The sequence below is a fragment of the Aedes aegypti genome, chromosome 2 (genome assembly GCF_002204515.2).
Source record: "Aedes aegypti strain LVP_AGWG chromosome 2, AaegL5.0 Primary Assembly, whole genome shotgun sequence".
NCBI classification, from domain to species: Eukaryota; Metazoa; Arthropoda; class Insecta; order Diptera; family Culicidae; genus Aedes; species Aedes aegypti.
In genome coordinates, this window is record NC_035108.1 from 94622937 (window position 1) to 95570859 (window position 947923).

At 37.5% G+C, this 947923-nt stretch overlaps 8 protein-coding genes and 2 long non-coding RNA genes across 17 annotated transcripts in view; 5 read left to right on the forward strand and 5 right to left on the reverse strand.

Moving 5' to 3' along the window:
• LOC5577573 overlaps positions 1-31232 on the forward strand; it is a 1170395-nt gene extending 1139163 nt beyond the window's left edge. Inside the window, exons 11-18 of one of the 2 annotated variants that reach the window (XM_021841556.1) lie at positions 838-1045; positions 1108-1502; positions 2591-3381; positions 3444-3606; positions 3660-3766; positions 3837-4084; positions 9331-10293; positions 26954-31232. In XM_021841556.1, coding sequence (XP_021697248.1) covers positions 838-1045; positions 1108-1502; positions 2591-3381; positions 3444-3606; positions 3660-3766; positions 3837-4084; positions 9331-10293; positions 26954-26988 — 2910 coding nt within the window. In that variant the 3' untranslated portion in view covers positions 26989-31232. Of the gene's footprint in view, positions 1-837; positions 1046-1107; positions 1503-2590; positions 3382-3443; positions 3607-3659; positions 3767-3836; positions 4085-9330; positions 11130-26953 lie in introns of those variants that run through there. The other variant, XM_021841555.1, reaches the window with a different exon arrangement.
• Positions 31233-32563: 1331 nt separating this feature from the next.
• Positions 32564-69439, forward strand: LOC5577574 (GA-binding protein subunit beta-2). Of its 4 annotated transcripts, none has more exons than XM_021841563.1 (7): positions 32564-32698; positions 47162-47657; positions 58235-58375; positions 58442-58639; positions 58706-58906; positions 58965-59704; positions 67311-69439. In XM_021841563.1, the coding sequence occupies exons 2-7, from the start codon at positions 47556-47558 to the stop codon at positions 67957-67959; spliced, it is 2031 nt and encodes a 676-aa protein (XP_021697255.1). In that variant the 5' UTR covers positions 32564-32698; positions 47162-47555; the 3' UTR covers positions 67960-69439. The 4 variants fall into 4 exon arrangements, with proteins under 4 accessions (XP_021697255.1, XP_001663445.2, XP_021697257.1 ...); XM_001663395.2 differs by having other exon boundaries at positions 47165-47657; XM_021841565.1 differs by lacking the exon at positions 32564-32698 and adding an exon at positions 32709-32879 and having other exon boundaries at positions 47165-47657.
• Positions 69440-75379: 5940 nt separating this feature from the next.
• On the reverse strand, positions 75380-77501 carry LOC5577572 (collagenase). The gene has a single exon (XM_001663394.2). The coding sequence runs from the start codon at positions 77016-77018 to the stop codon at positions 76206-76208; it is 813 nt and encodes a 270-aa protein (XP_001663444.2). The 5' UTR covers positions 77019-77501; the 3' UTR covers positions 75380-76205.
• An 8566-nt stretch (positions 77502-86067) lies between these two features.
• Positions 86068-87121, forward strand: LOC5577570 (collagenase). Its single transcript, XM_001663393.2, has one exon. The coding sequence runs from the start codon at positions 86197-86199 to the stop codon at positions 86968-86970; it is 774 nt and encodes a 257-aa protein (XP_001663443.1). The 5' UTR covers positions 86068-86196; the 3' UTR covers positions 86971-87121.
• Positions 87122-94774: 7653 nt separating this feature from the next.
• Positions 94775-106845, forward strand: LOC5577568 (peptidyl-prolyl cis-trans isomerase 5). Its single transcript, XM_001663392.2, has 3 exons — positions 94775-95036; positions 95734-95858; positions 106282-106845. The coding sequence occupies exons 1-3, from the start codon at positions 94962-94964 to the stop codon at positions 106676-106678; spliced, it is 597 nt and encodes a 198-aa protein (XP_001663442.1). The 5' UTR covers positions 94775-94961; the 3' UTR covers positions 106679-106845.
• Positions 106846-138165: 31320 nt separating this feature from the next.
• On the reverse strand, positions 138166-936624 carry LOC5575962 (sodium channel protein 60E). 4 transcript variants are annotated; one of them, XM_021841570.1, is made up of 35 exons: positions 935527-936624; positions 926109-926864; positions 827691-829540; positions 585046-585260; positions 253766-253974; positions 250405-250625; positions 240565-240671; positions 240374-240453; positions 239184-239275; positions 228550-228677; positions 209489-209623; positions 209223-209423; positions 208971-209139; positions 208472-208641; positions 183302-183443; positions 183112-183200; positions 182883-183008; positions 174280-174450; positions 174019-174212; positions 173673-173775; positions 173475-173603; positions 163654-163665; positions 162853-163119; positions 154990-157111; positions 154637-154811; positions 143323-143638; positions 142870-143145; positions 142398-142502; positions 141990-142336; positions 141599-141926; positions 141334-141536; positions 140649-141281; positions 139982-140583; positions 139751-139921; positions 138166-139544 (listed from the first exon to the last, which is right to left on the reverse strand). In XM_021841570.1, the coding sequence occupies exons 3-35, from the start codon at positions 827722-827724 to the stop codon at positions 139018-139020; spliced, it is 8799 nt and encodes a 2932-aa protein (XP_021697262.1). In that variant the 5' UTR covers positions 827725-829540; positions 926109-926864; positions 935527-936624; the 3' UTR covers positions 138166-139017. The 4 variants fall into 4 exon arrangements, with proteins under 4 accessions (XP_021697262.1, XP_021697260.1, XP_021697261.1 ...); XM_021841568.1 differs by having other exon boundaries at positions 142870-143638; positions 935964-936624; XM_021841569.1 differs by having other exon boundaries at positions 138166-139454; positions 142870-143638.
• LOC5577569 (collagenase) lies at positions 184164-185037 on the reverse strand. The gene has a single exon (XM_001663389.2). It carries the CDS (start codon positions 185002-185004, stop codon positions 184231-184233), a length of 774 nt encoding a protein of 257 aa, XP_001663439.2. The 5' UTR covers positions 185005-185037; the 3' UTR covers positions 184164-184230.
• Positions 262863-263978, forward strand: LOC5565553. Its single transcript, XR_002499796.1, has 3 exons — positions 262863-263029; positions 263499-263572; positions 263666-263978. It is a non-coding gene; the product is annotated as an uncharacterized LOC5565553 (long non-coding RNA).
• On the reverse strand, positions 270421-277574 carry LOC110675786. The gene is made up of 2 exons (XM_021841571.1): positions 276773-277574; positions 270421-270478 (listed from the first exon to the last, which is right to left on the reverse strand). Exons 1-2 carry the CDS (start codon positions 277152-277154, stop codon positions 270441-270443), a joined length of 420 nt encoding a protein of 139 aa, XP_021697263.1. The 5' UTR covers positions 277155-277574; the 3' UTR covers positions 270421-270440.
• On the reverse strand, positions 694832-695757 carry LOC110675787. The gene is made up of 2 exons (XR_002499797.1): positions 695604-695757; positions 694832-695444 (listed from the first exon to the last, which is right to left on the reverse strand). It is a non-coding gene; the product is annotated as an uncharacterized LOC110675787 (long non-coding RNA).
• Positions 936625-947923: the final 11299 nt, after the last annotated feature.

Sequence of the window (947923 nt, forward strand, 5' to 3'; positions counted from 1 at the left end):
TTCACACCTAAAAATTCTTGTTATTTTGTCCGTACCTGTACTCGAAGAAATTTGGCAAATCATTTCCATAAATAGCACCATAATGGCATTTTACGATCCTGGATTATTGTCGATGGAGACGCGACTACCCATAAATCAATACCTCGCGCCCGTACATACGCCGTTTTTATTGTTATTCGCTCCCCTAAAATCCTCCATTTCTCATGTACACAGTGGTGTCATTCCTGCACGAGAAACATATTTATCGCGCTCGCAATAAAACTCCAATCAATCTATCAAACTGATATAACCATTACAAAGACATCGTGGGGGACAGAGGGAGCACGAGTATGCGTCCCTCCACCCACGAATCTTCCAAGATTATAAATATAACAAGGTGTCTAACACCGTAAAACGCATTCTAGAATCCGCATATGTAAGCAAATTTCCGTTTTGCAACACAAAGCGGAAGCAGACGACGGACTATTTGCCAGAAACCCTAGATCCGTCTCAGAATGTGCGATACCGCTTTATCACTTGCGTTAAATGCGACGCCTGTATTGAATTTCGGCTCCGCCTCCTCACAGTCACCCAGGTGCAATTCTTACTTCCTCGGCTGATTCATCAATCACATGCACACACGTTCCGGACGTGACCCATCAGGAATTGTGCTTTTTGCTGCTTGCGATCAGATCTCAATCTCGCTGTATTTCTACTGGGAGCATGGGCGTAGTCAGGATTTCCATCAGGGTGGGGGACACGGTGTTCTGAAACTTTTGTTCTTCTTGCTACATCCATGGCTATGAGCGTGTGTAATCGATATACTCATGTGCGTTCTTTCGCCTTCTTTCGTTACAGCCTCTGCAGCTGCGAGCCGTTTCTAGTCCATCACTCACAGAGCCAACGCCACCGGCGACGGTTCTCAGAGACCAGCCGGACGACAGCCATGTGACCAAAACCGCAGATTCTCGAAATGTGGCCAACCACATCCACCATCATAATCAACCACAGACCAAGACTGCATTGCTGAGCGCCAACCAGAAGAATCTGCACCACTCGCAGCAAGGTTCGTCTGTGTGTCTTTGATCGTTGCGAAATGTTCTCTAACGTTTGATCTCTCTTCCACAGCTTCCGAGAGCGTGCTGCAAAAGTTCAAGAAAACCTTTTCCCAGTTCAAACCGGCCAAAGGAGTGCCACCAGTGCTGGCGTCCGCCAACAGTAATAGCCTAAGCAGTAGCACCAGTAGTAGCAATAGCAATCACCCGCATCATCTGATAGTGAACAGCGGAATGAGCCTGGACGGAAGAAGTCAGGAACGGCCAGTTTTGCCTCCACCCCCGCCGGTACAGTCTCAGCAAACGAGCCACCATCATCGGTTCGGTCCGTTGATATGGCGATCGAGCAAAGAGCGGCGGAAAACCAAATCGCACCGGAGGGATAAGTGCAACAGCGGGGACTCGGGCATTCAGGTCGAACTGGAGGCCGATGAGCAGCTGCTGCCTGATGCGGGAATCGATGGAACGGTGAGTTATGGCCAGCAGAACTCTCTGACAGATTATTGTTTTTCAAATTTATTTATTAGTAACATTTAAACATTACATTTATTTCGTATATCTGGATGTTCTATCATCCTAATTTAGTAAAACTAATATTACGTTTGGAATTTCATTAACAACTAAATATATAAAGCATTTATTGTGACAATACAATATTGCAACGATTATTGTCTAAAATTATTAATAAGCCTTGCTTTTTGAAGATTCAATATTATTTAGATCACTTTTTTTTAATGTGAACTAGGGTAAGTGTTCCCTTAGTTGTGGGTGTTCCTATAGTTGCGGTAGTGCCGTTTTCACTGATTTTATTACATTAGCCACAGAACCGACACTGCCAATCGACGTACTGGCTTGTCGATACACGGAATAGTTGAAAAGAACGTTCAAATTGCTTCAAACTTTTGAAATATCACTAAAATTGCTAAAACTTTTTTTGCTTGTACCAATAGTTGCGGTAAAGTGTTCCTATAGTGGAGGATCTCATAAGAAAACAACGGATACCGCAACTATAGGAACACAAATTAAGAATATACCGCAACTAAAGAAACAGTGTACCATTAGTGAAGGTATTATTTTTCACTGACATACCGTAGATTACTGCGATGAAATCATTTTTCTCATTAAGTCAATGGTCATTACTTCCCATTACAACATTAACATGTACATTAATTGCGCTTCTTGAATTTTGGTGGTTAAATGAAGTTCAATCGTGCTTAGTACCTCCACTATTGGTACATCTACCCTAAATAATATTCTTGAGAAAGCTCTTTCCGACGAATACGAATCCTTATCATATTTAATGATAACTTGGACTGGTAAAAATCCAAGTAAATCATTTTCTCCTTTATGACTTATAGTCACCTGAGAGACATTTCAAGACGACCCCTAATGGAGTTCAAGCCATTAGGGGTCGTCTTGAAATGTCTCTCAGCCGAAATCCACCAAATTCGGAAATACTGACCACGATTGGTGGCACCCCTTGCTTCCTCACTCGATTCGAATAAATAGCACCAAACTGATTGCTCAATTCTAACATGGTATCCTTTACTCCGCAGGATCCCATTTCGCCCAACTCCGTGACGGTTCGGCGGGCCAACTCCGCCAAAGTGTCCACCTCCGGAGGTCCATCACTGCTCAAGCACAAACTATCGCTCAAAGGAAGCAACAAGGAAAACGTGGCCAACATATCACGCCTAAGTGGCAAATCGCGCAGTCAGCCCTCCGGACTGGACCGACTGGCCGGCGATGACCACGACACGCGCCTCAGCGAAACCGACAGTGACGACGAAAACGACGACGGAGTGGATCAACGACGACACGACCCCCGTCGAGGAATCCGCGAGTCGGAACCGGTCTTTGCGGAAGTCCTGTTCTCGTTCCGGCCCGTGGGACCTCAGGAACTAGCCCTAGAGAAGGGAGCACTGGTGGAAGTGCTAAGGCGGGAAGCTGGTCCCTGGTGGTGGGGCCGAATCAAATCCGATGCCATTCTGTCCGACGAGCGGGAGGAACAGGACCGCACCGTGGACAACTCCGACTGCGGGTGGTTCCCGATGGATTTCGTTAAACTGTTACCTACGTACAATAAGCCAAAACAGATCATCATCATCAACAACAGTAGCAATAGTGGGCTCGAAGAAGCTGGTATTCAGAACGGGGACATGGGAAAGAACTGTGATATGCTGCAAGATGGCGCTGCGACCATGCTGCCAACGGAACTCGACGGAGCTTCGGCGCCGAACGAGCCGATGGGAGGTGCTAGTCAGGAGCAAACGAAGGAGAACGTGATCAAGGAACTGCTCGAGACGGAAATCAACTTCGTCAAGCTGCTTAATTCGCTTTGCTTAGGGTGAGTTTCTCTGAGGGTTGTATGAGGATGAACCGTATTCTGAATGGTCTTTTTTCGAACAGATATATCAAACCTCTGAGGGAACGCGAGGATGTTTTCCCGGCGGAGAGTGTGAACATTATCTTCTCGAATCTGGAGAAAATTTGGAGGTTTCAGCAGACGTTTCTGGATGCGCTTCGGATAGCGGTGCCCGCCAATAGGATTGGCGAAGTGTTCCTTGAATATGTAAGTTGAATCAGAAGCATGATCCTTGAAGTATCTAACTGATGTACTTACAGCAATCGGCATTTATGATCTACTCGGCGTATTGTAACTCCTATCCACGTGCTCTGATGGAACTGGAAAACTACACCAACAACAAGGAGGCGTGCACCATCCTGGAGAGGTGAGTTCATCGTTACACCCTGCCAATCCCAAGAAATCTTAATAACCATTTCTTACTCCATCCCATCCAGCTGTCGCGTGTCGCAGAATCTCCCGGAGCTGCCCCTGTCGGCGCACCTGTTGGCGCCGATCCAGCGCATCTGTCGCTACCCGTTGCACCTGAGCGAACTAGTCAAGCATACGCCGACGCGGAAGGAGCTGCTGCCGCTGCTGAACCTGCGCAAGTGCACCAAGTCCGACCTGGAAACCATGGACTGCCGGGAGGTGTTCGAGCTGGCCCTGACCGCGATGAAGCGCGTGACCGAGATGGTCAATGAAGGTGAGTGATTTGAACGGGGGAATGCTGTTCTGGTTTCGACTAGAACTGTATACAGAGGCCTTAGCAATTTTTTTTTTAATTTTGTAAAATTCGTCCAAGTAACCATGATGCTCAAGCTGCAGTTAAGGCATATAAACAAAGTGTATAAAGCAAGCATTACTGTATATGTACAATTAAAGTAGATTTAAAGTGGTAACGGGCCCCACTAGAGCCATATGGGACACTTTCCTACTTTAAATCAACTTCAATTAGCAACGCTAGCTTTGAAGGGCGAACACGAAATTATTGCGACACCGAAAATGTCATACCATTTTTTTATAATGTTAAGAATCAAAGCAGAATTTTAGGATAATTTTATACATATATTTACTTCAAAAATCAAAAGAAAAGTTAATCGATGGAGCCTTGAGTGTAAAATTGAAGGCATTTTCGCTTGATGCCCTCCATCAAAATCTTTACAGTGTCATCCGGTACCAGTTTCTCAGTTTTTTTTTTTTTTCATTTTCTTAACATGTCCTTCTCGTTTTTGACTGTCTTCTTGCTCTTCCGAAGTTCCCGCTTGATTATTGCCTAGTACTGCTCCACCGGGCGCAGCTCCGGACAGTTTGGCGGATTCATGTCTTTTGGAACAAAATGGACAGAATTGGCTTCATACCACTCCAGGACACTTTTAGAATAGTGGCATGATGCCAAATCTGGCCAAAATATCGGAGCTTCGTCGTGCTGCTGGCTCGAGGCACTCAGATTTGTAGATCTCGCCATTTACTGTGCCTTTTGTCTTTCGTGACACTCACTCCTCAGTTCGCAAGAGCAGATGGCCTGCCAAATGAGATATTAGGAGGCGAACTTCGACATTTTCTTCTTCTTAAATTTGTCATCCACATCGAACTTGCTCTTGCCGGTGGAAAACTCCAACCCCAGAATTTGTATCGACTTTTATATACGTTTCGTCGTCCATCACACAGCAGCCATATTTTGTCAGCATCTTCTCGTAGAGCTTCCGTGCCCAAGTTTTAGCCGTCGATTGTTGCCGCTTGGGAAGTTCTGTACCTTGTATGTATGTATTCCAGCTCTCTTCTTTGCATTCTGGACGTAGCTCTGCGACAGCCAAATCACGGCTTGAGACGTTGGGATTTGCTTTAATCATTCGCTTCACCTTTCCCTCCGTCTTTTTGTTCTCCGGTCCCGGTTTTCTTCCAGCTCCTTTGCCGTGGTCCAACGCTCCTGGAACCGCTTCAACACTCTGGAGACGATTGAATGGTGAATGTTCAACATTTTTCCCAACTGCCGGTGTGACAGGTCAGGAAATTCCAGGTGTTTGGAAAGAATTTGTTCTCTCGACTCGCGTTGGTTCACCTCCATTTTCGTTGAATCGAAAAACACGACTTCGAATTTGACAGCATGTAAACAATACACATCAATGAGGAAGTGTGCAACATTTGGTTGATTTTTACCCAATGGTAGAAACGCTATGCGCTGTTGAATGTGTCGCAATAATTTCGTGTTCGCCCTTTATTCATTTTGTATCATTTTTATGAACACATTTTTATAGCCAAGTCGCTACTTGTATGCCTTTCTGAGCTTTTTGACGGTAGTGAGTCCATTTATTTTCTGATCCTTTTACGTCAATTTTGGTATGCGTTTAAATTTAGTTTGGTCCAAGTTTGTTCGAGCTTTTGCAAGTTTAATTCAAACTTACACATGTCAATTTTATTCATTGCATTTTGAACTTTTCAGGTCTATTTTATTCTAGGCACGTGAATTCTGGCTTTTGCAAAACCATGATTGTTCCTTCTAAGTCCTAGTGAACTTTTATATGTGTATTTCCATTTTTGCGATTCCATTTTGACCTTCTCAACTCAATTTGCTTGTCCAGTTTTTCATTCACAGTTCTGGCTAATCATTCACAGTTCTGGCTAATGGCATTTTGCTTTTATATTTTGTAAACTCTGTTCACCTTTTAGGTCTATTTTGAGTTTGGCAAACCAATTTACATCTCTCCCTGTTCAATTGGACTTTGGAAAGTCCAGTTTGCTATTTTTTTTCACATGACTAAATGGGATGACGTTTACAACTCCATGTTGTTCCCTTTCAGTTCTTCATTACGATATTTTAGCTCCATTTTGCTTAATAAGATGGAACGATTTGCAAAACGAACGCTTAATGTTTCGTTTGAACATCACTTCATATCAAGACTTGGTATACGCATGGGCTTATCGATCGAAAGATTCCTGGTACGATTTAAGGTAACCACTAAAATTTTTGTTTTCAAATGTTGGCTTCATAAGGCAAATTTATTATTTTCAACTTGATTTCTTGTGACGAATTTTCAAGTCCATCTTGGTCTTCAGATGTCTGTAAATGCTTTTCAAAAACAATTTTGAATTAAAAATCCACTTAGGCCTTTCAAGATTTACGGGAGAGTCTAAGACTATTGGGAAAGTCCTTCTGCGGGAAAATCCTTTTACTATTTTGGGAAAATCGTCTTACAATTTTTGGAAATGTTCTCCTAGATTTTCGGGCACATTTCTCTCAGAATTTTTGGAAACATCTCCCAGGATTGAAGGGAAAATTCTTCCAGGATTTTCGGAAGAAATCGGCTCAGGAGTTTCCCGAAGATCTTCTCAGGACTTTGGAAAAATCTTCTAACTACCCCTGTCTATGTAAATGTGGTTTTTGCGATTTGCTGGGCAGTGCACTTCGGAAAGATAAAGTAAGCTTCACCGCCGGAGTGATTATTTTATTTCGGTTTTCGCGATTCGCTGGGCAGAGCTTTAAATTTTCAGGTACATTTTACTCATAGCATGTCAGTTTTTGCCTATGTGAATCCATTTAACCAAAGATACATTAAAGACCTCCATGTCCCTTGCAGTTGCCCAATTTTTTATGGCTTATAAGGTAATCTAGAATGCCGTGAAAAGGGTACTGCGATCTGTCAAACTTGGGTATGCAGTACTAGAAGTGGTACCCAATCTGAGCCCGAGTGGGACGGACCTGATTTAACTCTTTCTAGGTTTTCTAAGTCCATTACGATCTTCCTAATTTCATTATAGTGGTTTAAGAGTTTGTTTAGATCTTGGATTTTGGCAAAGCAAATTAGCAATTTAGCATTTGTTGGTCTATTTGAATCCTTTCAAGTTCTTTTTGCATATTTATTAAAGCTTTCCCAAGATCTCTTTAACTTCATCAAGTAATTTGACCTTGCAACCTCATTTCACTAATACTAATGGCTAGTTCATTTTGACTCCAAGTATTCAGACTTCACATGTTCATTATGCTATTTTCAAATTCTAACCACTCTTCAGAGCTTTTGTGAGTTATTATGGACCTTTTTAAGTCCTTATAGAATTTCTCAAGTCCGTTTCATCCTTTGCGAAACCATTTTATCCTTTGCAGCTCTATTATGGCCATTCTAGTTCAATTTCAAGTTAATGTTAGCATATTTTAGCCTATTCTGAACATTGCAGGTCTATTTTATACTGTTCAACTTTATATTGCTGTTGACATGTCCCTTTACAAATTTATTGTTCTTTACCTCCCTGTTAAATCCCTGTTAATATGCCTGTTAAATCCAAAACTTCCAAGTCCTTTTGGATCATGTATGTCTATTTTAGACTTTGCTAGTCTATGTTGCTCTTATCAGGTCCACTTTCACTTTTGCAAATCCATTTGAGCCTTCACTAATAGATTATGGCCTAACAAGTTCATTTCGAAACTAGTAATTGTATTTTGACCACTACTAAATCTTTCGAGCCTTTGTAAATCGCTTTTGGTGCTTGCAACTCATTTCGACTTTCGTTAAATCATTTTGATCTTCACAAGGTTCTTTTGGCCTCTACCCTTTTTAAGTTCTTCAGGAAAATTTTCTTCGTATTTTTGTAAGAATCTTTTGTGGACTTTCGAGTTTATTTATTCCAAATTTTCGACAAAACCCTCTGATTACATTCGGAAACCCTACACAAGAGAAAAAACTTCTTTGAATTTTCAGAAAATCCTTTCAAAATTTCCGAGAATATGCTCTCTAGATCGGGATAACCCTTTCGATTTCGGATAAATCTGTTCCGAATATTTGAGAAAATCGTGTCCGATTCTGGCGATTTTTGGGAAAATATTCTTCGATTTTTCGGGAAGATACTCTTCAGATTTTTGCAAAAATGCTCTTATGATTATCACGAAAATCGTTCCCGAGTTTTCGGAAAAATCATCTCCAGATTTTAGGAAAACACGTCACCGGGATATCAGAAAAACTTATATTTTTGAAAAAATCCTCTCAGGATTGTTGAGAAAATTCTTTTGAGATTGTCAAGAACACCATCTTAATATTTCCAGGATTTCCTCGAAAATCTTCTCTGGATTTCCTGAAAAATGTTCTCGGGATTTCTTGGAAAACTCTCACAAGATTTTCTGGAAATTCATCCCAGAATTGCCTGCAAATTTTTTCTAGGATTCCTTGGAAAATCATCCCAAGATATCGTGCAAATCACTCAGCATTTCTTCCAAAATTCTCTCAGGATTTTCTACAAAAATCCTCTCAGAATTTCCTGTCATATCTTCTCAGAATTTCTTGAAAAATCTTACCAAGATTTTCTGAAAAAAATTCTCATGATTTCCTAGAAAATGTTCTCTGGATTTCTTGGTAAGTCTTCTTTAGATTTCCTGGAAAATCATACCAGAATTTCCTGCGAAATCCTCTCAAGATTTCCTTTAAAACCCTTTCGGGATTTTCTGCGAATTCCTCTCGGGATTTCCTGCAAAATCTTCTCAGCATTTCCCAAAACTTTCAGGATTTTCGGGAAAATCCTTTCTGGGTATTCGGGAAAACCTTTCCAGATTTTCGGGAAAATCGCAAGGATTTCGGAGCAAAAATTGAAGATTTTGTGGAAAATCTGAAGAATTTCGTTAACAATCCTGAGAATTTAAAAAAAAATTCGCCTTCACCAATTATAGACAAATTCTCTCCGAATTTTGGGGAAATCATTTCTGGATTTTATGGAACATTCTCCTTTCTTAAACTCAGTTTGCTCTAAGTTTTGCAATTACATTTTGCTATTAGAATTTTTAGTTTTAGCCTTAACCTTTGCAATAAGCCCTTTTCGATCTTTAGAAGTCCATTTACTAACTGGTGCAGTAATGCCTCAGGAAGTCCATTCTGAGTTCAGTTCGGACAACGATTCTTTCTCCCGTTCCTGTCTTTGCATCTGCTCAGTACAACTAAAACATGAATCCTTTCTTCCCATCTCTTCCAGGCAAACGCCACAGCGAGTACCTATCGCGGATGCAGTCCCGCTTCGAGAACTTCCAGGGCCCATCGATCAACGTGCACAGCACCCGGCTGTTCCTGCAAACCGACGCCATCCGGATGACGCCGAACCTGTGGAACAACACCTACACGCTGTTCCTGTTCGACCGTCAGCTCATCTACTGCAAGAAGGATCTCCTCAAGCGGACCAACTACATCTACAAGGGCCGGATCTTCCTGGACAACTGCCGGATATTGAACCTCCCGGACGGGAAGATGTTCGGCGTAACGCTGAAGAATGCGTTGCGGTTGTACTGTGACACCCGGAACAAGTGGTTCGATTTCTGCTTCCGGAGCAGCAGCAGTAAGCTGCGCTTCCTGAACACCCTCTCGGCGGAACGGCAGTTCTGCGGCGAAAGTCTGTTCGTGTCCGAGCTGGATGGGGCGTGCGTAGACGACGATAACCTGTCAGATCGTGAGTATTTCCCCTTCAATGACGAAAAGGAAGGATGCAGCAATACGGATACGGAAACCAGCAATGGCACAGATTTGACGGACAGTATGCAGTTCCTTCTGGGGAATATGTCCCAAAGTGCCAGGACCAGCAATTGCAGTGTGCTCAAAGAATCTCCCACGAATATAGGCGGTAAGCAGTCGGGAAATACCCTACCGAAGAAGTCTCGAAAATCATCCAAAGAACAACAGCAACAGCAGCAACCAGTAGAATACAATTCGCACTCCCTCGGACGACGAAAACTGGGCAATTGGTTCCGCAAGGCCAAGAGTACGAATAGCACCCCGTCGCAGAGTCCAACTCATCATCCGATGGCGCTTTCGCTAGCCGCCGTCAACCACGTGGGTGCGTCGGATAGCTCTTCGGCCAGCAGTCCAGGTCTGGGATACCATCACCAGCGAACTCTGTCGGCTTTGTCCACCGGTAATGGATCCAACCCCTCCTCCTTGGCCAAAGGTAAATCTAAAGATAACCTCATGACTCAGTCGTCCATCATATCGTCCTGAGGGTACGAGAGCACGCTGCTCTAGTTCTAAGTTATTCATCCTTCAGTCGCAAGGAACCAAACACACACACACACACACACACCCAAACACTCGAGCATTGTCCACATCCTCAGAACCATAAGTGTTGCCAAATAAAGGAAGGATTTTCACCCAGTTTAGTCAAGTCAATGATCTAGTTCTCTCTCTTTCTGTTGTCGCACGATTTACATGAGAAAGATGATTCAATCATTGTACAACTCTCATTCGCGCAAACCAAACTTCGTAATCTCCCGGCACAACCCGCAAAACCTGTGGGTTTTGACCGATTTAGGTTTTTTTCTGTAGGAAAAGAAATTGTAACCGATCTAGTTATTATAGCGTATAGTTGCGGTGGTAGGTTTTTTGATTGGGAAATCCTGATGGACGCTTTCAAGGGACCAGGGTTCGTAACCAAGCTTGCATTCTTCTTCAGAAATTAACTTTCATTCTAACAGCGAGAAATGAACTGCGTATCCCTGCATCGAACAAGAATCGATTTAATGTTGAGTTTATCTTTTCAAATTCTTGGAAATAAATGCGCGTAAAACAGTTGAAACGTAGACCTAAGCTTTTCTTATTAATTATTATTATTAATTAATTTACCATTGTCTAATTTATGTTATACTGTGTATACCTTTTCTCAGTTCACACCAACGCATTCTTTGAAAACCTAAGTTATTTCCCAAATATTTAGCTACCAATTATTATTATTAGACAACTGAAGCTAATTGAATTTGAAAATAATAAACATTTTATTATAAACAAGTATCTGTATGGTTTTATTTTATTTTTTTATATTTCTTATCCGAACTTATCTTAACTGTATTCTCTCTTCATAAATAAATAAAAACGATTAAGACCCAGTACGTTTAATGAATCACTGTAATAATTTGACCGTAGATTGGATATTATTCAATAATCCTCTTATATTGAACTCCTACTTCAGACGGAATGCCCTTTCGAATTTTGTGTAGTGTTTCCTAGCCCGGATAAACTATAGCACCCCCATCAGGGAAGTTTTTTGTGACTTGAACTACTTGAACTACAGTATCGGAGCCCAAAGCCTTTTTCTCACAGTCCTTATCATTCAGCAAACAAATGCGCTAAATACACCAAGATGGTTCGACGCGTAGTTTTTTTTTTTTTTTTTTGCTACATCACTTTGCCAAAATTTAACTTATCTGTATCTTTTGAATCAATAGTTTTCACACAACTAGAGACGCGTCCACGTTTGCAACCATGGATAGGACAAACGTTGGCAGCTATTTGTGCACAGTGAAACAAACAAAATTTTTAACCTTGAACTGGAGATTGAGAAATTCTACTGTTTACAAGCGTTCTAACGATATTTTCAGGTGACTCAACAGAAAAAGCAACATAACTCTTGGAAGACTGGCTTGTTTTTTTTTGACTCTCATACAATTTGTATAGAATAAAAAAAATTACTGAAAAAACAAAGTAGATTTTCGAAAAAACTAGGCTTTTGTCACTTACACCCCTTTATTTCAAACCTCCTCCTTTTCATGCCAGTCGCACAAGACTAAGAAAGTTTTTCGTCGAGTTTGATTCTTCATTGATTCAGAGCAGACATTTGTCTAATTTTAGCGTTCCTCGTGACATTACAAGTATTACTGTATGTGATTTTTCATGAAATTTCTCCACAAATTTTCCTAGGGAATTTCTCCAATAATTTTATTTAGGATACCTCAAGAATACAACATCCCAAGGAGAACCACCGGAATTGAAATTCTTCAAAGATTATTTCAAAAATCATCTGAATTTCTTAAAAAATTCTCAAGGAAGTCCTGAAACCTCCAGGATTTTCTCCAGTGATACATCCATCGATTTCCCTGAGACATCCTCCAATATTCCCCGTCAAAGCGTCTTCTAAAATTTAATCAATAATTTCAAAAGAAATTTCTAGGAATTCCCTTCAAAGTAGTTTTTAGAGATTTTTATTAGATTTCAACTATAAATATTTCTCTAAAGATACCCGAAAAAAAATACAATACAAAAACAATATAACGTATTGTAACAGTACCATTCAATATATAGGAAATACAATACAGTATATGTAAAATGACAATACAATTACAGTACAATATATTGTTTTGAACAGTTCACTGTATGGTATATGAGATTTTCGCAATATAATCTATGGGTGATTAAGTATCGTAACAATACAAATATAGATATTTTCTCATACAAACATTTTGAAAATACAATACTGATATGTTCACACCAGGGAAATTCTTAACTTTTAGATAATAAAAAATCACGTCTGCTTCATTTGGAATTCAAAGTACAAGAGACCGAATCTCTAGTAAGTTTATTAGGGTAAGTTTCCTCTCTCATACAAATAGATTATCGTTCTCGTAACGACTCTCTCAAAGGGTTCTGTCTATTTACCCGAACACTACAATTCTTCCTCCTTTAGATCTGACATTATAATTTTTTTTTTTTTGTTTTTAACATCGGTGTAATCTTCGAACTCATTATTCACTTGAATTATGATAATAGAACGTTTTCTATCTAACAATCACATATGCATTATACTTATTCAAACATGTCTTACAATAATCAAATTCTCAATAGTTTCGTTTAGTATTCATTTGCTTCTTACTTCTATAATTGAATTCTTCGAAATTATTAGAATTTTAAACTTAACATTTTTCTTTTTTTTTGTTTCCCCCAGGACTCAATGGCGATTCATCGTTCTTAACTTTGCTACTGGGAGTTTTTTTGAAAACGATTTTCTTGATATCCATCTCTTTTCGATCGCGAATAACTTCGCGTTGCTATCGGGCTAGTTCTTGTACATTTAACTCGTTTCTTCTCGATGTTCTGCTCAGTTTCGGTGGCCTCGTACGGAAATCCGAGCAGTTCTTCTTCAGAGTCTAAGGAGTCTCTTCGTCGCTTCTCTCGTTGTATAGACACTTGAGTCTTCGAGTTGGATTGTCGAGGACCTGCAATCTTCAGTTGACTCCTGTGAGCGTTGCAATTATGCCTGCCAAAAGAGATTTCAAAAACATTAGTCGATACTCTTTTGACATATTTCGCCTCCACCCATTTCTCAATTGCATATTTATCATTATTTTTATACCATATACGATCCCCTAGTGTTAGATTGAGAAATGGATCTTGGGATGATGTGTAATCCGCTTGAATTTTTGTTGTTTGCTCTACAGGTATACTTGAGGAAGAAAATCCATCTTGTATTAAATAATTCTTGTAACCTCGTCTAGGATGTATAAATCTACTAGACTCTTTGGTTTGAAACTCAATAACTTCTCAGATGGAAAACTGTCGTCAGATGCGGAACATGTATTTCTATAATTTGCTAAGAAATAAGTAATTCGATCCTCTTCATCGAGTGATCTCGTCAAGGGGTCCAAAAGAAATTTCTTTAATACGTCTTTTACTAGCCTAACCATCCTCTCAGCTTGACCGTTACTGCTAGGGTTATAAGGAGGACTTTTCATTACTTTTATTCCCTGACGTTCCATAAAAGCAACAAAATATCCAGAGTTAAACTGTGGACCGCCATCCGTTACAAGAACGCCAGGAAGTCCAAATCTTGCAAAAATGGCTGTGAATTTCCTTATAACCTTATTGGCGTCCGTCCCATATTTCATAATTTCTACTTCCAGCCATTTAGTGTAACTATCTACAACTAGTAAATAAGTCTTTGACTCTAGGAAGAAAAAATCGGCGTGAATGCGACTAAAAGGACGATTAGTTGGAATCCATGACGTATGGCAATCCTGCTTGGGAACCACTGATATTTTTATACATGGCTCGCAGTTTTTAACAAATTGCTCTATATCCTTGTTCAAATCAAACCAAAATAATGATCGGCGGGCCGTTTGCTTCATCTTAACAGTACCGTTGTGGTTCGTGTGGAGCAATTTTAAAATATTATGTCTAAGAGAAACAGGGATAAAAACGCGATCCTGAAATAAAATACATCCTTTCACAACTTCTAAATCAAAACGTAATGAAAATACTTGACGCCAAGAATTTTCCACTTTAGCAGGCCAACCATTAATTATGAAATCTGTAACTTTTGCTAAGAAAAGATCAGTTTTACTTTCTTTAGCAATCAATGCATAGTCCAATGGAAAATCGGCAGTAAAATTTATACTCTTAATACACCCACTATCAAGCTTTTCGGGAACACCTTGATCAAGAGGAAATCTTGAGCAGAAATCTGCGTTTCCCATCCTAGATGATGGCCTATATTGAATTTCAAATTCGTATATAGACATTTCCATGACATACCTTTGTAATCTTGTCACACATAGCTGATGCTTACCGTCTTTGCCAAAAATTCCCAAAAGTGGTTTATGGTGTGAAAATTGTAAATTTCTGGCCAAAAAGAAATTTATGAAATTTTTTCACAGTGCACACTAGTGCTAATGCCTCCAAATGTAGGATAGGGTAGGTTTTTTGTGCGGCATTTAATGAGAAAGATGCAAAAGTAATAGGTTTTTCCCTTCCATCGACCATATGGGCTATGACTCCTCCCAGCCCATAGTTGCGGAAAATTCTAGTTCGTAAAATTCTAGAAAATCTGCATCTAACAAGGCTTGTTTACTTTCTTCGAATGTGTTCTGGCATTGCTCACTCCAAACAAATTTTGTGTCTTTACGCAACAAAGCATATAAACAGCTAAGTTTTGCTGATAAATGAGGAACAAATTTTCCATAAAAATTAATTAACCCTAAAAATGCCTTGAGTTCAGTAGTATTGGAGGGGACCTTGGCTTTTTCGATTGTTAATAATTTTTCTGGAGATGGAAGAAGTCCTTTCTCTGTGACTAGGTGTCCGAGATAAATTAGTGAATTGACAAAAAATTTGCATTTTTTATAATTTACTTTCAGGTTTGCTTCTTGTAATCTTCCAAGAACTAAACATAAATTAGATAAGCACTCTTCCTTAGTTTCTCCAGCGATCAATACATCGTCTAAATAACAACGAACGTGTTTTAAACCTATTAAAATCTGGTCCATAACCTTTTGAAATATAGCGGCACTAGACGACGCACCCTGAGGAAGTCGATTATAAGTATAGAGCCCCTTAATTGTGTTTATAACAACAATTTTCCTTGATCGCTTCGATAGTTTTAGTTGAGTGTAAGCCCCCGCTAAATCAAGACAACACAACCATTTACAACCTGCTAGTGACGCAAAAATATCTTGCGCTAGAGGTAGTGGATATGTATTGGGAATAATTTGCTTGTTAATCGATGCTTTACAATCTATTACCATTCTTATATCGTTATCTTTCTTTGGCACTATGACTACTGGGGAGGCCCATTCACTAACCTGTATTGGGGAAATAACATTCTGTTTCTCAAGCGAATCGAGATGCTCTACAACCTTCTCTCTCAATTTAAACGGCACGTCGTAGGCTTTTTTAAATATCGGTTTGTCCTCTCGAAGAACAAGGTCAGCTTCAAACCCCATGTCAATATTAGAGCCTAGTCTGCTATCAACATCTCCGTTTACTGCGTTGATCCCTAACGAATTTCCAAACTTATTTCTCCAGTTTGAATAGAAAATGTCCAGCCAATTTCTACCAAATAACGGCACAAATCGTCTTGTACAGTCAAGAATGATTAGTGGCACTCGTTGCTCAACATGATTTGCCACAACTTTCACCAATATTTGACCAAATATAGACAATTGTTGACCATCAACGACAACCAACCGACTAGTACATTTAGAAACCTCGATATGATTAAAGTATGTTCTATAGCTTTCCAAACTTATAACCGTAACCGCCGCACCGCAATCTATTTCCATACTCAGCATAATACCTTCAACGAAGACCTCCACAATGCATGGCTTACTGAATTGTTTACTAGCTATCATCATGCAGGGATAGTCATCATCCTCATCCATGGAATCCCTTATTTGCATCCTTTTGAAATCGTAGCTGTTAATTTCAATCGGTGCATCCTCCACAAAATTTACATTTTTACGATTTTTTAATTTATAACAGTTGCGTTTTACGTGACCTCTCAGTTTACAAAAGTTACAAATCACATTTTGATGAGGATTGCTTTCTCCGTATCCACGACGATCTGCATAACTAGTACTCGGTTGGCTATCATAATGGTTACGATCCCGTCTATGGTTATCATATCGATTATTATTGTAATGTGCTCGCTCACGTTCTCCACTTAAACTTCTGCTTCTACTACGATATCGTCTAGTTTAACCTCTCGAATATTGTCTACCGTATCTATTCGTATTATTCCACGGATCTTGATTTCCTAAACGATATTAGCTCTATTTCATCAAATATAACGGAACCACTGAGTGCTATAAACAGATTTTTCTTGTTGTTCTCCGGTATATTATTTAGCTGATACAAAATGTTCATTCGCTCTAAATAGCTGGCAAAGCTGGACCCACGTACATAATGGTCAACACTTCCGATAATAGTAGACATGCTGATGATTGGATGTAACAAAATTAACCCTCAAATGACACACAATTAGAGTGAATAGACTTACGTGCTGTGCTATTTCTTACTCTCCAGGCGTTACTCCAATTGATCCGTGATCGGCGGTTCGTCAAAATTCACCTCAGCAGCTATCACCTCACAAAAACTTGACTCGCTAACGTTTTTCTCACCAATGTTCGTCTCACCGACGTTCAATCTCACTTATGTTGGCCTTGCCAACTTTGTCTCATTGACGCTTCTTCTCATACAATGCTCACTCTCACCGATGAGTCTCCAAGCAGTACTAGATTCACTCTCTACAAACAACTATTGCTATTGATTTTCTCTTTCAGTACTTCTCGTTCTCTCTTTAAAATCTTCACCACCAAATCGGCTCAGCTAATTACACCGATCCAACAGCTTTTCTTACTTCTTTTCACAATGTCACAATAGGAATTCTCTTTTGCTCACCAGCTCGAAATTCTCTTCAATACTCAACAGTTTCACTTCTACACCAATAAAATGGCGGACCAAGCGGCTTCAGAAAAATTACAATGGCTACCTTACTTTTTACAAGCTATGTGAACAAACTCACCAAGAATACCATACAATTTCTGGAATTTATGACCACTTCGTTACTATTTCGTTTGTTAGATTTAGTATTCTATTTTGTTCTAGTCAGATGCCTCACTTTCTCTTCTTACAGCCCACTGACCACAAACTACTGTGATGCTCTGATAAGTTCACTAAAGAAAAAAAAATCCACGCTGCACAGCCTTAATGCACGCTACCACTAGCCGCTGCGAAAAAAACACTTTCTTTCCTTGACTAAGTCGCTAAGTTCAACTTAAAATGCTTCTCAACTCGTCGACACTTGATATGTTCACACCAGGGAAATTCTTAACTTTTAGATAATAAAAAATCACGTCTGCTTCGTTTGGAATTCAAAGTACAAGAGACCGAATCTCTAGTAAGTTTATTAGGGTAAGTTTCCTCTCTCATACAAATAGATTATCGTTCTCGTAACGACTCTCTCAAAGGGTTCTGTCTATTTACCCGAACATTACAAATACGATATAATGTTCATGTATTGTCTTGATTAGCAATTCGTGTATTGTTGTACAATACAAAAACAATTCCACGAACTGTATCATGGTTGCATTCGTCGTTACAGCTAATGTCAAGTGACTTCTAAAAAACTACTTATTTTAACTTTTTGAATATTTTTCACCCAACATTTCTTGCTCTCTGAACTTGTTTTGTTTATTTCTTTCAGCAAAGCTACATAGAAAAAAGCAACAGTTGTTTTACGCAAAAATAGGAATTTGACCAAAATTGAAAAAAAAATCCAATGTTCTTTTACAATATATTATATTGTTTTTGAATTGTATATCCAAACAAGAATAATATTGCTTCGACATTCAATTACAATACGCTGTATTGTATCCAATACGTTATATTGTACATTAATGGTTTATTCCATTCACTGAATGATACCACAGACAAACAGACGTAACACTTAGAACAAATCTCGATCAAAATCATAGTCACGAGGACATGTACGCCCAATGCTAAAATCATCGTGTTTGGCCGACGGGCCAACAGATGGCGGTAGTGTGTAAACGTCAAACACGAACAAAAACGAAGCAAGCGCTGCGGGTGGCGGATTGGCCACCTAACATATTTTTGAATCGACCGTTAAAAAGGTGGTCGATGGACAATGATGAGAGTGTGACGTCTGTTTGTCTGTGATGATACGTTTTTATCCGGGGTATCCCACGCATCGAGACAGGCGATTACTTTTCTTGTCAGCAGCAAATCAGCGTTAGGTCTTGAAAGTCTTTTTTCAGGAATTCTTTCAGGAATGTCTCCAGGGAAATTCCTGGGAAAGTTTTTCTGAAAAATAAATTCGATAAAACTTGGGTATGTTTTGAAGTCATCCTTAATCAACAAGGTTATCTGAAATAGCTCCTGGGCTCTTGATGAAGTTTTAGAAGATACTTTGCCAAGTTAAATGGAAAAATAATAACTGAATTTTGGGATAGTAATCCACATGATTTTCTAAAAAATTTCTCGAAAAGCATTGGACAGAAACTCTATACAAATTTGAAATATTCGAAAAATTGTTGTAACAGGTGAGAAAACTTAAATCGAAGATTACATGGGAAGTTCTCAAAAACTTTTTAATAAATGCTTGGTAAAACTGGTTGTTTAAAGAACGCCTCAAGGAATTTTCGATTTCTAAGAGAAAACGTGGCTGAATTCTTGAAGAAATCCACATTAACAGGCGAAGGAATTCTTGCAGGGTTTCTTGTAAAAATCCCTTGAAATATTATTTTCAAACACTCTCCATCAATTTCCTCGAAAGAAATTTTGTGAAGATCTCCTAGAAATAACAACTGGATAAAGAATAAGTTGATAAATATCTGTAAGAAATTCTAGGATTTTTGGGAAAAAAATACCTGAGGAATTTAGTTGAAGTAATAATACTTGTGTATGGATCAATTTAAAGAGAAATCCTCCTAGACATCCTTCACAAAATAGCTGGAAGATTTTCTGGAAGAATCGGTAGACAAATTTGCAAAAGTATTTCTGGAACGTTCCCTATAGAAGACCTTGAAAGTATACAAAACAAAATCCCTATGATAATTCATGAAGCTTTTCTTCGGGCAACCTGAGACGGAATCTGAACACTCCTGTTGAACACGTTGTAGTCTCCAAAGGCTTCTGGTACCTGTACAATTGCATCAGTATTCAATGCAAGCAGAATAAGGAAGAAAAGACTTTAGGACCATTTTGTTTAAAATAGATACTTTAGAGACCTTCCATTAAAAATTAGAGACTTTTTAGAGACCTGAATTAAAATAAAACAAAGTCTCCTTAAAGAAACCTAATACCAGTCCGCCTTTGGGGTTCTCATTGGGTCAACTTTTGTTATCATTCATTTTAAGAAACAAATATGAATATCCTTTAAACTTATATCTTTTTAAATCGCTTTCATCAATCAAATTTGACAAAAAATAGGCTATACTGCTTGCCTTTACAACCGGTGCGATTTTTTTTTAATTTTCTCATCTATTTCTAGATAACAAATGAATGAACAGCAAAAATTCCGTGAATTAGTGTAGTTTTTTTTCCTTTCATCGAAAGTGACCCGGCTAATCGCAAAAGTTTTCAGCAGAAACTGTTGATGCTTCAAAAATGTTTCATCGCGCTAAAACTCCATGAAATACTTTATCATGTCTTACGACGTTGATCGAGTTTTTATGTATATTGAACAGTATCTGTGCGTGTGCTGGAATAAGGGCGTTCATAACGCTAAGCAGCGATGCAATCTTACGTCCTGAGGTGAAAAAAATGCTGACAAGTTCGCATCTTGTCACCTTTATTCACAGAAGAGAGGATCGATGAAGAGAAATTGATCATGCGACTTACGCCGTTATTCTAGCACACGCTTGAGATGATAAAAACTTCAATTTATTTTTCAAGCTTTCTACTGATCTCTTTTTTTTTATGTTAAACTAGTGGTCCCAGGCAAACTTCGTCTTTCCATCAAGTAGGCTGTTGAAAAACGCTATTGACCGTCCCATACAAAATGACAGTTTCGTTCATGCTCGTTTTTCCATCTTTCCCGGTGAATATCCTGGGATTGTTATACCACAAACACGTCGGAACCCTTGACGAATAAAACGGAGGAAGAATCATTCCAATCCGTTGACCCGTTCGTAAGCCATTGCGTGACATACAAACACCATTCAATTTTTATTTATACACGCCACTGCACACAACATATATTATCGAACATCGAGGTAATTTGTAGTTTCTCACAGAACAATGAAAAGAATCGGTTGAGAAACAGCGGAAATGTTCCACTTAATATTTGGCCGCAAAAAATGAGTAATTTCTCTAAGATGAAACAACGTACAAAAAATCTTAGTGCATCATTTTGTAGCGTTTTTATTAAGCTTTAAGGTAAAAATAAAGAAAAAAATGTGTCGCAGCTTTTCAGTTGAGTTTTCTAACTTTTTGATGCAATCCACCCGTAAGTTGTTGCACAGTACAATTGTCTACCTATACAGGTCGGACTCGATTATCCGGAGACTCGATTATCCGGGGACTCGATTATCCGGGATTCGATTATCCGGAATTTTAGACTCGATTATTCGGAATTTGTTTTTTGATGTTCTTGTTTTTCAACTTGTATGCATAAATTTGAAATAATTTGGTATGGTATACAATATGAATGGTTTTGCAGTTTTGAACGTATTAAAGAATTTTTTTCTTTGAATGGCCCCTACTGTTCCTAGGTATAATTTCTGGCTACGCCACTGCATCATATAGATAAAACAACGAAAAAAGATAATATTTAAGTTCTTTTATCGAAGATGTCATTTTTTTTCTTAGTGATTCGATTATCCGGAGGATTCGATTGTCCGGAGTGAAAAAAAAAATCGATACTCCGGATAATCGAGTCTGACCTGTACTTCATAATCGCAGATACTTGAACTTAGCTGGTGTCCACCCTACGTTTCACATTTTTTTGGTTTTTTTTTTCATCTTCCGCAACCTTTACAAATATGTATGAATCTTCATGGAATTTTTACCAATGAATAAACATTTTTTTTTTTCAGATCATACAGCTGTAATAAGTTTCTCGCTATGACAACTAGAGGCCCCACAATAATTAAAAAAGCGGCAAACTCTATGGGGAGCAGACTTTAGCTTCCTAAAGATGCCCATTTTTTTTTGGGAAAACGGCTTTGGTGCAATTTATATGTACGATGCTGATTTATTTTAAAAAAATTAAAAATGTTTGAAACCTTGCATTCATTTATAACCCTCAAATGCCAGGGTCTCATGTAATAAGTAAAGCAAAATTGTGTATTTTTATATTTTTCCACATTCCACCTATAGCAGAAGAATATTTTTTCGTGTCAAAAACCAAAACACCACTATTAACTTAATTTAAGGTTGCTTTATTCATTGCCGATTTCAAAAATATTATAGCACGTCTAGTTTTTGAGATATTGGTTGTTGAAAATGCAAAATATGATAATTTCAGTGAACTTGCATGCAAGTTGGGGGCCTTCCTTAGCCGAGTGGTTCGAGTCCGCGGCAAAGCCATGCTGAAGGTGTCTGGGTTCGGTTCCCGGTCGGTCCAGGATCTTTTCGTAATTCCTTGACTTCCCTGGGCATAGAGCATCATCGTATCTGCCACACGATATACGAATGCGAAAATGGCAACTTAGGCAAAGAAAGCTCTCAGTTAATAACTGTGGAAGTGCTCATAAGAACACTTAGCTAAGAAGCAAGCTCTGTCCCAGTGAGGACGTAATGCCAAGAAGAAGAAGGAACATACAAGTTTACTAACTTGTATAGTCATTTATTTGCTTAATTTTCCATAAAATTTGAACTTTGTGTGTTAAACAATATCAACAAAGTTCATAATGACATTGTTTTCGATGCTTGAAAGCTATTTTTCCAGGGTTTAGAAAACAATACACATTGGGCCAGACCGCAAAATTAGGAGGAAAAAAATATTTTAACTGTGAATATGATTTCTTAGAACAAAAGTGTCTTCGGCAAAATTGTTACAAATGATGAGGACTACATTTTGACATTAAGTAACATTAGGGTAGTCCAATAAAATACGGAAATATATTTCTCGAAAACTTATTCATACAGACTCAAGTCAAAAAAGTATACAAACTTACTTTATCGATCCTACGTGTTAAGTAGGCGGAATTCTACACGTACCGCTCTGTACCAACTCAACTTTTCACTTTTAGAACGTTCAAATTCCGGATTTACAAAACGACGGAAGTAACATTTTCAACTTTCGCAACCTAACCACTACTTTCGCCGCCCGCTGTATGGAGAGACAAAGTGACTTAACCACGAATCAAAACAAAACACTACTTGAGCCGATTTTACACTGGTAGAAAAACGTCGAACGTAACTGAATGAAACGGCTTATCATTTTCTTATAATTATTTTTGTGGGAAATAATAGAAACTACCTAGTTTTTGAACGTGAGCTGAGTGTATGCAAAATTTGAGCGAAGTACACGGCAAAAAAATGTTAAAAAGGTGATTCATTTTAAAACAGTTTTAGAAGATAGATTGTGATTTTTCCTAATTAATTTTCTCAAAACCGTATAAATGTTACTTACGTCGATTTGAAAAAGTAATCGAGATTTGCCGAACAACTTCGCCGAAGACGCCAACCTTGTAAGTCTACTGTAGCCCTTGCTATGGCGTTTTCAATTATGCAGAGTAGGGTGGTCCATGAAAAATTGATATTTTGCCCATCACTTTTGTATTTCAAATTCTTCATTCGTTCATGAGATATGACCATTTTTATTCAAAAAAAATCATATTATTCAAACGTCAATAACTCAAAAAGGGGGAAAAACGGGGATACAATATGCGCAGGATCCGAAAGGTATAACTTAGAGGTTCAAATGGTATAATATATCTCTGGAGGATATAAGAGGATTTACTGTATCTTTTTGATGTGAAAAATGAGCATTTTTTAATGAAAATTCATGTTTTTAGCTGAAATATTGATGTGTGCTGTTAAAACAAAGTCAAAACCATCGGAAATCTTCTCAATCGAATATTTCTTTTTATATTGTTCTAAAATAAATACAAACCTTTTGTAATAGAGATCGATGGCAACTTTATATTCACAACAACAGCATCAGTAATAATATGTATGAAATGTATTAAATAGAATAAGCGAGATTATCAAAGTATATATCAATGGCGTCGTTATGCCACTATGAAATGGCTTCTACAAGCATTTACACATGCTGTTCAATGAAGCTGGTTTTTTTTGTAATGTAAACTGATCCATGCTTATCAATGTTCAAAGTAAATGTTATACAAATCCAAAAAGCATTGCCAATTGCATAGTGTATTTTTTTTTAATTAAATTTAATCACTTTCAACCCTACACAGCCTGTTTATTGAAAATGTACATCGAATCAAAACATTTTCTCGTTAATGATTTGAAACATAAAACAATCATACACAAATTCCGAACACGTGGATTCTGTATGGCGTGGTGTGAATTGCAATTCAAATTTACCCTGAGAGTAGTAATGACTTTCTAGCTCGATGTCAGATAAACCAGCTAAGATTTATTTATTTGCAAAATTATTTATATGAATAGGATTTATTAGTGCTGTTCGGAATTTGAATCACACTGATCGGAATATGTGGCGGAATAATCACAGCGTTCGGCAATGGAACAAAATCTTGTTTCATACTTTTGCGAAAAACTTACAATTTAAGCAGATATATTAATATTTTTATTATCAATTCAGGAGAAACTTCACGGTTCATCGGCTGATTTTTGCCTCCTGTTAGTTGCATTTCAAGTCAGTGTAAGCCGCAAGTGTTCGGAATATAAATCTAAACATTATATAAATGAGAATATTATGCAGAAAAATATTCAGTTGAACAGTTTTTAAACAAATTTTGTATAGAATTTTACCGTAATGTTCAATATTTCAACTAAAATCATGAATCTTCAGCAAAAAAAAAATGCTCGTTTTCACATCAGAATTATACTGCAAATCCTCTAATATCTTCCAGAGATATAATATATCACCTCTAAGTAATACCTTTCAGATCCTGCGCAAATTGTATCCCCGTTTTTCCCCCTTTTTGAGATATTGACATTTGGAAAAATATGATTTTTTTGAATAAAAATGGTCATATCTCATGAACAAATGAATAAAATCACTTAATTTTTACACCAAAATGCGCGTTTTAACTAGTTCTAAAACTGTGTAGAAGAGGTAATTTTGATAGAATTTGAAATACAAAAGTGATGGGCAAAATATCAATTTTTCATGGACCACCCTACTCTGCATAATTGAAAACGTCATATAAAGGGCTACAGTAGGCTTACAAGGTTGGCGTCTTCGGCAAAGTTGTTCAAAATTAAACAAAGAACAACTTCCTAGAACACATCAAAGCGAAAAGCATAAAAGTTGGCAAAAATATTTCCGTATTTTATTGGACCATCCTAATGCCACTAGTATAGTAGGCAAGCGGTCAGCGGAGCCAGTGAAACCCACGCGTGTCGCTGCTGTAGGCAAAATGCCTTGAAAATAGCAAAACACCCGTTGCTAATGGCAACTCGAAACTACTGTAGAAAAATGTTCTATTTCCCGCTGCATTTCCCGCATTTACAGCCTTCAATGACACTACTGATTTAGAAAATTCATGTACCCAACATAGGCTACTTGATGAGATTCACAATTTTGAACTACTGTAATTGAAGAGCCACGTGATTTTCGCAAAAACTCAAGCCTACTACTATTACCATTCCCAGCACTGCTCATCATATGTAACAATTTTGCCGAAGACACTTGTTCTAAAAAATCATCACCACAGTTAACATATTTTTTTTCCTCCTATGCTTGCGGTCTGGCCCAATGTGCAATAGTTTTGCCATATGATAGAAACGAAGGATTTTGCATGGAGATTGCAAGCATGTTGAAAAAGTTGATTTGAGCTAAGGTCTGAAATTTGCGTAAAACTTATAACAAACGATAGTTCCAGCAAAAAAAAACTAAAAAAACTGTGGCTTTTTCAAAATTAAGCAAATGAAAAGGACTTAACTAGGATGATTTAATTCGAAAGTTTCTAAATTTTAGAGATGTATTTTTTATTTCTGTTCCAATTGATCGCTTATAAATCTGAATAATTTTTAGTGAGACCTATTTTTTTCCTTTAATCCAAGAGTGAATAGAAATCTATTGAATAATAGTCTATGAATTCTTCCATTGAAATATATTTTTACTCTTACTTATATTTGAGCTCACTAAGGTGAACAACTGCGACACAATTTCAAATTCAAAAATTAAGTTCCTTGGACACTGCAGTATTAGAAGAAATTTTACCAGCACGATTTGTGAAGAGACATTGTAGCAAACTATGTTTGTGGGCAAAGTTGTTAGATGGATTCTAATGTACATTTGATTTTGTTTTGAGGTGAGGGTTTGGAAAAATAGAGCGTCTAAATGTATGAATACAAAAATGCTAGTATTGCCATATAAATTCCCAAATATTCAAATTTAAATCACGATGCGCATACTCTACACAATAACAATAATGCCTAAATATTTCACAATTGTTTTGGTCCAAATGGAACCGAAAAAACATTGATGATGTTGTTTATACAATGGATTACCTGCCCTACTAAGCACGGTCTTGCTAAATAACTGTGTGTTTGTCGCAAACCCATAACTCTACGGAACACGTTTTTGTCCCAAGCACCCAAATACCGCTATTAACTTAATGAAGGATTGCTGAACGCATTGACTTTTTCATAAAATATCATAGCACGTATGATTTTTAAGATATTAACTGTTGAAAATTCAAAATTTTACTATTGCAGTCAACTTGCATGCAAGTTTGCCAGCTAGTACGGCAATTTATTTGCTTAATTTTCCACATAATTCATATTAAAATATGCATGACAATGCTTATCAACGAAGTTCTTCATACTTTCGATGGTTAACATTTTTTTAGTGGTTCAGAAAAGTATTGTATTTTGCCATACAAGAGAAATGAAGAATTTTGTATGGAGACTGCAAGCATGTAGAAAAGATCGATTTATTGTAAATTTTGTCTTGGAATTTCAACTAAATTATATCTCAATTGAAAGATCAAGTTCTATTTTGCATGCTTGGTGGGTAAGATCATAAAAAAGTTAAAAAAACGTACTTTAAATTTCAAGTAAACATTAATGAAACCAGTGTTTTATACAACTTGGGCGACCTGTAGCTAAAAATTGTGACGTGGTGGAACAAATTTCTGAAAACGTCATTAGATTCAGCGATCCCAAACCTAGAGACCCATAATTTGATCCTTGAGACACGCAAAATTGTTATGTTTGAAAATCCGATCTCCCTTATCTTCTATACTATCACATTTTTGAAATTTGAATCGCCCTACAGCTACATCTTACAAACGTTGCATTCATTCAAGATCACCAATCATGGGAACCCTACCAACCGCTAGATCATATACATAAACCTATCAGATCATTAAAAGAGCTCCATCAATCTCACAATTTCCAAAAACAGCCAAAAACAAAACATTCTGTGTGTTATCTTGCAGACGAGGACGACGACCAGCACCAGTTGTTGTTTTAGTGAGGTAGCCCTCCAGTAGAATCTAGAGTACAATCTACAACCCAAGCACAACCACAAAACTAAAAAAAGAGCTGTGTTACAAAATTAGGTAACCCCCACGTTTTAGCAAACCAGGCACACACTTGACGCACAACCTCCCAAAATGCTATCTGCAGTTCCTACGAGCAGATCACAAACCCCGCAATCGATCAAGCACAAAACCTGTATTAGGTGTAGAAAGCATGGTTTTAAAAATGTAGAGAGCGAGTAGGTATGTGGAGTGAAATAACTGACTGAAATAGGAAAAACAAACGTCAAAATGGTCTCAAAGAAACGAAAAAGGCTAAAACGAAAGAAACACGTGTTCATATTGAAAAACGAACAAAAACAAACAGCTAAACATAAATCTTTGGAATTGTGCCGGTCACAATTGAGTAGAGACATAAAAAAACTCTATTTGAGAGTAATGCGTTTTGTCTAAAACTGTCGAACGTTATCCTAAAAAAACACAATTTAACCGTAAGCGTTTTAAACCCTAAAACCACTTAGTTGTTAGAATGTACCTATCGGAGCAAATGAACCCCTAAATTTTGGCGCGTCAATATCCATGACCGAAAATTGTAAACCTCCAACCGTTTGGAGTGCCACTGTTTTGCACTTTGACTGATTAAAAATCACAAACTCAAAAGAAGCACTTCTGAATCGAATCAACGGCGATCACAAAGTTGCTGACGCAACATTGATTTGATTCAGGCGTGTTCCAAACTGTGAATTAGATTTGATTCAAAGTTCACAATAGACTCCATTTTTAGCGCTCATAGCTGCCGTAGTTTATAACATAGCACATCTTACACCATCATGATTCATACCGATTCGCACATTTTCGTTTTGTAGTAAATTTAAGTTCTTGTTTCTCGATTCCAACATTTAGGTCAAAATTACACTTTTTAAAATAAAAAATAAATCACTATCACTGTCCAATAATATTTTCAATGAGGATTTTTGAAGCTTTTTGCTAAGGCTTGGGGTATAGAGCGTGTAAGCATATTTCGTTGCCTTTCGCAGGCTGTTGTAATGTTAATCAACTCTACTTTTCATGAACCTCATAATAAGCCAATACAGACAGTAATTTATTGAAAAAAAAAAAACTTTCTTCCTAACACTATCTTTTTGATAGCCAGAAGAATTCGCAGCTAACTCATTCCAGCACAAAAATAATCTGACATGATCGCACTCATAAACCACAGGATTGAATGGTTGATTGGTTGCTGTACACAAAATACAAATGCAATAATTATTTAAATGCCTTGAAACCATTTTTGGCTCAGATTGGGCAACAGTTCGAATCAGGGCACATTGGGGAAATTGAATCTAAAGGTGGAAAAAATTAAACATTTTCACAATAGGTCGTTGGAATAGAAATTTTCTCAGAAATCAATAGGTGATGATTTCATGAAGGTGGTATTTGATTCTTTTCAACTGTTATATTTTTTCTGGAAATATTAATTATTCCACTAAGTTCGCAGTTTTGCCCAATCTTATTTTATCCAACAAGGCGACACCAAACCTAATGAATCCACTCTGGCAGTATCTTCATCAGAGTTACAGATATTTACAAAGTTTTGTACCTCACCACATAATTTGTAACACTTTTTAGGATATACTCACGTAGATATATGTCTGAACGAAATACAATTGCATATTGAAAAGTTATTGGAATCGAGAAACAAGTGTCATATAAAAGCACCAATTAAATGAATTGTTGTATTCTTTTGTTAAAAAAAATACAGTATCGGACGTATACAATACTCCAAAGCCATTTTCCCTATTCCTATACAAATAGACTGTTCTTTTTTTTTAAATGCACTAAAACCAAACGTGATCGCCGATAAAGGCTATACGTCGAATTATCTTGATATCTTCAGCGCATTTGTTCCTTATCACAATGAACAAATGTGCTGAAGACACCAAGTATTTCGTAGAACACTTTTTGTCTTGGTGCATTTTTTGTTCAAGATCAACCATTTAGTAACTTTTGAATCATTAGTTCTCACACAACTTTTTCAATAGTTTTCAAATATTGAAGTACTGTTTGATTCATCGCAGACAAAAATGAAAAGAGTCGGCAGATTTATAGCTATCTGAATTGCACAGTTAATTAATGATCAAGTTGTAGGCAATTCCCGCTTCAGGAATCTTGCTGTTATAAGGTTTTGACGTTTTGAAGTTTACATGTACACGACGAAACACGTGTCAAATGTACAAATTGAAATTGAAACTGTGAAAAGAAACCAGGTGCTCCGGTGGGGATCGTACCTACGACATATTCGCTAGATGGGCGCTTCAACCCACATGCTGCGGAGCCCCTTGAGAGACCCATGATCCCATGTGCTTTGTGGTAATCGAGTTCAGTTCTCCCTCGAGCGTGGGGGTCTCTCAAGGGGCTCTGCAGCTTGTAGATTGAAGCGCCCATCTAGCGAATAGGGAGTCGTGGGTTCGATCCCCACCGGAGCACGTGGTTTCTTTTCGCAGTTTCAATTTCAATTTGTACATTTGACACGTGTTGCGTCGTGTACATGTAAACTTCAAAACGTCAAAACCTTATAACAGCTATCTGAAGTTGATTATTTTGTTCATGAAAACGGCTGTGTTGCATTTTGTATGTCCGATACCATGCTGTATCTCCAATATAGTTTATGAATGATTTCTAATATTATTGTCAAGCTGTATAAAAATATTTCGTAACAATAAGTTCATAAAAAAAACAAATAATTTTAAAGAAATCATCTTATTATCATTATCCTCATTATTCATTGTGTTAAGTAACGAGCTCTCCATAATATCCTTTCACTGCATTATTTGGTAACAGAAACCAGGACAAGTCAAACGTAATCTCGCAGAATCTTTTTGTGGTTGAATCACTTCATCACCTGCCAAGTGTTTCATTTGAAGAGCAGCCGTAGCACGAAAAAGTAGATGACCCGAACTGAGACGAAAACTGTTTGACTCAAATGAAAAAAAAAAAAACTAGAATTTTAAAATTGTTGTAAGAGACCACGAACAACGGTTATTTTGTTAGAAGACAATGAATTGTTCACTTGTTCACTAAAACACACACACACGTGGGATGTCGCACAACCACTCAAAGAAACTACAGGGCTATTCTAGATACCAGTCTCCATTATGATGGACTTTTAGAATTGGATCACGGAAAACATTTGAATGAAACTGTTTCGTTGTTTTGAAGAGTACGCTATACACACAATACGAATTAACATGACATTACTGTAGGCGCTTAATGATATTGCATTGGAAAAATCGTATGTTAAAACTATTATAAAATGAAGGAATCAAAAACTATTTGTAATATTTACACTAATATTTGAATATGAAGAACACGAAGAAGCATTACTGGAATCAATTAAAAAACACACTGCTGGCTAAACATCGTAAAATTCTGTACTATTTGCGGAAGGACAACCCGGAAGTGAAACGAACAAAGGTGTTTCTGCAAAGACCAACTGAAGATTCTAAACGCAAACCTATCCTACTGTAACCCGTCGTCGTCGTATCGATTTTTAGCAGGAACAAATAAGTATACAGGGGACTGCATTCGAATCCTAAGCATTATACCTACATAGTTGTGTACTTACTTCGTGATGCTTCCTAGAATCTGATTTCGACCGTTACTTCCAATGTGTGTTGTATAAAAATGCAAGAATAGGTTAATATAAAATATGACTTGACAGACAGGTAGTTTTTTATTTGAACAATTATACGACTCATATCACGTGACGTTGAATGCAGAAGCTGCAGTTCAAGCCTGTTAAATTGAGCTGCACAATTTCATTAAGTTAAGTTTTCGTTTCCAACTGAATGTGGTTAAAATGAATTTCTCATAAACGATCAAACGCTTTGCGGTGATCAACTCTCGCGATGAGTAGCAATTATTATCATTACTATTAACATACACTCTAGATACATATAGAACAGATGATAGTTTTAAGCAGTACCACTTTAGATATTAATTAGGCATATATTCATTGAAGATAGTCTTTTTGTTTGTTGATTCAACGTTAGCAATATGTTACGAACTATAAGAATATATCGAAAGTGAATGAGAGGAGTTAGGCAGAAAGATAGGCCAAGTGGTATGCTAGTGGCCAGTGAAACCTTGAGGATCAGAAGTTAGTGATTACTTCCGCAATGAAAATAGTTGTAACTTGGTTTAAGCGGTTAATAAAAGTGAGTAAATTCTGAAATAATTAATTGTTTACTTAAAATATCACATGCCTTTCATATCGACAACAGTAAAACAATAGTAATGTGTTAATTTTGTAGATTTTCTCGTGGTTCTTGGGACCGATTTGCAAGATCTCTATTTTGGGCGCTGCGATCGTTCACTGAAAAATGAGATTTTTTGGAGATTCTGCATGGGGAATTCCGGGAACAAAAAACGCTACCGTTCATCTGCCTGGTACGAGCCTCGACTATTCGTTTGCGAGAAGGGCAATCCCAAAAATCAGACCAATGGTTGTCCCCGCAATTAGCGCATACAAACTTTTTGGTATCTTCCAAGACAGATGTCCTTAGCGTGAGAAGAACCGCCGCAAATCATGCATTTAGCATCCATGCGGCAATGTTTTGCTCCATGGGGTTCTTAAAGTTTCCTCTAGGCTTCTGAAATTTTTCCCATGTTACACGGACATCGAACAAGTCTTGCTTTTTCTGAAGCTTTAATATTATTTATATCACTTTTGTTAAAGTGAACTGAATAATATTCTTGAAAAAGCCCCTTCCGAAAAATGCCAGATTGAGTTCTCTTTTTCATAATGATTACTTGGACTGGAGAAAATCCAAGTAAATCATTTTTTCCCTTTTTTATCTCTTCGAATGACGTATAGTCACTTGAGAGACCTTTCAAGACGACCTTGAACAAACGTTCAGTTTTGTCATCATAAGTTAAAAAATATGTGCTTCTTCTCTTCAAGATATTTGAGAAGAAGTCAGCGAGTTGTAGAGAGTCATTTATGTCAGTGGATTGTCCTCGTTGTTACTAAAAACTTGGCCGAAGACACCAAATGCCGGAAATAATTCATTTCCGAGTCATCAATTTTGTCCCGCCTGATTACGTCCCTGGCCCATAGTGGCAGTGCCTGAGTGCGAGTTAGCTTTGTCATTCAAGTGATTCGGTTTTTTCGTGTGGCTTGCATATGCTTTTTCGGAACTTTCGAAACATTCTGAGCTTTTTTATTGCAGTGAGAAGCGACACACACTAGCAAATTTCTGCTCAGAGTTTCACTTTGCCCGCAGAGACAAAATACTTTTTAAATTTGAAACTTCACTTTCACTGAAAGTGAGTACCTAACATAATACCTGGTTTGTATCTGTTTTAGTGAAATGTTCTTTCAACAAACTTTTTTAAGAACGAAGGATTAAGGTTTTATGATGAGCACTATCTCAAACTCCAAGTAGAACTTTATCAGAGTATCGTCTTGCAGTTTGCAGCCCACCTCGCCGATTTCGATCAACCTTGCACAAAAGCCACGACCGCGACGACACGCACACCACCACCACAATCTCATCGGACACGAAGTCGCGTTGCGGAGCTGTCAAAACAGTTCCCACGACTGACTACTAGTGGCTCCGAACGAAATCCAAAATAAAGAGAAGTAGAGGTCTTCAATGTACGCCAAAATCGGACAGCCCGCAGTAAATCGCTTTCTTATTGGTAAATATCGGCCAGAACCGGGTCAAACAATAACATTCGCGTCCGTCACGAGTCGGTGCATCGGTTTCGGGTGGTGACCGGAGTGGACCTCCGGCGGAAGTGGCCAAATTCGCGCTCGAAGGCACTTCCGTTTCGGGCTGCGAACGGAAACGGAATGTCCCGCTGCTGAGTATTCTAGTGTGTATGCAAGCTCGTCGTCAAGATGGAGAAATTGAATCCCATTTTCCAAAGGAATTCGGACTGTGGTGGTGTGGAATGATCGGAGAAATCTGGAAGGGATGAAGTGACTGGTTCCAAAGTTGGGAGTGAAGACTGTTAAGTGAGAAGAACCCGGAGAACTAGTCCGGAAGTGGAGCATCCTTGAAGTACAATCTAGGTTATAAATCGGTGGCGTACGGGGAGCTTCTTGGTGGGATTCGTGAGTCAGCGAGTGCGGATTGCGTATAAGTGGTGTTGGGGCTCAACGAGTAACGGGATCATTGTCCTGTGTGATTGTTTCTTTTGTGCAGAGGTTCTCAAATGTTTAATTCTAGTACCTAGATGTTAAAAACTGGTTATTCCTTGGCTACAACTGAAATGGGGTTTGTATTCATATAAGTAATCGTTGGTTTAATGAACTTAAAATTTAGTATCTTATGTATAGCCGTAGCGGTAAACGCGCAGCTATTCAGCAAGATCATGCTGAGGGTCGTGGGTTCGAATCCCACCAGTCGAGGATCGTTTCGAGTTGGAAATTTTCTCGACTTCCCAGGGCATAGAGTATCTTCGTACCTGCCACACGATATACTCATGCAAAAATGGTCATTGGTATAGTAAGCTCTCAGTTAATAACTGTGGAAGTGCTCATAAGAACACTAAGCTGAGAAGCAGGCTCGGTCCCAATAGGGACGTAACGCCAGAAAGAAGAAGATTTTTTTTTATTTGAAATGTATTTATCGCTTTGACCATTCTATCCTAATTGAGATTTCAAATTATATATAGCTCAAAAGTTTTAAGCAATGGAAGTATTGTTGCCCAAATGACAGTGTACCCAACTAACATTCACTCATTTAATAACAAACACCATTATGGCAGTTTTATCCAGCATCATGTTTTATAACATTTTAATAATTTCCATGGCCAACCTTTGTTAAAGCATTGTTCACACAAATTTGGAGAAACTTTAAAGCATGTACCAACTTTATTTTTCAGCTTTAAAAACGTTTTGCAAGCATTTAGTTCAGCTTTTATACGGCTGGTCTAAAAATAATTAAAGACTAATAAAAACAAAAAAAAATTCTAGGCACTTTATAAATGTAGTGTACACTATTATTATGATAGTATAACAATCTTATCTAAAAATCGCCTGTATACTGGATTCGAACTCGAGACCTTCCAATCGTCAGCGGTATGCCTTCCCATCTGCGCCATCCTAGAATTTATGATTAAACCGTCCAGTGCAAATATAAACTTCTCATAGCTGAATATTGACCATGTTCGAGCTTCTATTCGACAACGTCTAATCAACACATGGTACGCTAATTAACAACTGAACAAGCATATTATTCAGCTGCTGTTTAGTGCTGATCAAGCTGAGTTCAGTCGGCTATTTTTAGCGCACAGTGAGAAAATTTATGTCGATGTTGGTCAAAATAATGTTTATTTACACAAAGTAAAAACAGTCTGAAATGATTGATCTAATTTCATAATAAGTTTTAGTTTGTTCAAAAATGATTAATTAACTTAAATAATTTTATAAATTATAATTTGATTATTTTTTTATTTGTATTTTTCATAAACCTATTACATATGCATTGAAGTAAAAGTTCTCTGTATGAATATATTTGAATCATTTGAAGGGTTAGTCCTCAGAACCCACCTGAATAGAAAAATATTCGAATATATATGCGATTTTTATTTTCGGAAATGGCCAAGTAAATCATTTTTCTTAGAGCGCAGTATTTTTTCAGTTGTGAAGAAAAGTCATTTCAAATGTAGCTGGCTATAGAAATTTATTTAATCAATTCTGTCAAAAAAATTTCCATTTTTCTTGTACGGAAAAACATCCCGAGCAGGCGAAAAAAGCTTAGCAATAGAAAATATAATGTGGATAGCTTAAAGTGATATTAACTTGATAGATATATGATATAAAATATCTGGAAATGATATCTAAAATAAACTACTAGAACAAAATTGGCATGTCATATTTAGATTCTGCAAGATTTTACCAATAGCTGCGAGCTATTCATTAGATCTGCGTACAACAAATTTTTCATAGGTTTAGAAGTTCCAGGAACAAAATTTTGATATTGTCTTCAGATATTTTATCTCTTATGTCAATCAAGTCAATATCACGCTTTGTTTGCAAGTACTTTGCTCCTACTCGGAATACGTAGCTTAAATGTTTATTTTTGTTTTTCACAATAATTCTGCATTTCTGGAGACTGACCATGTTTATTTTCTGAACAGCTATTTCAAAAGTTTTAAGAAAACATAATTTATGAGCTTTGAAATGCATTCGGAACTCAACACGAATTTCGGATATTTTGTCCATTTTATGAAATTTAGCTATAGTGTGATTGCTTTTACAAGGCTTATTTATTGCTGAACAATGTGTTTGTTAATCGTCATTTTGGCCTCTATTGGATCAACTGTTCTTATAATATACTGAAGCTGAATTAGAATTTTATAAGATACTTATTTAGCTCTTATTCATGCTTATGTTAAACATGTGGGAATAGCTGAAGTGCGACGCAAGTAAAACGTTAGTTCGTCTTCTGAATATCCTTTTATACATGTACATTTGTTAAGTGGAATATTGGCTTTTTAATTGGGAGAAACATGTTTTGTTCAGCTCATTTGTAGAACAATCTTGACTAGTCGAATGAGAATCTTTGGAAACGTTTAATAAGTGGCGATTCAACTTTTGTTCATTCTAATGCATAACGTTGAACATTGATCTAAGTTTGTGTTAAAAAAGCACCTTCTCAGCTCTTTATAGAGCAAATTTTTTATTCGGCTGCCATTACCATTATTGAACAATAGTTAAACATGCATGCTTGTTTGTGGCTCTGAATTGTTAGTTGGGTAGGTTCAATTAATTATTGCAATTTAGGCTTAAAAATAAGCCATAAGAACAATAAGAAAGAACTATATTGAGTAACTCTAGTGGAATTAAATGGTATAGGGAAATTGTACCAGTTATGGCTATAGTGGTTCCCTATTTGGCCATATGTGAATTCCCGAAAAATTTACACATTTGAATATTTTTGAATATTTCAACACAAAGATATATTTGATGGCTAACTACTTAAGCCTGATTTGCTGCTGAACAGGAATCGCTAAAGAATTTTCTCGCCGATTCCTTGCAGAAACTTTCTACAGCGACTCCCGTTTGAACTGACAGTTCTTTTCAACTGCGTACTGCGATCAGAAAAAAAGCGCTTCCTTGATCAATTCCTTGCAGGAATTTCCCATGCATCAAGCAAGGCCAAAAAATAACTTATCAGCAGCGAATCAGGCTTTAACCACAAAAAAAATGATTAAAAATTTGAAAATAATTGAATTATCACGTAATGGCGAAATAGGGAACCATTATGTCTATAACTGGTACACCTACCCTAGTACTAAATTCGGTTTTTCATTTACTTACAGGTACTCCACTTAACAGCTTGAAGATTTATTACTACCTATATTGAAATGTCTCAAAAAGTTCCCTAAGAAGATTAAATATTCAAAGTTTATAACGAGTAATATTTGTATTTCATATTAAATTTACTCATGGAACCATACTGAAGTAGTAGTTTTTGCAATTTCTCATCGTAATAGGCTGTTTTCCATCACGTCAATCTGTCATGAAACGGCCTACTTTGCTGCACTGAATTATGCAGTATGGTAACAGTCATTACGCAACTGAAACCAGTGCTGTAATGATTCAGTACGCAACGCTTTCTCATTACGCAACTGTTTTGAGTTGCTTAATGAATTATTACACAACAATTTTTCAGAAATTGTAAAACAATGGTAAATGCATTCCGATATGATTTGTGATACTCTCAAGTGGTCTTCGGCGAAATTGCAAAAAATGCTGTACGCAATTCGTTGCAGAACTAGATTTTTACAGCACTTGTCGTAATTATCCAACTCAGCAAGCCTCGTTGGATAAATATACAACTCTTGCAGTAAAACATCATTCTGCAACTTGTTGCGTAATCTACTATTACGCAACAAGTAGCAGAATGATGTTTTACTGCAAGAGTTGTATATTTATCCAACGAGGCTTACCGAATTGATTAATTACGCCAAGTGCTGTAAAAATCGAGTTCTGCAACGAGCTGCGTGCACCATATGTTTTTGCAATTTCGTAAAAGAGAACTGGTATCAAAAATCATAGTAAGATGCGTTCACCATTACTTTGCAATTTCTTAAAATTTGTTTACGATGATTCATTATACATTATACAAAACAGTTACGTAAACAAAAAGCGTCGGATAGTGTTCATTATAGAACTGAAATCAGCTGCGTAATTACTAACAATACTGAAACATTCAGTGCAGGAAAGTAGACCGTTACATGACGGATTGGCGAAATGAAAAACAGCCTATGGGGCTCTGCATTGTTTTGATTTTGTATTGGATTTTGACGTTTACTGGCCTTGTTGTTTACAAATTTCATGGAGGAGTGAAAGAGATGGCATGGTTTTTGTGCAGAGCCCTATTACGATGAGAAGTTGCAAGAACAAATTTTCATGGTTACTATGATGGTCCCCTCAAAAATATGGACCCGAAAATGTAGCTACAGAGCGCTTTTGTCGCTTTTTTCTCTCCAACAGTTGTAAAAGATTTGACGCACCCTTCTTCTAACAAACCATCCCGTGGAAAGCTTGACAAGTACTGCAAATTTCAATATTGAATCAGTTGGATCATACTGTTGGAAGGAGATTCTCTTATTCCCGCGGGTTTCGCGTAAGTGTCTCTGCTTACGGGTTCGCCACCCCCCTTTTGGCCCTTCATACAATGGTATGTTGAATTCAGATCGGTAATGAAATTGGACCTTACTGTTGAGTGGAGCCGCAAGCAGAGCAAGACTCAAGCAAGGATGATGGCTATCTACATACATACATACATATACTATGATGGTCCCCTCAAAAATCGGGTTGCAAAGCAGTTCTGTTCCGTTACAAGATATTTCCAAGAGTCGATGGTCTCAGATATCGACTCATGAAGGTTTGACTGTATTGCGTTATTTTTTCTCTACATACATACATATGACATAGTTTCATATTTAATTCATTTTTGTGATTAATTCTCCTTTTTTTAAATCGACTTTCATACGGTTTTGACAAAATCAATGAATTACCTCACTCATGTTCACAGCTGATCAGCAGAAGTTACATCCTTTTATTTTGTATGGGGAAAAGCATCTCACTTCAAACTTCTCCTAAACTTTAATCAAAAAAATAGTTGTACAAACGGTACCTAGTACCGAAAAAATCGAAAATATTTTCCGATTTCGAAACATAGGGAGCCGGATCCAATTCTTGGCACTATTGAATCACTTCGGCAGTGGGTTTTTTTTTAAGCTGCAGGGATCATATTTGGTCTTATTGCAAAGTTTCAGACAATTTGGCCGAGAAAAACCCCCCATGCCAAAGTGAATCATGGAAGTGCCTAAGTGGTTCTGCACCTTAAGTATAAGCATTTCGTCATACAAATATTATTCGGTATGCGTTTAAGCGATTTGTTTTTGTCCATAGATACTAGCGATGTGCGGTTATCATGTGGAAAGTAGTGAATCCAGCGATGCGTAAAATCCATTGATTATGACCAACACCAAATTTTCCATACTCCATAAACTTTTCAAATAAAGCACCTCTATATGATATTTCTCATTCTTTATTTTTGTTGTTCATCGTTACTACTCTTACTGTTATCAATATTAATATTAATAGTAAATAGGCTTTTTATGTGAAGTATACGGATTTCGATCACGCTCAGGAGCAATTTCTGCAGAGAATTTTGTTCCCTAAATTTTGAGTTCACTTCATTTATAGAGCACAAAACCAGTGCAACTGCAATCCAAGGGACCATCGAGGTAGCCATGAAAACCAACTTTAACAATGGGTCTCTAACTCGATATCGAGATAAGAAATATCGAGTAAGGGAGAATTCACTGTGTATACAAAATTATTCTTTCAATTTAAAATCTCTCGGAATTCTCTCTTCCTCACGAATATTGTCAAAAATAAAGATCCAAAAAGCCAAATTTCAAATAATTTGAAATTCATTTAGACAGCCATGATGGCTTAGCTGCTTGCAATTTCAAGGTAGTAAAACTCAGTCCCCATAGTTATTATTGGTTCACAACATATTTAAATTACGGCCTACTTCGAGTAGAATCTGAATCAAAGGCAAACTACCTTAATGATGACTTTTGAAATTTAGCCAAAACTTTGTAATTGGGCTCAACAAGTTATCCTTAGGAAAAAATCCGGTTAAAGCTCAATTATCGAAAAAGCAGTTCGTTGAAGAATAAACAAATCGCAAAAAATAATGAGATACAGCTGTTTTGTTTTGCATGTGTGTTTATATTTGTCGATTTTTTATAACTTAAAAACCGAATTTCGAACTGTGCTGTTCTATTATGTCAGTAGGCTATGGTAACATATCAAGAATTATAAATCAGATTATTGTATGCATTCAAAGAATACAGAAGTATTTACTACAAGGTGTCACACAGAACATGTGGGGTTATCTAGGAGAATCAATTATAAAAAACGTTTGAGGGACCGAGCTTGGTAACCAGCAATAAATCGTGCAGCCAGAGATTTTGTAGCAAAGTGTGAAGGATGCCAACTGATAGGATTACTATGTAAGCCTTTTAGCCTTTTCGTCATGGTAGCCATGGATTGATATGGCTATAGATTTTATGAGACCATTGCCTTCTGGAGAATATTTGTTGGTAATAGTTGATTATTTTAGTAGATATAACGAGGTGGAAGTTATGTCAAAAATCGGTTCGCGTGAGCAAGCATGGGAAATATTCACTCGAATATTGCATTTCTCTCGCTCACATCCACAAGCGGACAAGAGCGAGATTGCCGTTTCTCCGACCAAGCTGAGTGCTTCAATTTCCGATGCGCTTTCTTCTTGTTCGCCGAGCGACAAGTTAGACAAAAACGGCAACAGAATGATTCACTACCGACTCCTTGTGCCGAAGGCATCCGATTGCTGTAGCGAATGATTCTTTACATACCGATTCCGCACGAGTGGCATTCGTATTTGAGACCTGAAGAGCGTTCACTGACTGCTAATACACAAGGCGAAATGTTTCAGTGAACGCAAAATCTGTACATTTCGCAGGATGCTTTCAGTGATCGAATGGCGAACGCGATCTTTCGTGTCTCCAATTTAAGAGAGGATAGGTGCTCTCTCCGCTCCGTATATCTTTTCATTTTCGGTTTATCTCAATCGTTTACGATTCGTCGGGATTGCGCTCACCCTAGTAGCGTTCGGCAGTCATTGAACATTCGGTGGCAGCAGAAACTTTGCAGATATTTTATCGGTAGCGTTCGGGTGAATGAATGAATTTTCCCATGCTTGCGCGTGAGATGGTCAACAGACTTGATAAAATGTTTACTCGATTAGGATATCCAAGAACGGTTACCCTGCATGATGCAAAACAATTTATTGGATACGATTTTGAGGAATATACATGACATTCATCTTAACCATTCAGCGCCTTACTTTCCGCAAGGAAATGAATTAGTTGAAAGACAGAAGCGGTCACTTCTGAAAAGGCTGCCGATTAGCAATACATTGAAGAGAGACTGGAAGAAAAATTTGAACGATTACCTCCTAATATATTATACGGCTTCGCATTCAACTAACGGAAAAAGCTACCCTTCATTGACGGCATGGAAACTATTCCGGAATCGTCGGATTATCGCGATCAAGATAAACTACAGTTAACTCTCCCTTACTCGATATTCCGTATCTAGATATCGAGTTAGAGAGCCATACCCAAGTAACAAGTTTAGTTTTTTCATTTACTACAAGCTGTTGTTACCACCATATCGTTAAAACTCATTTTATAACTTATTAGTCTTAATAACCTTAATAAACCTTTGATAAAACTACGTTAAGTCCGAAAAGGCCCACACTACAGGAGGTTGTTAAGACTATACCTTAAAACCGTTTCTAAACTTATTAGTTTTGTATCGTATGAATACATCTACCCTTGTAGTATACTATAAAACATTCATAAGAGCTATTGTATAGACTTATTGAGCTCATCTAGTCGTATTGAATCTTTTACGATATCCTAATACACGGAATGAAACCAATGTTAAGAGCTTATGATTGAACAAACATCAACCAAAAAGTTGTTTATAAACTATAACCTTTTTCAGTATTGAAACCGTCATGATGTCTGCCGACTCATTATAATCAATTAAAATAATCATTTTTTGCATGGCAGAAAACTTCCTTACGATCGCGTGAAATTCCTGCCAATAAAAATTTACTGGTGGAATGACATAAAATTTTTCGATTTACAGCAACGCGCCACAAATACGACATCGTAATTGGCTATCTAATATTTGACTTCATTCTATTTTGAGAATGATTTCATGCTCATCTCAATCTTAAATTGAAATTTCCCATGCATATTGTAATTATCAACCCGAAACGGCGACAATAAAAATGGATTCCATCCAGTTAAATCTTGCTGGTTTTGTCTGGGATGGTTTAAGATCAATTGGTGTTTATTCCGAATAATATAATCATCCATAAACGCTTTTGATCTTAAGGACCTGGGCGCAAAATCCTTCACTGGCTAAAATATTCCTAAATCAGAATATTTGTTCTGCACTAAGACAAATAGTTTTTTGGGAGCCTTGACATAAACTTAATGCACTCAAGAAAGCTTGAAACGTAAACAAATCGGAAGATTCAATTTTGTGATGCGATTCATTTTATTAAATTCGAGCCGTTATGTATCTAACTGTTTTTATTGGAATGAATTGTTATAATAAAGCACATCGTGCTTGATCGGTTGTACTGATGCAGAAAACGGTTAGTGATAAGTGCCTGAAAAGTGAAATCTTTTTTCGTGTAGCTCAGCTGTTTTGTGCAGTATAGTTGTCCCACTAGAACGGGAAAAATATGCTTTATACGATAGTCTGATAATTCTACGAAAGGAATATTTTCCATTTCTATGTGTGCGTTCTGATTAACTCATAATTTACTACGTGATTATCATTATCAACATAGTGATATTGATACGCTGACTGCATTCCAATAACATGCATCAGACAGTTGAGATTTAAGAAGGTTTTAACATGACTTGGTGCAGTCTTAGAAGTTTTACCAATGCCTTTATAAGACAAGCAAGATGAGGTTTTAAGTATAGGTTTTAATAGGCACTACACAGCTCCTTCGAAATACAATTTATCATCAACAAATGTGGCCAGCAAATTAGTTTTGACAGGAGCTCTTATAGATATCTTCAAAGCATTTTAAACTGGGGTTTACCGAAAAGAACGTTCAGCACTTTGCAATGTTTTATTAAATCTGTTAGGAATGAATACATCTCTAATAAAACCTTCATAAATAACATCTAAGCTCAAAAAGCAATGAAATTGTTACTTGGGAATGCTCTTGAAACTTTAACAAATTCCATTGTTGAAGCCAGGAGCATTGCAATTCCAAAATGTTAAGTAAAATTTGAATCCGTGATTATAGACGATGATCTTAAACTCCTGATCCGCCTTAAAAACGTGAGGAGAAGGCAATTTCACGCACTCGCGATCCTGCTATGAAAATTATATGGCAGGATTTGCAGAAAGAAATCAAGAAACGTTTTGCTCAATAAGGAAACAAAAAATTTGAAAATAAGATTTCTCAATTGGACCCTGGCTCTAAGCCCTTTTGGAAATTATCTAAAATCTTGAAAAAACCTCAGAAGCCAATACCGGCATTGAAAGAGGAAATCAAATTATTACTAATCAATTGTTAAAAAGCTCAAAAACTTGCTTTGCTGTTTGAAAGCGCGCACAATTTTAATTTAGGACTTTCTAGCCCAACTGAAAATCAAGTTACTCAGGACTTCGAAAATATTCTCAATCAAGAGAACGTTTTCGAAAATGCCTGGGAGACTGATTTGGAACAAGTGTGAACTATTATTAAAAAAAATCAAAAATATGAAAGCTCCTGGCGATTATGGAATTTTCTACATCCTCATCAAGAAACTTCCAGAAAGTAGCTTATCATTTTTAGTTGATATATTCAACAAATGTTTTCAATTAGCATATTTTCCTGACAAATGGAAAAATGCTAAGGTTGTTCCAATTTTAAAACCAGACATAAATCCTGTAGAAGCTTCTAGCTATCGTCCAATAAGTTTGCTTCCCTCCATCAGTAAACTTTTTGAAAAGGTTATTTTGAACAGAATGATGGACCACAACAACGAAAATTCAATTGTTGCCAATGAACAGTTCCGATTCCGCCATGGACATTCGACCACTCATGCAACTTTTACGTGTAACAAATTTGATCCGTTCCAACAAATCTGAAGGCTATTCTACTGGTCTTGCTTTTCTAGACATAGAAAAAGCATTCGACAGTGTTTGGCATGAAGGCTTGATTGTAAAATTAAAAACTTAAATTTTCCAACATACATTGTTAGAATAATTCAAAGTTATCTGTCAAATCGTACACTTCAGGTTATTTATCAGAACTCCAGATCTGAAAAACTTCCTGTAAGAGCTGGTGTTCCCCATGGCAGCATTTTGGGACCAATATTATACAATAGTTTTAATAGGATGTCAAAAATCTTTGTTTGCGGATGACACAGGCCTCTCCACCAAAGAACGAAGCCTGCGTGTCATCTGTAGTTGATTGCAAAAAAGTTTGGATATTTTTTCTTCATACTTGCAGAAATGGAAGATTTCTCCTAATGCTTCCAAAACTCAATTAATAATATTCCCACATAAACCAAAAGCTCTTTATTTGAAACCTTCAAGTAGACATGTTGTCACGATGAGAGGGGTTCAAATAAATTGGTCATATGAAGGTTAGTAGTTAAGTTAATCTAGGGCTCATGCTAGATAAGAATTTAACTTTCAAAAATCACATTGAGGGCATTCAAGCCAAATGTAACAAATATGTAAAATGCCTCTATCCCTTTATTAATAGAAAATCAAAACTTTGTCTTAAGAACAAGCTTTTGATATTCAAATAAATTTTCAGGCCAGCCATGTTGTATGCTGTACCAATATGGACTAGCTGTTGTAATACCAGGAAGAAAGCTCTGCAGAGAATTCAAAATAAAATTTTGAAAATGATTCTGAGGTTTTCTCCCTAGTATAGTACCAATGAGTTACACAGAATATCCAATGTTGAAACATTGGAACAAATGTCAAATAAAATAATTAATAATTCCAGGCAAAAATCGTTACAATCTTCTATTGCCACGAATAATGCGTTATACATTTAGGTTAAGTTAGGTTAAGTATATTGAAAACATGTTTTTTTTACTCTTATAAGCAGGTGAAATCAAGTCATCTGTAAAAATCTGAACTGCTACGGCAAATGAAATGTAATATGTTGTTAACAAAATGTTAATCAAATCTTAAATTTGTTTTACCAAATTAGGATGATAGTGTTGTCTAATAACACAGAACACCTAGATATAAAAAATGAATGTAATGTTTGGAATAATACTAATAGAAACAAAAGTTTTTTTCTGACGAAATTCATGATGGCCGCCAATTTTTTTAGCTTCAAATGAAAGCTACATCCTTCCTTTGTACGTTAACACTAATGTGTTCCAAGGGAAATATGAGACGTAATATTTATAAAAATGGGCTTTTTCGCAAACTATTTAGCTAGCTGGCGTACCTGGGTCCACCAATTTGAGAGAACCGGATGGATTACCCTCCAGTTTTAGCAAATACCAGCGATCAGTGACATAAAATGGGATTTCAAACTATGTGTACAGATGGCGGCCTAGTTTCAGCATGAATTGATCATTTTTCACTGTAAATTTTATTAATGATTTGATGTTTGCAATTGTACTTATGTCAATAATGATCATAGAAATGATAGACATATATTTAAAACTGCGTTAGAACTTTCGGCGTCACTTACGTACCGAATACTAACAAAATAAATTAAATTGTAATAAAATTGTAGTTCACACGAAGGAAAATTAATAAAAAATCAAATAATTCATACATTGAATTTTCCTTTTTGTAAAGTACATGGAAGGAATTTGATGTTTTAGAAATTCATACTTATTAAGGCCAATCAATTTAGTGACGATCTCGAAAAGGGTGAAAAGGCACTAAAGATAAATTAACTAACTAAAGCCCATCAATTTTCATACATTTGATGTTTTCACGGCAGCTACTGATTACGTTCTTCCTATATTATACGAGTCAGTAGTCTGCGGTCTAATTGCTTCAATGTCTATGAAGTACTTCTAGATGTCGGATGAGGAATCAAGCGATGCATTAATCCAATAAAAAATATGTGCGTGCCATCAATAGGATACAGCACTCTAACTTCAGAAATACAAATCCTCAGAACTTACTATTTTTGTAATTTGTTCAAATGCTTTCAAATGATCAAGAAGACGATCATTGATGTACATTAATACTTCGTTCAATTCTTTACCTTAGAAGCTTTCCCCATTAAAAAAATAGCTTTTTTCTTTTAATCCAGGATTTAAAACATGTTTTTTTTTAGAAATTGGACGAACAAACGAGAGTTATTCGGCTGAATATTCGTTTAGCCGAACAATAATTTTCGCTACATCTCTAATACTTACTAGAAACAAATCAGAACTTTTGGATACCCATAAAAGTACACTTTGTTGATACTTAAAGCATCAAATCAACACAAAATCTTTCTTTACACTTTCAACAACAACAACAACAACAACAATAATGTAACCTGGTTATACTGGTTTACGGGATACTATTAGATACTATAATTATAATGTAATCACTCAAGATTTTTCATAATGTTATATGATGTAATCTGAATCTTAGATATGATAAGGTCAAAATAATAATCATCAACTTAAGGTGAAGATGAATCGAAGCCAAACCTCAAATTTTCAAGAGCACGGATCTGGAAAACCAAACATCCGTTTAAGCAGAAAACTTAATCGATTGGTCATCACCAGCGAGTGACCAATCGATTAAGTTTTCTGCTTAAACGGATGCTTGGTTCTCCAGATCCGTGCTCTTGAAAATTTGAGGTTTGGCTTCGATTCATCTTCACCTTAATATATGGATTTGGCGTGTTCGAAACAGAAGTGATTAAATTTGATTTAAAAAACGTTATATGAACGTATCAATAGCTAGTGAGCCGGATCCTATTCTTGATTCACTTCGGCATTGTTTTATTTTTAAAGCTACAGATTTCATATTTGCCCACAATCTGCGTCGTATTGGAGTGCTTTCTCTAAAGACAATTCGGCCGAGAAAAAAACCCATGCCAAAGTGAATTATGGAAGTGTCAAGTTATTAGCTCTGCACCCTACTTTTAACGTTGTTTAGATATTTCACTTCAGACAAATCAGGGGTTGCGCTACCCCTTTAAAGTGATGGGTTCATATTTAAGGCCTTTTTTTATAAATTAATATATAATAATGATATTCCACTGCGATGACGCATTATTCACATTTCTATCAAAGCATAAACATTTCTTTCTTGATTTTTTTACATTTGATCACAATAAATGTTTCGGAATGACGAAATTTTTGCACTTAAGTGCTGTACTAGACAAATTTTCAAGAAAAAAAAACATTTTCATGTAAAAAAAGTGGTGGTTCGTTTTACCCCGTCTTCCCTTACAGGAATACATATTTCAATCATACGGAAAAACAAAATATTTGCTGGACTATTGAAACTTATTCATTTGATAAGACATTTGTATCAATTCCTTCACTTATAAATATAACTAACAACCTATAAATTTATTCACTTATAAAATATCATGTAGCCCGGTCTTTCTAAAAACTGACCAGATAGCAAAAAAGTTTGAGAACCTCTTGCACTTTTTAAATAATAAATTAATTAATTTCGTCTATAGCTTTGATTCGAAAACAAAGTTAATAAAATTTTAACTTGCTAGAAAGATATTCAAAGGATGCTCCACAATAACCACCACAGTTCGTCAACCGCCCGAACCGCCAAACCGAGATTCAGAAGAACATATTCGCAATGCAACGCGACAGTGTACCTCCATAGATATAATACAAGTTTCAATATTTTCCAGTTCCCTCACTGTGATTTCCCTTTTTCTCATCTTTCCGATTTATTTCCTTTCCTCTTCTCAAACGAAACACCAACCGTTCCGCGGCGCGCGATCATTTCTCGCGATGGTTGTTCTCCTCCGCAACAACGTGACGACGACGACGACATCGACATCGAACGACCAAAACCAAAATGCCTCTGTGCGGCATCTCCTCCAGCAGATCAGTTGTTGAGTTGTTTTGTTTCGCAAATTCCTTCTCCACTGCCAACGGTGAAAGCAACGGAGGCGCGAAGGCGTGAGGAAAAGGCAACGGCAGAGGCGAAACAACGAACCGAACCAACGTACAAGAAGAACCACAACGGTGGTGGACGGAAGTTGGCAGTGGCCCAGGGTGAGGAGGGCGAGGAGGTGGAGGAGGTTGCGGGGCTTTGGTGGTCCAACTGGTACGAAGTCGTGCAACGAGAGCGTCGGCAAGAAGTCAACCTTGAAAGAAGAAACATTCAGCCAAAGGAGCGGCGGCGGAGACGTCGGCGAAGACAGCGGAAGGAAGCTGAGCATAACGAACTGCATCGGCATCAGCTAGGGCATCGAGTTTCGGAGCGAGGGGAAAGATGTTTGCGGAGAAACTGCTCGCCAACGTCGTCAAGGCGGAAATGCTAGCGAATAGCAGCGATACGGAGGAACTGCTGGAGAAGTTCGTTCCGGTTGGGATGGTGAGTATCTATCTCGAGCAGCTTTTCTTTTATGATTTTGTTTTTGGCTTGCCTACCTATATGGTTTCGCCCCTACGGGTGAATGTATGAGAGAATGGGAGATGATGGGTTCGTTTCCGTTCATGGTAGAGATTGCTTTACTCTGGGGGCTGGAAGTAACGATATTTTTGCAAACTGGTTTCTAAGTTCATATTGTTCGCTGAACATTTTCATTTATGTGGTGCAATATTATTCGATTTATTGAAGATGCTATAGGTATAAATAAAATTCAATTGATGTGCGTTCTTACAATTTGAAATGGAAGCTGCAGTAAGTGCACTGGTACAGTAATGTTCAAGATCACAAGGTGGAGCAGAAAACTTTTACTTGGATGTCATAAGTAGCATATCTTAACTGTTGGACCAATTGTTGCGCCATAATGTAATAATCAGCATGGCGCCGGGGTTTATAATGTCTTAAAAGTGCTTCATTGAAATATTTTTCTTGGCAAACGATTTTATTAATCATCATTCCTTAAATGATTACCCGACAATAGAATGAACGATCGCTAGAAGTTTATTCACACACCTTTGCTTATCGGAAGGACTTCAACGTTCAGCTACCGCGATGCAGCTATATTTCGCGCACGCTCTGAATATCACTCACTGAAATTTTATCCATATTTGTCAATACATATCGATGTTTTTTTTCAAATTCTTTATGAATATAAATTTAAACATTGCATTCATTTCTTATATCTAGGTGTTTTGTGTTAGATAACACTATCATTCTAAGTTGGTAAAACTAAATTGAGCATTTATACATTATGTTAACAACATATTACATTTAATTTGCCGTAGCAGTTCAGAATTTGTTTTACAGGTGAGTTGATTGCACCTGCTTAAAAGAGAAAAAAACGGCTTTCAACTAACTCAACCTAACATAACCTAGATATATAACGCATTTATCGTGGCAATAGAAGATTGCACGATTTTTGTATAAAATTATTAACAATTTTATTGGACATGTGTTCCAATGTTTCAACATTGCATATTCTATGTAACTCATTAATACTATACCAGAGAGGGAGCTTCATAATCATTTTCAAAATTTTATTTCGAATCGTCTATAAAGCTTTCATCCTAGTATTACAACAGTATACAACAAATATTTGGTACAGCAAATAGCATATGGCTGGCCTTATTGAAGATCAAAAGTCTTAAGACAAAGTGTGATACATACTTTTCTCGCGTTGAGTATCATACAGGCGTATCTGAATTTTTTATCTAGCATGAACACTAGATACTTAACTTCATCTGACCAATTTATTGCAACCCCTCTTATCGTGACAACATGCCTATTTGAAGGTATACAATGAAGAGCTTTTGATTTATGTGCAAATATTATAAGTTGAGTTTTGGAAACATTAGGAAAAATCTTCAATTCTTGCAAGTATGAAGAAAACATATACGAACTTTTTTGGCTTTGCACTCTGGTGGAGAAGCCTATGTCATCCGTAAACAAAGATTTTTGACATCCTTGAGGTAACTCAGAGTAAGCCATATGTGAAAATATTGTTTGATATTGGTCCCAGCCTTGAGGAACAACAGCTCCTAGACTTCTGGTAATAAACCTGACGTGTACGATTTGACAGATAACTGGATTATTTAAACAATGTATGTTGGATAATTGATGTTTTCAATTTTATAATCATGCCTTCATGCCTAACATTGTCGAATGCTTTGTCTATGTCTGAAAGAGCAAGACCAGTAGAATAGCCTTCAGATTTGTTGGAACGGATCAAATTTGTTACACGTAAATGTTGATGAGTGGTCGAATGTCCATGTCGGAATCCGAACTGTTCATTAGCAAAAATTGAATTTTCGTTGATGTGGAGCATCATTCTGAAAAACTGACCTTTTCAAAAAGTTTACTGATAGAGGAAAGCAAACTGATTGGACGATAGCTAGAAGCTTCTGCAGGATTTTTGTCTGGTTTTAAAATTGGTACGATCTTAGCATTTTTCCATTTGTCAGGAAAATATGCTAATTGAAAACATTTGTTAAACATATCAACTAAGAATGATAAGCTACTTTCTGGAAGTTTCTTGATGAGGATGTAGAAAATTCCATCATCGCCAGGAGCTTTCATATTTTTATATATTTTTTTTAATAATAGTTCTCACTTCTTCCAAATCAGTCTCCCAGGACTCGAAAACGTTCTCTTGATTGAGAATATTTTCGAAGTCCTGAGTAACTTGATTTTCATTGGACTAGTAAGTCCTAAATTATAATTGTGCGCGTTTTCAAACTGCATGGCAAGTTCTTGAGCTTTTTCGCAATTTGTTTCCCTCTTTCAATGCCGGTATTGGCTTCTGAGGTTTTTTTTTTTCTTAATTTTAGATAATTTCCAAAAGGGCTTAGAGCCAGGGTCCAATTGAAAAATTTTATTTTCAAAATTTTTGTTTCTTAATTATGCAAAAAGTTTCTTGATTTCTTTCTGCAAATCCTGCCATTTAATTTTCATAGCAGGATCGCGAGTGCGTTGAAATTGCCTTCTCCTCACGTTTTTAAGACCGATCAAGAGTTTAAGATCATCGTCTATAATCACGGATTCAAATTCACATTTTGGAATTGCAATGCTCCTGGCTTCAACAATGGAATTTGTTAAAGTTTCAAAAGCATTGTCAATATCAAGTTTTGTTTGTAAAGAAATGTTAACATCAAGATTAGAGTCAATATATGTTTCATATATATTCCAGTCGGTTCGAAAATAATTGAAAGTGGTGCTGATAGGATTGAGAATAGCTTCATGGGATATTTGAAATGTAACAGGGACATGATTTATAGAAGAGGAAAAACATGTAGGGCCATCAGGGCATTGAATTGAGAAATATCCTGAAGAGCACTCATCAAATAAAATTCTGCCGTTGGAATTACTTTGACAATTATTCTATGACCTAAGTTTGGCATTAAAGTCACCAATGACAAACAAATTTGACTTATTGCTAGTTAATTTTCTCAAGTCAGATTGGAGCAAATGAACTTGCTGTCCAGAGCATTGAAAAGGCAAATAGGCAGCTATGAAAGTATATTTAGCAAGCTGTGTTTCAAGTGGAACACCTAAAGTTTCAAAAACTTTAGTTTCAAATGACAAAAACAGATGATGTTTTATACGCCTATGAATGATGATTGCAACTCCACCAAATGCCCCATCAAGTCGATCATTACGATAAACAAAAAAGTTAGGATCTCTTTTGAGTTTTGATCCAGGTTTCAAATACGTTTCAGTAATAACTGCTATATGCACGTTATTTGCTGTAAGAAAATTAAACAGCTCGTCCTCTTTACCATTCAAAGAACGAGCATACCAATGCAAAATATTTAAATTATTATTTGGATCCATTAGAAAAACGTAATCCAATAACAATTTGATTAGTAAATTTTACACCAACTTTAACTGCTTCAGTCATAGTGGTGGCTTTGAACATTGCATCAATCATTAGATTTAATTGATCTGTAAGAAAATTAAAATCAGAGGCAGACTTATCACTTGAAGTGGGTACATCTGATGATTTTCCGTTAGAATTTTCTGTAGACGAAGAGGCGGAGTAGGAGTTACCTGTGGCGGCAGGGTTTTTTCCGGGTCTACCCCGTTTGGCATAATGCCATTTGGCATACAGTCGTTTGGCATAAAGTCGTTTGGCATAATGGTCGTTAGGCATAATTTAAGAAAAAGAAGATACTACAATGGTACAGTAATATCTGGGACTATAATGTGCGTCAGAAAATATCATGTTCCTTCTTTATTTCAAATAACATGGCAAATTTTAGGCATTGGACACATTTTTGTTATTTTTTGAATAATAATAGCGCTATAATACCCCGGACATAATGGCCTCGGGAACCATGTATGATGTGTTGGAGGAAGCACAATTTTGTGCAACATCAACGTATCAGTTCCACTGTGTTGCGAAGAGCAATATGGCTGCATAAACGTTGACGGCAACAGCCACGAGCCATAGTCGAGGCGTTGCCATGGGAAACGATCGCAGCAATCTGTTTTTTCTTATGCTATGGAATTTTAAATAAAATTCGTTCTCTTGGCGTGTAGCCTTTCAGTAGTAAAGACGTGTTTTCATTTTCGCTCCCGAACCTGGTTCTGACTCTGCTAGTTCTCGAACAGGTTATCGGCCCAGCAAACGTGACCCGCGGAATTGAGAAGCAGAAGCCGTTCCAGAAAATATAGCTCAGGTGAGAAGTTCCCTGTTTTCCGGAAGCTGTCTGAAGATGGAGTGGGCACGAATCGTGAAGCTGACCAACACGAACTACGAGGCGTGGTGTTTCTCGATGCAAGCACTGCTACGACGCGAGCAAATGTGGAAGTATGTTGACCCCGGTACTCCACCCGACCCGGTGACGGATGCGTGGCGCGAAGGAGATGAAAAAGCGTTGGCCACGATTCAGCTGACGGTGGATGAGAGCCAGTACGGGCTTATTCGAGGGAAAGCGACGGCAAGGGACACGTGGTTGGCATTGAAGGACCACCATCAGAAGGCGTCGTTGGGACAGAAGGTAACGTTGCTGAAGCAAATTACGAACCAGAATTACCAGTGCGGTGACGACATGGAGGCATATCTGGCTGACATCGAAAAGTTGTACGTTCGACTCGAAAACTCTGGCTTCGAAATGAGAGAGTGTCTCAAAGTGGCGTTAATTTTGCGTGGCTTGCCGGATTCGTTCAATCCGCTGACTACTGCTCTGGAGGCCCGGAACGAGGAGGAGCTGACTCTCGATTTGGTCAAGGTGAAGCTGATAGATGAAGCGGATAAGCAAGGGAATCGAAGGAGTAGTTTGGACGAGCAGGTGTTGCGGACCAGTGGAACCACGCGTCGGAAGGATGTAGTTTGCTACTTTTGTGGGCAGGAAGGTCACATGAAGCGAAACTGCAAAGCGTTCCTGGAAGAAAGAGGTGAGAAAAAGGAAAAGAAGACAGATGAAGCTAAGATAGTGCGCGAAAGCGAAAACTATTCGTTCACCTTTATGGTTAGCAGTGGTGCGCGTGACGCGAACACGTGGGTGGTAGACTCTGGCGCGACGTCGCACATGGCTAACAACCGTAAAGCGTTTTCGAAGTTAGATACGAGTGTTTGCCCGGTTATTTCGACTGCGAGTGGGAGAAAGATACGCACCGGTGGAATAGGGGACTGTACGATTGACTGCGTTGTTCGAAATCAAATAGTTTCGGTTACGTTGACGGACGTTTTGTATGCCCCTGCGCTGAAGGAGAACTTGGTTTCCGTTTCAAAACTAGCGGCGAAGAAGGTAAAAGCTGAATTCGACGAGAAGCAATGCCAGCTAGTGTTCGGAGGTGAAACTATTGCGATTGCTGATAATGTTGGAGGATTGTATACTTTGAACGTTTTCAAAGAGAGTGCCATGATGGTCGGTGTTGTTGGCTCAGAGGTGATTCAAAAACGGAAGTATCGAGGAAGCAAGATTAAAAAGGAAGGATCTACTACCGTGAAGAAAAAGCCTGCGAGCGATGATGACGAATACGATTCGATCTCTGATGGTCAGTACGATGACGCATCGGAAGACGTATTTTATGATTGCGAGAATACGGAGACAGTTGATGTTGAGGAGGAGTGTTGGAGGAAGCACAATTTTGTGCAACATCAACGTATCAGTTCCACTGTGTTGCGAAGAGCAATATGGCTGCATAAACGTTGACGGCAACAGCCACGAGCCATAGTCGAGGCGTTGCCATGGGAAACGATCGCAGCAATCTGTTTTTTCTTATGCTATGGAATTTTAAATAAAATTCGTTCTCTTGGCGTGTAGCCTTTCAGTAGTAAAGACGTGTTTTCATTTTCGCTCCCGAACCTGGTTCTGACTCTGCTAGTTCTCGAACATGATGCAATTGCAAAAGAGTTTTATTAGATGTTGGTGTCTTTTAAAAATGAAGATCTACAGTAGGGTCAGGCGGGGCAAGATGAGCACCCTAAGGATAAGCGCGATTTAAGCCTACTTTAACGTTCTTATTTTGGTAAAATTAGTAACCATCCTTATCTTTTACATTATTACTTTGACCTCCAACCATTAAAAGTTTTAAAAAGTGATAAATAGTTTTCCAAAAACCACGTTAAAAAATAGCTTTTTTATCTTCGGTCAAAAAAACTGCGGGGCAAGATGGGCACCCCCATAAAAAGATGCAGTTTACTAAAGAAAACTATTATTTTTCAATGCTTGCAATATCCCAAGATATTATCTTTAGTATCTGATAGTATTTATCTTCAACTAGCTTAGTTTTTAGAACTTTTATCAAAAATATAAATAACTTTCCAAAAATTGCTTAAATTTTACTTAAAAAACGATTAAATTTGTTGTTTGTTTATATATTTTTAGAAAAATTGTATTGTGCAAAGAAGATACCGTAAGTCTAGCCCACAGCTAAATGTGGTTCTATAACTTTACACTTTTACTTAATTTTGAATATAGTGCTCATCTTGCCCCAAGGGTGTAAATTTATTAATATAATCAAAACAATTGAAATGTTTTTTTTAAATTTGATAAAAGTTTTGCTCCTGCTTATCTACAGAAGATTATTCTATAACTATACGGCCAAAAACGTATGAATTAATTTGTTTACGCAACAAAAATATCATATTTAAATGAACAAATCTTATATGAAAAGGTAAATTTTTGGACTTCTATGTATTTTTGACAATATTTACGTTGTGCTGTTGATATTTTTGCTGAAATTTATGGCCATCATATTAATTTAATGATATTTATCAGAACCCCAAATAATTTATTGAAAAAAAATCGGTAGGAACGACACAAACTAGGGGTGCCCATCTTGCACCGGGTGCTCATCTTGCCCCACATTCCCCTATGTCCTACTAATAATTAACAGCAGAATGTACGATCGCGAGCAGTTTATCAACTTCATTTTTCACCGTCAAAAAATATTCAAATCGCGATAACTTTTTAGTTTCTCGATATTTTTGCACCATTTTTTCACCAGTTCTCAAAAAACATTTCTAGTATTAGAATCTGTGATGATTGGTCATGTGGATCCGGAAATATTCCAAAATTCCTTGGGGGACCCAAGCGTTAACCATAACCCACGTTCATTTCCCAGGCTACAGAATTTTTCTCGGCTATTCACTCCTCGGAATGATACATTAATGCGAGTATGTTGGGAAAAAATGAAGCAATTTGGTGAAGCCGTATTTGAGTAATGAGCATTTATGTTTCTGGTACCACGCTGGACAAATAAAGATCTTGAAAACTCTAAAAATCCTCATATCGTAATTTTCCTATTTCTCCAAGAATACTGAACCGATTTGTATGATTTTTTCAGAGTAGCTCCTTATTACTTGGCATTGTATAGTACAATTTTTATTTTTTTGATTAATTGACCAAAAACAATGGCCGCCAAAGACATTTTATATGGAGAATGTCACCAATGATTAACCCTCTAATACCCAACCCCGCCTTTAGACGGGGTACACTTTGGAATGTTGTGTATTTTTTCGTAGCTCGGAAATTAAAATGATTTTATTTTTGGCTTAAATCTTGACTCATAACATGCATATAAGAAAAGTTTTTTATGATTTTTGAAATTTGTTTGTATTATTGAAAATTGTTTGAAAAATTGTATTCTTATATAACCTTCAAATGCCTGGGATTCATTTAACGTGTATTATAAAAAATCGTACCTTCTATATTTTGCTACGATCAACCTATCACAGAAGAAGAGCCTGATGGTATTGAAATGATTTCAAATCTGTTTTTCCGTTAGTTACACGGAAAATAAAAAATGTTCCAGAAAAAATTGAAAAAATCATATTTTCAAAAGTATAGTAAAATCTCTAATTTTTATTATTGCTAAAAATCATTAACCAGAAAAGGCTTCAAGAAAAAATTGAAAAGGATAGGGATGTTCAAAAATAAAAATAATAAAAATCAAAAACCAAAATTTATAAATTTGAAAGAAAAATAAATCATTGCCCAAACCGTGTTTAGAATGATTTTAGATAACGAAAAATTATATTTAGATCGAAAACAAAAATTTGGGTATTAGAGGGTTAATATTGACACGGATCCTTAAGCTGTAAGAGTTTTTTGGGATCTTTAGAAAAAATGGTGTATCAATATCGAAAAACAAAAAAGTTTTCGCAATTTGAATATTTTTTTAACGGTGAAAAATGAAGCTGCCGGTAGAGGGGTTAATGGAAGGAATTTGATCAAATTCAACGTTTTTACAATTATTTCAAACGGCTGTTATGCCAAATGACGATTATGCTAAACGACCGTTGTGACAAACGGCTATTATGCCATATGGCAGTATGCCAAACGGGGTAGACCCGTTTTTTTCCATTTGATTTGAAACAAGTAGAATGGATACTAATAGTATGAAAATGGGAAGAGTTCAAATTACCTGCAACGATATCGGCAAAGGATTTTCCGTGGGTAGATACATTCGAAATTAAAAGATTCGAACGGCTACCCGACGGATTAAAATTAGTTTGTGATTGAGCATGATTATGATATTCCTGATGGGTATGATTCCTAATCAAGCGTTCGTTAACTGAAAAATGAGCATTGTTCGATACTCTACCAGGCAAATTTCGGAAACGACCGTTATGGTAACGGATATTATCTTTCATCTTCCTGGCACGAGCCTCGACGACTCTCCTTCGCGATGGGCAAGCCCAAAAATAGGACTTATGATTACCCCCGCAATTCGAGCATATAACCTTGGTGGTATCTTCCTTCACTGAGCAGGCGTCCTTAGCGTGAGAAGAACCTCCGCAAATCATGCATTTAGCATCCATGCAGCAATTTTTTGTATCATGACCCCACTTTTGGCACCGACGGCACTGAGTGGGGTTCTGGTAGTTTCCTCCAGGTTTCTGGAAATGGTCTCAAGTCACACGGATTTAAGAGTTTTGTCACACGATCTTTAAGAGTTTTGTTTTTTCTAAAGCTTCAATATTATTCAGTTCTTTTTTGTTAAAGTGAACTAAATAATATTCTTAGAGGAAGCCCTTTCTGAACAATGCCATATTGCGTTCTCTTTTTCATAATGATTACTTGGACTGGGGAAAATCCAAGTAAATCATTTATTCCATTTTTGATCTCTTCAGGTGACTTATAGACGACTTTGAACAAACGTTCAGTTTTGTCGTCATAAGTAAAAAAATTGTGCTTCTTCTCTTCAAGATGTCTGAGAAGAAGTTCACGATCTTTAAGAGTTTCCGGCAAAACGCGACAGAAGGAAACCTTGATTTGGAAGGAAACCTTGATTTGGAAGGAAACCTTGATTCCCCTAATGAAGTTCAAGATTGCCTGCCTAAATCCTCCAAATTCGGAACAGCTGACCACGATAGGTGGCACTTTTTGTTTCCTCACTTGACTCAAAGAGCCTGGGCTAGAGACTGCGTCGATTTGATGTTTGGAAAATTTGTGTAGAGCATCGAACCGATTGCTCATTTCGATGCAATTATCAGCATTAACCATTTCACCCTTGGAAGAAAGTGCGCATTCCAGAGAAACGTTCTTTCTTCCATTATTTCCAAGTTAAATAAACAGTTTTCAGTCCCGCTTTTTAAGAAGGAAGTTGTGAATTCAGAGATTTAGTGTCCAAGAAGGATTACCAGCAGAAGGTCCAACGAAAAATCGAAGGCACGGGACCTAACAAGGATCGTAAAGGGATCAATAGTAGAAAAATAGTACTGAAAAGTATTAATTTTGAAGCACTGTTTTATTGCTTTAGGTAGTTTTAAAAAACTTCCAAGAGCAGAGAGAATGTATGTACGCACATCACGAAGGTACGATGCGCATTGTATTCTCTTGTTGATTTTCTGTTACGACTGGCTTGCAAGACCTTACTCCAACCGCCTAGATTTCCGGAGGAACATTGTCTCTAAATTTCCGGAGGACGAAGTTGAGTTTTGATTCCCTCGATGGCATTTGGACGATGATCAGTCGCCCCTGACATAGAAAACAGACGCCCATTTCTTGTCTGTCAACATACGACCAAAGTTTACATCAGGATTGGTTGCCCCGTATTCCCTAATGTAGGTACCTCAAGGAGGGATAGGAGTTGCTGGGCTAGAGTTTACATACCACATAATGCACCCCATGTTTCTGTCTGGTCTGTTTTATTTCTTCAGGTACAAGAAGTATCCATGCCTAGCATTTACAAATCTACTAAATATATTGATAGGAATGCACCAAGTTAGCTCTTGATGATATCTGGAAGAATCTTACTAGGATTTAACATGATTTTTGCCAGATTTCAAAGATCTATTTAGCAACCCAACACTTTGTTTAACGTAGAAGCTAAAGGGTTTCTATGTTTTGTTAAATCGATTTGTTCTGGTCTTCTGTGCCTGCGTCATTCATATGTTTAACGTAATGCTACATCCATTGTTCCATTTCCTCGCGACAGTCCTCAAGATACTCCCGTCCTAAAACACTACAAACGGACAGTAAATCTATCAATCTCCATATAGGTATTCAAGCCCAGGACAATCGAATGCGACCGAAATTCTGGCATATTACTAATGCAATCAATTATTCCAGATGAACGGCACCATTGGGATGCAGAAACCGCAGACCGTCATCACAGATCTCGGAAAGGCACTTCTCCAGGCAGCAAAAACAGGCAATACAGAAAAGGTTCACGAACTGATGAGCCGCGGTGCCCCATTCACGGCGGATTGGGTAAGTTGACTGACTAATCACATTCAGATGTCTGCCTATGCTATAATCGATTAATTTTCGTTCTAGTTGGGGACGTCCCCTCTGCATTTAGCCGCCCGTTACAACCATGTGGAAACGTGCAAGGTTCTGCTGCGGGCCGGTATCAGTAAGGACAGTAAAACGAAGGTCGACCGAACTCCGTTGCATTTTGCCGTCTACCAGGGAAACGTGGAAATCGTCGAGTTGCTTCTGAACAGTAAATGCGAAGTCGACGCAAAGGATATGGTGCGTTTTCTGTAGTATTTAGATACCTTGCAGCAGGAAGTAAGGTTATTTTGGATTTGTTTGTAGCTTAAAATGACCGCGCTTCATTGGGCAGTTGAGAAGCGACACGAAAAGATAGTCGAGATGTTGCTGCAGCATGGTGCCGATCCGAATGCCGTGTCCAAGTTCGGTAAGAGTCCACTCAGTATTGCGTCCGAAGGTGGGCAGGTGGATTTGGTGCGGATATTGATGCTGGCGAATCAGATGCGGGCTGCCAGTCGGGAACAGGTAAATGCCGTGTTTCAGCTTTGAAGTTGTTCTACTAGCCTTTACGATTTTATCTCAGGTTCAGGAAGCAACTGATAATTTGATGTTTGAGCTCCAGCAGCACAAGGAGCGTAACAGTGCAGCTGTAATAGATGACGGAGAAGATAACATTACAATGGATCTTAGCAACGATGGCAGTATCTCAAACATGTCTTCCACTCCGCGGGAAGGTTTGGATCATCTGGATTCGAACACCAACGACACTGACAAATTTATCGAGAAAGAGGACAGTATCAGCGATGCCATCATCAATCTGGAACAGAACACCGAACAGGATCCCAAAAACCTGGACTCAAACACACTGCAAATGCTGAAGGAGCATGGAATAGCGATGATTCCTTCGGATGACTCCGGCAGCAGTCTGATCACGTCAGCCATCCAGAGCGGGCGAAAGATTGTCCTCTCCGAGGCTGGCAAGTTCGCTCTCAACGAGACAAGGGTGCAATCTAATAGTGCAAGTGGAACGATGTCTTCTGCGGTCACATCGACAATGCCCACAACGACGAAGAAAACGATTAAGATCATCAAGAAGACTTCGCCCTATATGGTATCTCAACAGCAACAGCAGCATCACGTTCAGCAAAGACAAACTCTAGGGCATAGCCATGCGGGAGGTGGAGGGACAATTAAGACTAATAAGGTTATTAAGATACTTTCGGCGGAAGAGTTCAAGCAAATTTGTGGGGGCGAGGTTAGCGGGATTAAGAAAATTTCTTCACAGGACTATCGGAAAACGGTACATCCTTCCGGAGCGATCAGGTAAGAAGCGTGATGCTACGGTGCGGTCCAGACCGTTATTATTAGAAAAAAAAAACTCCTTCAAATCTGTGCTTACCAGTCCATTTCTATAGGGCAAATCTGTGAAATATTTTGAAGTTAGACCTTTTAATGGTATAATCAACCATATTTGAAAAAAAAAACAATGAAATTTACACGGGTTTTCATGTATCGTTATCAGAAAAGGGCATCCCAATATTCTCGTTTATCTGAAACAAAATTGATTGCATTCGTAATAAATAAAACAGTTGCTAAGAATGGTATCAAAATGTTCGACGCGTAAAGTTCTGTAAAGACCTGTGTCGGGTTAAAAAGATTCATGTATTCCTGACAAAATCTATGACAAATCCTGGTAAGATTCCTTCAGGGATCATCAGATGATAACTTACGAACTCCTTGGAGAATTGCAATGCATTAGATATAGGCTTCTGAACGGATTTTCGAAGCGTAACCGTCAAAACTAACTTTAAGTAAGTTAACGCGGCATTCGAATACCGTAAATCGTCTTTAAATGTTTTCAACGACAGGTTGTCTACTACCTGAAAAAAAACTGGAAAACCTGGATTTATCAGGGAATTTTATTAAACCTGGAAAAACCTTGGAATTCTCAGGGAATTTCTTTACAAATCAGGGATACTTCTACTAGGCGGAGGATATGTCCATAACAAAGGATTTTCGATTCAAAACTCAAAAAAAAAAAAAAAATCCGCCATCCAAGCGCTTCTCGAGCTTTTCAGTGATGATATTTTCGGGTATGACATTTTATCGACTAACCAAGACATGATTGAATTAACTTCCCATTTGGTCCAAACGAAACGAGTAGTATTGGATCCGTTGAATCTGTTGCATGCTCCTTGTGGGCGAGCGACGGAATACGGATCCATTGTGTCCAGAAAAAACGAAATGCGCCGGTGAAAAACAGAAAACAAACGCGTCAGTAGAGTTTGATACGTTGAACCTGTTGTATGCTCCTGTCGAGCGAACAACGAAATCAGTATCGTATCCGGTTTGCGTAGTAACCGCACTATCAGTGTCGGTCATTCGTGTATATGCTCACGTATTCATTTCGAATTATATATTTATCGTTTACCAAAACGAATCCTTTCCCATGTCCAAACTCCCAGTGTTTTCTTGTGGAAGTGCAGAGGACTCCTCGGCTTCTGTAAAGCAAGTAACACGTCAACATTTCCCTCCCATTCCCAAATTGACCTGCATTCGGACGCAGCCGGCGCCGTTATTGTTTATTATAATAATGAGAGCACCAGTACTTACACATTGAGGATGCTACTGATCCCGAGTACATAGTGTCTGTTGGTTCCCTGTGTAAGTACAGCTGTTCTTGCAATAACGGAGTAGCAACTGCGGGCGGTCAATCATGCTCATGCTCAACCAAGACATGATTGAATTTTTTGAATATTAAGACGAACGAAAACGGCCTGCGACTGATTAATTTCACCGCCTCCAAGAATATGGCCATTCGTAGTACTTACTTCAGTACAGCCTTCCGTACCGATACACTTTTTTCGACCACGTTCTGATTGATGGACGGCACTTCTCCGACATTATCGACGTCAGGATCTAACGTGGCGCTAACATAATTTCTGACCACTATCTGGTGAAGGGACGAATGACCTCCGCGGAGCTCCGGATTAAAGTCCCTCTCAAACAACAACTATCTGGTGATGGTTGAACTGCGCCGGTATGACCTAGAGCGGTCTAAGCAACCGGATGTCGTTACTGCTTACGCGCAGCACCTCGAGGCTGCATTACCGGAAGAGGGTGAGCTGTATGAAGCCCCTGTTGAGGACTGCTGGAGAACAATGCAGCTGAGAGCAACGTCGGGTACGTGGGACGGAGTCGACGGAACGATTGGTTCGACGAGGAATGTAGGCAGATTCTGGAGGAGAAGAATGCAGCGCGGGCGGTCATGATGCAGCAAGGGACCCAAGGGACAGAACGTGGAACGTTATAGACGGAAACGGCAACAGCAGACCCTTTTCTTCCGGGAGAAAAAACGCCTGGAGGAGACGGAATGCGAGGAAATGGAACAGCTATGCCGATCTCAAGAAACACGTAAGCTCTTTCAGAAGCTCAACGCATCCCGCAATGGCTTCGTGTCACGAGCCGAGATGTGCAGGGATAAGGATGGGAGCATTTTGATGTACCGTGCATGCTAATTTGAACGGTACCTCATGCAAACCATCGGGGTTCATTTTTAATTTGAACATCTAGTCACCCTAGAAACGTGTTTCTGGTTACCTTTTTCACTGTTTTGTTTTGATTCTGCGTTCCGTTCCACAGCGTTTCATCTCACTTCACTCCGTTCCATGAGCTAAATGACGTTTGAACCATTTTTAATCTGAACGATGTGCAAATTAGCGGGGTACAGATTAAAAAGTGTTCAGATTAAATGTGGTCAAACTAACGGGGGTACCCGGTACGAGCGTGAGGCTATCGAAAGGTGGAAGCAGCACTTCGACGAACACCTGAATGACGCTGAGAGCACAGGCAATGAAGGACGGGACAACGAAGGAGATGCCTTCGTCAGTACTGCGGGCGATGGAAACCAACCAGCCCCCACTTTGAGGGAGGTTAAGGATACCATTCACCATCTCAAGAACAGTAAAGCTGCTGGTATGGATGATATCTGAGTTGAACTCATAAATATGGGCCCGAAGAGGCTGGCCATTTATCTGCATCGGCTGATAAGCCCAGAAACAGAACAGCTACCGGAGGAGTGGAAGGAAGGGGTAATATTCCATATTTACAAGAAAGGCGACAAGTTACATTGTAAGAACTTTCTACCAAACACGTTTCTATATGCGGCCTACAAAGTATTATTCCCGATCATCTTCCGTCGTCTGTCACCTGTACTAAACGACTTCGTGGGAAGTTATCAAGCCAGCTTCGTTGACGGCCGATCGACAACGGATCAGATCTTTACTGTACGGTAAATCCTCCAAAAATGTCGTGAATATCAGGTCCCAACGCATCACCTTTTTATCGATTGCAAGGCGGCATACGATAGTATCGACCGCGTAGAGCTATGGAAAATCATGGACGAGAACAGCTTTCCCGGGAAGCTCACGATACTGATATGAGCAACGATGGAAGATGTGCAAAATTGTGTGAAGGTTTCAAGCGAACATTCCAGTTCGTTTGGAATTTCGTACCTGTTTCGTAGGTGTTATGCGGAGAGCCGGGTTTAACAGCCGGGGTACGATTTTTATGAGATCCAGTCAATTTGTTTGCTTCGCTGATGATATGGACATCGTCGGCCGAACATTTGAAAAGGTGGCAGACCTGTACACTCGCTTGAAATGCGAGGCAGCAAAAGTTGGACTGGTGGTGAGGACAGCAACCCTGCAAAGATGGTGTTCGCTTCGGATCCGGTTGGTACAAGAAGGCGTGGAGCGCAGCGAGCTAGGTGGGCGGATCAAGTGCGTATCGATTTAAGCGTGGGGCAGAAGATGGATAGATGCGACCAAGAACCGAGTATTGTGGCGTGAAATTGTTGATTCAGTGTTATCTGTCTAGATGTTAACTAAATAAATGAATGAATTAGCCAGAGTGGTCATTCATCTATAATTGATTTATAAGAGTTACAGATATTGAAAATCATGAAGATTGAGCCGTCACATGCCTAGGTTTAGTACAAAACTGTCTAAACTGTCAGAAGAACCAACGTGGTCATTCATCTATAATTGAGCTAGCAGCGTCACAGGGATTCAAAATCATGAAGATTGAGCCGTCGCATGCCTACTTTTGGTGCTATAATTTAGTGGTCCCATATTACGGGTTTCCCGGTGGCCAATCCGGTGCTCCAAAAGTATTCTGGTCCTTCCATTCATCCTTTTGGCAAAATACATCAAAACATAAAATCGTTAAGAATTGGACACAATTCATTTGGTTTTGGGGCATAAATCCGAGTAATTTCATCGAACTGGCCAGATAGGCCACCTTTCGGGACTCCAGGTATAAGTTCCGCATGGACCATACTGGACCGAATTTTTCAGGGGATGTGCGTCGGTAATTGGTTCCTTATTACAGAAAAAATGTATGCCAAAATATCCATCAACCGAATAGCATTGATGTGAATCACATATACAAAACTGTGATGAAAACTTACTTTTCGGATGTTCCGAGTTTCCGAACCGGTTATGAATAGCTAAAGGATTTGAGAATCTATATGCATAGTCCACGTGAATACCTATTCAACAATATGAGGACGGTCAAGATTACTTGTTTAGGTATGTAACTACAGGTTGTCCAAGTAACGGTCTCTAAAGGGACTTTTTGACGTTGGATAACGTCTTACGGCAACATACTGGGGTACAATTTCGAAAAACGAAAAATCGCTCGCGTCACGAAAAGTGGTTAGATTTTAACTGTTAATAACTTACTAACGCCCGGATAGATTTTCAAGATTCTTGCACCAATCGATTGGAAATGTTTCTACGAATCTACTCCAATATTGAAAACTATTGATTTTCATGACTAAACTATTGAAAAATTAGGAAATATCGAGGTATGTCTTATTTTGCATAGAAAAGCACAATTTTTCTTGCTGTTATAAGGTTTTGACGTTTTGAAATTTACGTACACGCCGACACACGTGTCAAATATGCAAATTGAAATTGAAACTACGAAAAGAAACCACGTGCTCCGATGGGGATCGAACATTTCTTCTTTTTCTTCTTCTTGGCATGACGTCCTCACTGGGACAGAGCCTGCTTTTTAGCTGACGAAGAGCACTTCCAAAGTTATTAACTGAGAGCTTTCTATGCCTAAATTACCATTTTTCGCATTCGTGTGTCGTGTGGCAGGTACAGTGATACTCTATGCCCAGGTAAGTCAAGGAAGTTTCCATTACGAAAAGATCCTGGACCGACCGGGAATCGAACCCAGACACCTTCAGCATGACTTTGCTTTGTAACCGCGGATTCTAACCACTCGGCTAAGGAAAGCCCAACGAACCCACGACTATCTTCCTGTCATGAGAATTTTATACAAATATTTGAATGAAATTTCTTATCGTGTATAATACTGCTCGTTTGTTTTTTTTTCTTTGATTTTATTTTCAGAGACATCAAGTTTGGTACTCATCCATCTAATCAATTGGCTTCTGAATGCGTGCTAGAGAATATTCGTGATGACTGAACTTGGAAAACTTTGGCTCCGCTATGGATCGATTCCGGGAGAGCCTTTATTTAATAAATATTATTTTATAACGTTATTCGAAAAGATAAAGAGGTTTTGTGCCTTTTTGAGAAAGATTTCATTAGAATATCACTCAAAGGGGCTTTTTCCTCTTTCAAAATTCATAAGTTAAAAATAAATAAATAAATAACCCACGACTAGATGGGCACAGATATCATTGAGCGATATTTTATACACTTTCGTCAGCCAGCCTAACTTCAATCAGCCACGTGCGCACCAGCAACCGGAGATAGACCCTATCGGAATAAATTTTACATGTTCGTCGCTGCTGCTGTTTATTCCCAAGCTAAACGCTGCGGATTCCGTGAAATCGCTCATCATGGCCATGGGCATCCTTCTAGCCCATCGAATTCGTGAAGAACGCGTCCAGAAACCTTGATAATTGCCGTCGGAGTGGGCAAACCAACGAAAACAAGGATGGGCACGGAAACTAGGAAGCACAAAATTACCGATGGCATTTTAATTTAATCGTCTTCGGTAATCTTTTGGTGTGTTTCTGTCTAACAATGAAATGAAAACACAGTTCGATCGACGGTGACGACCTCCAACTGTCCTTTTCAGGACGATAATTTCATGTTGAAAGAGTTATGAGAATTATCCACTGCGAAGAGCGACACTACTGATGATTGGATGTGATTGATTCAAATTTCGGTCAGTCATTTGCATGCAATCACTAATCATGGCTAAATAATGCTTTTCGAGAATCACTGTGCCAAGAAATAAAATTCTCATTGTGCTTACCGTTGGCACCCGAGTGACAGGAACCTTCTTCTTCTTTTCTGGCATTACATCCCCACTGGAACAGAGCCTGCTTCTCAGCTTAGTGTTCTTATGAGCACTTCCACAGTTATTAACTGAGAGCTTTCTATGCCAATGACCATTTTTGCATGTGTATATCGTGTGGCAGGTACGAATATACTCTATGCCCTAGGAAGTCGAGAAAATTTCCAACCCGAAAAGATCCTCGACCGGTGGGATTCGAACCCACGACCCTCAGCTTGGTCTTGCTGAATAGCTGCGCGTTTACCGCTACGGCTATCTGGGTCCCTTACTACGAACCTATGACCCTGAAAAGGGCCGTTTTATTTGAAATTGTGCTGCAATTCAATTTAAGCGCGTTCTCCACGGATACGACGAGCCAGCTGGATGCCCTTCGGTATGATGCTGACATATTCTCAAACAAACCGACCAGTTAGGCTTCTCGCTTCCTGCAGGACCATGACGTCGGAGCTCTGGAATCGCAGATTTGCCACGACGAAGCAGAAGAAGTTCTTCATGGTGCGGAACTTCTTCGAGTATCAAAAGGAGATCATGCCAATCATCGTGACTGGCAACTTTAACATCGATTTGAGCAAAAAGGAGAACATGGAGTTCGCGAACTTCATGGAGAAGTACCTCAACCTAAAACTGGCCTCGGAATCCACTAAAGCAACCAATCTTAGAAGATCATGCGTGGAGCAAGGGTTACCGCTCATGGTTCTTCTTCCATCGACCGATTCTATCGGTGTTGAAGTGTTAACCGAACCAACCAAATAACACACAATGTCCATAATAGGTCAGAATTGACATGCAACAAATAGTATGAAAATTGAGGTTTTTATCAGTAGAAATCTTTCATGAGTTCGTGACTGTCTCAAGCCAGGAAATAGAAGATGCTAACGTTATCCAACGCCAATTTGGCGGTTGTATCTGGGAAACAACCTCTTACTTTTTCAGATGTGCAGGTTCCCGGTGGCCACAGTGACCAAATCCGGATCTCCGGGAGGGTTACTGAAATTAGACATATGTGCCTTTTATTTAAGCCCAACAGAACTATGTTGACCACATTGATTTTTGCGAGCTGTTTGAATTTTCGGGTCGAAAACGACCCTAAGTCACAATTTGTAATTTTTTTTATGGAAGCTCCCCTAGGAGTCATTCTAAACTTTTGTTTCCGCAAAAATAAAATTTTCCACAAAAAGAAATGTCAGAAAATTTGCTAGGTTGTTTCAATCAGAATTTGAATTTCGAAATGGGTCGAAAAAGCCCCAAGGTCCTTACTACAGATACTCTTCAAAATAGTGTAGCTCAGAATATTGTCCATCTATTATTTTACAAATCCTCTCAGAAGAAAATAATATTAAAAAACAACTTTGAACTAAACTTTGATGTATGTCTTCTAATAATCACGGCACAGTTTTTTCTTAGATTATGGCGACGTATATCGTAAAAGTGGCGTAACTTCATTTGTTTTTTATTTTGCCTAGATGTACAGATAAGAAATGGACTAAAGAGCACATATTTGAAGATTTTTTCTTTCAATCACGGTTTAGGAAGCACCGTGAAAACTCAAATCAAGTCATCTCCTAATATTTCCCGCCTATTTCAGAACGCCACACATGCTGCACAGGCCCTCCGGGACGTTTGCCTCTTCCGGTTCGAAGCAAATCAAAAAGATCGTCATGACGAAGAATCGATTACCCGGAAGTGTTCCCGGCCATGGAGAGAACGTCATCTCAAAGTTTAGTTCTGTAAATAGCTACGGTAGTAATAGCAGCATTATCAACAGCAATCAGAATAGGCACATCATCACCTCGGCTGACGGCGTGAAACGGCTCCGGACGGCAACCGGAATGGAAATAATCTCAAAGCTGCCCAACAAGATACCGCAGGACACGGTGGTATCGGTGGAGGGCAGCGGTGGTGGTGTGATCGGATCCCGACAAAGCACCGGCATAGTTCCTATCTCGTCGGTGAACCAGCAGCAGCGGGTGGTAAGTAGCAATGCAAACGTTTCTTCCAACAATTCCGCTTTGAGTGGTAGCAGTAATAGTACCGGAACGTCGATGAGCCTCGGCGAACTGGAGCGGCACTTCCTCGAGCTTAAGAAGCAGACCGACGATCTGCGGAAGCAGTTCGAACTGTCCCAGAAGCAGAACGAAGAGTACCGGGCTCGGGTGGACAAACTCGAAAAGGAGGTGCAAACGCTTAAACAGAGCAGTAGTAATAATCCTAACAATTTCATAGAAATACTTTAAGGGAACTAAAGTGAGGTGACTTTAGAGATTATTTATTGTTTAGTGCACTCTGCCCGTTTATACAAAAAAAAAGTTGAAAAATTTATTGGTTATACATGTATTTTTACATTAAAGAAACAATCCGACTTAGATTATGCGATTTCAATACCTGAACTGCTCTCGACGAAAAAGAAAATATATCATAGACACAGTAATACGCTCGTTTATTCCTATTAGCTAGTTTCTGTTGGTCATACAGAATGACATTATCTGTCCCAATTCCACTATTTTTTGTTGCGAGTTTTTGATGGTTTTATAGTAAGTGCCTTTCGGACCCTTAATAAATGATTGAAAATAAAAAGCTGCAATAGTCAACCAGACATAATTTTTTGGTGAATGTTTTGCTGTCGAATGGTCGGTAAATACAAAAAAAATCAAACACATCTCTTTTCTGTCCAAATAATTATCATCTGCAATGCATATTATATGTATCGAGGTCTTTTGTTTCGGAAGCATAGGTTTTGGCCAGAAAATGACCTTAAAACTATATTGATAGCTTTATATGAGCAACATTTACTTCAAATGTGAGAAAAATATCATAATTGGCGAATAATCACTTTTTTGCATTTAAAATCGCGTTGGCCAATATGGACTAGCATAACTACAGTCGACTCTCCACATCTCGATGTTCTACATCTTGATATCTCTCCCAAAGTCGATGATTGCTTCGGTCCCTTCATTCTGCATACGATTTCTCTTTCCATATCTCGATATCCTCCTTATCTCGATATCTCCATATCTCGATGTGCTCCTGTTGATTTTTTGTTCCCAATTTTCTCTCCATATGTCTATATGAACATTATCAAAGGTTACTAGACCAGTTTTAAGTGATCCAGAACAATTTGGAAACTCGAAACGAAGTTTGTTTTTTTTATCATTTTCCTAGTAACGGAGTGATTTTCAATCTAGTGTTCATCAAATTAATGTTCTATGTCTCGATCTCTCTCTATCTCAATGGTCACTTCGATATCGAGATGTGGAGAGGCGACTGTAGAATAGACCACAATTTTTATTTCGGCTCCTTAATTGACAAATCTCATTAATTTTTTTTAATGAGAGTGGCAAATTTGGGAACACTCTGGCCAAAATAGATACATAGGGAGCCGGAACCTATTCTTGGCACTTTTAATTCTCTTGGGCAGTGGTTTTTTTTAAAGCTACTTAGCTCATATTAAGCCAGAATATGCGTCGTGTTGATGTGCTTCTTATAGCAACGCTTAAGACAATTCGGCCGAGAAGATTTTTTTTTCTAAGCTGTTTCGACTATTCAATAAACTATGTGTCCATCCATCCGGGAAAAGCGGAAACTCGGGAATTACAAATGCCCTGGAAAAATACAGCAAATACCCGAGGTACTGGGAATCACATCGAGAAAATGTATATTTCAAGCATAAAAATATCGGTTTGTTTCAATTGAAAATTCAATTCAAAAAAAAAAAAATGCCAAGAGGTGCCTGACAACTCGTATTTCGAATCTTGATAAACTTTTCATTAGTTGTTAAAGAAAAGTTAGTTAACGATTTCTAGTATATTTTATTTAGCAAAATGCTGTAGAAATCATTGGTTTTCCAGAATTAGTTAACCCATTTTTTTTTAATTTTCATCAATTTCTTGTGATATGGTTTGTAGATTTCTAGCGAGAGAGATCTTATTGAACATCATTAAGATCCTCGAAAAATAACCTAGGGATTCCTGGAAAGGTTTTTGGCGATATACTTTATGAAATCTTATTAGGATTCTTGGTAAATTTTTAACGAGATCTTTGCAGAAATCTTAAAGGGAAACGAGGCGATACTGGACCAGTTTCTTGAAAGATCGCCACTGAAAAGGTTATTACTGGATTCTATAAAAGATCCATGCCTGATTTTTATAGAAATTCTTAGTAAATTCATAGAGGTTGGCGAAAAATATTTGACTAGGAGGTCTAAATGGTTTTCCATTGGAATCCGGAACAGATTTATTGGGAATGCTGTTTGATCGACTCATGGAGTTACTTATGATGCATACTAATTCTTGGTGAAACATTGTCTGGATTACTAATTTGGCAAGTCCTTGATCTATGACAAAGCTTTCATGAGGCCGTTGAAGCTATTTTAGGGACTACCGGCTAACTTTCTGAAAGAATTCAGATGAATATTCCGTAACAGAACAAGAAAATGTAAAAATTGTCTGGGAAAAATTTTGTAGAAGTTTCTGGCAAAACTTAAAAAGTGAACTCGGTAAGAATTTTTCGACCGAAATATTTTAATAAATTTTGATGAAAATCAGGACCAATATCTGACCAATCTGCTAAATAAATTACTAGCGAACTTTTTGCAATAATCTACGGCTCTAGAAGAAATTCTTAACCTGTCTTCTGCAAGAACATAATCGAAACTCCTCCGAAAAATAAGTATTAGGAATAACAATTAAAAAAATTCTAATTCTAAAAGGACAAACATTCATTAATGTAAGCTTTGTCGGAAACTCATTCCGGACGTCCAGCAACTAGTACTAATTTTGCTAGAAATAATTTCATTAGAAATTTAAACTTGACACTGTTTATTTACACGACGTTGGTCAACTATTTCTATACAAAACACGTTTCTATAATGAATGTTTGAACCTCGTTTGACGATAATAATTAAATTCATCAATAGTGATATCATTGGCTATTCTCTGATGTCAAATCCACCTGTTCATGAATTTAAACAACAAATATGCGATTTCGTTTACTGTCTGCTTCATAGTCTAAGTAGGTATGCGAACTTAGTGTAATTTTCAGGGTTGTTTGTCAGATAAAACCTGAAATTAGGAGCAGCCACTGAGTGATATTGTTTTCAATAATTCATTTATTGAAACGGTCAGTTGAAATATATCAATGTCACAGTAGCCCAATCAGGATTGGGTTCTGGGAGGTGTTTTGTACACTTCCCAAGCAACCTATAATTTGGAATCACTTTTAGTAGAAATCTAGTTTCAGTGAAACTTTTTCGCTTATTACTTTCTTGAAGATTTGAAGGCAACTTAAACGAACTTTATGTAAACTGTAGAGTTCGTTTAATTACTTAAAAAGGGAGCTGCGTAAGCCCTGTTATTGGAACAGTTGGTTGCTTGGATTGCCTCTTGAAATCAAGAATATTTTTTGACCAAATACCTATGTGTTAAGGGGGCAGGATCCGTCATTGATTTCAGGATTTTCAAAAGCAGTTTTTTCGTTCAAAATCAAGAAAATTTACAGGAAAATGTGTTCACTGTATTCTATTCTCCAACCGAAACACAGTGAACACATTTTCATCGAGTAATTTTTAGTTTTGAACAGAAAAACTGCTTTTGAAGATTCGATGATGACGATGATTACGATGACGGAGCGTTGATCGTTAATGTTTAAAAATTTTCAATATGACCATAACACATTGTTTCTCTTATCCATTCTTTTAATGAGACCAGTCAGAGTCACATTTTCCCAACAATTTTCAAAATGAATAACTAAACTAAACTTTAACAGAATTCTAGTTTTTCTCCGAAATTTTTGAACACCAAAGTAGAGTAAAATTTGGCTAAATGCTAAGACAACTGAAAGATTTGTTATGCTTCGGATTAACGTTCATTAATCAAATGTTTGAATGGTCCCAACATATCTGAATGTGTGACAAACTTGTCACAAATTCAAGCACATTTCGTTCCCTTAGCATATTTTTATTGTAGCAATTCGCAGAAAATTTTTAATTCGTTTAGTTTGTATCTCTACTTCAAAATCTCCAAAGATTTTTTGCCAGTAAGCTCCTCATGAAAAGTTTCGCATAAAATACGACAAGTACTAATGTATTTGTTTTTATGATTTTCTCTAGGAATTTCATCAGAAATTTCTTCAGGTATTTGCCCAAATGTTCAGATATGACTCCGGAAATTTCTTAGGGAGTCCATTAGGGGTTATTTCCCAATTTCTTCACGAATTTTCCTGGAGAATTTCTCCAAGCAGTTTGTTTAGGATACTTAAAAAATTCAACCTACATTTTTTAACAGAAAAGGAATTTCTCAAAAGATTATATCAGAAATCATCTGAATTCACGCAAACATTCCTCGAGATGTTTTCCAAGAAAGTCGTAACTCCTCCAAGATTTTAATACATCGATTTCCCTGGGACCACCCTCCTCTCATGAATGACCACGTGGTATTTGGACGACCCCATGGATTCTAGTCGAAAAAAAACGGAATTAGGACCAAAAACACCGTGAAAATGTCCAGTGTCCGGCTTTCGAAACGTCCGACAATTCGATGCAGCACGGAAGTACTAAGATGCATTGTTGTTTGTTTTTTCTTTTTTTTTAATTGTTAGTTACTCCGTGCACTTGGTCACTAATATGCTGATTATCATATACAGAATCTATTATTTATATCCTAGTTCTTATTGTTATTTCTCTCATACCGAGCAGGTGAGGAGAGTGCTGCCGTTGGTCCAATCCATATCCATATCGAAGTCCATTGGCGTGCGGTGGTTCATTTTGCCATGTTTATGTGTCGTGTGAGGCAACAGCCTGCAAAGAGGGTCAGTGTGTCTCAGTCACTATCCGATACTGACCAAGGATGGATGTGTTCCCCAATACGCAGTCCTTCGTGCGGCGTTTTCTGGTGGCTGGACGGAGTTTTTTGTGTGGGGGGATTGAGAATCGAACCCATGACCTTCCGCTTACGAAGCGAAAGCGTAACCTCGAGACTACGGGACCCCCTATGTTAGTTCTTTATATTGAACGCAACATGTTCCAAGACTTGGGTAGAAATGATATTAGGCAGCAATCCTTCATTAGCAATATATTCCATCTATTTGTAAAATCACAATATCAATGAAAAATTCATAAATTAACAATGTCGACGAAATCACTAGAACTTTTCATTTGAACCACTAGGGCCATCATTTGAATTGAGCTCTCGCCGAGCGGTGTCACGAACACGTGCGCAAATTTGCTGGTTGAAAATATTGCCGTTTGATTTTGCTGGGAACAGCTGGTATTTGTTTATATTTTCGTCCAGCACTCTTTAAGTAGTGTTGGTGACATGTAACGTGTATGTACACAAGCGCAGAAACCACTATTGCATCTGACATTCTTGAAAATATTAACAATGAATCCCCTTTATCGTAACGACATTCTATAAACCCAAAACATCCATCATAGGGAAAAGGGATTTGCTGATTTCTGGGTAAATGTGAGTAACTCATAGCCTGCTCAGAGCAAAGCTGTCTTCTCTTTGGATAAAACCGACACTGTCCAAGTATGTAGGGGAAGGGGTGGTAAAAAGAACACCGTGTTTTTTATCGAGAAAAAAAAAACAAATTTCGATGAATTTTTATCACGCACGGACGATTTAGAGCATAAATCGGAGTGTTCGGGTTGATACGGAGGAATTGAAAATATCAACGAAAACTAAGATTTTAGAAAACCACATTTGAAAATTAGAACTGACGTAACTTTTAGCTATTTTAGTCTGAATACGTGTCGCTGCTATAGATAATATCCCTAATGTTGATGATGTGCGATAGAATTTTACAAATTCCTCGTTTTTCTATCAGAAACAAGATAATATCCCAAGTAACAATTTTAGTTTTACGAATTACTTCCAGGGTGCTATAAATAAACGCTCATAAAACCACGATCAAGGCACTGTTGCCTTCATCGCATCCCCCAAAACCTCTTGTAAATTAGAACGTGACTAATTGGCCCACACTGAAAGAGGCTATAAAGAGTATAATTATGTCACACGAATAAAGCAAAATAGCATTTATGGTAGCTATTTTAAGGTCATCTTTTCTCGATCAATGTCGGTTCATCTTGAAAATGATTTTATCATAACGTCGATCTTGCCGAATTTATTCCAACGTAAACAAAACAAAATAAGATTGAAAATACGTCTGCGATAATTTATTTCTCAGTGCTTTTTATTTGAAGTGATTTTTTTGGATATAGTGCTCGAATCTTTAGTGCCGAGTGAGATTTATTGTGAAATGTGATGAGAAAGAAGTGAATTTGCCTGAGCCCCCCCTGAAAGTGGCATATTTCTAGTTATTTAGCATTTGCTAAAATTAACCTCCAGGTGAAAATTCAACAATTCTTCGATTGGGCAGTGATTGTGCTCTAAATTATGTTCAATCAGTTAAATCATCACACCATAGCGTCTTATGAGCGAATTCATGGAGATGGTATGATTTTAAAAAGTGAAATTGTCGCAACCGGAGTGAAATTAATATGGCTAAACCATGATTGATGGATTACCATCGACAAATGATGTTTTGTTATCATAAATACATAAATAAGGGCACACTGTTATGATTCGGCATTTGTGGATGTAAAATTGCCTTAATAAATGCTGATTGAAGATTATTCAGCTTTTTTTCGCTTTTTATGGTAACTAAGCAGCATTTACCATAGTTTGACAGTTCGGGCGTGCTATTTTGAAGAAAATACACAAAAAAATGAAAACGCATATCAGTTTTGTGGAAGTGGAAGTCATACAGCTTAAAAGCAGCTTTTATGACAACAAGCTGTATTATATGAGTCTTTTATCATAGCCGTAACAAATAAGAGTCGTTCAGCCACGGCAAGCAGTTGAAATAGGGTTTTGTATGCTGCAATAAATCAGGTTTTATAGCCACAAAATTTGACCTTTATGTTTTGGCTAAGGTTTTGAAAACAGCCAAGAGCCGAATTACAAAATATCATCTTTTGGCAACTTTAAATGTCGCCTCTAAGTATTATAGCAATCACTTAACTGTCATAAAACATTAATAAATTCTCACGAAAGCCAAGTTGCTGTGGAATTGTTACTTGGGATCCTTAAGGTGTTCATTTTACCACCCCTTCTCCTATAGGGATTACTATTACAAAACCAAACAATCATTAAATAGAGTTTTTTTTTCCATGTGCCCTTAAGGATACTTCACTTACTACTACTGAGGCGGCCCATTTACAAACCATTTCCAAAAAAGTTGAAGCTAATAAAGTTGTTTAACAGTATCAGCATAATAATAACCCTCAAAAGCACATGGACAAAAACTACAACCGATTGATTGAATTAAGCTTGTGGTTTCTATCCTGATACCCATACAGACTTTGTAGGGCTTGTGCAATGAGCACAAATTTTGGGAGGACACTCAGAACCTTACGAACCTTACCTAGGATCGAATAAGCGTTACGGAACATGTACGAAGATTCTCTATGCCCTAGACAGTCGAGAAAATTTCCAGCCCGGAAAGATCCCTCCCGAGATTTCTAATTCCGAAATCCTCAGCATGGTCTTGCTGAATATCCACCGCTGCGGCTCTGTTGGTTTAGGCACCTTTCTTACAGTTAACAAAACAAACACCATTATACAACTTTTTTCACTAAACGCATTTATTACTTAATCATTTTTTTTTTCGACTACCACCATTCGACCAAAACATCGTCGTTTTCCTGAAAGACATTATCGCACCCGTTTTTTCGCTCAAACCAATACGCCATTTAGAAATTACATCAACATTTTGCCCGTTTATGTTCTTATCGTTTTTCGGGTAAACTGTTCCAAAATGCGATACTTCCACACTGCTAATCGTTTTTGACCAGATTTGATTGTGTGTGATTCTTAAATGTGTTCGGTTTTTACTCTTCGTTTCTCGTTTTTTTTTTTTCGGATTTATGCTTTTATTAGGTAAAAAGTAGGTTCAAAAATAACGGAAAATGTACACTACCTCGAGATCTACACATACGTCTAAATTGTTGAAGTTTGTTGACCAATCATTGACTTTTATATATCGGTTGCGATAAAAATAATAAGAAACGGAAACAAATCGAAATCGGGAACTATTTCCGACAAAAAAATAAACGCTTTCATCAGAATGACAAATTTAAGGGAATCACATCATCAAATCGTTCACTCTTCATGGTCATAGTTTCCTTCCTAGGGGGTTGTAAATACTAGACAATAGGAGCAAAAAATGTGTATAGCACCTCTAAGATGATGATGATATATTATTATATACTTCTAAAGAGAAATCCGCTAAAATGACTATTAAACAGATAAAAAACACTACTAATAGAAACGAGCTGAACATTGACTTTTAAGAAGATATGAGAAATTATCCTTCACCTGGTGCTTCTATTCTAATTAAGACAGAGAAACTTTGTCCCACTTTAAGATCAAACTCTTCTTCAATCATAAAGTTTCTTCATCGTGCTTTTCAACACATCGCCTAGTCATCTTGACTGTCCGTCGCCATCGCTTCCGCTTTGTGCCGTCATTCCCGTTTTCTCCCGAATCCAATCGGCAAACTCGGTAACACGTGCAAACGCAACTGGGAGTTTCTTCTCACAACCGACCACGTGCCCAAAACTGACCACTCCAATCAATGTTTTGTCGTCCTCGAGAACCAACGGACCTCCTGAATCCCCATTACAGGTCGACTGTTGGTCACCTCGGCAGCACAGCGTGGTCGTCTCGATAGAACCCGGGTAGACAAGTCTGCACTCATTGTTACGGATCACTTGAATTGTAGCATACTGCAATCGCTTGGCAACACCACCCATGTCGCTGGTTTTTCCCCACCCACTGACCGTTGCCATTCGACGATTGTAGTCGTCGTGTCCCGTGGGAAGCTGAACCGCTTGGATTCGATTGCTGAACTGAACTTTTTGCGGTAGCTTTATAACGGCGATGTCATTAGACGCACTTTGTCCATTGTAGTCTTCATGCTGGATATACTCGGTAGCATTCATCACCACGCGTCCATCGTCTTCCGTACTCCTCAGAAATATGGCGCCCATAGTGACTTCAAACGAAGAAGCATCCTGCACGCAATGGCCCGCCGTTAGAATCCACTCTTCACTCAAAACGCTTCCACCGCACAGTGCGCGACCCCTGGGGGTCTCAATTTTCAGCAAGGCCTGGTACGGAAACTGTCCAAGTTCAGCGTCCTTCCCGTTGATGATCCTTCCGTCTTCCGATGGGGCTGATCTCGTCGTACCAACACCCAACACCACCACTACCACGAATACTATCCAACGGGTCATGACTGTTCGCTCGAGGATTCACCGCAAAACTGAGCCTTTGCAACCGTGAGTGCTGACTAAATAACGCCTGGCAATTAGTCCAAGTTCTGCGAAACAGCAGTGATTTGCATATGACATGAGTTATGCTACATAAAACGACGTTCAGTGTCATAATTGAATCGCTATCGGACACCATGCACCACGCACTAGACCCGTTTTGGCGGAATGCTATCGCGGTTCCAGCCCAGCGGGGGAGGGTACCTACTAAATTGATAACAGCATGTGTGTCAATTTTTTTTCTGACATTCATTTCCTTTCGATCCATTGAAGTGCGTCGATGATGATCTAGAATGAAACAGTAAGGCTATCGACTTTTACTAACATATGCACGGCAATAAATCGAGGTTAATTTGAACAGTAGTGACGGCGTGTCTTTTAATTTTGTGGCCTTCCGTGAAACGAACGTAAATAATAGCGAATTTTAAGGGCCTTCAAAGTATTTCACACACACACTTGAGGAAAAGTTGGGATGGGCCTTTAAAAAACAGGTATGGCGCGATGCTGACGACAACTATGTCACAAATTAAAGGATCTTCGAGTGCGGTGCGAACGTTTAGAGGTAATCTTATCATCTACTAGAGCTGCGGCAACACACGTGAGCTGGGAACAGCTTTTATAGTGATGGGTGATATGCAAAGGCGCGTGATCGGGTGGTGGCCTATCAGTAAACGAATGTGCAAGTTGAGAATCAAAGGCCGATTCTTTAACTTCAGCATAATCAACGTGCATAGCCCACACTCCGGAAGCACTGATGATGACATGGGCATTTTACGCGCAGCTCGACCGCGAGTACGACCGCTGCCAAAGCCACAACGTCAAGATCATCATAGGAGATTGGAACGCTCAGGTTTGCCAGGAGGAGGAGTTCAGACCGACGGTTGGAAAGCTCAGCGTCCACCGGCTGACGAACGAAATCGGCCTACGACTGATAGATTTCGCCACCTCCAAGAATATGGTCATCCGTAACACCTATTTCCAGCACAGCCACCCGTATCGGTACACCTGGAGATCACCTCAGCAGACAGAATCGCAAATCGACCTCGTTCTGATCGATGGACGGCACTCCGACATAACCGACGTCAGCACCTATCGTGGCGCCAACATTGACTCCGACCGCTCCGTCATCAATGATGTACGGTACCGACGCCCGCCCCGGTACAATCTCGAGCGGCTCAAACAACCGGATGTCGCCAATGCGTACGCGCAGCATCTTGAGGCAGCGTTGCCGGATGAGGGCGAGCTCGATAGGGCCCCTCTTAAGGACTGCTGGAGGACAGTCAAAGCAGCCATTAACAACGCTGAGTGCACCGCGGGCTGCAATGCTGCAGCATGGTACGCGGCAGAACGTGGAACGATTCAGACTGAAGTGGAAACAGCAAACCCGCCTATTCCAGGACAAAAAGCGCCAGCTGTAAGAGGGGGAATGCAAAGAGATGGAGTTACCGTTCTTAAGAAACGTAAAGTTCTATCAGAAGCTCAACACGTCCCGCAAAGACTTCGTGTCACGAGCTGAAATGTGCCGGGATTAGGATGGGAGCATCTTGACGGATGGACGCGAGGTGATCGAAAGGTGGAAACAGCACTACGATGAACACCTGAATGGTGCAAAGAACACAGGCACAGAAGGTCAGGACAGCAAAGGCGATGGCTTCGTCAGCACAGCGGACAGTGGAAACCAACCAGCTCCCTTGATGGGGGAAGTTAAGGATGCCATTCAACAGCTCAAAAACAATAAGGCCGGTATCGGAGCCGAACTCATCAAGATGGGCCAGTACAGGTTGGCCGCTTGTCTGCATAGGCTGATAGTCAGAATCAGGGAAACGGAACAGCCACTGATAATTTCTGAAATTAGAATGACAGTAAAGAAATTTGCGGAGAAGCATTTAGCAAAATAACTGTGAAGGGGTAAGGGATTTATTTAGATATTCACAAAGAAGATTGTAAGGATCTTCCTTAACATATTTCTCTAGAAATAACTTTATATAGGATTCTGAGAAATCCAAAAGCCAGGAATGGAATTTTGCTAGATTTCAAGGATAATCCCCAGAGAAGATTCTGATGGAACTTCTTAAGGCTAAGTAGCCTGTCATTCGTTTTGACAGCCATGTTGCTATGTCAGCTCGCAATTTCAAAGTGATAACATCTCAGTCCTCATAGATGAATTTGATCCGGAAAAGTATCACTATATACGCTTACATGCAGAAAGTTTGCTGATACTTTTTCAGATGCATCAGTACAATACCAACTGATTTTCTTTAATTCAAAATTGTGACATAATTTAGCGACAATCATCAACGACACGTACAATGTTCAATGACGGCCTACTTCGCCTAAAGCAATTTGTTTTTTTTTTTTTTTGTATTCATTAGAGAGCTTTAAATAATCCTGCAATAATTCACTTCTGCAGAAAAGATTTATAAATAAGTACTTATTTTTTGCTAGCTATCTGTTTCAACATTTTGTTGTTTTTTCCCTCTTTCAAAATTTTAGTTAAAATAAATAAATAAATAAATAACATTTTGTTGTTTCTCAATCATGCGTATGACGCTTTCTTGAGGAACTTCGTACATTTTTTTCATACTCCTAATACCAATAGTTTATAGAATCTAAAGAAAAGGCAAATTCTAGGAGTTTTGAAAAAATGCAAAATCTTATTTGTATCGTTCCCGATTTCTGAAAGACCATCGGATTAAGTAAAATCTTACATAAGGCAATGTTCTTGCACCAATAATTTCGATAAACTTCTACAGCTCGAAAACAATATTTATAAATAGTCCCTCAAAAAGTTTGCATGGAATGTCTGAAATAGTTGAAAATTGTTTCTACATCATTTCTGTTCGCCATAGTATTGCTGTTTGACGTTCAAATCCAGCCCAACTGAGCTTCAAACGCGGTAACACAAAGTAGCCAAAGGATACTTAGCAACCATGATCCATATCACCGCCAACCCAGAAAAGAAAATCAAGCTTTGACATCGCCTTCCTTGTTAAAAATCTTACCGCATTTGGTGTTCCCGCATTTGATATTTGCATTTCATACGCACACAGCAATATCATGAAACTTAGGAGCTCATGCAAAGCATACAAATATTTTCAGTAAAAATTCCATCCATTTAACGCTAATCATTGCACATAATAGAGGACGAAGAAAAAGAACAATATTTGTGTAGTAAATTGCACAAAAACCTCCTAAGCTTTTCTAAGGGATATATCGAAAGGAGTTTCATTACAAAGTTTCAGAAATAAATTCTTGAACTTCCCGAATTGAGTGAATTTTTCGAAATCAATTCAGGCTGAAATTATCCAACACATTTGGAAGAAAGAAGTTTTAGAAGCTTTAGCTTTAGTTCTTCCAAAACTTTTTTTCTTGTAGGGTAAATTGCCAATTATTGCACGATTAAGAAGTGCTGCTATGCAGAATCTCTTAAACTCAAACTGAATTTCGCTGAAATCCAGAAAATATATTCGGCAATCAGATTTCCCTTTGATTTTTGTGTTTTTAAATTGATTTGATGAATGTGGTCATTCATTAACCCTTGCCAAAATCCAATTGTTGCACACTTCGAAAACTTCCGCGTCCTATCATTGCACACTTTGAGCCCAATTATTGCACACATCTTTAAATTTGCTTTTTGCGAGGAGTTGACTCGCTAGTGTAATTGAAGACGGCGTGATGCTACATTCCAAACAATAAATTTAACGAATTACGGTGAGTTTGCATGATAATTCTATGAAATAATGATTTTATCAAACAAAAAGCCAGTAGGAGTGCAAACCTCCATTTTGTTCTGTCAATTTTGTTTATATTCTGTAACAATGGGCATTACATACTCCGCGGCATTCCCTCCATAGCCAATAAATTAGGCTATAGCTGCTATCAGTACGCCAATTATTGAACGCTTTGACATTTACTTAGAAAAACCATGAAAAGATTTATTATTCATGTTTTTTTTTTCTAAAAAGTTATCCTCACATCATGTAACCAGCAACATAAATCTACATTTTCGTTGAAAAAATAAATTGAAATCCATTTAGATTTGACAATTGCAAGAAATATTTGAGTCATGGCGTAACAATGATAAAGCTAGCACACGATAGTTTAATTTCGCTTTAACAGCATGGTTTTGAACTTTTCAATGAGAAACAAATTGCTGGAATGAAGTGTTCATTAGTGCTTAGCATTAGGGTTTCAATTCATTGTCATCAGTATAATATTGCTGTGTGCGTTTGAAATGCAAATATCAAATGCGGGAACACCAAATGCGGTAAGATTTTTCACAAGATATGCGATGTCAAAGATAGATTTTTCTTGCTAGGGCGGCGGTGATTTTCGCAATCGTTGCTAGGTGTCCTTTGATTATTTTTTGTTACCGCATTTGGAGGTCGATTAGTCAATATTTGCATCTCAAATGCAAACAGCAATATTTCCAGAATATTGGAAAGTGTGCAATAATTGTGTGGTGTGCAATAATTGGCAATCTACCCTATATGTACTCGTGAAATCTGATATAAATTGTACATGGAATGGTTCGTAGATTTATATGAAAAACATATTGTGGTATTCCGTGAGTAGTGAACCAGCAATTATATATGGAAGAATCCTGGAATTAGCATTTAAACAAATATTATGTTATTTCTTAAACCTTAAACAATAGCTGGTGGAATTTCTGGATAAATTTTTCGTGAAGTTCAAGAATGAATGCGAAATCCTTTAGTAAAAATGTTAAAACATTTCTTGAAAAAAAAAACAAAACCCCGGAACAGCTACTAGTGTTGTTTAATGAAAACAATCTCGGGATCATACTATTTTTGAGACACCCCAGGAAATCCCAAGCAGTGATGCCACATACACAGATTTATCTGTAATTACACAGAGTTTTTCCTGTTCTTGCCAACAGATATCTGATTTTTGAGTTGAAAAATAGTTTAAAGATTTTAGGATATTTAACGAATTTAGGCCACAGTTTTAGAAGATATTAAGCAGAAATGCAATTACTCTGTTTAGATTTTCTCATAAATTTAAGTGTTTTATAGTTTTAGAAACAATTATGCATCTTTAACTTAGTTTCAGTATTATTTTTGCACAACACAGATTTTTATCTAGATTTTTGGAGGTTGACCTAAGATTAAAAAAATTTTTTTGGCCGAAAACACAGATGAGATTCGGAAAAAATGTGGCAACACTGATCCCAAGAGAAACAATAATACATATAATCCTCTGAAGAAATTCCTGAACAAATTGCTTTCAAAGTATTGTTTTCGAGAGAGTTTTGATTTATAGAGCAAACTTAGCCTTTAGAGAATTTTCTGTGAGAAAATGCAGATAGATCTGCGAAAAACTTCTCTGAGAAATCGTTAAGCACATTTTCCTAATTGAAACCTGTTTTATCACTTGTGAAAACTTTAGAAAAACTGCGAATAACACCTGGAAGAATCATTTAATTTTGTTTATAGGAAGTCCTGCATATTTTTTATTGCGTTTTCTTTAAGCTTTCTCCTTGAAGAACTTCTGAGAGATCTTCTGAAAGATTTCTCAAAGGAATCTCAAAAAAACTTTAGAAAGAATCTCATATGCAGAGTTAGAAAAACTGTTGGTGAGCTCTCTGAAGAATTTGTGGATAATATCCTTGCTTGGTGATCCTGAAGACAAATTTGGTGAGACTCCTAAAATTTCTCGTACTCTTTGTTTAGTTATCAAATAATGAGGCGAATCGTACGCAGCCCGTGGTTTTATCAACTGTGGTCAAGGGTCGGATTTATAATGAGCCAAAGCGGGCATCGATATACCACTACTAACATGGGTTTTCTGTGGGATATACATAGAGCCATCACATAAATTCGGAGAGGAACACTTGGGGATTTGAGAGGACTAGTCACCAACTGAACGTTGACCTGGACGGTCGTGAATCCAATAAGTGTTAACCATACACAGTTGAAAATATGTTGTAATTTTAGGTTTATTTTCATGCACATATTTGGAGCATTCAAGTATCTTTAGTTGAAAATTTAAACGTGATGCTGTAACAATAGATGAATTTGATTTACTTTTACTATACGCTACATTGAAATTTAGATATTTTTATCTGTGTACGTTAAGACAAATTGTTCCTAGTTTTCAAGAAGAATAAATATGTAGCCATAAGAAGCATAAATGTCTTGTATTGTGTATTTCTTTCACTACTGGACTGCGAAGTGCGGCTTCATAAGTGCGAAGATGCGAATAAAAGTGCGAGATTGCATCGAATCATGTTGGTGTCTCCAGAGCACTTATCTTTGGACTGCGATGAATAACCCCGCTGAAGACACCGACTCGATTTGATGCAATCGCGCATTTTTAGTAGCGTTCCCGCACTTGTAAAAACTTCTGCGATAGTCCAGTGGTGAAAAAAAGCGCAATATAACAAATAAAGACTATTTTATGTAGTAAGCAAGTGTCGCGTATTGAATTATGATAAGGAAGTGGACTATTGTGGATAAATTACCCTAACCTAGAAAGAATTTGGCACTCCTTTTGGAACCCAAGGAAGCAAGGCTACCGTCACACTGTGTATTATTTTCTCGATTTCATGCGCTTTTTGAATAGCGCCCAAACCGTTGATTTTAGCGATATTGTTTGTTCGGAGAAGTTTCTTGGTATATTAAAGCGCAACTTTTGACGAAAAAAGTTTTGTGATCAATCCACCAAGCAGTGAGATAGAAAAACTATTTTTCCAAAACATTTAGATAGACATATGGTATCTTCGGCAAAGTTGTAGAATTGGCAATTTGAAACAACTTTGTCGAAGACACAATTTTTCTATCTCTTATACTTTTTGAGATATATGCCGTTGTATGTGAATGACCCCTAAAAATCAAATTTTTTATCATAACTTTTTTCCAAGATTTTTAACATTTTTTGTGTTTTCTACAAAGTTGTTTGTCATAGAAAAACCCGTGTTTTTGCTGAACATACCATCACCCTATCTTTTGTAGTAACAAAGTTATTGATGAATTACTCTTTTTTCAAGGGGTAGTTAAGACCTCTATAACTGGCTTCGGCGCAAAATGGCGCAGACAACTCTTACAAATGATGAAAGTACCAATCTTCCCTTTCGGCATTTGATAAAAACATTTGTCTTTAAGCGTCTTTGCATGGGTTTTTGCTATCAAACTAATAAGCTTTATTAAAACGAATTCGACTGACAAACCTTTTACTTTAAGAGATAAAGAGGTGCGATGTTCAGCAAAACACGCGTTTTAAGATGTTTAACAACTTTGTAGAGGACATGAAAAATGTTAAAAATGTTGTAGAATAGTTACGAATTTATTCATTATTCATGTCTTCTACAAAGTTGTTAAACATCTTAAAACGCGTGTTTTTGCTGAACATCGCATCTCTCTATCTCTTTTTGTATTTTTGAGAGATTGTATTCCTTTGGTCACGATTTGTACACTGAGGCAAAAAAACTTAATAATTTCTTAAGGAATAATTATGATTTGGCGCCACAACGATTATTGTTGAAATTTTTAAGGTTCACTTATGATTTTGGTAAAGAATTTCATTACTAAATTTCATAAGTCGATCAATGAAAATCGACAATAGACGCAATGATAATTGGTTAAGTAAAATAATCAATTGTTTATAATGTTTGCCTTTAATTTCAGGCATGCTCAAAAATTGATATGTTTTGATAACATGAGATCTGCTTACGATTAACTTGTACCCAACATCGAAAGCGGAGCAGTTCTTTTAACGATTGTTATGAAAATTATTTCAAGTAGTGGTTCTTAAATTATTCAAAGCTCTCACTTATGAAACTTATGATCCCAATATCGAAATGGTTAAGCGTTCAATGAAACCATAATTTGGCTGGTTCATAAGTTATGATTTATGGAAAACCTAAGTATTTTTGCCTCAGTGTATTAGTTCGAGTTCAAAATTTAATAATAATAATAATAATAATAATAATGAAAAAAGTACATGATAGCAAGGCTAGAGAGTCAGAGTCCAAGTGATGTTGAAACTCGGATATAACTAGGCATTGAAATTGTTGTAGACTTTGTAAATCTTAGAATACTTCCGACATGATGACAATGATGTTCCCCGAGTGGTCAAAACCATGTTGTGGATGAGAATACAGAATACGTTAATTTTAACGTAAAGTTCATGGACAATACTCGGTGTAAAACTTAACGTATACATCAAGAGTAGTACAAGACGTACAAAGAAGCAAATAATATTAACAGTTCAGTCGTCGCGCAGTTGTATTTTGTACAACACTGGTGAAAAAAGCTCGCTTTTCGCTCACAACATCAGCGTGGTGGTTTTGACGGTGGCGAACCGCGCGACGACTGGAAGGTTAAGAAAAATAAATACGGCAGACTTCAGTGGGCTGGTTACTTAGTGTGAAAGTCGAAAAAGGAGCTGTGAATAAATAATATTAACCATTACTTTTTTCGAACAGAGCATCACCAGTAAATTGAAATTTAGTTTTTTAGATTTCATTCCATTGAACTGGTTTAAACTATATAAAAACATACTCAAACCACTCTGGTTAGTTAAGTCAGTTGAAAATATTTATAAATATAACATCTATAACAATTATATACTAGATAAGAACAGTTTGGACGTCTTTTTGGGCGATTTTTTAGGTTTCCCCAGCGCTATTGTGTAATTTGTAAATAAATTATATTGAAATTTTAAGTCAAAAACTTCAAATCAGGATTTCTCGAGATTTCGCCTAGGGATTTTTTTAAAAATTGGCCCAGAGGTGCAGAATGACCTCAGGAATCGAGCCCTGCACTCAGATTTGATGGACAATTTTTTACATAATAACGGTCTGTCGGGGCACCGTGCAAAATAGATATTTCACCTTATTTCATCTAATGGTCAGATGTTAAGCCAATTCTAAAACCAGCTCAGTAATATGAACTGCATCAGTGAGATAAGTCAGCATACCCACTCGTCTTGGCACTCGACAAGTCGTTGCAACGATGACACCTTATCACCTTACAAGTGGACTCCGTTGACCCGGTGCCCGATAGATCGATATCTATGTATCGCGGAAGCAATACTTGGAATTATGTGAGCTTAAGTAAGCTTATCGGCCTATAAAAGCAAATCACTGCTCGCATCGGGATAACAGTATCACCCTTACATAATGTTCGCAACAACGATCGTAATCGTTGCCCTGGTGTGTTTGGCCACTGCATTTCCTTCCGATGAGAGAACCCGGATTGTAAACGGAGAAACGGCCGCTCCTGGTCAGTTTCCGTATCAGGCCATCCTGAAAATTCAGCTTCCTCAGGGACGTGCGCTTTGCGGTGGAAGCTTGCTGAATGAACGGTGGGTCCTGACGGCTGGACATTGTACACAGGGAGCGACTTCGTTCGAGGTCACCCTTGGAGCAGTGGATTTGGATAATGTATCGGGAGATGGTCGAATTGTTCTGAACGCTACAGAGTACTACCGACACGAAAAGTACAACCCTTTGTTCGCTTCGAATGATGTCGCGGTGATTAGACTTCCTGAACCAGTGCAGTTTAACGATAGAGTACAACCCGTGAGCTTGCCTAGTGGAAGTGACAGCTACGCAGATCGTAAGGTCATCGTCAGCGGATGGGGACTTCAGCAGAATGGAGGAACCGTTGCCCAGAAGCTTCAATTTGCACCGCTGAAGGTGATCACGAACCTCAAATGCATGAAGACCTACAGTCCGTTGGTGATCAAGAAGACAACTGTTTGTGCTCAGGGTGGTGAAAAACAGTCGCCATGCAATGGTGATTCCGGTGGCCCATTGGTCTTGGAAGGTGGCTTCGTCCAGGTAGGAGTGGTCAGCTTTGGACATGGAACTGGATGTGAACGAGGCTTGCCGGGTGCTTTTGCGAGAGTTACTTCCTTCGTCGATTGGATCAAACAGAAAACTGGATTGTAATGGTGGAATTGTGACTAACTGATGGGTATTTTGTGGAAAATATGGCGAATAAATATTTTATGTTGCAAAATTAATGTGTTTTTGCTTCACACCGTTCATTCGATCCTAAGTAAGATTCTGAGTGTGGTCCAAAATTTAAGCTGCTTGGGAATAAAATAGGGCGATATGTGCAAAAGGGTAACGACTGTTTATTTCGTTCTTAAACGCTAACATTTGGCGCCAGCGGCAAAAAGTATTTATTGCTATATATCCTAAAACGTAGTATCTGCACATGAATATTTACATTATTTTTGGGCTTTACTGAATAAATTGAATATTTTTGGTTCATCCTTGTTACCGTTTGAGATAACAAAAAAAGAAAAGAGAATTGGAAATGTAAAGTTGACGCATTTGTATGTCTCATATAACTAAAATATACTAAAACTAAAATATATGAACGTTCTTTGTGAGACTTCGCATGCAGTAGCCGAAGGGTGAGAATATCCAAATAATTTTTCAATTATTTGGGTATTCTCGCCTTAACCATGTAAAGCCACTAACGCTACCCACTGAGCTGCACCCACCGAGCGAATTTCACGCTGGGACCACTGTATCCGGGAATCGAGGCGAAGAGAGAAGGAGATGGAAAATGGGAAAGAGCTGGAGGACTAGGAAAAGAGAATCGGGAGTTAGTTGGGTAGAGTCTATCGTAGTGTGCAGTTCGTTCGTATACCAGACCGACTGTGAGAAACCCCTAGGAAACGCCGAAGATTCAAGTGGTATTCCGATCAGCAAAGTGCTTTGCACACGTGGTTCGAAGGGTCGCCACAAATACTGGCGAGAAGTTTTCCACCCCGCCGTTGTCCACGCCGCAACAACCGATCCGGTTCATATAAGAAGTTCGAAGGGTCAGACAGTAGCCCCGGCTCGTGTGCAGAATACGGCCGGAAGCACTGGTCGGTCATTTCACCAACGGAGTACCAGGCTGGGCCAGCTAATAGCCCCGCAACATCGTCAAGTCGTTGGAACCCACCAGAAACCCCGCCAAGCCACCTGATCGGACCGCCTGAAAGCCCCGCAACCACTTCACGTCGTCGGAACCTACCCAGAACCCCGCCAAGCCATCTGGTCGGTCAAGCTAAAAGCCCCGCAACTTAGGAAAGCCGTCAGAACCTATCCAGAACCCCGCCAAGCCACGTGGTCGAGCCAGCTGAAAGCCCCACCACTTTGGCCAGTCGTCGGAAGCCACCCAGAACATCATTAAGCCACCGGAGTTAGTCGCTTCCAAGCAGATTCCGCCAGCACCAACCACCTGTTTCAAAATGGGACCCAGGTATGTTTTGTACGTCGCATGTCAACGATGGGCCCCACCATCACCAAACGGCCGCAACGTTTACTAACCCTCATATTAACCCTAACTTCAAAATGGATTTAAAAAAATAAACTGGTAAAATGTATCCTACGTCCTTTTCAATTCTCCATGAACAGAAAGTGTGCATGGAATTGCGTCATCTCTTCTTTGTCCAGTCTACATCTCTTCGTGAGCCGTGAGCCTTCAGAGCAAGTTGAGCCGACCCTGAGTTAATATTAAAATTCTGAGCTAGTCGATTCTCGCATCCTCTGAATTGGTATACCGGCTGCAATTTGTGTATCACTAATAGGCATAAAACAATGATATTTTTGGGTACCAGGGACAGTTTTAACCTTATCAAAAAATTCCACCAATTCCTCTGACATTTTAACATATTGTTCATTAGATATATAACAGAAATTTAATTTGGTGATACATGTATCAGTTTGTTTCACTGCCCAGTCGAATAGTTCTCGCGGAGTTGCGATTGTGTTTCCATAGTATTTTGCAAGACTTGCTCTTTTTGCCATTCGCTTGAGAGTGCCACCAATAGCGTCACAGGGGCCTTTGCCGTGGGATGTGGCAAAAAAGTGCCACTCTGCTTCCAATCCATGTATTTTCTTGAAATTACAAAAGCTGACAATTTTTTTTTATTTTTATAATGAGCTGCAGCTCCATCTGACTTAAAAATAACTTTTGATTTGTTTAACAAAATTTATCAATTTAGAAATAAATAGCTGAACTGCTACTGTGTCATGGGTCTGATATTAAAATAAAACTAACATTTTCCAATTTATTATCTTTTTTATGGTAAATGTAGAATTGGTGTATCGTTGCTTGGGAGTTATTCCAGTGATATCCTTGAGCAGTTTTATAATTTTCTGAAAAGTCGCTAATTACCAGTATTTAACCTTGTTTTAGGGAGTATTTTTTGTTTCGTAGAAAAGCAAACTGTTATTTGCAAATAAAATCATGAGTTATGAGCTTATCAACTTTTTTTTAAGGTAGATAACAATACAAACATATTCATTATTTCTTATTCATCTGGCGTTTAACGCAAGTACGTTTAATATGTTTTTTTTTCACAAAACTTTTTCTAGAAGAGAATTTAATGAGGTATGGATAAAGTTGTTAATTTTCAATGTTTGCAATACTGTTGTGATACCTTTCAAACCATAAAAATCCGTCGGATTGTTAGACGGAGTTGATTTTCTCATAGGCAGAGGCGTTGTCCATTGATTGCCTGCATTTAAAAAACATAATCACTGTATAATTCCGTTTTTTAACTGTTCTCAATTAAAAATACAATCTATTCTCTGATTCAAACTCATTTATCACTTGAAAACACAATCATATTTAACGGTTTAAAACAATCATATATATTATGTTCGTGCCGTTGAAGGTGTTATATAATTTAATCTATGCCTCTGATTGATCAAATGTATTCACAAAATACACAATCTCAGCAAATATTAGGCTATAATTCACGCTTAACATAAATCCAGCAACATCTTCAAATCAAATGAGTGTTTTTTTTTCCAAAATATTTCTCAAAGAGACACTAAACCTCTTTATCTTTTCACCAAACATTATAAAACACACTTAATAGAGGCTCACGCGGTAACGAACCGTAAAAGAGCCATTGTTTTGGAAGGGACATCACTTAGGTATGGAAAAGGGCATCATTTCATTCATAAATTTGGCGAATAAAAACGCATCCCGCAAAGGCTCGTGCCGCGAGCTGAAATGTGCAGGGATGGGAGCCAGGGATTGAATCCTGAGAAAATTGAGAGAATCTCTCACGTATTGCTCTCTGTTACTATTATATCATGCATTGCTCCACATTATGAGAGACTGTTTATCGTATACTGCTACAACTTTGATCAGATTGGGGGGACAGTAGTGCATGATAAAACCCCTCTGAACATGCTCCAAGCCTGGGGGACACTATTGCTATTGGAAGTTCGTGGATTGTTTATCGTGCCAGTAAAGAAAAACACCTATCCCCAACGGTAAACGATAAAATGGATTTTATCATCGCTCTTTTTTGAGGTTCTCGCTCGCTGCTTCCATTTATCAGACTTGTTACAATTTGCGATACATTGACGATCGTGGACCGCTACAGATGGGATGTTTTTTTTGCTTGCTTTGACCGTGCTTCATACTCAAATGAGAGCGAATTCTGCAATGCCTGATGGGAGCATCTCGACGGACGAACGCAAGGTGATCGAAAGGTGGAAGCAGCACTATGATGAACACCTGAATGGTACAGAGAACACAGGCACAGAAGTTCAAGGGTAGCGAAGGCGATGGCTACTTCAGCACAGCAAACAGTGGAAACCAATAAGCTCCCACGATGGGGGAAGATAAGATACTTTTTTTATAAACCCGTATAACTTAAAAACGGTAAGACCTACAAAAAAGTGTTGTATGGGGGACTGTCGTGAAATTTCCTGACGCTTTAGAAAAAAAATTGAAAAAATTAAAAACATTTTCAACACTGAAAAAATATGATTTAAAACTTTAAAGTCGAATTAAAAAAACGGCCACTTCAGATTTTGATCATCCTTAAGCAAAAAGTTTCGTAACTAAATTTACTAAAAGTCGTCCATACATTGCCAATTGGGCATATTGTAGAAAAAAAAGTTTTTCTAACATCGATTTTTTTAAGTCCAAAATGAATTTTCTATTTCGCTTTAAATAGTCTAGTATGATCATATTTTCAAGTGATAAATGAGTTTTAATCACAAAATAGATCATATTTGTTTTATTGGGAGTAGTTAAATTAAAATAAATAAAACGGAATTATACAGAGTTTTTTTTAATTAAATTCAATTGATCTCGCACCAAACCGCTATGAGATATCTAATCAACTCCGTCTAACAATCCGATGGGTTTTTTATGGGTGGAAAGCTATCAAAATAATATTTCATTTCTTATTTGGTAAAAGCCAATCTTAACAGGTGTCTGGAAAGGGTCAATATTATGCTTATGAAAAAAGTCGTAATTTGTTTTTATTTTTATTATTGCTATATATCCTAAAACGTAGTATCTGCACATGAATATTTACATTATTTTTGGGCTCTACTGAATAAATTGAATATTTTTGGTTCATCCTCTGAATTGATATACCGTTTGGCTGCAATTTGTGTATCACTAATAGGCATAAAACAATGGTATTTTTGGGTACCAGGGACAGTTTTAACCTTATCAAAAAATTCCACCAATTCCTCTGACATTTTAACATATTGTTCATTAGATATATAACAGAAATTTAATTTGGTGATACATGTATCAGTTTGTTTCACTGCCCAGTCGAATAGTTCTCGCGGAGTTGCGATTGTGTTTCCATAGTATTTTGCAAGACTTGCTCTTTTTGCCATTCGCTTGAGAGTGCCACCAATAGCGTCACAGGGGCCTTTGCCGTGGGATGTGGCAAAAAAGTGCCACTCTGCTTCCAATCCATGTATTTTTTTGAAATTACATAAGCTGACATTTATTTTTATTTTTATAATGAGCTGCAGCTCCATCTGACTTAAAAATAACTTTTGATTTGTTTAACAAAATTTATCAATTTAGAAATAAATAGCTGAACTGCTACTGTAACCTTGTTTTAAGGAGTCTTTTTTGTTTCGTAGAAAAGCAAACTGTTATTTGCAAATAAAATCATGAGTTATGAGCTTATCAACTTTTTTTTAAGGTATTTCTTATTCATCTGTCGTTTAACGCAGGTACGTTCAATAGGTTTTTTTTCACAAAACTTTTTCTAGAAGAGAATTTAATGGGGTATGGATAAGGTTGTTAATTTTCAATGTTTGCAATACTGTTGTGATACCTTTCAAACCATAAAAATCCGTCGGATTGTTAGACGGAGTTGATTTTCTCATAGGCAGAGGCGAAGTTCATTGATTGCCTGCATTTAAAAAACATAATCACTGTATAATTCCGTTTTTTAACTGTTCTCAATTGAAAATACAATCTATTCTCTGATTCAAACTCATTTATCACTTGAAAACACAATCATATTTAACGGTTTAAAACAAAATCTTTGAAAAAATAAATTTCAGTTTGGGACTTGAAAAATTTGAAGTTAGAAAAACTTTTTTGCCTAAAATATGCCCAATTTGCAATGTATGGACGACCTTTAGTAAATTTAATTACGAAACTTTTTGCTTAAGGATGATCAAAATCTGAAATGGCCGTTTTTTTAAATCGACTTTAAAGTTTTAATTTTTTTTCAGTGTAGAAAATGTGTTTTTAATTTTTTCAATATTTTTCTCTAAAACGTCAGGAAATTTCACGACAGTCCCCAATACAACACTTTTTTGTAGGTCTTACCGTTATCAAGTTATACGGGTTTTTAAAAAAAAGTAAAAAAAACTTTGGGACTTAAAAAATTCGATGTTAGAAAAACTTTTTTCCCTAAAATATGCCCAATTTGCAATGCATGGACGACTTTAGTAAATTTAATTACGAAACTTTTTGCTTAAGGATGATCAAAATCTGAAATGGCCGTTTTTTAAATCGACTTCAAAGTTTTGAATATTTTTTTTTCAGTGTAGAAAATGTGTTTTAATTTTTTCAATTTTTTTGAACATATTCTCAAACGTCAATAACACTTGAAGAGTGACCAATTTTTCAAATTTTGAATTAAGGTACCGCGGGGCAAGTGGGAACGAAAAAAACGATAGTTCAAACAAATTGATCAATAAAATTTTCAAATGTCAATATTTTTCAAATCCAACAACACAATCACGTTTTGGCAACATATTTGCTGGTGTGTGCATATTAGTTTCGAATAATTTCGAAATTGTGAAAACCTTGGAAGAAAGTTTTAGAATGAGTCAATGGACGCAGTTACCTCGCTAGGCGGGGCAAGTGGGACACATCCAGTTTCATGCGTCAATCCACATCAGTAAGTCAACCATTACAATAATAGGATTGATAAGTCATAGATTTTTAATTTTAAGTACATATTTGATGTACAAAAGGGATCAACCATAAAATACGTAACGTTTTAGGAAGAAACCCTTTATTTAATAGTATATCACCTCACATTTAATCTGAACTGAAAATTCCTCAATAAAAGCGTAAAGAGGAATTAAACATGTTCAAAATATATCATTTATAAGTTGCTTATTAAAATGTAGCACATAAACAATCAATAATTGACGAAATTATAAATATGTTTTGTTATTATTTATATGCATGGCAGAAAACCACCTTATGGGATGGAATTGTTTTCCATCACTACTTAATTTGGTAGAAATAGCAAATAAAGTTCAAATAACATAGAAAAGTAATCGTTCACATGGTGCATTTCAAATTTCAGCTGTGTGTTTGTTCAATTTTGAAGTCGTATTTCAAAAATAAAAAAATAATTAAAAAAAAAAGAATAATAACACTTTTCTTCTCCCTCTTATGCAATTACGTAATTTGAGGTTGATTTTTTGATAAAAATCATTTGTTTGAACGTTTTAGTGCTAATCTCTAGCAAAATGTATGAAACGTGTACGAAAAGTTTTGATTCTGGTTTTTGTTTTGACCCCAGGTACAAATATATTTTGGGGTAAGATAGACCATCGAAAATTTCATATGAAATGAAAACATAATACTGGTTTATCGTTAGCAGCTTGTAATAATACTAAAAATTATAGCTTACTGATGGAAATTTGATTTAAAATAAATTTATTTTTTTGCGAGTCAATGCAAGCCGTGATACGTGTCACAATTTGTCCTGCAAGTTGAAAATGGCGCTGAACTGACAACTGTTACATGAACCACATGGTAATAAAAATAACAATATGTTTAGTACTAAATACATTCCTTGTCATTGTATCTTCAACTTTCTAGAAGAATACCCCCATGAAAAACTTTTCCTAGTTGAGCTATGACGAAACACCCCACTTACCCCGGATTCTCACTTGCCCCGGGGTACCTTATGAATGAAAAACTATAAAATTTCTTGAATGATTCCTTTTTAACAGAAAATCTGTCCTTATTGACCAAAATATTTGAACAACAAATTAATATACCATATATCAAAAAGAATTAAACTGTTCAATCAAACCTTTGTCACCACAGATCTAGAGCAGTCAATCACAGGCACCTTACCATCTTTTTGCAATCCAGTACCGCCCCTGCAGGCAACAAACATGAACTACTATGCCGGTTGTCGTCTCTCTTTCTGTTCTGCGTCAGAGGGTGATTACACGTATACAGTACAGACATTGTTCGATTTAATGAAAGCAATGAAAATTGGTTGATCGAGTTCAATCACTATTTATGAATGTTCGGTTTTAGATTTATACCAAATCAAAAATATCCGTTTGAAGGGTAATTTTGATCTTAGAATAACATTGCGCGTTCTCTTGCTCGATTACCCGTGGAATCTAAGGCACAATCCATGAAATCATTTGCGGACTGTACCCCAGTGAGGTCAACTGATGCTTTTTGCTTTAAACCCATTCGCATTGGCATCAGCGCAATCAATCCAGTGCCAGCCATCGTCGGGAACGGTTCTATAGTACTGCGCGTGGCTTCCCGGTTTCCATTTCGTTTTTCCTTTATTAAGTTTAGTTGTATAGTAGGCATCGGCTTTTAAGGCATATATCTAATCAATCAGCATACCAGGCTGATTTAGTGCTGCTATTGTTTCATAATGAAGCTATTTGTTGTGCTTAGTGTGCTTCTGGTCGGGGCCCTCGCCCAAGATGGACCCAAAGTCACTGATAAGGTAAGTGTAACTTCCGTCAATTTTAGATCGTAGCTTGTTATCTTTTTATGCTTTCCCTTCTTCGCAGTTTTAAATTGGTTCAGTGTGTTCTTCTATCTGCGATCTCTGCTTGTCTAGAGTTATGCATATTCCTCTTACCCAGACGTCTCGTACTCTTCTTTTACTTGATCAAAGTCAATTTGCGGGGGTTCACTGGGCTTATGAACCGGTTTATCCCGTTGCAAATCATTCGATGGATCTTTCAATTGCCAACAAAGAGGTGTTGTTCATAATTTATTTGACCTCTTCTTATTCTTATGCTAGTGGCCCGTTAGCTGTATGCGTAGTCGATTTTTATCTCGTCAATTTTCATTCCTTTTTATGGACTGATTACGTGTCTCTTTGTGAGAGGTTATTTTACTCTGGCTCTGAATTAGTATACATATGTACATAACAAAAACTACATATTTCTATTTCGTTCCTGTTAAATGAATTAAAAGCCAATTGAACTAGAAATGATCGCTTCAGAACCCATTCAATGCCTTTGTTCCAAAGGTTTAATGACTGCGACAGTAGAATGGCCCGGAAGCCGGCATTGAAACCCCCAAATTAATGGCAAAAGAGAGTACGAGATTTGACCCCTTTCTTTTATTGTTGAAACAACTGTATTCGCATTCTGAACGCATCATTCATTGTTTGCTTTCCCGGATCATTATAGGTCTTCTTTGATATCACCATCGGTGGAAAGCCGGAAGGTCGCATTGTGATTGGTCTGTTCGGTGGAACCGTTCCGAAGACTGCCAAGAACTTCAAAACTCTCGCCGAGAATGCGGAGGGCGAAGGGTAAGTGTTTACAACGGTACAGATTCCGTGATTTTGTGTATAGACGCGTGGCAATTAGTCGCAATTTAATTGATGGTTTGATACCGATGATGATGATGAGCAACAATTGAAGCTTACATCGTTCTTATGCTTCCGGTCGGCCGTTCCAAGTGCGTGGGATAGTTATTAGAGCCGCGTCAGTTTCAATGACCGTAATGAATTTAATTAGCACTGAGACGACGAAGGGTGATCGCTACTTTCGCGTGCAAAGCGGAGAAGCGATAATTCTGATAGCAGACTAGCTAACTTTATTAATTGTTGTAGCACAAACATGTGTAACGATTACCCGAAGCGGTACATTTAACTAGTTTTTGTACTTGACATTGAACTTTATATCATCAGATCTTGAATTGAAGTTTTAAATTACATTTATTTATATATATATTTGAGGCTAACAGCCTTTGAAATTCTTATTATTGGAACACTTTGTAACATGTCATGCTTTTAAATAACGGATACAATAAGCATAATTCAAAATTTTTCTAATAAACTCTTTTATCTTTTGTACAAAAATTTCAAAATAAAATTTATGAATAATAAAAACTTGCAAGCAAAACTTTATCGGGATATGCAAATAATGTTCATCAGGAATAAGTTTTGTATTCAGTTTAAAAAAAACTTCATTTCACAAAATTGTAGCTATACTTATTATCTAAATTTAATTTAGAAACAGTCATCATTTAATGGTTGGGACTTTAATACTTGCATAGCCTTTTAGTAGGTGTTAAACCTTCATGAGTCGATGTTCCATGACACGATATCAAATCATGGAACCATACTAAAATCAAAATTTCATGGTTACTTTGATGGTCCCCTGGAACAGCTTTCCTAAGCATTTCTGTTCCATGTCTCGATATTTGCATGAGTCGATGGTCTCTTCAATATCGACTTATAGAGGTTTGACTGTAGCCGAGAATCCAATAGTCGCATTTCCCCCCTTGGCACCCCCCAAATCCAGGCCTGCGTTCGAGGCTACAAAGCTAAGCTTTCAAGAAGATGTCTGGGTTCAATTTCCCTGTCGGCCCATGATCTTTTTTAATGGAAATTTCCTGGACTTCCATGGGCATAGAGTATCATCATACCGTCGACACGGTATACAACCGCGAAAATGGTAACTTTGGCAAAGAAAGTTCTCAGTTAAAAACTGTGGAGAATCCATGACATTTAGTTGAATGGCATTTATTCGAATGACGTTTGGTCGAATGTTCATTTCGTCGAATGAACGTTTGGTCGGAAAGCATTTCATTGTTTTAAAAAGCATATGACATTTAGTCAAAAAGACATTTTTTGAATAGAGCTTTTCCAGATTGTCTTACAGAATCAAAATTTGTCACTAATATACATGAAAAAGCGGTATGCGTATATGGTACATGCAGTGCCGTAGCGTGCGGTTGGCCAGGTTGGCATCCGCCAAGGGCGCAAGCGATCAGGGAGGCGCCAAAATGCGTGGTGCTTTGGTCAATGTTTTGTAAATACACATAAAAGGGCATCTTTAAATTCAATGTTTGAAAACATAAACATTATAAGTTCTGAAAGAAATTTCAAATTATAACAATCGATTATAAAAAAATATATTGTAAGCATCCTACAAGATGTTGAAGGATACTTTAATTTAAATGAATTTTCAGATAAATCATTTCAAATTTATTAAAGATTTTTGTGGGCTTCGTGGCCTTGCGGTTAGCGGCGTCAGTCGTCTAGGCGTATTGTGCCACGGGGTATGGGTTCGATTCCCGCTCCAGTCGGAGAAAACTTTTCGTCAAACGAAAAATTGATCGCTGGGCTACTGGGTGTTTCGTGTTGTCCGTTGCCTAAGTTAGTGCAGCCTATGTGCTGAAGACGGCGTAAATTGTCTTTTTTTTAATAGTTCTTCATGACAATTATTTGTAAATCAGTTTACGCATTATGCCTGTGTGTAGAAAACGGGCAAATCGAAGCTAATACAGCGGACGTCACAGAAATCTTGCCGTGAATTTCACACAATCCTCAAGACGCAATTCACATTGAAAGTCATGTTAAATAATCCATAACCCTGATAAAAAATAATAAATTTAAACAGGATGCTTTAGTATTGCTGGACGGTGTTCTCATGCAACTTGTACAAAATTCTCATAGAGTCTTATTCAAAATTTAGATGAAATACTGAGCACAATTATAAATGAATCGTAAATAAAAGTCGCAGAGAATTGTTTACCATTGAAAGAACATAAAGTTGGTTATTATTCGTAACAATAATCATTTCTTCAAACAAATGCTTCAAACTGACTGATAACAGCTCGAATTTATAAAAATGTTTTAATAAGAATTTTCTAGAAATCAGAGCAAAATTCTCTAATATTTTAAAAAGGTTTAACTGACTAGTTTCAAAACTTCAATTCCATGCTTCTATTTTTAATAAAATATTTAGATGATAATTTTGTGAAATTTCCTTATAGTAGAATTTTCCTATTCGCTTTGAGTATTTCATAAAATATAAAACTTAATCTATTTTATACACAAATTCTTTGAACAACTTTCATAAAAATCAAAATCTTGGAATTTATTTCGAATTAATTTATTTATTGTTCATTCTTCAAAAAGTTGAAATTCATTGAAAATTTTCTGGCTGTTTTTTTTCATGTTATCAAAATGTCGATAATAAACTACATTAAGAGATTTATTGAACATTTAAATTGGAATATTGACTATATGAATTATACTTATGCAAAATAAATGGTTTGGCAATGTCTACAATAATTTATTTAAGAAAAAGAGTTTTACCAAAATTTTTACGATGATAAAAATACCAATAGTTGTTACGAATTCACTTCTGACCATATAAACGGTAATTTTATTAGCTATTTATTGAAGATTAAACTTAATTAACTCATTACGCGTGGTAAAGATGGACAAATTATGGGTGAAATTATAAAAAAAATTCAAGTGCTCGACTGAGATTTGAACCCAGGACTCTTGTATGCTAGACGAGCGCTTTACCGACTAAGCTACCAACACGTTGATAGCCTTCCCACATCTTTACTCTTCCACAATACAGTGATGTAGGTACGATGGGCAAACAGTTTCAACACTAAATAAATCGCACTCGCTCTTTCCGCGTGTGTAGTGATATGAGATGGATGGATTTGGGTTATGAAAGGGGTCCGCGTGGTCTGTAGGGATTCTAAACTTGTAACCAACTCAGTTATTGGGTCACCAAGTGGCTCGGTAGCTTAGTTGGTAAAACGCTCGTCTAGCATATAAGAGTCCTGGGTTCAAATCCCAGCCGAGCACGTGGATTTTTTTCATAATTTCACACATAATTTGTCCATCTTTACCACGCGTAATGAGTTAATTAATTTGATAATCATGCGGATTGGATTACCGAACAGCTCAATATAAGTATAAGGTTAAGATGTTTTAAAGCTATACTTCAAAACTTTAGCGTTTCGAAACTTGATGGATTGGTCATCACTAGCTTAAACGGTTGTCTGGTTCTCTAGATTATCTAATTCTCGAAAACTTATTCAAATAGTCTCAAGTCAGAATAGTGAACAAACTTACTTTATCGATCCTACGTGTTTCTCAGACGAAATTCCACACGTTCCGTTCATACTCAAATTGATTTTTCACTTTTAGAACGTTTAATTTCCGGATTTACAAAACGACGAAAGTAAGATTCTCCACTTTCGCAACCTAACCACTACTTTCGCCGCTCCGTTGTATGGGGAGACAAAGTGACTTAACCACGAATCAAAACAAAACACTACTTGAGCCGATTTTACACTGGTACAAAAACGTCGAAAGTAACTGAATGAAACGGCTTAACATTTTGTTATAACTTTTTTTGTGGTAAATAATGGAAACTACCTAGTTTTTGAACGCGAACTGATTGTATGCAAAATTGAGGCGATGTACACGGTAAAAAAATGTTAAAAAAGTGATTCATTTTAAAACAGTTTTAAAAGACAGGTTGTGATTCTTCTTAATTAATTTTCTCAAAACCGTATAAAAGTTACTTACGTCGATTTGAAAAAGTAATCGAGAATTCTTAGTTAATGCTTAAGCCATCATAGACATTCAAATTTTTTTGTTTTTCTGAAATTTTTAACACTAACTTGTACAATGTTTTGCTGAGATGAACATGCCTTCGACAGAGAATCCGTTAAAAAAGAGATAAAGAAAAACATTGTAAACTTGGCTTTTAATCAGGGGCGCTCAAATGATTGTTCGCCAAGGGCGCCATGAGACCACGCTACGGCTCTGGGTACATGCTATCACCGGAGGTTACATATGCTAGAACAACATGATAGAGTACAATAAATCTGCTTTAATGTACTGGTGAAAGTTTTAGAATGCATTTCAAGCCTTCAATGTGCGATAATATGGACCCAACCCATCATATTACATAAACAACGTCAAGGAATCGAATGGTAACAGTTTCATTTACCGGAATAGGGTCCTTAAGCCATGTCTTTATTTTAGGCTAAAAACACATGTTTACTCAATTTTTTTTCGTTTGTTTAAGTTCAAAAAACATTGTTTTATGTTTATTTAGATTTTGTCACACCCCTTGGCTTAAACTCAAATTTTGGGTGTATTTTGTTTTCCGTGTCCCTTTCGAAATGTCAGATAGGAACAACCCCAGTGTTAAAACTACAACCCCTGTGGTGTTTTTGTCGATTAAGCGAACGTCAAACATGATCAAAATTGTCAAGGTTCATTTATGGACCTAAATTTTAAATAAAAGTTTAAATATGATATAGAAGTTATTTGAGCGGGAAAAATTGCTAAAGTAGTTGCAGTAACATGCTCTTCTATGTTATTAAATAAAAACAAGATTTGATTAAACATTTTAGGACTCTATTGTGCAGAATTTCCCGTTTTATAATATATAATTTATAATAATATAATGGAACACTTCTGAGGTGCGTCCACATTAGACCTGTTCATATTTGGAAAAATGTCTGGAAATCTACCAGTCAAGCAGTATTCGGAATTCTCATGCCAAGAACAATGTCTGGTCAAATTTTCAGCTCATTTGAAAAAGATTTCAGTATGCTTCAAGTTGAAAATGTGTTTTTGGGCTTATTTCAAGGTTTGAAAAATCATAACTAGCATGTTGAAAATCAAAACCACTAGCTATTACCACTATTTGACAGCTAATTTTATTCTGTTGAAGTTTGTAAAACTCACTAATAAGATTAAATTGAATTTTAACATTGTTTGATCCAAATTTGTTCTCCACAGTACCCAGAAATTACAGTTTTCTCAATATACATGGTATATAAAACACCCATTGACATTATTTTTTCTGACCATACTCAACGGGAATCAAACATAATACAATTATGAATTCATTGACCATCAACAGCTTATATGTTGCTTAAGGCAATAAATTACAATAAATGCCCAAAGATCGAACACCGCGTCGCAACCTGATGATAGTTAAATCATGCATGACACATGCACCGAAAACGAATGAATTGAACAAGTCAAGCATGTGCTAGAATAAGGGCGTAAGTCGCATGATCGATTTCTCTTCAACGACCCTCTCTTCTGTGAATAAAGGTGACAAGATTCAAATTTATCGTCAATTTTTAACCTTAGGATGCAAGATTGCATCGCTGCCAAGCGGTCTGAGGTGAAAAAATGCTAACAAACTTGCATCGTGTCACCTTTATTCACAGAAGAGAGGATCGATGAAGAGAAATCGATCATGCGACTTACGCCCTTATTCTAGCACACGCTTGAAGTTAGCATTGCTTTTTCTTTCCGAGTGATGATTGTTTTGATCGCATTCCACTGATCATTTAGAGCGATTTGAAAACAATCATTATCATCGACTGAGAAAAGGCAGTGCTAACCTAAGACAAGACCGGACAGGTCAAAGTACAAAAATGAAACCAATTGCCTGTCAAAAAAGACCACTTTTCATTGGTCGTTTTGGCAAAGGCCTACTTTCACATCGTTGAGTTTGATTGCAACAGGGCACTTTGTTGCTAGCCCGGCCGTGTTGCTAGTTCGTTTGTTAGAGTTTTCATCAAAAATTTGAAAATTTCAAATGAAATCTTTTTGTTTCAAATCTATTCATATTCGATGTTAGTTTCAAAGCATGTGCTCCTTCAATGTTAAAATACATAAAAATGCCTAATTGAGACCAATATAATGGAAATTGTGTCAATTCTCTCTAAAACATCGTCGGTCTTGAATTAAAATCTGATTTGTTTTATATTATAGCATCCTTAATGCACTAAATGAATGAATCGCACAAGAAACAAACAAATGATGAGCCTTTATATTTGAATTTGTTCACAAGATTTGCTTCAAAAAGATACTGGTAACACTGGCTTTTGTATCGTCAAGGTTAACGACTGAAACACAACGGGGCAGTCTTAGTTGTGCTGTCACGTCCTGTCCTAGGTGCTAACGTGTTCATTTTTTGTGTTCTTCGAAGCCCACGGTGGTGCTCTTGGCTCACCCACAGTGGATTTACAAATGTGCTTCGTAATTACCTATTTTTTACAATTTATTTTCGTAAAATAAATGGTAACTTTGAACGGGATTGACTTTAAGATATGCATAGTCATCATGTCTGGAAATGAAAAATCAGAAATTTTCGTGCAGGCATGCTTTTCAGTAAAAATACTTCGCGAAAAAAGAGATTTTCAAGAACCTCGAGATACAAACCTCAACCAAACTATGTCAAAACTTGCTCCAATCTCAAAATCGTGTTCAGCAAAAGTTCGTAGAATTGGATGAACTAATATGTAGAGGTATTTCCGATAAATTTTGATTTTTCGTTCGGTAGTTATGATTTTATAAAGCTGAAAAATAGCCCAAAAACACATAAATGATTTGAAGCACACCTAAATTTACTCTAAATTAAGTGAAATTTTGGCCAGAAGTTCATTTTGCAATGAAAAATCAAAATATTGGTTGACTGGGGAGTGTCCAGAAGTTTTTTAAAACATGAATAGGTCTAGTCCACATCCATAACCATGGGTAGGAGAAATGTTGGCAAAATCTTCATGTCCAGGGAAGTCCAGAGAAAAAAACATTAAAATTTATGGAATACTAGACAGCAAACTGACTGTTTCCATGCTGGTCATTAACGGAAGACAAATAAAGCTTTAAGATCATTTGTTACATCCAAAGGCGCGTCCACGTCCACGTTCTAATCCATGGGTAGGACAAACGTTGGCAAATATTTCGTGCACAGTGTAGCAAAGAAAAATGTTATCCCTATGATATTCTAGCTGTAAATTAAAACAAACAACCATTTGTTACCACAAGAGTAAGAAAGTCTTTACAGGGCTGGTAGCTATTGAGGACCTTAAAAATTGGGAATTAGAGGCCTCTTGCCTGGAAAAAGAAACCTAAAAGGAATCAAAAGAGGCCGAGAAAAGACCGAACAGGAACCAAGAAAACAGAATAGGAGCCAAGAGATTGATTCTCCATATCATCAGAGCAGATATTTATCTAAGATCTAAGTTTTTTTAGAAATCCTCGTGACATTACGACAAGTTTTGTGTATATTTTTTTCCTGATTTTCTCTAGAAATTTCATTAGAAATTATTTTAGGTGTGTTCAGATATTACTCCGGACATATATAAAGGAGTACATTTAGTAATTATTTCTCAAGTATTTTCTCCGCGAAGAGTCCTAGTGAATTTTTTTAAAGAATTTCGTTTAGGATACCTAAAGAATTCAACCTAGGGTTTTCCAAGGAATACCACCGAAAAGGAATTTCTCTTAAGATTATTTCAGAAATTATTGGCATTGCTCCAACAATTCTTTAAGATATGTTTTAAGATAGTCCTAACTCTTTCAAGATTTTATCCAGTGATACATCCATCGACTCCCTGGGACATCCTTCAAGATTCCTGGACAAAACAATTTCTAAAATTCAATCTATAACTTTCCCAGAAATTCCTACTAAATATTTCTCTGAAGATACCTTCCATAATTGCTCCGGAGATTTTTTCTAAGATTTCTACAGAAATTCCTCCTTTAATAGGGTCCTAAAATGTTTAATGAAAACTTGTTTTTATTTAATAACACTAAAGAACATGTTACTGCAACTACTTTAGTAATTTTTCCCGCTCAAATAACGGATATATCATATTAAAACTTCAATTTAAAAATTGGATCCATAAATTAACCTTGACACTTGAGATCATGTTTGACGTTCGCTTAGTCGACAAAAATACCACAGGTGTTTTAGTTTTAACACTGGGGTTGTTCCTATCTGACATTTCGGAAGGGACACGGAAAACAAAATACACCCAAAATTTGAGTTTAAACCAAGGGGTGTGACAAAATCTATAGAAACATAAAAAAATATTTTTTTTGTACTTAAACAAATGAAAAACATTGAAAAATTGAGTAAACATGTGTTTTTGGCCTAAACGTAAGCGTTTGGCACTAAAATTAGGACAGGGCTTTAGGACCCTATTTTACGTGATTTTCCAAGATAAGTTTTGAAAGTTTTTTCTCAGGAATTCTCCCAGGAATGTCTCCAGGCAAATGCCAAGATTTTTTTCAGAAAAATAAAATCGTAGGGTATTTCTAAAGAAAATCCTGAAGTATCCTCTAATGAAACCTGTGCAAGTTGCAAAGTCATCCTTAATGAACAAGGATCTCTGAAAGAACTCCTGGACTTTCGCAGAAGGTTCAGAAGATTTCATGGATTAAATCCACCAATCTTTATATGTAAAATCATTCAAATCTTGGAATAGTATTACGCAGGATTTTCTTAAATTTTGTTTCGAAAAACATTGGATAGAAGAAATTTGTGCAGGATTGATCGGAGAAATTATTGGAAAAAATCCGTAGTATTAACTGGTGTAAAAACTTTAATAACCTGTTGAAGGTTGCACGGGATTTTTGAGAAACTTTTGTAGATGAAATGCTGTAGAAATTCTTAGAAACAAATAGTTTTGTTCGAAGAATCCCTGAAGAAATTTTTAATTTCAAGGAAGAAACATGGATGAATTTTTGAAGAAATCCACATGAACAGACGGAGGTATTCTTGCAGGGTTTCTTGAAAAAAAAACTCTTAACTTTCCAAAAACTCTGGAGCAAACCTTTCTGGGCTTACTCGGGAGAAATTTTGCTTTGGGAAAAAATCATTATAATTTCTGAGGAAATTACTGGAGGTAGTACTAGTAGCTTTGGAGTTCTAATGGATATTCTGCGGCAAATTCTAGAGAAAATTTTCTAAGCATCCTTTGAAAACCCGTCTCTAGGAGACCCTGAAAGTATACTAAACAAAATCAAACTGAAAATTCTCTTTGGGGAATCTGAGACTAAATTCTTGAAGAGCCTGTTGAACCCGCCAAAGTCTCTGGATCTTGTACAATGTTGCAGCAGGATTCAATGCAAGTATTATAAGGAACAAATAGATTAAAAAAGAGTATCCTTTATATTTAAACTTTTTCCAATCAATTTATTATACAAATTTGACGAAAATAGAACAAACTGCTTACTTACCTTTACAACCAGTTGAGTTGTTAACAAATGGATGAGCAGAAAAAAATCTGTTAATTTGTGTAGTTTTTTTTCTTTGCATCGAAGAGACCTGACTTATCGCAAAGATTTGCAGGAGAAACTGAAGATTATTAAAAAATGTTTCGAAACAACATCTTTCAGAATATTTTTTTTAAACCGCTCTAAATATTTTCATTAATTAATAGAGGAAGATCTTCTCTTCATCGTAGCATTGTTAAACAACTTGTTCGTTTGTTCAGTAACAACTTGGTTAAGATTAGATTTTAGGGCGAGATCATTAATTAAACGAGAGTTGTGAATACTCCTAAATTAAAAAAAAAAAAAAAAACAAATCTTTGGACGAGATGGCGTAAAACGAGCCAGATTAATCTACACCAGGAAAATTATATTAAGTTTGCCGCAATCAGTTGCAATAGTTTATTCCAGAAAAATAACGAATTTTTAGGGAAAATCGGGCAAATCGGGAAGTTTTTTTTTAAGAGAAATCGATACGTGTGATCAGGGTTGGGAAAAATCTTGAAATTCACTCTACAGTAGCCAAGCAAAGCCAATCACAGTCAGCGAAGCCAATGAAACTCACGCCCATCGCTGCTGTAGGCAAAAAGCCTTGAAAATAGCAAAACACCCGTTGCTAAGGGCAACCCAGAATTACTGTAGAAAAATGTTCTATTTCCCACTGCATTTCCCACATTTAGAGCCTTCAATGACACTCATGATTTAGAAAATTCGTGCACCCAACATAGGCTACTTGATGAAATTCACGTTTTTGAACTACTGTACTGGAGAGCCACGTGATTTTCGCGAAAATTCAAGCCTACTACTATTACCATTCCCAGCACTGCGTGTGATAATCAAAACATTAATCCAAAAATTTACCCTTTTCACACATTTCCAGCTACAAGGGCAGCAAGTTCCACCGCGTCATCCAGGACTTCATGATCCAGGGCGGTGACTTCACCCGTGGCGATGGAACCGGTGGCCGCTCGATCTACGGTGAGCGCTTCGCCGACGAGAACTTCAAGCTGAAGCACTACGGCGCTGGATGGCTGTCGATGGCCAACGCCGGCAAGGACACCAACGGATCGCAGTTCTTCATCACCGTTAAGCAGACCAGCTGGCTGGACGGACGCCACGTTGTGTTCGGCAAGATCCTGGAGGGAATGGACGTCGTTCGCAAGATCGAGAAGACCAAAACCGACGGACGTGACCGCCCGGTTAACGATGTGGTGATCGCCGACAGTGGTTCCCTGCCGGTGGACGCTCCGTTCTCCGTGGAGAAGGCTGATGCCTAGATTAATAAGAAAGGTGGAGTACAGGGGAAAGATTGGTTATCTTATAGAAGAATTTGCGAACAAAAAGTCCCCCAGGAGTGCATTTATTGTGATTTAACACAAATGATGATGATGGAGAAGTTGATAAAGGTGAAGAATAAATTGATGAACAGTGATTTTTAATACAATCAGTGTTGTTTTTATTGATCCGATGACCGAACCGCATTTAAGGTGCAAGAAAAAATGAGGCTAATGTCGAAAATGAAAAAGCAGTTTTCGCCCTTGAAATCAACAAATCGGAAAAAATAAAAACACACAGCCTTTTTATTTTGCAAATAAAACAGCTGTGTGTTTTTATTATTTTCGTTTTGTCGATTTTAACGCCGAAAACTGCTTTTTCATTTTTGACATTTGCTCCATTTTTACTTGGGCCTTAACACGATGGAAGCTAGATTCTCTTAGAAGTCGTTGAAAGTTAATTAGCACCCTTGTCCATGTGGGAAAACAGACTAACTGGAATAACAAATATTATGTTCGTGCCGTTGAAGGTGTTATATAATTTAATCTATGCCTCTGATTGATCAAATGTATTCACAAAATACACAATCTCAGCAAATATTAGGCTATAATTCACGCTTAACATAAATCCAGCAACATCTTCCAATCATTATTATTATTTACTTTTTAATCACAAATTTTTAAAGAGGAAAAACCCCTTTGAGTGTTTTTTTTTCCAAAATCTTTCTCAAAGATACACTAAATCTCTTTATCTTTTCACCAAACATTATAAACACACGAACCATAAAAGAACCATTGTCTTGAAAGGGACATCACTTAGGTTATGGAAAAAGGGCATTATTTCATTCATCAATTTGGCGAATAAAAACGCATCCCGCGAAGGCTTCGTGCCACGAGCTGAAATGTGCAGGGATGGGAGCATCTCGACGGACGGACGCAAGGTGATCGAAAGGTGGAAGCAGCACTATGGTGAACACCTGAATGGTACAGAGAACACAGGCACAGAAGTTCAAGGGCAGCGAAGGCGATGGCTACTTCAGCACAGCGAACAGTGGAAACCAATAAGCTCCCACGATGGGGGAAGATAAGGATGCCATTCAACAGATCAAGAACAACAAGGCCGCTGGCAAGGATGCTATTGGAGCCGAACTCATTAAGATGGGTCCGGAGAGGTTGGGTACGACAGATCGATGGACTTTCGAGGCTGCTGTTCAATACCTGCGCTTCGCCGACGACATGAATATTATTGGGAGAAAAGTGTCTTCGATAATGTTGAACAACTAAATGAGACCTGTTCGTATTGAAACTTATTAGCGAAAATCACATAGATGGGACAAACATTTTATTTGCTTATAACTCAGCCAAGTGGTTGAATCGAAATTTGATGTCTTTTACAAAGTTAATCAAATGAAATTGATCTATTCACATTTGTTTTTTTGTTCGCCTAAAACCTTTTTAGGTCAGAAGTCACTTTCATGATGGCGTTCCAATATTTGACTGTCATTGGGCTGAAAGACAAACTTTTGTTTGGTTCTATCGAAATGCTGACATTGTCAAATTCGTACTTGATTCGCTGTCAGATCCCAGCCACACATTCTTATAATTTGACTCAGAATAAAATATTTAGATGAGTTTTTTTTTTCACTCTTACCTGGCAAGTTTTATAGCATCTTTTTGAAGGCTTGTCTAAAACGGCTATAGTTTATTTTTATAATCAAAATTTTTGACGTAAGATTTTGATTAATTTTCGGTTTGTGTGTAAGTGTGTATGATAGTGAATGCATGGTTATGCATGTTTGCATATTTACGTTGTGGAACAGAAACTTGAATTGAAGCCATTGAATGATTTTTGCGCTGGTTATGCATCTCTCGACTCTGAAATTTTCATTCTTTATGTTTCAGCTTCCACGAATTGCGCCTCGCAAAGTTTTGCCATATTCATGCTTCTCGCCTCTCCTCCCTCTATTTTACACTTTCTGTATGGATTTCTTTTTTCCTCCTTAGTACCCCTCATTTGCATTTTTTTTCACTTATTTACATTGAAATGGGTTGAATAGCAAGGAAATATACATGTCAAATCTCAAAAATAATATTAAAGAAGAACAAGATATAGGAGACACAGTTTCAAGCATTTTCTGGATTCCGACCACAGACAAGTTTTATTTTTGTGAAATAAGGTTTAATTTATATGAATACAACTACGAATAACAAGTACGAAGTTGAATTCCAATTGTGACATACCTTGTTAACACCATTAATGGAGGGGTCTTTAAAAAAATCATTATAAAATCCATTCAAAATTCTTGAAAGAAATCGTGTGTGGAGGAATCCCTTTACGTAGGAACATATTGAAGAAATTATTAAAAGGAATTCCTGGGCAATTGGTGAAATTTTTGTAGGAACCGTATGTTTCAAATCGTTTTCATTTATTTATCATAACTTAAACCATTTTTCATAGACCCCTTTGAAAGAAATCTTAGAGTAACCACTGGAGAAATATTTTATAATATTCTTCGATGAATCTTGGGAAATCCGCAGGAGAATCACTGAAGCAATATCTGTAAGAATACTTGAAGAAATCACTAGAAAAGACTGGAGAAATCTTCGGAGATTATCTAGCAAGCTTTGAAATGCGGCGTATAGTTTATTACGGCGCATGTCCTAGGTAAAAAAAAAAACTTCAGGCAATGCTCAAAACGTTTTTTTTTTTGCAGGATTCTTATTCTTGAGATTCCTGTGATCATTCATGCACAAATTATTCTCTTTTGGAACTGAGCCAATAGCGTTAAAATTCACAGAAAAAAAAACACAAAAAAATCATGTGACTTTCATTGAGAATTCTCCAGTTAATTTGTTTTTTACAAAGGTAGGAAATTCTTTATAGTTATTTTAATATTTTTAATAAACTACTCAAAGAAATTTCAAACAAGTTCTTTGAAGTGTTCGTCAATGAATGACGCTCATGAAATTTCATGATTTTTGTATACATTCACTAATTCAGAATTCACACCCAAGATTTCTTTAGAGATAATTTCAAGAATTCTTCCAAAGATGTTGTATGATTGTAAATTCTTCCGAAATAATATTAATTCTTGTTTGAATGTTTCTAGTATTTCTTCATGAAATAGCTCATAAATTATGAAATAATTTACCAAGTACATCATTCGTTATGAATTTATCGAGGTATTATTGATGCAATGCATTCAAAGATTCCTGTAGGAAACCGTCCATTGATATCGCAGTGCAAACGTTCAATAGTTCTTTTTAAAATTTCTTTAGAAATGTTATTCGGGCAATTTCATGTGAATATTCCTGGCAAAAATCTTGATGATTTCCAGAAAATACTAATATTATTCCTAGAGTTTTGGTTATAAACCCCTAGAGGAATTTTCGATTAATTAAATCTAAAGGAAAGGTTATGAATGAATTCCTGAGGAGTTAAATAATGACATGAAAGCTGAGTTTTTCAAGATGTCATTAGAAGAATTCCTGCCAGTACAAAGTACAAACACCGCTAGCGCATGACGGCTCACCATAGTAGCATGTCCGAAAGAACTTGAAACTATTGAGAACCAGAGCTACAGGTCCAAAGCCCTGTAAAGAACAAACGGACATTGCTGTATCGTGTCAGCACCGAGGAGGCAGCCCCTCTAGCACGATGTAGGTAGCACAACCCTGGTTAGGTGGCCTATCGAAGACTCTTCACCAACCAAGAAAGGCAAAAGTAGAGCAAACGGGTTAATTTTACGGCAACAGACCCGGCAACGAATAAAGGACAACGATTGGAAAGTTGGATCTTTGAACGTGAGAACTTTGAATGAACCCGCGCGTGTTGGGCTCCTGGCTCGTGAACTGCGGAATGTCGGCGTGAACGTGGCAGCTATCCAGGAAATACGCTGGCAGAGAATCGGAGAACGCGAGTTCCGAGCGGTGGACCCCATCGCCAACACTTCATTCACTACAGCGTTGCGACAGAGCAGAACGTGGACTTGGCTTCATAGTGATTGAGAAGCAGATGAAGCGAATTATTCGGTGGAAACCGGTAAGCGACCGAATCTGTGTGTTGAGAATGAAGGGCAAGTTTTTCAACTACAGCCTGATCAGCATATATGCGCCAACGAACGATAAGCCCGATGACATGAAGGATGAGTTCTATGAGAGCCTGGATAAGGCCTACGGAGAGTGCCCAAAACAAGACGTCAAGATAGTCATCGGTGACGCAAAAATCGCAGATCGGGAAAGAAGATTTCTTTCGACCCGTCATTGGAACGGAAAGCCTTCATTCCGTTACCAATGATAATGGCCTGCGGCTAGTAACCTTCGCTGCTGCTAGAGGGATGGCAATCAGCAGTACCTACTTCGCACGAAAGAATATCCGCAAACACACCTGGCGACACCCGAGTGGCGATGCCTGCTCCCAAATAGACCACGTGCTGGTTGATGGGCGACATTTCTCAGATGTCATGGATGTCAGGACCTTCCGAGGCCCTAATATCGATTCGGATCATTATATCGTTGTAGATAAAATTCGGGCGCGGTTATCCAGCGTCACGATTCCACAACAAACAGAACGCTGCGCTTCAATATACAATGCTTGTCAACTGATGGGGTAGCTGCGCAATACCGTCAGCAACTAGACGAGCAGTTGGGAAGAATCAACGTTGCTGGAGACGTCGACAGCCTGTGGGACCCTATCCACGAAGCTGTGACAACAACGGCGCGGGAAGTGATCGGCACTGGTCAACGACGAAGACGAAACGACTGGTTCGATGAAGAGTGCCAGAGAGTGACAGACATGAAGAATATCGCCAGAAGCCGTATGCTTGTGGCCGGTACCCGACAGAACAGAGCAGCGAGAGCCGACGAAAAGCGAATCCACCGCAGAAAAAAAAGGCAGCACGGAGAAAGTGTGGTAGCTGACGCTCAAGAAAGCATGAACCGGAATGATATGCGGAGATTCTATGCAACGGTCAATGGCGCGTACCAGTGCCCGCCATGTGCAATGATCGAGAAGGGAATTTGCTGACCGTTAAAACGGCGGTGGCTGCCAGGTGGGAGAAGCACTTTCAGTAATTGTTGAACGGTGGAAATGGAAATGTAGCGAGGAACAGGATGATTATTGATGACGACGATCAAGCTGTGGACCCACCGACCATAGGAGAGGTTAAAAAGCCTATCAGCGAGCTGAAGAACTGTAAGGCTGCTGGGAAGGACGAGATCCCGGTCGAGCACGGAAGCGAGCAGCTTTACCAGTCAATCCACCGAGTACTTGTGAAGGTATGGGAGGACGAAGAATTGCCCGTCGGCTGGTTGGATGGCCTCATTCGCCCTATCTACAAGAAAGGGCACAGACTGGAGTGTGCCAATTACAGAGGAATTACCCTGCTGAATTCGGCGTACAAAATTCTGTCGCGCATCCTGTTCAACAAACTGCGACCGCTCGAGGAGTCCTTCGTCGGCGAATACCAAGCTGATTTTCGTGAGGGCCGTTCGACAACGGACCAGATGTTTAGCCTGCGAATGATCCTAGACAAATTCCGGGAGTATAAATTGCAGACCCACCATCTGTTTATTGATTTCAAGGCGGCGTACGACTCAGTGAAAAGAAATGAGCTTTGGCAGATAATGTCTGAAAATGATTTTCCGGCGAAATTAATTAGGCTGATACGTGCTACGCTGGATGGTTCGAAATCAAGTGTTCGGATCGCAGACGAAGTGTCAACCTCGTTCGTGACGTTAGACGGATTGAAGCAGGGAGACGCACTTTCGAATTTACTGTTCAACATTGCACTTGAGGGTGCTATTAGGAGATCTGGCGTGCAGAGAAATGGCACTATTATCACAAGGTCGCACATGCTCCTTGGCTTTGCGGACGATATAGACCTAATTGGAATTGATCGCAGATCAGTGGAAGAGGCCTTCGTGCCTCTGAAGAGGGAGACAGCGAGGATAGGCCTGACTATTAATTCTACCAAAACGAAGTACATGGTTGCAGGTAGAGATAGAGTCAGGCATGGTGGTGTAGGTGCTGAGGTAGTGTTTGATGGGAATGTGTTTGAAGTTGTTGAAGAATTTGTTTATCTTGGAACACTTGTGACATGTAACAACGACGTTTCCCGCGAAGTGAAAAGACGTGTTGCGGCTGCGAATAGGGCCTTTTACGGACTACGTAACCAGCTTAGGTCCCGCAGCTTGCAAACCGAAACAAAATTCGCCCTGTATAAAACATTGATTCTTCCGGTGGCTCTCTACGGGCACGAAGCGTGGACGTTGAAAGAGTCAGACCGGAAAGCTCTCGGTGTTTTCGAGCGTAAAGTGCTGTGGACAATACTCGGTGGGAAACTCGAAAATGGTGTGTGGCGCAGACGCATGAATCACGAGTTGTATCAAGTGTACAAAGATGCGAATCGTGTAAAATACGGCAGACTTCAGTGGGCTGGTCACTTAGTGCGAATGTCGGAAGAAAGAATTGCGAAAATAATATTCAGCAGAGAACCAGGTAGAGGTCGGCGGCTTCGGGGAAGACCATGAATACGCTGGCTGTACGCAGTGGAAGAGGACCTGGCGACCCTAAACGTTCGGGGAAACTGGGGAAGTTTTGCCCAAGACCGACGAAGATGGAGATCTACAATACGCCCGGCAATGGCGTGACGCTACGCTGTAGCCATCAAGGTATCCATCAAGGTATCAAGGTAGGTATCTCTTAAAATACAATAGATAGAACTAAAGTGTGTTCAGAAAATTTTCATGTAGTGAAACTATTTACAACTTTGCCAAAGACATCACTGGTTTGTCTTCACTTTTTTTAAAAAGTGAAATTCTATCTCACTGCTATGTGGATTGATCACAAAAAATATTTCTTTCTTTAGAAAAGCTTCTACATTCCGAACAACTTCTCTGAAGACACCCAGTAGCGTAGCGGGGCGGGGCTCGCACCGGGCCCCGGGTTCATAGGGGCCCCGAAATTATAGTGATTATAGCAGTAGAAATTCAGTTTTTAACAAAATATGTATACAGGAAGGGGAAATCAGGTTTTGAGGAAAACTGACTTGGCAATGTGCAGGGGCCCCTGTAGCATCCAGTTATATTGATGTATGTAGCGCTCATTTTAACCTTATGAAACTGTAATTTTTAACAGGACATCGTGTCATCAAATATCCGGGAGCACTCTATAACTTGAGCCTGAGTAACGCAGGAACTGCTTTGGAAACATGTCTATTATGAGCCATATCCTAAACCAAGCCGGGGTCAATCATTTTAGAAAGATTGTTCGTACTCCAAAGATTAATACGCGACTATTCCAAAGGTTTACAGATTCATACACTTAAGGAATTCTAGAGCCTTCTTCATGATTACATAAAAAGACTCGTCCAGAGATCTTTCCAGATATTATTGTAAAGATTCCTCTCGTGATTGTCTCAGGAATAAAGTCTTAGAATCTTAGGCCCTGTTAGTTTTTAGAATTACTTTATGTAATTTTAGAACTAGTCCTACAAGAATTACCCTACAGATTGTCACAGGGTTTGTTCCCTAAAATCTTCCAAGGACACAAAACCGGATAGGAAAATTTAACTATAAATTCAACCGGGGATGGATGGCTCATCTCTTCAAAAATTTTGAGTTCTTTCAAACATTTCTTGGAACATTTTTGCAGTTAATACTCAATAAATTCTTCAATTTAATAATTTACTTAGGGGTTAACATCACAAACTGCTACAGCAGTGCTTCCTGCAATTATTTCAGGAATTCCACTCGACATTTTCCAGGGATTCTGTTAAGAAAATCCTGCAGGAAATTATGGATTTGGTTGGGTCAGGTTTTTCGGGACACTTATCCAAAACTTTCTCAAGAGTCTAGAAGAAATCCAAAAATCTTTGAACCCTCTTGTAGGAATTTATCATCCATTTTACCAGAATCAGTGATTTTTGGATCTCCTTGGATAAGTTCCTAGGGTAATCCTGGATGAATTATTTGAGAACTTCTTTGGACAATTTTAGGAAGAGTTCCTAAATAAAACATGGGAAAAATCAATTTAGTAATTTCTAAGATTACTTCTGAGGATATCTTTGGGAAAAAAGCCTAAATGAATTATTCAAGGTTTAAGCAAATACTTGAATGTCGCTCTCAGGATATCATTAAATTCAATTAAATGTTTGTCGTAACCTCACGAGAAATCCTCACAGACATTTTTAGAAAGTCCCTTTGAAGATTATTGGTTGGATTATCTGAGGAATCTTTATTCAAAACGTAGTTCCTTGTCAGTCTTTTTTATCAAGTTTTTCAGACTTGGTGTATATTTTAAGATACTTAGCCGCTATCAACCCTGTTAAATACTTGTTTTAATTAATAATGTTTCGTGGTTTACAGCTAACCAGCCGAGTGGAAGTTTGACAACTATCGAAAAACTGTTAAATAGTTGCATATCAATCGTATTTTAAAGGGCCCCCGAATTTGACTCCGCACCCGGTCCCGAAAGCCCTAGCTACGCCACTGAAGACACCATACCTTTAAAACCAACTTTTCAGGTGCAAAATAATTTCGATCACGAATATAGGCTCCTAGAAGCACTGTGCAGTATTTATCACTAAAGCATATCAGATAAGATTCCTAGTAGAAAGAGTCTGGAAAAAAATATATCTAGAAATTTAATCTAGAACATCAATACTTGAAAACTTGGTGTTTGTTTTTGGAAATTTTCCTATCAATTCTTCAAAGAAAGATTTTTTAATAGGTAGGACCATTTCAATGCTTGTCCACAGTTATTGAAAACTAAAACTCAGAGAATTATCTCAAATGCATCTTGGAAAAACTACATAGTATTATTGCTGATAATCCTTGGCCGGAACCTGAGGATTACATATTTTTGGAAGGTTCTTTGCATGATCCATGGTGTGTTTGACAAAACATGTATGGAGTTTTTGCCACAGGCCTCAAATTTTGCTGCACTAAAGCATTATCGATTAACTTTTCTAATAGCACAATGATAATATAAAATTTTAGAAAAATCTTTTTAACCTAGCATTTTTTTTTCATCGGCCAGGAGAAGATTGGGGACGACTCCTCTCTGCACCTTTTAGCTACTACGCCCATGAAGTCAACGCGTATCCCATTGTCCCACCTTTGTTGACAGTGGTCAAGAATAATTTCTTTGTAAAACCCATATTGCAAATACATTGTCAAGGAAAATTTCCACTTCCGATATTATCGTTCTACGTGCTAAAAATATGAAGCACGCACGTCACACTCCTTGCTTGCCCCATTAAGTTGATTCGCAGTGTGTAGGCCATCGTCCACCATACCGTAAGAAGAAAGGGTCGCAAAAATAGAATCAAACAATCGGAGAAAATAAAAACACCACAGGCCTCAAATCTCTCATAGTAATCTTTATTTACACATCTTCTCTGTTGTTGTTTTGGTTTGTTTCTTCGTGTATCAAGTTCAAATAATTACACAACCTTTATAATCGTTATCTATCAAATTCTCTCATTGAATAAGAACTTTTCGTAATATTTTAACAAAATTCTAACTAACTTTCTACATGGTATTATTTCTTTTTCTTTAAATATGAATGAACTTATTACCCACTATTTAATTATTTGTAAAAATATATTTCTAATTCTGAACTACACCTGCCAGCTATCAATCAGCCATCCTTTGCTTCGTTTCTATCAATCGAATATGTATCGTTCCCGCCTTATCGTTTTCCCAATAAACCGTTCTAACCAAAATGATCCAGCAACGGAATTTAATATTTGGTTCAATCAAAAACTGTATTTAACATTTGCTACGGATTTACTCTTTACACACATTCGTTTCGAATCTTCCTACATTCATCCTTGGAGTATAATTAAAAAACTGCCGCAATATATTATAATGTATACACTACAGGTATGTCCTGCCCAACTTCATTCTAATATCTAGTAATGTTTATAATTCTTTATTTTTTGTTCTATTGCCGCTGCATTGATTTAGTTTTTTCTCTTGTTTTGTAAAAATTTAAAACTACATAACAAGCATTAAACAAAACAGAATCATTTCCAACCGCTTCCGATCTCGCTATTATTAAATATCTATATAATCTGATTTTCACTTACATTACTTCTTCTACGCTTCACGCTCGAATTGTAAATTTAGATATTGTTATTCTCTTCTTATTGGTTTTGCTATTTGTTTCAGACATATGCGATTATTGTGTGGCGTTGGATAAAGTTTTTTGAATCTATTCATACATATTTACAAAATTTTACCTTATGTTGAAATTTTACAGATCTCCTAACTCCGGCATGGGAATTACTATTAGTAGACTGTTTGCTTCATTTACAGTTTGAACAAAAATCATTGGAAGTTGTTTATTCGCTCACACCTTGTAGTTAACGCTTTTTTCTTCTATTCCACATAGCTCGTAGATTCTGCGAGAGAAGTTCGGTAAACTAATTAATTCGATTGCTCATACCGCCACCCATTCCTCTTTGTTAGTTCTATTATAAAAATATATAATTTAATTGACGTTACTTGTAATGCTTATATGCTTACCATTTCCCTCCGGGAGATTCTATCGGTATTATTAATGAAATTTCAAAAATTTGTTTTTTCTCTTTCACCCGATGTCGAGTTCACTCAAAAGTGGTCCAATTGATGAGATGACTTTTCAATCCATCGGCCCTAGGCTATGACGTCCGTTTCGGAATCACGAACCTAATAGCTGAACAATGATGGCCTCAGGTATCGATGATTTGCCCTCTTTCTATGCATTTTAAACAGTTTTCTGCTTCTGATCTGAGTAACATTCCCTTTTAAGGAAACCGATTTTCGTTATTGTGTGATTCGAATGTCTACTAAGCGTATTTTTGTCCAAACATTTTCGTACAATTTTCAGCTCGAGCATAAGAATGTAAGATACTTTTGAAATGTAGTCTACGGCTGTTTGTCAAACTACAACACGCTTACATAGCAGAAAGTGACAATTTAGAGGTAATGAGACTATTTACGATCCAGAAATGAATCCAGAGATGGTTTCAGTTTAGATATCATGTAATGAACTACAACTCTTTGAGTATGCGTATAGTACCAACCGTCTTGGCCCATTTGCATAACAAAACAAAACAAGATCAAACTCAATGCGTTGAAAGTTGGACGGACAAGCGATAGATTCAATTGACGGTGATTGTCCATTAGCTTATATTTGAATTTGCATAAATCTGCATCAAGATGGGTACGGTAACTTACGAAAAGAGCTGGTTTTTGCTTCTATTACCAGTGAATTGGTACCAGATCCGGCTGAAACCCACTTATGCGAAACAATTGAATAATTTTATGTTTAGGGGCCCAGATAGCCGTAGCGGTAAACGCGCAGCTATTCAGCATGACCAAGCTGAGGGTCGTGGGTTCGAATCCTACCGGTCGAGGATCTTCTCGGTTGGAAATTTTCTCGACATCCCAGGGTATAGAGTATCTTCGTACTTGCCAGACGATATACCCAAGTAACCATATGCACTAATAATAAGCCTTTAATCAGCATAATAGATGCGTACATGCATTATAATAGCACCACAAATACTTACACTCCTTATAACAGCACTTCCGCTGCGTAGAAACCCTATTACAGCATTATTAATGCTTCTAAGCCTGATGCATGCAGGCATTAAATAAGCACTATATTGGCTTTATATTCTAATACAGGGCATGTTTAAATGCCATCCAGTTTTTTGACAGATATACCACGTGCTTTGTGTTTGCATATAGTGGTAAGATGAAGTCAAACATAAATCTTCTCACTACTACAATTGCATAATAGGCATTTGGACAACAGTTTTCCAAATGTAGTTTTTGCTGAAAAAATCAAATGATTTTGTATGTTTCATAGGCGTACTATGAAGTAAAGACATTGAACTTGTTGATAGACTCCACAAACCGTATATCCGTCTGAGATATCATTGCGGAAAAGCGTAGAGAATGATTTTCAGTTACTAATGGGTCAATTACTAGCATTGAAACCCTATTTTTAAAGGAATTTCAGCCTGGCTAAGTTTTCATCAGATGGATGGCAGAAATTTAAACTGATGTGAAAAAGTTTAACAAAATCAACCACAGATTTCTATTCCAGTAATAAACTCTTTCATTTTGTTTGAATTCTTTACAAAAATTCATAACGTTTTAAATTTTTAAGAAATTCTAAAAAATATTTTACTAAAGAAATGTGTAGCCACCATTTGATATTCAATGGACAATTTTAGAATAATCAAATTCCTCAAGGAGTATCGAAGGGTGGCTTCAGATCTTGTTAGAGTGCAATCGTATACCCCTTGACCAACACTACACACAACAGAGATAAACCATGAACTGTATCCGCAAAGAGGCGGCCCTGCATTAAAACGTCAAAAGGTTGCTTTCAATAGAGCTTAGTGACATTTGAACACACGAAGACTAGCATACGCTCGTCATACACAGTTTGTTTTTGTTTTCCTCAAAGAAACTTGCACACGCTTTCCAGACTCATCAAAATGCATATGGAAAAATTACCCAATTTGGAAAATTTTTACCCGAATTCTAGGTGGTTTTCGAGACAGAGTGCATATTGTTTTCCTCTAAGGTTCACAACTACATCTACACTAGGGTACCCATACCATTGGGCGTGATAACCACTATAAATTCATTATAAAGTGCGTTTTCTACAAACAACAAGTGTTTCATTTTTCTCTCTCTGAGTCCTTCGGTCGTCGAGTCTTTAGTCGGTCTGCGCGTTCGCTTTTAGGTTATGGCCCCAGACATGGAAGAAAAGGCGAAAATCACACCGTTTGATGGTTCCGGATTCCATAATTGGCGCTTCCGGATGGAAACGGTTCTTGATACCTTCGATTTGTTGGATTGCCTCGAACGCGAGGTGGAAGAAATTGAAGAGTTGCAAGAGGAGGATGATGATGCGGCACAAGTGAAGGCAGAGAAGAAAGTGTTGGAGAGAAAATCGCAGGAGAAAAAGTGCAAATCACTCATCGTGCAGGCCTGCCACCGCCTGTCAATTGGAATTGATTAAAGATTGTACAACGCCGAAAGTGATTTGGAACACACTGAGGAACATCTTCGAAAAGCGTGGTGTTGCAGGTCAGCTGTACATCCGAAAACAGTTGCTTACGCTCAAGTACACCGAAGGAACCGGTTCGACGATGTCGGAACATTTGATGCGCTTTGATCGACTGATTCGGGAGCTCAAAGGGAGCGGTGCCAACGTGGATGACTCGGACGCAATCTGTCACTTATTGCTGACGTTGCCGTCGTCTTTCGATTCCGTCGTTACGGCAATTGAAACACTCCCTGGGGGCGTTGAAATGGATTTCGTCAAAAAGCGCCTAATGGATGTGGACATGAAGCGTCGAAATTTCGACTCAGCTGCTCAAGAGGGCGGCAGTGATGGTGTGGCGATGGCGAGCAAGCATAAGATGAAGATGAAGTGTTATCGGTGTGGAAAAGTGGGCCACAAAAAGGCCGAATGCCGCGTGCCGTCGAAAGAAAAAGTGAATGAGAAGAAACCGAAAAACGATGCGGGCAGTACGCAGAAAGCAAACATTGGTGTGCGAGAAGAAAAACCAGAAGTGGCTTTCGTGGCAACCGATATGGAAGATTTTGTGAAGATTGGTTGGTATCTCGACTCGGGCGCGACAGACCATATGGTCAATGACTCTCGGTTCTTCGTGTCCATGCGTCGTTTAGTGAATCCGATCGAGATTTTGGTGGCAAATGGACAGAAACTTGCAGTCGAATACAGTGGCCATGTTATGATTTACGTGCGTGTCAACGGGAAAACCACGAAGTGTGAAGCCAAAGACGTGTTATATTTGCCTGGCTTAAGCTGCAACCTGTTTTTCGTTAAACGAATCACACGACTGGGATTCAAAGTGAGTTTTGATAAGGAAAAAGCAGAAGTGTCGAAGGATGGTGTAACTTGGGCAGTAGGTTGGCTCAAGGACAAACTATACGAGCTGGATGTGTACTGCAAAGAAAGTGAAATGGGATGTGCCTTAGTTTCCGGGAAAGTGTCGCGGAATGCGTTGCAGTGGCATCAGCGTTTTGGACATGTTGGTAACGATGGTCTCAAGCAGCTCGTCCGGCATAAAATGGTGAAAGGCTTCAATCTTACGGAGTTCGACGATGATACCGTCGTGTGTGAGCCGTGCTTATCAGGTAAGATTGTTAGATTACCATTTGAACCCACCGAAGAGAGGCGATCGACGCGAACCTTGGAGCTTGTTCATAGCGACGTCTGTGGCCCAATGACCCCGCACACATGGGATGGGAAAAGGTTTTACGTCTCTTTCATTGATGACTATTCCCACTTCACGATAATCTATCTCATGGCGTCCAAGGACGAAGTAGTTCATTGTTTTCGCGAATATGAAGCTCTTGTAACCGCTCGCTTCGGATCGAGAATCTCCCGGCTTCGCACCGACAATGGAGGAGAGTACGTCGGTGGTGAAATGCGTCGTTTTTGTCGGAGCAAAGGAATAGCGTTGGAAACTACCATCCCTTACACGCCACAACAGAATGGCGTGTCTGAGAGGATGAACAGAACACTGATGGAACGTGCCAGAGCCATTCTAGCGGACAGCGGTTTCGGTAAGGAAATGTGGGGCGAAGCCGTGTACACGGCCACATACGTTACGAATCGATGTCCGACTGCAGCTGTTGATGTCAACAAAACACCATACGAGCTGTGGGTGGGGCGAAAGCCGGATGTCAGCAAACTGCGTACTTTCGGTTGCGCCGCGTACACCCACATTCCAAAGGAGTTGAGAACCAAACTTGATCCCAAAGGAAGGAAGCTGTACATGGTGGGATATACAGTTAACGGCTATCGTTTGTGGGATGCGGAGAAAGGTAAGGTTGTCGTGGCAAGAGATATCGTGTTCGATGAGAGTTCGTTGTTCGGTTCAAAGCTGACGGTTCCCGAAGTATCAACGAAGCAGATTGAGTTGTCCTGTGAGAAGCAAGTTGCCGAAGTACAAGAAGAGGAGGCTCCGGAAGATGCTCCAGGTCCTCCAGAAAACGAAGTGGAAGAAGCAGTGGTTCGGAGAAGTGGACGATCTAGGAAAGAACCAGTGTGGTTTGATAATTATGAGATGTCATGTGGCTTGGCGATGAGCGCAGAGAACTTCGTTGAGGATTTGCCAAGCACCGTGGCGGAACTCAAGAAGCGAAGTGACTGGCAATGCTGGAAGCAGGCGATAGCGGAAGAGATCGATTCATTGGAAAAGAACAAGACCTGGGTACTTACTTCGTTGCCGACTGGGCGGACCGTGATCGACAGCAAATGGGTTTTTAAAATCAAGCGCAACGAAGTTGGTGCCATCGACCGCTACAAAGCACGGCTCGTAGCCAGAGGATTTACTCAGCGGAGAGGCTTCGACTACGAGGACACGTACTCTCCGGTAGCAAAGCTAACTACCCTGCGTGCCGTATTAGCTGTTGCGAACTTCGAGGGCATGCACCTGCACCGACTCGACGTCAAAACCGCTTTTCTAAATGGAACGTTGAAACAGGATATCTACATGAGACTTCCAAGTGAGTTTGGCGCAGGAGATTTGGTGGCTAAACTGCAGAAATCGCTATATGGCCTCAAACAAGCCTCACGTGAATGGAACAGGCGATTCCATGATTTCATAGTGAACCTCGGGTTTGGGCAAAGTGAAGCGGATAGCTGCCTCTACATCGCATGTGATGATGGAGAAGCGGTGTTTCTGATTATTTATGTCGACGACATCATAATAGCCAGCCGTTCGTTAACCGTTATTACCGCTTTGAAGAAGAAGTTGAGCTTAGAGTTTGAAATGACCGACTTGTGCGAAGTGAAAATGTTTCTTGGTTTGGCCATCGAGCGTGATAGAGAGAAGGGTGTTCTACAGATCCACCAGAGACAGTATTTGCTGAGCCTATTGAATCGTTTTGGTATGGGAGAATGCAAAGCGGCTCATACTCCAATGGAAGCTGGACTAAAACTGGACACGTCTTCTGATCCGTCGGAGTACACTACTCATCCGTATCGAGAACTCGTCGGCTGCCTTATGTATGTCACTGTGACATCGCGTCCTGACATAAACGCTGCCGTGAATTATTTCAGCGGTTATCAGAGCTGCGCCACAGATTTACATTGGAGTCATCTTAAGCGTGTCTTGCGTTACATACGGGGCACGTTGGATCTGAAGCTAGTGTTTCGTCGGCAAAAGGAGGATGATGTTATGAACGGATATGTTGACTCAGATTGGGCAGGAAACATAACGGATAGGAAATCAGTCTCCGGTTTCGTTTTCACGGTCTATTCGTCGACAGTATCCTGGACCACGCGGAAACAGCCATCGGTAGCGCTCTCTTCAGCTGAAGCTGAGTATATGGCGCTCAGTGTTGCAGTTACAGAAGCTATTTGGCTACGTCGTCTATTAATGGATTTGAGTGTTAAGATCGATGAACCAACCGTAATATATGAAGACAATCAAGCTTGTATTCAAGTGGCTGAAGATGACAAGATGATGAAGAGACTGAAACATGTAGATGTGAGATACCATTTTGTAAGGGACGAAATCCAAAAGGGAGTGTTTCGTTTAGTGTACGTGCCAACGGGCAATCAAATTGCTGATATGATGACTAAGGGACTGGGCAGACTTCAGTTTGTTAAGCTACGTGAATTGCTCGGGCTATCAGCTTGACGGGGGGTGCAATCGTATACCCCTTGACCAACACTACACACAACAGAGATATACCATGAACTGTATCCGCAAAGAGGCGGCCCTGCATTAAAACGTCAAAAGGTTGCTTTCAATAAATTCATTCTAAAGTGCGTTTTCTACAAACAACAAGTGTTTCATTTTTCTCTCTCTGAGTCCTTCGGTCGTCGAGTCTTTAGTCGGTCTGCGCGTTCGCTTTTAGATCTTTCGTTACAAATCTATTAACAATCAGACAAATATTATTGTGTGATTTGTTCACACCTCCATCGTGCATTCCTCTTGGAGGACAACCACTTCATCTATATCTTTTTCTACCTTAAAAATGATTCTGAAATTTATTTTTGGATAAAAATATTTGATTTTTCAAAAAATAATAGTTTTTCCTCATCATTCCTTACAAAGTTTTTGAACAGTCCTTCAAATATTTTCAATATATATCACTAATAGGCTCCTAAATCTTTTGACAAAATCTTGTTTTAATTAATAACACGATTGAGCGTGTTATTGGTACTGCTTTAGCAAATTTTCCCGCTCAAATAATGGCTATATCATGTTTGACGTTCGCTTAGTCGACAAAAATACCACAGGGGTTGTTCCTAACTGACATACATCGGATCGGACACGGAAAACAGAATACATCCAATTTGAGTTTGAACCAAATGTTGTTACAAAATCACAAAAATCGGAAAAAAAGTTTTTGGCCTCAAACAAACGAAAACATTTAAAAATTGAGTTAACACGTGTTTCCGGTACAAACTTAAGCGTTTGATACTAAAATTGGGACAGGGCTTTGGGACCTTATTGCTTCAGAAATTATGCTAAGGTTTTTCCCTTGAAATGCTACTTCAAATTCCCAAATTATTTATTAATAATCTACGAAAAGTGTTTTTGAAATGTCTTTTGTTTTCGTATCTTTAAAGGAATTTTATTAAAATTCTCAATGATACTTTTGCTTCCAATATTAGTATAGCGTGAAAGGAATCTGTGGAAAAACATTTTACAAAACAACTGAGAAGGAGGAGGAGATTTATTTAAGGAAATGTATAAGTAAGACAAACAGACGTAACCAATGCTAAGATCATAAAAGATTTTTTTTATTAATTCAGAAACTCTACGATGGATTTTTTAATTTTCAGGAACGAATTTAGTAAATAAATGAAAACTGAATTTTGTACTCTACCATTCAATTCAATTTTACATTTATTTATAGGCATTCCAACCAAACAGCTAGAAGATTTATTATCATCATGAATTTAGTATATTTTTTAAATGAGTTTGAACTGAAGAATATTGCCGAAGACCGCGAAACAATCCGACACCTGTGAAAAAAGTTTTTCAAGGCGGCAAGGCGACGTTGATTAACACGTAAAGGAATAACAATAATAACAAAATCGGGCAAAATTTCCGAATAGTCTATGCTTAATAACTTTTTTCACAAGCATCGGATTGCTTTGCGGTCTTCGGCAATGTTGTTCATCGTAGAAATACCTATCGAGATCTTCAGATGTTCAGAATTTTTATAAAGGTCAATGGGCGACCTCTGGCGATTTTTCTTTGCAAAAGTAAGTTTTCCCATAGTAAATCCCATACAAACTTTGAACGGCTGGCGCTAAAATATAGTTTCTTCGATTGAGCTGAAATTTTGCACAGTTGTTATGGGACCTAAATGCAACCCAAAAAGTGGACTGGAACGAGAATCTAAATTTTTAATATAATCGTGTCCCAGGCTAATGGATATAGAGTGATTCGTAGAGTAATTTGTAAGGAAATCCCTAAAACATATTGAGGTATGCGTGCAGTAGTTTTTTAACCAAAAATGGATAGATTTCTTGATGTTATTAATGGAAGAATCCCGAGAATAACATTCGGGATTATTATGTTACAGCCTGAAAGAATACCTGCTGGACTTTGTGTAAACATGTTTTGAATTACGAAATTCTTTAGTGAATCTATTGAAAAATGTATTTAAAAAATCCCCAGAAGAATAGAAAGTGCTGCCTTTGGAAAATGCTTTGATGAATCTCTGGTAATTTTGTTAAAAGAATCCAAAGACGACTTCGATCTCAGGGGAAACAATAACATTATTCTCTGAAGAAATGTTGTTCAGGGATTTGCTTGGGAATTTTTCAGTATTTTCACGGAAGAGTTTTTCAAAGAAACTTTATAGATATGCTTGATGTTTTTAAATTTTCTTATGTTGGCATTTTTGTGCTTGAATTCCTGGATAATTTTTGATGCAAATTTTTCTTGAAATCTTTTGAATAATTTTCCAGAAGATTTGTTGAAGGAATCTGAAAAAAAACTTAAGGAAAAACTTCAAAGGCAAAGCTGGTAAAACTGTTGGTAAACTCTCTGAAGAATTTATGAAAAGAATCATTGCTTGGTGATCTAGAAGACAATTTTGTATGACTGCAAGAATTTATTGGAGAGTTCTTAAGTAATTCCAGAAAATCCTTAACAAATTAATAATGAACAACTACATGGTGTTTGAAACTAACAATTGGAATTTTGATGTAATAAGTACGTAGAGAAATGTTTAGAAGAACTTTTAAAGCATTTTCCGGTGGAATTCATTTTTTAATCAAATTGATTGAGATTCTTCGAGAAATTTTCTAGTAAAATCAGAAATCCTAAGCAAATTTCAGGAAAAATCTGTTGAATAATAACTTTCAACCTTGGAAATGATTTTCCATGGAAATTTCAGGAGTAACTCAGTAAATCTGATAAAAGAGTTTTTTGTTGAAGCACTGAAAAGTACGGAAATAATTCATGAAGAAATCCCCGTAGGAATGCCTGAATGCCTGAAAAATTGCCCAACCTTAATTTTTCGTTTTTTTTCAACAAACACTAGGTAACTGAATTTTATCAATTCGAATAGTGCTACATTCACCAATGGTGCTGCAAGTACACTTATCCCAAGTAACCACTAGCCCGCTATTTTGCCTTTTCGGCTTTATCTTTTCGTAATGGAAATTTCTTTTACTTCCCTGGGCATAGAGTATCATCGTACCTGCCACACATTAAGGTACACCGGGGCAAGATGAAATGCAACGTTCTGAATATGATACCAACAGATGTCATCCGTTTTTCTTCCCCAAAAGTTTGTCCCAACTTAATATTGATGTATTGAGGAATTCAACTCAATAAAATAAAATTTCACTATGAACTGTGGAAGTGCTCATTGAACGCTAAGCTGAGAAGTAGGATCTGTCTTAGTGGGGCCGTAATGCCAAGAAGAAGAATACGGCTGAAAAAAGGACATGTCAGCTGTATAATAGCATTATATTAGCACGCAGGGCGATGATATTTGGTTATATTCAACAACGTTAATTACCAAAAATGTACCAACGTTAGGAAACATGACTGCTTCTGATATTGTTTTTTTTTTATCTGATATTACAATAAATAATTGATGCAATGTTCAAAATCCAAATTATGGCTGAATCAGTTCAACTTGGGGTGAAATTTGCAAAATAAATTGTAATTGGATTATGTTCTGGTAAAGGATTCAAATATTGTATTGGATATTTTGAATTGAAATTTTAGTTTTCTGAATTGTACAGTATGGCCCATAAAAAAATGCGAAAATTGTTTGAACGTGAATATAGCATCCACAAGCGTTATTTTTATTGTTTTTGATAGTGAATGTAATTTCTGATTATTGTAGTATATTCTGACACAATTTTGCTATTCAGGACAATTTTTGTCATATTTTTCTTACTGTCCTAAAAAATGTAATAAAGCAAATAAGTTCTAAGGTTTTGTCCGCCCAAAGCTAGAAACAGCGACTGATTGTCATATACTCTGGTGGTAAACTTTCCACCTTAAAAATTACACTTTATTGTTGAAAATTTTAGTTTGTTTGGTATCAGAGGATGGAGGAGTTATTAGAGAACGTGTTTTTCATGATCACAATAAAATATTTTGCCAAGGTCATAGTTTTGAGGGCATTTGCGTCTTATAGATTTGATATGCCTTTAATTTTTGTTAAGGTTGAATAAAAAATAAATACGGAGGCCTATAACAGATTTTCGAGGATGAAATTTGTTCCATCGGTTAGAGACAACTTATATCAATACTAGCTCATAGGTTTTGAGCAAAACGGAGCCGCTTATCACACTTATATAAAGGTTCAATCAAAGCTCTCCAAAATAAGCCGTTTTTTCGAAAATATGTTTACGTCTCTAATTACCCAGGTATGAATCAATTCTATCATTTGATATGGGCGAATGCTGGAGACAAGACCTGTGAAGAATCCCACGTCATCGTTGATATTTTAGAAGCTTTCATCACACAGATATTGAACTCGACGTCCGTATGATAAAATTTGAAGGTATGCTTCCAATTCCTCTCTGGTATGGTGAAAGTAACAGATAAAAATCATATCCAAAGCTAAAAACTGACTCTAAATAGATCAAACAATACAAGTAATGAATAATATTTATGTTTCATTCACATTTTCTATTTAAAAACTACCATTAAACATGATATGACCATTTTCGCATTTTTTTATGGGCCATACTGTACATGAGTATGCTCTTCTGCTTCAAAGTGGCTAGCACAGTTGATTGCAATGAGTATAAGTCACTTCTAGTAGAGTCTGCTTCTCAGCCTAGCTATTGTTCTATGAGCATTTCAACTTTTACACACTAAGAGTTTGCCATTTTTGCATTCGTATTTCGAGTGACGATGCTACTGTATGAATAATTATTGCAGTAAAGTTAAATTACGACCGACCTGGAATTGAATCCAGATCAGATACCTTAACGTGGCTTTGTTTGCAACTGTCTTAGCATATCTCGAAAAATTATTCAAAAAGACGTATATCATAACCACTAATTTCACTGCTCTGCTATATGCAGAGGCAAAGAGACTTAACTACGAATCAAAACAAAACACTACTTGAGTCACTCTTACATTGGTACAAAATCGTCGTAAGTAATTGATCAATTGTTGTACCATTTTGTCAAAAAGTTTTTGTGGGAAAATGATAGAAAATCAGATATTGGAAACCATGCTACTCGTATGTATAGTTTCGAGCATATACGTGAAGAAAAAACGGCATAATGTCGGTTAATAAAGTTTTCTTCTCAATTTTTTGCTTTAAGCCTTGTGAAAGTTACTTACGTCGATTTGAAAAAGTAATAGAGAAATACACTTTTTCCCTATAATTGTTACTCTTGTTCACCGTACGCGACTAATAGTTTGACAAACACTAAATTTAAAAAAAAATGGATGATCATGACAATATGTCGCATTTTTTACATAATTCAAAACGAAAATGTTTGCTTACTCTCTAATAATATCCGAAAGTGAATTTAAAAATGTTATTGTTCATTTTTTCCCACCCGAGTGTCCATCGAATCTTCGCCTAGTTTTTTGTCGCTTATATCTGTGTATGTATAATTGGAAAATATGGCTCCATTACTCGCGCATGGTTGTCCCTAATCCTATTTACACATTACTTGGTGTATAACTCTTAACGATTTTCGCGCTCGGACTCCGAACGCGATTTGTTTCGACACGATAAAAACTGAAGATAATCATACATACGATTCGGTTTGAACCCTACACTAGAGAGAGAGAGAGAGGGTTACGAAACTTAGAATTAAATATCTCTTACATTGTTTTATTGTACTTCGCTGAATGTTTATTTCTTTTCTTTAAATCTCAACAATTTATCTTGCGGAGATGTCTGCTCTGATTTTTTTTCATTTTAAATCTTACAAGATGAAAAGTTTAAGCGTGTCACTCTGTCTGTGTCCTGTTATGGTCTGCAATTTCCTGCTTTGCTATGATTTAGTGGTGGAAGCCGTTTGTTTTCAAAAATGGTTTCGTCTGTTTTGTTCTTCCTCTCTCATAATTATTGCAATTTGTACTGCCGATGCTGGGATTGACTTTTTGTCGCAGTGATTTTTGGTTACTTTTTTTTTTTTGGTTTCGGTAGTTCCTGTGCAATGTGATGGATTTTACTAAGGTGGCGCAGATGATTGATGCGTGCCACTAGTCCTCTCTTTCATTCTCCCGCTGTTCTTATGCAGCGCAAATAGTGACGTCACTATTTGCGCTGCATAAGAACAGCGGGAGAATGAAAGAGAGGACTAGTGGCACGCATCAATCATCTGCGCCACCTTAGTAAAATCCATCACATTGGTTCCTGTGTTGTGCAATGTGGCTTGAAGTGCTGCCATCTTGCACTGGGGTGTAACGTGATCGCAAAGAAATATTAAGCTATTTGGAACAATTTAGTGATGCGGCACCGAAAGGAAGCGGAGATCTCTTGTTATTTACAGGAATCTTACCAAACACAAATTATTTGTTCGAGTCTCGAAGGTTAATTCGAAAAAAATCTTTTACTAAAAAGTTTTTATTCGGGATGCCTTAAACCGGGTAAGTTACTTTTTTAGGATTCTTTTTACAAACAATTAGAATGTTCACTTTACCATATGTTAGCTTATACCTTTTAAAGTTTTATCATAATTCTGTGTTTTCTTTTTGTTGCTTTTCTTCTTTTTGTTTTTTTTTATTTGAGCATTTTTCTTTTTCGTTTATTTAGCAGTAGTTGAGTTTATACTAAGAGTAATAGTTCATGTAAGGGTAGAAGAACGTCGAAGGATTAAATAGTTAGCTACAATAAATTCGATTGAAGATTCTCATGTTTTGAACATTTTTAGTTTTGCATTACGTTGTTGTTTGGTTTTGATTTGCTTCGGACAGACAATAGTGGCTATAAAATATACTCATCTTCTGATCGTCCCATGTTTCGATTTCACTACGTGAGAATTTCCAGTATTAAAATATATGATTTTGAAATTCGAAATCCATACGACAGTACTGAAAAACTATACAATGTTGATGGGTTGGAAAACGAGCTCGATGATTTCGAGTGACCTTAACGCAGATAGGAGCTAATCACACAAAGATATGTAATGGTTTGAACTCTACATCAAATATCGATGATTTCTAGGGCGTTTCAAACGCATGTTTTAAATCAGGAAACTGATTTTTCACTACACTGGACATCGTCGATGGTTATTCTTGTTTGACAAGATGCGGAAACTGTTTCAATCTATAACTGAATGCATTTGCCTACAGTTTGGCCACACGGTTTTATGATTTCGTACTGATTGTGTTATGATTCAAATAATTACGGTAAACATTTTATTCATCTTTAGTTATCTGTCGAGATTCGTAAATCATTGGGATAATATCAAATAATTTACAAGCATTGCATCGTGAATACGTAATTTTAGCTTAATAAGCCTATGTTTTAATGTATCATTTTATCTCACTGGACAACAATATATAACAACTAATACAACCAAAGATTTCGTTAAATGAACTTTTTTACTAGATTAGACCAGCCAGGCACATATTATGATGCATTCGTAGATTTGATATTTTGAAAGTAAAAAAAAATAGAATATCTTCTTGGTTGCAATCACGAATAAAAAGAAGGGTGAATCTCTGAATTTGCACTTTTTCAAACAAAAAACGGGACAAAATATGGAAGAAAGGAAGTTTCTCCGGAATGCGCACATCACAGAAAAAATGCAGTGTAAACTGAAGACTACTGTAAAAATAAACCAAATTCGCTTATTGTAAACTTGAATGAAGATAAATTCAACTCCCAATTAGAAATGGTTGAATGTTACATGATCGTGTAAATTTAAAGTTATTTTGATTGTAAAATAAGAGATTGGTCGTTGAAATTTAAGCTTAATTTGATGCACCAAATATGCGCATGAACATAAACTTAAATTTACAACATGTTCTTAGCTTTTTAGAGTGAAATGATTAATGTTGATAATTGCATCGAAATGAGCTATCAACTCGATGCTTTAGACAAATTTTCCGAACATCAAATCGAAGCAGGCTCTAACACAGGCTCATTGATTCAGGTGAGGAAACAAACAGTGCAGTGTCACCAATCGGGGTCAGTTGTTCCGACTTTGAAGGATTTATGCAGGTCATCTTGAACTCCATTAGCGGAATCAAGATTCCCTTCCAAATCGCAAAGAAGGTAGACTTCTTCTCAAACATCTTGAAGAGTGCTTCTTCTCTTCATTTTTTACTGACGACGACGAAACTCAAAGTTTGTTCAAGGTCTTCTCTCAAGTATACACTGAGAAAAACCTACACGTCAATTTCGTGTGTTTTACTTATAAGTTTGCGCAATGAGGAAAACCACATGACTTGAGTGTGGATTTCGTCATTGCCTTCACGGTATAATAACATGTGTATCAACATTATGTTGTCATGTGAAGCTAACAAGAATGTCTGAATGCTTTTTTTTTTTCAAACAAGTGAGTCAGCAACAAGCGAGGCGCCATAATTTCCATAATTTAGGAAGCCCGAGTTTAGCATCTTCCATTTTTTTCAAAACCAGGAAAATCTGTTAGAGGAATCCAATTTTTCTTCTAAACCATACATTATATTCAATGTTTTTATAAAAAAGTTGAATCTTCTTCACAATTCTTCAATTTCACAAATTTTCAATAACACTTTCAGCTTCAAAATTTGCTTCTTCTCTTTCGAAAGCATGATGATGACTGTCGTTCGACACGAGGTTCAACCGCAATTGATTTCGCTAGGGGTTGATCACAAATAGTTCAGAAGTTTTGAACATGGAAATCGATAGCAAAGCCCATCGATTTCATCAACAAACTCATAGTGCAAATCGATGAATTGACCAACTTGAACAAGATGATCGATATCAGGTTGGACTTGAACGAAAATCAATATCCGGTTTGGAAAAATCGTTAAAAACCCATGCAATATAGGGTAATTCGCTAATTGTTGAACGGTACCAAAATGTTGAACGATCTGTGAAAACCATATTAAAACAGGAAATTGAACCATTTTCAAACAGTTTCTATAAATTATACATATTATTTTGTAAGTTAGCTGTACTATTGGACACAATAAATTTAATTAGCACATTAATTTATTAAACGAAATATTGATTGAATTTTTTTATCGGTAGGTGAAACGAAAATTGTAATTGACTGTTTAACGATAAACTTGCGACGATCGACGCGCCACCATGTTTCATACAACGGAGGGTATTAGAACTAACTTGGAGGTGATGATTTGGAGGTTATTTGGCAATTTGGAGGTTAAAATCCCCTCCAAACACTAGCGATTTTGCGGTGGGATGTTGACGTTTGATGACGAATTCTCTTAGAAAAAACCAAGCTGGGGCTGCTATGAAATAAGCTGTGTAGTAAAACATACTACGTTTATTGGGTTAAGCACCTATTCACGATATCAGTAAAAGTCTACTTTGATTATTTTCTAAACATCCGTACAATTTACTCGTACCTATTAATTACATAAAAACATTTTCAATCGCACTTTCGTTTCACGTACATTTTCCATTTGTTGAACACTATAGCATAACATGACCGTCTTGGTTTCATCAACAGTATTGCCAGATTTTTAATTTTCGTAGCAAACACCTATATAGAAATGGAATGTTGCATTACACAATATAGTATTGTTTATTGCTTTAAATATCTGTTGAATAATTATTATAAAAAATCCTATAATGGTGTCTGTTTCAATTCAGTAAAGTATAATTAATTGCATCCCTGGCTATATCCTGAATCTTTTTTGAATTTCACTATCTTCACTATGGCATCAATGCCATCACCGTTTGTTTGTTTACATCAGTGATTCCCAAAGTGGGCAAATTCGCCCCCCGGGGGGCGATTTTCAGATGCAAGGGGGCGAAAATGTAGAAAACTGAATTTGGGGGGCGAAAATGTTAGAAAGGGGGCGAAAATTATGGTATGACAGCAATTGAAAAACAATAATTTATTCAAAGTTTGTAAGAGACACTCATATTTCAATGAAAGCATCTACATCTGAAAAAAAATGTTTAACTCCTAACTATTTCATCTGTTCTTGTGTGTACCTCTAAACGCGCTTGATTTTTAATTATGATAGACAAATTTGACGGTTTAATGGTTAAATTATCTCGAGATCTGAATGGTTTTTGACTAATATAACATTTAATGTATTTTGAAAGAAGAAAATATGTGAGAACTTCTAGCGATATTTTAAATTTATTTCCAAGTTTAATGTTTGGTAGCTTTTTGGCGATCTTTGGAATAGGGCAGATTAAGTTTTTATTGCTTCTCACGCATTTGCTTCACTACTCATTTTGATATTTTGTTTTTAAAAATAGGCCTTGGTGTCATAAAAGTGCATGGATCAAAGCCTGAAAAATAAAATTTGCGCTGAACGATATATTTCGGTAAATGGAAAGTTGAAGAATAATCTGAGTTTACTTATATTTTTTATACATTGTATTATTTTTATATTTACGATAATTTTTGCAAATTTGTACATATCTTTTCGAAATTTATTAATTTTAAATCAGAACAGACTTTGGATTGGGCTGTTTCCAGAACTGCCGAAAATGTATTAAAAAAATTCTTAAATGTATTTCCATAACTTAATAAACTTTTAAAAGAAGACAAAAAAAGCAGAGTGAACGACAATTTCGTTGATCGAACAGTAGCCAAAATAATAGATTTCTTGATATGAAAACAATTGATGCATAATATAGATATTGCACAACTCTTTTATGGATATACAAGTAGAAGACATTCTCTTTGGGGTATTTTAAATGAAGTATTATGATTGACTACTCACCCTTTAAATTTGAACAATTTTCGGTATTGATTTTGATGAATACTCCAACGTAAGTTTACTACTTAATACAAATGATTAAATTTCGTATCAGGGGGGCGATTCCAAAAAATATTGGTCTCAAGGGGGCGAAAGTCAAAAAAGTTTGGGAAACACTGGTTTACATCATGATTGAAATTACGCATCGGCTGCCGATTTATCCGGAGTATAACCTCAATCTCGCGATTGATGCTGTAATGTCGAAGGTAATGTACATTAGGAGAAGCCGCTAAAGTCTATGGAGTGCCGAAGGGGAAACCGTCAAATTTGTCTATCATAATTAAAAATCAAGCGCGTTTAGAGGTACACACAAGAACAGATGAAATAGTTAGGAGTAAAACATTTTTTTTCAGATGTAGATGCTTTCATTGAAATATGAGTGTCTCTTACAAACTTTGAATAAATTATTGTTTTTCAATTGCTGTCATACCATAATTTTCGCCCCCTTTCTAACATTTTCGCCCCCCAAATTCAGTTTTATACATTTTCGCCCCCTTGCACCTAAAAATCGCCCCCCGGGGGGCGAATTTGCCCACTTTGGGAATCACTGCTCTAAATCGTTCGTGTGTGATAAAAATTCAATCAAATTTGTTTTTTTTTTCTCGGTAAAAGGCACGGTGTTCATTTTACCACCCCTGTTCATTTTGCCACCACTTCCTCTATGCCAATTTTTGACTTTTTTGGACATGATCATTCTGTTTTATCAATGGACCAATGCACGAGTTCACTATTTGACGATTTTGCACCGGTACAAAATCGTCAAAAGTAACTGAATGAAACGTCATTTCGTCTTTATTTTTTTGTGGGAATTGATAGAAACTACCTAGTTTTCAAACGTGAGCTGATTGTATGCAAAATTTAAGCGATGTAAACGGGGAAAAATGTTAAAAAGCTGATTCATTTTGATACAGTTTTAGAAGACTGGTTGTGATTCTTCTTAATAAATTTTTCCAAAACCGTATGAAAGTTACTTACGTCGATTTAATAAAGTAATCGAGAATTCTCAAAAACTTATTCGTACAAACACAAGTCAGAGAAGTTAACAAACTTAATTTTTCAATCCTACGTGTTTCGCAGAAGAAATTCTACACACTCCGGTCTAAACCAACTCGATTATTCACTTTTAGAACGTATAATTTTAGGATTTACAAAACGGCGCAAGTAAAATTTTAATCTTTTGCAACCTAACGATTACTTTCGCCGCTCATTTGTATGGAGAGACAAAGTGAGTTAACCACGAATCAAAACAAAACACTACTTGAATCAATTTTACACTGGTACAAAAACGGCGTAAGTACCTGAATCGAACGGTTTATCATTTTGTCATACAATTTTTGTGGGAAACGATAGGAACTACTTAGTGTTTCAACGCGAGCTGCATGCAAAATTTAAGCGATGTACACGGTAAAAAAATGTAAAATGGGAATCAATTTTAAAACAGTTTTAGAAGACAAGTTGTGATTCTTCTTGATTGACTTTCTCAAAATCAAAACCGTATGAAAGTTACTTAAATCGATTTAAAAAAGTAATCGATAATTGATGGAAATATAATCTAAATCATTATAAATTGAGAGATGTAGTACTGATAGTATCATCATCAGAAGTTTTTGGGATAGAGATACTATCTCTCTATCGTCTATCACTGATAGAAACCATTCTCTCACTGATACTATCAGTGATAGACTAGAAGTGATAGTATCAGTTGGTTGAACTGATAGTAATTTATTTCTCAAATACTTTTCGAATAATATTCGGATAAATCGACTTCTTCTTTTTATCGCATCAACTCAAATATCGAAAAATTCTAAACATCAGAGAACGATGACAATCTAATAGTGCATTCTACCGCAATATTTTAATGCGTCTTACCCCAGTATTCTGATTCGTCCTATTTGGCATTTTGAACAAGTACTGTTTTTGAATGCATCCTAAAAATCAATACTTCCGTCAAATAAACAGTTTATTCTGGAATAATATTTGATTCAGCAATAGAACTTGCATTTTCCCCAGTCCAAGTAATCATTATGAACAAAAGAACCCAATCTGACACGTGTTGGAAAGAGCTTTCTCAAGAACATTATTAGGTTCACTTTACCAAAGGTGATTTAAATAATATTAAAGCTTTAGAAAATGCAAGACTTATGTACGATGCCCATGTGACATGGGAACGATCCCAGAACATTGGAGAAAATTTCCAGATCCCCACTCAGTACCAACGGTGCCAAAAGTGGGGTCATGATACCAAACATTGCAGCAAGGATGCTAAATGTATGATTTGTGGTGGTTCTTCTCACTCCTAAGAACGTATATGTCATGTGAAAGAAAATACCAAAAAGTTTGTTTGTGCAAATTGCGGGGGCAAACATAAGTCTAACTTCTTGGCGATGTCAAAGCCGATCAACACGTACAATCGTCAAAATTGGAAGGATTCAGAATTTCCCGTCCTCAGCCAGACGTGTCTGGGCTTCAATCCGTACGTTCTTTAGAATGATCAAGGAGATCAAGGAGCGCTATCGTAAGGAATGCAAAATCTGCACCCGTCCGTTCACAATCTTCCGGTGGTGTCCGGGAGCGCGGATACGCTTTAAAAAACGGAGTCTGCCAAACTTGTCTGTTGGATCTTCCGACACAGGTTCGCATGCTGCGCTCAAGATCCATGACAAGATTCCCGAGAGCAATGTGAACAAGGAGTACTACATTCAGATGAATGAGGTCCAGCTGAAGGCCAGAGGAGATAATACGGTTGCGGCCGGGATTGTGGGGAAATTGCTGGCCAAGTTGGCGAGAAAATGTGAATAGGTTGGAAATCAGTTATTTGGGTCTCATCTCCTTCAGCCACTTATCGTCTTTTCGGTCGAAATCCGGTCCGTTGAATTAAAATTAAAATTCGCGAAATCCATGAAAAAATAAACAATATATAGTTTTAATTTAAATGAATAATCCAAAAATCTTACATTTTTAAATTCTCACGAACAACACTGATACGTCCGATCGCCACCGATGCAGAAAATTTCTTTCTAACTGACAAAACTGACAGATGCGCGTAACGACCAGCAGAAATAAGGACAAACATATTTTTTAATTTATGTTCTCTCAATATCCAAGCGTCGCGACTAAAGACACCGACACGTTAATACTTCCAGTGGACGATTTGCCCTTTGAAGGATGCATCACACTAGACAACGGACTAGCATGCAACGCCCACTGGCACAGTCGATTTCTGGTGAAAAGTTTTCCGGACTGGAGCGGGAATCGATCCCACACCTCTTGACTCAATGCGGCTTAATGCTTGGTAACACTAACCGCACGGCCACGAAGCCCACAAACTTCGACTAATATTTGAATAGTGCGCTGTGTTCATAATCATCGTAAAAATGGAGCTCCACACTTAAAAACTGATTTCAGAATGCGGCGAGTTGAGGCGCGTTGCGAGTCTCATTGGCGCGATCCGATTTGGTGGCGGCGCGACAATATGATTATTATGCATGGAAACGATTGATTTTATTCATGATATTTTGTGTTTTCGTCATTGTAGTGATAATGACGCATGTGGAAAATTATTTATGATTTAATTGAAACATTTTGTGGATGAAAATATTTGAGAGTGTATTATCGCTAGCTTGCCTCTACACGCAAAAAAATTGTGCGGTAAAAACTACCATTTTAGGGGGTTAACTTAAGCGCTCGCACCGGCAATTTTCAGCAGACCAGAAAAGCGCTCGATTTTACCATGTCTGTAGTTGGAATCAGATTGTTGTAAATTATTTCTGTCAAATGTACCAGTAATGCGGTGGGGTGTACCGTAAACATAGTAAATTGGTCTGAATTTCCATAGTAGTTTTAAGAATGGGCGTAGTCAGCTAAAATAGTTATTTTTACCACAGATTTTTTTTCCCGTGTAGCCAAAAATGAAAGCTCATTGTAACCTAAGCTTAACGGCGAATCATTCTAGCGATAATACACTCTCAAATATTTTCATCCACAAAATGTTTCAATTAAATCATAAATAATTTTCCATATGCGTCATTATCACTACAGTCATGAATGGTTTCGATTCAAATGGAAATAGCCATGTTCATGTCGCCACAGGTGATATCTGTTCCGTCTCTTCATCAACAGAAAGTCAGCAGCTCCACTTTCCGAATTTAGGCCATTTTGGGGATGGTAGGGAAATGTTGACGTGTTATTTACTTTTTGGAAGCCAAGAAGTCCTCTGCATCGCAAGAAAACTCTGGGAGTGTGGATATTAGCAAACACTACTACAAAACTAAAAATTATCAGATGTAAAAGAACATGTTTTCATGTAAAATTTCTTGCTTTTGAACAAAAAAACTGCTTCTGAAAATTCTCAAGTCAATAACGGATCATGCCTTGAGAGTGATTGATATTGTCCCAATGATTCACACGCTGCAGTACTATGTTTCAAGCTCTTTTTGAAATTCTAAAGGTATCAACCTGATATCAAAATTTACGTTTCCTGTTTTATAGCCACCTATACACTACTTTTAAACTTGACTATATTTACAACATATACATAAAACATGAACTATTTTACAGCTTAACTTTACAACTTCAGCTCATCCAATCTAGAAAACTATCTACACAACTCCGTAGATTTGTAGCCTACTCGGAAAAGAACAACAACTGAACCAAGAAGGGCCACTGTCCGTACCCGGCTACCTTCCCATTCCTCAGCATGGGAAGTATACAAGCGTCGTAAAATGAGGTATAAAATGTCGTTGATAGCGATCGTTTCCGCAGTTTGGGGTAGCTGCACCGGTGGCCAAGGGCTGTACCCGAAGACCGCCCTGCCAGGTATAAGGATACTCAAAAAGAATAAGAAGATTGTCAACTAGTGGTGTCCGGTTGGTTGCGGTCAGCGGTCTCGCCATTGCTTTTGCCGTCGTCGTCGTCTGTTGACGTTTCCGTTGATGGTCAGCTGGATCGCTGAAGGGTGTCTTCGGATGACGGAGGACATTGACACTGATCTTCGACGACATCTGCAGCGGCAGCACTGCTGCTACTGCTCGCACTTGTCGCACTACTGGTACTGCTGCTCATCTGTTGAATGGCATCATACTCGATTCTATCCAGGTCTTGCAGAGGGTGTTGATGAGCTCGCGGAGGAATCTCTGGAGGTTTGGCGTCCTCCTTGGGCTCTTCATAGTCGTAGAATATGTTGGAGGTATCACGTGGAAGGTTGACGTCAATTGGTTCCGGATCGACCATATCGATGACGGTGTCCGGTGGAAGTGGCGGTGGTGGATGCTGCGGTGGTTGAGATCCTGGACGATCCTGAGGAGAATCGGGCGATTCTTGAGGACTTTCAACGCAGATAGTCACCACAGGGCGAGGTCCATCCGTGCTGCCACCTAGAATTTGATAGTCAACATTCGTGCCAGGGGAGATTTTAATATCACTAGCTTTGGAAGGATCACGAGGCTCTTTCACTTTGGTCTCGTCTAGAAGAGAGGTGAAAGAGATACAGAAAACGGAAAAAAGAAGAACAAGATACGTTTGAAGAAGAAAGAGAAACACACGGGTGATGAGGGTGCAGGCAAAACACACTAAGATACTTGAACTTGTATCCTGTGTTGGTAACACACTTGCCGACTGAGTGCTGACAGTTGAGAACACCAGATGCCGTTGAATATCCGACGGCTCTTACCTTTGTCGTCTACGTCCGATTGGTACTCTTCGCTCTCGCGGTGAACCAGAACGTGCACTAGCGTAGCCTCTCCAGGCACTTTGGCCATATTAGGCCCGGTAGGCACGTCCGGGGATGGTTCAGTCACGAGGATGCTGACATCGGCCGATGAGGCTGACAGATTGTCGTCAACTAGAACACAGTGCGTTGGTGAAGTCGTGACTAGAGCTAAGGGATTCAGGGCAAACTTACGGACTGCAGCGTTTCGATTTAGCCGCAACGCACTTTGCGCCGAGAAACCCCGTTCCAGCGGTGGCTTCTTTTTGACGAAGCTCGTTGCACGTTTATGTTTCATTACGGGAGTGGTTGGTGCTACTGGAGGAACTGCTTTGTCCAGCGAAGCAGTTAACGAAAGATCTGTCTCGCTAGATTTGAGCGGTCGCTTCTGAAGTTGTGGCGAATTCGCTGGATCTTCTACAGCGTCCTGATGCCGAAGAAAGAACGGGAAGTTGTAGAAACTTCTACGGCGACCACCTTTCGCTTCAGGAGCATCCTTCAGCTCCAAACCATTGGCATGTTGCTGTTTGACCTCCTTGACCATGTCACTGGTTCCGGAGACAAGCATCAGCGGAAGATTCAACCAGGGCCCAGCAAGTTCGCTTAGATCGGAAGCATCGGAAGCACGAGATGATTTACGAGACGATGCACGACTGGACGTTGCCGTCCCTCGACGGTGCACCTGCAGGTGAAGGAAGTTCAATGCTGAGAGCTTACTCTGCCAACCGCCGGGACTTGACGTTTGGGTGTTATCGTCCTCCAAGGACATAGGGGAACGCTCTCGTTCTCGTTTGCGTCTGTTGGTATAAGAATTATTGTCATTTAAACGTTTCCTGAGCACCAAAATCTGAATTACACTCACCTCAGATAATCCTTCCAGGCAGCCTGGATTGTCTTTGCCGCCTTCTCCTGCCTCTTCCAGATTCGAGTCGAGGAAACAATTTCCAACTCTTTACGAGTTGGGAATTGTTTCTTGAACTTCTGATCCATCTGATCTTGCAACTGTTTAAAGTTTTCAGTCTCTTCTACATGCCCTAGGACATGTTTGACCAGTGCGTGGAGAATATCCAAGCAATGGATCTTGTTTCCCTTAGAAATTGGAAGGTTAAACGACACCAACGCTACCGTATTGGGCTTCGGTATGCCCAACGGCGGATCTAGCGAAGCGATAAAGTCCGACAGCTGGTTGAAGTGTATGAACTGTCCAGCGTGCGGGTCGTATTTTGACCATCGGATGTAGAACATCTCCAAGTCGTCTTCGACGATGCCGACCTCCTCCTCCTGGTGAGCCTGGTTGAAGTTTTCCAAGATGATAGCTATGTACATGTTGATTACAATCATATAACTGATTATAATGAAGCTGGTGAAGTAGGTGATCGCCAACAGTGGATGGCCGCAGTCTCCGTTGCCCTGTGTGTCCTGAGCTAGTTCGCAATCCGGTGGTTGGATCATGAGTGATTCCAGCACATCATTCCAACCGGCCGAAGTCATAAGCCTGCATGGAATATAGTTGTGAGATGAGTTCTAACACGATTAATTGATCTTACCTAAATAGAAGTTGCATACTCCTCCCAAACGTTTCGAAGTTCACCATGTCATCCAATGCACCCTGTTGCCGCACATGGCCGAACAGTGACATTCCTATGATGGCGTAGATGAAGGTGATTAGCGCCAGAAGTGCCCCAATGTTGAACAGTGCAGGTAGCGACACAACTAAGGCAAACAGCAGCTTTCGTATACCTTTTGCAGCCTAAAAAGAAAACCATATATTCGTAGTTATCCATGTAAGTCAAACGGTTATCAAAAGCTCACCTTAATCAACCGAAGTATTCGACCAATGCGAAACACTCGCACCACTCGAAGCAACGTCGGAGATATCGGAAGATCGATCATGATATCCTCCATCAAGATGCCAAATATGGACGCTAGCACTAGTAAAAAATCGAACACATTCCACGGCACCGTGAAGTAGTGATAGCGCAGACCGATGATCTTGACGATGGCCTCCAAACCGAAAACGGTCGTGAAGAAGGCATTGCTGACCTCCAGGATGAAGAAAACCGCATGCGGTTGATTGTAGTGTTCGATACCCATCGTGAGCATGTTCAGAAATATCAACACAAAGATGGCGATTTCAAATCTAAAAAGTTGTAAAACATGATTAAATAACACTCCTTGATGAAATCATAAACTTAAAACTAACCGCCTAGAGTTGGAAAGATCGTAGAACATCGCCAAGATCTGGTTGATCGGTCGCTTGATCACCTTCTGCGGTTTCTTTCGGCCTAGCTTCTTCATTGCCGTGTAGTAATGCTTCTGCGACTCCGTAAGAAACATCTCCAGCACACCTCCCTCGTACTTTTTCTTAAGCATGTTGAAATTATCGATGATAACTCCGATGAACAGATTGAGCGTAAAGAACGATCCGCATACGATGAAGATCACAAAGTAGAAGTAGGCGTACAGATTAGCTTCCCGCTGCGGTTGCAGGTCAACTCCTCGAGCATCGACGGCGTCGGCCATAACTTCCATCCACCCTTCGAATGTGGCCTTGAAATAATGCAGATATTCAATTAGACATTGGCATAAACTTAAGTTGTCCACTGCTTACCACTTGAAATAACGCCAGGTAGCCCATTCCGACGTGGTCGAAAGTAATCTTGGAGTTGATCCACGTATAGTTCTGCGCGAAACACTGCCACTTGTCGTTGACGATCTACAGCAGGATAGAAGAGCAAGGAGAGAAACGCGTGGAACGGCACAAAGCAAGAGAAGTGAAATGCGGAGCGAGCGGAAGTGCAATGGGAATTGTTCAAGATTCGATTAGTCGACGGTTGGAACGGACAATAATTCTGAAGTTTAAAGATGGATTGGGGACGGTGTCTACAGTTACTCGGACGTTTCAAAGCTTAAAGTGAAACACAATCTTGGATTCGCGAACTTTAAGCAACGCACGGCCGTGGCAGCAACGTACTATAGTGGACTGTGATTTGGAGAGTTGGGATTCAATTTGAAAGTATCGGACAACATGTGGACGCCATGGAAGAATACGGAGTTTTCTCCGATTCTTGGCGTATACTTACGTGGATCGGTAGCAGTTCGCCATCCTCGTCAACACACTTGAAGAACTTCCCGCCAAAAAACTGTACGCCCATGATCGAGAAGATCAGCCAGAAGACGAGACATACTAGGAGTACATTGAAGATCGACGGAATCGCATACATCAATGCATTCACTACTATTCTCATGCCCTGCCATCGTGATATTGCTCGCAGCGGCCGAAGAGCGCGCAACGTTCTTAGCGAGCGTAGTACTTTCAAGTTTTCGTTCTCCTCGATCAGCAATGAGAAAACCGACACCTGTGGGCGAGAAGCCGAGACAAAGAAGAGAGAAAAAACCGGGTGCGAAGAGAAAAAGAGAGAGCGTGTGCCGTACAGAATACGGTTGAATATTAGCCAATTGTGTTGTCTCGATCGAGTGCGAAATAAATGATCATAATTGCAGGCCATTGTGTTTCGGTGGCTGCCGATACGTACAAATACGATGATAAAGTCCAGTATGGTCCAAAAACTGGAGAAATACTTGGTAAACCCCAAGGCGATCCACTTAAGCAACATCTCGATGACGAAAATAAGGCAGAAAACGAAATTGGTCCAGTAGAGGATTCGCTTCAGTTGCTTGTTTTTGTCGAGGTGAATGTCTTCGAAGCACAGCGTGATGCTGGAGGCGAATATCAACACCAGCACGAACCATTCGAAGGCCGGAGTGTCTACGTACTGGAGAATGTTCTGACGAAATCGATACCACCGTTGACCGGCGTCGGTTTTCAGACAAGCATCCCAGCATTTGCACCTGAATGGAGATAAAATGTATTGGGAATAGTAATTTGACTGTGTACACTGTTGGGTTATAGTCCTTGATTGAAATGTTTTTTTTTTACGGTTGTCAAATTTACAATTGGTTTAGTTATTGAACAATTAAGATCTAGTCTACTTACAAACTTTTATTTTCTCTAAAAATATGGAATATGGATACGGATAAGTGATATTGCATGCGATGGATAGGAATACATGATAGAAATATACAGTAAAAGTTAGATTCACTCAAAGGGTTTATTAGAAAGTATTTAGAAAGGAATTCATAAAAAGCGTAACACGAAAAGGTAATAGAATATAATTAACAATGTACATAAATTTAAGCATTTTGTAAACATTTTGATCATAATTGTGCGTAAATTTAATTAAATTTAGCCAAGCAATAACTACATAAAAGCAGTTGATCTTGTTAGAACCAACTACAGATTAGACTCGGCAAGGTTTTTATTAGATGAGTGAATCTGTAAAGCTTGCTCAGTGAAAATAACTCAGAGTAATAAAAAGTTACACTGAACAAATTTATTATAAACGATTTTGGCTGCTCTGATCTCTCACCACGTGAGTGACGTCGGGAAATAGCCCGGAACCAAATGGGCCTGGAAGAAATGATCAAATGTAATATTGAACAGATAGCCGTAGCGGTAAACGCACAGCTATTCAGCATGACCATGCTGAGGGTCGTGGGTTCAAATCCCGCTGGTCGAGGATCTTTTCGTGAAGGAAATTTTCTCGATTCCCAGGGCATAGAGTATCTTCGTACCTGCCACACGATATACACATGCAAAAATTGTCAATCGGCAGAGAAAGCTCTCAGTTAATAACTGTGGAAGTGCTCATAAGAACACTAATCTGAGAAGCAGGCTTTGTCCCAGTTGGGACGTAATGCCAGAAAGAAGAAGAAGAATATTGAACAAAACAACTCTGGGATCGACGTACTGGCTAGCTCGTTTTCGTCGCCACACAGCATTCTCCTGCACACCGTCAAAGATGGCTATAAGCACTCTTCATTCAAAGACTTCAAGCGTCCTCTTCCAACATGGTCTCTAATGTCCATACAGGGTCAGGTGTAACTAGCGTTGTGTATGGTACATTTGTGAATCTTTCTACGTTATTATCAGTCACTGAAGGATTTCTCGACTTTATAGTTATTAAAAAGAATTAAACGATTATGACTTAGCTTCCAACGTTTCGGTGCTTATTACAGCTGCTTCAGGAAGTTCAATCTGTGGTCAGGTATGAGGTGAATAATTTCATCCATCTCCTCGAAAGTATCCCTGTCTCTCGGTAATATTCACTAAGCACTAGGCGCTTCCTTTCTGTTTGACACGTTCAACACTAGGTCGACTTTTCTATTGTTTCGCGTTTCAGGCGGATGAACGAATTCTAATATTCTATCGATAATACCAATGACGTTCGCGAAACAAACCAACTGATCAGATCACGTGAAAATCAGACCTAGTCTGCTGGCCCCGGTTTTGCGGATGACAACTACATGCGCAATACTGAACAGCAAGTCTATTTAACACACTGTCCATCATTGTTCTGGTCAATCTTGTGAATTTCCCTTGAAAACTGTTCTCGTTCATGATCTTTCAAGCTCTACAAAGTCAATACTGACGTATGTCGCCTTAAAGTCGATGAACAGGTGATGCGAAGGCGTTGGGGGGACCTGTTACTCATCGTATTTCTGGAGAATTTCCCTTACGGGAAAAGTATACAGGGACTGTCGAGGATGATAACTTCCCATGGAATCGTTCGTTTTAAGTGATAGACGACGGAAGATAATCTGGGATAGCACTATGTAGGGGGGTTTTCGGATAGTGATTACACAATAAGTCTAACGCTCTAGTTTGTCCTCTCATGAGTCCATTTCTCCTGTAGCTGTTTCGTTTTCAAGATTCTGACTATCAGTCAATACACGTAAGCGGCAAATCCTCTGAGCTTGTCTCTATGAGTTCAGCTCCAATACTATCCTTCCTTGGCCAGCGATCTTGTTGTTCTTCAGCGTTTCAACTTTCCTCATCGTGGGAGCTAGTTGGTTTCCATCGCCCGCTGTGCTGATGGACACATCTCCTTCACTGCACCTCTGTGCTCATCATAGCGCTGCTTCAATGTTTTAATCACCTTCCATAAGTCCGTCAAAATGCACCCGTTTTTATCCCTGCACATTCCGGCTCATGTCTGCGAAGCATTTGCGGGATGCGTTGAGCTTCTGGTAGAATTTCCGCGTACAGTACAGCAACTTGGGTGGTAAATGACTGGACAATGCGTACCATTGGAACGTCACGTACCTGCTGGTATAAAATAGACCCCATTTGCGGTCCTTAGCCTCTTGTCCAATAACTCCTATTCCTACCTCACCGTGGTGCCGCCTGGGATACGAGTAACCGTATGAAAGATCGGGTAACCAACCCCGGTGGGACCTTGGTCGTATGCTGACAGGAAAAGGGAGCTCTTGTTTTCTGAGAGTGTAGCTTATCAGAGCATCTGTTTTCCATGTTAGGGGTGGCTCAAAACAGCGTCTGTTCTCCATATTAGGAGCGGCTGATCATCGTCCTAGTACCAGCGTGGGACTCTAAACAGTGCTGTGCACGATGGTCCTCCGGCGAGAGTAAATTCGTTGATCGACATAGACCCAGGCATCGAAAACGGACTAACGATTGGAATCTCGGATCATGGAACTGTAAGTCTCTCAATTTCTTGGGAAGCTCTCGCATTCTTTCCAAATTGTTGAACGTCCACAAGTTCGACATCGTAGCGCTGCAGGAGGTTTGCTGGAAAGGGTCGACGGTACATACGTATAGGGTTGGTTATACCAGCTACCAGAGCTGCGGCAACAGACATGACACAGCTGCGGCACAGCTTGATGTGCCGAAATGCAGAGGCGCGTGATTGGGTGGTGGCCAACCGACAACAGAATGTGCAAGTTGAGGATCAAAGGCCGTTTCTTCAATATCAGCATAATCAACGTGCACAGCCCTCACCTAGCAAGTGACGATAGCGATAAAGACACTTTCTACGCGCAGCTGGAACGTGAATACGAAAGCTGCCCAAACCATGATGTCAAAATCGTTATCAGAGATCTCAAAGCTCAGGTTGGCCAGGAGAAATTTAGACCGATTAGAGGGAAGTTTAGCACTCATCAGCTTACGAACGAAAACGGCCTTAGACTGATTGATTTCGCCGCCTCCAAGAACATGACCATACTAGTACCTACTTCCAGCACAGCCTCCCGTATCGGTACACCTGAAGATCACCCCAACAGACTAAATCGCAAATCGACCACGTTTTGATTGATAGAAGACACTTCTCGGACATTATCGACGTCACAACCTATCGCGGCGCAAACCTCGATTCAGACCACTACCTAGTGACGGTTTAAGTACGCCAACGGCTGTTGTTGTGAACAACATTCGGTACCGACGCCCGCCACGGTACAATCTGGAACGGCTCAAGCTACCCGAAGTCGCAACTGATTATGCGCAAAGCCTTGAAGCAGCGTTGCCGGAAGAGGGAGAGCTCGCCGAAGCCCCTCCTGAGGACTGTTGGAGTAGTGTCAAAGCAGCCATTAACAACGCAGCGGAAGGTGCCATTGGGTTCGTGGAAGGAAATCGACGGAACCGTTGGTTCGACGAGGAGTGTCAGACGGATTTGGAAGATTAGAATGCAGCGCGGGCGATTATGCTGCAGCAAGGCATCCGTCAAAACGTGGAACGATACAAACGGAAGCGAAGACAGCAAACGCATCTATTCCGGGATAAAAAGCGGCGCCTGGAAGAGTTGGAGTGCGAAGAGATGGAGCAGCTGTATCGTTCTCAAAAACGCGTAAATTCTACAAGAAACTCAATCTTGACGGACAAACGTGAGGTGATTTTAAGGTGGAATCAGCACTACGATGAACACCTAAATGGCGCAGAGGAGGAAGACTGAGGCAGCAGGAGGAATGGCTTCATCAGTACGGCGGATGAGGGAGACGTACTAACTCCCACAATAGGTGATGTTAAGGATGCTATTAAACAGCTCAAGAACAACAAAGCAGCTAGAAAGGATGGTATTAGAGCGAAACTTATTAAAATGGGCCCGGACAGGTTGGCCACTTGTTTGCACCGATTGATAGCTAGTATCCCAGATACAGAACAGCTACCGGAGGAGTGCAAGGAGGGAGTAATATACCCAATATACAAAAAGAGTGACAAGTTAGAATGTAAGAACTATCAAGCGATCACCATTCTTAACGCAGCATATAAAGTTCATCATCTTCCGACGTCTATCGCCAAGCAGATTTGTGAGAAGCTATCAAGCTGGTCTTCTATTACGATGATTTATTACCACCACCGAGAGGCAGTGCTCCTGCTCGGTGGGGAAACTGTACAGAACGATTACAACTTAATTTTGGCCAAAAAACATGTTTTCACTACCAAATGAGATAAATTGTAATTTTGTGCTTTTATGAAGTTTTTGATGAATTCATATCGACAATAATATCTTTGTATGAAACGTGCGCAACTGCCTGCATAATTCTATGGGTGGAGGTATACATGGAATATGATGATTTATTTTTGGCCGACGCACATAACCTTGTGCCTTGTTGGGTGGCTCGAGTGGGTGGCAACACTATGTTTACGTGCTCAACGAACTTTCACCTTAAATGTTCAAATCTTTCGGTATGATTCAGAAAGTTGGTCCCATTTCATTGGTTTCTTATATTTCGTATATGATTAATAATAACTGTTTTAGTCGTATTTTGTGGGGCCGCAAAGCTTTGGTGGTTTTTTTTTCTGTTCGGACTGTAAACCCCTGCGACCAATATTTGATCTATTGTAGTATATCCCGTGTCCTTTGTTTAGTACATGTCGTGTTACCTTATCACTATTTGGAAGTGATGAAGTACTCGGTTTTCTTTCTCGGGTCAGTTGTAATTCCTAGCTTGATCGCAGGAAAGGATTCTAATTGAAAGGTTCCGCTATTTATACCCTTCAAAGAATGTGATAAACACTCTCCACAGGCGCGCCCCTTTATAAATCAAAATGGGATCCCTTGATAAAGCCAAGAAATTACACCGATATTGTCCATGCATCAGAATCCTAGTCCTTACTTCTTCAAACTAGAGAACTAGATAAATAAAAGATTAGAAAACAAATTGTTGTATCCGACTCATTGTTTTTTCTTGTCTCAAGATCATTCTCGGCAACTAGGAAAACCGAAACTTGTCACTTTCAACAAGGTTTAAAAATGTAACAAGGACTAAATAATGTTCCTTTGATTACTATGATACCCTGTTCTCTTCGTTTGAAGCAGTCAGGACTAGGGTTCACTGGTAGATCTTTACCCCATAATGCACCACGAAAAGGTGATCTACCCGCGTTATGGGTAATATCCGATAGATACATACAATCCAACAATGTATTTTTTTCCTTGGGGGTCATCCAAAAATGACGCCCATCATTTGGGGGAGAGGGGGGGTCTATGAAAGTGTGACAGTGCATGTACATATTAGGTATTGGAAAAAGCGTGACAGAGCCCGACCAGACGGAAGAAACAAGATTATAACATAATGTGTTCCCCTGATATGATTTTTTTTATATCACCAGTTGTTATAAAACATGTACCGTTAGTAGTTAAAATAACAAAAATTCTAACAAAATTTATACCAAATTGAACTAAAATTTAACAAACCCTGTTACAATTATATCAAAATTATTACCGAATGTGTTGCAAGAATGTTACAAAATAACAAAATTATTGCAAACTATGTTGAGCTGTTTATGACATCTGATGTTATTTGCAACAAACTTATAAATGCGATGTCGAAAATATAACAAATGTTGTTATAAATGTGTTACTAAAAATATAACAAGTTGAAAACAAAGCCATCTTGATAACAACATTTAATCAACTTCTGTTATTTATAACTGCTGATGATAGGAATGTGTTATAATTTTGTTATGTGGTTCTGGTTGGGAGGGGGGAGGGGGTCTAGAAATCCCAAAAAATGATGGACGTGTTATTGGAATTATCCCTAGGGGAATTTTAAATGTTGCCTGTGAAAATTTTGTTTGAATAAATAAACTTTTACATTGAAATTTTTGCTTTTAGAAAATCATTTCTTATCTATCCAGCACAAACCCTACTTTTGTGTTTTGTTGAAACTTAATTAGGAATAAATATTTTTATCAAAAACCTTCGCTATGGTGAGTTTAAGTACATTGTATTTAAGGTGTTCCACAAGAATTTTTGTTTAAAATTGTATTTGGCTTTGCTAGAAAACATTTGACAATATGTTAAAATTTTAAAAAATCGCACCACATACGATAACTCCATGGAATCATATTGCTTTGCAAGTAGTTTAAATAAAATTATTTCATTTCAAATTTCCTTATGTCAAATATCTATACTTTTGGATAGGCAACACAAATTTTAGTTTTTTACATGTTTTATTGGATATACATGGACTTGGTTTTGACCCTTTCAAAAATCAACCACAGCTGAATTCGGATTTTAAGTTTCTATTCACATTTCATATACTTAAGTTTATAATTTTCAATAAAATAAGTGATAGTCTGATCATTAATCGTATAGACAATGATAAATATATTTTCAGATTTTTTTGTACGTACTTTATGACCCAGCACAAATTTCGTACAACAAAGTCACTCAGATGCATTATTTCTGCAAAACTGATAAGAAGAGCTTCCAGAAATGTAACACCATAAACAAACAGGTGGCGAAAAAATCGTTAAAATTTTAATATCTACTGTTGATAAGTAAAAGAATAAAATGTGAGGAAATCAGATTTTTATCTGCATTAGTCTCGAAATGACTGTATGGTGAAGTCGTTCCCATACTTTCTGGGACACCCTATAGAATAATCCACAAAATTATGAAATATTCACTGAAAGCTAAATTTTGTAACTTGAAAATTCACCTTCAAGTCGCTTGCGGCACCTGTAAATCCCTTTCTTCTTCTTCTTGACATTTACGTCCTCACTGGGACAAAGCCTGCTTCTCAGCTTTGTGTTCTTATGAGCACTTCCACAGTTATTAACTGAGAGCTTTCTTTGCCAAAGTTGCCATTGTCACTTTCGTATACTCCCGTGCAAAAGTTTGGGTTCACCCCCTAAAAAACATACAAAAGTGTTCTGTCCATATATCTGTGATAACACGTCCAATTAATACTCTCTAAGCCGCATTCGAAAGGCGAAGAGTTATTCTTACTTCGTATGTATTTTTCCAAAAATATTTTTTGAATTTTGTATACTAAATTTTGCCTTAAAATTGTCAAATTTTTCAAAAAACACACTGAAAAATCATATATAATTTCCTCAGCATTGGATCGACCAAAATTTTAAATTAAAGGGTCATTAGAATGGTAATCTTATATTCATTGAAGAGACCCCACGAAATTTTGGCGAAAAAATCTGGAAAGTATTCAAAATCAATGAAACAGTCAGTGAAGTCATCATGCAAAAGTTTGGGTTCACCCCTCAGTATGATGCGAATCGTGCAGAAGTTTGGGTTCACCTGAGCCGCACGAACATCATTTTTGTCAATATCTCTGCCATTTTTCAACCGATTTTAATAGTTCAAAGCTTTTATGAGCGAAAATAATGGCGCGTACATGATTGGTATGAGATTTCAAAGATTTAAGTAAGTTCAGGTGTACCCAAAATTTTGCACGATACACCATACTGAGTGGTGAACCCAAACTTTTGCACTACGACTTGACTGACTGTTTCATTGATTTTGAATACTTTCCAGATTTTTCCACCAAAATTTCGTGGGATCTCTTCAAAGAATATAAGATTACCATTCTAATGACACTATGATATAAAATTTTTGTCGATCCAATGCTGAGGAAATTAGATATGATTTTTAAGTGTGTTTTTTGAAGAATGTCACAACTTTAAGTAAAAATTTAGTATACAAAGTTCAAAGAATGTTTTTGGAAAAATACATACGAAGTAAGAATAACTCTTTGCCTTTCGAATGCGGCCTGGAGAGTTTTAATTGGACGTGTAATCACAGAGATATGGACAGAACACTTTTGCCCATTTTTAAGGGGGTGAACCCAAACTTTTACACGGGAGTGTATATCGTGTGGCAGGTACGATGATACTCTCCCGCATAGAAATTTACCGCATCTGAAATGCTTCAAACCGTAATGCAACCAATGCTTGTTCTGTTACCATTTTACTGTACATTTCATGTTCGACATCGAATCGGCAGTGTTTGTTTACGAAACTAGATTTTCGCACATTTCTTTTCTCGCTTTCTAATTATCGCTTTTTGCCTGGCTTTTTGTTCTGTAGCTTAAAACTCGGCATAAAATGTGAGAATTCTGTTTAAATTGTTCATAAGGAATATTACAATCATGAAGGTAAGTAGTTTAGCTTCTTTTTATTGAGTACAAACAAAAATCAAAGTCTAGACTTTCTTTACAGATCATTCCGGATCATCGTAATTATTCTGCAAGAATGTGTTTCGACCCACTCGCAATCACCTACGACCTACGACAAATGTGTTTCGACCCATGGCAATCATGTACGGATTTTATGCAGTCAATTTAGCTACAGAGGAGGCTATGAAGGCATCCGGAATCAATCAAGCGAATCCGGAACATAATTCTGAAACAAATGTGTTGATCTACCGGCTCCAGCATGATGTTTTGGGTCTTCGTGGAACATTCCTCGGAAATAGTTTTCATCCAAATTCATTATGTAATATGCACTGACAAAATAAATCGTTGTTTTTTAGTACATTATTGCAGTTGATTGTGTTTCCATTTTTTTGATTGCAAAATATCAAATAAAAATTGATCCAATACCCCCGAAGACTGCAAATTCGTTACGGTTAAAATATTTGGTAACTATTGTTAATACATTCCCTTGATCAACTCGTTAACCGTAACAAGTATATTCTCAATACAGTTGGTAGACAAAATTAGTATGAGAGAATGGTGAATTGGAAACGGTAAACATTCTTAACAACTCGCGTCTCGTATGGTCAAGTCTTAAAAAACTGTATTCATTAAGGTTAAAACATTACCTCAGTAATGTCATATTATGGTTCACAATACCATATCCCTTACGAAGAAATATACACCGTTGTTGTTGTGGTTCTTTTATGGTTTTGGTTTATGCGGGCTATGCCCAGGGAAGTCGAGGAAATTTCCATCACTAAAAAATCTTGGACCGACCGGGATTCAAACCCAGACACCTTTATCATGGATTTGCTTTGTAGCCGCGGACTCTAACCACTCGGTTAGGGAAGGCCCCCTGTAAATCCTGTTATGTGATTTGAATTCAGAAGAGCACACGAATGATAAGTTTATAGAACTTTCAGAAAATAAGCTACATTTCAATAAACAGTCGGTCCAACGATTGAACGACGAAGAACAAATAACCTGTAGTTTTGTCTGTAGTCAATTTATCAAATTGCAATCATTTTACAAAGAGTTTCAAAGGGTTGTTCAAAGACAAAAGTAAGTAATCGAGAGATTTTTTTGTTTTTAGCCAGAAACAATAAGCTGAAGGTGGTTGGTGTGTTCTGCAATTTTGCATAACATCTGTTAGTGAATGGTGGCGTAAGCATGAATGTTTTATTTCACAGGCATCTCAAGATCCACACTACTTTAAAAAATGACGTTTTGGATGAAGTTGTTCAGCAGGTCAAGAATTGTCATTATTTGATGTAGTAGATTTGTGGTTTTAGCACCAGGTGGCACCAGCATGCATGTCTATTTCATAGACCTTATTCCAAAAAGCCGAACATTTGAAGGTAGAATTACCCAAAGGCAGCGTCTTATGAGGCGGAAAAGACTAAAAGAAAGAATTAGCTAATGGCAGAGTGAATAAAGCTCGAGATCCAGGATCATGGTCGATGTTTTTCAGGGCAGATATGCAGGAAGAGATGTAAGTGGGGAAGAGGTTGATAACACAATGTTTTGTAACCACCTTATTATATTCAAAGTCCCTCTAAAACTGTCAAAAAATCCGACATGCCCCCTAGGCTTCATTATTAACCCCCTCCACACCAGCTTATGAAGCTTAGGGGAGGTGTAAGGTTGTCGCGTTTTTATAAAAAGTGTTTGAACAAACACCAGGAAAGAAAGGGTTAGAGAGCATTGTGATATATTCAGAATGTTTCCATTATTGTGAAGATCAACAAGCTATTACTAAAATGATGTATTCACTACGATATGTTGTAAGATTTTTGATGTAATTTACATGTGTTATGATGGATACGAAAAATGTGTTTCAAGCTAAGAAAACCTGGAATCTAATCACTCAATGTATATACGAATAAATCGAACTCTACAGTAGCAGAAAACTTCGAAGCAAAGGTTAAATTTACAATAAAATTCTGTCACTGCTGACACTTTTGCCACTTGGCCCATGAAAAACCCGCTTCATTTTCAACTTTCAACGCATTAGAGTGATAATTCTCGAAATCTCGGTTTCTCGTATTGACGTCCACGTGTTTATTGATAGATCGGAGATAATGACGGAGAAATCGATGTCTTTCGGAGGAAGAACCATTCTAGAAACGGAACTTCCCGGATCGACATCGGTCTCCGAAAAGCAGAGTTTATATACACAGCGAGTGATTGCAAATGATAAATTCACATAGAACAGGTGATGACTTTGGTGAGCGAACATAAAATGTGACTTTGTTGGACTACATATAAAGCGAACGGGGGGTCAATTTCCACACAACAACATATCTGCCACGCTACGTTCGGGGAATGTAGGGGTAGGTGAGATTTGGAGGATTTTCAACGGGCTTGTGGTGCCAAATGAGTCGAATTTTTCGTGGTTCGTGTAGGGATGGATGCTTGTTTTATTTTTATTGAATCTTGGTGTTTATTGGGTGCTTTTTATCTCACCGGTTCGTGGCCGATGAATTTAAGACACATTTACACAAACACATAAAATGCGCGCAAACATCCATCGGAAGCATTGTGACCGGTACTTACTTTTCGTAGCATTTTTGCGGGAAGCAGTCCTGCGGGATTTTTGGGGCTTTCCGACGACCAAAGCTGGGAAAGGCCATGGGATCGTCGTAGACGCCTTGCGAATTGCGACGACCACCAACGGTGATGTCGTCTACGTAAGACACCAGACAGTGCCACGGCTTTCCAGCAAGGTTCACTGTTGAATAAATAAGGAAAATGGAAGAGGTTTGATCAGATTTTGCGATTAACCCGTAAATACCCAGGACGTTTTTAATTTGCTAAAAGTACTAAACCAACAAATTGTAATTGTAATTGTAATTAAAATAAAACCGTCCTGTGTTCTGTTACGGGTTGAGGTATGAAAAAAATCTTACATGGTGCGTCGGACTCGTAGGTCTTGAAAGGGGTCCGTTTTGGTGTCGCTTGTTGCGAACTGTTCTGTCGTGACGTTTCACTGTAGGTAACTGTCTTCTTCGGTGGTTGCCTGATCGCAGGTGGTTCGGAACTGCTCTCCTGGGCGATGTTCCGTTGGAATTCCTCCAGGCTTATACCGATTTTCTTACTACTATCGTCCAGGGGTTTGTCGCCGTTTTCTACGCTGTAGCTACTCTTCAGAGACAGTGTCTCCAGGCAGTCTTTAGATAGTTGCTTCCGTGGAAGTATTTCGCTGGATGCCTTCGGTGGCTGAGCGATGGCTTTTTCGTCTTCGTTGCATTCTTCGACTCGTTCGATCAAGCTGAGCCGTTTGATTCGATCGAAACTACTGTGGAAGTCATTTTTCCGTCGGAACACGATAGGGATTGAACTCATGTTGTTGCCTCCACCTGCAGACAGGCCCGTAAAGGGTGTTAACGTGGAGAGCCCATTTGCACTACTGCTCTTGGGTTGTTCCTGTACAACGGTGGGGGCGGCGAACGGTGCCTGTAATTGATCACAGAGTTTCTTTATCTCTACACCCATGTTAAACTCCTCATCGGTGATGTTGCGCTGCTTCTCCAAACTGCGCCGTTTGGACGTCTCGCTGCGCTGGGTATTGCTATCGGTGTTACTGCTATTACTATCGTTTCCGGTACTTATCCTAGGGTTATTGTTACACGTATTACTGTTGTTATTATCATTATCACTAGTTTTATTGCCATTTGTATTATTGTTATCAGCACTACTACTTCTATAATTACAGGCGATACTTGACTTGGGCCTTCGCAGGCGAACCACTTCTTCGACCGCAGGCATTGTGGGGCATGAGTTCGAGTTCCTTCGTTCACGCTCTGGTGACACGGGAGCATCTGCCTGTGAATGGCTTCGTCCTAGCGAAAGAGACTTTAAGCTCTTCAACTCCGTATCAAAACTATGAATAATATCGTCAAACTCGGAAGCCTTGACCAGTGGTTCTTTATCGTCGCTATTTCGGCGCGATCGCAAACTACCATTATCTACAGCGATCGTTGGCCGTGGTTTGTCCATTGAACCCGATATACTACCTCCTCGACGGTTCTCCAACGCTTGAAAGATCGAATTTGATATACTACTTAAATTAGACTTTAGGCTACCGTTGGAGACTTTTCGATCTGGAGAATAGATAAGGTCGTCCTTCTTGGAACTCAACAGCAGACTTTCCGTGTCTGCGTCCACTACCGCACTACCGTAACCTACCGTATCACTAAAATAATTGTTACTATTGTCAACCTCGTCGTTGAGGAACTGGAACAACTCCTTCTGCTCGCAGTTGAGCAGTTCGTCTTTCAGATTCATCTGATTGATCAGCTCGTCGTGGTCGATCGAGAGCGTATTGAGCGATTGGTCAGAGAAACGGTTGGCGGCCAGCACCGCCTTGCGCATGCTACTGCTGGTACTTGGCGAACGTTGTTGGCTGATCGGTTGCGGCGGGGACGCCGTGATCGATTTGTCTAAACTACTTTTCCTATCGGCTACTAAAAAATGATTATCTTCACGTCTAGGTACCGGCGTTGGCGTTTGAATGAGCGAGATATTGCTGTTGCGTAGGTAAGTGGATCCGGCATTGAGGACTTCCTGCACCAGCGGCGAATGGCACTTGGCCAGCGAGGTGGCCAACGAGTGAGCACTGGAAGTACGTGACGAAGTCCTGTCCAGCGATTTCCGATAGCTTGGCGATCGGTTCAACAGGGACTTTTGGTACTGCAAATACGCTTCGTCGTACGGTTGCGAGTCCGATATGTGGATCGATTGTTCGTTAGGGTCGATTTCGGAAGAATTGATAGGATTGAGGGAACGCATTTCAAGTGATTCGGTTACCGTGGGCTCGTCTTTGCTCTGCTGGGTACCGAAGCCGGAAGACATTTGCTGGAGAATCTTTCGCTCTACTTCGGTCATCTGCGGCTGGCCATCGTCCGGCAGTTGGCGGTCGTCCATTTGGGATACGGTTTCCTGACTGCCGGAAATGGTTCGCAGGGGTCGATCTTTCAGGGGAATGTCGTAGCACAGCTGCTCCGGTGGAACCCGTTGCGTTAGAGATTCCTAGGGATTGAAAATGAAAGTTAAAGAGAAGTTTCAACCGAATCGATCTGATCAGCATATGACCTGCCATAAATTTTCTTTTGGAAGCAGAATAGACTAGTAAAAATAATGAATAGGATATTTGTTTCATAGTAGGTGATTTCAAAACCTTCTACGGTTTTTACAACGAGATAGTAGTTAATGAGCACAGACAAAGATTTCTTGTTTCCGAGATGCAAGTTGCGGTGAAGAAAGTTGCAGACAGATGTTGTTAGTGCAAAGTCGAAAAATGCTCGCCGAAAGCACCCCCAGTGGCACCGCATACTGCCGCCCGTCTTAACCCGTATGGTTCCGGTTCTGGATTATTTTTGGCCTTTGAATGTACGCTTCGGCCGTGGCTGTATCAAGTGATGTGTGGCGCTCTTCACGTGCTTAAGAACGCGTGCAGTCCTTCTAGAGTTCGCATATTCTTTGCCCACTGAATCATGCGAAACAGCGATTCGTCGGTTCGTAGCTTGTCGCGGAGCACCGAAAGAGATCTACACCGACAGGGGACCAATTTTCAAGAAACTAGTGCTGAATTGAGAGGAGTGTGGGAGAGATTAATAAACTCTGTTAAACAAGGAATAGAGCAGATACCACTGCCGAAGAATCGCGATGAGGAGACACTTGTCACCGCTCTAACAGAAGTAGAATCGATTGTTAACTCCGAACCACTATCCGCTGCTCAGTTCAAGTGGAGTGGTTCAACCAACAGTTCAGCCTATGAATGCAGGTTCGGCTTTGCGGTCGAACTGGTGCCATATAAATGCAATGTTATGCTAGACCGATTTTGGCAACGCTGGATTCGCGAGTATCTTGGTTTTAACCGGCAGTCAAATTGGTTTGGGGAAGTAATTACTCTGTTAAAGATCGGTGATACACTGGAAGAGATGGACGAGTACACAGTGCAGACCTCGATGGGTATCATGCGACGCCCTGTGACGAAGCTCGCGGTGCAGAATGTTGCCAAGGAACTGGAGTACTCTTGAAGCACAACAGGCCGGGGCGTGTTTGACAACACAACTTGACTCGTATTCAACGAGCGATGTGCGCAAAGTCTGTAGTTCGATATTGCATGTTTTGGATCTAAGGCAAAGGAATAGCGAGAAGCAAACTACAATCCACATATATTAACCCTACAGCGCCCAAAAGTGAACTGTTATAGATAAAAAAAAATAATTCCAACGGGAGGTGAAACGTTATGCTTAATCTTGTTTTTTGATGAACCGGTTCAATTTACCGGTTCACTTTCGAACCGGTAAATTCCATTTTTTTATTTCAGGAGATAACCGCTGAAGTTTGCTGCTATAATTTGGTAGCAGTTTAATCGTAAGCTCAAATTTGTAACTATTTGAACCGTTTCATTCTACAGATTCACTTTTGAACCGGTTGAAAAATTTATTTTTATTTCAAAAAACATTCCGTGACAGTTAACTAACATTTTATTGAAGATTAATCCTACAAATGTAATGTGTAACTTATTGCACCGGTTCATTTTACCGATTCATTTTTGAACCGGTAAAATATTTTATACAAGATAATTAGAAAAAAATGCTGTTTGATTTTGATGGATGAAAAGTTGTTCGACTGGAATTTGTCATATTTTGAACCGGTTCATTTTACCGTTTCATTTTTGAGCCATCATATAAGGAAATTTATGCAGTCTTCTTCAGTTGGACGTATTTTTGAAATAATGAGAATAACCGTGTTTTATATCTTGTTATTTGATGAGCCTGTTCATTATATATATTGATTTAATCAAAATTTAATTCCGATGTTTTGTGAAATAATAAATCTTGTTTTTTTGATAAACCGCTTCGGTTTACCGGTTCACTTTCGAAACGATAAAATCCATAATTTTTATTCCAGAAGATTACCGCTAAAGTTTGCTGCTCTTATTTGTAACTCTTCGAACCGATTCATTTCATAGATGCACTTGGGAACCGGTAAAATCATTTATCTTCATTTATGAAAATAACTCATGAAGTTTACTGTTATCAATTGATAGCAGATTATTCTAACAACTGAAAAGTGTTGTTTTTAGACCGGTTCATTGTACCGATTCACTTTTAAGCTGGCATATAAGAAAACTTGTGCAATTAGTAATTCTTCAGTTAGACGATAATGATGAAATATGTTTGATGAAAATCGAAGTATAATGTTAAATCTTGTGATTAGATGAAGCGTTTCAGGAGCTGAAATGTTGAGAAAAATCTTTCTTTTTGAATCGGTTTACTTTTAAAGCGGAGTTGGTAGGTTTAGCGAATTAGCCAACTCATCCATGATGTTTTACGTTTTGGCTTTTGAGTTGCGTTGTACTCTTTGCATTGATTCATCACTTTTATCCATTTTTCATTTTTAGTTTTGAAGATTCTTAATAAAGTTTGCTGTTTTATGTGATGGAAGTTTGTAACTTTTATGTAACTGTAACGTTTCGCTTTTGAACCGGTAAAACCATTCATTTCTTATCCCAGAAGATTTCTTTCAGAATATAAGCGGTAAAGTTTACTGGCATTATTTGATGGATATTTAGTCGTACAACTGAAACGTGCAACCATTTTGATCGGTTCATTTTACCGATTCCCTTTAGATCCAGTAAAATCATTTTTATTTCAGAAGACGACAACTGAAGTTTGCTGTTATAATTTGAAAGCAATTTAGTGGTACAACTGTAAAGTGTAACTTTTTGAACCGGTTCGTTTTACCATTTCACTTTTGAACCAGTAAAATAACAATATCGGCATTTAAGGGAAGTTGTGCAGTTTGCTAATAGAAATTTGATTATACAACTGGAATGCCTACTGAAATGCGTCACTGATCTGTTTATGAAACGGTTTGAACAAATATGCCATTATAAAATCAAACAAATCATGTTTATGATTCCACAGTCAACTCACAATATTGAACGGACCATCGAGCTAGGGAGATATAGTTACAGTTCAGAGCAACTGCGATTGAAGTGACTAGCAAGGTAGCGATGTAAACTTACTTCTACTTTTGTTTTTACTTCGAAATCAAGCTACGGAACATAGAGTTAGGCAAAGTTGATTGTATTTCGATTGGAGGTATAACTAGAAGATTCAAAAGATTTTATTGAGTAGAAGCGTAACGTTGATATTGTTGATACACTTTTGAACCTTCAAACAATATTGAACCATAACGAAACCATTCATAATTTACAATAAATATATGTAAATTATTGAACCGGTCCATTTGTAATAAAAAAAGATTGTATTATTAACTTTTTGTTTTTTTTTTGTATATTGATAATAAGAATTTAATAACGTACATTGTTCTATGAAGAAGTTGTAGTAAACTGTTTGCCCTACAAGAAAAAAAGCACACTGAAAAAATATTTGATGTTTTTTCATGAAAAATTCATTTTAGCCGATTTTCAAAACGTTGTGTTTTTGTCAAAATAAATACGTTCTGATAGTGTAATAAAAATCTTGAAATGATTCTAAATCATAATGATTATAACGATATTTTCTCTAGAAGTAGCCATTTTCCAATTATATCGAGTTTAATGCAAAAAATAATTATTAAAATACTAGTGGTCCCGGCAAACTTCGTCTTGCCATCAAGTAGGCTGTTGGAAAACGATTTGAATCACCCCATACAAAATGACAGTTCCGTTCATTCTCGTTTTTCCGACTGTCTCGGTGAATATCCTTGGATTTTTATACACACAAACACGTCAGAACCCTTGTCAAACGAAGCGGAGAAAGAATCATCTAAATCCGTAAACCCGTTCATAAGTTATTTCGTGACATACAAACACCATTCCATTTTTATTTATATAGATTAAAATAGGTAATTTTCATTAGTTATTCGCGATTCTCCATCATTAATAATACATTCTCAAAAGTAAAGACCATATATCTTTTCATTTACTTATTTTCCTAAAACTAATGAAAATGGCCAATTTTAATATTTAAACAATTTTTTTTGCAATAAACTCGATGTAATTCGAAAATTGTTACTTCTAGAGAAATTGGCCATATGCTCATTATGGTTCAGAATAATTTCAAGATTCTTTTTGTATCATCAGAGCGTATGTATTTTTATTTTTTTTTTCGACTCATTCTGGATGGAAGTCGTCTTTTGGGACTCTGAGGTGCTTCCCAAAACAGGTTCTGGGTACCATAATTAAGACCGCGGTAGCCATTTCTGATTTTTTTCGACATCTAACGACTATTATTCATTGCTTCTTATCGTTACTTTCTGAATATTATTGTAATCCATTGCCATGTTAAATGCACAGACGAAAATTTGACAGAGAGGAATAAATCGGAATAAAAAAAAACATACTGTGTCCAAAAATTTAATACCTCAAATGTATACGAAGCACAGTTGAAAACAATGCAAACCACGTTTGTTTTGAAATTAAATGTCGTTTTGATTTCCTGTTATAATAGAAAACAGAAAATGGACTTTTTCTGCTCGATTCCCGGTGGCCACTCCGGATTGATGTGGACCACTTTAAGCAAAAATCAAACTAGATAAGTATAGCTTTCAATTACAACTAATTTCACGGAAATCAAAGAAGAACTAGATTAGAAGCAAAACAAAGCAGGTGTCACCTAGAGGTGACACTGGGCGTTGGGGGGTTAAGGCTAAGTAGTCCGTCATTCGTTATGGCAGTCACGTTGATTTTGCAGCTTGCAATTTCAAAATGATAAAACTCAGTCATCTTAAGTAATATCGATTCAGAAAAGTATCACTACTTGCGCTTACATGCAACAAGTATGCCGATTTTCTTCAATTCGCAATGGCAATGGTGAGACGAATTAGCCACTATCATCGATGCCCAGTATAAATTTCAATGACGGCCTACTTCGCCTTAACGCGTTAATAGCTAAATTTGTTCCAAAAATAACTAAATTTGTTTCTAAATTATAAAAATCGTAAATATCTACCGAAATCAAAAATAAATAAGTTATGAACTAAACATGTTATCATGCAGGGGCAGAAACTAACAGATACTGTATCACAGATCGGCGGGTAATCATATGTATGACATTGGTATGAATTGTTAAAATAATATTCAGCAGGGAATCAGACCTGGAAAATTAAGACTTTCAAGGCAGAAATTTCACCTAATTTCACCAACGAGATGGGGCTCTACAACATATGATGAGTTTAGTAAAACTTTTAAATCTGACTACAGGGAAATTTAGTAAACTTCAATATTTGCATCATATCTAAGAACATAAAAATCATCTTAAGAGTTAATACGACGTCATTATCGAAATGATGTTAGAAACTCACGATGTATAAATATTTAACAATTTCGCCCGAATCAATAAGAAGAAAAATCCTGGTAAATTTCAGCGTAAAATAATGCACATGAAGGGAGATGTTGCAAATTTACACGTCCCATCATGTAAAACTACAATAGCAAAATGTAAGTTTCCGCTATACATCGTGTGAACTCGTGACCCTAACCGATTACGCGACAATTTGCATAAATTTACATGATGTTGATGTAATTTTATATGACGTGTCATGATTTTACGCTGAAATTTACATGGAATTTTCTTTCTGCAATTTCAAAGCTTCATACTTGTTGAATAAAATTTGTGTCGAAGAGCGATCTATACGATTTCTACTTCTCGTAATCGCATATCACCTTCATATGGAAAGAAAATCCAGCAAAGACGGTACTCAAAAGTGATTACAGGCAGTCCAGACCTAACTCATAAAGCAACTCAACCCACCTGATAACTTGGGCTGTAAATCGGCCCACCCTGAATGGGTCGGAACTCCGTCGGCGGCAGCACAATGGTTTGATCCTTGGAGGCCACCAGCGCAGCCGTGTACTTCTTCTTCTCTTCCCGCTGCTTGATCACGATCTCGTTCACCAGCTTCTCCAGCCGGGTGTTGGTGTCGTTCTCGTTCTTCTCCTTGCTGGCGTTTCGTTTCTTCCGTACGATCGATCGTATCCGCTCGAAACTTCGAGCCAGCTTGGAATCTTCGCCGACTTCCTGCAATTCGTTGGGGGTGGTGGAGAATGTGAGCATTAGATTCAAGCTAAATGATTTTATGCGGGTTGGCTTTAGTGTTTTATCAAGAAAAAGTATACGTTCAGTGTTGCCAGTCTTCTCGGCGATTACTGGGAAGTTTATCTGACACCACTGAACATAATTTAAATTGAAAGCAATAGCATTAGAAAGCAAATATCATTTATCTATTCAATTCTATCAGGTTACTATAAGTTCTGCAAGCAGCACATCTAAAACATCTCTGACATATAATTAAAAATCAGCATGCAACATTTTTTTCATTCCTTAGAAGCGTTCTACACCATTGATTCGTTCTAATTAACTCTAACACTTTATTCGGTCTATTCTACGGTGCATAGAGTGACTGAAAGGGCCTAAGCAGGTGGGCTCGGTTAGTTTATACAGTAACAGATTAGGTGAAATTGAAGATTAATCTCGAACTCGAGAGAGCAAAGTAGAACTCTGTTGTATAAGAGGAAAGGCTTTTAAATCGGTGTGACTTTGTCGGTGGTTTACCTGCTCGAAGCTCTGTAGGGGGCACGATTAGACACAAATTTTCGCAGATTGGGCCGTGATTCAGTGGTTGGTTGGGTGGTGATGGTGTCGCAGAAGAGACCGTCGGTTGCGTTATCCGTGTCGGGCCAGACGAGACGTGCGAAGTTTTCCGAAATTCACGTGGTGAACAGTGTACGTGTGAAGTGTTGGTTTGTTTTTTGAAAGGTTCAGATTTTTGATAGACGGTGCGCGAAGGTAGAAGTAGTGCCGACGTTGGGATAGGTCGGGTTTTGTTTGAATTTTGGTGATGGTTTCGGAGGCCAATCGGATAGAAAGGAGAAATATACACACATTCATTGTATTAATTTAGATTATCTACAATTCAATTTCGACTACTCTACAAACGTTTCGATGGTGCTGTCGAATATTTGTGCATCGCGATGAATGTTTCAACACTTTTCCATGTGTTGACGGATTCTTCATTATTGATTACACAAAACTCTTTTTGTGTATGAACATTATGAAAAATGAAGAACCATGTAGAATAATATCGGAGAATGCAGTATGAGTCAGAGAAAATGATGATGAATGAGAAAATGCAGCAAAGTACATATGTTCAGTTGAGATAAATGTACCCACGATAACACTTGAAACATTCGTAAATGCCATAAGCTAGCACTTACAAAAATGACTTTCCCTTGTTTTAAACCCTTTTAGCTACAAAGTGCCGTAAACACTTGTTTGCTCTTTTTCTTCAACAATAATTTTAGATGTTATGGTTTCAGAAGAAGTTACATCAGAGGAGAAAAACCCTTGAGGGGTTTAAAAGAAACCCTTGTGGAATTGTTCAAATCCTTTTGTAGAGGTTCCTACAGGAATCACTTGGTAACTTCCTGGTTTAGTTGAATTATAAGGAAATCGTAAAGAAAAAAAAAATCCTGCAATATTATCTGGGTGACACCTAAGATAAGATCGGACACCTGGCTTCTTTTTGGTGTTCTTCTTATCATCCATAGGCCTTTTCATGTGACAGATCCGTCTATGCATTTGTTTACATCGGTGGAGGACCGGTGCTAACACGGGCCTGTCATTTTCATAGAAGAATTGTCAAAGTGCTTCCCGATCAGCTGATTTGAGACGTCATGTGAATAGGCCTATAGGCCTTTTTATGTGACAGATCCGTCTATGCATTTGTTTACATCGGTGGAGGACCGGTGCTAACACGGGCCTGTCATTTTCATAGAAGAACTGTCAAAGTGCTTCCTGATCAGCTGATTTGAGACGTCATGTGAATAGGCCTATAAGCCCAGTTGTGAATTTTCCAAACTTGCGTGTTACGTAAAAACAGTGTTGCCATTCGTATGGAAGACGGTACACTATTTCACAAAAAATATTCCTAATTATTATTTATTTTTTAATTGTATTGATTAGGTGAATTATAGTGTATTCTTCTTCTTGGCATTACGTCCTCACTGGGACAGAGCCTGCTTCTCAGCTTAGTGTTCAATGAGCACTTCCACAGTTATTAACTGAGAGCTTTTATTGCCAAAGTGGCCATACGAATGCGAAAATGGCAACTTTGGCATAGAAAGCTCATAATTAATAACTGTGGAAGTGTTCAGTGAACACTAAGCTGAGAAGTAGGCTCTGTCCTAGTGAGGACGTAATGCCAAAAAGAAGATGAAAAAAGGGCATATCTATCAAAGGCAAAAGTTCTGTCACTTCGCCTTGTGCCGTCTTCTCCTGGAAATGTTACTATTACTTGTAGTTTTGCAACATACAGTTTCAATTTTTTTTATTCATTCCGATCTGATTTCGTTTCACTTTTTTGTTAGGTTTACATCAGTCGGCTACGAACTTTTATGCATAACCGCAAAAAAATAACGACCAAATATAGTAATCCGGCAACACGGGAAAAACCACAACAAAATCATCCGATGGTAACTTTCCACACGCAGCTACACACTCGCATACATCAAATTCAACCAATCAGCGACTGGATCACAAATCGGATTCAATTTTATTCCCAGTTGTCCTATCTTTATCTTAGGGTGACACGTTAGGAGTTATGCCTAAGAATAAATGGTTAAGGCCGAGATTGTCTAATGAAAACCAAACAGGTTATGAGCCTCTGTACGTGCCATAAATTCTTTTGTTCTCATGACTTTTACTGTGCACCGTGTGTTGGTGCTGTCTCGATCTCTCTCACGAGCAACTTGAAAACAGAGCGCACAGTAAAAGTCAAACGTTTTATAGCATGCACAGGCTCATAGAGTGCTAGGGCGCCCTCAACTGTATAAGGCAATCCATGAGACAGCAGTGATCAGCTGGTTTTTTGTTGACCATGAGATTTTGACGTTTCGCGGTCGGAGTGACCGATCGATCACAAAGGAAAATGTAAAGCTCCGATTACACTTACATGCTTTTATTACTCTAGTGTTTCGGTTGCATGCACACTTTTAGCTATCAGTCATCGCGGAAAGTTCTCATTGAGCTCTCGCCGAGCGGTGTCACGAACACGTGCGCAATTTTGCTGGTTGAAAATAGTGCCGTTTGATTTTGCTGGGAACAGCTGATCTTTGTTTATATTTTCAACCAGCACTCTTTATGTTATGTTGGTGACATGTAACGTGTATGTACACGAGCGCAGAAACCACTATGGATAGCCTTATTGTGCCATTCATGTACAACCTGGAATAATGGTGTAGATGACCTTGTGCTTTTTCGATATAATCAGCTGCCTTTCTTCAGCCTCAAGCCCGAAGCTATTATATTAACTTTTGTGTTGGAATTACCCAGAATTTTCTAATAATTATTATTTTTGTGGGAAATTTCCAGATTCGTCTCACAACTTATGGCTCACTGTGATATAATGAGTGGTCAAAACACAATATATCAATGCTTTAATAAAATGTTTTACTAGAATTAATAGATCTACGGGCATCTCCGTCCATTCATTCAGCATGATAGAATATACTAATTTCCTTAAAAAAATCATTGTTCGTCATCAAAATACAGCAGAAACATATAAACACAATTCCTTTCGACCGTACAATTATGGCATTTGCTCACAGTGCAGCGAAAACAACACAATCAAAAGAACCATATTGTGTTTACGTCGAGCATCGCGCACACATTGATCTCAGATGCGCACAAGCTTTTTTTTCTCAATAGACGAATTGGGCTGCTTGGGCACGTCAGGAGTAAATCATCAATATTAACCTCCTTTTCCAGAGCAGCCTAGATAGCCGCGTAGTGTCGGTAGCGATTGTTTCAACTGGCCAAAAATTAACACTATGGACTGCCTGTTCCGGTGGTAAAAACCCACCTAACAGGTGCCCCCAATTCATGGTGTGATACGTACCGTGCCTAGGAATGAATGGTTAGGGGGGTCTAAATAAAACCTAACCGCAAACGGAGCCTGTGGGGTACCAGGGCGCCCTCCACAGTATTGAGTCCTTCCTGTGCTACCCGGAGCAATGGTGCAGGTGACCTTGTGTTTCTCCGAGATAATCGGCTGCCCTTCTTCAGTCTCTATCTTGAGGCTTAATAAGGGTGGGATTATGAATATGTTGACATTTAATTTAAAATATCACCTATATGGATTCGCATTATGCGTTTCACACAGTGTATTCTGTGCTCTTTCGCCTTTGGCGACTTTAAATAGATACCGATCTGGTTTTTTCGTTGCTGGTCTTTTTCGTGTTGAGATTGCAAAAAGCTTAATCCTGCCTAGTTTGGGTAGTGGCTACGGTTAGGTTAGCTCAGATCAATCTTCAGCATAAAAGAACAGCAACGATCAATCTTTGCAGACTCATGCAAAATGGTGCAGACCAAGTGGCGCTAGTTTAAGAACCCTTCTTTCGTAGAAAGAACTTCTATCGAGGTAATCTTGTGGACCTAGTTTTTGCTACTTTCAGCAAACTTGAAATGGCAAACTCGCGCTTCATGCCCCGCGCATGCGTGCTCGTTTATAAAGCAATCATTGCTACACTCATTTCTGAGTTAACTATCAGAGGTGTATGTGCTGTCACAATCGATGTTTCTGTTGGTGACCTCAACAGGAAATACGTCTATTGTTCGGTATATTTTCCACATGATGAACCATCCCCAACGGATGACTTCAAACGAGTTGTCGTACACTGCGTAACAAAAGGCCTTCCGCTGATTGTGGGCAGTCATGCCAATGCTCATCACATCATCTGGGGCAGCTTAGATATCAATTTGAGAGGCTCCAGTCTAATGGAATACTTAAGTAGTACAGACCTTGGATTACTTAACATAGGCAATCGCCCAACCTTCATGGTTTCTAATAGAGAAGAAGTGTTAGACATAACGCTCTGCTCGAATAGAATCAGTCACGCGTTGACGAATTGGCATGTATCAGATGATGAATCATTATCTGATCATCGCTACATCTTCTTTCAACATTGAAATGTAACAGCGCAGACTTTGCGTTTTAGGAATCCCCGCTCAACAAACTGGGAACTCTATGAACCGATGCACGAGTTCACTATCTGACGTTTGAGCGGTGCTGTGTTATTTACGTGACCATGGCAACGAGTGAATTCAGCACCGCTCAAACGTCAAATTAGTGAACTCGTGCGTTGGTCCATATTGAATTGGTTGCGACCAAATTTCACCAAATTTCGTCCATTGAAAATCCAAGTCATCTGGATGATGCCGTTGATACTACAACAGCTTTTGAAGAAGCATGTCCTCTGCGGTCTGTAAAGACTACAAGATGGACCCCATGGTGGAATTCCGATCTGACTAGACTCAGGAAAAAATGTAGAAGGAGTTGGAACAGACGCCGTTCTGCTGGATCAGAGTCGTTCAAGTCGGCTCGCAAGGCTTACAAGAAGGCTCTTCGTTCTGCTGAACGATTCGGCTGGAAAAACCTTTGTACAAATGTTTCCAGTTTGAGTGAAGTCAGTCGGCTGAACAAAATCCTTGCATAATCTAAGGATTTCCAAGTGAACGAAATTCGCTTACCTAATGGTGACTTTACTTCTTCCGATGAAGAAGTTTTAGAATGTTTATTCAATACACACTTCCCCGGATGTGTGGACATAGCATCTACGGATGAACCAAATATCTTTTCATGTAGTTACGAGTCTCTGGCCTGGGCTCACAGTATCGTAACTACTGAATCGTTTCAATGGGCACTCAATAGTTTTGCTCCTTTCAAATCTCCAGGAGCGGATGGGATTTATCCTGTTCTGCTCCAAAAGGGATTTGAGTTTATCAAACATGTTTTGTAAAAGCTACTTGTAAGCAGTTTTGCTACCGGGTACATTCCCATATCCTGGCGTGATATTACTGTAAAGTTTATCCCGAAAGGAGGACGTGCGTCGTATGAAGAAGCGAAGAGTTTTAGACCACTCAGTCTGACCTCTTTTCTTCTGAAATGTCTGGCACGCATTATCGATCATCACATCCGTGATGTTTATTTGGCAAACATGCCTCTTCATGTGAATCAACATGCTTACCAATCTGGAAAGTCCACTGTGACTCTTTTACACAAAGTTGTATACGATATCGAGAAAGTTTTCTTGGATATTGAGGGTGCCTTTGATAACGTGTCTTTCGATGCCATATTGGAAGCCGCACGAAACCATGGGCTACCTACAATGATTACCAATTGGATTCATCAAATGCTCAAAAACCGACATTGCGTCAAGCAGCGATTCGAAAATTGAGTGTTTGCGGATGCCCCCAAGGGGGAGTCTTGCACCACTTTTGTGGAATCTCGCTATTGAGGCAACTCAATAATTGCGGTTTTCCTACTTATGGATTTGCCGACGACTATCTAGCTCTGATAGTTGGTATATGCATAAGCACCCTATTCGACCTGATGCAAAGTGCTCTTCAGGTAGTCGAGAGTTGGTGTCGCCAATATGACCTTTCGGTTAACCCGAAAAACATCTATTGTTCTTTTTACGGAAAGACGAAACCGCGATGGAATTCGACCTTTACGTCTTTTTGGCACTGAGATTAATGTGACTGATCAAGTAAAATATGTCGGAGTCATTTTAGATTCCAAACTTTCATGGACACCTCACATTGATTTCAGAGTCAAAAAGCTTGCATGGCCTTCGGTCAATGCCGGCGAAACTTTGGTAAAACTTGTGGCCTCAAACCCAAGTATATTAAATGGATTTACACAACAGTTGTTCGACCAATATTGGCATATGGATGTCTCGTGTGGTGGCAAAAGGGCGAAGTGAGAACAATCCAATCAAAATTGGGCCATCTCCAAAGGATGTGCTTGATGGCGATGTCTGGTGCGTTCTCTACAACTCCCACAGCAGCGCTCGAGGCCCTTTTCGACGTTGCGCCACTACACATACATCTTAAATAAGCAGCGCTTTCTTGCTCTTACCGTTTATGGGTACTGGATCTACTGGAGAAAAATTCAGTGAATCGTAGATCTACACACACTTCGTTGTTTCCACTTTTGGTAAATTGGGACAAAATTCTCGCATAACTTATGATCTCACCCTAAAAGCCATTGGTAACCACGTGTGTAGCTCGGTTTTTTCGAGCATTTGAATGGATTTTCACATTATTTAACAAAGTTATACTGAAGAAAGGATCATTCTCGATCTGCTAGTGGTGTTGGTTTGGTTGCTTATTCATTCATTTGTCCAGAAACAAAGAGCTACACACGTAGTTACCAATGGCTTTTAGGGCGTTATCCCATATTCTGCGAGAATTGTCCTTGCTCCAAGTGATCTCACAATTGCTTGTCACTTTCCTTACAGGACATTTACCACACAATTCCCTTCACGGGAAGAGTGGACGTCTGGCTATTTGGAAAGAAGTATATCAAACAATATAGTATGTTACACTGATGGCTCCCTTCTTGAAGGTAGAGCTGGTGCAGGAGTATATTCTCGTGAGCTAAGGCTGAATCAGATTTACTCACTTGGTAGAAACTGCACCGTTTTCAGGCGGAAATATTTGCTCTTATGTGTGGAGTGCAATCAGCACTTCAACAGCGCGTAATGGGTAAAGTCATATACTTCTGTTCAGATAATCAGGCTGCTATAAAAGCTTTCGCTTCGGCCAACTCAAGGTCGAAGCTTGTTATCGCATGTCAAACTCAGATTGAGGAACTGAATTCAGTCAACTCTGTATACCTTGTATGGGCACCTTGCCATTCTTCCATCGCTGGAAATGAATTGGCTGATGAGCTAGCTTGCGATGGAGCATCGCATGACTTCATTGGCCCTGAGCCTGCTATTCCAAGTGCTGGGTGAAGCTTCAGATAAACTCTTGTGCTCTCTCAGCACAAGCAATATTGAAATAGTTTGGAGTCATGTCGTCAAACAAAATTGTACATTACTGAGCCATCTCCAACGGTGGCGAAGTATTTAACAAATCTGTCAAAGCAGAATTGCAGTCTCTTGTTCAGAGCGTTGACAGGCCACTGCCGACTCAACTATCACATGGCAAATATTCAGCTTGCTGACTCATTTGTGTGTGATAGTTGTGACTCCGATTATGGAACTTCGTATCACCTGATATGTAACTGTCCAGTTTTTGCGCAAATGCGATTCCAATTACTTGGAAAACACTTATTAAGTGAAACTGAATTCAGAAGCCTGAATCTTCAGGACATTCTGTTATTCTTAACCCGCTGTGGTAATGAGCTATAGGCTCTCTTTACGCTTATGCGTTTTGCAGTGCCCTTTTTAGGGCGCTGTTCGAACCCATTGTGGTATGGAGCTACATGCACGCAAACAAATTTTATTGTATAATCTACCGATTCCATGGTAGAATTAAGAACTGCACCAACGATTTTCAACCGACTACAAAAATCTGTTAAGTTTACTATAATCTGGTACAAATCACTAAGCAGTGCAGTAAATGTGACCACGTCCATAGTAGCATCCACTACAAAGCATTGTATTTCAATCCGTGACACCCACCGTACAACACAGTGTGGTCAAAAGTACAATGCGAAACTTGTCAAATCAAGCATGTTTCTAGTCATAAATACTGCAACTGTGGTTAAATAAACCGAATATATTTTCTTGTGTAGTTATGTTGACTATGTTTTGGTAGAGTTGACAGAATAATGTAGTCGGTTGAAAATCGTTGGTGCAGTTCTTAATTTTACCATGAATTCAGTAATTTCAACAATAAAATTCGTTTCAGTGTGCTCTCATTTCGCTTATGCGATCTTCCCTCTTCAAGGGATCCCACTCCTATTTCGCCCCATCTTTCCCTTCCCTTTCCTCTCCCATCAGGTAGATGACGAAATAGGCTCAAATATGGCGATGGCACAAATCTCCCAACTGGTGGGAAACGTGCCTTTGGAGCCGGCCTTCTGATACCTGATCGTTTTAATTTCTATCGCAATCAGTTTCCAGATTTGTCTCACTACTTATGGCTCACTGTGATATAATGAGTGGTCAAAACACAATATATCAATGCTATAATAAAATGTTTTACTAGAATTAATAGATCTACGGGCATCTCCGTCCATTCATTCATCATGATGGAATATACCAATTTCCTTAAAAATTCATTGTTCATCATCAAAATACAGCCCAAACATATGCACACAATTCGTTTTGACCTTTTAACGAAATACAGTAGTTGTATTGCATTTCTGATGTACAAGTGTGCAAACCATGACAGCTTTCACAAAAATACACAATTTGAAAATGATTCTATGTTGCTGGTAAGTTGGAATATCCGTCGTAGTGGAACATTTTAAACTTGACACGACGAATAATAGCGCTTACGACAAAGTAGAACGAAACCCTAATCCACTAGAAATGTTCATGGAAGCTCTACATAAATGTTGCTTGAAAGAACGCATCTGGGTATTTCTTAAATAATGTCTACAAGTAAGGGTTTTTCTATATTTATTTTTATGATCATGTTTGTTATTGAAAAAATTTCATCATGAGTGAACATTGCAATGCCTGATCGTATTTCAGAAGTCACGATTTTCGTAGATACGATTTTGATTTTGAAAAGCTCGACAAGGTGTAATACTCAATGTGTAAAATAAATGATAAATACCTAAATGACACCTATTTGACAAATGTATCGTCCATATAGCTTTGAAATGGTCAAAACGAGACAAACTATAATTGAAAACTTCTGGCGTTTTGTTCATCTCCAGTGAAAAAATGTACCGATATACCGGGTTCAATTTGTAGGTATAAGGAAAACAAAGAATAAATATATTATTATGTAATATTTTATTTGAAACAATTTTATGTTAATCTACAGGAAACTATAACTTTTTATGGCAATTTTGTTTATCTTTCTTGTTTAATTTCATTCATTTTATCCTAAGTTTCAAATTGTCCGTTTCCATGCATTTTATGCATTATCAACATCGACGAAAAAATCACACACACTTAAAACTAAAACAAAAATACAGTTAAAAATCGAAGTTTTACCTAACATCAGTATTTGCTTTTGCTACACCGTGCAAATGCAGTTAATTCATAAAAACTGTTCCAGGGACACACAGATATCCGACAAATCTACTTTGACATTCATGGGCAGAGTTGATTGAGTTGGATGTTTTTTTGTTGTTGTGAATTTCCATTAAAACATCTATCCACGAAAATGATGAATGTATGTTTAGGATTCAAGTGTAATGTTTGCTCCGTTTGCTCTGAGGGTGATTGAATTTTGGCGTTTTTTGTTTGTTTGTCGTTTGGTGAGGACACATACACACAATCAAAGAAATTTACACATCTAACAGTGAAATGATGCAATGCGATGATGGATGGTGATGAGAAGAACGAAAATGGTGATGATTTATTTCGAGGTTTGAGTATTGAACTCAAACGGAAAGCCGAACGTACCTCCTTTTTCGATTTCAACTCCTCCGAATTAAAACTGTTGAGCAACAAGGCCAAGAACAAGTTCAGTACCATAAAGTTGCCCATCACTAGTGCCGGAAGGAAAATGGCAAAGCACGAGGAGGCTCCTTCCTGTGAAGGGTCAAGAAAATAAATTAAAATTGGGTTGTACTTCATAAAATCTATCGGTATATAGCTTACCTCCTCTTCAGCCCGCATACAGTCCCACAGAGGTTCGATCCACTCTCCGCATAAGATTCGAAAAATCATCATGAACGAGTGAAAAAAGTCGTTAAAGTTCCACCTGTATCGAGTAACTCAATTAGTCGAAAAGCCACGAAACGATAATTCAAAAGTTCGAGCGCACAAATCTAGAGAACCAGACAGCCATTGAAGCTGAAAACTTAATCGATTGGTCGCCAACTGATGGTGACCAATCGATCAAGTTTTCAGCTTAAACCAATGTGTGATTCTCTGGATTTGTGCTCTTGTTTCAATGCTGTGGTTTCAATTTATCTTCATCTTAATATGCGTGACAGTGACGTACCTCGGCACCGGATCCGGTGCAAACTTGTCCGGCGTGTAATCTTTGGAAAACAACTGCATTCCGATAACAGCAAAAATATAGATAACAATCACCAACACGAACGTCAGATTACCTAAAGCACCTATTGTCGATATGATAATACTTAGCAGGACCTTCATCGTGGTCCATGATTGTGCTAGTTTCAGTACCCGTAACTGTTGAGGCGAAATGTTAAACGAACATCTAGTAGAATGGATCAAGATCGAGCACTACGCTACTTACCAATCTCAACCCCCGCAACACGGTCAGGCCCTCCATCAGTTCGAAGATTAGGTCGAGCAAACTGGCTGAAACGATAATCAGGTCGAATATGTTCCAGCCACACAGGAAAAAATCCTTCGACAGGGCCATCACCTTCAATAAGCACTCGAATGAAAAAACCGCTGTAAAAACCTGTGGAAAGGCGAAAGGCAACATTTTGCTTTTAATACATGTTTTATTTTCTGAAAATCAGTCATTTTTAGGAAGCATTGCTAGGAACATTCAATTAGATTTTTTTTTTTTAATTTCATTACTTAAACTTCAATGAATTCCATCACACGTTTAGCAGAAATTGCTTCTAAAATGCTTCTGGACACTACTACTAGCATTGTAAAGGAAGTTTCATTAGTTTTGGCTCCAGGACATATAATAAACTAACTATATTTATAAATTGGTGATATCTAATAGATACCTTCAGGTACCCGAGGAGGAAAGAATAACTCGGCAATAACTTATGCATACCATATTTTGTTATCATACCCCAATTAGGTATTAAACAGTTATCAATACCTCATTTTGGTATTATAATGATATTTGAAAAAAATAATTAAAACAATTAAAAATACTTCATTTTGGTATTCGATAGGTATTGAGGATTGCTGGAGGTATTGAACTATTATTGAAAAATTTCACTTTTATATGAAAATCCATCAAGTATTATTTAGGTATTGCAATACCTGATCTAATTATCAGCTTGGTATTTGTAGAATATGCAGAAGGTATTATTTGAGGTATTTTACCTCTTATGCAGGGCTCATTCATACCTCATTCAGGTTGTAAGTATTGGAAATTATCTGGTATGGAATACCTCAATTTGGTATTCAGTAGTTATTTTCTTCTGCTCGGGTATCTAAAAGCATCCGTTTATCCTTCTTAGGTTCGCAGTGAACCCTGGTGCTAAATACTAAAGGCCTCCATAAAATCCTCAAAAACTCTAACGCGAATAGTCAATGGGGTTTTCCAGAAGTTGTTTTCAGAGTCCTCAAAGAAAACCATAAAGAATGGTCATTTCTCCAGAAATTTCTTATGAACTATGTACTTTCTGGGAATTTTCCATGGTTCTCATAAGAAATTTATCTATAGATTTCTGAGAAATATTTGACCTTAGAGGAATTCGCTCTTGCAAATCCAAGAGCAGCGCAACAACTTCCAGTAATTTCCACAGGGGTTACTCGACATTTTTTTCTAAGGGATGTTTCCGGATTTCTTCCAGCGATTTTTTTCTTTAATTCTTCCACCAACTTCTTCATTGGTTTCTCTAGGACGTCATCCAATGATTTCTACATGAGTTCCGAGAGTTGAACTCCACAAATTTTGAATTCACAAAGGTTTGTTCTAGAGTTTTTAAAGAAATTCGTTAGGGTTTAAGATTCGTTTCAGAAAATCCCACAAGAATTCCTCCAGTGTATCTACGTCGATATTTTTGATTATCTATTCATATGGATTACTTTAAGAACTTATCCACAGTTTATACCAGAAATTGTTTCAAAAATTTCTCCAGATTATTCTAAGAAATCCAAAACTCTTGTTTGAACTCCTCAATAAATTCTTGCAGGGAAGTTTCTTCAGAAATTTCGCTCTCTCTTTTTGTGACACAACCAGGAATTACTCGTGCAGTTCTTCCAAACATTTTGAGAGTAATTTCTAAAATAAAATCTGCATGGATTCTTCAAAGATACATTTAAGGTTACACATCAGCAAATACTACAGCAATTACTCATATTACTTCTATCTTTTCCACGCAAGTTTCTTGGAGGAAATCGTTAGTAATCATTGGAGGCATCTCCGATGAAATTTTTGGACGAGTTCTTAAGGATGTCTCAAACAAAAATCTTGGAGAAAACCTTGAGAAATTTCGGAAAGAATCTTTTGATAAATATCTTTAATATTTTTTGTGCTTATTTTAGAAAAAATCAGGTTTAATTCTTAGAGGTATGTTGAACGAAAATATAATTTCTCAAGAAAGTTCTTAAATGAATCACTATACATTAATTGTATCCTCGGAAAAATATCTGAAGACAAATTTGGGCACCACCTGATGAAATTTCTGGGGATCATGAAGAAATACATACAATAACTCGAGCGTGTGGTTTATACATGTATGTATGTATGTATGTATGTATGTATGCATTTTCTTCAGACGAATTCCATCTAGAATGAGTCGAAAATAATAAAAATCGTGCTCGATAGTCTTCGATTTGGATTAAATTTCAAGCTGATCAAGCTACCTCGCTCGCTGTGCTCCCCGCCTTCTTGTGCCATCCGGATTCGATGCGAACACCACTTGTTGTCCGGTAGTCTTGCAACATGCCCTGCCCAGCGCACCCTTCCGGTTTTCGCAACCTTCTGTATACTGGGTTCGCCGTAGAGCCTAACGAGCACGTGATTCATTCTCCGCCGCCACCCACCGTTCTACTGCACTCCGCCAAAGATCGTCCTAAACATCTTTCGTTCGAACACTCCAAGTGCTTGTAGGTCCTCTTCCATGCTTCATGTCCATTGAGGACCACCGGTCTTACAAGCGTTTTGTACATGGTACATTTGGTGCGAGGGTGAATCTTTCTCGACCGCAGCTTCTTCTGGAGCCCATAGTAGGCGCGACTTCCACTGATGATGCGTCTCCGTATTTCACGACTAACGTTGTTATCAGCCGTAAACAAGGATCCGAGGTAGACGAACTCATCAACCACCTCAAAAGTATCCCCGTCTATCGTAGGGGAATTAGGGGCATAATGGACACGTTAAGCAAATGTTTGTTTTAAGACCATAAAATGGCAATGTTTTTAATTTACTCCCGGCTAGTATTCAAGTTAGATGTTAGTACGACGTGCTACATTCATTCATGATGATAAATATCATCATATCTGAGAAAAGCGAGATAGAAAATTGGGTCGAAAACAAGGCTGGTAAAAAGGTATCGGGGTGAAATGAACACTTATTATAAAATTAAGTGATTCTAATATATTATATAACTGTCAAACATTCCAATACGTGAAAAGGCTCTCCCTCAATCATAATAGTTAAAAAGAACCTCTTTGGGTTCGTTACTTTGCTCAAAAATTAGATTCTTCCACGGCCTTGCTTATGTGCCAATTTGAAACTGAGAAAAACTTTAAGTCAAATTTTGAAGGACAATTGAAGCAAAAAATAAATTTTTATACCGTCAAACATTTCAAATGCATTACAGATTTAATGCATGCAACTTTTGATGAAGTATGCATATTCTTAGATATTGACACCCCCATTTCGCCCCGTTATGCCCCTAATCCCCCTACCACTGCTTCCCAGGCGGGCTCCGCCTATCAGCATGTGCTTTGTTTTTGACGCATTCACCACCAGGCCTTTTGTCGCTTCACGTTTCAGACGGGTGTACAGGTCCGCCACCGTTCCAAATGTTCTGCCGACAATATCCATTAGAGTGGTTCAAAAAATCGTTTTTGCTCCACACCGCTCATTCGATTCTAGATCAAATTCTGAGCGTCCTCCCAAAATTTGAGCTCATTTGGATGAAAACTGAGATTGCACAAGCCCTTCAAAGTTTATATGGGATTTACTATGGGAAAAGTAAGCAATTCATTCAATCGGTCATAGTGTTTGCCCATGTGCTCTTGGGGATTAGAGCTACGTTGATACTGTGAGATACAATTATCAATTACAACTTTGTCGAAGACCGTTTGCAAATCGGACGCCTCAGTAATTAGTAATTGATTAATATCCAGTCACAAATTCTTCAGCAGTGCTCATTTAACTTCTGAACAGGCAACATTGCTGCATCTGGCGCGAAAGATAGCACGCACAAATCATGGCTACTATGTTTTCCTGCATATATCCAGTGATGCCTGCAGAACAGCCCAATAATTATAGCCAAAGTTTTACAACTCATACAAAAATCAATAACTAATTAGTGGGGCGTCCGATTTAAAAACGGTCTTCGGCAAAGTTGTGGCTGATAATTGTATCTCACAGTATCAACGTAGCTCTAATCCCCAAGAGCACATGGGCAAACACTATGACCGATTGAATGAATTGCTTACTTTTCCCCTGAGAGAGAGGAGACAGCTGGCTTAGATTGCAAGCCCTCAAAAGTCAAGGGAACCTGTCATCAACTGTCACTGGAAAACCGCACATTCGAAGGGCAAAGCGTGAAAAACCGTCAAAATTTGGCCAAACTAAAACTGGATATGATTGAAAATTCAGGTTGTTTAACGGTGCTCTCGCATATAAAATCGTTGATTATTCAAATATTGTCGATTGGACTCAAATTGCTATGGAATTTTTTTAAATTTTATGATCGTTTTGATAACGAATGAAATGTGAAAATGGTTTTGACCCACTTTGGGCTCTCCGAACCATTGTGCATAACCCAAACATGAGAAGAAGAAATCAAAGAAGCCAAGAAAACAAGCCAGTTGTCAGTGAGCTGTCTCCTCTCTCAGCTTTTCCCATAGTAATTCCCATATAAACTTTGAAGGGCTTGTGCAATCTCAGTTTTCATCCAAATGAGCTCAAATTTTGGGAGGACGCTCAGAATTTGATTTAGAATCGAATGAGCGGTGTGGAGCAAAAACGATTTTTTGAACCACTCTAATATCCATATCATCCGCGAAGCAAACAAATTGGCTGGATCTTGTGAAAATCGTACCTCGGTTATTGAATCCGGCTCTCCGCATGACACCTTCTAGCGCGATGTTGAACAGCAGGCACGAAAGTCCATCACCCTGTCGAAGTCCCCGGCGGGATCCGAACGAACTGGAATGTTCGCCCGAAATCTTCATGCTATTCTGCACACCGTCCATTGTTGCTCTTATTAGTCTTATGAGCTTCCCGGGCAAGCTGTACTCGTCCATGATTTTCCATAGCTCTTCGCGGTCTATGCTATCATAAGCCGCTACAGTGAAGATTTGGTCCGTCGTCGAGCGGCCGTTGATGAAACCAGCTTGATAACTTCCCACAAACTCATTTCCTATTGGTGATAGACGACGGAAAATAATCTGGGATAGCACTTTGTAGGCGGAATTCAGGATAGTAGTCGCACGATAGTTTTCACATTCCAGTTTGTCGCCTTTCTTTTAGATGGGGCATATGACCCCTTTGCTTCCACTCCTCCGGCAGCTGTTATGTTTCCCAGATTCTAACAATCAGCCGGTGCAGACAGGCAGCCAACCTCTCTGGGCCCATTTTGATGAGTTCAGCTCCAATACCATCCTTTCCAGCGACTTTGTTATCCTTGAGGTGGTTGATGGCATCCTTAACTTCCCTCAATGTGGGGGCAGGTTGGTTTCCTTCAACCGCCGTGCTGACGTAGTCACTTCCTTGGCTGTCGTGACCTTCTGCGCCTGTGTTCTCCATTCAGTTGGTTATCGTAGTGCTGCTTCCACCTTTTAATCACCTAACGACCATCCGTCAAGATGCTTCCGTCCTTATCCCTACACATTTCGGCTCGCGGCACGAAGCCTTTTCGGGATGCGTTAAGCTTCTCGTAGAACTTTCGCGTTTCTTGTGAACGATGCAGCTGTTCCATTTCTTCACATTCCGCTTATTCCAGGTGGCGCTTTTTGTTCCGAAATAGGCGGGTTTGCTGCTTTTGTTTCCTTTTATATCGCTCCACGTTTTGTCGCGTTCCTTGCTGCAGCATTGCAGCCCGCGCTGCATCCTTCTCCTCCAAAACCTGCCTGCATTCTTCGTCGAACCAATCGTTACATGTCCTCCTTTCCACGTACCCGACGATGCTTTTAGCTGCGTTGTTGATGGCTGCTTTTATGTTGCTCCACCAGTCCTCAAGAGGGGCTTCGTCAAGCTCGCTGCTTCCGGCAACGCTACCTCGAGATGCTGCGCGTATGCGGCAGCGACGTTCGGTTGGGCCAGTCGCGCTAGGTTATACCGAGGCGGGCGTCGATACCGTACATTGTTGATGACGGATAGTTTTGGGCGTAGTTTCACCATCACTAGATAGTGATCAGAGTCAATGCTAGCGCCACGATAGGTTCTGACGTCGGTTATATCGGAGAAGTGTCGTCCATCTATCAAAACGTGGTCGTAATGCTGAAGTTGAAGAACCGGCCTTTGAGCCTCAACCTGCACATTCTTTCGTTGATCGGCCAACACCCGATCACGCGCCTTTGCATATCACCCATCACTATAAAAGCTGTTCACAGCTCACGTGTGTTGCCGCAGCTCGCACCATCTAACCTGTCCAGCACACCTCCTGCAGCGCTACGATGTCGAAACCGCGGATCTTCAGTACATCGGAGAGTATGCGTGTGCTCCCGATGAAGTTGAGAGATTTACAGTTCCATGTACCGAGCTTCCAATCGCTAGTTCCTTTACGTCGCTGTGGTCTTCACCGAATGTCCCGGTTCGTATTCTCTCGTTGATTATTCGTTGCTTGATGTTTTTACGGCTGGCTTGCATTGCCTGACACCAATCCCCTAAATGTTCGGAGGACCATAGTGCACAGTTTAGCTTAGAGTCCTTCTCTGGCACTCGGACGATGATTAGCCGCCCCTGACATGGGGAACAGACACTGTTGTGAGCCGCTCCTAACATGGAGTACAGACGCTCAAGGTTTGCAGAAGCAAAAGCAAAAGCAAACCCCCCCTTCCCTGTCAGCATACGATCAGAGTTCCAAACCGGGGTTGGCTACCCGATCTTCCCTAAGGTTATTCGTACCCCGGCCAGTACCGCAAGGAGGTAGAGATAGGAGTTGCTGGGCAAGAGGCTAAGGACTGCACAGAGGGGTCTATTTTACTCCTTTAGGTACGCGAGGTAGCAATGGTAAGCCATGCCCAGCCATTTACCACACGATATACGACTGCAAAAATGGCAACTTTGGCAAAGAAAGCTCTCAGTTAATAAATGTGGAAGTCCTCATAAGAACACTAAGCTGAGAAGCAGGCTCTGTCCCAATGAGGACGTAATGCCCAGAAGAAGAGGAAGAATCTCGATTTGGTAACGTCTTTCACTCGGCGATTCCAGAATACCTGAGTGGGACCAAGTCCTTAATTCGAAAGACATTCTGTTTTTTTTTCTCAACACAATATGAAAAATCATGAATGTAGAATCATCATAATACTCTGGTATCCGTACTAAGAGCTCCATTTTAAGCATACCGGAACCGATGTCATAACATTCAGATCTGGCCATGTGACTTTATTGGTCTATGGCTTTATGTCTTTTTTCTTTGAAAGCTATCAATATGTGAAATTCTTTAGGCGTGCATTTAGGATTCATATCACATCGGAACTCATATGACCGCAATGGTCCCATACACTCCCGTGCAAAAGTTTGGGTTCACCCCCTAAAAAGCATACAAAAGTGGTTCGTCCATATATCTGTGATTACATGTCCAATTGGAACCCTCTATGACGCATTCGGAAGCCCATGAGTTATTTTTACTTCGTAGGTATTTTCCCAAATCCAGTTTATGAATTTTGTATACTAAATTTTTACTTAAATTCATGACATTTAAAAAACCACTCAAAACACATGGCCGATTTCCTCAGCATTGGATTGACCAAAATTTTAAATCAATGTGTCATTAGATTTGTAATCTTATATTCTTTGAAGGGCGCTCACAAAATTTTGCCGAAAAAATCTGAAAACTACTCAAAATCAATGAAACAGTCATTCAAGTCATCGTGCGAAAGTTTGGGTTCACCTGAACTTACTGAAAACACGAAAATTCTGTGGAATCTCAAACCAATCATGTACGCGCCATTATTTTCATTTGAAAAAGCTATGAACTATTGAAATCGGCTAAAAAATGGCTGAGATATTGACACAAATGATTTGCGTGCGGCTCAGTTGATCCCAAACTTTTGCACGATACACCATACTGAGGGGTGAACCCAAACTTTTGCACGATGATTTGATTGTCCAATTCTAATTCATTTATTTTGAGCAGTTTTCAGATTTTTCCGCCAAAATTTCGTTAGCGATCTTCAAAGAATTTAAGATTGAGAATCTAATGACACATTGATTTAAAATTTTGGTCAATCCAATGCTGAGGAAATCGGCCATGTTTTTTCAGTGTGTTTTTTGAAAAATGTCACTACTTTAAGTAAAAATTTAGTATACACAATTCATAAACTGGTTTTGAAAAAATACCTACGAAGTAAGAATATTAAGAATTCATTGGCTTTCGAATGCACCATAGAGGGTTTCAATTGGACGTGTAGTCACAGATATATGGACGAACCACTTTTGTATGCTTTTTAGGGGGTGAACCCAAACTTTTGCACGGGAGTGTATATTCTAAAACAGCTCAGGATAGTATCTTATTATTATATCACGTGTTAAACCTAATCATCCATCATTAGAAGAATAAAATATATCAATTGTTTTGGCTACCTTAGGTACCCGACGGTATTTTTGGAAACCACGGATTTGTGATTTAACCTTGGTAAAATCATCAAAGTTGGATGAACATTGATAAAGTTATTGCTATATTGAGAAAAAGTAATGATCTATTTTTTATTTTACTGCTAACATTAGGAAGGTTCCAAACTCTTTAAGATTTTGATCAAAACTAACAGATCAATGAGAAGATATAATAAATAACTTACCCTATTTCCATACTCTAACGCGTCTCGCACGTTCTCGTTCATCCCGTGATGTTCTAACGCTAAAAACAATGTATTTAAAACAATACATAGTGTGATCCCTAATTCGAACAATGGATCCTTAACAATCTGTTGAATGGAAACATAAAGTCATTACAATTTTAATTCAGTACCCAATATTATTTATTTATTTATTTATTTATAGTACCCAATATAATCGTACAGCACTCACCTTGTATAAACAATTTTGAAACTGCAGCCACTTTTCGTAGCTGATGCAACATTGAACACATCTATCACAATTTCTATCAGGAAGATCGTCTGCATGGGTGGAATAGAAAGAAACGAAAATTAGATTAGTTTCATCGCTGCCATCACTGCCACCAGTTGATTTCCCCATTGCAGCGAGGAGAACCACTTACCTAGTACAACAATTTGCGACAAGTATTCCGGATGGAGGGCATAAACGTTGTGCTTTTTGACTTTCGCTAAATTACCGTTACATTTTATTATCCTAACCTCCCGCGGTGATAACGCCAATGTAACCGGTGTTACCTCCCGCTGCTGTGCGGTTGTCCAAGTTGTAGGAGCGGGTTGAGGTCGGATCACGCCCACGTCGGTCCCGGTTGGATTGTAAATGAGAATGAGAAAACAGCACAACCCATCAGGATAATGAGCATCGTGGTGTCGTTGTCGTCGCGTTGTTCACGTTGTCGGTATCCCCATTTTAATGAAAAGGGATTCCACAGAGAGATAGGACGAGCAACAGGATGGCGATAACGGAGACAACTACAAATGGTTTAGGGTGCGAGTGACGACGGCAATGGCAATGGCGACACAAACACAAATGGAACCGCTAGAATGCGCGGGCTGCAGCAATTAAAGCTGGGATAAATTATGTATGCAGATTACGGTGGTGACGTGGCAATCATTGCTCCCTGTTGGTGAACGATGCTACTTATGGAAAATTGTAGTTGAGGAGTAAACTTTCCCAAACTTTCAACCGAGATTGCCATGCCAAGCGCGGGAATCTCTTCGGAATCCTAGATACTCCTCCGAACCTCTTGCATACTCTTCAAAACATCTGAGAAACTTTGAAACCTCGAAACTTCTCTTGATGTTTCTTTTTTATGAATGAGGACAGGACAAAAGCTCGTGTTGTATGGAGAGTTTTGCGTTGAAGCGGTTTTCATTTTCACCGATGTATCCCCGCGTAAAAAAACCCTGACTGTACTAAGGATAATGAACTCCAATTCGAATTTTAGACCAGACAGTAGACCAAAATTGTATGCAAAAAAAATATTTATTTCATAAAAAAACTTCGTTTCAAACCGCTTTTTCATTACCCTGCTCACAGTCCAGTCTTCTGCTTGATCCAATCGACGAAGGACGTCAGCCGAGCGAATGCTCCCGGGTATCCCTGCTCGCATCCGACAGCATGGCCGAAGCTGACCACTCCCACCTGAACGTTCTCGCCTTCCAAAACCAATGGGCCACCGGAATCTCCTTGGCACGGCGATTCCTTGTTTTCACCCTTGGCGCACAGAGTGGTCTTCTTGATCACCAACGGGCTGTAGGCCTTCGAGCATTCGTTGTTACTGATCACCGTCAGGGGAGCGTACTGCAACTTGTCCGCTACGTTTCCTCCGTTCTTCTGCAGTCCCCAGCCACTGACGACAACCTCGCGGTCGGTAAAGGTATCACTTCCGGTGGGCAGTTTTACCGGTTGGACTCGGTCGTTGAATGCTACCGGAGTTGGTAGTTTGACAACGGCCACATCATTCGTAGCGAACAGTGGGTTGTACTTCTCGTGGCGGTGGTACTCCGTTGCGGTCAGTACAACACGTCCATCATTAGTTGTGTCCTCGAAATCAACAGCCCCGAGAGTGACTTCGAATGATTTGGCTCCATCTGTGCAGTGTCCAGCCGTGAGGACCCATTGGTCACTCAGCAAGCTTCCGCCACACAAGGCACGTCCCTGAGAGAGTTCAACTTTCAAGAGAACTTGGAATGGGAACTGACCGAGGGTAGCCGTTTGTCCGTTTACTACCCGACCGTTGTCCAACGATGGGAAGGCCGAAGCCAAAGCCATCAGAGATGCGAAAACCACCGTTGAAGTGAACATTTTGCCGAATACTGGTACTGTATCAACTGAATGAACTACTGGTTGCTTTTATAGTAGATGGTTTCGAGTAAAGGTAAATCCGTTAATCCCAAGCTCTTCCCGGAAAGACGAATCACTTGAATTAAGTCATATGATAACGTACAAAGATAATGATCGACGACCTACCATAGGAAACACAGTCTCTACCAGTCAGTAATCCTCTGTTTTATGGGGACAAATCTCAAATGAGTTGACATCTAATATCGATTAGCTTCTAGAGTAATAATTTTCAAAATTTTCTATTTTTAAATGGTGTTTAAATCAGTGAAGTATTTGAATATGAAGTGTTCCATACAGTATTTCTTGGTACGACTTTGTTGATATCGAGTATAATAGTATTTTTTGAGCAAACAAATATTTCTATATTTCTGTATTTTTCATTAAACCATTTCAAATGCTACCTGTGACAATTTTATAACGCAAGCATTGCCCATAACTGCATATTTGTAACATTCCACAAAAGTGGTCGTTGAGTAAATGGAATACCAAGTGTGCATTTTATGGCAGTATGAGAGGAAACTAAAACTTCTAAAAATTCCCAAGAACTCAAAAGTGCTTATTTGAGGCTGAAATTTTCTACAACTCATAACGCATACTGGGTGAATAATCAGAAAATAATTCTGACAGAAATTCCATCACGACTACATTACGTGGATCATGTACAATCAAGAACAATCTTACAGATTTCAGTAAGTTGGTCGAAAATATTTATCATTTCATGACTCTCCCCGGTATTAACTCGAAATTTTGTAACCGTCGCTTCCAAATTTTATACTTTATAGGCTTTTTCTCAAACATCTCACCACATTAAACCCGCCTGCCAGTGGATTCCCAATTGGATCCTAAAATGTTTAATGAAATCTTGTTTTTATTCAATGACACGAAAGAGCATGTTACTGCAACTATTTTAGCAATTTTTCCCGCTCAAATAACGGCTACATCATATTTAAACTTTAATCTAAAAATTTGGTCCATAAATAAACCTTGACACTTTTGATCATGTTTGACGTTCGCTTAATCGACAAAAACACTACAGGGCTTTTAGTTTTAACACCGGGGTTGTTCCTATCTGACATTTTGGAAGGGACACGGAAAGTAAAATACACCCAAAATTTAAGTTTAAGCCAATGAATGTGACAAAATCTAAAAAAATATTTTTTGGACCTAAACAAAAGAAAAACATGAAAAAATTGAGTAAACATGTGTTTTTAGCCTAAACTTAAGCGTTTGGCATTGAAATCCGGACAGGCCTTTAGGATCCTATTTCCATTCCAAATCATAAATTCAAAAATTGAAATGGCAGCCTCACTGGCGGGACCTTTTGCTGTCATTGCAGAGCCAAAAGTGTTATTATAGTAATACACGTTACGTTTTCTCACTTGCGTCATTTATTTGCAGCGGTTTGAGTTACCTAAATGTAGTCGGCCAATCTAGATCCCTGCGCGGAAATGTTATCAACCTAAATCTGAGTGGCCTCAATTCGGGTGAGTTGCCAAACTTCGGGTCTTTTCTGATGACTACACACTCAATCACGATTTACTTGTTCGGTAATTTTTAATACTGGGTACGCATTGCAAATAATAAAAAATACTGAACTTTTTGAAAACTTCTGACATTCAGTAATATTTTTTACTTTTTACTGAACCACGGTAGCTGTCAGACCCAATTTTGCAGCATTACCGAATAGGCCGAAAAATCAGTAAAAACAATTACCGACTATTCAGTAGTTGATGTTTTTTACTGACTTGTCGTCAATATCAAATCAAAACAAACTGATGCGCATGCGGGAAATTGTCCAATGAGAATCTCCTGCTGTAGAATCGTCCGGCGCCGGGAGACACAGCTATTCGCTCTAACGAAGGTACGGTGCTGCCATCTGGAAAAAGTTTACTCTATGCGTGAAGCGTCGAAAGTTTTACCCGGTAAGGTAAAGGAAGTGAAATTTCAAATACCAATATAATATTAATTACAATAGCTATTTCAATTCTTTTCAGTACATGTTGATAGACTTTTGATGGACTACATTATAGACACATTATTTTGATTTTTGTAATTTTTCCTCAATATTCTGCGGATTCTATAGCTTATCATAAATCTAACCCCGTACACTTGACAGCATTTAATTACATTATGTTTTGAATTTTGAAAATTTACTTCCTATGCTTTGCCATGTAAAGAAATCGGAGCTTCACGCTTAGGGTCAACTGGGGTAATTACCTTCGTCATCGCGAATTTCAACCAAACTTTTCATGCACCTATTTTGCGTTTTCTCGTGGTAAGTAGTCGGAATTCAGTGAGAAACTCAACCAGTTTAAGCGACCAAAAAGGCTCAGCACGATTTAACTGCTTACGTTGGTAAATTCGGTTGGTTTCCATACAAGAGTTTGCCTCTTGTATGGAAACCAATCAAATAATGATTTTTTCATACATTTTTCGATTACTTCCACTGAGATATGAGCATACCGTAGATGTTTATTCTCACGAAAAATGCATGTCGATGTCCATGTCCGTGTCGATTGGGTTTTAATTTGTATTGATTTCTGCAAAAAACAGTATCCCGAGAAACAAAGCATGAAGCATGCGAAACTGGAAAGCCAGTGAAAACGCTCTGCAATTTTACTGACTAAGTCAGTAATTCCCATCAATCAAAACATATTTTGGTTTACTGTTTTTTTTTTTCGGTAATCGTATAAATTACCGAAAAAATCGTAGTTCCAAACCCAGTAAAATTTTACTGGGGTTGGCAATCTAAATTGGATATTCAAGCATAGAATTCCAGGGATAATTCATTTCATTCTTTTCGTGTCTATTACGGATAATAGCAGTGCGCGCCGTGTATTATTAAAAAGTAAAAAAAAACGTAATGTGTCAAACTATGGTGTATATAATTAATTTGTGGTTTTTCTTTAAGACCTAAGGACTGTTCATTTAAGAAAGTGGACACCTAAATATTAGCATTTTGGTGTAAAAATTCCATAAAAAGAAATAACATTTTGTTTCAGTGTGATCTCAAGTGTTTATTTTGACAGCAGACAAAAGTTGACATAAAAAAAATATAAATTCTAAACGATGGGTCGAATTGACATGGCGACTCTCAATTTTTTTCTGTACAAATGGTGTACAGAAAAACTGCCGTTCCGAGATTTGGCTTAAATCGCGAAGTGTCCAAATTGAATTTTTTCAACGCTGTGGCCAAAACAGATATTCCTGACGACGTACGATACATCCCAACAGAAAAAATTGGGAAAAATGATTTGGTATGGCAAGCAATTTGCTCCTGCGGTATGAAAGTACTACATATTTCACGACGGGTTCAATCAACGGCGAAAATTACAGAACTGAATGCATTAAAAAATGGCTTCTGTCCATCTTCTGAAAGCATACCATGCCTCCATTGTTTTTGCCAGACCTAGCATCGGCTCACTATGCTTCAGCTACTTTGGAGATGCTCAAGAAGGAATAAGTCGAATTTGTAGAAAAATGATCGAATCCATCAAATTGCTCAGAACTACGCCTCATTGAAACATATTGGGCAATAATCAAACGGCATTTTAAGAAGGCTGGAAGAGAAGCAAGCTCCATCGATTTTTTCAAGAAAATGTGGTCAGCAGTTCGAAAAGTTCCGAAAAAAGTTGTGCAGAATTTTATGGGAGGTATCAAAAGAAAAGTGAGAGCATTCTCCAGCAATGCTCAATAAAAGTTCAAATTTATGTGAATTTGATCGAAATTACGTTGATTTCCATGTATTTTAGGTAAACTCATGAATTTGTTCGAAAATAAACAGTTTACTGCAAAAAAACACGTGTCCACTTTCTTAAATGAACAGTCCTTAAAAAGTTAGTTAAAATCGTAAAAGCTAGTTAAATCTTAAAGCTAATAGTGCGGCAAGTGTTAAATAAGGACTGTTCATTTTATAAAGTGGACACCTTATGCATGCTGTATCTTTCTTATTAATCAATGAAATTTCAATCGGTTTTTTGCACATCGTTCGACTAGCATTGTACAATGTTGTGATAATAAAAATTCCCCAAAATAATTAAATTTCACACGAATATGGAACAACGATTAGATCGGTCGATTTTTTGAGGTTATCAAAATCAATGATCGTAAGAAATTGGCTGGAAAATTCGATAATTTATATTTTCTATTTTCAAAAAAGGCTTGTTCTTCGAAAGCATCATCAATCAGAAGCCTGATGGAAAAAATCAAGTTATTTTTGGAGCAACAATTTTACAGATATAATAAAATCAATTTTCCCGTATATTTTTAAAGAAATTTTTTTTTAATTTGATGGGAATTGATATGAGTAGAATTTTTTGTGTAAAAGTACGTTCTGACGGAAGTCCTAGTATAGTATTAATATGAAAAATAACTTACGCCTTCATAGAGTTACTTAGTAAGTCCCCACGTCACATTCAAAGCACAACAGAAACACAATTGCTCTATTCTTAGAAGACCTATCAAAGTACATTGACAATCATCAAAATTGGCAACACTGCTGTAATAAAATCGATTTTATTTTCCACATATTATTTTCATAATATGTTATTCTGAGATTACCAATTGAAAAATTCGGAGAAAACTGTTTACAATTTGCTGTAGATCGATAAATATGCGTACATGATTTTAAAAGTATGAGACTTTTTAGTAAAACTACCATAAACAGTAAAATTTATACTTAAGACTGTGGTTTAATCTCACGATTTAGCTTTCGTTTATACTAATATAGTTTCTTTAGTAATCCAAACTAGTTTTGAACACGCTTTTTACTGTTCTCTTTTGCTGGGAGTGAAAGGATGGTGTATCAGCAAATTTGGCCATAAATGGGTAAATCACTAAAGTTACCTAATGTCATAGAATGGTGGAATATAATTGATATTTTTAAAGCTTTCCCGACTAAAGATACATAACAAAATTATATCAGCACATGTTATTATGTTATAAGGTTTTTTCGAACATAGGTTGTTACAAACTTGATGCAGGATGTTGTTAAAATAACTAAAATTATAACAAAAAGTGTATGAATAGTAACATAAACATAACAAAATGTGTTTTGATTCTATCAAAAACATATCAAATCAAGTTATAATGTTTGATACAAAGTATCAAAATTATAATACTGTTCGATATACGATAATATTGTATAGTATTGAAATGCATAACTATCAATTTATTTTGTTATAAAGTTGTAAAAAATGAACAAAAAAATATCTTAAAGGGAAATAAAACACATTATGTTATATTTTTGTTTTATTATGTTCTGTGGATAACGGGGCGTAATAAAATTATATCATAATATGATATGCATATCATATTCTGATAAAATTTTATTATATTTTTGTTACATGCCTCTAGTCGGGTTACCTTTAATAGAATAGTAAAGGATACAAACATACAATTTGTTCATTAAAATAAGGATTTTTGTTTTGCGAAAAACTTTGACGGACAGCTTTTTTTAAGAGTTTTTGGAAAAACTATTTAGCTCTTCAACCAAAAGCATTTTTAAAGATTTTATATTTTTATAGCATTTTAGAATAATAGGTCAACGATACACAGAAAATCGATTACGATTTTATCAATAAATAAAAAAGTTATAGCATAAACAAAGTGTCCACTTTATAAAATGAACAGTCCTTAGTACGATAAACAGTTAAAAGTACGGATAGTTACAAAAATGTAAAATGTGATTAAAATTATAATGTGTCTTTGTTATACAGCTAAAACAATAGAACCATCGAGCAAAAGGTTCAATCCCTATTGTTGAATAGGATTTCAAAATAAAAGGTAAGTCTTTTGTTTCTATGTAACTAAATATTAAGGTGAAGATGAATCGAAGCCAAACCTCAAATTTTCAAGAGGTCCCTAGTTGGTGGTGACCAATCGATTAAGTTTTCAGCTCAAAGGGGTGTTTGGTTCTCCAGATTTGTGCTCTTGAAAATTTAAAGTTTGGCTTCAATTCATCTTCACCTTAATTTTGTGAAGGAAGAGAGAGATAAAAAGTGTGCTAATTTCCTGGAATAGGTCCACTTCTGGGCCTTTTCTTTTTAACCTTCGGAATCCCAAACCGGAGGACTTTTTTGTGCATTCACATAAATTCCCTTTTGGACCGGTCTAAACCGGGCAATATTCCAATACCCGGAACCAAGCCACCGTTATCTGTAGGATTCTGGAATTGCGGACGGATGATTTCCATTAAAGACCGTTCCCCATCATTAGAGGTGTGCGTCGAATCAGAACTGATCGGTGTCACGCTGAATTCATTTTCAGCGGCGGCGTGAATCGGCGTGGCTTAATTTCAATCTCTCTTTTCCAGATAAAATATATTATTCGTTCAGGAATATTATTTTTTTGTTGATCATTTTTTCAATTCGGATCAAAAGCATTAAAAAACAATACGTTTCCCATGTATAAGAACAGAATCAAACTACTTGAAAGCTTAATACCAAATTAAAACTATTATTACACAGAAGCTCATAACTATGTCAATTAGGCCAAATTTTGGTTTCTACCGAAGACGTCATCATTTAGATAGAGGGTGCCACAAAGTATGTTGGACTTAATAAATTAGTACTATTAACATCCAAATGGAACTCATACAATGTCCATAGCATGTCCAGACAATAAACTTAAGAAGGGAGTGAATGACTGTGAAAAATAGCGTTATGAAATATTAGAGTGAGTCCTAATAAAAAACTTCGAACGAAATTGATCATTTATTTCAATATCAATTTATTTTTCCTTATAAATCCTAGTTAATTCTAAGCAACAAGTTTTAAGACGTGATTATGAAAAAAAAACACAAACATTTGGTTTTTAAATCTGAAAGTGTCTGAAGTTTCATACCACACGATCTCCCCTCAATTTCGGGATTGATGATTCTTTAAACATTGATAGTTGAAAATCCGGTGATTTTTTTACCAGACCGATCTCCAGAAAAAAATACCGAGTTGTGTTTGCTGGCCATACAAAACAAAGGGCAATTTTTTGATAGTTGAAAATCCGGTGATTTTTTTACCAGACCGATCTCCAGAAAAAAATACCGAGTTGTGTTTGCTGGCCATACAAAACAAAGGGCAATTTTTTTACTGACGACACATTTTAAGAAATGCATATATTCATAAATTGTTTGATGGAAACCAAAATCGTGGGAGTTGAAATTTAAATTTACGAAACGTGATTAAAAAATGTAAGGTGTAATACATTTTATAGAACCCCGAATTCACGACAAGATAGACATACCCATATGTACATGTATGTACATGTATAAATGCTCAACTAGCAATGAAAGCTCTCAGTTGATAGCTATAAAAGTGCTTGTATGAACACTTAAGCCAGGAGGAGTTTCGGGAGGAAATCCTCGAAGGGGCTTATTGAGGAAATACATATTTGTGGATTTGTGAATCTGTTAAAAGATTGTCTTCAGCATCAAGATGTCGTGAGGGCAGATATTTAATATATTTGAAAAACAAATCTCCACAACAGCACTTTTTGTAATTTGAAACATTCAAAGCTTCTAGATTCTTTTTCCATTTTGGAAGATTTAAATGAAGAACTTTCATCATCATAAACATCAGCTTTCTCGCTGTGTGTTTTAGAATATTTGCTTGAAGAATTCCTAGCGAATTTTGAAAAAAAAATCTTTGACGTTTTTTTTTTCAAATGAGCACATTTAAAGTAAATAATTATCAAGAAAAAACACTAAATCAAGGGCTAGCAAAGGTTCCAGGAGATCAATAGGACCCTAAAGCCCCGTCCCAATTTCAGTTCAAAACGCTTAAGTTAAGGCCAGAAACACATATATACTCAATTTTTAAATGTTTTTTAGTTAGTTCAAGTCCAACTAACATTTTTTTACGGTTTTTGAAATTTTGTCACACCCCTTTGATTTAGACTGAAGTTTTGGGTGTATTTTGGTTTCCTTGTGTCTTCCGAAATGCCAGATAGGAACAACCTTAAAACTGAAAGCCCTGTGGCATTTTTGTCGACTTAGTAAACTTCAAACATGGTCAAAAGTGTCACTGATACGCGTATTTCTACATTAACGGCAGTCTTGAGCAATGTATACAAGACTCAACTTCTTCTAAACAAGAAACAACATCGAATGTGAATGATGTGATATTGAATAAGCTTTGCATTTATTGAACGGTCGCCTTGCATACCGAAAAACTAAACGGCGTGATAATTTTGAGATAGATGGCGTGACAATTTTTGAGTAACCGAAAAAAGTTCGGTGGCGACGGCGTGAAGAAAAAACGGCGACGTCGGCGTGGCGCGGCAGCGCAAACCTCTACACTGAGAACAGCGTTGCGGTTGAAAATACTATATTAGAGGGTTAAATTAAATACACAACGCCACTTGATTTGTGCAGACTAAATTCGCATTTATTTAGAATATTTTGTGCATTCCATTTTACACCATGGCACCATTTGTATAGTAAAAATTACTATATCATGGTTAAAAACTTGCAGCAGACCAGAATCGAACCGAGGATCTGGCGATTGCCAAGCGCGAACGCTAGCCGCTCTGCTATCGACGCGGTTGGATTGAGAGGGAACAAGACGCAAATAAAAAGCGTTCATGATAGCTCAATCGTGGTTGGAATTGTAAATTTAAAAACACGTTCATGATTCTCATTACTGCAACGCTTGTTTCAGTGTAGTCTAGTAACCTTTGATAAGGAGCATATCGACATACTGAGAGAAAATTGGGAATGAAAATCACATCAAGATTGGGAGACATCGAGGTAAGGAGGATATCGAGATATGGAGAGGAATGTACTACGTTTGGCAGAAAGTCGTTTGGCATAAGGACGTTAGCGTTAGCGTTAGCGTAGTTACGGTATACTTCGTAGATTGGATACTAGCAACATTCATGTTTCTTTTTAATAATCTCATCCTGACTACTTTCAAGAACAAGGCAGGGGAGTATACCTTGTTCAAATCATAAACAAGAAAACTAAAAGCATGAATATCGCTATTCCCGGCCACGCCCATCTTTACCGTAACTTGGGATAGGGGAAGGAAATGTTGATGTAGCACTTACTTAATGAGAGGCCACCGACTCAGCGACACCCTCATAAGTGCTACGGAGTTGGAGGTTGAGGAAGGTATATTGTCAGGATTCGCCTAGAAAGCTGACGATAGACCATAAATATTTGTTGTTTAAGCGTTTTCAAATTAATCTTTTGAATGCCGGCAATCAAAAGAGAAACAATAGCTTATATATAGTATAAATAGTATTTCGCGAAATGCTTGTAGATTGTGCAGTAATATTTTTGCTCAATAACCAGTCAAAAGCAAAACCGATCCCTCCAGGGTCATCGGATTGTATAAAATAACGATACGTGTAAAAAAAAAAAAACCCGGCGACAAAAACACGCGCGAAACCGTGAGCCAAATCTATCGGACGACGCTGTCCTGCTTGGGCTTCACGAAGCACTCAAAGTCGTTTGGCATAAGGACGTTTGGCATAAAGTCGTTTAGCATAATGGTCGTTTGGCATAATGGCCGTTTGACATAATGACCGTTTGGCATAATGAGTGAGTTAGAATGATTATGGGATTTTTTTTAGCTTTTACCGAGATCAACACCAACGAGCCCATAGCAAAAATTTATGGTAGTTCCTTAACAAGCGTGGTGTTCGCTTCAAAAACAATCTAAAGAGGGAAATTTTGTGATTGAAGCATATCTCGGAATCATCGTGTGTTTGCTTTCATAATATGTTAAAATATTAGCAGGTTCTAAAGTAATAATCATTCTAACAGCACGGCTTGCGAAAATTTATTGATAAAACATAATGATAAAACAGCAATATATAAAAAATGGTTAACATTTAGCTTTACTAAAATTTATCTTATAATAGTACAAATGTAGAGAGCCGCCTATATTTAACAGAAGGCAACGTTTATGAATAAAACAATAGAAGATTGGTTGTCAACAATTATTACTGCATAATAAAACAAAGAATCGACTGCAGTAATCGATTTCTCTTTTCGCTGATAACTGGAGTTGGAAACTCTGGACTGAAAATCTTCAGTGCAAAAATTTATTCCAATAGCGAAACTCAAAACAAGAGTTAATATTTGAACGAAGGGGTTTTTCTAGATTAATAATAAAATTCTGCTCAGAGGATTCAAATATATTAAAAAGAATAAAATACAATTGGCAATAAATTCCCTAATATGCTTAAGTTCAATCAAGAGCGTATGATTGTTGAATAAAGTGTCATTTTGTATCAATTGACTCCAAAATAAGCCTGATGTCGTCAGAGGGATTCAATAGAAACGTGAAAACGGATGTCATCTTAAGATATCCTTGCTTTCAGACTCATTATGCCAAACAACTATTATACCAAACGGCCGTATTCCAAACGGTTTTATGCCAAACGACTTTATGTCAAATGACCTACCACCAAGGAGAGTGAAAATGTATGCAGAATCATCGACATAGGGAGATATATCGAGAAGTTGAACATCGACATGTGGAGAGTCGACTGTAGTTATCCATTCAACTTTACGGTTCACTAGAACTATCAACCATTTTCGGTCTAATGACCCTTTCGACCGAACGACCCTTTCAGCCTTACGGCATACGGTCTAACGGTATAGAACCGAACATTATTATTAGAAACATGATTAAGCTACCCTTCATCAGCTTTAAAGAATGTAGATAAAATAAAATCATGGCATTAAAGATATGAATAGAATAACTATCTTAAAAACTTCAAATTGACAACTATTTGATTGAGTTTTATTTTTACCACAGTGCAATCGTTTGTGCTTAAGTCAGATAAGCAATAAACATTTAATATTTTCTATCAATGAGTACTCGACTAGTCGCGAGCACATCTTCAAAAACCCAAACACTTCAGAGTTTTCTTGCGTCGGATCACAAAATCTCAACTGAAGTGCACGTTACGTCAAGTTACCTTTGTTTTCTGTATATAAGTTCATAATATATTCGTCAAACATCCGTCGTTCCTCGAGAGTGAAACGTTGAAGTCTAGACTTTTTTAACTACAGTCAACTCTCCCTTACTCGATATTGAAGGGACCATCGAGTTAGGGAGGTATCGAGTTACAGAACACACAACTAGTGCAACTGCGATTACAACTGGTCCCTTACATCGAGTTAGCCATGGAAACAAATTTTTACTATGGTTCTCTAACTCGATATCGAGATACGGAATATCGAGTAAGTGAGAGTTAACTGTAGTTCCTTTATTCGAGGCTCAATCCCGTTGGACTCTTTACGGAGCCGATTTCGAATGCTTGTACTTTTATACACCAAGACAGTTTATTTACCAAGACAGTCGTGGTAATTCGAGGTCAGTGGTGACAAATATAGATAAAAATAGAAGAGGTAGGAATTGATTATCAGGATTTTCTGCCGCTTATTCTGGAATTTATGTGATTGCTAGAGGCTCTAGATTTATTTAAAAATACATCATCACTTTTAAGGATAGGGTAGAAGTACCAATTATGGCTATAGCACCAATTATGGCAATAGTGGGAACAAAAAGAGATTTTTCTTATTGTTTCACTAGAATATAAAGGCTAATACTCACAGGAATGATAAACCTATTTGTATTTGATGGTAACTAAACCTTGATGAGATCATTCGTGCAATAGGCTTCGAGAAATGAACATTTGAAAATTTTGCCTCACACATATGTCACCTTCTTAGCAGTTTGTTAAAGAACATCCTTTACGAAATTTATGTTTTCATCCGGAAAAACTGCTTCAGCCGATAAACGTATATTGCCTAGTGAAAACAAATGAATAGATTTAGCTGGTGAGCAATCAAATCTACTGTTTTAAGTTGGAAATCGTGTTATTTCCACTATGTCGATAACTGGTACAAAGCGTGTATGAGAGCCCAATTATGGCTATACTCTGGAGGCAGTTTGTTTACATTTTTTGATCAGTGAAATATAAGAAGTAAAGCTATTTTACGGGTGACTTCCACGACGGGACGGTTCGGTAAGGCATTATCTTCATGTTTTGTAGTCAATTACTAAGATTTTTCAATCACACGTTCGAAAACGTTCGCAAGCGGAAGATGCTAATTTCATGGTAGAGAGGGGTTTTCAGCGACACTCGATTTTTGAATTTTCCCTACTTTTTCGTTAAAATTAGGCACTGGAAAGGTAAAATGAGTTCATTAATGCTGTTTTGTATAATAATTTGCATTTTCACTACATTTAGACTCATTTTCAAAAAATAATTTGCTCACATGAACCCATTCAAATAAATTGATTTTACATCTATTTAACACATTTTTTTTTTGAAAATTTTATGTGAAATTACTTTATTACATATTAGCGTTGCATTATCATTCGCTCTGGATGGCATTTGAATTCATTTCGTGCAATTATTCGGTAGTCCATAATTGGTACACTTTTATGTCGAATGCTAGGAACACTATTGCCATAATTGGTACAAAGACAACGTTTTTTAAAACCAATTGTTTGAAGCTAAAAGTAAATTTAGTACTAAAACTGTTTATTTCAACTGTTTCGCAAGGCTTCAAACTAGTAATTAACACCAACAAGACATGCTTACGTTCTAGAAAGGCGGTTAAAACTTGATTTTTATCCATCCAGTTGACATATTGCATCCATAATTGGTACACCTACCCTATGTCCCTAATTATGCTATTGCCCTAGAATTACTTCCAACATCTAAACGAGATCTGTATATACTCGACAAGGATCTCTATAAATTCACCATAAATCGTACCAAAAACTTACTAAGGATTTCGGAAAATTTGCTAAGGATTGGTCAAGAGTTTATCTCTAGGAATCTGCCAAAAACACGTTGCGGTAAAGGTGCAGATATTCAAAAAGACCAAGCTGAGGATGGTAAGTGAAAATCCCACTGGTCTAGAATCTATTTGTAAACGAAGATTTTCTCGGCTTTCCAAGGCAAAGAGTGTCATCGTGCATGCCAAACGATTACGAATGCAGAAATTATTGATTGGCAAAGACAGTTCTCAGTTAATAGAAGAGATGGTCAAGTGGGTTTTTCAAAACCCAGACCCGACCCAACCCTAGCGCTGCAGGCTACTCCTATTCTGTCTCTTTGTTAACGGCTAACTAGAATAAAAATCATCAGAAAATGCCCCTGCTTCTATTAAAATGTCTGCCTCTAATTTTGATTTTTTAACTAAACAACTCAATCAAATGATTGATGGAATCTTCAAAACTACCACAATGGCTGAAGCACTCCAATTTGTTTAAGAATTTACTGATGAAATTGTTATCAGATTACGTTTCTCTAATGAATCCAAACAGTGTTTTAAATATTTTAAATTGGAATTCTCCTTCGTTAAATGGTGAAGAGGACGAGCTGTTTGATTTTCTAACAGCTAACAACATACATATAGCAATTTTTACTGAAACTCATTTGAAATCTGGATGCAAACTCAAAAGAAGTCCAAACTTTTTTGTTTATCGAAATGATCGACTTGATGTGGGGGAATTGCAATAATCAGTCATAGGCGTATAAAACATTAACTTTTTCGTCATTTGAAACCAAAGTTTTTGAAATTTTGGGTGTTTCTGTTGAAATACAGCTTGATAAATACACTTTTGAAGCTGCCGATTTGCCTTTTCAATTCACTGCGCAGCAAATTAATTTGCTTCAAAATGACTTGCGGAGATTGACTCGCAATAAGTCATTTTTTTGTCATTGGTGACTTTAATGCCAAACATCGCTCATTGAATAATTTGCAAAGTAATTTCAACAGCAGAATTTAATTTGACTAGTGCTCTTCAGGATATTTCTCAGTTCAATACCCTGATAGCCCTACATGTTTTTCCTCTTCTAGAAACCCGATTGATTGGTCTTAGCCACCTTTGTAGAAAAATGGTTGATCATGTCCCTGTTACATTTCAAATATCCCATGAAGCGATTCTCAATCCTATCAGCTCCACTTTAAATTATTTTCGAGCCGACTGGGATATATATTAAAAATTAATCGATAATCATCATGATTTTAACATTCCTTGGTACTTATGAGATGCATAGAATATTCAATGTTGAAGCATTGAAACGAATGTCGGATAAATTATCAATAATTTCAGACAAAAATCGGTACAATCTTCTATTGCCACGATTGATGCGTTATATATTTAGGTTAAGTTAATGATTGTCTCTTTAAGCAGGAAATCAACTCACCTGTGAAAAGTCTGAACTGCTACGGCAAATGAAATGTAATATGCTGTGAACAAATTGTTAATGAAAGCTTAAAGTCGGATGATAGTGTTGCCTAACACAGATTACCCAGATAAAAGAAATGAATATATTGTTTAAAGGTATACTAATAAAATGAAAAAAAGTAGTAAGTAGTAGTAGAAAAAAAGCAGTTCAGTATTCCCTTTTTCTTCATTAGAATATCAGCCAACAAGAGTTTTAAATTTTTTGGATGTTCCAATAAAAATTACTTGAAATTATTGATATTACCTATGAAAAATAGTGTAGTTTTTTGCAAATTGCACAACTACAAAATTACTTCTAGGTGGTCTGGACTTTTTACGAGCCATTTCGACACATTCATTACAGTTTCTATCACAAAGAAAGACCGTATAATTATGCTGAGCGTAAACTTTCCCCGGAAATACTCCAGGAATATATAACGTGTTATCTCTGCTCGCACATCTGAAGAACAATTTCATCAAACGTGCAAAAATACACAGAAGCTGCAAAACTACACAGTCACAATCCGCCCACCATTATTTCACAGGTTGGCAAACAATCGGGAGTTTGGAGTGCGTACTTTTTGCCACTTGGACTTGTTCCAGCAGCAACCAACCAACCAACGAACACGTACAGAACAGTCGCTTTTATGCACTTTGAGCATAGACTGGCTCAAAGTATGTTGTAGTAGATGGTTGGTTAGCTGCATCCACTGCATTGTGGATGGATAGATGGCATGCGAACACGAATGTGCACTGTTTATTTTCATTTGTCCTCTGCTGGGTTAAACATTGCACCCTTCCTTGGCAGGTGTTGTAAGGTAGGTCGGGTCCCGGGACGTGCAGAGTCTTGAATAACGATGCATCCAACCAGAAAACTGTACCTTTTCGTGGGTATGTATGCCCTCCTTCCAGCTCCTATGTTGAAATCCTCGGCATGGGCGCAGCTAGGATTTCCATCTGGAGGAGATTCCCAACGAGCTTAAAAAAAATCCGGAAAGAATCCCTGAAGTAAGTATTGCAGGAATTCAAGAAACATGCTCGGAAAATATCACATGCCAAAAGGACGCAAGTTGGTCGGATCCAAATGGGTGTTCAAGCTTAAACGCAACGAAGTCGACGAAGTAGTGAAGTTCAAAGCGAGAGTGGTGGCGCAGGGATACACTCAACAATTCGGGGTCGATTATGACCAGGTGTTCGCACTGGTTACTCGTCAAGCGACACTGCGAGCATTTTTGACAGTAGCTGCGAATCGGACACTAGCGGTCCGCCATCTAGACGTTAAGACCGCATACCTTAACGGGACGTTAGATGAGGAGATTTTTATGCGCCAACCACCTGGCTTCAAAGCAACCGGACAGGAGGAGCTCGTTTGCTGACTCAAACGCAGCATTTATGGGTTGCGCCAATCGGCACGTTGTTGAAACAAACAGCTCAACGATGTTCTGGTCAAGTTGGGATTCAAGGTATCGTCAGCGGACCAGTGCCTATACGTGAAGACAGATGGTGATGTGAAGGTATTCCTGTTAGTTTATGTCGACGATATGCTGCTTGCATCGAGCGAAGAAGCGGAGGTGAAGCGTGTTTACGAAGGACTTGCCAAGGAATTCGAAATCACCAGTCTTGGCGAGATCCGGCACTTCCTTGGACTGGAGGTGCGTCACGTGGACGGAGCGTACCAGGTCCGGCTGAAGCAATACATTGAGAAGTTGTTGGACAAACACGGCATGGGTCAAGCCAAGACAGCAAAGTGTCCCATGGATCCGGGGTACTTAAAGTCGCAGGAAACCAGCAAGTTGCTCGAAGATGTCACCATGTACATAAGTTTGGTTGGAGGATTACTGTACCTGTCGGTCATAGCTAGGCCGGATATCGCGGCTGCAACGGCGATTCTCGGCAGGAAGTTTTCAACATCCGGTTCCGTGTTTTACTTCGGTGGCGGAGCAATATCCTGGGCTAGCCGCCGACAGTCGTGCGTAACGCTCTCATCAATGGAGGCGGAATATGTTGCGCTTTCCGAAGCCTGCCAAGAAATTATCTGGTTGCGGCAGCTTCTGCGAGATTTAGGAGAAATCCAGAACTAGCCAACGGTCATAAATGAGGATAGCCAGGGATGTCTCGCGTTCGTGAAGACAGAGAGAGCGAATCGTCGGTCAAAACACATCAACACCAAAGAGAAGTTCATTCACGAGTTGAGCGAGAAGAAGGAGATCAAGTTGGTGTACTGTTCAACGGAAGTTATGGTGGCCGACGTCTTAACAAAACCTCTGGGCCCTCAGAAGCACAAGCAGTTCTTCGAGATGCTCGGGATGGTGGACGACGTGTGAAGCGGATACCCGATGAGGAGGAGTGTGGAAATGTACATCGTCTACCACTACACACATCCCATTCAACAGTGCGCACCTTCGTGTGCACCCCTACCTTGAGCCGACTGCAAGACGAGTGAAAGGCGAAAGTCAATTTGTTTCATTCCAAAAGTAGCGCTTCCCGCAATCAGTTGTGTTTTTTCATTATCGCTTATTAAACGATTCTAAACGTAGTTCTCGCGTGTGCTTTATTGCTGCTGCTGTTCACTCCGAATCCCATTACGCTGTCTTCCACTGCTGTGTCCCTGACTTTGCCGTCAAAAAATAGGATATTAGAGACCTCTTGCCAGAAAAAAAACGATAAAGAACAACCGCGATGCATCGTGGATTTTGTTATGATCCCTAGATTTCCATCCTTATCCAAGATCCCGGGAGTATAACTTACAGGCTCATCATCTGTTAATGAATTTCAAGGCGACGTACGATTCAGTGAAAGGAAATAAGTTGTGGCTGGCAATGCCTGAATATGGTTTTCCGGCGAAACTAATTAGGCTGATACGTGCTACGCTAGATAGCTCGAAATGAACTGTTCGGATTGCAGACGAGGTGTCGACCTCGTTAGCGACATTAGACGGACTTAAGCAGGGAAACGCACTTTCAAATTTACTGTTCAATATTGCACTCGAGGGTGCTATTAGGAGATCTGGCGTGCAGAGAAACGGCACTATCATCACACGGTCGCACATGCACTAGTACGATATTGACCTTATTAGAATCGATCGCAGGTCATTGGAGGAAGCTTCCGTGCCTCTGAAGACGGAGACAGTGAGGATAGACACTTTTTTTTTTAGTATCATTCCAAACATTACATTCATTATTTCTTATCATTTCAAAATTTTATTTTGAATTCTCTGCAGAGCTTTCTTCCTGGTATTACAACAGCTAGTCCATATTGGTACAGCATACAACATGGCTGGCCTGAAAATTTATTTGAATATCAAAAGCTTGTTCTTAAGACAAAGTTTTGATTTTCTATTAATAAGGGGATAGAGACATTTTACATATTTGTTACATTTGGCTTGAATGCCCTCAATGTGATTTTTGAAAGTTAAATTCTTATCTAGCATGAGCCCTAGATACTTAACTTCATCTGACCAATTTATTGGAACCCCTCTCATCGTGACAACATGTCTACTTGAAGGTTACAAATAAAGAGCTTTTGGTTTATGTGGGAATATTATTAGTTGAGTTTTGGAAGCATTAGGAGAAATCTTCCATTTTTGCAAGTATGAAAAAATATCCAAACTTTTTTGCAATCGACTACAGATGACACGCAGGCTTCGTCCTTTGGCGGAGAGGCCTGTGTCATCCGCAAACAAAGATTTTTGACATCCCTGAGGTAGCTCAGGTAAGTCAGATGTGAAAATATTGTACAATATTGATCCCAAAATGCTGCCTTGGGGAACACTAGCTCTTACAGGAAGTCTTTCAGATCTGGAGTTCTGATAATTAACCTGAAGTGTACGATTTGACAGATAACTTTGAATTATTCTAACAATGAATGTTGGAAAATTAAGGTTTTTCAATTTTACAATCAAACCTTCATGCCAAACACTGTCGAATGCTTTTTCTATGTCTAGAAGAGCAAGACCAGTAGAATAGCCTTCAGATTTGTTGGAACGGATCAAATTTGTAACACGTAAAAGTTGATGAGTGGTCGAATGTCCATGGCAGAATCCGAACTGTTCATTGGCAAAAATTGAATTTTCGTTGATGTGGGCCATCATTCTGTTCAAAATAACCTTTTCAAAAAGTTTACTGATGGAGGAAAGCAAACTGATTGGACGATACCTAGAAGCTTCTGCAGGATTTTTGTCTGGTTTTAAAATTGGAACAACCTTAGCATTTTTCCATTTGTCAGGAAAATATGTTAATTGAAAACATTTGTTAAATATATCAACTAAAAATGATAAGCTACTTTCTGGAAGTTTCTTGATGAGGATGTAGAAAATTCCATCATCGCCAGGAGCTTTCATATTTTTGAATTTTTTAATAATAGTTCTCACTTCTTCCAAATCAGTCTTCCAGGCATTTTCGAAAACGTTCTCTTGATTGAGAATATTTTCCAACTCCTGAGTAACTTCATTTTCAATTGGACTAGTAAGTCCTAAATTAAAATTGTGCGCACTTTCAAACTGCATAGCAAGTTTTTGAGCTTTTTCGCAATTAGTTAGTAATAATTTGTTTTCCTCTTTCAATGCCGGTATTGGCTTCTGAGGTTTTTTCAAGATTTTAGATAATTTCCAAAAAGGGCTTAGAGCCGGGGTCCAATTGAGAAATTTTATTTTCAAAATTTTTGTTTCTTAAATCTGCAAAACGTTTCATGATTTCTTTCTGCAAATCCTGCCATATAATTTTCATAGCAGGATCACGAGTGCGTTGAAATTGCCTTCTCCTCACGTTTTTAAGACGGATCAAGAGTTTAAGATCATCGTCTATAATCACGGATTCAAATTTTACTTCACATTTTGGAATTGCAATGCTTCTGGCTTCAACAATGGAATTTGTTAAAGTTTCAAGAGCATTGTCAATATCAAGTTTAGTTTCTAAAGAAATGTTAACATCAAGATTAGAGTCAACATACGTTTTATATATATTCCAGTCGGCTCGTAAATAATTGAAAGTGGAGCTGATAGGATTGAGAAACGCTTCATGCGATATTTGAAATGTAACAGGGACATGATCAGAGTCAAAATCAGCATGAGTAACTAATTGGCTACAAAGATGACTAGAGTCGGTTAAGACCAAGTCAATCGTAGATGGATTTCTAGAAGAGGAAAAACATGTAGGGCTATCAGGGTATTGAATTGAGAAATATCCTGAAGAGCACTCATCAAATAAAATTCTGCCGTTGGAATTACTTTGAGAATTATTCCATGACCGATGTTTGGCATTAAAGTCACCAATGACAAAAAATTTTGACTTATTGCGAGTCAATTTACGCAAGTCAGTTTGGAGCTACTTGCTGTCCAGAGCATTGAAAAGGCAAATAGGCAGCTATGAAAGTATATTTACCAAACTGTGTTTCAACAGAAACACCTAAAGTTTCAAAAACTTTAGTTTCAAATGACGAAAACAGTTGATGTTTTATACGCCTATGAATGATGATTGCAACTCCCCCACATGCCCCATCAAGTCGATCATTACGATAAACAAAAAAGTTAGGATCTTTTTTTAGTTTGGATCCAGGTTTTAAATAAGTTTCGGTAATAACTGCTATATGCACGTTATTAGCTGTAAGAAAATTAAACAGCTCGTCCTCTTTACCATTCAGAGAACGAGCATTCCAATTTAAAATATTTAAATTATTATTTGGATCCATTAGAAAAACGTAATCCAATAACAATTTGATTTGTAAATTTTACACCTACTTGGACTGCTTCAGTCATAGTGGTGGTTTTGAACATTGCATCAATCATTAGATTCAATTGTTCAGTTAGAAAATTAAAATCTGAGGCAGATATATCATCTGATGATTTCCCATTGAAATTTTCGGTACACGAAGAAGCTGAGTAAGAGTTACCTGTGGCGGTAGGGTTTTTTCCATTTGATTTGAAACAAGTGGAATGGGTACTCATGGAACGAACAGGGGAGGAGTTCAAATTTCCTGCTACGATATCGGCAAAGGATTTACCGTGGGTAGATACATTCGAAATTGAAAGATTCGAACGGCTACCCGACGGATTAAACTTAGTTTGTGAATTAGCATGATTATGATCTTCCTGGTGGGTATGATTCCTAATCAAGCGATCGTTAACTGAAAAATGAGCATTGTTCGATACTCTACCAGGCAAATTCCGGAAACGACCGTTATCGTAACGGATATTATCCTTCATCTGCCTGGCACGAGCCTCAACGACTCTTTTGCGTGAAATGCATTCCCAAAAGTTAGCTTTGTGAGGGCCCTTGCAATTGGCGCATTCAAACTTTCTGGTATCTTCTTTCACAGGACAGTCGTCCTTAGCGTGAGAAGAACCTCCGCAAATCATGCATTTAGCATCCATGCGACAATTTTTTGTACCATGACCCCACTTTTGGCACCGACGGCACTGAGTGGGGTTCTGGTAATTTCCTCCAGGTTTCTGGAAATGTTCCCATGTCACACGGACATCAAACAAAAGTTTTGCTTTTTCTAAAGCTTTAATATTATTTAGTTCTTTTTTGTTAAAGTGAACTAAATAATATTCTTGAGAAAGCCCTTTCCGAACAATGCCAGATTGGGTTCTCTTTTTCATAATGATTACTTGGACTGGGGAAAATCCAAGTAAATCATTTATTCCATTTTTGATCTCTTCAGGTGACTTATAGTCACTTGAGAGACCTTTCAAGACGACTTTGAACAAACGTTCAGTTTTGTCGTCATAAGTAAAACAATTGTGCTTCTTCTCTTTAAGATGTCTGAGAAGAAGTTCACGATCTTTAAGAGTTTCCGGCAAAACGCGACAGTCTCCTTTCTTTGCGATTTGGAAGGAAACCTTGATTCCCCTAATGGAGTTCAAGATCTCCTGCCTAAATCCCCCAAATTCGGAACAACTGATAACGATTGGCGGCACTCTTTGCTTCCTCACTTGAATCAAAGAGCCTGGGCTAGAGGCTGCTTCGATTTGGTGTTCGGAAAATTTGTCTAGAGCATCGAACTGATTGCTCATTTCGATACAATTATTCATTTCACCCTTGGAAGAAACTTCGCATTCCGGGGAAGCGTCCTTTCTTCCATTCTTGCCACGTGTAGTGACAGTTTTAAAACCCACTTTTTTGGAAGGAAGTAGTGAATTCAGAGATTCACCCTTCCTTTTGTTGGTTGTTGATACCATGTTTAGTTAATAAACGAGAAAGACGTAACCTTCGAGAGGTTTTTTCCCTAGACTGTGTCCAAGAACGATTACCACCGCTAGCTTTCGCCAACGGGTCCAACGAAAAATCGAAGGCACGGGTCCAAACAAGGATCGTAAAGGGATCAATAGTAGAAAAAATAGTACTGAAAAGCACTGTTTAAGTAGCACTGAAAAGTACCGTTTTTAATTTTAGCACTGAAAAGTACTGTTTTATTGCTTAAGGTAGTTTTTAAGAAAACTTCCAAGAGCAGAGAGAATTCGTGTACGCACAGCACGAAGATACGATGCGCACTGAGGATAGACAATTAATTTTACAAAAACGAAGAACATGGTTGCAGGTAACGATAGAAGTATGCCTGGTGGCACATGTGCTGAGGTAGTGTTCGATGAGGATGTGTTTGAAGTTGTTGAAGAATTTGTTTACCTTGGAATACTTGTGACATGTGACAATGACGTTTCCCGCGAAGTGGAAAGACGTGTTGCGGCTGCGAATATTTTACGGACTACGTATCCAGCTTAATTTTCGTATTTTGCAAACGGAAACAAAATTCGCCCTGTATAGAACATTGACTTTTCCGGAGGCTCTCTTCGTGCACGAAGCGTAGACGTTAAAAGAGGTCGACCGGAAAGCCTTCGGTGTTTCCGAGCGTAAAGTGCAGCGGATAATACTCGGTGGGAAAGTAGAAAATGGTATGTGGCCAGACGCATGAATCACGAGTTACATCAAATGTTTAAAAACGCGAATATTATTAAGCGTGTGAAATATGGCAGACTTCAGTAAGCTGGTCACTTAGTGCAAATGTTGGGAAGAAGAAATGCGAAAATAATATTTAACAGGGGAACCAGGTAGGTGACTGTGATGTCCACGTAAGGGTTATATTATAGATACAGTCGAGCGAGAGCGAGATCTGAATGAAGAAGAACTGAAATGAGAATGAGAGAGGTAGAGTAGGAAAAAGAGAAGTTCGAAGCTGGATGGTATTTGGGGATTGATGGAATAAAGCAGATTGGTCTGGACTAGCGAGAAGATAAGATGTGTTCTTTATTACGCTGACTGAAAGTAGTCTGATTCCCCATAAGCTAAACGTTACAGTGACTTCGTGGAATACCACGAATACGCTGGCTGTACGCAGTGCAAGAGGACTTGGCGACCTTAAACGTTCGGGGCAACTGGAGAAGTTTCGCCCAAGACCGATGAAGGTGGAGGTCTACAATACGCCTGACAATAGCGTGACACTACTCTGTAGCCATCTAGATAGGTACCAGGTAAGGTAGCATAATCAATTGGACTAGTGAGTCCTAAATTTTGCACGCTTTCAAACTACGTAGCAAGTTTTTAACCTTTTTCGCAATAAGTTGATAATACTTTGATATCTTTGAACTCCAGAATCGGCTTTTTTTTTCCAAAAGATTAGATAATTTCCAAAAAAGGCTTAGAGCCAGAGTTAAACTTTGAGATTTTATAGTTCAATTTGAATCCATTGTATCTGGCTACATCCATGATCCATAGTCTCCAGGTTGGAATGTGCAGCTGAGCTACAAAGGAGTGGCAGCAGCAACAGCATCAAGCCAAGGACACTGCCAAGGCAGCCACATGGTGAACTTTGAAAAAAAGGCTGAGATTCAAGAGTTGGCAGGGTGCATGATGCAGTAGGGAATGTGTGCTAACGAACGCGTTCTGGCAAAAAAGTGTAAGTGCACATAGCTTTTGGTTCATTTCCCGAGGCGCGTAAAACGTGTGCCTGGGCACAGCTGTGTTTATTTTAAAATTTTAATAAATTTTTAATGCTACTTTACACCTCCATTGTCGTCAGTTGCCTTCTCGTTTGTAGCCATTGTCATCGCCACCCTGTTGCATTTTGTCTTCGGAGCCCGGTTTCATATTCTTCTGGATGCTACAATTCTATGAGCGCCTTTACACCTGCCAGGCGTGAAAAGTCCTATTATTCACACCAGGCTTAAGGGGAGCAAGATTGCGATAGTGCAACTAACTATGTGTGCTGAACGTTTTTCCCCGAGAACCGTCACTTACCTCTACTAAGGAAGAATGCACCAACTCGGTGCCCGTTACAACATCCTGCTCCTCGTGGTCATCCACCACTCCGGAGTCGTCCAGGGAAGACTCTCGATTGACGCCACCCTCGCTGGCATTGGAACTCGCCTGTCGGCTGGAAGGCAGCAGCTGGCCCCGATAGTGAAGACCTGCGTGTGACAGAGAATAGTTTATTGAAAATTTCAATTTGTCCAATCACTGAAGTGCAAGACAATTGCAGTGGTTCTCAATCACTGCAGTCAACACGTGTAATAAATCATCTTACATTTCGACCAAAAGCCAAATTTTTATTTCTTGCTAATAGAGCACTAATATAAACACTATTTACAGATTTATCATAAAAATGGGATTTTTGGCATTTATCAAATAAATGACCATTTGAGCAAAATTTGGTCGGTACACGTTTGTACAATTCGACCTATGAATATTTAATCTTCCGGTTGTGAAACACTGCCCAAGTAGACAATTTGGTTCTTACCTAAAGGGTGCAACGTGTTCGGATTCTGTTGTTGGTGTTGCGTGGGTGGCATAGCTGGAGGCGCCGACGTCAGCATTCCTTTCGTTCGTTGCAATGCCAAAGCCTGCGGTCTCACTATGCTGTGCCTCGGACTTGGACTGGGACTTGGCGTCACCGATCTGCTCTTCGTCTGGGTCGGGAAGAAACAAATGGCAGAAAAATCAATGCACTTTTTGTCGTCATCATTATCTGCTTGAGTTGGCAAAGACTTACAACATTGTTTCCGTTATCGCCACCCTCCTTGCCCTTTTTTCTCCGGCGGGTCTTTTTCCGGGAGTAAGACGCCAGCAGAACTCCCTTCCGGGCGTCCAGCTTCTTGCGCTGTTGTTTGCTTAACTGCTTAACATTCAAACTGGCCGGATCGAAGCTGAACGTCGAATCGTCCCGATGGTCGATCAGGTCCTTTCGCCGCTCCTGATTATAGATGAATAGAAATGTTTAAATGATTCTTTGATACTTTGAGCGCGGGCTTCACTTGCCTCTTGGGTGATTTCAGCTTCCTCCTCGTAACTCAAAGCAACGACGGCTAACATCAAGTTGATCAAATAAAATGAACCGAAAAATACCACTACGGTGAAAAACGACACACTCATGGGACCGCACGTCGCCAGCACCTTTAAGAATAGAACAAAAGATCAGAGTGTTTTATTAAAATAATCAGTGCGTATTGTACTCTCGTGCTTTGCGTACAAAAATTCTTTATGCTCTCGGAAGTTTTTAAAACAATCTAAAAAAAAACAGTATTTCTCAGTGCTACAAAAACAATACTTTTCATTGCTATTTTTTTCTACCTATTGCTCCCTTTTCGGCCCTTGGTTGGAACCGTGCCTTCGATTTTTCGTTGGAAGATACCAAGAATCTTGTATGCGCAAATTGCGGGGGCAACTACAAGTCTATTTTTTTTGGATTGTTCTTCACGTAAACGAATCGTTGAGACTCGAACCAGGCAGATGAACGGCAAGAAAACTTCGGGTAACCATTCGAATCTTTCAATTTCGAATGTATGTACCCAAGGAAACTTCTATGCTGAATTTGTTTCAGCTCCTCCTCTTTAAGTTGTCTTCCTCAGGGTAACCGTTTGCGTTGTTTCAAATCAAATGGCAATATCTCTGCCGCCGCCGGCAATGCCCAGGTAACTATTAGGCCGTAAAAATTGGCACAACATCGGTTCTATAGTGTTATAAAGAACTTCTCTCATAGAGCCTATAAACACTATATTCCTCTAAAGTGCTGCATAACAGCCACTTTTGGCGAATTATTTGGCCCCCACTTTCAAACCACGCCCGTGCAATAGACGTCAAAACATTTTTCAGTGGGTAGCACCCACCACAGATAAAAAAAAACATCTATTTGTTTTGTTTTTTATCCTACTTCAACCGCTATGAGTCAAAAGAGTGTTATTTTGTTTCCTTCTTTCTCGCACCAATTGCTTCATTACGATAGGCCATTACATTTTTCTGTAGTTTCTAGTTGTTTTCGGTAAGCTCAAACGGTCGGTTCCAGGCTCGAACTCAGTACTGTTAGTTGTAGAATATTATGTTGCAGAGCTTTTCCAACTGATCCATCCTCTGGTCTGATTAAATCATCGTCTAAAAGCGTTCTTAAAGCAGAAAAGTGGACGGAAAAGTAAGTAAACTTGAAATCAATTTAATTTGCTAATGATTTTCTAATGCTTTTGTTTTTCACAGTAGTGTCTGCCAAAAGAACAATCCAGAAAAAAATAAGTGCAGCTGCATTGGGGCCCAGATAGCCGTAGCGATAAACGCGCAGCTATTCAGCAAGACCAAGCTGAGGGTCGTGGGTTCGAATCCCGCCGGTCGAGGATCTTTCCGGGTTGGAAATTTTCTCGACTTCCCAGGGCATAGAGTATCTTCGTACCTGCCACACGATATACGCATGCAAAAATGGTCATTGGCACAGTAAGCTCTCAGTTAATAACTGTGGAAGTGCTCATAAGAACACTAAGCTGAGAAGCAGGCTTTGTCCCAGTGGGGACGTAATGCCAGAAAGAAGAAGAAGAGCTGCATTGATGCGAGCCATTCAATCGCAAAATGCTTCGGACGTGGCTACGGATAACTTGCCGGTAGCACCAGAGAAGAAAGATGCATCATCGCAGACGGAGTCGAATGAATCCGCGGAAGGGAATGATAGCCTGGCTATCAAAATAAACAAATGCCTTTTGCTGTTGTCTCACATGAATACAAAAGTGGATGCGTTGGGTGCGAATCATTATCAGCAGCCTAGAAGATCTTCAAATGAGCAGATCAATCTGTCGAAGATAACTTTCCAACCCGTTAAAAGTTTGGCCGATTTTGAAAGCTTGGAGGATCGCTGCCGAGATGAATGGTTTGTGAAGGGACTTGTTGCCTCCATTGGAAATATTCACGGTCGTCACAGATATACAAGTCAAGGAGCAACGGTGAGTCTTCGAATAATCAACTACTTCTTCACTCGCGATTTCCTGCTACAGTGCTCGTGGACAGGTGCTACTCGTTCGTTCGGCAACGAGGAAGCAAAAAGACAAAAAGTACCGTTCATGAAGTTTGATAGAACGATTGATTTGTTTTATCAAACGGTGCTTTATTCCGACCCATCCTATACGCAAGATGAATGCAAAACTTTTCTGCACCGCTGCTTGAAGAACGCATATCAACGGTTCGCGGAGGTGACCGGAAAAAGAAAACCAGTCTCGAGAAAACGGAAGCAATTGACGAACGAAGTCGTTCTACCTGAAGACCGTATGACCGGAGGACAGAGTAAGGATTTCGACAACATTGCAGAGGCAGATACAAGTTGCGACGAAGGATCACTGGTAGAAACCAACGGAAATGCATCGTGGCAAGTAGTTTCTGGAAGATCATGAGGAAGAGGAGAATTTGCCGCCAAATTGGTTAAAAATTGAAAATTAGCACCGTGGAATGGAACATTGATTGATTTTTTGTTAAACTTTTATTTCAGTGATGAACTTCTAAAAAATAAAACCGAAACGTGAAATCGACGAGAATAAATTGTGGTTTTTATTCAAACATGACAGTTTTCTTATTTGACTTTGCTCATTTCTCAGGAAGAGTATGATGCAACGGTACAAAAATAGTTTCTTTCGTGAATTTCTATCGCAACCAATTTACAAAAAATGCTGCTGAATGGATAAACCTTACAAGAACTGGAATCGTTGTTTGTAATTGTTCTATAGATATAAAAAACATCAGAGGGAAATGGTTTTTCAACGTGTGCTTCGAATTGTTTCAGTTCTGAACCAACTAAACCATCTTCATTCGCGAAGTTCATAGTTACAATTGACTTATCATTTGTAAGGAACCATTTATCTTCGAACTTGTTCGTTGGCCTTCGTATATTGTGCAGTACAGAAAGTTATCACCATTAATTCGAGAAGGCTGTTTTAAACTAGGATATGATTGAATTACTGGGATGTTGTTGTGGGGCTGAGTTTTCTCGGAGATTTTGTTAATTATTTGGTTCAATGGTAACCGTCCAGATCGCACCATATTTTTAATTTGAAATAATAGGCAATGATCCACATTTTTTGACCTCGTCCACATTATGAACAAGGTTGTGAGTGTTACTCGAAATAACGTGAAAATGTTTGTGGTAATTTTTAATGAATGTTTTGAAAAGGTTCTCAGCCACGGGTAAATATTTCCTATAGTGTTCACTTGAACAAATCGTGACGGCGTAGAACAAACTGATGAAGTTCTCAAACTGAGTTTTATCAACAACATGTTTGAGAAGTGCTATCCCAATATAATTTAGAAAAGATGCGCATTCCGAGGCCTTCCAATGGCAAAGAAATCGCAATCCTCGCACTTTACGATGTATTTCTGACGGAAGCCTTACGTTAGCTAGAATATTGTCAATACTATCGGTTGTAGATTTTGACCATTTTGCATAATGCATTTGGCCTTCTTTGTAAATTGTGAGCAGTTTTTTGGTAATACCCAAATGTAACAGATGTAATGAATCAGATACTATTATATCCTCAACCATGTCAATTGGTAAGCGAAGCAGGGGCGATTCAACGCAAATTTTTTTTAAGTTTCCCATTGTCTCGAATTTTGTAAGTTTGATGATGATCTCCGTACAAACGCTTACGAAATCCTTCATCTGTTCTCTTGAGAGCGTCTGTTACAGGATACACATTTACGTATTGCTCCTTTGAACGTGTTCCAACGACTGAACACTTCAAACACCCATGGAATGAATTGAAGTTTACCGTTCCTGTAATTGTACATGGATATGAATTCATGGCAATAAAGTATCGACTTCAGTTACCTTTAATGAAGGCTCTTGCGGGTGAGTCACAAATAAAGGCTCTAACTTTAACCGTCAATAGATTGCTGTTGATTAGGATTCCGGATTTTAAAATTGTTTCCGCTTCATCTGCAAACGGCTTCAAAAACTCTTCGACAGAATTAGGTTTGCTTTTGCCATGAAAAATGCCAATAATCATTGGCTTCATGGCTGGTTCTTCGAAAACGTTGAACAAAATTGGCCATACTTGATCAGTACCATTTTTGTAAAGCGGTAATCCGTCAATGTTTATATTAAGAGAAATTTTTCTAGGCTGCAATCACCTATAACGAATAGAAAACACACCCTTTAAATTTTCTTTCAACTTATTTCAATACAAAAACAATATACCCAATCCTCGATGCCAATACTGGCCACCTCCAATTTGGATCATGTTGGGTTCCTTACGAGGGGTTCTAAGGAGTCTTCGTGGATCGGTGGGAAGGCACCGATCCACACTGTAGCCATCGCTGAAAAAACGTGATCGAAATTGTTTTGACCTTGAAAACATGATTTTAGTACTATAGTGTCTTCGGGAAAGGTTTTCCATAAAATAATCGCTATTTTATGAAAGTGTCAATTTGGTGATTAATCCACCTAAAAGTGAGAACGAAATTTTATTTTTCGTATTTATGAATTTAAAAATAAACTTTATTCGGGAAAGTTGTAGGTAATATTAGAAGAAACAACTTCGCTGAAGACACCGTATGCATATTTTTTGATTTTCATGTACATTTGTGGAGTTTTTTGTGGAACACCCCTAAAAATCACTTTTTTCATCATAACTTGGTTGGATGATTTTGTACAATTTTCAATTGTTCTAGTGTTAATTGTTACTTGCAAAAACGCATAACTTTCTGCAAAAGAGTATATTTTTATCTCTCATACTTTTCGAATTATTGAAGGTTTTATATAAAATTTTGCACCTTTTTGACACTAAAAAACATTAGGTCGCGCACATTTCCGCAGTCTGAAACATGCTCATCCAATGGTTTGAAACTAATACTATGAAATGCAGAGAAAGCCGCTTTTAGCCTGCTTTAGCCTGACGGTCAAAAGAAAGTCTGAAAAAATGTTTACTTACATGCAGATATAATTTACACTTATTCACTACCCCCTATATTGGCTTAACTTGAATATCTGGCATCACTGTATCGAATTTTATGCAATCAAATCAACAATGACATCAATCAACAACAGATCGGAATAATCTGTTCAGACAGGTTTACCACAGACAAACAGACTAAATATCCAACACCCTTTTCATCGTTCACTTTTCTAACATTAGTTCCATACAGTGGATCCACAATTAAGAATCGCCCACAATTTATGAATCAGCTGACTTTAAATGACAAAATAACAACAAAAATCAACACAAAACATCACATAAAAAATTTTACTCAAAATAAATTATAAGTGAAAATGTTTCCGTGATGTTTTGTGCTATTTTTTACTGTTATTTTGGCAGCTGATTCATAAATTGTGGGTGATTCTTAATTGTGGATTCACTGTATATGAAGTAGGTGGTCAATTAGGGATTCCGGCTCCGACTACTTTTGCTGAATACCGATTCAACGGTACTACATCGATCAGTATCGGTAGGGTTTATGGACAAAAGGTCGAAAGACAAAACGTCGAAAGGACAAAAGGTCGAAAATGATTTGCTTGGTGGGAAATTTTTTCTTTGAAAAAAGATTTTCGACCTTTTGTCCCTTCTTTTTTGTTCTTCGACCTTTTGTCCTTTCGACCTTTTGTCTTTCGACCTTCTGTCCTTTCAGCCTTTTGTCTTTCGACCTTTGTTATAGATTCATCGGTAGTACTAGTAAAATACCGATAATGAATTCTTTTCCCACTAAACCAATGAACAATGTTATAGTTTTTGTATGTTCATAAGAAATCCCTATATTTTAGTTTCATTCACAATTATAACATTTATGCATTTTACAATAAATAGTTGATAATTTGTGGAGAATGAAGAAAAAAATACATTTGTTGAAATATTTTAGAATATTAGTAATAGTTATCGGAAATATTTACCCTCGTGTCATGTGATTTGCCATCACCAGAACCGCTTGATTGATGATACCATTGGCGAAGGTTATTTATCAGCATCAAACAAAATCAAACAGCGGAATTACTGAAATCTTAAGATGATCATATTGAAGATCATGTAACAAAATTTGTTCGTACATTTTTCTATGATAACATTTTGTTGAATTTGTTCATTTGTGGTGATCGAACCCATGTATAAGCAGGTTGTAATTTATTAATGGTCCCTAATAAATTACAACATGCTTACACTGCTCATCTACACTTACTTGTCCCATTTTCTATGTAGACCTTATGAGCTGCGAGCCAAATATGCGTAGAACGGCAGTACACGAAGGCGATTGTGGATTGTTTCTTCATAATTGTGTAAATATGTTTTAATGCGAGAAAATCGGTAAGTATGCATTTCAAACTGTTTAATTGCTTTTTGGTTTATATGAGTGGCACCCAATATCAGCATCCGTACTAGCTTTGGCTGAGTTTAAATTGATGTTTCGAATATTTAAGTTGTCATTACGATTAATCGATATTTTGAATCGATGTTTGGAGCATCTAGAATCGAATGAATTTATTTTCTTAATTCGAGTTGTTGATTCGATTCATTTTGTAGAAATCGATAAATATTTCTTAATGCATTGATGGGAGAGAAACCAAATTTTTAATTAGTGAATTTGTTGTATCGAATATGAAAACTGATTTTATTGAAAGATGTTGGTGTCGACTGCTAATTCATTTGATCCCATCCCAAACTTCATAAATTTCAATTCAAATATATAGATGTAAAGGATTAGATTAAATCAATAAATAGATTCGACAGTTCAAATGTAAATCGATTCAGTAACATCGATGCTATGGAGAAATTTGCTCAATGCTTTGTACACTGAATCCTTATACGAGGAAGTGAGGTAATTTCTTTCTTGGTCTCTATTGGACAGTTTACCGAAGAGGCTCAATAGGATGCAACAAGGATATTAAGAATTGCAGGGAGGATCTCCAGAATTGATACTGACTAAGAATTATTACACTGTTTGTTGGCGACATCAAATCCTGTGATTACATCTATTAGAGCATTCCCGAGAAAAAAGTGTTTCCTTATCAGGATGGGAAAATCTTTTGGTTAAAAAAGATAACGAACAAACCAGTGATAGCGAAGCTAAAAATAATGATGATAATCTTAAACATTAATATTTACTGATTTGAATTTTAAAGGAAAAAATAAATGTTTCATAGTTATATTATAATTTTAGTTTTTTTTGCGAGCTCCGAAAAATTCTCAAGAAAGGACTGAGACTTCCTGCAGAAAAAATAGCAATAAGTGTTTTTCTGCAAAAAATAAACAGCTAACATTGGAAAGGTGAACGATGAAAAGTGTGTTGGATATGTTGTCTGTTTGTCTGTGATAAACTTGTCTGAACAGATTATTCCGACCTTTTGTTGATTGATTATATTGTTGACTTTATTGCATAAAATTCGATACAGTGATGCCAGATATTCAAGTTAAGCCAATATAGGGTGTAGTGAATAAGTGTAAATTATATCTGCATGTAAGTAAACATTTTTTCAGACTTTCTTTTGACCGTCAGGCTAAAGCAGGCTAAAAGCGGCTTTCTCTGCATTTCATAGTATTAGTTTCAAACCATTGGATGAGCATGTTTCAGACTGCGGAAATGTGCGCGACCTAATGTTTTTTAGTGTCAAAAAGGTGCAAAATTTTATATAAAACCTTCAATAATTCGAAAAGTATGAGAGATAAAAATATACTCTTTTGCAGAAAGTTATGCGTTTTTGCAAGTAACAAATAACACTAGAACAATTGAAAATTGTACAAAATCATCCAACCAAGTTATGATGAAAAAAGTGATTTTTAGGGGCGTTCCACAAAAAACTCCACAAGTGTACATGAAAATCAAAAAATATGCATACGGTGTCTTCAGCGAAGTTGTTTCTTCTAATATTACCTACAACTTTCCCGAATAAAGTTTATTTTTAAATTCATAAATACGAAAAATAAAATTTCGTTCACACTTTTAGGTGGATTAATCACCAAATTGACACTTTCATAAAATAGCGATTATTTTATGGAAAATCTCTCCCGAAGACACTATAGTACTAAAATCATGTTTTCAAGTTCAAAACAATTTCGATCACGTTTTTTCAGCGACGGCTACAGTGTGCGATCTATGGTGGAGAACCGATTAAGCAGTGGTTTCAAGGCTGAATGAGAAACATTGTATTCCAGGCTCCATTTTTGGATGAAAGTGGTTAAAGTTTCATTATCGTCAGTGCAATCCTGCTCAAAGTCTGAGGATCCAGCAGGACTATAGTCAAATGACTCTTCAAGGGCACCATGAACTTCCAACACGTCGGAATCATCGAAACCAAGATCTGGAGCTACTGTTCCCGAGGCTGCCTCGTAATCGTTTGCAGAACTATCGATGGTTCCATCGTTCTCTCCGTTATTTTTGGATACTGTGTAACTAGTCGATCGTAGATTACCATCGTCCAACAATAGTTGCTCATACTTAGCTAATTTTCTCCTGTAACTACCACTTTTGAGAAATTTTTGCCAAATCTGACTTCCATCCATTGTGGCTATTTTTCTTCTAATGTTTATTTTGTTTGTTGATTTTTCAAAATGTCATTCACAACAAAGCTTCATATTGGCAGTAGTGAACATCAAATACGGCTTACATTGACTAGGCTTATAAGCACTGTTACATAGCGTTATTTACCAATATAGAACCTACATTACTGCTTCAATAACACAAAGCCCATAGTTTGTAAGCATAAAAATCTGGTATACGGTTATTATCCAGCTTATCACAGTGCTTAATGGTTACCTGGATGTATATTCCGTCTCTTCATCAACAGAAAATCATCAAAAAACGCACCTACTTCTAGTGAAATGTCTACCTCTGATTTTGATGTTTTAACTAAACAACTGAATCAAATGATTGATGCAATGTCTGAAACCACCTCAATAGCTGAAACAGTCCAAGTTGGATTTGGAGGTGGAGAGTTGATTTGCTTCAAACTGATTTATACTATTTTTATAATACATTCAAGTTGGATTGATAGTAAATATGAACTTGTTCCCTTGAATTAGATAACATTTGAACATTCAATCATATAGTCATATCACAATAGAAATAAATTACCTACTACAAGTTAAATAACAATTTCATGTAACAACTCAAACATGACCTCTGAATCAATTATTTACAAATCCTTCAAATAATGCCAATGTAGGTAAACGCCCGATGGATTGCCTCCACTTCAAAAGCAATTTAAATTAAGCCCAGATCAAGTGCACACAACAATCGAATGTAATATTGTTAATTGTGCACTCACTCATCATAACCTCCCATGGGGGGTACACATGAACCCTATTTATTATTTCATAACAGTTGCGAATGTGATTTATTCCGCACCGAAAGTTACAATCAATTAAATCTAAACTTGCACCATTTTAGCAGTCAAAATTATTAATGGGCTCTTGTTGTAGCCCCGCAATCGTAGGTGGGCAGATGCACATTTTAAGCACCGGCAATGAATTTTCAATTACATTACATAAACTAACGTTGGTTTTCTGGTGGGGGCTACGAGGGGATCACACTAAATAATATTCAGTTCATTAATTCTGGTATACGTGCTTCCACTTGGGGCCTATATTGTCGGTACGGTTTACAGGCTTTTAGGATTTAGGAATCTGATGATGATTCCAGCTTGTGTGAAAAGTATTTCCCCACAGGTGCAAATCACAGCAGGGAGTCCACATAAGTGTAAGTGCCACAAGGGCAAATGCATGAACTGCGTTCGTTTGACTTGGTTATTAGTTATTCTGCATACATTCTTGTCTGGTACTAAATATTCATAAACGCATGGAAAATTACCCTCTCGAAGCTAGAAAGCTTCTGTCATACTGTCGTTTACTACGTGCAATGCAGTCAACGTTTTGTAATTTGGTATTTAAATTCTAGTTCTGGCTGCGGTGCAAAGGGTGAACATTTTAACTAAAAAATGTGTATTACAGCAGTCCTCTACCTGTTGCAAATCTTTACTGACGAATGTCTTAATTTAAATGGTATTGCTACTGAGATATGTTGGTCTTTTCCAGAAACTCCTCCCTTTTTTAATTTTCTTATATTTTTTTATCAAAAATACTTCATTTCCTTTTCCAACCAAATCTGTCTGTCCAAATTTTGCGTTTTTAATCTATACGACCCAGAGCCCTGGAATATAGTATCATCGTACCTGCCACATGATATACGAATGAGAAAATGGCAACTTTGGTAAAGAAAGCTCTCAGTTAATAGTGGAAGTGATACTTTTCAGCACCGTTAACAGTACAGAACAGTAAATTTTTCAGCATTGTTCCAACTGATAGGAAAAGTAGGCCATTATATTGTTCATCTTCTAGATGATAAATAGGCTTATCTTCTTTTTCTTGGCATTTACGTCCTCACTGGGACAGAGCCTGCTCCTCAGCTTAGTGTTCTAACTCAGAGCTTTCCTTGCCAAAGCTGCCATTTTGGCGTTCGTATATCGTATGGCAGGTACGATGATACTCTATACCCATGGAAGTCAATGAAATTTCCATTACGAAAAAATCCCGGACCGCCCGGGAATCGAACCCAGATACCTTCAGCATAGCCTTGCTTTGTAGCCGCGGACTCTAACCACTCGGCTAAGGACGGAGCCTTGTGGCTTGTAAAATAGTTATTTATGCAACGTTGCGTTTTTTAGCACGAGTTGTACTGGTTGCCGAGCTGGATAATTACGAACATTGCTGAAAAAATCTAGTTTTGCAACAAGTTGCATACAATATTTTTTTGAAATTACGAAAAGTGCTGTTTAAGTTGAATTTTCTCTAGGTGCATAAACATATTTCAAGAGAATCCACATGGACATCCATTCGTAGTAACAATTTCACATTTTCCAATCAGGTAGGCTGTGATACAGTTGAATCACTGTTACAAATGTTTACACCTTCATCGCTGGTCCATATTTTACACACATTGGACATGGCCTGCAACTGCAGCGATTGACAGTAGACTGGCTGTCCCGGGCCCGATTCATCTGACAAGTCATTCTGTAAGTTATGGCATATATTATTTATATTTTTATATTGAAATAGTTGTACATACGAAATAACTCTCTTGTTCTGAACTGGCTTGTATTTCCACAACTTTTTCACGCAAGGCACTTTTTTTGTTTTTTTTTTCGGATGCCCTTCTGATTTAAACAATAACATTGAGTTTTGGCAGATTTCCGATGAGTTTTATGACATTACTAACATGTTTTTTGTAGCTCCTAAATTAAAGTGACCAGACGTCCCGGATTGTGCGGGACAGTCCCGGATTTAAGCCCCTTGTCCCGCATTACGAAGCGTCCCGGAAAACGTCCCGGATTCGATCAGTTGACCAAAAATAGTTGTAATCCTATCATCTGTATTATATGCTGATTGCTATCATGATTTTAAAACAAACATTCCATTTCTTATGCAATTTATTCTTATGGTAGATAATAAGAACATACAATGTATGAAACTTTAATGCTAGTATTTAGTCAGACATTGAGAAAAATATTTTCTACAGTAATACTCATCGTGCTTAATTTTTAATTTTATTCTACATTAAATTGTACTAAATTCTAGTTCATTCCTCAAGTTCTAGAAAATCTTTACACAATTTCTACGAAAACAACATCTGGTTTTTGGAATTGGAATATGAAAAGCAACGGAAATAGTACAAAAACGTCGCAAGTAACTGAATAAAGCGGCTTACCATTTTGTAATAACATTTTTGTGGAAAATTATAGGAATTCCATAGTTTTTGAACGCGAGCCAATTGTATGCAAATTTGAGCAATGCACACGGCGAAAAAATGTTTAAAAGGTGATTCTTCTGATTTGATTTTCTCAAAACCGTATGGAAGTTACTTATGTCGGTTTGAAAAAGTAATCGAGAGTTCAATACAATCATTGAAGGTTTAACCAGCTTGATGGAATTCTTAGGTAAAATCTATAAGTTACGAAATTTCGCTTATTCAAAAAAAAAAGCTCAATATCCAGGCGAATTATGCAGAATACTTATTTAAAGTGTATTTTTGCAATTCAATTGTTTAATTTTATACTGTACACCCCTGCTAATTTGAAAGCTATCTCATGCAAAACATCGGGGTTCATTGTTAATTTGAACAGCTGGTTACCCTATGAGCATGAGAAAATCGTACTTCTGGACACCTCTTTCGCTGTTTTGTTATGATTCTGCGTTTCGTTTCACAATGTCTCATTTCACTTCACCCCTTCAGAATCAATTCTGAAAGAAGGAATTAAAACTTTTTCAGTTTCAAAGGATTTTACTTATTATCTCCACTTAAAAATGGATTTTCCTTTAAAATGTGTTTCAATATGGTGACAGGTTCACCCAGAGTATTATTTTCAATTTTTATTTTATCTAAGGTTGTTTAACATTTGTTGAATATTTCATAAAAAAAACAATTCAGTACACTTACTTAAATCAATTTTCTCTGAATTAATTTAACAATATCTAAGTGCATAATATTATAACCAAAATTTGTAAAAAAGTAATCCAATTGCACCCGGTTTGCGACAGCAATAGAATAGACGAAGTGGTTACACATAATTATATAACAAATATTTTTTCTAATAAATTCCTTCGCAAAACATCAATCAATTAAGACTCAATTTCTGATGATAGTATTAAAAGGTAAACACGAACTGTGTGATGATACAGCATACATTTTAAATATTAATATTTTTGTCCCGGATTGGAGCACAATATATCTGGTCACTTTATCCTAAATTGACCTATTCAGACCGTTTTCAATTCTAAGGGCAACTTCACAGGTGGTCCATTTTTTGGTCCAAATTTTATCCAAAAATGGACCTGTCAAAATTAAATAGACCAGTAGGTAAATATAGACCAAACCGCACACGCATGCACCGGTTGTTGCATTTTATTTTTCTATCCATTTCAAAAGTGATCAACGAAAACAAACAAATAGTGAATTGAGCCAGCAGAATTCCAATGCAGAACTGATTGAACCATCAGAATCCCGAAGGAGTACCTGGATGACCTTCAAAAGAATATTTTTTGTTTGTTTTTTTTTTTTGTTTAGAAAGACTTTACCCAGAAGGGGAATTCGTCTCTACTTCAATGCAATTCCCGGAGGAATTCCAATGGAATTCGCGGCGGAGCTCCGAGGGAATTCCCGGCAGAGCTCCGAACAAAATCTCGGTGGTGCTCTGGAGACATTTCTGGAAGAACTGCAGAGAAATCCCCGGTGGAGCTTCGGAGGAACTTCGGAGGAATTGCTAGAGAAACTCCAGAGAAATATATAGAGGAATTTCTGGATGAAGTGCGGAGTATTTCCCGGAGGAAGTCTGAAGAAAATCTCAGAGAAACTCCAAGGGAATTCCTGGAGGAACCCCGTAAGAATTTCTGGAGAAACTCCAAAGGAATTCCTAGAGGAACTCCGAAGGAATTACTGGAGGAACTCCCGAAGTATGGCTGGAGGAACCATGAAGAAATCTCTGGAGGAATCAGTAGAGGAACTCTAGAGGCGTTCCTGTAAGAATTCCAAAGAACTCCGGTGAAACTCCTTGAGAAACTATGGAGGAAATCCGAAGGGATTTCCAGTAGATATCCAAAGGAACTACCATGGAATTGCTGGATCAAATCCAAAGGAAGTACGTGAGGTATTCCGGAAGAATTGATGGAAGAACTTTGGAGCAATTCCCGGTGGTACTTCCGGGGAATTGCTGGTGGAATTCCGAAGGAATTTATGGAAGAAAGAAGCTCGTGGAGGAATTCCGAAGGAATTCTAGGAGAAACTCTTGAGAAATTCCCGGAGAAACTCTGGAGAATTCCTCAGAGAAAATCTAGAGGAACTCCTGGAGTAACTCTAGAAGAATTCCTAGTGGAACTCCAAAATTACTGAGGAAACTCTGAAGAATTCCTGGAGTAGCTCCGAACTTTGGCGGAAATCCGAAGGAATTTCCGGTAAAACTCCAAAGGCAATTCCAGAAGAAACTATGAAGCAAATCCCGAAGGTGCTTACTGAAAATTTTTGGAGAATCTCCAAAGGAACTCATGGTAGAACTCCGAGGTATATATTTGGAGGAATTCCGAGTGAATTCCTGGAGGGACCATAAAGAAATTTTTACCAACGAATTTGAAAGAGTTCTTGGAAAAAATTCTAGAGAAACTACTAAGGAATTCCTTGACCAACTCCGAAAGAATTCATGGAGAAATTCCGAAAGAATTCCTGGAGATACTCTGGAGCACATCCTGGAGGTACTCTGTAGAAATTCTGGAGGAATGCATGGAGTAATGAAATTACTCTGAAGGGAATCTCGGCGGAGCTCTGGAGAATTTCCAGGAGGAAGTCTGGAGTAACTTCTGGAGGAATGCCCGAAGCAATACTAGAGGAATTTCTGGAGGAAATCTGAAGGAATTCCTGGAGGAATTCTTAAATAACTCCTAGAGGAACTCCGGATAAATTTCTAGAGAAACTCCAGAAAATTTGCTGATCCTCCAGCTGAGGAATTTATGAGGGATATCCGGAAAAAAATCCTGGAAGAACTCCTGACAGAACAACGGAATAATTCCAAAAGCAGCTATGGAGGAAATCAAAAGGAATTCCCTGTGGAGCTCTGGAGGAACTCTTGAATAATTCCAAAAGGAGCTATGAAGAAAATCAAAAGGAATTCCCTGTGGAGCTCTGGAGGAACTCCGGAGGATATGCTGGATAAAATCCAAAAGAACTACTGAAAGAACTCCGGAGGAATTTCTGGAGTAACTCAGGAGGAATTACCGGTGAAGCTACGAAGGAATTCTAGGAGAAACTCTGCAGGAATTCCTGGATGAACTCTGGACAAATTCGTAGAGAACCTCCAAAAGAAATTTTGAAAGAACTCCGGAGGCGTTCCTGGAGAAACTCCAGATGTGTTTCTGGAGGAAGCTCGGAGGCGTTTCTAGAGGACCTCCGGGGTAATTGCTTGACGAAATCCGGAGAAACTCTTGGAGAAACTATGGAGGAAACTCGAAGGAATTCCCGATGTCGCTCCGGAGGAACTTTCCAGGAATTACTGGGTGGAATCCAGAGGAATCACTAGAGGAACTCCAAGGGATTTTCTGAAAGAACTCTGGAAGAATTTCCGGTAGAAATCCAGAGGAAGTTCCGAGGAATTGCTGGTTGACATCCAGAGAAATTGGCTGAGGCAATCCAAAAGAACTCTGGAAGAATTTCACGAGGAACTCTGGAGGAATTCCCGGAGAAAGTCTAGAGGAATTCCCGGAGAAACTCTTGAGACATTTCCTGAGGAACTTTGGAGAGATTCTCAGAGGGAATATAGGGATTTTTTTCTAAGTAACTTCAGAAGAATTACTAGTGGAATTATTTGAGGAACTGTGAAGAATTCCTTGAGGAATTCCGAAAAACGGGTGAAAATATGGAGAAAGTGCGAAGGAATTCATAGTGGAGCCCCAAAAGAATTCCTGAAGGAATTCTTGGAAGAAAAGAGGATTTTTTCCGGAGGCATTGCAGGAGAAAATTCGCCAAGAAAATCCTCGGCTCCGGAAGAAATCCTAGTGATAACCTTAAGAGGAGTTCTTGAGATAAATCCCCATATTAATTCACCGAGAAAATTCCCGAAGGAATTTCTGGAGGAAATCCCCAGAGCATTTCCTGCAGTAAAGTCCCGGTTGAATGCCTGGAGCAAATCGTCGGAGATATTATATGAGGAAATCCCGGATGAGTTTGTGGAGCAAATCTCCGGAGCATTTCCTTGAGGTATTCCCGGAGAAATTTCTGGAAGAAATCAACGCAGAAATTTATGGACAAATCCCCGGAGAAATCCCTAGAGGAAATCTCCGGATCAATTCGTGGAGGAATTTCTCGGAAAAGTTCTTAGAAATCTCCGGAAGAATTCCTGGAGGAAATACTCGGAGGAGTTGCTATTGGGAATTCCCTGAGGAATTCGTTGAGATAATCCTGAAATAGTTTTTGGTGGATATCCCCAAAGGAACCCTCGAAATCCCTGAAAATCGCCGATAAAATTTTTGGAGAAAATTCCCGGAGGAATTCTTGAAAAAAAATTGCCGGAGAAATTTCTGGAGGAAAACTCCGCAACAATTTCTGGAGGAAATCCCCGGAGGTGCTACTTGAGAAAATCCCCGGAGCAATTCCTGGAAGTAATCCCTGTAAGAATATCTGGAGGAAATCCCTCGAGGAAATCCTGAAATAAATCGCCGGATGGATTCCTGGAGAAAATCCCCGGAGGAATTCTTGGCAAATACCCGGATGAATTACTGGAGCAAATCGCCAGAGCAGTTTCAGGAGGAACTCCTGGACGAAATTTTTCGGAAGAATTTCTGGGAAAAATCGCCGGAGGCGTTTCTATGACAAAACTCCTGGGGAATTTCTGGAGAAAATCTCTGAATTAGTTCTTCAGGGATATCCCCGAAAGAATCCTTGAAATTTCCGGAGAAATTCCTGGAGGAAATTCTTGGAAAAATTCCTGGTGGAAATCTCCTGATAAATTTTCCGAAAAAATCCCTGGAGGAACTTCCTAATGAAATCCCCGGACAAATTGCTATTGGAAATTCTTTGAGAAATTCCTGGAGAAAATCCCCAGAGGAATACTTAAAAAAAACTCCGGAAGAATCCTTTGGGAAAAAAATCTCCTGAAGAATTTCTGGAGAAAATCCCCATAGAAATTCCTGAAGGAAATCCATGGAGGAGTTCTAGGCAAAAATCTCCGGAGGAATTCCTGAACGATACCCCTCAAGGAATTTCTAAACGAAATCCCCGGAAAAATACCTGGAGCAAATCGTTGGAGTTTTTGAAGGAAATCCTCGGATGAAACCCTGGAGCAAATCTCCGTAAGAATTTCTGGAGGAAATCTCCAGAGCAATTTGCTGGGAAGAATTCCTAAAGAAAATCTCCGGAGGAGTTCTTGAGGGATATAGCTGAAGGAATCCTTGAAATCTCCGGGAGAATCTCCAGTGGAATTCCTGGAGAAATTCTCGAATAAATTCTTGGAGGAAATTCTCTTGAGAAATCCCGGTAGAATTTCTAGAGAACATCTTCGGAAGAATTTCGTACGGAATTTCTGAACAAAATTCCTAGGAGAACTCCAGGACAAAACCTTCGTAGGAAGTGCTATTGTAAATCTCCTGAGGAATTCAATATCCGGAGGAATCTTGGAAAAAATCTCTGGTGCAGTTCCCCAGCGAAATTCCTAAATAGACGATCCCCGGATAAATTGACAGAAAATATCCCTGAAGGAATTCCTGTCGGAAATCCCCTAATGAATTCCTGGAGAAAATCCCCGAAGAAATTCCTGGAACATATTTTTAAAATTCTTCTCTTTCCTTTGGAATTCCAAACTGCTTTCCTTGTTTCTAGAATGCTAGAAAGCTTTGCTTTCCCTCCTTCCTTCTTAAATCACTTCATCTTTTTCACATCCATCTGCTTCAAAGAGAAAAATTCGAACTGGTAAACAAACATGTGCCAAACCAGATTTGGAACAGCTGAAATCCAGGCAGTTTGCCTGTTTAAAAAAATAAACCAGAAAACAGGTATAAAATAAAATAAGAACATTATTTGCAACACCGTTGCAAGCTCCAATTCTTAACACGGTCCAAAAATGTGGACCAAAGCTGTGAGTTGCCCTAATATCTCATCCAAGTAGTCTATGACTTTGAAAAATGCGTAATTTGGTGCAAGGCATTTTGAAGGAAGGTAATTCAATCTGTCAGATTTTTCCTTGCGCCATTTTTGAACACCTAGTGATAGCTGGTTACTTTGTTTTGCTCTTGGTTGAAAGGGCACCGTCACTTATGCATTAATTCTCTGCTACATGATTCGCTTACCAGGTAAAAATATTAACTAGTTTTAATTGCATTTCACCAATTCCGTCCATGATTCTCAAGTTTTGAAAGTCGTTCATAGACTACTATGAACATCTCTTATATTTCTAAATATATGAATAAGTATACGAAAAAAAACTTTTGAAGCTGATTACTAATGGTAAAAAGTCTGAGAAATGGATCTGTGTCAATCCCCTTGAGTGCAGAGTTTTACTACAGCCACTATTCCCTTTGTATTATCAATATTTGCATGTATTTGTCTACAACAACAGAATCAATCAAAACTTTCTAGAAAATGAGAAAAACTATAATCAACTCTACTCAGATCTGCAAGTGTATTTTTAAGATTCAAAAATAGAGTCAGGAAAAAACTCGTATATCATTCTGAATTTCGGTAAGAATTTGGAACAGGGTGTTCCTGAACATTATTTCATAGTAAATACTTCTATTCAGATATTCCAGGAATATGAGAGCAAAATCAGAAAATAATTATTTAAATTATAAGATAAAATGAATACCTTTAATTCGGTTGGGTAAATTTGCAAAACATATTAAAATCTTTTTACCTTACTTCAAAACAATTAACATACAAATTGCAGCCTCCTTGTTTCTACATTGTCTAGGGAAAAGTTGACCAAATGTGACAGTCTTAGAGCTGTTGTACAGTCAACTCTCCACATCTCGATGTTCTACATCTCGATATCTCTCCCTATGTCGATGTTTTCATAAGTCCCTTCAGTCTGCATACATTTTCACTCTCCATATTTCGATATCCTCCTTAGCTCGATATCTCCATATCTCGATGTGTTTCTGTTGATTTTTCGTTCTCAATTTTCTCTCCGTATGTCGATATGACCAATATCGAAGGTTACTAGACCAAAGTTTTGGGATTCAAAACAAATTAGGAGCGCAAAATGACGTCTGTTTGTGTATTATTTTCTTGACAACGGAGTGTTTTCAATCTAGTATTCATCAAAAATGTGTTCTTTGTCTCGATCTCTCCCTATCTCGATGGTCCCATCGATATCGAGATGTGGAGAGGCAACTGTAGTTTTTATAGTGGGTAATCATCAATCGATTTCCCAGGCACTACGATGAATAATTTTTGCATGAGATAACATGTTTTTCATTAGCCGATCAATCGCGGCAGAATTGCGTCCGTTTTTTTCCAAAACATTACTCTGTCCCTAGTATAAAAAAAATCATAAAAAAAAGTTACAACACTTCAAAGTACCCTGGAATCATGTTGAACCCAGAACGCAGGGAAACTTTTATCATACTTACCATATTATACACATTCTCCCAATAATCTAATGTAATGAGCTGGAAGGTTGTTAACATTGACCACATAAAGTTGTCAAAATTGGTGTAACCGTGATTGGGGTTCTCTCCGACGCAAAGACATGTGTACTCTGAAAGTAGAAATTACATCATCGAACATTAGCATCATACTTTGTAGAGGTAGTACCCAACTGACCGAAGTGTGGACCATAAACACATGTGATGGTGGTCAATTCCATCGGATAGTTCGAAATTGACAATGTGTAGATACCCATTAGCCGTTGCGTTTCGCTGGTTGGACGTGGAAGCAGATGGCGATATGCTGACAAAATAACGTTCAAGGACTATCGAATGCACTCACTTCCCAGCATATAAACTCGACATCGTGCATCCCAATTCCCGCTGGAATGGTTTTGATGCGGCTAAATTGGACAGCACACGACGACGGTGGAGACGCCAGTTCCCGTTTGCTGCACAGACAGGAAGCTAATCTTGCTTAATATTCGATGTCATTTTGCATATTACATAACTTTCGATTGTCCGGGATGAAGTGTGTTTTACTGTCCCCCGGGGAAACATATCGTGATGCCATCCCGGTTGTTCGGAAATGGAGCACACAACATCTATTGCTATCACGGGTGAGGAAACTATCGAAAATGTGCATGGTAGAGAGAGGGGTTGTGAATTATACATATGGCGGGATCCCGTCCATTCCGGAAGCTATTTTTGGTTTACCAAAATACGATCGAAGAAATGATGTGAAAAAGGATGCATATATTGATCGAATGATGATGCTGGTGATGGGTTTACAGTTGCTTCGTGTTTCACTCCTTTAATTTTATGAATGATTCCACCACGACCAGTTGTATTCGGTTAGAATAACGTGTAGGAATGTGTCACGTTTTCAGTTACCATCAAATTGTAGACAGTTCAACCTTAACTCACCCAGGGTGACAATTGATAAACAACCGACTCATTTATACTGGTGAAATTCCTGTTGAACCCGAGGGTGATACATCAATTCAACCGTTTCCGACAATGAAAATTTTAATTGACATCGACCAATCAGAGTTTACATCTATCTGCTGAATAATGTAACGCTGATTGATATGTTCTATTGAGGTGAAGCCCCATCATTGATTGCACTCGAACGAGACGAGCCCACAAACCGACAAATAAGGGGGCATGTCATGAGCAAACGAAGCAATTGGAACTCAAACATTCACCAACCGATCAGCCAACGCGCTCTCCGTATGTCATTGCTGACGGTCTATGCAACTATTGATGCACCTTTCGTTCTATGGTAAATGCCGATTCACCTACATCTCTAAGTCAGAACCCCCAATCCAAGCGAATCTATTTTCAATAGGACACATCCCTCAATCGTCTACGACACCAATCGACCGCCTGGAAATAGTGAGCGCAAACATGGCATGGAAGCACGGAATCACAGCTTCCGGTGAATAGAACGGTGCGTGCGTTGAGACGAGGTTCAGAGTTTTACAGAATCTCGCCTTTTTGCACAAACAAGTGAACTTCGCTCTTTCGAACCGTTGGAAAACGATATGGAAATCTACCTTATAGCATAGACATGGCACCACCGGGTGGGGTGATACAGCTTCCGACATGTTTCCTATTTATTTGTCATTTCGGTTAGTGCAATAATGGTGCTTTGCTATGCAAATTCGAGCAAGTCCCGGCATCGCACGTTGAGGAAACCGTGGGAAACAGCATTCGTCGTTAGATTTTGTTGAGACTACTAGGTTTCCCATCTAGTTCCTGCCGAGGTATTTCCCATTAGCCGAACGTGCTGTTGCCGTAGCTGTGAATGCACATCTGAATGGATGCAATTTAAATTAGTGAATACTTTGGGAATCTGTACGACAACTATTTTGGTATAGCTTATTGTGCGTTGTCCCAAATAGAGATTTCGTTTTTAAGATAACATTTTGATTGAAATCGAAGTAATTTGAACAAGATTTCGGGAAACATGAAGCAGTTTTTCTAGAACGAAAAGGCTTGCTTTTGGACCCATTAGGCTAGAAACCGTGCCATCGATTTTTAGTTAAACCTTTTGGCGAAAGGAAAGTTTCGTTAGCGCTGATAATCCTTCTCAAACACCGTCTTGTAAAAACCCTCTTAGAAAGTCTTCTTAAATTTATTAGATATTAGAACGGTAAACCAACTAAGACAGAATAACATTGAATTTAGAGTAGTAGAGTTAGAGTCCAGCCCGATATCGCATTATTTTTTAGGTATTAAATGCCACACAGGACCACGTGATTATTGAGCTAAAATCGAATTCAGGTTAACTTCTGCGTCCATGAGTCCTCTCATAGCGTAGGAGTAACGCGCCCTAACTAGAGTTCAATTCTCACTGAGAAGACGTGTAACTTTTTTTTCAAAACTTCACATCAATTTGTCCATTTTACCCAATTGCAATGTATATGTAATGTTTAGCTTTTCGGTAGTTGTTTTCACAACTTGCTTTCCACTACGATATCTTTCCGAGAGAAATATAAATATAATCAAAACATTTTTGTGTTTCACGGTGCGAAAGTCTGTAGTGGGACTGATATGTGGTTACTTTTCGTTATGGGACAATTTGACTTGCTGTTTTTTCGTAATTTTTCCGAGTAAATCGTATTGATTCATTAGTGCAGCTGAAAAAGCATCGAAAGAGATGTTGAAAACTGAACTCAACTCAATTTTGACAAAAATGCATATGGGACTGACTTGCGATTCCCGGCAGTAAATGTTAAGCCCTCAGTACACTCATTGCCAAGTGTGCAAATTTTTCCACACGCATAATAGTAGTTTACGGAACAAGTTGCAGAATGATGATTTTTACAGCACGAGTTGTAAATTTATCCTACGAGGCTTTCCGAGTAGGATAATTACGACGAGTGTTGTAAAAATCGAGTTCTGCAACAAGTTACGTACAACATTTTTTGCAATTTCGTAGAAGACCACTAGAGGGTATCAAAAATTATATCAGAATGCATTCACCATTATTTTATAATTTCTGAAAAATTGTTGTGTAATGATTCATTACGCTACTCAAAACAGTTGCGTAATGAGAAAGCGTTGCGTAATGAATCATTACAGCACTGGTTTCAGTTGCGTAATGACTATTCCCGCACTGCATACTTCAGTGCAGGAAAGTAGGCCGTTTCATGACAGATTGGCATGAGTAAAAACAGCCTATTACGATGAGAAATTGCAAAAACTAACACTTCAATATCCACTCGACACTTCAGATGTTATGTCATTGTTGAGACCGAGGTTTGCATGTTGGTTTATGCGTGCGGAAAAATTTGCACACTTTACAAACAGTGTACTGAGGGCTTTACGCTCGAAATCAAACGTCAATGAAATCAAAATAAAACAAATGTGAATTGATTCAATTGATCGCGCTGATCCCGCCGTCCTAATCGAATTAAATATTTATGGAGGAGATTGTGAGGAAATCAGAAAGTAACTATTACAAATTCATTGTTTTTTTTTTGTGAATGGTCTGATTTTTATCTTCATTGCCGTATGGAGAATTCGCCGAAAAACCAAGTGGCTACGTGTGACACAGCATTGGAGGTAGACTTCCGAGAAGTAGTGTTCCTGGAGTCGGAAAACGACCGCGAGACCTTCCCCGATCCGGCTACCGAAACGGAACAACTTTCTTCGAACTTTTTGAATGTTTCTCTGCCATCTGATTTTGAAAAGGACAACCGGAGCACTGGAAGCAGTCTTTTGCACCAATCGCGTTCAGGAGATACAATATCTACGGATGGAGCTGGGTCGCATGTGCTTACTTATGTGCTTTACTTAGCAACTAATATGCTTCAAGATTAATATTTCGGTAGGAGACTTTATAAAATACCAATTTCATTTTTTTGGTGTTTTCTTTGCTCGCTGCTTTTGCACTCAACATTTGACGGACCCAGTGTATAAGCGAGATGTATTTGGTCGTTCAATTTCGAAACTACAACACTGTATTTGGGATCATAGTAATGCCTTAATATCCCGCGAAGTTCTTGTCGACCACATCGAGGCTGAAGAGTGTCAACTGGGCATCTAAACGGGCACCAGATTTGTCCGACATGGTGAAATTTGTCTTTTTTAAACACGGCAAAACTAAGAAACTATACACGTTTAGCGATTTGAAAGAAAACACCAAGTTGTTATCCAAATGGATTCACATTATTCAAGTATTCCATCGCTGTTGCAAGTCATACTCTGTGGGAAACGATTAACAAGAAACTGTTACATCCGGAATTGAAAGTTAAAACTGGTGCACCGGCTAACCAAGAAATATTTGGCTGTATCAATCAACCCATTCGCATTTTTATGCTTTGTATGCATCTTGGGAGAAATGGGTAAACTGCATTTATGCTCAACCAGTTCATGCTAAATTCATGAAAGAGGCCCCTCCAGATGAATATCTGCACCTGTTTTGCACAGTTCTTCTTTCGGAAGGGGTTGCAGGTGGCATACAATATAACGCTCTGATCAAGAGACTGCAATTTTGCTTTGACAGATTTGATAAATACTTCGCCACCCTTGGAGATGGCTCAGTAATGTACAATTTTGTTTGACGACACGACTCCAAACTATTCCAATATTGCTTGTGCTGAGTTGCCGCCCAAGAATTAATCTGAAACTTCACACAGCACTTCGAAATTGGAATATCTGGCTCAGGGCCAATGAAATCATGCGATGCTCCTTCGAGAGCTAGCTCATCAGCCAATTTATTTCCAGCTATGGAAGAATGTCCAGGTCAGGGATAGAAAATGTACTGTAGCAAACATTTACCACCTCGACATTCACATTTTTCTACACGACCATCAAAATCCAAAGCAAACCATGACCGTTCAAAACAAAAAAAAATGTCACGGCTCTTCAAAACTGTAATCTTCTTCTTCGCAACGTTGTTTTTTCGAACCCGAAATGGATTTTTCTCCAGTAGATCCAGTACCCATAAACGGTAAGAGCAAGAAAGTGCTTCCTGTTCAAGATGTATGTGTAGTGGCGCAACGTCGAAAATGGCCTCAAGCGCTGCTGTGGGAGTTGTAGAGAACGCACCAGACATCGCCATCAAGCACATCCTTTGGAGATGGCCCAATTTTGATTGGATTGTTCTCACTTCGCCCTTTTGCCACCACACAAGACATCCATATGCCAATATTGGTCGAACAACTGTTGTGTAAACCCATTTGATATACTTGTGTTTGAGGCCCCAAATTTTACCAAAGGTTCACCGGCGTTGACCGAAGGCCATGTAAGCTTTTTTGACTCTGAACTCAATGTGAGGTGTCCATGAAAGTTCTCTCTCCGTAAAAAGAACAATAGATGTTTTATTAGGATTAACCGAAAGGCCATATTGGCGACACCAACTCTCGACTACCTGAAGAGCACTTTGCATCAGGTCGAATAGGGTGCTTATGCACATACCAACTATCAAAGCTAGATAGTCGTCGGCAAATCCATAAGTTGGAAAACCGCTATTATTGAGTTGCCTCAATAGCGTATCTGCTACGAGATTCCACAAAAGTGGTGACAATGCTCCGCCTTGGGGGCATCCGCAAACACTCAATTTTCGAATCGCTGCTTGACGCAATGTCGAGAAGAGATGTCGGTTTTTGAGCATTTGATGAATCCAATTGGTAATCATTGTAGGTAGCCCATGGTTTCGTGCAGCTTCCAATATGACATCGAATGGCACCCTCAATATCCAAGAAAACACCCAAGCAGCATTCTGAGCGAATGCTTTCTCGATATCGTAAACAACTTTGTATAAAAAAGTCACTGTGGACTTTCTAGATTGGTAAGCATGTTGATTCACATGAAGAGGCATGTTTGCCAAATAAACATCATGGATGTGATGATCAATAATGCGTTCCAAACATTTCAGAAGGAAAGAGGTCAGACTGTTTGGTCTAAAACTCTTCGCTTCCTCATACGACGCACGTCCTTCTTTTGGGATAAACTTTACAGTAATATCACGCCAGGATCTGGGAATATACCCGGTAGCAAAACTGCTTACAAGTAGCTTTTTCAAAACATGTTTGATAAACTCAAATCCCTTCTGGAGCAGAACAGGATAAATCCCATCTGCTCCTGGAGATTTGCAAGGAGCAGAACTATTGAGTGCCCATTGAATCGATTCAGTACTTACGATACTGCGAGCCGAAGCCAGAGACTCATAACTACATGAAAAGACATTTGGTTCATTCGTAGATGCTAAGTCCACACATCCGGGAAAGTGTGTATTGAATAAACATTCTACAATTTCTTCGTCAGAAGAAGTGAAGTCACCATTAGGTAAGCGAATTTCGTTCACTTGGAAATCCTTAGATTTTGCAAGGATTTTGTTCAGCCGACTAACTTCACTCAAACTGGATACATTTGTACAAAGGTTTTTCCAGCCGGATCGTTCAGCAGAACGAAGAGCCTTCTTGTAAGCCTTGCGAGCCAACTTGAACGACTCTGTCCAGCTGAACGGCGTCTGTTCCAACTCCTTCTACACTGTTTCCTGAGCCTAGTCAGATCGAAATTCCACCATGGGGTCCCTCGTGTAGTCTTTACAGACCGCAGAGGACATGCTTCTTCAAAAGCTTCCATAATGTAGGATGTTGTAGTATCAAAGGCATCATCCAAATCACTTGGATTTTCAATGGACGTAGAATATCCATGAAATTTGGTCGCAACCAATTCAATATAGAGTTCCCAATTTGTTGACCGGGGATTCCTAAAACGCAAAGTCTGCGCAGTTACATTTGAATGTTCAAAGAAGATGTAGCAGTGATCAGATAATGATTCCTCATCTGATACATGCCAATTCGTCAACTCGTGACTGATTCTATTCGAGCAGAGCGTTATTTCTAACACTTCTTCTCTATTAGATACCATGAAGGTTGGGCGATTGCCTATGTAAGTAATCCAAGATCTATACTACCTAAGTATTCCATCAGACTGGAGCCTCTCAAATTAATATCTGAGCTCCCTTGTGGCACTCCTATGTTTATTCCTAACGTTTTGCTAATTTTGCTCTCAACTGCTACGAATGGATTACCTGCTTTGCTTTTGTCCACAATTGATCAGCAGAAGATTTCTCGTTTCATTTTGTATGGGTGCCAACTAGAATATGAAACATACATCGATAGTAATTTTGATGTTAGCATTTCTTTCCAAACAAAACTTAATATTGACAATGCTCTCGAAACCTTACAATGTTGTGTGATGCAAATTTTGAAATTTAGGCTCCCCTATGCTTAAACGATTTTTATTATGGTAAATAGCATCCTCCCAAAGTTTAAAGTGATTCGGTAGAAATTTGACTATGCACACGCCATTTGAAGTTTATATGGAGATTACTATGGAAAACGCCAACCTTTTGTGTTCAGCCCTCTACCTCGTTGTCATAATATTTCATGGAAAAGTGAACAAACTCTACTCATGTGAAATCTTTCCAGCTACAACTTTGCCGAAGACCACATTTTGATTGGACGTCAGGATAAATTGCTATTCATAGGTAATCATAAAGTGGACTTGCATTTTACATGCTCGACCAACTGCTCGGCAGGCAACAGTGGTGCTCCACCCAAGTAATCACTGGCTAATTCGCCTTTTTGGCCTTATAGGGCTATTATACGGCCAATATGCGGCATGTCAGCTGTATTATAGCACTATATTGGCACGCAGAGCGAATTAAAGTGCTATATGGTTACTTGGGCAGGCGGGTAGAATCAGTCTTCCCACGAACGGAATCGATGTGCAACTTTGGTTTGAATCTTGCAACTTGTGTTGAACCGCAAACGCGCTTCCTCTGTACCAGCGTACCAAACCGAACCTGGATCATGTGTACTTCGGTTCAAACTTTAGTTCAAACTTGGGTTCAAATAATGGCACAAAGCAGGCAGACGGAGAACGGTTGAAATCCACGCGGATAAAATTCTACGATCATATATGGAACTTCTTGGTTCAAATTGCAAGACCCTTGAGGCTTCAATAAATGTTTCATTTAAGCAGATCAATTGAGATCAATACTTTGAATAACATTTAGCGGTAACTTTATTTAAAAAAAACAAGGATTTTACTATATCAAACAACAAGACACGATAAGTAGGAATTGATACGCGTGGATATCAACAATTTTCTGTCTGTCCAATAAGCCATTTTATGAGACGTTTCGGATCATATGGTTTCCGTTTGTTTACCAGCTTTGAAAGTTTCTGGCGGGCCGATTTATTTACGTTTCTTCTAGCGCTACATTTGGAAGGAGCATATTCAATAATGGCGCTGGTGGCAATGCAACACAGTTTTTAATGTTCGCATGTAAAATTTAAATCAGTAGGCAGGGAAGATATTTTTCATCTACGTTACCTGTAATACATGTAAACCGGGCAGAAACATGCGCTGAAAGAGACGGGGAAGTCATCGGCAACAAAAATGTGACTAGCGCCATTCAGATATCATGCTAGTTTTTTGAACAACAACAATGAGCGGCCCGCCAGAAAACGTCATTCGAACGTCTCGTAAAATGGCTTATTGTATCATCGTTCTGAACCTCGGATGCAACCGAAGATTTGCACCAAAATTTGAACCGCGGTTGCAAGATTTTTTTTCGTTTTTTCTTTTTTCTGTTTCTGTTCGGGCAGAACCACTGCGACCATATTTCTTTAATCTTTTGTTGTATACCCGTGTCCTTTGTTTAGTGCATGTCGTTCTACTCCATTACTATTGAGAAATAATGAAGTAGTCATTTTATTTACAAATATCATCTTTACCATTTTGCATAGAGCCTCTTTAGAAAAAGATACCGCTATTTATACCTTTCGGAGAAAATAGTTTGTCACCATTAAACACTCAAAAGCGCGCCCCTTAATCAGGTTCGGCCACTATGCTGGTTGAATGATACTGATTTTTACCATGCATCGTTACTCTAGCTTATCAAATTATTGCTTCTACTTATAAGGTTCAAAGTCGTTTTTTTGAAACTGAACAGGTTTCATCGCATGAGACATTTAGATTCCTTGCAACAAGAAGTTTATTTTAGAAGTTAGGATTTTTGCTACTCCACCGATTCGGAATCGTGTCCCTCCTAGATACCGAAAGATAAACTCTTAATCTCGGAAAGAACTTGTCGCATGAGTTGAAACCAACCTCAGATGCTGATTGAGCCATTTTTCCACTTAGACCTCCTCATCATCTAGGACAAATAGGTGAGTCTTAGTGGCTTGTTACTCTCTTATACTCTTCCGACCGTACCTTATAAGTATTAACAAGAACAGATACAACAAGAGTACAATATGGTAGATCTTACCCCGTAACACACCTCGAAAAGGTGATCACCCGCGTTACGGGTTAAATTTTAAATTTTGATTTGTGCTATACTCAATTTCTAATGCAATGAGAAATTTTCACCATGATCTCGGGGCCATTTTTGATTTCAAATGAAAGCTATAGCCTTTTTCTATACGATGCCACTAAGTTTGCTATGTGTTCCTTGCGAAATATGAGACATATCACGTGACGAAATACCCAAGATTTATCAAAAAATGGGCTTTTTCGCAAACTGTTCAGCTAGCTGGCGTACGAGGGGTCCACCAATTTGAGAAAACAGAAAGGACCATCCTTAAGTTTTATCGAAAACTAGCGATCAGTGACAAAAAATTGGAATTCTAACGATGGGTGCCGATGGCGGCCTGGTTTCAGCGAGAATTGCTCACTAGTCCAATAGAAAATCAAATTATTTAGGACTTCGACAACATTCTCAATCAAGAGAACGTTTTCGAAAATGCCTGGGAGACTGATTTGGAAAAAGTGAGAACTATTATTTAAAAAATTCAAAAATATGAAAGCTCCTGGCGATGATGGAATTTTCTACTTCCCCATAAAGAAACTTACAGAGAGCAGCTTATCATTCTTGGTTGATATATTGAATAAATGTTTTTAGTTGGCATATTTTCCTGACCAATGGAAAAATGTCAAGGATGTACCAATTTTAAAACCGCACAAAATCCTGCAGAAGCATCCAGCTATCGTTCAATCAGTTTGCTTATTTCCACCAGTAAACTCTTTGGAAAGGTCATTTTAGACAGAATGATGGTCCACATCAACAAAAATTCATTTTTTTGCCAATGAACAGTTTGGATTCCGACATGGACATTCGACCGTTCATCAACTTTTACGTGTAAATAATTTGAATCGTTCCAACAAATCTGAAGGCTATTCAACTGGTCTTGCTTTTCTGGACATAGAAAACGCATTCAACAGTGTTTGGCATGATGTATATGTGGGTAATGTACGTAATACAAATAAAACAAATCAAAAATAGTCTTTTGGAGAATCACTATCATCGATTTAATCACCTTTATCAACGGTGATAAATCTTACTCATGAGTTTAATTCTATTAAATCCGAACACCTTTCGACCCAAACCCGTGCCACAATAAAGTGTCGCTCTGTCATCATAACAGGATTGATTGATTTAAACCCATCTGTGTCGCCATCTGCTTCCAAACATCCGGTGACTGTGTTGTTATTCGATTAACACATTTTTTTCCATTTCAGTCGGCGCTTATCGGGATTTTAATTGAATTTCGAACCTTAATTTTCCGCTTTCCGCCATCGGTACTTACCGGGAGGACAGTGACGCGCTCCGGTCAGATTCCCGCACAGCAAAGGCATATCCTCGTCGTCTATGAGCCAGTTTTCGGTATCGTTCACCCACCTGCAGTTGAAAACAAGGGGAAAAAAATAAATAACCAAACGGTGTTCTTTTTTTTATCGAGTAGGAATTGAATTTATTTTTCGAAACATCCGACAGACGATCGAAAGTACCGTCATTCGGGAGCAAATCGATTACTGAGTCAATTCCTCTCAAGGAGTCTAAATACCTCGAAAGCATCACAGACATTCAATGTTTTCTAGTTTTTTTTTGGATATCTAATGATGATTTCAAACTATTTTGTTTTCCAAAAAGGTTAGCTGGCATCAAATTATTCAAATTTTCAAAGGTGTAACTATCATTGTGACAAAGTCAATACAACAAAACGTTGATGCTAAGCCTCGATGCAAGTTGCCAGTATTTGTAATTGTATATCCCATTTTACCCAAACATACACAAATCTTTGCTTTCGAAATTTTTGTTTGATTTATCAAAAATCATTTACGTGGGCTGGAAGAAATCGAGGAAATTTTTCAAACAATATCTGAAATCTTAAGAATAACATTACGAAAAATTCTGAAATACCGTTTTGATTCATATTACAGACACTTAAGGCCTGAGGGAAGTATAGCACAGCATAGAGTATTCAAAATAAATCATTCTGTATGATTCATCAGCGTTATCGAGCGTCGGAAACCCTTAACTTTCGATTCGTGGGTAAAGAATACGCTTCCGCAACTTGAGTAATTTTAAATAAATCGAAATGTATAGCCTTTTGATGATTCTTATTTCGGACGAGTCCTCACTTTTACCTCATATTCCGGACACTTTGATTCGAATTCCGGACATCTCATGAAAGTCATTAATAGAAAAGTCAAATAATCAAATGAAATTGTTAAACCACTATAGAGACGTCTAAGGCAGTTGTGCATTATAAATTTTCATAGAAATTTATCAAAATAGCTTATTAAAACGAGCCTAGAAATTGTGAACTTTCGAACGGCAAAAATTGAAACATTTCGTGTGAAATGTTTCCCATACAAAGTAGAGTATCCGGAATTAAAAGCTGTCCGTAATATGAATCAAAACGGTACTGATCAATTTGCCACCAATTTACGGTATCGACAAGATTTAATCGAAAGCATATTCGTGCATACGTACATTCTCCATTCCTCGTGGGTAACGTTCCATCCTTCGGGAGGATTTTTGACACATTTGTTACGTAGTTCACCCATGTAGACCTGAGAAATGAAACAAATATTCATCGAGCAAAAAAAAAAAGAGAAAAGGGAAATTTGTTTTGAGATAAATATTTAGGATATCGAATACCAATGATCTCGCTTCCAGGTTACCTGTAGGGCAAAAAGAGCGAACACCATTAGGCAGAATATCGTCAACGTCATGACCTCTGCCAGTTGTTTAAAAGAGTGCAGCAGTGCATTGATGATGGTTTTGAGACCTGGCGGAGAGAGAAACCGCAATGATTATTTAATTACTTAACAATCGATTCAATTTGGCATTTTCCACTGCATTGGTTGGAATCAATACGTTTATGTCTGAATGGATGCTTCTGAATTGATTTCGTTTCCGATTGATGTGAACGTGTGTATTTTTCGGGGAAGTCAATTGCTAAATTTAAGATTTTTCAATTATATAAGAAAAGTGAAAATTCAACCATAACAGAGTGGGCTTCTTCTATCTTCTATCTTCAATCTTCTATCTTCTATCTTCTATCTTCTATCTTCTATCTTCTATCTTCTATCTTCTATCTTCTATCTTCTATCTTCTATCTTCTATCTTCTATCTTCTATCTTCTATCTTCTATCTTCTATCTTCTATCTTCTATCTTCTATCTTCTATCTTCTATCTTCTATCTTCTATCTTCTATCTTCTATCTTCTATCTTCTATCTTCTATCTTCTATCTTCTATCTTCTATCTTCTATCTTCTATCTTCTATCTTCTATCTTCTATCTTCTATCTTCTATCTTCTATCTTCTATCTTCTATCTTCTATCTTCTATCTTCTATCTTCTATCTTCTATCTTCTATCTTCTATCTTCTATCTTCTATCTTCTATCTTCTATCTTATCTTCTATCTTCTATCTTCTATCTTATCTTCTATCTTCTATTCTATCTTCTATCTTCTATCTTCTATCTTCTATCTTCTATCTTCTATCTTCTATCTGTTACATTTCTAATGTACCATAAAATTACAAAACAAAAATTATATACAATCCAATAAAAACTAAATTTATTTTGAAAAACTCGCCTATCAACACGCCGTCGGAAAAACGTCTCAAGCTCAGTATCCCCCGCTGTTCTAAAACCCCACTCGCGATACGAATGGGCGAATATGGGAAGGTCAAAAAGTTTAGACCATGCGACGCTGTTTCCGACTCGATCGGAGACATAGAAGATGGCTCTCTTGGTACTTGTGGCTCGTGGAATACGGACGTGTTTGGCGAGATTAAAGGATACCCGATATTCAGTGTGCGTAGCCGAAAGTGAATACCAAAATATCATTTAAAACCCTAATAGCCTAATTTGGCCGCGAAGAAGATTAGTGGAACGGAGTGGAGTGAATAGTTACCCGGGAGTGCCCAGCGCAGTCGAGAAGTGTCAGGGACCAGGTGAAAAGGCCCTGAGGTGTGACCGCGTGTTTCTGGCGTGCCCCGAAAGTAGCCAGTGTGGTGTACCGGTGGAGGAAGAAACGAAACCTCTAAACGAGATCCCAAACCCGAAATTAGTGTGGGAATAGTGCGGTGAGGCAATTTTGCTGGCCCGCTGAATTGAAGTGTCCGCGGTGAAGTGGTGTGAGCGAAAGGCGTCCAGCATCCGGCGGCATAGGCCGTCGTACCGTTAGAGAACGTAGGCTAGGCAGCCCCTGGGGATAAAAAGGTAAGTCTGCATGCTCTCTTTGGCCTTTGGCAAACCCGTAACTTATATTTGACGATCCAACGGAAAATTGGCCTACAGTTTTCTGAAAGTTGATTTTTTTCATTTGACGTTGAGGGAAGTTCCTTTGGTGTTTGACTAGAGAAAAAAATCAACTCTCAAATTGCGAAATTTTATAATTTGGTTCACACTGCTTCATTCGTTGGTGGTATCGCATTTCACTACCCACTATCCGTTGATTCATTGGGCAGCGTAGAGTATACTCGTGCGCGCGCATATAGCTAGGTTATAACAAATTTCTATAGAGTGGAAGATAAAAGGCACACCAGCAGTAGCCAAAAAAGTTGTTTGTCGGCCGAGCTGAGTCAGTGTCAAGGCAATAGTTGTTTTTCAAATTTCTACCGTTCCTTTTTTGCATGATCGTTCCTGCAACAATATCCAATAGAATATTCAATTTGATTCAGGGTTGTAGTTTAGAGGTTTGAGAAGAGCACTGATTTTGGAAAAATGAGCTACGATTTCGAGAAAGCGTACCAAAATGAAATGTCGGTTACATTTCTAACCGATGATGAATTGAAATTCGAGTTAGAGATTAGAAATATGCATTTCGATAGACAGAGTGCTATCACAGTTCAGCGTAGGAAACTGCGAAATGCGATACGGGAAGAGGTAGAAGGGCTCCAGCGTGTATTCGTGTACCATCGGAGAGCGCGCGAAGAGCTGAGTATTTGTCAGCGTAGGTTGGAGAGAGCGTGGGTAGAGCTCCAGTTGGAAGATGTTGTAAAGGAGATGTCGAAAACGGGATTATTACACCTGTACAACCGTTTAAAGTTGTTGAAGAGAACATATGCCACTCGAGATTGCGTTAATGAAGCAAATTGGATCTTTTCCAATGTGGTCCAAACTTATGTAACGAATTTCGTGGAAGATGTTCGTTTACCAACTCTCCCCGACTCGCCGAATTTAGTTGATTTGGAAGGTGCAGCCAGCCTAGGAGCTCGGGCAGCATTAGAAAGTGATTTAATAAATTTAGCGCCACCTGTAGGGGCAGAAGCGAATTTAGCAACACCGGTTAGCTCGATGCAGAGCCGATCGGAGCAAAACGTTTTAGGATATGTCAATTTACGTTCGAATTCAATTGGTGCGGTTGAAACGGATTCGCGAGTGTACGATCAAGTCGAAGTGGTGCCGGTTGTGACCAATGCCGGAGCGATTCCGCGAAGCACACGTTCTGATGTTCCGTCGACAGTAGTAGTTTCGTCATCGTTGCCTACGATGGTGACTACGTCATCGACAAGTGTTTCTTACGTGAGTGTTACTTCATTAGGACAGATGCCTCCCATCTGGTCCACTCCGCGGTATCAAGTGTCGTGCAGTGTTCAACAATCGCGGCATGTTCGGTTTGATTCAGTGCGTTCTTTGGAAGAGGATCCAAACACTTTGATTTCATCAGCACCTGAAATCCGCGTGTCCAGACCAGCTGTGTCTGATACTCCCAGAGTCAGTGAGATATATCGTAGTGAACCGTTCGTGTTTTCACGCTGGGACGAATTTCGTGAGAACCTTCCCACCGGTTCAATACGAAACATCGATCGTCCTGAACCAAGGATGAGTCACCCAAGTGAATATTCTCAAGCTCGACCTCAGTGGTCCGATCCTTGTGAATTTTCGCATATTCCACACCAACCCTCACAGAGCAATGCGAATTTTTCGCAAACAAATCAATATGACATTCGTCATCATGGTGCTCGGAATTATGACAATTTTGGAGGTAACTCCCAGTTTAACCCTTTTATTTCACAAAGGAACTATGTGCCATTACCTTCACAGCCAGCACCGTATTCTATCTCACAGCCAATGCGGAGCGCGGCCTATTCAGTGCCCCATGCTCCCCAACAGGGATTTTACAGTAGTGATCTTCCCGCTGTTGGCCTGTCGGGAACAAGCTGGAGAACACCCCCTCCTCCAGTGCACACTCTCGCTCCTAGCATAAATCCTTTCGAAGAGTTGGATTTCAATCCAACGGCCAACCGAGTGAAAACAATTCCGGTTGTGAAATGGCCTATGAGATATGCAGGTGAAGACCGTGGAATGGGTTTAAACGACTTTTTGTGGGAGGTGAGTGATTGGACGAAGTCAGAACAAATATCTGAATATGAGCTTCTGCGCTCATTTGGGAATTTACTGACAGGTCGTGCCAGTGGTTCACTAGTAATAAGCACCGATTCAATACGTATTCGGAGCTCATTGCTAATTTGAAGCTGACCTTTAGGCATCCAGACCTGGATCATTTTATTTTACTGGACATTTACCAGAAGAGGCAGCAGAAAACGGAGACATTTTTGGAATTTTTCCTAGACATTGAAAAGAAATTCAAAAGTCTCACAGCCCCTGTGTCGGAGATCGAGATTGTACAAGCTGTGCGACGCAATCTCCGTCCAGAATACAAACGTGCATTAATTGGTAGAGAGCTGTATGACCTGTATTCATTACAGATGGCAGGACAGGAAATAGACGCTACCAATACATATTTGTTTGTAAAACCACAAAATTCCTCACAGACTAATGCGGTTCAGGTTGCTGAAAAACGTTCCGGGGGGAATAATAACCAGTCAGGAAAAGGTCCGAATCCGAACCATTTTCAAAATAAGGGTCCGAATAATAACCCAAATTACACGCCACGCCAGGGTTATGGGCCTAATCAAGGAAGCGGAGGTGGAAAGCAGTGGACGCGAAAGGAACCCGGCACAGGAAATCCTAATGCCAAGGTTCCGAATAAAATTGCCACTGACGAGAAGAAGACATCCGCTAACAACGTTAAAGGTGATTCGAAAACACCAATGAACATGGAGTCTAAAACACAAGACTTCACTCCACTCAATGACCAATTTGTGTGTTTCAATTGTCGTAGTCAAGAGCATCTGACACACCAGTGTACGAAGCCGTACAAGGTACATTGTCAGGTGTGTGGGTTCAGTGGTTTTCCAACCCATCGTTGTCCCTTCTGTGCAAAAAACTCTGCGCGCCGGAGGGAGACCGGCCCAGCGAAAGAGCACTGAATACAATCGATGAAATTCTATTTGCGCTTGGGTACGAGCCGATGCTCAACGGCGACGCTCTGTCCAAACCAGACTTGAACCCGAACTCCATTTTCTCTGTGTTAACTGACAACCGACCATTCATAAATATATCTGTTTTCGGTCGTTCTGTTAAGGCGCTTCTAGATAGTGGCAGCCAAAAGACCTTACTTTCCGATAAAACATCGCCCATCTGGAGGTTGTCAAACACTAAAATCTTCCCTTCAAATTTGACTCTAACAAGTGCTTCTGGCGACCCCTTGCAAGTTACTGGTCGAGTTTACCTCCCATTCACAGTAGGGGATAAAACCAGAGTCATGGAAACCACTATTGTAGAAGATCTACCTGTCGATTGTATCGCAGGGATAGACTTCTTTGATGCATTCGACATTCACATTTCAATGGACAATATGTTTTTGTTCCAGATAAATGCTGAAGAATGCCTCACATCCTCTCCTGATCTCGTCGAGTTTAGCTCCGAGCAGGATCGAGAGATAGAACATGTCAAGAGACTCTTCAAGCCCGCTATGTCAGACCAGTTAGAGATAACCTCGCTGGTCCAACACACTATAGAACTGAAAGACGAATTTAAGAGCGCCGCTCCAATTCGTGTAACACCCTTCCCATACTCTCCATCCATTCATAAAGCACTTAACGAAGAGATCGGTCGGCTTCTCGCTCTCGGTATCATCGAAGAGTCAAACTCTGATTGGGCTCTTAATGCGGTACCGATAAAAAAGCCGAACGGATCTATTCGGTTATGCCTCGATGCGCGTAAGCTTAACGCGCGAACAAAACGTGATGCGTATCCTCTCGCACACGTGGGGAGAATACTGGGACGATTGGGAAAAACTCGTTATTTGAGCACAATCGACCTTAAAGACGCTTTTCTCCAAATACCTTTAAGTCCAGAATCGAAACCTCTGACAGCGTTTTGTATTCAAGGCAGAGGTATGTTTCAATATACTCGCCTCCCCTTTGGTCTTACCAATAGTCCGGCCACACTTTCCAGGCTTATGGATAAGATACTCGGGGCGGGTGCATTAGAACCCCAGATTTTCGTGTACCTCGACGATATTATCGTCGCCAGCGAAACCTTCGAGGAGCACATCAAGCTTCTCGAGGAAGTAGCTAGGAGGCTGCGAGAGGCGAATCTATCGATAAACCTACAAAAATCGCAATTTTGCCGTTCAGAGGTTCCGTTTTTAGGGTACCTCCTTTCTCGCGATGGTCTCAAACCCGATCCCTCGAAGGTACAAGCAATTTTAGATTTCGAAGCTCCAAAAACCGTCCGCCAAATTCGCCGTTTCTTGGGAATGGTAAATTATTACCGGAGGTTTATTGGTGACTTTAGTGAAATCACCGCTCCGATTTCAGACCTTTTGGCTGGAAAACCTAAGATTGTTCGATGGACGAAGGAAGCCGAACGGGCCTTCAAAACAATAAAGGAACGACTTATCACTGCTCCAATCCTTTCCAATCCCGACTTCGATATGGAGTTCACTGTACAAACAGACGCCAGTGACCGTGCAGTCGCCGGAGTGTTGACGCAGCTTCAAGAGGGTTCAGAGAGAGTGATAAGCTTTTTCTCGCAAAAGCTAAATTCCGCCCAGCAGAACTACTCCGCCACGGAGAAGGAAGCTTTAGCGGCGCTTCTTGCGATTGACAAATTCCGTGGTTACATCGAAGGATCACACTTCACCCTAGTCACGGACGCGTCGGCCCTTCAATACATCCGCAACAACAAATGGCGCCCTGCTTCACGATTGAGTCGTTGGAGTCTAGATCTTCAACACCTAGACATGACAATAGTGCACCGTAAGGGTTCAGAAAACATAGTCCCCGATGCACTATCCCGTAGCATTTGCTCCGCTAGCTCGTCAGAATCCCGAGTATCCTTTGATGAGTTGATACGAAAGGTTCAGGATGACCCCGAGCAATATTCAGACTTTCGATTCGAGGAAGACCAATTGTGGAAATACGTCGGCGTTGATGATGAACCCTTCGACGTAAGGTTCGAGTGGAAGTTGGTCCCTCCTCCTGCGAACCGAAACCAAATCATCGAGAAAGAACATGTGGAAAGTTTTCACCTTGGGGTGGAGAAAACCCTGTCTCGACTAAAACTCCGATTCTACTGGCCGCATATGGCGTCGGATACTAGAAAATTCGTCCAGAAATGCCAAACCTGCAAAGAAAGTAAGCCAGCATACGTACCCACAATACCGACTATGGGAAAGCAGAAAGTGGCAGACCATCCCTGGCAAATAGTCGCCATGGACTATGTGGGTCCACTGCCTAAAAGTAAATCAGGATACATGCATATCCTGGTTATACAAGACTTGTTTAGCAAGTGGTGCCAACTGCATCCGATGCGACGAATAGAGTCAGGAAGTCTGTGCAAGACTTTAAGAGAAGGTTGGTTTCTTCGGAATTCCATCCCGGAAATATTACTAACAGATAATGCCAGCACATTCCTATCCAAGGAGTTCAAGGCTTTGTTAGATAGGTTTGATATCAAGCATTGGACCACCGCTAGGCACCACAGCCAAGGAAACCCAGTGGAGAGGCTGAACAGGTCAATAAACGCCGCAATTCGGACCTACTGCAAGCAAAATCAACGTTGCTGGGATCTGAACATACCAGACATTGAACATGTGTTTAACAACACCGTTCATTCTGCGACGGGATTTACCCCCTTTTTTATAACCCACAACCACGAGATCGCTGTGACTGGCACAGATCACCAACGAATACGTCGAAAGGAAGACTATTCATCCGGGTTATGTGCTGATGAGCAAAAGCAAATCAGTGGTGAAATTTACGACCTCGTAAAGAAAAGCTTGTTAAAGGCGTACGAAACAAGTGCGAACCGATACAATCTCCGAAAAAGAGCTCGCCCTGAAGAGTTCAAACCAGGACAATTGATCTACCGTCGTAATTTTAAAGCCTCTAATGCGGGAGAGTACTACAACGCGAAGCTTGCCCCAATGTACCTTCCTTGTCGTGTCGTCACTAAGCATGGAAGCAGTTCCTACGAGCTGGAAGACGAAAATGGTAAGAGTATAGGAGTATGGCCAGCTGAGCATCTCAAACCCTGAACTCTCTCGAATCATGTTTATCTCTCATAGTTTGTTGTTATTTCATCCATGTTATTAATTGGTTCATTAAGCTAGCCTCCGATGAGAGGACAAGCTTTTACTTCCTCATCGATCCACTGGTGAATTTTCTCTCTCATGAGCTCTGAGAGAGATTAATTGCATGCTGTGGATTTGTTGTTTCTACTCTGTGATGTCCAGTGTCTCTCTCAGCAGGAGTAGGGTGTTAAGGATAAAGCATAGGAGAAACAACCGTTCAAAAAGAAGCAAAAAGGCTTCTCATTAAAAATCTCGCGCGAGTATTACTGAATGATCTCAGGATCGAATGTTGATCACATCTATATGGCCGGCCAACCATTAGGTGTATTTTACAATGAATAGATCGTTAGAATCCAGGTGTGTCTTTCGGCAGGGAAGTTAGTTAACTAGGGATTCCTAATGCATCATAAGAAGTGACCAGGGGGATGTTTGTATCATCTTCCGATTGCAAGCAGCGTGAACCAAAAGTGTTTGATAATTGTATGTCCACCTTTGTGAACTTCATTTGTTCGGTGTTTGTTTAGGTTTTAAGAAGGTATGAGGACCTACTAGCTTAGGGTTAATTCGTTGACCAGCGCAGCTCTCTTTGAGTGCAGAGCATTACGAGTGTTCGGGGAGTCCGACCAGAAAAAATTGGACCCACCGTGATGGCGTGCCAGATCACGGGAGTCCCCCAAATGCGCGAACCCCAACTCGAGCACTTTATAAATAAACAATTTGTTCGATTTGTAATAATAATTATTTTGTTACCATTAGTTGTTTTCGTTAATTCGTTATTATTTATTATATTTGTTCATTGGTTTTTTCGTTGCTTATTCAAAAAAATATATTTCATACATTTTTTTTTATTGTGCCCCGGGGGAAATGTTACATTTCTAATGTACCATAAAATTACAAAACAAAAATTATATACAATCCAATAAAAACTAAATTTATTTTGAAAAACTCGCCTATCAACACGCCGTCGGAAAAACGTCTCAAGCTCAGTATCCCCCGCTGTTCTAAAACCCCACTCGCGATACGAATGGGCGAATATGGGAAGGTCAAAAAGTTTAGACCATGCGACGCTGTTTCCGACTCGATCGGAGACATAGAAGATGGCTCTCTTGGTACTTGTGGCTCGTGGAATACGGACGTGTTTGGCGAGATTAAAGGATACCCGATATTCAGTGTGCGTAGCCGAAAGTGAATACCAAAATATCATTTAAAACCCTAATAGCCTAATTTGGCCGCGAAGAAGATTAGTGGAACGGAGTGGAGTGAATAGTTACCCGGGAGTGCCCAGCGCAGTCGAGAAGTGTCAGGGACCAGGTGAAAAGGCCCTGAGGTGTGACCGCGTGTTTCTGGCGTGCCCCGAAAGTAGCCAGTGTGGTGTACCGGTGGAGGAAGAAACGAAACCTCTAAACGAGATCCCAAACCCGAAATTAGTGTGGGAATAGTGCGGTGAGGCAATTTTGCTGGCCCGCTGAATTGAAGTGTCCGCGGTGAAGTGGTGTGAGCGAAAGGCGTCCAGCATCCGGCGGCATAGGCCGTCGTACCGTTAGAGAACGTAGGCTAGGCAGCCCCTGGGGATAAAAAGGTAAGTCTGCATGCTCTCTTTGGCCTTTGGCAAACCCGTAACTTATATATCTTCTATCTTCTATCTTCTATCTTCTATCTTCTATCTTCTATCTTCTATCTTCTATCTTCTATCTTCTATCTTCTATCTTCTATCTTCTATCTTCTATCTTCTATCTTCTATCTTCTATCTTCTATCTTCTATCTTCTATCTTCTATCTTCTATCTTCTATCTTCTATCTTCTATCTTCTATCTTCTATCTTCTATCTTCTATCTTCTATCTTCTATCTTCTATCTTCTATCTTCTATCTTCTATCTTATATCTTATATCTTATATCTTATATCTTATATCTTATATCTTCTATCTTCTGTCTTCTATCTTCTGTCTTCTATCTTCTATCTTCTATCTTCTATATTTAATCTTTTTTCTTTTATCTTCCATCTTCTATCTTCTAAAGAAAACGAGAAATTTAAAAAGAACGAAAATGATACCACTACACTTATAGAAATACACTAGACAAAACTCACCCGGCATGATCGACACCGTTTTGAGAGCCCGCAGCACCCGAAACGTCCGCAGCCCAGCCAGATTGCCCACGTCCAGGGCAATGGTCGCGTACCCGCTGGTGATGACCACGAAGTCCAGCCAATTCCACGGATTCCGCAAGTACGTATACTTGTTCAGTATAAAACCCTTAGCTATCATTTTGATTATCATCTCGCATGTGTAAATTGCTAAAAATATATACCTGAAATGAAACATGCATGGCAGAGAGAAATAGAGAGGAAAAAAGAAAACGGTATCAGTGTCTCTTTCGAGGGAAAATTAAACGATTGTTAGCGTGGCTTTGGTACAACACATTGCCACTAAAATGTGGGATTTTATTGATTAAAGTTTCTTAATTTTCGGTTGAAATGGTTAAGGCACTCCTTTGTCGGTTGAACGTGATAGCAGTAGCACAGACAAAGAGACATACTAGCTAGAACAATTACCAATTGAAAATATAGTAACGCTGTTACGCAAAAATGCCAAAAATAATGTTTTTGACCAACCGACAACTAGGTGGCAGTAGTGCGCAAATGTCAAACTCGGACATAAGCGATACGAGCGCCACGAGTGGGCCGTCGGCTAACTAGCAAAAATTAGAAGCGATCGCTATTTTGCTTTAAGCCTGATTTGCTACTGAAAAGGAATCGCTAAAATTTGCTCGAAATTTTCTACAGCGACTCCCATTTGAACTGACAGTTCTTTTCAACTGCGTACTGCGATAAAAAAGGGCATTTTTGATCGATTCCTTGCCGAAATTTCTCATGCATCAAGATAGGCCGAGAAATTACTTGTCAGCAGCGAATCAGGCTTTACCTGGGAGGGAGACACAGATACTACACACAAAATATGAAACAAAACATTTCCAAACTGCAAGATAACTTCAGTTCACTAGTTTTCTTTTGTTGTGCACCTTCGATCTTCCTGGACAAACATGGGAAAAGGGCCATAGTATTATGTGCATTTTATTTTCATTTTTATTTGGAAAGAGTGAAAAGATGCGTGTTTTAATACTTATATTCAAAAAATAAAAAGGTGCTATCGTGACATTGCTATTTGGTGGACGTACAGGAATTGATTTTCAACCGATTGTTGACAACTTGGACAAAATGCAAAAATATGTTTTGATCAATTACTCGTGTTTTCCATGTTTGTCCATTCTTTAGATCCGGGCTCACAATGACAGTTCGTGACAGGAGAAAACTCGGCTCACCGTGACGTACGGAAATTTTGTATCGGTTTCTCCCTCCCAGGGCTTTACCATGAAAATAATTCCAGTGTTATTTCTATTTGTCTGTGGCAGTAATAACCATTTCGAGGGATTAACTATCGAAAACCACTTAATTGCATTGCAATGACCCGTCGTTGCTCGTTTTTGGCGTGCGAATTTCGGAGGATAATCCCAAACTGGCTCGTGGCGCCCCAAGTAATTGGAGGGCAATTTCGTAATCCACCAAACGATATGGGAAATCCATTACATTAACCCTGAAGCTCGGTCAATGTCAGTGTTGAAGTGCCGTGTTTTACACGTGGTTGAATTCATTACTGGAATGAATGGATCTTTTTCAGAATTTCAATGTTATTGGGACAATGAGTCCCGGCCAACCTGCGATAGGTAAATGTACGGCATGAGTTACAAATATGATTATTACTCCTGTTGATAAATTATTTAAAAAAATGTACTCATTCTCTATTAATAAAAAGATTAAAGTACTATCAATGTTAAGTTTGTTTGTCTGTATGATTCCTTCCGAGGGACGAATGACCTTCGGGTTAAAGTCCCTCTCAAACAACAACAACAATGTATGATTCCTATTCCTAGATCGAATTTGACAGAACCAACTCTCAAGCATTCTCCTAAATTTAATGCAACAATAATTTAATTATTTTTTTCAACGATTCGTTTCACAACCAGTTTTGAAGACCGAAATTCAAATTAACGATTGTGTGAATAAATAAATAATATCTTCACAAGTTACAAGTTATCAAATTGGACGGTCATGATCAAGGTATTTATAAGGGAGGTAATGCAATCTGTAATTTAGAGTATTCCGCCATATTGGAAAAATATTTGACAGGTGGCAAGTTTGTGTTGCTCCATCAGATCAGTAAGCCTTGAAAGCCTAGCAACTTTTCCCCTCAATTTTTATTTTGTTTCGTGAACGTCAATCACAAGTGGAAAACTTTTTATTTTCAATTCGTTTAAAACATATCCTTAGAACCACCAAGATGGTTTCAAATTCCTGCGGTGGCGGATCTTATGCATTGAATATTTCCTTCACGAGCCACATGTAAAAGAATGGTAAATTGACAAGGAAAGCTCTCAGTCAATAAAAGGCTTTTTTTTTATTAAAAGCCCATTCACAAATTTCATAACGCTGAAGGTGACAAAAAAAGTTGTGGGTGGTTGTCCTCAAAATGTTACAGCCCATACACAATATGTAGAATTTCTACACAAAAAATGGTACGAGGGTAGGTGTCAAAAATGGCAATTTTTGGCGCTATTAAATTTTCTAAATGAACCCTTGAACTGATAAAGTGCCCACTGAGGTGATAAACAGGTACTGTCTCAGAAGGAATAAGAAGAAGGTAGTTGCCAACAAGATATTTCGAAAGAATAGCTGAAGGGGCCCAGATAGCCGTGGCGGTAAACGCGCAGCTATTCAGCATGACCATGCTGAGGGTCGTGGGTTCAAATCCCGCTGATCGAGGATCTTTTCGTAAAGGAAATTTTCTCGATTCCCAGGGCATAGAGTATCATCGCACCTGTCACACGATATACATATGCAAAAATGGTCAATCGGCAAAGAAAGCTCTCAGTTAATAACTGTGGAAGTGCTCATAAGAACACTAATCTGAAAAGCAGGCTTTGTCCCAGTTGGGACGTAACGCCAGAAAGAAGAAGCTGACATATAAAAGAACGGAAAATATATGATGAACATCTTACCGACGAATTTTACGCGCCATTAATTACAAGTTTTCATTAGAGACGCATTTTAGCCCGCAAAACAAGATACTGCACTGTATCTCATACTATTCGGGGTAATGGCTCATTCGGGGTAGTGGCGTTCGGGGTAATGACCCATTCGGGGTAATGGCGTTCGGGTTAGTGGCGTTCGGGGTAATGGGATGGAGCCATTTTTGGCATTAGATGGAAACACTTAATAGAACAGTGATGCCATCTGCCGAATGAAAATTCAATAAAATTATTAAAATCAATTTTAATAGATTTTACATGCATATTTGTACATCGGTACTGGACTGCATGGCATGCAACTCCGATTTCATCTTTGATGTACATAAAAACAGGTCGAAGTGTTTAAATCTACCGGTGATACTTACTCTGCTTCCTCGATCGTCTCGGACATGGCTAGGAAGATGCAGTTGAACAGAATGGTGGCCATCACAAAGTAGTCGAAGAACTGGTTGGTCGCCAGGTACACGCAGGCACGTCGGGTGGGGCTCCAGGGGGTGAAGCAGAACAGACTTTTCGTTCCGGTGAACCGATGTATGTAGTTTTTGCGAAATCGCTTCGACACCACGCAGAAAGTCTGCAAAATAAGATGAGAAGTGGATAGGAGTGGAAGATTAGAATTCGTTGTACATTTTGGATTCGTTTCGTTGCTGGGATTTTCAATTACACATTCGAGCTGTGTAACATGTGCATAAATCTTGCTTGGCGCATTCAGAATCGAGGAAACCCAGGCAGACGTGACTTCTGGATCTGTTCAGAAGGCCTTTATCAGACGGCCTAAATGTTTGCACATATACATCACCCATCTCAATGAATGATTGCGGCATTAGCGCCCACAAGGCCTCAAAGCGGAAGAGAATTTCAACGTGTGCATTGATCCTGAATGTAGGCAATATGCTAGGCGTGCACGTTTTCAGACGTTTCGTGCAGCGAGTGTGCGAGCAGCAATTGGATGTAAGACGAATAGATGTGTACTGTAGGGTAAATCATGTATTTTGGGCAAGCTAAGGGTAAAGCCTGATTTGCTACTGAAAAAGAATCGCTAAAGAAATTTCTCGCCGATTCCTTGCAGAAATTTTCTACAGCGACTCCCATTTGAACTGACATCTCTATTCAACTGCATACTGCGATAAGAAAAAAGCGCATTCTTGATCGATTCCTTGCAGAAATTTCCCATGCATCAAAATAGGCCGAGAAATTACTTGTCAGCAGCGAATCAGGCTTAAAGCTAAGTACCGTTTTGACTCATATTCCGAACACTTAAGGCCAATAGTGACTTCAAATGCATCTGATTGGCATTAATTGGCAGATATTTGTGTAAATTTCAATTTCCTCGCAAAGCCTAACTGTTAGCTGTTGGCTGTACCGATAATAATGTTGATTCAATTAGTTTTAGTATTGTTTTTACTTCAAAGTGTGGAACAACATTATGATTCAAATGCCGAACACTGTGTTTATTCTGTCTCATATTCCGAACACCTTGATTCAAATTCCGAACAGCACGAATAAATCGTATTCAAATGAATAATTTCGCAAATAAATTTATTTGAGCTTGTTCTTCTGGTCTGAAACTAGAGAATCATCACTCCTCCTGCGGTATAAATTATATTGGAGACGTTAAAATTGAATTGCAATTGACTGCCGTTTCCTTGTTATTTGGTGACATATTTCAGCGAAACATTTCAACCAAATCGCCATACAAAAACCGAGTGTTCGGAATATGAGTCTGTTCGGAATTTGAGACAAAACGGTATGCTGTTTCGCTCAAGAAAAGTAAAGAAATTCCTTGACTGAATGGGTTAAGAAATTTCCTACAGAGAGCCCCCTTTGAAGTGACATTTCTTCTCATCTGCGTACTGCGATCAAAAAAATATGATTTTCTTGACCATTTCTTGGAAGAAATTTTCCACGCATCGAGATAGGCGATTCCTTTTCTTGTCAGTAGCTAACCAGCCTTTACCCATTCAGTCAGGGAATTTCTTTACTTTTCTTGAGCGAAACAGCATACTTAGATTAAGTCTGGAAACGGCGATCGATTTACAGCATAGGATGCTTGTACAGTATTACGTAATGTTACTTTAGTATCAATGTCTTACTGTATTTTGAGTTTCTAGCAGATAAACTTATAGAATGCCGCATTACCTTTCAAAATAACGTTTTTAGCGCCCTGTCATACATTTCGGATAATATATATACATTTTGTACGCCCTCCATAAGGGGTCTTACACAAATTATGTCACGCTCCAAGGGGTCAAGCATACCATGACAAGCCTTACAATAATTCTAGAAGACTCATACAAAAAGCGTGACAAGCGGGGGGGAGGGGGTCGAAAAAGCCGAAACTTAGCGTGACATAATTTGTGTAACACTTCTAAATTAAGATTCACTCGTTTAACAAACACCATTATGTAAGTTTTATTCAACATCATGTTTAATAACATTCTAATGACCAACCTTTGTTCAGGCGTTTATTTTTTATTTTATTTTTTTAAGGCACTCTGTGCTCGTGGCCAAAACTGTGCCGGAATCAGTTGATCTGTAGCTTCTTTACCGAACGATCTATTTTCAACTTATCTATATTTACTTCTTCTTTCCTCTCTCCTACTCTTTCTCTCACACCGAGCAGGTAGGAGAGAGCTCTGTTGTTAGTGAGGCTAGCTGCCTGCGAAGAGGGTCAGTTTGTCTCAGTCACCATCTGATACTGACGGAGGATGGATGTGCTCCCCAAAGCACGGTCCTCCGTGAGGCGTCTTCTGGTGGCTGGACGGGTTTTTTGTGGAGGAGCTGGGAATCGAACCCATAACCTTCCGCGTATGAAGCGAAAGCGTAACCTCAAGGCTACAGACCCCCCTCAATTTGTTCAGGCGTTGTTCGATAAAATATGGAGAAACTTTGAAGCATGTCGTTGAATACCAACATTTATTTTTTTTCAACTTTAAACACGGTTTACAAGCATTTAGTTTAGCTTTCATACGGCCAGTATAAAAATAATTAAAAACAAATAAAGAACAAAAATTTATTTGTCTAGGCACTTTAAATGTACACTGAAATGAATTTTATTGTGGAAACTACTGAATCCATGGTAAAACTAAGAACTGCACCAACGATTTTCAACCGACTACATTAATCTGTTAACTCTACCAAAACATAGTCAAAATCACTACACAAGAAATTATATTCGGTCTATTTAACCAGAGTTGCAGTATTTATTACTGGAAACATTCTTGATTTGACAAGTTTGGCATTATACTTTTAATCGCACTTTCTTGTTCGGTGGGTGTCACAGGTTGAAATATAATGCTTTGTAGTGCATGCTACTATGGACATGGTCGCATTTACTGCATTGCTCAGTGATTTTAACCAGATTATGGTAAACTTAACAGATTTTTGTACTCGGTTGAAAATCGTTGGTGCAGTTCTTAATTCTACCATAGATTCGGATTTGTTTGCGTGTAGTGTACACAACTATCATAACATAGGGTAAAGAGCTACTTGGGCACTTCCATGATTTACTTCGGCATGGGGGTTTTTCTCGGCTGAATTATCTGAAACTTTGCAACAAGAAGCGCTTTAGTACGACGCATATTGTGGCCAAACATGATGAGCTCTATCGCTTGAAAAAAAAACACTACCGAAGTGGATCAAAAGTGCCAAGAATAGGATCCGGCTCCCTAACAAATACATTTTTAAAAATCACCTGAATACAGCGGGTATTCGCTGGTTGGAACACGACTGCCTTCCATCTAGCGAATCCGTCCGTTTTGCCAACGCATGTTTTGCCGTTTTGTCGTTCTTGCCTAATGCCGTTCCATTGTGCTTGACCCTTTAGTCTGGAGCATTTTCACCAGCTGCAAGTCGTTCGAACTAACGGGTCGGATTCGCTAGATGGAAGGCATTCGTGTTCCAACCAGCGAATCCCCACTGTAGTACTCAAACAGTATACTCGTTAGAAGTTCTTAACTGATTGAGAATTGCCAAAGAAATTTCTGGAAGTAGTTCATAGCTTATTCCTAAAAAATGATTTGATCAAATTCCTACTGATATTTTGTGGATCAACAATAAAAAATCTTTAATGTAGATTATGACGATTTTTTTTTTGCAAAGTTCTGAAAATTTAACTTTTACTGTCAATTTTTCAGCGATTTTTTTTTAGTTTTTGATATACAGGTCGGACTCGATTATCCGGGGACTCGATTATCCGGGATTCGATTACAGTGGGGATTCGCTCGTTGGAGGTCCGCTAAAAAGCACTCGAATGTCAGGAGAAGATGTCAAACTATCTTTGACGTCTGACTACCGTCACATTGAAGTCTCCATATATAGAACAAATGAGTATGTATATGTGCGTTTCGTGACGATTTGCGCTCCAGATGCGTTAGTCTGGAGCATTTTCACCAGCTGTCAGTCGTTCCAACTAACGGGTCGGATTCGCTAGACGGAAGGCAGTAGTCTTCCAACCAGCAAATCCACGCTGTACGCAGTTGAAAAGAACTGTCAGTTCAAATGGGAGTCGCTGTAGAAAATTTCTGCAAGGAATCGACGAGAAATTTCTTTAGCGATTCCTTTTCAGTAGCAAATCAGGCTTAAATCTGAGATAATTTGGTATTGCAATATACAATATGCATGGTTTTGCAGTTTAGAACGTATTTGAGAAAAGGGTGGTTTGAAAAAGTGATTTTTTGTGTATGCTGGTCAAAAAAAATTGTTTTCTTGTAAAGATCTCTACTGTCCCTAGAAAAAATTTCTGGCTACGCCACCGCATAATATAAATAACATAAAGAAAAGAGATAACATTTAAGTTCTTTTATCAAAGATTCCAATTTTTTTTCTTGATGATTCGATTTTTTGGAGGATACGATTATCCGGAGTGAAAAAAAATCGATACTCCGGATAATCGAGTCCGACCTGTATATATTTTTGAAAATAAAAAATCAGTCATTTTATATCGGCACACACTGTAGGTCTCAGCACATTACACTCAAGAAATCAGCTCCCTGGAATACAGGTGCAGTTGCACATACCTGGTTCGATTTAGCTATTTCATTATTTCCATTTGTATCATATAAGCAGTATATCATTAACGAATACCTTATATTAGTGTGGCTCTTATATATCATTTGAGTCACATTTAACGTATGTGCAAGCTTTATACCGTTCCAAAGCACATCGTGTAAACAAAAATGGCAGCTAGGGAAAGTTTTTCGCAGTTTCGCTCTGGAGTTGTGATTACCTGGAGGGTCCTTAGATGCAATAGAATGTATATGAGGTAAAATGGAGAACTTAGAGGATCAGAATCGAAGAAAGTATTGTGGTACCGGAAAAGGTAGCCAGCAACAACGCTACATGAAACGATACAACCAGGTAGACAATCATCACCTGATTACGATTGTCTACCTGATTGTATCGGTTGTACAGCTATCTTTCCCAGTACCATAACATTTAATATATTATTTCATCGGAATCACTAACAACTTCCAACTTTTTAAAAGTTTGGAAGTTATTTGTGATTTTTTTTTTCAGAATATGCATGGAGAAAATCATCCCTTCAAATAATGTGTATCTTAAATGTATTCGATAAAAGTGAAACATGAAATGTATGTGTTAGGTCCATTGATTACATTTGAGTTAAACATGCTATCAATGAAAAGAAACTTTGACGATAGTGTATTGACTTCGCACATACTCTCCATGTGCAAACCCCCATTGCAAAAATCCATGTAGGTTGGCACATGAATCAAATGAGATCTTTATCTTGAGTGTAGATTTTTTATTTAAAAAATCATAACTTTTGAACAGCTCAACCGATTTCCAATCTTATTTTTATGGAATGAATGCTTAAGAATTCAACTTTTAAGAAAAGCAAAGGGGGCAAATTTCAAGTTCTTTAGTGAATTTTTATACTTTTTCCGTGTACAGTTTTTCATAGTTTTATATTGTTTCTAAAAAGTTCAAACCTTAAGCTTTCATTCCTGAAAAAAGATTGTAAAGCGGTTGAGCTGTTCAAAAGTTATGATATTTTTTTAGAAATAAAAAATCTAATGCGCTGTGTCCTACAGTGTGTGCCGATAAAAATGACTGATTTTTTATTTTCAATATATTGTGAATTTTCTTGGAAGATGGATTTGAAGGGACATTGCTTGAGCTGGTTCGAAATCAGCAGTAAATTTCAAGGGGCACTCCAATACATTCAGGGGGTATGAATATCCTCTAACTCAATAGGATTGTGGCTTGCAGTTGCTCACGATAAACATAGAACATCTGTGAAGTGACGATTCTAGATATAACCACTACATTGAAGTCCAGTTTCGAACACATTTCTAAATATTTGATTGACATCGAAGTAATAGAAAAATTTACCGAAAACAAATTTTCCATATGCATCAAAACGCCCCTACCAATATGCTTCCCTCCAGCTCGTAGCATAAGTAACATAAAAAAAATGTCAAAAGGAATCAAAACAAATCACACAAAAATCGTGGTGGTGAAAGGCAATCTCACGTACGTGTTGCACCAACGGCGACGGTGTATAAAAAAACATCAAAGTTTCAGTCGATTTCGAATACATCTCTCTCTTTCATCGACCGACGATTTGGACGGCGATTTGAGGAACGGCGGTTTAGAACCGCCGTGTCCAATCTGGAAATCTCCGTACAATATATATCTCAAAAACTAAAAAACATTTTGGAAATTTTGACCTCCAATACTCACACCTAAAAATTTTGTCCAACCAAAATATTCTCCCACCATGTTTGCTGTATATTACGTACACGTAACGCACATGTAACGTATACTATTGGATTGTGTATTGCATGCAAGGTGCATGCTTCTGCTAAATTGCCATATAAACAGACGTGTGAATATTTAGGGCTTATTCACAAATTTCATAACGCTTAAGGGGGTGGGTATCTGTTGGTTGTTACAGATCATACAAAATTTGGAGAGCGTTCATATAAAAAGCGTTACGAGGGGGTGGGTGGGTGTCAAAAATGGTCATTTTTGGCGTTATGAAATTTGTGAATAAACCCTTATTTCCTCCGTTGAAAATTTTGATTTATTTTTCAATACTTACTCGAGAAAAACTCAAAGTATTGCTACAGACAAACAGACGTCACACTGTCATCATTGTCCATCATTAACAATCGGTTCAAAAATATGATAGGTGGCCAATCCACCACCCGCAGCGCTCGCATCGTTTTTGTTTGCGTTTGACGTTTACACACTACCGCCATCTGTTGGCCTGTCGGCCAAACACACACTGAAATGAATTTTATTGTAGAAACTGCTGAATCCATGGTAAAATTAAGAACTGCACCAACGATTTTCAACCGACTACATTAATCTGTTAATTCTACCAAAACATAGTCAACATCACTACACAAGAAAATTTCTTCTGTTGATTTAACCAGAGTTGTAGTATTTTTGACTAGAAACATTCATGATTGGAGAAGTTTAGCATCATACTTTTGACCACACTGTGTTGTACGGTGGGTGTCACGGATTGGAATACAATGCTTTGTACAATGCTTGCTACACTCAGAAATAAAAATAGTCACAGAATTACTAAAGTTTATGCATTAATGACTATTTTCTATCTGCCTCTCTTTCATTCTGCTGTGAATTTTCACACTAACTGTCATTTCGACAGGTGAATTGACAAATAGGAATAAAATTCCTTGCAGGATGAAAGAGAGGCAGATAGAAAATAGTCATAAATTACTAAAATTTAGTCATTCTGTGACTACCCGTGTTTCTGAGTGTACTATGGACATAGTCAAATTTACCGCACTCCTCAGTGATTTTCACCAGATTATAGCAAATTTAACAGATTTTTGTAGTCGGTTGAAAATTGTTGGTACAGTTCTTAATTCTACCATGGATTCGGTAGATTATACAACAAAATTTGTTTGCGTGCACTAATTTTAGCATTGGGCGCACATGTCCTCGTGACTATGATTTTGATCGAGATTTGTTCGAAGTGTTACGTCTGCTTGTCTGTGTTTTAAGTATAAAGCTAAGTATGCACTCAAGATAAAGATCTCATTTGATTCATGTGCCAACCTACATGGATTTTTGCAATGGGGGTTTGCACATGGAGAGTATGTGCGAAGTCAATACACTATCGTCAAAGTTTCTTTTCATTGATAGCATGTTTAACTCAAATGTAATCAATGGACCTAACACATACATTTCATGTTTCACTTTTATCGAATACATTTAAGATACACATTATTTGAAGGGATGATTTTCTCCATGCATATTCTGAAAAAAAAAATCACAAATAACTTCCAAACTTTTAAAAAGTTGGAAGTTGTTAGTGATTCCGATGAAATAATATATTAAATGTTATGGTACTGGGAAAGATAGCTGTACAACCGATACAATCAGGTAGACAATCGTAATCAGGTGATGATTGTCTACCTGGTTGTATCGTTTCATGTAGCGTTGTTGCTGGCTACCTTTTCCGGTACCACAATACTTTCTTCGATTCTGATCCTCTAAGTTCTCCATTTTACCTCATATACATTCTATTGCATCTAAGGACCCTCCAGGTAATCACAACTCCAGAGCGAAACTGCGAAAAACTTTCCCTAGCTGCCATTTTTGTTTACACGATGTGCTTTGGAACGGTATAAAGCTTGCACATACGTTAAATGTGACTCAAATGATATATAAGAGCCACACTAATATAAGGTATTCGTTAATGATATACTGCTTATATGATACAAATGGAAATAATGAAATAGCTAAATCGAACCAGGTATGTGCAACTGCACCTGTATTCCAGGGAGCTGATTTCTTGAGTGTGCTGTTTCGCTCAAGAAAAGTAAAGAAATTTCTTGACTGAATGGGTCAAGAAATTTCCTACAGAGCACCCCATTTGGGGCTCATTCATTTATTTCATAACGCTGAAAATGAACATTTTTGACACCCACCCACCCCTTCGTAACGCATTTTGTATGAATGTTCTACAAATTTTGTATGAGCTGTAACATCGTTAGGACAACCCACCCACCCCTTACCGCGTTATGAAATTTGTGAATAAGCCCTTGAAATGACATTTCTTCTCAACTGCATACTGCGATCAGAAAAATGTGATTTTCTGGACCATTTCTTGGAAGAAATTTCCCACGCATCGAGATAGGCGATTCCTTTTCTTGTCAGTAGCAAACCAACCTTAAGACATTGAAAATGTATGCATTTGTGGCTCTGAATTGTTAGTTGGGACTGCATTATTCATTGCAGGAGAGTAGTACATGACAAATTGGAGTGATGAAAAACAGCTTACGATGGGAAATTGCGAAAAAGCATTCATTGCATAACGAACCACGCGCCTCCACCGACCACGTGCTTTCAAACCAAACACCTTTCAACTTCGTCGCCGAATTCCGCCAGAGGCGCTACTAGTTTGCGTTCCTGGTGCGCATGACAGCTGCGCATGCGTTTTACCCATTTGACGTTTGTATGACGTTCGTCGGCGGCGGCAAAGCAACGAAAAGAAGCAAAACGAAAACCCAGGCGAGCCAACCTTACCAGCTCGAGGTCAGAAAACTTCCTCTTTCATTCAACGTGTGTCCAGTGGTGAAGACGTTCTTTTCGTCTCTTCACTACCCAACCCTAAAATGAGAGCTAAGGTGAGACTTAGGAGATTTTTTTGGTGGAAAAGTGCTTGGAAATTGTTTGAATAGTTGTGAATAAGTGCGAAAATCTGTGGAAATTGATGGAAACCGGCAAAGGATCACTGGATTTGTGTGGATTTTTAGTTAATTTATACAAGAAAATTGCACGTGTTGGAAATGTCGGAACAACTTGGCGTCTAATCTGTTTTAATGCTGTCTAATCATCAATTCCATAGTAATTAGTGCTTAAAACGGATCTTAAAGCGCTTCAATTATGTGAATATTGATTGTTCTATTCTGTATTATTGAGTTCAAATCCAAATTTCAAGGAATTAGTGTAAATCCAGTAAATGACGCATAACCTCAAACGATATCGATTTTTCTCTGCCGGTTTCCAACCTGATGAATAGCCGGATGTTTCCAACGTTGTGATCGAACCTTCAAAACTTGTTTCTAATGGTGGCATTTTTCCTTCTAATTTCAGTGGCGTAAGAAGCGTATGCGAAGGCTGAAGCGTAAGCGCAGGAAGATGCGTGCGAGGTCCAAGTAAATCACTGGGTAAGTTTCTTCCCCTCATTCCTGCCAATTGTATTTTACCAAGGTCAGCTTTCTAACGTTTCGTTTCCGGTTTTCTGATTCTCCCCCTCACAGATTCCAAGCGTCTATCCCTCGGTATTAAACTAAGGATAAGGACCCGTACATGAATACAAAAAGCGCCCACCTTTGCCTTTGGTTGAAGACGCGTGGAGTCGACTGCCACCCGGAGGAATTGGAGTCCTCTTCCGCTGGTGTGGCACCTCTTTTGGAAGCCGGTTCCTGCCGTTTGCATTCAGTGGAGAACTAACTGAAGTGTGTGTTAATATTGGACCATTCGGAGAAAATATAGATACCACGTCACCCCCCGCCGGATGTTCTTTCGGTGAAGCGACTGAAGCTGACGGGCGATGATGGGAGCAAAAATTAAGAAAACGTGTTCCGATTTAGACCTGGCTTTGGTACCGATGACAATTCCCCACCGTATGTGAAGTGGAAGTGAGCTATCCAGTGAATTGGGGAAATCTTTGTGATACGGATGATGTGCAATTTGAAGACGATTCCGGCTTGAAGCAAGCTGCTCAAAAGAATCAATCACCTCACACGCCGCGCAGAATAGGCACGTAAAACGATTGTGCTGCTTGACCGGATAGCAAGCAGTTTAATTCAATTTTAGCTAGTAGCATTGATTTCACGTAAATTTTAGATGCGTTTATGTGAATTGTTTAAGAAGTCCTACGTGAACGCAGCATTAAGCTTTGCTTAAATTAACTGAGATAAAACTAACTCAAGCGTGTGCTAGAATAAGGGCATAAATCGCATGATCGATTTCTCTTCGTCGATCCTCTCTTTTGTGAATAAAGGTGACAGATGCGGGTTTGTTAGCACTTTTTCACTGCAGGACGCTGCGATTGTGTCCTGAGGTAAAAAAGTGCTGAAAAACTCGCACTTAACTAAAACTTATTCACAGAAGAGAGGATCGATGAAGAGAAATTTGGGTTTATTCTACGACTGGCGTGAGGTGACAATTGTCGGTGTCGTATAGCGAGGTGACAATTGTCGACTCGAGTGAAGTGACTCGCCGTGTAAATCAAATGGAGAGTCACTTCACTCGAGTCGACAATTGTCACCTCGCTATACGACACCGACAATTGTCACCTCACGCCAGTCGTAGAATAAACCCAATTGATCATGCGACTTACGCCCTTATTATAGCACACGCTTGAACTTGATGCATCTGAATTTAATTGCGATCTGAAAGTGTGTGTACACAAATCCTCTATGCTCTTGGAAGTTTTCAAAGGCTACCCAAACCAATAAAACAGTACTTTTCAGTGCTTCTAAAACAGTACTCTTCAGTACTATTTTTTCTACTATTGATCCCTTCACGATCCTTGTTTGGATCCGTGCCTTCGATATTTCGTTGGACCCGTTAGCGAAAGCTAGCGGATCCTTGGACATCGTCTTGGGAAAAAACCTCTTAGGAGTTCTCGCCTTCTTTAGTTTTTATTCACTAAACATGGGGCCCTATTCCGGATTTCACTCACGGTGACAAATAGGTGAAGTGATCACTTTCCTATTACGGATATCACCTAAGTGAGAAAATGTGGAGAAGTTCATCGCAAGTGATAGATCGCATGAACACGAGCTATTACGAATGGCACGCTACCCGGCGAAGATCGACAAAAGCAATCACTTGAAGTGGAAACTTTTCACCACCGTTCGGGTAGGTGAAGAGTTGTCACGTAAAAAGGAACAAGCTTAAAACAGCATTTTTTATGCTTTTTGTTTAACTAATCTTATGTTTTTGTTATTCGTGGAAGCAGAACACTATATTTAGTCCCGATTTGCTGTTAAAAAGTAATGTATTGGCCTTTATTTTTTTGTGGGAATGTGAGGCAAGAATCGAACAAATTTTTTTTCCGCTCGCTATACGCAAAGGAAAGAAAGGTCAACTCAAACGGGAGTCGCTGTAGAAAATTTCTGCTTATTGACAGAAATCTCATGAACATTTGTGTAATTGCAAATTAGACAATAGATGTGGGCCTACACATGTAAAAAAAATGTAGGGGAATAATAACTACGTAGTTGGAGCTACTGGAGGAGGCTCAAAAACATAAATTGTTTCATTGTTAACTTCAAATTTCTTAACCGAAAGGATCATGATATTTTCAACAAAGAGCTATATTTCAATTTACATTTCTTCTCAACTGGGTACTGCCATTAAAAAAAATTAAAGCATTGAACAATTCTGAATAGATTTGAATTTCACCCGCATCGAGATAAGCGATTACTTTTCTGTTCAGCAGTAAACCAGCCTTTTTTCAATAAACTCACAGATAAAAAGTTTATTGAAAAAAAGGATTACAACGAATCATTGTATATGATAATCGAAAGATGTCTCTCTGATCTCTTCTATCCAACTCTAAAAAAGTTTCTGATTTAAAATAATAAAATTAGCATAGTTTTAGTTGTTGTTTACAAAGTATTGAGCTAGATCTTCTGCCGATAAGCGCTCTGTACTTTAAAAAGAACATTTAATATTTTAAACGTGATAGACAATTAAAAGCTGATAAATTGATCTATCTCAAATGTATTCAAGATTCCCTATAATTGAAGTCCTGTTTGCGTTCACCACTATTTGAAATACATTGAAGTATTTAGTAGTCGACAAAACCCTTTTTCTAATTCTCTACCAAACCAGTAAATCCTTGTCTATGAAATTCAAAAGGCATCCCACGCTTGTAGGAACACAAATGCAATTCTTGTTAGACTTATCTCATGTTCTACATAATCAATTAAAACTGTTAAGTCATTCGAATTATTGATTATAATTTGGATAATCTGATTGTAATTTAATAGTTCATATCCGCGCGAAAGTTTCAAATCTATTTTCAAAATCGCACCAAACAAACCAGTACTTTAATCTTTATGTAATTATCGATACATTAATTCAAAATTGAACAATTCTAATTAGGCAAATAATAAACGAAGACATTTCTATTACCTTATCATGTTCAAAAACCATTCAACGCAACTGGTGACTATCCGTGGCATCTCACTATAAAAAAAGCTATTATGAATACCACTTCACTTCAGTTGTCACTCCACTGAGTTCATTTTCAATCACTTCACCGTCCGTGACAACGGGAATAGAGCAAAACAAGTGAAGTGACTGGAAGGTGAAGTGTAAGTGAGCGTGAAAGTGATATTCAGAATAGGGCCCATGGTTGCAACTACAAACAAAAAGTCCCTCCCCTTGGTTATGCGACCTTGCCGCGATGGGAGGGCATAATCCATTAGCCCATATGATGGAAACCAAAGGCGTAACCTGTAGTGGTGGTATCACATTTTGGCATTTTTTGCTTATAGCCGCGTCATAATTCATATGGCATAGACGCAATAATATCTCGGATGTGATCCAACGGACATTCTGCGTCATTGATAGAATTGATGCCCATTTCAAATAATTAATCTATTCGAAGTGGACATTAATACTATCCGCGACGTTCAGTTTGCCTTTTGCTAACCAGAATGATCCGTAGCCACTCTTACTATTAGCTAGCTAGAAACATCGTTATCATATACGACGTAGGGAATATTACTCTGAGGATAATGATTAGTAGATTCACTGAGTAGAAATAAGTGGCGTCAATCTTATTTTAATATGGTTTTTACATTGCCATAATAAAAAATACCTCTCTTGTAACAACGGTATAAATAATCTAATTCCAGCTTCATTCTCGCAAAATTTATAAGTAGAAAGTAGGCGTTATGAAGCAATGCATTTGCCACCGAAAAGTGAATCTTGTAGGAGACTGTAATAGAAGTCTAATGTAACTTTACTCGTAAATATTCACTATAATATGACTTGACTAAAAGTGACTTTTTTCTTTAAGGATATATGAACGTAATGACCAATAAATACTTTTAACAATAAAAAAGAAATTAACTAGAACTACTACTAAACAGCCTAATTTTGTTAATACTTGACGACAATTGACATTTAAGACTCTAATCTTACGAAAAGACAGGAGTAATCAGAATAGCACTTAAATAACAAATTATTCAAAACCATTTCGACTAGACAGTATTAGTAATGACACTACTACACTACTATTTCAAACAAATTCTGATGGAGCTGCTGATTTTCACAATGCTTCCTTTTCTCAGAAGCAAGGGAATATGGGTATTTAAAAAAAAACTACCAAGACACAATACTAATAAAAAACAGTGTTCATGTGGGCGCCATTGCCTAGTCCGTCTGAGTATTGGTCCTGGTAGAGGAGAAACTTGGCAAAAAGCCAGACCGAGGGTTCAGCCTTGACAAGTTAAGCTGTCAGGCAGCTCCAACTGAATACCATACAAAAAAAAAAAAAAAAAAAAACTAAACATGGTTGCAACTACAAACAAAAAGTGGGGTTTAAAACTCACTAAACGTGGCAAGAATGGAAGAAAGGACGTTTCTCCGGAATGCGAACTTTCAGGGTGTCAACTACCTGGAAAAACCTGGAAAACCTGGAATTATCAGGGAATTTGATTCAACCTGGAAAAAACCTGGAATTCTCAGGGAATTTCGGCTACACTCAGGGAAATTATTTTGAAGCAGTAGTACATGGTAGCATTCAATCAAAAAAATTTCGGCTGCGCCGCTATCAAAACGTCAGCATAAAACATGTTTAGACAACGAACAGATTGCCAAATCGGTAAAGGCAAGTATAGTTCCAGTTGGGTGTCGTTCATGAGCATATGAAACATAAGTGTAAACATTCTAAATTTTCTTCCAAATTCTTCTGGAAAACTTCCAGGAATAATACCAACGATTTTTAGTGCAATCCAACGCTTCCACAAACGTTTATTTCAGAGTTGAAAAAAAAAATGCAGTAATTTTCACAAAGATTTTCCCAGGATTTCCTCCAGATGCTTTTCCACAGAATTTTTCACCAATATTTCCTGTTTATTCCTTATCCCTGGGCTTGGGATTATATTTTCCAGGGAGCGATGAATTTTGATAATTGATCGCTGTTGTTAGTAGTTTTGATTAGATGTTGGGTAAATTTCAAAGCAATGGCAACCTTTTTATTACAAAATTTAGATTTTATCTTCTGACCTAAAGATTCTGGTTAAACTACTGTACTATGCAGTTGGGCTGCACTACGCTATCACTCATCAAAATTAATTTCACTTCGGGAAAATATAATTTCAAACTGGCGAGAAGATTACAAACTGAGGGTGGGTTAGGAGCACAGTCAGACCCTTGAATGTGCAATGTGGGGTAGTAATTCGGAATGCCATTGACGGTTTGTAATCTTCTGTGAGGTTTTCGAAAACCAACAGGGCGCGTGCACCGGGTTGCGGATAAGAGCAAAGGAAGATCAATGGCATCTACTTAAAATAATAGAGCAAAAAGCCGTTCCATGATTAGGTAATGTTTAGCGATCTTCTATGGTGTTCTGGTACTATAAAATTCATCACTCACTGGGAATTCTGGCCTTGATAATATCAATAGTGATAAAAACATAAAATAATACCTAATACTCAATAAGTACAATGTAGCTTCAATGTAGCAATAAATGAAATAAAATCAATTTTCTATACTTGACAAGGTTTTGAAGACAATCAATGAGTGAAAGAACTACCTATTAGAAAAGCCACAGCAGCTAAGGCTATACATATACAAATGTTGGTCATAGGGTCATGGCGAGCATTCGGTATGTATGTCTATGACTGGTTCTGATCTAATAGGGGCACTAGAAGACCACGCGGACAATTTCGAAACAAATTATTTTTATACATCGGTCTTATGATCCGAAAGGCTCAGCTATGCTGTAATGTCATTTTTTAAGCTATTCATTAGTGCTGTTTAATAGTTTATTATTCTAACAAAACTACATAATTACTCATTACTAATCACTTTTCCTATATTCTCTCTTTCTCACCTTCTTATCTGTTGCATGATTATGATCATTACTAATATAATGCATGAGCATGCACAATAAGAAAAATTTCAGAATTGTAAGCAGTCAATGGATAACTGGATAGAATAGCTTCGAAAAGGATGCTCAAAACAGAATAATTCTGGTCAGGGAAGTATTAACATCATGAGTAAGTAACACATTTCATTTGAATGATAACAAATATTTTTATATAAATCAGCACCGCCAATCAGTGAACTGAATTATAATTTTATATCTGTACATGATAAACACAGATAAAGTTTGTAAAGTTGTCACCATCGATTGAATTGCGTTCTTTATAGTAATGTTCAATAATTGTCAAAAGCTCCTAAAGCGTCACATCGTGCCATCAGCAGTTCTTAGCATCACTTTCATATTGTTATTACTTTGTTGTTTATTAAATTTCTATAAAGCGATCAGCTCATTCTTTCTTGTACAATTGTTTGGAATTTTAATAAATCAAACCAAACTTTAAAACTCAAATTAAATTGCTCTCAGCACATTTACATTTTGCAGCATAAATAGCATTACTGTGTCAAGTCTTCTCCAATTTCCTATACCCTACCCCAACCCTTCCTATCATTTCCGATGGTGTTCAAGTGGTCCGCATAGACTATTACGGCCATTACCTATCCCTGCCCCCGGCTTTGAACTGACTTGCGCTCTTGTTGCCCCACCAAACGCTGCAAAATGAAAATGAAAATTATCACAGAATATTTCGTATTTTTTTCTATATTTTTTTCTGGAGTTTTGCGCAAAAATAATCTCAGCTTATAATTGGAGGCAGTTCGTCTAAAAATATAAACGACCTCATTCATTTATATTTAGAGTCTTTATGAATCAAAGAACCTCAACTACATGATTTTCGTCACCCACGGCTACGGCACCTTACTTTAAAAAAAAATACAAATCATTGTGATTATTTTATTTATTTCTTATTTTTCCAGATCATAACAAATGGTTCCGATATATGTATCGAACACATCGCATTCTCTAGGTCATGGTCCAGCCAGGGGACTGATTCGGCATTTCATTCGTATGAGTATAGAGCATATAAGTTTCATAATTATTGAATATCAAATGTGATACGTTATAATATGTTCAAATAAATTATTAGTGCTGTGTAAAATCACAGGTATTGAGCAGTCGTATAGAACATCATTGAGATCCTTAAAAAATCCTAGAAGGGTTTTTGGATTCCCGCCAAGCTTATAGGTTAGAAGATGTAAGATTCTCATTCAAGTTCATGGTAAATTATTGATGGAACCAAGAATCCTTCCGGTAATCGAAATTGAACCAGTTTTGAAAAACAGCTGACAAGGTACTTAATGGATTGCCAAAAAGATTTTCAGTGGAATCCATAAAAGATACTTGGCTTTTTTCGTAAAGGTCTTACCACATTTCTAGTCGTCGACCTTTGCCACAAATTTCTTGGAAGTCCTTAAGTGTTTTCTAGTCAAGTCCTGGACAGATTCAATAAATATCTTGTTTGGCGTTTTCTCGGAGATATATTGTAGCGGCCATATGGCGGCAAGGAGTCTGCTACCTGATTCCGGACTGGTTTCTTAAACGAGTGACTTATGCGCCACCTCCTAGGAGGACCACCCGTCGTGTTCTATGTTGCCCGGCTAGATACTGACCGAAGAATCAGCTCCCAAATCCTCAACAATACGCGGGAACAAGTAAGCAGACTCGTTATCCTAATTTGCCTCGAAGGAATCTCCTATTTCGACAACTAAAGCCACACGAACATAACCAAAAGATTCCACCAAACAACCGAAGTCCCAAAACTCGACCTAATCCTATGTATCATCACTGGCAGAGATCTCGCACCCACTCAAGCCCATTCCGTTTTAGAAGACGGATTATTCAACAGACAACGGAACTACGAAACGTATAAAGGACTTTGAACTTTCTTAACCATACTAACTAACACGAAATTTCCATTAACACAATGACTTTCTGTAGGACGTATATTTGAACAATAATTTGATAACCTAGGTTTCCATATCGGTCACGCCGACGGCCTTTCTTCTACAATCCCCTTTGAACTTCTGGCCCTAACTTGTGCGAATTTCTAACTCAACTTCTCTGTGTCCGTGCTAACACTCTTGCATGCAAGTTTTCGTGGAACGTACTCACGGTTTGTATCTTACTACGTCGACGATGACGCTAGCCTGATTTAGCGCGCGCACTTTTCTCTCAGAGAGTTTTGTGATACCTCCTACCAGGACATGACTAGACATGTTTGAACAAACTTCTCCAAAAGGTCCGAATTGGACCAATTCTGTTCCATTTCGGACCCCCCGTGTTCTAATTCGGACAACCCTATATATTATCGTTTTTTGCTATGGTAGTTATACAATATAACTCCAATTTATTTGGTATCAAAGCTTGTTGAACTTCTTCTATAATTGCAAGCATAAAAAAGTAATTCAATGCGTGAAAAATTCCCATTTAGTTCGAGTTAGAAATAGCTCAAGTAAAATGTAAATTTCATTAATAAAACATGGGTTAAAACCGAAACTGGTTAAAAATTGAGTACATTGAACTTTCCCTAACTTGATTTGAATCTGACCATTGTGTATGGGAGATACCGAGATAAAGAACACGTTTTTTTTTAATTCTGGAGCTTTTTGTTATTTTAACAAAATACTTTGGAAAAATCCATTTTTGCTTAGAATACAGTAAAATTTCAACATATTGAGTCATGGCATGAAAATATTGGGTTTAAAAGGTGAACTTGTTCGGGAAACTGAAAGAGACTGCATCTGTCTTGGGACATCAAGTTGGAGAAGTATCGACATACATTTCAGGGTCAAAGTACGCTATATTGAAGTGATTATAAAATGAAGCCAAACTTCAAATTTTCAAGTTCAAAACACATTATATCGTGTAAGAGAAAGTTGTTTGTTTTGTTCTCAGCACTCGTAAAAGATTTTTTTTTGTATTGTCAAACAGATTTGGAAAGCTATATCCAAAATTGGATGTTTAATGGAGATGCTTCTCAAGTAGCTGGTTTATTGATTCCTTTTTTTGGTCTGCCATGTTTCTTATATTTTTTCGAAGACATTTTCTTGACCGCAACAGAAACAAAAGCACCATCCATCAATATTACAACTTCTGTAATTTTCTAGCAAGTCGAGAAGATTTTCACGGGGTGGAACTTATAAAATAGACTGACTGCTCGTTAAAAATCAAGAGGTCCGTATTGAACCATATTAAAAGGTCCGGATTAGACCAACACACATTTTGAGATTTTCAAACTAGTTGAGCAAAAACGGTACATGGACATATCAAAACCATATAGTCAGATGAAAGCTCAGACTTGGGGGATTCGATTAAAAAATAACACAGAAATATTTGAGATCTATTGTCAATTACAGAAGCTTGGAAATAATTCTAACCGATAGCACACTAGAGCGCTTCAAAACAACAAACTAATATAAAAATCAAACGAATTAACTGAAAGGCGTCAAATTTATTGTGTTAGATCCAAGCCAGACGGTGAGTAGAAAAACGGTACACATGATCTTTATTGTAGCGCTAGTATTGAGAAATGTTTGATGGTCCGAATTAGAACAGGGTCCGAATTGGACCAGGTTCCCCTTATTCTTCTTCTTTCTGGCGTTACGTCCCAACTGGGACAAAGCCTGCTTCTCAGATTAGTGTTCTTATGAGCACTTCCACAGTTATGAACTGAGAGCTTACTGTGCCAATGACCATTTTTGCATGCGTATATCGTGTGGCAGGTACGAAGATACTCTATGCCCTGGGAATCGAGAAAATTTCCTTTTACGAAAAGATCCTCGACCAGCGGGATTCGAACCCACGACCCTCAGCATGGTCATGCTGAATAGCTGCGCGTTTACCGCTACGGCTATCTGGGCCCACACCAGGTTCCCCTAGTTTTAATCATAAAAAAAAACATTTTTTTTCTTATATAGAATTATTGAAAAATTGTTAACAATTCTTGGAAGAATTGGGTTGTTTAGAGATTAAAAATTTCCGGTTCTTTGTAGCTTGATCGAAAGAGCACATTTTTCTAAGTAAAACACGATTTTATTGCGCTTCAATATCTTTATTTTGATATTATAAATGATTAAAAAAGATTTCAATCCGTCGACTCAATGACATTTCAATTTACATAATGACAGCTCGTCCCGGAGTAAAATTTGCCGAGGGGTGATTCAAAACTGATTTCCATACTAATTTCGAACGTGATTTAAAAATGGTTCCAGGTCACGAAAAATTCTGAAACTTTGGATTCTAGTTCAATTTTTAGCGTAGATTCAGAATATGTAAGAAAGAAGATACCCCTAAACAAGCCAATTACATATAAAATATAAATTTACAAAACAAGCAAAAAAAAAAAAGTCTTGAGAAGATTTTTATAGAAATGTCTGTTCAAATGACGAATCAAACTTTTATGTCGTGGTTCCTGTTTATTTTTGTATTCATAATTCATTCTCTTTTTGGTTAAGGTTTGTTTTTTAAGCAAGTGTTCTCTAAAGTTCTTATTGCCAAGACTATCAGTCGCTACCATCCCTGATTTTCCCAAGATATCATCAAGGAACAAATACAGAACGCCCTCCAGAGAAAGATTCTGGGTACGTCGTTGGATATGCATAAATCTGAATCCCATTTTAAGGGAAAGGGTTTTTTTAAGATCAAATAGAATATTTTTCATATCTGATTTAGATTATTAAAGACACTTTTAGATCATTTTATAAACATTCTTGTTTTTCGTGAGAGTTAAATAAAAATTATTATTTTTTTCTTTTTTTTTTGTACGTTCTTTACACATTTGAGACATATTTTTTATTGAAGTGAAAAATACCTACCTTGAAATTTATCGTTAGTTGTTTTTTTTTTGGTTTAAGTTTTTCTAAGTCAAACTACCTATATTTGATATGGGCGCCCTAAATGTAGCCATTCGTCAATCATTTATGTATTTTGGAGAAGTTTTTAAATCTGGGATTATTTTTTTTTTCAAACCTGTAAAAACCTGGAAATATCAGGGAATTTTATTTCTGTAAATGAGTAGACACCCTGTAACAACATATTACATTTCATTTGCCGTAGCAGTTCAGATTTTTTACATGTGAGTTGATTTCATCTGCGTATAAGAAAAAAAAACACGTTTTCAATTTGCTTAACCTAACTTAACCTAAATATAGAACGCATTCATCGTGGCAATAGAAGATTGTAACGATTTTTGCCTGAAATTATTAATGATTTTATTTGACATTTGTTCCAATGTTTTAACATTGGATATTCTATGTAACTCATTGGTACTATACCAGGAAGGAAGCTTCACAATCATTTTCAAATTTTTATTTTGAATTCTCTGCAGAGCTTTCTTCCTGGTATTACAACAGCTAGTCCATATTGGTACAGCATACAACATGGCTGGCCTGAAAATTTGTTTGAATATCAAAAGCTTGTTCTTAAGACAAAGTTTTGATTGTCTATTAATAAGAGGATAGAGACTTTTTACATATTTGTAACATTTGGCTTGAATGCCCTCAATGTGATTTTTGAAAGTTAAATTCTTATCTAGCATGAGCCCTAGATACTTAACTTCATCTGACCAATGTATTGAAACCCCTCACATCGTGACAACATGTCTACTTGAAGGTTTCAAATGAAGAGCTTTTGGTTTATGTGGGAATATTATTAGTTGAGTTTTGGAAGCATTAGGAGAAATCTTCCATTTTTGCAAATATGAAGAAAAAATATCCAAACTTTTTTGTAATCGACTACAGATGACACGCAGGCTTCGTCATTTGGCGGAGAGGCCTGTGTCATCCGCAAACAAAGATTTTTGACATCCCTGAAGTAACTCAGGTAAGTCAGATGTGAAAATATTGTATAATATTGGTCTCAAAACGCTGCCTTGGGGAACACCAGCTCTTACAGGAAGTCTTTCAGATCTGGAGTTCTGATAATTAACCTGAAGTGTACGATTTGACAGATAACTTTGAATTATTCTAACAATGAATGTTGGAAAATTAAGGTTTTTCAATTTAACAATCAAACCTTCATGCCAAACACTGTCGAATGCTTTTTCTATGTCTAGAAGAGCAAGACCAGTAGAATAGCCTTCAGATTTGTTGGAACGGATCAAATTTGTTACCCGTAAAAGTTGATGTGTGGTCGAATGTTCATGGCGGAATCCGAACTGTTAATTGGCAAAAATTGAATTTTCGTTGATGTGGGCCATCATTCTGTTCAAAATGACCTTTTCAAAAAGTTTACTGATGGAGGAAAGCAAACTGATTGGACAATAGCTAGAAGCTTCTGCAGGATTTTTGTCTAGTTTTAAAATTGGAACAACCTTAGCATTTTTCCATTTGTCAGGAAAATATGCTAATTGAAAACATTTGTAGAATATGTATATCAACTAAAAATGATAAGCTACTTTCTGGAAGTTTCTTGATGATCATCGCCAGGAGCTTTCATATTTTTGAATTTTTTAATAATAGTTCTCACTTCTTCTCCAAATCAGTCTCCCAGGAATTTTCGAAAACGTTCTCTTGATTGAGAATAATTTCGAATTCCTGAGTAACTTGATTTTCAATTGGATTAGTATTTTATTTTATTTTATTGATGTACAAGGGGGTCAGGGGCCAAGTCTCCAGCATAAGTTTGAAAACTCACACCCTCCATAATACACCGAGGGAATTTTGGAGTTTGGGAAGTAGGCAACGCAACATCTTTGACCAGAAGGTTCTTTAAGTTTAAGACCAAGTCAATCGTAGATGGATTTCTAGAAGAGGAAAAACATGTAGGGCTATCAGGGTATTGAATTGAGAAATATCCTGAAGAGCACTCATCAAATAAAATTCTGCCGTTGGAATTATTTTGAGAATTATTCCATGATCGATGTTTGGCATTAAAGTCACCAATGACAAAAAAATGTGACTTATTGCGAGTCGATTTTCGCAAATCAGTTTGGAGCAAATTAACTAGCTGCCATTGAGAAGGCAAATAGAAATCTTTTCGATTCTCCGGAAGAATCATTTTGATTCTTCGAAGGAATTGCTTCCCCGTTTCGCTTCCCCGGATGAACCGTTTTCCTTCCTCGGAGAAATCAATTCAATTCGTTTTTGCTGCATCTGCTTGGTGGGTCCTCTACGCAGGGGAAGAACTGGCTGTTTCGGTTTCGGATCAACGGTCGGACGTTCGTCCATAAGCAACATGTTGGCGTACTTGTCGTTGGGATCCAGTTGGAGGGCATTCGGATGGTACGCCAGGTAGGTTTCGATTTGGTCTAGGATGTCCTGTTCGAGGAAGCGCTGCTTCCGTAGCCTCTGGGGGGCGGGCTTAAACTCGAAAAAGCGTTCACCAAATTGTACCTTGGCCTTATCGGCAGTGCTGGCGAACTCCATGGCACCGGATCTGGTGTCGAACTTGACCGCACAGGTTACTGTACTCTTTTGGATGAACTTGACGTGTTTCTCGAAGAATAGTTCACTGTAGATCCGTTCGTTCTTCATCCTGGTGGCCTGCAGACTTCGACTGGGATCGAAATAGACCGATTCCCGCCCGGGGAACACATTCAACGGGTACCCCTTGTAGATCTCTCGGTGACACTTCCGGATCGCAAAATCCGCATCCCGTTCCGAAACGAAGTATACCAACATGTCGTAGATTCCAGCCTTGGATTGGAAGTCCAGGTGGTACTCGTCGATATTCCGGAACCACAAGCGCACATAAAGTCCCTTCCAGGCAAAGTACTCCCGGACGCTATCGAACTCGTCCGAACGATTCTCGCGATCTTAATTAAATGTATAGAAAAACAAACTGATTCTGAATATAATTATAAACTAACTAATTTTGATGCAAATCAAATTTTCAGCCGCGGACAAGTTTCAGTCTTTGACGAGAAAAAGAAAACAAATTTCGAAGCAAACCGACGACGAACTGTCAAAACAAGAAACGTCAATCTGGAAATTCGATATGCACGGAAAAAAAACTACACGGAAAATGGTTTTACTGGGTACCCGACTGGTCCCCCAAAAATTAAACGCGTTTCTTCGACAGTTCAATGTCTTACTTTTTAAGTCTATGGTGCTACCCACTGAAAAATGTTTTGACGTCTATTGCACGGGCGTGGTTTGAAAGTGGGGGCAGGCAGTATATGGGCCAAATAATTCGCCAAAAGTGGCTGTTATGCTGCACTTTAGAGGAATATAGTGTTTATAGGCTCTGTGAGAGAAGTTCTTTATAACACTATAGAACCGATGTTATGCCAATTTTTACGGCCTAATGGTTACCTGCGTAGAAAATCAAAACTTTGTCTTAAGAACAAGCTTTTGATATTCAAACAAATTTTCAGGCCAACCATGTTGTATGCTGTACCAATATGGACTAGCTGTTGTAATACCAGGAAGAAAGCTCTGCAGAGAATTCAAAATAAAATTTTGAAAATGATTCTGAGGCTTCCTCCCTGGTATAGTACCAATGAGTTACATAGAATATCCAATGTTGAAACATTGGAACAAATGTCAAATAAAATAATTAATAATTTCAGGCAAAAATTGCCTATTGCCTATTGCCACGATTAATGCGTTATATGTTTAGGTTAAGTTAGGTTAAGTATATTCAAAGCGTTTTTTTTCTCTTATAAGCAGGTGAAATCAACTCACCTGTAAAAAATCTGAACTGCTACGGCAAATGAAATATAATATGTTGTTACAAAATGTTAATAAAATCTTAGATTTGTTTGATTGACGTTTCTCCGTGATATTGGAATTCGGGGTAATGTCATTCGGGGTGATGGGTCATTCGGGGTTTTGGAATTCGTGGTAATGACGTTCGGGTCAATGGCATTCGGGGTAATGGGGTAGAATCCTTTCGAAGGTCACGTCTTCTTATTCACTAAACATGGTTGCAACAACAAACAAAAGAAAGGGTGAATCTCTGATTTCACAACTTTCTTCCAAAAAAGTGGGATTTAAAACTGTCACTAAACGTGGCAAGAATGGAAGAAAGGACGTTTCTCCGGAAAGCGAACTTTCTTCCAAGGGTGAAATGAATAATTGTATAGAAATGAGCAATCAGTTCGATGCTCTAGACAAATTTTCCGAACACCAAACCGAAGCAGCCTCTAGCCCAGGCTTTTTGATTCAAGTGAGGAAGCAAAGAGTGCCGCCTATCGTGGTCAGTTGTTCCGAATTTGGGGGATTTAGGCAGGAGATCTTGAACTCCATTAGGGGAATCAAGGTTTCCTTCCAAATCGCAAAAAAGAAGACTCGCGTTTTGCCAGAAACTCTTAAAGATCGCGAACTTCTTTTCAAACATCTTGAACAGAAGAGGCACAAATTTTTACTTATGACGACGAACGCTTGTTCAAAGTCGTCTTGAAAGGTCTTTCAAGTGACTTAAAGTAAGTCGCATGGTCGATTTCTCTTCATCGATCCTCTGTTTTGTGAATAAAAGTGACAAGATGCAAGTCTGTCAGCATTTTTTTCACCTCATGACGCAAGATTGTATCACTGCCAAGCGATTTGAAGTGACAAAATGCTGACAAACTTGCATCTTGTCATCTTTATTCACATAATGCACCCCACAGACGCTCAGACGGTTTGACCAACATTGACTCCGCCCCCCAGGTTGATGCTCATGTTGGTGCTATGTTTGACCGTGTGTGATGCTGTTTGACGAACCAATTTGACAGTTTTTGAAACCAATTTGACGATTGACGAATCGGTCGGCCAAAATCAAACGAGTTTGATTTTGCTCAAACCACCGGTGGGCGGAGCCAAATGTTCGACGAACCGATCGTACCGTCTGTAGGGATGTTGCACGAACATCGACTTCATCATGTCAAATTTCTTTAGCAAATTAACCAAGGATTCTTTAATTATTCCTCAACCAATTTCTCCAGAAATATCTTCAGTGAATCCATCAGCAGTTTCAACTGTGATTCAAAAAATCCATCCATGGATTGTACCTGAATGTGGGATTCCATCAGGGATTTCTCCAGGTAATCCTCTTGTAATATCTTTAGGAATTCTTTCAAAACTGCTTCATGATTCCACCAGGTGTGCTTCCAGAAATTTATTCAACATTTTGTCCAGTGATTTAACAAGAAATTCCTGTAAGAATTCCTTTATAAATTCCTTCCGAAGCTTCACCTGGAATTCCTCATGGGATTCTATCAGGAGTTCCTACAGTGATTCCTCTGAGTTCTTCTTCTTTTTGGCGTTACGTCCTCACTGAGACAGAGCCTGCTTCTCAGCTTAGAGTTCAATGGGCATTTCCACTGAGAGCTTTCTTTGCCAAAGTTGCCATTTTCGCATTCATATATCGTGTGCAAGGTACGATGATACTCTATGCCCAGGTAGGCTTACCAGATGGTATCCTTTGGGAGGACATGTCCTCCTTTTTGATCATATGTCCTCCCACGGGCTGAAAATGTCCTCCTTTTCTCAAGTAATGTAATATTGAAAATCATATCCACTTTTTCTGGGAATACCTTAGATGAGGATGGAGGAGATTTTACTTCAAACGAAATGTAAAGTTTAGTGTTTGTAATATTTTTGAAAACGTTCAAATTGTATATGGATCAGTATTATTAGTTACTTTACACGTAGGTAACATTTGATTGCAGAAAAAAGGATAGTTTTGTTTCCTCGGTTAAGTCATCTTGCTGAGCATTTTCAGTTAACAGTGAACCTTTTGCATGCTGTCTGGGGATCATTGGAGTGCTGAAATGCTTTTGAGTTTTCCAAAATACATTTTTACATTTATGTTTAACCTAAATTTTGACAAATTCATCAAACAAGCAAACACCCTTTATTTAAGTTAAAAAAAATATCATTTTTTGAAATTAGACATTATTTACTCTGAAAAGTACGAATCTATTTATTCAAGCAAAACAAAATCGTTATACAAATTTTCACTTTTCTGACGATCTGAAAACGGCCTAATTTAATGAATGTTCTGTTCGTGCAAAACACCACCAATTAAAACTTTTTGGACTTCTAAGAGCAAGAGCTACACCTTTTGTTCTTAATATTAATACAAAAGACGTCATTGCTCTTATTTTAAATTTTATGTTAAAGAAAGTACAGTGAAACCTCCATGAGTCGATATTGAAGGGACCATCGACTCATGGAAATATCGAGCAATGGAACAGCAATCCTTTGGAAAGCTGCTTCTAGGGACCATCATAGTAACCATGAAATTTTGTTTCTAGTATGGTTCCATGAGTCGATATCGAGTCCTGGAACATCGACTCATGGAGGTATCACTGTAGAAAATTATTTTTGTTGTCTTTTTACAGCAGCTTTTTACCTCAGGCGAGTTCACCCTTATGGCAGAGCTGCCTACACACTTTGAATAAATCGCAGTATACTGTGAAATAAATCACCGAATATGAACTGTAAACAACAAAAATACAGATTTTCCTGTGAAATCTAATATTTTATCGACAAAATCTGTGAAATCTACTATTTTACCGCCGAAATCCGTGAAAACAAACAAATGTACCGTAATTCTGTAAAATAGCAACTAACGGTTCGGTGAAAGCATTATTTTCACCGAACTTCTGTGAAATCATTTGACAGCTCCTTTTGTTCAACTTTTAGCACACCACTTATCAGCAGTGAAAGCTGGTGTAGTGCTAACAAGCCTGCTTCCTGATCGGTAGATCGAGAGTTCAATTCTCGATCGGACCATTTTCGTGTTTTTCTTTATGATTTTGTTCAACGATTTCACAGATTGTTCGGTGAATTTTCACCGAATGTTCAGCTGTTGAGATTTCGGTGAAATTTCACAGGAATCCGTAAAAAAAATCTTAGTGTGTAGGTAATTTTCCACAATTATTGGAAGATTTCAAGCAAAACCCTGGGTAAAGTTATCTAAAATATTAGAAAGATTGCATGACAAATTTTGAGCATGATTCTCACAAAACCATTGACATGAATTTTGTGAAAAACTTGTGCAGGATTTTGAGAAGTTTTGGGCAGGGTTCTTACAAAATATTTAGCAGTATTCACGATAAAATAAACATTGAATTCTCACAATATCAATAAGTGGGACTCTTATAAAATTTTGAGTGTTTTCCTGTTCAGAATTGTATTAGAACCCCACTTAGACAGCGATTCCACAGATTCCTGGACAGAATTACAAAACAAATCTCAAGCAAGATTCTGGCATAATGCTATGCAAAATTTTCACTAAATCCTGCGCAAAATTTTCATTTAAACCTAGGTAAATTCCTTGGAAAGTCTTAGACAGATTTCTCAATCATCACTCTTTTAGAATCATGAACAGAACTTTGAGGGACAAGTTAGATTCTGAAAAAATTCTTTGTTGTTTTCTTATAAAAACTTGGACTTCATTTTCATAAAACTCAGGGTGAAATGCTCAAAAACACTCGAGAAAGGTGCTAAGAAGCAAATATCTTTTTCCGCGATTCAAAAAGGTTGGGTAGGTGTTAAGCGCGGTAACACATTTATTTTTGTTTTATCAGAACTTATCTTAGTAGATAATGTAGTTCTGTCAACAAAAAAGTATTTTTTTCAAAATTATTACTTTCAATTCAATAAAAAAAACTTTTTTGGTTCGCCAAAATCAGAAATGTCCTCCTTTTTCAAACCGAGTAATTCAAAATGTCCTCCTTTCTGAAATATCCTTCTGGTAAGCCTATGTCCAGGGAAGTCAAGGAAATTTTCCTTACGAAAAGATCCTGGACCGACCGGAACTTTAAACCAGAAACCTTCAGCAAGGTTTTGCTTGCTCACGGTTTCGCGCGTGTTTTCGTCGCCGGAGAATTTTTTTTCCTGTTCTGGAGCGTCTTTCTGGGTAGGTATTTGGGAAGGCCCAAGCAAGACGGGTTGTTTTCGGGACGCCAAGAAGTTTTGCTGTCAGTGTCAGTTTTGTGTTCAGTTGAGAATGGATTACCAACTGGTGAGTTCGTTTCATGCTTATGATAACACATTTTTTCTTGAAAGCGTAAAGGGAAATTTATCTCACACGTGACATCGACTAGTGGAGGTATCGAGTTTAGAAATATCGACTTATGGAGAGCATGATGTATGGGAATTTGAAGAGACCGAAAAATCCATCGAGTTATAGAGTATATCGAGTTATATAATATCGAGTTGTGGAGAGTCGACTGTACTCATATATAATTTTCAAACATGTATGTATGGTTTTTTACTACAAGTGTCGGCATTATTCCTGTTTCATATAATTTAAAATATTTACAGGTATTTTCAGTTTTCGTCATTTATAAAAACGTCTTTTGAATTGTTCAACATTATAGATATTGACGTATTTTTTAAAGCTTCTACCAAAAACTTCCCGGGACAAAAATACAAAACTAGCTTTAAATATAAGTCGTATATTTCCCCCTTGTCCATGGATCGCATCACCGACCAGAGGTGACTCCCAGATCTTTTCCTCCCTCACTAATAAACACCCTTCCCGTGGTGATTGTGGAGATGCAGAGGTATTATCGGTCTCTAGAAGCAACAATCATTATACCCTAACATTCCTTCCCCATCCCAACTGACTGTAAGGACTTGGCCGGCGCCGTTATTGATCAATAATATTAGTTCTGCTAAAATTGCACTTCGAGAGTAAGCGGAAACTCCCATTTCTTAATCATTTGGATCGTAGTGCAATTCTTACCAGTTCCAATCAATCACGGAGTAGCAACCATTGACATGTACAGTCAGTCTATGCTATGCTATGCTGCTATGCTGCTATGGACTCTGATCACTCGGCTAAGGAAGGCCTCTAGAATCAGGAGTTATTATAGCAAATTAAACTCGGTTTCATCCAGGTATTCCATCAAGATATCAGAATATCTTTACAAATTCTTCCAAGGATTCCTTCAGGAGTTCCCCCAGGGATTTCATCAGGAGCTCCTGTAGTGATTCTATCGGGAGTACCTTTCGGGCTTCTGGAGATTTCATCAGGAGTGGAAAGTCAAAATGCGTTCTGATCCTCCAGGGATTCCAACAAGAGTTCCTTCTGAAATTTCACTCGGAATTTTTCAAGAGATTAAATCAGATGTTCCTCGAGGAATCCCATCAATGTTTCTTCTAGAAATATCAGGAGTTCCTCTAGGGATTCTATCAGGAGTTCTATCCGGAAACTTATCAGGAATTCTTCCAGAGATTTTATCAGGAGTCCCTTCAATGATTAGGAGTTCCTTCAAGAATATCTCTAGCGTAACATTTGAAAAGGGCCTAACTGCAAAATGTAAACAAACTTGATTATTCATTATTCGTATAATTTTTTACGTAAATTACTCCTACATACTCTTACGGGCATGCAAAATGCATTATTAATGGTAATTTTATTCAAATTTAAAAAGGCCTATCTGAAAATGATACAACTAAGAGGGCCTAACTGGTCATAAAAGGGCCTAACTGAAAATTTCCATCAAAATCAGATTGGCCCTTTTTAATTTTCCTCCATATTTTTGAATATTTAGCCATTGTATAGTGTTTTTCTCACATAATGGAACCTAGTGAAATATTTGAAAAGGGTCTATCAGCATAACGTAAAAATTGAGAAATGCTCGATTGAAGATTCTGTAACATATTGATTGTTACTATTTTAAACTCATTGCTATCTAATAGTTTTAAACTTTTGTTCGACACTCATAGTCTATTACTGTGCCACGTAACGTTTTAAATCTAACATAACATAAAAACTAGTAAAAAATGTTGAATTTTAACATCATCGGCAGATAGGCCCTTTTACGAGTCTTCAAACCAGTTAGGCCCTTTCAATTAGGACCTTTATTTGAACATGGTTTCAGTTAGGCCCCTCCTGTTAGGCCCTTTTATTTAACATAGTTCCAGTTAGGCCCTTTTGGAATTTGTTAATTTTATTGATCATTGAAGTCTCGCATACTCTGAGATAACGCCCTAAAAGCCATTGGTAGCCACGTGTGTAGCTCGTTGTTTCTGAGCAAATGAAAGAATAAGCGTCCAAACCAACATTACGGGCAGGTAGATAATGATCCTTTCTTCCCCATAGCGTTGTTAAATAACACGAAAATCCATTCAAATGCTCAGAAACAACGAGCTACACACGTGGCTACCAATGGCTTTTAGGGCAAGATCAGAAGTTATGCGAGAAGTGATTTTAAAAGTTTTAGATCAAAGTCAATCGATTAGGTATGTGAGAAAATCAACATTGATTAATAAAAATTCTTTATCGAAGATTCAGTACTATATTGATTCCTATTTCAAGCCAATTCTCTTTTTTACTAGTTTTATCATAATCTTAATGCAAAGTTAGTTGAAAAACTGATTTTTTATCCTGAAAAAAAAAATCAATTGCATTAAAAATTTTGAATAATTTTTATTTGTTGCCTCTAGTTGTGGATCGAGTTCCAAAAGTCGCGATTTTCACAAAAACAAATTCGTTTGTTTTTGTAACAGCCCTGCAAGAATTCTTCTTATACTTCTTCTTGGCATTACGTCCTCACTGGGACAGAGCCTGCTTCTAAGCTTTGTTTTCAATGAGTACTTCCACAGTTATAAACTGAGAGCTTTCTTTGACAAGTTGCCATTTTCGCATTCGTATATTGTGTGACAAGTACGAAGGTACTCTATATTCAGGAAAGTAAAGGAAATTTCCATTACGAAAAAACCTGGACCGACCGGGAATGGAACTCAGATACCTTCAGAATGGCTTTGCTTTGTAGCCGCGGACTTAAACTGCTCCGCTAAGGAAGGCCCTCAAGTATAAAACAAGTAAAAAAGTGAATGGGTTTGAAATAGATATAATCAATAAGGTACCAACCGAGAATATTCAACATTTAGCTATTACATTGTTTTTCTCTCGCTTTATTTTATTTAAAAACTATGAAAATCACTTCAATAAGCAATAAAATCAACAAATTCCAAAAGGGCTTAACTGGAACTATGTTTAATAAAAGGGCCTAACTGGAGGGGCCTAACTGAAACCATGTCCAATCGAAGGGCCTAACTGGTTCGAAGATTCATTGAAGGGCCTAACTGCTGATGATGTTTGAATGCAACCATTTTCATGAGTCGTTATGCTATTTGAGATTACTAACGTTCTGGGCCACGTAATAAACCATAATGAGTGTCTAACACAAGTATAAAACTAGTAAAAAAAGTGAATGGGTTTGAAATATCAATAATCAATATGTTGCTGATTTTGTATAGAATAGTTTCCAATATTTAGCTTGTATGATATTGTGTTGTTTTCTCACATAATCATTAAATGTTGTCGAAGAATTATGCAAATCACTTCAATAATCAATAAAATTAGCAAATTCAAAAAGGGCCTAACTGGTTTGAAAATTCGTAAAAGGGCCTATCTGCGGATGATGTTTGAATTGAACTATTTTTACAAGTTGTTGTGCTATTTCAAATTCAAATCGTTGTGAGCCACGTAATAGACCATTATAAGTGTCGAACACAAGGGGTTATCCGAAAATGACGTCCATCAATTGGTGCCTCCTCCAATGGGGGATGTACGAAAATGTGACTGCATGGATTGGGTATTAGAAAAAGCGTGACAGAGGGGGTAGAAGGGTTCTAGAAATCCCGAAAAACGATGGACGTCATTTTTGGATCTTCCCCAAGTATAAAACTAGTAAAAAGCGAATGGGTTTGAAATAGGAATACAGTGCCTTCCCGATTTTGGCAACACCCGTTTTTGTCTACCTCCGATTTTGGCAACATTTTCTTCCCGATTTTGGCAACACATTGAAAAACATTTTCAATTAATTATTAAGTACTGTAACCTAATATTATGAGTTTGAACAAAAAGAAAATAAGTCAAAATGAAGATGTTGATGACCATTGCGAGCTAAGAAAGCTAATGTTGAACGTACTTCTAAGTAGAATGCACATATTTCAAAGTTATTGTTTAACGTATAGAAGAATTCTGTACAAATATAGCAAGCTAGATAAATGATTGCTACATCGTTTAAAAGGCATAATAATTTGGTGGAATAGGATGATGGAAAACATCGAGAAAGTTTATTCATAACACTAGATGACAATTTTGTCAAATTGTTGAGAATGGGTTTTGAAGTAGTCATTGAAAAACTTTTATAGAAGAATTCTAAGAGTGAGTAGAAGAAGAGCCCATGATCAAAATCCTTTGGACGTTGTTAACATTTATATGGTTCTTCTTCCTGTCGAATTTATCAAATATAGACATTTGGAAATCATCTCTAGCAATCTAGTCCAGATTGACGCTTCTTCAACAGTCAAATGTTTTACTGAACACATCCTTGCGATAATTCAACGCATCTAAGCTAGATATTTTTGATCTTCGTTTTCATTTTCACGGATGTTCCAGAATCTTACAGAAAATCAGAAATCGAACCTAATGATACATGTAGCAATTGTATTTCTACTAGAAGCATCAATTGGTGAAATCCTGTTCATATGTAAATTCATATGTGCCAAAGAAATTTTGAAAGCAGTTTCTTAAGGTGAATATGCATCGAAGCCAAACCTCAAAATTTCAAGAGCACAAATCTAGAGAACCAGACATCGGTTCGAGCTGAAATCTTAATCGATTGGTCCCACGCTGGTGGTGACCATGTTTAGTTCTCTAGATTTGTGCTCTTGAAAGTTTGAGGTTTGGCTTCGATGCATATTCACCTTAACGAGTTCGTAAAAAAATCTAATGGTACCATACCCACACAGTTACGGATCACCCACAGTGACGGATCACTTTGGCGTTCAACATCGGATAACTCGCTCAAAACATAAACGTTGACGTAAAACATATTTTTCCCATGTTAAACCATTTGTCTTCTACCATTTGTAATGTTAAGCACAACATTCGATCGCTAAATAACGGTGTATTTGACAAATGTTTAGTAGGTACCACACAGCTATCATTATATGGTCGTTTTCTGTAAGAAGTGCCGTCAACATTCATAAGCTCCCACAGGTGGTAAAATTCAAATGTTATAACATATTTTATGCTCGTTCGCTTCGATTTAGTATGAATTCATCTTTGGAAAACATTTTTCTTGATTGTTGATTCTAAATATCGAATATTAGCACTTCTAACTAGTGATCCATAATATGGACCAGGAAATGATCGTTTACCACGGTTATGGATCACTTCCAAAGTATGTAGATTTCTGCTATTTTGTACATTGGATTCGACATTTTCAGACAATAGCACTAAGGATAAAACTAATAAAACATCAAGGTTTGTAAATTTCATTTTTTAGCAGACAAAAATGGGTGGTAAACTTGGTGTATAGCGAAAACAGTTCATGTCTCAGTTACTACAATGCAGTATCACAAAAAAAAGGCCATTTTACCCTTGTTTCCAGCTCTAACACTGCTATTTTTTGCAGTAATATATGACACATTGTTAACTTTCGCTATACCATGCAATACAGATGCATTGAGTTGAAAATCTCTTGATTTTGCGCACTGATCCGTAATATGTCACATTTTGATCCATAATATGAAAATTGATCCATAATATGGTTTTCAGGAACCGATACAATTTTTAATTTTTATGCAATCCTATGTAAATATTACACTCAAAACAGTTTACTAACCGAAGTTCCAATTTGAAACGATTCGATTCGTGCTTTTATATTACAATTTTACGTTTTCCATGTCGTTTAATTGAATTTTATAGGTTGGACTCCACACTATTTGATCCATAACTGTGGGGTCATGGTATTCTCTTGAAAAATCAAACGCAATGAAATGAATGAAATTGGAAATTTCGGCAGCATAACTTTCAATAATTTTCAGTTCGAATAAGACTCCTCGCGTTGCTTCAATTCGCCACACATTTCTTCATTAACATGATTTTTTTTTTCAAGAAATATATTCCAATCCTTCTTTTTCTGGGCATTACGTTCTCACTGGGACACAGCCTGCTTCTCAGCTTAGTTTCAATGAGCACTTCCACAGTTATTAACTGAGAAGTTTATATGCCAAAAGTTGCTATTTTCACATGCGTATATCGTGTGGAAAATACGATGATACTCTTTTGCCCAAGGAAGTCAAGAAAATTTCCATTACGAAAAGATTCTGGACCGACCGGGAATCAAACCCATGCCTTCAGCATGGCTTTGCTGTGAAGCTGCGGACTCTAAGGAAGGCCCCAATCCTCTAATCATTAATTTTACAACTCTCAGCTTGATATTTCTCGAATCTCAGCAAATGAACATAATGCTTGAAAAGAACTCGTCATTAATTCTATTTCTGGGTGCCATACTCGAAAAAAAAAGCTGACATTACATCTCAACCGTGCTAACATTGATTGTAATAGCAAGAAGTAATTTAGAAGAACTTCCACTTTTTTCCACTTAGAACCTTGCTCACTATTAAGCCATGTGGTCACCAAAATTGCGCTCTATGTTCAAGAAATCCCTAAAATAATCACACCCAAAAGGATCCTCAACCGAACCTGTATTCACAATCTGCTACTTTCAATATGGTCTGCCTTTAAAGTTGCACATTTGCGCTCAAGAAACGGTCGCAAATGGCCACTGAAAGTACAGTCGCCTCTCCATATCTCGATATCAAATGGACCATCGCGATAGGGAGATATCGAGATATGGAGAGTGAAAATGTATGTATAATGACGGTCCCTTCATCGACATAGGGAGAGATATCGAGATGTGGAAAGTCGACTACCACGCTTGTACTGTGTACAACAAGTGTGCTTTTCAGATGGTGCATATAATCACTACATGATGTATCTACTTTTGAATCAAAAACTGAACTGAGGAAGGCTCCCAGACAGTTTTCACATCATTCGTAGTAATTGCCATGCATGAATTGAATGATGAATGATAAAAACATAAGCATTTCAAAATTCCCGAATTTGGCAACATCCCCATTTTGGCAACATAAAAATCAAGCCTTGTTGCCAAAATCGGTAAGACACTGTAATCAATATGGTACCGAATCTTCAACCGCAAATTTCCAATATTTAGCTATTATATAGTGTTTTTTCACATAATCGCTAAATTTTGTTCAAGATTTATGCAAACCAATTCAAAAATCAATAAAATTCTTCTTCTTCTTCTGCTTCTTCTTCTTCTTCTTCTTCTTCTTCTTCTTTCTGGCATTACGTCCCCACTGGGACAAAACCTGCTTCTCAGCTTAGTGTTCTTATGAGCACTTCCACAGTTATTGACTGAGAGCTTACTATGCCAATGACCATTTTTGCATGCGTATATCGTGTGGCAGGTACGAAGATACTCTATGCCCTCCCAAGTAACAATTTAGATTCTAACTGGCTTTATTTATTTTTATGATAGTTTTATCGTAGATTTGCATATTCTTCTAGGTTTTATAGTGATTTTCACCCAGTAGAAATGATCTTGAACCGTTTTTGGTTTTAAATACTTCTTCAAGAACACTTCGGATGCATCACATAAAACTTCATTTTCGATAAGAACAAGAGACTTTGGCAACAGTTTTATGATACTCTCGTACTTATCTGTAAGAACGCGCTCGAACGAGAGTAAGAACTCTTGACCGAGAAGATCATAAATTTCTCCCCCATCAATCAAAGCACTAATATGTACATTATTGATTGTTGTATTATGAATCCTTGCGTGGATTTTTGATCTGTTCTTCACGGAAGTCGTTGTTGAACTCACGGCGCACAACTTACTAATAACGCAAATAACCAGTTCCATTGGTGTTCCTCCCCTTGGCCATGATATAGGAGCAGAACTGGAACACTGGACACCTCCTTGCAAGGTGGACTTCTGGATGTGGTTAAATGTTTGCTTTCCCTGCCCAACATCTGGGCCTTATTAAGAAGTTATCCACAGCTGGTAATACTTACCTTTAGTCGTTTTGTAGCTTTAAGTTTCATGCCGTAACAAAATCTAGCATGAACGCTTTTCTCCAAAAACGAAAAGTGTAAATAAACAAACGTCAAATTGTGCTCCTCGTGAATAAAACGAACGAATCTTATCACGTTCTTCAAGAAGATTAGTTTGTCTTCATCAAGATCGCCTTAAGCCTAAGAACTCTCAAGTGATATTTGTTGCGCCTGCCCGAGTTCAGCAAAATTTATCATAGTTCTATGATGGTGTTGAGTAAAACTACCGCCATGATTGTAATTATCTATGCTTTGGCAAGGAAGCCATGATGGGAGAATACATGTATGCTGGATTGTTCAACATTTTCGGGCACCAAATTGATGAAATTGTTTTTCTGAAAATGCAATATTGTCGAGGCGCATTGTGCGTTTCGGGTGTTTCATGCATGATATTCACGATGTAATAAGCGTGACAACCGAAACACTGGTTGGTATAAAAAAAAGCGGAAAGTTATCATCACAAATGTTTTAATTTGGATTGTGTTTTATTATTGATTGGTAATTTTATTAAGAAGTATTAATAAATTCGTTAGCCAAACCAACATGATAAACATATTGTGAGTTTAACTTGTCCTGAGAACTACATGTGGAAGGTTTATTGATGTGTTGAAGATTGTCATAAGTAATGATTACAAGTTTTAAGAGATACTTGACAGTTGCTCTCCAACACCGTCTCTAGTGTGGGCCAGTTTAGACTTATGAGAGGTTTATCATTGCGTTAGCGTAGGTTTGTAGAATTACTGGTTTTATTTCTAGTTTTATAGAATTGGTGTAAGAGAATACTTCAAGAATAGCATAAAATTAACTTTGCTACTTGGGCTGGGAAGTCGAGAAAATTTCCAACCCGAAAAGATCTTCGACCGGTGGGATTCGAACCCACGACCCTCAGCTTGGTCTTGCTGAATAGCTGCGCGTTTACCGCTACGGCTATCTGGGCCCCTCAATAAAATTAGCAAATTATAAAAGGGCCTAACTGAAACCATGTTCAATCAAAGGGCCTAACTGGTTTGAAGATTCATAAAAGGGCTTATCTGTCGATGATGTTTGAATTCAACAATTTTTACGAGTTGTTGTGTTAAGGTACCGTGGGGTAAGTGGATACAGAAAAATCTATAGTCAACTTCATTGTTATGTACAGCTAACGTTAATAATGTAATTCAAACTTTTTTCTGTGGATGACAAATAAGGGACTAATGTGCTGCAAATCGTCAATTATTTTGATTTTTCTGATTGTTATGTATTGAGTATGAAGGACTTGAAAATTTACGCCAAAGGATCCACTTGCCCCACCATGGTGGGGTAAGTGGATCACCAATAAAAAAGTCTATCCTCAAAACAAATGAGGTGTAATTATGTATAGTAAGAATGATATTACTCTCGTTCTTGTTATTAGTGCTAGTTATATTACATTTTGATACTTTTGAAATTAAAAAGTATCTTTATTTTATCAAAATGTTATCTTCTATATAAATAAAAATGTTTGTATGTCACGAAATGGCTTACGAACGGCTCAACGGATTTGAACGATTCTTTCTCCGTTTTGTTCGTTAAGCGTTCCGACGTGTTTGTGTGTATAAAAATCCCAGGATATTCACCGAGAAAGTTGAAAAAACGAGAGTGAACGGAACTACCTTTTTTATGAGACGATCAAAAGCGTTTTTCAACAGCCTACTTGATGGCAAGACGAAGTTTGCCTGGGCCACTAGTTAACAATATTTATACATTAGTTCACAGTAAAAGAAATATTGTAACTAGAATAATTTGGAGAAAATCCATCTGTTTTATTCTCATAAGGTATACAGAAGTATTGTAGGATTATTCCTAATGATGTTTTCGAAAAACACTCGTAGTTTAAAAATATTATTTACATTTACTTTTGTTTAACAAACTGAAATCTTTTTATTCCATTCATGAATATAAATGTACCATCTGTCTAGAACAATTTATATCGTCAAATAAGGTACGATAATATGCTTTAAATTGGAAATTTTGTTTATTTTGCTCTTTCACAATTCAGCTCAGATAATCCACGAAAAGTTTTGTTTGAATTTTGCAATATTTATTCTTTTATATTTTTCATACCAGAAAGAAAGATTCAAAATACTTTAAGGTGGATTAATTCAAATTTTCTATGGAACTTTGAAAAATTTAAGCTAGGAATGAAAAAAGTTGAAGGAAAACAACATTTGAGGATAATCAAACTAATTCAAATTCGCATTAGCAGTCTGGTAATATGCGATAACAATGCTTGATCCACTTACCCCATCCCATTAAAAAGTAGGGGGAAGTGTACCATGTCCAATATATCAGTATTTATTTTTAAAAATCACATATTTTTCATTGTGATTCACTCAATAAGAACTGAAATGCTCACCATATGTTGAAAAAACTAATAGTATTCGATTTTAGACAGTGATGCAATGGATTTTTGAATGATAGAAAACAATTTTGAAATTATTTGATTTTTGCAGCTAATAAGTTTGTTTGTGTTAGTGTGCGTGTATTAACAGTTTTGCAATAGTATTAGTGTGGACGTAAGAATATAACCTAAAACGAAGCAATGGTGCGAAAACATTCAACATATTCAAGTATTTATGCTTAATATGGACAAATGATCCACTTACCCCACTGCTACACTTCCCCCACTGTACCTTATTTGAGATTAGACACATAATGGGCCACGCAACAGACTTTAATGGGTGTCGGACACAGGTATGAAATTAGTAAAAATGTGAATGGGTTTAAAATAGGAATTATAAATATGGTACGGAGTCTTCAATTGAGAATTTCTCAATGTTTACGTTTTGCAGATAGGCCCTTTTCAAATGTTACGCTAGATCTATAGATAGGAGTTTTTCCAAGGATTCCATCAGGAGTTCCTATAGGGATACTATCTGGAATACCTTAGGGCTTCCATTAGAGTTGTTCTGGGGATTACATCAGGAGTTCCTCCAGAATTCTTTCAGAGATTCCACCTGAATTGCCTCCAAAGATTCAATCAGGATTTTCTCCAGAGATCATATCAGGAATTTCATCAGGGCTCCTTTTGGGGATATCATAAGGAATTCTTCTAGGGATTCTTACAGGAGTTCCATCAGCAATTCCTCCATTGATTCCATCAGGATCTCCTTCAACAATATATTTAGGATTTCCTCCAAGGATTTCATCAGGAGTTCCTCTAGGGATGCCATAAAGAGTTTCTTCTGAGATTTCACTCGAAATTCCTCAAGAGATTCTATCATGAGTTCCTCTATATATCCTCCAACACTATCTTTATATTCTTCCAAGGATTCCATCAGGAGTTCCTCCAGGGATTCTATCAGGAATTCCAATAGGGATTCTATTAGAAGTACCTTTAGGGCTACCATTAGAGTTCTTCTGAGGATTTCATCAGGAGTTTCTCCAGAAATTCCACCAAGAGTTCCTTCAGAGATTCCAGCTAGCATTTCTTCCGAGATTCTATTAGGACTTACTCCAGAGTTTATATCAGGAGGTCACCTAAGAATTCCATCATGATTTTCTAGGGATATCATTAGCAATTTCTCTAGGCATTCTATCAGGAGTTCCATCAGGAATTTTATCAAGAATTTCATCAGGAGTTCCTACAGTGATTCCATAGGGAATTTTGCAAGGGATTTCATCAGAAGTTCCTCCAATGATTTCATCTGGAGTTCCTGCAAGAATATCTTTAGGAATTCGTACAAGGGTTCCATCAGGAATTCCTCCGGATTCCGTCAGGAAATCCTTCAAGAATCATCATTAAATTCTTCAGAAATTTTAACAGAAGTTCCCTTAGAGATTCCATCAGGAGTTCCCCTGAGTCTTTCAATAGGAGATAAATTCCATCCAGTATGAGTCGAAAAAAATAAAAATCGTGCTCGATAGTCTTCGATTTGGATTAAATTTTGCACAATTTTTTGGTATGATAGAATAAGTGTTTTCCATAGAAAAATTGATCATTTCGACTCAAGAATCACTTTTGAAAATGGCCTATACTGCCCATAGACGCATAATTGTCCCATGTGCATAGGAAACCCAGCAAACATAAGACTGGCATGTATTTATGGGCAGTATAAATGTTTACATGCAACTTATTTGAAAAATTCTAACTCCGAAACTGTTGATTTTAGAGAAAAATGTTCTATGAAGAAGTTGTAGTGAACTGTTTTGACTATGAGAAAAAATATACACTGAAAAAATATTCTATGTTTTTTCATGGAAAATTCAAAAATAAAACTTAAATCACAGACAAACAGACATCACACTCTCATCATTGTTCATCGACCGCCTTTTTAACGGTCGATTTAAAAATATGATAGGTGGCCAATCCGCCGCCCGCAGCGCTCGCATCGTTTTTGTTCGTGTTTGACGTTTATACACTACCGCCATCTGTTGGCCCGTCGGCCAAACACACTGATTTTAGTATTGAGCGTACATGTTCTCTCGACTATGATTTCGATCGCGAAGTGTTACGATAAGTGTTACATCTGTTTGTCTGTGCTTAAATTTTAAATTACACAAAAATCCCATTTTGATTATTTTTAATTTTTTACCGTAGAATCTTGATACAGTACTGACCCGATTTTGTCAGCCCCCGATTTTGTCTGCCCCCGATTTTGTCTACCCCTGATTTTGTCAGCTTTTTGATCCGATTTTGTCAGCCTATTTTAAATTTGTCAAAAAATTGTAATGGTCATGTTTTACCACGTTTACATTGAAGCTAATGATGATGTTTGATGTCATTTTGTCAGCCTAAAATTCATCGCGGGGCTGACAAAATCGGGTCCTTACTGTAGTATACAGATGTTTGGGACAAAATTTCATGATGGAGAAATTTTTAATAAAAAAGTTTTTCTGAAAGCAACTTTTGGCCTATTTTTTTTAAATTTTATGTTTGTCAAAATTAATACGTTCTGATAATACAATAAGAATTTTGAAATGATTCTGAACCATAATGATTATATGGATAATTTGTGGGCTTCGTAGCCGTGCGGTTAGTGTCACCAGGCATTTAGCCGCATCGTGCTAGGGAGTGTGGGTTCGATTCCCGCCTCAGGCTGGTAAACTTTTCGTGAGAAATGTTTGCCGACTGTGCCACTGGGCGTTGCATGCTAGTCCGTTGTCTAGTGGTGCTTCCTTCAAAGGGCATAAATGCCCACTGGAAGCATTAACGTGTCAGTGTCTTTAAAAAAAAATCTCTTGTAAAAAAAAAAAATGTAAAAAATATTATTTAAATATTGAAATAGGCCATTTTCATTAGTTATTCGCGATTTTCCATCAAGGAAAATAAGTAAGTGGAATGAAATAAGGTTTTTAAACCCCCTGAAGAAAGCGCTAGTTCTTGAAGCCTACCACCATCTGTGTGGCGCTAGTGCAGGAGTAAACAAATTTAGGCTTTGCCCTCATCAAACCCCGCGCGGAAGCGACAAATGTCGTATGAGAAAACATTATACTATTGATAATCGTTTATCGTTGTTCCTAATAAAATATGGCTAAATTATCTAGCAATTACAGAAAACTGGATAAAGTAATACGCACTTAACACCAGATTGATAGGTAAAATATAAATGTCGCATTCGAAAACGAGTGTGTCTCGTGCCTAAAACGGGATTTTTGGACGAGCTGTCAAATCAGCACCTTCTCCAGCACCAAATTTGTGGCTTCACTCCAGTTGTTCGTGGATAACAGCCGTTTCAGTCCTGTGGTTTTTTACACAGGAAAACGTATTATTTTGATGGAGAATCACGAATAATTAATGAAAATGACCTATTTTAAAATTTAAATAATATGTTTTGCATCAAACTCGATATAATTTGAATAGGGACGAATGACCTTCGGGTTAAAGTCCCTCTCAAACAACAACAACAGATATAATTTGAAAATGGCTACTTCTAGTGAAATTATTCATGTTATCGTTATGGTTCAGAATAATTTCAAGATTCTTATTGTATCATCAGAACCTATTTATTTTGACAAAAAACCAACATTTTGGAAATCGACCAAAAGTTGTTATTAGAAAAACTTTTTTATTAACAACTTCTCCATCATGAAACTTTGTCCCAAATGTGTGTAAACTATCAAGATTCAATGGTGAAAATTTAAAAAAATATTGAAAATGGGGTTTTTGAGTAATTTAAAATATAAGTGATATTTTTTAATTTTTCATGAAAAAACATAAAATATTTTTTCAGTGTTTATTTTTTCTTGTAGGCCAAACGGTTCATTACAACTTTTTCATAGAACATTTTTCTCTAAAATCAACTGTTTCTGAGTTAGAATTTTCCAAATAAGTTGCAAGCCAAATTGTATAGACCATTTTCAAAAGTTATTCTCGAGTCAAAATGATCGACTTTTCTATGGAAAAAAAATTATTGTATCATACCAAAAACATGTGCAAAATTTACTGCAAATCGAAGATGGTCGAGTTCTGTGACTGACCGATTTGACATGGAATTTGTCAGAAGTTCCCAAGGATTTCCATCAGGAGTTTTTGTAAAGATTTTATCAGGAGATTCAATTAGGAATTCCTACAGGGCAAAACAACAGAAGCATTTCATCACGACTTCCCAAGGGACTCCATAAGGAGTTCTTCTAAGGACTTTATCAGGTGTTCCTCTAGGGTTTCCATTAGGAGTTCCGTCAGAGATTCCACCTGGAATTTCTACAGGAATTCTATCAAGAGTTTCTCTAATGATTCTATCAGGAATTACTCCAAGGATTACATCACTAGCTTTTCCAAGGATTCCATCTGAAGGAGTTCTTCAATAGATTTTATTGGGAATTTCTGCAGGGATTCCATCGGAAGTTCTTTCATAGATTCCATTAGAAAAACTTCTAAGACTTTATTATAAATCCTCCTGGGATTCCTTCAGCAAAATCTCCAACGATTCTCGAAGATTATCAGGATTTCCTCCACGGATTTCATCAGAAATTTCTCATAAGTATTACGTTACCGGCATTACTCAAGAGATTCCTTCCGGATATCTCAAAGGAATCCTAGCGGAATTCATCATGGGGCTCCTCCCGGATTTCCTTAAAGAATCAATCCTGGAAATGCTTAAGCGATTTCTCCGGATTTTTCAAGGAATTTCTCGTGGAATAACTCCAGGGATTCCTGGGGGTTTTCAGGAACCCTCCAGCGATATAACCTGAAATTTATTACAATAGTTTTACCTGTAATTTGGGAATGTACTAGTATATCATCCAGTGACTCCATCAGGAATTCCTCCTGGGATTCAAAACTGAAATTCTTTCAGGGAACCTCCCAGAGGTCCTTCGTGGATGCCACCAAGATGAACTCCAATTATACAATAACGAATTTCCTATGCGATTTGACCACGATTTCCTATAAAGATTCCACTAGTAATTTCTTCAGATACTTCAACAGTATTTTCTCTTATTATATCACCTGTAGAGAAGTTTTTTAAGGAATTTCACAAAGAGTTCTCCTAGCGTTAACACTGGAAATATCACCAGAATTTCGCTAGAATTACCATCAGAAAAATCTACCAGAGTTTCGCCAGAAGTTACTTCAAAAATACTTCAAAGGTGTTACTAGGATTGTGCTTCAGGATTATCATAAATTCCTCCAGGGAGTTAACTGGAATTTACTCAGAGTTTCAAACAACACATTTCTCTAAATGTATCAGGATAAATCCCTAGAGTAGACCTAAAAGATTTTTTGTTTCATTTAAAATAAAAATCCATTGAGATATATCTTTAGAAATTCTTGGAGGTATCACTAAAGAAATCAATAGATTAATTCCTAGAGAGTTTCCTGGAGAGATTCCTTAGTGTATTTCTGGAAGAACTTTTAAAGCAATCCCTGAAGGAGTTTCTGAAAGATTCTCTAAGGTAATTCCTTGTAGATTCCTTGGAAAAAATCCTTCAAGAAATACTGGATGGAATTGATGGATAAATTCTTTTAGGAATCTTTGGAGGAAACACTGGTAGAGTTTATAAAAGAATTTATCAAAGATTCTCTCTAGAGGAATACCGAAGGATAACCTGGGGGATCATCGCACAAAATTACAAGTGGAATCTCTAAAGGAATTCCTGGTGATCAAGTTTTGATGAATTTTTTTGCATTATTTCTCTTGAAATCTTTGAAGGCTTTCTGATGGAATTCTTGGAGGAATTGTTGGTAGAATCGCTGGAGGAACTTGATGAATCCTTGGATAAATTGTGGGTAGTATCTGTATAAAAATGCTTAAGTGTCGCTGGAGGAATTCTTAAATGAATCTTTGGAGGATTTTTTGGTGGAATTCTTGAAGGAAACATTGGATGAACCACTGGAGAAATCCCCTGGGAAGTATTTGTATAGATCCCTGGAGAAATCTGTTGAAAAATTGCTAGAAAGAATCGCTGAAGAAATTCCTGGTGGATTTTCTGATGTAACTCCTTGAGGAATTTTAGGAGGAACAAGCCCTTAAAAAAGTCCTGGTGAAATCCTTGGGGGAATTTCTGGTGATGATTTTTTTAGAAATCCCTTGAGAAGTATCTGAAAGAATTCGTGATGCGATTCCTGGGTAACGCGTGATGGAAACGTTGGAACTAACTTCTAGAGAAATTTCTGAAATCTTTGAAAAAATGTTATAACAATCTGGAGGAATTCTAGAAGGCAGCCTTGGAGTTAGCCCTGAAGAAATTCCTTGGGATTTTTTTGGACAGATCTTTGAAGGAATCAGTGGTTGAAATCCACAATAAATTGTAGAGGAACCTCAAAAGGAATCCTTGGAAAAAAGGTATGCCTGAAGAATGTTCCCCGGACAAATTTCTGGTTGAATCTGTGGATAAATTTCTAAAGGAATTATTGATAAAATTCGTGGTATAATCCCAGGAAGAGCTTTTGGTGGAATCTTTAGTATAGTTTATAGATTCCTGGAAAAACTTCAAAGCAGAATAACTAGAGGAAACGACTAAAAGATTCTGGATAGAATGTTTGAAAAAAAATTCCTTGGCCATTCCCATATCAATGACTGCTCAGAATATTTCCCAAAAGAGACTCGTCATGATTTCTGAGTTTCCCTCCGAAAAAATATATTCCATGTGGATTCTGTGATAAAAAAGCAATATTGTATTCAACTATATGCAGTTGGAACGATTCCACATAATTTAAATTCATATCGAGAACCGCTCCCATCCGATACGCATCACCCATAAGTATTTTCGCCTCGGTATTTTTCATGAGGCCATGGTTATGATCCATAAAGCAAATTGTGGATGAGTGAATGGCCGTAAAACTTCCCACATCACACACACTCATGGAGCGTAACTTTTCAAGAGCATCATCACCAGGATGGACTTCCCTAGGCAGGCAGTCACCATACGTTTCTATAACAATTGAAAGCTTTTTAAAGAGGCAACAATGGAGCGCCCTTTGTCTGGGATCGACCTGGCCAACAATGCTGCTCAAATGCTTCCTGCTTCAGCGGGCCAAGAGGATACTTTTATTAGCGAAACCATGTCGTTTAATGGATTTTTAATAGTTGATAAAACGTATGAGCGCTTCGTCTGATGTGGTTTTGCAAAGCTGGCGGATGCGAAAGGGGAAGTGGGTCTCGGATGATCAAAGCAGATACTGAAGATATGGAAGATATGGTTTGTGTGTTGCGTTAAAGAAATGTGCGCTCTTCATTGTGTGTTCATCAATATTTTCACTTTTAGGCCATTTATTTCTGCCTCTGGTTGTGAGGCATGTAACTTAGAGATTTGAAATAATCATTTCAAGCGACTTTCGTCAGTGTTACGTCTGTTAGTCTGTGTCAATACGGTTCAGCCAGTATTTGTCGAAAATCGGTGGACAAGTTATTTGCGTTATTCGGCAATCGTCAGTATAATATCTGGAAAAAAAGTACACTTCAGTCTGTTTAGCAAAAAGGAATATTATACAAAAATTTAAGGTAAAAGGAGTACAGGTACTCTAAACAGAGTTCATTCTGTAATCCTACTTATATGTGATTACAGGTAGTTCAAATTGTCGACAGTATGGATAAATAATTCAACCTGCTAGTATCTACGCACCATAACGCGACATTCACACGAAATTCAGAATCAACCTTCTGGTTAGGCCCCAACCTTACTGTGAGGGCGTTCCGCTGCGTGACTCCAGGGCGAACGCAAATCATAACAATGGTAATAGTAATAGTTGTAACTACCTTTTCGTAGGTTATGGCATGGCTTGTTGGTTCCGCAAAGCGTAGAGGGAAGTTCATTCCTGAACGTATAGTTTCTCTTGAGAGCTGAAACTATGCATTCTGTTCCCGTTAAAGAACAGAGAACCGTTAGCAGCCACAAAGTTACGAATGGTTTTACTTATTACCCAGCGTGTCCTCCTGCTGACCCGCGGTGGAGCACTAAATTCTCATCACGCCACAGCGGAGAGTCATCACCATTCCGCGCCCATTCCTTCGACTTTACCCGCTCCACGTTCAGTTTTCGTCGGAACTACTGCTTCCTATGCTAATGGGCTCCTCGGCTAATTCCACCTTGGCTTACCATTATTGCAAGAGGCGAGGTATAATGTTTTATTCGAACTTCTGCGTTGGATTTTAATAATTAATTGTCCAGCCGGGTTTCGCATTAAAAGGTAACCAGTCCAAACATATACAGAACAACTTCAAACGGGAAAATTGGCGTCAAGGATTTCAATACATACACAACACATAGGCCATAACAGTTCGTGGCTGGAATTTTGGTCACAATTGGAAATAACGAAGCTGTCTAATAATTGAAAGTCCCTACACATCACCTGTTCATTGATTTTAAAGCAACAGGCGATCCAGGCGATATCATCGACCGCACCATGCCATGGAGGAGCATGGTCGAGAACAGCTTTCTCGGGAAGCTCAAAAGACTGATTAGAGCGACGATGGACGATATGCAGAACTGTGTAAAGATTTCTAGCGAACACCCCACCCAAGGAACAATTGGTAGCTTTTAAGATACTTACGTGCTTAATACAAGCTGCATAGCAGCAACCATTGCTGAACAAATTTTTAGTTGAATCATTAATTGAATAACATTAATTTCCGCTTATAAAAAAGCTGTTATTCCACTTGCAGTTTGTGTTTTGAATAAGAGCTGAATAAACCTCCGAAAATGCAAATATAGTAGCTTTTGTTCTACAACACATAAGAAGTTTAATAATTGACTGATTAAAAGCTTATATAGGTTGTATCCATCATTTTAGTAGAATATTGAACATTTGATTAACAACAAATCGTACAACAGTTTCAGTGTCTAATACTTAAAATGTTGACCAGCATGATTAGTTAAACTTATAAACAATGTGAATAACAGTATATGAGTATGCTCTTATTCAAGCAAAACATATTATGTCTTTTTATGTTATTTTCAAATGTTTCAAATGCTTTTCAAATCAAATCCAAGACGTGTATGCGATGGATGGATTAACGTAATGGCGACGTAATGGATCAACGAGGGTAAAGTTCGAATCACATTGGATTAAAAATATCAAAATTTAAATTTTCCAAATGTAGTGATCATCATCTGACGTTATTGATATCGGAAAAAGTTACTAATCATAACATTTTTAATGATAATCGAAGTATAAATAATAATTTAACAATAGTTACATGAAAGTGGTTACCCAACTTACAGTCCAGTGTTACAAATAAACATAAACATAGTTAATTATTGTTGAATAATGGTGACAGCTGAAAAAATGCCCTACAAAAAGCTGAGAAGATGGTATTTAGATCCAAATTTTAGTCAATGTTCAACATTTTTCATTGGAATGAATAATAGTAGAATCAACACTTATTAAACTTCGCCAAAGAATCTCTGCCGACTTGTCAAGATTGTTTTACTAATGAGTTGAACAAGTCATTTTTCCTTCTATTAAAGAGCCAATATTCCACCAAACAAATATAATTGTGTAAGCAGATGTACAGGAGACGAACTAACGTTTTGGTTGCTTCGCACTTCAGCTGTTTCCATGTTTAACATGAACATGATTAAAAGCTGAATAGGTATTTTATAAAATCCTAATACAACATAGATATATCATCCGAGCAGGTCATCCAAAGAAGTCCAACATAACGATTACTAAACACATTGTTCAGCAACAAAGAAGCCTTACAAAAGAGGCCACACTATAGCCAAATTTTTGAAAAATGGACAAAATATCTAAAAATTGTGTTGTATTCCTAATGTATTGCAATGTTCAACTTCCTAATATTATTATTATATATCTTTATTTGAGTGGCTTTTCGCCCTTGGCGAATTCGTCACTAACTTACTAATATATAAAAACATGTTGGATACAATAATAACTGATGCTTTCTCAATACAATATTCAATTATGTTTATTTTGAATCAGTCTTCTGACATAGGATTATTGATTGAAATATATTTTATATTTGTAAAATGTTTAATAGATGGAAAAAGTACGGCAAATAATTAAAATATTAACCTAGTAGAAATATTATACATTTAATAAATGAACTTTAGTATAGTTAGATGAACAATTCAATTAAAGTTTTAACAAGTTAAAACTTATTATGAAATTCGATTAATCATTTCATACTGTTTTTACTTTGTGAATAAACTTTATTTTTGACCAGCATTGAAATAAATTTTCTTACTGTGCGCTATAAATAGCCGACTGAGTTCAGCTCGCATCAGTACTGAACAGCAGCAGAAGTAATGCGCTTATTCAGTTGTTGATCAGCATAGCACGTGTTGATTAGTTATTGTTGAATAGAAGCTCAAGCATGATCAATAATCAGCTACAAGAGGTTTATATTGGGCACTGGAAGGCTGATATATGAATTCAAGGATGGCGCAGATGGCAAGGTATACCGCTGACGATGGGAAGGTCTCGAGTTTGAATCCAGTATTCAGGTAATTATTAAAAGTGGTTATTAATTCATGGTAAAGGTATACACTGCATTTGATATATACAGTGTTAGCTATTTTTAGTTTTTTATTTGTTTTCAATCAATTTGTGGCAGTTGAATAAAAGCTGAGATGAATGCTTATGAAGCGATTTTGAAGTTGTAGAGTGAAGTCAATATACAGTGACACGCTTTATAACTTCTCCAAATTTGTGTGAACAACGCCTGAACAAAGGCTTCTCTTGGAAATATTTAAAATGTTGTTAAACATGATGCTGAATTAAACTGCAATAATGTAGGTTGTTAAACTAGCGTTGTTAAATCATCAATCCTTATTAAGCTAAGTGAAACCTGAATAAACATCATTACAATATATGATTACAGTCACTAAATGATAAGAAGCTTAATAATTTCGCCAGATTTGCTTGAACAATGTGTGCGTAGCAGCTGCAAAGTAATATAATAAAGCAACTATTCAGTATGTAGTTGTGAAAAATTGCTTAATAAATGATTATAAAATAGGCAAATGTTTCTTGGGCAAGAAACATTTGCCTATTTTATAATCATTTATTAAGCAATTTTTCACAACTACATACTGAATAGTTGCTTTATTATATTACTTTGCAGCTGCTACGCACACATTGTTCAAGCAAATCTGGCGAAATTATTAAGCTTCTTATCATTTAGTGACTGTAATCACATATTGCAATGATGTTTATTCAGGTTTCACTTAGCTTAATAAGGACTGATGATTTAACAACGCTAGTTTAGCAAACTACATTATTGCAGTTTAATTCAGCATCATGTTTAACAACATTTTAATTATTTCCAAGTGAAGCCTTTGTTCAGGCGTTGTTCACACAAATTTGGAGAAGTTATAAAGCGTGTCGTTGTATATTGACTTTATTCTACAACTTCAAAAACGCTTTATAAGCATTCATCTCAGCTTTTATTCAACTGCCACAAAATTGATTGAAAACAAATAAATTACTAAAAATAGCTAACACTGTATACATCAAATGCAGTGTACACCTTTACCATGAATTAATAACCACACTTTCAATAATTACCTGAATACTGGATTCAAACTCGAGACCTTCCCATCGTCAGCGGTATACCTTGCCATCTGCGCCATCCTTGAATTCATATATCAGCCTTCCAGTGCGCAATATAAACCTCTTGTAGCTGATTATTGATCATGCTTGAGCTTCTATTCAACAATAACTAATCAACACGTGCTATGCTGATCAACAACTGAATAAGCGCATTACTTCTGCTGCTGTTCAGTACTGATGCGAGCTGAACACAGAGAGCTATTTATAGCGCACAGTGAGAAAATTTATTACAATGCTGGTCAAAAATAAAGTTTATTCACAAAGTAAAAACAGTCTGAAATGATTAATCGAATTTCATAATAAGTTTTAACTTGTTAAAACTTTAATTGAATCGTTCATCTAACTATACTAAAATTCATTTATTAAATGTATGATATTTCTACTAGGTTAATATTTTAATTAATTGTCGCACTTTTTTCCATCTATTAAACATTATACAAATATAAAATATATTTCAATCAATAATCCTATGTCAGAAGACTGATTCAAAATATTTTCTAAACATATTTGAATATTGTATTGAGAAAGCATCAGTTATTATTGTATCCAACATATTTTTATATATTAGTAAGTTAGTGACGAATTCGCCAAGGGCGAAAAGCCACTCAAATAAAGATAAATAATAATAATATTAGTAAGTTGAACATTGCAATACATTAGATTATTTAGATATTTTGTCCATTTTTCAAAAATTTGGCTATGGTGTGACCTATTTTGTAAGGCTTCTTTGTTGCTGAACAATGTGTTTAGTAATCGTTATTTTGGACTTCTTTGGATGACCTGCTCGGATGATATATCTATGTTGTATTAGGATTTTATAAAATACCTATTCAGCTTTTAATCATGTTCATGTTAAACATGGAAACAGCTGAAGTGCGAAGCAACCAAAACGTTAGTTCGTCTCCTGTACATCTGTTTACACAATTATATTTGCTTGGTGGAATATTGGCTCTTTAATAGAAGGAAAAATGACTTGTTCAACTCATTAGTAAAACAATCTTGACAAGTCGGCAGAGATTCTTTGGAGAAGTTTAATAAGTGTTGATTCTACTATTATTCATTCCAATGAAAAATGTTGAACATTGACTTAAATTTGGATCTAAATACCATCTTCTCAGCTCTTTGTAGGGCATTTTTTCAGCTGTCACCATTATTCAACAATAATTAACGATGTATATGTTTATTTGTGACACTGGACTGTAAGTTGGGTAACCACTTTCATGTAACTATTGTTAAATTATTATGTATAATTTGATTATCATCAAAAAGGTTATGCTTAGTAACTTTTTCCGATATCAATAACGTCGCAGATGATGATCACTACATTTGGAAAAATTAAATTTTGATATTTTTAATCCAATGTGATTCGAACTTTACCCTCGTTGATCCATTACGTCGCCATTACGTCCATTACGTTAATCCATCCATCGCATACACGTCTTGGATTTGATTTGAAAAACATTTGAAACATTTGAAAATAACATAAAAAGACATAATGCGTTTTGCTTGAATAAGAGCATACTAATATACTGTTATTCACATTGTTTATAAGTTTTACTAATCATGCTGGTCAACATTTTAAGTATTAGACACTGAAACTTTTGTACGATTTGTTGTTAATCAAATGTTCAATATTCTACTAAAATGATGGCTACAACCTATAGAAGCTTTTAATCAGTCAATTGTTAAACTTCTTATGTGTTGTAGAACAAAAGCTACTATATTTGCATTTTCGGAGGTTTATTCAGCTCTTATGCAAAACACAAACTGCAAGTGGAATAACAGCTTTTTTATAAGCGGAAATTAATTTTATTCAATTAATGATTCAACTTAAAATTTGTTCAGCAATGGTTGCTGCTATGCAGCTTGTATTAAGCACGTAAGTATCTTAAAAGCTACCAATTGTTCCTTGGGTAGGAATTCCTTCTCATGTTTCTCCGAAAACTCCTTTAGGAGTTATATCGGATGCTACTTTGGGAATTTCTACAGAAGTTTCCCCCCCTCAGATTTCTTCCCAAAGCTTATCTAAAAGTTCTTCTAAAAGTTTTCTTCAGAGTTCCGCTGCAATTTTTCCCAGGATTTACTCTAGAGTTTCTTTAAGAATTCCTACGAAGGTTACCCTAAAAGTTTTTCTTCAAGTTGTGTTAGGAATTTGGAAGTTAGCCAAGATGTTTCTTGGATGCCAAGTTTTCCGCAAGATGTTTCTGGAAAAATCAAATATAGTACTATACCATTTAATGGTATAGTACTAAATGCGTTGCTCCAGATGCAAGGATTAAATCCGGGAGATTCGCTAGGAGTCCCTCCACAAGATTTCCCAGAAGTTCCACTCGAAGTTAACTCATGAGTTTCTTCGGCAATTTCACTAAGAGTAACAATTTCCTCAAGTTGTCCCGCAAGAATTTCTTCAGGAAGTTTCGCTAGGAGTTCCTCCGCAAGATTCCTCCGGAAGTTGACCCATGAGTTTCTTCGGTGATTTCGGTAAGAGTTCCTCCGTTCCTGTGGAAGTTCCTTTAGTTGTTTTTCCGATAATACATCTAGTGGTTCCTACGGAATTCGTTTGGAAATTTTCCTAGAAGTTTCTCGGAAATTGCTTGTGTTTTCCTCTGGGATTTGCATCTGATGAATTCTCAGACGAATTCTTGTACGAAATTCCAAGGGAATTTTCAACGAATTTAGAAGTATGAAAAATGAAAAGAAAATTTCTTAAGGAACTCCCTAAGAAGTTCCCTGAAGAAGTTCATACAAAATATCCCCTACTCTTTCCTGAAAAACCTTCGAAATTCCTAAATGACGTTTGGGAATAATTCCCTGAAGACCTTTTGGAGCAATTCTTTACGAGAATTCCTACTGTATTTTGCCGCACTTTATCTATGGAGATGCTCTTTTATTGATCGGCTCTGCCATAGCTATGGATCGTTCACGTAAAGCTTTAAACTCATGCGTACGATATGTTTTTAAATTTCCAGATTCTTTCCCATTTACAAGCACATCTCTTGGGTTGTCGTTTTCACGACTTTCATAAATTTTCTTCTTCCACGGTTCTGCACGTCTCATTATCAGAGTTGCTCGATGTCACCATCAATGCTTCAAATTTGCTGATTTGTACAGGCCGACTGCGATACAAATCGGATCATTCCATATCACATCAACATCATGCTGTCTACTCCATCACCAGTGCATTGATGGCGATAGACTATGGATATTACTGATGGGTTAAGTTTAGCTTTAAATCGAGCAGATAAAATGGCAATTTATCAGTACTATATTTTCGACAGTGTTGCGGATAGATTGAAACTATGTGTTGGTCACTGAAAAACATCAATAGCATGGATAATGACCACGTGATCACTCATTCTGCAGTGATTTTGATCTAGAGTGCGATGTCGCATCACTGTTGTTGGTTGTCAAATCAAAGTGATATTGATAGCTCGCAAGTGATATTGATAGTTTTAGACCATCAGCCATCAGCTGATATGATTGATATTAAGCAACTCTGAGTCATTATAGGAATACACTATTTCTCCAGGGTATTGTATTTTGAAACCATCTTCCTTCCGTTTTGAAAAACATGATTAGTGTAAGTGGATTTCGGCAGGAGTGTGCCGCATTGTTCAACAGCCAATATCAGCAATAGGTGAAGATTTTTTATTTTTTTTTATATTATATTATTAGTTCATTGCCAGTTTCGGATTTATTATATTAGATTCCATGACTTCAACGTGTATCAAAAAAGGATGTTCCTTACACTACATTATTATGGGAAATAAATAAATAAAAATAAATAATTACCTGAGGAACTTCTGACGTTATGCCTTGAAATGCTCTAATATGATTCACTGAAAAAATCCAAAATGAAACGCTGAAGGAATTCTCATGTGATTTTCAGGAGAGATGCTCCGAAAAAATAGTTAAAAACTAACTAGCTCGAATATTTTTTTCTTGAAAACATTCAATACATAGGGAGAGTTTTAGTGGGCTACTCTTGTAGATGTTATAACCTATTTTCCACAAACTTCGTGTCTGACCTAGACCACCAAGGCAAATTAGCATATATCTGATATAGCTTTGCACCAGATTTGCCAAACAAGTTATATTAGTTTATTTGATATCACTGTATGGAATTTTATGTAAACTGAATGTTTACGTAATGATTACATTTACGCAAAATTCGATGTACGTACACCCGACCCCTTTACATTGAAATAGGTTTCAGCGTAGACGCTTCGGCAAGTTCACCTCTTAAAAAACACTAGAGTTTAGCTACATACTTAAAACATTTAAGCAATCTCTTTACCGACCAGTTCGCGGAAGCCCACGACGAACACGTCTGCAGTATCAATCTTCCTGGCCCTCGGCGAGTTGTCGAGAGGCCAACTAGAACTAGTCACCAAGCACTCAAGCAATGTTCCCACCCGACACCTAAATCGAGATTGATGTAGGTTACGTGCCGGAAACAATTGCAGCTTCTCCATCATCCGCGAGACCGTCTTCTACATTTTCAGCACGGAAAAATGCTCACTTCATGATGATGGAGGAGACTATCCTTATGGCGGCAGCATCAACCACACCGATAATGGTCGTTGCCGTCATGGCCAATGCCCGTTTGGATCATTAATTTTCCACTGCTTTTCCCGGGCAAGCAAACACCTTTCGAAGGTTGAGCAGGTACCTACTTACTGTTTGCTCTCACGCACGGTTCGGTGAACGAGGGCTTAGCAGAGTACTTCCAATTGATTTGGGGACGGTCGCTCGTTCATTGCCCCAAAATGGTACACCTATTGCACTCGAAACCGACGCTCTTAATTTATTGCTCTCCACAGAGATGTCGGACTTTTAGAGTGATTACAATTCAACACTTGGGTAGATAGAGGAATTCTAATGTTGTGGACGTTTGAATCACCATGCGTCTCCATCGTTTCGCTTTAGCTTTAACCATCGTTTAGCTTTGAGCAAATCTCTAATTTTAATCGATGTATTAAGTCGTTCTGTCCTTAAATATCTAATTTGGTTAGAAACTATTTTGTCATTCACATGGCCATATGGGTCTTTCCATAATTGCTAAATGAGAGCTTTCTTTGCCAGAGTCACTCTTTTTGACTATGGCCTTAGCACTACTTTTGACTGTTTCCAAATATTTCTACGATTTTTTGGTTAATAATAGTAGAAAGCAAGCGCCGAACTTTCAAAATTTAAGTACCTGCAGAAATATGTATTGATCTTCCAGAGATTCCTTCAAAGGTTTCTCTCCAAATTATTTAGGATTTCCTCCACTGATTCCTTTAAAGATCAATAAGAAAAATCCTCAAGTGACTTCAATTTCCTTCAGTAGGGGAATTAGAGGCATAATGGACACGTTAAGCAAATGTTCGTTTTAAAACCATAAAATGGCAACGTTTTTCATTTACCTCCGACTAGTTTTCAAGTTTGATGTTAGTACGACGTGCTACATTCATTCATGTTAATAAAAATCATATCATATCATATATCTTTCTGGGTTCGTTACTTTGCTCAAAAATTAGATTCCTTCACGGCCTTGCTTAAATGCCAATTTGAAACTGAGAAAAACTTGTAAGTCAAATTTTGAAGGACTTTTATACCGTGAAATAAACTTTTATACCGTCAAACATTTTAAATGCAACACAGATTTCATCCAGTGTATGAACTTTTGATGAATTATGCATATTCTCAGATATTGAGGGGTGTCCATTTCGCCCCGTATGTTCATTATGCCCCTAATCCCCTTAATTATTCAGGGCTGTCTCCAAGAATCTCTACAGAGATTTGCTGTAACATTTTTTTTAAAGATTACTTCATGAATTTCTCTAGAAGTTAGTTCCAAGCATTACTCAGGAATCACATCACGAATAACTTCAGAAATATATCAAGCAATTCCTAAATAAATTCATCATCAGAAATTCCACCTGAACTTATTTCAGGGCTTCCTTCTAGGACACCTAATATTCCACTAGGAGTTCCATCAGAAATTCCACCAGGATTTATTTTTTCAGCGATTCTTTCTAGTAATTTTACTTCAAATTCCTCCGAGGATTTATCCTAAAACTCTCCAAGGGTTTTTTTTCAGTGATTCATACAATGCTTCTTTCAAGAAATCTACCAAAAAATCATCCAAAGATTAATTTAAGGATTCCTCCAGTGAAACTTAAGAAATTCCTAAACAGATTCTGTCAGGATTCTTTCCCTGCAATTCCACCAGGAGTTCTCCTAGAAATTCTTGAAGAGATTACTCAAGGAATCCCTCCCAAGAAATTACTACAGGAATTTTATGAAAAATTTCACCAGGAATTTCCACCAGAAAATGCTTCTTTCAGAAATCTTCCAATGTTTCTTCTAGTGATTTAACTAGAAATTCCTGCACAGATTCCTCCAGAAAATCCTTAAGCGATTGATACAGAATGGTCGGGATTACTTCAGGGGTTCCTACAGGATTTTCTCAGAAAATCCTTCAAAAAAATTCTACAGAAATACATGCAGAGAATTACTCCATGAATTATTCAAGGAATTCTACCCAGAATCAGGAATTTCTCCAGGGATATCACCAAGAATTCCTCCAAGGATTCTATCAGGAAGATTTCAGATACTCCACAAGAAATACTGCAAAAGAATTCAACAAAACTTCCTACGAGGGATTCCTTTATATATTCCGCTTGCAATCCGGGGATTCTGCTAGGGAATCTTCAAAAAATTCTCATACAAATTCCTTCAATGTTTCCTTCAAAGTTTCTTCCTGGTATCTCTGAAGGACCCTACGAGACATTCGTTCTGGGATTTCTTCAGGAATTACTTCAAGAATATACAAGAAATTCTTCAGAGGATTCCTTAAGGAGTTTAATCATTAATTCCTTCCAGTATTTCTTGTAGGATTTTTTTTTCCAAGAAATTCACCAGGAATTACCAACAATTAGAGAATACTTAGGAATTCCTTCATTGATTGCTTTGAAAGTTCTTCCATAGATATAGTAAGGAATTTGTTCAGTGATTTCGTTGGTGATTCCTCCAATTGCACCAATGATTTTTTTCAGAAAATTTAAAAAAAAATCTGCCCGACTAAAACTTGTAGTGACTCAGGGATTCAACCTGCAGTCATTCAGAAAAATGCTTTGTTTAATCCTCTGAGTAAATATCAGTGGAATCTCTGGAAGTATGATTATTTGGAATTTTGTTGAAGCTTCCTGATTGAATACCTAGAGTAGTAGTAGCTCTTGTTAAATCCTTCGCGGAATTGATTCTCTCGTGGAAATATTGGTTATTTTTCAGAAAAAAAACTGGATTATTCTATGAAGGATAATCCTAGTGGAACCTTCGAAGTATTTTCTGGTAGAACCTCTTGTAAAATTCTAATAGATTTTTGTGGTGGACATTCTGGTGATATTCCCAGTGTTAACCCTGGAAGAATCCCTGGTGAAATTCCTTAAAAACTCCTCTTTTGAAAAATTACAAGTGAAATAATTAGAGAAAATACTGGTGAAGTCTCTGAAGGAATTACTGGTGGAATCTTAGTAGGAAATTGTGGTTAAATAGCTTGAGAAATTTTTTATATGATCCTTTCAGATCATTTTGGCGGGATCCTTGCAGATTTTTTTCAAGAATGTTTTAGAAGAACCTCTAGAGAAATTTTTGAATTTACCAAAGAAAAAATTGGTGAACTTTCTGAAAGAATTTCTAGTGAAATCCCCATGAGAATTTCAGCTGGAATCCCGATGCGAAATCCAGGAGATTTACCTGATGGAATCCTTAGAGAAATCCCGGGAGGACTCAGGAGACTTTTAGTTGGAACCTTAGAGGAAGGCATTCCTGGTGGAGTTACTGAAGGAATTCTTGGAGGAATCCCCAAAGAAATTCCTTTTTAAAATCCCAGGAGGAACTACTGGTAGAGTCACTGGAGGATATACTGGTGGATTCTTGAAAACCCCCAAACATCCCTGAAGATATTCCGCGAGGAATTCCTTGAAAAATTCCGGACAGAATCGCTTAAGGATTTCCGGGATTAATTTCTTAAGGAATTTCGGGAGAAATTTCTTGATGAATACCCCAAGGAATCCTTCGAGAAATTTCGGAAGGAATCTCTTGAGTAATTCCGGTGATATACTGCCCTACTACACCTACTTGTCTTATGTTCTATGTAAAACTTATGGACCGCGGGACAAATACGCGTAGAACGACAGTAAAATCATTGTAAAAATATCTGTATAATTCCTGGAGATATTTCTGATAACTCTCGAGAATCCTTGGAGTTATTTTGGGAGGCATCCCTTGCTTAATTCTGGGAGGAATCTTTTTAGGAATTCCGAGAAGACTCCCCAATCAACCTTTAGGGCTGTTGTAACTTATAGGGCTGTTATTCGGCTAATATAGGACTTGTCAACTCTGTTATAGCCCTATATTAGCACGGAGGGCGAATTAACCCGTATAGACCTGAGTGAAAACAAAAATTCTAAAAACCTAACCGCTCAGCGAATTCTTAATGGATTCAAATGATTTTTTGTCGGTTCACTGGTGCACATATCTAGTTTCTAGAAGATTTTTTTTTGGGACATGCCAAGTTACCGGTATTTATTTGCAATGACAATAATTTTAATTTACATACACTGTTAACACTGATGCAATTTTCTTAAAATTCCGTCATGTAGTGGCCACATTATAGCCGTTTCTGGAAATTATCGTGACTTGAAATATGCCTACCTTCAGGGGCACAAACGCACAGTACTCTTCTCATCCGACCTGACCCAGTGATCCACCGGAATAACTCCTGTCCACTTCTAGAAACTAGATATGTGTGCCAGTATACTGACAAAAAATCATTTGAATCCATTAATAATTTGCTGAACGGTGAGGGCTTTAGAATTTTTGCTTTCACTCAGGCCTAAAGCCGGGTTAAAGTGCTATCTGGTTACTTGGGTCCCTTGAAGGATTCCTGGAGGAATCTCTTGAAGAATTTCTTAGAGAAACACCTGAAAGAAAATTCTGGTAGAATCTCTTAATAAATCCCATTAGGAATCCGTAGCAAATAGCCTGATGGAACTCACAATAACCCTAGAAGAATTCCTGCAGGAACCTTTAAAGAAATCCTGAAAGAATCCTCGATAGAACTTGTGGGCTTCCTGGCCGTGCGGTTAGTGTGACATAGGCATTTAGCCGCATCATGCTAAGAAGTGTGGGTTCGATTCCCGCCTCAGGCCGAAAAACTTTTCGTGAGGAATTGTTTTCCGACTGTGCCACTGGGCGTTGCATGCTAGCCCGTTGTCTAGTGTGATGCTTCCTGCAAAGGGCTAAATAGCCCACTGGAAGCATTGACGCGTAGTGTCTTTTTTTTTAACTTCAAATGGAATCCCAGAAGGTGTTCATAACGAAATCTTAGAAGTATTTCTATTGGAATCCATGGAAGAACTTCTGATAGAATCTCAGCAGAAACTCCTAATGAAATCTAGTTCTAGAACTCTTGATGAAATTCCTAGAAAAACTACTGATGGAATCTTTGAACAAACCTCTGATGTAATCCCTGGAGGAATTCCTGATGAAATCCCTTGAGAAACACTTCATAGAATTCCTATGGGAATTCCAGGTAGAATCTCTGAAGGAATTCCTAATGGAAACCCTGGAGGAACTACTGATAAAACCCCTAGAACTCCTGATGGAATCCCTATATGAACTGCTGCTGTAATCCAAAGAAGAACATCTGATGTAATCCATTAAGGAAGTTCTAATGGAATCTCAGAAGGAGTTCCTGACGGGATCCCTAAAGGAACTCCTGATGAATCCCTGGTGGGATTGCTGATATATGACTGGCGGAACTCCTTATAAAATTCCAAGAAGAAAGCCTGATGGAATTCCTCGAGGAACACCGGTCTCTAGAGAAAGTTCAGGTACAATATCCAATTGAATCCCTATAGGAACCCTGGAGGAACTCCTGATGGAATTCCTAGAGAAAATTTTGATAGAATCCCTGGAGGAATTCCAGGTGGAATTTCTGAAGGAACTGTTAATGAAATCCCTGGATGAACTTCTGATAGGATTTATAGGATTCCCGATATTATAGGATTATAGGATTTCTGATAGGAGGATTCCGGATTATAGGATTATAGGATTTCCGATAGGGGTTCCCTTAAAGAACTCCTGGAGTGATCTCCAGAAGAACTCCTGATGTAGTCCCTAGAAGAATTTCTAATCTCTGAAGAAACTTCTGATGTAATCCTTGTAGGAACTTCTAATGGAATTCCTGGAGAAACTCCTAATTGAATCCATATAGGAACCCTGAAGAAATTCCTGATCAAATGCTTAGAAAAACTTCTGATGTGTTCCCCAGAAAAAAAACTCCTGATGTAATTCTTCTAACTTCTGATGAAATCTATAGAGGAACTTCTGATGGTATCTCAGAAGGAACTCCTGACGGCATCCCTATAGGAACTACAGAAGAAATCCCTTATAATCTGCCTGGCGGAACTCCTTAAATCCCAATAAGAAAAATCCTGACGAAATTTCTTGAGGAACTCTCAATATAGTCTCTAGCGGAATTCCAGGTGCAATCTCCGAAGGAAATCTTGATGGAATCCCTAAAGAAACTTTTGAAAGAACCCTACAGGAATTCCAGGTGGAATCTCTGAAGGAACTCGTGATGCAATTCCTGGAGGAACTCCTGACGTAATCCGTAGAAGAAATTCTTATGTAATCTAATGGAATTCCTGGTGTAACTCCTGATGAAATCTAGGAAGAAATTTCTAATTGAATCCATATAGGAGCCCTGGAGGAATTCCTGATAAAATCCCTATAAGAACACCTGTTAAAGGCTTGGGGAACTCCTGATGAAATCCCAAGAGAAAATTTTGATAGAATCCCTGGTGGAATTCCAGGAATTTCTAAAGGAACTAGTAATGAAATCCTTGGAGGAAGTTGTGATGAAATCCCTAAAAACAACTCCTAGTGTGACCCCCAGAAAAACTTTTGAAAAAGAACTTGTGCTGTAATTTATAGAGAAGTTTCAGGTGGATTCTCTGAAGAAACTTCTGATGGAATCTCTATAGGAGTTTCTAAAGGTATTCCTGAAGAAACCCCTGATGGGATCCCTGGAAGAATTGATGCTAAACTTTTCGGGGGATGCTGCAATATTCGACTGGAGGTTCAACAATACTTGATGATGCGATTCCATACTTATGGTGAATAGTGTATATAATCATTACGAGAATCATTGCCGAAAATTTCAAGATTCATCGTAACGCAGCCTATATGAAACAATTTCACTTACGTCTGGTTGTTTATAATCATCAATCTAGCATTATGTACCTGCAAGAGGAAAAGAGAAACAATTGTTAGATTGTTATTTCACCGAAAGAGCTACTATAATTATATCGTTGTGAAAAAAATCATTATACACTTCACAATCTAGACACTTCTTGGATGTTTGGATATCTTTAAAATATTCTTACACGCGAACCGTGATGCATCAATATTTGGACGCTTAAGCAAAAGCGAATGTTCAAACTCAGTTTAGAATATTTTTTTCTCAAGTAAGATTTGAATTCAGTTGGCTTGCAGACAGTTTTATATTATATCTAGGTAATAGTGATAAATATTACGTTCAAAATCATGATTATAAAATGAAAAACACTAATATAATGAGGCATGTCTTGTTCTTAAATCCGGAACCAGAAGCAAGCCTTGCATTTTAATCCGGACACTTTCGTATCAAAATCCGGACAGCTACACAAAACATGAAAAAAGTGTATTATTTTCCAAAAAACACAGCTATAATTGGTCAAATACTTCATTCTTAAGAACTTTAAGCACGAACGAGCTCCATAATACATGCTTGAATGGAAGAGAATCTTTTTTCAACTTTGATTACTTCACCTGAAGTGAAAGATATCCGATTCTGCGCTGTGGGATCGAATTATTGTGTTGATAATTATTTAACTAGTTTATTTTTTTGGAATTCAAACGGCATTCTGTTCACTAATAACACTTTTTACAGTAACGTTGTCATAATATTGTATTCATATTGTTCAATAAAACGCTCAAACAAGTAAAACATACCACTTTAAAATAATGCCCGGATTTGAAACCACTTTCCTGTAACTCCGGACACTGTTTGTTCATAACTTAATTGCCTATTTATATTATATTTTGAGACCGCGATGTAACCAAATCCTTCAATAATCATCACTTTCACTGTTATGTTGCAAAAACCAATCAATCAATATAATTTAAGTACGTTTTCGCTGACTGAATATTGTGCAACGTTCGTCACAGTTTTGTAAAATTGAACTAGCACGAGCAAAGGAATGACGTCAAACTGGGGGAACATTTATGTTTTTATTTTTAATATTTTTCTGGCAATGGTAACTAGATTAGAAATTATAGTGAAATGATCAGCAGTGTTTACAGTATAAGTTATGTGTCAATACATACATATTAACATTGAATTTTACTCCTGATTGATTAATATTATCAGAGTGTCCGGATATTGGTACCGTCCGGATTTTGATTCACCACGGTAATGATAGCTTGTGTTTTCCGTACCTTCTAAAGTTGGCGTTGAACTAACTTTCCTTCCATTCTCTAGCGATTGTAAGGACGTGGCCGGGTGTGCAATACAGTGGTTTACTTGTTTGTAAGTAGATTGCTCAAAAACTATAGAGCTGGACACTGTATAGCCATCGACGATTTGTACAGTTTAAGTTAACCTTCGGTTACACATTGGATGCAAATCTTAATGCAGTTGTCGAAAATTCTTTTATGTATTTATTTAGGCAATTTTGAGAGCTCTACACATCATCGATGTACAGATCCACTAGAACTCAAAATGGCGTAAAAAGACAAAAGAATTTTCGACATTTCGTCTACAGATCCAATGTGCACGGCTGTTACAACAGGCGCGAATTTCGCGATTCTCGCGAATTTGTAGCGGATTTTCGCTGATTTGTAGCGGATTTGGCCAGCCAAGCGCGAAAATCGCGGGTGGATAAAATTCTGTCGCGAAAATCGCGGATTACCCAAATCATGCGGCAAAAACTGGAGTGATTTCAAAATTGGGATATTGCTATTTAAAACAGAAAATCCAAGTCTTCTCCTTGAGAGCAGTAAAGTTCAGTTAGTATAGTCACTGATATCAAAAATACTGTTCAGGGAAATATAAAAAGCAGTAACATTTCATTAGTTAATCCTTTTCATTTTATTTGGAGTCATTTTTCTCGATGGTCGCTTGTCAATCAAGAGATAGCTCATCCCTAAATTTTTAATGACAATAATCTAAAATTCTATTCTATTGACGGCGATCTATAGGTTCTTGACTTTAAGATAAACTGTAAAGAGAAAATTGTACCGTTCAAATCCTGTGAGTTTGAAGGATATTTATCTTCCGTTAAAAATCGTAGAAAATGGCGCTCATTAAGACCACTCAGCACATTTGGCTTGGCTTTAAAATATTTGAAATCAGAAATGTGTCAAATTTACTGATCTTGGATATAATATGTCAAGACATTAAACCGTGTAGGAATGCTAAATTTGTTCAGCTTGATTACATAAATGCATGCATTCAAAGATTGTTTGTAAAATGAACAGGGGTTGTAAAATGAACAACTTGCCTTTTATTGATAAAAAATAAATTTCGATGAATTTTTATCATGCACGGACGATTTATAGCATAAATCAAAGTGTTCGAGTTGATACGTAGGTCAATTAAAGTAAAAATATCAACGAAAACTAAGATTTTTGAAAACCACGTTTGAAAATCAGAACTGACGTAACTTTTATCTAGGAAGACTTGAGGTTTTTCAGTGAGGTAAATATCGTTATTATATGAGGTCAAATCTGATACCTTTAGAATTCTTTTTGAATGGGTTACACTCATCAATGGATATATTTTCAGTAAGGCAATAAAAATTTTCAGAAATATTTGTTTTGCTCACGATTTTTTGCATGATGTTCATTTTACCACCAAAAGCTGTTCATTTTACCCACATAGTGCAGGTAAAATGAACATTTACATCGTTTTTTGCTAGCGACAAAAATATGTGAAAATTCAGCTATTTTAGTATGAATTCGTGTCACTGCTATGGATAATGTGGTAGATCTTCATGTCACTGAGCAGGCCGTGCTCCTAGTGCTAATTAGAATCACTTGAACTGTCAACGAAGAAGCTGCACATTGGCGACGAGTGAACCCAGTTCGTTTGCGATAGCCCTCAAATTTGGATATCTTGGTTTACACAGCAAGGAAGGAAGGAAGTGAAGAAAACAGCAGCATTCTGAAGCATTTCAAAGTACATTGCAAAAAAGAAATCCTCCATTTAACGACACCAGATTCTAAACAAATGCGCTGTACCTATGTAAGTTCTCAAAAAAAAAACTTCACCTTAGAAGGGAAGTTGCCTAAGCGGCGGATTCGATCCATCGGGTCAGGTTGTTGAAAAATAAGTTTTCCTTAAAAGGAAGCTTAAGGAAATAAATGGCTCACCTTAGAAGGGAGCAGCCGTAGCGGCAGTTACGAACTGTCGGGTCCGGCGGAAAAGGAAACAGAATGCTCGCCTTAGAAGGGGGCAACCGGAGCGGATACGATCCGTTAAGTCCGGTTAATATTGAAATGCTCGCCTTAGAAGGGAGCTGCCGCAGCGACAGTTTCGAACTGTCGGGTCCGGCGGAAATGCTTGCCTTAGAAGGGAGCAGTAGCCATAGCACTGTTTTTTTTTCTCGTTTACATGCGCTTTTTGAATAGCGCCCAAACCGTTGATTTTAGCGATATAGTTTGTTCGGAGAAGTTTCGTGGTATATTAAAGCGCAACTTTTGACGAAAAAAGTTTTGTGACCAATCCACCTAGCGGTGAGATAGAAAAACTATTTTTTCAAAACATTTAGATAGACATATGGTGTCTTCGACAAAGTTGTAGAATTGGCAATTTGAAACAACTTTGTCGAAGACACAATTTTTCTATCTCTTATACTTTTTGAGATATATGCCGTTGTATATGAATGACCCCTAAAAATCATATTTTTTATCATAACTTTTTTCCAAGATTTTTAACATTTTTTGTGTTTTCTACAAAGTTGTTTGTCATAAAAAACCCGTGTTTTTGCTGAACATTTCATCGCCCTATCTTTTGAAGTAACAAAGTTATTCATGAATTACTCTTTTTTCAAGGGGTAGTTTAGGCCTCTATAACTGGCTTCGGCGCAAAATGGCGCAGACAACTCTTACAAATCATGAAATTACCATATCTCCCCTTTCGGTAGTTGATAAAAACTTTTGTCTATAAGCGTCTTTGCATGAGTTTTTACTATCAAACAAATAAGCCTTATTAAAACGAATTCGACTGATAATTCTTTAACTTTAGGAGATAGAAAGGTGCAATGTTCAGCAAAAACACGCGTTTCAAGATGTTTAACAACTTTGTAGAAGACATGAAAAATGTTAAAAATTTAAGTAAAAAGTTATAATCGTAAATGATTTTAAATGATTTTTTTCATACAAATTTGTGTACTTTAACTCTTATACAAGATTTTTAACATTTTTCATGTTTTCTACAAAGTTGTTAAACGTTTTAAAACGCGTGTTTTTGCTGAACATTGCACCTCTCTGTCTCTTAAAGTAAAAGAATTATCAGTCGAATTCGTTTTAATAAGGCTTATTTGTTTGATAGTAAAAACCAATACAAAGACGCTTATAGACAAAAGTTTTTATCAACTGCCGAAAGGGGAGATATGGTACTTTCATGATTTGTAAGAGTTGTCTGCGCCATTTTGCGCCGAAGCCAGTTATAGTGGCCTAAACTACCCCTTGAAAAAAGAGTGATTCATGAATAACTTTGTTACTTCAAAAGATAGGGCGATGAAATGTTCAGCAAAAACACGGGTTTTTTATGACAAACAACTTTGTAGAAAACACAAAAAAATGTTAAAAATCTTGGAAAAAAGTTATGATAAAAAATATGATTTTTAGGGGTCATTCACATACAACGGCATATATCTCAAAAAGTATAAGAGATAGAAAAATTGTGTCTTCGACAAAGTTGTTTCAAATTGCCAATTGTACAATTTTGCCGAAGACACCATATGTCTATCTAAATGTTTTGAAAAAATAGTTTTTCTATCTCACCGCTAGGTGGATTGATCACAAAACTTTTTTCGTCAAAAGTTGCGCTTTAATATACCACGAAACTTCTCCGAACAAACTATATCGCTAAAATCAACGGTTTGGGCGCTATCCAAAAAGCGCATGAAAACGAGAAATTATAACACAGTGCATAGCAACGGATACGATCTGTTTGGCTCGGTGGAATCTGAAATGCTAGGCTTAGAAGGGAGCAGCCGAAGCAACAGTTTCGAACTGTTGGGTCCGGCGGAAACTCTATTGCTCGCCTATAAGGGCGATGGATACAAATCGTAGTGTTCGACGAAAATGTAAGCGCTCGCCTCACGAGTCGTTGCAAAGACATAATAATCAGAACGGTTTGGCCTAGGAAACCCATCCGTAGCAGCGGTGCAATCGATTTGGGTCCAAAAACATAAACATGAAAATGGGGACGGACCTGGTGTAGTGGTTAGAACACTCGCCTCTTACGCCGAGGACCTGGGATCGAATCCCATCCCCGACATAGTCACTTATGACGTAAAAAGTTATAGTGACGACTTCCTTCGGAAGGGAAGTAAAGCCGTTGGTCCCGAGATGAACTAGCCCAGGGCTAAAAATCTCGTTAATAAAGTCAAATCAATCAATAAACATGAAAATTTAAGAAAACGTGTTGGTTCAACAGTTTAGTAAGCTACTTGAATTGCTTATCGATGAAATCGATTCTGTATCTTTTGCATCATATTGAACTCAATTCATCAATATTGTAAACACCGTCCAACAGTAGGTGGAACGTAGTTTTAATAAATATTGTTTGGTAAATAAATTGCTTTAATCCTAACGGAAAAAACACAACTTGTGTTAAACAAAGGAAGATGTGGTAGATCTTCATGCCACTGAGCAGGCCGTGCTCCTAGTGCTAATTAGAATCACTTGAACTGTCAACGAAGAAGCTGCGCAGATAACATCCCTGTTTTTGATGTTGTGGGATAGAACTATACAAATTCCTCGTTTTTCTATCAGAAACAAGATGATTTCCTTAAGGTGTTCATTTTACCACCCCTTCCCCTACGGATAATATGCGGACACTCTGGCTGAGTGTTGGCGCTGCAGTCATAGTTGGTTACGTTTTTAAAATAGATAGGAGGATAGATAGGATAGGATCGATAGAAAAGTTTAAAACAATAGATAGCTCCGTAGTCAAATTAGCAGTTTTGTCAGTGAAGAATAAGTATTGTAAATCTAGAAGATACAAATCACTTGAAGTTAATGGAAAGCAGCACTAAAAATTGTATGTATAATTAATGTAATATTTGGTGTAAATATAACTAAATAAAACCTCTTGGCTGATCACCATAAAACCGTTTTACGATCTGCTTTAAAAACCAGTGCAACGATTGAATCACCACCACAACAAACCGGTTAAAAAGTTAGCACATGGTGAAATCGCTCAAAATAATAGTTTTGCTTGGTAAATTTTTGTTCAGCAACAATTTTGTAATAAAAAATGAATCATTTATAAATTTGTAACTTTGGAGAAAACTGTTGAACACCGACGTGTGAAGAAAAAAATAAAAAAGCATAATGCAGCTGACTACTAATATTTTGAGCGATTTCACCTGGTACTTAACTTTTCAACCAGACACTTAGAAAAAATCTTTGAAATTTACGTCATTTGTTCCCGACATATTGAAGCAAGTAAAATGACGTGAATCTAAGTCACAAATGACGTAATTTTCCGTCACAATGGACTGAATATTATTTGAATCACAAAAATTTTCAGTCACAATGCACGTAATTTTACAAGAATGACGTATTTTTAAGTTTTAATACCATCAAATTTACGTTACGTACGTAATATTAGGGTTTTCTAAGTGTGCAGTACTATGACGAATTTTGGGATAATGAAATTGAAGAGACATTTAGAGTTCTCGTTCATTGAAAATAACTGTTTTGCCCATCTCTAGTTCTCTGTCAAAATTTCATGCGTTTTGCTCATAGGAAAACAAAGTTACAGCATGCCAAAGTTGAGAATTTTGTATGAAAATCGGCTTTCAGTACTATTATTCTGAATACAATTGTATATACAATACATTTTCAATACTTTTGTGTAAAATAGTAAGCTCCGCATAATTAAACTCAGTAGTTTACAAACCCATTTTTATAAAATTTTATTGCGTTTTTTGTTAAAATGTTGCATTTCATTTGTTTTAATATATAAATAAGGTCTTGTTAACATTTCATCAAAACTGATTTATAGGTGGTTCAGATCTGCCCTGTAGAGTTGGACATTTTGTATCAAACGTCGAGAGAGTTTTAAATGTATAGTCTAATGTACTGCCAATGACTAATGAATATTGCTGAAAAAAAAAAAATGTTACAATTTTCATAAAAACAGAAATTTGTTAAAAATATTAAACTATCACAACAATCTCGTATTTTTATCTCAAATTGATTGAGTATTAGGACTTGAAGTTTTTTAAAAATAAAAACAGTTTTCAAACAATAATTGGAATGTATTTCAAACTTATTGTTTAACTGAACTCATCTCATAAAAAAAATTGCAAGATTTTTTTTTTAATAATATGATGGTGTTTGCCTGTCCATGTATTTCATGAAAAATAAAAAATACAGTTGGCGATCTAATCTTATTAATGGCAATCTTTTCACCACTTAAAATATAGTGTAAAGTTAGATGAGACAAAGAATCGAAATTTAAGGTTTTGTATGCTTATGATTGACAATGTAAAACTACTGTGTATGTTTTTCTTTTTAAGTTATCATTAATAATTACATTTTGCATCTCCTATTGTATGCAAAGACATCGAATTGTGATAAGTATAGTTGCAAACTAGGCCTCCTCTCTGCTTGTAGTGACACTACCATTTATTAAATTGCACGATTTTTCATAAAAATATATTTAAATGTTGATAACAAATTAATTTCGAGTGATACTGTTGAACACGATTTTCTCCATGAAAAACTCGAATTATTGGATTTTTTTCGCTTTTTACCTTATTTCCTGCCTAGTGGCGCAACTTAAGTAAATTAAACATGTTTCATAATTTAACTCTACCCTTAGTGTTGATAGAAATCCGTATACCAATTTGTCTTGCTCAATTGTAGATACTTTAAGGCGAAAATAATCACTTAGTACAATTAAAAATTAGTTTTTGATCAAGGACGCTTACGCATTTTTTTTTTTTTTTTTTTTTTTTTTTTTATAATGGGTGGGGATTGCTCATCAAACCTTCCGGTCCGCCTCATAGTTACGTACTATTTGGTGCTTTGTGTAGTTCTTGTTTTTCCAGCTGTATTGAAAAGCATGAGCCATAGTCTTTGGCATACAATCGGATCTATCTTTAGCAGAAAAGAACCAAAATGTCTATCGACGACCGGTGATTGCTAGCAGATATAGTGGAGAGCTTGTCTTGAAACGTTCATCGCTTCAAGCTAGTTGAAAAACTGAATACACTGATTGCCTGTCGATCAGAGCCGAACTAGGCATAGATCGTATACATACATCTGAATCTACATGTCTCCGATGTATTACATCGTTCCAGGTGGGAGTTATCTGATATGTGAATATGGTACCATAACAGAATTTTCCATCTGAACGAAGTGATAAATCATAATATTCCGCAAACTGTATCACACATCTACAGAATGTATTGCGTGAAGTTAAGACACAGCAGAGTATTGGGTACATAGGACCAAGTCCCTGCCGGGTGGCGCGAAACTGATGAGCGATAGACAATAGAATCAACAACACTGCCATAAGGGATAGTAAGCATGTGACTATTGTCGAAACTATGATTAGGAGGCAAATCAACATCCCAAGATCAAATTTTTGTTACAACCCAATGTAGGTATTATTAAATTAGGCTGTAGAAAATGATAAATATCTGATCACTTAGGAACCTTGCAACAGGTAATAAATGCTCGTAGTCTGTTTTCTTCGAATACACATGTATAAATTGTTAAAATTGCCGAATCATACGCGGAATTTATTAAACGGATCATGAAATTAGGACTGAAATCATAATGATGATAGATTATCAACTTTCCTTTCGTCTTGCTATTTGTTACCGTTAGAATCACCAAACTGATTGGTTTCCCACTATTACACCAATACAATAGCACGAAAACTGAAGTATTATAATCGCGCGTTGGAACTTTCAATATCCATATATTACATCAATAGTGAATTCTTGTATGTAGCCAGTATAAATAACAGAATCATCAACTTCTTGAACATTCTTTAACTGAAAACAGGATGCTTGTTTTATCAAACATGCTCAATCTGCACCTAAAATCTCGGATCCAAATAGTTTTCTAAATAAAAATTGTGTCTAAATAAAACGTGTAGGCCAACAAAACATAATTGAGTAGGAGTTTACAAGTTACTTAGCACATGAAAAGCAGTTTAAATTAATCTATTACTAGATCAACACTTATGCTCACATTTTTATATTCTCATTTCATCATGGTCCTCATTGCTCGAGCGGAGACGAACACCCTGGAGATGGAAAAAATCGACAGCGCTACGATAAGGAAACGTAACAGATGAGAAACTATCGATACATTTATCAATTATAAAACCCCGTTTTAATGTTAACACTTTGTTTCTGTTTTTTCTGTTTTTTTCGTTTCAGCAATCAAATAACCGAACCAACTCTACTATCTTTTCATTTCTTCTTCGTTATACTTATAGTCCTTCTGGCACTGAACCGAGTGGTGCGCCTTCCGCTTTCTTACTGGTGCTGTTTTTCCTGTACATTTGGCATAGTGTCGGAGGTGGTGTACTGTATTTGCTATACAACGCGCTACTTTCGATATTGTGCTTGGCGTGTGGGGAAGCAGTACTAGTGGTGAAGCGGAGGGCGCCATTCGGTTTAGTGCCAGAGGGACTATACTGCCCATAAATGCATAACAGTCCCACGTGACTTTTTGTCATTTTTTAGTTAATTACGGGAAACGTCATTAAATTGCATGTACTTTCATTGTATTATAAGAAAATAATACGTTTGTTCTAGAAATGTTAAAAACAATATCGAACTTGGTCTGTCCCACGTTACTAATAAACGCATGTCAGTCTCGCGACTTGTGTGATAAGGACTTGCGGCAAATTGTGTTGATAAGTAAGTCAAGTAATGGAAAATATACTTATCCACAATTGTTGCCGTAACCCAGAGTGGTCAGAAAAAATCTACGACACACTTAAACGGAAGAATCGTTTGATTCAGCCAGATGAAATACAAAGCTATTGGATTTCCTTGGATCGTCTTCCTCGTACTTGTACCGACGCCGTCTATGAACATCCATTCGTTCCCCTCGTTCCACGCACTGGCGTATATAGCTGGTTTGCTCTCGTGAATCCAATGCCTAGAGCAACGTATTAAGACGAATACGGGGTTTCTTCGGTATTTTAAGCCCGTAGTTCATTATACACCCACAAGTGACAAGCTTTACTTGGTGCGATAATCGACGCTTCTTGGCGTTGTGTGTCACTTTCATTTTGTTGTTCTCTTGCGTTTTTGGAAAATTCATCAACGGCTGTTTGACTTCCGTCTGAGTCCATTTCATCAGTTCCCGTCACATATATAGTGTCCTCCAAGGATTTTAAAAAGCTTACCCAATGCTACGTCTTCGGTGGAAACTGAAATATGCCGTCGCCGCCAGCATTGCCGTCCTTATCGTCGAAGCCAGCGAATTTGTCTTCAGAGCCCGCGTCATTGTCCAACGGGACGCCATCGGCCAAATTCCTGCACTCATCCTCGGAACTATCAGAAGTACCATAACTTTTCAAATAATCGAGAGCAGACATTTTCGCGACTTTGAATTCGGACACTGAACTGTCAAAACAACAATAATACACATGTGAAGACCGATGCATCATATGTCGAATTCGTTTTTGTTCAGTTCCAACCTAGGTTCGCACTAGTTCCAACCTAAGTGCTGTCAAAACGTTTTTTTATTCGCACAGGTTGGACCTAGTTTCGCACTAGTTCCAACCCCAAATCCGATGGGTTCGCACTGTGATAAATCACGGTTTCATGACTGGGTTCACCAATACAATTGCAATCGAACTGTCATATTTGTAACAACAAAAACAGTTTTCGATTGCGGTTACGAAACAGGTTTCGCTGCTTCTGCGATTAGAAATCTGAATCAGATTCTGACTCGGATTTCGAAGATTTGTTTTTATCAGTTATTTCGGAAAATAACAATATTTAAACAAAAGCCTGTGGACAAATTTATGAACGACATGAGGGAGAACTAAACGGATGAAGAGGTAGTACCTATATGCATTCATTTATTTATCAAGGGCTGTTCAACGTACGGCCGCGGGCCATATTCAGCCCATTTTATGCGGCCCGCAAAGAGTTTGAAGATTATTTTTCTTGGTCCGTTGAGAATTATAACAAATTGGAGCACATATCAAGGCTAAATATTTCATTTGTAAACTACTCAAATAAACATCAAATTTAAAGTTTTTTTTTTGCAACTAAATTTTAAGCACTTATTTTGAGACTACGAATAATGGCGAAAATTGTACTACACATAGGTCTAACGTGAGCAGTGTTGTGAAAAACTCAATTTCTCACAACTCACGCTTGAGATTTTTCATGCGTGAGTTGTCAATCATGCAACTCAGCAGTCAAAAAATCATGGATGAGTTGGCTCACCTTTTTAACTCATTGTCTCGTATTTCCACAGTTGACTCACACACGGCAATAATTTCTTGTTAGTCTGGTAAAATTATGTTAATCCTTTCTAACGTAAACAACAACATTCGGGTTTCACGAGTTTTTGCCGGGTTTTGCAACTGAATCATTTTTTACGGTTTGAGTTGATTGAGTTGATTTTGCATCAAAATCTCAAGCGTGAGATTTGCGAAGCAGATCTGTAATGAGTTTGCTCTCACGGGAGAGCGTATTGATTGAGATTTTGAGTGTGAGTCTATCAACACTGAACGTGAGAACATCACGTTCATGATTTGAAAAGTTTTTATGTAATAATATTAATCTTACAATATAAGAGCAATTTATTTCGTTTTCTTCTCTATTGGGTAGACAAAACTAAATGCCTTTTGAGGCTGAACAAAAGTTGTTGAGAAATAGTGTAATTTTTGAAAACAATTTCATTGAATCATGGCCAAATGTTCTGGAATGCTTGGAAGGATTATGTCAACAATTTGGCAGATTCTTTATAAAAGCTTGTTCACAATTCTCAAATAGGTTTAACAATGAAATCTAGAAGATATTTTCAAACCTCCTGGGCATAGTTTAAATATAATCCAAGGTGGGATTCTCACATAATCTTAGACAGATTCTTACGGAATCTCTTTAAGAAAATTATGAGAAAAATTCTTTGATGATGGTGGACAACATTATCGAAGATTTCAAGACAGGATTTCAAAATTATGTAGGAGAGGTTTGAAGGATTTCTAGAAACATTATTTATAGGATATGTAGGAATTCTAGGAAAACTTTGAGCAGGATGCCAGAACATGATTCGCACAGTATCCTATGGGAGATTTTCGAATAATCACTCCTAACGTTAACAAGCGTTCGAATGTTCTTTCGATCGAAAACCGTTTTGCATTCCCATAAACTGCAAAATCAAGTGGGCCGTAGATTCGAACGAATAGGATTCGATCGAAAGTTTGATTGGCCGTAAACAAGAATAAGGGTGAATACACGGAATTTGGAATATCTTCAGAATTTCTATTGTTTTTTTTTTCTTTTACATGTATCCATTTGCATGTATTTCATATATTATTTTTTCGAAAACGCATCTACCTAGGATTTCATTATCATAAAGCAAACACTAATCATTTTTAGTGATGGAACTATGATGATATTTGCATTATAATTACGAAATCTTAACTAGATGCTGAACGTTTTCCATATCCATATCCAATATATAACAGTGCGCATCGTACCTTCGTGCTGTGCGTACCCGAATTCTCTCTGCTCTTGGAAGTTTTCTTAAAAACTACCTAAAGCAATAAATCAGTACTTTTCAGTGCTACATAAACAGTACTTTTCAGTGCTAAAATTAAAAACGGTACTTTTCAGTGCTACTTAAACAGTACTTTTCAGTACTATTTTTTCTACTATTGATCCCTTTACGATCCTTGTTTGGACCCGTGCCTTCGATTTTTCGTTGGACCCGTTGGCGAAAGCTAGCGGTGGTAATCCTTCTTGGACACCGTCTAGGGAAAAAACCTCTCGAAGGTCACGTCTTTCTCGTTTATTAACTAAACATGGTATCAACAACTATCAAAAGGAAGGGTGAATCTCTTAATTCACTACTTCCTTCCAAAAAAGTGGGTTTTAAAACTGTCACTACACGTGGCAAGAATGGAAGAAAGGACGCTTCCCCGGAATGCGAACTTTCTTCCAAGGGTGAAATGAATAATTGTATCGAAATGAGCAATCAGTTCGATGCTCTAGAAAAATTTTCCGAACACCAAATCGAAGCAGCCTCTAACCCAGGCTCTTTGATTCAAGTGAGGAAGCAAAGAGTGCCGCCTATCGTGGTCAGTTGTTCCGAATTTGGGGGATTTAGGCAGGAGATCTTGAACTCCATTAGGGGAATCAAGGTTTCCTTCCAAATCGCAAAGAAAGGAGACTGTCGCGTTTTGCCGGAAACTCTTAAAGATCGTGAGCTTCTTCTCAAACATCTTGAAGAGAAGAAGCACACATTTTTTACTCATGACGACAAAACTGAACGTTTGTTCAAAGTTGTCTTGAAAGGTCTCTCAAGTGACTATAAATCACCTGAAGAGATCAAAAATGGAATAAATGATATACTTGGATTTTCCCCAGTCCAAGTAATCATTATGAAAAAGAGAACCCAATCTGGCATTGTTCGGAAAGGGCTTTCTCAAGAATTTTATTTAGTTCACTTTAACAAAAAAGAACTAAATAATATTAAAGCTTTAGAAAAAGCAAAACTTTTGTTTGATGTCCGTGTGACATGGGAACATTTCCAGAAACCTGGAGGAAATTACCAGAACCCCACTCAGTGCCGTCGGTGCCAAAAGTGGGGTCATGGTACAAAAAATTGTCGCATGGATGCTAAATGCATGATTTGCGGAGGTTCTTCTCACACCAAAGACGTCTATCCAGTGAAGGAAGATACCACCAAATTCATATGTAGTAATTGCGGGGCTAACCATAAGTCCAATTTTTGGAATTGTCCTTCACGCAAAAGGGTCATTGAGGTTCGTGCAAGGCAGATGAAAGATAATATCCGTTACGATAACGGTCGTTTCCGGAATTTGCCTGGTAGAGTATCGAACAATGCTCATTTTTCAGTTAACGATCGCTTGATCATGAATCATACCCATCAGGAAGATCATAATCATGCTCATTCACAAACGAATTTTAATCCGTCGGGTAGCCGTTCGAATCTTTCAATTTCGAATGTATCTACCCACGGTAAATCCTTTGCCGATATCGTAGCAGGAAATTTGAACTCCTCCCCTGTTCGATCCATGGGTAACCATTCTACTTGTTTCAAATCAAATGGAAAAAGCCCTACCGCCACAGGTAACTCTTACTCAGCTTCTTCGTCTACCGAAAATTCTAATGGGAAATCATCAAATGAACCCGCTTCAAGTGATATGTCTGCCTCAGATTTTAATTTTCTAACTGAACAATTGAATCTAATGATTGATGCAATGTTCAAAGCCACCACTATGACTGAAGCAGTCCAAGTAGGTGTAAAATTTACAAATCAAATTGTTATTGGATTACGTTTTTCTAATGGATCCAAATAATAATTTAAATATTTTAAATTGGAATGCTCGTTCTCTGAATGGTAAAGAGGACGAGCTGTTTAATTTTCTTACGGTTAATAACGTGCATATAGCAGTTATTACCGAAACGTATTTAAAACCTGGATCTAAACTCAAAAGAGACCCTAACTTTTTTGTTTATCGTAATGATCGACTTGATGGGGCATGTGGGGGAGTTGCAATCATCATTCATAGGCGTATAAAACATCAACTGTTTTCATCATTTGAAACTAAAGTTTTTGAAACTTTAGGTGTTTCTGTTGAAACACAGTTTGGTAAATATACTTTCATAGCTGCCTATTTGCCTTTTCAATGCTCTGGACAGCAAGTTAATTTGCTCCAAACTGACTTGCGAAAATTGACTCGCAATAAGTCAAATTTTTTTGTCATTGGTGACTTTAATGCCAAATATCGGTCATGGAATAATTCTCAAAGTAATTCCAACGGCAGAATTTTATTTGATGAGTGCTCTTCAGGATATTTCTCAATTCAATACCCTGATAGCCCCACATGTTTTTCCTCTTCTAGAAATCCATCTACGATTGATTTGGTCTTAACCGACTCTAGTCATCTTTGTAGCCAATTAATTACTCATGCTGATTTTGATTCTGATCATGTCCCTGTTACATTTCAAATATCGCATGAAGCGATTCTAAATCCTATCAGCTCCACTTTCAATTATTTACGAGCCGACTGGAATATATATAAAACGTATGTTGACTCTAATCTTGATGTTAACATTTCTTTAGAAACTAAACTTGATATTGACAATGCTCTTGATACTTTAACAAATTCCATTGTTGAAGCCCGGAGCATTGCTATTCCAAAATGTGAAGTAAAATTTGAATCCGTGATTATAGACGATGATCTTAAACTCTTGATCCGTCTTAAAAACGTGAGGAGAAGGCAATTTCAACGCACTCGCGATCCTGCTATGAAAATTATATGGCAGGATTTGCAGAAAGAAATCAAAAAGCGTTTTGCTCAATTAAGAAACAAAAATTTTGCAAATAAAATTTCTCAATTGGACCCTGGCTCTAAGCCCTTTTGGAAATTATCTAAAATCTTGAAAAAACCTCAGAAGCCTATACCGGCATTGAAAGAGGAAAACAAATTATTACTAACTAATTGCGAAAAAGCTCAAAAACTTGCTATGCAGTTTGAAAGTGCGCACAACTTTAATTTAGGACTTACTAGTCCAATTGAAAATGAAGTTACTCAGGAGTTCGAAAATATTCTCAATCAAGAGAACGTTTTCGAAAATGCCTGGGAGACTGATTTGGAAGAAGTGAGAACTATTATTAAAAAATTCAAAAATATGAAAGCACCTGGCGATGATAGAATTTTCTACATCCTCATCAAGAAACTTCCAGAAAGTAGCTTATCATTTCTAGTTGATATATTTAACAAATGTTTTCAATTAGCATATTTTCCTGACAAATGGAAAAATGCTAAGGTTGTTCCAATTTTAAAACCAGACAAAAATCCTGCAGAAGCTTCTAGCTATCGTCCAATCAGTTTGCTTTCCTCCATCAGTAAACTTTTTGAAAAGGTTATTTTGAACAGAATGATGGCCCACATCAACGAAAATTCAATTTTTGCCAATGAACAGTTCGGATTCCGCCATGGACATTCGACCACTCATCAACTTTTACGTGTAACAAATTTGATCCGTTCCAACAAATCTGAACGCTATTCTACTGGTCTTGCTCTTCAGAACATAGAAAAAGCATTCGACAGTGTTTGGCATGAAAGTTTGATTGTAAAATTAAAAAACTTTAATTTTCCAACATACATTGTTGGAATAATTCTAAGTTATCTGTCAAATCGTACACTTCAGGTTAATTATCAGAACTCCAGATCTGAAAGACTTCCTGTAAGAGCTGGTGTTCCTCAAGGCAGCATTTTGGGACCAATATTATACAATATTTTCACATCTGACTTACCTGAGTTACCTCAGGGATGTCAAAAATCTTTGTTTGCGGATGACACAGGCCTCTCCGCCAAAGGTCGAAGCCTGCGTGTCATCTGTAGTCGATTGCAAAAAAGTTTGGATATTTTTTCTTCATACTTGCAAAAATGGAAGATTTCTCCTAATGCTTCCAAAACTCAACTAATAATATTCCCACATAAACCAAAAGCTCTTTATTTGAAACCTTCAAGTAGACATGTTGTCACGATAAGAGGGGTTCCAATAAATTGGTCAGATGAAGTTAAGTATCTAGGGCTCATGCTAGATAAGAATTTAACTTTCAAAAATCACATTGAGGGCATTCAAGCCAAATGTAACAAATATGTAAAATGTCTCTATCCCTTTATTAATAGAAAATCAAAACTTTGTCTTAAGAACAAGCTTTTGATATTCAAACAAATTTTCAGGCCAGCCATGTTGTATGCTGTACCAATATGGACTAGCTGTTGTAATACCAGGAAGAAAGCTCTGCAGAGAATTCAAAATAAAATTTTGAAAATGATTCTGAGGCTTCCTCCCTGGTATAGTACCAATGAGTTACATAGAATATCCAATGTTGAAACATTGGAACAAATGTCAAATAAAATAATAAATAATTTCAGGCAAAAATCGTTACAATCTTCTATAGTGGTTTCTGCGCTCGTGTACATACACGTTACATGTCACCAAAACTACTTAAAGAGTGCTGGTTGAAAATATAAACAAAGATCAGCTGTTCCCAGCAAAATCAAGCGGCAGTATTTTCAACCAGCAACTTTGCGCACGTGTTCGTGACTCCGCTCGGCGAGAGCTCAATTGCCACGATTAATGCGTTATATGTTTAGGTTAAGTTAGGTTAAGTATATTTAAAGCGTTTTTTTTCTCTTATAAGCAGGTGAAATCAACTCACCTGTAAAAATCTGAACTGCTACGGCAAATGAAATGTTATATGTTGTTAACAAAATGTTAATAAAATCTTAAATTTGTTTTACCAAATTAGGATTATAGTGTTGTCTAATAACACAGAACACCTAGATATAAGAAATGAATGTAATGTTTAAAATAATACTAATAAAAAAAAAAAAAAGAATATCCAATATATAGGATACATGGAAGTTCGATGTCAATACCTGACGACCTTACTATGGAGATATTTTTTATAAGAATTGGGTAAGGATTTTCAAAAAATCCTGGGCAAGGTTATTAACTATGTTGGAAGGCATTCTTACGACATCCAGCAGGATGGTTATCAGCATTTTGTGCGATTTCTAGAAAAAATGCACCATATACTAACTTTTGTTAGATTTTACGCAAATGTCTGTGCATAAAAAATAAATAGGACCGCCGTACAAAACTGTTTCTGTGATTTGGCCCGCGGTTCAAAAGGGTTGAGTGAGCCTGATTTATACAAATTGAGTACAAAATCATTGTAATTCAGTTTCGACGAAACTTCCGCCTGAAATAACCAACAACTGAACAGTGCCGTAGTGTGCGGTTGGCCAGGTTGGCACCCGCCAAGGGGGCGCCAAAATGCGTGAATCACTTGGTAATTGTTTTGTAGATGCACATACAATTTGGGCTTATATTAATAATAATTTTCAAAGAATTATTTGCCATACTAAAGAAAAATATAAAACGATTTCTGAAAGGCTTCTAACAAAATAGGCAAAAGCATTTAAACAGATATTGTTCATTCATTGTATTTTTTAAGTTTTTACTTCAAATAATTACACATAAATTAGGTTTGTTAATGAGAAGGATCAATATATTTTTATTCAGATTTGTATGTACGCTAGAAGCTGTACTATATGTTCCGATCACTCGATTTATTTTTTAAAATTACAAAAAATGCTTTCCCACTTTGAGAAGTTGATACGCAAAATTTAAATTCTACTAAGCCTTGATAAGGGTTGCAGAATAATGACTAAATTCGTAGAACACAATCTCACTGAACCCAAGGCTGGATCCTAAAAAAAACTTTTTATTCAATACTAAACATGAATCTCACGTTATCTTGAGCAGGATACACGAAACTCTGAGCACGATTCCGAAAGAAAATTGAACAAGATTCTCACAAAACAAAGAACATTATTTTGAGCAGAGCTCTCCCTTTATCGTGATCGGTCTTTTACATTATTCTGAAAGAATGTTGTGAGCTCAGACCATTTTATGAACATACATACTTTAAGAATATATAACACATTTCTCATAACTTTTTAACTTTTTCATATTTTTTTAAACATCTAGTAGATTCTGTAGATTTTCTTCAAGCCATATGATTTGTGAATTTCTTTGGAATTTTTCAATCATCTTTCAGATAGCATCTATAGTTTCAGGCAGTTCTCAACACACAACAAAACAAAGAAAAGAATATACATACTTTCATGAAAGAGAAAAAACTGGTTTGATCATTCCTAATGATTGTATGATGGATTTTTGAGCCTTAAGACAATTTTTTAACTATTCATGACAGTTTTGATGATTTCCATGTAGAAATCACTCAACATTTTTCTAAAATTATTTTTAATGTAGTTTGACCTATATGTTTTCATAAGCCTTGACAAAGGGGCGCTGAAATTGAGGTTTGCCAAAGGCACCATTGAGTTCTCGCCGAGCGGTATCACGAACACGTGCGCAAATTTGCTGGTTGAAAATACTGCCGTTTGATTTTGCTGGGAACAGCTGATCTTTGTTTATATTTTCAACCAGCATTCTTGAAGTAGTGTTGGTGACATGTAACGTGTATGTACACGAGCGCAGAAACCACTATAAGGCCACGCTACGGCTCTGCAACTGAAATGATTGTTGAGAGATTTGCTCAATCTGCGATTTGTTTTCGACAAGGATACGTGAAAAAAAAATTCCGTTGTATTGGGTATTTCTTTGACCACTGGACTGCGAAGTGCGGTCTCATAAGTGCGAAAGTGTGAATAAAAGTGCGGGGTGGCTTTAAATCATGTTGTTGTCTTCAGAGCACTTATTCATTGATGTGCGAAGAATAAGTCCCCCGAAGACACCTACCCGATTAGATGCAAATGCGCACTTTTATTAGCGTTTCCGCACTTGTAAAAACTTCTGCGATAGTCCAGTGGTGCAAGAAATGCGCAATATTATTCTGCGGCAAACACACAGGTTGAAAAAAAAATAATAGAGCGAAACAACGTTTGACTGCTCGCAAGACAACACCGCGTGATGGCACGCACACCAACATACCCTTTGACAGATGAACCTGAAAACGTTTTTTTATTCTGGAGTCAGGTTAGCACTAACCCAGGCTCAAAAACGAAAACGACAATAGTAAGCACTGATACTGTTATGCGTTTATTCTCGTACATTCAAGAGCAAATAAACGCATATCAGTCACGCGTGCATCTTTCCGTATATTAACTGAATATTTTAGAAAATTAATAAACAAAATGTATGTAATACTGTAATCAATAGTTCATTGCACCATTTGAGTTCAAATTTGGGTGCGATAACATCGCATTTTCAATATAATTGGAGTAAAGAAAGCGTGCAGGTGTTCACGACTTCTATCGCGTTTTTCTTGGGTGCGCTGTTTTGCTAGTGTGACTGGTATGCATTTATGGGCAGTATATCTATTTAATGTATCTGAAGCTTGTGGGACCGCTTTAATTCCGGCGCCTGCTTGTGGAAGATCCCGGTGTGCTAAACGGTATAGGACATGTTAACGGGGGAGGCTTGGTAGGTCCTCACCCAGCCCGTGTCTAGATGGGCGAATAATTGTCTGCCAGGGTGTGGATTGAGCAATTACAATTACAAGGACGCTTACGCATTTTTATAATGAGTAGTGAATATGTCAATGAAACAGATTTTTTTGAGGCGCGGATTAAAGTTCCTAGGCGCGGATCGAATTTCTGAAGTCGCGATTTTCGCGGATACGATTTTAAGATTTTTGTAACAGCACTGAATGTGTAGACGAAGTTGAGCATCTCGCATATACTTTGTTATATTTTGGACAGAAAATATAATTGGAAATTTAGGTTTGACTTCGCATAGTTACGGATCAAATCCGATGGGGCGTTCAGAGTTTCATCTTTTCGAGATAGATCACAAATCTGGTGGAAGCTTTGTTCAGTCCAGAGGTTTTCAACTAATTACAACTAATTCGAATTTAACATTTTCTTATTGTGTAATATCACCCAATTAGTTCATCTCCTACTACATATCTACACCCCATCTAAAACTCACCCCGCAACTTCAGTCGATAATCTCCGCAAACATTCCATTTATCCTCTTTCATGGAGTGCGCATTGATTTTCGCACCCAGTTTCCCACGGTACTAACCGGTTGCTTCCGCTTCCGCCTTAATCCACGAGCAAAAGCCGTAGAAAAGATAGACGTTGATCAATGTGATAAGAGCTGAGCTTGAGAGAGAGGGTGGTAAGCACACACACATCAAGATTGGGCCACAAATCCAGTGAACTAACCAACAGCAGTTGCCTGAATGGCATGTTGCCACACGATATAAATTAGGGCCAAATTAATGCTGGCAGGGGATAGCACCACACAACCGTTATACTGATGGCCGCACATTCCCAACATTTGTCCGGGTGCTTCGAAATAAAAACGTGAGCAGAACAGCCGAAAAGGTACTAGATTTCCCCTTTCTGGCGGTGTCTGGCAGAGGTATTGGTGGGGATGTTGATAACCAGATATTTCGTATCGCTTTGTCTGTGATGTTTGCACATCTTTTATTTTGTGGTGCGTTTATCACTTGGGTAAATAAATCAGAATGGGTTTTATGGGTATCAGCGGAATCAACGATAGGATGCTTGCTTGTTTCATTGCTCAATAGTAAACAATATACCTATCTTCCACTACTTGGAGAAATGTTTGTCAGAGAAACATGTTTCTAGATTCTGAATGTGAATTTGAACAGAAAAATATATGAAGATTTACGGGAAATATGATCCAGTTACAATTATTCAGGGCACATATCGAAGACTTTATACTGTATCTTGTTATCTGGGCGAGATGATCTTCGATCTGAAAAAGAATTTGTCTCTGAACCTATCGCTGGGCGGTAATCTATTCTTCATAGAAAGAAAACTAACTTTTATTGCTGTCTTGATATTCTTTCGAACATGAAGTCAAATGCACCGTTTTTTAGAATATACACGTTCTTACATTCGACATAGAAGTTCGATTCGATGTGTATTCATTCACCACTCGAATCGAGTGCAAAGTCAACATCCAAGCATGGATCCTAGAGCGCCCCAACTAGGTTAGAAAAGCAACAGCTCTAAGCAAATGAAATCCTTAAAGTCTCGTGTTGGGTAAAATCTCATTAAAGGCTAATATTGACATTGGCACCTTACCATAACCTCAACCGTGGGTCGTGCCGTTGGCAGGCTATTCTCCGGAAACGACGATTAAATCACTTGCAAATTAGAGCAGCAGATTTAAATATTTATCAGTCGGCAGCAGCGCACCAGAGACCGCTCTCATGGAGCTCTTGGAAGAGTGAGGTGGGACTGTAATAAAAATGTAGATTGACAACAAATTTTCGAATTTCTGTTCAGTTGAAAGTCAAAGGAACAAAGCGAAAGGCTGAGATGTTTAAATCTTACTCCACGTGATTTACGAGGCTCCAATTGTTGGTCGACATTATAAACGGTCAGAAATTTTAACTACTTAGGCTTAGAAGAACAAATGGTTGTGCCTTATGTTATGTAAATTAATTACTTGTTTTCACTGGATTTATTGAGCGCTTGGAAAATTGCTAATTTCATGCTTAAACCCGACTAGAGCTACATCTCTTTGTACTATACACTGCTAATAATGCAGATGAATTGAAATAAAAGTTTCTTGTGCCATTATTTTCATGTTCTGCCTTTCAGTATCGCCTGGATTTATTAAGCTATGCTCAGGATATTAGCTTAGACAGTAGAGAAGTAATGCCAAATTTCGTTAAAACAACAATTCTACGTTACTTCTCATCAATAGGCTTAAAATTGAAAATTATCGACAAAACACAAATGGTATAATCATTTAATCTCACCAACATCCCTATCCACAAGTTTAATAGCATTGTTCGTGTGACATCCTACCGAAAATGATATTAAATTAAACCATTAAACCCCTTCCCGATTCAATTAAGCGCTAATCGCATTTTCCCACCCTAGCAACGAGCATTTTCCAACAATAATGGCTACTTGAGGCTACAAGTAAGCCATCTGGTTTTATAGAATTGAACGAAGGGAACACACGATGCTTCGGGCAGCGTTTAAAAACCAATTCTAACTTTTTTTTCTACACAAGAGCTTCTTGTACCCTACCATCACAAAACTCGATTGCTGTTGACCACCTACTAATCTCTCTGCGGGATGTGAGTGTGGAAGGAAATACACCATATTTTGTCCCCGGCACAGATGTCATGTGGGGCCTTTCTTGATCCAGTGGTAAAGTTCGCGATAGTAAATCTATGTACGAGGCTCGATTTTCCGTAAGAAGAACTAACATTTTGACTAAATAATTTTGTCAAAGAAAGAGCTTTCAGTCGATGGTGCTGAGAAACAGGTTCAGTCCCAGTTGATATGTAATGCCAACAAAACACGAAGGAGACGTATTACGTATGAACGCACAGAGAGAGTCTATTGGAAACCACCATCCTGAGTCCGGAGTGCTAATTCCATTTGTAGACAGTGTGTATCCGCCTGCTCATATGTGGCGCTAGATACAGTGCAAAATGTTGGAGCTTCCGTCCAAAGCAGAACAAAACTCTGGTGGTATGCCTACAAATGGGGCAGATGATTTAGGCCTTATTTAAGGCAATAATCCTCTGGCTGCGGGCTTTAAATAGACATATCAAGACAAGCTGCGCTTGTTGGCGTTTTTCTCGCACGGATTTTCGGGTGAAAACGATAATGTTGCCTCTTAGGAGGTCCATCCGGGGGTAAATGAAATAAGCTGTTGAATATGATTGATGGAGACGTCGATGGCGACTGGTTCAGATGGATTGATGCTGAGGAGATAACGTTCTTATATCAACAGAGTATTATGATGAAATTGACTGCCAACCAAAGTTAATCTCTAGATATTTGAGGTAAACAGTGTCTATAGTGACCATAACTAATAGCTTTAACAAGTTAACTACATAATATGTGTTCAATGCACATACTCGTTATGTTCGTCTTCTTCTGCTTCTACTTGGCATTATGTCCTCACTGGGACAGAGCCTGTTCAATGAGCACTTCCACAGTTATTAACTGAGAACTTTCTTTGTCAAAGTTGCTATTTACGCATTCGTATATCGTATGGTAGGTACGATGATTCTCTATGCCGAGCGAAATCAAGGAAATTTTCATTACGGAAAGATCCTGGACCGAAAGGGAATCGAACCCAGACACCTTCAGCGTGGCTTTGCTTTGTAGCCGCGGACTCTAACCACTCGGCTAAGGAAACCCCCTTACACTGATAAAAATCCACACGTTTGATCTGCGTGTTAAAAAATATGGATCGATCCATGAACGACCATATCAATTTGTTGTGATTTTCTTGCAAATCTCGTGTGTTTTACACATTCAATTCATTAATTTCGTTGTATGGACTGATTCAACAACCGACCACAAAGATTCCTTAATTTTTCCACATAAGTTCCAGAAGCTTTCCCGTTCAGATTTATGTACGTCAAGCTATGGGTGCATAGATCATCACCCAACATGGATTCAGTGTGTTTTACTTATGGTTATCTTGTGTCATGATCATCATGTTCAAGTTGGTCGATTCATTGATTTGCGCAATTAGTTTGTTGTGATGTATCAATATGTCTTAGCAGTTTTAATGCCAAGAAGAAAGCTCTATAGTGGATTTGAATTCAATTTTTTAAGGTAATTTTGAAGTTGTCTCCCTGGTATAAAGTTATATATGCTACCTCCAATCTCTTGACTATCACACGAAATTTGTAAGGTAACCTTAAAGCTATCATAAATTAGGTCGCAGATCTTGTTTGCTTTCGGTGTAAACTTCAATAGTTATTAAACCTTACCACAACCAACACCCCAAGCCCGTATATTTGCGGTTCAGATTTTCAATTTCCACTGAATCCCGCATGCGACTAGATTTCCACTAATACCCACCCACACTCACTTCTTTGAACATGAACGCCCCGACTGGAAAGAAAACAGCTTTATTTTGATGGCAAAACCCACATAGTGCCAAACTCTGACTGGCAATTGTAGAAAGTAATTGCGTGTCCCCCGCTTACCGCATATTGTTCCGCCGACCGATGAAGGTAATGGTGGATGCTTGGTCCTATTTTACCGACTTTACGTCTCACTCTTGGGGATTAGTTTTCACGCGAATTCGAAGGAAAATTGAATTCTCAAGTGTGTGACCTTCTCGCGTCTCCCTCGCAACTACCACTGATCCCACAAACAACAGTTTCAGGATCATGGGTGTAGCCAGGGTTTCCATCAGAGGTTTGCGAACCTTGAAGCCAATTTTCAAAATGACAATTTTGACCCTTTTTTCAGCCTTTTTATGTTATTATTCCAAACTTTTGTATGAAATGTAACACTATTAGGAGAAGTGGTGGAAAAATGTCTTTTACCAAGAAAAAACAAAATAAATAGGAGTGTTCGGGTTGATACAGGCTTCAATTGAAGCAAAAAAATCAACGAAAACCACGTATGAAAATTAGAACTGGCGTAACTGTTAGCTCGGAGGTCTTGAATTTTTTCAGTAAGGTAAACATCGTTATGATATAATACAAATCTGATGATACTTTTTTTTCTATCTTTATTAACGAGATTTTAGCCCTGGGCTAGTTCATCTCGGGAACCTGATACTTTTAGATTTCTTTTTTAATGGAATACAATCAATAAAGAAAATTTTTTTTCGGAAATTCAATGAATATTTTCAAAAATATTGATTTTATTCACGGTTTTTTGCATGATGTTCATTTTACCACCAACAGCTTGTTCATTTTACGCACATAGTGCACGTGAAATGAACATTTGCATCGTTTTTTGCTAGCATGAGCATGAGCATGATTGATTGACCGCCCGCAGATGCTACTCCGTTATTGCAAGAACAGCTGTACTTACACAGGGAACCAACAGACACTACTCGGGATCAGTAGCATCCTCAATGTAAGTACTGATGCTCTCATTATTATGACAAACAATAACGGCGCCGGCTGCGTCCGAATGCAGGTTAATTTGAGGATGGGAGGGAAATGTTGACTTGTTACTTGCTTTATGGAAGCCGAGGAGTCCTCTACACTTCCACAAGTAGACACTGGGGGTTTGGATATGGGGTTTGGGCAAAGGATTCGTTTGAAATGAATGCGCCTAACCGGATTCGCGATATTACTCGATAAAAGCATTGAACGCCGAACGCTCGCCCCACAGGAGTAAGCGATAAGATCAAAGGATCAAGCACTACTAACGCGATCCGTGTACTATTCTACCGTGGTACGCGAACGACGCGCAACATGTTTGATCCTGGCCCCGTCACCTGCCCCGCAGGAGCAAGCAATCAGGTCGAAGGATCAAACACTACTCCATTTGCATCGTTTTTTGCTAGCGATAAAAATATGTGAAAATTCAGCTATTTTAGTCTGATTTTGTGTCGCTGCTATACAGTTAACATAGCTATTTTTGATGTTGTGCGATAGAACTATGCAAATTTCTCGTTTTTCTATCAGAAACAAGATGATAAATAAGGTGTTCATTTTACCACCCCTTCCTCTAAGGACGTAAGCCCACCTTATCATATTAACCCATATCCGCCCAGCGTCCTAAAAATAGGACAGAAGCCCCGAACGCCCAGCGTCCTATAAATAGGACAGTACTTGTAGTGCAAATATCTTGAAAATAAAGAGGTTTAGGAGAAAACTGTCTTCTGCAAAGTTGATCACAGGACTGCTGACTTCCACTTGGTAATTATTTAAATTCAGAATTAACTCACCAGGTGGCGCACAGACGCCAACAAATGTCGCAAAGATAAGCAACATATGAAACAACTTTCCAGCGTACAAATTTTTGCTTCGTTTATATCTCAGTCCAGCGATGAGATACAAAATTGGTGTCTTCGACAAAGTTGAATAACTAAATAATACCTATTCGCATAGAACCTTACAAATTCGGAAAACACTCCCAAGATGGCGCTAGTGAGCCAAAACTTTATTTGCTTATATCTTAGTCCAGTTATGAGATACAAAATTGGTGTCTTCGATGAAGTTGATCAACTAAATGAGAAATATTCGCCTAAAACCTTATTTGTTCGGAAAACACTCAAAAGATGGTGTCAATGATCGAACATTTTGATTGTTTATATCTCAGTTCAGTGATGATATACAACGTTGGTGTCTTCGACAAATATGTTTAACTGAATGAGATCTAGTCACCCGAAAACTAATTAGTTCGGAAAACATTCACTAGATTGCTAGTGGGCAAATATTGTATATGCTTGCATCTCAGTTCTGTTATGAGATACAAAATTGTTGTCTTCGACAATGTTGAACAACTAAATGATACTTAGTCACATTAAACCTTATAACACTCACAAGATGGCGCTAGTGGGCAAAGATTTTATTTGCTAATATCTCAGTCAAGTGATTAGATACAAAGTTTGTGTCATGAACAATGTTGAACAACTAAATGAATCCTATTCGCCTAAAACCATATTAGTTCGGAAAAAACTCACAAGGTGGCGCAAGTGATCAAATATTTTATTTTTTTATATCAGTCCAGCGATGAGATAGAAAAAATTGAACTCTCGAAATTGGTATCTTCGACAAAAGTGTTCAACTAAATGGGATCTATTCGCCCAGAAACATAGTAGTTTGGAAAATTCTCTCAAGGTGGCGCTAGTAGACAAACATATTATTTGCTTTTATCTCAATCTAGAGATTGGATACAAAGTTTGTGTTTTTGACAAAGTTGGAGAATTGAATGAGACCTATTCGCCTGGAAACTTATTACTTTGGAAATCACCTAAATGGCACTACTGGGCACACATTTTATTCGCTTATATATCAGTCCACTGATTAAATCCAAAGAAAGCTATTCGCCTAAAACCTTCTTAGTTCGGAAGTCATTCTCATGATTGAAGTCCAGTGATGAAAAATTTGGCATCTTCAAAAACGATGATCAACTAAAGGAGATATTTTCTAAAAAAAAAAAAACATATTAGCTGAGAATTGCTTTTATGTGCGAAACATCAAGGAAACAACCAATAAGAAATTGGTCTGCCTAGATCAAAACAATGGATACTTACTATCGAGTCCAGCAACAATCGCTCATTTCGGATGCAATGCTCCTTTCATTTTTAGATGAACCTTGACACCATTTAGATCTTTTGATTTTTTGAAGGGAGTGAAGAACGAAAAAACCGACAAATTGACTTATCCATCCATGAACTGAACTTCAAGGGTGAAGGGCGGCTGTCAAATGAGAGTAAAATTGAATAGCCGCCAACCTAAGTCCAGAACCAATTTTATGACTGAAACGTGGAAAAGTAAAAATTATTATTCGCAAAATTACAGGTAATAAATGCGCTTGAAAGATATTGTTTGCAAGCAGTTATTTACTATGCGCTACTGCAGTGCGTTGGTGCCAATTTAATCAGAAAATTCTACTTAATTCCCAAAATGAATGTTTTCGAGAGATTTGATTACGCCTTCACCATTGTTTGGTCGTAGTTTTGCATGGCTGTTTACTTTTTAGAACCACCGACGCGTTGAGGTAGCAGTAAAGAGCCTTCCTTGCTGAACTCACTCGGTCCAAGAATTGTGACATTTGAGCGGGCACGCTTCAGTATGCTCCCCAGGTATTCTGGCCAGCTCTAGTGTCAAAAATCTTGGACCGCGTGGATTCGGTTCTATCGGTAAATAAGACTATATGCATCAGTGATGCAGTAACTTCCACGTTATAGCCGAATAATATTGGCTTCAAAAATTCACATCTGTAAAGCATGGAATAGTTGGAGTCCAATATACCACTGTCATTGGACTGAAGGACTAACTTTTGATCAGCACTAACGCAATTCTGATATTACCAAATATATGTTTCGATCACTGTCAGATCCGAGTCACATTGTATACTAATAACTTGACCCAGGAAAAATATTTTGATAGTTATGTTTCCATTATCAGCTGGCAAGTTTTATATAATCTTTTTGAAGACTATTCTGAAACATCTGTAGGTTTTTTTTCTAAATCAAAATATGTGATGTAAGATTTTATTTTGTTTTTGGTATAAATGGTTTAAGTGTGCATAATTGTACATGTACATGTATGGAAATGTATCTTACTTACGTGGTAGAGCAGAAAATTGAATTGAAGTCACTAAATGATTTAGTTCTGGCATGCACCTTTCGCTTCTGAAATTTTAATTCTTTATGTTACAATTTCTTTATCAGGGTACGTCCATGAATTACGTCACGCAAAGTTTTGCCATATTCATCCTCCTCAATTTTCCTCTGTATCACACTTTTTGTTTGGATTCCAATTTTTATATGGGTAGTCACGTTTCATTGTAACCCCCTCTTCTTCCTTTTCTGTACGTGACGTACTTTATGAATTACCCCTCACCAGCAGTTTTTTCAACTTGTTTACATTGTAATGGGTCGAACTGCATGAAAATATATTTGATTAATCTCGAAAATAAACTTATAGAACAGCTAGATATGGACGACACACTTTCAAGGACTTTTTTGGATCCCCACCATAGACTTGAAATTTTTTGGTGAAATAAGGTTTATTTTATGGGAATACGACTATGCATAACAAAAACGGAGCCAATTGTGAGATACCTTGGGCGTTAACGGGTTAAAACAAATCTAAGGAAATTTATCAAAAATTTCCCAGCAATTTATAGCAAGGTCCTTTGGACATTTGTCTTCTCCTTTTTCCTCCAAGAATTAGAGTCTCTTGGATCAAAGTCGTGGTGGTGTTCCATCAAAAGTTATTTTAAAACACAAGAAATTACTCCAGGAAAGAATATACATAAATGATTTCTCCGGTAATTTTCTGAGAATTGAACAAAGCGTTTCTGCTAGAATTTCACTTACTTTGAAATATTTCCTTTTGTATTCCTTCAGAAATTACACTCGGAATACCTTTAGAGACTATTTCAGATATATAGTAAGGAATAATATGGGTCCTTCCATTCACTTTGGCATCGGGAGTTTTTCTCGGCCGAGTAACAACAAGAGTCACTTCAATACAGCGCATATGTTAATCAAATAAGAGCACAGTAGTTTAAAAAAAAAGACAAACTGCGGAAGTGAATCAAAAGTGGCAATAGGATTCGGCTCCTTACGGTCATTTTTTCATATTATTTCGAGTTTTTTAAAAGAATATCGTGATGATTTTTTTTTGGGAGATTCTCATTAGCGTAATTTGACTTCGAACCCAGAGGAGGCTTGACCCATTCGATAAAATAGTACCAAAGCAAGATGCGAACTTAGCATGAGAGTTATCATTTTCAGGGGGGAGGGGGTGGGGCTTGAACTTTTTTATGGGGTGCTTAGACCCCTCCTTGCCCGCCCGTATTTACGTCAATGGAGATTCTTAATATAATGCAGTCAAGAATTGATCCACATTTTGGAGCAGAGCTACCTTAAAAGTTTATTTGGGGATGCCCTCTTGGATTCTTTCAGAACTGACACCGGCAACTACTCCAAATACTTCTAAATACTACTCCCTAAAAATCCTTACAGAAATCCCCCCCCTTAAATACTTACAGAAATCCCATTAAAAAAATCTGAGATTTTACATGCTTTTTTCCAAGAACTTCTTAAACGTTCTACTGTTTTTTTAATAGAAATTTCTCTTAGAATTGCACCAAAATTCCTTAAAGTTATTTCGGATGTTACAACTAATGAGATACAAAAATGATTTGAGGCATTTCTTTCTCTAGATCTGTTTGTAAGATAGATAAAAAGAGAAATTCCCTGTAAACTTCTAAGTGGGATAGGGTGATGTGCTAATATCCATCGTATTAAGCTCTGATCAGTGAGAACCAGCTATTTTCCCAGTATTGCAGTAAATGATGCTCCTAACCAGTGAAGCGTATAATACATTTTTCATGCTAGTGTCGCATCGTTGTTACATTCACATGTAGGAGGTTTCAAAACAATAATTTGCGACATTCGGGTTGCTACTGATACAGGGGATAGGCAAAATGATTGAGATAGGCAAAATTTTGCCCAAATTCAAATGCTTATAACTTTATGAAAAATGGATGAAATTGGATGCATCTGGAAGCAGTCGACGGCAAATTTGGTCCAGTTTTAGGAACTTTCTTGGCCATGCATATTGGCCACTGGACACCGGAGATGTTCCGGATTTTCTGAGGTCATGTCCAAATGTCATTTTTTCTGTCGCTTGTATTTTTGTGCGGTGTAAAGTTAGATAGATGTTTGCAATTTTCCTAGAAACTAGAACTAATAGGAAGTTGAATGCCACCGGACGCATTAAGATTGGTTGGAAATCTTCAGAAATATGACCATTTCCGTAAAACTGGTTCCGGAAAGCATGGTTAGTCATGTTTGTATTTCCAATCATGTAAATATTATCCGGAGCTATATCCAAGTGGACATCAATCTTAAAAATGATGTTTCCTGCAGCGTATTCAGAACCATTAGATGCACAGACCACTCTATAGAAGGTTCCAGGTGCCCTGGGGGAAGTGGTCAATTAGGAACATATCCGAAACCATATCAATATGGGCATCAAACTTCATTATTTTCAAAGGTTATGCTTTCCGAAGCATTTCCAGCATCACCGGCTGCCATAACCACTTTATAGTAGGTTGCAGGTGCCCCGGGGGATGTGGCCAATTCGGAACATGTCCGTTCATCTGTTTAGAATCACATTCTACCATAAACAGTAAGATCCATGTGACTTGGAAAATGGCGAGCATTTTCAGAACCACAAGATATAATAATCACTCTATAGTATATTCCAGGGGCTCCTAAAGATGCATGGCCAAGGAAGTTCCTAAAACTGGACCAAATTTGCCGTCGACTGCTTCCAGATGCATCCAATTTCATTCATTTTTCATAAAGTTATAAGCATTTGAATTTGGGCAAAATTTTGCCTATCTCAATCATTTTGCCTATCCCCTGTACATTCTTATAGCGACCATGAATGTATTACCTGACGTGGATAAGAATAGCGTGACATTCTTTTCAGCCTACCATGAACGTTATGCTGTCGTGGATGACGGGAGTGCAAAATGAATGTAAAAATAATCACGAAGCAGCTGCAATCGCAGCAAGCACTCTTCTCTCGTTTGATCCTGATCCAAATTGCCGCTTTATCACAGCGTTGTAGTGTGTTTTCACTGCTGTGATGTTAGTATTATCCAGCGCGTTCATTGGAAGCAACAAAAAACACAGATAAGAAGCAACTGAATTGTTTTTTGCTTCTAATCTTTTTTTTCATAGGTTTCTGCTTCGCGCCGAGCTCGCACAAGGTGCTGCCTATAAACTACGTGGTCATCTATGAAGAGAAACAGAGAATGGGTATTTATTTGGCCAAACATTAGGGTAGACAAATATTGGACATGGACTTAAGACGAGGAAAAAAAAAAACAAAATGAACCAGTAATTCATTACTACCACGATACATTTATTAGGCATTTCACGGCGAAATTCTCTCTCTTACGCTCTTCAACAAAACTTGAAAACAATGGTGCCAGTACCTGTCAACTTTGACAGGTATTGGCACCGTTGTTTTCAGATTTCCCGAAGGAGGGAAAGAGAGTGATTTTGCGATGACGTCACCGTGCAATGGGCAATAGCTGAGTAAAAAAAAGTCACAGTCGCGCGTGACTTTTATTTTCAGTATCGTATGAATGTTTTCGATGCATGAAAGTAGTGGTAGGCAATGCGTGATTGTCACGCTCACTACAGTTATTGACGGTACATTTTCGATCACTGCCTAACTAACGGCTAACTGTGATAAAGTGATTGGTCTAAATATATTTAACTTTAACTTTGTAATAACTAGATTGTTGAGATCTTCGGGTGTCCTTCTGCATCCCCACAGTCGGATGAAACATATTAATTTTCCTTAAAATTCATCTTTTCCTACGCCGAACATCACGCACACATTGATGCGCACAATTTTTTTTTCTCAGTCCGGTCGGATGAAAACCTTTGTTTACGTTCTCAATTACACTCTCGTGCAAAAGTTTGGGTTCACCCCCTAAAAACATGCAAAAGTGTTTATGTGTTTATATTTATATCTCTGTGATTGCAGTCTAATTGAAACTTTTTATGGCGCATCCGATAGGCAGTAAGTTATTCTTAATAATAAATCTTCGAACTGTTAGTGGGGTACCTATAAGTAGATGAAAACCCGAATTTAGTACTATACCATTTAATTCCACTTGAGCTTGTTTCTTTCGGCAGATACGCGTATTTCGACCTCAACTGTAAGGCCGTCTTCAGTGTCGTGTACTAGACTCGACTTAGTAAACTTTTCAGACTTTTCCGACAAGATTTCGTGAGTACTCTTCAAAGAATATAAGATTACGAGTCTAATGACACACTGATTTATTATGCATCCGGTAGAAATCAAGACCAACATTTATTTGAAATTATTATTTTCTCGGGCCCTGAGCGTCGCAGCTAATATGTGAATAGTGCGCTGTGTTTATGGAAATCGTTAGAATGCAGCGCCACACTAAAAAACTGATTTCAAAATGTCGCGAGTTGAGGCGCGTCGCGAGTCACACTGGCGCGATCCGGTTTGGTGGCGGTGCGACAATAAAATTTTGGTCGACTAAACAAATTAGCTATGTATTTTCAGCGCATTTTTCGAAAAATGTCACAACTTTAAGTAAAAATTTAGTATAAAAAATTCAAAATTTGTGTATGGAAAAATACCTATAAAGTTAGATTAAATCACTGCCTTTCCAATGCGCCATTGAGAGTTTCAATTGGACGTGTAATCGCAGAGATATGGACATACAACTTTTGCATGTTTTTAAGCTTCGGGCTGTCGCGCTGTTGTACTTTGTACAACAGTTGTGATTTATATGCTATGATTTTGTAATAAATATATCTATTGACACCAAACCAAAATGTAGTCCTCAAGAATCTTCTTAAGAACAATACTCAACAGTTTTTGTTTGCAGTATGGCTCTTTTTAATGTTTATTTGTGAAATAAACAAATGTGCATAGAAGTCGCATAATAATGAGTAGACCACATTTTTAAATCGGTATTATCTCAAAATCCAGATACCGTGACATGCTCTATTACCATGAGGTTAAAAAATCAAGTTTCAATCGATCAGATAAAAACAACGTATGATTATTTTCAAGTCTTTTATGTTTTATATAATAGACCGTTTTATATACTTTGCATAAAAAATATGATTTGAACCATTTTGAAAATTTTAGCCATAGTTACAGTTGATGTTGTTAAACATACCAGTGTTCCAAATACCGTGCATCTGACCCCGACTGCCGGGTCACATTCTGAAACATCTCTCAATTGAACGAACGAAGCGCATCAAAAATAGAACTTTTGTATCGAAGAACGTATTGAGGTTTGCATGATTGATTCGGGAAATAAAATATATATTTCACTTCGCCATTTTGGAATTATAACTGAAACACGGTATTTGGAACACATTAGCAACCGTGCGCTAATACCGTGTATTGGCACCAGGCGATTACATTCTAACATTATTTTTGCTTGTTTGTGTGTGCAACTTTAGTTCAAGTTTGTCATGGCTTTCTAAATACTACTTAATGTGCTAACGTTTGTGACAATCATTTAGAAAAATAAATAATATAATATGCTAGAAATCCACATAATTCCCAAATACACGGTATTAGGCAACACACGGAATTAGAGCAGGTAACGGTAATTTCGAAACATGGGGTCTTCAGTAAAGTTGTTCTGGAGATGGAGCACTATCTGATGGTACCTAATTTATTTCGGAATAAGACCGCTAGGTGGCACTAGTGGGCATGGTACTTTTACTTTTGTTCTGCAGATTTTAGAATGATGGCATCTTCGGCAAAGTTGTTCAGTAAGTTATTGACAATTCGAGTGACAATTAGAAGTTCGGCAGTCAAAACTTCGGTGAAGTTCGGCGTCGATCAATTATAGCCCTTGAGCCACTGAACAACTTTACCGAAGACGTCATCTTTCTAAGTAGTCAGGCTCCTAGGATATTCGCAAAACCAAACGTGCTGTACGAAGTACAACGCGCGACTACTCGCGTTAAAAAATTTCGCGCAACAATCGAAAGGTAATGGGGTGAACCCAAACTTTTGCACAGGAGTGTATATGCGGTCGTTGAGTGAATTCCGTGATTTATAGAAGTTCTACGGCATATGATTAGAATGAAATCCGTCAGTGATGATGTACGAAATTTCTCCTTAGTGTAAATAAGTGCCCGGTGAAGTAAGTCACAAAGGAAGCGGACAAAAAGAAATTTGAATCGTTATGTGGTGTGGCTCAGTCGATCACTCGGTACGTCTTCGTCCATGCGATTTCAGCGAGAAGTGCAAAGTGGATAATTGAACTAAAGTTGTTCTTTGAAATGCAGTAGTTTTATATCATTGTTGGTGTACAATTGGACAAACCTTAACAGATTCCATAAAATTACACTTGGAAAATAAATCTTTATTGTACACAAGTTCGAATATTAGCCGTGGTGGAACATTTCAAGTTTGATACGACGAATAATAGCGCTTGCGACGAAGTAGATCGAAACCCTGTTAAAAATATAACATAATTTATTAAGGAAATCACAAGGTAAAAGTGGTAAAAAATCAAGACACAATACTTGAAGCTCAAAGAAATTAACCATGTCGTAATTTTCAATTACTATGAATTGATATGAGACAATCGTCAATAAATTTATACCAAATCTCACTTCTCTGGTTACGCTCATGGGCAGGGTTGAACCAAACCCGAGGTGTTGCGAAAGCATAACAACCCAAATACCGAGAATTGCCGCCACTTATTGAGCGGTTTCCGTGCCTCGGCCGTCACAATTTGAGAATGATGGTGGGATTGAGCCTGTACAGCATAAATTGCCCCTTATTACGATGGTGGCAATGTTCGGCGGAGTAATGTAAACTTTCCATCGCCGTTCCATGGCGAATTTAGAAGCAGCATGGCAATCGACTTCCAAGATGGAAGGTCCGTGGGTCTGAAACCCAGGTAATCCGCTTTAAGCTTCTTAAGAGTACAGTTTGTTTGGCGTTAGTTGAGGAAAATTCTTAAGAAGAAAGTGCTACTTTGTGGAAATGTTTCGACAGTTTGAAATTCAATAAATTTATCAAGTGTTCTCACTATAACAACGTAAAACCACCACTTCATAGTGATTTCTCCAAAAACTGAGTTAGGAACCGAAACAATTTTGAACTGCATTTAAACTTCACATCGCTGACTCAATGCGGAAACCTGTGAGAACCAGTGAGCAAAATATTCCATCATGCAACACATGCTGGCTGTAGCCATGCTTGCATTATTCAACGCATCCAAAAATGTTATTCATGAAAATTATGGCACCGGGGAAAATGAAACTTTCTTTCGCTCGGTTTGAAATTGATTACTTTGGAATGCTTGAAGGAACCGATGAAATGGGCGAAGAAGCGAACCACTTCTTCGTTACTTGAACCAAGTTCGAGAAAGGAAAATTCTACTCCCAATGTTAGAAACGAAAAAAAAAAAATCTCATGGCTAAATGCTATCAGCTCCCTTGTAGGGGAAAATTATTTGAAATGCTACATTATTCCATAATAAATTTTCCGCGCTTTTTTTCTAGGACGAATCAAATGTTAAGATCCTTATCTACAGTATATCTGTAAATGATTTCATGTCTTGGCCTACATATTTAACCCCAGTGGTGCATTTTGATCCAACTTTCCTGCACCGATCGTCGTTGAATCGTAGCGGAAGAAGTAAAAATGGAAGAACATCGAAAGTCGATGACACTGTTTAATGGTCTTTCGGCACAACATGCAATCAGCTGAGAGCAATGTGTCGAACATGACATTTACGATGCGATTGGTTCGACCTCAAAAGTAAGTGATAAATTTTAATTTCGCCAACATACACTCCCGTGCAAAAGTTTGGGTTCACCACCTCAAAAACATACAAAAGTGTTCTGTCCATATCTCTGTGATTACACGTCCAATTAAAACTCTTTAAGCCGCATTCGAAAGGCAAAGAGTTATTTTTTCTTCGTATGTATTTTTCCAAAAGCATTTTTTGAATTTTTTATACTAAATTTTTACTTAAAGTTGTGACATTTTTCAAAAAACACACTGAAAAATCATATTTAATTTCCTCAGCAATGGGTCGACCAAAATTTTTAATCAAAGTGTCATTAGAATCGTAATCTTATATTCTTTGAAGAGACCCCACGAAATTTTGGCGGAATAATATGGTAAGTATTCAAAATCAATGAAACAGTGAGTCAAGTCATCGTGCAAAAGTTTGGGTTCACCCCTCAGTATGATGCAAATCGTGCAAAAATTTGAGTTCACCTGAGCCGCACGCGCATCATTTTTGTCAATATCTCAGCCATTTTCCAACCGATTTTAATAGTTTAAAGCTTTTTTGAGTGCACATAATTGCACGTACATGAATGGTTTGAGATTTCATAGATTTAAGTAAGTTCAGGTGAACCCAAACTTTTGCACGATATACCATACTGAGGGGTGAACCCAAACTTTTGCACGATGACTTGACTGAATGTTTCATTAATTTTGAATACTTTTCAGATTTTTCCGCAAAAAAATCATGAGTGCTCTTCAAAGAATATAGGATTACGATTCTAATGACATCTTGTTTTAAAATTTTGGTCGATCCAATGCTGAGGAAATTAGATATGACTTTTCAGTGTGTTTTTTGAAAAATGTCACAACTTTAAGTAAAAATTTAGTATACAAAGTTCAAAAAATATTTTTGGAAAAATACATACGAAGTAAGAATAACTCTTTGCCTTTCGAATGCGGCTTAAAGAGTTTCAATTGGACGTGTAATCACAGAGATATGGACAGAACACTTTTGCATATTTTTTAGGGGGTGAACCCAAACTTATGCACGGGAGTGTATGTATATAGGGTAGATTGTGAACAACCGTTATAAAGGCCTTTCCAACAAACAACATTCTTTTTTCTCTTCTTAGATGTTTGAAAACGTTCCATTAAAAAAAGTAGTCCAATAGAGTCTTATCTATCTATCTATATAAATAAAAATGGAATGGTGTTTGTATGTCACGAAAAGGCTTCAGAACGGGTCAACGGATTTTAATGATTCTTCCTTCGTTTTGTTCGTCAAGGATTCCGACGTGTTTGTGTGTATAAAAATCCCAGGATATTTACCGGGAAAGTCGAAAAAACGAGCGTGAACGGAACTGTCATTTTGTATGGGATGATCCATGTCGTTTTTCAACAGCCTACTTGATAGCAAGACGAAGTTTGCCGGGACCACTAGTAATAAATAAATACAAACAATCTCGTAAAAACTTGCTTCTCCATGGATGAAACTTAAGTTTTTTTTAATACTTTTATAATATCCCACTAACAATTTTGAAATTTCAAAAAAAATTGCTTGCCGCTAAATATTGTTCCTTTAGCCTACGACTCAAAAAAATTAGGCAGGCCTGGTTCAGATGAAAGCAGTTTTGAATATTTGCACCACAGAAATTCTTCAAATCAGGATTCCCCGCATTTAAACACTTCTTACGATATTCCCGTCAGACACGCAGATGACATGTCTGGGACCGAAATAAGGCATGCAATGTGTGACTGACATAGACATACAGCCGCAAAGTCACTGCGGAAAGAATCTCAGGCCGAAAAGATGGATAAATAAATGTCTTGCTTGTAAATCCGCAGCAAGGGGCCACCATCATCATTGCCGAAAGCTAGAGACTAGACGAAAACCATCGTTATCACCGCCAATGGCGCTGTCGGCAAGCCACCCTTCATCCAGTGCGGAATGTGACTTGTGAATGCGATGATGGCACTGGCTGATGGATGGTGGAAATGTTAGAAAGGATGAGAAGCATGTTCTCCGATGTGGATTTTCGGGCTCCTGAAGGGATTACAGGTGTGAGATATAGGTGAAGAAAGAGATAGTAGTCGGTAATGTATGTCTACTTAATGTTTCAGCAAGAGAACTAGGTAATACATATGTGAAATCTTGAAATTTTCTAAAAGAAATATGTGATGTTTGATGCAATAGGGCAAAAACCATTGAATTCATTGAAAATATTGTACCACTTTCTTGATCAAGCCTGAAACTGCAGAATGTTGTCTCCACATCAACATGCTTAATCAGTTTACCTTCGATGATATTTACTGCCGTGAATCGCAAGTCAGTCCCATCTGCATTTTCATCAAAATTGAGTTGAGTTCAGTTTTCAACATATCTTCCAATGCTCTTTCAGCTGCCCTAATGAGATAATAAGGTTTGTTCGGAAAAAGTAGGAAAAAAAACAGCAAGTCAAATTGTCCCATAATGAAAAGTAACCGCATATCAGTCCCACTACAGATTTCCGCACTGTGTAACACAAAAATGAATCATGTTTTGATCATATTTATATTTTTCCCAGAAAGATATCGTCATGAAAAGCAAATTGTGAAAGTTGCATTAAGATTTGAACACGGAACAATGCTCTGGATTTTTTTGAATATTCGTATGAAAAACGAGTTTGGAAACTTTACAACCCATTTTCTCGATGCCTAATTTTTACAGATGGGACTGACTTGCGATTCACGGCAGTTTAGGTATGCCAAAAAATTAAAGGAAATAAGTTGCTTAGAATGTTCTAAGCTATCACCATATCAGCTATTGCCAGGATATGTTGTATAGAGTGTAACACTACAGCACCGTGTGTTACACTCTAAGCAACGTTTTGTTTTGAATTAGCAAATATATCGAAAGATTTCAAAGATCCACAGTTTTTGCTTGTATATCTAGAGACTATATTTCATAGGGTAATGTCTAAGCACTCTGTACACCACTTGAGAAATTCAGCGAGAATTGCTCATGTACAGTGCATGGGCTGGTTTTAGTGGGTCGTCGTTGGTGCGGTATCCTCGCACTCCCTGAATTAACCTTCTCAGGGGGTCTATTTGCAGATTTCCCTCTTATAAAAAAAAAAAACAGATAAGAATTAAACAAAACTAATATACGATATCAAAGTACCTGAAAGAGTCTCTGATGCAAATCACTTCGAACTAAGCTACACTCAACAAGCTCAATATCCTTGCACTTGTTTCTGCAGTTGATACTAAACGACGACTGTAAACTGCACAGCTTCGATACCTCTAACCCAGAAACACATGGTTGCAGAAAATTTGAAACCATTCATCATGCTTGTTGCTTCATTTTGAAAATATGTGCGGCATGGGACAGGTTTTCCAGCACTTTATTGTTTTCGGGAAAAATTATGACGCCAAAGTTTGAATAATGGTTCCAATGCCAAAGTTACTGCAGTTCTGCACTCGTTGCGTGCTGCTGTTGCACTGCAAGTAGGTACCACCAAGAGAAAGCCATTACAAACTCTACTCTAAACATACCGAATCGGATATCAAACCAACCGCTAATGCTGTTGGTTCTATAGACAAATGGACAAAATTGCAGTTTCCGGTTCAACTTTTATCCCTGGTGAGGGAAAAGAGATATACGTTCGCTTCCTCCGTTCCGTTTGGGGCTGAGAAAATACACGATAGGCGAATGGTAGAGTTTTCGTGTTTACGTTCAATAAAAATATGTGGGATTCATCTACTTACAATGTTAGAGCATCTTTCTTCTTCTTCTTCTTGGCATTAACGTCCTCACTAAGACAGATCCTGCTTCTCAGCTTAGTGTTCTTATGAGCACTTCTACACTTATTAACTGAGAGCTTTCTTTGCCTAAGTTGCCATTTTCGCATTAGTATATCGTGTGGCAGGTACAATGATACTCTATGCCCAGGAAAGTCAAGGAAATTTCTATTATGAAAAGATCCTGGACCGACCGGAAATCGAACCCAGATACCTTCAGCATGGCTTTGTAGTCGCGGACACTAACCGCTCGGTTAAGGAAGGCATCTTTCTTATAATATGATATTTAAATTTTTCATGGATTATTTCTATACTTCTCGTAGTAATTGCAGTACAAATACTTGCATTAGTTTTTTATTTTATTCAATGGATCATGTTTTTGGAAATGCTTTGGTTGGTTTTCTCGCTTGAAATTCCAACTATTTCACATTAGCGATGGTACACAAATTAATTAATTTAACTTGAGATTTCTCTATCTACAGGGGCACGAAAGCACAGAACTTTTTTCACTCGGCCTGACCCTGTGACGCATTGGAATAACTTCGGCCACAGGAACATTCCCGAGTTTCTCTGGCAAATTTTAGAAACTAGATATGTGTACCAGTATACTGACAAAAGATTTTTGGAAACCGTTAAGTATTCACTAAGTGGATACATTTTTGGTATTTTACGACTTAAATTTGACTTAGGAGCAAAATTGGTGGTAGTTGGTCCCTAGTGATTTATCCTACCTCCGTTCTGGTCACGATCTTCAGATTATCGTGATTCGTCAACATTCGTATTGATAAAGTGGAGGGACATGGTTGAAATGGAGTTTAAAAGAAACGAATGTCAGAACAGGTATCCACCGGCGACGCCAAACGGACCAACGTAATGTGGTGTAATTTGGGATTTGTAGATTGAATACTGATATTTTTTGCCAAGCATCAATATGGGTGACTTTCGAGGATAGCGAAACGTAAGAGGGGTTAGGACAAGGTTGTGGATTTACTGGGTAAATCCATCACATTGGGGTTATGACTCTGTGTCTTGTCAGGAATATGGTCTGATTGGTATGGTAGTATGCAATAGAGTTCGGAATTGATAGACAGACTTTGAGGAAAGAAGGTTTGAACGTAAGGCAGCAGCACCTTGGATCTTGGAGAGCGCAGGTCTGGAGAGTTGGGCAGCTGTTCATACTAGGTTACATTACGTAGAAAGTGGAATCTGTTTTGCCGTGCACAAATTATGGGAAGTATTTGAAAATGTTTTCTTGTTCAGATTGGGTAACGCAAGAGAGGATTTTTAGCTCTGCGTTATATTAGGAGGATATTATAGTGCATGGTCTACTGATGACTGTGTATTTTAAGTAAAGTTGAGTAAAGTTACCGTTGAATTTTTGCAGTTCGTAATTGTTTTGAAATGTTTGTCGGACAATAAGAAAATTTTCTAGGGTATTTGTTTGGATGCTAATGCATTATATTGATAAATTCAATTGTTCGTATCACACGCGAAGCATAGCATAACCCAATGTATAATGAAATTAGGTTCGAAGAAAGGATTAATATTTGATCACTTAAACTTTACGCTGCAAGATATTCTTAATCGTTTTTCTTTGCTTCTGATGTACAGGAATAACTGGTATATTTAGCTAAAATAATGAACAATCATACGCATAGAGCCATGCAGTTAGGATTGAAATTAAAATAATATTGCGCATTTCTTTCACACCACAGGTTTATCGCAGAAGTTTTTACATGTGCGGAGGCGTTGGTAGAGGTGCGCGATTGCGTCGAGTCGGGTCGGTGTTTTCAGCGGACTCATTTTTCGCAAATCGAAGAATGAGTGCTCTGAGGGCATCAACATGATTCGATGAGGTCCCACACTTTTATTTGCGCTTTTGCACTTGTAAATGTCTTACTAAATAGGAATACTTTGTGTTAGGGAAAGTGCAGGAGAATAAAATATAATTCATTAGAATTTTCTGATAGAGGCAGAGTTCACATGTTACTTAGGTATTTAAAAGCAAATGAGAACCACATTAAATAATAGATAAACACTAATGGTCATATTTTTATATTTTCATTTCATCGCGGTCCTCATTGCTCGAGCGGAGACGACAAAACTCGAGGTGGATAGAATCGACGCAACTACGACACGGAAAAGAAACAGATGAGAAACTATCGATACATTTATTCAACTATAAAAACCACGTTTTAACGTAATGACTTTATTTCTTCTCGTTTCAGCAATCCAACAACCAAACCATCTCTACTATCTTTTCATTTCCTCTAAATGTAACGTTATGATCCCTCTGGCACTGAATCGAATGACGCATTCCGCTTTTTATTAGCGGTGTCTTTGCTGTACGTTGAGCATGGTGTCGGAGGTGATGTGCTGTGTAGAACATCGGATGTTCTACACGGCACGATACTTCCGGCATTTTGTTTGGCGTGCGGGATAGGCAGTGCTAGTGATGATATGGAGGCCGCTATTCGGTTTAGTGCCAGAGGGACTATATCTATTTAATGTATCTGAAGCTTGTGGGACCGCTTTAATTCCGGCGCCTGCTTGTGGAAGATCCCGGTGTGCTAAACGGTATAGGACATGTTAACGGGGGAGGCTTGGTAGGTCCTCACCCAGCCCGTGTCTAGATGGGCAGATAATTGTCTGCCAGGGTGTGGATTGAGCAATTACAATTACAATTAAATTTGACTTAGGAGCAAAATTGGATGAGCTTTTATCACGATTGTAAAATTTCATAACCCCTGAAAACACATGCAACAAAATCTGCAACTGCTCATATGAGTAAGAAAAGTAGAAATTTAGGCCCAACTATGAGGATACACAAACAAAAAATCATTCTGCAACGAACTCTCTGCAGCAGTTTGATTACTCTTGCATCTAGATCAAGCGAGTGCGTAAATAAGATCTCAGCCGACGCACAGTGAGCAATATCGAACCCTTAATCGGACTTATTTAGAAGCCGCTGAGTTGGAGTTCTGGGATGACGCATTTACGTAGAAAATATGCTCAATAATCTGATTGGTGTAAGTTTCATCTTGTGACAACCTCAGAAAGTGATCAATTTCTTTAGCATTTTCCCACAAATATATTAAGCTAATTTGTGCATTAGACCTTACAAACATTATACCCTACTTCTGACATTTTTATGTTTTATTTTCGTTCTATGGTCAATTAACCTAGAATGTTTATAGAGTCCTTTAACTAAATCTTTGTACCAAACGTTTGATCTTATGCCATAAATATACGTTTATACAATTTTAAAATGTTTTGTGTTGGTTTAAGTCCAAAATATAAACTCCACTAGAGCACGTGTACCAATAGTGGCTTAAGCGGTTCCATACACAAAAATAACAACCACTCTTTTCTCTTTTAGAAGAGATTTGAATGTTTCGATTGTTTGAAAAGCATATTTATAGGACTAATCATTTTTGTGCTATGAATTTTTATGTTTAGGTAATGCACTATTGGTACCGGTACCCTATATAGCACTCTGGGTTATTCATTGTACGCTCAATTACTCAGCGTAACAAAAATAACGTTTACATTTTTGCGTGTCTTAAGTATGGCTCTTTGTAATGCGGTAAAATCAACAAAAGTATATAAAAGTCGCATAATAATGAACGCACTCGAGTAGACCACAATTTGTAATAGGCATATCTCAAAATCCAGATAATATCAAAACATGGGGTCTTCAGTAAAGTTGTTCTGGATGTGAAGCGCTATTTGATGGTACCTCATTTAATTCGGGATTTGACCACTAGGTGTCACTAGTGGGCATGGAACTTTTACTTATGTTTTGCAGATATTTCAGGATCCTGACCATTTAGAAGGATGGCATCTTCGAGTTGTTCCTTTAGTTGTGTTTTTTTTTTATTTGTGTTCTTATAAATAGTTGCGGTATCTGTTGTTTTCTTATGGGATCCTCCACTATAGGAACACTTTACCGCAACTATTGGTACAGGTAATAAAAGGTTTAACCATTTTAGTGATATTTCATCAGTTTTGAAGCAATTTGAACGCTTTTTTAAACTATTCCGTGTATCAACAAGCCAATACGTCGATTGGCAGTGTCAGTTCTTTGACTAATATAGTAAAATCAGTGAAGACGGTACTACCGCAACTATAGGAACACCCACAACTAAGGGAACACTTACCCTACATGTTTAGTGGTAAATTTAAAAAATGGACCATTTTGTAATATATGCACAAGATTAAATCTGCACCAATCGATAAAATAACTCCGATTTCGCCCATTGTGCGACGCTGCATAGAACGCACCTTACTGCCCTCTCGCAAACGGTCAGTATGGCTCACAGCTACGGATCTGCAATATCAGGACAGTCAGGAAAAGTTTTCGGCTGGCATATTTGATCGATTGATTAAGCTCGCCATATCGCGTCCTCGTGGATGTGTGAACAGGACTGGCAGCTTAAGGTTTTTTTTTTCTATTGGCTGCCGTATCTTCGAGGTTCCATTTCCGGAAAGGACGACCGGAACCCATCTGCATCGATAGCTGAATGTTTCAACGTTTGGGAATGGGAAAAATATTATCATGCCCTAGGAAAAAAAAAACTAGTTTATCCAAAAACAAACAATAACATATTTTGCAACAAGCAATAGTTGGATATAAATAAGCGATTAAGAATTACTAAATAGCATTTAGCAATGTTTTTCACCTAATAAATTATAAAAATGCAATAAAAATCGAATATCTGCTGGAGGAATTGAATACTTTTCAAGAAAATACTGAGATTGAATGATTGATTTTAATGTCTATGTTCCAATTTATCACTGTTAATGTTGACAATGTTAACTTACCGGTATTTTTTGTTTGTGTTTTTTAATTGATAAAAATGTTCAAATCTCGCATAATCTGCGATAACGCCCTAAAAGCCATTGGTAACCACGTGTGTAGCTTGATGTTTCTGAGCAAATAAATGTATGAGCATCCTAACCAATACCACTGGCAGGTAGAGAATGATCCTTTCTTCACCATAGTGTTGTTAAATGACGTGTTCATCCATTTAAATGCTCAGAAACAACAAGCTACACACATGGTTACCAATGGCTTTTAGGGCGAGATCATAAGTTATGCGAGAAATTAGTATTTATGTCTAATTATTTTGTTGGATAATTTTTGATTGAAATCCAGAATTTTACCTCCTTTAAATGCTTGTTAATTTGTCTGCCGCTTCGGAGCGGTTCCGGCTGCGATGAGAGGGAGGAAAACGGAACCTGGGTCGAGCGATGGTTTGTCATCATTCTTGTCGAATCGAGCCGAACCCTGTCAACGCAGGTCAACCAAGTTTTTGAATGTTTGATGTTTGTTGAGGACGGCAAAATTAGATTGGTCAGAATTCGATTTTGTGCCTCATGGGTTCCCTATAGAGTGCGTTTGATTAGTTTGGCGTCTGACTTTGAGATGGGATGAGGGTGAATGTTATCGAAAGTAGCAAGTGTTCTGAAAGTTTTTCATTGTGTAAGTTTCAACAGAATGGTTATAATGTGAGATTCAATGGATTCCATCTCTAAGTTGAGTAGCAAAACCTCTCCAATGTCTACATGAAACAGTCGACTCACTTCATCAGTTCATTGTCCCGGTTTTACGGTTTTCCACAGTGACGAATGTGAGTTATTAAGTTTATATACGAGAGAATAGCTCTTTTTACAACTCCGCCATACACTGACGCAGTATCACTTTCATTCCACAGTTTATTTTCAAACAAAGGATTCACTATCAAGAACTGCTTACATTTGAAAGTTTCGACATTTAGGACGCTAAATATATTATCGACAGCGCTTTTCACTTCGGAGAAGAACAACCGTCCAACATTTACATCAGCAAAGTTTCCTCCATAGCACGACCATAGATAGTCGATGGGAGTGGCTGTAAAATAATTTTCACTCCATTGGCACAATCATCACTGTCGTTGTCGTTGTCACAATCTAGAGGAGGTCCAACAACTGTTCCCACCGTCGTAAAGTTGTGAGGGAAATGTGTGTCAATCGATTTTATGTATTTCCTATGCCACGATCAAGTGGGATGCTGACAGCTGAGACGAAAACTTTATTTCGATGGCTATTTTACCCTTTGAAATTTGTACACATTTGTATATAGGAAGGGCATTCACTTCCAAATGGTACTAAAGGATATTAGTAACAAACTTTTGCATGGGTGAAAAGACGTTTAAATGTTTTCCCGTTAACATTTTTGGTAAGAGTCATATATTTGTTATTCCTACAAAAAAGTAGCTCTGTAAAATTTCGTGACACTCTATTTTTTTTCGAGTTATATAGGGAATGTTGACTTTTTACTAATTTTATGAATCTTCTGACAAAAAGCTCCTGATGATTTTCGGAAAAGTTCTTCCGGCTCACTGCTTCATTATTGTGGGCCAAATTATAAATGTGCGTAATATTCCAAGAAGTGCAATTTTTAAAACTGCCGAACAAATCCATAAGGGATTTTTTTTAATAAAATAGGATCTCGTAGGAACAAGAACAAATATGACAGGATTCGAGACCATTTGGAATACCTTTAGTATTTGCGAACAAGATCTAGATGAATACTTGCGTATCTGTTACATTCTCGTGTTGAACAGTCTATCAGTACCACACAAGGCTTCAATTAAAGTACCTGCAACGAGAAATTATAGAAAAAAATCATTACATACGGAAAGGCTTTATATTTCAAATAAATAGCAATTACTTGCAAGTCTATGCCTACAACGTGATACACATTTATCAAATTATCTAACATGGCGTGATTTCTGGTGTCACATGAATAGATTTTCTCATTTCCATATTTGGCCATTTCCTCCGGGGCACCCGAAGCCGGCACCGAATCGCTATCCGTTGAGGGAGTTATAAACAAAGGGGTGTACATTTTTGCCTTATACAATATGTATGGAAGCCAAAAAAAACTTGTCATTTTTATACGACTAATTTTATTGTGATTTTAAATTTCTTTCGTTGTTGACAACTGAAGAAATGTCGCACACAATCAATTAGAATGTACCTTTCAATTGTGAGTATTATAATACAGCATTACCTGAGGGAAACTTTAGTGAAAACCAAAGAAAACTCCGAAGTATATCCTGAAAAATTAAATGCCTAAGGGAGTGTGTGTATGTGTGAATAAATATCTGGAAAGAATTTCAGCATCAAACTGTTCAATTGCCTTGGCAGAACTGTTAAGTTAAGGAATTGATTCATAGAATCTTGTAAGATGCAATGAAAGAATTGCTGTATAAAATTTCTCAAGAAGTTGGCATAGGATGGATTCATATACGGGGTTCGAAGAGAATTTTCAAACTGAATAGCTGCGCGTTTACCGCTACGGCTATCTGGGCCCCACTAAAAGACAAATCAAATCAAGTAGAGTAAATGTGAAGCTATGTGAAGCTGGGCCCAGATAGCCGTAGCGGTAAACGCGCAGCTATTCAGCATGACCAAGCTGAGGGTCGTGGGTTCGAATCCCACCGGTCGAGGATCTTTTCGGATTGGAAATTTTATCGACTTCCCAGGGCATAGAGTATCTTCGTATTTGCCACACGATATACACATGCAAAAATGGTCATTGGCATAGTAAGCTCTCAGTTAATAACTGTGGAAGTGCTCATAAGAACACTCAGCTGAGAAGCAGGCTCTGTCCCAGTGGGGACGTAACGCAAGAAAGGAGAAGAAATGTGAAGCTAGAAAAAATAGCGATGATTGCAATACAAGATCAGTTGATTATTCCTGAAATCGTTTGTCCTCATATCCCTATATCCCTAGGGCTAGAGTAAATTCAACTCTTACTCTTACGGGATCGAAGAACGATGAGCCGAAGTTCGTTAGACTGAAGTTTGTTAGGTCGAGACTTTTAAAACTAAATGGAAACATTTTTTCTTACGAAATGCCGAAATTTCGGTTTATTATACAAATTGTAAAATTACTTACTTTTTATTAAAAAGGTTTTTTTCATACTGGCGATCCTTTGTAATATAAATAAATAGGAATGGGGAGTATTTGGCATTTTTTGGTAGGTGCTCTTGGCTTATGGAGGAGTTTTCCCTTCTTTTTGATTGAAGGCTTTTCTTTCGAGTTTTGCTGCAATAGTGACTAATTTGAATTATAACTACAACCATGGATTTCTCCTTCTTTCGAATATTGGCTATTATTTGGAGTCTTATGTTTATAGTAATTTTTGGAGTAGAGGTTCCATCCATTCCTATGAGAGATTTTCATAAAATAAAGGATGTTCTTTCAAGTAATATTTTTTCATGAATAATGACGTCTAAATTGCTCATACTGTATCAGATCTTTTTTAATTTCAGTAAATATTGTCGCAAATCCTCATTTCTTACAACTTGTGTCAGTTTCTTTATTCAACAAGGCTTGACCAAAATTCTCGCCAGGATTCGAATATTGTTATATGTCGATCGATTGTCGAAGGTAGATTTCTAGCTTCATTCTTTCACTTATCGGCCTAATGATCCGATCGACCTAATGATCCTAATGATCCAGCACCCCTGGAATGGTCTTGAAAAGCCAAGGGAGGAAAAATATCTGGGAGTCACCTCGCGGTGAAAATATGTTAGTAGAAGATTAACCTTTACGTTACCGACCTCCGACAAGGCATTTTCAAATAGCTGCCATTTTGTCAAATTCCATTCGATTTTTTTTAAACCACCTTCAATTGACTTTAAAAAGGTACTAGTTATTTGTCATAAATGGATAATGCTGAATTCGGAATCATACCGGAGATATTCCGGATTTTACTGGGGTCACGAGGGTCCCAAATTTTGGAAATGTTATTTTGTTATTTATTGCGGTTACAACACAAAAGTTTTTATGTAAAACGTAAGATAATGGTCGATTAACATCATTTAAACATAATTTGAGTCAGTGGACCGTTCCGGAATACCGTAGTCGGTTCCGCCAGGGCCCCTTTGGGGATATTTCCGTTTCATGTCCAAAACATACCGTGCGACTTCTTAATCTTCATGAATTCAGGAGAAAATGTCAGTAAAATAAGACAAAACTCGTACGAACGTATGTGGCCATACCAGAGCTCCTGACACAGACTCTATGAGGGCCTCTTAGAGGTTATTTCCGTTTAATGTTAAAAACATATCGTGCGATGTCTCAATCTTCGTAAATTTGAAAGAATATGTTAATAAAGGAGAAACAAACAAAATATGAAAAGATTTGGCCACTCCACCTGAAACAGGTTCCACCAGGGCCTCTTGGCGGACATTTCCGTTTTATGTACAAATCATACCGTGCGATGCCTCAATGAATTCGAGGGAACTCAGTAATAAATGAAGAATCAGTTTATTATTATGATTGGCTACTCCAGTTCCATTCGATAGAACATGGCAATAAACGAAAGATAATTTCGGTTTCAAAGCATCTGGCACAGGTTCCGCCATAGCTTCTCTGGTGAAATGGCCGATTCATGTTCGGAAAACACCGTGATAACTAATCGCTCCCAAAACGACAATTCGTCCGTTGGGGTGTGCTGCTGTCGTCATGATTATGGCACGGTATGATTTGGACATAAAAACGAGATGTCCCCAAAGAGACCCTCGTGGAACCTATGCCAGGAGCTCTGGAATGGCCACACCTGTTCGTAGCCAGTTTTTTCTTCTTTTACTGACATGTTCCCCCGAATTTATGTAGACTGAGACGTCGCACGGTATGTTTTCGACTTGAAACGGAAATGTCCCCAAAGAGGCCCTGGCGGAACCTGTTTCAGGTGCTCCGTAGTGGCCAAATCTGTTGATCCCTCCTTTATTGACATGTCCTTTCGAATCCCCGAAGATTGAGACGTCGCACATCATATTTTGGACATAAAACGGAAATGTCCCCAAAGAGGCCCTGGGGGAACCGACTACGGTGTTCCGGAACGGTCCACTAATTCAAATTATTTTCAAATGATGACAATCGATCATTATCTTACGTTTTACATTAAATTTTTGGTGTTGTAACTGCAATAAATAAAAAAAAATCACATTTACAAAATTTGGTCCCTACAATCCGGAATATCTCAGATATGATTCCGAATTCTACATTGTCCATTTATGACAAATAACTAGAACCTTTTTTAAAGTCAATCGAAGGTGATTCAAAAAAATCGAATGGAAATTGACAAAATGGTAGCTATTTGAAAATGTCATGTTGGAGGTCGGTAACATAAAGGTTGACACACATAATGTCGAACTACTCACAGGTAATTTTTAGTACCGTAATTTCGGGTGAAATTGATCATTTTTCACGGTTTTTCTAGTCTGTTTTCTATAATGTTAACAATGCCAAACAACTAAATGCAGGAAAACAAGTACGAAGGTAAGCCTCATCGACTTACGTACCGAAATTTTCTAACAAATGTCATTTTAGTGTTAACAAATACCTCTAAAATAAAAATTCAGAGGATCTCATTTCGGGGTGAAATTGATCACTTGTCAATGCCATTATTGTTAGTTTCCAAAACAACTCTATATGATAAATTTGAGCTCCCTGAATCCGAATATGCTTGTAAAATTCTTAACAATGCAATATTTATATAAATAACGAATAGTTAAATTTCAAGAATTACGCGGTAATGTATGCAATTTCTTAAGGAATTCAATGATATCTAACAGAAATTCAATTATTTCAACCATATGAGCTAATTGGTATGAGTTTTGGTGATGAAATCTGGTTTGGGGATATATCTCAAGCATCCTCACAAGCTTTCAGGTTTATACCATGTTCAAATCCTTGCTTATAAATAGAAGTTCATAGGTGTTTGTCAATACTGCACCGTGCATGATTTTGAAATTTTACGTTATTTTCATAGAAATAAACATTCTTTAACGCAAAAAACATCACAGCACACAAATCGACAATAGTTACGACAAGCAACGTTCATTTACTGCAGCTTACATTGATATTTGTGCTCCATTACGAATAAATAAAATCGTGTGATACGATGATCAATTTCACCCTTCTGATCAATTACACCCGATTTTACGGTAATGACGAATGGAACGATCTCACAAATTTGTGATTCATCCTAGTATGAACACGCACATTTTTTCGGAGGAGCACGGTTGATCCTGAACACGAGAGTTCGAGGCTTCGTACAGTACCTCTATTGATATTTTAATTTTTTGTTAAATTATTGCAACCTATATTAAAAGCTTAGAATTTACTAAAATTTTGACCTATATCCACAGAATTGAAAAACAATTATTTATATTTTCATCCGATACCTAAATTACTAGCCCAAGTGGAAAGATTATCAAAGTTTTGTTATGATGCTAGCCATATTTCCGCTCGAGGGCTATTTACAGAGGTTATAGCATCATCTGCAAGTTATCTAAACGTACATACAGCCCATAAAAGCATAACTGTTCCATATGGATTTTCGAACTAATGCTTGTTTTCGTCGCAACATTGATTGAAATTTTATTAGGTGGTGAAAATCGAGCAAGCCATTTTAAAGTCAGTAAGCATCGAAGCGTCCTGTATTCTACCTAGCCTTCTACTGGAGAAAAGTTGGCTCTAAGCTTTGAGCTTTGCTAACAGGATTATATTTATTGATGATCAATATCAGCAAAATGAGCAACCTGAGCGGTGGTGATAAATGAATATGGCTTGCAAAAATGTAATAGAAAATTATGAATATTTGAATGAATGGGAAATCTTCAAACTTTGAGCATTGTTTTTTCAATGCCTACTCATTCCATATGGGACAGTTATGCCTTTATGGGCCGCATAGTTCTTTCAAACTCTTTTCAATATCTGGAACATTAATATTATTAAAGAAGGGATTAAAACATGAGCCTGTGGGAGTTGATAGTTGATTAAGAGTGAAGCTCATGTGCTTTTGTGATACCAATTGCTATATTATGAGGTATAAGCAACACAAGAATACCGTTTCTCGCATAACTTATGGTGTCGTCCTGAAAGCCGTTGATAATCGAGTGTGTAGGTCGTTGTTTTATGCAAATGAAGATTAAAGCTACCCCAACTTGGAGATAGAGGAGAAACTTTTCTTCATAGTAGCATTGTTAAACAACATGTAAATCCGTTCATTTGCTCAGTGACAATAAGCTGCACACTTGGTTACAAATTGAGATTTTAAAAGCGCAAGCAATAAAGATAATTAATCAGAAAATTTTTACACAATGATATGAAAGACAATTCACACCGTCTTCAATCGTCACTAACATTGGGCCACGGAGAACACAGAACACTCAGTGGGCGCCAGTGATGATTTTTTCGTTTGACGAAAAGCTTCCACCGAGTGGAGTGGGAGTCGAACCCACACTTCTTGGCATACCAAATACGCCTAAACAACTGATGCCACCAACAGTACGGCCCGCAACCTCGATAAAATAGTTACCGTAAATTCGGGTGTAATTGATCAGTAGGGCGAAATTGATCACCGTGTAATGAGATTTTCAATCTTACTAATAGTGCAACAAAATCAATTTAACCTATTGTAAATGGACGTCGTTTGTCTTAAATATTGTCGAATTGTGTGTAGTGAAGGTTTTTGTGTCAAAGAATGTCTATTTCAACGAAAATAATGTAAAATTCAAGAATTATGTTTGGTGTGGTAATGATAGACATTCACAAACTTCTTGTTCTAAACAAGGATTTTGACATGGTGTCAGCCTGAAAGTTGGTGAGGATGCTTAAAATATATCCCCAAAATAGATTTTATCATCAAAATTAGTACCAATTTGATCGTTCTGTTGAAAAAAATGATTTTCTGCTGAATGTTAGGAAAATTCTTTGGAAATTGCCTACATTTAGGCATTTCCCGTGGCATTCTTGGAATTTCATTAATGATTATTTCCATAAATATTGTCTTGTTGAGAATTTGGCAAACATGTTAGGATTCAGAAGGCCCAAATTAAGTATGTAGAGTTGATTTCAGAACAAACAATAATCATATTGACAAGTGATCAATTTCACCCCGAAATGGTATTACCCGATTTTTTATTTTAAAGATTATTTTTAGTACTAACATCACGTTTGCTAGAAAATTTAAGTAAATAAGGTTATGAAGGTCACCGTCGTACTTGTTTTCCTCCATTTAGTTGTATAGTTTTGATAACTTCAACTTGTTTGATAACGAGTAACTCAATATTTTTCAAATGCCTATAGAGCTGGTAATCTAGTTCGTACTAACTAGATTACTAATGAAATACAGTGAACTCCCCATTATACAATATTTCGTATCTCGATAGAGAACCACAGTAAAATATGGTTTTCATGGCGAACTTGTTGGTTCCTTTTTTATCGACTAATGGAGAGTTGACTGTCTATAGAAAATCTGTTCTAAAACATTGGAGCAAATGTCCAATAAGATTATTAATTTTCTGCAAAAATCGTTGCAAAATACTATTGCATCGTCAAATGACTTTCATATTTGGGTTTAGTAAAGCTCTGTATAATTATAAAGTTAATGAAATGTAATATGCTGTGAACAAAGTGTTTATAATTTATTTAGTTTTACAAAATTAGGATTATTGTTTTGTCTTATACAGAACAACTGGTTATAACGAATGATTATAATATTTTGAATAAAAAAAATGGAACATTCAATGATTTTTTTTCCATATTTCACTCAATATATTTTCTGGTAGAAAATAGGAATTTGAGTAGTTCTATCGCACAACATAAAAAATTGGGATGTTATCTAAAGTAGCGACACGAATTCAGACTTACTTTTACTTACTTTTGCTGGTTCTACGTCCTTCAAGACATGACCTGCGCCACAATGTTACGCCAATATACTCGGTCCATGGCTGCTAACCTCCAGTTTCTCGATCGCCCCACACTTCCAAGATCCTGCTCCACTTGGTCAAACCACCTAGCTCGTTGCGCTCCCCTTCGTCTTGTACCGGCCGGATTTGAGATGAATACCATTTTTGCGGGACTGTTGTCCAGCATTCTCACAACGTGTTCCGCCCATCGTACCCTTCCAGCTTTGGCGACCTTCTGGATACTGGGTTCACCGTAGAGTTGCGCAAGCTCGTGGTTCATCCTTCTCCTCCATACGCCGTTCTCACATATTCCGCCGAAGATCGTCCTGAGCACACGTCGCTCGAAAACTCCTAGCGCTTGCAGGTCCTCTTCGAGCATTGTCCACGTCTCATGCCCGTAGAGGACTACCGGTCTTATCAGCGTCTTGTACATGGTACACTTAGTACGGAAGTGAAGTTTACCAGACCGCAAGGTCTTGTGGTGTCCGTAGTAAGCACGACTTCCGACAATGATACGTCTTAGAATTTCTCTGCTGCAGTTGTTATCCGACATTATCAATGATCCGAGGTAGACAAATTCGTCCACCACCTCGAACTCATCCCCTTCGATCATCACGCATCTGCCAATGCGAACTCTATCGCGCTCGGTTCCTCCAGCCAGCAGATATTTCATCTTCGACTTATTTATCTTCAATCCAACCCGATCTGCTTCACGTTTCAGCTTGGTATACTGTTCAGCAACAACGTTCTGGAACGTTCTTCCGACAATGTCCACGTCGTCAGCGAAACAAATGAACTGGCTGGATGTTGAAAGCCGCCCGTTTCATAAGACCTTCTAGCGCAATATTGAACTGGAGGCAGGAAAGACCATCGCCTTGTCGAAGTCCTTTGCGTGTTTCAAATGGGTCCGATAATGCACCCGATATCTTCACACAGCACTGTACACTTCCATCGTTGCTTTGATCAGTCTTTTCAGAATCCTGGGAAAACCATTCTCGACAATAATCTTCCATAGCTCTTCGCGGTCGTTGATATCATAGGCCGCTTTGAAATCGATGAATAAGTGGTGCGTAGGGACTTGATATTCGCGACATTTTTGGAGGATCTGCCGCAACATAAAGATTTGGTCTGTCGTCGATCGCCCGTCCTCAAAACCGGCTTGATAACTTCCCACAAATCTGCTTGCCAGTGGCGATAGACGGCGGAAGATGATCTCGGAAAGCACTTTATAGGCTGCGTTAAGAATGATGATCGCTCGATAGTTCTCACATTCTAACTTGTCACCCTTTTTGTATATTGGGTATATTATTCCCTCCTTCCACTCCTCCGGTAGTGTTCTGTATCCCAGATCCTGGCTATCAATCGGTGCAGACAAGTGGACAACCTGTCCGGGCCCATTTGAATAAGTCCCGCTCCAATACCATCCTTTCCAGCTGCTTTGTTGTTCTTGAGCTGTTTAATAGCCAATGTGCTTTATTAGAGGTGAGGAGATGATTTTGTGTAATACACAACTGCTTGCATGTGTTAGTGAGTCGCTTAAATTTTCACACAGCAACCCATTGCATTCCACCGCTGCGTGACGTCATACAGTTTGTTATCGATTTATTTCGAGGTATCGTTACTAGCAACCCTATCGTTACCAAGGTTGTCCTGTGTGCTGTTGTTCAAACAACAACATGAAAAATTCGTCGCAGAAAGATGGCATTTCAGGTAATTCATGCGTTGTTTGCTTCATGCTAAGTTTTGCTTTATTTTAGGATGAAATCTATTATAAAACAGAGGAAATATAACAACGGAAGGCAACCCGAACATCATCAAAACTGATAATGCGCAATAGGCTGAAATTGTTCGTTCTTCCAATGGATATTTTGCGTAATTTATCCATGAATCTAGTGCTCAAATTGAATATAATTAGAAAAAGTAAGAAAAGTGCTATCTTTCATCCGCGAATATAGTGAAAAAACATAATTCCTGTAATCTACCCATACGACTCTTTCATCTAGGTGTTAGTTGCAGATTTTTACGGTGTGATCTTGATTTGTTCCACGATATGGAGTGTTTTACATCCACTCACAGCATTTCGTTGAAACGGTATGACGTCACTCAATGTTTGTTTTGATTTTTATTGTACTAATACAATCACACAATGACTTTCTCCTCACCTCTTATATATCACATTGTTTAATAGCATCCTTAACTTCACCTATTGTGGGAGTTGGCACGTCTCCTTCATCCGCCGTACTTATGAAGCCATTCCTCCTGCTATCTTGATCTTCCTCCTCTGCGCCGTTTAGGTGTTCATCGTAGTACTGCTTCCACCTTTCAATCACCTCACGTTCGTCCGTCAAGATCCCTCCATCCTTATCCCGGCATATTTTGGCTCGGCACAAAGCCTTTGCGGGATGCATTGAGTTTCTTGTAGAACTTACGCGTGTCTTAAGGACGATACAGCTGCTCCATCTCTTCGCACTCCAACTCTTCCAGGCGGCGCTTTTTATCCCGGAATAGATAGGTTTGCTGTCTTCGCTTCTGTTTGTATCGTTCCACGTTTTGACGGGTGCCTTGCTGCAGCATCATCACCCGCGCTGCATTCTTATCGTCCAAAACCGTCCGACACTCCTCGTCGAACCAACTGTTCCGTCGATTTCTTTCCACGAACCCAACGGCACCTTCCGCTGCGTTGTTAATGGCTGCTTTGAGACTACTCCAGCAGTCCTCAAGAGGGGCTTCGGTGAGCTCTCCCTCTTCCGACAACGCAGCTTCAAGGCTTTGCGCGTAATCAGTTGCGACTTCGGGTAGCATGAGTCGTTCCAGGTTGTACCGTGGCGGGCGTCGGTTCCGAATGTTGTTCACAACGGAGAGTCGTTGGCCCACTTTAACCGTCTAGGTAGTGGTCCGAATCGATGTTTGCACCGCGATAGGTTCTGACGTCGATAATGTCCGAGAAGTGTCTTCCATCCATCAAAACGTGGTCAATTTGCGATTCAGTCTGTTGGTACTACGTAGGGCCATGTTTTTGGAGGCGGCGAAATCAATCAGTCTAAGGCCGTTGTCGTCCGTAAGCTGGTGAGCGCTGAACTTCCCTATAATCGTTCTAAATTCCTCCTCCTGGCCAACCTGAGCGTTGAGATCTCCGATAACGATTTTGACATCATGGCTTGGGTAGCCGTCGTATTCACGTTCCAGCTGCGCGTAGAAAGCGTCCTTATCGTTATCGTCACTTGCTAGGTGAGGGCTGTGCACGTTGATTATGCTGATATTGAAGAAACGGCCTTTGATCCTCAACTTGCACATTCTGTTGTCGATTGGCCACCACCCAATCACGCACCTCTGCATTTCGCCCATTACGATAAAAGCTGTGCCCAGCTCATGTATGTTGCCGCATCTCTGGTAGATGGTATAACCATCCCACGTATGTACCGTCGACCCTTTCCAGCAAACCTCCTGCAGCGCTACGATGTCGAACTTGCGGACCCTCAATAATTCGGAAAGAATGCGGGTGCTTCCCAAGAAATTGAGAGACTTACAGTTCCATGATCCGAGTTTCTAATCGTTAGCCCGTTTTCGATGCCTGGGTCTATGCTAATTGTTCCGGTACGTATTTACATTGTATGCTTCCTGTACTGATGGTTTTTACGGCTGGCTTGTAAGGCTTGCACCAACCCCCTGTCTCGCCGGAGGATCATCGTGCACAGCACTGTTTAGAGTCCCACGCTGGCACTAGGACGATGATCAGCCGCCCCTAACATGGAGAACAGACGCTCTGATATGCTACACCCTCAGAAGAGAGGAGCCCCCCTTCCCTGTCAGCATACGACCAAGGTCCCATCAGGGTTGGTTACCCGATCTTCCCTACGGTTACTCGTACCCCAGGCGGCACCACGGGGAGGTAAGGATAGGAGTTAAAGTATAAGAGGCTGGGTCTATTTTATACCTGCAGGTACGCGAAGTACCAATGGTACGCATTGTCCAGTCATTTACCACTCCCATTATTTGATGTGATGGACTTCAATCAAATCGTTTGAAGGTCAATGCAGAAAACTTCATCATAGGGGTCGTCCATAAATGACGTAGCTTTTTAGGGGGGAGGGGGGTCTTCACGAATTTGTGACGAAGTGTGACGTGGGGGAGGGAGGGGTCCTAGCTAGTAGACGTAGCATTTTGAATCAAGTCCGTAAAAAGAAAGGCGCTGAAAAAAATTGCATACAATTATTTTTTATGAAACTTCTTTTTTTTACTTATAAACTTGGGTTATGAAACTATGATTGAGCTTCAAAGATTGAAAAAATATCTATGAAACTTTAGATATTCTTGATAAATGCAATCAAACAGATGTTTTGAAGCTTTAAATAATTATGTGAAAATTATATTATATTCGCGTCTAAATTAATAAATTTATAAATAAACAAAATAAGTTTAATGAATTGAATAAAAATCATGGCTCTAACTATTTGAAGTACATATTTTTTGCCATTTGTTAACATGACATAAAGTCAGCCGTTTTAGTTTTATCCATATTTTCATATCCATATTAAAATATGCTCTTTTTGGCAAACATTACATTTAGAGCAAGATATTTATTCCGTGAATTATGCCTTCAATGTTGCAAGAGATCTCCACCCAATCAACTCATCATTTGTTTTGATATATCAATGCTTTTGATGGAATAGCCTTAACATTAATGAGGATAATAGATTAGAGTGTTAACAAAATTGCCCTATCATTAAATTTTGTTAATAACTCGGTAATTTGAAGAATTTATACTATTCAACGGTTTCATTATAGGTTGTGTAAGATTATTTCAGTATGGAAACAATAAAAAAAAATCAACTGAAATATCAATAGTCAATAATCAATAATCAATAATCAATATTATTGTATTTGTGTAATAATCGCTAAAATTTTCTAAACATTCCAAATATTTCAAGTGTAATATTTTATGTATCTGGCCACTGTTTGCTAAAATGATTTGAAATTGGATAATATTAAGGACGATTCATTTCAAATTAATATGTTTTCTTGATCATCTTCATTGAAATCTATTTCCTTACAACGAATAATTTAAAAAACAATCCTCTAATATAACGAAATTTTTGTTCAATATATTATAAAATATATTGGACCCTAAATCGACAGTAACGAGCTTCATCAATCCAATCAATTTTTTTCACATTTTTTATAGTAAACTTGTTTTTTTTATGGTAAGAACAGCAATAGTAATATAATTTAGTCTATAAGAAACTGGAAACCAAAACCAAGGAAAATGTTTATTTAAAACTTTTCCAAATTACTTTTGAGCGCTAGTGTATATCAAACTTTCCTTTCGTTTCAGTCAGTAATTAATGTCAAACTTTGTATTGAACTTCTAAATTCCAATTTTTTGTTTCAATCCAGTCATTAAGGAAAACAAATAAAAAAGAATATAGAGGGGGGGGGGTGCTCGATATGCTACGTATTTTCTAGGGGGGAGTACCAGCATTTGTGACGAAATGCTACGAGGGGGGAGGGGGGTGTAAAAAATCAATGAAAAAATGCTACGTCATTTATGGACGGCCCCATACAGAGTTTCCACCATTCATGTAGCCCAAGCATACGGCATATAAATATTAATTTTTTATCCAAAACTGTGCTTGCATCTTCGTACATAAATTAAAGACTATTTCAATACCTTTGAAGTCACTCTACAAAGATCTGTCACTAACGATCCGAAAACGCACTAAAGCCCAAAGAACAGTAACAAAGCACACAGGGGGAGAATGGCGTCATAAATTATTTCACAATAATTTGATCTGTCGCGTCCAGTCGTGATAATTATCCGTTTGATCAAAGCGAGTCAATTGTGCACTGAATTGGTGCTGACGTGTTGGCGGGTATATCGATGACTTTCCTCTAACCGAGGTGACAAGTTCGGTTGGCTAGAAGCCAACTACTGGTCAACTCTGATGCTGTCACTCACCAAATAGCTTAATTGAGTATGATTCCCGGTTGATATAACTTAATGATATGTACGATGGGGACGATTTAGTCTGTCATAATTATAATGAGAGCGAAAGTATCAGAAGTAGCTGCACATGATTCGTTTTGTCAATTTTCGAGACAGAAAATGTGAACTTTTTTTCCAATTTTGTTGTTATTTTTAATAATAAACGCTTATTGCCTACTTTACTTTAGATTCTTAATTGACATGAATTGTTTCTACAAACCAGAAGTTTCGAATGACTAAAACTACCGGTCTAAACTTGTGTAAATGAGATGTTTCAAGATCAAACAAAAAGACGATCCAGCTTTGCACCGAAAAAGAATGACGCTATTTAATTACCGAAAAAAAAAAAAACACCATGACAGTTAATGTTAATGAGTTTCGTTTGTTGGAAATGTACCCCGGGGGCGGATGTAAAAGTTGTTCCCGGTTGACAATGTTAAGTGAATGGATACGGCCAGATCCTGTTTCTTTAGCCTTTACCACTTAACATTTTCAATTTTTGTGAGACAGAAATGAAAACAGCTACTAAGATAAATAAAAGGACCAGTGGAAATGACTTGAAGATAAATTGAGAAGCTAATTTCGTTATGTGACTCGTTGCGATGCAGTGACACGTGTTGTTTTGAGTGAAAATTTGATCATCCATCATAACAAGTATGTTGACATGGTGGCTGAAAATAGCTATGCAAAGTGCAAACTCAAAAGTCATTGGCAAATCATGTTCTTCGCGTCCCTTTCTGCAAGCTTCCGTAATCAACGAACACCATTTCATCGCTTCGAGAACATCAAAGACAAATGAAGCTAACGTGTAAGAACATCGTCGTTATCGATCTTCTAGTGCAAGAAAATCAAAACCTCTACGCCAACGAGATAGAGACGACACGGAATCGAAAACATAAAACTTCTTTCTGGCGTTACGACCCAACTGGAGCAGAGCCTGCTTCTCTGCTTAGTGTTCTTATCAGCAATTCCACAGTTATTAACGAGAGCTTTTATATTACCAGTTAACCAATTTTACATGCGTATCGTGTGACAGGCATGAATATACTTAAGGCCCTGGAAAGTCAAAATGGACCTGTCAAAATTAAATAGACAAGTAAAAATAGACCAAACCGCACGCGCATGCACCGGCCGTTGAATTTTTTTTCTATCCATTTTGAAAGTGATCAACAAAAACAAACAAATAATGAATTGAACCAGCAGAGTCCCGAAGGAACTCCGAAGGAGTACCTGGATGTAAAGGAATGTATAGGGGTTCTCCTGAATGGAGTGCGGAGTAATTCCCGGAGAAAGTCTGAAGGAATTCTCAGAGAAACTCCAAAGGAATTCCTGGAGGAACCCTGGAAGAATTTCTGGGGAAACTCCAAAGGAGTTCCTAGAGGAGCTCCGAAAGAATTACCGGAGGAACTTTCGAGGAATTACTGGAGGAACCATGAGGAAATCTGAGGGAATTACCGGTGGAGCCCCAAAGGAACTCTGAAGAAATTCCTGGAATATATCTGAAAAAATCCCAGTGGAACTCCGAAGGAATCGGTAGAGGAACTCCGGAGGCGTTCTTGTAAGAACTCCAAGGTAATTGCTTAGGGAACTCCGTTGAAATTCCTGGAGAAATTATGGAGGAAACTCGAAGGAATTTCCGGTAGAGCTCCAAAGGAACTACCGTGGAATTACTGGATCAAATCCAGAGGAATTACGTGAGGAACTTCGGAAGAATTGATGGAAAAACTTTGGAGCAATTCCCAGTGGAACTTCCGGGGAATTGCTGGAGGAAATCCGAAGGAATTTGTGGAAGAAAGGATTTCCTGGAGGAACTTCAGCGAGTTTCCGGAGGAACTCTTAAGGAACTCTTGAGGAATTCTAGGAGAAACTCTTGAGAAATTCGCATACGAACTCTGGAAGATTTCTCGGAGTAAATCTAGAGGAATTATCGGAGTAACTCTAGAATTCCTAGTGGAATTCCGAGGGATTCCCGAGGAATTACTGAAGGAACTCTGAAAAATTCCTGGAGAAACTACGAGCTTTGAAAGTAGATGAAAAACCAAATTTAGTACTATACCATTTATTTCCACTAGAGTTTGTAGCCTTTGACACATACGCGTATTTCGAAGACGGCCTTACAGTTGAGGTCGAAATATGCGTATCTGTCAAAGGATACGAACTCTAGTGGAAATAAATGGTATAGTACTAAATTCGGTTTTTCGTCTACTTATAGGTATTCCACTTAACAGGTTGAAGATTTTTACGAACTTTGTCGGAAATCAGAAGGAATTCCCGGTGGAACTCCAAAGGAATTTCCGTAGGAAAACTGAAGGAATTGCTGGAGGACCTCCGAAAGAAAATTCCATGAGGAACTCTGAAGAAATTCTCGGAGGACCTCCAGAAGAATTACTGGTTTGCCGGCGGAACTGCGGAATAATTTCTAGAGAAACTTTGTAGCACGTAAAATACGGCTAAAGGTTTTCCCTCTCCTGTTTCGTTCCCTGGCTCAAGAAACAGACGGCTTTAGCGCCACCTCCGAAGAGGACCGTCTGTCGAGTTATGTTTGCCCGGCAAGAAACCCAACCTCAGGGCGGGTTTGTTTTATAAGAGTCCAAATAGCAATTTAGGAAACGATACAGAAAACTCAAAGGAATAGTGGATCGAGATTTCTCAGTTATAGAGGTCGCCTTAAGCGATTCTCAAAAAATAGTTGATGTTGACCGTCGTTCTACCGACACAAAAAGACACCACTCACGAGTATCATCACTGGAAGAACTCACTAATTCAAATTTCCCTGTCCGCTTCAGACACGTGAGTGGAGAGACTGATTTCCCAGGCAGTCTATCCTGGCGTACAAAAAACAGAAAAAGAAACAGGTAGAACGACGCGAAACGTGAGAAATCTCGAAGACCAAAAAAACTGTTACAGGGAAAGCACTAACATATTACAAAAATACATAATCTGGTTGAGAACAGCAAAAACATTTAGAAATTTATTCAAATTTGATAACCTAGGTTTTATTCATAATTGTGTGTTCCTTTCCCCTTCTACTTCTTCTTCCTACTTTCCCTAATGTGTGTGCGGATTTGCTAAACTAATTCTATCGACATTTATCGATCATCTTCTTCTTATCTTCGAGCTCGGTTATTGTGTGGAGTTTTAACGCATGCGCATGGTTAGTTTGGTTGGCTTGTACTCACGGACCCTTTTAGATGCTGCGATGAATGCCGCCGGCAAAGCAGAAGCGACGGCCGTTCAATGGGCTGGCAAAGCAGAAGTGCTGGACGAAGAATGAGACGGCAAAGCAGGATTCCGAAATTAGCACATCGACGATGGTGGTATTGCGGCTACTACTTCAAATACGGCAACGAACTGCGACTTTTTGGATTTACTCCTTGATGAAGTGTCGCACGCCGGAAATCACTTGCGTCGGTGACGGATGACGCAGTTGACGACGGTGGGGATCGTCGGGGGCTTCACACGTGGCCTGTCCACGCTATTAGAACTGGTAATGGCCGCTCTGTCGGAACGGTTTGTTCCCTTCCGGCTTTCCCCTCAAACCGGGACTTTTGAACGCTGAAGCGTGGGGTCGAGAGCAGCGTTTAGCGAGTAGATGCGGTGTGCCGAGCTTGGGCCGTTGATCGCTAGATTTAAATTCTGGATAAAAAGCCGTCGAACGGCTGTTCGACGCATTAACTAAAAAATTCTCCACACAACAATTAAAAAACCACAATTACCTTTTCTTATTCACAAACGCACACACGAAACTAAATGACCGCACTTAACCTCTTGACTTAGGTTATTGACTTTTCTACTCTAACGAAAGGAACAAAAAGTAACATTAATTTTAATCTAAAAGACTTCTCACATTTTTAAACTATTACCAAATTAAACACACCGCGACACTAAAAATATTCACGCACTCTCGCCTCTTCCACGGTCCAGGTCAAAATGGACGAGTAGAGATTCTGAAAGTCCTCAGATAAGGTGTGATTTTACATCTTCGTGGACGGAAGTACGTAAAATCACCGAAGTAATTTCACGACCTTTTCAAACGACGATCCTCATCAACTACGAATGAGAACCGATTGAAGCGCTATCTCTTTCGCTACCATTCCATCTGAATGACCTGTATCGTTCCGTCTATTTTTGGACTCCGATCTATTTATAACGATCGTTAACGTTCGGGCTTGAACTTTGAACCTTAGGCTTATTCGTGTTTCGTGGTGTAGTGTGTAAGGCGACAGGGACTTTTATTTGATATAGTATTGGTAGAAGGCGACTTGTATGCAAGTTTTGTATGCGGTTTTGGAAAAGTGCATTTCATTTTGAACTGTGATATTGAATATCGCATATATTTAAGTGAACTATCGAATTTGTTAAATTTGACAATGAAATAATATATGATTAAATGAAAAATAATTTAACACGAATAATAAATTAACATTGAAGAACATGAAAAAACAATATAATTATGTAACAATTTATGTACATCTATATTTATATTGAATAAATCTTAAAATAATATTTACAAAAAAGTGACCATGCTACATTATCCTCTACTAAAGGTACGAAAATTTGATTGAAATTGAGATAATTTCAATCAAATTTTCGTAGGGTTAAACCCTAAAAAATGTTCCAGCTGATTTTTTGAATCTATTGAAGAAAAGTGATTGGGCTATTGAATTGAAAAAATGACAGTTGGCAGGCAACGCATACACACAACACATAAAAAAAAACGTGACAATAAAATACTTGCATCTGGAGTAGGCCTTAACTCCAGAGAAGTAAACATGAACTAGGACCCCTGTCTTCTACTCCAGCCACCATGAGCCGAAAACTAAGACAGTGTCCGTAAAACTCCCGTAACAAGAACCTGTGAATCCTGAACGTCAGTCTACTCCAGAACATGTTCCGAATCCTTGACTGCGTTCACTTTCCACAATAAATGGACTAGTGAATCCTGGCTGCGATCTCTCCAGATATTCTACCCGAAACATATGATCACAGCCGCTTTCCACTTTAAACAGTGTGCTGCGAAAATACTCCAGACATAAGTCCGAATACATTTCACAACACACAAACAACATAAATTTTAAAATCTTCATCATAAATATTTCATTCGAAATATTATGAGAACGTACAATACCACAAACAATGAATCACCCCTCGATCGGTCACTCCGGGAACGAGCCGTCACTCACTCCCTTGTAACTCACCCACTCATGCGCTGCCAACGTAACGGAACAAAACTAAACACGAACGTCAAAACGAGCAAAACAAAATGTGAAAAAAATTGTTAAGTGCCGTTTGGATTTGGAGCTGGCTGGTTCGGAATTTACCGTTTTTACTACGAAATCCCACAAGGATGGTGGAAAACATAACGGAAAGTTTATAATTAATTGTATCGTTGGTTGTTGTGCCTAATAGAACTGTTTTTCGGGGCTCGGGGAGGGTTGATTATCTATTTTTAGGTGAAGCAACGTCTGTGCGAAGCTCAACCGTTCAACAATGGCATGGACGATTATTATAATTGGAAACTGGTTCTTGTGATTGATTGACTAACTAGATGACAAGAATTGCTTCGAAAAGCACAAGGACGGATACAAATAACAAACGATGGACTGGATGACTTTGAATGAAAGACGGACGAACTATTCTGAAACGCCATAGAAGGACGAAAATAAACACTGTCGATAAAGAAGATCTGGACAACCAAAAAAAAAAAAGAAAAGAGAAAATGCAACTAGGACTGGATACTAAATCGAAGGACGAAAACGAAGGGCTAATTCCAATAAGAATCGTGAGTGAATTTACTTTACTAATTAATCTAATTTTAAGGTACTAATAATAGCATTACCGTAGGGCGTTAGGCGCGTACTAACTAACTAATCTAATATTTACATTATGTACATGGGAGGATTACGTTTCGTAGTCAACTCCCTTTATTCTTTGATTCCTTTGCCCTTGAAGGTGTTTTCGTGGAGATTTTCATGGAAATACCTTAGTTGCTTCGAGGGGAAGTTTTCATAGCTTGAGTTTTCATTGTCCATCGAATTTTCCATGTGAGATGACGTCATTACAGGCGATCAATCACAGTGATGGGTGATTTAGAGCCACCGTATGGTCAATTGGGGCCAGAGGTCAAACATGGGCTCCTTCCTTGCTTCATAAGAATCAGTACTAACTTAGTACTGAGTACTAAGGATCGGAAGTCATCACTTAGGCTCTCTGTAGTATTCGTGTTGCCACTACTCCTTACCAGATCATCGCCCAGCTCCTTCTATGCTTGATGATTCTTACTACTTCAGTGAGAAATCATCGCCCAGGGACACTCTTTAATCGACAGTGGTGATCCTAAACCATTTCCTCACCCTAATCAAATCGACTGTGACGTATGACTTTCCCCGAAGGTATTTTTGAAAATAGTCTCTCACGTTACATAGCTTTGAAAAAAGTCGTTGGTCACCTTAGTGACTCGGTGATTTATGAACCCGTAGGCGTGTTTTTCTATAAAAGGTCACTCCGAAGAGGTTCATAGCTTGAAAAAAAATTGTCTAAGACGGTGGGTGCATCCTCTTCAGATGACTCCCATAAAAGACGCCTAGCCTTTTTCCTTGAAGGTCCTCAAGCTCGTAGCAGTGTTTTCCTAAAATTTTCCTGACTACGGCGAGTTCGTACTTCGGGGCTAGCTTCGCGCAGAAGTTCTTTGCCTTGCTCGACTGTTCGAAGGTTCGCTTCAGTACCGTTTCCCCAGCGACGTAAGTAGGACATTCCGCATTCGATCGCAGATTGTACGTTCGCTTGTGGCGTTCGTACGCTTTCGCGAGATGTTGTTTTATCTCCGCATACAGACTTTCCAGCTTATCCTGAGTGTTTCCACTCCTTGTCGTATTATCCGGCGAGCCTTGTCGCAATCTTTGGTACTCTTGACCGTCCGAAACCATCTCACGGCCGAACACTACAAAGTACGGAGTGTACTTGGTAGATTCATGTACAGCGTTTCGAATCGCACACGCAATCGATTGAAGATTTTCCGCCCAGTCTTTGTGCTGTTTTATCGTGGCCCGTATCGCTGTCGTAACCACTCGGTTCACCCTCTCTGTATTGTTCACCTGTGGGTGATACGACGGGGTGAGCCAATGATTGACCCCATATTCTGTCAGGAGATCTCGGAAAGCCTTCGACGTGAATTGCGTCCCGTTGTCCGTCAGAATCACCTCCGGTACCCCGAAGAGTAGAAAAATCATGTTTCGCACAAATTCAATCAGTGAACTAGCTTTCGCTTCACGAAATGGTTGAACCAACACGAATTTGCTAAACACATCCGTCGCAACGAGCAAACAGGTGTGTCTTCCTTTCCCTGATGCCGGCAGAGGACCAACGTAATCAAGCGTTACGAATTGCCAAGGATACTCAACAAATTCTTTCTGTGCTCCCATGGGCGGAGTCGAATTCGTATTTCCCGATTTCGCAGTCTGGCATTTCAGACACTCTCGACAAACTTTCCTTACTTCCTTCGCCATTCCTGGCCAGTAATATCGTCTTCTGAGTCCCTGAACCGTTTTCTCAAAACCAAAATGCGCAACTTCGTGATCCTTTTTTACGATTTCGTTTCGTTCTAATCGTCGAGGTACAATTTTCCATCGGAATCGGCTGTCCTCGGCACGGTTCTTGTTCGTCACGTACCTAAGAATTTGTCCGTCGGATACCCGATATTCCGGATATTTCTTAGGGTTGGCTTGTATGTCCTCGGCGAGTTCTTCGTATTCTTCGTCTTGCGATGACAGATCGAGCACATTTACCGATCGGGAGAGACAGTCTGCTGTTATATTACTAGCTCCTTTCCGATACTCTAGCTGAATGTCGTACGACTGTATTTTAAGGGCCCATCGGAGGAGTTTGGAATTACCGGACTCCACTCCAATTGTAAACAGCCACAAAAGGCTTCGAGCGTCTGTGACCACTTTGAAACGCGACCCCTCGACATAATGTCGGAAATTTTCAATGGCCAATAACACCCCCAAACACTCCTTCTCCACACTCGAATAAGCTCTCTGCGTTCTGCTTAACTTTTTGCTGAAATAAGCAATCACTCGGTTCTCTCCGTCCTGTTCCTGAATCAAGGCTGCTCCTACTGCTGTATCGGATGCGTCACTCTCAATTGTAAACGGTTTGGTAAAGTCTGGATTTGCTAGAATTGGAGCGGAGGTCAGTACCGATTTCAATTCCGTAAACGCATTTTCAGCAGCTTCGGTCCACTCAAACTTCTTCTTCGCCTTCTTCAAGAGATCAGTGATTGGTGTAGTTATCCGGCTGTAGTTCTGTATAAATCGCTGGTAGAATCCCGCTAAACCCAGCAATCTACGCACATCCTTAACCGTTTTTGGTCTTGAATAGTCAAGTATTGGTGATATCCTTGACGCATCAATCGCGACGCCCCGTTCGGTCAAGAGGTATCCCAGGTATTTTACCTGCTTGCGGCAAAACCGTGATTTTTCGAGCGAGATGGTCAGGTTGGCCTTTTTCAATCTCTCAGCTACGATTTTCAACAGTCGAAAATGCTCTTTCATCGTTCTGGAAGCTATTACGATATCGTCCAGATAGACGAATACGTACGGTATCAGATCAAACCCAATGACCTTATCCATCAACCTGCACATGGTAAAAGGTGCGTTGGTTAACCCAAAAGGTAATACCTTGAACCTGAACAACCCTTTACTTGTTCGGAAGGCCGTGTAGTTTCTGCATTCCTGTTTCAGCGGAATTTGGAAGTATGCGTCCTTCAAATCGATAATAGAAAAGTACTTCGCATTCTCCAACCGCTGAAAAATTTCCAACATATTCCTAATTGGGTAACTGTCCTTCGTAGTCATGCTGTTCAATCTCCTAGAGTCCAAACAAACCCTAATTTTGCCGTTCGATTTTCTGACTGGCACCAACGGGTTCGTCCATTCGCTATAACACTCCTCTATGACCCCCATGTCCTTAAAACGCTGGATTTCTGCATCGATCTCTTTTTGAATGGCCGGTGCTGAACGGTACATTACCTGATTCTTTGGTTTCGATCCTTCTTTGAGTACAATTTCATGCTCAATCAAATGCGTTCGGCCTAAGTTGTTGCTACTAGTAAACTCAAAATCCCTAATCACTTGAACTAGTTCCTCTCGCTCCCTATCTGTCAGTTCATGTTCAGTTTCCAAGGTTTCGACCATTGGTTGCTGTACCTCCTCCGGAATGTCCAGCGTAGGAACGTCTAATGTTGTGTCGCTTCCTGTTAGTTGAATTTTCGGCAATTCTCCCAAAGGTTCCAGGGTGAACGCAATCGTCTCTTGTGAAGTTGTGAAACTACCCACCGGCTCTGGTCCATTTCCTAGATCTGCCATTGGAGATATTCCAAAACTTCGCCAGAAATTACAACCAAGAATCGGTTTTGAGATCTGTGGGACCACCACGGTTGGTACCACCCTAGTTATGTTCTTGTACGTATACGGAAGGTTCAGATACCCTAAGCATTGATACTCGGTGTTATCGGCAGTACAGACTCGAAGTCTAGTCGGCTGTAGCTTCAGACCGTACTTCTCCGATAATTCCATCGAGTTTACCACACTGATTTCCGCCCCTGAGTCCAATAATCCTATAATCTCTGTGTCGAATACTTTCACTCGTAAATAAGGACATTTCCGGGTTTGAATTTTAATCGTATGTATCCGGTCAACCGGATCGAAATGATCTTTCTCTGCGGGAACCTTAATTTCCTCTGGAATGTCCGGGCTCCCCTTCGCACATCCCCTTATTGGTTTCCCTGGGTCGGAGCGTTCCATCTGCGGTTTGATTCCGCACAACGCTGGCACGAACGGATTGTTCGCCCCAACTCGCCACATCCGTAGCAAAAGATTGCTCGTGGTTCTCTACAGTCCCGCCAGTTGTGGCCGACTTTCCTACAGTTCCATCACGTATTCTCCGTTGATGGACTTGTCTGCTGTTGATTCGCTCTACTAATGTTCTTGGTAAATGTTGATTGGATTTTCCCACTCGATGTTTGTCCCCGGTGATTCATTCTTGTATCCACCACATCTACTTCCTCCGGTTCGTCGCATTCATCCTGCGAATGATCACAATCTACATGGTGGACGTTCCGCTGATTCCTCTGTTCCGTATTTCTGAACTCGTTGTGAATTTGGAAGCTGCTGTCGGCTGCGTCGATTCTATGGTTGAGTTGAATCAAATGCTCCAAATCTCGGACTCGAACAATGGAGATCTTCGAACGATAGTGTGGGCGCATATTGTCCCACACCACTTCGAACTTTCGACGTTTGGAGAGTGGCCTCGATAGCATCTTGTTTAAACGCTCTATCTCCGATACGAAAGCGCTGAAAAATTCACCCCTGAGTTGCTTCCGATCGTGAATTTTTTGCCGGATTCCTTGGTCTTGATTTGGATTCCCAAACCGAAACCTTATTTTCTCCTCAAAATCTTCCCAATCTTCAAATTCATCTACATACGTGAAGAACCAGTCTGAGGCCTGGCCGTCTAGGACAAGGTGTATATCGCGAAGCAGACCTTGCTGAGATACTCCTTCCCTTGCTGCGATCTTTTTCAGCTTGTACAGGAAGTTTTCCACTGAAACTGTCCTGTTATCTCCTGAGAAAGAGAGCTTCCAGTGTTCGATCCTTCGGATTTGTCGACCGTTTCGGTGATGATAACCGTCCGTTGAATATGATCCACCTGCGCTGAACCGATCATCGCTCGATATCCTATTCCTACGTCGTTCATCCTCACGGTTTGGGTTATGCCTGTATTCCCTGTGTCTGTACGGAATCTGGTCCACGAATTGTCGGTTGGTTCGTCTCACTTCGTCGCCTTCGCTGTCGGATACGTCGGTCCTATACTCTAGAGTTCTCGTTGCTCGCTGTTTACTACTGTTTGCGATGTGTTCCTTGTCGTGTTGTTTCACCATTTCTGGTTCACTGATATCGCTACCCAGGTCATCTCGTCCCGGCTCAGATTGCTTCCAGTTCCGTGATCTCCGTTCATGGCCTTGGCTACCCTGTGATCGCATCTGTTGAATAGCAGATTGGAGCTCACGAATCTTCTCCTGTAGTTCTTCGTATGTCGGTTGAGATGGTTTTGGATCCTTAAGGTCATCGACTGGTTTCGATTGCAACGGCAAGTTCTTGGGATATGCACCCAAATCCCTAGCAGTCTGATTCTCGTGACCTTGCAGTGTACCCGGGTTCGTTTTGCTCTCATCATCGCCTGGGTACTTATCGGTAACGGTGCGAAGAGTCTCTGAAATAGACCTAAGAAGTTCCCTCCTAGTGTTTTCTACTTCTTTGTCTGTAGTTTTCCCCCTTCGAACTCGCAAGTAGTAATGTTTTAATCGCGAGACTAGCCTAGGATCCCCTTCTTTCCCTTGCCATTCCTGTTGAATCAGTAGAACCCTATTGGAGATTATGTCTACCTCCTGTTCAAACCTGTAAGGTGATCTGTAATCCCTTCCCTCTTTTTGATCCGTTTGAAACAGTTTACGCAACAATCGCAATTTCGTTGGAATATCCTTGTCAGTTTCCTCTTTGTAATTTCGCAGAACCAGCTCATAATTTATTTCCTCATTAGTCAAATAATCAGCGTGTGGAAACGACATTTTTATAATTATTAGAGAATGTGCAAGGCTTATGAATAATAAAAAAAATAACTACAAGTTCACTTTAAATGTCTATTTACAAAGAAAATTTTAGAACGGCACAAATTTGTACACAACATACAACTACGAATATTTCTTTCACACAACAAAATGCTTATAATTGTAATGATATAAATATGATAATATATATATATGTGTGTGAATTATGTGTAAAAAAAAATTATGAAAAGGATTATATATGAAAAATACCGCATACGATAATAAATTAATTGATTTGTATTGTGTATATATGTTTTTGTTTTAGTATTATGTGCAAAAAACGAAAGAAATTCTCAAAAATGTGCAATTGTCCAATAAGCGCCAAAAATTCAAAAAATGTGTCTGCCTTCTAAACGTTGGGCGCCAAAATGTAGCACGTAAAATACGGCTAAAGGTTTTCCCTCTCCTGTTTCGTTCCCTGGCTCAAGAAACAGACGGCTTTAGCGCCACCTCCGAAGAGGACCGTCTGTCGAGTTATGTTTGCCCGGCAAGAAACCCAACCTCAGGGCGGGTTTGTTTTATAAGAGTCCAAATAGCAATTTAGGAAACGATACAGAAAACTCAAAGGAATAGTGGATCGAGATTTCTCAGTTATAGAGGTCGCCTTAAGCGATTCTCAAAAAATAGTTGATGTTGACCGTCGTTCTACCGACACAAAAAGACACCACTCACGAGTATCATCACTGGAAGAACTCACTAATTCAAATTTCCCTGTCCGCTTCAGACACGTGAGTGGAGAGACTGATTTCCCAGGCAGTCTATCCTGGCGTACAAAAAACAGAAAAAGAAACAGGTAGAACGACGCGAAACGTGAGAAATCTCGAAGACCAAAAAAACTGTTACAGGGAAAGCACTAACATATTACAAAAATACATAATCTGGTTGAGAACAGCAAAAACATTTAGAAATTTATTCAAATTTGATAACCTAGGTTTTATTCATAATTGTGTGTTCCTTTCCCCTTCTACTTCTTCTTCCTACTTTCCCTAATGTGTGTGCGGATTTGCTAAACTAATTCTATCGACATTTATCGATCATCTTCTTCTTATCTTCGAGCTCGGTTATTGTGTGGAGTTTTAACGCATGCGCATGGTTAGTTTGGTTGGCTTGTACTCACGGACCCTTTTAGATGCTGCGATGAATGCCGCCGGCAAAGCAGAAGCGACGGCCGTTCAATGGGCTGGCAAAGCAGAAGTGCTGGACGAAGAATGAGACGGCAAAGCAGGATTCCGAAATTAGCACATCGACGATGGTGGTATTGCGGCTACTACTCCAAATACGGCAACGAACTGCGACTTTTTGGATTTACTCCTTGATGAAGTGTCGCACGCCGGAAATCACTTGCGTCGGTGACGGATGACGCAGTTGACGACGGTGGGGATCGTCGGGGGCTTCACACGTGGCCTGTCCACGCTATTAGAACTGGTAATGGCCGCTCTGTCGGAACGGTTTGTTCCCTTCCGGCTTTCCCCTCAAACCGGGACTTTTGAACGCTGAAGCGTGGGGTCGAGAGCAGCGTTTAGCGAGTAGATGCGGTGTGCCGAGCTTGGGCCGTTGATCGCTAGATTTAAATTCTGGATAAAAAGCCGTCGAACGGCTGTTCGACGCATTAACTAAAAAATTCTCCACACAACAATTAAAAAACCACAATTACCTTTTCTTATTCACAAACGCACACACGAAACTAAATGACCGCACTTAACCTCTTGACTTAGGTTATTGACTTTTCTACTCTAACGAAAGGAACAAAAAGTAACATTAATTTTAATCTAAAAGACTTCTCACATTTTTAAACTATTACCAAATTAAACACACCGCGACACTAAAAATATTCACGCACTCTCGCCTCTTCCACGGTCCAGGTCAAAATGGACGAGTAGAGATTCTGAAAGTCCTCAGATAAGGTGTGATTTTACATCTTCGTGGACGGAAGTACGTAAAATCACCGAAGTAATTTCACGACCTTTTCAAACGACGATCCTCATCAACTACGAATGAGAACCGATTGAAGCGCTATCTCTTTCGCTACCATTCCATCTGAATGACCTGTATCGTTCCGTCTATTTTTGGACTCCGATCTATTTATAACGATCGTTAACGTTCGGGCTTGAACTTTGAACCTTAGGCTTATTCGTGTTTCGTGGTGTAGTGTGTAAGGCGACAGGGACTTTTATTTGATATAGTATTGGTAGAAGGCGACTTGTATGCAAGTTTTGTATGCGGTTTTGGAAAAGTGCATTTCATTTTGAACTGTGATATTGAATATCGCATATATTTAAGTGAACTATCGAATTTGTTAAATTTGACAATGAAATAATATATGATTAAATGAAAAATAATTTAACACGAATAATAAATTAACATTGAAGAACATGAAAAAACAATATAATTATGTAACAATTTATGTACATCTATATTTATATTGAATAAATCTTAAAATAATATTTACAAAAAAGTGACCATGCTACAACTTCGAAGAAACTATGGAGGAAATCACGGAAGAACTTTCTAAAAATTTCTGAAGGATCTCCAAAGGGATTCCTGGAAGAATTCCGAGGAACTTCTGGAGGAACTCGGAAAGAATTCCTGGAGAATCCATGGAGGAAAATCTTTAAAAGAGTTCTTGAAGAAATTTCTAGAGAAACTACGAAAGAATTCCTTGAGAAACTCCGACAGAATTCCTGGAGGAATTCCGAAAGAATTCCTGGAGAAACTCGTAAGCAAATCCTGGAGGAACGTTGAAGAAAATCTTGAAGGAATGCATGGAGTAACAAAGTTACCTTGAAGGAATTCCTGGCGGAACTCTAGGGAATTTCCAGGACAAAGTCTGGAGAAATTTCTGAACGAATACCCGAAGCAGTTCTGAAGGAATTTCTTGAGGAACTCTTAAGGTTCCTCGAGGAACTCTTATATAATTCCTGGAGGAACCCCAGATGAATTGCTGGAGGAACTCCGGAAAAATTGCTGAAGAAACTCCGAAAGAATTGCAGGAGGATCTGCTGAGGAACTCCTAAGGGAAATCCGGAAAAAATCCTGGAAAAAATTCTGACAGAACTACGAAATAATTCCAAACGGAGATATGAAGGAAATCGTAAACTCTAGAAGAACTCCAGAGGATGTTGGATAAAATCTAGATGAATTTGCGGAAAGAACTCTGGAGGAATTTCTGGAGCAACTCAGGAGGAATTAGAGAATCTTCAAAGAAAATCCTGGAGGAGATCTGGAGGCGTTCCTGAATAAACTCCGGAGGCGTTCCTGGAGAAACTCCGGAGGTGTTTGTGGAGGAAGTTCGGAGGCGTTTCTAGAGGAATTCCGGGCTAATTGCTTGATGAACTCCGGAAAAATTCCTGGAGAAACTTACGAGGAAATTCTACGGAATTCCCGATGGAGCTCCTGTGAAACTTTCTAGGAATTACTGAAAATCCAGAGGAATTGCTTGAGGAACTCCAAAGGATTTTCTGAAAGAAATATGGAAGAATTTTCGGTGGAAATCCGAAGGGGATTTTTTTGAAGTAGCTTCAGAAGAATTCCTAGTGGAATTATTTAGGAAAATTCCTGGAGAAAAACAAATTCGGAAAAAAAACAGGAGAAACTATGAAGGAAATGCGAAGGAATTCCTAGTGGAGCTCCAAAAGAATTTCCGAAGGAATTCTTGGAAAAAAGGAAAAATATCTCCGGAGTCATTTCTTGAGGGAATTCCAGAAGGAAATCCTTGTCATAACCTTAAGAGGAGTACTTGGGAGAAACCTCCAAATTAATTCCTGGAGAAAATTTCCAGAGCAAATCCCCACAGCAATTCCTAGTGTTAATCCCTGGATGAATACCTGGAGCATATCCCCGGAGGAAGTCTAGAGAAAATTCCTACAGCAATTCCTGGGGGAAATCCCCAGAAGAATTCCAGGAACAAATCCTCGGAAGAATTCTATTAGGATATTCTGAAGAAAACCTCCGGAACAATTTCTGGAGGAAATACCATGAGGAATTGATATTGGGAATTCTTTGATAAATTCCTGGAGAAAATCCCAGGAGGAATGCTTTGAGAAAATCTCCGAAGGAATTTCTGCAGAAAATTCCCGTAAGAATTCCTGAAGGCAATCTCCGGAGAAATTTATGGAGGAAATCCATGGAGGAGTTCTTAAAAAAAATCCGGAAAAAATCCTACACGAAACACCTTAAGGAATTTCTGAACGAATTCTGAACGAATTCCGAAAGAATACCTGGTGCAAATTGTTGGAGTTTCTGAAGGAAATCCTCGGATGTATTCCTGGAGCATTTCTCCGTAAGAATTTCTCGAGGAAATCTCCAGTGCACTTTTAGGAAGAATTCCTGAAAAAATCCCCCAGAGGAGTTCATGAAAGATAACGCGGGAGAAACATTGAATTCTCCGGAAGAATTTCCAGTGGAAAGCCTGTAGAAATTCTCGGAGGAATTCCTGGAGATAATTCTATGAAAAAATTACCGAAAAAAGTTCTTGAGAAAATCTTCGTAGGAATTTCTCAATGAATTTCGGAACTAAATTCTAAGAAGAAAGCTAAGACGAAATCTCCGTAGAAAGTGCAACTGGAAATCCCCTGAGGAATCCCTGGAGAAAATCTCTGCTACAAATCTCTAGCGAAATTCTTGGAGGAGATCCCCGGATAAATTCATTGAAAGTAATTCTTGTCTGAAATCCCCTAAGAAGTTCCTGGAGGAAATCCCCGGAGAAATTCCTGGAGCATATTTTTAAAAATTCTCCTCTTTCCTTTGGAATTCCAAACTGCTTTCCTTTGTTTCTCAAGTGTTTCCGAAAAATGAATGATGACGAGGCTACTAAATTAAATGAAGAATGACAATATAAGGAACGTGGATTGCTTGAATTTTAGTTTTTGTGCCAAAACTAGACATTCGTCAGCTTTTCCAAAATTGCCAGAAGACTACAGTTTTGGGTCATATTACAGATATTGAAAGCCTCAGTGAATTATTACTCATCAAAAAGCATATAAAATAAATCATCATGCTAACCTTTCGAATTGTGAGTGGAGATTTTGATTCCGTATCATGAACAACGCACTTGATTCTGCGAAACCCATACTTTCGATTTCAACCCACGCGCGGCCCGGAAAGAAAGTCAACGATCGCACGATTCCTATTTAAATATCGTGAGCAGCAATGCGTAATTGTTGTGCGAAAACTCCTCCCGGGCAAAAGTGCGAAATTGCGTAATGATTATTTATAGATGCGTAACGGCAGCGACATCGACCGCGTATCGTTCCAAGTGAAGAAGAAGAAGCTTGCATCAGTTACGATTTAGTACATCTGCAACGTGTGGCAACGGGAAGGAACTCCCATCCAACGCGCGGGAGAGAGGAAACGAGTTTACTTCCGTGCTCCATTTCCCGGCAGGCAGCCAGAGCGAACATGTGCTTGTGCGAATGTTATGCCCTCAAGTAACAATATGTCACAATAGGCAACATACCAACCTAACTGGAAAGCGGCCTGGTACATGGGCGTGGTCAGGAGAAGGCGTTGCCCCGGAAAATTCATCTTGTGGTTAAATTTCTAGAAAATTGTCTTCAGCATTCCTATTTACCGTTTCTTCTCAAATTCCAAACATGACTCATCAACTAACAGCGATTTCCAAGGTGAGAATTGATATTTTCACAACTTTTAAATGTACATGACTTGAACCATAGAAGAATTCTCGCTCAACGTTTCAGAAGGACCTATCTAACATTGAGAGGCTCTCTTTGTTTACTTTTTCTTTAATCAATAACTGATGCGCATTAACTTCTTCTGATCATCCTGTGCAGATATTTGAGTAGTTTTCTTGAAAATTCGTCATAAGCAGTAGAGTTTTTGGAATATGACTCATGTTCGGAATTTGAGACAAAAGGTTATAAAATAATTGCGTCGTGATTGATTTTTGAAGAATTTTTGGAGTTTACTGAACAATAGTACTTCTCCCGAAGAACTTACTATCAACAAAGCGTAACGAAAATAACATTTTTGCGAGTCTCAAAGATGAAGGATGTGTCTAGTAAATTTTGGGTTACTGAATCCAATGTCGCTTTTAGAAATGTTTTAGCACGTTATAATTTTAAGCTACAGGTCGTCAAAATTTAATGAAATACAGTGGGATTCTGTTTTTGGCAACAGAGCTGAAATTTTCAGCTGCCAAAAACGGAACCGAGCCAAAAACCGGAACTCAGTTTTTTCAATTATTGATTTTAAAAACATCATAAGAACATTATTACAGCATTTTTATGGAACCATATGACATCCATACTTCGGAACGGTCCACGTCGAAGCAGATTCCCGTAGGATTGGTCTTTACTATGAATCTATAATTTCATACTGTTAATTGTGACATACGTTCTACATACTTTAAATCGCTTTCAGGTCTTCAATGATATTTTATTGGTTAAATGTACACTATTTAATAATTGTTCAATAAATGAATATTTCCTTAATACTATGTAAAGATACAAAAAACTCGATAAGTATTACTGTATTCTTAACTTCTTTGTAAAAAAAATGCTCTGGATATTACAAAACTGTATCAGTTTTTGATTTAATGAAAAATCAAATTGAAAACTATAATTAAAAGTCAGTTCATGATTTAGCGTAAAATTTGAAAAAAAAAACATCGATAAGTTAAGAATGGTTCGTATAGTTTATATTTCTGACAAAGTAAAGCATCTCATAACAAATAATTGACTGCAGTCAAAATGGGCAAACAATAACAACAGCATGATCCATAAATGTGGCTCAGTATGTTGTAAAATACGAAAATAAGCTTCTAATCATTTTTATTTAAAATGAGCTTTAGTTGTGTTTTCGAAGTTGAGCTCGATATATGTTGAAATTTCTGCGATGCCCTCTAAAAACCATGAATCCCCTGAAGATTCTCCAGGGTATAATTAGGAAACTCATAGACCCAGCTAGTAAAGAATATTTTGATTATTTTATGGGACTCGTATCTTTGATAACAAATTATTTATAGAATATTAGATCATCTCCAATAAACGAACGTCTGACAGATTCTCTTACAAAGAGGGAACGTAGCTCTGAATAATCGCGCAGGAGACACTAAAACAATTAAAAGTACCTGAAGTTCGTAGACACAAAAGACAATTTGGGCAAATTGAGATGTAAAATTGTGAAAAACCAATGGAATCGTTCAGGTGGGCTTCGATCTTACGACTCACAATATGCTAGACTGGGCGCGTTAACCAACTACGCCACAGAACGGGTAACGATTCGGCAGCGTAATCGGTCCGTTCTGTGGCGTTGATGACGAGCCGTTACCCGTTCTGTGGCGTAGTTGAATAATGCACCCAGTCTAGCATATTGAGAGTCATGAGATCGAAGCCCACCTGAACGATTCCATTATTTTTCACAATTTTACATCTCAATTTGTCCAAGTTGACTTTTGTGTCTACGAATTTCAGTTTTTTTTTTAACTCCGTCGGCTGGTTTAAGCCGTAATAACCCTAGTTGCGTAATTAACAGTAATTATAATTTACAATTTTGATCACAGTAAGCTTAGAACAAATTTTCAGAAAAATGTCACTCTTACATCCATTTCTGGCGAGAAAAGAAGCACCTTAGGAAGTTAATTCAAATTGAAGCCCAAGATATGCAGAACTGATCAAATAAGTCAATCTCTATGTTGGGGAATATAGGTTCGTGGCTTATACATTCCGCAACTTTTACAAGCACTATAACTTCCGTCAATCCTAGTTCTTTTCTTCCGATAATAATGTTCACCGTCACATCCAATTAAACCACATTATTTTAATGAAAACTCGCGCGCGAATATTGCCTACTTTATTGCATGTATATAGATTGATCACTGAATAATCTATTAGTATTGTACAAACAGATCGGTTTCGTCTCTCTTCGTGTTCCGAGAATTTCGTGTGAATGTATATCTAATTTAATGTGATGTGAGCTAATTACTGACAACTAAGATGTGATTTTTGGCAAATAGTGAATTCTTTATTCTTTAACAACTTACTCATTATTTCCTTGAATGATTACACTTAAATCGAATGATTGATTTTCTTTTCAGAAACAGATATTTAAAATCACACATATAGAAATCAGGATCTCTAGCAAGTTTCCAATGTAAACTATAGAATGGAGTACTTAACATCGATTTATTTAATGTGTAGAGAATTTATATAGTTTGATAATTTATACGATCGAAAAAAATTGTACTGAATAATAAAAACTAGTGATCCTTTATAGAGAGATAAGCGGAAGTTAAATGGAATGATTTGGCAACAGACCAGCAGTGCTGATTTTGCTCGGTGTCGAGAATAATATTGTAACACGGACATGACTTCCTCATTGCTATAAAGTGTATTTTGTTTCGTTTTAGATCTTTGACTACATATCAAAACTAATAAACAGCCGAAATAATCAAAAACTAAATATCGCATGACAAAATTGAAAAAAGTAAAATATTTCATTTTTTTTCTTCATGCAAAATTACTTTTACCGAAATAATTTCAAGCGGATTACATTACTCCTCAAGAAAAGTGCAAAACAAACATAACGCATGTTCGTTTGGCTCACACTTTGACAGAAATGTCAGCTTCCGCGAATCTCTCTTATAAAGGATTTCTAATAAAAACGATATAGGTATCGTCGAGAGATAACCGACTTAACTAGGATACCATTTTATTGCAACTAAAGGTAATTGATAGTTTGAGTTCAAAACATGTGTTAGACTACAATAAGCACTTTGATGAAAGTATTTTGAAACCTGAAAAAACAAATATTTTAAACAATTCCAACAAGTTTTAGCAATCTTCAATTTGAGTTTTTTACTACCCTTTCCATGACCAACTAAAAATTACGGTATCAAGAAAATACAAATATATCTAACAATATAGAAAAATATATTCTTCACTGTCTTATCACATTATCTAGTATTTGCATTTCACGTTAAATTTTAATCAATTTTCTTCTTATTTCCTCAATTAAAATCGAATAAATTGAAGTTTTACCACATATTCACATTTTTTTTCTTTTCGACGTTTTGTCCCTTCGACGTTATATCACAGACATTGTCTGTGGTTATATCCTTTCGACGTTTTGGCATTCGACATATTGGTATTCGACATTTTGTCTTTCGACGTTTTGTCACCCAACCTTTCTTTGCACAGTCTATAAATGGATTACATGACTGTGTTTATAATGTCCAAGTATGTCTTATTTGTCTAAACCTACTATTTTTCGGCGGTGTACAGTATTACTACGTGCCTTGAATTAATTGTATGTCCGTTGTATGTCAGTCCTATGGTCTGTAATTGTTTCACTTCTAATCGTTCGGGGCCTACTGGAAGAATTTTGTTTTGTTGGTTCTATGTCTAACTGTTGAATTCAAACTTACGGGTGATTGACACCAATTCCTTTTTAATCCAGCAATCGTCTAACACCTTTCGCTAACAATTTGTCTTCACAAACTACCTTTTCACAAACCAAACTATTTGTACCTTCAACTAACAATTGGGTTGTTTAGTGATGAAAAATTCACAGTTTTTTGTAGCTTTATCGAAAGAGCACATTTTTCTAAGTGTAACACGATTTTGTTGCGCTTCAATATCTTCATTTTGATATAATAAATGAATAAAAAAGATTTCAATCCGTCGACTCAATGACATTTCAATTTACATAATGACAGTTCGTGCCGAAGTAAAATTAGTCGAGGGGTGATTCAAACGCAATTTCCATAATAATTTCAAACGTGTTTTAAAAATAGATCCAGGGCACGGAAAATTATGAAACTTTGGATTCTGGTTTAGTTTTTAAGGTAGAATCAGAATATGTGAAAAACAGGATACCCCTAAACAAGCCAATTTATCGCGAACTTGCAAACTTTCAACTCAATCTTTCTTTCCGTTTCATATTTTTGTTTTTATTTACACCTCTATCTATGACAGTCTACAGATCTGCCATCTCTCCTTCTTCTTCTATCTCACCTCTCGCTGTCATATGTCGCTCACGGTTTACGTCTCACCAGGGCGACAGGGCTGCCAGAACACAGGAACAATATCAGAGATTCATCCAGAAATTCTTTTTATTTTCCTTCTGGATTTTTACTGCATTTGCACTAATTTCAATCGTGTATAATCATTCTGAGCAAATCCTCCTGAAACTGCTAAGACTATCGAAGGGGACACACAGGATTTTTTTTCAAAAATTCGATTAGAAGTTCTACTGATAGTATCTTCAAACATTACCCAAGAAATTTCTCCAGAGATACTTCATAGTGTTTAGCCTTAAAAATTCGCAATTAAAATTTCCCAGAGAAACCTTTCGAGCTTCTTCAGAGAAAAAATAGATCCTATGACGATTCCCGCGGAAAAATAGGATACTCGAACATTATTTTAGGTTTCAGATACTTCCAGTCCAGAGTTCTTTTGGAAAAATGACAAGAATATAACCAGAAGTGCACAAGAGGTATTATTTGATTCCCTGCAGGAGTTCTATTCACTACGTATAGCATTGAAATGTCCAGGTATTAATTTGGTAATTTCTTTAGGTAAAAGTTGAATGATTTTTCTCAGGATTCCTCTAAATGACCAAGTATGTATTCTTCCAAAAATAGTTTAGCTTAAGAGCTTTTTCTAGGATTTCATCTTCATGATTAACTATCATTTTACTACTAAAAACTCTAACAACACCCAAAGTTCATTTGCAGCATTAAAAACACATTGAACAGCATATATGCTGTACCAAAATTGACTTGCTATTGTAACACCAGGAAGAAAGCTTTGCATAGCATTCAAAATAAAATTTTAAAAAATCTGAACAAAGAAACTTAAAAGTAGATGGAGTACCGTGTACCTTTTAATTCCGCTCCTAAATGCTTATCTTTGACAGATACGCGTATTTCGACACCCACTTGCAGTCTTCTTCAGTGTCAGTTACTCGTATCCACTGAAGAAATCGTCGCTTCTCTCTACCTTAAATACTAACACCAGATGAGTACCTACACAATCAATCTACCTAGGAAAATTTTGACAGGAGTATACCTGCCTGGTCAAAAATTGAAAAGGGGATAATAATAACTATACAAATCCCTAACTATCTACCTATGTATTCAAGCTCGTTTATATTTCTTAGGTACAAACTTAAACAGCCTTGACTGTCCGTTTCCTTGATCCCTATTAAGAAGTATTATGAAGGCTTTTGTTTGTAAATTTCTAAACTTTCAGCGACGTCTAGTTTCCAAGATGAAGATACGCTTCGTACGATGTATGTGTTATCGCTTGTCATTTGATGTCCATCCTGGAAAAACTAAATTAGAATAATTGTGTTGTCTAACACAGAATACCTAGATATAAGAAATAAATGTTAAAATGTAAATGTATTTGGAACGATCCTTAAAAAGAATAAAAAAAAATAAAGCACGTTTCTCAACGCATAGTTGCCTCGTTTAAACAAGTTTCTGCAAGGGGTATTCTTTGAATCAATAGTGGACAATTACTTGGAGGAGTTCTTGAAAGAATTTGTGGAGTATTTATAGAAGATATTCCATAGGAAACTACTGGATGAAAAAAAAACCATTGCAATTAAAAAGGAATTCTATCAAATTATTCGTGGGTGTAGTTTATTGTTTCTTTTCTACGGGGAGCTTTTAAAAAACCTGTGATGATATTCTTATATAAATTCCTGTAGCAATTTTGGTGGTCCGGAAAATATCTTAGGTTCTTAAAAACTGAAATTCTTATACTAGTGTAATTGTAAGAGTTACTTCTAGAACAATCCTGCAAGGCTTGCCATGAAGTATTTCTGTAAAAAATACTAAAAAGATCTTTGAACTATTGGTAAAATCTTTGTTTGAATTACATTTCTGAGGAATTATTAGGAAAGATATCGTTGGAGGAATTCATGAAAAAAATAATGATAGAGTTCAAGAAAATCTACCAGAAGTAATGTCTATAGAAATATCTTGAGGATTTCTCAAGAAAAAGTTGATGAAATTTGAAAGAATTCTCTGATAAAATCTTGATTTGATTCCTAAAAATTCATTGACAGTATTCCTGAAGTAATCCTCAGATATATTCTGGGTGAAGTTCGTTTCTCCAGGAACTAAAAGAAATGTTTGTACTTTGATGTATCATTAGTTCAACTCTCAGGCCTACTTAGTAGAATCTTTGAGCTCGTGAACTATTGAATTGTATTTTTTAAGCAATCTGTTTTTGAAAGAATTCTTTGAACAATGCTAATTAGGAATAGGGAAAACTTATAATAAATCCTAGAAAAATCTCTACACTAATCCCTGGACAAATTCTTAGAGAATATTCCATCAGATTCCTTGGAGGAAAACTTGCGAGATGCCTGGAGAAAATCTAGACTTATTTCTAGAAGAAATGTTGGTGGGATTCAACTTAGGGAAGTAACAGTTCACTGTGGAAAAGGATGTGAATGTTGTTCATAGTTTAGAGGTTGTGAATAATTATCGTTTTACGTGAAATTGGTGAATTAACTTTTTATGTCACTTGTCCTCCCTAGATGGCAATCCTGGCTACACTCAGGCCCCTGGGGCCCAGGGATGCGTTAGGAATAAAGTGGTTCTTTTCCTCACGCTTCCAACAATATTGATAGCGGAAAAGACCTAGAGCGGAATATGGAGAACACTGCGCGGGGGAAAACAGACCTTGCGGGAATTTGACATAAATCAGAACCAGGTTGGCAATGCGACGATTAACAGCACCGGCAAAACACGTGTTCATTGTCTAAGGGAGGAGCTTTGGCGCGCGCGAGAATGCGGGTGTTGTCGTCGGCTGTGTTCGCTTAATTACATGTGTGAGCTCTTATTTTGCTTCGGAGAGGATATAGGTCAACGTATCGCTAATAAAGGAACACTTGATTATTTTGGGGAAACGAAATTAATTATCTGAAGGGTTAGATAAGGTTTTAATGGCGAGAACATACAAGGAATAAATTACTGGGATAAATATAATGGCTTTGATTATTACGTAGCTCAATATTGATGTTTCATTTATGACTTACCAACACCCAAAAATTTAGGTCTACATTTGAGGTTTACATCAAATGTTATAATTTTGATTTTTTCTAGCAGTTTTCAGATTTTTTGGAACGAATCAAATTTGTTACACGTAATAGTTGTTGAGTAATCAAATGTCCCTGTCGGAATCTGAACTGTTCAAGAATTCAGAATGTTCAGAATGACCATTTCAAAATGTTTACTGATGGAGGAAAATAAACTGTTGGACGGTAACTAGAAGCTTCTACAGGATTTTTGTACGGTTGTAAAACTGGTACAACTTTGGCATTTTCCATTTGTCATGAAAATGTGCCAACTGCAAACATTTGTTCAATATATCAATCCAAAATATAAGCAACTATCTGGAAAAGATGAGGATGAAAAATATTCCATCATCGCCAGGTACTTTTATGTTTCTTTTAATTTTTTAATAATAGTTCTTCCAAATCAATCTCTCAGGATTGAAAATGATTAAAATTTACCTAATGGGTATAATTATTAACTCACCTAGTGTTATCTGAAAAATGAGAATTGTTCGAGATTCTGCCTGGAGAATTCTGGCACAAAATACGTTGCCGTTCATCGGCTTTGTATGAGCCTCAACAATTCGTTTGCATGAAAGGCAATCCCAAAAGTTAGAGTTATAGTTGCCCCCGAAATTTACACATACATACACACATTTTGGTATCTTCATTTACAGGTAGATGTCCTTAGCGCGTGAAGAAGCTCCAAAAATCATACATTCAGCATCCATGCGGAGATGTTTAGTTCCATGACCCCACTTTTGGCACCGACGGCGCTGAGTGGGGTTCTGGTAATTTCCTCCAGGTTTCTGGAAATGTTCCTAATGTCACACGGACATCGAACATAAGTCTTGCTTTTTCTAAAGCTTCAATACTATTTAGTTCTTTTTTGTTGAAGTGATCTAAATAATATTCTTGAGAAAGCCCTTCCCGGCGAATGTCAGATTGGGTTTTCTTTTTTATAATGATTACTTTGACTGGGGATAATCCAAGTTAATCATTCATTACATTTTTGATCTCTTCAGGTAACTTACAGTTACTTAAGAAACCTTTCAAGACGACCTTGAATAAAGTTCAATTTTGTCGTAATAAGTGTACCTCTTTTCTTCATGATGTTTGTGAAAAAGTTCGCAATCTTCAAAACAGATAATGAGAATTGTTTTACATCATGTCGAGATATACGAAACCACCGTACTTCTCCATTATCGCTGCCATGTAATGCGAAGCACCCGCTCATAATTACAGCATATCATTGAACACATGCACCGTCAATTACTGCTGCAGAAAGCTTATCTTTCCCATCATTTGCTTCGGACTAGAGTCCTCGTAAACCCGACTGAAATGCATTTGATAAACCATATTACCCACGCTCCATCGCCCATTCTTGGCAAATCTGCCCCACGGGGAACCCAGCCATGGATCCATTACACAATACAAGCCCCGCTGGTAACTGCCGTATCTTGGACCATGGCAAACCAGATCTGAAATGTGTTGCCTTTGAGCTGCAGATCACAGACAAAAGCTGCTAAGAGGATTTTCCGGCTTACCAGTCTGCAGTCTTCCATTTTTCCTCTGAATTTCTTGGCTTGGGTAGTCAGCAGGTCAAATCACGTGCAAAGGTGTTTTGCACAAGATAAACCATCCGATGCAATAGGAAGGATTTCTGTGTCAGTGCCTTTGGGGGAAGGGGGGAAGACTGAGAATGACCGGACCGGAATGCCAGTTAACGTTGTCCAATAAAAGTTGTCCCGATATGGGATAATGGATTACTCTAGTCCGGATTATCGTTCGAAATGACTTCTTTTTTTCAACTTCTAGCATAGTGAACCGATTAATTCATGGGCGTAGCCGGAGAGAGGCAGTGGGGAAGGCGTTGCCCTCTCTGGCTGAGAAAAAAAATACTAGTTTGTTAATAATTATGTTAAATTGCAGTATGAAAGTTATTTTGGAATCCATCTAAAAAGCAGACTTCTGTCAAAAACCACGAGTTGTGAAAGGAATCTGGCAAAAGTCATTTTTATGATATTCAGAGTTATGCCAAGGATTTGGAAAGCAGAACTTCCAGTTATTTCAAAATAAATTCTTTTAAGAAGCATGGGTGATGGGATAATGTCAAGAAATATCTCAATTCTAAACTCAACTCTTGACTAATTCATCGAATTATTCCTTCAAATTGGTACTAGTAATTTTTCTGAGATTCTGCCATAAATAATTCAATGATTTTTCTCTTGAATCTTTTCAAAAACCAGTTTGCCAATTTGTTTTAATTATTTGATGCAATGCAACTTGTGACTACATATTAAAAATATCTGCTCTCTGATTTTCTCAAAATTCTTTATATTTTGCTTCTGGAACTCTTTCAGAGCAATTCAGAAATGTTCAGATCCCTGAAAGAAAAACTTCCATGAGCCTAGGGCTCCAAACCACAACATATATTAAAACTAATAATGATAACACAGTAGCTTATTTAGGACGACTCTTGAAATTTTCAAAACATTTAGCAAAACCAAAAGTACCGTAGTTTAAGGTGAAATTGATCATTATCACGGTTTTTCTAGTCTGGTTTATTTAATATTGTGATTTTTAATACAGGGACTTCCCAAAAAATTATAATAACGGATTTCCAAAGTATTATTTCTCAAATTTCTTCAACAATTACTACGTAGAATATTTCGGGAATGTATTTAAACTTTTTAAAGTCTTTTTTTAGTTTTTTTTTTCGGGAATTATTTGTGACATTCTTTGTAGCAAGTAAATTTGAATTTTTAAAGCGTTGTCTTTTGAATATTTTTCCAGTGCTTTTTCGATTTTTTACACGAATTACTAGAGGCATTATGAATCTCTATAATCAGGAGTCAATAAAGAAAAAAACTTTTCTAGCGGATTCTCGATGATTTCACCAGATATAAGATCTTAAATATCTTCTCTCTTACGTTTTTAAACCACCTGAACAGATTTTCAACACAGTGAATCAAAAAGTAGATTTCAGTATTGTTGTAGAATCACATATTGGTTACTCTTTAATTTCGCCCGAAAAAATCATCCCAGAAATTATGTCATATTTTTTTTTTAAATCAATAATTTCAATAAAAATTGACGCTTATATTAAGCTGTTCGGTAATCCAATCCGCATGGTTATTAAATTAATTTACTCATTACACGTGGTAAAGATGGACAAATTATGGGTGAAATTATGAAAAAAATCCACGTGCTCGGCTGGGATTTGAACCCAGGACTCTTGTATGCTAGACGAGCGCTTTACCAACTAAGCTACCGAGCGACTTGGTGACCCAATAACTGAGTTGGTTACAAGTTTTGTCACTTGAGTGAGAACGACACGTTGATAGCCTTCCCACATCTTTACTCTTCCACAATACAGTTGTTGTGGAAGCGATGTAGGTACGATAGACAAACAGTTTCAACTCTAAATAAATCGCACTCGCTCTTCCCGCGTGTGTAGTGAACATGAGATGGATGGATATGGGTTATGAAAGGAGTCCGCGTGGTCTGTAGGGATTTGAATTCTAAAAACTTGTAACCAACTCAGTTATTGGGTCACCAAGTCGCTCGGTAGCTTAGTTGGTAAAGCGGTGGTCTAGCAAACAAGAGTCCTGGGTTCAAATCCCAGCCGAGCACGTGGATTTTTTTTTTCATAATTTCACCCATAATTTGTCCATCCGTCCCTGGTCTCTTAGCAGGTGCTAAGTGGACGCTTGGAAAAGGTAAAAATCCTACTCTGCACCATTCCGAGAGAACATTTCGTAATTTGTCTTCGTCCAATAGGACCTCTTGTCTTGCTATTATTTTCTGTCCAGCACACGGTTCGGCCCGCGAAACCGGGAACGGTTTCCGTGCCTAACCACCAAGGATCTTCGCCGTCCATTATTGGACGAATCCTCAGGCCGTAGGCCTTAACCGCCAAGGAGGATTTCCCCTCTCGGCCGTCCAAGGTGGCCATGCCACGGTCGGCTGATTGCGCTTAAGAGGGAAGATGCCTGCAGCAACGCCTACCGTCCAGCAACGCCCGTGGGCCCGTCAACGGACCAAAGAACCCGTCCGTACATCCGCCCGCTTCGTCATTCCAGCGAGAGTTTCGGCCGCACAGCAGGATTGGTGTCGCTGTGTCAGCCATTCGTCCATCAACAAGCAGAAAGCAGCGGTATGTACCGGTACAGAATTAGAATAGGATACACATAACAAGTTTACACGAAATTGGAAATACAGAACATCACGCACACGCCACAATTAACAACTTTTAATAAATGCATAAATAACGTGAAAGTTCCTTTTTGTTAGTTTTTGTATCGCGAAAATCCCCCTCCCAGTAGCTAGCCGACCCTGGGATTGCCGGAGAGTCTCTTGTGTGCTGAGTTGGCCTGGCACTGTAGCATTTACCGTTTAGTCAGGTCCGTCACACTCGGGCTCAGATTGGGTACCACTTCTAGTACTGCATTTGGTCCCTCGGTAGTACAAAAGGTACCCAGGTTTGACAGATCGCAGTACACTTTTCACGGCATTCTAGATTACCTTATGAGCCATACAATTTTGGGCAACTGCAAGGGACATGGAGGTCTTTAATTTGTCTTTGGTTTAGTTTCATATTATTGTAAGGAATTTAATAGTAATTCTACAACTTGAGAGATTCTTCTAAAAACTTATGTAGAAATCTCTGAATGCACTGAATGATGTAGGTTAAAGGGAATCACAAGAAGAACTTCTGGGGAAATCGCGCATAGATATTATTCATTTGTGTTCATAGAATGTTTACGAAGATAAAGTAGTGACGAATGATTGGATGTGAAAATAAATACAGTTTTATTTTAACAATACATAATGTTCGATTGCTTGGGAGATTAGCGGACTCTTTGAATTCCAGTGGACGGCGACGAAACTGAACAGCACAGATTAGAATTTTGCTACTTGATTTATTGCTTCCCGAACAGGCAGCGCGCCTGCTCGGGGAGATGACTATTGAAATACACTTTTTCTACATGCGAAATTGGCTTGCTTTTATACGCAAGCGAAGTACGGTGACGATATTGCTGTGTATGGAAATGTGCGCAGCGCTCTGCTTGCTTGGATAGCACAAAGCAAAGCAGGCAAGAACGCTGGATTGCTTGGATGACGCTGCCTACTGCAGCACAGATAATTGAAGCTGGCTGTTGAGGATACGATGAGATATAGAGCAGAAACAATTGAATGGGCTGCCTCTGCTAAACGTTGTGCTGTTTGATATTGGCTCCACACAACCAGTGAGAACGCCGTTTGCGGTATTGCTTTTGTAGATTATACGCTTGCTGTTGGCTTAGTTTTAGTCGTCTGAATGAAGAGCGGCAAGTTGAATTGGAACGTTGATGAGATGTGTGAGCAGATGACGATTTCGTAATCGAACACAGAAGAGCGTTATTGTTTTTAGATAATAAAAACTGTCGAACTTCGTGGTTTGTAAATGAACAATAAGATTATTTATTTGTGAAAACATTTAAAATTCTATTAGTTTTTCAATTTTGAATAATAAAAAGTTGTTCAAGGTTGATCAAATAAGTTTGAACATAATAAAACATAAATAATTGTTTTAATACTTTGATAGTTTGTGGCAAATCATATAGTGTCATATTTTACATGTTAACATGTTCGCCATCCGTAAACTTCACTGAAATTCGAAAAAATAAAAACTTACATAGATTACAGAGAAAGTCTACCTATAACAAAAATTTTCTGAAGTTAGATTATAAAGCAAAGAAATGTGTCGATCATACCCCGAGTGGACATGTTTCTTTAATAGCATTTTCAGCGGTCGAACAACCAAAAACTACATTCTCCTGCAAATTGTATCAACAAAATAATAGTAAATTGTTGGGTCCCAGTTGTTATCACGACACCATGGAAACAACCAATCTAAAAATTGTATATTTTAAATCACAGCAATCCTTGTATGACTATGGACCGATGCACGAGTTCACACATTTGACGTTTGAGCGGTGCCGCATTCACTCGTTGCAATGGTCACGTAAATAACACGGCACCACACAAACGTCAAATAGTGAACTCGTACATCGGTCCATATAAGGGCACCGACTGACACCTCAGTCTTCATTAGTTATTAAGGGACGAATGACCTTCGGGTTAAACCCCCTCTCAAACAAACAACAACAACAACATTAGTTATTTGACTTCCAATAAATTAAAAATAAATTGTAGCAGTAAAAGTCAAACAAACCCCGAAGAGCCAAAGCCAGTGTACATCGTGAACCACATCACTGAAAGTTCCAGCAATCTTAAGTACGCACCAACCTTCATCAACCGCGTTGCTACCAAGCTGCAACTGGACACGGCAAGTGACATCACCGTGATCTCAAAGCAAACGTGGAACCAGGTCCGTCCGACTCGGGCTCAGATTGGGTACCACTTCTATTACTGCATTTGGTCCCTCGGTAGTGCAAAAGGTTCCCAAGTTTGACAGATCGCAGTACACTTGTCACGGCATTCTAGATTACCTTATGAGCCATAAATTTTTGGGCAACTGCAAGGGACATGGAGGTCTTTAATGTGTCTTTGGTGGAACTGTTTGGGCAACCCTCCGATGAAAAAAACAACGATCCAAGCAATCAACGCGTCGGGTGAACCGCTTTATCTTATGGGAGAGTTCCAGTACGACGTCAGCATCAACGGCAAAACCGCTCGGGGAAGATATTTCGTTACGATGGCTGCCAACCTCAATCTACTAGGCATCGACTGGATCGAGCTGTTCGAGTCCTTAAGGTGAAGATAAATCAGAGCCTAACCTCAAATTTTCAAGAGCACAAATCTGGAGAACCAAACATCCATTTAATCTGAAAACTTAATCGATTGGTCCGGATAAAGGCGATTGCACGAAGCTTTGTGTACTGGCCCGGCATCGATAGCAAAATTGAAGATTTCGTCAAGCGCTGCAACTCGTGTTCGACTGCAGGTAAGACTCCTACCAAGACGACACTGGAATCCTGGCCCGTTCCTTCCAAACCCTGGTCGAGGATCCATATTGACTATGCCGGTCCAGTAAATGGGGCCTACTTCTTGGTAATAGCGAATCCTTATTCCAAGTGGCCCGAGGTCGACGACAACGAAAGTCACGTCCAAGCTGCTGAATCAAACTTTCGCAACATTCGGCGTTCCAGAGGTAATCGTTTTTGACAACAGCACTCAGTTCTCAAGCCTCGAATTCCAGAGTTTCTGTACCAGTCAAGGTATCCGCCACATTCGTATCGCTCCCTATCATCCACAATCAAATGGCCTAGCCGAAAGATTCGTGGATACCCTGAAGAGAAGCTTCCGGAAAAACCGCTCAGGGGGAGAGACGCTAGAAGAAGCTTTGGTCACCTTCCTGCAGGTTTATCGCTCCACTCCAACCAGTGACCTGGACGACAAATCACCAGCCGAGATGATGTTCGGCAGACCACTACGTACCGTTTCATCATTATTCAAGCCAAGCAGAAGCGAAGGAGAAATCATATCCAGAGACAGGACGAAGCAAAACGACGCTTTCAACCGGAAGCATGGCACAGTCAAGAGAGGTTTCCTGCACGGAGATACCGTGTTCGCCAAGGTTTATCGAGCAAACTCCTGGCAGTGGGAACCAGCAACTGTCATACAGAAGATCGGATCCGTGAACTACAATGTGTTCCTTGAAGATAGACATCACTAGATACGGTCGCATGCCAACTAGCTAAAAACACGTGTTCCGGAAAGCAGTTCAGCGTGTCAGCCTTCTCTACTATCGATATTCTTCGATGGTTTCGGACTCCCAACTCCAGTAGAGACTTCGCCAACCGGCATTCAAGATGTACATTTGTGGGCCTCGTGGCCGTGCGGTTTGTGTCGTTAGGCATTTAAGTGCATCGTGTCATGGAGTGTAGGTTCGATTCAGCCATTGAAACTTTTCGTCGGGAATGTTTCTCGGCTGTGCCACTGGAGCATGCTTGTCTGTTGTCTGTTAAGTTACAGTCTGTGAAGCTAAATGGCTAAAGACGGTGTCCGTGTGTTTTTTTTTCTTCATTTTGCTCCTAAAAATCCTTCCAGAATTCTGACAAAATGATACCCTTGATACTGTGAGAATGCTGCCCAATTCTTTTTTATAATCTTGTCTAGGATTAAATAAAAAGTATGCGCAAGACTTTAAGAATTTTGCATAGGATTTTGTCAGAATTTTGCCTCAAATTTATTTTGTGACCCTATTCTGGAATCTGCGCAGTTGCATCGGATAGATTTTGCTCACGGTTTCGCGCGTGTTTTCGTTGCCGGAGAATTTTTCTTTTTCTTTTTCCTGTTTTGGAGCGTCTTGCTAGGTAGTGCTTCGTGAAGCCCAAGCAGGACGGTTCGATTTCGCGTCGGCAGATAGGTTTTGTATGGTTCGTCGGCATTATGCTTTTTTCTTATACAATTTCAATATACATATATTTTTCTCTTTTTGACATTATTAAAAATTATCTTTTGAATTGTTCAACGTTGTGAATATTGACGTATTTTTTAAAACTTCTACCATATCGAGACAAAATGCACAGTAATACTCATATGTAATTTTCAAACAAACTATGTATGGTTCGTCACTACAAGTGTCGGCATTATTCCTGTTTCATATAATTTAAAATATATGCATGTAATTTTCAGGTTTCGTCATTAATAAAAACGTCTTTTGAATTGTTCGACATTATAGATGTTGACGTATTTTTTAAAGCTTCTACCAAAAACTTCTCGAGACAAAAATACCAAACTAGCTTTAAATACCAGTCGTATATTTCCCCCTTGTCCATGGATCGCATCATTGACCAGAGGTGACTCCCAGATCTTTTCCTCCCTCACTAATAAACACCCTTCCCGTGGTGATTGTGGAGATGCAGAGGTATTCTCGGTCTCTAGAAGCTACAATCATTACACCCTAACATTCCTTCCCCATCCCAACTGACTGTAAGGACTTGGCCGGCGCCGTTATTGATCAATAATATTAGATCTGCTAAAATTGCACTTCGAGAGTAAGCGGAAACTCCCATCCCTTATTCATTTGGATCGTAGTGCAATTCTTACCAGTTTCGATCAATCACGGAGTAGCAACCATTGACATGTACAGTCAGTCTATGCTATGCTATGCTATGCTATGCTATGCTATGCTATTCTAGAATCTGCGCAGTTGACACATTTCAGCGAAACGCGACACCACGAGAAACCGACTTTCATAAACAAATGAGGCCTGTTCTCAGAAATATGTCTTGTGACCATGTCATTAAACAGGTATTATATTATGCATATTAAATGTACTTGATGTTGTGACATTCATTTTGAAACTTAACACTTTATATATGATAGCTAAAAGCAGTTGCATTTCGTAACGCGACACCATCGCTGAAATGCACTTTTTTCAAACATCACTCTGTAATCGCCTATATCTGCTCTGCTATAATTTTTACAATCCGGGTTTGTTCTAGGCAATCCTTCTATGTATTGATAAGAACCAGAGTGTGACTTCAAACTGGAAGGAAATATTGAATAATGGCAGAATCTCATTGATTTCATTTTAAGAGCGCCGCGTTACGTTTATCATCCAACAGGGTTCTGCAAATGGTGTCGCGTTACGCAAAAATCATTTTTTATTTTTATTGACCAAATCGGTCATGTTGCTTTCAGGTTTCGGAAAAATGTATATCTAGTATTGTCTTTTGTTTAATACATTTCACATTTTGCCTCACAGTGGAGTAATTTGATCCGAAACTGGTCAAAATTAATAAACTGTTTCCGTGAAGAGTAAAAGCGTAGATGGCGCTTGAGGTCACCAAAGAAATGTGACTTAATTCTTTGCAATAATATTTAGATGTTTCTGTTAAGTATTTTGAGAATGTTTCCGGTGCAGCACCTTCGGATAGCGGAGCAAATAATCTTCAATTTTGACACATGGTAGAGTGGTTGAATTCGACTGTAAAATAAAATTAGTAAATCTTTCAACAATGTACTTTGAAAAGTATACTTTCGGTCAAGGCAGACGTGTATGGTTATCAGAACTAGCCGAAATTTAATATCACAGTGGAGTTAATGAATCTGATAAATGGGAAAAATTAACCAAAAGTTCCAATAAAGTATTTTAAGAATATTTTTTCTAAAATTTGTGAAAGACCATAATAGTTTCCAAATGGTGGACGAAAAATTTGTAGAGCTGTTGTACAGTGGAGTAATTGCACTTAGTTTTTGGGTTAAATTTGGTAACCGTCCGTTTGATAATTTTTGAAGATGATGTTTCCGACTACATTATACAGGACATTTAGAGTGTAGGTGTTCAGGATTCACTAATGGTGGTCTGAAGGACACGGAATTTTACCGCACAGGGGTGTAACTGAACCTTATATTAGATTATATTAGGCCAATAATATTTCAACGTATCCATATAGTATTTTGATGATCATGTTTATGATTTCAAAATAGTAGACTGAGGGGCCTATTTTGTAATTCGAGCAGATTTATGTGACTCGTCTGTAGTCATTGTCGATCAAAGTAAGCATGCATATTTCAGATGTCACCCATCGACTCCCATAGTAATTCAGTCACTCTATGTGACAACTGTCGAAAAATTCGAGTGACAGAGTCGTGTCGAGCAAATTTTTTGGTCGACAATGACTCCAGTCGAGTCATTTTGATCGACTCAACTTATAAAATAGGGCCCTGAATATCATGGAATTATGTCACACAGAAGAGTTAGTAGACCACATTATTAGGCGAAATTGTTTATATATTTTAACTTATAATATTTCAGGACGAACTTACAGTTTTCAAATCACTCGTTTCCAGCAATTATCGAAACGATTGTTTTCGCATTTATTGCATGAAAATAATTGTACTAGCTTTAAGCATTGGCGCAATTCGTCTGAAACCTTCCACGTTTTTGTGAGATGCAAATATATATTTTCTTTGTTTTTTTTGCACAAAGCTGATCAAATAGTTCTGGTTTTTGGTCTGATTTTTAGAAGTGACCCAAAACTTATCAGAAAGGTGTCGGTTGGTTAATGGATATATCCTGTAGCCTAGAGCTATAGCTATAGCCGCACACATGTTGGGGACTACTTAGCTTCAATGGTAAACAACCTCATTCACTTAAAAATCCGCAATATCCATAAACATTATCAATTCTTCAAAATCATCCTAGACAGCTGCAATTTTTTGCAAAGTAATCAGAGTTCCTTATTATTTAACGTAATTAATGACCGGAACTGGCCATGGACAGAATACACAATATTGGTCGTAAAAATCATCCTAGATCACTGCGAGTATTTAAAAATAAACGTCAAATATCATAATTATAGAACATCAAGACCACCTTGATCACCAAAATTTATTATTATACAACATAAAGGATGGTTTTGACATTCATAGACAAATGTTATGACAAAACTACGTATATCTTGGTTGATTTTTACGAGATGACCATTTGTATGGATGTTCGTGATCTTTCAGATGACGTTATTGTGAATATCTTGGTCCACGCAAAGTTCAAAAAATCTATTGCGTTCTATAATAAGAAATTCTGATGAGTTTGCAAAAAAACGCAGCTCTTTTGGATTATTTTCATGAAATGAACGTTTTTACGGATGTTCCTGATTATCCGCCGGAGAATCACGTTGTTTACCATCGGAGTCAAGTGTTCCCCAACATGTAAGAGAGTATTCCTTCACTGAACGGTACCTGTCTGATAAGATTTGGGTCACTAGCCAACGAGTCCATTCAAAAACCGGAGTTATTTGATCAGCTTTTAGTGAAAAATGAGAAAAATAAACAGACATACTCACATCTCACAAAAACGGGGAGGGTTCCAGCGGGGTGGAACAATGCTATACGCTATTATAACTATTTCCTTCAACTAAAAGCCAAAAACTTCGAAAATCGGTTGAAGCATGGCTGAGAACGAGCATTTCGAAAAATGTAGTTTTGTATTGGAAATTTACGGTTTAAATTAACGTAACGCGACACCAAAACTTTGCACATAGTGTAACTTTTTGAAGAATGGACCGATTTTAGATCTTTTTTTTATGGAAACACGTATCTTGACGAGTAGGAAGAGAATTCAAAATATAAGAGTTCTATAAGAAGTATTTATTTTACAATGTCATAAAATAGGCGATTTTCGTAACGCGACACCATATCAATGCGACTATTTGAAAAAATACGTTCTCAAAGAACCAATAATTTGTTCAAAACATTTAAACCTACACACAACAATGTCATCAAATACCCTCCTAGTTAACGTATAAGAGAATCATATGACACTTGATAAACTGTGATACAGTACTTTTATAAAAATGTTGTTAAATATCTCAATTTCTCACCAATAAGTAATATCATGTTATATAACTTTTCAGGTATGTTTTTTATTATATTTTCAATCGAATTTATATTTTTTATACAATTCAACATATTGCCTTTCAGGTTCTGCATAGCTTTGGAATGATTTCAGAGTTTGAAATTTTGATATCTTGGCGTAGATGTGCGTGGAATGTGTCAGTTACTGTTCAGAATTAAAAATAAATCTTGGTCAGAATTCTTTAAAAATCCTACCTTGGATTGTATGAATTCTCTGCTAGTAATTATGTCCCAAATCCTATCAAAGATTTTATGGGAATCCTGCCCAAGATTTTCATAAAATTCTTGTGAATGATTCTGTGCCTAAGATTTTATGAATTAGTTTACTATTTGTTCAGTTTTTATTAATAAGTAAGTTCAAACTTATTTGAAATATAATACCAAATTCTCTATGTTTTTTTTAACTCCTAGGTCAAATGGTCAACAAAACTCACAAACAATGTGAAAATTGGAGTGTTTATTATGCGTGTTGATTCAAAAATTGAATTCGTTGATGTTCGGTTCGGAACGGATTATGATCTGCAATTATTTTGTCGATTTTTCGGGCGTTGCGTGCAATTTGATGGAAAGTGCTAAGCTACAGCTCACACTATTGTTCATTATTAGAGGAGCGACGGATTTCAGAGGAGTTTCGAAAAAAGAATTTGATGGGTTTGTTTTGATCAGCAGCGCATAATCCCAACGCGTAAATATTGCCCATTTGTCGGCCAGAACGTCTACCGAACGTATCCTATGGCCCCCTTTCCATCAACATTCCACAACATCCCGTAACATCTATGAAGTATCGTAGAGTTCTCTGCATCTTTCTTAAGTGGATGTTCAATCAATTATCCTTTCCCATTTCCCAGCGTTCGCAAGGACGTGGCCAGGACAGCTCTCGATTTTTGGAGGATGCGTCAATCTTGTCTAAGAGTTAGACGTTAGTCCTAAATTTCTGGCTTTGGTAACGGACGGGAAAGAGGCAACCCTCATACAATATGAGGACTGTACCACCTACGAATTTGTGTGCAATGCTAAATACTAATGCTAATGCTAATGCTATTGCTAACTCACAAACAATGTGAAAATTGTCAACTTGTGAAAAATTGATGACAAATCACTTTGAGGACCATTACCCTTCCATGATCGAAATACCTACTGACAACACCCATGGATTAATTGTGTCGTAAATCCGTAAAACTATTCCTGCGTTCTGTTGAAAAATAATTGAAATATTTCTCACATTCCTTTCGGTTACCAGAACTTTTGATGTAATTCTTTGCCACGCGGGAACAATGGATGGTTAGCCGAGTCCCACAATTGCTGCCTCCAGGAACATGTTATTTCATCCTTCCCAAAGCTAGGTACTCAGCCACGTGCTAGTCTGTTTTCCACACTATTTTACGCTCTCAGCCCACCACTGAATGACAATGAAGAATGTCGCTTGAAATCACTATCCTTCCAACACAACTTGTGCTTCTCCTCGTCATGCCACAACAGGTAAAAACACCTTTCGAAGCACCACGGATAAAGTTTTCACACTTTTCTTCTTCCAGCTTTGTTCTTACTGGCCCGGACATTTCCGGCTGAAAACTCAACTCACATCGAACTATAATAAAACTGTAAAGGTCCAAACGCATTGGGAGCGAAATCGAAGCCTGTTCAGCTAAAGCATAAACTATTGTGTCTAGCCTCAGTAGGAAACGACATCGAGTCGATAGGTGTTTTCACGTCGCCAACAACGCTTCCGTTTCCGCAGTCATTGTGAACGGGGCCTCAAATCCTTCGATCGGCTTCCGTGCGGTAGCCAACAAAGCGGAAACCGTTCTCAATAGAGAAACGAAAAGTTCAAGTCATTGGGGTTTCCTCTATCCGTCGTCGATTCCGAAGCCATCATGGCACCCGGATTCGATGGAGAAACTTTTCATTATTCCAATTTTCTATTCGTTTATCTGCGAGGGAAAACTTTGGAACTGCAAGCTGCTGCATGCACCTGCTTTTGTGCACGACAAAGTGGTTTGTGCCTCTTTGGTGTCGTTTAGAACCAATTTCAAAATTGTTGTTCGTATTGTGCAATCATTTGGTTTCTTTTTTGATACATGTTATTTTTCATCGATTTCGATGACATATCTGTTTATGGTTCAAATGAATTGACCATATTAATGTGCTTTTTTAAAATAAGATGTTACCCAACTTCAGAAGTTTTTTCCGAAATGTTTCACCACAATCAGCGCATAATTCTCTTCTGAATTCTGAAGAGAATCCTAAGCGGATTTCGAAGAGAATTTATTCCATCATTTGCGATACTTTAAAAATGGGGAGGGTGCAAAAAAAGGGGGAGGGCTTCCTGCAAATCTTATTACAACTCTTCATATTGGACTTAACGTTTAAAACATTATATGGTACATGAATTCCGCTGTCCTGAATATAAAACACTGTGTCGGTTTATTGATCAGATTAGATTTTTAAATAAAAAAAAGCAAAAAGTTCAAGTATATTTTAAAAATGACCTGGGGCAGACACGAACATTCTGAAAACGCCATTATTTTTGTTTATTTTTATACTGTCAAGGCTGGGTTGTCCGGTCTCTGTGCATTCAGATAGACTTTTTCTGTCGAACAGTGTTATTTTGGAAACTATATCTACTACAAGACCCATTGTTGCGTGCATAAAATGATAGATGGTAGGGTGCAGTGCCACTATTGCACTTCCATGATCCAACTTTTCTTGGACGAATTGTCTGAAACTTTGCAATAAAAAGCGCTTCTATATTGTGGCCAAATATGAGCTTTGTAGTCTTCAAAAAACCCCACTGCCGAAGTGAATCAAAAGTGTCAAGAATAGGATCCGGCTCCCTACGTAAATGTTTTTTGATACTAAACATAGCATAATAAATTCAAAATCATCTTTCCGGATGAATGTACATTATCCCTCAGAACCAATTCTGCGGGATAGAAATCAAAACCACACAACCATGATCTAACAAATCTCAACGACCTCTCGTCTTCCACTCCAACACCAAGTTGCCACATTGGGCCCTAGTATAAAACCTGCGAATCTGTCAATCCCGTTATAAAATTCATTCATCAAACCCTTCTCCGGTACCTTCAATTTACGCCCTTTGTTGTATACCCAGGGATGAAACAGTTGGAACTGACATCGTGGTTATAAAGCCACACACTCCGGACTTTCGGGTTTGCATATCAACACTTCAATGTACCGTACCATGCTTCTGTTGGCCACCTATCAAAGGGAACCATGGCCATTGATTCGGCAGAACCGCAAACACGGTGCTCCCCAAACCGTTATTATCAGAAAGAAAAATCTTCAAAATCCTCTCAGGTTTCTCATCAGATTCTTCTCAGTATTCTCATCAGAATCCTCCCAGAATTCGCTTCAGAATCTTCTCAGGGTTCTCAACAAAATCCTCATCAAAATCCTCTCAGGAATTTCTTCAAAGTCCTCTCAGGATTCTCATCAGAATCCTCTCAGAAATCCCATCTAAGGATTCTTTTCAAATATCTGCAGGAACCATTGACTCATGGAAATATCGAGTATACTTAGAAAGCTGTTTGTAACTTCAAAACGAGACCTACCATTGTTTTTCATTTTTTTTTCAAACATGCAATTTAGCAATTGACTGTCGAGCACAGATTTGAGATATTTTTTTTTTTGTAAAAACGATCTGGGGAGCACCATGGAAAAGCAAACGCACGGCCGTCGTCACCGTCAGCACATTCATCGTTTGACGCCTCACACCCCAAACAGGGTTAACAGATCCAGATCCTGACATCGCGTAGTGAAAGGAATCCGCTTTTTTCGGAGAAAATGTACGGCGAAAAAAAGGCGCCGTTTAGAAACGGGCACGGGTTCCAATAAATCCCACTTTAAGCATTTGGCACGTAAAGGTACTTTATGGATCGTCTGTTGGCAAACCACGGGCCAACGAACGAAATACACATCCAGTAATGTGTTCAACGCTGCCGAGCTGGAAGCAGACAGCTTCTTTCGTTCAATCACAGATGAGATTTCACACCGATGATGGGGGGTAGAAAAGGATGACGGGCTTGGGAAACAAAAAAAATCTACAACAAGCAGAAGCAAAATGGTACACTCGGGGGCTTCACAATAAATCAACGTTCAAAGATAAAGATGTCAGTCAATTTGTCGCCAAATTGCTGGGTGAGTGATAAAGATGTAACATACTTTTTTCCGCACTTGATTATAGTGATTTGTAAGTGATTTTGTTTGTGAATGGAGACAAATTTACTACACAATTATGAGTTACAGATATTGATACTGAAATACAGTTAAGGGATATTGATGATAACTCGAAATTCAGCCCTGTCGTCATAAAATTTGAGCTTCTTAGTCGTCTCAATTTGAGGGGGGCGCTGTTATAGCCCAGAGGGCGCTTCAAATCTCAGACGTTGATGAGGGTGTCTCATAAGAAAAATGATCACAAATACTTAAATATGTATTCGAAACACACAAGAAACAAAATACATTTGCACGTGTTTAGTGTGTGTTCCATTTCAACTAAAATGTTGAACAAAGAGACCAAGTACATGGGCTTAAACATTGTTCTGTTTAAAAAAAGGGTCTGTAAATTTTTACAGATGTTTACTGTCTTTACATGTCAATGTTGTATAGAAGGTGCTCAAAATCGGAATAAATATTTTAGTTTCATCATGAATAGAATTTAGTATATCTGATTATTTCCCTGGTTAGAAGTTTAATAAATAACATTGACCTACAACGCGTTGTGAATTGAACTAAGAGCAGAACAAGCACAAGGTAAATACGTCCCAATATGATACCAAATTGCAAAAAATGTTGTACGCAACTCGTTATAGAATTCTTTAATACAAATATCGTCGAAATTAATCAACTCGGCAAGCCTCGTTGGGTAAATATACGATTCGTTCTGTAAAAATTATTATTCCGCAACTTGTTAAGTTAACTACTATTCTGTACATGAAATGGCTTGAGCTACAATTGGTACGCGTGTTTCAGTAATTTTCCCTCGTAGCAGTCACTGAAATCTCTCAAATGAAGCATGAAGGTCATCTCTAGGACTTTTATTCATTTTTATATATCTATTTTTAAGACTGCTTTTGTCCCGGTTTTTGATTTTGCTAATCATACCTTCAACTCAATTCAAATCTCTCATTTTTTCATGAAATTGAAGGGACCTCTAAGGCAAATAACTTTAAGGTAAAAATGAAAGGAAGCCACACGTTTAGTAGCACCTTATTCATTCAACACTTAGTTGATTTGTTAGAGAATTACTTTAATACTTTAATGAATACGTTTGAGTGACAAAATTTGACCAATACATTTGAGTGCCAAAATCTTCTAAATGAATTTATTTAATTTTTTTTTTTTTTCAGTTGCATTTTAATCGTCAATCAAAGTAGACGTGTTTTTTATTCGCTGAAACCCGCGCGCGACTCGATTTTGTTTTAATTATTCTATTTTTTGCGTACGTCATGAACTGCGAAATTTGTGCTTTGGACGCTTCTGCCGACTCGGTATTGTGGACATGTGCGGGGTGTCCACGTAAATTCCACGCCGCGTGTATCGGTGTTACGGTGCAGCGGAGTTCATTGAGGAGGAAAGATAGAAAATTGATTGACTTCACCTCATATGTTTTGCCTTGCTGTGAGTCTTGCCAAGAACTCGTACAAGCAAAATTGGACATAAAAAAGCTGAATGAAGAGCATAAACTTCTAACAGAGCAGCTCCATGCTAATACAGAAGTGTTGCATCGCTTCAATTTAAATAATGAAAAACCAAGCATAATCAACGAAGCTTTTGAAGGACTTGAGATTCTGATGTCTGCAATAAAAAATGAGCTGGCTATTATTAACAAGTCAAGTAGCTTGGCTGGAAGCGTTGCAACTATAAAAAATCACATAACGACGGTTCTTGACATAGTTGCCCAGAAAAACAATGATTATTTGACAAATACGTTAACATCATTTAAGTCCGATGTATCCACTGAGCTGCGGAACATAAATGACGATCTATGTCAAATAAATCAGCTGCAATTGGACATGGCCGCCACAACGTCTGCAAGTATGAACCCAAATTTATTTGTGGATATTGTCGACGAGCTGAAAGCATGGTCAGCAAACATATTGTCTAAAAAAAGCATTGAACCGTTGACACATGAGGCGTATCCTAGTTTAGAAGTTGAAATGGAAAAGTCCGAAGATACTTCAGGATGGCGTTTATTAGGTGACAAAAAAATATGGAAGGCCGATTGGACTTCATATGATGCGCGCAAAATGCATCGCGAGCGGCAGCAAAAACTGGCTGAAAAGGCCAAGCAAAAACGTAAAAGGCGAAACAGATTGCCACAAAACATACAACAACCCGCAAGGAGTAAATATATGAATAAAAGTCACCCGCGTCCAACCACCGTTAATGGAAGAAACTACAATGAGCCGAGCTACAACAGATGTTCCATCATCCATCAGAGAAATACCAGTAGGAACTGTTACAACCGTAGCAATACTAATGCCGCAGGAGATATTGACTTCAGAACAAATACTCCTCTTCTAGACAGAGAATTACTAGCAGCAGCGAAGGAAAGATTTTCGAGACCACCTCCCACTTCGTATCGTCCAACCATAGCATTCCAGAGAGGAGAAGTGCTGAACCCGTACCCTAGCGACAGACAACCGAATACGCCACACCGAACAAATGCCGCACCAGCACGTTTGAATGGAAGGTGCTCCTGCCAGTGTTTTTGCCAGAATTGACGCACTTCACAGAGGAAGGTAATATTAGTATCTTAACACGCAATGAATGTATTGCTAATAATTTAGGCTATGACGAAGGCTCAAATGACTGCGGCAAGCATTCGAGTTGTGATAGGAATTGTATAAATTTAAATGATGAACACTTAAATGAATCTGATAATGCAAGGCATGATGTAGACCTTCCAAAAGCTTCCGAGGCTCTTGTTTATTGTCAGAATTTCAATCGTATGAGAGGATCTTCAAAAATCAAGCAAATCCATAAAAACATATTAGCGTCATCTTTTTCGATCATATTAGGCACAGAAACAAGTTGGGACGAATCTATAAAAAGCGAAGAAGTTTTCGGATGTGATTATAACGTTTTTAGAGACGATCGCGATTTTCTTATGTCACAAAGAAAATCAGGAGGAGGGGTCCTCATTGCAGTCTCTTCAAAATTTAATTCTGAAATTATTTGTTCTTCGAAATTCAAAGAGTTTGAACATGTTTGGGTGAAAGTAAATATAGAAAACGAAAAACATGTATTTGCATCAGTGTACTTTCCACCTGATCATGCCAACAAACATGCTTACGACTCCTTTTTCAAAAATGCTGAAGATATCATATCTGGTCTTCCCCCTGAGGTGAAAGTACACATATATGGTGACTTCAACCAACGCAATGCTGACTTCATTCCTGATTTTGAAAATGAGGGCATCATGCTTCCAGTGGTCGGGGAAAATGAAACGTTACAATTAATTTTCGACAAAATTGCAATTTTGGGCTTGAACCAAATTAATCATGTAAAAAATCGGCAAAATTGTTACCTTGACTTTCTATTGACAAACATCCAAGAAGATTTCTACGTTACTGAAAGTATTGCACCCTTGTGGAAAAATGAAGCTTTTCATACAGCACTGGAATACTCATTATTTATTCACAATAACTGCAGACCCACAGTGTGCGAATATGAGGATATCTATGAATACGATAATGCAAATTATGAAAACATAAAAAATAGAATAAACTTAATTGACTGGCAATCACTGATCAGAGAAGAAAATAATGTCGAAAAAGCTGTTGATATATTTTACAGTTTACTAATGGAAATTATTCGTGAAGAGGTACCTCTGAAAAGGAAAAAACTTTTTGGTAATTCAAAAAATCCCATCTGGTTCAATAGAAATATCAGGAATTTAAAAAATCGAAAGCAAAAGGCTCACAAAATTTATAAAAAACATGGAAGTGATGATAATATGCAGAAATACCTGGACTTATGTGAAAAGTTGAACATTGCTATAAATTCTGCACTTGAAGAGTATAATAGAAAAATTGAGAGCGATATAAAGTCATGCCCAAGAAGTTTCTTTAATTATACTAAAACAAAATTAAAATCAAACAATCTACCATCAAAAATGCAACTTGACGATAAAGACGCTAACAATCCGGAAGAAATTTGCCACCTCTTTTCAACGTTTTTCCAAGAAATCTATACGACATTTTCAGAAGAGGATCGGGACCAAAATTATTTTTCATTCTTCCCTGCCCCCTCAAATGACATTAGTGTGCACCAGATAAGTGTACAAGACATCTTATCAGGCTTGAAAGGATTGGATGCCACAAAAAGTGCAGGACCTGATGAAATCCCTCCAGTATTTATGAAGAAGCTTGCTGTTGAATTAACATCTCCTTTGTTTTGGCTGTTCAATATGTCACTAAAATCCGGCAAATTTCCTAAAATCTGGAAGAAATCATTCTTAGTACCTATTTACAAATCAGGGAAGAAAACTGATATTCGTAATTATCGTGGAATTGCTATAATTTCCTGTATTCCAAAGCTCTTTGAATCCATTGTTAATAGAAAATTGTTTGGGCAATTAAGGAACAGAATTACAAATGCACAACATGGATTTTTTAAAGGCCGTTCCACTTCTACAAATTTACTAGAATTCACCAATTATACTTTGAATGCTATGGACAATGGTAACTATGTAGAGGCTCTGTATACTGATTTCAGCAAAGCATTTGACCGCATTGATATCTCTATGTTACTCTTCAAGTTAGAAAAAATAGGATTTGATAAACCATCTTTAAACTGGATACAATCATATTTAACAAATCGGCAACAAATAGTGAGATATAATGGTAAAAAATCGAATCCTATCCAAGTTACATCAGGAGTTCCTCAAGGCTCACATCTAGGACCTCTTCTTTTCATATTATATGTAAATGATATTTCCTACATTCTTAAGCATATAAATATTCTTATCTATGCCGACGATATGAAGTTATTCATGGAAATCAAGTATGCTAACGACATTGACATCTATCTGAGTGAAATATCTATTTTTGATGAATGGTGTAGTAAAAGCCTACTTCAGTTAAATGTTAAAAAATGTAATTTAATTACTTTTAGCAGAAAGCGAAACACAGAAGAAACAACTGTAGTTTTAGGAAATCAAATCGTTGAAAAATGCGATAGGGTCAGAGATTTAGGCGTAATTTTAGACTCAAAACTCACTTTTATCGATCATTACAACACCATTATACATAAAGCAACAAATATGCTTGGTTTTATCAAACGCTTTGGTTCTAACTTTAATGATCCATACACTATTAAAACTTTGTACGTCGCTTACGTGAGGTCTATATTAGAGTATTGTAGTATTGTATGGTCTCCTTTTATGAAGACGCATGAAGAACGTCTTGAATCAGTTCAAAAGCAATTTCTGTTATATGCTCTTCGTAAATTGGGCTGGACATCCTTCCCTCTTCCATCTTATGAATCAAGATGCATGCTCATTGATATTCAGACTTTGAAAAAGCGCCGCGAATTCGCTATGGTTTCATTCGTGAACGATATTGTTTCGCATCGTATTGATTCTCCTAACCTATTAAACAGTTTAAATTTTTATACTCCTTCCCGGCAATTGAGGAATCGTAACTTGTTTTTTATTAATCACCGTCGTACTAATTATGCAAAATTTTCTCCTCTAAACCGAATGATGAGTTTATATAATCAACATTGCGAAACAATAGACTTAACAATGTCGCGTAGTAACCTAAGAATATACTTCAACTCTGTAAGATATAGCAGTATATAGATTTAAGTATTAACATGTTGTCTACTTTGATTGACGATAATAAATAAATAAATAAATAACTCAAAACATTGAGTCAAAACAGTTTGGGAAAAGTTAAAAAAAAATCATGATACAGTCGACTCTCCACATCTCGATGTTCTATATCCCTATGTCGATGATTTTTTCAGACCCTTCATTCTGCATCTCGATATCCTCCTTATCTCGATGTCTCCCTATCTCGATCTGATTTTTATTCCCGATTTTCTCTCAGTATGTCGATATGCCCAATATCAATGGTTACTATACTAGATTTTGGGGATACAAAACAACTTGCATAGAGAAAATGACGTCTGTTTGTTTGTAATTTTCCTGGTAACTGAGTGATTTTCAATCTAGTATTCATTAAAAATTTGTTCTACAGTGCTGTTCTGAATAATAGCAGCGCATGTCGATTTTCATACAAAATGCTCAACTTTGACATGCTGTAGTTTTGTTCCCTTTCAAGCAATCGAGCTGAAATTTTCTCCACAGAACTACAAACATGATCAATTTTGTAACTACAAAATTTCAGTTTTTTCTGAGTCCCTGCCGAAAAGTGAGACATTAGGTGAAATTTTTTGAAAAAATAGCAGTTTTTCATTTTAAAATTTTTCTTCTACAAATATTTTAAACATTTTCGGTTTAGGTGTAGGTTTGATAAGTAGGAAGAGATTGTTCGAATGGTAAGTGATATACAATTTAAAACTATAATGTCAAGCCGAAATTCAAATTTTTAAAACTGCTATTTTTTCGAACAATTTCACCTAGTATCTCACTTTCCGGCAGGGGCTTAGAAAATTTTGAAATTTTGTGTTTACAAAATTGGACATATTTGTAGTTCTGTGGAGAAAATTTCAACTCGATTGATTGAAAGGGAACAAAACCACAGCATGTCAAAGTTGAGCATTTTGTATGAAAATCGACATGCGCTGCTATTTTTCAGAACAGCACTGTATATCTCGATCTCTCCCTATCTCGATGGTCCCTTCGATATCGAGATGTGGAGAGATGACTGTAGTAGTGAAAAGATTAAAAAAATATTTCGAAACACGGCTATGTTGTGAGAAAAGTGAAACATTTTTAAAATGCTTAGTGTATTAAAGTAGAAAAGAATCAAAGCATTCCAAGTAACTTGGAATATAAAGCAGACTTGAAGAAATATATGCTTGAACAAAAAATAATCGGGGTTCGCAAAATAAGTTTGAGGTTTCTTAAAGCAAGACATCTAGAAAGTTTGAACGTTTTTTGGGGAGAGGTTTTCAAACTTCAGTCAAATATATGGCCTCATTTCAAAATCAATTGTCGCTCTTGAAAGATATCAAAGTGCAAAACAATTGGCAATTGCTCTGGATTTAAATATATTTCACTTTGATTTTGTATTACAGTTTTGCGTTGGATTTTTTAGTGGATTTTAGATATGACAACTTTTTACAGGTGGATTTCAAACTCATTTCATCAAATAAAAAAATACTGGTTTGGGTGCATGAACTTTCGTCACTGTTATTTACAATTTATTGGCTCAAAATGAATAAGGATATTAACTAACTGTCTTTAGAAAATTTGATCGAAGTAAACGGCACCATGCGCTAAAAACATGGTTTTGAGATATTTAACTTAAAATCATAAAATCCTAAACTGTATACAATATATATTATGTTTTGTAGTTTTTTCACAGCTTCAAACTTTTTTCACCTTCAAACTTGGTCAAATTACTCCAGGGCGTAGATACCGCTTATAATTTGCAACTGATGGCAAACAAAGCGTTGAGATCCATTCCTTGCTTAGCGCTTGTACGAGTCGGTTGACTGATTCCCGGTCTCATCGCACGGCACTCTTGCAAAGTATTTTAGGCCTTTTTCTCCCACCGCCCGCGTGGGTTTTTGGTTCAATTTGTGCTCACAATCAATATTAAATTAGTGCAATTGTGTGCTTAGGCGATCGCGCTTCGCGAAGGAAGCGAGCTAGTGAAACTAGCATCGTTCCTCCATAAGGAAAGTCATCACCAACTGCATCAACGGTGATTGATTTTTTTCTCCCCGCACCAAGAGCATCAACAAGGCAGAAGGCAAATCGGTCGTTCTGCTACCTACGGTGCGTGGACGAGCTGCTGTATACGGATAAGTATCAATTTGGATATCTATTGAATTGCTTTTACTTCTCCGAACAAACAGTGCTGAGTTCAAGGTTGTTTTCGCTTCTCCTCTGTCTCTCTCCCGGTGCGATTCTTTGACCGAATTGGGGAGTTGGGTACAAAATAGCCCACTGATTGGATAAGTTTTTTTTTTTCTTTTTCTTTTTTTTTCTTTGTAATTTTGCTTTGCTCATTTAGGGGAGGTGTGTACAAAATAGTCCACTGATAGGTTAATTTTTTTTCTGCATATTTTTTTTTGTTTTTTTTTTTTTTATTATTATTTTTATTATTTTTTTTTTTATTTGGTTGCGGTTGATTTTTATCCCGCATGGACGATTCGGATGGAGGCAATACGCCTCCAAAAGATCTCGTTGCTCGAACGCGGTTTTACCAACCGTCTTCGGCTGGGCCTTGGGTTGTCTATTTCCGGCGCAAAAATAAGATTTTGAATGTGCTCCCGATCTCTCGAGAGCTGACGCGTAAATATCCAGGGACCGTTATTCACCAAGTGAAGCAATCCAAGCTGCGTGTAACTGCACCTAGTTACAAAGCAGCGAACGAGATTGCTCAGCATGAGGCTTTTGCTGTGGAATACTTTACCTATATTCCGGCACGAGAAGTCGAGGTGGAAGGGAAAATCATCGACGCGAGTCTGACATGTGAAGACATTAAGACTGGCAAAGGTGTTTTTGATAACCGGTCAATTCCTGATGTGGCTATACTGGATTGCAAACAATTGCAATCAGTTTCCATGGAAGGAAATAAGAAAGTTTTTTCGCCGTCAGCCTCGTTTCGAGTGACTTTTCCTGGTTCCGTCCTCCCGAAATTTGTTTGCATTGATAGTGTTTTTTACCCAGTGCGTCTTTACGTGCCGAAGGTATTCAATTGTACCAACTGCAAGCAGCTTGGCCACAGTGCTAGCTTTTGCGACAACAAGCCCCGTTGTGGCAAATGCAACCAAGCTCATTCAGAAGATGCTTGCACACAGGAAGCTGAAAAATGCAGCTACTGTAGCAAGGATCTGCATGACTTGCAGAAATGCCCGGCATACAAAAAGCGCATTCGAAATGAGAGTCGCTCAATTGTGAAGCGCTCCAAGAAGACGTATGCGGAAATGGTGAAAGCTTTGAATCCGCCTGCAAAAGAGTCTTCATCAGCCATCCCAGTTGGTAACTCTTTTCAAGAGTTGTCTTCCGATGAAGCGAACGACGACGAAACCGATGGGGGAGATTCTTCGGAGGTACACGCACCCGGTAAAAGAAAGTCTCCATCTTCTCCGGGACTGCGCCGTAAGGTATTGAAATCTTCCCTCAGAAGTTTGCCTAATTCCAAAGGAGGTGGGGCAAATTTGAAAAACCCGAAGAAACAGGTCTTTGATGCTTCCGTTCCGTGTTGCAGCAAAGATCTGCCGCCCCCGCCTCCACAGATAAAATACACTTCGAAAAGAAGCTCTAGACAAGAAAGCAAAAGAAATGCTACTGAAGTCCCTCGCTCTTCCTCGAAAACTCCCCGGGCTAAGCGAGGACTGATAACTTTTACGGCCCTTGTGGATCGCATATGTAATGCTCTCGGAGTTTCAGACTCATTCAGAGGCATACTCGATCTTTTTCTCCCCGCAATAGAAGGATATCTCAGGGAATTGACTATCTCGTGGCCCCTCCTTGCTTCGATCATATCTTTCGATGGATAATTCATCGAGTGAGGTACAAGATATGATCACTGTGTTACAGTGGAACTGTCATAGTCTAAAACCTAAATTAGACACATTTAAGTTTTTGCTTCACAATTCAGATTGTGATATATTTGCACTTTGTGAAACATGGCTTTCTTCTGAAGATGATCTTAACTTCTACGATTTTAACATTATACGCCAGGATCGAGATGATAATTACGGGGGTGTGCTTTTAGGGATCAAAAAGTGCCATTCATTCTACAGAATCCCCATTCCGACTCATCCAGGCATAGAAATCGTTGCTTGCCAAATAAACGTAAAGGGTAAAGATCTTTGCGTAGCTTCTGTTTATATTCCTCCAAGAGTTTCAATAAACCGCCGTCATCTTTGGAATGCAGTCTCCATGCTGTCATCTCCAGTTTTAATACTGGGTGATATGAACTCACATGGTACTGGATGGGGCGAATCTTATGACGATTATAGAGCGGCTATTTTCTATGACTTATGCGACGATTTCAACTTGAACATTTTGAACACAGGTGAAGTGACACGTATTTCATCCGACGGCAAAGAAAGCCGCCTTGACCTGTCTCTGGGTTCAAGTTCACTATCATTCGATTGCATGTGGAAGGTTATCGATGATCCCCATGGTAGTGATCACTTGCCCATAATAACCTCTATCAAAAATAATTGTGAAAGGTCAGAACAGTCAATTCAGGTTCCTTTTGACCTCACTAGGAATATAGATTGGCAAAAATTTGCATCAGCGGTAACTTTCGGTATCGAATCATTCAACACTCTCCCACCGTTGGATGAGTATCGATTCCTAACAGAATTGATTTATAAAAGTGCATTAGAATCCCAAAAGCAACGAGTTCCAAGTGCATCCTTCAAAAGACGACCAGCCACACCTGGTTGGGATGATGAATGCACTCAGTTGTATCGAGAAAAATCTAATGCCTTTAAAGCTTTTCGTAGATATGGTACCTCAGAACTTTATTTAGAGTACTCGAAGCTCGAAAAAAGACTGAAGAATCTTATTAAAGCGAAGAAGCGTAGCTATTGGCGACGTTTCATCGATGGCCTCTCACGAGAAACTTCAATGACGACGCTTTGGAGAGTGGCTCGCAACATGCGAAACCGCTCATCCTCAAATGAGAGTGACGAATACTCCAATCGTTGGATATTCAACTTCGCAAAAAAGGTCTGTCCAGACTCAGTTCCAGCTCATCCGCCTTTTTGGGAAACCCAGAGAGACGATGCGTTGGACAGACCATTCACTATGCTGGAATTTTCTATGGCTCTTCTTTCATCAAACAACTCCTCTCCGGGACGCGATATGATTAAGTTCAATCTTCTTAAAAATCTCCCTGATATCGCTAAAAGACGGTTGCTTGACCTGTTCAACTCATTCATGAAACACAACATTGTTCCACCTGAATGGAGACAGGTCAAAGTAATAGCTATTCAAAAGCCTGGGAAACCAGCGTCTGATCATAATTCGTACCGCCCGATCGCTATGTTATCATGTTTAAGGAAATTGTTAGAAAAAATGATCCTATCCCGACTCGATCACTGGGTCGAATCAAACAACATGTTTTCCAGTACACAATTTGGCTTTCGCAAGGGCAAAGGAACAAACGATTGTTTAGCGTTGCTTTCATCAGATATTCAACTAGCCTTTGCAGACAAGGAGCAATTGGCTTCGGTTTTCTTGGACATTAAGGGCGCTTTTGATTCAGTTTCCATAGAAATATTGTCAGAAAGCCTGCACAATAGTGGACTACCTGGAATGTTAAATAATTTCTTGTACAATTTGTTGTCAGAAAAACACATGTGCTTCACTCTCGGTCAACTGACAACTTCCAGAATTAGCTATATGGGTCTTCCCCAAGGCTCATGTCTAAGTCCCTTGCTTTATAATTTTTATGTTAAAGATATTGACAACTGTTTGGAAGAACCATGCACGCTTAGACAACTTGCAGATGATGCTGTGGTCTCTATGAAGGGCCCACGAGCGGAAATCTTGCAAAGACCATTGCAAAATTCCCTTGATAATCTATCCACTTGGGCTAGAAATTTAGGGATCGAGTTTGCGCCGCAAAAAACTCAACTGGTTGTATTTTCTAGGAAGCGGAATCCAGCCCAACTAAAGCTTAAGCTATTGGGAACAGACATCGACCAGTCTTTGACTTCAAAATACCTTGGGGTCTGGTTTGATTCAAAAGGCACTTGGCGAACCCATACTAGGTATTTAACGGAAAAATGCCAACAAAGGATCAATTTTCTACGAACAATTACCGGAACATGGTGGGGTGCTCACCCGGAAGACCTCATAAAACTCTATAAAACAACAATTCTCTCTGTTCTAGAGTATGGCTCTTTCTGTTTTCTCTCAGCAGCAAACAGCCACCTTATTAAATTGGAACGAATTCAATATCGTTGTTTGCGTATCGCCTTAGGTTGTATGCATTCGACTCACAATGCGAGCCTGGAGGTGCTGGCAGGGGTTTTACCACTACAGAACCGATTCTGGGAGCTCTCGCTAAGAATACTTATTAAGTGTGGGGTGAGCAACACACTCGTTATCGAAAACTTCGAAGAAATGCTCAAACTGAATACTCGGTCAAAATTCATGAGAGTTTATCTCTACTACATGTCATCTGACATAAGTCTTCCATGTTATAACGCTCCACGTGTACACTTCACCAATGACAGTTCCTCTGTTGAATACGATCTGTCCATGAAACAAGCTATTCATGGAATCCCAGATCAACTTCGATGTATAACGATTCCACGTATTTTTAACGCAAAGTATCAGAATGTCGATTCCTACAGGAGATATTTCACTGACGGGTCCCGCATCAATGGATCCACTGGCTTCGGTGTCTTCAATGAAAACTCTTCCGCCTTCCGAAAACTTCAGGAACCTTGCACGGTTTATGTTGCTGAGCTGGCAGCAATCAACTTCGCTTTGGGGATGATCTCTAACATGCCCGCAGACCACTTCTTCATCTTTTCGGATAGCCTCAGTTCTATTGAGGCACTTCGATCGATGAAACCTGTAAAGCATGCATCTTACTTTCTTACAAAAATAAGAGAGCAGATGTGTGCACTGGTCGAAAGATCATATAAGATTACCTTTGTATGGGTCCCCTCACATTGCTTAATTTATGGCAATGAGAAGGCGGACTCTCTCGCAAAGGTGGGCGCTGAGGAAGGTGAGATTTATGATAGAAGAATTTCACACGATGAATTTTTTCATTTAGTACGTCAAAGTTCTCTTCACGGTTGGCAAAGCGATTGGCTAAATGGCCAACTGGGACGGTGGTTACACTCCATAATTCCTAAAGTTTCCTTGCGAGCGTGGTGGAAAGGTTTGGATGTAAGTCGAGATTTCATTCGCGTGATGTCAAGACTTATGTCCAACCATTACTCGCTAGGTACACATTTGCACAGAATTAACCTCGCGCTGAGCAATATTTGTAATAGGTGTGGTTCAGGTTATGATGACATCGATCATGTAGTTTGGAAATGCCCGGATATGGACGCCTCCAGAGCGCAACTTTTGGATACCCTTGCGGCCCGAGGTAGACAACCCTATGTTCCAGTTAGAGATGTGTTGGGCACCCGCGATCTTATTTATATGGTCGCAATTTACGATTTTCTTCGCTTGTCCAGTATAAAAGTTTAATTCTTCTGTGTTCTCTTCTCCAGTTTTTTTTTCTGTGTTTTGTCCCTTGTATGTTGGATTGAGGATCCTGGCCATCCGGCAGACGAATACCGGCAAGAAATTGGTACCAACGCCACTACACGTTAATCGCGATACCACGATATACCTCCCGGATGTGCTGCAGAAAACCCTAAACCCAATCCTCACCATGTCCTTCCTTCCAAAAAATGTGACCATTAACCTCGAGTTGCCACGAGTACCCTGGCTCCTTCCCATACTAATCTTAGTACAAAAAAGTGAATGATTTGTAAACAATACAAAAAATGAATTTCGGCTCCGTAAAGCGTTAAACGCGATTGAGCCTCAAATAAATGAACTAGAAAAAAAAAAAAAAGCGTTGAGATGCATCTGATCTACATACGGTAAAGTCAAAATACTACATGGCGTTGATACAGCTCGGAAATTACGATAGATTTTCTACAGGGCGTAAGGATACTTCAGAACTCGCAAAAATCTATGTCAGATAAACTCAAATTACTCTAGGGTGTTGATACTGCTGGATCCATTGATGTCATATAGGGCCTCAAGATGCATCTGATCTACGTGAAATAAATTCAAAATACTACAGTGCGTTGTTTAAACTTGGAGTTTTCAATGATGTCCTCCAGGGCGTTGAGATGGACTTCATCTATATAAGATAAGGTCAAAATGCTCTATGGCGTTGGTACAGCTGGTTTTTTTTTTGATTTTCTACAGGGCGTGAAGATGCTCCAGATCTCGCAAAGATCTATGTGAAATAAACTCAATTTAATCTAGGGCGTTGATACAGCTTGATTAATTTATGTTGTGCAAGGCGTTGTAACTGATCTACATGGAATAATGTCAAATTACTCCAGGGCATTGAAAAGCTTGTAATTTTCAATTGATACCATATAGGGTGTTAAGATTAGCGATGGGCGATTTTGAATCGATGTTCCGAAAATCGATGTTTTTGTTCCGATTAATCGATTTTTTGAATCGATGTTAAGGGCACTCAAAATCGAGTGAATCGATTTTCTCTATTCAATTTTTTGTTTCGATTCAATGTGGTGAAAATTTTTAGAATGTTCTAATAAATTGTTGAACCATCAACCTTACTTTGAATTAACCTTGACGTGTTTAATGTGTTATTTTTAATTTCCGAGAGACGATTCAATAATTAGAATCAAAACTCGAATCCATTAGCATCTTGTATTATTTTGAGTACTTGATTGTGTGTGTTTACAAACAAACTTGAATATCGAATCGATTAAAAAACATCGATTCAAAGGATTCGATTAAATCGGTGAATCGATTCGTCATATCGAATTTGAATCGATTCAGTAACATCGATGTTTTGCTCAAATTTGCCCAACGCTAGTTAAGATACACTTGACCTATATAGGATAAAGTCAAATTACTCAATGGTGACAATGCAGTTCGGAAGTGCTCCAGGTCTCGCAAAGATATATGCAAAATAGTATAGTCAAATAACTCCAGGGCGTTTATACAGCTGGATCGGTTGATGTCATACAGGGCGGTAAGATGCATCTAACCTACGTGAAATAATGTCAAAATACTCCAGGGCGTAAAAACGCTCGGATTTTTCAATTGATGTCTCACAAGGCGTTGAGATGCACTTGATATACGTAGGATAAAGTAAAAAAACGCCAGGGCGTTAAGCGTTGATACAGGTCAGAAATTTCGATATATTATCTCCAGAGCTTAAAGATGCTCCAGGTCTCGCAACGATCTATGTGGGATAAACTCAAAATACTCCAGGGCGTTGAAAAATCTTAATAGATTGATGCCTTACACGGCGTATAGATGCATCTAATCTACGTGGAATAAGGTCAAAATATCCCAAGGTGTTGATAAAGCTTGTAATTTGCAATGCGATTGAGCTGGTTAAGCCAATTCCTCTACCGCCAGTTTTACAGGGCGTTAAGGTTAAGGCGTTTATACAGCAAGGAATTATTAAATGATGCTCTATAGTGCGTTTAGATGAAGCTTATCTATGTGAGACAAGGTCCATTAGCGTACCTTGACCTCAAATCTAGAGGGGGCTTGAACCTTTTGATCAAACAAATCTTTTAAGTAAGGTGCATACTTAACATGAGAGTTTAGATTTTCTAGGGGGCGTATTAACGCCACTGACAAGGTCAAATTATGTCAGGGCGTTGATACAGGTCGACAATTTCGATTGATGTTCTACAGGGTGTTAGGTTGCACCTGATCTACCTTAAGCAAAGTCAAATTACTTCTGGTCGATGATACACCTTGAATTTTCGAATAAAGGGCGTTAAGAAAACATCTGAGAAAAGCTTCTTAGTCGTCGACTAAGCAGGACGACAGGGCTGTCGAAATCTGTCTGACTTCCTGGGATCGATATTGTAAAATATTTTCACATGTGGCTTAACTCTACAAAGGATACTGTATAAAATTTGAAAGATAACTTTGACCTCCTGGAATAAAAGTAATGAATAACATATTATATTTAACGTTGAGACATTGCAGCAAACGTTAAATACAGCTATCAATGATTTCAAACATGTAGCGTGGCGATCTTTTTTGTCATGATAAGTGCTTAGTACGATGAGGTTACACCCCATACACCTTCCCGCATGAACTGGCGTAGATGCAGGGGTATATCCGATTTACTGGCGGCCTGTTTTAAATGCATCATCAATTCTTCCTCCTTCTTCTAATTGGTCTGCATTCTGACGTGGTAGGTGCCATTGTTGCCTAAAAATAGAAGATCACCAGCACTTATGCATATATTTAGAGTGTCTGTTAGTCCCAAGCAGTCGTCCGGTACGTTTCTTGTGTAAGTGCAGCTGATCTGGCGACACTGAAGTAGCCACCGCAGCGTTAATGAATAAGTGGTACGAATTAGAAATCCTTTATAAGAGAGATTCGCGGAAGCTGACATTTCTGTCAGAGTGTGAGTCAATCGAGCAGCGAGAGCTGTCAAACTGTGAGCCAAACGAACATGCGTTATGTTTGTTTTGAACTTTTCTTGAGGAGTAATGTAATTCGCTTGGAATTATTTCGGTAAAAGTAATTTTGCATGAAGCAAAAAAATTGATTTTTGAATTTTTGTCAATGCGATTTTTAGTTTTTGATTTTTTCGGCTGTTTATTAGTTTTGATATGTAGCTCAAAGATCTATAACGAAACAAAATACACTTTTTTTAGCAATGAGGAAGTCATGTCCGTGTTACAATATTATTCTCGACGCCGAGCAAAATCAGCATTGCTGGTCTGTTGCCAAATCATTCCATTTTACTTCCGCTTATCTCTCTATAAAGGATCACTAGTACGAATGATTGATTAAGTGAGTAATGAGTATATTTTATGTTATTATTATTAAAGCTCATGATTCATGATTTTTTAAAGCCGTGTGTTGTGACCTACCGTATGTGTTCCAACCGTTTTTTGGTGATTGAATCCAATGCCCACTGCTGGTGACACAGTTTGGCCCCGAAATCTCCTTTCTCCTTTACAGGTACAACGATGACGATAGCAACAACGGGGACGAGGGTTATGGTGTCGACGCTCCAGGTAAGTATGGTCGTATTCCGGTCCGAAAAGGTAAGTAACCACTTTTAAAAATCACTACAACATCACTTTATTATAAACGCCTTTATTCACAGTACTACACTACTTCTACACTAATTTCTTTATTGACTATTTCTTCTATTACATTACGTCTATCTGTTACGAAGGTCGAACTATAAGTAAGCACAAAAAATGAAATCCCTTCTGCTTTTACGTTCGTAAATACATAAAACATAAAGAGAAAAGGACAAATAGTTTCAGTGTCGGGTGGCGGTTTGCATCTCTCTTTCGTAATGACGTTTAAAGCATAAATTTTAGTTGACCTAATTTTCGCCTCTCTTTCTCGTTTCCTAAACCTGTCAACATCATCAACATAAGCCGGCCACCTAAATTTGTTTACAAAATTTACATTCTTCCTTAGCATTATCTAAAACATGGAATTGAAAACTCAAAATTTGATAGAATTCAACAAATAATACTCAACAAAAACACAGATCATTCTACTAAGATTGCTGCTGGTTCATGTCCGCTTTCTAGCGATTCGTCTGCTGTCCGCTGCGTCAAGTTTTCGTCGAAAGGTAATGGATAGATTTTCGATACAGGACGAGTATAAACTCCAGCTGTTGTTTTCACCGTGACGACACGAACGATTTGATCGTCTCCTGGATGCACCGACAGGATTCTTGCGAGTGGCCAGACAGCTGGCGATTTATTGTCATCCTTCACTAAGACTAATTGGCCAACGAAAATATCGACCGGTGCTGAAGATTTTTTAGGCTGACAATTAAGTTCCGTCAGATACTCCTTCCTCCAACGGGTCCAATGCTGCTGGACGAGCTGCTGCAGTTGCTGGTAGTGTTTCAACCTATTTGGTGGTATCTCGGAGTAGTCAGGATCTGGAAGCGTTGCGAGCGATGACCCGGTCAAAAAATGTCCTGGAGTAAGGACGTCAAGTTCATCGGGGTCCTCCGACAGTGGGGTGAGTGGGCGTGTATTCATGTTTGCCTCCACTTGCGTAAGGACAGTCACGTAATCCTCGTATGATAGTCGTGCATTACCGATAGTCTTGGAAAGCGATGTTTTTGCAGTCTTTACGGCGGCCTCCCATAAACCACCAAAGTTTGGAGCTCGAGGAGGAATGAAGCGCCACTTTATACCATTCTTGCTGCATTCATCAATTGTTCTCTGTTGATGGTGAGAGTCATTGAGGAGTTCATACAAATCTGCCAAAGTGTTCTTCGCTCCTTGGAAGTTTGTTCCATTGTCTGAATACATCTCTGTAGGAAGACCACGACGTGCAATGAAACGTCGTAAGGCAGCAATAAAAGCTTCCGTAGAGAGATCACACACAAGCTCTAAATGGACTGCTTTAGTGGCGAAGCAGACAAACACGGCGATAAATGCCTTCTGGGGGGCGGCACGACGGTGGATTGGTTTCATGTACACTGGACCACAATAGTCGACTCCAGTGATTGAAAATGGTCTGCTAGGGGTGGTTCGGGTCTTTGGGAGTTGGCCAGTTGGTTGGGTAATGGGAACAGGGTGGTGCCGAAAACAGTTGTGGCATTTACGACACACATAATTGACGAGCTCTCTACCGCGTATAGGCCAGTACTCTTGTCGCATAGAAGCCAATGTCATTCGCGGGCCAGAATGCAATGATAGGGCATGGTAATGTTCTGCAATCAGTCTTGTGAGATGGTGTTTACTGGGGAGAACCATTGGGTGCTTCGTTTGAAATTCTTCGCCTGATAATTGGAGCCGGCCACCTACACGAAGGATACCTTTCGAGTCTAGAACGATGCGAAGGTTTTTCAAAGGGGACTTCGATGAGATGGGTTGTTTCTTTTTGAGAGCTTTGGTTTCTTCAACGAAAACGTGATGCTGCACAGCTTTTACCAGTGCCTCCTTGGCGGATTGCAGTTCCTGAACAGTAATAAAGAATCCATGTTCGTGATGCCTTCGGCGACAACGGTTTATGAAGCGAAGAACATATGCGGTTACACGAGTGAGCTTCCAAAATGAAGAATACCGCTCGAACAGAGAAGTATCGGTAGGGGCAACATTGATCATTGTAATGAGCGTAGGTTTTCTTTTCTCCAACACTTCATCAGAAACTGAATCCAAAAGCCGTTGTACCGGCCAGTGTTCCTTACTTTTTAGAAGCCAAGATGGACCGCATTGCCAAATAGGATTCTCCACGAAGTCTATCGGTTGCATACCACGAGAAATGTAGTCAGCAGGGTTGTCCACTCCTTTCACGTGATTCCAAGTATGCCCATGTGTGAGGTGTTGTATTTCAGAGGTACGGTTACCAATAAAAGTCTGCCAAGTGTTGGGTGGTGCACGTATCCAATGTAGTGTTACGGTTGAATCCGACCAAAACCAGCAAGGAACTCCCTCCATTCCCAGCGCTGCCGAAACCCGAGCATAGAGCTTTGCTCCCAAAAGAGCAGCACAGAGTTCCAAGCGAGGTAAGCTGATGCGCTTAAGCGGTGCTACGCGAGATTTTGATGAAATGAGCTCAGATTTGATTAGGCCGCCCTTGCCAGTAGATCGAGCATATATACAAGCACCATATCCAACCTCTGAAGCATCGCTAAAGACATGAAACTGGATTTCATCTGGATCAAATGCGAAAACGAACCGGGGTGCCTTAAAAGTACGCAATAAGGGTAACTGTTCGTAAAAATTCTGCCACTTCAGAGAAATGTCTTCCGGAACAGGATCATCCCAATCGACGGAAGCTAACCATAAATGTTGCATTCGTATTTTTGCCCAAGCAACTACCGGGGAGACGAGACCAAGAGGGTCGTAAAGTTGTGCAATTGCCGAGAATATCCTGCGCTTAGTCCATTTTTCGTCGATCTTGAGTTTCTGTACTTCTATCTCAAACTGGTCTGATTCCGTTTCCCAAGATACTCCGAGTGTTTTGACCTTTTGATCTGAATCAAAATGCATTGTTAATGGAATATTATCATCCGGTTTATCGTCTAGGACTTCTGGTCGGTTGGAATTCCATTTCCGCAGTTGTAGTCCGCCTTCTGACATCAACGCTTGAACGTCCTTCCGGAGTTTTCGAGCTTGTTCTACCGAATTCGCTCCAGAGATGAAGTCGTCCATGTAAAAATCTTTCATTACTCTCGGTGCTGCTATTTCATACCGTTTACCAACATCTTCTGCTAGTTTCTGAAGCACTCGAGTAGCCAAAAACGACGAGGGAGACAGTCCGTAGGTTACTGTTTGCAGTTCATAGATCTTGATGGGTTCAGCAGGGTCAAAACGCCAGATAATCCGTTGAAGTGGAGTATCTTTTGGATGAATACGAATCTGACGATACATTTTTTCCACATCGGCTACAAGTGCGACAGGGTATTTCCGAAATCGAAGCATGAGGTCCAGGAGGTCATCTTGTATAACCGGCCCGGTAAGCAGTGCTTCATTTAGAGAACGATTGGTGGAAGTTTTTGCCGACCCATCGAAAACCACACGAAGTTTTGTGGTGGTACTCGATTCTTTAAAAACGGGGTGATGCGGTAGATAGCAGACGGTTTGTCTATCGTCCTCAACAGTCTCGATGGTACCGATAAGATTCATGTGGCCTAGGTCGATATATTCTTGCATAAATTCGTTGTAGCGCTTCCGTACATCAGCATCTCGTCCCAAACGTCTTTCTAATTGTTGGAACCGCCGTATTGCTGAAACTCTCGATTCTCCTATCAGTTCATTGAAGCCTATATGTTTCGGGTATCTAACGATGTATCTTCCTGTCTCGTCTCGTGTGACGGTTTGTACAAAATGATTCTCGCAGTCTTCTTCTTCCTGTGATCTAGGTTTAGCCTCTATTAGTTCCTCGATGGCCCAGAACCGCTCAATACTTTTATCTATCGATTCTGTTACCGCCAAGTTGCAGCTGATTCTAGAGTCTGCCCTTTTCCAATCGCATTCGCCTGCAGCTACCCAGCCAAACACCGTGTTGACGAACACTGGCAGTGCACCGTCGAATTTCCGAATTTGTAGCCGGCCACCATCAAGTAAGTGAAAATCGTAGAAGAACTGGGAACCTAGCACGATGTCCACCGGACCAGAGAGAAAAAAATTGGGGTCAGCGAGCTGCATTTCTGCTGGAGGCGTCCAATTTGCTAATGGAAGGGATGAAGACGGTTGGTCATCGGTGACCTGCCCTAGCACCAAGAAATCCATAGGCATAGAAAAGTTCCGGATGCGAGAACTGATAATAGTGGAGACTTCACAAGAGATTTGTCGTCGTGCGCATCCGATTCCGCTGATCTCCACTTTCTTCTCGCTGCGCGGTAACTTCAGAAGTTGACATAGATGCTCCGTCATTAGGTTGGCTTGTGAGCCGGAGTCCAAAAGAGCCCTCGCGAGATGTGTCCTTCCCCATTTGTCTTTGACCTCCAATACAATCGTTAGTAGAAAAATATGTGAGCATTGAACCCCCGTCGCTACGTTAGTAGACATTGTTGGAATCGGACTAGAATCGAGAGAGATGGAGTTCGGTACATCACCCGTAGCGGATGGGGTTTCCGGAAGCATGACTAAATCCGTAGTAGTAGTGGTAGTAGCAGAGGAACCAGATCCAGGGAAACCCGGATGTAGCAGAGTGTGATGTTTTCTAGAGCAAGTTCTGCAGCGAAACTTGGATGGACAATCTCGTGCCAAGTGGTTCCGACCCAAGCAGTTACTGCACAACCGTTTAGAATTTGTGAGATGCAGCCGCTTGTCTACTGGCAAACCGCTGAACGTTGGACATCGCGAAATAAAATGTTCTTCACTGCACACCACACAGTTCGGAATTGAATTTTCAGTCGCCGAGTTGACCGAAACCTTTGTTGGACGAGATTTGCTTACATTTGAGGAATTCGAAGTTGCTAATTCTTGATCCACTGAAACCGCATCCAAAACACGAGTTTGTTTCTTTAGAAACTCGATAAGAAAAGAAAAAGATGGTTCATCGACTCCTGAAGCGTGCTCCTCCCAACGTTTTTGACTGACGTCATCAAGCTTTGAAACCAACAAATGAGTCAACATCGCTCCCCATTCACTAGTGCGTTCTCCTAACTGATTCAGTATTTTTGTGTTTCGTTCAAAACAATCGATGAGCTCGTGAATTCCAGTCGCTGACTCTTTTCGCATTTTGGGATACTCAAATAATGCGTTCAAGTGTCGCTTCTTCAAAAGATACTTGTTGGAAAATCGTGCTACCAAGCTATCCCAAGCAATCCTGTAATTTGCATCGCTCACAGGAAAGGAATCAACCAACTTCAGAGCATCATCCTTCAATGAGGCTCGTAGGTAGTGAAATTTTTGTATATCACTGAGTTCAGCGGAAGAGTCGATAAGAGCCTTGAACGTGTCATGGAATGCAAGCCATTTTTCAAAGTGGCCGTCAAATTCTGGCAAATTAATTTGCGGCAGTCGCACGTACGCATGCACGTTGTTCGTCTCACCTGCTGTTACAGGAACTGAAACATTCTGGCTCATATTTTGTCCATGCGGCAATTTGGCTACCAACCCTGCCCTTACATCAAAGTATTTCTCCTCAAACTCGGCTCTTACTTGTCGATGTTGCTCAATATTTTCCTCGTGATCGTCTGCCCCCTCAATCTCGGATTGGATTTTCTCGAATTCATCCCACTTCGTTTCGAGCTTTTCCAAACGAAATTTGATTTGAAGTTCGCTCGGTGATCCCGTATTCCACAAGAAGGTTTCTGTGCGATTCAAGAAGTCGACGATACTGTCCCGTACATGGATCATTGGCTTAAGCTTCTTTCCTCCCATGATGCTGCCAGAGTGCCAATCTTGAAACCGACGAGCCTGTGAGCCTGTCAAAGAGGCCTTGTATTTCTTTAATTACTCCGCCGATGACAAATTTCCTTGAGTATTCAATTCAACGTATTACAGTATGTCTCAGTATAAAGACTCCGTATAAATTTGATGGCAGTGATCTCTAGAAGCAATATCCACAAGAGAAGCACCTTCGCACTGTAGAGTAGATTGTTGGACAGGTACTCACCTTGTGGACCTGTTCGATAGGCCTTGAATAATATTATCCAGATTTCCAGGGGAATATGTCACAGTGCGCCCCAATCTCCCGTAAGCAAAACAACTCCTCACCAATAACGTAGCAGTCCAATCGAGAACACAGAAGGCAAGTTTCTGCAAGCAATATGCACAAGAGAAGCACCTTCGCACTGTAGGGTGGATTGTCGGACAGGTACTCACCCTGTGGACCTGTTCGACAGGCCTTGTATAATATAATCCACAATTCCAGGGGAATATGTCACAGTGCACCCCAATCTCTCGTAAGCAAAATTACTCCTCACCAATAACGTAGCAGTCCAATCGAGAACACAGAAGGCAAGTTGCTGCAAGCAATATGCACAAGAGAAGCACCTTCAACACTGTAGATAGATTGTCGGACAGCTACTCACCAGGTGAGCCTGTTCGATAGGCCTTGTATGACAAAATAATCCGAACGTAGTCCCTTTTCTATCCAGAGATTCGTAATATGCCAATGAAGGGGTTCAGTGCAGGGCTCAGGGCAATATAGTTGAAAGTAACGGTTGAGTTCCAAACCTTTTATTCGAAGGATCAAACTTTTTACGGTGATACATGCAGATTCCGATACGTTGATTCAATCCTCCGTGGTACCGACGTTCCGAGTCCTCCTTTCGTCGTCTGGAACCGAACGATCCTCAAGTTCAATCGTAGATGTGTAGTACCGAGAAATGGGATGAAAAACCCACCAGGTAGGGATGAAAATAGTAAATAGTTTGTTGGACAGGTACTCACCTTGTGAGCCTGTCTAACAGGCCTTGAATTATTAATCCCAGCTGGTTCTTCAGCAGTTTCCAATGGCGTCGACCATCCAATACATCAATTGAAGTGAGATGGCTGTTTCCAATTAATCCGTGATCGTGGTAATTATGGCGACACCAATAGTAGTAGTGATCCTTCCAGTATGGCGCAGGTCCCTTTGTGTCTGCGCGGATGATGGCCGTTCCAATGGAGCGTCGTTCCCTTGGAACACAATCCTGGTCACGGCACCAATGTTGTGACCTACCGTATGTGTTCCAACCGTTTTTTGGTGATTGAATCCAATGCCCACTGCTGGTGACACAGTTTGGCCCCGAAATCTCCTTTCTCCTTTACAGGTACAACGATGACGATAGCAACAACGGGGACGAGGGTTATGGTGTCGACGCTCCAGGTAAGTATGGTCGTATTCCGGTCCGAAAAGGTAAGTAACCACTTTTAAAAATCACTACAACATCACTTTATTATAAACGCCTTTATTCACAGTACTACACTACTTCTACACTAATTTCTTTATTGACTATTTCTTCTATTACATTACGTCTATCTGTTACGAAGGTCGAACTATAAGTAAGCACAAAAAATGAAATCCCTTCTGCTTTTACGTTCGTAAATACATAAAACATAAAGAGAAAAGGACAAATAGTTTCAGTGTCGGGTGGCGGTTTGCATCTCTCTTTCGTAATGACGTTTAAAGCATAAATTTTAGTTGACCTAATTTTCGCCTCTCTTTCTCGTTTCCTAAACCTGTCAACATCATCAACACCGTGATTAATGATTATGATTAATGTTTAAACTGAGATGTGATTAATGATTCAACTTTAATTTTAAGTAATAAATGATTATATTTAATGTTTAAACTCAATATGATTAGTGATTATGATTATCCCTTACGTGCCTGATGTTAAATTTGATCAAAATTTTCAATTTCAAAATAATATTTCTCAGTCATCTTTTAAGGGTAATTCCGTCATTTTTTAGGGTCAATCACAAAAAGATTCTAGATTTTAGAACATGAAGATTTAGTATGATTTTCCTTATGATATTTACGTGAAAAAAAATAAACAATGTTTTAAATGAACTTCCGTCCTTTTCTGATTTTGTATCTGATCAAGATTTCAGTAAAAACAAGAAAGTGATTGTTTATCCAAGGGAATCAGATACAGTTATATTTTCATGATTCGATGTTCAAAGAACCATCAAGTTCCGGAAATATCGAGATAGGATCAACAACTAGCAGGACTAACAAAAACGTGCCGTTAAATCATAGACGGGATATACGATTGCCCAGCAATGTGTGAACCAGAGGGTTAATTATTAAATATTAATTAAATCACAATCTGTGATTAACATTTGTAATTTATTTGCTATAAAGAAGTTCAAAAGATTTCTATAGGAGATTTATCGCTAAGGCGAAGTAGGCAGTCAATGAAATTTGTATGCTTCGTTGATGATTGTTGCTAAATCATACCACAAATTCGAATTGAAGGTAATCAGTTGGTATTGCATCTGAAAAAGTATCAGCATATTTTCTGCATGTCAGCGCATATAGTGACACTTTTCCGTATCAATATGATCTATGACGACTTAGATTTATTACTTTGAAATTGCGGGCTGTTATGTCAACATGACTGCCAAAACAAATGACGGGCTACTTAGCCTTAATCAGAAGTAATATTTATCGTTATCTAGAGTATGACCAGTTTGTTGCATAGTTCAAGGCATTTTGTACATACTTTCGGGCTCTTAATTATTAGCCAATGACTGATTTATATCTAATCATTGATTAATTAAAGCAACAATGATTAAATTGCTTCAAGCGCCGTCCTCAAGTTACGTAACGCTTTAGGGGGAGGTTTTAGCTTTACGGTTCATACAATAAGGGTATGCAAAATACCGAATGATTCCGTCAAATTCCGCGGAATTCCACGGAACTCATACAAGCGAAGTTTTATTTTTTATTTTACGATTTCGATTCTTTTCGCCAAATTGTAAAAATATTTCCGCGGAAAATTGAAATCAAACGGAATTTCGCGAAATTTCGAGTTTATTTCGAACAAAAACGGCATAATACACGCTTCTACTCCGATGTACTATATCGCCCACATAATTGTAAAAAAAGCCCTTTCGTAATATTATCGCGGGGCAAGAGTCCTGAGCATAAGCACATATGACCGTACAATTCGTAGTTGCTAATCCATGATTGACCAGAACGAATGGGCTTGGGGTGAGCTTACCATTCTCAATGTTCACATATCGATAGCTTGAATTTTGAAAGTCAATAACGGCGCCGGCCACGTCCTTACAGCCATAGGGGAAGGGATTGATAGTTAGACTACCATTATTGTTACTAGAGACCGAAGAATCCTCTGCATATCCACAGTTGTCATGGAAAGGATATTCGGTTAGTGGGATATGGTAAGAATCTGGGAATTAGGTCCAAATATATTGGGGAACCTAGGGTATTTCGAAATAGAAACACACAACAGCATTTTTTCCAATCTGAACCGAGAAAAATCGATAAATGAAGGGAACATGAAATTTAGCTCATTGAAAGACGGATTGTCGGAACGAACATGAATGAACTTTTTAATCTAGTTTGCAGTTCCTCAATGGCAGTGCTTCGGGAAGCCCAAGCAGGACGGTTTGTTTTTGTGTCGCTGGAGAAGTTTTTTTTTTCCTGTTTTCGCGCATCTAGCTGGGCAGTGTTTCGTGAAGCCCAAGTAAGCTTGCCCGTATGCTTCAAGCTTGTTGGTGACGGAATGTAAGTGATTTGGAGCTCCCTTATCAACGATGGATCATCAATTGGTGAGCTCGTTTCATGCTTCTAATTCCAAAGAGTGGATTAAAAATAAATTTACAACAAATATTTATCTTGAAAATGTTATGGATGTTACATTATTGTGTTTATTAAAAAAAACACTGATTGGTTCGACACTCGGTGTCGGCGTACTATAATTCATAGTTTACCTAATACATTTTAAAGGATACATACCTTTACTTCTTCTTGTAATTACATAAAAACTTTGAATAGTTCGACATAATAAGTGTCGACATAGCTCCATCACATTACCCCGAACGCCACTACCCCGAATGGGTCACTACCCTGAAAGCCATTACCCCAAATGGGTCATTACCCCAAACGCTACTACCCCGAATGAGCCATTACACAGAATAGTATGAGATACAGTGCAGTATCTTGTGTTGCGAGCAAAAAATGTTGACCGTACTGCTATAAAAGATTGACCATGCATGTATGCATCTCTAATGTAAACTTAATGCTTGAATTCGTCGGTGGTCTTTCAAAATATCGTCGTGGCAACTTTCTCCTTCTTCTTTTTTCTGGGATAGTGCCTGTTTCTCAGCTCAGTGAGTACTTACCCAATTCAAGTGTTCAAGGGCGGATTTAATCCAACGGGAATTTCCGAAATTATAATTCTCCGGAACGGAAATAAAAATACTGGATCCGTTGTCAGGGGAAAATATAATTTTCCTATTGAACGATACATGTATTCATACATAAGTTCAAATAATTCATTTTGAATGTGTGCTACGTGGAGCACACATTTTTAGCAAAGATTTCCCTTTCTTATGAGTATAGGTTGTGTCATAGAGTCGTCGACATATTTTTCATAGACTGACAGAAGATTATGTCGGTGCTTATTTCCACGAATCGAATCACTTATCAAACGCAACAAACTCTTTGAATGGTTCGTCACTTGTGGTGTCGACATAATTTTGTATAGAATAATAGAATTGAAGAAGACTATGTAAATTGATAAGTTTTTAAATTGAGGTTACATGAATCGCATCACTTACTAAGGTGAATCCAGATTGTGTAGCTTCTAAATCCTTCCCATTAACAAAAGTTCCTTCCCGTGACAACCATGAAAATCCTCTGCATCTCTTCTTTAGTAACAATGGATGTCACACTAACATTCCTTCCCATCCGCGATGACCGTGAGGACGTGGCCGACACTGTTATTGACTTGATAATACTTGGAATTCTCGAAATTATAAACTGAAAATGGTAAGCTACTCCCAAGCTCCATCTGTTGGTTCCTTTTGCAATTTCGGTTATTCTAGGCAATCACGGAGTAGCAACTACGAATTGTACGGTCATCAATGCTCATGCTAATTTGCAGTTCCTCAATGCTTTGTTGTGCAGGTTCAGAACTTTTTCATAATTTTCAAATAATTTTAAAATACTTTCGAGGCCCATAATTTGTTGATAATTTGATTTTGTAGTCAGTTTAAAACCACGAATCATAGAATGAAATAATCTCAAAAAAATCGTCCAGAAATTTCTTCACAGATTTTTGAACACATTTCTCCTGTATTAGCTCAAGGAATCTACTGATACCTGTACCACCAGTCATTTCTACATAGATTACTCTAAAAGTTTTCTTTCCTCCAGATTTTTCCATTTATTCTCTTAGCCATTTATAGAAAAAATCCTCTCAGAATCAATCCACATTTTCTCCAGTGATTTTTTTCAGGAAATATATTAGGAACTCTTAATTAAACTCGACCAGGGAATCCTTGTTAATCCAATAAAAAAAACATCAATCCATCCCCTTAAGTGTTATAAAATTTGTTAACGGGATTTTATCAAACAATACATAAGACATGTAGGTTTGTCGTTGAAAGTCAGAAAAGTTTTAAACACGAAAAAATCTAAAGCTAGACCGGTATTCAAACCCGACACCCTCATCGTTGTTTGGCTGAATACAGTTTACGTAAGTGATTCTGCGCAGCAATAACCAATGCGCGTTTGGCTGAAGCAGTAAATAGTAACTTTTTCAAGATTTCAAAGAAATACGTACACGGCGATTGAGATAAAAGCGGGATGTTTATTGTAGATAGGGAAACTTGTGTATTTTCGGCAGTCTAGTTCTCTTCGTCATGGAACTTATTTGTCATTCAAATTGACTGAAGTTCAGTAGTAAGATGCATGTAACACAATTAAAGTATTTTGAGCTTGGTTGGCTATAAAAAGGTTACCCTCCCTACCTGACAAATTGAAAGAAGCTATCAAAAATATAAGAAGTAACCCTATTTGTATGTATCTCGAAAATATCATAACGCAAAAAAAAATTTCGCGGAGCATACAGACAAATTTCGTTTCGTTTCGAAGCATATCGTGAGGATTTGAATTTCTTATCGGTTTTATCGGAACATTTCAATTAGTCGTATCGTTTCGCTACGGCTAGTTTTGAAAATTTCGCATATCATTTCGTTTCGTACCGCCACACTAATATCACATGCCCTTACCGTACAAAAATTTAAAATTTTTATACAAATAGCGTTGCGTAGGGTGAGGGAATGGGTCGAAAATTGTCAATTTTAGCGTTACGTAATAAATGAACGCTGCCTCAGAGATTCCCTAAACGCCTTGAAGTACGGAACAAATGTGTCGTAAAGTGGAAAATGATTGGCTTTGCTCAGTTCTACAGAAAAAAAAATCCATATTGAAAAGCTTTCTGCATCAATTATCGTTAAACGATATTTTTTATTAGGGCGATGTTCAAAACTGAAAAGGCAATAGATGACTCTTTTTCAGTGGTAGTAAAAACGAAATCCTGAAGCAAAGAAAGCACCACGGAAGATGAACTGAACACAAAAAGTTATGTATTCACTTTACACTTGATTTCTTATCACTTCTTTTTCGATGCAGGTTCCTTATTGCAAGTAATTTACGTTTTTCATTATTTTCCATACGTTTTGACAGTTCTTCGACTACCATTCTTCCATGCGCTTGTGTTGAAAGTTTGAGAATCCAGCGTAGCGCGATCAGTGAGTGGAATAGAAACAACTTTTTGCCGCTGGCGCCAACTGTTAGAACGAAATTCTCCCGACTGTTCCCTATTCATGTTTAACTAGCGAACAGTGGGTATCTGCAGGTGGTGATTACCACCTACTGTATACATTTTTTAGTTTATAGCTGTGGAAGAACTCCTAGAACGCAAATGAAAGAAGAGGCTGCCAAGAAGTAAAAGTATGCTTATCAGTGATTAGAGTATCGATTGGATCTCTTAGGAACATCAATATTTATATCAAATAAAAAAGAGTATTCGAAGCAGCTTTCAAGTTTCACAAGGTCCTTAATGAACCTTATAGTTGATTTTTTTTTAATGTTCACTGTGTGGTCTTTTAACGGTACCGTAATTCGGGGTATAGTTGATCAGTGGGGAGAAGTTGATCATTTCCGTTACCACCTGTACAATCACACAGCTAAAAATATGTTGTAAATTTAAGTTTATTTTCATGCACATATTTGGAGCATCAAAATAAACCTAAATTTCAACGACCAAACCATTATTTTTCAATCGAATTCACTTTAAATTTACACGATCATGTAATATTCAAGTATTTTTAGTTGAAAACTGAATGTATGTTAATTGGAGCTTACATGATGCTGTATCAACGCACGAATTTGATTTATTTTTACAGTATACTTCAGTTTACACTACATTGAGATTTAAATATTTTTTTCTGTGCAGTCAAGGAAGCTATAATAGGGTAACGACTGTTTATTTTGTTCTCAAACGCTAACAGTTGGCGCCTGCGGCAAAAATTACAGACAACAACCTTTCGAACATGCAGTTTCTCTTACTGGCCGCCGAGCGGCGACACTGAAGTTTGTATTCCTCTCACTGATCGCGCTACGTTGGACCAGACTAAATTTCTCAAACTAGACTAAATTTCTCAAACTTTCAACACAAGCGCATGGAAGAATGGTAGTCGAAGAACTGTCAAAACGTATGGGAAATAATGAAAATCGTAAATTGCTTGCAGTTAGGAAACTGGATCAAAAAAGTAGTGATTAGAAATCAAGTGTAAAGTGAATACATAACTTTTTGTGTTCAGTTCATCTTCCGTGGTGCTTTCTTTGCTTCAGGATTTCGTTTTTACTACCACTGAAAAAGAGCCATCTATTGGCTTTTCAGTTTTGAATATCGCCCTATTCGATTACAATCATCAACATTTCTGGGTTGTTGCATTGTCTAGTTCCAGTTCTTGATTTTCCTTAATTTGGTTTGACATTGAAAATAGTTACACCATGGAAAACATGTTTTTAAGGCCATGAACTTTTGAAGGGTTCTTCTTCAACAACTCGACTATTACTTAGGCCATGTAAAAACACCACTTAAATAAACTGTCGCATTCATTCCAGATATGTTTTCTTAACCCAGTTTCAAATATGAGTTGAGAATAAAAAATCAATAGGGTAACGACTGTTTATTTCGTTCTTAAGGCGATTATAAAACAAAGCCAAACTTTGAATTTTCAAGTGCACAAGACTGGAGAATCTGACATCAGCTCGCGTTGAAAATCAATCAAATTATTTGCTTGCTGGTGATGACCAATGAGATAAATTTTCCACGCGGAGCACTGTTTGGTTCTTCAGTCTTGTGCTCTTGAAAATTTGAGGTGTGGCTTCGTTCTATAATCACCTTAAACGCTAACAGTTGGCGCCAGCGGCAAAAAGTACAGGCAACAACCTTTCGAACATTCAGTTTATTTCACTGGCCGCCGAGCGACGACACTGTTGTTTCTATTCCACCCACTGATCGCGCTACGCTGGATTCTCAAATTTCTCAAACTTTCAACACAAGCGCATGGAAGAATGGTAGTCGAGAACTGTCGAAACGTATGTAAAATAATGAAAAACGTAAATTACTTGCAATTAGGAACCGGGATAAAAAAAGTGGTGATAAGCAATCAAGTGTAAAGTGAATACATAACTTTTTGTGTTTAGTTCATCTTCCATGGTGCTTTCTTTGCTTCAGGATTTTGTTTTTACTGAAAAGAGCCATCTATTGCCTTTTCAGTTTTGAATATCGCCCTATTCCAAGTAAAAAATTGCACTTTTCGTGAACAGGATGCCGATTTCAATGGAAATTGCCTACATTGAGGCGTTTAATGTAGCTTATTCTGTAAATCACTAAAATAAATTCTAAAATTTACCGATTTATCAACAAGTTGTAAGATTTTTGAGACTTGATTCAGATTCAGTGACCCCATATTTAGTGAATAGCATATCTCTTTAGTTTTGGAAACCTATCACAGTCATTGATCAACTTCACCTTATGTTATGAGGTATACATGAAACATGATGATTTATTTTTGGCCAGCGCACATAACATTATTATTGGGTGGCTCGAAAGGGTGCTTTAGTGGGCTGCAACATTATGTTTACGTACTCAATGAACTTTCACCTTAAGCTTTTGGCAATATCAGCACGAAACAAAACAGATCGGTATAATAAACTGACGCTATCAAATGATATGATCATAATCACATTCTAAATAAGTCTCATATTTCATGAAAAACTATGAGAGATGCTTTGGTGCCTAAAACGCTCTGTTTCTTAATATCTTAACAGTATCCAGTATCCAAATTATGCACTTTTTGGCTTCTTGTGACCTTAACAAGAGAAAGAAGAGTAACATAAACTTGGTTGGTATCTAGTCTTTCACGCTACCCAGACAACCAGAAATCGCATGAAAGTTCACGTAACAACTCGTTTATTCATACTAATTACATCAAACCAGCAAAACACTGTGGATAAACTCGTCAGATTGATGAATTTCCTCGCATAAAACACTTTTTTTCTGAGTTCATTTGTACATTTTGTTTCGTCTCGTACACTCGTACAAAGTAAATCGAATCAATCCGCAGCAGCTGTCAAATCAACATTTGTTATCATACGTTAAGTCGCATAAGATCACAGGTTAGTTTGGTAGAATATTTATACAATCGCATTGTATGTTATTATTCATCACATAATATATGCACGCATATCGCCTCCACTTTTGTACGTAGAGGGCCTTTTCGCGACATCTTATAAGTGAAATTTTGCACATACAAAGCCTCCAGGTGATTTCGTTATACGTACATTTTGGTTGTCTGGGTAAAGCGCCCACACTGTGTACAATGCATAGAGCTAAACTATGTAAGTATTTTATTCCGTTTCTTTAAATTATTGGTCTAGAAAACGTTTTCTTTCAACAAAATAAAAACATATACATAAAAATGTTACAATATTTTGCCTGGTAGTAGGAAATCAGTATATTCATTACACCATGGTGCAGTGCTACGCGTTTTATGTCAGGCCGGAAATGAAACTTTCAACCACACTCAACGTCATTAACGCAATTTGACCACGTGCGTACGCGTAGCGGGCTTCATTTTTTACTACTCCTGTTGGTATGCAAAACACCAGCTGGTACCATAATCAACATGGTATACTATAGCTTGTAGCGTACAGCACAGCTGTTTAAATGCTTGTTAATAATTCACGTTGAAGAGGCGGCACGAATGGCGCTGGTGTGAGGCAAACGGAGCCGTGAAACCCAATTCTATAATTTACTCGCTGGTTTAAATTATGTTCCCGGGATTAACGACCACGGACCGGTACGAATATGCAAATATGTATGCTGGTAGCACACATTCGCTGTGGAAGCAATCTGTGGGATATTCAGGCCTCCGTTTTTAACGTAGGGCGTAGGTTTTGGCATGAAGATTAAAAAAATAAATTAATACCTCTAATAATTTGGGGATTTGCCACATTTTTGTTTGAGTTTCGGAGCTAATCAAGCACAAAATTCAAACATTCCCCGGGATGCTCCTGACACAAACACGTCGTTCATAAATAATGTTGCACTACCTAATCTTGTTTTCAGCAGAATCACGGTCACCGGGGCACAGTGGCTCGCCTTCATACAATTCAATTCGATGCAGTTATCAACATTAACCATTTCACCCTTGAAAGAAAGCACGCATTCTGGAGAAACGTCTTTTCTTTCACTTTTGCCACGTTAAGTGACAGTTTCAAAACCCCCTTCTTTGAAGGAAATTGTGAAATCAGAGATTTACCCTTCCTTTGGTTTATAGTAGCTACTCTATTTTCAGTGAATAATCGATGAGACCTTCTAAGAGATTTATTTCCAAGACGGTGTCCAAGAAGGATTACCACCGTTAGCTTTCGCTAACGGGTCTAACGAAAAATCGAAAGCACGGGAACAAAAAAAAAAAAGATCGAAAACGGATTAATAGGTTTAAAAAGTAGCACTGAGAAATACTGTTTTGTTGTATTCTGTAGTTTTAAACTCTTCCAAGAAAAAATGAATGATCACGAGATGATTAAAACCTCTCTAATAAAATTAAAAACAAAAAATAAGAAAAAAAACTAGGAAAAGCTACTAAAAATCAAAAACGAATCGGATTAACTTTATTTTTTTGTGAATTGTCAGTCAAATGTATATTAATTTCCAGGTGATTGTGAGAACTTTTTGAGCTTTTGTCCGACCATGCGCCACTGTGTTCCAGAAAAGAAGAAAAACAATTCCGGAAACACTCGCACCCTGTTCGAATGGAGTCCTTCTCCGTTAACGATGCTTCCGTTGATTCCGACTAGCTATTTGTACTAGAGTTTGAACTTGCATGATTTTCCTCTCTTGGGTTGTCGGGAATTGTTTGCCAGCAATGTGGAATCTATTTTTTTTTTTATTTTCCTCTCGCAAACTCATGTTTTTCTGTATTTCCCACTTCGAAGTGCCGGGGAAGCCAAAGGAAGAAACCCAACAAAAGTTGCTCCGTCGCGCAGCTTGACTGGGAATCAGCTTCCTCCAGATATGCCACGTGCTAAATAATTTAATAGTTTGTTGCCAGACATTTCCATGAATAAATGAAACTTTGTTCGGAGCCGGACAAACTGAACGAGGCACTCTGAAGGCAGCGATCCGTGCGGAATCTTTGGGAGTTCCGGACTGGAGGAAGCTCTGATTATGGCTCGGTTCTAGTTGTGGTGTATGTGCGAGAAGAACGCGGTTCTCTATTGTGGACTTGCTATACTCTTCGATAAGCTGAAATATAGTGAAATTTATGTCTATTTTTAACTTTCTTTGACCAAAGCTAGATTGATTCAAAAACTTTTGTAGATTAAAAACTTATTTTTCCTGCTCATTGTTTTTTTTTACTATTTTAGAAAATTTTGATCAATTCTTATAACAAATCCTTTAAACATTTCTCATAGTATTCCTGCTGGATCGATCAATTTATTGATTCCTGCAGGATTTCCTTCTGAATTACCACAAATAAGTTCAATATAAGTTTTACAATGATTTATCAGAATTTATTTTAAACATATAATCCTGGGTTTGCTGGCGGTTCGGGCTTTTTAAAAAACACTTAACTGATTTTCCTCACTAAATCACTTTATTACTTAAGCCGAAACGCAATGAAACACGGATAAAAATAAACTGAACACCGGTCACGGTCAGTCCGGTGGTTTTGTAGAATTGAACTGCTGACCTAGCAATTCCGGCTGTTGGGCATAAAGGTGTTGACGTTGCATAGCACGTGGCAGTGGTCCGATCCAAAGGTGATGACGGTGCATGTGACGTTGCACCTGTGGTGGCTGGTTCATGTCGTGACTCCTCCGGGGGGTGAAGAAGTGTCGTCCTCGATACTCAGCTCCTGGTTACCATGTCCTGGTGATTTGGTTTCAGGCTTCCTTTGGTGGGTTTTCCTCGATGTCCTTTTGTGGGTAAACCTTAAATGAATGAAGATAAGGTAAAGGGTGAAGAATAGTAGAGTCGACATCAGAGCGGTTCCTCCTAATAGACTCCATTTCCAAATCTGGTCGGTTTCGTGTTGAAGAGATACTTTTTCCAGTTTGCGTCTGTTCAGAAGGGTGGCTTTTTCTATTTTTGCAACGTCATGATTTTGCAAAATCTCGCTGTTTATCTGCAGATTGTGTAATGCTCCTTGAATAGACTCGCTTTCACTTATTTTTTCGGTAGATGTGAAATTTTGGTCCATAAATTCGATTGTACAATTTGAGAACGATACTATAAAATTTCCAGATAAGTATCTGTCGCTAGGACCGCAATTTGAGCGTAATTCTTGGTTTTTTGCATTTGAGATAAGAATTTTGTTATTGGTTATTAGTTTGGTTGTAGTTTCTGCGTTGATTTCCATGAGACATTGTGGCTCAGTTCCCATGATGAGTGGATAAATACACAGATCCTTGAATTCTTTGATAAAACTGTGTCTTTGGACGTAGTCGTCTGGTTTTGCAGTGGTGAAGAGTTGTTTTGCTTGTTTGATAAGGAATTGAGGGTAAGTCTTAATAATCGAATCATTTTGACTCAATGCGTGGATTCGCATGATTGTCGATTCTTCTGTCTCCAATTCTGGAACATGTAATATGTAGAGTAAAGTATTTTCGCTAGTTGCCATTTTTGGTGTAACAAAATTGAGTGCTTCTTCCGGGATGTCTAGCTGGACTCCTTGATTTCTGAGTATATCCTTGATCAGATGAATTTCTTTGCCAGATAACATTCTGCTGTTTGTGACGTGCATTTTAGAAAAGAGTATCGCTTCTTGAACGCTTGTTAGAATTTTGTTGAGTGTATCTATGTTCAGTATGGTGGTGATGACGTCAAGTTCATCGAGAATGATTTGATTGATTTGTTGTTTTTCGATTAGTTCGTTGATGGTGGTTGTAAGTTCCGAAATTCTTTTGCCGATTTGGTGATTAATTTTTACTTGATGATTATTTTCGTTGACAAGTTCATTGAGGCTTCTGTCGATTATCCGTAGGTCTCGAGCATCTGGGCTGCCCGCTATCCACTTCCACGCTGTGCCGATGATGTCCCATCTTTTGGACCGTTTGTGCGATATTGGTTTGATTTGCATAAAATTAGAGTATTTCTCGTATCTTGTATTTACTAATTTCAAATAAAGCGTTATTATTTTGTTTACGATACACCAAATTTGTGAGTTGATTGATAGTAATTTCTATGTCTGTTAGGTTGATCGGGTGTACAACTCGGATATTTCCTGTCTGAATTCTACATAGGCTGTTTTTTTGCATCATTATCAAATCATTATGAAGATTCCTGATAGTTAGGTCTTGACATGAGATGTTTGTGAGAATGAGGGTGAATGTGATAAAGTAGTGAAGCATCTGGAAGCAAAAAGTTATAAAAGTAAATGGTGTTACATTTTTTTCGGTCTTTTGATTTTGTTTTTATGTCTTTTAATGTGACGGTTGTTTTTGAATGTTCTGTCTGTGACTTCATTTGCATTTGTTTTATTGGCTCTGGGTTGAGTCTTTGTGCGAATATTTGGAATAACATAAACTTCTTGCCCATCATTTATAATTGGAGGGTCTTCCTTATTAGAATTTTGAGAAATCATTTGTTTTTGTGCTTTACCCATGTTCAATTTTGCTTTAAGGAATAGCTCTTGGGCGTCTCTTATAATTTCTTCCGGGTTAACAATATTATTCTGGTTGAACAATATTTCATTTGGAGTATATTTAGTTGAAGAGTGTACAGAGTTGTTATATAATGCAACGGATAATTTTACAATTGATTTTGTACCCATTCCTCTGAATTTGTGCTTGTTGGTATTAAAAATTTCTATTATAGTAGAATGTGTACGCTCTATTTGTCCATTCGATTCTGACGAAGCGGCGTAATGAATTTGTGCCCCTAGCTGGCTAAGGAAATTTCTTAGTTGAATTGATTGAAAAGTGGTTTCATGGTCGGTGACAATTTCTCTGGGTACTCCAAAGGAGCTGAAATATTTTCCTAGTGCTTTCTGCACATGTACAAGATTTTTCGATTTCAAAACTATTAACTGTAAATGTTTAGAGAATGAATCTATTAGAGATAAGAAGCTGCATTTATCCATGATGAATATGTCCATGTGGACTCTATCTAATGGTTTTTCTGTTATTGGCCTGGGTGAAATTTTTATGTTAAATGGTCTGCGTTCATATTTGTGAGTATTGCATATTTCACATGAGTTTATAAAGGTTCTGATTTTTGAGTAAATAATTGGGAAAAAATATGATCTTTTTATTTTGGCTTCGACTTCAGTTATACCTCGGTGAGCTCTATTGTGTTCATTTATTATTATTTGATTCTGTCTTTCTTCATTTTGCACGTCTTCGACCATATTGTTAGTAAAAACGAAATGACCTTTTTGATTGAAGTTTTCTTTAAAGGACTCCTGTACCGTCTGGATAAGATTTTCTGGTGCCATAAGGGCTGTTTGTCTACCATTGTGGAAGGTTTTCAAAAGATGTGTGATATTTTCTTTTGTGTAGGTTTTCTGTGATACTATTGTTCTATGGTAGTTTTGGAAAAGGGTTTCTTGGATAATAGTATCTATACGGGAAATACGGAATATTATCTGATTTTTGAAATAATTTAAAGGGCGTTCCGTGAAATGAATATAGTTATTAGCTGAATCATCAGCTGAGTGAACAGTTTGGGAATCAAGGGAATCATGGGATTCAGGGGAGTTATTGGCAATGGAATCTGCATCATCTTCAAGATCTTCGGAACCTGAAAAATAAGGAATTTCATCATTATTGGTTTCATTAATATTTACTTCAACAGGCATTCTGCTTAGTGCATCTGCTACTACATTTGATTTGCCTTCTCTGTACTTGACTTCGTAGTCATAATCTTCCAGATCTAGGCGCCATCGCAAAATTTTTTGATTTTTCTCTGAACTTTTAATAAAAGTCAGAGGTTTATGGTCAGTTACTAAAGTAAATTTAGTCCCGTAAAGATATGGTCTGAATTTATTCACGGCCCATATGATTGCCAGCGCTTCCTTTTCGTTGGTAGCGTATCTGGTTTCTGCATCGTTTAGTGTTCTGGATGCAAAGGCGATTGGGCGTTCTATATTGTCTTGTATCTGAGATAGAACTGCACCTAATGCATATCCTGAAGCATCTGTTGTTACGATGAAAGGCTTATCAAACTGGGGATAGACTAAAACTTGATCTGTGGCAATTATCCCTTTGAGCGTATCAAATGCTGTGTGATACGATGAATCATTTATATTGATTGATGAATCTTTCTTGAGATATTTGGTCATAGGTCTAGTTATTTTTGAAAAATCCTTAATAAATCTTCTGTAATAACCTACTAAACCCAGAAACTGTTTAATCTCTTTCTGCGTTTTTGGTAGAGGCCACTTCAGAATTTTATCTATTTTTTCGGGGTTAGGTTTGACACCTTCATTTGAAATTATATGCCCTAGAAATTCGGTCTCTCGCTTGAGAAATTCACACTTATCGAGTTGGATTTTTAAGTTGAAATCCGATAAGCGTTTCAGGATAAGGCTAAGATTTTCTAAATGGTCTTTTAGATTATATCCGATAATAATTATGTCATCAAGATAGACATAACATTTGGTGCCGATATAATCTCCTAGGATATTGTTCATTGCTCTCTGGAATGTAGCAGGAGCATTCTTTAGGCCAAAGGGCATTCTCGTGAATTCAAAATGTCCTTTGTCCGTTGAAAAAGCTGTTTTTTCTATGTGGGCAGGATCCATCGGGATTTGATGGAAACCAGACTTTAAGTCGATCGTTGTGAAGTACGATGACTTTCCGAGGCTATCCAGAATATCCTCTATTTGAGGCATAGGGTATCTGTCGTCAATAGTGAGCTCGTTCAGCTTCCTATAATCTATTACGACGCGTACCTTTCTTTTGCCTGACGCGTCAAGTTTTTTCGGTACTACCCATATCGGTGAAGAGTATGGGCTTTTCGAAGGCCTAATGATGCCATTGTCTAGCATTTCTTCAATTTGCTGTTGGATATCGCCTTTAAAGTGGTGTGGGTAGCGATAGTTTTTTGTATAAATGGGAGAATCGTTTGTTGTTATAATTTTATGTTTTGTAGCTGACGTACATGAAAGTTTTTCTCCTTTCTTTTGGATCACTTCTTGGTGTTTGAAGAGAGTGCAAAGCAGTTCTTGTTTCTCTAGTTTCGAAAGATGATTTGTTCTAATTATAGACTCTATATCATTTTTGGAAATATGTTGAGAGTCAATCTTTTCTGGGAGAATTGTTTCAAAATTGTTTACTGTCAGTTGAAGTTTTGGAAGATTTTCTATGTTTTTGGTTGCAGAAATAACATGGATGGTCGATTTATTATTATGTGCTTTATATAGTCCTGGTTGAATGAAAACTTTTTTATGAAGTTTTTGGTATGTGGGTACCAACCAGTCTCCGTTGTTCATTGTATCGATAGTTATGAAATGATTGTAAAGTTTTTTTGCAGGGTAGAATTTTGAATATGAAAATTGTTTATCCCTTAACGTAATGGTTTCATTCTCATAGTTGATTTGTGCTTTAAGTTTTGCAAGGGATTCTGACCCCAGAATTCCATCAAAGAAATAATGAAATTTCATTACGTAAAATTGCAAAGGTTTAAACGTATTTCCGAAAAGATCGAGTTCTCCTTTCGAAGTGACGTTGTTGACTCCGCAAACATTACTGATTTGTGTATTCGGTACGGTTTTAACGGATTCTATTATGTTTGGTGAAATAATATTTTTGTTTGCCCCAGTATCGATTAATATTTTTAACTGCTTTTTTGTTTTAGGATGATTCAGTTTCAAATATGGGAGGTAATTTAGGTTGTTTTTTGTGTGGGGTTGACCAAGTGAAAATTTAGATCTAGATATACTTCTTCATCAGATTCAGTTTCTGAATTTAAATGTGATTGAGTTTCCTCTTCTTCCGTTACATGATTATTTATGGTTAAACGACTCCGAGTAGTTTTTGTGTCCATTGATTCAGTTGTATCTTTATGTTCGGTTTTTATAAAAGGTTTCTTATTTTGATTGAAATTTGATGATCCTTGGGATTTATTTTCAAATATTTTGTTTTTGTTGAATTTTTGGTCTTGATTCAGGTTTCGAGCTACAACTTGTTTAGATTTGAATTTGCATAAGAATGCGTATGCATCCTCAATATCCTTTGGTCGTGCAGCTTGTGCATAACCAAAGTACGGTTCTGAGAGTCCAGATATAAAGGCTGCTAGCGCTTCCTTTTCAATGAACTCGTTAATGGCGTCCCAATGATTTTTGTATGTATCTTTTTGTTTTGCTAGAGTCTTAATATTTTGAATTATTTCTTTGGATTTTTTGTAGTAAATATGGATAGACATATCTTCGGTCATTTTACAATGCCATAATTGGCTCTTGTATGTTGACAATTCGTGTCTATCTCCCAACGCGTTCGTCAATATTTCTTTTAAATCTTCAAATTTGTCCGGATTTCCGGCTAAGCAAAGAATGTCTTTTGCTTTGCCTTGGACTTTATTAGATACCGCAGTAAAGTACATTCTAAACTGCTGAGCTGATACATGTGGTTTTAATACATTAAGGGTTTCTTCTGCTGTTTCCAGCCATGAACTTAATTGTTTCCTATTGCCGTCAAATATGGGGATCATTTTGATCGGGTCTGGAATTTTGAATAGCTGGTCGATGTTACTTATAGGTTGATGTGCGATAACGTTTTCTTGAGTTTGATTTGTTTGCGTTTGAATTTGACTGAAATACGTGGCATGTTCTGTTTGTTGTTTTGCCAGTGCCTCCATCATCTGCATCATCGTTTGCAGTTTGGCATTGACTTCTTCCATATTGTTGTTGTCGTTTAGAGAAAGGATTTCTAGTAAAGGGATGTTCTTTATTGGAATATGTGCTAAGTCTCCCGAATCGGTAGACTCAGAGCTGTCTGAATCTGAAGACACGCACGCGCTGTTTCTAATTTTAGATAACAAGTGGTGAGTTTGCTTCAGACTGTTTCTTACTTTATGCTCCTTTGGCATGACATGCACTTAGAAGATAAAAGCAAGCTATAGTTTTGTTTGTTTTGAGCCGTACGATCTCTCGGAACTCGTATGACTCCCGAAATGTAATTCTCTTAGAACTTCACAATTTCGGTTGGAGGGGAAGCTCTCTTAGAACTCTTCTCACTCCAAGGGTTTAGCAAATTTTAATTTCTTAATGAGTTCGAGCCTTTCTCTTAGAACGGGCTTCAAACTCACGGAAAAATAAAACGCCAACCTAGGCGATGTTTTCACTTTCACTCGTATTTCGGTGTGGAATAGAGGATAAAGAAAAAAAACACTCACCTTGCAATCGTTGTGCGTGGGTTCTCTCGACGTCCAACTTCACGCGGTGGAACCTCAACTCCGCTGCACCCTCGATGTTAGCGAATGCTTTCGCGGGTTCACTTCGATTCTGGCTGGTAGACCAGAGTCACTACATTGTTTTTCGCGAAATTGTTTTTCGAGCACTGCACGGCTGCGCCAATCCTGGGTTTGCTGGCGGTTCGGGCTTTTTAAAAAACACTTAACTGATTTTCCTCACTAAATCACTTTATTACTTAAGCCGAAACGCAATGAAACACGGATAAAAATAAACTGAACACCGGTCACGGTCAGTCCGGTGGTTTTGTAGAATTGAACTGCTGACCTAGCAATTCCGGCTGTTGGGCATAAAGGTGTTGACGTTGCATAGCACGTGGCAGTGGTCCGATCCAAAGGTGATGACGGTGCATGTGACGTTGCACCTGTGGTGGCTGGTTCATGTCGTGACTATATATAATGAAACTTTGCCAGAATTTTGTACAAGGTCATTTTTTTAAATTTTGTAGTAATTTCTCGATGAAACCCTTCAAACCATGTATTAAGATTCCTGTTTGTACTTTTTTATTAGGAATTCCTTAAGAGAAACCCTAGTCAATATGTTCCAGGTTACCCTGTTGCTCTAACTCCGATGCAGTGCACATATCATTTAAAACCATAAATTCAGTAATTACCCTAAACGGTCACCCAACATTATCACCATATATCGAAAATCGATGAGTGATTCCAGAGCATCACTCCACCCACCGAAAGTAATCCGCACCATGTTGGGAACGAAAATCCGCCCACGAATGGGTGCGCCATGGAATGTCATAAATGCAACTGCCATTATCGAAACACCGAAATAACGATGATCGTCTGCGTGATAAAATCTTAATTGTAAATCAGCACCCCCGCGTATCATCACATACCAACAGATGGTGGTACGGTGTGGTTTTGCTGGGCGTACGATAACGGAAACTATAGTGGCCAATTTTGTGGACCACGTTTCAAGCATGATTTTATGTTTTTGCTAGTAAATTTTGGGTTCATAATTGACAGTTATTAACTTGATGTCTAGAGTTTTACCTGTGGTTCATTGTTTCTCTACGTTATGTAAACCATTGTTTAAGAATTTACCATACATATAAAATTGAATAAATTGATAAGCCAAATTAAAAAAACAAGAATGTACTGAGTTTTGTATTTGAGCTTCTTAGTCGTCCCTTTTTGAGGGGGCGTTGCTATAGCCCAGAGGGCGCTTCTATTCCGTGGCGTTAATGATGTCGTCTCATAAGAAATATCACAAATATTTTAATATATAGGGATCAACTGTGATGGAGGTTATGTAGCTATAGGTTTTCAACTTTCAGTCTACAGTGATACCTCCATGAGTCGATGTTCCATGACTCGATATCGACTCATGAGTCGATGTTCCATGACTCGATATCGACTCATGGAACCATACTAAAAACAAAATTTCATCGTTACTATGATGGTCCCATGAAGCAGCTTTCCAAAGGAATGCTGTTCCATGACTCGATATTTCCATGAGTCGATGGTCCCTTCAATATCGACTCATGGAGGTTTCACTGTATATAGATCATAAACGGAAATCCGAAAACTCTTAGCAACATTTTGATATATCAAAATTACAAATATCACAAATATTTTAATATACATTCCTAACGAACGAAAACTAATATGCATTTGCACGTATTTAGTCTGTGTTCCATTTCTATTGAAATATGGAACGAAAAGATCAAGTACATGGGCTTCAACATTGTTTAGCTGAAAAATTTGCTGATGTAAAAAGTGAATGTTATTTTGTCCTAGTATCAATTGAATCTACCTTAACAATACCTACTGTATATGCTATGTAACGGTTCGTAGTACTCCCTCAGCAGGTTATAGAGGTTTTGTCGCGGTTAGTGTAGTTTTCGTGTCATTTGAATGTTAATAATTCAGGAAAATGTCTGTGTTGTGTGTTTCACCCGATAACCACACAGCCAGCCAAATATCTTCCATAATTGACAACCAGATGGCGTGTGCGGCATACAATATTGGTAGCATACATTGGTAGCAACTGGAGGTCATGGATTATGAGTGGATCCTCAACAGTCCAAAGACTGAAATCGGGCATTTACCCAAGTATTCCCACCAGAGATAGATGTGGGACAGTGAGTGTGGTGTATAGGGGACACAGAACCCCGTCGTTGTACCATAACCGTGGTTATTCCCAAAATTGGGCAGATTCCGGCCATCGCTACATCAGGCCGACGAGCAGGATTCTACCAGATGATGCAAGCTTTTTGTCCAATACGCTCATCCCGTGGTCCAGGTATGGTGGCAAAAGTCGCAGGAAAGCCATGGATCGAGCAGGAACAGCGAGGACATCGGCAAAGGGGCCTCAGACGAGAAAGAGATAAGGTCAGACCTAGGACAGGACGTGACAGCTCAATTAAGACTGCCCCGTTGTTTTTCAGTCGATAACCTTGACGATGCAAAAGCCAGTGTTACCAGTATCCTGTTTAAGCAAATCTTTTTAACAAAATAAAAAATCAAGGCTCATGATTTGATTGTTTTGTGCACGCTACATATATTTAGTGCAATAGAGGATACTTTATTTATCAAAACTCAGGTTAAAATTCAAAACCGGCGATATTTTTAGAAAGAATTGACACCAATTCCGTCATATTGGTTGTAGTTAGGTATTTTTTATTTATTTTAGTATTGTAGGAGCACATGCTTTAAACTCATCATCGAATTTAAATTGATTTGAAACAAAAAGATTTGGTGAAAAACTTCCAAATTTTTGATAAAAACTCTAATATATGAACTAGCAACACGACCGGACTAGCAACAAAGTGCCCTGTTGCAATCAAACGAAACGATGTGGAAGTAGGCCTTTGCCAAAACGACCAATGAGAAGTGGTCTTTTTTGACAGGCAATTGGTTTCATTTTTGTACTTTGACCTGTCACGTCTTGTCTTAGGGTCAGACTAGCCTTAAGAAAGTGGGTGAAGAAGAGAGAAAGGTAGATAGCGGAGCTAGGAAGCTAGAGAAGAGAACAGTGAGAGAGAGAAGAAGTAGTAGAAGAAGAAGAAGAATAAACAGGAGTGTTAAATGGCAACCCAAGAGTTTTTTCTGAATCCGCGAAACAGCAAAGGATAAGCGTGCCGACCCTAGAGATTAGGGAGGAATACAGAGTCTCGTTAGCCGCTGGGAAGGGTCACCTTCTGTGATCCCTCCCTAAGCTGACTGTAGCTGCCGGTGATGAGCCGTGAGTTACAGCTATGTTACTATTTCCTAGAGTCATACAACTAATACAATTACGATGTGCCCTTTAAATAGAAATCTTAATCCATGAAATAAATTCAATTTTGTAGAACCTATCACTCAGTGTGAAAGGAATCATCTAGTGCCAATCTTAAAACCGTTTTTGTGTCTTGTCGTTTTGTGTCAGACAAGGAAAAATGTAGACTTGACTAGAATGCGAGGAAAAATTTTAATGTTAAACATATGTAAATTATTATCTAAGATTCGATGTTTCAAATGTTTTATTATGTTTGTAAGTAAAGTAATATATGAAGCTTACTTAGAGAAATATATGATATATTTTCTTTAAAAAAAAATGAATCAAAATCATCAGTTTTCCAAAAGCAGAACATCTAGAACGTTTGAACTATTCTTTTACATAAAGAAGAGATGTTCGATTTTCAGTCAAATACATGGCTTAAATTACAAATAAAACATCGCTGTTGAGGTGATAACAATATAGAAAAAATCAACAATTTCTCTGGATTTCAATATATTTCGCATTGGTTTTATCATTTGTAGTTTTACGTTAGATATATTAGTGAATCTTGGAATTGCCAAGTATCAATCACAGATGGTTTTCAAACTTATTTTATCATATTTAAAAACACAAAATGCTGCTCTTGGTGCATACTTGATAATGAAATTTATCACTATCACATGAAAATTATTGGTCCAGAATAAACAATTTATTTAGCAATACTGAATACTAGGGATCAAGCGCATACAGCCCTGTAGGCAAATGCTTTTATATATTATATTATATTATATTATCTATTAAATTAAGGGATTGTGCTACTTTGCCTTAAATATTGATTTCTCAAATGCCGCTTCCTCGAACGCCAGGCCCTTGAATGTCTGTTCTCACATCCTCATCCTCATCCCATTTCACAATTTCCCTCATTTCAGGGTAGTGAACGGACCAGACATCTGGTACGCACCCTAACACTGAGAACTATTCTTGCACCTTCATGAACTGCATCACTTCTCGAAGAAACAAATCATTCGGAAAAATGGCATTCGAAGAAAAGGGTTATTCTGGGAACTGTCATTAGTGGAAATGAAATTCGAGAAAACTAGCACAATCGTTTGATATATAGTAAAGACAAAGTATAGATATTATAAACAACATATAAAACGGAAAGAACCAAATACTACTCTTCACTTGATATACATTAGTTAAGGTCATAAAGCAAACAAAATTAAATTGGTTTCCTACAGGGCGTTAAGTTGCAGCTAATCTACGTGAAACAAGTTATAATAACTTCAGGGCGATGATACAGATTAAAAAAATTGATTGATTTTTACTGGGCGTTACGATTTAACTCATTAATGTGGACTAAGGTTAAATTACCGCGGGATATTAATAGAGCTTGGAATTTTCGATTAATGTCATACAGGGCGCTGAGATGTACCTGAACTTCATAGGATAAGTTAGTTACTCCAGTCAAATTACTCCAGGGCGTTGATACTGCTAAGAAATTTCAATTGATTTTCAATAGGGCGTAAATATGCTCCAGATCTCGCAAAGATCAATATGGAATTAAGTCAAATTACTTCAGACCGTTGAAATAGCTTAATCGATTGATGTTATACAAAGCATTAAGATGTTTCTGATTTATTTGAAAGAAGGCAAAATTACTCCAGGGCGTTCCTAGAGCTAGGAATTTTCAATGTATGTCCCACAGGGTGTTGAGATGTACCTGATCTCCATAGAATGAGGTCGAATAACTCCAGGGCGTTGATACAGCTCGGAATTTTCAATGGAAACAGAGCATTAAGTTGCACCTGATCTACGTAAGACAACAAGGTAAAAACAAGGTCAAAAGACATGGATAATAGATATAGAAATTTGATTTACATGACACAAGTCCAAATTACTCCAGGACGATGATACAGCATGGAATTTTCAATTGATGTCCTACAGGCCGTTAACATGCACCTTATCTAAGATCTACGTGAGACAAGGTCAAATTACTCCAGGACATCAATACAGATTGGAATTTTCAATCGATACAGGGCATTGAGGTGTACCTGATCTACGTAAGACAATGTCAAATTAGTGGAGGGTGTTTATGCATCTTGACATTTGTCCCACAGGGCGTTAAAATGCATCTTATTTACATGGAACAAGGTCAAATCCCTCCAGGGCGTTATTAAATCTTGGAATATTCGATTGATGTCCTACAGGGCGTAAAGATGCACTTGGTCTACGAAAAATGAGGTCACATTACTCTCCGGCGTTGGTAGAGTTTGGAGTTTCTATTGATGTCATACAGGGCGTCAAGATGCACTTGATTTACATGGGATGAAGTCAAATTTATCCAGGGCGTTTATGCAGCTTGAAATTTTTAAATAATGTCCTACAGGGTGCACCAGATCTACGTAAGACAAGGTCAAATTAGTCAAGGGCATTTAAACATCTTGGCATTTGTCCCTCAGGGCGTTAAGATGCAACTGATTTACATGGCATGAGTCCAAATTACTCCAGGGCGTTGATAATGCTTGGAACATTCAAGTGATGTGGGGCGTAAAGATGCACTTGGTCTACATAAGGTGAGGTCAAGTTACTCCAAGGCGTTGATCAAGCCTGAATTTTCAATTGATTGCAGGATAGGATGCTACGGATTTATATGAGACAAATCGAATACTCCAAGATTTTGATCTATGTGGAATAAGGTCAAATTACTCTAGGGCGTTGATGTGGTGAAATCACTCTAGGGTGTTGAAACAGCTCGTAAATTTCGATTGATTTTCTACAGGGCGGTAATATGCCCTTGTTATATATGAAATTCTATGCAAATAGGTTTGAATTACTACAGGGCGCTGTTAGGTACAGGTTGGAAATTTCGATTGATATTTTATGGGACGTTAGATTGTTGTTGATTTCGCACATTTTTTTATGTCTTCGGGTGAAAAATTCTAAAAAAAAAATCTGAGAAAAGCTTCTTAGTCGTCGACTAAGCGCGACTAAGCAGAACGACAGGGCTGGAAGCGCATTTAGGCGTATCATGATCGTTACTCAAAACATATTTTCAAATCGCTGAACTGTTTTAAAATTAGGCTATGCTATCTAGTCTTACATGATTTGTACCAAAGTAACCGCATTTCTGAAGACCACGTTTCTGCATACCTGAAACGATAAAGAAAAAGGAAAATATATAAGATAATAGAATTTGATTTATTAGACCTAGAAATTAGAATTAGAAATCAGAGAAATCCTTGACTTCAAAATAAATATCATAACGCCATTTTTTCATGAAAAGGTATCCATGTAGTGTAGAGGATATTGACATTGGGTAAGATAAGGTAAGAGTTCTTAAGCCACCTTTGATTGTTGATGTGATCCATGATTTGCCTTACCGGATCCGGTATATTGGTTTATAATCGCATTGCGCGCTGGACAAGTGGAATTCCGGAGGTGAGATATTATGAGTGAACTGATCGTCGAAAGCATCTAAAGCGTCCTCGCAATTCGATTACTGTTAATTATAATTGTATTAACGAGTAACAATCATCGATGTCTCTTAGGTAAAAAAAAAATAAAGAAGAAGGCTCCGGCATGAGCTCTGGGGGAGGCTCATGTAGCTATTGCATAACTGTAAAAACGCCACTAGTAAAACTCTTATACATTTCTACATATTTCATAACACTGAAGGGGGTGTGTGGGTGTCTTCAAGATGTTACAGATCATAAAACAATCGGAAAATATTCTTACACAATGCGTTATGAGGGGGTGGATGGGTGTTGAAAATGGCCATTTTTGGCGTTATGAAATTTGTGAATAAACCCCAAAAATATGGTCGAAATGTTTGACAAGCGTGAAGTTTTTCTGAAAGAACATCAGCACATAATGAGTAAGGAGACTATCACCCCTATTCTTGTTCATTTACGAATGCTCTTTCGATCGAAAACCGTTTTGCAATCCCGTTTACGCCAGCGAGATCAAGTCGGCCATGGATTCGAACGAATAGGATTCGATAGAAAGTTGGATACGCCATAAACGAGAACGAGGATGTTGTTGTTGTACAGAGTTTGGGCTATATGATTTCTAATGAAATGCTTTTCTCCGTGCCTATCCGCAAAGCAAAAGTAAGAAAAGTTTCAGTGTAAGGGTGAGCGCCCAGCCCTATACCTGCATGATGAGCTTTTCATTTGACGTTTGGGGAAGCGTAAGCTTCATCTTTCATTTGAATCATATTGAGTGTGATGCGATCACACACAACCTTTGATTGTATTGTTGAAGGCAATAAAGAGATGCGCATTCTATGGAATCACTGCGAATGATGAGCGCGAGAGAAGATGATTTTTCGAATGGGTGCGAAAGAGACAGCGTTAACAACTACTGATCGACAAATGTGTATTGGTTGTAGAAATTGGGCGGTATGAATAAAATGTAGTGATGTTGAGTTTACTGCATTATCGGTAGTAATCGCTATATGTGGAACACGAGTGGAACATGTTTGTGTCATTTCTTTTTCTACACCATTCCAACATACTATAAACAACGCTTCGATATGAATAAAGCTAGCATTTACTACAAATCTACTGGTAGTTGTTGAGAAGGATAGAGATAGGTATATATCTGAGACGAGACTCGCGAAGACGGTCTTCTTTTTCTGTGATTGCTGAGTTTTTTTCTTATTCCACTTTGTGTTTATACCAATTATGCGCATGCTGTTCAAATCCTCACATGAACCTCTCAGCAAAATATGATTGAGTTTGCAACACATCGAATCATAAATAACCGTTTGAGTGAAATTTCATGCCAGCAAACGTAGCAGACATTTGAAATAATTAATCTTCTGCTTAGATTTATCAGCAACTTTGGAAAAAACTGCTCCGCCTTTTCACTTTTTCAGCCATAAAAACGGTGGGCTGCATTTGACGTTTCGTGAGAGGGGAATATAGGCTGCATATGACGTTGATATTTTTCCTCTTCGCGAGTCTCACTCAGGTATATATTATATCGATGATGAACTAAGGAATGAAAATGAGCATATGAGGCTTTGAGAAAGAGAAATGTCACGATGAAGAATAAAACGAGTCAGTCTTTCAACGAACGTAATGAAGCATAGAAGCCAAAAGAAAAGCTTGGGAACCACCGGTCACAACAATGGCGTAGTCAAGTCTCCCACGAGCGGAAGTTATTTGCTTGAAGAATCTATGGAACTATTAAGCATTTTTTATCAAGAAACCATGAAATGTACAGATGTGCAAGCAATGAACTTTGTTAAGTATTCTAAAGCAAATATTATTTATTGAATGAATTCTCCACTGAAGTGAGCAAATTATTATGAATGTAGTTGGATACGAAACGGAAGCAATTTAAAGACATGAGCTGTTAATTCTAGATTCAAAGTCGAAAGTGGAAGTATACATCTGATTGGACTTCCAAAGTTAAGGTTAAGTATCGAAAGTATTCTATAAGGCTCTGATTGAGAAGGCAGAGTACCTTTTACATTGGACTTCGATTGGGAAGGCGAAGTACCAGAAAGATTATGAATGAAGGCTCTGATAGATGAGGCAGAGTTCTTTTTGTTTGGACTCCGATAGAGAAGGCGGAGTACCAATATGATAAGATAGGCTCTGATAGAGAAGGCAGAGGTCCTTATTGACGATTTTAAAGAAAAAAAAACGTTTTTTTTTCTTATGAATGGTCTCTGATAGAGAAGGCAGAGTAACCGAAGAACAGTAAAAAAAGCCAAAAATTTCAACAAGTTTATAATATTAAATGCAATTTATATGTTTTAAATAGAACTGCAGTTTGAAAGGATTGTACTTGTGGAAATGCAAAATTTTGTTCTAGATTTGGAATATTTAAAGATTTGAAATACATCAAGTCTAAGCTATCGGTGTGCTGAAGGAAGAGATAAAAACTATTTTTATAAAAACTTATGCTTTAAAATTAAAATTGGATCTAGTAAAAGAAACTTGAAAGTTATTGAGTAGAAAAAGAAGTATATTGTGCATATTGATTGATTGATTGATTGAAGCTTGACAATACAGTTATTTATTATGAACAGCTTGGTATGTTTTTGTACATAAAATTTATTAGTATTTCAAAAATAATCAATTTCGAAGTCTTTGCTGAAATTCATTAAGTTAGTTAATATTCTTTTAATTATTTGTTCCTGACAGTTGGTCGGTCTGACTTCAATTTAGTTGTTTAGAATGTACGGAGAACTGACTCCTAAGTATGATGATTTGAATGACCTTAATCCTGTTTGGGATGCTTGTTCTGTAGATGGCCGTGATATTTTTAAGATTAAAGATTTAGATCCAATAGAAGATTGAATGGTCAATATTCACAGTTGTCAACGATTGTCTGAGCGAATCAATCGTAACAACAACAAAAAATCAAAACAATAATCGAATAACCTTGTTCCGCAAGACTCAAACCTCGCAATGAAATGACAATGGAAAACTGAAAGTTCATGACAATCTTTGATGGATTGTTATTTTCCGTGTGAAAAGGGAACATACAATTAACATTATTGAATACTTAATATTTGATTAAAAAGACATGCATTGATAATGAATGTTGCGGTATGTTGTAGCGAATGATTCTGCTGAATCGATCAAGCACATTTCTTCTGAAGACATCATTTCGGGAATCGCAGATTCACTGTTTTAATATACTTCTCCGTATGGACCAATGCACGAGTTCACTAATTTGACGTTTGAGCGGTGCCGAATTCACTTGTTGCCATGGTCACGTAAATAACACAGCACCGCTAAAACGTCAAATAGTGAACTCGTGCATCGGTCCATTGTGAATTTGTCCGCAAGATATTTAATATTATGACATCATAAAAGTTTAAATGTACGTCGTATCACAGTCATGGTGATAGAATATAGAAGTCGATATTATTATCAAAATTTCTATCGAAACAATACTCATAAGCATGTTTCATTTTCGTGGCTTAGACGATGACACAAATTTTGGATTAAACGTTAAATCTTTGATCATATATTGAGAATTCAAAAACAATCAAACTAGAGAAAACGTAGAATAAATAACTCTACGAAAGCATTGACACGAGTGAATGTTATACACAACAAAAAAAAATATGCTCATATATTGGATGTCATTGATTGATAATTGATACAATTTTTACATAGCATTGAAGCCGCTTCAGTTGCTGATGTAATTTAGTTAACTCTTCATTAATTTAATGTTAGGTTATAATGTAGTTAATTTACTAATGCATGTTACACGAGTTCAGTGATTTGGGAGATGAAGTAAATATTTTACTTTGAGATTCAACAAAGTTTAATTTTATTATTACTACTGATAGCTGGTCAATGGAATCAAATATTGAACTTTGACTATACAGATAATCAATTCCGAAGTTCAATAGCTTAGATGATCTGAAGAGCAGAAAATGCGGTAATAGGAATAAAAAAAATCCAGTTTTGGAATTTACTGACGATAAATGATAGACATCGAATAGAAGTTTGAATGAGTGTTTCACGGACTCATTTAATATTCAAGAATCCCTAAAAGGCAAACATCTCTAATTATCAAAAAGGAAAATTATTATCACTGATTTTTTCATAAGGAAGTCACAATCGTTCAGTTGAAAGAATATTGAAATATTGGCAAAATAAAAGGATTAAAAAACAGCCAAGCACAGTAATGAAATCAATTGAATAAGCGATGCAAAATTTATTATGTTTAGCACTTAACATTTTTCCAGTGAATATATTGCTTGAGCTGAATAAATAATGAAATTTTCAGTGTGGAATATGTTTTATAACGCTCAATTGCAAGGATCTTAGCTTATATGATAGAAACATAGATATGACCATTACCTGTTTATGTAGAGATAGAGAAATAAATGGAATTGTTAAGCAAATATTTGTTTGAGCAGTTTGAAATACTTGGAAAGAATTTTTTTTTGAATCGAAATGATTAAATGCTTTGAGAAAAGTAAAGACGATAGATCGGAGTTTGTTCAATCAATTTGTGTACCGGAAACACGTTTTGACAAGTTAAATATTTAAATCATTCAAAAATCGTGCGATACTAATTCTGCTATGGTTTATTTGTACACTACCCGTCATAAATACGGACTCACTGAAATAAGTATTGCAACACTCAGCTGAATAATGAATCACCCCCAAAAAGTTTAGCATCACCTCAAAACAGGTTAATTCACATTGCTATATCTCGAGATCCTTACGACTTGCAAAGAAGCGATCTTCAGCAAAGTTGTTTAGGGGATCAAGGACATCCGGAAGGCAAATAGTTTAGTTCGCGATTTTGCCGCTAGGTGGCGGTAGTGAGCATGTAAAATTGAGGATTTAAACTAGTTCTAGCTTGTGATTCATAAGAGATAGAAAGTTCGGGTCTTCGGCAAAGTTGCTCAGGGGCTCAAGGACATCCGGAAAGCGATCAGTTTAGTTCGCAATTTTGCCGCTAGGTAGCGCTAGTGAGCATGTAAAATTGAGCATTTTGAACTAGTTCTAGCTTGTGATCCACAAAAGATAGAAAGTTCGTGTCTTCGTTAAGTAAAGAACAGAAATAAAGTAAAGGACATCCAAATACAGGTCGGACTCGATTATCCGGAGACTCGATTATCCGGGGAATCGATTATCCGGGATTCGATTATCCGGAATTTTGGACTCGATTATCCGGAATTTGTTTTTTGATTTTTATGCATAAACCTGTGATGATTTGGTATCGCAATATACAATATTAATGGTTTTGCAGTTTTGAACGTATTTAAGAACAGGGGGGTTTGAAAAAGTGGTTTTTTGTGTATGCTGGTAAAAAAAAAAAAAATTTCCTTGTAGAGACTCCTACTGTATCTGAAAATTTTTTTTGGCTACGCCACCGCATCATATAAATAAAAGAACGATGGAAGAGAATATTTAAGTTCTTTTATTGAAAATTTCAATTTATTTCTTAGTGATTCGATTATCCGGAGTGAAAAAAAAAATCGATACTCCGGATAATCGAGTCCGACCTGTATCAAATTTTGTGGTTCCTAATTTTGCCACTAGACTGCACTAGTACGCATATTTAATTAAATATATGAAACAAATTCTATCTTTCGAGCCAGATGAAATAGAAAGTTTGGGTCTTCGGCAAAGTTGTTCGGAAAGTCAAGGGCATCCAGGAAACAGTTAACTCTGGAGGGATGGCTATACCTAAACATTATGAATTTGAAAAGATAGAATTTCTAGAATGCTGTTCAGAAATCATTTGACATTTGGAAGTTGAAGTGATTAGGGATGGAATCATATTAAATTAAAGTGATTCAGGTCAGATCAAATGTATATTCAAACTGTTCGTTTTCGGATGTCCTTGAACCCCTGAGCAACTTTGCCGAGGACCCGAACTTTCTTTTTTTTTTTCTATCTTTATTAACGAGATTTTTAGCCCTGGGCTAGTTCATCTCGGGACCAACGGCTTTACTTCCCTTCCGAAGGAAGTCGTCACTGAAATTTTTTTTAGTGACTATCTCGGGGATGGGATTCGATCCCAGGTCCTCGGCGTGAGAGGCGTGTGTTCTAACCACTACACCAGGTCCGTCCCCTCCCGAACTTTCTATTTCTTATGGATCACAAGCTAGAACTAGTTTGAAATGCTCAATTTTGCATGCTCACTAGCGCCAATTAGCGACAAAATCGCGAACTAAACTGTTCGCTTTCGGATGTCCTTGAACCCCTGAGCAACTTTGTCGAGGACCCGAACTTTCTATCTCTTATGGATCACAAGCTAGAACTAGTTTGAAATACTCAATTTTACATGCTCACTAGCGCCACCTAGCGGCAAAAATCGCGAACTAAACTGTTCGCTTTCTGGATGTCCTTGATCCCCTAAACAACTTTGCTGAAGATCGCTTCTTTGCAAGTCGTAAGGATCTCGAGATATAGCAATGTGAATTAACCTGTTTTGAGGTGATGCTAAACTTTTCAGGGTGATTCAATATTCAGCTGAGTGTTGCAATACTTATTTCAGTGAGTCCGTATTTATGACGGGTAGTGTATGTGTGTGTTTCGGTTGTTCAATCAATTTTGTGTTCGATAGTTATGACTAACATCGAACAATCTATGCGTATCGCTTGTATTGCTGGTGGTGTGTCATAATGTGATAAAATCAGTAAGATGTTTATAGAGCATTCTGTGGTGCATTGGGCCATGCAAATCTTTGCAGAAATTTAATGATATTTTAGAATTCAAGATTAATTAGCAGCAGAGCCCTCAAAACAATTTCACCTAAAGAAGAGCTTATTATCTAATGCCAGTAACAGTACAGCTTGTAGCACATTTGCTGGTGCTCTAATGATCATGACGAATTATTGCCATTGAAGCAAATAGGCGAAGTTTGTAACCTGATTTACTGCAAATATAGTTTAATGTAAGATGAAGATCAAAGAAACTAAAAAAAATGTTCCAATATAAAGTAGACCATTATTTAATGGTAATGGACGTTGAACAGAAAAGTCTTTTGGAAATATGATTTTTCCAGATATTTTTAATAAAAAATAGTATGATGTTGAATAATGCTGGTCACGCTTCTATTAAATATCTAATCGCGAGAAAGTCAATATGTTATAATTTATATGCAAAGTTATCTTAATATAAATGGATAACAAAATGTTTGATTACATATTAAGAGTAGAGATGGGAAGTAATGTTGAGAAGGATAGAGATAGGTATATATTATATCGATGATGAACTAAGGAATGAAAATGAGCATAGGAGGCTTTGAGAAAGAGAAATGTCACGATGAAGAATAAAACGAGTCAGTCTTTCAACGAACGTAATGAAGCATAGAAGCCAAAAGAAAAGCTTGGGAACCACCGGTCACAACAGTAGTTAGCTTCAGAGGTTGCTGCTCATGCTTCGAGATTGTTGGAATGAGTGGAATAATTAAAATTTGAGTAAATATCATTGGAAAACGATGTCAGCTTTGATGTTTCGAAAGGTATTTTGAGATTTCTGTAGAAATGTTGATATTTCGAAAAGAATTTCGAGATTCCGGTGAGGAATTTTGAATTTATTTGAGAGATCTAGTATTCTTTCTGGCGTTACGTCCCGATTGGGACAGAGCCTATTTCTCAGCTTAGTGTTCTTATGAGTTTTTACACAGCTATTAACGGAGAGCTTCCAATGCCAATTGACCATTTTGCATGTGAATATCGTGTGGCAGGTACGAATATATTCATTACTAGTAGTAGTACGTACTACATTTTCGAAAGGTTTTTTTATTCATCCCAAAAGTGTAGTAAATTTTAAAGATTTTGGTTTTGAATAAATGCTACATGTAGTAAAGTGCAGCGATTTTTATGCTTTCACTCGTTTAGCAAAAACGAAGCACGGATGGGATATCAACGATTTATAGAGCTTTAGTTTGTTAGCGGATTTGTGAAGAATGCATACCGTCTGCGTTTATCATTAGCTATCGCGAAAGTGATTCGACGAGCTAACACAGATGTATACAAGGCTGGTAGCGAGTTACTTTTTAATAACTTGAAGACGGCCTTACAGTTGAGGTTGAAATACGCGTATCTGTCAGAGGATACAAACTTAAATGGAATTGAATGTTATAGTACTAAATTCGGTTTTTCTTTGAATATGATAAATATACCAAACTTGTGTTGTGTCTGCTTTACCTAAAAATGCTTAATATGTAAAACTAGTGAATTGAAGAAAAAATATTCGTTTAGTAGTTTTTCCAACTTCATATCAAGCAGCTCTGGCGATTGCTATTCAGAAAGCAAGCACCACGTCTTACTGCATCCATCAACCAGCGCTGCCTTCGGTTAAAAGAGAACAACTTTGATGGCGAGTACCACTTTCTTCTCTTTTAAGTTTTAGTGACCTTGACGCACGTAAAAAAATCGTTTGATGATCTCCATTTTTGCTCAAGTGCAGATCGTCCGTGTGTCGCCCCAACCCAAGGCAAACGTATTTCAGCTTCGCAACGGCACGGTCTGAGAAGTGCACTCGTTATCGCTTGAAAGATGGCAGCCTACAGCCTCGAGAACGGGCTAGAAAATAGGAAAAATGCCCTATTTATATTCATCCTTGTGAGACCTTCGTCGCTGGCCATATCTCCATTGCCAGCCAGGCTGCTGCCATCTCGTGATGTGTGAGTCTCTGGCCATAAACAACGGCTCCAATCTGTTCTTTCTCCCGTTGAAAACCGGTGCGATGTTTGAAGAAAATTCTGTAATGAATACATCATTAGCAGAGGGCAAAAAGCCAGTCCGGCGTCGTCGTCCTCGTCGTCGACGCTTATTGTGCCGGTCTTTCATAATGATTCCATTCCTAAAGAAAAGCTTTCCCCTACTAAAGAGCTGGGCCCCGATGGGCCCTACGAGCGGCAAAACTGACTTTCCACTGACGGAGAGGTGAAAACTTTATCCTTCTTTTGTTAAGTGGGTCATTTTCGTGCTTTTATGGTAGGATTCCTTAAACTGTAGAGTGGGGAGTAACTCAAAGTTTTGAGTGGCTCTATCGTACTAGTTTCTGGTAAGTACACACAGTCTTGACTTGTGAGTTTCAGAGCAGTGTTCAGTGGGAAATTCACCGATTTGCTCATCGCTGGCGAAGAAAGTTAATGGACTGAAAGGATATATTCGAGTCAGGATACCAGATGTTTCCGAATTGGTGAGCTAGATGATAAGAATGAATTGTTGAAAGTGTACACGCAAGTTTGAATAATTCTTGTTCTTTTGATTATGGAGACGCATGGTAGCTGTGCTCATAGCCATGAGCATAGCTGACTTTCGCTGAGCAACTGTCAATGTTCGATACCAAAAAGATAATTGAAATTCAAAAACCTTACTTCCTGATATTGAACACCGAAATTGAAACATAAGAAATCGATTAGGTACTGAAGCAGTTGCGTGACCTACATTTTCCACGGAAAGCCACACAAACTCTAAGAATTTATGTGTAACGCATGCTGGAACTTACTTCGCCTTGAATCAACGGTTCCCATCGAATTTCACGACGTGTGACGGAAGTCGACCCGAGCCACGCATGACAAAATAGGTTTCTCTAAATTTGTCCACCTCCTTATTCATCGTCAACAAAGTCACAGTTCCGTTCCCACACGTATTCATTACACATGTAGCACAAAATTGGCGCACCCCGGCGAGGCATTCAACCGTGCCATGGAGGGTGGGTGGCAAAAGTAACGAAACCCACTCGCAGCCAGTAAAACCCTCGCGTTTTCCTCAATGGCTCCCGCGTCAGTCATTTTATGCTAATTAGAGTAACGACGACTTCCTCGACCTTTACCTCGAGCTGAATAGGGGAGGATGGTTCAAAATATCAACAAAATAATAGCATATGACAGAGATATAACAAATTGTTACTAAACACTTGTAACGTAACACAGTTGTTTACAATAAAATGACAAATAATTTCCAGAAACATAGATTTTTTTAAGTACTTTATTGATTATAATGAATCATTCAAAAGCAGTACTGAATCTATGACAAAAGGTCGAAAGACAAAAGATCGAAAGGACAGAAGGTCGAAAGAAAAAAAATAAGGGACAAAAGGTCGAAAACCTTTTTTCAAAGAAGGAAAAATTTCTCACCTATCAAATCATTTTCGACCTTTTGTCTTTCGACCTTTTGTCCTTTCAAAGTTTTGTCTTACGACCTTTTGTCCATATACCGGGTGGAATGTACTGGCATATTGTCATCATGTTGTAGGGGTGCTCTGATGATTCATAGTTGCCGATTTTGAGTTGATGCTATAGAATGAAAATAACTTTAATGACAATTAAAAAAAAAACTTCAAAAGCTCTTCAAATATGTCATACTTGGATGCGTTTTTGGAAAAGTTCACCAACCTAACTACGTTGGATGAATGGAAAAGGAGTGCTCGTGCTTTGAATGACAAAGGTCTAACAGGTAATAACATACATATAGCAGTTATCACTGAAACTTATTTGCACCTGGATCCAAACTTGAAAGAGATCCAAACTTTTTTGTTTATCGTAATGATCGACTTGATGGGACATGTGGGGGAGTTAAAATCATTATTCACAGACGTGCATCTGGAACCGCTTTGCCCTATAATGTGGCAGATCGTTAGCGTCGATGGCACGTCTCTCTACTTTGTCGCGCCCTCCATAACCATATTATTCATTTCGGAGCCCAAGCCCGAGTCGTGACACGTTGAAGAGTTTCAGACCGGGTAACTACCGTGGTAAATACAAATTACCTAATTCTAATTTTTGTGCTTGGGCCACTGACTGACTCGCACTACCGCAAGCCGACAAGAGGATGACTGACAAGCGGAGATATTATAATTTAAGAGCATGGTGCGCCAATTTAACAGTCACTGCCAGTGTGATACGTGGGAGGTTTAAGGCTTTCAGGCATTTTCATTACGACTCCGAGATACGAAGTGTTACTGGAAGTTAATCATAAGTACTGCAGTGCAAACTATTATGTCATTATTCGACGCCTACATTTTGCTGTATCATTCTTAGCGGTGCTCGTTTTGTGACCTTCTCCGAGTTAATAAATGCAAAGCAGTTTCACCACAGAACACGTCAATTTTCATATCATCTTTAATGGGATCACAAGAATGCAAAAGGAAAAAGAAACAGGCAAGTAAAACAGAACATTTTTCATAAACATTCAGTATAACGTTATTTTCTTGATATTTTTTGATGGTCTAATGGCTACTGCTTCTACTTCATGAACAGAAGATCATGGGCTTAATCCCAGGCCCGTTTCTTTCCTCGTACTTTGCAGTTGTATCATTCACTTGCTTCTGCTTTCCACTCCTAATCTATCACACTTAAAAACTATTCGTTCATAGACGGACAAGAAACCGAATGGAAGTCCATCATTAAAGTGCGCCTTTCCTTACGCCTGATACATGGGCTTCTCTGCCATAAAAAAACTTTATAGTTGCATACCCTCCCGCATGAACCTGCGTAGATGCAGGGGTATATCCGGTCTACAGTGGGTCGTTTTTCAATGAAACATCAATTCCTCCCCATTCCCCTCATTGGTCTGCATTTTGACGTGGCATGTGCCATTAGGGCGGTTCAAAATTTAAAAATGTTTGAAAATCCAATCTCCCATATGTTCCTTACCATCCTTACCATCTTTATCATAAAAATAGTTTTCTGTGAAATTTTCAGCTTCCTAGGTGGTTATATATAGGTGGCCCAAAGACAAAGTAGTTTTATATGGACATTACAATGGAGAAATTTTGAGAAATGTTCCAAACAAGCTAGTACTGCAATGAGAACCGGATGTACTTGGAGGTTATGATAGTGTTATTAGGAATCGGCATTCCACGCTGCCTTACAACATGTAGAGCACTAGTTCCACGTTGCATCATTCGTCACTTATGTATGGCTCATGTTTGTTAATTTTTTGATTTGGAGAACTATTGAAGTTCCAGATAAAAGAAAATTACTGATGCTTTCCACATTTCACGAGATTGTTTGTGGAATAAACTACTTAAGACGTAGTTCGAGGGAGCCACAATCCCATATTATATCGATGTTCTTCGATCGGGCTGAAATCTCCAGGGTGTGTTCTCTCATATAAATGAAGCAGGGAGTGAAATTATCGGTCACGGCGATAACCATAAGCCTATCGCTCAAGCCGATTTTCCGGCGAAAAGAGACGTGCGATAATATCCTACCCGTCCAGTCCTGCGAGAGTGTGCTCTCACGAGACCTGCAGCAGCGAATTTATATTATCACCAGCAACGAAAAGTTGTCTTCCTTCATTTCTTCTCTTGTTTCGTCGTTTTGAGTGTCCTTCGCTTCCGCATGTAGCTTTTATATAGCAAATTTCTCTCCCTATTCGTTCAGCTGGCGTGACTGAGTGGTTATGGTGCCCGTGCGTTTTGAAAACGTTTTTGCTCATGGGCATGGGTTCGAACCCCATCGGCGGCAAACATTTTTGTTATTTCCCGTCTGATAATTATCGCGATAAGTTTAGAGCCAATAAAGTTGGATCAGTGCATATGATCGGATCGATCTTGGCTTCTCGTCAGCACAATGATCAACAATTATAGCAGTTCACGAAATCTGTTTCTCGTAGATAAAGGTGGCAACTAATTATCGGGTTGCTTGAAAATGCCTATTTCGTCTCATTTCCGCGATAATTTCATTCACTGAAATGAAGACATTTAACTAATTTTCAGATTTTTATTTTAGGGGGAAGTGGGACAAAATAACCCCTAACGATTTCATGTCACAAAATAAGTAAAATCACAAAAACTGCTACTGGGTACCCTCGTTGGTTTGACCACATTGAACCTGAACACTTTTAATATATACCCAGCTAATTTGCACATCGTTCAGATTAAAAAAGGGTCTAACGTCATTTAGCTCATGGAACGGAGTAAAATGAAGTGGAACGCGGTAGAACTAAACGCAGAATCAAAACAGCCAATGGGGTAACCAGAAGTACGATTTTTTGTTGTTCGTAGCGTGACAAGAAGTTCAAATTAAAAATGAACCCCGATGGTTTGCATGAGCAACCGTTCAAATTAGCGGGGGTGCACGGTATAACTATAGTAAAAATGTGCGGATTAAGTTGAAATGTGGCATGATTACTCTATTTCATATAAATTTTCAACTGATCGTACTATTTTGATTCATATAATTCTTCAAATTGAGAAAAACCTGTTTTTATATGAAACATTAAGTGATTTCTAAATTGACTTTTTTCTTACCAACTAAATATGACGTTTTGTAGGGCCACTCAAGGGCTTTCATTTCAAGTGTAATCTAGGAGCGTCATTTAGCCCTCTAATACCCATTTTTTTATTTTTGACCTAAATATAATTCTTCGCTATCTAAAATCGATCTAAACACGTTCAAACAATAATTTATTTTTATTCGCAAATTTGTAAATTTTGGTTTATGATTTTTCTAATTTTTATTTTTGAACATCCCTTCATTTTATATTTTTACTTTAAGCCTCTACTGGTTACCTATTTTTGACAATACTTTTACAATACTTTCAAATATATCATTTTTTAAATATTTTTCTGAAACATATTTTATTTTCCGTGCAGCTAACGGAAACACAGTTTTGGAGCAAAATTGATACCACCAGGCTCTAATTGATTCAAAAGTCACCATAAACTTTCCTGCCATGTGTGTAATAAGCCAAAGTTTAAATCAAAAATAACATTATTTTGATTTTCGAGCTACGAAAAAATACACAATATTCCAAAGTGTACCCTGTCTCAAGGCGGGGTTGGGTATTAGAGGGTTAATAAACATTTTAGATTTTTTTTCTGGGTGGTTTTTGAACACTGTCAGCCCGCAAGAGCCGCTTTCTCATATTGTATCAATGTTCTCAGAATGGGCTGAAATTCTCAGGGTTTTTTTAAGTTCAAATAAAAGAAGATGTTTAGCGAAATTTTAAATTTTTGTGTTAAGAGAAAGTAAGATAAAATAGTTCCCAAAAACATTGTGTAAAAAAAACATAAAAACAAGATATATGCTATGATTATCGCAAAAAATAATCGAACTTCTGCGCGAATTCTTTCAATTGGTAAAAAAGTAAGAGGTTGTTTCCAAGATAAAACCGCCAAATTGACGTTGGATAACGTTAGCTTCTTCTTTTTCATGGCTTGAGACCGTCACGAACTAATGAAAGATTTCTACTGATAAAAATAAATCAATCTGTTGCATGTCAATTCGGACCTATCATGGACATTGTGTGTTATTATTTGGTTGGTTCGGTTAACACTTCTACACCGATAGAATTGGTCGATGGAAGAAGAAGCATGAGCGGTAAACAAATATTTCGGTTGAACGTTAGGTCCACGCATGATCCACTAAGATTGGTTGCTTCAGTAGGTTGCGAAGCCAGTTTGCGGTTAAGGTACTTCTCCATGATGTCCGCGAACTACATGTTTACCTCTTTGCTCAAATCGATGTTGAAGTTGCCTGTCACGATGATTGGCATGCATTGCTTTAGCCATTCGAAGAAATTCCGCGCCATGAAGAACTTCTTCTATTTCGTCGTGGTATCCGGGGAAATGTAGAGGCAAACCAGTAGTGCCCGACAATTCATTATAGTGATCTCGGCAGCGCAGATATCACCATAATCATTTGACAAACCCAGCTCTACATCATAACAGGTGCAGAGTTTGCGAATCGTGTGTACCATAGCCATCGTGGTTGCGGAGCTGCTGATCCGCAAATTGCCATTCCAGCGCCTGGCCGTGAAATCGCTCAGGACTTCTTGGTCATGACCGATCTGCGATTTCAGAGCTCGGCCGTCATGGCCCTGCAGAAAGCGAGTGCAGCCTAACTGGCCGGTTTGTTTGAGGATACCAATCTGTGCGCCATCCACGCCAAGCGTGTCACCATCATGCCGAAGGACATCCAGCTGGCTCGCCGTATCCGTGGCGAACGTGTCTAAATTGTATTGAAACACAATTTCAAACAACGGCCGTTTTCAGGGCCACATTTGATTAATTTATTTACTTAGGTATCAATTATAATTTCGGATGATTAGTTTTCAACGGAGATAAATGGCAATCAAAGTTCTACCGTCGCTCGAATCGGGTGGCGGTAGCATTTTTGCAGTCTTCTCTGTGTCCATATTTCGAGTCAATCGACAATTTCTTACCAAATCAAAACGTCAAGAAAGCTGTTGCTGATTAGTTTTAGCTCTTTGTTCGACAAATTGATAGTGATCGCACTAGCATGCATGTAAGAAGCGACGACGACAACGGAATTATTCAATCATCTCTAAATGCGAGGCAAACCGGGATGGATTCTTCATTCAAGTGCCGTCCGCAATTTATCGACTCATGCATACACTGTCGACGATTGCTCCGCGCGCACACAACGGGGAAATTTATTTCCCATTTATGGTTTCATGCAAATGACTGACCAGAATCTGAATTAATCACATCCAATCACCAGTAGCGTCGCTCTTCACGGTGGAAAACTCTCACAACTCTTTCAAAATGAAATTGTCGTCCTGAAAAGGACGGTTGAGGCTAGTCACCGTTGATCGAACTGGGTTGTCATTCCATCGTTAGACAGAAATACACCAAAAGATTACCGAAGACGATTCAATTAAAATGCGGTCGGTAATTTTGTGCTTCTTCTTCCATCCTTGTTTTCGGTGGTTTACTCACTCCTCCGACGGCAATTATCAAGGTTTCTGGAAGCGTTATCTACGAATTCAATGGGCTGGATGCCTATGGCCATGATGAGCGATTTCACGTAACCCGCAACTTTTAGCTTGGGAATAAACAGCAGCAGCAGCGACGAAAAATTGTAAAATTTATTCCGATAGGAGTCCTTCTTCGGTAGCTGGTCGACGATTAACTAATGCGCGCGTGGCTGATTTGAGTTTGGCTGGCTTCGATGGAACACGATGGAACAAAGAGTAGTAAAAAGAAGGCCGAAAGGAGCGTTTCCCTTTGAATGACGAAAGTGGCTAAGATATCGCTCAATGATGTCTGTGTTAGAAATACACAAGAAAAATGTGCTTTTCTATGGAAAATAAGACATGCCTCGATATTTACCCATTTTTCAACAGTTTAGTCATGAAAATTAATAGTTTTCATTATTGGAGTCGATTCGTAGAAAGATTTCCAATCGATTGGTGCAAGAATCTTGAAAATCTATCAAGGCGTTAGTAAGTTATTAACACTCAAAATCTAACCACTTTTCGTGACGCAAGCGATTTTCGTTTTTCGAAATTATCCAACGTCAAAATAATTGTTTACATGGAGAAAAACATTTTTTTAGAACGATTTTTTTTCCTTGTCAATCAAACTAAGTCAAAATACTATATACGACGTTTTGCAGCACCACTTGTGGACTTTCATTTGAAAAGTAATCTAGAAACGGTGTTTTTGAAAATGACCGAGAAATCAGGAAATAATAGAGCATTTTTTTCATTTTTTTTCTAGAGAGGCATGCAAGCAAAACTAATTCAACTTTGGTTGGAGCACAGAAAATTATTTGAGAAGTAAAATAAAGACATTTATTAAAAATATATATATACAGCCATTCCATGAAAAACCGATTTAGTGGGTCACCGAATTCCATGAAAATTTTCTATTTTGTTCCTTATCCGAAATAAGGATACACGTGTTTTTGGATTTTTTGATTAGGGTGACCATTTCCGGTCACCCGGAAAAATCGCGATTTTGCAAAATATTTACTTAAAAAAATATAACTTTTGAACGCTCGACCGATTTTTTGACGAAATGAAAGCTAAAGATTTTGTCTTTTCAAGAAAAATATAAAATTTCGCGTAAATTGGTTTTTTACATGAAAAAAACTAAACAAAAATTTCCGTTTTTTCGTGGCTTTTAAGAATCGGGACAAAAGGGGCTATTGCTGTTCTCATTTTTTCTTGTCAAATTTTCAGTGATGTATGTTTTTAGTTTTTGAGATATATTTTTTGAAAATAAAAAATCAATCATTTTTCATCGACACACACTGTAGGTCTCAGCGCATTAGATTTTATATTTAAAAAAAATCATAACTTTTGAACAGCTCAACCGATTTCCAATCTTTTTTTATGGAATGAAAGCTTTAGATTTCAATTTTTCAAAAATAAAAAATATAAAACTCCGAAAAAAAATTTTTTTGCTTGAAAAATATGTAAAAATTTCGACTTTGTTAGGAAATTTTTATGTTTTTTCATGTAAAAAATCTGGCAACGCAGAAATAAGTTCCACAAACGAGAATCATTTCATTCCCTTTTAAACCATTAAATAATTACCCTATCTCACAAATACGCAGGTAGCTAGGTACCCCGATCGATTCCTACTGATCGGTATCATTCGGATCTATTTTCACCACTGACCATCTCATATCGCATCAAATAGGAGAGGCAGTTCAGTTAGTTTCGAACCATAAGTAGATCTGCGTCGCACTCAATTTAGCAAATAAATCGGTCGATCAATAAAAGTGCAGTTTTGTTCACGTTTAATAAACGGTCGTTTAAGTGCAATATCGGTGCCGCGAATGTTTGGCCAATCCGAAGATCTTTCACCAACGGTCCCGGCACAGTGTTCGAACATTTATTTTGATCGGTGGGTACTACGGCGTAGTACTACTACGCCACCCGCAGCGTTTTTTTTTTCGTTGGTGAAAAGTGCTTTTATATAATAAATGTTAGAAAGTTTATTTATGATCATTGTGTTACACGAAGTTTAATAAAATGAACTGTCCGGTTTTTCACATAACATTGCGTGAGCTGCCTCAATGAAGCTAAAGTTTATGCACGGTCGTTCAGTTCTTTTAGGACACGAATCCATAGAATCTTGATTCCACTTTCCTACAAAAGAATTGAAATTACTTGTGGAAGCCGCTGCTTGATTCGAAGATAAGTCTAAATGTCTGAGTTGGTGAGTTGTTCCGATTAAACTACTTGTTTCAATGGTACACGGTGTGCTAAAACACACATATTATCGAACTTGCATGAACCTCCGATCTTTTTTCATTAAAAGTTAGCCTTGGTAGTCAAAAAAAGCTTGCGGCATATTAAAAAATCATTCATCGGCAAAAATTTGAAAAAAGTCGATTTTTGTATTCCTGCACTTCCTCCAATATAAGGGTTCATAGGAAAATAGAAGAGTTAGACTAATTTATTTGAATTTTTAACGTATATTGAACACGAATGAATTATCAAATGTTTTATACTGAGCATCATTTCCTACGCACACTCATACAATATGACCAGCCCATGGTAGTATGCCGTTTTATAACGACTTCACTTATTGACATAACCTTTTATACATATAAAGTAAACACACTACAACTCATCAATCTAATCCAGGCTGGCCTAACCTTTTTGGTTTATTTTAACATAAATGGTTGATCCGTTTGCAATAATAATCCGACCAGAGAAATTATTACCTCTAATGAAAATACTAAAAATCACTAGTAAGACGAGCAACTACCTTTAAACTCTAATATGTTGCTTATCTTGACAGATAGGCTTATTTCGTATGCGACTTACAGACTTCTTCAATGTCGAGTGCTCGACTTTGGGCAGGCCTGATTTAATCCATGTTCCCAATTCTACTGCATAATTGGAATCATTGGAAAATATTAATAAACATGAAGCTTTCTTAAGATAGTTGCAAGCCAATAAAATTAAACAATTACATACAGCCATCAACATAAACAGATATACAAATACATAGGGCACTGCTCTGTTTCGATCTTATACGGCATTTTTACTCCTTCTTGCATTGTTGTTCACAATTATTTCGAAAGAAAGAAAGATAGAGGAAGATTTTTACGCAGAGCTCTATACGGTATGTCTACATTTAAAACTAGAGCTTATACAAATATTGTAAAATATCTTTACATATACAGAATATGTAAGGGTTTTATGCAGAAAAATTAGAATTTCAAAACAAAAAGCCTCTAAATACCTTACATTTATGTAAGCGTAAGAATATAATGCGATGTTTATAAAGTTTTTATTCAGAATTGTGATGAAATCTTGTAGCCGTTATAAAGGTTTATAGAACCTCACACCATTAACGTATCCTTAGTTCCATTCACCTATCTTAAACTAAATACTTAAATTTATGTCTTCATGTTACACTCAATTCTCCAAACTCAATATTAAGAGAGTCATCCATTAAGGGAGGTACCGAGTTACAGAACACAAACTAGTACATATACAATCGAAAGGACTATCGGGGTAGCCATAAAATCTAAATTTCATTATGGATCTCAAAATGTGCCGTCCATGAGTGTGAGATCGTAAATCAAAGTGCGGGATTAAGTTGGATCGATTTGCTATCAACGTCGCATTATTCTTCATTTTATGACAAACGATCCGACGTGATCACGCTCTACTGTGCGCAATGCGAAATGTAAGAGCAGATTATTGAACGCGCAAAACTTCATGATGGACTTGAAACCATATTAAGACTGTATAAGCTATTTACTGTAAATCATGTTAAATTGAACCATCTTTCAAGACTTTTACATGTAGGGTAGAAGCGCCGATTTTGGTCATACGCCAGTTGTAGCCATAATGGATTATACACCGTTTTACACAGCCAATCTGCATTAACCTTTTGTCTATCATGATTAACTCCTTGGGTATGGAAACAATGTAGACACCTGATGGGAACAACTTGCATAAGCTCATAGTCTATGTCCAAGTTGAAACGTTTTTCCAGAATGAAGAATACAAAGTGTTCGTATGAATAGCTAGCTATCCATGGGCTGGTCATATTGTATGAGTGTGCGTAGGAAATGGTGCTCAATTTAAAACATTTGATAATTCACTCGTATTCAATATACGTCAAATTGGTCGTTAGCCGTTAAAAATTCATAAAATTTAGTGTAACTCTAATATTCTCCTATGAACCCTTATATGGAGAAAGGGCAGGAATACAAAAATCGACTTTTTTCAAATTTTTGCCGATGAAAGATTTTTTAATATGCCGCAAGCTTTTTTTGACTACCAAGGCTAATTTTTAGTGAAAAAAGATCGGAGGTTCATGCAAGTTCGATAATATGTGTGTTTTAGCACACCGTGTGGTATCTGGGGTATATTTGCATCACAGGGTAGGGTATTTTCTCTTCTCGTTTCTGAGAGCGAGAAATGGCACTCAAACCAAAGCTCCTTAGTTGGGGCACAAGGTGGAAATATCGGTGCCCCATCTCTGGAAGAATAAACGTGCATGGAGTAACATTAACTTTCCTAGCAACGTCACTCCCAACTATGATCAAAATATTACATCCACACCTACTCCCAATAACAAAAAGTATACTAAACTACACATACACTAAATTGCAATCCGGTCGCATCACTTGCTTATAGTGAATCCTGGACCATTACCCTTCCCTATATCCAACTCCTTGACATCTATGAGGGCGTCCGTGAGTCGCTGGCCAATCTTTAAGGTGAAACATCTCTGCATCCATAGATGACCGTCACAATGGTTGACTTGTAACCCTACTCGCGTTTTCAAAGTCACTAAACTGGAGAAATAGTTGGCAAATGTTTCTGATTTTCTTATTTTAGGCTACTTGCTAGTGCACAAAGCCAAAATAAAAAGTACACTGTTGTTGGATGTTTTCTTCGCGAGATTTGTGCCTTTAAAGTTTAAGTGAAATCCTTAAAGTTGATTCCAAACTGTTTCACCTTAAGTAGATGTCATACCCTCATTATCCTTTCCTTTCCTTTGTTACCTGCTAGCTCCCCGAGACTAGGGAAGGGTGACAATTACAGGGTCGTTTACCTTAGATCTCAACACTATACACCCACAGAAGGTACTCACCTACGGCGGGAGCTACACACATGCACGTGTGTTGCGCGGCACGTGCCCACCGATGTTGCAAGGTGGAAAAACTGACAAACAGTGCCGTACCTAGGAGGGGCTCAAAAGCTACTCGAAGAGAGGAATTCACATTCGATACACAGTAGGCGAGGCCTGGCGACTCCTTTATGAGTCCGAACAAACGAAGCAAAGTTAAGAGTGGTGGAGAAGACAAATGGATAGCCGAATCTTAAATAAAATGTGCTACCTACAAAGCAATTCAATTTACATGCCTGTTTATTCGCCAATTCTGGCATTTTAGAGTGACGTCACAACGTATTAATGGGATACTTGCGGTTCATGCTCATTTTCGATCCATGGTGGTAGCAGCTGGGGGTTGATGATGATGACGGGCGAATTCTGTTGCTGAGGGGAAAGGCGAGGCTTGCGTTGATGGTTGATGGCTTGACTGGTCAATCACCGACGAAACGAGTCCTTATCGGTCGTAGGTAAAGGAGGGGCCCAGGGCCCACCTAAATCCCTTCGGCGGATTATCCTCCCGTGATGGGGCAACTGGACAATGGTGATGATAAGGTCGGCCGACTGATACGGCCAGCAGTCAACGTGGCGGATTTGGCGAGGAGCAATGACGAGGTGGTTGGACCTGGCGTGGCGTGGCAATATGGTCGATGGTGGTGGTTTGACCAGGAATACCGGCCGAACAATGGAACAATAGGCCGACAGGGTCACGCTTCGACGAATTTCCCAATTCTGTCCCAAACTGGCGTGTCGAGGAGTTTTCTGGTGTGCTTGTCCGTGGAAATCGCCGATGCTCGATCCTATTGAGTAGAAGAACGCCCTTGCTCCGCCAAGAGAGGGTAGAAAAAAGAAAAAGGCCCACGAGATGGACAAACCCCATGGTTACTAACGTGTGACGTCACTAAATTTTCACGTTACCAGAACAATAATTTTCATGTAGTCTTAAAATTACCTTTTTCTTGCCAATCTAACACTTGACCTTCTTTTTGTTTTCGACGGGACGTTACAATACGAACAATGGATAGCTATAACTACAATGGTAACAATAGGTTTTCATTTTTCGATTCACACAATTGATTTCTTCTTTTGAACACCACCAACCTTTTATAATTCTTGTTTGCACTACAATCTACTAATTCTGCATGCGGTTTTGAACTTAACTACACATGCTATTCTGAAAAGATTCAACTAATATTAGAAATCTACACCACTAAATGTAACAAAAACTCACTATAAAACATAATAATTATTTTCCGGCGCGCACTACAATTCCGACTAGTGTTTCGGACAGAATAATCTCCTCGAGATGAAAGCTGAGGTATTTAATTATCTAATTGGTACGACCACGCACGAAAATTGCCGAAGTACCTATAATGCTCTTCCAATTTGGCAACCCTTCCATCCTACTCCATCTGTGGGCAAATGATGAACGTACGGCGAGCTTTTATGTTTTACTCGCGCTCAAACCGCTGCAAATGGGTTACTTCTCTGAAGCGTATTGGTGTTGGGATCTAACCGGTACTCACCCTTTATGCCGACAGGTGGGTACCACTTGACTGCATAAAGTGAGTGACAAGCACAGTGGGGTTAACGGGAAGAAAAAATGTCTTGCGGGGAAGCTGCAAGTAGCAATTGGAACCAACGGTTACACCTTGTAACGGAGAAGATGGGCGTGGCCGGTAATGGAAGTTGTCATGTCTTTCCATTTCTGATTTCTGATTGGACAACTATTCCTATCAAATAGTTTTCCATGAGCAATTGAAATAAGAGTGGTAAAGTAACCAACATGACAGCTTTCAGTATGCAATCTCGAATAACTCCGTTACTACGCAGCGCAACGCAACGCTACTACTTCTGCACTACGTCCTAGCTAAAACAAAGCCTTTTTCTCAGCTTAGCGTAGCGTAGCACATCCATAGTTATTAATTGAAAGCTTCATTTGGCATTTTCCCATCCGAAAGTCATGTAGCAAGCCTGAATATACTATATGTCCTGGAAAGTCGTGAAAATTTCCATTACTGAAAGATTCTTGATCGGTGAAATTCTAACCCACGAACCTTATTATTAAAAATTAAATCGTCTCCGTTATGCCTTATAGCACTTGAGCCTGCCCATAATCAGTTGATAATGGTAAGTTATCGTAAAATTTAATGATTTTATATGATTGAAAACATTACAAACCGGCTTCCGGTATTGAAATACATTGTTAACGAATTAAAAATCAACGTTTTGGCAGTTACGCCTTTTAAAAAGGCATTACTCAAAATGTCGTCGAAAGATTTTTTTTTTTCAATCTAGCCTACAGAATAGGTATATACCAATCTGGTCTACCAATATGTCACTTATTAAACACGTAATAATGACCTACACGCTGTGAACTAGACTATCGAAATCCATACATTTTGCCTTATGAAAGGTGGAACGATTATTGCAATACGAACGCTTTATGTACCGATTTAGCATCACCTCATATCAAGGCGTCACGGTGTATGCAAGGGCCTAACGATCGGAAGGTCCTTGGTTATATTCAAGGTTGCCGCGAAAACATTTTTTGTTTTCAAATTTTGGTTTCATAAGGAAAAGCTATGAATTTCAACCCGATTTATTGTGGCGAATTTTCATAAGTGGTTCATATGTACACTAAAACCTCAATTTACGAAGTCTTTTTTACGCTACCTCAATTTAAGTCACTTTTTTTACGCAGTAAACTCAATTTACGTCACTTTTTTTACGCAGTGCGTAAATTGAGTTTTGACAATTCTGTGGGAAATTATTGACCTCCGGTTGGGGGAAACCTTTGGAAACCCATACAATATGGGTATTTTCGGAACGGGCACGACGAGGGGAAGACAAAAATCAATGTCCGACGCCATTATGTAATCAAAGATGGCGACCTCTGGTTCGGGAAAACCGTTGGAAACCCATACAATATGAGTATTTTCGGAATGAGCACAATGAGGGGATGACAAAATCGATGTCCGACGCCATTTTGGAATCCAAGATGGTTACCTCTGGTTGGGGAAAACCGATGGAAACACATGCAATTTGGGTATTTTCGGAACGGGCATGACGAGGGGATGATGAAAATCAATGTCCGACACCATTTAGGAATCCAAAATGGTGACCTCTGGTTGGGGAAAACCGTTGGACACCCATACAATATGGGTATTTTCGGAATGGGCACGATGAGGGGATGACGAAAATCGATGTCCGATGCCAATTTGGAATTGAATCAACAAGGCTACCAAAACGAATGACAGACTACTTAGTCTTAAGAGTTTAGATTTTATGCTATAAACAAGTAGCATCAATGTACAACTACTTAAGTTTGTAGGTACACAGGCCCATATATCGTGGACCTCGGAAGTACAAAAAAATCGACACAACTCAATACAACACTTCGTTTGCAAATTTGGACAGTAAGAGGCCTTTGCAATATTGAAGAACTATCTATTGATAATTGGTTACGCTTGTATATCCTAATGCCCATATTCGATAGAGATCTTAGACGACCAAGGACATCCGCACAAATCCATACAATACACCGTTTACCCACAGGAATGGTAAGGGGCCTTTGGATTATTTGAAAATTATCATCTAATCAGTTATTATGGCCGTAGATCCAATGGCTTCTACTCAATGTAGTCCTTGGAGCACCAAAAATATCCGTATAAATCAATAAAATATTCATTTGACTTGAATACATGGTTAAGAGACTGTACCATATTTAAAAACTACCTATAGACCATTGATCACGTTTGTAGATTCAGAGGCCTATTTTAAATGAAGTCTTGGAGGACCTAGTACGAATTACAACATTACTGCTACATATAGATAAGGGCCTGTGTCATATAAAAAAAGCGTCTATTGATAATTGGTTACGCTTGTAGATTCCAAGGCCTATATTCGATATAGATCTTGGAGGACCTAGGACATCCGCTCCAATTATTACAATACACCGTTTACTCACATGAGTAATTGAAAACTAACCTCTAATCTCTTATTACGGCCGTAGATCCCAAGGCCTACATTCAATGGGGTCCTTGGAGGACCTAGGATATCCACACATATAATTACAATACACCGATAACTCACATGAATGTTTAGGGGCCTGTGGAGTATTTGAAAAGTAACCTCTTATCTTTTATTACGGTCGTAGATCTCAAGGCCTATATTCAATGGAGTCCTTGGAGGACCTAGGACATCCACACATATGATTACAATACACCGTTTACTCACATGAATGATTAGAGGCCTGTGGAGTAATTGAAAACTAACCTCTAATCTCTTATCACGATCGTAGATCCCAAGGCCTATATTCAATAGAGTCCTTGGAGGACCTAGGACATCGGCAAAAATTATAAAAATACTCATTTTACTACTACATTTTACTACAAAGAGTTCTTGGTAGACCTTAACTTGCACACATTCTAGCCCGATTTGGAACCCAATGTTTATGTTAATGGTGCTAAAAGAGCATATTTATTTCTAAATGATATAAATTAATTTCATACAAGTAGACTGCAAACGGCAAAACCTCGTTTTACGAACTGAGCTCCCTCGTTTTACGCACTGATTCAATTTACGCACCCCCGATCTAGTTCGTAAATTGAGGTTATAGTGTATTTCGATAGTCCATTTGCCTGAGTGTACCTGTTCACTAAATGCATGCTTCAACTAGCTTTAGATGCGATGAACTGAACTGAATTCAATTACCAAATTCAAAGCATGGGTTTGATTCCCGCCGGAATACGTGATTTTTTTTTGACATTTTCAGCTTCATTGTGTATATTTGGTATACTGCCCATAAAAGCAGAACTGTCCCGTATGGATTTTCGAACCAACACCTTTTTTCGTCGCAAAATGAGTTATCTGTGCGATTGTGTTAAATGAATATTGCATGTAGAAATGTACTAGAAAATTATGAACATTTGTATGAGAAGCAAAAAAATAAGACTTTGAGCGCTATTTTCTCAATTTATACTACAGTTGACTCTCCATAACTCGATATTCAAGGGACCATCGACTTATAGAATTATCGGGTTATGGAATATATCGACACGAAAAATCACAAAATCGAAGGAACAAATTTCTGTATTTCTAATACATATATGATCACTTCTGTAAGATAGCAATATTATTTTGTTGATAATATTTTACAAACTATTATTTGAAAACTTTTTTAGAAATGCTCGAAAAATCACGTTATTTTTACTGACAAAATTTTGTTTATTTTTCATGTTTTTCAACTTTTCAAAGTTATAGAAATATCGACTTATGGAGAGCACTATGTATGGGAATTTGAAGGGACCGAAAAATCCATCGAGTTATAGAGTATATTATAACTCGATATACTAATATATAATATCGAGTTGTGGAGAGTCGACTGTATTTCAATTTGGGACAGTTATACAGTCAACCCTCCATGAGTTGATATTGAAGGGACCATCGACTCATGGAAATATCGAGTCATGGAACAGCAATGCTATGGAAAGCTGTTTGAAGAGACCATCATAGTAACCATGAAATTTGATTTTCAGTATGGTTCCATGAGTCGATATCGAGTAATGGAACATCGACTCATGGAGGTTTAACTGTACCACAGATAACAGATGTTTATGCTAGAACAAAACTTCTCTGAAGACCTGTGTAAAAATTCAAGTTTAAACTCCTTGCAATCACTAGCGCCGCCACACAGCAAATGGCGTCAATCAGTGGTGAATATCAGTATCTTGAAATATTTCATATTCACCACTGATATCGTCATGGGAACTTAGCGATGGCAGCGCCATCACGATGTTGCTGCTTGTGTTCCCATTCAAAATGACCATTAATTGTATTACACAGTTTTACAATCGGACTTCAACGTCTGTTTTTTGTGATTATGCCTTTAAGGCATGTACTGCATGTTATGTATGTAGATATTAACGTAAAAACATTTAGGACATAATAGTTCCTTAGGCTGGAATAGTGTAGTAAACATACGAACGTCAAAACATTTAAAACATCATGTGAGCATTGGATACATTAAAAAATCATTTGAATTACGAGCTACCAAAGTAAAGGGTTTCGAAAAAGTGCCCTGGAGAGAAACCGTCAACGTTATTATGCCAGAATGACGAATTATTTCTTGCCATCGCAGGTTCTCTAGGAAGCCAATCTCGGCTCAGCTCTCCAATCAACGTGAGGATATAAATAATGAAAAACTCAAATGACAACCTGACAGAAGCAACAACATCATCCCGCGGAAGAGAGTGTAAGAAATTCGTGAGAAACGCCGGAAGGTACTTGGTAATACGGCGCAAAGTGTAGGGGTAGATGGGACAAAATGTATTCTGGACCATTTCGAAGGCACTAATCTACAGAAACAGACAATCATTTGTACTGAAAATTTATCTTACTGTTGATGACCAATCGATTATAGCTCTGATGATTGAAGAGTACTGCACAATATTGAAATGCTTTATTGAATGAGCAACCCGTATGCGTTTGTAACGCTTTCCCCCTATCACGCCGAATCTTTTTGCGGAACTGGCAGGCAGCTACCAAGCCATGAAGCGGAAATGTGAAATAGCCCGATGTGATACTGCGATGAAGCAATGAGGCAACCAAAGTTGAAAAATAAGAAGACGGTGACGATGGGGGATTAAAAGCTTTCTATTTGTCTTCCTTAGGCAAGTTAAATATATTTTGCATTAATCATGAGCTTTTTGTACCGGGAGGAAATTTCGCAAACGATGTTGGTGCGTAAGGATGAAGCGTTTTTTTTTTTTTTTTGAAGAGGTGGCTTCATACCGAACGGAGAAATGATTTGCAAAAGCGATTAACAGCGTTCTGTGGGGTAAAAAACCGGTTGGTTGGCAAGTGCTGCAAATGAGCCGAGTAACTAACTACCAACGACGTTTTTGTGCTATTCGATGGGAATTTTGAATTTATGAATTTAATCAAACTTCTTGTAGTGATTATTTTATGTCAATTTCTAAAACGAAAATCATTTCACGTTTCCTACAAATTTGATATTATTTAGATATGTTAGATTTGTTGAAGTGATATTTACCAAATTTTTGAAAAAGACATTTTCGGTGATTACCAAATTGGGTTTCAACTTTCATTCAGATTACTTGATCTGGGGAAATTTAACGTAAATGAGCAGTTCAATGACGTTCTCCTCAAACAATTTATAGTCACTTGAGAGACGTTTCAACACGATCCTGATCAATCTTTCAGTTTTGTCGTCGTAAGTGAAAAAATTATGCATCTTCTCTTCAAATTACTTCAGACGAAGTTTGCGATTTTTGAGGGTTTTCTGGGAAAACGTGGCAGTCTCTTTTCTCACCGATCTGGAAGGAAATCTTAATTCCCCAAATGAAGTTTAAATTCTCCTTCCAAAATTCAGCAAATTCGGCAATTCTGAGCAGAATTGGCGACACCCTTTACTTTCTCACTTAAATCGAAGAGATTAATGGGAAAAGAGCTAGAGACTGTTTCAATTTCTTGCTTGAAGTGTTTGACTAATTGCCATATTTAAACTCAAAAATGCAAGCCACAGAATTTCGAGTATTCTTCAAGCAGCAATAGTGGTACACTCTACTTCATTCTATGGTAAATTTCAATTCATTCAAGTTTTTCTTCCAATTGCATGGGTACTCATGCAATCGGATTCTTCTTGATTAATCAATCTTCAAACTCCCCCCTCGATGACTACCCACCCAATCTCAATAATTCCTTCCCTTATCAACAGGTTCTTTCAATTCATCGTGGTGTAATTATTCTTCGTTCATTGCCGTCATAAGCGCAAAACTGGGCCAGCAGCAGTAAACCACGCCGAGGAGGATTGCACTTGTCCGTGAAGGATATGAAAATACGAAAACATGCAACAATTTTCAATGAAATGCAAAAAAACCCTCTCCACCCGTTTACCATACTCTTTCCGGTGAATGGAAACAAACAGAAACCCAAATCGGGCCTGGCAGGAAACACAAGAAAGCTTGAGTTGTTGGATGGGCAGCTTTAGGGGAGATTGATCTACGAGGAGACTTGATCCCAAGCCGATTTTTGGTTAGGATCCTGAAACAGTTTTATTCCAAGTAATTTCGTACAATACTTTGTCCATACGAGAGCCAATGTCAGAGCTGATTTATTTTAAAGATTAAAAATAATATTACAGATGTTATATGAAAAATATAGTCTGGGGTCACTTGATCCTTTAACTAACTTCTAGACATTATACCGTTTTGTCTCAAATTCTGAACATGACTCATATTCCGAACACAAGACTTCTCATTATTAAAAAAAAAACTACTTAAATTCCTTGATCATCCTCAACCATAACGGATGTCAAAAATCTTTATTTGCGGATGACACAAGACTCACCGAAGCTGATTTTTTAAACGAAGGTCAAACCCATTTAGTAATGTGTTATCAAATTATAATTCACCTACAGAGCAACAACCACATTACGAAAAAGGGATCAAATAGCCCCAGTCTCACCTACAGACTTTACACAAAAAGAGGCCTCTTTCTGCTGCATCACGAGAACTACTGTTTTGTACGGTGCCGAACGGTCAGATTTGGTATTGCTTCCGACGCTCCCTCCACGGTTTGGTGCACCGAGAGTTTGCAGTGATCCATCAGCCCTCGCTTGCTCGCCGACTTGTTCCGACACATTCACAGAATAGAGATGAGATTTTAATAATAAATTTCAGTCTTTTTCATTCAGCTGTTTTCTGGGCCAGCTGTTGCTTCCTTTCCGGGGAACAGTGTGAAATCTCGACGTTTGTTCACCACTAACCGGTACGGCAGCTCGTTTGGGGAATGCCCTCAACCAGAAGTCTGGGTCTGGGAATGGGTCCAGGGAAACGGGTACTGTCTTTGCAAGAATGCACTGATTGCAGAAAAACTCCTCCCATCGCTGGGAGAACATAAAGTCAGTCAGGCGAATGTGGTGTGGAATTGAAAGGGGATTGTAGCTGGGAGGCCAATTTAGGACAAATGGGGTGCTTCCAGGAATGTGGCGTTTCGTGTTCTGCTGGCAATAGTTAGCGCTTACCAATGGAATTCTATGATTAATGATATCAAGATGTGATACAATGCTAGAAATTGCACTTCCTGGGACATATGCGTTTGATATTTGTTCGATTTTTTTCGAATTGAGTTCGACTTTTCTAAAAATATTAATTACTGTTTTAGTGAAATTCTAATATGATCTAAAATAAGTGTTCCTGTCAAGCAATTTAGGCGGTTAATGTAGAGCAGAAATTGTTTTTTTTTAAATTATGGCAATCAGAGTGGATCTCAAAGAAATATCAAAATTATAACAATTTGGGATATTATTCCAAAAGTTTTTTTTTTTATAACAGAATGTTGAATAAATCATAGTAAGTAAAAATTCTAATAAGAACTTAAAAAGTGAACATTAGTCAAATAATAATTGAAGAAGAAACAAAGAAAAGTTATGTTTATATTTCTAATCCTAATTGCTATTCAAATAGTGCCACTGGTAAAGGAAACTGGAAGTCTCCACTTTGTATAGCAAGACCGAATTGGATTATATGGTGAGTTCGTTACGATATACTCTTTAAAGGTATGTTTTAATCGAGCTGGAGGCGATTATTTTTTCGTTATTTGTTTAAAACTATTGCGTTATGGTTGGGTCTTCGTGCCCTTTGAGCCAGGACACCAGGGAGAAATACGTGTGTCTCATCCGAAGGAAAGGAGGAGCACACACGGTGTGTGCATTAACATTCTTAGCAACACCACTACCAACGATTTTATCTACCTCCTTGAAATCAAACGGTTGGTACGGTTGTCCCCGTTTCTTGCTTCAACAATTCAAATATTTGCTTTTATCACGTCATTTATTCGTGAATAATTTGATAGCCGTATTGGTTTTGAATTATCTTGAAACCAAAGTCTGCACTTTGGGCCTGGCCATCTTCATATTTGTGTCATATCACGGATCTGCTGAAAATATTAATGCTGACAAGAAAATACTGGGAGAAATTCCGGTATTTCCAGGATGCTTTTCAGTATTGGCTGTGCAAGCACTTAGAATAGAATAGAGTAACAGAATGTGATGGAATTGGTAGCTGGTTAGGTATCAAAATAGCAAAAAGTTCTACAAAAGTTCTTTTAAATTTATCCCAATTATTGCAGACCATCCAAGTAACAATTCCACAGAAGTTTGGCATAAGTGTGGATTTATCAATGTTTTATAACAGTTATGTGAACGCTATAATAGCTAGCTTTAACGTTATAATGTTACCTTTAACGTTGCTGGAAGATTATATTTTATAACTCAGGTCTTAGTTCTTTTAGAGACAGAATATAAAGACAAAATGTTGTGGCTACAAAACCAGCTTTAATGCAGCATATAATACCTCATTTAAACTTCTCTTAGTAGCTGGATAACACTTATTTGTTACGGCTATGATAAAATATTGATATAATACACCTTGTTGTTATAAAAGCTGCTTCTGAACTGTTAAACTTGCTCTTCAATCTGGATAACTTAACTCATTATACCTCTTAAATCAGTATTTGGGCTCTTAACATGCGATAACACCATTAGCATTGCAAATTTATAACCCACCATACCATCAATAACATTGCGTTATTTACCAAAAACACTGTTTTAAAAAAAAAAGCAAAACTTATTTCCGTTTTCATTGTTTTTTTTTCGTATTTTCTTCAAAACAGCACCCTCAAACTGTCACACTTGGTTGAATGCTGTTTAGTAAGTTAAAATGTGAAAAAAAGCTGAATCATCTTCGATCAGTATTTATTAAGACAATTTTACATTCAAAAATTCCGAATCATAACTGTGTGCCCTTATTTGTGTATTTATGATGAGAAAACAGCATTTGTCGATGAATCTATCAATTATGGTTCCGCCATATTAATTTCACTCCGGTTGCCACAATTTCACTTTTTCAAATCATATTATCTCCATGAATTCGTTCGTAATATTCTATGGTATGACGATTAAACTGACTTCGCATAGTGGTTTATTTAGCAAATTCTGAATAACTAGAGATATACCACTTTCAGAGGGAGCACACGCAATTTAACTTCTTTTTCATCATGTTTCACAGTAAATCTCACTCGGTACTAAAGATTTGAGCACTAAAGCGGAATATATCACTTCCAATATTTTACAAGCACTATGAAACAAATTTTCACGGACATTTTTTCAATCTTATTTTGTTTTGTTTACGTTTTTTTTCGTTTATGATAAAATCATTTTAAAGATGAAGCGAATGAATAAATGAACAGGTGACCTCAAAATAGCTACCATAAATGCTATTTTGCTTTATTCATGTGACATAATTATACACTTCATAGCTTCTTTCAGAGTGGGCCAACTAGCCACGTTCTAATCTACAAGAGGTTTTGGGGGATGCGATGAAGGCAACAGTGCCTTGGCCGTTGTTTTATGGGCGTTTATGGACCCTGGAAGTAATTCGTAAAACTTGAATTGTTACTTGGGCAGTTTTATCGAAATTGAAATAAAATACAAACAAACAAAAATAATAACAAATTTACTATGAATTATAAATTTTAGTCTTAAGTTATATATTCAATTTCGATGCAAAGTTGCATGTCTCAGCATGGTGATAAACCTTCTAATAATTTTGATGTAATCTTAAGGTGAAGATGAATCGAAGCCCAAATCTTGAAAAGCGAATATCCATTTGAGCTGAAAACTTAATCGATTGGTCATCACCAGCAAGTGACCAATCGATTAAGTTTTCAATTCAAACGGATGTTTGGTTCTCCAGATCCATGCCCTTGAAAATTTGAGGTTTGGCTTCGATTCATCTCCACCTTAATGTGTTCTAAGATCTATACTCTGTGAAATATCTTAATATACAAAACAAATACTGATATAGGGTAGGTGTACCAGTTATGGACATAGTGGTTCCCTATTTCGCCGTACGTGATTACTTTTATGTCATCAAATTTTGAAAATTTTTGTGCGTCATAGTAGTTAGATTAAAGGTATATCTTGATGTTAAAACATTCAAAAAGATTTAAAATGTGAAAGTTATCAAAATTTCACCTATGGCCAAATAGGGAACCACTATGGCCATAACTGGTACACTTTCCCTAATTCAGTTATATAACTGTCATACATTTGGTCGTGGTTCTGCTAAACCGCACCAAGTGCCAAAATCATTATTTTGAGTTATTTAACAATTAATTTTTATGTTTCATATGTTACTAGTGGGGCATGATGATTGTGCAAAAATAAAAAATACTTGGAAATTTTCAGAGATAGGTGAAATATCAGGATTTTATTTTTCGCCTGCTTGCACTTAGTTCACTCTGGCAGAATAGAAATCAACGATAATGGTTTTCAGTTCAGTATGGTTGGATGTTTTCCTAGGTTTATGACAATATTATTGAATAATGAAAAAGCAATGAAATTAAGCATCTTCGTCACTGATCAGGTCATAATCAATATCAATACCAGTTTTATCTTCATGTGGTAGATCTACATAAAATTGATGATTCACCAGAGGTACATATTTCAACAAATGTTGAAAGGTTCTTCGGGATCATGACTGTACTTGAAAAACAGTATGCCAGGTCTTGATTTTTGCACACGAATAATTTTCATGTTCAGCCAGTTCACTTTGTTCTTCAGTTTATCAGTTTTTCGATTAGTGATCAACTTCTGTAATGCATCAGTTGAATAGAAATCATCGGTTGTCATGTTCGTCACCACACATTTCTTTTGTTCTGTTTGCAGGACGCCACAACTTTGCCGAACTCTTCAAAGCAATACATATTACTGATCTTTCGTAACTTGTTTTCTATTTGGCTGAAGTCCCGATCGTTTGGTAGATAGCTGAGAGAGAGGAGACAGCTCACTGACAGCTGACTTGTTTTCTCGGCTTCCTTGATTTCCTCTTCTCATGTTTGGGTTGTGCACAATGGTTCGGAGAGCACAAACTGGGTCAAAACCATTTTCACGTTCCATTTGTTATCAAAAAGATCATAAAATTAAAAAAAAATCAATAGCAATTTGAGTCCAAACAACAATATTTAAATAATCAACGATTTTATATGCGAGAGCACAGGAAAACAACCTGAATTTTCAATCATATCCAGTTTTAGTTTGGCCAAATTTTGACGGTTTTTCACGCTCTGCCCTTCGAATGTGCGGTTTTCCAGTGACAGTTGATGACAGGTTCCCGTGACTTTTGGGAGCTCGCAATCTAAGCCAGCTGTCTCCTCTCTCTCAGGTAGATAGCTGTGCACACTGTTCGATTTCTTCGATGGTGCAGCTATCTAGCGCAACCAGAAACATCCAAAAAATCGCAACTTTTATGTTCCGGTTTTGTCCTCCACATGCATCAGACCAAGCACAACGTTTTCTAGAAGTGACATGCTCCTTCACGTAACGGAACAAACAAGAACTTTTCTATAATGAAAAGTGTTTAAATAGACTACAGTAGAAAAAGCAAACTGAGAATAACTATTTGAATTACCTCCTGTGCTCCACGAGAAGCTATGCCTTCATGTCACACGTACATAAATCCTTGTTGTGTCGACAAGTCGTGAAATCCAAAGTTAAAGACAATCAGTTGTCGTTTGTAATAAGCTTCTCCAGTTGTTAGTTTCGGTAATGGAAAGGTTTTTTGAAGATTAAAACAAATAACGTGACAATTCTCCTGCTTCGCTGTTTCAAAATCTTCTGAACGCATTATGTTCGAGTTTATGATGGTCGTTGACCATAGCATTGAGCTGTTCGATTTTTTTTTCCAAACTACGTTCTTTATTAGATTTTCCCTCTTCAGCGTCTATTTGTATCTTCAATTGGTCACACGTTTTACAAGTGTCCTTCTTTGGAGCCTGGAACTTTAAGTTGTAGTGCTGATGAAAGATCCGCTTGTATGTCAACAAGCTCACTCCGAAGTTTTTCTCAGGACCTATCGATTCCATGTACAACGAATGCATTTTTGTCATGTTCAAACCACTTAGCAAGTATCTACTGTCGAGAGTGTCACTTCTTCTATAGTGGCTAGAATACAAAGGAAACGATTCTATGTGCGTTCGTATTTTGGTGACAGTGCCCTCCGGTGTTGCGTTGAACGCTGGATGCTTTCCTCGCTTCCAGTTTTGGATTTCAGCAAAGCACGATGGATTCTGGTGCTATCAATGCAGAGCGTATTCATAAACATCAATTTGCACCCCGCAACATCCAAATCGCCAGCTTGTAAAAAGTATTGTCTGCTGTGGTGTTTCCTCCATCGATCAGGATCGGAACTCCTTCTTCTTTGAATAGACGAAACGAGGACAGATTTAGCGATAAAAGCGGTTTGTGCCTCCCAAGAAGCGTTGTCGTAAAACTATCTGAAGTTAAATAGACGTTGTTCGAAACTAATTTTCCTGGTACAATCGTTTCTACAGCCACATTGATAGTATTCGTCAATAGTTCTAGCTGACATAATCACACCCTGAGTACTGGTATACGACTCTCCAGCAGCTCGGCGGTTCTTCCGAATATTTTTTCCATTTTTGAGGCTCAGCATGCTTTCGTTTTTTCGGACGCGATGGTGTACCGTCTTGTTCTCTTTTGGGTTGTTTTTGATCGTGGAGCTCCTTTTCTACATCAATTGGCTTGAAATTGATATTTTCTAAACCCAAAATTTGACGATTGAGGAAAGTTTAAAACTGTTTCTGCCAGAGTGCACCATGTACAAATATTGAATTTACCTGAAACGCTTGCGTCGCTTTCGGAGTGATCATTCTTCAAACCCGGATCATTTGCAATATTAGGTGCTTGTATTTTCTCGTTGCTGTCTGAGCTTTCATCGTCACTTTCAGAATCTAAAACTTTAAATCATTAGTCATCGATACTATGTAGTTGACAAACATTAAATGTTCGATCAGCTAAAGAGCACCATGTACTTGTGAATCGTTCAGTCCCTTAAATTATGGATTTCTTTGATTTTTCAAACGGCTCAAAAGTATGCACCTTAATTTGATGTACAAGAATGCACTGCAAGTGTTTTATTTAGGAAATATGGTAAAATTTCATAAAAAAAAAACAATGCCAAGTACTTGGTGCACTTTGGCTGACTGCAATTTTGAAAAATACTGAACACCTAGGTCTAATCTGTTCAATAGACCTGGACAGCCGTTTATCATTTTACGCACCAGATTCTGATGTTGACTGTTTCCATGAACTATCTGATATCGAAAAATCTGATGACAAATCGGAAATATCCGGAAAATAATCCTCTAATTCACAACAAAACGTTTCTTCCGATGTCATGCTGTTGGTTTATGGTTTGCTTTGGCTGGATGTAAATTCATTTTTTTACAGCCTACTATAGAAAACTTTCGCTGTAAGAATGCTCACAGCTATTTAAATACCTCGATGTTTTCAGAGTTAACAGGGCATTGCTTGTTGCATCCAATTAGGTATGTAAATTTTTTTTTGAAATTTTGGCGTTTGGTGCGGTTTAGCAGAACCCCGACCATTCATGACCGGGTATTCCATTTATTAATTTTTTGTTGTACTTACTTCTGTTTTGTTCTGTTCTGTTATTTCTATTGTAGAATTATAAGACAAAAATTTCTTCTCATGCAATTTCTGTTATACAAAGTTAGACAATGTTCTTCGCATTTTTTAACGTCTTGCGTTTCTGATGGATTTAAAAAAATATTGACATCACGATCTGACTAATTTTTCGAATGTTTAAAAAAACCTGCAAAATCATGAGTTCTTATGTATTCAAATCATTTACATAGTGAATCTCACGAAGGGCTAATATAGCTCTTGATCTGATCTGTACATTTTTACATTTGTCATCGCCGGATAGCCTTAACTGCTGAACAGCTCTGCGTTCTAGCTGATAACCCTTTATCTGGTGAACAACTTTTTCGAAGTCATCGCCCATCGAGCTCATCGCGAACTTGAGATATTCGTTAATTGACCAATTTTGGTACCACCAATCTTCCAGCTGTATCTCAAGATCTTAATATGAATGTTAAAAAAAGTTACTAGCGCCATCTAGCGAATTAATTCTCAATTATACGCTTTATCACCAAATAATCTTTAAACTGCTGAACATCTTAACTGAAGGAACGAACTTCTAGCTGAAAAACTTCTCGAGATATCGGAAAATAAACAAAATTTGTTACTTGCGCCACCTAGCGGATGTGTTTCCGATCACACTTTCTGCTACAAGATACCTCTCGATCTGGTGAACATCATTGCCAAAGATATCAACCATCAAGCTGATCAGGATCTTGCTTTGTTGCTGGCGCAACCTAGCAGCTGGATTCTCATTTAAATTTTCAGTTGCCATCAACATTCTAGCTCACCTGGATCTTGAAATAACCGTTGGATTTACGATAACAATCCGTTTTGAAATCCTTGTGTGCACGCTTTTTCCGTTACCCAGAAAAGAAGAAAGGACAGGGGGATGACTCACCCAAGGATAGTAAGACCAATTAATCGCATTACTTCAAAATGTATTTCGTATTAATAGTAGTCCCCAGATGGTTGCCGTTTGAACATTCAAGCTTCGTCCAGGGCTTTTGAGGGTTAAACTGTATGAGATTTGTATAAATTTAAAATATGTGAGCAAAGCCAAGGAGCATGTGTGACCTAGTGATAATAGTGCCGTTTCTCTGCACGCCAGATCTCCTAATAGCACCCTCGAGTTAAACAGTAAATTCGAAAGTGCGTCTCCCTGCTTCTACAAGTCTAGCGTCATGAACGAGTTTGACACCTCGTCTGCGATCCGAACACTTGATTTCGAACCATCCAGTGTAGCACGTATCAGCCTAATTAGTTTCACCGGAAAACCATGTTCAGACATTATCTGCCACAGCTCATTTCTTTTCACTGAGTCTTACTTCGCCTTAAAATCAATGAACAGATGGTGAGTCTGCAAGTTATACTCCCGGAATTAATCTAGGATCATTCGTGAGCTAAACATCTGGCCCGTTGTCGAACGGCCCTCACGAAAACCAGCTTGGTATTCGCCGACGAAGGACTCCTTGAGCGGTCTCAGTCTGTTAAACAGGATGCGCGACAGAATGTTGTACGCCGAATTCAACAGGGTACCCAGGTAACCACCAAGCACTAAAATAAGCCGCGCGAAAGACTGCTTACAGCAATTGACCTGCTTGCTGCCTTATGGAAGCAGTTTGATTGCATAGCTGCCATGAATCAGCAGAAGTAATGTTAGTGAAAATCTCCCTGTTGTTAATAAGCATTTCAACTGCGTGGGCAACTTTTATTTCCAAGCAATCCAAATGCTGTTTCCTTGCTATTCGAAAGCAATGAAAGAATAGTGCAGATTATGTGTTACTCGTTTGACATCACTTGTTGTCCCTCTCATACTCCCGTGCAAACATTGCAAACATGATTGTCGCGACGAAAATCAGGCAACAATATTCTTTCAATGAAGCAATAATATTATGCTTCATTGAAAGACGCGCGATAGATTCAACAGCTGATTTTATTTACGAGAATGAAGCAAAAGATTTGGATAGGAATCTTATTTCCCTATATTCCAGATTTATTGGACATTGGCTTGATTGTTTCGCATAAGAAATTTCCGCAACGTATCTGCTCGTTGGTAGCTAATTTTGTGAACTTTTGAGCAGAACGTACCTTATGTAGGATATATAATCAGAGCCTGGAACAACATCAGCTGTAGCCGAGCTTGCAGCGTGGAGACTCACCATCGGAAATCACCTGATTATCAGTTCGAATCGCAAAAACCAAATGGAAGGCAAAAATGATTCGCAGACCACAACAGACGAAAGACGAGAGGAGATGAAATATATTTTTGTTTTGTTTTGTTCCTCCTGGAGGCGTTACATATTTTGACAGCGACAATCAACATTTCTGAAGGTGCAGCATTGGAGTAGCACGTTATTTCGCCAAAACCTGCTCTGAAGCAGCACTACCAGCAGCTATACGATTTAAGAGCATTAATTGATTTGCCTTAAAGGCGCATATAATGTTGAACGAGTGCTGTTTTAAGTGCTGGCTGGTTACTTGGGTAATCATCCTGTTCCTCGCTTCATTTCCTTTCCACCGTCCAACAATTGCTGGAAGTGATCCTTCCACCTGGCAGCCACCGCCATTTTATCGGTCATAAAATTCGCTGCTCGATCATTGCACATGGCGGTCACTGGTACGGTATTGTGCCGCACACCATTGACCGTTGCATAGAATGTCCGCATATCATTCCGTTTCATGCTTTATTAAGCTTTAGCTACCACACTTTCTTCATGCTGCCTTTTCTTTCTGTGTTGGATTCGCTTTTCTTTAGCTCTCGCTGCCCTCTGTTCTGTCGGGTAAAAGCATACGGCTTCTGGCGACATGCTTCATGTCTGTCACTCTCTGGCACTCTTCATCGAACCAGTCGTTTCGTCTTCGTCGTTGACCAGTGCTAATCACTTCCCACGCCGTTGCTGTCACAGCTTAGTGGATAGGGTCCCACAGGCTGTCGAAATCTCCAGCAACGTTGATTCTTCCCAACTGCTCATCTAGCTGCTGGCAATTCTGTGCAGCTACCCCATCAATCGACAAGCGTTCTGGAACTCGTGACGCTAGATAACCGCGTCCGAATTTTAGCCACAACGAGATAATGATCCGAGTCGGTATTAGGGCCTCGGAAGGTCCTGACATCCATGATATCTGAAAAATGTCGCCCATCAACCAGCACGTGGTCTTTTTGGGAGCAGGCATCGCCACTCGGGTGTCGCCAGGAGTGTTTGCGGGTGTTCTTTCGTGCGAAGTAAGTACTGCTGCTAGCCATCCCTCTAGCAGCAGCGAGGGTTACTAGCCGCAGGCCATTATCATTGGTAACCGAATGGAGGCTTTCCGTTACAATGACGGGTCGGAAGAAATCTTCTTCGATCTGCGCATTTTCGTCGCCGATGACTATCTTGGCATCTTGCTTTGGGCACTCTCCGTAGGTCTTATCCAGGCTCTCATAGAACTCGTCCTTCATGTAATAGGGCTTATCGTTCGTTGGCGCATATATCAGGCTGTAGTTGAAGAACTTGCCCTTCATTCTCAACACACAGATTCGATCGCTTACCGGTTCCCACCGAATAATTTGTTGTATCTGCTTCTCAATCACCATGAAGCCAACTCCACGATCTGCTCTGTTGACACCGCTGTAGTAGATGTGGTACTTGAATGAAGTGTTGATGATGGGGTCCACCGCTCGGAATTCACGTTCACTGGTTCTCGATTTCCTGGAAAGCTGCCACGTTCACGCCAACATTCCGCAGTTCACGAGCCAGGAGCCCAACACGCGCGGGTTCAATCAAAGTTGTTGAGTCTTCGATAGGCCACCTATCCAGGGTTGTGCATTGAATGGGTCTTCATCCCGAACTACAGTAGCACTATGGATGCAATTCCTCATTTATAAAATCGTTGTAAAAGTATGTATTGCACAACGTAGGGCTCAATTAGCCTAAAATTAAGAGAGCTTTTTGAAAAACCATCACATTGTAGATACAGTACTGAAAAAATGTTGAAGCCTCGTAACAAAAGAGACGATTAAAAATTGTTAACCCGCAAAAACCTCATCCACATGTGGGCATATTTGCTCTGCTCTTTAATCGCCTCTATAACGAGTTATTCTTCCACTCATTCTGCGAGCTTGGTAAAATGTTGATTTTTTTCCCGCACACAATGGGGAAAATGGAAACCCAAAGCGGATATTTGCCTGCAAAATAGCAACCGGCCCACCGAAAGGATGACACCATGCTGAACTTTAATATCGTTCATAAATATGCGATATTAGTATTTGTTTTGTCTGGCTTGTCGGCATTGTTGTGTCCAGAATCGACGAAGCCCGGCACATTTGGAATTGTTTCGAAAACGGAAGCGCAGCTTTTCGTCGCTATTCGTCGGGGATTAGCACGCAAAGGGCGGCGGGAACATGACTAAGCTTAACGCGAGTCAACACACGATCACGCTGTTCCACAACGCATTGGTTGGGAAGGCAACTAGTTTTCCCTCCCTGGTCGGTAATGGGTGGGGCTCTGTGAGCGGAAAGTCTGAAATACATTTTGCACCAATGTTTCAAAAGTAGAATCAGGTTTAGGTCAGTTATTATTCGAACAACAAAAAGGTAGTAGGGTCGATGTACCAATAACCGCATAGCTAAGAACAAAAAATCATAGAAAATCAAAAAATAACGATAGCGTCATTATTTTTTTTATATCATCTGAAAGCTTTTTATCTTGGTTTTGTGGGAAAAATATGAATACCACGAAAACCCAAATGTTTGTATTTATTATCGCGTGTGCCACTATAGGAATACATGTGCCTATAGTAGCACTATTTCTAATTCCTGTTCCTATAGTAGCACTAGCATCACGGCGTTGGAAAAATACTTATCAAAATCGTATTTTTACAAAACTTTTATATTTTCCCTACACAGTGTGGATCGAAAGCTTTCGATTGATGTAAAAAAAGTTCTTATTTCATCAATTATTTTGTATAATAAAAATAGTTTCTCTCAGTAATGCTACTATAGGAACAATAGGTTAACTATAGGCGCAAGGGAGCTCAAATTTTAAGCAAAACTAATTATTTCGATCATTTTTTGAAAAAAAATCAAGCTGTGTATAAATGGTACTTAGATTAATAGCTCCTGACCTTCATGTCAAAAAATATTTTGAAAAGATTTATAGCAAAACGACCGTGAAAAGCCACTAGTGCGACTATAGGGGACTGTCCACTAAGGGAACATCGACCCTATGGTCAGATATATCTCATTGAAAGATTTCTTAAGTTCAAAGCTTGTCGATTGATTTGACCGAAGGAAATTGAAATGTCAAGAACAAAAGGTTCATCAATTACATTCTTCTTTTTTTTTTCATTTTTGCATTTGTGTGACAGGTACGATGATACTCTATGCCCAGAGAAGTCAAATGAATTTTCATTACGAAAAGGTCCAGGACCGACCAGGATTCGAACCTAGACACCTTCAACATGGATTTGCTTTGCTATAGCCGTGCACCCTAACCACCTGGCGAAGCAAGGCCCTTAGGTCTATCGAACATAGTAATTTTAATTTTTACATTAATTAGTAAGATACTACATATACATAACGTTACTACATAATTCTCCGTAGCCATAATATTTTTAATTTATGTCGCAAAGAAGCACAAGAGAATCCGTTTGTTCAAGCAAAACGTAAAATTTCAATTTAGTTTCTACACAACATCTCACTTCCACCGATTTAGGTCATGAGTTTGGACCGAGTTATCACAAACTCTCAACATAGCATGAAATATATTTATTCTCTCACATCTACACAGTGTCAACGACTTGTTCCGGTTCAGCAGAAACTTTTTCAGTTCCCAACTTCCCACTGCAACAATCCAAGACAAGAGTTGTGAACACTGATGATGGCGACACAAATGACAGTCATTACTGTGCTGTTAGTTATGCCCTATCAACGCCGAACCAGACTCCGAAACGCAAAGACCGACACACTGTGAAATGTTTGTTTTTCTCTCTGTATACCCAGCAAAACAGACAGAGGCACCAATCCAAGAATATGTGTTGACGGTGACAATCATTCTTCCGTTCAGGAGTACCGTAATTTTGGGTTAAAGTGTTCACTTTTTGCTGCTTTTTCACGTATGTTTTCTGTAAAAGAGCGGTTCCATTTGAATTCGAATGTCGGTTTACTTTTGTATTTTTTGATTTGGCTGAAATTTGGCATATGCTTTCTTTATACCCACAAATGCCTATTTGCATCATCGGTTCGCCATTTTTACCCTAGCGTTACTTTTGAGAAGGGCCTAAGAAAAAAAGCCTTAACAATTTTCAAAAAAATTACTCAGAAACTATTTGTGTGAACGGTTTGGTGTCTTTCGCAAAGTTTTAGGTTATTGTTGGAACTTTGGAAATTCTGGAAAAAATAAAAACTGTAAAAAAAAAGTTGTACAGTAATGTCCCGACTTTGTCAGCCCCATGTTGCATTTATGGTTGACAAAATCGAAAAAGAGCTAAAATCGGGATGAAAATTTTTCGACAAATTTCATGTTCTTATTTTAGTTTTATGATTTTGTTAATATAAACATTTTATTTTATTTTCTTTTTATATGTACCGTAGTCCAAGGTAAGATTGATCAGTTCCTTGAATAATTATTGAAAATTTCAAAATTTCGGTCTTTTGATGAATGTAAAGCTGTGGCCAAGGTCCTAATTGACTTTATGCACCCAATATTGCCAGTATAGACGTGTTTACTCTGATTAAAATAAATATAAATTTTAGGCTGACAAAATCGGGCAAAAAGGATGTCAAAATCGGGGGTAGATAAAATCGGGGGTAGACAAAATCGGGTCATTACTGTATTTTTTTATTTCGAAAATAAAGCTTAAAAATCGATTTTCTCAAAAACCATTTTTTTATTTTTTTTTATTTTGTGGTAGACAATATATGGAGTCTTTTGCACAGTGGGTCAAGATGGAGAAATCATGGACAAAAATGTTATGATTTTTCAATATGGTGAATGCTTTTCGACCCGATTTTATGAAAGTACGCAAAATTTACAACAAAAAAAGTTTATGAGAAAATTTTGCTAATTGCTACCCTTTCCGAGATACAGCGATTTTAAAATTAAATTTACTGAAAATTCACAACTTTTTATTTATTTCCGGATGTTTTACGAGTCGATAAAAGAAAGAATATTTTTTTTTCGAAAGCATTTTATTTCATGTTCATATTGGATATTCATATTGGAATCCGTTGACTGTATTGATGTTGCTGATGCTGATGCTTCTATTGTTTCCTCTTCCATGCAAACATCTTCCTCTTCACTACTTGATAAGTCATCACTGCTTGATAATGCTGTTCTTTTGGCCAATTGTAAACGACTAAACTAGTTCAACAAAATTTAGCAATATTTCTTTCCGTGAGATTTCGGTAACTTTTTGAACACTTTTTTAAAAACACATTTACACAACCTTTGTTGATGGTGTTCATTTTATACTTCATTGTTCTAAGTTATCTTTTACTCTTTACTTGATTATCACTTGCTAGTGTCTTTGCTGCATCAGCTCTTTTTTATACCAACATGGGTACTTGAATCAACTATTAGGTACGTTTCTGTCCGACCACAAAAATATACCATGTACTTTAAGAAAACATCAGGTATATTTGTGTGAGACAACTTGGCACGTTACTCCTGTACTCATGAAGCTTTTGTTTTCGAATGGAAATATTTCATTATCTTAAATTGATATAAATGCATTTCACGTATTGATTGCTTTATATTCGTTATTTTGTTATTTTTTAACTTTAAACATTTTTTCCCATTTTTTTTTTTTGAAAATTACATATCAAAATATCACAATGTTGAAGTTGTGTTTCGTTTAAAAAAAACATTTTTACAGGGCACATTTTTTATTTCTCCTCATACCGTGAAAAATTACCAAATCAATATTTTCTCAAACATTTTAGTCAAAAATTATCTGCTCTTTCAGACAATGAACAAATTTCTAGGCTTATGAGCCTCGAAAAACATTCGAAAATGACCGAAAATTGAAAATTATATCATAATTTTGTATTAAAATCGCTGTATCTTTAAAACGGTAAAAGTAAGCCTGATTTTCCCGTGTACCTTTTTTGTTGTAAATTTTGCGTTTTTTCATAAAATCGTGTTGAAAAACATTCAAAAAGTTTGTTATGACCATTTTCAAAAATTGACCTTTTTTTTTAAAAAAAAAATCATAACTTTTTTGCCCATGATTTCTCCACCTTGACCCACTATGCAAAAGACTTCATTTTTTGTCTACTTTAACATATAAAAAAATAATAAAAAATCAAAAATACGATTTTTGAGAAAATTGATTTTTAAGCTTTATTTTCGAAATACAGTGAAACCTCCATGAGTCGATATTGAAAGGACCATCGACTCATGGAAATATCGAGTCATAGAACAGCAATCCTATGGAAAGCTGCTTCTAGGGACCATCATAGTAACCATGAAATTTTGTTTTTAGTATGGTTCCATGAGTCGATATCGAGTCATGGAACATCGACTCATGGAGGTATCACTGTATAAAAAATTACAACATTTTTTTTACACTGTATATTTTCTTCCAGATAGTCTCAACAATAACCTAAAACTTTGCGGAACACACCAAACTGATCGAACAAACCGTTTCTACGTTATATTTTTTTTGGAAAATTATTAAAGATTTTTTTCTTAGGCCCTTCTCAAAAGTAAGGCTAGAGTCAAAATGGCGAACCTATGATGCAAAAAGGCATTTTTGGGCATAAAGAAACCATGTGCCAAGTTTCATACAAATCAAAAAATATAATAATGAAATTTGGGAAAAAAAAAGTCGTCATTTTCTGTGGAACCACACAATATCACAAAAGCCTCGAATCTTAATGCAGAAAACAAGTAAGGGGCTGTCCATTGACTACGTGGTCGTTTTTTTTTGGATTTTCAAACCTCTTTCAATCGTGGTAATTTTTCCATACAAAAATTTTAAAAAAAATATGGGCCGTGGACATTGGTCCCCATTAATGAACACGTGGTTTATGGACGACTCCTAAGACGGGAAGCCTCATTGACTCATGTATAGATGTGATGACACATGTATGTTTGCTGAACATACACGCGTCAAAATATTTACCCATTGTTAGTTATAACAGTTTCAAAATTGATTGTCTTAAGCAAACTTTTGCCCCACCGGTGAGGCAAGAGTTCGAATCTAAAGTGGGGCAAAAGTTCGCTGGCTAAAATACAAAATATCGATACTTTTATGAAAGGCATACTTTAAACAAGCCGTTAACATATGTTTTCCGAAAAATACATACTAAATTTTCGTCCAAAAATTGCCCACAACAGAGTTATTTATGATATACCCGAAAAGAGCAGTCTATTGAAACTCTTGATTTCACAAAAAAATCCCATTGGAACCTAGAAAATATTTATCGACATTTAAAAGGTTTATATTAAAGCTTTGCTTTGAAATTACAACGGAACTGGAGATCAACGGAATCTTAAAGGTTTTTACAACAATTCCAAAGATTGATTTTCAGAATTCTAAATATTCACACAATTATTTGCAGAATTCTTACAGAAATACCGTCTCAAATATACCCACAGAATTCTAAGAGATTGAAAACCAGAATCTAATTCCCACCCAAATGCTAGAGTTTTTATTGAATTTCTAATATTTCCTCAATATTCCTAGAATGTTTTTTAAATTTCTACAATTATCATTATAAATCCGACATGCCTATCGGAATCCCAAAGTTTCTACAGAAATTCCTTGAAGATAACATAATTATCGTAATACCAAATCTCACACGGATATTACAAACTGCTACGACCGGTAACGTTACCGAAATCTCAGAATTGGCGGGGCGAATGTTTTCGTAACCTCAGAGTTCCCAAGCAAAACTCAAAATGCCTTCCAAAATATCAAAACTCATTTCGTTTTCCCATGATTTTTACTCAAATTGAATTATAATTGATGGGGAATCGCGAATAAGTAATGAAAATGACCTATTTTATATTTTTTTTTTGCATTAAACTTTAGATAACTCGAAAGTGGCTACTTCTTAAGAAGTGATCAATATAATCATTATAGTTCAGAATAATTTCAAGATGCATATTGTATCATCTGAACGTATTTATTTTAACAACAAATCATAATTTTGAAAATCGGCCGAAAGCTGGTCTTCGGAAATTTTTTTAATAAAAATTTCTCCATCATGCAACTTTGTCTCAAATATCTGTTAAATATGAAATGTCTATGCTGAAAATTTAGAAAAATATAAAAAATAAAGTTTTTGTGTGATATAAAATTTAAGTATTATTTTTGAGATTTTAATGAAAATAAATAAAACATTTTTTTAAAGTTTTTTTTTTGTAGTCCAAACGATTCACTACAACTTCTTCATAGAACATTTTTCTCCAAAATCAACAGTTTCTAAATGCGAATTTTTCAAATAAGTTGCATGCAAAAAATTATGGGCCATTTTCAAAAGTTATTTTTGAGTCAAAATAATCAATTTTTCTACGGAAAACACTTATTTTAACATACCAAAAACCTCCTTGGATGTCCTCCAGGAACATCTCCGGAGATTTTATCAAAGAATTCCTCCGGAGATTTCAAGCACACTTCCAGGGATTTTCGTGAGGAACTCCTTAAGGGAATTCCAACAGCAATTCCTCCAAGTATTTCTTTCAGGAATACCTCCGGAGATTTCAAGGATTTCTTCGAAGATATTCCCAAGAACTCTTCCTGTGACATAAGACAGGGTTGGTGGTCTGATGGCTACCGCTTCTGCTTCATATGCAGAAGGTCATGGGTTCAATCCCAGGCCCGTCCCTTTCCTCGTACTTTGTAGTTGTATATCTCTCACTTGCTTCTATCTTCCATTCTAAATATATCACACTCAAACTATTCGTTCATAGCAAACGCTAGAACCAGAGACGGACAAGAAACCGTTTCCCTAACGCTTCCTACTTCCACGCGCACGCCTTTCTTACGCCTGATACATAGGCAGTCTGCTAACCACAAAAGCAAAACCTCTCTGCCATGCCTTTCCCCAATCCATACACTCCCGCATGAACTGGCGTGGATGCAGTGGAATATACGGTCTACGTGGGAGCCAGTTCAATGCATCATCAATTCCTCCCCCTTCCCCTCATTGGTCTGCATTCTAACGTGGCAGGTGCCATTGTTGCCTAAAAATAGAAGATCACCAGCACTTATACACTGAGGATGCCTGTTAGTCCCAAGCAGTCATTCGGTTGGTTCCTTGTGTAAGTGCAGCTGATCTGGCGATACTGGAGTGCATCCACGGGCGGCCAATCAAGCTCAAGCTCAAGCTCAGAACTCCTCCTGTGACATTCTCCAGGAATTCCTCAGAGGATTTGCTCCGGGAATTTCAAGGATTCCTCCGAAGAAATCTCTCAAGAACTCCTCCGGGCAGGAATTCCTCAGGGGAGTTCATATAGCAATACATCCTGGGATTTCGATCAGGACTCTGGGGATTTCGTCCAGAATTGTTCCGGAGATTTCGTTCTCCGGGTATTTCATTAAGAAATTTCTTTGGGCTTTTCCCCAGAAATTCCTTAGAGGATTTTTTCGGAGAGTTTCTCCGAAGAATTCCTCCAAAGATTTCCTCCAGCCACTTCTCGGTAATTTTCTCCAGGAAATGAACCGAGGACCTACAGGAATGCCTCCGGGGATTTCTCCCAGGAACTGCGTTAGAGGTTTTTTTTCCTCCGACGATTTGCATTTCTGCTTCCTCCGGGAATGTATTCAAAGAATTCTCAAGAGGTTTTCTCCAGAAATTCCTCCAAAGATTTTTTCCAAAAATATCTCCGGAGATTTCACCCAACAACTCCTTTTTTCATACAGGGATTGCGTATAGGAATTCCTCAGGGGATTTTCAATATTAATTATTTCGGGGATTTCCTCCAAGGATTCCCCCGGAGATTACGTCCAGGAATTCCTCCGGAGATTTCATTAAGAAATTTATTCGGCATTTACTCCGGGGATTTCCTCCGGGATTTCCTTCGGGGATTTACTCCGGTAATTTCAAGGATTCCTTTGAACATATCCCCCAAGAACTTCTCCGGGCATTTTATCCAGGAATTCTTCAGGGGAATTCCAGTAGCAATACTTCCTGGGATTTCCACCTGGAATTTCTCCAGAGCTTCGCTGAGAATTTTTCGAAATTCCTCCGGGAGTTCATCCGGGTACTCCTTCGAGATTTCTTCGGGAATTCTTTAGGGGCTCAACCGGAAATTTCGCAGAAATTCCTTTCAATAAATTCTTCCGTTGTTTCTCTTTCTAGGATCGTTTTTCGTTTTCCAGGAACCCCGGGAGTTCCTCCATAAATTCCTCTAGGAGATCCTCCAAGAATTTATGAGGGCTCCGTTCCCAGGAGTTCCTCAAAAATTCTTATCGCGAGTTCCATCAAGAGTTCCTAAGTCCGTCTCCTAGGTCGTTCTACCGAACTAACCTGTGATCTTATGCGACTTAACTTATGATAACATATGTTGATTTGACAGCTGCTACGAAATGATTCGACTTACTTCATACGAGTGTACGGGACGAAACAAATTGTACAAATAAACTCAGAAAAAAAGCGTTTCATGCGAGGAAACTAATCAATCTGACGAGTTTTGCGGGTTCGATGTAATTAGTATGAATAAACGAGTTATAACGTGAACTTTCATGCGATTTCTGGTTGTCTGAGCGGGGCCTTTCTATCATACTTGCCCACATTAGCAAAGTTACCCCATTTTACGGTACCCCAACATAAGCACACCACCACATTCCATTATTGCTGGCTCCTACCCGAAATTAATGAACTTTCCTCGAGCTGGCCCATTGGTTCGCCTTCGCCAGCTCTGCAATCATTTCGGACTCCAAGTACTACCCAGTCAGCCCAGAGCGGAGAAACAATTCCAAGTTTATGGTGTTTTCTGTCGTGAGCGAGGCAAGATGTACAATGCATTCATTCATCACTTCCGGTGTAGGTTGACATGACTCCGGAAAAGTTTTTTTTTATTTCCTGTGTGCGACGAAGAGATTGCAGGGATGTTTGGTTTTCCTGGGCTCGGAGGAAAATGGGCAGCACTGAGTGTGAACATGACCAATATATAAAGCTGTTTTATGGGGATTTGGGGAAAAATTAGGCCAACGGCTTTTTGACTTGACACGGTTGGATTGTCTAGCTTTGTGTGAGTGCTCTGCAAATAGTTTTACCGGACGGAGCCCGATTTGTTTTACGGTCACTCCGAATGTTTGAAGTTCAGATTGTGTCGGGATAGGAGGGATGTATTCAGTTAGGTTCATTTTTGTTCAAGGTCCCAACATATATCTACTATGTGAATCATTTTGCTCGACGACGGAACAAACATTTTTGCTAAAAATCAAAGAGAGTTTCATTGTTTTTTAGATCTCCATTCAATTATTCTTTCAATTTCTGATTCGGTATTCCACCTAATTTATATTCGAATTTTCAATCGGAAAGTTGAATTTTCCAGTTCGATTTTCCATCAAGATGTCCCATTTACCTATATATTTATTTATCATCCTATTCGATTTGACATTCAATCTTTCATTTGATTTCCCAATTGACGTTCTATTTGAATCTGCAATGGATTTTTCATTTGATTTCCCGTTTGACTTCACATTTTCCATTCCACATTTTTAATGCAACTTTCCATTTGATTCGGCATGAGATTTTTTTTCGTTCTTATTTGAATTTCCTATTTAATTTCCCATTCGTTTTTCAGTTTGATTCTCTATATTTTCATTTTTGTGGGTGGGAGATATTATTTTTTGCATTGGATTTCGTTGTGTTCTGTTAAACATATGATTTTGCATTTGATTTTCCATTCAAATTACTATTTGATTTTCCATTATATTCTACTTGCTTGTCCTCTTTACATTAGGTTTTCTATTTAGTGTCAAATTCGACTTTCAATTTATTTTTCGTTGTTCCATTTTTTTTCTTTTGATTTTTGATTTTTCATTCGATTGTTTTCATTCAATTTGATATTTGATTTTCCCTTCAATTTTCCATTCGTTTTCCTATTCGAATTTCCAATCGGTTTATCTGATCATGTTTTCATTAGATTCGATTATCAATTCAATTTTCTTCTCAATATTTGTTTGTTTTTTTTCCACTATATTTTCAATCAATTTTTTATTATATTCGCAATCTCCTTTTCTATTATATTCGTTTTTCCATTTGGTTAACATTTAAATTTCATTCGTTTTTCTCTTGATTTTCCGTTATTTTTTGTTCAATCTTTTCGATTTGATTTTCCATTAAATTTCAATCAGTCTTTGGATAATTTCTGCTCTATTTTCTAGTTAATTTTCCAAACAATTATCTGTTCAATATTTCATTCGGCTTTCTATTTGATTTACCATTTCGATATCTTATTTGATTTTCCTTTTGTTTCCCGTTTGAATTTTATTCGATATTGTTATTTTATTTTTCGTCAAGTTTTCAATTTGTGTTCTGTGTGATTAAGAAAGCGAAGTGTCATTTGATTTTCTATTCTATTTTTTGTTAGTTATTCAATTTATTATAAATCAATTTTTGTTGGAAGTTTTGAACTTATTTTTTCGATTTTTGTAAGATAATTTGGATTTGATTTCTATTTGATTTTCATTTGATTTGTAGTTTTTTTTCCTTTGATTTTCCATTTAATTTTCCCATTAAATTTCTCATTCGAGCTCTCATTCAGCCCTTCACTCAATTTTTCAATCAAATTTTCAATTCATGTTTCTTCCTATGTTCCTTCGACTTCCCCTATGGTTTTCCATTAAATCAATTTTGATTTTCCAAAGAAAATTTCTGTTCCATTAGCTTTACCATAATCATACCATTTTCCTTTTAATTTTCCATGAATTTTTCGAACGGTATAACATTTATTTCATTTTACATTTTATTTTACAATATAATTACTAGATTTCAATTTTTCGTTTGATTTCCATTTGTCCTTTTTTATGCTTTCGAAAAAAGTCTTCGATTTTGAATTTATTTTCCATTCGATTGTCATCCGATTAATTCTTTATTTGTTTTCAATTCTATTCTCAAGATATTTTCCATTAAATAGCTAATCACCTGGATTTCGATCCAAATTTTTAACTCAATGCTGTTTCTCTGTCTGATTTTCCATTTGATTTCCAGTCAGATGCTTCAATTGATTTTCCATTCAACTATTCTTTCGATAAATCGATTTTTCATTCCAGCTTCTAGCTGATTTGAATTTGATGTTCCATTCGATTCTTCGCTTCATTTTCCATTAAATTTTCACCTAATTTTCGATTCGAATTTTCATTCAGTTCTACTTTTAAATAAACAATTCCAGGGCTAAAATTTTTTGCAACTATAAACAAAACTATAAATAGTTGGAAATAAGTTTCTTCCATATAAGCACTGCCGGTTCAGTGGGCGATGGATTGTATTCACACACAGTTCTACGTTTAAATAAACATTTGAATTTTTTTCGTTTATTCTTTTAATTTACCATCCCATTTACATACAACTTGATTTTCCATTCGGTTTCAACTCGATGATCCATTTGATTTTGCATTCGATTTGCACTCTATTTCGTTTCCATTTTTATTTTCCTGTTTATTTTACTCTTACTTAACTGGTTAAAGACTTTATTCACTTTCAAACCAGAAATGGACATTTTTTCCCTGTATAAAAAGGATTTTAGGTAGATATCGAGTTATAGAGGGAAATTTTCCTCACATGTGATATCGACTAGTGGAGACATCGAGTTATAGAAATATCGACTTATGGAGAGCATGATGTTTGGGAATTTGAAGGGACCGAAAATTTCATCGAGTTGTGCAGAGTCGACTGTATTTTTCTTTCAATTCATTTCAATTCACTACTATTCAGCTTCTATTGCACATCAATTTTACCTTCATTTAAGTTCCATTTCATTTCAGTGCGCTTCCAATCCACTTTCATTTTGCTCACTCATTTCACCTTCATATCGCTTTCCACTTCGTTACCATTTCACTTTTATTTCGCTTCTATTTGCCTTTCATTTCGCTTCCATTCTATTTTTAATTCGCTTCCATTTCACTTTTATTTCGCTTCATCAAGCTAACATTTCGCTTCCATTTTGCCTTCAACTCCCTTCTATTTTGCTTCCAATTTGCTTCTAATTCACTTCCATTTCGCTGCCATTTTGTCTTAATTTCACTTCCATTTTTCTTCCATTCCCCTTCCATTTTTTTTTTCAATTCGCTTCCATTTCGCTTCAATTTCGTTTCCATTTCATCTTCATTTTGCTTTCCATTTCACTTCCATTTTGCATTGAGTTTACTTCAATTTAGCTTGCATTTTTTTTTTCATTTATTTTACATGTCGCATCCATTTTGCTTCTATTTTGTATTGATTTCGTTTTCATTTTGCTCACATTTTGTTCTACTTTCACTTCAATTTTGCTTCCAGTTTGATTGTATTCCGCTTCTATTTCGATTCTAACTTGCGTTCAATTCGCTTCCATTTCGCTTTCATTTTTTTCCATTTTGCTTCTATTTCGCTTCCGTGTCACCTTCATTTTGCTACCATATTGCTTCCAGTTCGCTTCCATTTCGTTTCCATTTCACCTTCATTTCGCTTTCCACTTCACCTTCAATTTGCTACCATTTTGCTTTCATTTCACATCAATTTTGCTTTCATTTCGATTTCATATCGCTTTCATTTTGCTTCCATTTTGGGGCCAATTTTTCCATTTCCTTTTCATGTCGCATCCATTTTGCTTCTATTTTGTATGCATTTCGTTTTCATTTTACTAACATTTTGCTTCAATTTTGCTTCCAGTTTGATTGGATTTCGCTTCTATTTCCTGTACATTTCTATTTCAATTTGCTTTAATTTCGCTTCTATTTCACTTTAATTTTGATTTTTTTCGATATCCCTTTCACTTTGGATCCATTTTGTTTCCATTTTTAACGTTTCCTTTCCATGTTACATCCATTTCGCTTCTGTTTTGTTTACATTTCATTTTTTCGCTAACATTTCGCTTTCAAAATTACATTTTATTTCCGCTTTCATTTCACTTCAACTTTGCTTCCAGTTCGATTATATTTCGCTATCATTTTACTTCTATTTCGCTTCAATTTTGATTCCATTTTGCTTTCAAATCGTTTCAATTTCACTTTCATTCCCTTCCATTTTGCTTCCGTTTCATCATCATTTAACTTCCTTTTTGCTTCCATTTGCTTCCATTTCGATTTCATTTCGCTTTAATTTTGCTTAAAAATCGCTTCCATTTTGTTTTCATTTGGTTTTCATTTCGTTTCCATTTATTTTTTTTCTTTCATTCAACGCCTTCATTTTGCATCTATTTGCCTTCCATTTCCCTTACATTTCATTTCGCTTCCATTTTGCTTTTATTTAATTCTCATATTTTTTCTATTTACTTGCGTTTTTCCTTAATTTTGTTTTAAATTCGCTTCCATTTCACTTCAATTTCGATATCATTTTAATTCTATTTTGCTTCCATTTAGTTATAATTTCTTTTGCATTTCGTTTCCATGTCACTTTCAATCGACTTTACATTTCGTTTTCATATTGCCTTCATTTCACTTTCCATTGCATTTTCATTTCACTTCAATTTGCTTTCATTTCGTTTCCAATATCGCTTACATTATTATTATTATACGAGATTTGCAGCCCGAAAAATCGCTTTCACTTTGCTTCCATTTTGTTTCTATTTTTACATTTCCTTTTTATGTCACATCCATTTCGCTTAAATTTAGCTTTCAGAATGACGCTTCAATTTCGATTATATTCTACTTCAATTTTGCTTCTAGTTCGATTATGTTTCGCTTTCATCTTGCTTCTAGTTCATTTTCATTTCTCTTCTATTTTGATCCCACTTCACTTTTATTCACTTCCATTTTGCTTCCATTTGTTTCCATTTAGATTCTTTTTAGCTTTCATTATGTTTAAAATTCGTTTCCATTTCACTTCCATTTTGTTTCCATTTAATATCAATTTAATTTACACTTTTTTTTACTTTCATTTACATGTCTTTTTCAATTCGCTTTCTTGCACTTACATTGCGCATATATAACGCCTTCGTTTAGCTTCCATTTTGCCTTCATTTCGTCTTCCATTTCACTTCAATTTTGCTTCCATTTCACTTCCATTTCGTTTCCATTTTCCTCATTTTCTTTCCATGTCGCATCCATTCCGCTTCCAATTCGCTTCTATTTTGTTTCCATTTTGCTTTCATTTCGCTTTCATTTCATTTCAATTTTGCCATTTTGCCCCGATTTCGCTTACATTTCGGTTTCAATTTACTCCCTGTTATTTTCAATTTGCTTTCAATACGCTTCCTTTTCGCTTTCATACCACTTCAACTTCGCTCTCATCTGGCTTGCATTTTGCTTAATTTCACTATCATTTCACTTTTGTTTCGCTTCCATTTTGCTTTCAATTTGCTTCCATTTCATTTAATTTCCATTTAACTTTCTTTTCCATTGCGTTTCCATTCTGATTCCATTTCGCATCTATTTTGTTTCTAATTTGTTTTCCTTTTACTTCCATTTCATACTATTATAGATCATCTTGACATGATTATAATTCACTCTGTTCCACATGCAATTCAAATTGAAATAGTCCATAATAGTGAGACTACTGTACGCTCTACACACCTACGATGTTTCGTTTTTGGTTTGTTGGTGCTTTTCGGTGATGGGTAATAACTTCAATTGATGAATTATTACGTTTCAACCTACTTTTATTCTTTCGGTCATCTTCAGAAAAATTCCGCGGACCGTTCTCTCGTTGAGGCGGCATACTTAATTCCAAAAGGCACCTATAAACCGAAAACGATTAAGTGAATGGTGATTGAAGCAAAAGCAAGACGATGCTTGTAAACTTGTTTCATTTATCACCGACATATTCAAGCAAGAAAAGTAACATGAATTTTCGATTCATCCTTTTTCAACTGGAAGTTGAAAAGAAGGAATTTTGTAACTTTTCTTCTCCACTCATTACGTGTGTAATTTTACTGAAAGCTTTTTTTTTTTGGTTTTTCTACATAACTACAATCGATCCAGGAAACCGCTTCGCTTTCACAGTATTGTGCCCAAATTTCTTAAAGATTTTCGCGCATAGTGAATGCTCAATTTTCATTTTCATTTTGTATTGAGTTACATTCCAATTCCAATTAGCTTCCAGTTCACTTTCGTGTCGATTTTATTTCTCTTCCAATTTGCCTTCATTTCGCTTTCATGTTGCTTTCATTTCGCTCCTATTTCGCTCCTGTTTTGCATCCATTTAACTTCCATTATGTTTCCAAATAACTTCCATTTGGGTTGCATTTCATTTCCATTTCGCCTTCATTTCGATTTACATTTCGCTTCCATTTCACTTTCATTTGCTTTCATTCAGATTTCAATTTCACTTCTTTTTCCTACCATTTTCGTTTTTTTTTATCTTTCATTTCACTTCCATTCGTTTTAATTTTACATCCACTTAACTTCCATTTCGCTTCCGTTTCTATTCCATTTCACTTCCATTTTGCTTTCATTTTGTTTCGTTCCCTTTCGTTTCTAATTTCCTTTCCATTCGCCTCCATTTTCATTTCAGTTCCAATCAACTTTCATTCCGATTCCATTTAAAACATTTCTCAATACGGTCAAGTGGGGTATGGTTTTGCTTTTTCGTCTGTTTTAAAATTTATGAGTTAAAAAATTGAGCCGTTCTTTCGAGATTGTTTTTTTTTTAAATCCATAGATACTATTCTGCTCCATTTCGGAGTATTCGTGGCATCAGTATTTAAAGACGTCGCTTCTGCAGTTCTCACACCGAAAACAAAAGATAGTGCTGTAGTCGCCCTGTCCCTATCTTGTATTCCATTGATATCCGTCCTCTCTCTTCGCCATTATTTCGATCCATCTTTATGGAGAAACCCTCTCGCCTTTATCGCCTATTGGCGTCGGTTGGAAGTATTACTTATACAATCAGGTGCCAGTGGCAGCCATAAGACCAATACCCGATCAGAATCACATAACAAGATTATGACATATTTCTATCAACAACGTTTAAAATTCACAGAAGTTAGTATCGTTTTCTTATCAACATTCTGTAATAATTGTGTTTTAATAATTATAGGATTTTTTATATCTGTTATATTAGTTCTAATTTTTAATTTTTGTTACTACTAACGGTACATATTTGAAAACATTTGATGAAAGAAAAGTGTCATATCGGCAAAACACATTCTGCTGTAATCTGGTTTCTTCCGTCTGGTCGGGGTATCAGCAGCACCACGATATGGCAAAAAGGCACCTCATCCGACTCGACTATAATGGTCGACCGTTATGAAAATTTTATGCCTCCCAAAGGGCTCGTTTTCGACGCGGTTGTCGCTTCTTCCGAAATGGATGACAACCGGTGGAAGCTGCTTTCGAATGCACACACCTCCCCCCCCTCCCTTGGGTCGGGTCGCATCCTTCATTTCCGGAAGGTTCCTACTAACTGTGAAATGAGTTGAGAAGAAGATAACTGATTCTCTAGCCTTGATGCAAAGTCACGAGGGTCTCTTGGTCTTGGGAGTGTTTCTTTCTCGGGTGGGAGAAGTTTGATTACTGGTTGTAAAATTAAAACTAGAGGCTGTGAAGAACCTTTTCGTGTTTTGCAAAGACGGAAATAGATATTTTTCTGTTGCGATTTTATTGCTACGAATAAAATCCGAACATTGAAATTTTGTTCAAGTTGCATACTTGTTAGCGACTTTAAATACAGATTTCTTCTCGACATCAACATCCCTAGGAAAGGTCCTGCTACTCAGATGAATTATTAAGAGTACTTTCAAATTTATAAGCTATAAGCTCAAAGATTTGACTTGTTTATATCGTGTGTAAAATTCATCGAAAAGATCTATGACCGTAACGTGAATCGAATCTGGACCCTTTAAAAAGATTTTATTTGTAACTGCAAATGATTTTATTAGAGAAAGGAGTATGAGATGACACATTTCATCCTCAGGACATCCTCAGATTTAAACTTATTGAATGACCTGATTTTTGAAATTTTAGGTATTTTATTATACTAAATCCGACGTTCACTGTAAATGTATTCGTTCTCACGCTCCATTCGTATACCTAACAAACAGCTAGTCAACGAAATGGTTTTCCGTCAATGTTCCAGTACACTGGAGGTTCATAAATGCAACAGTGACATCAACTGTAACAACTAACGCTCACTCTTATGCACGTTTCCTCGTTCCCAAAACACTTTCCTACAAAACGGCTACAGTAGAACATTGCCAAGGTGCAATCCGTGGCCCGTCAGAGTAAGACGAACCACACAGACCTTCGTTCCAAACTCTCACACCCCGGCATATCCTGAGCGAGCGTGGTCACGAATCTTCCCACGCTAGAAGGGCACTCCAGAAACCCATCCAACTCAACCCTAGGCTCCGATTTCGACAGGTCCGGGTCCGGATCCTGGCCGAGAGCTGCTGTTCGCTGACTCGAGAAGAATGAAGTGTTGTGCGCTTTCCATGCACAACACAAACAGCAAACATCCTGCTCGTTATCCGTTATATGGATGGCTTATGTGTGTAACATACATAATAGGGTGTCCCAAAATTTCATTTTGTCAGTAAACTTGGTGGCTCAACTTCAAAATGGTAGCCAAAAATGTGGCAAACAAAGTTTGTATGGAGGGAACTTTGAGTAATTACGTTTGTAGATATCCCCGATAATATATATAAAAAAATAATATGCTGCTACATTTCGTGATATCCATTATTTAAATACACTCTCATGCTAAAGTATTTTGTCCATATCTCTGTGATTACACGTCTAATTGAAACTCTCTACCCATCTCGCATACTTCACATCCGGGAAAAATACCACCAAACAACAATGGAGTGTGCTTTGACATTCTTAGTTACGCCACTCCCAACGATTTTACCTACCCAAGCAATTTTCTCCGATTTATGGAAACGTGTGGTGGACATTAGGCCATATTTGTATAATATTCAGCATTAGTTACGAAAAAAAGTCATATTCTGCCCTCAGTTTATTTGATACCCAGTTTTAATGATTTAAATAAGAATATACTGAAAAGTGGTTCTTTTAAAATATTTGTAAACAGCATGTATTTTTTTTTTGTGAAAACTCAAAGAAAGATCGCTCAATACCGGACATCGACACCCTAATACATGTGCCTAACTATACACACCCATCACATGCTTCTGTGGTGAAGAACGTTGCACGGGAACTAGTGCCACTCAGTCAGTGTAGCGAAACAAACAAGTTTTTCCCGGGAAATCCAGTATGTGCGGTACAGTCTGCTACTTACGTCGTCGTCGCCATCGTAGACTTTGCCGGGTTGTCGTTACAACAAATCGTTGGTACTGTTCTGCAAGGGAACCAGCTTCTCTTGCATCCATGCCCGGGTTGTGGTACATTTATTGGGCGGTGGTGGCGTGGAAAATGTAATACCGATGTTTATAAATAAAATCCGGAAGATTTATACTAGCACCACACTTTTTGGTTTGGCAATTTGACACATATTTACATGCTAGTTACAATGCCTTGCAATTTTAAATGGGATTGATTGTCTAACTGGCAAGTGTTGTGGTTTCTTGAAATTTCAGATGTTCAACAGAAAGGATCTAACGGTAATATATGTAAATATGGAGGAGTCGTAAGGGTTTGTAATTGAAAATTATCAAAGTTCAATTTGGGTCATCAAACGGAGATCCTCGAGCAATCTTTTGAATTTGGACTATCAATAACATACATTCACAGTGTACTCTAATTCTTGACGGAAACTTGAAACTAATTTGAAACTTATCGACACTTATGAAACACGAATGTCTAATTGAGTTTCAGTACTTCAAATTGTTGCTGCTGCCGAATGTTATAGTAAATGTAACTTTGGTTTGCGAGTGGAGGCATTAATTACTTCATAGAACAGACGGCACAGCAACGTATATAGAAATCTTGTACATATCCAATGAGCGCTTGTAAATATCCAAGAAGCAACAAAACTTTAAAGAACAATTTATGATGAAAAGAAGGGAGAACCATTTGTGAAATATTCCAACCAAAATCCCCTGTAAAACTTATTAATATTAAAAAAAAATAATTGAAACTGAAAAATTCAGAAAGAAAATCGTATGGAATTTACTAATTATAAAAAAACAATCTCATGCTATAACATCTGTATAACAATAGTTGCAACGGATATTAAAATCTCGTAAATATTCAATGAATTAGTCCATAAGAAGCAACTAAACTTTGAAGAACAGCTTGTGTTGAAAAGAAAGGCGAATCTCTTGTGAAGTCTTTTAAACCATAACCATAACCATTTTACAGGGACAACATATATTTGAAAAATTAAAAAAAAATTTAATTTAAAAAATCTTACTGTATTATCCGTCATACTGAATATCAAATCTTTACACCTGTAAGCAGTATCTTTCATACATAGTGGAATAGCTTCTAATGAATGTAATTGTGATTTAATTGTATGTTTTCTTTTTTCTTCTTCCACGGTCCTTCAGGATTAAGTATTGTCTTTTCAATTCATATTTGCTCGAGAAATCGAGATTTTTTTGAACTGTAAGGAAGTCATGTGTACCTAGTCCAACAATTAGAATACAAGAACCACAATACCCGAAACGGATATTCGAAGCTGGCTCACTAAGTCAACTGGAGATGGTGTAAAAAAGACCCTGTACTTTTAAAAGTAACTAACAACAAATTATTTGACAATCTCACAATTTTTTAATGCTCTGGCTCGATTGTTTCTCTTACAATTTTAAACTTGAAAAAAAAATCTAGGGGATGGTCCATTCTGTCCATGGTTTTCTGGCAAATGGTACTTTCTGGCAGATGTCATTCTGGCGAATAGTTTTCCGGCGAATGGTTTTCTGGCAAATATCGCACAATCGTATCTAGGAGTTGACGAAAGCCAGAAAAATGTGTTGGACAGGCCATGCTGCAAGACTACTGGGCAACAACCTTGCAAAATTGGTATTCGTATCAAATCCGGTTGTAGGAAGCGTGGAGCACAACGAACAAGGTTTGATCATGTGATTCAGGATCTGGAGAGCATAGGCTGAAATCTAAGATGGAGTGACACAGTCATGAACCGAATAAATTGGCGTAATACCATTATCGAAGTTCTATCACATTAATTGATGAAATACCAAGTTCACAAATAATAGTGTTATGATGCCCTAACCGCTCTGGAGCACTTTCTCACTGTACGTCATAATGATTTTAGATAGATCTAAAGATCTGTCTGTAAAGTTAGCAGTAGAACTGGAAATGATTGAAAATCATAAATTCCAAAGTTAACACACTGGTTTCCCAGCAGCAAAAACAAGTCATCTCGATCAATTTTGTTACTACGTAATACTTTGAATCCATTCAACACTTTTAAAGCCATATCGCGCTTCATTTCACGTGTATGGCAATGCCTCCTCCTGGTCAGGACTGAACGCCCGACCGCAAAAAGGCAATCCGAATCGAAACGAAGCAGTTAACGAACGAGCTGAGCAGACTGAATTAATTCAGTATTATTATCCTTTTAATTGCGCTTTTTTCCAGATGCAATTAACTTTCGGCATTGTTCGTCCACGGTAGACAACAACCGGGCAAAAGCACAGCCAGTCGGCGACGACCGGTGTCTATTCAGCGAGCAGAATAAAAAATGGAATCACCTCTCAGTCTATGTAGGTACTGCTTCAATACGGTCGGTTGGTCGTTGGAGCAGTAGGGTGAGATGGTTCAAAACAAATAAGCTCAATAGCATTTCACAGAAAAATAAATCAGTTTACCAAAAAACTCGTAACACCATTAAAAATATAAAGACGAAGTTATACTCACTTCATTAGGCGATCTAATAAGTTACACAGAATCGATTTTTGGACGTTTTGTATGGAGCCCGAAACAATTGTGTAATGAAGTGATTTTAAATACTTCCTGCCCAGAATGTAAATCAATAATTTAATTAAATTGTAAGCTGGGCCATTTTACTCCATGGGTTCAATCTGAACCGCTTTACCCTTCCTACCTACAATCGCAATGAGCGAGGTATGTGCTTGAGCAGCTTGAGCTTCGTGTTCCGAGTCCTTATCGACACTGGAAAGGATTCCTGCACACATGGAGGAGAGCACTCAGGTCCAGCAACGAGAGTCGGAGTGCCATATGGTGGCGTGGTCGGCAGTCAGTGGAAGTGTGGCACATTCATTGTTGTATTATTGAACGACCAAACGGCAAATTTCGACCCTTATCGCATGTCGTTTGGAGTATGTTTTTCCTGAATCAGTCGGTCGTCCACTTTTTTTCTGCCTTTTGCCATTTCCCGTCGCGTGATCTTGGAAGGGGGCGTCGTCGGGTGCTTTCGATTGGGTGGCAGGCCAACGAAAGTCAACATTCGCCCCGTGGTGGCGATGGTGAATTGGGGGGAAAATATTTCCATGCTCTATGAAAGAGGAAACCCTTACTAGATCATCCAAAAACAACGAATAAAGTAATTCGTTATAAGCTGGGGGATGCGAACAGAAAATCAGGTTAAATATGTACGGTCGTGATTTCGATACGCTAAAAATTGTTGTACAATCTATGTAACACAAAGACCGCCAACTGTTAAAGAATTGTTGTGCTTGGTCCAAATTATGCATAAGTCTTGTACAACTGCTCAACATATGTTTCTAACTAACATACGACCAAAAACTTTCTGATTGAGTCTATTCATTGGGTTCATTTGCTGCATTGATTCAATGGAGCTTTGTGTGAAGTATTTTAAGTGTGCATTTTGAATATGGTTTCCTACGAGACAAGCAAACACACAACGGTTAGCACTCGTAGAAAAGATTGTGTTCAAATTTGACAACCTAAATCTTCGAGTCCGCACCCCCCAATTTATCGTTTGATTATTTTTGGTTATAAAGTCACTTACTTTCAACTAAAATTCAACTGCATCTGCAGTTAGAAAAGTTTTAAATTTTCAACGCTCACTAGCCAGGCTTCCGAATTCTTACTCACTCTCACGATAATGGATTTATCCCTCACACCAATTTTCAGCGATAAGCTGCCTTGTGATTTTATCCGTCCACAAAACAAAGCGAAATTAGATAATTGCAAGTAATGGAATGTTCGTTGACATTCAGATAAAAAAAAAACATTTATTCAATTAATCGTTACTCTACACTGTTACAATACGAACTAAACCTGAATTTCCCTCACTGTCCCTTTTATTGGTTACAATTCAATTAATCAGCATAAATCCATCGCATCGGCATCGGCGTCCACGTTGCTGGGCGTCTGGGGTCGAGTCGCTGGTCCTCCTGGCTGTTGCTATGCTGGTTCTGTTTGTGTCATCACTTCTGTGGTTCATCGATCGCGGCGGTTGATCGATGTGGCATGTTGGCCTGCCGCCGGCGTCTTCCTCGGTGAGCGTCGTTGTCCACGTTGTTGGGCGTCGATGTTGTAATTTACGTGTTACCAGGGAGTTCCACGTGTAACGTGCACATATCCGCAGCTGTGAAAAGTTTGTTTTCTCTTTCTCCGATCCATGGAGAACTTTTCCTGTATCCATCGCCACGAGCAGCAGTTGCTTTTATGCACCAAATTAACCACTCCTTTCGCCAACTCGGAGTGGTAGCATGGTTAGCGTGCACGCATCGCGGTTGTTTTTAGTTCTAGGTTCGAATCCCGTCGTCGGCACTAGTTTTTGTTTATCCACATAGTGATAATTCTCGGGAGCAGTTGGTGAGCGAAAATATGATGGAGTGAAAAATAAATTATTCCCGGATTGGAGTGATTCTCCGTTATCCTCCATCGTAGCTCCAGGGAAAATTAGAGTGAGCGATAAAAGATGTTCACGTCTAAAAAGCATTCTCCTTACGTGCGAAAAATCGTAGATTTCGCATCATTGATACGAAAATACAGAACCCTGTCACTAGCAGAATGTCGTAATATCACATAGTCCTGAACCCAACGAACAACTTGGCAGAAAACATTGTCTACAGAGCTGTTCTGCATCGTGAGATATGTGAGTTTGAACTAATTATATCTTTGGAGATGAACCAGCCACGGGTTGAAAATCTCCCTAATAAAGCTAATAATAATAATAATTATATCTCATTGCACCTCATAGTTGTAAAATGTTGAATTAGGTAAACATGAAGTGTATAGCCTTTAGATTAATGAGCAACTTGATGGGCAAAGATAAAGCGTTTATTCTCTCAGGTAACAATGTTTATTTTCTTACAGCTAATTTTAATCTTCTTGGTTCCAGTTCTTGCAAATGGAATCTACGTCTTAAGTAGTAACAAACCGTACTTCACTGGAATATTCTATAGACGAAATCGTTGTTTAATCGTGAAGGTTTTTTTCACTTCTCTTCGATGAAGTCCTGATCGGGTCTGTATGTAGGTCTTCTCAGAGCTTTCGGTCTGGGCGACAACCTTCTTGTCTACTTCGTATTCCTCATCAGAATCCGTTATAGTTGATACGCCAGGGGCTGGGCCACAGGGCACTTTCTTCAAATCGTTTATGCTCCTTGCATACTGTACGCCGTTTCCGCTAACGATCACCATCTTCGCCCCCTCTTGTGCGACCACCGTATATCTCTCAGTAGAAAACGTTGGGTCTGTTTTGGATTTATTCTGCTGCTTCGCAAAAACCAAGTCCCCTATAGGGATTCCTGAGGGTTTGGCCTGTCGTACACGGTCTGCATATTTTGAGCTGGGCAATTTTTGTTCCGCGTCATCTTTTCGAACCTTGTCCCGATCAACTTCCCTTTGAGTCTTATCACTCCACAGACGTAACACAGACGAAACGTTCCTCGGAATTTCCACCCTGCAAGAAGTTCAAAGGGTGTGATGTTCAACCGAGAATGAGGTATTAAAGTGTTTGATTGTGCACAAACACATCTAGCTATTTCCTCCAATGTTTGCCTTCAATTTTTGCCGCAGATAATGTCTTGATAATTGCTTGATTTTGGCGCTCCACTAGACCATTGGCTCAGTGGGATCGATTAGCGTACTTTGACCCCTCTTTCTTGCCAGAAATCACAAAAGGATTGACTTTGGAAAGGAGGGCTCTACCCCATTTGGCATAATGCCATTTGGCATAATGCCGTTTGGCATAACGCCATTTGGCATAATGGCCATTTGGCATAATTTCCACAAAAAAAATCTCAAATGTGGCCTCGATAAATCCAATATGTCATCTTCGACTCTGGACAATAGAATTGAATCCCTTCCAAGTTTCAACCGGTGCCTTCCAAGTCACACTTGTAGATGTGAGTACTTATTCGTATCGCTTCATGAAGGAGTAATATGAGGAGTATAAAATTTGGCCCCATAGAGTGAACTCGCTTTAATCAATCTTATAATGCTCTCTGAACGCATGTCTTCTTTTATTTGTGATAATGCTGTAGTTCGATTTTTGACTGTGCCTTGGATGTCACAATTTTGTTGCTGCTGGAAACGCTGTTATATGGAACCGTTTAGCTTAGCCTCTAAAAATATTGATTTTTTTTTTATTTCTGAGGGCTTAGAAACCAAATATAAAGTACTGCCAATGTTCTAAAGAAAGACAATCTCAAGAGGGATGCTTTGCCTTAAATGCTACAAAAATCATTTGATATTAGTAAATAATTCAATAGGGCAATCAACCTATAATTGAACGACTGAAAATCTCGCTTTTTTATTTCAGTACGTGTATTCTTAAAGACATGTTCTACAATTAGCGAGCCTTTAGACATTCAACAAATGGCGAATTAATCTGTTAGAAATTATACCTTCTTTCAAACATAAACTGTTCTTTTTAGTTTGCAGCGTAACGAATCATAGGCACGCCAAGATCGAAATTTATTACATCGGATTGCCTTGGTATCGTGTTGATTCGAATTGCCAGGTCGCTTCGAATCATGGACACCGACCTTATATCACACAATTTTTTTCCGGCTTCATTTATGGATAATGTATAGCAAGTTGCAATTACGGAGTTTAGACGAAAAAACACTTCTTATTTCTCTGGACCAGTTGTTTGTTAAATGTCGGCTGCGTCTAGGATCGAAGCCTTAAAATTCCGACGCCCAGAGAGACAGCCACACACACCTGAGACCCTACATATCGAACCCATCAGCAAATGGGCTGGGACCAAGGACTTTTCTTCCCTTCCGAAAGAAGACGCGTTCAGGGAGTTAACGTCTCAGAAAATCCCGACGGCGTCGACGAGAATCAATACTGGCCGCATGGCGTGCGAGATAATCACGCTTACTACTACACCATCGACACCGCTACGAGAAAGTCGGAGTTAGGTCCAAAAACACATACAAATAGGCTACTCCCCGGCTTTCAAAGCGTCTAGCAATTCGAAGCAGCACGGTATAAAAGTTAAGATTCATTCCTTGCTTAGCGCTTGTACGAGTCGGTTGACTGATTCCCGGTCTCATCGCACGGCACTCTTGCAAAGTATTTTAGGCCTTTTTCTCCCACCGCCCGCGTGGGTTTTTGGTTCAATTTGTGCTCACAATCAATATTAAATTAGTGCAATTGTGTGCTTAGGCGATCGCGCTTCGCGAAGGAAGCGAGCTAGTGAAACTAGCATCGTTCCACCATAAGGAAAGTCATCACCAACTGCATCAACGGTGATTGATTTTTTTCTCCCCGCACCAAGAGCATCAACAAGGCAGAAGGCAAATCGGTCGTTCTGCTACCTACGGTGCGTGGACGAGCTGCTGTATACGGATAAGTATCAATTTGGATATCTATTGAATTGCTTTTACTTCTCCGAACAAACAGTGCTGAGTTCAAGGTTGTTTTCGCTTCTCCTCTGTCTCTCTCCCGGTGCGATTCTTTGACCGAATTGGGGAGTTGGGTACAAAATAGCCCACTGATTGGATAAGTTTTTTTTTCTTTTTCTTTTTTTTTCTTTGTAATTTTGCTTTGCTCATTTAGGGGAGGTGTGTACAAAATAGTCCACTGATAGGTTAATTTTTTTTCTGCATATTTTTTTTTGTTTTTTTTTTTTTTATTATTATTTTTATTATTTTTTTTTTTATTTGGTTGCGGTTGATTTTTATCCCGCATGGACGATTCGGATGGAGGCAATACGCCTCCAAAAGATCTCGTTGCTCGAACGCGGTTTTACCAACCGTCTTCGGCTGGGCCTTGGGTTGTCTATTTCCGGCGCAAAAATAAGATTTTGAATGTGCTCTCGATCTCTCGAGAGCTGACGCGTAAATATCCAGGGACCGTTATTCACCAAGTGAAGCAATCCAAGCTGCGTGTAACTGCACCTAGTTACAAAGCAGCGAACGAGATTGCTCAGCATGAGGCTTTTGCTGTGGAATACTTTACCTATATTCCGGCACGAGAAGTCGAGGTGGAAGGGAAAATCATCGACGCGAGTCTGACATGTGAAGACATTAAGACTGGCAAAGGTGTTTTTGATAACCGGTCAATTCCTGATGTGGCTATACTGGATTGCAAACAATTGCAATCAGTTTCCATGGAAGGAAATAAGAAAGTTTTTTCGCCGTCAGCCTCGTTTCGAGTGACTTTTCCTGGTTCCGTCCTCCCGAAATTTGTTTGCATTGATAGTGTTTTTTACCCAGTGCGTCTTTACGTGCCGAAGGTATTCAATTGTACCAACTGCAAGCAGCTTGGCCACAGTGCTAGCTTTTGCGACAACAAGCCCCGTTGTGGCAAATGCAACCAAGCTCATTCAGAAGATGCTTGCACACAGGAAGCTGAAAAATGCAGCTACTGTAGCAAGGATCTGCATGACTTGCAGAAATGCCCGGCATACAAAAAGCGCATTCGAAATGAGAGTCGCTCAATTGTGAAGCGCTCCAAGAAGACGTATGCGGAAATGGTGAAAGCTTTGAATCCGCCTGCAAAAGAGTCTTCATCAGCCATCCCAGTTGGTAACTCTTTTCAAGAGTTGTCTTCCGATGAAGCGAACGACGACGAAACCGATGGGGGAGATTCTTCGGAGGTACACGCACCCGGTAAAAGAAAGTCTCCATCTTCTCCGGGACTGCGCCGTAAGGTATTGAAATCTTCCCTCAGAAGTTTGCCTAATTCCAAAGGAGGTGGGGCAAATTTGAAAAACCCGAAGAAACAGGTCTTTGATGCTTCCGTTCCGTGTTGCAGCAAAGATCTGCCGCCCCCGCCTCCACAGATAAAATACACTTCGAAAAGAAGCTCTAGACAAGAAAGCAAAAGAAATGCTACTGAAGTCCCTCGCTCTTCCTCGAAAACTCCCCGGGCTAAGCGAGGACTGATAACTTTTACGGCCCTTGTGGATCGCATATGTAATGCTCTCGGAGTTTCAGACTCATTCAGAGGCATACTCGATCTTTTTCTCCCCGCAATAGAAGGATATCTCAGGGAATTGACTATCTCGTGGCCCCTCCTTGCTTCGATCATATCTTTCGATGGATAATTCATCGAGTGAGGTACAAGATATGATCACTGTGTTACAGTGGAACTGTCATAGTCTAAAACCTAAATTAGACACATTTAAGTTTTTGCTTCACAATTCAGATTGTGATATATTTGCACTTTGTGAAACATGGCTTTCTTCTGAAGATGATCTTAACTTCTACGATTTTAACATTATACGCCAGGATCGAGATGATAATTACGGGGGTGTGCTTTTAGGGATCAAAAAGTGCCATTCATTCTACAGAATCCCCATTCCGACTCATCCAGGCATAGAAATCGTTGCTTGCCAAATAAACGTAAAGGGTAAAGATCTTTGCGTAGCTTCTGTTTATATTCCTCCAAGAGTTTCAATAAACCGCCGTCATCTTTGGAATGCAGTCTCCATGCTGTCATCTCCAGTTTTAATACTGGGTGATATGAACTCACATGGTACTGGATGGGGCGAATCTTATGACGATTATAGAGCGGCTATTTTCTATGACTTATGCGACGATTTCAACTTGAACATTTTGAACACAGGTGAAGTGACACGTATTTCATCCGACGGCAAAGAAAGCCGCCTTGACCTGTCTCTGGGTTCAAGTTCACTATCATTCGATTGCATGTGGAAGGTTATCGATGATCCCCATGGTAGTGATCACTTGCCCATAATAACCTCTATCAAAAATAATTGTGAAAGGTCAGAACAGTCAATTCAGGTTCCTTTTGACCTCACTAGGAATATAGATTGGCAAAAATTTGCATCAGCGGTAACTTTCGGTATCGAATCATTCAACACTCTCCCACCGTTGGATGAGTATCGATTCCTAACAGAATTGATTTATAAAAGTGCATTAGAATCCCAAAAGCAACGAGTTCCAAGTGCATCCTTCAAAAGACGACCAGCCACACCTGGTTGGGATGATGAATGCACTCAGTTGTATCGAGAAAAATCTAATGCCTTTAAAGCTTTTCGTAGATATGGTACCTCAGAACTTTATTTAGAGTACTCGAAGCTCGAAAAAAGACTGAAGAATCTTATTAAAGCGAAGAAGCGTAGCTATTGGCGACGTTTCATCGATGGCCTCTCACGAGAAACTTCAATGACGACGCTTTGGAGAGTGGCTCGCAACATGCGAAACCGCTCATCCTCAAATGAGAGTGACGAATACTCCAATCGTTGGATATTCAACTTCGCAAAAAAGGTCTGTCCAGACTCAGTTCCAGCTCATCCGCCTTTTTGGGAAACCCAGAGAGACGATGCGTTGGACAGACCATTCACTATGCTGGAATTTTCTATGGCTCTTCTTTCATCAAACAACTCCTCTCCGGGACGCGATATGATTAAGTTCAATCTTCTTAAAAATCTCCCTGATATCGCTAAAAGACGGTTGCTTGACCTGTTCAACTCATTCATGAAACACAACATTGTTCCACCTGAATGGAGACAGGTCAAAGTAATAGCTATTCAAAAGCCTGGGAAACCAGCGTCTGATCATAATTCGTACCGCCCGATCGCTATGTTATCATGTTTAAGGAAATTGTTAGAAAAAATGATCCTATCCCGACTCGATCACTGGGTCGAATCAAACAACATGTTTTCCAGTACACAATTTGGCTTTCGCAAGGGCAAAGGAACAAACGATTGTTTAGCGTTGCTTTCATCAGATATTCAACTAGCCTTTGCAGACAAGGAGCAATTGGCTTCGGTTTTCTTGGACATTAAGGGCGCTTTTGATTCAGTTTCCATAGAAATATTGTCAGAAAGCCTGCACAATAGTGGACTACCTGGAATGTTAAATAATTTCTTGTACAATTTGTTGTCAGAAAAACACATGTGCTTCACTCTCGGTCAACTGACAACTTCCAGAATTAGCTATATGGGTCTTCCCCAAGGCTCATGTCTAAGTCCCTTGCTTTATAATTTTTATGTTAAAGATATTGACAACTGTTTGGAAGAACCATGCACGCTTAGACAACTTGCAGATGATGCTGTGGTCTCTATGAAGGGCCCACGAGCGGAAATCTTGCAAAGACCATTGCAAAATTCCCTTGATAATCTATCCACTTGGGCTAGAAATTTAGGGATCGAGTTTGCGCCGCAAAAAACTCAACTGGTTGTATTTTCTAGGAAGCGGAATCCAGCCCAACTAAAGCTTAAGCTATTGGGAACAGACATCGACCAGTCTTTGACTTCAAAATACCTTGGGGTCTGGTTTGATTCAAAAGGCACTTGGCGAACCCATACTAGGTATTTAACGGAAAAATGCCAACAAAGGATCAATTTTCTACGAACAATTACCGGAACATGGTGGGGTGCTCACCCGGAAGACCTCATAAAACTCTATAAAACAACAATTCTCTCTGTTCTAGAGTATGGCTCTTTCTGTTTTCTCTCAGCAGCAAACAGCCACCTTATTAAATTGGAACGAATTCAATATCGTTGTTTGCGTATCGCCTTAGGTTGTATGCATTCGACTCACAATGCGAGCCTGGAGGTGCTGGCAGGGGTTTTACCACTACAGAACCGATTCTGGGAGCTCTCGCTAAGAATACTTATTAAGTGTGGGGTGAGCAACACACTCGTTATCGAAAACTTCGAAGAAATGCTCAAACTGAATACTCGGTCAAAATTCATGAGAGTTTATCTCTACTACATGTCATCTGACATAAGTCTTCCATGTTATAACGCTCCACGTGTACACTTCACCAATGACAGTTCCTCTGTTGAATACGATCTGTCCATGAAACAAGCTATTCATGGAATCCCAGATCAACTTCGATGTATAACGATTCCACGTATTTTTAACGCAAAGTATCAGAATGTCGATTCCTACAGGAGATATTTCACTGACGGGTCCCGCATCAATGGATCCACTGGCTTCGGTGTCTTCAATGAAAACTCTTCCGCCTTCCGAAAACTTCAGGAACCTTGCACGGTTTATGTTGCTGAGCTGGCAGCAATCAACTTCGCTTTGGGGATGATCTCTAACATGCCCGCAGACCACTTCTTCATCTTTTCGGATAGCCTCAGTTCTATTGAGGCACTTCGATCGATGAAACCTGTAAAGCATGCATCTTACTTTCTTACAAAAATAAGAGAGCAGATGTGTGCACTGGTCGAAAGATCATATAAGATTACCTTTGTATGGGTCCCCTCACATTGCTTAATTTATGGCAATGAGAAGGCGGACTCTCTCGCAAAGGTGGGCGCTGAGGAAGGTGAGATTTATGATAGAAGAATTTCACACGATGAATTTTTTCATTTAGTACGTCAAAGTTCTCTTCACGGTTGGCAAAGCGATTGGCTAAATGGCCAACTGGGACGGTGGTTACACTCCATAATTCCTAAAGTTTCCTTGCGAGCGTGGTGGAAAGGTTTGGATGTAAGTCGAGATTTCATTCGCGTGATGTCAAGACTTATGTCCAACCATTACTCGCTAGGTACACATTTGCACAGAATTAACCTCGCGCTGAGCAATATTTGTAATAGGTGTGGTTCAGGTTATGATGACATCGATCATGTAGTTTGGAAATGCCCGGATATGGACGCCTCCAGAGCGCAACTTTTGGATACCCTTGCGGCCCGAGGTAGACAACCCTATGTTCCAGTTAGAGATGTGTTGGGCACCCGCGATCTTATTTATATGGTCGCAATTTACGATTTTCTTCGCTTGTCCAGTATAAAACTTTAATTCTTCTGTGTTCTCTTCTCCAGTTTTTTTTTCTGTGTTTTGTCCCTTGTATGTTGGATTGAGGATCCTGGCCATCCGGCAGACGAATACCGAAAAGAAATTGGTACCAACGCCACTACACGTTAATCGCGATACCACGATATACCTCCCGGATGTGCTGCAGAAAACCCTAAACCCAATCCTCACCATGTCCTTCCTTCCAAAAAATGTGACCATTAACCTCGAGTTGCCACGAGTACCCTGGCTCCTTCCCATACTAATCTTAGTACAAAAAAGTGAATGATTTGTAAACAATACAAAAAATGAATTTCGGCTCCGTAAAGCGTTAAACGCGATTGAGCCTCAAATAAATGAACTAGAAAAAAAAAAAAAAAAAAGTTAAGATTAGCTAAAATGTAAACTCAAAAGAACAGCTCATGTTTTGAAGAAGGTGAAATTTGCTAATCTATATTAATTTTTCGGCATAAATTTCGGCATAATTTTATAATTTTCATTTCAGTAAATTGGAACAATACAGCTAAACTATTTTACAGGTTCTGCCACTTCAACTTCTCCTCTAAATATATAACGTATACGTGAAATTCAAAAAAAATTACAAGTGGGTATTGCGAGTTAAACACCTATTTAGACTTACCCTAAATTTTTTATTATTACAGTCGAATCTCGCACACGATTTCGCAGTGCGAATGTATCCAAGCAAGGTCTGTCATAAGATAGGTTGGTTCCGATTTTTGACAGTTGACCAGTTAGCCCACCTAGTTAAGGTGATTATAAAACAAAGCCAAACTTTGAATTTTCAAGTGCACAAGACTGGAGAATCCGGCAACAGATCGTGTGGAAAATCAAATCAAATTGCTTGCTTGCTGGTGGTGACCAATGGGATAAATTTTCAATGCGAAGCGCTGTTTGGTTCTCAAGAGTTGTGCTCTTGAAAATTTGAGGTGTGGCTTCGTTCTACAATCATCTTAAACGGATCTTGTTCTGCGCAAATGTGTGATTTATGCGCAATAAATCGGATTGTGATAATCGTTGAGTCTAATCGGGGGGAAATGTCAAAGCGCAATTAAGGTTGAAGGGATGTCAACATTATCACAGAAATCTAAAAATTCGTAAGAGACCCAATACTCAACAGCACATGGGAGTCACGCCTATTCTTTCATTTGATCAAATTGTACGCAACGATCCGATTCGGTGTTTGCGTTTCAACACACTCAAACTTGAAATTTTTCTAATGATGCTGTACTGAAATCAAATACCTCATATGCTTGAATTTCCATCTACACGATACCTCTCCAGCGATATGCTTGACCACTGATGTGACTTTACATTGCTGATCTTTTGTCATCATGTGCCTCAAATGCACACTTCGTGACACACGAGTCTTTCTCAACGTGTTTCCTTGTACTTCACATTACTTCTTCAAACTAAAAATTATGGTCAATATTTTCCCCTTCTTCCAGTAAACTTAACTTGTCTTAGACAAATATTTCAAGCACCAAAAAAATAGGTTTTGAAATATGAGAGAAAACTAATATTTCGTTTAATTATGCCAAATGACCGTTATGCCAAATGACCGTTATGCCAAATGGCTATTATGCCAAATGGCCATTATGCCAAACGGCATTATGCCAAATGGATTTATGCCAAATGGGATAGAGCCGGAAAGGAGTACCGTTATCACTCTGTATTATGAGTGTTAGTCCCCACAATCTAAAGATTTCTTGTAATGCTGAATTGTTAGCTTCAGCGTTTGTCCGTTGCATCGACAACAAATAGAAACCTCGAATACGTATAGACTAGCATGAGGAATTCTCCGGATCCAAAACCTGGGACTTTGAGAAAATCTATTTGTACTATCTTCTATGGTCCTTCCGGAAGTTCTCGTGATGAGATATTAGTGCGCACGTTTCACAATTTTTGATGAAATTCTCAGTATCGGTACCCATTTTTGGCCACCAAAAGAAATCTCGCATAAATAATACGCTTCATAGCTACCTCCCCGATAAGTCCGCTATGAGCAGATCGCAGCGCCTTTCCTCTCAGTTCTTTCGGCAAGATTATCTTATCTCCTTTACAGAGAAGTGCACCGAGAGTGTGAAGATTTTTCTTATGAACTTCGAACTTACATAATTCCTTCGGCCATACGCCATTTATCAAGGCAATCCGCAGATCGCTCAGCTCTTCATCTTGTTCGGCATACGACTCAATCTCGCTCAATGTAATTTCCATGCAACCTGCGTCTAAAGCGCACAGCACGTGGCAGTCATTATCGTCATCGAAGGGTTCTGGTTGTTGAGTTTCGCAAATCAAACGCGATAAAGCGTCGGCCACATTGTATTCCCCGTTAATTCTGTCCAGTGTAAAATCGAACGACTGTAATCTTAGTGCGTAACCATCAGCTCTGGAGAAAGCACGTTTCCTAATGCGTTGATTTGAATGATAAATAAATTCATTTGCTGAAGCGTCCGTTCGTACAACAAAAGGTCGACTGGTGAGATGGAACGTGAAGCGTTCAATACCCCATACAACTGCCAAAGCTCCCCTATGAGACTGAGGGTAATTATTTTCCGCCGCCATGAGAGCCTTCGATACACACGCAATTATCCTTGGAATTCCATTCGAATTGTATTGAACTAATACAGCTCCTAAACCGACTCCATGGTAGAAAACCATTTTGCTCCTTCCAACTTCGCAAGAATTTTGTCCATACTAGGCATAGTATATGGGCTACGGAGAATGTATCGGTTCGGACCTCGCAAATCCACGACAAGTCTGATGTCTGAGCGTCCCACTCACCTTCTTTTGACGCTCTTCAAATCTCAAAACACGCTTTAAATTCTTGATACAGTGGCAGTACAACCTTCACACAATGAAACTTACACCAAACAAGTGTGAATAGATTTTCCCGTTGATGCTTTCGTTGAATCGGAGGTCGATCAACAAATCGCGTTTACTCGAGATCTCCAAACTGTGCTTTTTATTTTACCGGCCTTGCTTTAGACGCAAACATTGTTTAGGTATTATTTTTGTTCTTTAATCCTTTCGGTCTTTGTACAAACAAAGCTTCCTCTTCACACAGTTATTTCAATTAGTGTTTTTATTTTAGATCAGTACCCATCATATATCCCACAGTGACTTTTACCAACCCTGCGTTTATATTTTGACAGCTTGCTCAGAAATGCTGAGATAACCGCCGCAGACTGGGGCAAAATCTAAAAAACGCGGAAACAACATGTATTTTTTTGGAATGAAGAGAGAGATGTTTGCCGTTTTCAGCGAAAATGATCCTTTCAATGAGGCCGATGTTTTGAGATAAAGTCATATTTTTTGTGTTATTCGCATAAATGGCTCATATGCCATTTCGGTCAAATGGCATTTTAGGTGTATGGTTTCTTCGGCAAAGTTGTTTATCATTTTATGCTGAAAATTATGGCTGAAGACCTTTTTATCCAAGGCCTACTATTTTCAAAATAAAGACAATTTTTAAGAAAATGGTAATTAAATCGCGTATATCGCGTAAGACTATGTCATTTGTTGGCATAAAGCAGTTCTGGCAAAAATTGGATGTAAAAATAAAATTTTGTTCGATTTTTAAAGAATATTTCCAAAAAACAGGGATATTGCGTACAGGCCATTCTTGCGATCGAGCAGGTGTTTTCATCGCCATCCACTTACGGAAGGTCAGAGCATTATTGTGTATTATTTTCTAGGATATGATATTCAATACATATATATTTTCTATGCGATCTGGAAGTATAGGGAGCAGAGCTACTTGGTCACTTCCTTGATTCACTTTGGCATGGGGGGTTTTTCTCGGCCGAATTGTTTGAAACTTTGCAATGAGAAGCGCTCTAGTAGGCCGCATATTGTGACCAAATATGAGCTCTGTAGCTTTAAAAAAAACCCACTTCAGGACAATTTAGGTATGTATATGATTTCTTCGTCAAATTTGATCGCTATTTTATGTTGAAATTAATTGCTGAAGATGTCAAATTTCCAAAGCCTACTATTTTTGACAAATACAACATTCGTTTTCTCCGTACAACGCTCGGTACCCAAGTTTGGCAAACTTGTGTTACACTTGCACTTGCTTGTTTGTTACACTCTCAGTATTTTAAATGTTTGTATATTACCTCAAAATAATCAAACAAACAAACAGCACTGTTTTATGCCAAAAAATGACATAGACATAGGCGATTTATTGTATTAAAACTTAAACTCACGACCAAAACTTACATACCGTTTTGTCTCAAATTCCGAACAGACTCATATTCCGAACACTTGGTTTTTGTATGGCGATGTGGCTGAAATGTTTCGCTGAAATATGTCATCAAATTAAAAGGAAATGGCAGTCAATTGCAATTCAATTTTAACGTCTTCGAATCTATTTTACACCTCTGGAGTAGTGATGATTCTCTTGTTTGAGACCAGTAGAACTAGCTCAGATAAATTTATTTGCGAAATTATTCATTTGAATACGATTTATTTGTGCTGTTCGGAATTTGAATCAAAGTGTTCGGAATATGAGACAGAATGAACACAGTGTTCGGCATTTGAATCAAAATGGTGTTCCATACTTTAACGTAAAAACATTACTAAATAAGCTAAAATAATCAATTTTATTGGCACACCCAACAACTAACAGTTAGACTTAGTGAATAAATTGAAATTTTCACTAATATCAGCTAATTCATGCCTATGAGATGCATTTGAAGTCACTGTTGGCCTTAAGTGTTCGGAATATGAGTCAAAACGGTACAACAACAAATATTTTGAACAAAATTTTGTCAGTTTTTCAAGAATAGTAGGCTTTGGAAATTTTACAACTTTAGCAATTATTTACAGCAAAAAATAACGATAAACTTTTCGGAATGAATCATACACCTACCTAAATATCCAATCGACCGAAATGGTTTGACATAATGAATCTGGCGCTTAGGGTATTTTTGCGAATAGAAAATACATAAGCAATTTTAAAGAAAAAGTTAAGTAAATGTAGCCACCAGTAAACCGCAAGGATGTTTATTATTATTTTGAACTTTTGTTTTCATTGGAAAACTGCCAAATAAATTTGAAACTTTTTATGAGCTACTTCCAGATCGCATAGAAAATATATATTGAATATCATATCCTAGAAAATAATAGACAATAATGCTCTGATCTTTCGTAAGTGGATGGCGATGAAAACACCTGCCCGACCGCAGGAATGGCCTATACGCAATATCCCTTTTTTTTAATATTCTTTAAAAAATCTAACAAAACTTTATTTTTACTATTTAATTTTACCAGACCTCCTTGATACCAATTAATGACATAGTCATAGGCGATATACGGCATTTTAATTGAAAAAATACAAGCAAAACTCTAATATTACGGTTTTTAGAACCATTTTCTTAAAAATTGTCTTTATTTTGGAAAAATTAGGCCTTGGAAATTTGACTTCTTCAGCATACAACAATGAACAACTTTGCCAAAGAAACCACACACCTAAAATGCCATTTGACCAAAATGGCATACGAGCCAGTTATGCAAATGACACCAAAAAAAATGACTTTATCTCAAAACATCGGTCTCATTGAAAGGATCATTTTTGCTGAAGACACCAAACGTTTATCTCTTCATTCCCAAGAACTACAGATTGTTTCCGCGTTTTTTCGTTTCTGCCCCATTGTGCGCCGTTCTTGGATTTAGCTTGCAAGGTACAATATTATATCAATGTACAACGTTGCAAGTGCATTCATGTCAAACTGAAGTATGAGCATTGAAATTTTAATTATTTTGTATAGTCATACCATTTGACTATAAATACACTGGTATGCAATAACTTAAATAACTCTTTGAATATTTTTACCATTGCCCTTATTGGTAAAAACTAACATCTTTGAAGTCACCCTGCTAACTTATTTGCAAATATTTGCAGCTAAAACCTTCACAGCTTCATTTTCCTAATCAAACATGATCATTCGGTAGTAGAAGTTTGAATAAATGTGATTAAGAACATATTTAAAAACGACAAAATCTCAAAAATCAGAAAAAAAATGTTTTTGACCGTAAATGAACAAAAAGCATTTAAAAATTAAGTAAACATGTGTTTCTGGCCCAAACTTAAGCGTTTGATACTAAAATCGAGACAGGGCTTTAGGACCCTATTGCGCTGCAGAATTGTTACCCGTTTTGTAACGTAGTTGGTTAACGCGTCCAGTCTAGCGTATTAGGAGTCGTGGAATCGAAGCCCACCAGAACGATTCTGTTTATTTCCATAATTTTACATCTCAATTTGTCCAAATTGACTTTTGTGTCTACGAACTTCAGGTACCTGCCACACGATATACGAATGCGAAAATGGCAACTTTGACAAAGAAAGCTCTCAGTTAATAACTGTGGAAGTGCTCATAAGAACAACACTAAGCTGAGAAGCAGGCTTTGTTCCAGTGAGGACCTTGACGTCTTGAAGAAGAAGAAGAAGAACTTCAGTTTTTTTTTCAAAACACCGTCGGCTGGTTTAAGCCGTAGTAGACATGACAACTCTAGTTGGGTCTGCAAAGTATCGATATTTTATTCGATACGATTATCGAAACAAAGTATCGATACCACCGATATATTGATTCAAAATATCGATATATCGGAATATCATATAATATCAAGGTGGCCACCGAACCGGGAAAAACGGGAAAAGCGGGAAAAAGACGGGAATTTGAATCCATCGAGAAAAAGACGGGAAAAACCGGGAATTTGAGATGGTCACCGGGAAAACAATTTTGAACGAACATGCTCAAATTCTACAAACCATCAAAATAAGTTGTAGAAAGTTAATATGGTGGATGATGTTGCTATTGAGCATCTGTAATATTGGATAAATAATACTTAAACATTAATGATTTAATTTATTTTAGAAATGGTCTACTTTGCTATATTATACTTTTAAAAAATGTTTCAGATTGGTTGGCAATGTTATTTATATTTTATAATTCTTTCCTCTTAGGGGTTGATTTTTTCTCTAACTTGTCTGACTCAAAGTTTAGAATTAGAGTTTCAAAACTTCTTACAGAAGCTTTAAGCACTCAAAAATTTAATAAGTAAGGTGAATATACATGCTTCAACATGTATGGCTTTATTTCATCCTCACCTTGAACTTATTTGCTTCAGTGAACTCGTCATTTTTATGAAGGAAAAAATCGGAAGATTAGGAATTGAAATACCTTCAAATAGTGTAGTAAGACGCACAATAGGGGCATGTCTATCTAACTATATAAATTAAAAATTGGAATGGTGTTTGTTTGTAACGATTTGGCTTGAGAATGGGACGAGTGATTTGAACAATTCTTCCACTTTTGTTTTCCTCAAGCTCCAACGTGTTTGTGTGGACTGTGGAATAATAGTTTTGAAAATCTTCCGAGAAAGTTGAGAAAATGGGAAGTGCAAATTTGTCATAAACATCGGGAATTTTACGAAGCCTCTACGGCCTACTGGACTAAATGTTTGCCGGACAGCTAGTTGTTGATAAATATGGACTTAATAGCTTTTAAAACTAACCGTGGAATCAAAAGTGCCAGAGAGAGAGAGGGTTAGAAGCAAAGGGGTGTTAATGACAAAAACCTAGTTTTGAAAGAAAGGACTTAAGCTTTTACAGCAATTTGTCATTCCATACTAACTGTATAGGAGCCAGAAAAAACAAGTCAAAATTCTAAAAATAATATTATTTTTAGAATACAATCGCCTAAAATAAGAACCAATTTTTTTTAAGTATATAGGTATATTCAAGTAAAAAACGATTGCCCTTTAGCGTTTGGGCCTCTCAAACAAAAACCGGGAAAATTTTGAAAATTATGCCGGGAAAACCGGGAAAATGTTTCCCATACAAACGAGAGTGTCCGGAATTTGAAGCTGTCCGTAATATGAATCAAAACGGTAGAAACGTGTGAGCTTTACATGATTCTTATTCCGGACGCCTCCTTACTTTTGCCTCATATTCCGGACACTTCGATTCGAATTCCGGACAGGTCAAACAAATCATAAAGAGAAAAGTCAAATCATCAAATGAAATCGTTAAACCACTAGAGAGACGCCTAAGGAAGTTGGGTAGTATAAATTTTCATAGATATCCATAGAAAATGCTTGTTAAAACGAGCCTTGAAAATGAGAACTTTTGAACGGTGAAAATTGAAACATTTCGTATGAAATGTTTCTCATACAAAGTAGAGTGTCCGGAATTTGAAGCTGTCCGTAATATTAATCAAAACGGTATATCGCTTAATTTCCTACGCTTTGCAAATAATTTTTGAACTTCCAATATTACCAGTATATTGATTTTCTTCTTCTTCTCGGTATTACCTCCCCACTGGAATAGTGCCTTCTTTTTAGCTTAGTGTTCAATGAGCACTTCCGTAGTTGTAAACTGAGATCTTTTTTTGCTAAAGCTGTAATGTTTTTCACATTCATGTTTCGTGTGGCACCTACTATGATACTATATGCTCAGGAAGTTAAAGAAATTTCTATTACGAAAAGATCTTGAACCGACCAGGAATTAAATTCAGACATCTTCAGCATTGCTTTGCTTTATAGCCGCGGACGTTATCACTAGGCTAAGGAAGGCCTCCTGCATCTTGTTCGATACGGACTTGAATATCTTCCTTAGAACTGCCATAAATCATGTGGTCTTTAACCGGAGAGGAGAGTTCTGACCAAAAACCACGGATCATAAAAATGTGTTTAATTTACACCATGTGAGGGTGTCTGGAAATTCAAAAACTGACCACGTGAGTTATGGACAGTCTCTTTATGATACATTATATAACAATTGGTATGTGAACTACTCTCAAATATTTAAAAATGAATTGTATTTCGATAAACCTTGCAATTGTTAAATGAATATTGGTTTACGATATATCAGAATCTAATATCGATATCACTGATATATTGATTGGGAAATATCGATACCAAAATATCGAATATCGAAAGCAAAATATCGATATTCCGATATATCGGAAGTATCGGAACGTCTTTACGTATACCTGAAGGCCCAAACGCAATGAACGGCAACGGAAAGCGGAACCGGTTCGCCAGCAAAATCACACCATCTCGACTGAGCTGTCAACGAATGAAAGTGAACCAACACTGAGTCGACAAGAATAGTATAGTTCATGCTGGCGAACCGGTTCCGCTTTCCGTTGCCGTTCCGCTATCATCGCGTTTGGGCCTTAACTTTTTATTGGCCACTTCTGGATAAAACACAGAGTATTTCTCTTCATTATATGCTTGTTAATTAGGCTGCCTGTGAATTGGTAATGGCCATTAGTTGGAGCACTGTTTTCGTTTGACGCACACAAACACATATGTAGGGGTACTTTCCCACAAACGACAACTACAACGACGAGGTCGAAAGATTTAAAAACCACCACCACGGCAATTGCTTTGTGGCTCGCTTCGGCCGAGAATGGTAAATGGGCATTGTTTGAATTGTTTCACGCGAGCATCCGCTTCCAGTCCAGTCTCGAGTGGGTCATAAATTTGCAATTTATGATTGCTTTTCACTCGGTGCTTGATTTTGAATTGGTGCCCATTTGCATAAGTCGTGATGTATTTACGATGAAATTCGGGGTGGAACCGGGTGCAATTCAAGTGCCGGTGGTTTGATGGCGAAATGAATCTATCAACATTTTGGTAACATTGTTTTCCTTGCTGTTGGAAATATGTACAGGGCAATCATTCTTTAATTCAATTTAGATTTGTAATGCTTTCACGGATTTGCAAAACGCTGGATCTTTGTTATCTGAGATGAATGAAAGCTAGATAAATTACGGATTACCTATGCGATTTGTATTTTAAGGACCGAAACGCACTTATCAACAAAAGTCTTATTCAAATTAAACATACCCTAAAATAGTACAAAAAAAACAAGAATTGTGCAACAAATATTTAAAAAAATTGCAATCAATTCAACATTGGTTTTTATCATACAGCGTTATTTATTCTTTCAATAAACTTTCACATATAACATATTGTAATTAGTAGAATCAAAAAAGTATTTTCTGATTAGGAAATGTTTCAAAATATAATATATTAGCATTGAGAGTTAGAACGAAACTCGTAACTCTTCAACCGAGGGGTGAAAACTATCGCCAACTACTTAGCCTCGATCTTTTCAAAATATTTACAGTTGAATAGACCAAACAATAAGTTTACACCGGGACGTTATAATTTTTTGTCTTCGAACAATTCAGGTGTATACAAACGAACATTTTGTTTCATTTTGCGCAGATTTTAGAACGGTGGCCAGCCCGTCAATAAGATAACCTAATACCTACCAAACCGATAACCTACCATTTTCACGAGTTACCCCCAAACAAAGTCAATAATGCCTCAGTTAAAAAGAAATAATCTATGATAAATATAACAAAAACTTCACTGGGCGCTAAATATGTCGACACCTGTTATGAGGAACCATTCAAAAAATTGCATAATGCCAATCTTGCAACAACAATACAAAAAGTTATCTATCGATCTCCAAAGAAAAAGTCGACACTTCGAGAGTCAAACCATTCAAAGATTTTGTAAAATTTAAAAATAAGCATTTATACAATATGCAAAACATGTAAAAACAGTGTATTCCGGTAGTAGCCGGCTATTTACCATCATATTCTACTCATTAGAAAAAAAAAACATGAAACGAGCTCACCAGTTGATATTCCTTACTTGACTTTTCGACAAGAAGTTGCCTATCAAAACACGAAGCCAAAAACTAGTTCTCTTGTTTGGAATTCACCACATATGATTTTTAATCATATTTTGATCTGAAAAATAACTCTTAGTAGGTCCATAACTGTGGGACGGGGCTTATTTTTTATGATATATTTTATGTTGTTTCATGAAAAAAAAACAACTACGTGTTCCGATAGAAATCAACGAAGTACTGGTTTTTGCCCTCGGTTTTCAACATATCAAATTAATATAGTAAAATGTCTAGAAATTGCTTGCTGTTGACTAACCAAATATGCACCTCTAAGTATGTTTATTTTTATGATAGATAGTATGAATATGAGGGACTCAATAATGCCAGCTCGCGTGCCAACGCAGACAAGGAATGCGTGTAAATTTTCTGGAATTGTGAAAATGTATATACACGCTGCAAATACCACCTGGACATGCTGGAATGATTCGGCACCGAGAACGCATCATTTATGGAGGAATTCAAGTAATGCTCCGCAACGCAATAATGTTTAAAATTTTATATAACGACGACGGTCTTCACAATGTAATAGATGCCTTTAATAATTCGATTTTATTTTTTCACAGTTCGTAAGTTGTTGTGCGAAAGATTCCAAATCAATTCTACACCTCATCACCTAACTAACCATTGCCGAAACACTCCGTCTGAGGTCAACCAAACCACCCTTCCGGTTATCAATCAATATGGGATCTCCTACGGAAAAGCTTCATTGTGTGCTTAGAAATCAGCCATGAATGGCATTGGCAATCAATTTCCCCTTGCCAGCGAAGTTGACGTCTCCGTCGTCGCGTCTTTTAGCGCCCTAAGGTTGAGGAAGATTCGAAGCTCTTCCCGGGTTCCTAACCGATCCGAACTGCTTGTTTGGAAACTAGAAGAGGAAATTATAATTTCCATTAACTTAATCGCTTCCTTGGCAGCTGCAAATTGCTCTATTCCTGTGGTTTGACTGCCGGTCGGGTCGGGTCCAGAAGCTCGCCAAGGATCGATTACAGCCAACCACACAGGAGACGCGACGGCTGTTCGCACAGTGGGATGGATGTTCGAAATAGTGAATTTGAACGGAAATTTTCTAAGCATATGGTCCTTTGGGTAACCAGAAAAGTTAGTTCGAAATTCCGCCACAAGTAGCGCAGTAAATTTTAACTTTTTTATAAGTCGATTTTCAAATATCGTGTTGAGGGGGATCTCGTAGCCTCGAGGTTACGGTTTCGCTTCGTAAGCGGAAGGTCATGGGTTCGATTCCCAATCCCCCCACACAAAAAACTCCGTCCAGCCACCAGAAGACGCCGTACGAAGGACTGTATATAGGGGAACACATCCATCCTTCGTCAGTATTGGATGGTGACTGAGACACATTGACCCTCTGTGTAGGCTGTTGCCTCACACGACACATATACATGGCAAAATGAACCACCGCACACTAATGGACTTCAATATGGATATGGATTGGAGCAACGGCAGCACTCTCCACTACCTGCTCGGTGTGAGAGAAATAGCAATAAGAACTAGGATATAAATACATTCTGTAAATATGATCCTCGGCATAATAGTAGTGGCCAAGTGCACGGAGTGCCTAACAAACAAATAAATAAAAAATATCGTGTCTTTAGTAAAGTTGTAGATTATTGAAATTGAAACAAGTTTGCTGAACACACAAATTTAATATCTGGATATAGGGCAAATGTCCCAATAGTGGAGCACGATTTTACTTTATTAACCCCTCTACCGGCAGCTTCATTTTTTACCGCAAAATTCAAATTCAAATCGTTATAACTTTTATATTTTTCAATATTTTTGCACCATTTTTTCACAAGCTCTCAAAAAACTCTTCTAGTTTTAGGATCTGTGACGATATTGATCATTGGTCATCTGGTTTTGAAGATATTCCAAAATTCCTTGGGGGACCGATCCGTAACTAGAATCCCCCGTTAATTTCTCAGGCTACAGAATTTTAATCGTATTCGGATATTCACTCTTCGGAACAATACATTAATGAGAGTATGTTGTGAAAAAATGAAGCAATTTGGTGCAGCCGTCTTTAAGTAATGGCCATTTAGGTTTCTGGAACCACGTTGGCCAAATAAAGATCTTAAAAACTTCAAAAAACATCATATCGTAATTTTCAGATATCTCCAAGAATACTGAACCGATTTGTATGATTTTTCAGAGAAGTTTCTTATTACCTGGCATTATATAACCCACATTATATTTTTTTGATAAATTGATCAAAAACAAAATGGCCACCAAAGACATTTTATATGGAAAATGTCGGTCCCCCAAGGAACATCGGAATATCTTTAAAACCAGATGATCAATAATTAATATCGACACGGGTTTCTAAACTAGAAGAGTTTTTTGAGAACTTGTGAAAAAATGGTGCAAAAATATTGAAAAACAAAAAAGTTATAACGATTTGAATATTCATTTTGCGGTAAAAAAAGAAGCTGCCGGTAGTAACCCCTCTAAGCCGCTAAAAAATAAAAAAAGTGTAATGATTGTACATATTGCAGTAGTAACGCCAAGTAACGACCATTTGCATAATGAGAAAAATGATTCATTCGGCAACCAACGGCATGTCGGTGAAATATAATACCTCCACTATTGGTGCGCTATTCCTATAGTTGTCTTATGAGATCACTCCAATGTATGTGACATCGTGTAACTGTTCAAATGTGAAAGTTGTTGTGGCATTTGAACGAAAAAAGTATTTAGTTTTACATACGAAATCCAGTTTCATTAAAATCTATACTTATAGGGCAAGTGCGCCTCCTACTTGGTAAACGATAACTTTAAGAGTAAAATTTATAAAAACGAAAACATCATCAACAAAATCATAGTAATAAACCAGAATGAGACAGCAGTAGTGATTTCTGAAGAGTAAAAGAGGACATTTTCCTCCAAACCTGTTTTTTCTCCAAATATTCAATAATAACATATTTTCGGTGTGTTAATTACTTTTTTACTTATCTGCATCAAAATTCTACCGTAATTTAGTGCCTAGTATTATATTACACTACACCGTGATCCATGGTAATACATATATCGTATGGTACAAAGACAATAATTTTAGAATTTCAGTTAATCGAATTGAGTTAGAGAGTTCCGTATGTGACAAACGGTTTATGGACAAAAGGTCGAAAGACAAAACGTCGAAAGGACAAAAGGTCGAAAACAATTTGCTAAGTGGAATATTTTTCCTTCTTCGAAAATAGATTTTCGATCTTTTGTCCCTTCATTTTTGTTCTTCAACCTTTCGTCTTTTGGCCTTTTGTCATAGATTCGCTTTGTCAGTTATGTAAATAGAAAATAAAGTAATTTTCATAACACTTGCAATTTTATGCTCATTCTTTATGCTCCATGGTGTTGAAAAATATGCCATTTTAGATGACATATGAAAATCGCCAAATTGGCGGGTTTGATGAGCTTTAGACAATGTTAGAGTAAAATTTGCTAAAGGTGGTTCACTCCCAAGATGGCACCAATCAAGGATTTGAATTATTCGCGTACATCTCAGTCCAATGATCAGATAAAAATTTCTCTCGCCTAGTACAAGCGTATCTGCAGTGATCGATTTCTTTTCATCGATTTTCTTTTAAGATCAATACTGGAAATTAAATAGACGTTTTACGATGCAGTATGACAAAGCTCGACGAGAAGATGCTTCCTGTTAACCCTCAAAGCCCGGGACAGACCTTTTATTTTCAATCGACTGATGCTCACAAATAAGTTTAACGAAATGCGGTTTTCACTATGATCGATGGGATGAGTTAGACTTCCTGCGAGTAGGGTTTTCAAACTGGAAGTTCAGGTCTGGACATGTTTATCAACCGGAAATAAGTGTTCCCTAGTAACATTTTTTACAACTTCAACAACGAAACCAATGTTTAACGATAAGTTTTAGCCATTTTTAGACATTATGTAACGGACCAAGGCAAGAGTACATTATTTGGTTTATTTTCTTACATGGGACCAAATCCGGAACCTGGTTCCGGAAGTACTTTCCGGGTAGGAGCCGAGGCCAAGGAAAACATGTAAATTTGACCCGTAGCAACATATGCGGCTACTTGAACGTCATGATATCAACTCAGGAAGCTAATACAAGACATCAACTCTCAATATTGTCAATTTTACCTTATGGTCAAGACTGGGTTGTAAGGTCACTTCCAGTGAACCAGGAGACAAATATGGATGAAGCTCAAAACTAGGCATGAGACTGCTCAAACTTCATGAAAAAACCTCAGCGTTGCTTTATGAACATGCTTCTTTCCTATATAGATACTTCGACCAAATTGTCAAACTTTGTCGGGATAACCCCAGCGTGACTGTAAGAACATGCTTCTTGCCTTTATGGACATTTCGGCCAGATAGTCAGACAATGACGGGATTTTGAGGTCACTTCCGGTGAATCAGAAGCAAACATATATAATTGGCAAAACTAAGCATGTGACCGCTCAAATTTCACGAAATAACCTCAGCGTTGCTACAAGAAAAAGCTTTTGTTTGTATTGATATTTCGGTTTGATGAACAGACAATGTCTGGTTTCCAAGGTCACTTCCGGTGATTCAGGGAACAAACATGAATAGAATTAAAGGTAAAACTAGAAATGCGGCTACTTAAACTTCATAAAATAACCTCAGCGATAATTCTGCCATACAACCAGACAATAACCAGATTCTGAGTTCACTTTCGGTGAACCAGAGATAAACAAATATAATATCTAAGACCAGGCGTGCGACTGCTCAAACTTCATGAAATAATCTCAGAGCAGCTGCTGGAACATGCTTCATGTCTTTATTGACTTTTCGTCAAGTTGGGCATACAAAGACCGGGTTTTGAGGCCACTCCTACTGAATCAGGAAACAAATATGGATGAAGATCAAAACTAGGCTTGTGACTGCTCAAACTTTATGAAATAACCTCAGCATTGCTTTGAAAACATGATCCTTGCCTGTAGGGACACTTCGGCCAAAATACCAGACAATGACCGGATTCTGAGGTCACTTTTGGTAAACTTGAAGACACACATGAATAAAGTTTTAAAAAGAGGTGCGCGGCTATTCAAACTTCCTGAAATCGACTAAGCTCTGCTTTTCTGTTTGCAATTGTTAAATACACATGTTATATGAATTTTGTACATCTTTATTTTGATAAAAGGAAATCGATTTCTTTTTTTTTTCATATTTGTTTCCTGATTCAACAGAACAACAGATCGCAAAATCCGGACATTTGGCTACATGCAAGAAATGTTCTTACAGAAACGATGAGTATATTTTATGAAGTTTGAATAGTCACGTGTCCAGTTTTACTTTATTTGTGTTTCTCTTGGTTCACCGGAAGTGAACCGAAAGTGGTTATATGGCCGAAGTATCAATACATGTAAAAGACATGTTCATACAGCAACGCTGAGGTTGTTTTATGAAGTTTAAATTGTCGCATTTCTAGTTCTACTCTTTATTCTATTCATGTTCGTTCCCTGAATCATCGGAAGTGACCTCACAAACCATCTATTGTCTGTTCATCTGACAGAAACATCAATACGTAAACAAGCATTTCCTTACAGCAACGCTGAGGTGTTATTTGACGATGTTTGAACGGTCGCATGCCTAGTTTTTTCAATTATATATGTTTGTTACTGATTCACCGGAAGTGACCTCAAAATTTGGTCATTATCTGGTCATCTGGACGAAGGTAAAATTACAGGCAAGAAGCATGGTCTTACAGCAATACTGAGGTTCTTTCATGAAGTTTGAGCGGTCGCATGTCTAGTTTTACCTGTTATTTGTGTTTGTCTCCTGGTTCACCGGAAGTGACCCTACAACTCAGCCTTGGCCATAAGGTAAAATTGACAACATTGAGAGTTGATGTCTTATACTGGCTTTCATGATGATGTTGATTTCAAGACGTTCAAATAGCCGCATATGTTGCTTCGGGTCAAATTTACATGTGTTCGTTGGCCTCGGCTCCTACCCGGAAAGTACTTCCGGAATCAGGTTCCGGATTTCGTCCCATGCAAATAAATAAACCATATAGTGTACTCTTGCCTTGGTCCGTTACATAATGTCTAAAAATGGCTAAAACTTATCATTAAACATTGGTTTCGTTGTTGAAGTTGTAAAAAAATGTGACTAGGAAACACTTATTTCCGGTTGAAAAACATGTCCAGACCTGAACTTCCGGTTTGAAAACCCCACTCGCAGGAAGTCTAACTCATCCCATCGATCATAGTGAAAACCGCATTTCGTTAAACTTATTTGTTTCTGAGCACCAGTAGATTGAAAATAAAAGGTCTGTCCCGGGGCTTTGAGGGTTAATTAATATATGATACAGGGAAACACTTAAAATAATTTCATTCTATTTTTATTTGTTATTTGAGTCAAACTATTAGGGGGATTCACTTAACGGCGTAAATCTCAGCGTATATCGCGATTAATGACTTAAGGCTGGTTTGCTACTGAAAAGAAAAGGAATCGCCTATCTCAATGCGTGGAAAATTTCTTTCGAGAAATGGTCCAGAAAATTACATTTTTCTGATCGCAGTACGCAGTTGAGAAGAAATGTCATTTCAAAGGGGGCTCTCTGTAGGAAATTTCTTGACCCTTTCAGTCAAGGAATTTCTTTACTTTTCTTGAGCGAAACAGCATACTTAGATTTAGCTTAAATATTTCACGAATTTGAGTAAATTGTGGAGGAAATATTTCAATTTACTGAAACTCGACGTCTTACCAATCCAAGAATGCGCTGTTTACAAGGTACCCGTGCTGCATCAATACCCGGACGCCTAAGGTGATACAGATTTCAAATGCCTGTAGGCAATTGGGTAGTCATTATTCGTTCATAAATTAGTATGAAACGATAACTGTTAGGGTGGAACTTGATAATTTACACAAAATTTACAATGAATTTTATGAGAATATTATGAAAATCGAATTAATTCTGGACCATGTTGTGTTCACAAATCCCGACACTTGAATCAAAATCCGGACATCGATGCATCGAAATCCGGACATTCAAATCAATACAACTGTATTTCATATAAAACCATAAAAATTGAAACTTACCTTGATGTTACGAGACATAAATTCAAGGATTTGTGAAAAGTATTGCTGCTCATTTGTTATAGGCTCCTGGAACAGCTTTATACACTGTTTTTGAAGACTCCAAAAGATAATATGATGTGCGCATCGTTACCCCATTAATGACCCATAATTTGCACTCATTTGTAGTTTCTGATTTTCAGAATCACAATAATATCACTTTTGAACATTCCTTCATGTTTTTCTAGTAATTATAATGCTGTTTCAGTTGTTAAAACTTGTTAAATTTGATGCTTGAGTACTGTGTCCGGATTCAGAACCACACGAATCAGTAGCCGGACAGTCTTGTTTTAATAGAGAAATAGGTTATTCTTCATTATTTTAACAAAACTATTCAATGTAACGAGAAGAAAACTTCAACAAATCACAGCAAAACATGTATCACATTCAATTATTACGTAACAAATGCCTAATGCATCGCTAAATTACAATAGTATAGCGCGTAGAATTCTCCCGGTTTTCGAAAATTTTCGAAACAAACGCGTCAGAGTGAAACTGATTTTTGGTTTTGTATTCAACAATATTTTACAAGGCTAACTTGATGTAATTTAACGTTACATTCGACAATGGTTGTTAAAATTCATCGTAGGAATGATATTGTCTCGTTAATACAGATATTTAACATTAAAATATATGAATTTCACTAGACTGTCCGGATATTGGTCCCGTCCGGATTTTGATTCATCACGGTATCACTTAGCAATTTCAAAATAACAAACAATCAATCTAATTTCGAAAACGAGCTCAACGAAAAATATATCACTTGTAATAATGATTAAGAATCTTAGTTTTGTGATCTGAAATGAATGGAGAGTGATTTCGGTGGACTTCATAGGACGCGGTCTGAGGAGGAGAACGGATTGTGATGGGAATGAAAATAATGATAGATCTTTAAGAACGAGCAGTGGGGGACCCGAGAAAGCTTTTGTAACAGACAAGACATTTCATTCTTTGTGATATAAAGGTCTCTATATTCAATATGCTAGATTGAAGAAAATAAATATACAATTGGGTAAAAATATGTGGCTTTTAAATTTATTTTGCTGAAGTTCAAAGCCATTTTACGTAGATGAATGTTTGACTCAATTTATTAAAGTATCATCATTCGTATCCCATTTTTTAAACAAAGCCAGTTCCAATTACTTGAGTATAAAGCAAGAATTGACCAACTATGAAACTCCACATACTTGACTTGATCATGCAAAACTTAGAATTTCTCTAGATAAAACTTTAACATGCATTATTTTCAATAATTATTAGGAGCATTTTGCCACTCATAACACTGCCAAATCCACAGCAGACACATCAAACCTTGAATTAAACCATTTCAAAGACAATATTCCGAATAAGGAGTTTATTTGGCCTGGCCTTCGACGTAATCTGCGAAAAAAGCTTAAATTTTAAACGTCCAAGAGTCAAACAATCTTAAAATGTCAGCTCTTTGTGATGGGACACTAGAATTTATGTTCCTCATTTGACATCGCACTGAGTCAGAAGAGGAATATTTCATTTGAAATGTTTCGTTACTCAAATAACACAAAATTTCCATTTACGCATCTTTAAGTGAATACCCCTATTATCATTCATTTATTTACTTCGTGTATCAGCTACAGTCGACTCTCCACATCTCGATGTTCTACATCTCGATATCTCCCCTATGTCGATGATTTCATAAGTCCCTTCAGTCTGCATACATTTTCACTCTCCATATCTCGATATCCTTTTTATCTCGATATCCCCATATTTCGATGTGTTTCTGTCGATTTTTCGTTCTCAATTTTCTCTCCGTATGTCGATATGACCAATATCGAAGGTGACTAGACCAAAGTTTTGGGATTCAAAACAAATTAGGAGCGCAAAATGACGTCTGTTTGTGTATTACTTTCTTGGCAACGGAGTGTTTTTCAATCTAGTATTCATCAAAAAATTGTTCTTTGTCTCGATCTCTCCCTATCTCGATGGTCCCTTCGATATCGAGATGTGGAGAGGCGACTGTATTACGTACGCGAAAGCTCTCCGGCTGTCTGCGTGAATGCACAAAAATGATACCGTCGGACGGGGCTACTTTTGATTCCAGGGGCTACTTTGGACACTCACCTTTTGTATTTATTAGCAGCGTAAATATTAATCTGAGCAATTTTGTGTCTTCTGCACTTTTATTAACCAATATATGCTCTACCACTAGGCATGATTTTTTCTTGGAACAACATCAACAATAACAGGATAAACAAGAAAACATTTCAAAAAAGCTCGAATAAATATTCACAAGGTATAAAACATTGGATATACAAACATTGTTTGAATTTTACCCATGTCGTGGAAACTTATTGGGAGCATCACAAAACTATCGAATCGTCATGTTTCATGAAAATCTTGTGATTTGTTTTGCTTAAAATTGTTGTTTTATTAAAATAATTGATCAAAGGTCTTATTTTTGCGACTTTTATCATATTATAATGTTTTGGTTTGTGTATTTTACAACATAAAAAAATAAAATAAATGTTTGAAAAAGTGAATAGACATAAAACACACATATTTCAATACGTACCGATGCCAAATTTACAACATAATCTCAAAAAAACTATTTTTCGTCATATTTTACATGAATTTGTAGTACAGAACAGTTGCATCCTTCAAATGCTTAAATTAAACTACTCTTAAGCCAGCTCTAAACTGCTAAGAAGCTAAAAGCATATTACAAAAGCAAACTTACTTCTTTACGATCTTGATAAACTTTAATTCATAGTTGCGTTTTTAATGAAAATTACTTACTGGTATTAAATTAGTTACCGGTATTAATGTGATCCTTCAACATATCGTTCATATAGCAGTGAGAATAGAAAAAAAAAGAGTTTTTGTACATAACTCATTTATCATCACAGTACCTAGTAGTAACGTCGTTCGTTTATGTCAACTTGAAAATCGAGCATTCGTAATTGATAGTTCAATTTAAGAGGAGGTTGAAAACTCAAGTTTCATACTGCAAACTGAGAATAGTGAATGGCATGTTTCGTTGAAATTTGTTATATATGTGTAATTGATTCTAGCTTTGCAATTTTCTACATTAAGTTTATCAATGAAAAACGTTCAATAACATCACAGTGGACGACAATCTATTGAATCAGTTTGAAAGTTATAAGGAAAAATCATTTCATTTGCAAATTGTGAAAATGTCCAAAGTAGCCCCTTTTTTGTCTTGAAGGACACACTTTTTTCGCTGTTCAAGCATTTTTGTTATTTCTTGATGGATTTGCCTCATATTTTGCACATTTGTTACGTACATATACAACTTAAATATAGGCAAAAATTATCAACATCTATCCATAATTCTAAGAGTTACAAATCCTCAAAGTTAAAGAATGTGGAAATAATGTCAAAAGAAGCCCCGTTTGACGGTATATAAAAAAATCACCCAAAAATCGGGCGAAAATAACAAACGTTTATCACATGGTCTATTCACATTAGTGGTGCAGAGAAGCATGGTTATATCTTTGCACTATAATGACACGCTACTTCACCTTTTCTGGCATTATATGCGTATAGAGCTGTCAGACAACAAATTACTACTAATAATGCACGTATAATGCTGTTAAAATGCCCCATTATCGTGCTTGCTGATTACTTGGTTATTCGCCTAAAAAACTTATTAGTTGGGAAATCATTACCATCATAGTGGTCTTATAGCTATGAACACTTTCTTTAGCGTTGAACAATAGGCTATTTTTAGTACACATAATCAAACAAAAAGTACAGTTTGGTCTCACATTCCAAACAGTCTCATATTCCGAACACTTGGTTTTTGTTTCGGTTCTGATTCAAGGTATTTATTTAAAGATATTCATGTTGCGGGATCAAAATCTTCACCCACCTTTCGAAAGTTAAGTGTTTTGAAGACTCGATAACGCAGAGGAATCATACAGAAAGATGCTTTTTGATGGGTCATACTTCACTGAGGCCTTAAGTGTCCACACGGTGCCCCGACAGACCGTTATTATGAAAGAAAATTGTCCATCAAATCTGAGTACAGGGCTCGATTCCTGAGGTTATTCTGCACCTCCGGGCCAATTTTAAAAAAAATCCTTAGGAGGAATTTTGAGAAATCTTGATTTGAAGTTTTCTGACTTAAAAATTCAATATAATTCATATCAAAATTACTTAAAAGCGCTGAAAAAAAAAACTACAAAAATGCACAAAAAGTTGGCCAAACTGTTCTCAACTCGTATACAATTGTTATCGTTGTTATAATTAGATTTTTTTTACAACTGACTTAACTTACCGGAGTGGCTTAAGTATGTTTTTTCATAATTTACTGATTTAAGTTTAACTGATTGTTGTTCTCTATGTTGCACCGATTGAAAAGTCAAATAAATAAATTAACGATTCACAATGTTGTTATTTCGAGGAAAAGGACCTTAGTATAAATGTACCACAATAATAGTTAGAAGATGTACTATGTGGTTACAGTTATAGTAGATAGATTAGAGCATGGACCAAACGCTTGTTTCAAATCTGGAATGATTTGGTTGCTCTGGTATTATCATAATGAACATACGCGGATGTCTTCCACAGGCCCGCCAACCTTCATCTGATTGATGCAACTTTTTTTTCCGGCATTCGCACTAAATGACCAGTCCACTGAAGTTTTCCGTATTTTTTTGTTTGCTTAATCGTCTTCGCTCCTGGTCTTAAAAAATGTGGTTAGAGAGCCAAGCATCAGCGTTTTATACAGGGTAATTATCAATGATGTTTCATTTGGGCACACTTGCATTCATCGTTGCTATCTTTGCATTATTATCGAAAAATGATTTACTTTTCGAAAAACTTTTCAGTGTTGTACGATAAAGGATCGCGAGGTATTCTGGCGAACTTATTAATGAAAGAATGAATCTATGAAGTCAGATGAGCCTTTATCAAGCAATAGCGTAGACATTTCGTTTCCCTTTGTAAGTTACGGTACCATAAGCTGGTTACGTGATCCGTAAAAGGAGATATTCGCAGAAAGAACACGTGTTTTTACTATACGGGAAACATCTTTTTCACATTTCACAAGTGTTCTATGGCTCTTCAACTACATTCCCATCAAGCACTGCCATCAAGCACCAACACAACTGAAACTGCTTCTTCCTCTACATGCAACCATATACGTTTGGGCAGAGTAAATGGCATTACAAGCTTATCCTAGTTGTCCCTCTCTATGAAACCCTGCCCTATAGCACTGCGATCAATACAAAGAAAGTCATCGTCTACAAAATCAAGGAGTATATGCGACAAAACGCAATATTGAACAGTAAATTCAGAAACTCATCTCCTTTTCATTATATGCAATTTTCCAAAAAAAAAAATGTAGGCACCTCGTCTACAATTCTCACAATTGATTGTATGTATCAGCTTAATCACCTTTCCCAGTTCATGTTAAGATATAACCATCTTCTATTTAAGTCTATGATATTACATGCCACAGCTAGATTTTCGTTACTGACTAGAACAAGACCTATGACAGATTGACGATGAATTCTATTTTTAACGAGTGAATGGTTGCAGGTATAGAGAACGGAAGTTCTAATGATGTTTATAGTTAAATAGTACTTATTGGGGATTTTTTTTTTAAATTGTTGAAGAATTTGTTAATTTTCGAACACTTGTGACGTATGACAATCATGTTTTCCGTGTAGTTAAAATCCTGTTGTGGCTGAGAACATGATGAGTTTTACGTAAAATGCTGAGGGCAATACTCGGTGGAAAACTTGACGTAACATCAAGAGTAGTACCAAATGTACAAAGAAACAAATTTTATTAAGTAAAATAAATACGGCAGACTTTAGTGGGCTGGTCACGTAGTGTGAAAGCCAAAAAATAAACTTTAAATAAAAACATTCAGCATTGAATGTTTTACGTTCATCGAACATAACATCAATATCAATCATCAATATATAAAAATTTATTTTTTAGATTTCGTCCTATTACTTTAAGCTTACTGGTTTAAGCCATGTGAAAACATATTAAGCCATTCTGGTAATTTAAGTCAGTTGTAAATATTTCTAATTATAACAACGGTATCAATTATATACCAGTTGAGAACAGGTTTGGTCAACTTTTTGAGCGTTTTTTTAGTATTTTTTTTTTCAATGCTATTGCAAAATTTTAATCTGGATTATATTGAATTTTTAAGTAAAAAACTTTAAATCAAGATTTCTCAAGATTCCTCCTAGGGATTTTTTTAAAAAATTGGCTCAGAGGTGCAGAATGACCTCAGGAATCGACCCCTGAGATCAGATTTGATGGACAATTTTTTGGCATAATAACGGTCTGTCGGGGCACCGTGGTCCATAGTATGAATTGAAACGATACACAAATAGTTTTTTTTTTTACACGAGCTCGGATGTGCGAATCTCGGTTTTTCAATTTAAATCGAGATTTAGCTAGCAAAAAAAACAGATTGCATATTGGCAAAGTGTTTCCTAAAAGCTCATAAAATAGGTTTGCTGACATCTTGGCCATGCAAATCTTGCTTAAAAATAAGCCGAGTTTCGGCATTCTAAATTAAATGTGTAAGTGAAGTGAGTTCGACTGATATAGGAGTATTGGAGCTAATAATTTCGGTACCACAGTGTTGGGTGATCGACTGTTTCAGTTGTTTCTCGATATTTCGACTCTAATCCGAGTATTCTTCTGAAGCAAAACTCAATCTGTATACCGTTTTGTCTCAAATTCCGAACAGACTCATATTCCGAACACTCGGTTTTCGTATGGCGATTTGGTTGAAATGTTTCGCTGAAATATGTCACCAAATAACAAGGAAATGGCAGTCAATTACAATTCAATTTAACCGTCTCCAATATAATTTATACCGCCGGAGTAGGGATGATTGTCTAGTTTGAGACTAGTAGAACAAGCTCCGATAAATGTATTTGCGAAATTGTTCATTTGAATACAATTTATTCCTGCTGTTCGGAATTTGAATCAAGGTGTTCGGAATATGAGACAGAATTAACACAGTGTTCGGCATTTGAATCAAAATGTTGTTCCATTCATTTGTGTAAAAACAATACAAAAACTAATTAAACTAATATTATTATCGGTACATCCAACAGCTAACAGTTAGGCTTTGCGAAAAAATTAATATTCACACAAATATTAACTAATTTTTGCCAATCAGATGCATTTGAAGCCACAGTTGGCCTTAAGTGTTCGGAATATGAGTCAAAACGGTATTTGTTCGTTCAACTTAATTCATCGTTGTGTGATTTCGAAAAAGTGTTAGTATCAAGTGTGTACGAGTGTATGATTGTGTATGTATGGTTAACTAAGTGCATAAGCCTGTGTGTGTGTGAGTGATAGAGCGGTAAATTGAATAGAAGCCACTGAATGATTTGCTCGTTGATTTGCTGTTTGTATCCTTTGACAGATACGCGTATTTTGACCTCAACTGTAAGGCCGTCTTCAGTGTCGTGTACTAGGTGTAAGTCGAGTCTAGTACACGAAACTGAAGACGGCCTTACAGTTGATGTCGAAATACGCGTATCTGTCAAAGGATACAAACTCTAGTGGAATTAAATGGCATAGTACTAAATTAAGTTTTTTCATCTACTTAAATCATAACTTCAATAAGCGAATATATAACATTATTTTTGAAACAAACTAACGGCGTTGTGTCCACAGTTTGTTAAACCTTCAGATTTATTGGAATCTTTTCATTGCTGCAGCTGCCGGTGGAAGCATTTCGGCCCCATTAGGAACTGTTGACAATTTTGAGATTTTTTAGGTGTTTTCATTTTCTTCATGAAAATAGGATGTTTATGTAAAAAAAACATGATACTCGGATTTGTCTATTACAAATATGGATGCAATAGCATCCCACTACAACAGTATACGAGCTTGAGCTTGTTGGCCGCCCGTGGTTGACTGCTTAGGACTGATAGACACCCTCGGTGTATAAGTGCTGGTAATTTTCTATTTATCGCGATAATGGCGCCTGCCACGTCAGAATGTGGATCAATGAGGGGAAGGGGAAGAAATTGATGCGGCATTAAACTGGCTCCCACAGTAGACCATATATACCACTACGTCTACGCTAGTTCATGCGGGAAGGTGTAAGGGCTGGTATAATTTTTATGGTATAATATGATGAAAGGGACGAGCCTGGGATTGAACCCATGACCTTCTGCTTATAAAGCAGAAGCGGTTGAAATTGAACCACCAACCCCGTCATCCCACTACAATAGTAAACGAATCGGACTACAAAGTCATCCAAAATAAATTTTAATTGTCGTTTAGAGAACTTTAAGGTGTTATCACATATTTGGACATAAAATCTTTACAATGAAAGTAGCCCTCATGTTTGATCTATGGACTCGATTTTATAGATGGCCAATTCTGTAAGATCTGACAATTAGTTTTCAATGATTTTTATAGCAAATTTCGGTTCTAAAATATGATTCTCGAATTCATTCTCATTATTGAAAAACTTGAAAACATTTTTAATGTTAAACACAGCGGGAGAGCAGCTGAGCAGCATCTCGCTAATTTATCGTTATATTTCTTAATTCATTTTATTATGCAAAAACTAAAACATACTTAAATTCTTCAACTCAATTTTTTCATCAAAAAATATCTTCCCAAAAAGTATTTTGAAATTTGCAAAACCCCCCCTAGAACCAAATCCTGGTTGCGCTACTGGAGTTGCGTAATGAATCATTACACAATATTTAGCCTCGTAGAATAAATTTACGACTCGTACTGTAAAAATCATCATTCTGCAACTTGTTCCGTAAACTACTATTCCCGCACTGCATACTTCAGTTCAGGAAAGTGGGCCGTTTCATGACAGATTGGCGTGTTGAAAATCAGCCTATTACGAAGAGAAATTGCAAAAATATACTTAATAAATCTTAAGAATATCCTAATAGATCAACTAGATATAGACACGACACACTTTCCATTTTTTCAGCAACCATGTGATATTTTTCGGTATAATAGGGTTAATTCCATAGGAAAACAACTACTATTGTTAAATACAGAGCTACATTCCAATTGTGAGATACCTTTGAGCGTTACTGGGTTAAACTTGCCAAGGAAAAAAAGTTCCCGATTTTGATCATTCCTCCCACAGTGCGCCGTGATGGGCTCCATTTGTTGCAGTTAAGGCTGGACCACAATGGTGTGAGCGGCAACGCGGCGCGGCAAGTTTTGACAGAAAATGTATGGGTTAACTGTCAAATCTTGCCGCGCCGCGTTGCCGCTCACATCATTGTAGCTCAGCCTTTAGTCCAAATAGCTCGTGCTTCGCAATCAGCAGTTCTAGCAGAATCAGAAGGGGTAGCCATGAATGGGGGTCGTAATTCATTCCGTCACCAGCCAGTAACCGAAAGACCGCGGAATTGCTCCTAGCGGGGGAAGTTACCCACGTAAATTGATTGTGATCGGTTGATGTTGGCATGTTGATCGATTCGGTAAATGCGTGGGAATAATTTGATTTTGTCGGGACACCACTTTGCAATAAATTTGCAGGGAATGGCAGCGGGGAACGATTAAATTATTCGAAGGAAGCTCCGGGAAGCTTATCGCGTCTTCCCATTTGGAACAATGGAATCTTCTTCGGGTAGAGGACATGTGAATTTTTTACCATCTCCGTCATGTGCCATGTGAAATTTCCTTATTGGCATTAACTCTTTAAAACGTCTTGCAAAAGGACGAACTCGATTTACTTCCGATTGCATCCACATGAATTCGGATCAAATGCAATTTTACCGCGAAATTTTACATCTTCGCAGAAGTTTGATGCGGAAGCTTCCCTCAACAGTTTGTAGGTGCTGAACTTATTTATCTATACCGAATAGCAAACGAAGACTAAAAAGAAGGATTATCTTGCGGGGTTCTGAAAAAAAGAAAAACTTCTTTGGAATGTACACAAGGAATTAATGCTAAAGATAAAAAGAAGAAAAGGCTTTAGAACGATTTGGCCTTAACATATAATTTTGATTCTTATTAAAATATCTTCAGTCTCCAAAATCCCTGGTCTACTTGTAGCCCTGGCCATCAAGATTCAATTCTTTGAAGTGGTGAACCTCAATTCATTTCCACAATAATCCAATTCATATTCAGTATAGAAAAATACCATGCACCCCCATTAGATAAGCTCACATTAAATGTGAACACTTGTTCGGTGATTGAACTAATAATATGAACCACAGTCATACATTTTATTTAATTCAACCAAAAATGATATCTGTAGGATTGAATGTCGCGTGGGCTACCCTTCAAAGGTTATATAAACACGCTTTTATACGTGCTGTAACAAAAACATCCTACATACTGAACACATTGTACTTCACAAGAACCTCTCGAACGTGAACACCCACCACATAATGGTGGTGATTTTGAAGTGCATGCTGCAATCCCATCAGCAACTTCCAGTACGGTAACTAGAGGTACACTCCCGTGCAAAAGTTTGGGGTCACTCCCATAATGCATACTGAAGTTTCTTGTTCATATGACTGGCATTACACGTCCAATTAATTCAGTCGAATCTTATTTTTAATGTGTTTTTTTACAAAAAACAATTCAAGAATATTGTTTACTTTGGTTTGTTTTTTGGTAGGGGAACTTACGTATTCTCGGCAATCTAAGCAGCTGGACTTTGAAAAAGGCAATTATACACAACTATTAAGCACAAGAATTAGCAGGAGATAACTGAAATACACTTGAGCACTCTTTATTCATTGGTTATTATACACATAACACTATTTTGTTCTCTAAATTATCTGTTTTTCCTCGCCAAAGTCACGAGGCACTTGTTCTAGAGGGTCTTGTCCCGGGAATCCCGGGACAAAAATCCCGGGAAATTCCGGGATCTAAAAAATTCCGAATCCCGGGATATTTTCGAAAATCCCGGGATTTCCCGAAATTGCATGTTTTACTAGAAAATGCTGTTGTCTTTTTTATAAATGATGGCACAAAACAAGCGACATGTTTTTTTGTGGCTGTTTATAAAAAATGTATTTCAGTTATTGCATTGCTCTCCAAGAGTTTTTATTTAAGGCCACTTATGCTTAAACTTGTGTTTCTCTGGTATGTTAGTTACGTAGTTTTCAATAACAGGTTTGTTCCATTTGTAAACAATTGGTTTGGTGGTTTATTTTGGTTTTATCTTTCTGTAGCCGTTTCAATTTTCCCGGTGTACCTTGCACTTTTCCTGGTCTAACGTGGCTCGAACGTCTAACATTGCTGTTATGCCAATCATTTAAAAGTATGAAGATTCCATATGACACAACAATCTATATAAGTTGCATAATCATGAGAGTCAATTTTAAAATATTTCCTGGTAAAATTTGAGAGTGATTGGTATTATCTACACTTATACCTTATGCATCACGGTTGATTTTCGTTTCAAATTAACTTTAATAAATGATCATTTTCTTCCATTGCAGATAGGTGAAATTTTGATGAATGAAATCTATGATTGTATTGTTTTTTTTTTTTCCTAAAATAATTCAACTTTACGTTCAAAAATATGTTCGGGTATTATGAAACTACTCTAATAAATTAAACATTGCTTCAAAACCCGCTCTGACTGTTCTATAGTCATTTTGGAAGCATTTGATTTTTGTCCCGGGATCCCGGGAAATCCCGGGATTTTCAAAAATTAAATCCCGAATCCCGGGATTTTTTCGAGTCCGGGAAACAAGACCCTCTAACTTGTTCTATTATCGGCAATGCAATTACTATTGTCGGCAACAAAAATGTTCACTTCGGCAATCCAAAAATGTGCAAAAACTAGCTTAGGTATTGGTTAATTTTCGCATGTGTTGACAATGGCTGAAATTAAACGTCACTCATTATGTTCTACTCGCTGAAAGGGCCAATGCAGAAAAATACAGACTACACTGAAAACAGCGTAGCAGTTATAAATACAGTAACAAAGAATCAAATTGAATGCACAACGCCACTTAATTTGTGCAGACTAAGGCGCCGTCCACATATTACGTAACGCTGTAGCGGGGTGGGAAGTAAGCTCAAATGTTGCGGCTCATAGGGGAACTGTGGGTAAAATGAACAGGGGGGGTAAAATGAACAGGTTTGTGTTTTACGGTAATTATGCTATAAATCTATGCAAAACATAGCACCATCCTTAAATTTCAGACTAAGAAACTATTTCGACAACTCTAGCGCGATCTAGAACTGCCAAAAGCTGGAAAAGTAAACAAAACCAAAGTACGCCTCTCCATTTTCTCATATGATGTAAATTTTTACTCGTGGAATTTAAGGTTTTTATGACTAAAATCATCAAAAATCTATTGAACTGCAAAGCACATCATATCTTTAAGGTATTTATGATAAGTAGACGGATATTGAAAGTATTTTTATCTTCAAAATTCTAAGAACAAATGATTTGATTATGTTGATTCTTTGGGGGTAAAATGAACCACTCGAGATGGGGGTAATATGAACACCATGGCAGGGCGAATACTATAGAATTTTATTTCAGATGCCGAGAGTTTTCCGGAGAAAACACAAAGACAGAAATCGACAGCCATCCAAATGGTCTCAGCTAAACGTTCCATCGATTCCAGAATGCCTGTGAGATGTGCATTGATCATGTACCAGATGCCGAGAATCATGTCGCAACCCGTTCGATTTAAATGGTGTTCATTTTACCCCCACTGCATGTTCTTTTTACCCTCAGCATGGTGTCATATTACCCCCATTGTATGTTCGTTTTACCCTCAAGTGTATTACCCCCGATGCATGTTCATTTTACCCACATGTTTGGAACATTGATTCTACGGAAAGAAATTTTCAATATTATAATAATGTTGATAAAATTCTATTCCCATCACAATATTTCAACTTGTTACATTGCATAAACATCCTTCTTCAATTCTGAGCTATTGAAAAAGAATCTGAGAGCTTCATAAGCAAGGAAACATAAAAATTGCTTAGGGTGTTCATTTTACCCCCAGTTCCCTTACATTGTTTTCATACAAAGACCGTTACGGAGGGGAAGGGGTTCGAAAATTGGACAGTTTAGCGTTACGTCATAAATGGACGCAGCCTAATTTCGTTTTCATTTATTTCATAGAATATTTTTTGTATCAAGTCTTACTGTGGCAGCATTTCGGCTGTGAAAATTGACATGCCATGGTTATAAACTTGCAGCAGGAGCGATTCTAACCAAGAACCAACCAACCAAAAACGTGCAGCGTGACGTCATTGTTGATTGTTTCATAATATTGTGCTCTGCAAGGAAAATCCACGGAACGCAATTATTGGATAATTTGTATTTCAGAATTGCGTTTGAATTACGCGTAATATTCGTGATCAAACGTCAACATCCCACCGCAAAATCGCTAGTGTTTGGAGGTGATTTTAACCTCCAAATTGCCAAATAACCTCCAAATCATCACCTCCAAGTTAGTTCTAATAACCTCCGTTATATGAAATATGGTGGCGCGTCGATCGTCGCAAGTTTATCGTTAAACAGTCAATTGTCTGCACGTTACTGCCACCGCTGGATGTTGATTTAAAATGAGCGCCGGAATATTATCCCTTTTATTCGCTCCTGATCCACACCATCCGTCCGCATTCAAACAACACGCATGACTTTTGTCGTTACGAAAGGAAGAAATCACAAAAGAGAAAAAGATGGACACATCGTCCTCTGGTTAGTGCTGACGACTGTAACTCACCACTTGCTACACACTGGTTTCACTTATTTCGTACTATATACCATCAGGATCACTAAATCATGTTTTCATAAATTTGATCGAAATGGATAGGAATGACGTCATCAAGTAGCTGTCAGTTTTTGGAATATATCACCTTCTCAATATAGTAACCGTGGTAATCCTTGAAATTATCTACAACTACAGTCGAAATTCGTTCGTTGCATTATCTTTAAGTGGGCTACGTTTCAATTGGGCTCCCGTTAGTTGGGCTAAAGCCCACCTAAAACGAAGGCAAACGTCATTTTCTGACATAAGACGCAATTTATCAATGTTGGTAGCTTCGTTTGTTTGTTTTATGTTATTTGACAACTCGAAACTCAGCCCGATTAGTCAAAGTCTTGCACTAAGTGGGCTACAGGTTTAGCGCAACGAATGAAGGTTGAGAGTATCTCGCTTTTAGGTGGACGAATACTATTTAGAAATCTCACATTCCTGCCCATCATATCATCCATCATATTGGAAAGCTCTAGAAAACATGAAAGGAACACGATTCTCTTGATTTGTTCTTATTGCGTATCTATTCTACACGCAGCAAACTAGACTATAGAAATTTATATATTTTGCCTTAAGAATGATGGATCGATAATTGCAATACGAAAGCTGTATGTATCGTTTTAGCATCACCCCACATTAAGGCGTCGATAGAAAAGGGGAGTGCACACGAGCCTATTGATCGCAAGGTTCTTGGTTCGATTCCACGATGCCGCGAAAACTATTGTTGTTTTCAAATTTCGGTTTTATAACGTAAACTTATGAATTTCAATCCGATGTCTTGTGGAGAATTTTCATAAGGGGTTCATATCGTCCCCTTAATGCTACAACTAGATAACTCGAAAATCAAAATTTTGAGATGTGCAAATTTGTAACTATGACCGTTTTACAAGGTGATGGTTATTCGCAGAGAATATGATTGGAAAATAAACTTCAAGTTATGTATATTGAATCACACGCTTATGAACTGTAAATATTTTTCAGATCTAATTGAGATTAATATTTTGACATATTGAAGTCAAAAATTTCAAATTTCGAGTTATCTAGTTGTAGCATCAAGGGGACGATATCGTCCCCTTGATGCTACAACTAGATAACTCGAAATTTGAAATTTTTGACTTCAATATGCCAAAACATTTTTATTAATTGGATCTGTAAAATACCTACAGCTCATAAGCGTGTGATTCAAAATACACAAGTTAAAGTTTATTTTTCAACCATATCCTCTGCGATTAACCGTCACCTTGTAAAACGGTCATATTTTCAAAGTGGCACATCCCAAAATTTTGATTTTCGAGTTATCTAGTTGTAACATTAAGGGGACGATATGTTTATCGATAGTTCACTTTCCTGAGTGTTGTTTGATTGGCCAAATGTCATCCCCTCGAAGGGGTGAGTTTGGGCCAATTTTCGTACGTTTCCTATTTAGAGGAAAATAATCAAATTTCAATCATTTGTTCAGCATTGGCAAAGTATTCTCTTATTTAGCCGAACATATCATGCAAATTGCGAAAGTTGTTTAGAAATAAATGAGGACTTACACATTTTTGGCCAAATCTCACCCCCAACGACGATACTTGCGCAGTTGTTTTTAAGTTTCTTTAAATGCAAAAGGTAAATAATTTATCCGTGAATTGAACTATTCGCTGAATGGCTCGATATGGTTGTGGTCTGTAAAGGTTGCTGCTCTTGAATGCTCTATCACCATGTTATTACCGAGAGAGTGAATGGTAACATAAAAAAAATTCGGTTGCGATGTTTCACGATTTTTTGTTAATTTATGATTAGCACTCTCCGAATATTGTTCGATCGGCTTATTCGGATCAAAATCCAAACTTTACGATTAAAATTTATTTGCGTTCATATTATTCTCAGTGTATGAGACAATCAGAATAGACCCTTTGCAAATCAATTCACTTATGACTTGACACATAAACATCATCCTCTGATTCGCGACTACGAAGCTGCTGATGTTTTCTTCGGTTTTCTGTGAGAAAAACAAGGAGAGATGCTTTTTGCTTTTTTTCACGTACACGATGACAGTTCCTTACGAGGTTTTCCGTTGGTGCGAGTGCTTTGTGGAATCACTTTTTGCTTCGTAGATGCGAATCGCCTGTAGAACAACAGGAGTGTTGCCAAAATAGTTAACCTATTAAAAGACGTATGTTTTATATGTTTCTCAGTATATTGATGTTTATGCGCTACAATACGCAGATAAGGAAATTATTGAAAGGCTCAATTATTACCAATGCATGCTTTGTTGCCTAATTCCAAAAAATAATGAGTTGTGTTTGACTTTTTCTATGAATTTATATTGTGAATAATAAATACACCGCAATTGAATATGGTTTCCTGGCAACCTTGTCCAGTAATAAAAAGTGATTGCCGAGGATATCAAAGTGCATTAATTTTAATTTGTGATTTGAAGCATTGAAATTAAGTATTTTCGAGTGCTTTATATACAAATCTATAGTTCAATAGTGCATAAGTGATCGGTGCGTAGTTTTTGTGGAAAAATTGGAATTGGAGCGGAGAATTGGACCGTTTAAAGTGGTGAGTTTTTCTTAAGCAGTTCTTGTGTTGTTTTATTCGGCAGCTCACAAATGACGATAATTTCGTATGCATTTATTTCATTTAATGATTAAACCCATGTTATATAATATTTTTGTGAAAGATGAGGTTCACAAGGAAGATTATAGTTCAAGGAATATGTTGAGTACATTGAAGTTAACTCTTGTTCCGTATATAAATTTTGACGAGGATGATAAGTTAGTGCTGCCGAAAATACCCTCAGGGTGCCGAAGCCATAATTTACCCTACTAAATTTTTACTTGAAATTGCTATGTTTTTCAAAAAATTACATTTAAATGGATCAGCGTTGGATCGACCAAAAGCAATGCGGTATCAGAATCATAATCTCATAATCTTTTGAGAGCACTTGCAAAATTTTGTCGAAAATACATGAAAACTTAATTTTAAACTATTCAAGCAGTTATTCAAACCATCGTGCAAAAGTTTGGGTCACCCCTTAGTATATGAGATATGGACTAAACACTTTTTTAAATTTTTGTACGGAATAACCCCATACATTTGCACGGGATTGTACCTATATGTGCACTGAGAACAGCGTTGCGGTTGAAAATACTATATCAGAGGGTTAAATTAAATACACAACGCCACTTGATTTGTGCAGACTAAATTCGCATTTATTTAGAATATTTTGTGCATTCAATTTTACCATGGCACCATTTGTATAGTAAAAATTACTATATCATGGTTAAAAACTTGCAGCAGACCAGTATCGAACCGAGGATCTGGCGATTGTCAAGCGCGAACGCTAGCCGCTCGGCTATCGACGCGGTTGGATTGAGAGGGAACAAAACGCACATAAGAAGCGTTCATGATAGCTCAATCGTGGTTGGAATAGTAAATTTAAAAACACGTTCATGGTTCTCATTACTGCAACGCTTGTTTCAGTGTGTGTGTGTAACGTTGGAGCGCCAAGTGAACGATAACAAGAGGCTGAGTTGTTTCATCCATTTCCCGTTCTTTTGTGTACTTTTCGAACAAGTACTTAACCTCCACTTACTTCGCCGGTCGATGTTACGAAGGGAGGGCACAGCGGTGGTGAATTTCTGCTCAACGTGTTAAATGAGTGCCCAACAAGCAGTTTCGAGAGCGGTGATATCGTCGATCAAAATATGGCGATAAGTGTGTGGTGTTTTGTTCGGCTTGGAGTGGCTATGAGAGCGTAAGGTTCGGGAGTGATGACGAATTTCCAATAGTCTTCGGGTTTTTATCAAACCAACGCCAGTGAAGTAAAATTTTGAGTACGGTTGCTTAGGCGAAAAATTACCCCTTTTTTATTTTTTCTATGACGATTTTATTATAAAAATATAATATATATTCTTTGGAAACTTTGTTCAGAAACAGCTTAAAAAGGTATGGGAGAATTTTATGAGAAATCTCTTTTTCTGTAAATTCTGAAGAGGAATGCGACAGAATCTAATGCATTTATGTTTTCCAAAATATGGGTTAATCTTTTAATGATGTCTTTAACTATGTTTTTCCGCGCCTCCAGTTAATTAGGATCGCTTTTACATGATTGTCAAATTCAGTCTTGCCCGAGACGAATTTCCTTTCCCCAAATCTGCCATATTCTTGTAACCTAATGCAAAAACGTGAGCAAACACAAAGGTGCCGAAACGCAAAGCTATCGATTTTCTCAGTAGCCGAAGGGTTGCTCTTTTTGCCTTTTCAATCTGGCGGTTGCTCTGTTCTGAAATTCAGCCAGGGGAGGCGTCTCGACCCTGTTCGTGACATGTTTTGTCCGTGGCCGGTCCGTGCGTAAAATTAATTTAACTTCCAAATTTAGCTACCATTACTGCTTAGATCTGATGGTGGGCAGCAACGGTTTAGCGGTAAAGCAAACAATGAAGACGACAAGTTTAGTTGTGATTGTAAACTTCCGTGGACGCATCCCTCAGATCCTAACACAAAAAAGAAGTAATTCCAGCACTTTTTTCCCTACTTGTTGTTCGCTGAATCGATGGCAAATTGCAATTTTATTGGCTGGGAGGTTGGGCAAGCGCAACTTTCCCTGCCCTGTCTGATATTGACCTTCAGTCGACTGTTTGGTCTATTGTTCATTGATAATTTATGTCTAAAATGTTTGTGCGTGCGGTTTGGATTTGGGCGTCTCGTGGAGGTATACACGGGACACGACACGAAGCAAGGATAAATAAGGCAGCTGTGTACTTTGGGTGGCAATAAACGAAAATCCTGAAACGTGACTCCGATGAAAGAGGTGGAGTAAAGCAGAGCGGTTCCACAGAAAATGACGACTTTTTTCCCAAATTTCATTTTTATTTTTTGATTTGGTGAAATTTTGCACATGCTTTCTTTATGCCCAAAAATGCCTTTTTGCATCATCGGTTCGCCATTTTGACTCTAGCCTTACTTTTGAGAAGGGCCTAAGAAAAAATTCCTCAATAATTTCATAAAATTATAACTTAGAAACGTTTTTTTCCAATCAGTTTAAGGTTATAGTTGGGACTATCTGGAAAAAAATATATACTGCACGGGTAGAAATCAGAATCCAAAAACAAGATTATGACTCATGATATCATGATTCTAGTGTGTTTTCATCTTATGAAAATACACCATGATTTGGACTCATGAAATCATGAGTCAGATTGCCGTAACGCAACACACGCGTTAGGTTTTTGTTGCTGATTGCTCGGAATCATGATTCAAGTGCCAAAAATGCTGAGACGCGCATCCGTTTATGATCGACAAAATAAAAAAAAGTTAAAAATAGCATACATTGAGATTCGAGCCAAGAGCATTTCGATTGAAAGCCACATACTCTATCACTCAACCGCTTCGTTATCTTGAATTAGGAGTGACCAATACGAATGAGATGAAGCAAAGTGCGCTGCTTAGTGTTTTCACACTGGATCTTACGCTTAGGAGGAATCATGATTATGAATCCAGGAACCATGATTTGTGATCATGATATTATGACTTAACCAATTTATGAATTTCACGATTTGTAAATCATGGTGTGGGGATCAGATTTTTATCCGTGTGTAAAAAAAATGTTGTAATTTTTTATATTTCGAAAATAAAGCTTAAAAATCAATTTTCTCAAAAATCGTATTTTTGATTTTCTAAAGTAGACAAAAAATGAAGTCTTTTGCACAGTGGGTCAAGATGGAGAAATCATGGACAAAAAAGTTATGATTTTTTTTAAAAAAGGTGAATTTTTGAAAATGGTCATAATAAACTTTTTAAATGTTTTCCAACTCGATTTTATGAAAGTACGCAAAATTTACAACAAAAAAGGTACACGGGAAAATCAGGCTAACTTTTACCGTTTTAAAGATACAGCGATTTTAATACAAAATTATGATATATTTATTTTCAATTTTCGGTCATTTTCGAATGTTTTTCGAGGCTCATAAGCCTAGAAATTTGCTCATTGTCTGAAAGAGACAAAAACGTTTGAAAAAATATTGATTTGGTAATTTTTCATGGTATGAGGCGAAATAAAAAATGTGCCCTGTAAAAACGATTTATTTATTTTTTTAACGAAACAGAACTTCAACATTCAACATTGTGATATTTTGATATGTAATTATTAAGAAAATATGGAACAAAATGTTAAAGGTTTAAAAATAACAAAATAACGAATATAAATCAATCAATACGTGAAATGCATTTATATCGATTTAAGATAATGATATATTTCCATTCGAAAACAAAAGCTTTATGAGTAACGTGCCCAGTTGTCTCACACAAATATACCTGATGTTTTCTTAAAGTACAGCACGTTGGTATATTTTTGTGGTCGGACAGAAACGTATCTAATAGTTGATTCAATGTTGGTATAAAAAAGAGCTGATGCAGCAAAGACACTAGCAAGTGATAAACAAGCAAGTGATAATCAAGTGAAAAGTAAAAGATAGCTTAGAACAATGAAAAATAAAATGAACACCATTCACAAAGTTTGTGTAAATGTGTTTTCAAAAAAGTGTTCAAAAAGTTACCGAAATCTCACGGAAAGTAATATTGCCATATTAGTTGAACTAGGATTTGCAGATGAAAATCAGCTTAACAAACAATTTAAAATTTGCGATTCGTGTCGTTTACAATTGGCCAAAAGAACAGCATTATCAAGCAGTAATGACTTATCAAGTAGTGAAGAGGAAGATGTTTGCATGGAAGAGGAAACAATAGAAGCATCAACATCAGCAACTTCAATACAGTGAACGGATTCCAATATGAATATTCCTAGTCAGGAGTCATTGGAAGCAACGTCAGCAACTTCAATAGAATCAACGAACTCCAACTTGAATGTTTTTAGTAAAGAGACATTAGAAGCAACGTCAGCAACATCGATTGAGACAACGGATTCCAACGAAACAGAGAACAATAAAACGCATGGCTTCAAGGGCTAGTCCAGTTAAAAAACGTGGACATCCCATAAAAAATGCCAAGGAATTATTTTATTGGGCTCAAAAGCGAAAGGAGGAGCAACTAACACAAATATTCTTTTCTTATGCAACTACAACAGAGTATGAACATATCAAGGAGCAGCTTAATGAACAATATTCGAAAGCAATAACTATTCAGGGAACACAAAAATACCATTCATTTATTCCAGTTTCCGTAGATAAAATAGAAGTTAGGCAATTTTCAAACTGTAATGATGGTAAAAAATTGTAAAAATTATGAAAAAGTAAGAAATCTGTATCAAAATAGGACGATCCATCATTGTATAAGAACATGAAAAAAAATGCTTTCAGAAAAAAATATTGTTTATTTTATCAACTCGAAAAACATCCGAAAACAACCAAAAGTTGTGAATTTTCAGTAAATTTAATTTTAAAATCGCTGTATATCGGAAACGGCAGCAATTAGCAAAATTTTCTCACATACCTTTTTTGTTGCAAATTTTGCGTACTTTCATAAAATCGGGTCGAAAAGCATTCCAAAAATGTATTTATTGTCTACGTTGAAGTATAAAAAAAAAAAATCAAAAAAACGATTTTTGAGAAAATGTATTTTTAAGCTTTATTTTCGAAATAAAAAAATTACAACATTTTTTTACAGGGTATATTTTTCCAGATAGTTCCAAGAATAACCAAGAACTTTGCGGAAGACACCAAACCGATCAGACAAATAGTTTCTGAGTTTCAATTTTTTTAAAATTGTTAAGGCTTTTTTTCTTAGGCCCTTCTCAAAAGTAACGCTAGGGTAAAAATGGCGAACCGATGATGCAAATAGGCATTTTTGGGTATAAAGAAAGCATATGCCAAATTTCAGCCAAATAAAAAAATACAAAAGTAAACCGACATTCGAATTCAAATGGAATCGCTCAGCATATTATTTGTACTTGAGATAGGACGTGTGCAGAAAAAAAATATCAAACTTAGATATTGTTTTCTTTTTGAAATATATTATTATTTTTCTTTGACAAATTTGGATTCCCAAATTAAGTTTTCAGTTACGCTTTGACAGCCGGTGATATAGCACGCTTTTGCAATTGTTCGGAGTTAAAAAGTGAAGCTATTATTTTGCCAGTCAATACAGACTGTGCTCATCAACACAACACAATACAACAAGTGAAAACAATGGCCGTATCGCCATATCACCTCACCTCCAATGAACCATGAATCGATACTTTTTTCATCGATTTGGCCCCCGAGGAAGGTCACGATGGACTAGATTGTACGTTTCATCAATCACAATCTGAAAATTCAATTTTCGTCTGTTCAATCACTTCAACATAATACGGGGAAATTCTTGGTATTCCTGGAATGCCAATCGGAAGAGCAAGCGTTGGCAGTTGCAGACAATAACAATGGAAAACACGAGATCACGATCGAGAACATCAAGTATGCAGTAAATATATACATGGATGATGGATAAACAACCGTAAAGATTCATGATATCTCGCCGTAATCGGAAAATCCGGTTATTGAAAAAGCTTTGGAGCATTACGGAGACGTAATTTGGCTGAAGGAGAAGACGTTGGCTAAACCAACTATTTTGAAAGGAATCAAGAGTGGAGTCCGATCGGTTCGTATCCGGTTGCATTCTGCCATACCATCGTACACAAAGATGGTTAAAAGGAAACAGATGATCGACTCTTTATTTTGTCATATATTTTGACGACGACACGTTATTCAAGTAATACTACTGCCATCTGTTGAGTTAAAAGCGCGTAAACATTATATTCAGCTAAATTTAAATCATCGTTTAATAAAAAAATGAAAAGTGGAAGAAATCAAAACAACCACGCTTAAAAGTGTTTCACAGAAAGAAGTTCGACTCACATAACATCAGGCTTTTCTGGACCAACACAAAATTTGAGTAATTTTTATACATACTAAAAATGTTCATGTGATGTTTTTTTCTTCTTTTTCTCACATTTTATGCCATTTAGAGATGATTGGCAATATCGGACATCCCCATTTGGGCTGTGTACCATTTTTCAAGCGTGAATGTCATAAACGGACACCTCAACATCTGGTGGTAACTAGGAGAACGTTGCATATTAGTTGGCTTTTGACTCACCAGAGCAGCGCTATTCATGTCGCCTAGATAAGACGGGAGTCGGTTATCTTTTTCCTTCTAACCATCTTTGATCGTACATCAACATGCGGGGTGAAGTTACGTTAGTCACGTACAAGAATCAACAATGAACATGCAGGCATCGCAACAAACCGGTGCACTAGGGACGGACGTTAATTGAGGCCAACTACATGGAGTTATAACTGCAGAACGGGTTGACTGGAAATATCAGCGATAGATTGAAAGCTTCTGGCGTAGATTACGCAGGGGCGTTAAAGCAAGTGGCTCAAGAACCCGTAACAAGCGTAGGAACAGGTAATGCTAGCAAACAGGTAAGTGCCAATTTCACAAATCTCAATCAACTGCTCCGAGTGGAGCAAAATGCTAACACGAGCAAGTCGGTTGATCCAGTTATTCACGCTTCAAACTCAGAAGCAATTCCGTAACAATTCATCGCACAACGGAACCAGCGTAAGCTCAGCCGCCAAATCACCATCTTTCTTAGCAGAAGGCTCTCAGTTGGGAATCCCGACCAACAACACGGCACTCATTTCAGACGACCAGTCATTGCATTATGATAGTACTCGGAGCAGCAGCACCTTTCCCTCTCACCAAAAAGTTCAGAAAGATGGTAGACCCAAAAAAACATCGAAATAAATTTGAAAATGAACGCTCTCTCGCGTATAACATTGGCTCCATTAACGGGATCTCAAACAAAAACAAGATCGGTGCTCTCAGAACATTTGTTTAGTTAATGGAACTAGATATAGCTATGCTTCAGGAGGTTCCTGCGAAAATTGATTTTAAAGGCTTTGATTCCTTTTCAAATTAAGCATCATAAAAAGCGGGGTACTGAGATAATGGTTAAGTCACACATAAAAACATCTGGGATTCAACGTAGTATTTATTCCCGTACCATCAGTCTTCAGATAGATCGACATGTAACCATTTGCAACATATATGAACCATCAGGGAATTCATTGCGGGCAGAAAGGGAGACATTTTTCACAGATACTATTCCACACTATATCATTCTTGGTACTTTCGAACTGATTTCGGGGGGCGATTTCAAAGCTGTTATCAACAAGAAAGATGTAAATCACACTTCTAATCACAGTAGTTCTTTGAAATTTATCGTAGAATCTTTGTAACTGTCGGATACATGGGAACACGTACAAAAAACGGTAGTAGACTACACTTTTGTTGGAAACGGATCGGGAGTAAGGTAAGACAGATTTTATGTGACAGAGGGAATTAAACAGAACGTAGTAGACATTACATCTAATGTGTGCTGCTTCTCTGATAATAAATCAGTGATTTTGAAGGTGAATTTGCCAAATTACAGAAAACAATTCTGGCATTTCAATGGCAGAATTTTAACGGAACAAGTTCTATCAGAATTTATAAGTAAATGGTTGTGGTGGGTTAGACAGCGACGATATTATGATTCTTGGTTCTCATGCTTCGTTTTTTAAATGAAAAAAAAGCATTGCTAGGAAACGAAATCATGACACTATGGATTTTTTTTATGCAGCTTCGAACCTTTTGCACAAGGAATACGTCGATAAACCAGCTTTGATTAGTAAGATAAATCTTGTCAAAGGAAAAAACATCAATTTTTATTCCCACTAAAAAACAATGAAGATGGGGAAGGTGCTTCAATATTATATGTAGATAAACAAATCAAGAACAGGGCGAATCAAATTATTGATTGATAATTTCATTAAGAAGTATTTATTAATTCGTTAGCCAAACCAACATGATAAACATATTGTGAGTTTAACTTGTCTTGAAAACTACTTGTGGAAGGTATATTGATGTGTTGAGGATTGTCATAAGTGATGATTACAAGTTTTAAGAGATACTTGACAGTTGCTCTCCAACAACGTCTCTAGTGTGGGCCACTTTACTCTTAAGAGAGGTTTTTCATGGGGTTAGTGTAGGTTTGTAGAATTACTGGTTTTATTTCTAGTTTTATAGTATTGGTGTAAGGGAATACTTCAAGAATAGCATAAAATCAACTTTGCTACTTGGGTTGGCATTCAGATTCCTACTGGGTTCCGCATACTTAATCGACCCCTTTGTGTTCAACAATTTGATGTCGAAAAGCATTGGAATTCACAAAAGTACATATATTGGTCCAAAAATGCTAGGCCCTAAATTGGTTGACTACTTTCAGGTAATTTGGCTATGTGCTCAACTGTAATTAAATCACAAATGCACTTTAAAAATGATCAAAAAATTCAAAAATGGTATCGTTTTAGATAAGCCTACAGAAATTCCTAGAGATGTTCTTCCAGAGAATTTATGAGGAATTTTTCGAGGGATTCCTTCTGTGGTTATACAGGCAAAGTATTTCTCTAGAGTGTTCCTAAGAACTTCTCCACGAATTTTCTAAAGCAAGCAATATGTTCAAAATTTCTCCAAAGGTTCCTCCAAGAGATCACACAACAATACATCCAAAAACTTCATGAATCTGCTGTCATTATCTAAAAATTTCTCTCAAAAATATCTACATGGTTTCCACCACGAATTTTTCTAGGGACTAAACTTAAACATTCTCTAGGAATTGTTTCATGATCTCTTGATGAAGTTATTCTGATACTTGCCATAAATTTCTCCAATGATTTTCCTTGGCTTTGCGAACGATATAGACCTAATTGGGATCGATCGCAGGTTAGTAGAAAAGGCCTTCGTGCCTCTGAAGTGGGGACAGCGAAAATAGGCCTGACCATTAATTCTACCAAAACGAAGTACATGGTTGCAGGTAGAGATAGATTCAGGCATGGTGGTGTGGGTGCTGAGGTATCCAAGCAACACAGTTTGTTTCAACTCAAGAATAAACATATCTCTTGAAACTAATCGGAGTTGAAAATCGTTGAAAATATGACGCACAATTGCACTGAATAGCATTGCAAAAAGCGCAAGAGGCGGAGCCTGTTTGCAACATATTTATGTTAAAGAGAAAATGCATATTTGTTGCAAAATACTTAAAAGGATAAAAATGAAAACAAAAATATAAACGAGAATCGAACTCCCGACTTCTAATCACAAATCTTCTCCTCTACTCACTACTCCACCAGCTCTTCGAAAAAATGCCTCACCAAAGCACTTTATAAGCGACCACATTGCTTTGTTCCTTATTACTTTACTGCACCTTTCGGAATACAAGTTCATTACTGGCAAAACATGAACACGCCCCACAGAGCTAAATTTTTTGCAAAAACTTTCGCGCAACATGTGAGAAACACCATGTAAACAAACAAACTGCTGCTAGAACATGTTTTCGTTGTTACACTATATGTGAGGTGCAACTCAACTATACTGCAACTTGATTGAAACATACAAATTTCAAGCTGTCAAACACGTAGTTCAGTCCAACTTTCACGCAACTGGGATGAATCTTCTTGAGTTGTGGGTATTGAAACGCAGTTTGCATGCAATAGGTTTATGTTGCAGATGCTCTGAATGAAAGTATATTGAAACATAACATTAAAATGGTCATTTTTGAAGAAGTTGCAAGAGTTTGCTTAACAGTTACAGAACACATCTTGATAATCTTGCCTTCATGTATGCTTGCAGAGGACATTTGCAACAAATCTCGCCGTTTCAATAATATTAGACGTCAAACAAGGAGTGAAATGCAAGTTCATTGGAACGACAATGAAACCTTATGAGCTTTTGATAAATATGCAACGGAACTAGAACTAGGTAAGTTACAGATGCTTTTATTGATACATCTTTGAAACCAGTTTTGGGAAGCATTCCTTTGAAAGATGTTTCGCGTGCTACTTGGGTATTGTTTGATGGGAATGTGTTTGAAGTTGTTGAAGAATTTGTTTACCTTGGAACATTTGTGACATGTGACAACGACGTTTCCTGCGAATTGAAAAGACGTGTTGTGGCTTCGAAAAGGGCCTTTTACAGACTACGTAACCAGCTTATGTCCCGCAGCTTGCAAACGGAATCAAAATTCTCCATGTATAAAACATTGATTTTTCCGGTGGCTCTCTACGGGCACGAAGCGTGGAGGTTGAAAGAGTCAAGCTCTCGGTGTTTTCGAGCGTAAAGTGCTGCGGACAATACTCGGTGGAAAAATCGAAAATGGTGTGTGGCGCAGACGCATGAATCACGAGTTATATCAAGTGTACAAAGATGCGAATATTACCAAGCGTGTTGAATACGACAGACTTCAGTGGGCTGGTCACTAAGTGCGAATCTCGGAAGAAAGAATTGCAAAAATACTATTCATCAAGGAACCAAGTAGAGGTCGGCGGCTTCGGGGAAGACCTCGAATATGCTGGCTGTACGCAGTGGAAGAAGACCTAGCGACCCTTAACGTTCGGGGCAACTGGAGAAGTTTAGCCCAAGACTAACGAAGATGGAGCTCTACAATATGCCAGGCAATGGCGTGACGCTTCGCTGTAGCCATCAAAGTATCAAGCATGAACTCACTCCTAGAATTTCAGTGAGCATGTTTAGGAAAAAAATATTGAATTCTGAAAACACCCAAAATTTATTTTTCTATAAACACACCAACTTATTTAACTGTTTTCCTATAAATCGACTTGGAAAGCCATTTCATGTAGTTTTTAGTAATAACTGTTATTATATATGAGCAGAAAGAAATTTTTTTGATTAAACTTCAAATTTGTTTTACTTAAGAAAATACAAGAAACAATAGTTAATATCTTGTTTGCCTTTAAATCGAAATTCGCTATGACATATAATATTTTGATATTTATTTGCTTATAGAAATTCGGTGAACATGTTTGGAGTAAAATGAAAATTTCAGATTATACTCAAAATTTCTTTTGCCAAAAAATGGAGAAAACCTTAACTTGAATTATTTGCTAGTAAATTTAAACTTGTCAACATAATTTCGTTCTAGAAGTCTAGCATGTTTGAGCAATGATATAAATTTTGGAAAACATTCGAAATATATTTTACCTAAATATTACCTAAAACCTTGTTTGCATTAAACTGGTTAACTCTTTTTAATGTATTTGAATCCTCTGAGCAGAGTCTGAAAATCGCTTAAAAAACGACGAAGATATGCATTGCAAAACTTGAACTTTTACTTTTTTCTGGACCTTTTGTAGTAAGCTTAAGTTTTCTCCACTTTGTTAGTAAAGAGTTGAACTTTTCTAACCGAAATAGTTGATTTTGATGATTTTTTAAGCAAGAATTGTACATTTAGTGCTGAAAAAATCGAGTTTTGCAACGAGTTGCATACAATATATTTTGCAATTACGAAAATGCCGTTACAGTTGGATTATTTCTTGGAAAATAAACATATTTCAATAAAACCCACATGCGCATTCATGCGTAGTAACATGCATAATTTCTCAATCAGGTAGTCTGTGGAATATGACTGTCAAAAATTTTCACACTTCTATTGCTCAATGAATTTTCAAAGAAAGATCAGGTAAGACGCCGTATACAGTTTTCTGCCAATCTACGATTCGAACCCGACTCAAATCGATTCGTCAAACGGATGTAAAATTAGAACTTAGTTGACTATGTCATTAAGAAATTCAGAACAATTTTATAAATGGCGTACGGATGCAATCCGACGTCATTTTGATAACTCGAAAACCAGTACTGAAAAATGCCACTTTTTGATACTGATATTAGTCCTGTAAAGTAGCACTTTTCAGCACTGTTTCTTTCGGTAGGAAAAATAGGCCGTTATGTTGTCCACTCTCTTGATAAAAAGTAGGCTGATTTCAACGTCATCTATGATTCTTCTTCTGCTTGGCATTACGTCTTCACTGGGACAGAGCTTGCTTCTCAGTTTTGTGCTCTTATGAGCACTTCCACAGTTATTAACTGAGAGCTTTCTTTGCCAAGTTGCCATTTTCGCATTCGTATATCGTGTGGCAGATACGATGATACTCTATGCCTAGGGAAGTCAAGGAAATTTCCATTACGAAAAAATCTTGGACCGCCCGGGAATCGAATCCAGACACCTTCAGCATGGCTTTTCTTTGTAGCCGCGGACTCTAACCACTCTGCTAACGAAGGCCCCTTGGGCCATACTTCTTAGTTATATTCATTTGTCAATGAGATATTGGGGACTGAAGAAAGAACACGTTTTTCAAACCAAAGGTTTCCTCTGTCTACATGGCATATGACGGCTCTCATCAAGTTCTGATCTTTTCATTGGGCAAAGAGCCCTTAGAAAGCGCCTTCCAGCTTTGGTCCTAATTATGCGCACCACCGAAAAACCATGGATTTGGAAAATCCTCCGATGGGCCTAGGGCAAACATTTCCCATTAATGCTGAGTAATCGTTTCCATTGCCCCCAACCGGCGGCTTCGAAAGAATAATTACCGCCTGGCCCGTGGGGTTGGTGTTGTTTTCCAATTAATCATTTCAAACCGGCAAATCTAGCCGTACCTTCCTGGCTATAGGCCCTTAACTGCCGCTAAGGAAAAAGCATCAACTTCGTGTAGCACTATGACATTGTTGCCACTGTTGCGACGGAGCACATAATTTCGGAAACATGCTTTGAACTTACGTCACAAAATAATTGAGTGAGGGGCAGCAGCGATGATTTATGGACGGGTATACCGTTGCCTAAATCGACTAGGCTGGTAGTGGGTCAATGAATTGTGTGTTGTAGTACTATATACCGGCATATTTCAGGTGCTAGGAAAGTTTGTGCTGTTCATATGTTTACGCTGCAAATATAGATTAATTTTCTTTGATGGACGGTTTCGTTTCTAAACGGTAAAGGTTTGAAGCTTATCAAATACCTTAGCAGTTATCATAACAAAAATAGACCGCAGACAGAGTTGCTCAACTAGTAAAATAAGGTGAGCAGAAGGGTTTGAGGGCAGCTGACATTCATCTCTTATTTAGGAAAAAAAATCGAAGCCAAACCTTAAATTATCAAAAGCATATTTTATTGGGTTTGAGCCATCAAACATTATGTATATCAAGTGTTTTCCGTATGACAGCAAGACTTTTCATGATGTCGAAGTTGTTCAAATCAGTATTTTTATGGCTTCTTCATAGTTTTTAATGGGAACTGTTCAGGTATAATGCTTCGAGAAATTTATCCGGGGAATTTACAATAAGTCAACATTGCTCCAGATATTCGTACACAAATTCTACCAAAAACTTTTGACAAACACTATAAGAAAATTTATCTGAGGTAGTATTGGAAAAATTTAAAAGAAATTCTTAAATTAAAACAAAAACTTTTTCATAAACTGTTTAACTCCTCCATAACTCCAAAGTTTTCTTTTAACTCCAATGTCTTTTCCAAGAAAATCTAAAAATTGTCTAAAAATTCCACCACAGACACTTCTAAGAGCTCGTCTTGTGATTCTTAATAACATTCTTTCAATATGTTTCGTCATGAATTATTCATGGAATTTTACTTGGTTTTCTCTAAAAGACACAGAGTTTCAATTTGAGAATGGCATCCATAAAACCATCCATCATTTCAGTTCATTGTCACAAAATATAAACTCCATGGAAGATTCCTTTTTCAAAAAGCAACTTAGCCCGGTCAAGTCAAACATGCAAATCGTTACGCATGATTCACACAAACACACTCAATGAACGTCTCTTCATTTCTACATAACATATAGAACCTGTCATCGACAGTAACCACTTGATTACCCAAATTCGCCCATTCATTGTCAGGCGAAAAGCATATGCTTCAATGAGCATCCCCGAAACCCACCCCTTCCATTCACTCACCTCTTCATAGATAAAGTTGTCGATTTCCTCCAGCGGCCGCCCGTACATATCGTCCGGAAATGGTTCGAACTTGCGTGGCAGCACGGCCCCGTCCTCCACCTGGACCTTGGATCGGGGGTGAAATCCGTACTCCCGCACCAGCTGGATGTGGCGCGATTCATGCTTATCCTGGGACTTTTCCGTGTAGGCAACGACCTGCTGCTTGGCCCCGCCGCCTGGAAATCGAGAGCAAGAAGGAAAGCAAAATCTCAGTCAGTTAATGGCAGACAAATGAACAATTATTTAAGGAAGTATAGCACTCTGAGTTTTATCCAAAAGTAGACAATAAAATAATAAGATATAAGCAATAATGTTCAGCACAAAAACACACTGAAAATATATTTTCCAGTAAATCGATAAAAATAAGCAGTCATAAATTGGAAACACGCATTAAAAATCAATCTAAATTCATTTTTAATTTCATTTCATTTTTTATCAATTAAACATCAAAAAAATAATACGATCTAAAAAAAAAAATCAAAATTAGCACTGCAAGTTTAAAAATATTTCAAGAAAAAATTATAAGTAGCCCTTAACAATCATTTTCAATTTCCTGTTTGCAGTTTTGTATTGAAGAATAATTGATAGTTCAATGCTACATCGATATTTTATTGATATTTTTTTCGGCGGTAAATATGTTCTCAATTGATATTTTGGAATTTCACATTCACCCAATTATTGCTAGGATAAACCAGAGATGGTTTTTCCCAGTCAGTTAATCGTTTCGGCAGGAAGTCGAGTGTTGATTAATAGCGTGACGGAGAGCTGTCAGTCAGCAAGTAGATTCACTGCTAGAAAACTTCCCGATGCTAATTAAACGGATCCAAAACTGACTAAGAGAAGGCAAACATATTTCAAGATTACGGTTCACGATAACGTTGCGGAAGGAGCAAACGACGGGGATTTCATTTCAGCAATCACGGTTTGTCTGAAACTGTTATTGACGAAATAAATAACCATCCATTCTGAACTCAGTTATCGTCAAGCTACCAGCTATACAGACGTGAGTCAAAGCGATCGCTATTGTAAAATAAAAAATCACATCGGTACGGTATTGGAAAGGGGTTTAAAGCTTGATCCTAGGACCAAGCCCCCAACCGCGACTATGGATTCGCTGAGGAAATAAAACTTCTTCATCGACATTCGTGAAATTCGCAAGTTGAGGGACGAAAACATCTTCAATTTCATTGCGAAAGACCTGAAGCTAACGCCATCAGACGTTGCCGCAATACAAATTGATCGAATTGAGGGCAAAGTATTTGTGGAGCTACAAACACAGGAAGCGGTTCAAAAGGTAGTTGAGGAGTACGACAACAAATACGTGCTCAACTACAATGGCGCTACTCACCGTATGAGACTGTACATCGAGGATGGAGGTACGGATGTAAAGCTGCATCATCTGCCACCGAAGATGCCGGAGGAGTGGATTGTTGACTACCTATCCAACTTCGGAGAGATCATCAGTGTCAAGCAGGAAATGTGCCGTTCGCAGTTCTTCTCCCAAACACCAAGTGGCGTACGTATTGTACGTATACGCATGACAACACCTATTCCTTCGTTCATCAACATCAAAGGGTACAGTAGCCACTGTACCTACAGCAATCAGATTCAGACCTGCAAGCACTGTAACCAAGAAGTCCATTTCGGAATCAGCTGTGCAGAAAACCGAGCAAAACTGTCAACACAAAACAAACCTTCATCACTCTACTCCAGAGTGCATGTTGGTACCACCAAAGAGCAAGCAGGAACCGCACCAGATACAGCAACTCAAAAACACTCGTCGACCCAGCAGGAAATCTCAACACAACAACAACCACCAAGCCACTTCAAGCGTCCGGCTTCGCCGCTTAACACGGAGTCTCGAGAGAAATCAGTGAAAACTGTAACCTCGGAGACTGAATCTACGACTGAACAACCTGCGCTACAAGCAACCCGACCAACGAAGGTCACCGAAATGAAGAGCAGTGTGGTGAGCGACCGTTCGCGCACTACGCCCACCAACAGCAGATCAAATTCTCTCACCAGAGCAACCGACAAGATCACGATGGAAATTTCGGATGATGAGTTACTCGACATGACGAGAACACGACGATCATCGAAGAACCGGCACGACGGCAAGTAAAATATAGTTATGGAAGACTCGATTAGAATACAGCATTTTTCCTACACATTCGCAACAATCAATTTGAACGGCATAAGCAATACAACCAAAATAAACGCGTTGAGAGATTTCGTATACACACTAGACTAAGACATAGTAGCACTACAAGAGGTTGTCGGAGATTGTATATGTATACCGGGATATGCTATGATCATGAATATCGATGAAACACAGCGAGGTACAGCAATAGGAGTTCGAAACGGTATAGGTGTTAAGCAAGTACATCGGAGCTTGGATGCAAGGGTCATATGCATCGAATTAGGAAATGATGAAAATATGATCAAAATTGTCAATTTGTACACACCGTCGAGATCCAACAATAGATCAGCCCGCGAATTATTTTTCAATCAAACCGTTCCTCAGTTTCTGCAAAATCATCCAGCACACGTCATAATGTTGGGTGATTTTAACTCCGTAATTGAGTCACGAGATGCCACAGGTGTCTCCAATATGAGTCCAATGCTTAAAAGATTATGTGATAGTCTTAATCTCACAGACGTTTGGAAGCACTTCAATCGACAAATCGATTACACGTTTTCGCGAGGGCGGTCTATGTCTAGAATCGATAAGATATACGTTACACAAGCTTGCTTACAGAATACACGATACTGTAGGCATGAGGCTAATTGCTTCAGTGACCATAAAGCCGTTGTATCTCATATAGTTCTCCCTTTGCAAACTCAACCAGTCGAGCGTCCCTACTAGAAACTTAACAACCAGTTACTGAATGATGAAAATCTGAATGAATTGAGCATCAAATGGAATTACTGGGTACGAATAGAAGAAACTATGCATCGTGGGTTGACTGGTGGGCAATTTACGCAAAAGGGATAATAGCCTCTTTTTTCCGTTGGAAAAACTCGGTGGCTGTACAGACATTCAGGAATGAATCTATGACAAAAGGTCGAAAGACAAAAGGTCGAAAGGACAAAAGGTCGAAGAACAAAAAAGAAGGGACAAAAGGTCGAAAATCTTTTTTCAAAGAAGGAAAAATTTCCCACCAAGCAAATCATTTTCGACCTTTTGTCCTTTCGACTTTTTGTCTTTCGACCTTTTGTCCTTTCGACGTTTTGTCTTTCGACCTTTTGTCCATAAACCTTCAGGAATACCATGGGTTTTTACTACACATGCCTAAATCGTGCTTTTGAGCAGCATAGAGATCTAGATTGTACAACGGAAATCAACAGGATCAAAGCCACAATGCTGCAAAAACAGAAACAATTTAGCGAATCCAGGAAAATACCAAACGTATCTTTTCTGGGCGGTGAGAATGTTTCAATTTTTCAAATTGAGGACCAAGAAAACAGACATCGGGACACTAGCATCTCAATGTTGGATGTGAATCATCGACGGATTACGGATAAAATGGAAATCAATAATTGCATTCTAGAGCACTATCGAAACCTTTTCGACGAAGAACCCATCGAAGAGGATGATATGTTCTATCCAAGACGAGCAATAAATGATGAGCATGAAGGGAACAGCCACCTTATGGATGATTTCACGGAGAACGAAATTTTCACCGTGATAAGGGAGTCTGCACCAAACAAATCACCAGGTAAAGACGGTCTTACGAGAGAATTCTATGTCAAGGCATGGGTCATCATCAAACGAGAGCTCATTTTGATGATCAACGAAATCAAAAACGGTAACGTGAGACACGATTTGCAGGATGGAGTAATTGTTCTTGTGCGCAAAAAGGGAGGAGATAACAGTATAAACGCTCTAAGACCGATTACACTTTTAAACGTGGACTACAAAATATTTAGCAGAGTAGGGGAAATCAGGGTAAAACCGACACTGTGGGTAAGCTCGACACCCTTTGATTTTTCATGTTTTGAGCAGATTTTTATGCAATTTCCACCACGCTCTATCTTAACTTGTGAAATGTTGTGTTTCGAATGACATTACAACTGACGCTACCAATAAACTGCCAAAATAAATAACAAAACCATATTGGATAACATAGAAGCAACAGCAGTTGCAATATTTCGCTGTTATTCTTTAACTATTTCGTATGTGAAATTTTTATAATGTCATTTTTTGTTCTGCGTCTACATCATCATTTACTATTATTACGTTGATACAACACGAAGGACAAATTAATTTTTGGTTTTTCGACAGCTGAAAATGCTGTTGAAAAATAAATGTACACTCGGGGTAAGATCGACACTTTCATTTGGGGTAAAATCGACATCTTTCTTTGCTTCATAATCTAACTTCAGGGAATCTTTCTAATCGGAAGACTATCTCTGTAGTTTATGTGAGTCTTTATTTTCGAATTACAGTGAAGTTCATGGATGGCGAATTTGTTAACAAGTAAAATATGACACTTTATGACTTGCCACAAGCTATCATTAAGTATTAAAAAAATATTTCTATGTTATCACGTTTCAACTAATTTGATGAAGCTTGAAGAAATTTTTCTCATTTTAAATTGAAGAATTAATAGAATTTGAAATATTTTCACATAAATTAATCTTAATGTTTATTTACAAACTATGAGGTTCGACAGTTTTTATCATCTAAAAATAATAACACTTTTCTGTTTTGTTAAAATAAAACAGTATTTATTTTCAAAACCAATCATTCGCTACAACTTCATCTTCGTAAGCATTCCATGAACACAAATTAGTAATATCCATGTGTATTCACCCCAACTTTGTAACCTTAGCATGGGACATTTGAAAATTCCACATATATTTAGTGGATCTTTGGCCTCTCCTCAATAATTTACGTAATATGTGATTAATCCTTTGGAGTAAGGGGTCATAAATGTCGAAAGTCACGTTTAAAGCATTCTTTTAAATATGCATTGTGATGGTGATGTTCACAACGTATAAATTCTACTCAAAATGGAAGTGTCGGTTTTACCCCAACAGGGTGTCGATCTTACCCGCACTCTAAATTGTCTCACCTAAAAATGATGAAATTTCAATTTGATTTAAATCACTATATAAGCTTAATATATCATCCAGCGATCGCAAGGATTGATAGATTTATAACCAATATGTGATTCTACAACAATTTTAGGTTCGTTTAACAAGCGAAAGTACACAAATTTTATCAATAAGCTTAGGGTGTCGGTTTTACCCCGAATTCCCCTAATGAAACAACGGCTAGAACCGATTGCTACAGCAGTGCTTTCTCCCCACCAGAAGTGCAGCAATGGAGATCGTACAATTTTTGAAGCAACATGTATGATCAGAGATCACATTGCTGCATCAAAGCAAGAACGTACTGGAGGTATAGTCATAGCATGTGATCTTAGCAACGCTTTTGATAGGGCCAGTCGGTCTTATCTTTTATCTACCATTCGTGGGATGAGATTCAACGAACGCTTTGTGGATCTTTTGACTGACCTATCAGCTCATACGAATTCACAGATCACCATCAATGGGCATACTACTGAATGTTTCCCAATAAAGAGATCTGTCAGACAAGGGGATCCGCTAAGTATGTTGCTGTTTGTGTTATATCTACAGCCGCTTCTAGATGCTTTAGCAGAAATATGTAATGATCCTGGTGAATGTGTTATAGCTTATGCAGATGATATTACGATTATTATTCGGTGTTCATCGAAAGTACGTCGATTAATAGATTGTTTTACCCGATTCGGAATAGCTGCTGGCGCAAGATTGAATATGAGGAAAACGGAAGCATTAAATATCGGTGTACCACTTCCAAACTGGGACGGATTCATTCAAAAAGATGTTATAAAAGTTCTGGGGGTACTATTCAAAAGCAGCATTAAGGAAACTGTTGCTCGTAATTGGGAAGCTGTATACCGGAGCGTAAATGGTCTTCTCTGGATGCATAGACCGCGTTTGGTGAACATAAAGCAGAAAGTCGTTCTAATAAATACGTATATATGTTCAAAGCTCTGGTATATGTCGTCGATCCTTAAAATGTCGAATAAATACGTCGCACAGTTTACTAAGCAAATAGGATATTTTCTGTGGAACGGAGTATCAGCACAACGGGTCAAAATGATTGACGTTTTTAGGCCGAGGCTACAAGGAGGTTTGGGATTGCATTCACCAGATCTCAAGACAAAGGCTCTCTTGACTAACCGATACTTGAGACTTCTGGGTATAACACCCTGCATGAACCGATACATGCAAATGCAGCAAGTTCCTTCAGATCTCCTTCATCTAAAAATTATAAAATCAGTTAAAGAAGGCATACCACGTCAGATAATCGATAATCCAACGGCAAGTCTCATCTACAATCATTTGCTGAAGCAGTTACCCGCTGTAAGTATCACTACGCGACATACTCGGAACTGGAAAATAGTTTGGAAGAACATCAACCACAAAAATCTGACGTCTGATGAGAAGTCCGCATTCTTTCTTCTAGTTCATGGAAAATTGAATCACAATGAACTATTTTTCCGTCAGGAGAGCTGATTGTCAAATATGTGGACTAGTAGAAACTTTAGAGCATAAGTTTTGCACATGTGTCGGAATCAATAATTTGTGGCAATCAACCATTTCAAACATTCAAGTAATAGCTCAACAAAATAATATTAATTTTGAAAACTTGCATTACCCCACAATAAGTTGTAATAGAAGAATTAAGGGCAAAATTTTAAAAATTTTCATTAGTTACATAATGTACCATTTAGAAATTCCCGACAATGCTAAAAGTTATGAATCACATAGAAACTATTTTGTAATGTATGTATAAAACGGTAAAATAAAACACTTTTTAGACAAAAAAAAAACTCAGCATTCTCCTGGAATTTGAAAATATTTCATCGAGGGAAAGGAAAATAATATTGATTTGTAGGTTTTGGTCCATTATCAAAAAATATCTAATTTTTTGAAACTTTGGAAAAATGTCTGCTACTTGGTGAAAATAGAAACAAGATTTTAAATCTTTATCGACGTTTCAACCTGTTTTGGGTTATTCCAAAGGTGCGATTTTCTTTTTTTCTTCATGATGGTTTTACAAAACGTAAAAATGTTTCATTTGCCATATTTACGTTGGCCAGAATCGTCTAGACAAAAAAACGATAGAAAATCGCACTTTTCAAAAAGCTCCCATATAAGTTGAAACATTGTGAGAGATAGGGTGCAGAGCTACTTGAGCTCTTCTATGATTGACTTTGGTATGACGCAAATTGTGGCCAAATATGAGCTCAGTAGCTTTCAGAAAAACTCACTGCCGAAGTGATTCAAAAGTGCCAAGAATAGGATCCGGCTCGGTATCACTGTGGAAAATCAATACAAAGATGCCCAGATTTTATCAACCCCTTTTTCAAAACGTTTTTCATCGCACATTCAGAATGTAATCGATTCATCAAAATTCTTTCTATCATATATTACGCGTATTCAATGTTATTAAAGCAGGGTTAAGAAAGATTTGGCGAAAATTTAAATAGAACAGGGTGTGAATAGAAAGTTCTCTACAAAATGGGGCACACAAAATCGGGTCAGTACTGTAATGATACCAAAAACGTCGAATTCCAAAACGTCGAAAGGACAGAACGTAGAAGAAACAAAATGTCGCAACAGAAGAATGGTACCGTAAAATGGGGTGAAGTTGATCACTTTTGATCGATTCTGTTCTGTAATCCCCAGAATCCCAGATGCATGTATTGTTATCCAAATATTTTTAAAACCTGTACTGGCTGGATGTTTATCGGATTATACAAATGAAATTTTTACGAATTGTTGTCATAATAACAAAAACATTTTTTGGAAATCAAAAAGTGGAATTTTTGATTCCGGGGTGAAGTTGATCAATTACTGAGACAGGTTTCCTAAAACAAAGATATATGCTATTTACTAAATTCGGGGTCACTGATTCTGAATCAACTCTCAAAAATCTTACAACTCGTTGATAAAGCGGTCAATTTTGGAATTCAATGTTGTTAATTACAGAATACACCACATTAAACGCCTAAAGGTATGTAATTTTCCTCGAAATGGGCAACACGTTCACAAAAAGAACTTTTTTTTTTCTTTAAAAATGAATTTTTATCATCAATGCAAATTTGAAACTGGGTTCACAAAACATATCTGTAATGTATAAAACAGTTTATTTGAATGATGTCTTTATAAAGCCTTGGCAATAGTCGAATGTTTGTAGTAGAACCCTTCAACAGTTTCTTGAATATTTCCTAAAAAACTGTTTTTTTCATGGTATTATTATCTTGAATGGCGAACCAAATTTAGAAACATCTAGCGCAATAATCAGGAAACGCGATATCACAGAAATTGTGATAATTGAAAACGGATCATAGCTTTCTTGGCACTTTATACATGTGGGTACGGGAATGATCAACTTCTCCCCACTGATCAACTACACCCCGAATTACGGTACTCTTCTGGAAGAATAAGTAATTCACTAAGTATGTGCGAACGTTATTTTTAGCATATAGGGTAGAGTGTCCATTTCCCGGCCATTTTGGTTGGCCCGGGATTCGCGACAAAAATTGATACTTGTCCCGGGAAATCCCGGGATCCCGGGATTTATAAGAATTTCGTTAAAAATTGTATTTTTTTTTAAATGGAAGTAAAATTTCAACCTTATAATGTGTTTACAATTAAATTTGAAAAGAGAGATTTTTTACGATGAACAGTAGAATTGAAAAATTAATTACAACATATTTATTCTAATGAAGTTACAAAAAATCAATGTTTATCTTAGTTAATTATGGGTATGTTGGGAAAGTTAACGAATTCTCTACTACCTTGGCCTACTCTGATTCCGTGTGTTACCTAATGAGAACTATGTGGATTTTTTTACGTATTTATTATTATTTTTTTTAAATGATTGTGACTAACGCGAGCATACTTATTAAGTGGTATTAATGCCATGACAAATGTGAACTAAAGTTGCACACACAAACAATCAAACATAATTTAAGAATGCAATCGCTTAATGTCAACGCACGTTATTAGGACACAGTTGTTTATGAGTTCATTACTCCGTTTTTCAGTCATGTTTTCAAAAGAGCTGAATAAAATATATGAATGATTCAAAAGTTTTAATTACGATGAACTTCGTTGTTTCAAAATGTCACCCGTCAAATCAAATCAAAGGAACAAATGCATGTCAAAATAGCAAAATTAAGTATGGTCAAAAATGTTAATATAGTCCATATTACATTTTTTGTGTAAAATATATAAAATGGTGTCCTGAAGACTGGACCAAGTGTTTTTAATGATTCCAGGAAAATGTACCCAAGATATTCGTAATGCAGAAATGTCTGCATTATTAGCTGTTATAATGGAACTTATCTATTTGATAATATATCTGTACCAAAATAGCATCGAAACAATCATAAATGATGGAGTCCTTAACGTCAAAATATCATCTAGTCCGGTCTGTCTAAACACCGACCATAGTACAATTAAAAAACCTGAAAATAGTCAAATATTTTTTTTCTTCGATTCTTGAGGTTTTATTTAACGTCATGGCATGTCATGGCATAAAAGAAAGCATGGTAAACATTTAAGTCTACAATTTGATCCAAAATTTTTTTAAAAATCATCATCACCATCTTCCAAGTACAAGAGAAACTTTTTAAAGATCATTGAAAGTGCTGTACTGGATCACACTTGAAGTTAATTATTGTAATCTAGAGATCCAGATTTGCTTACAGTTTTGAAAACTATAAATATTGTAATGAAACGCAATAAAAGAAAAATCGCTTTTACTAATTTGGTAGTTTAGTCTTTTTATGAAAATAATTACCATTTTATTTTCTCTCCTTTATGATGTTTTTATATTTTATCGATGAGTCTGATAAAATATAAATGTTTTGTATTAAAATATACTGGTTTATATCAAATTTTACATTCATCTCGGGAAATCCCGGGATTCCCGGGAGGGCATCATTAATATCCCGGGAAACGGGAAATCCCGAAATTTCTCAAATCCCGGGATATCTTGTCCCGGGATGTCCCGGGATGGACACTCTAATATAGGGTGACTAGTCGAATTTTGACAGATTTGTCTCTTCGTTATGAGTGGCTTTCTACAGCTTTCTGGACTTAAATTTTGCATCTATATTTTAAGCACGGAAGTAAATTACGTAAAGGTTTCAAGGGGAGGGGTGGGGTGTGTATGAGATTTCTTACGCGCCTAACAATTTATTTTTTATTTTCATGCAAAAAATCTCATCATGGAGGTGTAAATATACTAAAAATTGCCTTACATAATAAATGGATAGCCCCTAGGTCTAAAACTAGTGTTTTCCCCTAATTGTAATCGAACAAGATGCGCAAAAAGAGTAGTGTTTTTACTTCGGGGGCTGGCGATAAGGGCACGATCAAACATGTCGCGCGTAGGTAGTACAGTAGTGAGAAAGTGTTCGGTCCGTTAGTAGTGTTTGATCTATTGATCGTGTCGCTTGCTCCTGCGTGGTCGGCGTACAATGCGGTTATTAATTTTTTTCGCGAATCCGGTTAGGCGTGATTATATTATGGATCGCATCACTAAATATTGGTGACTCCCAGATCTCTACCTTATCCCACTAACCCAATATCCTTTCCACGACAACTGTGGAGATGCAGAGGTGATCTAACATTCCTTCCCTTCCCCGATGACCGTAAGGACGTGGCCGGTGCCGTTATTGACTTTCAAAATTTGAGCTCTCGAATTGTGCACATTGAGGAATGGTATGCTAATCCCAAGCCCCATTCATTAAATCTCTGAGCAACTTCGATTGTTCTAGTCAATCACGGAGTAGCAACTACGAATTGTACGGTCATGCTTGTGCTTATAATTATATTCGAACAAGATGCGCAAAAAGAAAACAAGAAAACAATTCCTAATTACTGTTCCAACGTTTTGTCTTTCAATCCATAAAGCACATCAGATCCACAAGCGTAATCGTTTAAGAATCTTGTAAACTGGGATACAGACTAATATAGTTAGGCTGTACCATGTTTTAAGTTCAACTCTTGAACGTTTATGAACAACCACCTCTATTCTTGTTTACGTTCGAATGCTCTTTCGATCGAATACTGTTTTGCATTCCCGTTTACGACAGTAAAATCAAGAGGGCCATGGATTCGAACGAATCGGATTCGATCGAAAGTTGAATCCTACGTAAACGAGAATGAGAGTAAATTTCTATACACATATATGTTCATAAAGATATATTCCGTCAAATTTGATGTACAGCGACATTGAAGGTTATAGACCAATTCCATGTCAAATTGGTCAGTCACAGAACTCGACCATTTTATGCTTGCAGTAAATTTTGCATTTATTTTCGGTATGGTGGAAAAAGTGTTTTCTATTAATCAATCGATTATTTTCACTAAAGAATAACTTCTGAAAATGGCCTCTAAGTTTTTGCATGCAATTTATTTGTAAAATTCTTGTTCCGAATTTATTACAATTTATTTATAAAATTTTTGCTGTGATAACGATTTATAGAAAAACTATAGTGAACCGTTTCGGCTACAAGAAAAGAATATGCACTGTAGAACTACCAAATAAAACTCAAATTTTAAATTACACGGAAACCCCACTCAATTTTTTTTATTTTTAACCATAAATCTTGTCTAATAATTGAGAAATGTTTAATAAAAAAGTTTTTGTAAGAACAACTTATGACCGATTTTTAAAATTTTTACTTTTGTTCTAATAAATATGTTTTGATGATACAATAAGCATCTTGAAATAATTCTAAACCAAAATAATTACCTCAGAAGTAGCCATTCTTAAGTAATTTCAAGTTCAATGCAAAAATGTGTTAATTGAACAATTAAATAGGCCATTTTCATTAGTTATTCACGATTATCCATTAAGAACAATAGGTTTTTAAGAGTATACGCCACGGATTCAACGGGTTTATTTATCTTGATGGAGAACCTCAAATAACTAATGGAAATGGCTTATTCTATTGTTCAATAGATACATTTTTGCATTAGGCATAAAATATTTCAAAAAGGGATACTTCTTGAAAAGTAATTATGGTAGTCATAATGGCTTATAAGCGGTTTCTTCACCACCGCTTAAGCCTTAAACCTGGTTAAATCGTATGGGTAAACGTGGTTTACGACTTAAGCGAAGGTGAAGAAATCGGCCCTTAGAGAAATTATAAAATTTTTATTTTATCTTTAAAACGTATTTGTTTTGACAAAATCACAAAATTAAAAAAAAAAATCCACCAAAACTTGTTATTAACAGAACTTTTTTATTAAAAATGTCTATCATTAAACTTTGTCTCAAACATTTGTTTCCTATCAAGATTCTACCGCAAAAAATAAAAAATAGTGTTTTGTGATAAATAAAGTTTAACTTTCATTTTGAGTTTTTCATGATATAAAATAAAATATTTTCCAATGGTCCATACATTTCACTACAACTTCTCCATAGAAAATTTTTCAGTTTAATAAAATGTTTCAAAAAGTTTCCAAATAAATTGTATGCAAAAACTAGGCAATGTTCAAAAGTTATTCTTGAGTCAAAATGATCTATGTAAAACACTTATTCTACCATACTGAAAACATATGTAAAATGTATTCCATATCGAAGATTTACGAGCGCTCTTTCAATATTTTGACTCATTTTGAAAGGAATTCGCTTATAAAAGAACATCTTTGAGTTCAGGCCAACAGACTTATACGCATAACCAATGATCTTTCGGATGATTAAGAACGTGGGTGATCTTTAGGGCTGTCTAATAACCACGTGGTCATTTTTTTGTGATTCCAGGGGTGCAGGTCGTTGGGCCAAAGGCCATTAGGCTGAATGCCGTTAGGCCGAAAGTGTCGTTAGGCAGAAATAACATTTGATCATTCACTTCTATTTCAAATGGCTAACACATTAATTAGTGTTTTTTTCCGTCTTTTAATCAAAGGCCGTTCTTTGTAGTTATATTTCACAGCGAATATTGAGGGTTTCTAGCTAATGACCCTTTCGGCCTAAAGATCCTTTCGGCACAATGACCCTTTCGGCCTATCGACATTTGGCCTAACGGGATAGAGCCGATTCCAGACCCCCCTTCCCCCTCGTGGTCATTTGGCCATACGAAAAATTTAAAAATTTGTATGGACTGCAGAGCTGTAGCGTGTTTTCATGGCGAACCGTCATTTGAGCGCCCACTATTCATAGTTTTTTTTTGGCGTTGTATATGTTTATTTGAAACATTGAAGATAAAATACAACCATTTAATGCCTTTGGGTAACATCTGCAATATTTATCTATCGATATTCTCAAAATGTATCATGATAATACGAAAGTAATAATTAACGATTAGATTAAATTGAATTGAGATTCTTTATAGAAATTAAGAGGTTAGTCCTGAAGCTATCTTGCAGATGTTTAAAATTGATTGTTAAGTATATTTATTCTTATTTGGCCGGCTATAAATTTGCAGTAACTACTGGATTTGGTAACCAAAACTATTTGTAAAATATCATTGAAATGCATATTAGGGTCTAAATCAGGCCTGCCCAACCTTTTTGAACCGCGGGCCATATCTCAGAAAAAATATTGCGTGGCGGGCCAAAGCATTTCCAACATTTTTTTAACGATTAAGAAAAACAATGATTTTTGGAAAAATTTACGAGATAATTGCTTTTGAGCATCAGTAAGAATCCCTCTCAGTATTCTATAATTATCTTACGAAAACTACGTTATAATTTAGTACAGGAATTGTTGAAAATTCTGCTGTAAACTTTATATTACAATCATGTCAAAGATGTTATAAGAATCTCACTCAGATTTGTTGTCACAATCCTACCTACTATTATTTGAAACTCTTGCCGATGGATATATAAGAATCTTGCATTTTGCGAAGATCCACGCAGGATTCTGTGAGAATTGATTTTAGGATTCCGTAAGAATCTTTATTCTAAGATCCTGTGTTGGAATCTGTGAGATATTTATCCAGGATTTTATATGAATCCTTAACAGAATTCCATTCAGGGTTATGTGGAAACTCTGCCCATAATTTTGTGAAAATTTGATTCTAAGGATTCGGAAAAATCCTGCTGTAGGTTTTGTGAGTGTATAGGATTTTGTAATGACCAAGCCTTTGTGACTAATTAAAATTTTCTCACCATATTTTTTTTTTTCTAATATGACTGATGTTTACTTATTTCTTAATTAAATTTGAAGAAAGTCATTCCAGTTTTCTTGTAATCTTAATAACACTATTCTAGTATAAAAAGTATGATTTCTCATTGTTGAATTCATTCTGATTCTCAGCGGTTAGAATAATTTTAACGCTAACTAACTTAAATAGAAAATGCTGCCAAATTTTCCAGTTTTTTTTATTTAAAATTGAATAGTTTAGAATCATTTGTGAAAGGACATAAATTTAGATAAAAAAATAAGAATTATCTTATTGAAATGAACCATGCAATTTTATTGAAAGTTCTAGTAATGACACAGCGGAACAAAAATAACCTTTTCATATTATGAGTCTTGATAGACAACAGAACAAGAAAGCTAAGTTATATTTTATGATATTTTCTTTAGAGGTGAATGATCACGAGATAATTAAAACCTCTCTAATAAAATTAAAATAAAAAAAAACATGTGTCTCCACTAAATTTTGAGTTTTTGAACTTGTTGCCGCCTTCAGAAATGCTGCATATAAGTCGTTTCCTTCATATGCCAAATGCAATACTTTTCCAAACTATCGAAAGTACCGTTTTAGTAACGAAAACATTACAAACTTTGTTGTTTCATATTCTTAAGTACCTAAACAAAGATTTCTGTAGTAAACGAAGCACAAAAATCAGCTTTCAAGGTGGTAAACTTGCCTGCGAGTATTTTCAACAATCAATTTCTCAAAAACCCGACGTGCTATGACATTTAAGAAAATGGTAATAGATTCAGAGACAATACATTAAGTATATAGCGGTATTTTGGAGTTTGAGACAAACGTTTGTTCCGAAGTATGATTAACTACGCTAACGCTAACGCTAACGTTTGTTCCGAAGTATGATTAATAAAACATACAATGGGCAATCTGAGAGAAAAGTCTTCAAACTCTTCGCGGGCCGCACAAAATGACGTCGCGGGCCGGATGCGGCCCGCGGGCCGTACGTTGGGCAGCCCTGGTCTAAATAGTTGCGGTAATCGGTGATCTATTTAGTTTGACAAAGGTTTCTAATTATTTGTCAAATGTTTCAAAAATAGTTTTCAGTTCATCTCTTCAAAGAAATTTGTTAGCCACGTTTTTAAACTTAAAAATCGCGGCGTAATCTGAGAATATCTTTTAAAAAGATCTAAAAAAACTCCTTCAAGGACGAATAATATTTGAAATGTGTTTGTCTTGGATTATACAATAGTTTTAAGAATAGTCGTAAAAATAGCGCAAATGAATCACGTAAAAACAATAGAAAGTTTTTCTTCCAGGATATTTCCAAAATGATCATTCTGCAATAGATTTTTTAGAATTTTTAGATATCCTACCGAAGCTTCCATGGCAGCATTGAATTGATAAGGAAATCCTGTCGCTAATCAATCAAACCTTACTTAAATGTTATGAAGAGTTCTGCGCGGTCTTTTATCAAAGAAATTCTTTCAAACGAGCAATCTTTCTGCTAATAATTTTTTCGAAAATTTAAATGGTTATCAGTTTGTCTGGAAGACTCGTTTAGAGAAACAATAAAGTATTTCTGTTATTACGGATAATAACTAATTCATTGCAAAAATGCTCTGAGAATCCGCTCAGGGTTCAATCAAAATTCTGGTTTTCGATAATTTGTAAATTCAATCCGAGATTCCGCGAGAACACCTGCTTAATTTTTTGTTCGCAGTCCGCTCAGTATTATAACAACATTAATAACATATTTTTTAAACCTTGTCCTTTGCTTCAGAGAAGGGTACACAGAAAAAAATCCGTTCTCGTATCCATGAACAGTAGACGTGAACTCGTCAACAAGCAAAAACACACCGTGAACTAGATCATGTTTATGCGTAAACATGATGGTAGTTCATGGTGTATTTCTGACAGTTCATGGTTATTTTTATGAATTTTCATAACACCCCCCCCCCCCTCCCCCTCCTGGTCATTTGTCCACACCAAGACCACGCGGAGCCCTTTCATAACCCATATCCATCCATCTCATTTTCCTACACAAGCGGAAACAGCGAGTGCGATTTGAATATCTGGAGGGATTTGAATTCTAAACTTGTAACCAACTCAGTTATTGGGTCACCAAGTGCCTCGGTAGCTTAGTTGGTAAAGCGCTCGTCTAGCATACAAGAGTCCTGGGTTCAAACCCCAACCGAGCATGTGGATTTTTTTCATACTTTCACCCATAATTTGTCCATCTTTACCACGCGTGATGAGTTAATTAACTTAAATTATGGTTTTTCATTGTTTGTTCAATACCATGTCGTTGTTTTGGATTTTAAAATTGTGGCCCGGTACTCACGCTGTCAGTTCGTGGCAAACTAGATGTTGGTAACACGAACAGCAGCGACATTAGCATTCTTAGGTTAATGCTTCTACTGTTTGGACGCAAGTCGAGATTTCATTCGCGTGATGTCAAGACTTATGTCCAACCATTACTCGCTAGATGCACATCTTCACAGGATTAAGCTCGCGCAGATCAATATTTGTAGTAAGTATGGTTCTAGTTATGATGACATCGATCACGTAATTTGGCAGTGCCCGGACATGAACGCCTCCAGAGCGCAACTTTTGGATACCCTTGCGGCCCGAGGTAGACAACCTTATGTTCCAGTTAGAGATGTGTTGGGCACCCGCGATCTTATCTATATGGTCGCAATTTACGATTTCCTTCGCTTGTCTTGTATAAAAGTTTAATTCTCATGTGTTCTCTTCCCCAGTTTTTTTGCTACCAACGCCATGAAACGAAAACCAAGATGGCTGGATGTTCTGCAGAGAACCCTAAACCAAATCCTTACCATGTCATGCCTTCAAAAATGATGACCACTCACCTCGAGCTGCCACGAGTATCTTGTCCCCATCCCTTATTAATATTGAACTGAAAAAGCCAATAAATTGCATACAATAAAAAAAAATCGGCTCTCTAAACATTTGAGCCTCAAATAAACGAACTAGTAAAAAAACGATTTCAGACACACCGCGGCAACGCTTTTCAGTTGGACAGCCGCTTTCCCCTCAGCTGTGAGGACAGGCGTGGAGCGTGATTGGGTTTCCTAATTCAGTATGCGGTTGCTTTCTGAACATATAGATAGATAAATGGATACCGGGAAAAGCAAAGAGCAGCGTCCCAGTATCCAGTGACAACCGGCTGTCAGCTTCCAGTAAGCAATAATTCAATTCCGGCGACAGATTGTTAATTTGGACGTCGTTGACTGGAAGTGATATTTAGTTTACGCTACTAGTCGTGAGGCGATGATATCTAGTCGCGATGGGAGTACAAGGATCAAATTAGAATTTTAAATTTCTTTCAGCTGGGTTACGGATCCATTCCTGGTAAAAGAACGGAATTGAATGAATCCGACACTTAGTTTTAAGGCTAACATTCAAGCTCTGTCGTCGAAATGTTTGCAGAAAGTATGAGTTTGCTTATGATGGAAAAATCACTTACATCCTTTTGATTGTACCCCTTTAATTGTAAGGCTCAGATAACAATAGTTTTGGGGCCTTTGATTACATCTGTATATTTACAGTCCTATGCTCAAAGGAATTTTTGGATAACTGTATTGAGTCTATTTAGGTGTAAACCTTATTGACTAATATCATATATGAATCAGCTTACGCTTCTAGATCTGAAGGCCTATATTCAGATAAGTTCTTGAATACCCTCACACATTCGCTTGAAACAATCAACTTCAGAAATTATGTTTTTCGAGTTTTCTTGAGTATGAATCTCATTCATCAACCATCGAGAGAGATCTCTGATTACAACTGTACATTCAAAGGCCATTACTTGAAGAAGTTTTTGGATAACCACAAACAGTTGTTGAGCGCTAAACTTGATCGGACGTATTCGATTGAGTCTGTTCAGGTGTAAACCTTATTCATTAACGCCAGTGACCTCTAACTGGTTCCGCATGACCTGAAGTCCTATGATAATCACTGGTTAAAAATTTTAGATTTAAAAGTCAAGTTACGTAAATGTTTCAGTGCACATGAAGAATAATTTTCAAAAAATAGTCATGGAGATAGAACTCTTAAAAACCTCTTCTTCGATAATTAAAGCCAACTGAGAACTTTTATAAAAATTACCAGGAACTCGATAAGCACATGAAAATACATCAATCATCGGATCATATGTTATCATGACAAAAATTGCATTAATTTGCCATACGACAAGTGACATCGAACCGAATTACCAACCAGCACATTGTGATGACAACCAGAACTTTATAGATACAGAGAATGTACGAAACAAACCAGCATCCATAAGCTCAAAAAAAGTGTGAAACACCATCATAAATTCTCATTCGTTATGACGTCCAGTGTCAGTCACAGTTCTGGCTCGGAGCACTGCGAAGAGATGCGTGTGAAAACCAGGTGTGACAATGTCCAAACGTGCAAAAGATTTTCGAGTTCGTATGTGAGTAGGGGATAAAATGCACCAGTTAAGGAAGATGTGGCAAAAAGAAAACGTGTGTGTAATGTTTGAATGCGTGAATCTAGGTGCCATCTACAAATTACATATTGCTCGATTTGGGCCCAAGCGTTACGACTCATACAAAATTTTGAAAATTTTCATACAAAAAGTGTTACAGAGAGATTGAGGAGGGGTTCAAATATTACCAAGCTCCCCTATGGCTCGGACAATGTCTGCTCCCTTTCGGTATATGCTCCATCGTGTATAAGCTCAACTGTGATGAACAACTTGAGGGCGACAGCCTGGATGGCAGGATGATTGAGCTGTGCTGTTTCCTCAGGATAAAGAACAGCTTCTAAGCTGGAGCAACAGTCACCACCTCATGCTATCACGTTTTTCTTCTAACTTAATTAGTTTCTTCTACAGTTGTGTTTTTGTTTTTCAAAAATGATTGCCATGCTGATGTTGACTTGTGAAATAATCGAAATGAGAAAAAAAAAGAATTCTTTACAAAAATACTGAGAAGATCGTCCAGAGTAGCATAAGAGCTAGAGACGCAACGTTGAATGCGTAAGTAGCTGTCGTCAGATGACCAAGATTGGGACTCACAGGATAGAAAAAAAGTTCTTCTTACTAAGGTTCTCAGCTCTGTGACGGTAACATGGTCCACACCGGTACGTGCTTAAATATTTCATCCTTTCATCCATCATAAATCCGAATCTCGAGTTTTTCTTCTCCCAGCATTGGCCACAGGAATTAACCAAGATTGGTGGGGCTGCTTCTACGAATGGCACTGTTCCTCTTGGTTCGTTTATCCACCGAAACGTGCGATTTCGGTTGGTTTCATCATATTTTTGCAGTCAGCAGCCTGAAGTGGGCGGTAAAAATAGCTGGCTCTCCACTCGAGTTGAGATCTGACTTTTAACTGACTGACAGACAGAGTGCCGGGCAAGGTTGGTCGACGCCTGGAGAGCCCTCTGACAAACGGCAAACTATTTTCCAGAGTAGCTGTGCATTCCGTGACCGAACGTTGCGCGTAGTTTATCTGCTGCTGGATGGAAAGTGGGCGATGCGCTTTCATGCAATTGAAATTGGATGAGTACCATCGTTTTTCGATGACTACTTGAAAATCCGTTTGGGACTAGCTTTGAATTACTAAAGTTAGTTGAAAACAATTGCCAAACAGTTGAAAACTGTAATAACTATTTGAGAGTTTGACTACGAGCAATGAGCAAATAAATGAGAAACTAAATTCAATAGTGTAACATATATCGTCAAACGGGGTGACTTGCAACACTTTTTAACTTCAATCAACCAAAACCATGAACTAAACGTCATCTAAAAATCTAAATTCCTTGTAGACCTTTGAATGGCTGGCCCGCCTACAGAATGGGATGACAGCAGATTGAATCGAATTATTTTGTCATATCAAAAGTCATCAAAAAGGTGAAATTTTTTAAATGTCCTTGTGCGGGGTGACTTGCAACACTCAATGCTAATTTAGTTTTTTCCAACAAAATGTTGATATTTTTTATTAGTCACACTTGTTAAGTATTGTTATTTATGTATTTAAAGCATTCAAACAAGTACAAGAGCATTTTGAATACCCTTCTGTAAGAAAATATATGAGCTATTTTTGTATGGGAAAAAGAGGCGTTAAATCATAAAGGTCCAATATCTTAACTGAACAATATTTTTAACGAGTGTTTGTAGTTGATTGATGAATTATTACTCTTTTGATTATAAAGTAGACCTAACACAAAAGTTTATAACTTTTATAAAACTCTAAATTGCTTAGGAATAAAGTGTTGCAAGTCACCCCTCATAGGTACATTTATATATAAATGATTTATATTAAAAAGTTGTTCTTACAATTTCGTAAAATAAAATTCGTCATAGCATCACTTATTAGTTATAGAAACAACATGTAGAGTATTACTTTTGTAAATTAAATCTATCTCATGTTTTCAGGTCACGATTTTGAACCTCCATCAAGTATCAGTTTTCAAGACATTTATAATAATTATGTTTATTGTATAAACATATGTATAATAAGAGGTTTAATCGTGGCCCCTACTTGAATTGTGAGTCACACGTATTGAAGCACCGATTTAAAAAGAAAAATCTTTTGCAATTTGTGTTTTATAGTGAAATTTAGTTGTTAATTACAATGTGTTGCAAGTCACCCCGCCGTTGCAAGTCACCCCGTTTGACGGCAGGTTCATCTAGATATCTTATTCAATAACAAACAAACATATTTCAGCCTCAACTGTAAGGCCGTATTCAATGTCTCGTACCAGACACGATTCAATAATCATGGTATTGTTTCCAAAGCTAATGCTTCCTATTTCGACACGATTCCGTTTTGGCTACGTGAAAGCCTGATTAAATGAATACTACATTTTATCGGAAAAGTTATCTCGCATTGACTGCATTTCTGCTTTGGCAGATTAGTTTAAGGCTCATTCGTTTTGGCAACAATGATGACTTTTCAGCTTGCATTTAAAAGTGATAAAACTCAACCTTGATATTTTATATTGACTTGAAAAAGTATCACTGTACGCGCTAACATGCATAAAGTATGCTGATACTTTTTCAGCTGTGTCAGTGCCAAACCAACTGATTTTCTTTGATTCGAAATCATGAGATGAATTAGCAACAGTCATCAACGACGCGTACAAATTTCAATGACGGCCTACTCCGCCTTAATACTTTGCTTCCAGATATTTTCCAGTATTGTTTGTGATAAGTTGTCGCCTGCGAATAGATCCTAAGCTTGTCCCAGCACATATAACTGGCTCAGGATCAATAAAGTAATACGATGCACCATTATGAGCTAACTCATCGGCCAATGATTTTCCGCAATGGAAGTATGACCATACAAGATTTGCAGAATATGGGGGGTCTGTAGCCTTGAGGTTACGCTTTCGCTTCATAAGCGGAAGGTCATGGGTTCGATTCCCAGCCCCTCCACAAAAAATCCGTCCAGCCACCAGAAGACGCCTCACGGAGGACCGTGCTTTGGGGAGCACATCCATCCTCCGTCAGTATCAGATGGTGACTGAGACAAACTGACCCTCTTCGCAGGCAGCTAGCCTCACAAATAGCAGAGCTCTCTCCTACCTGCTCGGTGTGAGAGTAAAAGAGTAGGAGAGAGTGAAACTAGATGAAAATATAGATAAGTCTATAAAGAAGCTCTACAGATCCACTGCGTCCGGCACAGTAGTGGCCACAAGCACGGAGTGCGTATAATAATGAAAAAAAAAAAAAAAAAGATTTGCAGATTTGACTGAATTATATTGTTTTTTTTTCTTCTTCGAAGGGGGAAATCTGCAAACAGACGCCTGAGTAGGTAGCTTAGGGAGTGTGGGGATGCCGCACCACTAAAACCAGCCAATTTACTGTACTTGAGCGCTCGGGGAAAAGAACAAGGGATTCACCAGGAGCACAGGAAGATCCCAAAAAGTACAGAAAGGACAATAAGTGCGCCAGCGAGCAGAATAACGGCAGTAAATGGCGCACCGTGAAAGGCCTAAAGGAGAAGAATTCAGCACGTAGGCAGAGCAATACGAAGGAAGAGAAAGGAACCGAAGAAGAAAGAAAGGCGACGGTCACCTCATGAGAGATTCAAGGGCGATGCTCTTGTCATTGAGGGAAGTGACAAGACCTCCTACGCGGTGATTCTCGAGAGAATGAGGGAGGATCCAGGGAGGCACCGAAAGCAGTTAATACTGTAGCTAAGATAATGCCCAGGCTCCATCCCATTACCCCGAACGCCACTACCCCGAATGGGTCACTACCCCGAAAGCCATTACCCCGAATGAGCCATTACCTCGAATAGTATGAGATACGATGCAGTATCTTGTTTTACGATCAAAAATGCGTCTCTAATGAAAACTGGCAATTAATGGCGCGTAAAATTCGTGGGTAAAATGTTCATCATATATTTTCCTTTTCTCTTGTATGTCTGCTATTCTTTCGAAATATCTTATTGGTAGCTATCTTCTGCTCATTCTTTCTGAGACAGTGCCTGTTTATCTGCTCGGTGGGCGCTTTCGCAGTTCAAGGGTTCATACACAAATTTCATAATGCCAAAAATTTGCCTTTCTTGACACCTACCCACCCCCTCTTCCATTTTTTTGTTTGGAAGTTCTACATATTGTGTATGGGCTGTAACATTTTGAGGACAACCACCCACAACATTTTTTGCTTCCTTAAGCGTCACGAGATTTGTGAATAGGCTTTTAATAAAATAAGCCTTTTATAAACTGAGAGCTTTCCCTGTCAATTTACCATTCTTTTACATGTGCCTCTATGCCCAGGGACGTCAAGGAATTGTTCAATGCATAAGATCCGCCACCGGAGGAATTCGAACCCATACCCTTAATATGGTCTTGCTGAACAGCTGCGTGATCACCGGTACTTGGACTTCTTGGTGGTGTTCATATCAACTTTGTTTTTATACAAGTATTTTGTTTTCTTCAGTCTTTAAATTTGCCTTTGCTTTGCGTTGATTTGATTCATAAAACTACGAGAAAGAGAATGCACGATCCTTATTTTTCAATCCAACAAGGATTTGATTTGGTCCTATCATTTCAGTGAAAATACTGCATCATTTTTCTGAATCATTTGTGACTCATTCAACAAGGTAGACTAGAACAAGCTTTGCTGGTAGGCCTAGCAACGCACACTGTTTTCTTTTCATCGCGAATTCACGAAGTGCGCGTAAATGGTTAATAAGTGATAATATTTATCAAAATGGTGCACGATGTTGTGTGTACAGAGTTATTCAGAATTCAAGTCATCTATGGTTGTTGCTCTACGCACTACTATACACTAAAGTCTTTTTTTACACGGTTTTTTTTTTGCACGCTTTATTTTTACACGGCTTTTTTTACACGCCTTTCGGAATTAACACGGTACTTTTTTTGCACAAAATTCGGAAATAACACGGTTTTTTTACTTATTTACACGGATTTCGGAATTAACACGGCTTTTTTTCCTATTCACACGGATTTCAGAATTAACACGGTACTTTTTCCACGGATTCTAGAATTACCACGGTTTATTTTAACACAAATTCCAGAATTAGCACGGTTTTTTTTTGCACGGAATTTTTTTGCACGGCACGGGGGACCGTGTAAAAAAAAAACCTTAGTGTACTTGTTATTAAATATCAGTTGAATTTGCTCATGTATTCTATATAAACGTTAATACAATCATCTTTTTATTACAGCCACAATCAGTTTCCTTAGTCTTTTCCTACGAAAATGGCAGATATTTTATCATTGGCACTGGCATTGGCGTCATGATCGAACAGGAACACCACCACTGTAGCGCTGTGGGAGGCATGGATCATTTCACGGAGCCCAACTATTATTGCACCGTTCAGAACCGGGCTATATTATACGGACCCTGATCTTCAACACTCTGTTATGCATTACTTCACAATATTTTATCCTATGTTTTGTGGCAATAAAAATGTTTTTGGAATGTCTGAAAAAGATCTACAAAATGAAAATATCATGGAAAAAATTGTTTTTACATATAATACGCGCCTCTACTCTCACACTCAATTGAAAAAAACGTATCAAAATTTCCCCTTTCTAAGTCCATTTAACCCGACAAACAAATTCCATTATGCTCGGATGGTCAAGTTTGACCATTACCGTTTTTAACATATGAATTTTACATTTTGAACCAAACTTTTTTTCGTAGATATAGCATATATTTAAACGATTTCTGGTACTCAAAGAAATTATTAGTTTTCACCCAGGTATACTTTTGATCGAAAATCGATTTGCATTCCCGTTTACGCCAGCAAAATCAGATGGGACATGGATTCGAACGAATAAGATTCAATACGCCGTAAACAAGAATAAGGGTGATAATCTATGGGAGATATTCTATGCCCAGGGACGTCAAGAAAATCGACAGGATGTTTGAACCCAGTCACCTTCAGCTGAAAACCGTTATTCTACACAGCGATTTTTTCTATGCTAGCTATAGTCTGTCTAGAGTATGCAGTTTGCTTTGAAATGATTTGAATCAATGATGCATTATTTTTGATCATGTGAGCACAGGAGCAATTGAATTGAAAAGGCGCGAATCTTACGCGAAGCATTGATATTTTCAAAGCATGCTTTTCAAAAAATCTGTGCAGCAATGATGATCCTTGAAGAACTTTTCTTGTGCCATAGCATCACGTTTTTACAGTGATCATTGACGTCATAGTGGCAAACATTTCACCAGAAATTTGCCTTTCTTTCTTAAATAGGCTGTTCTTTGAAGTTTTTGTTGGACAAGCTAGTCACTAATATTTACATATAGAACAGCTTTTTTTAAAGAATATATCCTGAAGGCATTCACTAAAGTGAATCCTTCTATAATTCTAATCAGAAATTGTCCCTTTCTTTTATCTTCTTGTATTAAAACAGACAGGTCTCTTGAGCTTGAGCTTGAGCTTGATTGGCCGCCCGTGGATGCACTCCAGTATTGCCAGATCAGCTGCACTTACACAAGGAACCAACCGAATGACTGCTTGGGACTAGCAGGCATCCTCAGTGTATAAGTGCTGGTGATCTTCTATTTTTAGGCAACAATGGCACCTGCCACGTCAGAATGCAGACCAATGAGGGGAAGGGGGAGGAATTGATGATGCATTGAACTGACTCCCACGTAGACCGTATATTCCACTGCATCCACGTCAGTTCATGCGAGAGTGTATGGATTGGAGGAAAGGCATGGCAGAGAGGTTTGCTTTTGTGGTTAGCAGACTGCCTATGTATCAGGCGTAAGAAAGGCGTGCGCGTGAAAGTAGGAAGCGTTAAGGAAACGGTTTCTTGTCCGTCTCTGGTTCTAGCGTTTGCTATGAACGAATATAGTTTGAGTGCGATATATTTAGAATGGAAGATAGAAGCAAGTGAGAGATATACAACTACAAAGTACGAGGAAAGGGACGGGCCTGGGATTGAACCCATGACCTTCTGCATATGAAGCAGAAGCGGTAGCTATCAGACCACCAACCCCGTCATGTATTAAAACAGACAGGTCTCTTATGGATTTTCCTACAACTTTTCTTCATTTTCAATGCCTTGAATAAAAAAAATGTTGTTATCTCATCGAAATTCAAATTAATGATTCCACAAACCAACGGAAGTTTTTACTGTAGCGGCAATCAGAGGCCGCCGTTTTTCTAACATGTACAATAGCCTGGGACACGGTTATATGAAAAATTTAGATTCTCGCTCCAGTCCACTTTTCGGATTGCATTTAGGTCCCATAACAACTGTGCAAAATTTCAGCTCGATCGGAGAAACTATATTTTAGCGTCAGCCGTTCAAAGTTTGTATGGGATTTACTATGGGAAAACTTACTTTTGCAAAGAAAAATCGCCAGAGGTCGCCCATTGACCTCTAAAAAAATATGAACACAGATCTCGATAGGTATTTCTACGATAAACAACATTGCCCAAGACTGCAAAGCAATCCGATGCTTGTGAAAAAAGTTATTAAGAATAGACTATTCGGAAATTTTACCCGATTTTGTTATTATTGTTATTCCTTTACGTGTTAATCAACGTCGCCATGGCAATAGGTTTTCATTGAATAACTTTTTTTGCAAGTGTCGGATTGTTTCGCGGTCTTCGGCAATATCCTTCATCGTAAAAACACCTATCGAGGTCTGCGTTCAGAATTTTTATAGAGGTCAATGGGCGACCTCTGGCGATTTTTCTTTGCAAAAGTAAGTTTTCCCATAGTAAATCCCATACAAACTTTGAACGGCTGGCGCTAAAATATAGTTTCTCCGATTGCGCTGAAATTTTGCACAGTTGTTATGGGACTTAAATGGAATCCAAAAAGTGGACTGGAGCGAGAATCTAAATTCTGTCCCACACTAATGTACAAGTATATTAACGTTTCCTTTCTATAACGGAACGGTCGTCTATCAGGTTGGTCCTTAAGCGGGTTCCATAGAACAACACTCGCAGCGACTATCTCAGGGTGATCTTCCATTACCATCTGTAGTAATAAGGTAAAGTAAGTTACGACACTACTCACAATAGTACACTATATACTAATCATAGCAGCCATTGACTTTTGAGTATTGACTGACGTAGGGATGAATAGGATTATTCTGTAATAAACTATCAAACAGATAAGACGTATCATTATTTGCGTACCACACCATCGTTTACGAAAACTTTAAAAAGTTCCCAATGCTAGTAAGGAGTGTATCGAAAAGTAGTCGCAAACATTCAAAACAGTCTCAAAAATTTGATTTTTTTTATTTCTTTTCATTTTTTTTCTCATTTGTTCGATCATTTTTTTTTTTTTTTGACTTTATTTGTGTGAATTTTAACTCATCAGGCTAGTTCTTCACTCATTTTTTCGATCAGAAATGCTTTACAATGTATTTAAAAATTATGATGCGGTGATATTGATTCAATAAAGTGACATTTTGTATGATAATTTTGCTAAGTACTAACAGATAACGATGAAAATCTTGCACACCTCTGAAACAAATTGATATGTTAATATATGTGTTAAATTTTAAGAAAAAATGGGTTTTGTTTATGCTAATATATTCTATGCCACAACTCTCATGACAAAGCGTAAACAATATTTTGAAAAATACATTAACAATCATATGAGAGCAAATACAAAAATCGAAAAAAGTCGATTTTTAAAGACCTCGTTTTTTTTTCTTTCTACACCTTAATGGTATTATCAAACGATTGTAACGAATAAAAAAATGTTTTTTGATTAGAAAAGTTTCTTTGCATATTTAATTACCGCTGCATATGACAGGGTTTCAAAAGCTGATTATACAAAAGTGAGTTTTTAAAACCGACTTTATTACAATAATTGAGCTTTCGTAGAGCAATAATTTATTTTTTGCAAATCCTTTTTACGTGCTATGTGAAGTAAACATATTTTCCGTTCGAATTAGCTTTTCATCGTATTTTGTTTGATATAAGTTTTGTTCAACACAAATAATCGAATCTTCAGAAGACACTTCAAAAATGTAATTTTGTGCAAGATTTTAATATCTATGCTATATAAACCTTGTTGTATTTATATTAAAACTGCATATTATTCAATATTTTTTCAGTTGCTCCAATATGTGATGACATGATGAAGATTTGCGTGAAAAAAGCTTTTAAAAAGATGAACTATTACCTGAGATATACCGTTTTGAATGTTTGCGACTATTTTTCGATACACTCCTTAGCCCGACACCTACAAAAATGAGTAACGGAAATGGGTACCGTAAAATCGGGTGTAATTGATTAGAAGGGTGAAATTGATCATCGTATCACGCGATTTTATTTATTCGTAATGGAGCACAAATATCCATGTAAGCTGCAGTAAATGTACGTTGTTTGTCGTAACTATTTTCAAATGTGTTGTGAAGTTTTTTGCGTTAAAGAATGTTTATTACTATGAAAATAATGTATAATTTCAAAATCATGCACGGTGCAGTATTGACAAACACCTTTGAACTTCTATTTCTAAGCAAGGATTTGAACATGGTATAAACCTGAAAGTTTGTGAGAATGCTTGAGATACATCCCCAATCCAGATTTCATCACCAAAACTCGTACCAATTAGCTCATATGGTTGAAATAATTGAATTTCTATTAGATATCATTGAATAATTTGAGAAATTGCATACATTTAGGCGTTTCCAGCGTAATTCTTGATATATAACTATTCGCTATTTAGATAAATATTGCATTGTTAAGAATTTGACAAGCTCAGGGAGCTCAAATTTACCATGTAGAGTTGTTTTGAAATCTAACAATAATGGCATTGACAAGTGATCAATTTCACCCCGAAATGAGATCCCCTGATTTTTTTATTTTCGAGATATTTGTTGACATTAAAATGACATTTGTTAGAAAATTTCGGTACATGAGTCGATGAGGCTCTCCTTCGTACTTGTTTTACTGCATTTAGTTTTTTGGCTTTGTTAATATTATAGAAAACAGACTAGAAAAAACGTGAAAAATGATCAATTTCACCTGAAATTACGGTACCGACGTGCAATAAGAGTCTTTACTATATCCTAATTTTGTGCATATTATAGCTATCTTCTGCATATTATAACATATGCATATTATAACTGGATTAAAAAAAGCGGACAAGGAATTAGAAAAGGGATTAGCGTATGATTTTAAATCAAAAGTGGCTGAACATGTTTTCCAGGATGGACATCAAATGACAAGCGATAACATAGACATCGTACGAAGCGTATCTTCATCTTGGAAACTAGACGTCGCTGAAAGTTTAGAAATTTACAAACAAAAGCCTTCACTACTTCTTAATAGGGATCAAGGAAACGGACAATCAAGGCTGTTTAAGTTTGTACCTAAGAAATATAAACGAGCTTGAATACATAGGTAGATAGTTAGGGATTTGTATAATTATTATTATCCCCTTTTCAATTTTTGACCAAGACATGACAGGTATACTCCTGTCGAAATTTTTTCCTAGGTAGTTTGATTGTGTAGGTACTTATCTGGTGTTAGTATTTAAGGTAGATAGATGCGACGATTTCTTCAGTGGATACGAGTAACTGACACTGAAGAAGACTGCAAGTGGTAGTCGAAATACGCGTATCTGTCAAAGATAAGCATTTAGGAGCGGAATTAAAAGGTACACGGTACTCCATCTACTTTAAAGTTTCTCTATAACAAATTCAATGTCTTTACTTCATAATACGTCTATGAAACATACAAAATCATTCGATTTTTCCAGCGAAATATGCATTTGCAAAACTGTTGTCCGGGAATTGTTTACAAATTTGACGTTGCGTTTTATGGACCCTCCAATTGATTCCCATGCAATCCGGCTCGCTGCCGACGAGCCTACTATGGACCCACCTGGAAATGCGTATTATGGACCCTCTTGTGTGGTTTCATTTACAAAACTGTTCAAATATCTGTATTTATGCGTCACAAACCAAATATTTTGCCTGAAACTGCTGACTAACAATGTAATCGATGTTCCCCAGGTGGATTTTCATAGGAATAAAGTTGCTTTGAGTGTTAATTTTATGTTTTTATGTAGGGGGTCCATAATACACAAAGGGTCCATAACCGGCATCGACTCCCTATGTAAAAATTATAAGCTGAAAAACTAGCAGCTTTTTTGAAAAATACATTGTTGAGCCAAACACGTTAAATACTCACAAGGAATCGTACAATTATCTCCCCACGGCAAACTAGAATAAGTCTCAAAATATTATGCATTCGGAGTAATGCCGTACCCGTGCCCCGTAATTTTGGGTAGTGACCCATTAGGGGTAATGGCGTTCGGGGTAGTGTCATAGAGTCCAATGCCCAATATTGGAGGACCAAGAGGTGGCTCCATCCCATTACCCCGAACGCCATTACTACGAATAAGCCATTACCCCGAATAGTATGAGATACAGCGGAATATCTTGTTTGGACAGTGCCTGTTTCGCAGCTTAGTGAGCACTCATCCAATTCAAGGGTAGTCCCAAGAGGGGGTACGAGGCGACTTTTGGCGACCGTATCATCGTCCATACTGAGATACGGAGTCCCGGCTTGGGCTGCAGCGTTTACAACCAAATGCAGTCGAGAGAAGCTGGCAGGAAAGTTCCGGCTCATGGCTAGACGGGTGGCGAGTGCCTACCGCACTATATCGTCAGAGGCAGTGTGCGTTATCGCCGGAATGATCTACATCTGCATCACTCTGGCTGAAGACATTGTATGTTACTAGGAAAGGGACACCAGGAGTGTAAGCAATACCATCAGATTTGATACAATGTCCAAGTAGCAGCAGGAGTGGAATAACTCAGAGAAAGGAAGTTAAACCCACAGGCTCATTCTTAATGTGTCGACGTGGACAACCAGAAAACATGGACCCAGTTTTTGTCAGGCCATGGATGCTTCCGGAAATATCTGCACAGTTTCGGACACGCAGAGTCTCCACATTGTCCAGCCTGTCCAAATATCGAGGGGGCCCCGGCGCATGTTAAATTCGACTGCCCTCGATTCAGGGATATACGTGCATATATTATGTGATGAATAAAAGCATACAATGCGAGAGTATAAATTTTCTACCGAACAAACCTGTGATCTCATGCAACTTATCGTATGATAACAAATGTTGATTTGACAGCTGCTACGGATTGATTCGACTTACTTTGTACGAGTATAGAGGACGAAACATAAGGTACAAATGAACTCAGAAAAAAGCATTTTATGCGAGCAAACTCATCAGTCTGACGATTTTATCCACCGTGTTTTGCGGTTTTAATGTAGTTTGTATGAATACACAAGTTATTACGTGAACTTAAATGCGACTTCTGGTTGTCTGGGGTACCAGCATGAAATCACTTGGAATACGGTGAACAGGGGGATAACACAGATTATGTCGTTGCTGCAGATGAGTGACGTGAAGACCAGAGAGCTCCGGATCGCGATCGGAGTAGGCTAGATCCTCCGTCAAGGACTAGACCGAGTAGAACGGGTGTAGCGTAGTATCGGTAATAAGTTGTCGGGGCGCCCTCAAACCGGAAGTCATCCTCCAACCGGAATTGCAGGATCGACCTCGGCATCTGCTCGGATAGCATCGGTTCGGGAGATCTTCTGCCGCCAGGGAAATCTTCGTCGGAGTTGGATAGATTCACCACCGGGGACTACTCTGAGTTGTACGTGGTGTATCACCGGCTTGAGTCGTCGGAGCGCTAGTGAACCGGAAGCCATCCTCCAAACGGAATCGATGGACCGACCTCGGCATCCAACTGGTCAACTAGGAAAACTCGAACAGCAGCAGCAGAGAACGAGTCGTCGTTGAGCAACGGAATGCACGTGGGCGTCCCGTAGCACTTCAACAGCGCTCTGAAGTGAGGCCAGCCCAAGGGAAGTATACGTCGTCGCTCAGAAAGCTGTTCAAAGCCACGGCGAGATCTTCATCCGCCAATTTGGCAAAACAAGTAGTGACAGAGACACCGGAGAAAAGTCGTAGTGAGTAGCGTTTTTGACGGTATTAAGCTCCAACAGCGAGCTAGCAGAACAGCTCGAGGCTAAGACTGAAGAAGTGTATGAGCACAGCTTACCCCAGATGAAGTTGCGTGATGTAGTTCCGGGGGAGAGGAGGAGTAGAGAAAGTTTTTAGTGGTTAAGCACACCTAATGTGAGTCCCACACCGTGCCAACACACAACAGGCCAGGCTTTTGAAGCTTTTTTGTACCTTACTATAAATGAAAAAAAAAAAAAAATTGCAGAAGTACCCTTGGCAAACTACTTCAACTGGCCGAATTAAACAATGTTGCAAGGGATTAGCCTCGGCAGGGCTAATCCTCTGCAGCCAACCCAAGTAACACCGAAAACATAAATCCAAATTTAAAAATACACAGTTTGTCCTACAATGATTGCTAGAAAGTTTTTGAAACATGTCATGTCTCACGTAAGTCGTTATTTTGTTTTGTTAAACCTTTCAATATTGAACTTGAATGGAGATGTTCTACTAAGGCATATAATTTGTTTTGCAATACAAATCTACTCATTTTACTGAAAATGTTCTAATTACGTTTACTATGTTTCAACCATATTATGTTTTATATTTGTCTTCTTATGTTTATCAAAACATGTGTTTGGTTATATGTCTTATTTCGGTTGTTTTAGACATGTACGACAAATAAACAGTTTCAATATGTCATATTCATGTTACATGTATGTCATAATATATACTCTTTTCAAACATTTTCTGAATAAACAAATTATGTTTATTTTCAGTCAAATATAAGTTTTTCTAGTTGTCTATAAAACAAATGCAACAAAAGTGACATTGAATACTTTTGATAGCATGGATAATACACTGCCGGCTAAAAAATTCGCCATATGGTGTTCACTGAATACTTTTAAGCAAATGTTTTGAGTAAATTATTATTTTTAAGGTATGCTCTAAACCCCGATTTGTCAATTTATATGAATGAATAGAGTGTGGTGGTTGTTTGCCACTGTTTAGTACGAAAAAGGTTCAATGGAATTACCTAACTCGCTTACAGTTGTGTTCATGCAGTGCTTACGTGTTTTTGTGAAAAATTGTAGGAAAAAAAACATTGTAACATAAAGTTTGCCGGAATATTTTTTGGTAATAACCTGATTAGACTATTTTATTTCGGGTACAAATCAACAACGGTTCGTGAGATTTGAGAAGCAACTTCCATGCTACAACTTCAATTCATGCTGTCATAGTCAAGTGATTTATCAAACTTATATCACACTGTAAATTTATGATCACACTAGTTGTCCCTGAAAACTTTTCACTGCCTTGAATGAAACAATGGCAAATGATTGGCAATGAAATTTTTGTCTTTTCCCAAAACACTCGTCATGCAGTGTGTCTAAGGGGACCATTTTTAATTTAAGAATTTAATTTTAAATATTTACCATAACGATGAGATTTTTGTTCTGAAGCTTTGAAAAAAGTAATAACAGTTCAGTAAGAGTTCAGCGTATTAGTAGAAAACAAAATAATGAACTAATTTGCAAAATGTGATGATTGCTTTTTGGAAATATTTACTTGGCTTGATGTCGAAAAATGTATATTGAACGATTTATCAGGGCGCATTGATTTTTTCGAAGCAAAAGTGCATATTTCACCATAATTTTTGATTCGCATATTAATTTAGTGTTAAATAACAGTTTTCAATCGATAACAGTTATGCAATCAAAAATGAAGGCCTGTCAATGTTTGCACTTTTACATTTTTCATTGTCGACCATCCAATGCATTTCCACTACCAAATGTTCTCAGTATTTTGTTGCGTTAATGGTTTGTTGGACAAAGTATAATACATAATTATGTATACCTAAACCCATATGATACATAATTTTGACAACAAAAATATGTTGCACAAGCTCCACCTTCTGCGCTTTTCCAGTCATATATAAGTATGAATTCCAGTTTTTTCGCTATGAAACAGAACATTCTCATTAGTCATATTGAAGTCATTGTGATTTACAGTGGTCCAATTTCATATTCGTACATGATACTGATTCCACATCAAGTTAGTATAAAACTATTAAATGAAGTATTGAGCTACAAATACTTTATCCACATTGAAGGTAATAGGTGTCATCTATTGTTTGCCAATCACAAAATGTTTCCATTTACATTCATCTTTTGATTAATAGAAAAGTATTGAATTGATGTCTAAAATTCACCCAATTCCATATTCGTACACCTACCAAAATTCAAACGCACAACGTTCAAAACTTAATTTAGAAGCTCTATTTGATTACTGAAGTGCTTTATTATGATGTTCAGATGTAGTGAAATACATTTAGACAATTTATTAGTGGACATATATAAAATTTAGGTAAAATTATGAGAAATGCCAGTTTTCCAATGATTTTAGCTATAAAATCCAAAAATTCGAACAATTACGTTTATTTTTGTCATTGGATCCAATCTATAGATTATACTCGTAAGCTCTGATAGAAATTTAGTTGAAATATATACACTTTACAGAAATCATGAACAGTTTTTATCCCTTTTGAGTTCAGAAAATTGTTGTGCCATAAGTTCAAAACTCTTCTAAAATGATATTTTTAATCAATGTAAACCAAATTTTCATTCTAAACAACAGGTAAATGTTAATTTCGAGTTTGTCTGTAAAAATAATTTGAACTACGAACTTCGTTTTACAATAAAGTACCCCAAACTACGCTGTACATACCTCCACATAATTGATGTCATCGTAATATTCAATTATCTTTGAAATAATATTTAAATTATGTTCAAAATTGGACCTTATTTTGCAATTTATTGATTTTATAAGAAAAATACAAAATAACTTGAATGAGCAGAAAGCATTGATACACTATTTAATAGAATATATCCTGTTGTTTTCATCATTTTAAAAACACGTTTGTGTTGCGGTTATGACAATAATATTTATTCTATAAATCTCTATAATCATGTTTGTTAGTAAAATGTAAATTAAAAATGATAATTACGTAATGTTTTGATAGGAACATTAACTATGGATTATGTATATACATTTAGGAGCCAAACATAAAGAAATTGACTCAAATTTTTGGTTTTGGATTTGTTATAAATATTATATTACCTAAGATTCAAAAGTATAAGTTGTCGATATCCACTCTTAGCTACTCTAAAACTGATTATAATTTTTTGAAACTTGTGCAATATTCGCAATTATCATTCTTAAGGAAGTGATGATGCAAAAAATGCAATTTATTGTTCGACTTACCGAATATTTTAGCAAAAAAACATGGGAAAACTGGTATTTTTCTTAAATTTACTTAAGTTTCAAATATATCCGTTTATAAATTTTCCAAATGTATTCTACTGCATCTGAACAACACAACGAAGAGCTTAAGTAGTCATCTAGTCCATTAAAAATTAGTTTTGAATGCTGTATATTTCTTTTTTGTTAGGTGTACGAATATGGAATTGGGTCAATTATAGACACAATCTCAATACTTTTCCATTATTCCAAAGATTTAAGCAAATGAATACAGTTTGTCATTGCCAAACAATAGATGACACCTATAACCTTCATTATTGATAAAGTATATGGAAGTCCATGCACCATTTAATAGTTTTATACCAACTTGATATGAAAACAGTGCCCCGTACGAAAATGAAATTGAGCCACTGTATTTGAGACATGTTGTGTTACTTGGGAACTCTTGGTCGGCGCGCCATAGGCGCTACAATTATAGAATTATGTGAGTGACTGCCGTAGTTACTGCATTCCAGCACACATTTTCTCATTTATACTGTCGGGGGACGTGTCCTCTCCGCATGTAGCGAGCATGCAATCTCTCACAACAATGAAACGGGGGCAATCGAAAACGACATGCAGTGCCGTAGCGTGCGGTTGGCCAGGTTGGCACCCGCCAAGGGCGCCAGCCTGAAAGGGGCGCCAAAATGCGCGAATCGTTTGGAAAATTGTTGGAGATGCGTATTGAATTAGGACTGCTTATTAGTAACAATTTCAAAAGAATTATTGGACATAATAAAGTAAAATATAAAACAATTGCTGAAAACATAACAAAATATGCAATAAGCATTTCAAAAGATATTGTTCATTTCTTGCATTTTTTATGTTTGATGTTCAAATAAATACACATACAAGTTTGTTAATGAGAAGAATCAAAGATTTTTATTGTTCATAAATCTAAATGTATGCTGAAAATTAGACAGTACGTTTCGATCACTCGATTTAATTATTAAAATTACAAGAATTACTTTCCCAGCTACGACTCTTTGAGAAGTTGTCAGGCAAAATTGAAATTCTACTAAGCCTTGATAAAGGTTGTACCATAATGACTAAAGTCGTAGAACACAACACAGAATCCCAGACTGGATCCAAAAATAAATTTTCATAGAATACTGAACATGAATATAACATTATCAAGGACAGGATTCTGAGCAGAGCTCTTGCTTTACCTTGATCGGGCTTTCACATAATTCTAGGTGTGTGTGTGTTTTTTTATATAACTTCGAAAATTTTTAAACTTTCATAAACCTAGCCGAAAATTCTCAGAGCAGACATAATTTAAGAATCTGCAATACATTTTTAATAGCCTCAAGAACGTTCTACACTATTTGAAACTAGTGAAGACAGCTTTCAATTTCAAGGGTAATTGTAATTCCTTAGAAATTTATTAAAAAATCTTTAATATATTTCAAGTTTCCGTTGATTGATGAAAAAATTGTGATTTCCACATTGCTGCTTTGCAATAAACCTTTTAGAGAATATCTTAACTAAATCTACGCTAATTATTTATTAAGAAAAGAAAAGGCATACTCTCTTAAATTCTTTCCAGTCCTTCAGAGCAAACAGTATCTAAGCTTTGCTTGAAAACAAATGGTTCACAAATATCTGTTAAAAATTTGCAAATTGTGATTGAAACATCTAGTAGGTTCTGTAGACTTGTTTCCAGCCAAATTAACTGTAAATGTGTTCAAAAATTTTCAAATCATCTTTCAGGTAACATTCAAAAATACTCAGAAAATGTTCATAAAACAAATTGAAGAATACAGGTCAGGCTCGATTATCCGGAGACTAGATTATACAGAGACTAGATTATCCGTCGACTTGATTATCCGGGATTCGATTATCCAGAATTTTAGACTCGATTATCCGAAGTACATATTTTTGATGTTCTTATTTTTCAGTTTTTTTCATTAATTTGATCATTTAGTAATTTGAAATAATTTAGTATTGCATAAATTTGAAACAATTTAGTATTACAATCTGAATGGTTTAGCAGTGTTGGACGTAGGTAACTTAAGGGGAGTTTAAAAAGTTTTTTTTTGTATGCTGGTAAAAAAAATCCTTTTCAAGATCCCCAATGTTCCTAGAAATAATTTCTGGCTACGCCACTGCATCATAAAAAAAGTAACAACAAAAGCAGATAATATTTAAATTCTTCTGTCTGAGATTTATTTTTTCTTTTAGTGATTCGTTTATCCGGAGTGATCGAGTGCGACGCATATACATATTTTCTTGCAGGAGTTTAGACAATAATTTAATGTGTACTGACATGACGAAAATAGTTCAACTATATGTGACACTTTTGAATCTTTTCATAAAAAATCTTTCAAAGATAATTTTTGATAAGCTTTGATTAAGGGGCGCCAAACTGGAGGTTCGCCAAGGGCGCCATGATACCACGCTACGGCTCTGACGACATGCTCCGCTATTTCCTCCATACCCGCACAATTGGGGCACGCAGGAGTTTCTGAACGCTTGCTACTCTTAATCACATGATCCTATACGTGCTTTCTAACCGATTCAGGTTAAAAGAAAATCTTCAGCATCGTTCACGTGTAGCGTTTTGCACAACGGCGTCTTGTCCGAGTCTATCCGGGTCGTAGCTAGGGTGAGCCAAGGATGTATACTATCGCCACTACTGTTCCTCATCGTAATCGATAAGATCTTGGAAGGAGCGTTTGAACGTGATACAAACCGAGGAATGTTGTGGCCACCCATTACCATGTACTTATTTCCAATTGGCTGATGATGTTGCTCTATTGGCACAATGGACATTAAACATAGTAGCGAGATCACAAGTTATGCGAGATATGTTATGTGATGAATTATGGAATCGAATGCAAGTGTATGAATTTTCTACCGAACTAATCGGTGATCTTATGCGACTTAACTTATGATAACAAACAGTTGTCAATGCTACGGATTGATTGCACTTACTTTGTACAAGTGAACGGGACGACACAAAATGTACAAATAAACTCAGAAGAAAAAGCGTTTTATACGAGGAAACTCATCAATCTGACGATTTTATACACCGTGTTTTACGGGTTTGGTGTGATTTGTATGAACACAAGAGTTATTACGTGAACTTTTACGCGACTTCTGGTTATCTGGGCAATAATATAATGCAACAAGCGCATACCATAAAGAAAGGCCACTCACTGGCCTGGTCAAAGTCTTCGTCCAGACAGACCGTTTCTCACGTTCAATATCAAAAGGGGGTAACTACAGTGATCTATTCCTCTTCATCGCTTTTCTGTTGGCATGGTGAATGTTTTCGACTGTTACTTTTGGTTGAGTAGAAAGCACTTATTGTCCTTCGTTTTCTGATATCGTAAAATGTTTCGAAAATCGATAGAATTTCGTGTAATAATCCAAGGAGAAACTCGATGAAAAGAAATCGATCACTGCAGATACGTCTGCATGATACTAAACGCGAGATTTGATTAAGTAGTCTCCTTTCAGGCCCACACTCTTAAAAATAATGAAAATCACTCCGGACGTAATTCACATTATGACTGAATGACGCATGATGTAAGTGATGAAATGAAGTAAAATTGGGTTCTGAAAGATGCATTGAAAGCAAAATGTAATTTTACATAAAAGGATATGAAAACGATGTCGCTACGATTGACATTTCCCGAATCAGACACCATCTTATTTAAAATGTGACACAATTTCACATCATTTGGCTCGCTTCTTTTACGTGCATCTAAAAGACGTAAAATCGCATGATTTTTTCGGAGTGTGCAGCCAAAACCTGCGTTGAGTATTATACAAAGACTTAAAACGATCATTCAAACAGACATGGTGTAAATAGTGTCAATGTTTGTCGTTTTCGCGTGTTCGTTTTAAATTAATTATTTATTATTATTTTTAGGTTGGTGGGTCGATCCCTCTTCTTTTAACAATTTTGTATTTAAGCCTATCATCATCAACCAAAATTCGACCTAGACCAATCTTAAAGAAGAAGGCATAGTGAACTCTCAGTTAATAACTGTGGAAGTGTTCATAAGAACACTAAGCTGAGAAGCAGGCCTTGTCCCAGTGGGGACGTAACGCCAGCAAGAAGAACCAATCTTAAACAATTTTCTAAACAGCCGTAAGTGCGAAGGAATCCTGAAAGGAGGCGCAAAAAGAAGGCATAATCTGTTGCGCTTCTAAAACTTCACCCCATAATCTCGATTTCTCTTGGCCACTAGCACTAACTACTCTTCCGACCAAGGCAATAGATGATGATAAGGGTTTATAAATTGATAATTTAACCGTTTAACGTAACAGGTTATTCCACGAGAAGCCACATAATCTGCCGGCGGTGAAACGACCGACGATTCGAAATATGCCCGGTGTTGTTTGTTGCGCTCGGAAATGGCGCTGACGGCTATACCAATAGTCGGACAGTAGATATTTCACCAACCTCTCTGGCTGCTCGCTTTACACTAGAATTTTTCCAACAGCCTACATGTAGAGTAAAATGGGGCAAAAGTTCGACATTTGTGGAATAATCTATATTTTCAGGAGTACTAGTAAAGTTTCAACAAAACAAATACCATATTGTGGACAGACATATTGGCAACAATTTTGCTGAACAAATTTATATCTTGATTGTTTTAAACGAATTTTGCCTCACAGCGGAGCAAAAGTTCAAAACTAGTGTGAGGCTTAAGTTCAGAGACCAAAATACAAAATATTTATAGTTTTCGACAGAAATACTTTATACCTGAGACGAGACTCGCGAAGACGGTCTTCTTTTTCTGTGATTGCTGAGTTTTTTTTCTTATTCCACTTTGTGCATACCAATTATGCGCATGCGCATACCAATTATGCGCATGCTGTTCAAATCCTCACATGAACCTCTCAGCAAAAAATGATTAAGTTTGCATCACATCGAATCATAAATAGCCATTTGAGTGAAATTTCATGCCAGCAAACGTAGCAGACATTAGAAATAATTAATCTTCTGCTTAGATTTATCAGCAACTTTGGAAAAAACTGCTCCGCCGACTGAGGTTTTTAATAACAGTTTACTTTGAACACAATACTTTTCACTTTTTCAGCCATAAAAACGGTGGCTGCATTTGACGTTTCGTGAGAGGGGAATCTGGGCTGCATATGACGTTGATATTTTTCCTCTTCGCGAGTCTCTCTCAGCTTTATACCAACCAAGAAGTAATATTTGCATTATAACACACACTCAATTTTATTCAAAAATTTGCCAAAAATAGAGTTAATTATGAAAACTAGATAATAAGTTAATAAGATAATAAATAATACCATTTGTAATAGAAGAATTTTCGAAAATTACAATTTTTATGTAAAAACATCAAGCAGCCAAAACTTTTTCAAATCTCAACCGATTTTTTTAGAGTGAAAATCTCGAAACCATCATAAAATTTCTAACATTTATTTTTAATCGAGTCAAATATCTTTAAAAGAAACTTTGCATTACCCGAACTATTGCCCCACTCTACTCTATGGTCGGCTGCTCGATGTTATCTAGATTATTTTCCCATATCGCCTCGCGCTGCATTCACCGTAGTGCTTCACCCCACTTGAAGTGTTGCGGCGAGGTTATTTAAACATTCCACCCACGTGATGGCATGGCGCCAATTTTCCGTATAAGTGTTCTGCCGGCATGAAATTGTTGTCGAATCTTCTAAATTTCAGACACCTCACCCTAATTGCCCATTTGAAGGCGTGGATTGATTGCCAAATTGTTGATCCGGTAGGTCAATTTTCTCAGAGTGCAGCCTGGAAATTTCCCGAAAGGCACTTAAAAACTGTCATCTGTTTTGAAGTGCCCTGCCGCCACAAAAAGGGTTCAGTTTCAGGCTTGGAGTGCTGCCAAACGGAGCACAGAGGTCTTGTTTTTTAAAAAGCTGACCAAAAATCCAATTTTCAAACAAGTTTTTGTGGTAGCACAATATGGAAAATTACCCTAATGGAGTTCAAGGTTTCCTGCCTAAATCCTCCAAATTCTGAAAAACTGTTCTCGATTGGCGGCATTCTTTGTTTCCTCACTTAACCTCGACTAGAGGTTCCTTCGATTTGATGTTCTCAAAATTCGTCCAAAGCACAGAAAAGTACCGTTTTTTTTTTGCTTTAGGTAGTTTTAAAAACTTCTGAGAACAGAAAGATTTTGGTACGAAGGTATGCTGCGCACTTATATTTGTTGTCATGATTCTTCTCAATCTGGACCACTGTGCGCCAACCAACAATGACGCTGACGACGGGTCGCTTCGGCATGCCGGCTCTCTGCCTCTACAGCTGACCCGCTTTGTCACGGTCGGGTTTCCATTTGCATAGGCAAACATTTTTCAAATTCATGACGAGCATAATAAATCGTATAATCGCAAATTATGCAGTTTTTTTTTTTGTGCGAGCATTCTCCGCTTCATTGGGCTTCATTGGTTGGGGGACGCCACGTCCGCAAACTGGGACTGAAAATCTCTGTGGTGGACTGGACTGGAGTGATGTGATGACAAACCCGTCATCTGCAAACATGTCCTTTTCGGTCGAGCTTTTATTTCGGTCGGTCGTGTCGTGGTTTGCATAGGATATGCGCGGAATATTTTGGCAAAAAAATATCAAATACAACGTTCTCTCCATTCTAGGACCGTGACGCCAAAACCATTAGCAAATATAGATTTATTCCAGAAAGGATGCCGTATACAATACCGATCGGGGAAATATTTTAAAGTTAGCGATAACACCCTCTAAATATGAAGAAGATTCTGGTCGATTTTCATTCTGAAAATTTGATGTTTTACATTTTCGAAAGCTGTTCAGCAAGACCAAGCTAAAAGATGTGGGATTGAATCCCACCGGTCGAGGATCTTTTTCGGTTGGAAGTTTTGTTGACTTCCCAGGGCTTAGGGTATTTTCGTACCTACCACACAATATACATTAGTGTGGTACAAAATTTAGATTCTCGCTCCAGTCCACTTTTTTGATTGCATTTAGGTCCCATAACAACTGTGCAAAATTTCAGCTTGATCGGAGAAACTATATTTTAGCGCCAGCCGTTCAAAGTTTGTATGGGATTTACTATGGGTAAGCTTAGTTTTGCAAAGAAAAATCGTCAGAGGTCGCCCATTGTCCTCTATAAAAATTCTGAACACAGACCTCGATAGGTATTTTTACGGGTGCACGACGTTAGGCATAAATACGTTAGGCATAAGGACGTTAGGCATAAGTACGATAGGCATAATGGACGTTTGGCATAATGGATGTTTGGCATAATGGACATTAGGCATAATTCCCAAAATAAAAAAAAATGAAATTGTTTGTGTGAAAAGTGAGCTGACTTTTTTCGATAATTGTGGAGGGTTTCAAAGATCAAAAGTGTGTCCTTTGAAATACGATTGCCCTGCAGTCGTTCCATAGTTGTGAATTCTTTGAGGTCATTTTCTAGGACAAAACTTGATTAATTGATTCGCATGAAAATGCTGTTAATTGACTTCATTAACTTTGTGGTAACTTCTGTGAACATAGAGTAAAGCCCCGCTGAAGGTATTTTAGTTCGGTTTCAAGTCGATCCTTAGCCAAGACGTAGAAACGTACTCATGTATCGTGCACAAATAAGAATGCAAAATGGCTATTTTGGCAAAGAAAACATTTGGATAATAACTGTGGAAGTGCTCCTAGAACACTAAGCTAAGATGGTGGGGCGTAATGTCAAGAATATGAACGACGCTGTAACTACTGCTCATCTTTTGAGTTTGGTTGTACACATATTAATTATTCATCAGAGTTTATCCCTTCTTTAAATTGAAGGCTGTTCTTTATAGGTATACTGTCGACAATATTATTGTAGTTAGTGCTGCTAATGTTTTAATCTGAAAATGTTTGTTCTTATATAATTACACTATTCTATCAAGACCAACTTATTAATTAATATTATTATTGATCTGTATAATTCAATCATACATTTCCCCTTTCTTTGAATCATAGGTTATTTTTTATACTTATACGGTTAATTTAATGACTGAAAGAAAGGGGTATCTTCTAAAAATATGTGGTTTTGTAGATTCTTGCTGTTCTCATAGTTATTGGAATTGTAGATGTCAATATTTCCATCAAAAAAATGCACGCCATGCTAAGTGCTGAATGCTATGCAAAGTTAAATTTGAGCTTGACTGTTAAATTGACTTTGAAATCAAATTTTACTTTTCAAACTCGACGGATTTCCAATATTTTCAAGGTGCTTTCGGCAATACTTTTATATGTGGCTAATCAAAATTGTTTGAAAATCATCGAAAATTGTTGGCAGAAGAGGCAAAGGAACTGTTTTCACTATATTAAATTGATAGGCAGACTCGGAGTGAAAATGTAACGCTTAATGAGTTCATTGTCAAATATCATAACACCGGAAAGGGGCCCAGATAGCCGTAGCGGCAAAAGCGCAGCTTTTCAGCAAGACCAAGCTGAGGGTCGTGGGTTCGAATCCCACTGGTCGAGGATCTTTTCGGGTTGGAAATATTCTCGACTTCCCAGGGCATAGAGTATCTTCGTACTTGCCACACGATATACACATGCAAAAATGGTTATTGGCATAGAAAGCTCCTCGTAACGCTCTTTGTGTGAATTTTCCACTATTTTTTATAAGCTGTTACATCTCAAGGACACCCACTCACCCCCATCAATGTAATGAAATTTGTAAATAAACCCGAACAATTTTCGATATGCGAATAGCTTTGAATACCACACACGTTAGTTAGTTTATGCCAAACGTCCATTATGCCTAACGTATTTAATGCCTAACATCCATTATGCCTAATGTCTTTATGCCTAACGTCCATTATGCTTAACATACTTATGCCTAACGTCCTTATGCCTAACGTATTTATGCCTAATGGGGTATACTCGTATTTTTACGATGGAGAATATTGCCGAAGCGTGAAACAATCCGACACTTATGATAAAAGTTATTCGATGAAAACCTATTGGCAAGGCGACGGTGATTAACATGTAAAAGAATAACAATATTAACAAAATCGAGCAAAATTTCCGAATAGTCTATGCTTAATAACTTTTTTCAGAAGCATCGTATTACTTTGCGGTCTTTGGCAATGTTGTTCACCATAGAAGTACCTATCGAGATCTGTGTTTAGAATTTTTAGAGAGGTCAATAGGCGACCTCTGGCGATTTTTCTTTGCAAAAGTAAGTTTTCCCATAGTAAATCCCATACAAACTTTGAACGGCTGGCGCTAAAATATAGTTTCTCTGATCAAGCTGAAATTTTTCACAGTGATTATGGGACCTAAATGCAATCCAAAAAGTGGACTGGAGCGAGAATATAAATTTTTCATATAACCGTGTCCCAGGCTAATATACATATGCAAAAATGTTCAAATGGCAAATTAAACTCCCAGTTAATAACTGTGGACGTGCTCATATTAAGAACACTAAGCTGAGAAGCAGACTTGGCACGTAACGCAAGTAAAGAAATACTCAATCTCAGTTTATGTTTTCAGTAATATTGGTTGCGGTTCCATTACCATGAATTACAAAAACTACCAAAGTTTTTTTTTTTTTTTAAAGACACTACACGTTAATGCTTCCAGTGGGCTAGTTGCCCTTTGAAGGAAGCACCACACTAGACAACGGACTAGCATGCAACGCCCAGTGGCACAGTCGGAAAACATTCCTCTCGAAAAGTTTTTCGGCCTGAGGCGGGAATCGAACCACACTCCTTAGCACGATGCGGCTAAATGCCTCGGTGACACTAACCGCACGGCTACGAAGCCCACAAAGTTTCACCTTTTCTAGTCGAATTGACTGTTATTATTGATCGATTCAGGGCTGATCAAGGCTAAGTATATAAAAATATGATCTTCAGAGACCACCAGTCTGTAAAGCAAAACCAACAGGAGGCTAAACGTGGTTCTCCATTTTAAAAAGGACTGCTTAGAGAATCTAACGAGACATCTTTCAAAGTATTTATCTTAAAGTTTCTGTGAGGATTCATCGTGTCATAACGTTGCTACATGAAATTAATGATGTTATTCAGAAATTTCATCAGAACGTTATTGCCAAAAGCTCCCTTCATTCATTAATTTATAGTTTTCATTGAGCACAATTTATTGAGCGGCTTGTTCACGAACTTTCCAAGATATAAATTGACGCTTATATTGAGCTTTTCGGTAATCCAATCCGCATGTTTATTAAATTAATTAAATCATTACGCGTGGTAAAGATGGACAAATTATGGGTGAAATTATGAAAAAAATCCACGTGCTCGGCTGGGATTTGAACCCAGGACTCTTGTATGCTAGACGAGCGCTTTACTCACTAAGCTACCGAGCCACTTGGTGACCCAATAACTGAGTTGATAACAAGTTTAGAATTCAAATCCCTACAGACCACGCGGACACCTTTCCAACTATTCCAGGATTTTCGTTTGAGATACCTTGAAAAATTCAACCAATTTATCTAATGGTTCTAAGATTGTTTTCCAATGATGCATTCTGAAAATTCACAAAACAATCTTTAAAAAAATCTTTTATGGTTTCTCTAGGAATTTGAAACTGTGCTTAATTTCCCGCAGGATTTTCTATAGGAAATCCCTGGAAAATTTCGAGTGTAGGAGTTACAGAAGCAATTTCTGTAGCATTTTGTGGATCTAAACTCTAAATGTCTGTTTGTTTATAACTGAAACTTTACACCTCACGATGTGTCGAAACTTTATATTTTTTTTTTGCAGAATCCATGGAGAATTTACTTTAAAAATAATGGAATTGTAGTTTTTCGACTGGACAATTTAGCTATCTGAGGATATTTTTCGGCCTTAGCAGTCTTGAATAACGGCGAAAACAAGTTTGCCTTTACATCCGACGGTTTCGGTTGTTTTATTTAACCTTTATCAAGGATTAAAGACGCGTTTCGTTGTTAAGGAAAGGGTGGGGAAGGGGGGGTTAGGGGGGTTCTACATACGGTCCTCATCTAATGGCGACCGTATGTAGAACCCCCCTTATTCACCCTTTCCTTAACAACGAAACGCGTCTTTAATCTATATAAATAAAAATGGAGTAGTGTTTGTATGTCACGAAATGGCTTGAGAACGGGCCAACGGATTTAAATGATTATATTTCCGTTTTGTTCGTCAAGTGTTCCGACGTGTTTGTGAGTATATAAATCCCAGGATCACGTTTTTTAACAGCCTACTTGGTGGCAAGACGAAGTTTGCCGGGACCATAACTAGTCCTTGATAAAGGTTGAATAAAACAACCGAAACCGTCGGATGTAAAGGCAAACTTGTTTTCGCCGTTATTCAAGACTGCTAAGGCCGAAAAATATCCTCAGATATTTAAAAATAATTCAAGAAAACTTTTAAAGAACTCGAAATTCTGAGAAAAATTTATAAGGATATTAAGGTTGAACTTATCGTGAAACTCGTGGAAGAATTCCTAATAGGTTTTGTGGAATAATACACGGAAAAAATATGGAGAAATGTAAGAATTTTTGGGAGAATTTATTATATCTTTCCGAGAAGAAAGAATTCCAAGACAAATTCCTATGCGAACTGCTTGGGGAATCTTGATAACAATTTTTGATGGGATTCCTTTGTACGTAGTCGGGAAGAAAGTTTTGAATGAATAACTAGAAGAATTCCTGAAGATTTACCACGAATACTCTATGTACCTATGGAAGAGTGGCGCAGTAATATCGGGAGTCTCAAGAATTTTACTTCAAGATTCATTGCAATTCGATAAAAGGAAAAAATAATTTAGAAACTGTTTGCGTAAACACACCGCGTGCGCATGACGGCTCCGAAAGAACTTGAAACTATTGAGAACCAGAGCTACAGGTACAAAACCCTGATAAAGGTGGATGGTTGTGATGGCTATGATCGTGGCCATCATGTAAAGAACAAGCGGACAATGCTGTATCGTGTCAGCACCGAGGAGGCAGCCCCTCTAGCACGATGTAGGTAGCGCAACCCTGGTTAGGTGGCCTATCGAAGACTCTTCACCAACCAAGAAAGGCAAAAGTAGAGCAAACGGATTGATTCTACGGCAACAGATCCGGCAACGATTGAAAAGTTTGATCTTTGAACGTGAGAACTATGAACCCGCGCGTGTTGGGCTCCTGGCTCGTGAACTGCGTAATGTCGGCGTGAACGTGACAGCTATCCAGGAAATACGCTGGCCGAGAACCGGAGAACGCGAATTCCGAGCGGTGAACCCCATCGCCAACACTTCATTCAAGTACCACATCTACTACAGCGGTGGTGACAGAGCAGAACGTGGGATTGGCTTCATAGTGCTTGGGAAGCAGATGAAGCGAATTATTCGGTGGAAACCGGTAAGCAACCGAATCTGTGTGTTGAGAATGAAGGGCAAGTTCTTCAACTACAGCCTGATCAGCATACATGCGCCAACGAACGATTAGCCCGATGAAATGGAGGATGAGTTCTATGAGAGCCTGGATAAGGCCTACGGAGAGTTCCCAAAACAAGACGTCAAGATAGTCATCGGCGACGCAAATGCGCAGATCGGGAAAGAAGATTTCTTCCAACACGTCATTGGAACGGAAAGCCTTCATTCCGTTACCAATGATAATGGTCTGCGACTAGTAACCTTCGCTGCTGCTAGAGGGATGGCAATCAGCAGTACCTACTTCGCACGAAAGAATATCCGCAAACACACCTGGCGACACCCGAGTGGCAATGCTTGCTCCCAAATAGACCACGTGCTGGTTGATGGACGACGTTTTTCAGATGTCATGGATGTCAGGACCTTCCGAGGCCCTAATATCGACTCGGATCTCGTTTATCCAGCGTCACGAGTTCCACAACAAACAGAATGCGCTGCGGTTCAATATACAACGCTTGTCGACTGATGGGGTAGCTGCGCAGTACCGTCAGCAACTAGACGAGCAGTTGGGAAGAATCATCGTTGCTGGAGACGTCGACAGCCTGTGGGACCCTACCCGAGCAGGTGAAAAAAGCTCAGCAATAGCTAATTTTGATATGGACATCTAAAAGTGATATTAACTTGATAGATATAAGAGATAAAAGATCTGAAAATGATATCTAAAATTTACTCCTAGAATATCATTAGCATATCATATTTAGCTTTTGTAAGATCTAACCAATATCAGCGAGCTATTCATTTGATCTGCAAACATCAAATTTTGATATGGCTTAGACGTTCCACGAATAAAATTTAGATATTATCTTCAGATCTTTTATCTCTTATGTCAATCAAATCAATATCTCGATTTGATGGTCAGAACTTCGCTTCTGCTCGGGTATCCACGAAGCTGTGACAACAACGGCGCGGGAAGTGATCGGCACTGGTCAACGACGAAGATGAAACGACTGGTTCGATGAAGAGTGCCAGAGAGTGACAGACATGGAGAATGTCGCCAGAAACCGTATGCTTACCGGTACCCGACAGAATAGAGAGCGGTACAGGGCAGCGTGAGCCGAAGAAAAGCGAATCCACCGCAGAAAGAAAAGGCAGCACGAAGAAAGTGTGGTAGCTGACGCTCAAGACAGCATAAACCGGAATAATATGCGGAGATTCTATGCAACGGTCAATGCACAATGGTCCAGATAGCAAGTTTAGGCGGACATGAACTTTTCGACGTCATTTTGTGGTTTTAGAGTATAGGTAGCTTCCCAGAAGTGTCTCGAAATTAGTTGTACTACAATTCGTACGAAAGGGATTTCTTTTCTGCACTAATCGCAATAGTGTCCTGTACGCCAACTTTTTTATGTTAATAGATAGCAAGTTGGTATATTCAGCAAAGTTGTAACATATTTTAATACAAAAAACTTTGTAGAACAAGCTTTTTCTCTATCTCTTATACCTTCTGAGATAATTGACTTTATATATGAAAAAAATGAAGAAAATCATTTTTTCACTCATAAGTCATTTATTTACAAATTTTAGCAGCCTACTATGTTCTACAATGTTTTTGATACTGCTATATTCTACAACTTTGGTGAATATACCATAGTTGTATTTCTTCTCGTTTTCTTATTGTCTTCTTCTTCTTCTTCCTGACGTAACGTCCCAAAGAATATTTTAATTTAAAATCATGCCGTATTAAAAGTCATAAATGGTAATATGTTGCAAAAGTTGAGAGGCATTCAATTTATTTATCTTGAGTCTTTGATTTATGTATAGCAGTAATTATCACAGTAGTTAAAGTCGTATTGAAATCAGTCATAGTAACCATGTCAAAAAAATACAATTGCGACTGCTACTCACATCAGATCCAGTGATCTCACTGACACATCGTCGAATCGCACAGAAGCATTCGGAATTGCACGAAGAAGCGCAAGAATTATTGAAAAAGTTTTGAAAATTATGCTTTTTAACAAATATAGTACACTCTACAAAATCTTAACAGGTGTTGATTATTTCATGCTGAATCGCGGCGGCCATGACTTTTGTGTGTTTTATAAAAAATATGACTAATTAATGTGTTTTAATTGCAAATCACCCGTCATTAAAAATAGTCTTAAAAATATATATATAAACATAATATATTCATCAAATTTCACTCAAATACTCTTTAAGGGGTTTAGAGCCACGGTGTGACTGGTAGGTTCATTTTCAAGTGCATCTTTGCGAGTTATTTGGCCTGTAATACGGTATGATTTTAAATTAATATCTCCTACAATAAGAAAACCAGAAGAAAAACAACTGTGGTATATTCACCAAAGTTGTAGAATATAATAGTACCAAAAACTTTGTAGAACATAGTAGGCTGCTAAAATTTGTAAATAATTGATTTATGAGTGAAAAAATGATTTTCTTCATTTTTTTATATAAAAGGTCAATTATCTCAGAAAGTATATGAGATAGAGAAAAAGTTTGTTCTACAAAGTTTTTTGTATTGAAATATGCTACAACTTTGCTGAATATACTAACTTGCTATCTATTAACATAAAAAGTTGGCGTATAGGACACTATTGCGATTAGTGCAGAAAAAAATCCCTTTCGTACGAATTGTAGTACAACTAATTTCGAGACACTTTTGGGAAGCAACCTATACTCTAAAACCATTAAATGACGTCGATAAGTTCATGTCCGCGTAAACTTGCTATCTGGACCACTGTGCAATGGTGCGCGGCACAATACCGTACCAGTGCCCGCCACGTGCAATGATCGAGAAGGGAATTTGCTGACCGATAAAACGGCGGTGGCTGCCAGGTGGAAGGAGCACTTTCAGCAATTGTTGAACGGTGAAAATGGAAATGTAGCGAGGAACAGGATGCACATAGATGACGACGATCAAGCTGTGGACCCACCGACCATAGGAAAGGTTAAAAAGGCTATCAGCGAGCTGAAAAACTGTAAGGCTGCTGGGAAGGACGAGAGTGAGCTTCACAAGCACGGAAGCGAGCAGCTTTACCAGTCGATCCACCGAGTACTTCTGAAGGAATGGGAAGACGAAGAATTGCCCACCGGCTGGTTGGATGGCCTCATCCGCCCTATCTACAAGAAAGGGCACAGACTGGAGTGTGCCAATAACAAAGGAATTATCCTGCTGATTTCGGCGTACAAAACTCTGTCGCGCATCCTGTTTAACAGACTTAGACCGCTCGAGGAGTCCTTCGTCGGCGAATAGCTAGCTGGTTTTCGTGAGGGCCGTTCGACAACGGACCAGATGTTTACCTTGCGAATGATACTAGATATATTCTGGGAGTATAACTTGCAAACTTATCATCAGTTTATTGATTTCAACGCGGCGTACGATTCAGTGAAATGAAATGAGCTGTGGCAGATAATGTCTGAACATGGTTTTCCGGTGAAACTAATTAGGCTACGATGTATGGTTCAAAACAGGCATTGCATTTCATCTAATCTTTTGATTATCTGGGCAAGATATGGATCAAATAAGAAGATATCATCTAGGGCTCTTTGACCACCTATACGATTGATTCGAAGATTTATTACAATCCTCTTAGTTTTCACGGTGACAGCGTTTGTAATAGGTACAAAACAAAAGCAGAGAAAGATTCGCATACTCAACAAAAGTAAGGGAGCATACAAATTAGAAAAATAATAAATTTACATTGTAATACATTTTCACGTTTTTCGGCGCGAAAAACTCTTCACTGGTCTTCTGGTGGAAAACGGTCTGGTGCCCCTACAGGGTGTCCGCAAATTATCCGAACAGCCAAATATTAGGAAGATGACCTCGCATTGAAAACAATGAAAAATCAATGTCCATGTGCCTTTTATAATATATCTATATGTTAACACAAAATACAACTTTAAATAATTTCGAAATAATTGCTTGTTACTGAGATAGGCAAATTTAAATTTTTCGGAAACGTTTTTCCTGAGGGCCACTAGTCATACTGGAGATGTGTTATCCCTAAAACCTAAAAGAGATGAATCCAAATGTCCTATTATTATTTGAGGTAATCTACAGGTAAGTGGCTTCAAGTTAGACTGGAAATAGAAAATTGTAGGGTGCAAATCCAGTGAGTTGTATGGACATTTCTCTTCCGTCATTAAGCTTGGAAAACAGCTCCCTTTAAGACACCTCAATACATTTGGGTTGGTTGTGCAATTATTTGAAATCGGAAATGCGTCAAACTTACTTCTTAAGAATATAATAAGCCAATGTTTAAAACCATGCAATAATATTGAATTTAGTATGCTTGATTGTATAGAGCCATGTCTTCAAAGTTTGTACGGATAATTTGCGGACACCCTGTAGTACGTTGCTAAAACTGACACATTTTTTGGTCTTCAAATTTTTCGCAAAATTCAAAGATTAGCTTATAGTTTATCAACCAGTACATAGCATGTTCTAAAAATAGTTTTTTTTTTTCTGAGTCTCAAAATCTTATTGTTTCAGAGTTGTGTTTGATCCTTCGACCTTGACGTTTGCTCTTGAGCGGGCCGGTGATGAGGGCAGGATCAAACATGTCAGGTATCAGGTATCAGAAGGCCGGCTCCAAAGGCACGTTCCCCACCAGTTGGGAGATTTGTGCCATCGCCATATTTGAGCCTATTTCATCATCTACCCGATGGGAGAGGAAAGGGAAGGGAAAGATGGGAGGAAATAGGAGTGGGGTCCCTTGAAGAGGGAAGATCGCATTAGCGAAATGAGAGCATGTAGCTCCATACCACAATGGGTTCGAACAGCGCCCTAAAAAGGGCACTGCAAAACGCATGAGCGTAAAGAGAGCCTATAGCTCATTACCACAGCGGGTTAAGAATAACAGAATGTCCTGAAGATTCAGGCTTCTGAATTCAGTTTCACTTAATAAGTGTTTGCCAAGTAATTGGAATCGCATTTGCGCAAAAACTGGACAGTTACATATCAGGTGATACGAAGTTCCATAATCGGAGTCACAACTATTACACACAAATGAGTCAGCACGCTGAATATTTGCCATGTGATAGTTGAGTCGGCAGTGGCCTGTCAACGCTCTGACCAAGAGACTGCAATTCTGCTTTGACAGATTTGTTAAATACTTCGCCACCCTTGGAGATGGCTCAGTAATGTACAATTTTGTTTGACGACACGACTCCAAACTATTCCAATATTGCTTGTGCTGAGTTGCCGCCCAAGAGTTTATCTTAAGCATCACCCAGCACTTCGAAATTGGAATAGCCGGCTCAGGACCAATGAAGTCATGCGATGCTCCATCGCGAGCTAGCTCATCAGCCAATTCATTTCCAGCGATGGAAGAATGGCCAGGTACCCATACGAGGTTTACAGAGTTGACTGAATTCAGTTCCTCAATTTGAGTTCGACATGCGATAACAAGCTTCGACCTTGAGTTGGCCGAAGCGAGAGCTTTTATAGCAGCTTGACTATCTGAACAGAAGTATATGACTTTACCCATTACGCGTTGTTGAAGTGCTGATTGCACTCCACACAATCAGAGCTAGAAAGTCGTCGGCAAATCCATATGTTGGAAAACCGCTATTATTGAGTTGCCTCAATAGCGTATCTGCTACGAGATTCCACAAAAGTGGTGACAAGACTCCCCCTTGGGGGCATCCGCAAACACTCAATTTTCGAATCGCTGCTTGACGCAATGTCGAGAAGAGATGTCGGTTTTTGAGCATTTGATGAATCCAATTGGTAATCATTGTAGGTAGCCCATGATTTCGTGCTGCTTCCAATATGGCATCGAAAGACACGTTATCAAAGGCACCCTCAATATCCAAGAAAACACCCAAGCAGGATTGCTTCTGAGCGAATGCTTTCTCGATATCGTATACAACTTTGTGTAAAAGAGTCACAGTGGACTTTCCAGATTGGTAAGCATGTTGATTCACATGAAGAGGCATGTTTGCCAAATAAACATCACGGATGTGATGATCGATAATGCGTTCCAGACATTTCAGAAGAAAAGAGGTCAGACTGATTGATCTAAAACTCTTCGCTTCCTCATACGACGCACGTCCTCCTTTCGGGATAAACTTTACAGTAATATCACGCCAGGATCTGGGAATATACCCGGTAGCAAAACTGCTTACAAGTAGCTTTTTCAAAACATGTTTGATAAACTCAAACCCCTTTTGGAGCAGAACAGGATTAATCCCATCCGCTCCTGGAGATTTGAAAGGAGCAAAACTATTAAGTGCCCATTGAATCGATTCAGTAGTTACGATATTGCGAGCCGAGGCCAGAGACTCGTAACTACATGAAAAGACATTTGGTTGATCCGTAGATGCTATGTCCACACATCCGGGGAAGTGTGTATTGAATAAACATTCTAAAACTTCTTCATCGGAAGAAGTAAAGTTACCATTAGGTAAGCGAATTTCGTTCACTTGGAAATCCTTAGATTTTGCAAGGATTTTGTTCAGCCGACTGACTTCACTCAAACTGGAAACATTTGTACAAAGGTTTTTCCAGCCGGATCGTTCAGCAGAACGAAGAGCCTTCTTGTAAGCCTTGCGAGCCGACTTGAACGACTCTGATCCAGCTGAACGGCGTCTGTTCCAACTCCTTCTACATTGTTTCCTAAGTCTAGTCAGATCGAAATTCCACCATGTAGTCTTTACAGACCGCAGAGGACATGCTTCTTCAAAAGCTTCCATAATGTAGGATGTTGTAGTATCAACGGCATCATCCAGATCACTTGGATTTTCAATGGACGGAGAATATCCATGAAATATGGTCGCAACCAATTCAATATAGAGTTCCCAGTTTGTTGACCGGGGATTCCTAAAACGCAAAGTCTGCGCAGTTACATTTGAATGTTCAAAGAAGATGTAGCGATGATCAGATAATGATTCCTCATCTGATACATGCCAATTCGTCAACTCGTGACTGATTCTATTCGAGCAGAGCGTTATGTCTAACACTTCTTCTCTATTAGAAACCATGAAGGTTGGGCGATTGCCTATGTTAAGTAATCCAAGGTCTGTACTACTTAAGTATTCCATCAGACTGGAGCCTCTCAAATTGATATTTGAGCTGCCCCAGATGATGTGATGAGCATTGGCATCACTGCCCACAATCAGCGGAAGGCCTTTTGTTACGCAGTGTACGACAACTCGTTTGAAGTCATCCGTTGGGGATGGTTCATCATGTGGTAAATATACCGAACAATAGACGTATTTCCTGTTGAGGTCACCAACAGAAACATCAATTGTGACAGCACATACATCTCTGGTCGTCAACTCAGAAATGAGTGTAGCAACGATTGCTTTATTTATGAGCACGCATGCGCGGGGCATGGAGCGCTAGTTTGCCATTTCAAGTTTGCTGAAAGTAGCAAAAACTGGGTCCACAAGGTTACCTAGATAGAAGTTTCCTCTACGAAAGTAGGGTTCTTGAACTAGCGCCACTTGGGCTGCACCATTTTGCATGAGTCTGCAAAGATTGATCGTTGCTGTTCTTTTATGCTGAAGATTGATCTGAGCTAACCTAACCGTAGCCACTACCCAAACTAGGCAGGATTAAGCTTTTTGCAATCTCAGCACGAAAAAGACCAGCAACGAGAAAACCAGATCGGTATCTATTTGAAGTCGCCAAAGGCGAAAGAGCACAGAATACACTGTGTAAAACGCATAATGCGAATCCATATAGGTGATAATTTAAATTAAATGTCAACATATTTATAACCCCACCCTTATTAAGCCTCAGGAAAGAGACTGAAGAAGGGCAGCCGATTATCTCGGAGAAACACAAGGTCACCTGCACCATTGCTCCGGGTAGCACAGGAAGGACTCAATACTGTGGAGGGCGCCCTGGTACCCCACAGGCTCCGTTTGCGGTTAGGTTTTATTTAGACCCCCCTAACCATTCATTCCTAGGCACGGTACGCATCACACCATAAATTAGGGGTCACCTGTGAGGTGGACTTTTACCACCGGAACAGGCAGTCCGTAGTGTTGATTCTTAGCCAGTTGAAACAACCGCTACCGACACTACGCGGCTATCTAGGCTGCTCGGGAAAAGGAGGTTAATATTGATGATTAACTCCTGACGTGCCCAAGCAGCCCACAAAAAAACGGTCTGGTGCCCCTAGTACGTTGCTAAAACTGACACATTTTTTGGTCTTCAAATTTGTCGCAAAATTCAAAGATTAGCTTATAGTTTATCAACCAGTACATAGCATGTTCTAAAAATAGTTTTTTTTTCAGAGTCTCAAAATCTTATTGTTTCAGAGTTGTGTTTGATCCTTCGACCTTGACGTTTGCTCTTGAGCGGGCCGGTGATGAGGGCAGGATCAAACATGTCGCGCGTCGGTCGAGTGAAAGTGGAAAAAAACCGCGATCGCTTAGTTGTGTTTGATCCTTCGACCTTGACGCTTGCTCCTGGGCAGTGCGTCAAGAAAGCCCGAGCAGTCGTCAGTTGTTTTCCCTCTCCGGTCGCGCGCCTATTTTCTCTGAGTGCTTTTATATAGCCGAGCAAACGAGCGAAGCTGAAAGTGAATTGTTGCTGCTCAAGTATGACGGATCAATTGGTGAGCTCGTTTCATGCTACTATTTCTAATCTATTAAATATGTATGACTGCACCTTTAATCGTTACAACGGTGAGACGTAAATATGATTATTCAACAAACTTTGAAAGGTTCGTCACTGTGAGTGTCGACATAAACTCTGATTCATAAATTATGTATGTCTAATTTTTTTTCAAAACTCCTTTTTCTTTTTACCTTTATTTTTGTAATTAAAAAAAAAACTTTGAATGGTTCGACACTGCAAGTGTAGACTTGCGAAAGGTTCACTATATTCAACAAACTTTGAAAGGTTCGTCACCTCACGTGACGGCATAATTTTTCTCTACATAGATATTGTTCATATCAAATGAAAATATCATATTTACATATAAGCATGTTTATATCTCACAAATAATTATTTATCATGGTCTAATCGCTTATCAAAGTGAATCCTGTGACCCAACGATCCTCCCCATTAACAAACATCCCTCCCAGTAACCTTTGTGGAGATGCAGAGGCAAACATGGTCTCCAAATAGCAAAGGTTACACACTAACATTCCTTCCCCCAATCCCACCTGACTGCAAGGGCGTGGCCGGCGCCGTTATTGACCCTATATAAATAGAGGCACTGAATTATGCACACTGAAGAAGATTATGGCCAATCCCAGCCGAACTTCTAGTTGATTCTTTGTGCATTTTCACTGACTTCGGTCAATCACGGAATAGCAACCATTGATATGTGTAGTCAGTCTAAGCTAAGCTAAGCTAAGAGTCTCAAAATGTTTTTGTTTCCACTCAAAATCAAGCGTTCGGATTGCAGATGTGGTGTCAATCACGGTTATTATGTCAGACGGATTGGAGTAATGAGACGCACTTTCGAATTTACTGTTCAACATTGCACTCGAGGGTGCTATTAGGAGATTTGACCTACAGAGAAACGACACTACGCATATACTTCTTGGATTTACGGACAATATCGACCTTATTGAAATTGATCGCAGGTCTGTGGGGCAGCCTTCGTGCCTCTGAAAAGGGAGACAGCTAAGATAGGCCTGACCATTAATTCTACCAAAACGAAGTACATGGTTGCAGGTAGGGATAGAGGAAGGTTTGGTGGAGTGCTGAGGTAGTGTTTGATGGGGATGTGTTTGAAGTTGTTGAAGAATTTGTTTATCTTGGAACACTTGTGAAATGTAACAACAACATTTCCCGCAAAGTGACAATACATGTTGCGGCTGCAAAAAGGGCGTATTTCCAATCGTAACCTACTTAAGTCCCGCAAATTGTAAACAGGCAGACCGAAAAGCTTTCGGTGCATTCGAGCGTTAAGTGCTGTGGACGAGTTATATAAAGTGTATTGTGCGAATATTATGAGCCTGAGGCAGACTTCCGTGGGCTGATCACTTAGTGCGAATGTTAGAAGAAAGAATTTCGAAAATAAAATTCAGCAGAGAACCAGATGAAGGTAAGCAACTTCGTGGTAGACCACGAATACGCTAGCTGTAAGCAGTGAAAGAGAACCTGGCGCTACTAAACGTTCGGGGCAACTGGAGAAGTATCGCCCGAGACCGACTAAGATACGCTCGGCAATGACGTGACGCTACGCTGTAGCCATCGAGGTAGGTACAATAAGTGAATAACGGAGGCAATTTCATTATATTTTGTGCTCTTACACTGCTCAATAATGTTTGCAAACTCCACGTTTACTGTCTGATATTCTCCGGAGAAAGCCTTGGATTGATACGCTTTATTTTACGTTTGGCATATTTCGTGATTGAAGACGAACATCTTGTCCTTTGAATGGTTCTATATTTTTCACTCGAATGCACGAAAATAAGCAATTATGCAAATTATGTTTTCCTCCTTTGTTTAGATATAATCATTTCATGAGGTTTGCAAATTACTTGCTGTCCTCTTATTTATTTCGCGCAGTGTACATGTGTAGGCTGTTGGAAAAATTCTTGTGGAAAGCGAACAGCAAGTGGGTGGTGAGATATCTACTGTCCGACTATTGGTATAGCCGTCAGCGCCATTTCCGAGCGCAACAAACAACACCGGGCATATTTCGAATCGTCGGTCGTTTCGCCGCCGGCAGATTATGTGGCTTCTCGTGGAATAACCTGTTACGTTAAACGGTTAAATTATCAATTTATAAACCCTTATCACCATCTATTGCCTTGGCCGGAAAAGCACTTTCGATGCCAGGAGCTAACGGTAATCGAGATTATAGGGTGAAGTTTTAGAAGCGCAACAGATTATGCATTCTTTTTGTGCCTTCTTTTGGGATTCGGAGGAAAATTGTTTTAGATTGGCCGAGGTTTGGGTTGATGATTTTTTCTAAACTTCAAAAGTTATCAAATAAATTGTGGGAAAGAGGATTGATCTCATAACCTCAAGAACCTAGTTCATGAATTTCTCGCAAAAACGACCATTTTTGATACCAATAATCTTTGAACACTTCCACTTTGCCAACCGACCATTTAAGCATTTGTATATCGTGTGTCAAGCACGAAGATACTCTATGCCCACGGAATCCAAGGAAAAGATCCTGGACCGGCTGGGAATCGAACCTAGATGCCTTTAGCATGACTTTACTACGTAGGCGTTGACTTAACCACTAGGATAAGGAAGGCCTGCTTTATTAATATATGTAACTCTTGAATTATACAAAAATTTAAAACGGTTCATACAAGAGTTACGTGAAGAAACCTCTAGGACTTTTCTACAAACATCTTTACCTACAAATATTCTTCGAAAGCTCGCAAGCATTATTCATTATATTCAGGGATGTAGGAAATATCTGGCTGTACAATTCTAGAGGTTTCAATTGATTTAATGAATTTTACTAAAATATCTCAACATTTTATTTTGCTCTACAACTTAGCGTTTTATGAGCAGTTTGAATTCAACAGATGGGTTCGTCGCTATAATGCATAAGAACTGTTCCTTTTTCGAATAATTTCTTGAAAAGCATACAGTGGCCCAATTTATATTCGTACAGGATACTGTTTTCACATCAAGTTAGTAATAAACTATTAAATGATGTATTGAGTTTAAAATTCTTTATCCACATTGAAGGTAATAGGTGTCATCTATTATTTGCGAATCACAAAATGTTTCCATTTACATTCATCTTTGGATTAATGTAAAAGTATTTAATTTATGTCTAAAATTCACCCAATTCCATATTCGTACACCTACCAAAATTCGAATGTACAACATTCAAAACTAAATTTAAAGCTCTAATTGATTGCTGAAGTGCTTTGTTATGGTGTTTAGATGTAGTGAAGTACATTTGGACAATTTATTAGCTAGAGACGAATGCCCCTTCTGGGTAAAGTCTCTCTAAACAAAAAAAAAAAAAAAAAAAAAAAAAAAAAAAAAAAAAAAAAAAAAATTAATTAGCGGACATATAGGAAATTTAGGTAAAATTATGAGAAATGCCAGTTTTACAATGATTTTTGCTATAAAATCCAATGATTCGAACAGTAACGTTCATTTTTGTCATTGAATCCAATCTATTAATTATATTCGTGGGCTCTGATAGAAATTTAGTTGGAATGTATACAGTTTACAGAAATCATAAATAGTTTTTATCTCTTTTGAGTTCAGAAAATTGTGGTACCATAGTTTCAAAACTCTTCTAAAATGATATTTTTAATCAATGTAAACCAAATTTTCATTCTAAAAAACAGGTAAAAGTCAATTTTGAAATTGTCTGTATAAAGAATTTGCATCACGAACTTCGTTTTACAATAAAGTACCCTAAACTACGCTGTACATACCTCAACATAATTGATTTTATCGCAATATACAGTTATCTTTAAATAAATATTCAAATTATATTCAAAATAGCACCCTATTTTTCTATTTATTGATTTTATTAGAAAAATACAAAATAACTTGAATGAGCAGAGAGCATTGATACACTTTTTACTAGAATATATTCTGTCGTTTTCATCATTTTAAAAACGTTTATGTTGCGGTTACGGCCATAATATTTATTCTATAAATCTCTATAATCATGTTTGGTAGTGAAATGTAAATTAAAAATAATAATTACGCAACATTGACTATGGATTATGTATATCCATTTAGGAGTAAAACTTAGAGAAATTGACCACCATTTTTGGTTTTGGATTTGTTATAAATGTTATATTACCTAAGATCCAAAAGAATAAGTTGTCGATATCCACTCCTAGCTACTCTAAAACTGATTATAATTTTTTGAAACTTATGCAATATTCGCAACAATCATTCTTGAGAAAGCGATGTTGAATAATATGTAAGTTATTGTTTAACTTACCGAATATTTTAGCAAACCACATGGGACAAGTGGTATTTTTCTTAAATTTACTTAAGTTTCAAATATGTCCGCTTATAAATTTTCCAAATATACTCTACTACATCAGAACAACACAACGAAGAACTTAAACAATCATCTAGTCCATCAAACATGAGTTTTGAATGTTGTATATTTCTTTTTTGTTAGGTGTACGAATATGGAATTGAGTCAATTATAGACACAAACTCAATACTTTTCCATTATTCCAAAGATTTAAGCAAGTGAATACAGTTTGTCATTGCCAAACAATAGATGACACCTATGACCTTCGCTATTGATAAAGTATATCGAAATCCATGCACCATTTAATAGTTTTTTACCAACTTGATATGGAAACAGTGCCCCGTACGAAAATGAAATTGAGTCACTGTACATTGAAAGTTCTCTGTTATACTCAATGGCGCGGAATTCAAATAAACAAAACAATGAAAAAATGCATTGAAACATTTTAAAGTTCTTCGATTGTGTAAAAAAACAATAGTTTTAATCTAACCATATATGACAACATCACAAATGAAGCTTGGAGACAAATTTGTTGCATCATTAATATTTCGAGTACGGCACCGTAGATGCTGAGTACAATTAAATTCTGCTTCAGCTATATTATCCAACAGTATAATTTCTCATCCAATTTGCTCCAGGTCAGAATTTCAATACTAAACAAAACTTTCCAAGTACTAAACCACATTATTCCTATTGGTTACTTGCTCCAATTGAGCACACAAGTTTCCAGTGAGTAGTCGTCAGCCTTTGCCAGTTTGTCTTTTCTCCACTGAACTCACTACACTGATCAACTATCCACAATGTAATCATCCTTGAAAGTTATTTCAACCGCAAGACCTTCTGCTTCGCTATTATTAAGAAACTTTTCAGCATCAACCGCTGGTTTTTTTTTGCCAACGAAAGATGATAAAGAAGAGACCCGAATCATGTTTCAGGAAATAGAGAGTAATCTTCAAAATACCGAACCGGGATAACAGGTGACCCCATTAGGGAATTTGTTCACAAAGTCCTCTTTGGCAGGATTGATGAACCCGTACCTCGCCTGTGATTGCTGAATCGAGAGGAAAAAAAAAGAAACTGGTTTCGTGGTTTATCACACTCGGCAACGTTACGCGTCTTACAATCTTGGTAAGTAGGTACAAGCTTACGTTAAACAAACCGAGCGAAGATGGGAAAACATTTTCACGGGAAACTTTTTGACTCTGCTGGAGGGATTGGTGTGCGATGTGCCAAAGGAGGATGACATTGCATCGGTGGCAAATGTGAAGCATTACCGCTTTGTGGCTTACTCACACCAGATGGAAAACGACGGGTGTGGTTGATTTAAAGTTTTGTTTGTTTTCCGGTACATTGGGGACTGACAAATATTTGAAAATCAGTGCAAATAGCGATGAATTTAACGGTGAAAAATTGTTTTCAGCTTGATTCATTTTGAGTCAACAGCAATAAATGTACACTAAAAAGAAAAAAAATGCAAAATTTTCAAATCAATGATGAGAAAATTCATCGATTAAAACGCCACCTATGGTCGAAAATGATGCTTGAACTATTTTATCCCGTAAATCCCCGAAAAAATGTATGTTTACTGAGTAAATCCCTCTAGACAACAAATCTAGATGGAACATTGGGAATATTTTTTTAGAGGCTTTCTTACAGAAATATATGGGTACATTAATGGAGACATTTATCGAAGAATTCTTGAAAATACGCTTGAAAAATCTCTGTATAAATTAATGAAATAGTGTTTTTTATCTTTATTAACGAGATTTTTAGCCATAGGTTTGTTCATCTCGGGACCAGGCTTAACTTCCCTTCCGAAGGAAATAGTCACTACAACTTTTTACGTCATAAATGACTATCTCGGGGATGGGATTCAATCCCAGGCCCTGGGCGTGTGTTCTAACCACTACACCCGTCTCCGTGGAAAGATCCTTTGAAAATTTGTTAACCAATAAGCAGAAATCCTAGCAGGAATATTTGAAGGAATCCTAGAAATCTGTGAGAAATTTTGGAGGAATTTTGCAATTGATTTTTGTAGGAATCTATAGGATTATTCCAGAAAGAATCATAACATGAATGTTTGAAACAAATTTCGATGGAATTTTGAAGAAATTTTTGAAAAAAAACTGGTAATTTATAGTAGGAATATATGCAGAAATCCTCTTGCAACTTCCGTAGAAGAATTTTTGGAGAAATCCTCTGTGAAAACCCTGGAAAAATAATTGAAGAAACCCTTGGAAAACTCTTGTGTGAATTACTGTAAGCGTGATTGAAAATAGATGAAAAAACCGAATTTAGTACTATACCATTTAATTTCACTAGAGTTTGTATCCTTTGACAGATACGCGTATTTCGACTTCAACTGTAAGGCCGTTTTCAGTGTCGTGTACTAGACTAGACTTGGTGCACGACACTGAAGTAGACCTGAGCGCCGCCACGCCACGCCGCCGCCGCCAAACCATTTTACGTCACGCCGACGCCGAATGAGCTATCGGCGGCAAGCCATACGCCGATCAGCACAACGCCGCCGATTTTGTATTTTCACACCGATAGATAATTCGACTCGTAAAGTTTGATACTTTTATAACAACAATTGAATACTCTATAAAATAATTCAATTCAGTCAGTCGTTCGTTACACTATGTTTAATTGCACTTCGTTTTAATTGGGCTCCCGTTAGGTGGGCTATAGCAAATCTAAAACGAACACAAGCGTCACTTTCTGACATCAAACGTATTTTGTCAATGTTGGTAGCTCTGATTTTCTTTTGTTCTAGATGAATTGATAGCTCAAAACTCAGCCCGATAAGTGAAAAATTTTCACAAGGTGGGCTACAGCTTTAGTGCAACGAGCGAAAGTTGACTGTATTGCCTAAGAAATTCCTCTAGAGATTCTTACAATAATTCACCAATTAATTAATCAAACAATTCCTCTATGTATTTCTCTAGGACTTCAAGAATTTCTCTATCAACTCCATCTTGATACATTCCAGAGATTTTTCAGGGATTTATCCTGGAATACCTACGCGGATATCTCCTTGAACTCCTTCAGTGTTTCCTCTAGGAATTCATTTAGATATGACTTCAGAATGAGTATTAAACCAGCAATTACTGTAATAATGCTTACAGACATTCCTTCAGTAATCACTCTACGGATCTCAAAATATTCCTCGATAAAAATTAATTGAAATTTCTCTAGGAGTTCCTCCAAGACACTACCAAGGAATATTTATAGGAGTTCCATCATATATTTCTCAATGAATTGTAGCAAGTGTATGCCCAGGAATTGTTACCAAAGAAGTTTTTTCACAGTTTTATCCCATATGTTTGTATAAGGGAATCTTCTAGTAATTTCTTCATGAATAATTTCACATATTTTTTACCTCTGGCGTTTTTAATGAACTCATTTAACATATTTTTTTTTCGTTTCTTCTCGGATACCATTAGTATTTTCAGGTAATTTGTAGGATTGATTCAAAATATTCTCCCATAAATTATTTATATTTATTATTTATCCCTGCAGTCTCTTTTGAAAAAAAAAATCGTGTTATAAAAAATAAGCCAGGGATTTCTTCAAAATAATCCTGAAGAAATTCTTCTATAAACCTAAACCATTTAACTAAGAAACGCTTAAACATATTCTTCAGCAATTCCTCCGAATATTGTTTTATTCTGGAATTTCTCAAAGGATTACGTGGTATAGGATATCTACATTTCTTCAACGAGTTTATGAGTAAGTTATCCGCTAAGGATTACTCTTGAAATTTATTCAGAGCATTCTCAAACAAATCTCCTGTAGATTCTCCAGAAAATATTACATGGATCTCCAACATCGACTTCTCTCGGAATATCACCAAAGATACTCCTTCGACTTCCGTCCATTGTACATCTAAAATTTTGCTCAGGATTCTCTAATAAATTCGTCACTATTTCAGATATTGTACTTTCAATATTCCTTTGGTAATTTCAAAAAGAATTCTTTTAAGAAATTTCTTAGATTTTTGAAAAAAAACACTTTTAATTCCTTTCTGGTGACTATTGAAATTTCTCTGAGCGCACCAGTATTTGCTATGCTATTTTTAACTGAATTGATTAACTAAATAAGTGACCATTGCTAAGGAAAGTAAATCACTAAACACACAGCTTGTTTTTTCATCAGAAAAATGTAACAATTTAACATGTAAAATTTATCACATTTTATACCCAAAAGTTACTCTATGCACATTTTGATTTGAAATTTCTAGTGATATCTTTCGAAGAAAAATCACCACAATCAATTCATTGATAAGATTTTTACAATTTAATGCACAGGAAATATTATTAAATATTCATTTCAATTGGAAAAACTTTCGTAACGTAACCTCACTTTTAATCGTCATGAGGAGTTCCACCTACTGTAGACATTCCTCTTAGAGCTCTTTCAGAACTGATTCCAGCATTCCTTTCATATGTATTCCAGCATTCCTTAGCAAGTATATCTTATGATACCACATGTAAATTTGTTCAAAAATGATCATGGTGCACTAGTACATGAATTACTAAACATCAATTCTTGAAAAAAGTAAAATTTCTTCTATGTCTTTCTCTAAAACTTTATCCATGTATCCTTCATTTTTTTTTCAACGGGATATTTATTAAGAATCTTGTTTGTGTTTTTTAAGAACTAAACCAGAGCTGCGTTTAAGAATTCCTCACACAATTTGTTAGAGATACTTCAATTAACTTCTTTAGGCTATACTCCAGGAGTGTATCCAGAAAATGCTCAATGCAACAAGATTCCGCAACGATTTCTAACAAGATATGCTCGTAGAATTCATCCAAGAACTTCTTCAGTAATACTTACTATGATACCCATATTTCTGAAGTGATTCCTCCAGAGTTTTTTACAGGACATCTTTCAAGCAAATCAAAATGCTATAATAAAGCACATGCACTGCTAGCTAAAAGCGTTGAAAGAAAGCGTTGTGTTTGGATGGGCATCTAATTCTTCCGAAAGAGGTGCACTTTGCGAAAAAGGACCACGTGATTATTGAGCTGAAATCGAATTCAGGGTAACTTCTGCGTTCATGAGTCCTCTCATGGCGTAGGGGTAACGCGCCCTAACTAGAGATTAGGGAGTCGTGAGTTCGATTCTCACTGCGAAGACGTGTAACTTTTTCGCAAAACTTCACATCAATTTGTCCATTTAATCCAATTGCAAAGTATATGTAATGTTTAGCTTTTCGGTAGTTGTTAAACATCCACTCGGCTGGTTAGCCGTAAACCACGATTCATAATTAAAAACAACCCGACCAGATGGAAGAAACAAGATTATTACAGAATGTGTTCCCTTCATATGATTTTTTTATAACACCAGTTGTTATAAAATATGCACCGTTAGTAGTTAAAATAACAAAAATTCTAACAAAATTTGCACCAAATTAAACTAAAATATAGCAAACCCTGTTGTTGCGTCCACCGCAATAGAACAGTAATTATAACAACATTATTACAGAATGTGTTGCAAGGATGTTACAAAATAACAAAAATATTGCTAACTATGTTACTGTTTATGACACCGGATTTTATTTACAACAAACTTATAAATGCGATGTCAAAAACATAACAAATGTTGTTATAAATGTGTTACTAAAAATATAACAAGTTGAGAACAAAGCCATCTTGATAACAAAATTATATCAATTTCTGTTATTTATAACTGCTGCTGTTAGGAATGTGTTATGACCTTGTTATGTGGTTCTGGCCGGGAAGTAACAATTATAATTTATATGAAATAAGTATGTAGAGGAGCTTCCAAGAGAAAAAATAAAAAGAACTTGTAAAGCATTCTCTGGCAGAATTCTTCAAGAGATTTTTTAAGCAAGTCGATAGATATTCTTCTAGAAATTTTTCTTATGAGATTAGAAAGTCTGGAAATGGTTTTCCGTGGGAATCCCGAGACGAATTCAATGAAAACTGGTAAAGGAGTTCTTGAAGAAAGCACTAAAAAGTACGAAAATAGTGCGTGAAAGAAATCCCGTAGGAATTCTTAGAGGAGAGATTACGCATGGTTGTATACCTGGAAAGTTCGTGGAAGAATCACAAAGGACATTCCTTGTGAGTTTTTTTGCTAGAATTTTAAAGTATTTTTGACTGAATTACAAATCGTTCTCGTAGCGAAAATTTAAATTTGCAAATATGTGCCGCGATATGAGACAAAAGAACAAATTAATAAAATCAATACAAATCTGTAGTAGTAGTTTCGTAGTTTTACGAAATTTGTGAAAATCGTGATTATTGTGACCGACATTACTTGTGTAAAACAAGTATTTGCTAGGCCCCCCTAGGCCCCCTTCAGAAAAAAATCCTAGCAACGCCAATGAGGATAACTTTGAGAATTTCTTTAATCATTCGTGCAAAAAATTTACGAAGAGCTCTTCCAAAAGTCAAACAAAAAAATCCAAAGATTTTTTTACACAATTTTTTCGACAAATCATACACGTTTATCTGGGGTAGTATTCCTGCGAGTTCCTTTTGATTTTTTGAGTATTTTTCCTTATTCTTCATTGTTTTACCCAAGGATTCGCCCTGAAACTATTCTCAGATTTTGTCTGGAGATTAAAAATAATGAATAAATTTTCCAAATATATTCTGGTAATATCCAATGTTAATATGCTTCAGGAATTTGCTGCCAAAAATATTTCTATAAGTTTTCTTGCAACCATTTCACTATAAATTCCTCCATTTTTTCCAGGGTTCGTAGGAGATTTTTCAAGGTATTCAAGACCAATCAAATATTATTCCAGATAAGCAAAAACGAGACAACGATTCCAATCGCTGTTTCATCGTTTAAACTGTAGTTTATCTTTATGCACGTAAAATTCCCTAGAGCTAAACACGAAAATATCCAGCACGATTATGGTTGATCGGTTGTGAGTTCAAATCCCACCGCTCGAGAGTATGTTTCGTAATTTTCTCGACGTTTAAGGACAAAGAATATCTTGAAGGTGTATGGGTTCAATTCAGGATCTTTTCGAATAAAAAAAACTGCCTCAGCCTTTCTTGATTATAAGGAATCATCGTACAAGCCCCACGAGACACGAATGCGAAAATGGCAATTTTACCAAAAAAAAAATAAAAAAAACATCTCAGTAAGCAACTGTGGAAGTGCTTCTAGAGAAATATGTTAAGAAGTAGGCCCTGTCCCAGTAGGAACTTAACGCCGAAAAAAAAATGACAATTTACAAACATTTTGATGTCCAATTTACTCCTCGCCGATGTACGCCGCCGTCGCCGTTACCGCCGCCGAAAGTAGTCAACGGCGTGACGCCGATCACGCCGCCGCCGCCGGTACAAAAATGCTCTCACGCCGCCGCTGATTAAAAATATTTCGGCGCACAGGTCTACACTGAAGACGGCCTTACAGTTGAGGTCGAAATACGCGTATCTGTAAAAGGATACGAACTCTAGTGGAATTAAATGATATAGTACTAAATTCGGTTTTTTCATCTACTTATAGGTATTCTGTTAAACAGCTCGAAGATTTATTATGATTGAAAATGTTTTGAGATGAATCCTAAGAGCACTATTTGGAGAAATTCATGGTGGAATCCCAAGAGAAATAATTGGATCAAACGTTGGAGGAATGCACTGGGGAATCTCTGGAAGAATTCATGTTCAAACCTTTAAAAAAATGTATTGAAAACCCCCTGATTAATCTCAGAGGAATTACTAACAGAAATATTGACTCAAACAATTAAAAACTAAGCCGTCTCTAGAAATGTGTTCAAATATTTCATTTCATTTAAAAAAAAAAAACATTTCATTCAAAATTACCTCAGCAAGTCTTTGTTAAATATACCTTTAATTTTCCATGAAAAATGGTTGGTTATGTCCAAATTTGTTCAATTAATTTAAAAAAATATTCGATAGATCTTTCATAAACCATGAAACTTGCTTTTACAAATCTTTTGAATTTTAACAGAATAATTTGAAAGGTTTCGTTAGAAACCTTGGAAACAAAAAGAATACTACGCACAGTCTTTGCGCTTGGTTAAAAGGCCATTACTTCAAAAATGTTGCCAAAAATTTCGTTGAAATCCTTGAAAGACCTTCAACCTTCCTTGAAATGTGATTTGGAAATTTACCTTTCCTAGGATAATAATAATGCAAACAATTGCGCATGACATATAGGCATGGCATCTGAATGAAATTGATGTATCACCATAAATGCTTTAGATAGTTCCATAAAAATCTTCGATTTCCTACCAGAAGTTGTTGAAGAAATTTCTTCAGAAATTTTAGCTTAGCTTAGCTTAGCTTAGACTGACTACACATATCAATGGTTGCTATTTCGTGATTGACCGAGGTCAGTGAAAATGCACAAAGAATCAACTAGAAGTTCGGCTGGGATTGGCCATAATCTTCTTCAATGTGCATAATTCAGTGCCTCTATTTATACAAGGTCAATAACGGCGCCGGCTACGTCCTTGCAGTCAGGTGGGATTGGGGGAAGGAATGTTAGTGTGTAACCTTTGCTATTTGGAGACCGTGTTTGCCTCTGCATCTCCACAAAGGTTACTGGGAGGGATGTTTGTTAATGGGAAGGATCGTTGGGTCACAGGATTCACTTTGATAAGCGATTAGACCATGATAAATAATGATTTGTGAGATATATACATGCTTATTTGTAAATATAATATTTTCATATGATATGAACAATTTCTATGTAGTGGAAAATTATGCTGACACTTGAGGTGACGAACCATTCAAAGTTTGTTGAACAAATACCTAAATGTAACATTCCTACAGCTGTCAGGACGAAAGCATGTGTTATTATATTTTACTTATTTGAAAAGAAACAAAAAACTCGATTGGTTGGAACATCATAGAACACTCTTATTCTTATGCCGACACTTACAGTGGCGAACCATCCAAAGTTTGTTGAATAAAGTGAACCTTTCGCAAGTCTACACTTGTAGTGTCGAACCATTCAAAGTTTTTTTTAATTACAAAAATAAAGGTATAAAGGGGTGTTCTGAAAAAAAAAAAATGTGAAACATAAATATAATTCATGAATCAGAGTTTGTGTCGACACTCACAGTGACGAACAATTCATAGTTTGTTGAAAATTCATATTTACGTCTCACAATTGTAACGATTAAATGTGCAGTCATACATATTTTATAGATTAGAAATAGTAGCATGAAACGAGCTCACCAATGGATCCTTTATCCTTCACTGTGCAGCCACAATCCACTCTCAGTCTCACTCGTTTGCTCGGCTATATAAAAGCACTCAGAAAAAAAATAGGCGTGCGACCCGAAAAGGTAAAAAAACTTGGCTTTCTTGACGCACTGCCCAGCAGCAAGCGTCAAGGTCAAAGGATCAAAAAGAACTCGAAATTTCTTCAGAAATTTTAACAGAAAAACATTGAATCTTGTAAAGCTCACTAGAAGTTGTGTTCAAAATTCTTCCAGACACATACATTTCATATAATCCCAAATGTTTCAAAATGAAAAAAAAATCATATATGACCTCTCCTTGCCATCACAACTGCTGTGCAATTATGGAATGAAGGAATTATTTAAAAATCCAGGAATATTTTTAATGGTTTCTGAAGACAAATTTTTGGATAAATCCTTAGAGAAAACTATAAAAAAAACTTTGGAAAAAATCTATGAAAAATGTTTTTTGGAGCAATTTATGATGAATTTTTTCACATAAGGAATTTATAATGGAGGCAATGAAGTGACTCTTAAACTAAATAAAAGAATTAGGCAAAGACAGTTTCAACTGCACTCAAGATAAAACATTTTGGGAGTTTAAGGAGAAATGTTTGGAAGAATGCTACCAGCCACTCAAGCAACACATATGTTATAATTGAGCATTATCAACTTATATATGACAAGATCTGATCATATATCAGTCGATAATAGTTAATTATATCAAGTGTGCTGCTCCGACAGTTCCTTGAGCCTTTTTTATAATTCTGGAGCATCTGAGACAATAAAGAGAACATTTTTTTGAGATAATTCTGAAGGAACACAATAGAATGATGTCTAACAAAGTATTCAGTGCAGTTTGAAAAATCTCAAAGTTAATTTCATGAATGAAATTATCTTGTTTATGAATTGTTTTGGATAATCCACTGTAAGGATTATTGGAGAATTGACGAAATATTTTTTGAAGATATTCATTGTTGCAAATCCGGGGATAGCTTAGGACGAATTTTAGTACAATCACTGAAAAAATAAAGAAACCTGTTGAGATACTGCTGAAAGTGATGGAATTCTAGAATTTTTAGGAAAATTAGCGAAGATTTTAAGTTTTTTGAGAAATCTTCAAAAGACTTTCCCGAAATATATGCAGGCGTTACTGAATATAGTCCTGAAACAGTCATTGGCAAAACTTTTGAAAATACCCGTACTGTTCCATGAAGAATTACTTGAAGGAATTTCAAGAGGAATTCAAAAATTTAAAATATCCTATTAAGTAAGTCTAGACGGATCCCAGAATTTCAACGTTTGAAATTTATGAAAACTGCTTATGCATTGTGATTTGAGACGAAAATCATAAAACATGCAATGATAAAAAAATTATGAAAATCCTGATTCTCTTGATTATTGCGGAAAGATTGCATCTCTGATACACAATATGCTAAGCCCCCTAGGCCCCCTAGAGCAAGAAAAATCCGCCAATGGTAATTCTTGCTGAGGCCGGTCCATTATTCACTCCTGGTCTTTATTATAGTTATTCGAAAGCTCCTGCCCAGTAATTAAAAAAACTCCATTCTAACGGTCAAATTGATGGAGCACTCGGTAGTTATGATTGAAACCGTTATTGAGGACCCCTCCATATTTGACGGTTCTGGGTTTTTGGCCAAATGCCATTTGACCGAAAGCCGTTTGGCCGAACGCCATTTGGTCGAAAGGGTCATTTAGCCGAATGCCGTTTGGTCAAAATTGAAAACAATAGTGAACTACAGTTAACATGCATTAATAATGAATTTCAAAGCTGAATTTCAAAGAACAGTTTATTCTTTAAGAAGAATAAATATTCATTGAAATACAGCTCTTTAGTGTTAGTTCAAGGAACAGTCAATGCTGAAAGTAGATTAGTCTAAATGTAAGCCTTTTTTCACTTCTCTGCTGGCAGTAAAAGCTGCCAGCATAGGTTTTTGCATTGCGTTTGTAGTCAATTTCTGTCAGTTACTAAAACGGTTTACGACTCATTCGTCTTTCTGTAACATCGTTTTGCTTCATTCTTTCTGATAGTACTTAGTAAATTGAAAAATTTCTAACAACCACAAGTTTGGTTTCTTCTGTTCACAACAGAGAAACACGTAAGTGTTCACCGAGTCGTTCGGTTTAATTTTTAAGGTGAAGATAAATCGAAGCCAAACCTCAAATTTTCAAGAGCACGGATCTGGAGAACCAAGCATCTGTTTGAGCCGAAAACTTAATCGATTGGTCACCACCAGCGAATGACCAATCGATTAAGTTTTCAGCTCAAACGAGTTTTCGGTTCTCCAGATTCTTTAAGAAGAATCTCTTTCTTTAAGAAGAAGCTCTTGGAAATTTGAGGTTTGGCTTCGATTCATCTTCACCTTAATAAGACTCTACTTATGGAGCTAAGTACCTATACAAAAATAAAATTTATATGACGTTTGTTGACATCAAAATTTCGCCTGGTAACCAAAAAATCATGTACAATAATTTTCCCGAAAACAATTTTCGGATGCCTACAACCTGAAAAACCATCGAACCCTTTTCAAACACAATCCAGTCATCACACCACAACAGCCAGACCGCATTTCAACCGATTCGAATGATTGTTCCATTTCTTTTTGAAACCATCCTGTTCTGCATCACTGGCCCGTAATCAAGACACAACCACTTGAATCGATTTGTGCAAAAGTGAGAAACTACGCACATACACTCCCGTGCAAAAGTTTAGAGTCGCCTCCTAAAAATCTCGTACAAAAGTGTTTCGTCTCTATCGCTGTGATTACACGTCCAATTAAAACTCTCTTTGGCTTATTCTAAAAGCAATGAGTTAATCTTACTTTGTAGCTATTTTAAAAACAAAACTTTTCTCATTTTAATCAATTTCTTACTTTTTTTAATTTGTTTACCGACATATCTATCTATTTTGCTGGAAGTAAGAGGGAGCAGGGAGAAGGAAGCAATGAATACTAGATGGTTAGATACCGTAAGGGAACGGCGAGAGAAAATGGATCAGATGTTGAAGAGGGCATAACATTTGAATTGATTTTTTTACTGGCTAACGTCTCTTATGGAAACGGCTAGGCGTGTTGTTCGAATAACACTACCAACATTGCCCTCTTCAATATCTCATCCAATTTCTCTCGCCATTCCCTTTTGGTACCAATCCATCTAGTATACATTGCTTTTTTCTCCCAGCTCCCTCTTACTTCGAGCAAAATATACCGATATGCTGGTAAGAAAATTAGCCATGATGATGTCAAAATACATGCGAAGTAAGATTAATTCATTGCCTTTCGAATAAGCCAAAAGAGTATTAATTAGAAGTTTAATCATAGAGATAGGGTAATTGTTCCCTTAGTTGTGGGTGTTCCTATAGTTGCGGTAGTGCCATTTTCACTGATTTTATCACATTAGCTACAGAACCGACACTGCCACTCGACGTATTGACTTGTTGATACACTGAATAGTTGAAAAGAGCGTTCAAATTGCTTTAAAACTGATGAAATATCACTAAAATTGCTAAAACTTTTCTTACCTGTACCAATAGTTGCGGTAAAGGGTTCCTATAGTGGAGGATCCCATAAGAATCCCATGGATACCGCAACTATAGGAACACAAATTAAAAATATACCGCAACTAAAAGAACAGTGTACCAATAGTGGAGGTATTATTTTTCACTAACATGCCATGGATTACTGCGATGAAATCATTTTTCTCATTAAGCCAATGGTCATTACTTCCCGTTACAACATTAACATGTACATGATTTGCGCTTCTTGAATTTAGTCTCTTGAATGAAGTTCAATCGTGCTTAGTACCTCCACTATTGGTACATCTACCCTACTTAATGTAAATACTTTGGTTTACCTTTCTGGAGGTAAGCCCAAACTTTTGCACTTAAGTGTACCTACCCCGCTAGACGCATCACTGGACCGGACCTTACCGGACCCGATTGGCAAGCAACAATCGTATGATTCAAATGCCATAAAGTGTATCACTTTATACAGACGTTTTATTTCCGGGTCACGGAGTTTCGCCATTCAGGCCTTTGGGAGGTTAGGTGCGAGCATACTATACATGGTCTGCGTGTGTTTGGTGGAAACAGATAGAGAGTGAGAAAGCAAATGACCCCCATCAATGAATAACCATTTGGTGATGACGATGCCGGCCGACGAAAAGGATATTGGCTTTGAACGCAATCGAGCACGAAGAATAGCTTCTTCACCAAGCACAACACGAACAAATTGCCTAATGCCCTCAATAGTAGTGCAGAGTGGAATCTCCATTTGGGTATTCAGTCGCTTTGTTGTGTCGATCAGTGATGCCAGGAGTGCTTGGCAAAACCATTGTGAATTTGTAAGGTTCTTGGTTAATGAACATGATCTTCCTTCATATCCTAATGCAGCCCACAGAAGCTCAAACGGTTTGACCAACATTAACTCCCACCGCCACATTGACCGACCACCACTCCGTTCCATCCATCAGCTTGTCCGGCAGGGCGTTGAGACTATTTTTGTGCCCGAGGAAGAAAGAATAACTCGCAATAACTTATGCATACCATATTTTGGTATCATACCATAATTAAGTATTGCTAAGTTGTCAATACCTCATTTTGGTATTATAATGGTATTTGAAAAAAATGTTTAAAACAATTAAAAATACTTCATTTTAGTATTCGATAGCTATTGAGGACTGCTGGAGGTATTGAACTACTATTGAAAAAATTCACTTTTATATGAAAATCCATCATGTATTATTTAGGTATTCCAATACCTGATCTAATTATCAGCTTGGTATGTGTAGAATATGCAGAAAGTATTATTTGAGGTATTTTACCTCTTACGCAGGGCCAGTGGTGAAAAGAGTCATGCCGTTTACGCAAAATGAACCAATATTAAGCAGGATCCACGCTCACACGCTCACAAACCAACAGCGACCTCACAGATGCTCACAGATTCTTGCATCGGAGAACCAGAATCGCACAAAAGGAACTACCGATGCGGTAGCTGCCTAGTTTTGCATGCGATGGCTCATTCTTCATGGTTTTGGTTGTCCACTTTGGTTCTTCTGGGCTACCAAAATAACCCAGGAATGACCACCGGACCTTTGGGTCATCGCATGCCTAGTTTTGGTACAAAAACTGAAATGTCCCACAATACGGGTATCTCCGGTGGTCATTCCTGGTTTATTTCGGTGGTCCAGAAGAATCAAAGTGGTCATTTATCTATAATTGAACTAGAAGAGTCACAGGTATTCAAAATCATGAAGATTGAGCCGTCGCATGCCTACTTTTGGTACTAAAACTTTGTGGTCCCATATAACGGGTTTCCCGGTGGCCATTCCGGTGCTCCACAGGACCAGAATAACCATCCATTCATCCTTTCGGCAAAATACATCCAAACAAAAAAAAATCGTAAGGAATTGAGCACAATTCATTTGGTTTTGGAGCATAAATCTGAGTAATTTTATAGAATTGTCCAGATTGGCCACCTGCCGGAACTCCAGGAGCCGGTTCCGCATGGACCATACTGGACCGAATTTTTCAGGGGATGTGCACCGGTAATTGGTTCCTTATTACAAAAAAGTTTAATGCCAAAATATCCATCAACCGAATAGTACTGTTTTCAGATGTAGCAGGTTCCCGGTGGCCACAGTGATCGAATCCGGATCTCCAGGAGGGTTTCTGATACTAGACATGTGTCCATCATTTAAGTCCAACAGAACTAAATTCGGTCAACACACTGATTTTTGCGAGCAGTTTGAATTTTCGGGTCGAAAACAACCGTCACAATTCGGAACTTTTTTCTATGGAAGCTCCCCTAAGGGTCATTAAAAACTTTTGTTTCCGCAAAACAAAATTTTCCACAAAAAAATAATTATCAGAAAATTTCAAATTGATGGGTTATTTAATTCAAAAATTACTTTGATTTGAATTTTGAAATGGTTCGAAAAAGACCCAAGGTCCTTACTAAGGTTAAAAGATTGCTCATAAAATTTCTCCGGGGATTTCATCCGGAATTCTCTCAGGGAGTTTTCCAGTATTCCTCCCGCAAATCCTTCATGGATTCCACCAGAAAATCTTCCAGAGTTCTCCAAAAAATCCTCCACAGATTCCTCCAGAAATTTATCTAGAAATTACTTCAAGAAAATTTCTCCAGTAATTTCTTTATAAAATTCTCTAGAAATCTATCAGGACTACCTCTTAAAATTCTTTCAAGTTTTTCTTCAAACATTCCTTTAAAAAATTCCTCCAAAAATCCTGCAAATTTTCCCTCATAAACTCTTCCAGGAATCTCTACAGAAATTTATCCAGATATTCCTCAGAAAATTCTTCAGGGATTTCTCCAAGCAATCCTTCAGAGATTTTCAAACGTTCATCTGGACAAACTTCCAAAAATTCGACGGTGGATTTTCAAAGAAATCCAAAAATTATACGAAGCCTTTGTTCCGCAACTCCTTCAGAAGTTGTTTCATAGATTCTTGTATGAAATTCTCGAGGAAATTCTTCAGGAAATCTCCAAGGCACTCCTCCAGATATATTTTTTCAGGAATATTTGCTGAGATTACACCAGTGATTTGTTGAGAAATTACTCTAGAAGTTTCTCCAAGTATTCCTTCACATATTTTTCCAAGGATTCAATCTTATTATTTGAGAATTTCTCCCAGGGATTCCTCAAAGCGTGTCCAGAGATTTATCCAGGAGTTTCTACAGGAATTCCGTCAAAAAACCTCCATCAATTCCTTCAGAAATTCCATAAGAGATTTATTCAGAAATCATTGCAGGGCTTCCTCCAGGAATTCGTCCAAACGCGCCATCGGGGTTCTTCTATAAATTCCTGCAGGATTTCCTCCAATAATTTTGCAATTTTCTACTGGAATTTCTACAGGTATTCCTTTAGATTTTTTTTCCAAAAAATCTTCCAGGGATGATCTAGAAATACCACTTTTTTCAGAAACTACTACAGGAATCTCTCCCGAAAAAGTTCTAGAGTTTACTTCAATAATCGTTCAAGAATAGTTTCAAACATTCCTGTAGACTTTCTTTCAGAAATTACGCCAGAGTTTCATCTAGAAATTTCTTCAGTTATCCTTTTAGAATATCCTCCAAGGTTCTGCTGAAAATTCGTGTGGGAATTTATTTAGAAATACTTCAAAGAGTAAATGGGATTCCAAAAAATCCTTTAGAGATCGCTCCACAAATTACTTCAGAAATATCCCCATTCACATTTTGGTGGAATTAGATTTGAATAAACTGTTGTTCTGCTACTAATGTTACTTGGGTTGTACAACAGTCTTACAGCAATTTATCTACGTTTTCAAACAGGAAATTTCCTTAGATATTTTTTTTCTGGAGGATTTCCTCTGAGAATTCCTTCTAGGATTATTTTTGGGGTCCTTCAGGTGAAGATGAATTGGAGCCAAACCTAAAATGTTCAAGACCACAAATCTGGAGAACCAAACATCCGTTAAAGCTGTTTTATCGATTAATCGATTGGTCACTAGCTGGTGTTCGGTTCTCCAGATTTGTGGTCTTGAATATTTAGGGTTTTGCTTCGACTCATCTTCACCTTCAGGGTTTCCTCCTGCTTGGGATTCCTCAAGGGTTCCCTTTCAATATTTCTCCATAGATTTCTCCATGAAATCCCCAAGGAAGTCCTCTAGAAAATCTTTCAGAAATTCCTCCAAGAATATTTGCAAGAAATTCTTTAAGGTGTTCTTTCAAAAATTTCTTCAGGAATTCCTTTAGAAAAATCTCAAGGAATTCCTCCAAAAATATGTCCATGTAATCCTCCAGGACATACTCTAGCAATACATTTAAATATTTTTACATCAATTGCACGATGAATTCCCACAGAAATTCTCCTGAAAAAGTTTTTATGGGGAATTTTTGATGGAAGCTTTGGAGGAATTCTGAGAGAAATTCATGAAAATATCCTTAAATAAATGAATCTGATTAATTTGAGATTAAATTGGTCACTCAAAGAGAAATTTCTTAAAAATCGCCGGTGAATTTCGTAGAGGAATTCCAGGATGTTTTATTGAAGATATTTTGTTGGAAAAATCTGGAAGGGTCTCCGAAAAAAAATTCTAGAGTGAATGAATCTTTCGGGGAATGGGTGTTCAATGAAAAATTTATAGATATATAAAAAATTCTTTCAAAAGAGATTTTTAAAGCTTTTTTCTAAAAAAAAAGTCTTGAAAATCTTTTCTAATAATAACTACTTATGAAAAAAATTTTGCAATACTTCTGAAGGAATACCTGGTGGGATTCCTGCATGAATTATTGGAGAAACCTATCAAAGATTTTCTTGCTGAAACCATGAAGGAATTACTGGAGGAACTGTTGTAGAAATTTATAGTAGAATCCACAAAAAAATAAGTAGAAATTTCTGAATCATTTCCGAATAAATTCAGGTGGAATCTCTTGTGATTTTTTTTAGAATATTTCTTAGAATATCCCTGGTGGGATTTGAAGAATTCCTGTTGGATTTTTGTGTGTAATTGCTGAACAAACCTCTGATGATAACTTCTGGCGGAATCCCTGTAGAATTTTCTGGAGTATTCTCTGGTGAAATCATTGGAAGAAGTCTTGAAGGAATCTTTGGATGAGTTTTTGTATAACGATTCGTGAAGGATTCCATTAAAGAATTACTGGATAAATCCTGGATCACTGGAGAAAATCGTCGAGGAAATTCTGGAGTAATTTATTAAGGCAGTTCTAGCAAAATCGCAAAATTCAATATTAAATTGCATAAGCAAATCTGACAGTTTGTCAAGCGGTTGCACGAACACAACTTGGTTTGACTTGGGGGCGGAGTGAATGTTGGTCAAACCGTCTGAGCGTCTGTGGGGTGCATAACAACAGCGAATTAGATAGTATCTAAGCATCAACCTCTGGTGAATGACTTAAAAAAAATAAAATCTGAAATATCATTAATCTACACCCCGCCAATTACGATTTCTTGTGCAACCAGCGAGTTTAGAGATTTCTCACTGATTTTTCATCGATCAAGAAAAATTGGTTTTGCCTGTAATGTCGTCACGGCACTTTAGGGATCCACGGACCACCGGTTTAAAAAGCGTGCACTAAACAGCTCGAAGATTTATTATCAATATTTGTTCTTCACTGTGCAACATTTCGAAATTTAACCCTTCAGCAAACTTAAGATGGGTAAAAAAACATTTTTCAACGAAGCTGTTCTCATCCAAAACGTTTGGCATCCCGTCCATCGACATATTGAAATGTTTGGACTTTGTGGCCCAGTTTCACACCGCAGCAACAGCAGCGATGATGATAGTTGGGCATGAGAATCGTTTCTTAGACACGAACGGAAATCGCGTCACGGAACAAACGAATTGTATTGAATGAAACAAATTGCATAAGTATAGGGGCATAACGAGACTCGGAAATTGTCTTCACAGCTGGGATACTATCGGGGCCAAGACGTCTCGGTCTCGGTCGCGGGTCACTTTCATTTATTGTCGAAGCGGCGCTGAAATTGAGCATAAGGGGGAAGTGGCATGACATGAGGGATTCCTGGAAGCAATCAGAACACGTGGACCTTTTGTCCGCCTCCATGGAAGCTCGAAGCGATTTACACTAATCTAATGAAGTGATCTGGTGCGATTTCCTAAGGTCATCAGTAGATAGCGGGGGTCCATTATTCCATCTTGACGGCCAGTGTCGTAACATTACTTCCACCTCATTCAACACCGTTTTTATGGCCCCGTGAATGGCGAAGCGGAAATACGAGTAAAACAGTGGGAATGGGTGAGAGGGCAAGCAAGACTACAGTTAGCTAGTAGAGCTGCTACGCGGAATTTATGCGCTATCTAAATTCTATGCGGACATTTATCTGCAATCGTTACGTAACTCGGACCATGCTGTCGTCTTTATCGAGTCGATATGGTCGTCTTCGTCGTCATCGTCGTCGTCTGCCTTGTAACTGTTATTGTGGGAGGCAAAAAGTAGTCTTGGTAGGAAGTGGAGTGAATGCGAAACTAGCTACTGGTTCCTTTTTTGATTTGCTACATGAATGTTACAAGTTATACGTATTAAGATACATGTACGACTCTAGTACACAGAAAAGTTCCATGTAAATGTTTCCAAATAAACATACAGGACACTGAAACTTCCATTTACGTTATGATATTTTTCAAAATGCGTTCGATCACATTGCTAAATGTTTAGAAATAGATATGATTATCTTATTTGCGAATGGTTTTAGGGCTATTGGACAATTTAAGCACTTTCAAGGTAGAATCACGTTTTTGACTATTTTTCTTATATTTCGTAGCCATGTGTTTAGCGTTGTCAGGAATTAAACGCATTGAGATAAGGGGTGTGTTCAGTTCCTGCTTCATACTGGAAAACTTTTTGTTGAGAGTTCTTCCAACTGTGACACTGGATGTGGCATGCAAGTTCGTGGTTTAGTGGTTTAGTTTATTCAAGCTAAAAGCTCGTAGAAATTCCCCTTACCATGCTAGGCAATTTATAAGTTTACAATGCATAGCTCTAAAAATCGAAAACTACGGGTAATAATTATATTTCATATAAAAATTATTTCAAGATAATTGTATGATGAACTGATAGCTTGATTTTGAATAATATTATATTTTAATGAGTAAATGTGAATTATTATGCAGTTGAAATAAAACGGTTGACCTTTGAAGTAATTTATATAAAAATGTTATTGAAGTATTATCAGCTTAAAAAAAAATAAAAACCTATGCAATTGGTAACCTATGCAATTGGTAACCTATGCAATGAAAAACATAAAACTTATTGGTCAGAAGGATAATTCTTTGCTGTTGACAAAATATAATTTCATTCACATTAAAAAAAATACCCTCACACCCCATTTTGCATTTCCGGCAAATATTACACATTTTCATGATTATCTGAGCAAACTGTCAAGAGATCGTCATCATTGTAATTGGCTTTTCAAATAGACACCGGAAGAATGGTAGGACTGTCTTTTGTTCGATTATAGACAAACCGGAAATAGCTCAAAATTTGAGTTGAACTTTTTTTTCATCCCTTAACACCCCATTTTCTTCTTCTTTCTGGCGTTACGTCCCCACTGGGACAAAGACTGCTTTTCAGATAAGTGTTCTTATGAGCACTTCCTCAGTCAGTTATTAACTGAGAGCTTTCTATGCCGATTGACCATTTTTGCATGTGTATATCGTGTGGCATCGAAAAATTTAAAAGGTAGGATTCTTCATGATTGTCGCCTGCATTATCAAGATTATTTAATATGTTTCTAATAAAAAGTGCTTTAATTTTTGACTCTGGGTCCACTAACTGCAGCCCACCTTTTTCATATTCTAAATATAATTGATTTCTTTCTACCTTAAAAATATGCCCGGACCATAAAAACTTTCCACAAGCTGATTTCAATTGAGCTAAATGTCGATTTAAAGGAGGAAAAACTTGAGCAACATACCAAACTTTCGACAAAATAAAAGTATTCACTACCCAACACCTTTCGTACAAATTCAGGTTTCTTACTGAGTGCCTTTGCAATGTCAGCTTTATATTATTAATCACGGTATCATAATTATTTACAATTGTTTTATACCAGCTTTTATGGAAATTTATTCCAAGAATTTTAAGTGCATCAACTTCTTCAACCAATTGAGGTCCAAATCGAGCCTGATTAAATCTCATAAAGGCTGATTTGGAAAAATTTATTTTAATCCTTGCATATTTTGAGAAATTTTCAAATATCATTAAAACCAAATCAAAATCATTATCATTTCTCACAACAATGTTGAAGTCATCAGCATACACTATCACTTTAATAAATTTATCATAAATCCAGAATCCTGTCAAATTTGCGGATAATTGTCGAATAAGAGGTTCTACATACAACACAAACAAAATCATACTAAGAGGACATCCTTGTCGCACAGAGGTACTTATTTTTATTTCATCTGTCAAAAATCCATTGACTTGTACTCTAGATGAGGCCACTTCATAAATATGTTTAATGCACATTATCAGCTGTTGTGGAAAATTGAACTTTTCCAACACTCTCCACAAATAATTATGATCCACTCGATCAAAGGCTTTGTTCAGATCGATACTCAGAATACTCCCTTTAAACCTTTTTGTTTCACATGAACGCGTCAAGATTCTTCGTAAATCCTTCAAGTTATTTATTTATTTATTTTTTTTTTCTGATGGTCCCATTGGGCCGTATTTGGTCCCACCTCCACCCCATACGCTTCGTTAGTAGTTGGGAGGCTTATTGGACGAGTTATCATAGTGATATTTTGATTTTTAATTCATGTTTCTTCATTTTCTTTTTAACTTTCATTCTTGCTCCCGCGTATGTCCATCATCATGAATTCATATCAATCCATCTTTGACACATCTTATACACATTCTCTTGAATGAATAAATGCTGTTTGCCTGCTTTACTTCGGTAGGTAGTCGGTTGAAGAGTTGGAATCCTTTGAAAAAGAGACAGTTTTGAGTTCCAGTTTTCTTAAAGTTCGGTAGTCGTAGATCCGATGCTGCTCTTGTGTTATAATTATGTATATCCGTTCCATATTGAATATTTTCTGTCAAGTACGTTGGTAGTAATTGATTCTTAATTTTGAATACGAACTCTAATGTTCTTACAATGATCCTCTCCTCGACATTCATCCATTGGAGACACTCACGCATAGTAGCTGAAGAAGTTGTACGATGACACCCTAGTATAAGTCGCATAGACTTGTTCTGTATTTTCTGCATTCGACGTTTTTGTCTTCTGTTGGCAAGGAACAGCAAAGACGGACAGTATTCAAAATGTGACGCCACGATTGCTTTATATAGCATGATTTTTGATCCGACATCTAGAAATGAATTAATTCTGCAAATAACACCTAGCTTTTGTGCAGCTTTTCTTATTGTGTAGTCCACGTGATCATTGAATGAAAGCTTATCGTCAAGAATTACTCCTAAGTATTTTAAGTTATCCACTCTTTCTATTTCTTGTCCATCGATATGTAGCGGTTGAATATTTCCTTCCTTAATTTTGTTAGTTATGACTAAATATTTTGTTTTCTTAACGTTGAGCAAAAGCTTTTTAGATTTCAGCCAATTGCTTACTCTGAGCAGTTCTGCTTCAAGTGCATTATACGCCTCAACAAAATCATTAGCGATGATGAATATTACTGTGTCATCAGCAAACATGTTTACTTCACCGTTCGTCATAATCTCCTTAATTTCATTCATATAAATAATAAATAACAAGGGTCCTAATACACTTCCTTGAGGAACTCCCAACTCCACATCAATGGCTGCTGATTCTCTTCCATCATACAAGGTTGTTTGCTGTCTGCCGGTCAAATAGCTTTCGAACCATTTCAAGACTGAACCTCTCACGCCAATCTTGAACAATACCCCTAACAATTTAGTCCTATCAATAGTTTCAAATGCTCGCTTTAAGTCTATAAACACTGCTAGGATCACTTTTTTGCTTTCAATTGCTCGTTTCCACTTCAATAATAATAAATTGAGTGCTGTTTCACACGAGTGATTTCTTCTGAAGCCAGATTGTTCATTAATCAAAATGTTTTTATTCTCTAGGAACTCGCATAGCTGTTCTTTTACGACTAACTCTAGCACTTTTTCGTATAGTGGCAACATGTTGATAGGCCTACGATCTTCTGGTCTCTTTGTTTGAGCCACTTTTGGTAAAGGCACAACCAAAGATTTTTTCCAAGATGAAGGAAAATTCTCCCCGCATCAACGACTTATTTATAACACATAAAAATACATTCTTTATTGTTTGAAATCCATCCCAAAAGACTTTTGTGCTTAGATTATTAACACCTCCGCAAACCTTTAACCCATTTACTACTTTTTCCAAATTGGTCATGCTTATTTCATGAAATACGTTCCACTCTACAACTCCAATTTGGGGCAACTCAACGTTTCCTTCAACTATTGGTACATCTGGAATACTGTAATGGATATCTTTGATGCTCTCAACGAAAAATTCATTCAATTTGTTTGATTTCACTGTTACGTCGATTTCATCGCTGGCGTTTTCAAATTCTACTCCTGGATCACGATTTCTGATAGGTTTCATCATCTTTTTCAAAACTTTCCATACTTTTTCGAGTCACCTTGACATTCCTGTAAGTCTTTGCTTATGTATTCAGCTTTCGTTTTACGGATTTCTATAACGTACTTATTTCTCAATCTTTGATACAATCTTCAGTCTGTGGCGTCACCTGTCCTTCTAAATTTGGCATATGCCCTTTCCCTTGATTCCTTCATTCTATGTAGCTTTCCATTGTACCATTTGCAATCGTCATATATTTCAATCTCTTTATCTATTATCATTTCATTCTTTGCAGACTCCAAAGAACATCCCAAAAGTGCTGCACTTTCGTCAGTTGAATCAAGCAAATTGAAATCACGCAATTTGTGTTGCAGTTTGCTACAAAATTTTTCCTTGGAATATTGTCTCCAGCTTTTAACGCTAATTTTTGTCGACTGTCTTAGCTGGTCCGTTATGTTGAATTTGAGTCCAATTGTTTCATGGTCAGATAATTTGTCATCTATCAATTCAATAGCAGTTATTCTATCATCATTCGTGAATGCCAGGTCAATCATAGTACTACTTCTAATACTTACTCTAGTGGGGAATTGTATAATTTGTCTCAATGACACAGAATCCATTACATTTTTTAGCTCACGTCTGTCACCTACCTTCATCCAGTTAATATTAAAATCTCCAATTATCAAGTTTGTTCTTTCGTCGTCAAATACGTTCGGCAGCACGAGTCTTCAAGATGCTGTAGAAATGCGGCATCACTTGCATTCGGTGAGTGATATACTGCACCATAAATCCCAGAAAAAATTCCAGTCGATACATCAAACGCGAGAAACCAATTACCGGCAACTGACTCGTTTGAAATCACTTTTAGTTTGACTCCAGATCTCACAAACATAGTTACTCCCCAGTGTGCCGTGATGTTGATGGACAATTTATCATAGAATATCCTTGCACTTCTAATTGATTAATATCATGATCACCTGTCAGATGCGTTTCTGTTAATATAGTCACTACGGGTCTTCGTCTTTTCAACAATAACCTTATCTCTTCAATGTGTTTGCATATCGCTACATTCGCATACAACACCTGTACCGATGATTGCTATACACTATAGTCAATCATTTGCCTTTTGCGCTCCTTCATTCTCATATACAGCGGACAACGCTCACTCCACGCACAATGATTAGAATCCGCATCTTTGTCACCATTCAATTTTGATCTCTCGCAGTTAATGCACTACACCTCAGAAGAATTGCACTCTCTTATCAAATGTTCACCAGCACAACGTGGACAAGCTTCTTTTCTCGCCGTACATTTTACAGATTTATGATTAAATCCACAGCATTTGTAACATTGAACAACATCTAAGGCGTCTACCACTTGGCATCGCTCCCACCCACACATAATTTTCTTTTGTTTCAGGACCTTGTGAAAAGTGATCGCATCAACCTCAATAATTGCATCAAAGTTATCATTATTTTCTTTATCTTTTGCAACAATACTTTTTACCTTTTCTTTATACATGATGAGTTATTTAAACAAGCTGTTTGTCCCGGTCCTAACAATTTATCAAGTATTTTCATTATTCTAGTGGCAATTATCTTCATTAAAAGCTTATAGTCACAATTAAGCAAAGAAATCGGACGATAGTCATCCAACGTAGTCGATCGAGTTCCTTTTTTTGGTATTAAAATTATTACCCCATCTGAGAAGCCTTTATGTGGCTTAAGGGCTCCCGAAAGATAAGAATTGAAAAGTCTGATCATATCGTCTTTCACACAATTGAAATTCTTGGAGTAGAACTCGTATGAAAGGCCATCTGGGCCCGGTGTACGCTTTTTAGCACAATCTGCAAGTACTTTTTTCAATTCCTCTTCGGATATTTCTTCAACAAGGCTCTGACTATCTTCGGTAGATATTTTCTGTGTAATAAAATTAATCGGATCATTGGAGGCATCGGATGTAATGTTCAAATCAGTGTCGTTAAACCGCAAACTGAAATATTTAAAAGCAATGTTTTTGAGCTTCATTGGATCGACAATCACCGTGTTATCTTGTTTCAATTTCAAAAATCTACTGGAATCATTATATTTAATTTGAGAGGCAATTTGAAAAACATTTATTATCTCTCCTTGTAAATAGGAAGTCTCATTCATACAATTTGACAAATGTTTAAGCCGATCATGTTCAATTTCAATAATTCTAGATTTTATTATCTTGATATCTAGCCAAGTTTCCTCACCTCTCTGTTTTTTATGCATCCATTCATACAGTTTACCGTTAAAATAATTCCTTTCCTCTCGAATTTTTGAATTCAGTTCCCAGCTTTTTGTTTTAAAGAACTGCTTAGTTTTACTTTTAAAAATTTCCTTCCACCATCGGTCGATATCATCATTATGGGTTGCCGTAATTTCCACTCTGTACAAGCAACGGAATGCTGCTCGGATGTATTTTCGTTGTTCAAAATCGAGCTATTTATCTTCCAAAAACCTCTTCCCTTAGGTATAATGTCGGTTTGGTTCACCCTAATTTCATCAAAATTCCGCAGTGGTCAGAAAAAAGCCACCGGAACCGTACGAAAATCGCTAATATTACTGATAAAAGAAGCATGAGTATCTATCAATCCGCGAAGCTGAATTGTTTCTGTGAAACGTGAATTCGTTTTTTCTCAACGATAGCGCAATATCTTTCCATCCACACATATCTACTAACTGTCTCAGGCCCGTGCAATAATTTTTTGTCTCACCCACACAATCGAATCCATTCAATATGCAGTTCAAATCTCCGCCCACAACATTCGTGGAGGCACCTGGTTTGTTAAGATGTACAGTCAGATCATTCAAAAATAAGGAGTTTCGTTCTCTCTTGCGATTTGTTCCCGAATATGCATAAACGTTTACATAATTAACATTATTAACTACTATTGATGTTATTCTATTACCGATATCAAGCAATGGCTGCGCAATATCGAAAGAAGCTCTCACAAGTATAGCAGTTCCGGAACCGTTTTCATCAACGTTAACAACCGCACGATGAGACGGAACAAAGGAAAAGTTGACGTATCGCACTTCTTGTAAAAAAAAAAAATATCGATATCATTGACATTAATAAAATCTCTCAGCAAAAACTTATTGACAGTTGTCGTACTGCTATTCAAATTAATGCTACCTACATTAAGAATAAAGTTCATGTTGTCTTTCAAATAGTATTATCACTCATTGATTCATTAGAAATTTCCTCCATCTCTTCCTCATTCGTCCCTTCGACTGGATCCTCTTTACTTGCTTGCTCACCTGACATAGAAAGTTTTATATGCTTCGTTTTGCTCCGGGTAATGCGGTCGAGTGCATCGCTCACGTTACCGATCGTGTTGCTCGATTTGATCTGCTGCTCCAAGCCTGTGTTTGAGTTGTCCGAGTCAGACAACTGATTTGTATTCTGCCCTTTGTTTCTTGCTTTGTGCCCCCTTTTTGATGAACTCTTTCCGCTTCCCTTCGCTTGCTCTTTTACCACCGACCATGCGTCTCCATCTCCATCGACGATCGCTTTTTCCCCTCTCGCTACTTGTGATGTACGGTTGCTCTCCTGCTCCACATCGGCACGCAAGTTCATTCGCTGACCTTGAACGACACCCATCTCGGTGCTTTTGAGTGTACCGTTTTGCTCATATTCCGAACACTTAAAGCCAACAGTGACTTTAAATGCATCTGATAGACATAAATTAGGTGATATCAGTGAAAATTTTAATTTCTTCTTTTGATTCAAATGCCGAACACTGTTCTCATTCTGTCTCATATTCCGAACACCTTGATTCAAATTCCGAACAGCACGATTAAAGCTTGTTCAAATGAATAAATTATCAAATAAATTTATCTAAGCTAGTTTTACTGGTCTCGAACTAGAGAATCATCACTACTCCCGAGGTATAAAAAGATTGGAAGACGTTCAAAATGAATTACAATTGCCTGCCATTTCCTTGTAATTTGATGACATATTTCAGTGAAACATTTCAACCGAATCGCCATACAAAAACGGAGTGTTCGGAATATGAGTCTGTTCGGAATTTGAGACAAAACGGTACCCAGGTTCACTCCAGACTGCTCAGTTGAAAGCGTGTTAGTGCCAGACGAAACTGGCTGCTGGTCCATAGTATCAGCACTACCGCCAACAACGTCAACGGCGTCAATAGCTGATTTAGTTGTCGTAGTGGGACTTGTAACAATAGTTACCCCTTTCTGCATAGTTGGCTTGCTCCAACGATTACCATTAGCCACGATCCCGCTGTATGATGGTTGACTGGCATTCGCCATTCTCTCGTTTACAGATCTCTTCTGTGGACACTCAGCTTTTAAGTGCTCTGCACTACCACACTGATAGCACTTATTCACCAAACCTTCGTAGAATACACGTGCTTTCATATTCCGAACGTTAAGCAACGCAGGAATCTCGACTTTGTCCTTCAACTCTAGGTAGACACCTCGCACAGATGTCCAAATAGGATAACCTGTTTCTTCACCATATTTTTCTCTCACCATTCGAACAATTTTACCGTATTTTCCGAGGACGGCCGCGATTTCACGGTCTTCGATTTCCGGAGGGAGATTAAACAATCTCACATAACGCACAATGGCGTTTGCCGGGGAAAGTTTCACTGTTGCACTTTGATACTTGCTGTATGCGAATTCCATAGTATCCGGGAGATTCCTAAGCGTATTCCTCATATCCTTCTCGGTCTTGAATTTGATGATGACCGAGACGTCGTTCTTGTCCTTGTACATAGACAAGAGTTTTTCACTTTTCAGTCCCATTCTTGTCTTCATGAAACCGAAAATGTCGACATCCGATGGTTCTGGGCAACCTCTCTCGAAGCGCAACCACAATGAGTTAGCTCTTAACTCAACATCAGCCATTTCTACAATTCTGTTTTCACTTATTCACTTCAAACCAGAAACCTATACAACAATTCAGCTGAGCTGAAAAACGTGCTCGCTGGAAACGTGCTCGATATTTCTCACCGCGCGCTATTGATTTGCGTCCGTTCTACACCGCATCACCGCACAAACTGTTAATTAGTATCATTTCAAACATTAAATTCATTATATCATTTCACACAGGTTTCTTCCTTTGGTTGAGACTAGGGGTGGGACAGCTTTGCACAGAGCAACAATTTGAACTCAGAGCAAGCTAGAGTTACTTGCATATTACTCAAGGCAACTAACGATTGCTTGGATCTGAAAAACAACTGACATCAAGCGTGCGTTCGATGAGTCAATCATACTTCTGTTGCAAAGGATTGAATTAATTTTCTCTTTCAGGCCCCCAGGATAAATTCAACGGTATTCCGAATTTGGATGTCTCGCTGGAAGTAACCAACAATTTATTATAGATCAGATGAATCTTCCGTTTTAGAATTACACTCCAACCTCTTTTTACGACCGTTTTTTTACCGACGGTTCTTTTTACGACCGAAATTGAGATTAACGACCGTTTTTATAAATGATCATTATCCTAAAAAGTATTCAAAATCGAGGAACATGATGTTCGGTAAAATTGTTCAGTAGTTCAAGGACTAACATATGGTGGTCATTCAATTGCGGAATTCTGCCACTAGGCGGCTCTAGTGAGCATAGAACTTTTGTTTTGCGGATAACTCAGGATCCTGACCACTTAGAGAGATGGCGTCTTCGACAAAGTTGTTCAGTAGCTCAAGCGCTATAAAAGCTATGAGATTTAAAATTTTGCCACCAGACGGCGCTTGTGAGCATGAAGCTTTTGTTTTGCGGATATCTCAGGATCCTGGCCACTTAGAAAGATGGCGTCATGCTTACTAGTGCCACCTGGTGGCAGAGTTTTGAATCTCATAGCTCTTATAATGATAGTCCTTGAGCTACTGAACATCTTTGCCGAAGACGCCATCTCTCTAAGTGGTCAGGATCCTGAGCTATCCGGCAAACAAATAATCTATGCTCACTAGCGCCGCCTGGTGGCCAAATATCGAATCTCATAACTTTTATTATTATAGCGCTTGAGCCACTGAACAACTTTGCCGAAGGCGCCATCTTTCTAAGTGGCCAGGATCCTGAGCTATCTGGCAAACAAATAATCTATGCTCACTAGCGCCGCCTGGTGGACAAATCTCGAATCTCTTGGCTAGAATAATGATAGTCCTTGAGCTACTGAACAACTTTGCCGAAGACGCCATCTCTCTAAGTGGTCAGGATCCTGAGCTATCCGGCAAACAAATAATCTATGCTCACTAGCGCCGCCTGGTGGCCAAATCTCGAATCTCATAACTTTTATTATGATAGCGCTTGAGCTACTGAACAACTTTGCCCAAGACGCCATCTTTCTAAGTGGCTAGGATCCTAAGATAACCGCAAAACAAAAGTTTTATGCTCACTAGCGCAACCCGGTGGCAAAATTTTGAATCTCATAGCTTTTATAATGATAGTCCTTGAGCCACTGAACAACTTTGCCGAAGACGCCATCTTTCTAAGTGGTCAGGATCCTGAGATATCCGCAAAACAAAAGTTGCATGCACACTTGTACTGCCTGGTGGCGCAATTTCACTTAAGCAGTGTTGCCAGCTACGAAAAAAATTTTGATCCCTTCATGAAAAACTGGATTACAGTTGAAGAATATTGCTATGTTGCTAAGCATTATATTTTTCTGTTCAGCTCAAGTTTGATGGTTTTGGTCTTTACTTTATTCTTCCTAAACAGTGTTGCCAGCCACATGAACATTTGTGATTCGGACAACTGTATGGCACGCAACACTTCCTTCAATTTTGGTGAGCATTCGGTATCGTTATCTTTAAAATGTTTTGGTATTTGCATATCACACCCCCATAAAATTGGGTCTTTTGATAACAATCGAGCAGTGTTGCCATCTATTACCAAAATATGAAAACTTGAACGGCTATTCTGGAAAGTTCTCAACCCATGCTTCAACTTTGCCGAATATGTCGAATCAGTATTTCCGCATCTAGACGTTGCATTTTTCAAAAATATAATTATAACCCTGATATTTTTTACAACCGATTTTTTTACGACCCCCCGATAACGATCGTAAAAAGAGGTTGAGATGTATTTTTCACTGCAGCCAACATGTGCAACGCCTGGTGGTGATCTCGTATTTGTATTTGATATGCAAATACATTTCGTTACAGGACAGTTTGATTTGGTAGTTTCCCTTATCCTACTAAACCAATCGTGTGATCTTTTTAGTGCAGCTGAAAGATCAGTGGACAATACATTAAAAAATGACATCAATTCAATTGATTCAATTTTGATAAAAATGCATCGGAAGATTCAACACCAAAAGTACTACACTAGTGCTTTGGATAGCTTTAAAACTTCCGAGAGCAATAAGAATTGGTGTTCACAGCACGAGATGGCGCATGGCCCTAAATGCATACAAAATCCAGTTACGTAATATTACGTGAATAGAATTATATAAATTCAATTCACGTAAATTTAAGCATTGAGCAAATGACGGTTCCAGTGTACAGACATATCCCAAGCAAAGCTCAGCTGCTTCCCAAAAATTTCGATTTCACCGAGTGAAAAGTCAAAGGTGACAAATCCCAACTTTTTCGATTTGATCGGATCCCTTTTGGACGTCGAATCGCTTCGTTTGGGATGGGCACTACTGGTTCATCATCTTGTCCAATCCGCCCATGGGAAAATCGATTCACTGAACGGAGGCGCCAGCAGTACATTTAACGTTCCCCAGAAGCCGAAAGGTGAAAAGTCAATGATTTCCTGTGGGGAGTCGGAAAGTTGTTCTTGGCTCGAGTATTTTTTTATATCTATCTCTGCACACTAGGGTGGTCCATAAGGATCAAACTACAAAAGTTACCCTACTGTAAGAATTTGAGCGGTATTTGTTAATTCTAAGGGGTAGTTAAACAAACTTAATCGAGTTAAACGACCAAGTATATGGGATAAACTGTTCCAACTACATTTTTGACCATAAGATGTTCGATTATTTTTTTTTTTTTTTTGATAACAGACTAGATTAGAACTTTTCTATTCTAAAAAAAAGACGGGTTTGTTGCAGCCTCTTCTGTGTTGGATTGGAAAACCAATAATGAATTGAATTCATCAACTAAAGCGAAGCTATGGTCGAGAATATAATTGAGATTTTCCCATAAATTTGATAGACATTCCTCATATGCAAACATCAAACTGTTTAGTCCCCCCTTGAAGTTGACGGGTTCCGCTTTAGTTTTCGCAATAGCTTCTAAGAGTCCAATCCAAATGAACAAATTTGGGGGCTGTAACTTAAGACTTCCACTAGTCGATCTTTTTTCATATTAAAATGGGCCACCTTACCGCACACTCAATCCATTCATTCAGCTTTCGAAGAAGCATCTCATTTTTCAGATCGCCTTCTGCCGCGCCGTGCCGTCTGTTCTGGGCTGCTAAACCCCAAGTGAGATAGCATTCCGTTCAATTCATTTTTTGAAACTCGATGCCATTCGTTCCGAGGAAGTCGAAAGTGCCACCTACACTAACACTGACTGGTTGGGGAGAACTTGCGGATTATTTTCCGTTGGCGGAGGGATTGAACCCAACAACGAATCCATAAATATGTGTATATTTTGGGTGTAAGAGCTTGTTGGAATGGATTGCAAGGATATTCCATTGTTGCGTTTGTTGATTGGATGATGGTATCATGTTATATGAACAGAGAAACACCCAAGTTGTTTTGTACATATGCAGCAAATCTCATTTGCGATGAAATTTAGTTGGATTGGCAAAAACCGGCTGGGATGGAAGTGCAGACAATTGGATCAGAGGGAAATTTACGATGAGCTTCAATACGGTAGATGTGTGTGACATCAGACAAACTGTCCATAACTGTTGACGAAATACATATTAACAGGGTGTCCATCCATCCCGAAAATCAAGAAAAAGTTTGGAAAACCAGGGAGTACCAAATGATTATTAGAAATACGAGACATACCCGGGAAGATAGAGGACATACCGGGGAAATATTTATCCCAACCATAAGAATACCGGTTTGTTTCAATTTTAACCCTTTGGGGCCTGATTTTTTCCAAGAACTATTATACAGTTTTTTGAACGCCTTTCAATAGTTTTGGTGCTCAAAATGCTAAACATAACAAGAAATGATGACAAATATTTTTCACCTTTTGTTTGAGAACAATTTGTGAAAACGTCAGTAGAGTCTAAATGCGTAAGCGAGTAGAAACACGTTTTGAATATATGTGTTTGACGACGAATCTTCTTCTTTTTTCTTGGCATATCGTTCCCACTGGGAGGAAGCTGGCTTCTCAGCTTAATGTAAGTTTAGCACTTCCACATTTATTACCTGAGATCTTTCTCAGCTAATGACCTTTTTGCATGGATATATCGTGTGGCAGGCATGCGCCCATACTCTAGAAGAAGTCAAGACTCTTTCCTTTACGAAAAAATCCAGTAATCGTCATACAAATCTCGAGCTCTACTTCTTTTTTGCAATCGTGCAACACGACTATCCGTGTAGAGGCGTCACTACTGTACTGTCACAGACAAACAGACGTAACACTCTTGAGAAGCTCATGGGACATGCGTTTAACGATGAATTTTAATTTCAGTGTTCAGTGAAGTTCAGTGAACCTGGTAGATTCTTCTTCTTCTTCTTCTAGGCGTAACGTCCCCACTGGGACAAAGCCTGCTCCTTAGCTTAGTGTTCTTTGAGTACTTCCACAGTGTGGCAGGCACGAAGATAAAGGGTGTCCACGATGAAATTGCCACACACAAAATTGATTCGCAAAATTCGAGTTTTCATCCGATTGCCATCAAATTTTCAGGGATTGAGAAATAACTATTAAACTTCATTTTACCATTTCACTCGTATTTTATTAACATTCCATACGTAAATGCCCGCACATTGGCCTTAACCCCGGCCATGAGATTCTGCACAACCTGTGAATCAACCGTTTTTTGCATGTGAACCCATACTTTCTTCAGTTCCTCGACTGTCTTCACTACCTTAGGTCGTTTACACACTTAATTTCCGAAATCGACTTCGGTAAAACGGATTGCCGAGAATCCAACAGCCGAATCTCGGTAAAATATTTGCTGAATCTTGGCAAAACTTTTACCGAGATTTCGGTAAACCATTACCGAATCTCGGTAACGTTTGCCGAAATCTCGGTAAAAAATTTGGTTTGCCGAGATTCAGTAAAATTTTAACGATATTTCGGTAAAAAGTTTACCGAGATTCGGCAATTTTTTTACCGAAATCTCAGCTGTTGGATTCTCGGCAATCCGTTTGCTGAGGTCGGCAAAATAATTTAAGTGTGTAAGAAGGTGCTGCTTCATAATCGCCCAGTACTTCTCGATGGAGCGGAGCTCCGGAGTGTTGGAAGGGTTGAACATTTTCGGCACGAAATTGACCTTATTATCCGCATACCACTTCAGCACGTCCTTGGAGTAGTGGCATGAGGCCAAATCCGGCCAGAAGATTGCTGGGACGTCAGGAGAGGGAGCAGCCGCTTCTGGAGGCACTCTTTCATGTACACTTATCCGTTCATCGTGTCCTAGGTCACGAAAGATGCACTCCACTTCCCGCATGTGCAGATGGCTTGCCAAACCAGGAATTTCTTCGCAAATTTGGACCTCTTCTGAGTGCGGACATGTTCCGGAACGCTGAACTTATCCTTGGCCGTAAAAACCAGGTTGCCGGGGATCTGTTTGAAGTCGGCCTTCACATATGTTTCGTTGTCCATGAAAGTATGAGTTTACATGCAAAAAACAGGTTGTGCAGAATCTCATGGCCGGGGTTGAGGCCAAGGTGCGGGCATTTACGTATGGACTGTAAATAAAATACGAGTAAAATGGTAAAATGAAGTTTAATAGTTATTTCTCAATCCCTGAAGTTTTGATGGCAATCGGATGAAAACTCGAATTTTGCGAATCAATTTTGTGTGTGGCTATTTCATCGTGGACACCCTTTACTCTATGCCCAAGGCAGTCAAGAATATTTTCATTACGAAAAGATCCTGGATCGACTAGGAATCGAACCCGGAACCCTCAGCATGGTCATGATGAATACCCGCGTCTTTACAGCTTCGGCTATGGGGGCGCTATATAACCTGGTAGATTATATAACTGAACTCTATTTAGCGAAAAAAAACACTGCCACAAGGGCAGATTTGAAGTTCTGAGCTCCAGAATAGTTTGGAAAAGCTTTTGAGATTCTCAGAGGTCAATAGATTCCGTTTGAGTTGAAAATATTATTATTTGCAGCGTTGCCAGATCTACGGAAATTTCCGTAGATCTACGGAATTGAGCACTTTCTACGGATCCGTAAGATAATTCTACGGAAAATGTATATTTTCTACAGAAAGCTACAGGAATTCTCATTATTCTACGGTAATTTACGGATTTTTCCAACGGCAATGCCGGAGATCTGTCCCCCCGCTTATCACTTTTCGTCTACGGAATGATTTCCAAAGAAATCTGGCATCGCTGATTATTTCTAGCGCAAGCAACTACCGCTGTAAATTTCGAGAATTGAGCTTCGGGATAGTCTGAACGTCGTAGGATATCCCAGGACATGAAAAGGCATGGGAAGCAGCGTTTTTTTTTTTTTTTTTTGACATAATAGGTATGTATTACCAAGTACGAACATCAATTGTATTTACAAAAGGCATTTTAAGCTACTTTTATACTAATTATTCTATTTTTCAGACTTCTGCATGTTCAGGATGTTCTAGGTTGCCAAGTAGGACATTAAGGCATACACCTAAATTTTTTCCCTGACAGGGAAGTATATTTGCAAGGACTTTTCCGAAGACAATTTTATTCATTGGTTATTTTATACAGCCATTTTCCGACTGCGGTCATAAATGACCGTGCCGGCCCCAAAGGGAAAACTTTGATCATTTTAGCGAGAAAAGTTACTGGAACAAGGGTAGACCTGAAGTTCTAAACTCCAGGGTAAATTGAAGGGCCTGGAATATCACCAACGTTCCTTGAAATTGGTCTGTGAGAAGGTTCAGTGAACATGGTGGATTATATAACTTCACTCAGTTTAGAAGGAAATATTACTGGAAAAATAGTAGACCTGAAGTTCTGAAGTCCTGGGGAAATTTTGAAGGGTCTGCAATACCTCAATCGTTCCTTGAAACATCATATTGATCCATGAGAAGGTTCAGTCAACATAGTAGATTATATAACTTCACTCAGTTTAGAAAGAAAAATTACTGGAACAAGGGAAGACCTGTAGTTCTGAACTCCGGGGTAATCTGGGTGGCTCGGAATACCCCAAACGTTCCTTGAAACAGCTAATTGATCCGTGAGAAAATTCAGTGAACATGTTATATTTTATAACTTCACTCAGTTTAGCGAGATAAATTACTTGAACAAGTGCAGACCTGAAGTTCTGAACTCCAGGGTAATTTGGAGGGCCTGGAATATCCCAAACGTTCCTTGAAAGAGCTTATTGATCCATGAGATCCATGGAGGGCCTAGAATACTCCAAACGTTCCTTGAATTAGCCTATTGATCCGTGACAAGGTTCAGTAAACTTGGTAAGTTACATATCTTTACTCAGTTTAGAAAGAAAAAATACTGGAATAAGTGTAGACCTGAAGTTTTGAACTCCAGGGTAATTTGGAGCACCTTGAAACAGCCTATTGATGCATGAGAAGGTTTAGTGAACAGGAAAGATTTTATAAATTCACTCAGTTTAGCGAGATAAATTTCTGGAATAAGTGTAGCCCTGAAGTTATGAACTCCAGGGTAATTTGGAGGGCCCGGAATACTCCAAACGTTCTTTAAAACATCCTATTGATACGTGCGAAAGTTCAGTGAACATGGTAAATTATATAACTTCACCCAGTTTAGCAAGAAATACTACTGGAATAAATGTAGACATGAAATTCAGATTTCCAGGGTAATTTGGAGGGCCTGGAATACCTCAAACGTTTCTTGAAGTAGCCTTTTGATCCGTGACAAGGTTCAGTAAACATTGTAGATTATATAACTTCACTCAGTTTAGCGAGAATAGCTACTGGAACAAGTGTAGACCTGAAGTTCTGAACTCCAGGGTAATTTTGAGGGCCTGGAATATCCTAAACGTTCCTTGAAATAGCTCTTGAGATTCTCAGAGGTTGCTAGATTCTATTTGAATTTGTAATGTTATTGTTTTTAACCCAAACAATTACTGTTACGGTTGTAGATTTCAAAGAGTGTGCTTCAGGACAGTTTGGACGTCCTAGAACATCCCAGGACATAGCAAAGCAAGTGAAATAGTGTTTTCGTTAAAAGAGTAATTCTGTATTATCTAGCCTGAACATCATTTATGTTCACAAACAGCATTTCACGCTTCGTATGTACTTATAGTTCAATTTTCCAAACTTCAGGATGTTCAGGATGTTCTAGGTTGTCAATTAGGTCATAAAGGCATATACTTCATATTTTTCTCTGATAAATGAGTATATTTGGGACAACTTTGCCGAAGACAGTATATACATTTGTTCATTGGTTCTTTTTTTACAGCCTTTTTTGTACTGCGGTCATATATATCGCGGAACATTACTAAAGGACCTATCTAACATTGAGAGGCCCTCTTTGTTTACTTTCTCTTTCATTAATAACTGAGTCACATTAACCTCTTCTGTTGCGTTTTTTGTATGAAACGCTAGTCAAGGGAATTGACTTTCGATCTATAGTGAAAAACTTCCCAAAATCATTAGTATTCCACTGTTATAATCGAAAGAGAACGAGAGAGGAGAGAATCTCTCATTTGTACATAGGTCCTTTAGTAATGTTCCGCGAGATATGACCGTGCCGGCCCCAAAGGGTTAAGCACTATAGGCGGAAACACTAGGGAAGGTCGGCACCTTAACCGAGTGGTTAGAGCCCGCGCCAACAAAGCAAAGCCATGCTGGAGGTGTCTGGGTTTATTTCCTGATCAGTCCAGGATTTTTTTTTATAATGGTTGACTTCCCTGGGCATGGAGTATCATCGTACCTGCCACACGATATACGAATGCGAAAATGGCAACTTTGACAAAGAAAGCTCTCAGATTATAACTGTGCAAGTGCTCATTTAACACTAAACTGAGAAGCAGGCTTTGTCCCAGTGAGGACGTTAATGCCAAGAAGAAGAAGAAGAAGTGTAAGGCGGAAATACTGCTGGAAAAATGTTTATTTTGGGTTCCCAGGTGCATTTGATAAAGATTGAAATTCAAAAGTTGATTGGGGAGATTTTTTGATTATTTTCTTACTTTCGGCAAACGCATACTTCATTTTATCTGACCAATCAGTGAGTTTGATGAACGAATTAATGGATGAACTGACGTAAACAACTGGTCACTGTCATAGCAACCTGGTTTATACGCTAAGCTATCTGAATAAACACTCTGCAAACCGGGTGTTTCTTCGGATAAGTTGGTAAATTTATGTGATCATGTCAATACGTTTTCCTCTTATGATTCAAATATTTCAGAACAAAGAAGTGCTGTTCGCATGTCTAATCAGTGCAGTGTATTATAAGGTAAAGAAGATTGTATCCCGTTTGGCATAAAGTCGTTTGGCATAAGGTCGTTTGGCATAAAGCCGTTTGGCATGAATTCGTTTGGCATAATGGTTGTTTGGCATAATGGCCGTTTGGCATAATGGTCATTTGGCAGAATGGTCGTTTGGCATAATGATTGACTTCAAATAAATATCGTCATTTTTTGATCTTTTACCGAGATCAACACCACCGAGCCCATAGCAAAAAATTATGGTAGGTTTTACACAAGCGTGGTGTTCGTTAAGAGATTTTTCAAGCTAAAAATTTCAAAAATTGTTGTGACATTAGAGAGCATTACTAAATAAAACTCGTGACGGGTCTTTACATCTCAGAACATAGAGTATCGTTGAGCTTGTTGCGATATACATATTTGAAAACAGTAAATTGGCAAAGAAAGTTCGCAGTTACTCATCATCCCAGTATGGACGTAACACTCGATGAATATAATAATAATAATAAAAATATTTTTTTTTTTTGCAAAATATCTAATCCAAAGATCTATCAATGCGACTTATTGCAAAAAGTAGCCCATTTACGAGAGCAGATTATTTTTCGTTCAAAATGTTTAAGGCTCTAACGCAAAAATATCTTTTCACAGCATAGCTCAAATGAACAACAATTGCAATTAGGAAACTGAATAAAAAAGTAGTGATTAGAAATCAAGTGTAAAGTAAATACATAACTTTTTGTATTTAGTTTTTCTTCCGTGGTGCTTTCTTTGCTTCAGGATTTCGTTTTTACTACCATTAGAAAATAGCCATCTATGGCCTTCTCAGTTTTGAATATCGCCCTATTAAATAAAGAAGGGTGCATATTAGATGATCAGTTCGTTCACCACCCTGAAATGTATAAAGTTACGACAATTATGAGTGCTAAAAACTTTTCGGGGAATTGGGCTAGTCGGGGAAACAGGATATTCAGGGAACTGGTATTCGGTGAACTGGGGTTCGGGGAAATGACATTCGAGGAACCGACATTCGGGGAAAAGTAGCTCATCCTATTTCTCTTTTTGCTGATAATTTGAGCAGATCATTGTTATCGATTGCCGCCTTTTTGTCAGTTGGAAACAAAAATAATACTTAAAAAATATAGCTCCAACAGCCTATGCATGAAAAAGGAGAAATTTATTGAAATTTTAAATCTACAGTTTTCATACCTATAATTATCGTTACATCATATTCAGAAAAAAATAGAACAATTGAAAGAAAATCAAATTTGTGCTAATATATAAAAATCTTCAGTGCAAAAATTTGTTTCAATAGCGAAACTCAAAGAAAAATTATTATTTGAAAGAAAGGTAATTTCTGGATAAATAATAAAATACCACAGACAAACAGACGTAACAGCTAGAACAATTATCAATTTAAAACATAGTCACGCGAACATCTAGGGTAAAAATCTAGTCCTCGCCCCTCAAAAAATTTGCACTGATCTTCGCCCCTTCATTCAAAAAAAGTCTAAATTTGTATGAAGGGGGCGAAAACTAAAGCATGGCGAAGATTAATACATCTATCCTACGCCCAATTCTAAAAACACCTTTTTTTGGCCAACCGCGAACTAGGTGGCGGTAGTGAGCAAACGTCAAAATCGAACAAAAGCGATGCGAGCGCCACGAGTGATCCGTCGGCCAACTATCAAATATTAGAATTGGGCGCTATTCTGCTGTGCGATGAAAATAATTAGCGTGTTACGTCTGTTTGTCTGTGAAAATACTATTGGCAATAACTTTCCTAATATGCTTAAATTTATTGAAGAGCGAATGATTGTTGAATAAATTGTCATTTTGTATCAATTGACTCCAAAACAAGCCTGATGTCATCAGAAAGATTCAATAGAAACGTAAAAACGAAAAATTGAGAGATTCTTGGTTTCAGATTTATTATGCCAAACGATGCCAAACGACCATTATGCCAAACGACTTTATGCCAAATATCCATTATGCCAAACGACTTTATGTCAAACGGCTCTATGCCAAACGACTTTATGCCAAATGACCTACCACCAGTAAAAAATGCATTTCAAAGAAAACATGCATTTCCGTCGACTATGAGAATATGGGCAGAAAACTTCGTGTTATAAATTTCTTAATAAATACCATTCCAAATATTACATTAGTTTCTAACTTTTAGGTATCCTGTATTCCCTTACTATCATCCTAATTTAGCAAAACTAAAGCTATAATTAAAATATTTTTTTTTTGCGCAAGTGAATTAAATTCACCTACTTACTTATTTAAATAAAAAAATGTTAACTTAACTCAAATATACAACACATCCATGGAGACACAAGCAGTTTGCAAAGGTTTTTGCTAAAAAAAATGTTTTTTTTTCGATTCTTGACAAGACAATATCTCCTGCAAAAATCCATTGAATTCGAGTTTCGGGAAGCGAGCTTCAATTTCCATTGTTATCATGTTTAGCAATATTTGTGAATTCATAGATAGGTTCATTTTCACCAAGACGGTATATGAGAAGGATCCCCATCACTATCAAATACTTCCGTCAACGAATACAACGAAAAATCAAAGCAGGATCCTAACGTGATTGAAAAAGTAATTCGTGCATTTAGGCCGATAAAGCACTCTCCATACTTCCTCTACGAAATACGATCTGTTTAGAGTACTGCATTGAATCACTCAGTCGCCTTCCTATGCGAACCTTTACATTGCTTCATTCTTGGTAATAAGATAGTAAACTCTCTCGCTAAGCTGGTTTGGACAGACGGCTGTATTAAAATGTCCTTCATGTTTTTCTAAAACCAATCAATAATTAGATTAAGTGTAATGGTGTTTGAAATATGAACGAAACGATTTAGTTGTTGAAAAAGGAAAAGAAGAAGTGACAAATGAAATACTTGCATTTTACCCAGATGAATGTTTGTTTCGTGGTCAGCAATATAGCCCTGAAAGCTATTTCCAGTAGAACACAAGTGTATAATATATAGTACCTGAAATGAGAAAAAAGAACAATTTATTACTAAAAAGCTATTTGTCTTTTTTCAACATGGTGTAACTATTGCAAAGCATTTCATGAATATTTGTGTGTGTGTAGAGTAAAGTGGGGCAAAAGTACCTTCTCAAGATTTCTAGCTCAATTGCAAAATGATGTTATCAAACGACATTCATTTTTTCATTTATTTAGTTAACATCAGGCTTCCGAATTCTCACTCACTCTCACGATTATGGATTTATCCCTCAAAGCAATTTTCAGCGATAAGCTGCCTTGCGATTTTATCCTTCCACAAAACAAAGCGAAAATAGATAATTGCACATTTCCGCAGCTGTGAGAAGTTTGTTTTCTCTTTCTCCGATCCATGGAGAACTTTTCCTGTATCCATCGCCACAAGCAGCAGTTTCTTTTATGCACCAAATTAACCTCTACTTTCGTCAAGTTGGTGTGGTAGCATGGTTAGCGTGCACACATCGCGGTTGTTTTTAGCAATGTTCTAGGTTCGAATCCCGTCGCCGGCACTAGTTTTTGTTTATCCACATAGTGATAATTCTCGGGAGCAGTTGGTGAGCGAAAATATGATGGAGTGAAAATTAAACTATCCCCAGAGTGGAGTGATTTTCGGTTATCCTCCATCGTAGATCCAGGGAAAATTTGTGTGAGCGATAAAAGATGTTCACGTGAAGAAGCGAAAAGAGCATTCTCTTTAGGTGCGAAAAATCGTAGATTTCGCATCATTGATACGAAAATTCAGAACCCTGGTTCGAAGACTCCAAGTGCTTGCAGGTCCTCCTCAAGCATTGTCCACGCTCCATGCCCGTAGAGGACTACCGGCATTATGAGCGTTTTGTACATGGCACATTTGGTGCGGGCGTGAATCTTTTTTGATCGCAGCTTAGTAGGCCCGACTTCCACTGATGATGCGCCTGCGTATTTCACGGCTAGCGTTATTCTCAGCCGTTACCAAGGATCCAAGGTAGACGAACTAGTCGACCACCTCGAACGTATCCCCGTCTATCGTAACACTGCTGCCTAGCCGTGCCCTGTTGCGCTTGGCTGCACCAGCTAGCATGTATTTTGTCTTGGTCGCATTCACCACTAGTTCAACTTTTGCTGCCTCGCGTTTCAGGCGGGTGTACAGGTCTGCCACCTTTTCAAATTTTCGTCCGACAAAGTCCGTATCATCCGCGAAGCAAACAAATTGACTGGATCTCGTAAAAATCGGCAGGATTCAAACGAAATGGAATGTTTGCCTGAAACCTTCAAACAATTTTGCACTCCTTCCATCGTTGCTCTTATCAGTCTCGTGAGCTTCCCGGGAATGTTGTTCTCGTCTATGATTTTACTTAGCTCTACGCGATCGATACTATCGTATGCCGCCTTGAAATCGATGAAAAGGTGATGAGTTCGGACCAGGTATTCACGACATTTTTGGAGGATTTGCCGTGCAGTAAAGATCTGGTTCGTTGGCGATCGGCAGTCAACGAAACCGGCTTGATTACTTCCCACGAACTCGTTTACTACAGGTTACAGCACACGGATGATCTGGGACAATACTTTGTAGGCCGCATTCAGAATGGTGATCGCTCGGAAGTTCTCACAATCTAACTTGTCGCCTTTTTTATAGATGGGGAATATTACCCCTCCTTCCACTCCTCCGGTAGCTGTTATGTTTCCCAGATTGTGCCTATCAGCCGCTGCAGACAAATGCAGCCTCTTTGGGCCCATCCTTATGAGTTCAGCTCTGATACCATCCTTACCAGCAGCATTATTGTTCTAGAGCTGATGAATGGCGTCTAACGAAGGCATTTCCTCCGTTGTGCCGACCTTCATTGTCTGTGATCTCAGCGCCATTTAGGTGTTCGTCGAAGTGTTGCTTCCAATTTTCGATCACTTTACGCTCGTTCGTCAAAATTCTCCCATCCATATCCCTGCACATCTCTACTCGCAGCACGAATCCGTTGCGGGATGCGTTGAGCATCTGATAAAACTTGCGTGTTTATTGAGACCGGCACAGCTGTTCTATCTTCTTACACTCCGTCTCCTCCAGACGGCGTTTTTTCTTCTGATAGAGGCGGGTCTGCAGTAGCCGTTTCCGTCTATAACGTTGCACGTTCTGCCGGGTCCCTTGCTGCAGCGTGACCGCCCGCGCTACGTTCTTCTCCTCTAAAATCTGCGTGCATTCCTCATCTAACCAATCGTTCCGTCGACTCCGTCCCACGTACCCGACATTGCTGCCAGCTGCATTGTTGATGGCTGTTTTCGCTGCTCTCCAGCAGTCCTCAAGAGGGGCTCCATCTAGCTCACCCTCTTCCGGTAATGCAGCCTCGAAGTGCTGCGCGTATGCAGTTGTGACATCCGGTTGCTTAAGCCGCTCTGGGACATATCGGGGCAGCCATCGGTACCGTACGTTGTTAACGACGGAGTGCTTTGGGCGTAGTTCAACCATCATTAGATAGTGGTCAGAGTCGATGATAGCGCCACGATAGGTCCTGACGTCGATAATGTCGTAGAAGTGCCGGTATGTATCGGTATGGAAGGCTGTGCTGGAAGTAGGTGCTACGAACAGCCATATTCTTGAAGGTGGCAATTAGTAAGCCGTAAGTCGTTTTCGTTCATCAGCCGGTGGGCGCTGAACTTTTCAATAGTCGATCTGAATTCCTCCTCCTGATCAACCTGAGCATTTAGATCTCCTATGATGATTGACGCCGTGGTTTGGGCAGCTGTCGTACTTGCGTTCGAGCTTTATCCTTTAAGCTTTAAACCGTCTTTATCATCATCAGTGCTTCCGGAGTAAGGGTTTTGGAAAACCGACCTTTGATCCTCAACTTGTATATTCTCTCATTGATCGTCCATCATCCGATCACGCGCCTCTGCATATCACCCATCACTATAAGCTGTTCCCAGCTCGTGTATGTGCCATGACACAGCTCTGGTAGATGATATGGTAACCTCTAAATTAAGGTAACAGGTGTTCAATAAAATATGAGAATTATTTCAGTCATATAGTAAAAAAAATATTTTCAACGAGTTCAGTATTTATTAATGAAAATCTTAATGTTTATTTTTCACAAAAAAATAAACAAACGTCAAAGAATATTTGAAAAGAGATCCTGATAAGCCGTACGACGTAACTTAGCCGCGATGATCTCACAAGAGCACGGAACGGCACTGACGTCCATCTTCCGTATACAATCCGTTACCTGTATCCGGAGCTTCGTATCCTTGACCCGCCAATTATTTTTGTACACTAGAGCACTGAAGGAGTAGAAAAAAATCTCAAAGGAACGGGGACACTAATCGCAAGTTGGTCGGATTTTTTTTGGCAAGTACGGTAAACCGTACAACACGCTCGCGGAGTGCTTGCTATTTCGACGCCATCTTCGATTGAACTGACAGCACCCGAGTGAAAAGGCAGATGTCATGCCACCCATTTTAAGGGTGTCTAGAGAGCGATCCTCTTGGAGAGAATAAAAAATTACGCTCATTACTTTAACATTTCAGTCGTCACGCTGTTGTATTTTGTACGACACTGGTGAGAAAAAACCTCGCTTTTCGATCACAATAGCAGCGTGGTGGTTCTAACAGTGGCCAACCACGCGACGACTGGAAGGTTAATTAATGAAAGATATTGCCCATTGCTCGATGACGTCATCAGACAACTGCTCTCTCCTTCGGGAAATCTGAAAACAACGTTGCGAATACCTGTCAAAATTGACAGGTACTGGCACCATTGTTTTCAAGTTTTATTGAAGAGCGAAAGAGTTTCGCCGTGAAATGTTTAATTAAAATTAAGGCTGCCCCAAATCAACTCGATTTTTTTACGGCGACAGCAACAAACAATCGTCGCGATTTCACTGATGTTTCGCTGCATGCACAGTTTGATGCGCATATCTAAGCCACAGCGCCGCAATTTCGCAGCGATTTTCGTCCCGCCAGTCCAAATGGTTTCATATAAGAGTGCTTGCAGTGACTCAACAACGACATTGTGGCGATTTTTTGTCACTGTCGCTGAACAAATTCGCGTCGATTTGGGGGAGCCTTAATTCTCATTTTTACTAAACACCCGTTACATTGTAACCTCAATTTACGAACTAAATTAGGGATTTGTAATTTGAAGTAGTTTGTAGAACGAAGGAGCTAATTCTTAAAACGAGTTATAGCCTTTTATAGTTCAATTGTAAAAAATAAGTTTTTATTTTTACTTGAATCAGGCTTAAATGAATACATGAATAAATGGAAATCTGTTCATCATTCTTAATAGAAGAATATCTCGCTATTAGAACCGCTTGTTTCATTAAGATCTCCGTTTCAATAACTTATAAGTGGGTACAAAAGATGCTCTAGTTCATCCAAAAACTTCATGAAATGAATATCTGCAATCTGCTGGTGTAATATGTAATTTTTTGATGATTTTAATATGGGACAGACAGATATATGTATTGATGTTTTTTTATTAACAGCATAGAATCTTGACCCTTCATATAACTAAACGGAGTCTTGCACGATATTCTTGGTTCTCCGTCAAACGTCAAGACTGCATAACGTAGGCCTCAAAATCTATAAGCGTAACCATGATCTGTAGATAGTTTTTGTTAATGATGTTCTTTATCCTCCAAAGATCTTAGGATCTATATTTTAAGATGTTCTTAGTTGACCCAGAATATCTATTGAATGCAACACAAATATACATCAACAAAATCAAAGCAGCATATTACTTTGAACTACTTTCCATTGGCAAAGATTTAAAATGAATATTGGACATCACGTAGATCATGCTTTTAGATCTGGATGCAATATTCCAGAGCACAGTCAGGTCTCCTGTAAGACGCTGCCACCCATTTTTTGCCAACGGCAATTCTCAACAAATTTCAATAGGATCAAGTTGATTTTTTTTTGTTTATGGATGGCACAAATTATGAGCTTATAACCTGCCAAATTTCATTTGAATCGATTCAACGACAACGACAGCTGAATAATTACGGTGAGACACTGTTCCATTTATGTGCATCATTTTTGATGAATTTTTCAACGTAAAGTCGTGTAAACAGAATTGCTCTGTTTGTTTCTTTGCAATTTGGCTTCAAGAATGCGATAAAGCATGCAGTATTGGCGAATACGGAATTCAAGATTTCAGTTTCACAAAGTTGCAAGTGTGTGGTATACATAGGATAATGACTATCTTGTAATAGCTGTGTAGTGACTGACAGATGGGTGAATCGATCGACGGAGGTATGGACCGATGCACGAGTTCACTAATTTGACGTTTGAGCGGTGCTGAGTTCACTGGTTTCCATGGTCACATAAATAACACGGCACCGCTCAAACGTCCAATAGTGAACTCGTGCATCGGTCCATTCACACATCCATAACAACAACCGACTTGTCATCGTAAGAATGGACCTATGCACGAATTCACTAATCTGACGTTTGAGCGGTGCCGAATTCACTGGTTCCCATGGTCACATAAATAACACGGCACCGCTAAAACGTCAAATAATGAACCCATGCATAGGTCCATACAGCACCGAAATACATCATCTTTCCTCGATGGACCATCGGACCAGGTCCGTCACACTCGGGCTCAGATTGGGTACCACTTCTAGTACTGCATTTGGTCCCTCGGTAGTGCAAAAGGTACCCAAGTTTGACATTTCGCAGTACACTTTGAACGGCATTCTAGATTACCTTATGAACCATAAAATTTTGAGCAACTGCAAGGGACATGGGGGTCTTTAATTTGTCTTTGATCGGACGATTCGGACGCACATAACAGCATGCTGGGTGGTTCTCACCAGCAGACAGGATTCTGGTCACCCACAATGGCGATCCAGCCAGGTATTTGTTGTCCTGTGGGGCAGCAAACTAAATAAAACAACTTTCAACAGCCGGTGAGAACCACTCGGCATCTGGTAAGTAGAAAAAGTGTAGTGATGTCGTGACAAAATTGTGAGCGAAATTATTAGATTTGCAAGGAAAAGTGGAACCATCGGAACAGTTCGCGATTTTTTTCTCCTGGAGTCCGGCAGCAGCAAAAAGAGAGATGTGTTTGTGAACTCTAATGTGATAGTGTCATGCTTGCCAGTGTCCACAGATGAATTGAGCGCGAAAAGGAGTGTTTTTTATGGTGGAGCGCACAACATTCAAGAAGTTGTGCGTGAAACAAAGAAGTTGGTTTTGTTTATTTTTTGCAGGGTATTAATTACCCGCCCATTTTTGTACGTTCTATTGCTAATAACAGAATCGAATCAATTTACAACTCACCATTGGTGAAAGAAAACATGGTTTTGAGGAAATTCAATAAAATTGGACGTTTAAATCACAAGCAGCGCACTGCAATATCATGAAGAATACACATGACAACGTCAATTTATTACGTTACGCTAAAATTGTGATTTTTCGTAACCGGCCGTAACGCTCAAGCCAATCCTATCCACCATTCCAGCTTTAAATAATTTGTACAGCGCCAAAATAACATTTCACAAGCACATTGATTTGGTAATATTTAGCGGATAATGTTTACCTTTTTGCATTTGGCCTTAACGCTGTTTGTTAAATCAAGAGGAGTGCCTTCAAATATTCGATTTTTTTTGTGATTTAGGGTGTTTATTTTTAAATAATATTTAGAATGTTAACAGGAATAAAAAGCTTTGAGAAATCTGTTCTCTGTTCACGTGAGAATATAATTTTAAATGATTTTTGTTTTTCCTATGCCATAGGAATAAGGTGTTGATGGAGATGCCCTGCCGTTGACAAATTACAACATGTTGATCGGGACGACCACGCATGAAAAAATGCATGTTAATCGGGACGACCATGCAAGGGATGAATTTTAAGAGAAAGAGTTCGTGTGCGGTTCGGGACGACCACACATGGAAAAATGGCATGTTGATCGGGACGACCATGCAATTTATGAATTCTCAGAGAAAGAGTTCATGTGTGGTTCGAGACGACCACGCGTGGAAAAAATGGCATGTTGATCGGGATGACCATGCTTTGAATGAATTCTTAGAAGAAGAGTTCGCGTGATGTTCGGGACGACCACGCATGGAAAAATGACATGTTGATCGGGACGACCATGCATTGAATGAATTCTTAGAGGAATAGTTCGCATGTTGCTCGGGACGACCACGCATGAAAAAATGTATGTTGATCGGGACGACCATGCATTTCATGAATTCTCAGGGGAAGAGTTAGCGTAATGGTTGGGACGACCATGCCTGGAAAAATGTATGTTGATCAGTATGATCATGCATTGAATGAATTCTCAGAAGGAAAGTTTGCATGTTGTTTGGGACGACCTAACATGAAAAAAAACACATGTATATCGGGAAAACCATGCATTGTAATAATTCCCAGAGGAAGAGCTCGCAGAGTTGTTCGGGACGGTCACGCAAGAAAAAAGGTTAGATGTTGATCGAGACGATCATACGTTAAATAAATAATAATATGAAGGAAAAAGGAAAGAAGAATTTGTGAAGTGTTCAGGATGACCGATCGAAAAAAAAATATGTTGAATATTGACCAAGACGGCCACGATTGGATAAACTAATATAGGCACGACGTTTAAGGTAGATTACCACATATGAGCAAATTGTAGAATACTCATCGAAAGTACAGTGCATTAAATTTTTTTTAACGATAAACTCTCGTATTGTTTTGAGACATCTATAAGTTAATTTATTCAAAGATAAACTATCACCAGTGGTGGAAAGCATCATGCCGTGTACGCATAATCAACCAATGTTGAGCAAGATCCACGCTCACGAACAATAGCGACTAGGGTTACCATATTTGCTCTCACTGAAAAGAGTACATTTTTTCAACTCTGTAAAAGAGTACTTAAGAGTACACTTAGCCTACCTTGAAAAATTTTAAATGCACTACTTATTAATAATTTCGACATTTTCTTGCAAAAAAAAAATGCTTGATTCTTAAGGCCCAAACGCAATGATAGCGGCACGGCAACGGAAAGCGGAACCGGTTCGCCAGCATGAAACACACCGTCCTGACTGATCTGTCAACGAACGGAAGTGAACCAAGTCTGAGTCGACAAATATGCTACCGTTTTGATTTAAATTACGGACACTTAAGGCATCAGTGTACATAATTTCAACTAAACGCAAATATAGTTCAATATTTTGATTGGAACAAAAACGTTATTCAACGTTTATGAATTTAAGCTTTCGACTAGTGACATTCAATTTCGATTCTGCGGTCTAAAAATATTTTAATAAATAAAAATATTTGAAGATTGCTTGATTCATATTCCGGACGCTGTTTAATGCATGCATTGTATTCCGGACATTTTGATTCAAATTCCGGGCAGGTTATCAAACTCATTTATCTGATACATTTTATTTCTTGAGATAAGCCAACATGAGATCGAAAATCTCATCAGGGCTGATACAAATTTAATTTGAACTTTTTGACTCCCTAATGAGTTCCTCTAATTCAATGGTGTTGATCATAATCGGCCATCACCTGCACCGGCATGTTCGTGTTATTCTAACAAGTAAGTTTTTTTTGTGATACTGCATAATCGGTTACGTTGCGGAAGTGACTTGGTTAAGGGGACAGTTCGATGTATTTTCTTTAAAATCATAAATACATTCTGTGTGGCTAGAACAGAGAAGCGATACAGTTATCGACGTATGTACAAATGAGAAAACGATAGAATTTCTTAAATTAAAAGATTCTGAATCGGGAGTCAATTGCTATCGCTTTCAGTGGGTGACGAACCTTCCCCTTGAACATTAATCTACTAATTGAACTTTTCTGTAATAGGGTTTCAAGACAGACCTCCCGGACATTTCAAACAAATATCGAGTTCAATTATATATTCGATTTAAAGCATGGAGATGTTTACAAATTTTTTATAATGATGGCGATTTCTTTGGTGGTTTTTGCTTTTGCTCTTGTTTTTTGAGCATTTTTTCCTTTCTTTCAACCATTTTACGTTCCTTTTCTTTCTTTCTCAGTTCCGCTTTTTGTTTTGAAATCATCAATCTAGCAGCCTTCTCTTCTTCTCATGCTTTTTTTTTCGCCTTTCTTCTAATTTCCGACGTTTCGTTAACTCTGCCATGCGTTTCACTTCATCCTGCGCTCGATAATATTCTTCCCACGAATCGCTGGTAGCCAGCCGTTTCACAAACTGCCCAACACTGATTCGAAGAATTTCTTCGTTAACGGGGTGTCCAGCGCTGCCATCTCCAACACCCACTTCTCGATCTCTCCCTCTTCTTCAACCGACAAGACGGCAGGTTTTCCAGCGCACGGGTTCGAGTACTTATTCTTCTTCTTGTCATTCAAGGTGCTCTTCGGAACGTTGAACTGAGCTGCTGCTGCTCTAACTGAGGACCCTGCGCGCACGGCTAGCATAGCCTTCGTCACGTCGTCCTTGGAGTACTTTTTATTCGCTGCCATTATTTCCTGTAACTTGAATGGTTTTTTTTAATTTATAGACTCTTTTGCTGTCCGAAAAATGAAACAAGAGTGAAAATTTCGTCTCGAAATCCGGTCAAAGTAAAATTAGATTTTTCGAGCCATATTGTGCATATTAGGATAAAATCTTGTTCATAACACATTTATAGTTACCTTATTACGTGATGTGATAAGTTTCTGCGTTTAAATATATGAGAATCGGTTAATTACACCAGAAACAAATTGAACACGATTCTTAGCGCAACACTTTAACAGTCACCGTATGCTGAATGTCAGATACTTATTTAATTTTATAAAATAAGTCAGGGCATACTTGATTACAATTAGTTGGTAAATCCATGCTGAGTTATTATTTAGGCCATGTAAAATTTAAAAGAAACACACAAATGACCTAGAAGAGCATAAATCGTGTAAAATAGTTGAAAGTGTCCGGAATTCGAAGCTGTCCGGAATTTGAATCAAAACGGTATAGTTCATGCTGGCGAACCGGTTCTGCTTTCCGTTGCCGTTCCACTATCATTGCGTTTGGGCCTTTAATCACAGCCACTTTTCATACATTTCAATTAAAATTATTTTTTTCAGGGAGACACTATTTTCAACTTTTCATCAAATATTTTACGAAAACTCTTATTTTCTCATGCTATACTTTCTTACTATATTGAACATTGACTCTAGGTGACTCGATTTTGTCAATCATTTTTTTTTTTAATTTTATTTACGATACCAAAAGTCGTTCGATTTTTTAAAATAAAATTGTCTTCCAAATAAGGTTTGTTGTAAAAACTTAAGAAAATGTAGAACAATTTGAGTTTGTGAAGGAACTGAAAGAACTGAGAGAGTGAAACGTGGATTTATAAAGAACCTCAAGCATTGTCTTCGATTTAAGTTTTATTAAGGACTTTTTAAAACATTATGAAGCTTAGAAACTTGATTGATTTAATAGTTTACTCTTTATGATTCTCATACTACACTTCAAACTGAAACCTTTTCATTCCCACATCTTTGTTCATAAAAAAAATTGCATCGCCAAAACGACGTTTCTATAAAAAAAAAGTTTGATGAAAAAGTTGCTTCGATAAGATTAAATTGTTCGAAACAAAGTAATTTTGAATTTTGGCTGATTTTTTTAAATTGAAAATAATAAGTAGGTTGATTGTGTGCCAGTTTTTGTCCAAAATCGGTGAATTATCTGTATTATCATGGAAAAAGGTTTCTTCAACAAGTTTTTCGTTTTGACGTTTATCATCAGTACTAACTGAAAAAGAGTACACTTGAGCCCGTTTAGCAAAAACGAATAGTACACAAATTTTTTGAGGCAAAAAAAGAGTACTTGTACTCTAAAAAGAGTACGTCTGGTAACCCTAACAGCGACCGATTTGCTCACAGATTCTTGCATCGGAGAACCAGAACAAAACAAATGTAAAAAGAGGGTGATTGCTAGATGCAGCCATTTTTTCTCGTTCATTGCTATTTTTTGTTAATAGCTGGGTGGATTATGATTATAATAGATAGATTACAAACAAAGTATTCGTGTTTGGGCGATTGAAAACAAAGAAAGCAAGAACACAATCGCATAAAAGGAATCACCGCTGCGGTAGCATTTTTCTGTAGTGCATGGGCAGACTCAGTTCACAGTATTTCACTACTGACTATCACTACGGGTTCTTTTTGTGGCCAGTAGAAGAATCGCGTAAAGAGAGGGTTTTCCGTAGTGATATGGTAAGAGCATAGATATGCCAAAGAGAAGGTTGCGAATTCAATTCCAGGTCTGCGCAACGCCTTTTTTTTTGTTTTTATTGAGTAGAAGGAGAATGTGTGGTATACATAGGATAATGACTATCTTGTAATAGCTGTGTAGTGACTGACAGATGAGTGAATCGATCGACGGAGGTATTCACACATCCACAGCAACAACCGACTTGTCATCGTAAGAATACAGCACCGAAATACATCCTCTTTCCTCGATGGACCATCGGACAATTCGGACGCACATAACAGCATGCTGGGTGGTTCTCACCAGCAGACAGGATTCTGGTCACCCACAGCAAGCAGTCTTGAATGTGTTGAGGCATTTCACACTATTTATCGTTGAAGATTTAATTTAAACTTATTTACATAACAACATGCTTATGGATTGTGATTTTGAGATTTTTAAATTTGAAAGTTCTATGAGCCTTAAAAAAAAAGTAACCGAAAATCAGCCCCACTACAGATTTCTGCACCGTGCAACACAAAAATTAACCATGTTTTGATCATCTTTATATTTTTCCCAGAAAGATATCATAGTGAAAAGCAAATTTTGAAAGTTTCATTAAGATTTGGACATCTTCCAATCATCTGGAATTTTCTAAATATTCGTATGGAAATCGAGTTTTGAAACTTCACACCCCATTTTATCAATGCCTACTTTTTACAGGTGCGACTTATTTACGAATCACGCAGCTTTGCAGTCTATAAAAGCAGTAAATACGAATTCGCTTCTACATTCAACAGTATCGTTTTTAACCCTTTCCAATAACCGAATAACCCTAAAAAAACCCCGAAACTATCGGATGTAGGAGCGAATCCTTTTTCACTGTTTTTAATCACTGCAAAGGCCGAGAAAAATCCCAAATTTTAAAATAATCTTGGATTAATTTTTTGTGCTCCAAGTGGGATAAAGCCCTACATGACCATGGTTTGTCAAATTATCCGTAACTCGACCATAACCTACACATTTCTACAAATAATATATTTGACACCGTTGTGCTCAATCGATTCTAGAGAACCCTTCTGACGAACTGAGTCGTAAGTGCCGGAAGTTGGATTCCCGACTTCCTACTTTATGAAATTTAAACAAGCAATAATGTGAGGATTTTATTTATGAGCCAAAGCCCGGCTTGTCGACCATTCCATATCATTGCAGAACCTTTTCGGCGAGTAACATTTCGATTCCTATCATATCGAAAAGTTAAGCGAAAGACACACAGATGTGACTGCCGTTGTAACTATTCAACCGAATCGAATTTGGTATCCCTCTTGACTTCCAACTTTGACCTTTCTTCTTTAAGTAGGGACCTTTGATGCGTTGATTAGCATAAATTTCCGCACCTAAGTCCCACTTGGCAGTTCAACCACAACCCGAAAATAGGTTTCCCCAGACAAATCCTTCCCATTTCTGAATACAAGTTGGCAAAGCATACATGTAGGCGTATACATATGGACAATTTGGATTTTTACTTCGAAATCAACGCTTGTTTCCAAGCGTCTTGCATGAAGGTTCACCAGAAAATGTCAAACTTTTAACAGTACTCTGCAATCCCCAAATCAGATTCAAACAGGTCCATTGATCCAAGCTGATTCCGTACAAGTCGGGCAATAAAAGGCCAAACTCGGTTCCCACACGAAGCCGGGATCAAATTCAAACTAAAATGAGCAAACTTTATTCCATTTGCTCAATAAAATAACCGCACTGACATCATCCGCCGGGCCTTCCGCAAATCCGATTGTTGTCGACTTCGAGCCTTCGTTTGAAGCCCCGGGCCATTTGACCGAGACCATTCGACCGAAGAGCTTTTGGCTGTGCGTGAGGGAAACAACTTAGGTGAAAATCCTATTATTGTCCAAGCCCCGGAGGCCATTTGGCACCTTTGCCGGAAAATGAAGCGGATAAAAGGCAAATGCGGTGGCGATGAAACTTTGAAGGTGAGTGGAAAATTTCATTAAGCAACAGGAAACGCTTTGTGAGAGGGATTTTCATATTAACTGTGCATTTGTACTGCGTAACGTCATTGGCGTAGGAACAGGGGGGCCAGGGGGGCCTGGCCCCCTCCAGAATCATCCAGCCCCCCCCCCCAGAATTTTTGATGACAATAAAAAAAAATAAAACAAAACCGATTTAAGATGACGCAAATTATTCTGGAATTATGTACATGACTCTTGTTATTCACAAAAAAATCGCTTCAGTTGTTACGTTATGTAATGTTGTACAACTATATTGAGAAAACCTCGTTTACGTTACACAGCATCAGCGCGGCTGTTCTGACTTCGGTGAATCGTGCGACAATCGAATGCTTAACCGTCCGATTGATTTCCCATATGAGAATTCACTGAAAAAATATATAATAATTGAAAAAACGGACATACTAAAAATACTACTACGAAAATTATTCAAGGAATTCAAGGAATTTCGGCATGGGAAACTTTTTATCAGATCAATGGCTTAAACAATGTACCGTAATTTCGGGTGAAATTGATCACTTTTCACGGTTTTCTTGTCTGATTTCTATAATGTTGACAATGCCAAACAACTGAATGCAGGAAAACAAGTATGAAGGTAAGTCTCATTGACTCAAGTACCGAAATTTTCTAACAAATGTAATTTTAGTGCTAAAAAATATGTCTGAAATAAAAAATCGGGAGATCTTATTTCTTGGTGAAATTGATCACTTATCAATGCCACTATTGTTAGTTTTCAAAACAACTTTACATAATAAATTTGAGCTCCCTGAATCCGAATATGCTTGCCAAATTCTTAACAATGCAATATTTTTAGAAATAATGAATGTATAAATTTCAAGAATAACGCAGAAAACGCCTAAATGTATGCAATTTCCCAAGGAATTTCCTGATACATAACAAAAATTCAATTGTTTCAACCAAATCAACGAATTGGTACGAGTTTTGGTTATGAAATCTAGTTTGGGGACATATCTTAAGTATCCTCACAAACTTTCAGGATTATATCATGTCTAAATCCTTGTCTAGAACTAGAAGTTCATTGATGTTTGTCAACACTGCACCGTACGAGATTTTGAAATTTTTCATTATTTTCATAGAAATGAACATTTTGGAACGCAAAAAACTTCACAACACACAATTTGGACATACTTACGACAAACAAAGTTCATTCACTGCAGGTTACATTGATATTTGTGCTCTATTAGGAAGAAATAAAATCGAGTGACACAGTGATCAATTTCACCCTACTGATCAATTTCACCCGAATTCACGGTAACAAAATCGGCCATCGTGTTATTCCAGCAATAAATTCTTTCTTTGATTTTGATTCAATGTTTTAAATATTCGCATGAATAAATTCATTGCTTTAACTATATTATTTCAAGAAAACTTATTATTTCATAAATTATTTGATTAATTTCCAACAGATTTGTAGCAAATTATTTTCAAATAATTTTTCGATATTCTTCATAGAATATTATTATTATCAAATTCCTCAAGAAATATTGAAGGGTGGCTTCAGAACTTTTGCAAATCTAATGGAAATTAATCAAATAATATTGTTCATACCTTCAAAGCGAATTCTTTCTAGTGGACATCCATTCCTTCTGTGTCTACTTTTTATTAGCAAGTTGATTCCGGAATACGTTCCCGGATTTGCCAAAAAAAATGTTACTTCTGTCAAATCTAATGCTGGGATATTTCACTGAAAGTTCTACTAGAAATTATTCTGTGAATTTCTTTCAATATTTCACAAAAATTTTATTACAAATTCTTTTGCGTCGCTCATCAATGGTTCTTAAGAAATGTTTCCAAAATACATCACAAGTTTCGTCAAATTCTTCTTTGCTTTTTTTTAGAAATTGTGCTTTAAATCTCCGGTTGATTCATGAATTGGAAAGAAAATTGTATTTGAAACATCTCTTGCCTTCGAATCTTCAAAATAAATTTGTTGAAATACCCCTGGAAAACTTTAGCTTCCAAAGTAAGCACAGTGGAAAAGGAATTTGTAGAGAAACATGTAATAAAATAACTGGGAAGGGGGAAAGGATATTTTAAGATATTCATATAGAAATTTTTATTGATCTTTCCTAAAACACTTCCTTAGAAATAATTTTACCAATTATTGTCTGATTCCAAATTCCTATATTTTTGGCCGAAATTTCTAGAGGCTTTCTGGCAGAATCTTAGAAAACCAGAAGTCAAAGAAGGATAGATTTCAAGGATAATTTCTAAAGATGATTCTGATGGAATCTTAAAAAAGGTAAATTGTAGGAGTTTTGAAAAATTTCAGAATTCTTAAACGTATGGTTCTTGATTTCTTTTAAATTTTCAAAGTAATGTACAATACATCTTTGGTAATGTTCTTAAAGATACCAGCAATATTTCAGCGTTTAACTTCTACTGTACTACAAAATAATCGATAATAGACTATTCAAGTTAGTTTGTTTGATATTTCTAAAGGTAGGAAAACATGGTTTTTACTACATCAATATGTTCACAATATAGTATCATGACACTTCGGAGTGCATACAAAATATTACCCAAGATTTTGATTTTATTTTACTTTCAGTAAAACTGCGTTTTAAAACCTATAATTTTTAGTAGTAAATTTTTCCGAATTAAATGTCAGCTGAATAATTGCTGAAATTACCTACAAAATTCTTTCAATCCTTTTTTGTATGTGTTTTTCTAGAAATCTGATATGGAGTGATTCGTAAAGGAATTTGTAAAGCAATTCCTAAAAGTATTGAGATATTCAAAGAGTAGTTTTTGAACCAAAGTATGGAGAGTGGATACATTTTTGAATGTTATTTATGAAAGAATCATGAGATTACCAATAAAAAATGGAATGATTTCTAGAACCTGAAATAATACTTGATGGAATTTCTGGAGATTTTTTTTTAAGAAGTTCAAGAATAAATTGCAAAATCTTAGTAAATCGATGAAATTTTTTTTCAAAAAAATTCTTTCGGGAATTTTTGGAGGATTTTCTTTTGGGAATTTTGTTAGTGCGGTTTGAAGAAAAAAAATCTCTGGAAAATACTTAGATGAATCTCTGGTATTTTGTTCACGAGAATCTTAGGGAAACAATAATTTAATTCTCTCAGACATCCCTGAACAAATTACTCTGGAAATCTTTGAATATTTTCGTGGAAGAGTTTTTGAAAGAACTGTTCAACGGTTTCCGCTAGGAACTTTATAAAAATGTTAGAATTTTTTGAACATTTCTTAGTTAAGCAAAGCAAAGAAAATAAAACAAAAATTCCGAGGAAGTTTTGAAGGAATGGGGGATGTTGCTCCTTGATTTTAGGGAAATATAAAAAATGCAGGTAGATCTGCGTTGATGATAGATTGGCTTTTCAGTCCTGACAAAATTTAAAAAAAAACTGTTATTTTATTTTATCCAACGTTTCAGTCCGTTTGGGTCCTTCTACAGAGACTTAATATTAACTGTTCTTCCTTCCAGATAGATAGGCTGAGAACTTCTTTGAGAAATCATGAGAATAACAATTTCCCAATTGAATTCTTTCTAATTTATCATAACATTTTTGTGGAATATTACGAGGAACATTTAGAGTAACACCCAGAAGATTTTTTTGCGGGAAGTCTGGATAATTTTTGTTGTGATTATTTTCAAACAGCACTGTAGGGCTTCAACAGCAAACTGTTCTGAGGAATTCGTGAAATGAATCCTTGCTTGGTGATCTTGAAGACATTTTTGGTGTATTTTTCTGATTTAAATCCTAAACAAATTATTAATGAGCAACTGGAGGACACTTTTAATTAACAGTTCATATATAATAAGTACGTAGAGGACCTTCCAAAAGAAATGATTAAAAGTATTTCGAATACATTTTCTGGCCGAATTCTTCAAGAGATTGTTTAAGTAATTCGATACAGATTCTTCGAGAATTTTTCTGGTGAGATCAGAATGTCTGGGTATGATTTTCTGTGGAAAGCCCAGGATGAACTTCGTGAAAACTGGTAAAAGAGTTTTTGATGAAAGCACTGAAAATTATGAAAATAAGTCATAACGAAATTTCCTTAGGAATTCTAAGAGGAATCTCCCGACATAGTCACTTATGACGTAAATAGTTATAGTGACGACTTCCTTCGGAAGGAAAGTAAAGTCGTTGGTCCCGAGATGAACTAGCCTAGGGCTAAAAATCTCGTTAATAAAGTCAAATCAATCAATCAATTAAGAGGAATCTCTTCAAGAACATGATTGAGTCCTTGAAAAAATCGTGGATGAATTACAAAAGACATTTCTTGTGATTTTTTCGCCAGAATTCTTGAAGGATTACAAAAAGAATGAATTTGTACATTTAAACTACAAATGGAACTGATGTGCCGCGAAATGAGACAAAATCACATATTTTTAAAATCGATACAAATCTGTTAAAAATACAAAATTTGTGAAAATCGTGATTATTGCGACCGACATTACATATGTAAATTGGAGAAATTTCAGACTATACGACTACACGATTTATGTTGAAGGCCACTATATCCCGTAACATAATGCTTAAATATAGCATGTCTTCAATATTCTAGGCTGTTGCTTTAAAGCGAAACCAAAAAGCCAATGGATCTATTTAATATTTTATTACCAGAACAATTCACTAATTTATAACGCTTCCAACTTTTATCGCATTGCTCTCGCTTTTAGCAAGAAAGCACTCAAGGCAGCAGTCTTCATCTTCCTGGCCAATGCCATCCAGCAGGCTCCCCTATTCCCCCGGCCTCTAGCTCAAGGTATATACATTTCACATTTTCGTATGATTTATAGCCAGCTAGGCATGACACCCGGAACGACCGGTAAATGTCGGCTCTCGGTCATCGGGAAGAGCGAGCCCATTTCGAATATGGAAGATACTCGTATTCGTTTTGCCGGATACCGATCGGTTGTCTGCGCCGTCAAGCGTGAAAATTTACCGCCACTGACTGGGTGCGGTTCTCGAGGAAGGGCTAGCTGTGGAGCAGGGCAGCAGCGGGCACTGTGTACAATGACAATAATGGTAACGAGGACAATGGTAACAATAGGCATAATGTTACCATTTTTATACTGGAAGGCTATTTTGACTATCTTGCTGTTTGGGCTTGTGGGTGCTTTTTGGGTATCATCTTTCGATTGTTGATGGAAAATCAGATTATTTAAGGTATAAATGGGGAACTCTGATCTATGCGATGGGGAAAGTGACGATAAGCTTTGTAGCGTGTTTCAAGTTGATGCTATTTTTTTCCGTCGTATAAAACCGTTAAATTACACAACTCGGCAGCAAAAGGCATGAAAACTCCAAGGGATCGTTGAGTACTATTAGCCGTTTCTTAATTGTAGTGGGTTGCCATTAAACGAATCTTTGTAATTAGCTCAAATCATATATAATGAGGGTTTTACTCATTAACGCAGCTGAACCGAAAGAAGATGAAATTTTGGGAACAGTGGTAAACGGATATCACGCTGATGAATGATGGCTTAGATAAGGAAATAGCTGAAATTTAATTTACCTTATAATTTCCGGTTCACCTTCATCACAGGAAACAACAAGCCTTTTGCATTATTGAGTTTATGAATAAAAAAAATCAGCCCCGACTTGTTCCCAGTATCCTACAAATTGAATCTTTCCGGGAATACCTCCACATCTTAGATTTTTCAACAAATCAATCTTTAGATAATTCCCTTTAGCGAGGGGCTACCCCGTTTGGCATAAAGTCATTTGACATACGGTCTTTTGGCATAAAGTCGTTTGGTATAATGGTCATTTCGCATAATAGTCATTTGGCATAATGGACGTTTGGCATAAAACAAATAAAAATCGAAGAATATTAAGAAAAAAAATTGTCGGAATGTCTTTTTTAATGTTGTCATATACCGACCACAAACTTGGTGGGTACAGTGGGTCATTTCTGGTGACCCTACCTTGTTTTGTTGTTCTCCGTACTCTTCCATGAACAAAGTTTTCCTCAAAATATGAGAAAAATTCTGTCAGGCGATACGGGGCCGATGCCTTCAACATATCGAATGCTTCTGGTATTTTTGATGGTGCCTAGAGCCTGTGTTTGTTTGAAAAAATCAAATGATTTTACATCGTTGTTCATGTCTTTCGTCAAACCTAGATGTTGCACGTGCTTCCACATATTTTGGCTCAAATGGAAAAAGCACGCATTATGTTTGGAGTCTTTAAACTCGGTTTTGCTAGCGTTTACAATGGCCTTCTCGAAATCCGATAAAATTACATCTGGTTTGAATTGTATTTCAAGATCATCACCAATATCGTTCAACGTCTGAAAGACTTTTCGATAGAGTTCTTCACTTTTAGACGTCATCAGAATATAAACGAGTGGAAAAGTGTGTTGGTGACTCGGAGGGCTACTACCGTGAATTGTGAACAGCTGCCGAAACAAGTTCGACACGCTGCTGAAAGTTCCATCCATCACCCAATATTTGGACTTAGCCAAACGTTGTAGATTTTCGTTTGTACCAAACATCAGGATCCTCTCGTTACCTTCTGTTATGTCTGAGAGTAAAAATTTGTCTCCGTCGATGGAAGTCTTCAAACCATCTGGAACATCAAATCCAACCAAGGAATCCCGTTCCTTCGGCGTAGTGCTCGTTTTTGATCGGACACGTTCCAGAAGTTTGCGTTGAGCATTTAGAGTGAATCTTTCCTGAACCTCTTTTGGAAAAGTGGTAGCTGCCAATCGAAGCAACTTAACCGGCTTGCTTGCATCATCAGCTGCTCGCCGCTTGATAGCGTTGCGAGATTTGATCTCAGTCACATGAATGGGAACATTTTCATGATTATGATCAGACATCGAAATTATTTGATGTTGTTCGTTGCGCATTTTAGTGACTGCACGCGACGGGCATTTTTTCCCGGAGTGATGACCAGAATAGTTTCTCACCTTGCACTCCCAATAGTGAGTTCCGTCAACCTATAAATTAAATTTAATTAATTTTATTTCTAATGAGCACTCAATGTTGCAGAGTTTGTTGAGTTTTAGTTGAGTTGAAAAATCTACTTACGGGTTTTCTGTTCCGGTAGAACACAAATCCTTTGATGATAAGAAGGTCATTATTGCGATTAGTTTTCAATATTTCCGGTGGAGGTGGTGCTATCTCTTCATCTTCGAAACCGAGAAAATCTTCGTCATCTGACATCGTTCTGTTTGAATAACTCTTTACACTTTCACTGATGATCACGTGGCACGAAGCTATACTCAACTGATACGTGTAATCCAACTTGATGAGGCTTTTATAGCTTTAGATAGCAACAGCAACATGATGAAAAGTGACAAAAGATATGTATTGTTAGGATCAGTGCATGTCTCGGCCACCCAGAAGAGAAGAAGAAGAAGAAGGATTAGTGCATATTCACAACAGCTGCTCAAGTGACCTTGAGATAATTTAGATATCGTGAACACAATAAACACAGAGAGATGAGACGAAACAATAGCTTTCAATTATTTCAAATTCAATGGTAAAACACCATTTCTCTGATCCTTTTCACCTAAACAAGAGAAAAAGACATCAAGGTCATTTAGGGTAATTCGACATATTGTTATACTATCGTAAAGACAGCAAATTATTAATTATTACTCGGAATGCATGGTTATATATCTACAGACAAATTAAGTCGTGCATGAAATCTTCAATAACAATTAGCATCTCTATTATGTGTATGCAACTCAAGAGCAAAGTCATCGTGTACTGTTTACGAACACTAATTCCAGTTTTGAACTCTGGATTGATGTGAGCAACGGAACACGTTACAGAACCTACATCCATCCTAAAGCCTGATTTGCTGCTGAACATCAATCGCTAAAGAAATTTCTCGCCGATTCCTTGCAGAAATTTTCTACGGCAACTCCCGTTTGAACTGACATTTCTTTTCAACTGCGTACTGCGATCCGAAAAATGAGTTTTCTTTTCCATTGGCAAAGATACCCTCAACTGTGGGAGTGCTCATATTAACACTTAAGCTGAGGAGCAGGCTCTCAGTAGGGGCGTAATGCCAAGAGGAATAATATTTTGGATTGCAATTTGTCCATTCTGTTGCACAAGAAAAGGTGGTAACCCTTAATAGTCTCACGTTCCAGAAAAATAGTATTATTGCAGTAACCACAAACTCGTAGAGTAAGGTGGGGCAAAAGTTCGACCTTAGTGGTAAAATCAAAGTTTTCAGGAAAACAATAGCAGTGAAAACAAAACAAATACCATACAGTGAACCTTCAACATAATGGCTATAATTTTGCAGAACAAACTTGTGTCAAAATATTTACCCATTTTTAGTTATAACAGTTTCAAAAATGATTATCTTATTGGAACTTTTGCCCCACCGGTGGGGCAAGAGTTCGAATCTAGTGTGGGGCAAAAGTTCGCTGGCTAAAACACAAAATATCGATCCTTTTATGACAGGTATACTTCACACCAGCCGTAAACCTTAGTTTGCCGAAAAATACACTCTAAATTTTCATCAAAAAATTGCTCAAAACCGGGTTAATTGTAATATACTCAAAAATAGCAGTTTTTCGCAAAACTAAGTGAAAATGTAAAATTTTGGTGAAATTTATCGCACGATCGGGCAAATTATGCTAAATTTAAAGATAATATGTGGATTTTAGGCAATTTGCAATTTTTTCCGTGAGTTTATACATGGGTCGAACTTTTGCCCCGCTGATTCGAACTTTTGCCCCACTATGGGCCAAAAATTGATTTCAAGCATTTATGCAAAAACTAATACCCATCAAAGCAACCTTATGATAGGCCTAGAAACGCCCCTACATAAAATATTGAAAAAGATTTTATCTTCAATTGGTTCCATGCAACGAAAGTTTGACCAAAAATTACAATATTCACGTCGAAAAACAACAAATAGCCATAACTTTTCAAAAACCTTAATCGATTTTTATGATATTTGGAGTGAAAGTCTCTTACTTGAATAGCATTCGAACCACCATGACATTAATAAGATTTGTTTCGAATTGAGCTAGAAATCTTAAAAAGAAACTCTTACCCCACTCGAACTTTTGCCCCACTTTACTCTATACACATATGCGCCATTAGGCTATAGGTATGTGGTAATGTGCGTATATCGCCTCCACATTTGTACTCTTATGACTCATCATAAACGATAGTGTATTTGCTGAAATGTTATTATACTCCCAAAAAATGATGTGATTTTATGTCTTTTGGATGCACATAGAAGAAATGAGCCAAATGAAGTAAATTTGTGTCTGGTGTCTGATTCGGGAAATGTCGAAAACAGTGCTACCGTTCTTGTGTCCTTCAACATGTAAAATTAGTTTTTTTACATCTGCAATAGCACGTTTTTGCATAATTATTTATATCATGTGTCATTGAGTCATAACGTGAATTACGTCCACAGTAATTTTCATTATTTTTAACCCGTATAGGCCTGAGTGAAAACAAAAATACTGAACCCCTCACCGCTCAGAGAATTATCAACGGATTCAAATGATTTTTTGTCAGTTCACTGGCCCACATATCTAGCTTCTAGAAGTGGCCAGAGGAACTTGGAAATATTTCTATGGCCGGAGTTATTGTGGTGGATTACTGGGTCAAGTCGGGTAAAAAAGGGCTATTTTTCGGGGCATGCCAAGTTACCTTTATTTATTTGCAATGACAATCATTCTAATTTGCATTCAACATTATAAATTTAGAGTTTTGCGCCGTTTAAAATATACCGGATGTGGCCATTCGGACGTAATGCCCGGAAGAACCGGCTATAGATTTGTTGGATAATAAACCGTATCAATTCTCGAAAAGTAGAAATCAAACATAATTGTAACCTAAAATGCATTCCCATAAGCTTGGCTTATGATGTTCAGATACAAATTGTCAACTTTATCGTAAGTTTGAGGCATCCCGGGACCCGAAAATGGTCATTTGTAGGATTTATCAAATGCAAAACTCATAGTTATGCAATTCAATCGTTTCTGAATAGGTTTACACTGATGCAATTTTCTTAAAATTCCGTCATGTAGTGGTCACATTATAACCGATTCCGAAAATTATCTGTGACTTGAAATTTGCCAACCTCTAGGGGCACAATCGCACAGTACCCTTCTCACCCGACCTGAACCAGTGATCCACCGGAATAACTCCGGCCACAGAAATATTTCCGCGTTCCTCTGTCCACTTCTAGAAACTAGATATGTGTGAGAGTATACTGACAAAAAATCATTTGAATCCGTTAAGAATTCGCTGAGTGGTGAGGGTTTTAGAATTTTTGCTTTCACTCAGGCCTATACGGGTTAAGAGTGTAGCTTTTGAAGAAATTTCTCTTTGTCTTTTTTTTTCAATTACCATGTGCAGAATTCTCTCCTCAACTTAATCTTCTGTAAGCCTCTATTTTCAACAATGAAATGCATGTTCTTTGCAATCTAGCCCATCTACAACTCTCTATAAGTAGATATCTTCCACATTTGAATTCTAAACAACTGATTCAAACTTTCAATTCTTTTAATACATATTTGTGCTGTTTTGTGGAATACCTAGAAATTTATGAAAACCAAATTTAGTACTTAAACATATGCATTGCAGAGCGTGAGAGATTTTTTCGATATACATACGTTCTGGATGTTCTAGTTAACAATTTGTTATGTATTTTATCGATAATGTTAAAAACGACTCTAACTCGATTTTTAAAGACACGGACACCGTCTTCAGCCATTTAGCTGCACAGGCTGTAACTTAACACTAGACAACGGACAAGCATGCTCCAGTGGCACAGCCGAGAAACAAACCTGACGAAAAGTTTCAATGGCTGCAGCGGGAATCGAACCCACACCCAATGACACGATGTGCTTAAATGTCTGACAACATTAACCGCACGGCCAAGAGGCCCACTCCTCTTCAATACCATATAATGGATATCGTAATTTCGGGTGAAATTGATCACTTTTCACCGTTTTCCATGTCTGTTTTTTATGATGTTGCCAATTCTGTACAACTTAATGCAGGAAAACAAGTACGACGGTGAGCCTCCTTGGCTTATATACTCAAATTTTCATACATTTGTGATTTTAGTGCTAAAAATCGTCTCTAAAATAAAAAAAAAATCAAGGAACTCCGTTTCGGGGTGAAATTGATCACCTGTCAAAACAATTATTGTTAGTTTTGAAAACAACTTTACTTATTAAATTTGGGCCTCCTGAATCCAAATATGGTTACCAAATTCTTAACAATGCAACATATATGGAAATAATGAACAATTAATTTTCAACAATACCGTAGAAAACGCCTAAATGTAGGCAATTTCCGAAGGAATCTTCTGATATCTATGAAAATATCAATTATTACAACAAAATGAACAAATTGGTACGAATTTTGATAATAGAATTCGTTTTGGGGATAAATTTCAAGCATCCTTACATATTTTCAGGTTGACAGCATGTCCAAATCCTTGTTTAAAACTATAAGTTTATTGGTGTTTGCCAATACCACACAGAACAAGATTATGCAATTTTATATTATTTTCATAGAAATAAACATTCCTTAACACAAAAAACTTCACAACATGCAATTTGACAATAGTTAAGACAAACAAAGTTCATTTAAATAGGTTGCATTGATTTATGTGCTCTAAAAGAGGGAAATAAAATCGTGTGACACAGTGATCAATTTCACCCTACTGATCAATTTCACCCGAATTTACGGTGGTTGACTGTAGTTACTACCTCGGTTCTTGATAGAATGGACGAACAAGCAAAACCTTGCTTTATTTCTTTTCAGAAGAACAAAGCCCCTTCCTACTGTTCGGCAATTGATTCCGATGAGGTTGATATCGTCCTCAAAGCGGAGGAGAATATGCAACCGAATGATGAAAATGTTCTCAGATCTCTTAATTGCACCTTTGAAGAAACTAAGTCGATTCAATTTATGTCATTTACACTACCTTCTCAAAGTATTGTATCGCTTTACCGAGAATTGCAGTACTACTATGAAGGTGACATATATAGAAAACAATTAGAATAACTTGAACGGACACCTACAACACCCAGTGATTATAAACTGTTTGAGGTTTGCAATATCGAAAATGGGTTGTACAATGCTTTGGACGGGTGGTGTACACTCCCGTGCATAAGTTTGGGTTCACCCCCTCAAAAACATGCAAAAGTGTTCAGTCCATATCTCTGTGATTACACGTCCAATTCAAACTCTTTAAGCCACATTCGAAAGGCAAAGAGTTATTCTTACTTCGTATGTATTTTTTCAAAAACATTTTTTCAATTTTGTATACTAAATCTGTACTTAAAGCTGTGACATTTTTCAAAAAACACACTGAAAAATCATATCTAATTTCCTCAGTATTGGGTAGACCAAAATTTTAAATCAAAGTGTCATAAGAATCGTTATCTTATATTCTTTGAAGAGACCCCACGAAATTTTGGCGGAAAATCTGGAAAGTATTCAAAATCAATGAAACAGTCAGTCAAGTCATCGTGCAAAAGTTTGGATTCACCCCTCAGTATGAGGCAAATCGTGCAAAAGTTTGGGTTCACCTGAGCCACACGCACATCATTTTTGTCAATATCTCTGCCATTTTTCAACCGATTTTAATAGTTTAAAGCTAGTAGTACATGAGATTTTGAGATTTCACAGATTTATGTAAGTTCAGGTGAACCCAAACTTTTGCACGATACACCATACTGAGGGGTGAACCCAAACTTTTGCACGATGACTTGACTGACTGTTTCATTTATTTTGAATACATTTCCAATTTTTCCGCAAAAATTTCATGAGTGCTCTTCAAAGAATATAAGATAACGATTCTAAAGACACTTTGATTTAAAATTTTGGTCTACCCAATACTGAGGAAAATAGAAATGATTTTTCAGTGTGTTTTTTGAAAAATGTCACAACTTTAAGTACAAATTTAGTTCACAAAGTTCAAAAAATGTTCTTGGAAAAATACATACGAAGTAAGAATAACTCTTTGCCTTTCGAATGCGGCTTAAAGAGTTTGAATTGGACGTGTAATCACAGAGATATGGACTGAACACTTTTGCATGTTTTTTAGGGGGTGAACCCAAACTTATGCACGGGAGTGTATATGAGCACAAAGCTGGTGCACCGGTGCAAGTCTCAAGTGTCCACAATTTGAATCAAAGTGGCATTTCATTTTGATTGACAGCATCTTGATTCCGGAATGGAATTTTCCAATCTCATTTAGCAGATTAATGGCGAAAGCTCTCGACAGTCTAGGTCGACATTTCGATCGGCACTATTTCAGCCATGTTTGTTCATTTGGCTGTAGCAACCCAACCCCTTCCGAAAACCGTCCAGAATAGACACTGGATCAAAATGTTAATCGGCTTACCGCCTCTTTCGACTCATCCGGTTGTGGTTTTCCTTGCACATCCCGTTTCTTGCATTTCAAAAACTTGGGACCAAGTCGTACTTGGCTCGGACAACTATGTATATGCCTACTTTATATTTAGGATTCCTTGCGGAATGCTGACATGACAACAGTCTCACCGGAAAAGATTACAGCTCATATTTTCCATCCGTCCATCGTGCGGGAGCGGTTTTACCCAAGATGGTTTTTGCCCTTCATAATTTTGAACATATTCAGCAAATTTTTGGCTACACACAAAACCCAACACCACTATCGAGCGGATGGACCACCGTTCTGTAGAATCCAGCTCAAAAACGACCTACATTCTATAAACTAAACATTTGTTCTTGGTTTCTGGTCGAGCTCGACCTTCATGTAACGGATATGTATGCAGAAGGTGTACAGTGAGGCAGTGGGTTTCCGGTTGTTTGGCATACAAATAAAAGCTATCGCTGAAAAAAGTCGCGTTGATTTGGGGAAGCCTTTAGACTCTCTCATAATATGTGGATAACGCACTGTAATGTAGTTTTTCAGTAGTCATTACGATGTTTCAATCTATCGTACTGATGGCATTCTTGTCATTCAGGTGTTTATCTTCCAGCTTTCAATGATCTTCATTTTCTCACACCAATTCACATCCTTTTCCGTCTATATGATATGATATATTATGAATATATGAAAAATGAAATGATATATTTCAGTTAAAGAAAAAAAATCGTAAACCGTTGGCTTTTTTTATTATTTGTGGAAACTTGTGCGATAATAACGAAAATTGGAGTTTTTGTACGCATTAATCTTAGCAACTGTTACGAACTTTATTAAATATAATGTGAAATGTGCGAATAGGTTTTATCATCACTCTCTCTTTTAGGCTCTCTTTCGCATCTGCTATTTATCAAACTTGTTAGGTATAACTTGCGATTCATTGTCGATTATGGACCGATACAGATGCGATATTTTCCTTCGCTTGCTTTGGTCTTGCTTCGAAATCAATTGAGAACGAATGCTGAAATGCCTGATCAAGGTAGACGCATTTTTGACTCATTACCAACCCCAACGAATCAATAGAACTCCGAAACCAATGTTCGAAATACCCTTCTTCTTGGCATTACGACTCCACTGGGATGAAGCCATCTTCTCAGCTTAGTGTTCAATGAGCAGTTCCACAGTAACTGACAGCTTTCTTTGCCAAAGTTGCGCTTTTCGCATTGGTATATCGTGTGGCAAGTACGATGATACTCTATGCCCAGGAAAGACAAGAAAACACCTTAGAGCATGGCTTTGCTTCGTAGCCGCGGACTTTAATCACTCGACTAAGGAAGGCCCCTAAGCCATATTCCAAACATCAATGACAAATTTAACTAAGCTTCATATCATAAGCACAATTTACATCACACCAAAAACAAATTCATCAACGTATTTTTCCCACAAATCACCAGCACAACAAAGCCCGGTGTTGATCCCACTAAACGAGAAAATAAGAGGCCGGCCTCAATATCGACCGTTCAGTGCTGCAAATCCAATATTCATTTCCCCATCTCAGCGAGCGGCGGCTGTGATATCGGGAAAACATGGCTCAATATCGTCTTATGACATGGAAAACCTCCCCCGCCAATTCCGATCGACAATTTCTCGTTCGACAAAATCACGACACGGTGTGTCTGAAATCGTTATTAACGAAAGAGATATGTCCATTTTCTACCACTTGATACATCCATTATTACTCAACGATTTTATTGATGTGATTTATCACATCAAATTCTCAAAAAAATATCGGGGAAAATTTAATAACTCCAGTGATTTTTTTTTAATTTCTTTGTTAGTATTATTCCAATCATTACGTTCATTTGTTATATCTAGGTGTTCTGTGTTATTAGACAACACTACCATCCTAATTTGGTAAAACAAATTTAAGATATTATTAACATTTTGTTAACAACATACTTGCCGTAGCAGTTCAGATTTTTTTATAGTTGATTTCAACTGCTTATAAGAGAAAAAAACATATTTTCGATTTACCTCACCTAACTTAACCCTAATATATAACGCATTTATCGTGGCAATAGAAGATTGTAACGATTTTTGGCTGAAATTATTAATTATTTTATTTGACCTTTGTTCCAATGTTTCAATATTGGATATTCTATGTAACTCATTGATACTATACCAGGGAGGAAGCTTCAGAATCATTTTCAAAATTTTATTTTGAATTCTCTGCAGAGCCTGGTATTACAACAGCTAGTCCATATCGGTACAGCATACAACATGGCTGGCCTGAAAATTTGTTTGAATATCAAAAGCTTGTTCTTAAGACAAAGCTTTGATTTTCTATTAATAAGGGGATAGAGACATTTTACATATTTATTACCTTTGGCTTGAATGCCCTCAATGTGATTTTTGAAAGTTAAATTCTTATCTAGCATGAGCCCTAGATACCGTGCTGCATCAATACCCGGACGCTTAAGTCAACAGAAATGTTCAAACTTAGATTTAGCCCTCTAATACCCAAATTTTTATTTTCGATCTAAATATCATTTTTAGTTATCTAAAATCGTTCTAAACACGTTTTGGACAATGATTTATTTTTATTCGCAAATCTATGGCTTTCGGTTTTTGATTTTTATAATTTTTATTTTTGAACATCCCTACCCTTTTTCATTTTTTCTTGAAGCCTCTTCTAGTTACTAATTTTTGGCAATAATAAAAATTCAAATTTTTACGCCAATTTTAAAAATATTAAATTATTAATATTTTTCTGGAAATATTTTTATTTTCCGTGTATTTAACGGAAAAACAGGTTTAAAATTATTTGAATACCACCAAGCTCTTCTTTTATGATAGGTTGATCGTAGAAAAATATAAAAGGTACGATTTTTTATATCACACGTTAAATGAACCCCGGGTATTTGTAGGTTATATAAGAATACAATTTTTCAAACAATTTTCAAAAATACAAAGAAGTTTCAAAAGTCATAAAAAACTTTTCTTATATGCGTGTTATGAGTCTAGGTTTTAGCCAAAATTAAAATCATTTTGATTTCCGAGCTACGAAAACATACACAAAATTCCAAAGTGTACCCCGTCTAAAGGCGGGGTTGGGTATTAGAGGGTTAGGTATATTTGGTTAAAATATTTTTGAAGTGTTATTCTTCTTCTTCTTCTTTCTGGCGTTACGTCCCCACTGGGACAAAGCCTGCTTCTCAGCTTAGTGTTCTTATGAGCATTTCCACAGTTATTCACTGAGAGCTTACTATGCCAGTGACCATTTTTGCATGCGTATATCGTGTGGCAGGTACGAAGATACTCTATGCCCTGGGAAGTCGAGAAAATTTCCAACCCGAAAAGATCCTCGACCGGTGGGATTCGAACCCACGACCCTCAGCTTGGTCATGCTGAATAGCTGCGCGTTTACCGCTACGGCTATCTGGTCCCCTTGAAGTGTTATTATTCAACATATTTTACACTTCAGATCTTCATGAAAGTGACCAAATTTTCGATATTATTCATGATTTTTACAAGTAAATCAACGAAATATTAGAGCGTGTCTTGTTTTTAAATCCGGACACCTGCTCAAATGATGTTTTTAAATCCGGACATTTTTGGATCAAAATCCGGACACCTGTGTTTTTATATGGTATTTTTGCATATCTTTTCAAGAAAATCATACAAACTCGTCGAAATAACATTTTTTAATCAATTCGACGTACATTTTCCCCTTTATTGTCACAGAGAACAACACGTAAGTGATTTAATTACCTGACCTGAAACGCGTGTGGCTTGAACTCGTCAACGTGTGGCTGGAATCTCAGATATACACAATTAATCTTACATTACACCATTTTCTTATAACTCACAACACTTTATAAGAATATATATTTCATGTCTTCTCTTGTTTTATATATCCAAAATATCATTTTCACTAGTAAAAGTGGGTCTTCCAAACGATGTCCGGGTTTAAAAACACTGACCCGTAATCCCGGACAGTCTCTTTATAGTCCTTTTATTACACATTTGCTTCATGATTCACAACAGATTTGTTACGAAACATTGAAAATATGTCTCTGTTTTAAATTGTATTCTAAACACTCCATATAAATATGCTTCACACACTCTTTCTCCAACATCTGGTTTGGGTTATGCGTTCAAAGATCGTAAATCGTCAATTAACCACGACCACGAAGGAATGACGTCCGACAGAAACGATTAACGTTTTGTTATTTTTATTATTTATTGGGCAATGTTAACTAGATTGAAAATGAAAGCATAATAATCTTCAATGTTTAAAGTATAGACTACGAAAAAATACCAAACATAAAAACATTCAAATTATGCATAAATTAATCAACATTATCAAAGTGTCCGGATATTGGTACCGTCCGGATTTTGATTCACCACGGTACTTAACTGCATCTGTCCAATTTATTGGAACACCTCTCATCGTGAAAACATGTCTACTTGGAGGTTTCAAATAAAGAGTTTTTGGTTTATGTGGGAATGTTATTAGTTGAGTTTTGGAAACATTAGGAAAAATCTTCAATTTTTGCAAGTATGAAGAAAAAATTTCCAAACTTTTTTCGCAATCGACTACAGATGACACGCAGACTTCGTCCTGCTACTTCAGTGATTTGATTAAATTGAATGCCGAATTTGTAACCATTTTTTTTTCGTTAATAACGATTTCAGACACACCGCGCCGACCTACTGAAGGATACCAGGGTGCCGTATTACCATCCATTGGGGACCCGGACAACACCGACGGCGACGGATGGCTCTAAATTCAATAAAACATAATGTAAGAGAAAACCAGCCTGATATTTACAATCATCATCGGGTATCGTTGTCGTCTTCGCCGTCTTCGACGTTTGTTCGAGTAAACAGAAGAGCGATTGAGGGCTGGGCTGTGCAACGAGAACTGATGAGATTTCGAAGAAAGCTTATCGGAAACGTCGAAGACGTGGCGAGTTGAGGAACGAGGTGTAAGTACTGTCAGTTATTCATTTGCTTCCTGAGTAGGGAAACTTTTCGAAAGTTAATTAATAATTCGATAGTTATGTTAATGGAATCAAGTAAAGATTACAGAGGGTTTCAAGGAACATTACGTTTTTCGGGGGCATGTTTTGTAAATGAAGACGAATTCGATTAGTGCAGTTTAGTTGAAGAGAGACTAAAGATAAAAAAAAAATACTTCGCAATAAATTCAAGTCTCTATGAATAATTTAGAGCAATTCCAAAAGAGCTCAATTTTGCGTTCATTTCTATTGAGAGTGAAACTCGCATAATGCCCAAGCACATACAAATCAATTTCAATTTGGGCTTCTTCCCACGTTCTCCTCTCTTCTCAAAATCAGCCTCTACAAATGTTAGCACTTCTCTCCGTAATATATTTTATAATGGAATCAATTTATGTGTCATGTTCTTGCAGTAAGTGCCCAACACCATACCGCACCTCATCATCTCCATCCACCACCCCCGAAAGGCAATCGACAGCATCATGACCTCGCCGATCAACATCCCATTAGTGATTCGATTTTCCCACGCTAGGTAGCTCGACACATTGAGGGGAAAGCGTCTACTGGTCCAACGAAGCGCCAGACATCGCGCCAAGAAGAACGACGGGGCCAAGGGGCACTCTCGCCTTGTAATCCTAAGTACATATTATTCTTTCACAGCTAAATGTTTTCCCTATCCACGCGCGCGCGCGATTCTGCGACTGACTGCGGGAGATTCTACCGACTGGCGATGGGGTCTGTCTGTTTGGGTTGCCACCTTCCCAGAATTTAATATTCCAACGGTTCAACCTCAGGCGGGATGGAATGGTCACGTCGTCGTAGACGTTCGAAGAAAATCTGAGAACTGCCAAGCGTTTGTGTGGGTGCTAAGCGCATTTTCTAGAGAATCGGAATCAGTTTTTTTTTTTCTCTAGATTTTAAAACTTTATAAGTGGAAAATGGGGTTTATGTGAGATAAGTTGCAAATGTTTTATCCAATACTCGTCTTTTGCCCCACTATGGGACGAAAAGAATTTGGCAAAAACTGTTACAGCTCAAAGCATCCTAATGGTAGGCCCAGAAACGTCCTTATATAAAAAATCGTAAGTGGATTATTTTATTTTGCTCTATGCAATAGAAGTTTGGTCGAAAATAACAATTTTAACGTAAAATAACAGTCATAGGATCGATATACCAATAGTGGAGGTACTAAGCACGATTTAACTTCATTTAACAACCTAAATTCAAGAAGCGAAATAAATGTACATGTTAATCTTGTAACAGGAAGTAACGACCATTGACTTAATGAGAAAAATGATTGGTACACTGTCCCTTTAGTTGTGGTATATTTTTAATCTGTGTTCCTATAGTTGCGGTATCAGTTGTTTTCTTATGGGATCCTCCACTATAGGAACACTTTACCGCAACTATTGGTACAAGTAAGAGAAGTTTTAGCAATTTTAGTAATATTTAATCAGTTTTTAAGCAATTTGAACGCTCTTTTCAACTATTCCGTGTATCAGCAAGCCGATACGTCGATTGGCAGTGTCGCATTTATAGCATTTATTAAGAATTGAGCTAGAAATCTTGCCTCCACTTTACTTTACAATAGACCTATTCAAATGTCTGGAAGCTCTGCAGTCAACCAATATTTTGATTTTCCATGTGAACATGAGCTTTTGGTCAAAATTTCAGTCAATTTGGAGGACACTTAGACGTGCTTTGTATAGAGCTTGATACCGATCCGTACGGTCAGTTTTAATTCATGCACTCCCTTTTCTAGACTATTATCACTTAGAAAACGTTATATTAGCAAGCGCCACGAATTTCATTGCTCAAACAATGATAGTCCTTGAGCTACTGAGCAACTCTGCCGAAGATGCTATTTTTCTAAGTGATCATGACAGAAACACAACATTTCGATGCCTACTAGCGTCGTTTGGTGGCAGAATTCCGCATTTCAATGACCCATGCGGTGGGCTCTTAATCTACTGAAAAATTTTGCTGAACATCATGACCCTCTATTTTGATTACTTTTTGAGATATTGATCATTTATAAAAACGGTCGTCAATCTGGATTTCGGTCGTAAAAAGAATCGTCGTAAAAAGAACGGTCGTAAAAAAAAGGTTGGAGTGTACTGAAAAATAAAGCAATTTTTAAACATTTATATCCCCAAAGGCGCAAAAAATCGCGAGCTCGAAATTTTAGGGAACATAGCACAATACTAGATGGGGCCCAGATAGCCGTAGCGGTAAACGCGCAGCTATTCAGCAAGACCAAGCTGAGGGTCGTGGGTTCGAATCCCACCGGTCGAGGATCTTTTCGGGTTGGAAATTTTCTCGACTTCCCAGGGCATAAAGTATCTTCGTACCTGCCACACGATATACGCATGCAAAAATGGTCATTGGCATAGTAAGCTCTCAGTTAATAACTGTGGAAGTGCTCATTAGAACACTAAGCTGAGATGCAGGCTCTGTCCCAGTGGGGACGTTACGCCAGAAAGAAGAAGAAGAAGCACAATACTAGATGGAACGGATGTCAAAATATCAGAAAGGTATATTTTGGCGTTTTTGAGATATTTCCATATTTTTAAAATGATTATATTACTCCATTACAGTTAAATTTCTATGAGTCGATTTGTAGTGACGATCGACTTTTAGAAATAACGAGAAATGTTTAAATAAGCCATTAAAATAGCCATGAAATTCAGTTTTAGAGCACATCCTTGAGTAGATATCGAGAAATGTAGATTAAAGTGTAGATTAAAACTGGGTACATGTATGTTCTTCTTCAATGATTAAAATGATATAGTATGCCATAAAAAATTTGATCATGTATCAGTTAATTCTGTGTTGTTTTTTCATAAGGGCTTATCTGCATATGTCGATTACTCTTCATCGTTGCTCTCTTAGCATCATTGCAGAAAAGTAGAACACATTTTTGTGCTGTAGGATGAAGAATCACTATATCTTGCTTCGTTAACAAGAAATATTACGGATTTGTCTAAATTACCGAAGTTATTAACGAAAGAAAGGATCTATGAAGAGAAATTGCTCATGTCAGTTAAGCTCTGTTGAAGTAACAGCACAGAATTGTTCCATCATGGCTCAATGCAGCCATTCCATGAAAAACCGATCTAGTGGGTCTCCGAATTCAGTGAAAATTTGCTATTTTGTTCCTTATCCGAAATAAGGATACACGTATTTTTGGATTTTTTGATTAGGGTGACCATTTCCGAAATAGGGTGACCAGAAAAATCGCGATTTCGCAAAATTTTTATTTTTAAAAAAATTATAACTATTGAACCGTTCGACCGATTTTCAATCTTTTTGGACGAAATGAAGGCTAAAAATTTTGATTTTTCACGAAAAATATAAAATTTCACGAACGTTGTTTTTTTTACATGAAAAAACTCAATAGTTTCCGTTTTTTCGTGTTTTGAAGGCCTCGGGACCAAAGGGGCTATCGCTGTTCTCATTTTTTCTTGAAAGTTCAGAAAATTTTACGTATACTGTCAAATTTTTAGCAATGTATTTTTTTTTAGTTTTTGAGATATATTTTTTTGAAAATAAAAAATCAGTCATTTTTTATCGGCACACACTGTAGGTCTCAGCGCATTAGATTTGTAATGTTTAAAAAAATTATAACTTTTGAACAGCTTAACCGATTTCCAATCTTTTTGTATGGAATGAAAGCTTAAAATTTCAACTATTCAGACAAAATTGAAAAATCTGATAGAACTATATTTAAACGAAAAAAAATATTAAAATTTCTAGTTTTTTTTAAATTTTCATATATTTAAATGTGGGAAAAAAAATTTTTTTCAAAGTTTTCTATTTTTTTTAAAGTTGAGACCTTAAGCTTTCATTCCATAAAAATAGATTGGAAATCGGTTGAGCTGTTCAAAAGTTATGATTTTTTTTAAACATTACAAATCTAATGCGCTGAGATCTACAGTGTGTGCCGATGAAAAATGACTGATTTTTTATTTTCAAAAAAATATATCTCAAAAACTAAAAAACATACATCGCTAAAAATTTGACAGTTTACGTAAAATTTTCTGAACTTTCAAGAAAAAATGAGAGCAGCAATAGCCCCTTTGATCCCGAGGCCTTCAAAACACGAAAAAACGGAAACTATTGAATTTTTTCATGTAAAAAAAGTCAAAATCTTTAGCCTTTATTTCGTCCAAAAATATTGAAAATCGGTCAAACGGTTCAAAAGTTATAATTTTTTTGAAAATACAAATTTTGCAAAATCGCGATTTTTCTGGTCACCCTATTTCAGAAATGGTCACCCTAATAAAAAAATACGTGTATCCTTATTTCGGATAAGGAACAAAATAGCTAATTTGCACGGAATTCGGAGACCCACTAGATCGGTTTTTCATGGAATGGCTGAAAGTGAGTATTTTTTTGTGAATGTGTTACTTTTAATATGGAAAATCAAATTATAAAGCATATTCTTGTCGATAACTCTAAATTCCGGTGATTTACTTAAATGGAAAGCCTCCAAAAACTGTAAAAGACGAATTTCAGATGAAATTCAAAGCCAGCTTGTACTGTAAGCAGATAAAACAATTTCATGAAATGGTAAAATATATTGTTTTCGCTAATTTTAAGTAACTCTTCAATATTTGCCACGCAAATATTATTCGTGTAATGAAAAGAAAACCATAGAGAAATGCAAAAACTCAAAAACACCAATATATACCTCTCTGAAATTTTGACAATCGTTTTATCTAGCATGTTCTATATTGCCTGAAAAATTGAACTTACGATTTCTTACGCTTTCGGCGATATAAGGGTTAAAAAAATACTCTGTTTTTCAAGTTTTTTCATTATATCTCAATTAATATGCGTCGTTTTATTAAATTTTATCCAAAAAATATTATATGACATGGTTCTTAAGAAAAATGTCAGACTCGGCTTAAAAAAAACGTTTTTCACTATTTTGGTCTTATTTTAAAATTAATTCGAAAACAGTAGGCTGTAGAATCTTGACGTCTTTAAAGAGTTGTTAATTTTATTAAAATGAACAACTTTGCTAAACATGCCTAGTCTCTAGAACGTCACAGTAAAAAGCTAGATTGTGGCCTATCACCTATGTGGACCATTTGCGAACTATCCGAACTATATGTCAGTAGATGGTCCTCGTGCTATGTTACCGAGTTATTAATTTTGCCCCGCCAGATTAGCCCATGGCCCATAGTGTAATGACAAGAAAAATAATATACATTTTCACATAGAAATTATGCCAAATGGCCGTTATGCCGAACAGCATTATGCCAAATGTAATTATGCCAAACGGGGTAGAGCCGTTTTTAAGACGGATCAAGAGTTTAAGATCCTCGTCTATAATCACGGATTCAAAGTTTATTTCACATTTTAAAATTGCAAAGCCCTTTGCTTCAACAATGGAATTAGTAAAAGTTTCGAGAGTATTGTGAATATCATGTTTTATATGTATTACAGTCGGCTCGTAAATAATTGAAAGTGGAGTTGATAGGATTGAGAATTGCTTCATGGGATATTTGAAATTTTACAGGAACATGATCAGAATCAAAATCAGCGTGAGTAACCAGTTGACTACAAAGGTGACAAGAATCGATTAAGACCAAATCAATCGTAGAAGGGTTTCTAGAAGAGGAAAAACAAGTAGGGCTATTAGAGTATTGAATAGAGAGAAATTCTGAGGAGCACTCATCAAATAAAATAAAACCGTTGGAATTACTTTGCGAATTATTCCATGAGCAATGTTTTACATTAAAATCACCAATGAAAAAATTCCTTGACTAATTGCGAGTGAATTTCCTCAAGCAAATTAACTTGTTGCCCTGTGCATTGAAGTGTTTCAAAAACTTGGTTTCAAATGATGACAAATGTTGATGTTTTATACGCCTTTGAATGATGATTGCAACCCCACCACATGTTCCATCCGGTTTTGAGTTTGGATCCAGGTTTCAAATAAGTTTTAGTCATAACTGCTATATGTATGTTATTAGCTGTTAGAAAATTAAACAGCTCATACTCTTTACTATTTAAAGAGCGAGCATTCCTATTTGAAATATTAAACAAAAATGGATGCATTAGAAAAACTTAATTCGATGACAATTCTATTATAAAATTTTACACCAACTTGAACTGCTTCAGCCATTGAGGTGGTTTTGATCAATCATTTGATTCAATGTTTCAGTTTAAAAAAATCAAGATCAGATGGAGACAATTTGCTAAAAGTAGGTGCATTTCCTGACGATTTTCTTTTGGGATTATCCGTTAACGAAGAGAAGGAAAAGGAGTTGCCTGGGGCAGCAGTTGGAACTATGATCGCCACTGCCATTTGCACATACAAACTTCTTGGTATCTTCCTTCATATGAACGTCCTTTCTTCCATGTTTATTAACAGTTTATTGACAGTTCGTGGGCTTCAACACGAATTTTGGAGGGACATTGTGAATTCAGAGATTCACGCTTCATTGTGTTCGTGGTTGCAACCATGTTCAGTGAAAAACGAAATAAGAAGTGGCTTTCTAAGAGGATTTTTTTTTCCAAGACGGTGTTCGAGAAGGATTACCATCGCAATCTCTCGCTAACGGATCCAACGTGGGCACAGGCTCAAATGAAAATCGAAAAGAGATCAATAGTAGGAAAAGTAGCACTGAAATAGTAGTTAACGGAACAAGTTGCAGAATGATGATTTTTATAGCACGAGTCGTAGGATAATTACGACGAGTGCTGTAAAAATCGAGTTCTGCAACGATTTACGTACAACATTTTTTGCAATTTCGTAGAAGACCACTTGAGGGTATCAGAAATTATATCGGAATGCATTCACCATTATTTTACAATTTCTGAGAAATTGTTGTGTTATGATTCATTGCACAACTCAAAACAGTTGCGTAATGAGAAAGCGTTGCGTAATGAATCATTACAGCACTGGTTTAAGTTAGGTAATGACTATTCCCGCATTGTATACTTCAGTGCAGCAAAGTAGGCCGTTTCATGACAGATTAGCGTGATGAAAAACAGCCTATTACGATGAGAAATTGCAAAAAGTATTGTTTTAGGTAGTTTCACTTCGAAGAGCAGACTGAATTGTCATTGGATTTATTGCTTTGACAATTCTGTACGATGCGCACTTAATTCAAATAATCATATCCTTAATATTTAGAAGCATTAAAAGAAGTTTTGATAAACCATCTAAATTATTTTTCAAGTGCATTCAAATTTATTTTGTTCAACATGTCTTCTAGCCTATATGATTGATAACAACTACTTGCACTGGAAAATAAAATTGAGTAAACGTCGTGAGTCATAATAATATTCCGCATGTATAACCTAATTGAATCCTCAAATCCAGTAAAGCTTTCACAGTCAAGTGTCTGACCTACTGAGACCTCCTGCTTGTGTCAATCCAGATAACCTTTGATACGCACAATTACTTCGTATTAGCCTTCTAGCAACTGTTCCCCTTTTCGATGGAATTTCCGTGCCACAGCTTTCGTTCTTCCAACGAAGGAGCTCGAAAAACTCCATGCCTACCATGTTTACCTTGAAACTTTGTCGACCTTCCGACACTTTCATTCGGGGCAGGTCCTATTTGCTCAGATAACAATCTTAATTTCGTTTTATTTGCGTTCTCTTCACGCTATCTGAAACTTACCCGCTTCCAACGGACAATCTGGTCAGAATTTTTCCCCTCAGCTCAGAAGCACTTTCACTTCATACAAGTCTCGCAAATGTTTTGGGAATTCATTAATTATTTGTTACGCGCAGCATGGTGCTAGTTTGGTTCCAGAATAATCGCCGAACTCCCAACTAAAAATTTGATACGGAATTCCTGTGCTTCCTTATTAGGGGCCCGGGAATCTAAATAAAAATGAAAAATTTATCAGCTACATCACTATAAGGTTTTGCGATAGCGTGAGGGGCAGAAAGACCGATGAGGCGAAAATTTTACGCAATGCGTGTGCTGTCTGTAAAATCGATGGACTGTCTCACGGGAACAACCCAAGGCTTTGGTGAAAATACAGAGCAAACGGAAGTCCGGAACAAAGGGCTGCCACACTGAAACTTCCATTTATGGGTAGTTGAACTCAAATATGGAAGAACTTAAATATATGAGCCTGTATGGGTATTATTTTAGTGTACAAGATTCGAGTGATCTTACTCGATAAGCTTGTCGATCTGAGACCTGTACCCCAAGTAGTTCTTTGATAGCCTTAAACCATCGTTGAACTCAAATCTGAGCAGAGTATTATTAAAAAAAAATTGTATAGGTAAAAACCTTGATAAAATTCACTAGTTGCGCTTGTGAAACTGAAGGCGTTTCCCATGGTGCTCGTGGATGATCTAGAACACCAAGGTTTATTATAATATATCCGACATTACTAAAGCTATGTAAACAAGTCTTGATTCTAATTTATTTGATATAAATCTACTGAACTTAGAGTAAACCGTATATCGAGGGAGTAAATCCCATTTTCGTAATGATTCCAATCCCATTTAGGACCCATAATGTAAATGGAGGTTCCAGTGCACTATGAAAACAGAACAACGGCAGCAATTACTGAACACTACTCGACACAATGTTGTATGTGTACTCTTGGATTCATAAATTTCTTAACAATCACAGTCCAAGAAGAGAGCATGACTTTGCGTTAGACTCTGTGTAACAAGCAACGCATCCGGATAGGTTCGCCTTAAATGGCAGCCAATTACAAATGCTAAGCAAGAGAGCTTTTCCTCCGGATCGGAACGAATAATTGCAGTGCAGTAGCCGTGGATGACGTTTTGTTCATGGGGATGCTAATTGTTGGTTGTTTATGCAAATTCCGCATTTCCCATTTGCTTCAGCACCATTATTGTGGCCGAGATGGAGGAAATATTGATCGTCGGCAAAACTCGACGGTGGAAAACAGCTGGGTCAACAGTTTGCTGTTTCTGAGTAAACCATGTTTCAGCCAATATTTGCTCGGAGGTTTAGGGCCCGACAGTTTTACGCCCTGGAAAGCGACGAGGACGACGACGACGGTTGGATCTGGTAGAGTAAATGAAAAACTTGTTTTATGTTGCCTCGACTGCGTTCAACCAGTCTGTCGCCACCATCTGTCTGCATCTGTCAGACGCACGATCTGGTCGTAAAAGTTTCACCAGACGGCAAATTTGGATGATTCTCTGTAATTTGGCGGCTAAAGCAAACAAATCTATCGATTTTTCAGTAAGCTTACTCTGAAAAGGCACAAATGTGATTACTTTTGTTACTTTCGACATAATTACTTTCACATTACTTTGAGAGTTTTATTCCACAGAGATTTTAATGAGGTGGAGTATCGTGCACCCTCACTAATTTGAATGGTGCATCATACAAATCATTGTTGGTATTGGATTCATTTTTATTTGAACTTCTAGCTACCCAATTAACAACAGAAAATCGTACTGCTGGTTACCACTTTGGCTGTTTTGTTTTGATCATGCGTTCCGTTCCACTTCACTACGTTCAATAAGCTAATTCTCGCATAACTTCTGATCTCGCCCTAAATGCCATTGGTAACTATGTGTGTAGCTCGTTGTTTCTGAGCATTTGAATGGATTTTCATGTTATTTAACAACGCTATGGGGAAGAAAGGATCATTATCTACCTGCCCGTGATGTTGGTTTGGATGCTTATTCTTTCATTTGCTCAGAAACAACGAGCTGGCTACCAATGGCTTTTAGGGCGTTTTCTCAGAGTATGCGAGAATTAGAGTTTGAACCATTTTAAATCTAAACGATGTGCTGATTAGTGGAGTGCAAATCAGAAAGTGTTAATCACCGATTCCCTATAATGCAAAACTTCCCAGGAGCTTTAGTGTTACACTGTTATAATCGAAAGAAATCAGTGCGCATCCTACCTTCGTGCCGTGCGTACACGAATTCTCTCTGCTCTTGGAAGTTTTTTTGAAAACTACCTAAAGCAATGAATCAGTAATTTTCAGTGCTACGAAAACAGTACTTTTCAGTGCTAAAATTAAAAACGGTACTTTTCAGTGCTACTAAAACAGTACTTTGCAGTACTACCGTCGATAGGGGTGACAATGGGTCTAGGGAGTGAGATTGGGTCAAAACGGAAAAATATGTTTTGTGAAATATTTCAGCTAATAACGCTGATATTACTAAAATTAATAATTCATATGTTAGGGAACATATTATTACACATAATTCATAACAATATACATTTTTAGAAATAGTAGTTTTTGTGTACTACATCAATAAACTTGCATGTTGAAACTAGATAAGATTTACAACATTAAATTTCTCCTGTACAAAGTATCACGCATGTACTCTAGCCTCTATCGTTGTATTAGTAGAATGTTGAAAGTCTTTTCATTACATATCACAGGTATTTTACGGAATCTGTTTGATTTTCCCACAAAAAAATCATTTTTTTCGGTACGATGTCTAAAACATTGAAAATGGGGGTGAGATTGGGTCAGGCATGAACGATAGTAAATGATATTCCAAGTCCCCTTTTTTAACATTTTACGGTGCCGGGTGTTTTCTTTTTTCATTAAAATGTGTTTATTCTTTCTAAATACAGCATCTCTGAAACATCAAACAAGTCTACTTGAGTATTCCGTACATTGAATAACAATACAACGCATTTTGACAACTTCTCAAACCAGTAACTGTGTTTCGTGCGCAGCAACATCGTAAATTTTTATCAAAATGGTGTTTTTTTTTCTAAATTTCATTATTTATCAGTGTTTTCATACTATAGAAACATCTCACGGAAGTACAAATGAGTTGGATCGCTGAAATACTGGGATTATGACGTCAACTTCTGCCTGAAATTTAGTGATCGTGGAATGTCGCACCGAAATTTAACTATTTGCGAAGGTTTAAAATAGTCACTGTTTCAGTATACCTTTGGGGAAACTGAATGGGCTTTATAGCAATGGGGATGAGACTTGAAGACAACTTGAGGGAAAAACCAAGAAAATTTATGTAAACTTGACGATAAATGTTGGGTTTACATATTTTTTCTCATAGCTTTTCATTTTTCAGTATCATCTTTGTTTTAAGTGGGTTTATCATACTTGTGAAACATCTTAGATATCTTTTTGTCTTGTTTGCATCGTTTTTTGTCAAAATTGTTCAGTTTTGAATGGTTTTGAAATCATATTCTCAAAAACAAGTTATTTCAATTACAGTGACCCAATGTCATGGGGTGAGATTGGGTCATTTTTCATTCACTTGTGGTGCCGCTGTGAATAAATATTTGTCTTTAATTTTTTGAACAGTTGTTAATGTACCATCAAAGTACATACACACAAAATTTGAAGTTTATTGGAGTTAAATTGCGATAGTTATTCAAAAAATAAATCGCACATATCCCTTTTTGACCCATTGTCACCCCCAACGACGGTATGTTTTAAACTATTGATCCCTTTTCGATCCATGTTTGGACCCGTGCCTTCGATTTTCCGTTGGACCTGTTGGCGAAAGCTAGCGGCGGTAATCCTTCTTGGACACCGTCTTGGGAAAAAACCTCTTAGGAGGTCACGTATATTTTCGTTTATTCATTAAACATGGTATCAACAACAAACAAAAGGAAGGGTGAATCTCTGAATGCACTACTTCCTTCCAAAAAAGTCTACCCATACTCGCATAACAGTCCCATTTATATAGGAAATCCCATAGAATATGGGACTGTTATGCGAATATGGGCAGAGTGGTTTTTAAAACTGTCACTACACGTGGCAAGAATGGAAGAAAGGACGTTTCCCCGGAATGCGAACTTTCTTCCAAGGGTGAAATGAATAATTGTATCGAAATGAGCAATCAGTTCGATGCTCTAGACAAATTTTCCGAACACCAAATCGAAGCAGCCTCTAGCCTAAGATCTTTGATTCAAGTGAGGAAGCAAAGAGTGCCGCCTATCGTGATCAGTTGTTCCGAATTTGGGGGATTTAGGCAGCAGATCTTGAACTCCTTTAGGGGAATCAAGTTTTCCTTCCAAATCGCAAAGGGTGGAGACTGTCGCGTTTTGCCGGAAACTCTTAAAGATCGCGAACTTCTTCTCAATCATCTTGAAGAGAAGAAGCACATTTTTTTTACTTATGACGACAAAACTGAACGTTTGTTCAAAGTTGTCTTGAAAGGTCTCTCAAGTGACTATAAGTCACCTGAAAAGATTAAAAATGGAATAAATGATTTACTTGGATTTTCCCCAGTCCAAGTAATCATTATGAAAAAGAGAACCCAATCTGGCATTGTTCGGAAAGGGCTTCCTCAAGAATAGTATTTAGTTCACTTTAACAAAAAAGATCTAAATAATATTAAAGCTTTAGAAAAATCAAAACTTTTGTTTGATGTCCGTGTGGCATGGGAACATTTCCAGAAACCTGGAGGAAATTACCAGAACCCAACTCAGTGCCGTTGGTGCCAAAAGTGGGGTAATGGTACAAAAAATTGCCGCATGGATGCTAAACGCAATGATTTGCGGGGGCAATCATAAGTCCAATTTTTGGGCAGTGCGCGAAGGTACGATGCGCACTGATTTCTTTCGATTATAACAGTGTAACACTAAAGCTCCTGGGAAGTTTTGCATTATAGGGAATCGGTGATTAACACTTTCAGATTTGCACTCCAGTAATCAGCACATCGTTTAGATTTAAAATGGTTCAAACTCTAATTAGCTTATTGGACGTAGTGAAGTGGAACGGAACGCATGATCAAAACAAAACAGCCAAAGTGGTAACCAGCAGTACGATTTTCTGTTGTTAATTGGGTAGCTAGAAGTTCAAATAAAAACATGCTGTCTTCAGCAAAGTTGTTGAATTTAACTAGATCTACAACTTTTTCATATCGAACTTTATGGAGAAATGAGAAAAAAATGTAGAACTCCATTTTACTATTAGTTAATACAAAATTATTCAAGTAGTAGCAATATAATTGTACTTTTATTCTATCAATAATTTTCCAAACCTGAACACTTTTTGATAACCTTGGCTTCTTCAATAATGTTAGATTCTTTCACTATTTCCACAGTTCTTTAGTCCAGGACACTATTGTATGTATTCAGTCACAATAATAGCAGTCACAATGACAAAACATTTAAAGTTTACAACAGCAGGTTTATGAAGGCGACTACTGATATACTATCTTAATGATTTATGGTACAGTGGGATTCCGTTTTTGGCAACAAAGTCGAAATTTTCAGTTGCCAAAAACGGAACCGTGCCTAAATCGGAACCCATATTTCAAATTTTATTTTTCAACTGTTGTTTTTGGAACGTTTTGGAACCATCATTAGAATGTTATTACATGATCCTTATGGAGTCATATGGCGTCGAGACTTCGGAACGGTTCACTTCGAAACAGTTACCGTAGGGTTGTACTATGTTATGAATCTATAGTTCCAGAATGTTAATTGTGGCAAACGTTTTACATACTTCTTACGCCTAAAAATCTTCAATGTTTTTTTGGAAGCTTAATGTACTTTATTTATTTGCATGAGTGGGTCTCGTAAAATAAATGATCGCATAAGTGACCTTTATTCAAGAACTCGACGTTTTCTTCAAACTGCGTAAAAATACGAAAAAAAATACAATGTATTACTGTGTTCATACAAAAACGTATTTACAAAACAAAAGCGCTGAGTATTGCAAAATGGCATATCTTTATTGATTTGATGAACTTCAAAAATCAGTTTAACTTTTAGACTTTAGTTGAAAATTTGACAAAATTCATTGAGTTTAGAATGGCCCCTTTAATCTATGTTGCTTATAAAATAAAGCATTTCATAATGAATGAATAACTGCAGTCAAAATTGCAAACATAAACATGAGGTGATGCATAAATGCGGCTTATAATTTTGTACAATATCATTTTTACTTGATATATGTTTTACATTTACCTTATGAGATCAACAGAAATTTACAGGATCCTGCTATGAAACGTCAATGGCCTGATAGGAATCTTCAGCTGCTCGTAAAGAATCTACAGGAAAACGCTGGGATTCTGAAGCATCTTGCTAGGAATCCATGAGATCTCGCCTAGAATTCTCAGAATCCCGCTAAGGATTTTGCTAGGAATTAGCGCTGAGATAATACTGAAAATTCTTATGTCTCCGATGAAAATTTTCAAAAGTTTATTACCACTAGCATTTCTCAAATTCCTCTGGAAACCTTTTCAAAATCACCCAACCCAGAAACTCAAAATATCACTAGAAATCTACATTACCTTGTAAAAAAATACAGGACGCCTTAGCAATCCTAAGAGTTTATTAGGAATCACTAGATTTTGGACATAATCCCCAATAACCAATAATACATTCTCAGCATCCCGCCAGAAACCCTCAATTTACGTTAGGAATCTGGAGATATCCTCAATTATCCGTTAAAATTTCTGAAGAAGTCCCCCAATAACCGAGAATCCTCAAAGGTTTCTCATAGACCCAGCTCGTAAGGAATATTTTGATTATGTTCAGACCCGTAACCTTGATTGAAAACCTAGTATCCAATTCTGGATCGTCTCTTAATCTAACGTCTTACAGAATTTCTAACAAAGAGGGAACGTAACTCTAGATAGTTGACGCAGAAAGGTCAATATACATACCAATACCACAGACAAAAATTTAACCAACATTGTCAATCGCTTTTATCGTGCTGTATTTATATCTATTACTGCAGTGTGTTTTTACATACGCAATGCATGTAAATCCATAATAATAAAGCAGTGAGCCAAAAAGTTGAGATGAAATGTATGATTGCAACTCTGAGTGACAAATAGAATTTTTGTTCCTCTTATGGCGGTTCTTGTGCTCAAACAAGCTGTTCCAAACACAAGGAAAAGTGTTTTTAGTGTATCACCTACTGTCAGACTCAAGTGGGCTGGTCACTCAGTATGAATGCCTAAGAAAGAGATAGGTCTCTAGTTGAGATACTAGTGGAGATTATTGGCCTCGTGAAACGATGCGAATGCATGACCGATGACCATCCCGAAGTAAATTAGCGCGTACGGGAGCCCTTAGTAGGTGATAAGATTTGGGGGAATATCGACGAAAATGGAGCTCTGGAATGTGATCGGTGTGGAGTTGACCTGTTATTCAAACGGCCAAAGCAACAGACACGAAAATATTCACAAAAATTTACAAACTTTAATGTTATTCAAAAATGTTGCCAAAAACGGATCCATTTTGTTGCCAAAATCGGGGGGTGCCAAAAATGGAGCATGCCAAAAACGGAATCCCACTGTAATAAATTTAAGGTGACCTACATCTTAATCGTATCATCCTTTCTTCACATTTTGTTTCACATTTCTCTAAAAAGTGGTGTATGGGAAAGTTGAAGATCTAGTTTAATTCAACAACTTTGCTGAAGACAGCATGCCGTTAACTTTAAAATCTTGTGAGTTACAAGCAAATTTTGAGTTGTTTAAGTGTATTTTTGAAGTGAATTTTCTCAATTCACAAAAATTACGTTCTCCCAGTTTTTGCAGCAAATATTGCCTGTTGTATGGCCTTTCTAATGCCACTAAAAGAAAAAAAAATATCGAACCAACTCTATGAGTTATGGGTATCTAAAGATTGCATAGTTTTTCACTTAAATTTGCTTATAACTTCAAAATCACAAGAATTAAAAACTTGCGATGTTCAGCAAACATGTGTATCTTTACTTCCTCTGCAACTCTTCTGAATACCACATTCACGTAAAACTGAAAATAAAAAAGTTATATCAAAATAACTGTTTTTTTGGATCCACCCTAAGTTGAAACTTTCAAAATCAATTTACTTAGTTCAAATGAAGAGTAAGATCAAAAGAGTCTTCGACAAAGTTGTTCAAAATAACATTTTCTAAAAGTTTGCAGAAGAGCGCAGCCACAAATTTCATCAAACAAAAAAGTTTGAGTCAAAATTTTAACTTAAATGAGGACTACCCTATTCACCTTTTTTCTTAAAAGATGCAAAACTCATTTACGAATAACTTCTCTGAAGACATCAATCGTCTAAAATCGACGAGAACAGAGAAAACACTTTTTTCCGGCTAAATTGTCGATTCGGTCTATTGTGGAATGATGGTCCACATCAACGAAAATTCCATTTTTGTCAATGAACAGTTTGGATTCCGCCATGGACATTCGACCACTCATCAACTTTTACGTGTAACAAATTTGATCCGTTCCAACAAATCTGAAGGCTATTCTACCAGTCTTGCTCTTCTAGACATAGAAAAAGCATTCGACAGTGTTTGGCATGAAGGTTTGATTGTAAAATTAAAGAACCTTAATTTTCCAACATACATTGTTAGAATAATTCAAAGTTATCTGTCAAATCGTACACTTCAGGTTAATTATCAGAACTCCTGTAAGAGCTAGTGTTCCTCGAGGCAGCATTTTGGGACCAATATTTTCACATCTGACTTACCTGAGTTACCTCAGGGATGACATAAATCTTTGTTTGCGGATGACACAGGTCTTTCCCCCAAAGGACGAAGCCTGCATGTCATCTGTAGTCGATTGCAAAAAAGTTTGGATATTTTTTCTTCATACTTGCAAAAATGGAAGATTTCTCCTAATGCTTCCAAAACTCAACTAATAATATTCCCACATAAAAACAAAAGCTCTATATTTGAAACCTTCAAGTAGACATGTTGTCACGATGAGAGGGATTCCAATAAATTGGTCAGATGAAGTTAAGTATCTAGGGCTCATGCTAGATAAGAATTTAACATTCAAAAATCACATTGAGGGCATTCAAGCCAAATGTAATAAATATGTAAAATGTCTCTATCCGCTTATTAATAGAAAATCAAAACTTTTTCTTAAGAACAAGCCCTTGATATTCAAACAAATTTTCAGGCCAGCCATGTTGTATGCTGTACCAATATGGACTAGCTGTTGGACCAGGAAGAAAGCTCTGCAGAGAATTCAAAATAAAATTTTGAAAATGATTCTGAGGCTTTCTCCCTGGTATAGTACCATTTTTACATACAATGATTTGACTTCTAAACTTATTTTTCAGGAATCTTTGTAAAACCAACGACGATTCAGACTTAGAATATCTGATGAAGGGACGGAGCTGGTGTAGAGGTGAGAACACACGCCTATCACGACGTGGACCTGGTATCGAATCCCATCCCCGAGATAGTCATGCATTTTTCTTTTTTTATTTTTGAAGCTTGAAACTTAATAAGCCAGTTTATTTGCCCAATTCATTTGTACTGCTCTGGAGTGGCCAAATCTTCGTTTATTGACAAGTGATGAAAAGATTAAATGACTCAAAATTCAAGTGATTGTTCGAAATATTCAATCCATAAATTATTTTATGAATCTCCTTATTTATTTTTCAACTGTAATACCATTTTTTATTCTTGAACGAAGCGCAATAAATGCTCATTGATCGTTCTGACAGCTTATTACTTGTCGTCGATAACAGTTCTGGCCAATTACCCATCGGCTCTTACATGAACATAATTCACACATGGCTAAGCAAACACTAAGCAGCAGCACCAGTTCTCCGTAACCGTAAGTTATCTGCCAGCTAGCAAATGTGTTTGTGTGTGGAGGGATAATTATTTCATCCATTTGTCGTGAAAGTTTACCGCCCACCACGAAAGTATCCTCCCAGCGCACAGAAACGAAATAAAACAGCCCCCGGCATTTGGACGATTGCCTGACGCCAGGACCAGATTAACAAATGTGAAGGCTCGAAGGGTTACGGTTATGTAGGGGAGTTTTTTTCTCATAATTTAATTGAATAAAACATACTCTTACTGATACAATTGTTTTTCGATTTGCTGGGTGAGGTTATAGTTATCAGCAGAACTCAATATTAAACCGTCATGTATGTAGCTTTGATGCAGAAATCAAAAAGTTATATTTAAAAAAACTGTGTTGTTTACAGTTTCAAGTCATGTTTTTAAATTTAAAAAGTGAAGTGACAAGACGCATTTAAAAATGAAAGTCTATAGTACTTAAATATTTCAGAAAAAAAGTCTCCCACCAGTAAATACGGCCCTGTATGGCGCACAGTTGCGGCGTCAATACGGGCTGCTGGTCAATTCTCAGGAAAGCGAAAAAAAAGTGAAAATGCGGTGAATGTGAATGGAGCTGTTTGTAATGTTTTATGCCGAAAACGTAATCCAAAGCAGGCGAACACGAGCCTCAAGCATTTGAGGCACGTGTGAGGAAGAGGGTTGGGGGCGGCATGGTTTGGGTGGATTTGATGATCCATTAACATAATTTATTCCGTACGCGATTTGGGTGCTATTGTCTGCGAATGACTGCTGAGTGCTGAGTTAGGCTGATGGCGACATAGTATTTCGTTTTCACCGGAAACGAACGAACTTGAGTGATTTTGATCGTTCAGCGCAGTTGGCACTCATCCGAGGCAGAACAAGAGAACCTCTAAATTACAGAAACATTTCCCTTAGACGTAGTTATTCGATCGATGACCATCGAGATGTGGGTAGCAGGAGTTGAGGAGGCCGTCTAACTCTGTTAACTGGTAACATTTCTTCAAAAGTGAATTATAAAATTATTTAGGGATGTTACACAAATTATGTCACGCTAAATTTCAACTTTTGCGACCCCCCCCCCCCTTTGTCACACTTTTTGTACTAGTCTTCCGAACATTTTGTAGGGCTTGTCACGGTTAGTTCGAACCCCCCCCCCCCTTGGAGCGTGACGTAATTTGTGCATGACCCCTTACACCATTTACACAATTAATCAAACCGCTAGTGCATGACGGCTCACCATAGTAGCATGTCCGACAGAACTTGAAACTATTGAGAACCAGAGCTACAGCAGAGAATTTGTTTATTATAGAGAAGCGCGAATTCTGAAACCAAAGGTTCCAATCGAACCGTCAAAAGGTGTTTCCAATCGAACAAATTCAATGAGACTCAAAGAGATGTTACGCAAAAAAGACGATGGATGTGTGTTAGTGAATAGCGATACAAAAGTGACGTCATTGATAAGCTTGGTTTCTTATGGCGACTGACAGGATGACACGAACACTAAAATTTTGTTTAAATGACTTCAATTGTTGATAGTCATTGCAAATATTGTTTATAAACAAAGTCAAAATCCTCTCCGCGTTTCTCTAGTATAATCATATTCTCTGAGCTACAGGTCCAAAGCCCTGGTAAAGGTGGATGGTGGTGATGGCTATGACCGTGGCCATCATGTGAAGAACAAACGGACAATGCTATATCGTGTCAGCACCGAGGAGGCAGCCCTTCTAGCACAATGTAGGTAGCACAACCCTGGTTAGGTGGCCTATCGAAGACTCTTCAGCAACCAAGAAAGGCAAAAGTAGAGCAAACGGATTTATTTTACGGCAACAGACCTGGCAACGAATAAAGAACAACGATTAGAAATTTGGATATTGGAACGTGAGAACTTTGAATGAACCCCCGCGTGTTGGGCTCTTTGCTCGTGAACTGCGGAATGTCGGCGTGAACGTGACAGCTATCCAGGAGGCAGACTTGGTGGTGTAGGTGCTGAGGTAGAATTTAATGGAGAGGTGTTTGAAGTTGTTGAAGAATTTGATTTCCTTGGAACACTTATGACATGGGACGTTTCCCACGAAGTAAAAAGACGTGTTGCCGCTATGGGTAGGGCCTTCTACGGAGTACACTTGGGTCTTGCAACTTGCAAACGGATAAAAATCACCCTGTATATTTATCGCATCAGACCGATGAAAACGGTTCTCTACAATTCGCCCGGCAATGACTTGACGCTACACTGATACCATCAAGGACTTGTATCAACATCCGATAAACTCTTTGTCCCACGACAAACAGTGCATCGGATGCTTCATAGATCCGTTCTACACGCGCGTAGTGAGCTGTTGAAATCATGCTGCTGCAAGAACGACGGCCCTCTTAGACCGTTCAAATACTGTGCGATTTTTTTCCATCCTTGATCAAGGTACAAGGTATGTTCAACGAATTTATAGAGAAATCATTAATTGTTCCCTTATGCAGTATAAATTTTGCGTATCTGTTGACATTCTTGGAAGATTCACGAAACGAAACGAGATCCTCATCAGATCTGTTCCAAAATTGGTGCAGAAGAAAATGGCTGTAGAATACCACACTAAGATTTTCCATACGAGATATATTTCAATACTCACCATCTGAACAAGTTATTAGGAGCCCTGCATAAGAGGTAAAATAAGGTACCGCGGGGCAAGTGGGAACGAAAAAAACGATAGTTCAAACAAATTGTTCAATAAAATTTTCAAATGTCAACATTTTTCAAATCCCGCACAATTCAACACAATCACGTTTTGGCAAAACATTTGCTGGTATGTGCATGAAACTAATCGAATAATTTCGAAATTGTGAAAACCTTGGAAGAAAGTTTTAGAATGAGCCAATGGACGCAGTTACCTCGCTAAACGGGGCAAGTGGGACACATCCAGTTTCATGCGTCAATCCACATCAGTAAGTCAACAATTACAATAATAGGATTGATAAGTCATAGATTTTCAATTTTAAGTACATATTTGATGTACATAAGGGATCAACCATAAAATACGTTACGTTTTAGGAAGAAACCCTTTATTTAATAGTATGTCACCTCACATTAAATATTAACTGAAAATTCCTCAATAAAAGCGTAAAGAGGAATTAAACATGTTCAAAATATATCATTTATAAGTTGTTAATAAAAATGTAGCACATAAACAATCAATAATTGACGAAATTATAAATATGTTTTGTTATTATTTATATGCATGGCAGAAAAGCACCTTATGGGATGGAATTGTTTTCCATCACTACTTAATTTGGTAGAAATAACAAATAAAGTTCAAATAACATAGAAAAGTAATCGTTCTCATGATGCATTTCAAATTTCAGCTGTGTGTTTGTTCAATTTTGAAGTCGTATTTCAAAAATAAAACATTAATTAAAAAATAAAGAATAATAACACTTTTCTTCTCCCTTTTATGCAATTACGTAATTTGAGGTTGATCTTTTTTGATTAAAATCATTTAATTGAATGTTTAAGTGCTACACTCTAGCAAAATGTATGAAACGTGTACGATAAGTTTTGATACTGGTTTTTGTTTTGATAGGTCCCACTTACCCCAGGTACAAATATATTTTGGGGTAAGATAGACCATCGAAAATTTCGTATGAAATAAAAACAAAATACTGGTTTATCGTTAGCAGCTTGTAATAATACTTAAAATTATAGCTTACTGATTGAAATTCGATTTAAAACACATTTATTTTTTTGCGAGTCAATGCAAGACGTGAAACGTGTCACAATTTATCATGCAAGTTGAAAATGGCGCTGAACTGACAACTGTTACATGAACCACATGGTAATAAAAATAACAATATGTTTAGTACTAAATACATTCCTTGTCATTGTATCTTTAACTTTCTAGAAGAATACCCCCATGAAAAACTTTTCCTAGTTGAGCTATGACGAAACGCCCCACTTACCCCGGATTCTCACTTGGCCCGGGGTACCTTACCTCAAATAATGTGTATTGTTTTCAAACATCAAACTGATATTTGGATCAGATTTTGCAATACTCCAATAATACACTATTAATTTAAATATAGAAAAGAAAATTTTAACCAATAGTCCAACACCTCAAGCAGTCTTAATTATCTTTCTAATACCTCAATGAGATGTTTTTAATTACTGAGCAATTCTCGCTGAAACCAGGCCGCCATCGGCACCCATCGTTAGAATTCCAATTTTATGTCACTGATCGCTAGTTTTCGATAAATTTTAAGGGTGGTCTTTTCGGTTTTCTCAAATTAGTGGACCCCTCGTACGCCAGCTAGCCGAACAGTTTGCGAAAAAGCCCATTTTTTATAATTATTGGGTATTTCTTCACGTGATATGTCTCATATTTCGCTTGGAAGACATAGCAAACTTAGTGGCATCGTATAGAAAAAGGATATAGCTTTCATTCAAACTTGAAAAAATTTTGGCGGCCTTTTTTAATTTGGCCGCCATCTTGAATTTTATTAGAAAAATCAATTTTTCACCATTAACGCACCTAGTCTTCAATTCTGAGATCACCATCAGAAGGCTGAGGAAAAATTGCGTAAAATAGGCTACAGAAACTAGGTGAGCAATGGTATTTACCCTATTAAATGAACGTTTTTCTAAATCATGTTGTACGATTTTGACGTATATGACGAGTGCAATCAATACAAACATAATTTTTTGTACAAAAAAGAAACAAATTTTTAACGCCAATTTTTTTCAAGTTTAAATGAAAGCTATATCTTTTCTCTATACGATACCACTAAGTTTGCTGTGTGTGCTATTAGTAAGTCTTGTGGTAATATCTGAAGTTTAACGTAAAACATTGACAAAAGTGCAGTAATTTAGAATGAAAATCTTTAATTTTGAAGCAAAAACATCTTTAATTTTCTGAGTCATAAGGTATCGTTTTTAGTACCGCCCAACATGCATGTGAAAAATAGCAAAATTTAAAGATGAGAAGCAGGTTTTGTTCTAATGTGGATGTAATGCTGAAACACAGGTGTATCATTTGGAGGTTCGAAAATCTGGCGGCCATCTTGAATTTCGACGCCATCTTGGTTTTTAGCAGTTGAATGATATTGTACCATCTCAGCGTTCATCGTGTTGAATTATGAGCCCTCCGTTAAAAAAAACAATCAGATTCTATCTTTCTTATCTTATCTCAGCTGTTCACCTGTTTGTTCATTTCTATCAATGGATTTAGACCAAATAAGGTACCGCGGGGCAAGTGGGAACGAAAAAAACGATAGTTCAAACAAATTGTTGAATAAAATTTTCAAATGTCAATATTTTTCAAATTCAACAACACAATCACGTTTTGGCAACATATTTGCTGGTGTGTGCATGAAACTAATCGAACAATTTCGAAATTGTGAAAACCTTGGAAGAAAGTTTTAGTATGAGCCATTGGACGCAGTTACCTCGCTAAACGGGGCAAGTGGGACACATCCAGTTTCATGCGTCAATCCACATCAGTAAGTCAACCATTACAATAAAAGGATTGATAAGTCATAGATTTTTAATTTTAAGTACATATTTGATGTACATAAGGGATCAACCATAAAATACGTTACGTTTTTGGAAGAAACCCTTTATTTAATAGTATGTCACCTCACATTAAATATTAACTGAAAATTCCTCAATAAAAGCGTAAAGAGGAATTAAACATGTTCAAAATATATCATTTATAAGTTGTTAATTAAAATGTAGCACATAAAAATCAATAACTGACGAAATTATAAATATGTTTTGTTATTCTTAATCTGCATGGCAGAAAACCACCTTATGGGATGGAATTGATTTCCATCACTACTTAATTTGGTAGAAATAACAAATAAAGTTCAAATAAAATAGAAAAGTAATCGTTCTCATGATGCATTTCAAATTTCAGCTGTGTGTTTGTTCAATTTTGAAGTCGTATTTCAAAAATAAAAAATAAATTAAAAAATAAAGAATTATAACATTTTTTTTCTCCCTCTTATGCAATTACGTAATTTGAGGTTGATCTTTTTTGATAATATTCAATTGTTTGAATGTATTAGTACTACTCTCTAGGAAAATGTATGAAACGTGTACGAAAAGTTTTGATTCTGGTTTTTGTTTTGATACCCCACTTACCCCAGGTACAAATATATTTTGGGGTAAGATAGACCATCAAAAATTTCATATGAAATAAAAACAAAATACTGATTTATCGTTAGCAGCTTGTAATAATACTTACTAGCTTACTGATGGAAATTCGATTTAAAACACATTTATTTTTTGCGAGTCAATGCAAGACGTGAAACGTGTCACAATTTATCATGCAAGTTGAAAATGGCGCTGAACTGACAACTGTTACATAAACCACATGGTAATAAAAATAACAATATGTTTAGTACTAAATACATTCCTTGTCATTGTATCTTCAACTTTCTAGAAGAATACCCCCATGAAAAACTTTTCCTAGTTGAGCTATGACGAAACGCCCCACTTACCCCGGATTCACACTTGCCCCGGGGTACCTTAAATGAAAGAATTAATGCTATGTTTCAGATTGAAGATATGCAGAAGAATCATTCAGGTAGCAACTAAGCGTTAAAAATCCTATTTTATAATTTGTTCATAAAGCTAGTTAAGATGCGGGGCTGGCTTTGTTCCAGTAGGGACGTAACGTCAGGAAAAAAAGAACAAAAAGAAGGATAAGTGCAAGGGTAGCATTAAAATTAAACATGATGAGTGCTAATGAAGTGAAAACTCGTTCTACTACTTAAAGCCAAGATGGCGTCAAAATCCAAGATGGCCGCCAGATTTTTTAACTCATAACAATACTCCTATTCTTCATCTGTCTCAAATATTAAACCAACGATTGAAAACTTGTTTCTTTGTTGTACAAAAAATGATATTTGCATTTATTGCACTCGCCATATACATCAAAGTAGTAGAACATTGGAAAATCGTTCATATCATAGAGTAAATACCTCTGCTCACCTAGTTGTTGTAGCCTAACTTACGCAATTTTTCCTCAGCTTTCTGATGGTGGCCTCAGAATTCAAAACTAGCGGTGCGCTAATGGTGAAAAATGATTTTTCTAACAAAACTCAAAATAGCCGCCAAAATTTTTTCAAGTTTAAATGAAAGCTTTACCCTTTCTCTATACGATACCACTAAGTTTGCTATGTGTTCCAAGCGAAATATGAGATATATCACGTGAAGAAATACCCAAGAATTAACAAAAAAAGGACTTTTTCGCAAACTGTTCAGCTAGCTGGCGTACGAGGGTTCCACCAATTTGAGAAAACCGAAAGGACCACCCGTAAGTTTTATCGAAAACTAGCGATCAGTGACATAAAATTGGAATTCTAACGATGGGTGCCGATGGCGGCCTGGTTTCAGCAAGAATTGCTCTATTATAAAGATCTTCTAAGGAAACCCAAACAACCTCCCATAGGAATTAACGTAAAAAGTCGTTTAATTGTGTGTATTACATCACACTCACAAAACACGATGGATGAAGTCGTTTAATATACAAGATTCTTCGCATAAAACGCTATTTTCAAGTAGATGAAAAAACCGAATTTAGTACTATACCATTTAATTCCACTAGAGTTTGTATCCTTTGACAGATACGCGTATTTCGACCTCAACTGTAAGGCCGTCTTCAGTGTCGTGTACTAGACTCGACTTAAGTCGAGTCTAGTACACGACACTGAAGACGGCCTTACAGTTGAGGTCGAAATACGCGTATCTGTCAAAGGATACAAACTCTAGTGGAATTAAATGGTATAGTACTAAATTCGGTTTTTTCATCTACTTATAGGTATTCTACTAAACAGCTCGAAGATTTATTATCATAGCTATTTTCAAGGTCATCAGTGCATTTTAATGCGTTCCGTATACAGTCATTAAGAAAGTCGAATATACTCGTAGCAGCTGTCAAATCAAATTTGTTATCATAAATTAAGTCCATAAGATTACAGATCAATTCGCAATTAAATCTTTACATTCTCATTGTATGTCAATTAATATCATATCAAATATGTACATATATCGCCTCCACTTTTGCACGCATAAGGCCTTTTGACAACATCTTATACGGAATTTTTGCTCACTTAACCATCACATAATACAAAATGTGATTTCGTTATAGAGAGTTTCCACAGAAAATGACGACATTTTTCCCAAATTTCATTTATATATTTTATGATTTGGATGAAACTTTGCACATGCTTTCTTTATGCCCAAAAATGCCTTTTTGCATCATCGGTTCGCCATTTTAACTCTAGCCTTACTTATGAGAAGGGCCTGAGAAAAAATTCCTTGATAATTTTCAAAATATTATAACTTAGAAACGGTTTGTCCGATCAGTTTGGTGTCTTCCGCAAAGTTTTAGGTTATTGTTGGGACTATCTGGAAAAAAATATACACTGAAAAATTGTTTTGTATTTTTTTATATTTCGAAAATAAAGCTTAAAAATCAATTTTCTCAAAAATCGTTTTTATTTTGATTTTTTTATATTTTTATATGTTAAAATAGACAAAAAATGAAGTCTTTGCAGAGTGGGTCAAGATAGAGAAATCATGTACAAAAAAGCTATGATTTTTTTAAAAAAAAAGTGGATTTTTGAAAATGGTCATAATAAACTTTTTAAATGTTTTTCAACTCGATTTTATGAAAGTACGCAAAATTTACAACAACCAAGGTACACGGAAAAATCAGGCTATCTTTTACCGTTTTAAAGATACAGCGATTTTAATACAAAATTAGGATATAATCTTCAATTTTAGGTCATTTTCGAATGTTTTTCGAGGCGCATAAGCCTAGAAATTTGTTCATTGTCTGAAAGAGCAGATAATTTTTGACTAAAATGTTTGAAAAAATATTGATTTGGTAATTTATCATGGTATGAGGCGAAATAAAAAATGTGCCCTGTAAAAATGATTTATTTTTTTTTTTAACGAAACACAACTTCAACATTGGATATTTTGATATGTAATTATCAAGAAAACAGGGAACAAAATGTTAAAAGTTAAAAAATAACAAAATAACGAATATAAAGCAATCAATACGTGAAATGCATTTATATCGATTTAAGATAATGATATATTTCCATTCGAAAACAAAAGCTTTATGTGTAGAGGAGTAACGTGCCCAGTTGTCTCATACAAATATACCTGATGTTTTCTTAAAGTAAAGCACGATGGTATATTTTTGTGGTCGGACAGAAACGCACCTAATAGTTGATTCAAGTACCCATGTTGGTATAAAAAAGAGCTGATGCAGCAAAGACACAAGCAAGTGATAATCAACTGAAAAGTAAAGATAGCTTAGAACAATGAAGTATAAAATGAACACCATCAACAAAGGTTTTGTAAATTTGTTTTCAAAAAAGTGTTTAAAAAGTTACCGAAATCTCTCGGAAAGTAATATTGCCAAATTAGTTGAACTAGGATTTGCAAATGAAAATCAGCTTAATAAACAATTTAAAATTTGCGATTCGTCTCGTTTACAATTGGCCAAAAGAACAGCATTATCAAGCAGTAATGACTTATCAAGTAGTGAAGAGGAAGATGTTTGCATGGAAGAGGAAACAATTGAAGCATCAGCATCAACAACTTCAATACAGTCAACGGATTCCAATATGAATATTCTTCGAACTCCAACTTGAATGTTTCTAGTAAGGAGACATTAGAAGCAACGTCAGCAACATCGATTGAGACAACGGATGCCAACGTCCCTGAATACATCCAAAAATTGAATATCTATATTTTCACTGAGTCAATATCAAGTATACTCGTAGCGCCAATCGATAAGACAAAAATTAGTTCTACTAAATATGTCACGAAAAAATATCACGAGATAGTCAACAGCATTAGACAAAACATCTTTGCGCTAAATAAGGAAGCTAAATTAGATGAAAATAGAACCGATTGGATAATGATAGTAAAAATAAGCTGTAAACATTATGAAAAAGTAAGAAATCTGTATCAAAATAGGACGCTCTATCATTGTATAAGAACATGAAATAAAATGCTTTCAGAAAAAAAATAGTCTTTATTTTTTCAACTCGAAAAACATCCGAAAACAATCAAAAGTTGTGAATTTTCAGTAAATTTAATTTTAAAATCGCTGTATCTCGGAAACGGTAGCAATTAGCAACATTTTCTCATACACCTTTTTTGTTGCAAATTTTGCGTACTTTCATAAAATCGGAAAGCATTCAAAAAGTTTATTTAGACCATATAGCATAGCATAGACTGACTGTACATGTCAATGGTTGCTACTCCGTGATTGATCGGAACTGGTAAGAATTGCACTACGATCCAAATGAATAAGGGATGGGAGTTTCCGCTTACTCTCGAAGTGCAATTTTAGCAGATCTAATATTATTGATCAATAACGGCGCCGGCCAAGTCCTTACAGTCAGTTGGGATGGGGAAGGAATGTTAGGGTGTAATGATTGTTGCTTCTAGAGACCGAGAATACCTCTGCATTTCCACAATCACCACGGGAAGGGTGTTTATTAGTGAGGGAGGAAAAGATCTGGGAGTCACCTCTGGTCGGTGATGCGATCCATGGACAAGGGGGAAATATACGACTTGTATTTAAAGCTAGTTTTGTATTTTTGTCTCGAGAAATTTTTGGAAAAAATACGTCAACATCTATAATGTCGAACAATTCAAAAGACGTTTTTATTAATGACGAAAACTGAAAATTGCATGTATATATTTTAACTTATATGAAACAGGAATAATGCCGACACTTGTAGAGACGAACCATACATAGTTTGTTTGAAAATTACAAATGAGTATTACTGTGCATTTTGTCTCGATATGGTAGAAGTTTTAGAAAATACGTCAACATTCACAATGTCGAACAATTCAAAAGATAATTTTTAATAATGTCAAAAAGAGAAAAATATATGTATATTGAAATTGTATAAGAGAAAAGCATAATGCCGACACATATAGTGACAAACCATACAAAGTTTGTTTTAATATTACATAAAAGTTACGCTTTCAAGAAAAAATGTGTTACCATAAGCATGAAACGAACTCACCAGTTGGTAATCCATTCTCGACTGAACACAAAACTGACACTGACAGCAAAACTTCTTGGCGTCCCGAAAACAAACCGTCTTGCTTGGGTCTTCCCAAATACGTACCCAGCAAGACGCTCCAAAACAGGGGAAAAAAATTCTCCGGCGACGAAAACACGCGCGAAACCGTCAGCAAAATCAATCGGACGACGCAAAACCGAACTGTCCTGCTTGGGCTTCACAAAGCACTACCTGTATCTATAGGAATCTACAACAAAGGTTACAAACTGAAGTTTGCCAATTACAGAGGGATTATCCTGCTGAATTCTGCTTACAAAATTCTGTTGCGCATCCTATTAAGCAGATTGAGACCACTCGATTAGTACTTTGTCAGCGAATACCAAGCTGGTTGCCATGAGAGCCGCTCAACAACGGACCAGATGGACCTTCCGGGAGTATAACTTCTAGACTCACCATCTGTTTATTGATTTCAAAGTGGTGTACGATTCAGTGAAAAGAAAAGAACTTTGGATAATATCTAGAGATGGTTTTCCGGCGGAACTAATTGGACTGATACGTGCTACGCTGGAGGATGGTTCGAAATCTAGTGTTCGGATTGCAAATGAGTTGTCAACCTTGTTTTTGACGTTAGACGAATTGAAGCAGAGAGACGCACTTTCAAACTTACTGCTCAACACAACTCTTTGGCTTTGCGGACGATTTCGATTTCGATCTTATTGGAATCGATCGCAGGTTATTGGAGGAGGCCTCCGTGCTTGAGAAGAAAGATACAGTAAGGATAGGCCTGACCATTAATAATTAAGTGAAAGGACGTATTACAGCTGCAAATAAGGCCTTTTACGGACTACGTTACCTTAGGTCTTGCAACTTGCAAACGGAAACAAAATTCATACTATATAAAACATTGATTCTTCCGGTGACCCTCTACAGGCACGATGCATGGTCGTTGAAAGAAGCAAACCGGGAAGTCTTCGGGTTCCGAGCGTAAAGTGCTGCGGACAAGACTAGGGAAACTATAAAATGGTTATCTGAATCACGAAATGTATCAAGAGCATAGAGATGCGAATATTTTTAAGCATTTGAAATAAGCCAGACTACTGTGAGCTGATCACTTAGTGCGGATGTCGGAAGAAAGGATTGGGAAAATTGACTGTACACAGTGGAAGAGGTCCTGGCGACTTTTAACGTTCGGGGCAACTGGAGAATGACGAAAATGGAGCTCTACAATACGATGAGGGACCGAAATCCGTACAGGCTTAAAAACCGTACACTTTATACAAGTAGTAGACGTTTTGTATGAAGTGTACGGATTTAGATTTATTTCTTAGGTTATGGATTTCGATCCCACACGGTACGCCTGGCAATGGCGTGACACTACGCTGTACCCCTCAAGGTGCAAGGTAAGTTCAATGGATTTCTAGAAATATCCCCTTGTCCAAGATAAATGTTGGATATCTGTTGACATTTTTGGCAGATTCATGAAACGAAACGAAATTCTTATCAGATTCCTATTCCAGAGCAGAAGAAAATTGTTGCAGAATACCAAACTAAGGATTTCCATACCAGATATTTTTCAATACTTTCCACCTCAATAAGATATTAAAAGCCCAGTATAAGAGGTAAAATACCTTAAATAATATCTCGTGTTTTTTTTTAATCTTCACACTGATAGTTGGATCAGGTATTGCAATACCTAAATAATACATGATGAATTTTAATATAGAAGTGAAAATTTTCACTTACAGTTCAACAGCTCAAGCATTGCTTATTATCTTCCTAATAATCTCAATGCTTCAAAGAATTGTTGGAATACCATAATTATACCAAATTGAAATGTGCAAAATAACAAATTAAGGTGTAATACCAAAATATGGTATGTATAGATAAGTGCTCGGGTATGCACACTTAATTCGTTTCAGGTATTAGATAAGATTTATACTAGTAATTGCCAGCCAGCTACTGAATAAATCTCTAGAAGGAGGAAACCCTTCAAAAATCTCAATAACAAGTTTTGGGATCAACCGTCGGAAAGACTTCATTAATCTCATCTGAAATCCATCATGGGTTGCAAGATATCTTACAAGGGATGGGTAATACCAGTCTTGAAGCTAGTTTGCGAAAATAATTGAGGAGAGTGGGATGATCTCTTTTCTTGGCTAAAAGGCAAAATAGCTCTCAAAAAGCACTCAAGCTTACAAACAAATATTCGGAAGCTTATATGCAAAAGCAGTCGAAAGACATGATTTACGATTTCGAAAACTAAGTGCATGGTTGCAGGTAGAAACAGAGGCAGGAAGGTTTATCGATATTTGTGCTGAAATAGAATTTGATAGAGGTTATGAGTTGTTGAGGAACTTGTTTACCTAGAAACACTTGAGACGTGTGACAACATTGTTTCTTGCAAAGTGGAAGAACGCAAACGCAGCAGGAAAATTACTGACTACATAATTAGCTGGATTTCAACATTTGTGCAAATAACTGAATCAAGTGCGGCAGACTTAAGTAGGCTTGTTACTTTGTTAGAATGTTGGAAGAAAGAAAAGCAGAAATAATGGTTTAAAATAGAGAACTAGGTAAATAGAAATGATTGTATGGAACTCACGAATACAGTAGTTACACGCAGCTGAGAATGTTTTCTAGTAAGTGACCTGCGGAAAAAACACTGAAAACCAGCCTCTCTACATAAAAAATCACTTATAGTATACTCACAAGCAATAGAAGTTCAATCACTTTTCGATTTGCACCCAAATGCAAGAATTAACTTCATTTGTAATAAAGCCTCCATTGGGACGTGTCACCAATCTTTTTTACGCGCGTATATTTAGCTCATCACAATCAGAAGTACACAATGCCCCACCAAATCCCGGTGCCATAAAAATGACGGCACATCTCGGCGGCTTCTCCCCACAAAGGAGAACACTTTTCATCCGGTCATTACCAGGCATACGGCTCCAAAGCCAGGTCAGGTCGTCACCGCACTTAAACGGTGTACGTGCCCTGACGAAACCGCATTATCCTAGCGGTGCGTTGCGGGGTAGGGCGTAACCATGCCGTAGATCTTCTCCGTGAGGGCTGAAGGGACCTTAAAAAATTCATTTATTAATCATGTTTATATTATTACAGGAAGAGTTAATCTCCCTGATACAAAGTCCGTCCGGGAGCAGCCGGATAGGATGGCAACGGTTGACGGCAGCGTCCCATTATGGGATGCCATGCGCCCTTTTCTGGACTATTTCCGAGTAGGAAACGATGAAAAGTTGAAAACTTATATTAACATAATATGACAAACAAATCATAAAATAAGGTGAGGTGAGTCGAAGCCAAACCTTAAATCTCCAATCACAAAGTGGCCAATAGATCAAGATTTATGCATAGACTGTTGTCTAGTTCTAGAGATTTGACCTGTGACTAAGATTCATCTTCACTTTAATGTTCTCATTATACCATCCTGATGCGTTAGGACAAAAATGGATTTTTTCCAAACATAAGATTGTTTAAATATTAAAAACATAGTAATTAAACATCCAAGAAGCTGGTATCAATTTCTGAATATTTTACTCCACTCGGGTTGTTACGTGACACCGGAGCTGAAACTAGCCCGGGATGATGAACGAACTGCGCTCGTTTGCCTTATGATGTTAATTATTATTATCAATGTAACTAACGAAGGGTAACAGGGATGCAGCGCTTGTCCTGTTTGCGAGGTTGTTTTGTACTAGGTTCCGTATTTGCATCGCTGATGAGCTGAATTGTTTCGGTATGGAAATTGGTGGTTTGCATATCTTACGGGAGGAGCGTCGAGGACTGCACAAGGACTAGACTGATCCATAAAGGGGACGATTAGATGCCAAAATGTAGATTTAAAGAACTCTCTAAAATGGCCATTAATGGTTCCGTGAAGTTAGTGTTCAGTGTCATACATTTTGTTTTGTTTTGATGCCAGAATGTACAAGTGTTTTTGACGCTGGCAACTCTCTTCAAATAGACTGTGAAACTGGTGTTTCTCAAGACAGCTTCCCGGGACCAAAATTGTGCAATATTTTCTTAATCTGACATCTTAGGATTTGAAAAATCTTTGTATGTGAATGACTCAGTTCTCTCTGCAAAAATAACGAAGCCTGCGTGTCCCGATAGTAGACTGCAAAAAAAAGAATCCCTGACATATGTTAGCTTCCAACACTTAATTTTAAATTTACGATAATTATTAAGACATTGAAACATCAAATTTAAAAAAAAAAATCTTGGGACGTCTGGGATTTATTGCAAAATTTTTTGGATACTGAAAATATTCTTAATTTGTTGGACCTGCCTACCCCTATAATCCAAGAATGGCATGCGATGCCAGTGGAATCTATAAATTTAGTCGAATGCTATATGTAAAGCTTTCTCGCGGAATTCGTGCGGGACATATTAAAGCGAGCTTCCATTGGTAGTCGCGTGCGCGTTTTCTCCTCCACCACCAGACCAATGAAAGTCGATGCTTTCAGGTTGGACAAATATTTGCGGCGCATTTGCCTATAGCTAAACCAACGAAAAAACGCAACGCACACACATCGTAGATCAAATATATACGCATGCCGCGACGAGGACGACTATGATGATGATGATGATGATGATGGAAATCCATCATAAACCGGAAAACCTCATTCCGGCGGGTAAACACACACGCTGACTGGCACTAGGCCACATCACGCCCACACACGCGGATTCCTTTCAACCGAAACCGAAAGAGCGGGAGATGGATGCTAATGCAATAAAAGCGTATATTTATCCACTTACGCTCGTTGAGATATTTCGTCAACCTGCATGAGGACTGAAGCTTTGCTGGTGGGTGTCCGCTTATCTAACTAAACTTTTACCACCCGGAAGGAAGTGACGACCCGCCCCTCGGGGTTGGCTTCATGAACCACAAACTTCATGGACGGTGGCATGTCACCCTGTTTAGTTACTGTGAAAGATTAGCGCTAGCCACTTTAGAGTTGTACACATTCAGCACGTCGTCAGTGAGTTATGCTTCTATTTTTGCTACAAGAAACATCAACACGAATGTAAGAATAATCCAGTGATCAATTCGAGTGTTTATCAGAAGTTAAACTTGGTGTATGTGATGCTCCATTTTTTTTTTTTCAAAATTTTGGCTCTTCACTAAAAGATGATAATGCTTCAAGACTCTTTGAAAGATTTTGAGGAGTGTTAGAAATCTAGCACTCGCTGACTGCTGGATTCACATCACAGCAACCATAGATTTATAAACTATAATGTAATTTATTCATTCCAATCTTAACCGTCATCCAATAAAGACGTTTGTAATAAAGCTCCAGTTCTTCAAGCTGCGTTTTACTCAAGATTTCAAGAGGTTATGGGTGACAGCAAGAAGGAAGTAGCTGTTCACGGGTTCCAGCAGTTTTCCGGAACCGGCTACGATACCTGGAAGTTCCGTGTTCAAGTCTGTGGCGATTATGGTCGGAATAATGCACAATATTACATTGATTTATTTCGTGTGCATTTGAAATTCTGTTATCGTGCTGATAGAACCACCCTAATGCGAACCCGCAACGAAAAGCAACCAGAAACGAGAGAAAACAAAACGAAGGCTCAAGTCGGCTAAGCCACGCATCGTACAAAATACGATTCGAAGCCGACGCTAGAATCGTGTGTGTTGAAAACGTGGTAGAACATAGAAAGAGGATTATGCGTCGCGTCGATGATGGAGATGTGGTAGTGAAAAGGCTCCGATTGCGCTGAAGCGGCTCGTGAGCAAGCATCAAAATTGACTCGAGCATTCTGCTAACTATTGTTGATGCGATTGGATGTCAATTTAATAATATCGTCCATCGTTTACTACAATGGCGCAGCCGGTAAACTGTTTGTCGATTCAGTGGAAGTATGAAGAAGTTTATATTTGTTTGTTTGTTATAAATTGTGAAAGAAGTGAATAAATAGTGAAAAAGTAAGCGGGGAATATGTGAAATATAATGGACGGTGAGGAGTTGTCGGAATTGCGGGTATATGGGAATGGGAGTGTAATAAAACTGACTAGCAAAAAAAAAAATGAAGAGGAATGCTGCAGAGAGAACAATGATAAATACGTAATAAAAAAACTGAGCGGGATGCAAATAAGAGAAAACAAAAGAAAAGTTAAAAAATATACATTGAAAAAAAAAAATAAGAATGGCAAGAATGGTTCGATGCAAGATTGAGTAAAAAAAAATGTCTGTTTTTAGATGTCTTGAGAGCAAAATACACACACATGCAAAAAAAAGGATGGTAACGGTATCTTTATGCAAAAAAGAAACGGTACAATTGAAGCGAAAACAAATCAAGAGTATACATAAGATACGAAAAAAAAAACAAGAGAAAAAAACTAATGGAAGAAGGATACGAGAAACGAAAGATGCGTAATGGATTGAAAAAAAAAATGATACAAGATAGAGAAAGAAAAAGGTAACATGAGAACAAATGGCTGCTTGAAAGCAAAATACACATAAATGCAAAAAAAATGAATGGTAACGATATAACTATGCAAGAGAAAAAAATCAGCATAATAGAAGCGAAAAAAATCAAGAATGGACATGAGAAACGGAGAAAAAAAAACATGAAAAAAAGCTAATGGAAAAAGAAATACAAGAAACGAAAAATGCGTAATGTAATAAAAGAAAAAAAACTGAACTAATAAAAAATTGGGTGGACTAAAAAAAAATATTGAATGAATGAATGTAGTGAAATTTATATGACAGTAATGTGGATGAATTGAAACAAAACGACGTAATAAAAAAAAGAAGAAAGAAACTGGAAAGGGTACATAGAATACAATGGAATAATGAGAGAAGTGATTGCAAAAAGTAACCAAAACATCGTGAAATACATATTGAGAGACATGGATCGATAAGGTGTACGTCATGTAACAGAAATAAATAAAATAATAGAAATATAACGTTAGAAGATTTCCAAAAAATCTGGCAATAGCTTGATTTGAAGTGGCGATTAGATGTAATTGCATTGGATTTGAATATGAATTTGATATGGGTTCGGATGAGAGAGAAATCGTATATGCATAGGATTTGCAATGGATTTTTAATGAATTGGAGTAGATTGGATTGGATTCGAATTGATTGAAAATTAGTTTGACTGGATCTTGATTGTATATTAATTGGCTACGGATTTTGATTGAATTGAAGTTGATACGAATGCACTCGGTATGGTTGAATATGAACTCGATTTGGAATAATATTGAATCGCATTTGAATTGGATTTGGATTAAATTTAGATTGGATTTGGATTGTATTGTGTTTGGATTTAATGTTTATTTGAATTTTAATTTATATTTTATTTGAAAGGGATTGAATAAAGTTTTGGATTGGATTGGTTTGGATTAGATTGGATAGGGATTTAAATTGTAATTGGAATGGATTTGGATTGGCCTTGAATTCGATATGGATTGGATTAAGATTGATTTGGAATGGATTTGGATTGGAGTGGAGATGGATTGGACTTGGGTTGGATTTGGATTGCATTGGATTGCATTCAATTTGGATAGATTTTGGATTGGATTAGATTGGATTTGAATTTGGATTGGATTTTGATTGGATTGGATTTGGATTGGATTGGATTTGGTTTGGATTAAATTTGGATTTGGATTGGAATTGGATTAGATTGGATTTGGATTGCATTTGGATTGGATTTGGATTGGATTGGATTTGGATTTGGTTTTGGATTTGAATTGGAATTGGAATGGATTTGGATTGTCCTTGGATTGGATATGGATTGGATAAAGATTGATTTGGAATGAATTTGGATTGGATTGGAGATGGATTGGATTAAGATTGATTTGGAATGAATTTAGATTGGATTAGATTTGGATTGGATTTGGATTGGTTTTGGATTGGATTTAGATTGGATTTGGATTGGATTAGATTGGAGTTGGATTTGGGTTTGGATTGGATTTGGATTGGATTTGGACTGGTTTTGGATTGGATTTAGATTTGGCTTATATTGGATTTGGTTTTGGATTAGATTTGGATTTGTATTGAAATTGGATTGTATTGGGATAGGATTTAAGTAATGTTGATTTGGATTTGATTTGCAAGGGATTGAATTGAGTTTTAGATTGGATTGGATTTGTATTGGAATTGGAATGGATTTGGATTGGACTTGGATTGGATATGGATTGGATTTAGATTGATTTGGAATGGATTTGGATTGGAGATGGATTATATTTGGATTGCATTGGATTGCATTCAATTTGGATAGATTTTGGATTGGATTTGAATTAGTTTTGGATTGGATTTAGATTGGATTTGGATTGGATTAGATTGGATTTGGATTTGGATTTGGATTGGATTTGGACTGGATTTGGACTGGATTTGGACTGGATTTGGACTGGATTTAGATTGGATTTCGATTTGGTTTTAGATTCGATTTGGATTGGAATTGGATTTTATTGGGATTGGATTTAAGTAATGTTGATTTGGATTTGATTAAAAGGGATTGAATTAAGTTTTAGAATGGATTGGTTTAGAATAGACTTGAATTGGATTGGATATAAATTCGATTCAGATTGGATTTGGATTGGATTGGAATTGGACTGGATTTAGATTGGATTTGGGTTAGATGTGGATTGGATTTTGGATTAGATTTGGATTGCATTGGATTGCATTCAATTTTAATAGGTTTTGGATTGGATTTGGATTGGATTCGGATTGGATTAAGATTGGAATGGATTGGATTTGGATTGGATTTAAATTGGAATTCGGATGGATTTGGATTGGATTTGGATTGGAATTGGATTGTATGTGGATCGGATTTGGATTGGATTTGGATTTGGATAAGATTAAATTTGGATTTGTTTGGATTGGATTTGAATTCAATCTTGGATTGGATTTGGATTGGATTTGGACAGGATTTGGATTATATTTGGTTTGGATTTGGATTGGATTGGAGATGGATTGGATTTGGGTTGGATTTGAATTGGTTTTGGATTGGATTTGGATTGTATTTGGATTGGATTTGAATTGGATTTGGATTGGATTTGGACTGGATTTGGATTGGATTTCGATTGGATTTGGATTGGATTTGGATTTGGTTTTGGATTAGATTTGGATTGGAATTGGATTGTATTGGGATTGGATTTAAGTAATGTTGATTTGGATTTGATTAAGAGGGATTGAATTAAGTTTTAGAATGGATTGGTTTAGAATAGACTTGGATTGGATTTGAATTGGATTGGATATAAATTGGATTCAGATTGGATTTGGATTGGATTGGACTTGGACTGGATTTAGATTGGATTTGGGTTAGATTTGGATTGGGTTTTGGATTAGATTCGGATTGCATTGGATTGCATTCAATTTTAATAGCTTTTGGATTATATTTGGATTGGATTTGGATTGGATTGAATTCGTGTTGATTTTGATTGGTTTAATTGCGCACATGAATTTTTTTTGTTTATGGTTTGAATAGTGGTTTCAATCTTCTTTCGATTATTATGAAACGCTTACTTCTAGAGTAGAGAAGGGGAATAATGTGGCGATTATGGTCGGAATAATGCACAATATTACATTGATTTATTTCGTGTGCATTTGAAATTCTGTTATCGTGCTGATAGAACCACCCTAATGCGAACCCGCAACGAAAAGCAACCAGAAACGAGAGAAAACAAAACGAAGGCTCAAGTCGGCTAAGCCACGCATCGTACAAAATACGATTCGAAGCCGACGCTAGAATCGTGTGTGTTGAAAACGTGGTAGAACATAGAAAGAGGATTATGCGTCGCGTCGATGATGGAGATGTGGTAGTGAAAAGGCTCCGATTGCGCTGAAGCGGCTCGTGAGCAAGCATCAAAATTGACTCGAGCATTCTGCTAACTATTGTTGATGCGATTGGATGTCAATTTAATAATATCGTCCATCGTTTACTACAAAGTCTACCTCGAAGCCTCGAAGGTGTGGGATGCAGTCGTCAAGGATGTTCCAGCAGAAGCCGGGGAAGCAGCCATATTCAAGGACATGGACTGTAAGGCGAAGTCCCTGCTGGTGAGCCTTATCTCCGACGAGTATCTGGGATGTATCCGGGAGAAGTCTACAACCAAGGAAATGCGGAAGGTTCTCGAAGATACGTTCACCAAGAAGTCGGCCGGTAAGCAAACGGTTATACGGAAGCAAATCGCTCTTCTGCAGCTGAAGGAAGGGGCATCGTTGCGTGCCCACCTGCTGAAGTTTGAGGACCTCGTTCGGCAGCTCCGGGTGGCCGGTTCAAAACTAGAAGAAAGCGACGTCTGTGCGGCCCTCAGTTTGACCCTCCCGGAGTCCTACGATCCCCTGATGACAGCCCTTGAAAATTTGCCGGAGGACGAGTTGACATACGAGTTGATGAAAACCCGGTTGCTAAGCGACGAGTCGAAGCGTTTGGACCGGATACATATTGCGAATCTTTACTTAAATCCGCAGACTGTCCAACAAGTTGCGCGCCGGTGGCCCGTGCGCCGAGTTGTGCGCCAGCCAAAAAGTAAATAAAGAAGTGTCAAAATATCTCGCCGAGGAAGTGAATCACTTTTAGGGCTCGAGTCCTAAACTGGAGAGTGAGCATGTTTGTTTAATCGATAAAAAACGTATGGAATAAATTTGTTCGCACCTTCTTGTTTTGAACTTGTAAGCGATGTAAATCGTTTTAATGACCCACAACTCGGCGCATAACCGATCGGCGCGCAACTTATTTGGTAGTCTGCGGTTTTGAGAAAAGGTTCGCAAAGTGCCCAACTAGTACCAGACCGTGGCGCGTAACACACGAAGTATAGAGGAAGTGATTGAAATGCTAAAAATTCTCGAAAAGCTCAATAGCAACGACGAAAAACCAACTGCATTCGCCGGTGACCAACGGAAGAAGCAAGGAAGCGAGAAGTTCAACGGGAAGTGCCATGCCTGTAGCAAACGGGGCCATATGAAGAAGGATTTCCGGAAGAAGACGAACGCCAACGTTGCCAGTGAGCCAAGATCGGTTGTCTATATGGCGGGCGGCCGTGCGGACGGCGGTAAAAGCAAGAAGAGATGCGGTGAGAAGATCGAATTCCTGCTGGACTCGGGGGACAGCGACCATATGGTGAACACGAAGCAGCATTTTTCGACCATGGAAGTCCTCGATAAACCTGTGTACATTGATGTAGCGAAGAATGGAGAATCCCTCGTGGCCAAGGAATCAGGTGTTGTCGGCGGAATGAGCAACCGTGGCGTTCTGATGCATGCGAAGGATGTTCTCTTTGTTCCCTCTCTCAGGGATAACCTCATGTCCGAGAAAAAGCTGGCGTGGAAGTCATTTTCAACGAAAAAAACGTAACGCTGAAGAAGGATGGTGAGACGATTGCGACGGCACATATGCGGGGCAACCTCTACGTTATGGAAATCGCAGTGCAACGGGCCAATGCTAGCTTGGCTGAAGCGGATAGTGCTACCTTCTGGCATCGTCGTCTCGGTCACATCAGTGAAAGTGGAATGGTCACTCTGGTGCGTGAAAACCTGGCCCTTGGTGTGCGTTTCAAGCCGGAGAAGATCAAGTTCAGCGACGTGTGTGTCCTGGGAAAACACAGCCGAGACCCGTTTGATGGTGTAAGAGATCGGAGCGTATCCATTCGGACGTGTGTGGACCGATTGAGCCTGCATCCTGGGAAGGTCATCGCTATCTGGTCTCGTTCATCGATGACTACTCGCATTTCGCTGTGGTGTACCTGATCAGGAAGAAATCGGAAATTTTTGAAAAATTCAAGGAATTTGAAGCGATGGCGACTGCGGCTTGTGGCACGAAGATTTCAAAACTGACCGTGGACCAGGGACGTGAGTACTTCTCAACCAGCCAGAAGAACTACTAAAAAGCGAAGGGGATTCAGGTCGAGCCAACTGTAGCCTACTCTCCGCAACAAAATGAAGTGGCGGAGAGATTCAACAGGACCCTTATCGAGAAGGTACGAACCATGCAAATTGAATCTCTTGCTCCAAAATCGTTCTGGTGTGAAGCGGTGCTGTCGGCCCAATCGGAGCCCAACCTCGAGCTGTTCCAAGAAACGTTACGCCTGCTGAACTATGGTACGGTCGGAAGCCAAGTCTGGAGAAGGCGCGCGTTTTTGGTTGTCAAGCCTATGCCTGGATACCGAGTCAACGGAGGAAGAAGCTCGACGCGAAGAGTCGACAGCTGATCATGGTTGGTTACGTGCCCAATGGCTACCGGCTGTGGGACAAGGACGAAAGGAGAATCGTGATTGCTCGTGACGTCAAGTTCAATGAAAACTACTTTCCGTGGGCCAATGCAAGAGATCGCGCGGAAGAGAGACTGGTGGTACCCTTGATCTACGAGCAAGAGGGGGAAGAACATGCCAAGGAAGCCATTGATGAGGACGCCATCCAACCTGATGATGCGGCGGTCGGTCCGTTCGACCCGTCCGACCACGAAGGCGAACTTCTAACCGAGGATGATACCGATGACGAAGCTGCGACGGAACTAGTCAACCCTGCGCTCCCTTCGCAATCAGATCTGGACATGTCCTCCGGCCCTAGAGGCGAGCAGTTCGAGAGGCGCAGCGAACGGGAGCGCCATTTTCCGGGTAAGTTCCTTGATTATCTTACTGGTTTTAGAGCTAGTGCTGTTGGTGGTCAAGGGTTTCCTTCAACGTCCTGGAATCGATTTCGAGGACACGTTCGCACCAGTGGCTAAGCTGTCTACCGTGCGTGTGGTGCTGGTCGTTGCGGTTCATTATGGTTTCAAGGTGCACCAGATGGAGTCAAGACAGCGTTCCTCCACGGTATGCTGAAGGAAGATTTGTTCATGGAAGTACCCCAAGGCGTGAAGGCGAAGCCCGGCAACGTGTGCAAGCTGCAGAGGTCGTTGTACGGGTTGGAGCAAGCACCACGTTTCTGGAACGAAAGGTTCAACTCAGCGCTTCTGAAGCTGGGATTCAGCAGATCTCACCGTGACTACTGTCTCTACGTGTGCAACACTGAAGGCGATGAAGTTTTCTTAGTGCTGTACGTCGACGACCTCCTGATAGCCGGACGGAACATTCGAACAATTGAGAAGCTGAAGCGCCGTCTATCCGATGAGTTCGAAATGACCGATTGCGGCAAAGCAAGGTTTTTCTTGGGGATACGGCTCGCTTACAATCCGGAGCATGGTGACCTGAAGTTGACCCAAGAAACAGCTGCCACGAAGATCTTGGAGAAGTTCGGTATGACTGAATGTAACCCCGCCAAGAATCCGATGGAGAAAGGATTACAGCTGTATCGGGAAGGATGTCGCACTTCCCAGCCATACCGGGAGTTGCTGAGCAGCCTGATGTATCAAATGCTGTGTGTACGCCCGGATTTGTGCTACCCGGTCATCTACTTGGGAAGGTTCCAGCAATCACCAACGGACAATCACTGGCAGGCGCTGAAGCGAGTTATCAGATACCTCAAAGGGACGGCTACCCTGGGACTACACTACCAGAGAAACGAGGACAGCAGACTGCTCGTCGGATACGTGGACGCCGACTGGGCATCCGATGCGGAAGATCGGAAGTCGGTAACAGGTTTCCTGTTCAAAGTTTACGGCTCGACGGTATCCTGGGCTAGTCGGAAGCAGCCAACGGACTCCATATCGTCAAGCGAGGCCGATTACGTCGCACTGAGTGCAGCAGTATCGGAAGCTATCTGGTTGTCTTCCGGAATTTTATAAGACCTCAACTGCAAGAAGCTGACGGACCCTGTACCAATATACGAAGACAACCGTGGCTGCATAGGGCTGGCCAAGAATGCTGAATCGAAGCGCATCAAGCACGTGGATATCAAGCACCACTTTATCAAGGACCATGTGGCTGCCGGGACCATCAAGATCGAACCGATCAGCACCACCGAGCAGCAAGCAGACCTTTTCACGAAGGCGTTAGATGTCACCCGGTTCCAATCCCTCAGGAGAAATATCGGGGTCATCGATTGAGAGGGGGTGTTAGAAATCTAGCACTCGCTGACTGCTGGATTCACATCACAGCAACCATAGACTTATAAACTGTAATGTAATTTATTCATTCCAATCTTAACCGTCATCCAATAAAGACGTTTGTAATAAAGCTCCAGTTCTTCAAGCTGCGTTTTATTCAAGATTTCAAGAAGGAGGCAAACATCATACACTCCCGTGCAAAAGTTTGGGTTCATCCCCTCAAAAACATACAAAAGTGTGCAGTCTATATCTCTGTGATCACACTTCCAATTGAAACTCTCTTAGCCGCATTTGAAAGACAAGTTATTCTCACTTCGTATGTATTTTTCCAAAACCATTTATTGAATTTTGTATACTAATTCTTTACTTAAAGTTGTGACATTATTCAAAAAACACACTGAAAAAACATAGCTAATTTCCTCAGCTTCGACCAAAATTTTAAAACAAGAAGTCATTAGAATCGTAATCTTATATTCTTTGAAGAGCACTTTCGATTTTATTGCTAAAGGTTTGTTAAAAGTTCACAAAATAAATATTTTTAGGTTGGTTGGTTTGACTTTATTAACGAGATTTTTAGCCCTGGGCTAGTTCATCTCGGGACCAACGGCTTTACTTCCCTTCCGAAGGAAGTCGTCACTATAAATATTTTTAAAAAAGTTTTACTCCTACCAATAATATATGAATCCCGGTTATATGTGTTTGATGTAAAGTATCAAAATTATAATAATGTCTTATATCCGATGTAACTCGATGTAAATGATGGCCATAATATTTCCTTCTCCCCAAATAAAAATAAAAAAAAGAATCCAGCTATTTACGTTTGCCATAAAACGATGAGGGGTGATTTGTTTTTGACTTTTCTTGCCGACAGATTTTATAGTTAAATCTTAGTAGGCTGAAATTTCAGAACTTGAAACTATTGAGAACCAGAGCTACAGGTCCAAAGCCCTGATAAAGTTGGATGGTTGTGATGGCTATAACCAAGGTATCTAAATAACTTAGGTTTTTTTCTGAAAATACTTCTGGGATTCTTATGCGAATACCTCTGATATTCTTCCGGAATTCACCTGAGAAACGTTCGAAGATCCTTTCACAATACTTTCGAGGATGCTTCTGAAAATCTTTCTGAAATTATTCAAGAAATACCACTGATATTTTTACGTCAATATCATAAAATACTTCTGGGACTCTTCCAAAAATCCTGTAGGATATTTTTTGGATATCTTTCCAGCATTCTATAGGAAAACCTTCTGGGATTCTTTCAGAAATCTATCTGAGAATCCTTCAAATCCTTCCGATTAGATTTTTTTGAGGATTTCTGCAGAAATTCTCTCCGAATTACATTTAGGATCCAGGTGCATCTAGATGTTTTCAAGAAAACTCTGTTTCGAGCATTCCCCTAAGATTCTTTCGGAAATTCTTCTGAAATACCCCCAGATTTCTTTCTGTTATCCCGCTGGAGGGCTTCACAACATCTTTCGTAGGTTCTTCCAGAAATTTTGCTGGAATTTTCAAGAAATTTTGCTGGCATCCTTCCGTAAAACCTGCCGAGATTCATCCGGAAATACGACTGGAATTGAATGATTAGCATTCAAGAATTCTACCGGAAGTTTTCGTAAGATTCAACCGTGAATCGTTCTGGTATTTTTCCAGAAATTGCATTGGGATTCTTCGGAAAAAATATCTAGGATTCTTAAAAATATCCTTCTGGAAACTGCTTTGGGATTAAAGAAGGATTTCCGGAAGAATCCAAAGTAGATTTATTGAAGAACCACAGAGACATCACTAAAATATTATTGTTTAGTTTGTTCCATTGCTTCAACAATAGAACTAATTTGTTTCAATCTTAGCCCTTCATCGTCACTCTTGCAGCGTTTCATCCAGTTTTAGAATTTTTATCGAGACAAATAAAAAAATGAGCTGCAACAACACTTTGCATGAATAAATTGAAATTTCCTCTTATTCTACACAGAAAACTTCATTTTAATAAACTTCAATAGTGGCTCTTGCTGCTTGGCGGAATGCGTTTTAAGTTCCATTTTGCTGGCTTTTTCTATAATGACCGACCATCGTATCAGAGGAAGGTCACAGGAAGATAATTACAATTGGTTCTCCATCCACCGTTCGGAAATCGATGAAAAACCACACTGCGGTTTTTGGTGTTGGCAACCGTATTCCCGCAATCTCTATCTGCAAAAAATATGTCGTCTAGAATAGAATTATGTGATTTCATCTTAGAGACAATGAAGCTTTATCCAGCTTGCCTTCGCGAGCCTTTACTATGGCACACGCTACGATCTTGAATATTATAAACATCTCTATGGATACGAAAGGAGGGCAAAATACAAACACATATCGACCAGCTCGCTGACTCGCCGGCTGTCACTTTTTACCCCCACTCGGTTTACCACTCCCCGCTTCCAGTGACTGCTTAGATTGCTGTACCTGTACCTTCAATATACCTTGGCTATGACCGTGGTCATCATGTAAAGAACAAACGGACAATGCTGTATCGTGTCAGCACCGAGGAGGCAACCCCTCTAGCCGATGAAGGTAGCGCAACCCAACCAAGAATGGTAAAAGTAGAGCGAACGGATTGATTTTACAGCAACATACCCGGCAACGAATAAAGGACAACGAATGGAACAACTTCCTCTTGGAACCTGAGAACTTTGAGTGAACCCGCGCGTGTTGGGCTCCTGGCTCGTGAACTGCGGAATGTCGGCGTGCACGTGGCAGCTATCCAGGAAATACGCTGGCGGAGAACGTGAATTCTGAGCGGTGGACCCCATTGCCAACACTTCATTCAAGCGGTGGCGACAGAGCAGAACGTGGAGTTGGCTTCATAGTGATCGGGAAGCAGATGAAGCGAATTATTCGGTGCAAACCGGTAAGCGACCGAATCTGTGTGTTGAGAATGAAGGGCAAGTTCTTCAACTACAGCCTGATCAGCATATATGCGCCAACAAACGATAAGCCCGATGACATGAAGGATGAGTTCTATGAGAGCCTGGATAAGGTCTACGGAGAGTGCCCAAAACAAGACGTCAAGATAGTCATCGGCGACGCAAATGCGCAGATCGGGAAAGAAGATTTCTTCCGACCCATCATTGGAATGGAAAGCCTTCATTCCGTTACCAATGATAATGGCCTGCAGCTAGTAACCTTCGATGCTGCTAGAGCGATCGCACGAAAGAATATCCGCAAACACACCTGGCTACACCTGAGTGGCGATGCCTGCTCCCAAATAAACCACGTGCTGGTTGATGGTCGACATTTCACAGATGTCATGGACGTCAGTACCTTCCGAGGCCCTAATATCGACTCGGATCATTATCTCGTTGTAGCTAAATTCGGGCGCGGGTATCCAGCGTCACGAGTTCCAGAACAAGCAGAACGCTGCGCTTCAATATGCAACGCTTGTCGACTGATGGGGTAGCTGAACAATACCGCCAGCAGCTAGACGAGCAGTTGGAAAGAATCAACGTTTCTGGAGATGTCAACAGCCTGTGGGACCCTATCCACGAAGCTGTGACAACAACGGCGCGTGAAGTTATTAGCTCTGGTCAACGACGAAGACAAAACGACTGGTTCGATGAAGAGTGTCAAAGAGTGACAGATGTGAATAATGTCGCCAGAAGTCGTATGCTTGGGGCCGGTATCCGGCAGATCAGAGAGCGGTACAGGGCAGCGGTAGCCGAAAAAAAAAAGCTAATCCACCGCAGAAAGAAAAAGGCAGCACAACGAAAGCATGAATTGGAACGATATGCGGAAATTTTAAGCAACGGACTGGCGCGCTGCACTATACCGTACCAGTACCCACCATGTGCAATGATCAAGAGGGTAAATTGTTACCCGATGAAACGGCTTTGGCTGCCAGATGGAAGGAGTACTTTCAGCAGTTGTTGAACAGTGAAAATGGAAATGTGGCCAGAAACAGGATGAACATTGATTATGACGATCAAGTTGTGGACCCACCGACCATAGACTTTATCAACAAAGTTCATAATACTTCCGATGCTCAAAAGTTATGTTTGTTGGTTTAGAAAAGTATTGTATTTTGCCATCAAAGAGAAACGAAGAATTTCGTATGGAGACTGCAAGCATGTTGAAAAAATCGGCTCCATTCCATTACCCCGAACGCCATTACCCCGAACGCCACTACCCCGAACGCCACTACCCCGAATGGGTCACTACCCCGAAAGCCATTACCTCGAATGGGTCATTACCCCGAACGCCACTACCCCGAATGAGCCATTACCCCGAATAGTATGAGATACAGTATAGTATCTTTTTTTGCGTGCAAAAATGCGTCTCCAATGAAGGCTGGTAATTAATGGCACGTAAAATTCTTCGGTAAAATGTTCATCATATATATTCCCTTCTTTTATATGCCAGCTATTCTTTCGAAATATCTTGATGGCAACTATATTCTTCTCATTCTTTCTGAGACAGTGCCTGTTTATCAGCTCAGTGGGCACCTTCGCAATTAAAAGGTTCATTCACAAATTTTATTTCGCCAACAATTGCCATTTTTAACCCCCTCGTACTTTTTTTTTTGTATGGAAATTCTACATATTGTGAATGGGCTGTAACATTTTGAGGACAACCACCCACAAATTTTTTGCTCCCTTCAGCGTTACGAAATTTGTGAATGGGCTTCAATAAAATAAGCCTTTTATTGACTGAAAGGAATACGAATCCATAACCCTCAATATGGTGTTGCTTAACAGATGCGTAATCACCAGTATTTGGACTTGTTGGTGGTGTTCATATTTCAATTCTGTTTTTGAACAAATATTTTTCTTTCTTATGAATATAGGTTGTGTCATAGCATCGAGTTGTTACAGTGATCATTAACGTCATAGCTGCAAACAATTCATCAGAAATTTGCCCTTCTTTTTTAAATAGGCTGTTCATTCACATGTTTGTTGGATAAGCTAGTCACTAATATTTCCATATAGAACAGCTTTTTATAAGGGAATATATCTTGAAGGCATTCACTAAAGTGATTCCAGCTATAATACTAATTTATTTTCCCTTTCTTTTATCTTCTTGTATTAAAACAGACAGGTCTCTTATGGATTTACTCACCACTTTTCTGCCATCATCATTTCTTCATTATCTTGAATCAAAAAAATATTTTTTTTGTGGTTATCTCACAGAAATTCAAATTAATGATCCCACAAATCAACAAAAGTTCTTACTGTAGCGTCAATCAGAGGCCGCCGATTTTTCTAACATGTACAAGTGTACAAGTGCGATAGCGGAACGGTCGTCTATTAGGTTGGTTTTGCAGCGACTATCTCAGGGTGAACTTCCATTACCATCGTTTACGAAACAAAATCTTTAAGAAGATCTTAATCTTAATGCCCGACACCTATAAAAAATGAGTAAAGGAAGTGGCTACCGACGTCCAATAAGAGACTTTACTACATCCTAGTTTTGTACATATTATAGCTATCCTTCTCATAATAAATTTATCCTTCTTTTCGAAATAGGCTGTCCTTCAGAGCATTGCAATGTGGCTGTGTGAATCTTCCCAAAATTAGAGGACAAAACAATATGTTTCAAAATGTTATCCCTTCGGGGTAATGGCGTTCGGGGTAGTGGCCCATTCGGGGTAGTGGCGTTCGGGGTAATGACCCATTCGGGGTAATGGCTTTCGGAGTAATGGCGTTCGGGGTAGTGGCGTTCGGGGTAGTGTCATAGAATCGAAAAAATCAATTTAACCTCAATATAATCAAGCAATTTTAATCAAATTATATCTGAAATGAATGTTTGAATCTTATATTGCATGCTTGCTGGATTAGAGAACAAAAAAGTTTGATAAAACCTACCATCAATGAACATCAATGAAAGCGGTGTTTTATACAATATTGGCAACGTGTAGCTAAAAATTGTTACGTGCTGGAACATTTTTGAAAGCGGCATTAGATTCAGCAACCCCATATCTACTAGAGACACATAATTTGATTCTTGAGACAAGCAAAAATGTCATTTTTGTTACGCTGTAAAATTCAAATTTAACCCTTCTTTACCAAGATTTTGATGATTTCTTACCTGGTCTACCTATCTAGCAGAATTATACAACGTTAACGTACCTGAAATAATAAAAATCAAGAAAAAGTATATATTAGAATTACAAATTCAATAAAAGTTTCGTTTACAAAAAATAGCATTAGGAGCAAATAGTGTAATGACCAAAAACTATGAAAAAAAAAACAAATTTAATTTTTTTTTGCAATTTTACACGTTTTACAAATACAATGCAACCAAAATACCCATATCATGCTAAATTTGTCATCGAGGGTTTTACCTTTTATGGACCTTAGGTGTTATGTTCGTGCAACACTCATTATAATACGTCATTGATACATGAAAAATCACGTAGATCAATCCAAATTTTACCTTTACTTCACCTGACTAAGGTAATGATTACTAAACCATACATAACGACCAAATGGAGACGTGTTGATTATTACTGGGGTTACCTATCGCACTTACGTGAATATCGACTAGCAACTGAATTCATTTTGGCATCTGCGCATCGCACGTACATTCAGTGTTGAGCTCAAATTCCAAGATGGCACCCGCTAGTTTTTCAAAGAACTTTAGGAGCTGCTGGAGTTCAATCCTTGTTTAGAATTGATTTCAAGGTAAATATGCGATGAATAACGAAGAATTCTGTATTATTCAATATTTTATACCTAATCTGATATCAATTTTAGCATGCAAAGACTATAAAAAACCCGATCAAACTCACTAAGTGTTGGAGCAACACTGGATAGCTTTGCTGGATTTTATATTCAAAATGCTCAGGTTGAATATAATGAACAAAGTTCCAATTTGAAAAATGCGCAATTTTTACTTAAGCCTATTAGAAATAAAGCTGGCTCATACTGCAATAAATTTAAATGGAGAACCATCTACGATCTGATTCTACCCCATTACCCCGAATTTCATTACCCCGAATTCCATTAACCCGAACGTCATTACCCCGAATTCCAAAACCCCGAACGACCCATCACCTCGAATGACATTACTCCGAATTCCAATATCATGGGGAAGTGTCATCAATATCATCATGTCAAGATAATTGTAATTTCGGGAAAATAGCATTCGGGGTGATGGAATTCGGGGTGATGGAACTCGGGGTGATGGAATTCGAGGTAATGGAAATCGGGGTGATGGCAATCGGGGAAATGGCATTCGGGGTAATGGGGTAGAATCCTACGATCTATTGAAACGTTTCGTAAAAGCTACGAAGAAATTCACGTAGCTCTAAGGTTTACCGCCGGTGGAACAGACGGAATTCATGCAATTCATGAGTTCATGCGTTTATTTTGTGCTACCTATGATTCACGTAAGTGCTACGTGAAAAATGGCGTCGAAGAAAATCACGTATGTTTTCGCGTAACAATGACGTCTGGATTATTTTGAATGTAGTTATTGAAATTTCAACTGCTAAATTGTTAACAGTTTTTTCTTTTCGTTTTTATTTTATTTAATAATGGGTACCGTAAAACGGGGTAACTTTGATAGTTTTTTTCGAAGAAAACTTCAATATTTATGCATTCAGTTTCAAAAAATTACAATTTATATTTTTAAAACAAGTACTGACATCCTAGCTATCGATTGCACTTGATAGATTGTCAAAAGATTTATTCTGAATGTATATATTATTTTTCATATAATCGAAAGTCGGTTTTCTGTTTTGGGGTAGCTTTGATAATGGAGTATAAATCGAACAAAATTGAATGAATTACGAAACATTTATAGGGCGTTACATACCTCTAGGCGTTTAACGCTATATGAAAATTTCTGACTTGGATTACAAAAATGGTCGCAGTTTGCAAAAAATGGGTTTCGCTAAGAGATTTGAGGCCGAATTCATGTTCTACTATAACTAGCCTATCAAGGATAAGTGACAAACTCATTATGACTTCATCAAATAGTGATCGTAGACTGCCGAAATTTCGATCGAATGTTTTATTTCTATTTAGGATAGGCTGTTCTATAATGTTATCATCTACGACTTTATCCTTTAACCCCTCTACCGGCAGCTTCATTTTTTACCGCAAGAAAAAAAATCAAATCGCGATAACTTTTTTGTTCCCCGATATTTTTGCACCATTTTTCACAAGTTCTCAAAAAACTCTTTTAGTTTAAGAATCTGTGTCAACATTGATCATTGGTCATCTCGATCCAGAAATATTCCGAAATTCCTTGGGGGACTGACGCGTAACCATATCCCACGTATATATCTCAGGCTACAGATTTTTTTATTCGGATATTCACTCTTCGGAACAATACATTAATGAGAGTATATTGTGAAAAACTGAAGCAATTTGGTGCAGCCTTCTTTGAATAATGAGCATTTATGTTGCTGGTACCACGCTGGTCAAACAAAGATCTTGAAAACTTAAAAAAAACCCATATCGTAATTTTCAGATATCTCTGATAATACTTAACCAATTTGTATGATTTTTTCAGAGTAGCTCCTTATTACATGGCATTGTATAGCCCACATTTTATTTTTTCGATAAATTGACAAAAAACAATGGCCGCCTAAGACATTTTATATTAAAAATGTCGATCCCCCAAGGAACATTGGAATATCTTTAAAACCAGATCACCAATGATCAATATCGACACGGATTCTTGAACTAGGAGAGTTTTTTGAGAACTTGTGAAGAAATGGTTCAAAAATACCAAGAAACAAAAAAGTTATCGCGATTTGAATTTTTTTCTTGCGGTAAAAAAATAAGTTGCCGGCGTAAATTTTCAACTGGGGCAACTCAGCTCAATGTTTTTATGAGCACTTACACAATTGACGGATTTCACGCCAACTCGACAAAGGGATTGGCAGCACCCCTTCAGAATTCAATGGAACTTTCTGGGTGTGAAGACTATGTGAAACTAAAATACTTTACATACTTTGTTTTTTCAAAATAGATCTAGACTAACATTTGGAAAGGGTCAAAGTTTTTTTTTACTTTTTTTATAAACCCGTATAACTTGAAAACGTTAAGACCTACAAAAAAGTATTGTATGAGGGACTGTCGTGAAATTTCCTGACGTTTTAGTAAAAAATATTAAAAAAATAACAACACATTTTCTACACTGAAAAAAAAAATATTCAAAACTTCAAAGTCGATTTAAAAAAACGGCCACTTCAGATTTTGATCATCCTTAAGCAAAAAGTTACGTAATTAAATTCACTAAAAGTCGTCCATACATTGCAAATTGGGCATATTTTAGGGAAAAAAGTTTTTCTAACATCGAATTTTTTAAGTCTCAAAGTTTTTTTTTTACTTTTTTTATAAACCCGTATAACTCGAAAGCGGTAATCTTTCCAACCATAAAAAAAACCCATCGGATTGTTAGACGGAGTTGATTTTCTCATAAGCGGTATGGTGCGAGATCAATTGAATTTAATTAAAAAAAAACTGTATAATTCCGTTTTAATTCTTTTAACTACTCCCAATAAAACAAATATAATCTATTTTGTGATTAAAACTCATTTATCACTTGAAAATATGATCATACTAGACGATTTGAAGCGAAATAAAAATTAAATAAAAAGTTCATTTTGGACTTAAAAAAATCGATGTTACAAAAACTTCTTTCCCTAAAATATGCCCAATTTGCAATGTATGGGCGACTTTTAGTAAATTTAATTACCAAACTTTTTGCTTAAGGATGATCAAAATCTGAAGTGACCGTTTTTTTTAAATCGACTTTAAAGTTTTGAATATTTTTTTTTTCAGTGTGGAAAATGTGTTTTTATTTTTTTAATATTTTTCTCTAAAACGTCAGGAAATTTCACGACAGTCCCCCATACAACACTTTTTTGTAGGTCTTACCGTTTTTGACTTATACGGGTTTATGAAAAAAAAGTAAAAAAAAACTTTGACCCTTTCCGAATGTTAGTCTAGATCGATTTTGAAAAAACAAAGTATGCAAAGTATCTTTGTTTCATATACTTTTGACATCCAGAAAGTTTCATTGAATTCAGAAGGGGTGCTGCCAATCGCGTGTCGAGTTGGCGTGAAATCCGTCAATTATTAACCCCTCTACCGGCAGCTTCATTTTTTACCGTAAAAAAAATATTCAAATCGCCATAACTTTTTTGTTTCTTGGTATTTTTGCACCATTTTTTCACAAGATCTCAAAAAACTCTTCTAGTTTAAGAATCCATGTCGATATTAGTCATTGGTGATCTGGTTTTGAAAATATTCCAATGTTCCTTGGGGGACCGACATTCTCCATACACAATTTATTTGGCGGCCATTTTGTTTTTGGTCAATTTATCAAAAAAATAAAATGTGGGCTCTACATTGCCAGATAATAAGGAGCTACTCTGAAAAAATCATGCAAATCGGTTCAATATTCTTGGAGAAATCTGAAAATTACTATATGAGGTTTTTTGAAGTTTTCAAGATCTTTATTTGGCCAGCTTGGTACCTGTAACGTAAATGCTCATTACTCAAAGACGGCTGCACCAAATTGCTTCATTTTTTCACAAGATACTCGAATTAATGTATTGTTCCGAAGAGTGAATATCCAAATACGATAAAAATTGTGTAGCCTGAGATATATACGTGGGTTATGGTTACGCGTCGGTCCCCCAAGGAATTTCGGAATATCTCTGGACTCAGACTACCAATGATCAATGTTGACACAAATTCTAAAACTAGAAGAGTTTTTTGAGAACTTTTGAAAAAATGGTGAAAAAATACCAAGAAACAAAAAATTTATAGTGATTTGAATTCTGTTATTGCGGTAAAAAATGAAGCTGCCGGTAGAGGGGTTAACTGAGAGCTTTCATTATCAACTTACCATTGTTGCCAATATATGTCGTGAGGCAACCACAAAGATACTCTATGGCCTGGGTAGTCAAGAAATTTCCAATCCGAGAATATCTTTAACTGGCGGGATTGGATTTCACGACCATAAGCATGGTCTTCTTGAATAGCTGTGCGTTTTACCACTACGACTATTTAGGCCCATAAAATAACTTAACAGTGTCGAAATGTCTTTTATACTAATGTTATTCTAATTTTAGAAGTTCAAAAAAAAGACGTTTGTTCACATCTATCCAGAATGAATTGATAGTTGAAATTTATCGAAATTTTAACAATTTCACTGCAGAGAATGAATGAAACGAATACATTGTTTACTGAGAAACGGCCCGGCATCATACTTATATATTTATCATATCCTGAATCTCGCTAGTTCAGTAATGCCTGCAATGTATCTCAACTTAACACATAACTCACGTAATAAAGCACCACCAGATAATGACTTTCCCGCTGTAAATTCCCACGGTCACTCCTTGCATGACTGTGCTGCCAAATTTGTACCACCGGGGCCCGAAAAATATTATTTCAATTAAAGTCCATTCTTAAGCACGAAACCCGCATATCACGCTAACAATTCCTCACCGTAGTATGTATAGCGGAGCAGTGCAACCATGTGTTTGTAAGGTAATTTGTGCACATTAGCCTGCAAACAGAAATATGAAAAGCACCGCTAACAACGCTACCAGGTGGAAATCGCACAGAACCACCGAAATCTGACAAGATGTGGCCACCATCCAACAGTCGAGGGAGTTCCAGCACTGCTGCAATGCAGCGTTCTCCGGCTGGAGGTCGCAGCACCTGTAGGCTGTGAGGGGTACACCGTGGTCTTCAGACCGTTGTTATAAGAGAAAAATCTGCACTTAATCTTTTCTTACATGTCGATTACTCAGACTAAAAAAATAAGGATTGCGGTTCAATTTCAAAGCTCAGGAGCCTTCAGGCGTTTCAGGCGTCACCTTCAACTGAAAAAGGGCGTAACTTAAAAATTGAATGTTGAGTACAAATTTGATGGATTTTTTTCTGATAATAACGATCTGGGCAGCACCATGCCGCAACTTGTGAGTGACGCGTTGCTTTCGTGCAGCACACCGACTATTAGAGCGAAAATTTGAGTCCTTCGGTTGCCGACTACCACCGTGCACTACGGCGAAAAGGTCGGTCTAGGACAACCTTTCTCCGGGCTGCCAACTACAAAGGGTTTGTACCCCCCGCGCTTGGCTGGTTGGGCGACGCGGAATGTTGTTTGCATTTGAATGATGGTAGAACTTTTCGGTTTGCGGCTTTCTGCTTGAATTTCAATGTCCCACAAACGCCCGTAATTTGACGGATGATATGATAATATACGACGTGACGTGTGAACTTCCGCCGAGTGATTCACTGTTCAGCCGAGTTGTAACTGAAACTGCGGGAGTTTGGATTCTGGCATATGTTAAATCGATGCTGAAACGGGGTCGTTCAGTATTACGTTTTCAACAGGCTTGAAATCTGAAAGGACACGTCTTGGTTGAAATGTTTCACAAGACATCAAATTAGGCGCCAGTTGCAATAAATGATACATATTTCTGTCGTTAGATTGTAACACTGTGGCATAACATGCAAATGAATCTTAGTCAACTGGAACCACAACAAGATAATAAAAGACGATGGCGTTGGCAACAACTCCTATTTAAAGTGGTATTGAGTACGAAAAACATCGGCGTAGCCAGAGCTGATTTTTCAAAAATAGTTTTTAGCAAACATTCTACTGCTAATGATCCTTCCAGAATAATATCAGATAATTTGATATGGCCTCGCCTCTTCCTGGCTGGTGGAAAAAATTTCTCCACGGAATCAAATTTCTTAAGCATCAGAATAACATCCTGATTGATCTCTTGAAGAAAAAAATGGGGTGGGTAATGTATGTTACATTACCGCGGGGTTGACGTAAGACTACTATGGACACAACTTGGATCAATTCCGGGTCAGACTCTTACAGCAGTGCGGTAGCTTTTTGCAGGTGATGGGATGTTTAATGATAGATGATAGGTGCTGTAAATGTGAGTATTCAATTACGTTATGGGTTTAACCTCATCAGACGAGGAGGATTTCAATCAATGTGCCGTCAAAATGTGTCCGTGTTACACGAATTCAACAATTCAATCGGCCCTTTTCAGGGCCAACAAATGTGTTCTAAAGATTTATTTGTTTGTGCAATATTTCCTAATGTGTTTACCACATACTTGCTATAATCTCTTAAATCATCTCGTCATACAATATCTGATTTATTACGAATAATGGACAATACGGCAATTTTATGATGTTCCCGAGGACGCTGCTGCAGTGTCGTCGGGATGCAATAACAGCTTAATGCTCATCTTGTACATCCCTTACCAAGACATCGATTTCATGTAGCCTATTTCCCAGATCATAATGCGAAGAAAAAAGCTAAATAAGCTATAAAAAATCTTGGAAAATTCACAGGCGCGTTCGGATGGACAGTAATAATATCAACATTATTTCAATAGTTTACAATAAATGAAAATCACGAATGCTTTGCTTTCGAGCAAATTTTAAATATTTCTGATCAATGTGCGTAAATGTTATGGAAATCGGGATTGACATTTGCAATAGATGCCTTTATTTAAACTAACACGTTGAAAAAATTCAGATCAATAGATTCTCAATACAACTGATCAAGAAACAGTTTAGTGAGCAGTAAATATTAAAAATCTGTCGCAATTTTAATAGATTTTCTAATTTCCGTACTCGACAATTTAAGAAGTGTTCCCCCATTATATGATAAATCAACGACGCTTTTAGAAATTCCATACAATGCTAAGCCACGGTGCCACGACAGACCGTTATTATGCAAAAAAAATTGTCCATCAAAACTGAGCATAGGGCTCGATTCCTGAGGTCATTCTGCACCTCTGGACCAATTTAAAAAAAAAATCGCTAGGAAGAATCTTGATTTGAAGTTTTTGACTCAAAATTTCAATATAATCTTTATTAAAATTTTGCAATAGTACACAAAAAACCTACAAAAACGCTCAAAAAGATGGCCAAACTGTTCTCAACTAGTATAAAATTGTTACCGTTGTAATCATTAGACATTTACAACTGACTAAACTTACCGGAGTAGCTTTAGTATATTTTTGTTTCATAGTTTACTGGATTAAATTTAATTGTTTGTTGTTTTCTATGTTGAACCGATTGAAATTTAAAATAAATAAATTAACAATTAACAATGTTGTTTTTTCGAAGAAAAAGGATCTGAGAATAAAGGTAGCACAATAATAGTTATAAGATAAGCCATGTGAATACTTTTATAGTCGATTAGAGCTAGTATCAACTATTTGTTTCAAATCTGGAATGATTCGGTAGCTCTGGTATACTCACGTCAATATCAGAACGAAAATACGCGGATGTCTTCTATGGGGCTACTGACCTGCACCTGAATGATGCAATTTTTTCCTCCGGCATTCTCACTAAGTGACCAGCTTACTGAGGTTTGGCTATTTAATTCGCTCAATGGTTTTCGATCCTGTTCTCAAATACATGTGCCCAGAGAGCAAAGAATAAGCGTTTTATACAGGGCAAATGGTGTTTCATTTAAGCATGCTTGCATTCATCGTTGCTCTGTCTGCATTATTATTGAAAACTGATTTAGCTTTCGAAACCCTTTTTCAGTGTTGTACGATAAAGGATCGCGAGGTGTTTCGGCGAAGTTGTTAATGAAATAATGGATCTATGAAATCAGATAAGCCTTTATCAAGCAACAGTGTAGAAATGTCATTTCCATTTGCAAGTTGCGGATCCCTAAGCTGGTTACGTTATCCTTAAAAGGAGATATTCACAACCAGTACACGTGTGTCATCATTATTATCTTATATCGAAAGTGTTATATGGCTCTTCAACAAAATCATCTACATCTCCATCAAGCACTGCTTCAGTACCAACATATCTGAACTTGCTTCTTTCTCTACATGCAACCAAATACGTTTGGGTAGAGTATATGGCATTACGAGCTTATCCTAGTTGTCCATCTTCAAAATAGTGAAACCCTGCTTTACTGCACTGCGATCTATTTCAATAAATTCATCGTCTGCAAAATCAAGGAGTATGTGCGACAAAACGCAATATAGAACAGTGAATTCTGGAACTCATCTCTTCCTAAACTCATTCCATGAAATTTTCCAAAAAAAAAAAATAGGCTCCTCATCTACAATCCTTACACTTGATTGTATTTGTCAGCTTAATCAGCTTTAAGTCTTTGATATTACCTGCAACAGCTAGATTTTTGTTAATGAGTCGAACGCGACCTAGAAATCAATAATCAGATTGACGATAAATCCCGAAAAAAGTAAAACGAAGTTTATAGTTTCAGGTATATAAGTATAAGTCCTAGAGATATTAATAATTAAGTAATACCTATTAGGGACTTGCTTAAAGTTGTTAAAGACTTTGTTAATCTTCGAACACTTGTGACAATCATGTTTCCTGTGTAGTAATAATCCTGTTGTGGCTGGAATTTTGAATAGGATATTTTTACGCAAAATGGTGAGGGCGATACTCGGCGGAAAACTAGACGTAAACATCAAGAGTAGTACCAGATGTACAAAGAAACAAATTTCATTAAGCAAAATAAATACAGCAGACTTTGGTGGGCTGGTCACTTAGTGTGAAAGTCGAAAAATAAGCTGTAAATTAATGATATTCAGCATTGAATGTTTCACGTTTATTGAAGGTAACATCAATTGTATTTTAGAATTTATTTCTTACATATTTTAGATTAGCTTACTTGTTTAAGCCATGTAAAAATCTTGAAATCTTGAGCGATTTCACAAGCCCGACGCTCGATAAGCAGCTCCTTGGATCATCAATTGGTGCCTAGCGGGCGTGTTTCTTGACTGCACTACCGATGCTGAGTTTATCACGTGTAGAAATCTGGAAGTGCGGATGGGTCACCCTAGAAATCTTGAGCGATTTCAGAAACCAGACAATGGATTGGCAGCTTGCAGATTAACAGCTCAGCAGGCTTCTAACAATGAGGTACTCCTCGCTGCGCAAGTTCGGAGGAGCACTTACCAGCCCGAAAGCGGAAATGAAATGAAACCGAATACAACGAAAGAAGCATCTTTTAAACCATTTGAACAGCAGACTATGCTCCTCCCTTTTGTGCTCTTCTCTTTCTGATCGACCAATCTAGGAAATGAGTACCGTTTTGACTCATATTTCGAACACTTAAGGCAAACAGTGACTTGAAATGCATAGCATGGGCTTAAATAAGATGATATTGGTGAAAATTTAAATTTCTTCGTAAATTCTAACTGTAAGCTGCTGGATGTACCAATAACAATGTTAATTTAAACTTATATAGTATTATTTTTATTTAAAAGTACGAAAAAACATGTTGATTCAAATGGCGAACACTGTGTTCATTTTGTCTCATACTCAGAACACCTTGATTCAAATTCCGAACAGCACGAAATAATCGTATTCAGATGAATCATTCCGTAAATAAATTTATCTGAACTAGTTCTACTGACCTCTAGCTAGAGAATCATCACTCCCGAGGTCTGAAATAGATTTGAATATGTTTAAATTGAATTGCAATTGACTGCCATTTTCTTATAATTCGATGACATATTTCAGCGAAACATTTCAGCCAAATGTATGTATGTATGTATGTAGGTAGTAGACTGGCCCAGCTCAGTATGGGAGAAAAATAAAGTTGTATGATTCCACGAGGCACCCCCCAAGATTATTCCTTAGGGTTAGAGGAAGCTTTTCTGAAAAATTCAGTTCATTTGGTCGGTCCATGAGCTGGCGCATTTGAATTGAAGTTAATATGGGATTTTCAGCTCAAACATATAAGCAACAGCACATCATCTACTGTTTGGTTCAGGAAAATTGATGATCGCGTTCAATTGGACCCAGAATGTCAAAAACACTACTTGATGTAATAGCGAAGAATATTGTAGAAGATTGTACCATGATCAAAATTAATTAAGTTGGTGTTTTAACCATCTGAAGTATATCATGCAGTACTGCTTGTATTTCTTCAACATAGCATGGAGGTAGCCACTAAGCGCATCATAGCCACCTATGACGCTGGGCGAGCTGAGGCACATGTCGCATGCATATACCGTTTTGATTCATATTACGGACACTTAAGGCCTCAGTGAAGTGTTACTCATCATAAAGCATATAAAATAAATAAGTTTGTATGATTCCTCCACATTATTGAGCCTTGAAGACTCTTAGCTTTCGAATGGTGGGTGAAGGTTTTGATTCCGCAACATGAATAATTTTAAATAAATGGAAATATGTGGACTTCCTATGATTCTTATTCCGGACGCTTCCTTACTTTTGCCTTGATTTCCGGACACTTTGATTCGAATTCCGGACAGCTCATGAAAATCATAAAAATAGAAGTCAAATAATCGATTGAAATTGCCCAACCACTAAACAGACGTCTAAGACAGTTGGGCATTGTATATTTCCATAGATATTTATGAAAAATACTTATTAAAACAAGCTTCGAAAGTGCGAACTTTTGATAGGCAAAAATTGAAACATTTCGAGTGAAATGTTTCCCATACAAAGAAGAGTGTCCGGAATTAAAAGCTGTCCGTAATATGAATCAAAACGGTAAGCGACTGTACGGGAGTGCTGATCTATGCCTAACTTTCAACAACTGAAAGAGTAATGGAAATGAGATCAAATCTAGATACAACCTTCTGCAATTATGTTCATTAGGGTAACAACTAATGTATTTGTCATTCTGAGCTTATTTGAGCGCGAACAATTAGTATACGGAACGAAACAGTGACATAGGATCAATTTTCAATATATTTGAGACGAATATCCCATAAAAACTTCAAATCGAATACGCCAGCTGGTGGAGCAACCAATTGAGTTGAAATTTTGAGAGAGCGTTTTTCTTACCCTAAGGCTCATATCTAGGGGGTGCCCCGTTGAGTTTTACAACTTTTTTGTTTGAGGGCCAGTCTAGTAGGTAGCCACCAATCCTTGCTTGAGTCTTGCTCTGCATGCGGCTCCACTCAACAGTAAGGTCAAATTTTATTACCAATCTGCATTCAACATATCGCTGTATGAAGGGCCAAAAGGGGGGGTGGCGGACCCGTAAGTAGAAACACTTACGCGAAACCCGCGGGAAATAGAGAATCTCCTTCCAGCCATATGATCCAACAGATTGAGTATTAGAATTTGCAATACTTGTCGAGCTTTCCACGGAAAGGTTTGTTAGAAGAAGGGCGCGTCAAATCTTTTACAACTGTTGGAGAGAAAAGTACTAGACGCTAACGACTAACACTTTTCCTCCTGACTCCGATTGGCACTCCACTTCATTGTCCAGTTGTAAATTCAATGATGCCCTGATGCTCCCTCCCTCCCCAAAACATGAGAAATTCAATTATAATGATATGTTATATAGTAGATAAGATTATAATATATATATATAATAATATGATAATAAAATATGAAAATAAAATGGTAGTAACAATAAAATATGACGCAGTGAAACAGCATGCAGTATTATATCGGCCGACATATATTTTTCTTTTGAATATTTGTGCTACTTATGATATTAGGCTGGTCGAGGGAAGAATGATAAAAATAAACAAAATATTTAAATAAAAATAAAAATCAGCGATTTGTTAATAAAGTTTCCGGATACATCAAAAACAAAATTCCAGCTTATGTTTAGGGATGACAAACAAAATAATATTACATCCGACGCTTCGTTTCATTCGCTGTAGCCTACTGTAGTAAACAAAGACAATTACATTAAAGTCATATATAAGTAGCAGCATGTAGTGCAAGCATGTTACGGCACATTCTCCTAGATTCCGGCTGACACCCTACTACATCGTCCATCTGTGACTTCTCTGATGCCCTAATGCACCCTCTCAATACCCCGCATATAATAAATGAAATAATTATAATAAAATATATAAAATTAATTTATAGTTGCATATGATATGAATATAGATATTTCAGAATTGACATTCTTTAATTGTGATGAATTGAACTTCGTTAGGTAGTCTCCAAAATAAGGACGAATTACAATTTCCGGAACAGAACGACATACTGAAATATTAATAGCATTGATTATGTAAGTATGACTCCATGATGCTTCTGGAAATTATGCCAATGAATTAGTATAACAAACCAATCATAAATAAGTAATTCGTGCACCTCCACTGGACTAGTAGCTATAAGAAATAAGATTGAAAACTTGTTTCTTTGTATGTATGTATGTATGTATGTATGTATGTATGTATGTATGTAGGTATTGCATGCGGTTCCACTTTACAGTAAAAACAACCTTCATTATCAAACTGAATTCAACATACTATTGTTTGAAGGGCCAAAAGGGGGTATGGCGGACCCGTAAGTCAAAGCACTTACGCGAAACCCGCGGGAAATAGAAAATCTCCTTCCAATAATATGATCCAACAGAAAGTATAATGAAATTTGCAATATCTGCCAAGTTATCCACGGGATGGTTTGTTATAAGAAGGGCGCGTCAAATCCATTACAACTGTTGGGATAGAAGAACCCATCTACAAGGATGTTACGGTTACTTCAACCCTTGAATCCAGCTGGCACTCCACTCTATTGTCCAGCTGTAACTTCAATGATGCCCTGATGCAACCTCCCAATATCACCCATGTTATATGATTCAATAACGTGATTGTTATGTAATAAAATTAAATACAATAATTTAAAATATAAAAAATATACAATAATTTAAAAATGAAATATATAAGAAATCATGCAAAAACTCGATGATTTGACCTGTAATGATTTAACCTGTTGAATGAAAGATGATTAATATGAAATACATAATAAAATATTGTTTCAACTAGCTTGAAAAAAAATACAATGACAATATTTATACTAAAGACGGCTTCCTGCAGTTATATATTGCTGTTATATCCTGGAAAAAATACATGAATTAAAAATATCATTAGCAGGTCCTATCCAATGATCATAGAAAATGGTGCAGAAAATCTGTAATCAATTTTTGAATTAATGGCTAAAATTAGCGATTTAGCCAATGACTGTCATTTTATATATAATTATGATGTGCAACTGAATTGTTTGTACCTAAAAGTGATTTAATACGATGTATAATATGAATAAAATAATATATAAATATGACTTTTTTTAAATATTAACACATAATCAGTTCATATGACAACATTTAAACACAGGCACTCATATGTATACTAAATGCTATGGATTTGATTGGGCGTGTTATATCTGCTAGTCTGTGGTACAAATATAAATGTAATAAATGAATAGAATATAATATAATAAAACTGAAAATGTTGAAAGAACGATACTACTCATGTAGTAGCTAATAAATAAAACAAATAAAAGCCAAATAACACTTCGTGCTCTGTAATAATAATAAATCAAACGTTCACATATGAAACTAAAGTCGTTCGTTAAAAATAAATAAAAATAATACTGCTTTTTCCCAGCAAACCTAAAAGAAAATCTAGAAATTGAGAACATATTGAGTTGTGATCCACAATGAAGCGAAAAAACAGCGTGTACAGTGATGAAAAATCATCTATACGCTGTATCGACTTGTGCCCTTTGCCTGTCGCTCAGCTCAACTAAAGCTAAAGATACAAAATGAAAGGAACAAAAGTGTGATTGTTACCCGCGTATCAGAATGCTCTACGCAACGTGGCATGTCTGTACACGCCTGTCATATTGTCGTTCATATGAGCTTGCAAACTTACAACCACATACTCATCGGCTTCACATCACAATACATCCTACACAGTACCAAAAAATAATGTGATTTACGTCTTTTGGGATGCACATAAAAGAAGCGAGCCGAATGACGTAAATTTGTGTCCATTTTGAAATACGTTAGTGTCTGATTCGGGAAATGTCGATCACAGTTCCATCGTTTTCGTGTCCTTTAACATGTAAAATTACATTTTTTGTTCAATACATCTTCAAGGACACGTTTTTGTGTTGTTCCATCACTTACATCATGTGTCATTCAGTCATAACCAGAATTACGTCCAGAGTAATTTTCATTATTTTTAAGAGTGTAACACATAAAAAATCAACACTACTACTACTACTAGCCGCCGTTCATTCTTGTCTTCCTCCATGCCATGAAATAGATTCCTGACAAAAGATAAAAATAGAGGCGCATCGTCAGCGTACGAATTGCAATTTGTTGAAAGTAGGCTCAGCGTACTGCAGGGCACCATACACAGTTTGATAACAGAATGAATCACACACAGATCCTCCTTTTTCATGCCGCACTCGCATATTTCATTACTGGAAGGCTGCTGGCAAAGACCTAAATACATGCATAAAAAATTTGCGAATCAGAACAAACTCACCGGATTCGTCAAACTGCCATTCCACCCCATCAAGGGAAGCGCTCGCCGTCTTCGTTTTTCTACCGACGCTACAACATGATGCAACAGCCCGGTACATTTTTCACTTTCGCCGTGCCACTAACACAATCAACCGACTTCTTTCGTATTCTGTTCAGCTTGTCTTTCACTCACACTTTGAAAATAACGGAGAGGAATCTAAATTTCTTTGCAATTAACTACGCGAAGCAGCACTAACATCCGTATTTTCATTTAGATAAACTGAACCAAAATATATACAATATAATCTCCCAGATTATTAACACTTTTCACACCAATCACTAATTCCTCACCGTCGGCCAAAGAATTGGCTGAAGGGTGACAATCACTATAACTCATGGAGAAAACAACGGACACGTCTGCTCGTGACGGAGTAGCAAACCGAACTGATGAGGGGCATCAGACCTGAATCACTGGAAAAGAAGAAAATGAGGCTGCCGACAATAGGGCGCTTGCAGCAAACAAAAGTGTGCCCAACGGCTCCCTTTGATTTTGCTGGGTAACGGTTTGAAACGGAAAACACGTTACAGAACGTTTCCCAGCAAAATCAAATGGGTCCGTTGGGCACACTAAACAAAGGCTGCAAGTGCCCTATAGTCACACTGACAAGGGATGTTCGCAGCGTTGTAAAAACGTTTCCAAAAGCATTTTGGCAAGTCTGTCGGTGTAAATCGTTAGAGGATTGAACAACGCATAAATGTAAATAGACAAACACGGAATTTATCTGCTGATGTCCGAGAAAATTACAAAAGAAGCACGGCATCGGCTTAAGCTGCCGAGAATACGTAAGTTCCCCTATCTCATTTTAGTAATAGGGGCTTATGCCGGCATTTAAAGTGACGAACCGTCCAAAGTTTGTTTAACGATAAAATAAATCCAGCATTACTACAATACAAATTTGTGTTACCACAAGCATGAAAAGAGCTCACCAGTTGATAATCCATCCTCGGCGAAAGTCACTCCGGCGAAAGTGAAAAGACCCTCTTGTTTGGTTTCACCAAACGCACTAGCGAAACATTTCAGCCAAATCGCCATAAAAAAAAGCGAGTGTTCGGAATATGAAACGGTATGTGCCAATAATGTGTTGGGCTTAGAATTACTTGAAAATCGCGGAAAATGCTAATTTGTGAGATATTGATCGGACATGAATAGTTGGAAGTGATAACATTTACTAAATATTCAATACAAGCAATTGGTAATCAATATTTTTCTTCATTATGAAGGTTAATTTCTGATCCATGGGTGCCAAAATTATGAAAATTGATCAATGAGAATTACTGTTCGAAATGTGTCGCAAATTTGTCATAATTTTCGTAATCGAAGTGTTCCCATAATCTATGGGAAATCAAAGACGCTGTTTGAAATGCCACTCTATTTTACAATCGTTGTGAAATGTTGAGCACTCAGCCCAAATCATGACAAATGAAATTTTATACGAAGCTGTACGATTGATTGAGGAATAGAAGATGTAATAAATAAAATCTGGAATACTACTCTTTGACTCTTTTCCACACATTTGATGGCCCTGAAAAGGGCTGATTGCTTTCTTAGCTTCGATGCTGTCACAGATAAATAGCACTGCGGGATGTTATCAGTTGATTGCCATGACCAAACGGGGAAATTCTCAACGCAAATGTATAAATTTGAGGATGTTTTCTGCTTATATGACGAACCAGTAGAATGTTTCGTGGCGTGGCTGGTGCACAAAAGCTGTGAATCACAGGGCTGAAATCGAAATCTGGAAACGAAGCTCACTCTTGAAATCTTGTGTGATTTCACAAGTCCGACGCTCGATAGCAGCACCTCGAATTAGCAACTCAGGAGGCTTCTGGTATTTGTTCCTAACGGGCTTGCTTCTTGACTGAACTACCGATGCGAATTTATCACGAGTCGAAATCTGGAAGCGCGGGTCAACTGCTTCTAGGCCGATGAAATTTGCAGCTGCAATGATGATGGCTGAGTGAATGCAAACTAGCACTCGATTGCGAGCCGTGCATCTTCCTCTTCCGACGTCACAAACCGAACTGTGACGCGGATACAAACGCAAAGCACAATTCGACCGCAAAAAGAAGAAGACAAACGGGAGGTCCTTCACTATCGATGTCTGTGCCTGAGAATCACGCCCGGTCAGAGCAAGCCGATATGTTGCCTGCTAAGATGCGATCCAAGCGGAGAGTAAAAAGCAAATGACGTCAACTTTTCTCTAGCACCTCTATTTATAGATTTGCTTGAAATCGACGTTCTCTTTTAAAACAGTTATTAAACTATTTGAACAGGTGTGTGAAATTCAGTAAGTAAACGACTTTCATGCTTTGTCTTTCGATTGAGGTGCTCAAGGAATTTCGTTTAGCCAGCAAAAAGTTATAAACGTTTAAAATATTTCATGCCAACGTAACGCTCATGATTTTGCAATTCCAATTTCACTCCTGTATAAAGAAGAAAGACGTAGTCCTACGTCAAAAATGTTTAACGCAGCCCAATTTTCTGCCAAACTTCAAACCAGAAATCAAAGGTAAGCAATCCTTCACAACCTTACACCTTGTTCGGCTCTCTGAGATGCCCAATTCGACTCTCCTAAGCGTGCCTACGAACAACAGAACAACAGAATGTGGATTCGTGACGGATTTTGGTTTCAGGTTGGCCGATTACGCTGCAGAATCGTTACCCGTTTGGTGGCGTAGTTGGTTAACGCTCCCAGTCCAACGTATTGGGAGTCGTGGGGGGAAGCCCACCAGAACGCTTTATTATTTTTCACAATTTTTAATCTCAATTTGTCCAAATTGACTTTTGTGTCTATGAACTTCATGTTTTTTTTTTTTTAAAACACCGTCATAGACATGACAACCCTAGTTGCGAATTTTTTTCACGCATTTTCCTAGATAAATCTTTTAGAGACCATCAAAAATATAACTTATTTGGCTGTCTTGGTAGTGTCATTCTCAAAACACACCTAAGCTTTTCCCATATGGGACTTTAGCCACAAGGAAGTACGTTTCAAGTAATACTGTTTTATATGGTATGCCCTCTTCAACATCTAATCCAATATCTCCCGCCGTTCCCTTACGGTACCTATCCATCTAGTATTCATTTCTTTCTTCTCCATGCTCCCTCTTACTCCGAGCAAAATAGATCGATATGCCGATAAACAAATTCAAAATATAATTATCACGGTCGATACCTTTGTATGTAAAATTCACCAGAATGACATCCACCAGATAGTAGAGTAAGGTGGGGCAAAAGTTCGACCTTAGTGGTATAATCAAAGTTTCCAGGAAAACAATAGCAGTTAAAACAAAACAAATGCCATACAGTGAACCTTCAACATATTGGCTATAATTTTGCTGAACAAACATGTGTCAACATATTTACCCATTTTTAGTTATAACAGTTTCAAAATTGATTGTCTTATTCGAACTTTTGCCCCACCGGTGGGGCAAGAGTTCGAATCTAGTGTGGGGCAAAAGTTCGCAGGCTAAAACACAAAATATCGATCCTTTTATGACAGGCATACTTTACACCAGCCATAAACTTAAGTTTGACGAAAAATACACACTAAATTTTCATCATAAAATTGCCCAAAACCGGGTTGATTGTAATATACTCAAAAATAGCAGTTTTTCGCAAAACTAAGTGGAAATGTAAAATTTTGGTGACAGTTTCAACACGATCAGACAAATTTAACGAAATTTGAAGATAATGTGTGGATTTTAGGCAATTCGCTAATTTTTCCATGATTTTATACATGAGTCGAACTTTTGCCCCATTGATTCGAACTTTTGCTTCACTAAGGGCCAAAAATTGTTTTCAAGCATTTATTCAAAAACTAATACACCTCAAAGCAACCTTATGATAGGCCTAGAAACGCCCTCACATAAAATATTGAAAAAGATTTTATCTTCAATTGGTTCCAAGCAACGAAAGTTTGACCAAAAATTACAATATTCATGTCGAAAAACAACAAATAACCAGAACTTTTCCAAATCTCAATCGATTTCTATGATATTTGGATTGAAAGTCTCTTACTTGAATAGCATTTGGACCACCATGACATTTATAAGATTTGTTTTGAATTGAGCTAGAAATCTTCAAAAGAAACTCTTACCCCACTCGAACTTTTGCCCCACTTTACTTTACCATGTGCCAGAAAACCATTTGCCAGAAAGTACCATCCGCCATAAAACCATTCGCCATAAAACCATTCGCCAGAATGTACCATTGTGGCTAGAATGTAGTATTGTGGCTAGCATTCTGATTGTTTGACCAGGTACACATGACTTTCTTGCAGTTCAAAACAATATCTATTTCACGAGCATTCAACGATCAACATCAACATTTGAAGCTTTATAAATATGTATGAGAAGACATACCCCCCCCCCCCCCTCCCCCATCGTAGCCTGTTTTCTATAGCAAAATCATAGACTCCCCCCTCCCCCCTAAAATGCTCTGATTTAAATATTTGATATTCAACATGATGGATAATAAAGTAAGGTTTTATTAAAGATATTTTGTCCCCGTTAAATTGTATTTATGGTTTGGAAAACTTCACAAAAGCTTCGCCCTTCTTTTCAGCATAAACTGTTTTTCAAAGTTTTGTTGCTTCTTGTTAACTAATTCATTGGATATTTTCAAGATTTCGATATACGTTGCAACTATTTGTGCCATCTGTTCAATCAAGTAATTAATGCCTTCACTCGAAAACCAAAGTTACATTTACTATAACAACTTTCATGAGCTTCCAGACAAATAATACAGTTGTAAAATTAATAAGAACATCCTATACATGAAGAAAGGTGACCATTATCACTAAAAACCTTTTGATCTATTTTTACCCGAATGTTGTTCCCTCGAATATCATTTCCCTGAACGCCAGTTACCCGAATGACACTTTTCCCCGCAATCCATTCTCCCGAATGACCCGAAATTTGTATGGATCGTGGTATTAAGATAGAACCACCCCCTTCTACCCCCCTTTGAACGACTACGTGGTTCATGGACGGCCCCAAAATAGATGCAGTTCAAAATGGATAAGAAACAATCTTCAGATACAGAGTGGTGAACTAGGAAGAACGATAAAGAAAACAAGAAAAAATGCTGAGTTCGGAAAAACTTTAAAGAACCGCTGATCAAAAAAAAAAGCGCATATCATATGAACTGATCATCACCCTGAAATATACAATAAGTTATGGTAATTATGAGTGCCAAAATATTTTCGAGGAAATTGGCCACTTGAGAAAAAAGAGTATTCAGGGAACTGTCATTTCCGGAACTGGTGTTTGGGGAAACGACATTCGAGGTATCGATATTCGGGGCCATCCTTAGCCGAGTGATTAGAGTCCTCGGCTAGCAAAACCATGCTGAAGGTACCTGGGTTCGGGCGGTCCAGGATCTTTTCGTAATGGAAATTTCCTTGACTTCCCTGAGTATAGAGTATCATCGTACCTGCCACACGATGCACAAATGCGAAATGGCAACTTTGGCAAAGAAAGCTCTCAGTTAATAACTGTGGAAGTGCTCATAAGAACACTACGCTGAGAAGTAGGCTCTGTCTTAGTGAGGACGTAATGCCAAGAAGAAGAAGAAGAAGAAGAATCATGATATAACATGCTAAATTGGTAAATTGGAAAAAAGGTTCAAACAGTGATGAACAACTGTGAAAGTCGTTGTAGGAACGGTAAGCTAGAAAATAATAAAGTGTGGCTGACATGATCATTTTTTTCAGCTTCAATGCAAAGAGTCTCCACATGGTATCGGAATCGAACTAATCCGCCTTACCCATTTCTCACGAGCACCAAGCTGAAGCCAAGAATTAAATAAACATGTCGATTCAAACATTGTATTCGATGTAATATTCAATGCCGTTTCCGCTGCCGTTGGTCCCGGATGCCGGTCTCTAGGTGTGGGTTTTTTCTCTGATCCTTTGAGATTTGCTACTGACGATGTGCGTTTTCACAACCAGGAAAATACGAACAAGAAGCAAAATCCGGTCCCGTAACAGGCTTCGTTATAATCCTCAGAATTGGTGAAATCGATCCCAGGAAAAACATGCTTCCAACCGGCAGCTTTTATCAGTTCGATTCCGATACACATCGTCGTCAATAGCACATGGGAGTAACTGGGCCAAATTCGTGGCCATAGGTCGAACTTTTTATGGGATTTTTGACATGCCTTTTATTTATATCTCTGAGTTATTCAAAGGTATTGCTACATATGGTAACGATATTGAAAAAAAAAACAACAAAACCAAGCAACCGGATTGTTTTTCTGGCTCAGTTGCTCGAAACTGACGTTATTTTACGCAAATTACAAAACACAAATTGCTTAAACGGGCCTTCCTGAAGGTGTCTGGGTTCGATTCTCAGTCGGTTCAGAATCCTTTCGTAGAGGAATGTTCCATGACTTCCCTGGGCATATTATATCATCGCACCTGTCACCTGGGGCCCAGATAGCCGTAGCGGTAAACGCGCAGCTATTCAGCATGACCAAGCTGAGGGTCGTGGGTTCGAATCCCACCGGTCGAGGATCTTTTCGGGTTGGAAATTTTCTCGACTTCCCAGGGCATAGAGTATCTTCGTGCCTGCCACACGATATACACATGCAAAAAATGGTCTTTGGCATAGTAAGCTCTCAGTGAATAACTGTGGAAGTGCTCATAAGAACACTAAGCTGAGAAGCAGGCTCTGTCCCAGTGGGGACGTAACGCCAGAAAGAAGAAGACCTGTCACACGATATACGAATGCGAAAATGGCAACTTTGGCAAAGAAAGCTCTCAGGTAATAACTGTTAAAAGGCTCATTGAACACTAAACTGGGAAGCAGATTCTGTCCCAGTGAGGACGTATTGCCAAGAAGACGAAGAATTAATTACTTAAACATTTCATTATTTTACTAGTTGTCCCGGCAAACTTCGCCTTGCCATCAAGTAGGCTGTTGAAAAACGCTATGTCTCATACAAAATGACAGTTCTGTTCACTCTCGTTTTTTCGACTTTCCCGGTGAATATCCACACAAACACGTCGGAACCCCTGACGAACAAAACTGAGAAAGAATCATTCAAATCCGTTGACCCGTTCGTAAGCCATTTCGTGACATACAACATCATTCCATTTTTAATTATATAGATATAGATATATAGATTAGGGTGCCAATGGAATGTATAGGTAAAATGTTGCTATCGAATTTCAAAAAATGGTAGTGCTCGAAAGTTTTGTCTCCTCGAAAAAAGTCCCCATACAAAATTTCAGCTCAATCGGACTTCATTAAGTGGACCCCCAAAGCGGTCAAAGTTTGGTTTTTTTGACCCATGAAAAATCTCCCAAGGGGGTACATGAAATTTCCGAAATCGATTTTTTTTATGCCAGATGTCTTAGAAATGCATGAAACGTCAAGATCTGGTGTTACTTGGAATTTTTTTTTTTTTTTTAAGAAATCGACCTTTTGGGACTTAGTAAATTTTTGGGGGTGTGAATGGAATTTGAAATTGCTGAGAAATTCAAGGCTATAGTATTGAAACGTATTCTATATCATTGTTGGCCACTAAAAGCATATTATATGTGATATTTCATTAGGGTGGTTCATTTACATTCCATTAGGATGGTGCATTTTGTTGAAAAATAAAAAAAAAATAAATAAAATTGAATTACAATTGAATATTGAAGACAATAGTATTGGAACATCTCTCACATTATCGTAAGCCATTTTCTACATTTGATAAGTGTTATTTTATTAGGGGATTAGGGGATTATCATAATTTGAAGGGGATATTAAAAACAATAGTACCGTAAAATGGGGTGTTAAGGGATGAAAAAAAAATTCAACTCGAATTTCAAGCAACTTCTAGTATGTCAATAATTGAACAAAGTACAGCCCTACCATTCTCTCGTCGTGTATATCAAAAGCCAAATATAATTATGAGGATCCCATGACAGATTTCTGAGATAATAATGAAAATGTGTGATTTTTGACGGAAATACAAAATGGGGTGTTAAGGAATTTGAGTTTCGTAAATAAAACTATATTTTTTAAACAGCAAAACATAATCTTTTTGGTCAATAACTTTGGTGCTGTCATTCAATTTAATTAGTTATGTTTAACCTTAATCAGATAATATATCAATATTTTTGAACTTGGAACTCCTGCAAACGCAAACCGTTTCATTTTAACTGCTAATTTTTTCGTAGTTTTTAATTCTATTTGAGAACTGTCAAAACATCATAAAATTGTCTTGAAATGATTTTTATACTTATATGCAACAGGATCATAACCTAAATATTTGCAGTTTATGAATCCTGTAAGCTATGCAGAGCAAATTCGTAAATAATCTATAATATAAGGATAATTTCAACAAGCTATTAGTTTAAATAGGGGAAATGGTCAATTTGTCCTGAAAATAGAACACTACACTAAACAAAGTATTTGCATGCAACACCCAGTGGCATGGTCGAAAAAATACCGAAGAAAAAAAGTGTTCCACTATGGAGAGGAAATCTAACGCTCACTATATAACACGTAAAGTGCCCGACGAGGCCGCGAAATTTCTCAAAAAGTGCTCAGACATGACAGAATCTAAGTACAGAGAGTTACGCGAAGACGCTTCTTTGAATGATTGTTCTCCTTCGTCTTCGAAAAAAGCCCCTATATGTTTTGCTGATCTGTTTGATAGCTGGACGGTTTGAAAGCTCGATAGATTTGGTTTACTCTTCGCGCAACTTTTCATTTATAAACTCTGAGAAATGACAAAATATTATTATTGTTTACCACTTCATAGGATTACCACTAAAAGAAACAATAGCTGCAAAACCATTTTGCATTTCCAAATAAAAGAATCATTCTAACTTCCCAAACATTTTACTAGTATGTTCGAACAAGTTTTGGAAATACTATCTAGAAAAATCCTATTTTGACTTTAATACGTAGTTAACAAAAAAAAAATTTAAGACTAGACATTTTTGGAGATTTTCAGTAACAAACAAAACAGGGTCCCTAACTTTTACAATGAAGTTCTACCTCACGGAGTAAGGCAAAAGTATATTGGAATATATTACAGCATAAATCGAATGAGTTTAGTAGCTTGGAATAAGTAGAAAATATAATCCCTTAACAATTCCAGTTTTAACAATCAGTTCTCGTTTATTCTTCAAAGATGTAGCTAAAAGCTCCTGCTTTTTCTACCTACATAGAATATAAGTTATACCTAAAGTGAAGAAAATCAAATCGGTAGATTTTTGTCTATACCTAAGAGTGTTCAAAATAGAAGCTCCAAATAAATTGTATTTCAGTGGTGAATAAGAAAAGCAATTCGTGTGTCGAAAAAATTTAAAAGGCGTGTGCAAGCGTTTTTTGTTAAAATGGAGGATATTCGGATAGTTGGAAAATTTCTACCTTTGTTCCCCGAATCTGCAAATTTGCCGACATACAGTGAAGTATTCCGGAAATTCATGTTTCATTTGCGAGCAGAGAAGCAAAAGCCTAGAGCTAGCGCCCAGTTAACAATACAAGCTTTGAAGACATCATGGAGCAAAAAGGATTTGAACCATTTAATCGACGACGTGACAGTGGAACAAAAAATCTTGCGATACTATGAAACTTGGAAAAGCTTGCAGAAGCACATACTAAGGATGTCGGCTAAAGAAACTGAAAAGAGAAATGAATTCTCTCATTCATTGTGGAACCTTTTTCGACATCGCGAAGAAGTATAAACCAAAAACTAAAGAGGAGAAAAAAGCATCTCAGCAACAACGAGAACAATCCACTCTTCCAACAACAACTGAGACTGGTCCAACGGAAACTATCTCATGAAGTGATTTTGAGGAGGAAGCTAATCTACAGGCAACAGAAGAGACTAATCCGCCAACAGAAAGATGCAAGTCTACAATTAAAGAAAACATTGACTGGTATTGATTTTGAGTCCTCATCTCAAGTCCTTTGAGTCCTCATCTCAAGTCCTTGAGTCCTTTACTTCGATCGGTACTATCGGCGAAGATTTACAGGTAAGTGTGAATTGAATACATTGCGAATATGTTTTAAAATGTTTTTCATGGATTCTAATATTTTTGATTTTTATATTTTCTAGGTTGAATCTTCAACTCCTAAACCAAAATTAAAAAAACGTTATTACTGTCGATGTGGCTGCTGCTTTGAACCGCTGCAAAGTGAGTGATCGAAATGCGGTATTTCTTACTTCATCTATAGCGAAATCTTTGGGGCACGACGTTTCAAAATTATTGTTGAACAAGGAGTCCATTAGATATTCAAGAAAAAAAATCGTCAGCAAAAGCACCATGATCTGAAAATAACATTTAAGCCACAGGTTAACTTAACAGTTCACTGGGATTCAAAGTTGCTTCCTAGTATATTGTCGTCTAAAGCCATCCCCAAAACTGAACGATTGGCTATAGTTGTATCAACAGGAATAGAACAAGCAGTAGCAGTTTATAATGCAGTTGTCGATTGGGGTCTTGAAGACAGGTAAGTTTTTTTTAGCTTCAATTTTATTATTGATAATTTCTAAAATATAACGTTCGTTTTTTAGGGTTATGTTTACATCATTTGATACCACTGCATCAAACACTGGTCGAAAGAAAGGAGCGTATCAACATCTAAACAATATGTTTAAAAGACAGCTTATTGGACTTCCCTGTAGACATCACATACACGAGCTGTTAGTTGGCAAGGCATTCAAGGTACTGCAATTTGAAACAGCACAATCTCCAAATGTTGAGATCTTTAAGCGGTTTCAGATGGAATGGCACCGCTTAGAAAAGAGTTCATACCATTCTGGTTTGAATGATGCGTTCGTTAAATCATCAATAACAGACAACGAGAGGGTGATTCTATAAGAATTTTTTGAAAGACAACTAATAGAACATCATCACCGCGAAGATTATCGTGAAGTTATTCAGCCTACGATTATATTTTTGGGTGGAAAAATTAATGAAAATTTTAAAATAAGAGCTCCTGGTGCTTTCCATAATGCAAGATGGATGGCTAAAATTATTTATTCTTTGAAAATGTTCCTTTACCGATACACTTTTGCGTTACCTAAGGCAACTAAAAATGTAGCACGATTTAATGTATTCATTGTGAAAGTATATCTAAGAAACTGGTTCTTTCTTCGTGTGCTGCAATGTCTTCAAACAATGACCTCAAATTGTTAAAATCGCTTAAAATTTACGAGGCTGTTGACAAAGAAGTTGCGATGTACACTCGTTTGTACAAGGATGTCAGGATACTAAAAAATTGTTCCATGCTCTAGAGATTCCGAAATCCTTGTTGGAAACTAATATTACGCAGTGAAATAGCAAAAAAGAATATGAAGATGCTAAAAGACGTATTCAAAGTTTAGTAGTAAATGACAATGCGGAACGAGGTATTTCATTAATTAAAACATTTAATTCGAAATTGTCAACCGATGAAAATCAGAAACAGTTCATTTTGAAATTAGTCGAAGAACATCGAAAAATGTATAAAAGTCCAAACAAATCAGATGTAATTAAGGAAATATATGCGATGTAATGTACCAAAACCAACCAACATGATATTTTTTTAATATCACAATTCCTTTCCTCTCCCTTTCGTTGCTTACCTTATTGCTACTACAACCATTGCAAAATCTAACAGTTCCCCATCTTAAGAGCCGCGGGATTACAGTTCACAGCCTTCTCACCAATCACTCTGATTTTTTTTTATCTGAGCTTGCACAGATGGTGCAAAACTGAATTGGAAAGGTCACTGAGGCTCAATGCCTGATCTCTGAGATGAGTGAATCTGAAATCACGAAGTAGCAAGCGGATTTTGTATGAGAAGAGGACTCCGAACTGGTTCAGCTTAATGAAGTGTTGCATTCCGAATGAAAATCACGCAAAACTTTTCAAAAGGACCTTTCTAACCATGAGAGGCTTTCTAGAAAACTCTTTTGTTGTTAACTAAGTTATCTTTACATTTTTCGTCGAACATTACGCAAATATTATGTAGTAGTCCACACCATAATCTTTCGGTCTGTAGATATTAAGGTTGAAATTTTTACAATGACACCATAATTAAGGAAAATGGACGAGACTTTTGCGAGAAATCATGGTTTCAAACTATACGAAAAATGATGCACCCTAATAGAAAATGAGAGAAACTCCCTAATGAAATATGTTAACAGTGTCCTACGATGATGTCGCATATCAAATGGAACTAGAGGCACATGAATTCAGAGGAATTTAAAGCCTCTCTAAACAAAAATGAAGACAATGGCCTACGATTATAAAAGAGGTGTTAAAATACTATTGTGCTAGAAAAAGGATCAAATTCAAAATTTCATGACTTTTTTTTTAATTTTCGGCAAACACCAATGGAAAATAAGTGAGCCTCGAATCTAATGAAGGAAATGCCCTACGATGATGGAAGAGGTGATAAAATACTATTGTTTTTAATATCCCCTTCAAATTATGATTTTTCGACAGAAAGGCCTACCCTTATGGAAAATAAGTGAACCACCCTAATAAAATACCACATATTAAATGTAGAAAATGGCTTACGATAATGTGAAAGATGTTCCAATACTATTGTCTTCAATATTCAATTAAAATTCTATTTTTTTTTTAACAAAAAGGGTCACCCTAAAGGAAAGTAAATGAACCACCCTAATTAAATAGATATAGGATACGTTTCAATACCTTGAATTTCTCAGCAATTGAATTCAAATCGTTCATTTCAAATTCCATTCACTCCCCCAACTCAAAAATTTACTAAGTCCCAAAAGGTCGATTTTTTTAAAATCCAAAAAATCCAAGTAACACCAGATCTTGACGTTTCATGCATTTCTAAGACATCTGGCATCAAAAAAAATTTCGATTTCGGAAATTTCATGTACCCCCTTGGGAGATTTTTCATGGGTCAAAAAAAAAACCAAACTTTGACCGCTTTGGGGGTCCACTTAATGAAGTCCGATTGAGCTCAAATTTTGCATGGGGACTTTTTTCGAGGAGACAAAACTTTTGAGCACTACAAATTTTTGAAATTCGGAAAATCGATTTTCATTGGCACCCTAATATAGATAGATAAGACTGTATTTCTTACCTAAAATGATACATGTAACGTGAAAATTTGTATTTTTTTATATAATTATCATTCAGTGGCTCAAACGATTTGCGATTTTTTTTTCTGTTTTTAAGGATGATTTCACTCCCAAGATAGTGGTCTGTAGTCCTGCTCCCATATTTAGTTACATTTTCGCGCATTTGCAACCATGCTATGATTGACTCGGCAATTTGTTTTCCGTGTCGGCCATATAAAAGGCTTTAAACATTCTGACCATGAAATCGGTCCTGTTACTCCCGTGTGAATCGCCGATTGGTTGTTGGGTGCGTATTTCACCGAAAAGCATCAAACCATGGGCCTCTTTTTTGTTACGATTGTATGATTCATGGCAGCAGATTGTTTGGAACACAACAGTTTGATGGAATTGAATGGCGTGCGTATTGCCTCCGGCTTCAATGGCATTTGATGGTGGACTAGAAAGGTATCCGGCGGGTTCCCGGTGTTGGCTTTCTGATGGAATAACAATCCTGATTCGCTTTGTGGCAGATTAAATAATAATGATTCGAATGGATTGGTCATGATCACTGGATTTCACTTGATGGTTCGTTGTGGAAATCGATTTTGTGGAGTCTGTGCTTGTCGAATAGTTTTTTGATGAGAAATGGTACGTTCTGACTGCCTGAATCCATCTATTTCGGCAGTTTTCCGTGGAAATTTACACTCTGTTATCCTGCCAAATAATTACGGAAATGTTTTTTTAACTCTTTTCCACTGTTTTCGGTTTAAAATCCTAATGACTTATTAAAATAACCAAAACGGCCGCTACAGAGGCGCGTCCACGTTCGAAAACATGGGTAAGACAAACGTTGGCAAATACTTTGTGCACAGTGAAGCTAAGAAAAGTTTAACCCCTATTGAATTTTATTCTGGAAATTTGAAGTTTGTATATATGAAAGGCTCAAACACAAAGGGATGTGTCCGTTTTAAGTTAAGGAAATTCTGATTATCCAAGCGTTCTAATTATATTTTCTGGTAACTTTTCCGCTAAACAGAAGAAATAACAAAATTCTTAAAAAAACTGGCTTGTTTTTTGACTCTCATACAATTTGTATAGAATGAAAAATTTCTGAAAAACTTCAAAGTTGATTTTCTTAAAACTAGTTCTTATTTTCACTGACACTCTTTTGCTTCTAATTTCCTCATTTCCATGCCAGTCGTTACCACAAAACTAAGACTTTCCATCTTTACAGGCCTGGTAGTATCTGAGTGCCTTGAAAATAGGAAGTTGGAGACCTCTTGTATGAATAAAAGAGGCCTGAAAGGAATTAGAAAAAGGCCGCAATGAGACCAAACAGAAACCAAAAAAAATGAAACAAAACCCTATTGGAGCCAGAAGATAAGAGTTTGATTCTTCTTATCATCAGAGCAGTCATTTCAAGATCTAAGATCTATTTTGAATATCTTGGTTTTCTCTACGAATTCCATCTAAAATTTATTCAGATACTATTTTCAGATCGGTAATTTCTCAAGCATTTTAACTGATTTTCCTAGGGAATTTCTCAAAAAAAAAAATTTGTTTGGATACCTAAAGAATTCAACCTAGATTTACCCAGGGAGAACCACAAAAATTGAATTTCTCATATGATTGTTTCAAGAATCATCAGAACTCCTCCAAAAATTTCCAATCACTCCTCTAAGATTGCATCCGCTTAATAATCCATCGATTTTCCTGAGACATCCTGCAAGGTTTCCGGTCAAAACATTTACTAAAATTCAATCAAGGATTTCTCCAGAAATACCAAGAATTTGTAGGGATTACCTATAAAATTGTCTTTGAGAATTCATATAGAGATTACTAAAAAATACCTTCAGCAATCGCTCCAGAAATTTCTTTCTGCAGAAATAAGGTTTCTGCGGAAATTCCTCCTGAAAAACTTCGAGATTTTCTCAAGTAAGTCAAAGTTTTTTTTTCTAACAATGTATTCTAAAGTAACCTCATATAAAACTAGTGGAAGTTTTAAAGTCACTGTTAATGAACAATGATCTCTGAAATAACGCCTGGGCTCTGAAGGAAGTTTTAGTATTTCCTAGAAAATTTCCTAAGATAATCTAAAAAAACATAAATCGAATTTCGGAATAATATTTCCCAGGGTTTTCGAAAGGAATTTCTTGAAAAACATTGGTCAGAATTTCTATAAAATTTTGTGTAGAAATGGTCGGGTGAATTATTGGGAACATCATTGTAGTATCAGCTGGTTTGAAAAGTTAAATATACTTTTGAAGATCGCATCAATCTAATCAGCAAAAGTTTTCAGAAGAAACTGAAGATTCTCAAAAATTGTTGCCTTGAAAATCGTAAAAAAATTCAGCAATTGATAGATTATATCAAGAGAGATCGTTCTTTCAGGAATCGCTAGCACAAACAGACTCGTGCTGTGTATAATACGAAGAGACTGGTCATCCAAAGATTCTACAAGAAATTACTATGTAAGTTCCAGAAACTACTTCCAGAAACGCTCATAGCAATTTGTCTCAAAACATTTACGACGTTGGTCGTGTATATTTTTTAAGAAACCATCCATTCATTCATTCAGAAATGCCGTAGAGGATTATTTCATTTATTTTGTTTTTTCTTATAACGAATTAAGAGTTTTTTTTTTGTAATAATTCTTACAGTACGCTTCTTATCGATATTCTCAATCGTTCTTCCCACGAGCTGGTATGTATATTTATTGATAATTTATTTATTGATAATTCAACGGACTCCTCTGGTCTAATTGAATGGTACTAAAACTAAATAAATATTGAACAGATGATTTTTTTTTTGTTGAATCGTGGGTAGGACAATCCTTTGACTGTCCTACCCAGGAGTTTTTGTGCGTAGTACATGTCCTACCTGTCCTACCCACTTCCCGCGCCACTGGGCCGCTATGTGAAGCATATATTGCGTTACAGCCTTGTGTGTTTGACAGAAAAGCAATGCTGTCACAATGTTATATACAGTGGCGCCTTTGTTTTGATGCGGTGAGCACTGACAAAAAATACCTTCAATAATCCATTTTCTTCGTCAATTATTGTTCCAAACAAGAACAGTATTGCCAAATTCAATTCAAATCATATCAATCCCATGTTGAGAACTCACCCTTATGAGGTCATTGTTGAAATATTGATTAACTTTCTCCCAACGGATGGCAATCAAAACAAAGAAACCGAAAAAAGATTGAAGTTATTTTCATCCCCCACCACTCGAGGAACGTATCGTTATTTTCACAAAGTAAACGGCAAACTCAAGAGCAACTAAACACACGAAAAACACGAACGTCGAAATGGCAAACGGTCAAATTGCGTGTCAACTTTTTTCTTTATCATGTTACCCACAAACTTGTCGGTCAAAAGCCTGCGTCCGGTTTCTGCGTTCCCAAGCCCTCCCCGCATGGAAACTAGAAACGAGCACAACAGATGGTGACACGAACCCACGGTGATGACGATCTACCTACGGGGAAAAAGAAATCCATCCAAGCTTCACACTCTGACATTTTGCCTGCCTGACTGACATCGGCCCCACAAACTCCCACCGCGGGCGTGAAGATCGGTCACTAGCTGTGGGTAGGGGAGATTGGGGAGAGTTGATACACTTTTCTTGATGCGACTGTAACTAACACGAAATGTTTCAATTTTATCCGTTGACAAACTTTAGTTCTCAAAGCTTGTTTAATAAGCATTTTCCATAGATATTCATGATATTAGAATATCTTAGAATATCTAGATTTAAGTAATGAATGTAATGTATGAGAAAACCTACACAGTTAAAAATAATGAAGATTACACGTCATGTAAACTTCATTTATGCGATGTAAACATGACGTCATGTAAATTTAAGTCTGAAATCATGTAAAAATGTGTTATATGTCATGTAATCACACAGAATCCTGCTGGATTACATGACATATAATTGAAGTTTACATGACATATCATGTAAATATCCATGATATTCCACGCTCCACACAGTACCAAAAAATAATGTGATTTACGTCTTTTGGGATGCACATAAAAGAAGCGAGCCGAATGACGTAAATTGGTGTCCAATTTCAAATACGTTAGTGTCTGATTCGGGAAATGACGATCACAGTTCCATCGTTTTCGTGTCCTTTAACATGTAAAATTACATTTTTTGTTCAATACATCTTCAAGGACACGTTTTTGTGTCGTTCCATCACTTACATCATGTATCATTCAGTCATAACCAGAATTACGTCCAGAGTAATTTTCATTATTTTTAAGAGTGCAATTATGTGCATTATATATCTCAGAAATTTACACGTTTCGTTCGAACTGTGTAGATTAAAACTATTCTAGATTTTGAGCAAATAGTATGGGATCAAGTCTCTCCGGTGATCAATTCTGCCCAGTCTCCCCTTCAAAGGAACACACAAAAACCAGTGTTTCGCTCTTCATGTTTCCTGCGCGGGGATTAACTTGCTGAAGTTTCCTTCGGTCAAAGTTTGGGTGACGTGTTGCTTGAGCCGATAAGCTCTGTACACGGAATGATGACCGGGAAGGAGGAACAATTAATCGGTGATTGAAGTGTTTAATATTCGGTCAAAGGAATTCCACTTTCTGGAACAATACGTTGAGAAAATCTCATTTTCTTCGAACTAAAAATATATATAGCAATTTTTGCCTTAAATATTTTATTAAAGCTGCTACAGGGATTTCCCAAACTAATAATAAGTTTTTCATCAATTTTAATTGGCATTTTTAGAATAATGGAGACGCATGGTACATACAAAATATACGATTCTGTCAATTACACAAAAAAATTAAAATTAAATATGTGATCTTACAGAATCAAATGTTTGCAAAATATATTTTAAGGTACCGTCAAACAGGATGATTTGTAACACATGGTAATTTACTCAAACCTACAACCATGCAGACAAAATAGATCAGAAGACCACTGTACTTAGAAAAACTTAACGCCAGCTTTCGTTAATAGTAATATAAAATCATCGTTACTGACTCTTCCCAACCGTTTTTCGCAGCACAATCTCATTATCTCCGATAGGTACTAAATGCACATTAAACTCAACATCCCAAGTGCGGACGCGAGACCAGAGGTTTTAAATAATACCCCTCAGAGAAAGGCAATTTTCGTTCTAGCTACTTTAGTATCCTTCGTCCCAAACTGGGAATTGGTTGTTAGCATCGTTTGACCGTGACTTCACCATCTGCCGATGCCTATTGAAGAGGATTTCTTTCTAACAGGGAAGGGTCATTGAATTCAATAAGTAACTGCTCTTTTCAGTCCTTTAAGGGATGTTTCACATGGAAATTGATAACAATGCCTTAACATGGAGCCAAACAAGCTTTGGGATACTTCTCTGGTTTAAATGTAAGGAGTATTCAGTGAAAACCGAAGTCAAAGCTGAGAAATTAAACAACTGATGAATCCAATTCAAATTCAAATTCAATCCGCAATCTTAATCTCAATCTCAATCTCAATCTCAATCTCAATCAATGATTCTGATTCCTGATTCCTGATTCTGATTCTGATTCTGATTCATTCTGATTCTGATTCTGATTCTGATTCTGATTCTGATTCTGATTCTGATTCTGATTCTGATTCTGATTCTGATTCTGATTCGATTCTGATTCTGATTCTGATTCTGATTCTGATTCTGATTCTGATTCTGAATTCTGATTTCTGATTCTGATTCTGATTCTGATTCTGATTCCTGATTCCTGATTCTGATTCTGATTCTGATTCTGATTCTGATTCTGATTCTGATTCTGATTCTGATTCTGATTCTGATTCTGATTCTGATTCTGATTCTGATTCTGATTCTGATTCTGATTCTGATTCTGATTCTGATTCTGATTCTGATTCTGATTCTGATTCTGATTCTGATTCTGATTCTGATTCTGATTCTGATTCTGATTCTGATTCTGATTCTGATTCTGATTCTGATTCTGATTCTGATTCTGATTGATTCTGATTCTGATTCTGATTCTGATTCTGATTCTGATTCTGATTCTGATTCTGATTCTGATTCTGATTCTGATTCTGATTCTGATTCTGATTCTGATTCTGATTCTGATTCTGATTCTGATTCTGATTCTGATTCTGATTCTGATTCTGATTCTGATTCTGATTCTGATTCTGATTCTGATTCTGATTCTGATTCTGATTCTGATTCTGATTCTGATTCTGATTCTGATTCTGATTCTGATTCTGATTCTGATTCTGATTCTGATTCTGATTCTGATTCTGATTCTCATTCTGGTTCTGGTTCTGATTCTGATGAATTTCAAATATAATCCAAATCCAATCCAAATCCAATCCAAATCCAATCCAAATCCAATCCAAATCCAATCCAAATCCAATCCAAATCCAATCCAAATCCAATCCAAATCCAATCCAAATCCAATCCAAATCCAATCCAAATCCAATCCAAATCCAATCCAAATCCAATCCAAATCCAATCCAAATCCAATCCAAATCCAATCCAAATCCAATCCAAATCCAATCCAAATCCAATCCAAATCCAATCCAAATCCAATCCAATCCAATCCAAATCCAATCCAAATCCAAATCCAATCAATCCAATCCAAATCCAATCCAAATCCAATCCAAATCCAATCCAAATCCAATCCAAATCCAATCCAAATCCAATCCAAATCCAATCCAAATCCAATCCAAATCCAATCCAAATCCAATCCAAATCCAATCCAAATCCAATCCAAATCCAATCCAAATCCAATCCAAATCCAATCCAAATCCAATCCAAATCCAATCCAAATCCAATCCAAATCCAATCCAAATCCAATCCAAATCCAATCCAAATCCAATCCAAATCCAATCCAAATCCAATCCAAATCCAATCCAAATCCAATCCAAATCCAATCCAAATCCAATCCAAATCCAATCCAAATCCAATCCAAATCCAATCCAAATCCATCCAAATCCAATCCAAATCCAATCCAAATCCAATCCAAATCCAATCCAAATCCAATCCAAATCCAATCCAAATCCAATCCAAATCCAATCCAAATCCAATCCAAATCCAATCCAAATCCAATCCAAATCCAATCCAAATCCAATCCAAATCCAATCCAAATCCAATCCAAATCCAATCCAAATCCAATCCAAATCCAATCCAAATCCAATCCAAATCCAATCCAAATCCAATCCAAATCCAATCCAAATCCAATCCAAATCCAATCCAAATCCAATCCAAATCCAATCCAAATCCAATCCAAATCCAATCCAAATCCAATCCAAATCCAATCCAAATCCAATCCAAATCCAATCCAAATCCAATCCAAATCCAATCCAAATCCAATCCAAATCCAATCCAAATCCAATCCAAATCCAATCCAAATCCAATCCAAATCCAATCCAAATCCAATCCAAATCCAATCCAAATCCAATCCAAATCCAATCCAAATCCAATCCAAATCCAATCCAAATCCAATCCAAATCCAATCCAATCCAATCCAAATCCAATCCAAATCCAATCCAAATCCAATCCAAATCCAATCCAAATCCAATCCAAATCCAATCCAAATCCAATCCAAATCCAATCCAAATCCAATCCAAATCCAATCCAAATCCAATCCAAATCCAATCCAAATCCAATCCAAATCCAATCCAAATCCAATCCAAATCCAATCCAAATCCAATCCAAATCCAATCCAAATCCAATCCAAATCCAATCCAAATCCAATCCAAATCCAATCCAAATCCAATCCAAATCCAATCCAAATCCAATCCAAATCCAATCCATCCAAATCCAATCCAAATCCAATCCAAACAATCAATCCAAATCCAATCCAAATCCAATCCAAATCCAATCCAAATCCAATCCAAATCCAATCCAAATCCAATCCAAATCCAATCCAAATCCAATCCAAATCCAATCCAAATCCAATCCAAATCCAATCCAAATCCAATCCAAATCCAATCCAAATCCAATCCAAATCCAATCCAAATCCAATCCAAATCCAATCCAAATCCAATCCAAATCCAATCCAAATCCAATCCAAATCCAATCCAAATCCAATCCAAATCCAATCCAAATCCAATCCAAATCCAATCCAAATCCAATCCAAATCCAATCCAAATCCAATCCAAATCCAATCCAAATCCAATCCAAATCCAATCCAAATCCAATCCAAATCCAATCCAAATCCAATCCAAATCCAATCCAAATCCAATCCAAATCCAATCAAATCCAATCCAAATCCAATCCAATCCAATCCAAACCAATCCAAATCCAATCCAAATCCAATCCAAATCCAATCCAAATCCAATCCAATCCAATCCAAATCCAATCCAAACCGAATACAAACGTTATCAGAATGTAAATTCAAATCCCATCCAAATGAAAATTCAATCTAAATCCGCTTCCAGCACTCCAGGATCATTAAAAGATTTATTTTAACTCAAACTGCATTCTGAAGAGGTGTCATCTTCTGCTCCTATGAGATCTAGGACCCCGGGCTATGCAACAGCCATCTCGAGTGTAGCAAAATTGCAATCTTAAGAGCTTTGCTAACTGCCAAGTGTTTGCTCCTCCTTCCACCTCCCCCTTTGCAGCCCTTGAGCCATTGTTATTCCCAGATTTTCCACTCATCGTCTTGTTACGAGTTTCTTGGGGTCCGTTCATATTTTACGTAAAAATGACCAATAGATTTTTTAAGTTTCATCGAGATACGTTTTTGATAGTCATAGACAAAGACGGCTTTTATATAAAAACTAAAAGTAGCGTAGTATACGAATATCTCTTCAGGAAAATAGAACGTCACTTCTCAAGATTGCAGGGCTCCTCGGATAAGATTTTTTTTCCCGCTGGTCATGTTTCATTCGAAACAGAGTCGCTTAATGAGAGAAAATATAATTAAATCTTTCCCCATCGTTCAGTGTGGACAGAGATAACACACGACAGAGACACGTGCTGCAGCTATTAGAACAATATTGAAAGAAATTCTACTTGTTCAGAAAAAAAAAGGAAAACCCTGTAAATTAACAATTGCTCTCGGAGACAAAACCATAGTTCGTAACGTGTGGCGAAACTTCCAAACAATTGTAAGCATGTTTTGCCTCGATTCATATTTCAACCTTATCCAATTCATTCGAAGCTCCCCAAAAAGGAAAGTGGATTTGGGACATCGTCAGTACCGGAGACATTTCTGAGGAGGCATGTAAATTCGAGAAGTCGGTTTCGCAAACGCAACGGCTTCACTTGCTGAGAGCCCTAACAGCCCAAGTGAGGGCAAACTATGCGGAAAACTTTCCAGCCTTAATGAAATTCTTTTCCAGCGTGTAATTTGTTCAAGGTATGGGTGCCACGGAATTGGATGTGAAGCAGGGGGCCAGAGGAAGGGAACAATGAGGAGATAGGATCACTTCTTTTCCAACTGTTTGGTGGCAAGTTTGGATGGAGAAATGGAATGTTGCCAGAGCAAATGAACCCTCAACACTGAAATTAAGTTAGTAGGTTCAAATATTTTTGTCATTCATGGAAGGAATGCAGCATTTCATAAGGAGAGTTATGGGATTCATTCGGAAACAACTGTATCAAGTGTCGATCAATTAAATTTAGAAATGCTTCGAAATTTTTGAAGAGTTGGGGCACATATATTTCAAAGAATATCTTGTTTCAAAGTTCTTATTTGTGGTGTTATCGTAGCACTAATCAGAATTTACTGTTGTTTTTCTTAAGGCAAGTCATGCTAACAATTAATGTGTTTTTATTTTCAAAACGCAAAACTTAACCACAAAAAAACACAAGTTTTCACATAAAGATACATCATGAAATTAAGAAAAGAAACGCAGAGTGTACTTATTCCAAATAAAAGTCCCAGTCGAATCCTTACCCAGAAAGAACACCACTGATAATAAATTATTTAGAACGACATCATTTGCAAACGAAACGATGTTGACGTATGTAAAGCTACCTGGAGGCGACTGTTAAAATAAATAGGAGCCAAAACTTTCGCCAAAAACAGAAATTCAAACCCGCTGGAAGGCAGTTAATGGTGCAAAAGCGCAAACAGGCTCGAGAATGCGATGGTTACCATCGCATCGTGGTGCTCCAGTGGGAGTTTGACGGCAATGGTACGATTCTGTTTTCGAATTTTTGCGCTCCCACACACACACACACCCTGACAATTATAAATATTTAATTCGAAAAGTTTGAATTGAGCTTTACTGTATGAAAAATAACACCCCGAAGGTCAATTGCTGAGGGTGCCAAACAGCGAATGACGAAAGTCGAGCATTCCATAGACACTCTTGGAAGTCATAAATTTTGTCAAAAATTTCCAGGAATGCCACTTCCAAATTTGTCCGATCCGCAAAACTCAGCTCAACTAGGGGAATAAATTTCTCCAAGTGGCAACATAGCTACAGACCAGGGTACTGAAAAAAAAAACAAACAGTGCACTGCTTCCAAGCCAGAAGACAAACTGCCGATGAAAAGATGTATTTGTACAACGGCTAGTGAAAGATAAGGTTACATTGTACGCTGAATGAGATGCAATTCCTCTCTAGGAAACTGGAAGGAACAAAAAGTGGGAATTTTGTTGTCGTCTCCATGAGACACAGAAGGCAAAGAATATGTTGTATGCAGTGCTACTTGAACGGGCGTGCAATAGCTATAAAACAGTTTATAATTCTTTTCAAGCAAAAGGAAAAACAAACGCAACTATGTTATTTTGCGAATAATATAAGCTAACTTTCTATTGCTTATGTTTGACAACTATTTCAATGAAAAATTCTATTTATATTTAAGTCTGATATGCATAAATACAGACCATAAAAGCATTGATTTTCCGTGTTAAACCGTTGCATTTTTATGTTGATTTACAGCTAAATATCCGTGCTTGTAATTACATGGGGAAAAACCACAAATTAATAGCCCTATATTAGCATCAGCACTGCAGATACGCATTTTAATGGCATCTAAATTACAGACCCGCATGATAGACCCGCATGAGGGGCCCAGATAGCCATAGCGGTAAACGCGCATCTATTCAGCAAGACCGAGCTGAGGGTCCTGGGTTCGAATCCCACCGGTCGAGGATCTTTTCGGGTTGGAAATTTTCTCGACTTCCCAGGGCATAGAGTATCTTCATACCTGCCACACGATATACGCATGCAAAAATGGTCATTGGCATAGTAAGCTCTCAGTTAATAACTGTGGAAGTGCTCATAAGAACACTAAGCTGAGAAGCAGGCTCTGTCCCAGTGGGGACGTAACCGCAGAAAAAAAGAAGAAGATGATAGCAGCATTGCCACTCTTTTATTTAATGTTTTTAATCCTGGTGCAAATAAGCATTAAATAATTGATTTTACTCCGTTACACCGAATACCATTTGTTGCGGGAACTATTTAGCCGCGGACATCCCTCGTTTGCTCTTGCCTAATTCTGATGTTTGACAATTCCGGCCAAACGATGTTTTTAATACTCAGACAATGACAAAAGCTGTCACCGATACAATACATCCGACAAAGCTGTCAATCGATACAACCGATACGTTTGAGAAGATAATCAAGTTTGCTATTCTTAAAATAAATTTAATTGCTAAATTCGAAATACTCTCAACTATTTCGATACCTTAACTTAAGTTAACAAAATTAATTGCACAAGAAAAAAATAAATAAAAATGCTCTTCCACAGCTTGAAAAGGCCAAAAACGTCGTTAACGATGCGGATCCGAAACGTTGTTCAACGATCCAACACCATTAATTCGAATACCATGACCCCGAATTACCTTTACCATCACTCCGAATTCCATAGCCCCGCATGCTTTCACCCTAAATGCACAAGTAACATTTCTTCGGGCTAATGAGATTCGAGGTTTTGGGATTCAGGGTACTCGATATTCCGTACCTCGATATCGAGTTAGATAACCATAGAAAAACTTGCATTTCGTTGCTACCTCAACGGTCCCTTAGATCGCATTTGCACTGGTTTTGTGTTCTTAGCAACCAAATCTTCCCGGTTGAAAAAAAAAAGTAGTATTAAGATGAAAATGTAAGTTATATACTTAAAAATTGAATAAATAAAATTAAAAATAATAATAATAATAATCTTATTTGTTCCATAGAAAAGAAAGAATCTCTTTTCAGTGTAATGAAAAATTGAGGCAGAAACAGTTTTTTTTTTCAGTTTTTCTTAGCGGTGTAATTTTTCATGAAAAATATCATCCATTCCGACTTATACTTCATTAAAACTAATCCCATATCTTTTTTTCAGATGTTTTAGAAAATTTGCAATTGCTTTGATAAAAAAATCTTTGTTTTTCCGATGCTCCGATTGAAATATGGGTTTTCAAAGAAAAGGCTTATATGGTCATTTTCCACAAAATTGGCCATAACTCAAAAACGAAAAAAAATTACATTTCAAAAATTTCAGCGATTAAAGCTTATGAAATTACCTTCTCAAAAATATATTTTTGAAAGTTTTACACTAATTGGAACATAGTTTTTCCGGCTTTTCTTTACGAATTTTCTCAACGGTGGAAAATTTTGTGGAAATCCAGTTAATATTTTTTTTTTCCTAAGAAAATTTGCTTTCATTTTCATAAAAAAAAACCTTGTTTCTACGATGCTTCGTTCTTGAGTTATGATTTTTCAAAGTAAGTAGTGTCAGAGGAAAACAAAAATATTCCAACTGAGTTTTCCGGGCAAATAAGCGACCCTGAATTTTTCTGAATTTTTTTTCATATATTGATGAGCCCTGCTTGTGGAAAAACTTTCATGAAAATATGAGAACCTTCGGCCCACTTTGTACGGAAATTTGAAAAAATACCCATATACCTTCCTAACTCAATGGACCCTACAATATCGTGTTAAAAAAAGTTGACTGTACATTTATTTTTATGTCATGAGCGTGAGTGAGTAGTTTCTCATGAAAATATGCTCTGCAGGACGTGCTCAAAGATTACGATTCGAATAAGAGTGAACCTATACTGTTCCCATTCTGCTCATTCTCCCAGTGGTTCCGCGTGCTATCTATTAGAGATGGTCGGGTCTCGGGTTGAAAATTTTTATTTTTTCGGGTTCGGGTTTGGGTCGGGTTTGAAGGCTAAAAAATTATCGGGTACGGGTCGGGTTCGGGCTTGAAAAATGTCGGGTTTAGTCTGGTTTCGGGTTTGATGAGAATTGTATACAATGTAACAACATGAAAGCTTCCCAATGCATCAGAAACGATGAATTTGTCATCTTTTAGAACCCGGTTTCTATTCGGGTTTATCTTAGAAAACTTTTTCGGGTTTCGGGTCGGGTTCGGGTTTGAACAGCGAAAAATTTTCGGGTTCGGGTCGGGTCCGGGTTTGCTTTTCAATTTTTGTCTCGGGTTCGGGTCGGGTCCGGGTTTGAAGGAATAAATTAAGTCGGGTACGGGTCGGGTTCGGGTTTGGAAAATGTGAAACCCGACCATCTCTACTATCTATGGAGTCTCCAGGGTTTTCAGAGGCACCGGAAAAAAATCAGTAGTTATCAAACAGTGCACAGAAGCTGAGTTTTCAAGCTTTAAAAATCCTTGAATTGTATGAACCGATAAGCAACCCTTGAAGAATTCCTGTAAATTTTCGGTCACCTATATATTTTTTTCTTTATTTCAAATGAACTCTTCGGAACTAACAAAACCTTCTTGTGAAGCCCATATAAACTTCTTGATAATCCCTGTTAAAGTCATTGCACAATCGACCGAATCGACAATTTAGCCGGAAAAAAGTGTTTTCTCTGTTCTCGTCGATTTTAGACGTTCGATGTCTTCAGAGAAGTTATTCGTAATTGAGTTTTGCATCTTTAAAGAAAAAAGTTGAATAAGGTGGCCCTCATTTAAGTTAAAATTGTGACTCAAAGTTTTTTGATTGATGAAATTTGTGGCTGCGCTTTTATGCAAACTTTTAGAAAATGTTATTTTGAACAACTTTGTCGAAGACACTTTTGATCTAACTCTTCATTTCAGCTAAGTAAATGGATTTCGAAAGTTTTAATTAAGGGTGGACCCAAAAAATCAGTTATTTTGATCTAACTTTTTTATTTTCAGTTTTACGTGAATGTGGTCTTCAGAAGAGTTGCTGAACATTGCAAGCTTGTAACTCTTGTAATTTTGAAGTTATAAGCAAATTTAAGTGAAAAACTATGCAATCTTCAGATGTCCATAACACATGGAGTTGGTTCGATAAAATTTTTCTTTTAGTGGCATTAAAAAGGCCATACAATAGGTAAAATTTGCTGTAAAAACTGGGAGAACGTAATTTTTGTAAACTGAGAAAATTCACTTCAAAAATACACTTATAAAACTCAAAATTTGCTTGTAACTCTCAAAATTTTAAAGTTAAAGACATGCTGTCTTCAGCAAAGTTGTAGAATTTAACTAGATCTACAACTTTTTCATATCGAACTTTATGGTGAAATGTGAAACAAAAAATGTAGAACATATAAAACATTTTACTATTAGTCAATACAAAATTATTCAAGTAGTAGCAATATAATTGTACTTTTATTCTATCAATAGTTTTCCAAACCTAAAAACTTTTTGATAACCTTGGCTTCTTCAATAATGTTAGATTATTTCACCATTTCCACAGTTCTATATCCCAGGACACTATTGTATGTATTTAATCACAATGACAAAACATTTAAAGTTTCTTAAGTTGCATTGGCACCATTTTACATTTTGAATTATTTATGGACTATACCCAAGAAACATTTGCCTATTTTATAATCATTTATTAAGCAATTTTTCTCAACTACATACTGAATAGTTGCTTTATTATATTACTTTGCAGCTGCTACGCACACATTGTTCAAGCAAATCTGGCGAAATTATTAAGCTTCTTATCATTTAGTGACTGTAATCATATATTGTAATGATGTTTATTCAGGTTTCACTTAGCTTAATAAGGATTGATGATTTAACAACGCTAGTTTAACAAACTACATTATTGCAGTTCAATTCAGCATCATGTTTAACAATATTTTAATTATTTCCAAGTGAAGCCTTTGTTCAGGCGTTGTTCACACAAATTTGGAGAAGTTATAAAGCGTGTCGTTGTATATTGACTTTATTCTACAACTTCAAAATCGCTTTATAAGCATTCATCTCAGCTTATATTCAACTGCCACAAAATTGATTGAAAACAAATAAATGACTAAAAATAGCTAACACTGTATACATCAAATGCAGTGTATACCTTTACCATGAATTAAAAACCACACTTTTAATAATTACCTGAATACTGGATTCAAACTCGAGACCTTCCCATCATCAGCAGTATACCTTGCCATCTGCGCCATCCTTGAATTCATATATCAACCTTCCAGTGCCCAATATAAACCTCTTGTAGCTGATTATTGATCATGCTTGAGCTTCTATTCAACAATAACTAATCAACACGTGCTATGCTGATCAACCACTGAATAAGCGCATTACTTCTGCTGCTGTTCAGTACTGATGCGAGCTGAACTCAGTCGGCTATTTATAGCGCACAGTGAGAAAATTTATTTCAATGCTGGTCAAAAATAAAGTTTATTCACAAAGTAAAAACAGTCTGAAATGATTAATCGAATTTCATAATAAGTTTTAACTTGTTAAAACTTTAATTGAATTGTTCATCTAACTATACTAAAATTCATTTATTAGGTGTATAATATTTCTACTAGGTTAATATTTTAATTATTTGTCGTACTTTTTCCATCTATTAAACATTATACAAATATAAAATATATTTCAATCAATAATCCTATGTCAGAAGACTGATTCAAAATATTTTCTAAACATAATTGAATATTGTATTGAGAAAGCATCAGTTCTTATTGTATCCAACATGTTTTTATATATTAGTAAGTTAGTGGCGAATTCGCCAAGGGCGATTAGCCACTCAAATAAAGATAAATAATAATAATATTAGTAAGTTGAATATTGCAATACATTAGGAATACAACGAAATTATTAGATATTTTGTCCATTTTTCAAAAATTTGGCTATAGTGTGACCTCTTTTGTAAGGCTTCTTGTTGCTGAACAATGTGTTTAGTAATCGTTATTTTGGACTTCTTTGGATGACCTGCCCGGAAGATATATCTATTATGATTTTATTAAATACCTATTCAGCTTTTAATCATGTTCATGTTAAACATGGAAACAGCTGAAGTGCGAAGCAACCAAAACGTTAGTTCGTCTCCTGTACATTTGTTTACACAATTATATTTGTTTGGTAGAATATTGGCTCTTTAACAGAAGGAAAAATGACTTGTTCAACTCATTAGTAAAACAATCTTGACAAGTCGACAGAGATTCTTTGGAGAAGTTTAATAAGTGTTGATTCTACTATTATTCATTCCAATGAAAAATGTTGAACATTGACTTAAATTAGGATCTAAATACCATCTTCTCAGCTCTTTGTAGGGCATTTTTTCAGCTGTCAACATTATTCAACAATAATTAACTATGTATGTTTATTTGTGACACTTGATTGTAAGTTGGGTAATCACTTTCATGTAACTATTGTTAAATTATTATTTATACTTCGATTATCATTAAAAATGTAATGATTAGTAACTTTTTACGATATCAATAACGTCGCAGATAATGATCACTACATTTGGAAAACTTAAATAAATTTTGATATTTTTAATCCAATGTGATTCGAACTTCACCCTCGTTGATCCATTACGTCGCCATTACGTCCATTACGTTAATCCATCCATCGCATACACGTCTTGGATTTGATTTGAAAAACATTTCTCGCGTTCAGTATCATAAGGGCGTAACGGCTGTTTCGAAGAAACCGAGAAAATCGACATTGAAGTTTTGAACAAACCAAAAATTCAAGAAATTTTTTGTTTTAAAGTAAATTTATGTGAAAATTTGTACAAATACTATCACGACATGAGAGTATCCGGTGCCATATGAAGTACACGTTAAATATGCTGGAAAATGAAATAAATTGTAGTTACGCCGGTATGTCGCATTGGAAAAAGTTACGCCACGAAGCAATATCATTAGTTGTTGATAAATTAACAATTTTTGTAACACCAAACAGACTCTGAGAGTCTCTAATAACTTTTCGTTAAAATGTCATACCTACTGGAATCGAACCAGCATCTCAAGTACGTACACTTTGGACATACCATAAAATGGGGCAAATAGAAACACTTTCCGACATGTTTGAATGTGTACAACGTAAACCGTGTGGATAAAAACCAATTTTATTAGCCTTAAATATGAGTCGCGTCTTCCTTTGCTAAGACCCCAATTGCTGTTAAAAAATAAAAATTATATCTTACAAAGATTTATGAAAATATTGTATGTTTCTATTCACCCCGCAATGGGGCAAATAGAAACACTGTTCATTAAATATCAACACTTTTTTTCATTTTAATGGAAAAATAAACACATTTTTAAGTGCATCTTGAAGAAATATCAACATGTATTTACTTAGTGAAGAAAAAAAATTTAAAACTAAGTTCAATTTTCGATTATTTTTGAAATCAGCCAAAATGGCGGATGTGTCAAGCTATCAAAAATGATTGCGATTTCAATATTTTCTTCTCAATTTTTTAATGAGAAATGTAGCAAAATTTAAGCAAAGTTTAATATTACATAATAGTCGCATTTTTAACTGAAGGTCGTTTTGTTTCTATTCGCCCTACTTTTTCTATTCACCCCGTTTTACGGTATTTACAATTAATGAAACAAAACTTTTTTCGATAATATCACTTTGGTGTTCATGTATTGTTTACGGCTAAGCTATAGGGAAAGTTAGTCAATTTTCAACTATAATTTGACCGAATTACGCTGTACACTGGTTCCAGATCGTCCTTTTATGTTTCTACAACATTACCTGTACGAGAACCCGCTGTGCTGTGTTTAATGATAGTAACACAAATTTACTGAAAAATGTTTGGACTTGTATTTTAACATCACGCATTTAAAACTGCAGTGTATTCCTTCACCATTTCTTCAAGTGTAAACCATACTGCATCTTCGAATGCATCGAACTTAAACAACTGCGCCGTATCTTTTGTAAAATGAAGAAATAATTCGGAGCAGCAAATATTTTCTGTTAGTCATTTTGTATTCACGGAACATCACAGGTGGCGTAACTTCAATAGAAGATAACCAGAAAAGTTACGCCTGACGTATCTTTGTTTCCATTGCAGTTCTGTAGTTGCGTCAAATAAAGTTTTTGAAAATATGGTATTTCTAGAATGTTTTTAGTAATAATTTTTGGTAGGGTCATAGTTTCGGACCTATAGAATTCAAATATTACGAAATCTCATTTCCCGCCAAAACTGCAGATACGCCCTTATGATACTGAACGCGAGATTTGAAACATTTGAAAATATCATAAAAATACATAATATGTTTTGCTTGAATAAGAGCATACTCATATACTATTATTCACATTGTTTATAAGTTTTACAAATCATGCTGGTCAACATTTTAAGTATTAGATACTGAAACTTTTGTACGATTTGTTGTTAATCAAATGTTCAATATTCTACTAAAATGATGGCTACAACCTATAGAAGCTTTTAATCAGTTAATTGTTAAACTTCTTATGTGTTGTAGAACAAAAGCTACTATATTTGCATTATCGGAGGTTTATTCAGCTCTTTGTCAAAACACAAACTGCAAGTGGAATAACAGCTTTTTTATAAGCGGAAATTAATTTTATTCAATTAATGATTCAACTAAAAATTTGTTCAGCAATGGTTGCTGCTATGCAGCTTGTATTAAACACGTAAGTATCTTAAAAGCTACCAATTGTTCCTTGGGTACTACTGAGTACTGGTAAAATAATAATAAAATCAAAATACCATACAAAGTTTACAACAGCAAGTATATGAAAGCGACTACTGATATACTATCTTAATGATTTATGGTAATAAATATAAGGTGACCTACATTTTAATCGTATCATCTTTCTTCACATTTTGTTTCACATTTCTCTAAAAAGCAGTGTATGGGAAAGTTGTAGATCTAGTTAAATTCTTCAACTTTGCTGAAGAAAGCATGCCGTTAACTTTAAAATCTTGTGAGATACAAGCAAATTTTGAGCTTTTTAAGTGTATTTTTGAAGTGAATTTTCTCAATTTACAAAAAAATACGTTCTCCCAGATTTTGCAGCAAATTTTGCCTATTGTATGGCCTTTCTAATGCCACTAAAAGAAAAATTTTATCGAACCAACTCCATTAGTTATGGGCTTCTGAAGATTGCATAGTGTTTCACTTAAATTTGCTTATAACTTCAAAATCACAAGAGTTACAAGCTTGCAATGTTCAGCAAAAATGTGTATTTTTACTTCCTCTGCAACTCTTCTGAAGACCACATTCACGTAAAACTGAAAATAAAAAAGTTAGATCGAAATAACTGATTTTTTTAAGTCCACCCTAAGTTAAAACTTTCAAAATCAATTTACTTAGCTCAAATGAAGAGTTAGATCAAAAGTGTCTTCGACAAAGTTGTTCAAAATAACATTTTCTAAAAGTTTGCAGAAAAGCGCAGCCACAAATTTCATCAAACAAAAAAGTTTGAGTCACAATTTTAACTTAAATGAGCCACCCTATTCAACTTTTTTCTTAAAAGATGCAAAACTCAATTACGAATATTTTTTCTGAAGGCATCGAACGTCTAAAATCGACGAGAACAGAGAAAACACATTTTTCCGCCTAAATTGTCGATTCAGTCCATTGTGCATTTGTAAACCCCTGGAAACTCAAAGGATGCCTCACCTCGAAAATATCTGAAAACCATTTGGAATCCTTGGGGATCTCAATGAAGCGCTTGAAGATGAGCTTCTAAATTAGCATAGTATTTCAAATTAAAAAAAATGTTTCAAATCGGTAAAATTATGTTAATCTTTTCTAAAGCAAAACACAAAATTCGGGTTTCACGAGTTTTCGGCAGATTTTGCGACTGAATCATTTTTTACGGTTTGAGTTGATTGAGTTGATTTTGCATCAAAATCTCAAGCGTGAGATTTGCGAAGCAGATCTTTAATGAGTTTGCTCTCACGGGAGAGCGTATTGATTGAGATTTTGAGTGTGAGACTATCAACACTGGGGTGGAGGTACACTGATAGGCAAAATAAAGTGCCCACCTTACCAGTTTTCGAATTTCTCTCATTGATTTGGTTCAAATTAAAGTTAACACACTCAATCTTTTTTGATATTTTATTTTTGATATTCTTTTAAAATTGCACTTGATTTTTTTAAAATTGCACGAAATTTTGATGAAAAAAAGAATTTTACTCAAAGAAAAAGAAAATAAATTTGTATTGAAAAAAAATAGTGACAAAATAAAGTGCCCACTTCCTTCTTGGTCCCAGAACAGATGATTTAAGAAAAATAAAAAGCAATTCAATAGTTAATGTATCCTCATTTGGCCTTAAGGACTTGCTGGAGGCGCTTCGGCATGCTTTTCACCAGGTTTTGTAGGTGTTGTTGTTCTAGTTATTCCTAGGCGCGCTCCAAGGCTTCAAAATAATTATTTTTGTTGGTAACACCAGTTTTGTCAACCCTGGCATCGAGAATCGCCCACAAATTCTCGATGGGGTTGAGGTCTGGGCTTCGTGGAGGCCATTCCAGCGGTTTAATCCGACAAGACCGGAAGAAAGACTTGGTCTTCTTGGCAGTATGCTTCGGGTCGTTGTTCTGGAGAAATATGAATTTCTCTTCGAGGTCCGTCTGGATCAGCGAAACCTCCAGATTTTCCCGCAAGATGTTGATGTAGGAGTCTGCCGTCATTATTCCGTCGATTTTCACGAGGCTTTCTACTCCACTCCATGAAAAACACCCCCAGACCATCACATTTCCTCCTCCATGCTTCACCGTTCCTTGGATGTGGCGCTCTGCACCACACACGAGCCCGCCGCTTTCGGTTAAACAGCTCGAGCTTCAGGAGCGCCACATCCAAGGAACGATGACGCATGGAGGTGTGATGTGATGAAATGTGATGGTATGGGGGTGTTTTTCATGGAGTGCAGTAGGAAGCCTCGTGAAAATCGACGGAATAATGACCGCATATTCCTACATCAACATCTTGCGGGAAAATCTGGAGGTTTCGCTGATCCAGACGGACCTCGAAGAGAAATTCATATTTCTCTAGAACAACGACCCGAAGCATACTGCCAAGAAGACCAAGTCTTTCTTCCGGTCTTGTCGGATTAACCCGCTGAATGGCCCATCGAGAATTTGTAGGCGATTCTCGATGCCAGGGTTGACAAAACTGGTGTTACCAACAAAAATAATTACTTTGAAGCCTTGGAGCGCGCCTGGAAAGAACTAGATCCACAACACCTACAAAACCTGGTGAAAAGCATGCCGAAGCGCCTCCAGCAAGTCCTTAAAGCCAAAGGAGGACAGCCATTACCCCGAATGGGTCACTACCCCGAACGCCATTACCCCGAATGGATAACATTTTGAGGACATATTCTAGTTAGAGAGTGGGAAGATAATTGTACGATTCCTTTTGAGTATTTCACGAGTTTGGCTCAAAAATGTATTTTTCAAAAATTAGAAGATAAAAAAGCAGCTAGTTGCTCAGCAAATAATTTTTACACACTGAGTTTTGTCCTCTAATTTTGGGAAGATTCACACAGCCACATTGCAATGCTCCGAAGAACAGCCCGAATTTCGAAAAGAAGGGTTAATTTATTATGAGAAGGATAGCTATAATATGTACAAAATTAAGATGTAGTAAAGTCTCTTATTGGACGTCGGTAGCCACTTCCTTTACTCATTTTTATAGGTGTCGGGCATTAAGATTAAGATCTTCTTAAAGATTTTGTTTCGTAAACGATGGTAATGGAAGTTCACCCTGAGATAGTCGCTGCAAGTGTTGTTCTATGGAAGCCGCCTAAAAACCAACCTAATAGACGACCGTTCCGCTATTGCACTTGTACACTTGTACATGTTAGAAAAATCGGCGGCCTCTGAATGACGCTACAGTAAGAACTTTTGTTGATTTGTGGGATCATTAATTTGAATTTCTGTGAGATAACCACAAAAAAAAATATTTTTTTTTTATTCAAGATAATGAAGAAATGATGATGGCAGAAAAGTGGTGAGTAAATCCATAAGAGACCTGTCTGTTTTAATACAAGAAGATACAAGAAAGGGAAAATTTCCGATAAGAATTATAGCAGGAATCACTTTAGTGTATGCCTTCAAGATATTACGGTTATTAAGAAAATTTTCCGGTTTGCGGTAGCCGCCGAGTTCTACCGCAGCTGTCAAAGTTCTACCGCAGGCTTCGAAATCATTCTATCATTGAAGCAAACAATTCAATCATAGTATGCTTAAGGCCGCACGGGACGTCATCATAATCACCCTATCCATTTCAAGAAGCAAATCCCAAGAACCACTCCATATATCGATGCGAAAATGTATCACTACGATTCTGTATATGTAGTGCACAACCCGATAAATTTTCAGCTTCATCGGTTCACTAAAACTCGAGATTTGCTTCCACAAAGTTTTGATGATTATTGTTAGAGTGAGACGAAAGATAGGGAAAATAACACGGTCTCCCGTGTCCCCTTAAATGAGAAAACGGTATGGAAAATAGCAACAAACAACAATCATCAAGACGGTATCCAAGGTATCATTGAAGCCTACTGATGATTTACCAGTACAAATCAGTGATGTGACAGCTGCGGTAGCTTTTCGTTGGACCGTAAAACGGAAAGTTTTCTCTGAAATTGCAATATATTCCTTTGTAAAAAGCTGTTCTATATAGAGTTACTGTGCACGTGCTGTAGCCTTAGGTGCAGGAGCCTTATTGCTTGCAAGCGCACGGGAGCGCTGTACATTGTGAGACCTTTTTTGGTGCGCCTCATTTTTCTTAAAATGTGTCTCACTGTGGTCTCATGCGCTCCGTCACATGTGCTGTTTAAAATTTAGCGCAATAATTGAAGTGATTACAAAAGTTTTCAACGAGGATCGAAATTGTAACTCTTGGATCACGAGTCTTCGACCATATCATGTAGGCCATCTTGACACCTGCATAATAAGGCGAAAATAGTTGTAGAGGCTCTTCGTTACTAAGCAGTTGTTTCACAACATGGATACCGATGGCGAGCCGTAGCGCCGAGCAGCGCATGAGACGGGTCTCCCCGAGAGCACATTACCTAGCGCGCGCTTTTAGAATTTTCGTGAGCCTCCGTCTAGCGCAGCACACTAGGATTCCGATGAGCTGAGAGACGGTTTGGTTGGAGGCTCGTCAGTACATTTATGTGCTCCTGAGAAATATGTAACTCTAGTTCTATATGGAAATATTAGTGACTAGCTTATCCAACAAAAACGTGAAAGAACAGCCTATTTAAAAAAGAAGGGCAAATTTCTGGTGAAATGTTTGCAGCTATGACGTGAATGATCACTGTAACAACGTGATGCTATGACACAACCTATATTCATAAGAAAAAAAAATATTTGTTCAAAAACAAAATTGAAATATGAACACCACCAACAAGTCCAAATTTCGGTGATTATGCATCTGTTAAGCAACACCATATTGATGGTTATGGATTCGAATTCCTTTCAATCAATAAAAGGCTTATTTTATTAAAGCGCATTCACAAATTTCGTAACGCTGAAGGGAGCAAAAAAGTTTGTGGGTGGTTGTCCTCAAAATGTTACAGCCATTCAAAATATGTAGAATTTCCATACAAAAAAAAGAACGAGGAGGTGGGTAGGTGTTAAAAATGGCAATTGTTGGCAAAATGAAACTTGTGAATGAACTCTTGAATTGCGAAGGTGCCCACTGAGCTGATAAACAGGCACTGTCTCAGAAAGAATGAGAAGAATATAGTTGCCATCAAGATATTTCGAAAGAACAGCTGATATATAAAAAAGGGAAAATATATGATGAACATTTTACCGACGAATTTTACGTGCCATTAATTACTTTATTTATTAAAGGCTGCTTCATTAGAGACGCATTTTTGCACGCAAAACAAGATACTGTACTGTATCTCATACTATTCGGGGTAATGGCTTATTCGGGGTAGTGGCGTTCGGGGTAATGACCCATTCGGGGTAATAGCTTTCGGGGTAGTGACCCATTCGGGGTAGTGGCGTTCGGGGTAGTGGCGTTCGGGGTAATGGGATGGAGCCACTTCATGGCCTAGGATCCTGGATCGACTTGAAACCGAACTGAAATACCTTCAGAATGGCTTTACTCTATGGTCACAGAAGTTACCACAAAGCTAATGAAGGCAATTGTCAGCATTTTCATGCATATAATTTATACAAGTTTTGTCCTAGAGTTTGACCTTGAAGGATTCACAACTATGGAACGACTGCAAGGCAATCGTATTTCAAACGACACATTTTTGATATTTGAAGCCCTTCACAATTACCAATAAAGTCAGTTCTTTTTTCACACAAACAATTTCAATGTTTCCATTTTGGGAATTATGCCTATCGTCCATTATGCCTAATGTCCATTATGCCAAACATCTATTATGCCAAACGTCCATTATGCCTATCGAATTTATGCCTATCGTACTTATGCCTAACTTCCTTATGCCTAACGTATTTATACCTAACGTCGTGCACCCTAAAATTCCTTATAAATTGTGTCCAATGTGGCAGTCACAATTCCAACGTACGTTAACGGTTATTCCAGTGCTTGCTCAAAATAAACTCTACAGTATTTTTTTCTGCGTAGATTTTTGCTTATTTTTTAAACTTAGCCTGATCTGATTTTGGAACTCTGTTTGTTCATAGTAAACCAGTAACCGAATTAGTTGAAATTTGCAAAATCAATGAAAAAAAATAACAATGATCCTCAGAGAGTTTTTGTTTCACAGGCCCATTTGCCAAATAGCTTTTGGTTAAGGTGAAACATCTAAGAATCCAAAGATGGCCGGAACAATGGCCGACTTGTGACCCAACTCACGTTTTCAAAGGCACTAAACTGGAGGAATAGTTGGAATACGTTTCTTATCTTCTTATTTTAAGCTTTCTGCTAGTGTACAAAGCCAAAATAAAGATTGCACGGTTGTTGGATGTGTTTTTTCACTAGATTTGTGCCTTTGAAGCTTTAACGCAATATTAGAAGTTGATTCCAAACTGTTTCACCTTAAAATCCTCGAAAAAAAATTTGAAAAAAAAATCCAAAATGAAAATTATAAAAAAATATTAACAAAAAAAGAACTTTACCGATTCGCTGTAGGGAAACGTTATATAGATAGAATACGGGGCTTTAAAAAAAAACAAAGGCACGTCGAACTGGTTGTAGGACATTTCCCAGAAAGTCAAACCCCAGAACGACATTCCCCAGAATGACGTTCCCCAGAAACCCATTCCCCAGAATGGGACATTTCCCAGAAATCCATTCCCCAGAATAGGACATTCCCCAGAATGGGTTTTATACGTTTGTAAAGAGTGGAAAAAAATTGGTAGTTTAGTTTTTTTGTCGTTAAGAAATGTACCTACTGAATTGATTCGAATTCCCAGAAGCTTCGAATTCCGGACACAGACGTCAATTCACCCAAAATATTATTTTGTCAAACTCATTATTATGGATCTCAAGCGAATAAAATCGGAATTGAGTTAAAAAATCTTTTGAACGGCGAGTGTTTGCTTCCTTTTTCTCAGGCAAACCATCTAAGCTGTCGTCCATAAATCACTTAGTCTTCTATGGAAGGGGGGTGGCATACAAATTTCAAAAAGTTTGTACGGTCAAAAAATCACGAAGGGGGAAAGAGGTGGTTTTGTGGCTAAGTGGTTCATCGGCAGATCCAACCATAATCTTAGGAGGAAAATGCTGTTTAAAATTTATTAATTTAATTAATTTCATAATTGTGCTACTGTCGTTTCCCTGAATGCCACCTCGCCGAATGACCCGTTTCCCCGAATAGTGATGCAGTTCAAACAGGTGCAAGAATAGTCTTTAAGGACTGGGTGCTGAACTAGAATGAATGATTAACAATTAACAATTAACAATCTATATTATCTTCTTAATATAGATTTGAACGTCATCCTCGACTAAATATATCTTGCCAAAAATGCCAATGATGGTGAAACTCGAAAGAACCGCCAATCAAGTGAAGAAGGGTGCATATTAGATGACCGGTTCGTTACCACCTCGAAACACAAAAGTTATGATAATTATAAGAGCTAAAAACTTTTCGGAAACTAGGCTATTCGGGGAAACGGGTTGTTCGGGGCACTGGCATTCTGGGAACTGGCGATCGGGGAAACGACTTTTGGGAAACCGACATTCGAGGAAAAGTAGCTCAACCGTTTAAAATAAGCTGTTCCTACATATGCCATACTGTGTTTTATGATCAAACTTGATCCAAGCTATTGTTTTTTTGTTTTCATAGTAATTCTTCCTTCTTTTAAAATTGGCTGTTCTTTCTAATTGTACTTTCAAAGGGAGATTGGTGTAGTGTAATATGTCACAAAGTAAATTAATGGAATTTGTTTTTCGGCTTTTATGGCATATTCTCCCTTCTTTTGAACATATGCTGTTCTTCCTAGGTTTATTGTCTAAATAATTAGGGATGGTACACATATTATGTCACGCTAAATTTTAACTTTTTCGACGAGAAAATCGTCAAAAAATATAAAAATCTTCCAAATGGTTCGAATTACATTTGAGGGATTCCACGGAGGCATGCAAGTCGATTCTGATCGACCATTTCAAAAATATCTGAAACTTTGCACAGTTTTTCAGTTCCTTCTAAATCGTCATTTTCCGATATCAAATCTTCAAGTTGAGTCACGACTAACTTTTCAAAAGGGTGTATGTGAAAATGGTTCAAAAATATTCAAAAAGCTGCACAGCAAAAACGGTTCGTTCGATTGTTAGACAACTAAAGAAACAAAGTTAGACAACTAAATAAAGATTCCAAAAAAATACACACAGTAAAAAAAAATTTTTTGCATTAAAAAACATCATTTTTGTCACAAAAACTCAAATATCTCAAAACCCTATCGGAATACCAACGTAATTTTTTGAGGGAAAACGGTCCATTATATTAGCTATCTACCATAAAAATTTGGTGATGGTAAGCCAATAAACAAAAAGTTATGACATTTCAAATATTTCACAAATTTGACACTTAGTGAAAAATATTTTTTTTTTCATTGTTTATTTTTTTCAGGACCGCAGTTTGTTGCTGATTTTTTTGTTAAGGGTACCACATGAGGTTAACAAGTTGTTTTCATGATATTTTATTTAATTATTCATAACTATTATAGCATCTATTAGAAAGTTAGACGCGATCCAGTGTTGTGATCTAAAGTCTTGATAGTGTCATATTTTTTATTGTACGTAACTGAAGAAAAATTCTCTCAATAGTGTTGAAACCTTTTGATAAAAGAAACCTATAAGAAATCTAATATTGAAGACAAAAGCTACAAAAAAAGTTTTCTATACATGTATACGACTAGTTTACCTGCAAAAAGTTTACCTCGTAGAGAACAAGGCGGGTCTATACCCAGGTGATCTAGTATACGTAAAGCAGGTCGGTTTTCTCGGCGCTGGTTTTCTCCACAAAGTTAAAATCTGATTACACCTGGGTATAGACCCGCCTTGGTAGAGAATAGACTTTGTTAATCATATTTGGGAGAAAGCGAGTAACTTCAACAACATCAAAAACATGATAGGTACATACCATGAACATACTCACGAAAAAGCTAAAAATATACTACCACTATGGTTATAAAAGATTTAATTGTAAAATTTTTCTTCAGTCAAGCAAACGACACCAAACTAGTCAGTAAAAACTTAAAAGTGATTTTGTTTATTAAAATCTAACGAGCAACATGAGTAGTCGCTTTCTCAACTGTTGCAGGCCGTTTGCAGAAAAAAAGTGTTCTAAAGAGCTACGAAATCTCACCGAAAGCACCATAGATAAACTGAAAGCGGCTGGTTATGCTCCAATGTCTACATTGAATACAAATTTACGCATTTGTACGTCCTGCCGTTTAAACGTTGACAAACGGGCAATCTGTACATCATCGGTGGATCAGGTTGCAGGAAGTTCGAAAACAACAACAACTGAGGAATTACTAGATGCACCGACAACAACTGAGGAGTTACCAGAAGTACCAAGTGCAGATAGTCTTGCCACGGTACCATCAGCGACATCTGTTTCAACAAATCAATCAGAAGATGAGTGCATCCAGAAGGTCAACATCGAACGCTTCAACGAAGGGATAGCTGGAATAAAAGTGACTCCGATTAAATGGACGAAGATGGGTTACGTCAATTATCCCGAGAAAAAATACCGTGAAATCAACGAAGCTGTACGAAGAAACCTCTTCAAATTAGGACCTGAGGATGTGGAAAATACAGACTACGATGAGGTAATTATGAATATGAAGGAAAGGTTCTCGAATCTAGCGACGACAAGGAAAGAAAAATTATTGATTTTGTCGATGCTGCCAAGCTCGTGGTCTATTCAAGACGCCATTGATGAGTTCAAAATCAATAGAAATACAGCAAAAGAAGCAAAACAATTCAAAAATAACTGTCTTGCAACCAAAAATGCTAGGTCGAGTACTTCATTAACAGATGAGACAAAAGAAAAAATAATTCAATATTTTGAAGACGATGAAGTAAGTAGAGCTATGCCTGGCCAAAAAGATTATGTATCTGTAAAAAAAAGATGGAAAGCGTCAAGCAATCCAAAAACGATTAATGATGACTACTTTGAAAGAAGCGTATACACGCTTCAAGGAAATTAACGAAAATATTAAGGTAGGTTTTTCCTCATTTGCAAGCCTTCGTCCAAGGCAATGCATGCTTCTATCCAATTCAGGAACACATAATGTTTGTGTGTGCACAACACACGAAAATATTAACCTAATCTTACATAGTTTGAAAAGAATCAATTTATCAAAGGATATTAAAATGTTAACTGGTAGTCTTTTGTGTGAAAATACAACATCAAATTGCTATCTACGATCTTGTTCGGATTGTCCAGATTCTTCATCATTGGAAAATACTTTATTCGCTAAGTTTGAAGAAAATTATATTGATCAGTTATCATTTGAGCAATGGGTGACCACGGATAGGTGTGACCTAGAAACTATTGTAAAACCTGTAGATGAGTTTGTGTCATTTTTTTGCTTGAAATTAGAAAGTTTAATTCCTCACGACTTTATTAAAACAGAGCATTCCCGCTTTTTAAAAAAATACGAAAAATACATTACAAGATGGTGAATTTTTAGTCATTTGTGATTTTTCTGAAAACTATAGCTTTGTATTGCAAGATGAAGTGCAGTCCCATCACTGGAACGTACAACAAGCTACAATTCATCCATTCGTTATTTATTTCAATGGAAGTACGCAAATTGAACATTTTAGTTTTATTGTAATTTCCGAAGATTTAAGACACGACTCAGTATCTGTAAATTTGTTCATTGCCAAAATGATTAACTTTTTACGCGTTGATAAGGATAAAGAAATCAGAAAGATATATTTCATGTCTGATGGAGCAGCATCGCAGTACAAAAACCGTAAGAATTTTTCGAGCCTATGTCAATTTAAATCAAAGTACGGAATTGATGCAGAATGGCATTTCTTTGCTACGTCACATGGCAAAGGTCCTTGTGATGCTATTGGAAGAACCATAAAGCGCATGGCCACAAGAGCAAGTTTAGCCAAAGAACGTGAGCATCCAATTAAAACTGCAAAAGAACTATTTGATTGGGCGAATCGCAGAAAAGAAGAAGATTTAACAAAATTATCATTTTGTTTTACTACTACTGAAGAGTACGAATTAACGGCATCAGAGCTCAGCGAGCAATATAATAACGCGAAAACGATCCAAGGAACCCAAAAATTTCACTGTTTCATTCCATTGTCAGAAAATAAAATTAAAGCAAAACTATACTCGAACTGTACTGATAATGATGCAAAAGTGTTCGATATTGTAAAAAAATTGAATAACAATAAATAAATAAATAAGTATTAATAAAATGTTTTCATGATCTCATAACGCATACCCAAATCCAAAACTTTTAAAGTTTATATATAACATTTAGAAACTCATCGATCATACTCTAAAAAAAAATATCCTGGTAAAAAAAAATTTTATTTTCGTGTAATCTGTTAATTCATTTTAATTTATACATATATACATATACATATAATATTTATACATATACATAATATTTATACATATAATACACATAATACTAATGAATACATGAAAACGACTTGTTTAATTCACGCAAGGCCCTTAACAATAAAATCAGCAACAAACTGCGGTTCCCGTAATAATTTACACCGAAAAAAAAAAAAATTTTCTACTAAATGTGAAAATTGTGACATGTTTGAAATGTCATAACTTTTTTGTTTATTGGTTTACCATCACCAAATTTTTATGGTAGATAGCTAATATAATGGACCGTTTTCCCTCAAAAAATTACGTTGGTATTCCGATAGGGATTTGAGATATTTGAGTTTTTGTGTCAAAAATTATGTTTTTTAATGCAAATTTTTTTTTTACTGTGTGTATTTTTTTTGGAATCTTTATTTAGTTGTCTAACTTTATTTCTTTAGTTGTCTAACAATCGAACGAACCGTTTTTGCTGTGCAGCTTTTTGAATATTTTTGAACCATTTTCACATACACCCTTTTGAAAAGTTAGTCGTGACTCAACTTGAAGATTTGATATCGGAAAATAACGATTTAGATGGAACTGGAAAACTGTGCAAAGTTTCAGCTCAATAGAAAAAAATGAATTAAAAAATTTACCAAATTTTGGTGCTGTTGCTTGGAATCACTCATTTCCGACAGGTGGTTAATTTTAAAGATTTTTTGATTTAAAGATTCTCCATTCAATAAATGAAAGACTGCAACAAACCGAAAGTCCTACCGAAAAAAAAAAAACAATACGAACATGTTTTACCTATGAAAATTATGGGTTTCCTCGAATTTTCCAGTTAGATGCATTCACTATTTACTATTTACTATTTTCTTGGATTTGAACACCTTAAAGATCTCTTGTTATTTTTTTCTGGGGAATGTCCCATTCTGGGGAATGGTTTTCTGGGGAATGTCCCATTCTGAGGAATGGATTTCTGGGGAATGTCCAATTCTGACGAATGGCGTTCTGGGGAATGTCGTTCTGGGGAACGTCATTCTGGGAAATGTCGTACAATCGTCGAACTTGCTTCATGGAAATAAGCATTTGAGAATTTATTGGGAATATTTGGAATTCCCTGGAAATGGCAATTTTATTTCCTGTTTTCCGAGTAAATTTAAAGCTCTAATTGTAGCTAATCAAGATTAGTGTTGATTTTTGTTCATTTAATTCATTGGATTAAAAATCTTATTTGAACGACATAGATGCATAACACTGTTTGACAAAAAAAAGTCGATCTGAATGCACAGAGACCGGACACCCCGGGTATAAAAATAAACAAAAATAATGGCGTTTTCAGAATGTTCGTGTGTGCCCCAGGTCATTTTTAATATATACTTGAATTTTTTGCATTTTTTATTTAAAAATCGAATCTAATCAATAAACCGACACAGTGTTTTATATTCAGGACAGCGGAATTCATGTGCCTTATAATGTTTTCAATTTTAAATACAATATGAAGAGTTGTAATAAGATTTGCAGGGAGCCCTCCGCCCATTTGTTGTACCCTCCCCATTTTTAAAGTATTGCAAATGATGGAATATTTGATATACAGGGGGTTATCAAAATAACTGGGACAGGCCTAAATTGGGCCAACTTTGGAATGCTGTAACTGTAACAAAAATTGACCGATTTCAATTCTTTAAGAAGTAATGGACGGGTCAACTAATCTAGTTTTGAGGTGCATCCATGGAGATGAACTATGACCATCGGATACCGGCGATAATCCGGATTTCCGGAAGCATGTCTTATGCAGTAAAATTATGACGTGTTTTTAGCAAAGGTCTCCGGTGGTCCCAAAAGTGGCCACTGTAGTCAAATATCCACTTAAGGTCTACAATAGCCCTATTTAGTACGAGACATGAAAAATGAACCGTTGCACGATATGTATTGGAGTTCAATTTCAATTGTCCCAAATTACAGGTTCCCTCGGGGACATCCGGTGGTCCCGGAAGTAATCACTGTAGTCAACTATCCATTTTGAGTCTACAGTTGCCCTATTTTCGACAAGATATGAAGAATGAGCCGTCGCATGATATGCTTTGGTGTCAAAATCGAAATTTCCCCTATGCAAGGTTCCCCCGGGGCACTTGGCGGCGCCATGAGTGGCCAAATCTGTACAAGACTCATTTTCAATTTATAATAGGGTATTTTATGATAAGCTAGGGAGAAAACAATATTGCGCGACATATTTTGAGTGAATAAATTGTTTGATCCCAATTCGGATCCACTACCGGCACCGATTCCGGGTAAATGGCAATATCTTGGTTGTTTCTGGACCGATTTTAACACTTGGCGCACCAATCGCTTCAGAATTTGATCTTCTATCTTCATGTGTAGTAAAATTTTGATTTTTTAGCCGAGACCTTTGCTAAAAACACGTCATAATTTTACTGCGTAAGACATGCTTCCGGAAATCCGGATTATCGCCGGTATCCAGTGGTCATAGTTCATCTCCACGAATGCACCTCAAAACTAGATTAGTTGACCCGTCCATTACTTCTTAAAGAAAATCAAAGTTACAGCATTCCAAAGTTGGCCCAATTTTTGACTGTCCCAGTTATTTTGACAACCCCCTGTATATCAAATATTCCATCATTTGCGATACTTTAAAAATGGGGAGGGTACAAAAAAGGGGGGAGGGCTCCCTGCAAATCTTATTACAACTCTTCATATTGTATTTAAAGTTGAAAACATTATATGGCACATGAATTCCCCTGTCCTGAATATAAAACACTGTGTCGGTTTATTGATTAGATTAGATTTTAAAATAAAAATGCAGAAAGTTCAAGTATATTTTTAAAATGACCTGGGGCAGACACGAACATTCTGAAAACGCCATTATTTTTGTTTACTTTTATATTTTCAAGCCCGGGGTGTCCGGTCTCTGTGCATTCAGATCGACTTTTTTTGTCGAACAGTGTAATGCTGTTATAACATATCACATTAAGCATTACATTACTCTTTACACTCAATTTCAAATGGACACTCTACTGATTGAGTTTCGTAAGAGGATTCCATTCCAGAATCAATTTTTTTTGTGGCCAATCATTCATTTGGAAACATTAGAATCCTAGAGGAAATTTTCAAGCAAAAAATAGTGAAGCGATGAATTTGTCCCAGCTTATGATAATAACCGAAATTTCATTCATCCGTTCAACAAAAGCACCGAAAAATCAATATCACTAGGAATGTTTCGACAACTTGACCTACCTTGACCGTCGTTTGGCGTCGTTGCTTCCGACATGATGGCGAATGTTGTTTTTCCCAACCGTGCTCAACTCCTGATCCTGAATCAATTTCTCCCACTAGCACTGATCGATTTCACTGAATTTTCCCACACCGTTATCGCACGAGAGCACTTTTTTCCGGATCGGGATATGCAGTCGTCACTTTTTAATCACTTTATATGTGTCGTCACAGTCCTGGTCGTCGTCGTCACCGTTGCTTCAAGGATTAACTTTTCCTAGTGTATCCTTTGTTAGATCGGGAGGATATTTGCGCTCTCACTTGGCTCTGGCATTTCCCGATGCAAATGTGGAGAGAAATGGGTGCATAGGGTGACGGAGAGGAGAAATTCAACTTTATTTTAGCCTTTTTCCACTCGTGTTTTATGATGTTTTCACGGTGAAAACTTTACGAGCTCTCGTTTTTTTCGGTTCAGTTATTTGAGTAATGGAACAAGTTGGTCATTTTTTCGCTTTGGTTTCGTTGCACACGGAATATTTCTATTTCACTTCTGTTTTTTTTTCTCTTATATTTTCGTCGCAACAAACGCTACAGTTAGGATACTTGAGCGAAGACCGCCACGAGAATGGTGAGGAGAGTAAGCTTTTTATTTATTTTGCTTAATGGCTACAATTATTACTTGTTTTCCAGAAGGTATATTAGCTTCAGATCTGGGGTTTGTACAGTTTGTATTACTTTATGGGAAGCGGGGTAGAGAATACCAATTTTCCTCTCTGGTCTTTTTGGGGGGCTTTTGTACAAATAAGTGGAGGGACCTTAGAGTAGAACCACTGCTGCTGGGGGCGTTGGAGCCTCTGCCATTATGCGGTACTTTTGAGTTGCCACGAAATGCTTCGTTTGCATGCTATCAGCATCATTACGGATGAATATTATACACTATCGCACACATCCACACGGTTTGGAAAAACGAACTACGGAGTAACTTTTTGCTTTGGTTATAACTGTACACTTACAGATATGAGCTTTTCGTTTAGCTTGATTTGAAGAAACTTTTGTTTTTCACTACTTTGGCTTATGTCGTAAATGCAACACTTTTGATCTAGCGCTACTTATTTTTGATTAACAATTCAAGACAAACTTTTTATATTGGAGTAAACTGCTTCATTGAGGTTAATAATTATTATGCTGAACATCTACTAGCTAACACGAATCGCTTTTGGAATGCTTATCAACACTGGCAAACTGCTGTACACTAAGTATAAGTCGGATAGATTTCCTCAAAGGTCATAGAACAAGTGCTGCAAGATCTTATCTACAGTGAACTGTACACTCGGTGGCCACGAACACATATCAGCACCGATTGGCGATTACGATAACGAACTACTTCCGCCCACTTCAGGCTGCTGCATAAATCTTCACGCTACTTATAATCCTATTTACAACAGACACCAACACTAACATCGGGCAGCCACAACTTCCACGAAACACTTCTAAGCTATGCTTCCCGATTGGCTCTCTTCTAGGCTTCTCTAGGAGATAGAAGAAAGGATCTAGGTCATGTCGTCATACTGCTACTATCCTTGGAATCCGCGAAGAATCGACGTTGCCGCCAAGTTACATCGATTCGATTGCTACATAATGCATAATTAATCATCTCGTTGTCACGCCTTTGGACACCACTTTCACCGTTGTTTCACAGCTGCTAATGCGCTGCTGATGGGTGGTGAAATTCACTATTTTCCCTCACATTTTATACACGGTGCAATTCACATTGTGTCCTCTGGTGCTGTCGCAGTTTTCCCCCCACTGCTCATTGGAGCATTGTTGTTTTACCGCACTCGATTGAAGCGCACTGATTTATTGGCCAACGGAACCTGCAAAGAATCAGAGAGAAAAACAATGTCAGTTATCTATCAGTTGGGTGCGATTTATGGCACTGTCAGGCGTTCTCGCAAAACATTGCCGAATGCATTTGCAATGGACAGTGTGTAGATAAATCATGGAAGATCATGGTTTCCGCTGAGTTTGGTTCGTGGGTGTGACAGATATTCGAGGCATTTTGTATGAAAAATAAACTAATCTAAAATGAATCAGAGAATCGATTCCATTCTGCTATTCGGCAAGATCAAGCTGATGGTCGACGGTTCAAATTCCTCCGGTTGAGGATCTTCGTAGAGAAATTTTGTCGACTTATGCCCTAGATCAGGCCTGCCCAACCTTTTTGGCTCTTTTTGGACATAAATGGTTGGTGCGTTCGTTACTAGTCCGATCTGTGAATTTTTCACCTTAAATAAAAGCTTTGTATTATATCTGATTAATTCATGTGCAAAAGATCGACTTTATATCAAACTCTTCGCTAGTGATGCAGTTCAGTCGAAAAACTGGTGCGGCCTGCAGGCCGCATTTATTTTTACCTTTGCCTGCAGCGCTAGCAAAAAGTTTATTAGAAATTTGAATTTTTATACATGGACCAATCAGATATAATACCAAGTTTTCATTTGAGGTAAAAATTTCTCAGATTGGACTATGATTGCGAACACACCAATCCTTTATGTTAAAAAAAAACAGCCAAAAAGGTTGGACAGGCCTGCCCTAGATATTCCATCTTCGTGCTTGCCACACGATACAAATACAAAAAAATATCATTTAGTAAAGTATGATTTAGTTGAATAACTAAAAATGAGACACTAAATATGAAAAGTGTCTCAAATGAACCTGAAATGAATAGGATATTGAAAAAAGGATTGAAAATAAGTTCCATACTTCAAATACGACCGTTTTTATGGAATATTCCAAAGGAAATCCCTTATGAATCCTGTTTCATTGATGTTTACATTTAATTAAAAATAGTTATTTAGGCAACAAGTTGCAAAATGATGATTTTTTCAGCACGAGTTGTACATTTATCCAACGAGGCTCGCCGTGTGTATGGACAAATGAATACGAGGAGGGAGGGGAGTGGCCTGGAATCACAAAAAAAACTGATCACGTGGTTAATGGACAGCCCCTGTCGGAATCAGATCACACAACGGATCTAGAAACAGATGCAATTATGCTTATTCTGCGCGGCATGTGAGGCGAGACGAGTCGAATGAGGGACCATTGTCGACTCGCTCCCATTGGATTAACATTAGTCGCCTCACATCACCCGAGGTGAGAACGACTCGTCTCGACTCACACGCCGCGTAAATAAGCACAAATAGCATGAAGAGACTGGGTTGTTCGGTTGATGCCTACCAAAACAGTACTGAAAAGTGCTACTTTTCAGCACCGAAAAGACTGCTGAAAAGTAGCACTTTTCAGCACTGTTTTTTCAGTAGGAAAAGTAGGCTGTTATGTTGATCAACTTCTCAATGAAAAGTTGATTGATTTGCAACGGAATTGCAAAATACGATTTTTTAAACTTTTTTATGGTCTAAGGGGGCATTCAAAGTTGAACTTGAACTTTCGATTCAGATATAATTTAGATTAAATTTCAGGATAAAATTTAATTTATATCGATTTTTTCAACATGCTTGCAGTCCTCCTACAAAATTTTTCGTTCATTTTATATGGCAAAATCTATTTTTATCTTTTTACCATGAACCACCAAGAAAACAACAATTGTCCATCAAAAGTATTACGAACTCCGTTGATTGTTGTCATACATTTGAAGTTTTAATTTAGTAACAAATTAAGCAAATAAATTGCCTGGCAAACTTGCATGCAAGTTGACTGAAATAGTTAAATTTTGCATTGTCTACCGTCAATATCTCAAAAACTAGACGTGCTATCATATTTTTTGAAAACGGCAATAGGTTCAGCAACTGTTTGAGTCAAAAAGGTGTTCCGTCGTTGTATTGCCAAGAATGAACATCTTCATTGGCTTTTAACCAAATAGATATTCGAGACGTCGATGGGCGTGTGAGTAAATCATGCACTCTTTGATCTGGATGACCTTATTCTATACCGGGCTGCGACTTTTTGTATTATTTGCAGCTAACTTTTCATACGATGGTTTATGAAAACGATTTCATAAAAACACCGTTTGAAAAGCAAAAGCTTTTTTTAAATAAATTTTACCGTAGATGCGTATGATTTTTGAAGTTGCAGTAAGATCTCCATGAGTCGATGCCCCAAGACTCGATATCGACTCATGAAACCATAGTGAAACAAAAAGTCTTCGTTGCTATGATGGTCCCATCAAACAGCTTTACTAAGGTATTGTTTTGACTCATGTTCCGAAAACTAAAGGCCAAATGTGACTTGAAATGCATATGATAGGCATAAATTAGCTGATGTTTGTGGGAATTTCAATTCCTTCGTAAAATTCTTACCGATAAAAATTTTGGTTATGTTGGCGTAAAAGTATGAAACAAAATGTTGATTCAAATTGTCGCAAATTTTGTTCATTCTGTCTCGAATTCCGAAAAGAACTAGATTCAAATTCCATGCAGAACGAATAATTTGTATTCAAAAGAAGAATTTTTCAAACAAATTCATCAACTCTCAAAGTATAAAATAAAATTAAAGACATTTGAACTGCATTGTAATTGGCTGGCATTCCATGCACATTAGATGATTCCCTGCTCGGGTAACCCTCGTCATAACAATTTAGAATATGTAAAATGAGGTATCATTGATCCGCGATCCTCCCCGTAAAAAGTTTGAATCATCATTTTTCGTTAAAACATCTTTAATGCATGAATGACACTTCTTTTTCTCATACCGTTTTATCTAAAATTCCAAACATGACTCATATTCCGAATACATTATAGCGTTTTATAGCGATTTTTCACGAAATCCACTAAAACTTCTTCACAAATTGATCAATTATTCTATGATTCAAGTCATCTACACATAAAAGTTACGAAAATATCTCTTCTTTTAAATCACTACTGTGCGGAATATGGATGATCCTATCTTGTTAGGTCAAATGTCTTTAGGTCGAAGACCATTAGGCCGAAAACGATTGACAGTTCTAATGGGTCTTAAGTCCGAATGGATTTGTTGGCCGAATATTTCGTCAAGGTTATCAGCATTATCTTGAAGCTCTCAGTATCCACTGTAAAAAATGAATAAAAAGAACAGCCTTTGTTTAAAAGAAGGAAAAAACACTGCTAAAGGTGTTACTCATTTCAAACAATAGTTTGTATTTTTCAATCTTAATAGTAGAATGTTAGTTCGGCCTAACGACCTTTCATCCTAACAACATTTTCGGCCTTACGGCATTCGGTCTAATGGCCTTCAGTCTAACGACATTCGGCTTAAGCAGGCCATTCAATGATTCAAGTCCTCTACATTAAAAAGTTGCGAAAATATCTCTTCTCTGAAATCGTCACTGTTCGGAATATGAGTCTGGTTTGGAATTTGAGACAAAACAGTGCTTAAAAATCTGTTTTTTTACAAAAAATAAGATTTGATTTTGAGTTTGTTTTTTTTCAACTTTTCGAAATAATGATTTGCATGATTTTAGACGACACTATCGGAGATTCATGCCCAACATAAGTTCCACAAATAATTCAAATAAGTAAAATGTTGATGGATTTAACACGGAACTGTCAATGAATATACTGTTTACATAAGCTAGTTCAAATAAGCAAAATTAACGAATTAATGTGAAGAGTGCAAAGCTTCCTTAGAACATTGTCTACATTTAGGCGTATTCTGTGATTCAAAATTGAATTTACCGTTTGTCACATATTCCAAACAATAGCGATTAATTACCGAACATTGTTTACATGGGGGGTCTAAATCAAATCAATCAATAATCTACACCTAAGAACCTACACTACCCGTCATAAATACGCACTCACTAAAATAGGTGGCGTTAGTGAACATGTAAACTAGAGCATTTTAAGCATGTTTTATTTTGTGATCCACAAGTGATAGAAAGGTCGAGTCTTTGTTTGTTCAAAGTTGTTTAACAGGTCAAGGACATTCGGAGAGCAAACTGATTGTCGCGTGGTTTGCCACCGCCAGAACCATCGCGCTCCAGTTTTGAATGTAAAGCGAGGTTTTTTCAGCAGTGTTGTACAAAATATAACAACGCGACGACTGAAGTGTTAAGAGAGTTCTATCTTTTGATCCACATGACTCATCGGCAAAGTTGTTGAAAAGATCAAGAACATTCGAAAGACAGACAGTGGGTTTCGCAATTTTGCGCCAAAATTGCGCAAGTAAGCATGTTAAATAAATGTCTATCTTAGACATCCGGAAGCGAAAAGTTTAGTTCTGCCGCTAGGTGGCGCTAATAAGCAAGTGAAAATGCGCATTTCAAGCAAGTTCTTGTTGTAATCCACATGAGACAGAAAGCTCGAGTCTTCAACAATGTTGTTCAGAGTGTCAAGAACATTTGAAAAACAGACCTTTAATTAAAAAAAAATCCGGTTGGTGCCATTAGTGAGCAAATCAAATTAAGGATTTCAAGCGAGTTGAATCTTGTGATTTAGAGTCTTGAATATCCAATGATTTAAATCCCTAGGTAATGAGGTAAATTGGGACTGAATCACTAGAATATGAAGTAAACCAGAACTGAAACTCTTGAATATGATGTCATCTGTGTCTGCATATTTCACTGTACAGTCCAAGGTATCTAGAAGGGAGGTAGTCCAATGTGTCATATTTCCCATTCCGCCATTTTGAAATGCCAAGTGACAGCTGGCGAGTTTGTTTTGGTTGTTTGGATATCAGATGCATGGCGTGACATATTAGGTATAGAATGTTTCTTTTACACCCACATCTGTGTGGTATACGCGGCAAAGTATCTGAATTTACTTCACTGTGTAATGCACTAATATGTAGTAGAATGACTTAACTTACGAGATAAAGTTACAAGAATACAATCGTCATCGTCAGACGGTGACACCGTGGCGCATCCTCTCTTTCATCGTAGACCATCGGTGCTGGGTGGCTCTCACCCGCTGTACTATTCGAAAATTCCACATTTACATGCATTACATGCAATTGTAAAGCAATTTTTCAAGTACTCTGCTTTTCTTTGACACAAAACACCGGTATACTACATTAAAGACGAAAATTTGATTCGCGACAAAAAGCTGGAAAAAATTTTCACTTCACTGTGTTTATGTTTGTTGGAGTAAACATTCCCTAACAACCCCATAGAAACGGTTGAGTACATAAACCCGCCAGCTAGCCAAATCGCCAGCTGTCACTTCCGCCTTCCCCGCAGCTCACCACACCGCGCACCTACTGACTGCTAAGATTGGTAAACCTGTCATTATAATAACCTTGGTACAGTCAACAACGCCGACCCTCAGTAGGATCCGTCATCATTGATTTCTGTTTTGTGTGCATGTTTTCTTGACAATACAAATCTGATAGAGCGTGCATTCAGTTTCTCAATTACATTTTCTACACTGATTCTTATCCACCGACTGACATTCGGCGGCAGCAAATTCAATTTCGCCTGTGAAAAAAATCATTTTCAACAAAATCTATATAAATAAAAATGGAATGGAGTTTGTATGTCACGAAATGGCTTAAACGGGCCAACGGATTTGAATGATTCTTTCTCAGTGTTGTTCGTCAAGGGTTCCGACGTGTTTGTGTGTATAAAAATCCCAGGATATTCACCGGGAAAGTTGAAAAAACGAACGCGAACGAAACTGTCATTTTATATGGGACGATCAAAAGCGTTTTTCAACAGCCTACTTGATTGCAAGACGAAGTTTGCCGGGACCACTAGTAGCCCATAAAAATTTCTGCAACTTGCAAAAGTTGTACTTTTTTTTAAAAGACAATCATGATTCATCAACTGGTAGCATCACATTGCCGTTTTCTTACACCAATCATATAAAATTCATTCGTATTTTTTATATTCAATTCTCAATTCAGTGCCTCTAGGTGACATCAACAGTGGGTGAAATTGAATATGTGCGTGTGTTGTACCAGAATATAAAATTGAATATTAAGTAAATCAGACTTCATTCACTTGAAAATGAAGTGAATCAGCCCTAGGCTGCTTGAACTATACCTAAGCAATTGGAAAATGCAGTGAAACAATATTGAATGACCTAAATTATACGTGAATCGAACCTGAATTACTTGAATATCAAGTATTTCATTCTTGAAACAGGTGAGTATAAAGTAATTTAGACCTGCATCACTTGTATATCAAGTGAATCAAACCTGAATCACTTGAATATGCAGTAAATCCTACTGAATCACTTGGATATGGAGCGAATCTATCATGAATCACTAGAATGTGAAGTGAATCTATCCTAAGTCACTGGAATATGAAGAGAATCAGTCCTGAATCATCAGAATGTGGAGAGAATCGGACCTGAATCACTTGAACATAAAGTGAATCAAACATGAAGCACTTGAATATGAAGTGAAACAGACATGAATCACTTGAAATCATTTGAACATTGAGTGAATCAAATCTGAAAAGATGAATCAGATATGAATCACTTTGATATGGAGCGATTTGAGTGACTTGAATATGAAGTGAATCAATCCACAATCATTTGAATATGAAGTGAATCAGTCTTGAGGGGATTTTTTTTTTTATTATCGGACAATTTGGGCCGGAGGTTCTCCGATTTGCATAAAATTTTCACCAGAGGTAGAGCTCGTGGATACATGACCAAAAGAGAAATTCAAAAAATTTATAGTGGCCTATTTTCCCGGAAAACTCAAGATGAATTTTCACGATATCTCTATATACCTCAAACTTTGAAAATTCATATCTCCTGAACTATGCATCGTAGAACAAAAGTTTTTTTAGTGAAATCGAAAGGTTCTTCGAAAAGTTCCCATAGAGGTTATTAGCTTTAATACCAAATAACATTGCTGATAAAGAACTCATAAAACACCCAACAGACCAATGGAGAGTGCTCCAATTGACGAAAAGCTTCTTCTGACTGGAAAGGGAAGGATGATTTATTGCATTACACTTACAATGCGTGTAAATTACTGCCGCCTACAGCGCACGGTTATGATGCCCACAATAGAACACATTTTCCTATGGGAAGCGTGCGGGTGGTCATCGGTTTTTCAGTTCTGTCGCCTAAACGGTAAAAGATACCACTTTGGCGTCTATGGACGAAAGTTAGAGTATGGATTGATGAAACAAACCATATATTTTTGAAAATTTTTCATGATACAGACGATAGTTTTTTCGCATTTTTTCCGACAATTTTCTCCATGGTGAAAAATTTTCCGAGAAATGTTTTTCTTTTTATATTTTTAATAGATTGCTGAGAAAATTTCCTTTCGATTTCACTAAAAAAACTTTTGTTCTACAATGCATAGTTCAGGAGATATGAATTTTCAAAGTTTGAGGTATATAGAGAAATCGTGAAAATTCATCTAGAGTTTTCCGGGAAAATAGGCCACTATGAATTTTTTGAATTTCACTTTTGGTCATGTATCCACGAGCTCTACCTCTGGTGAAAATTTCATGCAAATCGGAGAACCTCCGGCCCAAACCCGTCCGATAATTTAAAAAAATGCCCTTGAGTCACTTGAAACATGGAGTGAATCTGATATGATTATAATGGAGAGAATCATACCTGAAACACATGAATATAAATAGCATCAGACATTAATCACTTGGGTATGGAATTAATCAACATGAATAACTTGCACATAAAATCAATCAATCCTGCATCACTTGGATATTAAGAGGTTCTGACTTGAACAATTTGAATATGATGGACGTCTGGCATAAATCTCTCACACATGAAGTAAAAATACCTGAATCCTTAAAATATGCGTTAATCACTTCCCCTTCCAATGCCAAAGGCTTTCTGAACAACATCATTTAGTCTTATTAACTCATGAGGTTTAATAACAGTCAACCTCCCATTACTTGATATTCCATATCTCGATTAAAAGTTAAAGAACCAGCGTAAAAATCAAATCAAACTGTTTGACGTCCGGATTTCTTTGACTGTCTGAACAAATTTATCGAAGACTCAAACTTGCTATTTCATCAGGATCACAATACACAACTACCCAGTGAACCACGTATCGTATAAGAATGTGTGCCAAAAATCTCTTATTCATACGTCAAAAATCTGACTCGCACAATATACCAAATTAAAACGAATAAATGTTAACACAAATTGTATATAATTCTCCACTACTATTCATTGTCGACAAACTTTGTTGACAACAAACCATGCCGTAAGTAGTATAATCTAGAATCGCGTCAAGTTGTATAAACTGACAGATCATATATCAATGCAGACTAGCATCAAATGAAATCGCAATAACTTAGCGAAATTTACCACCCGAGGTTGGTATCTTCTGGCGGTGGGCTTCAAAGAACGACAAAGCGTGTGTGTTGTAGAGCAAACTTCCTTTCATATTGGCAAATAATCACTCCTCATTCATGAAGCAGTCTGCGGTGTAGAGGTATGGTACAGGGTTAGGGATCCAAAGGTCTGGTGTTCGAGTTTCGCTGGAAACTTTTTTTTTATTTTTATCGGAATTTTGTGGCATCGTATTGCTGACCACGGAAAGTCTGAAAAAGTCGTGGGAAGTGCGTATATGGCCTCCACTTTGGTGTGTATATAGCGTTTTCATGCATTTCATACGAGTGATTGGATTCATATATAATGATGTATAGCAAAAAATATACCAGCCAAAATGTTGACTGGGTAGTTTAAAATTCTCAATTCAACATGTTCAATAAAACTGACCAATGTAACTCCGGATTACAGTACTGATGATACCGGTAACTCTGATAGTATGAATCGCATGCAAGACTTGATGAAATAGCTCATCTGTCAACAATCAGTTACGTTACACAGAAAAAGATATTTAAATTTCAATGTAGCGCAAACAGAAGAAGATAGTAAAAGTAAACCAAATGCATCTATTGTTACAGCATCACGTTTAATTTTTATTTAAAGTTGCTTGAATGTCACATGATCATGTAAATTTAAAGTATATTTGATTGAGAAACAAGCGATTTGTCGTTGACATTTCATTTTATTTTGATGCTCCAAATATGTGCATGAAAATGAAATTTACAACATATTTTTTGCTGTGTAGGTAAATGCTCTTAGCATTGCAAGCATTGAAGCTTTTTGTTTAAATAATGAAGATTTGGCTTTTTCAAACAATCAGCTGTATGATAAATTTTTGAAATATTTTAAAGAATTGCCCTCCTATTTTTCTTGAATTAACTAAAAATAGAACAAAGCTTTTGTATAAGCTTTCTTAACAAATAGCGTTTTTATAATTTGGGCTTATTTTTGTGCTTGAGTGCAAATATTTCCATACAACATCATGATTGAGAGATTTTTTTTTTTTTTTTTTTTTTATTAATGACACTTTACACTATAGGGTGCATTCGTGTCAAAATGATTGAGAGATGGTATTCCATCTAATTGAAACTCTATAGCAACTGATGACTCGGACTCCGAGAGAAAACAATTGAAACTGATGTGAATGAGCTGAAAAATGCAGTGAAGCTTTTTAGGTGGTGATTTAGAGCTGGCCTAAATACGATGTTGGTTTATATAGAAATTACTATGCAGAAATTTTGAAAAATGATCCAAACACGTTAGTACCGGAATGTAAGCACAAAAATATTATTCAATAACGAAAACTCATTCTTCAAACCATAATAGAGAAATTTTCTGAAGAGAGTAATTCAATCCGACAGATAAGAGAAGAGATATCCATGAATGTGTTTGCTATTATTTAGCTTCATATGGGAATATAGCCCTGCAAACATCTACAAAAATCCCTATCAAAATTAGCTCAAAAGAAATTTGTTTCTTCAGTAACATCCTTCATTAGGATTGAAGAATGATTTTTCACTATGTGATAAGCTTGTGCTTACAGTACTAATGTGTTTGAAACATTTTTCAAAATTTCTCCTCAGTAATTTCCATACAAACCTACATTGTCTTTGGGATTCCTTTAAATCATTTCTTATAAAGCTGAAAATTTTACAAAACATGGTTTTTATGGTAAGAAAGATAAGGGAGATTGGATTTTCAATCATTTTTAAATTTTGAATTGCCCCAATATACTATGTATGTTATCCATAGATGTACACATAATATTCATTGTTGCAATTTTTATTACAAACTATATTTTATCAATAGGTTGAAACTCAAGTTTTTCCATTTTATCAAAGTTTGAATCCACAAATGCGGTTAAAATTTATAAAAATTGTAATAAACCATTGCTATATAATCAGTACCCAACAATAAGAATTCGACTCTTAAATTTGATATATTTAAAAAAAATGGATGAAAGAAACGAACGAGTCCCGTAAACCAAACAACAACAACTGGATGAATAAGTTCCACATCTCAACAGCGCACGAAACGATGGTGACGCATGGTTGTTCATTTTTGTCATCCATAGAAATTCAGTTGCGGCTATGAATCAGTAAACATCAGCATCGAAACCATTTTTGTCTGTGGTGTATTTAGATTGGGAAACAAAAAAATATCAATCTTCATGAGAGATTATCATCAAACTCAGTGCGGATATTTCATTAATGATAAAATCAAAGAGATAATTTCTGAAAACGGTGATCAAAAATACTTATGATAATCTGACTTCCATTAACGTTTGAAAATCTTTAGATGAAAATTAAAACTAATCAAATCACGGGTTAAGTTTCTTATATGTTAGTTAAATCTATCCTTCATAGATTAAAATGGATAAGGTATTTTGTAAAATTGGAGCCAATTTGAATTCACGTTTAAACTTTCCACGACAAAATTGGGAATCAAATTTTGCATTTAACATCCAGCATAAAAACAAACAAACCATAATTCGTTATCGCGAGGTCTTACACTTCAGCAAACAACCAATTTCACATCTTGTTCAGCCCACTAACTACCAGCTCGCCAGAACTCTCCGAAAGTCAACTCAGCACAATTAACTTTTATTGATTTCTCGGCGTCGAATTCCCCCGTATTGTAACTACCAGCAGCAGTGACGAAGCCGCGCCAGGCATGCCGTGCTTCAGAATCAACAGAGTGTTGCGCGATTGCGAGAGAAATTTTATGAGCGGCCTTAAAAATCGAAACTGGCAGCGAAGCGGCTAAACTGACCACGAACCGTCCCTTCCAACTTCCACGACATAAAGCACGTCATTAACTGGCCACATTCACGCGCACACAAACCATGTTCACGGTATGTCTGGAACCGATTCAAACGATCAAAAAATGTCCACAAATCTGGCACCCACCACTTGAAATATACCGTGCTACTTCGACTTGCCGGACGCTTCGTAGAATTATGAAAATGCGAACCCAATCTAGAATTTTTCGGAAAGGGCTATCTCAAGAATATTATTTAGTTCACTTTAACAAAGGTTATCTAAACAATATCGTTGCATGGATGCTAAGTGCATGATTTGTGGAGGTTAATCTCACGCTAAGGACGTATGTCCTGTGAAGGAAGATACCAAAAAGTTTGTATGCTCAAATTGCGGGGGCAACCATAAGTCCAACTTTTGGGATTGCCTTTCGCTCAAACCGGTGAGGCTCGTACCAAGCAGATGAACGGTAGAGTAAGGTGGGGCAAAAGTTCGACCTTAGTGGTATAATAAAAGTTTCCAGGAAAACAATAGCAGTTAAAACAAAACAAATACCATACAGTGAACCTTCAACATATTGGCTATAATTTTGCTGAACAAACCTGTGTCAAAATATTTACCCATTTTTAGTTATAACAGTTTCGAAATTGATTGTCTTATTCGAACTTTTGCCCCACCGGTGGGGCAAGAGTTCGAATCTAGTGTGGGGCAAAAGTTCGCTGGCTAAAACACAAAATATCGATCCTTTAATGACAGGCATACTTTACACCAGCCGTTAACTTAAGTTTGACGAAAAATACACACTAAATTTTCATCAAAAAATTGCTCAAAACCGGGTTGATTGTAATATACTCAAAAATAGCAGTTTTTCACAAAACTAAGTGGATATGTAAAATTTTTGGTGACAATTACCACACGATCAGACAAATTTAACTAAATTTGAAAATAATATGTGGATTTTAGGCAATTTGCAAATTTTTCCGTGATTTTATACATGGGTCGAACTTCTGCCCCGCTGATTCGAACTTTTGCCCCACTATGGGTCAAAAATTGTTTTCAAGCATTTATGCAAAAACTAATACACCTCAAAGCAACCTTATGATAGGCCTAGAAACGCCCTTACATAAAATATTGGAAAAGATTTTATCTTCAATTGGTTCCATGCAACGAAAGTTTTACCAAAAATTACAACATTCACGTCGAAAAACTACAAATAGCCATTACTTATCTAAATCTCAATCGATTTTTATGATATTTGGATTGAAAGTCTCTTACTTGAATAGCATTTGAACCACCATGACATTTATAAGATTTGTTTTTTAATTGAGCTGGAAATCTTAAAAAGAAACTCTTACCCCACTCGAACTTTTGCCCCACTTTACTCTAACGTTTTTCGTAGCAAGGATTCCCCAGGCAGAATCTCCATCAATTCTCATTTTTCAGTTAACGATCGCAATTGAATCAAATGATTGATGCAATGCTTAAAAGCACCACTATGGCTAAAGCAGTATATATTTTCAAATCAACGGAGAAAATGCTCGAACTCTATATCTTCCGAATAATAGATAACAAAGTTGTGGACATTTTTTATCGTTAATAACGATTTAATACACACCGTAATACTCACATTGCTCCCACAATGAGCGGGAAAGAGACGGAAAACGACCACCGTTTCAAAGGATATCCGTACCGCCGAATATTGACTACCTACTGTTATTAACTGGAATTCCCACCGAACCGCGCAAAGGTCCTTCCGCCGCCACGTGCTGCCCACCCAACACACTTGCACCCACCCCACAACCAACAATCAACTGGTTAGCACCGTGCCAGGATTCCTTTTTTTTTCGCTTCCACTAGGTATATGTATCTCATTACTTTTTTGCAGCACACCACCAGACTTTTTTTTCTTCAACCACCACGCGAAGAAACACGCACGCATATCAACCCGCTTGGGTCCACTCTGGACGGTCGGTAAGGACTAAAATCAATTCCTTTCGCGCTAAAGCATACAACGTTGCGTTGGCCGAACCGAAATCGGCATTGAAGCTTCGGCTGTGGAAGCAAGGATTCGCTCCCGGGAAGGAACTCAAGCGGAGAGCGAGTGAGAATGAGTTCCTTCTCGACGGGAGATGGTTTCGCCTCCAGGATGAAGCTTTTCCATCGGATTGTTGATGGCAAGAAGAATATGCTGCAAACTTTGTCCGCTCGATGTGTGACGTCCTGGTTTGATAAAGCTGGGGAAACAGCTGTGCGCGGTCCAACAGTGAGGGGGTAAAGGCTGATAAAGGCAATCGAGTGGATGCATGCAGGTTGGGAATGGACGCTAAGGAAAGGATACACATCATCCATGACAATCTTTAAGACAGTTTGACAAAGTAATTAAAGATCAGGGATCCAGTTAGTCAAGTGAGCAGAGCTTCAGAGTGCCTATATATCTATATTTTATCACTTTAAATTTACGCAACGATGAATGTATGTAAGCCCCTTTATTACTTACCTTGAAATTTTACAATATTACTTTGAAGGGAATCTTTCATGTTAATTTAATGAAATGTAATATAAATTTACTCGTTCTCATTTTTACGTTAGATGTAGATTTCAGACCATTGATCTGTGCAGTACAAATGCAGACGTCCCTAAATACAGCGCTTCCACCCCTATCACTACTTCATAAATGCTTCTGAGGCAGATGCGTACAATAATTTAATAAGCACTATTTTGGCTCTGATTCTACCCCATTACCCCGAATGCCACCTCCCTGAATTCATCACACCGAATGCTTTCCTATCCAGTGTTCTGACAGGTTTATTACGTAGTTAGTATTTACCCCAAGCATGAAGTGGTGAAAAAAGCAAAACATATAAGTTTTTACTATCACATTCGCATTTTAGAACGAGAAAAAATGATGAATTATATTGGTCTCTTTTTTCTACAACAACATTTATTTTCCGTAGTCGAGGGGACAAAGGGTCAGAATTTCATTAATTGGGTCCTAAAATGTTGAATGAAATCTTGTTTTTATTTAATGACACGAAAGAGCATGTTACTGCAACTATTTTAGCAATTTTTCCCGCTCAAATGACGGCTATATCATATTTAAACTTTAATTTAAAAATTGGGTCCATAAATGAACCTTGACACTTTTGATCATGTTTGACGTTCGCTTAATCGACAAAAACACCACAGGGCATATAGTTTTAACACTGGGGTTGTTCCTATCTGACATTTCGGAAGGGACACGGAAAGCAAAATACACCCAAAATTTAAGTTTAAGCCAAGAAGTGTGACGAAATCTAAAAAAAATGTTTTTTGGACTCAAACAAAAGAAAAACATTAAAAAATTGAGTAAACATGTGTTTTTGGCCTAAACTTAAGCGTTTGGCACTAAAATTGGTACAGGCCTTTAGGACCCTATTAAAAATAACGGGTGTTGCTGGTCCAAGACTCGAGAAATGAAGAATTGCCATTACTAACGAGGATCAAAGTGTCGCAAGGTTTATTTTATGAAGTTGACACCTTGTGCATGCTATATCTTTTTAATTTATCAATGGATTCGAACTCGGTTTTCTGTACATCGTTCAACTAATAGTGTACAATATTTCATGGGCGCAGCCAGGATTCCCATCAGAAGGGGGGGTGTAAGCGACTTCAAAAGTTCACTCACGATTTTCTTTTCTGCATTCTTTTTGTTTGAAACTGGTTCTTTTTGTTGGCCGAGTAACCAGTCCATCTAACACTTTGGATGCCAGTTCCTCGAAGAATTCCCTACAATAGATTCCATTAGCATATTTCAAAAGTTTTTTCAGAAAGTTTTTGATATATTCTTGGATGTGATTGCTTCAAAAAACAAAGTACATAAGTTCATGAGTTATATACTAACATTTGTGTCAGAAGTTTTTTTCGTCAACTGCTCCACTAAATCAAGATTTTTTTTTAATTGCACTTATTTTACAGAATTTAACAAGTCTCGTAAAATTAGTCAAACAGACTCAAGTCAAGAAAGTATGCAACATTAATTTATCGATTCTACGTATTTCGCAGACGAAATTCTACACGTTTCGCTTTGAACCAACTTGATATTTCACTTTTAGAACGTTTAATTTCCGGATTTACAAAACGACGAAAGTAAGATTTTCAACTTTCGCAACCTAAACATTACTTTCGCAGCTCTGCTGTATGAGCCTCTGTACGTGCCATTAATTCTTTTGTTCTTTTGATTTTTACTGTAAGCCGTATGTTATTTCATTTTTAGTGTAATTTCAAGTGTAAGTCCTGAATGAATCCGAGAGGAATTTTATGAAGCCATCTTTCGGAAAAAAAAAAATATGTATTGTTAGTTTTTGAAAAAAAAACTTCTTGAAGACTACAAATTACACAGCGTAACAAAAATGACATTTTTGCGTGTCTCAAGGATCAAATTATGTGTCTCTAGTAGATTTGGGGTTGCTTAATCTGGTGTCATTCTCAGAAACGTTCCAGCACGTCACAATTTTTAGCTACAGGTCGCCAAAGTTGTATAAAACACTGGTTTCATTAATGTTTACATGGAATTTAGAGTACAACTTATCATACTTTTTTGTAATCTAATCCACCAAACATGCAAAATAGAACTTGAACTTTCATTTCAGACATAATTTGATTGAAATTGCGCGATTAAAATGAGTTTTTCAACACGCTTGCAGTCTCCTTACAAAATGCTTCGTTTCTTCTATATGGCAAAATACAACAATTCTCTAAACCATCAAAAAATAACTTTTCCGTATTTAAAATAATACAAACTTTGATGATAAGTATTGTTATACACTTCTTCTTCTTCTTCCTGGCGTTACGTCCCCACTGGGACAGAGCCTGCTTCTCAGATTAGTGTTCTTATGAGCACTTCCACAGTTATTAACTGAGAGCTTTCTTTGCCGATTAACCATTTTTGCATGTGTATATCGTGTGGCAGGTACGAAGATACTCTATGCCCTGGGAATCGAGAAAATTTCCTTTACGAAAAGATCCTCGACCAGCGGGATTCGAACCCACGACCCTCAGCATGGTCTTGCTGAATAGCTGCGCGTTTACCGCTACGGCTATCTGGGCCCCAAATTGTTATACACAAAAAGTTTGAATTCTGTGGCAAATTAAGCCAATATACTACCTTACAAGCTGGCAAACTTGCATGAAAGTTGGCTGAAATAGTCATTTTTTGCATTTTCAACAGTCAATATCTCAAAAACTAGACGTGCTCAGTGTTGTAAGCAATCACGGTAGTCGACATGTTTTCGCCGATATTCGGCAGCGCTTCGCTTAAACATTCACAACACGAGCGATCAAACGAATGTCGAAAAGAAAAATGTCAATTAAATGCCACTGACAACGATAGCTATGTTAGGAAGCGTGATGGTGTTGTTTGTTTCTGTTCTGCTTTCACTGTATGTGTGTCACATTCGACATAACAGACAAGATCAAATTATCCATGTTTTTTTTTTGTGATCCGATGTCTGAATTCTATGCAAAACTTATGATTTATGCAAATTTTCTCGTATCAGACGACATTCAATTGACACTTTTTTGTGTTTGTCGACGTTCATTCTACCGCACTTGCTGTGACTGCTGACCATGGCAACGAAACGAACGTCGCTCAAAGTGTCGAATGTTTACAGCACTGGACGTGCTATGATATTTCTGAAAACGGCAATGGATTCAGCAACCCTTAATTAAGTGAATTGCGGTATTTTGGTGCTGAAGACAAAAACGTGTTCCGCAGTGTTACCTAAAGGAAAATCAAAACCAAATACTTGTAAAATTGACATGAATCTGTAGAAAATGTCTAGGGGAATTTCTGAATACATGCGCGATGCCTGAAGAAGCTTGAAAGTCATTCCTATTCCTATTCTATGCATTTGTCATGTGAATCCTTTTTTTTTGAATTCTTATATATTCTTCATGAATTCCTTTTATCTCGTGGCTTGGCTGTTTTTGACATCACTCGCCCCTCTCTGATGCAAATCCTGGCTAAGCCCAAGAGTTAACCGTGGTTCTTCTCAAGGGTGTCGATAGGAATGACAAAAACCATAGTCTGACGCCATTTTGGAATCCAAGATGGCGACTTCCGGTTTGTGGAAATCACTTGAAACCCAAGCAATATGGGAATTTTAATCACGAGATCGATGAGTAGAAAATGTCTACTAAAGCCCCATATTGCATGGGTATAAAGTGATTTTCTCATACCGAAAACCGTCATCTTGGATTGCAAAATTGCATCAAACATCGATCTCCGGCATCTTCTCATCGGTTCCATCTCGTAAATACCAATGTTTTATGGGTCTCAAGTTCCAAAAATACCCATATTTGATGGGTTTAAAGTGATTTTCACAAACCGAAAGTCGCCATATTGGAATCCAATATGGCGTCTAACATCGATTTCCAGCACCTAAAAATACCCATATTACATGGGTTCTAGTAGGTCGTCTTCAGGCAGGAGCGTAAGTTGGAATTTTGAGCGTAAAAAGAGGGAGTGTAAGTTGGAATTTGGAGCGTGAAAAAGTGAGCGTAAAAAGAGTTTTGGCTGTATATGTAAACATTCCTTAACAAATTCCAACTATATTCTGCAAACTTGTTTTTAGAAGTCAAAAAGATATTTGTGAAGAAATTAAAAAAAAAACTATTTAAGTGATGTTATTTTGAAAAATCACTTAAGCCTTTTCTTGACAATGCTTGAAGATGTTTCTAGTGGAATTGATGATCAAATCCTTTAATACTTTCTGTAGTTCGGAATCCTTCAAAACCGTTTGCAGTTTCTGGTGAATTGTTCAAAATGATTATAGAGAATTGAGTTTGGTGTAAATTCAGTAGAAATTTCAGAACGTTTTGTAAAGAAGAAGTACAGAATTTTCTGAAAAAAAAACTCTGAACGAGCTCTTAGAGATGCTCACAGAGGTAAACATTTTTTTTAGTTAAGTCTCAGGTTGCAGGTCATTTAGTATTTCCAGGGAAAATTTCAAGAATATAAATGTTTATAGAAATCCTTGAAAGAATTTGAGAAACAGAGGAGAGTTATCAGGAGCGATTTATAAAGAAATGTCTTGAAGCATAACTAAATCTATGAAAAAAAAAATGATGAATTTCACATGATAATAAAATAATTCTTGTGGTCCCTAAAAATATACAATTCCTTAGACGAAATTCAAGGTGTGATTGTATTTAAAAAAAAAACTGGCCATCTGGTATATGCATTCCAAAAAATACCTCGGTATTGCTGACAAGTCGTTCGAGAAATTCTATGTACTTTGAGTTTTTATTCTAAAAAAAAACTCTTGTAGTGGTTTTTGGAAAAACATTGGGGGATATGTGAAGCTATATTTTTCAAATTAATCAACGAATTCGATGAAGAATTCCTGAATGAATTCGTGTTGAAATAAATTGGCATAAACCTTTTCAGTTCCATTTTTTTTTTTTTTTGAGATTACTCTAAAAATATAGTATGACACATATTTTCGGACTTTAAGTTGAACTTCAAAAATTACAACATGAAAACAAATTCTGAAAAATTCAAGCACTATATTCATCTTTGAAGCAAACTAGTTGGATTTAAATTAATTGTTCTTCAGCCAGAGCGCAATCAATTTTTTTATGTAAAATGGCTGAAAAATTCGATAATCAATATATTTTTATTTTCAAAACGGACGTGTTCTTCAAAAGTTAGTCAACATTTTTTCCAGAAATTATAAAAATTTAATATTATAATATTATAATTGTAATATTTCAATATTACTATCCTGGCGGAAGTACTTTAGTAGTCTTTATATGAAAAATAACCTACTCATTCAAGGAGTTGAATATTAAGTCCCCACGTCACATTTGAAGCAAATTATAGAAAAAAAATACGTTATTTTCAGACGATCTTTCAAGCACAATGAAAATTATCAAAACTGGCAACATTGCTGAAATGGAGTCGAATTAGATTTTCATGTAGGTATTATTTTCATTACATGTTATTCTGAGATAACCGATCAATATGTTTGGGAAAAAAGCGTTTACGAATTGCTGTAGATCGGTAAATATACGTACATTGCATTTGCATTATATATAAATATATATATATATATATATATATATATATATATATATATATATATATATATATATATATATATATATATATATATATATATATATATATATATATATGCATTTGCATATATAAATAATTATTTAAGCAATCTAAACCAATTTTGAACATGTCTTTTTCTTCACTCTGGGAGTGAAAGGATGGTGTTAAGCAATTTTGGCTTTAAACCTTCAACTGAATAGTAAAGTATAACAAAATATTATGTTTTCATACACATGAGGATTATTGTTATGTGAAAATAATGTTTATTTTCAAAGAACGGCTTTCATTAGGAGTTTTTGGGAAAACTATTCAGTCTTTCAACCAGATGCCATTTGGTAGATCTTATATTTTCATATCAAGTTGAGAAATTGGAAAATTGTTTTTGGTGGCACGTTATTCCCCGCTGTTCTAAACATTGTCTACCACGGTTTAATTTCTTCTAAATTATTTTTTTTAGATATGATTGCCTCAATGTAATATCTCTTCTTAGTAATTTCATGCTTATTTATGCGACTTCTCTCTGAACCAAACTTTATTAATTAACGATCAACGCTTCGAAATCACCGTCATCATCGAAACTTGAAAAGCAGTTTTTCTGTTCAAAACTAAATATTATTCGATGAAAATGTGTTCACTGTGTTTCGGCAGTGGAACAGAATAAAGCCTGTCCACGATAAATTTCGGACACGGATGGCGGGTGTACCACAGAAAGTTCGAGAATTTTACAGAAAGAAGGATTAACATCCTTGTCAACTGTTTATTTTGTAGATATAACTCTTTTATTCTGAAATAAACAATTGTTTTTGTTGAATTATGAGTAACTTTTTTTTGCTGCCATTATTTGGGTATCCGAAATTTAACGTGGACAGGCTTTACAGTGAACAAATTTTCCTGTATATTTTCTTGATTTTGAACAAACAAACTGCTTTTGAAAATTCCGAAATCAATGACGGATCCTGCCCCCTTAAGTTTCCGATGAGTTTTTCATTGGGTTCACATAGGACGACATGCTAATATCCATCGTATTAAGCTTTGATCAGTAAAAAACTTCAACTTAATTTATTGCTTTGAATGATGCTGATACAAACCGATGCCAAACTAATATTTCCCTAGACTTCTTGCGCATTGTGCAATGATATTTTGATAAATATTGTTCGTTTATTGGAAGTAATGCAATGAAATTATTACTTTCCGTTGCTCACATTCGTCGTATCCATTTTCATATCGGACGTAATCAGTTTAAATTCGGCTAACTATGACATAGTTAGTGGTCAAAATACACCACTTCAACGTTATAATGAAATGTTTAACTAGATTATTCAGATTTTCGGGCACCATCTCCATTCCCACAGCATGATAAAATCTGTGGATTTCCCTTAAAATTCATTAGCCCCATCGAAATACAGCCCAAACATATAAGTACAATTGCTTTTGACATAACAAATGCATGACGGCTCACATTCAAGCCTGATTTGCTGCTAAAAAGGAGTCGCTAAAAGAAATTGTTGCAGAAATTTCAACAGCGACCCCCGTTTGAATATACAGTTCTTTTCAACTGCATGCTGCTGTAAAAAATGACGCTTTCTTGATCGATTGCGAATCAGTCTTAAGGTGAAAGTTCATTGAGCACGTAAACATAATGTTGCCACCCACTCCAGCCACCCGTTAAAGCACCCTCTCGAGCCACCCAACAAGGCGGAGCACAATGTTATGTGCGTCGGCCAAAAATAAATCATCATGTTCCATGTATACCTCCACCCACAGAATTATGTAGGCAGTATTACTAGCACACGTTTCATACAAAGGTATTATTGTCGATATGAATTCATCAACAACTTCATAAAAGCTCAAAATCAGAATTTATTTTATTTGGTAGTAGAAACATGTTTTTTGACCGAAATTATGAGCATGTTTCACACCATGCGTGTGTTGTTTACTCTTTTGGCAGTTTTCTCCTCTCTTCTGTCGCTTCTCACGGGAAAAGTTGCCATCAGTATGCATTTGAATTCTTCTGTCAATTGTACTGTATAATATTCTATATTCATTTTTGCTGTTTAATTGCGTCGTACATTGTTTTTCTCACGCATAAAAATGTTTTGCAACACTTGTGACATTGTACTCCCTTTGAGTATTATGAAATTGTAAAATACGTGGTTGTAGTAAGTGTATGGATGTCAAAACAATTTTAATTCCACACATAAAAACTGACATCACTTCCAATCAGTGAGAGTGGCGCATCCGATTCATAAACAATGTTGGCTCAGTGAATTCGCGTTCCGGTGCTGTTTTCGAGCACAAATTGACGAATATAAGTGATTTATTGCTCCCCAGGAGCATTGTGCGTGAAAAATCAAAGTGTTTCAAGTATCGCATTAGATTTTTGAATGGCTACGGTGAGTAGAAATACGATTACAAGTGAGTTTTAGAACGGGCACCGATAAGCCAGCAAACAATATCTCGGTGCTTGAAGAAGAAGTGATTCGGTAGTGCGTGGTATTTTACAACACAAATCACAGCAATAACTACGTGTTTCCATTAAAAAACTGGTAATTTGTGAAAAACACATGATGGAATGTTTTCAGTTAAGAAACCACCCCTCTACAATAAGGTTAGTAGCTTCAAATAATCATTTTTTGTGATCGCTTTCGATAACACTGAGAGAAGCGTGGGAGGAGGGAGCGGAAAGTTAAGGGGGGAGTATGGTGCCATATTAGAGGCTATTTTGGTGCTCAAGGAGATATGTCCTTAAAACGAAAACAATAACAATCAAAGGAATCGTTTTCTACGCCGAGCACCACGCACACATGCTACCCATAGGCCTCTGCACTGTTTTGATTTTTTATGGGATTTTGACGTTTACTGGCCTTGTTGTTTACTATTTTCATGGGAGAGTGAAAGAGAGAGAATAATTTTTGTGCAGAGCCCCATAACTGCTTATTTGTAACATTCGACAAAAGTAGGCAATGAGTAAATGGAGCACCAAGTGTGTATGGGGAGACACTGAAATTTGTAAATACTACCAACAATTCAAAAGTGCTTATTTGAGGACGAAATTTCGTATAGCTCATATCGCATATTAGGTGAATAGTCGAAAAATATTTCTGATAGAAATTTCATTGCTACTACATAAGCTCAGGTAAAATCTCAATATGACTATTATGCGGTTACAATTACCAGTGTGACAAAACAACTAGATTTTTTCCGAATTTTCTAAAACAATCTCACAGAATTTAGTAAGTTGATTGAAAGTGTCCATCATTTGATGACTCCGCGGTATTAACTCTAAATTGACATAGATGTCAAATGTGACAAACATGCAGTTATGAGCAGCATTGATGCGTACAAGTTTTTTTCTCGGTCCGGACGAATAAAAAACATTGTTTACGTTCTCAATTATATCGCGTCGTCGAGGAAATTTCACAAAAATTCGTCAACTATAGAAGTTTCATTTTTTTTCAAAATATTCCGCTTGGAAAATAAAGGCAAGTTCGAAAAGCCGCAGTAGTGAACATTTCAAGTATGATACGACGAATCATAGAACATGCGATGAAATAGATCAAAACCCTATTATCTCGTCTTGCCTAATCTCTTATCTTCCAGTGGCTGTCGATGTAAATGAAGCGTGTACTTCAAAAAAGGAGATCGAAAAGCATTCAGGGGCATTGAGTATGTTCCATATTTTTTGGTCGAGTCAAATCACGAATTTTATCAAATCATCACTGTGGTGTACAGAATCTGGGTTATAATATTTATAATGAAATGCTTTTCTCCGTGCATGTCCGCAAAGCATATGACAGGTCCGTCTATGCATTTGTTTACAGAACTGTCAAATTGCTTCCCGATCAGCTGATTTGGAACGTCCTTTGAATAGGCATATACCCGCACGATGAGCTTTTCATTTGACGGTTGGAGAAGCGTAAGCTCTGCTTTCATTTTAATCGGATTGAGTGTGATACGATCACACACAGCCTTTGATTGTTTTGTTGAAGACGAGAACAAGGTGTGTGCATTTTACTCTGTAGAGAATTGGACCCGCCTTGGGCGAGAAAGAGATCCGCGTTCAATGGAATCGTTGCAAATGATGAGCGCGAGAAAAGATGTTTTTTTTTCGAATGGGTGCGAAAGAGACAGCGTTGACAAATGCAGATCGACAAACATGTATGGGTTGTAGACAGTAAAAACGAAGCACGGATGGGATACGATCGATTGATGATGATGATTGATAGCTTCAGTTTATTATCGGTTTTTGTGACGAACGCAGGATCAGGAACAATAATTTGAGCTGGTTGAAGGACCTCATATCTGAGGTTCTTGCATATCCTAACTTTGTTAACTTTTAAAAGAATTAAAATATCAAAATTGGATGGAAGTGTTGAAGTGAAACTCATTTAATTGGTTCACAAACCAAACCGTACAAAAGGCGTCCTACATTAGGCGATTAATACTGTCTAAAAAAACCTATATTTTTCGAATCACAGGACCTGCTCAGCACAAAGAGCAACCACTAGCTCAGTCATTTCCGCAAAGCTGAGCAAATGTAGTTCACAATTTTCAGCTATGAAATTTCTCTATTGCTTCTTGGTTTTCCCTCAATCCTACCGGCAGTCATCTAATAATCCGCTATCATTTCCATGGCAATTTCACCGCGTCATGCATGGGGAAAAAAGTATTATTGGCGCCTTGAGCCCCACCCACCACACGTCAGGACGTGACGCGACGTGGAACCGTGTTGATATGAAACTGAAACTTGGCACTTCTCATCGTCGTCATCGTCGCCGTTTTATAGCAATATTTTTGTTGCTGTCAATTTTTCGTTGTCATTGCATCGCGAATCGGAAGTTCTACCACCCAGACCCATCCAGCTAGTGCTGCTGACTACATAAAGAAACGAAATGTACTACAAAAGTTCCCGATCAGTTGATTACAACAGTTTGTTACTTAGTATCACGTTTTTTTCATAAAAATTTTTCCATAGCTCGAGTTTTCAAATCATAGCCAATTTTTCATAACCGAAGGATTTTCCTAATATGAACCAAAACTGACTATGTATAAACAATTGCTCTCATATTGTTTATAACAAAATATGTTATAAGTAAAGGTTGAATTAAAACCAAATCAGAACAGCAATTTGTTGTTACCTTTTGGTCGGGTTTGTATAGCTGCCTCTTTCACAAGGTGCAAAATATTGAGCCTTACATGTTGTGTTGGGTGTTGGGAGAGGGGAACTCCGGCAGAGATAGGAGGAAGTAATATCGTCGTCTTTCGTTCGGTCGAACTGAATATCCTCTGTGAGAATGAGGATCGAAAATGAGACAAGGTGCGCTGTGTTTCCTGAATAGGTAGGTAGCTGACTCTGTAGCCTGCTTGAAAAATGTGTACTTTGTGCCGTTCCGTCCCACGTTGTTGTAGTGTAATCGAGATAAGTAAGTGCATTTTCGGGAAAGTGTTCTTTCTACGTGAATTTGAGAGTTTCTCGGGAAGCATGTGGCAATTTATTATCAAGTGTTTGTGCCCTCATCGTTGCTGCTCATATGTAGTATTATGGAGCTTAAAATGGATTAAAATTTCAAACCATGGCATGAACATATGGCGGGAGAATATTTTTGAGGATTTGCGTACGACAGTGGGCATCACAGGTCGACCGGTTGCATGTTATTTTTAAAGGTAAATTTTAGAGGTATAGACGAATTCTATTGCTCTGTAGAGTTTCAATTTAGAAACTATGAAAAACCTGAGAGAGAGGAGACAGCTCACTGACAACTGGCTGAATTTCTTGGCTTCTTTGATTTCTTCTTCTCATGTTTGGGTTGTGCACAATGGTTCGGAGAGCATAAATTGGGTCAAAACCATTTTCACTTCCCATTTGTTATCAAAAAGATCATAGAATTTAAAAAAAAAATCAATAGCAAATTGAGTTCAATCGACAATATATAAATATTCAGCGATTCTATATGCGAGAGCCCAAGAAAACAACCTAAATTTTCAATCACATCCAGTTTTAGTTTGGCTAAATTTTGACGATTTTTCACGCTCTGGCCTTCGAATGTGCGGTTTTCCAGTGACAGTTGATGACAGGTTCCCTTGACTTTTGGGAGCTCGCAATCTAAGCCAGCTGTCTCCTCTCTCTCAGTGAAAAACCATAAGAGAGAGCTGAGTAGGCCTTGAATCAACAAGACGAGTTTTATGAACGTCTGACATTTTTCTCTCTTTTTCAGGAGGAGAAAATTTCTCACTCAAATGTTCGTTAGCGCGCTTGCTTTGTTGTTTTGATGACAATTTGATTCAGAGTGCTTTGCGAAGGCCCATGCTGTCAGATTCGTTTTTCGCGCGCTCAGAGTTTTTTTTCGGTTGGCTTCGTTCGCTTGGGTAGTGCTTTGCAAAGGCCCAAGCAGTCCGATTCAGTTTCCGCGCGCTTGGAGCATTTTTTTTTTCAGTTAACACTTCAACGGAGTTAACGCGCGCCATCGGAGTGATTTCGTATCCCTTCTTAAACGTGTTCACGCTGAAATTATGTCCGTTCAGTCGAGGATGGATTACCAACTGGTGAGCTCGTTTCATGCTAGTAATAACACATTCATTTGTACTATGGCATGTATTTTTTATGTATTTATTAAACAAATTATGGATGGTTCGACACTTAAAATGTTGACATAAGCGCTTATTCATGTTTTATAAAATTTTGAGATCCAAACCTTTGAATATTTCGATGTTTAAGATGTCGACGCATTCATAGATATTTTTTAAACTGAGGTTACATGAATCGTATCACTTACCAAGGTGAATCCAGACCATGTAGCTTTTAAGCCCTCTCACTAACAAAACTCCTACCCGTGACAACCATGATAATGCAGAGGTATACTCGGTCTTTAGTAACAATGGATGTCACACTAACATTCCTTCCCTTCCCCGATGACCATAAGGACGTGGCCAGCGCTGTTATTGATATTTCTAATTTCAGAGTCCTCGAAACAGTACATTGAAGATGGATTGCTACCCCCAAGCTAGCTGGTTTCCTGTACAATTTAGATTATTCTGGTCAATCACGGAGTAGCACTACGAATTGTACGGTCATCAATGCTCATGTTTTGATGACAATTTGATTCACTATTACTATACTACAGTAGTCTCATATTGAAAAAAAAATAAGGCATTGATTGTTATGTATACCCGAGGAGGAAAGAATAACTCACAATAACTTATGCATACCATATTTTGGTATCATACCACAATTAGGAATTGTTCAGTTGTCAATACCTCATTCTGGTATTATAATGGTATTTGAAAATAAATGTTCAAAATAATTAAAAATACTTCATTTTGGTATTCGATAGCTATTGAGGACTGCTGGAGGTATTGAACTATTATTGAAAAATTTCACTTTTATATGAAAATCCATCAAGTATTATTTAGGTATTACAATACCTGATCTAGTTATCAGCTTGGTATTTGTAGAATATGCAGAAGGTATTATTTGAGGTATTTTACCTCTTATGCAGAGCTCATTCATACCTCATTCAGGTTGTAGGTATTGGAAATTATCTGGTATGGAATACCTCAGTTTGGTATTTAGTAGTTATTTTCTTCTGATCGGGTATGATCTTAGAACCTCAATAGTAAGCGCAAACTTGAATTATATTCAAGTCTATATTTTTACTGATTGAAAATAGCAGAATGAGTGCGGTGGTTCTAAATGAAGAACATTTGTATTGTATTTAACATTGGGAAAAGGGCTATTCGGGGAAAATTAGCACAACCACTTACTTCATATCCGACAGTTATGCCTTTCTGAGCAGTACAGTTCATATACTGTATGAGTTATTTCATTATAAAAACCTGAACCAGGGAATACTCTTAAGATAGGCAATAACCAAAGGAAATTATGCATTCTTTATAGTAATTGGTCAATTTTACTGAACTGAAAATCACCATTTCGGTGATGCCATTATTTGCAGAATTTATCCCAAGTAACCAAATAGAGGGATTCCACGGAGGCATGCAAGTCGATTCTGATCGACCATTTCAAAAATATCTGAAACTTTGCACAGTTTTTCAGTTCCATCTAAATCATCATTTTCCGATATCAAATCTTCAAGTTGAGTCACGACTAACTTTTCAAAAGGGTGTATGTGAAAATGGTTCAAAAATATTCAAAAAGCTGCACAGCAAAAACAGTTCGTTCGATTGTTAGACAACTAAACAAACAAAGTTAGACAACTAAATAAAGATTCCAAAAAAAATACACACAGTAAAAAAAAAAAATTTTGCATTAAAAAACATCATTTTTGTCACAAACACTCAAATATCTCAAACCCCTATCGGAATACCAACGTAATTTTTGGAGGGAAAACGGTCCATTATATTAGCTATCTACCATAAAAATTTGGTGATGGTAAGCCAATAAACAAAAAAGTTATGACATTTCAAATATTGACAAATTTGACACTTAGTGAAATTTTTTTTTTTTTTCATTGTCAATTTTTTTTTAGGACCGCAGTTTGTTGCTGAATTTTTTGTTAAGGGTACCACATGAGGTTAACAAGTTGTTTTCATGATATTTTATTTAATTATTCATAACTATTATAGCATCTATTAGAAAGTTAGACGCGATCCAGTGTTGTGATCTAAAGTCTTGATAGTGTCATATTTTTTATTGTACGTAACTGAAGAAAAATTCTCTCAATAGTGTTGAAACCTTTTGATAAAAGAAACCTATAAGAAATCTAATATTGAAGACAAAAGCTACAAAAAAAGTTTTCTATACAGGTATACGACTAGTTTACCTGCAAAAAGTTTACCTCGTAGAGAACAAGGCGGGTCTATACCCAGGTGATCTAGTATACGTAAAGCAGGTCGGTTTTCTCGGCGCTGGTTTTCTCCACAAAGTTAAAATCTGATTACACCTGGGTATAGACCCGCCTTGGTAGAGAATAGACTTTGTTAATCATATTTGGGAGAAAGCGAGTAACTTCAACAACATCAAAAACATGATAGGTACATACCATGAACATACTCACGAAAAAGCTAAAAATTTACTACCACTATGGTTATAAAAGATTTAATTGTAAAATTTTTCTTCAGTCAAGCAAACGACACCAAACTAGTCAGTAAAAACTTAAAAGTGATTTTGTTTATTAAAATCTAACGAGCAACATGAGTAGTCGCTTTCTCAACTGTTTCAGGCCGTTTGCAGAAAAAAAAGTGTTCGAAAGAGCTACGAAATCTCACCGAAAGCACCATAGATAAACTGAAAGCGGCTGGTTATGCTCCAATGTCTACATTGAATACAAATTTACGCATTTGTACGTCCTGCCGTTTAAACGTTGACAAACGGGCAATCTGTACATCATCGGTGGATCAGGTTGCAGGAAGTTCGAAAACAACAACAACTGAGGAATTACTAGATGCACCGACAACAACTGAGGAGTTACCAGAAGTACCAAGTGCAGATAGTCTTGCCACGGTACCATCAGCGACATCTGTTTCAACAAATCAATCAGAAGATGAGTGCATCCAGAAGGTCAACATCGAACGCTTCAACGAAGGGATAGCTGGAATAAAAGTGACTCCGATTAAATGGACGAAGATGGGTTACGTCAATTATCCCGAGAAAAAATACCGTGAAATCAACGAAGCTGTACGAAGAAACCTCTTCAAATTAGGACCTGAGGATGTGGAAAATACAGACTACGATGATGTAATTATGAATATGAAGGAAAGGTTCTTGAATCTAGCCACGACAAGGAAAGAAAAATTATTGATTTTGTCAATGCTGCCAAGCTCGTGGTCTATTCAAGACGCCATTGATGAGATCAAAACCAATAGAAATACAGCAAAAGAGGCAAAACAATTCAAAAATAACTGTCTTGCAACCAAAAATGCTAGGTCGAGTACTTCATTAACAGATGAGACAAAAGAAAAAATAATTCAATATTTTGAAGACGATGAAGTAAGTAGAGCTATGCCTGGCCAAAAAGATTATGTATCTGTAAAAAAAGATGGAAAGCGTCAAGCAATCCAAAAACGATTAATGATGACTACTTTGAAAGAAGCGTATACACGCTTCAAGGAAATTAACGAAAATATTAAGGTAGGTTTTTCCTCATTTATTTATTTATTTTATTTTTTATTTTTTTTTATTTATTTGACGTCAAGCATTTTGTAGACCATTCTAAATTACATTGTGTTCTTAATATCTATTTGATTATATACTATAAATTTGTTGAGTATACTCGATTCATAATACATTCCTCAGTTACTATTGTTTTGTATATCAAAAAAGTATTTTTTCAGTTTTGTTCGAGACATGTTAACATCAATCATTTCACAATGCTGATTATATATAGTCATCATCTGATTCAACGGACTAAATTTAGCGTAGTTCGTGCGATGATGACCTACTGTGAACAAGTAACGATTGCGCAAGTGACGAGTTGGAGTATAAAAATTCAGTTTTGAAAGTATATCAGCAGAATCAATGCGCTGTGAAACAATATCGTTAACAAAAGAAACCATAGCATAATCACGACGCACTTTCAGTGATTTCATATTGATAAGCATGCATCGTGATTCATATGATGGTAGAGGAAGTACTGACCAGCCTAAATTACGTAGTGCGTATAATAAAAGCTGCTTTTGTATCGATTCTATACGTTCTTCATGTTTTTTTTGTGTAAGGTGACCAAACAATACTACAATATTCTAATATTGATCTTACATATGCAACATAAAGTATTTTTAATGTGTAAGGATCACGGAAGTGTTGGCCAAATCGTTTTATGAAATTGAGCATATTTCCTGCTCTTTGAATTATTGCATTATAGTGATCTACAAATGATAGTTTTGAGTCTAAGATAACTCCTAAGTCTCTTATTTTATCACATTTTTTTACATGTTCGTTTCCTAAAACAATAGACATATTTGGTGTGGTTCGTTTTCTGCTATAACTTATGAGGTTACATTTTTTTATATTCAATTCCAATAAACTTTTGCAGCACCACGTGTAGAAAATCTGTATCTCATTCTTAAAAACATTATGATCGTCATCATTCTTTATTTCTAAAAATAGCTTCATGTCGTCAGCATATATAAGGACCCTCAGTTTGTTTAGAATATAAGAAACGTCATTAACATATAAAATAAAAAGAAGAGGGCCTAAGTGTGAGCCTTGAGGTACTCCAGATGTAACATGTATTGGATTTGATCTTTTCCCATTGAATTTTACTATTTGCTGACGGTCGTTTAAATAGGACTTGATCCACTTTAGGAGACTCATTTCGATTCCCATTTTTTCAAGCTTGAAAGTCAACATTGGAATGTCAAGTTTATCAAATGCTTTACTAAAGTCAGTGTAGAGAGCTTCTACGAAGTAACCTTTATCCATTGCACTCAGTGAGTAACTTACAAATTCCAGAAGGTTCGTAGTGGTCGAACGACCTTTGAAAAAGCCGTGTTGAGCGTTTGTTATACGATTTTTTATTTGGGCAAACATATTTTTGTTTACAATTGACTCGAAAAGTTTTGGAATACATGACATAATAGCAATACCGCGATAATTTCGAATGTCCGATTTCTTACCTGATTTATATATAGGTATAAGGAATGATTTTTTCCATACCTTTGGAAATTGACCAGTTTGAAGAGACATATTGAATAACCAAAATAATGGAGTTGTGAGTTCAGTTGCTAAGTTTTTAATGAATCCGGGTGGAATTTCATCTGGCCCTGATCCTTTAGTGGCGTCCAAATTTTTAAGACCAAACAAAATGTCTTGAACATTTATAGAATTAACGCCAACATCACTCGGAAAGTCAGCAAAATGTGAAAAGTAAGAATAATCTCGATCGTTTTCCGAAAATGTTGAATAATTTTCTTGAAAAAATTTTGCGAAAAGATTGCAAATATCTTCAGAATTATTTCCTACTTTTTCATCCAAAGTCATTGTTGATGGAAAGTTGCACGATTTGAGTTTAGTTTTAACGTAATTGAAAAAAATCTTTGGACATGACTTTATTTCATTTTCAGTTTTTATGTTGTACTCGGTAAGTGCTGTAGAAATGGCTAAATTGAGTTGGTCGCAAATAACCAAATATTTTTCTAAATCGTCTGGTTTTTTATATCTTCTGTAAACTTTGTGAGCTTTTTGTTTTCGATTTTTCAAATTTATGATTTGCTTGTTGAACCAAATTGGATTTTTTGAGTTGTGATTCCTTCGTCTCTTCTTAACAGGTACTTCCTCCCTAATGGTTTCCCACAATGAATTGTAAAAGATTTCTATTGCACATTCAATATTATTTTGATTTCTCAAAACAGATTGCCAATTTGCGTTATCTAATTTTAATCTAATATTAGTATAATTGGCTCTACTATAATCGAAAATATTCTCATACACATATTCGTGAGGTGTATGATAAATATGCATTAACATAGAATATTCTATTGCCGTGTGAAACGCTTCATTTTTCCATAATGGTGAAATTGACTCACTTACACAGAAATCTTCATGCATATTTGTCAATAAAAAATCTAGGTAACAGTTTTGTTTATTTTTTACGTGATTTATTTGATTAAGGCCTAAGGATGCAGTTTTGTCAAAAATAAATTGCAAAGTTTCATTATCGCCAACAACAGGGAGTAGAATACTCTCGTTTTCAAAATCAGGGATGAAATCTGCATTACGTTGATTGAAATCGCCATAAATATGCACCTTGTTTTCGGGAGGAAGTTGAGTTATGATTTCTTCTGCTATCAGGAAAAAACTCTCGTATGTTGACTTACAAGCCTGATCTGGGGGAAAGTAAACTGATACAAAAATATGAGTTTCATTACCAATATTTGATTTAACCCACACATGCTCAAATTCTTTAAATTTAGGTGAATCAATGATTTCAGAACTGAAATTTGATGATATTGCAACGACGACTCTTCCGCCCGATCTTCTTTGTGTCAAAAGTAAGTCACGATCATTGCGAAATACGTTGTAATTGCTACCAAAAATTTCTTCACTTTTCACATCATCATTCCAACTTGTTTCTGTACCCAATATGATTGAGTACGATGAACTTAATATATTTTTATGAATTTCATTAATTTTAAAAGCACTTTTCATGCGATTAAAGTTCTGACAATAGATTAAAATTTCAGTTGGCTGTGTTTCAGAAGAAATTATTGGTAGTTCGTTATTTAAGTCTGTTAAACCATATGGTGAATTGTCATTATTATTTGTTACCAAGTGCTGATTAGCTTCACCGGGTTGAATTGAATTATTTTCTGCCTCTGAGGGGTCCGTCAATTCCGTAGAAAACACGAATGCCGGCATGCACCGCATGCTTCACAAGATCCACCAGTTGAAGATCCTTTGCAAGCCTTCGTCCAAGGCAATGCAAGCTTCTATCCAATTCAGGAACACATAATGTTTGTGTGTGCACAACACACGGAAATATTAACCTAATCTTACATAGTTTGAAAAGAATCAATTTATCAAAGGATATTAAAATGTTAACTGGTGGTCTTTTCTGTGAAAATATAACATCAAATTGCTATCTACGATCTTGTTCGGATTGTCCAGATTCTTCATCATTGGAAAATACTTTATTCGCTGAGTTTGAAGAAAATTATATTGATCAGTTATCATTTGAGCAATGGGTGACCACGGATAGGTGTGACCTAGAAACTATTGTAAAACCTGTAGATGAGTTTTTGTCATTAGCGTATCACCGGCTTGAGTCGTCGAAGCGCCAGTGAACCGGAAGCCATCCTCCAACCGGAATCGTTGGACCGACTTCGGCACTCCACCGGCCAGTACCGAAACATGAAGAAGCTCGTAGCCGGAGTAGGCTAGCTCCACCGTCGTGGACTAGGCCGAGTAGCATCGATCGTCACAAACCAGTTTTGGGTCGTCGGGGCGTCAGTGAACCGGAAGTCATCCTCCAACCGGAATCACTGGACCGACCTCGGCATCCAACTGGTCAACCAGGAGAGCTCGAACAGCAGCAGCGGAGAACGAGTCGTCGTAGAGCAACGAAGTGCACATGAGCGTCCAGAAGAAGATCAACAGGGCTCTGACGCGAGGCCAGCCCAAGGGAAGAAAGCTGTCCAAAGCCCCGGCGAGATCTTCAACCGCCAATTGGGCAAAACGAGTAGTCGCAAAGACATCGATAAATGTCGTATTGATCAGCGTTTTCGACGACATTAAGCTCCAACAGCGAACTGTACCCTACTATAAATAAAAATAAGAGGCTAGAAGCTAGAACCTAGAAGATAGAAGCTGAGTAGAAGCTAGAGGCTAGAAGCTAGAGGCTAGAAGCTAGAACCTAGAAACTAGAAGCTAGAAGCTGGAAGCTAAAAGCTAGAGGCTAGAAGCTAGAAGCAAAAAGTTAGAAGCTAGAACCTAGAAGATAGAAGCTAAGTAGAAGCTAGATTCTAGAAGCTAGAGGCAAGAAGCTAGAACCTAGAAGATATAAGCTGAGTAGAAGCTAGAAGCTAGATGCTAGAAGCTAGAAGCTAGAGACTAGAAAATGAAAGAAGATAGAAGCTGAGTAGAAGCTAGAAGCTAGATGCTAGAGGCTAGAAACTAAAAGCAAGAAGCTAGAAGCTAGAGGCTAGAAGCTAGAAGCTGGAAGCTAAAAGCTAGAAGGTAGAAGCTAGAATCTATAAACTAGAGGCTAGAAACTTGAAGCTAGGAGCTAGAAGCAAAAAGCTAGAAGCTAGAACCTAGATGATAGAAGCTAGAGTCTAGAAGCTAGAGCCTAGAGGCTAGAACCTAGTAGATAGAAGCTGAGTAGAAGCTAGAAGCTAGATGCTAGAAGCTAGAGGCTAGAAACTAGAAGCAAGAAGCTTGAAGCTAGAAGCTAGAAGCTAGATGCTAGCAGCTATAGGCTAGAAACTAGAAGCTAGAAGCTGGTAGCAAAAAGCTAGAGGCTAGAAGCTAGAAGCTATAAACTAGAAGCTAGAAACTTGAAGCTAGTAGCTAGAAGCAAAAAGCTAGAAGCTAGAACCTAGATGATAGAAGCTAGAGTCTAGAAGCTAGAGGCTAGAAGCTAGAATCTTGTAGATAGAAGCTGAGTAGAAGCTAGAAGCTTGAACAGTAGTTCTCAACCTTTTCGGAGCCGCGACCCCCTTTGAACCTTTACAAACGTCTCGCGGACCCCCAAATATGGATGCCCTTAAAATCAATGTTTATGGAAATACCGAATATCTCAAAATGATTTACCCTTCCGGTCGTCATGCGGTTGACCATCGCCAGAAGCACTACGCTGTTGCTGAGAACGAAAAGCGAGGTTTTCTAAACTGCGTTGTACACAATACACAATGTGAATATTGAAGTGTGGGCTTCGTGGCCGTGCGGTTAGTATTATCAAGCATTTAGCCGCATCGTGTCAAGGAGTGAGGGTTCGATTCCCACTTCAGTTCGGAAAACTTTTCTTCTTAAAAGTATTTGGACTGTGTAAATCGTCCACTGCACTATGGGCCAGAAATGAAAATTTGGCGACAAAAGTCCAAAAACCTTTTTTCAATAAAATGAATAATTGAGATGAATTTCTCATTATTGAGAACATGTGTGATTGTATACCAACTATCTTATTCGATTAATTACATTATTTCATTGCACTTTATGGGGCTCAATATTTGCTAAACTGTAAAACTTGAATTTCACCCTATCTTAAGAAAATTTGGTTTGAGGGGAAAAATGGCAAGAAAAATTGTTGTGAGTATATTTTTGGAAAGCAAATTAAGTGCATTTTACATGTCTGGTATAAAAATAACGATAATTTTAAATTTTAGCATTGATTTTACGATGTACCAGTAATATTCACAATATTTTTACTATTTCACCTTAAAAGTTAAGGTATTCCACCGTATTCGGCTTGCGACCAGTATGAGGTGGAAGCCTAGACTCCACTCTTTCATGTGCTACCAAAAGTTTTTGCATATATTTGCGGATGGCCGAGATACATCGATTTAAGTACATGCGATAATTTAGTCGATTTTTTAACCCCAAATTTTTAACTTCGATGCTGTTTATACAATCACAAACTAAATGAGTTTGATTGGTATAAAATAACTAAAGCAGTCATAATCCACTACTTTTGAGCAAGTTTCCGTTCATGAGCTAGGTGACATCCAGAAACCTGGGTTGAGTCGGTTGAAAAATTACAAAAATTATTAATTTTGCTAATTTTCTTCGCGGCCATGATTTGTATGATATGATAACATAACAAAGGAATCTGTGACAACATAACAAAGGAATCTGTTTGAGGTTCGCGATATAGGGACTAATGCGTGGTTTCTAGACAACATCCAGGTAAAAATAACAGGTTTTTGAAGAAATATGGAACGGCTTAGATTATTATGTGTCTATGTTTTTTGTTCAAATCGAAGTGGCTTCAATTTAATATATACATTTAGTAGAATTTTTCTAAAAATATCATACAAACTCTGTTCGTTATTTTTCAACCAGGATTGAATCATTAGTATAATGTTCTACAAAATTTATAAAAAAATAAGTGGAAACATCGAAAATTTGCCCGGTTTTAAGTTTGATGGTTCACGTAGAGTGAATTGATTTTTCCTTATAGATTCTAAAAGAATTGGGCAACCTCCTGTACTATCTTCCTAAACTACGTTAGAATATCAGAAAAATAAAGTATAAAAGATTGGAAGAAAATAAAAATAAAAAAAGACAGCATCAAATGGCCAGGTCAATGGCCATCAACCAAGAACGTTAAAAAGAATCGTTTGATTCCTTTTAAATTCCTGCCAGAAATTTCACTATTTAAGCGTTATGTTGTCGGGAGAATGTTACTAGTTTAATCAGATGAACTTTTCATTTCTACGTAAAACAATCATCTTATTCCGGCGGAAGGAAATGAAGATTTTTAATTCTACTTGATTTACAGTGGGCATGCTCCATTTTTGGCACCCCCCGATTTTGGCAACAAAATGGATCCGTTTTTGGCAACATTTTTCAATACCATTAAAATTTGTAAATTTTTGTAAATACTATTACTTCAGGATGGTCATTGGTAATGTTTTCGCAACGTTTCATGAGGACAACAATCTCCACTAGTATCTCAACAAGAAACCAACTTTTTTTCTTAGGCATTCATATTGAGTGACCAGCCCAATTGAGTCTGCCAGTAGGTGATACAATAAAAAACACTTTTCTTCAGATTTGGAACAGCTTGCTTGAACACAGCATAAGCACAGACAAGAACAACCAAAAATCTATGACTCACACCAGTGTAAAAACACACCGCAGTAATAGATACAAAAACAGCAAAATGTCGTGTATCACAACTTTCAAGAAATTTCATTGAATAAATTGCGTTATGCTGGAGAATTGCAGAAGTCTTATCAACATGTAATCCATAAAAAGATTTTATGTTGTAAAAATGTATACTATTTTGTGAGAATTCCACCAGCTCCATGACACACACAGTCCAAACTACAATTTATTCTCAATAATGTCATTGAAGCGTGCGATAAATACGACAGAGGGTGTTTAAACTTTATGTCTGTGGTATTGGTGTGTATATTGATCTTTCTGCGTAAACTATTTAGATCTACGTTCCCTCTTTGTTTAAGACTCTGTAATGTGTAAGATTTTTTAAGAGAAGATCCAGAATTCTGTACAAAATTGTTAATCAAGGATACGGGTCTCAACATCATCAAAATGTTCCAAACGAGCTGAGTCTATGAGTTTCCTAACTGTACCCTGGAGAATCCTTAGATTCTTGGTTTTAGGGGACTTTTCAGAAACTTTAACAGATTCATGATGATGTCTGCAGATCCCAAGTGGACACTGATTGTTTCTTTAGGGAACTTGAGAATGTATAATTGGTTATGAGGGATTATGTCCAAAATCTGGTTATTCCGAATAAACTATTTATCTTTCTAGAGCGTCCTGTAAATTTTAAGCGGGATAATGTGAATTTCTCTTGGTATCATGAGTATTTCCGGTGAAAGCTTGGGGATTTTTAAAAGGTTTCCAGAGGAATTTTAGGTGTGCTAGTGGTAGCCTAACAATAACAAACTTTTGAAAATTTTCATCGGAGACTTGAGAATATTCAGTAATATCGCAGCGGAATCCCAAGATGTCAATTTCTAGTAAAATCATTAGCAAGATCCTGAGAATTCTAGGCGAGATCCCACTGATGCCTGGCAAGATGCTTCAAAGACCTAGCGTTTTTCTGTAGAATCCTTATAAAAACCTGATTCCTATCTGGCTCTTGATATCAAGCTCAATTAGAAATTATTTCAAGTAAAAATTAAATTCTACAAAATTAAAAGTCGCATTTATGGATCATTTCATGTTTATGTATGCCTTTTTGATTGCAGTCAATTAATCATTATTAGATGCTTTACTTTATTAAAAACATAAATTAGAGAAGCAATTTTAAACATACTGAATTTTATCAAATTTTAAGCTCAAGTCCAAAAGTTAAATTAAGTTTAAATGTTCATTAAATCAGAAGAAAGCTCATGTCGCTTCGTTAATACGTCTTTGTAAGAAAAGAAAAATAATTCCATTTTCTTGAATACTTTTAAGAAAATGTCCAGTTTTTGATTAAAGGTCACTTATGCGATTATTCTTTTACATGGCCCACTTATACAAAAAGTGTACATAAAGCTTCTAAAAAATAATTTAAGACGTTGAGGAGTAAAAACGCCATCAGAAAAATGTTTGCCAGAATTAACATTATGGGGCTATAGATTCATAGAATAGTAGCACCCTACGGAAAAATGCTTCGAAGTGAACCTTTTCGAAGTCTCGCTTTATTATTCCATAAAGATGATGTATTAACATTCTAATAATGTTTTCAAAACCAATAGTTGAAAAATAATATTTAAAATATGGGTTCCGATTTTGGCACGGTTCCGTTTTTGGCAACTGAAAATTTCAACTATGTTGCCAAAAACGGAATCCCACTGTATTTCAATTTAAAATCAATCAAATACGAGATCTGGACAAAAATTCACGTTTTTTATATAAGAACTTGCTGCACGTAATCATATAATGGATTTCATAAGCTTGGGTAAACCACATGTTCTGATGTTTTAACATATCAAGTTAGGCCTCCATTACATCTAAAATATTTCTGACAATAATGTTTCGAAAGTGAATTTGATTGAAACGCTCCAAACAATTTGAATTGTCACATTTTAATACAGCATAGCATGTACAAATATGTGATTCATGTTATCTTGTTCCATTTTGGATCATGTTTATATAACTCTCTGATGACTATATGGCTTTTTCATAGTTTATGCATAGTAGAGATATTGCGTTATAAAGTTTTAATAGTGAATTAAATGCGAATGTACGGTGAAAGACCAATAAATACATCAAATAAACAGTTGCCAATGCATTCCAAACAACTATGATAACTATGATCACATTTTTCATGCATTTTTTAACTATTGCGAGAACTTAACAGTGTATCTTCAAAATACTTTGAAATGTTTGAAACATATCTTTGAAAACGTACTATATATTTTGTAAAATGATATATGAGCGAATTTGAATAAATAATGCCTTAATTAACATATTTTACCAAATACTCATAATGCTTACAAATATTCTCAATTCAATTCAAAATTCATCTAAGTCATCCCAAACACGACATTTTCATGCTTCCTTAAGTTTGTATTACTTTTAGGTTCATTTTTGTTCATTTTGAAGGTGTTTGGAATTTTGTCGCGAAATTTTGTTTTCTGGCCCATAGTGCACTGGAAGCATTAACGTGTCGGTGACTAAAAAAAGTGTTATTTGATGTCCTGGACAGGCATTCCTACAAATCGTATTTGTAATCCACAACAGACCATAAGAAATCGTCAATGCCAGAATTCTGCTGTAATCTCTCGGAGGAGTCCACTAAGAATTGAGTCAAAAATCTGACTAGTATTTTTCCAATAATACAACAAGGAACTTCCACGAAGGATCTTGACAGAATTCAACAATTCATACAGGGCAAGTAGGAACAATAGAAAGTCGCATTTATATACGGTTAAAAAAAAGTAAAGAACTTTGGCATTTCCCGGATCCACTTTGACGGTAGGAATTTTCACGGCCGAATTGCTTGAAACTTGGTAATAAGAAGCGCTTGGAAACAACGAATTTTGTGACCAAATATGAGCTCAGCAGTTCAAAAAAAACCTTATCGAAGTGAATCAGAAGTGCAAAGACTAAAATACTTCACATACAAACATTCCTAATTCCGCTAATAAAACGTCAAAAATATTCCCAGGACACAATTGCAGATTTCGTGGGATCCTTAGAAGCCAACTATCTTCCGTTTGGAGAGTTATCGAAAATTCGTCAGGAAACTTCCGAAAACCTTGGATATCTTCAGGAGGCTGGCAAAATCTACCAAGAATAAAGTCACAAATATTTCAGAAATTTACTATGGATACCTCACGAAATTATTATTGTTTTTTATTTTCAAGATCCCACTAGACAGAATTTGAATGGATGTTGAGTAATTATAGCTGACATGCAATCTTCAACTGATAGAATCACATTGAAGGTATTTCTCAGTATGTTCACTATTGAAAGAAATAAAATAGGTTTCAATTTAACAATACTTCACAGATCAAAAATTTTCAACTCGGTTATGATGTTCTCTTGAAACCAGAAGTCCTCACATTTATTCACCAATCAGGAGAAACGACACTTGCTCTCAATGTCTTCGTGGACCCCCTGAGAACTCTTCACGACCCCTAGGGGTCCGCGGACCACCGGTTGAGAAGCCCTGAGCTAGAAGCTAGAAACAAGAAGCTAGATGCTAAAAGTAATGTTGCAAATTTAGCTTACCCGTACACTCTATTTTGCGATAGAACCCCATGAATTTGAAATCAAATAACTCAATTTTTCAATGTCATATTCGAAAACACATTGCCCTAGTGCATCAATGCAATCCTTCCTCACCAGTTCCCAGTCTTGTGTCGTTCGTGACGGTCTTTCGAAAGGCGAAAACATTCCCATTTCCCTTTGATTGTTGCCCGCCAGCAGCTGTTGCTCGCAGCTATTCGGAAACGTGGAAAACAAACCCTTCCGACCCATTTCATTCATCCTGCTCAAAATACAGTACTGAAGAGAGAAAGAGACTTTCAGTTCGATTTCAGGAATATCTCAGATTGGGGATAATATTATCATAGCATAGGAAAAGTATTACCATCACTAATTTATCCTTCTAGCAATCGTCCAATCAGCTTGCTTGCTTCCATCAGTAAACTTTTTGAGAAGATCATTTTGAACAGAATGGCATGGACATTCGACCACAATCAAGTCAATTCGTTCCAACAAATCTGAAGATTATTCTACTGTTCTTGCTCTTCTAGACATAGAAATAGCATTCGACAGTGTTTGGCATGAAGACTCGATTGTAAAATTAAAAAACTTTATTGTTCCAACGTACAATGTAAGAAAAATCCAAAGTTATCTGCCAAACCGTACACTTCAGGTTAATTATCAGAGCTCCAAGTCTGAAATACTTCCTGTAAGAGCTAGTGTTCCTCAATGCAGCATTTTGGGACCATTATTATGCAATATTTTCACATCTGACTTACCTGAGTTACATCAGGGATCCCAAAAATCTATGTTTGCAAATGATACAGGCATCTCCGTCAGAGGACAAAACCTTCGCATCATCTGTTGTAGATTGCAAAAAAATTTGGATATTTTTTCTCCATGCTTGCAAAAATGAAAGATTTCTCCTAATGTTTCCAAAATTCAACTAATAATATTCCAACATAAACCCAAAGCTCATTATTAAAAACCTGCAAGTAAACAAGTTCTCACGATAAGAGGGATTCCAATAAATTGGTCAGATGAAGTATCTAGGGCTTATGCTTGTTAAAAAAAAACTACCAAAAGTCGCATTGAGGACATTGTAACAAATATATAAAATTTCTTTATCCTCAAATGGAAACTTTGTCTGAAGAACAAGTTTTTGATCTTCAAACAAATTTTCGGGCCAGCCATATTATATGCTGTATCGACATGGACTAGCTGTTGTAATACCAGGAAGAAAGCTCTGCAGAGGATTCAAAATACAATTTTGACAATGATTCTGAAAATATCCAATGATGAAACATAGGAACAAATGTCGAATAAAATTATTAATAATTTATGACAAAAATCGTTGCAATTTTCTATTACCACGATACATGCGTTTTATATTTAGGTAAAGTTAGGCTATTTTATCAGTTTACCGGTAAAATGTATATCTTCTGTGTTTTGTTTTTATTTATTTATTGCTGATTTTTTTCAAATTTCTACTAATATCTGATTATTTCATTAGCTACTTTTTGACAAAACAATGAGTGTTCACCTTCTTTAAACGCCTGGTAATTTGGCTGCCATTTCCGATTGCCTTAGTTTTTTTTGTCGTCTTCCACTCAGGTGACGGCAACACAGCAGGTGCACAAGATGATTACCTGCTATAGCTACCTACTAGGCAGTGGGTATTGCCTGCCTGTAGATCCTGAAGGGAAGAATAACGAGAAAGCGTCGACGGCAATCAAAAAACCGCAAAAACCACTTGGTTGGCGACAACAAAGCTTATGCCTCCCGCTGGGATGCTGCCCTTAGTGAGAAAGGGGGGTGGGAAGAAAACAGGTGCACGGAACGGTGAACTCCATATCAGCAGGAAAGAGCTAGGAGGCAATTGATAGGAGGCAAGGTAACATGGATGCCAGATTGGAAGACATATCTTCCATTGGCTTGGAGTAAAGCGAAAGATATTTCCAAATTTGGAAAGACGCTTGGAAGACAATTGTATAATATTGGATTTTTCCAACTCCTGATTCAAAAATACATATGAAAAAGTTGGCAATTATAGAAACTTACATGGGACAGAGCCTGCTTCTCAGCTTAGTGTTCAATGAACATTTCCATAGTTATTAACTGAGAGCTTTCTTTGCCAAATTTGTCATTTTCCCATTTGTACATCGTGTGGCAGGTACGATGATTCTTTATGCCCAGGGAAGTCAAGGAAAGTTCCATTACAAAAAGAACCTGGACCGACCGGGAATCGAACTCGCACATCTTCAGCACTCGCCAAGCCTTCCACAAACGGCTTCATCTGGTAATGTGACTACGAATAACAAAATCCACTGGCACCCCTGTAAAGTATCCTTCGCCCGCCGAAACAACTCCCAGATCTAACCAACCAAGCGACGTGGTAGTGTAGGGCAGGTATACCTTGAATTGTCGTCACACACGAACGCGCCGCACCGCAGCAGAGAACTCAGAACAGAACAACGCTTCTTTGGGGCAATAGTGCGGTGGCGACGGAAACAGCCATCCGACTTCATTGGAGAAAAATAAACGAACAAATATTATTACTTGGTTGGCAGTCGAAATGTATCATGCGCAGAAGCACAATATGGCAAAAGAAACGCGACACAGCAGCAACAGCAGAACCAAACCAAACCAAAGCCGGCGATGCTTCCACGAGGTGTTTGTTGTTGGGCTCGAACTGGGTTTCCAGTGGAAAATGTTTCATCGGAGGGAAACCGTTGGACTCACTACTGGTCACTATGGGCAGCTTCCATACAAACTGGCGGCAAAAAAATACTTGCCGTTTTCATGAGTTTAGAGTACATATTTCAGAATTTCATTTTAGAAAAAAAAAAGTTTTCGAGAAAAAATCAAAAAATGAATTTTGCTACTTATTGAGCGTTTTTTATTTTACCATATTCAATTTTGACATACTGTATTGTCAAAACTACAAACAAATTTTATTCTTATATTACGGGAATATCTTATTAGAATCCTTGAATATGAAATATTGAACAAGATAAAAGAATCAGAACAAGCCTTTTTTATTTTTTCCCACCTGATTTCCCATAGTGCAAGTATGGGTTGCCGCGGGGCTGCCTTTACATTGAACTGGGCAGTAAACGAAGCGATTTGTGTCACGCAGCGAAATTAATGCGGTGAATGCCTGCCGAATGTGGCTAGCCTTCGGAACGGTTGGGAGCTTTCCTAACATGATGGAATTTACTGGTAGGTACCTAATGTGAGCAGCGGCGAACATTAATTGAAGCTTTTGGTGCTATTAGCGATCGGCAGCTAAATGGAGACGCATGGTTGATTGTGGGAAAGTTCTATCAACGCCAACGCCTTGCTGTTGCTTCATAATACGATTCTTTATTATGAATCAATACGATCTTTCTATGTTCGTGAAGGAAACTCAGTCAACTTTTATCTTAGGAACTAAGTATCTTGAGCTTGAGCTTGAGTTTGATTGGCCGCCCGTGGTTGCTACTCCAGGATCGCCAGATCAGCTGCACTTACACAACGAACCAACCAGATGACTGCTTGGGACTAACAGAAACCCTCAGTGTATAAGTGCTAGTGATACTCTATTTTTGGCAACAATGGTGCCTGCCAAGTCAGCATGCAGACCAATGAAAGGGGGAAGAATTGATAATGCATTAAACTGTCTCCCACAGTAGACCTGATATACCCCTGCATGTACGCAAGTTCATGCGGGAAGGTATAGGGCGGGTATAATTTTTAAGGCAGAGAGGCTTTCTGTTTGTTTAGCAGACTGCCTATGTATCAGGCGTAAGGAATGACGTGCTATAATGATGGAAGGTTGGAAGCGTAGGAAAACGGTTGTTCATGGCCGTCTTTGGTTCCAGCAAATGCTATGAACTTTGATAGATTAGGAGTGGAAGATAGAAGCAAGTTAACGATACAACTACAAAGTACGAGGAAAAGATTGAACCCCGTCATCAACATTTAGAGGTGGCACAAGCATCTTGACAATAAAGTTTCAAGTTATAAAAAATGACCTTCACTGAAGTCACCATAACTTCTTAATTATCTAACCAATTTTAAAACTCTTACAACCATTTGCTTTAAAATTCAATGAAAACTATGTAAAACATTTTATTTTGTCTAAATTCAAAACTAGTCCTCATTGGCGTAGGAACAGGGGGGGCAGGGGGGCCAGGCCCCCCCAAGAGTCATCCAGGCCCCCTCCAGAATTTTGGATAATATATATTAAAATAAAAAAAAATATTTACATAATTCTAGAGTGAAGAAAAATCTTCTGAAACAATTGACAAATATTCAGTAGTAACGTTCTTTCATTCTGTTAAACAATAGTGGGAAACCACAGCATCGATGTAACGGTTCTGTATTCGGTAAAACGTGTGACCATTGAAATCGTACGGCTGCCGCTCGATAATTTCGTTGAAAAAAAAAATACTGTGATACTAAAGACCGTCAGTATCCAGGAAATGCAGCCCCTTTAATTCGTATTTTTTGAATAGTACAAAAAATACTATTTCAATTGTTTTAGCATAGAGCAGTATTTAACCTGCAATATGATTTCTTATGTTCTTGGAGTACCCTGAATAATTACAACTTGGAGGGTCCATACAATAATTACAACTCGTATAATATTAATATAACTCAACAAAATTAATATATATTAAAGCTGTCGGCAAGTAAACAAATAGGCAAAATTACTAAAGGAACTTCTTAGACATAAGATAGCTGGAATTATTGACGAAAAACAAGACCGTATTCTTAACACATATCTTCAAGGAATTTCAACCTGGTAAAGGCTTGTACCAAAAGTTTAAAAAAAATCGGCCATAGTTTTTTAATCCAACAATATGTTCCTTCTTTGTTTTCGCTTTGATTTTTTAAAATAATTTCTTGTATTTAATTCAATTGCTTAATTTCTATACTACGTTTTACCTAGAAATAAAAATGTACAGTCTCAAGAATTTTGGTTTAATCAAATTCGTTAAGGTATATCAAAGAGTTGCTTTAGACCTCTTGCTAGTCAAATAATATTGTGAATTTTTTTCATGTCCAAGTTGATCCCGAAATATGTTCCTGGGTTCAAGTAAAATACTTATAACCTTTCAAAAGTTCAAACTTTGCCTTAGCCAATTTTCCAAAAAAAAAATCATTGATTCTGTCAAATTTCTTCATGTAGTTTTCCCAAAAATGTTATTAAAAACTTTATAACAAAGTTCATCAAAAGTTCTTCAGGAATATTTTAAAAATACATAGTAAATTGCGTCACAAATTCTCCTTTTTTTGTAAATTGTTCTTCAAATCCCCGAATTATATAGGAATTATCTACAAAAAGTATTTTTTAATGCCTTTCTGCTTCGAAACTTAAGAGAAAATTTATTGAAAACTCCCAGGAATATTTTGCTTCCAAAATATGTATAGCGGTAAAGGAAATCTGTGGAAAAACATGTAGAATAATAACTAGGCAGGGAGTAATTAATACATATTTAAAGATATTCCTTAAACATTACTTTAGAAATGCCTTTATAATTCTGCAAAAAATCCATATTCTTGAATTGAAATCTTGTGCAATTCCAAGGCGGAATTCTTAAAGGCTTTTTGGTAGGAATATTGGGAATCCAGAAGTCAAAGAAGGAATTCTTCTTGATTTCAAGAATGATTTCTAAAAAAGAATCTCATGGAGCTCCTAGAGAAATTTATTTTTTAATTCATTAGAGAGATTTCAATTATCCTGCAGTTATTCATCTCCAGAAAAAGAAATATAGATAATCATTTATCTATGGTTGTTTCGTTATCCATCTGTTGTTTCTATCTGCTTTAACATTTTGTTGTTTCTCCTTCTTTGGCATGACGCTCTCTCGAGAAACTTCGTTAAAAATCTTTCTCCAAAACCAACATTTTAAAGAATCCAAAGGTAAAAACATAATTCTAGGAATATTGAATAAAATCAGGATTTTTAAACGTATGGTTCCTGATTTCTGTAAGTCCATCAGGAATTCCTCAACGAATTTCCAAAGTAACGCAAAAATTTCCTCTTAATTCAAAAATATTCCCTCAAAAAAGTTTGTTTGGAATTTCTGCAAGTAGAAAAATAAAGTTTTTAGATTAATCAGTTAGCCATACTACCATGAAGTTTCGGAGTTGATGCAAAACATTTTCTAACATGTAAGGAACAAACACTTTCAGTAAAAATTCCATCCGTTTTGACATCATTGCCCATTACAAAAGACGATAAAAATTAACCAGATTTGTTGTAGTTAATCTTACACAAGAAACCACACAAGCTCTTTTTGTGAGGTACATCGTCAGGAATTTCACCAAAAAGTATCAAAAACTCATGAAATTCCAGACAAGAATTCAGTATTTTTTCCAAATTCAACTTGAACTTCTATTAAAAAAATAGAAGTCAATGAAAAGATTCGTAGAGCAATTTGTAAGGATTTTGAGGCATTTCTGGAGAAGTTTTTGAGCCAGATATGGAAAGTGGATGGATTTCTAGATATTCTTTATAGAATAATCCTTGAACATTCAGAGAAAAATATGGAGTAATTTTTGAAAAATGAAAATATATTTTCATATATATACCTTATGGAATTTCTGGAGAATATTTTTTGAGATGTTCAAGAATGAAAATTAAAATCCTTTTGTAAATCTGTAAAAAAAAAAATTGAATAAGAATCGATAATGCTGTTTAAAATAGAAAATCTTTGGCTCTGGTGAATTTTTCGAAATAATTGACGACATCCCAGGGGAACCAATACTATAATTCTCTAAAGAAATCTCTAAACAAATTTCCCGGGAATTGTTTAAGTATTTTTACGGAAGAGTTTATGAAAGAATAGCTTAACGTATTCCGCTAAAAAATTTGGAAAGATTGAATTAAAAATAATAGGTTGGCGTGATTGAAGAAATTTTAAAATATTAGAGAGGACTCTGCGAGAGAGAATTTTGAAGGAATTCGGGGATCAATATCAAATTGATTTTTAGATAAATCTTAAATTTTTTGTGAAAATAAAGCAGATAGATTTGTGGAAAACTTCTCTGACAAATCACTAAGGACATTTTCCCAATTGAATCTTATGAAAATCTGGTGGAATATTATAATCTTGAATTAATCATCCAACTTTTTTTTTTGCAGGAAGTCCTGGATAATATATGCTGCGAATTTTTCAAGCAAACCTTTTAGAATTTAAAAGGGATTTTATGAGGGATTCTCTGAATGATTTGGTGAATGAATCTGAAGAGAAACTTTAGGAAGAATCACGAAGGCAAAGTTGGAAAAACCTTTAAGAGCACTCTCCTATGAGCTTGTGGAAAGAGTCGAGTATTGGTGATCTTGAAGACAGTTTTGGTAGTATTTATTGAACTATTTTCTGGAGAAATCCTCAATTTATCCAGAAAATCCTCAACAAATTATTAGTGAACAACTGGATTGTATTTTAAACCAAAAAATCATTTTTTTTGTGTAATAAGTACGTAGTTTACCTTCATGGAGAAATGTTCAAAATTTGGAATTCTCCAAGAGCAAATTGATACAGATTCTTCGAGAAAAAAATTATGGTAAGATTAGAAAGCCTAAAGAAACTCCAAGAAAAAATCTGTTAAATAATAACTTCTAATCGCGGAAATGATTTTCCGTGGGAGTTCCAGCAGGAACTTAGTGAAAACTAGTAGGGGTAAGTCCAGAATGCTCGGACACTTTTCGTTGAAAATTCATAATTCTAAAAGTACATTACTTTTGGCGTGAATTTTGTTACTAATTGAAAGATCTACAATTGAACAAGAGGAATAAAATATGTGTGACTCGTTAAACCGTCACAATATGTTTTTGAAAGCTGTCCCACTTTTTGTAAAAAATTGCAAAAAAATTAGGTGTCCTCTATGCCCGGACACTTAATTCAGTTACCATAGACTGAAGATATAACATTTGTTTTTTTCTGCTTCATATAAATTGATTGTTGTTTTATGCACTTTTATCGAGAAAATCAGTGTTTTCCAGGGGTCAAAAATTAAGCTTAAGACTTCGTTATAAGTATCCGGCCCTTAAAACACATGTCTCTAATTTCATAATCTGTGAAGACAGAAACGTGATATTCTTTGTAACCTAATAACTTCTCAATAGGTATTGTATTATGGTGTTAAACTTTTAATATTACTCTTGATTTCTGAAAAAGGCTAGTTTCCGGGTATAGAGGCTGTCCGGCCATACAGAACTATCCCCTAAACGCGTTCTGGGAGAATGTACTGGAAATGCTCGAAAATAATTCATGAAGAGATCCCCGAAATCTGAAAAGTTCCTGCAAGAATTACAAAGAGATATTCATCGTGAGTTCTTTGGAAGAATTCTTGAAGGATGTTTTACTGGATTAGACATAGATTGAATATTTTCCGTAATGAAAATTGAAATTTAAAGTAATGATACAGAATGTGAGACAAAATCACAAACAAATAAAATTTATGCAAACTACGAAATTTGTGAAAATCATGATTATTGCGAGCGACATTACTTCGGTAAGTCAACAAATTTGCTAGGCCCCCCCTAGGCCCCCTCCAGGAAAAAATCCTAGCTACGCCAATGCTAGTCCTACTAAAAAGTAGATTTCTCCAAATGGGCAATTTAACTGAAAAAATCATCTTTGTTTGACCATAACTTCAAGAATACTCAACCGATTCCAAATCTTTTTTCATGATTTTAACTGCAGTATATATTATGATTATGACTTAGTTTGTTTAACAAGAACTACCCAAAAATATGATTTTTTATTATGAAGGAATCAAATTTGTTTGGATTATTTGAGTTTTTCTGACAGAAATTAAATGTTTACTATACAACTAAAGTTTATTAAGCATATTGTTTTAAATACGAGTTGAATAGTGCATGTTTTTTAAAACACTTTTAATACAAAGTTCTTTTAAAAATGTTGCAAAGCCCTTTAGAAACGATTCACAAATGAGAAAACCCAGTTCCGGCTTTGGAGTAACGTTAAACTAACAAAAATTCAAGAAACGAGGATTTTCCGGTAAAAAAAACATGTTTTTGTGCAGTTTTTGTAAAATAATTATGTCTAAACAATGTTTATTCCAATGTGATGTATACAAAATTTTATACAAACTAAATTATCTTCAAAGTATGCAAACAGATTTGGAATCGGTTGAGTATTCACGATGTTACACAGCGGGACGAAATCGAAAAATGTGGGACATGTGTGTTTGTGCTGAAACTATTGTGTTTAGCCTTTCGACATGTTCTACAAAGTTTCATCATTTATTGAGTACTTCATTTAGACACTGAACAAAATTTCACTTAAGGTGATATACACCGATAAAAAAAAACTTTTTTTATTTATTGTTAAAATTGAAAACTGTCTAAGGAAGTATTGTAGGCGACATTATTTCATGAAAGTTTGTCGAAGACGGAACAGCTCTATCTCTTACACTGACGAAGTTAGGGGGTAAAAATGATGGGTACCCCCTTAAAATTCTTATTTTCTCCATGACTTCTAAATATGAATTCCTACATTTTTACAATGTTGTACAATGTTCAAGGTATTGTGAAAATACACATTTTTGCCCAAGACACTGAAGCGCTTGCTCTTCATTTTGAAGATTTACGAACGATTTTATGATTTTTTCACATCAAATTAAAGTGTGCATATCTTGTAAAGTTGCAAGTAGTAGCAGCTAATTTTAGCATCATGCTGTTCCTCAACCTGTACCCTTTTAATATATGCACAAATAATTGCATGGTCTAGCGGGATCCATAGTCGTTTGTTTGATGTCTTTTGTGCCAAACTGTCGCTTAAAATGTCATCAAACATCTCACCAGAAATCAACCATCAGAAATCCTTTAAGAATTTGTCGTTTGTCTCAAAGCATACATTGAAATATCAAAAAACAAATCCTGCAACAATCTCGCCAGAAATTTACCAATGATTTTAAAAGAAATCTTGCAAGAAAGTTACTAAGAATGTCAGAAAAACGATAAGTATATTTCATAGAATTCAAAACAACTTATTCAGAATTCACTTGAAACCTTTCAAAGATTAGAGATGCAGATGAATAAAATGCTGCTAGGATCCATCGAAAGATGGTTTCACAAAGAATTTTACTAAAAAGCTTCCATTAGGTTTTCATTAAAAATATATTAGATTTTCCTAAGGGTTCCGCGTGGTGACGGACCTGGTGAAGTGTTTAGAATTCATGCCGAGGATTTGGGATCGAATCCCATCCCCGAGATAGTCACTTATGACGTAAAAATGGTGACTTATGACGTAGTGGTGATTTCCTTCGGAAGGGAAGTAAAGCCGTTGTTGGTCCCGAGATCAACTAGCCCAGAGCTAAAAATCTCGATAATAAAGATAGAAAAAAAATGATTCCGTCAGACATTCATAAAGGGCAATTCAGAAAAGATATCATCAAAAAATCATGGTCAGCCATTATGTGGAGTCGGCGGTCGTGCATCTTTTGGTAAAAATTAGTAGTTTCAGCCATGGTGTCAATTAATATTATCTACACTGAAATAGCCAATTGTGTTTTTGAAAATATCTTAAATGATGACATCATTCGTTCAAGCTCTCTCTTTCGATACTTCATTCAGTTAAAAAAAGGAATTCAAATGAGGAAATGCTCAGATACCTGGAACCATGATATTATCAAACTTGAAAGAACCTAAAATTTTCCTTAGCTGATTTTTAGTTTATGATCTAGCCTCCCAAAAATACTTGCCTGAATATATTCCATTGGTGAAAAATTGAAATGTTCGAGATATATGAAAAAAGTCCTAGGTGAACGACTCATCAGAGTAGGAGAATACCCGTCATAACTATTAGTCTTAAATTTCTATAAACAATGCAAACAAAATTTTAAAAACTCCTAAATCAAATATTTCTTTACTTTAAAGTAAGGGTTAATAAAGCATATTGTATTACGGAGCCGAAAATTGGCCGAATACGGAGCCGTAAGCTATCTTTGCTAGTTTGGAGACCTACTGGTCTTTGGAGCAATTAGTTAGAAAAAAGCTTAGATTTTATCTGCTTTTTTCATTCAGCATTGTTCTAATAATTTTATTTTCTATAAAAATGATTGTTGCAAGAAACGTGGACATAATTGCTAACAGTAACGATCATTCGTTCATTGCAAAGCATATAACGGGAAACTGAAGTGCAATCCACTGCATTTGACAGAAAAATAACATTTAATTGTAGACATGTTGCACGAAATAAATGGATACTTCGTCAATTCTTACATTTAAATGCATTGCACGTTTTATTTTGCCAGAGATGGAAGTGAACGTTGAGAAACGACTATGTAACTTCTCAATTTTATAAATACAAGTGAAACATCAAATGTAATAAAGCAATAATCTCAAGCATTGTTAAGCGTATTTGAATTATGTCGAAACTATTTACTCATATTTATGAGAGGTGTTCATCTTAACCAGCCTTGTAAAAATCACATAATCAAGTTAAGTACCCTTATACGGTTTTGACGATATTTTTTTAATACAACAAAATACTCTCCAAAAAGATTGAAATGTCTACTGAGAATCCGTAAATTGATCAAACCATAGTTAAATGCTAGAGAATTTATTATGCTCTGGCCATTTGTTACAACAAAATTCAATACCTCCACAAGTAATGATAATTTACCAAATTACATAATTCTTATTTATTCTAATACCCTTAATCAAAGAAAGTAGTTGAAAAAACAGAGTATGGCGTTGTTTCAATAAAATTCATCCAATCAGTCTCAAAATGCATACTGTATTTCCCCGTCCCATGATTTGTGCTAAAACTAATTGCATTTGCAAATTCGAATTGTCTTTAATTTTGAATAGAGTTCGTAAAGCAACAAAGTAACGTTTAGTAAGTAGGAAAGAGCAGAACAAAACTTGGAATAAGAAAAATAAATCAGGAAATCTCAAAAGAATCTCAAAAACAGGACATGTGCTCAATCAGGCCACATGAGAACCCTAAGCATCATAAAAGTTTATTTACAAGTTTGCCTAAATAAAATTTAATCGGCTGATGGTGCTATGCCACCTGGCAATAATGTGAAGAAAATTCATTTGTGAAATGACTGCAAATGCTCATGAAAACTTGAAATGTTTAAGAAAACGGAGTTCTTCATAATGTTTGATTATTTTTTCTGTGCTTCAGGAAAAGTGTTTTTCGGGGTTATTTTCGCGTCCCTGTGAGAACTTTCTTTTCGATTACCACGTTTGGATGGTGCGTGGTGAAGCGTGTTTGTTTTTGCATCTCCGAACGCAGAACGGGTTTGCTGGACAGTTTAGCAGTGAATTTTATAAAAAAAAAACTTCTAAAAAGAATCGGTGAGGTTGTACGAGTACTGTTTGATCGGCTTAGTGTGTGTTACTTGCTTTTGCGAGTAGATGAGCAAAACAAAATTCAGGATCAATCATGTTTAATTAGCAGTGCGCGTAATTAAAGAGTAATGTGGATTGCGTCGTGTTTAATCTCTCGAGCGTTTAGCTCACTCCTGCGGGGATAAACACAAGAGCGGTTTCCATAAAGCAGCGATGGAAAGGACAAAAAACTGGTGAGATCGTTCTTAATTATATAACCTTTTGAAACCACAAAATACGTGCCAGGGTAACAAATTAAACTTTCGATTCGGGAAGTGTAAACTCATTTTAGATATCCATTTGATATCTACAGTCGCCTCTCCACATCTCAATATCGAAGGGACCATCGAGATAGGGAGAGATCGAGACAAAGAACATGTTTTTGATGAATACTAGATTGAAAAACACTCCGTTGCCAAGAAAGTAATACACAAACAGACGTCATTTTGCGCTCCTAATTTGTTTTAAATCCCAAAACATCGGTCTAGTAACCTAAGATATTGGTCATATCGACATACGGAGAGAAAATTGAGAACGAAAAAGCAACAGAAACACATCGAGATATGGAGATATCGAGATAAGGAGGATATCGAGATATGGAGAGTCGAAATGTATGCAGACTGAAGGGACTTATAAAATCATCGACATAGGGAAAGATATCGAGATGTGGAACATCGAGATGTGGAGAGTCGACTGTACCTCGACACTAAACCAAAATGTATTCCTCAAGAAGTTTCTTAAGAACAATACTAAACAGTTTTTGTTTACAGTGTACAGTACAGTACATAGAAGTTGCATGATAATGAACGCATTATTACGGCTTCAGTATCGATTCTGAATTGAATTGAAATCGATCTATTTCAAAATCCAAATAATTTCGAAACATGGGGTCTTCAGTGTTCTGGAAGTAGAGCGCTATCTGATGGTACTTCATTTAATTCCCAATTAAATGAAGTACCATCATGACCAATTAATGACTGAATGACACATGATGTAAGTGATGGAATGACACAAAAACGTGTCCGTGAAGATGTATTGAACAAAAAATGTAATTTTACATGTTAAAGGACACGAAAACGATGGAACTGTGATCGACATTTCCCGAATCAGACACTAACGTATTTTAAAATGGACACAAATTTACGTCATTTGGCTCGCTTCTTTTATGTGCATCCCAAAAGACGTAAATCACATTATTTTTTGGTACTGTGTAGTATGTATAAAACTTGTATTTTTAGTTTGAGGATATCTCAAGAGCCTGTCCATTTAGAAAGATGGCGTTTTCAACAAAGTTGGTCAGTAACTCAAGGGTTATCATTGTTCGAGCAATTCATCATTTCATTTGTTTAGTTAGCATCTTAACAGATAACACTGAATCAACAATTTTACTCCACAATACTCGGTTCGTGACCGCATCTCGCCATCCTCGGTTCTGCCCCACGCTTGCCAAATCGATGCGCACTTGATCTGCCCACCTAGCTTGCTAGAGTCCACAACTTCTTGTACCGGATTCGAAGTGAACACCATCTTCACAGGGTTGCTGTCTGAAATTCTTGCAACATGCCTTGCCCATTAGATTCTCGCTCCAGTCCACTTTTTGGATTGCATTTAGGTCCAACAACTGTGCAAAATTTCAGCTCGATTGGAGAAACTATATTTTAGCGCCAGCCGTTCAAAGTTTGTATGGGATTTACTATGGGAAAACTTACTTTGACAAAGAAAAATCGCCAGATGTCGCCCATTGACCTCTATATAAATTCTGAACACAGACCTCGATAAGTATTTTTATGATGAAGAATATTGCCTAAGACCGCAAAACAATCCGACACTTGTGAAAAAAGTTATTCAATGAAATCCTATTGGAAAGGCGACATTGAATAACACGTAAAGGTGTAACAATCAGCCATTCCATGAAAAACCGATCTAGTGGGTCTCCAAATTCCGTGCAAATTTGCTATTTTGTTCCTTATCCGAAATAAGGATACACGTATTTTTGGATTTTTTGATTAGGGTGACCATTTCCGAAATAAGTTGACCAGAAAAATCGCGATTTTACAAATTTTTTATTTTAAAAAAATTATAACTTTTGAACCGTTTGACCGATTTTCAATCTTTATGGACGAAATGAAGGCTAAAGATTTTGACTTTTCGGGAAAAAAATAAAATTTCACAAAAATTGTGTTTTTTACATGAAAAAACTCAATAGTTTCCATTTTTTCGTGTTTTGAAGGCCTCGGGACCAAAGGGGCTATTGCTGCTCTCATTTTTTTCTTAAAAGTTTAGAAAATTTTACGTAAACTGTCAAATTTTCAGCGATGTATGTTTTTTAGTTTATGGATATATATATATATTTTTTTTTTAAATAAAAAATCAGTCATTTTTCATCGGCACACACTGTAGGTCTCAGCGCATAAGATTTCCAATTTAAAAAAAACAATCATAACTTTTGAATAGCTCAACCGATTTCCAATCTTTTTTCATAAAATGAAAGCTTAAGGTCTCAACTTTTCAGAAAAAATAGAAAAAAATGAAAAACTTTGAAAAAAAATTGTTTTACATTAAAATATATGAAAATTTAAAAAAAAAAAGAAATTTTTATATTTTTTTATGTTTAAACATATTTTTATCAGATTTTTCAATTTTGTATGAATAGTTGAAATTTTAAGCTTTCATTCCATACAAAAAGATTGGAAATCGGTTAAGCTGTTCAAAAGTTATAATTTTTTTAAACATTACAAATCTAATGCGCTGAGACCTACAGTGTGTGCCGATAAAAAATGACTGATTTTTTAGTTTCAAAAAAATATATCTCAAAAACCAAAAAACATACATCGCTAAAAATTTGACAGTATACGTAAAATTTTCTGAACTTTCAAGAAAAAATGAGAACAGCGATAGCCCCTTTGGTCCCGAGGCCTTCAAAACACGAAAAAAACGGAAACTATTGAGTTTTTTCATGTAAAAAACACAATTTTTGTGAAATTTTATATTTTTCCCGAAAAGTCAAAAACTTTAGCCTTCATTTCGTCCAAAAAGATTGAAAATCGGTCGAACGGTTCAAAAGTTATATTTTTTTTTTTAAATAAACATTTTGCGAAATCGCGATTTTTCTGGTCAACTTATTTCGGAAATGGTCACCCTAATCAAAAAATCCAAAAATACGTGTATCCTTATTTCGGATAAGGAACAAAATAGCAAATTTTCATTGAATTCGGAGACCCACTAAATCGGTTTTTCATGGAATGGCTGAATAATAACAAAATCGGGCAAAATTTCTGAATAGTCTATGCTCAATAACTTTTTTCACAAGCATCGGATTGCTTTGCGGCCTTCGGCAATGTTGTTCATCGTTAAAATACTTATCGAGATTTGTGTTCAGAATTTTTATAGAGATCAATGGGCGACCTCTGGCGATTTTTCTTTGCAAAAGTAAGTTAGGGTAGATGTACCAATAGTGGAGGTACTAAGCACGATTGAACTTCATTTGGACGCCTAAATTCAAGAAGCGCAATTAATGTACATGTTGATGTTGTAACGGGAAGTAACAACCATTGACTTAATGACAAAAATGATTTCATCGCAGTAATCCACGGCACGTCAGTGAAAAATAATACCTCCACTATTGGTACACTGTTCCTTTAGTTGCGGTATATTTTTAATTTGTGTTCCTATAGTTGCGGTATCCGTTGTATTCTTATGGGATCCTCCACTATAGGAACACTTTACTGCAACTATTGGTACAAGTAAGAAAAGCTTTAGCAATTTTAGTGATATTTCATCAGTTTTAAAGCAATTTGAACGCTCTTTTCAACTATTCCGTGTATCAACAAGCCAATACGTCGAATGGCAGTGTCGGTTCTGTAGCTAATGTAATAAAAACACTTCGTTGCCAAGAAAGTAATACACAAACAAACGTCATTTTGCACTACTAATTTGTTTTCAATCCCAAAACTTTGATCTGGTAACCTTCGATATTGGTCATATCGACATACGGAGAGAAAATTGAGAACGAAAAATGAACAGAAACGCATCGAGATATGGAGATATCGAGATAAGGAGGATATCGAGATATGGAGAGTGAAAATGTATGCAGACTGAAGGGACTTATGAAATCATCGACATAGGGAGAGATATCGAGATGTAGTACATCGAGATGTGGAAAGTCGACTGTAGATATTTTCATGCGGGTCTTGCTGTAGTGAAAACGACCTCAGAATGTGTGTGTATGAACAGCCATTCTTGAAATTGGTCGTTGGAATTGAATTGGAATTGGAAGCTGCATTCAGATAATATGAATACCATAAGGAATGGTACACAAATTATGTCACGCTAATATTTCAGCTTTTTTGACCCCCCCCCCCTCCCTTTGTCACGTTTATTGTATGAGTATTCCGAAATTTTTAAGGCTTGTCACGCTTGGCTGACCCCCTACCCCAGCCCCCTTGGAGCATGACGTAATTTGTGCACGACCCCTAAGATATTTTTACAAGGTAATAAGCACAATGGATTACTCTCGGTTCATCTGAAACCTTAAGTTTTTCATATATTTAACTCTTAAGTTGTTAAGGTGTTGCAAGCTACCTCGTTTAACGGTAGACATTCTCTATTCTTTAAGAGCCCTAAAATCAACAGTTACAATAATCTAGTGAAACAGTGAAGGGAAATACAAAGTTGCACTTGTTCCAGAAGCCATAAATCTTGAGAAACGATTATACATATTACATTGCATATGATACCTCACATGTTAGCATGCGGCGGATAAATTAATAGAAACAATTGATAACCTTCCTCATATAACGCAATTCCCCTATTAAATCAAACAGAGCTTTTTAAAATGACCTTAATCACACTAAATTACACATAAGTCGTCGTCTCGGTTTGCTTCCCTAATAGCACCCCACACAACGCGCTAGTAGAAATGTACTCAATTTCTATTATCTTGCATCCTCCGATTGAAGCTCCATCCTCTCGGTGTGTAGTGCACAACTTTGACACGAAAAAAAAGGAAATGTAGTTACCTGTTAGAGAGGAGACGTTCCTTCTACTAGTCGGTATGACCGACATTGATGCAATATAGATGGTAGGTATAGTTGTGGAACGCGCCGGCACGATTTTCCTCAACTCACTGCTGGTATATCGTTTATTCAGCGGTACCGCAAAGTACGTTCAAAATGGGATGCCATTTTTCTACATTTTCATTATTATTACTTGTACTGTTATTATTATCATCTAGCCATGGCTTCAAACATTCTGTTCGGTTCAGGTTGATGCGGTGCGGATACCTGTCCTACTGGCAAAGTGCACGACGGAAGACGATGATGGTGTCCTGTAGACTAGTGTAGTGTATGTTCGATGCACGTCTGTTCATAGATGTATCCAGGAGGCAGGGAAAGCTAAGGTATCTTCTTCTTCTTGGCTCTCCAATGGGACAGAGCCGGCTGTTTAGCTTAGTGTTCTTATGAGCACTTCCACAGTTATTAACTGAGAGCTTTCTTTGCCTAAGTTGCCATTTTCGCATTCGTTTATCGTGTGGCAGGTACGATGATACTCTATGCCAGGTACGATGATACTCTATGCCCAGGAAAGTCAAGGAAATTTCCATTACGAAAAGATCCTAGACAAACCGGGAATTGAACCCAGACACTTTCAGCATGGCTTTGCTTTGTAGCCGCGGACTCTAACCGCTCGACTAAGGAAGGTCCCATGGTATGTCTGATGTGAAAATATTGTATAATATTGATCCCAAAATTATGCCTTGAGGAACATCAGCTCTTACTGAAAGTCTTTCAGTTTTGGAGTTCTGATAATTAACCTGAAGTGGACGATTTGACTGATAACTTTGGATTATTCTAACAATGTATGTTAGAACATTAAAGTTTTTTTAATTTTACAATCAAGCTATCGTGCCAAACACTGTAGAATACTTTTCCTATGTCTGGAAGAACAAAACCAGTAAAATATCCTTTAGATTTGTTGGAAAGAAACATATTTGATACACGTAAAAGTTGATGAATGGTCGACCGAAAATTGAATTTTCGTTGATGTGGATCTGTTCAAAATGACCTCTTCAAAAATTTTTTATAAAATTTCAAAATTGGTACAACCTTGGCATTTTTCCATTTGTCAGGAAAATACGCCAACTGAGCAATTCTCGATGAAACCAGGCCGCCATCGGCACCCATCGTTAGAATTCCAATTTTATGTCACTGATCGCTAGTGTATGGTAGAACTAAAGGGTGGTCTTTTCGGTTTTCTCAAATTGGTGGACCCTTCGTACGCCAGCCAGCTAAACAGTTTTCGAAAAAGCCCATTTTTTGATAAATCGAAGGTATTTCTTCACGTGATATGTGATACAGTAAGGACCCGATTTTGTCAGCTCCTCGATGAATTTTGGGCTGACAAAATGGGGAACCTGACAAAATCCGGTCATTTTTATTTGTTCCTGTTTTTCAAATTTTGACGTGTTACATGATTACATGGACTTTTAAGAGGGCAATGGACATAGGCGTAGCCAGTTTTTTTATCAGGGGCTGCCGCCTCCATTATATTGGTAATATCTTTTTTTCACTTTTAATAAAACATCATCATTAACTTTAATATAAACGTGGTAAAACATAACGATTACAATTTTTTGACAAATTTGAAAAAGGCTGACAAAATCGGGTCAAAAAACTGACAAAATCGGGGGCAGACAAAATCGGAGGCTGACAAAATCGGGTCAGTACTGTATAGCTTTGGAAGGTAAATGACTGGACAATGCGTACCATTGGTACTTCGCTTACCTGCGGATATAAAATAGATCCTATTTGTGGTCCTTAGCCTCTTGTCCAGTAACTCCTATCCCTACCTCCTCGCGGTACTGGCCGGGGTACGAGTAACCTTAGGGAAGATCGGGTAACCAACCCTGGTGGGACCTTGGTCGTATGCTGACAGGGAAGGGGGGCTCCTCTCTTTTGAGGGTGGCGCGCTTATCAGAGCGTCTGTTCTCCATGTTAGGAGCGGCTGATCATCGTCCTAGTGCCAGCGTGGGACTCTAAACAGTGCTGTGCACGATGATCCTCCGGCGAGACAGGGGTTGGTGCAGGCCTTACAAGCCAGCCGTAAAAATCATCAGTACAGGAAGCATACAATGTAAATTCGGACCGGAACAATCGGCATAGACTCAGGCATCGAAAACGGACTAACGATTGGAAACTCGGATCATGGAACTGTAAGTCTCTCAATTTTTTGGGAAGTACCCGCATTCTTTCCGAATTATTGAGGGTCCGCAAGTTCGACATCGTAGCGCTGCAGGAGGTTTGCTGGAAAGGGTCAACGGTACATACGTATAGGGATGGTTATACCATCTACCAGAGCTGCGGCAACAGACATGAGCTGAGCACAGCTTTTATCGTGATGGGCGAAATGCAGAGGCGCGTTTTGATTGATGGAAGACACTTCTCGGACATTATCGACGTCAGAACTTATCGCGGCGCAAACATCGATTAGGACCACTACCTTGTGACCATTGGCGTAGCTAGGATTTTTTGCTGGAGGGGGCCTAGGGGGGGCCTACGAAATACTTGTTTTACAAATTTCGTAGTTTTATCAGATTTGCATTGATTTTATTAACTTGTTATCTAGTCTCATTTCGTGGCACATCCGTGATATTTGTAAATTTTAATTTTCGCTACGAAAAAGAATGCATTCTTTTTGTAATTCTGTCAAAAATTGTATCGAAAAAACTCACAATATTCTTTGTGATTCTTCCACGAAATTTTTAAGGTATTCAACCATGTGATATGAAAAGATTCTTCTCCTCTCCTCTCCTCTGAGAAGTCATACGGGAATTTCATCATGAATTATTTTCGTACCTTTCAGTGCTTTATCCAAGATCTTATGTACCAGTTTTCACTGAGTTCGTCCTGGAATTGCCACGCAAAATCATTCCCAGACATTCTGATTTCACCAAAAAATTTCTCGAAGAATCTCTAACGAATTGGGTAAAAAAATCGTTTGAAGGATTCCACTAGATAATGCATTAGAAATTCTTACAATCGTTTATCCTGAAAGGTCTTCTTCGTAGTTATTACATAATTCCAATTGTTAGTTAAAAGAATCCACCTGTGTTCATTAACAATTTGTTTAGGATTTTCTGGAATTGCTGAGGATATTTTTTTTTATAGTACAAAAAATTCTAGGAGTCTCACCAAAAATGTCTTCAAGATCACCAAGCAAGGATTTATTCCACGAATTCTTCAGAGAGTTCGCCAATAGTTTTTTCAACTTTGCTTGTGAAGTTCATCCTAAAATATATCTACAGGATTGTTTGATAAAGTCGCAGCAAAAATTATCTAAATTAAAAAAATGATTGGCTGTTCCATGTGTTACTGTAAGAATTCCTCGTAATATTTCACAAGAATTTCATGTGCAATTAAAAATATTTCAATTAAAAAAATGTCATTCATGATTTCTCATTCATGATTGATGTTCAAAGAATATTTCTATAAAGTTCCTAGCATAATACATTCAACTGTTCTTTTAAAAACTCTTCCGCGAAAATACTCAAAGATTTCCCGAGTAATTCGTTGAGGGGTTTCTTAGAGAATTATACACGTAAAAAAATCCGATCCGATATTCCTGAACAAAAAGTCATGAATGACGGAACACACATCATATTCAATATCATGACGTTTTTCGCGTTAATGTGATTCAATTCTCCAGTATTCGTGAATAAAATATAGCAGATCCTAGAACACAGTTCCTGCTTGCAAAAGTACGCTGGTGAATTCGTAACGCTTTCAATAATATGAAATCAAATCACGGCATCGAGAACTCATAGACTGATATTTGTGATACAGTTTTTTATTACGTGAACTTTGTTCACGCGCGCTGTCATTATTAATAACACGCATGCGCGTAAACAAGTACCCAACAGTAAATAACAATAAAAGTGCGTTGTGATTCTGAAGTTATCGCGAAGTCCAGATCCTCTTGCATCGTAAATTATTTTCAACTAATTCTAAAAGAATCAGTTATTGCAAAAGTTACTCCCGCCAACAAGTGCTTTCCTGATCCTACCACAGCAATGAATGTGCTGTAACCAGAACAAGAACAATTTAATGCTGTAATTTCACCTACTACCAGCGGACGGAGCTGTCGATGTGTTTTTGAAGAAACTACAAAATTTAATGGATGTAATGTCTGCTTAATGAAAGTGTATTGCTTAATAATAATAAATTCAATTAAAAAAGGACCTCAAACATTGTTTAAAACTATTATTTAACCGAAAGAGCACCGAGAAATAGGTTTTTCCTGCCGTGATTTTATTCACCAATCCATGAACCTAGACATAAACAACGATCCTATTTTTATGAACCAGGCCATGTCAACATGAACAAAATTCACGTTTTCATTGTGTCAGGCAGGCGTTACGCAAGGTTTATGGAACACAGTTCCGGGTTCTATGATTTTAATTCATGGTGTATATTTGTAAAGCGAAAATCTGCTAGTTCCAGAATTCGTGACTGAAGGATGACGATTTTCGGAACGGTTTTATTTGCGTGTATGATTGTTTCCCTCATTTTCTTCCGAAAAATTTACCGGAGATTCAGTATTTTCCAGAGATTTTTTTCTTTGAACCGCACTAACGTTCCCTTTGGGATTTATTTGAAGAAAATTTTCACCAGATTTATTAAGATTTTGCAATTTATTCCTGAACTTTCTTTAGGAGTTACATCAAGTATTGTTTAAGGTTTTAAAAATAATCCCATTTTTTGCGAATGGTAATCTCAGGATTCTTCCATAAATAAAATTCAAAAATTTATCCACTCTACAATTTTAGGTTCAAAACTACTCCTGGAATATCTCAATATTGTTAAGGAGATTGCTTCACCAATTCCTCTACGAATCACCCCATATCAGATTTGAAAAACTGATTGACCCTTTTGAAAATTTAAACACATACAAAAGAAAGAACCTTGTCGGTATTTTTTTTAAATTGCAGCGTAAATATAGGGGATCGATGCCGTTTATGGACCCTTTGCGTATTATGGACCTCCTACAGAAAAACATAAAATTAACACTCAAAGCAACTTTATTCCTATGAAAATCCACCGGGGGAACTTCGATTACATTGTTAGTCAGCAGTTTCAGGCAAAATATTTGGTTTTAGATGCATAAAAACAGATATTTGAACAGTTTTGTAAATGAAACCACACAAGAGGGTCCATAATACGCATTTCCAGGAGGGTCCACAATAGGCATTCGGACAACAGTTTTTCAAATGCATATTTCGCTGGAAAAAACGAATGATTTTGTATGTTTCATAGACGTACTATGAAGTAAAGACATTGAATTAGTTGTTAGACTCCACAAAACGTATATGCGTCTGAGATATCATTGCGGAAAAGCGTCTAGAATGAATTTCAGCTACTATGGGGTCCATTACTAGCATTTAAATACTGTATTCCTGTCGTCAAATCCAAGAAACAAATCGTAGAATTTCTGAAGCTTGTTGACCATGTACCTCACAGAAAGTCTTAGGTGGTCCTTGTAGGATTTACTACAAAAATTCTTGTTCTTTTTTCTGTGTCATTTATAATAGAAAATTATTTTTAACACCAATCATTTGGATGGATGGAATTTTCACTGAAAGTATTTGTAACTAAAATCTTAAGTAATATGAACTCCGAAGTTTCATGATACTATGTTGAACATATTGATGCAGAACTCATTTTTCCTACCGTTTGAAATTCCAAATTTGTAGATCATCGATTATTTTGTAGTATTGTAGGAGTTGAACGCAAAAATATTGCCGGTATTTTTAAGAACGTTACCGAAGATCTATTGTGGTGAAATTTGTGATCAAGATTTTAATGAAACTTTTGCATTACTCTGAAAATTTGTTAAGGAATTCCTGATAGACTTTTAAGAATCTGGAACCATACGTATAAGAATTCTGCAATTTTCAAAATTCTTTCAATTTACCTTTATTTAGAATCATGGAAATGTTGCTTTTTGGAGTATGAAAAGATTTTTGTACGAAGTTCCTCAAAACGTCATGCGAAGGAGGGCAAACCAAAAAAATGTTGAAGCAAGTAGAAAAATAGATGAGCAACGGTACAATAAAAGATAAGTTATAATCTTTTCTCTAGCGATAAATTACAAGATAGTTAAAACATCCCTAATGAAATTACAAATAAAACAGATCTCTCAAGAAGGTCCATCAGAATCTTCGTTAGAAATTATGCTTCAAATCTATCTTTCCTTGACTTTTAGTTTTCTAACATTCAGCCAGAATACCTCTAAAAATTTCGCCCTCATATCACACAAATGTTCAAACCAAGAGTTTGGATTCTGCCAATAACTGGTAAAATTATTTCTACAGAAGTGTTTAAGGAAGATCAATATAAATTGCTTTATGAATACCTCGATAAATCGTTCCCCCTTCTCAGTTATTTAGCTACATGTTTCTCTACAGATTCCTTTACCGCTATGCCAATTTCTTTTTGTCCCGTGAGTTTCAACAAATTTCCTCTGAAGATTCGAAGGCAAAAGATATTTCAAAAACAATCCAGCTTTTTACGAGCGCTAATCGCTGCCGCCGATAGGCTCACTTTCTGGTAGGGATCGGTCGATTTGACATTTGGCTTGAGTCCGCTCAATATAAAACGACCCAAGCCAAACGTCAAATTGACCGGTCCCTACCAGAAAGCGAGCCTGTTTGCGGCAGCCATTAGTGCTTTTAAAAAGCTGGATATTCTTTCCAAATCTTGAATAATCCGGGGATTTGAAGAAAAATTTCTATGAAAAAAAAAAACAAAACATAGAAGAGTTTTTGATACAATTTGTGAAGTATTTTGGAAATATTTATTAATGTCTTTTGTTAAACTTTGCGGAAAAAAATTAGTAACATTTTTGGAAAAACTATTTTAATAAATTCACATAAGAATTTCCAATAGAACTTTAGCAAAATATCCCAGTTCTCAGTATTAGATTTGGCAGAATCAATTATTTTTTGGAGGAATTGCGTGTGAAAACGGAACATTTGATGCATATAAGTAACATTTTTTTAGGTAAATCCGGGAACATCTTCTGGAATCAATTTGCTAATAAAAAGCCTGTCTAGTGTTAGTAGTGACCAACACTACAACATCTAGCCGTTCAAGACCAGGACGTTAGGCAACGATTTGTCGTTTCGATTGTGTTGTTCACACAAATGGCCCTCTGTTAAAACAAATTTTCAACTTCTATTCATTTCTCTCGTCGCTCGCTTGCGATTCTTTCCATCTTGTCATTTCATTACTTTCGTTACTCCCTTTCACTCTGAGTATAGATATTGTATTCACCGAAAAAAGCCAATGAATTTTAATAATAATAAAAGTCATGCGGTGATTAAACCTTATAAATGTAATAAAAAGTAGACATAGAAGAAATTTATGTCCACCAGGAGGAATTCGCTGCGAAAGTATGAGCAAGTCCCTCAATATTATTTCCTTATTTCCTAATTTCCAAGAGATATGCAGAACTTCTGAAGCTACCCTTTAATATTCCTTGAGAAATTAGATTATACTAGAATTTTAAAATACTTAAATATGGAAACGTTTTTTGAAAAATCTGCTACAAATCTGTTGGATATTACTCAAATAATTTATGAAATAATAAGTTTCATTGCAAAAATAAAGCTTAAGCAATAAATTTATTCATACAAAAATACTTCAAAAAATGAATCAAAATTAAAGCGAGAATTTATTGCTGGAATAAAGCACTACGGTCGATTTTGATACATTTTTTCACACCAGGTTAAATTTCTGACATTCATCTTAACAAAAGACTTGGCCATGCCAAAGATGAATGTTAAGCCTGATTTTTCGACAAAAATTTCCACTATGTATTATCTAAGAAATTCCTTTAGTAATTTTGTCTGTTTTTTTTTCAATTATATTTTTTTATGTTATACGAGTTTAAGTTAATGTATGGATTTCATAAGTGAATTCTCATAAGGGAAATCATCATCACCGGACACTTCGAGCAGGGTTTCCTTCAAAAACATGATAAATCAGAATGCTGTGAATATGCTGTTTTATGCTGAAACAGCATTATTTGGATTATTAAAAAAAAAAGAATTTTGGGAATCAAACTTCCTGGATATTGGCACTTATTTGTACACGATATTTTTTGTAACGGAGATGTCGAAAAGTTGCGCTAATCACACACAACAAGAAGCCATTTCTAACAGTAACCAACGGACGGTTTAGCTTTCGGTTGTAGCGCGATTCAGCGAAGACAGAACCACCACGTTGATGCTGTGTAAGACAAGCGAGGTTTTCTCACTATAGGAGTACAACATAAAATAACGTAACTTCTAAAGAGATTTTTGTCAATAAGGCTGATACAAATTTTAATTTTCTTTTATGTCACAACCCCCCCGCACCCCTTCAAAAACCCGAAAATTTTGAAGGAGAGAAAAAAAACATTCATCATTTTTTGACATCCGTTAGGTTTTATTAATTTTTAACAAAAAACAGATAAAATAATGATCCAGTTGACAATAGAAAAAAGTTTAACAACTAAATATCGCTAAAAAAAATTCAAAAGAATAACTTTTTTTTCATTTTTATTTATTTGTTCCTTATTTATTTTTATCCCCCCCCCCCTCGTTCCTTCCAAGTGATCTCGGTCATAAAATAAAATTAATATTTGTATCAGCCTAACTAGAGTCATTTACATTGATTCAGAAGATTTTGCTTCATGTTAATTTTTTTTATTATCATCAAAGTTCTGGGGGGGGCCTGGATGATTCTGGAGGGGGCCAGGCCCCCCTGGCCCCCCCTGTTCCTACGCCAATGCTTGTGACGGTTAAAGTGCGCCAACGACTCTCCGTTGTGAACAACATTCGGTACCGACGCCCGCCCCGGTACAATCTGGAGCGACTCAAGCAACCTGAAGTCGCAACTGAATACGCGCAAAACCTTGAGGCAGCGTTGCCGGAAGAGGGAGAGCTCACCGAAGCCCCTCTTGAGGACTGCTGGAGTAGTCTCAAAGCAGCCATAAACAACGCAGCGGAAGGTGCCATTGGGTTCGTGGAAGCAAATCGACGGAACGGTTGGTTCGACGAGGAGTGTCAGACGGTTTTGGACGAGAAAAATGCAGCGCGGGCGATGATGCTGCAGCAAGGCACCCGTCAAAACGTGGAACGATACAAACAGAACCGAAGACAGCAAACCCATCTATTCCGGGATAAAAAGCGCCGCCTGGAAGAGTTGGAGTGCGAAGAGATGGAGCAGCTGTATCGTTCTCAAGAAACACGTAAGTTCTACAAGAAACTCAATGCATCCCGCAAAGGCTTTGTGCCGCGAGCCGAAATGTGCCGGGATAAGGATGGAGGTATCAGGTATCTTGACGGACGAACGTGAGGTGATCGAAAGGTAGAAGCAGCACTACGATGAACACCTAAACGGCGCAGAGGAGGAAGATCAGGACAGTAGGAGGAATGGCTTCATCAGTACGGCGGATGAGGGAGACGTGCCAACTCCCACAATAGGCGAAGTTAAGAATGCTATCAAACAGCTCAAGAACAACAAAGCAGCTGAAAAGGATGGTATTGGAGCGGAACATATTAAAATGGGCTCGAACTAGGCTGACCATAAGGTTAAAGGATAAAAACGGGACAAATGAAGAACAAAATCGTGACAATTTTTAAAACTTATAAATAGCGTTCTTTTGAAAGTTTTAAGAAAATTTGTAACAATTTTAAGCTTTTTGGAACTTACAGATACATGTTTATTTGGTGTTAGTAGAATTATTTAATGTTTTCGTTATGATGATCAATCATGAGTTAAAGTAGATTTTTGAGGGTGTTGAGATAATTGAGCTTTGGAACTATTTTGATTTTGGCATGAACCTTTCGAATGTCTGTAGGAGTCTTCGGAATTTGTAAAAGTAATCCCAAAGTCACCCAAGAGTCCTGGGATTTGAAATCTCAAAAATTCAAGCTTCTTTTTGTTTAAGAAATTCAGGAATCTAACTTAAATCTTGAAATTTCTATCGGAATTCGACATACTATCTTTGAATTTTTCAAGATTCCAACCACCACTCCATATTTTTTAATCCTAGAAAAAAATCCAGAAATATTATCAGAATAGCAGAAATGCTACCAGAATACCGAGAATACAACCTTGATATGTAGAATCCCGAATATAAAAAAAATGATATTCGATCTTCCATACAAAATGACAGATTAGTTTTCTCCCGTTTTTAAGACCATTTCGTAGACTTTCATAAACTTTAAAAAAAAAGACAATTTACACCGTCTTCAGCCATAGGCTGCACAGACTGAACATAACTAACATTAGACAACGGACACACAGAACGACCAGTGGACCAGTGAAGAATTTTTCGTTTGACGAAAAGTTTTCTCCGACTGGGGCGGGAATCGAACCCACACTCCGTAGCACAATACGCCTAAACGACTGACGCCGCTAACCGCACGGCTACGAAGCCCACTTCTTTTCTACGCAAAATCTCATTCGAGTCCTGGATAATTTCAACAGTTAAAGTATCACGCAAATCCAATGACCAGTTTTCGAGCCAACTCGTGACATACAAACACCCTTCCATTTTTATTTATATAGATAGGCACAAATTACGTAACGCTCTAGAGGGGGAGGAGGAAGTCAGCACAAGCGGGACGGCTCATACAAAAATTTGACTCTGAATCAGCATCTGTTAACCACTAGAATAATAGAATAAAACTTGCAAACATAATTTGAGTCTTTTTACTTTACTGCTGTTATCCACTGCTTTTTTTGGGGGGAATATCCTCAGTTCTCAAAATACGGGACAATTTGAGTATTTTCAATGAAACGACGGGACAGCTCGTCAAGGTGGTGAAAAAGGTACTGTCCCGTGAAATACGGTACGTATGGTCAGCCTAGCTCGAACAGGTAGGCCACTTGTCTGCACCGATTGATAGCCAGGATCTGGGATACAGAACAGTTACCGGAGGTGTGGAAGGAGGGAATAATATACCCAATATACAAAAAGGGTGACAAGTTATAATGTGAGAACTATCGAACGATCACCATTCTTAACGCTGTCTATAAATTGCTTTCCCAGATCATTTTTCACCGTCTATCGCCACTGGCAAGTAGATTTGTGGGAAATTTTCAAGCCGGTTTTGTGAACAGGCGATTGACGACAGACCAAATCTTTATGTTGCGGCAGATCCTCCAAAAGTGTCGCGAATATCAAGTCCCTCTACGCAACACCTATTGATCGATTTCAAAGCGGCCTATGATACCATCAAAGAGCTATGAAAGATTATGGTCGAGAATGGTTTTCCCGGGAAACTGACTAGACTGATCAAGGCAACGATGGATAGTGTACAGTGCTGTGTGAAGATATCGGGTGCATTATCGGACCCGTTTGAAACACGCAAAGGACTTCGATAAGGTGATGGTCTTTCAGTAAATCCAGCCGATGGTCTTCAATATGTATAGCCAATTCATCTGCTTTGCTGACGACGTGGACATTGTCGGAAGAACGTTCCAGGTGGTTTCTGAACAGTATACCAGGCTGAAACGTGAAGCAGATCGGGTTGGATTGAAGGTAAATACGTCGAAGACGAAATATCTGCTGGCTGGAGGAACCGAGCGCGATAGAGCTCGCATTGGCAGACGCGTGAGGATCGACAGGGATGAGGTGGTGGACGGATTTGTCTATCTCGGATCATTGATAAGGTCAGATAACAACTGCAGCAGAGAAAATCGAAGACGTATCATTGCCGGAAGCTGTGCTTGCTACGGACTCGTAAACTTCACTTTCGTACTAAGTGTACCATGTACCAGACGCTGATAAGACCGGTAGTCCTCTACGGGCATGAGACGTGGACAATGTTCGAAGAAGACCTGCAAGCGCTAGGAGTTTTTGAACGACGTGTGCTTAGGACGATCTTCGGCGGAGTATGTGAGAACGGCGTATGGAGGAGAAGAATGAACCACGAGCTTGCGCAACTCTACGGTGAATCCAGTATCCAGAAAGTCGCCAAAGCTGGAAGGGTACGATGGGTGGGACACGTTGGGAGAATGCCAACAATCCCGCAAAATGCGGCCGGTACAAGACGAAGGGGGGCGCAACGAGCTAGGTGGTTTGACCAAGTGGAGCAGTAGGGTGGGGCTTATTTCCAAAAATCTTCCGTAGTCAGGATTTACAAAGTGGAAAATGATCATCGGTCCCAAAATAAAATCCTGTGAAAAAATGAGAATTTTTGGTGAAGGTTTAGAGGTGGCGCAAAGGGCGTAAGTGCAGTTTTACCATTTTAGTGAACTCCGAAAAATTTTGGTATGCTTTTCAGCTTGTTTTGGTGATTTTAAGACCCATAAGGACAAAAAATCACCTCAAAATTGCGATATCTCCACTCCTTTAGATGATATTTGACGAAATATATATTATGCATGCGATTTTTGGCAGGTTACGCTGGCTGATTAATATGAACCCGAATTAGCATATGAATAGCAGGGGAGAATTCCTATGCTAGTAGAATGGAACAAAGAGCAAAGAAGAATTAAAGAAAGAACAAAGAACACAGAAGAATGTAAGGTGGGGTGGGTTAAACAGGTGGGAGGGTGAAACTAGTGATGTCTTGAGCGTAACTGAGGAATCTAGAAAACGATGATTATATTTATTGACTTTATTTTTTTCATTTTTTTCTCGGGGATGGGATTCGATCCCAGATCCTCAGCGTGAAAGGTGTGTGTTCTAACCACTACACCCGACCCCTTGACTTCTATTTAATATTACCTAGTTTTCGACCCATGTATACGATTTTATTGGAACTTATTGCAACTTTATTGGACTTTATGGAAAAATTTCAATAACGGCTAAAATGTCCTTAATTCCATGCGAAGTTTCATCATTATTCTCCTGGTAGATATAGATAAATGCACGTCACTTTACTGCTTTAGTTCAATAATCGTTTGATTGTTTTTTTTTCTGAATGATGATAGCAATATATCGAAAGGCCCCTCTGTAATTTCTTTCAGATTATAAAAGCAATTGCTGGAGTTATATCAAACGGACATTCTAAAATACTGAATGAGTGTTAAACTTGCATATAATCACATCTCATACATCCAACCGAGATATTTTCACGGCTCCATAGTTGATTCTAATATAATATCATCAGTTACACCCTCCCCCCTGTTTAACCCACCCCACCTTACGTTCTTCTGTGTTCTTTGTTCTTTCTATCATTCTTCTTTGCTCTTTGTTCCATTCTACAAGCATAGGAATCCTCCCCAGCTATTCTTATTCGGGTTCATAGTAATCAGTCATTGGAACCTATTCAAGGGCCAAAAATCGCATGCATAAAATATATTTCGTCAAATATCATCTGAAGGAGTGGAGATATCCTAATTTTGAGGTGATTTTTTGCCCTTAAGGGTCCTCACCAAAACAAGCTAAAAAGCATACCAAAATTTTTCAGAGTTCACTAAAATGGGAAAACTGCACATACGCCCTTTGCGCCCCCTCTAAACCTTCACCAAAAATTCTCATTTTTCACAGGATGATATTTTGGGACCGATGATCATTTTCCACTTTGTAAATCCAGACTACGAAAGATTTTTGGAAATAAGCCCCACCCTAGTGGAGCAGGATCTTGGAAGTGAGGGGTGATCGAGAAACTGGAGGTTAGCAGTCATGGATCGAGTTAGTTGGCGTAACATTGTGGCACAGGTCATGTCTTGAAGGACGTAGAGCCATCAAAAGTAAGTACCGTAAAACGAGGTAACTTTGATAGTTTTTTCGAAGAAAACTTGAATATTTATGTATGCTGTTTCAAAGAATAATGATTTATATTTTTAAAACAAGTACTGGCATCCTAGCTATCGATTGCAGTCGATAGATTTTATTATGAATGGATATATAATTTTTCATATAATCGAAAGTTGGTTTTCTGTTTTGGGGTAACTTTGATAATGGAGTATGAATCGAACAAAATTGAATGAATAACGAACATTTGTAGGGCATTGCATACCTCTAGGCGTTTAACGTTATATTGAAATTTCTGACTTAGATTACAAAAATGGTCCCAGTTTGTGAAAATGCTATTCGCTAAGAGATTCGAGACCGTATTCAAGTTCTATGATAACTAGACTGTCAAAGATAAGTGGCAAACTATTCAAAACTACATCAAATAGTGATCGTAGAACAGATTGTTTGTAAGCGTTTCGAAAATGCTAAAATTGTGTCAATTTTTAATATTCGAATAAAAAGCCTCAAATGCACTTGATTCCAATGAAAACAGCTTTGACATGAAGTGTCATACTAATACTCGTTACTTTTGCATTCGTTTTGCTTAACTGAATAACAGAAACTTCGTTATTCCGTTTAATATGTTGTGGGTCTCGCACTATCAAAGTTAGGGGCGCCCCCTCTATCACATTAGTAAAAAACTTCTTTAGGTTAATTACTTTGCTCAAAATGAGAATCTTCCACCGCCTTGCTTATAAAACAATTTGAAATTAAGAAAAAATTCAAGTCAAATTTCAGAAGACAATTGAAACAAACCATTAACTTTTATACCGTTAAACAGTTCATATAGAATACAGATTTCATGATAACCTGAATTAAATTTTAACAACATTTTAATAAATCATGCATATTCTCAGACAATGAAGTGGTGTTCATTTCGCCCCGTGTGCTCATTATGCCCCTAATTCCCCTACATAAGCATGAATGCGGCGGTATAAGCAAGGGTTTGAAACATTTCGAACGGCTACCCGTAGAAAAAATATTTGAAGAGGAGGAACAGAAATTACCTGCGACAACATAGGAATTTCCTTTGATATTTCCATTCGAAATTAAATGTGAATGAGCATGATTTAAATTCACTTGATGGTTATGATTAGCAAGCGATCGTTTACTGAAAAATGATAATTGTTGGAGATTCTACCTGCGGAATTACAGCTACGATAAACGTTGTCGTTCATCTGCCTGGTACGTGCTTCAACGATTCGTTTGCGCGATCTCCAAAGATAGACTAATGATTGCCTCCGCAATTTGCGCATACAAATTTGTTGGTATCTTCCTTCACAGTACAGACGTCCGCCGCAAATCATGCATTTAGCATCTATGCGGTAATGTTTGGTACCATGACCCCACTTTTGACACCGACGGCACTGAGTTGGGTTTTGAAAATTCCTCCAGGTTTCTGGAAATGTTCCCATGTCACACGGACATCGAACAAAAGTTTTGCTTTTTCTAAAGCTTTAATATTATTTAGTTCTTTTTTCTTAAAGTGAACTAAATAATATTCTTGAGAAAGCCCTTTCCGAATAATGCCAGATTTGGTTCTCTTTTTCATAATGATTACTTGGACTGGGGAAAATCCAAGTAAATCATTAATTCCATTTTTGATCTCTTCAGGTAACTTATAGTCACTTGAGAGACCTCTCAGGATGACTTTGAACAAACGTTCAATTTAGTCGTCATAAGTAAATAAAAGAATTATGCTTCTTCCCTTCAAAATATTTGAGAAGAATTTCGCGGTCTTTAAGAGTTTCCGGCCAAACGCGACAGTCTCCTTTCTTTGCGATTTGGAAGGAAACCTTGTCTCCCCTAATGGAGTTCAAGATCTCCTGCCTTCATCCCCCAAATTCGGAATAACTGACCACGATAGACCGCCCTCTTTGTTTCCTCACTTAAATCATAGAGCCTGGGCTAGAGGCTGCTTCGATTTGCTGTTCGGAAAATTTGGCAAAAGCATCGAATTGATTGCTCACTTCGATGCAATTATCATCATTAACCATTTCACCCTTGGAAGAAAGCGTGCAATCTGGAGAAAAGTCCTGTCTTCCATTTGTGCCACGTTAAGTGACAGTTTTAAATCTCGCTTTTGTTGGTAGGAAGTTGTGAATTCAGAGATTCACCCTTCTTTTTGTTGGTGGCTGCAACCATGTTCAGTGAATAAACGAAAGAAGAAGTGACCCTCCAAAATTTGTTTTTTCTAAGACGGTGTTCAAAAATGATTACCACCGCTAGCTTTCGCTAACAGGTCCAACGAAATATCGAAAGCACGAGTCTAAACAAGGATCGAAAAGGGATTGATAGGTAGGTAGAAAAAATAGCACTGAAATGTAAAGTTTTTGTAGCACTGGTAAAATTTGTTTACGCACAGCACTTTAGGTCAACTTCACTGTGTGTTCACCTCTCTAATGAAATTCCCAACTACGCCCATGTCTCCATCCACCACGACCCCGTCCGACCTCGTCGTAATGAAACCACCAAGAAGCTTCCGTGAATGAGACGACGAGACGAAACGAGCCACAGCACTGCTAAGCTAGCTCATCGTATGCTGGCTGGTCTACGCTTCAACATCCTGGATTTATCGGGACAATTCTACGAGCGGAAGGACGTGAGGTTGCCTTATATGACATTTTCTCATCGTCAGTGGGCTTACCAAAAGTATGAACAAGCAACATTCCTGATCTGACACTGCGCTGCCTGCGGAGTCGCATCTTCGTCGTCGTCCTCGTCGAGGACATTACGGCTATAGCAGGATGAGGAAAACTATTAAAATTTAAAGCGCGTTCGTAAGCGAGGAGATACTTTTTACTGATGAGGAGAATTGATGGCATGCTTCCACCACCAGCACCAGAGTGCACATAAATTGGCAAAAGATTGATGGACTGTACGGTAGTTTGAGCGAAAATTGATGGCTTTTGTGACACTATTCAGGAGTCGATCCAGGATTATGTCCCGGCAGACATTGTGGATCGATTTGCCTGGTATGAGTAGGGTGGTTTCGAACAGTGCTTTTCTTAACTACCATTCACTTAAGTATTCTTCTTTTCTTCATTAAAACGCAATTGAGGTAGAGCTTCCATAGTTATTGGAGGACTTAATTATGGAAACATGTAAAATCACACTGCAAAACTGAACGTATGTGGAATATCCTTTCGTAAGATCTCTCAGAAGACAATAATTCTGTTAAAGATAACTGATTCACTTAGATTTTTCAAAGTCAAATAAATCACAAGGAAAAAATAAAGAGAAGTTTCTCCTCTATCTCCCAGTGATTATAGTTTTTATCTTGGTCCATTCCGAATGATTTCGACATGGGCATTCGACCACTAATCAACTTTTATGTGTAACAAATTTGATACGCTCCAGCAAACCTGAAGGTTATTCCACTGGTCTTGCTCTTCTAGACATATAAAAAGCATTCGACAGTGTTTGGCAAGAAGGCTTTATTGTAAATTGATTTTGTATAGTAAAATTGTAAAAAACTATGATATTCCAACATACATTGTTAGCATAATCCAAAGTTATTTGTCAAATCGTACATTTTAGATTAATTATCAGAACTCTGTCAGAAGTCTGAAATACTTTTCGTAAGAGCTAACCCTCAAGGCAGCATTGTGGGACCAATATTATACAATTTTTTCAACTGTGACTTACCTGAGTTACCTCAGGAATGTCAAAAATCTTTGATTGTGGATGACACAGGCCTTTCCGCCAAAGGTCGAAGCCTGCGTGCAATCTGAAGTAGATTGCAAAAAAGTTTGGATATTTTTCTTCATACTTGAAAAAAAAATGGAAGATTTCTTCTAATGCTTGCAAAACTCAACTTATAATATTCTCACATAATCCAAAATTTCTTTAAAAAAATATTTATTCCTTTTATCATCACTTCTTCATTAGTGAAAGTTCAATCATTCACACTTAGCATGCAATGTACACCATCATATTTACTTAAGACATTTACCATCGCATTCCTGAACTCAATACATCCATCATCATGGACCAGACAGAATATAAAAATCAGCTTTTCCGATAAACCAGAAGTGCCACTGCGGATGAAGGTACGCTCTTTATTCGACACTCGCACACGCAATCCCAGTGAATCAATCTTGTCGAGTTGATTTATCAGAATTGATAGCGACAGGGGGTATAACAAGCTAAACCTTCCCGGAAAGTTGTTCCCTTGCAGCTTCCAGTTTCGGTATCATCCATCGGGTGGGTGCCCTTTTGCACGCCAATCATTTCATTTTTGCTCCGATCAAATTCCATCTCGCCGTAAATTTCCTCCTCGGTGGGTACGGTTCTTTAGGTTGGCATTTTTGATTAAATCGAAGCAATTCTGTAGCTCTCGGAAGAAAAAGGTGGTGTTCGTAAACGTTTACGTTCAGGTGTTTTTGACTGCTAATTAAAACCATCCAAAGGCACATTAATGAGAATTTAGGAAATTTGGCATATCTGAAAAAAAAGGAAGGTTTGAAATTTTCTACATGCAACTAGAGATAAATTGATCTCTACTGTTTGCTTTTTTACTTAAGATGCATCTTTTTACTTAAGATGCTTCCAAAAACAGTTTTGACATTAGTATTTAGAAAAACTAGTTGAATTTTCAATCTTCATTTTACAATCAGAAACAAGAAAAGAAAAATACAAACTTAAATATAACTAGTAGAACAAATTCCGTTAAACTCTAATATTTTGCTTATCTTGTATGATCGTCACAAGATAAGCAAAATTTTAGAGTTTAACCAAATTTGCTTGCCTGACTAGTGATTTCTAAGTATTCTTATTTTCTTTCTTTGTCATAAGGACCGCTTCGGAGTATTTTTCCCTGATTTGCAAAACTGTTCGTTGTAAATATCTGTCAACATGGATGATAATCTTCTGTTTTCTCTTTTCGCAAACAACTAGTAGAAGGCAGAGCTTAATGTGTACATACTTCCGTAATATCAGTCCTATTCACCCAGTTTACCCTGCTAAGCTATGTTTGGTTTGCTATCCGAGAGCAATATGTATTTTCGGGGAAGCAGATTCTTCTATTCATTTTGACTTTCACTGCTCACAGTACTAAATAGCACATGATAAAAAAGTTCATTTCCCCGAATACCAGAAGAGCTGATAATAATCCGCTTAAAGATTAAGTCTCATCATTCATCATACAACACATCCCATGAATGGTGGAAGCTCTCATCTTCTTCTCCCCCTTTACGGGGTTCATTTTCCCAGCAGAAGCTTGTCTGTTTGACCGTAATCCACTTGGCATCCACAAGTGCTCGGTTGGAAACCGGAGCTGAAAAATTTGCTTCCCCAGTGAGGAGCCTCCCCCGCTTTCGTTGGTTACCAGAATAAATTGCACGGTGATGGTTGGGTTCTAAAAAATCGTAATGGAAAGAAAAAACGTTTCTCCACTTCACCGCGGAACGGTTTGAATATTGGTAAGGTAGTACCGTAAAACGGAGTATCTTTGATGATGCGCGTAACTTTAATAGTGACCCATAACTTGAAAAATGAAGTACAGTGAAATCTCTATAGGTCGATGTTCCATGACTTTATATCTGCACATGCAATTTTGGGCTATTAGTAAATCAAACAAATCATAGTATTTCAATAGTCAATGAGCAATATATTTACCTGGATGACACTTTTTCTTCATTCGATCCATATCATGCTCATAGGATCTGAAGATGAGATGAAATGTATTGCCTGGTATGTGGCGAGAGAGCGTTCAAGAGCAGCAACTCTCACAGACTACAACTGTATCGACCCATTCGAGTTATTTATGATTTGCATAAAATTGGTAATAACTTTCATGTTTTCTGGTAATGCAACCTTAAACAACTTGATTCTAATCTATTGGATAATCGATCTGTATATTGATCACAATGAGTATGGATCAGCGAATGTTACAAGTGTTGACACACAGCGATCGGCGCCAAGCAGTGGGTGGTGTGTATCAGTCTTTTTTCCTTTCGTTGCTCGTTACCTTCCACGATCGATAAATGCGATGCGTGCTGTGTGGATGCAGGCAGATAAATGGAATGTAATTATGACTCGTGTACCAATGATCGTTAAATTTTCCAAAGCTTGGTTGTGTTATATATAAAGTTGTACTTATGCTAACAACGTGGTCAAACGTAGAAAACCATAAATAATTCATCGAATGATTATGCTTGTAATTATTTACTGATCTTTATTGAAAAGAAAGCTTACAAAATAACATTTGATTTGATGTCATAACTTCAAAACTCTCATTCCATTGTGCACAATTTCAATTCGGTTTTATTGAAGCAAATGATATTTCAATCAACCATTGCGGCCAAATGCCTACTCGAACACACGTCCGTTAGCCCAAATGGCATTCGATGAAATGTTTTAATGCCTTTCGATTGAATGTCCATTCGACCAAATGGAATTCAACCAAACTTCATTCGACCAAATTTCCTTAAGTTCATCCTAAAAACGAAATTTCATGGTTACTATGATGTACTGTGAGAGATTTCGTCATTTTAGTGCTCTTAATAAACCCCACTACCAGCAGCTTCATTTTTGCCGCAAAAAAAACCAATCCGCGATATCTTCTTTGTTTCTCGATGAGCTCGCCTAGTTTAAGAATCCATGTCCATGCAATCTAAAATTATCGCCTAATTATCCTCCTGAACTACTTTTTCGAAAACAGCATCCTTCTATATGGTCGCAATCTCAAGTTATCGCCTAATTATCCCCTACCGGAAGTTCATATTGACGCTAGCGCCACGCGGTGGTCAAATTCTAAACTAAAATGTATCACATGTGGAAGTCCTTATTCTCCTGAACGAAGATGGGACATTTCGCATAAAGACGTTTCGCATAAGGACATTTGGCATAATGAGAATTATATGCCTTCTTTAAAATGTTACCTGTTCTTCTATGGAACTGCTTTATGCGAAAGGTCCATTATGCCAAACGTCCTTATGCGAAACGTATTTATGCAAAATAGGTCACCCCCTCCTGAACAACTTTGCCGAAGTCAGCATCCTTCTATATGGTCGCAATCTCAAGTAATCGCCTAATTATCCCCTACCGCCGTGCGGGGTGACATTGGTCCTAGGGGGTGACTTTGACCGCCCTTTTCGATGCATTTCTTGACTAGCACGGGAGGTAAAAAACTAATCCATGACCATCCAGTGGCTATTAATAACGTATTCTTGAAGTTTATCACATTGTTTTCATTATTCTGGTTTTAGTTTGCTGTAAAAATCTTGGCCCAAAGTCACCCTTATGGACCAATGTCACCCCGCACGACTACTGTAATTTCATATCGACGCTAGCGCCACGCTGTGGTCGAGTTCTGAACTAAAATGTATTCCATGTAGAAGTTCTTGGTCCTCGAAGCAAGTTTGCTGAAGATAGGACGTACCTATATGGCCTGCATCTCGACCAATTCGGCGATGATTGGGCTTTCTGGGCTGGGTGTACTGTAATTGCACTTGTCCAACATGGTCCCCTTCGTAGACGATTTCCGGTGGCCACCTATACCCCTATAAATCAGCGAAATACCAACTGAATAATGAAATTTAAAACATTTTTTGATCCTCTCTATATACAAGGTTGGTATCTTCAAACAAGTTGTAGAAAATGCTGTTTTGAACAACTTTGTCGAAGACACTAAGTTCGTAACTTCAACGTGCATTGTGAAAGAGGACCAGTGAATATTGAGCTGAAATCGAATTCAGGTTAACTTCTGCGTCCATGAGTCCTCTCGTGGTGTAGGGGCAATGCGCCCTATCTAGTGAACAGGGAGACGTGAGTTCGATTCTCACCGAGAAGACGTATAACAATATGATGATCGTCGACTTACTGAACAAGTTTGCAAAGATGTCATTTTTATAAGTTGCAGGTTCCTAAGATGTTTGCAAAATAAAAGTTTTATGCACACTTGCCCCGCCTGTTGGCAAAATCTCGAACCTCTTGAAGAATAAGCAATTTTTCCGAAGACGCCATCTTTCTAAGTGATCAGGGTCAGGAGATATCCGCTAAACAAAAGTTTGCCATCTGGTTGCAAAATCTCGAATCTCATGGCTTGAATAATGATAGCGCATGAGCTACTGAACTATGCCGAAGACATCATCTTTCTAAGTAGTCATGATAAAAGAAAAACAAAATTCTATGCCCACACCAGCCTCCCACCAGGTCCGTCTTACTCGGGCTCACATTGGGTACCACTTCTAGTACTGCATTTGGTCTATTGGTTCTGCACTGGGAGGGAGGCACCGATACTACACACGAAATATAAGACAACTTTATTTTGAACTGCAAGATAACTCCAGCTTGCAAACAACAATCAAGGCAGGCTTCGAGAAAATCAGTAATTTCCTTTTGTTGTGCACCTTCGATCTTTTCTGACAAACATGAAAAAGGGCCACAGTTTTCTATGCACTAAATATTCATTTTCATTGGAAAAAGTAGAACGAAGCGTTTTTCAATGCTTTATGTTCAATCAGATTAAATGGTGTTCACGTGAAATTACTTGCGTTATGTGCATGAATTGATTTTCATTCGATTTTTATCACTTTTGAAGAAATACGAAAATGTGGTTTAATCAGTTACGCGCTTTTTTCATGTTAGTCCAATGTTTGAGATCTGGGCTCACAGTGACAGTTCGTGACAGCGGAATCTCGGCTCACTATGACGTACAGAAATTTTGTATTGGTTTCTCCCTCCCAGGTTCTGCAAAACGTACCCAAGTTTGACAGATCACAGTACACTATTCACGGCATTCTAGATTTTGCTCTATTACCTCTTCTTCTTATTATTATCATTAAAGTCCTCACTGGGACAGAGCCTGCTTTTCAGCTTAAAGTTCTTACGAGCACTCCCACAGTTATTAACTGAGGGCTTTCTTTGCCAAAGTTGCCATTTCTGGTGCAAACATTTTCGATCACGAATTTAGGTCCTTGAAAGCAGTTGCAGTTATGATAATCGACCAGATTTCAAACTGGGATATTGTTAAAAATAGAAACAACCCAAGGTGAAGGGAATCTGAGTCGTACATAGGTTGAACCTAGGGTTTGTGTCAGAGGTTCAAAAACAAATTTTATTCTAGCGTCATTATTTTTACATCATCTGAAAGCTTTTTATCTTGGTTTTGTGGGAAAAATATGAAAACTGAGAAAATTCATATGTTTGCATTTATTATCGCTTGTGCCACTATAGGAATACATGTGCCTATAGTAGCACTATTTCTAATTTCTGTTCCTATAGTAGCACTAGCATCACGGCGTTGGCAAAATACTAATCAAAACCGTATTTTCACAAAGCTTTTATATTTTTCCTTCAAAGTGTGGATCAAAAGCTTTCGTTTGATGTAAAAAAAGTACTTAATTCATTAATTATTTCGTATAATAAAAAATACTTTCTCTCAGTAGTGCTACTATAGGAACAATAGGTTAACTATAGGCGCAAGGGAGCTCAAATTTTAAGCAAAACTAATTATTTCGATCATTTTTAGAACAAAATCAAGCTGTGTATCAATGGTACTTAAATAAATAGCTCCTGACCTTCATGTCAAAAAATATTTTGAAAAGATTCATAGCAAAACGGCCGTAAAAAGCCACTAGTGCGACTATAGGGGACTGTCCACTAAGGGAACACTGACCCTATGTGAATATAAAAATAAATCATTTATCTTGTCGCGGACTGGTTTCAATACCAATAGAAAATATTTATATTTCTGTGAGTTCTCAATTTGCTCTCCATGATAACAGAAACAGTTTTAAATCTGCTGTGTAAATTATCTTTAACTGATAGCAAAAATAGTATTCAATTTGATTCAATGGGAACATTTTTCTGCTAAAGTGAGTGGTCAAAATACAACATATCAACTCTGTTATAAAATGTTTTAATAGAATATATAGATCTACGGTCATCTACCTCCATTCCTTCAGCATGATGATTTCTTTCCAAATTAATTGTTGGACATTAAAATTCAGCTCAAACGTAAAAACACAATTCCTTTTGACCGAACAATCATGACATTTGCTCACAGTGCAGCGAAAACAATACAATCAAAGGAATCGTTGTTTACGCCGAGCATCGCGACACATTGATGCGCACAAGCTTTTTTCTCTCAGTACGACGGATTGAACTTTGTTTACATTCTCAATTATACGCAGTCGTTGTGGAAATAATTTCGTGAATTATAGAACTTTTACGGCGAGCGATTGGAATTTAGTCACACAGGGGGGCGAAGAAACTTGTATCATAAAGTGGTGTGCTGGTGTCGATCGCTAAGCATTTCTCTCAAATCGTGTTCGTGCATGCGATTTCGGTGAAAAAGTGCAAAGTGAATAATAGGGTCCTAAAAATGAATGTTAAATGAAAGCTTGTTTTTATTTAATAACACGAAAAAGCATGTAACTGCAACTACTTTAGCAATTTTTCTCGCTCAAATATCGACTATATCACATTTAAACTTCAATGTCGGATTTTCAAATCTTTAGCAACAAACACAATAACTTAATTAATCCATTATTTTTATTTTCTTTTTTTTTCGATCACGCACTTTTGAAGCACAACCGTCTTCAAACACATCTTTCTTCAAACTGATTTTCCGTTCCCATTCATAGAGCTCAGGTATCCTTTTTCTCCCTCACTCATTCTTTCATTCTACCCGTTCTTCTCGTCTCTCGTCGGGAAGCGTCCGATCATCCTTTGCAAAAGTTCGCTTGGGTTTACATCGATCCGTTATAGATGATGGAGTTGGATTTCCGTGCGTTTATTTTGCTCATTCTCTATTGCAATGTTTACACTGATGTAAATATTCATTCGAATTTCGATAATTTAATAAAACAACTTTCCTTACAATAAATCTTATTCCCTACATCTTCCTCCTCCTCTACTCTTCAATTATAACTTACACAATTTAACGCAAAATCAAGTGTTTATTGATACAAATCTTTTTTTATAGCAAATACTTAATAAAATAAACAAAAATAAACAAACTTTTTTAATTTATGTACATTTGAATAGACTGTTCTTTGCAATACCAAAACAATATTAAAGCATATCTATTAACCAATGATAAACAACAATAGCAATAAAAAATAAGTTATTATGAAACTAAGGTGACGCTTATCCTGTAAATAGAAAGAGTGTGTAAATATTATTGTTTTCAAGGAAATAAACACCAACATGAATAATAATATGACAACAAAACAAAAAATTGTCAATATCCACCAATTATCTAAAACACAAAATACTCTTACAACTGATCACTCAAATCTTAACTCTATAACATGACTATTACTGAAACTGAATATACCCACTCGGATAGAGCTTATCAGGATTCAGAAGATTCCAGATTATTCCAACAACTGTTAATACGAACTTACAAAACATGACAATTACTATATTTGATCATACACATCCGCTCCATAAAAATCGATCTAGCAAAAAATCATAAACATTCCTACAACTGTGAAGACAATGTCATTTACAAGTTTCAATTATCAAAATGCTACCGTAACCAAATCTGATCATACGCGGACTAACTTATCAGGCTCCAAGATAATCGATCAATCAGCAAAATTCAAAAATTATCGCAACAACTTTTAAAAAACATTTTATCAAAAACTATTTTTATTATATCATATCCATTATTAATTCTGATCAAACTCTGTCAAATGAAGCTTACCAGGCTCCAGAATAATCCATCGAATTATAAAATCAGAAAATACTACTACAACTGCCAAGTCAATTTCATTTACAAACTTCAACTTTCCTACCATGACTTTAACTGAATCTGAGCATTCTCTCTTGGATGGAGCTTATCAGGCTCCAGAAGAATCGACCGAACAATATAATCAGAAAACATTCCTTCAACTGCCAAGTCAATTTCATTGACAAATTTGTACTCTTCAATCATGACTATTACTGAGTCTGCACATTCTCTCGGATAGAGCTTATCAGGCTCCAGAAGAATCTATCGAACAATCAAATCAGAAAATACTACTACAACTGCCAAGTCAATTTCATTTACAAACTTCAACTTTCCAACCATGACTTTTACTAAATCTGCACATTCTCTCTCGGATGGAGCTTATCAGGCTCCAGAAGAATCCACCGAACAATAAATTCTGAAAATATTCCTACAACTGCCAATTCAATTTCATTGACAAATTTCTACTCTTCAACCATGACTATTACTGAGACTGCACATTCTCTCGGATAGAGCATATCAGGCTCCAGGGGAATCTATCGAACAATAAAATCAGAAAATACTACTACAACTGCCAAGTCAATTTCATTTATAAACTTCAACTTTCCAACCATGACTTTTACTGAATCTGCACATTCTCTCTCGGATGGAGCTTATCAGGCTCCAGAAGAATCCATCGAACAATAGAATCAGAAAATACGACTACAACTGCCAAGTCAATTTCATTAAAAATTTCAACTTTCCAACCATGACTTTAACTGAATCTGCACATTCTCTCTTGGATGGAGCTTATCAGGCTCCAGAAGAATCCACCGAACAATTAATTCAGAAAATATTCCTACAACTGCCAATTCAATTTCATTGACAAATTTCTAATCTTCAACCATGACTATTACTGAGTCCGTACATCTCTCTCTTGGATGGAGCGTATCAGGCTCCAGAAGAATCTATCGAACAATAAAATCTGAAAATACTACTACAACTGCCAAGTCAATTTCATTTACAAACTTCAACTTTCCAACAATGACTTTTACTGAATCTGCACATTCTCTCTCGGATGGAGCTTATCAGGCTCCAGAAGAATCCATCGAACAATAGAATCAGAAAATACTACTACAATTGCCAAGTCAATTTCATTTAAAATTTCAACTTTCCAACCATGACTTTTACTGAATCTGCACATTCTCTCTTGGATGGAGCTTATCAGGATCCAGAAGAATCCACCGAACAATAAAATCAGAAAATATTCCTACAACTGCCAATTCAATTTCATTGACAAATTTCTACTCTTCAACCATGACTATTACTGAGTCCGTACATTCTCTCGGAAAGAGCTTATCAGGCTCCAGGAGAATCTATCGAACAATCAAATCAGAAAATACTACTACAACTGCCAAGTCAATTTAATTTACAAACTTCAACTTTTCAACCATGACTTTTACTGAATCTGCACATTCTCTCTCGGATGGAGCTTATCAGGCTCCAGAAGAATCCATCGAACAATAGAATCAGAAAATACTACTACAACTGCCAAGTGAATTTCAGTAAAAATTTCAACTTTCCAACCATGACTTTAACTGAATCTGCACATTCTCTCTTGGATGGAGCTTATCAGGCTCCAGAAGTATCCACCGAACAATAAATTCAGAAAATATTCCTACAACTGCCAATTCAATTTCATTGACAAATTTCTACTCTTCAACCATGACTATTACTGAGTCTGCACATTCTCTCGGATAGAGCATATCAGGCTCCAGGGGAATCTATCGAACAATAAAATCAGAAAATACTACTACAACTGCCAAGTCAATTTCATTTACAAACTTCAACTTTCCTACCATGACTTTTACTGAATCTGCACATTCTCTCTTGGATGAAGCTTATCAGGCTCCAGAAGAATCGACCGAACAATAAAATCAGAAAATATTCCTACAACTGCCAAGCAAATATAATTGACAAATTTGTACTCTTCAATCATGACTATTACTGAGTCTGCACATTCTCTCGGATAGAGCTTATCAGGCTCCAGGAGAATCTATCGAACAATCAAATCAGAAAATACTACTACAACTGCCAAGTCAATTTCATTTATAAACTTCAACTTTCCAACCATGACTTTTACTGAATCTGCACATTCTCTCTCGGATGGAGCTTATCAGGCTCCAGAAGAATCCATCGAACGATAGAATCAGAAAATACGACTACAACTGCCAAGTCAATTTCATTAAAAATTTCAACTTTCCAACCATGACTTTAACTGAATTTGCACATTCTCTCTTGGATGGAGCTTATCAGGCTCCAGAAGAATCCACCGAACAATTAATTCAGAAAATATTCCTACAACTGCCAATTCAATTTCATTGACAAATTTCTACTTTTCAACCATGACTATTACTGAGTCCGTACATCTCTCTCTCGGATGGAGCTTATCAGGCTGCAGAAGAATCTATCGAACAATAAAATCTGAAAATACTACTACAACTGCCAAGTCAATTTCATTTACAAACTTCAACTTTCCAACAATGACTTTTACTGAATCTGCACATTCTCTCCCGGATGGAGCTTATCAGGCTCCAGAAGAATCCACCGAACAATAAAATCAGAAAATATTCCTACAACTGCCAATTCAATTTCATTGACAAATTTGTACTCTTCAACCATGACTATTACTGAGTCCGTACATTCTCTCGGAAAGAGCTTATCAGGCTCCAGAAGAATCCATCGAACAATAAAATCAGAAAATACTACTACAACTGCCAAGTCAATTTCATTTACAAACTTCAACTTTCCAACAATGACTTTTACTGAATCTGCACATTCTCTCTCGGATGGAGCTTATCAGGCTCCAGAAGAATCCACCGAACAATAAAATCAGAAAATATTCCTACAACTGCCAATTCAATTTCACTGACAAATTTCTACTCTTCAACCATGACTATTACTGAGTCCGTACATTCTCTCGGATAGAGCTTATCAGGCTCCAGGAGAATCTATCGAACAATCAAATCAGAAAATACTACTACAACTGCCAAGTCAATTTCATTTATAAACTTCAACTTTCCAACCATGACTTTTACTAAATCTGCACATTCTCTCTCGGATGGAGCTTAACAGGCTCCAGAAGAATCCACCGAACAATATAATCAGAAAATATTCCTACAACTGCCAATTCAATTTCACTGACAAATTTCTACTCTTCAACCATGACTATTACTGAGTCCGTACATTCTCTCGGATAGAGCTTATCAGGCTCCAGAAGAATCCATCGAACAATAAAATCTGAAAATATTCCTACAACTGCCAAGTCAATTTCAATTATAAACTTCAACTTTCCAACAATGACTTTTACTGAATCTGCACATTCTCTCTCGGATGGAGCTTATCAGGCTCCAGAAGAATCCATCGAACAATAGAATCAGAAAATACTACTACAACTGCCAAGTCAATTTCATTTATAAACTTCAACTTTCCAACAATTACTTTTACTGAATCTGCACATTCTCTCTCGGATGGAGCTTATCAGGCTCCAGAAGAATCCAGCGAACAATAGAATCAGAAAATACTACTACAACTGCCAAGTCAATTTCATTTATAAACTTCAACTTTCCAACAATGACTTTTACTGAATCTGCACATTCTCTCTCGGATGGAGCTTATCAGGCTCCAGAAGAATCCATCGAACAATAAAATCAGAAAATACTACTACAACTGCCAAGTAAATTTCATTTACAAACTTCAACTTTCCAACCATGACTTTTACTGAATCTGCACATTCTCTCTTGGATGGAGCTTATCAGGCTCCAGAAGAATCCATCGAACAACAAAATCAGAAAATACTGCTACAACTGCCAATTCAATTTCATTGACAAATTTCTACTCTTCAACCATGACTATTACTGAGTCCGTACATTCTCTCGGATAGAGCTTATCAGGCTCCAGGAGAATCTATCGAACAATCAAATCAGAAAATATTCTTACAACTTACAAGTCAATTTCATTGACAAATTTCAACTTTCCAACCATGACTTTTTACCGAATCTGCACAATGAAGTGACGACCAACTTTCTTGGAATAAGGCTTCAAAGTTGGATTTCTTGACCCAACCGGGTCCAGTGCTCAGCTTGGACACACTGACCAACTCTGTTCTAGAGTTGGATTTGCCTTCCTCTCGATCCAACCGGATCTACGTCCAATGAAGCGACGACCAACTTTCTTGAAATAAGGCTTCAAAGTTGGATTTCTTGACCCAACCGGGTCCAGTGCTCAGCTTGGACACACTGACCAACTCTGTTCTAGAGTTGGATTTGCCTTCCTCTTGATCCAACCGGATCTACGTCCAATGAAGCGACGACCAACTTTCTTGAAATAAGGCTTCAAAGTTGGATTTCTTGACCCAACCGGGTCCAGTGCTCAGCTTGGACACACTGACCAACTCTGTTCTAGAGTTGGATTTGCCTTCCTCTTGATCCAACCGGATCTACGTCCAATGAAGCGACGACCAACTTTCTTGAAATAAGGCTTCAAAGTTGGATTTCTTGACCCAACCGGGTCCAGTGCTCAGCTTGGACACACTGACCAACTCTGTTCTAGAGTTGGATTTGCCTTCCTCTTGATCCAACCGGATCTACGTCCAATGAAGTGACGACCAACTTTCTTGAAATAAGGCTTCAAAGTTGGATTTCTTGACCCAACCGGGTCCAGTGCTCAGCTTGGACACACTGACCAACTCTGTTCTAGAGTTGGATTTGCCTTCCTCTTGATCCAACCGGATCTACGTCCAATGAAGCGACGACCAACTTTCTTGAAATAAGGCTTCAAAGTTGGATTTCTTGACCCAACCGGGTCCAGTGCTCAGCTTGGACACACTGATCAACTCCGAGTTAGAGTTGGATTTGCCTTACATTACATTCATTCGAATCCATTTCCTTTTAACAAAATGTTTGACATATTTTTCTTTTCAAAATTTTCGTACGTTTTTTTTCTCATCAATCGTGGCCGATTTGTGCTTTTGTTTATTGTTTCTAAGACAAATAAACATGTGTGCTATAAATATTTCATAAAGGTTATTTCCTTAATGTTCAGGTATTGAGAGTTCATTTTAGTCGTATCAGATGCATCGGATTTGTGTTTTAATTGTGAACAATGATCGATTTTGCTTTTGTTAATTATAATTTGAATTAGAATTAGATAGCGCCATCGTAGCCATGTGTGTTTGACAAACTGCAATGCTGTCACAATGTTAAATCCCATATACAGTGGCGCCTTTGTTTTGATGCGGTGAGCACTTGCAAAAACTATTTTCAATGATCCATTACAATTTTTGTGACTAACTACACAAAATGTAACTTGAATCCAATAATCTGTACCAAACTGTTCATTAAAAACTATAATTTTACCAGGAAAATAAATACATACACAACGTTTCGCATAAATTTAATTCATTTTCACAACATCTCCCAATGGTAGTTAACCTCCAAGCCAAGAAATAATACGAACAAATTTAGCTTTTTGCATGCCGCCATCCGTGAGACGCTAGCTGTAAATCGATGACTAAATAGATTACGAAATTACCATTCAGATCTGAATAAACAATTATATTTTCACAAACACTAGGTACCTTAATTTCAGACAGTTTTTCATTACTTAATCGAAAGATCACATAATTCTATGTATAACATAATTTAATTACGCCTCAATCTCTTTATTGTGATTATAAATGATTGGAAAAAAAATCAATAAAACTCATTTGCTCAGATATCTTTGCACATATTTCTTAAACTGAGAAAAGATATCTTTTTTTTTCAACGGCGTTACCAAATTTTATTTACCATTATGTAATCAAATTTACCTCTTTTTTTGCATCGCACCGCCTCGCTGTACGCCATCAATTACAATTCTGTAACTAACCACACACAATGTAACTTGAATCCAACCATTTGTAGCAAACTGTTAATCAAAAGCGTATATTTTCACCAGTAAAATAAATACATACGCATCAATACAGCTAACGTTTCGCATAAATTCAATTCATATCCAAAATATCCAACTGATAGTCATTCACCAAGCCAAAGAATTAATACGAACAAATTTACCTTGTTGCATGCCGCCATCCAGAAGATGCTAGCTGTGAATCGATTTTAAACTAAATAGATCACGAATTTACCATTCGGATATGAATAAACCTTTCTATTTTCCCAACACAACCTTCATTAACACTACCGACTGTGCCATTGTCGGATTTTCAAATCTTTAGCAACAAACACAATAACTTAATTAATCCATTATTTTTATTTTCTTTTTTTTCGATCACGCACTTTTGAAGCACAACCGTCTTCAAACACATCTTTCTTCAAACTGATTTTCCGTTCCCATTCATAGAGCTCAGGTATCCTTTTTCTCCCTCACTCATTCTTTCATTCTACCCGTTCTTCTCGTCTCTCGTCGGGAAGCGTCCGATCATCCTTTGCAAAAGTTCGCTTGGGTTTACATCGATCCGTTATAGATGATGGAGTTGGATTTCCGTGCGTTTATTTTGCTCATTCTCTATTGCAATGTTTACACTGATGTAAATATTCATTCGAATTTCGATAATTTAATAAAACAACTTTCCTTACAATAAATCTTATTCCCTACATTCAATTTAAAAATTGGGTCCATAAATGAACCTTGACACTTAAGATCATGTTTTTCTTTCACTCAGTCGACAAAAACACCACATGGGTCTTAGTTTTAGCACTGGGGTTGTTCCTATCTGACATTTCGAAAGGAACACGCAAAACAAAATACACCCAAAAATTTGAGTTTAAGCCAAGGGGTGTGACAAAATCTAAAAAAAAACAATTTGTTTTGGACTCAAACAAACAAAAAACATCAAAAAAAATGAGTAAACATGTGTTTTTGACCAAAACTTAGGCGTTTGGCACTAAAATTAGGACAGGGCTTTAGGACCCTATTGAACTGAAGTTATTTATCTAAATAAAGTAGTTTTTTTTTTAATTTTTGGTGTACAAGTGTACGAGCCATAAAAGCATTCACAAAATTACACTTGGAAAATGAATCTAGTTTGAATGTCCGCTGTAGTGGAACATTTTAAGTTTGATACGACGAATATTAGCTCTTACGACGAAGTAGAACGAAACCCTATACCGTCCATTGCAAATCATATAATTAAAGATGATTCAATTTATTGTGCGATATTAATATGGACAACGAATGCTTCAATAAATGTTGGCCTAATTCTTTCCACAATCTCCGTATTGTTTTGTTGAGCGTTGCTTATTAGCCTACCTTTCAGTAACACATTTGTAAGAGGAACGTATAATTGAAAAAAGATTCTCAATGAAGTCAGTTCGTTGGATAAAATTTGCTTTGTTTAACTCCTTGCTTATAAAACCTAAAAGAAAGTCAAAACGTTAAAAATGAATAAAAATATTTTCTCGCCTGAAACACAAAATATAAAAAAATTAACATTGAATAAGTTGTTAACTATGAACTGAATCACAAAGCTTGCTTCGATTGAACTAAAAACAAATTATAGTGTAGGCAATAAATGTCAGAAGAGGGTGATTCAAAATTTATAGCAAATTAGCGTAATATCCAGGAAGGGTTTTATGAGAATTTGGGTATTATTTCTATTTGGTTGGTTTGCTGAATATGAAAATCATATCACGCGTTTGATCGTATAAAAACAAGACTGAAAATCATTCCTTGTACCACATAAATGGTTTAACAAATGTTATTCTAGGTATTTGCTATCTGTTCCAGAATTGAAAAATGTACAAAAGGACTGAATAAAAGTTTTTTTTTCAATTTCACGTTTAAACACTGCGAATAATTGACGTTTTTGACTACCCTTGTGGGGTAACTCGCAACAGCAATTTCAATCTCAACTGCAATATGTTTTCTGTCGCTTGTCATCAAAACAAATGAAAAAGCTAAACTGAACCTTATTTTGTAAAATTACATTAAAATTTTTGCACCTCAACCAATTAGTTACACGTTTGGTTCAAAATATTAGAAGAAGTTAAATGAATTGCATTATTATTGGAATTTATTATTTTTTCTTCGTGAAAACTATGATTAATTTGAAAAATTCATTTCAAATTTAAGTAGATGCGATTCCAAGACATGCTATCAATATATAAAACGGCTTTCCACCAGTCATCCAGTTTCGCAATTTGCTAGAATTTCCACATGAACATACAATACAAAATCAATTGATTTATTATTCGGATAGGTTAAATACTCATAACTCAATCAATGATAATGAGTTTTCAAGTATGATACTTTGTTTCTGTCTATAATCATGCCTATAGAGCATGAAATATGCATATTTTCAGCCTCTCCTGATCCCATTAAACTAAACTAGAATACAATAAATACCGCAAGGTATTCTTTAGGTGGCAATTACGATACCAAATTGTATTTGGTTCATCTGAGTCCTTAAATCTATCAAAGCTTTGGACTTGAAAAGTGTTTCAAGTTATTCCGTTTGACGGTACTTATTTATTTCACAAACAACTGGTTTATGTTGAATTCAATGCCAGAACATGAAAAAATGTTATACAAGTTCCTGTAGACTTATATTGTTGTTTGTCATGTTTATTTGTCTTTTCCATTATTTCTGTACTTTAATGCATACAATCTAACCCAGCTTCTCTATTAACATTTTCCATTTTCTACAGTGATGTCAAATAGTAGTTTGTAAAACCGCCCACCCACGGGGTAAGAACGACCACCACGATTTTCGTACACAATTTTGCAAAAAAAATATATCAGTTCCCTGTGATTCTAAAAAGTATAATGTTTTATGAATTCTACATTGATAAACGTGGATATTGAATCATTTTTAGGGTTAATTATTTCAAAAAACTTAAATATATACTTATTAGTACCTTGAAACACCCATATTTTGGTAAAATTTTGCGGATTTGGCTTGTATTTTTTACAAAATTGATTTCATTTCACTTGAACAGTAATGTACAACGTAGTTACAACTTTTAAAATGGTTTACACAGTTATTTGGTATAAATCAGGGGTGGCGGTCTTACCCCGTCAACAGTGGTCGGTTTTACCCCGCTTGCGCAATTTTCACAACTATGGCCTTATTTCAAAGCTTAATATCTACAATTCATATTTCACTTCACCGAAGCATATTTCACATTTCTGTTAAAGCATGGACGGGTAATTTGTTATGTTTTTCCAAAAAAATCCCTTCCGAAATCCTTAAGTGAGCATCTGTTAAATTTAGATCAAATTCACTATCGACAAGCAGAAACTTTGTTTTTGACATTTGTTTTGAAAAATTTGATGTAAAATCACACTAAATGCTCCGGAATGTCAAAAATCTTGTGTTCATGGAAAGTGCTTGATGAACTTTTAAGAAAATTGCCATTTTCATGCCAAACTGAAGGTGGTCCGTCTTAGCCCGGCGGGCGCTCTTACCCCGTCTTCCCCTACAAAGTGTTCAACAAGTTCGAATACAACTTTTCGTTATTGTGTAGGTGTGTGTGTACCATGTGCAAACTGTGTATTGGTTTTGGTATCACCTTTAGCCTCGTATATAGCGGAGTTTGGGGCAAGTGTACCATAGGGACAAGTGTGCCATACGGACAAGTGTGCCATAGGGACAAGTGTGCCACCAAAGACAAATTAAATACCCCCATGTCCCTTGCAGTTGTTCAAAATTTTATGGCTCATAAGGTAATCTAGAATGCCGTTCAAAGTGTACTGCGATCTGTCAAACTTGGGTACCTTTTGCACTACCGAGGGACCAATTGCAGTACTAGAAGTGGTACCCAATCTGAGCCCGAGTGTGACGGACCTGGTGCCACCCCTGCTTTTCATAAGAACTACAATATATATTTTCTCTTTGAGCTTAACAATATATTCCCTTATAGTTCACAATACAATGATCAAAATATGATGAAAATTGATCTATTTCTCCCGTATTTACATCGTCTTGTGCAAAGACAACCAAATTTGAATATTTGTTTATAAGTTTTCGTTGTTTCTAAATAGCATGGTGAAAGGTAAATCATTAACTGATTTTTCTAACGTACTGTACATCGTGAAACTATTCAAATGTGTAAGTTATTGTGGTATTTGAACGAAAAAAGTATTTAGTTTTACATACGAAATCCAGTTTGGTTGAAATGTATACTTATTGGGGCAAGTGTGCCACCTATTTGGTAATCAAAATTGTTGGAGTGAAATTTATGGGCTTCGTAGCCGCGCGGTTAGTGTAACCGAGGCATTTAACCGCATCGTGCTAAGGAGTGTGGGTTCGATTCCCGCCTCAGGCCGAAAACTTTTCGAGAGGAATGTTTTCCGACTGTGCCATTGGGCGTTGCATGCTAGTCCGTTGTCTAGTGTGGTGCTTCCTTCAAAGGGCGAATAGCCCACTGGAAGCATTAACGTGTTGTGTCTTTTTTTAAATTTATGAAAATGTAAACATCATCAACAAAATCATAACAATAAACCAAAATGAGGCACCAGTAGTAGTTTCTGAAGTATAGTAGGGTAATAACTGACAGTTTTGCCTCCCAAAGCGATTTTTTCTCAAAATATTCAATGATAACCTGTTTTTCGGCTTAGTATGTACCGTTTTACATATATACATCAATATTTTACCGTTGTTTAGTGCTGATCTAGTTTAATATTATATAAATTCGCCGTTATATAAGGGTAATACACATATTGTATTGAATGGAGACAAAAATAACCATTTTAGTTATTCAAATTAGGTAATAGGGAGCTACGCATGTTTTGAACCTTGTTATAAAGCATCTCCTTATTACGGTAAATTTTAAATTATTTTTTAAATTATCGATTATCGTCTGCTTTGTAATATAACTTTGTAATAGTAAATAAAGAAAATTTCATTACAAGTAGAATTACATGCGATGTTCATTCGGTGACCGTCTTGCCCCATATGGGTGTAACACTTTCCCCATAGTGAGCATAAGCATGAGCATGAGCATGATTGACCGCCCGCAGTTGCTACTCCGTTATTGTTAGAACTGCTGTACTTACACAGGGAATCAACAGATGCTACTCAGGATCAGTAGCATCTTCAATGTGTAAGTACTGGTGCTCTCATTATTATAACAAACAATACCGGCACCGGCTGCGTCCGAGTGCAGGTCAATTTGGGAATGGGAGGGAAATGTTGACGTGTTACTTGCTTTATGGAAGCCGAGGAGTCCTCTGCACTTCCACAAAAAACACTGGGGGTTTGGATATGGGAAAGGATTCGTTTTGGTAAACGATAAAGAAATAATTAGAAATGAATACGTGAACATATACACGAATGATCGATACCGATAGCGCGGTTACTATGCGAACCGGACACGATACGAATTCCGTCGCTCACCCACAAAGGAGCATGCAACAGATTCAACGGATCAAACACTACTGACGCGTCGATTCTTTTTTTTTTTTTCACCCGCACACTTTGTTTTCGTTTTTTTTTTCTTCCGAAAAAACGCGAACCGGACACCATTGATCTGGATTCCGTCGCTCGCCCTCAAAGGAGCATGCAACAGATTCAATGGTTCAAACAATACTCGGGTGTCACACTTGCCCCATAGTGTCGAAAAATAGGTTATTTTGGATGATATTTGAGAAGCTCCAAAACTAATACTTCTTGAAATTATTTGCTTTTTAAATGGCACAGTGGTTATGAAAGTTAGAGAACAATTTGCTTAAGGTGGCACACTTGCCCCAGATTCCGCTAAGCTAGTCGACGCGCATGATGTCAACTTGCTGTCATTTGTTGTTAGTTTACTGCGCACGATGAAATAGTACCGCGACGTCGTAGTAAAGTTCGGCAGTTCGAGACCTCTACGGGAAGGATCATTACGACTTTCAACAGGACGGCGCACCGGCCCACACGGCGAATATCGCCCAAGCGTGGTATCGAGAGAATTTGACTGATTTTATCGACAAGATTTTGTGGCCTCCCAGCTCCCCGAACATCAATCCCCTGGACTTCAATGTAGCTATGGTGGTACAAGCTCGCTCAGCAGAGCGAACATCAAGTGAGCACTATGGGCAAATTTAAGAAGCTCATTTCCAAGATCTGGGACGAGATGCCGATGGACCAGGAGCGTGCGGCGTGCGATTCTTTTGAGAAACGTCAAAGCACAGCTTATACGCCCTAAGGGTTCTCAATAAACATTGGTTCAATAGTAATTGATATGAAATAGAAATAATATCTTGTGCTTCAATTTTTTTAAACGTTTTTAAAGTGCATTAGAACTTATTGAACACCCTGTAGAACAAAAATCATTAAAACAGAATGCAGAAATAATAAGATTTTCTTCCAGAATAAACTTTCAAAGTTACCCCGTTTCACGGTACCTACATTGCATCCACTCAACATGATAATAAAGTTTCGGGGGATGTTTCAACGGTTTACCATTCCTTGGAAAAAAGTGTTCTTCTTGTCTGGTACAGAGATAGCACAAGTTTTTTTTATAGTTAATGTCTTACCGCATAAAGGTTTGATTTCGAATCCCTTTGGGTAGAGTAGAAGGTATACGAGCCTTAACGGCACCCTCAACGGGAGCTTAAGCGCCTGGTGAGATTCCGTCGCCATCCGTCTTGGCCCTTCGTTCAGTCCCTGCTGGCTGTGGCTGAAATTGTGGTCGACGGATTGGGTTAATGAACCACACACCATGCCATCGCAATGCCAGCTTTTAGATCATACCGACCGTAAAAAAGGACCACTGTAACCTTGAGACTCGAGGGAAAATGGGCACCGTAAAACAGGGTTACAATTACGACTTTCATAAAAAGTATAAATGTCGACCAACTGATGCACTAAAAAAAATAATGTGATTCGCAATGCTCGTATATCATATATTGATTTCAATATTCATTCAACGATCAATGGATTTAATCCAGTGATTTATGTTACACCGTTTTACGGTATGTAATTTTATTCTTCATTGATACTATGAAGAAGGGTTTTCCTTTCATTACAATCGTAGGTTTCTATACGTTTGAAATTTCCATAGTCTGACGTGGAACACATTAGTGAAAGAGGACACGGCAATAATGGATTTAAACGGTCATTTTCGGCATTGAGGGATTCCTAGCGGAAAGTGTAATGGATATATTGAAATCGATAGGCAATGTCGAATCGATTAAATGCAATAATGGATTTATTTTAGGACTGATGCTGCAAGGAATCTGAATATTTTTTGGCATAACGTCCCCACTTGGACAGCCTGCTTCTCAGTTTAGTGTTCTCATGAGCAATCCCACAGTTATTAACTGAGAGCTGTTTGCCAAATTTGCCATTTTCGCAGTCGTATTTCGTGTGGCAGGTCGACCGGGAGTCGAACGCAGACATCTTCAACATGGCTTTGCTTTGTAGCCGTGGATTCTAACCACTAGGCTAAGGAAGGCCCCACTGTACTGTATCTACCATTTATTTTGAACTAGAATTTGTATTCTTTGACAAATACACGTATTTCGACCTCAACTTCAAGGTCGTCTTCAGTGTCGTGTACAGTCTTACAGTTGTTGTCGAAATACATTTATCTGTCAAATGATACACATTCTCGATGGAATTGAATGGCATAGTACTAAATTTGATTTTTCGTTTACTTATTTTCTTAAAGAATCACCAAAAAATGGAATAAAATACACACTGAAAACGAAATTTGACATACAGTATAATACTTACCTCTTAATTAGATCCACAAACACGTGTTTACTGCAATCAATAGTCAACAATAAATTTCGCAGAGAAATACTTCACTTTGTCCAATGCTTCCGATTAAATTCAACAGTTTATTTTCTCCCACGCACTGGAATGTTTTCCCACCCACGCGTGCATCAACTCAACAAGGGTATAATCCAATCTATTTCCCCTTCTATTTTCCGCTTCTCCCGGAAAAATGGAACAAGCTGCCAACAGCACTCTCTTCTAGTTAACACGCCACACGGTGCTTCAACTGCCGCGATTGTCTTCTGCGCTAATTTATCGAATTTTACAATTTTCACAGTTTTCAATTATTTTCCCCTCGGCGCACTGACGACATCTCGCCTTGTTTGTCACAAACACACTCTGTGGAGCTCGCTGTACTTGTTTAGCAACGTTATGCCGCGCCACCGCCTTGGTGGTCACACAAAGTAGAACGAACAAGTTTTCCCCCACCACCCAGAAGGACCCCATCAGCTTCTTCGTTGTCTTTTTCGAGGGCCAGGGACGACAATGGATCCATATTTGTTCGTGGCTGTGTGCCTCGCGGCGGTCAAAAGTGGAAACGAGTTACCAGGGGACAGGTTGGTTCTTTGCCCACTTTCTCCTTTGACCCTGCGTCTGTGCTCTGGGGTCAATGTGACACCAGAGGATTTTGAAGGGTTGTCACTTTTTAAGTGAACCGATTTGTATTTTTTCCTACGTCAGTTTGTTTGTCCGTATTTTTTTTTCAGTTATCTGTAAGAATATTTTTAAGATTAATTTTCTTGAAAAAGTACGTTGTCTGTGACTTGGGGTCATGTTGGCCCCGAATTCAAAACGCGATAACTTAACGAAATCAGAACGAAGTTTCGAGTTTTCAACTAGCCCGGAAACAAAAATATAAAAAATATGAAAAAATCAAACAGGGAAATAGTGCGGCGTGGAGTTTTGAAGTTTCAAAATAAACCTTTAGAGCGGTATTCCTCGTGAATTTTCTTCTATGAATTCCCTTTATTATTGCACCCTGACAAAATCTTGAATTTTCGTTGACGAGTTTCACTGCATAATACCCAAAATCGCTAAACGCTGAATTTTCTCAAAAATCTTTAATAGATTTTCTCCAGATATTCATCAACGAATTTCTTTATATTATTCTTGATTTTTTTTCAATACTTACACACGAAGTTCTCTAGGATTTACTTCAGGAATTTTGCCAAGAAAAAAAACTTCAATCAGTCATCCAAGAATTCCTAACAATATCTATCCAAGTTTATCTTTTAGGTGACTTCAGCAAGTCTGTACAGGACATTTCTTCGAAAATGCTCCATACAATATATTGCCAAACATTTTGATAAGCCTCCAAAAATTGTGTCAGTGATCCTTCCAGAAAAGTTTGCAGACATTCTTACTGGCCTTCTTATTTACAAAAGCAACTACTCTAGCAAATTTCCTCTAGCGCTTCCTATGAGAATCACTCAGGAATACTCCAGAAATTTTCAATGTTACCCAAAAAAAATCGTATTCTCATACCAATTAGTCCAGGGGTTCTTCCAGAAATTATGTAAGTTTACTTAGCCCTTTAATACCCAAATTTTTATTTCCGGTCTAAATATCATGTTTTGTTATAAAAAAATCGATCTAAACACGTTTTGGGCAATGGATCATTTTTAATAGCGAATTTATGAATTTTGATTTTTGTAATTTTTATTTTTGAGCATCCCTATCCTTTTTTCATTTTTTCTTGAAGCCTTTTCTGGTTACTGATTTTTGGCAATAGTTAATATTTAAGTTTTTACAATACTTTAGAAAATATTATTTTTTTCTGGAACATTTTTTATTTTCCGTGTTAATAACGGAAAAACAGACTTGAAGTTATTTAAACACTACCAGGCTTCTGTGATAAGTGGATTGTAGAAAAATATAAAAGGATTTTTTGTATTACACTTTTAATGAACCCCAGGCATTTGTAGGTTATAAAAAATACAACTTTTCGAACATTTTTTTCAGAAATAGAAAAATTTTAAAAGGTCATAAGAATCGTTCCTTATGGCGTGTTATAATCCAAGATTTAAACCAAAAATAAAATCATGTTGAGCTACGAAAATACACACAATACACACAAAATTCCGAGGAGACAGGTTTGGGTATTAGAGGGTTAATTATACGCCTTGAAATTCTTTATAAGAAGTCTTCTGGCATTCCTCCATGAAGTCTTTGGGAATTCCTCAGATAATTAACAATTAATGTGTACTTCCGTATTTTTAAGTTTTTAGGCATTCCTTCTAGGATTTGTCAGAGATTTTCTCAAAGGCATTAAAGCATACAATTCTTCAACATGTAACAATCTCTTAAGAAACTCTCTATAGCTATTCTAATAGTTTTTTTTTCAATTAATGCTCATAATACTAACCACTGATAGAACGATTTTTTGATGGACTATGTGTACTTGGTCCACTCTGACTGAACTAAACATCACCGTTCAGTGAGTTGGTTCACTCTAACTGAACAATTTCTAGGAAAATAATAATCATTTAATGCTTCAATGGTCAAACTGGGTGCATATCTCTAAGATAAGCAGCTTATCAAGACCCTACGACACCAGTGTTGTAAATTCTTCAATAATCCATATCGTCAATACCGAAATCAGTGGCATTACGATAGCTTGAAAATTAAGGTATTGCAGGGTCATTACATTGAAGACCAGAAATATTCAAATATGTATTCAGTCAGAGTGGACCAAGTGAAAATCTTGAATACCGACCAAAATGTACTGGTCCAATAAGCGAGTTCTAGCACATTTCATACATGCACCATAGAACTGCCATAAACTTCTATCGGGCTCAGCAATTGACTCAAAAATGCAATAATCGATCAGTTTAGTGCTTTTCAACACAATTTCAATTTCGCAATTTCTGACCACCCATCCAAATATGGTAGATGATCAAACATCAAAATCAAATGCATCGAATCAAGTATTATTTATAAATTTCTATTGATGGATAAGTAGAAGAATCATTCGATAACGAAAAATCTGACAAATATCTTGAAATGTTTTTCATTTCCACGCATTTCTCAGTGCGCTGATCATTTTCACTATTATGGTAAAAAGCACTTGGTCCTCTCTGACTGCACACTTTTATGGATTTTTGTTGATCATCCAAAGTAAATTTATTACATATCTCTCGCAATTTACAGCATTCATCAAAACTGGTCAAAGTGAAACGGAGGCAAGGTAATTTCGCATCTAATGAGAGAATAATCCAATTTTCCCAAGTTTTGTACTTGGTTCCCTCTGACTTAACGCCGACCATTTATGAAAAAAAAAACTGAAAATCAAGAATATCAAAAAATATTCTCCGGATAATCGACTTTAAAATTCCGGATAATCGAATCCCGGATATTCGAGTCTCCGGATAATCGAGTCCGACCGAATCGATCCGATAATCGAGTATTTCAAAAAAACAAAAACTTGGGTAATTTCTTTGGAATTGTCTGAAAGAACCTAAATACTTATTTTACTTAAATGATTTTTTGGAAAAAGCTGCGTAAAAACTATTGATTCAAAAGTTACTTCTTCACCTTCGCCTTAGCATTACGTCCCCACTGGGACAGAGCCTGTTCTCATGAGCACTTCCACAGTTATTAACTAAGAGCTTTCTTTGTCAAAGTTGCCATTTTCGCATTCGTATATCGTGTGGCAGGTACGATGAAACTCTATACCCAGAGAAGTCAAGGAAATTTCCATTACGAAAAGATCCTGGACCGACCGGGATTCAAACCTAGACACCTTTAGCATGGCTTTGCTTTGTAGCCGCGGACTCTAACCACTCGGCTAAGGAAGGCCCCTTCAAAAGTTACAGATAGGTTGAATTTTGACCAAAAAATGCTCCAAAACAAAAAGTGATGTAGCAAATTAACTACACTTAATATCGTTTTGCTATCTTCAGCGCATTTGGTCCTTATCACTCAATGAACAAATGCGCTGAAGGGACTAAGATTATTCGACACGTAGTTTTTTTGTCATACCACTTTGTGGTGTTGGTGCATTTTTTTTTTCCAAAATTCAATCTATCTGTAACTTTTTAATCAATAATTTTCACATAACTTTTTCAATAGTTCTTTTCATTAAACTCCCAAAAGTATAACTTGAAATTACTCAAACCACTTCTATGAACTACTGCTGGTATTCTTGTCCAATACTTACTACATATAGTCGTTATGTTTCCTGAACGTCAAACCTAGAGTCGGAAGTAGTGCGCTATATGGTACATTAGATGCCCTATACAGCGCACTACTTCCGATATTAGGATTAACGTACAGGAAAAGCAGCGCTAGTAAATAAAACACGGAAGACGCTATTCGATTTAGTGCCAGAATGAGTATAAATTATTTCAAGAGAACCTTTAAAGATCTATGGGATTAATACGAAAAATTCAAAACAAACTTCTTCATATTTTTTCTTAGATTTCACAAGAAGCAGAAATAATTGCAAACATCTTTATTAAATTTAGGGGAGGGATTATTAGAGTATGTTTAAAACTACTAATTGAACTTTAACACTTCACTTTTTGCAAAAATCCGTAATCCGGGGGCATATTGATCACTATTTAAAAACGTGTTGTTATTCTATCATCTGGAATTCAAATATTGTAAAAAAAAATTCGACAAAATTAGTACTTCATTGATTTCTATCAATTTATGTTATCTATATTTTACGAAATAATATTTAACATTTCATAAAATACGTTTTAATATCAAAAATATAAAATGACACATTGGGGCAAAATTGATCAACAAATAAAAGAGTAGATTTTAGAATAAAAATTTCCCTATCTACTAAATTATGATCTCCAGAATCTGAACCTGACGTCGAAATTCTTACAAGTTGAATATTTTCTAATTTTATTGATTGAACCTTGAAAATCTGCATAATACGCTTATATGAAGGCAATTTCTCTTGAAGTTAGCACGTTATTAGAGAATGAACAGTTTTATGAGCAAAATACTATACTTTTTATGCCATACAATTTCAGAAATGAGTTCAGTACACACTTAGATTAAATTACTGGGGTCGGTAAAATTTTACTGGGGTTTGGAACTACCGAAAAAGTCAGTAAAATGAAAACTGTTGCCACGCGTAATTGAAAAGCAAATTTCACCATGTTTTATTTTTTATCGATATATGATATAAAAAGAAAGCTCTCTGCAAAATTTCAGTAAAAAATCTCTGTTTTTTGATTTCTGACATTTTTTTTTTAGTTTACTGACTTTTTCGGTAGTTCCAAAACCCAGTTATTTTTACCGAACAGATTGAGTGTGTAGTTCACACTTGAGCTTACACAGCATTTTCAACACTCAAATCTTGACCCCAGATTACGGTACAATAGTTTCTGCAAGAATTATTCTTAAGATTACTCAAACTTACTTTCAGCAGTTTTTGTATAAAGTTTTTCTAAGAATATCCCCAGAAATTCTAGCTCAATAATTCTTGAGAAATTATGGAACAATCCTTAGAGATGTTCTTTGTGATATCAATGATTTTTTTTTTTTTTTTTTGAAGGAATGCTTGAATTCATTTTATAGAGGATCTTTCGAGACAATTCTGGCAGGAGGAAAAAAAATACGGAATCTTTGTCATGAATGTATTGAAAATCCCCAATCTTTAATCAATAAGGTGTGGCCCATTTAGAATTGGAACATTCAAAAATTGTAATAATTTACATATAGTTCAACAAAAATGAATTCTGCTTTAACTCAAATGTTGCATTGCTTGTAAGCTTCAAAAGAAAAATAATAATAAAAATATTCATCCCATCGTTTGTCTAATATTGTTCCCTATTTGGTTGTCTGCAGGCATGGTACGATAGGAGGCATCAATATCTGAAGTCGAATCCATTGCACGGTACTGCACGGCAAAAAGTTCGGTTTTGGCCAAATCGCGGTCTAAAATGTTTGGATTTGAATCAAAGGTCCTGAATTTAATCCTCAGCTGACGGTGCACAGTAACTGCTCGACGCTTCCTTTGTGGCTTGCGATCTGTCAAAATAGTTACTTCGTACTTATTCAGTACGAGCCATACAGTATTTATTGAAAAACCTAACAATTTTGCAATTTTTATTCCTGATCAAGACCGTTTTTTATTTCAAATTTCTGTGCACAATTATTTCCTTTGTCTCTTCTTCCATGTTGAATTTCTCAGAAGTGCGTTCGAATTAAGCTGGGAAAAAAATCATGTGATGTTATTATTGTTACAGATCTCACGTGGACGGTTCAGATTTTAAACTGAATCACTAGAGTAGTTGTGAGAACCAAAGATGTTTGTTCCAATTCTAAGTGGGCCACACCTTACTATTACCTAGTCAAAAATAACAACTGATTCAATGTGGTATCCATGGTGAAACGTTTCGTACAAAAAAAAGTTTCTTTAATGAAATATGTGAAATAACTCTAAAGGTTGTTCACGGTTGTTTGCTTATAACTAAAATTGACTTAAATTATAAACTTACAATACTCAGCAAAAATGTGTAATTTGCTGTTATCTGAAGATCACATTCACATTTCCTCAAACGATAAAAGTTTGATTCAAAATTATGTCTTAAATAAGGCCCATCCTATGCAAATTTTTGCTAAGAAAAACTAAATTACGACCAACTTATTTGAAGATATCATACGTCTAAATAAAACTTCTTTCACGCTAAATTGTCGATGCAAACCATTTGTGCATTGGTTTTCTAGCTGCTCTGCAGCATGTAATATGAGTTCGAAATATTTGATGCCCACTAGCTCTTCCCAGTTTTAGAATTTCGAACTATGGAAACATGCAGTGCTTTCCCAATTATTGCGGTATAAGTATTAAATCCTCATTATTAATCAAAAACTATTTTTTTATGGATATTATTGATGATAATGGAAGCTCATAACATTCTCAAGCTGAACCAAATTGTTGCTTTCAAAATTAAACATTTTTGATCATTAGAAGAACAGTTTTAAATGACGCATCAAGAAGAACCTCTATTTTAACCCGTCCCTCTATCTACGGAACGAATTTCATGAACGTGAGTTTATAAATAAAGAACCAAAACAATTATATGTAACAGGCGATCGCAGTAGACAGCGCGTGCGAGCGGATGTGTTTAAAATGGATCTGTCACGTTTTTTATCGTTACCGCTATTTTTTCGATTCGGCTGGTGAAACAGTGGTGCAGTTTTTGGAAAAGTGTATATAGATGAAATAATTGAGCATTGAGTTTATTTGTTGTGAAGTAGTACTTAAAACACAAGTTAAGATGAGTAGTGCGAAAAGGACATCCTATCCAAAATGTTGAGAAAAGTGTGGGCATAGCACTTGTTCATCGCATGTGTTTGGAAATCACCGTGAATTGTATTGTGCAGTTTAATTGAAATTGTGGTAACATGTGCGAAAGAAGGCTTTTGAAGAACTCTTTTTCTATATGTTATAAATTTAATCTCGAAATACCGAAAAATTAGAGTTCAAAATCTGTGATCAGTGCTAAGAAAAGTGACAATCCACGAATAATGGGAAAGTGCAGCTTTGTTTTCAAAAATCAAAGACCTACTACGATGAAAATCTGTTTTCATCGAACAATCATGATGCCTAGGCTGAAGAAAAATGCTGTTGAACATAAGTAGTATTTGGCCAACATTATGGAAACGGAAACATTAAAGGTTGCTGTAAAATAGGAGGGAGATCAGAGTTACTTTGCTTATCATTTCAGAGAGCGAGTAAGGGCGCTTAAGCCTAGGCTCTTGAGCCAGGACATACGGGAGAAATACCTGTGTCCCATCCCAGGAAACAACCACAAACAAAAATGAAGTGCGCATTAACTTTCTTAGCAAAGCGACTTCCAACGGATTTGACTACCTCCCTAAATGAAACGGTTGGTACGGTAGTCCTCGTTTCTTCCTTCACAATTTTTCAAAATTTTACGTCTATCGTGTTATTCATTCGCGAATAATCTGATCGCCGTTTATTTTTGAAGTACCTTCAAACCCAAAGTCTGCACAGTGGGCCTGGCCATTTTAATATTTGTATCAAATCATTGATATGCTGCAAATATTAATGCTGACAAGAAACTACTGTAAGAAATTTCTGTATTTCCAGGATGCTTTTCAATATTTGCTGTGAAAGCGCTTAGAATAGAAATAGAATAGAAAACAATTATATGTAACAGGTATATCAGTTAATGATACATGATTGATGTTGAATTCTGAAGAAAAAAAAAATAGATTTTTGACAAGAAGCGAATCTATGACAAAAGGTCGAAAGGACAAAATATCCAAGAACAAAAAAAAGAGGGACAAAAGGTCGAAAATCTATTTTTAAAAGAAGGATAAATTTCCCGTCAAGCCAATCGTTTTGGACCTTTTGTATTTCGACCTTTTATCCTTTCGACCTTTTGTCCATAAACCACTTTTCATAATTCACAAATTTATTTAAAAAAAACAATATATTTTAACGACAAGTCACGAAACTGATTGAATTGTCAAAAAAACTAATAAACAAGATGATCCGAGTGAAGCAATCTTTTAAAATTGTATCGGAGTAGTGAAAGTTAGAGGAAAATTTATTTTCAAGACGCCGGAACTGAGGCAACAAGTTCTTATTTAGCGACTAGTGGTCGCAGATGGAAAACATTAGACTATTCACACTAACAATGTTCAACTACGATGGACGACAAGACGAAACCACCAAAAATATCATTCGGTTCTGTTGATTTGTTTTCGAATCGTCACATAAAATAATCAACTAATTTTCTCCAGTGCCAGACAAACTGATAGTACCGTGAAATGTACCTAACATGGAGGAAGCATAATTGCAATGCATGGCATTTAATGTATATTTAAAGCAATAAGATATATGTGTTTATTTGTTTGGTATATCGCAATAAAAGGAAGAAATATCGCAATAATAGGACAAAAAAAGAGCTTCACTTTTACTTTTGCTACTTCACTATACTCCAGGTAAAGGATAGTTTCAACACTTCGCATTGCAAAATACGACAATATTTAGGTTTTGGACACTGAAAAACGATTTAAGGTTCAACACAGTGCATGTCCTTTATTTTATCCACGGCGGAATTCCCTCTCTTTCGCTCTTCAACAAAACTAATAACAGGCAATAATACCCTATATAATAGAGAAGCCCTTTCCCTGCTACAAAATTTCACCGTAGGAAGTATAATTTTATATAAAACTGTTTCTTAGATATACGCAGTCAATGCTTATAACTTTACTTTTTTTAACTTTTGATTTTTTGGTATATTTTGTAATTAACCTGTATTAAATTTTCTTTCCAAAATAGCAGAAAAATCGAAAATCCATTCAAATTTCGTGGAGCGGAGCCATCACGATTTGAATTTAGGGTCAATATGTGACCACTAGGCACAGTCAACATTACTTTTTTCTTGCAACAGCCAGCAGGTAAAAAGAGCACACAAGTTGTGAAAAACTAATCCATTCCTGGTCGCTTAATCACGGCCGAGATATTCATGACGCTTTTTTCGCTCTCTCTTCTTACAGCACCACTGCCATCATCACTCGCTCAACAAAACTATCACGGCACTGGTTGAGGAGGGATTTTCCTTTCTTTTAGGCCAAGCTTTTGGCTTCTGTTCTTCCTTCCCAGCACGTAGTTCTGCGGATCGGTTCGGAAAATTATCCTCTTGACTTTGTTGCTGCTGCTGTTGCCACTGGGTCTGCTTCTGCTTCCTTTTTTCACTCATTAAAATGGGTTAAACATGTTGCTGCATTTTCACAGTATCCCAATCGGGGTAATTTTCGTTTAATTAGTTCGGTTTCGAATCGTGAAATATTCTTTTCCATGTGCAAACTTACTTTACCACAGCAAATCACTTTTTTTCCCTGCTCAGGAATTCTTCGTACAATCAAGATCCTTTTTTCTGCGCTGGGAAAATAACGATTTTTGCCGACTGCCAAGCATGTGCCTAGGCTTGGAGGGGGAAAATCATAAAAAGGATGGCGGTTTTCCTTTCGCTCACACGCACAATTTTCACGAATTCACCTTCGAACTCGCGCCTTCACTTCACCCCCCTCGCGTGGTTAGCCTCACTTCCGCCCCTTTTCCCAAGTTGAATTGTCGAGAAATAAAAATCAAGCCAAACGAGACAAGCAGTTTTCCCAACGCACACACCAAACTAATCCCGGTCCTCTCGGCACTTCGAGGATATCCTCGGAATCCCTGATTATTGCACTCCAGATAGCAATTTTCCTCCCTTCAGACACACATGCACATCCGTTTTTGTTCAGCACTTTTCCATTTTCTTCTTCTTCTTCCTGGTGCTGCTGCAGCCTTTGAGCTTCTGTATGCAGGCACCCGTTTTTCCACCTTGTACATACACACAGTCAGCAGAATAATCTATTAACTCCACACACTGCTTCTACTGCTGTACAGACAGAGAGCTCTAGCTAGCTACAACATTATTGCTGCACTGCTGCAGAGCGATACGGAAATACGTGTCCAGTCCTTAAGAATACTCTCCGGCGACTGAACCGATTGGAGGAAAATTTCGCCAACCGGGTTGACGTAACGTGGGTCCTTATCCCGAGTGACCCGAGGACCTCCGAAGACCGAACCTCGGATGTCCCCCGGAAAGAGAGTGAGTGAACAGGTATTTGGGGGATGAGAGCACGTGCCCCCTTTCGATGACGTGTTTAAAGTTCCGCTAGTTCTGCTTGGTAGGATAAACGCTATCAACATGTGTATCAGGCAGGTGGTCGAGGAATGTAAGAAGGGCGAGAGGATTTGTCTGCAGAACAAACAGAGCCTTGAGTTCCCGAAGTGGGTTGGTTAAAGTTTAATTTCAAATCACTCACTCTCTCCTGAGAGAGGGCAAACTCGATGGAAACGGAAAGCTTTTGGCGCGTCTGGGAACGTAAACAAGACGCTGTTGCTTTCGTTTACGGTGAATTGAAAAGATACAGCTTCAGAAAAACTTTGGAAGTTCTTCGATTTCATCATTTATGAAATCATATTATAGAACGCCCCTTTTATCCTGTTTTTTTTTTCGAGATTATGTACCGTAAACTATCTTTGATAGAAATATTTCATACAGATTCCAAATCTTAATTTGCATCAATCTGGTTTATTTCTGCCGGTTTATATTTTTAATTTTGCATTTGGTGCGGATTTGGCGCGGTGATGATCAAAAAGTGGAAGCAGCACTTCGATGAACACCTGAATGGTGCTGAGAGCTCAGGCAATGAGGCTCAAAACAACGTCAATTTAGTCAAATCTAAGTACTGTTCATCTAAAAATCACATTTTGACTTGAAGTAAAGACATTAACTTGCAATAAATACTTACATTTGCTTGTTATATAACATGTTAATTAATCCACACAAGAGCCGTAATGAAATAAAGAATTTATTTGATCTAATACTGTGTGAATAACTGAGGTGGACTTGGTGCGCTTTAGTTGTTCAGAAAATAGTGTTTTCGCCATCAAACCCCGTCAGACAGAGTACATATGACTTGCTCCAAGTTTATCGCCCTTTATTGAAGAAGTGAAGATGGCTTAGTGGTAGCACACTAGATTATCACTCAGAGGGCACCAAATGGGGGCAACTCGGTGCGCTTTGCCAGAGCAAATTCAGGATTTTCTTCGATCATCGCAATTTTGAAACATACTTATCACTGTTATCTCATAAGAATCTGTGTATCGCTAAAATTCCCAAAAATCCATCCATGAACGTATGAGGACCTTGATTCAATACATATTTGTAAGTTCTGTGAAAATGGAAAAATCGCTTAAATAGAGGCACCCCCAAGCAACAATTGTACAGCAATTTGGCTTTATATATTTATTTATTATAACTCACGAATTTTGAAAGAGGGAAAAGCCCCTTTGAGTGATATTCTAATGAAATCTTTCTCAAAAAGGTACAAAACCTCTTTATCTTTTCGAATAACGTTATAACATAATATAAATTAAATAAAGGCTCTCCCGGAATCGATCCATAGCGGAGACGAAGTCTTCCGTGTTTAATCAGTATGAATGTTCACAGGCACGTATCCAAAGAGCCAATCGATTAGATGGGATGAGTGCCAAAATTGTTGTCTCTGAAAGTAAAAACAGAAAAAAAAACAACCGACAGTATCATGCACGATAAGAAATTTCATTTAAAAATTTGTATAGAATTTTCATGATAGGGAATGAATGATTTCCCAGAATATCTCGAACTGACACAGGAATATCAAGACCCAAACTAATTATATTTTCCAGTAATTTTTCTCTAGGTGCATCAAAACGACAACATTCAAAAACAATATGATCTATGTCTTCATATGACTTATTACATTCACAAATATTTGAATCTGTGATATTCATGCGGTACAAATGACTACTACAAATATAATGATTAGACATTAATCTGGAAAAAGAACAAATAAAATTACGTCCAACAGGAAGATGTCGGGACCAGGGAAATACTTTAACTTTTGGAATAATGGAATAACAATATCGACCTTGGTCACTTGTATTCCAAGAAATTTGCCAATCATTTATTGAATGTTTTTTAAAATTAGTAAAATATTCCGAATAGTTAATACAACGTTTATATATTGGTCCACGAAAAACACCCAGTTTTGCCAATAAATCAGCCTGTTCATTACCATAAATATTGCAATGAGCTGGAATCCGAACAAATTTAAAAACAAATCCTCTAGAGTATAAATCATATAATAACCCTTTTGTTGATAAAACTAAATGATGGGTTTTGATGTTAAAGCTAACGGAATTTAAAGCTTGAATACAGCTCAGGCTATCTGAACACACCACAAATATATTAGGTGTATATTTTTTTTATCAAACTGCATGTAAAATATAAAGCTGTTTATTCAGCTGTGAAAATGGAACAAGGAGATTCTAATTTATAAAAATGAGCCAATTGAAAGTTATATACACCAAACCCAGCCACATTTTCAATTAAAGATCCATCGCTGAAAAAAATCTGATCATTATCTACCCCAATAAATTTACGTTTTAATAACAATGGGGCATAACGGGGATAAGCATGACAAGGAATTTGTTTTAATTCTTCAAGTAAAGATAAATCAACAATTGGTTGAAAAGAATGAACATCCATGCTATATTCATGAAAATGTACAGATAAATTTGGAATAATATATTCTGCAGAACAATAAATAAATGAATGCAATATTCTGTTAGTAGGATTAATTTCAAATAAAGATTTTAATGTATCAATTATAGGATGTTCATTTGAAAAACAATTTATCAAAAATTTGCAATTTAATTCCTGAAAGCGATACTTGAGAGGAATAATACCAGCAAGAATTTCAATAGATTTAGTATGGGTGGAATTCATCAAATTTAGACAAATTCCAAAACAACGATATTGTATTTTTTTCTAGTTTAAAAAAATGAATTTGAGCAGCGCTACCAAAAGCAAAACAACCATATTCCATTACTGAACGAATAGTTGTTTTGTAAAGAGTGATCATGTCATTAGGATGTGAACCCCACCATGTCCCAGTTATCAATCGAAGAAAATTTATCCTTTTTGAGCAAATTTTTTGGATATATATTATATGTTTATTCCACTTTAATTTCGAATCAAACCATATACCAAGATATTTATAATTGATAACTTGTTCAATTTGTTGATTATTAAGATACAAATCAATATTTATTGGAGAATGTTTCCGTGAAAATAATATGAATTTTGTTTTTTGAACTGAAAAGCTGAAACCATTATTATGAGCCCATGTATAAATATTATCCAAACAAATTTGCATATAATGACAAATTACATCTCTACTACGACCAGAAATAGAAATTACCTTGTCATCCGCAAACTGTGTGAAATAACATCCATTTGTAATAATGGAAATGATGTCTCTGGTGAATAAATTGTATAAAAATGGACTTAAACAAGAACCCTGGGGTAAACCAAAGTAACTATAACGAACCAATCTGGAAGATCCATTATGAAAAAAATGCATTATTTTGAAGGAAAACAAATTGCACAAGAAATTTGAAATAATGATTGGAATTTTACAATCATTAATTTTTTTAAAAAGCAAATCAATTAGGACGGAGTCATACGCACCAGAAACATCAAGAAAAGTACTAACAACATCTTGTTTTTATTGAACGACAGTTCAATATGTGAAGCTAGAAGAGCTACACAATCTCTAGTTCCACGACCTTTTCGAAATCCATATTGAGATGATGAAAATATGTTATTTAACTCAGCCCATAATTCAAGACGATTAAGAATCATTATTTCCATAAGTTTGCGAAGACACGATAATAAACTAATAGTTCTTCTACTTTCTACTAGTGAAGGATTTTTATCAGGTTTGAGTAAACTAACTACTTTTATGAAACGCCACTCTAAGGGAAAAATGTTATGAAACAAAAATGAATTATATAGGGATAGTAAATGTAATTTACCATCAATAGGTAAATTTTATAGTACAATAAATTTTATATTACCAATACCTGGAGCTGTATTTTTGGTAATAGATAATGAAAAATTCATTTCCTCAATTAAAAATTCTCTACAAAGATCAGGATAATAATTATATAATTGATGAGTTTTGAATGTGATCGAGGCAGGAGCAAAATCAGGGCAAATTTTTGAAGCAAATTGATCAATCCAATTATCCGAATACTCCGAGACAGATGTAGAAGGAATATGATAATTCCTTAAATTTCGAGCAACAGACCATAATTTAGTTAATGATGTTTCAGAATCAAGATTTTCAATAAAAGTTTTCCAATAGTTTCGATAATGGAAAAATGACGGGGTGAACGAAAACCAAATCAACACCAGGAAATAGTAAAATCAATAATAAACGATTGAAAAATAAATTTAATACTTAACAAACACCATACAAACTCAGCGACACCAGCAACAGCAATCACAAAAACGTCAAAGGCTGGGAACACTTGTGAAGAGTCTTGCAATTTGAATCTTCGACTTCGCAACCCACTTGTTTCTCCTTTTCTTCAAATCACAAAAACGTAGTAGCAATCGCCTTCAAACTGCAATACTTCGGAATGAAAATTCACCTGGAAAAGAAAAAACAAATGACAAGCGCAGAAAAAAAACCTGTAGCCCGGTCAAGGCCTACTTACCGAAGATAGCAATTTGGCTTTCGTGTGGGTTTATTAATAGGGGTATTCACTTAAATTTGCGTAAACTGAGTAGTTACGGATGAAACGTTTCAAATGAAATATTCCTTTTCTGGTTCAATACAACAATCTAGTTACCCAATAATAATGTCAGAGCACACAATTTTTGACTGAATTTTGTGCAGCTCGGTTGACAATTGCATTTTCTTCACGGTACCCAGAATCTTCCCCACTACATTTTGTATTTTGAATCAAAATTTGATTCTGGAGCTAAATGAGCTGCTAAACCTGCATGTTGGCGTTAATTGGAAGTGTATGTGCGAGGTCTGTTTGTTGGCGGCGACCGAAAAATTTTCAGAATCAGTTGTTTTACACGTTTATTTTATGAATGGCAAAAGTGCGGTCGTGAATACTCAAATGGCCAAATGAGGGTTCCTTCCACTGACGAAACTAATTTCGATAGCATTCAATAAGTTTCAAAGTTTATTGCGCTCAATTTTATCATGGATTAATACACTTTTTTTGCTCATATATGTACAGATATTTGGACACATAATTCTGCCACCAAATGGTGTCTTTCTTTATTCACTGTGTCTGAACAAGACCATCAATAACCGGAATGTACAGTACAGCTTGCCTGTAAGAAAATAAACTGGATGAGGATTTCAAACTTCTCGTTCCTGAAGAACTGTGTCCACTGTCATAATATTGAAAAAGTTACCATTCTGATGCCGCTTTCCACAACGCGCTTTCGAATCTGTGAAAATTCCTGCTTTCGTGATCGCTTTTAGGGTGTTTATCATGTCTGATAAGGTCACAAAGTTGAAATCCTTGAAACAAGTTTTCGTTTTCTAAGTTGGAATAATGTTTGTTTATAATGTTTTATAACAGTTGCTACAACGACCAAAGGAATCTTGGATTGGTCAACTGTCATATCTCAACCATTTGAAATCTTTCCTTCGAAGCTTACGCAATTTTATGAAATATTTTAAATAATCAGTTTACCGCGATATACACGATGAGTTACGCCGGTTAGTGAATACCCCTAATGTTTTATGACAGTTACGTGAATGTTATAATAGTTAGAGGCGACATTTAAAGTTGCCAAAAGATAATATTTTGTTATTCGGCTCTTGGCTGTTTTCAAAACCTTTTAAAGACAAAATATAAAGCCAAAATTTTGTGGCTACAAAACCAGTTTTATTGCAGCATAGAGTGCTTCGTGAAGCCCAAGCAGGACATTTGGCTCACGGTTTCGCGCATGTTTTCGTCGCCGGAGATTTTTTTTCCTGTTTTGGAGCGTCTTGCTGGGTAGTGCTTCGTGAAGCCCAAGCAGGACAGTTTTTACATTCAGAAATGGAATAGTGAAAAGTGAAAAATGAAAAAGTGATTTGTTTGATTTGTGTCCTCAGTACTGTTGGTTTTTGGCTGCCCTAAGGGCCCATTCACAAATTTCATAACGCTTTAGGGGGTGGGTGGGTGTCCGAACGTTGTTACGGCTCATACAAAAATAGTGGACTATTAATACAAAAAGTGTCACGAGGGGGTGGGTGGGTGTCCAAAATTGCCAATTTAAGCGTTATGAAATAAATGAACAAGCCCTAAGTTCACCGAACCATCCGGAAGTGACAGGCAGCGCATAAATTTAGAGAATCAATCCGGTGAGTTTGTTCCAGTATGATACTTTTTCTTTTGTGAGCCTTCCGGATCGTTTTTGTCCGCGTCGTGGAACTTCTGATCGTTTCTTGAACGGAAAATGTTATTTTCGGAGTTTGATAATTATGTTCAGATTGCGCATTCTGTCCGGGCGGGTGTTACGCAACTAACAATCGGTTGTGGATGCTTTTTAACCGTTCGATGACCCTGGAGGGATCAATTCTGCTTTTCGTATAATTTTGAGCAGAAAAACCGACTGTGTTATCCTAGGGTGTTTGGTTCGAACGCGCTTCCTTTCGTTTTTCGATTATCTAAAAATACAGTACCACCCAGTACAGTTTTTTCAATAGGCGTGATTTTTTTTTTACGCGTATCGTTATTTTATACAATCCGATGACCCTGGAGGGATCGGTTTTGCTTTTTACTGGTTATTGAGCAAAAATATTACTGCACAATCGACAAGCATTTCGCATTTATACTATAAATAAGCTATTGTTTTCTCTTTTGATTGCCGGCATTCAAAAGATTAATATGAAAACGCTTAAACAACAAATATTTATGGTCTATCGCCAGCTTTCTAGGCGAATCCTGACAATATACCTTCCCCAACCTCCAACTCCGTAGCACTTATGAGGGTGTCGCTGAGTCGGTGGCCTCTCATTAAGTAAGTGCTACATCAACATTTCCTTCCCCTATCCCAAGTTACGGTAAAGATGGGCGTGGCCGGGAATAGCGATATTCATGCTTTTAGTATTCTTGTTTATGACTTGAACAAGGTATATTCCCCTGCCTTGTTCTTGAAAGTAGTCAGGATGAGATTATTAAAAAGAAACATGAATGTTGCTAGTATCCAATCTACGAAGTATACCGTAACTACGCTAACACTAACGCTAACAAAACCAGTTTTATTGCAGCATACAATACGTTATTTGCTTGCCGTGGCTGAATGACTCTTATTTGTTACGGCTATGATAAAAGACTCATATAGCTTGTTACCATAAGGGATGGTACACAAATTATGTCACGCTAAATTTCAACTTTTTCAAATTTCAACTTGGAGCGTGACGTAATTAGTGCATGACCCCTAAAAGCTGTTTATAAACTACAAGACTTTCACTTGGCCTCAGATATTTTACCTTATTTATACCTCTTAAAACAGTATTTGGGCTTTTAAGATGCGAGAGCACCATTCCTCGCCACACCAATATAACATCACCATCCTTTCCATGAAAACTGTGGAGATGCAGAGGGGATCTCGGTCTCTAGTAGCAACGGTCACTAACATTCCTTCCCTTCCCCGATGACCGTAACGACGTAGGCGGCGCCGTTATTGACTTTTGAGCTTCTCGATTTGTGTACATTGAGAATGGTAAGCCATTCATTAAATCTCTGTGCAACTTCGATTGTTCTGGTCAATCACGGAGTAGCAACTACGAATTGTGCGGTCATCTATACTTATGCTTATGCTTACTATGATGACAAACAGCATTTGTCAATGACAATCTATCAATTATGGTTCCGCCATACTAATTTCACTCCGGTTGCCATAATTTCACTATTCCCAAATCACATTATTTCCATGAATCCGCTCATACGATACTATGGTATGATGATTAACCCTTCCATTACCAACCCCCCTAAACGAGTGTTGGAAAAAAAACACGTTTTGGGCTGTAACTTTTTTTGTTTTTTTTTTATATTTTTAAACCAAATTTTGACAGAAGAAGCGGATATCCTTCTAGTTTGAAGGCTTGGGAAGAATTTTAGGGTTGGCCACCTGGTTCCGGAATTATTCCGGAATCAAAATGGGTATTTCGAAATGGCCACTTTCGAAAAAGTGAATTTGCAATGTGAAATCAGCTGATTTTTTACAATTATTAGCTCTATAACGATGAGGACGGTAGTCTACAAGGCCATCATGGTCACTGCATACCGCGGATCAAAATTTCCGGATGTTCCGGGGAACCGGTTCCGGGGCCATTTTTGGAAGCGAATAAATACAACCATGCGACACATCAAACTTCATGATTTTTTAAATTATTGCATTCTATGACTGAGCTGCACAGTTCAGAACCCATTTGGCCACTTTGGACCCGGTTTCCGGGTTCCCGAGCAACCGGTTCCGGGGTCAATTATTAAAAATCAGTAAACATTGTCATGCGACACATCAAACTTCATGATTTTTCAAATGATTGCATTCTATGCCTGAGCTGCACAGTTCAGAATCCATTTGGCCACTTTGGACCCGGTTTCCGGGTTTCCGAGGAACCGGTTCCGGAATCAATTTTAAAAAATCAGTAAACATTGTCATAAAGGAGGAACCTTTATGAATTCTTAGTCAATTCTTCTTCAGACTTTTGAAACCATTAATGAAGCATTCCAAACAATACCTTGAGGTTCTGAAAGGAGAAATTTGAGGCAATTTCAGGAACGATAACTGGAAATAAACCCTGGAGTCAGTGGCGCGGGAAGTGGGTAGGACAGGTAGGACATGTACTACGCACAAAAATACCTGGGTAGGACAGTCAAAGGATTGTCCTACCCACGATTCAAAAAAAAATAACTTCAGTTCAAAGATAAATAAAACACGAAATTCACAGAATGTTTGCTGTTCATCCATTTGTTACCTAAAAATGCATGGGGAAATTAGAACAACCTCACTGGTTGTAAAGGCAAACTTTTTTACCTATTTTTGTCAAATTTGTTCAATAAAATTGGCATAAAAATTATATAAATATAAAAGGTATTCATATTTTTCAATATGAATGATAGTAAAACTTGATTCAATGAATATACAAACGACAGGGTTGGCAGTAGGTTTATTTACAGAGCCTTGGTCTCTATTTCAATGCAAGTTTCTAAAAAGTTTATATTTTTAATTTTTCTAGCCAAAATGGTCACTAAAATCATTTTTTCCTTATTCTGCGTGCATTGGATTCTGATGCAAAATTTTACAGGCTCCTAATAAGCCTTCAGAGAATATAATGGGTTCAATAGCCTCTTCAAGAAATTCGTCTCAGATTCCCCGAGGAAAAGCTTCAGAAATTATCATAGTGATTTTATTTGAAACTAGTGGTCCCGGCAAACTTCGTCTTGCCATCAAGTAGGCTGTTGAAAAACGCTTATGATCGTCCTATATAAAATGACAGTTTCGTTCGCGCTCGTTTTTTCAACTTTCCCGTGAATATCCTGGGATTTTATACACACAAACACGTCGGAACCCTTGACGAACAAAACTGAGAAAGAATCATTCAAATCCGTTGACCCGTTTGTAAGCCATTTCGTGACATACAAACACCATTCCATTTTTATTTATATAAAGAGATACTTTCTCCTACAGGGTTCTCTTCAGAAATTCTTGCAAAGATTTCTCTACCAATTCTCCCGTAAACTCTTCCAACGATTTTTCAAAGGATACTTAGAAGAATTGAAAACTCCAAAGCTACTACTCTCAGTAATTTCCACATTCAAAGTCTGTTTTCCAAACTATTTTAGAATTTCCTCCAAATATTTTTCACTTATCCTTAAACCGAATTCTCCAGTTGTTACTCATGGAGATCTTCAAAAAACTTCTACAAAATTTCTTCCGAGGAAATTCACAAAGGTTTTACATGCGGTTTCTTCACCACCGCTTAGGCCTTAAACCTGGTTTAATCGTATGGGTAAACCTGGTTTACGGCTTAAGCGAAGGTGAAGAAATCGGCCCTTATTCCAATAGGTTAAGCGAAGTATGCACTTCAACAGAAAAGAAATCTCCTATCTCGATGCGTGGAAAATTTCTTGCAAGAAATGCTCAAGAAAAGCATGTTTCTTTGATTTCAGTACGCAGTTGAGCAGAAATGTCATTTCAAATGGAGCTCACTGTAGAAAATTTCTTGACCATTTCTTGAGCAGAATTTTTTACTTTTCTTGAGCGGAACAGCATACCTAGCTTAAAAAAAAGCTTAAGAGTTTTTTTACAAGAAACCCTGCAAGAATTTCTTCAAATGTTCATGTGGATTCTATCAAGAACCCATCCACGTTTCCTCCCAGAAATCCAAAATTCCTTGAGGGGTTCTTCGGACAAATCAATTTTTTAAGGGATTTTTTCAGCATTTCATCCAAGTATGACTCCTGCAGTTTTATCAAACATTTCTTAAAAAGTATCAAAATAAAAATCCCATGTAATCTTCAAAAGTTTATTCAAGGTTTTACACCAGTTTATACTACAGATTTTTTTTTCAGTAAAACCTCCAACCATTCCTACACACATTTCTAAAGAGATTTTTTCTAATGTTTTTCGAGAAATTTCGATTTTTTTTTTCAATGAATTTCGGATTTTCTTTTTATTTAAGACTTATTGGAGAAAATATCAAAGAACTACTGGATGAGTCTTTGTAGAAACCTTAGAAGGAATCTCTGGATCAACTGCTGAAGGTATCTTTAGAGAAATCCCTAGTTGAAATCTTATATAAATTCTGATAGACAATTTTAAAGAAAATACATAGAATTTTCTGGAGATTAAATTTTAGACGACGTTTTGACCGGGAGCTTTAAAGGATGTCCCAGGAAAAAAAATCAAAGATTTTTAGAAGGATTTCCGATGGTTTCTGAAACAATCTTTGAAGAAATTCCATTTCTGTAGTTTTCCTTAGAAAAATCCAGGTTGGAAAAAATAAATCTTGAAGAAATTCCTTTGGAAATAATCACTAAATGAACTCGTTTAGATTATTTGGGCAAATATGTACTTGATTAAAAATTTTGATGAAATTCCTAGAGAGTCCCTAAATATAGTAACTTTCAATTTCAAGATCAGGGTTAAAATTGTACTTTGCTCCATTGTGCACAAAATATTTACCAACCTTTGTCCTACCCACGGTTCCGAACGTGGCCGCGCCTCTGCCTGGAGTGATTGTTGAAAAAAATCCTTGAAAAATCAAAAGCAAAACATTTAAATGAATCTTAGGAAGCCATCCTGGGCAATATGTGGAATCAATCAAATACTTTGACATATAACTTAAATAGCTTGGCAGATCCTGGG

Coding starts and splice junctions, on each gene's coding strand:
- LOC5577572 (XM_001663394.2), bottom strand. CDS start 77,018: ATGACCCGTTGGATAGTATTCGTGGTAGTGGTGGTGTTGGGTGTTGGT.
- LOC5577568 (XM_001663392.2), top strand. CDS start 94,962: ATGAAGCTATTTGTTGTGCTTAGTGTGCTTCTGGTCGGGGCCCTCGCC. Junction 95,037..95,733: donor GACCCAAAGTCACTGATAAG/GTAAGTGTAACT, acceptor GGATCATTATAG/GTCTTCTTTGATATCACCAT. Junction 95,859..106,281: donor GAGAATGCGGAGGGCGAAGG/GTAAGTGTTTAC, acceptor ACACATTTCCAG/CTACAAGGGCAGCAAGTTCC.
- LOC110675786 (XM_021841571.1), bottom strand. CDS start 277,154: ATGTTGGTATACTTCGTTTCGGAACGGGATGCGGATTTTGCGATCCGG. Junction 270,479..276,772: donor GGACATCCTAGACCAAATCG/AAACCTACCTGG, acceptor ATGTGTTCGATA/CATATATCGGAACCATTTGT.
- LOC5575962 (XM_021841568.1), bottom strand. CDS start 827,724: ATGTCGGAAGCAACGACGCCAAACGACGGTCAAG. Junction 228,678..239,183: donor AGCGCGTCACTGTCCTCCCG/GTAAGTACCGAT, acceptor TTCTACTTTCAG/AGTACACATGTCTTTGCGTC. Junction 139,545..139,750: donor ATCGGACGTAGACGACAAAG/GTAAGAGCCGTC, acceptor CCTCTCTTCTAG/ACGAGACCAAAGTGAAAGAG.
- LOC5577569 (XM_001663389.2), bottom strand. CDS start 185,004: ATGTTCACTTCAACGGTGGTTTTCGCATCTCTGATGGCTTTGGCTTCG.
- LOC5577574 (XM_021841563.1), top strand. CDS start 47,556: ATGTTTGCGGAGAAACTGCTCGCCAACGTCGTCAAGGCGGAAATGCTA. Junction 58,907..58,964: donor GGGCTGCCAGTCGGGAACAG/GTAAATGCCGTG, acceptor ATTTTATCTCAG/GTTCAGGAAGCAACTGATAA. Junction 59,705..67,310: donor CATCCTTCCGGAGCGATCAG/GTAAGAAGCGTG, acceptor CGCCTATTTCAG/AACGCCACACATGCTGCACA.
- LOC5577570 (XM_001663393.2), top strand. CDS start 86,197: ATGTTCGCAACAACGATCGTAATCGTTGCCCTGGTGTGTTTGGCCACT.